The sequence below is a fragment of the Apodemus sylvaticus genome, chromosome 6, assembly GCF_947179515.1.
Source record: "Apodemus sylvaticus chromosome 6, mApoSyl1.1, whole genome shotgun sequence".
NCBI classification, from domain to species: domain Eukaryota; kingdom Metazoa; phylum Chordata; class Mammalia; order Rodentia; family Muridae; genus Apodemus; species Apodemus sylvaticus.
In genome coordinates this window covers 42217460-43339672 of record NC_067477.1, presented here as the reverse complement: position 1 = coordinate 43339672, position 1122213 = coordinate 42217460, and the positions used below count along the sequence as shown (strand labels likewise).

Sequence of the window (1122213 nt, the reverse complement as noted above, 5' to 3'; positions counted from 1 at the left end):
CCTCATCCTCCTCCTTCTTTTTTGAGACAGATTTCTCTGTATAGCCCCAGCTGTCCTGGAACTCACTCTGTAGACCAGGCTGTCCTGGAACTCACGCTTGTAGACCAGGCTGTCCTCCAACTCAGAAATTCGCCTGCCTCTGCCTCCCAGAGTGCTGGGATTACAGGTGTGCGCCACCACAGCCCGGCTGAAGGTCTCTCTTTATGCTTGTTAGAGAGGACCAATTCCCTTGAGGGGTTGCCCTCTGATCCCAAGTCGGGAGAAATGTGGCTCCAATTTCTGTGGAGACTGGCCCACAGGCAGATGAGAAAGGGTCTGGGCCAAGAACCTGAAGGCCAGGAAAGGAACACACAGTCTATGGAAGACGTGTGGTAGAAGAGAAGTGAGGCAGCAACAGAAAGAAGATGTGTCTGGATGGGCTTTCTGGGAAAACAAGTTAGGTGGTGGGGGAGCGGATATACGGCTCTTGGTGAGAGCGGGTCTGAGTAACAAACAGGCTGGCATTTGAAAACAGAATTCTGTGCAGCACCCTCTCCCCACAGAAAAACCCAGCTTCTTTCTGAGACAGAGTATCTATCACTCCATTGCCTGATCTGGCTTCAAACTCAGCAATCCTCTGGCCTCAACCTCCTTCATTCTGAGATTATAGACATGAATCTATATCACTTGGGATTCTTTGACTAGGGTCTCACATAGCCCAGGCTGTCCTGGAACTTGCTAAGTACCCGAAGATGACCTTGAAATTCGGATCCTCCCATTTCTACCTCTTCAATGTTATGATTACAGAAGTAAGGCACCACGGGGAGTTCATCAATATCTTAAATTTTAGTGTGGGGTTCAAGATGGGGTTTCTCTGTGTAATATCGCTGGCTGTCATGGAATTCACAGATATCCAAATGCCTCTGCCTCCTGAGTGCTGGGATTAAAGGTATGTAAAAGCCAGCTGGGTATCTCAAGGTAAAAAGAATGTAATGGACAGTATGGAAGACTGACACTAAAAAGAAAAAAAAGGTTGAAGAGATGGCTCAGTGTGTGAAGGCATTTGCCACCAAACCTAATGACCAGAGTTTGATCTTTGAGACTCACATAAAAGGAGAAACCACTCCCACCAGCTGCCTTCCAACCTCTGTACATCCGTGGGAGTATACACTCCACCCAACCTCCCCCTCTGCTGGCATGAATGCACACAGCATGTGCACATACAATTAGGAAATGTATCCCTTGCGTGCAGTCTTTCAGGTAGGCGTCTTCCATTTAGTAATCTGTACATCTTCTCCATATCATCCCATCGATTGGTATATCATCTTTGCATAATAAATTTAAATATTCCGTAACCCAGCTTTCATCAATAATCAACTTGCAGCAAATCTTACTTTGTTTATACATCCACAAACTCTCCCTATGTAGTTTTAAAAGCAAATATCAGGCATTACATATACTTTTTGATACTGCATTTATAAATACTAAATAATATTTCCGGTGTCAATGTACATACAGTTTGTACCTTCACCTACTAAAAGAACACCTTTGTTAATTCCAACATTCAATAATTAAGAAGAAGGTTGTTATGCTGGGCAGTGGTGGCGCACGCCTTTAATCCCAGCACTTGGGAGGCAGAGGCAGGTGGATTTCTGAGTTCAAGGCCAGCCTGGTCTACAGAGTGAGTTCCAGGACAGCCAGGGCTACACAGAAAAACCCTGTCTCGGAAAAAAAAAAAAAAAAAGAAGAAGGTTGTTAGGGTTGGAGCTGTAGGCCTGATGTATAGCATGTGCTTTGAATGAGCAAGACGAATCCTTAACACTGTGACAATTTGAATGAACTAACGCAGGTCCCAGCAAAAAGAAAGAGCAGGGGGCCCAGTGAGATGGCTCAGCAGGTAAACATACCTGTTACCTGTGGGATCCGTGTGGTGCAGGGAGAGAATGCAGTCACACAAGTTGTCCTCTGACCGATACAAATATGCCACCCCCAAATAAATAACTAAAATAAACAAACAAATAAATATAATACAAAAAATACAAACATAGGAGGGACCAGGCATGGTAGCACAACCCTTGATTCTAGTACTTGGGAGACAGAAGCAGAAAGATCTCTATGAGCTTGAGTCTAGCCTTGTCTACATGGAAAGTTCTAGACTAGCCAGAATGATATAGTGACACCCTGCCTCAAAATAAATAAATATGCACGAACAAAGGCGCTATAAAATCTGTGCAGTTTTGGGTGTGGGCATAAATTTTCAGCTGCTTTGGGTGGATATCAAGGATCTTAAGCGCTGGATCGAGCAGTGAGAGGAGGTGTGGTCTCAGCAGCCTCCAAACTGCCCTCTAAGGTGGCCACACCCTCTGCATTCCTAGGAGTTCTGGGTACTCTTGATTTGGGCCTTTCTATCAGGCATGTAGTGGCAGCTCATCCCTGTTTTTCATGTGGTTCTCGGTCATGAGAAGCGAGGGGAGCAACAGTAAAGTCTCAAGAAGACAGCAGGAGACTCTGAGGTATGTTGTTTATCTTGTGGAAGGAAGTTGGTATCCAGCTGGGTGATACACAGTTGTCAGTCAAAGCTTGTCGGTTTTATTAGGGAAAGTTCATAAACTACATCTCGCAAAAGCAGACCCGTGAACCTCATCCTCATTATGTTCTGGTATGAGTAGATTTCTACAGGAGAAGCCAACGCGCAAAAAAAAAAAAAAAAAAAAAAAAAAAAAAGTCAATAAGGAAGTCCTTGAATGTTTGTAAAGTCTCAGAGTAATGACAAGAGAAATCCACAACCAGATACAAAGCATTAGGCTCAGCGGGGGGTAAGGGGGGTAAGGGGGTGGGGGGGGGGTGGGGGGGGTGGCATAGACCCGAGAGACAGAGACACAAGGATCTATGTGAGTTTGAAGCTAGCATGGTCTACAGTGTGAGTTCCAGGACAGCCAAGGCTACACAGAGAAACTCTGTCTTAAAAGACAAAACAACACAAACACACCAACAAGCAAAAAGCATTGAGATCTGGGGATGTGATCAAGGTGACAATGGGGACAGGGATGTGTACTCTCACAGAACTCAAATTAACTCATCTTTCTACTTTGGGGGTATGTTCCTCCCCGAGCCCTTGAAGGATAACTAAATAAAAATGTAAGAACAAAGGTGCTATAAATGCTGTGCAAGTTTGGGTGAGGGCATAAACTTTCACCTGCTTTGGGTAAATACCAAGATTGTTCTCACTACATAGGCCAGACTGGCATCCCCCTGCCTCAGGTGTTGACTACAGGTATGCCTTCACCCTTGGCTACTTTGGGATATTCAGAAGTCATGTCCCCTTTCTTCCTTCCTTCCTTCTTCCCTCCTTCCCTCTCTCTCTCCCCCTCCCTTTCTTCCCCTCCCTCCCTCCCTTCCTCCCTTCTTCCCTCTCTCTCTCCCTCTCCCTCTCTCCCTCTCCCTCTCTCTCTGTCTCTTTCTTTCTTCCTTGCTTCCTTCTTTTCTTTCTTCCTTGCTTCCTTCTTTTCTTTCTTTCTTTCTTTCTTTCTTTCTTTCTTTCTTTCTTTCTTTCTTTCTTTCTTTCTTTCTTTCTTCTTTTCTATTATCAGAAAGGAAATATGGGGCTGGAGAGGTAGCTCAGCGGTTAAGAGTACTGACTGCTCTTCTGAAGGTCCTGAGTTCAAATCCCAGCAACCACATGGTGGCTCACAACCATCCTTAATGAGACCTGACGCCCTCTTCTGGAGTGTCTGAAGACAGCTACAGTTACTCACATATGATAAATAAATAAATAAATATTTTCTAAAAAAAAGAAAGGAAATATAATGGGTAATATCTGTACACACTGGGCCTGGAAATAAGTATCTCACGATTCTATGCTAATGTGAATTATCCATAAAGCATTAAGATATTAATCACAACCTTGAAAATTAGTCCAGACTCAAGAGGCTAACAGTAAACCAAGAAAGTACAAGTCAAAGCTAAAGAAACAGCAGTGAGGGGCTGGGACTATAGCTTAGCTTATGAAGCACTCGCCCAGCATGCACAAAACCCTGGTTTGCTCCCCAGCACCATGCAAACTGGAAGTGGTGGCACATGCCTTGCAACCTCAGCCTGGGAACTCCAGGATTCTGAGAGGTGGAAGCAAGAGGAAACGTTCAAGGTCCTTAGCTATACAGCAAATTCAGGGCCAGCCTTTAATAAAACCTGGTCTCAAATAATTAAAGAAAATATGATATAACAGGGAAAATGCAAAACAAGAATAGGAACACGTTGAAACCATATCACTTCAGAATTCTAAGTGTGGGTTTAACTGAGAAGGCTGTAAATCTTGGGAGGAGAGGGTTGACTTGAATACCTAGGAATCATGGGGGAGCTCCATTACATACACAGACACAGACACACATACACACACATACACACAAACACACACACACATACAAACACACACTGTCTCTTCTCTCTCTGTCTATGTCTCTCCCTGTCTCTCTCTGTCTCTCTCTCTGTCTCTCTTCCCCCCCCCCCCCCCCCCCCCGATCTTTCACTCCAACTCTGCTGCTGTTCTTTCTGACCCAGCAGTCAATCCAGATTCTAGGCATATTTAACAGAATTTCTGTCCTAGAGATTAAAACCTCTGTGCCTCCCTTTGCCAGGATACAGGGAGCACAATCGTCTGAGGAGGGACAAAGGAGTATTGTTAAGGGGAGCTCGATTATGAGAGGGCTTTGCAACTAAAAGCTTTCATGCTGCTGTCTAAACCTTCTTCCCCCCAGGGGACACTGTGTGCTTGTCCCAACTTTACCATATCAGTTCAAAGGGAAATTGCAGCCAGTCGTAGCGATTACAGAAGGGTATCTTGGGACTTGGCAACATTAATAGGCTAAGAATTTCTTTCGTGACATGTCATCCAAGCCCAGAGCCCAGATCACCAGCTCTACTAGGTCCTGGGATGAGGTAGAATGGGATTTTTCCTCCTAGGAGCTGGTTGAGAGCAGACTGGCCTGGGACTCCAAGATATGTAGATTTCATCATAGAAAGTAGGGTAAAACCCAGCTCTCTTCTTGTCTGGCTCTTCTAGATAGAACTCAGTCACCATAAGGAAAGACGCATGATTCAATACAGTCTATCTTGCCAGCTAAGACATCCCATTAGCTTCAGATGCTAGCTGATTAATAAATATACATTTGCTGTCTGTTCTCTCTTGCTTAAGAACTGTGCTGTTTTGAGGACTAGGTTCTAGGAACATCTATGCAACATCCATTAATGTACTATACATTTTACTAAAGATTTAGAGCCCACAGATAACAAAGATTTACACATGTGCGTTATGGCAGAGGAGAACAGCATCACAAGATGCTTTGTAACTTACCCCAGCTCCAAGAGAACACTTCAAATTCTCTGCCTCTGAGCAGTGAAGGAAGAGCCTGTGGTTACTGTGTTCTATCTCAGGGCTGACTCCATAGGCAGGCTGCATTCTTACCACACTTTATTTGCAAAGTAAACTCTCTGGTTTGAGCTCACAACTAACCAGCATCCACACATCGATGTGCTCCCTTTCCCTCAAAACACCACGGCTCCTTTTCTTGGCTCACATCTTAGGCCTAAGTCAGATACAGTCTTCACAAAGTATGGGTGTGGGAAAGGAAGGTAACATCTGTGGTAGGATTTCCCCCCTTCTCTATAGGTCTGAGCAGTACTGTCAAATATATAGATGTAAGACTTCATCCATAGAAGAGCAGGGGGAGGCCTGGCATTAGGGAGGGAAAAACTTGGGGTTTCCAGTGACTCAGAGGAAGAGCACAGTGGGAAGGGCCTTTTGTAAAGGATACTTGTTTAGAAGATAGCCTAAAAAGGGAACTGCTACCCAGTGTGGTGCTCTCCTGTAACCCCAGCATTTGGGAGTGGAGGAAAAGAATCCCCTTTGGTCTGAGGCCTTGTCTGCAGGGAGAGAGCCTGTCTCAAAAAGCAGAAAATATCACTGTGTGGGGATGAATGCTTGTAATCCTAGGTGGAGGTGGGATGGTGAGGATTCAAGTCCAGGACTGGGGAGCTAGCTCATGAAGGGGAAAAAACACCCAAAACAAAAACCAAAAATCAAACAACAATAACTAAGCCCTACTAACCTGCTATACATCAACCTAATGACCTGAGTTTGGGTCTGCAGAACAGTAACCCCAGAGGCCCACGGGAACAGGAAACAGACACAGGAGCCTCTAGAAGCTTGACAGCTAGTTACTCCAGCTCAAGAGCTCCTATCTCAAGCCCAAAGTCTGCCTCCAACCTACACACATGCTCCATGATATGTGTACACCTTACCTACACATACAAAAATGCACACACATGCATATTACACATACAAAAAGAATCATTAAAAAAAATTTTTTTTAAAGGAATCCAAAACCAGCTCTGGAGATACACCAGGCTAGAGTCAGCCTAGGCTAAAGAGGGTAGAGACTTAAAACTCTTGTCTCGAAACAAAACAGCAAAACAAATGTCTTGCTCAATGGCTTGTAATGACCTCTCGTTTGCCATAGGGTGTATGAGAGACTGTTCATATTTCATCATGTTCTTTATTTTTCACTGTTTAAATATAAATTCCCGTTCTCATCAGACACTAGACCTTGCCGGCCCCAGTCCCTAGTGTAACTGCTGATGGCGCTTGACTGTACCTGGCGCAAAGATCAAAAGAAGAACCACGAGAGAATCGGGGATAGAGTTAGGAGTAAGGATGAGTACGGGTGGTTATGGATGGGTGAGAATGGGTGGAAGGGAGATGGGCTCAGGGCCTCCTCCTCCAAGCCACCAGTCGTGCTTCTCCCCTGAAGGCTTCAGGTCAGGCCTCTGGGCCACACCCACCCAGCCAGCACTGCTTCCTTCTTTTCTCGAGTGCAGAAAGTGTCTGAAAACAGGCTTTCACTGGAAGGATATGAGATGGGCTTGGATTAGAAATAAAAGCCCAATGCAACTCTGCCTCTAGACTTGCGTCTGCTTCTTTAATACTTGGGCAACGGCCAGACCACAAGAACACAGTGTATAATAGGAACCCGGTAATGCTCTTGTGGTCATAGTTTAATTGCTTTGAAGAGATAATAGGGGAGCCACACAATAATAGGAGCATGTGAGTCCCCCCTGACCTGAAATTGATTCTGAACTCCCCCAGATCCCTGCTGTCATATTCCTGTCCAGTATCTTACCCAGCTGCAGATGAGATCTAAAGGGCTGGCACTCACCCCGAGAGATGGGGACACATTTGCTTTTGGACAGGGAACTGTGGTTTTATTGAGTTGGTTGTCAACTTCCCCTAATCTCAGTTTTCTCCCTGTCTCATGAGATCAATACTTTTTAAACATTTTAGTAGCTTTTATTAGAAAATGATTCATGCTTCTTGTAAAAGATGTTTGAATAATATAGAACAGAACAAAACAGAAACTAAAAAAAAAAAACATACTGAATTTCTTTACCCAAAGAAAAATCATTTTATGTGTGTGTTTGTTGGGGGGGAATCTTCCATATATGCTCAAAATCATATTCTACATACTTTTATTCATGTCTCTTGGTTGCTTAATAGAAAGTATGTCTACATACTTTTTATTCAAATGTTTTTTGTTTTTTGGTTTTGGTTTTTTCTTTTCTTTTCTTTTTTTTTTTTTTTTTTTTTGGTTTGCTTTTTTCGAGACAGGGTTTCTCTGTATAGCCCTGGCTGTCCTGGAACTCACTGTGTAGACTAGGCTGGCCTCGAACTCAGAAATCCACCTGCCTCTGCCTCTCAAGTGCTGGGATTAAAGGCATGCGCCGCCGGCTTATATTCAAATGTTTTAATTTAGTTCTTTGGGATTCTCACACAATATATTTTGATAGTATCTTTCCCCTTCCCAGCTCTCTCTCCTACCTACTCACCCAACTTCATGTTCTTTCTTGCTAAAAATAATTTTTACATCTATTTACTTTATTTATTGTGTATGAATATTTTTCCTGCATGTATGTCTGTGCACCACATGCATGCCCAGTACCCTGAGAGGTCAGAAAGGGTTCTGGATTCCCAGGAACTAGAGTTATAATGTTTGTAGCCACCATCTGGGTGCTGGGAATTAAACCCTGGTCCTTTACTAGAGCAATAAACACTCCGAACTGAGAGCCATTCTTCCAGGCCTTCTCTTTTTCTAGCCTATATACTTTTAAAAATGTTTTACATGACATCAAGTAATGACTATATTCCATATCAATAAATATCATCCATCACCTCAGAGTTTAATACTTACTACATGGCATTTATTTTGTAGTTGTAGACCATAATAGTGCTTATTTACTAGGCCACAATGGAAGGTTTGCATCCTTCTCCTCCCTTTATTTTGTTCTTATCACTGTTATATCTCTCATTCTTCTCTTAACATGATGTGGTGGTTTGAATGAGAACAGCCCCTATAGGCTCCCATGTTTGAATACCTGGTCCTCAGATAGAACTGTTTGGGAAGGATAAGGAGGTATGGTCTCATTGGAGAAGATACGTCACTCTGGTGGTGGCCTTTGAGTTTTCAAATCCTCGTGCCATTCTTTGTGTTCTCTGCCTCCTGCTTGCAGTTTTGAGACATGAGTTGTCCCTACTACTACAATGCTTTTCCCTGCCTCTACAGACTCTAACTCTGAAACTGTAAGCCCAATTAAACACTTTCTTTTACTAGTTGTCTTTTCATGATGTTTTATCACAGCAATAAAAAAGTAGCCAAATGCATGATGGATGAAAAATACTCAATGGATCTAGCTCAAGAAAGGACATAAAGATCACATACTGAAGCATCAGTGAAAGCAAAGGTTTGGGGTAAAGACCCAGGGAAAATTGTCATCTTCCTTTTACAGAGTTTCTGGTCTTATGTTCATGACTACACAGGTACATTACTATTTGACCAGTATGAGAGGCAAATGTATTTCAGGAACCTTATTTTCAGCATCACAGTGGCTTTATTTAAACACTGAAAATGTTGCTTCTCAAACGAATCACAATTTTTGCAAGAGTGTCTTTTGTTCTGGAGAGCCCGGGTCCATAAAAGTATGAACTCTATGTCCAGGAAACCTGTGCTTTCAGGATCAGAACATTCCAGAAGCCATTTGAGTGTTTTCCCAGTGGAACACAGAGCAACAAGGAGTGCTTGAAAGAAGGAACAGTCATGGGGTCACCCCAAGAGCAGTGCCATCCTAGGAAACTGTTCTGCTCCACCTATACCTTCCCTCTGTAAGTCTGAAGTCTGTATGCCATCTACTTGACTTCTGTGGTTGGGCTGCTTCGAAAGGGAAGCAGTGGCTTCTCTCTGGACCTGAGCTAAGGAGTTCAGAGCCTGGACATCTGTAAATTCCATGTTTACGTTTTTAAAAAGGTTTTAAAGATTTATTTTCAAGTGTGTGTGTATGTGTGTGTGTGTGTGTGTGTGTGTGTGTGTGTGTGTAGGTATGTATATATGTGTGCAGATACCTGTGCAGGCAACAGGTATCATATTCCTCTGGAGCTGAAGTCACAGTGTTTGAGAGCCACCCAATGTGGGTGCTGGGAACTGAACTTGGGTCCTCTTTGAGAACGGTCTGCACTCTTAACAATGGAGCCACCTCCCCAGCCCCCAACACTCCTTTAAAAGTTGCATTGTCCATGTCTGTGATGATTTGTATATGCTTGGCCCAGGGAGTGGCATTATTAGAAGGTATGGTGCTGTTGGAGTGGGTGTGTCACTGTCAGTGTGGGCTTTAAGAGCCTCATCCTAGCTGCCTGGAAGTATTCTGCTAGCAACCTTCAGATGAAGATGTAGAACTCTCAGGTCCTCCTGCACCATGCCTGCCTGGATGCTGCCATGCTTCCTGCCTTGATAATAATGGACTGAACCTCTGAACTTGTAAGCCAGCCCCAATTAAATGTTGTCCTTACAAGAGTTTCCTTGGTCATGGAGTCTCTTCACAGCAGTAAAACCCTAACTAAGACAACACCCTTCCCTGAAATTCCAAAAAAGCCCATTTCTGCCCATGTTTCCAGAGGCATGGAGCTAAGAACTCTCATCGCAGCTCTGTGTCCTGTTACTTTATTGCTGGCTGAGTAAAGACGGCCCTTAAGTGTGCAGCTGAAGGGAAGAAGGTTCTTTCCATCTTTCCCAGTGGCACCCCAGTCTCTCCCTGGCAGTCAGTGCTGGAGTTTGAGTCCAGGCCCTGCCACGTGCTAAGCAAGTGCTCTACCATGGAACCACACCCCAACCTTACCCTTAGTGTTTTAAAATCACTAACTTTTCTTGCTCCTCTGAGATTACATAACGTTGAATAGAAGGAGCTGGTTCTCACCTAGAATAAGTGTTATAGGCTGCTTGTTCAATCCTCCGATCTGTAGAAACACAAAGGCAAAGAATATGAACATAGTATAGAGAGTTAAAAGTCTTCACTTTGGGTTAAGGATGTGACTGGGTTGGTAGAGTGCCTCTCTATCATGCACGAAGCCCTGGATTCAGTCTCTAGTACCACACAATTGAGGCAGAACTCAGGAAGTACATTCTAGATAATCAAAAGTCCAAGTCATTCTCTGTTACCCAGCAATTTTGAGCCCAACCTAGGCTACAGAAGACCCTTTCTTAAAAAATAAAACATCTCCATTTTAAGTGGAGATTATACAGATCCACTAACATCTATGTTTGGAGGTTGATCAAAGCACACAGTGACCAAATCAAAAGAGAACTAATCTGGCCCTTGGCATATCTGGGAGTCAGAACGCTGGAGCTTTGGGTCCTATGGGAAAGCAAACAGGCCACCATGGCCACTAGATGGCACTGGGAGATAGCCCCTCATATCCCTCTGGGTCATGCCCAGAAGAGGAGGACAGGTTAGATGTGAGTTGATCATTAGGAGCAGCAGAATGTGTCCAGGAAGGGATGAGGGTGCTGAGCAGAGAAATGTGACAGTTAAGTCTTGAGCTGATAAAGGAGACAGCCTCTCCGTTCTTTTCTAGCTAAACCAGTGTAACCGGACCTATCAGTCCCTGAAGTAGACCCCAGAGGTGACCAAAGGCGTGCTCTTTGGACTAGTCAGGCACAGCAGAGCTTGAGTCCCAGTTTGACTGCGTATCCGCTGCCTTACTCTGCTTGACTCGCAAAATGGGGATTAAAAACAGCTCCAGGCACAGAGAATTGTGAGAACTGAGACCACTGCTTTGAAAGTTTTTTCTTTATTTTCCTTCCTAATGTGCTTATTCAAATGCTTTATGAAATGCTCAGCAGATGCCTAGAAGAACATGCTCACCCCTCAATGGGTATTGGCACTAAATATGTGTTTCCCGATGAGAACATCGGAGCAAGTCTCTTGTTCTCAGTGCCCTGGAGTGGCTGGCTGTGTCCCAGGTAGGATTAGTGATGTTGCTTTTATTCCCAGCTGGCCGTTCTGACACTAACCAGAAGTGAGCTCTGTGTTCCTCCCAGATCCTGGCCCTCCTGAAATGTCCATCATCTGTCACTGCCATAAAAGCCTTGCTTTGGTTTCACAGATTAACAGGGGCATGAGAACCTGGGGAGACTGTCCTCAGATCACAACAAAGAGACTGAGTAAGAACAAGTGTGCACAGCCCTATGTGTGGTGTAGGTCCCCACACTAGATCACAGGGCTCTTCCTATTGGAGAAAACAGGGCCTCAGAAGAGGGCCATCCAGAGAGCATGGTGAAGTCCTTCAAGATCCAGCAGCCCGGTACTGGCCTCTGCTCCACATTTCCCCTTTTCCTGGCCTACAGTGGATGTGCAGCAGCCCTGACTGAACATAGAAATCAGAACCCTGTTTTCCCAGACCTCCTGCATTGTCACCTCTACCCCAGAGCTTATGGAAGCCGAGATGGAGCCAAATTGGTGAAGTAGGAGGTGAGACTTCTTCAGCTTGTGTCTGTCTGGGCTGAACAGATCGCAATGTCAGAACGAAGCTAAGAGCAGCAATTTGAACTCTGGAATTGGGATGCCAGAAGTTACATGCTGTCACCTGAAAACTCATGGATTTGATGTGGCCGTATATTTGCCACAGAAGAGGAGACAAAGGCCATCTACCTAGCTCTGTTCTTGGCTTCTCTCCCAGGGTTTCTTTCTCCCAACATGGGGCTTGTCTGCTGGAGAACCTGCCACTGACCTAGAACAGGCCAGCCCCTCCCTTCCTGAGTTGATGTGAGTGGGCATTTGTTTTTTATCGTGGATAAAAGACAACAGAAACAGGCCATACAAAACCGGGGTGCAGGCTCTGTGATGAGCTGTAACTGGCTAGCTTTACCAGGTCCTCATTTTCTACCGTCCACAGCTCAGCTTCTTTTTTTCCTTTCTTCTGTTCTCATCACATTGAGCCGCCCCTGCCTGGCTCCTTCTTGCCCACAGCTGCACTGGGCAGATCATTTTGCATTGACATAATGTTGTAATTATATCCGTTCTACCCAGTGTTTCCATCTGGGGCTGCTATTCTCTGAGGCAATCACAGAAATGTCAGAATATGATGTCTGGTCTACTAGTAGTCAATACAGACACCTAATGAGTCCTAAGAAAGGGAAAACACAGCATCCTATGCACCCCCAGATTTGCTGATTCAAAAGGTCATGAGTAGAACCTGGAATCTATGGTTTTAATCAATGCTCCCAGGATGTTATAATGTGAAGTCAGATTGGAAATCTGTCTCTCTGCTCATCAGGGGCTTCCTTGCCAGAGTCCCTTTCCATCCCTTTCTGTCCTGTTTCCTTTAGTACCATGGCGGTCCTTTCTGCCTTTATTCCTTCAGGATTGCTTTTCATGTAACAACAATTCCTACATGCGTATAATGTGCTAGACACTAGGGCAGGCCTTTGATCTCCACCTTGTAAATACCATTTTAGGAAGTAACTGATTCCTGTTCTACAGAGGAAAAGACCCGACTTCCCCATCCTCTGTCTGGACCGCTCTGACTCCACAGATCTTATATATATGTGGTTACTGAATCAGGTCCATCCTGTGTACCCCTCTGGGAATAGCCAAGAGTGTAGGGTAGATATATGAAGTTCTAAAGTCTATCTTCTTAACACAGTGATTAGAAAACAACAGGTATTTAAGACATATGTATTGGTGAGCAGCTGGGCGAGCAGGTGGGTGATTGGGGAATATTGGAAATTGGGACACCTTTTGCTCATCTGCCTTCAACATTCATTCATTCATCCATTCATTCATTCTCCTCCTCACTCTCCACCCTGAACCTCCAGGCCTTCCATCGGACATTTCTCTGCATGCCCAATCACTGCCTATCTAGGTCGCCTTAGGATGCTGACCCCAATCTTGGCTCAACTCCATAATTGCCCTAGCTGCAACAAATGGCCTCTTGACTTCCCTAAGGACTGGCATGCTACCCCTGGCTATGAGGCAAACGTTAGACTAGGACTATCCCTACATCCCCATTTCTAGAAATCTGGATTCCTCCCCTCTTTCTTCTCTCCTCTTCCCTCTCTATTCCTCTAAAAGAAGCAGGCAGAAGGAAGACTGCTTTGATTCGGGAAGGTTTTAGTGAATCAAGGGGGCATGGTTCTTTGCAGCCCAGATCCTGTTCAGAAAAAACAGGCAGTCTCCTGAGAACACGACTTGTTAATCACTCTGTAATTCTAGAGTTCTAGACTTCTCCTGTTTCTCCATCCAGGAGAGACAGGAATTGCAGTCCTGTAACAAAGGGGCTCTTTAAGAGCAAATAACAGGTCTTGACCATCTTTATATCCTCCTGCTCCAGACTTTACTAGAGTGTCTGGGAAACATTTGCCCTCCAGAAAATATGTGTTCAAAGATCAAATAACAAAAACTGCCGTATATAGGCCTCCTGAAAAACGGCAGCTACCATATTATCTCATTTAATTCTTTCAGATTTATTTTTAATTTCTATTTATGTGTATGTATGTTTATGTCTGCATGTGTATGTCATGTGTATGGGTGCCCAAGGAGGTCAGAAAAGGGTGTTAGATTCCCCGGAAGCTGCAGTTTCAGCTAGTTGTGAGCCACCAGAGGCTGTGGGTGATGGGAACTGAATTCAGGTACTCTCGACCTGGGAGACATCTCTCCAGCCCCTCCCTCAACTAATTCTTCCTAAAGATTTTATTACTAACAGCACTTTACAAAGAAAGAAATAACTGAGAAAATCCAGCAACTTCTAGAAAGTCACATGACCACTAAAATCCATGACCACTAAAGTGACAAAGTGGGGATTTGAACTGAAGTCTCTCTAGTTTTCAGGTTCCCCTTCTTTCCCACAGTGCTGTACAGGAACCTGGGAGCAGACTAAGATACCATTATACCGACTCTGTATAGATTTAGTCAACCTTCTAGCCTCAGCTTTCCAGTGTGTGTATACAAACAGACTCCTCTACCCCAGAAGTGAGGTTAGCATCTGAAACGGTCTAGCCATGAATCCGCACTCCAGAGCTTGGTTATATAAGCACTTCAAAGGCCATCAAAATATATACCCAACACTAACTAGATTTTATTTTTTTCTTTCTTTTTTTTTTAATATTTTTATTTTCTATATTCTTCATTTACATTCCAAATGATTTCCCCTTTCCCGGATCCCCCCTCCCCATATGTCCCATAAACCTTCTTCTCTCCATCCCTTCTCCAATCACCTCCCTTCTTTTTCTCTGTCCTTATATTGGTTTTAATATGCTTGAGAGAAATAATCTTTCCTCAGTGAAATAAGTGGTTTTCACGACGACACAGAATCAGCCAGGAAGATTATCTGGGCGCTGCCGCCTTTGAATAAATCAGATAAAGGCCAACTGTTGGCCCGCCTGTAAGTAGGGTAGGTGACTATTTTGTGCCTGCTTACTGGTACATGAGCATTTAGCTGATCTGGCCTCAGCTATTTAAACTATCTCACCCTTAGGAATGTATAAGAGGCCATTTGTCAATGGCCTCTGCTCACCTTCCATCACTGCGAACAGGAGAACTCTACCACCACCAAGAATCCCAAATTGGTTCAGACTGGATTTCATCCTCACCTCCCAAAGGTACCCTAAGGGATCCTTGAAGTCAAGGCACATGGTGACATTCTTCCCACCTCTAGTGCTCTACCCTTCAGGGTCTTGTCACTAGTAACAACAAACTAACAATTTGAATATTTGTTATTACAAATGTAAGTGTTTTAATACATCATACTTAGCGTCAACAATCATGATGTCAGGAGTCAAAAGTAAGTTTGGTGTGGTGGCACACATCTTAGTCCTAAGATTCTGGAGGCTGAGGCCGGCCAGCAGACCTTCGAGTTCAAGACCAGGCTGATCTACAAGGTGGGCTACAGGGAGATAAATGCTGTGATCCTGTTTCGGGGTGGGGGGGGTGGGGGTGGGAGATGGGGTTGGGGGGGTGGGGGTTGGGGGGGTGGGGGTTAAAGGTAAATACACATATATGGATATAGACAAATGCATATGAATACATATATGTAAATGAATATGCACATACATAGTACACACAATGACAACAGTTGTAGTTGGGTAGGGGTGAGCTGCCAAAAAGGGAGAAAGTCCTAGCGTCCATTGTTAGCCCTCTGTATTTGAAATTCATATTATGCTCATGATTGCCTATTCAAGATATATGTGAGTCGCCCCTTCACAAAACCCAGAGGTCTTGCCTAAAAAGTCACTTAGAGTCCCGCCCTCCCAATTTAACTGCCTTCTGTAGTGCCGGAGCTTTCAAAATCATGCATGAGAATGAGGATGCCTGAGGAGGTTTGCTCCTTGGGCCATTCCTCTCTCCACTCCCACCCCAGATTCAGATTTAAACCTGGGGTGGGGCTGGGGATTTTCTTGGTGAGTGCTTGCAGTCAATATTCTAGGCCCCCGCGGTGTTTTGTTTCTGTTCAGTCTATGGAATTAGAATTGGGGAAGGCAGCTTTTGATTTCTCCTCTCTCTCTCTCTCTCTCTCTCTCTCTCTCTCTCTCTCTCTCTCTCTCTCTCTCTCTCTCTCTCTCTCTCTCTCTCTCCCTCATTCCGTCCTTTCTTCCTTCTTTTTTTTTTCTTTTTCTTTTGCTGGGAATCAAACCCAGGACGAGTTCCGCCCAGCAGTATTCCAAAGTGGCTCATTCCTAGCTACAGGTCATCTGCATCTTCCTCAGTCCCATCCCCTAACCAGACATCTAGTGTCCCACTCACTCCCTCTGGATGTGTAATTATTGTGTGACTTAGGTATTGCAAACCAGGGCTCCTTGCCCTTCTGTCGCCTTTAAAATAAGTAAGACATACACAAACAGGTTCTCTTAGAGCTGTAGTGACAAGCTCCCCCTTCTCTCTTTCTCGGCTCCAAATCAGTTGCACAGACTGCTTCCAGGAACCATGTGGGACTTTCCTACAGGTGGCTAGACACCCGCCAGGACCTCCTTCGGGGAAGGGAGGGTCCAGTCTGGTGAGCATCCCGCGGGGGGTCCCACGCTGCCTGGGGGTCGCAGCTCGCAGCCAGCCCTCCGAGCGTCCCCGGCCGCGCCCCGCGGTGGGAGGCTGCGGCTGCTGAGGTCATTTCCTGTGCCTGGCCGCGAGCTGCCCGCCGAGCGCGGTGCGGACACAGCGGGCGCGGCGCTGCAGTCAGCGCCGGGGCGGGCTTTGTGCGGAGCTCCCGGACCTTCCAGGCTCCGACCTCGGCCCGCCACGCCCACCGCGACCCCTGCGGCGGGGAAGCGGAGACCCGGCGGCCTCTCGGGCACTCGCGGAGAGCCACTGCGGGGCACAGGCGCGCGTGGCGGCCGGGGTCGCGGCGGGACTCCCGGCAGCTCACTCAGGTGAGCCGGGCGGGTCGGGAGGGCCGGGGGTGTGCAGCCGGGAGAGGGCGTTCGGCGGGGCGGACGGGGCTGACTCCTCGCGGCCGGGAGGACAACTCTGGAGCAGGTGCCTCCCTACCTGGAAGCCGCGGGACGGGCGCACTGGGAGGCGGTGGCTGCCCCTCCCGCAGTAGGTCTTGCTGTTTGGGACCGGCTTGATCCAGTTGCTCCTGGGAAGGCCCCTGGGATGTACGTGCAGGCTTCCTTCCACCCCGCTGCTCTCCGCTCAACCCTTCCGCTCGCTTGTCCTAGGTTGTTTGTTAATGTGATTTCTGGCTATCTCTCCTAGGAGTCTTAGGAGTCAGGCTGAACTCTTACTGACGCGTCCTGCCGAGCAGAAGAGAGCACAGGTTGGGTTCTGAGTGACATCAGGGCTTTGTGTCCTAGCAGTCCTAGGACTGCGTCTCCCACGGAGGGTGGCAGAGGCAGCGAGACCCTGTGGAAATAGAGTGTTCTCCCTGTTGCTCCTTCAGCATACTTCCTCCCTGTCAGGATCTTCATCAGCTTCTACTGTAAATCCGCCTCATAAATTTACTGACACTGACAAACTCCCGGGTTCCAGGAGAATGCTCGAAAGATCATTATTTGAAATACACGCCCCCCACCCCACCCCCGCCGTCGCCCCCAATGTAGTAGCTATCAATTTCTCAGCACCAGACTTTCTGGACTGACTTGTTGCAGACACTGCGATGCAGAGTCGTCACCCAGGTCAACAATCAATTCACCTTTCTCTGTGAAGGAGGAAACTAGGACTCAGAAAACTTGTCTCTTGCCCAAGGTTATAGTGAAAGACTGTAAAGGTCACGTAGAGACAGGACTCAAACGTAAGCCTTCTAGATTCCACATGTGATACTGTCCATTGCCCCCTCCTAGGTGCTTCAGAGCTGTTTGTGATATAGTTCACCCTTTGGTCCCAAACTTAGGGAAATGAAGTTAGCCTAAAACAATGTGCTGCCCTTCTGACTAAAACGCTCATCAGCAATAGAAGTGTGTTCCTCTCATTCAACTCTTCATGGTATATTTTTTCTCTATACTCTTCTTTCTTTGCTCTGTTTGTCTCTTTCTCCTCCCCCTCTTTTCTTTTCTGAGTCTCTCAACAGCCCTCCTGCCCCAGTCTGTCTAGTGCTGGTGACACGTCACCACATCCAACTCATCTCTCCTAGTTATTTTCCTTATCTCTACAAGGCTGTGTGTATGTATTGAAATCTGTGCTCCTAGCTGGGCAGGGGTGGTGCACGCCTTTAATCCCAGCACTCTGGGAGGCAGAGGCAGGCAGATTTCTGAGTTCGAGGCCAGCCTGGTCTAAAATCTGTGCTCCTTAGACGGTGGAGAATGTTTTATGGGTGTAGATGTTTAGGTGCGGGAATTCCTTCCCTCACTGCACATGGGTGTGTATTCTGTGGATGGACCAATAAGCTGTCTAACCCCTTGTCTGACCCTCTACCAATAGCTGGTTCCAGACTGATAATATAGCCTGGTGTGGTGGTCCATCCCTATAATCAAAATACTTGGAAGGGTAAAGAAGTTGGGATCACAGATTCAAAGTCTACTATGTAGCAAGTTCCAGGCCTGTGTAGGCTACATAATAAGACCCTGAGAGAAAACCAAAGCTGGAGTCTGATTTGAAGACTAGGCACTTACTGTTGGCTGCAGTATGAATTAGGAGAGCCTCGGGGGAGCGCATTTGACAACAGACATTACTTAATTCTGTGATCCCATTTCTAGGACTATCCTTCAGATATATGCTGATACATATAAGATGAGGCACATCTGTTGAATATTCATTGTAGTGTTTATTTTAGCGAGAGGTTGGAAGGAACTCAAATGCCCATCAACAAGGGATTCTTAAATAAGATCATGTGATAGCCTCATGATAGGATGCATTAAGGTTCTTGGACAGCGTGGAGAGGTACACAGTGAGGATGTGTGCTGAGAGGAAGAGCTCCAAGTTCTACTGTTCAGTACAGTGAATACAGTATACCAGGATATAGAGTACAGTGAATATAGTATACCAGGCTATAGAGTACAGTGAATACAGTATACCAGGCTATAGAGTTAAGTGAATACAGTACACCAGGCTATAGAGTTAAGTCAATACAGTATACCAGGCTATAGAGTACAGTGAAGACAGTATACCAGGCTATAGAGTACAGTGAATACAGTATACCAGGCATTAGAGTACAGTGAATACAGTATACCAGGCTATAGAGTACAGTGAACACAGTATACCAGGCTATAGAGTTAAGTGAATACAGTATACCAGGCTATAGAGTACAGTGAATACAGTATACCAGGCTATAGAGTACAGTGAAGACAGTATACCAGGCTATAGAGTACAGTGAATACAGTATACCAGGCTATAGAGTACAGTGAGTACAGTATACCAGGCATTAGAGTACAGTGAATACAGTATACCAGGCTATAGAGTTAAGGGCTTGCTGCTCTCACAGAGGATCTGCGTTTGGTTCCCAGCATCTTCATCCATGGTAACTCCAACTCCATTCCATCTGATAACCTGTCATGAACCACATATCCTCATATGCCTGGGGAACATTAGCAGTCAGTTATTGAGAGCTTATAAACTCAACAGGGGTCAGACTTAGACAATACTCTTAAAATGCCAAGGGAATTCTGTGCTATGTCTCTTCCAGTCCTCCCTCCCTTCCTTTCCATGGTACAGCTACAGAACACTGGCCCTTACACATACTAAGCACACACAACCCTGGGATGGCTTCTCCCCCACCCCCAGGCTGTCCTAGCTCTAGCTCTCTGGTACTGGGAATATGGGACATCACACCCAGATGAAATTAAACCTTACTCCATAGCACAGGCTGTCCTGGAATTTGAGGCTGTTTCCCTGTCTTAGCCTCCTAAGTGCTGGGGTCACAGTTCTGAACGATCCTGGCCAGCTTGGAATTGCTGTTTTGAAGGTCAAAAAGATAGTTGAATGTTGATAGCTTGAGGTCTTCAGAGCTATGCCGTTTCTCTTTTGATATTTAGGTTCTCAAGGGATAGGACCTGCTCTCCTGCTTTCCTGTCTCTCCTCTAACTCTGTCTGAAGGATGGGGCGATGCTCACACTCAACTGAGGTGGAGAGTTTGTTGTTGTTAGAGTGGTGCTGGGATCAGAGGGATCCCCCTGTCTGTCTGTGCACATCCTCCCAGGTGCATCCGAAGGGGGTGTAGTGGTCTTCCTTTCCCACAGTTGGCCTTTAAGAGAGTAGCACTCAGTTTGCATGATAGCCCATGCCTAGAAATGGAAGTCGCATGGGCCCTAACATGCTCACATTCCAGAAAATGCATTACCCTTTTCTCCTCCTCCTTCCTATTTTCCTTTCTCTTCCTCTTTCTTTCCTCCTCCTCCTCCTGTCTTCCTCCTTCTTTCCTCCTCTTCTCTCCTCCCCTCCTCCTTCTTGGAAATTTCTTACTAGTGGACCCTCTGCCTCAGCCTCCAGAGTGCTGGGATTACACATGCGCATCACCAAGCCTGGCCCTTCTTACCTTCTGGCAATGTTATTGGAAGTATTACGTGGTTCTGGGTCTGCAGTAACCAGACTTGAAGGCTTGAAAGACAGAAGATCTTCAGCAGCCTTACCACTCGAAGATTGCACATAGGAATCACCATAAGTTGGCTGAATTAAGTTAAACCCCAGCATTTTGTCTATTTCTGGCCAAGTTTGCCCTACCACTCTCATAGCAAGTTTGTGATTTTCCCGATACAGACCACGACCAAAGTCACCAAACTGGTCTTGTGTCTTTTTTTCCCACAACCTTTTCTCGACCCAGCCTTTGCTTCTAGCATGCCCCTGTGGGCCTCTGTGACACCGTGTCCAAGGCGCTGGGAATGCAGTGCTTCCGGACAGCAGATAGGGTCCTGGACATCATCCGGTCTGTCTGTCATGCACTCAGCCTTCTGGGCCCTAGTCAAAGCAAGAGAACAGGTTTTGGACGAGGGGTCATGGGGTGACGACATTGTTGCTTAGTGGAGGACACAGGAATTTATTGTACGCGAATCTCCTCACTTTGTGTGTGTTGTAGCTTCCCAACAAAACTGGAGAAGGAAGGAAAAAACAAAATTCAATAGTGCTGGGTCTGTTTCCAGCACATTAAGCTACATCCCTAACCTGTCTGATTGATTTCTTTGGCCATAATGTGTTTATTCTAAGCAAGCTAGGTACCACTCTACGGTCTCTGCTGGAGCATTCTCACAGAAAGAGGACTGCTGTAGATGTTGGGAGAGCATGATTCTTGGCTCAGTTCTGCTTTTCCCTGTTTGTCTCTAATTGGACTACATGTGCAACAGTAACCTCTTGTATTCACTGTGAATAATTATATTTGCACTCTCTCTCTCTCTCACACACACACACACACAAATTCACATGTTATGATGCTTTGAAAAGTTAAGAACTGGGGTCTGGGTTGGTTAAGCACCAGCCATGTAAGCTTGAGGACCTGGGTTTGAACTCCAGCATTCTTATTTTAAAAAACAAAACAGGGTGTGGCCACATACCTGAAATCCCAGCTCTGGGGAGGCTGAGACAAGAGAATCCCAGGAACCTGTCAGCCAGTGAGCTCCCGTGTTTAGTGAAAGACCTGGTCTCAAAAGCCGGAAGCAAACAAATAAATAAAATGGAGAGTGATGAGGATGACACTTGATATTGATCTCTGGCCTTCACATCTGCGCGCGCCACACACACACACACACACACACACACACTTTTAAAATGCCAGCTATTCCTTTCTGTTTATCGTTGAGCATCTTTTTTTGTGTGGGCCCGTTTGCTTGCATCTTCCCCTACTATCTCCTCCTGCTTTAGCTCTAGGTCTACCACAGCTTTAGCCTGAAGAGCCTCTGGGCCTTCAACTTGGCAGTAAATACCCCTTACTCTAGATCTGATTCCTAAACCTTTAAATCCCGTCATGTGCCAAGGCAGGCCTAGCTCGAGCCCCAGCCCTCTCAGAACTTCTCAGCATCCCCAAGAAGGGGAGAGGGATTAGAGTCTCCAATGAAGAGAGCACTCCCTGAAGTCTAAGGGTAATCTCAGATATCACAGCCAGGCAGGGACTAGAGACAGTCCATTTCCCTAATTCTAGGAGACTGATAATCTGGCATTTCCCAGTCCCCACAGAATCTCTGCAGTAGTTTGAACAATCAAAAGAGGGACTTAAGTATTTAAATCAAACTCAAGTCACCAAATTTCCAGTGTTCTGTTGTCTCTCAGCTTCTGGGCTTTTCTTAGGTGCTTTAGTTCTTAGCCCTGGACTAGAGAACAAGACTCTTCAAGTCCCAGCCTCAGATCTTCCACTTTCCTGTTTATAGGATGAAAAACACAGTTTCCTGAAGGACAAGGAGACTCAGAACGTGCAGCTTCCCTGCCTCCTCGCAGCCCTCCGAGGCTCTGTTTGTCTTTACAGCAGCAGCGATCTTAGCTCAGATAAGGTCATGTTTTGTTTTTGTCTTTTGTCTTCCTGCTTGTTCCAGTCGGTCCCAGTCTTTTGAAGTGGGACTGGCTGGGAGGTCACAATGTCCCTATTGTCTAGGATGACACTTCTGGGCTTAGGTCATGTGTCCAGTGTTCAGAGGATCCCTGAGCCAAAAGAATTAGACCCTAGACCCACCAGTGGCTTAATTGTTCTGCCCTTTTCTCCAGGGCCACTGACGAGGTAAGTGTCTGTGCTTATAGGGGCTTGTGGTGGCAGAATAGCTGAGCCCCAGATGCCTTGGGAAATCTGGGCTATGGGTTTACCTTAGTTCTAAGGCTTCTGAAAGACAGTTGAAAATACTGACAATTTATTTTCTCTTCTTGGAATCAGGAATAGAATGGCTCACGTATGCTTGGCAAGCAGGTGTACTACTACTGACCTATACCACTGTCCCGCCAACCTCTTGTCTTTCTTTTTTTACCTCCTTTCCTTTTTTTTTTTCTTTTATTTTGATTTTGAGTGGGATTTGGAATCAGAACCCCAGTTCACTCCTGGCCAGCTATAGAACTGTCTGTAGAAGTTATTCAAACTCTCTTCCTTGGTGACTTTCTGTGTATGGACAGTAGTGTCTTAACAGCTTCTAGGTTGACATGAAGAAAAGAGACTGTGTGTGTCTACTGAACAGTAAAGATTCAAGAAGTCCTTATTTGTGAAGCCTAACTGGAGAGGCCTAGCACCTGTCTACCACAGTGACACACACCTTTAGTACCAGCGTTCTAGAGGCAGAGGCAGGCAGAGCTCTGTGAGTTCAAGGCCAGCCTGGTCTACATAGCAAGTTATAGGATAGCCAGGGCTACACAGCGAGACCCTGTTTCAAAAACAACAAACAAAACCACGGTGGGAGAAATCTATTGATCAAAGTCAAGTGTGAAGGGAGAAACAGTGTTGGTGATTAGCTGTGAAAGAAGCTCACTGTTGCTCTCACCAGTGTAAATATCTGGCAGCAGCACAGAAAGTAACTGGGTTTTCAGAGGCCGCATGGCTCCTGAAGAATGAGAGAAGAGGATGTCAAAGCACAACACATGTTATTATAGAAATTTCCAAGCATATTTTCAAGTAGAAAGACCAGTATAACCAACTTCCATAGATCTACCACCCAGCTTCCCAAATCACCAGCGGTCAGGGCTAAGGCATCGCTAGCTGAGAGGCAGGGAGGGCACCTAGTATTCCTGAGTCTCTAGAACACATGAAATCATGAGTTATTTTTTTATTTTTGTCTTTTGAGATGGGGTTTCTCTGTGTAGCCCTGGCTGTCCTGGAACTCAAACACTGTAGACCATGCTGGCCTCGAACTCGTAGAGATCATACTGCCTCTGCCTCCCATGTGCTGGGATTAAGGACGAGCACCACTACCCCCTCATCAATGTATGTATTTCTCTCTATTATACACATAACCTCCCCAGTCCATGTGTTACTTATATGTGTATATTTTCAGGGCTGACCATTTGATACTGGGCATCCAGTTAGTGTGCTCTTCCCTGGGGAAGACTTTTCTCCGGCTCTCAAAATGTCTGCGGTCCAGGCCTCGGGAGCTTTCCCCTTCCGTGTTAGCAGATCTATAGCTGTTATCCTTGTTCAGGTCACAACTGTATTTTTTTAATTTTATTTTATGTGTATGGGTGTTTTGCCTGCGTGTGAGCCTACACCACATTCCTGCCACCCTGTACCTCTGTCTCCAAGCTCAGGCATCAGCAGAGGGCAGAAGAAAGACTTGGATCCCCTGGAGCTGGAGTTACAGATAGGAGTTGCCCAGTCAGTGTTTTAACTGCTGAGCCATCTCTTTCAGCCCAAACTGTCACTATTCTGACAGATCTTACTTGACATATGTTTTTACCCCATTCTGTCACCGTAAGATATTTTATCATTTTCCCTACAAATTATATGTGATACTTGAATAGGTGATATTAAAGAATACTATCAGTTTAGAACTATTAACAGTTGGGTTGTTTTGTTTTGTTTTTTGAGACAGGGAGGGTTTCTATGTGTTGCTCTGTCTGACCTGGAACTCAATGTACAGAGCAGGCTGGCCTCTGACCTGCCTGCCTCTGCCTCCTGAGTGCTAGTTTTAAAGGTGTGCACCATGATGGCCTGGCTCTAACAGTCATTTCTTATAGTGATTTGGTATTCAGGTGGCCTTTGACCGTGGTTTGGTCCAGGCTTTCTTATGCTTGCTGCTGAGAGTGCCGACAGTGGCTTGGTAGACCTGCAAGTCCTGATTCCGATGGCACCTTCCCGCTTTCTGCCTCTGCTCACTCTGCCTCCATGCTCAGACACACTCATGCCTGCTTCCTTTCTCATCCTTGACCCAGTTTTTTCTTGCCTAAACTACAGGTAAGGGGCTTCTGGGTAAATTCCCCTCACTAGGGTTATGAAAGGTAGCTTTCACCAGAGGCTGGAGCAAAACATCTACAAGTCTTATGGCTTGCATCTTATGGCTTGAAGGGGATGAGAGTTTGTTCCCAGTTCAGGGTTCTGATCTGATGACAATTGGCAAGATCCCAGCTAAAGAGAAAAGTGTCAAGGAAGTGCCCAAAGCACATGTCCTGTCCACTCTTAGCCCATCTAGCATCAACAGATAGTCAGGACCAAAGCAGGCACCAGAGCCTGCTTCCAGTTAGCTGTGTGGCTCACTGTAGAGCAATCTAAGGTTTTCTTAGACACCAAGGCCCCTCTCTATTCTGCTCAGCCCATTCCCCTGCTCCTGTTTGTCCACATACCGATTGCACATGTGTTATAACAGAAAACTTCAAGGCAGGGGCCTCTCCTCCTTTAATGGCAGAGCCTAGAATGAATCTGACAGTATGGCAGTTGAGCAGACAATTAAGTGAAAAACAAGGGAGCCCTATGTTTCATTTCTTACCCAGTTGGAATAGCTACCATCCAGAAAGCCGGTGATGGCAAGTGATGGCAAATGCTGGTGAGGATGTGGAGCAAGAGGGAGTCACTGCTAATAGGAATGCAAATGTAAACTCGTGCAATGTAGAAATTGCCATGATGCTGAAGAAATTAAAATCAGGGAAGGCTCATGAACCTCCACCCCTAACTGAGGAGCTATGGACAGTAGGTGGCTTCTGGAAGGAGAGTCAGGTGTTTTGAGGGTGTGGCCTCGTAGGTGCATCGTGCTGTGGTGGATGGCACCACACCCACAAGTATATGGACACCATGGATTGCAGTCACGTTATTTTTTTAAATGTCATAAAAAATTAAGAGTATAACTTCCAAATGACTCAGCTGTACTACTTCTGGGCACATCTCCAAAGGACTCCATATCCTACCACAGACATACCTGGTCATCCATGTTACCATTATACTGTTGATAATACAGAGGAAACCAACCAGCCTGAGTGTTCACTCAATCCAGTGTGTGTGGAAATGGAAACGTGGTGTGTGCCAAATGGAGGTTTGTTCAGCTGGAAATAAGAATGTAGCTGAGATCTTTAGAAAAACTGATCGATCTGGAAATTATTATATTAAGCAAGGCGACCTCGTCTCAGAAAAACTCAACCTCTTTTTATCTTACCTGTGCCTCTTAGCTTTTGGGGTGTGTGTGTGTGTGTGTGTGTATGTGTGTGTATACACGTAGGTTTTGATCAAGAGTGGGTATAGTCCCATCATCCAAGTTGAAGCCTTCATTCTTCACATCAGCGGTGACTGTTTGCAAGTGACCCCCCCCCCCCATGGGGCTTGTTAACTGTTGAAGTTCCCACTTAGAAGGAGGGATTGGGAAGAGTCATTGGGCCCTCCCCTGAGATTCCTGAAGCTCCCCTCTCACCTCCTGCCCTCACTTCACATGGCCTCGTGGGACTCGAGTCTAGGAACTGGAATGTCAGAGTGGGGAGATGCCTATAGGGAAGCTGTCACCCGTTCTGGGGTGAATTGGCTTTGGTAGTCGCCGCATTCCTGGAAGTTCCCTTTACCCATGTTCTGTAAGTAAACCTGAGAACATGGTGGTTTCCCAAGTTGGCCTTTGGTGGAATTATCTTTGGTGTGTGGTTGGTGCCCTGTAAGGAGGGAGTGGTTTTGTTTGCATCACCTCAAGGAGAGAGTTTGAGCAACAGTTGGGAAACTAGAAAGGGAGCCAGAGAGGGAAGAGCGGTGCTGAGGAAGGTGGTGTGGGCAGGAGAGCATGCAACAGGGTTGGAAGAAGGTGCCCGCCGGTCCGCGTGGGCAGTGGGATGGGGGAGGAGCGTGGACAAAGGCAACTCCACAAGAAGAGCTAATGCTTCGTATGCTAATGAAGAGACTCTAAAGCCTGAAACTCTTCATAAGGATCGCTTACTAAAGTATAGTATTAGAGCAGTCTACAGACAACAGTCAGAAGAACCAGGTTCTTCTTAAGGTGTCCTGGGTTTTGTCCTGAAGCTGCTCAGCCACCTGGTCCTGGTGCTGGATGCCCTGAGAGCCGGAACCACCCTCGGCCCCACCCTGCTGTCTCTGCCCTTTGCTCTCCTCCGTCCCTCACATTCCTCTTCCTCTGACTCTCTTATCTTTCCATTTTCAGTGTGCTGGATTGCTAGATCTTGGAGCTCCCACGAGTATTTTGAAGCTGGTTACATCATGGCAGAAGTCAAGGTGGAGGTGGCCAGCATAGACTGGCAGAAGCGGTGCCTTTCCCTGGAAACACAGCTTTTCCGCTTCCGCCTTCAGGCCAGCAAGATACGGGAGCTGCTGGCTGACAAGGTGAGTCTCTCTCTCTCTCTCTCTCTCTCTCTCTCTCTCTCTCTCTCTCTCTCTCTCTCTCTCTCTCTGTCTCTCTCTCTCTGTCTCTTTCTCCCTAAGACTTTGCTACATTTTCCATGAAAAATGAAAACCCAGAAGCTGTCATCTGACTTTTCTCCTGCCTTTGCCACCTCAGGTGTCACATACGACAGAATGGTACAGTTGAGCTGGGTATAGCGTAGCGCAGCTTTAATCTCAGCAGTCTGGAAGCAGAGGCCTGCAGAGCTCTGTGAGTTCAAGGCCACTCCCATCTTCTGAGGATTCAAGGCCACACTGAGATTATCAAAAACAATTAAAATTTAAAACAGCTCTTTAGGAGAACAATGGGAATCCCCACCCTCCTTCCCATCCCTTATTGTCGGAGGAGCCTCAGAAAGCGGCTGATTTTCTGGGGACAGCAAACAAGCTTAGGAAAAAGACATGCCTGGCTCTGTGAACTTCCACCTCTCTGGCCAGGGCATTATTACACCTCTGAGTTATTCTGAGACTTATCTGATAACTTATGTAAGAGTTCAGACACAGATTAAGTAATGTGAGCTGATGTGTTATCTTTATAAGCTTAGGAAGGCTGGTCTGCAGAGCGGAGCCCTGCTGTCACATGTCTCTGGGAAGGTGCATTCAGATGGCTGACTCTCACTAGTATAACCTGTTTAGAGAGTGGAGAGCTGTAGTTAATGTATCTGTGTGGGCACACTGCAGGTGGTGACTCAACTAACTGTCCTCTTGATGGTTCTGATTACAGTTTCAGTGTACTTGGCTAATCCTTTCTTAGTACAAAGGTAAAGCTCAGCTCACCCTTATAAGTAAGGTCCAAGCCTTGATTAGTAAAACTGGAAAGAATGGAACAAATGAACTGCTCCTTCTGCTGCTCCTGCAACCTGGAGTTTGGGAAAGCAAATGGGTAGTGTCATTTCAGCATTCCCATGGCTAGGGCGTGGCCTTGAACTAGATTGGACTTGAACTCTTGAACTTGGATCTGTTGGCATTGCTTTCTTAGTTCAGATAGCATAGTGTTCCTGTGGATGCCAGCGGGTACTGCCACCTCAGGGAAAGGATAGTGGGTCTAAGGAGGGCGTGGCAGAACCCCCTTGCCAGAACCACCTGGTGGGTTGCTTGCTCAGGGTGTCTGTTCTTGGACTGATCAGTCCTCCTGTCCTAAGTCTTTGGAGTGCTGTTAATGTCTGGTTAACAGGCTCCTAGAAAATGGTTTTGTTGGTACACATCTCAGGGGAAGACTTCTGAAATAAAAATACAACAACAAAATAGCCTCAGATAGATCAGGAGGACCTCGAATGGAGCCCATGGAAACTCGAAGGAATGAGAGAGAAGCAGGGCTGGAACACAGCGAGACACCTCCCTCCCCAGAGAGGGAACAGGGGACAAAGCAGGAGTAAGACAGGATAAGTGGCCAGCCTCCCCAGTGGTCACACACGGCTTCAGGGTGGAGTTTTTACATCTTTGGAGTCAGATGAGGTTTGGCTGCTTGGAGCTAAAAGATGGAATCTCCTGTGTAATCTGGACTGTTTACAAACGACAATGTAGCTGAGGGCAAGAAGATCACCCACCAGCACCAGGAGATGGCGGAAGCTTCTCAGACTTAAGGCTTTGGGAAGAACAATGCTTTACAGTTGGATTTATACAGCTGTGTGATTCAAGAACCTGAGTTCTGGGCCAGGGGTGACACGTGAGAAACTTGTAGGAACAGACTCAATCGATTTGGAGAAACAAGACTTCAGTGCAGGTTCCCGGGAATCAGAATTAGTAAAGATGAATGTAAAACTCAAAATGACTAGTGCCAGGGGTGGGGGTGGGTAATCTGTAGTTAGTAGGAATTCACATATGCAAGAGACAGTTGGACTTCTAATGATACAGCTGTGGACTAGGGACTGTAAATTAATTCATTAAAAACTACTGATGATAGAATAAAGAAATTGAAAACTTGAGACAAGAACAGCATTGTATCAAAAAGACCAGGCTGACTTTAAAAGCCAGATAGACCCTTGAGAAAGTCTCCTCATTGAAATTATTTTTTCAGTGGACAGATTAAATATTCGGTTGGGCATGGGAAGATGGGCTGTATGCCTGTTACTTAGGGATCAAATCTAGTGCTGTGGGCATGGAAAGTAGGTGCTCTCCCAGAAGGTATGAACAGCCAGAGACACCAGAGGAAGTCACCAAGGAAACAACACACACACACACACACACACACACACACACACACACGATACTGCAAGATATGAATGCAGGATGCTGAGACTCTGTCTATTCCTAATCACACTCCCTGACAGCCACTGAGGAGAGCACGGAGGAGAAGGGTTATTTGAAAAGTGGATGCTTCCAAACTTGAAAAGAGAGATAAAGCTGCAGATTCTGAGAACACCAGGAATGAGAACAAGATGCAAAACTTAAGCATCTTTGTCTTCTATTTTTAGGTACATAACCTCGTGGCTGCTGTAAGAACCAAACAGCGGCTTCAACAGACACATGCTTGTGTGTGTCATGTGTAACTTCCCAGACAGAAGCAGTGCAGCCCTGAGCTGGACAATGGTTCACCCTAGTGGCCCTGTTCACACTCTCTCCATCCAAGTGTATGACCCAGAGGTTGCTTGTGTTCCTTCTGCCCAGGTCCCACTGGCCAAATCTTAGTTACATGGTCATACTCAGCATCAAAGAAGGCTGGGAGATGTCCTTATTCTCAACAGCCATGTGCTCAGCTAAAAGTTGGGTATATTATTTTGTAGAGAGAACCCATCACACAAAACCCAAGCAGCTTCTCTCGCTCCTTCCCCTGCCTTCTCATTTTGTGGCACTACGGGTAGAGCCCAGAACTCTTGCCTGCTATACAAACACTGCACACCAAGTCACTGTCCCAGTAATCAGCTGCCTTTGAGTCTAGAGTAACAAAAGTGGTAATGAGTAAAAATAAGTTACACACTAATTCAGATCACTACAGCGAGGAAACGGAACAAATAAAGTCTCCTGCACACAGATGGTTAGGAGGGAAGGAAGTATAGATTGGGGGACAGAACCAGGTATGGTAAGGATGTAATCCCAGCACTTAGGAGGAATTCTCCTCCTGATTTCCTTGCAGAAGGATCATAGCAAAGTCAGGTTGGGCTACATGAGATCTTGGCTCAAAAAACAAACAAAAGGAAAGAGGACCTACAGAAGGGACAAAAATGCAATGTTAGAAAATAAATCAAAGTGTATCAGTCATAGGTGATATACAAGAAATATATATAGTAGTGCTGTTATATGAAAAGTAGGAAACGGTCTAGTCAGGGGCTACATCTGCCTGTGACACAGCACCCAGGAGATGGACGCAGTATTTTAAAGCCACATCGAGGACATCAGCTAGGCTCTGAGACTAGGCTCCTTTTCTTTTGCTTGTCCTGTTTTGTCCAGTGTGTAAAGGGTAGTAATGAGAATGTTGGGCACAAACTTCGGGGTGCTGGGAATCAGGCCCAGGGCTTTGTACATGGTGAGCATTGTTTTATTTTTCTGAGTTACACCCCAAGCTTTGAGGGGATTTTGTTGTTGTTGTTGTTTTGTTTTGTTTTTGTTTTTCGAGACAGGGTTTCTCTGTGTAGTCCTGTCTGTCCTGGAACTCACTCTGTAGACCAGGCTGGCCTTGAACTCAGAAATCTGTGCCTCTGCCTCCCAAGTGCTGGGATTACAGGCAAGCACCATCACTTCCTGGCAAAGATTTAGTTTATTTTTTTACTTTTTTTTCTAAGATTTATTTATTATCATTGTTGTTGTTGTTTTGAGAGAGTCTCACAGAGCCCAGACTGGCTTTAAGTTTCTAAGTAGCCAAGTATAACCTTGAACTTCTGCTTCTGTGATACTTCCTAAGTGCTGGGATTATAGGCATGCACTCCCACACCTGGCTTGAGCCCCCTTTTCGGAGGACAGTTGAGACCCAGGTCTCAGCTCGGGTCCTAGCCCAGGTAGCTCTTGGCACGGCAGTGTTGGATGTAGGGGAGCGCCTGCTGCCCCACTGCTGTGGGGTTGGCATTTCACAGTGCTGCCATGTGTCACAAGTTGCTGTGGACATGAGGAGCTGAATACCAGATTGGTGCCAAGTGCTTTTCATCAGATTGCCACAGCCAAGTCCTAGGGAGCTTATGAGTCTTAACTGCAGCTGGTGAAAGTGGATCCGCGACAGCTGCGTAAACCTGACACCTCCTTGGCTGGCACATCATGAGAGACCCGCATTATAAGAGGAGAGCTGAGGACATGGACTTAGCCCTCTGAGAGAAAGAACGGAACCCAGATGCAGAGTGGCCTGCTGTGGAGTCCAGTTTCACAGCTCCAGGTGTGCCTTATAAAGGAGGTGTGGTGGAGCAGCAGCATCAGTGAAGGGAGTTCAACCTTAAAGTGTCAGCATGGTCACACCTGCCAGCACCCCAGCAGCAGTGCAGAAGATCTGTCTTCATGAAGACAGAAACGTTTAAAATTTCACTCATGGCCAGTGTTGGTCATTGTTGAGTACAACAGAAGATACACAGATGGGCATGATGCTTTTCTCCTGTCAAAGCTAAGTGTGGTGCTGCATGCCACCTTTAATCTCAGCACTCAGGAGGCTGAGGCAGGAGGATTGTGAGTTTGAGGACAGCCTGGACTACATAGGTAGAGTCTCTGTCTCACGAACCAAAATAAAAGTTCTCTTATAATTTATTTTACTTTATGTATGTGTGAATGTTTTGCCTACATGTATGTATGTGTCCGCAGAGGAGAGAAGAGGACCTTGGGTCCCCTGGAACTGGAGTTATAGACAGTTGTGAGCCACCGTGTGGGTGCTGAGAATCAAACTCAGGTCCTCTGCACGAGCAGCAAATTTTGCTTTTAACTGCTGAGCCATATCTCCAGCCCCTCAAAAGTTCCTTTATAAAAAAGGGAGGACTGGAGAGATGGTTCCAGGGTTAAGAGCACTCTTGCAGAGAGCCTGCATTCGGTTCCCAGTATATATATCTGGCAGCTTATAACTGCGAATAGCTCCAGATCCAGGAGATCTGGCGCCCTCTTCTGGCTTCCACAGCACTAAGCACTCATGTTGTGCACACACATTTATTTGGCTACTCATACATTCACATAAACAATAACTCTTTCGATAAAGGGAAAACCCAGAAGTTCTGTATATTTATAATCATTCAATGTTCAGAGCTAATTTTAGGATGTCCTCCTCCCCGCAAAAGAGGCATAGAAGTGAGTGCAAAGCTCTCTGGAGCACCAAGTGTCCTGAGAAGTTAATTATAAGGAGGGTTGGCAACAGAGGACCATCACCTGTTGTGGGGAGGACTGCTCACCAGTGCTGACAGGAGGTGACTAGCTCCTGCTTGGATGGCCTTGCAGGGGTTCTCTGGTGTAGATCAGGCTGGCCTCAAACTCAGAGATCTGCCTGCCTCTGCCTCCTTAGTGCTGGCATTAAAGGTATGCACCACTACCACAGCCTGGCTAAGACATATTTTTTCCATGTGACAAAATTAGAAATTGTCAGGCAGTTATTGTGGAAGGTCATAAATGTGAATTATTCCCCAAGGAAAGCCTATGACTTTTGAGCCACAGAACAGATGTTAGAACTACAATCTGACCACGGAACAGATATTAGAACTACAATCTGACCATCTGGGAAACTTGTCAAGGAGCCAAGACCTTCCTCTTCAACAGTTCATCGTATTCTTAGAATACTCCCAGTCTTTACATTAATTAGATTTTCAGGAGGACAAACTCTTCAGCACTGGTTAGCCAAAGCATACAGGAACTCTGTTAGAAGGACCAGGGCAGCAGGAAGCTCTTTGTTTCTGTCCAACAGCCACGGCATGGCGATGCTTATGTTTCTGTCAGTTCCCTGGCCTCCGTCTTGCTTCCAGGTTTCAGAATCTCAAGAGATTTAACCTGCTCGGAGCTGAAGGGAGAATTATTTAATATTGAGTTGGTCAGCACACTATCATTCAGCCCTCCCTCCAGCCACCTAGAAGATTTTTTTTTTTTTTTTTTTTGGCTCTTTAGATTTGTTTTGGGTTTTTTTTGTTTTTTTTTTGTTTTGAGACAGGGTTTCTCTGATAGCCCTGGCTGTCCTGGAACTCACTCTGTAGACCAGGCTGGCCTCGAACTCAGAAAACTGCCTGCCTCTGCCTCCCAGAGTGCTGGGATTACAGGCGTGCGTCACCACTGCCCAGCTCACCTAGAAGATTTTTATCCCTGTAGTATTCTTCTGTGTCGTGTGAAACTGGCCGGAGCCCGGCCTGGCCCAGGACCATGTGGTCTGACTTAAGTGATACCAGAGTCTGGCACAAGCACTCTCCTAGCTTGGGCTGAGTAATTTGTTCGTGATGACTCAATTCAGTAGAGGGTGAAGGAAGGAAGTATGCGTGCCCTTGGTCCTTCTCACCTCTTGGGAGCCCTGTGGGTACGACTGAGTTTTACCTGGACCTTTGGAGGAGCATCCGCTAACTGCTCCTCAGATGCAGTGGCTACTTAAAGTAGCTGTTCTTTTTGATCCAAGGGAAGGCAGCCTCAGAAGAGAGGCCCTGTGGGTCTCAACCATGACTCAGACCTGACTGCAGCTCTCTGTGACTTTCCCTGCCTCACGCCAGCACAGCTCTTCTTTGCTTCCTACCTTTGCTCAAGGAAAGCAGAACTGTAGCTGAGGTGTGCCTGTGAACACGCAGGGAATTGCTTACTGTCTCATAAACATCAAGCCACGCTCTAGGCCAAGGGAGACAGGTTAAATTTCTGGAGAAGTCAGGTCCTCCTCAGTAAACAGGCGGGGTGAGGGCTGGAGTTTGGAAAGGCTCTGCATCTACCCAGCTGCAAAGAGATGGGTGAGGTGTGTCTCTCATGAAGGAATGAGATAGGTGTGTTGCCCTGGGGCAGGAGGGAGGGGAAGCAGCTGGCACCCTCTCACGGAAGGCCCAGGACCTTTGACATGAGAGCCATATGAATTAATGGGAAGCGCGGCATGCAGCACACAGAGGTGTGCCAGCTGCGGGAGAACCTACACGCCACGCTAAGCTGTGAGCTTCACCCCTGCATAAGATTCCGGCATTCGCCTTTCCCCCTAGCACTCAGGGGGCAGAGTAGCCAGGCCTCTGGTAAGTTCCATGTAAGCAATGTTAGGCAAGTGCTTTTCCTCCAACCAGCAAAGTAGGTGCACGTTGTGTTTGTAGAGGTGCACATGTCATGGCTCATGTCTAGAGCTTGGTGGAGCCAACTCTCTCCTACCTTTATGTGGGTTCAGAGATGAGCTCAGCTCACCAGGCTTGCGCAGCAAGTAGCCTCCATCTGCCTGGCCCAGTATATATTTTGTTGTTTATTTGTTTGTTTTGACTTATTTATTTACTTTCTTCTTAAGACTTGATATTCTATGGGCCAAGCTGCCAAGAATTTTGTATGTGCTGGTCCTCAGTTGTTTTTGTTTTTTTTTTATCTTTCTGTCCCCATTTCTCAGGGCTGTTATTACAAGTGTACACTATGCAAGATAGAATTTTAAACATACATTTTAGTGTGAGTGTGTCTGTGTCTCTCTGTGTGTGTGTCTGTGGTCACAGTACAACTTCCAGTATTTGTCTCTTGCCCTTCTCCTTTCTACGTCTGCATTAGCTGGCTGATTCCTGGCCAGTTCTGTCTCTGCCTCCCATTGGACCCCAACTTATGGTAGAAGTCCTGAGACTGTTTGCAGAGATAGAATTCAGTTTGACAGCAAATGCTTACCCAGCAAATGCTCAAATTCTTCCAACTACTTAGCCAGAATCCTTTTTAATGTAGGGGTTGGTGGATCATCATGGCTCTAAGTTTCCTTTGATCCCCAGCACATACACAAACATACAAATACTTGAGTATCTTGTTTCTTTGTTTCCTACTCCCATTCCCCCATGATCTTACTGTGTAACTCTAACTGCCCTGGAACTTGATATGTAGACCAAACTAGCCGTGAACTCACAGAAATGCACCTGCTTCTGCCTCCGAAGTGCTGGGACTAAAGATGTGCACCACCATGTTTGGCCTTTTTCTATTTCTTTAAAATTAGTGAAATCAAGTAAGAGGATTGTACTGGTTGGTTTTGAGTGTCAACTTGACTCAGGCTGGAGCTATCACAGAGAAAACAACTTCAGGTGAGGAAATGCCTCCATGAGATCCAACTCTAAGGCATTTCTCAATTAGTGATCAAGGGGGAAGGGCTCCTTGTGAGTAGTACCATCTCTGGACTGGTATTCTTGGATCTGTAAGAAAGCAAGCTGAGCAAGCCAGGGGAAGCAAGCCAGTAAGGAACATCCCTCCATGGCCTCTGCATCATCTCCTGCTTCCTGACCTGCTTGAGTTCCAGTCCTGACTTCCTTTGGTAATGAACAGCAATGTGGAAGTATAAGCTCAATAAACCCTTTCCTCCCCAACTTGCTTCTTGGTCATGATGTTTGTGCAGGAATAGAAACTCTAAGACAAGGAAACTCATGAATGCCATTACCCCAACTGGTCAGATGCTTGGGGTGGAGGGAGCATTGCCTTACACTGGCAGAATGTGGACGTGTATGGAAGCGTGGTCTGTGCTGGCACATGGGCAGACAGCAGCATGACCTATCCATCACCCAGTGCAGAAAAAAAAAGAGCACCAGAGAGAGGAGAGCAAGGCAGGGTGGGGGCAGGCAGTGGTGTTCAGGAAAAATGACAGTGATCTGCTGTCCTACGGAGTGACTTTTTGTCCTGCAATGATGACAGCAGCTACAATGGAAAAATCTCTAGCCTGATATCCTGGAGCCATTTACACAGGCAGTTGAAGTCTGGCCCGAGTATGGTGTCTGCGCACTTGAGTGCCACTTTCATCACCAGGACCAGGTACCTATACCTTTCCTTCCTCTGTGCCTGAACAGATGCAGGAGCTGGAGCAGAGGTTGCTGGAGGCTGAGCAGAGAGCTGAAAACGCAGAAACTCAGGTAACCCTGCATGGAGGTTTGGGGAGAGTGCTTGGGTAAAATGATCTTCCCTTCCCACAGTCACATGGGCACACTCTTAGGAGGAACCTGCAGTCATAGGCGGGGCTCAAACACATCAAGGTACTAGGAGCTTTCTGTGCTAATGAAGGAGACTCAGTGTACTGAATGGGTATCTTCATCCAAACCAGTTTCACTGTGCTGAGGCACACTGCAGTCTGTGTTTATCAAGTCCTCATGACTGGTCCACACCCATGGGTTAACAGGGAGCCAGCCTCCCCTGTCATTCAGGAATCCAGACCAAAAAAGGTTCCATTGTCTTTTAGTTGGATCTTACACAGGCATGTACAACCTATGGGGTCTGCATGTATCCCAGGACAGCACAACACATGTGTAGGTGACACTGTCATGTTACAATGTCAGCATACGAACACTCCTGCCTGGAACACATAGCCTGCTTGGTTGCCATTGGAGAGAATTTACTGGGTACCCATGTACCAGATTTTTAAATACTTCAAACCAATACAGCTAGTTCAAGGTCATTCAGGGTTACAGAGCTGGACCCTGTCTCAAAACAACAAAACTGTAAATGCTTCAGCCCAGAAGTACGTGTTGCTTCTACTTACAGCCCTTTGGTTAGATGAATGGCATGGCCTTGTCTAACTCTAAAAGGATCAGGAAATATGAGGAAGCACATAGATGTCCTGTGAGTAGCAAGTATCTCTGCCCCAGTGGGGTGGGAGCAGATGCCACCCTGAAGCCAGCTGCTCAGCTTCTGATGTCTTTTTAGAGTAGCCAGAATGAGTCGGCAGGTGTCAGTTCCTTCACTGGCTCAGATTAAGTATCACTGGTCATTTCATTAATTGGCCCAGATTGCCCTGGGTAAGGGCGCTGCCTAGGAGACATATTCTGAAGCATCAAGGGTTAGCCCATTCCATATTGTATTAGCCATTGTACAGAGTTCATGAGATCTGAGACCTTACGAGCACTTGTCGGTACTTTTCAGGTGGGTGTGATGGAAGAGAAGATAAAACTGTCTAATTTGAAGAGTGTGGATTCCACAGGTAGCTTGCACCAAAAGTACCAAGAATTGCTGAAAGCCATGCAAGGCAAAGATGAGCTCATCAGCCAGCTGCAGGCACAGCTGGAGAAGCAGGTAGGGGCCAATGTGGGGCGGAGCCTGCATCCCCTCTCAGCATCTGCATCAGTTTGCCTCAGTATCTCAGGCCCTGTGCTTCAGCCCTGGAGTGATGGGCACTCATTCTCTCATGGGACTCTTCTCTTACATGGCAGTCATTAGCAGCTTCTCCATCTGTTCATTAGACGCTAGGGGAATATAGAGGAAGCAGACCCTGAGGGGCCTGTCACCTCTGCTGCTTGCTGCTCTCTAGGGAAACTGCCTGACTCACACCTTTATACAGTGGAGGTTATGAATATAACCTCTGGGGTTTGGGGAATAATTACCCCTAGGTATCTGTGTACAATACCAGACCTGGTAAGGAGATCTTTTTCTTCTCTCTGGTGGCCTTGTGCCAGGTCATCATGTGGTGCTTGATACCCAGCTGTAGTGTGACTGGAATGGCATAGGACTGGATTGTCCGCAGCTGGTTAGCCAGTTTCTCAATGAACCTGGACAGGCAGAGAACAGAGTTGACACTGAAAATGGAGGCTTCTCATGAGTACACGCAGCCTAAGAGACCACTGTCCAATCTCGAAGCAAGTTAGAATTCTTGCTCCTAGGGACTTCCAGAACCCCTCCGGCCCTTCCTTCTGCTACTTTCTGTGCCCAGACTTCTCCCCCTCATGGTCCTATAAACACCATCGAGTAGCCCAGTCTGCGTTGGAACTCTGTCTTCCTGCCTCTACCTTCCAAGTTCTGGGATTATGGACATGGGCCACCATGTCTTCTCCATCCCAGTTCCGTCTCCTTTGTCACTGCCCTTATCTCCCCAGCTTTCCCCTGGTGCCATCCTGCCCTCTGTTCCCCATAACAAGCCCAAGGGTAGGGTCAAGACTTTGACTTATCTGCATGTGTATTTGCTGTGAAGGCTCCAGTGGATTCAAGCAGTTCCTTCCAGTCATTGTGTGTGGATGGAAATTGTCAGCACTCACTGAACATTCCCTAACTGGATGTGCCTTGTATGCACTAATTTTAGAGAGATTTTTTTTTCCTTTGAGTGGCTCAGAGTTGGAAGAAGTGGCAGCATTCTGATGGTTGGTGGGGCAGAATGACTTGCTCCAGGTTAGGATAAAAATGTTAACACTTATAATCAGTAGGGAAAGATCAGACTGTACCGAGCGGATGTTAGTGAACGGAAGTCTGCCAGCTTTTTGTACAGAGCCAACGAACTTACTTGTCTTTTGGCTTTGCAAGCCATATAGTCAGTGTTGCAACTGCCCGGTTCTGCTGTTAGCATGCGAAATAAAAAGTGATGACCTGTAAATGAGTGGACATGGCCGTGTTCCAATAAATCTCTGTCTATAAAAACATGTAGGAGACAAACAGGTGGAAGACGTGTGTTTGGCCTCAGGGCTACTGTTTACCAGTCTCGAACTAGGTGGCCTTTGAGGTCTTTCCAGGTCTGAACTGCGGATCTGAGGTCTTCATTCCCGGCTCCTTTCCACAGCCTTCTGGTTTGGAGTTTGTCTGTCATCTGAGAATTGTCAGGCAGTTTCCACTAGGAGTTTAACGAGAGTCATTTCTGCCTTGTTCTGAACAAGTCAGGGGCCATCGCTTGCTTCGTGCTGTCCAGGAGTGGAGGTAGTTCTCATAAGCTGGCTGATGCTACAAGCACTGAACTTTTACTCTTACTTCAACTCAGACTGGCCCAACAAGAGTGGACTACCTTCTCTTCCATCTTAGAGGTGTAGACTGAAGCACGGAGATAGGTGTAGTGCCTAGTGGTTTCCAGCAGGAAAGTTTTCATTTTATTCTAGGCTGCTCTTTAAGCCGTCCCCAGCACTGACACTCAGACTCGCATTGTCATGCACAGTGGTGCGTGACCCTTCTCTCTCTGAGCTCACTTCTCACTGTTATGTGGCGGCTGTCTCAGAGCTAGACTCAGGCTGGCCCCAAACCCGGAACTCCGTCGGCCTGCGTCCCTAGTAGTGGAACAAAAGGCCTGGCTAGATGAACACCTTTTCAATCATTGATTATTTTGAGAAATACTGCTTCTATGCTCATTTAGCTCATAAAAACAAAACAAAACTGTAAGCATAGTGTATGCTATAGTAAAAACAAAAACAAAAACAAAAACAAAAAAAAACCCCACAAGCCCCACCCCCACCCCACACACAACATCCAGAAGGGTCTAAATGCTAAGTGGCCTTTGCCCCCTCTCCCCAGTGCTCATTCCCACCCACTCTGGTCTCTGTGTATCAGACTTATTTTGTGGCTGTGCCATGTTTACTTAAGTAACTCTTGTCGGTAGCCCTCGGGCTAGTATGGGGTTTGGAGTCCTGTGTTGTGTTGCTTTCTCAAGTAGCACTTCAATGACTGCTTCCTGTGTAGCCGCTCTGCTAGGCCAAGGGTATATATGTATGAAAGTTTGGCAGATGTCTGTCTCCACAGAGACCTTTCACGTCTGTGCTAGAGTTGCTCCCGGTATTCTTGACATTGGGGGTAACATCAACTTAGTCCGATAGAGGGAATGATGTCCTCTGAATCTGCGTGCTTAAAATCATGACGGCTCTTCACAACCCTTCATGGGGTCTTTTTTTGTTGACTTTCTGTTCATATCTTTTCCATGTTTATTTGATTGTACATGGTAAATAGCCCCTTTGTGTGTTGTTTTTGTTATAAATCCTTCTCAGCCAGGTCTTTTGTTTTGTTTTGAAAACGGGTCTCTGTATTATTTCCCCAGGCTGGTCTTGAACCTGTGTTTAACTGCTCTCCCCGCTCGGCCCTGTGTCCAGCTGAGTGCCCATGGCCCACCCCAGGGCCCGCCCCAGGGCTGCCTTCCACTGGGGTTTCAGTTTCTTCAACAGCTTTCCCTTTGCCACACAGTAATGTGATGATATATGGGTTTATTATTAGGTTTTCTTCTGTGGGTTTTTGGAATTTGTATTATGCTTAGGAAAAAGCCCTTCCCACTTTAACTTTTACTTGTTTTAATCAGGATTTTGTCATTAGTCCAGTCTAATCTTGGGATCCACCTGCCTCAGTCCCTAAGTACTGAGATTTTAAGTGTGTGGGTATCATGCCCAAGAAGAATATGTTTTAAAAAGCGTAATGGAATTTTCTTTGCTGCGGTGCCACGTCGAGTCACTGGGTTTCTCCTCTTGGGTCCCTCCTCCCTTGCTATAGTTAACCCAAGGCTGTCTCTCTGCAGAAGCAGACAAGAGCTGAAGAAGCAAGAATTGTTCAAGAAAAAGCTGCAAAGATCAAGGAATGGGTGACAGTAAAGTTAGCAGAGGTGAGTTAAAACCTCAGCCCAAGGGTCCTGCTGGGGCCCTGCCTCTGCCTGGCCTCCATTCTGTTAACCAGGGTCCTGCAGGGCTGAGATTCAGACACACCCAGCTCCACTTTCCCCTTCTCCACCTTGTCTTTCTAAGCACCTCCCTTCCTTTTGTCCGGGTCAACCTTCCTGCAGCCTCCTTCTAGCCTGCTCTGGGGTTTGAGGTTGGGAAAAGGGATTAGTAGCTGGAAGTTTCCAGAATCCTCTCAGCTTCTTTTCAGTGAGCACACTCGCGATTCCATTTATTCTTTCTCCTTTCTCTTTTTAAAAAATATTGTAAAGCATGGGCTGGAGAGATGGCTCAGTGGTTCAGAGCAGGCACTGCTCTCGCAGAGGGCCTGAGTTCGGTTCCCAATACCAAAGCTGAGCAGTTCACAACTGCTTGTACCTCCAACTCCCTGGCCTCCACAAACACACACACATGCACACACATACACATGCACATGCATACAAGCACACACACATGCACACGCACACAGGCACACAAACTGAAAATAAGTCTTTTTTTTTTTTTTTTTTTTTAAGAATTGTGGTCAGTTTTGATATGGTGACACACTTGAAGCCCAGCCCTTGGCAGCCCCTTTTCCTTTCTCCATGGATTTTGGAGCTTATTATTGGGGACAGAATAAATGCTCCCCAACCCCACTATCTGGCACTTGCTGCAAACTATTTAAGAAAAGTGTGTTGGGCTTAGTTTAATAGAAAATACAGTCAGTCATTGCAGGGATAGAACTCACAAATACCACACTGAGAGAAACAAAGTGGACTTGAGGAGTACACATCCCATTAACTACTTAGCTAAAAAGTGGCCATGGGTCCAGCTAAACTGGTGTGTAGGAGCATATAAATCCAGGAAGCAGGAGAATCTGGTAAGTAAGAATGGCTCCTTCTGTGGGAAGGGAACAGTGCGCATGTGAAAGGGCGAACCGAAGTGTCAGGTGCTGAGTGCTGTCAGGAGTGGTGGCTTCAGAAGCGTGTCACCAGCTCGCTCAAGCGAGAGCGAGCTTTCTGTGTGTGTGTTGTATTTCACAATTTTAAAAAGAGGGAAGAAAGAAAATTAACAGTTTCAGGACGACAGCACAGGCTACACAGATTCGCCTCAAAAAACAAAAAACAAAACAAAACAAAAAAAACCAAAAAAACAAATCAGGGTTGGAGAGATGTCTCAGTGGTTAAGAGCACTGACTGCTCTTCCAGAGATCCTGAGTTCAATTCCCAGGAACCACATTGTGGCTCACAACCATCTCTAATGCTCTCTTCTGATGTGTCTGAAGATAGCCACTGTGTACTCTATACATGAAATAAATAAATCTTAAAAAAAAATCTAAGTCATGGTGTGTATGCACACATGAGCGCGTGCATGTACTTTTGGGCCTTATTTCTGGGCGTTCTAACAGTTTCCTTACGGCTAGGTATTTAACCCCCAGGCCTCCAGCTCTGGGCAAGTGCTCTGCTCAGTGACACAGCCCCTCTAACCCTTCATTTTCTTTTTGCTCAGCTTGAAATGGAGAATCAACAGCTGAAGACCTGTAACCAGCAGCTAGTGGAGCAGGTGGCAGCCCTTCAGGATGCTCTCGAGGGTAAGTAGGCAGGTGCTTGTATGCACACCAACATGGGGGACAGAATGAAAGACATTCTCAGCGGATGTGCCTCATCCACAGATCTTCGAATGACCCCTTCCGAGGAGCTGCTTGTCGTTCCTGAGGGAACCCCAGAGGGGGATCCTGTCCCTTCGGGGCCTGGTGACCAGCCTGTGGAGCAGAACAGTAATCCCCATACCCAGACTGTGAAGGTGGCTGTGCCTCTGCCTTCTCTAGGTACCCTACAGAGCAAGGACTCTCCGTCAGAAGCAAGAAGTCTGGAGGATTTGAGTGTCAGCATGGTCCGTCCTGGGGAACTAACAGAGGCCAAGACCCTTAAATCTCACATTCAGGGAGAGGGGTCTCCCGGTCAGCTGTTCACAAAGCCTGGCATCTCCAAACTCGTGCCAGCCTCTTACAGGGAGGATCTGATCACTGCTCAGGGAGGGACATTCCCTGGGACCAAGATCTCTGTCAGGGAAGGTGGCCCTGGTAGTAGCCTGACCCTGCCAAAGGTGCGGGCTCCCAGCATCGCCCGGGACAGCTTCCAAGTGGCCAAGAGGCACCATAGTCAGCCCCAGGTGGGCCCTGGGCATTTTGACCCTGTGGTAAGCATTGAGATTGGGGCCCTGTCAGCCTTCCACTCGTCCGGCTTCTCCAAGTCTGAAGCCAGAGCTAAAGTCCGGGAAGAAGCAGAGAAGATGGAGATGGAGGAGCTGCCTCCAGCAGGGAAGCAGGAAGAAAGAGGGAGCCTGAAGTCCTGCAGAGGGGAACTGGAGGAAGTGGGACTGGAGAACAAGCCCCCTACACCCCCACTGCACCGGTTCCCATCCTGGGTAAGTGACTTACCAGGGTTGGGCAGGGGGCGGAGCCAGCCTTAGGCGTGGCTTTCACTGAGAATATCCAGGGCTGAGCATGAGGTAAGGCTCATTCTCACAGCAGTGTGGTGAGGCTGGCAGGCAGGCCTGACCCACTATCTACGCAGGGCAGGGCCAGAATCTGAAGTGATATGTGCCCATGCCGGTGTCTCGTGCATCTTCTCACTTTGATTCTGAGGCAGCGTGTGTGGAAGTGAAGAGCTGTGCCCAAGATGAAGCCACTGTGTTCAGTTTCTACCTGTGAACCTGGCAAGTTAGGACCGCTGTAGACCAAGTTTCCCATCTCCAAAATGGGGGTAGTGATTACTAATAGGGCATGTTTGTTTATTTACACTTAATTTGGGGGAGGGGTCTAATGAGCCAATGGCTCCCACGTAAAGGTCAGAGGACAACTAACAGGAGTCAGTTTTCTCCTTTCACTGTGTGGATCTGGGAATCACATTCAAGCTGTCAGGCTTGGTGGCAAGTGCCTTTACCCACTGAGCTATCGGGCTGCTCCTACTAATAGAGTTCCTAGGAGGATTAAATGCGCATTAAGGGGATAGAGAGATGGTGCAGCTCTTCCAAAAGACCCAGGTTTGAGTCCCTGCACCCCCATGGTTCTAGTTCACAGTTGTCTGCAACTACAGTTTCAGCTCAAATGACCTCTTGTGGTGTCCTCAGGCACCAAGTGCACACGCGTGCTCACACAGACACACAGACAAACCTCCCTACATATTAATAGTTAATTAAAGTGTGTATTGAACAAGTGTCTGTAAGTGCTGAGTGGTCTACCATTGCTGTTTTTGTCTCTGAGCCTTAGCTTCCTTATAGGTAACATTCTATACAGTGACATGGTGCCTAGGGTAGAGATGGGATCCAGATAAACTGAGGCTGAGCGCGCACCGACACGGGGTGAAGACAGGTGATGGGGACAGGGTTCTTTTTACTTTTCTTGCCCCCCCCCCACATCTGTGATAAAGGTTAAAATAAAAAAATAAAAACAGGGAGGGTTCACAGATTGCTGATGAGGACACAAAGGCCTGGCGCGGAGCCTGACGTTTGAGATACCCTCATCTTCATGAGGGACTGGTGTTTTTCTCCCTTTGATAGATAGGAAACTGATGTCTACAGCCAGCCACTTCCCAGGGCAAGCTCTTAAGGAAGGGGTGAGGCTTTCAGTAGAGGTGCGGCTGCCCTGAAGCACTGCCCCAGCACTCTAGCTGCACTGCCCCCGGGACACGGCCTCAGGTCAGACTTAAGCCCAATGCTACAGGTGTGATGGGACTTCTGCTCAGGCCGCAGAGAAGGTGGATTCTCGCTAAGGGAGGCCCTCATGTCAGCAGCACACTCCCAGGTCTGCTCTTGAGGTGCTAGTCGGGGAAGCTCCCCACCCAGGCTTTTGACTGCACAGTGACTACAGGCCAGCTTCCTGGGCGCTACAAGAACACCTGCAAGATGCAAGTCATGAGTGTTGAGCAAGGTTGGATGTCAGGACAGTAGGTGACAAAGTGTGGCGTCCGTCCCTGGTGGCCAGCCCAACTTTAAGGTGGCTGCCGTCATTGCTCTCTTGTTCTGCCGCCCTGACTAGATGGGGACAAGGGAACAATTAGGACGTGCTTAGTAGGTGTTCCCTGAAAGGACTGTTGCTCTTGTCTGCCATTTTACCAGAAAGTAGCTACTCACTGTGGGGGTTAAGAGTGGGTCTTACATTTTGCACAGACATGTTAAGTGTGCACACGTGTATGTGAGAGAGTGCAGACATGTTCAGTGTGCACACGTGTGTGAGAGAGTGAAAGAGCAGGGGAAAAAGAGGACAAGTAAATGAGAAGCCTTGGCCAGGTGAGCTGGGGCACTGAAGTCCCAGCACTCGAAGGCAAGAGAAGCAGCCCCGGAGTCTAGGCCAGCCTGGCAATATAATGAGACCTCCTCAAAAAGCCAACAGCAGACAGAGTGAGTTCCAGGACAGCCAGGGCTATACAGAGAAACCCTGTCTAGAAAAAACCAAATCCAAAAAAAAAAAAAAATTAAAAATAAAAAAGCCAACAGCAGAACCCAAGTGCAGCCCCGTCTCAGCTGCACTCGGGGTGAAGGTGTTAAGGCTCGGTGTCAGGTCTTTGCACTGACTGCCCCCACTTCCATCTGGCACCCAGGAACCCCAGTTTCCAGCAGTGCAGTGTAAGGAGAGGTCTCCTATTTTCAGTCCCCGTCGTAACTTGCTTCTGAGGGAAAGAAGACATGCTGCCAGCTCACCCACAGTCCCGAGTTAAGCTTAGGTGTCCCCCCTCAGGTCTGGCTAGCTGGGCAGTGACCAGCAGCAAAGTCTGGAATTCAGAGAAGGACATCCTCAGTCCAAGTAATTGGTGGTTCAGTATACCTTCCTTTCTAATTTGTATGGCAGTTTTTCTCCAAATCCTCTAACAACTGTGTGAGGGCAACCTTCAGTGGCCTTTGTCCAACAGAGCTATCTTTTGTTTGACCCTCCCCCAGTCTTGAGTTCTGCTTCCTTTATGAAGCTGTGCAGGTCCCTGCATGATCACAATGGGCAGAGATCTACACCCAGCTAGGCCTCACCCTTGATGTAGCTGCCCTGCCCGAGCGTCTTCTGCTGCCCTCCACCTGTCTTGCCACGACTCTGGCTATCTCAGCCTATCATTCTACATCACCCCCAGCTGCCCCCCATCTTGGGTCACACCCAAGTATTCACTCCAGTCTCTTTCTTAGTTGCTTCTCTGTTCTTAGTCTCAGCATGTCAGACTTCCGTGGTCAGCCCCTGTGACTCATCAGTCACCTGAGAAGGGTTTTGCATTCCCAGTCTGAGTAGCGAAGCACAGAACTCTGGAGCGGCCTGGGAAGGGCCTTTTAGGCTGTTGGAGCAAAACTCTCTAGCCCTAGAGTCAGCTGCAGACTCAGGAGCATGTACGGTTAGTACCAGAATTTTCTGCAGAAATGCAGGAATCTGGAGCCCTGCAGGGATCTGGAGCCGGTTGGGCTACAGTAGCTTTGCCATTGGCCTTGGAAGCCTAACATATGCACACAGCTACTGTAGGAAGCTAATGTCCCAACCCCCAAACAGCTGATGACAAAATTGTATCTGTCTCCCTGTGGCTCTCCCTCCCTTCCACACTGTCAACACTCAACCTCTGGGGTTGACACCCAGGGACCCAGAGGTCTCTAAAGCAGGCCAGAATCCAAGAGACAGAGAGACAGGTCACTGATCCGCTCTCTTTGAACCTTCCTGACTCAAGGGAAAGAGCAGAGGCCAGAGGAGTCAATATCTGTTGGGCATGGATTATGTCCTGGGCATGAGATGTTTATATTATACATTTATTTGCATTTCCACATTAATTACTTAATTTGATTCCATTAGCAGACTCTTTAAAAGTCAATAGTATTTTAGAGCTGAGAAATTAAGGCTTAGAAATGAGGACATTTGTTTAAAATCGCTCAGCAGTAACCAGCTCTAAGTGGTGAACCTGTTCTGCCTCCTACACATCATGTGTTCTCTCCACTTTCTTGGAAGGGCTGAGGGGAGCGTGGTCCTGACCGCCTGGGTCTTTTTCTTTCAGGAGAGCAGGATCTATGCAATGGCCACATCAGGCATGCAGCTGTCAGACGTGTCATCCCGACGAAGTACTGCTGCCTGCTGTGGTGAGTAGCAGGTGGGGCTGAAGGGCCCACAGATCCCCTGATGGCCTGGCTCTCATTCCCTGGGTGCAGCAGGCAGCGGGCACTGCCTGGAAACAGAAAGGGGTTATGTAAGTTCAGTTTCTCATCTAGCAAAGAGGGGTCAAGTCTCACCTTCTGCATCTTAGTGCTCGCCCCCTGCAGGACCGGCTGAGTGGGCAGAGCCCTGAGCCCCACGGTTCAGACGGGCACTGCCCGCTGGCTCTGGAGTCACCGAGCACCCACTGCATCAGCATGTTTATAACTCACTTCAGCAAGAGTGGGTGTGGTGCAAGCTTCCTGGAGAGGGATGGTCAAGGGTGATGCCTGGGTTCTGAGGGGATGGGATCTGAATCTGATGGGTTCTTTATTTGTGGGGACAACAGTGGGAAGAGGAGCTAACCCAGGCTTTTGCCCGGTTGCCTCCCTGAGCTTCTGGCTAAGTTGTGCCGCCCAGGTTCATGGCCTCCCTCTTTCCTCCCTCAGCTTCGGGGCCGCCTGCCCTTGGATTTCCTGGAGCCTTCTCTGGCCTGGTCTACAAGAATGTCACTGTGCCTGTCTACACAGCACTGAAGGGGGTAAGCAACTGCCAGGAATGGAGGGCCCTCCCCACCAGGAGCCCTGGTCCCAGGGCAGTGCTTGCATTGGCTGGAGGGTCAGGTCAGGCACATGGTGACCACAGTCGGGGAGCTCAGCCTACCTTGCCTGGGTGTTTTATTTTTGGGTGAAAACGAGTTTATTCTTTCACTGCAGGGGGCGGGCAGGCCAAGGAAGGAACAAGAGCACTGCCCACCCATCCTTTTGTCATACTTGATCATTTATTATAGAGATTCACCATATAACTACAACATGATATTTACATCTTTTTGCCATTTGTTTTTGCAGTGCCTGAGTTAGAACACAGGGCCTCTTCTTGCTAGGCAGACACTGTACCACTGAGCTACACTCCCGGCTCTTGTTATTCAATTTTAAATCATAATAGTAATATTAGTAATGCTTGACAAAGCTCTTAGGAGAATAAAAACACAAAAATTGCTTTCCCCAATTCCTAACCTCAAAGCCAACACTCGTCCGTGCGCAGTGTTTACTCTGCAAGGCCTTCTGATGCAACTGCAGATGCCCTGCAGGTACGCATGTGCACCAGTGCGCCAGTGCGTCCTCTTCATCCACCTGTCCCTTCCTCCTTCCCTCCCTCCCTTCCTCCCTCCCTTCCTCCTTCCTTCCTTCCTTCCTTCCCTCCCTCCCTCCCTTCCTCCCTTCCTTCCTTCCTTCCCCCTCCCGCTTCTACTTTCCTCCTGTCATACACGCAAGCAGACACACACACACACAGGGACCCTGTACACATTTATGCCTTGGTTACTCACCTAACTGAGTCAGCCCTCCTGTCCATGTTTTCTGTGAATTCTCTCTGGAGTAGACAACACTTAGGCCTCCCTCCACCAGTTCACGGTAGTGTATCCCTGTATTTTAAAACATAAATGTTGCAGTGAGCATCACTGTGCACATATACATGTGTCTATCTGAAGATGATTCTAGCTAGACTTAGAACTGCTGTGCAGGTCCGTGAATGCTTTAGATCCCAATAGGTTCTGCCAAGTTACTTTCTAACATGCTCTGTGAGCTGGAGATGCAGCTCTATGATAGCGCACTTGCCTAGAAAGAGCGAGGTTCTGTGTTCTATCTTCAGGAGCACCCACTCCCACACCCCCCAAAAAAGTAGAAAGGGGGAAAAGATGAAGCAAGGAAGCAGACACTTTCAAATGCTTTGTCACAATAGGGCGTTTGTTTGTTTGGGCTTTTGTTAGTTGTTGTGAGACAGGCAGGGTCTCTGTATCCCTAGCTGGTCTCACCATGTAGAGCAGGTTAGCCTCAAACTCTTCAGAGATCTGCCTGCTTTTTTCTTCTGGGTGCCAGAATTAAAGCTTTGTGCCGCCATGAGCGCGCCACCACTATTGTTTGGCTGTGTTCCTGCTGTACTTTTACTGCACTGAAAGCCTCTCCCTGTCTCAGTGTCCTGTCCTACCTACACTTGACTTGTGGTCATAGCTTTCTAGCCCTCTAGTGGAAGAAACAGCAGTCACAGGGGAACCACAGAGCTGGGGTAGGAGAGTGGGGGACCCAAAGGGCAGCATGGAGGTTACTAAGACCACAGGAGTGAGGTCAGAAAGGGACTTTACACTGCTTGGGACTACCATCTAGTCAGCAGTGCCTCAGCTGCATGATGGCCTCATGATCCCCTAGACAGACTGTGGAGGCACACCAAACTAGATGCAGCTGTTGTGTGGACGAGACCTTGCTTGGAAGCTGTAGCTGAGGCTCCTGTCTTGCAGAAAGCCACACAGATCAGCAATGTGCCTTTTGTGGATGAGTCCTCTGGGTCTGATGATGACTGCGGCTCTCAAGCAAGTTTCCGGATGTCCATCCCCTGCTCCGAGTATAGGAAGACCAGTGGACTAGGCAGCCCCCGGGCCATCAAGAGAGGTACAGAGAGGGACAGGGGACTCTCAGTCTTTCCTGCTTGATCTCTGCTTGGGATCCCTACCAGTTTTACCCTTAGACTGGGGATCACAGTGGGTAATAAAAGCCACGCATCTCTGGCTGTGGGTATTGGAAGGGATGTGGGACCCCAGCCTTGATTCCTGATTCTGTCTCCTGTGGCCAGGGGTCTCCATGTCCTCACTGAGCTCCGAGGGTGACTATGCCATCCCTCCTGATGCCTGCTCACTGGACAGTGACTACTCAGAGCCTGAGCACAAACTCCAGCGCACTTCATCCTACTCCACTGACGGGGTGAGCAGAGGATGTGTGTGAATGCAAACCTGAACAGACGCCGCCCATGCAGGCAGCAGAGAGAGGGGAAGAACCCGGAGGAGGTGGAGAGGAGGTGGCTCTAGCAGGGTTACAGAGACAGCTGTGCAAAGACCCCAAGATGAAAGACAGACAGAGCTCAAGCCTAGAAGCTCCTCAGACCCCGTGACAGTTTGTACCTGTTACCTTGTTTAATCTCCATCCCGGCCCTCAGTCAAGCTCCAGCAGGCCAGGAGGCCGCCTCAGTGCTTTACGCCTTTTGTGCCTCATGGTTTCATGGTTCTTGATGTGTTTTATGGATGTGCCTGTGGCTCAGAGACCTGCCTGCTTTCTCCCATCTGATGTGTTGAGTGGCCAGCCTCCTCTCAGCTAGTCTAGCTTAGGGTAGAGGCGTTCTCTCTCTCTCTCCCCCTAAGATTTATCTATTTTATGTATATGAATATACTATTTTTCTCTTCAGACACACCAGAAGAGGGCATCAGATCCCATTACAGATGGTTGTGAGCCACCATGTGGTTGCTGGGAATTGAACTCAGGACCTCTGGCAGAGCAGTTGGTTCTCTTAACCGCTGAGCCATCTCTCCAGCCCCAGAGTAGTGGTTCTCAACTTGTGGGTCTCAACCCTTGGAATTCAAACGACCCTTTCACAGGGGTCACATATCAGATATCCTGAATATAATATTTACATAACAGTTCATAACAATAGCAAGACTACAGTTATGAAGTAGCAACAAAAATAATTTTATGGTGGGGGTCAGTACAGCATGAGCTGTATTAAAGGGTCCCAGCTCTAGGAAGGTTGGGAACCACTGACTGGGTGAGTCTAGATGCCCCTCCTCTCTGAGGCCTTCCATGGCCAGCTACTTACAGCCCCTGGTCTGCTGCCTTCTGGTGGCTTGGTGTGCCTTCCAGTCCTTACTGAGACCCCTCCATGGCAGGACTGCCAGACTTTATTTACTGAGTTCTCTCTAGATCTCATAAGAGTACAGAGCCTGGAAATAAACAAAGAATGACAGTGCTGGCCTAAACCATTTTGTCTTGAGTGTCAGCCTTTCCCTCCGAGCCTTCTGCTCCTCGGGGTCCTCATGTGACTTCTTCCCATTTGCCCCTTCTTTCCTTCTTGCCTTTACCCCCTCAGGAGCCTCATGTGACTCTCCCTTTTGTCCCCTCTTCTCTCTTTGATTTCCACCTCAGGAGGCACTGGAAAAATCAGGCTACCTGCTGAAAATGGGGAGCCGGGTGAAGACATGGAAGAGGCGCTGGTTTGTCCTGAGACAGGGACAAATTCTATACTACAAGTCTCCGGTGAGACCCTCCGCAGAGCCATAGTCACATAGCCACATAATCATAGCCCCACCCAGAACCATCTAAGGGACTGAAGGAAAGGCAGTGTGGCTCAAGGTCTGGCAGGTAGGAGACTGACAGCCTGACTGGCCTTTGAAGGTGCTGAGCCACATGGGACTCTCTGAGGTAGTTCTCAAAATAAGCTGGAGGGATTATCAAAGCAGCCCTAGGCCATTTGGCTAGGAATTTCCTCTTCTTAACTGGTTTCCTCACATGCCTGGCCTTGTAAAAGGTTGTTCCCAGGCTGCCCTTACTTCTTCTGGATTGTTCTAACAGAAAAATGCATTGCTTCTCCTCCTTCCTCCACTGTCTGGAACTGAGGAGCCTTGAATGTTGAGAACTAAGTTGGTGGAACCAATCATGTTTTTAAAAAGGACAATAAGGATTTGTCTTCTTATGAAACTGATTGCTTAAGTAGGCATTGTTTCCAGTTCCATGGTAAGGATTCTGGACCTATACATCTCGATGAGAAACATGCCACTATCAACTAGTAATGTTTGTAAGAACACTGACAGGTTAACAGTGATGTATGTGTCCTTGGATCAAGCCTCCTGCCATGGCCTGCTAAGTGGCTGGGATGATAGGCACATGTCACCACACATAGCTTGGTCAAAGGTCTAGGAGGGCTTTATAGATGGGGTTATGATCCTATTTTAAAGTCTCACTCTCCTTTTTGAGAAAGCATGGGAATCACCTTTCCTTTGAGCCTGTGACCTGGAGTGAGAAATGGTGATCTGAGACACCTGCAGCATCAATGCTCCCTCTTCACTCTTCCTTTACAGAGTGACGTCATCCGGAAGCCTCAAGGCCAAGTGGATCTGAACTCTCATTGCCAGATCGTTCGAGGGGAAGAAGCACAGACATTTCAGGTGAGCTGCCTGGATTTCAGATAGACTGTGTAGTGTTGAGTTTAGAAATGGCTATGACTGATGCAAAAAGATGAGGCAAAAATAAACATGAATGGATAGCATACCAGGATAAGGATATAATCTTAGGTTGTGAGCATGAGAAAGAAGAGACAGAGTGAGCGATGAAGGGAGGGAAGAGAGCATGTAGCCAGTGGGAAGGCCTGCAAGTTGAAGGGTCCGTGCCATCAGACTGTCACTAGCTCTACCCCCATCCCCACCCCCACCCACAGCTCATCTCTGGAAACAAAACCTACTACCTAACAGCAGAGTCCCCCAGCCTCCTGGAAGAATGGATTCGTGTCCTGCAGAGCCTGCTGAAGGTGCAGGTCACTGGCCCTCCAGCCCTGCATCAAGGTGGCACCAAGCCTACTGTGAAGGGCTGGCTGACCAAGGTACAAGGGGGAGTTGGTAGGGAGGAAACAGGAGCCCAACAGGGGAGTGCGCAGAGATGGTGGGCTCCGTTCTCCAAGAACTACATCCCAGTGCTTAGTGGGTTGGCCCTCAAATATGGTCTGAGCATACAAAATGATGGTGGTGATTCTACAGACAGAGAATAGAGTCTGTCAGAACAATTACTCTCAAGACAGAAGGAAAAGAAATGTTTTTGCTTAATGCTTAGGACATTAGTCATTGCCCTCCACAGCATAACTAGCTATGTCGGGATGTGTTAGGGAAGTTAACTAGGAAGCACATCAACAGGACTCAACTTTTACTGAGCTCAGCAAGCCAGGTGCTCAGACTTTCCTCCTGAGCCTCTGCTTCCTGTCGGTCAGTCTGTTGTCGTCCTCTGTGAGTGTGCAGTTGCTGTTCCCTGGTGATTAATGGCATGTTCCTTGGGGTTTCAGACTGCCAGGCCTTTTATTTACCTTGCAGTATCCTCAGAACTCTTGCCTTTGCCAACTAGCAGGTTCTTCCCATATCCATATTCTGACTTCCTGGATAATCTTTCATTGGCAGGTCATAGGTCCCTGGGTGGCCCCACAGTGGCTGGGTTACATACTGTAGCAGTCTCACTGTGATAGGAGACCTGATTTTGGCAACCTTCCCTGCAGCCTCTCTTGGCTAGCCCTGGATTTATTTTGGAGTCCTGGTTCTAATGAAGTCACTTTACTTACAGGTAAAACATGGCCACTCCAAGCTGGTCTGGTGTGCCCTTGTTGGGAAAACCTTCTACTACTACCGGAGCCACGAGGACAAGGTATTTCATGATCTTCCTAACAATGCCACCTCCAGACTGCACAGCTGCATGCCACTGACTGCAGTCCCCAGCTTGCAAATGCAAAAGTCAGCTGCTCAGTTCCCCTGAGCACGTGACCAGCATCATGGCCAGTGGAGTCAGTTGGGACTTCTGAAGCAGTCTTGTGTTTCTGGCCTGCCTGCTGTTCTGCCTCTTCTGTCTCCTTACCCTGCCCTCTGTCCACACCTATGCTCCCCAGCCCCACCGGTGTAAGCATTCAGGAAAGGAGACTCTCCTCTCTACTTGTTGTCCTATTCATGCAAGGCTCATATCCACAGAGACCCCTGGGCTGCCTACCTGTGCAGGACGCTCATATAGAGGAAGTAGATCGATCCTGTGACTCAGACGAAGACTATGAAGCTGGAGGAACTGGGCGCTTGCTGTCCTCCCACTGTACACTGGTGATCCACCCACCAGAGCACAGCCCCACCTACCTCCTCATAGGCACCAAGCATGAGAAGGTAAGGGAGGAGCTTGACCTGTGCTCTGATTCCCCTTCTCTCCCCTGAGCTTGCCAAATCCAAGTTTATTTTCTCTTGGACACTGAATGGGACACCAAATGACCAGCATGTCTTCATCATGGTCCATGACAGAGCTACAACTTGGAAACTGGGGTTATATCCACCTGATTCTGTCTTTCTCTTTGGAGTGGTGATCCTGACTGATGCCAGCCTACCTCCCTCAACACATGCCCACACCCCAAGGCAGGGTCTCACATAGCCCAGGCTGATCTTGAGCTCTCTGCCTCAGCCTCCTAAATCCTGGTATGACATTACAGGTATGCCCCTCCATCCCCATCTTAAATTCTAAGCTGCCTTTTGCAGTGCAGTGGTGAGAATCAAACCCAGAGCCTCACACAGGTTAGACAAGTGTTCTGTCACTGAGCTACATCCCCTGCCCAAACTCAAATCTTGCCTGCCCTCTTCTTGCCACATTCGCATCTGGTTATCGTCTGTCTTTCCCAGGATACGTGGCTTTACCACCTCACAGTGGCTGCAGGTGGCAGCAGTGCCAAGGTGGGCACTGTCTATGAGCAGCTCATTGGGAAACTGATGGCTGGTGAGGGCAACCCAGGTAAGGAAAGAGTGGCCATCACTGCCTGGGCAGCAGGGGAGTGCAGGGCACTAAGTGGACAAGCAGCAGAGAGTAGTAACGTTCAAGCTGTGTTACGCTTGCCTGAGGGAAGCCCCATCCCACGCTCCAGTGTTTTGTCCTCTCTCTCTGGCCAAAACACTGAGGTAACCACTGTGTGTGAGGGAATCTGTCTGGGAATGACTTTCTAGAAACCTGGGTAAATGTTTTACTCTGTTTAATCTGTAGCTTTGCTAGCTATGCAGAAAACATGGGGTTAGGGGGTCAGGGTGGAGGAGGCAGCTGGTTAATCTATAGTTAAGTTTGTTAATAAGTGAAGCCTCAGTTTGGATCAGACTAACCTAAGCCTGGGATATTGGGAGTCCTTATTTTGCTAATTCTCAGGGTCCTTGTGGACCAACCTGAGGTGCCTTTACTACTGCTCTGAGGGTTGGTATGTTCCTCCAACCTGAAACTGGAAGGAAGGCGGTTCCTGCATGCAGACACTGCTTAGAAGCACTCACGACAAAGGGTTCACTTAACCCTTTGCAGCTCCTAGCAAAGCTTTGGCTGCCGTGTGGGAATGTGCAACTATACTGACATGGCCTCCAGCCTGTAGATGATCAACCCAGCAAAACCCACGTTTCCCTTAGAGTTAAGCCACAATCTTCCTTGCAAGTCAGGCTGGTAGGCAGGAGGTGAGTTTTCTCTGTAGTGATTGCACTGCTCTCTGCTCTGCTTTGTGCAGACTCTCCGCTCTGGAGGCACCCCATGCTGTGCTACAGCCGAGAAGGACTATACGCCTCCCTTACCACCCTGCCCTCCGAGGCTCTGCAGACAGAGGCCCTGAAGCTCTTCAAGGTAATTTGGGAGTTGAGCCCAGGCCTGTTGGATACTGGTGCCCAAGCTCAGCCCCCACAGTTTGACTCCATCACCGCCCTGGAGAACTATATGGTTACAGGGTGCCCCAAGGGTTGTGACAGGAAGAGAAAGTCCCACCGGGTTCCCTTTATGGCAGGAACATAACCTTCTGCAACCCAGGAGGAAGCTTGGGCTCTAGGAAGTGCCAGCAAAGGCTCTCCCTTGAGGAGCTGCCATTGACCTCAAGTGACAATAGAGAAGCCTGGTTTGCACTGCTTCTGGACAGCAGAGACTCTGACCTACTTTACAGTCTTTGTGCCTATTTGCATTTTCTGACCTAAAAAAAAAAAAGAATTTGCTAAGGGGCTAGTGTGGTGCTTAAATACTCACAATCCAGCACAGGAGACAGAGGCAGGACTTGGAGTTAAATGCCAGCTACATTGTGCTACCCTGTCTTGAAAAACCGTTTTCTGCTCATATAGGCAAGCTTATGTAACAGAAACATTTGAAGAAGGTGTAATTCTGCCCCTAAAGTAGCCCCTGTCAGTCTCACATGCAGAAACAGTTGCTCCCGGTAGAGAAGGCTGACCATTAGTGAACTTGAGTCTTTCTTGAGGCTCTGCAGTACCAGTGCACGTCACAAGGATAACCAAGGGACTGACTGTCCCTGCCTGTACCCACTGCCATCCTCCTCCTTCCAGACCTGCCAGCTCTTCATCAACGTGCCCGTGGAAGCCGCCTCAGTGGACTACCACGTGTCCCTGGCTCAGACAGCACTACAGGTCTGCCTCGTTCACCCTGAGCTACAGAGTGAGATCTACTGCCAGCTCATGAAGCAGATCAGTTGCCGCCCACCTCAGAAGTACTCTCTTATGCAGGTGAGCATGCGCTGGGACATAACAACTGGCTGGAACCATTTGTAAGGGCTGTTTAGGGGTAGAAAAGGCGGCAGCAGGTGCCTGGGCAGGTGTTCTCCAGTCCTAGGCAGTGGGCAGCTTCTGTGCTCCACGGTGTCTGAGCATGGTTACCTGATGTGCATGCTCACAGTGTGACTGCCATTCTGGGCACTGCCTGGTCAAGGCAGCTATCCCCGTACCTGTCTAGGGTCTGCAGCTCAAAGCTGCGACAGTGGGATCCCAGCACTGACCCCACACTGCCTGTGTTCCATGCAGTGCTGGCAGCTCCTGGCTCTGTGTGCCCCACTCTTTTTGCCTCAGCATCACTTCCTCTGGTATGTCAAACAGCAGCTTCAACGCCATGCAGACCCCAGGTGAGCGAAAGCATTTTCTCTGTCACTCCTACTGTCTACTCACTACTGACAGGCAAGACTCAAAGGGATGAGGGGGGAGGAGAGGTTGAATTAACTGCATCTCTACTCAGATCAGCTTGGGTTGAGAAACTCACCCATTACCCTGTGTACCTGAGGAGGTGGAGATCTGGGCAGACTTTAGCTTTGAATACCAGTCCGTGTGTGTTTGAGTATTTTGGGGGGGGGGGTGCATTCTCATGGGATAGCCATGCTATCCCAAATTATCCCCAAATGTTTATTCCCTTTTCTGGCTTCTGCAAGAAAATATCCATGTAGGGGTGGGGATTAGCTCATTTAAGGCAGGTACAAGGCCCTGGGTTAGATCCCTAGTACAGATTTTAATAAGGAAGGGAGGGAGGGAGGGAAGAGGGAGGTTAGTTCTTTCTGAGCTCTGGCTGGTTGGGTCAGCTCAGCTGTTCTGGCTCACACTCCCAAGCTGACTGATTCAGTCTGGCTTCTCTCTCCCTGCCTCTCCAAAATCGCTCTGCTTGGCCTCATACTAACTTTGGGAATACGTTCTAATCTTCTGGCTCCTTCGCAGTCTCTGGCTCATTCTGTCTTCACCTGTATCTAACTTGTTCCCTCTCTGCAACCTGCCTCTTCCTCTTTTCTCTGCACTGCTCTCTCAAGTTACTCCTTCTTTCCTCTCTCTTCTCCTGAGAGTTGGGCATATCCTATTCTGACTGGTCACTTTGTCTGCTACTCAGTTAGACATCACTTTCAAACATGGGTGCTTCCTTATACAAATTAACTTTACCTTGTTTGCAATTAAAGGTATGTGCTAGGGGCTGAGCCTCACCACCACTAGAAACAGGGCTTTACAGTAAATAACACAATCTCAGGGTTCACAGTGTGATCAAATATAATGCAGGCAGGCGGGAGGAAGGAAGGAATCTAGCAGCTGTATGCTGCGGATAGGTCCACAGTGATAGATGCAGCAGGTGAGAGGGCTCAGTAGGGGAAGATGCTTGCTGCCGAGGCTGACAACCTGAGATCAAGTCCCAGGACCCACATGGTAGGAGAGAACCAACTGCACAAGCTGTCCTCTGACCGCCACAGTGTGCTCCCTCCCCAGATAAAAATGTAATAATATCCCATGCTAGTTTTCAGGTCCCCACAACCAGTCCAGTTAGCTTTTATCCTGGCTCAGGGTGCCAAGAAGAAGGAATTCCTAATATTCCTTTCTGTTTTCAGAAGTGAAACTGGCCAGTATGCCATATACTGCCAGCGAGCCGTGGAACGAACCCTGCAGACAGGAGAACGGGAGGCCAGGCCATCACGGATGGAAGTAGTGTCCATCCTGCTACGAAACCCCTTCCATCACTCTTTACCCTTCAGCATCCCTGTGCACTTTGCCAATGGGACTTACCAGGTAAGGAAGTTGACCATGCGCTACCTCAAGTCTTCCCATATCACTATCTAGAGAATACTTTGGGTGCTGCTAAGCCTCGTAGGTGTTCAGATTAAGCCTAAGTTGAGGTGGGGATAGCATGCATAGTGCATATAAGGAGAAATGAGCTTGAACCCAAAGTGCTATACTGCTTGGTGCCTTACAGGTAGGTCTTCTATTGCGTGAACAGGGAAGCTGAGACACTGGATCAGAAAAGCATGAGATAAAACTCCCAGAATATTGACTATAAAGAGTGACTAGGCCTCTGTCCGGTTCAGTTTATGAGCAGACTCAGGTTGCTCTGAATGTGAATGTGGAATCCAGCTGGCTTTGACATCTAGCCTTCATCCTTGAGCCTCTCCACTGCTGTGTTCAGACCCTTCCATGTCCCCTGTGACAGTTCCTCAGGAAGTTTGCTGGTTCAGGGTACCTCTCCCCGTTTCCAGGTGGTTGGTTTTGATGGCTCCTCCACAGTTGATGAGTTCCTCCAGCGGCTGAACCAGGAAACAGGCATGAGGAAGCCCTCTCAGTCTGGCTTTGCCCTCTATACGGATGATCCTTCTGGCAGGGACCTGGAACACTGTCTTCAAGGGTGTGTCAAGGTAAACACACCACTCCTACTGTTAGCTCAGACATAGAGGTGTATTGGGTCAGAGCCTGTCCCATGGGTGCGCCTAACTTTTTTTTTTTTTTTTGAGACAGGGTTTCTCTGTGTAGCCCTGGTTTGTTGGGGGTTTTTTTTGTTTGTTTTTTGTTTTTTTGTTTTTTTGTTTGTTTTTGTTTTTGTGCCTAACTCTTCAGAGCCCTATCTGGTGCTGAAACCAAGATGTTATGTCCAGGCCAGCATTTTCTGTGCCATCCTAAAATGTACTGTCTGTGCAGGCAGAGAAAGCTACATGTGACCTTGACCCTGGAGACAAAATCCCCACAGTCCTTCTCCCTCCCAGGACTATGCAGCATCCAGGGGCAGAGCCGCTTCGCCCCTGGATGCTGAGTTAAGCTGAGCAAGCCTGGCCAAGCCTGCCACCACTAACACCTGCCCTCTTAGGTCAACAGCTGTGCTGAGACCCAGTGGGTGTGGAGTATCACCTAGCTTTTACTCTGTCTGCCCATGCTTATAGACTGATGCTTATAGATTCAGAGTTTAGGGTGCTAAGTCCTCACGGCACCTCTGGCTTTTGAAAGAGATAACTGATCTGTACAGTGGTCTGGGGACTAGTTCCACAAGGCTGTTAAGCATTTATGGGAATGTACTACCACACTGGATGGGTACATTTAGTTCCAGCATCTGCTTTCTTTGTTCTCCTAGAACAAAGGACTAGTTTAGCAGTGTATGAAAAAATAGCTACCTATCCTCCTAGTAAATGTATGGGCACCTGTGAGGTTTTGGTCAGAGCAGGCATTTGGGTGCATGTATTGAAAGGAGAATGTCATGAGTGAAATAAAAATGGAGCCACGATGCCAAGATTTTGACTGGAGCCTGCCTAGTCAGGTCCCTCAGAGGCCAGCCTTCACACGGCCAGTGTGACGATGGCCATTTCTTGGATTGCTAATTACATCCATGGTACCATCAAGCTCCTCATTTAAGAGGGAACTGGTAGGCACTTCCCCTCCTTGCAGCCTGAGACCTCACAGGGCAACCTTCTAAAGGCAGAGCCCTCACTCAGCTTGGCCAGAGTCCAACTCCAGCTGCACCTTATTTCCCCCACAGGGGGCTTTGCTAATGTTCATCTTTTGCCTCTTTAAGATCTGTGACGCCATCTCCAAGTGGGAGCAAACGCTGAAGGAGCTGCATCCTGGAAAGTCTGAGGGTGGGACACGAGTCCTGAGGCTGATGTACAAGAACAGGTCCTGAGAGCTACCTGAGGGTGGGGGGACATGAGGGCTGCCCTGGGCCCCAGCTCATGACCTCCCAAACACGATGGCTTGTCCCAGCAAGTTACTACCCTGAGTGGTGGTCATGATGTGGATTTCAGGTTGGCCCTGCTCCTGATCCCTCAAGAAACCCTGCTAGCGCAGAGTTCTGTTCTGTTGGCATTCTCTGTACTGCATGTGCACATAGGTGTGCACACGTGCCCCAAAAGCATACTGAGGCCATGGGATGGCTGTACATTACCTTATGAGAGTACAGATTTGTATAAGCACCAAATATTTAAAGCTAAAGAATAAAAATGTCCTGTATATCAATTTCGGGACATACACAAGTTCTTTCTACCAATTTAAGTAAGAGAAATTTATCCCTGTATGTCTCCAGGCAAATAATTTCCATTAGTCTCTTGGGAGTCTTAATTCATCCAGACCTCTAATAAGCTGTGATTCTAGGTACCAGAATCTTCATGCAAAATGTAGTAAGTGTAGTGGTGTGTTCAAAACTAACCACCTGTTCCTCTGGTGAGACCTGCATGCCCACAGCTAGGTTAGGCTTGGTACAAATTTCTTTGGTAGTAGAAAAGAGGCTTACAGATGGTGAAACAGTGATTCAGGGAAAGCCTTATTTTTGTTTATGGTACCAGCTGAGATCTGGCTTTTCACTGTCTTCACTGTAGGCTGTACTTTCGAAGTCAAGTCAAAGGGGAGACAGAGAGAGAACGGCTGCTACTTGCCTTCCAAGCCAGTGGAGAAATAGTGGCAGGAAGATTTCCAGTCACCAAGGAACTGGCCCTTGAAATGGCTGCCTTGATGGCCCAGGTGGGTTTCTTTCTGTTGGAAACACCATGAAACCTGACAGAAGACTGCAGATCCTGTGGCAGCAGGGAGGGGCTCTGCTGTACAGAGTGATCTCCTTACTCACTGCACATGGATGCTGTGTGCACAAGATGACAGGGAACCGAAAGCCTGGGCTTATGTCTTAGCCTCCCTCCAATATGAGAGCTTGGTCAAGTTGCTTCTTGGGGCTTCAGTTTATTTCTGAGTATTTGAAAAACACAATTCCCTCTCTACCACTATCCAGCGTATGTATTTGAGCAGAATATGTCCCACAATGCACATGATAAACTTTATGAACTACCCCACATTCTAAGTAGAAGGCTAAGAACACAGGTTTAAAATGACTCTCCTTTGCATTTCGTGCAAACAGCTATCTACTAGGGATATCCAGGATTCCTCCATGGTTCCTATAAGTGTGGATGTATCCAGATGTGCTGCCACACCCCTATAGTCCCAGCATCTGGAGAGCTAAGGCAGAGTTGGCCCAAATTCAAGGCCAGTCTGGGTTCCAAGGCAGCCTGGGCTACCCAGTGGCTCTCCATAGTTAGAATCATCAATGTGAGTGCTCTGTAGCAAGCCACAAGCAACATTTCAGATCACTTGCTGTCTACTTTTCATTCCCACTTAGGAGAAGGAAGTTGACTTTCAGAGTTTAAATAACTTGAACAAAGTTCAAGGGGCTGATGCCTGAGCTGGGTATCTGACCCCAAGCTGTCCTCTGTCCTCCATAGTCTGTAACCCCTTCCATCTTCTAGCACCTAGCCACAAATGAGAGCTGATTAAACGATCTACTAGTTTAGAACCTAAAAGATGGCTCCCTAATGTCTATGAAACATGGGGTTAATTCTTATCGTTGTTATCTGATAAGGCAGTGGTGTGGTCAGGGGCTTGGTCTCCTATGGAACAGCAGCACCCACCACTCATCCGTCTACCTCGACTCATGACTGCTGTCTCTTTCTACCTCAGGTGGAGTATGGGGACCTGGAGAAGCCTACGCTGCCTGGCCCTGGGGGCACACCTCCTGCCAAAGCTCAGCATCTCCTTCAGCAGGTCCTTGACAGGTTTTACCCAAAGCGCTATCGAAATGGAGCACCCCCTGAGCAGCTGAGGTAGGCCGGAGGCAAGGTCTTCCAGAGATCTGTGGGGAAACCTGGGAGCTGTGATGAACACAGGCAGGCACTTCACTAGCACCGTGTCTTTCCACCTGCCCTAACCAGGCACCTGGCAGACATGATGGCCACCAAGTGGGCAGCACTACAAGGCTGTTCCCCTCCTGAGTGCATCCGCATCTACCTGACTGTGGCTCGGAAATGGCCTCTCTTTGGTGCTAAGCTGTTTGCTGCTCAGGTGAGTGACAGGAAAAGGAATTGCCCTCAGACGCCATTTCTCCTGGAGCTTCTCTCCCCTCTCTCTGCATAAGCCCACCAGTCCAGTCTGCAGCCCCCACCTCCTCAAACACTAGGCGATGCTATCTCTCATGCACTTCTGACCAGACCACGGTCTACAGCTGAGTTCTAAGTCATTGTTTAACTTCACGGTTCCTTTACTGACTTGCCAGTATGTCACCTAATTCATACGTGGAGATTCAGACTGAAAAGACAATGTCTGACCTAAACAAACTCATCTTGACTGGCTACCCAAAAGCCCAGACAGAGGTAGACAGAAATGGACCACCCAAGGGAATCAGACTGTGCAGACAGCAGTTACTCTCACCTCTGCATTGAAGGCCAGAGGCAAACAGTAATTTCAGTTAGCAGTTTCCGTCAGTAGGTGTCTGGTATGCATGAACTTTATAGTTAATCACAGACATTACCTGTGACCAGACATTATAATCAGACACTGAAACTGGAACTAGGTCCTGCTCATTGAAGCTACAAGTAAGAAAATGGAAATTCACTCATTTATCTAGCATATATAGGTTAGATAGCATAGATAGGATGTTGAAAGCATAATATTTCTAGTTCCAGCTGTTTAAAGTCATAAAAAGGGCTGGGAAGAAGGCTTGGCAGCTAAGAGCACTGGCTGCTTTTCCATAGGACCTAGGTTTGATTCCTAGCACCCATATGGTGGCTCACAACCAATCTGTAATTCCAGTCTGAGGAGATCCAGTAGCTTCTTCTGGCCTCCTTGGATATAAGCATACATGTGGTACTCAGAAACACATGCAGGCAAAACAGCCCTACATATTAAAAATAAATTTATATCAAATTAAAAAAATAAATTTAAAAAAGCTTTTAAAGAAATGAACAAATCAGTCCCTTGCTCTTAAGGGGCTTCCCAACTTGAGGGAACAGGACAATGAAGATGTTGTACACTAACCATAGAAATATTCTTCACACCCACTTTTCCGTCTTCACAACATTAACCTCTATATGCTTAATTTTGGGAATATGCTGGAGACCAAACCAGGACTTTGCACATGAATACTTTCTGCCCCTAAGCTATACCATCAATCTCTATGCATGCACAAGAGTGTGTGCATGTATTTGTGAGAGGGAGGAAGGGAGGGAGGGAGGGAGGAAGGGACGTGGTGGTGGCAGTGAAGTAAAAATACATCACTACTGTAACAGAAAGCCATTGGCCAGGAAGGTTGGGACGCGTCACAGAAGGGCCTCAGTCTGTCTCCTTTCCCCAGGCTCTTGGGCAGCAGAGAGACCTTCTGGAGTACCTCACTGTAGCCCTGACAGAGACACCCAGGAATTACCAAATAGTCACAAACTCACTGAGAAGGCCTAAGGCCCATCTCACTGAATTCTTGTCATCCTATTTCTTTTATAGTCCCTAGGAAATTGGTTAAAGCAAATGTATTTTGCTTGTGAGAGTTTGGGGTACAGGAGAAAATACCTGCCAACTGAGCTTCACGCCCAGCCCCTAGTTCAGCCTGTGTTCACACCACAGAGCTCTTCATCCTGTTCTGGCAGGTGTGATTCCCTCCACCTTTTAGAGGTTGGGCAGAGCCCCAAGGCCATTGCCTTCTGCCACAAGCATCCAGGATTCTGTACAAGTGCTGTTTTCCACGATGACATGATTGCCCGTCAGACTCTGGGTGGATCCCTCTTCCTCAGAGTACTTATATTCAGAATCTGTAACTGTGGGTGTGTCTGCTGTGCTTTTTCTGTTTCTGCAGCCTGCCCAGCTGTCTTCTAAGGAGAGCACTCTGGTGTGGATTGCTGTGAATGAGGATGGTGTCAGCATCTTGGACCACCGCACTCTGGTATGAGAGGAAAGGGCTGGTTCTAAGCCTTCTTATTCTGAAACACTGAATTGTCTTCTCTGCTCTGGTCAAAGTGGCCATGGTGCTGCCCTATAGTCTGAGCACAACTTACATATAGCAAGATTTTAGCTCTCCAAACTATCATCGCCTTGGGGGGGGGGGGGGTCTCCCTTCCTGGTTAAGGCTCCCTGTCTCTAAAAGAAAGTTTCCCCTGAACTCGACTGGCTCCTCCTACAGCAGGTGAACATCACTTATCCCTACTCTTCAGTGACAACATTCGGTGGCTGCAGGGATGACTTCATGCTTGTGATTAGATCCATTCCAGACCAGAACTCCGGAAAAGCCCATATTGACAAGTTGACCTTCCGAATGCCTGCTCCCAAGGTGGGTCTGACAGACACTGTAACAGTTTACCCTGGCCTGGAGGATCTGATAATAAGCCTGATCCTTGAAAACTCTGGGCAGTGTCCCCAAGGGCTTGGGTCGAATAGCATGTCCATCTCTCCACCGAGAGCTGTAACTCGGTGGGAACTACCTGATATAGCCACTGCTGTCCCTCCTATCCTCAGGGGGGTACTGTGCATCTCAGATTCTCTAGGCCAACAGAAGTACATTTTACTGGGCAATAAAGCCCAGGTACTCTATGTGTACCCAATGTTATAGCTAGTGAAAAAGCCAGCATTCAAGATAGGGCTAGTTTAATCCTTTGCTTCCCTACCCTCCTTAGATTACAGAAACTACCTTAATGATGGCCAGCTACATGAACCACTGTTCTGCAAATGTGAACCTATCAGCCAAGCTCCCTGCAGCCCGCCAGCCCCGAGACCTGGATGGACAGTTCTTTGCTTCTGTTTCCTGCACTAAGGGGTCAGCTTTGCTGTGAACATGTCTCCTCCCCATACCCTTGCCACCACTGGTGCCTCTGGGATTAGATTTATATCCTGGAGCAAACTGCTACTGTGATGGGTCTAATGGCCCCTTCTCAAACTGTCCTGTGAAATGTGTATGTTCAGGGTCTCTTGAAACCTTTGTGTCCTTTAGGTGCCTTATCTTTCAAGGCCCAATGTTTTAAGATTCAGACCCAACAGCAAAACCACTGTTTCTTTTACAAGAATACTGACTCTGGATGCTACCTGATTCTAGATTAAGACAGGGATAGCCCACAGTTACCAGGGCAATGGTACTGTATTTGGGGCTTCTGCACTGATACTCAGGGAAGCTCATCTTTTTATACTGTACATGGTCTGTACTTAGGGACTTATACTTGAAGTTTTCTGAACATAAATACAGTGAAATAAATAGGACTAAAATTCCTAATTCACCTAAACTCTGGCAAATGCCTACAAATCTCTAAAGCTGGACTTCTTTCCCAAATGGGAAAAACACTGGCCAAGCTGGAGAGAAAACCTGACGTGCCTGCCCCTGTTGGTGAGAGGCACTTGCTGTGCCCTTCTGGGCACCAGCTCCACTCTTTTCAGGACAGATTAAAGATTAAAGCTTAAAGCTCCCCCCCCCCCACACACACACACTGGACTAGCAAAGGCAGGGACAGAGCCAGTCTGCACCCTTCCTGTGTCATTTTAAGGCCCAACAAGGCTGTGCTCACTACTGAAGGACGAGGTGGTCATCATCTGCCTACTCTCTCAAAGACCAAGCACATGAATTTTGCTTGTTGCTGCTCTAAGAGGCCACCAGAAACAAGATATCAGGAACACTAAAGACCCTTCCTTTCTTGGAAGGCCTGCATTTCTCACTCTTAGTATGGCTTCTCAAAATTAGTTGGAAGCACACAGCATGTATATACCTGTGGAAGTAGAAAGTTTCTTTCAATTTTGCCTTCCTGAGAATATTATAATCCCTCTCATTTCAAACCTTCTAATTGATTTTGATGAAGATGATCTTTATTTACACCTTTCCCCATAAAATAATAAAATAAAAGTTCATACTTTGGTTTTCCAACATATAAAAAGTAAGCTTTATTGTGTAGCTTTAAGGCAGTTTTATTTTTCAGTAACACGGACTAGGGGATAGGAAGAATATCAAGAGATAAGCCTTTAACCCAGCAATGTGTGTGTTGTACACCACAAGAAGCTGCAAGGCCAAAAACGAGTTTGTCCGAATGAATGAATGCCTCAGCTGCTGTAATCTTTCATCCTTTCAGTGACAAGCCTGACTTTAAAAAGGCACAAGAGTCTGCCCCTTAAAAGAGCTTAGCTTGCAAGCCAGGCAGCTTTATAGCCGTTTCTGTGTGTACCCCACCTCCCCACCCCAGACTTGGGGTTCTAGTGGAGACAGGTCTACCTCAAGTCACACCACTTTAGACTCCTGGACAACTCCTTCAAGGCTAGGTGAAAGGTAGAGGATGCAGTTCTCGGTTTACATCCCAAGGACCTTAAAGCCAGTAAGGATGTAGCCGGCTCTCAGGTTGTTTTTGTTTTGTAAATAGAATCCCAACTAATGCAACTTTGTACTAGGCTTGAAGGTCAGATTAGCTGCTGCTGCTGTTGCTCCTCCCCCCCCCTCCTTTTTCTCTCTTGCTCTCTGAGACAGGGTTTCACTACGCAGCCCTAGCTGTCCTGTAACTCCCTATGTAGACCAGGCTGGTCTCAAACTCAGAGATCTGCCTGCCTCTGCCTCCCAAGTCCTGGGATTAAAGGCAAATTCCCCCTCGTCCAGCTCCTTTTCTTCTTCCTGATCTTTAGAATCTAAGGACCCACCTTTGAAACAAAGGCTTCTTTCTATAAATTGGCTTCTTCATCCTTTAATGTGACAGTCTCATGTCTGAGAACCAACATGTAATTTCTCACTTCTCATCTAAGCCCTCTTAGCCAAACAGCTTTTGAGCAATAGAAACTATTAAGTAACAGAAAGGTACTACTGTGCTTGACACTCATGGCTGAAATGCTGTGTATCATGTTGTTCAATAAAAAACTGTCCGTGAACCAGACAATAACTTGTGTTGTGGATATCATTTATCTTGGGTTTGAGACAGTCTTTCATCATGTAGCCCAGGCTGGCCTCAGACTTTCAATCCTCCTGTTGACACCTTCTGCGAGCTGGGATCACAGGCATCCACACTATTCCTAGCTAAATTGTGGATTAAGGAGTCATCATCCTGCACAGATCCTAGGAGCTAGGTGGACAGAGGCTAGCCCTTTGTAAGGCATGTTATTCCTGCTAACTCATACATAAAAACGTGACTTATTTTTCCCTAACTTTTAGAAAAGAGTCTATACAGTGGAAATTATATTTTTCTTGTGAAATCTGGTACCAGTCTTAATACTACACAGATTTTAACACAAACATGAAGGTACTTAAATTTTTCAGTGTTCTTTTTGGACAATACTTTTGTTTGGGGTGGGGGATACTCACTATGTAGCCCAGTACGGCCTTAAACTCAAGAGATCACCTGCTTCTGCCTCTTGAGTGCTGGGACAAAGGCATGTACCACTACGACTGGCCTTCTTTTCACATGTCAAAATCCTTAAGGCCTCCCCTTGATTAGTAATACAGATAAAACCTATACAGAGAACATAATGACACATCATGAACATGAATCAAGTTCCAGCCCCTTCTCTGTGGTTCTGAGATCTACTCATCCATTCTGATTCCCAGGACCATGTCCTGATGGTTTTTACAGTACAGAAAATAAACCAGCCACTATAGTTTAGGAGTCCTTTCCATAAAAACAATACTGGCCTTTGAATGCTGAGATTCATAAGCTTGTAGATGTGGCTTTCTGGTGCGCCAGAATCTCCTGGCAGCTTCTATATACTTCAATCAAGCAGTCCAGCCGGGGCTTGGCACTCTGAATTCCAAAGGGGAAAAATGCAGAGTCAAGGAGAGTCTAAGAAGAATCCACCTGTACCCTCAACCTCTCACATACACCACAGGCTCTAATGGCAGCTGTGAGCTAAGAGACACAAGGTGGAGCAGAGGAGTACCCTGCCAGAAGGCCTCCAAATCCGGCCTGTGTGGGGTGTGTGGGGGATAAAAAGACAGGTTTTTATTTGGTTTGGTTTGGTTTCTAGACAGGATTTCTCTGTTTAGCCCTGGCTGTCCTGGAACTTACTTTGTAGACCAGGCTGCCTCAAACTCAGAAATCTGCCTGTCTCTGCCTCCTGAATGCTGGGATTACAAGCATACAAAAGATGCAAGCATACATGCATCTTTTTGCCTGACAAAATTATATGACAGTGAGACAGACCATCTCAAAAAATGTTACAAGTTATGAAATAAGCCTCAGAGACAAGACGGGCAGTTTACTATGTTCATTCTGAAAAGATTTTGTATTGTAAAATGTAATACAACTAAAGTTAAAAGACAAGCCACAAAACAGGAAAACTGTATGAAGAACACCCAGTTTTAATAAATGTTTTCTATTCAAAATAACAAAATTATTATAAATACATAACTGGTCTCTAGGTTCTATTCATCCAGCAGAGAAGACTGATAGTTTACAATGAGGGGGTTTGGGGCTTGTATCACCATAGTGGTTTTTATTGTAAATCAAAACAAGATAATCTAGACATTATTAAAAACCTATAAATAACAAAGCCAAATAAGCTGATTATTTCAATATAATGGAATTAAATATAATTTAAGTATAATGGCTGCAATAGAAGAGACATTTATTATATCTTATGTTATATATATATATATATATATATATATATATATATATCCTCAACCTTAAGATATCAGTATAAAATTATAGATGGACAGACCTGAAGTACAAGAATGTGATTGTAGGCAGAAGTGGTTATATGATTGGTAACTGTCTTCTCTAAATCTAAAAAAACTTTTATTCAAATTGGTTGTCAGATATTGCCAGTACTCTGTCAACAGAAGTTCGTATCCTATTGAACAAAAGACTTAAGGGTAAGCAGAAAGAGAAAATGCAGGGTTTTATGGGGGAAAGGGAGCTCACCTGGAAGACAGGAACTACTTGGGATATCTCATGTGGTTTCCCTGGATCCTTCAGTAAAATGCAGAGGTAGTAAATGACTTTCTGCTGTAAGAAAAGAACCAGAGACCTCAGTGAAACTCATCTTGTTTCCTTTTTCTTCAGGGGAAGACTAAAAAGTCCTTTTCATAAACTGAAATACTTTAGGAAAGATATTAAACTACATCTATTATGTAGTGAAATATCTGATAACTTCTGAAATAGAAGAAAAGTGTATTTTTGCCAGGGGGTGGTGGTGGTGGCAGGGGCACATGCCTTTAATCCTAGCACTCAGGAGGCAGAGGCAGGGGGATCCCTGTGAGTTTGAGGACAACCTAGTCTACAGAGTGAGTTCCAGGCTAGCCAAGGCTACACAGTGAAACCCTGGCTCAAAAAAAACAAAAAGAAATTTTCATCTCTTATTTTTATTTTTTATATATAATAAATATTTTTGTTTTGTTTTTCTTGAGACAGGGTCTGTCTGACTAAGTAGTTCTGGCTAGCCTGAAACTCCCTCTGTAGACCAGGCTGGACTCATTCTGAGAGACCCACCTGCTTCTGCCTCCCAAGTGCTAGGATGAAGCCCATGAGCCACCGTGGCAGTAAGAGATCAGTCACTGTATTGTACACTCACAAATAGAAACATCATAGCTAGATTAAGGTAGTCACTCAAACTGTGGACAATCAGAATGGCCACACTGAAGCCACAGAGCCTCACTTAGGGTTTTATATTTTATCAACTACACTTTTATGCCATGTATCCACTACAAAATAAGAAAAAGCATGACCGAGTTGAAACTAGAATAGCAATTAGCTTTCTATCTTCCTTCACAATTTCATGTGTCCAGTTGCCTACATTTTTGTCCTTTAAAAGACCAGCCCCCACAAACAACAACAACAACAACAACAACAAGAGCCAAGTATGCTCTCATAAACCTAAGGTCCCATCAACCAGGACCAAGGCGGGTGGCTGCCTGAGACTAAGTTAGATATTAGACCTGGGCAACATAGTTAGACCTCATTTTCTAGAGGAAGAAAGCAACAAGAAAACAAACACACAAAAAGATGTGTCTGCATCTGAGCTATGAGATAAAAGGTAAAATGGTGACTCTCCACCCATGACAATCTGCTACTTCTCCAAAACAGTCATAGTTTACATATATGCTATGCTTTTTGGTTTGGTTTGGTTTGGTTTTTTCGAGACAGGGTTTCTCTGTGTAGCCCTGGCTGTCCTGGAACTCACTTTGTAGACCAGGCTGGCCTCAAACTCAGAAATCTGCCTGCCTCTGCCTCCCAGAGTGCTGGGATTACAGGCGTGCGCCACCACCGCCTGGCTTATGCTATGCTTTTTAATGGAGTGTACTCCTACTTATAAAAAAGAAAGGTCTGTTATCCAGGCATGATGACATACGTCTCTAACTCCAGCACTCAGGAGGCAGAAGCAGGTAGATCTCTGAGTTTGAGACCAGCCTAGTTTACATAGTAAGTTCCAGATCAGCTAGGTTCTCACCGTGAGACCCTGTCTCAAAAACAAACAAAACAAAACAAAACAAAGAGTAGAGACAGGCAGCTAAAGAGATGGCTCAGCAGGTAAGAGTGCTTGCTGTTCTTCCACAGGACTGGAGTTCAGTACCTAGCCAGCACCCACGTAGGGTAGCTCACAACCGCCTGTGATGCCATTTTCATGGGATCTGACATCCCCTCTGGCCTCAGCAAGATACACACACACACACACACACAGATAAGCAAAAACAAAAAAAAATTTTAATTATTATCAAGCAAAGAGAGATAGAGGCAGGAGGATGGGAAGTTCAATGCCAGCATAAACTATTCAATGAGACCCTGACTCAAAAGAAGATTCCTGGAAAGCAGCATCCCGTACACTTGGCAGCAACCTCAAGTGTCTTGTGTCAGTGGGATGTCTGAGTGACTATACCATCTAAGTGTAAGCATGTGTGGTGATGTCTGTTCAACCAGCAAACTTGTGAACAATGCATTCCTTGCAACACATCACATCACTGAGGAAAGCATGACTATAAAGAAACTTTTACTTCAATATAAGTTTCTCTTCTACAGTTCATAGGCACACCAGTCAAAGAACTACTTGTATTGAAACAGGGGCACCTTATGTTTAGTTCTATGACAATGAATGCTTTATTAGGATTCAGTTTAGGTCCCAGCACACCACATGGGCTGAGTGCCTCCTCTGGAGAGCCCAGACACCACCTAGACACTCACCATGTAAATAGCCTCATTAATGATAATATCCTTGACCTTGTCCATCTCTATGAATGTGGTACTTTCTTTGCCTGATGCATAAGATGAAGTCATCTGGATGCCAAGTGAGTCGATGATTAAGAGAGTCTCCTGGTCAATCTTCACAAAATGGAGGTAACCAAGCAGGCCTAAGATGGTGATGAAGATGGCAGCAGAGAGGATCATGCTGTTCTGAAGAGAGAGCCAGACACAGGCAGTAAGATCACCAAATGCTCCTCTGCACACACCTATGCTATTCAGCAAGTTAACTGGACACTGAGGAAAAGGCCTCTGCTCTGGTGGCCATGTGGTGAGGTGAAGAGATGAGGAACACACATGAGGGGACTCATCTTCACTTGAGCTCCTAGAGTGTTTCAGAGGCAAATGGATCCAGGAAGCTCCCAGCAAAACATCTGCCGTCACATCCATCAGAAAAGTTTCTTCCCAAAATTACAAAACTTAAGGGCCCAGTGCTCCCTCTCACATCCCCGCCCCCACCCCGCAAACCGTATAGCACAAAATTACAGACAGAGCAACTGTGAAGTGCTTAGCACAGTAGCAGATACTGTTCCTTGACTGATAAATAGCCACACGTGTTTTTCTAATAGAACTTGGAATAAATTGTGATTGGATCAGAAGTGGTCACATGCTGCAATGATATGTGACGGCCAGAGGGCCACAGAAGAGGCCAACTTATCAATTATGTTCTTAAAAAGATGAATAGAAAGGAAAGGAGGGAGAAAGATTAAGATTAAAGCATTCAGGAATAGTGTATGCAGCATGACTTAACTGGTGCAGAGGTCATTTATTAGAGGTTACGGCTGTCTGATGGGTGCACTCTCCCACAAAGACAGCTAAGCTGAGGACTAGTACACCCTGTGTGAGGAGCCAGGGCCAAAGGAGACTTCCACTAGAACTTTGGAATCTTTGAACCTCACTTCTTTTCCTCTCCTTTGGTTCTGGGTTACAGCTGTGACTAAAATGATTGTTAAGGGGTAAAAGTGGTAGGTAGGCTGAGGATGTCCTTAATGTAGAACATTTGTCTGGCAAGAACAAGGTCCTGTTTCATCTCACACACTCATGTACACATACGCACACACTTCTACGCATGCCCTTGTGTCTAAGGCACATTTATAACCTTTTAACACTTCTGAACTGAACTGTGAGATTGTTTCTTTTGTCTCTCACACCCTTTTACTCCCCTGACTCTACACAAGAAAAGGGAATCATAGTCCTAGTGTCTTAGGTTTCCATTCCTGTGATAGAACACGATGACCAAAATCAACACGAGGAAGAGAGGGTTTATTTCAGTTCACAGTTCCACATTGAAGCCCATTGCCCTCACTGAGGGAAGTCAGGACAGGAACCTGAGGCAGGAGCTGATGCAGAGGCCATGGAGAGGTGGAGCTTACTGGCTTGCCCTCGAGGGAGGCTTGCTCAGCCAGCCAGTTTATACCATTCAGGACTACCAGCTGTGAGATGGGTCTATCCACATCAATCAATCAAGGAAATGTACCACGGACTTCCCATGGAGCAATCTGGTGGAGGCATTTTCTCAAGTGAGATTTCCTTTTCCTAAAAGACCTAGCTTATGTTGTTGAAGAAAAACTAACTAGTACAGAATTCAGTAATTTTGGAGCACATTCATTGAAACAAAGAAGTGTTTTGTTCTTTGTACAGATCAGTCCCTGACTCCTCTAAGCATTTAATACCTTAGCATCTGTCTTTAACAGATTTGGGTTGCCCGGGCATTCAGGAGTTGTGCTGAGTTAGCTAAGAAAAGACACCACACCTGCCATATAAGATCGTGATGCCCTTTGAGGACGAACCCCAATGACTAAATTCCTCCCAAGGTTTCCACATTTTGTTTTGTTCTGTTTTTTAAATCCTTAGGAGGACATATCAAATCTAAACTGTAACATCTACCTATCGCAGTAATCTTAACTGAACAGGTATGATGGTTTACACTTTTAATACCTGTACTTAGGAGTTAGAGGCAGATGGAACTCTGTGAGTTCCAGGCCAGCCAAAGGTATATAGTAGACCCTGTCTCAAAACAAACAAACCAGCCAGGCATGGTGGTACATGCCTTAAATCCCAGCACTCAGGTGGCAGAGGCAGGTGGATCTCTTGAGTTCAAGGCCTGGTCTACAGAGCAAGTTCCAGAACAGCCAGGGCTACAAAGAAAAACTGTTTATCAAAAAAGAAACAAGCAGGGGCTGAGGTCCTGAGCTAAATGCCCAGCAACCACATGGTGGCTCACAGCCATCTGTAATGGGATCTGATGCCCTCTTCTGGTGTGTCTTAAAACAGCAACAGTGTACTCACATACATCAAATAAATAAATCTTTAAAAACAACAAAAACCATGAATCTTAAGTGAGTTCAGCCACACACCTTTGTTCACCCACTTTGAGCAAAGAATGGTTTTTAACATTGTTTACAAGGTTGAAGGAAGAACAAGAGAAGCAGGTGCAGTGGCTCATGTTAATCCAAGCTCCCAGGAGGCAGAGGCAGGTGGATATGGACTGTACACCCAGCTCCAAGCCAGACAAGGCTACACTGGCTACACAGTGAGGCCCTATATCTAAACAAACAACAAATAACAAAAAACAGGCTGGAGAGATAGCTCTGCGGTTAAGAGCACTGGCTGATCTTAGACCTGAGACCTGAGTTCAAATTCTAGCACCTACATGGAAGTTCACAACTGTCTATAACTCCAGTTCCAGGGGACCTGATACCCTCTTCTCACCTCCTTGAGCACTAGGCACATGTGTGGTGTACAGACAAACACATAGGCATCACACCCATACACATAACATAAAACTTAAATAATAAAAGGGCAAAAGAATATGGGACAGAGATCCACAAAGCCTAAAGACTTAAGTTGGCCTTTTAAAGAAAAAGCTTGCTGACTTCTGTGCAGACAATTATTTCTGGCTGGTAAACAGGAGTCAGAACTGGGCCTCTGATGACCCAGAAATATCTACTTTCCACTAATTAACTTCAGGTGCAGGGCAGTGTCATGTAAGCCGCCCAAACTGAATAAGCACTGTGGAAGAAAGCCAAGATAAATCTACAGGTTTATTAGATGCAAGATTGGTTTAAAAAAAAAAAAGTCTAGAATACTGTGTTGCCTCTGTTAAGATAATTCACCCCAAAGTCCATTCTCCTGGGCAGAATTCTAAGGATACACTCACCTGAGTCGGGTTAAACCACGCATCTGAAGGGCTCCTTTGAGAATTCTTTCCACTGGAGATATTCATCACTTTCATGAATGATTTTGAATAGGAGCAAAGACCTGAACTTTTGCACACGGAGCCCCAGGGAAGTCTTGGAGTAATGTAAGGGAGCACAATTACTTCTGCGTTTGGGGGACATTTGGGTGTCCATGCCAAGAGATGAGTACAGGAGGGAGCTACAGAACAGCTCTGAGCTGGGTGTGGGGCACCACCTGTAATACCAGCCCTCCTCAGGGCTGAGAGAGGAGGAAGCCGAGTCTGAGGACAGCCTAAACCACCGAGCAAGACCCCTGCCTCTAAACAAACCAAGCAACTGCCTGAGATCTGTGAGACCAAAGCAGAACGGAAAGGATTTCAAAGTCAGGCAGCTCCAGGTTGGAAGCCCAGTTCTGTCACTTTATCAATGTCAAGGCTATTAGATTACTACTCTTTATAAACCACCCCCCACCGGGCTGAAATAAGAAATTCAGAAAAATAGCTGGCACTCTGGGTAATTAATAAATATTTGTTCCTGCTTTCAGATAACTGCACAGGTATCTGGAACATAGGCTGACGTTAACATTCAACTGGGCATGGTGATGTATCCCTTTAGTGATAGCACTGGGAGGCAGTGACAGGTAAATCCCTCTGAGTTACAGGTCAGTGAGTTCAAGAACAGCCAGGGCGACATGGTAAGACCCTACCACTCACCCCCACAGAAAAGAATAAAAATACAATTATATTATACATTTTGGGAAAGGACTAGGTCAGTTTAATAACTTCAACTGACCTGTTAAGACACTTTTAAATATAAACTGGTAAAGATTAGGAGTCTTTTAAAAATACTATTTGTGCTTGTTTTGTTTTGTTTTGTTTCTGAGACAGGATTTCACTGTGTAGCCTTGGTTTGTTCTAGAGTTAGTAATGTAGACCAGGTTAGCCTTGAATTCACAGAGCTGCTCCTTCCTCTGTTTCCCTAGTGCTGGGATTAAAGATGTGCACCACCACACCAGCCCATACTATTTATTTATTGTATAGAGGTCAGAGGACAACTTTTTTAATCCATTCTTTCTTTCCATCATGTGGGTTCTGGGGATTCAACTTAGGTGGTCAGGTTTGACAGTAGGTGCAATTACCTACTGTGCCATTTCCCAGACCCTAAATTAGGGGACTTAATTTCATCTACATCTGTGCAAATTATTATGCTCTGCCACACACTTTGATGGCATAAGTGATTGAGCCAGGTATGATGACACACCTTTGATCCTAACACTAGGGAGACAGAGGTAGGCTCTACATAGAGCCTTCCAGGGAGCCAGTGCTACATATACTGAGACCCTGCCAAAATAATAATAATAATAATAATAGAAAAAGGAAAGAAAAAAGCTAAGGGATGTTTTAATACAAACAATATGAAAATTACAGAAATAAACAGTTCTGGTGTACTAGCTCTATTAAGACCATACCTGGAATAATATTTTCATTTCAGGGCTATACAGGGAGTTAAAACTAGAACTCATCCTGAACAAGGGCCAATTGGATGATTCTTTTTACTTGGGAACTGTCACAAAATAACAGCATTTGACGTTCAAATATTTTAACCATTAATTTCATCTTAGCTATGTAAAAAATTGGGCTCAGGAAAAATAAAGATTAGAAAGTCTGGAAACTGAGCACAGAAGACACTCGTGTCTGAAATCTGGCAACTCTTTAGAAAATGCACTTAAATTGGGGAAGGGTTGGGAGAGGGGAGGTGGTAGACTTGGCCTTGAGAAACAGATATTAGGAGGAGATACTATAGTGCACAGTTGTGGAGGCAAAAACTTTTCTGTAATTTTGTCGTACGCCTGCTATCCGTTGGCAGTGGTACCCTGTCAGGAGTGATGGAGGAGGATGCAGCGAGCTCTCTGAGGAGCTATGCTCTATGAATGAGCAGGGCCAGTGGCCCACTGTGGTAGATCGTCCAGAAGCACAGACTTCTTGCGGAGGGAGGACAGGAGTCCCCACCCTCCCGGACCCACGGGTCAGCCCCCAGATCTTTCCAGGCTGCGAGCACCGGCCTTTACCTCGCACAGGGTGAAGAGCCCGTAGGCCGCCAGCCACACCGCGCAGGTGACAGCGGTGAGCGACCACAGCGACAGCCGAGCCGAGGTGAGGCCGAACTCGCGGCAGTACGGTGAGTAGTAGCGGCGCCGCAGGGCCAGGCGGCCGCCGCAAATATCCGAGAAGCTCTTCTCGTCCTCCATGGCCGCACACGCCGGCCGGTCGCGCCGCTCTAGCCCACCCGGAGGCTCAAAGTCTCGCTGGCTCCCGAGCGTTCCGGAAGCGGCTGAGCCCTGCCCTCCACGCGCTCCGCGCAGCCGTAGTCGCTCACTGAGGGCAAGGGCTTGGAGCTGGTTCTCCCAGTTCGTCGGTAACCCCAACTCCCCAGAATCACAGCACCAGTTTTGGACAGATTAAGATCTCTGTTCACTCAGCTGACTCATTTATATTATTATGCTAGAATGACTACCCCAAAATGGTCTGCAGGTGTATTCATTCATTCATTCATTCATTCATTCACACATTTATTCCCCTGGGAAGGGATTTTAGGTACTGAAGGTTTCTGTCCCCACATAGCTTCTTTTCTAGTAGGAAAAAAACGATATAGATGTAACTTAAGTAGTAGTATTGACAAAAAAAGTTCAGACCAGTAAAGAAGGACTAGGTCTTCCTCACTAAACCTACAAGGTTTACACTGTTCTGTGGGGAGTTGGGGGAGAAAATCTCCAGAAAGAAGGACCAGGAAAAAGCAAAGTTTGGAGGCTGGCACGGGTTTCAGTCACAGGAATCAAAAAACTAGTGAGGCTAGTATGCATGGAAAAAGAAGGTGGGCGAAGGCTCAGTTTTGGGTGGGGCAGATGGCTCAGCTGTTAAAGATTATGTTAATCCTAAAGATGGGAGGAGAAAGACCACCACCCAAACCATCATGGCCAAATTAATTAAAGCAAGCTTTTAAAATTCATATACACAGGCTAACTCCTCCAGAGATCCAGCTTTGGATGTGGAGATGAGCTTTTATAGCTCAGGGGCAGGAAGGTTTCTAAATGGATTTGTCTGGCAAAATGGGGTTACAGGAGCAGGGATAGGCATAGCAAGTAAGTCCCTTCTGGAACAAAGACACACAGTTGCAAAGCTGGACCTAACAAGGTAAAGTTGTGAGATGGTTATAAAGAACTTTTTGAGACAAAGGCATGATTGCATTCCTGGAACAGGAAGTACAGAACCGTTTGTAGTTAGGGTCACAGGTGGGGCATAGCTCAATCCTTGAAAAACAGGTTTGCTCATAAACAAGAACGAACCTAGCTGGCCTTCCCCGTAAGATGGCTTTCAAGCCTAAGAGAGGCAGGCTGGTTCTTCAAGTACTTGTTCAGTGGGGAAAGACAACTGGGGAGCCCACTACTAGGCCTCTTTGCCACACTTTCTAAAGTTTTTAAAAGAACCAGGCCAAGAAGTAATCTTACTTCTGATGATGGGTAATTATTTCTACTGGTGAATTTATTCTTAGAACTTGAGTCACTGTAAAATATGAATAATGGAGAGACAAATGTAATCGAATAATTTCATTGACGACTCCACAGGCTCAGACTGAGCTCTTAAAATCTTTTTTATAGACCAGGCTGGCCTCGAACTCAGAACTCTGCCTCCCAAGTGTTGGGGTTAAAGGCATGCACCACTACTGCCTGGCTCTTAAAATCTTTTTTATGGAGCTCTTGTTTCAGTATCTAAACACCTGGATTTCGTAGTTCTAAGCCTACTGTGTTTTGAGCCTTCCAGAGGGCTCTGCAGGTAAAGCAACCAGCCTCTGAGGCTGAGGACTTGAGTTCGGTACAAGGTAGAAAGAGAGAACCAACTCCCACAAGTTGTCCTCTGATTGTCATGTGCTCACTAGCCATGGCATGCCTGCACCCACACAGATAAATACATAGGTAAATAAATAATTTTATAAAACAATGCTGTCTTATAGCTTTCATTCTGTTTAATTTTGGTGGAAGTGTATTTTGAAACAAGATTTCATGCTATAGCCCAACCTGGCCTCCAGGAAGATCATGGGGGCTGGAGAGATGGCTCAGCGGTTAAGAGCACTGACTGCTCTTCTGAAGGTCCTGAGTTCAAATCCCAGCAACCACATGGTGGCTCACAACCATCCGTAACAAGCTCTGACGCTCTCTTCTGGAGTGTCTGAAGACAGCTACAGTGTACTTACATATAATAAATAAATAAATCTTTTTTAAAAAAAAAAGAAGATCATATACTTCCAACATCACAGGTTATACATTACCATTCTAAAACATCATAGTGAGGAAATACTGGACCAAAGCAAGACTAAAGCCCAGCTAAACAAACTCCAAACTCTGTGTCTCTATGTCTGATCTTCAGCTTCTTTCAGCTTTGTTGACTGCAACACAATTCTTTCTCTTGGGTTGGTCTCATTCCCTATTAGCAGCTTTCTTCAGCAGTTATCCCATGACTTTGCCATCTCTAACATGTTGGAGTCTCTAAGGTAACCTCAACTCCTCAGTTTCTTGTTCCAGTGTTTAGGATCCACACATGATCTTCTGGGCTCCTCTAAAATGCTTGAGTCACTTCTCCAGTTCTGCCCTCTGTAGCACTATAGGCTCTAGCTGACTCCATTCCACAGCTGCTGCTGTTCTTGGTGGTCATCCCATCGTACTGGCCTCTCCAATACTTTGGGGTCTTATGCTTCAACTAGGCTGCACTTTCATCAATAGCCGCTCATAGGTTCTGTCTTAGTCAGGGTTTTTATTCCTGCACAAACATCATGACCAAGAAGCAAGTTGGGGAGGAAAGGGTTTATTGAGCTTACACTTCCACGTTGCAGTTCATCACTAAAGGAAGTCAGGACTGGAACTCAAGCAGGTCAGGAAGCAGGAGCTGATGCAGAGGCCATGGAGGGATGCTTCTTACTGGCTTACTTCCCCTGGCTTGCTCAGCCTGCTCTCTTATAGAACCCAAGAATACCAGCCCAAAGGTGGAACCACCCACAAGGGGCCTTCCCCCCTTGATCACTAATTGAGAAAATGCCCCACAGCTGGATCTCATGGAGGCACTTCCCCAACTGAAGCTCCTTTCTCTGTGATAACTCCAGCCTGTGTCAAGTTGACACACAAAACCAGCCAGTATAGGTTCTCTTGATGGTGCCAAGCCTCTACTTCTGTGCATGACCCCTTTGGTCCTGGGCCTTCAACTGACACTGAGGCTGCACCTTCACCAATGGCCTTTTTGGCCTTTACAAGTGCCAAGCCTCAGCCTCTCTCCATGTCCCCTTTATGCCTTTAAAAGGAGTGCCACCTAGGTCATCTTTTTTTTTTTTTTTAAGATTTATTTATTTATTTTATTTATATAAGTATACTGTCTCTGTCTTCAGACACACCAGAAGAGGGCATTAGATCCCATTACAGAGGGTTGTGAGCCACCATGTGGCTGCTGGGAATTGAACTCAGGACCTCTGGAAGAGCAGGCAGTGCCCTTAAGTGCTGAGTCATCTCTCCAGCCCACTACCTAGGTGATTCTTATACATTATCAAGTCCAGCTGCCAGCACAAGGTACAACTTTGGCTATCTCTGGAACACAGCTTCTTTGTGCTCTCAGAAAACACTTTCCAGACGATTTCATCTCAGTGATTCTAGTCCCTATTTAATCACTGCTAATTTTTTAGTTTCAGCTAACCAGCATCAAGTCTCAGTAACCCCTTCTATTCTTAACTCTAAAGCCAAAACCACATGGCAGAGGCTGCCAAGTTCTGCTGTTTGCTGGGACTGGAACTTGGCCCCTGGGTTCAATCACATCTTCACCAGCTTTCTGTTTTCCATAGTTTCTTTCATTGACTAAGCTTGGCTGACCTTGAAATTGCTCTGTGAACTGACCTTGAACTCAGAGATCTGCCCTCCTCTGTCTCCTGAGTGCTAGGATTAAAGGCATACACCACCACACCTGGGTGTAAGCTTTTCTTTAATTCCTTTTTACAAGATCTTTATAAGCATGGCCACTATGCTTCAAGATCCAGATCCAAAGTGTGTGTCTTCCAGCCTCAAGATCTGGATCCCAGGTGTGCCTTGCACTTCTGGACTGTAGTTCATTCCAGATGCAGTCAAGTTGACAACTGAGAATGACCATCACAATCTATCCCTTGTGAATTTGAAACACAATTATATCTCCTTATGTCCAAATGAAAACAATAACCAACCAGGTTATATTAACACATAGCATGATATAACTATCTTTTGTTCAACTGCAAGTTTAAACAATAAGTTTAGCTAGGTGGGATCTTTCCCTGAAGTCACCACTCCCTTAATTACATTTAATATCTTTGAACACAGGATCTAGCTCCATTCCACTTCCTGGTCTCCCTTTAATCTTTGAACCATACGTTTTGTTTTTTTTTTCCTTTCTAAGTTTGCTACATCTGATCAAAAGTCTCTTCACAAGAGTAAACCACAGGACAGAGTCTGTGCTAGGGTGTTTTGAGATTTCCTTTGTCAATACAATTAATCTAAATCTCTTTAGCCTCAGGCAGACTCTCCAGACAAGGGCAAAAAGTGGCTACATTCTTCACCAAAATATCACAAGAACCATCTCTAGGCCACATACTAGAAATTTTCACCTCTGAAACCTCTTGAGCCAGGCTCCCACAGTTAAAATCACCCTCGGCACCACTGTCTTCTTTGCTTCTAATAGCATGACCCATTCAGCTCCACTTAAAGTACTACACAGCTCTCAAAGTTCCAAAATCCACATTCCTCCATACAAAAGCATGGTCAGGCCTATGCAGGGTGCAAAGGCAGGCAGATCTCTGTGGGCTCGAGGTCATCCTTGTCTACACATTGAGTTTCAGGACAGCTGGGAGCACACAGAGAGATGCTGTCTACACAAAACAAATAAATGAAAACAGTGGATGTCAGAGAGATGGCTCAGCCTGAGCAAAAGCATGAGGACCAGAATTCAGATCCACAGCTTGCTGGGTGGACATGATGGTCCACCCATATCCAGAATGCCAGAGACCAGGAATCAGCAGAGCAAACTGACTACCTACACTAGTCAAGTCAGTGAGCTCCAGGTCCAAGTGGGAGATCCTTTGTCAATATATTAGGTGGAAAGCAATTGAGAAAAACAACTGATATTAACACGGGGATTCTACACACACATGCACACATGCCACCTCACCTTCACACACACTTATGTATACATATACACGTATACCATGCACTCAGAGTATGGGAGAAGGCCAGGGGTGAGAAGAGGAAAAAACACAAAGTACAGACTTTCCATGGAGTCACAACCCCACCTAGTGGCCTTTTATAATAGTGACACTTCATAGTTTCAATTTAATTCAAGGAACAACATCTGGCTTTTATGTGGAAGGGTTCTGTTTCCTTGTACTATCAGGATGTCTTTAATATTTATATACTAAAGTGCTAGGTTTGCTTTTGGTTTCCTTATAGTTTTGGTTGGTTGCTTGCTTTTGTGGTACTGGGAGTTAAACTCAGGGATCTGCGCATGCTAAGTGAGTTAGCTACAGCTCAAGCCCTTACTACAAGGTTTTAAACCACATAATCCAGAGTTATGGGAAAGTTTACTTAAAAAGATGAACCTAGTGAGGTTCACACCTGAAATCCCAGCACTAGGGAGGTGGAGGCAGTCAGGATCATGAGTTCAAGGCCAGTCTGAACCATGTAGTGAGACTGTCTCAAAAAATAAAAGCCCAAACAGACAAAAGAGAAAGTGGGCCTAAACCTAAGAGACAAGTAGATTCAGATAGATCAGAACTGAAAAGCAAAAAGAGGAGATTTATTACACATGGCCACATTGGAAAGAGGGACAAAGAGATCCAGTGACACTGACCCCAATTGCCCCACCACCCCAAGTCCATCTTCATGGTCCCAATGTGAAAGTGAAACTTAAGGAGAAGGCAGGCCTTATATAACTATGTAGTCTGGCCAAGGTGTGGTCCCCCAACCACCACAGCCTCAGCTCCAGGTCTCTCCTGCAAGGTCATCAGACAAGTTGGAATCTTTCTCTTGGTGACAAATTCCCTCCTCTGGTTGCCATCAGGGATTCTACATTTTCTTCCAGCAAAAGATACCTGAGGAAATTCTTATTTCTTAGAGGTCCATGTTTTAATAGCTTGACAATCAAAGAAAGGAGTCTCTTTAGAACATTCATTACTGCCAGTTGGGCTGCTTACACTTTCAGCTCAATTTTATGAGCTCATTCTGCAGCCTGGCTGGTCTGGAACTTGCCCTGTAGATCAGGAAGGCCTCAAACAGAGATTTCCCTGCCTCTACCACCCCCCCCCCAAGTGCTGAACCAAGCCCACAGAAAGAATTTTTTTCAGTTTTGTTTTGGAGCCCTAGCTGTCCTAGAACTCACTATACAGAACCGGCTGGTCTCAAACTCACAGAGATCTGCCTGCCTCTGCCTCCTGAGTGCTGGGATTAAATCATGAGCCACTATGCCTGGCATAGAATTCTGAATACCAGCTCCTCTCCATCTCAAAGCATGTTTGAGTCACCTGAAGAACTTTAAAAACCTGGCTCCACCTCACCATTAGAATGAAAAGATTTGGACATAAATACTGTCTAAAACTTTCACGTTCTAATTAAGGAGCTGCCAGCGTTAAGCTCAGCCAGGAGGAAGTCTTTTCCTTGGCCATCCTCAGTATTTAGACTCTAGAGGGAAGAAGCCTGAGAGTTCACTGAGCACAGACAGTGCAACACTGGGAAGAGTTATTTACACTGTGGGAAATTGTTCTGTTGTGGAGTGTTTACCAGGGAAGACTGCCGGGACACAGGTTTAAGCCAATAGAAAGTTTTTATTAGCGGGCTGGCAGCTACATCAAATGTTCAGGATTCCAGCCTGAGCCTTTCTTAGGATGAGCTTTTAAACACAAAAACCATACCCTGAGGTGACATTCTGCAGTTATTAAAAACAGCCACAAAGCAGGATGTCAGAAGCCAAATGCAAGGTTGGTACACTTTGATGGGTGAGGTCTTTGTTTTCATTTTGGCAGATACTGCAGTCTCCCTGCTGAGTTTTATGGACTGAATAGTAGTTTCATCGTGGAGTCAGTTGTGCTAAGGTCTGGAGGCCTGTTACAGCTCAGTCATGAATGGCTTTCTGAATAGCCAGATGAAAGCATAGCTGTAATGACCGAGGAGTGGGGGCATTCTGCACTTGCGTGGAAAACCACTGGAAGGTTCTCTTGAGATTTTGGTGCAAATAAATAAATAAAAACAAACAAAATTAGTTCTTTCTGGTGCTGAGTCAATCTTTTTTCATAGTCAGGAAATTTCTACTTTTTGTGTTGTGTGCATGAGTGATTACCTACGTGTGTGTGTGTGTGTGTGTGTGTGTGTGTGTGTGTGTGTGTGTGCCATGTACATGGCTGATGTCTCTGAGGGCCAGAAGAAGGTATTGGGACCCCTGGAACTCAAGGTGTAAATGCTTGTGAAACAATCACCACGTAGTGCTGGAGACCTAATGAAGAACAGGAAATGTTCTTAACCACAGCTGCTGCTACGTTCCAGAATGGAGATGCCAGAGTCGAGGAGTCAGTGACTGATGATGAACCATTTCTTTGGGTTCTCCTATCTTTAAGATTTATTTATTTTTATTTTATGTATATATCAGTGGTCTTATATTTGCCTTGTTCCCAATGAGATCAGAAGATCCCCCAGAACTGGAATTACAAACTGTCATGGGTACTGGGAACTGAATCCAGGGCCTCTGCAAGAGCAACCAGTGTTCTTAACAAAGGATTCAGCCATTTCTAAAACCACTAAGCCTGGGGCCTGTTTCTTCTGCCATATTCTTCAAACACAAAACACACCTGCGCCTAAATGCAGCAGTGTGGGACAAGGACCCTCTCACATACCCACAAACAATTTAGCTCTGATATTATCCAGAAGTATGAAATCTCAGAAGTTGGCAATGGTGGTGCACACCTTGAACTCCAGCCCTTGAAAGGCAGAGACAGGCAGATCTTTGTGAGTTAGAGGCCAGAGTAGTCTACAGAGCAAATTCCAGGACATCCAGGATTACACAGAGAAACCCATCTCAACCCGCTGCTCCCCCAACCAGAAAAAAAGCCCCAAAAAACAAACAAAGTTCCCAGAAGTGGAGAACTTAGTTCCACAGGACTACCTCATGCTTCAGGTTCCGGGGGCAAGCCTTGGAACAGCAGAGAGACGTGCCCTTCTGTTGGGAATTGGTTCTAATGTGTTGTCTCCCAAAAGCCGTGCTTCCAACCTGTCCCCAGCTGTCTTCAATTGATAATAAAGAGTTGCTGTATAGCCAGTGGCTGGGCAGGGAGATGGGCCAGGACTTTTAGATTGCAAGGGGGAAGGGCAAGGGATGGAGAGGGGGGGGCGGGGAAGAGGAGAATGGCCATGACTCCGAGGCAGAGAGATCATAGGTGGAAGGGAATGCAGTGGGGAGGGAGGGGTGGGGGGGCTGCCTAGAAGGTAACAGGGCAACACAGATAAAATATAGGTGTAGAAGGTGTTAAGCCAGGATTAATGGAGGGAAGTGTGTGCTAGCTGCGGGGAGGTTTAGAAGTGCCCAGGCATTGAGCTAGTCAAGGCTTATCAAAATTAGCTGGCTGGCTGGTGTATGTGTGGCTTTCATTTGAGAATCCAGAGAGCTCTTGGGCAGGTGCAGCATGGGCGTTATCCGCCAGGAGCCTAAGCAGTTGAATGAATTCACCGCCATACCCTCCCGCCTCCAGCCCTGCTGCCCTCCCGCCTCCCGCTGGAGCCCTGGCAATGGACCGTGTCCAATGCCGTGTTAGTTGTGACTGTCAGAGTGCATGGGACACTGAGAACATCTTTAAGCCCCAGTAAGTCATAGAGATATTTCACCACTTCGAAACTGTACAGTGACAAGATGTCCCTGGGAGAGATCTGCCCCGTGAAGTCAGAATGAGATGTCCTCAGATGTGGTGAGAAATTGTATTGGATGTCAACACAACCAATATTATCAACACAAAGACTGAGTAGACGGAAAATCATCCTTCTGTGTTTCAATCTTTTAAAAAACAAACAAACAAACAAACAAACATTTCCACCTGGCAATTGTTTGTATTTGATGTCAGTATTTTCTTAGTCTTCATTATTGTTTTGGTATTATTCCTGTGATAGCTTTTCCTTTCTTCATTCTTTTGTTTTGCTTTATTTTTCAAGACAAGATTTCTCTGTGTAGCCCTAGTTGTCCTGGAACTTGCTCTATAGACCAGGCTGGCCTCGGACTCACAGAGGTCCACCTGCCTCTGCTTCCTGAGTGCTGGGATCAGAGGCGTGCAGCACCACTCTGAAAGCTTTTCTTACTGGAGCTTAGAGCACACAGTTGCCTTCTACTTTTGAAATGCTTGGTCATCGGTTGAACGACACTGCTCTTGCTATTGCATGGTGTATCCAACCACCTGGATGTACTTCTATTCTGCAACATTTTCTGACTAAACCCCTGGGGATCGCACTTCCTAGTGTAGACCCCAGGTCCCCCTGTCGCCCTTTCAGTCTGTTCTTCTGACCCATCTCCATTCCTTTGTGACCCCAGCTGATGTACAGAAGCCCTCTCTACCAGGGACCCACAGCCACCAGTCACTCTCGGCTAGAGTCCGGAATGGGTAACAGCAAGCAAAGAATGATCTCTAAGGGACCAGACCTAAGCCAAAAGCTTTAAGTCCAGATGCCCACATCCCAGCGCAGAAACACAAACAGGAACACGCAAGATAAGATGCCTCCTCCAGAGGCCCCGAGGAAGCATGGGCTGAAGCTCAAGACAAGGACTTCAAAAAGCAAGCATGAATGTGTCCACGGTCTTAAAGAAGACATGGATAAATGCCTAACGGAAGGCTTTGAAAACACTCATAGTTGAATGAAATAATAGAGTATTCAAGTCATTAATGTGGAATTTAAGAAAGAAATAGAGTTAATAAAGAAAACTCAACCAAGTGAAACTGGATCTGAAAAACTGGGGGTGTCAAGCAAAAACCTCAGAGATCAATGGTCAGCAGACAAGCATCTCGCAGGAGACGGGAATTAATACTGAGAGCACAGCCAGACCACGCACAGGCCATAGAGACAGGCATCCGAGTAGGATGTCCTCTGCAGACCTCTTCCCCCAAGGCTCAGGCATCTATTCAAAGGAGGAGGAGAAAGGATTCTAAGAGCCCGGGGAGATAGATGGATCCAGACCTGGCTTGATACACTCAAACTCACTGAAAGCAGGACAGCACATGTTCAAGGCAGACGGGGTCCAGGACTCAGAGGGGGAAGTTGACACAGGTTCCATCTCTAACCAAAGTCCTGTTTGAAACTGATTCCTGCTGGTAGAGGGAAGTTTTCTCCGGCGGAGTACCACGGAACACACTGGATTTATCAATCACACTCGAGGGCAGGCCAATGCAAAAGAACTTCCATGGTTTTTTGTGTGTGTTTGTTTCTTAAAATTTAGTTTCATGATTATAATGGGTGCTAAAAGTGCATTTGTATGTTTTTTTTAAAAACCCAGGATTTTTTTTTAAAGATTTATTTATTTATCACATGTACGTACACTATAGCTGTCTTCAAACACTCCAGAAGAGGGAGTCCGATATCTTTACAGATGATTGTGAGCCAGCATGTGGTTGCTGGGATTTGAACTCAGGGCCTTTGGAAGAGCAGTTGGTGCTCTTAACCACTGAGCCATCTCTCCAGCCTCACATTTGTATGTTTTAAGATGTGATGAGATAAATTGTTAAGAACCAAAATGGACACTTGAAGTAATTTTGTCCTTTAGCTGGAAGCAATGTTTCAGCAGATAAGTGTGCTTGCTGCTCTTCCAGAAGGCCTGAGTTCAGTTCCCAGCACGCATGCGAGGTAGCTGCCTGTGACTCCAGTTCTAGAGGCATTGATACCTTCTTCTGACTTCCATGGGTCCCCATACATGTGTGATAAACACACATATACACATAAATCAAAAATAAAATTCTTTTATTTAAAAAGGTAAGGGATTATTTTTTTTTAATTCCTAAGGTGTAGTATGACTACCCAATTTTTTAATGTAAAAGCATTAAATTCGGAGGAGTGGTTGAGGTGCTGCACTGAACCTCCCACCCCCCCCACCCTCCCCACCCCCACCCCCCCGCGCGCGCTATGCCTTGATTGCCTGGCATTGACTACAGGACGGGGTGGGAGGCAGAGGGTGAAGGGGGGCTGGCTCCGTGGTTGAACACTTGCCCAGTGCGCTGGGGACCGTGAGTTCCATCTCCTGCCTCACAGGGGAAAGAAAGAAAGCTGAGCCCAGGTGGCAGAAGGGACTTCCCGGAGGCTGTTTACCTTGGCCGTGGGAACAGGAACATTGCCCGGGCAAGGGCTGCAAGGTTCAGTGTGTGATTATTCCAGGAACATCAAGTACCGGGGTGACCCCATCTGGAAGATGTCAACCAGAGGGCCAATTAGCCGCTTGGGACCTTATTTGAAGATTCAAGTAAGATGTTTCCGGAGAGGAAAAGGTGGGACACACAGGATCCAAAGTTTATCCTCAGACACTGAACCAGAGACCTTGGTTGCTGTGCGGGCCGCTGAACCAGAGACCTTGGTTGCTGTGCGGGCCAGCGGTTAATATGTTTTTGCAATAGCTTCTCTGGTCTCTCCTAAAAGAACTGAGGTACTTCTGGGTATAAAGCCTTAAACTTGTGACAACCGGCAGGCGTTACCTGGATGGGAGTTGTCCCAGGACTAAGGGGCCGATAACATGAGAAGAACAAAGGGTCCAATGGACTAGACAAGCCTCTTGCTAAAGCCCCCAAGAGACTGGCCCAGGCGCACACAGAATTGCCGCTGAGTATATTTTGTATTTGGAGCTTTTAGCCTTCCGCTGGCTGCGGCGGAGACACAGGCTGGACAGGAGCTTCGCATACTTTTTGATTTTGTTTTGCTTTTTACTATTGTTCATTTGTTTTAGGGACCCTCTGGAAAATCCGTGTAAGCTGACATCATGCTTCTGGAGAGGTAACTCAGTGGTTAAGAGAGAGCACTTGCTGCTCTTCAGAAGGGCCCAAGTTCCCAAGTGGCTCACAGTCACTTGGAACTCCAGCTCCAGGAGATCTGGTGCCCTCTTCTGGCTTCCTTTGGTACATGCACACACGTGGCAAGCACACACGTGGCACACACACACACACACACATAAATACACATAAAAATAGATGTTGAGGTGGGGTGGCTGGAGACATGTCTCAGCAGTTGTGCTTCCTACTCTTCCCAAGGATCTGAGTTCGAGTCCTACAGCCCATGGCAGGCAGCTCACAACCTAGTAATTCTAGTTCCAGAGGATCCAACAGCTACCCGTGACCTCCCAGGCACCTGCTCTCATGTACACATAGCCACAGAAAGGCACGCCTGTATAACATTTTAAAAAATAGAATGAATCTTAAGAAAAAAGAGGTATTAGGTTGTTGGGAATTGTAAACCAGTCGTCGTGCAAAGCCAATTCCAACCACAGGCTCACCAGCACCAGTCCCTGTGCTCTTCCCCTCTGCCTCTTCTCTACCTAACAACAGGAGTCTGGAGTTATCAGCAGGTCCCCTTTAACCAAAGAACTCATTTATCCTCATCCTAGTCTGCTTTCAATTGCTGTGATAAAATTTTCTGACCAGAAGCAAATCGGGGAAGAAAGAGTTACTAGGCCTACAGGTCCACGCCACAGTTTATCATTGAAGGAATCAGGGCAGGAATTCAAGACAAGAACCTGGAGTCCAGAGGTGTCACAGAGGCCACAGAGAAATGGTGCTCATGGATGTCCTCTGACCTGGCTCACGCAGCAGCTCAATTTTATATTCAGCCCAGGAACACCTGCCAGGAGGAGGCCACAGTCCCCAGATCTCACGGCAATCATTAATTCAAAACAAAATGAACAAAACCCCAAGCCCCACGGTGACGGTTTGTGTATGCTTGGCCCAGGATGTGGCACTATTTGGAGGTGTGGCCTTGTTAGAGTAGGTGTGTCACTGTGGACGTGGGCTTTAAGACCCTTATTCTAGCTTCCTAGAAGCAAGTCTTCCATTAGCAGCCTTCAGATGAAAATGTAGAACTCTCAGCTCCTCCTGCACCATGCCTGCCTGGATGCTGCTATGCTCCCACCTTGATGATAATGGACTGAACCTCTGAACCTGTAAGCCAGCTCCAATTAAATGTTGCCCTTGTAAGAGTTGCCTTGGCCATGGGGTCTGTTCTCAGCAGTGAAACTCTAACTAAGACATCCACAGATTTGTCTATAGAGTTGTCATTTCCTCAGCTGGGGGTTCCTCTTCCCAGTTAAGTCTAGTTTGTGTCAAGTTGTTAAGCTAACCAGCACTGGTCCTCACAGCAGGATTCTCAGATGCTGACTGGCAAGATGTGTCACCCTTTGCCAGTCTTTGTCAGAGGTCCCAGATCTCAGCTACAAGAGCCCCAGGGCAAGCATTGCTCCAGTCTGTGAAATTTCATTTGAACCAGAAAGTTGGTGCCATTCTGAGTAATGTTTGTTCAGAGATTTAGCAAATTGTGGACAATATATGGACAACTTTATGGACAATAATTTTTAGTCATGAAATATGACAACTTTCAGGAGTATTGTCAATCTTTCCACCATGGAATCAAACTCAAACCATCTGGCTTTCGAGCCGATATGTTTGGAATGTAGGATGTTGATGATCAAGAGATAGGCAGGAGAGATGGCTCAGTGGTTAAGAGCACTAGCTGCTCTTCCAGAAGACCCAGGTTCAGTTCCCAGCACCCACATGGCAGCTCACAACTGTCTGTAACTCCAGTTTCAGGGAATCTGACACCTTCGTGTAGACATACATGCAGGTAAAACACCAATGCACCGTGTGTGTGTGTGTGTGTGTGTGTGTGTGTGTGTGTATTATTTTCTCTCTTGAAATATGGTCTCTATGTCTTTTATCTGGAGTATAGGAGGTTTGGATTCAAGAGGACTTGTCTGATGTAATTCAACACTTCTAGACATACAACCAGTCTCAAGGGCTCTTTCAGACACTACTGTTATCATTCAAGATGGTGCTGCAAAGTCTGGGAAAGTTGGGCTGGTGAGCTGGGTCAGTAAATAAAGGTGTTTAGTATGAAAGCCGGATGATTTAAGTTTGATTCCATGGTGGAAAGACTGAAAATACTCCTGAAATTGTCATCTGACCTCCACAAGTACACTTGTGCCTACAACTGAAACACACACACACACACACACACACACACACACACTAATAGTGATGACGATGGTGATAATAACAATAATAATAATGTTAATTGTTTTATTTTTGTTTGTTTATTTATTTGGGGTTTTTTTGTTTTTATTTTTTTTCCGAGACAGGGTTTCTCTGTATAGCCCTGACTGTCCTGGAACTCACTCTGTAGACCAGGCTGGCCTCGAACTCAGAAATCCACCTGCCTCTGCCTCCCAAGTGCTGGGATTAAAGGTGCATGCCCGCCCGGCTGTTTATGTATTTTGAAATAAAATCTCTCCATGTATCCATACCTTGCTGTCCTAGCACTCTATATGTAGACAAGTTTGAACTTAGAGATCCACCTGCCTCTGCCTAGGTGGTACTAGGATTAGAGATATATTGTACCATGAATGGCTATTAATGTTTATTTTCTGTAGATGTGTGAGTGCCTGCATACACGTTTGTGTGCCATCCATATGCCTGGTGCCCCAAGAGACATGAAAAAAGATTCAGATCCCACAGAGCTGGAGTTAAAGATGCTTGTGAGACATCATGTGGACGCTGGGAATTGAACCCAGGTCTTTTGCAAAAGCAACAAACACTCCAAACCACTGAGCCATTCTTAACTGCTGAACCACCTTTATGGCCCCAGGTTTAAAAGGATTTTTTAAATATAAAATAGTTCATAAATTGCATGTCATCCTTACACAGGGCCATGTTAATCTTCTCTGTATTGAGCTAGTGAGTTGGCTAAGTGGGTAAGAGCACTGACTGTTTTCCTGGAGGTCCTGAGTTTAAATCCCAGCAACCACTTGGTAGCTCACAACCATCCGTAATGAGATCAATACCCTCTTCTGGTGTGTCTGAAGACAGCTACAGTGTACTTATTTATTTATTTATTTATTTATTTGAGACAGGGTTTCTTTGTGTAGCTCCGGCTGTCCAGGAACTCACTCTGTAGACCAGGCTGGCCTCTAACTCAGAAATCTGCCTGCCTCTGCCTCCCAAGCGCTGGGATTAAAGGCATGTGCCACCACTGCCCAGCAGTGTACTTATTTATAATAATAAATAAATCTTTGCAAACAAGGTTAGCCGGAGTGCACAGGGCCAGCTGAAGTGAGCAGCGTTGACTGGAGAGAGTAGAGGTCCTAAATTCAATTCCCAGCAACCACATGAAGGCTCACAACCATCTGTACAGTGCAGTGTACTCATATACATAAAAATAAAATGAATAAATCTTTTAAAAATCTTCCCTGTATCAGTCCTATTTTGGTATATGTGCTAACATTGTGAGGTCTAAGGATTTGTTTTTCAGAGAACTTGGTAAGTAAGCAAAGGGCCATTTGTTTTATTTTATCTCATCAATTGCTATTTTTTGATGCAGGGTCTTGTACATAATTCAGACTATAACAGGGCCCCAGATCTTAAGTCCATAGTTCTGGGAAAATCTTAAAATGTACTAACCTTGCATTTTGGCTTCTGTAGTTCTGCTTTCTGGCTAACTGTTCTTGTTAACTGAAGTGTGTCAACCCAGAACATGGTTTGTATGCTTAAAAGCTCACCCTGAGAAAGCCTTGGGGCTGTACTGGGATCCTGAACACCCAGCATAATCACCAGTCAGCTAAAGAAGACTTTCTATTGGCTTAAACCCATGTCCAAGCAGGCTTCTCTGGTGAACACCCCACAGTGAGACTATCCTTGAACTTAGGATCCTCTGCCTCCTGAGTGTTGGGATTACAGTCTACACCTGGCAGGACTCTACTTCAGATACCTAAAGGTATCAACAAAAAATGTACTAGAGAAGAATTTGAGAAAAAGGAGATGGTTTATTTAAGTTTGAATATTTACTTACACACCTACTCTGCAGCACTGGAGATTAAAAGTAGGGTTTCATGCATGCTAGGCAAATGCTCTGCTACTCACGCAAGATTTTAAATAGCAGCTTGCAGTTGGGGAGATGCAGCAAAGCACACACACACACACAAACACATACACAGAGAGGGAAACAGACTCTCTCTCTCTCTCTCTCTCTCTCTCTCTCTCTCTCTCACACACACACACACACACACACACACACACACACCAGGGTCTGGCTTATGTAGAGAAAGTTTCCACACTGTCAGCAAACAGAGATACAATACCTGGGGAACAGTCCCGATTGGCATTTAAATTTGACTTCCAGTGGCAAAAAGAGCTTCAGGAAGCTGTTTATCTCAGGGTTAGGAGAGGAACACATCTGAGCACAGCCTGCAAGTTTGGGCCTGAGGCTCCTCTAGGACACTGTATGTGACCTCTTGTTGGCAGATGGCTGTCACACTTACCATTGAACTGAGACCCACTTAGCCACCTTGACCCTGAATCTTGAAGATTCAGCTCTCGTGAGCTTTCACGCTGCAAATGGACAGATAGATTAACAGACGTATGAGGCAAGGTCTGGCAATGTCTGAGTGCAGGAACTTTCACTCTATGGTACTGAACTGTCGACCTCCTGGCACTGGATGTGTACTTATCTCCTGGAAGCACTCTGAACTCAGTTTGCCTATCTATCTATCTATCTATCTATCTATCTATCTATCTATCTATCTATCATTAGGGTCTAAGAATCACCAAAGAATGATACCACAGACTCAAATAGTATCCAAAAGCAAAGAGCTTATATATCAGAAAGCATTTCTGGGGATGCTGGAGATAAAATCAAAGACCTCATGGCCTGTCATGGGAGTGTTTGGGGTTTAATGCTGCAGCACTGCAGTATACAGCAATAGTCCCAGGAAGAGGAGTAAAAACTCTACCACTTTCTTTGAGAAACCATTGGCCAGAGACTTGAGTTAGTTAAAACTGAATGAGGCATGGCTATTACAATGTAGAGCTGTCCTTCCATAAACAATGCTTAACAAGTGCCATTGGGACTTTAAAGTTACAGGTTAAGAATGAACAAGAGTTCCCGCCTCTCTGTACCTCTGTCTTTCCCCCTCCCTCCACCCCCACTTCTCTCTCTGTGTGTCTCTCTTCTATCCTTCTTTCTCTTCTATCTAGTGTTAGGGGGTGAAATAGGTGGGAATAAAGGGTGAGAAAAGAACCTACAAAATAGCGAATTCAGCTGCATGCTGGCTTGTGGGTTATACCATATAGGCTCTCTGCCTTGACTGACCAAGAGATAAAGACAAAGACCCTTTGCTGAGACATCAGCAAAGAAAGCAAAATTCACAGTGTCAACGAAGACTACAACTGTCAGCTACGAATAAGGTAAAGAATCTACACAGAATTTATGTATGCCTTTCTGGTTGTTTATAAACATACAAAAACATCCCCCCCCCGAAAAAAAGATGGACATATGAACATATTCAAGTAGATCTGGCCAGTAATCTCCCTGAATGCCTACCATCACTGGAACCTGGACACCTTTTCACATCCGCTCACATGGAAATGCCATCAGAAGCAGTCAAAGCTGTGTTACAAGAGATGATCCCCTGGTTTGGGTTGCTGCGTGGGATAGGGAGTGGCAGCGATTGGCTACAATTCTGTGGTGTTTTGGATGAGAATGTCTCACCACGTCCAAGGTGCATATGTTTCAGCATTTACTCCCCTACAGAGGGTAGACCTGTTCGGGAAGGAATTGGAGGTGTAGCCTTGTTGGAGGAGGGGAGCTAGCTTTCTCTGCCTTGCGTGTGTGGATCAGGAATAAGCTCTCGGCTACTGCTGCAGCACCATGCCTGCCTGCCTGCCTGCCCGCTGCCATGACGGTCAGAGACTCCAATCCTCTGAAAACTGTGAGCCCCAAATAAACTCTTATTTCTATCAGTTGCCTTAGTTATGAAGTCTTATCACAGAAATAAAAAAGTAACTAAGACACATTTCAAAAACAATAAAAACAAAACAACTTTTGCAGAGATTTGCCTGCTTGTGTTAGGGTGTCTTCCTGGAGGGGGTTAAAATTAAGCCCATGTAAAGTTTTGTTCAGCAGAGCCTTTCAGGCATCTGGAACACTTTATTCCTCACTTTAAATGTGGAGGAATTTTTGTTGTTGTTAAATATTCTTATTCTAGGCCAATTTCCATCACACAAAACCTAGGTACCTGGGAAACCAGTGATGTAACTTCAAGCACTCTCTCTCTCTCTCTCTCTCTCTCTCTCTCTCTCTCTCTCTCTTATGAGACACTGTTTCTCTGTATAGCCCTGGCTATCCTGGAACTCACTCTGTAGACCAGGCTGGCCTTGAACTCAAAGATCTGCCTGTCTCTACCCCCTGAGTGCTGAGATTAAAGGTGCGTGCCACCTCTACCCAATTTCAAGTTATTTTCATGAAAGTGTTTTTCCTATCTGCTTTAGCTAGCGATCCTCTTGCATGGAAGGATAATCTTTTGGTTTGAATTGAAACCATGCCTGGGGGAAGGAGCAAGATGGTCAGTGCTTTAAAGGCACTTGGTCCTGAGCCGGGTGACTTGAGTTCATCCTCAGGGCCCACACAGTGGAAAGAAAACAACAGCTTCCCAGAGTTGCTCTCTGACCTCACAGGCATGTGCTCTAAAAAGACAAACACCGCCCCCCCTCAAAAACCCAAAACTAACTAAGTAAATAACAACAATAAACATCCCTGTGATTGGGGCTGGGGAGGGAGATGGCTTAGTGGACAAAGCGTTTTCCCCATAAGGGTAAAGAGACGAGATCGCGTCTCCAGAACGCACAGCCAGATCTGTGACTCTGTTGCTTTTACAGTGAGCTGTGGGGTTGGAGGCAGATTGCCTGCCAGCAAACCTGGCACGTGCAGTGAGCAACAAAGGGGCTCCTTCCCCCCAAAAAAGTAGAAATTAAGGACCAACGTGCAAGCTTGCCTTTTGACATCCATATTTAATAAATGCTTTATATTATTTACATTTTCTAAACAATTTAAATGTTGGTAAGCTACAATATTTAAATTTTGGGCCCCTTTTGCTCTAGTCAGGTGTCCTTGCTACAGTGACATCATAGAGTAACAGTAATTCAATATTATATCAAGGAGACTGGGATGCGGCAGGAATGACAGAGGAGGCTTTATTTATTTATTTTTCAGGTTTTTTTTTTTTTTTGGATTTGGTTTTTTCGAGACAAGGTTTCTCTGTATAGCTCAGAGGCTAAGAGCACGTCTGCCTTTGCTTCCCAGAGTGCTGGGATTACAGGCATGCGCCACCACCGCCTGGCTGGAGGCTTTATTTATAATATGAATGTCTATTTGAGAACTAGGAATATGACTTTAAATGATAAATGCCTGGATGTTTTGCCTGCATGCATGTCTGTGCACCACACGTGTGTCTGGTCCCCAGGCAGGCCAGAGGAGGGCGCCACATCCCCTAGAACTGGAGTCGTGGATGGCTGCGGGCCACCAGGTAGGTGCTGGTGGCCTCATCCAGGTCCTCTGCAGGAACAGCCCCAGTGCTCTTAGCCTCTGAGCCATCTCTCCAGCCCAAGTGTATGGGCTTTAAATGAAAGGCTGATACCAACAAGGACTATTTGTGTTGGTTTATTTCACCACTCAAGGTGGATTTTCATTACCAGCAAAATGTCCAGAGTAAATCAAAACCCTGGTACTAATGGATGGAGAGTGGCCCGGGTGCTCAGGTAGCCAGACCACCTGGGGTGTGATTCTCCGGCCGAGCACGTGTGAATCAAACATAGCCCAAATCATCCGAATGATCAGATATGGTCTGTGATAAGGTATTTCATGGATGACAGAGAAGTGTCACCAAATAGTCACTCATACTCAAGCCCCACCAGGCCCTGTTCTAACTCAGAATACTAGCCCTGCCTCTGTGCCAAGTGCCAGGCATGAACAATCTGACAGTGGAGAACTGGAATGGGGCACCGTGCGTGTTCTCACTCCTTACCATGCCTTCGGCCTTGGGGCAGCTCTCCCCTCTGGCCAACCTTTGTGATATAAGCGGCACAGATGCAAACGAACCAGGGATAAGAACAGCTTGAGAAATCACCACCTTTGCTGTTGAAATTCAAAACACCTGAAAAATATTGTATAACTAGGTAGGTAAGGGTGGTAAGAGTTGGCACTGGCCGTGGCCTGGACGCACCCGGGGTCATCTGCTAACCCACACCGAGCCAGCATCCATCTGCAGCTTTCCATCTCAGAGCTTAAAATCCTAGAAACATTTACCCCATCTTTGAACAGTCAAGACTCAGTATCCTCTGAGTCTGGCTTTTTAAAGACTCATCTACCTTGGATCTTTGGGGGGAAGTTAGAATTTACCAAGAAATTACTTTCTAGGTATTTTTAATTTTTTTGAACAAAATTTTATTTCCCTTTTTTCCATATGCCCACCTGCCTTGGGGCGATATCCATCCCCCAAACCCAATTCTGTGACTGCTCATCATCTGCTGGGAGAAACTTGGGAATAGCACCCACTGTAAGTATAAACTACCGTTTCCTGTCAGGATGGGCTTTGTGGGAAAAGAGCTTGCTCCCCCCTCCCCCTCTCCAGTGAGGTCTAATGTCTCCCCAGGCTGGCTTCACACTCACTGTGTAGATAGGATAATTTTGAATGTCTTTGTCCTAAATTTGCTTTTATTTTATGTTTTCCCATATGACCATCGTGTGTTCCGTGTGTATGGCCCTCAAAGACCAGAAGATGGTTTCAGAGTCCCTGATAACAGAGTTCCAGATGTTATCTGGACTTGTTAGACAGCATGTGGGTGCTAGGACTCAAACCTAGACTGCAGAAGAACAGCCAGTGCTGTTAACTGCCATGTCTCTAGCCGGGATCTTAGAATTTGCATCTTCCTGGCTCCGCCTCTCGATGCTGGGAGCTCAGGCCTGTGCTACCAGGTCTTGGTTTACGTGACGCTAGGGACTAAGCTCAGAGCTTCATTCACACTTGCAAGGCAGGGAGTCTACAACCAAGGCACATTACCACTCTCAGATATGTGCATTATGTGAAGATTTTGTTTTTACTTTATATGTATGAATGTTTGTCTGCATGTGTCTCTGGCATCGCAAACATGCCTGGGACCCATGGAGGCGGAAGGATCTGCTGGATGGCCATAAGCCGCCACGTGGATGCTAAGACTTCTCCCTGGACATTTGCAAGAACAGCAAATGCTCTTAACCACAAAGATGTCTCCCCAGCATCTAAACTTTTATTTTTTATTTATTTATTTTATTTTGGTTTTTCAAGACAGGGTTTCTCTGTGTAGCCCTGGCTGTCCTAGAACTCACTCTGTAGACCAGGTTGGCCTCAAACCCAGATATCCACCTACTTCTGCCTCCTGAGTGCTGGGATTAAAGGTGTGTGCCACCACCCAGTTATTTATTTTTATTTTTAAACATTTTATGAATTCTTCATGAATTTAAACATTTTATGAATTCTTCATGAACCCTAATCCCATTCATCTTCCCAAAACCTTGTATCCACCATCTTTCCTTGCAACCACCTCCCCCAAAATAAAATAAAATAAAATAAAATAAAATAAAATAAAAACAACAGTAACAACAAACAATAGCTTGTTGTGGAAGCTGTTGTGTATCACAGTATGTTGCACAGTACACCCTTCTGTCCACACTTCTTTACTTGCAAGTGTTCATTGCAGTGAGTCATTGGTCTATTTTGAGGCCTCTGGCTTCTGCTACTCTATCAGTACTGGATCCTCACTGACCACCCAGCAGTTTTTATTTTATGTGTATGAATGTTTTGCTTGTATGTACATGAGTGCACTGTAGTATCTGGAACAAGAGTTGTATTTAGTTGTAAGTCATTGTCTGGGCGTGGGAACGAACCTGAGTTCCCTGCAAGAGTAGCAAGTACTCTTAACCATTGAATTATCTCTCTGCCTCAGCCCCACATAACGTTAAAATAAAGCTGCCTTCCTCACCTCCACCCTTTGCTTTTGACTTAGTTGGCCTACTGTAAATGAGTAACTGGATTTGAACTTGGGCCTGACGTGGTGACAGTCCCAAGGGTCTTTTAAGAGTCAAGCTCAAGAATCTTGCGTCGTGATTCACCTATAACCCAGAACTCAGGAGACAGAGACAGGACTTCAGACAAGGCTTGCCTGGGCTACATAGTAAGGCTATGTCTCAACAGAATAAAATATAAAAGAATCAAGAACAAAAGGCCAAACTTCAGGGCTAAAAGAGCCATGAGCTAGGAAAAAAGAATACATGTCTGGGCTGGAGAGATGGCTCAGCGGTTAAGAGCACCGGCTGCTCCCAGAGGTCCTGAGTTCAAATCCCAGCAACCACATAGTGGCTCATAACCATCTGTAATGGGATCCAATGCCCTCTTCTGGTGTGTCTGAAGATAGCAACAGTGTACTCATACACATAAAAATAAATAAAACCTTAAGAATATATGCCTGTTGAAGGGAACATTATGAACCACCATCACACTGGGAACTGAATCTGGATCCTTTGGAAAACTAACTAACTTCCTTAAGTGCCAAAACATCTCTCCAGCCTGAGTTACCCCCATTTCATAAAGCGGCTATTGTAACCATAAAGCTACTTAAAATAAGAAAAATAAATCTTTAAAAAAAGAATCCAGGCATGGTGGTGTATGACTTTAATTCCAGAACATGGGAGGCAGAAGCAGGTGGATCTCTGTGAGTTCGAGGCAAGCTTGGTCTACAAAGTGGCCAACCAGGCCTACAGAGAAAGACTCTGTCTTAGAAAGAAGAAGAGGAGAAGGGGGAAGAAAAGGAGGAGGACGAGAGGAGAAAAGAAAAAAGGATGTTGCTTAGCATGTGTAAGGTTTGATCCTTAGGACTACAACAATACACAAACAGTAAGAGTAATCTCAACCAGGAAGGTTGAGACAGGAAGGTTGCAGGTTCAAGACCAGCCTAGCTTACATATGGGAGTTATGGACTAGCTTGAGCATATAGTCTTCATGCCTATAAGGACTATAGTAATTTTTATATCTTTAGAATGTGTTGTGTCAGAATGTTTGACTTTAAAAATTATTAAGTTGCTGGCTTAAGTCTCACAAAAAAAAGTATTCAATGAATTTGGGGGATTAGGACAGAATTCCCAACAGTTACTGAAGAGGTCCTAACCATACGTTTGGTGTTTTGTACATGTTTACATGAAGTGGTGTTCTCAGCATTGGCAATCATAAAATCAAAGCATCAACTCTGAAAAACGTTGAGGATTTCTGTCCTACTTTTCTTTACTGGTGCTGTGATAAAACCCTAAACAGAATAGTCTTCATCAGGGTTTCTGTTGCTGTGATGAAAAATTCATGACCTGTTTAGGGGGGAAAGTGTTTATTTGGCTCACACTTCCCCATCACTGCTCATCATCAAAGAAACTCATCAGGACAGGAACCTGGAGGCAGGAGCTGGTGCAGAGGCCGTGGAGGGATGCTGCTTACTGGCTTGCTCCTCATGGCTTGCTCAGCCAGCCCAGGATGGCACCACCCACAATGGGGCGGGCCCTGCCCTATCTATCACTAATCAAGAAAATTTCCAACAAGCTTACCTATACGCCGCCAATCTTATGGAGGCATTTTCTCAATTGACACCCCTTTCCTTTCAGATAACTCTAGCTTGTGTCAAGTTGACATAAAACTAGCCAGTCCAGGAACCAATTTGGGGGAGAAGGATCCAGGGGGAAGTCAGGCAGGGACCATGGAAGAAACTGCTTGTTTTCTTGCTTTCAACGGCTTACTTAGCCATCTTTCTTTCTTTATTTTTAGACTTATTATGTGTATGGTTGTTTTGCTTGGATATAAGTATTTGTACCATGTGTGTCCCTGGTACCAGAGAAGGTCAGAAGAAATGTTGGATACTCTGGAACTGGAGTTAACAGATAATTGTGAGCCACTATACGGGTGCGAGGAATTAAACTCGGGTCCTTGCAAGAGTTACAAGTGCTCTTAATTGCTTAGTTATTTCCTTAGTCCCTCAGCGGATTTCTCATACAACCCACAGTGGGCTGGGCCCTCCTACATCAATCCATAATCAAGAGAAAGTCCTACAGACATGCCCACAGGCTGATCTGATAGAACCAGTTCCTCAACTGAGGTTGTGTATTCATGGATCTCTCTACTTTGGGTCAAGATGGCAAAAATTAACACTATGTTCTTCACAGGCAGTATCAAATATGCAGCTAAGATTTAATTCTTTATGTAAAATTAAATAATCAATCCATCTAATTAATATGCAAGTTTGCTTTATTTATTTATTTTTGACCAAGCCAGCTCAGTCAGTCAATGGTTCTCCAGGGAGGGAGTGAGGATTGAAAAGAAAAAGACAATTAGACAACACTACAACATGACCCCAGCCAGTGCTGAGGCTGAAGCAGGCTTGTTTTTTTCCAGTTTGTTTTTATATCGTTCTAGGTACATACAAGAATATCGTCAGTCCTACAGCACAAACAAAGGAGTCAGGGAACAAACAAGACAATAATCAAAGTAATCAAAACAAGGCAATAAAGAAAGTCCCTCTCAGAAAAAAAAACAAAGAAAGAAAGAAAGAAAGAAAGAAAGAAAGAAAGAAAGAAAGAAAGAAAAAAAGAAAAAAAGAAAGTCCTGTGGTTACTCTGTCTAGGGGTTTATCAGGATGGCCGAAATACAAGGAATACAATACATTCCTCGGCTGTGTTTGGCCTGAGCCTACTTCTTTGTCCCAGCCCAATGTTAAATTCTTGCCAAATTCCTAGAAGCAGCCTCAAAAGCTCTCCACAATTTTTAATAAATGGTAAAAGTATATGTCTTCCAACTAATTATTTTTAATATAAATTTTTGATTTGTCATCAGTAAATCATTATATTTATACTCGAATAAGCATATTGTACAATACACTTATTTTAAAATGATTTTTATTTGTGGTGTGTGTGTGTGTGTGTGTGTGTGTGTGCAGGTGGTGGTTAGAAGAAAGGCATCAGATGTCCTGAAATTTTATTTTATATAGCAGGGGTTACATAAAGGAATTCTCAGGCCAGGCTCGGTGGCACACCATCTCTAGCACTGGAGAGGCAGAGGTACACAGGTTGCTGTGAGTTTTAGGCTAGCCTGAGCGGTGTAAGAAAGCAGGCTGAGCACGGTTACCAGTGGCAATCCTTTGTAGCCTCGCCTCCAGTTTCTGCCCTGATTTCTCTCAGTTATGGATTGTGCTGTGGAACTATAAGCTGAAATAAACCTTTGCTTTCCTAAGTTGTTTGGTCATGTGGTTTTATCCCAGCTATAAAAACCGCAAAGCCACTTAAAGAACTACAGACCTGCCAGGCACGAGGTCTAATAATATCTGGCTGATTTTGCTAAGAGCAGGGGATGTCTTTATTAAACCACTAGGGGGAGACAAGTTTGCTGGGAATCCCCTAAGAATAAAGGTCTTTAAACCTAGCGACTTGGAGTTAGTGTTGCTATGGAGACTGCTGAACTACTTTAAAAGAAGCACATAAATTGGCATCAGGTGAAATAACTTTCAGATGTTTATATAAAACTGGATCTGGGAATGAACAAGGTCTAGATATTTGCATGCTACACTGTCACAGTTAAGAATGCAATGATAGACAATCTTGCCACTGTAACATTCAATATGTCCCTTTTATCATTTACTACAAAGAATTCAAATCCTTCTATCTCCCTAGCTTGTAGCATCTGTGGAGGCAAGAAGCATCTGATTGCCCAGAACTGTGGTTACTGGCTGTGAATAAAACTCTGCAAAAATTCGTGTCCTCTGCAAGAGCAATGTGTGTCCATAATTGCAGAGCCATCAACCATGATTTACTATTAAAGCCGAGAGTGGCTCCTTGATATTTTTGGACTTGTTTTAGCCTCCTTTTAATTTAGAATGGTCGAAATGGCTGATATGTTTGGCCTTTCGTAACCAGTGCTCTCCCCATTCATGTAAAGAATTGCAAACAGGCTGGAGAGGCAGCTCAGCAGTTAAGAGCACTTGTTACTTTTGCAAAGGGCTTGGGTTCGATTCCCAGCACTCACATGGTGGCTCACAAAGGTCTGTAGTAACTCTGGTTCCAGCAAATCCTATACCCACTTCTGACTTCCCTGGGTACCATGAATGCATGTGGTACACAAACATATATACAGGCAAAACATTCGTGCACATGAAAAAATCTGAAAAGGAGAAAAATGAAAAATACCTAGAAAGTAATTTCTTGGTAAATTCTAACTCCTCCCCCCCCCCCAAGATCCAAGGTAGATGAGTCTTTAAAAAGCCTGTCTTGACTGTTCAAAGATGGGGTAAATGTTTCTAGGATTTTAAGCTTTGAGATAGAAAGCTACAGATGGATGCTGGCTTGGCGTGGGTTAGCAGATGACCCCGGGTGCGTCCAGATCACGGCCAGTGCCAAGTCTTCAGTCGAGATGGCGCCTGGGGCGGGTACATGTGTCGGAGTTCCCAAGTTCCACTGAGGTCTCCAACCTGGCAAGGACCGCTGCTTCCCGGGAAACCACACAGGTGCCACTCTGAACAGCGGCTTCATGCTACTTAGCATCAGGGGCGTGCCCAGGGAAAAAGAGGACACGTCCACTGGTGACTCAACAGCAGGCGTGTCCCAGGCCCTGGAGCGCTGTGGTCCTCCGAGAAGGTGCAGGGGGAGGGGGGAAAGGGCGAGGGCTGGTTGTGGGCGTGTCCGAGAGGCGCTGACATCACAGGGCGGAGCGCTCGCTTAGTGAAGCTGCGAAGCTGTGGGAGGCTGCACTCACTCGAGGACCTGAGTTGCACGGAGCCGCTTCTCCTAGGGTGATTCCCTCCCTGCCAATCATGTTCCTGAGGAACAGCGTCTCCCGTCTCCTCCGCGGGCAAATTCCTTGCGTCCTGACGAGATCCGTCCACTCTGTGGCTGTAGTCGGAGCCCCTTTCTCTCGGGGACAGGTGAGAACTATGACCCGAGCTGACGGGACACTAAACCTGGAGAGTTTCGTGGGGCCGGGAGCGAGGAGAGGGGAAAAAAAAACCGTGGGGAAGAGCTCGCGGGATCCCATGGTGGGCACCTGGAGCGCTCGTGAGATTTTCCCCGACCCAGATGGAGATGAGGGACTGATGGAAGGCAAGGGGTGAGAGGGGGCACTGGACATCGAGAGGGAAGTACGCATCGAGAAGGCGAGCATCTGTGCTCCAGGACGACGGAGAGGTGGATATTTCCAGTTTGGAGTGATGAAGGGAAGGAAAAGGGAGAGGATTCTGTGGAGCAGCTGCAGAAGGCAAAACCGGGATCGTTGGGAAATTGTCGGAGACTGTGACCGGGAATTAAGACAGGCTTCAGGTTCTGTTCTTGTAAAAAGAGCATTAACCTGGCAAGAAATCGATGCTGGTCTCTGCAGCTGCGGGAGAACCGGAGGGGCTTTGTTCTGCTTTCAATGAAAGAAACCTGCTGTCGCGAGGGCGCATTCACTGATGGGGAAGCTAGGTGCCGGTTCCGCCAGATGCACACACTCAGTCACAGGATCTGAGACTCTTCTGGTCCGGCTCTCAGTGAGGGACTTGGAAGGTTGATTTGCTTTCAAGAACAAAATCTTACCCCCTCCACCCATTAAGCATTTAATGAAATGATCAGCCTTCTACAGTAGAAGTTCTGATGCTGTGAACGGTTTGCAGAGGAATCTGCTAAGAACTCAGTGTAGCATCAGATTTCTGTGTCAAAGTGTTTCTGCTCCTTTCCTCACCTTCTCTTATGTCTGTGGGATTTGTATGATTCACAGAAAAAAAGAGGAGTGGAATATGGTCCAGCCGCCATTCGCGAAGCTGGCTTGCTGAAGAGACTCTCCCTGTTGGGTAAGTGGTTGGATTTCCATGTTTATTCAGGAAGGGGGAAAAGACCTGCTCAGAATCTGATCTCTTATATCCTGATCCTGTGGTATCAGCGCGGCACCTGTAAGTAGTTTGTTCCCATCTGGTATCCTTGGGATTCCTTCTGCAGATAAACATCTATCAGGGAGTCTTCAGCGGAAGTTTTTTTGTAAATAGTGTTAGGGAAGTGAAGCACAGCAAAGTGGGTCCCGGAAGAAGCCATCGGGCCTGTCCGGGGCCATTGGTGTATGAAGCTAAGGAGCTAGCTCGCTCCAGCTTGAACTGCTCAGTTAACCTCTCCTGGTTACAAGGTAGCTTTCCTAACTGAGCCGAATCAGAGTCATCCATCTCACGGGTTGCCTCCCTCCAAACCATTTCCTCTCTGAGGCTAACGGGTTTGTATTATTGTAACCACGATGTAAATGGGTTGTTTGATTTTTTTTTCAAAACTACCTAATTATGAAATCACTTGGGTGACTTGTTAAAAGCAAGTTCCTAACCTCCTCCATGGAAGAGTTCTGACTCTGCAGATGAGGTAAGAGCATTTTTACAGGCATTCCTTGAAGTCAAATTTGCAATTTTCTGTGTTGTAATTAAGGTAGTGTTTAGACTTTTAGGACCAGAAGTAAATCAGACTCCAAGATAAACACCATGTCTACAGTAGTGGAGAACTGTAAGTACCAAGGCACCAAATTTCAGTACCTGTTTGGTATCTGTCCCAAATACTAATAGCAGGTCACTAGGACCATTCATGTATCTTTTCTGGTGCTGTGAATAAGGGACACTCATCTTTCAGAATCAGGAATAATGAAATCATCTAATGTGTCCCTTTTATGTGGGACCATGACACAGAACAAAGAGATGAGAGTAAGGATAACCGCAAAAGACAAGTTGGTGAACCAGTGAGTTTGTTGAGATGGCATACAGGGGAGTGAGTGAGGGGCTGCGTCCTGAGAGCCTACCCCGGCTTGAGTATCAAAACGACTCTAGACTCTAGTGGCCTGAACACTTTCATATTAGCCTGGGCCAAATGTCAAAGGAGGAATGGCCTTTCATAAGTAGAGATTGTGATGTCTTTGGAATGGCTTGAGTAACTAGATTACAGGTGATTGTGTAATGGAAAATAAGAAAAGATAGCAAGAAAATCAGATTGTTGCTGTTGTTGTTGTTGTTTGAAACATGGTCTCTCTATGTATCCCTGGCTGTTGTAGAACTTGCTATGGAGGCCAGGCTGGCATTGAACTGGAAGAGATACAACTGCCTCTCCCTCCAAAGTGCTGGGGTTAAAGGTGTGTGCCACCAAGCCTAGCAGAAAAGCAGATGTGAATATGAAATAAACTTGGTTTTGACCAGGATGGGTTTGAGATACCTGTAAAAGGAAGGTGAGGCACCGGAACAAAGGCAGAGAGCAAGCATGGCTTCCCAGAGGGAGGCCAGAGTCGGGCAGAGCTGTAAGCAGGGGAGGAGGTTTAAGAGAGAGCACAGCAGTTAAGAGCACTTGCTGCTTTTGTAGAGGACCCAGGTTTGGTTAGCAGCCACATGGATGCTCACAACTGTAACTGCAGGGCATCCGATGCCCTCTTCTGATCTCCATGGGCACCAGGCATGCACGTGGTACACATATGTATGAGAGACTCCTGGTAGGGATAGGGGCCATGGTTATCTACTAAAGGCAGAGAATTTCCAAGGTGGCCAACTTCTACCTCACTGTCCTGACTTGAGACAAAAGCCTACAAGCAGGCACCCTGCCCACAGACTGGTTCAATAAGTTCAAAGCCAGATCTGGATTCGTCAAACAACAACAGTTGCATGCCAATCAGCCATCCTCTCTTTCTATAAACTGAACAACTCTTCAGAGACTTGAAAACTCTAGCCTTCAAGAAGAGAATGGATTTTCTGGTCTTTTCAGAGGGTGGCCTTCTGCATTTCTTCACTCCCAATAAATACCTTCCTTCTACTGCTGATGGTGTCTGTTCTGTTGGTGGTGTTTGAGATTGCTCTGCTATAACCTGTTGCACTTAAGATTTTTCCTGCTTCTTAAATTCTTTAGCTGGCAGCAAGTAAACCCAGTCAAGATCCCTACACTGTATCCCTATGCACACACATACATGCAGATGTGCATGCATACATACATACCATGTGATTGTCCCCTAGGTCTGCCATGATGAGTAAATGCCAGAGTCACATCAGGTGAAGGTTTGAAGGTTAGAGGGTCTCTCAGGAAGAGGACCAACCAAGGGGGAGAGGAGGCCAGGACAGAGTGAAGTGTTACCCTGAGGAGACCATTTGTCGGGGAGGGGAAGCCAGCAGCTTTATGATAAGAAACCCAGCAAAATAAAGGCAGGCAGATCCTGGGCATGAGCGTGGAAGTTTCAGGAGAATGGTGGGAGGAGCCAGGCTGAGCCATCACTGCTGCCCAGTGCAGCTCACATGCCTCCTGACGCTCTTAACCTTCACAGATCTCCATTCTCAGCCTCAAAGTCTCTAAAGTCCAAACTACTACCTCAGGCTCTCTATCAGCAGTTTCTTGCATTAGCAAAACAGATTCCTCTTCTGCTATCTGAAGTGCCAAGTGAATTCAAGAAGAAATGCCTTAGGAAAAAATAATGTGAGCTTTGTAATGAGGGACCAGAAAATCCCCTAGCGGCTTCTTGAATTCCAGCACCTGCGGCCTACCAACACTACCCAGTTCTTTCTGTACAGCAGCCTCGGGAGGGAACGGGTGGCTTCTTCACTAGCACAGATGAATCACATGACCACAATTCCAAAGTGAGACTTCAAAGTGGTAATTTAGGCTTGCTGCTGTCTCTAAGCACAGAATACTCTTTCTACTTGTAATGGCAAAGGGGGTGGATGTCCGTGGCGCTCAGAGCTTCAGAGGAATCTGGAGCAGGTTAAGTCTCAGCACAGCAGCGGCGGCTCTTCTCTCCCAGGTTTTTCGGTTTCCACATTCCGCCTCGTTTTTTTATTGCAACTAAAGCTGTGGCCACTTGACCTAGGTTCCACCAAGGAAAACATGCATAGCAAATTTTGATTTGAAATTTCAGGAGGGACTGAGACGATACCTTCCCTGGATCATTCCGGACTGCGTGTGCCGTTACTCCCGGCAAGCATTTAAACTAGACTTTGGGGTTTTTGTTTGTTTTTTGTTTTGTTTCTAATTGGTGTCTTGCTATATAACGCTGTTGTTGGGAACTCCAGGGTGGCCTCAGACTTACAGCAATCCTCTGCCTCTGCCTCCCTAGCTCTAGGCTTACATGTAGGTCAGTGCCACCATGCCTGGCTTTAGATTTAGATTCTTAAAAGATTCTCTTTAATGATTCTAGGAGAGTCTCGGATTCGGTAAGTTGTTTTTCTGCTTAGGCAGGTTTCTGCTGTTTGTCATTAATAGGCTACTTTATAAGCAGCGGTGAGAAACAGTCTGCTGCGAAGACCTCAATTGCAAATTTTGATCCCTACTTCCCTCCCCTTTTACACAATCTGTTTTTTGGGGTTTTTTTTGTTTGTTTGTTTTTGTTTTGTCCTTTTAAAAAATGCAGCTTCCTAGTATAGTTTCTTTGGCCTTTAATCTTCTAGTGAGTCTTAAATTTTTTGCATTTCAGCAACTTCCTGTTGGTGGTGCTCTGATTTTTGAACTGTCACATTCCTTAATGTGACCTCTGGGAACAACAGTCTAAAGTCTTGATTGGCTTACAGATATCAAGTTCTCAATAAATGGACCTACTGTGACTTGAATTTATTTTTTTTCTGTTTTTAGTATGGTGGTGGTGGTGTTGTTATAGGACTATATATCCATCAAAATACATTGAATGGTTTGTGAATTGATAGAATATGCCTCAGGTTTGTTTTTTCCCCTCTCCCTCCCTCCTCCCATCCCTCCTCTCTCCCTTTCTTTCTTTCAGTAGCTATCACTATGTATCTATCCCAAGCTGGCCTCATTTCCCGACTCTGCAGCCTTAGCCTCCTGCTGATGGAGTTACAGGTGTTTGGCATTGTGCCCAGCTTAGTTCTATTTCTATTTTTTCCCTTCTCTTTTTTTGTTTTTGTTTTCTAAGACAGGGCTTTTCTGTGTAGCCCTGGCTGTCCTGGAACTCAGATCTGCCTGCTTCTGCCTCCCAAATTCTGGAATTAAAGGCATGTGCCACCACTGCTTGGCAGGTTTATTTTTCTTAGAACAGCTTTTAGGCACTAAAACTATGATGAGCTGGGCATGGGAATACACTTGGAGAAAGGGGCAAGTGGATCTTTGTGAGTTTGAGACCATTCTGGTCTATGTGGTAAGGCTTCGTACAGGACCAGCTAGCGAGATCCTGTCTCAAAACAAAAAGTATGAGTGTATCACTGATTGATAATTTATGTACACAGTTGTGTAATTTGCATATTTTTGTTAGAGTGCTGATAAATTCTAGATGCTAGATTTAACCTTGGTGGACAAAATTAATTCCTGTTAACAATGCCCTAATGAGGTGTGATTGGAGATGGAAATGGAAAACATGAAATATGTCAGGTGGCCATGTACAGAATAAACGGAAGCTAGAGATGGGGACAGCAAAGGTCGGAGATGGGTAAGAATCGAACCTTAGATAGATGTCGCTGAAAAACAGCTGAGTCAGTAAACCCTGGGAAGGAAGAAAAGACATCTGAGCAAAGAAAACAGCACATAAAAGACGGACCTGAGTCGGGTCTAGATTATGAACAGAACCCATGCCCTAGCCCTAGCCAAGGTTGCTGAGTTCAAAGGGGTGAGCCTTCTACTCCAGGTTTTTAACATCTTCAAAAGATAGTTACAGGAACTTGCCGTTACTTGACAATTGCAGTAGTTTCTTAGAACGCATGTATAAAAGGATCTCCCTTGTAGCATTTATCAAAATTCCTAATTCAGGCTGGAGAGATGGCTCAGTGGTGAAAAGCTCTGGCTATTCTTGCAGAAGACTGGGGTTTGGTTCCCAGCACCCACGTGCATCTCCATACTATGGTTCCATTTCCAGGAGATCAGCACATCCTTCTGACATCCAAAGGTAGCAGGCATGCACGTGGTGCATACACATGCGCATACACAGGCACGCACACATGTACGTACAATAGAAATGAGTCTTACATTTTTTAACCAACTGGGCATTTGCCAAAGTTCTAAATTTAAAACTATGAAACTATAGAGCAACCATGTGAACTTTGTGGATTTGGGTTGGAGCAGAGTGTAGTTTCTTAGCTATCATACCTGGTCACCAAAACCACATATGACAGAAATGAAAACAGATCATGTGGGTTTTATCAAAATTGAAACTATGAGCCTTGAAGACATTATGCTATGAAAGAAGGCAGATATTAAAGGCCACTGACTGGCTCCGTAAGTGTGAACTGTCTGGAGTGGGTGAATCTGTGCAGGAAGTAACTTAGTCATTCCTAAGGGCTGAAAAAATAGGACATGATTGGAAATGGGTTTAGGCTTTGAGGGGAAGGTAACTGAACCTGTTCTAGAATTAGATAGTACTGACATTTTCACAACTTGGTGAATAATATGTTAAAAAAATTACTGAATGAATTGTAAATTCTAGGAGTGAATTTCATGGCATATAAATTGTATCTCTAACAAACCACATACACTGCTGTGACTGGAAAGAAAGTATGGAGCGGGTGAGCTGCATGCTTTCTTATATGCCATTTGCTTTACAAACACCATAGAATATTGTATTTTTGCATAGACTTTATAAATCATGTCCATTGACATCTAGATCTTAGGCTACCAATTTATAATCTCTAGTTTTGGGGGGGAAAAGAGACAGTTCTACTTTGAATAAAAAGATGAAACTGATGTCTTTGGGATGCTGTTTGAATAACTCTTGGATATCTTGGGACAAAAAATTGGTTGCTAGGTTATATCAGTAGCAAATAGTGAATGTCAGAATTTGCTATCAGTGAAGGAGTAGAGTGAGTCAGCCTTTAATATAAGAAAGACGCTCTGCCCGTGAGTCAGGAAACAGAAGCAACTGTCAGAGAGCAAGCATGACTTGGTGTAGGCATGCACGTGGGACTGGGAGTCAGCGGTTGACATGGCCTTCTTTAAGGTTAGAGTTTTGGAATCTGCTCTGTCGCTAACAGCAGTTGGACATGGCTTTATACTTCCTTTGGTGATTGTGTCAGTTCATTTTGAATTGCTTTAATAGAACGATGTATAGTAAACAGAAGTTTATTAGCTCTAGGTGTAGAAGCTGTGGAGTCCATGATTAGGAGACTACATTTAGTGATGCCCACGTTTACCACATCCTAACATGGTAGAAAGCATCACATGGTAAAAGAGAACAAGAATCACCTTATAGCCTCATGCTCTCTTGTAATCAGCATTAATCTGTGTGTGAGGAAGCCCACACGCTCCATCTGCAGACACTTCCCACCGTGCCCATTTCCCAGCACTGGTGCATGAATTAAATTTTGAGCACATGATTTTTGAGGGGGCCATATTCAAAGCCATAGCAAGATGCTAGCACAAACCAAACTACCGCATTGCTTTGGTCCTGTCTGAGCTATACTGCCCTTGTGGGATGAGCCATCTGTCCTGGGGAGGTAGGAGCTGAGGCCTGAGGCCTTTTTAGGCTTCTCGAATCTCAGTTAGACCCTGGATGTCATTATTGGTGATCTATTTCTTTTTTTTCATTCTTAAACAAACAAACAACAACACTTTTGTTTGTTTGTTTGTTTGTTTGTTTGTTTTGATTTTATGTGTTTTGCCTGTTTATGCATATGTATGTAATACCACCTGGGCGCCTGGTGTGCTCAGAGGCTAGAAGAGGCCATTGGATCCCCTGGAGCTGGACTTACAGACAGTGCTGGGATCCAAGGAGCATCACATGCTCTTAACTACTGAGCCATTTTCTAGCCCTTTAAAAAACACTGCGGGGGGGGGGGGGGCGTTAGAGAGATGGCTTAGCGGTTAAGAGCATTGACTGCTCTTCTGAAGGTCCTGAGTTCAAATCCCAGCAGCCACATGGTGGCTCCCAACCATCCCTCTTCTGGTGTGTCTGAAGACAGCTACAGTGTCCTTACATATAACAATAAGTAAATCTTTGGGCCAGAGCGAGCAAGGCCCTGAGTTCAGTTCCCAGAAACCACATGATGGCTCATAACCATCTATACAGCTACAGTGTGCACTCATATACATAAAATAGAGAAATTAAATCTTTAAAAAAAACCACTGTGCATGTACAAGTCAGGACAATTTGTACAGCAGGCCTAGTGGGTACATATTCATAAACCCAGTCAGTACTTAGGAGGCAGATGCAGAATCCAGTTTGGCCTATATACAGTGAGTGAGATCTTTTCTCAGAAAACAAACAAATACACATGGTCTTCAACACCAGCTTCCTCTGAATTCTTGCTCCCATTTCCTGTGATGGTTCCTTATCTGTAATCTCAAGCCCTTCCTCTACCACCTCAGATACAAACATGCTTAAGTTCTCCTCGTCATCTCCCAAATTAGTTTTCCCTTTACTATCATCCGCGTCTGCATCCAACCCCTGTGTCGGGTAACTAACATTACACATAAGAGCCTGAAATGTCAGCAGCTGGGAAAAAATTAATTTCACTTTCAAGCAAATGATCTGGAGGTCCAGAACTGGTTTGGTGACTCTGTGCCTCTGATCTAGATTCTTAACTTGTGCTGTTGGCAAGGCTCCTACTTAATTGTTGTATACTCATTTCTAGAAATAGAAGCAGGGTAGGTGAATGGACAAAGGCACTAAGGGAGAAGGTTCCCTTTCTAAGAAGCTATGGCAGCACATTGCTGTCCGTGTACTTGTTGGCTGGTGCTGGTTACGTGGGCACGTCCCATTTCTAGGAAAGCTGATGAGTTTAGTTTATTCTAAGAGGTTTACTCCAGAGAAAAACCTTTGTGGATGGAAGGCTAGCCTCCACCATGTTATCTCCTTATCTAGATTAGGACTTAAAGTTTTTCCACTTGTGACTCTCTTTAACCTGAGAATGTTTTCCCTGCTTTGAGACAAGGTTTCTTTGTGTAACCTTGGCTGTTCTGGAACTCACTATGTAGACCAGGTTGGCCTTGAATCTGGAGATCCACCTGCCTCTGCCTCCTGAGTGCTGGGACTAAAGGCATGCCACCACTGCCCAGCTCACCTGAGAAATTTTTATCTAATTCTATGTTTATAGTTATACAAATCAAAGATTTTCTGATAATCATAAATTAGTAGTCATATTTTAACGTTTACTAAAGACAATAGCAAATCCATATACTAATGAGATGGATGTGTTTAGTTTTACATACAGAATTAAATCTTGAACCAGGTATGTTAGCGTGTACCTACAAATAGGGTTTAAGAGGCTAAAACAAGAGAATCATTACAAGTTTGAGGCCATCAAGGGACATAATGAGTTCCAGGCAAATCTGGGTACAAATGTAAGACTATTAAAAAATAAGTAAATAAATCTTGGCTGAATCATTTGATTTTACTTTGTTATTGATTGTATTTGATTTTATTTGTTATTGTCATTGTTTTTCAGAGTTGATTGATATTTATTGATTTTATTCTATAGTCAACTTTGAGAAGGCTGCTTCACATAAATATGTAAAGCAGAGTGGAAGAATTAATGTTTGGGGCTATTTCAGAGCCATAAATCCAAGCCAAAACTCATGTGATAAATTAGAAAAAAATTTAAATTTACTTTTCTCTGTGGATGTTTTGCTTGCATGTATGGATGTATAGCATGTATGTGCTTGATGCCTGAGGAAGTTACAAGAGCGCACTGGATCCCCTGGAACTGAAGTTACAGACAGTTTTGAGATGCCATTGGATGCTGGAAATTATAACTAGGTCTTTTGCAAAAGCAACAAGTGCTTTTAACCCCTTAGTGATCTCACCAGTCCCCATGTGATTTTTAAAAAAAAAAAATCTCAAGTCAGCAACTCAAACAGCAAGTGTATGTATTTTTTTAATACTTTAATAATTTCATCTATTTATTGTGTGTCTTGTCTGTTTAGGTCTTCATATCCAAAATTGTTTCATGAAATGATGCAAACGTGTGATAGACAAGTTTTTGGGAAGTTTTAGGTTACACCATCAGTTTCAAAAAAAGCATAAGAGGAAGTGTGGAGAGAAAACCCAGAAAGATGTCTCATATGACCTGTAATCCCCTTGGCCCACCCCCTTCCTTGTTACTATGTTATCCTTGTTACCTTTTAAACACAATTTGCAGGAAGGGCTTAGAACCTCACTGACCTTGGATAGATAGCAAGGAAGTCTGGTAACAGCTGGAGCTCTTGCCCCAATGTATTTTGCTTATAGTTTCAGACCATGAATTTTAAGTCATTATTAGACCCAAACATTTCTTTTTAAATGTAGCGTCTACTTATGTAGCCCTGGCTGTCCTGGAATTGCTACATAGAGCATGTTGGCTTCAAGCTAGAACTGGAACTCCAGATACACCATCATGCCTGCTCAAATATATGTTTGCTAATTAAAATAGGAGCCATTACAATCAACACATTTTTCACACAGTGAAATAAGTTTGTTTCCTCTGCAGTATAATGAACTCCTGCTCTGGGATTTGACAAAATCCTGGGAAGCACTTTTTGCATTCTGCTGGCTATGTTAAAGGTTATCAGAATGTTTGAAGAGATCTGATGGCGAGAGGTCAGGTGAGCTTGGGGCTGAGGCAGGACTTCATTGCCCAGTTGGTTCAACCTTTGAAGCACTGCCTTTGTGATGTGTGGTGATGTGTCGTTCTGGAGAACTGGGCCCTTTCTGCTGAGCAGTGTCTGCTGTAGACATTGCAATTTGTGGTGTGCCTCATAGGTGTGAAAGGGCCTTCTCCATACCTTCTTCTGTTCCTGCTGTCTTGAACCTGGGAAGATCTATCCTTAGATATACAAGAGCAAAACCCTAGCTATGACAAAGCCAAAAGCCAGGTCCCTGAGTCACTGGACAGACAAAAGTCTGCTGTTAATCTGGATGGTAAACAAACAGCTGTATTTACTATGTTTTGAGTAGTTAGCTGCAGCAATTTGGCCTATTCCACATACAAGAATAATAATCTTGTATTATTCATAAAGGTCTTCAAGAATACATTGTCATGTTTAGGGACTAACATGGGTGCCTATACCATTTAAATACTTTTATTCATTCTTTTTTAAAGAATTTCTATGTCTATAAGGAAGGAGGGGAAATTCACAGCAAGACAGTATTGGTACAAATTGTCCTTACAGGGGGCCATTCCTTGACTCCAGCAGTAGTTGTCCCTACTCTTTACCTGGTACTTACATTGTGAAAATTAAAGAGCCGAGTTAGGAAGGCTTTCGTACCTTTTTTTTAAAAAATAAATTATATAATTGCCAGATGCTGGAAAGAACCCAGGTATCCCTCAACAGAAGAGTGGATGCAAAAAATGTGGTATATCTACACAATGGAGTACTATTCAGCCATTAGAAACAATGAATTCATGAAATTCTTAGGCAAATGGATGGAGCTAGAGAATATCATACTAAGTGAGGTAACCCAGACTCAAAAGGTGAATCATGGTATGCACTCACTAATAAGTGGATATTAACCTAGAAAACTGGAATACCCAAAACATAATCCACACATCAAATGAGGTACAAGAAGAAAGGAGGAGTGGCCCCTGGTTTTGGAAAGACTCAGTGAAACAGTATTCAGCAAAACCAGAACGGGGAAGTGGGAAGGGGTGGGTGGGAGGACAGGGGAAAAGAAGGGGGCTTACGGGACTTTCGGGGAGTGGGGGGGGCTAGAAAAGGGAAATCATTTGAAATGTAAATAAATTATATCGAATAAAAAATATACTGTAAAAAAATTATATATATATAAAATTTATATATATAATGAGTACACTGTAACTGTCTTTCAGACACACATCTTTTTTTTTTTTTTTTAACAGAGCTGAGGACCGAACCCAGGGCCTTGCCACTGAGCTAAATCCCCAACCCCTCAGACACACATTTGGTCCCATTACAGATGGTTGTGAACCACCATGTAGTTGCTAGGAATTGAATTCATGACCCCTGGAAGAGCAGTCAGTGCTCTTAACCTCTGAGCCATCTCTCTAGCCCTGTCATACCTTTTCAAGATCAAAACCCCTTCAGGGTCTGCCTCTTAGTGTTATGGAAACACAAGGCAGAACTTATCAGGTTTTCACAGCCAGACTCATGTTGACATGTAAATTATCAAAATTGCATGCAGCTGGCATAATTAGATTGAGAAATAGCCCTTCCAACTTGCACTGTCAGGAAGCCCTTGTGGGTATGTGAGGCACCTGGGAAGCAAGTGGGAAAACAAGAGAGCTGTTTGGTGAGGCGCAGACAGTAAGTAGTGGGTAATCTCTCTGAAAACAAAACAAAGATTTCTTTGATGTGTATCAGTGTTTTGCCTGCATGTCTGGTGCTCATGGAGGCCAAAAGAGGCATTAGATCCTCTAGAACTGGAGTTATAGACAGTTGTGAACTACCATGTGGGTCCTGGGATTGAACCCAGGTCTTCTGAAAGGGAGCCATTGCTACTCGTCACTCAGACATCTATCCAGTCCTCCAGAGCCGGTAATCTTAAGAGTCCACATTCATACATAAGTGAATCTGTTGAGCTACCTCTGGCAGCTGACTGGTATCAGGAATCAAATCCAGGGTCTTGTGCATGCTAAGCAGTTGCTCTACCCCAGTGTTACAGCTTAGCCCCTGAGCTGCACATTTAGTGACCAAGATCCTCCCACGAAATGCAGTCTCTCTTCCTTGGAGTACTTGCTGTAAGACTGGCAGATTCTTTTAGACCTTGTGCAGCTCCTTTCTCGTAAGTACATTGAGTAGAATACTGTTTTCTGTTAGGCTTATCTCAGTTTATGCCCTGGCATCCTTGATTGGGCTTGAGTGTTCCCTAAGTTCTATTACTTAATCTTATCCACCGAAACGTTAATGTCCTTGTTTTCTTATTGGTCATATGAAGATTTCTATGAGTTAAAGGTTTGGCAAGTAGTTCTGAAAGTTAATATTAACATTATTATAACCTTTTGATTAGTCAGGGTTTTCTAAAGAAACAGTACTTATAGAATAAATATATATACTCACTCTATAATATATATAAAGGAGATTTACAGGTTATGGTCTAGTTAGTGCAACAATGGCTGTCGACCATTAGAAGGTTCAAGAATTCAGGAGTTGTTCAGTCCATGAAGCTGGATGTCTCAGCTGAGGTCTTCAGTATACACTGGAATCCTGAAGAACCAGGTCCCGATACCAGTGAAAGAATGGATGTGCTGGCAAAGGGAAGGCAAGCAGGCAAAGGATGAACAGACTCTTTCTCCCATGTCCCTCCATAGGCTTCCAGCAGCAGGTATGACCCAGATTAAAGGTGGATCTTCCCACCTCAAAGATCTGAATTAGAATTGGATCTTCTCACATCAAATGATTTAAGAAAAACTCCTTCACAGGTTTATGAAGCCATTAGGGTTTCGTTAATTCCAGGCCTTTAATAGTAAATATAGTATTCAAAATACCAGATATGCTCCAGTTTCTTAGACCACATTAAGAATCTATGCTTGATGTTGTTTAAGGAAGTTGCTACGGTTAACAGGGAGGCAGAAACATTCTAAAATAGTATTCAAGATCTGTCCAGCTGATCTGCAGAGATGGCTTAGCAGTTAAGAGCACTTTACTATTCCAGAGGACTGGAGTTCAGTGTCTGCATTGGCTCCACAACTTCTTGTCTTCTTTTAACTTCAGCTCTAGGGAAATTTCACACCCACCTCTAGTGTAGCACATGTGTTCAGGTGACTGGGGAGCTGGAGGGAGGATTCAGATCTCCTCTAACTCCAGCTCTGGGAGATCTGAATACTAAACACAGGTCCTCTGTATGAGCAGATCAGTGCTCGTAACTGCTGAGCCATCTCGTCAGGAGCCGCCTAGCCACGAACCTTTAAAAACAGATGTTTAGTAATTTTTCTGTTGGTTCTTGATCTGGTTGGTTATTCTGTCAGTTTGACACAATCTAGAGCCAGCTAGGAAGGGGGAATACCAATTAATTAAGAACTGTCTCCATTAGACTAGCTTGTACGAAAGACTGTGGTTTTGTTTGTTTGTTTGTTTTTGAGACAGAGTCTATGTAGCCCTGGCTGGCCCAGAACTCACTAAGACGCCTAGGATGGCTTGGAATTCACCAGCCTCTACTTCCTTGAGTACTAGGAATGAAGGCATGCATCCAGTTGTGGGGCATTTTCTTGAATGATGATTGAGGTGGAAGGGCCCAGTACACTGTGGGTATTGCCACCTCTGGACAGGTGGTCCTGGGTTATACACGAGTAAGTCCCAGAAATCAAGCTAGTAAGCAGCATTCCTCCGTGGTCTCTGCTTTAGTTCCTGTCTCCAGATTCCAGAATTGAGTTCCTACTCTGATTTTCCTCAGTGATAGACTGTGATCTGAGATGTGTAGGCCAAATACTTTCTTCTTCAAGTTTATTTTAGTCACAGTGTTTACTACAGCAGACAAACTAGAACAATTCTCAGCGTTTTGAGAAAGGATAGTTTTGCTTCCTTTTTTTTTTTTTTGTTTTTGTTTTTGTTTTTTTTGGATTTGGGTTTTTTTTTTTTCCGAGACAGGGTTTCTCTGTATAGCCCTGGCTGTCCTGGAACTCATTCTGTAGACCAGGCTGGCCTAGAACTCAGAAATCTGCCTGCTTCTGCCTCCCAGAGTGCTGGGATTACAGGCGTGCGCCACCACTGCCTGGCAGTTTTGCTTCCAATACCCATATTTGTTGATGATTAAGGTTGGCCTTAACATCTCAGGTTCTTGGCCATATAATTTTGTTTCAAGTTAAGACTTCTCATCTTTATATTCTTTCCAAGTTCTGCTTTAGAATGAGTTGGGTTCAAGAGGAAAGTTCCTAACTGTACAGTTTAAATTCATGATGATTTGGTTATAACCCAAAATTTTAACTGACCTTTGTAAATGTTAAAATAAAAGATATGGTTTCCCAGCACTCCAGAGGTAGAGACAAGCGTTTCTCTGTGAGTTCAAGGCCAGCCTGGTTTATATATTGAGTTCCAGGATAGCCAGGGCTATGGGGTGTGATCCTATCTCAACAAACAAAAACAAAAACAGTAACAAAAATCAGATGCCTTCCAAATGTCTTAGCTGTAGGTTTGACTTTGGCACTCAGCAGGAGTGTGACCGTGGGCAGGTTCCTTCCCTGCTGTTTTTTTTTTTTTTTTTTCATCTATACAGTAAACATTATTTCAGCTGCCTCATTGAGTCTGAAATAAAAATTTATAATAAGTTAGATCAGTGCCTGAGTCCCTAACAAATAAATGCTAGGTAACTTCCCTATGTCCTCTGATTGATTTATTATTATTTTGGGACAAGTCTTTCAGTTTTGGCTGGCCTTGAGCTTGTTTATGTAACCAAGGTGGCAGACAACTTCTGATCCTCCTGCCATTACATCTCAAGTGCGGAGATTAGGGCTTTGTATACAATAGGTAATATTCCACCACTGTTATGTTCCCAGCTCCTGACTTTTTAAAAGAGACATATTGTGTGTGTGTGTGTGTGTGTGTTTTATTGGCTGTGGTGCCTGAAGAAGACAGGAGAGGGCACTGGATTTCCTGGAGCTGTAGTTATAGACAGCTGATGTGAGTGCTTGGTACACGACTCAGGTCCTTTGGAAAAGCAGAAAGTGTTCTCAATCTCTGAGCCATCTCTCCAGCCTTAGCTCCTGACCTTTTATTTTAGAAAAATTATATTTGAGAATTTGTTCTGTTGCATTGCTGAGAATCAAACCAGGGCCATGAGAGTTTCTACACATGTATTTTTGTCCTGAAAATAAACAATTAGTCCTGATTGTTAAACTACTTAATTTTTTTATATCCTAATGAGTTTTTTTTTAATCTTAATTTCACTTTATAATTTTGAGGTGTGAGATCTATTTGCTTGCTACCTATTTGATGGTTCTCAGGTTAATAATGTCTCTGGATTTCCTTGTCCAAAGTGAAGCTCTAGGAAAATGGTGTTCATAAAAGGGTTTACCTTGCTAGCAGGTGACACGTGGAACTGTTGTCAGACAAAATGAATATGATGTGTCACCAATTTGTCCCGAGTAATTACTTGCAGCCCAGGCCAGTAGACGTTGGAAGGTTCATCTGTTGCTCTTCATCTGTTGCAGGATGCCAACTAAAAGACTTTGGAGACTTGAGTTTTACTAATGTCCTCAAAGATGATCCCTACAATAATCTGGTCGTGTATCCTCGCTCGGTGGGCCTTGCCAACCAGGAACTGGCTGAGGTGGTTAGCCAAGCTGTGTCTGGTGGCTACAGCTGTGTCACCATGGGAGGAGACCACAGGTAAGCTTTGGGCTTAGTGATTAGCTTCTTTATTTCAGTGTCCTTACTTGGAGAAAAACACCACAGAAGAGACTTTGCATCCAACAAGGTTCAACACAGCAAGCTCAGAGGTAAACTAAGCAAGGTTCTGAGAAACTGCCTCAAGACAGCCATAAGGCTGTGTTGGAGAACTGGTAGGATCCATCCATTGACTGAATTCACATGCTTTTATTAATATTTCCACTAATTCATTTGTTAGCAATCCTTCCTTGGCATATGAACATATTTTCTCTCTAATATAGACATGGTCAGCCCTTTAAGTCTTTCTTAGTGAATTATTTTTTCAAAGTATGAGAGAATGCTCAACTGTGGTCTATTAGGACTAAAATAAATACATGTAAAATGAATACTGAATACTATAGAATTTCAGAGGGAGAGGTCTGGGGTAGTGTAGCCAAATTCCACCAGGGAGTTTGGTGTGAGCTAAGCAGTGAAGTAGAAAGAGATATTGCAGTAGTAGTAGTGAACACTTATTGATAGTTCCAGTTAATTAATCCTAACGATGTCCTGAGGGAGATACAGCTTTATCTCATTTATTGCTAGAAGCTCTGAGGGACAGAGGTTAAACAGCTTGTTCAAGGCCTAACCCCAGGAAGTAGGAGAGCTGGCATTCAAATCCACCTTGTTTTTCTTTTTGATTCAGCCTATCAATTTTCCCTGAGGTGCTCAGAGAACTTTCTAGATAACTATCAGAAGTTAAACCTTTGCTCTAGCTTCAGGAGCAAGTAGATTTCTCATTAGGCATAGAAATTCAGGAAGGAAAAGAACTCAGGCTCTCTGGAGATGACTGGCCACTCAATGGAGTCAACCAGAGGAGATGGCAGGTCTCTTGCCTCCTAAATTGTCTCATCTCTGAATGCTTATTCTTGGTTTTTGTTGTTATTTTGGTTTTTGTTTTTCCTCCTGGTCATGTCTCACTGGAGATCCCATCAGTGTGACAGCCACAGTCTTTACTTTTTCTTTCTGTCTACAGCTTTTGTAGTATAGCTATACTACAACCAGGTTACTTAACTACTTCCAGTTCAAAACCAAGACTGAGGCTGTTGTAGCAAGGAGGGAAGAAATGTCTGCTTGATTTGAACTTGTGGTGTACACGAGCTCAGTAGGGGTTGCCTTGTAACTTTAATGTCTAACAGCCCCCCTTTTGGGGTTTTCAGCAGTGTTACATACAAGCTTTGACAATTTTCTGATCCTGTGTGTTGTGCTGGGAATTAAAATCGGGGCCTCACACATACTAAGGCAAATGCAGGGCCACGTAGCTACACCCGCAAGTTGGCTTCCTAATTTATCTTTAGAAAGTTGATGTAAGTTGGCTGGAGCGGTGCACACCTGTAGCCGCACTGCCCCGGGACGCTGGAGCAGGAGTGCTGCCTGAGCTCCTTACACACCAGCCTAGGCAGCACGACAGGCCCCATGGCCGCCAAACAGCAAAAACCCTCTAACATACCAGATTCCTTGAAAGTTAGAATTAAAGAGATTAGGCAGCATTCCTGCCGTTGTTACAGACAAGATCCCACTGCTCAACTAAATTTCATGTTAATCTTTGAGCTTTTCTGGGCTAGTGCTAATGGCAAATTAATATGGAGCAGTGGTGACACATGTCCCATGGCAGGGACAGCCAGTCACCAGCACTGCTTTTGCCCCCTAACTTTGAATTTTATGTGTGTGTTCTGCCTGTATGTATGTCTGTCCATCATGAGTGCAGTGTCCTCAGAGGCCAGGTGTTGGGTCCCCTGGAACTAGAGCACTGACTCTTTAAAGCTTGACCTTTCTCCTGTCCAATTCACTTAAAAGTTAATCTTTGGGAAGTACAACTAAGGGACTTTTGTCTCTCTGTCACCCAGCCTCAGGCTAGACCCTGACTTTGCCCTGGGGACAGAGTGTTAAGCAGTGTTGGCTGAGATTATCTGTTACTGGGCTTGTTTGCCAAGTAGAGGGCCTTGAAGATTATTATATTTGTTCTCTGCAGCCTGGCAATAGGTACCATAATGGGCCACGCCCGGCACCACCCTGATCTCTGTGTCATCTGGGTTGATGCTCATGCTGACATTAATACACCCCTCACCACTGTATCTGGAAATATACATGGACAGCCACTTTCCTTTCTTGTCAGAGAACTACAAGACAAGGTAAGCGGGCCCAAATTAAAAGGCAAATGGCTTGCACGGTTATCCTGGGGGCTTTGGGAATCTAAGTGAGATTTGAATGTCGGATGAGCTGAATGTGACTTACCTACTCTTTCACTTTATTTACATTACTAAGGACCAGGCAGCCAACTAGATGCGAGGGGCTACAAAAATAACTAGGTCAGTAACTAGGCCTCTGTTCTCCATGGGGTGCATAATTGTTTAGGAAATTAAGTTTGTAGTGGTAGGTGATAACTGTAGTAGTGGATATTTCCATAGTCCAAGGACTTAGGTCAGAGGCCACACTCTAAAACACACTGACTTAGGGGCTAAGTGTCACTGTGCTTACCTTTGGGTAAAATTTTGAGCTCTTCAAAAGCCAAGGAAGTCTTTGTTAGACAGGATTCTCTGCTCAGCAAGAAGCCAAAGCTAAGCCAGAACAAAGACTCAATCTGTAATGAGCAAAGGGGTGGTGGGAAAGGCTAGCCGGCACATTCCTGCTCCTTAGGTCGCTAATGAGAAACCAGCAGCACCTCAGAAGAGGTGCTTTTACCTTCTCAGGAAACCTGTAGTATTTTGCAGCTGCCCTTCTGAATCTTTCAATGGACAGTTTTCCCTCCTAGCTCAGGTGTTTTGTGTCATCTCAAACACAATGGACAGGGGAGTGACAGTATACTCTTGGGAGCACATGTGATTATCTTAATAAGAAAGGATTTCTGACTAATCTGTGTCATCCCTCTCCTCACAGGTACCACAACTGCCAGGATTTTCCTGGATCAAACCTTGCCTCTCTTCCCCAAGTATTGTGTACATTGGCCTAAGAGATGTGGACCCTCCTGAACAGTAAGTTGGTGCAGAAGGGGTAAGCTTTGGCCCTGTCCTGCCTATCTGTTTTAGGTCAATATAAAGGCAAGAGTCCCTAAATATACATTAAAAGCCTTTAAAACTAGAGGCTTCCCTTTTATCTTTCCAGTTTTATTTTAAAGAATTATGACATCCAGTATTTTTCCATGAGAGATATTGATCGACTTGGTATCCAGAAGGTCATGGAACAGACATTTGATCGGCTGATTGGCAAGTAAGAAATGACATAAACGTATTTCTAGGTCTCAGGAGGAGGCAGGGCAACTCTGGGAGAGCAGTCCATACCTTGAGCATAGTAATTTCACTTCTCAAGTCAGAGTAAAACATGTGCGTGTATTTTCAAATAGTTCAGAAAGGCATAGAATCAATCATAAATCATATTCTTCTAGATTCAGGAGGGGTTAAGTCATTGACCCATCCTGCTTCTCATAAATTTGTTTTTGATTTTGTGTCATTTGATGAGAAGCCTTCATCACTGTTCCAGTGCTCCCGTTCTTCCTAACTTCATTACTGCTTCATCTGAGTTCTGTATTAAGCGTAAAACCACATGCTAGCTAGGCTCGTTTTCCCAACACTGGGGCTTCTCTTCTGGGTGGTCAATATCAGAACTACCGTCTCGTCATTCTCGAAGATGCCAAGATGTTATTTGCTATGAGGATGTTGATGTTTGTCACGAGAAACCTGCACTCAAGTTAGAATTGAAAGATAAATTTGCAGACTTTAAACTGGATTATGTTCATTCAACAACTATAATGAAGCTAACTTAATTAGTGTATGAGAGAAGTGAAGTGTTCCAAGGAGACATTAATACCCCAGGAAACCCAGAATAATGCACTGGATGTTTTCTGAAGCAGGCAGAGCAAATGGCAATATCTTAAAGTACTATGCAATAAGTTCATATGCTGATCTCGGTCACTTCCAGGGATAGAAATCTAGAAATACACTGAATCAGCAGAGCACCAGGATGAGAACAAAATCAAATTGTAGCCACAGAATGAAGACTGCAAGCATAACACAGTCTCTCATTCTTTTCCTTTCCAGAAGACAGAGGCCAATCCACCTAAGTTATGATATTGATGCATTTGACCCTAAACTGGCTCCAGCAACAGGAACCCCTGTTGTAGGGGGATTGACCTATAGAGAAGGAGTGTATATTACTGAAGAAATACATAATACAGGTATGTAGCCAGCTCTTCAGCCTGTTCACTATATATATATAAACATGCTGAAATCTCTTTCTGCAGGGGATCTTTTCTGTGTTACTGTTTTTGGTTAAACTTTTTGGTTTTTTGTTTGTTTTGTTTTGTTTTTTTCTCAATACAGGGTTTCTCTGTGTAGCCCTGGCTGTCTTGAAACTCACTCTGTAGACTAGGCTGGCCTCAAACTCAGAAATCTGCCTGCCTCTGCCTCCCAAGTGCTGATATTAAAAGTGTGCCCCACCATTGCCCGGCTTGGTTAAACTTCTATAGCCTAGAATCATATGGCTAATAGAGAATATAGACAGATATTTAGAGGCATCTTTGGATCAGGACTATACCAAAGTATGCTAATACTGCCCAGGAAGTTATGTCACTCACATACTTAGTAGATTCAGGATATAGAACAGAATGTCAAACATGCATTTTCTGTGTCTAAGCTGCCTAAAGGCAGATTAAGAAAACAAGCCATGCAGCTCCTTTCTCTAGTTGTAAGGGGTTTGTAGTTGTAAGGGGTTTGTAGTTAGTTGTAAGGGGTTTGTAGTTAGTTGTAAGGGGGTTGTAGTTAGTTGTAAGGGGGTTGTAGTTAGTTGTAAGGGGGTTGTAGTTAGTTGTAAGGGATTTGTAGTTAGTTGTAAGGGGTTTGTAGGTAGTTGTAAGGGGTTTGCAGGTAGTTGTAAGGGGTTTGTAGTTAGTTGTAAGGGGTTTGTAGTTAGTTGTAAGGGGTTTGTAGTTAGTTGTAAGGGGTTTGTAGTTAGTTGTAAGGGGTTTGTAGTTAGTTGTAAGGGGGTTGTAGTTAGTTGTAAGGGGGTTGTAGTTAGTTGTAAGGGGTTTGCAGGTAGTTGTAAGGGGTTTGCAGGTAGTTGTAAGGGGTTTGCAGGTAGTTGTAAGGGGTTTGCAGGTAGTTGTAAGGGGTTTGCAGTTAGTTGTAAGGGGTTTGCAGTTAGTTGTAAGGGGGTTGTAGTTAGTTGTAAGGGGGTTGTAGTTAGTTGTAAGGGGGTTGTAGTTAGTTGTAAGGGGGTTGTAGTTAGTTGTAAGGGGGTTGCAGGTAGTTGTAAGGGGTTTGCAGGTAGTTGTAAGGGGTTTGTAGGTAGTTGTAAGGGGTTTGTAGTTAGTTGTAAGGGGTTTGCAGTTAGTTGTAAGGGGTTTGCAGTTAGTTGTAAGGGGGTTGTAGTTAGTTGTAAAGGGGTTTGTAGTTAGTTGTAAAGGGGTTTGTAGTTAGTTGTAAGGGGTTTGTAGTTAGTTGTAAGGGGTTTACAGGTAGTTGTAAGGGGTTTGTAGGTAGTTGTAAGGGGTTTGTTTGTAGTTAGTTGTAAGGGGTTTGTTTGTAGGTAGTTGTAAGGGGTTTGTAGTTGTAAGGAGTTTGCTGGTTCACCTGCAGTTGGAAATTATTTGGAGCTCAAATCCACTTTTTTTTTTTTTTTGAGACAGGGTCTCCTGTAGCTAAAGTTGACTTGAAACTCACATAGTTGAGGAGGGGATGACTTTGAATTCCGTATCTTGCTTTTCATCTCCCAGGTGCTGAGAGTATAGACATGCACCACCATGTCCAGCTTTTAAGAACATTTCTTGAAAAAAAAATTTTTTTAATACAGTCAACCTCAACTGTCAATTCGGTTTTTTTGAGAGTGTTTCTCAAGTTGCTGGGATTAAAGGCGTGCGCCACCACTGCCCGGCTCAACTGTCATTTCTCAGGTGCCATTCATCCTGTTTATTGGATCTCTTACTTGTATGAAACTCAATGACGGGGCAAGTCAGCTAGCCAATGGGCTCTAAGCTCAGCCTCTCTCACAGTGGCATTGCAATCACATGGTATTATGGTTGGCTTTTTTATATGGGTTCTGTGGTTTGAGCTCAGGGCCTCATGCTTGAGCTATCTCCCCAGACGCCATCTTGAAGACAGTATAAGGTAGTATCTTTTTTTCTTTTCAATCAGAGACAAGCCTTCTACTGGTGCTTGTTGGTAACTTAATAAGGATACTGTTAGAGAAATGGCTGGTGAAGGTCACTAAGGTCATGATTAAGGTGAATTCTAGATTATCAAGAGTAGCTACCACATGATACAACCTTAACAATTACTTCATGAAACTAGGAGACAACCCTAAGATCCAAAGGCCAAGACCTACAAGGAATTCTTTTGTTTTTAGGCAGGATCTCACTTAGATAGGCCAGGCTAGCCTTTAACTGGGAGGTCTGCCTGTCTCTGCCTCCAAAGTGATGGGAATAAAGGTGCACACCTCACAACAGACAAGAAATCCATTACAAAGTATTTATTGCTGGGCGGTGGTGGCGCCTTTAATCCCAGCACTTGGGAGGCAGAGGCAGGCAGATTTCTTGAGTTCGAGGCCAGTCTGGTCTACAAAGTGAGTTCCAGGACAGCCAGGGCTATACAGAGAAACCCTGTCTCAACAAGCAAACAAACAAACCCAAAAAAGTATTTATTATGTGTGTATGTGTGTAGTAGTCACCTGTCAGTCCTGAAAATAGAACTCAAGTTGTCGGATTAGTGGCAGAAGCCTTTACCCTCTGGGCCATTCAGAGGGTAAATGCCATTCAGGAGGCTGAGGCAGGCAGATTGATGGTTTAAGGTTAGCCTGGGATACATTGCAGGACCTTGTCTCAAAATAAAAAATACTTTACAACAATATCTATACTTCTGAGCATGTGGTGGTGCCTCAAGAGATACTGATAGTGAAGTCAGGAAGATGGCTAAGTGTTGGTGAAGCAACTGCTGCACAAACATGAAGACCTGAGTTTGGATCCCCAGAGATAGCACACACCGGTGATCCTGTGGTAAGATGGAGACAGGAGAATCCCCAGAAACTTGAGGGCCAGCTATCCTGGAATGTTTGAGACCCTGCCCCAAAGCAGAAATGAAGACCAACATCCAAGGTTGCCTTCTGTCCTCCACATGCACACAGTGGCAGGTACACACACACACACACACACACACACCTTACACAAAAGGATAAAAAAGTACTGATGGGCTGGAATGCAGCTCAGAGTGGTAAATCACATGCTTAGTAGGCATAAAATCATGGTTCAATCTACAGTACTGGGTGCAAAGTAAAAGGACCAACAGACCCCCAAACAGACAAGGTGCCTCCACTCCTGACTATGCTTACCTATTACAGTAGTTGGAACAGGGGTAGATTTTATAATTGTTCTGTACTAACACAGCTATTTTAACTCAAACGTGTAGTCAAGCGTGGAGATGAGATACAATGGGCTTTCTTTAAATGTTTGTATGGATGTATACATATTTTTTTTTACACATATGGATGTGTACACATGGTCGATGCCCATGGAAATCTGAAGTGGGTGTTGGATTTTTTGGTATTAAGAGTAATAGACACTTGTGAGCCACCATTGTAGGTGCTAGGAACTAGCCTGGGTCCTCAATCAGAGGGGCATGTGCTCTTAACTGCCAAGTCTTGTTAGCCCAAGAGACATTTTCTTGTTTGTTTTGTTGGTTGAGACATAATTTCTCCCTGTAGTCTTAGCTGTCCTAGAACTCACCAGGCCAGCCTTGAACTCAGAGATCCACCTGCCTCAGCCTCTCGAATGCTGGGATGAAAAGCATGCACTATAGCTGCCCGGGTGTTTTTGCTGTTAGGTCGCTTTGTGTCACTATGTTTGTGGATTGGTGAGTACAGGTGGAGATCAGTGGCTCTCTTAACATCATGTGGGGCCCAAGGACCAACCTCAGGTTATCAGGCTTGTCGGAGGCCCCTTCACCTACAGAGCCATCTTCCCATCGCAGAGGGCTCTCTGACAGGAGGAACAGCCCTCCCTGAAAGCAGCAGTCGGCATTCTCTGAAGTCTTCTACCTTATGTGCTTCCAGGGTTGCTGTCAGCTCTGGATCTTGTTGAAGTCAATCCTCATTTGGCCACCTCTGAGGAAGAGGCCAAGGCGACAGCCAACCTAGCAGTGGACGTGATTGCTTCAAGTTTTGGTCAGACAAGAGGAGGAGGACACATTGTCTATGACCACCTTCCTACTCCTAGTTCACCACATGAATCAGAAAATGAACAATGTGTGAGAATTTAGGAAATACTACTCTGGCACCTTTCACAACTGCATTCCATAGTTTCAAGACTTTTAAAGGGACAGATATTAAATGGCTGTCTGGATCAATATTGCCTTAATGAGAACATCTGTGCACTCTCACAACTGTAAAATTCCCTTCTCTATTTTGGTCACCAATACTATTACTGTAAATGTATTTTTTGTTGTTTTTTTGTTTTTGAAGTTTACAAGCTATTAATGTTATACGTGTTAAGTTTGAAGGAGTCATAAACAACATTTATTACCTTAGTATATCACACTGGTCTTGTTGCTGTTCCTTCACATTTTCGTGGTTTTTCATCGCCCTCCCTCCCATAGTCTGACAAGATAATACATTCTTGAACTGTTAGCCCACAGCAGCAACACATATCCCTAACACCATTCGTTCAGAGTCCCGATTCTGGTCCACAATGCCTTCCCTGAGGAAGCTCACTCAATGGTGCCGGAAGAATTTATAATACACCAGGCCGACCAGGATGGCCAGCTCCAGCAGGATGATGACTCCGAGCAGCAACTTGTTGGTTATCACTCTACAAAGACAAGCGGAGTGAGTAGGCGTGAGTCTGTGTCACCTTATGTCTAGCTGCTTCTAATGCTAGATACAGTGGGGCAGATGGAGTCGAGTTTGTCTACACAGCCATGTAGCACTGTGCACTAAGTCCTTCAGGCAGTGATAATTCACAGTGCTCTTGGCTTAAGTGAAGGGCAATACTGACCACAAATCACAAATGTTGGAAACAGGAATATAATACTAAAATATAAGACTAACCTCTTAACTCTAAAAAATCCTCCACTTGTGTCCTGCTGTTTTACATACATATGAGTGCACGTTGGAAACACAGTTTGGGGTACACTCTTCAGTGTCGAAGTTAAACCTAAGCTCATGGACGGGTCCTGCTTTTAGGATGAGTAACTAACGGCCTTGAGAGCTCCTTTTCAGTGTCTTGTAAACTTCTTACTCTTCCCTATTTCTCCCTCTGCTCCACTACCTGAACAGTTACTCTCCAAAAATTTACTTCAGGTTATCATCTTGTTTCTCCTTACTTGAAGAAGAATTTACTAGTGTTTGGGGAAATGTACTCCTGCTGTCATTCTACAAATGGACTACTGAAGCTCCTGTTCACCCACATGCACCAAGGACACGCCACACTAGGTACCCAGCTTAGCCCCACTGCCACTACCTCCCTTCAGCCATTTTTTTTTACTAGGGTTAGGAGTTATCTCAAGGTTGGCTTTTTGTTTAGTTTTTTAAATTAATGAACACAGGTGTGTGTGTACTCCACAGTTCACTTGTGGCAGTCAGAGGACAACTTTGGGGATGGCTCTCTCCCATCAATGGTCAGACTCCTGCCACAACCACTTTGCCTGCTGCTAGCTTGTTTTTGTTTTCACAGTATTTCTGTTAAATACTTCTTGCTAACAAGACAGGACTTCCAAAAAGGGCCTGCCATGAAAGGCAAGAACTAAGTACGGCCATCTCACACACCTGGTGCTTACAAACATGTTCCAGGGACAGAAAAGCTCTATTAGTTCCTCAGGTCTCCTCCAAGAGAGAGACTAGGATTGGCATTGTTCAACAGACAGGTTTTCCACTACGTGTTTATGCTGGAACAATCTAAGAATTATTTAACTATACAAACTATATTCTCCTTTGGCGACTGAATGCAGAGCAGAATGCTTAGGAAATTTACCAGGGCATTTGTCACGTTATTGGTTTAAGCTTTCTTAGTTGAAATACATTAAATGTCAAGAATTTGTGGGTTTTTTGAAACTTACTTTCTGGACATTGAGCGAAGAATCTTTCGGCTTTTGCTCAAGTTTTCATTTGTGTTTACCAGCTGAAAGAGAAAATAATAGGTCATTTCCTTCTCTTTTCAAAAAATTCTATAGAATTTGAACATGGGCATTAAAAAGGTCCTTGTTAAAATACAAAGAAATCAAATGAATTAATTGGCTTATATCTAAGTATAAGTAAAGGAACCTAGAAAGGTCAAGATGTTTGGGTGCTCATTAAAGAGGGAAGCACTGTATCTCATTCCTATAGGCGTGGGTAGCTGTGAGGTTACTAATTCTTCACCTCTGCTATTCAGATAGGAAGGCTACAGGCATGGTGGCGCACACTTTTAATCCCAGAAGCAGGCTTGGCAAGTTGAAGCTAGCCTGGTCTACAAAGAGTTCCAGGACAGCCAGAGCTACATGAGACCCCACCTCAGGGAAAGGAAAAAAGGGGGTAGGGAGAGATGCAGAGAAGGTGGGGAGAGGGGAAGGAGGGAGGGAGAGAGACAGTGCCAATTTTACATCAAGCCTTTCTGACTGCCACCGAGGCTGTAAAGCTTCACCTGTAGCTGGGCCAGTGACTGATGGACAACTTGAGATTTGACTCTCATCACTTCATTACTCGGTTAATGCTTTTGGGATTTTGGTGATTTCTTTTTCTTTACCTGCTTGAGTAGTCACACTGGAGAAAGAACTGAGCTCCACTGTACCTTTCTAATTTGATTACCTGTTGGAGTTAGTAGAAGCACATTTCATTGATGCACCTTACTGTCTGTTAGCACTGTACTTTGGCCTTGGTAAGTGTCTTAATTAGGGTTTTACTTCTGTGGACAGACACCACGACCAAGGCAACCTTTATAAGGACAACCTTTAATTGGGGCTGGCTTATAGGTTTAGGGGGTCAGTTCATTATCATCAAGGCAGCATCCAGGCAGGCATGGTGCAGGAGGCACTGAGAGTTCTAGTTCTACCTCTGAAGGCTGCTAGCAGAATGCTGGCTTCCAGGCAGCAAGGATGAGAGTCTTTTTTTTTTTTTTTTTTCTTTTTGAGACAGGGTTTCTCTGTGTAGACCTGGCTGTCCTGGAACTCACTCTGTAGACCAGGCTGGCCTCGAACTCAGAAATATACCTGTCTCTGCCTCCCAAGTGCTGGGATTAAAGGCGTGCGCCACCACCGCCCAGCAAGGATGAGAGTCTTAAAGCCCACGACCACAGTGACACAGGGCTATGACTTCTAATAGTGTCATTCCCTGGGCCGAGCATATACAAACCATAACAGTAAGTCAATCGACTTCTCAGGCTAATCTTTGGTGTTTAAGTTCATGTATATTCAAGACCCAAAATTTACACAATCCATTATGAATTTGACTTCTCCATAGCTTACTTGAAATTAGCACTTTATTGTGAATTTGCACAAGGAGGAAAATGAGGGAATCTCTTTAATAAAATGTATAAGAAAGAATACCTCTTCAAATCCTCATAATGAGCTAGTACTTTCCTGTCTAAATCCTGACTACAATGTTTTCTTTCAGTTAAGATTTGCCCCAGGACAAATATTAAGAACATTCCATAGGTAAACCATTTGTTATTCTTTAAATTTGATGTAAACTAACCCATTTATATAAAGGAAAAAGAATTCTTTTCCAAAGCCTCTTATAATCAAAGGAGAACACCAATAACTTACCTCAATTTACTTGAGGCTAATGGGATTGAAGTATAATTTACCAGCAATAAACTATCAGTAGTACTCTTTTTGACAGCTGAGAAAAAAACCTTTGCCTTAAACTTTGTCTTAAATAATAGGGTCTTTTTTGGGGGGGGGGGTTGGATTTGGTTTTTTTGAGACAGGGTTTCTCTGTATAGCCCTGGCTGTCCTGGAACTCACTCTGTAGACCAAGCTGGACTCGAACTCAGAAATCTGCCTGCCTCTGCTTCTGCTGGGATTACAGGTGTACGCCACCACCGCCCAGCTAATAGGGTCTGATTTGTAGATAGTGTTTTCACAAGAATAGGAAAACAGAGCTGGAGAGGTAACACAACACTAAGAGCACTTGCTGCTTGTCCAGAAGACCTGGGTTTCCTGCCAGGACTGGTATGGCAGCTCACGACCATTTAAGTCCAGTCCCAGGGAATCTCATGTCCTTTTCTGGCCTCCTCAGGCACTAGGACCATATGATAAAGAGACATATATGCAGGCAAAACACCTATACACATATATTTTTTTAAGAATAGAAAAATATGCTGCTAGAACAAAAATTAAAATCATCTTTCAGTGACACTGAATCCTTACTGGTGTTTTCACATCCTTTTGTAATGAATAAAGCAAGATATAGAATGGTATAAATCATCATTGCTTTGTGGCCTAGCACGGTGGCACACAACCTTAATCCCAGTAGGCAGAGGCAGGAGGATCGATGAGTTCCAGACCAGCAGCCAAACCTAAACAGCAAGACTCAGTCACAAACATTATAGATACATACATGTATCTATGTATTTTTGTGTGTTTTTTGTCTGTTGTATGTGCACATCTGTATGGGTATGGAGGGCATCTTCCTCGACTGTTCTCCACATTGTAGGCAACTTTGGCATTTTGGTCTCTTTAAAAAACACAGAAATAGCCGGGCAGTGGTGGCGCACACCTGTAATCCCAGCACTTGGGAAGCAGAGGCAGGCGGATTTCTGAGTTCGAGGCCAGCCTGGTCTACAGAGTGAGTTTCAGGACAGCCAGGACTACACAGTGAAACCCTGACTCAAAAAAACCAAAAAAAAAAAAAAAAAAAAAACAACAACAAAAAAAACCCCCCACACACACACACACAGAAATAGGGGGTAGGGAGATGGATCAATGGCTAAGTGCTCTTCCAGAGGACCCAGGTTCAATTCCCAGCACCCACATGGCAGCTCACAGCTGTCTATAACTCCAGTTCCAGGGGATTTGATACCCTCACAGAGACATATATGTAAAACACAAATGCACATAAAATAAAATCTTAAAAAAACCCACAGAAGTGTACAAGTATGTTTTTGTTTTAATCCAGGTGTAGGACATGGGGCTACTTCAGACTGTCCACAGAAGCTGACTTTGATTTGCCTTCTGCAGGGGTGTGATTCAGCCAGCAGCAGAGAGTTTCTGTAATTGTGTGATGTTTGGAATTCTGGGAACTTTTCAGAGGGTATATATATGTTAGAGTCCCAAGAAGTGGCATGGGTTGTTTTCTTTTGTTTTTTCCAGACAGGATTTCTCTGTATAGCCCTAGCTGTCCTGGAACTCACTCTGTAGACCAGGCTAAACTCGAACTCAGAAATCCACCTGCCTCTGCCTCCCAAATTTCTGGGATTAAAGGCGTGTGCCACCCCCCACCCCCCACGCGCACGCGGTCATCGTTTCTCTAGTAGTTATGTGCAGAGAGATAAGAAATTAGATATCTTGATGAAGATCAAATTTGCCACAAGAAACCTGACACCCCTAATTAGCAGGAAGTGGCCTAATAATGACATCACCCCCTTTCCTTTCTTTCCTTTTTTCTCTATCTAGTGTTAGGGGGTTGAAAGGGTGGAGAAGGGTAGAAGAAGAACCCACAAAATAGCAAAAGACCAGTTTCACCACCTTATTAAGAAAGGATCTCTCACTACACTGGCTGGCCAACAAGCTCCAAACTGTTTCTAATCCTCACCCCCAAACCCTGGGGTTACAAATGCATGGGTATCTGTACTGACTTTTATTAACAAACCCATCTCCCTTAGCTCTGTAAAATCAATTCTAATGGGCAATCTTTTAGCCAAGCAATTCAAAAATTGTGAAAAAAGGGAGGAGGGCTGTTCCCAGAATTCAGAACTGCTGCAGTGTCTGGCCTTAGTACGATGTCTGGGTATGGAGGACCCTCCTATTTTATACATTGCCCAGACTTACTCTGCTCTTGGTACGTTCCAGCTGGTCTCGTTGTTCCCCCAACTCTTCTATAATTTCTGTACCAATCTGGTCAGTTTCTGTGGCAATCCGATGAGAACGCTCAATGCTCTGAGTGGCCCGGTTCAAGCTTTCAGTGCCTTGCAGAAGTAACGCTCTTTGAGACTGTAGCCGGTTCTGATAGGAGTAAGGAGGAAAAGTGTAAGTTACGCTACTTCTATTATAATTTACTGTCAATACATTCCTTGTGACTTTATTCTTTCACTACAGTTTTCCCTTTTTTTCTGCAGAGAACTGATTCTAAGGCACGTCTGCTGAAGTGGTATGTGTAAAATAGTGTATCTGCATATAACATATACATATCCTCCCAATCCATGAAATCATCTTTAAATTACTTATACCTCAGAAAAGGTAAATAGTATGTGAATATTTATTTTTCAAGAGAATCATGACAAGAAAAGCATCAATATATGTTCGGCAAATAAAAATATTCTTAAAGACTTATTTATGTGTGTATACATGCGCACCAGGGTGCCCATGGATGCCAGAAGATGGTATCGGATTCTGCAGGATTTTTTTTTTTTTTTTTTTTTTTTGGAGACAAGAGTCCAACAGTGTAGTCCTGGTTAACCTGGAACTTACTATGTAGACCAGCCTGGCTTCAACTCACAGAAATCCATCTGTCTCTGCCTTCCAAGTGCTAGGAGGAAAAGCTAGGTGCCACCATGCCTGGATAGATGTAATACTTTTAGAAAATATTTTCCATCCAAAGCTGACTGAGTATTCAGCTGTGATGGGTATGAAGAGCTGGTCAGCTGTGCTTCTAAAACTGAATCAAAGATCCTAATGAATAAGATCCTGTTCAAGGTCACAAACGGAAGCAGGTACAGCCCGCTTCCTGTTGTTCTTCTGAACAAGAAGGAAAAAAATTGGAGCATTTTCCTTGTGGAGCAGTTAAAATCCATTATAAACATGAAACTGGTTACTAGCAACCTCAGTCAGCATCCAGACTTGAGTGAGAAGGTGGTAGTGTGTGCAAAAATGACCTGATAAAACATTGGCTTGTAATTTTACAACTTTTTGTTTAAATATTTATTCATTTTGGTTTTTTGAGATAGTCTCACTGCAATTGAAGCTGGCTTCAAACTCATCATGATCCTCCTGGCTCAACTTCCAAGTGTTGGAACTGTAAATTCCATACCTGGCTAGCCTTTAATAATGCCACAAGTAAACAGCTAACTTCTAGCTCTAGAAAATAATTAATCCACTCAAGGTTCCCACTGGACTGGCACTGAGGACTTAGAGACCATAAATAAAATATTCTTTCTCAGCAAAGAAGTCATTAAAAGCTAGAGACATTGCTACATTCTTGAAAAAACTTCCAAGGCTATAATCTGTTGGTGAACTCCAATACCACCAAAAAAAAGAACTTCACCTGTGCCAAACAGCACTCTTAAGTTACAACGCTGGTGATTTGTTCACAGGAAAGGGAGGATCTGGACCTCAAGCAAGCTTCCCTCACTTCCCAAGAATCCTTAATTTTCACTGAAGTTTTCTCTCTAATCCTAAACACAGCATGACAAGAAAAGCAGCCTAGGTCAGGCCAGAATCAGTAATGATGAGCAGAGAAGGGAGTAGCACGCATCATCAAGAGGGGCTCAGCTCACAGAACTTACTACAGAGCAGGTGGCAAATGGAATAAGATGTCATCAATAATTAGATCCTTAAGCCGAGCACTCAGGAGGCAGAGGTAGGAAGATCTGAGTTCCAGGATAGTTACATAGAGAAACCCTGGAGGGAGGGAGAAAGAGAGAAGCGAGAAAAGAATATAAAAGAAAAGAAAATAGAAAAAAGAGAAAGAAAAAGAAAAAAAATAGCCTCTCAGGCTGTGGTGGTGGTGCACACCTTTAATCCCAGCACCCACAGAGGGGGTTGGTGGGGGGATGGATCTTTGTGAGTTCAAGGCTAAACTGATCTACAATTGGGAGTTCAAGGACTATATACTCTCTCAAAATTTTTTTTCTTAAATTAGATTCTTAAAATAATGTTTACTTTACAAATAGCATATAGACTAGTAAATGAAGAAACCACTGAGGGTCAGATAAACCGAGTCATGTGTGGTGCAGGCCTGTAATCTTAACACCTAGGAGGCAGGTGTAGGAGGATGGCTTTGGCTGGGCTGGTCAATATAGTGAGGTTCAGGCCAGCAAAAAATGGTGCTGGTGAGATGGCTCAGTGCCAAGCCTGACGACCTGAGTTCTGTTATGGGGACTCCTGCACGTAGTCCTCTGACTTCTACACATGTGCTTATGCATACATACAAAACAATAATGCAGGGCTGGAGCAATGGCTCAGTGATGAGCACTGGTTGTCTTCCAGAGAACCTGGGTTTAATTCCCAGCACCCACACACTGGCTCACAGCCATCTGGAACTCCATTTTCAGAGGATCAATAGCCTCACCTAGCCTCTGTGAGGACTGCATGCCCATGGTGAACATTTAGGGAAACATCTATACACATAAAAATAGGTATCAGAAAAACCCACGGTTACTGAAAGGAAGAAAAAAGATTTCAATATAAAATACACAGTTTTAGATGACTAGGCTAAAGAAAGAGCAAGACAAGATAACATCACATAAACCAGCCTCAGCAGACATGGGATAGTCCCCTGAATCCTACTGAAGGCGTACGTGTTCCCTACACTCACCATGGACTCAGGCTGCTGAGTCAGGAGCTCTACTGCATATTTAAGGCCAGCCTTGGCATCACGGTGACAATCCTCTTTCAAGTTGACTTACATGTTTTGAAATTAATAAATTTAAAGCATATGTTTAGTTTTGTCAACCCTCTATTTTGAGGGGGGGAGTTAGCCAAAAAAAAAAAAAAAAAGAAAAGAAAAAGAAAAAAAAAAGAAAAAAGAAAAAAATCACCAGAGTGATAGAGTGATTTTTATAATCTCTGTTTTTAACAAATTCTATATATCTTTTTCAGCCTTCCTTCACAGGTGTACTCACATGTATCCATTTCAAAATTGTTTTTTCTGCTTCAAAAACTGTGTAAGAAGTCAGGAACTAAATGTAGGGGCCATTGCTAGGGAAGATACCTCAGCTTTGCTGCAGGTCAGCTACCAAGTAGGCTGTGCATACCTGGGGACTTGAGCAAGTATTTGTAGGTAAGGTTCTAGGCTGGGCAAAGCTAAAAAGCTCCCTTATCTTGCTTGCATTGGTGGTCTCTGCACAAAGTGCCCAGCATTGTTCTTCAGTCAGCATCTTGCCATACAAGGCACCCAGCATCCGGTCAATGTGTGACCCTGGCAATGAGTGCTTACCTATGCTGGCACACAAAACGTGCTGGTCTGGCTGCCATCTGAGGAACATTGGTTGCAGCTGACACAGATTCTGACTCCGATAATGATCATTTGCAGCTGTTTGACCATCTCTAGTCTCTAAGTCCTATCACTGTGAGTACCAAGCCATAAGTTTTGAGACAGAAGCTGAGGAACTTGTCAGAGAGGTCTATAGGGCCTCCAAGGGATGCTTCCAAAGCCCTTATGTGGCAGCACTGACAGAAGCCTCATCTTGAACTTCTTGATCTCCTCACTGTATGGCATCCCAGGCCTGCCCCATGATTCTGGGGTTCCCAGCCTCATACCTTGGCTGACACCTGTCTCCATATCAACATTTTACATTCCTCTCCAAATGATGTGCTTAAATATCAGCAATGTTAAGTCAATAGAACTTTGTTTCTCACACTCTAATAACACATCATGAAGTAGCATTTAAAGTTCTCCTGCTAGCCCGGCTGCAGATGTTAGTTTCGCAGTGCTGGGTCCCTTTCTATTTCTTTTACACATTCTACATCAACTTTGCTCTTTGTGGACTATAATCCAAATGCAGCACATTAAATTTAACCTTTGGAAGTTTTTATTTTATCCCTTTAACTAGTCAGCTTCTATAGATGGTTTCAAGATATGGGTTTTGAAAGTCCTTATTCTGTCAGAGTAATTTGTCTTAGAAGCACTCTAGCTGACTTTACAAGACTAGGTGTCAGAATGGCCCTACTGAGAAGTACTGTGTTTCTCTGACAGTTTCAGGACTATCTTGATATTAAGCTAACAGAAAGCTTGAATTAATCTTGTAAAACATACTGTGATGAATTAAAAACCTGACTGACCAGCAGCTGCTTGGGATGTTGTGATGAGATAATTACTTGAGAATACCAGATTCTATCTCTAAAACAAAACAAAAACATAAAATCTAACTGAATGTCGGAAGTATACCCAAGAAAATTATTCTAAAATTTACATGAAAAAAAAAGAAAAATTCAAGAAGAAAAGGAATAAGATCAACAGGTCAAAATACAAAGTCTAGCTCATAACAGTTTCTAGATTTGGTAGAGACAAAGTACTGTTGTCTGTCTGTCTCTCTGTCTGTTCTATCTACCTATCCATCTATCTAAGCTCACAAAGAAATCGGCATATCCTTTAGACAGACTGGAGTTAAAGAGAGCAGCAATCAGAGTGGAGAATGGCAACTAGATGCAGGAAAGAAGCCAAGGGTACGAAAAGAAAAACCCGAGACTGCACTACACATTGATAACATAAACCCTCTAGTTCTTGTACCACAAGCCCGTAAGGTGGGAATAGCTCACACTTACCAAATGCTCATTCTCTAGGGCATATGTGCCATACTTCAGGTCTCCTCGGCCTCCAGGTGTGGCTGTCAAAGGTGTACTTCTCACCTCACGGTGGAGTTTAGCAAGGTCCTTCCGGTAGTTTCGCAGCTTAGACATCATGGGGTTACGGAAAGTCAGAGGTGCATATCGTAGTTCTTCCTCCATCTCTGCCAACTAGGAAGGCAGAAAGGGATAAGTAGACAGTCTGGGTTTCCCCCTAACCTGGGCATAGGTATCCAGAATAACAAGTATATTTTTGTGGCAGGGGCCACAAATGCCACATCCACTCTAAGTGCCTGAAATAGTTTGTAGCAGACATTCATACAAGAAAGCATGTGATAGGCTGGAGAGACAGTAAGGTGCTTGCCCTGCAAATATGAGGATCTAATAATTCAATGTCCAGAACCATGTAAATAACACTGGGGATGGTGGCATGTACTTATAGTCCCAGTGCTGGCTGACAAGTTCCAGGGCAGTGAGAAAACCTGTTTTAAAAAAAGACTAAAGAAAAAGAAAAGACAAGGTGGATGGAACTTGAAGGAGATCACATGCATGTGCAGCCACATGTATACACAAGTACTTTCACTACAAACATAAGTATTTGATGAATGCACTAGTGGCATTCATGCCTGCCTACCAATACCAAGCATGCATAAACACCTAGGCTCTGTACCTAACAAAGCAAATAAATGTGCACGTACATATATGCATGCCCTGTGAACTATATATCTTCTGTGTTAGTAAGTTTAACAAAGGTCAGTACCTGACCTCAGCAGGCAGCTTCAGGAAAGGTATGGGAATGCCCCTACTAATACTAGGAATGTGTCAGCAAAGGCTTATACTTCAGAAATCTTTGATCTTTACCTATTTGGGTTTGTTAAGCCTCAATACCCATTCCCACTAGTTAGCCTCATTTAATAAGAGCAATGGTTAGTGGTGTTAACTTGATAGGATTTAGAATCCCCTAGAAGACAAACTTCTGGACACACCTGTTAGCCAAGGTTAGTCTCTAAGGGATTATCTTGATTGTATTACTCAAAAATGCAAATTGCTCCCCCACTATGGGGGCACCATTCTCTACTAGGATCCTGGACAGAGTGGAGAAAGGGAGCTAAGCAGTAGCATGCACTCATCATCTCTCTGTGATGTGATCAACTGCTTCAAGTTCCTCTCTACCACATAACTGTGAGCCAGACTCTTTCTTCTCTTCGTTGCTTTTTTTTTTTTTTTTTTTCTTTTTTCCGAGACAGGGTTTCTCTGTGTAGTTCTGGCTGTCCTGGAACTCACTCTGTAGACCAGGCTGGCCTCGAACTCAGAAATCCACCTGCCTCTGCCTCCCAGAGTGCTGGGATTAAAGGCGTGCGCCACCACCGCCCGGCTCTTCGTTGCTTTTGTCAGAATATTTTATCACAATAACCAGACAACTTAAGAGTTTGAAACAGTCAAAATCAAGATCAGAAGACAGGAAAAGGTTACCTGTTATGAAGTCATAGTATTTCTAGAAAAGATCAAAACCAAGTGCAAGAAACAAGTACTTGCTCCCTGTCCTCACCGTTTCATTTGCTTCCTGTTGCTTTTCATCAAAATCTCTGACCAGCTTCTTCTTCTCTTCTAGAAAAGACAGGTGCATTTCAAACACTTTATCAGTGCTTCTGTACGTTTGTAGAGGCATTCCCTCTGCTTAGAATAACTTTCCCATTCTGAGTGGGGGTAGTAACACTTAACTACCCCTAGAGACCTAGCTATATTTGGAGACTTGCTTGCACTGTGCCTGAAGGGTACCTACTGTGTTGTCATTTAGTACCCAGGGAAATAATACCGCTGAGGACAAAGTCCAGCATAACAATTATTTGGTTCTAAAGCCCACAACATCCCTACTACAGATTTAAACTAACAATCACTCTTAACTTTTTCTCCTCTCCAACCTCGTGGAGGGCAGGCACTCTCTCATCAATATGAATGTCTATCAACACTGGTTTCCACAATGAATCTGTAATCACCACTGTTGTGCAAAACAAACTCAACAGCCACCTCATCTACTCTCTAGTATGAAACATCTCTCTCCCCTATGGTGGCAGGGATAATGACTTGCCCATGAGATTGTCATTTTCTTTCAGTCCTTCCTCTGGCATCTAAACTGCTGCACTTGTGTGTGTGCGTGTGTTTAAGAAGGCTGCCTTCAAATTTGCAATCCTCCTGCCTTAGTCTCCAAGTGCTAGAATTATAATGAGTACAACCATTACTGGCTGGTTTTGTCTTAATTGGCAACTACCGATCTTTCCTTTTAGCAGTATAGTAAGAGAAAAAGCTTCAGTTTCAAGGCAATAATATCTAAATAAACACTACTTATCTTTACTATATTTCTTTTTATCATTTATAATATTAAGATTTTCCACTTAAAATATAATTTCCTTTAAAGCTAACTGTATTAGACACATATATTTTACAAGAATACACTGATAAAGTCAGAATGTTTAAGAGTAAAAATGACATCTGACATAGTAAAAAATTACTAAGGAATGTGGAATGCTATCACCTGGTAAACCTCCGTAGAGGGAAGAGCCCTATTTGGTCAGGGGATTAGGTTCAGGCACCAGTGCTGAACCTTCCTTGACATGAAAGCATGGGTAATTTTCATTTCTTTGGCTGTAACACAAGGAAGCACAGATTATTCCTTCATATCTGACAAGCAGCAATCAGCTTGTCTTAGGGTTTACTACTGTGAACAAACACCATGACCATAACAAGTCTTTTTGTTTATTTATTTTTTATTTATTTTATGTATGTGAGTACATTGTTGCTGTCTTCAGACACACCAAAAGAGGGCATTGGATCCCAATACAGATGGTTGTGAGCCACCATATGGTTGCCAGGAATTGAACTCAGGACCTTTGGAAGGGCAGTCAGGTGCTCTTAACCACTGAGCCATCTCTCCAGCCCTGCCCCCCCATGACAAGTCTTATAAAGGACTACATTTAATTAGGGTTGGCTTATTGGTTCAGAGGTTCAGTCCACTGTTGTCAAGGCAAGAGCATGGCAGCATCCAGGCAGGCATAGTGAACAGAGCTGAGAGTTCTACATCTTCATCTGAAGGCTGCTAGTGGAAGACTGACTTCCAGGCATCCTAGCTGCCTGGAAGTCAGTCTTCCACTACTCCTACAACAGAGCATATCTCCAAACTCAAGAACACCCTCTTCCTGATCTAAGCTAGGAGGCATCCCTTTTCCTAGCTCAGATTTTTCTACAACAGTGTAACTTTTTATCTTCCTTTGTTAATTGATCTGAAGATCTACACTAAAGAGGCAACTTCTAGAACAAGTCAAGAAAAGTGTGCTGCCAGTGAAAGTAGTGGTGGTGGGGTAGCAGTTTGAAGACAGGACTGCTTTCATCCACTTTCTTGTGTCACAGTTATTTATTACCTTTCAAAACAGAACTTCACCTTTATGCACATTATTGTAGCATTTCTGTAGACTCACAGCTTCTATCTATAGACTCACAACATACTTATGTCATCTGGTGAAAGACAACAAAAACATCAGCTCTTTTCACCTGTTTCCTTTCTAAGTGCAATGCAGGGATGCTGACTCCAGAGGGCACTTAGCAAGTGCCAGGCACGGTGAACTTTCAAATATTAGGAACTGCCATTGATTCTCAAAGTAAATGCACAGACCTGGAGCAAAACACCATTCACCAGAGTACACAGGGTGGGAGTAACTGAAACTCTGTAACCTGTGGTGATTAGTGTTTACCAGCCTACCCTGCATGGCATTTCATGTTTCCTTCCTAGCTCCAAAAATATAGCATCTCAGGGCTGGACAGATGACTTGCCAGGTAAAGGTGTTTGCTGCAGCCTGATAACCTGTTTAATCTTTAGGATCCATGCAGTAGAAGAAGAAATCATAAACTGTCCTCTGAGCTCCACATATATATATACACACAACAAACAAAATTGAGGTCTCAGGTATCTATACTGGACTTCAAGCAAATTAAACTGGAAAACTGTCAATAATTTTATCACAAGGACAAATGTCTACAGGTACCGGAAAGCCAAAACTTGAAACAATAACCATAGGCACTTAACATATTAATCAGATGACAAAATTCCATCACTTCTGAGGCTTTAGAGAAACCTCTTCAGACGATGCAAAACCAAGATAAGAAATTACAGCTGTAGGTGATGAATGCTATAAATAGGCTAATGCTTACCATACATGGTAAGACTGTTACTGCCACAAAACCCTCCTAAATTAGACACACGGTGGCAGCTACCCTTCAAGGCCCACAAGAATACAGACTATACTTTGGAAAAATAAGTGTATGTCTTCTGCTTTGGCTGTTTTAACCAGTGTACACATCAATTTGAAGAGTAATGAAAATGTGAAATGAAACAAAGAGAAATAAATTATTCTGCTTCAATACCCAGCTATTTTCTTCTAAGAATTCATAGTACCTTTAACAACCAAAAACGATTTTTACAATAATTTAACAAATACAATATGTAGTTTATTATTTGAGACAGGGTCTCACTGTGTCCTCTACGATGGCCTTGAAGTCATAGAGATTCTCTGCCTCTGCCTCCTAAGTGCTAGGACTAAAGGTATGCACCACCACTCCGGGCAGACCTAGCAAATATTTATCAGATAACTAGGATGTGCTGTGTACTATTCCAGGGAGTTTAGGATACATGCTAAACAAACAAAAATATTATTTCTTTTTTTTTTAAAGCTTTGTTTCTTTAAACACCGTACACTGTTTACTGTCTTCAGACACTCCAGAAGAGGGATCAGATCTCATTACGAATGGTTGTGAGCCACTGTGTATAGCTGGGATTTGAACTCAGTACCTCTAGAAGAGCAGTAAGTGCTCTTAACCGCTCAGCCATCTCTCCAGCCTCCCCCCCCACCCCCAAAATACTATCTCATTTTCAGTTCATTGGCTCTCAAACTTAAGCTGGTACCAGAAATCCCTCTTGAGTGCAGTTATGACAGACTGCTTGTCGTAAGTTTTTGATTCTGCTAGTCAAGATGGGGCCTGAGCATGTGCAGCTAACAAGTTCCCAGATGGTGTTGATGGGCTGATTCATAGACTACAATTCCATCTACTTTTCTAGTAACACAAAGACAATATACTGTATCATAAATATGCAAAGTGGTGAGTATATTTGAAAATAAGTGTTCTGAGGCTGGGTGATGGGAGTGCACGCCTTTAATGCCAGCACCTGGGAGGCAGAGGCAGGTGGATCTCTGAGTTTGAGACCAGCCTGATCTACAGAGTGAGTTCCAGGACAGAGAAACACAGTCTTGAAAAACAAACACAAACCAAAAACAAAAACAAAAAACAAAAAACAAAAAAACAAACACAAAGTACATCCTAAGAATAACTGTATAGAGAGTCAATATTTCTAAATAAAATAGCAAATACATATTAATAATAGCTGGTAGTTTTTATTATTGCCAGATGGTGTTTTTAAGAGCTTTACATATTTTATTTACTCCCCATAAAAACCCCATGAAGTTAGATGCTATGCTTTACTTTAGAGTTTGGTTAAAATAACTTACAAAGTCACATAGCTAACAAAAGGTGTATGTAACTTGGGTAGTCTAGGTCTAGAACTCTATTCTCTTTCTTTCTTTCTTTCTTTCTTTCTTTCTTTCTTTCTTTCTTTCTTTCTTTCTTTCTTTCTTCTTGATATAGAGTCTCAAGATATAAAATCTAACTGGTCTGGAACTCTGTTGCTGTTTAAACCAGGCTGGCCTTGAACTCACTGAAATTCTATTTCTACCTCCCAAGTGCTGGTATTAAAAGTGTTCACCACTGGCAATCTCTTGAGTTTTACTGTATTTACTAAATTATTAAGTTCTTCATAATGCTTTTAATGACAGAAAAATATTTTGTCATGCTAGTTACAGAATACACTGTTATCTCCAATCTACAGCTCAAATGAGTATGCGCCTCTTATTTAAGTTCGGTCATTCAACTGATCACGTAAGAAGACACGGGCCCTCTTCAATCTTCCTCCCCATATCCATTAGTCTCATAAATCTCTGCCTCACCTGTTGGATTTAATGCTCACTCTCCAGATTCCCATGCTTACCTAGTCAACTGTCACAGAAGTTCCTAACACAGTCTCTATAGCCATTCTCACATCCTCTATCCAGCTATGCACCGCCTTGCTTCTAAAATGAAATCCACATTATTCCACTGCTTATGTTCCTTAATGATTTATCCTATTGCGTCAAAAAAAGTCTTAATGTGAGACTTCCGGTTCCTCTCCAATTTGGCTGTTTTACTCCCCTCACCTCCCGCCACTGTCTCACCTATAAGCTAATCTCTATGGTTATAACTATTTTTAAAATTTTACTGTCTACCAAACTACCCAACTCCTATATGCCCAGCCCCAAACTAAGATTTGTTTTTTAAATCGTCTTAACGAAACACAGGAGCACAGATTTAAGAACGCCCTATGTTACTGGGAGAGGAAGATAACAAAGAATTTGGGGGTTAGGACATGGGAGGCTCGCTAGAAAACGGCATTCTAATGTCTATCCCTTTGCACTGCCCGGGTTACCACAAGAGGCTGCAAACCCTGGGCGTCCGCGGCCGGACAGCAGCGGGGGGCGTGCCCCAAGGGGAAGCGGGGAGCCCAGGATCCGCGTTTGGGCGCCCGCACCCTGCGGGGTTCTCCCCGCCTGGTCCCGCCCCTGCCTCACCTGTCCCCGCGGTCCCCAGCAGCCGCTCCGGCACCCCTTGTAGGTCTTCAAGGAGGCCGCGGAAGATCTCGTGCAGCTTCTCGAAATGCTCGGAGGATGCGGCGGAGGTGGCCATGACGCAGGCTGCGCGTGAGCGGCGACCACCGAGACTCCGGGCGCTGGGCCCACTCCCACCTCAGCAATCAGCTGCCCAGCCCCGAAGCCATCACTGCAGCCGCACCTCGGCCTCCCGGAATCAGGCGCTTCCGGGGTCCTCCGAGCCGGACACCCTCCCCCTGCTGTCACTGCACGGGCGCCGGGCGCCGAAGCCTGACAGAAAGCCGAGGCGAGGACGACACTCGGCTACTACACGGGCGCGGCCTCGCGCCGAGGCGAGCGGCTGCCTCCGACCTGGAGACAGTCAATGGGCACAGGGGAGGTAGCAAAGCGAAGGACCCAAGGGAGCCCGCGGGACTGGCGCCTCGGCCGCCTCATCCGGGCCTGCCCGGCCTGCAGTGCATGCTGGGGGTTGTAGTTAAGTGAGGGAGGGAGGTTGTGCAGGGAAGGCCAGGAGTGTCAGCGTTGTTGCACAGCGACTGGATAACACACGCACACCCCTCGCTGTCATCGCAGTTCATTCTGCTACCTGATTTCAGTTCATATCCCGTCTAAATGTTCAGTCTCAGCCCTAGATAGATGAACAGAGGTCTACCTACCCTCGGATGGTAAAACTCTAAAAGTGGTGAGATAAATGGTCAGGGTCACAAGTTTTCAGAACAGGAAAATGGGCAGTGTGATCCCGGATTACACACAGCTTTTGGCGGCTGAGCCAGTCCAGTCCCTTAGGCTGCCTCGGGTTCTCATTCACAACATGTTAAGAAGAGACAATTTGATAAGCCAAAGATATATTGATCAAAATAATTTTGTGTCTGCCCTTGGGTAAAATATGATTTGGTGTGGAAGGCAGACCCGTCTTATCACGTCTTATCTGCCCTTTCATGAAATATATCTACAATTACGAAGTCCTTTCTGTCTTTCCATAGGTATAAATTCCTATGTATACTGTTGGCAGGGTTTCCACAAAGAGCCCACTCTCAAAAGTTTGCATGGGAGCTCAGTATTTATACATGGAAAGATACACATGGGTCTGAGGGTATAACTGAGGGGTACAATACCTAGCATAAGCAAGTCCTGTAACCCATCTACCAAGGTGTGTGTGGGAGTGGGTTCATAGTGATTTTTGTCTTTGAAGCCCTGGGTTTTACAAGCTTCAATCCACTGATCGTTAAATTCAATGAAAAAACAATATAAAACACGTTGTGCAGAGATGACAAAGACTGATGTTGTTAGCAGTGGTGCAGGGTCTTATATTTCTTATATATATGTATATATACATATATACATATACATATATACATATATATATACACACACACACACATATACACTAAAAGGCCAAGAGTAGTGTTGTTCAATTTTAATCCTACACTTGGAAGGCAGAGGCAGATGGATTACTGAGTTCAAGGCTAGCCTGGTCTACAGAGCACATTCCAGGACAGCATGGCCATATAGAGAAACCCTACCCCAAAAATAAAAAAATTAAAAGATTTATACATGAATATGTGTATACATGTGTGAGGGCAAGTGCCCTGACTGTGGAGCCCAGGAGAGGGCACTGGATCTTTTGGAGCTGGAGTTACAGGTGAGCTGCCTGCATGCTGTTAGAGTTGTACGAGATCCAAAGAACTGTGCCATATCTTCTACCCCAAGTCTGATATTTCTCTGTCACAGAAATAAATAGATACAAAAAGGAGCTCCTGCCAAGACCAAGAGATGTGGAAACAGTGACCTTTGGTTGGCATGTAAGTAGGAAGTTATTTGATGATTGGTTTGATGATCACAACCCAAACTAAGGGCAGGTACATTTCAGGTGTACTGTAATGATTCTGGGACACAAGCATCCAATAGAATGGGAAATAACTGCAGAACTGTAAATGTTTCCCTTAAACAACAATTACTTTCATTTAATTCTTAGTTATAATCTGGAACTAAAAACAAGGTAATTGAAAAGAACCTTTATTTCCATTGACAAGTGAATATAAATTAAGTGAAATATTATTTCAATTAATCACTGCAATTGTCAAAAGTTTTCCAATATCCCCATAAACTAATTTTAAAATAAGTTTATTGGTCAGAACAAGCCCATAAAAATTATTTGCAAATACTAGAAGTTAAAGATTGTGGTCCTGTCAGTCTTACACATTCAAGCTTAAAATATAATTGTCAGCCCAAGAAAATGGCAAACTCCCTTAGAATAGCAACCTCCAAACAAGTGATAGGAACAGGAGGGATTCCTGACACCCTTTTTTCTGTGTTGCTTTTGATAAAAGCTCTCCAAATAAAACAGAATTTTAGTAATCTGTCTCTACTTTCTTTTGCAGTTAAGGAATCAAATCCCGGGGGCCTCACACATTCCAGGAGAACACCCCCCCATGTCAAATTTGATTTATTTTTTTTTAATTATTTATATGAGTGCCTGCATGTGTATCTGTGCACCACCCCTGCAGGGCCTGTGGAGGTAGATGAGGCTATCAGATCCTTTAGACCCCCTATAACTAAGGTCATAGATGGTTGTGAGTTACCATGTGGATTCTAGTAATTAATTGAACCAGGGTCCTCTGGAACAGCAGTCATTACTAAGCCATCTCATCTCTCTACACACACTCCTGAAAAGGACATCTTATTAAGCTAATGTAAGAAAATGCTCTGAAAGAGTATGAGCTGACTATAATTACCAATTCTTAAGAGAACATTTCTAAATAGAGACTTGGTTTCACTCTTGTGCTTTGGACATTTTCTTGCCACACTGATTGGCCAAGACAGTGTGCCTTTCTATAGCTGTCTGTTATTGCCTTTCCGTTATGCTTTTAGATCCTCAGCTCACCCTTCATTATCATGTGTCACCTCCTAGGATTTTTCTTTTAAATTTCTTCCCTGCAGCATCTGTGCTTCTCAGTGACCGATTACAGCACAGAGAGTGTCTCCCTCACTTTGCAGTCACCCAAAGACTCCGCAGTGATTTGTCCCATCTCTGGTAATTTGTCTACACTAAAAGCTGATTAAGGACTTTTCCTTTGTGGCTACTGTGAATTTGGCGTGGAAACATATCCAACTGCACGAATGCACAGGAAGACACACAAAATGGACAATGAGACACAATGACAATGAGAAGGCCTTTCCTTTTCTAGTTTCCTAAGAGAAACTAAGGCACAAAAAAGAGGCCTCTGTGGATCTGGGGTCAGTAACTGATCACAGAAATCTATCGTCTCATAATGTTCGTTACCTCCTTACAAGGCTGAGAAACAGCGGAAAGATGACAGTTTAGCTTTATTTTTTATCTCTGCCCTTCAAATACCACAATCTTCTTAGAGAAGGAAGCTCTTCTGTGGTCTGGACATAGAAAAGTGTCTCAATAGCAAAAAGTTCACAGTGCCAGATTTAGTGAGAACTTTTCTTAAGTATCCAGATGTTGGGACCACAAAGACCTGCTCTGGAGCCAGGTCACTGGACTCCTGAGGTTGGGCTGCCGTTACAATGGAGTTCTTCAAGGAAAGGATGGTTGCCTGGGCGGAGCTCCATCTAATCCACATTGCCACATTCACAGGGCTTCTGTGCTCCTGGTGAGGAGCAGCTTCCAAAGGAAAATAGGAGCTGTGTAGGTCACACGAAGGTCTTCTGTCTTAGTCAGTGATACCACTAGAAACGCTGGCAGGAGCAGGAACAAAATAAGTCATACAAACTCAAGGGGTTTAGAGGAACCTGGCAGTGTGCTGGAATTTAACTGGATGCCAAGCAGGCAAGGCTTGAGGTTCTGCACTCTTCTTGTTAAAGGTTTTGGCCATTTTGAAGGACAATCATCATCTCCTCCGATCTTCTTTTGAGTCCAAACCACCACTTACCAATCCATTGGGAGGCCCAGCAGGTCACAGCTGACATCCCACAGCCGCCTGGCTATTGTCTCATTTCGACCTTGGCTAGAGACCCATGCCAATTGGCAATCACTGGAAGGGAAACAGAGACTTGAAACACAGGGTCAAGAATGGCATTTTTTCTTTGCCTAATATAAAGAATATGCTAGGAAAACAATCTAGAGCTCACAGGTCTCCCAGGTACTTTACAGGGGCAATGCTATCCCATTTCTTCATTTGTTGATCCTTTTTTCGTTTGCATCTCTCTGTGTAGCCCAGGCAGGCTTGAAGCACTGCTCACGATCACGATCCTTTTGCCTTGACCCCCTCCCCTCAAATGCTGGGGTTATAGGCATGTGCCACCACAGCCAGACTATTCTCCAGTCTTTATCTCAAAAAAAATATTTCTATCTTCTCACTCTGCTTTATCTGATCAGAATGCTTTCTCTGCTATACAATGTGGTCTATGTATAAGCTTAGCTACATCAGTGTCACCCAGACACACCCGTACGGGTCCATTTACTTCAAATGAGGTCAAAGGTCTGCCCTTCAAGGCCGTGGACAGTGTCCTGTGGCTACATCCTACTGTTCACATTGGCTGCAGAAGGCATTGTTACAGGAGTGAAGAAGGTTGGGGAGCTAGCTCAGTGAGTGAGTACTGACTGCCTGGGCCACTTGAAGCCCTGGCACATTGGGGACACCGTGAGAGGGGTCGAGGAAGAACAAAAAGCATAAAAGTGAGAATGAGGGGAAATCACTTTTATAATACCAAACCCTCTCAGTAATACCAGCAACAGTATTCCATGAACTTGATGATTTTCATTCTCAGCACCGTTGTGTTGGGGACACATTCAAGCCACAGAAGGTATTCTCAGAATCCTTCTCTATATTGCCATAACTCTGCAGGACAGGCATCCAAACTCTGTACCACCTAGAAAATTCTTTCAAGGACATTTCTTTTATTCATTGTATACTCTCTGCATCTAGAACATTTTGTGTGTGCATGTGTGTGTATATACATCAATCATGTATACATTCATGTTCATGTGTGCACATGTGCATATGTGTATTCATGTATAAGGAAGGCAGATATTGACATCACATGTCTTCCTAAATTACTCTCCACTTTATTTTTAGGACAGGGTCTCTCACTGAACCAGAGGTCACCAATTCAGCTAGACTGGCCAGCCAGCAAGCCTCCAAGATCTTCCTGTCTTTGCTTCCCTAGTCCTGCGATTACAGGTGTGTGTGTGTGTGTGTGTGTGTGTGTGTGTACCACTGCACTTGACTTTTCTGTGGATGCTAGAGAGTGAACGTTGGTCCGAATATCAGATGTGCTAGCTACATGAGGATCATTTCATCCCATGATCTTGCAAGAACTGCTGGTGGGAACATAAGCAAATAACTCTGGACAAACTCAGAGTGTTTACCAACTTTATTAACTCCCTTGCACCTCTAGTACATACTAATACTAGGATTTTCCTTGTCCTTTGTCCTTGCTTTGTGCTCCAGGGCAGTGGTTTTCAAACACCGTGCTATCCCTCCCAAGAAAACCTGGTAACGTCTGACTACCATTGTAGTCACGGTGGATGGAGGTATACCAGTATCTAGTAGGTGGAACTTGGGGCTGTGCACAGGGCAGCCTCCCACAAGAAAGGCCTCCTCTGAGGACTGCTGACCTCCCCACAATAACATGTGTGAGCAACTGTGTCTTCATTCCTATAGTTACAGGAGATTCAAAAGCTTTACTGAGTAATACTTCCTCCCCAGCATAAATATAAAAAGAAATTCTCTTAACTCACATGGCCAGCTACAGGCGAATGAGGCATCTGGGTTGTTCTGCAGGATCTAGCCACTCCTCTGAACTGACTGTTCCACCCTCTTGTCAGCTAAAATGGTCTCAGCAAGGAGGAAAGTAACTAACATGGCCTTTCTAGAGTATCACATTAAAACACTAACTTGAATGGATCTTATCCCTCACTGTAATGACAAAGCTTTAAAATGGTTAGAAGGAAAGATAGTACCGTAGTATGTCCTTGTGACCTCAAGTAAGGCAATGGATCCCTGGATACGACACCAAAAGTCCAACTGACAAACAAAAATGATAAATTGGACTTCATCAACAATAAAATTAGACACCTGGGTTAGGGGCAGAGCTCAGTGGTAGAAGCTCTGGGTTCATTTCCAGCAACACATGCACGAGCGCACACATGCGCGCGCACACACATGCATGCATGCATGCCATAAATGTGTTTGAGCTTTAAAGGACACCATCAAAAAAGGCGAAAAGATAATTCACAGAATATGAAGATATATTTGCAAATCATATAAAGGACTTGTATCTAGACTGTAAAGAACACTGAACAATATAAAGACAAATTTTGAAATTGGCAGAAGAGTTGAAAAGGCAATTCTCTAATAAAGATGCACAAATGAATAAAGCACACAAGAATGCTCAACAACGTTAGCAGGAAGATGAAGAAGATAAGCTGCGATTTCATATATACCAGGGTGGTGAGAGCAGAAGGAAGGACAGGTGCTGCCCAGGACTGGGGACAAAGCCTTCACGCACTGCTGGTAGGAGTGCAAAATGGAAAGGCCTGGTAGTTCTCTACAGCTAAACACGAAGCTGCCCAATGGTTCAGAAATCCCTCCAGAGGTCCTTAAGGAATGTCCATACAAAAACTCCTGTGTGTGTCAACTATGATGGTGTATGCATTTAATCTACAGTATTCAAGAGGCAGAAGCAGGAGGATCATAAATTCAAGGCCCACCCGAGTTACTTTGTAAATTCAAAGCCACAGTTGAGATACAAGTGAAAACTGATCTCAAAAACAAACACAAAACAAAACAAAGCAAAACCAAACCAAACCAAACCCACAGTGGACACTGCAGCTCATACCTATGATCCCAGCACTTGGGAAGCTGAGGCAGGATAACTGTCACAAGTTCCAGGCCAGCCTTTGTCTCAAAGACCAAAATGAAAGTAAGCCAAACAATAACAAAATAAATATTGTATGAATGTTCATAACAGTATTATTTAAATATCCAGAAAGCAGAATAGTATGTTCATTTTACCCATGGTATATATGATATGAACATACAATGAAATATTGTTTGTAACTAAATAGTGAAATATGCTTTCACATGGATGAAACTTGAAAACATTAAGGAAGTGAAAGAAACCACAAAAGGTTCTAGTTATGATTCCACTTATGTGAACATTGAGACTAGGCAAATCTTAGAGACAGAAAATAGGTTAGTAGGAGCAGACAGAGGAAATAGCCACTAAAATAGTCAAGGCCTCTCTCTATCAGAACAGGCCTCAACATCATCTCTAGATACCGAGCTACATGACTGCTGCTAGACCTTCAAAATGAAGTAAATTAATATTCACAGCATAAGAGAAGTTCCTTAAGAGTCACACATCTGGGGCCAGGTGGGGTGGGATCAGCGGTTTCCAGACGCCCAGTCTGCAGCCTCTAAGGCCCCCCCCACCTGTACAATTCTACTTGTATGCATGCAGATATCACATACTAGACACATATATAGTCTCAGGTAGACAATTGTCATTTCAAGTGAATATCTGTTTCCTTTTTTTTTTTTTTTTTGGCAATAGCAAACTTACCCTCGCAATCAACTTACCCTCTCTGAAGAGTGGATGGGAAACAATGGGACTAAGATTAAAGACAGTTGGTGTCCCCACATTCCCGGAACAGTTCCCATGGAGGTATGTCAGACAGCTGACTGGCCACTGACCGCCCCCAGCCTGCACTAACAGTGCAGCACACTTCCTGCTTGCCTGTTTCCCAGACTTCACGCCCACTGCTTTGGAATTCAAGGTCCTTAAGCTGCATGTATTCTCCCCATTCTACTTCTCCTTTCCGGCTCTCATCAACCTCCTGGTCCCACAGATGGGAAACTGGGTTCCCAAATCCTCTCAGCCCCACACTCGACTAGGAATCCACTAAGAAGTCAGGCAGACCTCACTCACAGAAGCTGCCTTTTCATTCCAGCTGTTACTGCCTGAAACCAGGAACTCTGTATCTTACAGGCTTACTTATTCACCATTAAAAAAAAAAAAAGGTTTGCTTTTTGTTTTTTGTTTTTCTTTATTTCCCCTTTTTTGTTTCTCCCAAAGCAGAGATCAGATTCTATTTCTCTGCTGCACTAACTTCTATGACTCCTCCACCAGTCTGGCATTATTAACCCTTTATCATCTGTTTCTTCATCTTTCCAATCCAATCCAATACTACCCATAGTCTTGTCTATAAAATATCAGTAATATCTTCAAGGTGGGGTAAAATATAAGTTTGAACTTATGTGACACATGATTTTCTTTATAAAAATATGGTGACAGGCTTGAGGATGGGAATGGGACATGTTTGGCCATGAATTATTGGCAGCTTAAGCTAGATAGTGGATGAATATGGGATTAATATGCATTTATTCTTCAATAAAAATTGAAGCGGGGGCAGGTAGATTGTGAGTTTGGGATCAGTTTGGGCTATGCAGCAAGAACATGTCTCAAAAAATATGTAAGTAGATAATAGGCCTGGGAGATTAGCTTAGTGGGTAAAGTGCATGCTTTGCAAACATGAGGATGCATGTTATAAAAAAAAAAAAGCCAGATGTGGTGGCACAAATTTTTAATCCCAGGGCAGGGACTTGAGACAGATGGGCTCCTGGACCCACAGGCCAGGTACTCTAGCTTTCTTGGCACATCTCAAGCCAAAGAGAAGTCTTGTCATTCTGCGTCCTACCCCCTTCAAAAGGTGGAAGGTGCCTGAAGGTATCTTCTGGCTTCCCCATGTACAGACACGCATGCAAACCTTCACACATACAAGCATGCATACAACAGACCCAAAAAACAAAAATTAGTGAGGGGAGGTGGCAGTGATAGAACACTTGCCTCAAGAGGCCCCAGGGTCCATCCTCAGCACTGAGAAAATAATAAAACAAAATACAAGGGACTTGATTGGTTCTATTTCAATCGTGAAGATAATAGAGAAATACAGATTAAAAACAAAATAGAGGGGCTGGAGAGATAACTCAGAGGTTAAGAGCACTGGCTGCTCTTCCAGAGGTCCTGAGTTCAATTCCCAGCATCCATAGGTGGCTCACAGCCATCTGCAATGGGATCTGATGCCCTCTTCTGATGTGTCTGAAGATAGTTACAGTTCACTCATATACATAAAATAAATAAACAATTTAAAAAATATTTGGGGTGCAAAGAAGGAAGAAGAAAACAGGATTGACATTAGAGGGAGAGACCAAAAGTAGACAAAACATAATTATTACTATGAACGATGGTATAAAAATAAAATCAAAGCTAGCTGGTACTTAAAGTGTGAACAGACAAATTCTTTTATTAAAAGACAAAAGCTATTTTAGAAAATATACCTTAAAATGTTTAATCTATTGTTATTACTTTATATGTATGAGTACTTATCTGCATGTGTGTCTATGAACCATGAACATGCCTGGTACCCATGGTGGCCAGAAGGGAATGTCAGATTCCCTGGAACCAAAGTTACCGACAACTGTAACTGAGTGCTGAGAATGGGACCCAGGTCCTCTAGAAGAGCGACCGGTGCTAGCCCAGCCATCTCGCCAACTCTGGGACGGACACATTTTATAAAAACACATTTACTACACCAGACAAACCCCGAGTTACTTCCCGTAAGCAGTAATGACTCATTGCAAAGACAGATACATTCATACCTGAAATGACTGCCACTTAAGCCCTCGAGACCTTCTGTTAGGGCACAGTACAGGCTCGTCTGCGCTCCCTGTTGAGGGGTCTTGATGAAAAAGAAGAACAGCTGCCAAATCCATCTCATAAAGGACGAGTGCCGAATCAATTCAGAGTGGACTGTGCCAGGGTGGACAGAATATGTTGTCACTCTAGAGCCTGGGGCAGGCAGGGGACACGTCAAGAAGGAAGACAAGATTTGATTTTGCCAACTAGACAAAGACGGCAAAGCATGTGACACCCCCCCTCAACTTACGACCCCCACAGACAATCTCTGTGCAACTGGTGACATCTTACACGCATGCACCTACCCACTGCGATTTATTTTCACACACTGCACAGACTCAGGAGCTAGGCTCCTCTCAGGAACAGGCTTGTCGCTGCACGAGGGCAGGAGAGCCAAGTCCCAGTCTCTCAGCAGCCCTTTACAATGCTGGCCGTCCTCATCCCTCCCTCTCAGCCTTCTTTTCCACCGCCTTCCGGGACCCATGCCCCTTTCAATGTTCTTACCTCTCTAGGTGCTGTGACTCGTTTCTGGATGCTGCTTAGTCATCACTCTCTACCCAAATACCAAACTTCAGAATTCTCATGGCTCATTAAACTCCCACCCTACAATTTTCGAGGTAGGGGTTCTCTGTGTAGCCTTGGCTGTCCCAGAACTGGCTCTGTAGACCAGGCTGGCCTTGAACTCAAAGAGATCCGATTGCCTCTACTTCCTGAGTTCTGGGATTAATGTGTATATCAATACTACCCGGCGGATACTCACTTTCTAGATTTTCTATTTCATTTATGTATATATGTGAGTCTCTCTGTGTGAATGCCATGTGTGGGGTACATGCAGAGGCCAGGAGATCCCCTGGAGCTGGAGTTACAGGCTCCTTTGAATAGGAGTAATTTGTACACATTACATGGAAAGACGACAGAGATCTTATTAGAATTATAGATCCGTCTATGACAAATACACAGAAGCAAATGCATAGGTAAGTAACTGGCAGCTGCTGACAGTGGTAATTCGAAGGATAGAGGATTAATAGAGGCTTTCTGTCTTTACTTCTATGTACTTCTAAACTATTTGAATGTCATAAAGTGAATGTGTATCACATACAACTAGAGTGACTTCATGTGCCGGTTGTTCAAATACTTGTTAACCTCTCCCCCAGCCCCCAGAGCTGTAAAGCAAATCAGGGAAGTACCTGGACCTGCCTTGTTCTGTCTTCATCCCCAGACCCTAAGTAGGACAAGGGAGGCTTGTCTGTGGGACAGATGATCAATCTTCCGGCACATCAGGATTCCTGTATTATATACACCACTGTTTTCCACTTAATGAACCCAACTGCCAGGGCTCCCTTACTGTTTTTCCCTAACTCTCCCAGTGGATGCATCTCTCTACCTCTGCATCATTTTAGCTTCCTCATCCGCCCTTTGGCTGTTCTTATAACATTTCCTCCTTAACTGTCCTGAACTGATAAGGAATCCCTTGCGCTAGCACAGGTTGGATACTGGGTCTGAGATGACCACTGGCTTCCTTCTTCCCAGCTCACAACTTCTGCAGCTGTCCATGTGGTTTGATCACCCTGTTTCAACAGTGGGGCTCTAGCTCCTGACTCTTGAGCTTCGATTCTGTCTGGCTTACCTCCTAAGCACTGCTGGCCCTAGATTCCCTTTCTCTTTATTAGAAATCCACATGCTAATGTTTACTCATGACTAGAGAGTCCCTTTCTCAAGCATATTTTTTTCCATTTGACCTTTTCTTTAAAAAAATTATTTTATAGTTATGACTATGTTGCCTGCATGTGTGCATGTGTGTGTGCCATAGTATAGCCAAGGAGTATACCAGAAGAAGGTATAGGATCTCCTGGAACTAGAACTGCAGGTGAATGAGCCACCATGTGGATGCTGAGAATTATAAAAGCAACAAGCGCTCTGACCTGCTGAGCCATCTCTCCAGCCCCTTGCTTGACCTTTTGCTATTAGAGAGATAACTCCTCCCCGGCCCCCAATTCCAGTACATGTTTCATACTAATGTCTGTTATTATGTACCACTTCACTTGTCACAGAAGTAAAAAAACCCTCACTTTGCTTGTGAGGACTGAATGGATTATGACCACAAGCTGTGAAGTAATTCTCACCTCACCTAGGGAGGACTAAATCTTGGAAACTCAGTAACTTGCAGGTAGCACAGCACTAAGCAGTGAGGCCAAGTCTTTAGATTCAAAGTCAGAATTCCTCTGTCCCTAGACAGCCACCTCCAACACTCAGTGGGGGGTACTTAGTGAAAGCATACCCAGTTTACTCAGAGATGCAGCTCCTGTGCAGGAGACGGGCTCTGGAAAACACTCTCCACCCTGTGGCTTTTCCCTATTCCTACTGTCTCCTGTCTCTCACACTGCTCACTCCCACTCACCTTTCAGCCTCCTGGCCAGCTCCTTAGTGAAGAGAATGTTGGCCAGTTTGCTGTGGCAGTAAGCGAGGCCTGCACTGTAGTACTTCTCGCCCTGCAGGTTATGGAAGTGAATCCTTCCCAGATGGTGTGCCAAAGAAGACACGTTGACCACCCTTGACGGGGCTGATTCCTTCAGCTTTTCTAGCAGCAAATGGGTCAAGAGGAAGTGACCTGTTGAGAGAAAGCAGGATTATCAGAGTTGTTCAGCATCCATGTGGGGATAAGAAACATCGTGATAAGCAAAGATCAGCTCTGGGAGGGAGGGAGAAGGGGAGGGGAGGAAGGAGGGAAGGGAGGCAGGGTAGCAACTTCTCATTATGAGTTAGAGAATGTGTTCGGGGAATTTTAGGAACTAGAAACAGCCAAAGATATGAGACGTTATGATATGTTTATGCAAGGATATGAGTCCCGCTTTAATTCAACAGAGGTTACCATCACTGTTTAAGAGCAAACAGTGACACACACGTGCAACCTTAGCACTCAGGAGGTTGAGGCAAGAAGACCACGAGTTGGAGGTCGTTGAAGAAAGAGCCTGACTCACAAAGGAACATGGAGAACACATGGCCTCTACCTGTTGCTAACTATAAAGATTGATTGTTAAGAATAGCAACACAGCCCTCTGGCTAATCAAGCTGTTCAAATATACTCCCAACACAAGCCAAATCACAATTACAGATTAAAAAGTAGGGAGAAAAGTTGGAGAGATGGCTCAGCAGTTAAGAGAGCTTGCTGTTCTTCCAGAGGACCCAAGCTTGCTTTCTAGTTAACCACATGTGGAAACCCACAACTACATATAACTAGTTCCAGAAGATCTGATGCTTTCTTTCAGCTTCTGCAGACACAACATATACATAGCATACAGACATACACGTAAATAAATCTTTATACATGCATAAACACATACATAATACATATATACATACATGTATAAGTATACATACATATGTGTGTGTGTGTGCAGGCAGAACCTGAAGAAAGCTCTCAGGATTAGCCCTCATCTTCTGGGCAGTTCTCAACTATTTACTATGCATGCATGGTTAATTATAGCCTCAAGCCCCAATGATGCCACAGAGAAGGCTCCACCTGACTCCTGACTTAGAAAAGTTTTTGGTTCCCCATGGCTTTGGATTGGAGACAGAATTCTCACCCAGGTGGTTGACTCCAAAGTGCATCTCAAAGCCGTCTGCGGTCTTCGAGTAGGGACACATCATCACGCCTGCATTGTTGATTAGAATGTGCAGATACTTTTCCTCTGTTGGAAGAGAAAACAACCACAGCGTTCACATCTCACATCTCAGATGTCCTCCTCACAACCTCACAACCCAGGCCTCCAGGTGGGGGGGTGAAAGCAGGGGTGTAAGACTGCACTCTTGGCCCTTATTCCCTCCAGTGACTTTGTATTGCTTTCTTATTGTAAGACTAGGGCAAAATTCCATTTTACATCACAGACTATCAAGTCCAGGCTCTCCAAAAGCTCCTTACTCATTGTCTTGGGGAAGTGTTCCATCTACCTCTCTCAACAGAAAGACTTTCCAAGCTGAAGGGAAAGACTTAGCAGCTAGCAGGGGTGGGTGGGGCTGGGGTGTTCTCTGAGCATCCATCCTTGTGGGGCTCTGGCCCTCAAAGAAGCCCGCCACCTCTCTCTCTTAGTTCAGTTCCTTGTGTGATTTATAGTTTATGACTATAAACTCTTACGGATAGAAGTTTATTTTCCTCAGGAAGTCTAGTTCCCTAAGTGATAGAGGTGAGGTATACCTACTTACGGTGAGATACCACAGCTTTCTAAAAAATGTTATTGCATCTATTTATTTGAGAGAGAAAGACAGAGAAAATACACGGCATGGAGTATGTGTAGGTCAGAGGACAACTTGTAAGCGTTAGTTCTCTCCTTCCGCCATGTGGGTTCTAAACAGTGAGCTCCAGATGCTTGGCAGCAAGCACCTGCTGGACCATCTTGCAGGTGCCACAGGTTTTTAAATCAAGATCTTATATCATTTAGAATGATTTCATGATATCAGCCTGGGTTCTAATCCTTGCACATCACTGCCCTTTCTCTCTCTACCCAGATCCTAAGTGTGTGGCTTGAATCAGATGACCCCTGTGAATCTCAGACATGTAAATACTTGGTTCCCAGTTGGTAGTTGTTTGGAGAGAATTAGGTAGTGTGACCCTGCTGGAGGAAGCATGTCTCTGGGAACAGGCTTCAAAGGACTTTTGCCATTCCCAGTATGTTCTCTGTATCATGCTTGCTGTTGCAGATGTGAGCTCTCAGTTGCTCCTGCTGCCAAGCCTTAGTCTGCCATCATGGTCTCTACCCTTCTGGAACTGTATTATCGCAGCAAAGGAAAGGTAAGCAATAGACCCAGACCTAGTACACTGCTGTGCCATGTCCAAGGTGGCCAGGGCTTTGCTCTTCTTCTTAGTGCATATGCCGTGGACCATGTGGCTCTCTTATGAATCCCAACCTTCTTCTATTCAGCTCCAGCTCTCAAGAGCCTAGGGCCGCCTCATCTCCCTATCCTAGCATGGATGATTATAATATACCCTACCAAGCTCCTGTTGAGTTCTGCTGTTCCTGCTACAGTTCTGACGTTAGCTCTTGCTCACTGCTATTATTTTGGGGCTGGAGGAACTCTTTGGGAAGGATTTGGAAGTGTGGCCTTGTTGGAGAAGATGTTACTCGGGGTGGGCTATGAGATTTCAAAAGCCCACACCATTCCCAATTAGCTACTTCTGCCTTGTGGTTGCAGATCCAGATAGGCTGTCTCAGGTACTGTTCGATGGCCAATGCCGGCCTACCTGCTGCCACGCTCCTTGCTTGCTGTAAGAGTCATGGACTCTAGCCTTCTGGAACTGGGAACCGCAAATTAAACACTTTCTTTTATAAGTTGCCTTGGTCACGGTTTATCACCATGGCAATAATAAAGGAACTAAAATGCTCTCTTTTCATTTCTGCATCCTGAAAATGTCCCTTTGACACAAATCATATCCCAATGATTATAATATAGTTTCTCACCACTTACCAGCTAAGAAGTCTTTGGCAAAGGCTCGAATAGACTTGGTATCAGCGAGGTCCAGTTTCCGTACAAGGACCTGACTGTTCCCTGTGATGGCTTGGATCTCACTAGCCACCAGTTCCCCCTTTTTCACATCCCGGCAAGCTAAATACACACGGGCTCCTGTCAACCAAATGAAGGAAAAAAAAAAAAAAAGCAAACCAGTCAGCTCTGGTTTCAAGTGGTTTGAAAGACTGAATGCAGATGCTGAGTGCTCCTGACATTTTACAAAATAGAATTTTTATCCCTTACTTCACAACCATGGCATCTGAAGCAAATTAGCAAAGAAAAAAATTTAAAAAAATGGTATTTGCTATTTTTTAAAGTTTTCTTCTTAAGTACCCATTATTTGTAGAGCATCATACTAGATTCAGACTCTTAACAGGAAATTAATAAGGTACTTGGAGTGAGTATTCTTACATTCCAAGTCTGGGAAGAAACATGACCATCACTATGAGGGGTAAAAAATCAACATAGGTGCGTTGGGAACACATGCACTTGCCTCTCTGGGCCAGGTCTTTAGCTGTCTCCTTCCCAATGCCTGTGTTAGCACCGGTGACTATGGCTACCTTCCCGGGAAGCTGGACATTAGATGTGCACACACCACTGGACAGCAATTTCCTAGAGACACAGGAAAACATGTCAGTCCTTCATTCTCCATTCCTGTTGAAGAGTCCTGAAGCTCCATCTGCCTTCCAATCCCAGGGCCAAGTTTGCTTTTATTGCTTCCAGTGGTATTTTTTTATAAGGTTAAGTTAAAAAATGGCAAGGCCAGCAGGATGCTTAGCAGCTAAGCATGCCTGCCTTTAAGCTGCTGCCATCAGTACAGTCTCCAGAACCTATGTGACGGAAGTGAGGACTGACTCAATGTTGACTTCTGACCTCCACATGCACACCATAGTACACACATGTGCACCCACCCCAACATATAATAACATACACATAGTAAATAAATCTTAAAAAGTAAGAAATAAAGAAAATAGCTTTCTGCTCTTAGGTCAGGTGCATATATATATACCACTGAGGAGATAGAGGAGTTCAAGGCCAGCCTGGGTTACATAGCAACTGTCTCTAAAAGGAAAACAAAAAATTTATGTTCTTGTTTAAGGATAAAATGTGATAGCATTTTAAAGACAAAAGTTAGCCGGGCAGTGGTGGCGCACGCCTATAATCCCAGCACTCTGGGAGGCAGAGGCAGGCGGATTTCTGAGCTCAAGGCCAGTCTGGTCTACAGAGTGAATTCCAGGACAGCCAGGGCTATACAGAGAAACCCTGTCTCAAAAAAACCAAATCCAAAAACCAAAAAAAAAAAAAAAAAAAAAAAAAAAAAAGACAAAAGTTAGACCTGGCTGAGTATGGTGGCTCATACCTTTAATCCTAGCACTCGGGAAGCAGTGGCAGGCAGATTCTGAGTTCAAGGCCAGCTTGGTCTACAGAGTGAGTTTCAGGACAGCCAGGGTGATATTGAGAGATGCAGTCTCAAAAAACTGAAACAAAGTGTATCTGCTCCCCAAAGTAAAGTCCTAGATGAGTGTTTGATTGGTCAGGCACCCGACTTCAGTTTAGAGTTTCCAATCAGGCATTTTTGGCTTAGGAAATCATAAGACTCAACCAAACAGAAGAAAAGTAGTCTTTATATGCCAATCTGTGGCAAACAGCATTTTATAATCTTAAGAATGGCTAATCCAATTCAAAGAATAGAAATCATAAACTTATGAATCTAGGTCAGAAAATAAGAAAAAAGATACTGCATTCACACAATTTTTAAAAATACATTTAAGAATGAGACAAGGGTTAGGACTGGGTAAACATGGGGTAACCATATGTAGTTTACTCCAGTGCCAAGGCCTGGGTTTGACTTCTACCATCACACATTAATATCAGAATAATAACAACAACAACAGAGCAGAGTTACAGCAGAAAACGTGAGGCTCTGTGTCTTGTCTAACTGGAGTCCTTCCTCCTGTGCTGTGTGCTCTGCACGCTTTCCAAAATGGATGAAGCACAAACACAACCCTCAGATTTTCCTATTCTCTTTCCCTCAATTTTAGGACTAAATGAATCGGTTGTGTTTTTAAGGAGCATTTCAACCATTCTACTAAACTTGTTATCTGCAAACAGTCACTACTTAAGGCAAACTAACTTGTGGTGCCCAAAGGAACCTCTCTCTCTCTTCAGGGATCAAGGCCCCTGGCTCTGTCTCACAACCCTTCAGACTCAACTTCAACACTGACAAACCCTGTGGATCAGCAATTGACCCTTCCTCTGTAATCATCAAAAACAAGACAATCAACTTCGAAGGCCCAGCTCTGGCCACGCTCTCCCAAGCTAGCTCCAACGGGAATAGTAGAGTCTCTAGCTCTGGTTCAAGTTTTTGTTCAGATTCTATATGAAGATCTTGTGGTAGAAAGAAACCCATGTTTTCACCTGAGTACAAGGCCCATGGGTGCCTACATGTGGCAGTACTAAGTATGCAGAGGGGAGGGAAAATAGAAATGGAAGTAGGCCACCAGGGAGAGAAGGAAAGGAGAAGAAGAAAAAAAACCGTTGGTCATGGTAAGAAATGACAGAAGCCCACAGCCTCAGCTCCAATAGGAACTATGGCTACACGCCCAGGAAGAAGGGCGCGTTTATTACTGGTCCACCGTCACTCCTGGTGATTTACTCAGAACCAATCAGTGGATGGCCCCTGTTGTAGCCGGCAGCTGATTCTCAGGTGATTACACCTCCAGGTTTGGGCTGACCAGACACCTAATCAAGAGACCTTTCTGCCTTCTTTGACCACGTGCTTCCCCTCCTGGTCCCTAGTGGTCTAATTCGGGCAAACAAGCACACATTCCTACTCCGAAGGAAAATGAATCTTCAGTTGTCTCAAACGCCTGCACGGAGGAGTGAATAATGGCAACAAGAGAGCATGGTCCAGACAACACTGACATCGGGTTCAGAGAGCAAAAAATGCAACCCCCCTGTAGTACCTCAAAGGCTGGAGGCAAATAGCTAGACAAAGGCTGGTTCAAAGCGTGGGAGTGGAGAAAACAGAATCTGAAGCCCGCCATGCTCACCGGCTTTCCGGAGCCTGAAAGTAGATAGTGCAGGAGGAAATAAGGTAGGCCAGAAAGAGCAAAACAGGATGATGGAGACCCGGAGCGCTTTTAAGACTACCTAGGGTCTGGGGTCTGGCCGCACCCACGTCCAGGGCACCAGGATTTCACCTGCGGGCCAGTAAACTCCAGATCTTAGCCGTCTTAAAGGACTCCCTAGTCATTTCCCAGTCTTTCTTTACGGGGACCGGGGGTTGGAAGGGTGGCGAGCTTCAGTGGGGATTTTTGTCCCTCTCTAAAAGACCTGGCAAGAAAAGGCAACATTCGCACAGACCTGATTTTTGGCGTGACCAAGTACAGGACTAAGGGAAGAGAGAGCAGTAGCAGGAACCCAACCATCTCAGCACCACCGAAGAGCAGTGGAAGTTGATGCTCCAAAGAGGACGGCGGGACTGTGGCTTCTGATTCCTAGACACACCCCGGTTCAACGGCAACCGCCAGGAAGCAAAGCCCTCTGGGAAATGTAGTTCTGGATTTGGCGGCCGCCTAGCGGCGATACTTTCAGAGTGAAGCTTCCAAGCACTATGAAAAGTTGAATAACACAACACTGGAACAGAAGTATTTAATGGTCCGGGACCTAGGCCCTATGGGATTTTGAGCCAGCCCTTCTACCGCCCTCTAGCCACTAATTGATTCTTTGGAAGTCTCGCGAGTTTGCTATCTCCTGGGGCCCAAGTCCAGTGTTTGGTTCAATCATTATTAGGAAATTAACACATTTTGTCTGGGAAACAGTGTCTGGAAAGTATTCTGAGGCCGATTACACAGGACAGGATCTGTTAGTCTGACAGTTGGTGTGATGGAAGATATCCTTCCTCAAAGACTACCTTTTCCAATGGGGCAAAGCAAGTTAGGACCTCCCCTAGAGAATCACTGTTGAGTTTACTTCGAACTATGGTAGTAACCTTCATAATTTCCCAAGTACGTGGTTGTTATTTGATAATAGATAGTTTCTTGGATGACTGTATCATGTATTACTCCTCAAGGAAACAATGAATTTCTCAGACTGACATAGTTGGTTTTATCACTTTGTCAGAGTTTAATCCTTTCTTGAACATTTAATCCTTTTAATCCTTTCAGGAACATTTCTCTGGGAACAGGCAAGCTCCTTGTTCAAGCTTTTCTTTCCTTTGAGGTGTATTTCATGGGGATTAAACATGGATAATCATATTCAACAAGTTTTGAAAGTCATTGTCTGTGGTTTCCCACCTACACTATTAGTTTCTGGTTCATTTGCATAATTAATTTCCATTCATTGGAAGGCACCTGTTCCATGGTCAGTTTGCAGCTACATGTTGTATAGCACCTGGGAAGAAGACATATTCTTACAGATTTAGCATTGGATTATCTGGTAATCATCAGCATTTGTCTCTTTCTTGTTACCTTGATGTCTAGTATTTAGAGAGAGACTCACAGTTCAATAAAAGCCTTTTATGAATTCTGTTTCTTATTCATTAACAGTATCTCTACCATGAACTGGTGTAATTGCTGAGAGGTGACACAGAGACAGCCGTGAGGTGCTACTGCAGGGGCTTTCAAAGCTGCAGCTTCTCCTTCCTGCTTCAACCTTGGTTCTAACCATGAACTTACATTTGTGGTGTGGGGGAACCTGGAATAGACCCTTTCTAGTGATTGTGAGCCCCCCTCATGGTCTGAGCCACACTGGGACCCTATCAACAGACTCACTTTCTGCCTCACTGATCCCTTAGCAGCCCATCCACCAGTGACAATTAGGAAACTTTCCTCTTTTTGGTCAGTGTAAATGTTTCTCTGAGTCTGAGGAGGTGACTGGAAGTGCGTTGAATGTTTGGTGCCCTTCTTGTACTCTTGGAGATAGAGGTCTTCCTTACCTAGCCCTAGCCCACCTCCCTTGGAGCTGCGACCCTGCAGTTTCCTTAGCTCTACCTGGCTATTGCTTGGAGCTAAGTATAAATCCCACAGCTCCTCTAGGCCCTCATGGCTCTGTATCTCTGTTCCTCAACCCCTTCCTGTGAATGAGAACCTACCACTAGCGCTGGGTCTTCGTCCTTGCCTTCTGGCTTCTGCAAAAGTCCTGGTACCAGAGTCTCTCCTTTAGCTTAGCCAGGCTAAGTCTCTGACCCACATTGAGTGGCCTGGTCCTCCATGAGTCCTGGGGACACCCACGACCCCCTCTCTTATCCATGAGAACAGTGTCTTCTGTACCTTCTCATTCCCCCCTTGGGGATGCCTCTTAGAAAACCTCCAGCCTCTGCACCTGAAACCCAAGCCAAAGGGGCTTAAATTTATTCACCTTTCCAATCAAAATTGGCCTCAATATCCCATAGATAATCATTCCAAATGGCTGCCTAATGGCCTGATTGATTCTAATATTATCTGGGACCTTTACAAATATATAATATATAAGTGATCCAGGGAGTGGAAAGAAATTCCCTATTCCCTAACGCTCTTTGTTCCAAGTGCAGTCTGTTTTTGTCTGATCTTTCCCTTACCCCTGCTTGATGTAAGTATCCTGTCTTCTAAGTTATCATTGATGGCGCTGTAGGTTTGTTGCAAAATGGGAGCCAGAAGCCCAGACTAGCAGGAGGAGGAGAGAGCAAAGGAGTGACCCGCTGCAGTGCCATCTGTGCTGACTGGTGCACCTCTTAGCGCCTCTTGCTGTAGCCTCTGTCTATAGCCACACCTCAACAATTTCCTATCTCCAAGCCTTCCTTGTTCTCAGCCTACTGGATTCAGTTTTGTGGGGATCCAGGTGTCTTTTAGGTATGAGTGGCACTGGGTTGTTTTATGCTGTCCTGCTTCAAGTAAAAGCTGGCCCAGGAGGTGGGGTATGGCTCCCCCTCCCCTAGACCCAAGCATGCTTAAGGATTTCCTCCAAAAATCTCAGTCCTATATCAGGTGAGCCACCTGACAATGTGACAGAAAAAAAAAGAGAGCAAAACAAAGTAAAGGAACAGACTATTCTCAATGAGGACTACTGCTGCTAATGCCTACTCTTTAGGTTTTGGTTTAACTCTCTAAAACTTTCGCTAAGGTCCAAATCTTACTTCAAGATTTGTAAGCATATTGGATAGAAGTAAAACCATACAAAATCCCTAACAAAGGGGTTATCTTAAAACACATAGCACCAGGATTGGTAATTAAAAATCTATACATAGGTACCTTAAAGGAAACATGTGGCTCACCGCAATCTTAGCAGCTGTCCCCCTCATAAGAATGGAGGCAGTCATCTTCAGTAGGGTTGGAAAGGATGGACTTTGCCATGTGACCCCATTCTCATCTTGAGTAAAAGTGACCACATGGTATAAGCCAACTATGGAAATAACAGCTCCTTCTAACTGTGAGGCCTAAGCCAGATTATTCTTGCACGGTGTTTGATCACACTATCAAACCACAACCCACAGTCCCTTCTTTTCTTCACCCTTCCTGGTTTCTCTCCCTTCTCAGTGATGGACTGCCCACCAGGTCAGGGCTGAGACAGTCCCCTACTAGGACCCTGAATGGAGTTACAATATTCCAGGGGGCATCCTACCTAGGAATCAATTTATAACTTGCCTTCTGGCTAGTCTTTACAAGGATTCCCATTAAGGTAGTAAATCACGAAAAGCTCTAATAGATCATTCAGGATAAAAATGAAAATCCTTCTCAATACCTAGAATGCCTTACTAAGGCCCTACTACAATAGTCTACTGGATGTAGATCCTGAGACCCTAGGTGGAAAACACCTCCTTTTGAGTTACTTCTTTTCCTAGAGTTTCCCTGACATTAAAGCCAAACTTAAATATAACATATATTCTCTATCTAGACTCCAGACTCCTCAGGTGGAAATTTTAGCTGTAGCCTTCAAAGTGTACCTTGGGAAAAATGGAAAAGTCTGAAAACAAAAATACCTAGTAATGGCTAAGGGCTCTCAGTCAGCCAAAGTGAAAGCCCAGGCTCCCTGGCCTCCCAGAAGCCCAAGAATGTCCTTGCTTCAAATGTGGTCATGAGGGTCACTCAGACTTTCTCAGAAGGAATAAAGCTTAATTCACTGGGGCCGACACTCTCTGTGACCAGCAAGAAACTCTCTGAATTCTTTAAACTCTTTGGTGGTCAGTGAGAAAGAAAAGAGAAAAGGGGGAAGAATCATAGACACACACATATACACACATATACACACATTCACACATACACACATTCACACATTTAACAGATGGAGCAAAGCTCCAATGAGCAAGCTCCAACAATTTTCCATACATACGTACATATACATACATACATACACACATACACACATATACATACATGCATGCATATACATACATATCATACATACATGCACATGCATACATACATACACACATATACATACATACATGCATATACATACATATCATACATACATGCACATGCATACATACATACATACATACACACATATACATACATACATGCATATACATACATATCATACATACATTTGGTGGGTGGAATAAGTTTAACAAGCAGACTCCAACTACTTTATTTTTCTCTTTAGCCTTTTGATACCATCTAAGACAAAGATCTCTATGTAAGAAAAAGATTGACCCCATAGCCACATGTTGCATATTTTCTAAAAACAATCACTACAAAAACATATTTTTCAAAAATAGATGAAAATTATTACACAAAAGGAAATTACAGCCAGGCGGTGGTGGCGCACACCTTTAATCCCAGCACTTGGGAGGCAGAGGCAGGCGGATTCCTGAGTTTGAGGCCAGCCTGGTCTACAGAATGAGTTCCAGGACAGCCAGGACTACAGAGAGAAACCCTGTCTTGAAAAAACTAAAAAAAAAAAAAAACAAAAAAACAAAAAAAACAGAATTATTGAGTGTTTCTTTTGAAGCTAATTAGCTAACTAAATACTCCCCATCTATCTTTCTCTCCTTAAGTTCATCATAACCCCAAAGCAATAATTCTTTTGTCATTGATTAACAAAGTTTAGGCAAGCCTGTCTATAGTAGCAAGTTTTTCCTATACTTAGCTGATGACAATTTGTATTTACCAAACCTTTTTATCCTCTGTCCTGCATCTTATTTTTGAAGTCTTGTCTATCTAAACTGGCTAATCGTCTATTCTCTATTCTTATACTAGAATTATTTACTCCTTATTCATAACCCTGTCTTTTCTTGTTGCGCACCAAAACCTGTGACCACATCCCTAGATCACAAGATCAAGGAACTCAGATCCAACCAAAGGTGAAATGCTTTTTATCATTAACTTGGCCATAGTCTATTTTTCTCTTCCAAGTACTATTGCTTGCTTGGAACGCAGAAAAGTGCACCATGTTTCTTTTCCAACCTATACAACCCTCATTACTCTGTAAGGGAGGGGGCACATTCTGCTCTTTCTGGCAACACAAACCCTCTCCTTAAACTTTCTATCAACAGCTCTAACTTCCTTAATCTTATTCTTAAATCAAGTCAGGGATTCTGTGAAATCATTACTTCATCTAAACAGTATTATTTTATGAAAGTTCATCTTCATATTGATCTGCAGGAAAATTGCCCAATAGAGTGGGCTGTCTCCCAAGAAGCAATCACATGAGGGTCTCCCCATGTCAAGCGCACCGTGCTAGACATATGAGGAATATAGCAATGAGAAGCCTGAGATGGCACCGCCGCAGCAAGAAGCAATCCATGGACAGGCCCTCCAGCACTGTGGCCTTCCAAGGTACATCCATCACAACTGTGCAGAACGGTGGGCTGTCTCCAGGAAGCTCGCTTGTCCACTGCAGTTCTTCCTGCATGGTGTCTTCCAAGGCTTACCAAACCCACCACTTAACTGTATATTTAGGGGTATCCCCTTTACCCAGTCCTTCCTTGTGATCCCAACTTGTCCCATCTCCTGGCTGGTAAGAGACCTTCTAGCCAAAATGGGAGCCTTTCTTTCCTTTCTTTCCCACATTCGCTTGACTCTAGGCTCACCAGTCATTTCTCTCCTCCTCCTTCAAACTACACACTCTCTGATACACCATTTTTTCTTACTTGATTCTCAGGAAGATCCATGAGTAGAGAACACCCAAAACTCTTCTATAGCCAAACATCACCCCCAACTCATCATTCAATTACAAAAACCTCACCAAAAATATCACCCAAGCTTAACATCATTTCCTCTCCTATACTCCATGCCTAGGAGAGGCAAGATCAGGAATAACGCCACATGTAACTCAACTCTGGGAACAGGGGATACTGGTCCCTTGCCAATCAGCCTGGAACACACCACTACGGCCAATAAGAAAGCCCACTCCAGTGACTACCAGCCTGTACAAGACTTAAGGGAAGTCAATAAAAGGGTAAAGATATTCACTACACGGTACCTAACCTTTACACCCTACTGAGCAGTCTGCCTCACAAAACAGACATCTATACTCTACTGGACCTTAAGGATGCCTTCTTAAGTTTGCCACTAGCTCCAACTAGTCAGCCTTGGTTCACTTTCAAATGGAGCAACCCAGAGAGTGGATTCAATGGGCAGCAAACATGAACCAGGCTGCCACAAGGATTCAAGAACTTGCCGACCATCTCTGATGAGCCATTTCATGAAGACCTGGGTGGGTACAGGCAGGCCCACCCCCAGATAACGCTCTTGCAGTACATTGATGACTTGCTCATAGCTGCCCCACATGAAGAGACTTGCTGTTTGCCAACTTAATGCCTTGCTCAGAGTTAGACCAGATGGGATATCAAATGTCTTCCAGGAAGGTGCAGCTCTGCCCAAGGGTGTAACATACCTAGGGAGAAATGAAGGAGGAGGGGCGGGCAACATGTGCTATCTCAACATTCCAGTTCCCAAGACCCTGTGTCAAATTTGTGAGTTTCTGGGTTCTGCAGGATTCCAGACTCTGGGTACCAGGATTCAGAGATTGCAAGCATCTCTAAGAGGCCACTAGGAGGCAGGAGAGTACCTTAAACTGGACGAAGCTTTTCAAGTCTCTAGGAGGCACACTACTTGTCCTTCCAGACATTTATGAGCCTTTCCACTTGTATGTAGATGAAAACAAAGGTATAACCAAAGGGGTGATGACTCAGATCCTGGGTCCTTGGAAGAGACCAGTGGCCTATTTGTCTAAGAAATTGGACCCTGTCACACGAGGGTGGCCAGCTTGCCTATGTATTGTGGCAACTGCTGCTTTGCTGGTCAAGGACGCAGATAAAATCACCATGAAGCAAAAACTGATTATAACTACCCCTCATGCCATCAAAGGAGTGCTCAGTGCCCCACCTTACCCCTAGACATTGGATATCCAATGTCCTGCTGGTGCATTGTCAGTCCCTGCTCTGGGACCCACCCTACGTTAAATACCACTCTGCCTTTGCCATAAACCTGGCTACTCTGCTCCCAGACCTGGACCTGGACATTAAGCCTGACTGCTCGATAATGCTGAGCCATAACCAGAACCTGAGGCCAGACCCGACAGATATCCCTTGGCTGGATGTGGGTATGACCTACTTCTCGGACAGGAACAGCTTCATGCAAGGCGGAATCAGGTATGCAGGTGTGGAGGTGGTGGCTCCTGACTCTACAGTGTGGGCTTTGGCCTTACCACCTTGCCTCAAAAAGCTGAGTTAATTGCCTTGACTCAGGCCCTAAAACAGGCAAAGGGCAAAATTGCTAATGTCTATACAGATAGCTGATATGCCTTCACTACGGCTCATGTTCATGGACTCATATAAAGACAAGGGGCTGCTCACAGTGTGGGGGATAGACTATCAAAAGCAGGGATGAGGTTAGAGGCTCTATGGCTGACCCTCAAGGTAGCCATCATCCACTGCCCAAGACATCAGAAGGGAATGGAAGAGAGGGCAAGAAGAAGCAGGCTAGCTGACAAGGCTGCAAAAGAGGTTACGTTAGATTCCATAGCTTTAGTCCCACCAAAGCTTCCCCCAACCCCACATTACAGCCCAGGGGACAAAAACGATCAAATTTAGTGTCAAAGATTCTATTACAAAGAGGGATGTCTCCACATTCCAGACAGTCATGTAATCCTCGCCTCAGAATTTGCTAGACAGCTTATACATCAGATTCATCAGAACACCCACCTGGGCCACAGGACTCTCAAAGAACTGTGACGGAAAGCCAAATATAAAATTTTCCATGTAGGATCCTTAGTAGATGAAGTCATTCCCACTGACTGCTTGGCCTGCAAGGCAGTAAATCCCCTAAATACAAGACAAGGGAACCTAGGAGCCAGGCTTCGAGGACAGAGGCCAGGTACAAATTGGGAAAATAGACTACACTGAGATCTGTAAACAGGTCTGTATGGTTATATATATATATCTTCACCCTTGTAGATACCTCTCAGGCTGGGTAGAAGCATTCCCCACCAAAAGAGAGACTGTTACCGTGGTAACCAAGAAGCTTCTGGAGAACATCATGCCCAGGTAAGGGCTGCCCTCACTCGGGACCAGCCTTCATCTCTCAGGTAACACAGTCACTTATGAAGATATTGGGGACAGATTGGGAGCTACATTTTGCTCATTGTCCCCAGAGTTCAGAACAAGTAGAAAGGATGAATTGGACCTTAAAGGAGACCTTAACCAAACACACAGGGTAGAGGGCTGAAGACCTTGGGGCCAAGGAGGAGAGCCCGAAATGACATTAGCCTGTAGAGGGTGGCTCTAATGCTACAGTCTTTTCCCCCAATTGGTTTGTGATCAGTAAAGATGCCAGGGCCTAATTGCTGGACCAAAGGAAAGAGGCAGGATTTCTGGGTCCTCGGAGGCAGGCTAAGAGACACAGAGGAGGAAGAGAGAATTCCACCATGCTTTGGAGGGGGGAAAGGTGACCAGCCATGTGAGATCTTGGGCAGAGCAGCCATAGGCCAATCGCTTCCTAGGACAGGATTAGAAACGCAACTTTAGAAACCCAACTTTAGAAATGCAACTAAAGCTGAGGGCACTTTTGAGTCGCTGAACAAGGAGAAAGTAACTGAGCCACTACAGTTGAGGGCAGGTTTAGGGCGCTAAGCTAAGAGTATTGGGAAGGGTATGCTAGCTGCGGGAGACTAGAAGCACCCAGCAATTGATAAAGAGGTCTGATAAAATAAGCTAATGTGTGTGTGTGTGTGTGTGTGTGTGTGTGTGTGTGTGTGTCTTTCATCCGTGGATCTGAGGGAACCTAGGCCGGACTGGTATCATGGTCCTTCCAGAGCTTAAAGCGGGGTAGTAAAATCTACACTCTGTATTAGCCCATGCTTATATAGGGTTTATTATGTGCCAGATTATGGCCAAGCACTTTATATTCTCTCCCTCTCGTCTCCTTCCCAACATCTGCAGGGGAAAAGGGCAGGGCCCAGTCCGTGTACCTGTGTAGGGATGGCGGGCTCCCGTGTATCTGCAGAGTGAGGCTGCCCGGCTGGGGTGGGGAAGTCCTTGCCCAGAATGTGAGGCCATTCTGGGCCCTGTGTATCTGTAGAGGAAGCCCGGCCAGGCAGGGAAGTCTTGGGTTCTTTCTGGCGGCTGGAGACCCTGAGCTCTATTCCATGCTCCTACACGGCAGGTTTTGATAAGAAGAGGCAGCCCATGGTTTCAAAGCTTTGTTATAGAGAAGTAGGAAAAGAAAAAGAAATAGAGGAGTGAAGAGAGAAAGAAAAGATAAAGGGGTGAGAGCTGGCCGTGACCACATGGAAAGAGGGGAGAAGAATGGAGAGAGGGGGGAATAGGGGGACAAGAGACAAGAGAGAGCACAAGGGCAAGAGAGCTAGGAGGGGCCAAGAAGCTCACTTTTATAGTGGGTTGGGTTACCTGACTGTTGCCAGGTAACTGTGGGGTGGGAAAAACCTGGCTGTAGCCAGGTGACTGTAGGGGTGGAGTCCAGCCAAAAAACTAGGGGCCTGGCCCTACATGACTGATGGCCACAGGATTATCGAGTTGAGGAGTCCTGAGTATGGAGTTGGTGTCAGGAGCCTGAGTATCTGGGGGCATTGCTCATGGTTCCGTCCTTTTAGAATATTCTACTTGGTCTCCGGAGTAAGCCTCACTCAACCAGGCCACAGGCTGCCTTTCACGGTCCCACAAACATCCCATTGCTAGAGTGCCTAGGCTGTTTGGTTGGAGCCTCTGGTGGCTTGCTGCCGTACCCCCATGGTCTGGTAAACTCCCCTACTCTTCCTCTCTCTAACCTGCCAGCCAGCCCAAAAAGCCTCTGAACAAAAAGAAGCTATCAAAAGCCCAGCTCTGCATTCCTGACAGCTGTCCCAACCACCTCCCCAACATCACTAGTCACCCAGGGGACCATACTTGGGCACAAACCCAGTTTGTGGCTGACATGTCATTTTCCTTCACCCACAGTCCATGCCCTGGGCACTACTTCTCTGGCTTCGTTCTCTGAGACTGTTGAACTCTCCCAGGAACTGTTCCCATATGAAACTCCTGGGGCTCAAGTGGTCAGAAGAGGCCACTGGATCCCCTGGAACTGGAATTACTGAGGGTTGTGAGCCACCATGTGGGTGCTGAGAACTAAACCCAGGTCCTGTGCAACAAATGCTCTTAGCCATTGAACCATTTCTTCGGCTCTAATTCTTTTAATTCCTATTAAGTGTGAAGCTGATACTATAATATTTTTTTCCTATTTTGCCAACAATGAAATTAAAGCTCCGTTAAGACATTAGGTTATTTAGTCAAAGAATGATTATCAGAGCTTGAGTTCAGACTTCTGCAGAGGATATCTTGGCCTTCCATCCTTAGCATTAAACCATACTGCCAAAAGATGGATCTGGAAACCTTTTCCCCATACATATACAGAATTTTCATATCTATGTAACATTAAGATGTAATTTTATGTGACTTGATATCCTTATCCATAAGACCTAAAAGGGCTGGAGAAATGGCTCAGCAGTTACGAGTGATCCTTACTCTTCCAGAAGAGCCGGGTTTGGACCCCAGCATCCTCATGATCGTCACAACTATCTGTGACTCCAGGTCCAAGGGATGCAGTGCCCTATTTTGGTCTCCTCAAGTATCAGGCACACACACATGATACACAGACATGCATGCAGGCAAAACACCCACACGCATAAAATAAGAATTAGAAAACAAGAATATTGGTTAAACTGAGGGCGGCGGCATACTCCTTTAATCCCAGCACTCAGGAGGCAGAGGCAGACCGATATCCATGAGCTTCAGGGCAGCCTGGTCTAAATGAGGCCCAGGACAGCCAGGGCTACAGAGAGAGAACTTGTCTTAACCCCTGCCCTCCACAATAGCAATAATAGTAATAATAAGGTGGATGAGTTCCTTAGAGAGGCTGTTTCAGAGGGAACCTGGATATAACTAATAGAAGAGAATGAGGGAGATGCTGAGAAAGGCCAGAGAAATTGTATATGTATCAGATTTAATAGGGAGGAGGTGTATTTTTTAAATTCTTAATTAAAACTTAGAAATGTGTAGGAATATTTTGTCTGAATGTACATCTGTTTATCATAGCATTCCTGGTCCCCATGAAAGTCAGAAGAGGCCATCAGATCCCCGAGAGCTAGAGTTTCAGATGGTCGTGAGCTACCATGTAAGCGTTGGAAATAAAAACCATCTCTCCAGGACACAAAGACAAATCTTTTAAATGGCCAACTGACTTGAACAAATGTAACCAAAACACTAAACACTGCTTACTACTGTCAGACATTAGGGAAACTCAATTAAAACCACAATAAATATCACTACACTCCTACAAAGAATGGTTAATGTCAAAAGGCTGACCACATTGGTATTGCAGGGCTTTCTGGGTCCCGCTTGTGGTTTAAAAATAAAGATGCGGAGACATCTGTATAGTTTAAGGCTGTTGGCCTTTTGGCTGGGTCAGTCTCTCAGCTCACCTCTATCTTAACCTGACTTCTAGGCCACCGCTTCCCTCCCTGTCGCTCTCCCTGCTCTCCCTCTCTGCTCCAACCATCCTCTGGCCTGTCATTCTGTCCCAGCCTCAGCTGCCACCTCTTTATCCTACAAAAGGCCCCAATCCTTTTGCATACAAAAAAAAACTGTTAGGGGAGCGGGAGGTGTTCCAAAGATCACCCATTCTGAGCCAATCAGCAGCAGAACTATGCCCAGGCCATATCTTAGTGTTGACATTAGGGTAGATTGAGGACACCATGACCTTCTGGGACCTCCCAGAAACCAGCTTGCTTTTTAAGGGGATAAATACTTATAGAATAAATACTCTTTTGGGGCAGGTGAGGAATTGACAAACATTTAGATATAGAAAACAGTTAATGGGCCTAGTGATGACACTACCAAATATCCTTCCAGCACTCGGGCTCAGCAATTAACAATCAAAAATACAGTGGCACACCTACAGAGCCATTTGATACAATTTGTGTGTGGGGGGTGTAAGTCATCCCAACACACCAGTACTGATAAGAATACAGAACAACACAGAAACGGTTGCTTCTGGAGGGGGAGTCGTATTATACCTTAGTGTTACAGCCACTGATAAAATTTTGTTGCACAAATAAATAATGCCCTACCTATGTATGTATACATTCATGTATGTAACCTTATGCATGCAGTAGAGCTTCCCCAACCAATGACATAAAACTGGGGAGGTTGGAAGGGAGAGCAACACAAGAGGACAGCATGGTCAGAAATTTGGCCAAATTGCACATATGTGTGCATGAAATCATGGAATAATAAACAACAATTCTGGAAAAGGAAAAGGTTAGATTTTTTTTAAAAAATTATAGTATTAGCATTTTCCCACAATTAAAAAAAAAACTAGAAGAAAAACGAATGAGTGCAACCCAGTGAGATAAGTTTACAAATGGATGCCAAGAGCAAACCTTTTCAACTTCTATTCGGACCTTCTGTTTTGCTTTGGTTTGGTTTTTTTGAGATGGGCTTACCATAGAGTCTCTGGTTGGCCTAGAACTAACAGATCTTTGCCTGCCTGTGCCTCCCAAGTACGGGGATTAAAAGTGTGCACTACCACTGCCCAGCTCCATTTGGACATTCTCTTTAGATTTTTATTTGTTTATTAATTTTGTTTTGTTTCACTTTGTTTTCTTTTCTTTTCTTTTTTTTTTTTTTTTTTTTTTTGAGTCAGAATCTTACCCTGTAGCTTAGGCTCACCTCAAACTAAGCACTAAGCAGCCCAGGATGGCTCTTGAATTCACAGTCCTTCTGCCTCAGTGTTCTGAGCATTGGGATTTTAAGCATTAAAAACGGAAGTGATCAGGGCACTTCATTATGAAGATAATGAAGTGGCCTGGGCCATGGCAGAGCTGAGCCGAGAAGACTGAGAAGCAGGCCTTAGAATCCTCAGGGACCAGGAAGTGCCACAAAGCCACCTGAGCAAAGCTGGTACCAGCAACGTGGGGTACTGCTGTGGCAGACCTGCCCTTGTTGTTTGGGGGAGGATTGTAGAAGGACTTTGGAACTCTGGGTTAGAAAAGCATTGAGTGTTGAGAGCCCAGTGGGATATTGTGTAGACGTCTGGAGGATAAGAATGTGAGAGCAGCGCAGAAGATGGAGGCTTGTGATGTTTCAAAGGAAATTTAAAGACTCCACAAAGCTTATTTGCTATTTTGAATTAATATTTTTTCATCCTGATCAGCTGGAGCTGAAAACTCAGCTCTAGTTAACAAGAGACCAGAACCACTAAAGTGAAACCTGTACATTCTACTCTAAGTGCTGCCACGTGGTTGGTTACCTCACCGTGTTTCGTGCATCTGTCTCCATCAGTGTTCCCAGGTGAATCTCCCCACATCTATTCTTTCTGTGCCAGCATCTTCTCTTTGTCTTTCTCTCTCTGCCAGATGTCCCACCTTCTATTTCCTGCCTGAGCTGATTTGCCACCAGCATTTTTATTGACAGGCGAAGCTTCCACACAGTGCACATGAGAGTCTCTGTAAGGGCAGAATGAGCAGAGGTACTTGCAAATCTATATGTGTTACATTCTTCACAGTAGGCAAGATACGGAACTGCCTAGGTGCCCATGAACAGAGGAATAGCTAAAGGAAAATGTGGTTGTATTACTTTTTTTTACTGCTGTGGTAAAGTCATAACCAAAGCAACTTAGAAACAAAAGCATTTTGTTGGGCTTACAGTTCCAGAGGTCCTGAATGCCAAGCAGAGTCATGGCAGAAGCAATAGCTGAGAGCTCACATGTCAAACCGCAAGCAAAAGGCAGAGAGTGCACAAGGAACAGAATGAGTCTTTTGAAACCTCAAAGCCCAACCCTAGTGACATACTTCCTCCATCAAGGCCACAACACTTAATCCTTCCAAGACAGTTCCACACACTAGGGACCAATCAAGCATTCAAACTTGTGAGCCTGTGGGAGCCCATTTCCATTCAAACCATCATAGTGATAGACGTACACAATGGAATTTTATTTAGCTGTACAGAAGAATGAAATTGTGTCATTTCCAGGAAAGTGGTTGGGACTGAAGATCATCATGTTAAGTGAAATGAGCCAGACTCAGAAAGACAATGATCTCATGTTTTCTCTTATATACATAATCTAGACTTAAATATAAGTATAATCATATATTTATGGAATCTGGATTTAGCTCTCTTCCTCTCTATCTATCTATATATCCTATCTATCTACCTACCTATCTGTGTATCTGTCTACTCACACATACACACACAGCCATGACAAGAATGCGTTGGGGAGAAGCAACAACTGAGATGGGAGGGGGGATGGGGAGAGCAGTAAAGGAGCACATATTAAAATGTATATATTAAAATTTTATAATAAACTCCACTATCTTATTTGCTAATTTTAATAATTTAGAAGGGTGGGTCCAGACAAGGGCTGGCAGCTAAGGCCAGAGGCACAGCCAGCAGCCAGGGAGAGCGTGATGGGCCTGGAATGCTAAGCTGGAGCCGTATTTTTACTTTACATCAAGCAGTGAAAGGTTTAGATGGAAGAATGAGGCGCTGAATTCATGTTCTACTTCATCCCCCAAAGAGATTACAATGCTCAACACAACCCATTTTTCCCACCCATACCTGCTTCCCACCACCCATCAGGTCCTTTATCTGGAAGTTCCGCTCCTCGCCATGAGCTCCCTGAGTGCTCCTTTGGTGAATGGCGCCGTCCTTCTGTTTGCCTCCAGAGAGCCTGATGGAGCGGTTAGAGAGCATCTCTCCTCCGGGTAGGCTGGAACCCGGCTAATCACCCCTCGGCAGCTGTGATCCAACATCACTTTCATTAATCCATGCTGGTAAAGTGCTCAGAATTTGGAGAAACAAACAAGCTCGAGGCCTAGGTACCAAGCTGGCTCCCAGAGAGCTCCGACTTCTAGATTAATATCTTTCTCTTTCATGTTTACATATAGGCATGGATTCAAGGAGAGTAAAATGTCGTCAGGAAGGAGTCTTTGCTTTATTGCTTAAGGTATATTTATTTTGCAAATGCAGTTTAGCAAGAGTTCTCCAGGGCAGTTCTGTCAGACTGTTCCAATTATCCATAGTTGAGTAACAATCCACTCACACTTAGGAATTAAGTAAAATTTACTTCACAATGGCCATGATCTGGTGATGATTAGTTCTGGAGATCTGCACAGGGTGACTCCTCTGACCCCTGTGGAGTGGACTGTGAGAGCTTTGTGGGGTACAACTGATGTTTGGTAGGTCTGGGGAAGTTCAAGAAGGGATCTCTCAAATGTCTCAAGTTTTGACAGTAAAACTGAGCTTAGGCTGGGCTACTCTCTTTGTAGTCTCAGGACCTCTCTATGGTCCTCCCCAGAATGCTGGCTGGTCATCTCCTCCTCCTTTTCCTTCTACTCTTCCTCCTTTTTCTTCTTCTCTTCCTTCTCATCCTCTTCTTCCTCCTCTTCCTCTTCTTCCCCTCTTTCTCCTCTTCTTTTCTTCTCATATTTTAGGAATTTTATTTGGTATTTATAAATTCCATTGCATAGGATAGTTATAAAGCAATAATTCAGGTAATAGGAAACTGGTTACATCTATCCACAGTGAAATATAATTTTAGCTATGTATGCATGCAAACCTTGCATGTTGGATTTCTAATAAGATGATTTCGTTTTCCAGAAGTGACCATCAAGATACAGGAAGACTCATAAATCTGAACCTAAGAAGATGCCACTTCCATGTGGTCTGTAGTTCAAGAAAGTAGCATGGAGGTTTGTAATGAGAATTTTGGTTCCTTTAAAAACAGAAATATTGGGGCTGGAGAGATGGCTCAGTGGTTAAGAGCACTGACTGCTCTTCCGAAGGTCCCGAGTTCAAATCCCAACAACCACATGGTGGCTCACAACCATCCGTAATGAGATCTGACGTCCTCTTCTGGAGTGTCTGAAGACAGCTACATTGTACGCACATATAATAAAAAAATAAATCATTAGAAAAAAACTTCAGCATGTATATCATTAATTATAGTTCAATACGTCTAGCTTTTTATTTTTATGTGAAATTTACATATAATAAAATGTAAAAGTTTTAAATGTATAGTTGCCATTTTGACCAATGCATAGATCCATCATGGGTCCCAGGAATTGAACCCCAGGTCATCAAACTTTGTGGCAGATGCCTTTACCCAGTGAGCCATCTCACCGGCCACTCTAAAGTCCTACCCTGTAGGGAAAACGAGCAGGGCCCACATATTCTTATCATCCTGGAAAGACATTCATAAGTGGTATGGCTTTAACTTTTTAACAAATTACATTTATTTAATCATTTATGAATGTTTTATTTTGTGTATGTGTGAGTGCTCACATGGCACAGAAAGCAAGTAGAAGTCAGGGGACAGTTTCAGGGAGTTGATTCGATCTATCGCTTGGGTCCTGAATATTGAATTCAAGTCACCAGGCTTGGTGACAAGTGTTTTTACCCAATGAGCCTTTTCATTAGCAGGAGAGGGTTTTTTGTTTGTTTGTTTTTTGTTTTTGTCTTGCTCATGTGCACAGATCCCAGATATTGTAGGTAACAGAGTGGGCAGAGGTAGACAGAATAGAACCATGAGAAATAAAGTTTAGAAGATCAAAATGATTTATTGGTGACCAGCATCCTGGACCCTGTGAGATACTAATCATTTGCTTCATTCGGTAAGTGGATTAGGTTGGCTGAACCTGCATTAAATGCGTGGGATCTAAATGAAACTTTGCTGTGCTCAAATCTTTTCAATATCACACCTACCAGAGCTGGGCTGCCACTTGGTGTTAGAGAATGCAGTTAGCATGGACGAGGCTCTATGTTCACCTGTAGCATAAGAACCAAAATCTCAAACCAGGATTCTACCACATGCCCCACAACCTGAAGGACAGTGTTTCCCATTTGGAGGTGATTGTACCCCACAGTGGACAGTTGACAATGTCCAGAGACGGTTTTGATTGTCATAAGAGTAGTGCTTAGGCAGTTTATTGAATAGAGCCCAGAGATCCTGCTAAACACTCTCTAGTGTGCAGAACAGTCTTTTACCATCTTATAACCCAAAATGGCACCTGCTACAGGTTAAAGGTATGTTATTTATGGGAGGAAGTCAGTCACAGTTTGCCCTCAAAGCAAACGTTTTTTTAAAAATAAAGTTGATGTGTTATTTTACCTTTTCACATCAAGAAGAGAGGCTGGGAAGACGGTTCAGTGGTGGTTAAGAGCATGTACTGTTACTGCAGAAGACCCTAGTTTAACTCGCAGCACCCATACTGCCTGGCTTGCAACTGTAAATAACTCCTGTACCAGAGAGATTTGAAGGTATCCGTGGATACCTGCATTCATGGGCATATATCTTCCACTCTATACATAATTTAAAATAAAATTTAAAAAGACGAAGAAAGAGGAACAATGACTTATTATTGAGTAAACAAGATACAAGCAGTTCTGGTGGGAGTGTATACCTTTAATCCTACACTTGTAAGGCAGAGGCAGGCTGAGCTCTGTGAATATGAGGCTGTATGGTAAGACCTTGACTCAAAACAACAACTGCCCCCCCAACACAAACAAAAACCCACTACCACCACCGCCAACAACCCCCCCCAATGATCTCATTTTGATATAGTTTTGAGTAGGGATGTAGGCAAGGCAGCAAACTGCTCACGACTAGAAATGGGCACACTATTGTACAAAAGATCTGTTAGGGAAATCATTGGGGCCATGCCAGGCTCTCACTTTCCTCATCTGGATGCCAGGATATGTCATGGATGAAAAGAGGGGAAGAGGAGGAATGGAAGAAGAGGAAGAGGCGTTTACAGTTGCCACACTTGCTCTGATCCTATGGGCTCTGTTCTTACAGAATATTCTGGACAGTGATGACATTGGCCACAGCCGTGTGACTCCACTTGATAAATCACCACCAAAGGTCAGATCAGAGAGTAGCTTCTCGGCTGTTTTAATAGAGCATGACCTCCGCAAGCCCCACTGCTGTGTCATCCCCTGGGTCCGGCTGACCTGTGAATCATCTCATGTAAGCGGCCCGAGTGTCCATGTGGAGACTTGCAAGTGATAATCACTCCTATTGGATGATAATCAAGTAAACCGAGGCAGCAGAAAGACTGGATAACTGGATAACTTGTTGCAGGATGATGAGCTGGGATTTGAACCGGGAATTTGAGTCTAGCTCAAGAATATTTAAACCCAATACTCTTGCTTGACACGTCATCGGGTGTGTCAACTTCACTGAAGTGTAAAGCACACACAAAATGCCCAAATCAAAAGCATCTGACTCAATGATTGTTCACAGGGAGCACTCTTGTGTACTAGCAGGAAGATCATCGGCACGTTGCCAGCCCCATAAGACCTTTGGCCAGGCCCCCTTCATCCTATTTCTTCAACTTATTATTTTTAATTTTGTTTATTTGATTGGGTGTATACACAGTGCAGGAATGCACAGGCTTCAGCACGTGTCTGGAGGTCATAATATCACTTGGGGAGTTGGCTGTGGAACCCAGGAACCAAACTCAGATCATTGTCCCTGTTTTCTATTGCTGATACCTGCTGAGCCATTTTCCCTGCCCCATTTATTTTGGGGTTTGTAGGGACTTGCATATGGAAATTAGAGAACAATCTTTCAGAAGTCAGGTCACTCCTTTTACTTTCTCTTCGAAGCAAGGTATGTACGTAGGTATGTATGTACCTATGTACCTATGTACATACGTACCTCTTGATTCTGCAGTTCTCCTCGAGGCTACCTGGCCGTTGAGTCCCAGTTTCCATTTTGAATTAGGATTACTGTGGTGACTGATGGTAGCCACTCTCTGGCCTGAGCTGCCACATCTGACTTCTCCATGGGTTCTGGGAACTGGACACATGGACAAGCGTGCATGGAAAGTGCTTTGACCCACTTAGCCCTCCTCCCGACCATCTCTCTCTCTCTCTCTCTCTCTCTCTCTCTCTCTCTCTCTTTCTTTCTTTCTTTCTTTCTTTCTTTTTTCTTTCTTTCTTTCTTTCTTCCCTCCCTCCCTCCCTCCCTTCCTCCCTCCCTCCTTCCTTCCTTCCTTCCTTCCTTCCTTCCTTCCTTCCTTTCTTCATTCATTCCATATATTCTTTATTTACATTTCAAGTGATTTTCCTTTCCTGGATTCCCCTCCCCCAAAGTCCCATAAGCCCTCTTCCCTCCCCCTGTTCTCCCATCCACCCCTTCCCACTGCCCTGTCCTGGTATTCCCCTGCACTGCTGCACTGAGCCTTTCCAGGACCAGGGGTCACTCCTTCCTTCTTCTTGGGCATCATTTGATATGTGCATTGTGTCTTGGGTATATTTAAGCATCATTGGAGTTTTTTGTTTGTTTGCATGCTTGCTTTTTCGTTTGTTTTGGGTTTTTTTTTTTTGTTTGTTTTGTTTTGACACCGTTTATTATGTTGTTTAGGCCAGTCTTGGACTTGTAGGCTCAAGTGATCATTCTGCTTCAGCCTGCCAAATAAGTTGATTATAAGACTTTGTCATTATGCGTGGCTTTTATGAAGCCTGCTGATGTTTAACATACTCTATCTTGAAAATAGAGTGGGAACTTCAGGTTTTGCCAAATTCTCTCTGCCAGTATAAGGTGAAGCCCTAATCTTTCCTTAAGCCCCACCCCTTTAGGACTACATCTCCCAGGAGGCTGTGCTCTGGCGGCTCTAGGATTTAAGTAAGATTCTGGGCACTGCTTAAGCCAGCCAGTTGCTGAGTGCCCCGGAGTGAGTGGAGCCAAGAGTCAACAGAAGCTGCCAGGAATTGGAGCCGGAGCCAGAGAAGGATCCTCGGGCCAGGTTGAGAGTGGAAGCTGCAGAAGCAGCAACTAAAGGGCGGTTGACAAGATGCTGGTTATCTTGGTCCTGCTCGCGTCCTCCCTCTCGATCTTGTATCTGACAGCTCCATCAATCAGGTTTGTCTTAATCCAGCAACTCAAAGATACTTTACGAAGCTGGTTTAGACTGCTAAAAGAAGAACGAGGGAAGGCAGCGAAACAGGAAAGGAGGGGATATGGATGCCTCCTGGGGGCGGGAGGGGGGGGGACCGAGAAGGAAGCACCTGGGTGGGAGGAGGTGGGGCTGATTTGAATTCGGATGACAAGGGAAGGCAGAGTAGATGACTCTCCTGGCTCTTTCCTTTAATTCCTTTAGGTTTCTCTGACACTTTCCTTTTCTTTTCTGTCCCTAGATAAGGTGAGTGTCATGGGGACTTCAACGTTAAGGGACTCATTGTCAAGTAGTAGGCACTCTGGGAAGGAAACAAACTCGCTTCCCTTGATACTTCTCTCAATAAGTGGTAGAAGAAATTAACTTCTAATTGGAAATGATACATTGGGACTTATGGAGGTGTCAAGAAATGGACATTCTATGTGGAGAATTTAAAATTGGTTGATATTAGGAAGGTTAGGAGCCAGATGTGGTTGCGCATGCCTTTAATCCCAGCACTCAGGAAGCAGAGGCAGAAAGATCTGAGTTAGAGGACAGCCTGGTCTACAGAGCAAGTTCTAGGACAGCCAGGGCTATACAGAGAGAGACCCTGTCTTTAACCCTTGCCCCCTGACAGCCCCCCACAAAGGAAGGTTAGATAGGCATACTGAAGACAGAGTGTCAGAGTGTCGTACTTGGTCCTGGCCACCCTTAGAAATGACTTAAACATCATTGGGCTTCAGAGGGTTTTTTTTTTTTTGTTTGCATGTTTGTTTTTGTTTTTGTAATGTAGAAATAATACTGAAATGGCTGGAGAAATAAATATAAATGGCATATGGGAAGATAGTATGTATGAAAACTGTGGAAAGATAGTGAGTGTAGAGACTAGACTATCTAGCATGGGGGTAGAAAGTCTAGCATAGGCTAGACAGTGCATGTAGAAAGTATAGAGAAAAGGTAGTGTGTAGAAAGTGTCTAGCTCAGTGTCTGTCTGCCAGTGATGTTCAGGAAGAATCTCTAGTCTTGTTTTTAACAAGGAAGTTTTCTCTATGTGCCAATGGCCTAAATAAAATCCTTAACAAAGTGCCAGAAAGTCTCTCAGGATGTTCTCTCTTTAAACAGAGACATCTGAGGGGAGGTAGTTAAAGTGTCAGCCCAGATGCTGTTTGCTAGTTCCTATGGTAACTATTGGAGTCATAGGGCTCAGGACCATTGAGTCCTGTAATGTTTATCACCCATGTGATTCCAGTGTGGGTCAGAGGAGGAAGCTGACTCGTGGGAGTCTGGAGATTAGACTGATAATGTTTTTATCTGACAAGGAATGTCTCCATTGGCCCTGGCTCGGGAGCACTTTCTCTGCTTGCTCGGGTGACTATTTTTAGCCTCTGGACACATGACCTTTCAATTCTTGTCTATGAGCTGGCCACTACCTTGCCCAACCAAAAAGTGGTCCGTGCAAATTAACTTCTAAAGATGATAAAGTCATATGACTCCAAATTAAAGACCTCCCTCTTTGGATTTATGTGGTCTTATTTCTTTTATGCATCTCAGCATAAGATTGGGAACATGGTGGATAATTTTCCTCTCTTTGGTGGCAGGAAGTTCTTTGCTGGTGGAGTTTGTACAACAAGTGTGCAGATCCCAGGGAAGGTAGTGGTCATCACAGGTGCCAACACAGGCATTGGCAAGGAGACAGCCAGAGAGCTTGCTCGAAGAGGTGAGTCCTTTCCCTCTGTTTCCACGGGGCCACACCCCTGCCCTCTTCACTGGGGTTCTGCCTGAATTTCCTTGTCTTTCTTCCTGGGCTTGGAGGCTCTGATGGGAATTCAAGAAAACCGGGATCCAAGTCAAATGTGCCCCTAACTTATTCTGGCTTTCGGCATAGTTCCCTTATTTCTTGCATCTTTCCTATTCCAGAAAGTGAGAATAATGTCTCGTGTAATATTGGTTAAGTCGGTTATTCTAAGGTAGATACTAAGCAGAATTAAATATTAGAGGGTTCTTGGCCCCACTGTGAGAATTTGAAAGTGGCAATGTGGCCACTCCACTGCCGTTAGCACAGCGTTGAATATGCTCTACCTACCAGCCCCAGCTCACTTTCTGTCCCTCTGTATACACTGCTCTGTTTACTTTGGTCCCAGGAGCACGAGTATACATTGCATGTCGAGATGTGCTGAAGGGAGAGTCGGCTGCTAGTGAAATCCGAGCAGATACCAAGAACTCCCAGGTGCTAGTGCGGAAACTGGACCTATCTGACACCAAATCCATCCGAGCCTTTGCTGAGGGCTTCCTAGCAGGTAAGGTTCCAGCGAGTAGCCAGGAAGGCAGGAAACTAAGTGTGGGATGGTTGCTCCACCCAGGACATCGATGGCCCTTGCATCATACCCATGATACCGCTGGGCAGGTTTAGCTACATAAACCAGCTGGGCAGGGAATTGGCAAAGGGATGGCCTGTGGACAAGCTGGGCAGGCTCCTTATCGGCATTTCGCTCCACAGTGGGAATCTTGGAGGTGCTGTCTCCATGTCTGAGCTTGTACCTTGGCATAAGGTGTGGCCCAGACTCTGCTCTTTGCTTTCATCCAGAAAATCAACCTTCTGTGGCTACAGGCACTAGATGAGTTTGTGCCATTGTCAAAAGGCTCCTGTGTCTTGGGAAATTACCAGCATATACCAAGAACAAGGTTTAGGCGTGCCTTGTTTTACCATGTCTTCCCAGGACCCATCAATGTGGGCCTGCTCTAGAGTTGGTAGTTAGTATGTTTTGGCTATATAAATGAACAAATGGTGTTCAGGAAGATATCAGCAGGCAAATTAGAAACTCAGTGACAATGGAGAGTCCATATCACACAGAAAGGTCTGGATGGGGATAGTTACTGACTTCTGAGCCAATGCCTTATTTTGGAAGACGGGAGAAAGATGAGTGATACCCTTGCCCGGCAAAGAGTATGCACAGATGAAAACCCAGGGGACCACTTGGGCCAGTCATAGGTGGGTAGAAGATGCCTTGCTAGCCACAGATCTCTTTGATTGTTCTCCACAGAGGAAAAGAAGCTCCATATTTTGATCAACAATGCAGGAGTGATGATGTGTCCATATTCCAAGACAACAGATGGCTTTGAGACCCACTTTGGAGTCAACCACCTGGGTAAGTGTCTTTGGGTGACTAAAAAGTGAGTTATAAGGAAGATGGCCTTGCATCAGGGCTCAGGATCTCTACTGATCCTTATAGAATCTTATAGAACCCTCATAGGATCCCCCTACACTAGACACATGGCTAAGAAGTCAAAAATGTGACTCTGTGCATTCTATCCAGAAGCCCCATCTTAGAAGATGTAGGGAGGGAAAATGCCATTCTTGGATGGGGCAGTGGCAATACAGGGCTTGTTGGGCAGGGTCAACCTGTGGGTACTCAGGAATCCGGATTTGGCAGGGGAAGTAACATCCATCTGAGAACTGAAACCAGCCTTGGGCTGCTCTAAGTGAACCTTGCGATGTTGACACTCAAGATAAATTGGTGCTCAGAGGTTCCAGTGAAGGTTCTTGTCAGGGGAGCATGTGGCCTATTCTTGGATCTTAAGCAAATGTTATTTTCCCTGACTACTATAGCTTCCTCTCTGTATGCATGTGAGGGCCCACAGTTATACAGAGATATTGGAGGCTAGCAGATAAGTATATAAACAATAGGTGCATGAATATAGATTACATACTGTCTTACTACAGTCTAGCTTTGTCCCTAGCTTTGGAGAATGGACTAAGAGTAGGTTAGCACTGAGTGACTCAATGTGTCAAACCTCATTCACACTCAGAAGGCAGAGAGGGTTTGGAAGTCCTGCCATTCGATCCACAAATCCTGAGCCTAGGGATATTCTACCCTTGAGGTTTTCCTTTCGGATTGCCTTGCAGGCCACTTTCTTCTTACATACCTGCTTTTGGGAAGGCTGAAGGAGTCTACTCCTGCACGGGTGATAAACCTATCCTCAGTGGCCCACCTTGCTGGCAAGATCCGTTTCTATGACCTCCAAAGCAAGAAGCGATACTTCAGTGCTTTTGCCTATAGCCAAAGCAAGCTGGCCAATGTGCTCTTCACTCGAGAGCTGGCCAAGCGGCTCCAAGGTAAGTGTGGAGAAATAATAAAATATTAAGTATTTTATTATTTTAAAAACTATAAAATATTATTTATATATGATATAGGTTTATTATATATTTAATTTTTAATTATAAAAATAATAAAATAAATATTATATAAAAACAAAACCAAGAATTTTGTGGGAAATATTAAAAATGAACCCTGTCAACGCTCCTGGGTGGTGCCAGACCACGCTCCCACACTCCTGCCACTGCTGCGGACTCTCTGGAACAGTCTCTGCCATTCCCTAGAGCTTGCCCTCACAGCATCTAGCTCGCTTGTCCTGCGAGTTCATCTTGCTTCTACGCACTGTCCTACACATTCATCCCATGGTCTGTTAGCTCATCACCCAATAACCCGGTAAAGCATGACTCTTAATCCTAATTAGTTAGCCAATTATATTTATGTATATTATAGACACAATTACAAGATGCCAATACAGTAATTCCAGAGCCAATTAAAAGTGATAAACCTTTACCCCAATATTTCTAACCTTATGAAATCACACAGAAAAACGTCTGAAGTCATCCTGTTTCTTCTCTCTTCTTCCCTGAGCATCCGAGTGCCCTCACGCCCTCGCCCCACAACTCCTAGTTCTGCCCCCTATTCCCATGTCCAATCACAGAACCTCTCTGTACAGGAAAATTCCTGCAACACAAGAACAGAATCTTTGGCCCAGATTATAGGTTCATAGAAACTTCTAGAACCAGGCCGTTGAACATATATTTTTTAGTAGTCTTCTGTATAGTCCAGAAAATGATAACTGTGCTTAACAAAAAGTTAATAAGTGAGTTTATTAGGAATATAGCAAACACAAATAGAAGAATAAACAGTGAGTAGCAGGTAGAAGCAGCTGACGGATACTAAAAAATGTATCAAATTGTATGCCAACAACATCTACAAGAGGCAACCAGAGTCCCTGAATTGAGAAAACAAAGAAAAGATGACACCCACGTCAGGGTCTAGAGTATCCAGCAACAGTTAGCTGAGCCTCCTCATGGCAGCCAGCTGGACTTCTGACTGAGAAAACTGCATAGAGCGCAGAATGGCCTCCAAGTAAAAGTAGCCTCAGCTGAACATAACAACTCATCGAAGCAGGCACCCACAACATCCAGCAGAGACCATTACTGAGACTGAGGCAGTCAGTTGGAACTCCCCTGTTTAGCTTTTTCTCCATGGGTGTGTTTCCAATAGTTGTACTTCTGGATCCCTGTTCCTTCTCTAGGCATTTTTTTTTTTTAAATTATGGGTTGGGCAGTGGTAATTTTGGTTGGCTTTGGTTTTTTGTTTGTTTGTTTGTTTGTTTGTTTTTATTTTTTGTGTTTTTGTTTTGTTTTTTTTTTTGTTTTTTTTGTTGTTGTTTTGTTTTTTCTAGACAGGGTTTCTCTGTGTAGCCTTGGCTGTCCTGGAACTCACTCTGTAGACCAGGCTGGCCTCCAACTCAGAAATCCTCCTGCCTCTGCCTCCCAAGTGCTGGGATTAAAGGGGTGCACCACCACTGCCTGGCTCGGTTTGGTTTTTCAAGACAAGGTGGGTGATACTTGCAATATTCTATGTGGACAATTTAACTTTTTTTTTGTTTTGCATTGGAAGAAGTTTATGTCCATGGGATAATACTCTGAAGTCTATAGATTTAAAATACAAGTTTGAATTGAGTCTACTCCGAGTGAAGCCTCTCATTTTGTCAACTGAGAAACATTCCTGATAGGTAAAAGAAAAGGAAATAAAAGTCTAAGAATTAAGATGAGTTTTTAAAAAACTTCCACAGTATATGCTTGGAAGTGAATTTCTTGCTGCTTTACATAGTATGTTTGGCATATTTGTGTTTCTAAATTAGACCTTGTAATTTGTGAATTTCACATTTTAGAGCTGATTTGCCTTTTAGAAATTTTGATCTTTAGAAAGAATCACATTTTCAAAAAGCTATAAATTGTTAATTGTATTACTAAATGTGGACACTTCTTTGTGAACCTGAGCACAGGTGAATAGAGACTTTTGAAACAAAGATTGTTTTTATTGGTTTTATTGGGAAAGTTTGAGTACAGGGAGTTTTGGTGAAATCAGACTTCAGTCCTTAAGTAAAAACAACAAAAAAATGTAGAACTCACATGTATTTTGTTAAGCAGTTGTTGGTGTTTAAAAAACACAAAGTACTTAGTCGGACGGTGGTGGTGCACGCCTGTAATCCCGGCACTCTGGGAGGCAGAGGCAGGCGAATTTCTGAGTTCGAGGCCAGCCTGGGCTACACAGAGAAACCCTGTCTTGAAAAAACCAAATCCAAAAAGCCAAAAAAAAAAAAAAAAAAAAAAAAAAAAGCACAAAGTACAACATTAATCCTTTTCTATGGAACACTGATATTTCTTTTTGTCTGATGAATTTCAATAAAACTGATTAAGTGATTCATGTTTGATTACTTGAAAAAAAAAAAAAGACAAGGTTTCTCTATGTAGCCCTGACTGTCCTGGAACTTAGTCATTCTGTAGATCAGGCTGACCTCAAATTCAGACATCTGCCTGACATCTTGAGTGCTGGGATTGTAGCCATAACATGGCTAAGAACACAATGTTTTCTTAACACTCTTAGCATTTTTCCCTTTCCCCATTACAGAGCCAGGGCCATCCTAACCCAGGAAAGGGTAGGGGCTTTTGGAAGACATTTGACATAAATATGCTTGAGTCTGTAGGAGGGCAATCCAGCTTCCAGAACTAGCTTCTCAGTGAGTTCAAATGGCCCGTAAAGTTTACCAGTGCTGTGTATATTCCAAGAAGGAACTTTGTGTGCCAAGAGTAATGAGACTGCACACAGAATGACAGTGCTGTCCCATGGGAAGCATCACATCTAAGGGGTGCTGGAACACTGAAGTCACCTGGCATTTGTGCCACTTTGGCCTCCTATTATTTTGTTTTGTTTTACAACAACCCTTTGTAACAGTCAGAGTGCGTATTATTTTTTCATTTTTATGGGTCAGAACTGAGATCGTGGAAATGGCTAGATCAGGATTATACAGCAAATGGAGTCGTCCGTCTGCACCTCAGGAGTTACTTCTGTAGTTTGTAGTGTTTAAGCCTAGAGCTCTTCCTCCTGTGTACGTTTCTCTGAGTTCTGCTAAGCTCCAAAAGGGTCCTTGCCTACCAAGTTAGAGTTAGGACTGGATTCCAGGATCCTAGGCCTGAGTTCCTGCTCTTCCATATATGAAGGCTGTGTTTATGTGTTTATGTAGACCTGTTCATTTAACTTCCCCAGTTGCCTCCTCAACAGTAACATGTTTAATAATTTTAATTATTACTAATTGTGTATTTCCCTGAGGTCTAGGTAAGCTATAGGCTCTGATGTCTCTGAATCTGGGGGGACTGCTTGAATTGTGAATAATTCAGAATTTGGGAAGAGTCTGTATCAGAATGCCAACGCAGAAGAACAGGACAATCATGTCAGTGAATAGTAATGCAGGGAGCTTTGTGTGCCCGGCACTTAACAAGCTTCAAACCATTCTTGTGAGGTTAGCACTATTATTTTACTCCCTCTACAAATGAGGAGAAAGGTGCAGCTGTATTAAGGAATATTTTTGTTCAAGAAGGTAGCTGAGAGTTCTTACTCCAGTGGGAATCTAGCACTCTTCATGTGAGGCATTCAACCAACTAGATATGACCTTGGGCAATTTAATTTCTCTGCATTTCAGCTTCCTTAGGCTGTGAGCATCTTAATGTTACCTACTGTAGAAGCCTCCTTTTAGAATAGAGATGTGACCAGCCTCTGCTCCCTGCTCCACAAGTCCTCTTACCTCTGACCAACTGAGCAAGAAGATGCTATTCCAAAAAGGAGACAGAAAGAGTGGCACAGAATTTTGTGACCTTGGTGACAGGTGACACCTGTGTTGGGTAGAGCTGGTATCAGGAAGAAACAATCAGAAGATCAAGAGTTTTGGTCAGACCTTTGGACACTTATTGAGGCAGTGAGGAGCTAGGTGCTCAGACTGCATGCTGAAACGGATTAATAAGGAATTTAGTGACTTGGCCCATAACCCTCCCTGACAACGTCCTACAGGTCAATTGAGGATAATGCTTCTTTAACAAGCCATAATTAAGCAGTCCGATGGCAGCCCATACCAAACCAGTGTATTCTTTTTTCACAGTTTATTTCCCCATGGCGCCATCTTTCTCAACCAGCCAAGGATGCATTTACAACTGGATTTATCGTCCAAATGTTAGGAGAAATGGCACTGTTTGTCTCAACGTAGTGAGACTGCAGCAGTCTCCTGCTTGACACCCCCTCCAGCCACTCCTCATACATGCGCTTGCCCAACTAGTCTCTACCCCCAACCTTTCAAACAGACGTTGTCCCAAAGCTTCTCCCATACGAATAGCAAAGATACTGCTACTAGTGATTAACACTACCAGTTCCCACATGCTTTTATTAGTAGTATGTAAGCCCCCATATAAGCTGACATTGTAATAGGACTCTGCATTTGGAGCATAGAAAGCTGAGCAGGCCTCTTTCTCAGAGAGGTTGAGTGATTACTAGGCAGGGTGAGCAGAACATTTGAGGCCTAGGCTTTTATTTCCAAGTCCCTCTTTTTTTACATTAATTAATTAATTAATTAATTTTATGTCCCAACCACAATTTCCCCTCCCTCCTCTCCTCCCAGATTCCCTCTCTCCCCACCCCTCATTCATTTCTCCTTCATTTCTCTTCAGAAAAGGGCAGGCCGCCCATGGCTATCAACCAGCCTTGGCAGTTGCCCTAGACCCCTCCTCTCCTATTAAGCATTGACTAGGCAGCCCAGTATGAGGAACGGGTCCCAAAGGCAGGTGACAGAGTCAGAGATAGCCTCTGTTCCCACTGTTAGGAGTCTCACAAGAAGACTGAGCTACACAGCTGTAATATGTGTGAGGAGGGCCTAGGTCAGTCCCATTCAGGCTCCCTGGTTGGCGGTTCAGTCTCTGTGAGCCCCTGCGAGCCCGAGTTAGTTGATCTGTGGGTTTTCTTGTGCCTTTGACCTACAATTTGTTCTGCCTACAAGACATGCTAGGGTAAAGATTACGGTGCAGAAATTGTGGAAGTGGCCAACCAATGACTTGTCCAACTTGAGACCCATGCTTTGAGAGGGAGCCCATCACTGACACTATCTGGAGGGCCAGGACCAGGCTGGATAGCCCAGAGACTTAGGATAGAACCAAACAGGACTGGCAGTAGCAAAAAAAAAAGTCACTGAAATGATTCCTAGTAATATCCTGCTATACTCATAGATTGGTGCTTCTCCTAGTTGTCATCAGAGAGGCTCCACCCAGAAACTGATGTAAACAGATGCAGCAGAGACTCACAGCCAAACATTAGGCAGAGCTGGAGGAAATTCTGTGGAAGAAGGAGGCAAAGGATTGTAGGAGGCAGAGGGACTCCTGCAAAGTGTGTCTCTGGTCTTACTGTGTCCTGTCCTCTTTGTCCTAGGGACTGGAGTCACCACCTATTCGGTTCACCCAGGGATTGTCTTGTCTGAGATCACCAGGCACTCCTACCTGCTGTGTTTGTTGTGGCGGCTCTTCTCCCCCTTCTTCAAGACCACTTGGCAAGGGGCTCAGACCAGCCTGCACTGCGCCCTGGAGGAGGGCCTGGAGCCCCTGAGCGGAAAGTACTTCAGGTAGGAGCTGTCACTGCCCCGCGTATTCCAGCACTTCAGGAGCTTTGCACCGGTCAGACTTCTTGTGCCTGATGATGGAATCCAGGCTTGAGTCGGGTCTGCAAACCAACTGCAGTGAGTTTTCCAAGGAAACTTCAGTTAGAAAGAATTGTTTTTCTAGTTCTGTTTTATTCCAGAATTTCTTTCTGAAAGCTGTGAAGGCTTTTCCTGTTGGTTGTACCTTAACAAGAATGTTAGCAGGCCCTCTGGATTTTTTCCTTTAAGGCTTGGCTGATTTGATGTTTGGATTCTTGGCACTGTAACATTCTAGGGGGAGGCCATATCTATTCAGTGGAACCCTTCCCCCTCAGTGCTGTCAAGACTGGCCTTGTCTGTTGGTGTGTAGGGTTAGAAAGTTGAGTACCAAATGTAAATACAACTCCACATGTAGCCAGAGCTTCCAAATAAGGTGTCCAAGATAGAGGTTCCTTCCCTCTCCGTGATTTAATCCAGCCCAGTTTGTTCTGCGGTCCTTTGCTAAGCGAGACACCATTTCTTAGGTAACGCAGTGAGAGTAGTTTAGTGTCTGCGGAAGGGGAATGGAGGAGTGACAGCAACCAGTCCTGCTGGAAGCCTTGGACTGTGTTTGCCACTCAGCTAAGCGTGTCGAGTGGACTGACTGGTATCATCATCTCCAGCTGCCTCTTCCTCCCGATGCTGGCAGGGATTAAAGCATCATGCCACCACCTTCCTCCTCCTGATTTACTTTAGAGGCCTCTTTTCGCTGTGCAGTCCAGTCTGCCCTTAAGCAGAATTTTTCTGTCTCAGTCTTCTGAGTGTTGGGATTGCAGTTGTGGCCCAGTATGCCCAGTTCCTTTTTCTTTTTTAAATGTGGCCACTGGAAATTTTGAATAATGTATGTGGCTCCTATTTCTGGTTTGCATCCTTTGTTGTTGTGTTTTGTTTCTTTGAGACAGGGTCTATCTGCGCAGTCCTGGAACTCATTATGTAGACCAGGCAGACCTCAAACTCAGAGATCTGCCTGCCTCTGCCTCCTGGTTGGCGAGTGCTTGGATTAAAGACATGCACCACCATGCCTGGCATACATTCCATGTTTATTGAGCAAATCTACCCTGCAATCTGAATGTTTACATTATTGCCTTATGAGTGTGACAGATACTATATAGTCATTTAATGTGATTTCAGAAAATATTTAATGAGGGATTTTCATGATACAATGTTATAAACAAACAAACAAACCATACAATACAAAACTGTAAGCACTGGAGAGAGCCCAGCAGTTAAGAGCTCTTACTGCTCTGGCAGAGGACCTCAGTTCAGCACCAGCTATCTCACAGCTGCTTGTAATTTCAGCTCCAGGGGCTCTGACACCCTCTTCTTGTCTCTACAGGGACCCACTCATATGCACAAACCCTCACACAGACACACATGGATACATATAATTAAAAATAAAATCTTTCTTAAAAAACATGTAAACATTTGTTACAAATACATAATGAATATTCTAGAATAGTCAGTGTGTAGTAACAGTAACTTCAAGAGTTTGAAGAAAATCCAGGCAAGGTATGAAAGATGATTGCAGCTTCTTTTTTTTAAAGATTTATTTATTATATGCAAGTACACTGTAGCTGTCTTCAGACACACCAGAAGAGGGTATTGGATCTCATTACGGATGACTGCGAGGCACCATGTGGTTGCTGGGATTTGAACTCAGGACCTTTGGAAGAGCAGCCAGTGCTCTTAACCCGCTGAGCCATCTCACGAGCCTGGATTGCAGCTTCATATCCCAGGCATTTCTTTATCATTTAAAACGTTTTTTAGAAGAACATACATTTATTTGTTGTCTATCTAGTTATAAAATATATTTTAACAAAAGAAAGACTTCCCCAAAGTAAATACATGATCCTGCTTTTTAATAAAAGGAAAAATGTACATAAACTTATGTATATCTCTAAACAAACAAGGCCGAAAAGAGGGCAAAGGATAGGCTTTTCTATCAGAATCATATTTTACAAACATCCTATAGAAGTTTTATGAGTATAAAAGATAGAAGCTTGCTCTGTCTCTCTTCTGTTATTCCTCCTGGCAAACCCCCTCTGCTCACATTAATACAGGACAGTGAGCTGGGCAGTGGTGACGCACGCCTTTAATCCCAGCACTTGTGAGGCAGAGGCAGGTGGATTTCTGAGTTCAAGGCCAGCCTGGTCTACAGAGTGAGTTCCAAGACAGCCAGGGCTACACACAGAAACCCTGTCTTTAAAAAAATAAATAAATAAAAAATAAAAAAGGATAGTGCTCAAGTAGGTCTCACTGAGTACAAATCACTCTGGTTGGAATTTAGAGTTTCTCTAAATTAAGTAAGAAAGTAACCGTAGTATTATCTGTGACTTTGCCACCATAGGGTTACAGGTATTTTCATATCACATCAAATTATTGAAGATAATTTCATAATGTCTCTTTTGCTTACCATTACTTTGAAGTAGCATTCATCCATCTGGGATTATATCTTGTTGCAGATTATAGTAAAAGCATCCTATGTATTGCTACTCAAAGTGTGTTTAAGTCTATGTATATGTGCATACATGTTTAGTTTTTAAAGATTTTTTTCAAGTTATGTGCATATATGTGAGTATGTGCGTGTATGTGAGGCCATGGGGGTCAGAGAAGATATTGTGTCCTCTGGAACTAGAGTTCCAGGTGGTTATAGGCTGCTTAACATTGTGCTGGGAATCAAACTCAGGTCCTCTGGCAGAGCAGCAAACATTGTTAGCAACTGACTCATCTCTCCAGCCCCTATATTTTGGTTTGTCAAGATGGTCTAATTGTAGTCCAGGATAGGTTCAAAGTCACTCTGGAGCCAAGGATGGTTTTGACCTCCTGATCTTCCTGTGTCTGCTTCCCCAAGGGCTAGGATTATTCAGGCTGTGCCACCACGGCCTGAATACCCTGGCCCTGAAATACTTAAGAATTCATTTCAGTATAGTTTATTTAAGTCCAGTGTACATATTTTATATCATTAGAAATCTGTTCTGCGGATCATGTTCCACGAGGGTCAGTTTTCATTCTAACATTTACTCTCTCTGCCTACCAGTGACTGCAAGAGGACGTGGGTATCCCCAAGGGCCCGGAACAAGAAAACAGCGGAGCGCTTGTGGAGTGTCAGCTGTGAGCTTCTAGGAATCCAGTGGGAATAGTTGGCCAGAACACCAGGGCCTTTTCAGGCCCAATCCATGCCAGAAAGAAGGGGACCAAAGAGAAGGCTGAGCCAAGGGGGATTATCCTCCTGGCTTGCTGCTGCTGAGTGACTCCTGCCTACTAAGAACTGTCGGGAACCCAATATACACACAACATTTCTGTGAGGCAGAGTCATAGTACAGGAAGGAGTCACACTTCCAGATCATTCTCAAAGGCTTAGAGAGTCCTCAGCTCTTTGGGCAAGAGAGCTGAACATGGGGGTGGCAGAGGATCCTGGGAAGTTGGATCCGTTTCTTCCCCACTACCACTGACGTGAGCTTACATGCTCATAGGAGGACCGGCTCCACAGGCTCCTATGTATTCGCGCTCTAGATTGGCCTCTTTTTCTTTGAAATGAAATGTTAGTCCCAACCCTGGAGTCTGGACCAACTCAGGAAGAAGCAGCTCTCATTGTCCAAGCTTCATTCCTTCCGTTGATCATCTCGGAGCCATTGTATAAAGCTGGGCCTTCCCATTTTTCACCTTGTAGATTTTTTCCCCCTATAACTTTCTCTTTACCTCAGTTTTTAGAGAAATAAAGATTTATGTTCATCTCATTGCCTTGTGTCTTTTCTCGGGGAGAAATGGAAGAGAGAAAAACAGTCTGTTAGTCCAGTGAGAGTCACCTGTCACCCTACTCAGCCCCTCACCTGTACATCCAGAACTTTCTCACAATACTGGGTCTGGGCACGAAGTAAGCTGGCCAAGCTAGGTGTTCAGTCAGGTCTCTTTCAATGCCAGTATTTTATTATGAGAACTGAGAGAACTATGACTTAAAATACAGAGCCATTCAGCACCACCGTGGATTATAATAGGATAGATCTGACATATAAATACAAAAAAGGGAGCCTCTACCAACCATCTCCTAAGCATGGCTCTCATTAACCCTGGCTCTCCCCTTTTCTGTGTTGTAGCCCTCATGAAGGCCATCCAGAAGAGGTAGACAGATGTGCCCAATGTGAGGATCCTTTGGCTGAAGAAACCATTTTTATTGGTCTCAGATCCAAGGCATTCAAAGGGCATCTGTTGATAAATGTTCTCTTTTCTTTAATAAAACATAGCTTTTAAATTTTGATTAGTATATGTTAATTGTTCAGAATATGTGTTTAATTATGACATTTTCACACATGTGGATGTAGTACATTGATCATATTTATCTCCATTATCCACATTTACCTTCTTTCTCCTGGAAAAAAACCTTTAAAATCTCTTTATTATTTTTTCTCTATCTGTCTCTGTGTAATGTGTGTGTGTGTGTGTGTGTGTGTGTGAGAGAGAGAGAGAGAGAGAGAGAGAGAGAGAGAGAGAAGAGAGAGAGAGAGAGAGAGAGAGAGAGAGAGAGATATGGATATTGAACACAAGGCTTTGAGCATCCTAAGCAAGTACATAAATGAAGTCAAGACAGAAGAAATGGAGTATCTATTGTACTGTATTGAAGATGAACCTGAATGCCTTCTATGTGTTGGAAACAGGAACAGAGACTCAGAAGCATGGACGGTGGGAAGCCAGTACACCCAGATGCTCTCTGTGCAGCAAACACATTGTAGGTATGGGGGTAAAGATTCACAGTGTGATCCAGACCAGGTCTAAGAGATAAGCAGTGTGAACCGTGACACAGGGGAACGGGCTTGAGGTGGGGTTCACATATATGCTAGAGGGATTAGATATAGGCAGAAGAAGCAAACTCATCTGGGGGCTGCACGAAGCTAGCTGCTCTGGCTCCTCTGACCAGGGCATCATGCTTATACTGAAATTAGCATTAGATGCTGTAATAGAAGTTAGTTTGTAAATTGCCACATGCTGTTTAAGTGTGAAGCTGGATCTAGAATCAAGGTAGTTCCCCCTCCATTTCAGACCCAATCATATTCATCCCAAAGTGTTCCCCAAGACTCACAGTTCAGGACAGGCTGACTCCCTGGCCCTGTGACAAGGAGAAAGCAGGGCTGGGTTCTGAGAATATAGTTACATTGAAGTGATTCTCTGCTACATCCTAGCACCATGACAGTCTGTCTCATGAAGGCCCAGAAACAGGGGAGCCTGTCAGCCATGGACTGAAACCTCTGAAGTCATTCCTCCTCTGAATTTGAAATACCAATGAAAAGCTGAGCAGCCCAGCCTTCTTTCTGCATTTTCCGAGCTCCTTTTTCCGAGTCCTCTATCTAGTCCTCTCTTGTTCTTTACTACTAAGCATCTATAGTGATGTTAGACTATGGATGTAAGTAAATACTGGACAAGCAAAAAACATGCTCAAAGTTCTTGAATGGGGGAAAAACCTAATCCTCAGTATAAATATACATGGAGTGCTATTATTACTGCAGTTGCCATTCAAAAATTATATTATTTAAAAAATTGCCACATACAAATACATGGATAGAAAGATAAATTGCACAATGATACATGTGTGTTGTATAAGATTTAAATTTTTAAAAAATTATATTTATATAAAATTATATATATATATATATATATATGAAAATGTGCAATTAATTCTAATCTTCTTCTCTACCCATTCTAGCACTGGGGATTAGACATAGGGCCTTACTCACCCTAGGCAAGCACAATGAGTAATATCCCATCCTTGATAATTTGGTTGTGAGGCAAATCTTTAATGGCTGAGCCATCTCTCCAGCCCTATCCCCATCCTTCTGATGAACTCTTTAAGAATGGTTGTCTCTAGAGAAAGGTTGTTGGGAGATAACTTTTCAATTTTTAAAAAACAGGATATATTCGCATCTTACTTGGAAATTAAAAGTGCGTAACTTCAGCAGACACTGCTAACTGCCACCCACTTTGGGTTGAACGTGATTTGCCTCCTTCAGACTCAGACTTGCTGCCTGGTCAGAGGCACTATTTGAGGGGAGGTTGTGGAAACTTTCAGAAGTGGAATCTTATTGGAGGAAGTCCATGTCTGGGGGCATGCTTTGGAAGGCTGTGTCTGGTTTCTAGTTCCTTCCTCACTGTCTGCTTCTTCTATGTAACTATGTGAAAAAATTCCTGTTATACTTTCCACCACCTTGTCCTGCTCAAGAGCATATGGACAAACAACCATGCACTGAGTCCTCTGAAACCATGAGCCCCCAAATAAGGCTGTCCTCTATTAGGTTGTTTCCAGGAGGTATTTAGTTACAACTAAGAGAAAGCTAAAATATGTCAATTCATAAAATAGTCATTTCATACACTATCCCTTTTATGACTCTAATTTACCTGTTTCAGTGTCATTAGCTCTGCCTATATTGTAAAATATTTAAACACCAGGACTCATGTGTAATTTTTCTGGTCTTGGCAAAATTGTTGAAATCATTCTTCCCAAGATGATTCTGATATGCTACTGGGACTCTGGATAACTGGTTGGAGACAATCATGGTGATCACATTTGCTTACCAAGCAACTGACTATGGGAAAGGCATACAATTATTGCCAATGGGACACAGAAAATGTTTTGGTAGTTTCTTGAAAAGATTTTTGAATTTATTAAAAGCTAAGGTGGGTGACTGATGGAATTCAAGGCCAGCCTAGACTACATGGGGAGTTTTCAGTACTGTCTGGGCTATGTAGGAAGACTGTCTCAAAACTGAACAAATAAGTACATAGACTGTAAATGTAAAAAGAGAGGCATAGGCAGAATTCTGTTGCTGTTGTTGCTGCTGCTGCTGCATGCTGTGTGTGGCTGAATGAGATCCCTGGATCGGCTCTAAGCATCCTCTGTCCATGAGCAGAGCTGGCCTAACAGTTAGGCTGACATGCTGAGGTCAGTAGTGGACAAGGTGGGAAGAACTGGGCTGCTGACCCAGAAGGGAGTCAGTAGGGAGTCTCGGAATTAATCAAGGCTTGAGCTGCGCTCCTTGAAACTTCCTGTTACATCCTAGTAAGTTGTCACCATTTAAATTTGGGTCAGGGTACAGTGGGATTATGTTGCACGACCTTGTTGCATTATGATGAATTAAATGTTACACTATCATTGCTAATATTTAGCTATTTTTAATCTGCTGCTAGTCTCTCTCTCTCTCTCTCTTTTTTTTTTTTTGCTTTTGTTATTTTTGTTTTTGTTTTTGAGGAGAGGATCTCAGCATGCACCGCAGACTGGATTGGAGCTTGCTACCATGGTCCAGGCTTGAATTTGCTTAGTCGTTTTGAATTTGCAAGGTAACCCCAGGTCTTTCTGGGATTACCAGCATTTGTCACCACACCTGGCTTCCTTGTTTACTTTCATCACTTTTAATTTCTTCATCTTCCAAATTAATTTTGACATCTACTTCACTGTATTTTTCTCTGCCCCCCTGTCCCGTCATTATCAGATGTATAAAAAGAATTTTTTTTTATTCTAGCTAGCTCATTATAAAAGACACAAAAACCTGGTATTCTATTTATAAGCTGTAAGCCTAGATTGGCTGGGTTCTGAGTTATTCTAATTTACATCCCAACCATATGCCCCTTGTTGCTTGCTGTTTGAGTCTCTTCCGGGATGTTTCTGGTCCATCAGCCTGTCCTCAGGGTGTACTTCTATTGGTTATATGCTCATGATCCATCTCCTCTGATGGGAGCCTCTTGCTCTCTCTGTCTCCCCCTAGCCCACCCTCACTGTGGTCTTTCTTGAGGCTTCTCACTGGATTCTCAGGTCCCATCTTTCTCTATGTACTGCCTAACCACAGTCTCTAGCCTTTTATTAACCAATAGCTTTAACGTGGGGAGCAAGGTTTACACAGCAAAGGCCGTGGGAATTCACAGTTGAGGACCGATTATTCTAAATAGAGACTCTTATTTGCCTTTGTAAACCTCTATAGGAGTCTGCCCAAATTTTAACCAATGTGTTCAGCCTGTTTTCTTTCTGATCTCCATTAGCTAAAACAATCATCCAAAGAGACATAGAACACAAGGAACAGCCTATTCTCACAGAAGAGTAATTGGTACAAGAAACAGTGCTACGTTGCCATGGCTTACTCCAGTGACAATCTAGTTCTTGCTCATGTCACAATTTAGTGAAGAGATAGTGTGGTCTGTGTCACACAACTATTAAGAGATCAATGGTGGGACTGGAGAGATGGCTCAGCAGTTAAGAGTTTGCTCCTTCTACAGAGGACCTGGGTTCAGTTCCCACAGGGCAGCTTCCAACAGTCTGTACCTTCAGATCCAGGGCATCTGATGCCCTCTTCTGGCCTCCGTGGGCACCAGGCATGTATGTGATGAAGGCAAAACATCCATACACATAAATATAATAATAAAATCTTAAAATAAAATAATGCCATTGGCTCTGCTGCTCCTCAAGTCCTTGAGTTCTCCACTTGGTGTTCTGTGTGGAGCAGGACAATGAGCAAGACCATGGGACCAGTCACTACAGACATGTCTGACTTACAAAATGTCACGTACTTGTTTTATAAAATATATTCTTCTTGCTTCCTTCTCAGCACCTTTTCCGTTTTGATTTTGACATGTTTCATTCTGTCCATTTTCTTACAAAGAATTTTTCTCATATCTCAGGAGATTATTTCTATATTTGGTGCTTTGGTAACTGTAATATTCCTACTTACATAGAGTTAATTTCACAAAGAGTTCAGTAGAGGTGTTACCAAGGATGGGGTAGTTTTTGTGAGTCATAGACCATGCTAGGGAGGGTTTTCAGTGATGCGGTTGCTGGAGACTTACCTATGTTCCTTTAAGTAGCTCCAGCAAACTCACTAGTTTACCAAGCTACACTGGAGAGGATTTATTTATTTTTTGCTCTGTCATCAGTGCCCTATGCCAGGTGAATATATGTCTGTCCACATCTCCCAAGAGAAAAATTTAAGAGAGAAGGTAAGGCCAAGAAGAGCCTGTTTCACCCAGGGTAATGTGACTATTGATACATGCTTGCCTGGGTATTAAGAGTCTAATTGCCTGGGATCTACTTTGCCTAAGCCTCAGCCAAAGGCCTCTGGCAACCCAGACTGTGTCGTGTTTCTAAACACATTGTTCATCTGTCTCACCTTCAGACAGAATGTTCCAGTGTTCTTTGTTGTGACATGTCTTTGTGTCATGTCCACACCAGATGTTTTCAGGTCTCCTTTCATTATCATTTGTTTTCTGTATTTATTTTTTGCTGTTTTTTTTGTTTAGTTTCGAATGAGAGACAGGATGAGCTCACATTTCTGGGGAGAAGAGCTGTCATGTGAATGCTCCCAGCTCAGGTATCCTTCTGCAAGCATATGGCCCGATGAGAAAGACAGGCAAACAGGTTTTTTTCTAAGCTTGAGTTATACAGGTGGTTCTTAAAAAATTTTACAAATCAGCTGAGAGTAGAAATATGGTTGGTTAATTTTTTTTTTTTGCCATGCTAGGAGTCACAAAGTTTTAAAAAAATGTCAACTCACTTTTAAAAAGGTTTCAGTGTGCCATCTATCTCCCATCACCTGAGCAAAAAAAAAAAAAAAAAAAAAAAAAAAAAAAAAAAAAAAAAAAAAAAAACCTAGAAAATTGAGACCCTATTTCAAGAACAAAATAATCTGTAAAGCTTGTGAATCTCTGTGGATGCTGGGATTGGACCAGGGTTCTCTGAGAATGCAGCCAATGATCTTAACCCATGAGCCATCTCTATGGTCCCAAAGGGAGCTGGGCAGGAACGTTCCTTGCTCTCTTGTCTTTTTGAGACAGGGTCCTATCATGTAGCCCTGGCTGACCTGAAACTCACGACCATGTAGACCAGGCTGGCTTTGAACTCATAGCCATCGTTCTGCCTCTGTCTCCTGAGGGCTGGGATTAAAGGGACATGGATTTTGCCATATCCAGCCCCCCTTTTAAGGTTTTAAAACTTACTAATATCATGTGCATAGCATGTGTCTGTGAATGCACACACAGACACTTTCATGCCATGGTGTGTGTACCGGAGGTCAGAGGACTGGAAGCGTCAGTTCTTTCTTTCCTTCTTCATATGGGTGCCAGGGATCAAACTCAGGTTGTCAGGCCTGTGTGGTGAGTGTTTTACCCACAGAGACATCTCCTTGGTCCACTAATAGTTTTTTAATACATAGGGAATTTCAGGAAGTCCTAACTGAGTGAATGGGTCACTCCAGAAATTGTTTAAGAGGAAATCAGCCAGTTGAGCTTTCTTTCCCACTCATCTTTTCTTTCCACAGAACACACAAGCAAAAGACAGGACTCTGGAACCAGGGAGTGTGGAGGCGAGAGGATCAGGAGTTCAGGATCACAGCAAGATCATCATCAGCCTGTGCTTATGCGATCTTGTCTCAAAACAAACAGAAGTCATGGGATGGAGACATGGTTCAGCAGTTAAGAGCACTTGTTCTTAGACAGGACTTGAACTCAGTTCCCACAAACCATATTAGGGAAGCTCACAACCACTTGTAACTACAGTTCTAGGGGATTCGATACCCAGTTCTGACCTCCACAGGTGCCAGGCATGCGTGTGGTACACACACACACACACACACACACACACACACACACACGTACTTACATGAATTTTTTTTTAAAAAGTGTATTTATATAAATAAAGCCATGGGGCTGGGGAGATGGTTTGGAGACTAAAAGCACTGGCTGCTCTTCCAGAGGACTCAGGTTCAATTCCCAGCACCCACATAGGACCTTACAACTGTCAGTAATTCCAGTTCCAGGAGACCTGACACCCTCACAGAGACCTACAAACGGGTAAAGCACCAACGCACATAGTAGTAAATAATAAAAAAATTAAAAGAGCCGATGAAACCAAGAAGTAGGTGGGATAGGCAGTTTATTGTGGCTTGGTTGTAGTAGGATATACAACCCCTCCACATGTACAACTGTTTTGATGTTATTGTTGCTTTTCAGGAGACCACAGTATGATGTCTTAGGTCTGCAGTCTTTTCTCTGTTAACCTGGTCAACAGTCCACCTATTTTACAATTCAAGTTAGAAGAAAGTCAGGAAAATCTGGCTGGGACATCCTAAATCAAGGGCTGCAGGACTCACAACCCAGTTGTGTAAAGTGCTTATGTTCAGTGCAAACATACACAGCCTTGAGTGTAAGCAGACCCCAGGCAGTGGGGGTCCCTGGGAGCTGTGGCGTGTTCTATGCATCAGGAGGGAAAGGCCACTGTCAGACCTCAGCCTTACGGGAGCGAGGCCTCTGCCTCAGCCTTTCTTCTCTACTAGGACCAAAGACTGGAATCTGACAGGTGTCCATTAACAACTGTTAGTGAAGAAACACTTGGTTCAGAAGAAACACAGGGTTTCTAAGCACCAGAAACAGTGACCTTAGTTTCCAGTTCCTGTTGCCTTGGTAGCAAAGGGCTTAGCTCTGGCTGGTGAGGGACTTGGGGCCACAGGCCTTTCTTTAGGGCTCTCATTTGTAATTCAGTCACCAAACTGCAGGCCCTTTCTCTAGAGCACCAATTCACCTCAGGTGAAAAGCAGGTGCATATTAACCCTCCACCTAGTTCCCCAGCTTTGGATGAGAATTACTTGTTATCCCCTTGTTCTGACTTGTCTGTAGACCCAACTCTGAAGCAAACCCCATCCCCCTCAGTGTTCTGCTGCCTCGATGACCTAGGTCTTTGCATATCCAACCCATGGCCCTGTGGAGACCGAAGGGGAGCATGAGGGATGGAGAAATGGTTTCTTAACTAATTCAAGAGGAACAAGCAAGAATGGAATGCAAACAGGTAGAGTCTAGCACTTATTCAGCCCCAGGATCCTGGCTACCATTTCTTTCCCCAGCCTCTGAAGGAAAAAGCCATGTGTCCTTACCCATCACCCCTGCAGGATACTGACAAGAGCTGGCTTTGTGCTCAGAGCGGGCTGCCTTTTCCTTCCTCTGAATGAACATGAAGGGGCCTGGCCTCAGCCTCCCAGAGCTGACCATTTATAGCCAGAGCTTTCAGATGCCTGCACTGGAAAACCTTGTGCTTGTGAGAGGTGGCGGGGAAGGCTGTCATCTTCCACACATTCTCTCTGAATTTTGAAGCAACCTTTTGGGCATTGCTCTGTGATTCTGCTGATCCCCCGTTGGGAGGAGTTGTTAAAGCATGTATGTCTGCATAGAGGGGAAACTGTGAACGAACAGGCCGACCTGGGACAAGAACCAAACACACCGAAGGTCTTCAGACCAGCACAAAGTAGGAAGTAAAGTGCCTCTCTTCAATGGAGGAGTCTCATTTGTTCAGAAAATGCTTGGGTGTAAACACGAGTGCACAAGAGCATGCACACGGGTGTGCACACATGCACACACACAGTCACTCTGAGGTAGAAAGAAGTGGCTATCTCCAGACAAACACAGAGTCTACACTTTTACATGGCACTTGTGTGAAAGGACCTGCTCTTGCCCATTCAGGCAAGAATGGTCCAACTTGCTCACTCCAACCTAGGCCAGGAGCAGAAGTCCCACTCCACAGGAAGACGGAGATGGAGGGCGTTGTGTGGCATTGTGCCTGTTGCCATAGTTTCCAGCCTATGGTTTCCAGGTTCTGCGGCCCAGGGTCACTTCCTGGATCCTGAGCCATGGGACCCACGGGAGTGGCTTGTCAGAAGCCACTGAGCACAGATGTCTTGCACTACAGAATCCCCACTGCTTTTGGCAGCCTGCTGCACCTGCTGGACAAGGGCAGCGGCCTGCGAGTGTTCCTGCTTCACGGCAATCAGGTAGGCAGAACGTAGCTTGCAACAGGTCAGATAGGCCCGAACCTGGGGATTGGGGATGAGACATTTGAAAAGAAATGACCTCCAAGGAAAATCAGTGAGCACAGAGAGAGAGAGAGAGCATCAGAGAGCACAGGTAAATGAATGGTACTTCTCGCTTACCAAATCGAGAGTAAGGTTCTTGCCTTTTACTGTTTCACAACAACCACAGGTCTTCTAGGCACCAGGCTATTGCATAGCTCTAAGTCCCAATGTAAAGAGCTGTCCCAGATTTAGAGAGTAAGGTAGGCAGAATCTGGCCTCTGTCTATTCGTCTAACTTCCTTCTAGAATCAGAACTAGTAGATATTGCCAGTATCCACAGGCTGTGACTTTACAGTTATTTGGTGGTTAGGTGATATTCTAGACTGCAAGGTCTTAGAGAGCAGGAACGGTGCTTGCCTTTCTACCCCTTGCCTTCTTGGTGCCAAGATGGCAGTCAGTGTTCATTGATGAGCCTTACATGGGTAACTGAATGTATGTGTAAATGATCATCCTCCTTTTTGCAAAGGGTTTACAGATTACCTCTCTCTAGTTGTCTATTTTGAACATGTTGAATTAAAACGAAAACAAAAACCAAAAGAGCCTTTGGGTGGGTGGTCCTGGGGATTAAACCTGGGCTCCATGCATGCTGGACAAGTACTCTACGGTTGAGTTACATCACATTACCAAATTTGAATTAAAGCCTGTTGTCAGATAACATGGGGAGAAAAATGGATACCCACAGTTAGAGGTTTGGTTAAGATCTCACCCAAGTGAGACTTGTATGGGCTACTCTTGTTTGGATCTAAGGCAGCTCATCGAGGGGGACAATGTATTTCTTATGCTCTCTAGCTCAAGACTCAAGAACCCGTTTCTTCTTGGCTCGGGTTTCATGGGCACCTTCTGGTGAGCCATCCCTCTGGGTCGAACAGTAGCAAGGCCTCCACAAGCTGTGGCTGAGCTCCCACTAGCAGCTTACTTTTTGCTGTGACAATTATTTCTGAAGTAAAGACTCTTTTATTTATTTACTTATTTTTGCTCCATGTAAAAAGCATTATCTTTTTTTTTGGAGGGGTGGGGGGTTAGGTGAGTGTGACACACCAAGGTCTCTTTAGCTTGATTCCAGTTTCCCACTACAGAAGACATCTGATGTGCTGCGAACTCCCTGAAACAATTGGATATATATATGCTACCCTAGGGAGTGAGCCCTTGTTTAAGCTTCTAGCTCCAGTTAATCCTACCTGTACGAAATACCACAAGTTGACTGGCAAAATTCAAGAGGGGAATGTTATTGCTAGACTATAATGATGATGATGATGATGATGATGATGACAATAATAATAAATGGATCAATCAGTTTTTGGTAAGACCTGTGACCCGAGGTCCTGAAAACACCTTAGAATAGCAGCTGAGAAAAACAATTGAAAAGTAGTAACAGCTGACTAGCTTGACTCTTGGGTTCTCATTCAGATTCTACAAAAGTAACTGTCATTTTAGAAAGTGAGAATCCCATCCTTCCTGAGGACCTAATTAGGATGTTGCACAAGTAGTTTAGAACATGTTCTCCTTAGACCAAGACTGAAAAAGATGGCTGGCAGGTTCCCCCGGGGCTGAGGACACCGCAGTGGGAGCAGTCCTGCAGTTGTGTAAGACGCCGTTGCCTGACACGGCGCATTTCATCACGAGGGCCTTAGCTGCTGATGGCCAGCTGGTCAGGCTTTGCTTCTGTGGGCCTCTCTTGGCCTGGAGGCCTTCCTGAAGATGGTAGGACGATTGATCCCACTGCAAGTCATAACCGGTGACACTTTTATCCTGGCTGACACTCATCACAGAGGCAATGTAAGACAAAAGGTTCAGTTATGTCCGAAACAGGGAAGAGTTCGTGGGCCCCAAAGGAGCACTGTCCTCCAAAGGGCTGAGTGGATGCTTTGCTTTGAATGTGAAATACCCCGTATGTTGGAACAACTGGTCTGCAGCCGGTGGCAGTGTTTTGGAAGGTGGTCACTTGGGGTGGGCACTGAGGTTTTAGGACCTGTTCTCTTGGTGCTTTCCAACTCTGGATGTAGTGTGACCAGGCAGCCACCTCCTCCTGTCACTGTGCCTGTCTTCCCTTTTCCACTACGATGGAATGTATCCCTCAACTGTAAGTCAGAATACATCTTTCCTTCCTTAAATTGCTTCTTGTCAACTACTTTGTCATAGCAATGAGAACAGTAGCTGATATAGTGGGACTTTCCTTCCTGAACTTTCTCCCTCTAGAATAAGGAAATCCCTGCCTACCCTAGGAACCTCATACCTGAAGATGGAAATCTATCTAGTGAGGGACCTCAGAATAACATGGAGAGTTAAACAGTCTTTAGGGAAGAAGAACTGGGAAGGCAAAGGTTTGGGCAGTCAATGTTCATCTGCCCCATCTATTCCCTCTGGGGCTTTAAAGCTGTAGTCTAGGCCCTGGATAACAAAGAAAACTGAGCTACAAAACTGCTACCATGAGGGGTGAGGGAAACAGTGCTGCTCACTCAGCAGTGGCAGCAGCAGGACTAGGACACATCTGCTCACCTTGTTGTCATCGCTGTGGATGGCCTGGATCAGTCCCTCCAGCTCCTGCATACAACAGAGACATGGCAACCGTGAGAGGGAGAAAAACCTCAATCCACTCTGAGCCCAGCTATTGTGACTCTGAGGGAGGGACGCCTGCTTGATTCCTCTCTCTAACTCAGTTCCCATTACAAGAATAACGGATTAGAGCTAATGATACCACTATGCTTGAAAACTGGGTTAGAAGGGATATTACCTAAGTGGCCCGTGCTGAGCGTTCACAAATGGATGAGGCTTTGTTTACCCCACAAGCATGTTTTACAGGCAGTATGCTATAAGGGATGACTCTGATCCCTGTCTCATCAGAACACAGACATTTCCAGATACACACAGTATCAGATGAGAGGATGCCGAGGGACATCTTCTGGATACAGAAGTCACAATCATGACCTACACAGGGAGAGGGCTCTAAGAGGAAGGCCATGGTTCCAGAGTTAGAAAGGGAAACGGATCTTGTGGTGAGGAGAAGGAGGGTACAGATAGAATGATATGGAAGCAGACCGAGGACCAGGGGGGGGGGGGGCGCACCTGAGGTGGAATTCTCTTGAAGGCTTCCAGGCAGTTGAGGAGGATGGTGTCACCATCGCTTTTGGCTGCCATGCCTGACTCACTGACACACTTGAGCAGCTGTCGGATCTCACCATATTTTTCCCTCTCAACCAGCTGCCTGGCAGCTCTGCAGTAGGTCGCAGCCGCGTCCAGCTGGAAGTCCTAGGACAGAATGTAGGATGATGGACTTAGGACAGCAGGGGACGCCCACCGTGGGAAGCAACGGACTTAGGACAGCAGGGGACGCCCACCTTGGGAAACAATTGCAGTCACAACAGGACCACAAAGATACAGGAAAGCAAGAAAGGTTCTCTTTGGAGTCAGGCAAACATTTAAGAAGTGATTATAAGGGCTGGAGAGATGGCTCAGTGGTTAAGAGCAGTGACTCCAGAGATCCTGAGTTCAATTCCCAGCAACCACATGGTGGCTCACAACCATCTGTAATGGGATCTGATGCCCTCTTCTGGTGTGTCTGAAGACAGCTACAGTGTACTCATAGTAAACAAACAAACAAACAAACATATAAATAAATTTTTTTTTTTTAAAGAAGTGATTACAAAAATTGCCTCCTCAGTATACGGATGTTGTGTCTTATGAGCCTCCAGATCCTTTCTTTTTCTTTTCTTCAGGACAGGGTCAGGGCTGGTCTTGAACACCTGATTTGACTGCTTCTACTTCCCAAACACTGAGATTTCAGGGTGTGCCACTATGCCTGACTCCATGGACTTGCAAAAGACATTCTACTTAATTCCTATGACAAATTCTCTCTCCCCTGACTTGCCTTTCTCTGGGAAATAGTGTTTGTCTGTTATGAGCTGCCTAAGTGTTGAAACAGATTATCGAAAGACTTACTTGCTGAAACTTGCCAGAAAAATAAATACACTGAACTTAGTCTAGGTTAGCCCTTATGCCACTGGCCTTTGGGAGAGATGCTCTGGCTTCTCCTTCCTGACATGTTCTCCTGAGAAGGTGAGAGCTCTGCAGTAAGCTAGTCAGGGGAGCTGTCGTACACGGCCTCTGCAGTAAACCGTTCTGGGGAGCTGTCCTACATGGGGCCCCTTGGTACCTTTTGAGAGGCTAAGGTTGGCTTGTGGCTAAGTGACACAGAGCTTAGCATTTGACCCAGTTCTGTGTCACATCTGATGTCACCCCTAATGTACATGTGAATATGCTCTTCTTGGGATAAGATTTTTTTTTTTTTTTTTTTTAAAGAATAGCATTTCACAGAAATGTCAGGTTCCCTTGGCATACTCTTGAATAATATATCGTACCTGCAGAACACGGAATGCAATTCCAAAACCATCTTCCACATTTTTCCCTCCCAGCATAACCTGAATGGAGAGGGTCATATGCATAAAGAAATCATAATTATTCAAATAGTTTCTCAATAAAAACTAAAATCAAACAGGTTCCCTGGCATCACCACCACCATCATCATCATCTTCATCACCATCACCATCATCACCACCACCACCACCACCATCATGTTTTTGTGGAGACAGGGTTTTCCTCCACAGTCCTAGCTGGGTTAGAACTCACTATGTAGATCAGGCTGGCCTTGAACTTGCAGTGATTCTCCTACCTCTGCCTCCCTAGTGCTAGTGTTACAGATGAGCCCACACACCCAATGCATTTATTTAATTATTAAATATATGTTGAGACTTTACTAAGCATCCAAGGACCAGAGATAAAAGTGATCATATTGGATTCTTGCTCCAGCCCGAGGCTCACATTCCAGTGTGGAGGATGCCATCAAGGAAACGACTGAGATAATCAGATAATTTCAATTGGACTAAGCATCTGAAAGATGTGCGCAGTCTTCCAGAGCTGGGACACTCTGCGTACCTGGCAGGCAACCTCCATTTTCATGTGGTTGTTTCCAAAGAGTGTAGGCAGGGGCAGCGTGGTGATCCGAGAGGTCCCAGCACTTTCACAGCGATGTAAGAATCTGGTCACTTCCATCTGTAGCTGCAGCGTATTCATGTGCCTAGGGGGACAGGGCAGGCAGGGTCCAGCCTCGTGAGGCTCTCGGGAGAGGGGTGTCTGTGGCTGGGTGACTGGTTCATCACGGCAACGGAAAGACCAACGAGGTGACATACAGTCAAGGGGCCTGAAATAACCTTCCAAACAGCTACGGTTGAACAAAGAAGGGCCTAGGTCCACCCACAGACACACGGCAGTTAGGGTGCACTGCGGAGGTCAACAAGTATGTACTGAGTACCTGTGTGGCAGGTACCAGAGTGAGGATGTAGGCTTGAGCCCTGACCTCACAGCTCATACTGTGAAGGGAGAAACCAGACAGAAGAACCTTAGTGACCGAGTCTAAAAGGACAAGTTAGAGGAGTGGAAAATTGCTTATGCTATTTTTTTTTTTTTTGGAGACTACATCTAGCTACACCGCTTAGGCTCACCTCAAATTCACAATCCATCTGCTTCAGCATGGTCTACCATGCCTGGCTAAGCATTTATTTCAGATAGTATACTCTAAATAGAGGGCTTGACAAGCATAAAAGGGGAAAGCACATGGGCGGAGGGTCCTGGAGGCTGGGTTGGCCAGTGGCTGACATGTGCCAAGGGCGAGGAGCAGAGGCATTGGCATGGGCCTGTTCTGCTCACTGTACAGAATGTGGGGCTGAGTCTGCCTGCAGCATGTGACCCTAATTCCCTTCCCTCGAGCACCTCAGGAGCTCTCCGCGGTGCAGCAGACACTGTCTTCCAGGGCCGATGGCTTTTCAGCCCCAGCTTCCTGCCTGCCCTGACCATCTGCCGCGCATTCCGATACCTGGACACATCAGCCGCAGTCATCTTCTTCCGGAAGAAGGTGGCTTTCTTCCTTCCAGAGCTGCGGGACATTTCCTGGAGGTAGATCTTCAGGTGGTCCTTGGCCTTAAGCAACCATGACAGCTTTTCTCCCAGCTCTGTGTACGACTTTGCTTTGTGACTGAAGAACCGAATACAGGTCATGGCAGCCCGGACTTGGTCCTAGGAGTGAAAAGGTGTTTGGGTTAGGAGAGATCAGAGACGCTGGAGGATGGGTGTCATGAGAATTCACAGCAGACCTTCACGTTCTGGCCCAATGCGCTCCATTCCAGATCCTCTCTTCTTCCCTGGTCCTCTCTGGTGACTTCCCTCTCTCCAGCAGGGCCAGCATTTTACGCTGGTAATTACAAGGTCCCAGAGACCCTACAGTGGACTGTCGGCCAAGCTCTTGGGCTGGATGTTATGTTACCCTGTAGAGATCTAAAGGAAGATCCTTCCGATTCTCCATTGAGAATGGATTCGGTCTTAATTTGGCATCAGATGATGTCATTTCTCTGATACCACAGTACTGAAAAATCTTAGACAGTTAGGGGAAACTTGGCCTCTCTACTTGCGTATGTTTTCTTCTAAAGACTCCAGCTTTCTGGAATATCATTCCTTATGGATTATATATCTTTTTTAACCTTTATAGTCCTTGAGTTAATTTTTTAAATTAGTTTTATTTTATTTTTGCTTGCACGTATGTCTGTGTACCACATGTGTGCCTGGTGACCATGGAGGTCAGAAGAGAGCACTGGATCTCCTAGGACTGGAGTTATAGATGGTTATGAGTCACCATGTAGGTGGCTGGGAATTGAACCTGGATCCTTTGGAAGAGCCGGCAGTTCTCTTTATTGCTGGGCCATCTGTCCGGTCCTACAGTTTTTGAATTCTGAAGAATGTTATTATGGACAAGATTAAAGTTTGGCTCTAAATGTAGGATAAAAGTCTAAATATTTAACAATGTTAGAGTGCCTGGTGGATTTGCTTTAAGGTCAAATACCCAAGGTCAGGGATCAAATGACTGCCTTGTTCCCTCATCTTGCACAGCCTCTCCTGCATGACAGAGCAGCAGGGACAGGAGAGGAAGGGAGGTTGGAGTGTTACCACCTTCATAAACTGCTGCAGCTCATACAGGATGTGGTAGTAGTTCTTCTTCTGCAGATGTTGGCAGGCGGCGATCAGGTATGTTCCCCAGCTCTCCAAGGTTGGATCGATGGATTCCAGTAAGTTTTCCAAAGTGTGTAGCTTCCCACTTTTATAGCTTGGCTGGAAAATGCCTTCTATGAAGACTTCTGGAGGACTTTCCTGGAGCAGGATAAGGTCAGAAGTCAGCACTGAGAGCTGGTTCTGGCAGGCTCTAGGATTTGCTATGAGCTTCAGGGCCTTCCTTGAGCACTACCGCCCATCCTTTGTGTCCCAGGATCCTCTGAGAACACACTCGACAGATGCTCCACTCTGCCCTTCCTTGACGGCTCTCTACACTCACGGGCTCTTCTTTCTCTCCCACGGTTTTCTCTCAGATCCCTCTAACATCAATTTTGCCCCAAAATACTATTGACACTATTGACACTGAAGCTAGCTAACAAGGAGCTCTACACTGCTAATTCTATCAGAATTGGTTCTTGGTGGTGCTTGGACCAACCAAGCACCTCTCACATGTTAGAAGACTGGTCTGTCATCCCCAACCAAGCACCTCTCGCATGCTAGAGACTGGTCTGTCACCCCCAATCAAGCACCTCTCACACGCTAGAAGACTGGTCTGTCATCCCCAACCAAGTACTTCTCACACGCTAGAAAACTGGTCTGTCATCCCCAACCAAGCACCTCTCACACGCTAGAAGATTGGTCTGTCATCCCCAACCAAGCACCTCTCGCATGCTAGAGACTGGTCTGTCATCCCCAACGGGACCAGCAGCTTTTGACAGATGATGACTTCCTTCTTCTTGAAAATCTTTAAGCTTAAATTTTTCACTTTTAATTGTGGAAAAAATTCTTTCTTTTGCTTCCAGGATACTAGGAACCATCCTCTGAAGGTTTTCTTTCAACATCTCTGGCCACTGAGTTCCTTAGGTGGTTCCTCTCATCCCTGTAGGACTCCTCTTCTATCTCTACTTCCCTAGTGATTTTATCCAGTCCCATGGCTTTCCATGCTGTGGGCTGGTGATATTTGCACCTCTATCTCTACTAGCCTGCTCACCTCCTGGACCTCCAAACCGGCATCTCCCATGGAACCCAGCTGCCTTAACATGTCTTCCTGCAAGCTCCTCCCACACTCTCCTCTTTCCCAGATACAATTCCATTCTTTCAGTAGCTCAGGCTCAAAGCCTCAGGACCATTTTCCTCCTCACACTCTGATAAAGCTTTTCTTAGCAAGTTTTTACCATAGGGCCACACTCAGAAGCTGCCCAGGCACACTCCCTCGCTGACCCTCACCGCCATCAGCTCACCTGGATTACTGAAGTAGTCTTCTCCGTGACCTCCCACCGCCCACTCCTCAGATGAAGTCATTCTCCTGCCCACCATCTTCAAGCAATTTTGTTACTCATTCGCTATAAAGCCCAGGTTCTCCCAATGTCTACTACACTGCATGATTTCGCTATTGCCTTCCCGACTGTATCTGCTACTAGCCTGTGCCATCTTTCCTGCTTCAGTCACCCTAACCTTTATATTTGTTACTTCCTCTGCTTGGACCATAGTCCCTCCAGCTGTCCTGTCAGCCCTTCACTCAGAGGCCACCTTCTCTGGACACCCCATCTAATATTGTGTAACCCTGATCTTCTGCTCCCTCTGTCTCTTCCCTTCCTTGCCTGCTTCTGCCTCTCTTTCTCCTTCCACACTCTTCTCCTCTTCCTCTCTACAGAGCCCCCAGCTGTCCCGGAACTTGAAATATAGTCCAGGCTGGCCTTGAACTCACAGAAATATGCTGGACTCTGCCTCTCTAGTTAGTGTGTGCTCCTGGTCTAGGGATGCTCAACCCCCGTTTAGCCCAAAAGGATAAACAGAATTTGTCCAAGAGAACAAGGAGGTCCAGGGCATTCTAGATAGAACAGTGCATAAAGGCTAATAAAGGTAATGATGATAACATTTTCGTGAGTCTGGAATACGGAGAATCAGTCAGAACTATGGAGACAGATCTTGAGGTCCAGCTGCACGCTAAGGAGCTGCCCTTCAGCTAATGACCCATGAAGGCCCTCTGGGGAGAGGAATCACCCCAGGGTGTCATGTTCAGGACGCATGTTCAGGATGCTCACGCTGAGGGCAGTGTGACAGGGAAGGATTACACAGAAACCCTGCACAAGCCAGGAGCTCAGGTGTCATCTTTCAGTACGTTCTTCCTGTATCCCTGCTTGCTTGAGGATAAAGGCAAGGCTCTTAAAAAAGACAAGGGTAGAGGATGACAGGAGACAACAGAAGGCTTCCTGCCTGGCTCTGCCAACCTCAGAGGAAGGCAGAGCTGTCGTCAGCTTCTACCTGGATAAGAAGATAAGCTGCTTACCCCTGGCTGCACTTAACCAAGACAATAGGACCTAATGATTTACACTGTCAGTCTGTGCCAGGCGGAAACATTGCTACTTCTCAATCCATGTGGAGATGGAAGAAAAGGAGAGATTAAATTCGAAATAACAAGACTCATTCTATATGACTCTTAAGACATGCTAAGCAGCTAAGACTAAAAGCTAAGCAATGGTCTCCCTTTCACTGTCCTAGAAGGGTCCAATTACCATGATGCTGGAATTCTCTTGAAGTCATCTACAAGATATACCTATTTGCAAACCGTTGTTGGCTGCTGATCTGATTTAGTGTGGCTAACTAATAATGTTTAGTTTTCTGTGAAATTTGGTAAACATCCGTTGCTGTATCAGGAAGTTACCATGAAGTGTTGAGAGATAAAAAGAAACAGCAGGCCTAGGAGAGAGCTCGGAGGGTAAAAGCTCTTGCTCTGTAACCTGATGACTTGAGTCTGGTCCTGGAGCCCATGTAATATGCAGGACTGTGTATCTGCAAGCTCAGGACGCCTACGGTGAGATGGGAGGCAGAAACAGGAGAAAGCTTGGCTTAGAGGACACAGAAGGGCCACAGAGACAGGAGACCCTGCTCAAAGGCGGAAGGTGAGAAGTGATTCCTGAAATTTATCCTCTGACCACCACATGCACCACGGCCCCTGTGTACACTTTCTCTCTCTGTCCACCCCTCCCACCTCTTTCTCTCTTGCTCTCTCTCAATAAGTAAACAGAAGCGTGATGTCCAAGGAAGTGATGATGCTCTCAGTGCTCTTGCCTCCAGTGGGAGGAGCCAGGGGAGAGAGGAGAAGGAGGAGAGTGAGTGCTGCTTCCTCGTACACACACACACACACACACACACACACACACACACACGCACGCACGCACGCATGCACACACGAGCATATGCACACGCACACTCGGGGTGCTCATCTCTGTAACAATGTGCCTGATGCCACACAATAGTCCCACTGAGCACCTCGCCGCAGAGGCTGGGCTGATTCTCTGACTGTGCTCTGTGCTTTGGGAGAAGAGATGAACTTGCTATTGCTGGTCAGGAGCGATATTTGGTCCTAAGTTAAGACTCGCTGCCCTTATTGGATGAGTGTATAAACAAAGTCTTTCATTTTGAACTGACTCTACTGGAAATGATGTCATAGTGGGACACTGAGTTGCATCTATGGAGGTGATGGAGCAGCCACTGCCCTTGTATTGTGTCCAGATGTCTTACCTTGTTGAGCAGGTGCAGCAGGGCTTCCCGAAGGCAGTTATGCCTCATGTAGAAGCTGATGATGGCCAGGTTGGTGCTGTAGTTGTGCAGGTAGAAGAGACATTCTTGGTAGTAGGTGTTGTTCATGATCTTCCCCTCAGGAACAGCCTCCAGAAAGAGGCTCTGGGTTCGAAGGGTGGCTTCCAGTTCCCTCAAGGTGGCAAAGTAATCATCATCTTGCTGGCAGGAAAGAGAGTAACAGCGTATTGTATTATAATTATGATGCAATACACTGAAGCCGGGACTTGGGAGGCAAAGGCAGGCAGATCTGTGAGTTCAAGGTCAGCCTGGTCTACAGAGCAAGTTCCAAGACAGCAAGGGCTACACAGAGAAACCCTATCTCAAAAATCAAGTATACTAACAATCAAAGGTGGAGAGCGCTGAATTTTCGCAGCCACTAGAAGCATCGGTCCATAGTCTCACTTAACAATGTGGGAAAAGACTACAGTTTTAGAGTAGAACAAGGAAGGATGCAATGCAAGCCTCTCCAGAAGGGTACAACTCAAGCTCCATTCAACACCATACACTCGTTGCTTGTTTAGTGAGCCAGTCTTCCTGTGCTACTCAGATTGACTTTGAATGCCAGTGTTTAAGAAGTTGTTCTCTCTCTTCCGAGCCCCCTCAGCTTCTGGGTAGCTGGGACAGCAGGCCCTTATCACTACGCCCGTCTCTCAGCAGATCTTAACAGGAGCTGGGTTTGATGGTGTACACAAACTTGAGGCATGATGTTTTCGAGTTCAAGGCTGTTGTGCATTAAACAAAATGAAGCAGGGCCTGAAGATGGTTCACTTGTCAAAGGGCTTGCAGTGCAAGTCTGCGTACCCCAGCACCCGGATAAAAGTTGGTGTTCTGGAGTGTATCTGTAACCCAGTGTTTGGGTAGGCAGATTCTAGCTGGGTAGGGGCTAACTGGAGAATCTACTGGAAACAGACAGCTCCAGGTTCTGTGACACACCCAAAGTAGCCTGTGGCAGTGAGGTTCAGCCAGTGAGGGTGCCGGAAACCAGCCTGACCTCTGAATTTCATCCTGGAGGGAGGACAGAACTCACTACTGCAAATTGTCCTCTGACCTCCAAGACAGAGGGAGAGGGAGAGAGGAAAGGGGGAGGAGAGAGGGGAAAAGGAGAGGGAAAGGTGACAGGGGAGAGGGAGAAGGGAAGGTGAGAGGGACAGGGGAGAGGCAGAGGGTCATACATAGACACACACTCAAAAACAAAATGGAAAGAGTGGGAGAAGACAGCCAACAGTGCCCTCTGACCTCCACACATGCATGCATAGGTAAGCACACACAGCCAAATATGAATCCACTGCAATACATTCAGTACAAAATAGAAAAACAAAGAAACTCCAAATGGAATATTAAAACTCAGTAATCTGGCTATGTGATTTTAACTTTTTAAAAAATATATCTTTTATCGTTTCTTTTAAAAAACTGACTTTGTAACTGGGTGGTGGTGGCACATGCCTTTAATCCCAGCACTTGAAAGGCAGAGGCAGGTGGATTTCTATGAGTTCAAGGTCAGTCTGGTCTACAGTATGACTTCCAGGACCGCCAAGGCTTCCTGTCTTGAAACCCTGTCACAGAGAAACCCTGTCTTGAAAAACAAAAAACAAAACAAAACAAAAAAACCCAAACTGATCAAACAAAAAACAAAAACAAAAAAACTCCAAAACAAACCAACAACCCCCTCCCCAACTTTGTGTTTAATCTAACCATATAATTACTTATCTAACTACATGTAATAGAAACAAACAGACAGACAGACATCAGCCCTCTGAGCCCACATGCACTATTAATTGGATAAGCCTGACCTCTCCCTGACCCTTACTGTCCCTTGCCTCTTACTGAATGGGGCCCACTGTCCGCTCAGCTCTTACCAAGGAAACGAGGGGCCTCACTGTGGACTCCAGGTACTCGACCACGTCCTGGACTAGCCTCGAGCCATGGCTCAATTGGTTGAGGTCCAAAGGAGGCTTCAGGCAGCGACTGAACTTCTCCCTTGCAGCAGTGAGGTCCCCAGCTTTGAGGCAGGCCATGCCCCAGGCATGCCATGCTCCTGTGGAATCAAGCCCAGTCTTTGTAGAGACCTGGAGGTAAAAATGAGAGGTGTCTACGTTCAGGTCTGAGAGTCTTCCCAAACCTTGTTCTGTTCCTTTGCCCCAAGCACCTGCCCACCATCCAAGTGCTGTAGCTCTAAATCTGGTTGTACCCTGTATGTGTCCATGGTGAGGACAACAGAGGCGGTAAGGCCTGTTTCAAAGGCACTCATGACAGCCGGGTATAAGGAAGACTCATCTTTGTCTCACCTCAACGCCCAGTTGGTAGTACTCAGCTTCTAGGAGCTGGTTCCTCAGCCTGGTTACTGCAGCTGGCTGCAAGATCTGATCTAGAGATGGCATATGGCGGTAGGCAGCAGCGACTAAAATATGCAGGACGTCTACCTTGCTGATGTAGCTACGGGGAGAAAGAGCAAGTGAGGTTGTGTAGCTCTGGAGTGATTGCTGCTAGAAGGCTTTTTATCTCATTTTCAATGCTACGTGTGGTCATGGGAATGAAGAGATATATAGCATAGGTACTCTGAGCAAAGGTCCTAGAGTCAGACTCTTCACTCCTCTACCTTAATAGCTCTGAGACATGCCTCAGCTTACTCATCTGTTAAATGGATATAAAGCAGAAAGTTTTAAGGATAGAATGAAATGTCAGGTTTGAGAGCTTTGGATGGTGTCTGGAACTTCTGTAGCAGCACACCATGCTGGTTTATGTTTGAGTAGGAGCACAGATGTCTGGGATTTCCGAGACAAGGCATCTACATTAAATGCTGGAGCTCACAAGCTACCCACCGAGTGCTTTTGGTTCTTCGGAACACTGTTTTGTTGAAAGAGAGTACAGAACAGGTATCATTGACTTAGGGGCTGGAAAGAGGGCTCATCAGTTAAGAGCACTGACTGCTTCTCTGGAGGACCTTGGTTTGGTTCTCCTATTACCCGTGTGATGGTTCACAATCACCTGTAACTTCAATTCAGGGGACCCGATACCATCTTCTTCTGGCATCTGGGGGCAACAGGCACACATGTGGCATACTCAGATAAAATACTCATTCATCTATATATGTATAGGTGTATATATGTATATATATATATGTATATGTATATATCATATATACTGACTCCACTGACCCATATTCCTGGTTGGTATAGTGGTTTTACCATTACTACAGTGGTACCTACAGGGGCACCTTGGCCTTTCTGGTCTAGTCCTAGACTTCATATTTTTCCTGTGTGCTAAGAATGACTTTTCTTATACCCCACCAATAATCTTGTTCCTGAGGATTGGAAGAACCTCATCAAGGCAGAGTCCAGAGAGTCTGACCATTCTGCCTGATGCAGCAGGCTCACACCCATGGTTCTGGATGTCTGTCTCCTACCTACAGCAAAAAAACCTTGTGGCTCCTGACTCTACTTAGCAATTTTTCTGGTTCCATACCTTTAATGATTTTTAACCTGGTGAGGACAGGGTAGGGGGGTGGTATGTAAAATCAGATTTGAAGCCATAATATAACTCTCCATTTAGCAAATGAAAACAGTTGAACTAGATATGTTAGTTGTTTTGAAATATGTTCATTTTATCTGTTTATCCATCAGAAGGAGACATAGTTAAAAACAGAATATTCTGGTTTGTATAGCAATATGAAGCAGAGATGAGTCCTCATACGATTGTATGTGAAGCAGGTATCTGTGTGTGTGTGTGTGTGTGTGTGAGAGAGAGAGAGAGAGAGAGACAGAGAGAGAGAGAGAGAGAGAGAGAGAGAGAGATGATAGTGCTGTAGAGTGTCTGGGAAGCCCATGGCTGCACGTGGGGGTGAGAACCCTGCTAAAGTCAGAGCTTACTGGATCTGTGCCCCCTCAGGAGGCTCCTGCAGTTAGGCAGATTTGTCTGAGGTTAGAATGTTAAGAGATGATGTAGGTATGTGCTCTAACGAGTGTTTGCAGGAGGCATTTATGCTTCAAAGCACATCCTATCCCTGGTTCCCGAAGCTGGCTGGGCCTGGTACTGGAGCACATTTCATGAGTCACGCATCTGGGTGGGTCAGTAAGGAATTAGGAGTTTTCATTGTAAAGTTAATGGATGGAGTCAAAGCAGGTTGTGCAGGAATCTGCCGGGGAAGAGAGGCTAACCCTCAGTCACATCTCCCTATTTCCGTAAGCTGACTCACAGTCCACCAGGATACAGGAGCCCACTGGTTCCACAATTGTAAGAGACATCTATTCGTTTCTTGTGTGCACATCGGTGCATGCGTGCTATGGCATGTGTGCAGAGGTCAGAGGACTTTTGGCAGTTGGTTCTCTTCTTTTACCACATGGATCCCAGAGACCAACTTCATGTAGTGAGGCTAGGTGATCCCAAATTGTTTTTATAGCCCCATTATCCAGAAGTCCCAGAGGTCACAGTCAAGACAGGGGAGTTCTGTGCGAGGTCAATCGCATTTCTTTTAAAAACTAGAGAGTTCCACAGACACTAAAGGTACTTTCCTAAATTATTTTAATGACAAAGAATCTAGTTAAGGTCTTTCCTTGCTTTGTGACAGGGTACAACTAGGGAATCACCATGTGGTAGCTTTGTATCAACTTGACAAAAGCTGAACTGATCTGAGAAGAGGGACTCTCAACTGAGAAAATGCCTCCATAAGATGGGCCCAGGCAAGTCTGTAGGCTATTTATTTCGTATTAATGACTGATGAGCGTGGGCCTAGCTCACTGGGAGGTGCTACCTTTGGACAGGTGTTTCTGGGTAGCATAAGAAAGGAGGAGCAAGCCATGAGGGGCAGGCCAGTAAGCAGCAGTCCTCTATGGCTTGTGCTTCAGTTCCTGTCCTGACTTCCTTCTGTGGCGGAACCTTGTGCTGGATAAGCCCCTGCCTCTCGGAATTGCTTTTGGTCATGCTGGTTTATCATGGTACTAGAAAGCAAATGAATAGACTCTGTTTTTAAGGCCTATGGAAAAGAAAAGGACACAGGCTGACATAGGGCAAGGACTACCAACTGGACCACGGTGATTAGTACTTATATCTCATAAACATCAAAATGGGATACAGGTCAGCATGTTTCATAAGAGAGGATGGGAAGATGGAAGGAAGGTCACAGCAGAGTCAGAAAAGGAAGCCAGATTAAAACCCGCCACTGTATAAAAGAATGGAGGCTCATTCTGATGTACCTGTCACAAAGAGCCAAGTCCTGGCTCTGGCCAGCCTTGACGAACATCATTTTGGCACTGAAGAGCAGCTGCTTCATGATGTCTATGAGCAGCCCGGCATCCACCTCTGGGTTGGTGAGGCCCCTGGACAGCCTGCAGCAGTGCTCAATCAGCTGGTGACCACAGGCAATGCTGTCTCGGTGCAGGTTCAGGATGGCAATGCACAGGGAGGCGCTGGGGGCCTGGCCAGGGCAGGGGAGGGAGACAAAGACAGCGAATTCAGGGACCAGAGCATTGTTCAAATACAGCTATCTGGTGGAATCACCATGCCCTCTTCAACAGGAAGGAAACCACTTCAAGAGGAAGCCGGACATCCCCCTGCAAACCAACAGAGCATCCAGCAGTATTTTAGACGCTCCAAGTTCCACTGCCGAGCGCTGGCTGCTAGGCTTTGTCACACTGTGGGAAGAGACAGTATGTCCTCGGTTCCTACTTCGTGTTTTGTCTTTTTGTTTTTCAGACAGTCTCTTTACATAGCCCTGGCTGTCCAGGGACTTCCTACTGCTCGACAATTCCCACAGGTGGCCTCTGTTTTTTGCTCTTCTGTCCCACAGTTGTAATCATTCTTATCACTTGCCTATTGAAGTCAGCACTTTACGTCCTAAACATGCTGCGGCCAACCAACGCTCCCATAGCACACCTGTAAAAACCCCTAGCTGCCCGCACCTACCAGATACTCATTTCTTACTGTAGGCGTCATAGTTCTCTATATAAATAGTCCTTCTCAAGCTTACCACGTTACCCCTTACTTTCAATACTGTCTTCTGATACCTTCATCATGTCCTGTGATTTTTTTTCTTATTTATTTTATGTATGTGAGTACACTGTAGCTGTCTTCAGACACACCAGAAAAAGGCATCTGATGAAGAGGGCATTGGATCTCATTACAGATGATTGTGAGTCACCGTGTGGCTGGTGGGATTTGAACTCAGGACCTCTTAACCGCTGAGCCATCCATCTTTCCAGCCTTATGTCCTATGATTTTTGACTCTGTGCTTTTGCCCAGACATTTTAGGATTTTGTTGTTGTTGTTGGTGGTGGTAGTGATGTGTGTGTGTGTGTGTTGTGTCGATGCATGTATGTGAAGGTGTGCAAGCAGTTGTACGTGTATGTGTGTGTGGAGGCCAGAGGTTGAGATTGGGTGTCTTCCTGAATTGCTCCCCACCTTATTTTTATTTCTACTTTTGAGTCAGCGTCTTTCACTGAGCCTGGAGCTTGTTGCTTTAGCTGGACCTGGCTGGCCAGCAAGCTCCAGGGATCTGCCCGTCTTTGCCTCCTCAGTGCTGGGACTACATAGGCACATGTTGCTGACCTGTTTCCTCAGATGGGTGCAGGGATCTGAACTCAGGTACTCATGCTTGCACAGAGAGCACTTTACCACCCACTGCATCACTTGCCCAGTCTCCAAACAGTTCAGTTCTGTGCTCTGTCTTCCCCCTCCCCTTGCAATCTTCTAGCTTCTCTGTACCTTTCCGGAGATGCTTCTGACCTTCTGCCTAACTGGTTCACTCATCTCAGCCTCATGTAATTGTATGCATGCAAACAAGGGCCAGGCTTAGCGAGCGACCTCTACATTTCCTGCTTTACTGTTGGACATAACGAAACTTATGTGACCATTACATTTTATTGTTATTACCTGCTCATAGTAAAATTCACTGCGCACCAGCTCATTTTCTTCCTCATTTAGACTCAAGATCCATTCCACCTCGGTTGCTTTGGGGACTCTCACCACAGCTGAATATGGAGGGCTTTCATTTTTAGCGCTGTCTGGAACTGAGAAGAGGCTTGTTACTCAGTGCCAGTCACTGGCTGGTGCCGCAACCCTGCGAGCTGGTGTGTCCCAGGCAGGTATCTGCCTGCCTATCTGAGGGCCGTCTTTCTCCTTGGTCTCTTTTCTTTTCTTAAAGACTTATTTACTTGTTTGTGTGTGTGCCTGTATGAGTTTATGTGTGTGTATGTGCATGCGTATGCATATGCCTGAGGCCAGGAGAAGGCGTCTGACTGCCTGGAATTAGTAGTTGAGGCAGTTGTGATTCACTTAGTTTGGGTGCTGGGAACCCAACCTGGGTCTCCGTGAGAGCAGAGAGTGTTTTTGACTGCATTCTCCCCTCTTTCCTTTTGTTTTCTTTAGGAAAGCCCATAAAGTACCTCAAATCCTCTTCCCCATGCATAGGTCTGGGATAAATGTCACCTCGTTTGTGACATGACTGTGACGCTTCACACAAGAAACCCTGAAAGACATGGCTCAACCACTGGGAACTAACCTGCTGTGGAAAGGTACTAGCTAAACTGCTGACAGTGATCTCCTGAGGGCAGAACAAAGCACTGAACGGAGGACAAATGACAACAGAGGAGGGAGCTGGGGTGGCGGTGGATAGGGTCCCTATTAAAAGCTAAAACCCAAAGTCCTTGGCTGTTGGCCTTCCCAGTGCTAGAAGCTAATGGGTCTAAAGGTTCTTGTGAAGGTTGTCTACATGTCAAGGGATGTCAAGGCAAACAGGCTGATAGAAAAGCTATGATTTTCCATTCCTGAACCAAGTGGATTGTACTGGCTAGTTTTGTGTGTCAACTTGACACAGGCTGGAGTTATCACAGAGAAAGGAGCTTCAGTTGGGGAAGTGCCTCCATGAGATCTAGTTGTGGGGCATTTTCTCAATTAGTGATCAAGTGCGAAGGGCCCCTTGTGGGTGGTACCATCCCTGGGCTGGTGCTCTTGGGTTCTATAAGAGAGCAGGCTGAGCAAGCCAGGGGAAGGAAGCAAGCCAGTAAGAAACATCCCTCCATGGCCTCTGCATCAGCTCCTGCTTCCTGACCTGCTTGAGTTCCAGTCCTGACTTCCTTTAGTGATGAACTGCAACATGGAAGTGTAAGCTCAATAAACCCTTTCCTCCTCAAATTGCTTCTTGGTCATGATGTTTGTGCAGGAATAGAAACCCTGACTAAGACATGGATCTAGTTGCCCCATGGTCATCAGCTGTAGCTGGCGTACTGACAACAGAGACACGGAGCAAGCTCAGGCCTTACCTTCTGACTGGCATGGGCTCTCCTCTGGTGCACTAGAAAGAGAGAGAAACAAAATGCCTCAGCCACCGCTTCTCTGTTTTGTGTTTAGTGAACGAAACTGACATTGGTTCTAGTGGTCATTGATCAGTATCAAAGTTTGAGTGACAATGGCCCCCTAGGCTCATGGGACTGACACTCTTGGGAGGTTGGCCTTGATGGAGTAGGTAGGTGTGGTGGTCTTGAGGAAATGTGTCACTGGGAGTAGGTTTTGGGGGTCTCAGAAGTGCAAGCCAGGCCTAGTGTGTCTCAGTTTCTTCTTGCTGCCTGTGGATCAAGATGTGAAACCCTTGGCTCCTTTACCAGCATCATGTCTGCCTGCTGCCATGCTCCCCACCATGATGATAACAGACTACACCTCCTAACTGTAATACAGACCCAACTAAATGCTGTCCTTTATAAGAGTTGCCATGATCATGATGTCTATTCACAGCAATAAGGCTGTGACTAAGACAATCAGAGAATTAATCACACATAACTTTTTCTCTTCCTTGCTGGTCATAACCATCTCTTACCATGCTTTGTCCTTTTATGTCTTACATAGCCATTTAAATGTCCCCACCTTTCTGTGTCTGAGGAGACCTCATGATTTTGGGCTGGCATCTGTAATAACTTTGCCATGATTCTGCAATAAGTGTCCTTGACTCTGACCACCTAGCCTCTACTTGTGGCTGTAGCAAGATTTCAGAAATTCAAATGTGGTCACATTCTGCTCCTGCTTAAGAATTCCTCAGAAGCTGCTCAGGTTGAAAGGATTCCTCATTTGTGGTTCTGAGATCTGGTATGACCATTTCTTTAGCCATCTCCTGTCACCATGACCTGTCCTCAGGCTGCAAGGGTCCCATTGCTCCACCATCAGCTCTGGTAAAGGGCCACGTTTACAATGTGTATAAGGAACATGCTGACCTACTCCAGTCCATGGCGCAGGGAGCAGGCCAAAGTCTTGTGCCAGTAAGTCTTCTGGATTCGGCTGCCTGCTTTAAGTCCACAGTCCACTGATCGGAACCCTAGCCTGTCATCTACCTACTCACGGCTCCTCAAATGCTTAACGTTTTCTCCGCCTCGGCTTTTGCTGTGCTACCCACCCCCTGGGAATAATTTTTCTTTTCTTTTCTGTTCTTCTTTAGGTCTCTTTTCTCCCAAACTCCTCATTCTCTAAGACTCATCTCCTGGGGTCATCTCCAGGAGATTCTCTCAACTCCCTGGGCCAATCTGTGTGTTCCATCACCACTGCACTCAGCCAGTCACCTTGTGGTGGGTTTATTGGCTGTTTCCCTAGTAAAATGGGGTTCCCTTAGGATAATGTAACTATTGCAGAGTAACTGCTGGAAAAAGACTCCCCATTAACATTGACTGCTCACTTAAAACCCCACAGGATGATGTTAGGGTAATTACTGTCCTCCACCTGACAAGGGAAGCAGGGACTGGAGTGTTAGGGTTTCAGGAACTGTTCGATGCGTATGACATGCCTTCATTCCTATGCAGTCAATACTTAGGCAAATAATGACCCAAAATTCTATTATGTAGAGTACAAAATCTAGTTAAGTTTGCTAAATAAAATAAAACCTGAGACTCTAAAGTAATTTTGCTCTTGCATAGCTGATTTCCCTAGGTACCCTAAGACTTCACACTCTCAATAAGAAGCAGTAGAAAAAAAATCCAAGTCATGATGACTCACAAAACATCCTCTTCATGCATCTGCCTTGCTAGAGGGAGGGGCAGTTGCTGAAATTTATCTGGAGGTTAGCCATGTGCAGGAGAGTGAGTGTGAGGGCTGGTCTGTGACTCACAAGCCAAGATGACTACCCAGTGTAGAGCTAGAGCAAGTGAGCCCACACACTCAGCGGGTATGGGCATGTCGTTCCAAGTCCAGCTGGAGTCACATGAACCGCAAGTGGCCAGGTAACAGGAGAGGTGACAAGGTGAGATGGTGACCTCAGTGTGTGGAAGGTCTGAGGACCAACGTGTCTTGATTTCAGATAAAAACAGCCGGTAAGAACTCTGCATGCTCCCTTCTCATCCGTACCTCCCACCTTCAAAGTCTCTGACAAAGCCACTTGTGCTGTATGCATTTCACAATACGGTTAATGACACTACAGTGTACATATTAAATCAAACATGGCATATTAAATCAAACATGGTGTAATACAGTGTAACGCTGCACAGTGGGAGTGATGGAACAGTGAGGGCCCTGGGGAGGTGGCAGGGCTAAGTCAGGCTTACTGCAGGACACTCACTCTTTGTTGTAGTAACTGTAGCACTGGTCACACACACGTGTCGGGTTTTCTCTGCAGCCTTCCACCACCATTTTCTTAGAGGAGCAGGAGCCACACACTAGCCGCCCACAGCGGCGACAGTGATGACGCCTGTTGAACTGAGGAAAGCCATTGGAATAGAAGGGACGTCAAGAGAAGAACGTCAGACTGTCACTCCTATGTTTATACTTTTTTTTTTGGCAACCATGGCTTATTAAGAATACCAGGCACTTGGGATTTTGTTTTTTTGTTTTTGTTGTTGTTGTTGTTGTTTTTTTGGCACTTGGGTTTTTACTGAACATGATCACACTAGCCTCAGAAAGGTCACATTTAGGGGAATGGGTTTTTAGCTTAGTGCATAAGGTCCTCAACCTTCTCAACACCCCTCCCCCATACACATGAAAGAAAAGAAAAAGAAAAAACAAAAGCCTACTCAATAGACATTCTAAAGTATTACTCAGATGAAGACCAAATGTTCTAAGTCCTGCACCATTTGCAACTAACAGTTTCTGACAAAGTTTGCTTCTGAATGGAAGCAACATGTGGAGACACTCTAAGAAGCAACAGGGAAGGTGGGCACGGTGACTCACACCTATAATCCCAGCACTCGAAAGGCTGAGGCAGGGGAATTGCTGAGAGTTTGAGGCCAGCCCAGGCTATGCAGTGAGTTCTAAGTCAGCCTGAACTATAGTAAAATCTAGCAGGGGACCCAGAGTATTGCTCTCCCAACCATTTGGTAAAGTAACTGCTGAGCTCCTTCTGAATGTGGCTGTAATGCAGGAGTCTGGCAACAGGGCAGATGGCCCCAGGGAAGAGACTAAGACAAAAGCCTTGCTGGCTCTGAGGGCAACAGCATTTTCACAAGGGTTACATATAGTTAATCTGCATTCTTACCAGATTCCATAAATAAATAAAAACATTAAAAAAATTTTAGTAAAGAAGAAGATCCTTGCTTAGCCAGTGATGACCACACTTGTACAGAGTCAACAATGACAAAGCAGGAACACAGCCTCTCCCAAGTGCTTTATGGCATTAACATCTTAAAGCTTTTTAAAATTTTTATTTATATGCCTTTGTCTGTCTGTGTGTGGGTCTGTGCACATGAGTTCAGGTCCCCACAGAGGCCAGAGGAGGGCACCAGCTCCCCTAGAACTAGAGTTAGAAGTGGTTGTGAGCTGCCTCGTGTGGGTGCTGGGAACTGAACTCTGTTCTTCTTTAAGAGCAGCAAGCATTCTTAACCACTAACCACCTTTCCAGCTTTTTTTTTTTGACTCACAGTCTGTCTCTTGTAGCTCAGGCTGGCCTCAAACTCACTGTATAGCAGAGGATGACCTTGAACTGCTGATTCTCCTGTCTCTGCCTCTTGAGGTATGGCTATTACAGATGTGTATCATCACATCCATTGTAAGAGGCATTGGGACTGAACCAGGGGCTTGGTCCATGACAGGCTGCCACTCTTCCAAGTGAGCTGCATACCCAAGCCTCTCCAACTGTTTGTTGTTAAAGGATTGCTCCATTTCACGTTTAGAGGTTGATAGTCATTTTATACTCTTTCACAGATGAGGAGAGAGATGTAGAAAAATTACATCACTGTTGTTGACGTTAGTGCTGAAGTGCTAGACGGGTACTGGTATTAACTGTGGTACCATATGTAATTACATGTAGTTTCAACAGCTCCACGAGGCAACTCACACATCAACTCTAGCTTCTAAGAGGCCCATGAGATTGAAAATGTTTACAGTCACATTGCTATTAGGAAGCAGAGCTGAGTCTTCTCTCTCCTGAACTAGCATAATCAACTATTATCAGGTCACTTTCGTCTTGTGAAAGACATAGGGACTAGATATCAGATTGCAAAAAATTTGGTGATTCCTGCCTGCTTTTATCATCCAGTGAGAACGACAATGGCTTCATAACTTAAGGCTATCTGAGGATGTCTACTAATCAATGGGTCCTGAGAATGCACTCAGGTCAGGTCAAAGGGAGATGCAGGCAGATGCAGTCTTGGGGACAGCTGACTGAGAACTCAAGCTCACAACCTGGCCCTCTCTGCTTCTCTCCCCGGAGGGATGCTGAGGGTGGAGGCTGCTTACCATAGTGAAGTGCTCTCTGCAGCAGACCATGCAGATGCTCGCAGACTCATCTGGGACCCACTGATCCCTGGCAGGCGGTGTTTCTGGGGGCACGAACTCCAGCGGCGGCTGAGTCTGAGGGAAAGCTCTCTCCCTGGGACTGGGAGAATGGACTAAGGCACTTCCTGGAGTAAGAAGTCAGAGAAAAGGCTTGTCAACATTCCAGCTCATCAGTGAAGAGGGAAAGACAGAATTTTACCTTTTCACAAGGTCCTACTGGGATGACAGATCTAGGTGCTTGGTGCCTGTTTGAGTCACAAAACAAACAGGGGACATTGTGTGCCCACCCACCCCACCCAAGATGGAAATGCACAATAAAATCGGGCAAATATAGTTAATAAAAAACCCACTAAGCCTGGGGGTGGGAGTGGGCAGTGAGGTCTCAGTGGGCAGAAGGTGCTTGCTGCACCTGAAGGCCTGAGTTTGATCCCTGAGACCCACATTGGTAGAAGGAGAGAATCAACTTCTGCAGGTTGACCTCCACACATATTCTATTGCACACATGTGTGCACACAATAAACCGAAAGCACAGGTCTTCTTAGCAGCACCCAGATCCCCGCTCTCCTGACCGGTTGGCTAAACAACTGCTAAGCCTTTCCTGAATATGGGTCGTTGTGCATCAGCTTGGAGACTGGGAGAGAAGGGTGCTGAAAAAAGGTGACCGAAGCACAATTGAGACCCCCAGGGACCTTGTTCTTTGTGTGTGGGCATTAGAGCTTTCATGAGGGCTAAATATAGTTAATCTTCATCACCAATGGATTCCATATTTACAGTGTTGTCTAGTCACTAAATATGTCACTGCAGAATCAATATTCTTATGCTGGCTAGTTTTTGTCAATTTGGCACAGACTAGAATTACATGGGAACCCTCAACTGAAGGACTGCCTCCATTAGACTGCCTTGATTAATAATTGGTGTGTGTGTATGTGTGTGTGTGTGTGTGTATGTGTGTGTGTGTGTGTGTCCAGCCCACTGTGCCATCCCTGGTCAGATGATCCTGGGTTGTATAAGAAAGCAAGTTGATGAGCTGGGTGATGGTGGTGCACACCTTTAATCTCAGTACTCGGGAGGCAAAAGTAGGCAGATCTCTGAATTAGAGGACAGTCTGGTCTACAGAGCTAGTTCCAGGACAGTCTGGGCTACACAAAGAAAACCTGTCTCAAAAAATCCACAAAAAACAATAACAACAAAAACACAAGAAAGAAAGAAAGAAAGAAAGAAAGAAAGAAAGAAAGAAAGAAAGAAAGAAGGCAGGAAGGAAGGCAGCAGGCAGCTGAGCAAGCCCTGGGAGTGTAAGCAGCGTTTTCCACTTCAATTCCTGCCCTAATGTCCCTCAGTAATAACCTGCTACCTGCAAATGTTAACAAAATAAACCCTTTCCTTCCAAAGCTGCATTTGGTCAGTATTTTATCATAGCATCAGAGAAGCAAACTAAGAGACTCAAAATCCACATTCCTACTGCTTTTACAGTGACACAGGGGCATGTCTGGACTGGAGAAACTTTGAGTCACCCAATATTCAGGTTCTCAGTAGAGGTTGATTAAGGTGACATTCTTTCCTCTCGTCTCGGCTCTCACATGGTGGTGACAAGGGTATGGAAACAGTAGGGGGCAGGTCAGGGCTGGGCAAGAACTCTGGTTCCACACTGATGGATAGACTTAGAATAATTCCACCATGGGTAATTGTTAGTGGGGTGAGTCACTTCTAGGCCTCTTTTTCCTTTGTAAGATAAAGAACACAGAATCTGCTAGGATGAGTTACTTTGTCAGATTTTAATAAGCTAACATATGTAAGGCGTGTATGTAAGTGTGTGTGTGTGTGTGTGTATGTGTGTGTACGTGCCCATATGCATGTAGCTTCCTCCTCCTCTGGGAGCAACAGCTCAGGGTTCACTCACTGATGTGGTGTTTGCAGAGACGTTATAGGCACACTGTCATAGATAATGAGAGTTAGCTATATGATGAATCTACTGGGAAGTAAAAAGCTAGAGTAAATTATGAACAAAAAATAAGGATTTCTTAAGTGGAAATGAGAAGTGAGTGAGAGAATGAGAAAGTCTGAACAAGTAGTTCTCACCAGGGGCGGTAGCCACGGAGAACTCCGCTGACGACGACCTGGATAGGGTCTCGGAGTCTGACGCTTGGTGGACAGGCTCCTGGAGGTGAATCATGGAATCTGATGAAAGAGACAAAGAGCTGACAAAACCCTGGTCTACCACAAGCATCTTTAATAAGCTCCATGCTGAGCACGAATATCTGCTGGTTTTGTTGATTGTTGCAATGTGATTGTATTAAATATAAAACAATGCTTAAAAAAAAAAAAACCTTATAAGCCCAAGATGTATGACTCTTCCTCAAAATAAACCAACAAACAAAAGCAAGTCATGTTTAAGGCACAGGAGACAGTGGAGTAGATTTCTCAAAATAAATCTAAAAATGCCCAGAGAGAAGCAGAAGACACTTAAATGGTGCTCCTGGAGGAGAGGGAACTGGCCAGGAACATCTCGACTAGTTTCTTTTCTTCATTCTAGGAGTTGAAACAGCTCACATACAACTGACATCTGACATTACCCTGGAAATGAAGCATGTTCCCCATAAACAAAAACAAAAACAAAAACAAAACGATAGCTCTTATGAATCCACCATCGAGGCCAGGCCGTCTGGCTTCCCACACCTTTGTGGTATCAGACACGTAGCATTTGGCCCTTCTCCTAAGATTCAGATCTTGCCTAAGTAACAAACAGCTGTATCTCCTGAGGATCACTTAAGTTAGTAGGGAGAGGAGATGGACCAAAGAGCAGCACGGCCATTCTTCTTCCCTGTACAACTGCTATCTAGCATGCAGTCAGTCACCTGATCGTTTCTCTCTCAGAGGGTATGGGAGGTCCAGAGCTTTCCCTGCGTATCTGGAGAGCAACGAGTCAACCTCGTTCAGGGTGAAGCTGATGTCTTGTCCAGCCCGCAGCTGGTGCAGGGTCTGCACGGCCGTGGTGGCCCAGTCCACCTTCATGTTCAGCAGCAGCTGCTCTAACATGAGCAGCGGACTGGAGGACAAGTGGGCATAGCTGGCCCGGTGCTGTTCCGGCAGGGTCAGAAGAACCTGTGGCATGAAGAAAATAGCAGGTAAGCTTCAGGAAACTCTCGCTATTCTTGCAGGGAAGTGACAGGGTTAAAGTGAAAGGGTTAAAGCACTATTGCATTTGGGAAGCAAGGTTGAACTTCTAAGTCCTCCTGGTGGCAAATGAGAAGTGTCCTAAGGGCCTTTACATAGATAAGAGGTTGCTAATTTTTTTCTGTAAGAGGCAAGAGAGTAAATATTTTAGAGTTTAGGACTTAAAACCCATTCAGCTCTGCCAATGTAGCATGAAGGCAAGCACAGGCAAATATATAAATGAATTTATGAATGGATGTGGCCTGTTGCAATACAACTTGGTTTTCAGAAATAGGCTGAGGGCTAGCTCTGAGCTACAGGCAGCAAGCAGTGGGCACCCTGGCCTAGACCCTCTAGGCATAGTTGAGCTTTGCCTAACCCCAGACACTATCATTCTATAAAGTTTTGGTTAAAATGGACAATACAAAGTGATGCTGGCAGGCTGTCTGATCCTGGCAGTGCCACTGTCCTAGTCATAAAAAGATGGATCTAAATGCCCTTTCATGGTCAGGATCACGGGGCACTGGTCCTGTTCTGCTCACTAGCCCCCACCCCCAACTAATTGAGTGATGTGAATCAAAAAGAAGAGCTGAGCATGGTGGGCTACACCTGACAGCTCAGCACATGGAAGGTGGGGGAAGGATTGGGAATAGCCTCAGTTATGTAGTGAGTTTGAAGCCAGCCGTGGCCTCCAAAAAACAGATGGCTAAAACCTAACAAACCAAAACTTCCCACAAAACCAACTAACCAACCAACCAACCAACCAACCAACCAAAAACAAAATGAAAGAAGGAAAAAGAATCTCTTCTGGATAGGGTGGTGTCACTGGCTCTCTTGATATTTTGATTTATTTGTGGGGGCAGTGTATATGAGAAATCATAACAATTAGAAAATAGTGAGAGGGCCTTGTCTCCAAACCCTGCACTAGTACATTACTTAGTCTTATTCGTCTTTTTTTTTTATTGGTTCCTCTCACCTACTTTCTTATGTAACTACTGAGGCAAATAATCCTCTTCTACAAGTATAGACTATTTACCACACAGGCATTTTAATTTTAAAATTCATGTGTGCATGTATTTTTGTGTGTATTTGTGTGTGTGTGTGTATACCTGCTTCTCTATACATGCAGCATATACATGCAATGCCTGTGGAGGCCAGAAGAGGACATCTGATGGAGCTGGAGTTACAGGGTGTTGTAAGAATCCTCATGTGGGTGCTGGGAACTGAACCCAGGTCCTCTGTAAGAGCAGCCAATGCTCTTAATCTTAACTATTGGGTCAATTCTCCAGTCCCTCAAGTAGCAGTTTGAAATCCTTACATTCAAATCCTTTTGGAAGAGAACTAGTCCTTATCCCATGGCCATTTCCAACTGGTCTTGTTTGAATGTCGACTACCAATATTTTTAAGATGGCCAGTGATCCTAATACATGGTCAGTCTTGAGAAACAATGATATAGCAAGTGCCACAGAAAGCCCAAGGACAGCATGAGAGGACTGGGCAACCGCTCTTCAGAAGGAGAACAGAAAGACTATGACGGGCCCTAGGATACTCAGTTATGACGAGGTGAACTGCCAGGTTATGATTTCATAGAGCACAGGCCAAGAGGAGAAGGTGCCTGGCGCGAGGGCTTACAAAAGGGCAGATTCTGAGGTGGAAGTGAGGCCAGACGTCTCTGTCAAGCGGCATTCCCTCAGATCTCTTTCCTCCTCACGGCATTCCCTCAGATCTCTTTCCTCCTCACCTTAGATCCCATGTACAGTGCCTGGATCTCACGGTGTCGGTCAGTGGTTAGTTCTCCATAGAAGTGGGAGGTGAGGTAGTTGGCCAAGAAGTGTGACGTGGCTAAGCTAGGGTGCTGGTCAAGGGACCTCTCTGTGACTTCAAGGCACATGGTGGGATCAGGGATTCGTTGCAGGAGCTGCAGCAGAGGACAGAGAAGGAGGTGAGACCTACGGAACTCTCAAGCTGGCCTTGCTTGGTGTGAGAAGATAATATTTAGGCTCATGTATTTGGGACTAATTGTCTTTCTCCACTCATCTGCTGCCACCCCCATACTTCACTAACGAGCCGTGGCATTGAGAGGACCCGAATGCTCCACGTGGTACCTAAGGCAGGTCTCGGTTCCCAGCTCAAAATAAATGTAAGTGTCCCTGAAGCACGGATTCCAGGTCTGCGATGGCAAACACTTTGCATGGGACTCAGTAGTCTCCGAGTCACCTGAGCTGAGTAAGTTCGCCCTCCCTGGATGAGAAGTGTGAAGAAGCGGCGCTTACCTGAAGAGCCTTGTCGTGCTCTCTTCTTTCTAGCAGGTGGAGAAGGTGCTTGTGATGCAGACTGACCAGGTGTTCTCTTGGAATGGGGTACAGACGGCCCCACTCCTCACACAGCTCATACTCCTGGAAGGAAACGCCCACCTTTAATCGATTACATTACTAGCTGTTGGGGCTGGGGAGATGGCTCAGTGCTTAAGAGCATTGGCTACTCTTCCAAGAAGACTTAGGTTCCCTTCCCAGCACCCACATGGCAGCTCACACCTGTAACTCCAGTCCCAGAGGATCTGGCACCCTCCTCACACAGAGGTACATGCAGGCAAAACACCAATGCACATGAAATAAAAATAAATACATTTAAAAAAAATTTACAGTAATATAACCTTTGCATGTAGCATTTTTTTTGGTGTTTTTTGGTTTTGTTTTTATTTTTTGAGATGGGGTTTTCTCTATGTAAGCCCTGGCTGTTCTGGAACTTGCTATGTAGACCAGGCTGGCCTTGAATTGCATAGATCACCCGCATCTGCCTCCTGGGTGATGGAATTAAAGGTGTGCACCATCATCTTCTGCTTCTTAACACTGCCACACTCTCCCAGCGTGCTCCTGCCTGGGATGCCTCTCCATGCCTCTGTCTGGGCCTGCTTTTTTCTCCGTGATTCTTTTCTTTTCAGGTGGTGGTCAGGCTTCCTGTCTGGCTCTGGGCTAAATTCCGTCGCTCGGTGTTTCATGTTGCATCACTTTGGGATGCATCTTACATTGCCTTTCCTCCTAAAATGTCAGCCACCCAAGAGCAGGGACTAAGCTTAATTATCTCTGTCTTACCACCATTTTGCACAGTGCTCAACAACATTTAGTAAATGTTTCTTAACTAAACATCTACATTGTGACCTTTGATTTTTCAGCTTCTTAAAAAGCAGATACATTGCTATTAGTGACAAAATGGACAGCGAACTCAGAAAACTGATTCATATTCACGACCGATCATGGCAATGCTACTTGTATCAATAAGATACCATCCTAGTGGCAAAAAAATAAAAGAAGAAAAAAAAAAGGACAATATGTAGAGTTGGCACTTATACGGAGCAATGAGAACAAAGCTGCGACGTCTGATTGGCTGAGAGACTTGATCTCATCCTAGTAAAAAGGACACTCATGGTTATTCCGTGTGCGGGAGCATTCTGCACACAGTGTGGGAGTTCTCACAGAGGAACACTGCCGTGACAGCATTATCCCCTCTCTCTCTATGTGTTGGCAAATCTCACAATTAAAAGAAACAAAGACTATACTGTAGTTATATAAGATATGTGACACTGATACCTACAGAGGGCTCTATCCACATGACCAGCTAAGGAGCTGTAGCCTGGGAAGGAAGAGGAGTCCACCCTGGAAAATGGTACCTGTGATTCCAACATCATGTCCATGACAGCTGATGGGTCTTCAGCACAGCAGCTCCTCAGGGTCTGCCAGTCACACCAGGGTGGGGGATCCTGTAAACCTAGGATCTGAGGAGAGACAGGCAGACACATAACCAGCTGGCAGTGGTTCCCTCCATGGACACATCATCGGTATGTCCATGGAAGGGCCGTCCCTCAAGCTCTGTCCCTCAAGCTCCGTCCCAGCATCAAGCTGTCTGAACTTTCCCGGAAAGAGGGGAAGAAAGCAAACGATCAAAGGTTTTCCAGAGACAATAAGCCTCGCCAGGAGTAAGGTCTGGGAAAGTCTGATCAGCAGTCAGGACAGGAAGTTCTCACTGCTGAGGACAGTCTGGCCTCCTGAGGTTACCTGTCCCCAGTTTCTCCATCTCAAAACTCAAGACGTTCTTCCAGCCTGAGTGTTCTGAGGATCATCCTTCCCACAGCATTTTAGGGTGAAAACTGCTCAAGAGGCCCAGGAAGACCTTTGCCCCTTACCATGTGCGTCTTGCCTGGTGAGCTCCAGGCTCTGTTCTAGCAGGGGAAGGTTCACAGGTATTGCATACTGGCTATGCGGCTGACCTCCTAGGTCTGCCTCCCTGGGCATCGTCAGCTTGGATGCAACACATGTCCCACAAGCATCTTCCACTTTCTTCTACTCCAACACCACAGTCTTTACCTTCTGATAGACCCGCAGCTCCATCAGCTTCTGCTGCAGCTGAGATTTCAGTTCTTCTTGGACAGCCATGTCTGAAACACAGTAGGCCAGGATCTCCAGGCAGGACTCCAAGGGCCACCTGTCCACAAACCGCAGGGCCAGCTGACTTCTCAGGGACGCATCCTTCACAGGAAACAGGTACTGCCAACCTTCCTTGTCTGTAAGACAAAACAGTGTTCAAGGGCAGCAAGCCTGACCCGAAGGAGCTTAAAGGTCCAACTTAAGAGGGCTTTGCTCTATCTCATGACACAGGAGCTGGGAGGGTCCTTCCAATCCATGTGACTGGAACTGGGTTTATACTTGGAACCATTACACGACAGACAGAAACCCTCCTAGTGTCCCTTTATGCGAGGCTGTCATAGTCATGGTACTTTCTGAAGGGAGAGAAGGAGGGGACGGATAAAGGGAGGAGAGGAAAGGAAGGAAGGAAGACTTCTAATATTTTGTTCTGCTGCCATCTTGCGCTCTTGAAAACTCATCTTGTCAGTAGGGCTTTTGTGCTCCTTGTAGTTTCCACTCTGCACCCCATATATAAGATACTGTACATAAAGGAGCGTCATTCCCTAAATATCCTGTCACTAAGAGGAACTTTCTCTTTCCCACACCCATTCATAAATCTGATCTTAGAGACACAAAAACACAGACTCCAAGCAATTGATACCATACAGTTCTTTTAGTGGATTTCTTAACTTTCTTGGAGGGTATTTTCCTTTCAAAGGGCAGCTCTGCCTCTCCTACAAAGCCACCCTGCACGGCACATCTGGCGTTTGCTCTCCCCAGTGGAGCTCCACAGCTCATTGGCTTTCTGAACCATGTCACTGGCCTCAGACCTTGGATTTGAGACAGCGTCTTTCATCGACCTGGGGCATGTTGCTTTGGCTTGACTGGCTGCCCAGCTAGCCCCTAGCATCTACTTGTCTCTGTCTGGGGTTACAGATGTGTGTGGCCCACGTGTGGCTTTTACGTGCTGCTGTGGATCCAAGCTGACATTCATGCTTGAACCGCAAGCCCCTCACTCGCCTTGCTACCTCTCCAGTTCCTTGTTTTGAGAAAGGCTAGCCTCGAACTTTCTTCGGCTTCCCAAGTGCTGGGCTATGAGCACTGAACACCAGGCCAGCTCACAGTTCATTCTGCTGTTGTTGTATTAGCATGTGGATGTTCCAGTCCCTGTACTTGTGGCTTCTGGCTGCCTTCACCCTGCGCTAGCAGAACAGCATAGCAAAGACCACGTGTTCTAAAAGGACTGCAGAAAAAGGTTGCTAAGGTCTCTTTAAAAGCTAACACTTAATTGAACTCTATCTTGGGCTCCTGAAGGCAGGCCCAGATTGTTGTTTATACACTTTACAATAATTCTGATATGCAAGATTGAAAACATTGGTTACTGGTTCTAGACACCCATTATAAAGCAAGATTATGGTGGCATGTCTCCCTAGAGTTGCTGTGAAGATGCCATGTGATTGTACCACAGTGTATGCTAAATGGGAGGGGGAAGAGGAGAGCGTCCTGCTTACCACACACAGCAGCACAGGTCAGGACCAGATCCCGCACACTGCTCAGGCCGTCCATGTCCTGCCCATACACGTCGATGAGTTGAAGGGCCCGTGGCCAATCTCTGGCCACCAACGCTTCCTCAAAGGCCTCAGTTAGTACGTCCAGGGCCAGAGGAGAATGTAGGCCCAGAAGCACAGTAGGGAGATTGGCCTGGCCGCAGAGACTGGCTGCCAGACTCTGCCTTGGCTCAGAGGCTTGCTGCAGAGGCTCCCAGTTAGCCAGGAGGGCAGCCTCGAACACAGGAAACTGTTCCAGAAGGTGCTCACACTCCTGGGCGACCTTCTCTGCAGTCAGAGGCGCCTCCCTGCGACCACGCAGTTCCTTCCAGGACAGGCTGGGCCTGCTGACCTTGGTCGCTCGGGAAGCCCGGAGACAGGCCACCATGGCCAGTATCTTTGAGCGAGACTTAAGGAAGGCCAAGGCAGAGGCGGTGAAGGCAGGGAGTGAATCCTTCGGGGAGGAATGAGACTTTCTCTCTGCTGAGGAATTCTCGCTTGGTCTAGGGGAGCCCGGCATAGAGAGGGGCAGGCCATCCAGAAGGTGAGAGGCGTACCCCTTAGCCAGCATGCCTAGGTGAGTCAGGAGGGATGAGGCCTGCTGGCTTTGTCGAGATAGGCAAAGAGTAAGGGGCTCACAGCAGCAGCTGACAATGACCTGTGGCACACTTAGGTTGAGATGCTCTTGGGCAAGCAGGGCGGCCAGCCTGGTGGGAGAAGCAGAATGCATGTGAGGCCTGAACACGCAGGCATCACCACCCAGCCTTTTACACATTCACTCATTCATTCACACATTTCTCTTAGACCAGGTTTTACTGCATAGTCCTGGATGGCCTCACGCCTGTTGACTGTATGGCCCAAGTGCTGGGCTTGCACACAGGTGTCACTGTACAGCAAAAAGAAATGAAGGCTCTTAGTCATTCTTTCAAGAGCAGTCTAAAAGGCAGGTCACCAGACACACTGTGCAGGTCCTTTTTACTTCGTAATCTGAGGGATCCATCCACAGCAGCCCTCTTTAGGGAAGGGATTTTTCTATAGCTATAAAGTATTATAGAACTTAATTCATCCCATCTTAGTGGACCATGGGGTCTACTGGTCTGTTGCATAAGTGCCACTTTTCATATATGTACAACAAAGTGTCAGGATAAAGTCCCCAACATGGATTGCTATGTTAAAAGACCCATCAATTTGCTGAATTATAAATAGCACACAAAATAATAGACTTCGTTATGGCATTTTTTTATAGTTTGCTTTTGTAGACCATTCTCCGTGTCTCTTCTCTATCTGTTAGGCCCCTTTCTTTTCTCCTCCTCGCCCTCTTCTTCCTTCTCCTCCAGCTCGTCCTTCTTTGAAGACAGGGTTTCTCTGTGTTGCCCTGGCTATCCTGGAACTTACTTTGTAGACCAGGCCAGCTTCAAACTAAAGAGAGATCTATAGCATGTAATTATTAAAAAAAAAAAAAAAATCAGTCAACACACTCCCAATGGGGGAGGGGAGACCATGTTCCTGTCGTGTAGCTGGTATTAGTATGAATTTTTTTTTTGATAATTACATGCTACAAGATCTGTCTACCTCTGCCTCCCAAACGCTGGGATTAAAGGTGTCCGCCACCACCACCTGGCTGTCCTCTTTGTTTTTATATCCTATATATCAGATACAATGTCTACCAAGAAAACCTCTTATTCCTATCTTATCCCCTTTCTAGTTATATGACCTAAAATCATAAAACTATATATTAATTAAAAGCTAGGATCTGTATATGGAGAAAATATATAGTATTTGTCTTTCTGAGTCTGTGTTATTTCCTTTAATAATTTGACATTCATCCATTTTCCTACAATTTCATTTTTCTTTGTAGAGAATTGACTTTCACCGTGCACATGTAGCAAATTTCCATTGTCCTCTCATCTGCTGATAAATACCCTAACCGATCCTGCTGTGAACAGGTCAGCAACAGACGTGGCTGTGTAATTATCTCTGCAGCACTGCAGAGTCTGGATGCACAGGAGTGGCGTAGCTAAGTCATACAATGGTCCTGCTTTTTGGTCATAGTGAAAGCACCACACAGGTTTCCACAGCGGCTGTACCAGCTTCCGCTCCCACCAGGCCTGAATAACGGTCCCTGCCCCCTGCATCTTTACTAGAATTTTGTTGTCATATACTTTTCTGATAGTAGACTGGGGTGTGGTGGAATCTTAAAGGAGCTCTAATTTGCAGTTCCCTGATGGTTAAGAATGTTCACTACTAGGTCGGGTGGTGGTGGCGCACACCTTTAATCCCAGCACTTGGGAGGCAGAGGCAGCGGATTTTTGAGTTCAAGGCCAGCCTGGTCTACAGAGTAAGTTCCAGGACAGCCAGGGCTAAACAGAAAAACCCTGTCTTGAAGAACAAAAAACAAAACCAAAACAAAAGAAGGTTTACTACTTTTGCAAAGATTTAGTGGACATACGTGAACAATTTTTAATCTTAGTTGATAATGATAAAATGCTTTTCCACAGGAGTTATAACAATTTTTATACCTTACAAGCAATAGTCTCAAGTCTGGGAATGCTTATTTTTCTATAGGCTACATGACCATTGTTGCTGAACCTCTGGCTTTCGCTTATCTGTCAGTGAAGAGTTACCATCAGTCTCCTACTTAGAACACACACTAGCAGTAGCAAGAGAGAAAGAAAGGAAGAATGTTGAATTTGAGCCTGCTATGAAGGAATAAAAATCTTCATAGGTGAAGCTTACCTGTCTGGGGGAACTTGTCTTTCAAGCAGGAGATGTGACACCAGTTGGGAAGAGCTCTGCTGCAGGAGAACAAAGGGATTTCCAACCCTGACCTCCACATTATCTGAGAGAGTAAAGAAATAATCTTTGTTTGCCTCGCTGGGTGCTATGAAAGAATAAAAATCTTCACAGGTGAAGCTTACCTGTCTGGGGGAACTTGTCTTTCAAGCAGGAGATGTGACACCAGTTTTTGTTTTGTTCTATTACAGGTAATTATATAGCCCAGACTGGACTGGAATTCCTGATCCTTCTGCCTCTGTCCTCCAAGTTTTAGGATTAGAGGTATGTGCTACCATATCTGGCTTCAGAGGTAATTTTAGAGCCACAAATCCCATGAGATGTTATTGAGGACTTCTATGAGCTGGATAATTTTACTTAGCAGAAAGATGCATAAAACAGACTAATAAGAGATTTACAAATCTGATATCCTTGGTTATTGTGTAACTGGAAAGAACCTCATTTTTTGGTTTCTCTGTGTAGCCCTGGCTGTCCTGGAACTCACTCTGTAGATCAGGGTGGCTTAGAACTCACAAAGATCTGCCTGCCTCTGCCTCCAAGTGTTAGAGTTAAAGGCATGTGCCACCAACGCCTGGGTTAGAAAGAGCCTCTTGCTTATTTTTTGTTGTTGTTTTGTTTTGTTTTTTTGTTTAGTTTTTTTTTTTTTCCGAGACAGGGTTTCTCTGTGTAGCCTTGGCTGTCCTGGAACTCACTTTGTAGACCAGGCTGGCCTTGAACTCAGAAAATCCGCCTGCCTCTGCCTCCCAAGTGCTGGGATTAAAGGCGAGCGTCACCACCGCCAGGCAGAAAGAGCCTCTTAAAGAAGCACTTCCCTTCCTTTCCTTAGGTAACTGCCAGTCTTGACCCTAATTCTTTCTCACTACTCACCAGGGTCAGAGCTCAGACTCCGGAGTAGGACTGCAGCCAGGCTGCTGCAGTAGCTGAAGAAGGCTCCCACATAGTCAGTCTGTCTGGGGCCTGCGGGTGCCTGTTTTCCCAGGGTCTTCTGGAGGAGCTGACATTGGATGTGCACAGGGTGGGCCTCTGCCTCAGGGGCTTTCTGGGCTGCCTGCTCCACTAGGCAAGAGAGTGGAGTACTCTTGGGCTCTGCGAGGAATCCGGGTGGGAGAAGAGATGTGTCTTTATTCTATGCTTCTAGCGTTGAACCAATTTCTAAAATTAACATTCTATTTATTTATTTACTTGTTTTGTTTGTTTTTGAGACAGGGTTTACCCTGGCTACCCTGGAACTTTCTTGGTGTGTAGGCCAGGCTAACTACAAACTCACAGAGATCCACCTGACTCTGTGCCTCCCGAGTGCTGGGATTAAAGGCATGGGCTACCCACACACAGCTCTGTTTTTTATTTTTATATATGTGCCTGTATATGTGAATTTGGAGGTCTGCAGAGGCCAGAAGAAGATGTGGGCACAACTGGAGCTAGAGTTCAGGTGTCTGTGAGCCGCTCAGTGTGGGTGTCAGGAACTAAAGGTGGGTGCTCCTCTGAACCACTGAGCCATCTCTCTGGCCTCTCCGCTTTGGGTCACCTTGTGACCCAGTGTGTAAGCTGAGCTTTCTACATAGTACACTGGGTGTCTCGAGGACACACGTGACTGTGTAAGCACCATGCTTAGAAGGTAAACAAACAAAACAGACAAACAAAAATCCCAGTTTAGCTACGTGACCGTGTGATCTCAGCTAGAAAGAGCCTGGCGTCTAGGAAAGCAGGCCATGTGGTGTTGTTTTGACCCTGCTGTCTCTGGGGTGCAGCAGCATTATGAAGAGCTTTTGAGGAGGGTTGGCTAAGACCAACCCTGTACCAGCTGGGTATATTTCTTACCAGGAGTTAAAAAAAAAAATACCTGCTAGTAAGAGTGTCAAGCGTCCTTTCAACTGAGTTGGGGAAGGGAGTGAGGGTCTGAGATGTGCCATGCTTAGCTAGAAAGGGCTGACTGAGCAGTCACGAGAGGGCGGAGCCTCTGCTCCAAAATGCTCATACATCCTTTCATCTCCATTTTCTGCTTATCTGTTCCCGTGCAGACAGATCTGTACCTGGCACCGCTAATGCCTCTCGCAGTGACTGGAGAGCCTGGTCCAGCTGCTGGGAAAGGCTGGTGTGGCTGGCAACACAGTCTTCGGTGAGGCTGGGCCAGCACATCTGGAGTAACTCGGAGATGCTGCATCGGGGAGCGCTTCCAGTTCTTTCTTCTAGAGTCTCTATGGAAGGGATGCGAAAAGGAAGTGAGGGAAAAAATGTCTGCTGACCCATTGTTCCAATCCAGGAAAGGTAAAAGGGTGGAGTAAAACAAACTTACCTGATTTTGTTAGTCCCGGTAGCGTAAGTGGGTAACTGAGAATCTTACTAATTTGCTGAAGGACAAATGGAAAACCTCGTATACCATCAGGATTCAGGACAACCTGGTCTAGCCTTCGACCTGAAATAAACAAAGGAAAGAATGGATTCTCAGAGGCTGATGTTCGGTTTTGCAGTTCCTGTGTAAATCTTATCTTTCCCAATAGTAATTGCAAGGTTCGCATTGTGTCATTTTGGGTGACGACAAGCAGGCCTGGTGTATGCCATGCCTGAGGCTCCAGGACTACCTTGGCGAGATGCCTGAGCCGCCAACAGCAGATTCAGAATCTCCAGCATTTCTGTGGGATTTGTTGACCAAAGACAAAGGGACACTTTCTAGGGATTTGTCTTCCTATTCCCTTCAGCCATTGGGCCTGAGCTGAAATCAGATCTGTCTTTTCTAATTGCCCAAGGCTATCTTCATATACCTTTCCATACTCTTTCTCTAAGATAGTGGGTCTCAATGCTGTGACCCTTTAACACAGTTCCTCACGATGTGGTCACCCCTCAATCTTAACATTATTTTCATTGTTACTTCATGATTGCAATTTTGTGACTGTCATGAGCTGTAATATAAATACCCAATGATCGTATGTAACCCCTACATGAAAAGGGTTGTTCTCTCAAATGGGTGGTGACCCACAGGTTGAGAACCACTGCTCTGAGAACTCCATGTACACGCCCTAGGACGCTTTCCTGCACCCTGGATCATGGCGGTGCCATCTTCACCCAGGAGGAGCCTACATCTCATGCCACTTATTTCTCTGCAACTTTGGTTTTTGTGGGCCAACAGATTGAACCCAGGGCTCCAGCATGCTTCCCCTCACCCCACAGGTCTGTATCATTCTTAAAGTATGTTTCTTTCCTTTTACAAAGTAGCAATTGGTGGGTTTCTTTGTGGCATCTTTAGGTCATATGTACTAAAGATCCTGTACTTCCATCCTGTTCCTCCTCCCTCTGCTGTGTATCTTCCCCTAGAAATATAGTTGCCCTCTGACTTCCTTCAATTTAATGAGAAATCAGAAAAGAATTTCCCTAAATGACTGCAGACTGCTCCCCTCTGAATATGACGAGACACTTGATAGCCTATTAGGATGAGGGCATTAACTAATGTTTAGTATCTTCTCCCTTTCCTCCCCTCACAGCTTCTTAAAGGTTTGATGAGCAATTTGGCACAACTGAGAATGAATGAATGAATGAATGAATGAGTGGGAATGGAGGAGGCAAACCCCGCCCACTTACCCCGGCTCTCAAGGCTGCTGCTCAGTCGCCGCTCTGCTGTTTCTAAGAGCTGTTTGCAGGTCTTCCAGAGCTGGCACTGGCAGCAGGCTAGGTCAAAGGCAGCCATGGCAGGGGGACTGAGGTCCTCCAGAACGTCCCTAAGAGGAGTGGTGGTCTCCATGGGAGTAGCATTGATCCAAAAATCCTCCTGGAGCGTGGGGATGGGGTCTTCCGAGGGGCTAAGGAGCTTGTCAGTCACATCAGAGATGGAGTAAAATACCATTCCTGGACATGCAGCATTGGAGCAAAAGAGAAGGGTTAGGGTGATTCCAGCTACCACCTGGAGTGTGAAAAGCAGTTTGCCTGAGGCTCTCCTCACAGGATCTGTACATAACAGGTTTCATTAGGGCCCATTCATGTGAAACATGCTAAGACACACTGCTAAAAACAAACAAACACTACTGCTGCTAGAGGCCTTTTCTGTCTGAAACATTGAAACGATGTGCCTATATCGTTTTCAGCAGGGGCTGGGGAGATGGCTCACTGGGTAAGAGCACTTGCTGAACAGGCATTAGGGCTTGGATATATATTTTAAATAGGCACTGAAAAGTTTCTGGAAGCATATGTAAAGGCCAACCACAGGATGATAACCTGAGATTTGGAGTCTGGGGACAGGCAGGAGAGCTGGAAATGTGGGACAAGCTTCTGTTTCGAGAAAGGAGAGGTAAGCTGTTGGGGTACGCTGCCACTGCTGGGAACCAGGCTGTGGCCTGCAGGCTGCAAATGCTAACAAGGGATTTTTCCCCCCCACTTTAGGAACAGTCACGTGACACCGCTTACTGCTGAAAAACTACCCAGAGGAGAACTGCTCCTAACAATCCTCTAAAGCACCCCCCCACCCCCGCCCTCCCACCAGCCCCTGAGTGATTACAAGATGCACTGGGGCAACCTGCCTGCTCTTTCGTTTGAACTGTGAGGATAAGCAGGGGTGGCTGGAGTGGCAGGTGTGTGAAACACCTCCTCAGGGAGGCTGCGTGCAGCTGGGAAACTGCTCAGAGCGGGTCAGGATGGCTGGCTTTTAGGACAGGTGTCCTGCTTTCTGTTTCTGTCGACTTGTCATAAAGACGTGGGTGGTTTCTTCCTTTAAGCCACCACCCCAGCTGTCCCTCCAACTCTGATGTCAGCAGGAAGACAAACCTGCTGCTGCGGCACTGCCAATGGCCTGGAGAGTCGAGCGCCCACTGCCGGTGCGTCGGATGGTGTTGTTACCAGCATCTGAATTCTGGTTTTCAATCTTATGTTCTACGCGGGCCAGCTCCTGGATCACCTCTTGGTAACGCTCTACAAACATCAGCTCCCCGGCGCTGGGTGAGGACTTCAGGTTGAACATGAGTACCACCTGTCATAAGAAGGGAGGGAGTGTGGCAGTGGTGGGTCCACAGATACTCGGAGTATCCAGAGATAGGATGCTGGGCCAATTCATTAGACTATGGACCTATAAGATGGCTATTTTACAGGACTTAGAGAGTATTGGATTTTTTTTTTTCTTTTTGAGACAGGGCTTTTCTGTGTAGCCCTGGTTGTCATGGAACTCACTTTGTAGACCAGAGTAGCCTCAATCCACCTCTCTCTGCCTCCCAAGTGCTGGGATTAAAGGCATGTGCCACTACACTAGGCTGACACTGAATGTTAAGAAGAGGCCAAATACAAAATGGCTTTAACAAGTCCATAAACCAATCACCAAAGGTCCAGTAGGAAATAAGCAAATGATGTCAGTCATTTCTGAAGAAGTACCTATGCAAAATACACAAGAAAATATTTTTCCTGACCAGGAATTTAATTAATGATAATGTTTCAGTTGCTCTGATGAAACACCATGACCAGAGCAACTTGGGGAGGAGAGGGTTTATCTTACACTTCCACAGCACTGTTCATCACTGAAGGAAGTCAGGACAGGAACTCAAGCAGGCCTGGAACCTGGGGGCAGGAGCTGATGCAGAGGCCATGGGGAGGTGCTGCTTACAGGCTTGGTGGGCCTGCTTTCTTATAGAACCCAGGGCCACTAGCTCAGGGGTGGCTTAGCTCATCAACTACTATTTAAGAAAATGCCTTACAGGCTTAACTATAGCCTGAACCTATGGGGACATTTTCTCAGTTGAGGCTCCCTCCTCTCTGATGTTAATACACTTGCACGTGCACATGAACACACACACACACACATACACACACACACACACACACACACACAAGACTTAAGGAAAGGAAGACAAATGTAGGATATTTAGTGGAGAAAGCAACTCCTCTAACATGCAACTCCTAGTCCAGCTGTTTGGGAAGCAAGAACAGTAGAACAAGATCCAGGATCTATTTCTAATCCAGGAGTGTAACTCATTGTGAAGCCCAGCATGTGTGAGACCCCTGGTTCAATCCGTGGCTCTACAAAAACAAAAAGAATTGGTGGGGTGGAGGGATCTCCTATCTTGTCCAGCAGTTCCTATTTATTAAAAGTAGGAACTCTAAAAGGTACAGGTGGAATTAAGGAAAGATCATCTTAGCATAGAATTTCTCCTGGATCTGCTTGACAACTGAAGTTACACCATAGAAAATTCTAACCTAAACGTTTGGTCAGGGACGAGCATTAAGTTTCAAAAAACGCACTGAGCGTTTGAAGCATAAGTGATACTTAATGCTATTGAGCTTAAACAACACACACGGTTCCTGCATTTCTCAGGACTTCTGTATAATCTTCTTAGCCTTACTATGAGGTGGGAAGGCAGGAATTATCCTGAGCTACAACTGTCCATGGAGGACCAAGGCTTGCAGAGCTTGAGTCTTTTGACTGCTACTTTCCCTACATCCAGGTCACTCCAGTTTGCTACCTCTGTGCTGTATGGTGAATGAGCTGTCATTCTGTTTACTGCCAAAATTTATCTGCATTATGACTTTTTTCAAGACAGCGTTTCTCTGTGTAGCCCTGGTTGTCCTAGAATTTGCTCTGTAGACCAGGCTGGACTCAAACTCAGAGATTTACCTGCATCTACCTCCCTCGTGTGGAGATTAAAGGTGTGCATTACTGATTTTTAACTATATGAAAACACAGACATGTTCACAGGTACAAAGAAAGAAACAAAAGTTCCACTGTTATGAGGTAGTGAGATTGTGGCTATTTTATTTTGCTAACACATTACCTCTATTAGGAACATAAATAACTCAATGTCTCTAAGCCTGCAGTGCTGGGCACAGGGCCTGCACACATAGAAATTCCTTTCTATTTCTCCTGCTCAATGGGACCTTCTGCAGGCACCCCCAAGTACTTTTGATGTCACATACATTTAGCTTTCCCTGAGGCTGGATATGAGAGCCAGTTGGGGGCTCACTTTACATGCTTTACCATGACGAGGTGTGGCTATGGCTCAGCTTACCTGATGGGCTTCTGCAAAGTTCCCCCTGAGGATACAGGATGCCAGCAGAGACTCTGGTGGGGAGAACATCATGGGGATGATTGAACTCTGAGGTTGGGGCTGAAACCGGTTGTCCGACTCCACCTGCCCAGACACAGCACTCAGACTCCCTTCTGTTGGGTGTAAGAACGTTGGAGTCATTAAGGAAAAAAACCAGAGTTGTTGTCTCTCCATATTCCTATAGTTTCTATAAAATATTTGTAAATGACGTTTTGTTGTTGTTTATTCAAGACAGTGTTTCTTTGTGTAGCCCTGGCTATTCTGGAACTCACTCTGTAGTCCATGCTGTTCTTGAACTTACAGAGATCTGATTGCCTCTGCCTCCTGAGTGCTGGGATTAAAGGCACACACCACCACTGCTTGGGTTAGAAAGAGCCTTTTAATGAAGTACTTCTCTTCTTCCTTTACCTAAATAACTGCCAGTTATAAACTCCATAAACGAAGGGCAAACATTTACTACCATCTTAGAATGTAAGTACCAGCTACCTTCCTTGAATCACCTTTGTCTCACTGCTGGGTGACTTAACTAAGAAGGAGAGCCCTTTCCCTCTCCCCAGCAGACACCTGCTGCTATCTGCAAGAATAACCCTTGACCAGTGCTTCAGTTCTAGTGTTTATACCACGGGCATGGGAAGAGCATGAGAGCAAGCTGTCTACAGGCAGCGGCTGGTGGGGACGCACACACCTGAAGTACTCGTGCTCAACTCGCTACTTGTCCCTTCCAGGGATGGGTTGGAGCCTTGGTCCCGGCCATCTGGAGGTAACAGATTAAAAAATTTCATCAGCAACTCCTAATAGTATACAGAGTGCAAAGTCAGACTACAAGTGAAGATCTAGGTAGACTGAGGCTAAGGAGTGAGAACAGGATGGAGGGCAGGTATGATGTGGTTCCAGAACTCTCTGGGTAGCAGTTTATACCAATGGCTTTTACCGTGTGGGGTCTTAGAGTCCTAGGAGCTTGTGACCAATCTCTGAAGACAAAGTACTAGTGATAGTTTGGTAAAATAAAGGTACAACTATCATGACCAGGAAACAATGGGGGCGCAAAGAGGAAGTCATGACATTTTCTGACATAGAGGGTGTGTCTTCAGATATGACAAGGGAGGAAATAAAGTGTAAGCTGTGGCCTGCAGAAGGCTGCTTGGTTCAAAGCCCAGGGGGGAAAGCTAGTTATCTTCAGTGCCAATGAAGGCTGTCTGTCTCTCAGTGTGCCCTTATGAAGGCTGTGTCACCCACCAACAGTGTCCTCTTGGCGACTCTGGGTGACTCAGGTAGATGCAGACTCCGCCTGTGTCCCAAACCCATCAACTGAGAATCATCCGAGCTGAGGGACACCATCATACAGTTTCTTAGGTTTCTCTCATGTCAACCTTCCCTTCCCAGTGTTTACAACCTGTGTGTTTGTGTGTGTGTGTGTGTGTGTGTGTTTGGGAATATGTGAAAGGTTGTGTTACATGGGAAATTTGTGCATGGCCGTGTAAGAAACTGTTAAGAGCTGACTGTGGGAGTGGGAGGATGCGTTTGTGGTTTTCACCACATGCTCAGCCTAAAGGATCACACAAGCACTGGCATGTCTCTTTGTCAGGTGAATGGGAACAAGGCTTGAACAGAGTTCTTTAGATCACCTGCCCGGGTCCTTCTGGTCCGACGACCTCGGCGGAGACTAGAATGCCTTGTGGCAATGGGCCGGTATCTACGGGAAGGTTGCTCTTCTGAAACAGCAAACACAGGCATGGTGACCAGCTCTGATGTGACCACTTGTGGAAACAGGCTGGGTGATCTTCATTAAGCTCTGGGATTTGCAGCACTGCCCTGGGCTGCTATGGTCATGTGCCCTGGATTAGGGTGTGGCTCCCACACGCCTGCCCCTTGCCCACATTGCTGGGGCTTTTCTCCTTTCCTACTTTCTAGACTTTCTAGTTCCGACCGCCCTCCTCTCACCTGAGCTCTGGTTGCTTGTTACCACTTTGTACCGCCACTGTGCCTCAGAGAGGACCTTGGAGAACCTGTGCAGGCGGCTCTGCAGGCCATCTCTGGCTGCTGGACAGCTCTGGTCTTCTGGCAGCTTGGTCTCCTCCGGAGTGCGGTGGCTGCTGATCTCGCCGAGCTGCTCCTGAATGAGACCGAGGAATGCTCCTATTGCAAACTCATCAGCCAGGAATCCATTCACGCTGCTGGTAAAGTGCTTCAGATCTAAAAAGCTGTGCTTGTGAGGCCCTGGCGAGCTGTCTTTCGGTTCTGCCTTTGGACAGCCTGGCGTTGTATGAGCAAGGTTCCTGGGCCCTGTGGAAGTCCGCTCTGATCTCCTTTCAGCTGCGGCTACGTGCTGAGGGCTCTGTGGCGGAGACCTCAAACCCGAGTGGCCTTTCCCCTCAATGTCCTCATCTTCGGCATAGTCCTCGGGCAGGTGAGGCTCTGGGTGAAGGTCGGCAGAGGTAATGAGGAGCAAGGAGAAGATGTTTTCCAGAATTTCCAGGCACAGAGAGGCGGGGATGCTGTGTAAATACTGTCGGCACCTGGCCAGGTATGTTGGGAAGAGATGTGAAGCACCTAAGAAGATCGGACGAGGAGGAGACAGGGAAGCAACATTAGAAAGCAGAGCCCACTGAACAATACCAGGCTCCTGCTCCTAAACTATGACACTCTCCCTTGTCTATGACAAACGCTCCCTTCGTATTTCAGTTCTGGGGATTAAGGTGACATAGACTCCATATCATGACCTCAATCCTCCTTTAACCTACTATGCTTAAAGGAGAACTTAGGCTGTCTAGGTCAATTAGGCCACAAGAATGTGATGGTGCAATTCTGATCCCAGCATTCTAGAGGCTGAGGCAGGGGGGCTGCCCCAAGTTCAAGGCCAGCCTGAGCTATAGAAAGAAACTGCCCTTACAAAGGAGGGGCTAGAGAGATGGTTCAGTGGTTAAGAGCACTGGCTGCTTTTCTCGAGGGCATGGGTTTGATTCCCTACATCTACAGGATGGCTCACAACCTCTGCATCTCCAGTTCTAAGGAGGTCTGATGTTGTTGTCTGGGCTCCGTGGGAACCAGGCATATGCATGGTGCATAGAGATACATGCAGGCAAGACAGCCATATGTATTCAAAAAATAATCTAAAAAATTAAAAGAAGAGAAGGAAGAGGGGAAGGAGGAGAAAGAGCTAAGCTTGGGAGTCCATGCCTGCAATCCTAGTGTCTGGGGGCTTCAGAGCTTGAGGCCAGACTAGGCTACATCAATATCCATTTGAACTGACTACATAGTCATTAGGAAGGAAGGAAGGAAAGGAAGGAAAGGAAGGAGGAAGAATGGAAGGGAAAAGAAAAAAAATCTTATGTTCCACTTGGACTAATACTAAGCTTCAATTTATATTTCACACACATAAACACATATATAAAGATATAAGCTGCACACCTAAGTTTAAACCAGAGTTGGTAAGAAATATTATTCTTACATTTTTTTTTTTTTTTGGGTTTACATACATAGACAGGTTTACTGGGAAGCTGCTCTCAGATGAGTTTACTAGCCCACAGAAGCCAGAGAAGTCACCATGGAGAAAGAGGAGGGAGAGAGGGGAAAGAAAACGAGAAAAAGAGCACATGAGCAGAGAGAGAAGCAGAGGAGAGAGAAGGAGAGAGAGGCAGTAAGAGCGAGAGCAAGAGAGAAAGAGAGAGAGAGAGAGAGAGAGAGAGAGAGAGAGAGAGAGAGCAAGAGCTCTTTCAATATTTTAAAGACCTATTTATTGATATATTCGTGTATGTGTGGGTGCTTTGTCGACATGCACATCTGTACATCAGAAGAGGGCATCTGACCCCATGAGACTACAGTTACAATTATACACTGCCTTGTGTGCCTCTGGAAGAGCAGCCAGTGTTTTTGTTTTTGCTGTTTTTGAGACAGGGTTTCTCTGTGCATGCCTGGCTGTCCTTGAACTCACTTTGTAAACCAGGCTGGTCTCAAACTCAGAAATTCTGCCTCCTGAGTGCTGGGATTAAACGTGTGCACCACCACTGCCCAACCACAGAGTCATCTCTCCAGCCCCTGAAACGCTATTCTCACTATGGTGTCTAGCTGCAAAACGAAAAACATTTGGCAAATACTATGCTAGATGATCATCAGAGTAAGATCCATCAAGATGTAAGCAGGTCCTGCCGATGCAGAGGTTGATAAATGTATACAAGTATTCCTGAGCACTTTCAAATCAAGGGTACTCCATCCTGGAAGGAAGTGGTGACCACACAAAGCAGTCACTGGGGAAGGTGTCTGCATCTGCCAGGGACAGGGAAGCTCTGTACCTGGGGAGGGGGGAGAATCGCTGCCTGGCTCCGAGGCCAGACCCTCGGAGGCGGAGGCGCTGTCTCTGCAGTCCTGGCACTGAGAGTGCTGATGGGAGTTCACACAGAGGGCGTAGACCGCATACTTCATGGCACAGAAGCCCCGGTAGAGCGTCAGGCTCTGACGCTGGCTCAGGTGCTCCGGGACTGAGGCATCATGGGTATCTGAAGCATAGTAAGTTCAGAGGTAACCTTTTCAGGCACAAGCAGCAAGCACGGCTGAAGCAAAGAGGGTTGACCTGTGGTTCTTACCCTCCTGCCTGTCTGACCTGCCACCCTCCAGGCCTTTCCCCTGGTCAACATCAGCTTTGTCCTCTTTGCTTTCGTTTCCCTATCAGTCTTGCATGGCCTCCACTGCCTGGGTGCCCACTGCCTGGGCTCTGTCTTCTCCTCATATGGTTTTTACCCCAGTCGTGGCCCTTTGGCTGTCCCTACTCAAGGCTAAGTCCCAAGCTCCAAATACTTCGCAGGGTTCAGAGGCCAAATCTAAATACCTCCTTGGAAGTCTTTCGCACTTGTAGGTGTGAGTCAGAATTCTATTTGTGGTAGGAGGTTTTGCTAAACAAGACACCCATCTTTCTTGAGGGGGGTAAGGGAAAAAGGAATGTAGTGACACTAGTTTGTGGCAGATTCTTTTGGAAAGTAAATCAAAGCAACATCTCCCTAATGGAGACATCTGTTCTCATCTGAGACAGTTCTCTGACGCAGGGAGCAGAGTGACTCTACTGTGGCAGAGAAAGAGCCCACTCATACATATTGATTTTTAAGAAAAAAAAAACCCAAAGGTTAAAATGCAGCTTTGTTATTGTTTCTGGCAAGTCTTTCCTCCAAACTTCTCGCTCCGTTCCACAGAGTCTGAAGAAGCACAGCATGTGCTGTGTGCAAGTTTAAGAAGCATCAAGTACACTCACCAAGAATTTCCACAGAGCTGAGACTGCAGACGACATTTCACATGTCCCTGACATGACTCCACAGGACGACAATGGGAGCATGTCCATGGGATTCCCTGCACCTCAGTGGCAGAGGGGAGGGGTGCTACTACATCCTCTAATCAGACTGGGGGAACAGAAATACTTCAAAGGATACATGCTGGACCAACCACCTAACGGGCATCCTGGCAGCCATGTCTAGACTAATCTCACACTGCAAGAGACACGTGAGAAACTCTTCGAGGGAATCCTGGCCAACTCACCATGCCCTCCCTCGAGGTCCTTGGTTGGCACCTTCTGTAACAGCTTAAGGACTTCTTCCTCCTTGAGGGCTGGAAGGTTTGTAAGGTGATGGAGAGAATAGAGCACTGAGTGGCTGTCCCCACCATGTAAGTGACACAAGAGCTCTCTCTTTGGTATGAAGCCGCTGGAAAGGAAGGATGGAGGGGTGGTGATGGAGGCAGTTTATTGCGTTCCCTGGCAGAGGGACAGGTTCTTCTCTGACCACTAATGCCTCAGGCTTCACTTTCTCAAACTATCTTCTTTTACTAGGTCTAGGATCAAAGATAACATTTATTCACTGTGAAGGAATTATATCCACCAGGCTGGATACTTGTCTAGAAAGGATCTAGGAAGAGACTTTCTGGTTAGTGGTGTCTTAGAAAGCCCGATGATTGAAGTTCCTAAGTTCTACATGCTCTGTAGCTTTGAAATAAGTTTCTTTGCTTTACTTTGAGTAAGAACCCCTCCCTGCTCACCCTTCTGACTACTTTACTTTCTGAGCACTGGTGAAATGAACAAAAATTAAATGGAAGCTCAGATCTGGGCTAAGTGACTAGGAAAAATACAGGGTTTCATATACATCCAATGGCCATAGGTTGAATAACATATGATCCAGAATAATGTATGGCTAAGAATATGGATGATAATTTACTTGCTGTATAACTCTGTGCTGATTATTTAACAGATCTGGGCTTCAGTGTCTCACCGTTTTGTGTGTGTGTGTGTGTGGGGGGGGGGTTGTGGTTTTTGAGGCATGGTCTCACTATGTAACAACCTTGGCTTTCCTGAAACCTGCTATAAAGAACGGACTGCCTGTGAATCCCCAGAGAGCAACCTGCCTCTGCCTCCTGGGTACTGAGATTAAAAGAGTGAGCCACCACGTGTGGCTCTTAGTGTGCCATGTTTAAAGCGGGCATCTTTTTGGGATCTTCTTCACTGTAACGTTGTGAGGACTGATCACCTTCTAAGGGGCTTAGGACAATGCACAGCCTATAGCAGGCACCTAGGGACCGTGAGCTGTTCTTTCAGATGCTGGATTGTCCTCTGGCTGGGACACAATAGTTGCAAATGGAAGCTGATCATTATTTATGTTTTCCCCACATTAACAGATATTCCTGCCTGGTTAACAGTACTTTTTTTTTTTTCAGAGAAGAAGCACAGGATTGAATGAGCCCCAGGTAGGGTAGGGAAGGGAAGGGCTTGGCAGGAACATACCTGCTCTGCTGTACGCACCACTCCAGGACTTCCAAGTGAGCCCACAATCCTTCACAGGCGTCCCTGAGGAGCTCGTCATGGCCTTGGTCCTGTGTCAGTGCAGAAGAAACATGCTGACTCAGGCACTTGGCATCAGACACTACGACTGATCAGGAGACTGAATTCGGTGTAGGCCCAAAACCCCTGGTATTTGTTTCTGGAGGACTGTGAGGTGCTGAGTGAGATACCTGGGTCCTGTAGAGAGTCTGGAGTAGTCTCTTAGCTGATTCAAGGCTCTGGCAGTGTGTCCATCCCAGGAGCACGAGCAGGTGACTGAGAGGCCTGAATTCTCTATCAAGAAGGTATCCAAGGCTTGGGAAATCTTCCTCTTTCAACAGGGTCAGTGCGGTTACCTGCAAGCCAAAGGTTACCAAAGGCTCCCTGAATTGGAAAGAATGACTTCCAGCTACATTAGGAAAGGATTCTGATAATGACACAAATAGCTGGTTACATAAAAATAAGTGCCCAGAAACACAACATTCTAAGAATTTTGAAGTGAGGGAGAGACTTCTGATATAACCACATCTATTCACATAGCACATGGCCTACAAGATGGGGTTCATAAATACCTGTTGATGTAAATAAATTTCAGTTGCAACTGGGAAGGCGAGAGTTAGTTAACTCTCCCTGCCAGCGAGACCTAGTATTGCTGCCATGGCCTTTGCTTTCTATATCCTCCAGAGAGCTGACACACAGTCAACATCTTCCTACCAAAGGTCCAACAAAATGACAGCCACTAAAGCACTGACCGTGAACGGAACTGATTCTCCCTCAGAGGCTCCTCTCCCTAGGGGCTGCAGGATGACAACCAGAGGGTTTGTCACTAATTAGACTGTAGGAGTTGGATACATGAGTGGGAGAGAGTTCTGGCTCTTCTGTGACGGACAGCAACTAAGCCTGACTCACAAGGATCTGCTCCAGGAAGTGTTTGTTGGTGCTCAGGCAGTAGAAGAAGGCCGTTTTCCAAGCGTGGGCTGGCTCGGGAGTGGAGAACAGGGCCAGCATTGCCCGCTCAGGGTCAGGAGGGTCAGGAGGATCTGGGAAGACGGAACATCACACCAGAAAGGTTACAAGTGCCCTTTTCTGCTACAGTCCACATTGAAAACCAAGCGTTATCAGACTAGGCACTTGGATTTATTTACTAAAATGTATTGGCTAGGCGATGGTGGTGCATGCCATTAATCCCAGTACTAGGGAGGTGGTCTCTGGGAGTATGAGGTCAGCCTGGTCTACAGAGTGAGTTCTACGATAGCCAAGGCTACACAGAGGAACCTGTCTTGAAAAACCAAAAAACTAAAAACAAAACAGAACAAAACACAAAACCCCCAAACCTAGAAAACAATTGATGGTGATGGTGATGATGATGTGTGTGCACGTGCATACTACGGAGGCCAGAGGATAATGTTGTGGAGTCTGTTCTCTTCTTCCACTTTTATATGGGCTGTAGGGATCAAATTCAGATTACTGAGCTAGTGTGGCGAGCGCCTCTACCCACTGATCTTTCTGGATCAAGAGTAGACTCTTGTAAAAAGCTAAACCCAACAGTTTACACTTTATCCTAAAGGTGCTTCATTCCTATTAGTAGCTTCTGCAAAACTCTTTTCTGCTCCTGCTATTTTTATTCTTCTTCTTATTATTATTTCTGAGACCAGAAAGCTATCCTGGAACTCAATCTATAGACCAGGCTGGCCTCAACCTTACAGAGATCTGCCTGCTTTGCTTTCTGAGTGCTGAGATTAAAGGCCGCACTACCACCACCTGGCTTCCTGTTTTTTTTTTTTTTAGCTCTGATTTAATGAAACAGGCATACAGACAGACAGACAATTATGAAACATGCTACATATTCTTGCTTAGCCTCTCTTGCTATGGACAACAATCAAGTATGACAGTTAGTCCTGAATGGCTGGGGATATTGAAATTACCAAAGTAGAAAGAGAAACAGTGAAAGAACACACCTTTTCCTGAAACTGTGGCCTTTGGTGGCCTCTCTGCCACTTTCTCTGCATAGGTGTGGCCATAGAGGGACAGTAGGTTCCGTCCAGCTTTGTGCAACAGGCAACCAAGCAGCTGCTCCTCCTGCAGGGGACTGCCCTCAGTCCCGCAGGTCTCCAACAGTTCCTCACACAGCACACGCAATTCACTCTCTGGTAGCTCAGTGGTACAGCACAGGGCCTGAAGGGCTCCACACACAGCACCGGCCACTCCAGGGGACTGAGAGGCAGGATCCCGCAGGGTCTGCAGTGCCTTTCGGATGAGGGCCAGCAGTGATCTCTGCAGAGGACTGGGACAGAGGCTGGCACTGTGGTGCTCCTCAAGCAGCAGTTCCAACAGGGCCTGGGCTGGCCGGGGGGCTTGCTTCAGAAGATTCCAGAGCGTGGAGACAGCTTCAGGGCTGAGATGAGGGCTCCCGCTCTCCCACCTCTGACTTCTGTCAGGTAAACTGCCCACTGGGCCTTGTGCTAAGGTTTCAAACAGCTCCTAGGTGGAGAATGAAGACAGGGATTGTAGTCGTCACCCAGATGGTTATGTATGCAGGAGCAAACATTTCTATGACATTTCTTTAGCTAGGCACTCTTTACGGCTCTTCATAGAAGAGCCAAATCAAACATTATGAACATCTCAGGGGAAGATTCTTTAGTTATTCCCATTTTACTGATGAGACTGGGGCTAAAAGTGATTAGCCCAGTTACCCAAGTCTTACCCCACTCTCCCCAAAATGTATATTGGTGACCTAAATTAAGAACTATAGATTAAGGACCAGGTGGGCAAAGCATTATGTACACCTAAGAGCACTTCAACTTATTTTTGAAAGAACATTATATATCTGCTTTTAACTACTGATTTGAATTCTGTCCACATTTTAAGGTACAGTCTATTAGATCCTTCTGCTATAGTTTGAATGTGCCTCTTAAAAATTCCTGTCAGGGGTTGGAGAGATGGCTCTCCACTAACTGCTCTTCCAGAGGTCCTGAGTTCAATTCCCAGCAACCACATGGTACGTCACAACCATCTGTAATGGGATCTGATGCCCAGCTACAGTGTTCTCATATAAATAAAATAAATAAGCCTTTAAAAAAAAAGTTAAGTCATGAAAAAAAGTTCCTGTGTCAGTACCCAGGCATATGGCACACACCTGCAGTCCCAGCACTTGGGAGGCCAATTTAGAGTTTGTGGCCAGCCTGGCCTATGACAAGATGTTGTCTTAAGAAATCAAAATAACAACAAAAATAGTTCACGTGTTGGAAACTTAATCTCTGATTTCATGTGTTAGTATTTGGAGAATGAGCCTTTGGGAGATAGTTAAGATTAGATGGACTCTAACCACAAGGCCTGTTCCCATGCTATTACCAGCCTCACAAGAGATCCCTGAGTTAGCACACCTGTCCCCTCTCACTTTGTGATCCTCTCTGCTATGGTATGGTGCAGCGAGAAGGCTCTTCCAGGTGCTGAGCAGACACCAGGGCCATATTACTCTTCCTAGTGTCCAAACCATGAACTAAACAAATCTCTGTTTTACAAATGACCTAGCCTGTGGTATTTAGTTATAGCAACAGACATCGAGGCTCTTGCTTAATATTCTAATCCACACACATTTGACACAATTAAATGAGTACAATATGGTTTATTAAAAACAATGTCTCATAAGCCAGGTATGATGGTACATGCCTTTACTCAGGAGGCAGTGTCAGGTGGATCTCTGTGAGTTCAAAGCTAGCCTGGTCTACAAAGCAAGTTTCAGGACAGCCAAGGATAATACACCGAGAAATCCTGTTTTGAAAAAAAAGTCTCATATGTATATTAGCTCTGCCTCCTGATCTAGATTGTTAAAGCCTGATGCTGTACAGCCTGTTTGTATAGCCAGACTGGTGGAGAAAGGGACATGCATTGCTTTCCACATCTATAGATGCTGTGCAGGGATGACTTTTTATTAATTGCAAGTCCATGTGCCCTTGAACTCATTCAAGTCAGTTGTTACACAAGTTCTACCATGAATATGCCTTAACTGGTAGCAGGATCTTAAGAAAGCAATGGCTGGGGTGTGGATCAAGGACAAAGTGACTGCCTAGAATGTGCAAGCTCTTACACAATGCTAATACATATTAAAATAAATAAAGAGCACTTATATAGCAACTGATACATACATACACACACATATATATGTATATATTTACATAGTTATTTATATCTATCTACAGAAAAGTTAGGAATCAATAGTTGATATATAATTATTTATAAATATAGATTTTTATAGCTATAGTTATATCATCTATTTAGTGATTGCTAACTTTTTTCTGTCTATATCTATAAATATAGATAACTACATCTATACCATTTATTTATTAATTGCTAACTTTTTTCTGGGGGGTGGCAATAGAAACAGATTTTTGCTGAATAGCTCAGGCTGGTCTCAAATTCTTGATTACTGACATATACAAACATACTGATCTAGACACAGAGAACACTTAGAATCTGCCCCTAGATGGTTGTTGCAATGATTAGCTATAAAACACCAATGTATCTGTTATAAAAGACAACTCTATCAAATATTAGATCCTTTCCTTCCGTGAGTTCTCTATCATCTACTGGTCAAGGATTCAAATATCTTAAATTAAACCCAAGCAATGAGTTCCTTCTAGGGGAAACACAAAGGACAACTGATTGATTGTTACAATTTGTACTGCTGGGCAGTCTGCTTGATACCCAGTCTAAATTACCTTGGAGGGGCCTGGTTTGCTTTTCCTGAAAACAAAGGGCAGCTAACATTTTGGGGACCTGCTTAGCCACTGCCCTGAAGTTGAATTGTTGAGTGACTGCAAGTGGCCCTCTGTCTCTCTTACCTTGAGGATGGTCTCTGGAATGTCACTTTGGAGGTCTTCTGACAGAAAAAGAAATTCAAGTTTTCGCCGGAAAATTGTACAAAGTAATTTCTAGAGGAAGAATAAACAGAGGTGAGGCATATGCTTTGCTTAATAAATACAATTTCTCTTTAGCTATTCTTATTTGTGATATTTCTCTAAGATAAAGTACTTTTAGCCATTAATTCCCTGGATAAATATTTTTTAGAAAAAGATTTATTTTTATGAATATGGGTGATTTATATATGCCTGTGCACCTTGTGCAGGCCGGTGTCTGCAGAGGCCAGAGGATGTCAGATCCCTGAGACCGGAACTGCAGATGGTTGTGAACTGCAATGTGGGCGCTGGGAACTGAACCTGGGTCCATTAGAAGAACAGTTCTGAACTGTTAAGAACTCTTAAGTTCTGAACCATCATTCCAGTCTTCCTGGATATGGTTTTAGGTTCTTCCCTTTGGAAATGGAGTTGGATAAACTTGAACTCTCTTTAAATTAATATGCAGGTGTTTGGAAAGGTGGCTCAATTGAAAAAGCATCTGCTCCACAAGCAGGAGGACCTGAGTGTAGTTCCCTAGCACCCCTCCCCTGCAAAAAAGGCTGGGTGTGATAGTGCACACCACTAATTCTAGCCTTTAGTCCCAGCAACTGGGAGGCAGAGGCAGGCAGACACCAGTGGGTCCAAGGCCAGCGGGGTCTCCATGTTCTTGGCCAGGTAGAGCTACATTGTGAGATAAAACCCAACCAAACCAATCAAACAGAAACAAACAAACAAACAAAATCCCAAAACCTGCACTGGAGAAATAGCTCAGTTGCCGAGATGCACAGACATAGATATATATATGTTAAAGCCTATACCCAGGCGGCTTGCCTTCTAGCCCGGGTCCTCTTGCCTCTGTTTCCTTCCTGCTAGGATGAGTATGACACCATGCTTGACTCCTTCCTTTTGAAAAATCACTCAAGTTTTCTATCAGGAATTTTTGTTGCTATGTGCAAAACAGTTACTGGAAAGCCTTGGCGGGCACACCCTTATAACTCTCTCAATCCCACCATGCTTTCAGGATTCTCTATCCTTTCTATACCAGTTGTCGGGGGTGGGGGGAATAAAACCAAAACAAAGGGGAGGAATCTCATTTATTTAGCAAGTATGCTTAGCACAGGGTACCATATTTCATTTCCAAATCAAAGAAACCTGTGGCATGCGGCTATGTGTTTTAAAAATCATCTCAACTGGAAGTGAAATGGTTAAGGTATATTTTCTAATCATTCTAACATGAAAATTTTAAAAAATACATTTTTTTTTACATAGAAAAGTTACAAAAATATAACAAATATACAAAAATATAGAGATCCTCCTGTCTCTTATACATAGCAAATAAAAGAATCCCCAACAAAGGAGAAATATTACTAATGACACTGAAAATCCATTTACCATACAATTTTGAACAGTGGCATAGTGTGTCACATATAGATATGCTTCTGTTTAATAATCAATCCTGTGAACTACGGATGTGATGATTAACTTCTAGTTTTCCACTTTTAGAATCAGCTTATCAGCAAACATCGCTGTAGCTAACCCTTTACACACATGCTTACACTTGTAGGCCTAAACCACCGAAAGATAAAAGAGACAGAAGATAAAAGTAAGTAAAGGGATAAAAACAGCATCATTGTTTCAACTAATAATTAAAAGGCAGCTCTTGGCAGGCAGTGGGAGCCTGGAGAACTAAGCTGCTTCGAGTTCCTAGAGCATGAAGCCACAACAGGTTCTGTGGCATTCCAATATGCACCGGAGACCTGGTCCTTATACAAGTTTATAATTCTCCAAACGACAAAACCACTCCTGTAACTGTTTAAATAAGCGGATCCCTGGAGCTTTAAGAACTAGATAATCTGTCTGACACTGGCCAAAGCAAGAACCATTCCCAGGCTAGGCTAAGAAGCCTGGCACGTGAAGTCCAGCACCTGATGGTGTTGAGCAACCCTCCCTAGAATAAGCAGGCAGTGAGGCCACAAGCAAACAAGCAGACCTCTTCCCCAAAGGGGAAAGGTCAGTCAGCTCCACGGCCTCCTGGAGGCTGTAATGGGAAGGTCCTTATTCAGTAACAAAGCCTCGCTCTCCCCCTCCCTCTGAAGATGCCATGGGATCTTCTTTTCTACTTTACTCATTTTGTTCTGTCTTCCCCTCTTCAGATCTGACTATTTTTTATCCTAGGTTTTATTAATTTACACTTTTGCTTCTCTTACTTGTTCTTTCTTTCTTTTTTTGTTTTTAACTTGAAGTCATTTGGATTTACTTATTTATTTATTTATTTTTTTACTTGTTATTTCTGCTAGTCTTTCTGTAATTTCTCTTTGCTAGACAACCACCTAAAACTGTCTAAAAGATACATTTAGGCTGGGCAGTGGTGGTGTACACTTTTGATCCCAGCACTCAATAGTCAGAGGAAGGTGGATCTCTGTGAGTTCAAGTCCAGCCTGGTCTACAGAGTAAGTTTCAGGACAGCCAGGGCTACACAGAGAACCCCCATCTCAAAAACAACAATAACAACATCACAACAAAAAAGTTACATTTAGAACAGGAATTTCTGTTATTTTTGGACAGTTGTGGGAGGGACAAATGTACAAAATATTAACATAAAATTGTTACGAAAGCAATAAATACAAGAAAAATTACGCAAAATGATTAATACTTAAAAATTGATTTATTTTATTTATTTTTTTTTTTTTTTGAGACAAGGTTTCTCTGTGTAGCCTTGGCTAGCTTTGGCTGTCATGGAACCTTCTCTGTATACCAAAAAATATAGAGATCCTCCTCTCTCTGCTTCCTAAGTCCTGGGATTAAAGGTGTGCACTACTACCACCCAGCAAAAATTAAATTTCTTACTTTGAAGTCCATATAGGCTAAAATAATTATGAAGTAGAAAGTGGACAGGGGTAGAGGAGGATCAGATCTTGGTTTCATCTCTAGCTTTCCCAAAGTCATTTCTCTTGAGTCAAATGTTCTTTGTTTATACACAGGTGTATACAAACACACACACACACACACACTTTTTTTTTGAGACACAGTCTCGTCATGCTGCCCAGGCTAAGTGATTTTCTTTGTCAGCTTCCTGAGTAGCTGGGATTGCAGGCCTGTGCTACCATGTCCCAGCATCCTGGCAGAGCCACTGAGCTCCACAAAGTTCTCTTCAAGAAAAGGACTCCTAGAGGTATTTAACAGAGTAGCACCACTTCTAATGATGTCATATAACAAGGCACCAGGGCGACAACCAACCATCAAATAAAGGAAGTAACACAGAAGGAAGATTTCCGAGCTCCTAAGAAGACCAGTTCTTCTCAGTCCTGGTCTTAGGGAAAAATTTAAATGTAAACCCACGTACCTTTTCTGGGGCCAACCATTTTTCTAATACAAGAAGCCAGAGCCAAGCTAATCTTTGAGGGTTGATGTCTGGCCCACATCTAAAAAAAGAAAGAAAGATTTAGTAAAGTAGGAGTTTCAGTCCACCCTTTCTGCTTTGTGATTCATGATTTGTAGTTCAGTTTTCAGTCAGTCCACTTCAGATCTAAACACATAAGTCCTAGTGATAAATTCTCAATTGTAAGTACCAGGTCAGCCAAACAGAACCATAGAACATCCAGCTTGCATTAATGCCTGCACCTTATCTAACTATATTCTAGCTTCCCAGCTGTAGTGTTGTTATGCTGGCTGGTCTGGAATTCCCCGGCTCAGACGATCTTCCTCTGCTTCAGCCTCCAGAGTGTCTGTCTGCAGCTGCAGACATAGCCTCCCCACACCTGACTTAGTTTTATTTTTAAGTATACTTTTATAGGGAAAAATCACAGTAATGAATGCTATCTAAAACACAGAGACAGACACACAGACACACCAAACACACAAAGATAGACAGACAGACACACACAGAGACATACACACAGACATATACAAAGACATACAGACACACACACACACACACACACACACACACACACACACACACGTGCACGCACTGTTCTTCACTGTTTTGTTCACTGTTTTGAGTCAGGGTTTCATACTGCAGTCCAGGCTGGCCCTGAACTCATGGTATTGCTCCTGCCTCAGTTGGGATGCATGGGTTAAATTACCACTATACTCAGCTCCTCAGTATATGTTTGAACATAGAAAATGAATCAAATAAAAAAGAATAAAGGGAGTTCATAGAAATTCACTTGTAACTATATAGTTATAGGAATTCATAAGCCTTACTTTAAGTTAGTAGTTTGGGTAGAACTAGCACAGAACTCAGATTTAAGTGGGGGAAAATAACAAGAGTCATTTGTTTCTCTGGTCTTTATGTGCTAATCCATTCCTTCTACAGGATTATAACAGAACAGTTAAAGTGAGAGAAAGAACATGGGATTATTCTGGCTCCTATGCACTAGTTAATAACACTGCTAAGAACTTAATTTAAGCTGGGCGGTGGTGGTGCACACCTTTAGTCCCAGCACTTGGGAGGCAGAGGCAGGTAGATTTCTGAGTTCGAGGCCAGCCTGGTCTACAGAGTGAGTTCCAGGATAGCCAGGGCTTAAGTTAATGAACTTTCAATTCTTTGTTTGAGCAACACCATCATCAATCTTATAAGCAAGAGGAGTGAACAGCGTTTGTCTTTTGGAGACGAAATGCAGTTAAACCATCTTCCTCGGATAACAAATATATGATAATCAGGATCCATTTGGTAGCCTGACTTAAACTCAGCTGCAAAGTGTAATTCAAGGCTATTGGAGTACAACAAATGTAAAATACATTACACAGATACAACATACGCCTGCTAGCTTTTTAAGATAGTAGCTGATTGGGGGCAAAAAGACCAGAATACAAATACTGAATAATTTGAATAATAATACTGAATAATACAAATAAATTATCTTCCTTTCTGAGATCTTGGTAGGAGCAGGGGTCGCTTACCTTAGCAGAATGGGACACTGCACCAGGGCCTGTAGTATGTCCTCCACCTTTTGGGGGATTTCTCCTTGTCCCCTGTGTAGTTGAGGTACACATGCTTGTGCCAACTCCCAGTCTCCCCTCCGCAGGCACTCACAGAAGAATTCAAAAAGCTGCTCCTCTGTAGCGGTTTCCTCTTTTCCAAATGGGTAACTCATTTTCCCAGCACAGAGTGCAGGTAGATAGAAAATAGAGGCGTTACGAGGAATACATTCTCAATTTTCTCATCCGTGGAGTACCCCCTAGAAACACCAGACGAACTGGGAAGAAACGAAACTTTAGATAAACCACCAGCTACTGGCCCGAAAGGAAACAGCAGAACTTACTTTTCTAATGATTGTTTTGGGTTTAATTTGACCTGTTACTATCCTTTTTTTGAGAACCCTCTTTCTCTAAGGGGTGGATCCTATCTGCTAACGCAGACCCCACAGATAATAATCTTAATATTTGTGTTAGCCTGGGGCGCAGACACGTTAATTTACTTCCGCATTTCCACCGGAACATTTTTGTTAGTCAGACTACAAATCTCGAGGTGGGTGGATGCCTTAGTAATGATGAAAACTCCCTTGGTTAGAGCCTTCTGTTAAGACAGAGGGCTAAAGATCAGGGGACCAATCTGGGACTGAACTGTAGAGCCGGGAGGCTGGGGGACAGGGATGCTCCCCCTAGCGGGGTCGTGGGCAGCACCCGCGCAATCTTCCCTGCGTCTTACACTCACCTGCTCCTGGAGTCGAATGCATTTTCGCGTCCACAGCAGCCATGTTTGATCCCAGTCAGGTGACAGGTCCCATAGCGAAGAGTGGTGGAAGAGGCGGCGATGACGAAAGAGAGCGCCACTCTTATTGGCTCAGGAGAAGCAAGATGCAAATCAAAGGCCATGTTTGTTTGAGTCACGTGATACCACCTGATTGCTAGGGTGAGGCTAAGGAAGTTAGATCCGCTCGCTAGCTGCAGGGCTGAGGACCCTCCCTAATTATGATTGCTTCTTTTTGCAACACCTTCAGTTATTCATGTCGGGGTAGCTGGGGACAGAAATATCGATGTTCCACATCCCCCAACCCGCCACTCTGGTTTTTTTTTTTTTTTTGATGACAACATTTTCTCAGTGCCAGACAGATGCTGGGTTAGTCAGAGGAGTCCTGGATCTTCCTATCTTCCTATCTTCCTGCATCATTATTCTATCATTCATATATATATATGTATATATATATATATACACGCACACACACACAATCGTGTATATATCATATAATTATATATCCATCAGAAGACTGACGTCGGTACAGAGGAGTTGCAAACGAAAACAAAGAGTGAGCAAAGGCTTTTCACAAATCATGTACTCAAATCAGTTCTTAAGTTTATTAGTTTTTCTTAACCCAGCTGCTTTAATACTAAACCTACTTGACGTCCTTTATTTTTTCAACTAAACTCAGTGTTTTTTTTTTCCCAATGTATATTTTAGTTTGAGACTCTTTAGTTAGTATTACCTGGACATTTTCACCATCTAAGTGTGTTGAAAAGTGCAAAGAAGCTCTCATCCCCAAACAGGAATAGGCAGATTGCCCACCCTTTCTCCAACCCCTCAGCCCCTCAAAAGAACCTTCTCTGGCCCAGGAAATAACTTTAAAATGCGATTCACTGAGGAAAAGAATTTCCAGTCAAGGTTTTCCTTGCTTCACATTCGTCTTGAAAGGTTCCGCCTCTCGATTTAGACAATCACTACAAAGAAGAAATTTAATTCGAGTAGCTTCGAGACTGAACTACAATTCCCAAAATTCAGCGGGGCTAACCCGAGATTTTTTTCCTGCTTCTGATTGGATAAGTCTTCAGAGTACCAACCAACCAGCGCCTCAGATATTGCTGCTTGCACTTTTCGCGGGTAATTGTGTGAGGGTGGGGGAAACTTTGAAAGTTCCGTGCTGCTGACCGGGTACTGGAGTTTTATGAGGGGGGTAGTTGTGGGGAAGAGGGTGTGCGCAATATCTTGTGCTCGCTCTCGGAGATTGTGGGTGTTGATACCGGGCTCGCGGAGAGTCCTGCGTATTGGGCACGTACTCTGCTTGTAACAGGGCTCGTCCCTCTGTAACCCGGACGGGGTCCTGGGGCTTCCGACTTCCTCTAGGGAGGCGAGTGATGCTTGGAAGGTGCCCTGTTTTATCCGGACGTTCTGCGTCAGGTTTTCTAAGTCTTGATACTTCTCCCTCCGCTTCTGGGCAAATTAGGGATCTGGGCAAGTTTAGGGACTGTCAAACTTGTGTTAAGAGCGCGGAATCCGGAGTCAGATCTCTGGATTCGAATGCTGGCTCTATCCCTTGGCTAGTTCGTGTGCTTACTAAAAACATCCGAAACATTTAAAACTAGTGTCTGTCGCATAATAAGGGCCGATAAATAAGTTAACTCCCCAGCTCCCACAAAATATCTGGTTTTTGTTGCTTCACTATTTTTATTGAGCGCCTAACTGAAGTTCAGTCTGAGATGCAGTCTCCTCTGTCTCCAAGACCCACAACTCTCTCACATCAGGAAGAAAGAAAAGCATACGCTATAATAACGCACAGATCAGATTAAGGAAGAAATAAGTGCAAAATGTGGAAATAGCACTGGAGAGGAAGTGACTGATTGGCGAAGAGTTTGTGTGGGGAGGTATATGTGTTTGAGTAACCTAACCTAACGTTGTGGACGGTCGCGTTAGAAGAATCACATGTCTATAATGAGTGCCTTCCTTGAGCATTATGCACCAGCTCTGGAGTAGAAGTTAGAATCACCCTTGTTTTCCACATGAGAACAACTTTGCCAGGAAGACAAATATGATCGTGCCTTGTAATATTATGTTTGAGTAAGAGCTAAGGAAGGGATGCCCTTTTTCAGGTTGAAAAAAATATGATTGATCATAAAAGTTTGGAAGTTGTCATATGATGGTCCCATGAAGCATTTTAAGCCATGAAACTGACTTTTAAGAGAACTACTTCCAGTAGGATTGTGACATGCAACCTAATTTTTTTTAGGGCAGTTCTAGACTTCTCCCTATTTCAGCAGTATATATACATAGCAATTACAGTACTTGTTATATAGATGTAGTTACTTGAATATGTGTCTCTTTATTCTTCAACTGTAAGTAAACAAAGGGGAGGACATAAGCTCAGCATAGCATGTGTGTAAAAATATTGGTGGAAGAAACAAATGAATGGAGAATATTATATTTGGAGAGTTATATTTTATTTGGGAGAGTAGGGACATAACTTGAAACCATAAGCAGAAGTGAGGGCAAGTGGTGAGAGTGGTACTGTTAAATCAGAGTGGTTATTGCTAAGGTCTTTGTAATTTCGGGTCGTAGGTGTTTTTTGTTTTTGTTGTTTGGGGGCCTGAACTTATTCATTAAATGTTACTGCATTTGGGGTTGTAGGTGCTTTTTATTTTTGTTGTTTGAGGGCCTGAACTTATTAATTAAATGTTATTGCCTAGACCTACCTTATCTGAGAAGCAGTAGGCAACAGAATAGCATATAAATGCTGGTAAACTTTCTCTTAAGGAAACAAATCATTCTTACAAAATTCCAATTGAAAGAAATAAAGGGAATGCATTTTGGTTTTGTGGAGAGAGAGAAGAGTAGAAGATGGGGGAGGAATAGAGAGGAGGGGTATTTAATATAATTCAGATAATTTAAGTGTTAAGTAGATGTGGGCTGTAGTATTGGTAGTAGGAATCTTAATTCTTGTGTAGAGTTTTGTTCTTTTGTGTATTGCTATAGATTATTATTGCTTTATTCCATGGAGTAATGAGTTTCTACTGTTTCTGGAGGATATGTTGCCATTCCAATGAGATGCACAGCCTCTTGTGTGCATGCATTCTTACAGAGATTACCACAGTTCTAACTCCCTGAAGACAAGTACTCATTAGCTATCTAAGCTATAAGAAGAGCAGAATTTAATTCTATATGGGACAGTCAGCACCTAGTATAATAGAGGATTTTATTGCTAACATTTGATTGAGATTTGTTCTGACTCTTTAGAAAAAGCAAGGGTGAAATAAGATTTGTGGTCCTACAGTAGTAATGGGTAAGAGGATAGGTCTCAGAGGCAAACTGCCTGGTGAAACTCTAAACTGCTATTTATTTATTTATGCATTTATGTATTTATTTTTTGATGACAGAGATAGGTGACATTTACACGTTAGCTTTCTCATACATAAAAAAAGACAATTCTACTTTTATTATAATCTGTCAAGAATATTAAATATAAAGTTTTGGAGCATAGTTGACATTTAACAGATTTCGGTTCATTCTTGTTACAGTTCATTGTGGAGTTGCCACTTGGAAATGCATCTTAAAGATTTCATAACCAAACGACATTTGTTAATAACACTATGTCTTAAGATGTTATACGTGATGGCTAGTTGTGGTAATCGACTCAACACTTGACACTCAGGTGAAAAGGGAGTTTCAGTTGACGGATTGTCTCCATCAGATGGGCCTGTGTGCATATCGTGGGGACATTTTCTTGACTGCTAGTTAATGGAAGAGGGCTTGGCTCGCGTTTTGTGGGCGGTCCTTCTCCTGAGCCCGGGTGCCTGGTGCGCTAGCAGGGGAAGCCTACAGTAAGCAGCACTCCTTTGTGGTCTCAGCTTCCATGTCTGCTTTAAACTCTTGCCTTTCATTCCCGCCTTGGCTTTCCTTGACAAAGGAATATAATCTGTAAGCCAAATAAACCTTTTCTTCTCAACTTGCTTTTGGTCAGTATTTTATCATGGCAACAAAAGGCAAACTAGCCTACTATGTAAATGTGGAGTCCTATAAAGTCAAATAATATCAAAAAGAATTGCATGGCATGCAATTTTTTGAGGTTGCTTTCTTTCTCAGTGCACATGGCTGATAACAAGTGTCTTTCCTACATTTTTATTAGCATTTTTCCATGTTTTGTTTCATACATAGAGAAGTTTGAAGCTCTTTATTTTATAGGGTGTTTTGTATAATCTGTCCACTATAATTTTTATCATTTTCTTTTGTTTTTCAAGATTCTTTAGGAGACCTGGAAATATGAGCAACAAGAAACTAAGACGAGTGGGTTTATCTCCAGAGCTGTGTGACCGTTTAAGCAGATATCAGATTGTTAACTGTCAGGTAACATTCATGTACTTTTACTTAAATTTTATGTACAAATTAATTTAACTATAATTAATAACAGCTAAACTTGGGTTATAAAGATTTAGTGTTGTAGGGGATGGGGACATGATGGCATCAGTAAAGTCCTTGCCTTGTAAACATGAGGACTTGAGCTTGGATGCCAGCACTGTCATAGAAAGCCAGGCCTGGCGGTGCACACCTGAACTCCCAGCTCCAGGGAAGAAGAGAAGTGTACATGCTAGGTAGCCAGTCTAGTGAAATTGTGATCTCCAAGTTTGCTTCAGACCACGGAGATCATTTGAAGGGGCTACCCAATATTGACTTCTCACCTCCACAGACAGAAAATAAAAGCTTAGGTGTATGGGAGTAGATTAAACGGTGGTGCTTTCCATACATGGTTTAGGTTGCATTTTAGCTGGAATTTTATTTACCAAATGAAGCCCAATATTTATATTTTAGGATGTGAATGTTATCCAAAGCATAAGGAAGAATACCTCTTCCATCTTTGGGGTTCCTGAGAAGTTTAATTCACATAAAAATTACTTCCATCATTACTTGAGAAATATGACTTAACTGAGATTACAGCATGGATGTGTGAGATTAGTAGTCAGTGTTTGCTGTTCTGATTTACTCATTCTGAGGACTGAACCCTAGGCCCGGGTACTTTGCAACCCAGTTAAAATCTCAGCCTGGTAGTACTTTTAGGTTTGGTTTCATAAATGTATACAACAGAAGTTGCTTCTTTTCCTTTCCTTTTTCTTTCTTTCTTCCCCCCCCACATGTTACATCTTTAAGTATAGTAGTGAAGAAAATCCCCCTTGATAGGGAAAATAGGACTATAGCTGTATTTTAGAATGTCTGTCTTTTTTTAAAAAAAATTATTTATTATATGTAAGCACACTGTAGTTATCTTCAGACACTTCAGAAGAGGGAATCTGATCCCATTACAGATGGCTGTAAGCCTCCATGTGGTTGCTGGGAATTGAACTCAAGACCTCTGGAAGAGCAGTCAGTGATCTTAACCACCGAGCCATCTCACCAGCCCCAATTTCTGTCTTTAATAAACATATTTTTCACAACCTATACTTTTTGGGGATTGATTTTTTAAGGATACTTTTGTTTCTTTTGTTAATACATTTAAAAATCATGTTTATATTTTAAATAGTTTTAAGGGTATGAAGCATTCTCTCAGTTGTCACATACTTTGAGTTAACTTTTAGCTTAGAAAACAAATACTTTTTATGTTTTTGGTTTTTTGAGACAGGGTTTCTCTGTGTAGCTCTGTCTGTCCTGGAGCTTGCTCTGTAGACCATGCTGGCCTCGGACTCAGAGAGCCACCTGCCTCTGCCTCTGAGTGCTGGCAGTAATGCTGTGTACTATCACCACCCAGTCTCAGATACCTTTTGACCTGATTCTTTCTGGGCATACATTTGGACCTAAACTCAAGTGCTGTATTCATAAAAACTTGGACTGGGGTGCTATTCGTGATGGTGCTGGGGGCATCTCCCAGACACTGATACATGCCGTCTGGAGACTGTGTAATAGATAAGACTGTGCCTCACGTCTCTGAGTTCAGGAGCACGTCAGTGTGAAGAAGCTCCATTGTAGGATGTAAGAGAGGCGTACATATATCTGCAGTGAATACATCTAACTTCTGCTTGGAGATAAACAGTAACAACTGAAAGTTTTTTGTTTTATATTTGCTTTTCTTTTATATTAAAAAAGCCCATGATGAACATTTCTTTTTAATTCTTATATCTTTGTTTCACACGCATGTTAAACTATTTCTCTTTACCTTTTTTGGTCTTTTTAGGACTTTTTACGTCTTTCCCCCCTAGAACTTATGAAAGTGACTGGCCTGAGTTATAGAGGTGTCCATGAGCTTCTGCACACAGTAAGCAGGGCCTGTGCCCCACAGATGCAAACGGTGCGTGTAACTTAACAGTAAGGGGTGTTATTTACATTGGGGGCCAGGATAGCTCCCTCATGAGAGGGATGCTTTATCTAAAATGTGTAGGATGCATTGGGGAGACAGGAAAACACGTTGGGCATAGATAGAGGGGGAGCAGGGGAGTGTCCACCATTGGGATGGCAAGTGCAAAGACTCCGTGAGAAGGGTGCTTGTTCATCGAATGGCATAGGCGGAGCACAGCAAAGAAGCAGCCAGCTGGAGAGGAGAGAAGCTGGAGGCAGCATGGGGTCCTGCAAACAAGCTAAGCATTCCAGAAATTATTCCAAAAGTAGTAAATCATAAAAGGATACAAGCGGTGTATTTGAAGAGGATAGGTCTTGAATGCACATTGAAAATCCTCAAAAAGTATTTTTGTTACTGATTTTTGGGCAGATGGTGGTTGTACCAGATTGTTTATGTGGTGATGGAGCAGAGGCTGGAGTACTAATTGCTATGAAAGCAGTTTTGGGAGGGAGAATCTCTAGGAAATAGGCTTAGTCTCATGGATAAGATACTCCATATGAAAGGGTAAAACCTAAAAGAAAGAAAAGAGAGAAGCAGAGCGACAGTCCCTGGCCCCTTCCGGCTTATTCCTCCAGTCTAACACCATCTCGCCTCTTCCTGGCTGCCGCCAGTCATGACAGCTGGCGTTTAGTACAATCAAAGATGAACTGTGTGCATGCCATGCAGACTCTTTGTATATCTGACTGTCTAATGGCAGAAATGGAGATGTTGGGGTAGATGTGTCAGGTGGCTCTATAGGTCACAAAGGATCCACAATTTGAACTGTTGCCTTGTGCATGAAGGAGCCGTTGTAGATGACGGCTTAGTACAGAGAGGTAACAGGTCCAGGTGCTTCACTGCGGCCATGTGAAGAGCCTGGAGGCTTCTTGGACTTCTTGTCACATACATTTCAGCTTCTAGCAACTCTAGATGATTATAGAGCCACTGGACTTGATTCTCACTGGCAAAGCTCCCATTTTCCTCAGATCACATTCTCAGTTGCTAGTTTGGGTAGCATGCGTTCACTGTTCACTCCTTTGTTCTGTTGTGTGCTGAGAGTGTGCTTAGGTTCACTCACTTTCGAATTTGTCATGTTAAGAACCCTTCAGATTTGCTCTGCTGCATTTGTGAGTACTGTTTTCATCTCCACCTCAGTACGCTCCCCACACTACCATTATTATTCTTCGGAATGGTTGGACTAGCTCCTGGCCGGTGTCTTACTTTGCAGTATTAGCCATCTTCAAGCTATTCTTCTAAGCCAGTGGTCCTCAACCTTCCTAATGTCGCAACCCTTGAATACGGTTCCTCATGTTGTAGTGACCCCCGACCACAAAATTAGCTTCATTGCTACATTATAATTGTACTTTTGCTACTGTTATGAATCATAATGTAAATATCTGTTTTTTTGATAGCCTTTTGGGGGTTGTTCTCAACACAGGTTGAGTACTGCTATGCTAAGGCAATCTTAGTATCTTCTCAAAATAATAATTTGTGCTGTTGGGAAGATAGCTCAGCAGGTAAGGGCACTGGCTTCTCTTCCAGAGGACCCTGGTTCAATTCTTACCACCCACACCATAACCATAGTCCCAGGGGATCCAGTGCCGCCTTCTGGCCTCTTCAGTCAACAGTCATGCATGTGGTACACAGATATACATGCAGGCACAACACCCATACACATAAAACAGTATTGTGATAATTTGTCGTATTTCCCACAAATGAGTGTATCTGAAGAAGAGAAAGTTGTTGCCTCATAGTCTGGCTCAGACCCAGCTGCACCCTCTGCAGAGTACCTAGGGGAACATCCCTTCCTGGCCTCTTCCAGTTGCTGAAGAAGGTTGGCATTCCCTGACCTGTGGCCATTCTCACTTTCTGCTCCATCCTCCCATCCCATTTTCCTCCAGCCTCCTTTGCCTGTGTCTTAGATGTATACTTTCGCTAGCATTCGTGGTCCACACACATAATCCAGGATCATCTCCTCATCCCAAGGTCTTTAAGTTAGTCACACCTGCTACCCCTTCTTCACACAGGCTCCGGCGATTTGCTGTGGATATCTTCTAGGGATCATATGTCACCTCTCTCCAGCCTCTTTCAAGCCGTGCTTCACAAATCACCCTAAGTTTGAAATGATCACATGATCATGTTACCTCCGTCCTAGAACTCCTGGTGTGAGGCCCCTGCTTGCTTTTCCAGCCCTGTCACTGCCACACTGCTGTCATGGTCTGACTTTCAGCCATCCTGAGCAAACTGTGTTTAATTATTCATTGTTTGCAGTTTCCCTTAGCTTCTGCTGCTTTCCCGCTTCTCTGTCTTTCTGTGCACATCCTCACCTCTTTGGCAGGACTGTCCACATTCCTTTTCCTTATCTAACAGTGGATTCAGAGTTTTCCACAGATATCTGACGCTTCAGTGAAGCCCTCTAGAAAAACCAGATCTGGGTCAGGTGTAGTCTGTAAGTCTCATCTCTTGTTTACATTGTAGGTATTCTAACCCCATTGTCACTGGCACTGGGTTAATACTTACTGTTTGGATGAATAACAGAGGAAGGAAGGGTAGCTTGTGGTTACACATTTGGTTTGTGGTTTAGATTGATTAGTAGCTGAAAGAGATGTGATGCTTTTCTCTCTCGTACAGGCTTATGAGTTAAAGACACGAAGGCTTGCACATCTCTCACCAGCATTCCTATCTACTACCCTTTGTGCTTTGGATGAAGCTCTGCACGGTGGTGTGCCTTGTGGATCTCTCACAGAGGTAAAGGAAACCCATATCCTTTTCTATAAGTCAGAGCCAGGAGGAATGTTTAATTAAAAAAAAAAATCATAAAGTACCTCACAAAAACTACTGTGAATTAAGTCCAGGTACTTTGCTGGCCTAGTCCTGCCAGGATCACTGTAGTTGCTTTATAAATGGAGGTATTAAATAAATCCTTGCTGGCTGACTAGATGTGTCTGAGCTAGCTTTTGTTTCTTTGAGATGCTTTAGAGAATGATGAGTATTGGGTCTGAGGAGGTGGCTGGGGGGCAGAGCCCTTATGCTCACCCCACAGTCATGAGGAGCTGGGTCTGGCTCTCCAGCACCCGTGTAGAAGCCAGGTGCAGTGCTATATATCTGTAATGCCAGTGTGGTAGAAAGGAGCCGAGTCTGGCTTAAAGCGTGAGGTCACCGCTGTAGAGAATAGCATTAAGTGTTGATCTCAGGCCCCACCCTGCGCACGCGTGCACACACACTCATGCACACACATGCATGAATACACACACATGCTTATACCACATGCAATGGTGAATATTATGAAACAGTATTAGAAAACAATTAAGTGGATTATAAAAAGAATCTCTACTTTGTAGATTTCTAGTGTGATTCCATTCTGACAATATTTGAACAAGTAATATATTAAACTATAGCGAGTTAGTTTTGTTTCCTGCTATTGATAGCATTTGATCCTAGGAAGAGATAACTTACTGTACTATTTTATGCTGCTGTACAGTGAGCTATCCTCAAGCTAAGCGGCTTAAAGTAATAATAAACATTGACTTCTCAGGGTCTTTGGGAGTGTCTGAGTTTAGTCAGGTTGGCAATGTCTGCAGTCAGCTACAGTTCAAGACACCCAGAGAAGTTGACTCCTCGGAGGCTCACTCACTCAGTTGGTGGGCTGGGACTGTTTTCTGGTGTTTCTTCCCCAAGTGGGGTCTTCACAGTGTGCCTGTGTCTTCTCTTGATGTTCTCGTTCATTTCTCTCAATGGAAGTAGTGATGTCCTTGGAGATCACAACACTGCTTATGACATGCTCTCTTCATTGTAAGTGAGCCATGCCCTGTTCAGTGTCAGGGAAGGGAAAATTGGGTGGTGCCCTTTGAATGACGTTTCAAGATGAGGGCCCCTCAAGAGCACTATGGCTCTGTTCTTTGAAAGTTGCATTGGTGTGTATGGGTGTGGAGCCTTTAAGAACTTCTTGCCAGAAAAGTTTGGAAGCAAAGTTCTAAGAGCAGACGTGTTGTATGCTGGTGAGTGACTGTGAGTGTGTGCATGCCTGTGCATGCGTTCAAAGGCATTGTGAGGTACTGGGTATCGAACCCAGGGTTTCAAGCATTTTATGCAATGTCTGGGCCACTGAGTTATATTCCCAGTTCTTATAGTTCTCATAATCATAATTTAAATGATTTTTTCTTAAAGATAGGAATCCTGTTTTAGGCAATATTGTATTTCCTATATTCCTAGAGAAATTTGAAGACTGCTATGTCTAGTAGATGCCTATTAGATAAATAGTTAAGAATGGATAAGCTAATTGAAGGGCTGTTGTTGTCATGTATTGCCACCAGATGGTGCCAGAATTATACTTTACACAATCATTTTTTTTTAATTTATTTTATTTTATTTTTTTATTTACATTGCAAATGATTTCCCCTTTTCTGGGTCCCCACTCCCTGCAAGTCCCACAAGCCCTCTTCCGTCCCCCTATTCTTCCATCTACCCCTTCCCACTTCCCTGTTCTGGAATTCCCGTATACTCTTGCACTAAGTCTTTCCAGAACCAGGGGCCACTCCTCCATTCTTTTTGGACATCATTTAATTTGTGGATTATGACCTGGGTATTCAAAGTTTCTAGGCTAATATTTACTTATCAGTGAGTACATACCATGATTGATCTTTTGAGACTGGGTTACCTCACTTAGTATGATGTTCTCCAGCTCCATCCATTTGTCTAAGAATTTCATGAATTCATTGTTTCTAATGGCTGAATAGTAAGTACTCCATTGTGTAAATATTCCACATTTTTTGTATCCATTCCTCTGTTGAAGGACATCTAGGTTCTTTCCAGCTTCTGGCTACGACAAATAGGGCTGCTATGAACATAGTGGAGCATGTGTCCTTATTGCATGCTGAAGAATCCTCTGGATATATGCCCAGTAGTGGTATAACAGGGTCCTCAGGAAGTGACATGCCCAGTTTTCTGAGGAACTGCCAGACTGATTTCCAGAGTGGTTGCACCATCTTGCAATCCCACCAGCAGTGGAGGAGTGTTCCTCTTTCTCCACATCCTCGCCAACACCTGCTGTCTCCTGAGTTTTTGACCTTAGCCATTCTGACTGGTGTGAGGTGAAATCTCAGGGTTGTTTTGATTTGCATTTCCCTAATGATTAATGATGTTGAACATTTCTTAAGGTGTTTCTCAGCTCTCCGAAGTTGTTCATGTGAAAATTCTTTGTTTAGCTCTGTACCCCACTTTTTAATGGGGTTATTTGGATCTCTGGGTTCTACTTTCTTGAGTTCTTTGTATATATTAGATATTAGCCCTCTGTCGGATTTAGGGTTGGTGAAGATTCTTTCCCAGTCTGTTGGTTGACGTTTTGTCCTTTTGACGGTATCCTTTGTCTTACAGAAACTTTGTAGTTTTATGAGGTCCCATTTGTCAATTCCTGATCTCAGAGCATAAGCTATTGGTGTTCTATTCAGGAACTTTTCTCCTGTGCCCATGTCCTCCAGGGTCTTCCCCAGTTTTTTTTTCAATTAGTTTCAGTGTGTCAGGTTTTATGTGGAGGTCCTTGATCCATTTGGAGTTGAGCTTGGTACAAGGAGGTAAGAATGGATCGATGCGCATTCTTCTGCATGCTGACCTCCAATTGAACCAGCACCATTTGTTGAAAAGACTATCTTTTTTCCACTGGATGCTTTCAGCTCCTTTGTCGAAGATCAAGTGACCATAGGTGTGTGGGTTCATTTCTGGGTCTTCAATCCTATTCCATTGATCCGCTTGCCTGACATTGTACCAATACCATGCAGTTTTTATCACTATTGTTCTGTAGTAAAGTTTGGTCTGGAATACTGAATGCCCCTGAAGTTCTTTTACTGTTGAGAATAGTTTTAGCTATCCTGGGTTTTTTTGTTATTCCAGATGAATTTGAGAATTGCTCTTTCTAGCTCTATGAAGAACTGGGTTGGGATTTTGATGGGGATTGCATTGAATCTATAGATTGCCTTTGGCAAGATGGCCATTTTAACTATATTAATCCTGCCAATCCACAAGCATAAAAAATTTCTCCATTTTCTGAGATCTTCTTCGATTTCCTTCTTCAGAGATCTGAAGTTCTTGTCATATAGGTCTTTCACTTGTTTAGTTAGAGTCACCCCAAGATACTTTATGTTGTTTGTGGCTATTGTGAAGGGTGTCATTTCCCTAATTTCTTTCTCAGCCTGCTTATCCTTTGAGTATATAAAGGCTACTGATTTGCTTGAGTTGATTTTGTAGCCAGCCACTTTGCTGAAGTTGTTTATCAGCTGTAGGAGTTCTCTAATAGAGTTTTTTGGGACACTTAAGTAGACTATCATATCATCTGCAAATAGTGATACTTTGACTTCTTCCTTTCCAATTTGTATCCCTTTGACCTCCTTATGTTGTCTAATTGCTCTAGTTAGGACTTCAAGAACTATATTGAAAACCCTTTTGAGGGTTTAGTTATGATCCACCTGACTGGCTTATAATGCTGACTAGTAATAATTCTTTACGTTCTGCCCTTGCCAAGGTCATTTCTAGAATCTTTCGAGGGCTTTCAGTTACATGCAGGGAATACTTTAGCATAGCTGCAGCCTGATGTTTACCATTCTCTGTGTTTTTTTTCTACTTTATGGTTACATAAGAGACACGCAGTTCTTGTTTTGCTTATTTTTGAACTTTAAAAATCATATATTTGTGATTCAGTCATATCTCATGTCTCCTTTATTAATTGCTTTTCTGACAGTGTTATTTCTAAGATTTTTTTCATGTTATTTGAGGTTGCAAGAACGTAATTTTTATTGCTGTATTATATTTCACTTTGAAAATATGTCACAGTTTATTCCTTTTGTTATTAGTGGATATTTGGGTTGTTTCCCACTTGTTGCTAATATGAGTGAGTGCTGTGGATATTTTTGTAGATAGCTGCTGGATAGCACATGGATGCTTTTTCTCTGTGGCGGGAATTAGAGAACCATCTCCCAGCAGTTAAATTCAGTTCACTGCCTGTGCATGTAAATAAAGTTTTATGGCCAAGCTCATTTGTTTACATTTTGTGTGTGGTTGTCTTGTGACATGAGGGCAGAGTTTAATTAGCTGTGACAGAGACCATATGATATGCAAAGCCTGAAGAATTTTCTGGGTGGCCACTGCTTCCAGCATCTGCCCTGGTGTGGTTTGGTGGTTGCAGGGTATGCACGGGGTAGCCTCACACAACCAGGACTGATTGTTCTCCAGAGTGCTGTGCTGACTCATACTCCCACTAACCGTGCACAGAAATACTTCCTGGCTCACAGCTTCTTACCTTGGTATAATCAGACTTTGTCCATCCTTAGGGTGTTAATTTTATTTTTTTCTGAGTACTGAGGATCTTTTAGAGGTCATATGGATACCTTAAAAACAGCTTTATTTAGGCATGATTTAAATAACCTAGAATCCAAGCATTGTAAGTGAATGTGGTTTGAGTAAGCCTGTAGCTGTGCAGTCACCACTGCAGTTTCCCTGTAGTCACAAAGTCTTCTTCGCTGTCCCACTTGTAGTGAATCCTCACTCCCGTCCTGAGCCCAGGCAACTGATCCATTTTCATCCCCTCTAAATTTGCTTCTTGTAAGCACTTCACATAAATGAACTTAAGCAATTCATAGTCATTTCTGTTTAGTTCCAGTCACATGGCATTTTTGAGGTGACTAAAGGTTTAAGGACACAGTAATTTGTTCTTTTTTAATGATTAATATTCCACAGAACAGATATATCAGGCATATTTTGTTTACCATTCATTAGTTGATAGGTACTTTCCAGTTTTCATCGATTGTAAATAGCATAACACTGATAGGTATATGGCTTTTTGTTACTCTTTGGTAACTACTCACCTAGGAGTGACTGGAGAGACTGGATCATGTAATATACATGGCTCTTTAGGAATCTGCTAGACTGGTTTTCAAAGTGACATTAGCATTCTGCATCCTCTTTCCAATGCATGGTGGCTTTGTTGTTGTTGTTGACTTTTTTCCATATACTCTCACCAACACTTATCATTGTTTTTTGTTGTTGTTGTTTTTTGTGGTAGGTTTTGAACCTAGGCCTTCACTCTTGCTAAATACATATCAATGGCTGTGTATACCAATGGCTGTTTGTGTTTTATTTTAGCTCCTCTCGTGAATATGTGGGTTATTTTTCTGTGGTTTTTGTTTTGTATTTCTCTAGTGTATCTATCTGTCTTTCTGTCTGACTGACTCTTTCATTGCAGGGTCTGGTTGTATAGCTCAGGCTGACTTTGAATTTGTGATCCTCTTGCTCCAGCTCCTAAGTACTGTGATTCCAGCTCCTTTATTTTCTAAGAATTATTTTTTGATTTTAAATTTATTTTTATTTTATGTGTATTTGTTTGCATACATGTATATGTGTAGGTATATAGCATGCATGCCTGGTGCCTGCAGAGGCCAGAGGATGGATATAACAAGAGTTACAGAGAGTTGTGAGCTACCATGTGGGTCTGGGAACTGAACTCAGATCCTCTGCAATGCCTTTAACTGTTCAGTCATCTCTCCAGTTTTTACTTCTAATTCAACTGTTGACATAGTTGACTAGAATTATATTGGTGCCAGCGAGATGGCTCAGTGGGCAAAGGAGCTTGCCATCCGTGCCTAGTGTTCCGAGTGCGATCTCAGGAACTCGGACAGAGATGGATGAAGAGTTCCATCTCCAGAAAGTTTTCTCTGTACCTCCGCACATGTGTGGGGGCACACACCTCTCTCACATTGGGCATAGACACAATAGCAATACATAAATTAATTAAAATAATTACTATAGTGTGTGTGTGTGTGTGTGTGTGTGTGTGTGTGTGTGTGTGTGAGAGAGAGAGAGAGAGAGAGAGAGAGAGAGAATGAGAATGTATGTGTGTTTGTGTGTGTGTGTGTGTGTGTGTGTAGACCACACTGGCCTGGAACCCACAGAGATCAACCTGCCTCACTATCCTGAGTGCTGGCATTAAAGGCATATGCTACCATTCTTGGCTAACATATTCTTTAAGTTTTCAAATTTATTATCATAAAGTTATTAAATTTCCTTTGTATTAAATGTGATTTTATAAGTGGCTTTGTCTTTCTTCCCATTCTCAATTCTATTTATTTTGTCTTCTCTCTCACACTTTAAAAAAGATACTCAGAGATCTGAATATTTTGTTGTTGTTCTTGTTGGACTTCTAATTTCTTTGTCTTCTATTAATTTATTTGTATTATTTCTTATCTTCTACCAACTGCCTTTTCTGTAATTATTCTTAAACATTTACTATACTACTGTTCAGTTTTTCTTTGTTTGTCTTTTGGAGAATGCAGGGCCAGGAAGCTGCCCCACCCTGCCAGGCCAGATATCCTTCCGTGCACAGTGTTTTCGTCCTCATCCAGCCTTAAATGTCTCTTAGAACTTCTGCTGTGATTACATATTTGCCTTACGGGCTTAGTTGGAATTAAAAAAATTTAAATAATTTAAGTAAAATTATTTAAAAATTTTAGTTAGAGTGTTGTCTTGATTGCATTTTAGTCAGAGAATTTGGCATTGATGTTGAGGGTTTACAAAGTCCCTTGAGAAGATGTTTCTCTCAATTACTAGGGTTCCCCAGGTGATTAGATTATAGACATATGTCATCATGCCTGGCCACTGAACACTTTTTTTTTGTTTTTTGTTTTTTGTTTTTTTGGTTTTTTGGATTTGGTTTTTTCGAGATAGGGTTTCTCTGTATAGTAGCCCTGGCTGTCCTGGAACTCACTCTGTATACCAGGCTGGCCTTGAACTCAGAAATCCGCCTGCCTCTGCCTCCCAGAGTGCTGGGATTACAGGCATGCGCCACCACCGCCCGGCACTCTCAGCTTTTATAATTGTTCACATGTACTCTTGACAGAATAATTGTTCTCTAATCACTGGTTGCTCTGTATATGACCATTAAATTAAGCATGCTATTTATAAGTTATTTAAGAGGGCTGAAGAGATGGCCCAACAGGTAAGAGCATTGGCTGCTCTTCCTGAAGCTTTGGGTTCAATTCCCAGCACCTGCATGCTTCTGACAACCATCTTGAACACCATTTCCTTGGGATCCAGCGCCCTCTTCTGCCCTCCATGGGTACTGCACACACTTGGAGCTTAAACATGCAACATGCATTCAGGCAAAACACCCAAATACATAACAAATAAATAGTAATCAGCATTTTTAAATTCCTTAAACTCCTTATAGATCCCTCCCAACTTGATACATAATACCTATTCAAAGAGAGTTGTTCAGCCCATTTCATTTTGAGGTTGACAAATTTTAGGTAGGAAGCATGCTCAGCTGTGCCACAGTGCCTGGCTTCTTTATTGATGTTTAACACTGCTTAGCACTTATTTCCTCTCATGCTTTGGTTCCTGCTGCCTGTCCCACACACTCTCCCTTGATCTTGTAATTAACAAAGGTTTAGAAGGTTTTTTTTTTTTGTCTTTTAAAAGATTTTATTTTTTATTACTTTAAAAGTGTGTGCGTGTACATGTGCATTTTTGTGCAGGTAGAAAGATATGAACACATTAGTGCAGGTGCCCTAGAGGCTGGAGGTGCTGGATTCAGAAGAGCTGGAGTTATAGGAGATTATATGTGCCAGGAAATTGAGCTTGGGTCTTTTGCAAGAGCCTTATGTGCTCTTAACTGCTGAGCTTTCTAGCCCAGATTTAGAAGTTTTTAATGTTATTACAATTCCAGAGTATAGTAGTTCATTTTTAACATTTAATCATATATGTTTAATATTAATTTATGTAAATTTGTTTAAAAAGTATCAAAATAATGCACCTAAGAAATTTTATTGATGAACATTTAATGAGTCTTTTAGGAGCTTTTTTCCTTAAATGTTTTAAAAGTTATATATTTCTTAATTTTGTGTATCTTTAGACATCACTTAACGAATCACTCCAAAGCTTAATGGCTAAAACAGTATTTATTTTTTCATACAGATCCTTGGGTCTAGAATTTGAGAACAGTTTAATTGGATGTTTCTGGTTCAGATCTACTATGAAATTATAGTCAGAATATTGGCCTAGGCTGACATTGTCTGAAAAGTTAGTGGGACCTGAGGGAACTGCCACCTCCAACGTGGCTCACGTAGGTGGCTGGGAATTCTTTGGCACGTGAACCTCTCCAAATGAGTGTTAGAGTGATAGAGTGCCTTCATGCTGTGACAGCTGACTCCTCATATATATGTATGAGCCAAGGGAACAAGGTAGAATGGCGGTCTTAGAAGTTATGTGCCATCGCTTCTTATATATTCTGTTAGACACACAGACCAACCTGATGGATGGAGGGGGCCACAAAAGGCATGAATACAAAGGGTGACGATCACTGGGTCCATCTGAGAGACTGGCTATCCACTAGTGTGCATACAAATGTATATATGCACTTATATGTGCATATAATAAAAAACTCCTCAGTTTATCAAGGTGCTAGGTTTGTGTTCTCAGAGACATTGTATCTGGTGCTGAATTTCTAAAGTGGCTTCCTTTGGTGGTTTGGATAAGAGTGGCCTCAATAGGCTCATATACTTGAATGCTCAGTCATCAGGGAGTGACGCCGTTTGAGGATTAGATGGATTAGAAGGTGTGGCCATGGTGGAGTAGGTGTGGCCTTGTTGGAAGAAGTGTGTCACTAGTGGGCTTTGAGGTTTCTAAAGCTTATGCCAGGTCCAGTGTGTCTCTCTCCTTTTAGATTAAGATGTAGCTCTCAGATTCTAGTCCAGCATTCTGCTTGGTTGCCACCATGCTCCCTGCCATTGATGATAGTGAACTAAGCCTTTGAAACTGTAAGCCAGCCCCCAGTTCCTTTTCTAAGAGTTTCTAAGAGTTGCTGTGGTAATGGTGTCTCTTCTGAGCAATAAAGCAGTGACTAAGACACCGCCCAATGACATTGTATTCTCAGCCCTGGTATTTGTGAGTACGGTGAGATGCCATTGCTGTGATTAAGGCATGTTTTATGACTCAGTGGCTTTCATAGGAAAGCACCTAGATCTCATCCTGCGAACTCGCTGAAGCAGTGATCGTTCTCCTACTCACATGAGGAAGACACATTCAAAGCATGGCGGGTACTGACGGTGTTGTGGTTTGGAGATGGAGTGGGCATATGACCAAGAATGCATGCGGCCCCCGGGAACAATAAGCTCATTTCAGGCTATCAGATGAACACAAGAAAGAAACCTCAGACCTAGAACAGAAGCACAGATTTTGCCAGCAACCTGGCTGGGCCTGGGAGTTGACACTGAGTTTTTCAGACTGGTGCCCAGTACAGCGGAGAACCTTGATTTTAGCCTTATGAGATCCTATGCAGAGAGTTCTGTTCAACCCATCAGGAATCAGACCTCTAAAATAATAAACGAGTCTTCTCTCAGGCTTCTTCCAGTCTGTAGTAATTGTTTACAGCAGTAGACAAGTAATAGAGGTATGGATAGTATCACTGCATCACACAATCTTGTTTCTCATTCAAAGGTCTGGAAGTGATTGAGGGAATAAATATAAATCTGGGAACCTTCTCTTGTCATTTTTATAGCTGCTCTTCCTTAACTTTAACTTTTAATCCCAGAATGTATTTATCATCAATTATAACTTACATGAACTCACTGAATCTGAGTACAGTTAGTTACATCATCAGTTACAGCACTGAGGTAGGAAGTACAATCAAAGTAGTGCTCACACAGGGCCTGAAACAGCAGTCCTGTGAGCCAGGGCCTTTGTTGTATTGCCTCAAAGAACCAGGATTTTTCACTTATGGAATATATAAATAAGTAATTCTGAATCTATCATAATTGAAAAGGAACAGTGAGGATAAGGTTGAAACCTAAACTTTAGAAGTTTGTATAATGTCAAAGATTATCAACCATTTTTTCATTATCATAAATTAAGGAACCTTTAGTTTTTTTTTTCCCTCTCTCTCTTCTATCTTTACTGTCCATGGAAAATTTAATGTTATAGATATGCAATGCATTTGTTTTTATATGGTGTGTCTATCTGTGTAAATGTGAAACAATAGACTACTGTTTTCTCAAAAATGGAGTCTTAGTCCTGAGGTCAATACCGTCCTTGCTAAAAGTCCACAAGATAGATGTTATTGTGAGTAGGTAAGATTAGAGTTGTATTTAGAGGTGTTGTCTTGCTGGCAGGATGTCTCTGTGGGTAAAGAAAGGTACTTGCCTCAAGTCCATTCCTAGGATCCATGTGGTAGGAGGAGAGAGCTGGTTGTCCTCTTATCTCCATGCACACACTGTGATGTACCCCCCAATAAATAAATAAATAAATAAATAAATAAATAAATAAGAAACTTTAAAAAGGTATCATCGAAAGGCAGTTTTATTTTATGATCTAGAGATTATAGTCTAGGGAAATGGTCCAAGCTTTTGTCAATCAAAAGATGCCAAGTCTGTGTATCTTGTTTCACAAGTATCTCTGGAAGACCAACCTGTGAGCACTCCCAAATATTTACATTATGGATCATTCCTAAGCTTTTTTTTTTTTTTTTTGTGATTTGAGATAAGTGTCCTTCTAAGGAGCAGCTTTAGGTTGGGATAAATTCTTCAAATGTTCTCAAAAGGGAACCAGAGTCCTGACTTAATGTCCCCATTTTCTCGTGGGTAAAAGTCACAACTCTGGATTTTATTTTCTTCTCATTGGCAAGATTAGTGTGTCTTACATGGTCACAGGAGGTGGTAAGAGGAAGGTTTCTAAGCTCAGATACCTGCAGGGCCTGCAATAGGAAGGTGTGAGACTTATGTGGGTCATTAGATTACTGCACGAACTGTAGTGAATCATAATTTTTCTCTCTATGGACGTACAGGTCTATGAAGATAGGTTTTGACTTGTCCAATTACAGCTGGGTTTGGTGGTTGACTTTTAGCCATAGTGGTGGGAAAAGTAGGGCTGATTTCTGGTGGGCGTCTCTTACATGTGATACTCTCACATGAGTTCTTTACCTGACTTGTTGCTGTGAAAGGCTCCAGTCAACACAAGATTTTACCATATAGTGTTGGTTTCTTTACTCATTCCTTACTTTAGAAATATACTGATTCCTAATGGTGCCTTTGAATCGGTCACATGGCATGTTCAGGAAGTGTGAAGTTCACTTTTCACACACACACACACACACACACACACACACACACACACACACACACAGAGTAGTCATAAGTGTATAGTAATGGGGGAGAGAGTGTTGGATGTAAGCTTTCACATGCTGATGGTCCATAAGTTAAGATCCAGACCTCTTTCATAGGGCTGATTGTAGCCTTTTTGAGATTCAGGCTTTAGGATTCAGAGAGGTAGTTATAAAATGAATTATGTAGGTCTGAACCTAATCATACTTCTGCATAATTCTTGAGCAAGTACAGACAAGTACTTAGATGCCTGGCCAGGGGAAGGGGGTTACTAGGGAAAAAAAAAAAAGCAGCTCCTATGAGCTGTCTTGTTTCAGGTCAGAGCTAGAAGAGCTTTGATTTTCTTTCGCCAAGTAGTGGCTTGGCAGAGTGCACTGTCTTGCTGCCCCAATCCCAGATGTGCTGCGTTTACTTGGTGAGAGCTGAGGTCCAAGCAGGTCTAGGCTTCACCTTCTATTTCTCCCACACAATTAAACTTCAGGTTGTAGTGAACTGGCCTTTTTTTTTTTTTTTTGATTGTAGATTTTATGTTATGGGGAATAACAGTTTTCCTCCTCTAAGTGAGACACTGGCTTTTGTTATGTTGCTACAGATATTTGAAAGGCCTGCACTAAGAATTTTTCTTTAGTATTTTTTTGTTGTTGCATTTTTTTCCTGGAGAGGTATGTCAGCCTAACCATGTGCAACTGATTTTCATCCTCTAGGTATTTCTGTGTGCAAATATTTCATTCACTCTGAGTTTCCAAGAAGCAAATGACTTTGACTGTTCTGGCTTGGCAGGTTTTCTCTCTGTAACCATTGTTGGGTTGAAGCTGGGAACTGAACACAACTTGAAATCTTGTGGTTTGGATGGTAGAATTCAGGGCTAAACTGTCTGAAGCTAATTTTATTAATGTTGAGATATTTTCCCCCAATAAATAAACCTAAAAAATAATGAAATTTTACTCCTGGCAGTCCATAAATACACACACACACACACACACACACACACACACACACACACACACACACACACAGGGCTAGCAAGTAGAAAAATATATGAAGAATATAGTAGAAATAGTTACTATAGTTTAATTCAAACTCAAAGGACCTGGCAATAGACAAAGCTTGTAGGCAGACAGCCTGTTCCCCATTTCTCCATCAGTTTACACTCTAACATACACCTATTTATTCGGTTTCAGAATTCACCTGCAACTTCTACTGACTGAAGTCTGTCTTGCCATGATATGAAATGAACAACCTGATTTGTGTTGACTTTAGTAATGGTAAAAGACTTGTGGTATTTTAGTGATCAAAACAAATTTTTCGGTCTTGATCAATCAAAGGGAGAATGCTATATATTTAAAGCAATTAAAAATAATTTTGACTAGGTTTGTTACACACCTTTATTTTGTTTGTTTTTTTTTTTTTTTGAGACAGGGTTTCTCTGTGTCGCCCTGGCTGTCCTGGAACTCACTCTGTAGACAGAAATCGGCCTGCCTCTGCCTCCCAAGGGATTAAAGGCGTGCACCACCACTGCCCCAGCTGTTACACACCTTTAATCTCAGCACTCGGGAGGCAGAAGGAGGTGAATTTTTGTGAGTTCAAGGTCAGTCTAGTCTTAGTGAGTTCTAGGCTAGCCAGGACTACAAAATGAGACCTGCATTAAAAAAGTTTTTTTTAAAGGGGGCCACTGAGATGGATGAGAGAGAGAGTAAGGCCCTTCCCATGCCGGCCAAAGCCTGAGTTCAGTCCCCAGAGCCCCAGATCTTCAGGTGGAAGAAAGAATGTACTGACTGAAGTTGTCCTTCGGCCTTCACACATGGTCTATTCACAATATGGAAGAGGAGCAGTAGTAATAATGATAACAACATTGATGGAAATAATAAGAAAGGATTGTAAAGTGCAAATATTGAAAAGTATAAATTGTACGGTCTAGGCGAATAGCTAGATTCTGTTGCAAAAATGAAATTCATTAAGAATTTCTTTCTGTAGCAAATCTCATTGAGGCAAAGATGTTTCAGGGAAGGTATAGCCTCAAAAATGAAGGACTTTCTGCACATAGATGGTCTTTGCTTGTGTTTGTAGCACTGATGTGGAACTCAGGAGATAACCCGTGCTAGATAAGCTGAGCCTCTGCTGAGCGGCACTGCCGTCATCCTTTTCCGTGCTCGTCCTGAGATAAAGTGTTAAACTCACTCTGTGGCTCAGATGTGCTGATTCTGCCTGTTCAGCTTTTCAAGTAGCTAGGATTAAAAACTGGTGCCACCAGCCTGCTGAAACTTCTTGACTAGAAAGTAATGCATATGTCACTTTGTGGGAGTAGTAAAATTTGATTTGGTAGGAGTTTAGATTATATATATAGGGATGAAGTTATAGCTCAGCATTGGAATGCTTCCTTAGACACACAGATCCCTGAGTTCAATCCCTAGTACCATAAGCAAATAGCTAATAGATGGCATATATATATATGTATATATGTATATATACATATATATGTATTCATATTCATCAAATGGTGGATAATATTTACAAGTGAGCAATTCAAAAGGAAAATACTGTACATATTAAACTCTATAGAATGGCATGTGTGCAGGATTCTTGGGAGAAAGCGTATTTGATGCTTTTGACTTACTTTGAAGGACAAAAGACAGCAGACCAAGGTTATTGGTGAATAGATAGATGGACAGACAGATTAGTGTAGCAGAAGATAACATATAGTAAATATAGCAAAATGGTAATTGTTGAGTATGGGGGTGGTTGTATGGACATTTCTTGTAAAAATCTTTTAGTTTTTCTATTTATTTATTATTAGGCATCTGACAGCAAAGAAGTTGATGTTAGATGGGCAAAAGAACATTTCAGAGGGTATCAGAGTTGGTAGATTTTATAGAAACTTGTTTGAGTCTGTTACTATACCATTTGCTGTAACAGAACATTGAAGGTTGGGCACTTTTATCTAATAGAGTGGTTTATTTGGCTCAGAATCTAGTGGCTAGAGGATCCAAACAACATGGCTCTAGCCTGTTGGTAAAACCTGCCTGACTGTTACATTATGGCCAAGAAACAGGAAGGAAAGTACTGTATGAAGAATGGATCTTTGGACTAAGAGGGACAATAATCCCTTCTGTCCTCCTCTCTGACCTAATTATCTTCCATCAGGCTGACCCTGCTGGTTTCCACTACCTCACACACCAGTGAACCGAGGACAAAGCTCAAAGGGAGAAACTTGGGCTGTACAAGACAGGATCTCTGTAGTAGTCTGTGATGGAATGAGGAGTGCTTATGAGAACCCACAGCAAAGACTGTGAGCTTGAACTTACAGAGGGGCACAACTTTGTTTTGATGAAAACATGAGCAGCTGAATGTGGTGGTACATTCCTGTAACTCAGCCTCAGGTGAGGCAGACAGAGTCTGAGTTCCAGGACTACGTAGGAAGTTCTGGGCTAGTCAGGGGCTACACAGTGAGACCCTTTCTCAAAAAGTAAAAATTGGAAAAATGAAAAGAAATACAGGACAGACAAGCTCTGTGCTGCTATGCCGTGTCCACTGACCCTGCCTGAGTGACAGGTGGCTGTGCCCTGTGCTGCCCATCAGCCAATTATTCTTCAGTAGTATTTTCACAGTGTCATTTTTCAACAGGAGAGCATACAGTGAGTGAGTGACACTTCTATCCTTTCTCAATCATAATTTCACATCTGCTAACAAAGTGCAGAAAGTGATTGACTGAGTGACCGTTTTCTCATTGCTCCCAAGGATATACATGCATCCCAAGTATCCACCAATGAGGGAACAGTTAGCTTGTCATGTGCAGTGACAAGGTGTCTCAGGGCTGTAGGGCTTAATTCTTTCTTGGAACCAAGGTTATGGGATTGGTTTTTGTTTTTAGTTTTTTTTTTTTCAGCAAATTTTAAAATAATTTTCTTTTGCTAGCTTCCAATGTTTATACAAATTTTATATACACATATATAACATGCACTTTGTTTTTTAGATTACAGGTCCACCAGGTTGCGGAAAAACTCAGTTTTGCATAATGATGAGTGTCTTAGCTACATTACCCACCAGCCTGGGAGGATTAGAAGGGGCTGTGGTGTTCATTGACACAGAGTCTGCGTTTACTGCTGAGAGGTAGGGCGCTTTATTTTTCTATTATAATGCTTTGCTTTTATAGCTCCTGTGCACCATGGGACATTTACAAATAGGTTAAAATTTATTTTAACTTTTAAGGACAGAGGATGTTAGATACTGGTTTTAAAGGAAAGTTTCCTTTTGAAATTGATCCAGCAAGCAGGTCACTTTTTTTCCTCTTCTGTGTCTCTCTTATTGGCTTAATCGAGGTTCCTGTATAAGCTGTGTTTTGTAGAAACTCGAGAAGAAACAAGGTGAAGAAACAGGAATGGATGGCAAGTAAAAACAACGGGGAATAGGGAAGACTCGGGAGCAAAGGGGGAACTGCTGTATACTTTATTTCTAGAAGGAAGTAAAATAATGGTGAATGGATATTCACCAAATGGGAATTATGCGTTTGGAGATCAATTCTTATTTCTTAGTCAAGATACACCATAGCTATTTTTTTTTTGACTCTTTGAATTATATCATTATGAACAACTCTCTTCTTTATTTCTCTCTGAATAGTAGTAGATCTGATGAGGTATGATGTTTAATACAGATCAACTTGCCGGGATCTAGAATTGCCTAGGAGACAGGCTTCCATGGAGACCTGGGAGGACTCTCTAGGTTAGGTCAGCCTCTGGGCAGTCTTGGGAAGGATTGTCTTGCTTAGGTTACTTGAGGTGTGAAGACTCACCTCAAAGGAGTGTGGCCCCACTGGCTCCTGGGCTGAATAAAAAGGAAAGTGCTGCCTATGAGCAGGTGTTTATCATTCCCTGCTTCCTGACTGTGGGCCGGGTGGGATCAGCTGCCTGGACTGCACTGCTGTGGTGGACTGTACCCTGAACTTTTCTCCATGAGTTGCTTTTGTCAGGGTATTTGGTCAGGTGTCAGCAACAGGAAAGGTTACTGACACACAGGGCAAACTGCAAAGAGTAGGTTTCTTTCCCTTTTTGGGCCCTGTAAGTTTTCTGAGCCTCCTCTTCCTTTCAGTTTGGAGGAAATAATCAAGTAGCACTACAGTCACAGGAAACAGCCTCTGCCTGTTTGTGAAGATGCATGCTTGTGGTTCTTTTCTTTGCATATGGTCTTAATTATATTTTAGATTTTTCATATTTACTTATTTCTCCAACTCTTTTCTGCCTTCATGTAGTGTTAGTACTTATGTCAGAGGCAGGGTACAAAACAGGTCCATTTTCAGTCTCCTTACATTTACGTTAATATATGTACATGGTTAACAAGAAGGTTGTTTTAGAATAGGGGTAAAAACTTGCATTGTTTTTAGTTTTTATTGCATTCTTCATAGAGCCTGAGAAGGGGCGAGGTTGCTCTCACACAGCGTGTGTGCTGAGGTCTGGTGAGGGTGAGGAAGAACGGGAGGTGTAGTGCCTTTGGTATCGCTGCCTTCAGGAGTCTGCTCTGGTGGATCATGCATGGAGCCTGCTCTTTAGGCTCTGGTCATATCTTATTTGTGCTGTTGTCGGTCTGCTTGACCCTGTCAGGGTTATCAGAGATGGGTGGTCTGTGAACTGTGGAAGCTTTCTGCTTCAAGTAAACTGAACATTCAAAGAACAGCAGTGTAAACAAAAATGGGTAGACTTTTCTCACGTGTTAAGATCTGTTTCAGCTGTTCTGTGATGAAAGGACCTAAAGCTGGTTTGTTTTTAGGCCTCCATATCCAGTCTGTGGTTATGGTAATGGGAATAGGAAGGGTTAGGTACACCTTTCGTCAGGAAAATATCCTTTTACATTTTTTTGTTATCTGTCTATCTATCTATCTATCTATCTATCTATCTATCTATCTATCTATCTATCTACTATCTATCTACTGTCTTTCTATCCATGAGATAGCTATCTATCTATCCGTAATCTACCTAATTATCTATTTATTCATGAGACAAGGTCTCTCTACGTATCCCTGGATATCATGCAACTTACTATGTAGACCAGGCTGGCCTAGAATTTACAGAGCTTTGCCTGCCTCTGCCTCCTGAGTGGAGTGCTGGGATTAAAGACAAGCATCACTAAGTGGGGAGGTTTACAGGATAGCTACTTCTTTTCATCTTCTTACTTGTAGATGTTTTCTTTAACCATAGTAATTCCCCTCCAGATTTATCACTAGACCACCTCTTTATGGGAGAATAGGAAAGCGAGGGGGAAAGGCTCTCTAGCAATCATGATGAGTTGTGAGGGCTTATTTATACTGCTGCTTGAATAAAAGTGAGACTAAAAGCAACGAGGAACTGGAAGTGGGTTGGGTTGGTAATGTTTAATTAGAACCCAGGCTTAAGGGATAGAGGGGGCAGGGGAGGTGGGGAGGATAGGAGACTCAAAAGGAATTTGAGAGGCTGAGATGCTTCGTGTGCAGGGTTATGTACGCCCTCTTCTGGATGATTCAGAAAAATGTCTGTTTTTATTTGTTTTACCTATTAGACAGCTGCTTAAAGCACAGTATACTCTTAGATGCCCTAAGTTTACAAACAGCTTGAGAAGATGGGTAAACAAAGTAATCTACTGACCAGATCTGTATTTCATCCTATGGACATTTGACAGCTATGAAAATTCCCATCCATATGAATTGAATGAGCATTATATTATGTTTATTGGAGACAAGCAGGAAAGATGGAATGGGCAGTCAGCATGTAGCAGGCTTGCAAGGAGAGAATGCATTCTCGAGATTTGGCAGGGTGGAGAGAAACCTCAAAATGTCTTAACAATAGTTGTATATATGATTTGTGGCTTGTGGAGTTACATTGCTCGGAGGATGTAATTTATAACCAGGGCCAAAGATTAACTCAGTTTAAACACTAAGTAAAAGGAAGTTTGCTTATTTATTTATTTATTTATTTATCCTGAAGAATTCATTTTAGAAGTGACATTGTGGGGTGGTTGGTAGTGCATTATTCAGGTCTGTGGTTGAGGGGTGTTGATGAGGTTCAACCTAAAGGTCACATGCTTTGCCTTAAGCATGGCTTTAACGTTCTCATTTCAGATACATCTCAGAAAGAGCATTATCTCTGTAGGTAATCTTTACAGCTGTTTTGGTTTTGTATTTATTTATTTCTCACCTATCTATCTATCTATCTATCTATCCATCTGTCTGTCTGTCTGTCAATCTGTCTATCTATCTATCTATTTTAGTTTTTGATTCTGTCAAGAGTATGCACATGCAGTTGCATGTATATATATGTGAGTACCTGTGTTAGTGTGTGTGTGCATGTGCGTGTGTGTGTGTGTGTGTATGTGTCTTTGTGTGCGATTCATGTACATGTGGGCAATGCCTGTGTTTGTGTGTTTATGTGTGTGTGTACATGTGTGTAATCCTGTGGACCCAACAGACGGACAGTCTTGGGTGCCATTTTTCTGGCGCTGCCTACTTCCTTAAAAAAAAAATATGTTATGGGTGTTCTATGCACTACTATACATGTCTGTGCATCACTTGTGTACCTGATGCCTGAGGAGGTCAGAAGAGGCATTGGATTGCCTGGAATTGGAGTTACAGATGGTTGTGAACTGCCATGTGGGTGCTGGGAATTGAACTTGGGTTCTCTGGAAGCTGTTAGCAAGCGCTGCTAACCACTGAGCAGTCTTTCTAGGCATCAGCTCCTTTTTTTTTTTTATTGAGTTAAGAGTTCCGTGGTCTAGCCTGGTTCTCCAGGGAGCCCCAGGGTCCAGCTTGCCCACCTCCTCCCCAGCTCTGAGATTACAAGCCTGGGCTGTTTCTCCTTGCTTTTTTTCATGAGTTCTGAGGTTCTCGTGCTTGTAAGGCAAACACTGAGCCAGCTGAGTTCCTGCCCTGTCTCTGTGTTTCTGACAGTCTTGCTGTGTGGCTCAGGTGAACCCATGCTTCCTTCCTCTCCTGGGTAGTGCTGGGATTAAGGCTGCGAGCCACCTCCAGCTCTTAGTCTTTTATAGTTCTTCATTTCTACCATCAGTACAAAAGTGGATGTAATAGTAAGTGAACAAATACATGGTCAAAAAAGAGTTTATTCACAGAAACAGATTATTCTCCAGTTTGTATCTGCAGTATATAGTGTACTGGTCTATCCTCTAATTTACCTACTTCCATAGATTTATAAGATTGCAAATAGTTGTTTCTGAGGGCATTAATAATGCCATCATCTATACAATTTCTGACCTTTTGTTAGTAACTTAATTTTGTCCTGTCTATAGGCCCTTTCTTCTCCTTTACATGCCTATTAATGAAAAAAATTATTATTTTATGTGTATGAGTGCTGCCTGCATGTGTATATCTGTGCCTCAGTCCATGGTTCCCACAGAGGATGTTGAATCCCCTGGAATTGAAGTTACAGATGGCTGTGAGCTGCCATGTGGGTGCTGGGTTGAAACCGAGTTCTTGGAAGATCAGTCAGTGGTCTTAACTGCTAAGCCGTTTCTCCAGCCCCTTCCCTAATGGTTGTTAGACATTCCTGTGTTAGATGCTGGACTTTAATGTACATCTCTGAGGTGTTAGCTTTTTTGTTTTAGTGTATAGTTAAGATTATTTTGATGGTCTTTGAGACCGATTAAGCCTCAGCACTGTGAAGTCCCACTGAGGACTCCCCCTGTTACCCAGGGTCTAATGAGATCTCTGTATTCCTTGTTGGCATGGGAACATGTACTATTCTCATCCTGTATAAGTGCTGGAAGTGTTTAGTCTCATGTTGTCTCCTGGTCCATCCTGAGGAGTTTCCTTCCGTACATTATGCATATTAGTTCTGGAGTGTACCTTCCACCCTCCCCAAGTCACCTCTTCTTTTCTGCACGTGACTTTATGAGTTCTACCAGCTTAGCCGTCCCAAACTCTGATCTCATTTTCTCCACTCTGGGTCACCAGACTCATGTTGGCTTCCCTTTTTTGTGTTGTAGACTAGAAAGTGCCTCTGGTGTTAGCTTGGGACATACTTCAGGTTCCTTTATTAGTTTCCTTTCTCATGAGGGTCACTGTTTTGAACTATTGTTTAGTGTGTGAAACTGTTATTTCTGATATTTTGTCTGCTTTTCTAGTTGATGCTATCGGGGCAATTCCCAAGCCAGTTAATCGTTTGTGCACAGAAGTCAAAATCTCCCTATTATTTATTTTGAATTCACTCTTTACTGGCTTTATTTTCTAGCTCTATATTGAAATTGATTTTCAAAACTTTATTCAACTCAATAGTATTTAAAACACAGCCATGTGTTGCTTAGTGTTGGTGGTATGGCTTGGGGACTGTATTACTAAGTCAGCCAGTCCTGTGACTCTGTTCTTGTGTACTTAAAAAGACTGTGTAGTGTGTGCTCATTATGGATGTGCCCTCTGCACACAATCAAAAGATGTGGTGAGCAGAAACAGTGTGAAGCTGTTGCATTGTGTTTTCCAGAACTTAAAAATGCTGTAGAGATAACTTACACTCTGAAGTAATGATTGCTAGCAGAGTAAGCCAGCCAGAAATATCAGCAAGTGTTGTATGCTGTGCATAATTTATATACTGTGTTTTTATATGATTGATAACATGGTAAGTTTGTGTATACCAATATTACTATAAACTGACTAATGTGCTGCCCTTGGGTGGTGTGTTGGCTGTGACATCACCAGGAAGTATTGTGGATCCTCAGCCCCATCACACAGCCACCATGCTCCCCAACATTTCCGTCAGTTGGCTTCTTAGGTTTTATCCCCGTTTCTGACCATTTTAGTCTGTGTTGCTGGTCCCGCCTCATTTTGTCAGCTTCTAAGCCTTGGAGAATCCCAGAACTCAGTTTTAGGATCTTGTTCCTCCTCTATCTGTCCTCAGTCCCTCATACCCACCCTCATGATTTTAGCAAATTTCTTTATGGCAGAAGGGTCATGGGTTCATGTTCTGAGCTTTCACGCAAGCTCCAGATTCATATACATTTGCCATTTGCCATAATAATATATTATAGTCACATTTATATATGTGGATAACTTGATATAGCTGAAGATGAATTCCAGATTTCCCTGTTTAAACACACACACACACACACACACACACACACACACACACACACTCACACGAAGAACACCTTTAACTACAATCCTGATTGAATCACCATTCTAGATGTTCATCCAACCAATCAAATTCCTCCAGCTCCCTGCCTGAATTGTACTTTAAATCCAGTTGCTCCTAATTATCTGAGGTATTATCTCCCTAGGTCAAGCCATGTTTCGTGCATGGACAGCAGTATGAGCTCATCTTGTTTTACCCTTGCCCTTTGAAGCCTTTTTTCTCTGTGACATCTAGAACAATTTTCCTCCCTCGTGCCCTCCTTCCTATGTTCCCCCATCTGTGTGTGTGTGTGTGTGTGTGTGTGTGTATGTGTGTGTGTGTGTGTGTGTGTGTATGTGTGTGTGTGTGCGTGGGCGTGTAGGCATGTGTACCTACGTATGAAGGTTAGAGGAGGATGTTGGGTGTCCTGACGTATCAGTCTGCTCCTTCCTCCTTTGAGACTGTCTCTCACTGGCCTTGGAGCTCGACTGGCAGCCACCCAGTCTGAGACACTCCTGCCTGCTGAGCCATCTCCCCAGACTCTTGAGCAGACCATAACCAAGATTTGTTTATTATTTTGTATCTTATGTATATGTATGTTTTGCTTGCATGTATGTTTGAGCAATGAGTGTGCCTGGTGCCAGAGGCCAGAAGAGGATGGTAGGTCCCTTTGGTCTGAAGTTAAGGATGGTTTTTAAGCCACCATGTGGGTGCAGGGAAACGAATTCCATCTTCTGAAAGAGCAGCCGGTGGTTTCTAGCACCGAGCCATCCCCCAGAGCAGTCTTTTACATTTTAAAAAAATTTTATTTTTATTTTTAAAGAACCATATGTGGGATGCGGTGGCTAAGTGGTTAAGACAATGGTCTCTTAAAAAAGGAAACCTGACGGTATCAGGCCTGCTCCCATACTTCTCATTTTTCTTAATAAGACCCAAACAGACTACTGCAGATCTGAAGGTCTGAGGGGAGCTTGGTTTCTGGCTAGCTCTCTGGCTTTCCCCCGCTTCAGTCTTTAAATCTCCTTCCTGCTCCTTGTTCTAGCTACATTATCCATTAGAGCACTGTAGCTGGCCTCTGATACAGTTTGCTTTTCTCTCCTTCTGGAATGTTTTAGGGTTTCTATTGCAACACATGATCCCCTCTCCCCCAAAACAAAATAAAGAAAAAAGAGAAGAAAGAAAGAAGGAAAGAAAAACATTAAAACCTCCAAACATTTCGCATCACTGTTCATCATCAAAGGAAGCAGGACCGGAACACAAACGGGGCAGGGGCGGGAGCTGATGCAGAGGCCACGGAGGGCGCTGCTCACTGGCTTGCCATGGCTTGCTCAGCCTGCTTTCTTACAGAACCCAGGGTCAGCAGCCCAGGGATGACACCAACTATCATGGGCTGGGGCCCTCCCCCATAAATCACTAATAAAAAAAAATGCTTTCCATGCTGGCCCACACCAGATCCTATGGAGGCATTTTCTCAGTTGAGGTTTCTTCCTCTCAGATACTATAGTTTGTGTCCAGGTGACACAAATCTAGCCAGCACACAGAGAATTTAACTTTTCTTCTCTCCTCTGCTCTTCATTTCCTTTTTGGGGGGTATTGTGATATCATGTACTCAATATTTACAGTAGTTAATAGTGCCTGGCACATGGTATAGGTCCCCAGTAAATATTTTTAAAATTTTTTTTTATTGAATATATTCTTCATTTACATTTCAAATGTTATCCCCTTTCTTGGTTTCCCCCCTCCCAGAAAACCCCCAACCCATTTTCTCCCTGCCTCCAAGAAGATGCCCCTCCACCCAACCCACTCCCACCTACCCCCCCCCCCCCCCAACTTCCCCACGCTGGGGCAGCTATCGAGCCTTCATAGGACCAAGGACCTCTCCTCCCACTGATGCCCAACAAGGCATTCCTCTGCCACTCTTTTGGCTGGAACCATGTGTGCCCCTTGGTTGATGGTTTAGTCCCTGGGAGCCCTGGGGCATCTGGTTGGCCAATATCGTCGTTCTTCCCATGGGGCCGCAAACCCTTTCAGCTCCTTCAGTCCTCCTTCCAACTCCTCCATTGGGGACCCTGTGCTCAGTCCAATGGTTGGCTGCTGGCATCTGCCTCTGTATCTGTAAGGCTCTGTCAGGGCCCCTCTGGAGACAAACGTAATATGCTCCTTTCAATACACACTTCTTGTCATCCATAGTACTGTTGGGGTTTGGAGACTGTTTATAGGATGAATCCCCAGGTAGGACAGTCTCTGGGTGGCCTTTCCTTCAGTCTCTGCTCCACACTTTATCTCCATAATGGCTCCCATGAATATTTTGTTCCCTTTCTCAGAAAAACCAAAGCACCCACACTTTGGTCTTCCTTCTTGAGCTTCTGTGGTCTGTGAATGGTAACTTGTTTATTTTGAGCTTTTGGGCTAATATCCACTTATCATTGAGTGCATACCATCTGTGTTCTTTTGTGACTGAGTTACCTCACTCAGGATGACACTTTCTAGTTCCATCCATTTGCCTAAGAATTTCATGAATTCATTGTTTTTAATAGCTGAATACTCCATTGTATAGATATATCTCATTTTCTGTATCTATTCCTCTGTTGAGGGACATCTGGGTTCTTTCTAGATTCTGGCTATTATAAACAAGGCTGCTATGAATAGTAGAGCATGTGTCCTTATTACATGTTGGAGCATCTTCTGGGTATATGCCCAGGAGCGGTATAGCCGGGTCCTCAGGTAGTACTATGTCTAATTTTCTGAGGAACTGCCAAACTGATTTCCAGAGTGGTTTTACCAGCTTGCAATCCCACCAGCAATGGAGAAGTGTTCCTCTTTCTCCACATACTTACCAGCATCTGCTGTCCCTTGAGTTTTTGATTTTAGTCATTCTGTGTGAGGTGGGATCTCAGGGTTGTTTTGATTTTCATTTCCCTGATAACTAAGGATGCTGAACATTTCTTTAGCTGCTTCACAGCCATTGAGTTTCCTCAGTTGAGAATTCTCTGTTTAGCTCTGTACCCCATTTTTAATAAGGTTATTTGATTCTTTGGATTCTAACTTCTACATTGGATATTAGCCCTCTATCAGATGTAGGATTGGTAAAGATCTTTCCCCAATCTGTTGGTTGCCATTTTGTCCTATTTACAGTGTCCTTTGCCTTACAAAAGCTTTGCAGTTTGATGAGGTCCTATTTGTTGATTCTTGTTCTTAGAGCATCAGCCATTGGTGTTGTAATCAGGAAATTTTGCCCTGAAAATCTCCAGGTGTTCAAGACTCTTCCCCACTTTCTCCTCCATAAGCTTCAGTGTATCTGGTTTTGTGTAAAGGTCCTTGATCCACTTGAACTTGAGCTTTGTACAAAGAGATAAGAATGGGTCAATTTGCATTTTTCTACCTGTTGACCTCAAGTTGATCCAGCACCACTTGTTAAAAATGCTGTCTTTTTTCCACTGGATGTTTTTAGCTCCTTTGTCAAATATCAAGTGACCGTAGGTGTGTGGGTTCATTTCTGGGTCTTCAATTCTATACCATACAGTTTTTTTCTACATTCTTTTTTACATTCAAAATGATTTCCCCTTTCCCAGTTCCCCCCTCCCCATAAGTCCCATAAATCCTCTTCCCTCCGCCCATTCCCCAACCAACCTCCTCCCACTTCTCTGTCCTGGTAATCCCCTACAATGCTGCATCAAGCCTTTCCAGGACCCTCTCCTTCCTTCTTCTTGGGAATCATTTGATATGTTAATTGTGCCTTGGGTATTCAGAGCTTCTGGGCTAATATCCACTTATCAGTGACTTCATTCCATGTGTGTTCTTTTGTGATTGAGTCACCTCACTTAGGATGATACTTTCCAGTTCCAACCATTTGCCTAAGAATTTCATGAATTCATTGTTTTTAATTGATGAGTAGTATTTCATTGTGTAAATATACCACATTTTCTGTATCCATTCCTCCATTGAGGGACATCTTGGTTCATTCCGGCTTCTGGCTATTATAAATAAGGCTGCTATGAACATAGTGGAGCATGTGTCCATATTGCATGCTGGGGAATCCTCTGGGTATATGCCCAGGAGTGGTATACCAGGGTCCTCCAGAAGTGGCATGCCCAGTTTTCTGAGGAACCGCCAGACCGATTTCCAGAGGGGTTGTACCAGCTTGCAATTCCACCAGATTCAGTGCAATCCCCATCAAAATACCATACAGTTTTTATCACTATTGCTCTGTAGTAGAGCTTCAGGTCAGGGATGGTGATTCCCCCAGGAGATCTTTTGTTGTGGAGAATAGTTTTCAATATCCTGGGTTTTTTTGTTATTCCAAATGAATTTGCAGATTACTCTTTCTAGCTCTATGAAGAATTGATTTGGAATTTTGATGGGGATTGCATTGAATCTGTAGATTGCTTTCCGCAAGATGGCCATTTTTACTCTATTAATCCTGCCAATCCATGAGCATGGGAGATATTTCCATCTTCTGAGATCTTCGATTTCTTTCTTCAGAGACTTGAAGTTCTTGTCATACAGATCTTTCACATGCTTGGTTAGAGTCACACCAAGGTATGTAATATTATTTTTGACTATTGTGAAGGGTGTCATTTCCCTAATTTCTTTCTCAGCTTGTTTGTCCTTTGAGTATAGGAAGGTTACTGATTTGTTTGAGTTAATTTTATATCCAGCAACTTTGCTGAAGTTGTTTATCAGCTTTAAGAGTTCTCTGGTGGAATTTTTGGGGTCACTGAAGTATATGATCATATTATCTGCAAATAGTGATATTTTGACTTCTTCCTTTCCAATTTGTATACCTTTGACCTCCTTTTGTTGTCTAATTGCTCTGGCTAGGACTTCAAGTACTATATTGAATAGATAGGGAGAGAGTGGGCAGCCTTGTCTGATCCCTGATTTTAGTGGGATTGCTTCAAGTTTCTCTCCATTTAGTTTGATGTTGGCTACTGGTTTGCTGTATATTGCTTTCACTATGTTTAGGTATGGGTCTTGAATTCCTGATCTCTCCAAGACTTTTATCATGAAGGGATGCTGAATTTTGTCAAAAGCTCTTTCAGCATCTAATGAAATGACCATTTTTTTCTTTGAGTTTGTTTATGTAGTGGATTACATTTATGGATTTCCGTATATTGAACCATCCCTGAATCCCTGGGATGAAGCCTACTTGACCGTGGTGAATTATCATTTTGATGCATTCTTGGATTTGGCTGGCCAGAATTTTATTGAGTATTTTTGCATCAATGTTCATAAGGGATATTGGTCTGAAGTTCTCCTTCCTTGTTTGGTCTTTGTTTGGTTTAGGTATAAGCATTATTGTGGCTTCATAGAATGAGTTGGCTAGTGTTCCTTGTGTTTCTATTTTGTGGAATAGTTAGAAGAGTATCGGTATTAGGTCTTCTTTGAAGATCTGATAGAATTCCCTACTAAACTCATCTTGTCCTGGGCTTTTTTTTTTTTTTTTTTTTTTTGTTGGGAGACTACTAACAACTGCTTCTATTTCTTCAGGATTTATAGGATTATTTAGATAGTTTATCTGATCCTGATTTAACGTTGGCACCTGGTATGTGTCTAGAAAATTGTCCATTTTGTCCAGATTTTCCAATTTTGTTGAGTATAAACTTTTATAGTAGGATCTGATGATTTTTTGAATTTCCACAGTTTCTGTTGCTATGTCTCCCTTTTCATTTCTGATTTTATTAATTTGGGTAGCACCTCTGTGCCCTCTGGTTAGTCTGTCTAAGGGTTTATCTATCTTGTTGATTTTCTCAAAGAACCAGCTCCTGGTTTTGTTGGTTCTTTGTATAGCTCTTTTTGTTTCTATTTGGCTGATTTCAACCCTGAGTTTGATTATTTCATGCCATCTATTCCTTTTAGGTGTATTTGCTTCTTTTTGTTCTAGAGCTTTCAGGTGTGTTGTCAAACTGCTAGTGTAAGCTCTCTCCCTTTTCTTTTTGGAGGCATTTAGAGCTTTGAGTTTTCCTTTTAGCACTGCTTTCATTGTGTCCCATAAGTTTTGGTATGATGTGTCATCATTTTCATTAAATTCTAAAAAGTCTTTAATTTCTTTCTTTCTTTCTTCATTGACCAAGCTATCATTGAGTAGAGCATTGTTCAACGTCCATGTGTATGTGTGTTTTCCATTGTTTTTGTTTGAACTAAAGACCAGCCTGAGACCGTGGTGATCTGATAAGGTACATGGAATAATTTCAATATTTCTGTATCTGTTGAGGCCTGTTTTGTGACCAATTATATGGTCAATTGAACAAGGTACCATGAGGTACTGAGAAGGTATATTCTTTTGCTTTAGGATGGAATGCTCTATAAATATCTGTTAGATCTATTTGGTCCATTACTTTTGTTAGTTTCACTGTGTCTCTGTTTAGTTTGTGTTTCCATGATTTGTCCATTGTTGAGAGTGGGTTGTTGAAGTGAAGTATCCCGCTATTATTGTGTGAGGTGCAATGTGTGCTTTGAGCTTTAGTAAAGTTTCTTTTATGAATGTGGGTGCCCTTGCATTTGGATCATAAAAGTTCAGAATTGAGAGTTCATCTTGGTAGATTTTTCCTCTGACCAGTATGAAATGTCCTTCCTTATCTTTTTTGACAACTTTTGGTTGAAAATTGATTTTATCTGATATAAGAATGGCCACTCCAGCTTGTTCCTTGGGACCATTTGCTTGGAAAATTGTTTTCCAACCTCTGACTCTGAGGTAGTGACTGTCTTTTTTACTGAGGTGGGTTTCTTGTATGCAGCAAAATGTTGGGTCCTGTTTACATATCCAATCTGTTAGGCTATGTCTTTTTATTGGGGAATTGAGTCCATTGATGTTAAAAATATGGAACACTTCATGAATTTGTGTGTCATCCTTGCACAGGGGTCATGCTAATCTTTTCTGTATCGTTCCAATTTTAGTAATATGCTGCCGAAGAGAGCATACCCCCAGTAAATCTTGAATGTTTTAGATGCATCTTTTGAAATGAGTGCCTTTAATAAAAAGATATCCACTAGGTGGCACTGTTTTCAAACTTTATGTGATTATGTTGGAGGCAAAGAGTTTTCTGGAGCTTTGTCTGAAGAACAAGATCTTGTGAAGAAGATTGTCACCGAATACTAATGAAATTAATACTAGGCATTTAGAAAAAATTCATTGATATTTATATTGACTTATATATTTTTAAAACGTTTCCTAGAATAAAAGTCATTTGGAGAAGTGGCCTTTAGGAAATTGTAACATATTGGTGGGTATGCTGCTGCCTACTCAATATAGTTATTTAGCATGGTAATGCTGAACCACAGTAGCTCCTATCCATATGCTAACTATCATTGAGCAGGCTTAAAGGAACAGGTAAGGAATCTTAGCACCTTTCACCACTTAAGACACTGGTGGAAAACCAGCCTAGTGTTGCACTGTGACCAATAAGTTAGGGACTCCTCTGCTTCTAACAACAGACTATCCCAACTGTGAGACATCCTTAAGTTTGCAGTACTCGTAGCTGTATCCATCCTATTGAAAACTGCTGTCTTCCAGGTGCTAGAGCTCTAGCTGCCTTCTCTACTGAGCACTGAGCTCACATCACTGAGCTCCGCAGCCTCCGCCACCTCCGCTGCCACCACCCCCATCATTGTAATCATAAAAATGACATGCTTCTACAAACCCTCCTTGTCTGCCCATTTTCCATGGCCAACGCCACATCATTTCTTTTTCGCTTTTCTTACTTCCTGTCTTTCTTCCCTCAGTCCCCATGTCTTGTCAAACATTCCTCACTTGGATACCTCTTTAAATACTATTTTTTTCTCTTGAAGCATTTTTATCTCTTCGTATTGAACCAAATTATATATTTTTCTTTTCAGTTTACTGAAAATGCACTTAAAAAGTTCTTGACTATCTTTATTTTTCTCTTCTTTTTCCTGTTTTAGGTCCCTCCCTTGCTTCTGATTATAGCATATTTTGGGATTTGTTTTGTTTATCTATTTAAAGTTCTCAGCCTCTTCTCAGAATCCTTTAACTGGAGATGAAGACACGGCTCTTTTTTTCTTCTGTGTCTCTAAGGTGACCCTAGTCACAGAAGCCACTAAGGTGGCTTAGTGTTTGCAGTTTCTTTTCCAGATCCCCCCTGAATGGCTAAGTCAGCCTGATGAGAGTCATTTCACTTGGGATACAGTTATACTCCAAGAGTTTTGTTTTTGAGTTTCACATCTTATAATTTTGTAATTTTAGTGATGTCCTTCATGCATCCTCTGCTAAATGATGCTGTCATTTATGTTTTGATTCATCACGCTTCTTCACCTGACCTGCCCCGTACGATTAGATTTAGCTTTGGGGTCTGAATTCAGTATTTAGAAAATAACTTTTTGTTAACAAGAAGTAACTGAATAGCATTAATTTGATTAAACAATAATTTTCTGTTTACTAAGGAACTACTAAATAGCATTAAACTTTAATTGAGAAAGCATATTGTCTAGGAAGAGACATGACAACTTAGATTTGTTATTAGGATACAGTACTGTATTTATTGAAACAGACTTTGTTCATTTAAGCAACTGAATATTTTTTCTAATTTCTAATATGTTAAAATAGCTGCTATGAAAATGTTATCTGTAAATATATTATTTCCAGAAATGGAATCTTGGGGATATTGTTGCTTATTAGAAAGTCAATGAGACCTAGAACCTTGCTAGGTCCTGACAGCCAATCTCTGATATTCCAGACTTGTGTTTTGAACCTTTTGCTTATACCTGACATATGGAAACATCTTAGGATGTCCCACGTGGAATGTGTTGGGGACTCAGCAGTGTCTCTTTAAGTATTCACTGTTTCTCTTGTATCTTCCTCCCTTCTCTTTATAGACTGGTTGAGATTGCAGAATCCCGTTTTCCACAGTATTTTAACACTGAGGAAAAGTTGCTTCTGACCAGCAGTAGAGTTCATCTTTGCCGAGAACTCACCTGTGAGGGACTTCTACAAAGGTAAGGGGTTTCATATTTTGATATCTTAGTAATGTTTTTAAGGTTTTACCCTCTCCATTTTCAGCTTCTTAGTAAAATAATTCTTTTTTTTTTTTTTTTTTTTTTTTTTCCGAGACAGGGTTTCTCTACATAGCCCTGGCTGTCCTGGAACTCACTCTGTAGACCAGGCTGGCCTCGAACTCAGAAATCCACCTGCCTCTGCCTCCCAAGTGCTGGGATTAAAGGCGTGTACCACCACTGCCTGGATAGTAAAATAATTTTTATATAATAGAGTTAAGGAACTACTTATGTGTGCCTTCTTTATTTGTTGTAGTTTTTCTTTGAAATGTTTCTTTAAAATGGAAAAAAATTAAGTGAGTATTTTAGAATCTAAGTGGTTTATTAATTATACGTTGTTTTGTTAGTGAGTTACCTGTAAATGCGGCAGCTTAGAACAGCAAATACATATTTTCTGGGGCTGAGCATCTGGAAGTGGCTTAGCTGACCCTCCTGCTGTACTTGTGCAGGACGGCAGTCGTTCCAAGGACCAGTTTGCTGGAGCGCCTGTTCCCAAGCTCACTCGTGCGCCATTGGGAGGCCTCCTTTCTTTACACATGGAAGGTGTAGTCTTTTATCTCCACTGTCTAGTACAAGAGCATCACCATTTTGTCATAAGAGTTTGTCACATAGGCCAACTCTTGTGCAGTGTGGGAGGGCATTTATGTAGAAATTCAGACAAAGATAGGACACACCAGGATAGGGAAATCAGAGGGGCCATTTTAGAGACTAGCTACACAAGTAGCTTTACTTTAAAATTACAGCTTTTGTTGTACTACAGGACAACATGAAAACACTGTCACTATTTCCAGAGGGATACAGAATGATAGGAGTGCTGAACTAAGTTATGTGTGCCGAATCTTACAGCCATCACTGTAACTTGGGGGCGGGGTTGGGGGGAGAGAGAGAGAGAGAGAGAGAGAGAGAGAGAGAGAGAGAGAGAGAGAGAGAGAGAGAGAGAGCGCATGCACAAGGGCATGAACATGCACGTGTGTTACTGGGATTGAACCTAGGGCCTCATGGTGTCAGGCAAGTGCTCTAGTAAATAGCTGTATCTCAGCCCTTTTTAAAGTTTTCATTTTGATAACATACAGACTATGTTATCCAGTATAATTTTGAAAAACTCCCACTCTAGCCTAGTTTAGCCCTGACCTTGCAAACTTCTTTCTTTGGTTTCCTGAGCAGTGAAGACTACAGACCTGTGTTTCCAGAGCTGGCTCGCTGTTATTGTAAAGCTGATTAATCTTTTCAGCGTGGTGGTGTTGTTTGTTTTAGATTTATTTTTTTTATGTTTTATGAGTATGAATGGCTGCCATTTGCCATTTGCCTGCATGTTTGTGTATGTACCACTTACATGTCTGGTACCTTGGAGGCTGGAAGAGTGGGTGGGATCCCCTCGAACTAGAGTTACTGATGGGCTTGAACTCCCATATACACGCTGGAAACCAAGCCTTGGTCCTCTACAGGAGTAACAAGTATTCCTAACCATTGAGCCATATCTCTCTCCAGCCCTTCACTCTGTTTTTTAAAGTCATGTCTTGGCAGTTCCTTACAGATCTTCAGTGTTAGGCCTGCCTGCTTTTCTGAGTTCTGACTCCAAAATCCTGACTGTCCTCTCTCACTTTCTGTCTCTGTCCTGGAGAACAACCAGAATCCCAGGCCTGTTTGCTCTCAAAGTCTGGGCTGTCTCACTGTTTGCTCGAGTGCCCTCTTCCCCTCACAGATGTTTGCAGACCTCCATTGCTGACTCTAACTGCCCTGGCTCCCTCCTCCCCGCAGCTGCCAGGATTTACAGCTCACCCATCCTGTGTTTGGCTTTTCTCTCAAATCCTAATACAGTGTGCTCCCATTTTCCTTCTGAAAAGAAAACCAGGTAAAAAAGAATTGTGTCCTAAACTTGTTCATTATTTGACAAATTCTCCTTTCGTAGGCTTGAATCTTTGGAGGAAGAGATCATTTCGAAAGGAGTGAAGCTTGTGATTGTTGACTCCATCGCTTCTGTGGTCAGAAAGGAGTTTGACCTGCAGCTGCAAGGCAACATCAAAGAAAGGAACAAATTTTTGGGCAAAGGAGCATCTTTACTGAAGTACCTGGCTGGGGAGTTTTCAATCCCAGTAAGTGTCCCTTTTCCTTCTTGTCTTTTAAGGTCATGACCTTACAGTATTGAATAATATACTGAGGGAAGGTTAAACAGCGGACCTTCTAAAGTCTGATTGCTAAGGCAAGTCACTGCTTTCGTAAGCCACCCTCTCTGCTGGTTATTTCCCCTTTTATAACTTGACCCCAGGGCAGACTTAAGTGCTTCTGAGGGTTCCCACCATCACTTCCTTTATTCCTTCTCACTGGTTGCTCATTCTCTATGTCCTGTGTCACGTCTGTCATGCTGAGATTACTATTAAGTGGTACAACTCACAGAGTGGCCCGGATCTGTTTCTGCGAACTTTCTTTGCGTCGACAGTGTATCCTGCAGATTTTCTGAATTTGACCATTTAAGCTCTGTTCATAGGTTGCTGTTTTCAGTGCTGTTTGGGTTTGCTTCCAATGGGCAGAGGTCAGCCATTCACGGAAATGCCATTGAGAAAACCTTAAGTGACTGTTGGAATGGTTTCTGCTGTGGGCATTGTGATCTGGAAATCTGAGGGAGATTATCAGAGTTGGTGACACACAGCAGACAACACAGAGATGCGTATTAAGTTACACCCTGCTCTGCTACGTGTGGGAGAGCTGTACTTGTTCCACAGCATCAGGAACATTGGGTATTATTACGTTTGCTTTTATTTCTTCCAGACAGCTCCCTGCTGTCCAGCCCTGACCGTCTTTCCCCCAGGCCCTCTCGCCTTTTGCCTTTGCTGGGTTACAGGTGTGGGTTGCCCTACCCTTCCTGGCTTTCCCGTTTTAGCTTTTCCCACCCAGACAAGGGAATTCCTTAACCTGATGGAAAATTTGCTTGAGACTTCATGACTTTTATTTGTTTTGGAGAAATTAAGATCCCAGGTCTTTGTATCATAAAGAATATATACAAACTATGTGAGTCACCATTTAGCCTTTCATTTGTAAAGCCAAGCGAGAAGTCAGAGAAAGTTCACACACACATTCTACATATTTTAATGCCTCTAAAATTTATAGTTTGAATTAAAATCAGATATTACAAGGTTTATCTTGAGAATTGTTGTCTTTAAGTTTCTAATAGTTACTTAAAATGATATATTTGAACTTCTATTTTTCCTGGTTAAGTGGAATAGAAAAATTTAAAGAATTTTTCGAAGAGATACTTAATAGAAATTTAAGATGAGTTGCTTAGTTATTTTTACTAACTTACAGTATTGCTTGACCTAAGCCCCTGCAAAATGTGAAAATTAACTTTTTAAAAGTTGTTTTCTTTTTAAAAAATAGCAATTATAGGCTAATGTTTTGCAATTCACTAAGATAGTTTGTTTTTCTGAATAAGAAAAAGAACTCTACTCTGTTTTTAGTAGAGCTTTCTGAAACAGCAGGTGTCCAGTGTCTGAAAAGAGCTGGGCATGCTTATGATCTGGTGTGTACGCCGTTATTTGTCTGTCCCTAATCCAGATGCTTTCCCCTAGGCTCTGTACTCCAAGCACCACCAATATCTTATGGAGGTAGGAGTTTAATCCTAGGAAGCAGAGACAGCAGGGTCTCTTGTGAATACAAGGCAAGCCTGGTCTAAATAGTGAGTTCCAAGCCAGCCAAGGCTATATGGTGAGACTCTTGTCATAAATAAATAAATAAATAAATAGTAAATAGGAGGAAGCATAGGAATCTAATGGTGTTTTTGTATTACTTCAAGGCACTGGCTCCCCAGGCCCCCCCACCCACTATTTAAGAAATTTTTGCTAGAACAAGAATTTTATAATTCACATTATGTTGCCTTGTTATTGGATTAGCTCTGAATAGTCCAAGCTATCTCAATTAAAGAATTACAAACTCAGAGAAAGGAATGCTTTACATTTTTGTATTTTGCTGAAAATTCTTTTTTATGGTCTATAAAACGTTCATTCGTTTTTATATTTTACAGTTTTCGTTGGTTTTGTTTTAAATCAAGTAATCCATGACTAGCGTCGTTTGCTGGACCTGGTGTTTGCTTGGGTCAAAGTTCCCTTTCCTTTTAGAAGTTATTTTATCTTTTGCATTTTTCATAATATTTAAAAATTTCCATGTTTAGATATTTTTCTTCTAAGAAGCATGAGGGTTTTTTGTTTTTCTCTTTTTTTGTCCTTGATCAAATTTAGTCTTTTGGAACCAAATGGCACTGTTTACACCTTTCTGGGCAGCCTTTTTCCGATTGGTGTGCTGTTACTGTGGTTACGGTGTCATCAGTCTTTGAGTTGAGAAACTCTGGAGGTTCAAGTGTGTGGAGGAGTTCTACAACCTGCTGTTCTTTGTCGAGGTCAAGAGCCTTGCCTGCTTCCATGTCAGCATCCATGTTTTCCATGTCTTTGGGAACAAGAACAAATGCTGGGTGAATAACTGCTTTCTCCCATTCAGACCATGTACCCTACTCTTGCAGATATTCTTGTGAGCCCCCATTGCTGACTCTAGAGTTGTTACCACAGGAGTATGATAGGTAGGAATAACCCTTCCTAACAAAGGACACTTATGAAGCATCACATGTACTGTGTTTGTGATCATCATAATGCTGTACAAATTATTATGCTCATTTAATGTTATAGATGATAACTGTGAGGTTTATATGTTTATAATATGCATATATCTCATATGCATGTGTTTATAATATGTCCATGTTTTATGCATATATCTTTATAATTTGTATACATTATGCATATATATTTATGCATGCAACATCATATATATTATAACTTCTTTTGGTTTTAACATCCTTGCTATAGTTAATGTGAGTACTCAGGCTTTCTCTTGTCTTTCGAGCTACCAGCAAATCTTTTGTTTGGGAAGGGTGACATCATTTGAGCTTCATGTGGACATGAATATGCTTATATTTAATTCTGTCATGGTTCTTGTCTACACTAGTCACTGACCATCAAAGAGGTTCTAAGTGACATCCCTTTACTGGAAACATACATATTATTATGTTATGGAGGATTTGAGTTATAAAAAGTAAACATTCTTAGGAGAGAATTTTATAAACTTGAATACATTAAGACTGTGGTTTGAGAAACACAGTTGCAGAAGTCTGGTGTACAGAATCTTTGTCTTCAAAGCTTTCGGAGTTTAGGAGTGTGCCGCTTTGGGGCAGAACTCCTGTTTTTAAAGCATATTTACACTAGCAGTAGAAGGAATAGCAGTAGATCCTTGTCTTAGGGATTCATTGCTGTGAAGGGACAGTTTGGCCAAGACAACTCTTACAAAGGAGAACATTTAATTGGGGCTGGCTCACAGTGTCAGAGGTTCAGGCCATTATCCTCATGGCAGGAGAGCGTGGCATCATGCAGACACACATGGTGCTGGAGTACCTGAGAGATCTGTATCTTGATCCAAAGGCAGCAAGGAAGGAGGGTCTCTTCCATACTGGGTGGAGCCTGAGCATAGGAATCCCAACCTATACCAAGACACACTCCCTCTAACAAGGCCACACCCACTCCAACAAGGCCACACCTTCTAATAGCACCACTCCCTAGAGCCAAGCATTCAAACATGAATCTATGAGGGCCATACCTATTCTAATTGCCCCAATTCTGAAACCATTTCTAGATGGATAGTGGAAATAATTATGAGGAGAGTTTAGATGTTGCCTTCTAAAATGAGCGGTGACTGTGTTTGTACTGCCTATTCAGTGCCCGCTCTATTTACCATACATATAAAGCAGTAATGTCACACTGAATTCATGATCAGATTAAGATAATAGGACGTTCATATGAAGAGTAATTGTTAGATAGCTCACAGTAACTCCATGGTTTTTTTTTTTTTTTAACAGATGATACTGAAAGTAGGAATAGATTTTTTTTTTCACCTATAGCTGTTAAAACCCAGATTGTTCTTAGACATGACTGTAGCCATTTTTCCTGTGGTTGTCCTCTGTGTTCTTGGTTATGTGATTGTTGGGAATATGCATGGCTCTCATACATTGTTTACCAATGTTTCTTTTGAAGTATCCATTTTTATGCTTAAAACTTTAGAAAAGTGAATGAAAATATGTGTACTTCTCATTTTGCTATTTAAAGGCATTCAGATCATTAACAAGAAGAAACTTCTTGTTTTAACTGAAGAAAATACAGTAAGATTAGCCTTTTTATTATTTGAAAAGGGCATAATTTTTTCCCTCAATTTAATCTGACCCAATTTTATATGGGCCAGATTTTATCTTTTCTTTCACCTTTAGCTGTCTCATCATGCAAGGTGGGCTTCATCTTTAAGATCATACCTTATCATTGACACTAATAAATACTAAAAAATTTAAAGTAATAGGGGAGTTTATTAAAATATTCAAATTTTGTTAATTGCAAAATTTTCATCTTGTGCTTCTGGCTTGTGATATAGGTTTATATGCCCACTTTTGTCATTCTGCCTTCTTATAAATGTTCAGAACTTATGTTTTTGGAGAGTCTTATGCTGTTGCTCATTGAGATAGAAATCACAGATCCTTAACGCTGGAGTCAGAGTTTTCGCTGTGTATTGTTATTGTGCGGCTTCTCTGAAAATCAGGTCTTTTGGGTTTAGTCTGACTATTTGTATGAGTCACTGAGAGCAAATACCCTGAACTCCATCCGAGGTGAGGAGGGTTCTGTGGAGCCTTCTGTTTGCCTACACCATGATCTTTCAACCTATCTACTTTCTATCCGTGGACCTTAAACTTACTATGTAATAAGCCTTTATTTCATTAGCTAGTGTCTCTCCTTTTCTGACGTGGCAAACTTTGTTTTTATTGTTAACTAAAGTCAGAAGTACAGAAACACATAGAGGTTAATGAACAGGTGATTGGCAAGGCAGCATTGGCATGCCTGAAGGGTGATAAAGCCTGTGGTGCTGGGATGAATCAGGTAGCCCAGGAACATACTCACTGTGAGGAAAGGGTTAACTTAGCTGGTTTGGGTTGCTCAGATTTCCAGAAGGGTCCTGGGAGATGAGCTCTGAGCCCTGGGAGTATTCTACCAAGTATTTTTGTGTGTATGAGGGTCGAGGTCACAGGTACAAGTTTGATCACAGTTTATGCAAACTGTGGTTGTGGTGAATGTTGATTTTGCTCTGGGGACTGGAGTCTAATTAGCTGAGGTCATTTAAGTAGGTGCTGTGTACCTCCTGATTGACCCCTAATAACAATCTGGACACTAACAATCGAGCCAACTTTCCTGATTAAAACCACTTTGCACATGTTGTCCTGAGTCACTGCGGAGACTATTAAGCACACCCTAGCTTCTCCACTGGGAGAGGACAGTGGGAACTTCTACTGGTTTCTCTGCACTTTGTCACACTTTTCTTTACTGATTCCACCTGTCTCTGACTCTGTCCCTTAAAAGTAACTTGGGGAAGGGAAGGGAAAGAAGGGGAGAGAAGGAAGCTTAGCTATAACATCTTCTGAGCTTATGTTTTAAAAACTATTCTTATTATTGTATATTGATAGTTTATAATTTCTTGTATTGATGGGATCCAAAGTGATGTTGTGGTAGTTTTATGGTAACTGCTTCGGACTGATAAGATTTAGTGAACAGAACAGTGTTCCCACGAGCACGATTCATTAGTTTTGATGGTTGTGCTGTCAGGTGCTGAGTGAGATGGTAGGAGGAGCTGGGAGAAGAGAACTCTGTATCCTCTTTGCAACTTTATGGTAAATCTAAAATTATTGCAAAATAAACAGTTTTACAAAAGGAGGTAAAGTGGGTGATTGCCTTTGCCTGAGTCGGTCAACAAACTCGTAAAGACACTGTACTGGTTGCATCTGGAGAAGGGGCCATGCATTTCAGGTACTGGCTCCACTCCCTTGGCCATCTGCTTCTATAGATGTTATCTACTACCTCATTATTGTAAACACCCTTCTTTATCTTTCAACGAATCCTCCTGTTCCATCTTTGTAATAAACTCAGTGTCTGGTTACTTCCACATCTCAGTTCTACCTCCCTGGGCTATGGCGTGCAGCACTGGCTCTGGATTTAGATGTTTGCTTGACAGACAGTCCGTTCTTGCTAAAATTAATAGGTGTGTATCCCACCTAGCTCTGACCTTAGTTATTCTGCTTGAAAAATGAATATAATCTCTGACCTGTCTGGCTGAGGGGAATAAGTGAGGCTGTCTGTAGTGTTCTTCACTTGATGTGTGGTGCACTCTGTGAAAGGCAGCCGTTAGTTGTTAATTTTAGTAGTTACCGCATCCCCGATGCTTTGTATATTTTCTATCTTAATATTTTTGCAGTACTAAAGCCACAAGAACAGATCATGTTGTCCTCTTCATTGTCCCTTCCTCAGTGCTGTTGATAGATACTAATGCTGCCTGAAGCTTCTTCTACCTCATAACTCCTATTGTTTTGTATCTTAGACTTTCTTCTATGTAAGCTTTTAATTCCATGAAAGCTTAAATTTTCCTTAACTCTACTTTTAATAATAGTTCTTAAATGTTTTAGCCTTCCTTCTAACCCACCACCCACCAGAGGTAGTGGAAAAGAAAGGTTTTTAGGATATGGGGGAGGTGGACCTGCTTAGAAATTGTTCTTTGGAATCCCATCTGCATTGCCAGCAGTTCAGTTCACAGGATTCCTCTCACAAATACTTCACGAATATACCAGCAGTCCAGTTCAGTAGTGTTGGCATAGCAAACAGGACTCAGCAGCAGCCTCAGGCGAATCGGCATTAAGTCAGCAGGAGTGACCAAGACCACCAGGGATAACAGCAGAAGTTCTCTGCTGCACCTCTCTTAATGAAATAAAAAGTCAGGAAGACTCAAGACCAAGAAGCATTGCAAAGCTACTTTCTCAGTCTGTTGAGTCCTATTTATACTCCCTCCGAACATCACATGTCCTCCCTGGGTCTTACCTCAGCACATGAGTCTGTCTTAGCCCGAGTCTGCGGAAGCAGCAAGAAGCTGCCAGCACACCACCAGAAGTTTTTTGGTGCATTTCTCTCTATGGAGTCCTGACAAATGGAGCTCAGTAACACAATGTAAGGCGAACCAACACATTCGCATAGTTAGTGAAGAATCCTTCATCACACATCCATCCTTTCACATGCTTACTTTAGCAAAACACCCTTTCATCTGTGTCCACTTCAGGAAGACGTTCCTCCACATGTTTGCCCCAGGAAAACACCATCTGACACAACTGACTTTCCAAAGAACCCTTAAGTTTCCACTTCAGTTCTGCTCTCAATAATGTCCAAAGCTCTATGCTAGGCACAGCGAGGTCATAAAGATGAATAAAACATAGTCTCTGCCCTTAGGCTTCTATAAATAAGTCAACTACAGAGACAAATCACTTTCTGTGCTACAGTAAAGGATCGAATGAGTATCTTGTCTACAGTTCTTTTCTGTCTAACTGATGAGTAAATATCGTGGCACCTCCATTGCTGTCATTGGGGCTACAGACTACCCAGAGGAGAATAACTGGGAGTGCCTAGACTTTCAGTTTCCAGTTAAGCCCTGACCTTTACTGTTTCTCAGAAAGAGAGTGCTCTTTTGGAACTCAGTAATTGGTAAGCTGATGAACACAAGTATAATTTAAAGTTGTTTGGCTGAGAAGAGGTTAGAAATGAAAGCAAACTGCCGCCCCGGTGGTCAGGGTTCCGCTACACTGACTACCAAGTCCCCTGTGTGGTTTGTGCTTTCCAGTTGAAGAGCTCAAGCTCGTGGCTGAGTGGCAACCTTTAGTTTTCCAGTGAGGAGAGGGATACAGTGAAATGGGGCCATCTACCCAAGATGGTGTGTAATGTTACTTGCCACTTGTAGCATGATTTTTATCTAGTATCTAGCTGGTTTGCTTCTGACTTTCCTGTGTAGATGATGATATGATACACATCGGTGCAGTCTAACTTTCTCCCAATGTATCTATGACCACATCTTTTGCTCAGAAGCACAGAGTGGTATCATGCATAATTTAAGTACCAGACTGTAAGCATTATAAGGACAGACAACTTACATGTTCTTTCGCCAGGTACATCCTTTGTAGCAAGGTCAGAATATTTGTTGATTGGTTACATTCCTACTAAGGAACTCAGGGACATTCTTCCTTCTGACTTCTGCATAGTCCTCCTATCTTGTCTTTTCCTATGCATGTGGACTGCTGGTCTACCTCAGCTTTCTAACTGGTCCCACTTTCCATTGTGTTACAAACATCATGTACTTCTATTTGGAACTTAAGTGCTTCATTTGCCTTTCAGTATCATTTAACTTTTGTATGTCTGTGTCTAAGCCCCCCAGTTATATCATAAAGCCCCCCAAAACAAGAGTATGTGCTCTTCATAGCTGCTTTTCTTGAGAAGTGTCTCACAAAAGTAGGTATCCAATACATACTTGTAGGCTATTTTATACTTTTTAATTATACAATTTCTGAAATGTATATTTAATTAAATGCTTATTAAGTCCCTATGCTATTTGAAGGGACAGCATTCTGGCACTGCTTCTAAAATGTACAAAACCACCTGGAGACCAGGACTTGCTGTCTCCATACTTCTTGTTTGCAATTGAACCTTGAGGTTTGCTGAAGATTGGAAAGCTTGGTGCCTCTAATTCCTAGAGCTGCTCAAAGTCCTGTGAGAGATCATCAGCTACTATTTTATAGAAAAAGCGATACGGTAAGAATTCATCATCAGCGCTCTGTACAGAGGGCTACCATGTGCCTCACTTGGAAATCTGACTCCTAAAATGTGGGCAACAAAATAAAGTCAGATGGGACTATATCAAACTAAAAGGCTTCTATGCAGAAAATAGTCATCAATGAAAGTGAAAACTGCAGAATGGGGAAGCACTTGAAAATCATGTATCTGACAAAAGGTTAATATTCACAATATATAAAGAAATTCTACATCTTAGCAGCACAACCTGGACAACAACAAAAAGCAAACTGAGTAAGAACTGGGCTAAACTGACCTGAATAGATGTTCCACAACAGATGTGCTTAGCCCAGTGAGCTGGCACTTGCCTGTAATCCCAGCGCTTGGGAAGCTAAGGCAGGAAGACTGTGAGTTTAAGGCCTGTCTCAGCAACTCAGCAATGTCAGGATCATGTGTGTGTGTGTGTCCTGTGTTCGCTGCAGCAGCATCCCCAAAAGCCAAGCAATGGGTGCAGTCTAAATGTTCAGTTACACGTGAACAGATAAAGAAATTTTGGTATATACATACACTGGAATATTATTCAACCTTCAAAAGAAATCTTACATTTTGTGTAACATGGATGGATGTGGATGATGCTATACTAAATTAAGTAAGCCAAGTGTAGTACACATACTATGTGATGCTTTTTACATATGGAATCTAAAATAGTCAAACTCTTAGGAACAGAAAAGTGTTTGCCAGGGTCCTGAGGGATGGGAAAACAGGGAGATATTTATCAAAGTGAAAACTTCCAGATACTAGAAATGACTCAGTCTTGGGGCCGTGTACATAACACAGTGTCTGAATTAGCAAAAGTATCTTAGATAATTTAAAAGTTGCTATGGGGTTGATCTTATGTTCTTATCACATACACAGAAAATGTGGAGGACTGGATTTAGGAGCTAACAAATGTATTGAGTGAAATAATTGTAGAAATAGTTTCATGAGAATACATAATAGCTGTGCTTTAAAAAGATTTCTTCCAATCTTAGACACTTTAAAGTGGAGTATATTAAAAGTTATATTTGAACAATTTATTTATTCCCTTTTGCCTTCTGTTATTAAAATTTGTGTGTGTGTGTGTGTGTTTACAGTGTATATACTCATGTGATAATGTTGCACACAGCTATACACAAGCACAGAGGACAGAGGAGGATATGGTATAATCTTGTTTTTTTACTCTCTGCCTTATTTCCTTGAGACAGCCTCTAACAATTCTTTTGTTCCCTTTCCTGCTATGAAGTGGGGTTACTGGCAAGTGTGTGACCACACCCTGTTTTTATATGGGTTCTAGGGATTTAAACTCTGGGCATTGTGTGACTCAGCAAGAGCTCTTTCTTACCTGCTGAGCCATTACATATATCTATCTGTCTGTCTGTCCATCCATCTATCCATCTATCATATATCTATCTACCTATCTATCCATCTATTTTTTGTGCTGGGGTTGAATCCATATAGTACATGCTAAGCTAGTATCTCACCACTTTGCTACATCTCTAGTTCATGCTCTTTGCTTTTCTTTGATAGTGAAAGAGATAATCTTAACAATTTCACATTTCTGTATTCTCATTTTGATTCTCTGAATGTTTGATTCACTGTCTATTGGGAAATGTTATATTGGGTTTCGGCATTCTTAAAGCCAAAAAGGCAAATGTGTATACCAACTTAAATCCTGTGGTAAATATATTGTCTGAAAATAATTTCTAAACAATTTGACTTTAAGCCTTTCTTAGAGACTTTCTAAAGTCCAGATGGCCTCCTAACATCCTCTTCTGAGGTGTCATGAAAACTCAGTCTATGCTGTGAGTGTGCAGAAGATGCTTCTCTTCCATGGTGTTGTCCCAGGAGCCAACAAAGTGGCTTATTTTATAACTTTAATGTAAAGTTCCCAGGGGCTTAACACAGAAGGTGATTTTTGTAGGAATCATGCCTCACAGACTTTTTCATGTACATACATGCCTTGTTTATGAGGAAGGGATAGTTTAACCTGAACTGGATAAGTGATGTCCATGGAATAAAGATAAAAGAATGGTGTCATTGATTAGGGTGGGCTGATTATGGACTGAGTTATCTTTCCAGCCCCAAACATACTGTTTTAAAGAACTTATTGTATTGCATGTCTAATTTAACACCTTCTTTTTTCCTTTTCTTTCTTTGCTCCTTTCTGTGAGGTCAGAAGAGGGTGCTAGACCATCTTTAGGCCACAGGGAATATGAGCTGCCCCAGTCCTGGGACCTGAACTCAGGTCTCCTGGAAGAACGAGTGCTCTTAACCTCTGAACCTTCTCTTCTACTCTTCTTTCTTTCTGTTTTTTGAGGCAGGGTTTCACTGTGTAGCTGTGGCTGGCCTAGAACTCACTATGCAAGTCAAGCTGTCTTCAGGTTTGTGGCAGTCTTCCTGTCCCTGGTTCCTGAGGTCTGGGATTAAGAGTCATGAACCATCATTTTTGCAACTATTTATTTTCTTTAAAAAGATATTCTGCCTCAGATTGGATGTTTTCAACTTTAGTTATTTGAATGATGGATTAGAGTTTCCTAAACTTAGAGAATGTACTTAATGAATTTTATTCAGTTTTGAAATATTTTATGACTAGTATTATTTCTTAAAAACATCTTATAAGTAATAGTTATGAATGATTTCTAGTGTCATTTTTGAAGTCTGTAATAGGTTCTCTTTCTACTAAGACTGAGTAAGGTTGCCATCTAGTAATAACTCGGTGTGGTTATTTAAAAATAAATATTTAACATTTATGTTTATAGAGTACTCTGCAATTTTTAATTAGCCCGAACCAGTGTTTATCTCTGCAAATATCTGGCAAATGCCTGAGCCGCATCTGCTCTGTAGTCCTGGTTAACGGACTCATGACTTGTTCCTCTTTGTCCTTTCTCTTTTGTGCCTGTTCCAGCTTGTATGAGGAAAGCTGACCCCATGCTCGTGTTGAGCTGATTTGTCCAAAGACCACCTTACTGCTCTTACTGACCCACAGTTCACACAGGAGCTGATGATCTAATTCTGGGGTGCCAGAAATGTTTTTAAGCTTCTGGTAATTTCCTCGTTCTTGATTGAAATCTGTTGGACACTACTTTCTTTCCTAGGATATGTCTAAGGCTATGTGACCACTAATCCTTGCTGACATTAGTGAAAAGTCTTATTTCTGGTTTTGCATTTACATTTTAAAAACAAAATTTAAAAGAATTATCTATATCTATCTATCCATCTATCATCTATCTATCTATCTATCTATCTATCTATCTATCTATCTATCTATGTATAGATCTATCTATGTATGTATCGATCTATCTATGTATCTATCTATGTATCTATCTATGTATCTATCTATGTATCTATCTATGTATCTATGTATCTATTTATCTATCTATCTATCTATCTATCATCTATCTGTTTTATCTGTGTATTTCTCTCTCTCTCTTTCTGTGTATGTGTGTGTGTGTGTATGTGTGTGTGTCTATGCTGGTGCCCATAGGGGCCTGAAGGGGACATTGTATCCCTTAAAAATGGGATTTCAGGCATTTGTGAACTGCCTGATGGGGGTGTTGGAATCTGAACTCTGGCCCTCTGATAGCGGAGTAAGTGCTCTTAACCTCTGAGCCATTTCTCCAGTCTCTACATTTACGTTGACCTGTGTATTTTCTTTCTTTTTTTTTCTTTTTTTTTTCTTTTTAACATTACTTTATTGATGTCTTGTGAATTTTGCATCATGCACTACAATCCCACTCATGTCCCATTCCTTCCATGACCTGTGTATTTTCTTGTGGTTAAGTTCTTGGGATTGAAATTGTGGTCTATAGACTGGCAGAAGCATCCCCTGTGAGCCAGTTGGAATTTCAGGCCCTCCCTCTGTACTACTAAATCAGAGCGTCTCTAGATGACTCCGTGTGCATAAAAGCTTCAGAGGCGTTGTTTAAGTCCCCTCAGCTTGGGCCTTATTTACTTGCAGCTGGAAACATCCTGTTCTAGTTTCATTTCTGTTGCTGTGATAAAATACTATGACCAAAAGCTACACAAGGGAGTGCTTCCTCGGCTCATATTCTAGGATATAACCGCCATTGGAGGGAAGCCAAGACAAGGAACTCAAGCTGCTCAGCACAGTACATCCACAGCAGGGCAAGGAGGATGCACCCAACCTCACTGCCTGCTGGCCTGCCTGTGCTCAGCCAGCGGTTCAAGCCCAGCCTGTGAAATGGTGCTGCCCACATCAGGCTGGGTCAGTGAATAATCCAGACAGTCCACCACAGACGGGCTGCTGGCCAACCTGATTTACAGTTTATCAGCTGAAGCTCTTAGATGACTCTAGGTTGTGGAAAGTTGGTGGTTAAAAATGATCTGGGCCCAGAGGCAAAAGCCTTTAATTCCAGCATTAGAGGCAGAGGTAAGCAGATCTCTGTGAGTTCAAGGCTGGCCTGATGGTCTACATAGCAAGTTCCAGGATAGGTAGGGCTACATAGAGAGACTCTATCTCTAAAAAGAAAGGAAAGAAAAAACCAAGTAGCCATCACAATCCTCTAACCTTCTAGACCTCCTTCCTCTGAGGAGGTGCTGCCCTCCCTTGCATGCCCTATTGAAGCAGGGAGGTGCTATTTCTACTGTCATAGAAACATCGTTTATTGGATCACTGTATAAACATACTTTTATTGTACTCTGAATGGTATATGGCTTTAAATTTTTTAGTAGTTATTTTCGGTTGAAACATAAAACTAGAGTCTTTACAACTGTTGTCAAAAGGACTTTAATGTTGCTTTTGGCAGGTTGGGCTATGAGCACAGCCCTACTGATTGCAAGTCAGCTTTAGAGAATCACATTTTACCTCCCTAAGGATTGGTCCTTTCCCTGTCTCCAGGCTCTGCTCCTCCTTCAGCCAGACAGGGTTCTGAACTGCACTTCTCTTGTAGAATCATGATTCTCTAGGGACCAACTCTGGTGACTGGAGAAGCTGCTGACTTGGGCATCTCTGTTACAGAGTTTCAGTCCCCTGCTGTGTCTTTGTCCACTAAAACTAACAGCAGGGACAAATTAAGTCTACCTGCAATCTGGAATTGTATGTAGCTCGTCTTCTGTTCTTTACATAGATGCCATATTTCGAAAAGCAAACTGTATTTAAAAGTTTTTTTACTTGCATATCCATCTAGAGAGCTTGACAGTACTAGGTAGGATACAAGTATTGAACTCACAGACTGGACTGTTAGGCTATAATTAATAGATGGCAAACTGTGTCTGTGTTGTTTTGCAGTAAGAATTCACTAAAGTGTAAGTTTTAAAGGCAATAGAGGTAAAGACTATGTGACTATATCGATTGATTTTTATTCTTGTAATATGCTAATTTTCCTGTGTGCTCGGCTTTTTTGGTGGAGGCTGGGAAGATGAAGTAACCAGAATATCCTTGTCAGTTATATCCTAGTCAGGAACCTAGAGCTGCATGTCTCCAGCTCGTTCAGATCCTCAGGGGTCTGCAGGGCAGCTGGGCGTTCTGAAGTTTCTGCGGGCACTTTTACTGTTGTTTGAATTGTGTTTTACAATACTGCTTTCATATGGAAAAAAACAGCTAGAAAGCAATCTGGTTGTTTAGATTTTGATATCTAGAGACATTTCTTCTCCTGCCTCTTAAAAACCAAGTGAAAAACTGTCATTGCTAATAATAAAATTTAAATATTGAATCAAAAGTGATAATTTGGAAAACTCGCACTGAAAAACATTTCTGGTGAGACTGATAACAATTCACCTTTAAACATTAGGAAACTGCATAACTAATCTTTCACATGATTGGTGTGTAAACTATAAAACATATTGGTAAAGATCTTTCTGGAATACAAGGTAGAATAGAAGATTTTATAGAAGAAATAGTAGAACAAAAGAAATTCATTTCTCTGGAGAGTTTGTATGGTAACTACTTTTTAAAAATTAGTGCTTGTTATGGGTTGGGATATTTTCAAGTGAACATTTCTCTAGTTGTATGAAAAAGCCATTAAAACACATTTTTCAATTGTCGATAGTCATATGATCGTCAGAGACACTAGCCAAAGCAAGACCATGTGACAGACTGCAGACATAAACATGGAAGCATAGTTAGTTGTTTTGTTATGATTTGCAGACATTTCTATTAAAAATGTATTTTGTGACCTGAACAACTGGCTCAGTAGTTAAGAGTGCTGGCTTCTCTTCCAGAGAACCTAAGCTCAGTTCTTAGCACCTACATCACGTGACATATAATCACCTGTAGCTCCAGCTCCAGGGATCTAATACCTTCTGGCCTCCAAGGCATCTGCATGTACATGTTTGTACACAGACACAGATAAATACATATATACATTAATAAAATTCAAGAAACAACTTTGCATTTGATGTGTTATTGTCCAGTGAGGTTTTAAGTAGAATCATAAAGTAAATAATGAATTATAATAAAGATCCCAGGCTGGGCCTAGCACGCATGCGTATAATTCTCTGGGGAGGTGGAGATAGGAGGATCTGAAATTCAAGGACATTTGAATCTGTAAAGGAAGTCTGGGAGCAGGCTGGGATATATAAGATTTTGTCTTTAAAAAATACATAGATACTTAATTGAAATTTGTTTTATTTCAAATGTGGGTAAATACCAGTGTGTAGTTCATATGTCTGAACGTTCCTTGTGAACATTAGTAATTTTGACAAGTAGAAAGCAGCCTTTGTGGATGAAGACAGTTTTCATTGTTTATCACCTAAAGCTTCAACTTTTCAGTTGCTTTTAAAACCATCAATAAAGTAGTCGTAACATACTTTCTCCAAATTGTCTTTTTTAGAGATTCGTTTATTTTTATTTTATGTGTGTGGGTATATTGTAGGCATGTACATGTAGGCATGCACACCATGACTGTGTATAGTACCCAAGGAGTGGTCAGAGCCTCAGGAAATGGACAGTTGTGGGCCCCCATTTAAATTCAGGGAGGAGCCTACAGTGCTCTTAATTGCTGAGCCATCTCTCCAGTCAGCAAACTGTATCTTATATTGGTCCAACGACGCCCTTTACAATGTTCATTTAAGTACTCATTCAGTATTGCAGTTATTTGTTCATTTATTCATCTAACAGATGAAAATCCGTACCCTCTCTGTATTTGTAGTCTAATGCTGTGTTGTCTAAAACAACCCTTATAGCCACAGGCAGTTCTCCACCTCGAATTAAGTACATTAATTAAAACTGAAAATTCTTTACTCAGTAGCTACATTTCAGGTGTTTTTCACATGTGGCTACTAGCTATTATGTTAGACAACATATAAAATGTGTTGTCTATTTTAACAGCAATATTCAGTGATGTGTGTGTTTCATATTTAGAATTGTGGTCCATCCCTAAGACATCTCATTATATATATGTAGAGATTCCCAAATTACAAAAAATGCTGAAATTTAAAAGCAATTTGATTTCAAATAAGTGAAATAACTAAGTTGTTTAAAATCCAATTTTTAGAGTCAGCCCTTGTTCCATTTAGGAGACAGTGTTATTCAGGACCCGATCTGTGCTTGTGCTCATTGATTCTGGGCCGTCCTGGTCGACAGGGACCGCGGGAAGGTGTTGTGTGTGTGGCTACTTTTGCACATTTATGTCTGTATCTTTTCCTGTTTCTACTTCTTCTGTAGTTATGTCCTCCTGCGGACATGTCCAGCTCTGATCTGGTACCCCAGGCTCATCTTGTTCATCCCCTCCCCATTTCTGTAGTTCCCGCCCTGGGACTGAGAGACACACTCGCCGTGCTCAAAGTATATTTACTTATTTTGTCAGTCTTAGACTATACAGAAAATAGTTTCAGGATTGCCAGTTCATTCCTCTAGGGGAAGAATCTACTGCTTAGACTTTGCAATTTGTTTGGAGCTCAAACAAACAGTTTTGACCCAAGGGACTATATTTCAAAGACCGTGGTTCAAAAGTTGCTTGGGTTGTTTCTCCCAGAGCGACACATTTGAAAGTCGTTTGGGTTGCCTGTCCCAGAGCGACGCGTCACATGTTTGAAATGCAGTGCTGCTAGCATCCCATGTTGGCATAGCCTTCCCACTTTTATGTATGTATTTATTTTAACATAATCTAAAAGTCAGAATTGTGCAACGGGATGTGTATGCCCTTGTCTTCTTGTCCTCTGGCCCACCCTCCTGCCTACAATGCCCTGCCTGCCCAACCTCCTACTTACGCTCCTGAATGGTCTTTTCTGTGGTTTTTGCTCAAGCCAGATCCATTCAGACTTCATTTTCTCCTATTTCTTATAAAGTCGATATACTGTAGATGCTTTTTCTAAAATGTTGTTGAGATATACTGTTGTTCATGTATTGTAGTATCCACCTTTGGTAAACACCACCACAATTTCATTCTGCTGCCCCATTCTAGACAGGATCCCTCCCCTTCCCCCTCAGTAGTCAGTCATTTTCCATCCCCTTCTCCCTACCAATCCATCTCTATAGGATTGTCTTTTCTGAGAATTTTCTATACGAGGAATCTTATGGTATATAGCTATTCTGTACTTTGATTTATTTGCTTAACTGCAAATAACTGCACCAGCTCAAAGTTCTCTCCCCCCAAATATACTCTTTTCTAAGCAATTAAATGATGAGCCAGTTTGGACTCTGTATTATATATTATATAGAAATTTTCTATCCTCAGTTTTTAATCTATGTGTTAAATTGTTTACATTTTATAATTATATTATAAAATCGGATAAAATCTTATTAGAACACACAAAAGGTCAATATAAATCATATTATTGAAAGAAAAATTATATTTAATAGATGACTGGGGTGCCAACCAAATTTTTTATTAAATATGTACAACATGGACTGGTGAGACGATGCAGGTAAAGGGGCTTTTAAACCCTGCAGCCTGGATTTGATCCCTGGAACCCATGCTGGAACCAGCTATACCACACACACACCACACATACACAGTACACCACAGAACCAGCTTCTGAAAATTGTCCTGTGACCACCTCTCCCCCTCTTAGGTCTCTCTCCCCCCCACCCCTGCATGAGTCACGTAATAAAAGTCCTGGACAGATTGGGGCCAGAGGTGGTGCACAAGCCTATATATATACACATACACATGAATAAACATAAATATAAAACATTTAAAAATATACAACATTTACAATGACATAAATGCATGCTAAAAGCTGAGTGACATAGTTTGCAAACTATGATTTTCTTAGCAACATTTTTCTTTTTTCTTTTCAGTTGTGTGTGTGAGGTGTGTGTGGTCTATGTGTGGTGTGTATGGTGTCTTTGTGGTCCAAGTATGTCGTGTGTGATGTGTGTGTAGTCTATATGTGCTGTGTGTTGTATATATATATGTAGTATTTATGCTGTCCTATGAGTGGTGTTTGGGAAGTATATGGTGCATGTGTGTAGTGTGCTGTGGTGTATTGTGTATGTGTGGTGTGTGTGTGGCATATGTGGAATGTATGCTTGGTGTATGGTATATGTGTGTAGTGTGTATGCTGTGGTGTATTGTGTATGTGTGGTATATGCAGTGTGTGTGGTGTTGTGTGTGATGTGGTGTATGGTGTATGTATGTAGTGTGTGTGATGTGGTATGCTGTGTATGTTGTGTATGAATGTGGGCAAGCAGTCTTGCCTACCAAGCCATGGCCACAGCCCCAATCCCCCTTTTAAATTTGAGAATCTTTTGTTAGGACCCCACCCCCTTTTTATATTTTTTGAGACAGGTTCTAATGGAACCCAAGCTGTCCTCAAATTTGCTTTGTATTCAAGACTGGGCTTTTATCTCCTGATTCTCCTGCCTCTGTCTTCCAAGTTTTAATTGTTTTCTCTCATTCAGCTTCAATACCATAGCTTTATAGCATACACTGCAATGATAACATTTAAAAATACAAGCACAGACATTAGACTTCTCAATTTTCTTGATTACCAGCAAATAAAAACTGGCATTCATTTAGATCTTTGAGGGAAAAAAAATTACAGTGCCTTGTTTAAATAAGAATTTGTACAGGAATACTAGATTTCCCAAATTTTTACAGAATAAAAATTTCTTTCTTTCATAAAGATATTTCTAAAGTTGGGGTGCTTCCCTGGCCCTACCCAGATCTTCTCTCTGCCTCTGCAGGATAGCTCTAGCCATGACCAGTCACCTCCCCTCTGCCTCCACACCCAGGCCTTTGGCTATTCTCTGATATCTACAATAAAACCCTTGCCCCACCCACATAGGGGTCAGATCAGTGGTCTCACTGTGCCCCGCTTATACTTCCTTGCATTTTTTTTTTTTTTGCTTTTTGTGTAAAACTACTAACATTTTTAACACATCTCTCCTCTCGATCTTAAATTTTCTTTGCCTGTGATGGTGTGTGTGCCTTTGTAAAGATTTATTTTAGTTTTAGTTTTGTGTATGTGCACTTGTACAAGTGAGTGCATGTGCTTGTGAAGGCCAGAGGCCCTACTTCCTCTGGGGTTGTGAGCTTTTTGCATTTTGCATTTTCTTTGACTGTTGTGTCAATGTTTTCTATGGTATCTTCTGCACCTGAGATTCTTTCTTCTACCTCTTGTATTCTGTTGGTGAGGCTTGCATCTATGACTCCTGATCTCTTTCCTAGGTTTTCTATCTCTAGGGCTGTCTCCCTTTGTGATTTATTTATTGTTTCTATTTCTATTTTTAGCTTCTGGATGGTTTTGTTCCATTCTGTCACCTGTTTGGTTGTGTTTTCCTGTAATTCTTTAAGGGATTTTTGTGTTTCCTCTTTAAGGACTTCTGTTTACCTATGTTCTCCTGTATTTCTTTAAGGGAGTTATTTATGTCCTTCTTAAAGTTCTTTATTATCATCATGAGATTTAATTTTAAATCAGAGTCTTGCTTTTCTGGTGTGTTGGAGTATCCAGGGCTTGCTGTGGTGGGAGAACTGGGTTCTGATGGTGTCAAGAAGCCTTGGTTTCTGTTGCTTATGTTCTTGCCCTTTCCTCTTGCCATCTGGTTATTTCTGGTGTTAGCTGGTCTTGCTGTCTCTGACTGTGACTTGTCCCTACTGCAAACCTGTGTGTCAGTATTCCTGGGAGACCAGCTCTCTCTGGTGGTATTTGGGTAATGGAGCACTGTAGCACAGGATCAGTTCCAGGAGCAGATGGAAACTGGAAGGATCCTGTCCCAGGCTGTTCCTTGGTTCCTGTGTGCTGAGGGCTCTGGGCAGGTCCTTCTGAACAGAAGTGGTGGTCTGTGCTCACAAGTGCGTCCACACTCCTGGGAGACCAGCTCTCTCCATGCGGTATTTGGGTATGAAGCACTGTGCCACAAAAACAGCTCTGGGCACAGACCTGTGAGAAATTTGTAAACAGTTTCTCTGGTAGTCCTTTGAGTACTGGCTTTCCCCTATGCATAAATTTTTCTACTTTTTCTTTAAAAAATTATGGTGGGTGTGTGCATGTGTATATGCCTGAATATGTGTGTGTGTCCATGTGTGTATGTGTATCTATGTGTGTGTGTGTGGGGGGGGATGTTGCAGGGTGGGGAAGAGGCATGCCATGGCACACATATGGATGTCAGAGGAGAACTTGTTGGGTCAGCTTTTGTCTTCTGCCTTTGTCTGGATGCTGGGGATTTAATTGGTTTGTTAGGCGGATATCATCAGGTGGCAAATGCCTTACCTGTAGAGATGTCTCTCTGCTCCAGGTTTCCTACTTATATGTAATCAAATACATGTGTATTTTATTGGGCTGGGTTTGAGCCGGAAGAGCACTCATATTTTGCATCCTCATAATCACTAAATTAACATACTTGGAACTTTCTTGTCATTTCTAGACCCGAGCTTCACCCACCCTCTAGGTACCTCCGGTGTTGAGCTGGCCAGAAGCTTGCAGGACCAGTCTTTTTAGATGAAGATTTTATTATGTAGCCTCTTGATTACATCACTGGCCATGGGTAAACTTTCAGGCCCTTTCTCCTTTCAGGAGGTGTAGGTGTGTGTTGCTTTCCTATTAATTAGTGTACAGAAGTCCCCATCTTGAGGCATTTTGGGGCTCTCAGCCATCAGTCCTTTTACCATACTAAGGAGACTTTCATCACCTGGAAAAGTCCACGGCTTTATCTTAGAGAAAAGGGGACAAACCCCACATCTCACGCTTTTGTAATTCTGTTTGATATGTTGGAGACTAGCCTGTATCATATATCTACTGTGTCAGTGGGGACTTGTTACCCCTTTTGGACTTGATATGCCTCACCCTTATGGGGGGGGTGCCACCCTTCTAATATGCCTGTGAGTGCTTTGTGGGGAAGTTAGATTTCTAGATGGGGTCTGTTTCCCAGAAGAAAGGGGTCGGGCATCAGTCACGACTGTTTCCTGCAGTGTCTGGGTAAGGCTTACTGGGCAGACTTGAGTTAGTACACGGGTAAACTGTGGCATTTCTGAGAAAGGAAAGGTCCCAGAGGATTGTTTGGGAAGGGATTCCTTGCTGCTTGTTTTCCATCCACTTTGGCAATGGCTGACTGTTGCAGGATGGATTCCTCTGGCTTTATGGGCTTCAGTCATCTTAGCTGGAGGGAAGCGATGTCAAGAAAGAGTGATGTCAAGGAAAACAAGGGCCCTGCTTGCCTGCAGCCATAGTCTCGCCTACCAAACCTCCTGCCAGAGACATAAAAGGCCTTCCTCTTGAGTTATGGGGCATATGTGTCATTCTTACATAATACATAAAACATGTATCAGATTGCATACTTGTACCACAGGAGTTTGGTTCTTCTTGTTAGTATTGTCTAAAGTTACAACATGTAAAAACTCTTTATCCTACTTTCTGAGCCTGCCAATACAGGAAAAAAAAATCTTAAGGAACATTTCCTTTTGGAGCCTGGAGTGTTTTTCCTCTCTAGCTCATATTTAAAGAGAATATGTAATTTAGACATTTAAATAAGAATAGGGGACATGGCCAAAACCTTTTCAATAGACTGGTTAAAATATATGAATGTTTCTGTCAGTGAGAACCCATACAGAGCAGAGTACCCCTGGCTTCCCTCACTGACCTCTGGTAGGGTTGTTCCTCTCACGATGAGTTATAATATCTCTTGGGTATTCTTTTTCTCCCCTCCCCCTTCTGGCTCTCTCTCCCACTTCAGAAAGGATATAGAATTATTTGTCCAAGACACAGGAGTATCAGGCTCCTCCAGTCCTTCTTTTAATTTAATTTTCCTCCACTTGGGAACACTGAAGCTGACCTCACTCTCGTCCTCCAGAGGCTTCAGTCCTCCTGTCAGGCAAACACCTATGTACTTGGCAGCCCTGTTCTGGGCTTTGGATGCTGGGCTGTTCAGCAGTGGCTGCCTTGAACAGTCTCTCCAGACAGTGAACTAACTGTGTGTGTTCAGGTTTCCTTTTCTGCAGCTCAGCAGCAGCCATCTTGGGCCCAAGCTGCTACTTCTTGTTGATATCTTTATTACAGTCTGTCACAGTATCCTACAGTGCCCATCACAACCCCGTAAGGCGACAGTCCCAAGCTTCCTCAGATTTCACTGAGTGCTCCACCGAGTTTAGTGCCTCATAGAAAACTCTGAGAGAATCGCTGGGGTTCTTTCTCAGCTTTAGGTGCTTATTGCAGTCTTACTCATGGACCCCGGTTACTGATGCTGAGGCAGGAGGACAGCTGCAACCTCACCTCTTCTTGGACTGTGATTAAGTGTAGGGCACCTTCTTGCATGTAGAGGAGAGGAAAGCATACTTAGATTTTTGTTTCATAGGATTTAAAGTTTCTATTAAGTAAAAGGTCTCTATATCCTTGTAGTTTTTATCAGAAGAAAGTACTGGTAAGAAGCAAAATCATTATATGGTCAAGTGCACATATTTATCATTGGTAACACACAGCTTGGTTATTGAGATTAAAGGGCATGCATGATGAGGGTATCTCATGCTGCCAAGACAGCAAGCAAACAATTCATTCTTGCTGCTGCTTTCAGGTTCCTGCACCTTAGGGATAAAAGGGGTTAAACCACTAGGGGGCGCTTCTTAATTAGCAAATGCGATGCCTTCCATCCCTTTCACTACAGTCCTTGTGGCCTGCTTAGTAGCAAAGCAGTTGCCAGTAACAATAGCTGTGGCAGTTCCTGAAACCTAAGAAAGGTCTCAAAAAAGAGGGAAAGGAAAAAATGAAGGCAAAAGAAGAGAAAACAGCAAACAGTAGTAAAGGAGGTAATTAAAGTCACAATGCTCTCAGGAGTATGGAATCAGTACCATTTGTTGCTTGTGATTGGGTTTGGCCCTTGCTTATTGACTGATACTTATGGAGTGAGCCAGGATTCCTGACTGAGATGCCATGGAGGACAGGATGTTGTTCCCAGCCTTTCAGGCTTAACAGGTTAAGTGGTTTTAAAAAGCTGAACTTAAAATGTTGATGTTTTCCCATATAGATTATGTCAAATATTATAGAAAATCTTCTGTTTTGGCTTGCTTCATATTCTCCATTCCATTCCTTCACCAGAAAAAAAAGATTTATGCTATTAAAAAGCAATCTTGTTGACATGTGTGAAATATTGGCTGTTGGAAGGTAAGTAAGTGTTCAGGATTTTGGAGCATGCAGTCAGGTAACCAGGTCTCACTTAGTAGTGTATGCGTGTGCATCTGAAAAGTACTCCATCATGGTGAATTGCTTTATTAATGTCCACTAGTAACTTGAATTGTTTATATAACCATGTTTGTAAGGCGTGTGAGTGTGCTCAATACATTTTGGCTAAGTGAATAATCAAATCTGATTAGTTACAATGTACCTGTCATAAGGTGGCTTTGCATAGGATCCTTTCTGAAAAGCTTAATTGTGAGATATGTCTGAAAAGCCTGCCTTTAACACGTCTCCACACATCTGATCACATATAAGCAAGTGCCTTGACATATAAGGCACAGTTCATTTTTAGGAATACCCGGAAGACAGGGTTCGGTGCCTATCCTATAAATACATTTTGTTTTCATTTTAATATGGATTCTGTTGCTTCAGTCATACAGACACAGTCTAGGTGGTGTTGTCTGTTTCTGAAATAATAGGGGCTAGTGACACTGACTAGGCTTTTTAAAGCCCTCAGTACAAGACAGGCCGTGGATTCAGTCAAGACCAAGTCAGAAGCAAAGATGATAGTAGAGTCATTTTGCTGTGGCTGAACTCAGCTGCACCAGAGATGTGTGTGTGTGTGTGTGTGTGTGTGTGTGTGTGTGTGTGTGAGAATCAGGATTTGTTCATCCCACCCTCACCTCAGGCAAGAAGACTGCTGTAAGTGCAAGGCCAGGCTGGGCCTTTCAGAAAGGCCAAAGGAGAGCGACTGGGAAGAGAAACACCCTCTGAACCAAAGCAAAGCAAAATGAATCAAACCACAACCCCCAAAACACCTATCCATTGAGTGCCAGGGTTATTATATTCAACAATATAAATTAAGAAATAAACACCATTTCAGACCCTTAAATGCATACTATTTTCCAAAGAACAAATTTTGGAATCTTTAAAGAACAGAAAGTTTAAAAATAGGTAGAGGTGTTTTTTTTGTTGTTGGTTTTGTTTATTTGTTTGTTTTTTCTCTTATATCCCACCCGGGCTAGCCTTGAACTTGCTTCTTTGATCCTCCTGCCTCTCCCTCCCAAGTGCTGGGATTGCAGTTCTGCACCACCATGTAGAGTTTGTGCCGTGCTGGGGATTGAAATCAGGGCCTCATTCATGCTTGGCAAATACTAAGCCCCTGGCCCCTAAGAGCGGTTATTAGGATGTACTTTACATGGCACGTGAGCTCACCTTGCCACAGTGAGTCATAGGATAGTCACAGATTGTGCGGCTCTCTGTCACGACTCCCTAAGTCAAATTTTCCTCCCTGCCCAAAGCATCCCAGGTCCCAACAGCAGCTAGGTCTCCATTTCTACCTCCCCACAACCATTGCAAATAAGTTGTATTTCTATAGATTTGCCTGTTCTGGAAATTTCACAAAATTGGAACCAGACAACATGTCTTCTGTGATTGGTTTCTTTCATTAAATATAATGTTAATTTAAAATTTGTCTCTATTGTAGCATGCTCTTAGTACTTGATCCTTTTTTTATTACAAAATGATATGCTGTTGTACGAACAGACTTCATTTTATTACTCCACTTATCAATTGATCGACATTTTTTGGGGGGGTATTATAATTAATACATCCATGTTCAAGTTTTTGCACACACACATACTTTTATTTCTCCTGATTATATACCCAGGAGTAGACTTGCTGGATTCAACATTTGAGGGTGTGTAAAGCCGTTTTCCAAAGTGGCTTTACCATCTGCAATCCTGCCAGGACTAAGTGTCCCGTCTCTGTACATCTTCATAGCACTTACTGCTGCCTAAAAGATTACCACCATCACTCCTTAGTGGGTCTGAGGTAGTCATCTCACCGAAGTTTTTATTTGCATTTCCTAGTGCCTGTCCTATTTACATTGGCAGTCATTTCATGTGCTTACTGGCCATTTGTATATCTATTATTTTTGAGAATATGTTTAAATTTTTGTTCATTTATAATTGGGTTGTATATATTGAGTAAGAACACATATTAAATATAAACCTCTTATGAAATAATCATCTCCCCTACCTTTCTTTTTGCTTTTGACAGAAGTATTTTTATGTTTGTTTATTTTGAATGTGTGCGCGGGTGTTTGTCTGTGAGCATGCACATGCGTGCATGTACCTACATATGACATTGTGCACTGTGGAGGTCAGAGGACCACTTTTGTAGTGGATTTTCTCCTTCTAATGTATGGGTAGGTAGGATTGAACTCACATCACTAATCTCAGGAGCAAGCCCCCTTACCTGTTGTGCCATCTCATTAGAACTACTTTGTTTTAAATTTTTTTTCTTTGAGGATTTCATACATTTACAATGTAATTTGATTATAGTTCCTCCATTGCTCTCCTATCTCATACACCCTCACTGAACCTGTCTTCTTATTTCCTTGATAGTATTATTGAAGCAGAAATATCTTATATCCATATAGATACAGTAATTGTTTGCTGGCACAAGGTGTATTAGAAATATAATGATTGACCTTATATTAGTAGGTTGTTACAGAGAGGATAACAGTTGTCTCTATTGAGTTCAGGATGTAATACAATTATAAGCCGAAATGAATGGAAACTCCTAAATGAAACATAGTAACCTCTAGCATATAACACCTTTCTCCTGAATGCTAGGGATTGGAGCAGTGAGCAAAAATTGCCTGTTTTCTCCTTTTGTGGCACAGGCAAGAGATACTGTTAGAAATGTTGCTAAGAAATGAAACCATTCTGAAGGACAAACTGGTTCTAGCAGGAATGATGAGTCAACATCCTCAGAGACATTCCCTTAGAGGTAGTCTGGATCTTAGCTGCTGCTGTTGTTCCTTTCCTCAGAAGAGTATCTGGACTGTCACTTAGGTTCATGTTTTAACAGGCTGGGGTGGTGGGAAGGAGTGAAGTGTCTCCGGCGTGGTGTGAGTGGAGATGCTTCCCCATTAGTAATTGAGAACTGGTTTGCTGTGATGCGTGTGGAACTGCACACTGAGATGATGTGATTGCTTGTCCACTCATTGGCTATTCTCTTGTAGTATGTCAGACTCCTGTTCTTAGTCCCCTGTCACACCTTTATTCTGATGTCCAAACACAGTGGCAATCAGGATAGGTTTAATGTTGATCAAGGTAAATAAAGATTGGACATGGCCGGCTAGTTAGAGGCACAAGGAGTGCTTTCTCGCTTTTTTTTTTTTGCCTTAGCAGTTGAATGTTGACAGACCTTTGAAGAATTTGTTCTTTTCCCTTGAGAGCTTCCCCTCAACTTGCCCAGCAGGATGGTCAGTGTGGACTTGTGACTCTGGCTTTTTAGTTGTGTGACGTGAGAAGATACTGGTTTTGGGACTAGCCAACTGTGTGCTATGGTTCTTTAAAATATACACATTTCCAATCCTTCAGCTAGGTGTGGTGGTGTGGCTACCCTCGCAGCTGCTCCAGGGGCTGAGGCAGGAGGATGGTGAATTTAAGACTGGCCTGGGTTATATAACAAGAGCCTGCCTCAAAATCAAATCAGATAAAAGATGGGTGGAGGAAGGGAGGGAAAAAGAAGAAAAGAGACTGCTATCCCTCTGATTGGAGTCTTGTGACCTGCTTCTACTCTGCTGGCACTTTCTCTCTGACTCCTGTCCACACCCAGGAAGATGCCTCAGATTGCCATGTAGTCATCTTAGTCATATGCTTTCAGCAGTGAAGGCATGAGTCAGAGAAGTTTTACGCTAATGATTTTTTTGGGGGGAGGGGGTTAATGCAATCTTATTTAGAGTCTGAGATGGCACTTACTGTCAGTTTTGCTCCTTTGAGAAATTTGTAACCGAGTGTTGCATAAGGCTGACATAATTGAGGGTGTGGGCTTCCTTTAGAACACAGCCCCCAGGAGACTGTTCAGTACAGAATGTAAAGATGCTAAGATGATAGTGGAACTCTTCGCTGCCAAGTCACGGGGCTGCCTCTTCCAGTTTACCACCAGTTTATGTATCGTCTGCTGTGTAGATGATTCTGTCCTTCAGTACCCTCCCCGCTACTCCCTTCCCACTCTGGTGTTTTTTTTGGTCGTAATGTCCCGTTGGCACTTGTGGTTAAAAATATCTCAGATCCTTTTAAACTACACTTTCATGTGTAACTTTGTGCTTGTCCAGACGAAAGGTCAGCTGTGTGTGACTAAGGAAATAGTCTGTGTTTTATCTAGTGTTATGAGGTGTTGAGGAGGCTATTGTATTGATTGCAGGCTAGGGAGATAATTGGTAAACATGGCCCTGGGGATAGGAAGAGGCATCTTAGATAAGAAAAGCAGCGATCAAAGGATCTGTATTTGCTGTTGATCAGCTCTGTGAAGCATCTAAGGCATTTGGGCTGTAAATTGAGAGATTAGCTGAGAAACATCAATTTAACACTCAGCCAGTCACTGTGAACCTAGAGCAAGTCGGCCATGTTCCTTGTCTCTAGGGCCTTAGCCTTGCTACAACTGCAGAGACAATTACTTAGAAACCATGTTGAGGTGAAGGCTTTCTCTTTTAGAATCCTCTTTCCAGTGTGAAGCCCAGACAACAAGGAGCATGGGAGAAATGACAGTAATCCTATTTTAGGTACATGTCTGTACCCAGCATGTGATACGGGCCACATTGCCCTGAGAAATAACCTTTAGAAATGGAGAAAATAATTGTGTGTCTGTAGTATACATCCCGTATAAAGCCCTTACTAGATACAAGACTGACAATGTAAGAGGTATACTAAATTCCTTAAAAGAAGTCCCAATAGCTGTGGCCAAAACCAATTTTTTTTTTAAAAAAAAGGGCAAAAATGAAATTTATGTATAAATTCAGAATACTAATCACAACTGGGTGGCCGCCCAGTGGGAAAATGGCTTCTGCCACCATTGTGTCTTGTCTGCTAGGGCTACTGTAGCACTGCAGCTGTGCAGAGTAAGCAGTGACATTGACGTCTGTGTGTTCTAGTCACTGAGAGTGTGAGACCCGCGTCTGATGGGGCTGGTCGCTTGCTGAGGGTCACTACTCAGTAATTGTGCTCTGGCGTCTGTTCCAGCATGGTGTTTCCACCTTCAAGACCTAGTGTAGCCAGGCACTGTCAAAGCTTCCTAGACCATCACTCTGGGGATGAGGGTTTCAACAGAGAATTTTGGGAGAGATGTAAAATTTTAGTCCATAGCAAACGTTCAGAATATTCCACCCACCCCCAACTTCCTTTCTTATTGCTGAGAGTTATACCTGGAGTCCTGGGCATGTTAGGCAAGTATTCTTCTGCCACTGAACTTTTGAGACAGAAAACTGCTAATTAAAAAAAAATAGTTGGCAGGTTCATAGGCATGCATTCCATAGCTATGCCTAATAATCCGCACTGTGTGTGTGTGTGTGTGTGTGTGTGTGTGTGCCCGCGCACGTGTGCATGTGTATATTCTTTTACATTTATCAAATGTTTTATTTTTTTAAAAAAGTCATGATACTTTGCCGGTTCAATATACCCCGACTTGGATTGTTTTAGAGCTTTTGCTTATGTTAAGTTGCAGGAGAAAGCACTGGAGATGCTGGCTGAGCCAACCTATCATCGCCCATCTTTCCACTTTAATCAGCCATTCACTTTTTTACTGCCACTTTTTTGAAGCAAAGTTACAGTCCATGAAGGAAACATTTTAGTAAAAACATAAGTGTGAGAAGTGCAAGGAGATAGATAGACTAACGGACGGAGAGTTGTTAGTCTTGGAAACACAGCTGTGAGGTAGAGCTCTCCCCTGGTCTGTATCCTGCGTCTTTGCCCCCGAGTTCCCATGCACACCACTCAGACACAGCTTCCAGGTCAAAAGCCTTCTAGCTGGTCTGGCCTCCAGACATCTAAGTATCCCTTACCTCAGAGAGTGCGTGTCTATCTGTATTTAGTGATGCTGTTCTCGCTGACTTAGGGCTTTGAAATCTTTGCTGGTTAAGGGTCATCAGTAGGGGGGGTAAACTCCCATCCAAACAGAAAAGCATCATTTCCCCTTTCATCTGTGTCCCATGTTATACAAACGTTCCCTGAAAATAGCAACAGTTTTCTGGGAAAGGTCCTGACAGAGGCTGTTCTCACCCTTTACCCCGGCTCTCCGATTCATGTCTCTTTCCAGTGTGGTCATGTGCTTGCCCCAAGCCTGGCTCATGAACCGTGTAGGATATTCGTGGGCTTTTGTTTTTTAAGCCATACACTGTGCACATGATGCAGTATTTAATTTGGAATGGGCTCCAAGTTTAGTCACACATGCTTCCTGTGGTGTTTATCTTGGAGTCCACTAGTAGGAGGAAAGTATTTTTGCATTTTATACATCTGGACACTGTTCATGGTCTTTCTGTGACTTGGGAATTGTGTGTGTGGCAAAATCCAAGGAACGGTATTAAAATAACATGGAGTTATAATGAGGTCTGAGTGCAGCCCCTCGAGAATACCCTTCTGATCCCCACAGAGTTTGACTTTGGACGTGGTGAACTTTTCAGCTGTGTGGGCTGAGTAGATTGGCGGATTATAAATTACCTGACACCCTTCCATGCAGACCGTGTACTGCTAGACCTGAAGTCTAAATGTCTTTGGCAAATTTGGTTCTTTAAGTAACGTCTTTGGCAAATTTGGTTCTTTAAGGAGAGTATTTTGACTTGATTTTGTATGGGGCAAGATAAGCAAAGAGAGTTCTGCTCACTACTGCCCTGCCTGCTAATCCACTCATTGCACCTTTTAGGGTCTCTCCATTGTTCTTCTGCCCCTCCCTTAGTTCATGCATCCAGAATTACAATGATCCCTAGACCATGTCAGGCTGTGTGTGAGGGTTGAGGGCGATGGTGGTGATGGTGGTGTCCTTCGCATCTGCTTCTTATCCTTTTTGTGATCTCACGCAGAAAGTTGTCATTTAAAACAGGGTAAATGTGATGTGGTACAGTTTTGGGTGGGGGTCTGCTAGAACAGGGCAGGTGAGAAGGGCATTTAGAGTATTGCTGCTCTGAGTGAGACTGCATATGGATAGTATTGCTTCTTTGTCCCTCAGCCTGGCTTTCTTTAATTTCCAAGTCTCTTCTGTAATGCAACTGCAGAGGCAGGCTGGGAAGATGGAGGGAAGCTTCAAATGGACTTGCCCTTGGACGAAAGAGGGCGATTGTTGTTTTCCATGTTGTCCATCATTTGGGTGGGAAGCTGTTTGGATCGTACTTTCTATATAAGAGCTGTTTGCTTTTCCTTCTTTCAATGCATTAAAGAGAAGAAAATCTAATAAAGTAATTGGTCCTACTGGTTATAATTCATATAGAATTTTCAAGTATGTCTAACAGTGGTCTCTCATACAACTATAAAGAAATAAATAATTGGAGAGGAAAGGTCAAAATTGTGTTGTAGTTTGAGAACTAGAAGTCTGCAGAGAGGAGGTTTGAGTGATTGGATAAATTGCCCCTCTGGGAGCTGTTTCTTTTTGTTGCCTTTAGGGCCTTTCCTTTGGGACCCCCCCCCCTTACTTTTGTAATGTATTTTGCAACTTTCAGTTAGAAAATAGCCACCAAAATTTGACTGTTAGTAAGTAAACACATTCTAGTTGTATGATGGGAATCACTAAGTAGCAGAGAATGGGCTGGCTTCATTTGAAGAGAAAGGTTCATGGTAGTAACTCCGAGAGTTGACACCAGGATCATGCTTGTTTGGCGTGTTAATGAGTCCAAGAGGAAATGGTGAAATCTGCCGATGACACCAAATTGTTTTGCTTGATCCTAACTTGGGGTTTCTGGGAAGCTGCTTTGTAGTATTAGAAATAGTGGAAGGATTGGGCAATTTGGGGCAGACATGCTGAACTTGAAGTGATGGTGTATGTGAAGTGGCCAGAGTACACCAGTAAGTTACAGAGCCTTGTCCTCTTGAGGACACTGCTCTCTTCAGAATGTGAAGACTGGGACAAAGAACATTCTGGTTAGAAGCAGCAGTGATGTAAAAATATGGCATCTGAGTACCTTTTTGGAGGTCAGTTGTAATACATATGGGTGTTATTTCCCTTCAAAACAACCATGGGCTCTTATATATTCACTTTATATATATTTGCTTTTCTATATGTGTCTAGCCCTTCATATATCCTTTTAAGTATTTTTCTGTGGTTTGTTGATTATTTCTGATTTTCAGATATATTTTGATTTTCAAAAAATTTAGAATCTGTAATAGACTTAAAATGTAAATGAGATATGAATATGAATACAGGGGATTGTTTGCTTCCAGGGCTGATACTCAAGGAAACTACCATGAGATATAGTAAGGATGTTTGTGTGATAGCAGTAGAATAAGTTCTTAACTGATACTGCTCACAAATATGACTCATTTGACTGTGTACATTACAGAGACATGTTAACATACCCACCCCGTTACAGGCTTATTCATGGGACTGAAACCAGCACCTGATACACATCAAGAACACATTTCCACCGAGCCCCTGCCCCAGTTCACATCACACCTCTTCCACAATCCCCTTCTCCATCTTCACACATTATTAGAAGCAGCAGGAGCTTGTACACTACTTAGAGAGCCCCTCAGCACACTGGCGCCTAGAAACTACAAAGGTTCTGGTAGTTGAAAACATAAGACAGACACAGTCACAGGCACTGCGGGCTGGCAGGCTGTAGGTATCCTTGCATTAGGAAAGGATTTGTGTGGTCATAGACAACTTACATGAAACACCCAAATAGGCAAGGGAGCTGGAGAGGGGAGGAGAGTTGAATTTTTAGGCACTGTCTGTGGAGCCTTTATTTTAACTAAGCAGGGAGAAGATGGGGCTGGCTCCTTGGGCCGCCTCACCTCCTAGAGTTGAAGTCCTTGGAGTAATTTTGGAAAACCACTGTGGAGAGTCAGGTATGTAAAGGGCATAAAAGGACTTGTATACAGAACAGGAAGACTTCATTCCTTCCGTACTTTTCTGAGATTATTACACAAAAAATTTAAAGTTTTGCATTTACCAATTGTATACTTTCCTGTTTCAAAAGTCATTATAAAGACACTAGTCCTTCAAATCTTTTAGCTTTGTGACACCCTTGTATTTTCACAGTTCTCTAAGTTTAAACACTGCAAATTGAAAATTCAGGAGAACCTTTACCCAAAAGTAGAGGAATTCTTTTGTGAGTAATATCCTGACTGAATAGCCCAAGCCACCATCCACCCCACATACCTCAATCTCCATGGGTCTAAATGCAAGGCCACACACTGGTTCATCAGATTCATTGGAGGCCACGTGTTAAAAACAAAGATTTCATATTCTAGGACTGGTGATATAGCTCAGTGGAAGAGCTCTTGCCTAGCGTGCACTAGGTCAATGTTTGACCTCACTATTGCAAAACCCGAAAAAGACAAAGAGACAAAAATGACTTAAATTTTGATTTTGACACACTGAATTAGAACCTCAAGGGTAGGGCCTAGATATTTTAGTACATTCTAAGCATAAGAGAATACTTTCTAAAAGCAGATGTAAATTACCCCCTGACTCCTAACCGAGGACACTGGGAAGGTGGAAAGGTGCTAGAATAGGGGAAATAAATAGCATCTTGTAGAGCTTGTTCTCTGAACTTCTGGAGACCAGAGTGTGATTAGTGGGAATCCACTGACAGTAACAAAAATATTGTTATTGTGGTTAAAAAAATTTACTTGGAATGTCTGGTCATTCACTAGATATGTGACTTGAGCAAAATATTTAATAATTCCTCAGTAGCTCATTTTCTTTTTCTCTAAAATAGAGATTTTTGGACTTGATTCCTCAGCATTTCAAAGGCAAATCAACAACAATATCAGCTACAACCACAAAGGTTGTTTCTGCTGTTCCTTTAACATACAAAGGAGCTGTCTGGTCTCTACTGTGAATTTTTTAATGGTCAGTCCTATTTAATAAGGAGGGGAAAAGAAAAGCCTAATAATATTATATAAATGTATATGCTGGGTGAAGCTGGGCTTCTTTCATTTCTTTGGAAGAAGAAGATTTTCAAGTGACATTCTCAGTTTTCATTTCTGCAGTGCTCTCTGGTCAAAAGAGCTGTGACAGAGCAGACCCAGTAGATGGCGCCTTAGACTTATTTTTAAAAGAAGCTAGTGTAGGTGGGGGGGGGGGGAGGAATTAGAGCGGGTTTAATAAGCCCCGCCCCTAGGACTTTATCTCCAAGTAAGTGCCTCTAAGAAGTAACTTTTTTTGGATAGAGCTAGAGTATAACTTAAAATCAGTAAAAACAACAACAACAACAAAAAACAAAAAAATCAATGTCTTAGCTGCTATATTTGCGTGAGTTTTGTCACTTGGAGATTATCACATGTACTTCAAGCCATAAAAATCTAAAGGAGTTATTTTCTTTTAAGGCATTTCTTATGTATGAGGGTTCCCCCCAATTGTCTTTGTATTTTAATATTTCCATTTCTTCCTAGGTTTTTCTGTCCTTTTTTTGTTATCTAATAAAAATATGGTTATAAAGTTAATTTGAATGGCATCAATTATAATGTAGTCACAAGATTTCACATTAAATACACATTCAAATAGTATGGGTCAACTCAAGGATAATTTAATTTTAAATTTTATTTTATTTTATTATGTGAATGGGTGTTTTGCCTGCTTGTATGTGTATGCATTGTATGCATGCTTGGTACCTGTGGAGACCAGAGGAGGGTGCCAGATCTCCTGGAACTGGAGTTACAATGTGGGTCTGGGAATCAAATCCTAGGTCCCCTAGAAGGGCAGCCAGTGCTCTCAATGGCTGAGCAATATATATATATATATATATATATATATATATATATATATCCTAACCCCTAACCCTAACACTATGTGTGTGTGTGTGTGTGTGTGTGTGTGTGTATGTACTCTGTGTTTTATGTAGTTTGTCTTGTTTAATTGTTGTAATAACTATGAGAACTATTATTCCCATTTCTAGATAAATTGTCTCAGAGATGCTCAGTGAATTGCTAAATTCTCATACTGAGAGCCTGAACTGCAGCTGCTGTAGGAGCTTCACCTGTGCATTGAAGTTACAGGTTCTGAGCACAAACTATGTGCCAGGCACGCTGTATGCGAGGCAAACAATAGGGGTCAAAACTAACATGGGTGTTACCATTAGGGACCTTAAAATTATTAAATGTTCAACAGAGTTTTTTTTTTTTTTTTTGAAACTCGATGCCTTGAGACTTGGTGAAAAGAAAACCACAGGTCAGGTAAATGCTTGCTGTGTAGTCATGAGAGTCATATTTAATGAAATCTGTAGCACTCACATGAAAAGTGGGGATAGTAACCTACGATAATAGTCTCAGCTGTGGGGAGACTGAGGCAGGGAAGTCCATGGGCATTGCTGGCCAGCTAGCCTTGCCAGATTTATTATGTCTGGGCCAAATGAGAGACCTTTGTCTTAAAAAGCAAAGTGGATCGCTTTGGAATGTCTGAGATTGACCTATAGCCTCTACATACATGCATGTATATTCATGAGGGAGGGAGACAGACAGACAGAGAGAGAAGATATGTTTCAGTCACTAGTTATTGAGTAGTCCAAGGAACTGCATATTCTTCAAAGAGAAAGATAGAATCATATCTACCTCTATCATTACTATATTAATTTCTTTTGGATGTATGTCTTTTATCCAAAGGAAAAACACGACTTTCTTGCTTCTTCAACAGCTGAACTCTGACTTTCTCCCTGACAGTTGAAGTATGAAATCAGAGACTGGGGAGATGGTTCAAGGGAAACTGCTCAGCATTCCAGCATGAAGCCCTGGGTTCTTATCCTCTTATCCACATAGAAACTGGACAGGTGGTGTGCTCCTTTAAGCCCAGTGCTAGGAGGCAAAGACAGCAGGATCCTGGGAGTTTGCTGGCCAGCCATTTTAGCCAAAATGGTGAGCTTTAGGTTTGGTGAGAGATCCTACCTCAAAAGTGAGGCCATACAACTGAGGAAAGGGATCCAAGAATCAACCTCTAGCTTCCCACAGGCATCTGCATGGCTCTCATCCATATACATACATGTACACACATGTACATCCATATACATACATGTACACATGCATATTCTACCTATACACACAAAATAAGAATGTGAAAATTAGTAAGTAACAATGAGGAAAAATAAGGTAAAACTGGCTTCTAGATAAGAGTTAGGAAGAATAAGTAGAATCAAGTTACACTACAGCGTCTAGACTTTGTACTGATTAAATGACAATATTCAAAGCAAGGTAGTGGTAGTTGAAATAGGCAAGATTGAATTTTGTATTCTACAATCATAAAAATGTTTGATAGAATATTTTTGATCAGTGATCTGTTTTGGGAGGATAGCCTAAGTTTGGGAGTTGGAAACTAGCGTGGACAATGTGGCAAGACATGGTTCTGGGCAAACAAACAAACAAACAAACCCAGTGACCTATTAATGATACCCTTGTCACACAGAGTAATAGTATCAATCAAATAGGGTGGTGATGAGCAGATGGGATAGGAACTTCAAATGCCTTAAATAACAATTGCAGGATCCTGGGAGTTTGCTGGCCAGCCATTTTAGCCAAAATGGTGAGCTTTAGGTTTGGTGAGCTCTAAATTGTGCAAAAGCAGGAGCTTTACTGCGTTTTAGGCGATTAGTATTGCTGTCATTGCCATCATCGTCATCATCGATAACATCCACACTGTATATTCCCATGACTGGATATATGATGTCAAGCATACATAATAAAAACTGCCCACAGATGTAAAGGGAGGGAAAACTCTTAGATGAGCCTTTTGTTTATGACAGGGATTTGGATACAGTTTCTTTTTTTTTATTTTAATTTTTAAATATTTATTTGACGTGTGTGAATGTTTTGCCTGTATGTATATTTGTGCACCATGTGACTGCATTGCCCAGAGTGGCCAGAAGGGGCATCAGACCCCTGCCACTGGAGTTAAAAAAGCTTGGGAGCTGCTATTTGGGTTCTGGGAATCAAACTTGAATCCTTTGTCTTCTTAACTACTGAGCTGCCTCTCCAGCCCCATGCAAAGGGTTTCTTACAAGATATGCCACTTTTATTCATGGATGAATGGCAATGTGAATGTCTCTTTTGCTGTAATAAGGCTCTTAACTTGAAGCTTCACAAGGACAGGGACAATCTCTGCTTTGTGACCACATTAGTGTGTTCCCATCTTAGTGTGTGAAAGCATTGCATTAAATCCTTATTTTCCTAAGTGTTCTTCTTTGGCTTCCTTTTAACTTAAAAAAAATTAGTTGTTTTTACATCTAACAGTTTTGCTGAAAGTCAAATCAGTAATTTAGCCACTAGAATTGATGGTTAAAATGGGATCTTTCTTGGAATGACGTTGTTTTGTTTGAAGTGAATAACCAGGAGACAAGATTTAATTCAACTTAAGACTATTTAGACTCGTGGTGTTTATGTTAGTATGTTCTCTGTTGCTATAACAGAATACCTGAGATGGAGTAATTTATAAAGGAAATTTATCTTTCTTTTGGTTTTGGAGGCTGGGACGTGCAAACGCATGGTGCTTGCTTCATCTTGACTTGTGGTGAAGGCCTTAAGCAGCCAGCCTTGGCTACCATGGTGGGAAGCAGAAGGACAACTGGGTTTGTGTAAAGAGAAAATAAAGGGGCTTGACTTCTGTAGTAGCTGGCCCACCATTCCCACGAAAGACACCGATCCACTCACAAGAGCACGGCCAACATGGTCGAGAGCCGCTCATCACGCTCTGCTTTCCAGCAGTTACACATTTATAGGGAAAAGCTGCGGCATAAATTCATACATTTCAAATCATTGTAGGTGTGTGTATTGAAAAATATGTGGTCTTACAGACAAAGGGTCTCCCCGCCTCTCCTCTCTCTTCCTCCCTCTTTTTTCCTCTCCCTTCCCCTCTCCTTTCCTTTCCTTTCTCTCCTCCCCCCACCCTCCCTTCCTCTCTCTGGGTATTGAACCTTGAGCCTATATACACTAGGTAACTGATCTGTCAATGAGCAATACCCCAACCCAGCTATGTTTTCAGTAAGGTATTCTTTCAGCTCACCCCACCCAGCTGCCACCCCCTCCAAACCTCATGAAAATTCAGTGTTTTCTAAGCTGGCCTGGAACTCACATGCTCAAGTGGTCTTTCTCACACTGGCGTCCCTTGAAGCCAGGGTTACAGGTTTGTACCACTTCCCCTGCAGAAGAGTGTTTCTCAAGTGTTTTATTGAGTCTGGTACAGCAATGTGGGTCTGTAGTTCCTGGCACTTGGGAGTCTACTATAGGAAGATTGTATGAGGCAGGGTCTCAGGACCAGTCTGGGTGATATAGTGCAATCTACTTGAAGATAAATAAGTAAATAAACACCTAAGTATTTAAAAAGGTTTGATTTCATATGTGTATTTTGCATGTATGTGCATATGTGCACTATGTGCATGCCTGGTGCCCTCTAAGGCCAGAAGAAGCTGTTGGTTCCTCTGGAACTGGAATTGTAGCTGCTTCTGAGCTGTCACATGGATGCTGGGAACTGAACCTGGGTCCTCTGCAAAAGTGCAAGTGAGGTCTTTCCAGCTCAAATCAACACCTCTCACAGCTTAGAGGAAAATTTTGTGTAGCCCACTTGGATATTTACAATAACAGAAATCAGCCTGGTTCTGTTTTAAAATGAACATTCAGGTGGTGTGGTTTGAGGAATACCCAAGACTAACTTGGGACTTGGAGGCATTTTGAACTCCTCTGGTCATAGAATCACTCTCTCCACATTTTCTACAAATATACAGTGAACTCTGGACATGTGTTGGATGGAGCAAATGGTATCTATCTCTAGCAAATGGAATCAGAGTCTGGAGATACAGTATACAATACTTTTAGTGTTTTTGTTTTGATAGTGAATTTTCTTACTGTTTATGCAGTTGGAATCATGTGACTTATAATCTACTGACATGTACTACCATTCATTCTGGACTCGCTAGGGTTGTAATAACGGTGCCATCATCTGCCTATCAGACACTTGGGGCTTTTCTTTTTCCTATGGTAGATAGGTTCGTACTATTGAATATTAAGTGGTTTACTTATCAAAATAAGATAATTACTTTTAGCTTTTGATATAGTATCCATTTTCCACTAAGGATTATACCCTGTGGTTTCAAGGCTTAGATAATAACAACACAGATAGAAATGGAAAATGAGAGTCAGTTTGCTTGTGACCCTGCGACCCATAAGTCAGATGTGTAAAGAGTACTTTACTATGGGGATATTTTGGGCTTATCTGGATTTAGAACATATTTTAGCAGTGCTCATGGTAACTTCTGTAATAACAGTTGACGCTATGCTATCTATACTCCTGTTTTGTGAGGTGATCTCATGTGGTTTCTGAGTTGTTTATAGTTTACTCTGAAGGTTCCTCATGTCTTTCATAGTTTAATGCTCATTTGCAAAATAGCGACACTTTCCTCTTGTCTTATTAAACTGATGGAGCTATTTTCTACCATATGGAAACATTTTTTGCACCTCATGTTCTTTTAACCAATGACCCCATGTGACTTGCAAATGTTGTAAAGGCGGTAGCTATTTCCAAATGCTTTGTGAGTGATTAAACTAATATATCTTTAGGTACCAAAAAAGACTTCATGGAGACAAAAAAGGCCAGAATGAAATATAGCCGTGCTTTCAAAGAAGCCCAGTTCTTTCCATGTTAATTCCAGATTTTAAAAAAAATATTGTCTGTATCACACCAGTATTTTCACAAAAGACTTCAGTGTCATCATCTTAGATGACCAGGTTTTTTGCAACAAAATTTTTGTCAAGTTTCATTTATTGAGAAAATGATAACTGGAATGAAACACTCCAAAACTCCTGAAATGTAGTAATATATTTTGAAGTGTCATTGTCCTTATTAAATACACTGGAGTATATTATTTCAAACAGTAATAAACCTGTGCCTGAGGGGACACATAACGAGAGAAGTAATGCTAAGTCTTGTTATTTGTTGTAATGGTGCACTGGACAAAGCAAGACCATTTAGAAAGACTAGCAACATTTTATTGAGATGAGATGTATGTCCTGTGGTTTAAACTTGTTCCTCAATGTTGTCTTGACATTTGACAAAATAGCTTTTAAAGGACAGAATGTATAGTTGCTGTCCTTAAGGTGGAAAGGTGACATTCAACCTTATATTAAAGTTAACGTAGACTACAGAGTTCCTCTGAAATATTGGCAAGAAGGAGGAGTAGCCAAAGAGGAGGACAGGGAAGAAGTGCTTTACTACGCCAAAACCGAAGTGGGGTTGGACATGGCGGGGTTTCTAATACTCAGGTGCACTGCATGTAAGATATTGATGGTAGATCGACACTCTGAGGATTCTAGTAGCAAAAGGAAAATTATGGTGGTTTTCCAATATAATTTCTTAATCAGATGTTCTTTTACATCTTGAGCACTATCTATAAGTACATCAGCTGTTTTGTGACTTCAGTATTTCTATAGATATTCTAATCCCACCTAGTAAAGATCATTGTCCTGAATATTACAGAAAGAGCAAGATAAATAAGACATTGCATCTGCCTTTGGAGAAGTTATTTTCTAGCAAGGGGAAATTAAGTATTCAGACATCTATACAACAGAGAGGACTTGCTGGTGGTGAATGAGACAGAGTCAGTTCTTTCAGTAATGCGAATGCTTTATGGAGCAGGGTTGTGTGAACTGGACAGCATGTGAATAGGGGATGGTTAAGATGGAGTCAGATCATGGCAAAGAAAACAGCAGGGACTAAGATGGAGCTAAGGTAGACACGGGGCCCTTGGCATGGGGGAGGATGCTCAGTTCAGAGAGCAGAGAGCCCTCTTAGTCTGTTTTTCCTTTATTGTTGGTTTCTGGAATTTTGTTTTGTTTTGTTTCGTTTTTATCCCTTGCTCTTAAACCAAGAAGAAAATTAACAGATGCATATTACTTAAATTTGAGTCACCAATATCTTCATTCAGCTTAATTGAATATTAACTATTTTTAAAATGTTAAGTATTTGGTATATGTAAGATGATTATGAGCAAGATCTAACTCCTGCCCTCAGAATGTACACACACACTCAGTTATGAGAAATTTCACTTATGAAGTATGAATTATATCAGTAATCTCTGCTTCACATTTCAGTATGTATAAAATATAAGCAAGTCAGGTTGTGTATGTTTTATATTCCCACTGAGACTCTACAGTTAAACTGTTCAATGTGTTCATTACTAACCATATGTGATTAGTGAACGAAAATTACATACTGTGAAGAATTCAGTTGCACTAGTTACATCGCAAGTGTTGAGTAACCACTTGTGATTAGTGACTAGAGTACTACTAGCCAGCATAAATATTAGATATTACTAGTTTTGCAGAAATCCTCACAGGGAAACAGAGTTCTACAGATGTATAACATATTTTAATTGTGCCACTCATAAGTGGCTTGTCAGTCATCTATTCCACCAAGCTTTATTAAATAAATGCCTGCTGTGGTAGATAGTGTTGCCAACAAGAATCACCCGTGAGATGGGCCTCTGTGTATGCTTGTGGGGAATTATCTGGCTTATGGTCATTGAGATAGGAAGACCTTCGTACCGTGGGTGTCACCATTCTCTGACTGGCATCCTGCACTTTAATGGATAAGCGGACTGAGTCTCATGCAAGTGCCCATCGTTCTTCTGAATGTGGATGTCATCTGACCAATGACATCTAGGTTCTGCCGCCTTGACTTCCCCTCCATGATGAACTTTACCCTGAATTAAAGCAAAAATAAACCTCTCCTTCTTAAGTTGTTTTTGTCATGGTCTTTTATCAAAGCGACAGGAAAAAGACAGAAATTGGGATCAGAAGTGGGGTCATTGCAGAACCTGACTGTGCTGTTCTTAGGCCCTTGGAACTGGTTTTCAGGAGGACTGTGAAAGACTTTGGGACTTGGGGCTAAAAAATCCAATTAAGTACTACAACCAGAGCATAATGGGCCATGCTAATGGAAGCTTGTAAGACAAGAATGCTGAGAGAAGTGTGTATAGCAGAGGCCTGCCTCATGAGGTTTCAGAACAAGAACACCATGAGAAACTGTGCTAGGGGCCATTAGTGTGATATTTTCAGCAAGAATCTAATTCATTCTGCCTATGTCTTGAGAACTTGAGTGAAGTTGATTTTTAAGATAATGGGCTAATTTGTTTGTCAGAGAATTTTAAGACAGTAGACTGTAGGGCAGTGCTAAGAAAGCAGCTGCCATTGTTTAAATGACCAGTACTATTAAAGAGAAATTTTAGCAAAGGTATCTTGAGGGTAAAATCCCACTCCTTGATGACTTCATCTTGTAAAGATCCATTTTTATCTTAAAGAAGAAAGTCTAAACTGAAGGAATTACTTGCTCCTCAAAAGCAACTGCCTACGAAAGTGTTTCGCCGGGGTTAACTCAGAAACGGATGCATCTATGATCCAAAAGGACCAGGCTCTATCCATAGCTAGCAGCAAGCTTGAGAAGATCATATAGATAGTACTGGTTCTGAAGGCTGAAGGAATCATGGTAAAAAGCTGAGATTAGGCAATGTGTGTCAGAGTCCCTATAGGTCCTGAGAGGAGATTGCATGAAGACGTGACGGTGAAGGCTAAGATGTGATAGAGACCCCAGGATGTTGGAGATGCCAGAACCACTGGACGTCTGCTAGGCAAGCCTCATTTTGTATGAAGGCAGAGGGTTTTTTGCTCATGATTCTCCATGGTAGGGAATCAAGGCAGGAGCAGCTTGAAGCAACTCTGCTCATATTATGTCTGCATGTGTCTTTATGAAGAACTCAAAAGAATGGTATGTGCTGTAGGCAGCAGAGCTATAGGGGCTCCTGAGCTCTTTGGACTATGGCTTAGAGTGATGTGTGTAGTGTCAAGCTGATGAGGGGTAGAGTTGTGGTGGATATTGCTATCAGTTTGGCAAATTCTAGAATCTCCTGGGAGATGGGCCGCTGGGTATGCCTGTGGAGGATTGTTATGTTAAGTGAGCTGCCCACTGTAGGTACTGCCATTCCTTGGTTGGCGTCCTAGACTGTATAATCTGAGAAAGGAAATGGAGTAACATTCATGCATTCCTTGTTTTCTCTGACTGCAGACGTAATATGACCAGAGGTGCTTCAAGCTGCTGCTGCTTGGTTTCCCCACCATGGAGAATCATGGGCAAAGAGCCTTTTCCTTCTCTGCATTGCTTTCCTTAGGGTATTTTACTACCGCCGCAGAAAAAGAAGCTAAGACACTTACCATGTGTGTTGTGTTTCCCTAGAGTCAGGAGGAGGATTCCTTTCAGTCCTGTGAGAGATTGAGATAAGGGAACAGATGATAAAATAGGATCTGGCAAGCACCAGTATAGAAGGGAAAAGAAAATCTAGAAAGATTTGAGAAGTATAAAAGCAAAACTCAAAGTCTCGCCCCTGGGGAAAGTTGAGTAAGTGTTGGCTTGGTTACATTTGGCTTGGTTGATTAAGCTGAGGGAGTAGAAAGAATGATTAAAGCAACGTAGAACACCTGCATGTGAAGCTGTGGCATATTGGAGGGACTGAAAGATGTCCATTGTGCCTGGGGCCCAGGCAGTCTCTAATGTCTCTATGCTAAGTCTTTTTTTATTATGAGGTATTTCAAAACCAGAGTCTTTTCTTTTTCAAAGGAAGGGAAGCCTGCCATGGGAGAAGCACCTGCATTCCCAGCCGCCTGGGAGGCTGTATCAGGAGGATTGCTTGAGCCTGGGCATCCATCGATCAACTGGCCAGAGTGAAATACTGTTTCTTTTTAAAAGACAAAACATACATCCTCGATGAAAAAGGCCTTGCCTCCTTCCTACTATTTGGGAAGCTGCTTTAATATTTTGTATGCTTGATTTATTTGTGTGTTTATGTGTGTAGCTGTGTGCATGCTATGAGGAGGTGTAGAAGTCAGAGGTCAACTTGAAGGAGTCTGTTCTCTCCTTCTACCATCTAAGTCCCAGGCTTGTCCACAGGGACCCTTATCTGCTGAGACGATCTGATTGCCCCTGGGGGGCTTTTTATATTTATCTTATATTTGTAGACCCCACAGTCACAGAAGGTCAAGAAAAAATGAAAAAGATAAAAGCTAGCAGGGCTAGAGAGATGACTCCTTGTTTAAGACAACTAGAGTTTGGTTTTCAGCTTCCAAATAAGATGGCTGTCAACCATTTGTAACTCCAGCTCCAGAAGATTCAATGCCCCTTTCTAGAGTCTGTAGGCACCTGTATGCTGTGCGTGCACATGTGTGTGTGTTACATTACATTTAGAATAATTTTAGGAAGAACCTCACATAGCATATAGTTAAAAGTTATGCAAATTAGAGAATTTTAACCAGGTTTTGGCCAGTTTCACCATTTTCTCTCCCTTTTTTTTTTCTTGTGGGCTCGTCATTGAACCCGGATGCTCTTGTATGTTAGGTTGGTGCACTACTGATGAGCTAAACTCCAGTGATTAGCACCAATATTTTAAAGGTAAAGGGGTCTTTGAAAACCACAGTCTTTTCCTAACATTAAGTTCTTAACTAACATCCTACAGTCAACTGCAGTGAATGAAATGGAGCCTAGATCTCCTGGCTTCCTATGTTGTTGTTTCCCTGAAGGTAAACATAAATGCATTTATTTATTCTTTCTTTAACTTCAGAGAGAGGGTTAGAGAGATGGATCCATTGATAAAACAGCACTTGCTGAGTAAACCTGACAACCCGAGTTTGTATTCCCAGAACCCGCATAAAATCTAGATGTGGTAGCACACGTCTATAATCCCATGGCTCCTATGGCAAGATGGAAAGATGGAGGTCAGATGGAAGAATCCCTGGAAGCTGTGGGCCCCTGTCTGCTGTATAGGACACAGAGACAGAAAGAAGAGCGACCCTGACTCACAATAACATGGATGGCCAAGAACCGACTCCTCAGAGTTGTTCGACTTGGGCATGCCTGTCATTGTGCACGTGTGTGCACGCAGAGACACACACATAAATGAGTAAATAGAAAAATAATGCCAGGCAGTGGTGGCGCACACCTGTAATCCCAGCACTCTGGGAGGCAGAGGCAGGTGGATTTCTGAGTTCGAGGCCAGCCTGGTCTACAGAGTGAGTTCCAGGACAGCCAGAGAAACCCTGCCTCGAAAAAACCATTATTGACCCTTCTTCAAGCTCAAGAAACTAGACAGGAAAGTTAATGGGATTCTGGTGAGAAGGAAAGCAGTTACTTCTAAAGTAAATATGGAATTTACTGTGGTTACTGAGATTAAATAAAACAAAAGTTTCAGTTGGTGGAGGGTTAAAAACCAAGTTGCTCTCAAGTATGGTGGTACTGGAGAAAGATGTGTCACTCACTGCTCGTCTGAAGCTGTCACCCCTTCGGAGTGGAGGTGGGCAGGGAACATTATTTCTTTGTTTCTGGAGCTGATTTATTTAGTTATGATTTCAACATGCCTACAAGGCAAACCCCGGAAAACATTGCATAACGGCATTAACCAGAGCAAACAGCGCTCTTTTTCTATACCTCCTGCAAGGTCTTTAAAATAAAACAGCAGTGAGGTTGCTACCCCCTCTGCTCCTTTTCCCCTCAAGTTGTTTAAATGGCTCCACTGATGTCTGACCAGAGGGTGTGGAAAGCTTCAGCATCTTCAGTGCTAGTTTCTGAGCAAGAGAGAGAATTTGAGGTGATGCGATTCTGTTGTTGGACTGTGCAGGAGTAGGACACACTGTGGCCTGCACACGCTGCTCTGAGCAACAGATCTTCTTGTTAAAAAGCTCTGCTGGTATTGCACATTTATTTTGGAAAGCAAAAGAATTTTGACATAAAAGTGAAACAAATGATCTTGTTTCATATTTTCTTTCTACACGGCCACGTTGAAGAGATATCTTAATACTGTCAAGTCTTGATTCTCCTGGCTTAGGTTAGTTAGCATTATTGTCATTATCATAGACTTGAATTAAGCACAGATGACATTGCACAACAAGAACCTTATCCTTGGGAATGTAGTAAGAATTGGTATCCCAGCAAATAGTTGAATAAATCTCAAACTCAATTTTCCACTCACATTTCAAACACCAGCACTCTCCCGCATTCTCTATCTTCATTAATGACTTCCGCATCCTCTTAGCTGGAAACCTTACATTCATCTTGAGTCCTTATGTTCCCTACGTTTCCACTACCCATCTGTCAACAAAGTTCTGTCTCCTCTATGTCAGAAGTTGCCTTTGAAAGAATTCATTCCCTTCTCGCCATTCCCTTGGCCTTTGCCCTGGATAGATCCTTTTCTTATCATTCAGGACTGTTCTTCTGCAAGTCTCTTATCTATTTTCAGTCTTTCAGTTTTCTAATCTATCTTCCACACAGCTGTCATATTTCTTCCTTTAGAGACAGATCTAATCATATTCCTTGGCTTAAAAACCTTTGATGAGTTTGCTAGTGTCTAAGGGAGAACTTGTCAGGCTGTGGTTTTTATTGTGTGGGCTTAACCTGCTTATTCGTGCCTCTTTTTCTACCATTACCCTCTCCCCTGCCTTGTGCCCAACACATACATGTTTACTCTAGCCCTCCCGGCTTCTTCCTAGTTCCCTAATCTCACCGATTTCTTGTGCCTTTGGTTACAATGGTGCTTGTCCCATGCATACAGAGTCCTCTGCCCTGACTAATAATACATTTCTGCTAGCAATGGAAGAACAAGGAAGCCAAGATTTCTAAAGAATACTATTAGCTGGGAATGAATGGTATATCTGTAATCTAACACTTGGCATTGGCAGGAAGATTGCCTTGAAATTAGGGTCAGCCTGTACTATCTACCTAGTGAGTACCTGGCCAGCCTGGGATATGCAGCATGATTGTCTCAAAAACCAAAACCAAAAAACAGCAGCAATAAAATAATAACAGATACAACAAAAGAAACAAACTGTGGAGCCTCAAAAGCAGGAGTTAGATTAGTCAAACGGGGTTCAGGCTAGCCTCAGGCTTCTGGGAAAATCGAGAGGCAGCTCTTATTCTTGTAGATCGAGATGAAAGGAAGAGCCACAGAAGATTCTTGGGGTGGAAATTCGGATCAGGAATTAAGAGAACACCCATATCTACACCTGTCTACTGCTTCTACCATATCTTATTTTCCAAGGGAGTACAGAATAGATAAGAATCAAGAGTTTTCACATTAATGCATCTTAAAAACCAAAAGTTTTGGGGAGCGTGTAGCTCAGTGGTCAGACATAAGCTTAGCTATGTGTGAGGTCCTGGGTTCAATCTCCAGCAAATAAACAAACCAAACAAACAAAAAGCAAAAGCCGAACCAAACCACACAAGCTGCGTGCAGTGACTCACACCTCTGATCCCAGTTGGAAGGCAGAGGTGGGAGGATTGTTATGATTTCTGGGCCTGAGTGAGTTCCAGTCTAGCCTGGGCTATCAAGTGAGTGCCTTGTCTCAAAAGAACCAAAATCAACCAAGCAAAAACAACACTAAGAAAGACCTGAAGATGGTGACTTTAGAATAGACCCAGTGAAGGAGAGTAGAAGTTTGCCCAGAGAGGAGGGGGACCGTTCTCATACCTGTGCCTAGTCAGGCAGACTCACAGGCAACTTTTCCTTTTATCCACATCTCATTCTTATGAACAATTAGTTTTATTATAATAAAAGTAGTATATTAATATGTACAGAATAGATAAGAATCAAGAGTTTTCACTTTAATGCATCTTAAAAACCAAAAGTTTTGGGGAGAGTGTACTTATATAAGTAGTATATTAATATTCAGAATATCTCTAAAGTTTCTTTTTACCTCCACCATGACAACAGCTCCTGTCTTGTACCCACATGCAATTGAAATCAGTCCCACTGCCTTTTGGTTTCCATCCCTGAGGACCTTTTCTTGTACATCCTTTTGGGGACATTGTGCAAATGGATAAACAGGCTAACACGGGGGCATGTCACTCTGCCTTTATAGGAGTGTTCTTTACAGAAACATACTCCAGCTCGCATGCAGAAAACTTGCTTTCATTGAATCTAGATTTTAACTATATCATTTCCCATTACTGCTAGCACATGCATCAATCACATTTTTTATTTTTTTATTTTTATTTTTAAATTTTTTTTTAGCTTCTGACAGTAGAAACTTTGGGGTTTCCTTAACTCTAGTAATTGCACATGCACAATTAGAAGGTAAAAATAGGGAAAATTTAGTAAGCAGGCATTAAGTTTAAGACTAATTAAAATATGAAGAAAGTTATAATCGTTGGCTTGGGGAGAATGTTTTCCTTAAAAATTAGACCATCTTAGACACTGCTGGATTAAGTTCAGAGAACATCCCTGTAGCAACTCGACTAGACTCCCACTCCTCCATTTACTGCTGCTGCTGAGAATTAAACGTACCTGGGACTTGGGTGGTGTGTCTGCATCTGCATCTCCCTGTCTGCATGCCCCAAGTTCTCCCTCCTCAACTGCTTCTGTTAGCACGAAAATTCCCAAATTAACTCAAGAAGTCACCTTGGAATCTTTAAAATAAGAGGACGTTTGTAATTTTCATTAGCTCTGGGATTCACTGAAGCTATTGGAATACTTTCAGAGAATAATACAGTTTGATAAATTGAAACTTCTTGTTATTGATTTAGGTTGTGACTAACATAAATAAAGAAATTGATGAAACCTCTGCCGATCATTTGCCACCCTTTCTTGAAGAGTATTAGTAATGATCACTGAATGCTCCAAGCAAACCTGTCAAGTTATTTGATAATAGTCGATATTATTTCCAGTAAATTCTTGACTTACTTAAATAAGACTGCAATTTTTTTTTATTATATAAAGCTAAGGAATATAGATGAGAAAGCACTTGTAAAAAAGGTTTGCACTTATTATGCTTTTAAGTGCCAGACTCTTTAGAGGCACCCTAAGGTACTAGAACAGAGAGTTGGGAGCCAGACCATCACTTTCTTAGTGACTGTAGTTATAAGTACCCTTTGTTTACTTGTAGCAGGTAGTAGATTATTTTTCTTAACTGACCCAAGTGGGTTTTGTGAAGTGATGAAGACCATCATTTTGTGTTGTGCTCCTCGATAAAGATGCAATTGAATGAGAGTGGCAGATGGCTGTTAGATTGTTTAAGATCATTCTTGAAGGCCAGAGTACTCAGAGTAGCTCACTTACATTTTTACTTGTTGGGGGGCCAAGTGTATTCTTTCAAGTAGAACACTCATGGGAACCTGTTTATAGGCTGAGGTCTCAGGCCACTGCAGCAGACTATGCTGTGTTTAGTTCTTTCCAACTCTAATATCTCTACTTGCTTACTGCTTTTATAGACATTGGATGATGCCTTTTGGTCTTTGATAAAATTGTATCTGTATGGTTACCTTTTTTGTAGAATATCCTTCATGGGTTCTGTCATTTAGATAGCCTCTGAATAGGGAGGCATGTACAGTTTTCTCTTTTGCTCAGTATAATGTGTTTTGTGTTAGAAATCTTGCCAGATTCTCTTTCTAAATTCCATTTACAATTACATGTTTGTGATTGGTTGCTTGTTGTTATAAAAACGTGAAAAAGACTGATTTTGTTAATGAAAAGTAACCAGTATAACTTCTCAGAAAGGAAAAACAGTTGCGTATAGGTATTTCTTGGAGGCAGAAGTTTAAAGAAATTTCACTTTCTCTTCTTCCATTTTCTTCTTTCCAGATTGCTCTCACCCATTTAGTGTAGGGAGTTTTTCAATGTTTGGCGTCATCATGGGGAACAAAAGTGACACTTGATTGCCTGAAGTCTCATAGCCTTCGCTGTGTATTTTTTGCATCTGGGGTCTATTCTCTTAACATATAAAACTATTAAACTTTGCAATTTAAAACTGTATGTCCCACAATCAAGTATTTATAAACACATCTGAAACTTGTAAGTATAACCCGTTCTGAGATGGGGAGGCCATGTTTATGATGCAGGAGTGATCCAGTCTCTCTGCAGTGTTTCAGATCAGGCTCAGTGGCTGCAAGATATTTTGAACTGATGTCTGAAGGATTTTTGTTTGCTTATCTTACTCATGTGAACTTAAACTGTAACTTGTATCTAACTAGTTTACAGCTTAAGTTTGTTATATTTCTTATGCCAATAGAAATTTTCTTTTTGACTGTAGATTTAGTAGTATTCTTCATAGAATATGATTGTGTGGGTTAAAAAAACTAAAGTTACTGGCTTTTTTTCCCCTCTTCAACTTTAACTGCCATCAGTTAAGTAAGCAGGAAGGCAGTTGGAGAGGACAGCCAGGAACTTGCTTTGCATCTTTGTATCTGTTTGCAGATGTAAACTGACTAGAAGCTTTATGCTTACACTATGTTACTGTTAAAGATAATAGTGTGGCAGAGTGTCGAGGAGCCAGTGGGATGCGTGGGCTGTGCTTGAGTTTGAACTGAGTCATGAAACACCTGGTTCTTGTTATTTTCCAGATTGCTTCTGGGAGAGTCTTTCTTGTGATTGCTGAATGTCATGACTTGGCTGTTTATCTTAACACGTTGCCACGGGTGAATCTCATCACTCTTCTTTGCCTCAGTTTCTCCATCTGTTAAGTGACTGTGTAATTTGAGATTCATTTAATTTATCGGAACCAAGCTTTTTAAAGCTGTGTAGAACTGGCCTAAATTTGAATGAATTTAAGACATAGGATAAAATTGCCCCAATAGTAGTACATCTGTCCACCCTTAAGAAGTCTACTGTCCTTTAGGGGTTATGGGTCTGTTTAGATGATCTATTTGATCCTGATTTAATTTTGGTATTTGGTATCTGTCTAAGAAATTGACCATTTCCTCCAGATTCTTCAGTTGTGTTGAGTACAGGCTTTTGTAGTAGGATCTGATGATTTTTTGAATTTCCTCAGTTTCTGTTGTTATATCTCCCTTTTCATTTCTCATTTTGTTAATTTGGATGCTGTCTCTGTGCCATTTGGTTAGTCTGGCTAAGGGTTCATCTATCTTGTTGATTTTTTCAAAGAACCAGCTCCTGGTTTTGTTGATTCTTTGTATGGTTCTCTGTGTTTCTACTTGATTGATTTCAGCCCTGAGTTTGATGATTTCCTGTCTTCTTCTCCTCCTGGGTGAATTAGCTTCTTTTTGTTCCAGGGCTTTCAGTTGTGCCATTATGCTTCTAGTGTATGCTCTCTCCAATTTCTTTTTGGAGGCACTCAAAGCTATGAGTTTTCCAAAGTTTCTGTAAGGCAAAGGACACTGTCAAAAGGACAAAACGACAACCAACAGATTGGGAAAGGATCTTCACCAACCCTAAATCCGACAGAGGGCTAATATCTAATATATACAAAGAACACAAGAAGGTAGACCCCAGAGAACCAAATAACCCTATTAAAAAGTGGGGTACAGAGCTAAACAAAGAATTTTCACATGAAGAACTTTGGAGGGCTGAGAAGCACCTTAAGAAATGTTCAACATCATTAATCATTAGGGAAATGCAAATCAAAACAACCCTGAGATTTCACTTTACAGCAGTCAAAATGGCTAAGGTCAAAAAATCAGGAGACAGCAGGTATTGGCGAGGATGTGGATTATGTCTTGGGTAATCCAAGTTTCTAGGCTAATATCCACTTATCAGTGAGTGTATACCACGATTGATCTTTTGAGGAGAAAGAGGAACACTTCTCCACTGCTGGTGGTATTGCAAGATGGTACAACCATTTTGGAAATCAGTCTGGCGGTTCCTCAGAAATCTGGGCATGACACTTCTGGAGGACCCTGCTATACCACTCCTGGGCATATACCCAGAGGATTCACCAGCATGCGATAAGGACACATGCTCCACTATGTTCATAGCAGCCCTGTTTGTAATAGCCAGAAGCTGGAAAGAACCCAGGTGTCCCTCAACAGAGGAATGGATACAAAAAAAATGTGGTATATTTACACAATGGAGTACTATTCAGCCATTAGAAACAATGAATTCATGAAATTCTTAGACAAATGGATGGAGCTGGAGAACATCATACTAAGTGAGGCAACCCAGTCTCAAAAGATCAATCATGGTATACACTCACTGATAAGTGGATATTAGCCTAGAAACTTGGATTACCCAAGACATAATCCACATATTAAATGATGTCCAAAAAGAACAGAGGAGTGGTCTCTGGTTCTGGAAAGACTCAGTGCAACAGTATAGGGGAATACCAGAACAGGGGAAGATGGGGGAACAGTGGGGAGGGAAGAGGGCTTATGGGATTTTTGGGGCGTGGGGAGCCAGAAAAGGGGAAATCATTTGAAGTGTAAATAAAAATGTATCGAATAAATAAAAAAAAAAAAGAAAGAAGTCTACTGTCTGTTTGTCTATCTGGAATAAAAGGAAAAGTTAGGCATCTAAGATTATTTGCATGCCCTATGCGTGTCTTAGCTAGTAATAATAATCTTAACCACTTTTTTATTCAGTATCTGATTTTTTTTGTAAGACACCTATAATTAACCAGTAGCACTTCTGAATATTGTTTTTTCCCCATTTTTTATTAGATATTTTCTTTATTTACATTTCAAATGTTACCTCCTTTTCTGGTTTCCCCTCCAAAAACACCTTATCTCATTTTTCCTTCCCCGCTCACCAACCCACCCACACCCACTTCCCTGTCCTGGCATTCCCCTACACTGGGGCATTGAGCTTTCAAGGGACCAAGGGCCTCTCCTCTCACTGATGTCTGACAAGGCAATCCTCTGCTACATATGTGGCTGGAGCCATGGGTCCCTCCATGTATACTCTTTGGTTAGTGGTTTAGTCCCTGGGAGCTTTGGGGGTGCTGGTTGGTTCATATTGTTGTTCCTCCTATGAGGCTGGAAACCCCTTCAGCTCCTTGGGTCTTTTCTCTAGCTCCTCCACTGGGGACCATGTGCTTAGTCTAATGGTTGGCTGAGAGCACCCACCTCTATATTTGTCAGGCACTAGCAGAGCCTCTCAGGAGACAGCTATATCAGGCTCCTGTTAGCAAGCACTTGTTGGCATCAACAGTAGTGTCTGAGTTTGGTAACTGTATATGGGATGGACCCGCAGGTAGGGCAGTCTCTGGATGACCTTTCCTTCAGGAACCAGCTATACCACTCCTGGGCATATAACTAGAAGATGTTCCAACATGTAATAAGGACACATGCTCCGCTATGTTCATAGCAGTCTTATTTATAGTAGCCAGAAGCTGGGAAGAACCCAGATGTCCCTTAATAGAGGAATGGATACAGAAAATGTGGTACATTTACACAATGGAGTACTACTACTCAGCTATAAAAAACAACTTCATGAAATTCTTAAGCTAATGGATGGAACTAGGAAATATCATCCTGAGTGAGATAACCCAATCACAAAAGAACACACATGGTATGCACTTACTGATAAGTGGATATTAGCTCAGAAGCTTGGAATACTCAAGATACAATTCACAGACCAAATGAAGCTCAAGAAGAAGGAAGAGCAAAGTGTGGGTGCTTTGGTCCTTCTTAGAAGAGGGCCAACATACTCATGGGAAGAGATACAGAGGCACAGTGTGGAGTAGAGACTGAATCTTTTTTTTTTTATTTTTATTTTTTATGAAGGTTCATGATATACTTTTGCTGGTGTTAGACAGCAGACAGAGGACTGAATAGTCTCTCAACTATAAAGTCTCTGTGATATTGTTATCTCCATTGATATTGTTAAAGTATGTTTAAAAATATTTCCTGGAAAATGTGGTTTATTTACACAATGGAATACTACTCAGCAATTAGAAACAATGAATTCACAAAATGTTAAGGCAAATGGTTTGATCTGGAAAATATCTTCCTAAGTGAGGTAACCCAATCACGAAAGAATACACATGGAATGCAATCTCTGATAAGTGGATATTAATTAGCCCAGAAGCCCTGAATATCCAAGGCACAAATTGCATAATAAATGACTCCCATGAAGAAATATGGAGAGGGTCCTGATCCTGGAAAGGATTGATCTAGCATTGGAAAGGAATATAAGGACAGAGAAAAAGGAGGGAGGTGATTGGAGAAGGGATGGAGAGAAGAAGGTTTATGGGACATATGGGGAGGGGGAGATCCGGGAAAGGGGAAATCATTTGGAATGTAAACAAAGAATATAGAAAATAAAAATATTACAAAAAATATTTCCTGAACAATTAAAGAAGCTGAAGTTTCTTTGATATCGTTTTAGAAGTTTAAGGCAGCTGGGAAGGTTGCTGACTTTAGAATGGTCAGCTTTAAGGTATTCAGGAATATTATGCAAAAGAAAATTATTAAGCTATCAGCTTTTCATGTATGCATTTGCCAAAGTTAAAAAATAAGAGACTAGAGTTTGTCTTAGTAAAAATACTCATATTTTCTTCCCAAAGACACAATGACTTTAATAATATATGTAAAAATTCTAATACTTTATTTGTAATATCAAATGAGGTGTGTCTGTTTTCTGATTAGCTTTCAAATTACTACATACCCTTTGTGTGTGTGTTGTGTGTGTGTGTGTGCCAGGAAAGCATTCTACTACTGTGCTACATCTTAGCCCTGATGATACATGTTCTAATTTCTGTGTTTTGTTTAATTTTCATTTTTCAGAGAAATATTATTAAATACAATTGTCTGAAATGAAACTTGAGAGTCACGCTAGGGAATTTGGTTGGAGTTATTATCCACTACGAATTAAGAACTAAGAGCTACTTGGTGAACCTGCTCATCTGGAAGACTCCATCTCAAAATTTGCCTAACATGCATGACTTCTACTGGAAAGGGCACGATGCAGGGCAACACGAAGTTTCTAAGTCTAACTCTTTTCCTTAAAATCCCACTGGCCAAATTGCTTTGTTTGGGGGCAGCCTAAGGCCAGGGATTGGTTAATTTCAAGGCAGTTTAGTTCAATAGTCTTCTAGGGATAGGTCAGTGATAGCTAGACCCACAAGGGAAAAACCAACATAATGACAACAGTGTAATTAGCTACATCTATCAACAAGAGACAATCAGTCCTATCTGAGGCCACTGAAGTGTTAGTGGTAAAAATTTTGCCTCTACCCATAGAATTAATGACCTTGATGATTTTGGATTAGAGCCTAGAAGTGGGTTTGAATCTGGTCTGGAATCTACTCCATACTCGTAAGTAAATAGTGTGCTAAATTATGTAACTAGATCACAGTGACACTTATAGATAAGGATACATTGTGCAAGTGAGAAGCTGACTGTAAGGAGTTTTAACAGACAAATGCTTGCCCCTACCAGACCTAAACCAACAAACAACAAAAACTCTCCTCACTGCTGAAGTGGATTTTATGTAAATTACTCATGCTAAACATTTGCCTTCTATATCTATTCTTTTGTACTTTTCATTTGATGAAAATTTCAAGCTGTGGTTTGATGGAGGGGGGCAACCCCAAACCCAAACCACATAGGACAAATTGAATTACAAACCTGGTGTGGTCCTTTAACTCAATTACGTCTAATTTGTGTTATTTTAGTCATCCTGGGTGGCAGCTGTTTTGTGTAAAAGGCCACAAACATTTTCAACGTAAGAATTTGTCCTGATTACAACTGCTTAAGATTGGTATTTATATTTTAAGTGGCAAAATTGTAGATTAATTGTAGATTGGGACCATTTTGAAAGTTGAGCATTTTGATGTTCTTTGAATAAAATAAAAATTGAGCATTCAGTGTTCACTTCAAGTGTCAACTTTTAAACACTCCATTTTCTTATGCTTCTTAAGTTTAGCCTTCTAAAAAACAACTGCCTAATTACTTTAGGCAGTTATCACTCATAAAAGCCCTTTGATATCTTAACCCCCAATTTAGGATGATTTGGAAAGGAAAACGTGAAAGATTATGAATTTTGCATTGTATAGGTCAGTATAATTAGGATGGCGGACTGAGTTAGGGTTGGGTGTGCACAGAGCCGAGGATTTACAAACTCAAGCCTTTGAGTCACAGTTGTGCAGAAGCGTGAACAACTTACATAAAACCCCCGGGATGCCGTCTCCTGGCAGCTCATCCTTCTTCCTCTCCTGCTTTCCTGATCATTTTTTTGGGTTCCCTCTCTAGCTTTAGTCTATATTAGTTATCCGTCTGTCGCTGTAACAAATTGCTTAAAAGTTCATCTTAAAACAAGCACCGTTTGTTACCCCTGGTTTCTGGGGACCAGGAATACCCATTTGTCTCATGTGCATGATAAAGTTGAGATAGTGGATGCTGACTGCCTAGTAACTGCAGCCTCTTGTTCAGTCTGAGGCCTTTAGTGCTACACACGAGTGCATAGCCTCAACAACTCCTTTGCTGGCTTCTAAATTTTGTTACACGTTGGCTTTTTTTCTTTTTTTAAACCATCCTCTCTTAAGAGACTCCTGTTGCTGCCTCCCTTGTGATAACCATTGTGCCTCACTGATCTAATCTTCAGATTTAGATTTGCCTCCTTGGCATTTAAATCTGACCACCAACCAAACTTCCTCCACTTGTTCAACTGTTTCTTTTTAGAAGATTATTTATTAAAAATATAGCTATGAGTATTTGTATTCGTGTGTGTGTGTGTGTGTGTGTGCCACGCCTATGCCTGCTGCCCACGAAGAGCAGAAGAAGGCTTCCATTTCTTGGACCTGGAGTTAATGGGCAGTCGTGACCACCTTGAAGGTTTTAGGAACCAAATCTGGGTTTTTTACATCATCAGCAAGTGCTTATAACCATGAAGCCATCACCCTAGCTCTCAACCAGTTTTATTTTAAACACCTACTTTACTTAATTGCCTCTACCCTAGACTAAAGTCCATCTAAATCCCTCAGACCACATGCAGAAAGTTCCCTGTCTTGCTGTATTCCTTTGCTTATACTCTCCTGTCTCCCCTCCTGTCATTTCAATTCTTAACTTCTTCTGTCAGCTCAAATCTCATTATGTTCTTTCCGTTCCCGTAAAGCCACTTTAGACTGTTTCTGGCCCAGCTAATTCTTAAACTTCAAATTCCTGATGTATTAACACGTAATGCCAGCACAGTTTATTTCTCTATTTTTAATTTGTTTAAGTGGGTTAGTTAATTTTTCTTTCCAAAGAGAATTCCAATTTTCCAAAAGCAGTATCCTTTACTGCCCGAGTGCTTTTTGCAGAACGCTCTGAGCACATACCAGCTGATGGAGAAGCTAGGAACCTTGACTTGACTGTAAAACCTTCTCCCCAGGATGCTGCTGAATGGGGGATAACTCCTAGATCCATTCATGGGGATCAGCTGGCTTCAGTACGGTATGCGGCTACATTTCATCAGTTTCCTGATGAATTGCTGTATGAAGAGATTCATTAAAGAAAACCCTTTCCCTCTGGCTAGCCATCAGAATTGGCATTTAGCCTTGAGATGTCAAAGCAAAAGCATCCAGGTTGTCTAGAGCAGGACGGATAGGAGCTCTGACCCCTATCCTACTTCATTATGAGCTAGCCAAGTTCTTTGACTGAGCTAAGCAGAATTTATTAGATAAACAAGAAATTTCTATTTTTTTAAGTTTCATGAATGTGACACACACACACACACACACACACACACACACACACACAGAGGACAAATAACTGAAATCTAGTTTCAGCATCTTCTCATTCACTGAGAAAAGTTAAAACAATAACAATATGCATTTACAATTGAAATAACCTGTAAATACTTGCGTTCCATAGCATTCCTAGTATTTTTAGTCCAGCTGAGAAGAATGAGTCCAGAGGGCAAGCCAGTGGGAAAGACAGCTGGGCTCTTTTGGTCAAGTTCTGTGCTGAGCTAAGACACAGCTCTGTTTGCATTGTTAGTTCTAATGTTCTCTCAGTTTTCATCCTCCTTCTCATTGTCTACTTTGCACCCTAAAGACTCAGTGAAAATGTTTGCTTAAAGTCAGAGGACAGAGGCACATTCAACTTCTTGTTCTAAAATTGAAAATAAGGTATTTTTTTCAAACAATATGTTCTGATCATGGTTTCTTCTTTTCCATCTCGTTCCCATTTCCATGGCTCCGTGGCTTCTCTCTGTGTGTGTTTAGAAAACAAACAGGAAATAATAAATACTCTCCTCAAAACCCTAGAATTAAAGAAGAAAAAAGAAGAAAAGTATGAGAAAACACACACACACACCATAAAAACACAGTCAGAAACCATAATATACCAACAAAAGACCGGATGATAAACAGTTGCCCAAACAAAGCAATATGAGACACAAAAATGTAGAAATATCCAGCTAAGTATGGTTTGAGTTGGCGTCTACTGCTGAGCATTAAGCCTGCCCTAAAGTGTGGTTTATATATGTAGTGGGACTCCACTGGAGAAAACCGATTTTTGAAAAATCTTCTCTTTCTCAGGGCCAGGACTCATCTGACTAGAACCCATGCAAGCCCTGTGCATGCTGCCACAGTCTCTCTCTGTTAGTGCAAGCCCTGTGCATGCTGCCACAGTCTCTGTGATTGCAAGCCCTCTGCATGCTGCCACAGTCTGTCTCTGTAGTACACTCCTGAGTCAATCTCTGTGTCTGGAAATGTTTCCTTGGTGTCCCCATCCCCTCTGGCTCTTAGCATCTCTCTGCCTCCTCTTCTGCACAATTCCCTGAGCCCTGAGGGAAGGGCTTCTATGAGGACACCCTTTTAGGACCAAGTACTCCACAGGCTCTCACTCTGCCAATTCTTGTCAGGTTGAGGGTCTCTCAGTTTCATTCCCATCTGCAGGAGGAAGCCTCTCTGCTGATGCCTAAGACACTGATTCAGACATTCCCCTTTTTCCATTAGAGCCATCTCATAGCCTGTTTAGGCTTGGTTTTAGGATTACTTATAATTTGAGTCTGTGATTCAGGTTATTATTTGAACATTTTTGGTTTCCTTGTGGCTAAATTACTGAGGTTTATACAAAACTAAAAACCAACAAAACAAAACAAATCCAGTCTCTCCCTGTTATTTGTGCCTATATGTGTTTAAGAAAAAAAAATCCTGATTTTTATGCAGAAATACTTGATTAGAGAAATTCAAGGGCTAGAAGAAGTTCCACCTTTTGAATATTACCTTTGGTTCTTACAGCCATTGATTTTCAGGGAGCGGGAGGGATGCTTGCCCTGGGGAAAGCAAGACAAACCAGTTATGTAAATGCACGTTCAGTGTCTAGATCTCCTCAGTCCCTCCTGTCTGCATCCCAGCCTTCCACAGCGCACCCTGGTGATACCCACCCTATGATTCCTCCAGGTTTTCTGCTTACTGGTCCTGCTTGCTCTGCACACGCCCCACTCCATGCTTTATAGAAAGAAGGTAAAGAAATGAGGAGCAGCAGCAGGCTTGGGGAGAGTCAGGAGGAGCGTGGGTGTGGCTCTTGGAAGAATCTGTTTAGCCTTCTCTAGCTGCCCCCCCCCATTCCTTTTCCCAACAGGTCACTGTTTGGATAAGGAATTTAAAATAAAAATCATCTCATTTGCTTACATATTTCAGACCATTTCTTTAATAACCTTCCCATGTCCTGAAGAATCTCACAGTTTTTACTCTATTTCCATCTTTCCTGATCACAGTGCTGTATTTTATACAAAGTTAATATTCCCTTCTCGACAAAAGGGAAGGATCTGTTGAATGCAGTGCTTGCTCCATGCACCTTTGTCTAATCAGGCTTACTTGAAAGTGTGTATTTCACTGAATGGCATTTGCAAATTGTTTTCCTCCCTACCTCTCCAGAGCTGACAATATAAAAAATGCTTCCATATGCTGAAAGCTGGCCAATTTATCTTGCTAGCAGGGTGTGTGTGCAGGGCAGGGTGCAGAGGGGACAGTGTACGTTACTTCCTGGTTATCATATAAACATGAAACTGAAAAGTGCAGAGATTTTGCAAGGAAAGCCCTAGAACATCTCTAGAGCCCGGAGGCCTCACTACTGTTGGAGATGAGTAAAGAGAGTTGTTTTGACCCCACGAGAGTAAAATTTAAAAGTGCAATTATGATTTGCATATGGCTTGAAAATATTTAATTGAGTACAGTTAGAACAGAGCATTCAGTTTTAATTTTGAACAGGCCTGAACATTTTAGGTAAATAAATACTTTGCTTGATTACCTCAAGGCATTTCAGAACTGTCTATGGAGGCTCCATGATCTTCCCAGCGTTAACTGTTCCCCTCTGCACCTGCCCTGCCTGGTGTCACCAACAGAGTCTAAATGCCATGCCCTTCTTTCCAGTGATTCCATTTACCCCGGCCCCCTCACCATTCCTCCCCAAGCCTGATTTATAGTTTCCTCCAGAGCGGTTGTTCTCAACCCGTGGGCATACTTGTAGTTGGTAAATGTGAGATGGTCACATAATTTCTGCAAGTAAGCAAATAGGCTGAGCTAGGTGTCTCTATGGTGTGTGTGTGTGTCTCTGTATATGTGTGCCTGTGTGTCTGTGTGTGTGTATAGATTAATGTGCATGTGGAAGCCAGAGGTTAACCTTGGGAATTGTTCTCCATCGTTGTCTACCTTGTTTTCTGAGACGGAGTCTCTCACTGAGACCTAGAACTTACCAATTAGGCTAACTCAGGTGGCCAGGAAGCCCCAGGTCTACCTGTCCTGCATTCCTAATACTGAGATTCCAAGCTTGAGCTACATCATGCTTCTTCCCCAAATAGGGTTTGTGGATTGAACTAAAGTCTCATGATTGTGTGGCATGCACTTTAGCAACTGAGCTATTGCTTCAACCAGAGCTGGGCTTTTATTAAAGACTTCATTTGTTCTTAGAAGTCGTGGCCATCCCTTGTGAGTAAGTTAGTAGTAATTTACCCATCTCTCTAAATTTATTTTGTAAATCCAAAACTCATTATGGATTATTCATAAACATTGTTGGTTTATTTCTTACTGTCACTCTTTACCTGAAGCATTAGTAAATTATCCTCCTCCTCATTGTTTGTTTGTTTGGTTCTTTTACATTTTATTTTTAATTAATGTTTAAGTGAGCATGCAAAGCAGTAGGTATCATTACAGCCTTTTCAGACCCATATACTATCATACATTTTTCTTGTTCGCCCTCTCTCAGCACTCCTTGCTTTTACATTCAAACCCTTTTCAAATCTGGTACTGAGCTTTCATTTTTATTTTCCTTCTTTTTGAATGTGGTTCTCACATTTTGTCCATGTTGGCCTAGATCTCACTGCCTCAGGAGATCGTCTTGCCTTAGCTTCCTGTGTAGCTGGAACTGCAGATGTGCACCCTGGCTCTTCTGTCAGGTCTTATTTTAGCTTACAGGTTGATTAAGGTAGAAACAATTGAAAAATAAAGGTTGTAAGTAGAGTACAACCACATCTTATAAGTCATTCATACACTTTTTTCTATTGTTATCAGTTTGTTGCTGTTTCTCTTAGTTTTTGAAATGCACACATATACATACATGTAGTAATGTACCCTTTTTTCTGAGCCACTTGGTAAATTGCAGAGGTTATGACTCTTTGCTATAAATACTTTATTTAATGTGTATCTCTTAATAAGTATAGTTTTTTAAACTACTGATGTATAGTGATCAAATTCAACATATTATTATTCGATATATAGTTTATGTTCAACTGTTACCTCTTAACCCAATATGACTCTGTGTATCTACATTTCACCATTGAGAGGAAAATATCACTGTCATATCTCTTTAGTTTCCCTTATTTTTATTTTTTACTTATTTATCTTTTGTTTTGTTTTGTTTTGTTTTGTTTTGTTTTGTTTTTTTCTCTGTGTAGCCCCGGCTATCCTGGAACTCACTCTGTAGACCAGGCTGGCCTCGAACTCAGAAATCTACCTGCCTCTGCCTCCCAAGTGCTGGGATTAAAAGCATGCGCCACCACTGCCCAGCTTTTTTTTTTTTTTTAAGCTTCCTTTAATAGGGTAGATTCTTAGCCCTTCCTTGCCTTTTCCCCATTGATACTTATTAAAGTGTGAGCTCCCATCTTTGTATAATGTATCATTGAGATTTGCATATCTGTTTTTACTGGATCTTTCTGGATTTGAACTTGGTCCTGTGCACCTGCATGTTAAGTCACATTTTTGATTATATTGTGCCTATCTTTCAGATCATACGTTCTTTGTGGTCAGATGATTCATCCAGCTAACCTTCATTCTCCCTCTTTCCAAGCACACATACTAACTACATAACATCATAAAAATAAAATATATCCCTTTCCAACACCCTTGTTGTTCTGTAGATTGTGGTGCTGCTTTAAAACACACAGAGAAGGACATACCAGGCTGATGAGCTCTCAGAAAATAAGGCTGCCCAAGGCTGTCCAGGAACAATGGAAGCATTATGGTCTTATTTTTTGAGTATTGAAGGGAATTGGATAGTAGAAAGCATAATGCCCAGCACATTCAGGGAACACTGAGAATTCTGAGCTCACTTACTGCGCTGTTCCTTTTTATTCTTTCTTAGAAAAAACCATTTGTGATAGTGTTTGACTATCTTCCCGTAGACAGGTTCCAAGAGAATTTCCAGGTGACCCAGAATCTTAGTGAGCAGTGAAATTAGCATGAAAGACCTTTGACTTTTAAAATACATTTCTCAAGAGTGAAAATATCTTACATTGTGGGGAAAGGTTTTTGTTTGTTTGTTTTGTTTTTTTAAAAAACTAGCCATTTGTTATCAAATAAACATAAAAAAGTGATTCATTCAAAGTTTTGAATATGATTTCAAGACATTTTCCATATTGACATCAGAATCGGAGAGGACAATTGTGGAGGCTCTGACTTCCCTGAAGCTGTTCCCTTGCTTGGAAGGCTGGTTTGAGCTTACATTTATTACTTAAGACTATTTAGGATTTCAAATCTAAGTATTTAGAAACCCTTAAAGCACTGTTTTTCCTGTTTTTGGGTTCTTTGCTCTATTGCCTTTTGCAGCCATCATCTGGGAAGTCTTCTTATCTCGTGTGAATATTTCTATCTGACATCTGTTCTGAGGCTCTATCCCTCCCTACTTACCCTGCTCTCCTTACTGGAGAACTCTTCAGTACTCAGCACATGCTTCAGTGGAGAGTCCAAGGAGCAGCGGCTGACATTCTCCATACTGTGGTTTGTCTGTGTGCATATGCCTGTGGATAACTTGGCAGTAGCTTCCCAGTGAAGTAACAGCCAGTGCAGTTCAGCCAAAGTTTAGAGGAATAAAGTAACTGAAGTGGGCATCTGTTTGTTTGTTTGTTTGTTTGAATAATCCCAAATGACACTACTGTTGGCTGTTTATCATTGAACTATGGAGTCTAGCTATTTATTTGAATAATACCGACTGATATTGCCATTAGCTGTTTTTCGTTGAAGTGCTTAGGTGGTAGGTAGTGTTTCATGGATATAGCAGATATTAAAAACAAGGCAAGCAAAGAAAGAAAAACTAACAAATGGGGGAATTCATATGCCTGCTCTCCTGGCATATCTGAGGACCTTCCAATAACTCAAACACTCAGAGCACAGAATCTGATGTGGAAAAACACATCTTGTTTTTTCCCAGAGTCAAATTTAAGAGAAAACTACTTTTTCACAGATGTGACTTGAGCACATTTTATATGCTTGTGATTTTTTTCTAAAGTAGGCTTCTTTGGGGTGTATTTCAACTGCAGTGGAAGAGGGGGTGTGATTCACCAAATTGTGTGAATTAAAGGCATGATCAAGGAACAGGCCATTGGAAAGGATGGCCCCACGGTATTAAACACACTTTGATCTTTTGTTTTGACACGTTGAATTTATCTTTAATTATATGTGATGACATTTGATTACTGTACACTTAGACTATTATAATGTGGCTTGTAAAATGTAGTTTATAGTATGTAATAACTTCAGCACTCATTTTTCTATACTTATGAGTTTGCAGAGTGATGTTTTAGTTTTGTGTAAGTGAAAACCCTTACTCTTCTGAATTAGCAGAATTTAAAAATGTGAAATCCTTAACACCCAGGCAAAACACGATCCCTATATACTAAGGATTGTGTCTGTGCCCTGCAGCACCCACGCTTTACTACAGTGGCAACAGAATCATGTGTGGTGGTTTCCTGACGTGTTCAATAATTGCCTGCTTTCCTTCAGGAAAATCACTTAAGTTCCACAAACCTTTGAAAACTGAAAGGCTTAGTCTAGATGATAGTCAAAGTTTTAGTTAGGAAATTTTATGATTCTCCTCCGATTTGTTTGTAGACATACTGTCTGCACATATGATGAGCATTTCAGACACATTTTCTAGAAGGATATTTTTAAAATACTGCAGAAGTTAATGTTTTGTTTTGTTTTTTGTTTGTTTGTTTTTTACTCTGAGTTTGGTAGAGAAATAAGATACTGGAGAAGGGCAAAGAGCCTTTTTGGTAATCCTTGGAGGGAGGGGTCTACAGAAGGCAGCCCCATAGGCTCCACTGGAGAGAAGGTTCACTTGGAATTTCCTGTGTTGTGCTAGTACCATCGCCTGGAGGACTTGGAGTTTCTCTTTGAAATCTGCTTTGCTTGCACTTACCTGCTCAGCTTTGGATTTATCCCGGTTTTGGCAGTTGCCTGCTCTACCTGTGATGAGTCTTTTTAAGAGTTTAGGTTTGATCCTAATTAACTAGGGGGAATTACAAAGTTATTCTTTATTTGCAAATAGAAGTTCTATGAGTCATTTGACTTTTAACATTATTTAATCAATTTTGCTTATTTTTATTTTCTTCTTTTTGCTTTTTTTTTTTTTTTGACCTTTCTACAGTGCTATGATAGAACTCATTTCCTATATAAATGAGCCTGGCCTCACAGAGATCTGCCTGCCTTGGGGAGTGCTGGTATTAAAGGCATGCATGCCACCAACATGTGGCTTTCTCATGTTTCTCATAGGGAACGTCAATCAAAAGAAAGAAAATTAAAACAACTAAGAAAATTCTACAAGTCCAGGAGTTTAGTTCCTGAATCCTGTCAGCAGGCATAATAGTCCATGTACCTTTACACCAAATTTGCTTTTTTCTCCATACAAGCAATTCTTTGGCTCGCTCAGAGGGTTGTCTTTTATTGTCAAAAGTCTGTTCCACAAAATTATTGAGTGTCACTATTTGTTCGGCGGCAGTGCTCTAACAGCTAGGCAGTGGGGCTTTGAATTTCTTCACTGTGGCATCTCAGCACGCGTTGTTTATAATAAGTTCTTGTTTGTGATAAGGAGTTGACAGCTTTGAAAGCCCACCCTCTTGAACAAGCTGTTGCCCTGCGGCCACAGATGAGGCAGCTCTTTTGATTTAGAGTATGGCTGTGTTAAGGGTTGGACATTTGGGTTTTTGTTAGGGAGGGCAAGAAAGTGAATCAGACTTTTTTTAAAAAAAATCTAGGCTGATTTCCAGTTAAGAATAGGGTGGCAGGAAACATGGGTGTGCACATGTCTGTTGAATGTTGCCTTTGGTCTTTTAGCTGTGTTCCCAGAAGTACTATAGCATATGGTGGTTCTATTTTTAGTATTTTTGAGGAACCTCCATTCTAATTTCTGTAGTTGCTACACTGATTTACAATGCCCACATAGTGTAGAGGACTACCTTCCCTGCATCTCTTGTTGTTGTTCTTGTTCTTGTTTTTTGTTTTCTTGATGCTAGCCGTTCTGACTGGGGTGAGATGAAATCTCAGTGTAGGTTGGGTATAGAGGCTCACGCCTTTAATTCCAGCATTTGGGAGGCAAAAGCAGGTGGATCTCTGTGAGGTCAAGTCAATCTGATCTACATAAAGAGTTTCAGGTCAGCTAGGGCTATATAACGAGTTGATGAGATCTCAATCAAAAACAAAAACAACAATAAAACAAACAAAAAATTTAAAAGAAGTCTCAGTGTAGTTTTAAAACATTTGATTGTGTGTGAGTATATACGTATGTGTGTGTGATTATGTATGTGCACATATGTGTACATGAATGTGGATGCCAGCGATCCACATCAAATGTCTTCTGTAATTGTTCCTCACCTTTTTGTTAAGACAAGTCTCTTGTTGAATCTGAAAATGTTCATTCTTTTTTTTCTGTCACTACATGTAACAAATATCTCCCTAAATCCCAAATCACAGCTTATTTACTACATTATAAAGCTGCCCTTAGTAAATTTTATATTGGTCAAGCCAGGTCTTGTTAAGCCCTTATCTGTTCATCTAGATTTGGCTGGGACAGAGTTCCTTGAGCTAAAGGTAGAAAGGCGGGGTTTGGGGGAGGGGAGCAGAACAGACACCAAGGTGTCTATGAAGGTTGCCTGTCTTGCTCTCCATAGCTAGTGAATTTCTGAAGAATCTTCAGTAGAACTATGGTTAGGTGATCTTGGAGATATTTATTAAGTACTTAGAAGCAGCACATGATGATCTCTACAAATGATGAGTTTAAGAAAAAGAAAAAAAATGGGCTGACTGTATAATTTTTTAAAGTTTTTTTTGAAATTTGTGGGGTTTTTTTGGTGTGTGTGTGTGTGTGTGTGTGTGTGTGTGTGTGTGTGTGTGTATATGGGCACTTTGCCAGTGTATATGTCTGTGCTCGGATCTGTAAGTCAGATCCCCAGAATTACACTTCCAGATGGTTAGAAGCTTCTATGTGTGTGTGCTGAGAATTGAACCTCAGGCCTCTGGCAGAACACCCAGAGCTTTTAACTGCAGAACCATCATCACCTTAGCCTCTGATTTTATTCTTTAAAAACATTGTGTGTGTGTGTGTGTGTGTGTACGCATAAGCACCTGCAGAGTCAGAGATGGTAGAACCCTCTGGAACAGGAGTTACAGGCTGTTATGAGCTATCAGATATGGATGTTGGGAACCAAACTTGTGTCCTCTGCAAGAGCAGTATGACCCTTAACTGCAGAGCCATCTCTCTATCCTCTGGGCAATTTTCTTCTTTTCTAGATTTATTTGCTCACAATCTTTAAGAATCTGAAATTTATGAATCTTTTTGACTTGGTGTATTATTTGATATCACTGAGGTTGGTAAGAGAGATAGGATAATACTGTTATATTTGATATGTAACTGGCTGAATAACCATATCTAAGCAATAACTGATTTATGTTAGCCTAGAATGAGAACTTAGAGATAGTATAGGAATCTCTCTTCATTTTCCTGTTATATAATATATGAATAAGGAATTAAGAAAATATAGCTGCATGTTGATCAGATTTGTAGTTGATACATACCTGGGGGGGTGGGATTCCCACATCTATCACCTAACAATTTTGGTTCAAAGGGTAAAACATACTGAGCTGATGGGCTTGACAATTATGATAAAATTTGAGGATGAGTTTATTTTGTTTTTGTTTTGTTTTTTTGTTTTTCGAGACAGGGTTTCTCTGTGTAGCCCCGGCTGTCCTGGAACTCACTCTGTAGACCAGGCTGGCCTCAAACTCAGAAATCCGCCTGCCTCTGCCTCCCAAGTGCTGGGATTACAGGCGTGCGCCACCACCGCCCGACAAGGATGAGTTTATAATGTAATATATAGTCCCGTGTGTTTTGCAACAGGGGAATGATTTAGATGTAGGGGTAGAAAGAAAGATCTGACATCTTTCACTTAACTGCAAACTCAGTCTGAACAACTTTGTCATGTTCCCTTACTTTACTGTATTGTGACCTTGGACTACCTTAACAGAGGGTCTAAAGCCAGGGCAATGGCAGCCTTTCAAATTCTGCATCAGATTATTCTGATTGTCACATTTTAACAGTGATGAGCCTCAAGCCTGTCTATAAGAGATGGCTAAGGTAGTAAGGGGGATTCCCCCACATGCCCAGGCTAAGGACTGAAGGACTTGCCTATAGGGATCAGAATGACTATCTCCAAATATTTACTGAGTAATTCCAGAAAGGGAGGCTAGAATGAGAGTGTGATATTCCACCAGAGGCAAAATGATGACCAGGAGATAGGGTTTTTTTTTTTTCATATAAATATGAATGTTCAGCTTCAAAGAATTCTTTTGAAAGGAAGGAAGGGAGGGAGGGAGGGAGGGAGGGAGGGAGGGAGGGAGGGAGGGAGAGAGAGAGAGAGAGAGAGAGAGAGAGAGAGAGAGAGAGAAGCCAAGTAGTGGTGGTGCATGCCTTTAGCACTTGGGAGGCAGAGACAGGTGGATCTCTGAGTTTGGTGCCTTCCTGGTCTACAGAGCGAGTTCTAGGGCAGAGGACAGTCAGGGCTAGACAGAGAAACCTTGTCTCTAAAGAAAAAAAAATCTTTAAAAAAAAGGATGAAAGAAAGAAAGAAAGAAAGAAAGAAAGAAAGAAAGAAAGAAAGAAAGAAAGAAAGAAAGAAAGGGAGAAAGAAAAAGGGGCAATGATCTAGTCTGTGCTGGGAATTAACTAGTGCAGTCTTCAGGGTGTGGTTAACCAACCACTGGGCAGGAAGCAATAAAAGAAATTTACTCATCAAAGAGCAAGTGAAACTAGTTGAGTTCTAAGTTTAAGCCCTGTTTTTTCTGGTAGTGTGTTCTCTACTTGTTCACAATCAATCTTATTCTCTGTCATTCTGCTAAGAAACAGAGAATGTCTGTGGCCAAAAATTGATCGACAGCGATCAATTGTATATGTTGCTATTCAAATTTGCCTTTCTGCTTTGCAAGAAACCATTCTGTTGTACTCTTATCTAAATACATTTCTGAAGTCAAATGGAGTTTAAAAGGGGGGAAAAAACCTTTCAGGAAATGTTACTCATTTTCTTTTTACACACTTCATCAAAACTGTGGTTATCATATTACAGCTGTTGAGAAGATAATGCTGTGAAATCTAGCAGGCATGTCAGGAGAACCAATCTCACTGTCTTATTCATTAGCCGTGCTTACCCATTCATTAAAGTATAGATGCTGTTTGGTTAACTTCAGTCATTGTACGGGGCCCTAGGGAAGTTGATATTTACTGTATTTTCTTTGAATGTTTACTAAAAATCTTATATTAGACTTGTTTCTCACAATCTGTCAAGAAATTTTTTAATCAAACTAATAATCATTGCTTTTTTATTTGTACTTTTTATGATGTAAAGTAAAAACTATAAATATCAGAAATCTTTATCTTAATTTTATATGGTAGCAATTAAATGTGCTCACACAAAAATTCACAATGTCTCTTCAGTATTTATGTTACTTTTCAAACTGAATTCTAAAATATATCTTGGTCATTTATATTTGCAAAGAAACACAAAAATGTTGGTTGAGGGGTTTAAAAGCACACATTATCTAGAATTATTTTTAGGGTGAAGTAAAGTATTCTTGCTCTCTTGGCTAAATCTGATTAAATTTTGGTGTGCATCATTGATTGCTAGGTGGACAAGAAGGATTTTGAAATGAGAAAACTTGAAATATTAAGCCAACAGTGGTGTTGCCTGTGGAATGTTAATCCTGCACACATTCAGTGGTTACATGGTTAAGTTTTTTTCCCCTAAGATTTGTTTTTATTTTATATGTAGAGGTGTTTTGTCTAACATGTATGCTTGTGTGCCACCTGTGTGCCTTGTGCCTGTGGAGGCTGAAGGAGGGCATCGGTGCCCTAGAACTGGAGTTACAGGAGTGACCCACCGCCTGAGTGCTTAGACAGCCCATTATCTCCAGGAGCACCAATTGCCTTTAACACTGAGCCTTCCTCCCAGCCACAGCAGTTTGCATTTTAATAAACCCTAAGCTGTTCTGAGGCACACTAACATTTGAGTCACTCCTCTAGGCCCCATTTAGGTTTTTCTGTTAGGGTCTGACTTCTGGAGTATTGGTGTGATGCTCTCGATATTGAATGAGGTCTCTTGTCTTCTTGGCCAAAATATCCCACAATTTGTATGAGTTCTGAGAAATATTTTATTTCTAATAAAAATGTGCTGTTTGTGGTATTTTCCTTGGCTCTGCCCAGCTTGCTTTGTGAATGTGTATTTTTCACCTCCAATCTCCTGTGTACAGGTCGTGTGAACCATCACTGTATAGCTGTCTTCTCTGTACTGGCCCATCTCTTCCTACTCTTTGACTCTGACCTTTGCCACCCTAGCATAACATGTCTCTGTACTCTGGCTGTGTTACCATTCTCTGGTATGCTCTAGGTTGATTTGGGCTTAATTTTCATTCTTTTATAAATTATAATTCTATGACTTTTGTCCCATGTGTGACAATAACCCCTTTCAATGTTTTTTATTAATGTCATTATTTGCAGTAAGATTACAAATATGGCTTCACTTAGACTGTTAATGCTCGAATCGTAAGTGCTTTATATAATTATATGGGGGGGGTACATGCATGAGTGCATAATGTATGGCTTGAGGCCAATATCAGGTGTCTTCCTCAGTCATTTCTTCATTTTAGTATTTGAGGAAGGAACTCTTATTAACCTTAGGGATCTCCTGTCTCTACTTACAAAGTGTGATCATAGGTGTACAGTGCTGTGCCAGGCAATTTTTATATGAGTGCTGGGGGTTTGAACTCAGGTCCTTATGCTTGTGTAGCAGGAATGCCAAGTGTGCCATCTTCCCAACCCCTTGGGTACTTACTAGTCCTATGATCATGAAGTAATAAAGAAACTAATTATATAAGGGAATTAACATTGTACTAATCTCTTCACTTTGCTTCTGGCATACATAATGTATGGTGCATATGTTCTCACAGTGTTCAGACCTGGAGAGAGGGCTTTGCCTCTAAATATCTCATAACCTACAAGATTAGAGTAGTGTATAAACTCATTCTAATTGAGGTTATAATATAAAGACTCCAAATAGGGCTTTGAAAAGAGATAGGCTTCATTAACATCTGTGTCACTGTAATCCTGTAACCTCTCCTTCTTAGTTTCCATCGTGTATAGAAATAATATTAATTTATGGGCCATAAATCAAGAAGATTAAGATGATTGTTATTGTAAACCTTGGCATGTAGTAGAGATTCACTAATTACTGGTTTCTTTATCCTCACAGTACATTTAAGATATAGAAGCAGTTAATTTTATTACTGCAACAGTTTTCAGGATAGAATTGACATTTAAATTGTGCCTTGGATGTTGGATAGGATATTGATATACAATTGTGATCCTTGACACATGGGTGCTGGGAATTGAACTCAGGTTCTCTGCAAGAACCGTACTGCTGAGTCATCTCTCCAACCCCATTCACTCTGCTTCAGTGAACTTCTGTGAACTTCAGTGAACAAGGGTTAGAACATGTAACGAGTGGGAAGCCTGCATATATGGAGTCAGAATAGTCTAGAACTTAAAAGCAGTTTAGCTGAGCGTGGTCGTTTATGCCTCTATCCCCAGTGCTCGAGAGTGTGAGGCAAGAACATTGTCATGAATCCCAAAGTATTTGGGCTACAAAGTGAGACTCTATCTAAATAGGCAACCAAATGGATGAAGAAATAGCACAAAGAAAACAAAATCAAAGTAGTGGTAAATAAAAATGAAAGAGTCAACCTAGGCCATTCCTATTTACTGGCATAACTAATACATTGGGAAGGCTCATGGGAGATGTGTGAGCTGGTGTTCTATCAGCCACAGCTCCAGGCTGCTTTGAACTGATGAGCCAAGCTGATCAGTCCATTGATTTGCAGCTGCAGAGCGCCCTCCTTTATCGTTGGACAAAATTACTTAGTGCTTTCCCTCTTATCCGTTTGCTTCCTGTCTTCCCTCTGCCTGTTCTGTTGGTTCTCTAGGTTTTTTGAAGGCGGTGTGGGATCCTTCTGGGGACCTTCCCTAACTCTGGCATGCTCTCTTTTAATGCAAGTGCTGACTTGGCTTTGTAAAATTGTACCTAATACTTTTTCTACGCTCCTTAGACTATGGAACCCTAAATGCGACATTTGATTTCGCTGAGGTTAAGATTTGCCTTGAGGTTTGTTTGTTTGGCCTTTTGAGGCTGGAGCTCAGTGGTAGAGCATTTGACTATCCAGCACTAAAGAAGAAAAAGACAGATTTTCTCCCCGGTTTTTAAGTTAATATTTCTTGTATTATTAAGAATCAATGAATGGCCTGTTTGGTCCATTTTTCCAGTGAATAAAACTCATCTGACCTTTGGTCTAATATTATTTTGTTTGTGTTTTGAAACTCTAGTAATTTAGAAGACATAACAGGGAAGTGTTTTCTCTGGCACAGATAAGACCAGAAATGGGATGAATAAAAAAAGTCAAATTCCACCTTTGAAACATGGGATTTAGTGTTTTAAAAAGAAGCCCTTGTCTGTGTCTAGTACTGATCATTTGGGAATATGTCTCTCTCTTAAATGCTGACACTTGAAGTCCTCTTGAGGATTTATTGGAATTACTTTGAATTCATAAGCAAAAGAGATTATGATATTCAGTCATGAGAATGGTTTACTTTTTTATTTAGGAATTTTTAATGCCAAGCTCTGTCACCAAAGACCTTGCACATTATTTATTCATGGCTTTTCCATATTCGTTTTTAGCACGGGTTATTTTTATTACACAATCAAATTGATGTATCAGAAAGTTTGTTTTTTATAGGTAGATTTGGGGTCAGAAACCCTAGCTTTCCTAACTTGTTAAAGTGGTTTGTAAACTTCCTTGTGTTTTCCATGGGGAGAATCACTTATTCAGTGTAAATTCTTTGATTCGGACCTCATACTTTATCATTATAACTATGCACAGTGATTATGGGGTCTTGTTTTGTCCTGATGTGAAAAACACCCCTGTCATAGAGCTCTTCGAGTTCTGTTAGTAGTAAAAGTTCTTACCTTAAGTAATAAGTCAATGTGGGGTTGTATAAATGTCATTCAAGGCAAAATGGTAAATCACCTGAACTTTTGCTCTTCTTCTATTAATGTATAAAATTTATTAATAGGTTTTTCTATCATTAAACCACTCATATTCTCAGATAAAATGATTCATCAATGAATTTCTGTTGTCATTAGTCTTTAGGATTGACCTGTAGATTTTCTTTCCAGCAGTGAACCTTTAGAGATCATAGGATAAGTTGGTAGCTGTGATGGTTGGTGTCAGTTCTCAGCCTGGTAGGATCTGGAGTCACCTGGGAGTAGAGTCTTGGTGAAGGTCTAATGAGGCTGGGTTGGTCTGTGGGCACTTGCATCCAGGGCTGTAGTTGATTTGTGAAAGTTCATCCTGCATGCGAGCAGGACTCCAGGCTGTGTGATGGAGGGCAGTCTGACTGAGCACTGGCATGTACTTCTGCTCTTCCGACTGGGGACAGAATGTGACCAGTTCTTTTAAGCTCCTGCCACGATGGACAACAACCCAAGCTAAATAAGCTCTTTCTCCGTTGAGTTTCTTTTGTTCAGGGCATTTTATCACATCAAGGGGGGAAAGAAACTAATGTAGGAGCTTTCCCTTATTTTCTGTTCTCTGAAAAGTTTCAGACAACAGAATTTATCTCTTCATGAAAATCCCGTCTTTACACATATACCTACCTGGTGGAGTACTTAGGTGAGCAACACTTTTCTTCTTAAAAGTTTTAGTTGAATATAATTCACATATAAAAAGCATATACAGGCCATTACTGTGCGGGTTCACACATTTTCTGGATAAACCACACAGTTCTAGGTAATCTGAACCAACATCAACAAAGTGAAAATTACCCAGAAGCCCCTACCATATGCTCCTTTAGCCCCTCCCTTCCCTCAGAGTGACCACTATCCCCCAGTGTCTGAACCATAGGTGAGGCAGGATGACCTTCTGTGGGTTGATCCCCATGGTACTCTGTGAACGTCTTTGTGTTTTCTTGGTGGTTGTGGTCCCTTCAGTCTGATGCTGTATTCTGTTTTGTGTGTGTATTAAACTGTTCATAGGCACTTTGATGCTTTCAATGCCTTGTGTAATTAAAAATAGGGCCATTAAAGGCTTTTTTTGCAAACATATGGATATTCTGTTCAACCTAGAAATTGAATTAGTGGATTGTTAAGTATGTGTATGTCCAGCTTTGGCGATATTGCCAGGTCAGTTTTGAAACAATTTATATGCCCTGACCAACAGTATTTGTATACTGATCCTTCTACATTCTAGTTAGGACTTGCAACTATTTTAGCCACTGGAAAGGGTTTGTTGGGTGTCCATCTTCGTTACTGTTCTATTGGTGTGGAGAGACACCATGGCCAGAGCAACACTCATAAGAGAAAACACTAATTGAGGGCTTGCTTATAGGTTCAGAGGTGACTTCATTATCAGCTTAGGGGCAGGCAAGGAGGCATATTGTTGGAGAAGTAGCTGAGAGCTTTGCATCCAGAGGGTGGTGGTGGTGGGGTAGACCAGAACTGGCTTAGGCTTTTAAACCTCAAAGCCTACAGCCAGAGACACACTTCCTCTAACAAGGCCACACCTTCTAATCCATTCAATCAATTGAGGACTAAACATGCAAACAGATGAGCTTATGCATGCTCATTCAAACCACTACAGTATCACGGCATGCTGTTGATTGCGTTTCTTTGGTGATTAAGTCCATCAAACACTTTTCCATGCACTTACTACTGGTCACTTATAATGTCTTTGCACTTTCTCTTCTTTCTTTTTTTCTTTTTCGTAGTTCAGTAGATAGAGTGTTTGCCCAGTGTGCACAAAAACCATGGATATAAAGACAGGTGTAATCCCAGTACTTAGGAGGTGGCAACAGGAAAATCAGATGTTCATGGTCACCCTTGGCCACATAATGAGTTTAAAGTCTCAAGTACATACATTTGTATGTGTGTTTGAATCTGTGTATGAGTGTTTGCGTGTGTAGTTGATTTCTATTTTGTACACAGATGTACAGCCATTGCCACTACCCTATCTCAGAATATCTTAATCATTTCAAAAAGAAACTTTGTGCACATTAGCCATAGCTCTATACTTCCTCCCTGAGCCACTGACAATTTCTGATCTACTCCCTGCATTATATATTGGCCTCTTATACAAATGGAATTCTAAAACAATGTAGACATTTGTGTCTGGCATATTTTACTTGGTAAAATATTTCAAGGTTTGTCCATGTTATGATCAAATAATATTCCACTGGATAGCTATATACCATACTTTAGCTTGGAGATTTGGTTTCTTTCTATGTTTTGGTTATTATACACAATCCTACTATTTGTAAATGTATGAATATTTGTTTGGTTTTAAAATTGCATTTGCTTGCTTGCTTGTTCTTATGTCTGTGTGTGGGCACTTGGCCATGAGAGCTGTTCTACCTGTGAGAGCTGGTTCTCACCTCCCACTGTCAGGCGTGGCAGCACAAGCCCTCAGGTTGTCCTGAGGCACCTTGCCTGCCATATGTGAGATTTTTGTACATGCATATGGTTTTTATTCTTTTGCATCTATAGCTGGAATATAGAGTATGGGTTATATAGTAAACCCATGGTTAGCTCTTTGTGAAGTTATATAGTAGTAAACCATGGCTAGCAAGATACAAGACACTAAAAGTATGGTAAGAAGTGAGCTAGAGTAATGTGCTCCCAGAACCCCAAAGGCTGAGGCAGGAGGATCATGATTTCAAAACCAGCTTGGAGAAAAGTACGTTTGCTAAAAATTTCTAAAAATATGCAAGGTCCAGCAAACACAAATACAAAAATGAAGGGAAACAAACGCCCCTCATATTGACAGACCTTTGAAGATGCAATAAGGTTGATATAATCTTCTTTATATATTTCTGACTTTTTCTTTTTTTTTTTCTTTAAGATAATCAAGAATGAATGCATATTGCTTGGTAATTAGGAAAGAAGTATAACACGTATAAATAATATATTTCCCCATACGGTTCTGCCATTTTCTTTTATTTGCTAACGTGTTGGTAGCTGTGGACTAGATTGCTAAGTGATAGGAATCAGCTTTGTAATGAACTATTTTAAATCCTAAGAATTACAGCAAAGAAAATATTGAAGCCGGGAGTGCCAGTAAATCCTGATGTGTTTTGTTAACTGGTCATTGCTTCAGTTAGCATCTGTAATGGTGGCTTTGCTTTTCTTCTTTACTCATTATAACCCCCCCCCCCATTTTACCTACCTTTTCAACCCCGTCTGGATATTTCTCTATTGATGGGGTGAGTGGTGGATTATTTAAACAGTTCTCTTTCATTCTGTCCCACTTAAAAAAAACATCATTTTTCCAGGAACTTGTGCATTTCATTTATTCTTTTTAAACTGGAATTTCCCCAAATATCTACTTGCCATTTAATCAGGGCCTCTTTAATTATAATGGAATTTTTGTATTTGGTCCAGAAAGGATATTTTACTTTCCTTAGTCTTTCTCTCTGCTGTCTGCTGTCACATTGCTTTTAAGGACACTTCAGAGAATTGCCTCAGTCCTTGCCTCTGTTGGTCTCTGTGGAAACTTTTTAGTAAAGGAGGAGAGAATGACATATTAATAAAACCGTGTGATTAGGTGTCACTTTACGGGTCCAAATACATCTTTTATAATTTAGTAGTTTGCCATTTATTTTCTTAATATCTGCATCTGTACAGGAGAAGCAACGGCTCTTTATTCTGTATTTCTTTGTATTTTTCTCTTTTCTTCAATGAATTGATTTATTTCCCTTTCTTTTTGGCATTTAAGACACCCAGACTGGGCTTGAATTCCTGATACTCTTCCTTCTATCTCTCCCAGTGCCAGGATTCCAGCTGTGAGCTGCCATGCTGGCTGATGGTTTTCATTTTAAGACACTGCCCAAAGTATTATAAGTACTTTGAAACCGATTATTTTAATATTTTTAGTGCTTTGCACGAATTAATATATATATGTGCAATATATATATTATAACACACACACACACACACACACACACACACACACACACACACATATTGGTTATTCGAGACAGGGTTTCTCTGTGTAACCCTGGCAGTCCTGGAACTCATTCTGTAGACCAGGCTGGCCTCGAACTCAGAAATCCACCTGCCTCTGCCTCCCAAGTGCTGGGATTAAAGGCATGTGCCACCACTGCCCAGCAATTAATATGTTAAGTCTTTGTTGCACCATGATATCTAAAGCCATTCTTTCTTATTCTGGTATTTAATTATTTATCAATATTTTTGTTGTTTGTATGTGTGTGGTACATGAGTGTGCATATTATCTCTGTGTGTGATCATGTGTGAAGATGTGTATGCACATGTGTTCTTGTGTGTATGGAGGCCTGAGGTTAGCATTAGCGTCCTTCAGAATTGCTGCCCACACAAATGATCATTCCTTAACTGTTGACTGCTTGCAGACCCTCTCAACCTCTTCCATTGTTTCTGGCCCATTTCTGCTTTTCTTTCCTATTAGCTCAGGTGTCTGCCATCTTTTTCATTTTTTTTTGCAACAACTGAGTGGTGACTATTATAATTTGGTTTTGTTTTTCTTGTAGTTCTTCCAATCCATCCTGCCTAAAATCCTGGCCTTGCTGTGAGTTTAAAAAGATCTAGGAAATGTGAAAGAATAGAAAAAAAGAGAAAAATAATAGTCACCTCGTTCACCATGTGATTCAGCCTGTACATGCTCTAAAAGCAGAGAGACAAAAGACTATCGAGCCTTTGAGTCACCTGAAGCTTGTTATTGTTTAAATCCTGAATTGTTTATTCAGACCAAGTGATTCTCTGTTTCAATAACACAATTTAAGTTTAGATTTATAGGCTGGAATCATCAGTGTGGGAGTATTTCTTATGCTAGAAGACTTCAGACTTATGTATTTTTATTAAATATTGTTAGGTTCTTTCCAAGTACTGTGAAAGTCTATCCTGCAGAATGTTTTCTTCTGGACAGCTTTTGCTATGAGCAGTTAGCCTAAAATCAGATTGGATTAATTAAAGGAGAAGTAGAGTTTGGTAGACAATAGCATTTAAGTGTATATGGTGAAATTTAGGTTTTATACAAGGGATGTCCCAGCAAGCACAACTTATTTGCATAGTCTCTCAGCCACATGGTAACAAACATTCCGAAAGAGTTCAAGAGTGATTAGATTTTTCTGTAGGTTAGTTGCTCTGATATTGCCTATATTTCTCATTTTGGATGATCTTGTGGGTGAAAAGTACAGATATACAAAATGGTTAAAAAAAAAAAATCCCAGAAGCCCTGAGGTAATCATACTTTTAGTTTTCTATATCTTTCTAAAAATGGAAGAAGTATGTTGGACAGTTGTGGATTTTAATTAATGGATTTTTTGTTCTCCCTTGAACGGTTTAACTAATCATCTGACTGTTCTTCAGACACTTTATTCTTATAACCATGGTGTGTCTGCCTCACTTATCAATAACCAGTTCTTATCTGCTCATATCTGTAAAGAGGGCTGTGCTTAAACCTCAGCTTAGGAGTTTTTACTTAAACTTTAATTTTACATTTTTGAGCAAACTGAATAAAATTTCTTCATACACATGAGCTCACTTCCTCACTCCCATACCCGGCCCAGCTTCCAAGGGCCTTCTGATTTATAGGCTTTCAAAAAATTTTTCCCTTCCAATTTAAATTTAAGTAATTAGTTTCTTCCTAATTTGGAACTTTAATATGAAAACAGTTGTGTTGGGTTTGGCATTAGACTGGGCATTTCTGAGTGAGGCCTTGGGGCTCAGGCTTTCAGTGAGCAGAGGAGCAGGCCTCCAGCAGTGCCCTTGGCACACTGAGGACCCAAACGACTTTGCTGCTAGGGTTGAGTCTCCTTGGCATCCCTTTGACTGGAGTTGTGTCCTAGCTGCACCAATTCCAGTTTGAATAACTGGTCCCTGATCCTGTGCTTGATGTGATTAAGGAGTTTATTTATGTCTAAGAGACAGAGGCACAAACTGTTAACAGCTGCAAATGCTGTAAATTTAGTTGATTAAGTTGTATATAGACAAATTTCTAGTGGGTAATGGTTCCCTAAAACTTCCAGCTCACTTTCACACGAAGGTAATATGACTCTTTCTTCCCTTTTTCCATAATTTCCTGCCAAGAATAATAAACATTTTCTTGCAGAGCATGGACACTAAAAGTTAGAAGTAGTCAAGGCTCTGTCAGTAACAGTAGGTTGTTACGAAGCTCAGTAAACAAACAGATGTCTGTGTACATGCTTGGAGAAGCAGTTGGAGCCAACAGAGATAATTCCCTTCAGACATTCTTCTAGTGGGTGTCACTTCCACCAAGACATGTATTGGAATGGAATGATGAATGCCTTGGCCTATACTTTTATTTATCAACAAAATTCAGGGAAGTGTGTGCTTTTAGTGTATATATAATAATAAGCTGAACAGAAAGGGACAGAGAGAGAAAGAGAGGTATATTGAAAGAGAGGTTAATTTGGTATATAGATTCTGCTCTATGAATTATACTAAAAATGAGTTTACTAATTTAAACTTATATTATTCAGTGTCACCTTGTCCTGGTTGTTAGATAAGCTATGAACTGGGGGTGGAGGGATGGAACAGCATGTTTTTGTGGCATCTGTAAGGTAAAAGTAGTAGTTAAAAATGGTAGGAACAAATAAACAAACCCCACAGGAATAAGCCAAAAAGACTCCATAGAGCATGGGCTGGGCATGCTGGCACAAACCTTTAGTCCCAGCAGTTGGGAGGCAGAGGCAGGTGAGTCCCTGAGTTTGAGGACAGACTGGTCTATAGAGATAGTTCCAGGACAACCAGGGCTAGCAGGGAAACCCAGTCTTTGGGGGTATACTGGCTGGTTTTGTGTGTCAGCTTGACACAAGCTGGAGTTATCACAGAGAAAGGAGCCTCCCTTGAGGAAATGTCTCCATGAGATCCAGCTGTATGGCATTTTCTCAATTAGTGATAATCGGGGAGGGCCCCTTGTGGGTGGTACCATCTCTGGGCTGGTAGTCTTGGGTTCTATAAGAAAGCAAGCTGAGCAAACCAGCAATAAACACCCCTCCTGGCTTCTGCATCAGCTCCTGTATCCTGACCAGTTGCAGTCCTGACTTCCTTCTGTGATGAACAGCAATTTGGAAGGTGCAAGCTGAATAAACCCTTTCCTCCCCAACTTGCTTCTTGGCCACAGTGTTTGTGCAGGAATAGAAACCCTGACTAAGACACAGGGAAAAAAAGAAAAGAAAAAGAGGAAAATTTAAAAAAAATGAATAAATAAATAAAAATAAAAGACTATTAGAAGCAATTTTTAAAGACAAAGTTTTTTTGTTTGTTTGTTTGTTTGATTGTTAAGAAAATGCCTCCTTCTTGATGCTAACCCTGTCATACATTTTTTTGGTTTGGTTGTGGTTAAGTACATAAAAATGTATTTGATAGTGAAAGTCTAAAGTCCAGTGTAAAGCTCCATAGCTTTAGAATGGCTGTTCTAGCTGTAATGAAGTTCACGGAGACGTATAGACACAGACTCTGGCTTCTTTCTTTCTTCCTTTCTTCCTTTCTTCCTTTCTTCCTTTCTTCCTTTCTTCCTTTCTTCCTTTCTTCCTTTCTTTCTTTCTTTCTTTCTTTCTTTCTTTCTTTCTTTCTTTCTTTCTTTCTTTCTTTCTTTCTTTCTTTCTTTCTTTCTTCTTCCTTCCTTCCTTCCTTCCTTCCTTCCTTCCTTCCTTCCTTAGATTTATTTATTGTATTTATATGAGTACACTATAGTTATTTTAAGACACAATAGAAGAGGGCATCGGATCCCATTACAGATGGTTGTGAGCTACCATGTGGTTGCTGGGAATTGAACTTAGGACCTCTGGAAGAGCAGTAATTGCTCTTAACCACTGAGCCAGCTCTCCAGCCCTGGCTCTGGTTAATTATAGTGTTTGATATTTTTTATTTGTAAGTTTTTTTATTGCAAAGTTTATCAAAATAAAACATTAAAGGCAACACTTGTTAATCTATTTTTTATTGGTTATAGTCACAAAGATGATTAAATGTAAAAGTGTATGAAACATGCCATCAATAAAGTAGGTATCTATGGTGTCAGTGTTGGGGGTGGCATTTTTTGCTTGTTACAGTTTTAATTTTCCAATCTGTGTGTGACATGTGGGATAGCCTCTTTACAGGATTGGCAGCATCAAACCTTGAATTGGTGTGCCCGATACAGGAAAATCAGTGTCTATTAACTGTAGCTGTTGTAATGACTGCTCCCCTCTCTCATGCACACATGGCCACAGACACATAAGTAAATAAAAGTAAAAATAAGTTTAAGGATTCTTTCATGAAGTGGTCCAGATGAGTAGGTTGTGGATATTATTTTATTTGACAGAAAATCTTAGACTGATTATCAAGGTCTACTAACTCTGGGTCCTTTTATGAACATCTTTACCCTAATAGTTTTGTTTAATGGCTGTTCTTTTCTTTCTTGGTATTAAAATTAAAATGTTGATTGTAAAGGTTAGTAAATTGGGTTATAGTTCACTCTCCATTGTCCTTAAAGTATTTTGTCAAGAACAAAGCTTGCTTCTCCCCACATATCAGTATTGGTAGATGGAGAATTGTAAATTTGTGTGAATGACTGTTGGGAATAGCTAAAGGCTTATATCTATTCATTTATCTTTTTTGCATTTGTCAAGTCCAGTTTGGAGATGTATTACATTTGTCTGAGCCAGTTGTTTGGAATCTTGTCACTCTTCCCTTTTAGTCAGTATTCTATGTTAAGCATGGGCTGACTTGACTTTCTTTTTTTCTTTTTCTTTTTTTTATTTATTTTTATTTACATTGCAAATGATTTCCCCTTTTCTGGGTCCCCACTCCCCGAAAGTCCCATAAACCCTCTTCCGTCCCCCTATTCTTCCATCTACCCCTTCCCACTTCCCTGTTCTGGAATTCACCTATACTCTTGCACTGAGTCTTTCCAGAACCAGGGCCCACTCCTCCATTCTTTTTGGACATCATTTAATTTGTGGATTATGTCCTGGGTATTCAAAGTTTCTAGGCTAATATCCACTTATCAGTGAGTGCATACCATGATTGATCTTTTGAGACTGGGTTACCTCACTTAGTATGATGTTCTCCAGCTCCATCCATTTGTCTAAGAATTTCATGAATTCATTGTTTCTAATGGCTGAATAGTACTACATTGTATAAATATACCACATTTTTTGTATCCATTCCTCCTTTGAAGGACATCTAGGTTCTTTCCAGCTTCTGGCTATTACAAATAGGGCTGCTATGAACATAGTGGAGCATGTGTCCTTATTGCATGCTGAAGAATCCTCTGGATATATGCCCAGTAGTGGTATAACAGGGTCCTCAGGAAGTGACATGCCCAGTTTTCTGAGGAACCGCCAGACTGATTTCCAAAGTGGTTGCACCATCTTGCAATCCCACCAGCAGTGGAGGAGTGTTCCTCTTTCTCCACATCCTCGCCAATACCTGCTGTCTTCTGAATTTTTGACCTTAGCCATTCTGACTGGTGTGAGGTGAAATCTCAGGGTTGTTTTGATTTGCATTTCCCTAATAATTAATGATGTTGAACATTTCTTAAGGTGTTTCTCAGCTCTCTGAAGTTCTTCATGTGAAAATTCTTTGTTTAGCTCCGTACCCCACTTTTTAATGGGGTTATTTGGATCTCTGGGTTCTACTTTCTTGAGTTCTTTGTATATATTAGATATTAGCCCTCTGTCGGATTTAGGGTTGGAGAAGATTCTTTCCCAGTCTGTTGGTTGAAGTTTTGTCCTTTTGACAGTGTCCTTTGCCTTACAGAAACTTTGTAGTTTTATGAGGTCCCATTTGTCAATTCTTGATCTTAGAGCATAAGCTATTGGTGTTCTATTCAGGAACTTTTCCCCTGTGCCCATCTCCTCCAGGGTCTTCCCCAGTTTTTTTTCAATTAGTTTCAGGGTGTCAGGTTTTATGTGGAGGTCCTTGATCCATTTGGAGTTAAGCTTGGTACAAGGAGATAAGAATGGATCGATGTGCATTCTTCTGCATGCTGACCTCCAATTGAACCAGCACCATTTGTTGAAAAGACTATCTTTTTTCCACTGGATGCTTTCAGCCCCTTTGTAGAAGACCAAGTGACCATAGGTGTGTTGGTTCATTTTTGGGTCTTCAATCCTATTCCATTGATCCGCTTGCCTGATATTGTACCAATACCATACAGTTTTTTATCACTATTGCTCTGTAGTAGAGTTTAAAGTTTGGGATATTGAATCCACCTGAAGTTCTTTTACTGTTGAGAATAGTTTTAGCTATCCTGGGTTTTTTGTTATTCCAGATGAATTTGAGAATTGCTCTTTCTAGCTCTATGAAGAACTGGGTTGGGATTTTTATGGGAATAGCATTGAATCTGTAGATTGCCTTTGGCAAGATGGCCATTTTAACTATATTAATCCTGCCAATCCACGAGCATGGAAGGTTTTTCCATTTCCTGAGATCTTCTTCGATTTCCTTCTTCAGAGATCTGAAGTTCTTGTCATATAGGTCTTTCACTTGTTTGGTTAGAGTCACCCCAAGATACTTTATGTTGTTTGTAGCTATTGTGAAGGGGATCATTTCCCTAATTTCTTTCTCAGTCTGCTTATCCTTTGAATATATAAAGGCTACTGATTTGCTTGCGTTAATTTTGTAGCCAGCCACTTTGCTGAAGTTGTTTATCAGCTGTAGGAGTTCTCTAGTAGAGTTTTTAGGGTCACTTAAGTATACGATCATATCATCTGCAAATAGTGATACTTTGACTTCTTCCTTTCCAATTTGTATCCCTTTGATTTCCTTCTGTTGTCTCATTGCTCTAGCTAGGACTTCAAGAACTATATTGAAAAGATATGGAGAGAGGGGGCAGCCTTGTCTAGTCCCTGATTTTAGTGGGATTGCTTCAAGTTTCTCTCCATTTAGTTTCATGTTGGCTACTGGTTTGCTGTATATTGCTTTTACTATGTTTAGATATGGGCCTTGAATTCCTGTCCTTTCCAAGACTTTTAGCATGAAAGGATGCTGAATTTTGTCAAATGCTTTTTCAGCATCTAATGAAATGATCATGTGGTTTTTTTCTTTGAGTTTGTTTATATAGTGGATAGCATTTATGGATTTCCGTATATTGAACCATCCCTGCATCCCTGGAATGAAGCCTACTTGATCATGGTGGATGATCGTTTTGATGTGTTCTTGGATTTGGTGTGCAAGAATTTTATTTTTGCATTGATATTCATAAGGGAAATTGGCCTGAAATTCTCTTTCTTAGTTGGGTCTTTGTGTGGTTTTGGTATCAGCGTAATAGTGGCTTCGAAGAAGGAGTTGGGTAGTGTTCCTTCTGTTTCTATTTGGTGGAAGAGTTTGAAGAGTATTGGTGTTAAGTCTTCTTTGAAGGTCTGATAGAATTCTACACTGAAACCATCTGGTCCTGTGCTTTTTTTGGTTGGAAGCCTATCTATGACCCCTTCTATTTCTTCAGGGGTTATGGGTCTGTTTAGATGGTCTATTTGATCCTGGTTTAATTTTGGTAATTGGTATCTGTCTAAGAAAATGTCCATTTCCTCCAGATTCTCCAGTTGTGTTGAGTACAGGTTTTTGTAGTAGGATCTGATGATTTTTTGAATTTCCTCAGTTTCTGTTGTGATATCTCCGTTTCCATTCCTAATTTTGTTAATTTGGATACTTTCTCTGTGCCCTTTGGTTAGTCTGGCTAAGGGTTTATCTATCTTGTTGATTTTTTCAAAGAACCAGCTTTTGGTCTTGTTGATTCTTTGTATGGTTCTCTTGGTTTCTACTTGATTGATTTCAGCCCTGAGTTTGATGATTTCCTGTCTTCTCCTCCTCCTGGGTGAATTAGCTTCTTCTTGTTCCAGGGTTTTCAGTTGTTCCTTTAATCTTCTAGTGTGAGCTCTCTCGAATTTCTTTTTGAAGGCACTCAAAGCTATGAGTTTTCCTCTTAGCACTGCTTTCAATGTGTCCCATAGATTTGTGTATGTTGTGCCTTCATTTTCATTAAATTCTAAGAAATCTTTGATTTCTTTCTTATTTCTTCCTTGACCAAGGTATCATTGAGTAGAGTATTATTCAGTTTCCATGTGTATGTGGGCTTTCTGTTGTTTATACTGTTACTAAAGACCAGTTTTACTCCATAGTGATCTGATAGGAGGCATGGGATTATTTCAATCTTCTTATATTTGTTGAGGTCTGTCTTGTGACCAACTATATGATCTATTTTGGAGAAGGTACCATGAGGTGCTGAGAAAAAGGTATATTCCTTTGCTTTGGGATGAAAAGTTCTATATATATCTGTTAACTCCAATTGGTTCAAAGCTTCATCAAACCCAAAAGAAGTTAAGCATTCAAATTTAAAAAATAACGTCAAAAATGATAGGAAATAATCACTATTCCTTAATATCTCTTAACATCAATGGACTTAACGCCCCAATAAAAAGACACAGACTAACTGAATGGATACGTAAACAGGACCCTACATTTTGCTGCTTACAGGAAACACACCTCAGGGTCAAAGACAAACACTACCTTAGAGTAAAAGACTGGAAGACAATTTTACAAGCAAATGGTCTCAGGAAACAAGCTGGAGTAGCCATTTTAATATCAGATAAAATTGACTTTCAACCCAAAGTCATCAAAAGAGACCCTGAGGGACACTTCTTGCTGGTCAAAGGAAAAATACAAAAAGAAGAACTGTCAATCCTGAACATCTATGCCCCAAATGCAAGGGCACCCTCTTTCGTAAAAGAAACTTTATTAAAACTAAAAGCACACATTGCACCTAACACAATAATTGTGGGTGACTTCAACACTGCACTTTCCTCAATGGACCGATCAGGAAAACAGAAACTAAACAGGGAGACAATGAAACTAATTGAAGCTTTGAACCAATTGGAGTTATACATTTAGTGCTTATGTTATACTTCACTTGTGAGAACAAGAAATATCACAGACTTAAAAAGTTAAAACAAAGAGTGAATATTTGTAAAAGCATTTTCTGTGATTTGCTACTGAATTGTCACTGCTCATCTATTTATTTGAAAGAATCAAAAATCTTAATCACTAGTCCTCCACGGACACTGCATTTCCTTGAGAGATGATCTGAGGGTTAGTTTTTGTCAGTTTGATACAAGTGAGTCACCTGAGAGGAAGGGACCCAACTGAGGAAATGCTTTCATCAGACTGGCATGTGTGCATGTCCTTGTGGCATTTTCTTGATTGTTCATCAATGTGGGGCCAGGGTAGGCAGCTGTGGGTGGTGCCATCCTTGGCCAGGTGGTCCTGGATTATGTAAGAAATCAAGCTGTGCAAGCCAGTAAGCAGCATTTCTCCAAGATCTCTGCTCCAGTCCTGACTCCATTTTTTCCTCCTTAGGTTTCTGCCTTGGCCTCCCTCAGTGATAGATTGAGGCATGGTAGCAATACGATTAGATACACACCTTTCCCCAAGAGCTTTAAGTCAGTCTTTTATCACAGCACTAGAAACCACACTAGGACAAATGGTGTGGCCAAATGGTAAAGAGCAGTGGCCCCAGAGAGCCCTACAGAGCCACAGTCTAGCTGTCTTCTTAATCTTAGATTCCTTGCTTCTTCACTCTTTGATTGAGTTTCCTTCTTGATAAAAGTAGCACTCATGACTGTTAAAAATGGTTCATTATATGAAAAAACAGCACATTGTCAGCCCTGAATGTGAGCTCTTGTTTATCAGTCTGCTTTTCGGTCTCTCATTAAGGACGCTCATGGATTGAGCATCCCCTGTAGCACAACGATGAGTGAGGATGTAGAGGGTGCAGGGAATAATGGGAGAAGGAAGGGGTCTCTTCTAGTCACTACAGCCTTGGTGGGGGGGATGCTCTATGACATGTGACAGTGTATGCAGAGGATGGAGAACTGTCCCGCTTGCCCGCTCACGTGCTGGGGGTAGAACCCAGAGCCTACACGTGCTGGGCTAGCTCCCTACTACTGAGACGCATCCCAGCCTCAATCAGGGAGGGTTTTTTTTTCAGCCTTAAACAATTATTTCACTTTTGTGTGATACCATTTATAATTTTAAAAATTCTTTATTTTATATAGACCTTTTAAATTATTCAGCATGATATACCCTCTGTTCATTGCATCTGTGCATTATTTTATGGTCCGGCAATTCTTTTTTTTTTAATTCGATATATTTTTTATTTACATTTCAAATGATTTCCCCCCTTCTGGCCCCCTACTCCCGGAAAGTCCCATAAGCCCCCTTCCCTCCCCCTGTTCTCCCACCCACCCCTTCCCACTTTGCTGTTCTGGTTTTGCCTTATACTGCTACACTGAGTCTTTCCAGAACCAGGGGCCACTCCTCTGTTCTTCTTGTATCTCATTTGATGTGTGGATTATGTTTTGGGTATTCCAGTTTTCCAGGCTAATATCCACTTATTAGTGAGTGCATACCATGATTGATCTTTTGAGACTGGGTTACCTCACTTAGCATGATGTTCTCCAGCTCCATCCATTTGCCTAAGAATTTCATGAATTCATTGTTTCTAATGGCTGAATAGTACTCCATTGTGTAGATATACCACATTTTTTGCATCCATTCTTCTGTTGAGGAATACCTGGGTTCTTTTCAGCTTCTGGCTATTATAAATAGGACTGCTATGAACATAATAGAGCATATATCCTTATTACATGCTGGGGAATCCTCTGGGTATATGCCTAGGAGTGGTATAGCAGGATCTTTCGGAAGTGACGTGCCCAGTTTTCTGAGGAACTGCCAGACTGATTTCCAGAGTGGTTGTACCAATTTGCAACCTCACCAGCAGTGGAGAAGTGTTCCTCTTTCTCCACATCCTCACCAATACCTGCTGTCTCCTGAGTTTTTAATCTTAGCCATTCTGACTGGTGTAAGGTGAAATCTCAAGGTTGTTTTGATTTGCATTTTCCTGATGACTAATGAAGTTAAGCATTTTTTAAGATGTTTCTCTGCCATCCGAAGTTCTTTAGGTGAGAATTCTTTGTTTAACTCTGTACCCCATTTTTTAATAGGGTTATTTGGTTTTCTGGGTTCTAACTTCTTGAGTTCTTTGTATATATTGGATATTAGCCCTCTATCTGATGTAGGATTGGTGAAGATCTTTTCCCAATTTGTTGGTTGCCGATTTGTCCTTTTGATGGTGTCCTTTGCTTTACAGAAACTTTGTAATTTTATGAGGTCCCATTTGTCAATTCTTGATCTTAGAGCATACACTATTGGTATTCTGTTCAGGAACTTTCCCCCTGTACCGATGTCTTCAAGGGTCTTCTCCAGTTTCTTTTCTATTAGCTTCAGAGTGTCTGGCTTTATGTGGAGGTCTTTGATCCACTTGGATTTGAGCTTAGTACAAGGAGACAAGGATGGATCAATTCGCATTCTTCTGCATGCTGACCTCCAGTTGAACTAGCACCATTTGTTGAAAAGGCTATCTTTTTTCCATTGGATGTTTTCAGCCCCTTTGTCGAGGATCAAGTGGCCATAGGTGTGTGGGTTCATTTCTAGATCTTCAATCCTGTTCCATTGATCTGCCTGCCTGTCACTGTACCAATACCATGCAGTTTTTAACACTATTGCTCCGTAGTATTGCTTGAGGTCAGGGATACTGATTCCCCCAGAATTTCTTTTGTTGTTGAGAATAGTTTTAGCTATTATTTTCTAAATTAAGTCATCATTCCCCCCCCTCCCCTCCCGCTACCCCCCCCCCCCGCATTTCTGAATTTCTAACAGCTACTCAGAGTTATAGTCCCAGAATCCTTTGTGCCAGACTGATGCAAACACTTAGATGCCTACTGCCTGCTTTTGAAAGTGATTTTATTTATTTTTCTTTTACCTTATTTTAACTATTAATCAACTTATCACTATTCAATAATTAACCAATAACAATCAATTAATATTTTAATTAATTAATTAATTAATGGGAACACACACATGGCACTGCACATGTGTGGAGGCCAGAGAACAAACTGCAGGAGTTGGTTCTTTCTTTGTACCATGTGGGCTCTGCTGATTGAACACAGCTTGTCAGATTTGATGGCGAGCCCATCCCTGCTGAGCCATCTTACTACCCTACTCTGAAAATGTTTGTAAAAGTGTGAACTGGTAGAAAAATGGCAGTGTGAGGTGAAATAAACTATGTGAGTAGTCAGGGCATTTCCTGGGGTTCTAAGGTGATAATCCCCCCCCCCCCCCAGGAGCACTTTACACTTTCCAGAGTGTGAATGAGCCGCGTGGACACCTCAGGCCAGGGGCATGCTATCCCTGAGCAGTCGGGAAGAGGTGTGCAGAAGAGCACTATTCTGTAGTGTTCCCATCAAACAGATGCAACCGGTACAAATGCCCAACTGCAAAAATAAGAGCAGAGTGTAGTCGCCTAAGAAACAAGTAATGAGTTTATCTTTGATTTAATAGCATTTATAAAATTGTGCATTCAGAGTATTTCATTTTTACTGGTGTCTGTATGTAACAATTAACTTAGAAAAGGTTTGAAAATGTAACAATTAGTAATCATGAACCCAGCACACCTTACTACCTTCATCTCTGTGTGACTCTGGCTAGCAATTTTAGTACTAGCAATTTTACTAAGGAAATTACCTACATATTGTGCAAAGCACAAAGATATTCCAGATGGTGTTATTAATAACAGCCAAGAAATTGGAAACAGCCTAATTATTTTAAATGAATTGTGGTTAAATCAATTCATTGTAATGTTCCCTATAATTGACTTCTTTGAAGACTTTGTAACAACAGGAAAATTTCCCATGTTTAAGTGAAAATGAAAAAAAAATAAAACAAGAATGTTGACTATCTGCTCCAGATAGAATGGCAGCACTTAAAATTTGTAAATCTGCTAACAGCAGAAGTGAATGTTAGTGTTTGAAGATCATAAGAGCAGGGCACTGTCCTCTTTATTTTTAAAATTTCCAATAATTAGTGTTTCTTGTATGTATTTGAGAAATATAGTGTCACCTTTTCTCATAACAAAATTGTAACATCCCTAGATTTTTCCTGCATTTAAGGATAGTATCAAAGTATATCTCTTATTTTACAAATTAAATATTTTAATTTAACACTAAGGAGAATATATACAAACTGAACTGACTTTCTAATAGATTAATATCCAATTTCTTTCATCCCGAGATTTTATGAATAAGCCATTGTGGATTTCCACAGAGGATTTGAATTTTTTATAGAAATGATACTTAAATTTTAAAAAATTCATAAGCTGTATTGTAAAATTCATACAAGTATATTGTACTAAGTGGTTAGCCGTCACTTAAGAAAATTGAAGGTGTGTGGTTCTAAACAGCCTGGGTCCTGCAGATCCTACGTTCTTCTCTGATCTATGTGTGGTTGAATTTCTATCTCATTTATAACCTGAAGGAATTTCTCAGATCTTTTCAAATTATCTTCAAATACAGATAATCTAATTTCACGCACTTTTAGAAAATAGTGTAAACTATGTTCTTTTTAGTCAGTAAGGGACGGGTTAATTTTGGCAGACAGGCTCAGCTTCTGCACGGCTTCCCCTTTCCAGATGAGGGTGTGATGAAACACACACCTGCAGCAGCGTATCGTGCAGGAGGAAATGCCATCTCGATGACTTCTTAAAGCCACTAATTTAAACATCAGAGCAAGCCCCTGTCAGCTTTTCTTCATCCCAAAGTTGTAATATCTCTTCCACTTTATTGACTTGCCATGGACAGGTTTCAACAGGGATTTGGTTTTAAAAGTAACCCTTGGTGTTTTTATAGAGTGTTCCATGATCTCCCGAGTTCTGAGTCCCTTCTCTCCTGGGAACTCCTGCTACCTGTTTGTTGGTTTTTGTTTTAAATCATATACTGTTATTAACTTTTACATTCAATTTTTGTTTGTCTTGATCTCTCCCTGAAATACTGTCATCTTTTTGAGAGATGTGTGTGAGGGGGATAGTGAAGAAAAGACTTTGAACTTTAGTTACTAATGTGCAATGTTCCAAAGTTTGGCTTAGCCAGTTACTAGTTGTGAGATCCTGGGTAATTATTTGGGCTTTAGACATATCTTGAAATCAAGATAATTTTCACTAGCTTGGTGGATTACTGAGAGGCCTAGAGATAAAGCACATACAGTCCTGACATAGAGTCAGTGTCTGGTGAAAGGCAGCTACCTCATTATCAGCCTTTTGGTTTTAGTTGAGTGAATAACTGCTTGTGGGGAAAGGTTTTATTCCTGAATCACCTTTAAATCCCCCAACACACACACACACACACACACACACACACACACACACACACACACACACACACAAGGTTTTGATGAATGTAGTTGAGAGAGTTGGCTGCCAGACTATAAAGGATCCTTGTAAGGAAACTGAAAAGAATGAGGAGAGATGAGGGAGAACTTGAGAGCGGAGTGACGCATGCATTTTGGAATATTGTAATGGTCGGCATGGCTGATCCTATGATAAGGTCAAATTGGAAAAAGATTGAAAACTGGTCACCTTTGAATTTGGTAATTTTACTGATTTCTGTGGTTACTGGTGCTTGCATGTGTGTGTGTGTGTGTGTGGTATGCATGTGTACATATCTCTTGGTGCACTTGTCTATGGGAGTCAGAAGTTGATATCAGATGTCATTTTCCATTACTGTCCACATTATGTTTTCTGAGATAGTGCCTCTCAGCAAACCCAGAGCTTGGAGAATTGGATAGGCCTAGACCAGCTAGGTAGGAAGCCCTCCTATCCCTGCCTCCCAGTGCTAGGATTACAGATGTGCACCACTGTGCCCATCTTTTACAGCATTAACACGTATGCTTGGGATCTGAACCTGGGTCCTCTTGCTTGCGTGGCAAGCACTTCAGTGACTCATTCGTCTCTCTAGCCTCAGTATTTATAATCTTGTTGATAAAGTAAAAGATGTAACACATTCTTCGAAAGCAATAACATCAATTAAGATTAGGAGATTATGTAGAACAAAGACAACAGTATTATTGTATTGCTTCCTTGGTCTTAGAGTGGCCTCCTGCCTTTCAGAATTTTCTTTGAAGTTGTATATAACTTATTTATTTATTTATTTATTTATTTTTCACTAAAATTTGTCATATGGCCACAAAACAAGCTGTTGCCATTTAGGGGTCTAGATTGGTTAATTTTTCTCTGCTAGTTAAAGAATTAAAAGGTGGGAAGCTATAAATTAAAACAGGTAGCAATGGGGGAAATCTTAGACAGTAAACAGCAGAAGACAGAATCAGTTTGTCAAGAAAAGCATTTATTAGAGGTGAGGAAACATACACAGCACGGCACAGAGAAAGACCTTCGCAAAATAGGAGGGGACTTGGGAAAGCTTCTCCCCGAGGGAGGGCAGTTTTAAGGGTCTTTGAAGGTGTCTTCTCCTCCCAACTGAGGGTTGAGCTATTTGAACAAAAACAGAGCCTGATAGGTCCTCATATTTGGGCAAAACATGTCCCTATCAGGACTCTGTCCATAACAACTAATGATGATCAGGAAATACTGTCTTTCGGGGATTCTTATAACTAGGAAGGAAGGGAAAACTAGACACTGGGCAGCGATAATGTGTGTAGCCATAATCTCTTTTATGGTCTAATAGGGTTTTTTGTTTGTTTTGTTTTTTGTTTTTGAAATTGATGTGGCTTATTTTCCTATTCTTAAAACAAATACAAAAGTTGACATGCTTGAGATCACATGTAAATGACATGCTTGAGATCACATGTAAACTTTCAGGTTCAAATCTAAGCAAGATGATTAGTAAGGCTCCTCAGTTTCCTCTCTTTCTCAGTTTTCAAACTGTCAGTGTCTAAAAATCATTTGAAATTAGAACACATTTCCTTTTAAGAAAAACTAATCAAGAAATACAAAGGATTAAAAAAGTAGGGGAAGAAAACCCTAAATTTAACTGTCCATTGTTACCATTTCTTGACATGTATCTGATAACATTTAATATTTATAGTATGCGGTTGGTAGTGACGATGGATAATTGTAATGATTGTACCATCATGTGCTTGTATTCTCCATCACTGAACTGTACACTTGAGTATTTAAAATAATCTATTTTATGTATATTGAGCTACAGTAAGAAACAAGACTGGGCATAGAGCTCAGTGATAGAATGCTTGCCCTAGCATATGCAGGACCATTGGTCCAGTCGCCGGTACCGCAGAGAACCAACCAAACCAAACCAAACCATGGATTGTTTACAAAAATGATATCATATTCAGCATATTACCTTGTACCGTGTCATTTGTGTTCAAAATGAAAAGAGAGCACCTTTGCATGTAAATAAATTCAGTTTTGAAGCATGATTTTGTGACCAAGTATTTACTTTAACCTTTGGCTGGGCTGGCTTTATTCAGAGGATGTGGACAAACGAGGAGTGTTAGTCTGGTCCTTTTAACATGGGTTTACAGAAGGCTCTGTGATGCGTGGAGAAGGCTGAGTGCATAGCCAGATGTGGCAACAGAGACTCACTTAGCTCCTGAAATGGTGTCTGCTTGTTCAAATGATTCTAAATAAACCACTTTGCTCAGCTGGGGTCAATATGGCAGTTTCAATCCACAGTTTGTTTGTTTGTTTGTTGTTTGTTTGTTTGTACAAAAGGATTTCTTTTATCTTTTTCTCAAATTCATACTTCTCTTGGATTTCTCCCCAACTATGTTACTGCCATGTTAGAAGAGCCAGGGTGAAGGAGAACACGCATGGTGCGTCACAGTTTGAAAATTCCTTGGCAGGGCATTATGTAACTGAAGCAGACATGGCTCCTGGCTTGGCCTTGGGCAAGCCACTTCAACAACCATTCTCCCTCCTATCAGCAAGCCCTTGTTGGCATCCACAGTAAGTGTCTGGGTTTGGTAACTGTTTATGTGGGATGGATCCCTAAGGGGGGCAGTCTTGATATGGTCTTCCCCGCAGTCTCTGCTCCACATTTTGTCACTGTATCTCCTCCAGTGGGTATTTTGTACTCCATTCTAAGAAGGACCAAAGTATCCATACTTTGTTCTTCCTTCTTCTTGAGTTTCATTTGGTTTGTGAATTGTATCTTGGGTCTTCCAGACTTCTGGGCTAATATCCACTTATCAGTGAGTGCATACCATGCGTGTTCTTTTGTGATTGGGTAACCTCACTTTGGATGGTATTTTCTAGTTCCATCCATTTGATATAGTTGTCACCTGGGAGGCTCAGCCAATGCATGACAAATACTGAGGGGACACTCTCAGCCAACCATTCAACTGAGCACAGGGTCCCCAATGGAGGAGCTAGAGAAAGGACCCAAGAAGCTGAAGAAGTTTGCAGCGCCCATAGGAGGAACAACAATATGAACCACCCAGTACACCCAGAGCTCCCAGGGACTAAACCACGAACCAAAGAGTACACATGGAGGGACCCATGGCTCCAGATGCATATGCAGCAGAGGATGGCCTTGTTGGATATCAAAGGGAGGAGAGACCATTGGACATGAGAAGGCTAAATGCCTCAGTATAGGGGAATTACAGGACAGGGAAGCGGGAGTAGGTGGATTGGTGAGCAGAGGGGAGCAGGGATGGATTTAGGGATTTTTGGGTGGGGTGGAACCAGGAAAGGGCACAACATTTGAACTGTAAAGAAAGAATTTATCTAATATATATATTAATCTAATATATATATATATTAATCTAATTAATTAATCTAGATCTATAATTAGAATTAATTTAGAATTTATATATATTTAGAATTATATATATTTAGAATTATAGAATTTATATATATATATATATATAAACTGTTCTCCCTGATATGAGGTCTGGCTGCATCCTGAGAGAGTTTCCCTCCAGAGTTTCCCTCCAGCTGCTCTGGGAGGATGCTTGATGTTTTCTGTCATCTTACTTCCTGCTGTGGGTACTGTGTCTTCCCAAGTCCTCGATGCCTCTTAGATGATCAAGTTTTTCCTGTGCTGGAAACACTCTGTTTGGGTAACCTAGCTGGTACTTCTCTCCTGGCCATCTGTGCCAGCTGACCTCAGTTCTGCAGCTCCTCTCTCCCCTCTACGTCCCCATACCTTCAGTCTCTCCATGACTCTTGTAATACCCTCTTTAATCTTCTTTCCAAACCTCATCTTTGAGACATTTTTTTCTGACACTTTCTTCTGTCTGTCACTCCTCAACTCCTCTTTGTCCTGCATGATTTGTCTGTGAAAGTGTGGGCACTTTCCCCTTTCTGACCATAACTTCTGTTTTGTTCGGTGTATATATATACATACATATACATACATATGCATGTATATATATATATAAGCTATTCAACCTGAAGGGACATTGTGATTCTAAGGAACATATTTGTTGCTATCTCTACTGCACTACTTTGTATCTCACAGACCACACCTCTAACTTCTATCTTGTCAATTGTAACTCTTATACCCTACTATCAGGTACATGTGCCTACTGAGTTCTCAGCAGTGGATGACATGGGATCCACTGGATGACAGTGGATGACATGGATTTTTGCAGGTGCCCCTGAGCTGCTTAGTTCATTGAAGAAAACTGTAGAGTGAGTTTTATGGTACTAGCTTACAGTTTCAGAGGTTTAGTCCATTATCATCATAGCAGGAAGCATGGCATCATCCAGGCAGACTTGGTGCAAGAGAACGAGCTGAGAATTCTACATCTTGATCCAAAGACATCCAAGCAGGGACTGCCTTCAGCAGGTAACCAGGAGGTCAAACATAGGACCTGAAAGCCCACCCACACAGTGACACACTTCTTCCAAAAGGTCACACCTACTTCAACAAGTCCACACCTCCTAATAGTGCCACTTCCCATGGGCCAAGCATATTCAAACCACCACATTGGACAAGGTATATGAGATTTCTCAGCCTCAGTTTCCTTGTGTGTTAAATGAAGATAATAAACCTTGTGTCATGGAGTTGTTGTAAATATTAAAAGCAATAAAATAGACTCTGAGAGATGCCTCAGTGATTAAGAGCACTGACTGCTCTTCCAGAGGACTCAGATTTGGTTCCCGTGCTAGGAACGCATGGTGGTCCAAAGTCATCTGTAACTGTAGTAACAGGAGATCTCACAACAGACATGGAAATGGTGTATAGACATTCAGGCAAAACAAAGAGTTTTTTTTTTTTTTATTTAAAAGGTCATAATACACTTGAAATACTAAACTCTGTGGCTGGTTTGTGATTATGATCACACTATTTCTCTTGTGCCCTACCTTATTCTTTCACAGACAGAAAGGTTTTCCTGTTCCATCTGAGGACCCGCTGCTCTCTTAACCCGTCCCAGCTTCTCTGCGCTCTTTTCATCCTAATTGAACTTGGAGTCCATGTCTGTCTGGCTTTGGAGGCATCACAAAACATCTCCTTAATCTCTTTGCTTCTCAGCTCCCTCTTTTAGCCTATTCAGCGTTCTGTGACCTTATTTCTCAGTGGATCCAAGTCAGAAGCCCAGGAGGTACGCTGTATTCTTTTTCTTTTAGCCCCTTACATTTAATTATCAAGCAACCTTGTGATAATGTGAACTTCAAATAGTTCCTAACCTTTTCTCAGTCTCTTTTTTTTAGATACTTCTGTTCCAGCCCAAGGGCCTGTTGCCTCCACAACATTGTAGTAGTCCACCATCCACCCCTTTGCTAGGCTGCTCCCATGTGTCATGTGGTATTCTCAGCTAGAAATAACCAAGGAGCTTCTTTCTCTTCTAAGCAGAGCATCTTGACCAACTAGTCACCTTTAGCTTTGTGTTGTCTCCCTGTTGCCCTGTCCATGCCTTTGTTCCATTGGACTGGAGTTCCCTTCACTTCATTCAGTGTCAGCTGCCTATAAGCTGTATATGTGTCTGCTATCCTATAGCTAGCCAGTAGTACCTTCTCATCACAGCACTTGTTTCTTATACATTGTTTCTTGTTTCTCCTCCCCCCCCCCCCCCCGCCCCCCAAGATCCTGGACAGCAGGAGCCACATCTTTTGGGTTGTCAGTTTATCATTCTCCACCCTGGTGCTTGGATGATAGTAAGACTAATTGTTAAATGTTGAATGCTTCAGCCAGGAGAAACCCATCTTATAAATAATTGCATATGTTAAGAGTCAGAGCCACAAGTAGTATTCCTTCATTTAGTTTTCCTTGCATCCAGCACTCTTAATCACTGAGGCATCTCTCAGAGTCAATTTTATTGCTTTTAACATTTACAACTCCATGACACAAGGTTTATTATCTTCATTTAACACACAAGGAAACTGAGGCTGAGAAAGCTCATATGCCTTGTCCAATGTGGTGGTTTGACCTTATTTCTTTGACCTTAAGTGTGGGAAAAATAATGAGGCTTCTTTTCTACATACAACCTTATTTTCACACATTCCTTTGCTTTAAAATCTTTTCTGTTTATTTCCATTCTGAACTGCAGACACTGAAACTTTTTTTCCCTATTTGGATCAACTGCAGTATTAAAATATCAATGGGAAGTTTCAAAAATAATTAATATATATTTTAAAAGACCAAATTTTAAAATTTATGTGTATATGTCTGTGGGAGTATATGCCAGGTATGCAGGTGCCAGGGGATGATGCTGGTTCCCTGGAGCTGGAACACTTGAGAGCCACCCAGTGTAAGTGCTAAGAACCAAACTCAGGTCTTCTGGGAAATCAGCAAACCCCTTTAACTGCTGGGCGGTCTCTCCAGCCCCTGTAATAAGCTTTTAATAACACTTTATAGTATTGCTGCCATTGTCCCGTTTACCTGTCATTAATCTCTCACTGTGCCTAGTCTGTAATTTAAAGATTATGATGAGGAGAGTGTGTAGGAAAGAACACAGTAAATGTAAAGTTTTCTACTGTCCTTAAGTAGTATCTTGGAATATATCTTCCATGGGTAGGGATGAGGATTAATGTAATTTGACTGAGAAGTACTTTCTTAGGCCTGGTGTGGTAGCACATCGAGGATCTTTGTGAGTTCAAGGCCAGCCTGATCTAGTTAGTGAATTCCAGACTAGCCAGAGTTACACAGCAAGCCTTTGTCTCAACAACAGCAATAAACAGCACAACACAAACAAAACGCAAGAAGTATTTTCTTTATTTTTGAAAGATAGATGATGAAAGATTGTTATTGATTGTGCTTGATTCTGTTGTTTCTTTAAAAAAAAACTTTTATTTATTTTTCAGTCTAAGTTACAAAGGACTTACTCTATCTTAGTTTTTAAGGAGTTGGTACTTCACTTTAGATTTTGTACACTTCTTGCTGTACTTTGAATTTAACCCATTAGAAATGCCTGTATTCTCTAAGGTGTTGGACGGTAGGACTTGTAAACACTCTAATTGAACCAAAGATTAAACAATTTTGCTTTTTAATTTTTTTCAGCTTCTTTTTATTTATTTACTTATTTTTCCTGAGAGGGAGGGTCATTGAGTGTAGCTTCGCTTGGGATCCATGACTCTTTCCTTGTTCTCCTGAGTCTCCCAGGATTGCCAGCCTGTGTTGTATCACCATGTCTGATTGTTAGTTACCCCCATAAGCATTGCTTAACTACAAAGAGGCTAAGAAAAGAGATCATATAATCCTATCAAGATCAACGTGAAAGAGATAAGTAATGGAGATACTGAATGAGTCATGTGTGGTTTTAGGATAAAGACACAATTTTTAGCTTCCATCTTAAAGTCCCTAGAGGGAGTTCCCCAATCACAGTCATCCAGGGGGAAAGGATATAACATTCCATTTCCTGATATTCTTCTCTGGTAAGGGTCTGTACTCTGAGAACCTGGACACCTCACACTTCAACAGTGTGGGAATCTTTAAGACCAAGGACACACACACACACACACACACACAAAGAAAGAAAGAAAGAAAGAAAGAAAGAAAGAAGGAAGGAAGGAAAGAAAGCAAAAGCAAAAGTAAAGTGAAACAAAGTCCACAAAAATGCCACTACGTTGTTGGCCAGCTACACAGGACCTGTATAGTTCAAGCCAGACAGGATTCCAGCACCAAGAGGGGAAGTGGACAGGACATTCCACCCCTAACTGGGAAGCTAACAACAGTTGATATTTTCTGGGAAAGGAATGTCAGTTTTCTCCAATGGAAACTCTAGGGCAGGCCCCATGCCTAGGAGTAGCTGGGTGCCAGTTTTATAATGCCACTCAAATGAAGTACTTCTGTTTTATCTACATATTCAAATACTCACAAAATATTAATAAAGATAGTTTTTCAAACGGAATCTACCAAAATTCCACTCTTGAATGAGATAAGAAAAAAAAAACTATCTGAGTCTCCTTTCATTGAGAACTAATATGCAAGAAGAGGATTTCCTTATAATTACTTTACAATGTTAATATTCCAGGGAAGGATCCTAGCTGCCATTTTTAATCCCATTTCTATGAGAAAAATATATCCACAGCTCCCGAGGGAGCAGCGAGTAATCAGCACAGCTTCCCCATCTCCTCGCTTCCTGTCAGCACTGCTCCCTGGTCGTGAAGTAGCTTATTAAGTAAGTGTCTGGCGTTTAAGACGTGTGGAGCATTGTAACTTAAACTTTAGGGAACACAAGAGCTAATCTGTTGCCATCATTATACCTTCATAGTTAAAAATGGAAATTATATGAATTACAGTCCTGAGAGTCTTTAGAGAGAAGATCCAACGGAAAACACTATGCACCAGCCCTTAATAACTTAAATGCAAATACTGGCATCTGTCCAGAAGCTAAGTTTCAATTAAGTGTAATTGTTCCATCTTACAGTCTTGTTCCCACCAAGAATTCTTGGCAGATGTAGTGATGACTTCTCAGGAGAGAAGCAGGAGGGGGCTGCAGAGAGCCTGAAGATCCTTAAGAGTAACTTTCTAACTCTTTGTAAAGTAAGAAGTGGGGTCTGAGAATCACGAACCCTGATTTTCCTCTGATTTTCTAATCATGAGTCTAGTTTCTTTGCTTGTCTCCTACTTGTTCAGAAGTTGTAATTTGTAGGGAGGGCTTAAGTGGATGTTGTAGAAAGTGGAAATGAGATAAGATCTAGATGGCTGTTTGTGGGTTTAGTTTCAAAGACCATATTTATCTAGAAAATAAGCAAGTAGGGTTAGCAGGCATTTTCCGTGAGCAGTATCTGTTCCTGGCATTTCACTTTGGCCACCATCGGTGTCCCCACAATCTCTCAAAGCTCCCCTGCTTTGTGTCAGAATGCCCCACCAAGAGATCAAAGCTTTCCTGTGTGTTACTTATTGTAGCCTCGCATTGTTCTGGTACCACGTGACTCTATTTTTAAAGCCTAGTGTAGACAGGTAAATCTTCTCATGTGGAGCATACAATGTGGCAAATGAGGGGCAGAAATAGACAGCACGGTGAGCCCATCCTGGGCCATAGGCTTCAGGAGCAGCAGACAGGCCTTCCTGTAAACAGGCCTTTGGCACAGGGTGTGTGGGAGCCTGAGCCTCCGCCTAGTTGCTGTTTACTATTCTTTGCCTGTTGCTGTAGAGGACTGAGGGAAACAGGAGAAGGCCTCATTTCAGCTGCACTGAGCTGAGCTTCTGGTGGGAGGGTGTTGGAGGAGGAGGGATCCTCTTCAGAGTTAATCTCTGACTTTATGCTCTGTTTGGGATTTTTCCTCACATCGATGCTGAGGAAAGTTTGGGGAAGTTTGATTTTTTTTTTTTTAATTCAGATTCCATGTGTAGAAGCCAAACTTTTGAAATAATATATATTCCAAAACTAGGCTACAATGAAATGAGAATTTTAAGACTGCATTAAACAATATTACTTTTGAGACGTACTTACATGAACATTATATCTACATGACCCCTTCCCCATCCCCCATTCTAAAATTCTACATTTTAAAGAGAATTTATATTTATCTTCCCATCTAGTAGCACACTCCTAAAATATAAATTTTATTGCAAAATTAGATTAAATTTTAAGTTAATTCATTAACTTAACATTGCTATAGATTAAATTTTATAAAAATGCTAGCTAGTTTGCCTTGTAGCATATTTTGTTATAAAGTAGTTTTCAAAGTAGTCGATTTAAAAATTTTAGTTGTTTTTACCTTTTTTAAAATAATGTTTTTAGTGTTCATAATACTTACTTGGTTCTGCTTTCCCTTTTTTAATGAATTTTTCTCAAATTAACCCTGTGCTAAACTTGTGCTATAATCGAAAAGGAACAATGGAACCTCTGGCTGCCTCCTTTTCCTGCAGCCCAGGGACGCTCCACATCCTGTGGTGTCTTCAATGTTGTAACTGAACGTTGTAAGAGTTTCTGTCAGTTCTTCCATGCCGCTCCAGCACCTTGAGTTTGTGACTGCCTCTCACTGTGTGTCTCTCTCTTGTGTTCCTGCACATGTTTGTTTTGCAGTGTAATAGACTTGACAGCTGTAAACCTTTCCATATGTTCCATCTTGTAGAGATAAACTTTTTCCTCAGCTTTGAAGACTTCTGAAGTAAACAACCCCAACAGACTTTATAGGAGGCTTTGGAAAGTCATCACATAAGCATGCCCCCCACCCCCCCCCCCCCCATGAAATGAAGGTGGTTGACTTTCCGCCCCTGTAATATAAACTAGGTAATTGAACTTTTCCAGGGGACTAGGAGTGCATTAATAGGTTTTTGTTTTTCAAAGGTTTGCCAGAGCAGTGCAGACTCATGTTTGAAAGTCTTTAAAAGTACTAGTTAACATCATAAATGACTATTTTATGCAATATAAATTCTTTAATTCACTGAGTGATTTACTTTGGCTAAAAGGATTAGTGAAATAGCTTTGGGTTTGCTTGTAATTTCCTCTTTTATCTTTTACAAATTAAAAAGTTGGTATTGGTATATAATGATGACATCAAAAGCACATTTTGGAAATTGTCTTGGAGAAAACCTCTTAATGATGTGTTTTAAGTAACTGCTTCTTTAATTTTTGTTCTTTAATTTTTGATTTGATTAGCAAATCAAACTTTCTGGTCCGTTCTGTTTGTTAACATCATTGTAAATATATTTACCCTCAGCTTGACGTCCTCACTGCCTGGACCAGAATGCTCTGCGCACTTTACTCTTCTCCTTTTATTATTTGATTTCCTGAAAGCCTAACGTTAGATATGTTTTATTAATTTTCTAGTTAACTATAAATTCAGATACCTAAGACATGAATTATAATACCTGTAGACTTATCTTTGTTATTATCATCATCTTCTTAGCACACAGAATTTACCAGATTTATCTAAGAGATTTTTTGATTTTAAGAAGTCAAAATTGTCATCTAAAGCTGGTATGTGGGATGTGGTTCATGGCCAATGTGTACCCAAGCCAGGCTGTTCTGGCCTTTGAAAGCTAATGATTAAACTTTCAGAATTTGTGTGAGCTGGTTATCATTAGATGTTAAAATATGAAACTTATCACTAATACATTATTCTAAATATCTGTATGATATTCTAAATAGTGCTCTACAATCAATATTTTCTAAGTATCTTACTGTATCTTATTTATACTTGTTCATTTGAAGTCATTTGTGTTTATTGTGGGTACAGATCATTGGAAATACTCTACAGTGGTTTTTATGACTCTGCTTTTTTACACAGCTTCTTGTTCACTGATATGTTTGTATTTTAACAAGCCTTGATAGACGTAATTACACTGTGGCAATCAGCAAGCTAAAATCAGAATCTATTATTTTGTTTTCCAGTCTTCAATGGAGTAATGGAGGAAATGTTAATAATGTATATTAAGCTTAAACAAATGTCATGTTTATGTGCTAATTATCTTATGAATATCACAAAAATGAGAAAATAGTTTCTCAATGACTAACAGCTACTTTCTAGCCATGAACAGTGGGGGCCATCTTAAGAGCGATTGAATGAATCAAGTTCTGGCACACGTTTGTTCTTATTTCCTTTCAGCAAGAACAAGTCTTCAGCCACACATAAAAGAGATATATTAGGGGTGTGTTTCGGGCAGCTTAGATTATTACTATTATTATTTTGTACGCTGGGGATTGAATACAAGGCCTTGTGCAGACAGGCGGGTATTCTACCTCTGAGCAAACCCCAGCCCTCTTAGAAGGTTTGATTGTACATATGTCGTCCTGAGCTGGCTTGCTCTGGTTCCCTCCAGTTCTCTGACACTCAGCGCCTGCTTTCATTTTGCTATGCATCCTCCTGCTTTTCGCTTTCTCTGCTTCTCTCATAATTGCATGTTTTTCATCAGCAGCAGGCTTGGAAGTCCTGTAAATGTAGTCTTCTGGAAATGGTCAGAGGTTGAGGAATTCGATGGTTAGGACCACTAATGGGGATCTTCTGGAAGCAGTCATCGTGTTGGACATTAGAAGGCTGAACGTCTGTGATGGATGCTTCGTTGCTATTGCTAAGGGATTCTGGTCTTCATCAGGATTCTATCAGTGCATTGTCTTTGTGGTCTCCTCATTGTTTTCCTTTGAATCCTGTATACACAGGGTTTGTAGACAGTGTACTAAGTTTGTATAATTAGAGTCCCTCTTTCTTGCTATTTATTTAGTTGTTTGTTCTAGCTCAGGAATGATTAGGTATTTGAGAATAGAAATCAGGCCTATTCCTGAGACCAGGGCTTAGTTTCTTGGTCATTGTTGGCCAGATATATATTATTTATAGTAGATAGTAGTCATATATATTGTATTTCATGTTCTAAAGTTTGAATAGAATTAAAGGGGAGTTAACTCTTTTGAATTAAAGAAAGTACTGAAAGAAAACTGTATTCATCATCAGAACAGTGGAGGAAAAACCCCTCTATTATTCATTACATTTTGCAAAGCAAGAAACAAAGAAGTCTAGTTGTTTCTTACCGCAGTCATTTTCAACTCGAGAGGTTTGTTTATTAGCCAACTCCGACACACCCCTCTCCGAAGCCCAGACTTCTTTTTAATGGTCTTCAATTTCACAATCATTTAGAAGTGAGTTTTTTTCCTTTCCACCACATTTTTTTAGTACACACCCTCTTCCCTCCTCTCTGCCATACTTTTGTTTCCTTGAGAAAGGAGACTCCCCTTGAGAGCGTAGAATAAACATTTCTTTGTGAAGTGTGACTTATTTATGCTTCAGGGGTTGTCAATGTGTACACAATAGAGAAGGTGATGGAGGCTTCTGGGCATGCCAAGCCAGCAGTGTGTGCATGTTGGGGCCAAGGCGTTCTTTAAGAAGGCTGAAAACATTTTTAACAAGTCAGAACATTTTTACAATTTCCATATTTATCAAACATGTCAGGGAATGGAATTGTAAAGCCTTCCAGGGATTAACTGACTATAGGACTTGAATGGTTTTGTTAAGATGGAGGAAGCTACCTTCTCAGCACCAGTGATTTGCTGTAATAACCACAAGAGTGAGAATGTGGGTGAGCCCTGCAGGAGGAGAGGTAATCCTGAGGCGAAAATGCTCTTTGAATGGGGACAAAAAAACCTTCCAACAGACTCTTCCAACAGTGTGACTCTTCTGAGGGAGTTCAGCAGATCGAAGTTCACTGACCCAAAGCTTCTGTTTTATTAATTCTCTGGTTGGTGGTTCTTGATCTTTGACACAGACACATGAGTAAAAAGGAACCAAGAGACATATAGATGTTTTCAAACACAGGTGGCCATTGATTTTTAGGACTTGGCAAACATGCCAGAGTTCGTATTTGTTTTCAGGTGTCTGGGGTTCATCTCCAGACTCTTGCTTGCATTTACAAGCACTTTGCTTTGAATTTTAGCTCAGGAATAGAGTGGGTGGAATTTAATTGGTAATTCATTTTCATGATACCAGAATGCTGCCTCCAGAAGGTGATGACTGAGAAATATAATGCATATGTGGTCCTGAGCTGGCTTGCTCTGGTTCCCTCCGGTTCTCTGACATGCAGCGCCTGCTTTCATTTTGCTGCGCATCCTCCTGCTTTTCGCTTTCTCTACTTCTCTCATAATTGCATGTTTTACATCATCAGCAGGCTTGGAAGGCCCTTACATACAGTTTTTGATGTCCCCTCATTCTAATACGGGGAGATTCAGGCCTCACATATTTTCTGTTAGTTTTGGAAGTTATTTAGTTATTATGGAGTGGTCCCCAAATCCATCATGGGAACTCCACAAAGGCAAACCAGACCCTACCCCTCTGTCATGGTCTCTAAACCTTTAGAAAAGTTGTAGGATTAATATGCAACCCTGGGCCTATAGTTTTAAAGTTCATGTTTAAATGGGTTTTCAACAGCTAAATCTAGAGCAAGCCCCTTCTAGAGAAATAAATAAGATTTGTTTTTTAAAAAAGACAAAATGCAAAGAGAGTAAACATAAGGATTTGTGACATGAGAAGCTCGGAGATGACAGAGCCTGGACAACACTGGAGTTAACGTGTCACAGGTGACTCCCATTACAGTTGGTAGGAAAGGGAGAAGCATATGCAACTTTATGAATGAGGATTAAGCCATAAGTTTTAAAGGACAGAAAAAATTAGCCTTGGTGAAATATGGCGCCCAACTTGTTCCTGCCTTTCAGGTTGCAAGGGAGCACGGTGAAGGGCTGGTTTCTTCACCACCTGCAGCTTCCTTCATATGTAATCCCAGAAAAAGCAATGCCACCAGCCCCGGTGAACAGTTCAGATGTGCCTCCAGCAGAAGGAAGCATTTTGAGCAAATTGATGGGATTCTTTTGAAACTAACCAGCCAGAAGTATTGGGAAATTGTAGCTCTGAATTGTTCAGTTCCAGAGAGGGTGGTACAGTCTGTTCACGTCACTCCATGAGCTGAAGGTTTTTAGCCTATCTGGGTCATCTAGAGGATTTTCTTCTTTAAGTCAGTCAATGTGTTCTTCAAACTGCATAAAATGCCCCCAAAAGCAGAGTCTGTTTTAAGTCCTTGATCTTATCTCTGATTTAACTGGTCAGAACAGGGGCGATCTACAGAGTCATGCTGGCTTAGGTCTGTTTTACATTCACGTGTATTTGATTTTGGCGTATGAAAAAATATCACTGTTTTCTTTTTAAACTTTTGTCCTGGTTATATTAAAACAGACAAGTCAGTAAATAATGATAACCCATCCCTTCTCTTTCTTTCTCTAACCTATGTCTGTTTGTCTCCCTCCCTTCCTTCCTTCCTTCCTTCCTTCCTTCCTTCCTTCCTTCCTTCCTTCCTTCCTTCCTTCCTTCCTTCCTATCAGTTATAACTTAATTAGGACATATTGCTCACTAGTGGGGACACTGCTGAGATTTATGTGTTCAGCTGTATCTGTTGCAGTGGGTGTGGCTTGGTGAAGTTGAGCGGCAAGGGTGGATCAATGAGTCACGTTTTAAAATGCTGAGTGGGTTGCTCTGCTGTGAAGCAGCCCTTAGGCTTGGCCCCCGACACACAGTTGAGAAGCTCTGTGACATTTTAAGCACAGCTTTTGTCCTGAGCTTCCCATCTGCCTCAGGACCTTTTCCATAGGAGGGCTTGATTAATTCATTTCTGCTTTTAATTCAGTTAATTCTCTAGTGTTCTGTATCTTTAATATACAATCCAGTATTGAATACTACTTTATGTCAAAGTCTATTATCTTTTTAGGAAGCTAAAACTAATAAAGACTGTTTAAGTCAGGAGCATTACGATTAGTTTTTCATATTGACATGTGTATTTTGAAGTGGTCTGCTCATCTGCCTTTTAAATTACAGCCAAGAAGTAGAGCCTTCTCATGAGTAAATATTTGAAAATACACCAGTACTGTATTTATTGCTATTCTACAGTGCATACTAATGACATGGGGACAGGCCTTGTGTTACATGGACTTGGAGAAACAAGAGCAAGACAGATAGACCCTCAGGGTGACAATATAGTTTCTTTATAACACTTTGAAAAATGATGAGTTACAGAAATATATAAACAGGTTGTTTTTTTCTTGAAGTCCGGAAGCAGACTTTCCTGTTTTCTTTCCTTGGTGATGCTGCCAGAGGAGCCTCACTAGCCCCAAAGGTGCCCTGTGGAAATTCCAACTCACACATCTCCTCATGAGGAAAGATTCTGGGGGAATGCTGGTTTATCGTGTTGCTTTTTAGAGCATTGCTCCAAAAAACATTTAAAACCATCTGTACACTTTCTGTGGTTTTCAGTATAAAAATGGTACTATTGATACTTCTCAGTGAATCAGACCTGTACACATTCTGTGGTTTTCAGCTTTAAAATGAGCCTAAGTATTGATACTTCCCAGTGAGTTGGCTAACAGGATGCCAAGGCTCAGCTTAGATGCAACATTTATACTAAGTGCAGTGCAACTTTCTGAGGAAAAGGATTTAAGGATAACAGTGTGATCCTCTCTATCTCATTCTTTTTCTTTTTCCTATTTCTTTTTCTGTCTCTCTCTGTTTCTGTGTCTCTGTCCATCTGTCTCTTTGTCTCTCTGTCTCTCTCTGTGTATGTGTATGTGTGTGTGTGTGTGTGTGTATGTGTAATATTTAAATTTTCCTATTTACTGACAGTATTAAAAGACATTTAACATCATATACTGAGCACAGGAGATTTTATTGTAACATCTAGCTACATACATGAAGGCTCTACTTAGAAGTAAGCCTAAAGTCTCTTTGTGTCTGTATGTACAGTTTAAATGATCATTTTCTAAGACCCTAAAGAATAGTAATTGGGCAACCTTTGGAGAAGTAGAAGGACCAGGTATTAGAGAAGGAAAATAAGATTTCCCAGAAGAGCTATAGTCTTGTTCTTGAGGGAGTCAAGGCTTCAAAGAGAGAAAGTTCTGTCAGTCTATACTTGCCAGGGAAATGCCCCCACTGGCTCTTCTTATGTGTAAAATCTTGAAAAAAATCAGTTATGCAAATAGTGATTATTAAAGAAAGGCATTTGCATTGTGGGAAACTTGAAAAGAGTAAGGAAAAACAGAGAGCAACTACCTCTTCCCCAAGATGCCAACTCCCAGTGTACTTCATTTCCCTTCCGTTCTTATATTGCTACATGTATATGCACATATAAATATGTAACCACAATTTACAGAGTCTGTTTAGTGCTCTTTTCTTTCTAATTTGATTTATCGGTCAAAGTTTCAGACTTAGGGCTCTGTGGCATATGTAGAAAAATAGTAACTTTTGCCCCTTTTAAAAGGTGATTATGATAATCACATCCTCAGGAAAGCGGCTCCTGGGATTAGCAAAACATGGAGAAGTGTTTGGTTCAGCAGGGCAGAGTGCAGGGCGTGACATGGACAGAGGGGAGCCTGTGTCGCCCACATCCTGGTTTTTGTCCTGGACATTGTGCTGTGAGGGTGTCAGGCTGCAGCTCTGGTTAGAGCACCTCAGGGACTGTGGTCTGGCTTGGTGTGGCTTCCTTAGTTAGGCACAGGCTGATGGTTGATCTGGAGCCCACCGGAAGTCAGCATCTGAAACACCTCACTCATCCCTGATGTGGCATTAGGATGGCCATGCCCAGGTGCAGATGGCACAGCTGCCACTGCTCATCCATGGTGATGTAGGACACATACTCATACTCCCATTGGCTTGATCAACATAGGTCTTAAAGTCCACAGATGCCACCTCTGGCTCCACTGGTGAAAGCTCTACCAGAGTGTGTTCCCTTACAGTAGAGAACCAGGGCCTGTGCCAGGCTGGCTGTTTCACTGATGGGCTTTAGTCAAGGTATATAGATGGGCGTGGCCTTTCTGCCTCCTTGGCGACTCTCTCCAGCGGGGACCTGGAAGAGCCATTCTTCCCTTACTGTATTTATTTCTAATTTTTAAAATGAAATTTTGTTCATTCATTCATTCATTCATTCAATTCTTTCTCTGTCTCTGTTTCTGTCTCTCTCTTTCTCTCTGTCTCTTTGTCTCTGTCTCTCACTCTCTCTCTCTGTGTGTGTGTGTGGTTAGAGGACTCCTTGCAGAGTTGGTTCTTTATTCTGTTATATAGGTTCAGGGGATCAAATTGAGGTCATCTGGCTACCGAGCTATCTTGAAGGCCTTCTTTCTATTATTTGTTCATGTAAATATAACCCAGTTGAAATGATGCTAGATAAACTTTCTTTGTCCTGCTAACTTTTTCTAGTATTTTTGGGTCTCAGTTTGAGTAATTGGAGTGTGCCATTAAGCACTTTACAAATATCTCCTCCCAGGGTGAGATGGGCATTGTAAAGTTTTGAGCTTGTGTTTCCGGGGGCATCTGTAAATGAGTCTTAAGTGCCAGAGAGAAAGCTAGATATTTTTACAAGTTTTTGAGGTTTAATATTAAAGGGAAAAAAGAACAATCCTCCTGAAGAATGGAATATTTTCAACTGAACCATTATCTAAAACCATTATCTAAAAGAGGTGTTTAGTATGTCAGCACAGTTTTTTTTTTTAATCAGCATAAAGGCTGCTTTGAAAGTGATAGGGAAGTATTTGTTTAGCATTTGGCCCTCTAGTGCCTACACGCATACAAGGGAGGAAGTGAGTGTTATAATATTTAGATAGTGACACTAATCACAGCATTCTTTAGGTATTTAATAGAGGCTTCAGTCCAGCCTACCTGGAACTTTTAAGACAGAAGTAGGTCTGGATTCAGTCACCTGGTCACTGGTTATCTGTTAGACCCCAGGCTGGCCTAGTGCTTCCTTATGGGAGTTCGAGAGACTTCAGGGTGGATAGAGGTTTCTCTGGTCCAGCTGAGGACTCCAGATCCTCTGCCCTCACATAGTGCTATGGCACACATGTGTATACATTTGCATCGTGGTCACAAAGTAATAATGCATGTAATTTTTAAAGTGATGCTTGGGTTAGTGTTTAGTCCCTGCTCGCCTTCTGCTGCCCCCAGCGTGGTTTCAGTATTTGAAGTGAAAACTTGGTTCATTCATTTCCATTTAGATTTCATTTTACACTTTATTCTCATCCTCTAACAATCATGTGTGGGGCGCATGTGTGTAAAACATCAACGTGTTTGTACAAAGAAATGTCCCCAGAGAAGGCCCAGCTCCCGTCCTTGCCGCTTCATCCTGTCCCTGTGACTTCAGTTTCGCTTTTACCCTTCCTGTGCTTGTTTCTTCCTGTGGTGTCTTTATTTATGTGAGCATATCCTTGATTTTTGTCTTCGTGATAGCCTGTGATTTTACTTAATAATGTATCTTTAAATTATTTCATGTCAATCTATAGAGGTTCCTTTTTCCAATTCTTCTTTATAAAATAATAGTGCTTCACTGTGCAGGACACCATGGGACGATGACATCTCCCACACCAAGCACCAATCTTCCCCTTGAGCTTATTCTCCCCACCCCACACACCCCAAATTAAGTTACTAGAAATTTGGAGAATTAGATGGGTCTCTGTGAGAACAGTAAATTGTTATAATTCCTCTAAATTCAACAAGTTAGGAGGGAACAGATGTTCCTGTCAAGTAAGAAAAGCTGGTCTGTATATGGAGGCACTGGCTTAAGTGATCTGTGATATCTTCTTCATATTTAATGTGGAAAACTCAATTGGTGATTCAGATGTGTAGCCCCAACTTTGGGAGAGGCTGAGATAGGGGCACCATAAGTACAGGGCTTGCCTGGGCTACTCTGAGTTCAAGACTCCTTAGTAAAATCTTGTCTCAATATAAAAATAAGTTGGGGTAGTGAGGATGGGGGTGGTGCAGCTGAGATGTAGCTTTGTGGTAGAGCCCTATGTTCAATCCCCAGTTTAAAAATAAAACAAAACCAAACTCTTGTCACATATCCAATACAGTAAATATGAATACATAAACATATTTTATCCTCTTTTAGGGACAATTTTGCCTTTAATGATGAAGAATTTTTCCCCAAAATGTATATAGTAAATGATTTAAACTAATGCTATTCATCTGCAGATCAGCAAGAATAATCAGGTTTATCCAACACTCATTCTTTTGTAAATAAACAAGTAAATACTCTCTCATCCCCAGAAGCATTTTAATCAAGAGAAATCATGTAATACAGCCAAAGTCAGTAAGCCACACTAGATGTAGGAATCTTTAAAAATGTAAGGATTTGATTTTTTTGGCCCTTGTTTGAGTGCTCTACTGCTTGCAAGAAATGATCTCACATGTTGTGTAAACAGGATGTCAGTACTCAGGAGCCTTGACGTTTCTGGACAGGTGTTTCTGGGGTTGTATCTTTGCTGAGCTGTGAGGTGAGGCGTTGTGGTCATCCACAGCTTAAAAACTCTGCAGGTGGAGGGTCATCGCGGCACGCTGTTGCTCAATGCTGGTACCGGCTCTGAAGACTTGAAATGCCAAGAGACCTTGGAAGCTACACACCATCACTCTGACCAGACCCTGGTGCTCTTGCAGATCAGCCTTGACTCCTGTGGAAGAGGGCTGCAGAAGGAGCTGGGGACCACCTTCCATTACCTACAGAAGAGCCTTTAATATTACCAAAGTGGCTTCCAGCCTTGTAGTTTCTCTCAATTAACAAAGCCTTTTCTTATTTTCCTTTCAGCTCAGTACTAAGTCCTGGTGTTTGCTGAGGAAATATTGATTAATTTGGGTGGAGCAGGCTCAAAAACACAGATGCTCCGAATGGCCCAAAATCTGGGTGGGGACTGTTTAAACTTATTTTGCAACAAAAGAGATGGAATGGCTCTTTAATGCGAGCAGGAGAAGAAAGAGGAGGGCTTTCACGAGGAGATGTAAGCCATCCCCGTGACCTTTGACTCTTTCACCATCATCAGCAGACCCGCCTTTCTGAGTTCTAGAGTGTGTTTATGGAAACTTCAGTAAACATGCTTTCAATGCCATTTGCTGACTTTTAAACATACGCTTGCAGCTTTAATGAAGTTTAAAGTTGTGTATAATTTCCTGAAAAGTTTTACAAATTAGTTTGGATATAGGAGATGGGATTTGAAATCAAAATCATGCTATAAAGTTGGACAGTCTTAAAATTTTCATCCAACACATAAAACATGTCAAACACATTTAAAACCACTTGAAAAGGAAGTCTGAATCTACTGTCCATTTAATATCGAGGTTCTTTCTGAGTCTCCCGGATGCGTTTTGCGTTCTTTTCTCATTCAGTAGCGTCTCCGATGCTTGCTATATTCATAATTCTAAAACCAGTAAATGGTGCAAAGAAAACCCTACCGTCTTTTCAACTTAAAAATAGTATTTCCTTTTAGATTTTTGTCAACCAAATCACTTTTAGTTTTCTTTTTCTTTCTTCCCCCATCCCCCTGTGAGACAGTCTTGTATCTGGTGTAGCTCAGCAGACCTCAGACTTGTAACCCTCGTGCCCAGCACCTCAAGGGCTGGGATTCTACTCACCATCCCTGGCTCTCACAGGGAAAGCATGTCTGAAAATGTGTGCAACTAAGCAAGATGCATATGTGTCTTTTGAGACATTGCTGTGTAGAGCACACTGACCTTAAACTTGTAATCCTCCTGCCTCGACCTCCAGAATACTGAGATTTAGAGGCATGTTTGGCTTGAAGAAAAATTTTTACTCCTATGTTGTTAGGTGGCTTTCAGTTTTGCTTACAGTATGCTAAAGGAAGGGTGTTTGCCTCTTAGTGAGATAATTGGAGCAGGTCAGGATTTTTTTTTTAACTTATGTGTGATAAAAAGTACATGTCTTGTATTGATCTATTTTCTTTTATAATAACAGAATAACAGAGGCTTGGTTCTAAGTTTAAAAACAAACAAACAAACAAACAAACAAACCCAGAGGTTTACTTAGCTAGCAGTTTTGAGGTTGACAACTGAGATCAGATGGCCTGCTGATTTGACTCCAGTGAGCATCTCTGACTTTCAAATGTTGCTAGTTGCCTTAATGGCAGGAATTGTGTAAAAGAGAGAGCTCATGTGATGGACAGGAATCTGGAAAGCATGGTAGGGCCAAGAATGCTGCTTTGTAACAGTTTCCCAAGAGAACTAATCAAGGTTTAGTGATTTTGTTTTGTTTTGTTTTGTTTTTAATTTGTTTTTGTAGTGCTGGGATGGGACATTACAATTCAGACTTCAGGCTGCTGTCCGCTGACCTCTGAAGAATGTGTGTCTCCTAACCATCACTGCGGTCAATTATAAAACATCTCCATTTTGTCAACGAATGTCCTTGTGCTTCTGTGATGCAGTCCCCACCCTGTCCCCAGACAACAATAGAATCCTTCTTGATCACAGCAGGATAGTTTTGTAAGTTTGGGAATCCCAAGTGAATGGAATCAACAGTATATATCCTTTTGTGTCTGGCTGTTTCTCTGTTCTGGATAATTTGTGGCACGTCTGAGTCCTTTGTACGACTTTTAAAAAAGATCCTTGCATAGTACACTGTGTACAATCAGGCTGTTATTTATTGCCTTGTGTACTAACAGACATTTTGTTCGTTTTTATTTTGGGAATTACAGATAAAAGGTTCTTAATTTGTGGGTGTCTTTTTATAAATGCGTGTTTTAATTGCTCCAGTGAATACTTGGGAGTAAGTTGCAGGATCTATGGTGAATTATGGTCAACTTTACCAGCAAGTGATGAGCTGTTGGCAGCGGCCACTCTGCTGCTGACCAGTGCTGTGCACCCTGTTGCCATTCTTTTATCTTTTAAATCCTTGTGTGTGCAAAGCAGCATCTCATTGAGTTTTAACTTGTGCCTTCCTGTTGACTGATAACATTGACTGATAACATGCTGCTCTTTTCTGCATGTATTGACCTTTTAGGCTTTTTGGTGTGAAGTTAGAAATCTTTAGCTGGCATGGGTTATCATATTTGAAATCATGCCTAGATATCACTCCTGATGCCTTCTTTCATCCAGTGCGCCTTCAGTTTCTTGGTGGCATTTGGTGAAAAGCATCAGGCTTCAAATTGATGAAGTCTGATTTATCAGTGCCTATGGTTACCGGGCCTTAATGTCATGAAATTAATCAGTAACAGTAAACTGAAAGGTGTGTGTGTGTGTGTGTGTGTGTGTGTGTGTGTTGGGGGATAAGTAGATTATATAGTCAGAAAATAGTTCCTATCAATGCCCTTTGTCTGACTTTATTGAGAATTAAGCCTTTTTAATTATTTTGAAATGTTAGTATTATTAAAAAGCTCCCCTCTTCCTTTCATCTGTTCAGTTCTTTCTGTTTTTCTGTCTTCCAGTTTACCTGCTACTCTTCCAGGAACACTCTCATCTGTTCACACTGTTATTCCACATGGTGAGGCATTTGCCTCTGTTTTGGTTTGATGGTGACTACAGGAGAAGCATTTGATATTCCCTCTGTTGTGATCATAAAAAGAGAAATAGGCGTGAGAATATGTTCCATGGGCAGTGTGGGGAACGGGCGTGCCTCAGCGGGCCAGTGCTGAGGTATTCCCTCCCCCTAGGGACTAGACACAGGATGGAACAGGATCAGAGTAGAATAGAGTTTAGTTAGGGCAGCATGGGGAGGGGAGTTAAGGTGAAAAGTAGAGGCAGAGAAAGGCAGAGAGAGGGAGAGGGAAGAGAAGTAGAGGCCGGCCATGACCACGTGGAGAGAGGGGGGAAGGAAATGGGGCAGAGAAGAGCCCAAGAGGGCAAGAGAGAGGCTAAGAGAGTAAGAGAGGCAAGAGAGAGAGAAGGGGCAAGAAGCCCCTTTTATAGCGGGCCAGACCTACCTGGCTGTTGCCAGGTAACTGTGGGGTGGAGTTTGGATAGAATCCTAACATCCTCAAACTTATGTCAGTGTCAGCTGTGGACTCCCTTGATACTTGTCAGCTTTGAGCACATGTGCTTTATTTTAAAGTCGCCCCCCACCCCCCCCCCACTCCCCCACCCCCGCTATTTTTATGCCTGTGGATTTTTGCTTGTATGCATGTTGGTGGACCATAGGTGTCCCCCTAGAGGTCAAAAGAGAGTGTTGGATCCTCTGGGGCTGAACTTACAGTTGATTGTGAGCCACCATGTAGGTAACAGGTATCAAACCTACAACTTCTGGAAGAGCCGCCAATGTTCTTAACCACTAAGCCTCTCCCCAAGCCCTGAATTCATATATTTTTTAAAAATAAGTATTAAATTTCTGTTGAAACTTCTGTGTATAACACCTATATCAGTAGGAAACAAACTAGGGAAAAAAAGAAAACTACAATCAAATACAGTTGATAATAGAGAAGAATTTTCCAAGTCAAAGAGCAATATCGAAAACACAGTGAAATTTAATAGAAATAATCTAATATGAAATACATTTATATTCAAAGTCATTATTTTCAGATTTAAAAGGCACATTCAGAATTTACTCTTTAAACATTGTTTTGTTTAAAGACAATGCCTGGTGCTGTGTGTCTGGGTGGAAATAGAAAATGGCAGGGCCGGGTTAAGTGTAACTCAGTGTTATAACACCAGAAGCTTAGTGTGGACAGTGGACTTGTTCTTAATTCTACTCTCAGAAAATATATCTTAGAATGACATGTGTATATTTATATGCAAATATAATTTATTGCAGAATACTTATCCCATACTTAGATGTGAGATATATAAACAACCAAGCAATTAGAACTGGCTTTTTCAATTCAAAAAGTAGTGATCCCGAGCCTTGTAAGGAGGCTGCCAAGGGGATTCCTGAGGGGGAAAGAGTGGAACTGACAAACTCAAGGACTGCTCTTATGTCCAGTATTATATTTTGTATGTATTGAAATGTCTCAGAAGAGAACAACCTGCTTTCTAATTAATTTTATAAATAAGTGCTATTGTTTTTATTATTGTTGTTGTTGCTTTTGAGTTAGGGTATCAGCTGCATAGACAAGTTCCTGGTCTGGAACTTGTTCTACAAACCAGGCTTACCTCAAACTTGGAATGATCCTCTGGCCTCAGCCTCTCAAGTGCTGGGATTATAGGGGTTGACCACCATGCCTGCCTGGCATTTCCTTTCAGTCCTATCATTTTCTACCTCAAAATAAAATTTGCTTGGGGCTTCTCAGAAGTCAAGGAATAGTTAAAAGAAAGGTCTCCTTTTTGCCCCATGGGATCAAAACATTGGCTCTCAACCTTCCTCATGCAGCGACCATTTAATATAGTCCTCGTTTTATGGAGACCCCAACCATAAAAGTCTTTCATTGCTACTTCATAACTGTAATTTTGCTACTGTTATGAATTGTAATGTAAATACCTGATGTGGAGAGTACTGATCTGTGACCCCTGTGAAAGAATTGTGTCACTCCTAAAGGTGCCATCACCCACAGGTTGAGAACCACTTGCTTAAAAAAAACTCGAGAAACTGCAAAACATTGTGCTTTAGTATCTGCCAGTGAGAGTTCAGCTTACACCCGCCTGAGTGCCTTGGGGTTGAAATTCTCAAGGGCAATGCTCAGGTTTTCTAAGTTTGAGCCATGAGTCTGTCTTTCAATTAGCTATGGTCAAAGTGTAGGGCCATGTCATAGCAAGAGGGTGGAAATGAGGGTAGGGATGGGTTTTTGTCTGAGTGTCAGTTAGCATTTCTAAGAGGATAAACACCGAATAAGTTATGGGCTAGACCTCAAAAGATAGTTATTACATTTCCCAAATGCCAGTGGTGGGGCAGGGCTAGTCGTTGGCTTGTCTGTCTCTGCTTTAGATCACCAATGTGTCTTTCTGTGACCATAGCACACAAGGTGCCATTCTGGATGGTGAGCAGAAAGTAGGGTATGCCACGTGCTGCCTGTTCTGATTTTCCTGCAATCCTGTTGGTGAGAAGAGTGTTTTTTTCTAGTCTCATCTCTGTTAGGTTCAGATATAGAAAGGGCAGCCTACTGATTTATTGTAAGGCTCCATTAAACTTTTGGAAAAGTTCCAAGTTCAGTATTAAACACATTTACCTCTTTAAAAATATCATGTTTCAATTTAAAAAATACATGTAATATTTGTATAAATAATTCTGAAAATATAGTTATAAGATTAAGACTAAACAAAATTACAATACCCACCTTTATTATTATTATTGTTATTACTTTTTTGAGACAAACTCTTACCATGCACCTCATTCTTGCCTTGTTGCTTCGGCTGGCCTTGAACTCATGGCAGTCCTCATGTCTCAGCCTCCGCCATATGTTACATGCATTGATCACTGAGACATACCACTGCAACCAGCTCAGACTTTCTCTTTTGAAACAAAGAGAAGTTTCAATTACATGCTTTCTTAATAACTTTTGTGTTGCTGTTACAGAATACCTGTGGGAAACAACTTATGGGAAGAAAGATTTATTTTGGTTTATGGTTTCAGAAGGTTTAAGACCACCATGGCAGGGGAGCTGTGGGGTGGCAATGCAGAGCAGTGAGTGGTGGTAGAGTGTGTGGCAGAGGCTGCTCATATGGCTGTGGACCAGAAAACAGAGAAAGCGGGTTGGAACCAAGGGCCAGGCCATAAACTTCAAAGGCTTGCTCCTCCCACATTCTGTTAGCCAGTTCCCCTCAGTGAAAGACTCCATTCACAGCCTTCCAAAGCAGCACCACCAGATGGGAATTAAGCATTGGAAATATGAATGGAGAGATGGTTGGTTAAGAACATGCACTGCTCCTGCAGAGGACCTTGAGTTAGCGTCCCAGCAACTGTGTTGGGCAACTCAGAGCCACCTACAACTGCTGCTCTAGAAAATCTGATACCTCTGGCCTCCACAGATACCTGCACACGTGTGCACAGCACCCCACTCCCCACTCAAACAAACGTGACCCTATAGGAGACTGCAGATTTAAACCATATATCTTCTGTGGCTTGAAATACATTCCATTAAAAGTTGCTTGCTCTTATTCATGAATAATAGAAAAGTTAATAATCATTGTAAGTGTCTGTGAGCTACCCATAGCCCAAGTATGTCATGAATGAAGATATAATATGTAGCATTATGATTATGTAATCTAATTTATTTTAGGGTATATTTACCTAATCAAATAAGTGAGAATTTCTTATTTCTGCATTCAAGATGTATTCAGGCTTGAAAACTATCATTTCTGAAGCTCACTTTCAGCTTTAATGCTCCGTGTCAATGAATCATTTATCAACAGAAGGTGATCAAGTAAAAATAGTGTGGCACGTATCTTAGACTTTAAATTCTTCACCTTTCTTTTGCCTTCTCAGATAGGGGTGAAGGAAGTTGTCTTGTTCAATGTCATGTTAGAACCCTTTGAAGATAATTAGTAGTTGACTTAGGGAATTTCTGGGATGTTTCCCAAGAGACTGACTTTAGCTGTGATGTAAGACATACTTGATCTTGAATTGAACAGGTCATTGGCTCTATCAAGGCTATGCACTCAACTGTAGCTTGGTGTATTTAGTACCCTATATTTGTTTGAAATGATATTAAATTTTAACATCACAAAGGAGTTATATACTATTATGTGTTTTTGGTTTGGCAGTTTCTCTGGTTTTAGAAAATAATCAGTTTTGGTAGTGAGAGTTCTCCAAGCCTGTTCTTTGAAAATAATCATTTTATTGTTTAGAGTCTAATGTTTAGTTACATAGTTTGCCACTGTTTATATAGTACTAACTTTCTACTGTGCTGATAGAATTTTAGAAAGATCAATTCAGGCATGTTTACTTGAAACATCTCTTGGTAAATTATGGTCCAGGCACCTTTTTTTTCTTTTTTTTTTTTAATCCCACGTAATCTTGGCAACTCATTATTAAATTGTATTAAAACTGCTTAAAAATGAATGCTTTGATTGATTTACGTAATACTCAGTTATTTAAACAAATGTCTCCCAGTCCTACTGAGATTTTGAGTTCTTCATGATGGCATTTAATATTCCCTCTTTCCTTTCCATCCAGTGATGGGGTTCAGTGCCACTTTGACACACTGGCATGATTGAGAAAGCAGAGTCGCATGGTAGTGTTTTTACCTCCATTATCAGTTAAAAATGTAATATTGTTAGTTGTATAAGTAAAAATTTACAATTAACTAATCTATATTTTAAATGAAATGTGAATATTTTGTTTTCCTTTATTATCACTATGCCTAGTATTATTTATTCAAAGTACAATGAAAGCATAAAAGGCAAAAGATTTTCCTTAAAGCTAGCTAGATAGTTCAGTGGTTTAAAGTACTTGTTCCTGGGGAGGACTCAGGTTCAGTTTCCAGCACCCACATGGTGACTGACAACTGCCGAGCTCCAGTTCCAGGAGATCCAACACTTTTTTTCTGGCCTCCCCAGACCAGGCATTCACACAGATCAGGCTTTCACACAGACCAGACATAGACATACATGTATGCATAATTTTTTTAAAAATTCATAATGTTTTTAAAATTTATTTGTTTTTATTGTATTAATGTTTTGCCTAGATGTATGCCATCAGAGGTATGTCACTACATGTGCACAGTGCCATCAGATGGTGTCAGATCCCCTGGGATTCAAGTTACAGATGGTTGTGAACCACCTCGTGGGTTCTGGGAACTGAACCTGGGAACCTCTGTAACAGCAGCTGATGCTCTTAAACATTGAGCCATCTCTCTAGCCTAATAAATCCTTATTTTATTGTTTTTAGATTTATTTATTTATTTTTATATGAGTACACTGTAGCTGTCTTCAGACACACCAGAAGAGGGCGTTGGATCCCATTACAGATGGTTATGAGCCACCATGTAGTTGCTGGCTTTTGAACTCAGGAAGAGCAGTCAGTGTTCTTAATTGCTGAGCCATCTCGACAGTCATGCCATCTATTTTTATACTGATTTTATTCCTTCTCCTCTATTTCCATAAAGATTTAAGATTACACATATCATCATTTGCATTCACTTTACATGCATTTTCTCTTAATCCACAAACCTCCTGGAAGTCAAAGATTATGTTTTTTTCCTTTTTTGCCTATATCTTTTATCCTTGGCCAAAATTATGTTCTGTATACATAAAAGTCATAATTATTTATGATCTAGTAGTCCTTAGGAAGGCCACACATTTTTGGAACAACAGGTAGTAACAGATAATGGGATGCTTCTGGGGAGCAGATGGGGACAGCAGAGTGTCATCAAGTGATGTGTCCTTATGGTTCTCAGTCAGTGCTTCCAGTGAAAAACTAGGTACCCAGACCCACCATGATACCCTTTTGTCCACTTTGTGACTGACTTTCTCATTTACAAATGAATATGGAGAGTTGCTTTCTCGCATACTTGATGGGACCTTAAGGATAAATGGGCTAGTGTTTCTGTCCCACACTCGTCAACTTGATCTTGTTTATTTTCTGTCTATATATCTGATTCCATAATGTCCAAAGTGTATATATATTTCCTCTCTTGTATTTACATTCTTTTCCTTCTCAGGATTTCTTTCAAAATCAAAGTATGTTAATCATATTTCATAATGCACTTGAGTACCTAAGGTAATCTTCAGATATGGGCAAATGTTTGAATAGCTGCATTTGCTTTGGAATATCTATACTCCCAGGCCCAGACTATCAAAGAACATAGCAAGAGGGGTGTTCCCAGTCTGAGAGGGAGACCAGTTTTAAGTGAGGGCTTTCCAAAGGTTCACTTTCAGAAAATGCCACCTTTCTGAAAGCGCCTCTGCTGTCTGCTCAGAAGCTGGCCTTTAGCCTCAGGGCTCAGGTCTGAAAAACTGCCTAGCTGATGGTTGAGTGGGTCAGTGTGGGTTCTCTTGGGAGCATCAACTGAAAGTCCATTTTGTTTTTCATCTGAAAAACAGATGTTTCACCACAGTCCTCAACATGTTTGTGCCTTGTCTGCTTGATATTGCCTGACGGGGAGAGACTAGCTTAGTCAGTCAGTGACTGGTATCATAGCAATTTCAGATAAACTTCAAAATAAGAAAGGAGGAAATTGGAATTGAGAGTATTAATTTATAGAATTACCAAAAATCAGAGCCAAAATAATGAATAAGCATATTTAAGGCTGTCCACAACCCTTGGGCCTGACCTGGCTTAGTATGACCCAATTGGGACTTGGCTGAAGACCCAAAGTTTTATAGCAGTTACTGTCTTGCTGGCTTTGAAGACAGGAGTTAAATGATTATAATAAGTTAATGATAAAAATTTTGATATGGCTCATAGAATTTGGAAAGTTTTATCCTAGATTAAGATACCCAAAGGACATAGTTATTTAGTACTGTTTATCTGAATGTTAAAAAGTGTTTTTCATGTATGGTAAAATTGGGTTAGTGGTCTGATGAGGTGTATATGTATGTGTGTGTGCCTATGTCTGTATGTGTATGTGCATGTGTCTGTGTCTGTATGTGTGTGTCTGTGTCTGTATGTGTATGCCTTTGTCTGTATGTGTATGAGTGTGCCTGTGTATGTGTGTGTGTGGGTTGTATGTGTGTGCATGTGTGTATGTGTATATATCTATATGTGTTTGTGTATGTATGCCTGTGTCTGTATGTGTATGTGTGTGTGCCTGTGTTTGTATGTGTATGTGTATGTATGTATGTCTATATGTGTTTGTGTGTGTATGCCTGTGTCTGTATGTGTATGTGTGTGTGCCTGTGTTTTTATGTGTATGTGTATATGTGTGCCTATGTCTGTATGTGTATGTGTGTGTGTGCCTGTGTCTGTATGTGTATATGTGTATGTGCCTGTGTTTGTATGTGTATGTGTGTGTGTCTGTGTCTGTAAATGTGTGTGTTCGCTTGGTACGTGGACAGAAAGTTGAATGCTTCCAAAGGTGGTACTTAGAATGTACTGTAGGGCTGTAGTCCCCATCCAGAAAGGCATCCTCAACTTCTCTTTTCTATGGCTATAGGAAATGTGACTAGGTCACACTATTCTGTCCTTACATAATAAAGGCATCATATAAAAGAAGAGCTATGGTAGAGGCTTATTTTATAGAAGGTAACTATGTATCCATGTTTGTTCAGAAGGGATGTATTTCCTAACATAATAGACATTGAATTGTAAAGGAAGTATTATTTCCAAAGTCTATGTTGAACTTTGTGTTGCACAGGCACAGCAGCTCTAAGGTTTGTGGTGACATCTGAGTGACAGCTGTGGAAATCACGGGTCTTTGGGGGAGTCTCAGAAGCTAACAATGGACAGATAAGTTCAGGATAAAGCATCCTAATGTTTTTTTTTCCTCTTTCCCAAATAGGGAATATAACTTTATTAGCAGTGTTTAATAGTATCACACACTTTCCTCTTTGCTGTGATCACATACTGCACAGAAGCAGCTCAAGGAAAGAGAGGTTTATTTTGTTTCACTGTTTAGGGAATGCAGTCCACTGTGGCTGGGGGCCCTGGGGCTCACAACAAAGGCGGGTCACATTGTGGCAGCTGATAGTAGGCGGGAGCTGAGGCAGAGTGGGGCTGTGCTGTAACTCTCAGACCCACCCACATCTATAACTCACCTCTGCCAGCCATGCCTAGCATGCCTAAAGCTCAGCAGCCCCCTGATATATTGCCACCAGCTGGAAACCACGTGTTCAATACCCGACCTATGCTCTACCTGACGTTCAAGCAGCAACCCTGCTCTGCCTTAGCACCACATTCTTTTTATTATAATACTCCTGTGAACTGCAAAGAGAGTTTTCAAGAGGAAAAGTCTGCCTTGCATGTGCTTTTAAGATCGGTTATGTGTTAGGTACTCTTAACAGAATTTAAAAAATTTTAAAATTAAATGTCAGGTTTTTTTTTTTTTTTTTTTTAAGATTTATTTATTTTATATATGTGAGTAGCTGTCTTCAGACACACCAGAAGAGGGCATCGGATCCCATTGCAGATGTTGTGAGCCACCATGTGGTTGCTGGGAATTGAACTCAGGACCTCTGGAAGAGCAGTCGGTGCTCTTAACCACTGAGCCATCTCTCCAATTCCTAAATGTAAGTTTTTAAATTAAGAAATATATTACCTGGTACAAGATTTCAGAAGCTGGAGAAGAGCCATTTTGCTCACTCTGGTTCTTAAGTCAGTCTGTTAGTTTCCTTATAGGTGGCTCAAATTACTGGCCTCCTGCATTTCATTCTACACATACTTCATATGTGTAGAAGATGCATGCCTTTTAAATAAATATAAAGTTTTCTCCTTTTCTACCACTGCTTGTTCGCAGTAACCTAATTGTTTTCCCTACACTATTCTCTTTATTAAACAGTAGAATCCGAAAATACAATGCTTGCTCACTCTCGTATGAATGAAGCTTATTTTGTTTTAATGGGCACCTACTGACATTCATTCATCTATTAATACTGCTTTCTGTTTAGTTTTCCCTTCTGAATTTATTTTCTATATTAGTCAGGGCTCATAGTATTAGTACCAAGACAGGATATTGGGTAAGGGAGATGGCTCAGTGGTTAAGCACCCACGTTCAACTCCCACAACCCACAAGTCAGTTTACAACCATCTGCTATTTCAGTTCCAAAGGATCTGATGGCCTCTTCTGGCCTCCAGAGGAATCAGGCACACATGTAGTACAGAGACATACATGTAGACAGAACACCTATACACATAAAATAATTTTAAAAAATAGATATTTATTCTGTCCTAACAGCTCTGAAGTGTTTGTGTGTAGACATCTGGCAATAGAGGGGACACTGTTGACCTAGACAGTTCTAGTCCCTTTCCTTGGGGAACTCTTCTGAAGTGTTCCTTATTGTTGGAATCATGGGTTTCAGCACCTATTGGCAAAATCAGAAGTCTCAACCTAGTCCAACCTTGACCTTGATTCCTCTTGCACAGGCTTTATTTCCGTTAGAGGAAGCGACTCTCTCAGGGTGAGGTGGAAGCCGTGAGAAGGAAATGATCATTGATTGGGTAGAGCTAATCCGTGACAAACATGAACCGCCTTTTACAGGGTACGTTGACTACAGACTGTCAAAACAGCATGACTTTGATTTCAGTCCTGAGATTATCCCACTTACGTCAGCAGCCCTGCTCAGGACACAGCTGGTGTATTTCATAATCAACATTCTTACGGCAGTGATTGGACATAGTAATCAGACAACACAGTCATGGGACAGAGCTGCTGGCCTGTGGCAGAGTGCTACAATTGTGGACCATGTCCTGTGTAGGAAGCGCCAAAGAAATACAGTCCCAGTCAGCAGGTGAGGTTGTGATGCTGGGCCACCCAAGTTTGTGCTTATTGTACGGTTAACTCCTGCTCTCTTACACACTCTTATATTTTGTACAAAGAGCTTTATTTCTTAAAATGTAGTATTTAGAAAATAAAACTAATAGAAAAAATTTTGTAGGGTTGACACAACTTGACAAAATACTAGCATGGTGGCAGTAGTTTTAGACAGAATTTTTTTTTCTTTTGTCACAGAGAAAAGCAGCATGAAAGAAGAGAATTTTGATTAAGGATTTTTATTTTGTTTTTGTTTCTTCAGGAAAGCGTAAAGTTCTACATACTTACTTTTAATCTTGGGGAAGGGGAACCCATGAAGTGCAACGGATAATAACGTTTACTCCTTAGGCCTATTGTGGTTTATTAAATAAAAACACTAAATCAGACGGAAGCAAGCAGAAAGAAGTCTTTGTGTTATCACAAGGTGTGAGGAGCTATGAGAGAATATCGAATGTATCTGTGCCTTCTGAGGTCTTTGCTACTGTATTTTGTTGGTGAGGAAGAAAGGAGTGGTCCACAAGGAATCTGTTGTCAGACACTGCTGTGCCCTTCTTTATTCTGACTGTGCGAGCTCTAAGTTATTATTTCATTTTTCTTGTCGTCCTCTGACGTTGGAGAAACTCATCAGCCTTCACTCTGAAAAGAGAAGCGGTCAGTTCTTCTACACAGGAAATAAACAGGTTCACTGTCTCATGATTGCACCCTGTAATACTTTTGTTTTGAGACAGTCTTATAATGTAGCCCACTCTGGTCTCAAACTTGTGATCTTCTTGCATGAGTCACCCACGCACTTTGAATATAAGCATGTGTTATCATACACAGGTTGTTGAGTGACATTTCAAAATATTGTTACCATGACAGTGCCTTGCTTTCGTAACTATAAGTCTGGTGCCATTGGCATGTTAGACTGGATTGTTTCTTAGAGGGTCTGTTCTGGTGCTCAGCAGCCTTCCCGGCTTCTGCCCACTGGATGGCAGTAACAGCACCCCACTGGGAGAAAAATCATCTCTCCCTGAGAACAATTACTCTAGATATAGTTGGTGACCCCACCTACTCCTCTTAGAGGTTAAGTAAGATGAAAACTAAGAAGGTGGTTTTACAATTTAGAAAACATTAGCCACTTTTTGAGAGCCTTTTTGATAATATGGTGGTTGTGATGATTTGGTAAATTTGGTTGGTGAGTAAATGGGAGGGCAGTGGGTGGACACAGTGGATGCAGGGTCTGTTCTTGTGTGGTTTACCTATGGAAGAAAGATGGAGGGCAGCATGTCAAGTGATGGCTTAAGGGAGGGCTTGTGGCCTTGAATATATTCGAGCGATCATAGATGAAGTCATGGAGATAGGAATTCATAGAGGAGAGGAGAAAGTAGGGATTGGTAACTTGAGGCAGGATGAATCCGGAGCACAAGAAGAGTGAATTTTAGAACTGATGCTCTACAAACCAGAGACTTTTTTGGGGTGAGGAAGGTCCACATTTTACCGTTCTGATTGGCTATTGGGGACCTTCGGAGGGAATGGTAGGTCTGGGTCTGGGGTTTTCTTAAGACAGGACTTATATCACATTCTCTATAATTTCTGGATGTACTGGTCCATTGATCTACAGATCTCGTGGTTCTGTTTGGGGTATCTGACATACGCTAGGATGTTGCACTAGAACTGTAGCTTAGGTTAGGGTTTGGGGCCCACTTGAAGTCTAGAATTCTAGGAGACCAAACCTACCTGTGGCTCACCTGCAACCAGCCTGCCTTATATTAACAAAGATGTTATTTTTTTTGTCATGTTTTACAATTCTTTAATAAATCCATTTATCTTATTGAGAGGGGACGGGGACAGATAGCTGGAGAGGGTGGGAGAGATGGGGTGAGAGAACACTGTCTGGGGTGATTGTGCCGCTGGCTTTTCCCCCCTGTTTGAGAGAAGTTCAGATGTCTGGCTCTGGTTCAATTGCTCTGTGGGTGTAACTGAAGAAGGGGCCTGAGGAGGGGCAAAAGCAATTAAAATCTTGAACATCATAAATGCCCTTCCTAATTAAGTGGTGAGGATGGAAAATCAAGGAGCTACTTCAGCTGTGTTTCTGTTCTTTTAAAACTTTGCTGAAAGGCCAGTTGTTCATGTCTTTTAGAAAGGACAGAACTTTCAGAATAGCCCTGAGAAAAAGTTTCCCAAGTTGTCTCCTTGTCATATGCTCTTTGACGAACCTTGCTTCCCCTCTGATTCCCTGGGCCCTCTTACCTGCATCCTCTGTATCCCCAGCACTCCACTGTGGAAGCACCAGACGGGATTCTCTAGTGTATGAATGGAGACAGTTCAAGTATCTAACTGTTGTTTCCTTTGTTCAAGTTGCTTTTGGTGCTTGCTGGGAAATGCTCTGAAAACTGAACTGGGGACTGAGTACAAAAGCCAGCTGATGAGGTCCCTCCTGGTAAACGCACTGTGTGATTTGTTCCCACTCCTGTTCACAACTCATTAGTCCCTCAATACAGAAAAGGTTGCTTCTCTGGAATAAAGGGAATAGATGCAACTCGGAGTCCCTTTTCGCCCCTTCCTGTGTTTTATTTGGGTGCGCTCAAAGTTCTCTATCTTCATTAGTGACCTGGCAGGGGGCTGGCACAGTGCTGAGACTAGCCTTTGCTGGTTCCCTGGAGTGTATCAGAGACCTCAGAACTCAATACCCAACTATAAAAATAAAATACTGTGCTTCAAACGACCTTTTGATGGAACAAAGCCATGCATCCCAATCTGCCTGGGCCTCTCAAATTGCATCCTTGCCAAGCACCTCCTTTATATCTTGCACATGCCCTCCCTGCCCCCACTTCCCCCTCCTTGGGATATGGTTCTTTTGGTGGCCTGTATGTCAGGGAAATGATTGTGTGTGAAAAATGCAGGCTTAGGAAAAGAGCTGGTGTCTTTCAAGCACTGTATAGTAGCTTCTCCGGAAAGAGAGGCCGCAGATATTTGTGGTCTTTTATACCTCATGTGTATGACAGTCACCTCAGGGTTACACCTAAAGTACAGGGAAGTAAGTTGAAGCCAGCGATACCATGAAAGTGAGTTATAGAGCCGGAGTGGGGGGTCGGTGCCTACGAATCCTTACTGCTCTTTCTAAGGACCCTGCACACATGCCCAAAGCTGCTCAGCCTCCAGCTCCAGAGGATGCAATGCCTCTGGCTTCCAAGGGTACCCGCCCTCGTGTCCAAACACAGACATGTGTACACATACTAAAAACTAAAACCGTGAGATGACTTACATATTTATCATTCAAGTTAAGTTTCTAGATTTCCCAGGGTGGCTCAATGATTGTCTCATATTTAAGCTCATAGGGACCTTTCCCTAACTCCAGAGCTGTATGTCTGTGAATTTTATAATCCAGTGTGGTGCTAACATGGAAGTGAAACTCATTAGACCCTTCCAGAGAGCGTTTGGAATCCCCTGAACATTATATCTTGTTAAATGTTTACATTCAACTGTATGCTGCAGCATTTGGAAACTGTTTGCAGTACTTGCTTTAAGGTAGCTTGGGAACGGAAACACAGAGACCTTTTTGGGTTGAACAATCTACCTAACCTTGGAAAATGTAAGGCTTCCACCCTTTGTTCGTTTTCCCCCTTGGTAGTTGCAGTAATAGACTCTGATGAATGGCTTTAACAAGATCTTTCAATGCCTTAAGCAAAGTTTCAAAGTATATTGCTATTTTTGCTTCAATAATACTTTATTTACCATTGTGTGTGTATGTGTGTTTGTATGTATGTATGTATGTATGTATGTATGTATGTATGTATGTATGTATGTATATAAACAGGCATGTGTGGTCCATGGTGCGCATATGGAGGTCAGAAGACAACTTTCAGGAGTCAGTTCTTTTCTTTGACCATGTAGTTCCAAGGATTGAACTCAGACTTTTTCTCAGGCTTGAGAGCAAATGCCCTTACCTGCTGAGCTATCTTGCTAACTCCTAAATAGTGTTATTAAGAGCATTTGAGGTATTTAGGGTCTTAGCTTATATAAATTATTCAGTAATTTAATGAAATACATTCTGATTCTGTAAAATATAATGTATGCAAATCTGAGATGCTGGGTTTTTTGTTTTCTGTTTTTGTTTTGTTTCTTTTCTTTCTCCTCCTCTCCTCGTCTCCTTCTCCTCCCTCACCCTCTCCTTTCCCCTCTCCCTCCCCCTTTTTCCTTCCCCTCTCCCTCCCCTTCTCCCTCTTCCTCTCCCTCTCCTTCTCCTTCTCTTCCTTCTCCTCCTCCTTCTCTTCCTTCTCCTCCTCCTCCTCTTCCTCCTCCTCCTTCTTCTTGGTTTGGGTCCTAGGGATCCAACCCCAAGGCCTTGCTTGAGCTAAGCAACTGAATCCCTATCTCTAGACTCTTTTTAAAGAAGTTTCTGGAGATTAGAGGTAGACATTTTCATAGCTATCTATCATTTAATTTTATACTTTAAAATAATTGTCTGGTTTCCCTGCCTGCTGTTCTCTGAGTATGAACTGGGGAGTATAATTGCAAAGTTACTGATCTGAAGATCACTGGGTACCAGCAGGATTGCCAGATTGGTTCCTGAAGTCAGGGTGTGAATGAAATAGGAAGATATCATTGCCATTTTTGTTGGTCAACATTGTACTTTTAGACTTACTAATTTTTCTAATTAATTGGTATAAATGCTATTTAATTCTAAGTTGTATTTCTGTGTTCACTAATAAAGTTGAGCACTTTTCTCAATATATTAGTTTGCTATTTTATTTTTGATCAATGTGACTTATTGGAGACATATTTATAGTCCATGATTTTAAGTTAAATATCTTGCCTTCTTAAAAATTAAATTGAAATTCTTAAATATCTGTCTGTTTGTCTCTCTATCTGTCTATCTATCTATCTATCTATCTCTATCTATCTATCTATCTATCTAATTTATAACTAGTGTGTACATATGATATATATATTTATACACACACACACATATATGCGTAGGTATTTGTATTTGTGTGTGTGTGTGTGTGTATGTATGTGTGTGCTTATGTATGCCCAGGTGAAGGCCAGAGTTGATGTCAGGTGTCTTTATATGTATGTACTTTAATTTTGGAGACAGGGTCTCTTGTTGAGTCTGAGCTCAGACTTTGGGAGTCTGTCTGTCTCTGTCTTTCTACCCAGGGCTGCAGGCATACACCTTTGTGACCAGCTTTATCTGCATGCTGGGGATCCAAACTCATGTCTGCCTGCTAACACAGTAGGCATTCTACCCAGTGAACCATCTCCCAGCTCCACAGATTACTTTATTTTAATTTTATAGTTTAGGATCCAGGGCCACAATGTTAATCACATTTATTTTTAGACTTTACCTCACCTGTAAGTTATCTTTGTCTATAGAGACATAGGAGAATCATATTTTGGAATAAGATGCAACAATTCACTATCTACCAGAGAACCATACTATATTATGGATAAAGTTTGAAGACTTGTGTAAGTCTTAATAATATAGAAAAGATTATCCATAGCATATGACTATATATAAAGTTTATATGAAGCACGCGCGCGCGCGCGTGCGCGCACGTACACACACACACACACACACACGCACATGCACACGCACACACGCACCCATGCATACACACACACACACACACACACACACAGAGAGAGAGAGAGAGAGAGAGAGAGAGAGAGAGAGCGCTATAATTTCAGAGAAACAAAGATAGATGCTAGGAAATGAAATATTTACTTATTTGGTATATATAATAGGGGAAAATGAGGAATGGACACAAAGATGAGAAAACTGAATTAAATAACCTAACAGAGGGTCCTTGTAGAGAGTGCATGTACTGGATTCTGGAGTGTCAACCATGAATTTGGAATAAGCTCAGTATAATTTATGAGAGGTGGTACAGAAAATATGCCACCAATGATAAGCCAAAATCTTAATTGAAGACAAGGTGAAATAAAATATTTTAAGTGTTATAATTCATAAATGAAACATCTACAAAGAAGAAAAATGCTCCTAAATGGCTACATCTGGATTTTTTTTCTTTTTAATGTTTAAAGCGTTTTCTGGAAGAAATGGTAATTTTTCCTTTCTTGCTTAGGTATCTCTAAGAAGAAAAGCAGATGTCTCTCCAAGCATGTGTGCACCTGCCATGAGACAAATGAATGGTTACTTTTGAAAGCTGGTTCTAGTTGTTTTTTATGTTGCTTGTTAAATTAAAGTTCTCTTCCTGGCAAGTATAGGTTTATAATTAAGTCATTTATCATACATGTCCTTTTAGCTCCATTTGAAATTTGATGATATACAGAAGCAATATGTGGGTGGTTTCTTAGAAATGAGAGGAATGAGTTATTTTATTAGCATTTATCATTTGATGTATAGGTTCTTCCTGTTTATACCAAACATGGAATGCTGGCTAATTATCTGCAACTGAAGGAAGGTGAAAGGTCTTGATCCTGAAAATACGTTGGGAATCGTCTTTTCAACCTCCTAACCCTCGAGGAGTGTGCTGCCTAATAGAGCATATCCTGCTGTGGTTATGCTGAGGGGTCATGTTTGGAGCTATGGATTCCATATTTCTTTCCTTCAATTTCATAAATGCTTTCTGAATTAGTTCTTCCACTACACCTTGCTTCATCTCCATTGATTCTTATGTCCACATATTCAGAACTATTCTCACTTAACAAACAATTCATCTTGGTTGGTGCTCTTTATATCCTGATATAATGATGAAATAAACAGGTCTACAAAGACTGGATAAACTCACACAGTACTGACTAGCAGAACTAGGGTTTGAAACAGGAACTCACTCCAAACCTTACCATTTTCCTACCTGCTCCTACCATAGTTTTTCATGAACCATCTCCCAAAATTTATACTTGTGATATGTTATCCTTAATTAGGTCCCTTAATTTTTGAAAAGGACAGACATCTGAAAGATGTGAGCATGCTTAAGTTGCATTATAGAAAATGTGTATTTATCTGGGTATGGTGGTACATGCCTTTAATCCTAGCATTCAGGAGGCAGAAGGCAGGCAGAGTTCTATGAGTTCGAGGCTAGGCTGCTCTACATAGTGAATTCCATACCATCCAGGGATACCTTGTAAGACTATGTTTATAAAAAAAGAACAGAAGAAAGTTAGAAGGAAGGAAGGAGTGGGAAGGGAGGAAAGAAGAAAGGAAGAAATAAAGGAAGATAATCTGTTTTAAGTGTATGTTGAACCTCTGCTGTTTAGTTGCTAAAAAACCAGCTCATGACATATGGTACTGTTCTTCTATGTCTTCAAATTGTCTGCAGTTTAGTTTTAGGGGAGGTTATAATGTCAGAAAGCCATATACCTGGACTCCCATCTCTCTCTTCCACCCTCTGTTCTTCCCTTCTATCTTTCCCTCCCTCCCTCCCTGCCTCCCTCTCTCCCTCCCTCCCTGCCTCCCTCTCTCCCTCCCTCCTTCCCTCTCTCCCTTCCTCCCTCCCTCCCTCCCTCCCTCCCTCCCTCCCTCCCTCCCTCCCTCCCTCCCTCCCTCCCTCCCTTCCTTCCTTCCTTCCTTCCTTCCTTCCTTCCTTCCTTCCTTCCTTCCTTTAGGGGAGGGTGAGGAGCATAAACCATTGGTCTTCAATCATGGATTCCACAGGGTAGTTGAATAAAACTCACTGTTCTCTGTGATTTATTTTTATTGAGGGAGACATTGTAGTACATTGTACTATGCCATACCACACTGTCATTGAAATGACCTGCAGATGAAATCCTCTTAGATCTGAGGGTCTGGAAACAATGACCGATTTGTAAAACTCCGTGTAGTTACTGTGCATCTTATAAGTGATCATGTTTTCTTTTTCATTTTGGCTGCTTGGGAAGATGATAGCTGTGTTTGCAGCTTCCCCTCACTGTTGCACAGGAGTTAGATTTTCTGCATTTTCATATGTACTAGCTTCATCCCTGGTGTTACTGTCTTTGTATTTCTCTTTAATTTCCTGTTTTATAATTGTTTATCTTATTTGTTTGCGTTGAATGAATTTTTATAAGCTACCATAATTGTTTTGCTAGTGATAGGTACATGTATATGTTAAGGACATTTAGATTTTCCTGAGCCAATAACTAAATCACATTTTACTAGGGAGGTCATATATTTACCTTCTCGTCCTTATTTTACGTTGTTAATTTTGGATTTCTCTCTCATCTAGTGCGTTACTTCAGAATTGTGTTTAAAGAGGTTTTTTTTTTTTTTTTTTTCTAAAACACTGGTCTCCTTTTAATTTATATTTTCTTAGTTCACAGTTCTTATTAAAAATACATGCTTACTTTTTATGAAAAAGTTTTATTTCCCCAAAGAAATTTAACCAAATTAAATGTTTTTGAATAGCATAGAAATAGAGAAATTTGGATTTTTCAAAGAAATTTGGATTCTATGCCAACTATAGAGGTTTGGGTGAACTTATGTATAATTAAACAATTTTTATCATGTTCTCATGAAGCAGTTTCTTGTCTGTTGTCTAACTCGATGCTCATGTGGTGACTTAGATCATCCGAGGGTTCCCATACTGATTTTCTCCAAGTTAGCCTTTGGCTGTTCCACGCCCTCTCCTGTTTTGATGACTGGCAGTCCTCCGGGCCTGTTCTTTCAAGTCATGTATATAGTTGCCCTGTCATCCTGTGCTAATTGGTCACCTGGTTTTTAAATTTTACTTGCATCTAGACTTGACACTGGTCCTTTTACATTTTCTATTAACTTGTCCAGGTGCCTTGTAGATAGCCTTTCTTAATTAAGTAATCTCTAAGAAGTTTTGGTTGGGAAATGAAGAAAAGAAAGAATGAGTTCAGGGATGGATGTTTTTAGTTTCATTGTTTCTGTCTGCACTACTACAAAAACCTCCTTTTCTTCCCAATGTGTGTGTGTGTGTGTGTGTGTGTGTGTGTGTGTGTGTGTGTGTGTGTAAGCAGCTCTAAAGAGGAGACCCTGGAGCAAAGACCTGAGTGAAGTAAGGAGCTGTGTTCATGGCATGGGGTTGGGGCGGGGTGGTTCTGGTCAGAGAGCAAAGCATTCCTATACAATTGTTATGTAGCAGACATGATGTTCTAAGGGCTCTGGAGACAGCAGTGGACTAGACTGTTAAACATCACCATTGTTTATTGTTTAACTATACCATCTGTTCTTTTTCCACAGTATATACCATGATTCAAACCCTTTGTTTCTTTAATTGGTTGATGTTTTTGAAGTTGGAAAACCCAACATGGGAAAGCCCCTTTGTTCTCCCCAACTGCTTATCGTTCATATTGTTTTCTACTAGTTCGATCTGATGCCCCAGCATGAAGAATGCCAGTCTGGGCTACAAACTCTCACTCTACCTGTATTGAATCATCATTCATAAGGATGTGTGAAAGTGTCTTAGGTTTTCAGTGTCTGGGGTTTGACCCTGGCTGTAGATACATATAAAACACCCTCTGCGTAATTAAATGAGATAGTATTTATTGCTGTTACTCAGCTCCAAGCCCAGCCTATGACCTCTTGTCTTCAGCAGTAGAATTGTACACACAAGTCAGAGTTTGGGATTTAGTTCCATCACCTTCTTACTGCAGTTAAGTAGCCCCTGTGGCAGTTTCTCAGTTGCCAGAAGGGCATCCTTCTAGTTGTGTTGTAAAGTTCGTGTTTAGTTAAGTACCCAGGCCCTGGAAAGTTAAGAATTATAGGAATGAGGAAAGAGAAGAGAAGGGGGGAGGGGAGAGGAGAGGAAGGAGAGAAGGAAAAAGAGAGAGAGAGAAAGAGCAAGAGACCTGTGCAGATTTATAAATTTGCTGTCCTCTGGTGGCAGCTGACAGGTGGAGTGACAACCCAGCAGAGAACAGTGGAGCCACTGTGATGTGAGGGAACTGGATACCATTACTGTTCTGCTCAGATAAAATTCACGCGAGCTTGCCCAGCTCTCGCATTGAGATCACCCATTTGGGCAGAAAGGGTTTGGTTTCTAAGTTTAGAGCTGCCAAACAACAGAGGAAAATGATTAAATCTGGAAGGAGGCAGCTCACTCAGCAGGCTGCTCTAGGCACCCCAAGGAGAATCAAAGATAAATAAACACTGTTTTATGAGCAGAGTGTTGGGTGAGAGGGAGGGCCAGGACAGGAGTTAAAATTTCAAAGGAGAGGGAAGTTCTTCTACTTTCTTCCTGATCAGACACTTGCCTTATGATTCTACTTATGCTTGGAATAGTTTGCCCATGTAAACATGTGTGAGTTTGTTTAGCAAGGTAGAAGACAGAGTCCAGTGTTCTTACTGTAAAGGGAAACTTGATCAAATATTGAGGTCTTTATTATGAAATGAAGCATTACAAACCAGCTCACACCTGTAATATCAACACTTGGAAAGCTGAGGCAGGAGTTCAAGGGCATTGCTACATAAAGAGTTGGCCTGCCAGGGCCATATAGGAAGCCTTTGCCTTAAAACCAACAAAAAAATGTCTTATTTTATAAATCTTAACTGATGGTTACTTGCTTATAGGTTCCATAGTATATCTATCATGTAGGGAAATTCTGGCCCATTGCATAGATGTTAGTTTTGGAAGTTAGTTATTCTTTAAGGTAGCATTTGAACTTTTAGTATGGACCTTCTGTAGAGCTGAGTAAGTTACCCTTTTCCTTCCTGGGTGTGGATCCTGGTCTCTCATCCTAATGTTGTGCCTTGAGAAAAAAATATTTTATGCATAATTTTATGTAATGAATAAAGTTAACCAGAGGGGCTTAACAGTATTTAGCTAGCTAAAAAGAATTCATTATTATTGTAGACTTATAGAGCCTTGGAGATCTCTCCCCACTACTACCCTGGTTATTTCCCTCTTGATGAGGGTAAACTGAAGTCCTAGGAAGAGTTACTGGCTTGGGGATGGGCTTTCTCCTAGTAAATAAGCATCCAGGGACTCTGCCCACAGTCTGACCTCATACACAGTCTTTTCTGTACCAGTGTATGTCATTTGGACTGCTGAGAGCTCAATATTATGTGCAGTGTAGGAAGCTACAATAATTTGCTCAATGGACTTACAGAGACTAAATTAACAAAAGAATGAAATGAATTCCCTTACAGTTCAAAACTTCATGAGCCATCAAAATAGTTTCAACCTTTTTCCTTTAAATCTATTATAAGAAACTAGGAACTAGATCTCCACACCGAGTTCTAGTGTGTTGTGGGTTTTGTTCCTGCTGTGAGGAGCAGGATGATAAAAAAGCAGAACTGAGCAGCCCAAAGTCAAGAGACCAAAGGTGAAGAAAGGGACCTGTAAGGAGTGGCTCGCCTCCTACTCCTCTGCGTCCAGGGTGGCTTGCTGCGATGAAGCCAGTCTTACTGCATGTCTGCTGACCCTATACTCATTTCCCTCTCTTTTTTTTCCAGTGTAACAAGTCAATTTGAAATGTTAGTACAGAGAAAGGGAAAGGAGGAGGCTGTGTTGTTATTCACTGATTCACACAGACCACTTCAGATACTGGTCAGTTTGTAAAAGTTAAATTTCAGGACCTAGGGAGAGGACTCAGTTAGAAGGGTGCTTGTTCCTTAAGCATCAGGTCCTGAGTTCAACCCTATCCTCCATCCCACAATCATAAAAACAAACTCACCATGAGCAGAGTGCCAGTATGTCATCCAGGTGCTAGGGAGGCAAGGCAGGAGATCCTTGAGGCTGGGTAGCATAGCCTGATTGCTAAGTTGCAAGTCAATGAAGAGACTCTGTCTCAAAATGATAAGGTGGATGACCTGGTGCGATGGCTCAGTGGGTTAAGGCTTTTGTTGCCTGATGCTCTGAGTTGCCTGAAATCCCTGCAGCCCATATAGCAGGAGAGAACTTGTTCCTGCAAGTTGTCCTCTAACTTCCACATGAGCACAAAAGCAGGGGCACCTCCACCCACTCAGAGTAAATAAATGGACCTTAAAAAAGTAGTTAAAAATATAAGGTGGCATGTCACCAAGGAAGACACTTGATGTTGTATGATAGCCCCTGGATGCACAGAGACACACATGTAACTACACACAAACATGTGAGCACAGATAAACACCACAGATGAAAGTTTAAACATTAAATTAAAAATGTATCAGAATCATTGTTATGTATAAACAATATAATTAATCAGTGCTGTAAAGGTATGGGGCTTCACAGGTTTGGTATGTTTTGTTTTTTTATTAGAAGTGCTAGTTGACATTTGTCAGGATTAGCACTGTGACTTGGGGTCCCTTCTGCATTCCTGTTAAGAAACAGGGCTCACCTGATAAGTTTTAAGAAGGGCTGAAATAACCTCCTTTGGTGTGACATTAATACTGTTTATCTTGGAGACAGTTCCCAGAAACCCAAGGGAATAACATACACAGAGAGCGGGTTATATCTGGGAGATTTTTATTTGGCGTTTTTACTGCTAACAATCTACAGAAGTTTAGAGTATCATGCCAGGCGGGCTTAAGGGGTGGTTTTCTATTTCTGTAGGCCTTTGAAAGGTTGGAAGACTTAGCAGATGATTATATAACAGGGTAGGGGAATGCGGACTCCGGCTTCTATAGAACCTCTCCGGGTTCTGCTTTGAGGTGCATTTATGTTGGTCTTGAGAGAACTCAAAAGGTATAGTAGTTTTTTGAACCAAGTCTTTGTTGTACAGATGCAGGAGCACTGCCCCTCCAATAAATATGACCATGTCTGATTCAGAACACAGGTAAACTGAGAAAGAAAGCAGTTGGAAGGTCGTCCTCTCAGCTGCACTGTAAAGTGTTGTTATTCAACTAACAATATACCACACATTCTTCCCTGGGCTCTGAGGCCCCATGTCAGTACAGTAGAGCCTCAGCAAACCCAGGACCAAGGGGCAGGGTCATCTCCAGACACCACAGACATCGGGTCTCTTCTCACGTGCAGACTGTGTGAAATCGTGAAATCTGGCACCGAGGGAGGGTTCTTATAAGCTGACTACAAAAAAAAAATAATAATAAAAAAATCCATCATAAACTTCATTCACTCTGGATGAATCTGAGAACTCTGCTTGCTTTTCTTAATGAGCTATTTTTTAATCATGCAGGATGGCAGGTTGGGGCTTGTGAGCTCTCTGAATTCTTAAGGTACTGAACTGAGAAAATCACATTTGTGGTTTTACTGTGCATGCACAGGAATTTGCTAAATTTGTAAGGTTTCTATCTGATCTTTGCATGTTATATTAAGAATACTTGGTGAATACATCTGTTAAGTTTGCCCACGAGGCGTAACTTGTTTTGGAAGAAACTAAATGGCTCCCTCCCACCTAATGCTGCATGCAGTGATACCTTCAAACAATGGAAGAAAGTTTAGCAGTTTGTCACTTCTTTAGTTTAATGCCCTCTCTCCCATTAAGAAAAGTTTCCTGGGCTCTATTAATGAATAGCAATATCTTTGAGTGCATACAGGACAAGGTGCTAGGGCTTCCATGGTATTAGGATATCTCTGGGAGTGCCCGGCTCTGCACAATTCCCTAAGTTACCTGAACTGTGAAACGAGAGCCTGTCAGTGATCTAATGTTGCTTCTAGCGCTCAGGTTCTCTGGTCCTTTAGATAATAAGAGGAGTGATGTTCATCATTTTATTTTGCTTTATGTTTGTCCATATGAAATTTAATCTTTTCTGTGTGACCTACCTGTGTGCAGAAAACTTAAAGTTGCTAGTCATAAATAGTGATGTCAGTCCTGGAGAGATGGCTCAGTGGTCCAGAGTGAGGACTTGGGTTTAATTTCCAGCACCCACATGATGGTCGTCAATAGGTGGTTAGTTCCGGGACCTTTGACATCCTTTTCTGGCCTTCACAGGAACAACATGCATAGTACAGACATATGCATAGGCAAGATATTCATAGACAGAAAATTAATAAATATTTTTAAAGTTTTTTTTTCTCATATAGTATGCCCTGACCAGTTTCCCCTTCCTCCCGTCCTGCTAGCCTCCCTCCCCCATCTACTCTGCCTTTGTTTCCCTTCAGAAAAGAGCAGGCCTCCCAGGGATAGTCAAGCATATCAAGTTGGAATAAGACTGAGCATCTCCACTCATCTTAAAGGAGCAACTCAGTGGGAGGAAAAGGGTCCTCAAGGCAGGCAAAAGAGTCCGAGTCAGCCTCCCTCTGCCAATGTCAGATGTCCCACAAGAAAACCAAACTGCACAATCAGAGGGCTTGGGTCAGATCTATGAGCCCTGGTTAGTTAATTTTGTGGACTATTTTCTAGACAAAATACTCATAGACAGAAAATCAATAAATCTTAAAAATAAATAAATAAACAGTGGTTTCTTTGGGGAATGACTATAGGTCTGCAGACCCAGAAGGAAATTTTTACATTTACTTTATTCTTTTTTTTTCCTTTTGTAAAGTTTACTCGGTTATTTTTCATGTACAAAATTATATTTGTATATATTAGAACATGTTTAAATTCTAGCAATACTATTTCTTTTGTTTTTTTTCATTGATTATTTTATTTATTTGCATTCCAGCCGTTGTGTTGCCTCCTCTCCAGGTCCCCCCTCCCTCAGTCTCAGTTCCTTATCCCATCCCCCTCTCTCTGCCTCTGAGAGAATGTTCTCCATTCCCCCATTCCCCTTCCCTGGGGCCTCTCAAGGCGTAGGCATCTTCTCCCACTGAAGCCAAACCAGGCAGTCCTCTGCTGTGTATGTGCTGGGGAGTGAGGGGCTGAGAGGTGGAGGAGAAGGGCTCAGACCAGCCTTGGTGTGCTGCGTGATAAGTGGTTCAGCTCCCAGGGTCCGGGTTGGTTGAGACTGCTGGTCTATCTATGGGGCTGCCCTCCCCTTCAGCTCCTTTAATCCTTCCCATAATTCCTTCATGGGGGTCCCAGACTTAAGCCCAGTGGTTGGGTGAAAGTATCTGCTATGTCTTAGTCAGCTGCTGGTCAGGGCCTCTCAAAGGACAGCCATTACTTATGCATGAAAGTTTAGAGTCATCTTACCTTTGATTTGCATCATGAGAATAAAAGAGATGAGAAAAATGGTTTTCAAACCAATCAGTTAAGAATTAGTAGAGTCACTTTTAAGGCATTTCAGAGTTTCCTTGGTAGTAGCTCCCTGCAATCTTTTTCAGAAGGCAAAAACTTCAGGACCTGGCAAAGTGGTCAGTTGAGACATGAGAAGGCATTTTGTGTGTCTGCAGATGGCCATCTGGACTTGAATTTTGGTTTGGGTGCCAGTTGTGTTACTTTCTAACAGTGAACATTTCTATGAGGTTTTAAGAATTACAAGATCCTAGCAACTGGATATGTCTGGCCAATTTCATTTGTGAATTTTTTTCTTCAAAATTTTCTATTTTTATTTTGTGAACTTAAGAAAATTTACTAAAGTTGACAATCTATGGATTATTTGATTCTAATTTTGGAAAAATTAGCACTTTTCCAGCACTTCTAATGTAATTATGCCATTATAACTGGTGTGCAGTAGACATAGCAGTTTTTTGTTTGTTTGTTTGTTTGGTTGGTTGGTTGGTTTTTGGGTTCTGATTTGTTTTTTGAAGTTTCTGTATGATTGCTTGAGCATCTCCCTTATCTGGCACAGTATTCTCTAGCTCTTCCTGTATTTAACAATATCCAGAGGGCTAAACTTAATCTACAGATGACCAACAGTGTGGTATCACAGTGGAGTCGTTAACATTCTTAGTTCTTCCCAGATTTACATTGCCTCTAGCTAAATTTACTTATGCATACAGACTTTCCAAATGGATATGTATGCACAGTGGCACACTTGTAGAGGTCAAAGAACAACTTTTTGTCTTATCTATTTTGTCCTTCTACTATTCAGGTTCCAGGAATTGAACTTAGGTCATCAACCCTGGCAGTAAGTGCTCTTGCCCACTGAGGTATCTGACTGATCCAGTTTCTTGCCAGAATATGGTATTACTGTACTTCACTTTTGTTATTTCTTCACCAGAGCATCATGTTATTTATGCTGGAGAACTTGATAGTCCCAAGGTGTTCATCTAGAAGTTAGAGACTAGGGATATAATTGTGACTTTGAGAAAGCTGTGGCTCGTGAGAAGCTTTGCCTTCTTGTTTCTAATCTATGTAACATCTTCAATGGTAGATGTTATAATTTTATGGATAACTCTCGTACAGAGAGTAAATGAGAACAGTTTCCAGGATTCTGTGACTGACCAACTTTTAGTTTAATCTTTTATCTGATTCCAGTCTGTACTCAGCTCTGTTATATTGCTTCAAGGTAGACCAGTAGTCTATCTCTCCTCATTAAGGTATTTGTTAAAGAGTCATTTGGACATACACAACTATGTATATAGTTTAACTGACAGGGATAGAACATAGGCTACAAAGTTCATAAAGAACATTTCCTCTTTAAACTTGGTGCAGGAGAGTCAAAAAGACAATAGAACTTCTTATTCAGAACAGAAAAAAATACATTTTTAGCAATGAATTAACCCCATATTTAGAATACTTAAACACTAGAAATTATAAAACATCTTTGAAAAAATTAAAGGTGCTGAAAAGAATGGAAATATGTCTCTTTTTCATAGAAATATACTCTAAATTGATCTGCAGATCTAATACAATCTTTATCAAAATTTTGGCTGCTACTAAAATTAGTTGATATCCAGAATAACCCAGGCAATCTTTAAAAAATGAAGAAAAATGTTAGAAGAGTTATACATTTCATTTCAAAGATGCTATAAAGTAGTAGTCATTCAGATAATGTGGTGCTGACATACAGAAAAGATGGATTAGAATGAAAAATTGAATGTAGACTCCTTTATGGACACTTAATTGTTAAAAAATTAACAATTTAAAAAATGTTATATCTATGGTTATGTTATTTTCCCTACATTTATGTCTGTGTATCATGTACATGCAGTGCCCACAGAGGCCATAAGAAAGTGTTAGATCTCTTAGAACTGGAGTTACAGATGATTGCTAGGATCAAACCCAGGTCCTCTGGAAGAGGACCCTCTTCCATCTCTGCTGCCTGATGGTTTCTTTTTGATAAGAGTGAGGAAACAATCAACTCCTTAGCAAATAACACTGATAGAGGGGAGTTACACAACCATGTGCCAAACAATGAAGTTGAACAACTTCATACCATACACAAATGGATTATACACTTTAATCTGAGAGCCACAGCAATTGAAGGAATTATAGATATAAAAGTTGTGACTTTGAACTAGGTAATAGCCTCTCAGATATGACATCACAAGCAACTAACATGAAAATATGACTTCCTCAAAATTATTATTTTGATTTTTTTCAATATCTCATCAAGACACTAGAAGTCAATCCATAGGAGAAAAATATTGCAAATTTATATTTAATAAAGATTTAATATCTATCTAATATAAGGAATTCTTATAACATATCAATCCAAAGAAAATAATTCAATTAAAAACAGACAAAATATTTGAATAGATATTTCCCAAAGATAACACAAAAACACCAATTAAACATACAAAAACTATACTCAATTGCCTTATACATCAGCAGAATATGCATTAAAACCATAATAAAACAGTAGCTAATATTAGTATATTGCTGTAATTTAAAAAGATAGGCAATGGCAAGTGTATATAAAAACCTTGGACCTTTAAACATTGCTGGTGGGAGTGTAAAATGGTGCGACCATAGAGAAAAATGTTTACATTCCTTGAAACATCAGAGTTACTGTATGAGCCTCCAAGTCTACACCTAATATATGCCCTGGAGAGCAGAAAGTTTCTCCACATAAAATGTGTACATATTCATCATAACAGTATTTGTTATAGTTATAAAGTTGAAAGAGCTGAGGTATATATTAACTAATGAATGAATGAGTAAGATGTGGTATAACCATAATTTAATATTGTTTGGTGATGTAAGATACAAAGAACTGATACATGCTGGATAAATACTGTACTCTATGAAAAGGACCAGACACACACAACTATATTGTATACTTGCATGCATGTAAAATGTTTAAAGTAGGTAAAGCCCTGCAGAAAAGGCACAGGTGGTTGGCACAAGTGGTTGGTTCTGGAGAAAGAGGGAGATGTGGATCGCCTAACTAATGGACATTTTTGTTTTCATCAGGGCAATGAAAATGTTCTGTACTTACATATTAGCAGTGATTTCAAATCTCTGCATACAACCAGAAATACCAAACTGTATACTTTGCAAAGTTATGTGGTTAGGTATATTAATAAAACTGATGCATGTATTTAAAATTACATGTTACTTTGGCTTTGGGAATTGAATTAATCTGCTCTTTCAAGTATCTGTTTAGAGGTGGATTACTTCAATAAACACTGTAATCTTGACTTCTATTTTCTATTAGGAGCTCTATTTTTTTTATTTGTTTATTTTTGTTTTTGATTGGCCTTGCTTTTCAGTCCAGGCTGACCTTGGAATTGTGATCTCTCTGCCTCTTCCTCCCAGATTCTGGAATTACATGCATATATGTGATTGGGCTTTAATTTTCCTGATGTTTATCTGAATTTTTTGTTGCCTTACTTTATATCTTGCAGCCTTATTGCATACAAGCAAAACCTACTAGAAGACCATATGATGTCATGTTTCCTTCTTGATCTTTTTTAAACCTTAATTGTTTAATAAAAGCCAAACCAGAGTGTCCTGTAACAATTATATTGTTTGCCAATGTTATTTTCAAGAGTACACATTTGATTTAGACACTACTTTCCCTATATTTTCTGTTATTCATGGCACTTGATGACCACACACTTGAAATATTCCCTGGCTAAAGCACAGGCATCCTGGAGGTCAGTGTAGACACGATTCGTGGTTTGATAGAATGCAGCCAGGTTGGATATGACTCTTATAATGTGGCTGCAAGCCCAGTTTATGATATGAATTCATACATTGCCTTTCATTTGTAAACATGGTATTCAAGTAGGTTTTCTTTTTTGAGAGTTTTGGCACAGTGCTAGTGAGAAGTATGAGTGTCCTAGCTAAAACATTCTAGAACAGAAAGCAACATTTTCTGAGGGAAATGAAGAGCTTAGTAGACAGAAGGCAAAATCTCAACTGAAGATGATTCTTTTTCCATTGGCATTCTCACTGCATATTCTAGGGGTGTGGCTGGGAACCCCCTGCTGTATGCCCCTCTGTTGAGAGTGACTGGATAAAGAAACCAGTTATTTGGGGCCTGGTGTGTAGACAGCAAGGAGCCATAGTTCTGGATGTGGTATTTGGCTCCAGCATTCTTGCTAGTGATGGAAGTGTGGGGCTGGAGGGAAAGAGCTCAGCAGTACTTGATAACACAAGACGTGGGCCACACTGCCTTCATTTCTGGTACTCCTGCATGAAGTAGACTGCATGTTAGACTCTTATCAGTTGAATTCTGAACTTCCCTGTAGACAGTGCCTGCTAAGTTGTTGGCATACTTGGGGAAAGTTCTATATCACAGCCTTGGTCTCTAGCACCATTTAAATCGCTAATTTTAATCAGTTACTTTGCTTTTCCCAATTTCTCCCCCTTAACAGCTTAGTCTTTCTTTCCAACTCTATCACCTGACTACTCCAATTTAGCTCCCTCAGTTCTTGACTCATCTTCTGGTTGTCGATTTCAGTGGTGTGATGTGGAGATGGCATGTTTAAAATTGTTTTTACTTTTCATTATTTATATCAGTTTTGAATCTAGATGAATAAGTAATCCTTTTTACCTAAACCAGATTGGATTACTTAGCTTTTAAAATTGGTAGCAGTGAGCAGTGCCTGTGCTATGGCTTTTCTTTCACTTGAGATTGCAGATGATATGGTCTCAAGGTAGGACACATTTAATCATTACACCGTCCTGCTCTTCTGTAGAATCATGAGTTATCAATGCCTTGTTCTTCCTAGTCGAATAATCCTGGAAACATCCTAAGATAATAATAGTCTAGTGACTAAAAAACAATCTCTTCAAGAGCTAGGCCACCCCACTTACCATTTTTCATACTAGAGAACTTATACTTACAAAATTCTTGTATTGATTCCCTCTGAGAAAGTTTATTCAGTAGTCTCATTTATGTTTCCCTGTTTTAGTAGGTAAGAATTTAATATGGTTTGTACTAGTTACTTCACTACTAAATAGGGAGATTTTTGCTGTACAAGGCTCTACGGTCAAGACAGCATGACAGTCCAAGTCGGAAATCTCAGCACTTAGGAGACAGAGGCAGGATGACCAGAAGTTTGAAGCTAACCTGGTCTATATAATCAGTTCCAGGTCATCCAGGGTTATATAACAAAACTCTGTCTCAATAACAAAATCTATTCTATATTTATCCCTGAGATGTCTGTTATTTGAATTTAAGTTATGTTTGAATCGAGCATAAGAAGGTTCTAGAGACAGACATAGTGTTGGAATCTCCAAGGCTGAGTCAGGGAGATGACAGCTTCGAGGATAGCCTAGGCTAGCTAGAAAGACTCTGGGAAAAAGCAAAACAGAAGAGTAGAAATAAAGAAAGAATGATCATGAAAATGCTTGATTTTATTCCCTGGAAAGCCTGACATAATATTAGAGCTTGGGGACTCTAACCCTAATTCTGTCCAGTTCCTAATTAGAAATCTGCCATCCAGTTTGGCTGTCATACTTAGGAACTACTTAGAAAGTATTAAAGACAATTCAGTAAAAGTAAATTTAGGTCTTCTGTGAAGGGTAGGAATATAAAATAGGGACAAAGTTGTGTGTAAGAAGCACCACCAGCTCTGCTCTGTAAGCTACCCTGTGGCATGAAAAACTTCAAATTGTACAATGATCATAAGAGGGCTGCGCTGCAGTAGAGGGTGAGGTGATGAATGTAGAACCCTGAGGTGTCCACCTAATTACCAGGTTTCTACTTATTGTTCCAGTGTTGGTAAAGGGATGAATGAAAACTTTGAACCCCTCTCAAAGTTTCCTCTGCATCTTAGGGAAGCAACATGCTTTTTAGTTCTTTGGATCCAGAGTCTGAATAATGGGGAATTTTGTTTTTCATGTCCATAAATGAAAATATCTTCCTATTTTCCTATACATCTAAGATCAGACTTGTTTAGTTCTCTTATCTGACTAGTTCCATTTTGTAAGTCTTAATTGTGTGGTTGCCCCACCCCCATGCTGGGGAAGGTCATTTTTCAAATTATCAAGGTCTGGACCAAATTTACGGAGTGAGAATGTGGATTTTTTTTTTCTTTTTATAAGATTTACAAAAGGCAAGTAAGATAGTGAAATGAAAGGATCTGCTCAGGCTCCTTTGGTATGGTGGTGGTGGCCTTGGTAGTGGCAGTGGTGGCTGCAGCGGCGATGGTGGTGGTGGACCAGACAGCCTCAGGAACACCATTTGTCTAAGTCACTATTTTGGAAGGATAGCTGTATTTCAAGGCCAAAAATCAACTTTTTTCTTTTTAATTATTAAATTCTTTCATCATCACCAGGAAACTGGAGAAAATTAATTCATCACAGACTGCTCAGGCATGCAACTTGAAACGGCTTGCACACTGAGTGAAATTCAGGGGAAGCCAGCTGTTTGGGAAAGAGCTGTCAGGAGCTTACGGGGCTCTCTTCAAGGAGAATTGTCTAGGAATACATTTTCAGAAACAGGACATCAGTGCAAGCACATGTACATACTCCAGCTCTATGTACATGCTCTATGTTTTTTCAACCCCGTCACCTTAAATTATTATTTTTTTTCTTGGAGGGTGGGTGTCTGCTTTTAAGCCTTCTTTTCACATCTGAAATGCGTGGCAGCGCTTTCTTTTTTTGAGAAGTAAAGACAGTCCAGCCCTGCTACAGTGTCCTGAGTACTTTGGTTTTGGTTAAACTGACATTCAGTAATGCTTACTAAACCACCTCCTTCACCCTGTTCTTGACAACTACACCCAGGGAAGGACCACCTTGGGCAGGTTGCCAGAGGTGCCACCCAGGTCTTCCGAAGTGGTTGTAAGCAAGGGAACAATTTTACCCTAACCCAGACTCAAAGCAGGTGGTTGTCAGTGGTGGTGAGCATCCCATCACGACCTTTGATTTGTGGTTGTTCTTTACGTTTCCAAGTACTTAATTCATGTTACCCGAGGGATGCGCACCTCTGCTCCCCCAGCCTTGCTGCTCATTGTATGGGTATGTGTTAAACCATCCAGCGCTAAGAGCCTCACCCAGATCATCTAACCCTGCTTGTACTGTAGCTAGCTCATGATAGGAACTCTGTCAGGCCCACCAGTTGTACCTACGTGGTTTATACACGGCCCCACCTTTAAAGGAATATTTTAGAAAAGCCTTTTAGGGTTTAATTTTTAAAGGATAACACGCCCCCTCAGGAAACTGAGTATCATCCGGAGTTAGGAATCCTAGGGTAAGGTTTCTCTCAGGCAGCTTTTATCTCAGGAGTGTCTCCTTGTGTTAAAGTTTTCTGCTTTCAACCCCATTGAGCAATAGTGTTCTGTAACTCTCAGCTGCCTTCCTTTGAGGTCCTGTGGGCTTTTCCCTCAGCGTCTTACTCATTTCTTCTGTATAGAATGCAAACCCACAGTCCCTCTTTGGACTGACATAGGAAGTCACATGATTCTAGCAAACTGTCAAATGCACCAAGCACAGGGGTGTGTGAGCCACAGACACCCTCCCACCCCACCCCCATCCTGCAGACACAACACGATACCGAAGTGTCAGTAGTTTTTTAGGCTCAGGCTTTTCTTCACCCAGAAGATCAGGGCTACTCAAGTAAATGTACTTTACCATTTCCCTGGCTTCTCTGCTGTGGCTGCTCATATCTGAGAGAACAAGCAAGCCAGTGGCCCCATGGTGGCTGTTCCTCCACATCTGCCCTCACTGGGTGAGGGAGTGGGCCGACTGGGTCAGAGGTGCCTGCATTCCTCTCCATTTTTTTAGGAAGATGTCTTCCAAAGCAGAGGCCCAGACTGAAAATGAGCTGTGGATTTTCCAGTGACCATGTAGTTGTGAATGTTTGCTTCTGAGTTCTAGAACTGCTCCTGGTAACATCTCTGAGCATCGTCCCTTTTTCTCACAGTTAAACTCCACAGTAGACTCCCAAACTATTCTTCATAGTAATCAGAATACCTTGAAGTACTCTTTCTGAGTGTGGTGCTTTGAGTAAGTTGGCCCTGACAGGCTCATGTGTTTGAATGAGTCGTCAGAGAGTGGCACCACTTGAGAAGGATTGGGAGGTGTGGCTTTGTTGGAATGGGTGTGGCCTTGTTGGAAGAAGTATATACCTGGGGTTGGGCTTTTAGCCAGGCCCAGTGCATTTCTCTCTCTCCTGGTCTATGGATCTGGATGTAGGACTCTCAACCATTTCTCTAGCACCATGTCTACTTGTCATGTGGCCCACCATGTTTAAAATGACTAAACCTTTGAAAGTGTAAGGAAGCCCCAATGAAATGCCTTCTTTTATAAGAGTTTCTGTGGTCATGGTGTTTCATCACAGCAGTAGAACACTGACTAAGACTCTGTGGCAAGGTGAACGTCCTACTGATTTCTCTGCATCAGAGTTCAGTCCACCTTGCTCTATTGTCACCCAGAGAGCTATTTGTACCATGTGCCGTACCTCCATTTCTTATCTCTCATAACACTTATATTGAGCACTTGTTTTCTGCAAGAAGCTGTGCTAGGACTACTGTCAGAAAACTGGTAAACCGTGGGCCCTGTTCTTGAGGGCTTTATGATCTGTGTGACATGTGAGGAAGTGTCTTCCTGAAAGTCACTGTCAGTATTTCCTTTGCTCCCACCCATCCCAGTGTAATAAGCCCTTGAGTATGAGATGACAAAATGTATGTGGAGGGAGAGAGTGGTAACAATCTTAGATGTACTTCCATAGTCATAGTCTTTCTGAGTTCTTGGCACATTTTAACACCAAGGTGATCTTTGGTTATAGGAATTTGGATTTAATTTTCATGTGCTTAAGTGAGGGTGATTGTTAGTTTAACCACGGGAAATCAAAGCCAGCAGCTAGGCTGCAGCTGTCTCTCAGCTGGTTGCATCTGAACAGAATTCAGAAGGAAGGGTGGCAGCAGCACCCCCAGCTGTGGGCCATAGTCTTTGGTGAGACCAGCAGTGCATCCTAGATGCTTTTGAAGCCAGTGCAGTTAACACTTAGGAAGTCAGACTTCAGTAAAAACCATTAAGAATGTAGTATATAGTGTGTGTTCAGAAGGTGTGATATCATTGTTTTCTTGTTTACAGTTGTTTAAAGATGTGTGTGTGTCTGTCTGTCTGTCTGTCTGTGGGTATGTGTACCCTAATATAATTGCCCACTGAGTCCAGAAGAGGCTGTTAGGTCTCTGGGAGCTAAAGTTACAGGTTATTGTGAGCGACCTGAAGTAGATGCTGGGATTCTAGCATAGATCCTTTGGAAGAGCAGAGAGTGCTTTTAACCATTGAGTCTTCTTTCCAACTCCCCTCTCCAGTCTTAATCAAATGATGTTGTTAAGCCTCCAAATGAAGGAACAACAAAGATTTAATCTGGCAATGAGTTTTTTCTTTTCCCATCTTGGATACATATATACACTTTCTCTCCTGATACATACTGGGAGTTATGGCACCTGCCTGTTTTATTATTTTATCTGAAATATCTGTGATAAACATTAATAAAAACCATCCACTCCTGAGTGGTGGTGGACCCACACGCACACTTCCCGTTTTCTTTGTACCTGTGTATATGTGTAACACTTGCTGTTCTTCCAGTTGAGCTGGGTTCAGTTCCCAGCATCCGTGCCTCACAACTGCCACTAACTACACTTCCAGAGGCTCCCAAGTCTTTCTAAGGCATGCATGCATTCCACTTACATTAATGCAGACAAAACACTCGTGTGCATAAAAAAGAAAAGTAAACCTTTAAGAAAAAAAGAAACAATTTGTGCTATACTGACTTGTATACTGATATGTAGTCTATAGACTCCATACTGTCTAGGCCATAGAATAAAACCTTTATCATGCAATTTGTGTAGTATAATTGAATGGCAACTTTTTTCTTTTTTTTAATATTTTTATTTTCTATATTCTTTGTTTACATTCCAAATGATTTCCCCTTTTCCAGATCTCCCCTCCCCATATGTCCCATAAACCTTCTTCTCTCCATCCATTCTCCAATCACCTCCCTCCTTTTTCTCTGTCCTTATATTCCCCTCCAATGCTAGATCAATCCTTTCTAGGATCAGGACCCTCTCCATACTTCTTCATGGGAGTCATTTGTTATGCGATTTGTGCCTTGGGTATTCAAGGCTTCTGGGCTAATTAATATTCACTTATCAGAGATTGCATTCCATGTGTATTCTTTTGTGATTGGGTTACCTCACTTAGGATGATATTTTCCAGATCAAACCATTTGCCTAAAAATTTTGTGAATTCATTGTTTCTAATTGCTGAGTAGTAATCTATTGTGTAAATATACCACATTTTCTGTATCCATTCCTCCTTTGAGGGACATCTGGGTTCTTTCCAGCTTCTGGCTATTATAAATAAGGCTGCTATGAACATAATGGAGCATGTGTCTTTATTGCATGCCGGGGAATCCTTTGGGTATATGCCCAGGAGAGGTATAGCAGGGTCCTCCGGAAGTGTCATGTCCAGTTTTCTGAGGAACCACCAGACTGATTTCCAAAGTGGTTATACCATCTTACAGCCCCACCAGTAGTGGAGGAGTGTCCTCTTTCTCCACATCCTCACCAACACCTGCTGTCTCCTGAGTTTTTGACCTTAGCCATTCTGACTGGTATAAGGTGAAATCTCAGGGTTGTTTTGATTTGCATTTCCCTAATGACTAATGATGTTGAGCACTTCTTAAGGTGAATGGCAACTTTTTACTTGCTGTTTTTATATCATAGTCTTTTTGTTTTCTTGTATTAGTGTGTGTGTGTGTGTGTGTGTGTGTGTGTGTGTGTCACAGTGCACATATGGAGGACCATGTGTAGGAGTCTCTTCTCTTCTTCCACCCTATGGGCCTTGGGTAAGGCACCTTACTCCTGGACCATCCTGAAGGTCTATGTCTTCAAAATGGAGCTTTTTAGGGATACATGCAACTTTGTAAAATTTATGTAACTATACTTGATGTCTTCTGTGATTTGTTTTCTACTACATCGATATAATAACATCACAGCAGAAACATCTGTTTTGTCAGCTTTACCCCATTCTGCCATTCTGTGGGTTTGCCCTTATCAAATATGGGCCAAATAGTTCTCAGTCTGGGTTTCACAGTCACATGTTTAATATAGAAGCAGAGGTACTGATATTGTCAAATCTTCAATAATTAGACATCAAATGATCCAACAGAATAATTAATTACATATTTTATGTGAGTTACTGCCTTTTAAATTGATTTTTTTATTTGTTTTTTTAAGACACCATAGAAAGTGATGGTTTCTATGGTTCCTGGGCATTTGCATAATTAGGTTTTGCTGACATCATCCTGGTCTTCTTCCGTCCCTTATCTCTATGCAGTCCTCCCACCCGTGTCTGTCTGCTCAGTAGACTCCTCTACCTTCATGTCACTTGTATCCCAAAGCTGTGGTTTCTTGATTGTTTATACATATCCAGTGCTATGTGGAATATTCCATATCGGATCTCATTTGATCATCTGAGTAATTTTAAGCTTTCTACTTCCCAACAGTTTCAGTCTGGCCATGCAAAGCATGGGTGGTAATTTATCAAGAAAAATGAATAAAATTAGAACAGCAGAAGCCAAGTCAGTTAAATCTTGTTCAGATATAAAATTATCTTTTATTCTCAGAAGATTTTATAGGTTGATTCGTGAGAAAGTGCAGCCTTGTTTTGAAGCAGAGCTTTAAGAACCCGTGGCACTCATGGAGAATGTTTACCTCTCATCAGCTCTCTCTTAATCACTTCATTTCTGCTGCAGTTCCCTGTGGAAATGCTGAGTGGCTTTGTCACCTTCCTGCATGCAGCATGTCTGTAGGCTCAGAGCAGCGGGTTCCGCTGCTCAGCTTCGGGTCAGCCCTTATGTGTTTTCCTGGTTCTGCATCCTACTGAATTAGACTATGCTTATACAAAGAAAGTCTGTAAAGCCAGAAGCAGGAAAAGCTGCAATTTCTTTCTTTGGGGAAATCTCCAGTGAGGAGTTATAAGCAAATACTAAGGTTCAGCGTAGGCAACATGATGAGTACATTCAAGGACCAGCAAGCACTTATGTAACATTTTGTGCTTGCAAAATGTCTTACAACTCTATTATTAATTTCCTTAAATCTCCTGGACAATAACAATGTTGTTACATCTGTTTTGTATGCAAGACAGGCAAAAAGGAAGAGAACTTCAGACCTTGGTTTAAGGTTTGGATCTATATCCTAAACCACACTGCTTCACCAGGGAGATAAAGTTCAGTTCTGGACTTGTGAGTGAGCGGTGCCCATTTGGGCAGTTGTTCTGTGTCTTTAAATAGTCGCTCAGTGACTTGTGTTCCAGTGAATGACTAGCTGAGCATTTTATCTAATGGTCCTAAGTTCTCAATAAAATGTGGCCTGAGGTATGGCTGAGTGATTAGTGACTAGCCAGGTGATCTTTGCTTTGCTCTAGCTGGAGTCACCATGAGACTAACAAAGGCGTGGTGGCTTGGAAGAACTCACACCAGTGGCTGTCCACTGCCTGTAAGCCACGTTTTCTCTGTTACTGTGTTTCTTTCTTTCTTTTTTTTTCTTTTTCTCCTTTCTCCATCCATAGGAAAGCAATTTGTTTGTTTTTTGGATTTGGTTTTTTCAAGACAGGGTTTCTCTGTATAGCCCTGGCTGTCCTGGAACTCACTCTGTAGACCAGACTGGCCTTGAACTCAGAAATCCGCCTGCCTCTGCCTCCCAGAGGGCTGGGATTACAGGCGTGCACCATCACCACCGGCTGAAAAGCAAATTTATATTAAAAAGTAATAACATTTCTCAAAATCCCCAAAGGGTAAAATGTATAGACTTTCCATAACAGAAGAAATTGAAAATAGCTCAGACTCCTAATTTATAAGGCAGAGGAAGACATAATAAATTATTGCCTTCAGTTAACTTTTCTCTCATTCACAGAGTATCCAAAAACTGCTTTCACACCCTGAGGTGTGATCAGAAGGTAATAAAGAGTGATTTTTAAAAATAAATATTTCATAAGGTCCCCTGGTTTAAATGAGAACTGCTCTTTAACATAGTCGCACTTTAACTTATCCAATGATGTTGTCATTACAAAAAATATTTTTAGAACTTGTCTTTTGAATCCTTAAATAAGCCATTTATGAACTGTAAAAGAAAACAGTCTCATGTATTTTTAATCAACCCCTCCCTCGCAAAGAAATGTATTACTCAGATACATTACTGATGCTCTTTTTAGCCTCTGTTCTCATCAGTTTTTCTCTTGTTTTTTTTTCCAACATCAAGTCTATAATTTTTTGAAAAGAAATAACATTTTGAAATTAGTGAGGATATTTTACTTTAACTTTCTATCTTGAAATACTTTGTACTTGCATAAAAAGTTATGTAAATACTACATTTTTCATATATCCTTCATTCAACTTCCCCTAGTTCTCTGCAGTTTTTAATTTCTTTAAAATGTAAATTTTCTATGTTTTAGAAGCCTTTAAGTGTTTATCTTATAGTTATTTTGAAGTGTAAAATTATCCTGAGGTGATAGAAAGGCTAACTTGCTCATTGAATATCTCTCTCTCTCTCTCTCTCACACACACACACACACACACACACTGTACTTTGTAAATAAGTACAAATATTACATCAGTTTTACAAGATGGGGTAGGAGAGATAAGATGACCCAGCAGTTAAAAATGTGCTGTCTTTGCGGAGGACCCAAGTTTGATTCCCAGCACCCACACTGGGTAGCCTATAACTTCCATTCCCACAGTCTCGTACCTCTGGCCTCATAGGACACCTGCCCTCTCTTATACATCACCTTCCAACCACACTTTAAAATAATAAAAATTAATGATAAAAATGAATAAAGTATTCATGTTTTAAATATATAAATTAAAAAGTTGTACCTTCTCACTCTCAATTAAATGAGAGATTTGTCAGTTGTAGGAATAAATATCTGCCCTTTATTTTTACAGTGCTGAGGATCAAGTGTAGAGTTTGCACATGTGGATGCTCTACTTTCGGAGTTTTAGAAAACCTCTCGCTATTGTACTTTTTTGGGCCCCATTTCATTTTTTCTTACTTGTTTTCCTTATTTAGGCCTTCCTCATATTACAGGTTTGTGTGTGTTATCTTTTCTTCTTCTAACTTCTTGCCTCCTTTTTTTGAAATCATTTTTGATTTTTAATCTAATCTTACAACTGTACTTTTTTTCTAAGTACCATTGTAACTATACCTCCCAAATAAGAATATATAGCAGTGTCACTAACTTTTGATTGAAAGCATTTTCTTTGTAACTATTCATTTAGAAGGGGAAATGTGGAAGTAGAGTGCATATCCCTTGTATGAAAGCAGTGACTCTGAGTCTTCAACGTGATCGCTTTCATAGGGCATTTTCCTATTCATGTATTCTAAGTTAAACACTCTTCATAAACTGATAAAACCAGCCGAGACGTACTCTCAAACGTCTTAAATTATATTCTTTCTCTTCTGGTCATTTAAAAAGCAAGTGTTGGGGTTGGGAAAGGACATATAAATAGTCTTTGAGGGGCTGGAAAGATGGCTCAGTGGTTAAGAGTGTGGTCTGTTCTTCTCAGGTTCAATTCCTAGCATCTGCACAGCACCTCACAACTGAAGGTAACTCTAAGATCTGATATCCTCACACAGACATACTTGCAGGTAAAACACCAATGCACATAAAATAAGAATAACTAATTATTTAAAAGAATAGTCCTTGTAAGGAAGAGATAACTGTATTTTTTGGTTGCCCCCTTTATAAGACTTATAGCTTAAGGCAGCACAGTAACGACTGTAAAGTTGCTCTACTGCTTGCTAAATCTTCAAGTATTTATAAAACCAGAGGAAATTTGTTAACTCTTTTACATTTATTCATTTTAACATATATGTAAGGAATTTACATTATTCATTTGCATTCATACTTACATTTACATTTTTAATATACTCTAAAGAATTTACATTATTCTTGTACATTTACATTGAGGGAGCGTTCCTAATGTGAGAATGAAGGTCAGAGGATGACTGCGGTTTCCTCCTACCATGAGAGTTTCTTGGGATTCCAGTTATGTCATCGAGCTTGGCTGAATGCCCCCTTCTCAGTGAGCCACCCACTGAAAAGTCTTTTATGAACTCCACTGTCTAAGTCATGTATGTGTGATGTGCATGTATGTTGTAGGCACATATATGTAGAGGTACAAAGTTGACTTCAGGTCTCTCCACTGTGCTGAGGCAGAGTCTCTGTGGACCCTGAGCTTTTGGAGTCAAACTAGTGTAGCTACCTAGCTTGATCTTGGTATCTCCCACTCAGGAATTCTGGGATTAAAAGCAGCCACCAACTTGACTGCCTTAAGATTTATTTTAATTATGTGTCTGTGTTTTGGAATGTGTACATGTGCAGTTGCCTGTTGTATGTCTGAAGAAGACCTTGGAGCCCTGGAGCTGGAGTTACAGGCAGTTGTGAACCTGATGTGGGTGCTGGGAACTGAAGTTGGATCCTCTGGAAGAGCAGCAATAGCTCTTAACTGCTGAACCATCTCTCAGCCCCATGCCTAGCTATGTAGGTTCTGGGGACTGAAATCTGCTCCTCATGCTTGCTGGATGAGGGCGTTATTCTCAGAGCATCTTCCCAAGCCTTCCATATAATTCTTGATTACTATTCAGGCATCATAGTCCATACCTCAATCTCAGCACCTACATGGCAGAGGCAGGAGGTTCAGCAGTTCTAGGTCATCCTCTACGACATAATTAGTTCAAGGCAACATGGAGATTTTTTTCTCAAACTCCTTTTCTATCCATCCAACCCCCCTCCCCCCAAATTCGTGATTGATATCATGGGTTTTACTGAGTGCTTGTTGTATTTTCAGTACTTCTCTAAGTACTACATGGGCTCTACCTCCTCTGCACCTCCAGAAACTCAAGAGTTTCTGCTTCGCTGCAGCAGTGTTACCTTCAGAAAGACTACACACCTTATGTGTAGACTGAGTCCGCTCTGGACCTGCAGTTAATTACTGCTTTGTTGTTGTTCATGTTGGATGCTGACAGACAGTCTTATCCTCAGATAGCAAAGCACAATAGTTATTTAATTGTAGAAAAGATAATCAGGTATTTTAGGGGGAAAAAAGTCAGACCATTTAAGGTAAATCTCTGCTTGAGAAAGGCTTTCCAACATTCAAAACCTACATACCATAAAATACAGTATAATCAAATGCTTAAGAAGATTAATGTATAGCTAGAAAATCCATTATAAGCTGAGTAAAATGGCAAATGAAGATCTGGAAAAAATATCACAGATCATGAACTTCTTTTTTTTAAAAATACATAAAGAACATCTACAAATAAGCAAGAAAATGATGACCAATAACTTAGACAAAAACTTGGTTAAAAAGCAGAGCTAAATCATGGAAAAATAAAAACAAATGCATTTTAAGCTTTTGAAAAAATGCTGCTTTCCCTCATAGAGCTAAAAATTCAAATATCATTTGATTACAAATAAATATTCATCTATTAGTTTATTGAAGATACTTAAATTTTCTTCAAGACTGAGTTGGCTTTAGTTTAGTACCACACTATTGATAGAATACTAAATTGTTTTATCTTTTGTGGACATTTTGTTAACTTTAAAAGTATGTACCCTTTCACTAAATAATCTACTTTAAGGAGTTTTTTTTTTCATTTTTCTTTCATTTGAATAATATTCCTGGCATTAGCATAAGTATTATACCATTTCATAGAATAGCAGAGGATTGGGGGAAGGGGCATAGACCATCAACATGGGAATGATCAAATAAATTGGGGGCTATTATAGAATAGTGCAGAAAATTTTACTAAAATAATGTAGGATTTTTACATTAGTAATGAAACAAAATCCAAAAAGCATTGTAAATAAAGCACACCAAAAGCAAAACACCAGCGTGCTGGCATTTGCCTAAATTTCACATTATTTTTTTGTTTTTCAAACAAATAGCTTCTGTTTTTTAAAAGATTATTCCAGCATAGAGAAATGATAATGGAAAACAAGTGACAATAGAGACGTCCTTTCATTGAGGTCTCCTCATATTTTATAGAATGTTCAGGCATTGCCTGTTCCACTAAAAGAAAATTAACCACATACATTTAAGCAATTTAACCTTTTGAGAATCGGGATTATTACCAACTCCTGGTGGCATTTGAAAGGTTTTACTGAGAAAACCTTTGCGCACATGAAACAGCATGGGGTTTCATTTACACTTCTTGGACAAGCCTTGCTCGCCCTGTTGTGATCTGACTCAGTGTTTCTACAGGTTCTGAGTATTTCAAAATGATGCGTTAGCTCCCCAGGTTCCATGATTAGTGGGCCATGGACTGGGGACCTGTACCGTGCTATTTAAATTATCTGGCACAAGTAGATGTTTGAAAGGTGGAAGTCTTTGTCTCAGTTTAGAAGAAGTATAATTTTTAGTGGAGGCACATCTTATAATAAGCATACACGAAAAGTGGTGCCTTCATTTTGGAAATGTCTTTAGGGAAACGGAAATCCCTCCTGATGCAGGTTCAACCTTGTTTTTCCATTCTTGCCACTGAGCCATGAGGCAACTGAGTAAGCAGTTTCATCACATTTAGTCAAGACTCTGAATTCCTGGTGACGGAGCAGAAGTGTTGGTATCCTTTTCTTCAGCAGCAGGTTGTGGAGATGCAATAGCTTTTGATTTCTAATGCGACGATGAAGGCCTCTGTGTACAATACAATTTTGCACTTAGATGTTGATGGTTTTGTTCCCTGAGGCCATAGAGGTATTTTTTCTAAGGTGGAAGAGTAGGCTAGCTTCTTGGTATACACTGAGTATGCAAGGTTTTTTGTTTTGGTTTTCTTTTGTTGTTCTTGTTGTTCATTTTAAATGATGAATAGCCTTGCAATTCAGTAATATTAAAGGGGGAAAGTCAGGTTTTCTTATTCTCATTTTGAGATGAGGAGGATATACAGTTGAAAGAGATTACACAACTTTCTCAAGCTTTCATGGAAAACAGGTGACAAAGCTAAATTTTCCCACATAATGTCATATTGGGATGAGAAGCATATCCTCACTTAGAGTATTACATAGTGAGTCATGTGCTTTGAGAAGCATGCAGGACAGTGGGAACATCGCTGAACCTTATCCCAGGCACACAAGAAAATGGTCTGAATCTAGGACGGAGTTGTTCATTCATTTACACAGCCTTCTGAACAAAATGAGTCCTACATCAGGCCCTTGGAATCGCAGGCCATCAGGGACTGAGAAATTGATTGTCCTCCATCTCTTCTCTTTTTTATCCCCTCATTTTCTCCAGTCGATGCTCTTAGATGCCAGAGTCAGTCACTGTTGCCAGATAACTGGGCTCTGCTGGCTCACAAGGGGCCAAGGCAGCGCTTGTTTCCATGAGAGCTGGAAGACCAGATGCAATGGAAAAAGCACAGGCCGTTGTTTGTAAGGAGCTGGCAGTGTGATTCACAGTGGCCTGTATAATGTGAATGGAATCTGATAGCTCTTGGAACCGGGCTTCGTGAGTAAAGTTACCATGCTGGCAAGCTGAGCAGAGGCCGAGCGCTTGGTTAACATGTTCATATCCGGGCTTTTAGGGATAATCTATGCAGTTTAACTTCAGCTCATTCGCTCTTCCAAGAAGACTAGATATTCCTGGAAGGGGTATTGCCTAATTTCCCGGTGTACTTAGGGGATGTGATTTTGAAGACAAATTCCTTTTTGTGTGATGAGTAAATTAACCTTAAACATCTTGTATTCTGCCATGAAATTTGATGGTAGGTTATTCTTAGAACTCCACTTCTAGACAGGCATGGTGGCTCATGCCTGTGGTCCTGCTGGGATGGCCGAGGCAGGAGGGCCTACGAGTTCACGATAAGCCCAGGTAACATAACCAACCCTGTCTCAGCAAGGCAAAGCAAAACAGCAGTGAATCCCTCTACTTCTACCAAAGCCCATTCTCAGAGCCATTTAAAAGGTGTAAGAAATATAATAGACCTCAGAGTCTCATGAGAGCATATGAAAATAGAGTTTGCAAAGTAGTTGTAAACTAACAATGGAATCACAGCAGCATAATAACTCATAATAATTCAGATGTTTTCCCAGGGATTTTGTGATGCTAGCTCTGACTTTGACATAAAAATTGTGAATAAATGGTGGCTGCATTATATATATCTGTGTTTTGTAGTCAGGTAATTTCTTTATGCTAATGTTCTTGTTCACTATAGTAACAACAAAAATAAGTTCATCAGACTATAAGTATCCATTCATATTAGTCCTTTTCTTGTCAATCAAGCCTTAATTCCTAACACATTTTCTGCCTTTTTCTGTTGTCATTTATTGTCCTTTTCTGGATAATCACTTTGCTCTTTTGTGTGGGGGAAAAAATAACTCTCGATAATTGCAGATTTCTTGCCATCCTCTGGACTAATCTGTATTCTGGCAGCCTGCATCATCACAGGCATTATTGTGAGTCACAGTCAGAAGAGCTCTAGGCAAATGGAAATGGGTTTTATGCTGTGACACCTTCGTCAGTCTAAGATTGCTGAGCTGAAGAAGAGGCTGTGCAGTGACTCTTGTGACAGCCGAGGTGCCCTTAACTCCCTGGGTGCCTAACCTCCAGCCTTTGCTCCATCCCCAGGAGCGAGCAGCTTGTTTTCCAATCAAGACGTATTCTGCAATTCGACCTTTTTTGGAAATTAGGTACACTTTCCAACATATATGCTTAGAAGCCCTTGGGTATTTGAACCACTTTCCCAGATATAAAAGATACCATGTGTGAAGTATATGGAATGAAAATGTCAAGGTGTTTGGGTGGGTTCTTTCTACAGAAAATATATTTGCTTATTGCATTTTCTCTGCAAAGCCTTTTAAGTGATTCAAGGACAGTTTAAAATCACCTCTTTAGAGCTGAAATAATTTATGTCTGCTGTATAAATAGAGCCTTCCAGAATATGAACCAATGAGCCACCTCAACTCCCACCTCTTTTATGAAGCCTTCCTCAGTGCCCTTGTTAAAAGAAAAGTAGTCATCCTCTGCTCGCCTTTTCCAAAGCACGCTGACCTTTCAGGAAAGTGGTAATCTCATATCCCGCTCGGCCTTGAATTCCAGTTCTTTCATCTCTTTCTCTTCCACTTTTGAAATTAGAGTAGGGCTTTTGTTAGACTCATGGGTTTCCCCCCTCCCCACCTCCAGCTACACATCCAAACTGTTGTGCTAGCTCACGCCCACCCTACCTGGGTTCCCCTCTGCTTACTGCCTCCTCATTGCTGTGATTATATGATCTTCAAAGCAATTGCCATCCATGTACTGTGGAATGATCCAATTATGTAGCTGTCTCTTCTATTGCACTCTAAACTCCAGGGGACAGAGCCATGCTAAATTCAGCTGTTTCCTCAGGGCCGGGTGTAGTGCTGGGACACAGAATATTCATTACATTTCATTGAATGAATGCTGGACTTTATTCAGTGGGCTTGATCTTGAGCATATAAATTTGGAAAGGTAGAAGCCCATTTTCCACAGTTAACTGTTCTGCAAAACAGTGTCAGGAAACTGTTGCATCTTACAGTACATATTTATGTACATCTCTAGAGAACTGTAAATACCAATGGATCCCACTTCATTACATTTATAGTTCATGGCAGGAAAGTTATGTTTGTTTCCTTTTACTTTAAAACCTAAAGTTGGTGGTCTGTCATTTCTTGTAGAAGGTTAAAAGTTAATTCAATTAAAAATTTTTGAATTCTCATTATATCTAATGATAGAACTGCCTCTTAAGTGGTCTGTTCTGCCATTTTCCACCTAAGAAATGTAAGCAGCCCGTGTCTTGGCATCACCCCTAATGCCCAAGTTCCCACCACGGTGCCTAGAGGGTATGAGAGGTGATCAGTAAGTATCTACTGAATAAAATGTATCTATGAACAATTAGAAAAACCTATAGAATTTCTTAAGAGTAGAAGTTTGTTTTACTGTTTGGGAAGGGTTGGTGGGGTCTAATGAATTTTCTGCTTCAAAGAGCTGGAACTGCTTAAATATGATATTGCAGACCTAGAATGTGAGTCTGGCATTAGTTGTACCTAGGTTACTCTCCAAATTAACACTGCTTCCTTCCTTTAGGAGCTTAATATTATTTCCTTTTTTATTGCTTAAACATCTCCCTAGAGAAACAGGCCTTCAGAAAAGGTAGCATAAGGAGACACCAACTGGATCCCCAAAGCTCCCCAGGTATTGTATTTTCTGTCCGTCACATCAAATGGGATAGCTGTTCAGGATTCACTGTGAAGGACTTAGAGATGTAGTCCTTTATCTCTGTTCTTTAAGGAAATGACTTTGTAAAAATATATTACTGTCAAGCAAGTAATTCTCTTATTCTCGGCAACATGAAGAATTTTTAACTCTCTGTTTTGAAATATAGTAAGTAGTTTGTCATTGAAATATTTTTTCCCCAAATATAACCACATAGTTATAAGGTCTTCTTTTGGATGGGATGAAGCAAGCCACTCACAACTGTCTGCTAAGTTCCTTTTCTCTTGTGATCTCAAGGCACTGGTCTGCTTTGGGGGAAAACAACAGAAAGATCTCTTTGCAGTGGATCTTAGAGACCACCATTTTGGGATTTTCATTTCACCAGTGAGCAAACTGATCTCGTGAAGTCTTAACTGATTTGCGTCAGATCACACAACCCACCTTTGGTCTCTTGAGAGCTAGCGCAATCCTGGCCTTTCTCGTATGACTCATAGGATTTTCTTTGTGTAGTGAAGATGGATGTTCACTTCCAGGCAAACACTAATTTTTGAAAGTGTCAAAATTCTGTGGGTTAAGACTTCAGAGGGATAATACATAGCTAAAAAACATTTAAATATATCACATTATTCTTTAAGGAGAAAGCCACATGCTAGGGGAAACCTACACAGGAGCTTCTCACTAGCGAGGGAAATGATGGTTATGCTTAGATTATTTAGAAATCAGTAGTGCTAAGCCACAGGGTATTTTCAACAGTTGTCTTGAAGAGTATGCTCCCAAAGGACAGATTTGACAGGAAAGTTAACAGCAAGGTAAACATTCCCAGGGAGAGGGTGGGTGTGTCCATCAGAAAAGATTGTACTCAGATCCAGCAGTATAATGCAGGTGCCTCCCCTCCATGTGAGCTTCAGCAACTTTTATCTAGTGTACTTTAGAGTCAGTAAGAGGTATTGCAACCTACAGACTTGTAGGCCCTGCTGCCAGAGTGTGATGCCCAAGAACCTGCGACTTTTAAAACTTCCTATGTGTGTGGCGGGAAGGGGGAGGTTGGAGAGGTGGCTCAATAGCTGAGCCTATACTGTACTTGTAGAGGGCTTGAGTTTGGTTTCCAGGTCCCATATTGGGTGGCTCACGACCCCCTGTAACTCCAGCTCCAGGGCATCCTCAGGACATACCCCCATACAGATATATATGCATACCCATAATACCAAAATTAAATATAAGTCTTAAAATTTCCTATATGACATGGAGTCTAGTTGGTGACATATGACTTGAGGGACTAGAAAAATGGCTTTTAAAAAATAAACACTGGATATTTTGTTTGAATTAATATGAACTTATCTATGTTAATTTTATGGATTTAATTCAAGAAAATCTATACAATAGAAAATTGAAGGACTGGTAGGGGAGTAAAGCAACTGGCTTAGGTAGTAGGTGTGTCTGTTTCTGTTGCAGTGTAGTCCCAAACTGAGCAGCCTAAAACAACATTCATTCACAACTCATAGTTCAGGAGTCAGGGACAGTGTTGGCTAAGTTTTCTGCATAGACTGAAACCAAGGTGTTGGCCAGCAGTTGTCATCCAAGTATGCTCCTGGTATTGGCAGTGCTCACTCCTAGGTAGCCTTATGAGGGAGGAGTCTTGCCTTTCCTTCTTTCCTCTGCTCCTGGAGCTTGTTTGCTTGAAGATCCACAGAGGATGCCTCTCAGGGGAGTATATGTGCTAGTCTGAGTGACTCAAGAGTTCCTGGCTATATAACAGTTGAACTTCTTTTGGGAAGTTAATGAACTGGCATTGTTATTATATTCATTTGCTATAATGAATGTATTTCATAACATGCAAGAGAAGTGGGCCTCTTCTTGCTGTGTTGACAAGATTGAGGTTTAAGATTAAGTTTCCATTCACGATAAAAATAAACTCAGTAAGATGAAACATGGTATTGGGACCATTTCAGACAGCCTATCTGTCTACTCAGGCATCATCTCTTTATGGCTTTACCATCATTCTTGTTCTCTAAATATATCAGATTAAAACAAAGATCTAAAGTAAAATGGGAAATTTCTCAGAAATTCAAACCAAGTGTCCAGTATTTGTGTGTGTGTTGTGTGTGTGTATGTGTGTGCTAGTCTCTTGAAACCTTCTCTGAGTGAGATGTGATTCTTTTGTGTTGAACTCTCTAACCAATATAAAAATGTGAACAGAAATAAAATCTTGGGTTGCTCAGTGGTAAATGGTGATAAATAGTAAATAGTGATAGTGGTAGATAGTAAAAGATCTGCCATTTTTAAATGCCTAGTCTGAATTATAGTAAATAATTAATAAATCTCAACATGGGATTTCTATCCACCTTAGACCATTTATGTTTTCGTATGAAAGACATACATAGCCTTTATATTTTAATATATGCTGAAGGCAGCACAATAGCTAGGCAGCTGCCTACCCTCCATGTTGTTAGAATCTAATTTTTTTTTTTACTGATAACATCGAATTATTATTACTATTAACTATTTCTTATTTGGGCTTTTCTTAGCTCCAATTGGCTAGCCCACAGGGCCATATTTTTTTTATTTCTACCTCATGCCAGCTTTTTCCCTCTCTCCCTCTTCTATATTCTTTTTCTCCCGTGGTCTCTTGTTTCCTTCTTTTTTTCTTCCCCTTCCTGTGGCCTCATCTCTCTAAGCCTCAACCCCACCTTGTCTCTTCTCCCCAGTCATTGGCTGTTGGCATCTTTATTCATCAATCATAATCTGGGGCAGGTCCCAGGGGCTACTCAGGAGACAGCAGGTGCTGGCCAGGATGTGGAGAAAAAGGAACACTCCTCCACTGCTGGTGGGATTGCAAGCTGGTACAACCACTCTGGAAATCAGTCTGGCGGTTCCTCAGAAAACTGGGCACGGCACTTCTGGAGGACCCTGCTATACCACTCCTGGGCATATACCCAGAGGATTCCCAGGCATGCAATAAGGACACATGCTCTACTGTGTTCATAGCAGCCTTATAATAGCTAGAAGCTGGAAAGAACCCAGATGTCCCTCAATGGAGGAATGGATACAGGAAATGTGGTATATTTACACAATGGAATACTACTAAGCAATTAAAAACAATGAATTCATGAAATTCTTAGGCAAATGGTTAGAAATGGAAAATATCATTCTAAGTGAGGTAACCCAATCACAAAAGAACGCATATGGAATTAAGTCACTGATAAGTGGATATTAGCCCAGAAGCTCTGAATACCCAAGACACAATTCACATATGAAATGATTCCCAAGAAGAAGGAAGGAGAGGGTCCTTGTCCTGGAAAGGCTTGATGCAGCAATGTAGGGGATTACCAGGACAGAGAAGTGGGAGGGGGTTGATTGGGGAATGGGAGGAGAGAAGAGGGCTTATGGGACTTATGGGGAAGGGGGAACTGGGAAAGGGGAAATCATTTGGAATGTAAACAAAGAATATAGAAAATAAAAAAAAAAAGAAGTGCATGACTAGATCAAAGATGAACTTTTAGTCTTTTTATTTCTGAGAAGGTTGAACCTTTATTTTAGAAACTCCTATATGCCTAGGATGATATTGATAAATCAGTATATTTAGGAAAAAAAATCATTGAGATTAACATATTAGAGATCAAATCATATGAAATTGTTTTCAGCAAAGAGTTCTTAGCCTGAAAAAGAGAGGGAAAAGGCGGGGGGGCAGGGATGGATATAAGAAAGTTAGGACTCTTGGCTGTGTAAACTAATTAGCCTAAACAGTAGCACATTTGATTAGGTGCTTGAGTTAGCTTCAATACTGGAGTGGCTATGCACACACTTAGTTTCGTATTTTTAGCTTTTTTTTTTTTTAATTTTAAAATTGGGTGTCCTACTTTGCTAATTCTTCCACTGAAGAAAGATACATTCATTTTTCAGTTGAAGACAGACAGACACCTTGGCCAGCAGTTTTATCAGGCTGCATTCAGCAGGGTAGGGATAGTTCCCAGTTTAATGGACCTTAGTATACAGAAGTGGCTGGGTAAGGAGGCTGTGAGGCCGTAGTCCAGGCAGGCTCACTGTGTGTTTCCTCACAAGCAAGGAACATTCTAACATAGGTCTTTTTATTGCACGTAGCAGAAACATGACCCTAAGTTGGTTTAAAGAGAAAAGACTCTCCCAGACACCTCCAAAAATATATAAGCTATTGCCAATCCTTTCCTTTGTCCACAAGAGTTGATGGTAAGACCCTGTAAAGTGAGTTACTGTCACTCTGGTCACAGGACATGGAGAACTCAAGCTGGTACTTACTGGAAGCTTCCTCCCTACTGGCTAGCTTTCATAGGAGCTGAAGGTTCTGTGCAGGCTGCCCGAAGAGAAAAGTTGACAACAGCCTTACCCAGCTCTGAACATTGTGGGCTATATTAAGGACTGGCAAGGTGAGAAATACCCATAGGTACAATAGTGTCATGACCATTATGGATATGACTAACAATTTCTGAATGGATTTAAGGCTTGGGACACAGGAGGAAATGTATGTCTGGTAATGTAATGCTGGTCAAGTACCCAGGGCTGCAGAGTCATGGGCCTCAGGGATGAATCCACTAGGCCTACTTTGCTAAATAGATACTGTGTCCAACTGCTTTCTGAATATACGTCTCTACCCATAAAGGTGCAGCTTCTTTGTTCAATGGACACAGGAACTGACAACTCACCAAAGCATAGAGATTAAGTGTTGGTGGAATGCTTGCCCATAAAAGGCCTCTATATCATGCCTTCTTCCTCCAGAGTTCAGGTAGCGTTGACGAAGAAAGGCCAGAAAGACTATAAGAGCCAAAGGTTGGGGAGGACCAGGGCAAAACAGTCTTCTCTGGAGGCAACAGGACTATTGCACTCATGAACTTAGAGCAGCTATAATTACCTGCACAAGACCTGCACAAGATCAAGTCCATCTGCACTACAGAGTGCATGTGGGCTCCTGATCCCTGTCCCTAGCTAAGGAGCTGTGAGCCACAGTGGCTGCTAGAAGAGGAAGGGTCAGTTCTCTTGCAAAGCATGATCCCTGATAGGTTAACTGTGTCCCAGTGGATGGCCTCACACTCATGCATATACGAGCAGCATGAATTGGACTTCGGGTTATAAAATAGGGACAGGGACATGAAGTTGGGAGGGGGTGAGGTAGATTTTGGAGGAGTTAGGGGAGGAATGGGGCTGAATATGTTCAAAATACATTATATGGATATATGAAATTCTCAAAGAATTAATAACAAAGACATTTAAACTTTTTATCTTGGGGCTGGAGTGGTTGGTGGCTTACTAGTTGAAAACAGTGCTCTATCAGAGAACCCAAGTTCAGTTCTCAGCACCGGCATGGTAGCTCACAACTATCTGTAATCCAGCCCCAACTGATTTGACACCCTTACACAGACATACATGCAGACAAAACACCAATGCATATAACATAAAATTAATTAAATTATTTTAAAAAACTTTTTATCTTTTAAAAAAGTACATTGATAGATAGATAGATAGATAGATAGATAGATAGATAGATAGATAGAGGCCACACATACTTCTTCCCTGACTTTACAGTGTTACTTCCTTGCATGAATCTCATAAAGCAACAAATCCAGGAGTTGACAGTGGTACAATACAAACATTTGTTTTATTACTGGTTACTTTTGTATTTAATTGCTTTTCATTTTAATAGCAAATGTAGCTGTATATAATTGTCACCACTGCCAAAGTAACAGTAATATCACTTACAGCCCCTCATATACCAGCCCCTGAGGCCATACTTACCTCAACTGCTTTCCCTGACAGTTTGTATCTGTTAATCTGCTTCTCATCTCTTGAACTGTTGTTGCTTCACAGAAAATTTATATAATGGAATGATGCAATATGGATCCTTCTGAGATTTCTTTTTTCACTTTTCTTAAGGTTTGTCTATTGTTTTTTATTGCTAATATTTCTGATTGCAATATACTATAGTTTGTTTAACCATTCACATTTTTATATAAATAAAATATATTATTTTTTATATATTTTGAATGGTTTCCAGTTTGGAACTATTTATGAATAAAGCCTTTAAGAATATCAATATATACATTTTATGTTAAAATACCTGTTCATTTGTTTGCAGAGAGACTAATTTGGGCTTGTGGAGTAAATCTGTTCTTAATTATGAAGGAACGGTTGAACTATTCCAGAGGGCTATCCCAGTTTACATTCCCACCAGCGATGTCGCAGTAAAAGTGGTCCAGCTTGTCTTCTCTAGCATTTGGTGTTACCAATAATTTTTATTTTACCCATTTTAATAGGATGTAGGATATCTCAATTTGATGTTTGGTTATATTTCCTTAATGACTAATGATGTTAGACGTTTTATGTGCTTAATCTCATCTGTATGTCCTTTTGGGGAAATGTCTGCTTCCTCTCTAAGTGGGTTGGTTTAATGTTGAGTGTAAGAGTTCTCTTTATAGTCACGATGTAAGTCTTTGGTTAGATAAATGATTTGTAAATATTTTCTCCAGGTATATGATATATCTTTTTACCCTTTAATATGGTTGTTGTTCATAGCGCCAAAGGCTTCATTTCCTTAAGGCAGAGTTTCTAAGCTTGAATTTGCAATTTTCTTGCCTTAATCTCCTGAGTGCTGGGATTATAGCTATGTACTACCAACTTGGCAAATTTTAACTTTTGATGAAGATGACTATTTTAAATAACAAAAATATATTTCAGGGGCTATAGAAATAGCTCAGCAATTAAGAGCACTTGAAGGCTCTTCCAAAGGTCCTGAGTTCAATTCCCAGCAACCACGTGGTGGCTCACATCTGTAATGGGATCTGATGCCCTCTTCTGGTGTGTCTGAAGAGAGTGACAGTATACTCAAATATTTAAAATAAAATTTAAAGCTTTTCCCACAGTTAACAAGGCTGCGAGACGACCCTGAGCAAAGGGAGACAGGCACTGTGAGCCTTTGCCCACATCCTGACAGCATTGGCACTTTAGTCGTGGTTCCGGAAATGTCTGTCAGTTTTCAGGAACCTGGAGTGTAGGTTCGCAGCCCTCTCTACCAGATCCATGCTGGCAGCGGTGCAGCCTGATGCGGAAACTAAGGAAAACGAAGCGGTGGCCCCCGAGTTCACCAACCAGGACCCTCGGAATCTGGAGCTCTTAGGTGTCGCCGGGAAAGAACGGGGCTGGGCTACAGTGTGGCCGAACTGTGAGTTCTGGCACAGGTTGTGAGTTATAAAGACTCAGCACCACGTAGACGCCTTTGTTGAGCACCTCAACGGCCAGGTTGTGGTTTCCGCATCCACGCGTGAGCGGGTTATTAAAAAACACCTTTATAGTACCAGAAACGCGGTGGCTTGTGAGAGCATCGGGTGAGTGCTAGCATAGCAGTGCTTAGAAGCAGGAATCAACTTCATGGTCTACCAGCCCACCCCGTGGGAAGCGTCCTCAGACTCCATACAACATTTACAAAATACATTGGCGGAAGGAAAGTGGGGTGGTGCTTCAGGAGCCTCGAAGAATCTATGAATGAAATAGAAGCGTGAACTGTTGTTGGAAGTGTAAAAAGAAAACTACCATCTACAGCCACGGAAAGAAAGCATCTGCATTGGAAGGAAGGAAGGGAGGGAGGGAAGGAGGAAGGAAGGAAGGAAGGAAGGAAGGAAGGAAGGAAGGAAGGAAGGAGGGAGGGAGGGAGGGAGGGAGGGAGGGAGGGAGGGAGGGAGGGAGGGAGGGAGGGAGGGAGGGAGGGAGCATTTGGAAGGAGAACCAGACTGAAAGCTTCATAGCAATAGCCTAACAGTGAAAACTTAAAGTTAGCTTCCTTCCATGACTGTGTGTGCTTGTGTAACTGGTTTCATTGTTTTAATCAAGGGTTTAAGGTGTCCTCATTCTTGGACATGAGAGATGTATTTAAGGAAAGTAGTCACTATTTGAAGAACAAATTAAAATGTTTATAACAAAAAAATTAAAAAATCTTTTTCACAATTTATGATCAAGCTAAAGTTTCTCTCCTTCATTTGCATCCTAGATGCAGGTATAGTTACTGGAGATGAGTAAAATCATTCTACTCAGAATGTCCAAATGCAGTGGAGTGTCTGTGTGTCTGACTCTATGTGTTTTTCCCTTTTTTGGTGTTTCATATGAAGGAGAAAAGGAAAATTCAGTTCCATTAAAGAGGCAAGATGTCTTTATAGACTGAATGGACCTGTGATTCTGTTTATACCACTGATTTTATAAATAGATACCTCGGGGCTGGAGAGATGGCTCAGAGGTTAAGAACACTGACTGCTCTTCCAGAGGTCCTGAGTTCAATTTCCAGCAACCACATGGTGGCTCACAACCATCTGTAATGGGATCTGATGCCCTCTTCTGGTGTGTCTGAAAACAACCACAGTGTACTCATATGAATAAATGAATGAATGAATGAATAAATAAATAAATAAATAACACCTCACTTTAAAGAAAAGCAGCTTCGTTTATGTGTGTTTTACTTTTAGGCTCTCCTGAAGAGAGCCTGCTGGTTTGTTCTAACAATATAGGACATCATCTAGTGTGTTACCATGGTGAACAGAATAGATGTGGGTTCTGTGCCCGCAAGCTTGCCACTTTGTTCTCTATCTTTTTATGCATTGGCAGGTGGTGTCTGTCGGTGATTCACTGATTCAGCTGAGTGTCCATGTTTCCTATCTCTCACAGGATCTTTATTGCTCCTTCAGAATGCAGCATGTCTTGAATCATAAGCTAATGATTTGAATGCTTTAGGAGTGGCTACATTCTGGGAAGGTGAAAACCAACCCAAGCAAGAAACACTTACACGCATGAACATGAGCATATATTATGAGGAGGAAACTGTCATATTAATTACCTTCTTTCCAGCTGGGGAAATATTTTTGCAAAGCCTTAAATTACCTCAGGGTGACTGAAAACTCTGAATATGAGACTCCAAAGCTCCCATTCCCTTCATTGCAGAAAGAAACGCCTAGCCTATTGAATGAGTCAGATAGTCAAATCCCTCTTTCATAGTTTTAAGTTTTTTTAAAATGCTAATCCCATAACATTTATAAAAATTTGATTCCATTTTAGTTCAATAGATTAGATCCTTTTTCCATAACTGGCTGACTTATTTATAGTCTGGTTTTGTTATGTCTTGTCCAAACACAGGAGAGGATTCTACAATAGGTTCTAAACTACTAACTAAAAGTCAAAATTATGAATCAACAAGGAGCTGAATGTGGTGCCACATGCCTATACTCTCAGCGGTCAGGAGACTGACTCAGGGGAATGACCCTGAGTTTGAGCTTAGCTTGGGCGATATAATAAGTTGAAGGCCAACCTTAGTTATGTAGTGAGACTATAAAAAAAGTCAACATTCCACATCGAAATTAAATTTAAGGTTCAGTTGTTATCTCACTAGATAACAATTTTGGTTTTGATTTATTATTTTGTTTTGTTGTGAGCAGGATCATTTATGGCAATCTACAGGTTTTCATTATGATTTTTACTTTATTTTAGCAAAGATACTGCAGTTTTTGCAAATATTAATCAATTAAGTTTTCATGATAAAGCTATAATGTAGCTAGGTATCCTTAGTTGCAGTTTGAAGATGTGGAATTGAGGTACTAAGGAGCCAGGAGCGTGCTCCAAGCAACACAGTTAATAAGAGTCTGAGCAGGGTCCAAATCTTGTCTGGTTCCAGAGACTTTGTTTTTGACATAGATAATAGACCCGAACTGTGGCTAGTCAGGCATTTTCTCAGCTAATACAATAAAGGCATTGAGCTGAAATTTGAGTGGTAGTATAGAAAAACAAAGTAGATAAATTTTTGATAGAAGTAAAAACTAGACCTGGTGTCAAAAAATCTGTACTCTAACACCCCCAATACAGTGTGAGTAACTTGAGGAAGGATACTACCTTGGGTCTTATTGGTATTACACACATATAGTATAGATTTAATAGTACAAAACAACACGAACTTGTTCTAAATTCTGGAGGTGAGAAGCTTCAAGACAAAGTGTTAGCAGGGCTGCATTTCTGTTGCAAACTGGGGAGAGGAATTCATTTACTCGTCTTCCAGCTTTCAGAGACTGCCTCTTGTCTCGCGATCCCATTTTCCTTCTCTAGAGCTTGTCTTTCACTGCAATCTCTAGTTCCATTGTTACATCTCTTTTCTGTTCTCAATCCACAACACTCCACCTCCTGCTTAAAGATAGAGTCTTTCTTCACATTCCAGCCTGGCCTTGAATCCACTCTGATTCTCAAGCTGGGTCTCATTGATGGGACTCCTCCTGCTGTACATCTCAGTGCTAGTATTGCGGGCATGTGTTCCATCTTGGCTGCTGCCTCCTCCTCCTCTTCTTCCTCCTCCTCCTCCTCTTCCTCCTCCTCCTCTTTCCCCTCCTCCTCCTCTTCCTCCTCCTCTTCCTCTTCCCCCTTTCCCTCCTCCTCTTCCCCCTCCTCCTCCTCCTCCCCCTTGCCCTCCTCTTCCCCCTCCCCCTCCTCTTCTTCCTCCTCCTCTTCTCCCTCCCCTCCTCCTCTTCCTCCTCCTCCTCCTCCTTCTTCTCCTTTTCCTCCATATGAGATGCACAGCAGCACTGGGTCTATCTGGTTGAGCCAGGATGATCTCCTACCTTAAAATCCTTAACACAGACCCTTTCTCATGGTAAAGGAGCATGTTTGGACATTAGGACGAGAACATCTCTGCAGGCTGTTGTTTTACTTATCAATCGCTTCAGTTTTGTGACCCTCACTTCCCTTAACAGTAAGGTGAAGGAACATCTCTAATTCTGGTCAGTGAAGTTTCTTGTTTCCTCCATTTCCAGTTCTAAGAGGAAAGTAATAGGTTAAAAATTAAGAAAAGGGAGAGAGGGGGCTGGAGAGATAGCTCAGTGGTTAAGAGCACTGTCTGCTCTTCCAGAGGTTCCAAGTTCAATTCCCAACAACCACATGGTGACTTACAACCATCTGTAATGGAATCTGATGATGCTCCCTTCTGGTGTGTCTGAAAACAGCTACAGTGCACTCATAAATAAAATAAATTAATAAAAACAAAGGTTTTTTTTTTTAAGAAGGAAAGAAGGAAAGAAAGAAAGAAAGAAAGAAAGAAAGAAAGAAAGAAAGAAAGAGCTGAGAGAGAAAAGCTAAGATGTTTGTGTCTTGAAAGCTGTGTACTCCAGCTGAGGTTTGAAAAGAAGATGCTATGTGGTGGAGGGCTCTTACGGATTTTTAAAAAGTGTATTGCTGAATTTAAACTTCCGTTAAAAAAAACCTTTTTGACTTATTTTTGTATGTTTGAGGGTTTTACCTGCATATTTGTATTTGTACCATGTGAGTGCAGTGGCTGTGGAGACCACCATAGGCATTGTGTGCCCTGAGACTTGAGTTATAGATAGTTCTGAGCTGCCATGTGGGTGCTGGGATCCAAACCCAGTCCTCTGCAAGAAAGCAAGTGCTCTTAACTACTGAGCTGATTCTCCAGCCGCTGAAATTCTTTCACCATAGATTAATGAGAACTCAAGCTTGGTTACTAGTTTGTATCACATAAAAATCCACCTGTAAGTGGTATAAGCAGTGAGGACATTTGCCATCTTATTACATAATGAAGGTCCTGGGTTGGTGGGTTCCGCTCAGTTATTTCATTACACACTCACATTTTATTAACTAGGCTTTGCTAGCTATGCTGGATCCTATAATGCCACAACATTCCCATCTTGTCCTAAACTGACACTGCCCATTACTGAAGATAGAACAATTATCATGTGATGTGTTTGCTTTATTTGGTCCAAAACAACTTTTTTGCAAATAACAGGAATGTTCTATATTTATACTGTTCAATATAGTAAACCATTAACCTCACATGGCAATTTTTGAGCACTTCAAAGTAATGGGTGCTATAATTGAGAAACTAAAGTTTTTAAATTTATAGAACCATATATGGCAAGTGGCTATGTATTGGACTGTGTGTGACTAGATCAACAATCTGGCAAAGCTGTCAATTAAAGTATTCATTTGTCTTTAGATTTTATTCTAATTATTGACCCAAACAAAACTAAGTAAATACAACCAAAATACATATACAAAGGCTAGCAGTACCGCGTCTTCTTGGTAATGGATAAGATGCCAAATGCTGATAGATCAGGACAAGTCAGCTTATGGCAAAGCTGAATAGTGGACATTTTATTGAGGAACCCCACTGCTGAGTGTGCTTTTCTCACTTAGGAAGCCGGTTTGTTTGCAGGCTAAACATTGTCCTTCCCCAAGGCTGGCCACTCTAAAGCTGGGAAGGACACGGATCCGTCCATCCAATGAATACTTAGCAGGCTTTTTGTTGTGAGCCAGGTATTGAAAATATAGTGACAGGAAAAGATCCCTGTTCTTGTGGCCCTTGGAACTGTTACAAGCAAATGAGTAATGCAGTTTCAAATTATAATGAGTATTTAGAAGCAACTGAAGACAGCGAGGCAGAGTGAAGGAAGTAACCTTTAACAGTTGTCTAGATCCAGGACTTTGCTGGAAGAACTCGAGTGATTTGGGCTTTTTCTCCAGGAAGAAGACTTTTGGTCTTATTTACTTTTACATCAGAAAATGAAAGGGGTCAAACATTTGATATAATCCAAGAGGAAGAAAAGTCAGATGAGTTCACAAGAAGACACTGATTTTGTCTTCTATGCAAAGACGAGTCTTGCCTGCCACGTTCTGGTGAACTCTGTGTGGCCCCTCACAGAGCAAAGTTTATTTCTTGTTTGTGTTCCCATATATCTTTTGCTTTGTCTAGAGCACTTTGGCTTTCTATAGTGGGTTTCTGGCCTCCAGCTTTCTCATCATAAAGTAGGATTATCATCATAATATTTATGAATCATATGGTCCTGGAAAGATCTGTCCTTAATCAAAATAATTATTAAATGACTCATAAACTTGTAGGCCAAAGAAAACATTTAACTTTTTTATTAAATTTGTGCAAATCATTCAGTGAGATCAGGTTTGCATTTTTCCCCACAATTTTAAAATAAAGTAGTTGTGGGCTTGTCAAGAATGGTAAGAACTGGATCCTGACAGGAATGGTAGAAACAGAAACAAACAGCCTTTCTGGAGAGCCAGTTGGCAGAACAACACACAGTTCTCTGAAATATGCACATTTATTTACATCTTCGACCCCAAATATAAAACTGAACCAGCATTCAAAGGCATGTTGTCGGGGACATTCATCATCATGTTCATGATGATAACAGGGTCGCACAGTCGTTTAAGTCGGGGACAGTTCAATTGTATGTTCAATGTTGAACTATGCGTAGCTATTAATGTAATGATGGCATTAACAGGAATTAATGGATTTGGAAAGAAGCTCACGGTGTTCTAGCATTTATAGTGCCCCATGCAGCTTTTCTCTGAGCATTGGCAGTCAAGGGCAGTAATTGTGATCACTTGTAACACATTCATAGCATGTCACTGTTGAGTGCTGAAGAGTCCTGGGCAGTATGCTGAGCTTTAGTCAGACATTATCTCAGTGGACTTTCCTCCTAGCCCCACTGAGCAGGCACAGTTTGGAGTATTGTTCTGTAGATGAGAAAGCCTACTCTTAGAGGAATGATTATGTAAGCGACAGCAGGGTCAGCATCCATACCCAAACATTTATCTCTAGAATCTGTATTCTCAAGTTTACAGAGAAGTACTCCAGCTTCTTTATATCCTAGAAGAATGTCATGAAAGGCATGTTGTGGAAAACTCTTTCACATGCTTTCCTGTAACTGTACCTTAATTTGTGAGTACTTGGGCCCCCATAAGTGGCAGGGAAGCGGTGAGTTAATATTTAATAAAAACACAGGTCAGCCAGTAATAACTCATGGGCCAAAGCCAGTCTCATGGTGGACTTTGTAAGTCATGTTTGATCTCAGCAGCACTGTGCTTCGTTATTATATATTGTCGCTTGCTGCCTCTGTGCCTTATCTACAGAAATGACTAGTTTCAATAAAGATCATGTGACAGAGAAGCTAAAATTGTTATTATCAGGTCCTTTACAGAAAAAAATTGCCCGTGCCTGCGGTAATACAATAGAGGTCTGGAAGGAGGCCAATCCCGTCTCCGTGATTTCTTTTCTGTTTAAGAGTTCATGTTCTGCAGTAGGGACAGGCCACCTGTGTCCAGAGGGTTGGTGAGGGTTTGCTGAGAACGAGAACCAATAGCTCATTTCAGAACTTCTGAGCCCCTCTGTGCATGGCTGGCTGGCATTCCCTCACTGGGCCTTCTGTGTTGCCCTGACACTCAGACTGTTGCTGCTCCTCTGAGGTGGAATGTGTATTCACAAATGAGGGCTCCATTAGTCATGGTGAATTTCCTGGGCCCTGAAGACATGGCCATGACATCACCAAGAGCCAATGAGAAAGGAGCCTCTATAGTCCAGCCTTCCATCCTCTTTGGAAGACTGTAGACTAAGTGTTGTGTTCCTAGCCCCCAGGGTGTGATTGAAACTGCCTTCCTCGTCCAGCCATACTCTGGGCACAAAAGTCTAGCTTCCAGACCCAAGAGGCAAGGGTAAGCTTGAAAATCTGCAGAGCTGGAGGCAGATTCCTGTTGAACATTTTTTTCCATGGCTCGGGTTATTTTCTTCCCAGAGTTTTCCACTCCAAATGACGTTGTTGCTTTCTGTGGGCAAAGGATGGGTGGTGAAGGATGAAGTCTGCGTTAGATAAAAGATGGCTGGCAGTTAAAACTTTCTGGATAAGTATAGGTTGGTAGCATAACAAAATCAGAAGCATAGTTTGCTGTTTTGTTACATTGCTTTTCTGTATACTTTAACAGCTTTTAACAGCAACTGCTCTTAGCAAAATTAGTGTGGCTTAAAAACAGGGCTGTTACCCAAGGATCTTTCTAATGGGTTAGTACCTCATTAAATCTTTTATCTTCAAGAAGAAAAGATCCACCACCCCCCACTTCTCTTTTTGGGGGATTTAAATATTTTAGATTTACCAGCCTCTTTCTTCTCTTCCTTTTCTCTTGTTCTTTTCCTTCTCTCTTCCTGCCCCTCCTCCCTTTCATAAATCCTCTGATTTATGAAAATTATTTGTAAAATTCAGTTTGAGAGGTAACTTTCCTAATCCTTTGTTCAAGAGCACCTGTTCAAATATGTATTTCTAATTGGCTCAGTCTCTTGTTACAAAACTATAATAGTAAAAACACCTTTAAATTTGATTCAAGGCTCATACTTGTAATGGTGAGGCAGGAGAATCTCAAATTCAAGGTTAGCCTGAGCAAGACCTTGTTTTTTTTTTTAAAAAAGGCTTAAGTATTACAGAGAAGTAATAAAGTAACAAAGGTTCAGTGTCAGCCTGAGCTGTAGAATGAGACCTTGCCTTCAAACCAAACCAAATCAAACACAGCCAATTCCCAAAAAACAACCTAGAAAACAAAGCCAGAAAAAAATTCTTAAAGTGGACTCATGCAAATAGAGTTTAATAGTTAATCCAGTAAATTAACCCAAAAATTATGCCTACCACCCTTCATAAGAAATACATCTAATACCTTTTCATATTTTTCATAAGAATCAAAGAGAAATTGGCAGAGTCGCCTTCATTATTAGTTTACCTGCAATTACTGAACGTGGCCTCTGTTGTGTTAATCTTTTTCCTTGTTCCTGCAATATGAATATAGTGATAATATTATATAATTTAGAGGAGTTTTATTTTTGAATTGTCTTAAAAGCACAGGAATTTATCCTTATTTTTTGAAAACATATATACTAGTAACTAAAAGATGCATCCTCTAGAATCATGTAATTTACTGCAAAAGAGGCATTTAAAAAAGGCACCATAGAGTTCTCTTAAAAATCTCTATGTCCAGGCCTAGAGAGATGGCTCAAGGGTTTAGTGCACTGTCTGCTCTTCTAGAATACCTTTGTTTGATTTCCAGAACCACATGATGGCTCACAACCATCTCTAATTCCAGTTCCAGGGCACCTGACACTTCCTTCTTGCCTGTATGGGCACCAGGTATTCATGTGGTACACATACATCCACACAGGCAACATTAGAAATTAAAAACCAATGCCTTTCAAAGCATGACTCATTAAATTTTAAAATGCCTGAAATATATTCTGAATGATTTTAGTTTTTAGGTAGGAAACGGAAGTACAGAAGCTTGAACCTTCTGTCAGATGTCATTCACCGAAGTATACTCTGAAATGAAAGATCTATTTGTTTCATCAAAGCCCTTAAGAGAACAGCCCTTTGTGTGATTCCCTGCATCTGTTCCTGTTTCCTGTTGATACCTTAAAGCTTTGCCTATGAACAAAATGCTCATTTTCATATTCTTCTGATTGGGGAAAAACATCAGATTAATATAGCATAGGTAGAGAGCTGGGGCAAGACTGGTGTACAGTGGTTCTTCAGTGTGGTGGCCGTGCTCTGTGAGCGCTCCCATGGCCTTGCCCTTAACAGGGTTTACAGTCTCCTCACCCACACACTCACAGTTTCTCCCACCTGAACTAATATTTGCCACCTCTTTACTCAGATGGTTGTCATGACTACTGATGACTTGATGTTGGTACGTGTGCCCCAAGGCTTTTGGAAGAAGGGTCTTGCAGAAGTGCAGAGTCAGCACTGGCCCCTGAGTGATCATCAGGTGCTTGCCAATCAGGCTAACCACACCCCTGACTTTGGTGAGGCAAAGCCATAGGAGAAATTCTACTGCTGCCTTGAGAGACCACATCTGATTTGGATGCTGAAAGCCAGACGAATCTTAGAACAACCACGAGTCAAGATGTCCTTGATACTCCTTCGATTTTGTACAAATTTAGAATGCAGCAAATGCCTCCCCCAGAAAACTCTCCAAGCAGGTGAGACTGCTATGTTGATCATTTCAGTAAGCCCTAAACCTTTCCTGCAGAAGACAAATTCTCAAAAGTTGACTCTAGAATATGTCAGTGAGAGGTCGTGGCAGACAATCAGATGAGTTTATGAAAAGCCTAAAAGGAGCTATGTCACTCCTAAAGGGGCTGGCATCGATTTATTACAAAAACCAAGCACAGGAGGAAGAAAAGCCTTTAGTCTCATTAAGGAATCCAGACAGAAATCCCACTTAATCTGTCTTACTTTTCCTTTTCCTGCAGTTCAGCTGCTGTGCAGGTGCAGGGCAGCCTGGCAGAAGCTTTGAACATTTGGAAAAAGGAGTCATTACTGAAAGTCACTGACACACACTTCCCTCGGAATGCTGCTGATGTCATGGAAAACCAGGACCTTAGCAGTAACCCTTAACAACCAGAGCTATGGTAAACACTGAGTGTTACCTCCACCACGGCATTGGTTTTTAAAAGGGCTTTAACAGGCTAGGGCTTGCCAGCCACAACTCATAAAAACGTTCTTATAATTTTGCCTTACTAAAAGCCTGGGCAACTGCTGAGGTTTCTTTGCCACTCCGAGCTGCAGAGCCAGATTCACGTCAGTTCCAAGGTTTGCTAATCAGATTTTTACAGCGTTTCTTTTCCAGTTCTCTTCATACCCCCTGCCATGCTCATGGGGCTCGGCCTTGGCAGACTTACTATTTCTTCAAAGAAGTCCCTTGTCTTACTGTGTTGCTTCAGTTTCTGGTGGTGTGGTGAACTGGTGTGCAGGGTTTTGCCTAATGTTTTGATAGACTAGTGGTTAGTTAACTCAGTCTGTTAATTGGTAGCCTTTATTTACAGGTTACATTTCAACCGATTTGAGACTTTGAACAAAGTTACATCTCATCGTTCAAAGTCTTACTAGGCACAGAACAAGAAAACAGCATGGGCTGCTGCTAAGAACTGTTCAGCATGGCGGGAGACACTGAGATGGGAAGTTTTCTCCCTGAGTCCATGAAAGAGCTTTATTTGAACCAGTTTGGCTACTTTCTGCTTATCCACACAGTGGGAAGAGGCAGGAACCTTGCATTGCTTTTAAAGGGTATCTTCAAGTTGACCATAAAATTGACCACCAAATTGGGATACTTTTGAAGGCTAAGGGGCTCTTTTAATAGACACCCTGTTTTTAAAACACCCCAAGACTTCCCAAAGCAAATAAGGCACCCTCATCATTGAGCTAAACCCCATTTATCCCAAGCCTTTTGAGAAGGTTGTGTTCACAGTGCTAGAGGGCAGAGCATTCAGCTCCTCTGCCTACAAGAAGTCCACTAGAACTGTAAGTCCAAGTCACGAACTCTGATCCCTAAGTTGAAGTACAAGTAAGTCTGGATCTGCACTGATTTGCCTGGTTTTGAGCACTCACTTCTGTTGCTAGGGGAACCGTGGGTCCTAACGTGTGATCTTGGGTCCCTGGAGGCCACTGAGATCTTCTCAGGAGACCTCTGAGGCCAGGCCATGCTCAGCATCGTCAGAGGACATGACCTGCCCTTTCCGTTCCTTCTCTCTTACTACTATATATGCTTTGCTGCCAAAGCTGATCTTAGAAGGCAGCTGTCAACGACCAGGCCAGAACTTCAGCAGATGTGTAAGAATGTAAACGATGTTACTCTTTCACTAAATCTTGTTTTAGAAAATAGCTTTCCTTGATTTAAAAAAAAAAAAAAAACAATTTATCTGTTTCAGGGTGTTATAGGGTTATTTTATCTTTTGGTTTTAGCAAAATAAATGCTTTAAAAGTCATCAGTTATGATTTCTTATATGCTAAACACAGTCCTTAGGAATAAAATCTCTGCAGGGCTCCAGCAATTTCCAAAAAGTTTAAGAACTGTGACTTTAGACCTTTGTTTCTCCCCAGGAAAGGATTTGCAGATAAAATAAATTCCTTAATAAGAAAGACCAGCCACTAGTCCTTGTGTCCACCATGATGACTTGTGTGTGGCTCATACTCTCTTATAAACATGGGTAGGCCAAGCTTCTGTGACAGTTCTGAAGTCTCTATGTTCTCCGACATTCACATTGTTATGCTCTTGAATTGTGTGTGTGTGTGTGTGTATGTGCGTGTGAGTGAATTTGCACATATGTGCATGTCATGTGAATACTGAGACCAGAGGCTAACACTGAATATTTTCTTTGACCACTCTCTACCTTATATTTTGAGAGAGAGTCTTCCACTAACCCTGGAACTTACCAGTTGTTAGTCTGACTGACTGGCGAGCTCGGCGGATCCATTCGTCTCTGACCCCACAGTGTTGTGGTTACAAACATGCCCAGAGCCCATGGTATTCCTTTGTGGGTGCTGGAGATCTAAACTCAGGCCTTCATGCTGCAGGCACTTTACTAACTGAGCCATCTCCCCAGTCCCTGTCCAATCTTCTGGTATTTAATATTATGGTACTCCTGTTAGTCTTATTTTCATGCAAACAATAATGTCATTTTTCCTTCAAAACATCTATGGAGTATATCAAATTATCATGCACAGTAAGTGCATTGTATTAAAAGACTATGAGGCCTAATAGAAATGGGGTTCTTTTGTGTGTGTGGCACTGGGGATGGAAGTTGGAGTCCTCTTGCTTCTGCTCCGCATGTGCTGTCCTGCAGTCCAGGAAGGCTTGCTGCTGTTGTTGGTTTTAACCTGGCTTATTCTGTTCCCCTTCATTTCAGGTGTCACCTTCAGTTCTCCTTTCTGGACCAAGGAAGCCATGCAGATCCAGGGACCACCCACTGTGTTTCATGGCACCTTTTACTGCTCTCTGTGCATACTGATTTGACTTGACCTACTCACATTTTAGTGTTCCTCAGTTAATTTCAAGTGCCTTTATCCCAGAAGAGAAACATTATTTTTCTTTTCCCACATGTGAATACAGCTGTTCTTCCTTCTCTGCAGAAGATATTTTTCAAGCTGTGGCTTGGGTGCCAGAAACCAATGACAGTAATAACCTAATGTTGTTTATATTTCCCAAAATATATGCATATTTGTACACGTGTGTGTGTGTGTGTGTGTGTGTGTGTATATACAGATATATATTCATGATTGGAAGAGTCTGCTATAGTACATAATAAATGTATTGAAGAACATTTAAATTTAAATATACAGGAAGAAGGAAAACGAGTAATTTAACTACTCTACTAAAGTATTATATTTCAATGTCATATAACATGGATGCTATGGTTCTGAAAAATAGTTTTCTTTTGGAGTAAAAGAAATCAGACTGAGAAAGAAGGCAACTTTCATTTTGTATTTTATCTTTACATGTGTATGTATATTTGTTCCCATGTGTGGGGTACACATGTGTACCCATAGAGTTCAGAGGTTGACATCGAATATCTTTCTCTGTTGCTCTCCAGTTTGTTTACTGAGATAAGGTCTCTCTCTGAATCAGAGCTCACTGACTTGATTAGTCTGGGCAGCCAGCTTGCTCCAGGCAGGGATCCCCTATCTTTGCGTGCTGGGATCACGGATGGACTGATAGACATTCCCAGCTTTTATGACGATGCTAGAGACCCAGATTCCATCCTCATGATCACTTGATCTACTGACCCATCTTCCTAAGGCCTCCTTTGATTTTTAAAATTGTTCCTTAAGTTAGAAAATCTATGTTTTTTAATACCTACTATGCTGGAATCATTGTATGTCAATATGGCACAAGTTAAAGTTAGTGGAGAGGAGAAAACCTCAATTGAAAAAATGCCTCAAGATCGGACTGCACATGAGTCTGTAAGGCATTTTCTTGTAGAAGAGGGCCATCCTTGGGCTGGTGTTCTATAAGAAGGCAGATTAAGTAAAACATGATGAGCAAGCCAGTAAGCAGCATTCCTCCGTGGGCCTCTGCAACAGCTTTTGCTTCCAGGTTCTTGCCCTGTTTGAGTTCCTGTCCTGACTTCCTTTGATAATGAACAATGCTGTGGAAGTATAAGTCCAAAAATCCCTTTCCTCCCCAAGTTGCTGTGGTCATAGTGTTTTGTCACTAAGACAAATACTTATTTTGAAACTTATCTCCAAGACTTGAAATTGACCTGCTACTTTTAAATCAGCGTGACAGGGAAAATTGAGGCCATTGTTTATTTGAATGGCAACTTTATCTTCATGTGATTGACAATTAATTACACATGACAAATGAAACTCAAAATGTAAGTTTTACCATGTCACCTTTAAGTGACAAACATTTTACTTGGTTTTAAGTTCTTTGCTTTCTAGTATTGTTAAATTATATACAGCTCTAGGTTTGTTTGTTCCTTCTGGGGGAGGTAGCAAACATTTTGAATAATTACTTGATAAACTTAAGATGCTGAGATGCATTCTTGCTCAGAACCTAGAGAATGAGAATGAGAAAAGACATCCTTCTTGTCAAATCGGTGTTACCAAGGAGGATGGGAGTAGACGCTCTTGTCTGAAATGAAGCCTTGAAGAGAACAGATGTTTGGGGGAAGGACTCTGGCTCCCAAGGGGGGAAAGAACTGGGTACTTGTCTACACTTTGCTGCTTTTAAGAGTTGGTATGGTGTTAGCGAGTCCCCCTTTCCCTCTTAAATACTGTTAGCTTGCCCATCTGTAAATCAAGGCCCGGTTGAGTGTTCTCTAATCCTCTTACGAAGAAAACATCTCCTATTGTTTGCTCTGTGCTATGCCGCGGGTTCACACTCTCCAAGTCTCTGCTTGACAGATAATGGTGTGTGAGGAAATGATGCCCAGAGCAGCCCTGAGAAACCCAAGTGGATTCTGACCACACTGATGTGCTAATCCCCAAAGAAGAAGAAAATACAAAATGGGCCAGGGATTGAACATGAAAACGGTGACAGTGAGAAAAACATTGAAGCAGACAGCTGAAAGCTTCGTTTCCTGGCCCGTCTGCCATGAGAAACGCCGAGCCTGCCAAACCCTTCAGGCCGTCAAGGCCCCAGAACTTTGGCTAGCTCTCATCCTCAGCTTCCCACACCACATGCCCAAACCACACAGGAAAATTGTCCCTCTCCCTTCGTACTTGTGCCTTTTGGCTACATGTCTGTTTATGCCAAGCCCTCGCCTAACCCCCTTCCTTCCAGCTGTCACTGTGTCCCAGCTGCTGCTTTCTGGGGTCCTCAGGGTGCAGCTGCAGTCTTCAGGGGAGGCCCAGGCTGGTGAGGATAGTGGCGGGTCTGGTAGTGTGTACTGACTCTTGAACTGCAGCTATTTCTACCGGGTTTCTAGCTGGTCTGAACAGTGCTCTCGCTCCTTGGCAAATGTTAGCGCTGATGGCTTTAATTTTTTCCCCTCTCCCTCTTAGGGAGTTTTCCCCCACCCCCTGCACATTCTTTGGCATTATGGTCTGTGAACATCCTGTGGAAGATGTGGTTTGTCTTATTTTCTTTTGCCAGACTGTTCATCATCTTTTCTTCTTCCACGTAAAACTTATTTATCTATTGGGACAGTTTAAGACTGATAACCAGAGCTGCTGGCCTCTCACAAGTTTAGGAATTTGACTCTGTCTCAGCCTTGGCAGTCCATCCCAAGTCACGTGGCCTCCCCAGGCCTGAACTCTCTAGGCCATTTGTTGTCTGTCTAGCCCCAGCTGCTGTGGGAGTCTTTTACCTCTGACCTGTGAAGTTCTTCTGTGGAGTTTGTCTGTATTCACCTCCTATTGGCTCTTAGTGATGGCCTCTAAGCACAGAGGCACTTTCTCCCCCTTTTAGAGAATCCGGGAAGAATCAGGAAATGTGTTGGAAGAGTCTTGGCTGAATACACGGAGAACTGTGTGTTATGAAAGTTTTAAATTGTTCTGCTGTGGTTGGCCTTCGTCTGCAGGCTTAATGTGGAAGGCGAAGCCAAACAAAAGCCCCACACAGTCATTGTCTCCATAGCAGGGCATTGTCTTTTGTTGAAGAATAGAGCGTTTGCAGAGACAATGGATTGTTCTTCTCTGCCTCCCTTTCTGGAACCTCTATGAGCTGCCGTGCCCTGAACCTGCCAGCTCCAACCCACGCTTGTTTCTAAGGGGAATTCCACAAAGTTTTCAGAATCTCATTCAGTGAAAAACAAACTCAGACTATGTTCGTACTTGGGTTTCTCTAATGTTTCCTCATGTCTGGGTATATTTTGTATTTTACTTAAATCATTAAAATATTGCTTGATGCTCAGTTGAAACAGACTAGTGTAGTTGGTAAAATCTTCAGTTAGAGGTTTCATTTACTTGTAATGTATTCTGTAATGTCTTCTTAATCATTGGTAATATTGGTCTTTTTAGCCTCTTTTCTTTCATGTCTGCCTATCCAGTTGGTTTGGCTATAGTGTGTCTTGTATCCAATTAAACTCTCTCTTGTTTATCTTTTCCCCATTCCATAGTTTCACATGGTGTATAATGCATAGACTCATAGATGGCAGACCTTTAGGAGCTGGAAGGACTTTTAAATCTTAGCTCTCTGAACCTCCTCATTTCATGGGTGAGAAAAACGAAGCAATGACATAGAAGAGACAGATTTAGATCACATGCTAGCCAGAGCCTAAGCTTGTAAGCTACATGGCCGTGCTCAAAGGCTTCCCTGCTATAGCATCAGGTCTAATGTGTCAGGAATTTTCCAAAGCTCCTGATAATAGCTCCTCCAACCGATAGGAGACCATCCTATGGGAAAGGACACAGGCCTTGAAACCAGGCAGATTTGGGCTTGAATATCGTGTCCTGTCACCTGCTGGCAGGGTGACTTGGGCAAGTAAGGCATGCTTAGGGGAACTTTGTTTCTACCTCTGTATTCTAAGAGTATTAAAAACATTAATACTTTTGGAGCAACTGTAACTATGAAATGTTATAACCTGTATAATATATCTGTTACATATATCCTGTTTAGCAAATAATTGTAAACATTTGCTGATGGTTTAAATGATAACTTGAAATAGGTATCTTATTATTGGGCAATATGAGCCTGTTTTGTTCAGAGATAGTTTTCTTTCTTTTTTATTGGATTTTTTTAGTTTACATTTCAAATATTGTCCCCTTTCCTAGTTTGCCCCCCTCCCAGAAACCCCCTATCCCATTCTCCCTCCCCATGCTTCTATGAGGGTGTTCCTCCACCCACCCCATTCCCACCTCCCCACCCTCAGTTTCCCTTCACTGGGATATCTACCAAGTCTTCTTCATAGGACCAAGGACCTCTCTTCTCCTTGATGCCTGACAAGGCCCTCCTCTGCTACATTTGCAGCTGGAGCCAAGTGTACTTACTCCTTGGTTGATGGCTTAGTGCCTGGGAGCAGAGATAGTTTTCTAACTCAGGGTTAATATATGAATGGAGTGAGTTGTCTGGAAATAAATTCCTGAAATTATTTATAGCATAACTATGCATGCATTTCCTGTTCTTTATGGCTTTCACATGGATTCAGTTGTAGTGCATCTTGTCCAAAAATTTTTGTACAAGTTAAACTCACCCAAAGACATCTGAAGTATCTTTGGCTTTGTCCTTTCCTTTTTCTTTGGATAAATATTCATTTGTAAAGGTAGTATATACTTTGTGTAAAATATTTCATCCATACTTTTCATAATTTAGAGATTTAGTATTATTCTGATAAGTGTAGGACTATGAAGACTGGGCCCAGTGTAAAAATCATCTAGACCTGTTTGGAGTATAAGAAGTCATAATTTATCAAAAGGCATCCAGAACTGCTCTGTTAAAAGGAAACAGGACAGAATTATTAAGCTTTACAGCATTGGTAGGGGAGGCTGAGTTGCAAAAAACAAAGCTGTGAAATCAGCAAAGACACAAATCAGCAAAAGCACAAAAAGAACGTTTTGAAGCTTCAGGGGATTTCATGTGAGGACTTCTCAGCTCGCCTGAACTATGTGTAGGCTGTTGGGAATGGACTTGAGGATCAATAGAGGGAAGAACCTTGAGAAACCAGACAGAATAATCAAGAGCTCAGTTAGATTCATTTTCAGATCGAAATGAGGAGTGGCATGCTGGACAACATGGAGCGGGCTTTTGGTTCCGAGAACTCAAGGAGGCTGAGGCAGAAGGATCATTAAAATACCTGTCACAGAGTGGATCTTCCTAGCTGCCAATGGACTCCGTGCTTGGTTAGGTAAAGAAACTATTCAAATGGGGTTCAAATAGGAGCTTCACTTAGGTGAAAGCTGCCAGTGTGGCCACAGAGTGCAGCAGATGTACCCTATGCTTGTTCCTACCTCACGCCAAAGTACAAGTACGCTAAGAGCCTCTGGATGGCAGTTTCTTCAGGAGAAAAGCAGGCATGGTTGTGAAGGGATATTGGATAGTCAAATATGGCTAGAAGTAGAAGGTTCTACTTGGCTATATTTTTGGTTCATTCAGATTCTGGATCAGACCAGAGGAATTTGGCAAGCACCGAGACTTACCACTTAGAACCGTACTCACATAGTTGTGGTAGCAAAAGAATTTCTCTAGGAGTCTTATTCTGCTTGACTAAGCCAGAGGTTTCTGGCCCTATGTCCAGAGTTGGTGAAGTTTAGAAGAATCAACTGAGATCTATCACCTCACGAGAAATAGTTCCATCAAATGAATGTATGTGTGTCTGTAATTTTCATAGATAAGACATACTCTGTCTGATAAGAGTACCTGTGGCATGGATACCGTTCCCTAGGACTTACTCTTCCTTAATCTCATGGCCTCCCACTGAGGTGTGATATACTCTGATTTAAGATGAAAACATCATTTAAGACCTTCTACTTGACATCTGTATTTCTGAAATTCTTACTAACTTTGGCATGTCTTTCCTTCTTTCTTCTCACTCCTGTTCTCCCTCTTCTCCCTCTTCTGATCCTCTTCTTCAGGACAGGGTCTCACAGTGGAGCTCTGGCTAACCTAGAGTTCACTATACACACCAAACTGGTCTCAGACTTGCTATAATCCTCCTGCATCTGCCTTCCAGGTGCTGGGATTACAATGTGTGCCACCCTACCCAACTAATCTTCCCATGTCTTAGGGATTTTTGTCAAGAAGTGTTCATGATCCTAAACTTGGTCTCCTTGTTTAGTCATTCCCTGAGCATTTTTGCTCCCCAGAGAAGAATATGATGCCTACCATTATACCATCAGTATTATCTATTCCTTATAATTTTACGGCAGACCTATAGCATCCAGTGGTACCCAGTCTACTAGTTTACATATAATAGGTTTTTTAACAAGTGCTTTTAATGATGAAGAAATAGTTCCTTGTTTTAAACAACTGATTATTATAGAGAGAGACTTATAGCTCTATTTAAAACTTGAAACAACATTAATAATAAAAGAAAAGAGGCTATCAATTTGAGAGTGAGGGGGTGCATGGGAAAGATTGGCGAGAGGTGATATGGGAATAGGTGAAGGAAGGAAAAAGAAAGGGTGAAGTGGTATAATTATATTTTAATTAAAATATATTTAAGTACAAAAAATTGAACATGGAACTAGAACAGGAAATTCAAGGGAATTTTTATTTGTTTTAAACAATGATACTGGGTCATTATTCACATCTAATAAGCAGTACAAATAGTACAATTAATAAAATGCAGTAAGTTTTGACATATGTGTGTATATGCATTAGATCACCACAGCAATGAGGACAATGAATATGTTCATCGTCCTCAAAAGTTTCTCCATGTCTTCTCGTCTACCACTCCTCCCATTCCTCTTCAAGTAAATGACCGACATATTTTTGTTCTATAAATATTTCATCTTCATGAGTTTTGCATGAATGGGATCATACTGTTTAAAGTTTGTGTGGATTTTAAATTCAGCTTAATTATTTTGAGATTTATTCATACTGCTTGGATCAGTGTTTCATTTCTTTTACAGCTAAATAATATTTCACTGTGTATCCATACCACCTATGCATATTGCGTCTCCTGTTGATGTTCACTTTTACCTTCTAACTGTAGATTCTTCTTCTTCTTCTTCTTCTTCTTCTTCTTCTTCTTCTTCTTCTTCTTCTTCTTCTTCTTCTTCTTCTTCTTCTTCTTCTTCTTCTTCCTCCTCCTCCTCCTCCTCCTCCTCCTCCTCCTCCTCCTCCTCTTGCTTCTCCTCCTCCTCCTCCTCTTGCTTCTCCTCCTCCTTCTTTAATTCGTGGTTTTTCTTTTTTTGTGGTTTTTTTTATTTTGTTTTTTTTTTTTTGTTGTTGTTGCTGTTGTTTTTTTCAAGACAGGGTTTCTCTGTATAGCCCTGGCTGTCCTGGAACTCACTCTGCAGACCAGGTTGGCCTAGAACTGCCTCCCACGTGCTGGGATTAAAGGTGTGCACCACTACTGCCCAGCACATTTTGCATTCTTACCAGCAATGAAATGAATACAAATTCCTCCTGCTCCATATGTACAGCAACACTTGACAATTTCATGGCTTATATTTTAGCCCTTCTTATAGGTGTTTAGGTTTCACTCTGTTTTTTTTTTTTTTTTTTTGTATTACTTTTTTTTTTTACAGTCCCATTGTTTCCCCTCCTGGTCCACCTTCCCACAGTTTCACCTCCCATCTCCCATTCTTCCTCGCCCAACCCCCCCACTCCCCATCCCCCAACCCCCGTCCCAAGAGGATGTTCCCCCTACCTCCCCCCCCATTCCAGGCCCCCCTACTCCCTGGGGCCTCAAGTCTCTCTCTGTCTCAGCCTCTCTCTCTCTCTCTCTCTCTCTCTCTCTCTCTCTCTCTCTCTCTCTCTCTCTCTCTCTCTCTCTCTCTCTCTCTCTCTGGTTAAGTGTGTCTTCTCTCACTGAGGACAGACCAGGCAGTCCTCTGTTGTATATGTATTGGGGGCCTAGGACCAGTTAGTATATCCTGCCTGGTTGGTGGCTCGGCATTTGAGAGATCTCAGGAGTACCAGTTAGTTGAAATTGCTGGTTTTCCTATGGGGTCACCCTTCTCCTCAGCTTCTTCCAGCCTTTCCCTAATTTAACTCCAGAGATACCAGACTTCAGTCCATTGTTTGGCTGTGAGTATCTGCTTCCATCTTAGTCAGCTGCTTGTTGGACCTCTTAGAGGGCCGCCATGCTAGCACACCATAGTGTCTGGCCTTGAAGTCGTCTCCCCTTGAGCTAGATCCCAAGTTAGGCCTGGGATCTAGCTCAAGGTCACTGGACCTCCTTTTCCTCAGTTTCTTCTCAATTTTTGTCCATGCAGTTCTTTTAGACAGGAACAATTCTGGGTCAGTGTTTTTGACTGTGGGATGGCAACCCATCCCTCCCTCCACTTGATGCGCTCACTGTTTTTCTACTGGAGGTGGACTCTACAAGTACCCTCTCCCCACTGTTGGGCATTTCATCTAAGGTCTTTCCTGTTGAGTTCTAAGAGTCTCTTACCTCCCAGGTCTCTGGTACATTCTAGAGGGTTCCCCCTCCCATGAGGTTGCATATTTCCATTCTTTATGCTGTCCCTCACAGCTTTGCTCTTGTTCCCGGCCCCCTTCAATACCTGATCATGTTCCCCTTTTCTCCTCCTTCTCTACACTCTCACCCAGACCCCTCCCTCCCTCTGCCTCCTGTGATTGCTTTCTTCTCTCTCCCAAGTGTACCGACATCCTCATTTGGGCCCTTTGGCTTGTTAACCTTCTTGAGTTCTGTGGATTGTGTCCTGAGTACTCTGTACTTTTTAGCTAATATCTACTTATTAGTGAATACATACCATGAATATCCTTTGGGGTCTGAATTACCTCACTCAGGATGATACTTTCTGGCTCCATCCATTTGCCTGCAAAACTCATGATGTCCTCTTTCTTTTTTTATTAGATATTTTCTTTTACATTTCAAATGTTATCCCCTTTCCTTGTTTCCTTTCCAAAAAACTCCTATCCCATCCCCCCTTCCCCTGCTCACTAACCCACCCACTCCTGCTTCCCTGTCCTGGCATTCCCCTACACTGGGGCAACAAGCCTTCACAGGTCCAAGGGCCTCTCCTCTCTTTGATGTCCAACAAGGCCATCCTCTGCTGCATATGTTGGCTGGAACCATGGGTCCCTCCATGTATGCTCTTTGATGGTGTTTAGGTCCCTGGGAGCTCTGGGGGTACTAGTTGGTTCCATTCATGGGGCCGCAAACCCATTCAGCTCCTTGGTCCTTTCTCTAGTTCTTCAGAGAGCTGAGGATTCTTGTGGCGTCTATGCTCAGTTCACTGGTTGTCTGAGAGCACCCACTTCTGTATTTGTCAGGCACTGGCAGAGCCTCTCAGGAGAAAGCTATATCGGGCTCCTGTCAGCAAGCACTTGTTAGCATCCATAATAGTGTCTGAGTTTAGTAATTGTATATGGGATGGACCCCCAGGTGGGGTAGTCTCTGGATGGCCTTTCCTTTTGTCTCCGTATCTCCTCCCATGGGTATTTTGTTCTTCCTTCTAAGAAGGACTGAAGTATCCACACTTTGGTCTTCTTTCTTCTTGAGCTTCATGTGGTCTGTGAATTATATCTTGGGTATCCCAAGCTTCTGGGCTAATATCCACTTATCACCTACCATTTGTGTTCTTTTGTGATTTGGTTACCTCACTAAGGATGATATTTTCTAGTTCCATCCATTTGCCTAAGAATTTCATGAATTCATTGTTTTTTATAGCTGAGTAATACTCCATTGTGTAAATATACCACATTTTCTGTATCCATTCCTCTGTTGAGGAACATCTGGGTTTTTTCCAGCTACTGGATATTATAAATAAGACTACTATGAACATAGTGGAGCATGTATCCTTATTACATGCTGGAGCATCTTCTGGGTATATGCCTATGAGTGGTATAGCTGGGTCCTCAGGTAGTACTATGTCCAATTTTCTGAGGAACTGCCAAACTGATTTCCAGAGTGGTTTTACCACCTTATAATCCCACCAGCAATGGAGGAATGTTGTTCTTTCTCTACATCCTTGACAGCATCTGCTGTCACCTGAGTTTTTGATCTTAGCCATTCTGACTGGTGTGAGGTGGAATACCAAGGTTGTTTTGACTTGCATTTCCCAGATTACTAAGGATGTTGGACATTTGTTTAGATGCTTCTCAGCCATTTGGTATTCCTCAATTGAGAATTCTTTGTTTATCTCTGTACCCCATTTTTTAATAGGGTTATTTGGTTCTCTGAAGTCTAACTTCTTGAGTTCTTTGTATATATTGGATATTAGTCCTCTAACAGATGTACGATTGGTAAAGATCTTTTTCCTTTCCCAAAAACCCCTATCCCATCCCCTCTTCCCCTGCTCACTAACCCACCTACTCCTGCTTCCCTGTCCTGGCATTCCCCTACACTGTTGCTTGCTGTTTTGTCCTATTGACAGTGTCCTTTACCTTACAGAAGCTTTGCAATTTTATGAGGTCCCATTTGTCAATTCTTGAACTTAGAGCATATGCTATTGGTGTTCTGTTCAGGAAATTTTCCCCGGTGCCCGTGAGCTTGAGGCTCTTCCCCTCTTTCTTTTCTATTTACTTCAATGTATCTGGTTTTATGTGGAGGTCCTTGATCAGCTTGGACTTGGAGACTTTGTACAAGGAGATAAGAATGGGTCAATTTGCATTCTTCTACATGCTAACTGCCAGTTGAACCAGCACCATTTGTTGAAAATGCTGTCTTTTTCCACTGGATGGTTTTAGCACTTTTTTCAAAGATCAAGTGACCATAGGTGTATGGGTTCATTTCTGGGTCTTCATTTCTATTCCATTGATCTATCTGCCTGTCACTGTATCAATACCATGCAGTTTGTTTGTTTGTTTGTTTGTTTTTAAATCAGGATTGCTCTGTAGTACAGGTTGAGGTCAGGGATGGTGATTCCGCCAGAAGTTCTTTTATTGTTGAGAATAGTTTTTGCTATCGTGGGTTTTTTGTTATTCTGGATGAATTTACAAATTACAAAATCATTTTATGAAATTCTCAAAGAATTAATGAAATATTTTTTAAAAGGTGAAATAAACTCTTTAAAACATCATCAGTGAGTGAAGCTAAACTAACAGATAATCCAGGCCTGATGTTGTAGGTCTAGTGACACACGCCTATCATGCCAGCTACTAGGGAGACTGAGGCAGCAGGACCACAGGTTCAAGGCCAAGCTAGGATACAGACTGAATCTAAGGCTAGCAAATACAACTTAGTTAGATCAACTCAAAAATATAGATAAAGGGCAATGAATACACCTCAGAGGTACACAATTTTGGTCATATTCACCTTCCTACCCCAGCTCCTGCGAGATCTACCCTCTCTGCCTTCACCCATCTGCCCACCCAACTTTGAATTTTCCTCTTTTATTTATTGTCTAAATCCATAGAGTCTACTTTATGTTCCTGAACTACTCTTTGGAGTGTGGCTTGCCCCACCATTAAAGAAAACTGACTTTTCCTCTCACAGAAACTATCAACTGTCACCTTTGCTTTTAAAAGATTCTTCCGTCAAATGTACAACTTTAGGTGAATCTTCTTGTTCTTCCACATTTTCAGAATCATATTTCTTTTTTTTCTGTTTCTGTGGGTGAAAGATGTGTGTGTGTGTACAAATATGTGTGTACAATACAAAAATACATATATATATGTATATATACACACATATATATGTGTATATATATATGTGTGTGTGTGTATATATATATATATATGTTTTGGTGCCAGATATGATGAAAACACATGTGCAATCCCAACACTTGGGAGGTAGTTGTCAGAGGATCCAGTTCAAGGTGAGCCTCAGCTACACAGTGCTTGCAAGGCCTGCCTGGATAATATGTATCAAAGCAGCAACAATATGAGTTGGGCTTTTTTATTTTAAGATTTACTTATTTATTTTATTCATATGAGTACACTGTAACTGTCTTCAGAAGAGGGCATCAGATCCTGTGACAGATGAATTCCGTACCTCTGGAAGAACAGTCAGTGCTCTAAACCACTTAGTCAGAAGTGAAATTTCCATAGGGCTCCTCGGTTTTCAGAGGTAGTATAGAAATGAGCATAGCACAACAGAAGGGTCAGTGACAGAAGCTTCATATTTCATCCTAAATTGATAATTAGAAAATGAATTTCAGAATTACACTAATATATACTTCCTTTCATACATACCCTCCAAACATTTAGATAACAGATTTGCTTGTGCATCACCTACCACACCAATGAAACATGGTTAAGCTATGAGAATGGGAAGTTTCATGGACTGTGCTACATAAGAAATGATGAAAGGGATCTGAGTTCTCCGGGTCATAGTTCAGAGTTCATGACCTTGAAACAGTAAATGGCTCTGAGATTTTTGCTTTTGTTCATTTTGTTTTGTTAGTTTGGGTTTTCTTTGGGGAACCAAATGGGTTTGGGGGAGGGGTGTGGTAAGAGAGGGGCAGAAAAAAATAACCTAAAGGAATGCTAATTATCTTTTTCTTGTTCTTACTTCCTCTTGTAATGTCAATGTAAATCAGTGTCTGTAAAATCCAACTTTTTATCTCTTTATAAATAGTTTCAAAAGCAAACACATTCATAAGTAGCAGTGACTAATTGCAAAGTATAAACCCAGATTTTTGCAATTTGCAAGTGTGAGTTTGGGTTTGACTAAGTTCTGAGCGCAGAGCCATCTAAACTTGATTAGTACTGCAGGAAGGTTTGGATTTTACTGTGCCCACTTATGTGACTAATTAGCACACAGTGTTTTAGAAGCCAGCAAAGTAAGAACATGGGAGAGTCCTTTTCCTGTCCTGGACTGCTCAGAAGAGGGACTCGGAGTGTTGAAATGCAGTGAACAGTTAAGCAGACTTTCAAATTAAGCCCTTAACCAGCTCTTTACTCCCAGCCCTGCTCTGATGAGGCTCAAGAGAGAGAGAATGCTGTTCTGTTTGTTTGTTTGCTTCTACACAATTTCCTGCGTCATCACATTTTTTGTGAACCATGTGTTTGAGGTCGATGCTGCTGGTGGAGCCTTACAGAGTTTAAGGAAGAGGTTCATCTCAACCAGGAAAACCTTGCGCATTTCAATTGTTTTTTTGAATTCCCGATCATTTTGCTGGTAGTTCCTTCTGCTTTTGTGGGGAAGGTTGTGCCATCTTCCACTGGCCTTTAGGAAGAGCCTTCTTTTAAGTCAGGGGAGCCTTGAAGCCACCTTCTCCAGCCTGTATGATGCTCACCGTCGCTTATGTGGCCCTGCTTGGGTTTTATCATTGGGCAGTTAATATGCACATGAAGCGCTCCTCAGAGGCTTGAATATTTTCCTTAGTGTAAGGTCTATGATAAGTCATATTTAATTTTCATTCTAATAGGGTCGTTATCTACTATGTGATGTTTATTCATGAAGTATTTGGGAAAGCATGTGTTTGAGATACAATGAATTAAAATTTTCCTTAAATAATAGTGCATACCTCCAAGTTTCTTAACAGTTTCAAAATAGAATCTTTGATAACATTTTTTTCCTTCAGAAGTGTTTTGTGACTCTTTTATGTGAAAGTTTAAGCCTTCCACATTAAGAGTTCCCAATCTGACTTCATAGCATCTCTTTGATACAAAGTGGTATTAAAATCTAAGGAAGACTTACTTTGGGTACTGCTGTTGGGATGGTGGGGAACAACAGGGCTAGAAATTAAATATTCAAGTATTTAGAACCAGTTTTGGTTATTACTCCATACATGACTGTTCTAAACTTTGAACATGGCCTGAAGGATTGATTACGTGGAACCAGAGAGCTAGAAAACCTTACTTTTCTTCTGAATTCCATTTTTTAAAGTCATATTTATAAATAAGTACTACATGTCAGCCCTTCATCTTCTTTGATGTCTTGCTTATTTTAACAATTTTTACACAATAAGTGGCATTGTAAAAACTGAAGGTCCTACATAGAAGCCAAATAGTAACAGTTGCTGAGCTAGGTAATCTGAGGATTTCAGAACTGAAGAAAGGCTCAGATACCTTTCAGTCCACATATGTAATTTGATAGATGAAAAGGCTGCTGTTCTAATGTGTTTCAGTCTCGTCCAGCAGAACTAGCAAGTACAGAATTAAGAAAAACCTGGGCTGCCTGGTGACCCGCTTACTGCTCCTTCTACCACGGAAATGCTGGGGCCCAGAAACATTTTGAATTTTAGGTTTCTTTGGATTGTAGAATATTTGCATCTATGGAATTATATATCATGGGAATGGGAAGCAAATCTAAATGTGCAATTCACCCGTGTTTCATGTGTACCTCCTTCATGTGGCCTGGACATAATTTCATATAATGCCTTTGGTACACATGTCAGCCTGTCACAGGAAGTCAGGTGTGACATTTTCCATTTGTGGTCTCATCCTGACCTTCAAAAGGTCTCAGGTTTTGGATTTTAGAATTATGGAAGCTGACCCTATAGATTTTAGCTCCAAATTCTGTTGTATTTTAGAAATAGCAGTTTACAGGTCCTCTATATCCTAAAGAAAATAAATGATGTTGGTAACCATTAATTTTAAAATATGACTTGAACCTATCAGTTTTGTTGATTTTTTTAAGAAATGTTAATTTATATTTGGCTTGTCAGAAAACCACAGTATTACTTTCCAAACGGTATATATTGCCTTATATACCGCTGACTACTCGTTTAAGGCTTCGGTGGACTGTGAGTTCTCTGGGATGGTCCTGGAAGACAGTGCTCAACCACGGCTGGCTCTTCTTGAGACCATAGAAGAAAAATTGCTCTGCTTTGGCATGTCCCATGGGATGACTAATAGATAGCTCTCAGGAAGACTTGCTCATGAAGGACTTCTCACCACACCCTTTGCCCAGCGTCCCCCACGCCCCCTACTACCCAATCTCAACGTGCCTTGACTAACCTCAGTGAACAAGACCGTTGTATGAATCGGAAGGAAAATGTCTAAAGTATACAGAGTTCTAATGACTTGGTAAAATGCCGTAAGGACTTTCTGAGCTGGAAGCTGAATCACTTGTGCCTGTGGCATTATGGAGTGTGCCCAAGTGGTGTAATTCTTCAGTGCAACATTGAGGTAATTTTTGCATCAGTCAAGGAAATGGCTTAAGTTTCAAGCGTATGAAATGGCAAGCTGTAATTGTTCAGTTCCAGTGAAGCACGGGTGTGTTTAATTTTTCTCCCTTTATTTCTTGCTGTCTTCTTTAAGTAAGCCAAGCCAAGGAAGGAGTGTGCTTATATGAATCTGCAAGTGAGCTTTAAAGTCAGTGAATGCATTTGAACACCCGCATATTATATAACACGCTTCTCTTTCAAATATTTGACACTCCTTAGAGCATGTCTCTTTCATTTAGAGAAAAGAATTGCTTTCACATAGTAACAATACAGATGGTGCATAATGATGCTAGAGTGTAGAGAATCAGAAAGCAAGGATTTAATTTTGCCCTCATTATTGATTTTCATTTGATATGAGTTGAATAATTTACTTCATCTCCTATATCTGCTAAGGTGAGTGGTAATATTTTCAGTGGCCACACAGAGGTGCTGGGAGAATGAAAAAGAAATTTTCCCAAAACTCATTATGTTGCCTACAAGATAGACATATTTAATAAACAGTTGATTTCATTTCCCATCTTGTTTTATAACAATCACCTATCACATAATCAGAAAAGCCTTTAAATGCATGATCATTTTTCACAGTGTCATGTATAGAGATTACAGTACTTGCTTGTATTTTCAAATATGGAAACTAAAGCTCCCAGAATATTTGCTTAATTTGAGTGTAGAATGAGCATCCCTTTGAGAGAGTAGGTAAACTTGCTGCAGTGAGATGGAATCATATCAACCATGAGTTGGGAGCTGTTGAAACTGGCTTTACTGTGTGGACCACCACTTACACAGTCATATGCACTTTGTCGATGCTTGACATTCTGCATGTAAATATTTACTTTGTTTTTAAGAAGAAGTTCCTGTTTTCATTATGAATTTTTGTTTAAAAATTGCTGATCTCACTAATCTCTTTACTTTTTAAAGTTCAGCAAGAAGTCTGATAAAAGTTTATAAGCATGGACCCAGAACACAAATTTTAATTTTTCTTATTCAGTGTTTATAGTTTGTAGTGCCATAACACTGATACTTTTCAGCACTTTTGACCTCAGACATCGTGTTAGAAATTGCTTTTCTTTTTCTTACTCTTGCTCCTGCTTATCACCCTGTCATGTGGTTGTTGACTTTAGATTTTCATTTTCCTATCTGGAAATTATAAGCAGTTATTTATTAACCCGATTACTTTATGCTTCAATGGACTTGTCAGTGGGTGGCCTTGTGAATTATTTCAGCTTTCAGAGACACAGATCAACCGTGCCACCCTATACGCACAACACAAAGCGGCCGACTTCTCTATTGTAGGACTTGTCATTGAGTGGCATTTGAAACATGTAAGAGCACTCCCTCTGCTTTTTTTTTTTTTTTTGAATAATGCTTAACATGGGTTTTATTTTCTTAGTAGACTCGAATAGTTGAAACTTGCCATTTCATAAGCTCCCAGTTAGCACAAATGTGGAACAGGAATTACAGCATACTTGGTGCGATTTATTTCTAGTCATCAAAAGCAATCAATTTTACAGTAGAATTGTAAAACTTCAGAGCTAGGTGTAACTAATAAGCAGGTATAGGCCTTTCAGTTTATTTAAGAAAATTCTGAAGATCAAAAAGGCTAGGTAATTTGTTACTACTGCATTCTTTAGGCCTGGTGAAGTTGAGACTTGAACCTGGGATTTTTCACTTGTAGCTCAGAATTCTTAATTAGGCTACATCTCCCATGCCTCTGAATCTTTGACTCCACTTTTGAACAGTAGATGATGTCTCTCTACTTTGTACAACTTAGAAATGTGATTGTTTTTGTTATTCCATGCCAAGCTATATAGGAGCCTGAGTCAAATGAAAGACTAGCTATCTTCCCCCACCACCCCTCAAGACAGGGTTTCTCTGTGTAGCCCTGGCTGTCCTGGAACTCACTCTCTAGACCAGCTGGCCTCGAACTCAGAAATCTGCCTGCCTCTGCCTCCCAGAGTGCTGGGATTACAGGCGTGCACCACCACCACCCAGCAAGACTAGCTATCTTGACTCTGTCTTTATCATGGACTTTTAGCATTAATTTTGTTTTCTTTTAAATATATTAAGTAATCATCTTAATCAGTAAGTCCTTCATTCATGTCCTAGTTCTATTACTTTGATTTACTAACTATAAATCCCTCCTTTCAGCCTTCTGAAATAAATATGGCCACTTGGGGAATATTTTCTAGTTTATTAGGAAGTTGAAGGCAGTGGGGTGTGTGTGTGTGTGTGTGTGTGTGTGTGTGTGTGAGAGAGAGAGAGAGAGAGAGAGAGAGAGAGATGGATTAGCAATTGAAGAATGTTCTGTATAGGCCTACTTCTTTCATTACTATGCTTGGTTCTCTCAACAAATGTTTGAACTAGATATTGGATTAAAAAAAAATTCTCCCTAAATTATCAAGTCTAAATCACAGAGACTTAAAGTGAAGGAATTAAGTCACTGATCACTGCTGATGTGTCTGGGGATAGATCTGACTTGCGACATTAAACATCATTTCTCCAGGTTCTACTTGGAGAACTCTTGTCCAAAGCATTTTTTTTATTTAGATGACAATAAAGGATTTTAGTATGCTAGACAATTGTCAGAGTGTTTCTTGTTACCAGCCAGTGCTTTGTGATGGCTCCATGACTGTGAGCTAAAGGTGGCCACATGAAAGCAGGTACTATGTGGAAGAATGGTAGGGACCCAGTGAACGCCATGCATTCTAGCCATTTAGCTCTTCAGAAAAACCAACCTCTCTAGAGGAATTTTAATTTACAACATGGCTGCTCTGGCAAGAGCTCACAACCAAAGACCTTCTAGGTCTTCTTTCCCCACCTTGAAGCTCCGAGCTTAACACTGTTCTATACTTGCTGAGCAGGAGGAGAGCCTCCCCTGAGTACTCCAGCATGAGGTTGCAGAATTGAGGCTAACTGGCCCATGGAACTCCAGCCCCATCCCTGAGCCAGACTTTGAGGCTTCAAGATGCACTTACATCACTGCTCAAATATACTTCTTGTGTTCTACCTTGGGGCAGAGTCTTAGGACCAGGACAGAAGAGATGTATCTCTTCTAAAGGAAGAAAGGATACCATAAGCCCCTCCCAAAAGAAGTCCTAGAGTTAGTCTTGGTGGCCCTGGTCTGTAATCCTAGATATTTGGGAGCCTGAGCTAGAAGTATCTCTTTAAGTCCAAACTGAGCTACAGAGTCCAAGGCCAGTCTGGACAACTTATAGAGACTGTGCCTCAGTGAAAAATAAAAAGATGGCAGAGGGATATAGTATAGACAGCTTTGCCTGGTGTGATGGCTGGTTTTAATTATCACCTAGGCACAGGTAGTATTCCCTGCGAAAGACTCTCAATCAGGTTGACCTGTGGGCATCTCTATAGGGGTTGGTTTTGATTACGTTTAATTCCTGAGAAAACCTCCGATTAAAAGTAGGTGGTACCATAACCTGGGGTTGGGCTTTAATTCTATAGAGAAAGTAAAGTTGAGAAATAGACGTGCAAGCATTCATTTCTCTCTGCTGTTAACTGTGGATGTGATGTGATCAGTGTTTTAAGGTCTTCCTACTATGATGGGTGGTGACTTACATTGTGAGTTAAAATAAACCCTTTCTCCCCTGAGATGCTCTTCATCAGGGTATTTCATCACAGCAACAGAAATGAAACTAGACTATGTAGCATGTGTGAGACCCTCATGCCAATTCCCATTACTACACATAGATTGGGGGGGGGGTATTCTGGGCCGGCAAAGAGAAATGTATACCAGAACATGATTAATCCCTTCCTCTTTTGGGGAAGTTGGGGGCTACATAAATTAATTTCCATAAGGCCACAATGACAGTGAGTGATATACCGTGAATTTCACATCATATATGACTACATGTCGACCCCTTCTCTTTTCCCAATGCTTTGCTGTATCTAAAGACATTTGAAATAGTGATGACTGCCATTCCTTTCTAGCACCACTTTTCAAGGGAATGGTTTTGCCCTAGAGGACATTTGGTAATATTTGCAGATGATTTGGGTTGTGGTAAGTATGCATGGAGGGGGCAGGCATGCTGGTGGGTCCAAGCCAGAGATGCTTCTAACATCCTGCAGTGCACAGGTCAGCTCCTCCCAAGAAAACCTTTACCCAGCCTGCAATGTTCACAGTGACAAGAGTAAGAAACCCTGCTTTTCTAGTTTCTATTTCTAGACTAACTGCCATTAACCTAAATTTACAAAAAGAATTGATACTGAACAAGATTGAAATAATTTTAACATTGAAGTAAAATTAGTCTCGTAAATCAATTTTCTTTAATTTCCATAGCATCCAGTTTTATGTCGATTCTCATTTAATGAGTAAATTTAAATAGAGCATAAATTACTTTTAAAATTAATGTATATGTGCTAGCTAACTACTCAGAAATAATATTAAAAAATAAGCCATATAATTTTTCCTCAAAATACCAATCTAAGCTCAGATGTAGTGGATCAAGCCTATAATTCCAGCATTTAGGAGACAGGAGAATTATTGTTAATTATAGTAAATTCAAGACCAGCCTGGGCTATAGCATGAAAAGAATGAGATTTTGTCTTAATGTGGTAAGACATGTAATATCCTACATCTGAAGGGGGAAATTAGCAATTATTTTAAAAACTCTTGTCCAAAGCATTTTTTAAATATTTTTTTAAGATTTATTTATTATATGTAAGTACACTGTAGCTGTCTTCAGACACACCAGAAGAGGGCATCAGATCTCTTTAAGGATGGTTGTGAGCCACCACGTGGGTGCTGGGATTTGAACTCATAACCTTTGGAAGAGCAGTCGGTGCTCTTAACCCACTGAGCCATCTCTCCAGCCCCCAAAGCATTTTTTTTAATTTAGATGACAATAAAGGATTTTAGTATGCTAGACAATTGTCAGAGTGTTTCTTGTTACCAGCCAGTGCTTTGTGATGGCTCCATGACTGTGAGCTAAAGGTGGCCACATGAAAGCAGGTACTATGTGGAAGAATGGTGGGGACCCAGTGAACGCCATGCATTCTAGCCATTTAGCTCTTCAGAAAAACCAACCTCTCTAGAGGAATTTTAATTTACAACACAGCTGCTCTGGCAAGAGCTCACAACCAAAGACCTTCTAGGTCTGTGTGATCTGGCTGGAATACAGATAAGCCTTTAATCCCAGGAGACACAGGCAAGCAGATCTCTGAGTTCAAGGCCAGCCTGGTATACCGCAAGTTTCAGGTAAAGAAAAGCTTAGGTTTAGGGATGGTGGTTCATTCCTTTCATCTCAGCACCCAGGAGACCTGAGTTCTAGTTAGTTCTGGCCAGTCAGCTCATGTAATTCAGAGGTAATTTAACTGGGAGAGCTTTTCAGAGGCAGGTTGAAGAGAGACCAAACAAGACATGTATGACAGAACAAGCCAGAGAATGAGAAGGAGCCAGAATATTAGAACAGATTGCTAGAGTTAGTTTGAGGCCAAGAAGGGCAATTCAGAGAGAAGTTTGAATCAGTCAGCTTGGAGAGGAATTTTGAGACAGAATAGCTGAGTTGAACCAGCCAGGCAGACTCAGAAAGAACTAGAAAGCAGGAGCTTATTTAGTAGTAGCTCTCAGAAGCTTAAAAAATTCTAAGCCCAGATAAGATTGTACAGAGACTAGAAACTTCCAGGACTAGGCCCAGGGTAGCCAATGGAGGCTGTAAGCTTCCAGAGGACAAATACATCAGCAGGATAAAAGATACTTTTACCCCACCTCCTTGTTTAGTGACATGAAAATAGTTGAAGCCGTTGGCCTCCTTGATTCTTGAGCGGATACGTCTGAATGACACCTAGGAGGGCTCTCTGTAGTCAAGCCACAGCTAGCTTTCCAGTAAATAGTTGAAGTGATACCACAGATGGATTCGCATAAGAAAATTTCCACAATCCAGTAACTCAAAAGTTATTGTTGGAGTTTGATTTGAAGGTTAGCATTTTCTATTTCTGCCAGTTTTATACAAATACTTTCTTAGTGCTACATTCTAAATCCTCACGGCTGCTCCTGCTTAGAATTATTAATGTATTCCGTTTGGCTTTTTTTTTTTTTTTGTCCCTGTTGGGCCCTATCCAGTAACATTCTCTCTGATTTTGACCAGTAATTCCTACTGGCCTTGCTATTTTAAGTGGCTGAGTCTCCTCCCACTTCTCCTCGCCCCTTGGTACTCCCTTGACACCCCCTGTAGTGTGGCCTCCCTGCTTCACCTGACTGGACTACTTAATCCCAGAATGCTCATTGTTTTTTTTTTTCTGTTTCTTCTGTTTTCCTTTGGCCTCCAGTCCCTCCTCAGTATTAAATTCCCTTCTTGCCTATTATTCCTACCTTCTTCTGTTTCTCAACCCGTAATTACTGGCTCCATAGCCTTAGACTTCCCAGCTTCTTAGTTCGTGTCCTCATCTACTAAGGTATCTGATGTCCACCCACCTAGTGTGTGTTAGAAGGCTTGTGTGTTTGGAGAGACCATCTATTCATTGTTAATAGAATCCAATTTGCAGTTTCCTTAGAAACAGAGCAGCTGCTGATCTTCAGATTACCCACCATTTTCATACACACTCCTTTGCCGCATTAGGAACAACATTTGTCTGTAAAACATGTCAGAAATAGACCTTAATAAAAGGTGTGATTTAAAATGCCACCATTTGTTATTGATGGGAGCTTACTATTTTCTTTGAGAAAGGGGGTCTTGAAGAGCTGGCATTTATAAAAAGTTTTTTTTTTAATTTAATTTAATTTCTTTTACTTATTCACTTTACATCCCGCTCATTGCCCCACTCCCAGTCACCCTCACCCCACCCCACCCCACCCCCACACACAATCCCCATCTTCTCTAAGCAGGTGCCTCCCCTGGGTGTCCCCACAACCCCGGCACTTCAAGTCTCTGTGAGGCTAGGTACTCCTCTTCCACTGAGGCCAGGCAAGGCAGCCAGAAGAGCATGTCCCACATCCAGGTAACAGCTTTTGGGACAGCCCGCATTCCAGCTGTTCAAGACCCACATGAAGGTCAAGCTGCACCTCTGCTACCTATGTGCGGGTGGCTTGGGTCCAGCCCGTGTGTGTTCTTTTGGTTTTTATTTCTGATTTACAAACACTTTCCTGGCACTGTCAGAAATCACTCCTTAGTCCAGCGTTATAGTGTAGCTTTTACAGACCATAGATACGAGAGACACTGGACAACAAGTGACTTGTTTAGGATTTCACAGCAAGCTAATTGCAGAGGCCTTGAGTTTCCTGCCTCTTGATCCCTGTTGCATGAATATAAAAGCACATATTATGTATTGCTTATTTATATGAATGCCCTGGAGCATTTCCTTTGCTTTAATGAAATTGTGAAAATTATTGCCCAGTAAGGGAATTGTTAGAATAGAAAACAAATAAAGTGGGCATGAGGTAGCCAGTTTATTACTCTTTTCCATCTGACCAATGACGGCAGCTGCGGGTTCCTGGGCGTCTTGAACCTTGAACACTACACTCATGTTATTCTACACAATGAAGTTCCCTCAAGTCCTTGAAAAACCACAAAAACAAAATTTAAAGTACAAAATGTTATTATTGATTAACTCAAACTGACCCTTGTTTGTTTACAAAGCTCCCAGGACTCCATGGGGCAGGGAATTCCCAGTGGTGAGCTGGTAAGCATCCTGTGGGAACCAGCATGTCTTGTCGATATGTTTTGGATTTCTGAAAATGTCTTTCTGTTGGGTTGAGGAGGGGAAACAGCTTGTGGAAATGCTCTTGTTACTGCCAGCAGACTGCTTGGAAATGAGGAGTGCATTCCAGTAGTATGTTAGGGGGAGGTTAGCTAGTCAGGAAATAAAACCCTTACCAAAGGTAATGGCTCCCACTAGCATTTTCAGTAACGAGTACCAGATGTGAGTAGTTAATTATTCTCAGAGCTGATAAGTACCTGCCAGCCAAGGCTAATTTTATTTTCAGTAAACAGTGGCCAAAGGTCCTAGCTGTTCATTTGATAGGATAGGGCCTGTTTGCACTTATCTATTAATAAATGCACAACACTCCTTTCGTTTTCCTTTCCCAGGGCCAGATAACACATTTCAGACACTCAAAGTATTTGTCTCAGTAAATCAGACAAAGTAGACAAATCTGGTGATTAATTTGGTAAACAGAGAGTGGTTAAGTGTTACCTTTGGTGTTTAACCAAATGCCAAATAAATAATATTAATCGCATGGCATTTTCAATAACCTTTATGAAGTAAGACAGAGGATTTTCCAGCCTTTTTTTTTTTTTAACCACCAGGGGTATAAGTGTATCTCTTAAGTGCTTTCAGATGTCATTTTGTAGGAAGATTGTGAAAATCACTTTAAAATGAGATTTATTCTTGTATACCATGAGTAACTCACTGGAAATGTTGTATCTTTTAGCACTGTGTGTAAAGCTGGAAACTCTCTATGGTTCATCCCAGAAGGAGGACTGCGCGGTGGCACGTGGTCTTTCCATATAGAGATAATAGTCTTCTAAAGGTTTGATTTGGATGGAGAAAATGGTTTCCTTTTATACTAGTAAGAGGGGTAGGTAACAGAAATTCATTCCTGTCTATATTTTCATCTTTGAGGTAAAGGATTCCATTAACTATTGCACTGTTTATTTCATGATGTCCATGCTTGTCTGGTGAGAACTAATGAGAAGCACACTGCTTACGTCATACTAGGTACCACAGCACTGTTACATCAAAGAATTTTCATTCACTCTAAGCCTGGACTAGATTTTCCTGGTGACCAGTACCACTATTTCCGGTCACCTTTTCTATCATTAAACTTTCCTCTTTACTTTGGTCAAAATCTGCATGCTCTACCAGAAGTAGTGTTTTTTGGCATTGGCTTGTATTTGCAAGTAGCTTATGAAATTCTTTTTAGTTTCCCACAATATGAAATAATCCTAGTTTATTAAACATTGAATATTAAAAAAAAAAAAAAAACCTGGCATGCCTTAGAGGAAAATGCCTTATCTGCACGTCTCCATTTAGAATAATTTCTGTGTTAGTCTCTTATTCCATAAGAGTGTTCTGGCACAGTGCCATGGCTATAGTGCCAGGTACTCAGTGGTAACATCACAGGAATGATGGTTGATACTAATAGTGTGGAGGAGGCAGTGCAAACCCAGAGTTGGAGATGTGTGTTACGTTGTCCAGTTTCTTTAATGGCCTGATGGGAAGCCGGGTGCATTTCTTATACTCCTTTTATGTTTTAGTTTCTGCAGATGTACAGGGAAATCACAAGTTCTATCCATTTACCTACCTGACAGGTATGTCCCTAACACTGAGGAGAGAACATAGCACGGTCTTGTAGCTTGAAGGGTGGAAATTCTTACTGCTACTACTGTTTAGTTACATTGGAGTGAATTTTTCTTCTTTACTTCTTATGATTTTCTATTACATTTACTAATATTTCTTATAATTTTATGTTATATTTACTTATTGTTATTTTTTAAAGGTAGGACCTTGCTGTGTAACCCAGGCCCCTACCAAACTCTTGTGCTGAATCTACTCTCCTGCTTCTGCCTTCTAAGTAGCTGAGACTGAGACACTATTTAAATTAGAACCAAACTGTAGTAAAATCCATAGCGTAACTTTCTGGAGTTGTCTTACTATCTATACCATCTCCTCACATAAGATCCTTTATATCTGGTTGCATCTTCAATGTACCTTTGCTTATAGATAATTGAATAGGCTAACTAAAGTGATTAGGGGGAGACCGTTAAAAATATTGTAAAACTCATAATGCCAATGTGGCTGATTGCCACATCCATGTTCCTGTACCAGATCTTTTTCCTGATCTCCAGACTTATATATCCAACTAACTGGGCAACTTCTCTATCTGAATGCTACAATAATTTCTAGAGTCTCATATAAATGTAATATCCTGTTTCTGAATTTATTTATTCAGAGAGTGGGAATTGCCACCCACCCTCTCAATCAAGATGGCCAAGCCTCACCATAGTCTCTCTTTTTTCTTTTTTTTTCTTTTCTTTTCTTTCTTTCTTTCTTTCTTTCTTTCTTTCTTTCTTTCTTTCATTCTTTCTTTCTTTTTTTTTTTTTTTTTTTTTTTGGTTTTTTGAGTCAGGGTTTCTCTGTGTAGTCCTGGCTGTCCTGGAACTCACTCTGTAGACCAGGCTGGCCTGGAACTCAGAAATCCACCTGCCTTTGCCTCCCAAGTTCTGGGATTACAGGCGTGCGCCACCATGCCCGGCTGCACTCACCATAGTCTCTTAATGGCAATACTTTGACCACCTTAGTGTTGATGGCCCTCCTGTCCATCGTGTTGTGACTTTCATCAGGCTGTGGTCGTATCTTCCCGACACCTGTCTTATTCCACTGCTATCCCCACGCTGCATTGGGGTTTTCTTTTCCAGAACGCACACGTGCTGTCTTGACTGAAAGTTCTGTAGTGGCCCCTCGTGAGCTGTGAGATGGAGTTACACTTGCTTATTGGGATCCTAATGATTTTCATCTTGTGTTGTCCTTGACTCTTCTTGGAGTTTTTGTTGTCACTCCTAAACCCTGACTTCTTTCTACATGCTTCTTTGATTGAAAAACACTTATTTAATTTAAAAAAAAAAAATCAACGTGAAAGCTTTTGTGACTCAAATGAAACTGGTTACGACATCTTTGAGTCCTATACAGTGTGTGTCCTTCTCTCAAAGTTACTGAAAAGCTACTGCACCTTGAGTTTGTCTTTCTCTCCCTAATCCTTTGCCCAAGGGAGTGAGTATATGTGGTACATTCTTGCATTTCCATGTCCGGATCAGTGGTTGAGGTGGTTGATTGATTAAATAAATGTGTGCACAGGGTAACACCTGCAATGTGACTTCCTGCTCAGATATACTTCCTTTCCAGTGTCAGATTGAAATGGTTTAAGAAGAATTCAGATTAGGAATTGATGGCTTGGGTAGACTAGGTCTTTACCTAATTGATGTGATTGGAGGGCCAGTTGGAAGGTTTCTAATCCCTATACCCACCCAATAGATTTCATAGTTTGTTTTGTGGGGGAACATCCAAGTATCTGTGTCAGTAGGTCATGTTGTCTCTTTGTTAGAGAACTTCCTAATTTTGCCAAGGTTTGGGGAGCCACGGAGAGAAAAGGACTGGAGTGTGAGCATCTCTCCCACGATACAAAAGTTCACTTTAGCTGTTGTTTGCTTCCGTTCTGATTCAGTACCTTGCTTCCCCCCCCCCCCCCAAGACAGGGTTTCTCTGTGTAGCCCTGGCTGTCCTGGAACTCACTCTGTAGACCAAGCTGGCCTAGAACTCAGAAATCTGCCTGCTTCTGCTTCCCAGGTGCTGGGACTAAAGGCATGCACCACCACTGATCAAACTTCTGCTCTATTTGGTGTCTTTGAGTTTACAACTTCTTTAGATTCATTTTTCCAGAAGCCAACTAGCTAAGATTATGTGGGACAAAACATCTAAACTTGTGACGTATACATAGGACTTGAACCCAAGGAGATAAGAAAATTTTTTTGCAAAAGGAATTATACAAAGATAGAAAGCTGGTGAGAAAAAGAGGAATAACAAGGTAAAGAGGAAATTACAAGTAACCAGATTCCCTTAGAGTGAAGTAAACCAGAGACAGTGCTGAAGGAAAGGGAAAGCTAGAAACAGAACCTGGAACTTCAAAGACAACCTGAGAAGCCTCGATCCGCCCCTGTAGGTGTTAAAGTGCCAACGCACACACAACTCCTCCACTAAAAGTTGCTTGACAGACTCTAAGTGTCTGGGTCACCAATGGGCCTTAAAGGGTGAGGAAATCTGAGGTGCTAGGACTTTGACATTGTGCAGTATCTTGCAGTTGAAGTCTTGAAAGAACGGAGATGTCATGTGTATATAATGCAAGCTTACAGATTCTAAGGCTAGGTCTGAAGCTTGGTTTGCCTGTTAATTTGTACACACTCTCAGTGAGCTGGTTTCCTAATAATGTGGCAGCTCTCAAGTGCCAGCTGTGATTTTAGTCACTAAATGTTATTTAGATCACAAATGTCATCTCTAACATGGGCCAGCCGTTGTGGTCCAGAAGCAGACACCCTGTGATGAGAGGAATCCAAAGGAATGATCACTTTGTACCTGGGACTTTATGACACTTAATAGAAACTCCTCTCTGTTGGAGTTTTATTCTGTCTAATTGGGAACAAAATACAAGGCAGGACTTTTATTACCCAGCATGCCGCTCAGCAGTGCAGAAGTTGGTCATACTTTCAGTGATGATATGAATAATGAGTTAGAAGTTATTTTTGCTGCTCTGACCCCTCCCAAATCCTCCCAGTGCTAAGCACTTTTCTTCTTTCTCAGACTGGGAGGAATGGTATTTGAATTGATCTCAGATACAAATTTCTCTCCTTCAGACTGTTTGCCCAGGCCTTAGAAATGTGGCGTGATTACATAAGCAGTCTGGAATGTAGATTAAACAGCATTCGATTTGAAAATCTAATCACATCATCTAAATATCATTAAGTTATAATGGGCTGATTGATAGAGACCAAAGCCGTTTTAGCCTGGTGCTGCATGCCTTTCACTCAGCCAGCCTTTTCAAACCAAGATGTTGATAAAGGGGTCTATAAATCTTAATAGTTGGAGACAGTTTAAAAGCATAGTTCACTGGGTAAGGTCACACCCACTTAAGTGACCTATTTTGTATACTTTTCAAAAATAGGTTAATTAACTTAATAGAAATAATAGGTCTCTGGTATTGATGTGCAATTACTACAAAAACAGGGTTCTTTTTTTCTTTCTTTCTTTTTCCTTTCCAAGCAAACACGATGTTCATGAAATTGAGGTCATAATCGCTGTGACAAAAACCAGGTTTAGCAAAGCAAGCTGTGTTAAGCAAATGCATTTCAGATTTGCCTTTTAAAATCTACCTTTATTCCAGGTCCTAGGATATGGGCTCAGGTCTACCGGAGCATTCTGCTCCTGACACTTTCCTATCACAGCTTTTTGGAGGGATTACTTTAGCTGTTGTTATTTTCCTAATCGCTGTAACGGTTTATTTAGTTCTTGGCCCTGGAGCCTCAGCAGGCATAGAGGCAGCAAATGCTGGCCTCTTTTGTTCATGTGCTAGTGCAGTTTCAGGAAAGAATACAATGGAAAGGGCAAAGGATGCCCAGTCCAGAGGCCTGTGAGGACAGGCTGCAGCATCCTGATGTATCCGGCTTTATTTTGATGCTGTTGTTGTTTGGTTGGTCGTTTTTATTGTTATTATTTGGTACTCAAGTCATTTCCCCAAAATATTTTATATTTGCCTTAGTTAGGACTGTTCTAACCTTTCTTTCTTTTTAAAATTTATTTTATGTATGAGAGTATGCTGTGGCTGTCTTCAGACACACCAGAAGAGGGCATCAGATCCCATTACAGATGGTTGTGAGCTACCATGTGATAGCTGGGAATTGAACTCAGGACCTCTGGTAGAGCAGCCAGTGCTCTTAACAACTGAGCCATCTCTCTAGCCCCATAAACTTTGTTTTTTATTACTGGCTACTAAAATTGTATCATTTGATTTTTCTGTTCATCTGTTTCTTAAAATATAGAACCTTAATGTTTTGTGTTTTATGTCTTATGCAAAGGAGTGTTTATTATATTATTCTTTAAAACTTTTAAGTAATTTTAAATTAGAATTTCATGTTTAGAAAAGCTAACGCCCAGCCAGAGACAGTGGCAAAATTCATGGTCTTTAACAGGAAGACTCTGTCCTCAGAAAAGAAAAAAATGGAAGAATGGTGGGCTAGAGAAAAAGAAAGAAAAAGATCTCTCCTTCCTCGGGTCTGATACTGTGTATCACAACTCTCTAACTATATAATGCTAAGTCCTGGTGAATTATGTTTCCTTGTGGCCTAGGTAGCCTGAGGAGCAACAGTGATATTCATTCATGTGAGATTCTTACAGTGTAGTTGAAATAGGTACATTTTGAATTAATGGATTTATTTTTAACAGATTGGAGTATTTTGCATTAGAAAGTCTTGGTGGATTCCTTAGTCATCTTCCAGCAATACCAGCTCTTGCTTGCTTGTGCCTTTCTACCAGCCCAACTTTTCTTAGGGAAGCAGGAGTAGGTGGGTTAGTGAGCAGGGGGAGGGATGATGGGATAGGGGGTTTTCGGAGGGGAAACAAGGAAAGAGGATAGCATTTGAAATGCAAATAAAGAAAATATCTAATACAAATAAAATAAAGAGAAGAAATACAACACTTCTATTTTTTCTTTGGCAAATGTATTCAAGTACACAATGTATTTGTTCTCCTTCCAATAATTCCTCTTAGATACATTCCCAATCTCTTGAGTATCCTCTTTTTAAAAAATTAGCCACCAAGTCCAGTTTGGGCTGCCCATTTACTCTTGTGTGTGGCGTCATGCCTGGGGGTATGATTGACCTATCAGGAGTCACAGGAGAAACTGAATCTCTACTTCCTGAAACTATAAACTTCCATAGCTCCTCGCTTCGAGGTCAGGAACTCAACACTCTCCCCCCACTCATGCTAGAATGATGATTGGCTTGCTCTGCGGCTGTCTTCTTTCGGCAACCGTAGCTGTTGTGAGGTCAAGAGTAAAGGCCTGACTATGTCCAGAAGAGACTATTTACCTCTAGTCCTCTAGGGCGTCTGGCTCTTGCAGTCTTTCTACGCCTCCTGTGTGGTGGTCTCGAGCCTTGGAAAGCAGATATGTTACACATGCACCATGTGTGGCTGAGCACCCCAGTGTCCATCATTCCCTTCACTTTAACTGTGAGTTTCTGCACTAGCCTCTATCCATTGCATGAAGACGCTTCTCTGATGAGGGCTGACAACTGAGAACAAATGCAGAGAGCAATTTGACTCTATGATCGTTTGGCAAAATAATTGTTGTTTCACCCTGAGGTTTATGAGTTTCCCAACCATGAGTTCTGTGGCCAGATTTATAGTACCAGGGACGCATCCCTTCCTGTAGAGTAGTCCTTAAATCCAATCAGAAAGGGGTTGGTTACTTCCACAACATTAATGCCGCTCTAGTATCCATCCATGGGCATAACCTGTCATACCTGCTGCTATTGCAGCTCACAGAGTTAACAGCAGGAAAAACTGTTGGTGGATTTTCTCCCTCATTAGCCTGTATAACTCCTTTTGCTAGAGCCCAACATTTTCTAAATGAAACAAATCTTATTTGTGTATGTGTGTGTATATAAATGTATGTTGGCAAAAAAATCACAAATTATACTGTCCTATAGAATCTTAGCTGTGGTGGAAGAGTCTTTAAAATCTCCCTGCCTTGGTTGTTCTTCATTGAGGAGACAGGAAGAAACCTTTTCAACAGGACGGTAGTGATGCCTTGATGCAGCACGGGCAGGTAAGATTTGGTTTCGTGCTGGATGATAGAATGGCTCACTCTTCAGTACAAGGGATTGGATTTAAAAAGGACCAACTCAACTAGAAGTTACTCTGGTCTTTTATTCCTGTGTCTTGTGAGGTGGTTTTCCCTTGGAAGCATCCTCCCACCCCTTGAGTTTAGCAGCATCTCTTGTTTGAAAGCAAAGACCTCATTTCCTGTTTGGTTTTTTTTTTTTTGTTTTGTTTTGTTTTTTTGTATCCTCTAATTTGCCCAGTATAAGGTCCAGTTCAGAGCAAACATTCATTAAGAACATTTTAGTTAATTAACTACAAAGTTTCTGGCTTGAGCTGGGTAGAGAATGACAGATTAGAGGAAGTATTGGCACACAGGAATATTTTCCCTATTAGTAATTTTTTCCTAATACTGATAGTACTATCTGTTCCTCATAAAAAGTGTGGAAGAACAAAAGTTTAAAATAAAATCACATATCCACTTCTTGGATAGCCTTAGGATACCTGAATAAGTCGTACAAAAATGTTAGTAGCATTATTCAGAATGTCAAAAAAATGTTGAAACAACCTAAATGTTTATCAGTGGTGAATGAATCAACAACTATGGCACACACATACAATGCCATGTTGTTCAACAAAGAAAAAAATGAATTATGGGTACATGGTATAATATGGATGCACCTTGAAAACAAAGTGCAGAAGTTTATATGATGTCAAGGAAATCTGTCTAGCGAAACTGAGGCTGGTGGTTGCTTCGCACTGGGGGAAAGGGATCTGTGGGCAATGCTAGACCACATAGGCCCTCTCTCCCTTGTGCTTTCCCTCCTTTCCCCACTTCCTCCTCTCTTTATCCCTTCCTAGTTCTAGGGCTCAAACCTAGGGCTTCCTGCAAGGCAAGTAAGGGTTCCACTCCTGACTATTCTTGCAACCCTATAATTCTTATGGACATGATGAAGCTGTTTGAAGTAGATTGTAGTAATGATTGCACAGTTCTGTGAATAACTAAAACTGTTGAAATGCTTTTAATGGATGAATTGTTTGGAAGGTGAATAGTATCTCAATGAAGCTGTCGTAAAAATTCATCACCTAAAGCCCCACCCTGACATCACTACTGTTGAAAGCATCTGTTGTATTTCTTTCTAGAAATATTTTATACAATTTAAACATTTTACCCAATTCAGCTCATATTTCACATGTAGTTTTTAGATTTTATTTATTTTTATGGGTATGGACATTTTACTTAATGTATATGTGTGTATACCACATGTATACAGTACTTGTGGAAGCTACAGAAGGGCATCCAATCCCACTGGACTGGTGCTAATTCTGGTTGTGAGCAACTGTGTGGGAGCTAGGACATGAACCTGGGTCCCCTGGAAGGGCAGCCAGTGCTCTTAACCCCTGAGCCGCCTCTCCAGCCCCTCACATATAGTTTTTAAATAGTGGTTTTCACTTACCATTTTATCTTGAACATTTTCTCATTCTAGTGGAACCTCCCTTGTGAACAGTCTTATAAAGGAACAGCATAATTCATCTCACAGTTTTAACATAATTTCTATCACTGTTCTAAGGGTTGGGCCCTTAGATTGATTCTATCTATCACAATTGTAAACAGCAAGTTGCAGTTTGAAAAAGCTTATGAAACTTTTGTCTTCTCATTTTTGAACACACAAGCCTGACGTAAAAGAAGCAAACAAAATATATGGGGAGTGGTGGTTTTGTTGAAGGGTTTCGGGAAATAGAAACTTGAGCTTTGGGCAGAAAAAAAGAGACTTTTCTTCTGGTGAGACCCTCTGGAACAAAAGCCCCTGGGCGGGGCATCCAGGCTCCACCTCCACCCGCAAGTGCAGAAGTATTGGCTTCCTGTGTGAACAAGGCTCTGACAGGTTCTCAGCCTGACTGGGCCCCAGATGCATACATGAGGTTTTCTTTCTCTGGAAGAGGTTTTGAGTTATTGATCTGCTGTTTTCTCTTATTTTTGTAAGAGTAGGGACAGAATGGGAAGGAAATTAGGTATTTCTGCAGTTAAATCTTCCTTGATGAGAAAAAATGGTTCAGGACCATACAGGTTTTCACTAGAAATTTTTTTTTAAAGAAAATATTAAATACTTTGCTATAGGCATGAGCTATCATTCATCTTATGTACTGTGTTTTACATTAGTAATTTAGGCTGATGGAAATCTTAAAAACTCAACCCTTTGTCATAGCCACTCTCACGTGGATAGTCACTAGTCAGCATGTTTACTCTTCTCCCCCCTCTTGCTTTTCTCTTTTGCTTCCTTTTTCTTTCTTTCTTTTTTCTCCCTGCTTACATGCTAGGCAGTCACTCAACTAACTGATCCATACCGGACCCGTTATACAATGTCAGCTTGCTTTTACTAAGTTCTGTTAGGTCTTCGATTGAATAGCACCTTCTTAAATTTCATTCTGTCCCTTCCGTCCTCTCTGCAAGCAGAATTCTCACTTAGCCAAGGTTGGGAAATCCATTGTCAGTTGCTGAATGTGGCGCCCATGGTTCATAGTTTTTCTGTCCTTAACACTCTGAATCAACTACAAATGTGTTTGTCCAGTTCTTCGTGGTTCAGATGCTGATCACTTTGAGAAATATAAATATATTAAGGAAAGGAGAGCTGGGGTTTATGTCTTTGTTAGTCAGGGCCCAGTTCACAATTGCTCTTTTTTAACTTGGGGGAATAAGAAGCTTAACTAGATGAAAAGGCAGGGTAGCTGTTTGCAAACAGCTAAGACCAGGACTTAGAGGCTTGCGAAAGCAACCCTGCAAAATCCAGAAGCTCGTGGGAGCTCATTCATCCACTATGTAAGAAGTTACATAGGCAGAAATCATAATAATCAAATCTCTATACAACCCACTGCACTGGCCTACCACCCCAATTTTGTTTAAAGAAAGACTCTTAAAGAGACAACTTAAGGGATGGAAATGAGGAACAGGCTTCTGGCCTGTCCCGACTGTCCGTTGCATCATTTCCTTTTAACCACGGATGGTGCTTTGTGCTTGTCTGGGTTCACTTCCAGCTTGTCAAGCCTATGTTATGAAAGAGAAATAAGACACTTAATCCTGAGAATGATTAACCGGCATTGGCTGCCCTCCCTAGTAGCTTGCCCTTCCTTTATTGTAGCCTGTTTACTCACTCCTGAGCCAGATCTCTAACCACTCTTATTATTGAGCCCAGGGACACCTGGGTCACAAGAATTTAGACCTTTGTGTTAGCCTGAAGGGGACTTCTGTTAGTCTTATTTTACTATTTATTTATTCTTTATTTTTGTGGCAGGATCTCCTTACGTAGCTCAGGCAGGCCTTAGTTCATTAATCTGTAACCCATGCTGGTCTTGAATGGTCTTCCCTTGGCTTCCTAAGTGCTAGGATGAGAGGCATGTGCCATCACACCCAGCTTTGAACTTTTCAAAAGCATTTTTAAGTTCACTGGTTGCAAAATCCCAGTCAACAAAAGATCATTATTTTAAATTTAGCATATAAGGAAGTCAAACTTAGGAAGTTTTCCATGCCAAAAACTCCACTGCAGAATTCAAATGGATGTACACACTTACATATTTATCTAAGAGTCTAGTTCAGGGAAGGATAGCATTGGTTCTTCTTTGTAGGATAAACTAGGGATAACTGGAGCCATTTGTAATACTTTGTTTTAAAAATCTTTTGCCACTGAAGGCTCTATGATGACAAACTAAGATTACATTCTTGTACTCCACAAAAAGATTGTCATCTTGTTCTTTGGCCTTGGGGAGCCCCTGGCTCTAGAACCCAAAATTTATTTTCCCCAATATCAGTCGTTGAGTGTGGTAGCACCTAACTGGGGCTTGACCTTAATGCTGAAGATTTTGCCTAGAAAATCCTAATCAGTATTTCAGAGATGGCAAGATTAGGGTGATTCGTAGATCTAAGTACCTTCCATGGGATGAGAGTCACATGAATGTAGGAGGGATTTTGTTTAGTACTAAGCCACAGGCATGAGCAGTGTTTGCTCTTCTTGGACAGGAGTCAGCTTCCTCCTCAGGTGGAAGAGCAGTACTAGAAAACAAGAGGCTGCTCGCATTCGCTGGCTTCTCCTCAAGCATTAGACTGCACAGATTAAATATTTACTCAAGGAAGAGCACAGCGTTGGAAGAACAAAGCCTTCAAATGGCTAAAATACACAAATCACTCCTGCATAAATCTTTATAGTGACATCTGTGGCCACAGATTGGTTGGTGAGGGAGAACTCATTCGCTGAAACCTCAGCCACTAGGAACATGTTCTGCAGGGCATCTTTGTAACCGTAGCATTGACTAGTCCCAGTCCCAGAGTATCCCACCATGGCCTGTCTACGGTCATATTGACTGTGTATATTACTAGTGGCTGCCTACCAATTCCTGCTTTTCCTTTCTTCCCAGTGGCCTTCATGTTGCCACTTACTTTTCTTTTCTTTTTACTTTTACTTTACTTTTACTCTGCATGTCTAGATTATGAAGGAAGTGCTGGAGAATTTTACTTTCTGGTGGATTTCAGAGTCCATTATGAATGATGGATGAAAGTGATTGTAAGAATAGTAGGAGAGCAAACAATTTCATTTTGACTAAGATAAGGACATGGTCTTAATAGACCTCAGTGCCTCCAGACTAATACAAGAGCAGCTTAGGTGTAGTACCTAAAGCCCTTTAATGAACATTATTTTAAAATGAGATGGCCATAGTATAAGTTATACTGAACAATGCTGGAGTGAAGCCAACAGCATGTGGATAGGACTATCCATTAGGGCCAAGACCACGGAGCATTTGGGTGGATCAAGATTAGTAACTAAAAATGCTCTTCTCCTGATATGCACATGACTAGCTCCCTCACCCATTTCAAGCTTCTGCTCAAATGTTACCTTCTCCAATGAAGCCTGAAAACCTATTCTGATCCACCTATTTAAACTCAGAATAAGTTGAAAGAACTAATTGAAACCTCATGCTGATTAATCCTCTTTTCAAGGCCCTGAGCTGCATTACACAAGAATATTTAACATTATAGCCAGTGAACTCAGTGATACAATCCTCATAGAAGTTTTTAGCTGAATTCTCCTTTGAAATAATAGTATTAAGTTTATATAAATATTAATGTTTGCCCATGAGAAAGGAACAGAATGTTCTCTCTCTCTCTTTCTGGCTATACTTTGAATCCTAGAGATCAGTATTTCCCAGAAAGATTAAATTTTAAATGAATTAAAGCAATAAATTGGTTCAGTTGAAATACTGACCTTTAAATAGATATACTATGTTGTTCCATATAATGTTTTTGTTTTTGTTTTGTTTTTCAATCTCAAGTGTATAATGTCAAACTCTCCTTTTCATCTTTGTTGTTAAAGAAGAGAGAATAATTCAAGGTTCATTTTCCGACCCTGCCGAGAGTGGGTGTGTTCATAGTAAAAATAGAGCACACCACAGAGACCTAGTGTTTGAGTTTCACCAGCCAGGCAGAGTAATTTAGGTATTGAATGTGAGGCATATCAGAAGGATCATTTCTATCGTATTCATTGTTGGCATGGCTTATTCAGAGTTAGTGCGTGCACCTGTCCATGCTCATCCTACCTGCTTTGGGGATGAGTTCACTATGCGACCGAGTGTAGCTGGCTGAGGGGAGGACGACTAAGAAACACCTATTTTATACTCTGCCAATGAGCTTTGCTTACATACTCCAGGACTTTCCTTCCTCTTAGTGCTAGACATGCTGCTAAGGGCACCAGTGCCTCAGTAGTTTAGGTTCTCTTGTGGTTCCCTAGCCAAATTCAAATTCTAAAATGAGGTTGTCTGTTTGCATTTTAGGTGGCAAACTTAACACATACTCAGTCACCAATGGCTACTAAGTTCAGAATACTGGAAGGAAATATGTGCCTAATTTGACCCGGGTTCAGCCCCGTCTACTGACTGTTTATGTGAATTCTCCACAATGAACCTTTCAGGGCCTATACTTTCTCATTTGTAAAAACCAGGTGTCCAAGTGAGTGGTTGTAGGACTTGTCAAATATTCACTTTATAGATAAATTATAATAGAATTTGTAATCTCTGTTGTTGAGAGGTTGCCATTTCTCCTCTAGCTCTTCCACCATGGCCAGCAACAGTAAAGCTTCTTTACTCCTTTGTCAGTGAATTATCAGGGTTCTGAGGCCCTGGGCTGATCCTCCCACAGTGCCTGGCCTCCATGCAGACCCACTTTCCTGGTGTTTGGACTCTGAATGTGTACAGACGTTACAATCTATCTAATCCTGAAAACTCCTAGGAGGTAGGATGGAGGCTTACTTTATCAGGCATGAGTCTTAGACAACACACCAAATATGCTCTTCCGGGGCTTCGGAAAGTAAACTGACATGTACATCACAGGTAGAACTGGAATTCATGTCCTGATCTAGCCAATTCTAAAACATCAGTCTTAATCAATACTATTCTCAAAGAATTGGCTTTCAAATACTTCCTCATTTCTGGAAGACAGATAATAAAACCTTGTGCTGTGTTGGTGAACCAAGAAGCTTAGATCTCCGTCTGAGCTGTGCTGGTGACCTCACCTCTAGCAGCAGTAGACACATCATATGATCACCCCATGAGGAAGTGAGGAGAAACACAGTGGTGTTACTTAAGGCTGAGTAAGCATTAGACACTAAAAATCACCAGCGCCTATAGAAGTCCTGACCACCAGAGAGGATCGCATGAATGTATGATGGTAGTATTTCATGGTGGAAACTTCTTGGGTAAAGATGCTTTAAGCACAGAAAGGTAAATTCTGGACCTCACATTTCCAGATTCCAAGAATTAAGTGCAACTAGTCATGAAACAACCAGCCATAGCACTTTGAAAGGAGTTGGATAATAGACACTCCTTTACACAGTCACTCAGGTAACTTCCAGAGAAGTTAGAAAGTTGAAATACATAGAACAGAAAGACTGTGTATTTCAAAGGTCCAGGACATATTAATTAACCCACTAGGGCAAGACTGAGTTCTGTTCTGTTTTGTTTTTTTTCTCCCAAGATATCTGTTCTAAATCACTGTTTCTAATACTGTCATCAGTTTGTCATCCTCAATTGAGGCGTGTCACAAAGTGAGCAAAGGAGGTCCCCTAGCCAAAGTATAAGTTCCAGAACGGCAAGCCGAGAGACATAACACCAAGGATTAAGGTTTGTTTCAAACTAGAATGCCACCAAGTGTTCAATGCCACATTGAATTCCCCCGGGGAAATAGCATGAAATTCTATTCACAAATATACTTAGTGATGTTTTCCCTTTAAATTTAGAAAGGATGTTTCCTAGGTGCCAGAAAGGAGTTCGGCCTATTCACAGCTGCCTCTGTCTATACGTGTGTCACAAGTATCTTTTATGGGTGTGCACACTCATAGCCATGTGACTGTGCATGTGCAGGCACAGAGATATTTTGTTCTTGTTCTTGTTTTATTAGCATGGTCCTTGATGCTGGTCCGTAGCCAGAGTGCTCTAATTATATACATACACTTCACTGGTTCCTTATTAGAAAAGCTCATCTTTCAAATTTAAGTAGATTTCCTCAACAGCTTATATTATTTTAAAAAACCAAGCAAATAGTCATATGTGGTAATCTCTTCTCTCATAAGAAAAAAACCTCAATCCAGTCCATTTACAAGCAGAGCACACAGAAGATTGCTTTAATTTTGGCTTCATCACGAAGCTTCCCCAAGCCACGTAAGTTGAATGGGGCAGGAGGTAGGTGGAGAGAGGAAAGGAAAAATGGAAACAAAGACCCAGCAAACTTTAAAGAGTTAGGTTCCTGGCAACATAGATAAATAAGCAAACAAACAAAGACAAACAAATAAGTAAAGTCTTATAGTCAGGTGTGTTGGGAATCCCCTGTGACCCAGCACTGTGGAGGCAGACATTATGAAGCCAGCCTGAGTTACACAGAAGTTCGAGGCCAGCCTGGGTAGCACAGTGAAACCCTTTTCAAAATGAAAGATCTTTTTTTTTAATTTTTTTATTTGATTTTTTTTAAAGATTGTATTTATTTATTACATATAAGTTCACTGTAGCTGTCTTCAGACACTCCAGAAGAGGGCATCAGATCTTGTTACGGATGGTTGTGAGCCACCATGTGGTTGCTGGGATTTGAACTCAGGACCTTCGGAAGAGCAGGCGGTGCTCTTAACCACTGAGCCATCTCTCCCGCCCCTCGATGTATTCTTTATTTACATTTCAAATGATTTCCCCTTTTCTGGGTCCCTACTCCCCACAAGTCCCATAAGCCCTCTTCCCTCCCCCTGTTCCTCCATCTACTCCTTCCCACTTCCATGTTCTGGTATTCCCCTATACTGTTGCACTGAGTCTTTCCAGAACCAGGGACCACTCCTCTGTTCTTTTTGGACATCATTTAATATGTGGACTATGTCTTGGGTATTCCAAGTTTCTAGGCTAATATCCACTTATCAGTGAGTATATACCATGATTGATCTTTTGAGACTGGGTTGCCTCACTTAGTATGATGTTCTCCAGCTCCATCCGTTTGTCTAAGAATTTCATGAATTCATTGTTTCTAATGGCTGAATAGTACTCCATTGTGTATATATACCACATTTTTTGTATCCATTCCTCTGTTGAGGGACACCTGGGTTCTTTCCAGCTTCTGACTACTACAAATAGGACTGCTATGAACATAGTGGAGCATGTGTCCTTATTGCATGCCGGGGAATCCTCTGGGTATATGCCAGGAGTGGTATAGCAGGGTCCTCCGAAAGTGTCATGCCCAGTTTTCTGAGGAACCGCCAGACTGATTTCCGAAGTGGTTGTACCATCTTACAATCCCACCAGCAGTGGAGGAGTGTTCCTCTTTTTCCACATCCTCACCAGCACCTGCTGTCTCCTGAGTTTTCGACTTTAGCCATTCTGACTGGTATGAGGTGAAATCTCAGGGTTGTTTTGATTTGCATTTCCCTAATGATTAATGATGTTGAACATTTCTTATGATGTTTCTCAGCCCTCCAAAGTTTTTCATGTGAAAATTCTTTGTTTAGCTCTGTACCCCACTTTTTAATGGGGTTATTTGGTTCTCTGGGTTCTACCTTCTTGAGTTCTTTGTATATATTAGATATTACCCCTCTGTCAGATTTAGGGTTGGTGAAGATCCTTTCCCAATCTGTTGGTTGACGTTTTGTCCTTTTGACAGTGTCCTTTGCCTTACAGAAACTTTGTAGTTTTATGAGGTCCCATTTGTCAATTCTTGATCTTAGAGTATAAGCTATTGGAAATAGAAGGGGTCATAGATAGCCTTCCGACCAAAAAAAGCACAGGACCAGATGGTTTCAGTGTAGAATTCTATCAGAACTTCAAAGAAGACTTAACACCAATACTCTTCAAACTTTTCCACCAAATAGAAACAGACAGAACACTACCCAACTCCTTCTACGAAGCCACAATTACGCTGATACCAAAACCACACAAAGATCCAGTTAAGAAAGAGAATTTCAGGCCCATTTCCCTTATGACTATCAATGCAAAAATACTCAATAAAATTCTTGCCCACTGAATCCAAGAACACATCAAAACGATCATCTACCAGGATCAAGTAGGCTTCATCCCAGGAATGCAGGAATGGTTCAATATAAGGAAATCCATAAATGCTATCCACTACATAAACAAACTCAAAGAAAAAAAAACACATGATCATTTCATTAGATGCTGATAAAGTATTTGACAAAATTCAGCATCCTTTCATGCTAAAAGTCTTGGAAAGGACAGGAATTCAAGGCCCATATCTAAATATAGTAAAAGCAATATACAGCAAACCGGTAGCCAACATCAAACTAAATGGAGAGAAACTTGAAGCAATCCCACTAAAATCAGGGACTGAAGATCTCAGAAAATGGAGAAATTTTTATGCTTGTGGATTGGCCCTCTCTCCATATCTTTTCAATATAGTTCTTGAAGTCCTAGCTAGAGCAATTAGACAACATAAGGAGGTCAAAGGGATACAAATTGGAAAGGAAGAAGTCAAAGTATCACTATTTGCAGATGATATGATAGTATACTTAAGTGTCCCAAAAAACTCTATTAGAGAACTCCTACAGCTGATAAACAACTTCAGCAAAGTGGCTGGCTACAAAATCAACTCAAGCAAATCAGTAGCCTTTATATACTCAAAGGATAAGCAGGCTGAGAAAGAAATGACACCCTTCACAATAGCCACAAACAACATAAAGTATCTTGGGGTGACTCTAACTAAACAAGTGAAAGACCTATATGACAAGAACTTCAGATCTCTGAAGAAGGAAATCGAAGATCTCAGAAAATGGAGAAATTTTTATGCTTGTGGATTGGCAGGATTAATATAGTTAAAATGGCCATCTTGCCAAAGGCAATCTACAGATTCAATGCAATCCCCATCAAAATCCCAACCCAGTTCTTCATAGAGCTAGAAAGAGCAATTCTCAAATTCATCTGGAATAACAAAAAACCCAGGATAGCTAAAACTATTCTCAACAGTAAAAGAACTTCAGGGGGATTCAGTATCCCAGACCTCAAACTTTACTACAGAGCAATAGTGATAAAAACTGCATGGTATTGGTACAATGTCAGGCAAGCAGATCAATGGAATAGGATTGAAGACCCAGAAATGAACCCACACACCTATGGTCACTTGATCTTCGACAAAGGAGCTGAAAGCATCCAGTGGAAAACAGATAGTCTTTTCAACAAATGGTGCTGGTTCAATTGGAGGTCAGCATGCAGAAGAATGTGAATCGATCCATTCTTATCGCCTTGTACTAAGCTCAACTCCAAATGGATCAAGGACCTCCACATAAAACCTGACACACTGAAACTAATAGAAAAGAAACTGGGGAAGACTCTTGAGGACATGGGCACAGGAGGAAAGTTCCTGAATAGAAGAAAGATCTTTTAATGCTAACATTTATTTATATGGTTCAGAGCCTCTAGCCTTTGACTAATCATTACACTGTTCTGTTTATTGATCTTTGAGCTACTGTTAAGAAGACCAGACATACAGATGCTGAGAACACTACATACACGGTTACCTTGCCTGAAATTATTTGCATACTCAGGTGATTTAAATTGTTCAGTGCACCTGTCGGTGGCACAGCTTGAAAAGAAGCCCTTCATTGAAGGAGGCAGAACTGGTCATCTTAACTCCATCTTCCTTGTGCCTCTTTCCTAATGTCCCTAAGTTGCTATGATTTCCTTGCTACATTTTGCATGTTTGCAGTAACTATAGTTGGCATCTTTTTTCCAAATATCCTCCTACCTTCCCTGAGGCTATTTAATAAGAGCAGACAAATGTAAAACTCATTTCCCTTTTCAGAATTTACACATAGCATGATAATTAGATGTAGCATTTTATAAAATATCTCGCCCCAGGCTCATTTATCATAATGCTAGTTTTAAATGACCGATTTCTAGTAACTCAGTTAATGGTAATTGTTTCTTGAAACCTAACTCAGCCTAAGTCCTGTCTACCCACTATGCACACAGTGCACTATGCACTAATTACATGTACCTTGGTACACATAAGTGAAGTCTAATATGCTTTAGAAGGTTTATCATTAGTTTGGCCCTTCCAGCTTTGCAGTGTGCTAGGCATACTTTCTTTTGTTGTGTTTGTTCTGGTAACCATGAACAAAAAAAGGCAGTTAGCTCCAATGCCCACTGGAGACTGGATGAAGTCTTTGGTTGTTCAAGTAACTGGACTACGATTAGACTATTGAACCGTATTCCCTCTCGAGTTTTTCTGTTTTGAAAATTTGATGGTAGGATCTTTTCAAGTTTTTCTTGTTGCATAAATTAACAAAGGAATTTTTAGGCTGATTTGGAGGGTGTGACTTCCTGGTGCTGGTGATAGCTGGCTTGCTGCAGGTTGGCAAAAAGTAAGGTAAACAAAGAGAGGAGGGCATTCTTCCAAGACCCTCAGCTGATTACGTCAGTTCCGTCGCCTGTTTTCATATGGCTCCTGGATGATATTATTTGAGGTTATTAAGAACTACACCTCATCTTCTCTCACTTTTTCAGACAAAGCAGAATTCTTTGAGGCCAGAACTAGGGCAGAGCTTTCAATGATACTGAAGAGGCTGAGTAAGAAACACTTTGACAGAGAGATGTAGATAAAACTGCTGCTGTGGTCTGGATCATGTCGACTGCCCAGGGTTTGACGGCACAGGGCTGTGGGAGGGTGTGGGCCTGTTGGCATTTTGACATAGAACAGACAAAATCAGTACCACCTTCGTGCAAAGTACTCTAAGATGCTTCCTGAATTTATTAGTCCTCTTAAGATGCAGGAGCTACTTCGGTGTATATTGCACATTCCTTTTCCAATTAAATGACTGTTTATTGGTATGTGATTTCCTTCCTATAAATGATATGTGGTAGATTATGGGTTTTTGTTGTTTGTTTGTTTGTTTTTTACCTAGCCCTAGACTTCAGGCTTGTATTAATTGTGAGACTCTGTTAGTGTTCCCCATTTTTGCAAGACTTTACCATATAAGATACATGCTATGCACCAAATTAAAGAGAAATATTTTAAATTTGCTTTCTCTTTTTTATCAAAATCATTCAAAGTGCTTGTAGCAGAGGTTATTAGTTTGAGGCAGATGTGTTTATTTTACTTCTTTCTTTGAAGTAATATGTCAATACATATTAATCACCTTATATACACCTCTGTCTGAAGACCCTGAGCGGTAGCTGTCACAGAGGATGTTACGTTTGATGGAATGTATAGACATAGGTAGCATCAGCTTATTGATTTTCTCTTCAATATGGTGTATTGTTTCACCCAAATCTGTTTCCCCTATAGCTTTCTCTCTAGTGACCCAGTTTGCCCTAGGTGATTGTGGTCTTGGAAAATGAAGTCCTCTTGCCCACTGTTAGATGAGGGGTTTTGTAAAATAGCTAAAGGCTATTTCCCTAATTAAGGGAAGGACTTGACTTTGATCAGGAAGGAAGGGTCACTATAACCCTCACCATGTTCCTGGAGCTTTTGTTTTGTTTTGTTTTGTTTTGTTTTGTTTTGTTTTGTTTTGTTTTGACAAGATCTTTGTATTATGTACCACTGGCTGTCCAGGAACTCACTGTATCGACCAGGCTGACCTCAGCCTCACAGACATCCACCTGCCTCTGCCTCCAGAGTGCTGGGATTAAAGGTGTGTGATACCACACCTGGTGCTCCTGAGACCTTTACATTTCAGTGAACTCAGAAGACAATAAGATCATTTTCTTAGAGTTTCTATTGCTCTGATTTAAAAAAAAAAAAAAAAACCTAAAACAAAAAACAAAACCAACAACCAAAAGCAACTCAGCTCAGGGAGGACCGGGTCTATTTCAATTTATAATTGAGAGACGTTAGGGCAGAATTTCCAGGCAGAGAAGCCTGCAAGCAGTACTAAAGCAAAGACCATAAAGAAGTTCTGCTTACGGCTTGCTCCCAGCCTTGCTCAGCCTGTTTTCTTATATCATCCAGGACCGCTTGCCCTGGGCTCACCTCAACCTTTAACCCCCCAAAAAGAGAAGCTCCACAGGTTTGCCTACAGACCAGTTTTATGGAGGCACTTTCTCAGTTAGGTTCCTCTTTTCAGATGTTTGTGCCACATAAACCAAGGCTAACCAACACAACCATGTACACTATTTACTGCTTGCAGGGTATCACAGGCGGTGAACTGCAGAGCAGGAGCCCAAAGCCAGAAAGGGTGGCTCTGAAGGCCCTGGCCCCTATGCTCCATTTCCTAAGAGGCCCTGCAGAGCCCCAGGTTTGTGACCAAGTGCCTAGTAATAGCCATCATGGAGGTTGGTGAGGCTTCCATGGAGTTAAACTTCAACACAGGGCACAGATGAAGAATGCAGGAGCCGAATTGTCCTAGGCTAGGCAGCCATGCTGGCCACCATGGGAAGTAGGAGCTTGCTGGTGACCACTATAAGACCTCTCCGTACAGGTTTTAGTACATAGGGAGGAGATGGCAGGCTAGGAAGCACTAACGTCCCTCAACAGGACAAGTGGAGAAAGGGAACAGACAGCAGAGACACCATTGTTTTGCACTTGGTTGAGCACCCTGCTGCTGAAAGAGAAAAGCTAGGGCCTCTCCAGAGAGTTATGAGAATGACTAGATTTGAGGGTGGGTCTCAGTCTTGACCCTTTGCCACAGCAAGCAAAATGAACATCTCCTTGAGCCAAGATAATCAACATGAAAGTGTGTTTATACAGACAAACAGGGGGATTTATCCAGGATTTGGGGAGGTAATCCCTGGGTTCAACACTCTATGAATAGCATACCATGTTCCTAAGCTGAGAAATTACTGTGAGCTTTTTATGGGAATGGATTGTGGGAATCATCTAGGTGAAATGTACCCGATTTCACCTTGAGTCCAAGGCCCACTAATGCACTCCAGGTGTGCAGGCTGCCCAGACTCTGTTTTGGAAGCTCAAAGAAGAACTCACAACTCTACAGGGAGGCTTTGAAGAATACCAAGGACCTTTCTATCTCTCCTATGCTTTGTATTCTTTCAGCCCACATTTGGTAATTGGAGATATTCGTGGTGTTAAAGCCGGACTTGTTCCTTCTTAGCCTGCTCCTTCAACAGTGAAATCTTAAGCCTGTGGCTTCAATTGTGCTCTGCGCAGTAGTGATCTCGCTCCAATGTCCCTCGGATGTAAGAGGAGAGCGGTTGAAATACTAGAAAGGGGGTTATAGGAAATCATCCAGCAACAATTTTCCATGTCTATAGACGCTTTCATTTGAGGGCAGGAGAAGCTGGAGGGGTTACCTACAAAAGGAGTGGGTGCACAATTTAAAATGCTCTGGTTATAGGCTAAGAACTAAAGATCAAAGGGCTGGGTCCTCAGAATTACATAGTGAGTCACTGGAAAAACTGAGTAGAAGTTGGGCATCCTGTTCTTCTGTCTTACATGGCTCCTAAATGCAATTGACTTTTAAGCAGTACCTGTGGGTTTTTTTTTCTCCTCTTAGACCCAATCCTATCCAAAGGAATATAATTATGTGTGCACTATAGATTGCCAAGCCCTAGAGCAGCATGAAGCACTTGGCCATGATAATATGGTGGCTGAGGTGGAAAGGTAATGAGAAGCCACACATGTGATGTGTGGTCCCTGTGTTTCCAGGGCACCGGGGTCTTCTGTACAGCCACTGTACTGGCCATCTCATGGACTTAATTTACTGGTTCTTCAAAGAGACAATATTTCCAAAGCTAAATCGCCAGTGATGGGGTGCATAGGCAACTGACTTTTTACAACTTTGTCTGCTGTATGCCTTTTGGTTTGTTGCCTACTAGTTTATACCAACTTTATCTCAAACTGTAGTGAATGATTTAACATGTGATAGACAAATATGCTTGCAGAGTTAAGGGTTGCAGGATTAACTTGAACAGAGAATATATAAGTACTGTAAATGATTCAATATTCTATTCAATCTGATTTAAGTATGTCCTTTGAACATAAGTCAGTTTCATTTTCTTTTCTTTTTAAATAATAGGTAGACTGCTTTGAAGCCAAGTGACCCAAAATGAAGGTGGCTAGATCACACATGCCGGTGTGTGTGTGTGTGTGTGTGTGTGTGTGTGTGTGTAGTAAAAGATAGCTAGAGACATCTTTAATCTTCCCACTGTGTGCCAAAAGGTGAAAGGGACTAGCTCTACAAAAACAGTTCTCAGGTATCTTCCCCACATGCACTGGAAGGGCTCATTTCCTGGGGCAAGCATGCTTTGTTTCTTAGCCATGGATTTAGTGACTACATTTACAGAGGTAAAACACAGGGCAGTCAGCAATGGGAACATTCAGGAAGTATGGTGAGGCCAGGAAAATTTTCACAGCTTTCTTGGGATGTGTGCAAATATCCAGATAGCAGGGCTATCGCAGGTGTGAACTCTGAGCTGGCTAGATTAGAGTTTAATGCTGTCCTGCTAGTTTTCAGATAAATAACTTTGATCATTTAATTTATTAACCTTAGCTACCTCTTTTAAAAATACATAGGAAGGTAATAACTACATCGGTTTATTTTGAAGATTAAGTAGATGCAGTATGTGAAAGCTTCTGGGCTATGTAGGAATTGATACGTGTTAGTTTTGCTTTCTCTCCTCCTCTCCCTCTTTTTGTTCCCCCTCCTTCCTTTTTACTCCTCTTTACCCTCCTTCCATCACTCCCTTTCTTCATACAGAATTATATGTCATAATTTGTTTTATTAATGACCCACCAATAAAATATTATCAAAATCTTCTCCAAACTCCAATGGGCATTTGTGTTGCGGTGAATCTTTTCATGGGTTGCTTCCTAACATGTATGTGATTCTCTATGTCAGTCAGTTGATGCCTTCACCTGGTGAAATCAGGTAGAGTGAGGTCACTGACAGGCCTAGCAAAGCTTGGCCAACAGGTACACCCCCGGCCTCATGGGGATGTCTTTATCTAAGACTGTATCAAGTATGGCCTTTCCCGCATGGCTGAACCAAGTGTCATCAAAGAGCCTGCAACCCTTGTGAAACATACCCCTAAACCTGAGGGCCTTGGTACATACAAATTATTTCTTGCTCAGGTGAAGTTGAATCACACGGTCATGGTTGGTGGGAGACTCCTCATCTCTAGGCAGTAGTTCTCAGAATGTGCCTCTCATCTTGTGACTCCGCCTTAAAAAGGACCTCTATCACCACACTGGAAGAAGAAAGCATGTGAAGATCCTAAAGGAAGAGTGTGCGTGTTTGTGGGTGAACAATCTCACACCCTTTCTGCTCACATCACATTGCCCAGGAGTTACATAGCCACATTGATCTACTGGGGCTAGAAACTATAGCCTGTCTCTGTGTCCAAGAAGAAAATGTAACAGGTTCTGTGAGCAACTAGCAACCTCTCACAAATGGCTGTTGGCTAAGCTGGCTCTTCTGGGCCCATATTCCTTTTCTCTCTAACCCTCACCCTAACCCTAACCCTTTCACTGATTCTTATTGCAGTTTGTACTGCTCATTTATGATTTCAAGTTTAGTTTCAAGTTTCTGTGGCTGGAGAGATGGATCAGTGGATGAGATCACTGTTTATGATCTCTGCAGGCATCAAGCATGCATGTGGTCTGCAGGCACCCATGTGTTCAAAACACTCATATAGATAAAATAAATCAAATACATTTTTTTTAAAAAAAATTAGTTTGGTTAACTCCTTATTGGGTAGGGAGAGACTTACTTGGCTCTCATCTGATAGCCTATTGAAACAAAAAATTCTTGACCTCTTAGCCATACTTCTAGTCAGAGAAAATTAGAATTATTTCTGAATTATAAAATAATCTTAGACACATTTGAGTTTTGACATTCATTTCAAATGACTTCTTTTTAATAATTATAAGGCTATTTCTACCTGAAAATTATTGTTAGCTTTACTTATGAATGGAAATAAAATAGAACATTTGAGAAGCTATATCTAAAAATTTCTTCTTTATAATACTTAGGCATTTTTAAATGTCCAAGGATTTTGAAAGACAGGTGAGTCAGAAAGAAGGGATTTCCAGGTACAGTGAAAAATATTTTTGGCATTTATCTCTGCTTAGCCATGTAAATGACTTATCTTAAAACAGCTCTAATAGGCTGCAGAGAATCATTGGAAATATTAGAAGCCAACACATCCATATAGTGTGGTGTTACATATGGTGGTAGGAATGTGAGTAGTTCTTTGTTTGGTCCCCTTTTTATTTATAACTATTTATTTTCCCTCTGAGTTTTCTGACTTGGGATACATTCCTTCTGTATTTTCTTTCCCTTTTCCAATCTTTCTTCAAAGGTGAAAACCAGGAAGAGCAGACAGTGTCTAGCCTGGGCTACATCATGAGACCAATGCTCTGCTTAGAATCATCAGAATCAATGTGGAGAGCATATAGTGAAGGGTGTAGTTACATAATGAGACATTGCCAGCAGGTTTGGCTTTACCTTAAATTCAGAGTTTCTGAGAGGCGAATTGAACAGCCTGCCTGCAGAGTACTTGAAGCTCTCGTGTTTGCAGTTTGGCTGTGGTGGCCCTCCAAGAGTCTGCAGTCCTGCAGGCCCTATATGCAGATTCATGGTTAGCAAAGACAGTAACTTAACATTTGCTGCCAGTGCAGATTCATCAGCATGAAATGATCATGCTTAAAGCTGCAAGGAGAATGCCATCTGAACAGGATATGCATCGTGTCCTGGGGTAAGCTATCAAGATGGGAGAAGGCTAGGTGAGCCCCGACTGCTAAACTAAAGCTCCTGTTTGGGTGTGTCTTCTGGGACCACATGGAAATACGTGAAACCTGCTTGTTAGTGGTGATTGTCACATGGAACCGCTTAGTTCATTTAGCTGGCTTCCCACAGCCTTTGTGATTACAGGCCACCATCAAGAGGTTTCACTTAAATTAAGGTGACCTTTTGTATGTTTTCCTGTTTGTGAAAGCAATACATAATCATAAAATTCCGTCCTCATTAAGAAATACATTATGGAGAAAGAGAAAAGGTCTCCATAATTTTCAACACAATTGCTGTAACATGCATGTGTGTATAGTCCTTTAAGTACTTTCAGTGGCTATGTCAATGTTGTACCCGTCATTTTCTTAATAAGGGATGGGCTTGTGTGGTCTATATTGTTTCTCATATTTTCCCTTTTCATTACATTATTTTATAGCAGGATTTTCTAAGACTTTTTCCTTTCTCCTATTTCTTCAGAGTCTCATGGTCCCATTGGATGGTATATACTCCAGAAAATTAAAAAAGAAAAGCTCTAGGTGGTAATTATTGTTCCCTGATTCCCCTTCTTTCTCCTCTGTAAGAGTTTTTTTAAAGAAAGATCACTCAAAAACCCTTATAAAGGCAGTGATATTAGGACTGTGTATAGATCTGCTTTCCCGTTTGCCAGCCATTACTTTGATTGTCATGTTGTCAGTGTGATGTGTTGAGTCAGTGACTTCAGGGAAACAGAGTTCCTACTCTTGACACTCTTTCCAGCAATAGGCTTATGCAAGCTACTAGAATGAGAGATGATGTTGCTGTCATCAAGAAAGATGGTGTGAGTAGTCTATCTAGAGAAAAACGAAGCTCTTCTATTCAGGACAGAATCCAAAGTCACCAGTTTGCTTTGTAAGGTTTTCTTGGCACATTTCTCTTGTACCATCTTCCATTACTCCGATCCTTGGGCCTATGCATCAGACATGTGGTTTCTTATCACCCCCATCCCTTCCCCTTGGTGTTCCTTACAGACACACACAGACACACAGACACACACAGGCACAGAAACATACAGACACACACACACACACACAGACACACACACACAGACACACACACACACACACACACACACACACACACACACTGGTGTTTCACAGTGACTTTCCCATCCCAGAGAGAACTCTTTGTCCTCGTTCTCTACCCCTCTTGGGTTGCTCTGCTGTTGTGTCACATTTGACCTTGTCTTAATTAATTAACTAATTTAATTTTTGTTTATCTGGTGCTGGGCGTATACCACTGAGGTACATCCCCAGCTCTCGGTTTGTTTTGTCATAGTGTAATACATACACAGTAAATTTCACACAGCTTAAGTATTCAGTTGACTAATTATCAGGTCAGAACTTATGCCTAGACTACAGCCTTCAGGGGATAAGAAATATATTTTGCCACTCTTCTGTTCCCAGAGGTAGCTCAATAAGTTCTCAAATAATTATGACTGACAATTGATAATTTTGCTCATTTCACCCAGTGATTTCTTATAAAGGACTTTCTTTCTTTCTTTTTTTTTTTTTTTTTTTGTAAGAGTATCAAACCAAATACTTATTGCCATTCGTTTCAGTTAAGAGAAACAAACTAAAATATTGATTTTTCCAATGGCAGTTATGGATCAATGAATAAGTCATATTCCATCTATTGTTCTATTAATTGATAGTTTAATATCAATTTTATAAAGTCTTATTAGAAGATGTTAGTCTCAAGATAAAACGTTAAGCAGAAAGATACAGTTTGTTGTTTATTCCTTCCAGAAAAAAACTCTTTTCCCTCTCTAATATCCCTAAATCTAGATTTAGATTTTTTAAAATGCAGTGATATTATATTTCAGAATTACTTCTCCCATTGATACAGTTTTATGAAAGATACTTATATATTTTTTAAGGCTAGAAAGCAGAACATTTGTTCAGAGTAATTTAATTCAACAGAAAGGCTCCGTGGTCTTCCTGGGAAAATGATCCCGAGGCTCACAGGAAAGTCACCACAGTTCACATGTCAGCAGGCTGGCCTAGTTCACCTTTTCTGCATACGGAGTCCAGGCTGAGGACAAATTCCTTGGCCCTGCCTGAGGTTGTGTGTTCTTCTTTAAGAGGTATATACGGAAGCACCACCTATGGACCTAGACAGCCGATCCCTTCTCAGCTTGTCCTAGTATTTTTATAAAAATATCTTTCTTGCATTAATTAGTCAATTAATGAGCTTATTCATTCATACAATCTGTCATTATCAGTGTCTTTTATTTCCAACGTGTCCTTTGCTCTCAGATATCAGATTAAAATCTTGTTGACTATTTTGACAGAGGCAGTTTTATTCCTTGCGTATAATTGACTTAATTGAACAAATGTTCATTTAGAACCTTCCCTGTGCTCAGTACTGTTTAAGATCATAAAACTATAATATCTCTGGAAGGCAATATGTTATCCCATTGATTTAAATAATAGCTGATGAGTTTTAAGTTCTTCGTGTGTGGTTTCATTTATAGAGTTCATTAATAATTATGAAATGGAAGATTCAAACAAGTTCCCCCCGAGAACAATGTATCTCATTAGTTTTCAATATTAATTATCTAAATTCTCATCACTAGTTAATGCCATATTGCTTCAGGCATGTTTTGAGTAAAATACTCAAATGTGTATGTGTGTGTGGTACATATGCATGTTTGTATACATGCTCACACCTACATGCTCAAAGATGGCAGGTGTCTTCCTTGACTGTCATCTACTTTATCTGTTGAGGCAGGGTCTGTTGCTGAACCCAGAGATCTCTAATTCTAGCTAGTCTAGCAAGGGGACACTGGCACGATAGGATCACAGGCAGTTCACTGCCTAGCCTCACGTGACTTCTCGAGATTGGAACCCTGGTCCTCACACTTGAGCGGTAAGTACATTTTCCACAAAGCCATCTCTCCAGCCAGTATCCTTGTTTTAAGAGGATATTATAAATGCAGAAAGACTTGTTTGTGTTAAGCACATGTTATAGTTCTTTCATAAAAAACTTCAGTGGATTGCTGTCAGGTTTGTGAGTAAAATACCAATTGCTCAAGACCTGAGACTGAGAACCGGTGCTCAGAAACCCACCTGTGGGGTCAAAGCATATGAAGTAGGCCTAAACTGACAAAAATTAAGTATCTGTGCTTGGATCCTGGTTTTTGAGAGGCCATAGATCTGCTTTATGTAAACTTGAGCTTCTATGTTAGATACATTTGATTCTGTGTAGAAACACTACACAATCAAATCGTTTAATGGACAGTTCAATAAAAGGTGATAAGAAAGTAAGTACTAAGTAGTATTTTTTTTTCACCCAGAAAAAGAAAAGTAAGGCTCTACCTTCAGTGTTCATCCCATAAGGACATGGGAAAGATACTACCTAGAGAACACTTTTTAAGGAAGGAATGATGGAAGTCCCTTTCATCTTGACATCTATGGTCTCTTTTGAAAGCCTAAATCATATTCAGAAGTAATTTCTCAAACTCAGAGAAAACTTAAATAGCTTTGGTCTTTGCCTGTAAATCAGTGGTTGACACTTTAGTCTGTGTGTGTGTTCTCCTTTAGAGTTTTGCCCTCTAGAGAAAGAGTCTTGGTGATTTCATTAATCACCAAGAGCTGTTTACCACTATAATCTAGAGGGCACTTGCCCACGGCAGGGAGTAAAATTACCTTGGTTGTATAATCGTGGTTCACTTAGACTGGCTCCAAATGTTTGGGAATTATTCAAGAGCTGTCTGAGACTAACCACTTAGCTAGTTTTTTCAGTTTTCTCTTTAAATTCACCTGTACACCTTCCAATCACATTGACAGGAATGGAGGTTCCAGAAATTGCAACATTACTGACTTCCAGCCATGTGACATAGGATTTCAGACACCCAGTTAAATTTTAAGCCAGACATTTGTCTTCAATTCAGGTCACCTACAGGCCAGACAAAGCCAAGGTCATATGTTGAACAAATATATGAGTTCTCTTGGTTCCAGTAACTCTCCCGTTGTTTATAGCTTGAAATACTAGGCCATGGTTGATCATAAGTGTCAGCCATGTGTCCTTTTATTTATGGAACCTTGACCAGGAGGACACAGCAAGAATCAATGCTCATGTGGGGCCTTTCGTGGGGTCTTCTTGGACACTCCTTCCTCTGTCATTGTCTCTGAAAGCAAATTTTTCTTTGCTGTAATTGAGTGACCAATCTGTAAAGCCCAGTCTCTCTCCCCAATCTCTGTTTTATAGATACATAGTTTTGTAAGAATTAAAAACAAAAGATTTGTCTTTGATCAAAGAGGCTATAATCAGGAGTTTAGGTAGGAACATTTTATGAATGAACATCAGAGGAGAGTTTCTCAGATAACTTAGGGGCAGCTTAAATTTTCACATTTATATATTTTCAGTTTCATAACAAAACTCATGTTCAGTTCCTTTTTTAGACACTCAGAATGTTTTTAGACTTTAAATTCATGCTTACATTATTATTATTATTATTATTATTATTATTATTGTGGTTTTGGGTTTTTGAAACAGAGTTTATTTGTGTAGTCTTGGCTTTCCTGGAACTAGCTTTGTAGACCAGGCTGGCCTTGAACTCACTGTGACCCTCCTGCTTCTGCCTTTCTAATGCTGGGATTAAAGGCTTGTGCTTCCGCTGCCTGGCTTGGCGCTAACTTTGTTATGGTTTTCATCCTTGTGGACTTTCACTTAGTAATCCCAGATGAATCTTCTGTTCCATCCACACAGGCTCCATGTGGTCACCTGAACACAACGTGGTTGTACCTGTCTCACCTGGTTATATCATGCTGTCCCCTCAGCCTTCCCTTCTTCCCTCATCTCCTTCATGACCACATCCCAGCGCTACTTCCGTCCTTACATTTCCCTTGGCCTCCTACCTGGGTATCAGTGCTGTTCTGTGAACTGTTTTATTTGGCCTATTCAGGAAGTACTCCATACTACCTTATATTTTATCTGGCTTTTTGTTCCAGTTTCCTCAGCATATTTTCTAAGCAGTATCCAAATGGTTGGCTTGGTACAAAACTGCATATTTCTCTTGTTTCCTCATCAATAGATGGGAAACATTCCTATTTGGTTTCTCAGAAGGGCTCTGAGGAAGGGCTAAGAGACTGACAGTGAACTTGAAATTCTCTTAAAAGTAGTTAATATTTCTTCCAGAAGAATTACCACAAGTGTTCGGTGACTGCTGTATGACATGGCAACCTGACTTTTCTATGGTATCTAAAAGTTAAAATGGACAATCAACCACAGTAAAGGGTGATATGCCTACCCTTTGCCTGCAGTCTGTTTAACCAAGCCAAGATGAAGCAAGAGTGCTGGGAAATGAGCTGTTCTGAGTAACGTATTTGTTTAGGCTGCTTCTTAACCTCTGCTTCCTCTCCACGGTATCCACCTTTTTCAATGCTCTTTTTGTGTGGGATGGCATGTTAGCTGTTAGAATAATAGAGATCACACCCACTGTGCCAGCACTCGTCTGTCCCAGTCTGATCACACTCACTGGACTGCTTACCAGCAGGAGCTCAAGGGGAAATAGCAATGGGACATTAAATAAACAAGCCAGCTAAGAGGGCTATCTAGGCCCAAGGACCAGAGTTTCTGGAATTGTTTAAAGAATTAAGCTCTGCACTACACTTTCCCCCTTTGCAGCACAGATAGAAATCTTTGCTGGAGGAACATTTCAGTATCCCAGCTGCGAGTATAACTTACAATGGAAAATGTTTTTCAGTTTGAAAAGAAGCAATTGCGCTTCCATAATGAAAGGCAAGAATGACTAGGGAGAAAATGTGTTTAGGATTGTCATGGCTTGATAAAGAGAGCAAAGTCTAGTGTTATTGTTAGCCCTTGAAATTAGGACATCTCTGTTTGCATCTTACTGTTAGATTAGTCAGGAAGTATACAGTGTCCACCATGTTGAGGGCTGTTCAGCATTATGGACATTACAGTAATAGGAGAAGACATGGTTACTGCCCTTGAGGGAGTGAACATTGAATAGGCGACTGATACAGATCAGGATCAGCAACAGAATGATGTAAGTCAGGTGTAATCAAAGAGCCGCAGACAAACTACAGACCAGAAGGTAAGGGCTGGGTTACCATGGACTCTGCTGCTCTACGTTCCTTGGATATCCTCCTCATATCATATCTTTTCTCTTAAGACTCTATGTGCCCTTTACCAAGGACAGTGTTTACAATTGCAAACTTATGACTTTGAGTCTCTTGCAAAACTGTAAGAAGAGAGCAAATGGGAGCCAACAGTGTGACAAAGATGATTTTGGAACACCAGTACTTCATAGCAAAGGAGGCACAATACTTGGTTGTGAGACTGTAATAGAGACGATGCCCTTTTTCAGCTTTGTAAAATGTGAATTTTGGTTACAACTTCAAAGGAAAAAAAATTATTCTAACTTGATTACTTTCCTTAATTTAAAAAATATAGAACACTTCATTTCCCTCTCAGTCTCAGTATGTTTGCATTTTAATTTGCCCCACTTATTAGTTTATTCAGCACATAATTATTTTTGGCAGGCTTATATCCCATGTGTCCTGTGGGTAAAAGGTTGGGGTCCTGGACAAAGCTGGAAAAACTAAGGGGTAATCGAGAGAACCTACAATTTTAACTTGTTAAGGTGTGTGTGTGTGTGTGTGTGTGTGTGTGTGTTCTGTAGTTAATTTTGAAGAAACCTCTAATTTTGGTTAGAGTTACCATGTCCTCATCATTACTGGTTTGTTCCTTTGCCCACTCATTCATTTTTCAAGTTAATGATTGATGGCAATCTGACCATGAGTCATCAGAGGGATCCCGTCTCATTCAGCTCTGATGAAACCATCAGGTTCTTTCACATGCCTCCCTCCAGGATGTGCTCACTCTTACCTTCAACACCTTCTAACTGGCCTCCCAATTCCTGCTGTTTGCTTCCCTCTTAGAGAAAGTTTCAAACTTGGTCACTGTGAGCCACTATAAAAACTGCATTCAGATGTACACTGGCATTGATCATGTGTTACTGTACACCTGTAAGACTAAAACAAAACATTCTCAAAATCATATATGCCTTTGTGCTATATAATTCACTGTGATATTGTTTTAGCTTTCTTTTTTTCCCCCTTCTTTTTCATCCAAGTTCATTTTATGAACCACTATGGCTTGGAGTGTATTGTTCAATCCTTTTCGTATTAGCAGCCTACCTGATGGTTTTCTTTTTTCTTCTTCTTTTTTTTCTCTTTCTTTCTTTCTTTCTTTTTTTTTTTTTTTCTTTTTTTTTTTTTTTTTTTTTTTTTTGAGACAAGGTTTCTCTCTGTAGCCCTGGCTGTTCTGGAGCTCACTCTGTAGACCAGGCTGACCTTGAACTCAGAAATCTGCCTGTCTCTGTCTCCTGAGTGTTGGGATTAAAGGCATGCGCCACCACCGCCCAGGTTAGCTGGTAGTTTTCTACCATTTTCTCATGTTCTCTTTCATTGACTTCCCATTGCACTCATGTGCTTCAGTATATGCATTGCCACATCGTGTACATAGTCTGGTGGTCCTTTGTGCCTTAACACTGCCTCGCCTCTGCTCTTTGCTAAGTCACAGCATCTCAGCCCAGGTTCCTTCCTTTTCATGCCCTCCCTGTTCCTCTGGCTTTCAATTCCTGTGCCCCTGTTCAAATCATAGAGATCATGCTCTTAAAAAAACTTAGATTGCCACTCATAATTTTTATTTTTCTTCTCTATTTTTTATTCACTGAGGGTTTATGATTAAATATTTCTTTTAGTTTGAAGTTTGGCTTTTTTGTTTGTTTGTTTGTTTGTTTGTTTTTAATTTTGAGACAAGGTAGTTTTTTAAGTTGCCCACATTGGCTTTGAATTTCCTTTATCATCCCAGCAGGCCTTGAGCTTGTTGTTCTCTGGATTATCTGACATCACAGGCCTGTGTTTTGTTTTTTGGGATGCCTTCTTGAGTTTTGTTGAATATCAAACAAGTTTGGAGGATGCAAATTTGGAGGAAACAGACAGCTCGATTATGTGACGTGTCTGATGGTAAGGTATCTAAAAGGTAAAATGGGTTCATAGACATGTTAGAAAGAATATTAGATTGTTGGATAGCATAAAACAATGCTTTCTTGAGTTGAAGATTCTAACTTATTTACTCAAATGTGTACCCAAGGGTCAGCAGTTTTGCTAAATGTCTATGAATAAAAAATCTACTGATTGGAAAAAGGTTTAAGACACTGATTTGTATGTTTTAATGTTGTTTCTTTATCATGTTGCTCACATACTCTGTCTCAAGACATTCCATAATAAACCAAATTTAAGTAGTATCTGTTTACAAATCTAGCCCTACAGAAGGCACTAGAGTGAAAATTCCAATATAAAGAAGTTAACCACACCCAAGAAAACACAGGGAATAAATAAGTCCAGATAAGCAAATCAAAAGAGGGGAAACACACACACACACACACACACCACCACCACCACCACCACCACCACCACCACCACCACCACCACTACCACCACCAGAAGCAGCAGCAGCACAACAACAATAACAAAATAACAGGACTCAACAAACAACTCATTACTATCTCTCCCCATCAGTGTTTTCAATTCTCCAATGAAAAGACACACACTAATAGAATGGATATGAAAATAGGATACATACTTCTGGTGCATCCAAGAAATATACCTTAACATCAAGGATAGACATCACTTCTGGTGATGAAAAGGATGAAAAAAGATATTCCAAGCAAATGGACCTAAGAAGCAAGCAAGTGTAGTTATTTTAATATCTGACAAAATAAACTTCAAAACAAAACTAATCAGATGAGCTAGGGAAGGAAACTACATATTCATCAAAGGGAAAATCCATCAAGAGGACATTGGAATTCTTAATATCTATGCAACAAACACAAGGGCACCAAGTTTGTAAAAGAAACACTACCACAGCCTAAATCACATATTGACCCTCACACACTGATAGTGGAAGATCTCAGTACCCTACTCTTACCAATGGACAGGTCATCTAGACAAAAACAAAATGGAGAAATGCTGGTACTAACTTATCAATCAAAATGACCTAGCAGTCATTTACAGACATGTCTCCCAAAATTATAAGAATATATATACTCAGCACCTCGTGGAACTTTCTTCAAAATTGACTGCATTCTTGGACACAAAGTACGTCTCAACAGATACAAGAAAATTTAATCATTACCCTGCAACCTATCTGATCACTATGGATTAAAGCTAATATCAACAAGAGCTTACAAATTCATGAAAACTGAACAACTCACTACTGGATGAAAAACGGGTCAAGAAAGAAATTAAAGACTTCTTAGGAAGCTAGAGAGATGGCTCAGTGGTTAAGAACACTCACTGCCTGCTCTTCCAGACGTCCTGAGTTCAATTCCCAGCAACCACATGGTGGCTCCTAACCATCTGTAATGGGGTCCAATGCCCTCTTCTGGTATGTCCAAAGCAGTGTGTGTGTGTGTGTGTGTGTGTGTGTGTGTGTGTGTGTGTGTGTGTATGTGTATTTAGTGTTGAATGAAAATAAATACACAAACCAGAGTCTGGATGGCCCAGAGGCATAGAATAGAACAAAATATGCCTGACCAAATAACAAAAAAGATGATTTCAATGCAGAATTCTAGTAGTCTTTCAAAAATGTCTTAATGCCAATACCCTGCAAATTATTCCACAAAATAGAAACAAGGAACATTGCCCAATTCATTTGACAAGCAAATAGTTACCATGATATACAAGCCACATAAATATCTAACAAAGAATGAAAATTACAGACCAATTTCTCAATAAAGTAACTAAATCCAAAATATATGAAAAGATTGTTCACCATAATCAAATGCACTTCATCCCAAAGATGTGAGGATGGTTTGATATATAAATATCAATAAATGTAATCCACAATATAAACAAGATGAAATAAAAAGACCACATAATCATCTCATTAGGTGCAGAAAAGACTTCTGACAAAATCCAACATTCCTTCATGATAAAATCCTGGAGTGATTAGGGATGCAAGAGTTGTACCTCAACATAATAAAGGCAGTTTATATAAGCCCTCAGCACTTCTTGCTCTCTTGTTCTTCATGACTTATTCAACCTGCTTTCTTATAGAACCCAGGACCACCAGCCCAGGAATGGCACCACTCGCAATTGACTGGGCCCGCCCCCATTAACCACTAATTAAAAAAAATGCCCCAGAGGCTTATGGATCTTATGGAGGAATTTTTCTCAAAGGAGTCTCTCCCTTCCTCTGATGACTCTAGCTTGTGTCAAGTTGACATAAAACTAGCCAGTTCACCCTCGCTACTTGATCCTCTCATTACAGCACCCCCACCCAATCATAATTACCTATTCTATTTCCCTTTCCAATGAGATCTATCTGTACCCTCTATTCCCTTACTGTGTCCCTCCTACCCTCTATGGTTCTATGGACTGTAGCTTGATTATCAGTCACTTAATGGCTAACAGCCACATGTAAGTGGTTATATACCATATTTGTCTTTCTGGGTCTAGGTACCTCACTTGGGATGATCTTTTTTCTAGTTCCATTTATTTGCTTGTAAATCTCATTGATGTCTTTTTTTAAAAAAATAACTATGTAATACTCTATTGTGAACATCACCACATTTTCTTTATCTATGCTTCTGTTGAGGGACCTTTAGGATTTTTCCACTTTGTGGCTATTGTGAACATGGCTGAGGAAGTGATTTTGTAGTACGATGTATAGTTCTTTGGGTATATACCCAAAGATGGTATAGCTGGATCTTAATGCAGATCAATTCCCATCTTCCACTGCTTGGGTGACCACAAACTTGAGACTAGTTAGCCCAGGGACCTAGGGCAACCCCCCTCCAAAAAAAAAAAACCCCATAGCAATAAAATGATTCCTAATTATAGTCTGTATGTCATAGATTAATGCTTTGCTCAGCCATCATCAGAGAAGTCTCTTCCTGAAGTACATGGCAGTATATGGGAATAAATATAAAGACCTATAGCCAGACATTATGCAGAGCATGACAGACCTTGGAACACTTGGCCCTTAAGGAGATGTCTTCTCAAATCCCTCTCTGTGGTGCTCAGGGAACCCTGAGGAAGAAAAGGCAGAAAGAGTATGATAAGATCCAGAAGCCATGAGAATATCTTGAAGAGAAGGCCCTCTAAATCAACCTGATCAAAGCGTATATGCACTCACAGAGACCAAGGCAGTATGCACAGAGCCTTCCTGGGTCTGCACCAGGTCCTTTTTGTATATATTATGGCTTTTTTTATTAGATATTTTCGTTATTTACATTTCAAATGTTATCCCTTTTCCTGGTTTCCCCTCAAAAAACATACTATCTCCCCTCCCCCTACTCACCAACACACCCACTCCCTCTTCCCTGTCCTGGCATTCCCCTATACTGGGGCATCCAGCCTTCTCAGGACCAAGGGCCTCTCCTCCCTCTGCTTGAGCTTCATTTAGTCTGTGAAATGTATCGTGGGTATTCCAAGCTTCGGGGCTAATATCCACTTATCTATGAGTGCATACTATGTGTGTTCTTTTGTGATTGGGTTACCTCACTCAGGATGATATTTTCTAGTTCAATTCATTTGCCTAAGAATTTCGTGAATTCATTGTTTTTAATAGCTGAGTAGTATTCCATTGTGTAAATATTCCACATTTTCTGAATCCATTCCTATGTTGAGGGACATCTGGGTTCTTTCCAGTTTCTGGCTATTATAAATAAGGCTGCTATGAACATAGTGGAGCATGTGTCCTTATTACATGTTGGAGCATCTTCTGGGTATATGCCCAGGAGTGGTATAGCTGGTTTCCCCGGTAGTACAATATCCAATCTTCTGGGGAACTGCCAAACTGATTTCCAGAGTAGATGTACCAGCTTACAATCCCACCAGCAGTGGAGGAGTGTTCCTATTTCTCCACATCCTTGCCAGCACCTGCTATCTCCTGAGTTTTTTATCTTAGCCATTCTGACTGGTGTGAGGTGGAATCTCAGGGTTGTTTTGTTTTATTTTTCGCTGATGACTAAGGATATTTCTTTAGATGCTTCTCAGTCATTTGGTATTCTTCAGTTGAGATTTCTTTGTTTAGCTATGTACCCCATTTTTAATAGGATTATTTGGCTCTCTGGAGTCTAACTTCTTGAGTTCTTTGTATATATTGGATATTAGCCCTCTATCAAATGTATGATTGGTAAAGATCTTTCCCCAATTTGTTGGTTGCTGTTTTGTCCTATTGACTGCGTCTTTTGCCTTACAGAAACTTATGGGGGAATCAGCGTCCCAGACCTCAAGCTATACAATAGAGCAATAGTTATAAAAAAACTGCATGGTATTGGTATAGTGACAGGCAGGTAGATCAGTAGAATAGAATTGAAGACCCAGAAATGAACCCAGAATAGTCACTTGATCTTGATAAAGAAGCTAAAACCATCCAGTGGAAAAAAAGATAGCCTTTTCAACAAATGGTGCTGGTTCAACTGGCAGTTAGTATGCAGAAGAAGATAAGAATTGGTCCATTCTTATCTCCTTCTACAAAGCTCAAGTCCAAGTGGATCAAGGACCTCCACATAAAACCAGGAAAACTGAAACTAATAGAAAAGAAAGTGGGGAAGATCCTCGAGCACATGGGCACAGGAGAAAATTTCCTGAATAGAATACCAATAGCTTATGTTCTACGATCAAGAATTGACAAATGGGACCTCATAAAAAATTATCGCTTTCAATTTAGTGTTTTTGTGGGATTCCTGAGTATGTGAACAAGTGAGTCTCTGATTCCTCTGCCTTCTTTAGGACTTTTAATCTTCTGTTTGTTTTTACCAATTCCAATATGTTAGTTTTGTTTTATCTATTATAGTTTAGTTTAGTTTACTATTATCCCTTAGAAGCCTGTTTGTTTCCTAATGAGAGACTGAAAGGCAGTAGATGCAGAAGATAAGGGAAGTGGTAAGGATCTGGGAGGGCTAGAGGGAAGGGAAATCATAATTAGGATGTAGTATATAAGAAAAAACTATTTTAAATAAAAGGGGGAGGTAAAAATAAATAAAAGAATACAGTGACTGTTGAGACCAGCTTCTGTTTACTGCTGAAATATTCAGCTGTAACATCACTGATCTGTATTTATAACTTCAGCTCTCTCCAAGATCGAGAAGTAACTATTATACAAAAACAGTCTTTTCCATTTGGGGACAATTTTAGTTATTGGAAAAATTTTTTCTTCTGTAAAGCTTATGGAGATTAAGTGTGTTGGTTCCTCTACAGAATAACCCATCCTTATTTATAAATAGCTAACGTATCCAGCAATTTCTTTCTTCCTAGCTGAAGAACCCTAGTTGCTGCATTTATTCGTCATATGGCATGGTTTCCCACTCAATTTCTTCTCCTGTGACTCTTTTGACATGCCCCAGTTTCTCTGCCAAGTACTGTAAAACATGGCACAGAACGGAGGCAGTACTCTGGTTGTGTCAGCACAGTGAGGCCGTATATTTTCCTTACTCTGAACACTATACTTTTGCTAATCTGGCCTTAAATTGCAGTGGGGCTTTCAGCAGCCAAGTGACGGTATTGGCACATAGACTGTTCATAGTCAAGTGTAACCCCTGGATCTTTTCCCATGACCTCTTGTTCAGCCTCTTCATTCTCCCATCTCAAATGTAGGCCTTTCCATTTACTCTCAGTCAGTCTCATCTTATTAACTTCAGAGCAATCTTATAGTCAATCTTTTGTGGGGTCTACAAGCTTGGCAGAAGAAGAAGAAGGAAAAGGCACACCCTCACACTCCAGTGAATACCGCAAACAGCTATTTGCTTTAGGTTCAGGAAATGAAAAGCTCTGCTGGTTTTAAGTGTCTCAAATGGCCTCCCTCCTCCAAACCACCCCTCCTTCTGAGGCCCCATGGAGGATGTCTGCAGCTAGACTCCATTAGGGAGGGTCCCATCTTCCACATTGCCGCTCAATAAAAGCTGTGATGTGTCTTGATTAAGACACGGGGCAGCTTTAGCCTCTCTGGGCAAACCCTTGCTGCTTAACTGTATACCACCAAATGCAGTGTAGCATTGTCTGGTGGACTTGCCCTATTGTCTCCAGAGGAAAACATCCTTCCCACAAAGCCCCTAAATCTTCCGTTCCCACAATCCATCTCTGGAGAATATCTGAAGGCTACATGAGTAGGAGTGCCCTTTGATGTTTATATTAGCAGGCTTCTTTTCCTTTTCTTTTTCTTTTTCTTTTTTAATAATCAGGATAGTAGGAAATGTGGAGAATTAACCGCATGACAGCAGCAGAGGAATTCATTAGAGAAACTGAGATGCAGACTGCTCAGATTTCAGCTTCTGGGGCAAGAGTCACAAAGGAGTAATCTCTTCTCCTTTTTTTTAATCATTTCTTTTGTAGGACCTTCCTTGTTCGGCAAACCAATCTCAGCGTCCAGCATGGACGAGCTTGAGAGCACAACTGTCAAATGGTAGTTTTGATTGAGGGATTACTACAGTGGTCTTAAGCAAGTCCCTCTAACCTAGCAACGTGGAGGATGGGTGCAGCACCCTCCCTAAATGGAGTCTAGTTACAGACAAGACTCCAACCAAGTCCTTCTAACCTGTCACATAGCAACAGTGATATGTCACTGCTTTTATTTAAAGTGTTACCCATCGAAAATTTGTTTTGATAATGTAACATTGTTCACAACATTTTGCTATGGAAAATTCTCAAATATGCCAAGAAAAGTGATGAGGAACCAAATTTTTCTAATGTATTCTCTAACTTAGTGTCACCAGAGATGTTCCCTTTCATGGGCCTCAGAGGGATATTGGGTTAACTTGCCATCATTTAAGATATGCATAACATTTTACTTGAACGAACTCAGTTGTTTCCTCTGTGACTGTGTAAAGGCATCCACAGAATCTCCAGATACTGTTGCTAAGATTTCACTCCCAGAGTCCATAGCCATCCTTGTCTTGTCTCCTAATTTTTCATGAGTTTTTAAAACTCAGCCACATGGGTGGCTCTGTATTGAAATTATTGAGAAAAAAAATCTTTTCTCAATACCTTCACATACATTAAAAGTTCATATTTATATATAATTTCCTGATCTTATAAATACATCATTTGTATCTCAAGTGATTTTTTTATTTCATTTTAAAAATCAAGTTCTAAAAGACCACTGCTTAATTATGCTTTCTAGCTAGTTCTATGAGTAAATAGACCCATTAAGATGAATGAAAGCACCAGTTCTTCAATATTAGTGATGTTTCTTGAGAAAGAACTCAAAACCTGAAGGACTTGTGCATAGAATTTATTTTAAAGCCATTTGGTTTTAACTTTAGACAGGTCCAGTTACCTACAGACAGCCCCCATACACACACACACACACACACACACACACACACACACACACACACCATACATACAATATTGTTCTAAGATGTTTGAGGATAAGTTATCTGCATTTTAACTTCTTTTATCACTAAATGTTTTCATCTCTATTTCCATGAATGAATATATTCTCTTATATAACCATAGTAGGGTTACTAAATTTGATAATATTACTTTTATTTACCATTTATATTCTAGTTTAGCAACTAACCTAATAACACAATAGTGTCTTCCATGACACTTCTTTCTTTGAGCATAGGTCCAGTTTAGGATTACATCTTATACTTAGTTGCTATAATTTGTTTTCATCTCCATCTAGTTTTCTTTATCTAGAACTTTCCAATAACCCTTCTTTGACTATCATAAACTGGGCTTTTTTTTATTTTTTATTTTTTTTAGAATTTAGCACAAGCCTTCTCCCATTCCTAGATCCTTTAATATCTGGTTCAAGTCACCCCTTGCCAGCATGGTGGTGTTTTGCCCTCAAGTTATTGTTTCTGGAGGTGTACAGTGTTCATCTGCCACTCATTGGTTATATAAAATTTTGGTCATTCAGTTAAGACATGTCAAATAATTTTCCCTCTATATAGTTATTGGTTTTCCCTTACAAACACAACACAGCCATCCTGCTTCTTGTCACTCTACATGGCTCCTGTATTACATGCTGCAGGCTCATTAGGATGGTTGTTACATCATGGATTCCAACTTCAATTTCTCTGTATATTTGCCAGTCAATACTGTAACTTTTCTTTATAACCATGAGAGATCTTTCTCCTCTCATCTATCCATCCACCTATCTATCCACCCATCTATCTATATCTACTCATTCATCCATATACCCACCCATACATACAACCACCCATTAACCCATTATTCATATATCCACCTATCCATCTTTTCATCCACCCTCCCATCTACCTATCTACCCCATCCATCTACCCACCCATCATTCATCTATCCATTCATCCACCCATCTCTCCACCCACCCATCCATCCACCCACCCATCTCTCCACCCATCCATATATCCATCTACCCATCCATCTACTCATCCATCTATCTACTCATCCACCCATTCACTCATCCCATCCATCTATCTACCCACACTTCCATCCATCTGTCACCAGTTTAGACTCATAGATTTCTATTCCTTTCAGTGGTCAGTACTATCCATATTATCCCTTTTGTAGCTAGTATGTTCTTGTGTCATAATGCTCCTGTCATGTTGTTTTACTTTTTGACATGATAAGTTATGGTAGATGTCCATGTACTTGTACTGGTTCAGCTCAAGTCATCCATTTTTCTTTCATTGGAAATAGTACTAACTACTAGGTTCTTAGACATACTTGTGCTCACTATTATTGTTGCGTCTGTGCTTCATAGCCCTTTCAATATACAGATGGGACTGGAAAACATGCATACATACACACATACACATATATGCATATCATATATATATATGTATTTTAGAAATTATTATAATCACATCCTAAAACTTCCAATTTCAACCTATTTACAGATTTTTTTTACAGTGTGATTCAGTTTTGTACAGTTTTTAAGCTTGAGATAATGAGGCATATAGTAGAGGGAAGTAGAAAATTGAAACTTCCATGAGATGATTGAGGTTAGTGGTCAAGATTAGGAAATCAGCCACAGAGAACGAGGAGTCTGCCAAACCCCAAGAAAAGAATGTAAGAGAAAAATACTGAAAAAGAAAATAGCTGAGTTTATCTACTGGATTATAAGATACATTTAACAACTGCTGCAGGAGAAGAAGGAAATCAAAAGAATAGCCTGGGAAAGAAATGTAGAAACTGAAGTTCAGAAAGTAGCTGCAACTAGGGCGGTGGCTCCGTGTAGGGTGGGTGCTTGCTGTGCAAGCATGAAGACCTGAGAGCAGATCCCAGAGTCCATGTGAAGACAGTCATGGTATCATGCATCTATACTCCCACAGTTCTTGTAGTGAAATGGGAAATGGAAGCAGGAGAATGCCCAGGACCATGCATACCAGCTAGCCTGATATGTGTAGCTATGAACAAGACTGTCTCAAACAAGGTGGAATTGTGGGATAGGGTTCACACCTTTAATCATAGCATTTGAGACTCAGGCTGATCTCTGTGAGTTCAAGGTCAGCCTGGTTTACAATGAGTTTCAGGCTGGCCAGGGCTATATAGTGAGACTCTGTCTCAAAACATAAAGTCAAATGAGTAAAGAAAAGGTGGAAGGAAAAACCAGACATGAACTTGTTTTCTGACCTCTTCTTGTATGGTGTAGCATACACACATCAATACTTACACACATACACACACAAAGATATTAAGTAAAGTTAAAAGCAACTCATTATTTTGTCTCATGCTTGAGGCTGAGGCTGGAGGACTGCCTTAAGTTTAAAGCCAGCCTGGATTACTAGAGAGTTCTGTGTTAGCCTGGGTCTACTTTTCTCAGAAAAAAGTAGATTTAGTGTAGATTTGAACTACAAAGCAAGTTCCAGAGAAACCCTATCTTAAAAAAAATAAAGGAACAAAAATGAAACAGGAAGCAGGAAGAGGAGGAGGAGAAGAAGGAAGAGGAGGAGAAGTAGAAGAAGAAAAGGAAGAGGAGGAGGAGGAAGAGGAGAAGGAGGAAGAGGAGGAGGAGGGAGAAGAAGAAGAAGAAGAAGAAGAAGAAGAAGAAGAAGAAGAAGAAGAAGAAGAAGAAGAAGAAGAAGAAGAAGAAGAAGAAGAAGAAGACGACAACGACGACGACTCAAGAGTGCTCAGAGAAAGCTGAAGACCAAGGTTGTGTCTTTAGATATTTAATTATCCAAAGTGTTCTTTTTTTAAATTTGACATTAGGAACTCATTTGAGCCATTTTTAAGAGTAGAACTCTAACATAACAACCCAGCTCACACTGATTACCGGCTCTTTAGTCTTGGGAGAATATTTACAGACAGTTTTTCTTAACCTTGTAGATATGATCCACAAATATTATTTTGTTTCTAATTGCATGCTAAGCAAGTTGTGCTCTATGCAGAAAGCACCCGAATCTGTGAGGCATTGTAGACAGGCTATTTTTAGGGAACTCATGTTTTCCTTTAAAAGCTTGGGTAGCATTTGGAATTGATACGCAGTATAATATTTAAAAGGAAAACAACACATTTCCTCATCCCCCAAGAGGTTTCCTAAAATAGCATGTAATCTTACCTACATTGGGAAAAGCCTCAAATTTTATAAATTGTGTTGGATCTAACCCAGATTACCTGACCAGGAGAGCCCCCAAGAAAAACAAGGTGTGGTAAAGGTTATAGTAATGGCAATTAAGAAATCTGTGTTGTGCCTGCTAGACCTCACTGAAGGCAGTGACCCAGCCTGTGGCTACTGGCCTCATTTCAACAGCTGAGACATGCTGTCTTTTTGGAGAGAAATCCAAACCAAATCTTTGCCCACTTTGGAAGCCAAAATATTCTTATAATTCCTTTCAGCCACAGCCAAAGCCGAGCTTTTACTCGTAGGCTCCATGTCTGTGGGACCCAGTGTATTAACCTGTTTTCTGTGCACTGTTTCAACACAAACAGGTTTGGTTTTAGTTGCTTCTCCATGGGATATGAGAAGGCAGAAAGTATTTTTGATGTTATCTGCTTGAAACCTCTCATGTTACAGAGGAAAACATGGAAGGTTCAGTGAGGCGGAATCGTGTCTGTAGCCCCACACCTGGAAATGGTAGAACCCTATCTTAGGACACTTGACCCTCCATCCAGGCCTGCCGCTGGCTCATGTACTCCAGCATCTCACTTCAACTGCAAAGGCTCTGTAGCTGCATACGTTACATTCCAGATGTTGACCATGAGGCCTGTGTGATAAGAAGCTGCACTCTGGTAGAAGTGCGCTGTGCTCCACAACAGCTTAGCAGCCTATACACAGCAGCTAACTGCACAGAAGGAGAGCCACCGACTCTTCATTGACCTGAGTGGAATCCGTTGAGAACTTTGCTAAGCTCCTGTTGAGGTGGAGAGGAAGTACTTGAGAGAGTGCTTTGAAATCTCCTTAGCAACCTGAAAGAACAAAGAAATATTTTTGTGATTACTTGGCAGAAGTCATTTGCCAAAAGCTCAGGGGGTGGTCCAGAATGAGTAGACAGGACTCGGCCAACAAAATTCCCCAAGATTGAGTTACCAAAAGCTGAAGGTATAGAAGAGGATCTCTGTGGAAAACATTCATTTCGTTTCCGTAGTTTGTGCTTTACCAACAAAGCAGTTTCCCTTCGTCCCTCTTCCCTTTCACTTTCCAGTTCTCAGGCTCACTTTACTTTGAGAAGCATTCCCACACGGAGACATTTGCATTGTCCTGCTTGACTTCTCTAACTTCCACAGTATAGCTAGGCTAGAGCATTGCTCGTGGTCAGTTGTCTAGTTAGACATACCTGAGAAGGAGTAGCCTCGTTCAGGACCGTCTCGGTGGCCTCCTCCCTGGCTGCTTTCTTCCCCCGCTGCCCTGCCACTGAGTTGTGTGAGGATAGACTCTTTCCATAGTTCAAGTACCCAGTCTCTCTACATGGAGATCTCTCTGGTCACAAGGCCCTTTCCCACCCATTGAAACCAATGTTTTGAGAAGGTATAATAATGAGAAAAAAAAACTTATATTTGTTCTATTTTTTTTTTTTGTTGCTATATTACCTATTCTATACTACCAATTGGATGTGGTAATAAAAAAGTAAAGAAGAAAGATATTTTTAAATGTTAATAGGTTGCGTTAGATACATCAAAGACATTTTTAGGCCAGATCTAAAGATATTGTAGAACGGAGAGTAGACGTCAGGGTTATTTGAGAATTGGGTTGGAAAATAAAGTAATACAGAAAGTACCAGAGAATGTGTTAAGTAGATTTATGAAAAGCAAACCGCAAGTCATCTTTAGGCCTAAACCTGACAAAGACGTTAAGTGAAGCCCGGATGCATTGGAAAGATATCTGGTCGATGTCAGAAGCACCTGAAGGTCCATGCTGATTTTACTCTCTGTCCCAGAGCTGTCCCCAGAGATGGGGATGCTAGCTGACTTCAGTGCCACCAGCAATATCCCTCCTCTGCTACAAAATTCTTAGAAGCAAACTACTTGTATTCTAATAGCTTTTAGTTATAGTTTGCCTTTTGTAGGCAAAGGTGTCTAAAAGGAGAAATACTGTAGTCATATTGTCAGGATTATCTATCTGGTCTACGTGAGAGATGCATAGAAATTAAGACCAATAGACTGATTTCTGGCTTACAAGACCAGTTTCTTAAGAACTTGTTAGGAAGAAACACTGTAAAGTGAGTTACAAAACTGTGGGATAGTTACAAAACGTCTATGCCTGCTGCATGTAGTATGGATCCTAGCTTTATTGCTTATACAGTAAATATGGTGTCCTTTATTAAAAAGGAGATACTGTAACCAGTGATTGGTTGGAAACTTGGGCTCTAGAATTTAGTTGCAGTTTAGAACAGTCAGTTTTTTGCAGGCTATTTGACCTGTATTCCCACTCTGTAAAAAAAAAAAAGAGATGTCAGAACAGTCACTTCAAAGTATTGCTGTGAGAATTAGTTAATGCATTTTAAATGCTTAAACAGAGTCTGACAGAACTGCTTTGTCATTGTCATTATCATCATCCGCAGCAGGACAAAGGAAATGCCACCCTGCGTATCTTTTGAATGGTCAGCAAATTAGACTGGATTTCACTCAGTGCTGGGCCTTTCCTTCAGAACCACAACACAGCGTAGAGCCTGAGCTGCTATGCTGTAAACACACACTTATGAGACACTATAGTGTTTTAGTCAGGGCTTCTAGTCCTGTACAAACACCACAACCAAGAAAACAATTTGGGGAGGAAAGGGTTTATTCAGCTTACATTTCCATATTGCTGTTGATCACCAAAGGAAGTCAAGACTGGAACTCAAGCAGGTTAGGAAGCAGGAGCTGATGCAGAGGCCATGGAGGGATGTTTCTTACTGGCTTGCTTCCCTTGGCTTGCTCAGCTTGCTTTCTTATAGAACCCAAGACTACCAGCCCAGGGATGGCACACCCACAATGGGCCCTTAATCACTAACTGAGAAAATGCCTTATAGCTGGATCTCATGGAGGCATTTCCTTAAGGGAGGCTCCTTTCTCTATGATAACTCCAACTTGTGTCAAGTTGACACACAAAACAAGCAGATACATATAGAAATAAGGTATGGTCCAGAATGTTGAAGAAAGGTAGGCATCATTCCAAGTTTGAAAAGATCAGGGAAGTCGAAGGGGTGTTCTAGAACCTGAAGAACTTTGATCATTGGAAAAGTTTAGCATCATTAAATGATTACTTGTTAGAAAAATATTTGGGGACAATCCAAGGTTCCCCATCGCAAGCCAGTCGTATTTCTAGCCTCATTTATTCCTTCACAGCCTGACTATGGGGTAGAAATGTGGATTCTTATTTCTAGAAACAGTGTGGCTGATGCTCTTGTTGTGTTGTTGAGGTTGATTAAATAGGCTCAGAGCTGGATGAACAAATGCATGTTGACGATTTTGAGCTAAGTGGTAGTTACTTTCCATCTGAAAAGACACCATGGTAAACCGCAGGAATCCATTTTCTGACCAGTTTTCTCATTTAAAATTTTTTGATGGATGCTCTAAATATGTGTTTCCGTAACATATGGTTGACTCAAGGTTAGAAGAGGGGACTTGTAAGTCCAGTGAGGCTGCAGTTTTTAACATCTGTGTAGGATGGAGAACAGATCCTCTGCTAACATGTATCATTGACATTTATCAAGCACTTGCTTGTGCTTGCTGTGTGCTGAGTAGAATGTTGAATGTGCTGTTAAGAAGTTTCCCTCACTGAGTCCTCACAGTGATCCTCCAAGATACAGATGATTAAATATTCTATTGTAGAAGAAAATAAAAAGACAAAGAGTTGTTGGTTTTTTTACTCAGTCCCATATCTGATTGGAGTCAGAACCAGGGTGATTAGGAGAAAGCTTTGCTTGATAACAAGAAATGAAGGAAAGTCTCGAAATGCAAGTAAATAGGCAACTGAGCATGAAACAGTACTGTCCATGTACGTTGTGAAGAGTAAGAATGGCATGAGTCTCGGGGCATTATTAGGATGCAGTGCTGTGGTCTACGTGGGATGGGGAAGAGGCAGAGAGAGGGAAAGAGAGAACACTGAGTGGAGGTTATTGGTGTTTAAGAAAGCCAGCGTCTTATTTTCTCCTCACTCTCTCCTTAAAGAAAGAGACTCAGACACTAAAGTGACTGCAAACAAGATGCTAGCATTAGCCCAGGGAAGCCGTGCTGTAGGCGTGGCCCCTGTTGCTTTTCTCCATCTCTTCCCTGATTAAATATTCCTGGCATTGGACAGCCAGTTGGGTCACAACAAGCCTTGTCTTGCAAGGACAGAACTGAGGAAGAGAATTGTGCATTCTGAAGCCAGGAGTCATCTACTGATGACTCTGCTCTGTGTAAGGCGGAAGCCAAGTCCTCAGCTCTACAAAAGCCTAACAGTGGTAACTAAAAAGAGTCCACGAATCTGAGAGAGACTGGGAGGAAGGACATGGGAAGAGCTGGAGAGGGAGAGGTTGGGATGGAGATAATATAAGTACAACATTCATGTACAAAATCCTTATACAAATTACATGAAATAAATGTAAAAAAATCCTTCTTAGACTCCTTAGAGAAAACCTCTGAAAAGATTGAAGTACTATTCCAGCAGGTGGCCCCTCATGGAAATCTTCGAGTAGGGGAGCATGCTACCTCTGGCATTTGTTATTAAGCCCCAAGTAATTTTGTATAATAAATGGGGTGAAAAAGACTCTTCTGGCATGCGGGAGGGAGGCATCTCGATGATCTCTGTAGCCACCCCTGCCCTGGCTCTCTTGAGATCCATTACGATGAGCATTGCTAAACAACGAAAACAGTCAATAGTTATAGAACTTTGAACAATGGAAGATGGTCAGTGTTCTGAGTGTTGTGGCTTGTCGTGCTCTCCAGAGGCTTTGCTCCAACTGTTCCTTCACTGGTGTTTTGAGTTAAAGAGAATGACAGTCCACAAATTTATGCATATGGCACTCAAAGAAGAGAAGAGGCCAACTTCTGGGCTCTGGTGCCCACATGCAACAAATATAGCTGTGTCCTTCCCCAAGGACTCAATTTGTAAACCTCTTCGTGACATTGTGCTGGAGGGCCCGTTCCCCGGCCTGTGGACAGCCTGTGGACAGCCTTCTCTTTGGTTCAGCTCTGTTCTTGTTTTCCCTTCAGACCGTAAATTAAGCGAATCCTCAGGGATTCCAGTTATAGTCTGGAAAAAAGAACTCAGGGTTCTGAGAACATATAGAACAGTTTGTTTTCTTCAGCTTTTTTCAAGATTAATGTACCCCTCTTCTAACGACAGGTAGGAGGACTATAGTTCACTCCCGAGTTGTCATTGCGGTAACCCATTCTTTACATTTTATAAAGTGATGTTTTATACATATTACTTGTTTAAAATGGTGCTGTTAGGGAAGTAAAGCAGAAGAGATGAGACAAGTGTAATTGTCCCCATTTCAGAAACAGGAAGCACAGGTCCCAGAGGATGCTGGGGCAGCAATTGTAATACTGCCAGTTAATGTGTCCACCCTCGATAGGATGTTAAGTTCTTGTAATTGTTCCATCACTTAGGTACTATTATTCCCATTTTGCCACAAGGAAGTTGTCATTCAAAATGCAACTTTGCTCAATATCATACAGTAGTAACTAGAAAAACCAGAATCAGACCCAGAGCTTTCTGATTCTGAGTTCCTCACTCTCAATTGGGAGATTATTGTCATTACAAAGGTCATGGACTTTTCTAAGGCTACTTGGCTGTCTACTGGGCCTTGACAGTTCCAGTGCCTGTGTCTTTAGACTGCTCAGCATAGCTCTATATCATGTGACTGCTTCTCCAGTCTTCATTAGCTGTTTTCTTTTCCTTCAAATCGGATAATTCTCAAGTGAAAGAAAAGCCAAATTTATCCTCATAATATAGAAAAATAGTTCCTCATAATCTTTCAGAACCACAGAGACTCTCAGCTCTCATGGGGTCAAGTGCCTGTGACCTCTTTATATTTTAGTTCTTCACTGTCTCCCATCCTCAGAGTGTATCTGGTTCTTGTACAACAACGATTCACATGTGAATTCATGCCAGGTACCCCTCTTTTAGTTCTTTTGGCATTGACAGAGGCAGTATGTTTCTCAATGTGCTTGGGAAAATTAGTTCTCAACTGTAGTAGAGAAAGAAGTAAGATTATCTTTGGGGTTCAGGCTAACCTTTGGCATCAGCAGAGTAGTTGTAGGTACCAGCTCAGGTGCTCCCTAGAAGAGGGATCTTAAGTACATTACCAAAACCCATCGACAACTTATTTCTGCATAAGGTGAAGCTAACACATGACCCACAGGATTGCTGGAAAGAGCACATTGCAAAGGTAGTTGGGTATTTGTTGGGAATGAACTATATTGTTGACGCTGTGCATGTATTTTGCCTCAGCCCTCAGTATAGTGCTAGAACATAGGTGTTATTAGTGAAACTTGATGAAGGGAACAGTCTCAAAGAAAGTTGATGACTTCCCTCAAATGAAGTATACCTTGGAGTCCAAAATGTGTTTTCCAAGTGCTATGATGTAGCCTTAGGTTTTCCCAAGTAAGACTGCCATTATCTTCCTATCATCCCAAAGTTTCTTTTGTTTTTGTGTGTGTCTATGCACATGTGCATGCATGTGTCTCTGTGTGTGCCTGTGTGTTCAGATGTGTTCATATACATGTCCTTACTCCTCACTGCTGCTTTTTAACCATTCTTTTTTTTTTTTTTTTTTTTTTTGGTTTTTGGTTTTTGGTTTTTTTCGAGACGGGGTCTCTCTGTGTAGTCATGGCTGTCCTGGAACTCACTCTGTAGACCAGGCTGTCCTCAAACTCAGAAATCCGCCAGCCTCTGCCTCCCAAGTGCTGGGATTAAAGGTGTGTGCCACCACATAAGTTTGTTAGTTCCATGGGATGAGAATCTCTGCTGACAAGAGGTGGGTTCTACTTCATCTGTCCAATAGAGAGATGGGCTCTTAACCCACTCAGAATCAGAGACTTCTGTGGAAACACACTTCCTGTGGTATTCAAAATGTGGCTGGGAGACATTAATTCTGATATGTCTCACTTTCAGAGTCTTTGTGGAGAAAGCCCATAGGGCAGAGCTGTGAATTCATGGAAAACAAGTCCTTGTTTAAAGGTAGTCTTACAACCAGGAGCCTCATTGGGTTTCCCAGTAACTCACAGTAGTTAACAGCTATCCTTTATCTGTAGCAGGTCTTTAGATTATAGACCTAATGGGGATATAAATTTAATGCTATGTAATTAAACCATTCACACTATTTATAAGACATGTCATATAACACCAAAAAGAAACTGGAGCACGTGGAGAGTCTGCTGATAAAAAGGAGTAGCAGAAAGAAAGTTGATGTATCTCGCTGACCCAGGTGATAGAGCAAAGAACATTTTTAAAAGTTGTTCTGTTGTGGACTGTAAAGATTATTTGATGTTGTCCCTTCCCCCACCCACTTCCAAGTGAGTGCCAGAGGTTAAAAAAAAAAGGCTGTAATATTGCTTGGTTAGTTTCTGGTCTGACTTGGTGCCAGTCTCAGCAAGGAGAATTGTCGACTTTTGGTGAAGGATCACAGGCAGTTGGCAGTCTGTTTCATGGCAGCTTATGTAACTGCCAGTGATGTTTGTGCTCCTCTGAGGACAGGCATTAGAGAAGTATGTGCTTTTTGGAAAGTTATGATGTTCTTTGTGAGATGTCTTGATTTTGTTGCTCTCTGAACATGAGTGCAATTGATGCTGTATTACTATCTACTGTAGAGATAGCATCTTGTGTATCGTATGGATGCATCACCTGTCAATTAAAAAGCTGATGCCTTATGGCTTAGACAGGAAGTAGGAGGTGAACCATCTGGGAGAGAAAGTATTCTGGGATAGAGAGAGGCAGAAGACACAGATAACCAGCCACATGGCAGAATGTAGGCTATAATAAATGGGATATTTTAAGTTATAGCTAGTTAGAGAAGAACCTAAGTATATGGCCAAGGTATTTGTAAATATATTTTGCGTCTAAGTCTTATTTCTGGGAACATGGGGCTGGGAGGAAAAACCAGGACTAACATCTTCAATAAACTAATATTTATTTAGCCAAGCAACAGAAATCAGTTTCAAATGTGCAACTGTGATATCAGCATATTTGTGTGTAGTCCAGGCTAGCCTTAAATTTACAGCAATCATCCTGCTTAATGTTCCCAAGTTGTAGGTACAGACTGAACTAAACACCTAACTTGTCTTTCCTCAGGGATGAAAAACAAAGTTGAAATGAAAAATATTCATAATTACATAAAAAAACAATTCATTTTGAAAGAGTAGACAATAACCTAATTTCCGTGTAACCTCAGAGTTTGAGTTTATGGGATTTTTCTGTAGGAAGTGTTAGATTTGGGATGTGTGGATACATTAATAGAACCTGCCATGATTAGACATGATGGATTATGCAATCAGAAATAAAGACTGTAATAGGCAGTGGCGGGGAGCAGTTAAGTACTGAGAGCGGTGACGGCAGTGCGAACCTCTCTCCAGCAGGATGGGCTGGATAGGTGCAGGGAAGTTGGCCAGCAGAGATACTTTTAGACTTAGGGAAAACTACAGAGTAAGAAAAGTAGTAATAAAGAAAGTGGAACTTCTCCCTAGCTGAAACTCCCAGAGTGGGCCCATACTTGACTCAGCTCCTATGTCCTGGATATGGGGACCACTCAGGTCTTTTGAGGCAAAAGAATTAACAATGTTTTCTCTTATGGGGTAGTTTTCTAAAGAAAAACAATAGAGCATTGGAATTGTTCTTTTTTTTTTAAGTTTTAAATTTATTATTTATTAGATATTTTCTTTATTTACATTTCAAATGTTATCCCCTTTCCTGGCTTCTCCAAAAACACCCTATGCCATCCCACCCATCCCCCTGCTCACCAACCCACCCATTCCTGCTTCCCTGTCTTGGCATTCCCCTATACTGGAGCATTGAGTCTTCTCAGGACCAAGGACCTCCCTCCCTTTGATGTCCAACAGGCCATCCTCTGCTACATATACAGCCAGGAGCCATGGGTCCCTCCATGGGTGATAGCTTAGTCCCTGGGAACTCTGGGGTACTGGTTGGCTCATATTGTTCCTCCTATGGGTCTACTCTCTCACTCCTCCATTGGGGACCTTGTGCTCAGTCCAATGGTTGGCTGAGAGCACCCACCTCTGTATCCGTCAGGTACTGGCAGAGTCCCTCAGGAGTCAGATATATGTTCTAATTGACCTTTAACCTGATGGCACTTCACCTAACCCATAGCAAATCTTCCTATTTATCCCATAGAGACACATGAGTTTTGAAAGAACAAAGTCCTTGAAAGTGGTACAACGACTTATTCACAAATATGACTTTGAAAATATTCTTTTAAGACTTTATCTTACATTATAAGTATGAATGTTTTGCCTATGTGTGCACATATATCCATAGATGTGCACCATATGCATATATGTTGAATCCCCTGGAAGTGGGGTTATGGTTGTTTGTGAGCTGCCATATGGGTACTGGAAATCAACTCAGGTTCTTTGCAAGAGCAGCAAGTGCTCTTAACCACCAGGCCATCTAGCTAGTCCTTGACTTTATTCTTGAAAAGTCTTCCAGTCTCCGCATCCAGGTTTTGAAGCCCTTTGTTCCACTCTCGGGGTGGGGACACCCTTCCTGTGTCTGCTGAAATCTAGTGTGTTGCCTTTTGAGCCCTCTTCTCTCTGCTCTGTCTTTGAGAAGATGGACAGCAGCTGCTGGATGTCTTCTGCTTAACTGTCCTTGTATACTCAAGGACATTTTCAAAGTCATCCCCTTGACTTGGGATTTTCAGATAGAATCGTTTCCAGTACTTTATTCTTCATCCTATTTTCCAAGTCTACTCAGCGCATGGCTCTCCTTTAAACCATCTGGATTTCAGAACATGATGCTACAATCCACAATGTCTGAATTATTTTTTAATAACAATAAAAAGGTTGTTTCTAAGTGATCCCCTTTATGAATCCTATCATCCTGTTTGAATTATTAGACTGTAACTTTTAACTGAGATCCAATTCACATACTACAACATGAATTTGCTTTTTAGTATATTGACTAGCATGTACAACTATCATCAGCATCTGATTCCAGAACATCTTTGTCACTATGAAACAGAAATCCAGTAACCATTAGCAGTCACCCAATTGCTTCTCCCATTTCTGGAAGCTACTCATCAATTTTCTAGTTTTTGAATTTGTAAGTTTGGACACTTCCTGTAAACAGCCATATACAGTTTCCCCCTTAGCATTTGGCCTTTTTCCTTTAAAATAATGTCTCTAAGGTTTACCCTTGTTGTATCATGAGTTAGGACTTCATTCATTTTGTCGCTGGATGCCATTTCTCCACATGGCTGTCGGCCATTTTGCTTATTCATTCTCACTTGCTACTTTTACGTCAAATGATCTTCATTATTCCCCCAGGAATACTCTGTTCATTTTGAGGTTTTAAATCTTCTTTAGCCCTTCAATTTCTTATTCTGCAACACAATCAGATCCTTTTGAACCCCCAGTTTCACTGCTCAAGATACTGCTTACACACTGAGGAAACAACCCCAGAACCTGCCTAGGATGTTACTTATTTCATTTTTCATTGGTACATCTATTACATTATATATTTGACAACTTGGTTTGTAATGACTATCTCTCGTATATCCCTATCTTGTTTAATAGGAAAGTCTGTATGCAATTCTCTAGGCCACAATTTGGGGGCACAATCTTCTTCTTTATATCTCTCATTGTCATGTGTCTATGGCCTCTCTCTCTCTCTCTCTCTCTCTCTCTCTCTCTCTCTCTCTCTCTCTTTCTGTTTTGGGATCCCCTCCTCTACAGAGACTCTAACTCAGTTTTTATTATCTCTGCCTATCCCAAGGCCTTCTTCAGAATACATATGTTTTCAATAGTAGGAATAGTAGGAATTTTTTCTATACCTCTTCATTTTATATTGAAAGGACACTCACACTTGTGTGCTCATTAGCACGTGCATTCCGTGCTTGCCCAGCCTTTTCAAGCTTGCCAACTCTTGTCCAGCTCTTCAGCCCTAGTTTTATTAGTGACATTGTTATATGATCTAAGCAAGCAGACTTGCACCATTGTTTAGTGGGTATAGACCGAAGACTGTACCATAATGCATAATTCTTTTCAACTAGTTAAGCCACACAGCCAGCGCTAAACCCTTCACAGGCATTTCTCAACCACTTTCTTTCTTCTCCTTTTTCTTTTTTTAAATGGAAAAAGAAATTAGGGAAAAAAAGAAAATTCTAACCTAAGACATTGTCTTGGCCTGGCTGAGGATACACTCTGGATTCCCAGTTGTCCATTTTCCATAGTGTCATTGCATGTAGAGAACAACAAACCCCTGAGCCTAGCCATTGTCCCCGTGGTTTATGGATCATGCTCTGCTGCTTCCTGGCTGAGAGGAGGCTTAACTGACAAAGCTGATTTCTAGAGCTGTGCTGATATCACCCATGACTCAAACCCACACTGAAAAAAAAAATGACAACCTCAGCCACGTTTCTTGAAAATACCCAAGCATGGACAAAGAAATTCATGTTTGCCAAGCAAGACTAAGGCATCCTGCTGTAGAATGAAGAAAAAGATTGTAACCCTACGGAGAGCACACTTATTTAAAGTAGAAAAGCGAATGACTGTTTCCTTCTGTTCCTGGACCGCTCTTGGGTTTGAACCACTCACTCATGCAGTGTTGTCCTTTTCATACCTTTGTTTTAGCTGTGTTCCCATTTAGGGGTTGTACTGAACTGGCCTGACTTGGTGCAGGACTTGGGTGATTCTCAAGAACACAGAGAAAAATATCAAAAAGACAGCCTCTCTTCTGGGTCCAGTTTCCCACATACCCAGTCACTTCCTTTGTCAACATTGTGTTGGCTGGCTCACGAGATGCCACCTGCCTGCCTCTGCTCAGGTAGCTCTCTTGCTGTGTTTTCCCTTAGCTTGAGCACCAATCAGAATTCCTTAGTGTCCAGCTTCCATATTAGCTCTGATTCACATATTACCTCAGGTTCACATTAGCTGCTCTGCTCGTTGTCTGTCCAGCTCTCTGTGCACCTAGTGTGCACAGCATGTACTCAGTATTTTTAAGTTGATGTTCAAAATCAGGTTCAGAACATTGTCTCTACTCTTATTTTTTTAAACAACTAGGGGCTCTGTAAAAGTTATTTTAAGCATCATCAACACATATAGAAAACACAGGAGAAAACTGTGGTCATTTGAAAAGATAATCATGCTATTGTACAATCCACAGAAGCATTTCTGTGGACATTGTAAATTTAGGGGGAAAATGTGCCAAATCCAAAAGGCAAAGGGACAGTAAAGAAAGTGTCTCAGATACCACTGAATCATTTGCACCAATGGAGGAACAGAGAATGACATACAACCCAAACCTAGTTCTGTGTGTATGTGTGTATTTGAGTATGTGCATATGCATGTACATGGATGCATGTATATGTTATGTATATTTTATATGTATACACATACTTATACCACAGCTCATGTGTAGATATCAAAGGCAATTTTCAGGAGTTGGTTCTTTCCTTCCATTACATGGGTACTGGGTATTGAACTCAGATCCTTAGGCTGGGCAGCAAGCGCTCTCACCCATTGAGCCATCCTTCTGACCCCTGTGTTTATGTTTGCTACATATTTTAAGGTTCATGTTCTGCTTATTTCTTATTTATCCGGATTCTTATTAAAGTTACTAATTGTTTGTTGAAGTAGAAGCATTCTGAGAGTTAAGAGGCAGGCAGTTTACAATTCTATTCCTGTGCTATAAATAATCTCCTTTCTGGCTAGATTAAGGAGGCTTCTGCAGTACTGAAAACCCAAGCATGATCATGGGGTTCTAATTTAGATACCGTTCTGAAGGAATCGTGACTAAATCATATTGCCAATTGATATTCAGAACCATAGTTGGAGATTGTGCCCAGTTCTGCCATTTCTAATTAACGTGGAGTTCAGTCTAGAGGTGGCTGAGAGTTCAGCCACAAAGGTGATTAAAGGATTGGGAAAGAACTATGAAGGAATTTAAAGAAACTGGGATTAGCCCACATGGAAAGGAAGGAGGATAAAGGGCAATTTAATATCAGTCTTTATGTATACAAAGCCACTTAGTAGAGTATAGTGACCGATGTTTTCCATCTCGCCTGAGGAAAACACACCAATCCTATACTGTAGTATGACTGGGCACAGACATTGAGAAGGATCAGCTGACAGGCAAACTTGGAATGAACTTTGAGAAATGATTGAATTTCTATCACATGATATCTACCCATCTATCCATCCATCCATCCATCCATCCATCCATCAATCCATCCATCCACCCATCTATCCATTCCTACTTCTGTCCATTTATCATCCATCCATTCATCTATCATTCATCCCTCCTTCCCTCAATCGTTTTTAGATGAATCTTACTAGGCATGCTGGTATATGTAATCTCAGTAATTTTTTGACGTAGGACAAAGAAGGGGGAAGAGTGTGAGTTCAAGGCCACCCTGGCTTACAGCAAATAGAAAGACCTTGTCTCAAAAAAAAAAAAGATGACTCTTGCTTAAATATGATGGTAGATAATTAATAGCTTCATAGAATCCTGTCTGTTATGTGATGATGGCAATGGTGTTGATCATGATGATGATGGTGGCAATGATGATGATGATGATGTAGCAATGGAACTTGAACCTGGGACCCTGTCCATGCTCTGTGGTATGCAGACTCTCCGCCATAGTGATATCCCTAGATCTGCATTATTATTTTGATATACTTCTTCATGGATAGCCATGTACACTAATCAAATGAGGAGACAGAGCATTATAGTTTCACTCCTATAGAATTGCTACACAGATATTATTCTGTTTTCATGGTGACAATAACTACTGGCCTTTATTAGGGACCTACTCTGTGCCAGCATTAGCTAATGCTTTACACACATTATATCTATTTTTTTACAGTAACCCTCTATAATGATTCCATCTTCATTTTATAGATAAGAAGGGTAAGATTTAGTCAGAGCTAAGGTCACAAACTAGTAAACAGCAGAGCCAGAATGTAAACTTACACCCAGGTGTCTTAGCTCAAGTGTCCAAAGCTCATAATCTTTTGCAGTGTAATTTTCTTTTCCCCATTCCAGGTGAGGCTGAGCGTCTCTAACCTAGAGACCTGTGTCCAGAATCGCTTACTGGACATATTAGAAAGTATTAACATAGTGGGAATGTTCACTGTTTCCGATAACTGTTTCATGTATCACTTCATCAATTCATTATTATTACTAAGGCTGAGCTTGTTCTCCTGCCTCTACCACAGTGTGAAATTTCCTGTCTGTACCTGTAGCATCTTCTGCCATAACATAAGCAGACTCGCTTGATAAACGCATGTTAAATGAGATGAATGGAGAAGAACCTAACAACTTACAAGCAGTTTAATATTAAAGCGTGCAATATGATGAGACGGCCTCTGGACACAGTGGTCTAGGCTGTCTGGTCACAGACCACATGCAGTACTTATGTTATCACTGCTTCATGACTGGCTCTCACAGGAAATGTGTCCTTTGAAAAATGAAAGGATTTAATGCAAGCAGTTGGTAAGTTCCTTTCCAGAAAGTTTTTTTATGTCTACCATTTTATCTGTATAATTTTCCATGAAATAGTCAATTTTGACATGTTTTTCTATATATTTCTTGAATTTTATCAGAAATATTTTCCATATAAATCTTCAGTTTTGCCTGAAAATATTTATAATTCCACTTTCAATCAACTTAGAATTATTTTTATGCCTACCATTTTATCTGTATAATTTTCCATGAAATCTTCAATTTTAACATGTTTTTCTATATATTTTTCAATTTTATCAGAAATATTTTCCACGTAAATCTTCAGCTTTATCAGAAAATGTTTATAATTCCACTTTCGATCAACTTAGAAATATTTTTATGCCTACCATTATTATATCTATATGAATTTTCCTCAATAATCTTCAATTTTAACATGTTTCTCTATATTTTTAACAATTTTATCAGAAATATTTTCCATGTAAATCTTCAATTCTATCATAAAATGTTTCTATTTCCTTTTCAATTAATTTAGCAATGTTTTTATGTCTACCACTTTACTCTTTAATTTTCCATGAAAATTGTCAATTTTAATGTGTTTTCCATATATCTCTTCTATTTTATCAGAAATATTTTCCATGTAAATTTTCAATTTTATTATAAAATATGTTTACTTTTTCAATAAAAGAACATGCTTTTCTTTAAAAAAAAAAAAAGATTTATTTATTTATTTTATGTATATGGCCATACTGTCTTTGACACACCAGAAGAGGCCATAGGATCCCATTACAGGATGGTTGTAAGCCACCATGTGGTTGCTGGGAATTGAACTCATGACCTTCGGAAGAAGTGCTCTTAGCCACTGAGCCATCTCTCCAGCCCCTCAACATGCTTTTAAATAAATGAATGAATGAATGAATGAATAAATAAATAAATAAATAAATAAATAAATAAGTTCCCTTCCAACCTCTGCCTTCTTAGCCTTCTGCACACAGTGAATGTGGGAGCACTGTATGGTTTCTCTGGTTATTGATCTGGAAACCTAGGAACTAGCAGATTTAGTAAGGAGATCTAATAATCTCTAATAGTACTATAGAAATTTCAAGTTTACAGAGAGCTTCTAGAAGTCTACTTGTTTGTAAGCCCCTAAAGACCTTAATTATAGACTAGCTGATACCACCCTTTGTTGGTGGACAGAGTTGGCAGGCGTATTTAGACATGGTGTTATATTTGCACTATTATATAATTGAAAACTCACTTGTTAATAAGCTCCTATAGATAACTGAGAGGTAGTAGTTGTTCTCTTGTGTATTGCATGTGACTTGTATTCATCTGAATCTTCTGTGTCACTGTGTTTATCTCACTAGTCAACCTAACATGATTTATTGGCCATGAATAGAGAGCTAAATCCCCACTATCCTAATTGTTGTGTTGGCCTGCCTATAGAATTCTTGGCAGTTAGAGTTTCTTATAAAACTTTCCTGCTGGTGCCTTGTTCCCTAGAGGGAACATTGCAGTATGTGATAAGAACCAAAATGATGAAATATGTTTTGAGACTTTGGGACAGTTCTCAGTGCTGTTAAAACTGCATTAATTGGTGTCTATAGCCTACTCATCTTCATTATAAATGCCATTTTCAAGGTCACATGTGTGCAGGATCAGGAAGAAATACCATCAGCTGTGCACAGCTGCTTTCAGAGTAGTGCTATCTCCAGAGTGTTGGTCTCCAGTTCTAGGTTCAGCTGAATTGCTTTGTCTTATACTGAACAGTGCTCCTATTTCAGCTGGTCCATCCCCTTGTCTCCCGACAGGTCTTACTGTGCATATTCCAGTGTGGGGCTCCCTGTAACTTATTAGTTAGGCAATTCTTAAATCTGGGTACAGAGTCAGAGTTGTATCATAGATATTATCTTAATACACCATCCAACTCTCAAGACTGCCATATCTAATGACTAATGACTTAGAATTTCAAAAGGCATTCATGACCAGATTCTGGGTGCCATCGTGGGCCTGGCCACCTTCCTTGTCTCATGCTAAGACTTTAGCTTTGACTGAGTGGAAGCAACTCATATATCCTTTGTAGCACGCCAGTGCATTTTTTCCTCTCCTAAACATTTTTGGTTGGATTAACAGGGCTGAGCACAAAGGGACACCTTACCTGGAGCCAGCTGAGGGGTAACAAAAGTCATTCAATTCTATGACAATCTTATACAGGTTTTCTCATTCACTATAACATACATTGTGTTAGTTTAGGTTTGTTGGTTGAAAGTAAAAAACAAACAAACCAAAAAAAAAAACCCTCACCTTGGGTGACTTAGCGGGGAAAGAATAATACTGGATGGGTCTGGAGCAGTTACTAGGATGACTCTAATCCAATTGTTTTCTACCCAAGTTATTTAGATTCTCAAGAAAGTGTTTGAGTGACTGGCTTGGATTATAAACCTACCTCTTAGACAGGAAAAGGCCTCATAATCTTCCAAGATATTCTTACCAGCACTGGCCACAATGAATATAGATACCATAGCCCAGATTAGAATCTTCTCACCTGAAGGAAGATGAAGACATCTGATTCCCACCCTGGAGTTTTGCAGTGAGGAGCAAATTCGGCCTTTTGGTGAATTAAGTGGCCAGTGGTTATACAGAGGCTCTGTCTCCTTAGCAGCTGTCTAAAGCCTCATCAGCGTAGGATGCTTGGTTGTGATTTAGTGTCCCTTTGCCTGCACTGCAACTTGACACTGTAGATCAGCCATAAACAACGATATATAGTTGGTCATTAGTTATCTGGAATAGAACGAATGCTGTAAATTCTCTGAGCATGATTTAACAACCACCATGATCATATACAGAAGGCCAGCCATCAGCGGCGAATGGTCAGAAGCCCAACCCAGGTTAGTCTCACTTTGGAGTTGTGTAGAATGATAGAGTTTGAAGGCTTTGACTAAATGACTAACTTCAAAAGAATCGAGCGAGGATCTTTCTGCTTCTATGGGCTGGAAGATTTGCAACCAGAAGCCGGCTTGTGGATGGCAGATTCTAATAATAGAGCAGGTTTAAAGAGGTGACGCACTGATTTGGAATGCCTTCTCATCTGTGTTTGCTTAGGACTGAATGGCCTCTCATGCTTCCTTTCCAAGCAGAGGACCAGCTGTGTCTCACTTTTTTTTTCTCTTTACCTCTGCTCCTGATTTGTCTCTTCCCTAACCATTCTGCTTTCCTTCCCCCTGACTTCCGTTTTCTCTCTACTAAATTATTTCTCTATAAGTAACTCATGTGACTTTTCCCCTTTCATTTGTTGCTTATTTGGTAACTCCAGATCTTTTCCCCAAAATTCCCTTTCTTTTTCCTTCTCTAAGCCATCAGCATACCACCCCCCACCAAGCTCCTTATTTCCTTACTGCAAATCCCCAGTGTGTTTACTGACCTGTGTGCCAAAAGGAAAATTCCCAGGCCACCTCCATGCCCATGCAGTGAAAATCAGCAGCTGCCATTACTCAACAAGGTCCCTGTGGCCTATAAATCAATGGCTAAGAGCCCTTTCAGTGAACGTTGGAATGTGTATGTTTATATGAATATGTGACATTCATGACAGTGTTTACTGCTTTGGGGAAGAACCTGGATCTTTTCTGATAAGAAAGAGAATTAAGCAGAAATTTTGGCCTAAATCTTTTGGGGTTGTTGTTGTTGTTGCTGCTGTTGCTGCTCTTGTTATGTTAGTGGATGATCCTAAGAAGTTGTATAAGAGAAATGAATGACATTAAAGAGAGAAACAGACACCCGAGACCAAGAAATAACCAAGTCTAGGATATCTACACATTATTGATAGTACATTCACAGTAAACATTATAGATGCATTGATAGGGCAGAAAGCAGAAGCAGTAAAGATCTGGAAATAAAACTCCAGTGATTCCTTTGTTTAAATGAAAGAGAAGAGACAATGTGGAAAGGCAAGGAAATTGAGGCAGAGATGTAAGTAATGAAAACCAGCACATCACAAAGCCATTAGGCCCCTGCATCAGTGTAGCATTACAGGTAAGAGAAGAAACAGGAAAACATACTTGCCCTGCTCAGATTCACTGTCTGCAGCACGTTAAGGACCTAAAATTTAATGGTACCAGAATAGTATCTTCAAAAAACAAAATCGTAAAACAGAAATCAAGGCTCAAATAAAACATTTGGGAGAATTTGAATAGATGTATCAGGGAACCAGAAAATAATTAAAAACTTCAACTGGAAAAGTGATTTTAAGTTGTGCCTGCTGTGTAACAGCTGGCAAAAAGAGAGAAGGGAGAAGGAGGAAGGGAGGAAGGAAGGAAGGAAGGAAGGAAGGAAGGAAGGAAGGAAGGAAGGAAGGAAGGAAGGAAGGAAGAGAGGAAGGAAGGAAGTAAAGAAGGGAGGAAGGAAGAAAGGAAGGAAGGAAGAGAGGAAGGAAGAGAGGAAGGAAGGAAGGAAGGAAGGAAGGAAGGAAGGAAGGAAGGAAGAGAGGAAGGAAGGAAGGAAAGGAAGGGAGGGAGGGAAGGAAGGAAGGAGGGAAGAAGGGAAGGAGGGAAGGAGGAAGGGAAAGGAAAAAGAGAAGAAAAGCAAGATGGTGCTGTATTTCCTGAGTTGTGAAACCAACTTGCCCTGACAGATGAAGAGGACCCCGACACACGCCAACTGACTGCCAAGCACTGCGCTAGTTAAAAGTGAATCCAGGGACTGAGAATACTATCCACTGAGGAAAAAAAGCAGAGGGGATTTTCTGAGCCAGTTCCAAAATCATAAGGCTCAGGGGGAATTACTTTGATTTTGTCAAGTCAGAGCACACAGCCAAAGGCAGCAGACATGGGATATTGTCAGAGGTAAATCACCCGGCTGGGTCTGTTCTGTCTTATTGCAAGGTCAGGGGAGCATGGCGAGCCGGCCAAATGTGTTCAACCATGGAAATCCCCTAACTTTCCGACTGCTGCAGTCCCACAGCTCCGAGGCTTTACTCTCAGCGTGGCTCTGTTCCAGCTTGCAAATCTCTCCAAGTTGATTAATCATGTTCTTGTTCTGACTCATTCAGGCTTCTAGAAAAATAGCTAAAGGTACTAGATGGGCTGGGTGGATCAAGGAGGTCAGATAAATTGGCTTGATGTTAGTCTACACAAAAACCTAGAAGAAATTGCCAAAAGCCTTTCGGCATACCATCTCGGATGCTATGTGGGGTTTGGGGCCAAAGGCCATTGGCTCGTTTCATGTGTTTAGAGCAGGATATTCAGTGTGCATTAGGAAACTTGGGTATGTGAACATTCATTTCTTAAAGTTAAGGTAAGTTATTATAGGCTAGTTGCTTAGAATTAGGATTCCATTATCACAGCTTCTCTTTGTATCTATGCAGATGGACTGTGGGCCCAGTACAAGCCTCTAACACTGACAATGTCAAACACATACGCAGTGTTTATTATTTATCAGGCACTGTGTGCTTTTACCAAGAGACAAGTTTACAGCACTAAAAGGTCAATTTTGATCATCTTAGCCAAGGCCATACATAATAATTATATTATTTGGTCTGGCTAATATTCCCCACCATGAAGCTTATGTTTTAAAAAATAAATTGTTTTATTTTATGATTATATTGAGTCATACTGGAAAGTCTGCTTCTTTGCCTTTGTAACACATTAATCTCTGGGCTTATTCACCGAGTTCATAGACGTTTATTACGCACCTGAGTGTACTAGTCATCAGAGAAAGAATTGTAAATCCTAAGATGCCACCTCAGACCTGAAGACACACACTGTGCTAGTGCCTTTTAAATAAGTGAACCAAACACATGGAGAAACACAGAACAGGAAACTACTATTTCTACGAAGGAAAGGAGACACTAGAATTGGGAATTTAAGAATAAATGGAAATTTTCAGAGTGTTAAGGTTGGAAGGAACAGCATTGCCGTACAGAACAGTTTATGTGAATGCTGAGATGTTTGAAATGGCATAGTGTGCTTAAAATAAAATAAAATAAAAATGTAGAGTCATGGCGGGGAGCTGAGTGGGTTGAATTGAAGGGAGATCATGGTGGGCCTCGGGTAGAATACTTTGAGTTCTAGAAGAGCTCACGGTACTTTAAAAGAAAGACAGCAACTTTATTGGATTATGTTTCAGAAAGAATTCTGAAGATAATGTGAAATAGGACAAAAGGGAAGCAGAGGCCAGACAGAAAGTGTCTGTGTGTCCCTTGGGGGGGGCGGGGTTGGCAGCAGTGGGGGAGGAGAGCAAAATGCAGATGGATTTGGGAAGTAAGATGGGCAGACTGGAGTGAGGAACTGAGAACAGAAGATGATGTTTGGGTAATCCCTGGGTTAAGGATGCGGGCGCCCAGGCAAAGCTTAATGCCTTCAACAAGAAATCCTGAAGGAAACAGTCACAGGGAGTCTTGAGATCACTTGGTAACGCATTAAGTTTAAGTGATGACACAGTTTCAAGAGAAGACATTGAGGTCCTCTTGCTAATCATAATATGATCAAGAGAGTGATACCTAAAACAAGTGACAGGACAGCTTGATCAGGCCACAGAGCATAAGGCCACCGGGGACAGTAGATTAAAATCATTAAGACTGCTATTGAGGACTCTCCATGCTGTGGGAGAGTTTGTGGAAATGCAAATGGGGATACTTTTTACCTTACATCTTTACACACTTTGGATCCTGTTCTTTCTCTACATGTGACTAACGGACTTTGTGAAGAGGTTTAAAAGTCTCTGTCAAAGGCTAGTAGGATACTGACCCCCTTCTAGGCTGTTATCTTTAAGTCTGTTTCAGGGACCCACTGGGGGGCTGTTCTCTCAAGCACATAAACAATGCTTCTGCTTAGCTTTCCCCATTGACCTGCGCTCCCAACTGCTGGTGCCATATAGATTTGCAGACATCTGCGCCCCTGAACTAATTGCAGCAATCTGTTCTGTACATCTCTGTGAAAGCACACAAATTGATTCCCCAGCAATGTCCATATCCGAGGACACCTGTATGACCCTCCATCAAATCAGCTGCCCCTTCACCCTGTGTTCGCCTGCTATTTCCATTATGGGACCAGTAATAGATCAGTCTCAAAAGTCCCTGTCCTGGGAAATTTCTTCATAAGAGAATTATTGGAAACAATATTTTGGCTGTGGAGCCAACTTGTAGATTTAAATATCTTCCAGCCAGCAGAACACCTGGATTTAAGTGTCTAGCCCCTTCTGACTCTGAAGAATGAGCTATACCTTAAATTGAGGCCCATAAGCACATTGAGAAACTACGAGTCTGTTTCCTCCTGCTGTTTGCTGAAGCAATGAAAGTAAATGAATTCAGAAGGCGCAGAGCCAGTTTGAAGCGTCACAAGCAGGGGCCTTACAGTGTGCAGGGATGTGTGCACTTTGGTTTAAGTGCTGTGTGCACAATTTCCTTGTGCAGCCTGCTGGAGCTGGTTCCTTCTCTGGTGCAATCCTTGCCTTTTGAGGAAAAAAAAAAATCAGCTTCTTATATTTCATGCTGACCCTGACATCTAGTACCTTCCATGTAAGAATTTGATGGTGAATATCTGTTGACTGGTTAGATTCTCTAAGTTGTGAAGGGTGATTAAAAAAAGACTTCTGACCCTCTTGAATTCAAGCAGTCCACTTTATACCTGCACAGGAAAAATGTATGACAGATTGAGGTCCTCATAGCTGTGAGGTCCAATGATCCGCAAATATATTTTATTTGTATCTATGTTTCCTTTTTTAAACAAAAGAAATATAAATTCAGCATTAGCCTTTAAATATTAAGAAGTATAAAATTGTTAAACCCAGTCTTCCATCTTTGTTTCAAAACTGTAAGACCTGACAACCTTATATCACATTCTCGCAGGCTAACAGTTCATGGACCTGAGTAGCCGTTGCGTCTTTTAGGGTGATCATGCCATCCACAATTTGCCGAAGTCCCTGTCACTCCTGTCTTTCTTACATTTGACCCACTTCACTCACATGGTTATATGCCTTGTTGAAATTTAGAATATTTTTACCTCCCAAGAAAGCAGTTAGCAGTGACTTCATCCCCCCATTCCTCTTTTCAACCTCTAGCTTCAAACTTTCAATCTATTGCTTCTAAGGATTTGAATTATTTCTACCTACTTCTAGGTTTAAAAAAAACATCGCTACTGTGAACATCTGTATGCAAGTTTTTACACAGATACCTGTTTTCATTCTCTTGCAAATATAGTTAGGAATGAAATTATTGCATCATGTGTTAACTCTGTGTGTTGATATGTCGAACAATTGCCAAATTGTTTTTCAAAATGACCACACCATTTCTCATCCACACCAGCAATATAAGAAGGTTCCAGTCTCTCCACCTGCTTCTCAGCAACTCTTATTGTTAACTTCATACTTAACCTAGTTATTATTATAAAGTGATACTTCATCAAAAGTTCAGTCAAAACATTTATTTATCTTTTTACACAATAAAATTTCTTAAGTGTCAGGTAGAAGTGTTACTGATAGATTGTGGTTATAGTTACTCATCCCTTGGACCCTCAGCCTGATCTCAACCCTTAACACCAAATAGCATAATGCCACCTAATGTAATATGTCCCTGGGCTGTGGTCTGTGGAGCACCTGCAGTGAATTTCATCAGCCTGATGGATGCTTGTTACAAACTCAGATTCCTGGCCACACAAGGATTCAGACTATGTGGGGGTGGAATGTGATCTATAGGAAGTCACACAACTATGTAAAAATAGGCAACATGTGTGAACCCAAATACCGTGACTAACACACCCTCATTATAGGCCTTAGGCTTTTCATCTTCTTATTTACATGCTGAATTACACCAAAATGGCTAAAAAATTTTAGTGAGGAGTCGAGTCCTTTGTAAGTAAAGTATATGAAAGGTGGTGGAGGTAGGGATGCGGGGACAGAAATCTTTAAAACGGCCATACTGCTTTGCCATAGTGTCTCAGTTGACCAGTTTCTGCATAGCTGGTATGGGAGACATGGCTCTGATGATGCCTGCGGTTCTTTTCAGCTGTAATGAAGTTGTAGCGTTTTGTAACCACTGTTAGAAAATGAGGCTTCTAGGAAAGCTTTGACAAGTAAACAACAAAACAATAAACACTGAGTAGTCCTGACATGCAAGGCATTGTGCTGGCGGGTCCACCACGTAGATGACAAAGCTGCATCCTTGGCCATGTGGAATCCAGTCTCCCGAGGAGCCGTATCTTCATTCATATAAGATACAATTCTCATTTGAAGAAAGTGCCTGTAAGTTCTCTGTCGCTTCCCTTGAGAGCACCTGGAAGATATGGTGGATTTGCACTCTTCCTCTGACCATTCAGTCTCCTCTTCCTTAATTTTCTTTCTCAGGTTGCCACAGACAACACTGGTGGTGCTGAGTCTGTGAAGTTGCTCTTCTGTACCTGGAAGGCCACCAGTCTGGCTGGAAGAGCATCCACAAGGCATCTGGCAGCAGCAAGGCCTTTTTCCTAAGTGTGACACTGGCGTTTTCCAGTAATCCTGCCTGCCTTTGTCAGCAGAAGTGTTTTTTTAGGGCCTCCTTATTATTGAGGAGCCCCATCTTACAAAGATAAAGATGACCTTGAGTCTTCAGTTTCCTTTAGCAGAGAACAAGCCTCATTTTATGTATTTGGGGCCACAGCCTAAGGGTGTGGCATCTTCCATAAGTGGGTGACTTAGAATGTACCTTTCACCTCAGGATCTGGAGACCTTTGACAGCTTCAATTCCATGCATGACCACAGAGGAAGGTGCTAATGAAACAGGAACTTGTGGTCATTGTCTGTTCAGGTGGCTGGCTTTCATGAGCAGCCTGGGCCTTTCTCCTTAGGCCGGTATGACCCAAAGCCCACGTGAGTGACAAGCGCCCTGCAGGATACACGTCACGGGTGCCTTTTGCTTACCTATCATGTTATTGTGAGTGCTGTGCTTGTCAGCTACTAGGACGAGAAGTGGCAATAAGGGACAGTTATTTCCCTCATTCAAGAAGGACAGACCAAGGCTTCAACTGACACAGGACCCTGTTCTTTTGGATGAGTTACCCAGTTCAAGTTAAAGTTGAGCTAGATGTGGTAGCACGCTTGCCTAATATGGATGAACCCCCAGTTTGGATCCCAGTGCCACATAAGCCATGGGAGGTAGCTCATGCCTCTGCTCTCAACACTGAGGAGGGACACAGAGGATCAGGAGTTCAAGGTGACCTTTGGCGCTGCATGAGTTCAAGGCCAGCCTGGGCCACATGTGACCCTGAGTGTCCTCTCAGGGAAACAGGCTCTCTTATCACCTCTCTCAGCTAGCACGTGATTTCAGATCACAAGCTTTAGCCCGTGGAGCTTCACCTTGTCACTTTTCTTGCTCAAGAATTATAGGATTGTTTGATTTTTTTTTTCCAGGTTAAACTGTCAGAGAGAGAAAAAGCCATTCAATCCTTTGTTTGGGTGTGTTGGGAAGAAGCCAAGAAGGGAATGAAAAAGAAGCATGCTTGTTTTCTCTCAGGCACTGTGACATTAAGAGGAGCTCCATTCATAGGATGTATCAGCTGTGAGCTCTGCCCAGGCCGTCTGGGCTTTAAACCAGGCATCTATCTACCAAGGCCTTTTCCCCCTTCAATTTTCAATGTTGTCCTGGTACCCTAAGAAACCCCAAATGTATGTGCTCTTCACACTGCTACACAGCCTGCTTTCTCTCTTTCCTTTTGTTTTTTCCTCCTTTGTTGTGAGGGGAAAAAAACAAAATACAAAAAAACCCCACACAATCTGTTCACAGTGTCACTTTTGACATTTTGATAAAAAGTTCAATTTTATCTTTTTGGTTCCATCTAGTGAATGTAGGCACCATTTATATTTAAATTCTTCGAGTTCTCAGATATTATTTTACTTTTAAAGTATTTATTTGTGTATCCATGCCTGATGTGTATACAGAGATCACAGGACATCTTTGCGAAGTAAGGTTTCTCCTTCCATTTTCCTTTGAGTTACAGTGATCAAACTTGGGTTTCCAGGCTTAAGATAGCAAGTGTCTTACTGGCTGAGCCATCCTTCTTGGCCTCAGTTGTCGTTTCATTTTATTGTATTATGTTTGAAGTTATATGTCTTTGTGTGTGCTCATGTGGAGGTCAGAGGACACTTTGCAGGCAGGAGTCAGGTCTCTAGTGTGTGGGTCGTGGGGTTGAACTCAGACCGTCGGGCTTGGTGGCAGGCATCTCTACCTGCCAAGCCATCTCACCAGCCAGATTTGACCTTTAATGCAGAGTTTCTGTTTCAGTTCCTTCCTGTGTTGTACCTCAGACCAGCCAGTGTATTTCCCCCTCCATTTCTAAGACTCCTGCCCAATGATCTTTCTCCTCAGGAATTCCAGAGTCCAGACCCTGCTCTATCTTTTGGGAGTTTATGTAACCTTGGGCACGCACTGCCTGGGTTTATCCATCTGAGGGCACTTGTGGGTTGTTGGGAGGTTTGATGTCTGGCAGTAGCCTCCAGGTCTCAAGCTCCCGCCATGGGTCCACAGGAACACAGCTGTCGGCTCTGTTTGTCTCCTCATCATCCCTACAGCTTCTCTGGTTCCCACCACTTGTGCCTTGGCATCTGAGGCCCTTTCAGCAAGCTCACACTGCTCTCTCTAGACCTGTCTCTAGCCACTCCACAGCATCAACCCCTGTCCTCCAGCCAGCCCCAACTAGTCAACATTCCAACCAAGGCCTTTGCTTTCTTCACTTGACTGAGCCCATCCTGCCATCACACAGTTCCCTCTCTTCTTCGCTCACCAAAACCCCAGCACCCAAGGTACCCACCTTAGGCATCCTAACCAAGGATCCTTTGGATGTGACCAGTCCCCTCTGAACACCTAGTCTTTACTGAGGTGGTACTTATCATAGATTACCTAGAAAGAGGTATTATTAGACACTTTGTTTCCCCTCTGGGTTGTAAACCCCTTGAAGGCAGGGAGTCTACTTTCTGTTATATGTATGATCAATAAGTATTTATGAATAAAGCACCTTTGCTCCCTAGGTTTGAATCCAACAGATCCCTTTAATGTTCAGAGGGAGGCAGATGATGTAATCACCAGGATCCGGTGCTGCATCCACTTGCTCTCTTTGAGCTGGGGCTCTCACTGCATTGCTCAAGCTGGTCTCAAACTCCCGAGTTAAGTAAACCTCTCGCCTTAACCTCCTGGTGCCGTAAGCATGTACTACTCCCTCCAGCTACATCAACATGAATTTTTGAGTACCTGCTAAGTGTTAGAAACTGTGATAATTGCTGGGGTTAAGAATAATTATGGTCTAATTTACTGATTCCTAGGTGCTAAGCACTATGCTAAGTAGTATTTTTTTTGTATCTTCACATGTAATTCTCATGGCAACCACATGAGGTTATTATTCTATTATCAAGGAATTATTGTGTCAGCTGTAGGTCAAAGAATTTAGTAAATTGCTTAAAGCCACCCAGATACACGATAAAAGAACCTCTTAGTTATAGGATATGATAAACCCTTAAAGGGCCTGACTTTGGGTAAAGCTAAGGTTAACCCTGATGCTAACTATTCCTCATACTTGACGGAAAGACCTTTCTCAAAAGACTCAGGCCATGCATTTTGAAAATGTTTTAAATGCTCAGACAGAATCTCACTATATAGCATTTGCTAGACTGGAGCTTACTATATAGCCCTAGTTAACTTCAAACAGACAAGCCTCCCTCATCCACCTATCAAATACGCCCCATGCCTCTAAGAAGTGTTCTTCAGAATCACCTACAGTCTTAAAGCTTGGATGATTTCTGCCAGACATTTTAAGGCAAATCAGTACTGTTTGGCCTCCAGACACTCAGTGCTTTGAGTCACATGATAATAGTGTTTCTTTCTTTTTGATGTTGCCCATTGTCTTGGTGTTATAAATTTTAATGTTCTTATTTCGGTATGATAAGCTATTGTTTCAAAAAATAAAAAACCGCCCAGAGTTTTCATACCTGTTTTCTGCCTAGAATTGTATCTTCAAGGTGATTAAAACTTCAGCTTTTGAAAGTTCTGAGAAACTAGTTTCTTTTTCTTCTTTCTTTCCATAAAGCACTATCCATACTTTTCCCGTTATGAGCTTCCTTGCATTATGTAGACTTCTCTGCATAAACCAGCTTTCTGCATTGTTTGTTTTGTTGTCTATGCTTATCTTTCTCCTTAGGTCATCTAGCTTGTAAAACTCACAGCCCTACATCACTATCAAATTGTCATGGCTGGTGTTTTTTGTCATGGCTTTGTACTTTGTGGGATCTGAAGCAGACCAATTTTTTTTTAAAATCTGGTCCCTTTCTTCCTGGGGGTGTTGGGTCTCTCTTTATTCACTTATTTATTGCTCCGCCATGGGTATGGTTTAGAGGCTGGGCTTTTATTGCTCTATGGTAATCGACGCACTATACACATTCCAGGTTCCTGTTTCCTTTACATATGGACACACACTCTCCCATGACTTAGACAGACTATAATGAATTGCCTTTACCTCTGGGCATCTGAAATTCTGGGTTGCTGCATTGGTTTGTTCTTCCCAAACACAGAGCCAACCACAATGTCTGTTGTAAACCAGCACTGTTTTATTTCTTCTGGCATTCCATCGCCATGGGTGCCTCTCAACCTAATTATATGTTGATTTGTAATCAACAGAAGCTTCCTCTCATTTGATTTCATGCTGACTCTGTATCCCACAGGTCCCTCCACACACACCATTTGAAAACCTCCAGGATTATTGTCTCAACTTCAGTTTCATTAAACAGGTCTCCTTTCACGATGGTCTGCTTTTAATCTGTTACTTTCCTGTCCAGTTACTCTGTCAACCCAAAGGTATCTGTTGTCTATTTAAAAACAAACAAAGCACAGCAATATGTTGGTGGGCTCCATTTGTCTTTCTGAAGTATTAGGGAAAGCACCGTCATCACCACAAGTTAGTCCAGTGCCCCTGTCACTCTGCTTTACAATAAGATACCTGACCTCAGGAAATAGAAATAGTGTTAACCAGAATCCTCACTGAAGTCTGACTTAGATACAATGAGAATTCATCAAATATGTAGAAACTGTGTTTCCTAAGGAATCTAGCCTTAGGAATCTAGGGAGTGGTGAAGAATACACCCAAGAACTTGGAACAGATACAGAATTGGTGGACAAACAGAAAATCTGTCAGGCAAGACGTCCTTTCTCCCTGCTGAACTTTTTCTCCTATTATCTCTGAGATGAACAAATATGCAAACAGAGGCTGCCTTGGGATTGTCTTTTACTGACAGGCTGCTGTGTTCAGTGATTCCTACAGCCCAGAGTGTATGCTGGACAGTTGGAAGCTTTTTGAAGCCGTTGTATTGTTAGGGAATAATTAGGGTGAATGAAGCAGGGAGTAGGGGTTAACAGCAATTCTTTGTTGTAAGCAATTGCTAGTCTTGGCATCAATATTAGTAACAAGGCCAATCTACTGGAAGGATTCTAAACAAAAGATGGAAAGGTTGCGGTTGGTTTGTCTAATCCATCCAGTAAATCCACCCATGCATGGCCATTGTACCCTGTGAGGTCTCTGGAAATGCCTTTGGTCACACTGCATTCCAAGCCACTGGGTGGGTGATCTCTGCACAGTCTGGTACATGGGTTTCCTAGAATGCTTCCCATATGGGAAGGGGATGCACAGGTGTTGCCTTGGCAATTAATCAGCATACCTCACAAAGAAATTAATCTCCAGACATTGGGATAGATGAATGGGCATCTTATGAAAGGCTCATGATCTTTTCTGTGTCTGGAGGAGTTAGAGAATGCCCTAATGCAAAGGGCTGGATATGTCTATTGAGACTAAGGCAAAAAAGCACCTAGGTAAACCGCTAACCTGTGTTCTCATCCCTTCTGCTCACTCCAGGCCCACTGGGCCCAATCTTCGATTCATCATCTAGTCCATCAAACTAAGGTAGCTAGAAACTTAGTACTTCACAGTCATTGGAGTGGAGGCTAGAAATAGAGCAGTTGCTTAGCATGTGTTTAATCCCCAGCACTGAACACAGAACCAAACAAGACAGATAGTAGCTCTTAGCACTGAATGTCTGTTTCTCTTCACCCATGTGGGAACCTAGAGCTGATGTAAATCCTGAATCCAATTAACCTGCAGCTCTGGTTGATCAGAACCATAATCAATACACAGCAATAGTGCCTTGCATAGGAACCCTGGAGTCCTGCATGGAACCTGTCAATTTTATTTTTAACAAGTACATGGTATTATAACCCTATTCTCAATCAACTTTCCACCAAAGGTCCCCACAAATCTTGCCTTCTGTTGTCATCCAAAAGGACGGAGATGCTAAAGAGTATAGAAGTGGAGGGAGAGATGTCTCCAGGAACACTTGTGGTCCTAGATACATATACCTAAAAGGCAAATTTTTGCCTCAGGTATTGAATAGTAGTCTAATTTCACAGTCTGACCTGGGCCAAGGTTGTTCAAGACTGGTATTCAACTCTGAGCCCTGAGGTCAAGGTAATTTTTCACCTGTATACTCTTCCCAGAATACACCTGACTGTCCTGTCTATGTGAAGAGTCCTGGGTGACAGGGATGGGAGGGGGCTGTGTGAGAAGAGAAGTGACTGGACAGCAGTGTACTTATTTTCAGTTTCTCAGCTGCTCTGGAAAACAGCCAAAATGAATGAGAGACAACAAGCCTTCAGTGTTATTGCAAGCCACAGAGAGGCAAGGCCCCTCATTTTAAAAAGCTCTGTAGAGGGTAAAGTTTCATGTGTATTTGGTCTGGGGCAAGTATACCCCTGAACTTCCTCCAAGAAAATGTTTGCTTGCAGGAGCACCCAGTGGGCCCTGCCTCCCTGGGCAGATTGTGTCTTGAAGGAGATAAAGCAGTGTAGCAGTGTAGCACCCCAATAAGCCTTTCTGCTGTTTAGCTAGTGGAGGAATATTGATACAAACCTTGGTTAACCCTGTCTTCATGGCCTCTGGCGGTTTGTTGGAAAGACTGGAGAAAAATCCATTTGACTTAGAGAGTGGATGGTCTAGCCAAGGGGAGAAAGTAGAGGGCTAGATCCTCTGGGCCCAGTGTGCTTGTGTGATGTACACAACTCAGCACTCAGGGATACCAGGCAAAGCTGAACAGTGCTTTATAAACCTAAATCATGGCATCCTCCCAAAGGATGGAAAAGCTGGGCATTTAAAGTTGGTCACCCTCCATAGAGAAAAAGCTCTTGAGCCTGAGGTGGCTGGGAGTAGTGTCCTGCCCTGGCAGTCATGTTGCAGGCTTGATCACTCTTCAGTGTGACTCTTGTCTGCAGTTCGTCAGTGGACTCTTGTTACTGTCTTCCTAAGTCGTGTTGACATTTGTAGGCATTGAAGAAATCTGGATAAGTAAAATTATTTTCTTGACATTGTTTAAAAGCATTACTAAAAAGAGCAGAGGGTATTTTCAGAGCTATGTGGGAGTAATGACATTTTGTCATCGGTGTGGAAGCCCAGGTGGGTAGCTTGGTGAGCTGTTTCAGGCCACAGGCATTTGTGAGCAGCTCTGGGGTGTCCTGATACAGACGCTAACACATCCATACTCCAGTGGCCACCTCTCTCTTCCCAAGGCTGTCTTTTCTATCATACAGCTCTTAGGATTTTTTTCTAAAAAATTACATTGTATTGGTTTGTGACAAGCTGAAGCTTCCAAAGAAATCCCACTGCATCCTCAAGACTGTTTCGTGGAAGGGGAAGAGTGGGTATCGGAAGCAAGGCATCTTTTTATCTTAGAACTGGCAGGAGGCTGTTCAGTCTACGTCTGTCTTTTCTGTGCATTTACAAACTGCAACTGAGGACAGTGAACTGGCTTTTCCTGAAGTTCCACGGAAAATTAGTTCAGGAACAACAAAGAAAAGTCCTGCCTCCCCATGCCTGGTTTGTCATGACAATGTGAACTCTGTCCAGAAGAAGGGAATTCAGTCCTGTTGCTTTAAGAAATTTTGTGGTCCAGGCAGTGGTGGTGCACACCTTTAATCCCAGCAGATTAAAGGTAGAGGCAGGCAGATTTTTATCTGCAGTTCGAAGCCAGGCTGATCTACAGAGAGTTTCAGGACAGCCAGAGCTACACAGAGAAACCCTGTCTTGAAAGAAAATTGTGAATATATAAGATGTTGAAGCAGCTTGTCAATGTGGGCTTGGCATCCTCAGGGAAGCATAATTTTAAAGAAATGTATTTGGAACACTATAATTTTAGCCCTCAGTGATAATTCTAGCCCACGGCAGTTTTGCTCAAAGTGCCCCCACATACATTTCGAACAGACCCTCAAGGCAGTTTTGTGGAAGTAGGAGAGACACGTCTAAGTACAGCTGTTTTCCAGAAAACAGAACCGAAGCTGGAAGCTGGTGTGACCTAACTAACCACAGTGCTAGGAAGCTGCTGAGCGGGGCTCACGCCCAGGCGTGCAGGCCAAGCCCGCGGCTCATCTCATCACCCCGCCGAGCTCTCGTTGCTAAAATGATGTTGTAAAAAGCAGTTCCTTTTCCTCATCTTCTCCTGCAATGGATACACTTTTTCTACCCAGTCCCAGACAGTGCTACCATCTGCATTTACCACACGTGGAGGGAACAGACCTTTTCAGATCACCGAGGTAGTTTTTACTTCTCTCTCCTCCAGGCCCTAACCTCAGACCCAGTGCTGTTGCTTCCCCTTCAGCTGAGAGGGTCTGTGGGGTTACTGGCAGTGTCTTACTAGGCTGCCAGTGTTGAACGACCTTCATTTTTAGAAAGAAAAACAAGGGATGGGGAATTTAGCAAAGTTCTTGGCTCCGTTTTTCCAGCATGCATTGTCAAGATGCGCTGCTTGTTTCCACAAGGAACGCTAGGTGGCAGGATGGCCACGCCACTGGCTCAGGTCCCAGGGACAGGGAATGGTGAGGCCTAGACCATCTGTGGCTCGGGGAGATTAGGCTAACCAACCTGGCTGATATTTTCTTGACAGGGAACTGGCCGGAGTGATTCTGAAACATATGCTTCCAAGATACTGTCTTTAAGTTTCCTTCTCCCTTTATTCCCTCAGCCCACTTGCAATTTAATTTTTTCTGCCCCATTGCATTCTGGTAGCAGAGGGCACAGACACTGTGTGCCAGCAGCTGCTTCGAAAGGCAGATTGGGATGGGTGCACGCAGTGGTGCTGGCACTCTTGCCTTGACATGTCATTTGGGTCATGGGTGTCTGAAGGTAAGACCTTCCCTTCACTTAATTAGATATTTCTCAGAGGGACAGCAGACTAACCCACTACCCTAACCCATTACCCTAAGATCACTGTCCCCACTAACTCAGATATACTGAAGATCACAAACACAAACAAACAAAACAACAACAGAAACCAGATTTTTGTTTTGTTGGCATAGCGCCATCTTGATTCTGCTGTGTAGCTGGACTGGGATAGCTGCTATAGGTGGGTGAGACATGGCTTCCCATTTTTGTTTTTGTTTTCTTACTTAATAGTTTACTGGGGTCTTCTGCCCTGGGTGCCATGCACACCACAGGCCACAGACCACAGTAAGCCAAATAAAGATTCAGTACAAGTTGTGTCCTTTCATGTTCTAAAGAGCATGAACTTCGGTTATAGAAATACTTCTCTGGATCTTTGCATTTTTTTTTTCTAAGAAAGAAGGGACACCATTAAAACAAAACATTGTGTACCAAGTGAGGATAGCACTGTGACAGTACCTGCCTTGAGACTCCAAGTCTGAATGTAGAAAATTGATCAAACAGAAAGATTTCATTTTAATTACAAAGCGTTCTTTACTCACAGCTGAAACCACAATCAGATTTCATTAAACAGTGAGTAGTGAGTTCCTGATGTGAATTGTAAATGATTCCATCTTTGAGAATTAAAAAAAAAAAAAAAAAAGACTATGTAAGTCTCAACTTTTCAGGAACTCATTTGTTGCGTAATACCAAGAACCAAGTGACTTTGTACAAGAACCAAAGTGACTTTGTACATATGCTTACATCATGACCTACCATTTCCCAACTGGGAAACCCAAAGCATTTTTTGGTTTTCAGCTAAGGGTCCTGATAAAATCCTAATTTTGCACATAGAGCATTGGCGACACAGAAGGTCCTTGTGAATGTGACCAAGGTGACTTCATCTATAGGATAATGCTATAGATGAAGGCCCTGAGTGTTCTGTTTATTCAGTTGCCTAATGGAGTTATGATTTTTTCATTAAATTCAGTTATATGACTTTTGAGAACACCTCAAACACCGTACATAAAGCAGGCCAAGGATATTACTTGCAGGCTTTGAAGCTGGGAGAGGGTGGTGAGACCTTCTCCTTCCCTAAGAAAGAAATGTCATAAAAATTCCAAAGCAGAGAACAAATTTCCAGGGGGGAGGGGCTTATTTATTGTTTCCTCTAATAGCTACTCTTGAGCCTTCTAGAGTGCTGTGCAGAACAGCCCTGGGCACAGACTAAACTACAGCCTGGCTTTACCCCACTCTAGTATTTTGTACCCATTTTGAATGATATTTTTGCTCTTGTTGGTCCTTTCTTCTCTCCCACCTTCCTTCCCTCCCCCTGGAAGGTCCCGTCTTTATTTTCACACTTTTCCGATTAATTGGTTTCTTCTGCCCTTAGAACCACAGCAAACATGTAGTGACTCTTTACTGGGGGTGGGGCGGGGCGTGTCTTTGCTATGTGGATCATGCTTTAAAGTCTCTGGACTAGAGGGATGGTGAAAATGAGTCACAGCTTGTTTCCATATTTGTGTCAAGGGGTGTAGTTCTTTTATACAGTGTCTGAGAGGTAGACTTCCATAGCTTATATTTTCAGGGAAATAAAACTAGAATTCAGTCAGTTCCTTTAATGAACTGTTTTTAAATACTGCAGAGTTCTTTGCCTTTGTAATTCCACACTGAACAACACAGTGATGGCGGCCTTAGTGTTTTTCTCCACAGGAAGAAAAAACACACTCAAAATAGGCTCCCCACCCCCAACCCCAGAGTCCTCCAGGAACTTTTGAGTGTTGCCCAGGCCTGTTCACAGCCTTAGGACACCAGCACTAATTCACTGAAGTCCTCATACTTACTTCTGAATGACAGCTCAGGACAGGGACTTGAGTAGCTGGGATCTAACAGTAAAAAAAAAAAAAAAAAAAAAATCCAAAAAACCAGAGAGTGGAGGGGGGGGGGGGAGTGGGGAGGAGGGTCAGGAGGCATTTGCATGGGTAGGTAATGTGGGGAAAACACAATGGCTGCCCCAGCACAGCACTGTATCCTGGGATGGTAGCATTTCCACAAGCAGTTAGGGATCAGCTTGCCTTGATTTTTAGTATAAGCAAGCCAGTGACTACTCTTGAGTGTCAGTTTAGTGAGCTCTCTAGCACAGACTCATAACTTACATTAATTAGGAGGGAAAACGCTTCCAGAGGAAAGAGAAATGCTGGGCAAACAAAGTTGACTTTGACCAGTTGTCAAGGCCCAGCTGTTTGGAGTCATGGACAAGACCTTGATTCTTATATGACAGAACCAGGGTGGAGGCGGGAGGGGCAGTTCATATTCTGTACACTTTTCAAGAAGGAACTTTTCCCCTCCAAACCACATTTTGTTATGGACTTGCCGTCCCTGTAAGGTCTAATTCACCATGGTGCTCCCTCCCTGAAGTCTGAGCACCTTCAGCAGCCTTGTTAAAATTCCTTCTTAAAAGCTTAAGGTGAAAGCATCAAACTTGTTTTCCCAGAGGGGAGCATAGCAGTAGAAGGGACCGGGGCCCAGTCCTTTCTCTATTTTAGATGCTGGTAAATAACTTGAACCCTGTTAAAGCTTTTAAAGGAATGTGGAGGAGTTGTCCCTTTGACTCTTGTGTTCCAGAAAGCAAATAAAGGGAACAATTTTCAGAAAAGAGTCAGTTCTTGATGGGCTCTATTCTTTTCAGTATCTTGCAAATGTCACATTTGTCCCTAGAGGCTCACAAATTGATTCACTTGTCTCCATGTCTTAACAGGTTCAACATCCTTATCCACTGCCCTGATGTTTTTCAGTTTATTGTGTTATCCTTGTCCAGAACAGCTATTTAAAAAGTATGAAATACAGCTTTTGAGAGAGAATAGTGTTGCGTAGGGCTGGCATGCTAATAGATGCATGTAAAAAGTCTCCAGTTTGGTATTAGGTACAGCTCCTACCCAGCCATTTTATTAGTCATGCAAATGAAGATAAACCTTCATAGTCAGCAAAGTACAAAAGGAACTACCTGGGTTTATTGAGATTTTAAAGGAATGCCTGTTATAGTGACCCATTCATTTTTGAAGCTCTTGTTTCTAAAGAATTGCTGTAGTTTCTACAAAAGGGAAGAAGCTCAAATTCCTTTCTAATCCCACAGCTCCAGGAGTGCACCTGTGGCAAGCAGCAGAAACCCAAAACAGTAAGATGGTGATGTTCTAAAATTGCATTTTGGCCCTGGAGATCTCCAGAGTAGCTTGGTTCTGATTTTCTTGGAAGTAATCTATACTGAAACTGAGTGTAGATCCTCTCTCTTATCCATCCCAGTCGCTTGAGAAAGGATGTGAATGGAGGAGAAATAGAATAAATAATAGAGGTGTGCCATGGCTGTGTGCTTGGGGATTTATATTTAAGTGTGGAAAATTAGTACACACATTTAATCTTAACCTATTTCCAAGTTCTCCTTCACTCACTCACACACACATACACACATACACATGCATGCAAACACATACATATGCATGCACACACACACACACACACACACACACACACACACACACACGGTAGGTGAACACTTTTGACAAATAATGGAGAACTGTGCTGTATTTTAATCTTTTCTTTGTTTGTTTAAGGCAAGGTTTCACTGTGTAGCCCTGGCTGACCTGGAACTTCCTGAAATCAGGCTGACCTCAAACTCACAGAGATCACCTGCCTTTGTTTCCCAAGTATCAGGATTAAAGGAGTATGTCACCACATCTGGCTCAATATTTTTAATAGAGTCTGTTTTAATAGAACTGTTTTATAATTTCCCTTTTTGTAGCACTATTGCAATAGCAATAAACTGCATTTTTTAACAGTTCCTATTGTCATATTAAGTATATACTCCTTAACTCACTTGTTATTGATAGGCAATTAAGCAGTGTGTTAGTTTTTATTAAATGACTTATTTTAGCCAGGAGTAGTGGCACATGCCTTTAATCCCAGCACTTGGGAGGCAGAAGCAAGAGGATCTTTGAGTTTGAGGCCAGCCTGGTCTATAGAAGGAGTTCCAGGACACCCAGGTCTACACAAAGAAAAATATTTTTTTTGAGGTTTTAACATAATTACATCATTTCCCTTTTCTTCCTTCAAATCCTTCCACACACCCTTCCTTGTTCTCTTTCAAATTAATGGCCTCTTTTGTTGTTGTTGTTAATTATTGGTGTATTTGTATGTGTATATGTGTGTATATTCCTAAATATGTAAGTATAACTTGCTCAGTCTATAACTGTTCATCGTATGGACGTTTCAGGACATCACTGGCACCTGAGAGGAGTGACATAAAAGGATGACTCACGCTCTGAGGCTCAATCCATGGCTTTAGTGCATGGAGGCCCATGGTAAAGCAGAACTGTCACAGAGAAAGGGCGAGGCAAAAACCAGCTCTTTACCTTCTGCATCCGGGAAGCAAAGAAGAACAGAAACAGGCCGAGGCTGAGTGAGACATTGGTAGGCAGACACTCAGCAACCCACTTCCTCCAGCTAGAGTCCAGCTTCTGCATTCACCAACACATTACAGTATTGATTACATCAGGGTTCTCATAATTATCTCTGGAAACACCCTCCTAGAAACACAAAGACCAATCAAGTTGACAAGATTAACTTTAACAAGTGGTTTTAAATTTTCTACTCTTTAGGTAATACTATACCATCATATTCATTTTTTATTAAAATGAAATATTGTATATGAATGTGGTCAGATTCTTCACTAAAAAAGGAAGGGCATTATGTAAGAAAAAATGTTTTATAGTCATTATTGTCTCTCCGTGCATGTTTAACATGGTTGTATATTTCCCCCTACATGATAAAATATTTTTATGTGTCAATATTCTGCTATGGATAACATTTCCCACTTGACATTATTATTAGATCCTTTGTATAGTAAAGATTTCTTATAATTGTTTTTCTTAATTTTTGTTTCAATTATTTTTATAGTTTTTCTTTGATTTTTTTTTAAACTTTTTAATGAAACCATGGATAGGGAAAGTTTTATGTAATCAAATATGTCAGAACTCTTTTTTTGAGCTAAAAATTACCTGAAGAGAAACTGTAACACTAGTAAATACATCTTTCCAGTACTTATTAGCTACTATTTAAATGGTGTGTATGTGTGTGTGTCTGTATGTTTATATATAGTTACTCTTTGAGTCCTGTGACGTGTGAAGATACTCTGTTTTACTAATGAGGGAATTAAGGTACAGGGAATCGGTCTTATAGAAGCAGCATAACTGAGATTCAGGTGAGTGTGAGAGAGAGCAGGAGAGAGGCAAACTGAGAAGACAAGCATGCGCACATGCTCACTAGGTTCCCCTGCTGTGTGCCCTGCTGGCTCAAGGTCAGTCCTTCTCTCTTGATGACCACTAGAAAAATGCTCTCCATCTCTTCCAAGTTAGTCATTTTATATTTTATTGATGTCAGTCTGGACTTTGTTTTGCTCTATGCTGGGAAGTGGGCTCATGTGTAATTTAATTATTCACCATCCCACATACAATGGTACCTCTTTTGGAACTTGGAAACAACTTACCATCTTCAAAAGAAGCATAATCAATGCCACCAGTTGTTTCTTCAGTCATTTATTTCCTCAGAGTTCTCGGTACAGTTTTCTTGCCTACTTTGGTCTGCATGATTTCATAGAATCTCATGTTATTCTTAGTTTTAAAAGTTCATAAACCTAGGTTTTTTTCAAGTTAATACATATTTTTATGCATATGCATGTACACACGAATGCACACATACACACATGCACATATGCATGAAATTTATTACTCAGGAGGCTACTAGGTCAGGCTATCTTAGGCTATACAAAGAATTTCCAGGCTAGCTTCAGTTACATATTAGACCCTGTCTAAAGAATAAAAAGTAGGTGATCCATGAACTTGAATGATAAAATAGATATATCTTCATTTTCAACAAATATCAACTAAAATTTAACATTTCCTTTGCTTTAAATATACAATAAACATAAACCACAGTAGTATTAGCAGAACCTAAACTTTAAGCTACAGATGTTTAATATTATAGATAAATAATACTTCTTCTGCTTAAGAATCACATCTATTAGTATTTTATATGTTTTAGATAATTTTGAAACTATTTCTATGATACTGATCCCATTATATCCCTATGCGTTGTAGTCTATGAGCTGAGTCAAGCTGGTTCTTCTCTCCTTCCCTGTCTCCTCCTGGGCATCCCCTCTGCATCGCTTCTCACTTAGGGTTCCCTCTGTTTTCTGGTCTTTCTCACTCACTCCATTCTTCTTTTCTATCTCTTCCTCCTTTCACTTAAAAACAGGAATATTTTAAGGAGTTCCATGCATTCTTTTTGAAAACCCTTTTCTCTTTCTGGCTTATAAATTAATTCAAAGCCAGGGATAAACAAAAAGGTTAAATACAGTAAATCATAGCAAGAATTTGAAAGCACAGTTTGGTAAAGATAAGTGTAAAACAATCACCTGTAGATTATTTGGAATTGTCTGGTCTGGCCCCAAGAAAGCAATGGGCCCTCTTTCTGGTCCTCTGACATCTGCTTTTGCCCAAGCCTATTCAGTCACTTTTCCAAGTTTTCCCTCGCAAGACATTCATTCATTCTGATTCTCAAAATACTCACGAGGGAGTCCTGTGCTGAGAGAATGCCGTGGTTAGACCATAGTGTTGAGATGTAGTCACCTCTTTGGGATTGTTTCAAAACTGCATATCTTTTATGAACAAAAGTTATCATATAATTTTCTCACCCAAAGTGGAGCTTTTGATGCCTGTAATAAGTTGGTGTTCAGTTACTCAGGTGTTTGCACTGTGGCCTGCCCTGTCTGCTGCAACATAATAGTCACTGGCCGCAGATGCCATTTATGTAATCTGGGTGGCTATAGAATCTTTCTTTCTGAAAGTAATTTCTACGTCTGGGATAATGCCATTTTTCTACACCAAAAACATTAGCTCGTCTTACAGTTAATATAAGCTGAAAATTAGAGGTGCCCGGGGGAGGGAAGTGAGGCCCACAGATTGTTTACATGAGTGCTATAGTTTCACTTTTTATGCATCAGTCACCTTGGAAGAATTAATGCCCTGTATGTGTGCCAATCAGATTGCCCCCATCATTGCTAAACATTCCATTTGCTTTATTAGAATAATAAATACTATAAAAAAAAAAAAGTTCATCTGGATCCAGGCTGTGGTCAGCTAAGGAAATGTATGCCGCACCTTACCTCTGGCTTGCCTTGATGGAGAACGGGAATGGCGAATGGGTCAGGTGGATACAGATTTCCTAATGTTGAATTTGATGATGGATTTCCAGCCCTAACCTTTGGAAATTCTTGTCAGCAGCGCAGGGCCACTTTGTTGGCTATTTCTACCGTGCCCCTCTCCATCTGGTGTTTGGGGAGCGTTCTGTTTGGAAAGGAGTAGGATGCTTTTCTTTATTTTGCTACATGGATGTGTAGTCACCAACTCCAAAAATCTTGCTCAAAATCCATACAGTGTTATCTGATTTCATGGCTATGGTTCTGAACTCTCAGAATCATCTAAAAATAAAGTGGCTTTTCAGGTCCTTCTATGACAGATGCCTCTTCTCGGTTTACTGAAACTCAAGACAAGTCATAGATAGACTTGATTCCCTAACTCATGACTGTAATCATCCTTTAGAACCTCATTGCCTATTGTAGATGATCTATCCTCACTTTTTAGGAAGTCCCGTTCCTTTTTGGATCTTTCCCTCCATCCTACTTCAGAAAGTCTCACAGTCATACCTTGCATCTGATGTTGCTTCTTACACCTTCTCCACTCTAACATCATGATTTAAGTGTCCTTTTTATTGTCAGCTACATTAAGATCCTCCCAAAGTAATGATTGTAAAGCCTCAGTTCATCTCCTTAGCCAAAACTACCCAGTTGCCCATGGTTATCATCAAGACAAGATATAGCCAGGCAGTGGTGGCGCACGCCTTTAATCCCAGCACTTGGGAGGCAGAGGCAGGTGGATTTCTGAGTTCAAGGCCAGCCTGGTCTACAGAGTGAGTTCCAGGACAGCCAGGGCTACACAGAGAAACCCTATCTCAGAAGAAAAAAAAACTGACAGGATTTAAGACCCTTAACTTCTTTTCCTTAAGGAAAAACTATTAAACCTAATATATTCATTGTCTACTTTGTGTCTTCACTGGAGAAACATATCCGATCTAAATCTACCCTTACTTGATTGCTGTCAGTCCTTCCTAGGATCATTCTAACATTTCTTTCCAAAGCAAATACATCTTTTCCTTTTACCAACATCCAGTACTTCTCTTTTACTCCTTGGGTGGCCATTCCTCTGATTTCTTGGAGGACATAGGAGTGATTCTCATATTGTTACTAAGGAGTCTTTCAATTCCATGAGCACTCAGGTTCCTCTCCTCTCAGCTACTTCCTCAACAGTGGTTGCCACCTACTTTCACCCCCTCAAACACTTCCCATATTTACTCCCATCCTCTCCTTACTAATTCTCATAAAACATGCTGGAATAGCTTCCATTTTCAAAATGAACCCTGTATCTCGGATTTCCCCTCTAGATACCCAAGCTAACTCCAAAGCTAACTCTGACCTTCTAACTAACTCCAAAGCTAACTCTGACCTTCTAACTTACCTCTTCCAATCCTCCCCACTCAGGCTTTTGTCTCCAGGGTTTCACCTAAAAGGTTACGTACAGGTCACGCATGACTGTTGGCTCTGTCAGCCCCTTTCATCTTGTGTGCCAGGCTAGGTATACTCCCACCTCAAATGCTTTGTCCTGTTGCTTAGTCTCTCTGCTTTATTTCTCAAATCACGTGTAATCTCCCTGACATAAATTCATGTGTCCTCAAATGTTGTGTCACCTCAAATTCTCTTAACTGCGGAGCCATCCTTCCACCCCAGTTCTACTGTGTCTTAATCAGGGGAGCCATTGTGGGAAAATAAAAAGAAGATCAAATGCCCAGTCTCAAAATTCAGGGTCTAAGATTGATGCCCTTTATCACATCTGAGATCCAGTTTTGTCTTGTGCAGAAGCAAGAATAAGAATGAGATTACATTATTTGTAAGAATTAAATATCACGTATTGAAGTAACTAGAATAACCAAGATTATGACTGATACATTAGAAAGTATTCTAGAGGGCTGGAGAGATGGCTCAGCAGGTAAGAGCACTGACTGCTCTTCTGAAGGTCCAGAGTTCAAATTCCAGCAACCTCATGGTGGCTCGCAACCATCCGTAAAGATATTTGACACCCTCTTTTGGTGTGTCTGAAGACAGCTACAGTGTACTTACATATAACAATAAATAAATCTTTAAAAAAAAAAAGACAAGAATTATAGAAGATAGTATTTATCCATTCATCATAGTTTGTTACAATCATGTTACTGGTGGATATCAGAACATGTTACTTCAAAGTATAGCACTTTGGCTTGCTAAGTATTCTGAGCTAATGAAGACGGAAAGGTCTCAAAGCTGCTGAGTTTGGTGTTGTACTCATTTAATCTCAATAGTAAGGGGGTAGAGGCAAGGGGGTCTCTGTGAGTTCAAGGCCAGCCTGGTCTACGTAGTGAGTCAGGACCTCCAGGGCTGTCTAGGGAGACCCTGTGTCAAAGAAAGAAGGGAGGGAGGGAGGAAGAGAGGGAGGGAGGGACGAAAGGGAGGGAAGAGGGAGGGAGGAAGGAAAAGAAAAAGGTCTCAAAGTTAGTTAGGCATCTCTCTCTAGGTTCATCCTACCCTCCTGTCTCCCTTTGGATCTTTATTATCAGAAGGCCCCATGTCACATAAAACTTTGTGTATATGGGTTGTGCATTTCTCCCGTTGATCTTTCTTTTGTTGCAGGGGATTGTTGTGACCCTTAGGATGGCTGAGGAAAGATATCACCTCCTACTGCTGTTGCTAGCTATCAATGTCTTTCATAGCTCAGTGTACAGGGAAACAGAAACTCGTTATGATCGGTTCCCATGACCATGTATTATCTTTTGAATGGATTGGTGGTCATGGTAATAAATGAATCTTGAAGTCAGTACTCTTTGAGCCTCACCTGCCACTTCCTGTCAGTCATGCTTGGTTCTCTATTTGCATTAAGCCTCCATCATTTGGGTGTCGGTGTGGAGCCCACTGGCTCTCATCCTAGTGTCTCCCACAACTCCCTGCAGCATGTGGTCTGTGATGCATACTCAACAAAGGGCTTTTGAACTGGATTTCAGCAGTGTCTAGGGGAGGTAACGGATATGTTCTTGCAGGGAATTAGGCATCAATCTGATGATGAAGCTGTGCCCATGCTTGCTGCTTCTTCTGGAAAGCCCTGTGGTCTTGGTGAAACCAACTAGGCCAGATAGGCCCAAGGACCTTAGATTGTAATTAGACGCATGGGTCTGGAGTAGGGGAATTGTTTCTTTTGGAGGACTCTGGGAGAATACACTCTGATATTCCAGCCAGGTCATGGCTCAGCAGCTCGAATCTTTTCACTTTTCAGTAAGAAGAAAGGGGAGATATTATATAGAGAAGCCTCAAAGGAGTCAGTTTCCTGGGGGTACTTGGCTCTCTGTAACTTTGTACATTAGGCTGCTAGAGCCTTTTCTTCCCTCATAGCCCCCCCCCCCTTTTTTTTGGAGTAGTTAGGCATGGTGTCTTAGCCAGAATACTGAAGTCCAAGCCAGAGGGATACTTCTAAATGGTTGTGTCTATAAACATGTTTCATCCCGGAGTCATTTCTTTTCTCATGAGATATGTATTGGCTGCAGTCTTTGGGCTGCCTATGCCAGGCATTGAGGAGAAAGTGGTGATCAAGGCAGAGGCCCTACTTTTGAGAAGCTTGTGTTACAGTACAAGGGTCCAGGTGATGACCAAAACAAGGTATTTCCAGGTAGTAAGTTAGTGATGATGGGCAGGTAGACTGTCTGCTGCACAGTAGATGGCCAGGGGAAGCCTGAAAGGATTTGAACTGTGACTGACAGTGTGTGAGAGTCTTCTGGTCATGGGGAGAATTAAGGAAACTATTGAAACAGAAAGAAAAGCAGGAAAGAAAAGTCGCTTGGCTGTGCTGTCCTATGAATGTGTGTAAGTGGACATGGAGAGCCAATGTAGGGAGAAAAGGAATTGGATTTCCTTGCCCATTGCTAGGTTTCTAGTTAACACCCAAACATCTAAAGACAGATTGGCAACTTTAACCAAAGTCTTAGGTGTCTTAGAATGAAGGCTCAGCCACAAGACAAACTCTACTTTTGTGGCTAGCGTTGATCAAGTATTGGCATTTGTATAGACTTATGGTTGAATAAAAAGAGACTCTAGCCTGCTGGGAGGGACTTGAGGTGATCTTAGCAAGGCCACTTGGTTTATTCAGATTCTTCTTGCCCTATTTGCTTATCTTTCCTTCCTTTCAGGGAGAGAGGAACATGCCTGTCACATCTGTATCTTCAGAAATGCCAGGGAATCTTTCTTACTTTTCCAGTTTACTCAATTCTTTCTATTTTAAATGCTCAATACACCAATGTGCCGTAACTTTAACCAGCGTTTCTTGCATCCCATCATTCTGTAAGGCCACATTCTTTCATTTAATGTTCAATGGCCAATGTAAACAATTACCTGATGCAATGGTATTGGGACATATAGGAGAGGAGAAGGGGAACAGTTTAGGGAGGAGAGGAGATGAGGGGAGGGGAGAGAAAGGGAGGGAAGAGGAGAGAGGAGAGAAGGCCGGAGAGGAGAGGAGAGGAGAGGAGAGGAGAGGAGAGGAGAGGAGAGGGGAGCGGAGGGGAGGGGAGGGGAGGGGAGGGGAGGGGAGGGGAGAGGAGGGGAGAGGAGGGGAGAGGAGGGGAGAGGAGAGGAGAGGAGAGGAGAGGAGAGGAGAGGAGAGGAGAGGAGAGGAGAGGAGAGGAGAGGAGAGGAGAGGAGAGAAGAGATAAGGGAGCAGGACCTAGCCTGTAGGCAACACTTGTTCTTAAGTTCAGATACTCCTGCCTCTGCCTCCTAGGTGGTGTAACTTCAGGTGTGTGCCAACATACCTGACTTTATACCATCTTTTAAAGACATCCTTAGGTCTATTTTTTTTGGTAGACTGTGAAAAGAACATGAAGTTGGTTGGGTCTGGAAAGGAAGTGGGGAAGGTCTGGAAAGAATATGACCAGGCTGCATGAAAATAATTTAAATATTTAAAGGATGTCCATATGTAAATTCTTAGAAACAATAAGCACATTCACAAACCCATTTCTCTTACATTAATTGTTAAGGGCCTTATCTAACCATTGTTTTACTCCTGGTCAGCTAGAATGCTTCTTTATTTTGAGAAAACTTCCTGTCCTTCACAGAGTTTAGGCCACTGTGTCATGAAGACCCTCCATCTCTGGGCTTTGTGCTGTGAATGTCACAGTTTAAGGAAACCTTCTAAAGCTTGGCCTGTCCCACAGCCTGGTGCAGAAGTTACTGCTGCAGTCTTGCTGGCTTTCTCTTTCAGATTTTTTTTTTTTTTTGTTCCTGCCACAAGGCAAAAACAGGAAAGAGATGTGTGTGAAAGAATGCTCTCTCTTTTCCTTTTGTGGCGATTGTGTATCTTATGAGAAGGCCTCAAAGGTTCCCGGAGCTGTCTGCCTTTTCATGTAAATGGAGCCCTTAAGCCTATTTAGAAGTGTGTAAAAAGCCTGTGGGAGTCGAGGTGAAAGATACTGGGCAGTAGCTTCAGCATCTCATTTAGTTTATTCAAGTTCAACTGGGCGCCCTTTCTGCTACATAATTAAAGCTACTGCAGGTCTGTATGTGACACTTGTCCATAATAAATGATGTGCTATGCATATTTCCGTATACACATGTTATTGTGCAGCACTGTAACTACAAAACCAAGTATCTTGTACTTGGAGGTTTAAGGGATTTCCCAGGGTAATTTTGACAATGATAATTTTTGCCAACTTGAAAATGTAACTCCCATGTAAACCGTGACCCCCTTCCTTAAATCCCTGCTTATTCTCCAGTGCAGGATCCAGCAGATCTGGGGTTCATATTCATACCTTCCACCAAAAACAGTAGCAGGTGTAGACTGGCAAAGGTCTTAATAAGAGGAGAAGGGACAAGGCAGAAGGATTTCTGGTGAAGACAAGGATAGAGACCAGAGACCTGAGACTTCTGAGTCAGGCTGCCAAGAGAGTCTGGCTGGTCATGGGTGTACTTTTTCCTCCTATGAACGAATGACTCAAAACAGTGCTAGCCATGGGCTTGCTATTGTTTATAAGTGGTTGTAAACCTTTCTAGGTGGATATTAGGCTCCTTTCCTGGACACTGTCCCACCTTCCATGCAGACTTATTTGTTCATTTGTCCCGAGACCGTTACTGCATGTAGCTACATCACCTGAGTTTGCAGTGCTGAAAGTAGACACAGAACGGCGGGGTCAGAACAGATGAGGTTCTACCTTCTGCTGTCCTGAGGCTGGGATGGAGTGGGAAGAAGGTAGATAACGAGGGAGTGACTAGGGAAGCGAAGGAGACACCTGCCAGCCCCTGGCACAGTTGTCCTGGAGAAATGTTCCCTTACCATCTTCCCACCTCCCCACCATTCAAAGGAAGAGGGTTTAATCAGATGCAGAAACACTCAGAGATTGGGAGAACTGGTAAACAGCTCATATCTCCATTTCTGTGCGAATGATCCTTGTATCTGTGGAGCCTTGCTGTGGGATTTTCACCTGCTCTGCACCTCCTCCCAGAACCCCTCACGAATCCTTTAGGAGGCTAATGGACTTCTGAGTTACTCCCTCTGCATTTGGAATCCTAACTCTTGGTGGTGTTAGAGTTAAAAACATGCTGCTCAAAGAAATATGGTGTCCTGATGTTTGCAGAACCCTGCAGAAGCAGAAAGAGCTCCCTCTCCTTTCACCCTTTTCCTCTGAAGTAGTCGTCTCCCGAGACCAGGGGAAAGGAACATCTTTTATTCTGAAGATCTACAGACACAGAGACTCTGTTAAGCCCTCCCCAACCCATTTACTTCTATTTTCCTTCATCCAATCATAGTTCTCCAAATGGCCTCTTTGTTAAACCTAACATAAAAATAAGCTATTTCCTGAATCCTCATTGCTGAAGGCTTTCATGTACATAAAACTTATACTCAAGGCACTGGAGAAATGGTTCAGTAGTTAAAAGCACTTGGTGCTCTTGCAAAGGGTCTGGGTTCAGTCCTCAGCAACCACATGGCAGCTCACAACTGGCTTACCAGACACTAAGCATGCACATAGCACATGTATATGTATATGTATATGTATATGTATATGTATATGTATATGTATATGTATATGTATATGTATATGTATGTTCAGGCAAAACACCCATATACATTAAAAAATGTTATAATCAATAAATGTTTATGCTTTTCTCTTGTTAATTTGTTGTCCAAGATACTTAGCCATTAATTTAAAAATTAAATTAATTTTAATTAAAAAGTTTGTCTTCCCCTCCTTTGTAGTAGCTACTAGTTTTCAAGCAAGACCCTGTTTCCTCATCTGCGGCACAGAGATGGTACCTCTATCCCTGTGCTGTGGGGTTGAAAGAGGATGCCTATAAGTACTTTCTTGGGATCTATAGGTTGCCTATAAAGAAACTGCCCTAGAGAGAGAGAGTTCAAACACAGGAAATCCTGATGCAGCATGCATCCTAATGTATCATACGAGTCATGGAAACTCAAATCTAGCTAATGCAGTGGGAGCCAGGGAAGACCTAAGGAAGGAAAGGGAAACAAAGGTCGAGGCCAGCAAGCAGAAACCACATGGAAGCGAGGACACAGGACAGCCAGTCCTGGTGGCAGGAACTTACTCTCAACAATTTCAGTGTGCCTTTTTTTTTTTAACTTAAATGTTAATTTAATGAGGATGCGTGTTCTTTATGAATATTTATCCCTAAATTTATGTTTAGATTTATATTGTTATATTAGCTAAATGTAAAGATGAGCGTATTTCAAGGTACCTTCCTACTTCCTGACACCAATTCTTGTTTGAACACACAGAGTTACACTTTACTGTAAGCAAAAAAACAAACATGCCAGTTTTGTTTTTCAGTTCAGAAACCTGAGTCAAATCAGCAGTCTCCAGGAGGAGGGACAGTCTAAGGCCTACATGCTTTAGTAATGGCTCTAGTCTTCCCCCCTCCCTTCTTTGACATTTTCTTGTGGAAAACATCTGGTTTAAATAAGCACCAGTGTCAGCCTTGATCATCAGAAACCAGAATGCAAGAGTCACAAACAATGTCTGCTCCTCAGTACTGGGGAAACAGCAAAGAACAGCACGCAGAGAACGTCAGCGGTGGAGTGAGTTCCCGGATAAATCCCACCTACCCCATGCTCACTTTTTGATGGCTCACATCTCTCTTTTGGTAACAGCCAAGGACCTCAAAACACAAGCATGCGATTGATCATACTACCCTGTCAGACCTTTGAGATAGCTCAGCAAATAAAAACACCCTTCATCCCTGGGCACCCGCAAGGACAATGAAAGCAATGGATAAAACCCTAAGCATTCTTATGTTTCAAAGAGGTTCCCATTCAGGACTTTGTCTCCTAAATGAGTAGCCAGTTTTGACTGGCTACCCTCTGATAATATTCAGGGGTAGGGGTGCCATATTGACTAACAGGTGTGGCTATTTGGGACTACCCTAAAGGAAGTCTAAATTGCTCAGTGTTCCCAGCCATTCAAGGAGTTTTGTGCTGGGGTGACTGATGGACAGGGATAGTTCTATTCCTGACACTCTCAGAGACTCACAGGATTGATGGCAATTTAGCACATTGGGACTGAATAGGAAGTTTGTTGGATACGTAGTGTTTGGATGGGCAGGGGCTTGTAGATCTCAGACAAGCCAGGACAAGATACTTTGGAGTCTCCATCGATGTCTGGGAATGCCAGAGGTGTAGGAGGCATCCTAGGGTATTCCTGTGTGTTAAAGGTAAAGAAAGTGTATACAAGCTAGTCACTAGGACTTTATGAGTCTAGAGATATTCATGAGGTTAAGGATGTTGAAGTAGGGATTATTTCAGAGATGTTAGAAGAGTTGGAAAGTACCAAATGATATATCAGAAGTGTTCTAAGGAAAATCAGTGGAAGCACAGGAGGAAATGAGTGTTACTGGTGCGTGCGGTCAGCCTCCTTTGCCACCAGTCATCTGTCTGCCTGGATATGGCATTCCAAACTTAAAGGATAGGTCTGAAGGAGAAGAAAATAGAAAAACATGATGGTCTATGGGCCCTGAAAACCTTCAGCTCTTGGGATTGTGTCTCTGAGTATCATATATAACTCATCATAAGATTTGATATGAAATAAAATAATAATCTCTGGCAAGCATATGAGGTGGAGTATTGGCAAGTGATTATCCTGATATGCCTAGGATAATCTTGGATTTTGGCTTCCTTTCCTGTGTCCAGTTCACCTTACCATGAAGAGTTACGGTCACAGATATCTGGAATAAATATGCTTTTATAAATCTATGATAACAGTTATCTGTGGCCAAAACCGAATTCTTAAATTGGGTGCCAGTGTAGAGTTATAAATGGCAGTTTTTGTGTATTTGGGGAAATGAGTTTACCACTCATTTACAGATTAATACATCACAGGTATTTGGGTACCACAGCGAGTCCCCAGCCGTCATTTTCCTGATTCTACTCTCCTGTTCTATACCAGTGACAATGAGTGACACATAGTTCCTGTTTTAAAAATACTCCCAGGTCAGCAGAGCAGATGCATGTGAAAACAACTGAACTGAGTAAGATGCTAATTGCTACTCTGTACAAGCCAAGCTGCACTGAGGAAGAAAGCAATTCACTCCAGAAAACTAGGGAAGAACTCATAGAAGGGGAAGCACATGGCTCTCCTTCAGAGACGTGACTATCGCCATGCTCAGCAAAACATGGGGGCAGGGGGTAGAAATGCAGCAGTGTAGAAAACACGTGGCTAGGGGCCGAAGGGCACCCAGGTGGATTAAGTACATGTTTATAGATAGATGCTCCCATCTTGTATTTCCCTACTAATGGGGAAGTTCTTATCTGGCAAAGCAATCTGTGTTTGTACTGTTGGTGATAGCCCTGTTCAGACACCAGAAAGCAACAGGGAGAAAAGATAATATTCTTCCCTCACTGGTTACAAGGTTCATGGCTGACACCCCTGTCAGAGAGGGGGATTAACAAGAGAAAAGCAAGACAAATACATTTAACCAAAGGTTTATGTGACAGGGAAGCCTTCAGAAACACAAGCCCAAAGACCCATGGAAACTATTTTTAGGGACTGTTAGGCTGAATCTGATGAGAGGACAGAGGGTGGTACTAACTTGAGGGGCCTAGCAAAGCCCATTTGTTCCAATTCTGTTTAGCCTCCAAGATTTGGACAGAAGTTCGCTAGAACAGAAACCTTATGACCTGCTTCTTGAAGAGGTAGCTCAGAGAACTTTTAAAATAGCTTATGTCAGAGAAGACAGGCAGAATAAGGCCAAAAAGTGTTCTTCCTTTTGGGGGGTGGGGCAGGGGGAAATATATTTATGTCTTAGTTTCTATAGCTTAAAATACTCACTATGACAAGGTGTCATGTTTCATGGACTCGTGTTCTGAAACCCAACATTTCTTTAGAAAGGAAATTGATTTTTGGTCTAAGTGAAGAAAATATAAATGAATAAAGACAGAGTATATGACCAAATAGACTCTACCATATAAAAGCTGAATAACTTCTGAAAAGTTAGATATTCTTCTGACTCTGATAACTCTGTACCATGGTGTTGATACAATACCATCCCCATAATATTGTTCCTCCAGGGCAGAAATAAATGTGAGAATATTTTATAAAGTGCTTTGAAGAGCTATAAAAGTTATTTTATCAAAAGGGTCAGTACATCATTTATTTTGTACTGTGAATTATGGAAGTCTCTACAGAAGCACAGACCCCCTTCTCAGTGCATTATATTGAAATACAATGGGTGGAAATAAATTTGGAAGGAGGAGAATATTGTGATTTTACGAAATATGCTGATTTTTTTGGGAGGAAAGTTATACTCTTTTGATTATGAGTTCTAAAGATGTACAATCCAGCTGATAAGGCTCCCCATAGCACCCCTAACAATAGGAACGCTATGACAACCACAAGTATTAGAGCATACCTCAATTTAGGCCACTTGTATAAGACAAAAACACTTAGTATTATATGTAAAATAAAATCTCTGCAAGTCTAGGAATGTAATTTAATGTGGTTACATCTAACATGAAGGGGTTATGACAGAGAGAGCATGGTGACCAGTGGGAAATTCAAAAGAAAGAATGGGTCTCCTACACCAAGGCAGTAGACACAGAACGAGATGAGTGATTTTTCTTAAGAGAAGAAAACTTGAAGATCAAATTAATGACAAGTTTCCTAAAATTCAATTTACATCTAATAAAGTGCATAGCTGAATGAGTTTTGGCAAGTATGTATACCTACCAGAGTTTCTATCACCTAGCAAGTTTCCTTGTGCGACTTTGTAGTCTGTTGTCTCTCCCTCCTTGGCCCCAGGCAAACATGGATTTACATTTTGTTGTTGTTGTTATATAGTTTTGTAAGGTTTAATTTTAATTTATAGTTTAGTCAACAAGATCAAAATTATGATAGTTGAACATCATCAGAATTGGAGATCCAGATCTTACATCTGATGGAACAATTCCAGAAACTTCTGAGCCTTACTATTTTCATGCATCTGTGGAGATGATATCTATTTTTCTATCTTATAAATCTATCATGAATAACTCAAAGAAGTCATAGAGGAGAAATACTTATGTAAAAGTCAAATTGACTGTTCAGAAAATATTCATTTCACTTAGAAGCGTGGCACTTCCAGACGTTAGTCATGTAGAGAGATGACGCCAGACCTCTCATGGCACCCATACAGATCCTTGAAGGTTAATCCTCAAATATGGAGAGGAAGTTATATTTTGAAATATTTAGCTTAAGGGTCCAGAATTCAGTCTTCTGCCTCTAGCTGATGAGAGAAGTGAACAATTCACTTGGCTGGTATATCTCAGTTGACATCAGATCACTTACTTTATTTTGGATATAATGCTAATGTAAAATGTCCTCAGTGGTGCTGGTTTTGTAATACTGTCATAATCAAATGATTTATGCCATGCTCAAGCACCCACTGCCCAACTCTGAAAACTTATCAGCTTTGTAGTTTCCATTTTTCTTTGGATAAATATGAATTTTTCAGTTAATATGCTTCTCTATAGTATATCAGCTGCTATGTAAATCACTGTTGTTTGAACAGATGACTTATCTGTCATTTTTTATTGGAATGGAGCGGAAGGACTAACCAAGCTTCTGATAAAGTTCTATTCATTTTCCTTGATCAAAAAAAAAAAAAATTCCTGCTTACTAGAGAGTCCAGTCCAGGTCACTTATATCTTCCTTGTTTGTAAGGTATTTTTCTGACATTTCACAGGCAAACCTACAAGATTCAGATGTCACTTAAGACTGAGGTAATAGAGTGCACACACACGCACACACGCACACTGCGGCTGCCATTTGCCTCTGTGTACCCATGGAGATCGTTGTGTGGATTGAGCATTTTCAAAAAAGAACTGGCTGTCAGCACGGCACTCTCACTTCCCCCGTGTACATTTTGTAGCTTCCCCATAGGGAAGCGAAACTGGTGGTGGTTGGAAGAGATTGACTCTGTTGAAGTGGATTCTGCCAAGTGGCTGTTTTTAGATAACCTTTGTCTTGGGGGTAATAAAGAGCAGGAGCTGCAGAATTCCAGCAGGCATCTGAAAACAGCTCCTCACTTAAGATGGTGATGAGCCAGGAATCAGGAGATCATGGTTGGGCTATTTCAAAGTGTGTGTGTGTGTGTGTGTGTGTGTGTGTGTGTGTGTGTGTATGTGTCTGTCTGTCTGTGTGAGCGCCCACATACATGCGCGTGTGTGTATGCAGGTAGCTTTGTGTCACTGTTAATATTTTCCTTCCTGTGGCATATCTTCTGTGTAGAACTTTCAAATCTTCAAAGGCCCATTGCATCTTTAACTTTGGCAATATTCACTTTTTCATCTTTATTTGTCAAGATGTCGTATGTACTTGCTCATTGAAAGAGTTAGACCATTACCCGGCCTGGAATGAGCTGGATTCTATTTGGGCATTTCCAGAGGGCAGTATTCTGTCTGTGCCATCCGCATGATTAGGCTCCATCTGGAGCAGGTGCAGTATGGTCAGACCTTTGTGGGCTGTCCTCTACGATGCTACTTAAATTTCAGTGCCCCACTCTGTATTTCTCTCAACTCTTAGGAGCCTGAAGAAGAAATCTATTAACTATTTCCTCTTAATTTTCTCATACCCAGAATTAGACACTCATAAATATTTTAAGCCGGTTATACAGGGTGCAAAAGCTGTATCTTTGTGGGAAAGACTAAATGTTGGAGCTATAACGTTTCAGATCAAACATATTTTAAAACATAACTCCGATAATGCCACTCTTCTCTTTCAAACACATCGACAGTTTCTTACCATCCTAAAACCAAGCTCTAAGTTAGTGTTGTGGGAGCCAAGGTGCCAACTCGGCCCCACCCGGTTCTTTGACCCTGATCCTTGATCATTAGCCTGCGGCCACAGTGGTCTTTGGGTACCCAGAGGATCCCGAGCTTGTTTCTCCCAGGATCCGTATGTTCATCTTTCTGTCTAGGATTCTACTGTGAACTCTGGGAAAACTCCAGACTGCCCCTCAGAGCTCAGCCTAAGTGGCTTCTCTTGGCAGCTGCCACCCATTGTTCTTCACACTCAGTGCTTTGTTTATTAATAACCCCTATTCTATCTGGAACTCTCCTGCCCACCTCCTGGTTTCCTTATTTATTGCTAGACACTGAGGACCCACTCCTCAAGGGTGGATGGTTCCTTGTTTGACCTGTTCTCTACGGTAGTCTCCCAACCTGGAAGGTTGTCTAATGCTGAGCACCCACGTGTGGAGCCAATGAGGGATTAGAACTGAAGGTGTTTACCTTGCCCTCCATCCCTGTTCCTTCCCCTCCCCACTCCGTGAGCATTGCATCATTGAACCATGTAGTCTAGGACTGAAGCACATGTCTTGGATCAAGGTTTTTGGTTCACTTGTTCCCTTAATCTGAAGTGTCTGGTCCTGCACAGCTGCAGATTGGAAACAGCATCATTCATCTTTTCCCCAGGGCTTGACAGGTGAACCAAAAGTAGAAATGTATCAATGACCAAGTACTATACTGTGTTATGCCCTTGCCAATAACTTTTCATCCTGTACTTCAGTCACCAACTAGATGTTTCTCCTTCTTCAAGGCTCCTACTTTGTGGTGTGCCCATAAAAAAAGAGGCTCTGAAGATGCATTGTTGGACTTCAAATGCACTTATGATCCAGAAGGGAAAGATGGCTGAACCCAGGGCCATTGGTAGGGGAAGCTAGGCAACGAAACTCAGTGTCGGGTCCTAATTCTTCCTCATTAGAAAGTCTGGAATAGAAGGCTGAGTGCTTTTCCTGTGTGGATGAAGAGTTTACTTCTGTAGCCTCCCATAGTCCTCAGTGGACCTTCCTGAAGGCCCTCACAGAGCACTGAGCTCTTACTGCAAGAGTCAGGTCTTTGTGTACCTAGGGAAGGTGGGACAGACCTTGCTCTGTTGGAATGGCTGCAGGTGTCAGTTTGGTCACAGGCATCCAGCCAGTCGTCAGCTGTACTGGAGTGCAGTTTTATGTGGGCATTTCTAATGTTCACATCTGCTCCTGGAGCTTGACAAGGATATCGCACACAGTGCTTGGGGAAAGCTGCTGATGCACCCTATTCCCACATAAACCATATAAACCCACTTGCCTTCAGCTGTTCCTCAGGGCTGTTAGACTTTTCCAGCACATTCTGTGCCTTGTTGTCCTTATTGGTACCCCCACACCAGCCCCCATTGCTTGACAACAGATGCCTCCTGTCTTCAGTGCCTGGGTTACTGCTCAGTGCTCTTGAGGGGACTTGGATGGGTGGACCTCAATCAATCAGGTCATATAGTATATTAGTGGTAGAAAGCTTGTGCTTTGGGGTACAACTACTCTGGCTTGGATCCCAGTGTTGCTGCTTACTGGCTTCAGAGAATGATTTAACCGTTCTGAGATTCACCTCTCTTACCTATAAAGTGAAGATGTATTGTAGACATCAAAATTGATGGAGGCAGTATAACTATGGTTAAGAAAGTTGTCTTCAGGGCTGGAGAGCTGGCTCAGTGGTTAAGAGCACTGAGTGCTCTTCCGAAGGTACTGAGTTCAAATCTCAGCAACCACATGGAGAATCCAGATCCCAAGCAGCTTGTCCTCACATCAAAGACAATGAGATTCCATTCTTGTAGCAGTTTTCTCCGTCCCTGGGAGGTAAGTTCCCACTGGGATCAAGGAGTATCAAGACGATGGATACAGAGTCAGTTGAATCTGAGTTTGGTTCCATTTAAATGAAACTTTAGACAAGTTGTTATTTCTGATAGCAATATCTACTTTATTGCTGGCAGTGAGGTTCAGATAAGAGTTTATATTCATTTACACATACTAGACATTTAAAGTTATTTTAAAATAACCTACAAAATTCTTCCCTATAGCTATGTTATTTACACAGCTGCATCTCACAGGTAAGAGGAGAGCCATGCCTTATCTGAAAGGTTCTTCTGTCTACCAGTACAAGCTGTTCCCTATGCCCCTCAGTTCCTTGCTTTTCTATCCTCTATAATGGGTTGTCTTGGAGAAGAAACTGATCAGGAATATGTCAGCATGGAAAGTTTATGCTGGTGAGTTACCAGGATGCCATTCCCATTCCCATCACTGACTGTTTTTTATTCCTACCAGTGGGATTTAGGATGCAACCGTAGATTTCCTGAATTATGGTATCATCTAAGATACAGTGGATTGTTCTATAATTACACAATGTTGCTTGCTACAAGCTCAGCAATTTGGGGTTTGTGTGTGTGTACTTATGTAGGCCAGAGGTCAATCTTGAGTGTCTTTCCTTAGGAGATGCCCATCTTGTGTTTTGAGACAGAGCCTCTTGCTGGGACCTGTGGCTTGTCAATTAGGCTAAATTGGCTGGCCAGCAAGTTCTAGGGGCCTGCTGATCTCCATTTCCCCAGGGCTGGGATTACAAGTGGGTGCCATCACACTTGGCTTTTTATGTGGATGTGAGGGTTGGATTAAGTCTTAATTTAATGATTGAGCTATTTCTCCAACCCAGTTACTCAGTATTTCTTTTAATCTATAAAATAGGGAGATAATGTCTTTTACGTCATAGGGCTGTGATGGCTGTTGCAGAAGATTATTTATTTATTGCAGTTTACACCGGGGCCTGTGTGGGCCAGGAGAGCATTTTTCTCTGAGTTACACCCTGAGTCCCTTAAGAGGGTTGTTTAAACAAGACACTGTGCATGGTGACTGCCACTCTGTAAATATTGGTTTTCCTCCCTGGCCTTTTCAGGGTTTGTGCTCATCAAATAGCATTTGCAGGGTATTCTAAAGAAGGCATAGTCTTAAAACCTTTAGATCTGAATTACGAGGTAGGAGAAGGTCAGCTTTGAGCAGAGCCTGTAGAAGCCAGTGAAGTTTGTTGTTTATTTGTTTGTGTGTTAATAAACAATAGTGGCTTCTTTTTCCCTTCCTCTGGTCATGAGCCTGCTTAGTCACTGTCCCAGCCTCTTGGCCCATATTTACTATATCTGTGGAATACAGCAAAACCCACCAAAAAAAAAAAAAAAAAAAAAGAAAGAAAGAAAGAAAAAGAAAAATATCACCAATAAAGGGCAGCTCATTTGAGGGATTTTGTTTGCATTCCTGTGCTTGTTCCCCTGATGAGATAGGAAACCTTTAATAAGACTTTTCCTAAATAATGCTGCATTGTTGGAGGAAATTTTCCCTCTGTTCTCCTAAGACATGACCGTTTCATGAGGTTTCTTTCCATTTTTTCTCTTCAGCTTTCCTGCTTTTAATGCATTCCACAAAGATCTTGTTCCCCTGCTGGTTACTGATTGATGGTTCTGCTCCCTGTGTGCCCTTTAATTTTGCAATAAACTAACAAGAAGTTGAGACCACAAAGTTAAAGAGAATTGACTCACTCACTCACCCAGATTCACTAGCCCAACAGGCTGATTTAGTGACTTAACTGTGGTCCTGCCTGCCAAGGGCAGGAGTCCACAGGAAGGAATGCTGTCTTGTCAATAACCAGGGAGAAAGGAGCTCCAGTGCCCACCTTGTCCCGACAAGTAGCATGACATCTCTTCTCAGTAGTGAGCCCTTTCAGGAAGTCAACTACAGGACTTGTTTTCCCCACACCAGGAATTGGAATCCCATGAGACATCAGCTAAGTGGAAATGGACAGTCAGTACTTACAGGTTCTCTGTGACTTTTCTTTAAAAAGAGTTGTGTATGCCATAAAAGAAAACAGCTATGACCTGCCACTGGCATTTTGATATGAATTAATTAAAAAGCCAAGGACAAACTTCTGTGTCTGCTGTCCCCACCCAGCATCTGAGTTTTTCCCATAAGGCCAAGTGTCCAATAGGAAGTAATTTGGCACTAATATAATATTTCATGACTTGATTTCCAAACATACCAAGAATCAATCTTTTTTATTATTTTGCATTGGTACTTTATATAGTAACCAGTCTGAAAAATACAAATGCCACTTAAAGTAGGAAAACAAGAACAAATTCAAATTCAACTCAGTAGACCCTAAGTGCGCCACTCTCTACAGATCCAAGTGAAACTGGAAAGACAAATGCCCACATGGAATTGGCCCCTGATATGAACTCGCATTCCAGATTCCAATACTGTGTGTGACTGCAGAACACTGAACCAGCTCGCCGTCAGTCTATCTGCTCTTATGTAGCCACTTTTCTTCTGAAACTCTTGTCATCATAGCTTAGCAGAAGTGAAAGCATTAGCAGCGTGGTTAGTAGCCAGGACAGAAGAAGAGTCCAGGAATCTGTGTCCTTTCCCTTGCCCACATCTACCAGTGCATGGTTCCTCCCCAGCCTGCAAACTCAACCTTTCCAGTCTACTGAGTAGACTACTAACCATTGGCTCATTCCTTTCCTTCCCATTGAAAGTTTGTTTTATACTTAAACATCTTGTTTAAGAATCGTCTTCTCCCTAATGTGTGTGGATATTATATGTATATGTGGATGTGTGGAAGCCAGATGTTGATGCCCAGTATCTTCCTCTACCACTTTCCACATTGTTTTTAAAATTATAATTAAAGTATAATTAACTCATTTCTCCCCATCCCTTTTCTTTCTCCAACCCCTCTTCTATATTCCTCCCTCCCCATTTTACTCCTTCTCAAATCTATGGCCTCTTTTTCTTTGATTTTTATATATATATATATATATATATATATACATATACATATATATATACATATATATGTATATATATATATACACATATATATATACACACACACACACATGTTGTATTTCATACATACGTGTGTGTGTGTGTGTGTGTGTGTGTGTGTGTGTGTGTTGCTGCATGTATTCAGTATTGCTTGTATGTGTATTATTTCAAGTCTGACTACTTGGTCTTACATGATTAATTAGTTCATCCCTGGGGGAGACTAGTTCTCTCTCAGCAATCATTAGTTGCTTGTAGTTCTTTGTCTAGGAGTTGATGCCCCAGGATATTTCCCCTTTCTCTCTTATTCTTACCATTGTTTGGGTCTTGATTAGGTAGCCTTGTTACTTCAGTATCCTGGGTTCAGCCTCCCTGTCATTTCCAAGAGACATGATCTCCCTGCAGACTTCCTGGTCCTCTGGATCTAACATTCTTTCTGCCCTCTCTTCTGCAATGTTCCTTTGCCTTGGGTGAAAGAGTTGTGTTGTTGACATATCCACTGGTACTGGGCACCTTGTGGTCTGTTATTCTCTACATTTTGACCTGTTGTGATTTTCTGTGATGGTCTCTGCTTGTTGCAAAGAGGTAGGGTTTTTTTGACAAGGAGTAAGAGATTAACTTATCTGTGTTTTTAAAGAACATATATTTAGAACACAGTTTGGAATTATGCTGGTCTAGTAAAGGGGTAGCAGTAGGTTCCCTTATAAGATCCATGACCTCAATAGACCTAGGACATTAACTAGGTTTCCTGTGTTAGATATGATTTCCCTCCTGTTGAGCAGGACTTAAGTCCCATTAGGCATCTGTTAGTTACCTCTAAGATGTGAGTGCCACTGCTACACCTGTAGGTATGTCATCCCACACTGATCACTGTTGTGGTTCATAGGTGTCACAGCTTCCCCCTTATTTTTTGAGACAGAGTCTCTCCCTGAACCTGGAGCTCAATGATTAGCAAGATTGACTGAAGAGCAACCCCTCTGTGAGTCTCCTATCTCAGCTTCCCTGTCTACATAACTGGCTTTTTACATAGATGCCGATGGTCTGAATTTAGGTTGTCAGGCCTGTCTAGCCAGCACTTTCCCCACTGAGCCGTCTTCCCTAAAGATTTCTTTAATTGACTTTACACTGAACAACATGGAACTTGGTTACTCTGATACTAGCATGCCTTGCTCTGATGAACTGAATCAGTAAATCATGAGGCCATGAGTTTTCATGCCAAGAACTTTTACTTGGGAGAAGCAATATAGACCAGGGAGGCATATAGGATGCATTTGAGTCTGATCCATGGTGCTCTTTGATCTCAGGAAAGCAGGATAATAATGCTGACTTGGCTAGGTTGAGAAGATGAAATAAGTTAAATAAATGTCAGGCAGACATTCAGTGTGGAGTCTATAGATAGGAAGAACTGAACCAAACCTGGATTCCATTCTCCCTTCTCACACTTAGAATAGAGACCTAGAAGGGGAGACAGGGACCCAGAAGGACATCAAACCCCTTGAAGTTTATACTGTAAGCAAGGATTTACAAGGATCAGCAAGACAAATCTTTATGAAGAGTACCATCATAGATGGCTGGGCTTAACTGACTTCCCCTCCTTGGACTCCTTTGAGACCAAGAAATACTTCTGTAAAGTCTTGTTAAAAGAAAAATAACACATGTTGCATTGAGAATACTTCTTGTAGTAAGTTCCTTAATACTGATGCTGAGGTAGGTATGCTAAAAACTGAGAAATTAGTTGAGGCGAAAATATTTAGGAAGTTATTCATGAAAGAGTTGAGAGTTCACCTGGATCCTGAAATACAAAAACATAAGTGTGAAGGGAGTGAGTGAAGGGAAGGAGTTTTCAGACTGGGCCATTTGGGATGGGAAGAGTGAAAACCAGAGGATGTGAACCATGAGACAAAAACAGGTCCAAAAATTCCAAAGTGGATGTCATAGGAAAGGTATTGTTCATTAAGTACCTGTCAAGTATCAGGCTTTTCAAAGAAACTTTGCATGCTGTTCCTTGTCTTCACGATAGAGATAATTGTTAACCTAATTATGCAGCTCAGGAAAATGAGGCATAGTGGGAGCAAATAATCTATCTAAGAATAGACCTGGTATTCCACTACTGTTAAGAGAAGGGAGCCAGAATGTTTGAGTCCAGAGCCTGCCTGTCCCTTGAACCCATGATGCCTACTTGAGTTAGTTCTCAGCTTCCCTCATACACTAATGATTAGTTAAGATCAGTCTGTGAATGAACTCTGAAAAGTATAAAAGTGCCGTTACTCATGTTAATGGTATCCGATAAGTGGTGCCAAAAAGCCATCCGAAAACGAGGGAGGGAAAGGTATAAGATATTGGCTCCAATGTGTAGTTACATTAGTAAGATAAGCCGTAGGACATTGCACATGCCTAACTGTCCCTGCACTGACCCAACACTGTCCCCTCCACAGTCTCTGCCCTGTCCTGCACCGTCCTGCATTGTCCCCGCACTGTCCCCACACTGTCCCCGCACTGTTCCCGCACTGTCCCCACAGTGTCCTCACTGTCCTGCACTGTCCCTGCACTGTTGGCACACTGTCGTGGGCACTGTCCCCTCCATCGCCTCCAGCAATTCTGAGGCCTGACAGAACCTCACATTTCCTCTCAGACTCTGCTCCAGATGGCTATTTCCAGGTCACCAAAGTGAATAGCAGAAAGAAGAAACTGGTTTCTTATCTGGCATTGGGCCTTGTACCTCAGGTGAGATGGGCCTTGCCAGGATACTCACTTCCGTGAGCCTGCATCATCTGACTGGGGATTTGTTCACTAGTGATCACGTTGGAGAGTGTCACACCAAGGGCTACTAGGTAAATATTTGGCCACTTACTATATTTGTTCTCAACCTATTCTTCTTGTGTCTCTCCTTTGTTGACTCTGTTTAATTGTGAATTGTCATTGTTTGTGTCTATATCAATGTCTTCTAAATATGGTCATAGAAGCATGGTATCATTCTGCCTCAAAAGTAATAACTTACACAATTGTCAATCTTGGAGGACATGAAATAATTTCTGTATGTGAACATCTGATAAGGCTGCTGACTGGGGAATTTCTAGGTCGACCTGTTAACCAACCTTTGAACAATGGTGGACAAAGTTTCATGCTACAGATTCACTCTGGAGACAGAGATAATTGGATCTGTGCAGTCAGTGAGTTTGGTGAGCCCATGCTGGCTAGGATGCCATGTCACTTATGTTAGAAACAGATACAAACAGGGAGACTAGCACTGCTCTGTGTCCCACGGGACATATCTGAGGTTCCTTGAGCTTAGCTCTTGTCTACAGTAAGCATACATTAGGCTGGAGGATCAAAGCTGGTGTTGTTGAAGTTGGACTCTCCAAAGAGTTATATCTTCAGTCTCTTTGGGGGAGCAAATGACTCAATAGAAGAAGGAGGGGAAAGACTTAGAACCAGCCATCTATGATGGTACTTATCACAAAGCTGTGTCTTTCTAACCCTCTTTGCAAACTAAAGGGAGGGGAATCCCCAGCACCAAGGCATACACGTGAATAGAAAGCACCACAAGTAACAAAAACACCGAAAAAGGTCATCAGAAACTCGGGGAGGGAGGGGGCTGGAAATTCACCTCCCTGCCTGTCTGAAGAGCTCAGTAGGCAGGGATGAGGAAGTGGGCAAAGACAGCCAAACAAACTTCATGCACAGTGAGTCTGCCACAGAAATGGCAGACTGCACAGCTGGTAGGAAAGTTCCTCTCACATCCGTGGGAACCTCAGAGCCATCTAAAAATTGGCCACCTTCTTTTCCATACCTAGGTAGCCAGGCTTTCTTGGACCCATACTAACTGCAGTATTTGATATAGTTGGTAAATAATATCAATGGAAGCCACAGTGGTTACCCTGCCACAACTAACTAAGAAACTGTCATTTCCTGCAGTGGGCCCAGCACCGCCAGGTTGAGCTGGAGGTGAAAACAGCACACTGGCCTGCTAATTGTGGTGTCCTCAGCTGTTGCCACCACCCTCCCAACCCAGCCCAGTTCTAGAACCAACAGATGCTAATGTCAGCCCACTGGGGCCAGGCAGGGAACATGCTGATATACAACTAGAACTCACCATACCTGGGAGCCACAGCACCACAGTTGCTGGCCACAGACTTCCCCTGGAGTGTACACTCTGGGGGTAAGTAGGCCAAAGAGAAAGTCTCACCATCGTGCAAGGCAGTTACTCTATACCTGGTTTAAACAAATGGCAGACACGGTCCTTCCTCATACATTTCCCTGAGCTCAGTGGTGGAGGTGGTGGGTGTGAGGTGGCAGAAGTAGAACTCCCAGGGGTGCCCTCTGTGACTACACAGGTGAGCATGGAAAGCTGGGGAGATTTAGTGTCCTTCCATATGTGCCGCCCCTCATACAGAGCCTGTCTTTCCTCCAGGGACTCTCTCAAAAAGCACCTCACTTCTCTCCAGCTTGGCTGTGGATTGCTTTGGTCTGCTTGTCCCAGGCTACACCCTAGGGGAAACCCCTGCAGCCAGCAACCGTGGTGCTGTGGCCGCAGGCACAGTGAGCTCCAGTTGAGTATCAGTTTGTTGCTCCTTGGTCTCAATGACCTTAGCATCTGTTAGTTCTGGGACGTAGGGAGGGTGACGACTGAGGAAGCCAGTCCACTAGAGAGGTCTGTATTCACAGACCACTGTGCAGAGTGTGAACTGAAGTCTTCTGCACCATGAATTCAAATGTGCCCAAGCCATCTCCCTCGCTGTGTTTCCCTCTCCCTGTCCTCAGCTGGTGAGAGTCAATGGCAGTCCTGGAGTTTTGTGTGCAACAACAGCACTAATGCAATCTGAAACATATTAGCATTTTCCTTTGTAGCTCCTTCTACTAACAGCCATCAGAGTATATTCATTCTCTCCATCGCTTTTGTGGACTCAACACTTTAAAGAACAGAGGAGTTAGGCACACTTCCTAGAATTGCACAGCAGATTCTCGTCAGAGTCAAAACTAAATATAGGCAGGCCACTGGAATGCCACAGGAGTGTTTTCTTCGGGCCAAATCGAAGCTTGGTGTTTTATGACAAATGAAAAGCCCTGACAGCGTTCGCATTTTCCCAGATAGTCATTGTCCTACATTCAGTCCTTCACTATGGAAATAGCAGACTGGCATCCTAAAGCCTTATCGCTTGGTTCTTCATTCTAGAGCTGTGAGTTGATAGTCTCTGAGCTGAAGGGGGAAAGGGGGAAAATGATCTTTCTTTTTTCTTTTATTTTCCATCATGGAGTGATTTATAATTTTCCAGAGCTTGGCAAAACTAAGCCAGTGAATAGTAAAACCAGATTTGTTTTTGCAATACTCAAATTCCAGAATATTTAGTCTGACTTTTCCTCACAACAAATGCTGGATATCTCTTTCCAAAGATGGCAGTGGGTAGGAAGAGAGTGGGAGGAATGGGGGCCCATGCCTGGCCCTTTGGACCTGATGGTGAGCCTGCTCTGTTCTTAATCCATTTCTCTCTCTCTCTCTCTCTCTCTCTCTCTCTCTCCACACACACACACAGACATGTGCAGAGAGAGAGAGAGAGAGAGAGAGAGAGAGAGAACTTTCCTTTCCTTTGCTCACTCTCTTCTGTTTGCCTCTCCCAAGGGCTCTCTGGGAGCAGAGTGTTGATCAGACACTGTCATGGTCGGGAAGCAAGAGTAGAGCATGCTTAAAAACCACTCCGGGGCCTTCCTCAAGCCTTGGCGATGAAAGGGTTCAATGAACCTGAACAATTTCTCACAGGAAAATTCCAGCCTCTGTCTTCTTAAGGGCAAGGCATTCTACAAGCTTTAACGGATCTGGGATCAAAATTCAGAATGGCTGACTCACCCAAGGCTTTGTTTGTATAAAAAGACCAGGTCACTGTCATATCTGCGATTAGGATGCTTTAAGGTACAAAAAGTAATATTTAAAAAATAAATGTTCCTGGAGTAGATAGTCCATTTTCAGTACAAAAAGAATAATTGTGCCTTCAGGGCCCAGGAAAGACAGTGGCTCATCATTCTGAAAGCACTGTGCTTGTCCCTGGCTAGTGGTGAGTAGAGTTGGTGCCTGAATTCTGGTCAAGCTCTCTGTCCCACTGTCCCTGTTCTTCAGTGGACTGCCTGTTTACAGTCGAGACACCTAGCCCTCCTGGCCCAGTCAAAGCGATTTTGAAACGTCACTGATTTTGTGGAGCAGGCTACAGTCATTTCTGCCGGGGTGGGGGTGGGGCACAGGAGGAAATGGTGTTCTGGGAAAAGGACTCTTTGAGATGCCTGAGGTCACGTGATGGTTTCTCTGTCCGATCTACCCTTTGAACTCTGCTGCAAACAGACAGGTGTTCCATGAAGAGTTTAGATTCAGAAATGACCAGTCCAACGTATCATAAAACTGGACACAATTTATGTAGACTCTCTTGCATGCTTGTGTTTCCAGAAGTTGTAGCTGTTTTCCCATGTGGCTCAGAGTTATTTATTTATGACTAGTGGCTTGCTATCCACTGACTCGGGACAGTGTTTTAGTGCATGTCTTGACATGAGAGCCCATAGTTTATGACTAATAGATTGAATTCTCTAAGCCAGCTCTTCAAGGCATGGACAAGTCACCTGCTAAATATACCTGGGCTCAGAGGCCCTCTCTCCTCTTTCTACTGTTACTTTAGGAAGGAGGAGTATCCAGAAAACCTGCATGTTCCTCCTGTCATCTGGGCTGTTGAACTTAGGCAGGTGACTGCTTCACTCAGTGGAAAATGGAGATGATAAAATCTGTCTCTAACATGCCCACACAGAGAGTGAATGATAGCATGTGTCATATTTGTGATGTCTTTTTAAAAAAGTCTAACTTGTTTGAAAATGCCATGTGGAAACCTGTTATTTTATAAGCTTTGTGTGTGTGTGTGTGTGTGTGTGTGTGTGTGTGAAGGAGAGAGAGAGAGAGAGAGAGAGAGAGAGAGAGAGAGAGAGAGAGAGAGAGAGAGAGAGATTGGAGTTCATGTCACAGGGAATTGTGCTCATCCCAGAAAACAAACAAAAATTCCTCAGTTTGTTGATCAGTGTTATCCTAGAGACCCCAAACAATACAAGTTATAGTCATTATTCCTAGTTGCCTACTAGAACTTGATGATAAGACCCTGTTGATGGAGATACTGCACACGTTGTTCATAAGATGTAAAGAAATCAAGTTAATACTGACAAGGAAGCTTACTTATCTGGTTAACTTTCATAGTTCTCTCAGGGGCTATGCAGGCCACTGAGATAAAAAAAAAAAAAAAGTCAACAGATTTAACCTAGATATTACCCTGGGAATGACCCTTGTGGTAAGATATGCCCATGGGTATGATAGTAAGATGAATGTTATAGGATAACCCAAATTTCTGATTGGATTTAAAGCCCAGTCCACAGAAGGAAACGCATACCAAGTACTGTAAATCTGGCTAAGGACCCATGATGGGGTGCTCCCAGGCCCCATGGTTGAACTTGTTCCTGTTCATTCACTAAATGGACATAGTGTCAAGCTGTCCTCTAAACTCACATCTTCCACCCTGAGACTCCATACAAAAGTTTTCCTGTACATTGGATGGTGGTTAATACAGAATCTCACAGCTGGTCAAAGTGCAGAGAGTACGTGTCAGGGGGTGCTCACCCACAAATGAGGTATTTGTCTATATCACACTCCCGCCTCAGGGTTTATGGACCATTGAAGGAGAGGAGACAGAAAGTTTGTAAGAATCAGAGGTCGGGGAAGACCAAAATGAAGTGGTGTCTTCTGAACATGGATGGCTGCACATACAAGCTCTCAGCAGCTGTAGTTGCCTGTGCAAGACTTGTACAATATTGTGCTAGTCAGCATTATAGCAGGGAGGGAGGATTCACAAGCCCCTACCCCTACCCAAGAAGCTATGAGTAACTGATGTCTTATGGGAGAAAGGAGTCATTTTTCTTTAAGAGGGTTGTCACTAGAAGTCCCCTTGCTCCAGTGGATGGCCCCATACCCATGAATATACAGCCAACACAAATTAGAGCCAGTTATTTTTAAAAATCTTTAAAAACAGGGCACAAAGTTGGGTGGGTAGAGATGTGGGGTGAGGTGTGTTGGGGTGAATGTGATCAATGTACATCATATGAAATTAAGGAATATTTAATTGACTGACCATTAACATTTCTTCTGCTGCTAAACAAGACCAACTATTACATTCTTCCTATTTTACCCCTGCTGACTAGAAATTGTCTTTTTTGTTGTCTTCTAAGAGTTGAGTAGAAGATGGCAGTCCTCCATTCTGTTCTCTCCAGTTGATATTGATACTCATGGTAGGCTGTGGTATACTTGGCAGTTGATGTTTTTACTCTTGGTAGGCTTTGGTATACTTGATAAATGCTCTTGGAAGCCCCAACACTGATACTCCTAGTCCTTCAATGTGGTGCAGGACAAACTATACACTCAAGAGGCCCAATAAAGCAGAATTTTACTGGATCAGGATCAATAATGTAGAGGATGATGTGAGTATAATCTTGTACATAGCACAGCTAAAGACAGTTCTACTGAAGGCAGGTAGTCTGCACTGGGCTCATACACTAGTGGAGGGCTGGGCTTAGATGCTCAAGTCCCCTGCTTGACCTTTAGGCCTGATGACAAGCTTATTCTGCTCCCACCCTCTGATATGAAGACATTTGACAGTGACTTAATACTTAATGGAAGTGAGTCATATATTTTGTTTGTGTATGTATGGTTTTCTTAATGACCAAAATCCTCAGTCTTCTGACCTAAACTACATCGATTTTCCAGCCATATCCCTGACTAGTTCTCATCTCCTTTCTCTAATTTCCAAGTCTTCTCTGTGACATCAGGGCCTATTAGGTCGTTTATGAGTCTGTACCTTGAATTTACTTCTTTCTAGAGAAGTTTATTATTTCCTTAAACTGGTGCACAGTAAGATGGACAGGGTGTGTTTATAGAAGATGGTGTGGGAGGATGAGCCACGTAGGGAGCAGAGGAAGCCCTGAGCGAGAGAAGTCTTGAGTGAATGTGTGCTTTTGACAGGAGCACAACCATGTCAAGGACCCCATAGCCTCAGGTTCAGAGGAACAGCCAAACCTTCCTCAGGAGACCAGGCACAATGTTGGTAAGGTATGCTGAAACTATCAACCATAGCTTTCTCTCTGTAGATAGTTACAGTCCCCTTGTTCCAGCTGTACTCCATTAACTCTGCCTCCTTGTTTATCTGTCTGTAATAACCTCACATCTTTGTTCATCTGTATTCAATAACCCCACCACGGTGTTCAGCTCTACATAATAAACACAATGAGATTCTGGGGTCCTGGGATTCTCCAGGTGAGAACCCAGACACTGTATCCCAGGTTTCTGTCCACATGTCCATTTGTCTATCTTTTACTCATTTTCTTACCACTGTAGTCAGGTTCATCCCTGGAGCTGTGGTGCGCATGGCATGAAGACTTGTCTTTGAAGGAAGGAATGACCCCCTCCTTCTGTTGGAAGGGTTTATTAGCAATGAGACTCAGTCTGTGCTCCATTATATGAGGGTACATTTTGTATACAAATGTAATTTTTATGCATCCTATAGCCAAGGCAGTGGCAGAAAACAAGTCAGTGATCTCTCCATGAAAAAAAAAAAATGAGTCAAGACAGTAGTTGCTGTATAACTTGCAAGGTTTCATGCCCCCCACCCCCACAGTAGGAGGATGCCATTCTCCTTAGTAAACGTTGAGCCAGATTCAGTCTCTTCCTGATTTCAGATGAAACCATGATCATTAAATCTCTTATCTTCCCTTTTGTCTAAGAGTCTCCCCTCTGGCTTTGTAGTTATAGCTCATGGTGATGTGCATGTGTCGTGTTTTCAATTAGCCACGCTTTTAAGGAAATGGGGAAAATAACAGATGCACTTCCAATTCAAGTTTTATTGCTTTTAAAGATATAAATAGCAAATGTATGTTCTTTGTCAACAGTGAATGATATGCTCTACAAAGAGGATATAGACTTTTATTTGTGTCTTTTTTTTTAGCTGAGAAACTATTAAAAAATTCTTAACAGATACAAAAAAAATACACATTGTACACACTAACAGGCTACTATGTAAAGTTGGGCATGAGACTTCTAAACAAGCAAAGCGAAGTCAATGGATAACTGCAGACAGTGAGGGTGATATCATTTGCCCTAGGTTGAGTATTGTATTAAAGACTTTAAGTAAGTTATCTAGTCTAATCTTAAGCCCCTAGGAGTAAAGTTTATCACATCCAGAAAATCTGCGATACTGGCCAGGGTCACATAGGTCAGAAACAACAGAGCCAGCATCTGAACTTCAGTCTGTCTAATCCCAAAGCCACTGTCTTAAACCTCTGTGAAGACTGCTCTCACACAAATGTATGTCCAATATCAGAAGCCCCAGTTGCTCTGGTGGAATGAGTTTATGAAAAGCCCTTGGAAGTGTCAGTCGGAACTCATTTCAGAAACCAGACAGTGTTAAGACTCTGTTTATAACACTGCAGTAGTATTTTATAAGTTATTTTAAGAGCATAGTTTTCACATCTCCAAATCGCCTCAGTGAAAAACACATCTGTAGGCTTCTGTCCAGGTTGTGATCATTTGTAATTGCTGCTTTTGGATGTGTTTCTGTTCCATCATTTTGCTAAACACAGATTTGGAAAACCCCACAATTTCATCAGATGTTACAATGTTTCCAGGTAGTGGGAGCCTTTGGTGACTTGACTTTAAGACTCTTGATAACAAGGGGGAGATAATCAGCAGAGCCACCTAGGAGGGAGAAAAGTCTTCATCCACTATTTCAGTGGAAATGTGTGCTTTCCTTTCTCCCCTTCCCCAGCCCTCTCTTCCCCTCCCCATTCTGTCATTCTTATGTTGGGGATCAACCCTGATCCTCTCACCTAGGAGGCAAGTTCTCTGCTGCTGGCCTGCAATCTGTAGCCTGCTGGAGACTTGCTGACTGTTACCCACTCCACACAGTAAAAGCATCTCATTTTTGTAACATTTCCATTACAAGAATAAACTAGAAAGCAAGTGATGGAAATATTTTAACTGATGCCTTCTCCTTCACTTACACATTTTTGGAGAAGCCATGCAGCTCCCTCTCCTCTCAGTGTCCCCAATATATATGGTGACAGGCTCTGCTTTCATGATAGGTACTATATTCACTGAAGTCATTATATATATGTGTGTGTGTATATATACACACACACATATATATACATATATATACACACATATATACATATACATATATACACACACATATATATACACACATATATACATATACATATATACACATACATATATATGTAAAACATGTGTGTATACATGTGTGTGTGTGCGCGTGCATATGTTTGTGTGTGCATGTATTCTGTTGCCACATTGCTAGAGTTCTAGTCATTCTCACTAAGCCATCATCTGGAAGAATCCCCAAAAAATTAAAGCCCACTTTTTATTACCATGTCCCTAACCAACTAAAAATAACCTATAAATAATTCAGAGGAAACAACCTTCCTGTCCACAGGTAACTGAACCAATACTGTAACAGAGGGCGGCTGATTGTGGTCACTGACAAACTGGAATGAAAACACCATTTTGGGGCAGAGCATGGTGTCATACACTTTAATCCTAGCTCTCAAAGGGCTAGCGTGATTTCCATAATGAATTCCAGGACATCCTGGACTGCAATACTCTCTCTCAAAAGAAATAAATTACAGAAAAGAAAATATCATTATTAAGCTCATCACTTTGTACAAAGAATATATGCTAATAAACAATTTTAATAAAAAATTAAGACTACATATCTAGACTTCTCAGATGTCACAATTTAAAACACAAACAAACAAACAAAACTCTAGAGCATACATTATTTTGCTCCTAGGTAGATAAGGTACATATTACTATCAGAGCAATGTTGGTGTCTGATTGGCTTTGTCCCAACTAATTATCTTTCCTACTGTGATAGTTTCACATATGCTTTTTAAATATTCAGTTTATTATTTTATGTGGATGAGTGTTTGGCCTGCATACATTATATGCATATGATCCTGGGGCAGCCAAAAGAGGGCAATGGGTCTCCTGAGCTGGAGTCACCGGGGTTGAGAGCTGGGTGGGTACTGGGAACTGAACATGGGTTCTCTGGGAGACCACCAAGTGCTCTTAACCATGGAGCCACTTCTCCAGAACTTTTATAACAAAAATTTGTGGTTACCTTTTAAAAAACGAAAAAAACACTGAATTTGGTGGGAATGACATGCCCAAAACCTAATTTCTGATATGGTTTATTGTTCAGTTATTAGAACCAATATCTGAAGCACAGTATGTCATTAGCATACACATCACATCGTCCTTCTAGGATGATTGTCGTGGCTTCTGCACATTTATTGAACATTTACTTACTACTGGGCATTCCATTAAGTATCTTATATTGATTGTCTCAGTTCACATAAAAATTCTATAAGACAGATATTATTTTGTATGTAGAACATGGGGCCCAACAGTTTAGTGACTTTTCCAAGGTCCAGAATATCAAAGTGACAATTTGAATCCAGCTATATTAAACAGCTATATTATACTATATATTATGAAGTGAGAAGTGAACATAATTTGTTATTAATACTCTTTCACATAAATACTTGTTATTTTTGGGACATGTTTACTGACTCGTGTGAGTCTTACCAGTCTGGATGAAAAGTAGCAAAATGAAAGACTGAGGTATGAGATGGGTGAATACTGCCTGGGCTCCTAGAGCCTCCTTAGCACTCCTAGAGAGTGTGCAGACAGCTGACGACAGGAGTCTCCCCAACACTGACGACCCTAAGAGCTTGTCTCTGCTAATAGAGCCCCTCAGCTCTTCACCTGACCCGGCCACCCTCCCTCACCCCTCCATTAAGCCACATGGGTTCTGATTGGTTCAGGATTTGGATGTGGTACGTCCATGTTGAGAGAGGTAGAGCAGAAAAGCCAGATTCTGTGGAAGCCTTACAAGGTAGCTAGAGATAGAGCACCCGGCTCACATTCGCAAAGCCCTGGGTTCACTCCCCAGCAGGGCAAGACATTTTAAAAGGGAGACAATTCTGTGCGTATCAGGATGGCAAACCCATAAGCTAACCCTCACCACAGACCAAGACGGTTTCTGTTAGATACACATGCGAAGCACCGAATTGTGTGCACGGGATGCTTCCTTCAGGTGACTAAGTTTCCTTCAAGTGTCCAATGGTTCTTTCTCGTTCTTTCACGCAGAACTTTTGAAAAAGATTGTGTTCTTGGAATTTTCTAATAGAGAGTCTTCCCTTTATTGTCTCTTTACGTTGTTAAACAACACAATAGATTTTATTAGTGGAACTTTTTAAAGAAAAGAAAGTTTTTGATTAACCAAATATAAAAGCATTGTGTACCACTGGATGATGTGAGCTACATAGTTTAGAGACTTTTCCAGGAATTTTAAGCACTGAAAACTTTATTTTTTAATAAGATCATGTTAATATGTCTTAAATGTATGGCGAAACTATACTTCCTTTGCTACATCAACTAATTTAAAAGGAACCTGTGTTCTTTTAGAGACGAGTCTTATTCCTGCTTCACAAATCTGTAAATAAGACTGTCATTGGGGATAACAGGAAGAAACTGATGACTTCCAAATGCTAGGTGATGACTTTAAAATCAGTACCAGCAATATCTTAGGTTTGGAAGGCAATTTTCCAAATTGATAAACTTTATAAAACGTGCCCAGGTGCTTCTTTGTTCTGATTCGCTCTCTGCATTTACCTAATATTGTAACTCTTCTCAGCAGCTGGGATGAATCCGTCAGCCATTTAAGCTCTGGGGCAAGCCCACCTGCTTCTGCTCTCTGGGGCTTGAATAACGATAGGCCCTGCCTGAAGATAAGCTGGTGATAGCTCCTTCAGGGGTTTTCCTACCTGGCTTATCACTCTTCTCCTAAACCACAGCCTGCCTTTTGATAGCTCTAATAATTAATTTGGTCTTCTCTCTTTCTTCTCCCCCCCCCCTCCGTTCTCTCTGTCTGTTCACAGGTTATCTTGACGAATCAAATTACGACCCATTTGAGTGGAGCCCTCCCTTCTCAAGCAGACCTGGTGTCTCCGGCTGATGATTTGTCCCTGTCTGAAGGTAAAGGATCTGTCCTGGGGAGACTGAAACTTGACACTGACTTACAGCCTCCTGCCTCCTTGTGAGAGCTGGGAGACATGGCTACTGGACTCCCGGTCAATGCTGCTGGCTGGAGCCTGGTGATTTAGGCTTGGATGTCTTGCGGGGCAGCTGATCTATTCTTGTCGCTTGCTGTCTCTGAAGTGAGTGAGTCCCCTTTGAAGCATCTTCGTGCCCATCCATCATGCCCCCATGGATGGAGTCTTGTTATCCCCTACGTTGGCCCCCTAACCAGTTGCTGACTGTTTCTGAGACTGATGCTCCAGCATTGCCTTTACTAGTGCTCCCCCGTGGTGATATCACCTTTTCTTTGTACCGAAAACCTCTAGACTGTCTGAAAGTGCGTAGCAGTTCCATATGCAGCGGACATGACATTCCTGATCTGCTTTACCAAAGCATGACAAAGTCTCCACAGGGGTGAATCTGTCCATTTTCTCTACCACCTCCTAGCAAAGATCAGATTGGCTGAGATTTTGAAGGCAGCCAACCTTGAGTAGTTGGGGGAACTACATCAACAGTCAAAAGGTGGTTTCTAATATTGTTGAAAGTCCTCCCCCAACATTTCTGGGCTCTTGGGGCACAATGAATTTGGGGCACAGCACTATGAGCCTGAGTAGATGCACACAGTTCTTCTAGCCCATCTTCCCTTTCTACTTTCTGAGAATTAGTCATGATGGAAGACAGGGGACTTTCAGGCCTGGCAAGGCTCCCGACTGCCTGGCCAGGTAGGCTTCCTGGATCAGGACCACTTTAGTCTCAGCCTGAAAGCCCCACATGGCTGCTTCTTGTCTTTGGAGTGAAAGCTAATGAGGTATTTGTGAAAGCTGTGAAGTGCTGTGTCCCTTCCTCCCACACTCAGTGCTCTGTCACCCTCCTGCCACCTGAGCTGAGACCTGAACAAGCTGGAATTCACCTCTCCTTCAACTCCTCTCATCAAATCAGCTTTAGCTTTCTTTCCAAATATATCCTTCATGAGTCTCTTCATTTTCTTTGTGATTTACAAGTGATTTATTAATACTCACAATTGGCTCATTTTAATAAACCCTGTAAGACCTTCTGCTTCCATTCTGCTGTCTGGTCTCCTTCCAGGATGTCTCCCTCCTACTCAACGTGCTGAGGGTTGTCTTTTCTGAGGATGTGTGTGCTAAAAGAAGCATGCCAATTGAAAAATAGTCAGAGATTTGGAGGTTATTGTAACAGCCATGTAATACAACATGGGGTTCAGCAAATGCAGAAACACCCATATTTTTCATTTGAGTGGACCGGGTTATTTTTTCTTAACCCTTCAGGGTCAGCCCTCTCCTTGCCAGTCAACCTACTATCCAAGGCCTTGAATGAAGCGCCTGTTTCAAGCATGCAGTCTTCTGATGCTCTTCCCTCTATGTCTGGGGCAGCATTTCTCTTTGTCATCTTCCCCTCTTCCCAAGGCCCTCAGGCTCAATGACTGCCTCTTGCAGGTGCCTCTGGGCCCACACAGTTGGTCTTGCTCTCTCCTCCCGCTATGCCTTCTCCACCTTCTCAGATATGTAAAGAGATGCTCTAAGAAGGTTAACTTGGTAGATATTTCTTTCTGCTGCTAGCAATTAAAATTAGGGCCGCATGCATGTTATAATGGCAATCCCTTTACCACTGAAATAATTAACTGGCCTTATTCTTTGAGACCCAGATTCTTCAAGACACACACTAGGTTGTATTCTTTTTGTGTTCATGTTTTATCTCAGTGACCAACAAAGGTTGTAGGCACTGTGAGCAATAAGTAGAGATTAAGTGAGTAGCACAGAAGATAGTGACCAGTATTCTGCCTATCTATGTCATTAAAAATCATTGTAACTACACATATACACATATACACACACATACATACACATGCATGCATACACACACACCATATGCACCATATACACACTATACACAAACACATTCAAATACCATATATGCACTCATCACACACATAATATATACACTACATACAAACACACTCTCAAACCATACATTCACACCTCACACACACAACACATATATCATGTACATACTACACACTAACACACTCACAAACCATACCTGCATACATCATACACACACACATACACAATATATATATACACACACACACTACACACAAACATACTCACAAACCACACATGCACATAACACACACTTTTGTTTAGCTCTGAGGAAACCGGAAGACTATCTTCCTTCCTTTCCTCCTTCCTTCCTTCCCTCCTTCCTTCCTTCCTTCCTTTCTTCCTTATTTAGAAATAAGTGGATTTCTTTTTCTTGGCTTCCTGCTTTATATTAAGCAAAGAAGAAAGAAGTAGAACAAAATGGAGGGGAAGAAATGCCTTTAGACTCCAGTGTAATGGCAACAAGAAAATGTTATCAGCAAAGGGAGTTCCTAGCTCCTCCTTAGGTAACTAAATGTTCCTGACTATAAAACCCTAGTGGGGATTGAAGCAGTTGTGGTTTTGTTTATTTGTTTTGTTTTTTAAGGTATTTTTCTTGTATCACTGAATAGGACGTGGGAATGTTTTTTCCCAAAGTCTAAAATGGAGTTACTTACCAGCAACTTAAAATGAACAGATTTTGGCTGGGGAAAGCACTCGTAATACTCATGAGACAGTGACAGTCCATCCTGAAAATTTCAGACCAAGAGTTGGGGGTCATTTCTTAGAACATTCATTCCTGTTCAAATATATTGCAATGGTCCCTAAGTTCCTATGAGAGAGATGAGAATTATATGGCACAAAATAGAATAAACTGCTTGTGGTTTCAGTCCTTTATTTGGTCACCTTTTCCTATGTACTAATTAATGACCATGGGCAAATCTTTTCGTCACTTTGGACCTCAGTTTCTTCTGCCTGATGTTAGTTTGAAGAAGTGAAAGATTGCTTGAGTCTTTTTCAGTCCTGACAGGGTAAGGTGGGTCTGCAGATGGAAAGCACCCAGCCATGGGTGGCTCTTCTGTTTCACAGAGTAAACCTGTAATGGATTTCAGCTGCAGAACAGAGGCCCTTGCTCAAACAGTGTTCACTTGAAAACAGTTGTGGGATGAGAGCATGCAGCCAAGAGCAGCCAGCAATAAAATGATCTGGGTTGACCTGAGAGGAGCACCCAGCAGGGGTTGATCCGGGAAATGAAGTCCCTTCTGCTCTGCTGCAGAGAAGGGAATACAAGTGACCTGGTCCAGCTGAGCCATCTCCTCTGCCCAAGCTGATCCTGTGCTATTAATATCTACCAGCTGCAAGCCCATAGCATCCCCTGCTGAGATCAAAGGAGCCCCTATCTTAGCTGGAACAAGGTCATCTGCACAGGGCTATAAAAGTAAGTCCTGGCTGGCTACAAGGATGGCTATGGGGGAGGAGAAGTCAGGAGATGGGAGGCACTCTGTGCTCCTTTAATCTCAGCTGACCAGCTGTTGCCCTCCCAGTGTTTGTAGAGTTGAGAGTTCTCTGTTTTTGCATTGCTGCCTCTGCCTTATTCAATTTGTGCCTGGGTTGTTATCTGGATTAAGCACACCCAGTGTTCACAGCTTGGGTCCTCAATATGAGTCCCTGCATTGCGGTTTCATTCCAGTGTTGACTTACACAGCTCTGAGGTGGGAAGGCGGAAAGAAGGGAGGAGTAGACTCCATAGGCCAAGGCCTTTCCCAACCTACTCCTGCCCTACTTGGCGTTTTGTAGCCTGCCTTTCATGAACTATCTCATTAATTCAAGAAAATAGAACTTTCAGGGCCCATGCAAAGTCCCAGGTGTTTCTCACTCTCTCTGGGTTGTATACACTTCTGTTTGGCTATATGTTCATACGGAAGAGATACAAAGAGAATAATGGACAGACAACCCCAGAACCGTATACAGAATAAAAAAGAAGCAATATAGAGGAGTATCAGGCCTGCCAAAGTGTCCACGCTAACTAGAGCAGCCTCAAGGATGCGGCCATTTGCCTCACTCTGTATATTAGAATTAAAATCCCACTGGTGGGTCGCTCTTTAGACTCCCTTACTGTCTTACAATAATATCAATTCTGATGTTATTGTAAGACTTCAGGATTATTCTATTTGTCCAGCCCATCATTTCACAAATAAAATCAGGTAGAAAAATTAACAATTTTTTATGTTTTCCATAATTCTAGACCTGAGTAGGTAGTATCATTCAAAGCAACTTTTCCAGATACTATTTTTTAAAAGATTTATTTATTATTATATGTAAGTACACTGTAGCTGTCTTTAGACATACCAGGAGAGGGTGTCAGATCTCGTTATGGATGGTTGTAAACCACCATGTAGTTGCTGAGATTTGAACTCAGGACCTTTAGAAGAGCTCTTAACCACTAAGCCATCTCACCAGCCCCTCCAGATACTGTTTTAATGGTGTAAGTCCTGATACACAAGCTATCAGAGATTATTCAATGGTTATTGCAACTTTTCTGATTCTTAGCTCTTGTAGTTCTTCCTTGCAGTGACTGAAGAGACAATGGGTTGCTGGGCCTCAGCCACAGGGACTCTCTTTCCCCATATTGATCATTAGGGAAAAGAGCTAATGATCCAGCTGCCCATAAATACATATCCTATTCCAACCTGAAATTTGAGCACAACTGACCAAGTATCCATATACTGGGGCATAGTTGATAGGTGACATTGTTGTGTAGTAGCAAGATTGGAGCTCTGTTCAATCTGAACCTTTAACTTGCTCTCTTCTGATGGTTTTGGGGGAGGGGCGGGGTAACAGTTAATTTTCAATATGGTGACATGTCAGGCCCACTTGAGAAGTCCCAAGTGGCTTCATGGGATGGAATTCATTACTGAGCTGCTATCCCAGCATTCTGGCATCTGGCATGTTGGTATCTTCTTATCTCTGTTAGTAGTCTTTGGTTGACTACAGCACATGGAAAGTAAAACTTGAAAGTGCATGGAAGGGTCAAAGATAGAACAAAAGAAAAAATAAAATGTGCTTCTTACCAGAACCAAGAGTGGTTTTTAGTTTTAGTGCTGGAAGCCTTTCTATTCCTGTTGCAGTCAAGGGAATTGATGGCTGATTTCATTTGCAAGAGAAAGTATTTTGGGATTCAAATTCCCTAACAAGCCACCCTTGCAAAAAGCTGGAGTCCATTTGAAAGATTATATGCAAGTGTGTGTGGCTTGTGTGTCTTTTAAAATAAATTTAGCAAGCAAAAGCAGCTCAGAATGGTTGGGGCAAATCGGGGACTCGTGGTTGTGAAAGAAGCAGACTTCAAAGCGTGGTATGAATTCTCTAGTTTTATTTCCACTCTTGCTTTCCAGCTGGCTCTGCTCTGGATTTACTGCAGGATGTTTGAAAATGTGGCTCCCTGCTAATCTCAGACAGTTGCTGTGATCAATGCTTTCTTTCATTTCCGATAAAAAACACTGGTGTTTCTGCTTAAATTGTGTGTACTTTCAGCTTTATTATTTTAGTTGTGATTTATTGTTCTGCATTACCCAAATTTGTAATCCATTAACCACAAACTTTTGGGTGGGTTGGTCAAGTTAGCCAACTCTCTCCACATGTTAGCTCCAAGGCCCTTCAGAGTTCAAGCTCACAGTGGGGTTCATAGGTTTGTGTAGATCATGTAGACAGGGGTACGGGTGGAGCAGGTTCATACCCACTACTTAGGGGTATAGTGCATGGCTATAATTGGTGCTTTGAAAGCATCAGGTATCCCTGTGTGATTTTGAGGTTAATATTAACAAGAGTTGTCAACAGTATTTAATTAGCATTTCCATAGTACTATAAATTATCTTAAAATGATAAATGTCTTAGTCCACCTCAAGCAACTGGAGCATGAAGAAGAGAAGAAAACTACTCAAAGGCTACACCATGAGTGAAGGGTGGCGCCAGGGACAGGAATCACCATGTTTCCCGTGAAACCTTAGATTTGGACATCACAGCTTTTTAGTGAGTTTTGGATAAAGATATTTAAAGGACCCAGTGATTTTTTTCAGTTTTTATTCCAAAGCCACAGACATATGTCAACACACAGGGCATTTCATGTGTCTCTCTTCACAAGGGCACACACAGTTGCCCACACCACACATTCCCTACATTCTAGAATCTACAGTGCTTGACTATGCCTATATTACTTCCAGCAACTGTTTAGATGCCATGGAAAGTCTAGTTTATAGAGGGAAAAAAAAGATTAAAAGCACACAAAAAATATGTGGTGTTTGGCTACAGAGAGTCTAAATATTGTGTAAGGCAGGGGAAACTGGAGTTGAGAGGAGGCTGGCACAGCCTACAAATGTCAGAAAAGCCATAAATCTCCAGAGGGAGGGAGCAGAGTGAGGGTTCTCAGCAAGGAGGCCAAGGGGGCAATATAACCATGACTGAAGGATCAAAGGAGAAGGGAACATTAAAGCCAAGCACTGGGAAGTCTGCTTAGCCATGAGCTCTGTACTCCTTTGGTGAAGGAAGACACGGTTGAAGCACAGGTGTAAGATGGCCACACTGAATGACAGTCAGAGAGAATAGTCTTTGGATAGTTTGGAGAGATCCAGATATATAGGGGTTTTGTTTTGTTTTGTCTTGTTCAAATTTTTAAAATTATATTTCTTTATGTATGTCTGCATGCATGTGTATTTGTGTGGCACAGTGCGGTACACACTTGGGGGCAGGCCAGAGAAGAACTTGAGAGAGTTGGTTCTTTCCTTCTATCATGTGGGTCCCCAGGATAAAATTTATCATGAGACTTGGTGAGCCCCTTTTACCCACTAAGCCAAAGTATAGACTTTGTTTTGTTTTGAGATAGGATTTTACTACCCAGACCAGGTTGGCCTTAAATTTGTGATTCTCCTGCCTCTGCCTCCCAGGTACTAAGATTATATGTATCCATCACCACATCTAGCTCTGAGATAGGTGTTGTGAAAGTACTTCTTATTTTCAGAGCCTTTTACTCTCTAAAATTTACTGTCTGGTTTCCCAGGTCTGCACATGTTTTTGTTAGGATCTCAGGGCCAAGAAGACTGAGGGGAGTCAGTCACCAGAAGCAAGCTTTGTCAGTTCTTCCATGCAGAGGTAACAAGCCAAAGAGAATGGCATGCTCCTGGAGGCCTTCCAGTTGGAAAGGATCTCTGAGAAGATATCCTTATTGGTTATTGACATAGAGAGTTCTATTCCAAGGGTGAGAGGGACACCAGTAAGTCAGATTTATGGCAGAAGGGGAAAGTAACGGATTTGCTTAGTGTTGTGTTGTAATGTGACATGAACTGACTGGTGGAGTGTCACAATGTCCTGTGAAGTAGTATATCCTAAGAACAGCCCAGACAAGCTCTGACATGCGTTCTTATCTCCATTCCTTTCAGAGCCTTGTGCTCTAGAAGATGGAGAACTCACTCCCCTAATTAGATCTGCTCTTCAGTAATAAATATGGAATACTTGCATTTCTCCACTACAACTTTTCTTCTAGTAATCCTTGAACTTTGTCTAGAGGGTTTATTAATACACACGTTACTGCGCTTCTACTCCTACACTTCCAGTTGATCTAGGTAAAACAACAAAGAATTTATATGTCTACCAAATTCTGAGCCTTATAGGATAGTATTGGTCCAGAGGTCACAATTTGAGGATCACTGCTTGTTCAGTAAGTCTCTATGGGAAGCATCTCCAGAATCAAGATAGATGTGTTTTCGTCTGAATTCTCACCAGTGGTGTTTCCTGTAGGCTGGAATAGAGGAGACAGTAGACTATCTTGGGACTCTTCAAAGTAAGAACAGGAGGCTGCTGAAGTTCACCTTTAAAAGGCAAGCCCATGAATAAGTGCTACTAGTATTGATGGACCATGTACTATGTGCCTGGCTTTGTTCCACCATTATCATATAGAACCTTATAGGAACTCTACAGAAAGACAGCATTCATTATCCCATCTCACAGACAAAGGGCCTAGGACTTAGATGACGAAGTTGGTTGTGGAGCTGGACTCCAACCCATAAAGGCTGGTTTCAAAGTTTACATTTTGATCTACCATGTTATTCTGTAAAGATTTAATTAAGATTCTCTTAATCTATATGCAATTAGGAACCAAAATGTAGTCGAATCATATGGGGAATCAGACATCCAGAGACTTTAATCATTCTATTTATTTCTCCCGTATCTGTTTGCACTGTGGCTTTGCATTGTCTTCAAGCCTTGATCTTATGAATGGGTTGGTCCAGCTGACCCGCTATGTATATGCATCAGTTATCCTTTCACCCAGTGAGTCTTAAGACAAATGGAATGTCCAATGCCCTCCTCATTGTATGAGCACCCATGAAATGGTGTAGGTTCCCTTTATATAGACACAGCATAACATCTAATGGAGAGGGACCTTGCCCAGTTGAGCATGTATTAGGGTAAGTTTGACAATAGGGCTGTACTCATTCTTTCAGACCTGTCCCCTCTCAGGGTCTTCTCCTTTGAGAGTTTAGTCTTAATTACCTATCATGCCCATGCCTTTAAGCCAATATACTATAATTAAAATAACTAAATAAATAAAAATAAAATAAAATCATTGTCTTTCTGGCCCCAAAGAGTTATCTGGCTCCTCCTTGACCCATTGTTTGTTTGTTTTATGCTTACAAAAAGCCCTAAAGTTTATCTTCATGGGGAAGAGAAATCGCCTTTGTTTATCCATAAATCACTACTTAGTCTTAATTATTAATTATTTGTTTAGATATGAGCCCTAACCTAACTCTGCTAATTTTTCCTCATATGCAGAGACATACAAAGAAACACATTAGCATAGAGTATATAGTCCACGATCAGTCATCACCTGTCAACTGTTTAGGATGGTGGAAAGGTGGAAGAGTCAGTTGTCAGCTGAGTAACTGAAATACATGCACTGTAAATTTTCCACCCACAAGCTATATCCTTGCTGTGATTTTAAATAATTTGGAGCAACATTACTATCTTCAGGAGAGGTTCTCAAGTTATAAGCTAAGTGTAATTTGTGTGAGTGTGTATGTGTGTGTGTGTGTTTATGTGTTGAGCAGTTGTTGATTGTCTTAATTATATCTCATTTAGACTCATTAAAAAAAAACAACTAAAAGAATCCTTGTTTCCTAGCAGTATCACTTCTAGCTATAAAAGATGGATAATAACAATTTGGTCAGGAAATTAATGGAACGGACTGTTTTGTTTTAAAATATGATATATAAATGAATGGAGCTTAAAACATGCCAAAATAAGCTGAGTGTGAGGCTGCATGCTAAAATTCCAACATGAGGAGGCTGAGGCAGGAGGATCAAAAGTTCAAGACCTTCCTGGGCTACCCACCAAGACTGTCAAAATAAACAAACATGAAATGACGGGGTTAAATCATTTTTATACAAATAATATATTCTAACAACAAATGACAAGGAGAAGGTGTTCCCCTGAGATATTTATAGCAGACATACAATTAGTGATTGAAGTCTTCAGAGGTCAAGCTTGGGGAAACGAATGTCAGTACCCCAGTGGCCCAGAGCACCATGGGTAGATACAAAGCCCAGATCCGAAGGAAAGGACTGCTTGGTCCTTCCAGGATCAAACTGAACCCTGCCAGAGTAGCTTTCTCTCTGAGCTGTTAGCACTAAATTACTCCAAGCCAGCAAGAAAATCCTGCCATCGCACCCCTAAAAATATAAGCTCCATGAGGGTAAGACTTTGTCCACTCTTAGGTCCACAGGAAAGAATGCTAAGGGGCAAGGGCAGGTACTCAGCAACTGTCTAAGACAGATGCTCTGGTCCCTGCTGATTAGGAAGCTCACAGGTAGTGGTGTGAGTAATGAACAGATTAGTAGCAAAATTGGGTAAAATTTTGTAAAAAAAAAAAAAAAAAAAAATTAAAAAAATTAAATTTAAAAAGTTTTAAAATTTAAAGATCTGGTGTTACAATGGTACAGGTTTTTGGAGATTGTGAAGTGAACACATGAAACTCTGGGCTGGGGGATGGGCTCTGTAGGAAGACTATAGCAAGAGGGAACTTCAGTTAGACCTTGAAGGATCCTTAACAGTTCCTAAGGAGAAAAAGAGTGCTCTCTTTTGGTGCTCCAAGCAGAGGGAAGGGAACTGAGGTGGAGGAAGGGGCAGAAATGGAGACCCAACTGTGAAAGATCTCTATCATGCTAATCAGTTTTGTTGGTTGGTTGGTTGGTTTTTGCAAGGTTGGTAACCCAGCCATTGTAATATATCCATTTTGTAGTTGGATATTTCTCAAGTAGTAATTTAAAGACTGGAAATAATAAAACCAAACAGAGGCACTCCCATCTTAATCCCTTTGGGGTAGGGATAGCCCTGACCTAATGACAATAAGAACCTCTCCTCTATACTTTAGCCTTTCTAAGGTCCTGAGTGGCCAACTATAGTTTTGATTTCCTATCTCGTTGGCTCAGGAGAGATTTATCTCATACATATTAGGCTTCTGAAAATATAATGTGAGCCTGGCTTGGTAGCTCATGCTTGTTTTTCTAGGACTTGGGAGAGGGAGGAAGATCAGGAAGAGTTCAAGGTAATTTTGAACTATGTTAGTGAGTTTGAGGCCAGTCTTGGCTATAGAAATCCCATTTAACTCTCCACCCATTTATCAAAGCACCTTGTGCTTAGAAACAACATCTGAGAACCTATAATTCATTGTTAGGATGTAAGAGAAAAAGAACAAATGATTTACAGTGTCTAAATGACACAGTAGAAATGAATGCACGTGTTCCTTTTGCTAATAGTTAACAACAGTAATGTCAAGTGACTAGTATGTACTAGACACTGCACCAAGTATTAAGAATGCTCTATAAGTTTGTGAGGGTCAGTTTTTTTTTCTTTTTCAGTGTTATGTTCAAGCTTAGAATCTTTATGTTGTAGTTTCCACTCATAGAAGTTTTTTTCTCCTTTTCTATTGTTTGAGAATTTCACTCACTCACACATACACACACACACACACACACACACATACACACACATATAATTTAAGTGTTTTGGTCAAATCCATGCCTGCTTCCTTCCCTCCAATTAATTTCCTATCCTATCTACTGCCTTTCCTTCCCAACTTCATGTGCTTTTTCTTCTTAAACACACTGGGTCTACTTGGTGCTATCTGCATGCCCATGGGTATAGGATGAATGTTCTCGCAAAGTTTGCATCCCTGAAGAAAACTGACTGTTCCTCTCCCAGAAGCCATGAGTTGCCAATAACACCTCAGCTATGAGTGGGACTTCATGAGCCCTTTCCACATCTATACTGGAAACTTAACTGGCTTGAACTCAAGTCTTGGGCATGAAATCATAACCTCTGGGAGTTCATGTATGTAATGGTACTGTTGTGTCCAGAAAATACTGTTTCACTGCAGATGTCCACTACCTCTAGATCTTATGGTCCCGCCTCCTTTTCCTCAGTGATCCCTGAGCTTTGGAGGAAGAAGGTGTGATATGGCTGTCTCATTTAGGATTGAATATTCTAGTCTTTTATCCTCTCCATGTTTACCAGCTGTGAGTCTCTGTGTTAAATGCTGTTGACTACACAAAGAAGTTTCTTTGATGAGAGTTGAGAGATCCACTAATCTAGTGGTATAAAGATAAGAACTCGGGAAGTGTATTTAGTATGTCCACTTAACAGAATAATGAATGGAATCAGGTTCTACCCTAGGGCCTATGATCTAGCTGGCCACAGGATTTTGACTAGAGTTATCTGAGAGGAGAAAACCTCAACTGAGAAAATGCCTCCATAAGATCCTGCTGTAAGGCATTTTCTTAATTAGTGATTGATAAGGGTGGGGGTGGAGACCAGCCCATTGTAGGCAGGGCCATCCCAAGCTGGTGGTCCCGAATTCTATAAGAAAGCAGCATGAGCAAGCTGGATGATCCACGAGGATAAAGGTTGTAAGTAGCACTCTTCCGTGGCCTCTGCATCAGTTCCTGCCTCCAGGATCCTACCCAGTTTAAGTTCCTGTTCTGACTTCCTTCAATAATGAATAGTGATGTGGAAGTATAAGCTAAATAAACCCTTTCCTCCCCAAGTTGCTTTTGGTCATAGTGTTTCATCACAGCAATAGTGACCCTAAGACACCCGGTTAATGGTACCAGGCACAAGCTTCATCTTGTAGTGCAGGCTTTAAGTCGAATCAGAAAGTGATTGATTGCTCCTATAACATGCACTATCTTGCCAAGGTATTCTATTGTAGCTCACGGGGTTTACAGCTGTGTAGAACAGTTGATTACTTTTCTTCCTTGGTAGCTGAATAGGACCTTTCAGCAATAGGAAATCTAGTTGATGGGTCAAGTACTGGTGAGGACAATTTCTAGGTTGGTACCAGTTTGATTTTTCTATGTCCTATGACTCAAGTATGTAGTATCTTTAGCAGTAGAGTCATACCATCAGGTTACATTGGGTAACCAAGGACCATGACAATAAGCTTTATTGATGGGGAAGGGGCAGATATGAGTCACCTCTTTTCTAGTGGGTGCCACTGCCACTGTCTATGGTGTCTGGAAGACACATTATCTTCTTCCTGCCCCAGTCATGGGTCATTTTAGAGTATCTCCCTGGCCCTCCTTTCCCTTGGCCACACTAAGTGACACCTATTGGCCTTTTCAGAGTGTTTGTAGGGTTTACAAAACAAGGTGCTATATTCTTGTCTGAGCCTCAGGCAGGCTTCTCTCTTCATCCCGAGATGATGAGTAGGGCGAACCCAGGCTGGACCAACTTCTCTGCATGCACTTGGCACCTTCCTTGTCAGTTATGCTGTTTATCTAAAGCAGAAGTCTTTCCATTCCTATAAGCCATCCATACTTAGTATATTTTCTGTAAAGCCTAGTGCAAACCACATTAGAAATAGGACATTTGAAAATGAGGCAGGTTCTGCCATCCGTTTCCCACATCTAAGTGGGATGGGTATGTCTGGCATTGGATTTAGTTCCAAAGTCTCCCACGTTTTCTTTAGAGAATTCTTTACTATCTCAAGAAAAGTGGAACTATACCCCCAAATCCATCTGTCTGTCTGTCTATTTTTGAGGTGTATATGCCATAGCAGGAGTGTGATCAGAGGACAATTTTCAGGAGTTGGTTCGCTTCTCCTACCATGGCAGATTGAAGGGCTCATAGACCATTGTACCTGGTAGCAGACACCTTTACCCACTGTGTCATCTCACTGACCTTTAACCCCTTTGAGCATTGGCTCCATCCATTCTATTGTTTTCTCATTAATCTATCATTTCATTCAGTGTAGAACACCTATAATATAAAGGTGCTCTATAATATAAAAATCTTACTGGTTTCTCAGAGGATAGGAAGACCAGGTTCAGCCTTGGCCCTACTAGAATATGAAGACCAATTCTAATGCTCAGCTTCCCTGTTTGGAACCTTAGAATTTCTGCATACTGTAATGAAGTTCAACTTTATGTCTGAGTTGGCCAGGTGTTGTGCTATAGTTGATTAATAAACAAATAGAGAATGGCCTGATAATGGAGTTCATACACATGCAACAATTGCTGTTGTGTAATGTTGTGTTATACAGCAACTAATGAGTTGTCAAGAGTGAGGGGAAAGGTCAAGTCCGGTAGGAAGCTCAGCATCTAATGTACTTCCTGCCAAACCAAGACAACCTGAGTTCAATTCCCGGCACCCACCTGAGGACAAGGAGAGAACCGAGTCATTCTATGACCTTGACATGCATGTCTGGCATGTGCTCACCAATAAGTAGATAAGTAAATGTTATTAAGGGAGAAATGGAGGTCAGTCAGTCTCTATGGTGATGGCCAGGGCCACCATTACAGGATAGCTGAACAAAATTAAGGCATTCATTCTCCTTGACTAATATTTTGAGTCAACGTGTATTTAGTACCCTGGATATCATCTAATAGACTGACTACCTTTGTCTCTGGTTGCATCTACTGGTAAAATGGCAGCTGAGATTCAGTACCGTGCCTCACCAAGAATTCACCAGCCCGGCCAAGGTAGCTCAGTGCAGCTCACACCTGAAGTGGTCAACTCTTTTTCCTTAGGTAGCTTTTTAATGAGAACCAAATCAGATAAACTATTGCTTGGTTTGTAGGCTCACTATAGACACAACCAACCAACCAACCAATCAATCAATCAATCACATCCTGGTGCAGTGTTATGTCAGGAAACCTGGCTTTTCTATGCTGATCATCTGGTTTTCCTGCTTCTGATGCAGTCTTAAGAAAGCTTCAACCTTGAAACTATAGCTGTATATCAGCAGGCATAATAAAAAACATTTTTTAGCCAGGGCCTCACTACCAATGGCAGCTTAAGATAACTGTCAAAATCATAATTTATCTCCCACTTCACTTAAAGTAGGAAACTGTAATTCACAGGTCATTTCTGGTATTGTAACCAACTTGTGCTCTCAAATTAGGTTTGTCACCTCCCTTTTCTAGTCACTCATCTGATGCCTGAGTAGATTGCTCAAAAGAAACCTCATATTGTTGGCTGTTTCAGATTTTTCAAGAAACTGTTTTCTTTATGATGCTATATGCTTCTCAGTTGAGTTTGGTGCGATTCATCCTCAATATGAATTAGTATGAGTTGGAGCTGCACAACTGAGAAGACATCTAAAATTAGCCCTGGCCTTTGACCAACTCGTATTAAAAGCCATAATAGGAATAGAGAGAGTGTAGTCTTGGCCCTTTGCCTACTGGCAAGCATTCTTACAATGGTGAGTGTACCTGCAGTTTGTGACAAGTGTGTACTGGGGACGTCTTTGTTAACATAGCAACACATTGCTTTGGGAAGGTATGCTTCTATGGCTGAAGTCAGATTATATTGGGAGCTGTCTGAGAGAAAGAGGTAAAAAAATGTGTACGGACTCCAAGGGAGAGGTGATAGTATACCAGGCTGTGAGTTCTGCCTTCAGGGCAGGAATCTAGAGGAGCATGGAGACTCATGAGAAGAGAGAAGATTCTGTTGCCCAGTCACTCTTGTTCAAACTATGTGTGGCTAGGAAAGGAAACCCAGCTCCCTTGGATTGGATGAAAAATATTGATTTTTTTTTTCTAACTGGAATTTGACAGGGTCAGTTCACGTCTGGGTTTTCAGCACTTAAAACAGGGCTCTTTTGTCTTGGGAGGCGGCTGGACTGGTTTCTCCTCCAGGCAGGTGCACAGAGGGCGGTTATTGTAGCCTGAAACACAAACACCAAGCCACTGCTCCCTGATCCATACACTCTCCGGCATGGCTCAGGGAAGTAAAATGAACAATGACTCTTGCAACAGGCAAGCACTGTAAATGCCACTCCTGAATGAAATATTTCTTAAAACTTGGTATCCGTAACTTGATCGGCTCTTAAAACTTAATTATATGTCAGGGGAAAGGAAGCCGTTGGCTCTTCCAGCTGTCCAGGTTGAACAAGAGCGCACAATGGACCATATCCGATTCGCAGCCATACTTAGGTAATCAGATTAATATCTCTTGAATTGAATTTACCCTTTTGATACGGACTCTTTCAGCTGGCTTGTTTCACAGCTCAAATTTTGACAGAGTTGCGCGGCCTTTGAGTAAGTTCCCTGAAATCTATATGCGGGAAGCCTGTGCTCTTTGGAACAGTTTTTGGGACATGCACCAATTAACTCTGTTTCTGGCACACTTTTAATGGCATACTTTCCCCCCGAGTCAACAACTGCTCCAAAGTCTGAGGTCATTTGTTTAATTTAAAAGCAAAGGTTATGGAACAACCATTGCAGGCTTCGCAAGCCAAGTCCCTGTGGCTTTGAGAGAAGGACCAAGGAAGGGGACGGCTGTATAAACTACGATACTTACATGAAATCAGTTAAGTGCTGTGTCTCTGTTAAGTGAGTATCAAACAGGCTTAGTCCACGCCCACCCTACCAACCTTTCTCTTTCTTTTCCAACCAATCCCTTCTAGAGCTCTCTTACTCCAGAGGGAGTTCCACACCATTACTGTTGATCTCGGACAAACATCTGGACTGGATTTTTGTCAGCTGGAGACGAGAGAGAACTGTAAATGATGCAGTGACTTTTTTCATCCTTATTAAATTTATTTATAGTCAATCTGAAGCCAGGAAACATGCCTGGGCCCTTGATTGGATGTTCTCGAGGAACACAGGGCAGATGGCATTTTCCCCTTTTCTAAATAGTATCAAAGATATAGCCTTACATAATTCCCAGCTCAGTCTTGTTTGTTTGTTACCACAAAGGACACATCATTAGGACATTTTGTACGTCAGAACGCTTCCACTGTGTTAGCTTATCCAGTGTGCCTTCCTTTGTGTCAGGGGGAGGAGGAAATGTGCCTGGCATAGTGTTTGACAAACTGCAGTGATAGAAAGTCCGTGTCTGGCTTGAGACATGAACCAGTGTCATGGGGAGTTTCCTTGCCAGAGGAACTCAAGTTGGGTCCCATTCTACCTTTTCTACTTAACAGACCTTCAAATCTTAAGGCTGCCAAATCAAATGAAAACAAAAAACAAACAAACAAACCAAAAAGGTTCATTCATTTTCTCATTACTGAAAATAATACAAAGGCTCCACAAGAGATATTTCCAAATACGTTGCTCTGCCCTCAGACCATATTACATAATAGTGCCTTAGGGGTTGTGTAATTATTTAAAAAACAAAAAAACAAAAAAACAAGGCTTCCAACTTAGTCAAATGAAGATTTCTTGTGGGCCCTTCCCAATACTATGACTTGAGATGATCCTTTGATTTTTCTTTCATTGGCATTTATAGCTGAATTGTTTGTTTTGTTTTGTTAAGGCTTGGGGACCGAGGCCTGCTATTCACAGACATTTTCTTCTCCAGAGTAGAGACTGTTCAGCTTTCCTGCCACCCAAGTCAGCCATCCTCAGCTTGAACAATGTAGTCTAAAATTCCCCATCTTGCTAAGGGTTAGTCTCTGTTGTAAAATGGAATGGAAACCAAATGCACTCTTTTTTTAAAAAAGATTTATTTGTTTATTTTATGTATATGAGTACACTGTACTTTCTTTAGATACACCAGAAGAAGGCATTGGATTCCATTACAGATGGTTGTGAGCCACCATGTGGTTGCTGTGAATTGAACTCAGGACCTCTGGAAGAGCAGTCTGTGCGCTTAACTGCTGAGCCATCTCTCCAGCCCCCAAATGCACTTTCATTGGAAAAGTGGCCACTGATGCCCATTCACAGGCAATCCTCAGATGGAAGACTCTTAGGAAACAAGGGCTTTTGCCGCAGTGTCTCAGCTTCACCATTCTCAGTTTCGAGTCTAACAACAGATCCTTGCATCAGCCACACTCTGTGATGTTCCTGTGTCACCAGTAGATGAGTGTTCTTAGAAATGTCAGCAGATTCTTCAACAGTTGTCTTGCTTGTGGGATAGGGAAGCCATTCCTAGAGCAAAACTCAGGGTGACCCTGTGTCCATTGGTCTGATGGCAAGCTTCATCAAGTGGGGATGTCTGCTCCCTACTGTTGAGCCAGCTCAACGGGGTGACACCGGCCCTGGCGCTGGAAGTAGCCACAGGGTGGTTGGTGGTCATTATTCATTCTTAGCTCAGTTCAGAACACTGAGTCACAAAATGGGAGGGCCAAAGGTAGAAAACACGTTTGTTATCAAGAAGGGAGGAAAGAAGGAAGGACAGACACGGAGATGAAATGCAGAGGAAGGCGAAGGGCGTGGGGTGGAGACCAGATGGACTGTAAGCAATACTGCGTCTTTCAAGATCGTAAGCTGTGTAGTTCCTGCTAGATTTAAGTTCAGTGTTTTCAGAGATGAAAATTACAGGTTGGGTGAAGGGCAAAGAGTTCTCTGTCTATACTTAGGACCATCTTCATAGCAGTAATAATAATAATAATAATAATAATAATAATCTTTAATGAACTCTCCCTAAAGAAAGTTTTTCTTCTTTTTCCCTTTCTTCCTTTCTTCCTTTCTTCCTTTCTTCCTTTCTTCCTTTCTTCCTTCCTTCCTTCCTTCCTTCCTTCCTTCCTTCCTTCTTTCACTATTGGAATTAACACATGGCCTTGGTACACTGATTTCCCAGGCTGAGCTGGGAGTTCTTACACAGCCCAGGCAGGCTCTGAGCTTGCAGTCTGCCTATTTCAGCCTTCTGAATAGTCAGGGTTCTAGTCTTGTGTCACCATGCCCAAGAAAGCAGCATTTTTAATGCTTTTTAAAAGAGTGTGTGTGTGTGTGTGTGAGAGAGAGAGAGAGAGAGAGAGAGAGAGAGAGAGAGAGAGAGAGAGAGAGGGAGAGTTTATAGAGGTCAAAGGACAGCTTTGTGGTGGAGTTGGTTCTGTCCACCTATCTTTTCGTGGGTCATGGAAATTGAACTCAGGTCAGTAGACTTACACAGCCAGCTCTTTACCCACTGATCCATCTCACCAGCCTCAAAGCAGTACTTCCAAATGCATTGCTATTGCTGTAAAAGATCCCGAGTAATAGAGTTAAAATGTCTATCAAAGATGTGAGCCTGAACTAATGTGGTAGTGTTAGACACTGATGAAGTTATTCCCTCTACCAAAGAAAAAAAAGTGAATGATGGTATATCACCTCAGAAGCAGCATCTCCCATCGCTGCTGTACCTGACAGGGCTCCAGTGTGATCACAGCACTCTCCCCATGGACGCTGTCATCTAAGACAGGGCAGAAGTTAAAGGGAAATAAGTAGATATTGGCACAAAGCTTTAACATGTGGGCCCAGTGAAACTTGAGACTGTTACTTCTGTTCGTGTTGAGCATATCACACATTCATTTACAGAGGTAACTATTCTCCATCTAAAAAGGTCCAAATCCATATAGGACAGCAGAGCAGTGGAGGGTAAATATGGTTTTGTTCTACATTTTGGCTGATGAATGGTATTCTATTCAAGTGTAAATTATAAACACTGTGGTAAGATTGCTCAGAATGTCAGCACTAACCATACCCAAGTTACTGAGAAATGCATGGTGCAGTTCCTGGGAGCCTCCCAGCTGCCCATGTCCCTGTGTGTCCAAAGCAGGGTAGAGAACTTATCTGCTGTTCTTCCTGCTGTCTTTCCACTGCAAACACATTACAGTCCAAAGCCCAGAGGGAAAAGACTCTGTTGCTGTTTCTTTGTCCCACCCAGCCGTCAAGGCAAGATAGGAAGGAAAGATCAGTCTTTATGGACCGTGAGGATACACCCCCTCCCTACCCCCATTTGCTCACTACTATGTCCCTGTCATTGTGTGAATGCCTGGTGTCAGGTACACTAAGAAGAAAGGGGAGAGGGGGAGGAGAAGGACAAGGAGCAGAAAGAAAAGACAACACAACTCTGGCTGTTTGTCAAGTGGCCCTAACCTGTTACGTGAGAATTCCTCATTAGCAGATCCTTCCTTTCTGCACCCTATCCATTTCCAGCCCAGTCCTGCAGCTCTCAGTGTTTTCCTTTCTACATCTTGTTCTGTTTGATTTACTTGGTGATGTCATAGCTTTTCTATTTTTAGAATGAGTGGAAGATAAAATGTTCCTAAGAGCGACTTGGATGGTATTGAAAGCATTAGGAAAGAAGTGTGGCAGGCATTGTTAGTGAACAGCTGAGATATAAGCATGAAGCATGGGAAGTGATGGTTAAGGCTGATGGGCTATCTACATGAAGGGCCTGTGCTTGAAGAGCTGCAGAAAGCTTTCATGGCTGGGATGCCTGGTAGTGTCAGAACCTGGGGTGGCAGAGACCAGAGGCTGCTGTCTTCTGGCCCTTATGCATCAGTCATCAAATGCCTAGCCTACGGACCCCTTTCAGAGTTTACCGGGAAAGGGTAGGATGTGAGTTTGAGGTCTTTGCTCATTTCATGTGTGTGAATGCACGTGTGCATGCGTCCATGTGTGTGCATGCCTTTATGGGTGCATGTGCAATGATCCATGTTGGACCCTTCGGGGATAACTGTAGAGGTGATTCTTCTCTTACACCTTAAGGACCAAAGTCAGGTTACCAGGCTTGTATAGAGCTCTCTCTCTCCAGTCCCCTTGCTGGTTTCTTATTTAAAATGTAGTTTCTGTTCCAAGCAGCTGATTCCAACTGTGCTTGGTTCTACCTGTTGATTCGGGTGTTCTGCATGGGAACCACACTGCATGGCCATGGGGCCTTCCCATCTGCCTCCTTTGTGAATCTCTCTTTCAGTGCCTCCAACTTAGGCCCCAAAGAGGGATACAGCAGCTGAATGTCATTCTCTTGGGCCCTGGCCCAGGCATGCATCTCTGGAAGGATGACTGAATCCCATTCTTAAGGCTGAAGTTCCTCTTGATTAGCAGCCCCTTTTGTGTGCTGTTCTTAACAGCGTCTCTGTCTCTCATGGGTAGCTTACAGGGATGTGTTTGAGAGTTCCTTCCAGCTGGGAAGCTGCCCAGCTCCCACCAGCTGAGTTGGGGGATGGCTTTCCTTTAGTTCCGCTGCCTGTGGACTACAAGGACCCCACTTCCAGCCTGGCCACAGTGGCCCTTTTCTGCTGTGCAAATTTGGCTCTGTATTCCCGTTTTCATTCTCCAGCCATCTGGGCATTTTGAGCATCTCTCTTATCTTAGTACCTTGGCACTCAGGACCACATGTCATCCTACCATAGAGATGGAAACAAAGGAACCCTTCACCTCTGGCTTACAGTTCCCCTGGAGCCATCATAGGTTGAGTGACAGTTGCGGAGATTGTGAGAGCTGCATAGATCTGCAGTGATGTAAATGGTTTTGCTGATAGAAAGCACACACAGTGGATGACAATAGCCATGATTGTTCAGTACCAGGGTTCTTAGCTTCCTTCTTTTTTTCCCTTTGGCTAATTTGAAATCTAGGAGAAAGAAAAATAAAGATCCTGGTGGCCTCTGATCTACAGCCTCGTCAGACCTAGAAGAGTAAGGTCAGGACTGGTTATGTCATACAAGTGAACATAGCTCTCTCTTAAAAATTCTGGAGACTAGTTAGCTGGCAGGGGAGATGCCTTAATCAAGAATGTGATTGTCCAAGTGTGAGACTTCTCCATTGCTCTCAAAGTCTGATTTCCCCAATTGTGGGAAACTCGATTTTATGACTTGTAGTAGCTGTGGACTCCATTCTCTCTCTCTCTTGCCTCATTTATTGAGAGAGAGAGAGAGAGAGAGAGAGAGAGAGAGAGAGAGAGAGAGAGAGAGAGAGAGAGAGAAGTGGTCAGTGGTACTGTGCTTACCTACCATGAACAAAGCCCTGGTTTGAGCCCTAATACCATTCCATGTGCATTACTAGCTTTTTAAAACTCCTCTTTTTTTTCTTCTTTAACTTCTGGTTTGGGAAAGGTTACATTAGAGTCACTCTTCAGAGAAGCATCTGGAAAAATTAGTTCAAGCATACGAATGACAAGCTCACTATAATTGTCTTAACTAGAGAAAAATAAGTGTGTGCCACAAAGACAGTTCTGTCCCACCCCCAGCCTCTGTCTCTCACGCATTCATCCTGATCCTCAGCCCTGCCCAAATACCTCTTGGAGGAGAGGTTAACAAAACAGTCTTAGACTTTCTCAGGATGCCTCAGCCGTCGGGGAGGTTGGAAATGCCCTTGAAAGGCAGTCTCTTATGTGCTTGTATCTTTCAGAGAGTCCGATTTCACATTAGTGGCTGATCATTTAGTTCCTAGCATTTATGTACTGTAGAAATTCAACTTCTGCATCCTTGATGCTACAGAGCAGTGTGGTGGTAAGTTATTACTTTGCTTTGGGGCAGAAGGCAGTGCTACCTCATTCCATACCAAATTGGCTGAAACCACAGAGACAAAGGGAAGGCAAAAAGTTCATTCTTGATTATCCCTTTGAGTCCAAGGTTCCATCCTCTAGTCTCTGTGACAGGCAATGGTGGTCACTTTCCTAGAAAGCCAATTTCCAAATTCTAATTTAGTCAGAATCACAGGTTCTAAATTTGGCTTTGGTTCTCAACCCAATACTGTCACCAGTAGTTGTCAAAACCCAGTGAGCGCTCATTCTGTAGAAAGCTAGCTAATGACACTAGGTGTGGTGGACAGCTCTGGCTGTTCCTCCCAATATCTCAGTCCTCAAGTGAGGATAAGGTCTCCACATGCAAAACTGACTTCCTCTAGTTGGCTCAATTTCTGCCTAAGAATCAGCCACTCTTCACCCCTGGTATTGTGTCTGAACAAGCAAACCTGTTCAGAATATCGAATTCTTGCTCCCAAAGCACAAAGATGATTCAGTGACCTCTGTGTATCTGTAAGTGAAGAAGGAATGCATAATCTCTGGCACAAGCTGGTTCTACCACGTGGTTTGAGGTAAATGGCCATTCTATTTCCCATTAGGAAAGGTTTGGAGCAGCTTGGCAGCAGATCTGTGGCTGAATAATTAATCTAAGAACTATAGCTTTTTTCCACATAGGAGATTAAATGCCTGCTTTGGCTTATATCAAAGCTGGCCTCTTGTACATCTGATCTTTGCAAAAGGCCCTGTGTTGGGTCAGCATGACAATTTTTGCATGTGTTGCTCCCTCTGTTATAAAGAGGCCTTTTTGTGTGAGTGTAAATAATTTGGAGTCTTACTCACACTCATATTAAAACAAGTCACTCTCTTTCAGAGTTGATGTAAAGTCAATACTATGGGGAATTAGAGTGAGAACAGACCCACTGCTCTTTGGGTAGTATATCTTAAACACGAATGGCATTTTAGCAAAGAGAGTGTATCAACCTATCCTTCATTTCCTTGATTCTCATTAAGACTGTTTAGGTATAGGCTCTGTATTCTCCATCTGTAAAATGGAAAGATCAGAGCACCGTGCTCAACTTAGACGACAACTATAGACTGCAGGCCTTGACTGAGCCACGCTGCCACAGACCTTCTACATTTGAAAGTCTACATTTTGCCTACCCAAGACAATCTGAACGGTACACAATCTGGGGCAGGGTGCAGGAGGTCCACAGCCAGGTTGAACTGGGCAAACAAATGGAGCTGGTTCCAGTTTACCAAGCTGGCATAGGTTATGCGCTGGTCAAGGGAATGTTTTTCAAATCATGGGGAGCTGCTGGTAAAAATCCACTGGTACTTTGATGGTGGCCTTTGGAGATACTTTTAATAATTTGAAATAGAGCCTTTCTGGCTGATTGGCTGTGGGTGGGCCTTTTCCACATGTTTCTAATTAGGGATACAAAAAAGAGTAGATATCCTGTGGCGACTCTCCTTCCCCTCTTCTCTATGAGACAGAACAACAGTGCCTTTGTGGTGACCTTTGTAGAACTGTTTACATTTGGTGACCTGCCTGCACACTCCCTCTAGAGTGGACTCACCTCCAGGCTAACAAGGAGCAACTGTGCTATCTCTTGCTCTGATAGGCCAAGGAATCAAAATGAAAATTAAAAGGATTCTCTTTTGTTCATACACTTAAGTTTTTTATAGATTTGTTGAGGTCTAATGTATATACCATAACATTCATCCATTGTAAGTATACAATTGAGTGGGTTTTTTAAAAAGTAAATTTATGGGGCCTCAATCCAATTTTAGAACTTTAGTTGGACTGATTTCAGAAATTCCAGCAGTCGTAATTGGAATGGAAGCTGAGCTGAGGTGCAGAATAAAGGCTATCTAGGGAGAGGCCACCCGGGAAGTCACTTGAGACATCTAGTCTCAAGCCCAGAGTACACAGAGTCCTGAGATTAGCATTTACATATAGGAAGATTTTTCAGTAATTTTGCTTTCCAAATGACAGGACCTCATTAAAAATACTGAGCAATTGTTTGCCCCAGAACCTCTCTCACGTGTCAATATCTGTTTGTTGCTTGATTATAAAGAGGATGTACAGAAAATGAGAATTTAAGCTCTCCTTGGTGAGCTCATAGGTCACTGTAAACATCTGATCAAGCGTTTATCCATGTGTCTACTTACTCAGGTACTTCTCATTTCTGGCACTGCTAACACTCAGTGAAACAAGAGACAATGGGCCAGTGGTTTATGTGGTCATTTCAATATGACATCATGAGTTTTGTCATAGACTGCATGGAATTGAAAAATCTTCTGTAAAGACTTCTTAGAGATGTTACTAAAATAAAAAGATGGCTTGGCTGCTAAAAGCACTGGCTTCTCTCAAGGAAGACCTGGGTTCAACTCCCAGCAACCATGTAAGCAGCCTTCATCTGTAACAACAGTTCCGAAGGGTCCAACACCCTCTTCTGGCCTCTCCTGGAACTGTATGCATATACTTACAAGCAGGAAAAACACTTACACACATTTTAAAAATACAATTATTTAATTAATTAAAAAATAAAATAAAAGGCATTTCTTTGAGTAGGCGCATGATTTGTGCCAGGCTTGTAAGCTGAACCAGTTCTTCTGTTTGTCCAGTTCTGCCCAGCTGTGGACCCTTGTGTCCTGGCCCTGAAGTTTAACAAGAAAAGGACAGCAATGTCAACTGCTTACCTTCTAGAGCATAATCTCATACTTGAGTAGCTTAAAAAAAAAAAAAAGATCTGAAAAGATAAACAAAACAACTACAGAACATGTTTGCTTAAAAGTGCTGGGGCCCTACAGTGTGAGAATTTCTAAATTTAAGATGGTGAAGAACCTAGAGTTATTCAGAGATATTTAGAAAGCAGGGATATCTTTGGCTCCCAGTCAGAAATGGGATGAACCAGCTGGTTTCAATGTTACCAAGGAAGAGGGAGTTTTGTATTTGTTTGCTGGCCCACCTCCTGTGTGGTCTTGTTTATGACATGGCTGACTGGGATTATTGTGAATGGCCGTATCTCAGCAAGAGCTAGACACAATGACCAATACCATTGAACATTGCCCTTTGAGTCTCAAAGGTTGGTTTCACAGTATTTAGTGGTACTGAACCTGCTAAAAAAAAAAGTACTGCTTCATTTGGGGGAATGCAATTTGTATTTTTTATTTTTTCATAAAGAATAAGGAAGAGAGATTTTTAGAAGAACATATCTTAGCCTATTGGCCTTTCTAAACAAGCTAAAAATGTAAGAGCCAGTAATCTTAAAAATGTCATGTCTTAAATGTCAGCCTACCAATAATTATTTAGATGCCATCAGAGGGGAAGTCCGCTCCCATTGTTATTTTTATCTGTACTAAGATAAAAAAATTTTAATTTTTTAATTAAAAAAAAATCCAATGTGGGTAAGTAATTTTTTAAACCAAACACAAGAAAAGTCTGTGAATCTAGAACTGCTTTACTAAGAAATAACAGACCTGGAAATTGTGTGGGGTTTTATTTTGTTTTTGTATCTTACTTTCCAATGCAGTACTAATTATGGTTGGGGAGGGTAGGTGAGCTTTGTCACTCTGAGAGTTGAAAAGGGCAAGTTTTTGTACACTGTTAAGGTTTGTCAAATAAAATCCAGGGTTCTCAGTGAAATTATAATTTTAGAGAAACCAACCAAACATAATTTAAATACATCCCAGCTATTATATTGGGATGTACCTATACTAAAAAAAAAATCTTTCATTGCCTAAATTATGTTCATTTATTTATTTTATTCTAGCCAAGGTCTCATGTAACCCAAGCCAGCTTCAGACTTGCAATGTACCCAGGTCTTAAGTTTATGATCCTCCTGTCTCTACCTCCCAAGTGCTGGGATTACAGGCATGGGCCACCAAGTCTAGCATTATCTGAAATATAAATTTAATTGAACCGTATATATTTATTTTTGATAAATCTGGCACCTTTTTTGTTATGGTACTTGTACAGTTAAAAATGCATATATACCACCCAAGAAGCTTAGAAAATTTTTACAATTATTGAAAGTCACTATCAAACTGAAGCTAAAGCAAAACATAGTAATTAAGATTGTGAACCCAGCCAGTTGTCTCAGTGACATGAGCCCTCTCACCCCTTCTACTTCCTGTGGCTGGCTCCAGGAGTCCATTTCTGTGGGAAAAGGCCTTCTTACTGGCTAGCTGTAGAACTGTGGCTCCCTTTGAATGTCAGTGTTCTTGACCTCCTTAGAATAGATCTGGATCCCCATAAATTCTTGCTTCTGTAAACTCAGCTCAGTGAGGCGGGGTCCCACTAGACATATCTTAGAGAATAATAATAAGCAATTAATAATAATAATAATAATGTCACTTACCGAGTACTTAATATGCCACTGCTTTACCTCCGTTGCCTACGTCTACCTACAGGAGTTTATATGTTAAATGGATGTAATTTCAGTTTTAGAAACAAGGCAATGAAGGACAATGGAGGTTTAAGAACTTGAGCCACTGCAAAGCAGAGCTGGGTAAGGGTTTCAGGCAGCAGCGGGACGCCTCTGCTCGCCTCTGCTCAGGCCCCACCCTCAGAGCCCTGCTTTCCCACTCGCTCCCCGAGCCCTGGCTTGGTGTGCCACTCCTTTCTATCCTTGACCCTTATTGGTTAGAACTGATATAGACCTTCTCGTCCAGAACTGATGCTACACGGCTTTGTCTGTGTGTGCAGGACAGTAACACAACAACCCAGAAACTGAGCACTACAGGTTAGCTTGAATGTTAAACTGAACACTTCCTGTGTTGTGTGAAAATGCTTAAACCAAAAGAAACAAAAAGCCCAGGATCTTGATTTGGACACTGTTTAATGTGTTTTCATTTTGTTATTTATGGTGGTTTGGATAGGAATGGCCTCTATATGATCACGTATTTGAATACTTGATCATCAGGGAGTGGCACTATTTGACAGGAATTAGGAGATGTGGCCTTGTTGGAGGAAGTGTGTCACTAGGGGTGGGCTTTGAGGTTTCAGATGCCTCAGTGAGGTCCAGTGTCTCTCCCTGCTGCCTGTGTATCCAGATGTAGAGCTCTTAGTTTTTCTCTAGCACCATGTCTGCCTGTGTGCCGCTATGCTTCCTGCCAATGAACTAAACCTCTGAACTGAAAGCCAACCCCAATTAGATGCTTTCCTTTATAAGAGACGCCGTGGTCATGGTGTCTCTTCACAGCAATAAGACATAGATTTAAAGAGCCTGAAGACGGTCTGTGGAGCAACATACTGTAAAATAGTTACCAGCTCCAAGATGCCCTGACCAGGAAATCACATGATTGGGCAAAAATGGTGGCTGCTCTAATTGCAGGGTGGCTGTAGCCAGGGCAAAGGGCCCCTCTTTGCTGCCCCAGCCACTCTGCCCTCTCAGCATTCCGAATGGTTAAAAGTACCAAAAGATATGTACTATCAAATATCGTGTTCTTTTTAAATTAGCACATCCTCCCTTGTTGACTCCCTGTGTAAACTAAGTAGTAGGCATGTTGGTCTTATTGTATAAAAAGTTCTACTTTCTCCTGTTGGAAAAGTTCATGAAGTTAGCCATCTTGTCCTATCATCTGCTGTGGCCACAAGTCATTAAGTATCAAACATCTCCGTGGGTGTGGGCTACCATGTATCACAATGTCATTTCTTAAACTTGTGGGTTGTGGACCCAAGGGTCACAGCAGTGCACAGTGCAGGCTTTCCCAGCCCTTCTCAGACTCACAGCCGGCTTTCCATCTGGCGTCCAGTGTGGTGCTCCCCCAAGCCCTGCCTTGCTTGTCCACCCTCACCCCCACCACAAGCCCCACTTTCTTGTCAACTCTCCTGCCCCACAGTCCATCCAATTCAAAAAGAAAGTTTAAAGCAAACAATGGGAAATGGAGGTAAGGATGGTGAAGCAAACATTGTACTCTGCATTAGCCTTATAAGCTGAAAAGAAACATTCTCTTTCTTGCCCAAAGCTAGCCTTGGTTGCCCCTCCCCCCTGGCCCTGATCCCCCACCCCCTCACCCCCCACCCCTACGCTGCTATCCTTTACTAACCATCTGACGATGTAGATCTGATTTGGTCACTTGATGTATGCTCCATTTGAGCACTGGAATGGGAGTGCCACCAGGGCTTTGGGGACCAGTTTAATAAGTGGTAGTCTTAGAAGAAATGGCACAGAGAAGACACTGTTGATTGTCCCTCGCTCTCCACACTCTGTTTCCTCTTGAGGGGCTCAGCAAATGTCAGGGTTTGATCCACAGTCAGCAGGAGAAGCAGCAGCAGTGTAGAGATTTAGAGGAATCTTTCTGGCTCCAACACGACATTGTGAGGGAGCCAATGAGTTAACATTTAACAATTCTCCAAGAACATACTTTGTCTACAGTAAACACTATATTAAATACATACTTACAGTATGAAAAATAATAATAATAATAATGTTCTTCCTTTAATCTATGCCTAAAAGAACAGCATTGGACTTCTGCCTGATGCTTTATAGGTCCAAGCAAGACACAAGTGGCCATTTGCAAGGATTCGAATGGCATGGTGCATAATTTCGCTCAAGGACTGCGATAGTTTGGCCTTGATGCATTCCTTAGTGTATTTTGACATCATCTCTACTCCAGCTTCCCACTCAACTTTCCTTCTTTTTCCTCCATATATCTCTATTGCTGTTGCTGCCTCCTCTTCGGTTACAGCCACCAGTCTAGAGGCTCTGTCAGCATGAGGGCCATCAGGCTTCTGACTGAGCACAAAGTTCTCTTCCCTTTAGGTTGTTCATCCTATTGAGATATGAGGCCTGCATTTCTGATCACTGTGCCATTCTGCAAGTTTTGTACATGAATTGATACGACTCGCAATGGGTGGAGTCTAGCCATATGTTTTGGGTATCTAATCTGAGCTTGAGCAGAGTGGGAAAAGTTTGGTCTAGATCTGAGAGGCAGCTCAGAGCTAGCGTCTTGCTTCTGGGTTTCACAGCTGCACTCAGTAGAAAGGCAAACCCTCCTGAAGGTTTGTGTTGTGACAGTTCAGCCACCAGTATAGGCCTCAATAGAAACAGCCACTTCAAAGTTGGTCGTGTGAGGGGTCACTGGGATTTGTTGTGTGGAGTGACGGGAGGAACGTCTGCAAGCAGGAAGCATAGGGTTTAACCAGCATGCTTACCCAGAGTGCAGTGCCTTGACAAGCTGGTTAAAATGTACCTCGTATAACAATGTGAAAGGCTGCCCCTGAAAAGGCTGCAGCTCCACAGGCCAAGGGACCAAAGTAAGTAAGCAGAGCTGGTGGGACCTGAGCACCTCTGTGCATAGGTGCACTGAGGATCCAAGCGGGGGAAGCTGTGTGCATTGGTGGTTCTTGGTGGCAATCTGAGAAATGTGCTCTCTCATATGTAGGCTTTTCCAAATAAATAAATAAAACATGTAAGAGAAAATGCAAATTCTGCTGCCACTACACACTGGCACATAGGCCTTCACTGCCATAAACGTTCCTCTGCAAACTCACACAGCCCTGTACCTCCCATGATGGAGATCAAGTTGGAAAACACGATTGAGTGAGCTGAAAAGTATTGTGCTCTAATCCCAGTAGTTTCAATCCAAACCAAAGCCTTACCCTCCCATGCATGAGCTATGGTAGCTAGGTAAAGAAGGTATGAAACTCACTTCTGTGAAAATAGCTTGAAATTGGGCAGAGGTGCTGCACACCTTTAATCTCAGCACTTGGGAGGTAGAGACGGGGATTTCTGAGCTCCAAGCCAGCCTGGTCTACAGAGTGAGTCCCAGGACAGCCAGGACTACACAGAGATACCCTGTCTCAAAAAACAAAAGGAAAGTATGTGCTCATGCTCTGGGCTTTGGGAGTGCTTTTGCTGTCTGTTATCTGGATGATTGACACATGAGGATTTCAGAAGGAAGGGACTGGTGTAGACACTCTTGCTTTTATAGGTCAGCCTTTAGTGGCATACAGGCAGATGCTGCTTTTCTCCAGGCAGAGCACAGTGATGTGATACATGGATCTTCCTGACTCAGAGGCCTGAGGAGCCCATGGGGTTTGGGAAAGGGAGCAGACTGGAGGGATGTAGTATACAGATGAGCCCGGTGCTAGCACCAGCTGGGCAGTCTGAGGCAGACGAGCTGGGCTGTTAGTGCCACTGACGACCATCCAGAGATGTGAAGTATGCACGAAGCATAACTGATTAGATATCCAGAGAAGTGAGCAGTCTTCTTTTGTCCCTTCATCCTTCAGTAAATCCTACAGTATTTACTATGTACCAAGCACTGGCCATCAAGTCCAAGATCTTGGTCTGCCAGACATGAAGCACAGAATAAACAACAAAAAAAAAGTTTTCAGGGAAACCTAGCTACATTGGAGAAAGTGATATGTAGATGTTCAACATACTCCCAGAGAGAAGCAGAAACAGAGACATCTGAATATTTGAGCATTACCTTTATCCATGAGCTCTACATACTAAGAGAACATACAGAAAGAGCCCAGGGGCCCTGTTGACCAGAGGAGACCATTGTGAGTCCTTAGAACCTACACAGGCAGCCCAAAACACCAGGGAAGAAGCTGAGAAGTGGCACAGGTATGTCCAGTCACTAGGGTCAGCTGGAGTTCACTGAGTTCTAGAGAATGAAAATGATAGTTATACCTACTGATTTGTACCCAACATCTCAGTACATGTATACGATATACTTATAGTATGGTTTCGGTAGTTCTCAAATAACATCTGAGATGTTTTCTATTATAAAGTCCACAGAAGTGATGTTATGATGAATCATCCAAGCCCAGGACGACTTAGCAAATCCTGTGATTCCCAACATATACACATCTGGGCCGTCACTTGATGAGGCTTTCAGGTGTCATCTTATAGATTCTTTTTATCCCTGATGTCATGGATACCATAGAGTCTTACAGTGAATTTCAGAGTAGCTTATCTCTCTCAAGCTCTTATGCTTGTTACCCCCTTCATCTCTTTGTCTCTAATACCTGCCACAGAGTCTAGTACACAGTTAGGTCCAGAATGGGGACTGGTCCTTTTGAGATGGACCAGCCTCTTAGAGACCTGAGCTGACACTGGGCTAGACCAGGCCTGCTCTGATTGTCAAGTTGCATTTTCTGTTTGCATGAAAGACTATAACATACACCTTCATATCACGTAATAAAATATTTAAGAGGGAGACTTTAATCTCATATTGTAGATTCATGACGACTATATCTCTTTTTCACTAATTGCTTTACTTTCTCATTTCTCCCCATTAATTTTTTTATCACTGCATTTCTGTTCAAGTTTGGTCTTGTTGTAGATTGTAAATTTCTTAGCTGTCTATTTATACTTGATCTCGGGGGACCTAATGATCTACCACAGTTGTCTCTCACCCTTGCAGATGGTCTTATTGATGTGAGTGAAGCTCCCTCTGCTCCTGTGACTTTTCTAGGAAAAACTGTTTATGAGGCCATGGGTCTCACTCAGGGCAGCTAGCATAGTACCTGATCTGCCTGCTACTCAGTGTTTAACAAGTACATCCAATAAAGGACTGTGCAAGTAGTGGGTAGTTAGTGGCAGCAGAAAACCAGTTACAAGATCAAGCATTTGGGTGGTGCTGCAGAGCTCAAAATGAAGGCTACTGTAGTGGTTATTGCTGGTTGTCAACTTGAAAACTATATCTGGAATGAACTACAATCCAGAATTGGAAGGCTCAACTGTGATCCTAATCTGGAGGTGGGAAGATACAAGTTTCTGACCTGGATCTTGGTTTGGAGATCTTGAGGCATAATGGCTATGAATCCTAGAAGATTAAGACCGGGAGATCTGTGAGTTCATGGCCATCTGGGATAAAACAAGTCCTGGATCCAGGTGTGGTGGCATACACCTTTAATCTGGGCCACACCTTCTGCTGGAGGCCTACATAAGGACATTGGAAGAAGGAAGATTCACTCTCTCTTCTTCGCCTACTTGCCTTGTGGGACTGACCAACTACTAGATCCTTGGACTTCCATCCACAGCTGCTGCTGACTATTGTTGGAGTGTTGGACTACAGACTGTAAGTCATCAGCAAATTCCCTTACTATATAAAGACTACCCATAAGTTCTGTGACTCTAGAGAACCCTGGCTTATAATACAGTTATTAAAGCTTCTGGCATCTTCTTTATATTAAAGGTGATCTAAGCTGAGCATTCCTTATTCAAAATCTGAAATGCTCCAAAATCTATGACTTTTGAATGTCAGCATGATACCAGATAATTCTACCCCGGACCTCAAAGTCAAAATATAGACAAGTAAAACCAGTTATATAAAATATCTCAGGCTCTGTGTATAAAGTATACATGAAGCACAGATGAGTTGCATTCTTAGTCAGTTCCTGTTTCCCATTCTTAGGGAGTCTGGGCTGGAATGCATCTTTTCAGATTCTCTTTATAGTACTTTGTGTTCTGCCCTTTTCCACATCAGAACTGTCTGCTCCGGATGACACAGAACATCTCAGCTATTTTTTTAACCTGTAGTCCTTGAGCTATTTATCTTTTGATGTGGAGAAGGTACATAGCTTTCATCAGAATGTCAGAGGGGAAGTCCACGTTCCAAAAATAGGTCAAAACCCACCGCAGAGACATCACTGGTGTTCCGCCTAGAGGAGAGAAGCTGGGCATGGTAGTGTAGCCCTATTATCCTGGCATTCAAATCACAAAGGCAGGAAGGTTGGGGTTAACCAGAGATGTATAACAAGTTTGAAGCCAGTCTGGGGGATATAAGGAGACTTCGCCTCAAATTAAAATGAATAAATAAGATAAGAAGAAAAGGGTGGGAGAGACCTGCACAGCTGGAGTTCACAACCACAGCTTCACATAGCACTTTTACTATCTCCTGGACCTCAGACTTAATACCATAACTCATGTCAGCAAGTGTTTCCACAGCGCTCACTAGGTGTTGTGCTTGTTCTGGGGACTAGGCGAGCAAGGCATCATTCTTGTGCAAGTACTCATTGGGGTGTTGCTCTTGCCCGCCTTCGTTAAACAGTAACTGGGCACGCAGTGTTGATTAACTGATCTTACCCAGGGCCCAGTGCTGTCCTGGACAGCGTTAGCAAGTGCTCCTTGCTCCACCACTGGTGAAAAGAATGGGTGGCGTGATTTGAGGACAGGCAGGAATTTGAGGGAAGGAGAGGGGAAGCCGGCATGGACTGCTGTGAGGAAAGGCAGGCATCCCAGGTCCTGGGCTTCTGTAGCCGTGTGGGTAGAAGGCTCTTTTGAGCAGAGCCTTTCTTGTGCCTGGGGTTGGCCTGCATTCATTTCCCATAAAAAGGATAATAAATGTCAGGAGGAGACATAGGAAGAGGTACAGGTTGCCATTGTTACATTTTCTATAGCATGGTGACACTTCAAGTCAACGTTATTGCTATCATCCTATCAGCTAGAATGTTATCAGGAAGGAGATGGGATGAGCTAATTGGTTCAGCAGACTTGTGTAATCAAGGGAGTGCATTCAAGGAATGGTAGTTAGGAGGAAACTTCTAGACCGGTGCAGCGTTTTAGGGGTACTTACAAGTGAGTGCCTTCTTTACCCCTGACTGAGGATAACCTCCTTCCTGTCTCCTGCTATTGTTTTCCAGGGACCGTGCCCAGGGGAGTCCTATTAAGATGATCCACAGAACCCAGGTTGCCAAAGCAGAGGTGGGGTGGAGGAGGAACTAGAATAGAACTAGAGGGACACAGGCGATGTCTGACAAATTTGCTTTTATTCTTGACTCTAGAGGTAATTATATGTGCTTCCATTTTACCTGTTTGGGAAAGCTACAATTTTAATAGCTTCTGCCATAGCTGTTAACACTATCAATTTGATGATCTCAGGTATCTTGCTGTCTGATTAGTTTGGTTTTATTTTGTTCCTAGAGAAAATTATGTATAAACTAACCTTTTTTCCTTCTAAACAAGCAAAGAATAAAAATCTTTTTCTTTGGAAACATTGCTTCTTGCAAAGGGACTCACTCTGTTCCCCTCTGTGTGTCTCTCCTCTGCTTTCTTCTTCTGTGTTTAGACTCAGAGCATATTATTACCTTTGGAGGTATTTAGCATAGGGCGTCCCCACTGGCCCTTCCCAGCCAGTGTCCGTGGGGATCTGACTAAAGTCCCTGGTTCTCTTTTGTTTTCAATACTAAAGGTTATACTCCCCAGTAAGGTTATTTTTATTATTTGCAGATAGTTCCATAATTAATCTAAGATCCTACATCCTTCCTAATGCTACAACCTTTCAATATAGTTAGTTCCTCATGACATGGTGACCCTCAATCATAAAATTATTGTGTTGCTACTTAATAATTATAATTTTACTACTGTTATGAATCATAATGTAAATATCTGTGCTTTCTAATGATTTGGGGAGGACACGACTCACCGGTTGAAAACCACTGTTTACATGGAACCAAAGGTAAACAGACTGCAGTTATTTCACTTTCTTTTTTTTTTTTAAGTTTTCTTTTTATTAGATATTTTCTTTATTTACATTTCAAATGCTATCCCCTTTCCTGGTTTCCCCTCCGAAAACACCCTATTCCATTCTCCCTTCCCCTGCTCACCAACTCACCCACTCCTGCTTCCCTCTCCTGACATTCCCCTACACTGGGGCATCGAGCTTTCTCAGGACCAAGGGCCTCTCCTCTCTTTGATGTCCAACAAGGCCATCCTCTGCTACATATGCAGCTGGAGCCATGAGTCCCTCCATGTCTACTCTTTGGTTGGTAGTTTAGTCCCTGGGAGCTCTGGGGGTACTGGCTGGTTCATATTGCTGTTCCTGCTATGGGGCTGCAAGCTCCTTCAGCTCCATGGGTCCTTTCTCTAGCTCCTCCATTACAGACCTTGTGCTCAGTTCAATGGTTGACTGAGAGCACCCACCTCTTTATTTGTCAGGTACTGGCAGAGCCTCTCAGGAGACAGCTCTACCAGGCTCCTGTGAGCAAGTGTTGTTGGCATCCACAATAGTGTCTGGGTTTGGTGACTGATTATGGGATGAAACCCTGAGTGGGGCAGTCTCTGGATGGTCTTTTCTTCAGTCTCTGCTTCACACTTTGCCTCTGTATCTCCTCCCATGGCTATTTTGTTCTGCCTTCTAAGAAGGAACAAAGTATCCGTTCTTTAGTCTTCCTTCTTCTTGAGCTTCCTTTGGTCTGTGAACTATATCTTGGGTATGCTAAGGCACTATTTCACTTTCTAAATATTACTAAGTACTACAAGTAAGAATCTTGAAAGTATTATTAAAACAGAGTAGAATAATCATTAATTAAACAACAACTTATAGTTGCAAAAGTATATATGCACCGTAAAAGACACAGTGAAGTGAAATCTAAAAGCCAATTGATGTGCCTTACTAAACATACTTATGGCACATTTGACACATTTTTATTAGCTTTATCATAGGATTTTTATTCTAATTATTTCCTTTCCCACATTTCTTTAATAATTGGTATTTGACAAGAAATCACTTAAGTCACTTTCAAAAGGTAGTGTTTTCTCGTCTTCCATTGAAACATACAATGTGTCTGCTAACCTTGCCTCAAGCCTCACAGGCACTTCCTTTCCCTGTAAAGCCTGTCCCGTCCTCCCCTCCAATGGACACCATGTGCATTAGTCCAGTCTTGTCTGTGATCATCCTGCAAAAGTTTGCTTAGAACATTACTGATTCGGGCAACAGAGAAATGCCCATCACAAGCTTTAAGTTTGTAACGCTACAAGAGTTTGTCTCTCCTGATTCTTAAGTTTCCCTCCCTGATTGAAAGAACTTTATCTTCTTAGACTATTCTCTGCTCTCCAATGGACCCCCTGTGCACTTCTGAATGGTGCTACCATTAGCCAGAAGAGTTGGAGGTCCACTGCTATTACTGAGTCAGTGGTTCTTCTCATTCTTTTGCTGGTCATCCTAGACCATAGGCTCTTAGACAGTCATAAGACACTAAGGGTATGGATAGATGGTGCTCTGTTATCTTCTGCTCCCTAGCTTTTAGAAACAGTAACCCAGTAGTATTCCTTTCAGGAGTTTCCCACCATCCTTGTTGTTCACGTGCAGCTGACACCAGCGTCCAGTGCTATAGGCTGGCTCTGAACCTATACCAACAAGTCAGGGTTTCCAGGATTGGCTTTGGAATGGATATATGACCCAAGCTGAGAATATGAGACATTACTACAAGAATTTAGTCAGAAACACCAGGAAGAAGGACCCTGCAGCCTACCAGTATACCAGCCTGGTGGAACACAGTGTATAGCTGTACTTTAGAGGAGGCTGCCTGAGAACATTAACATACTGCAAATCAGAGGTTTAAGGTCGAGAAGGGTTCCCTCATTTATACGGCTCACTCAGATGCTTGGTGGTAAGGCCCATGAGGTCTGTCCCTAACCCTACTGTGGCTTTGCCTACCAAATCTACCTGAGTATGTGCACTGCCGCTTATAACCCAGATTCATGTCTGAGAATTCAGCACTTTCTGAATTCACAGCCCCACCAACACCATAAAGCCTCTGTACTAAGACCACTGTGTTACTTGTTGATGGCTCTGGCAATTCTGAACAAAACAATGGAAAGGGGCTTCTTTATCTTGACTCATAGTTACAGAGATTTTAGTCTCTTATCTTTGGTTCTGTTGATTCTGGGCCCATAGCAAGACAGATCATCATGAGAATGGGAGCAAGAGACAGAGGCTGCCTAGCTTGAGGCCAGAGAGCTGCCTCAAACAAGATACAGCCTCCAAGGACACCCCCTGGCAGCCTGCTTCCTGTGCCTGGGCTTTATCCCCTAAAGTTCTCGAAACCTCCCAGAATAGCACCACCAGCTAGGAACTAAGCTCTGATGAGCTGTTTTGCTTTGGTTTGGGTTTTTGGTTTCGCTGTTGTTGGTTTGGTTTGGTTTTTGTTTTGTTTTTTGGGTTTTTGTTTTGGGGGGGGGGTGCACTTTATACTCAAACTGTAACAGTCAGTTTGAGCTGGGAATTCCAGAAAGCTACAGAGAGTACTCTTCTTTTTCTTCAGTTTCAGAAAGCACAACGGCATACACATGGAATGCAGGAATTCCAAGAACAAGCTTAGGCCTAGTAACACAATATGTCACTGGCTGTGAAGAACATCTGCAATTAAATCTCCCATGGCATTGGGGGGAGGGGTCCAGGAGGACACACCCAAAACCTCACAAATATCAAACTCATGGATGCTCAGCCTTCTTACATAAAATGATGCAGTATTTGCATACAACCTAGGCACTTCCTCTTGCACATTTTAAATTATCTGTAGATTACTTATAAAGACCTAATAGGATGCAAACTATATGCAAATAGTTGTTCTACTGTATCGATTAAGGAATGATGACAAGAAAAAGGTCTGTTTGCATTCAGTACAGATGTTTTCCCCCTAAGTATTTTCAGTCCAGAGTTGGTTGAATCCATAGATGCAGAACCAGCCCACATGGAGAACCAACTGGCATTAAAACCCTGGGAGTCCAGATTTTACTTTCTATAAAACATTCTAAAGGAGTTAAATATTTTTTAATTTTAAATAAGCTAATGTTAAAAATGTCCTTATAAAAGAACTCAAAGGATCAATTATGCCTTTTTTTTAAAGCAACACTTTAAATCAAAATCTTATAAAGAAAAAGATGTGCAGATGTTTTCTGCTTCCACTGAGTATGAAGGGCTGATACTGGGTTGTAAAGTGAATAAATAAATTAATTTTAAAAAAAGAAATGGGAAGAGAGAGAGAATGAGAGAGAGGTAGACGGATAAAGACATTCCCTTTAGATGAAAGAGTATTTTCTAGGAGATCGGAGTTTTAAACAGGATTTTTAAACAGGCTGAGAGCTGAGAGCTTATGCTTTAAGGTTCTTCTTCCCAGAGATTCAGCAGAAGAGTGTTTTAGTTTCAGAAGAGGATCCAGCTGAGATGAGGGAGCGCTGACTGGTCTGCTAGGGATGCACTTCTGCCTAGAGGGACTCCCAACACTCTCTTGGGAAGAGGCAGATGCTGTGTGGACAAACAGCAAATTAGAAAAAAAAAATGCTATTGAAAAAAAAGGTCTGTATGCATTCAGTACAGATGTTTGATTTTAAAGGGGTGAGGGGCATTTGTTTTGTACTCTTTCAGTTTAGCTTCTGGGCAGCATTCAAGTGGGGAAAGCCAGGGGCTAGCGGAGCCACAGTGTTCTGGCACTGCTTAAATAAATGGGTTCCATATTGAGCTGAGGGCATCTAATGTCATCTCTAAGAGGGAGCAGCCATATTTCTTTCTGTGACTTAGTCTGTCCGGGGCTTCAGACACTCAGGGGAAAAAAAGTTCAGTTACGAGGTTCATTCTCATTTTCTATATGGGAAAGTCTACAGAAGAAAAGCTTTGCCGTTATTATTGCTTGGCTGGATCTAAACTTATTTAAAATCTAAAGTTAAAAAACTATTTGAGGCTGTATATTGTTCCACACTGTTCTATACTAGTCAACCATTTCATGAAGTTGTACTGTGTGGTGCTCAGTATGCTTTGTACAGGTACCAGCTCCCCACTGTAGCAGATTCACGCATCTGCATATCTATCAGTTAGCTACACAACAGCCTTCTTCTATTTCCTGGGCCAGGAAAGGTCCATACCAGCCATCATCCCCGCCCCCCTCGTGGAGCCCACATGGTCACTTGAAAGTATCTAGGAGGGTTGTCAACTTCTAGAGGACTATACTGAGCTCATCAGCCCTTATTCTGAATAGGTTCAGCTGATGGTATGATGCTGTCCAGGTTTATAGTTTTCAAGTCATGGGGAATAATTGCGAAGAGAAAAGAATATCAACTTTGCAAACTTGTTTTGAGGGAGGATTTGCTGCAGATGGTGGTTTTGATGGAAAAGGACTTTACAGTGTTCTTTTCATTCCTACTTTCCAGTTGAGCTAAGGAAAAAAATGAACTTCAAAACAAAAGCAAACACACAAAACCTTCCAACACAAAAAGCCTGAGCAAAACGCTTCATGTGATATGCTTACCTTTAAAACCATGTTGGGAACCAAGAAGCCAGTTTCTAAATTTATTTCTATACTTGCCCTCTGAATCCTGTCTTGCTGAAAACTTCAAGATATCAAATTCTCTCCTATAATTTCCTTTCAACAGAACCTACCATATTACCCACCTATCCCCAAGCATAAATGGCTAAAACAGCTGCCTCTTTCATTCTGGAATATACATACAAACACAAATGAGATACACCCCGTCCATATATAATATAAATTTCTGCATATATAAACACACTTTAGTCATTTACTTTTTAGTCATTAGTCAAAATACAATTCATCTTAAGAGTGCAGTCTTGACATGAGATCATTAGTTCAGGAAAACCCAAGGAGACTGAATTACTTTTGATAATACAGTTTTCTTTCAAACTCCCTATGTGGTATATAAGTCTTCTCCATTGAGAACCCTGGGGACAGCATCAAGGAACAGCCTCTGTGTCCACATGTTAAAAGATCTAAATTCCTCTGGTGCAGGAGTTTACACCATAGATTGAAGATAAGATGTGGTGTCATTGTGTTTGTAAGTTGAGGCTCTCCCTAGTTAGCTCTGACAGAGAAACCAATGACATGCTAAGTATCTTTGCTTGCTCCACTTTAGCTTTCTTTCATCTTTACATTTTCTAAGCTGAGGAGAAAGATTTCCAAGTCATCTCGTCTATTTCTAAACTCTTCCTTGAAGAATCAAGAGCACCCAGACTATATTACCTTCTTCCTGGGATCCATGGGTGATTGTGAGTGACTGGTCCTGGGCTCTCCTTCCTATGCACAAGGAGCAAGCATCAAGTAGCAGATTGACCAGGATGGTGGTTAGGCAAATGATGGATGGCCAGGAGCCTGCCCATCCCAGGATAGGCAGGCAGTTAGCAGGCTCCTTGACAGGAGAGGTGCCCTTGCCCTTCTGCTTCTACTGGAAGACTGCCAAGAAGCCAGTCACTCAACTAATGTGTCCAGCAAATGTTAGCTGTTATCATGACATCATCTGTAGAACCACTGGGGAAGCCAAAGACTTAGTAATATCCCTTCCATCTATTGCCTTGAACCATGTACTTACCTCTCAAGACTGTCAGCAATGTGGTGGAGTTGGACTTGCATGAGTCTCAGTTTTACAGTCAAGAAACATCAGAGCATGTGTCTTCCCAAGAACAATGTTATAAATGCATCCCAGTGACTACAGTTCCTTATTATAGTTCATTCCACGCTTACTCAGCCTTTGGAACATATGGGGCTATATATGACAGGTAAGTTGGCCAAAGACCAAGCCAGGTCTGACCGTCTAAAATCCAGACTTCTGTCACAATGTACTCTGAATGCAAGTTATGTGGGTTCTGAAGGAAGGTGGTACCCCAATTTCTGCAGCCATTTTCATGGAAATGCCTTGAGCCTTAATAGAAGGTGATGCAGAGCTCAGCTTCTAGCCAGATTTGCTCTGTTCTGTGGGTGAAGCCGCTCAGTCCTCAGTCACATTCGCTTTCCCTTTGACAACTCTGAAACCAAACTGCATCTTGTGTTACTTTTCACAAGTCTTTCAGACTCCAACCATGCACCGCGAAGAATTCATTCCCATGGCTTGTAAAGATGCTACCCACATTAATATTTGTTTCCAGATCATAAACAATGTAATTCTTAAATAATGAAGTTGTGAGTTAGTGAAATCACTCAGTGGGTAAAGGTATTTGTCATCAAGCCACCTGAATTCTATCCCTGAGACCCATGTGGTAGAAAAAGAAAATTGACTCTCATGAGTTTTCCTCTGACCTCCAACACCCATGTGCTAGTGCATGGGTGCATGACACACACACACACACACACACACACACACACACACAAATTAAATAAATGTAATAATTTTTTTAAAAAATAAAATTTCCTTCATTCAGTTGTTCAAAATGTTTTGGTTTTGTTTTGAACAAACATTCTAGTAATTTTTCTCATCTGCTTCAAAATGATCTGTGTTCTAGCCCTACAGTAAATTCCTTTGTTAAAGTAATAAGAGGATGATTTCATTGCAGTTTACTTACTAATTTATTCCACAGTTTGGGTGTTAATCTTGCTGTCAGATGAATGCAATCAGATTTTGGACTGGATTTCTTCCTGTGTGCAGAGGGGGGTGGATTTTTATAGCACATTCTCCCGTAATTGCCTTTTGCACACACACCCAATGTCTCATTTTCATGTGGGCCCAGCCAAACCCATCACAACCTATAATTAACAACTAAATAATATTTTTTAACATTTGATGCCATGCACAAAAGTTATTTAAGTTAAAATTTCAGTTTATTTCCTTTTGCTTTTATTCTATGAAGAGGTCTCACTATGTAGTGTAGATTGGCCTTGGAACTCAATGATCCCCCTGCCTCAGCTTTCTGAGTACTGTGATTGCAGATATGCACCAGCACCCCCAGAATGATAGCTTATTAATATGTAAGCCAGACAGTTATTTCCCTTCTCTGGATGCTTAAGTCTTTTCTAAGGTAGATGGCTGAGGTTGCCTGCTGTGGTCAGTATGAAAGTAGATGCTGAGATCAAAAATTCAGCTGATGGCAGAGGCCAGCGAACCCTGGCGTTCTTCTTCCTGTTTGCCATTGTTGCCTGTGATGATTAGTGTTAGTCATTAACTCGACAAGATCTAGAGTTCTTAGGCCTTGGGGCTCATCTATGAGGGATTAGCTTAATAAGGACAGTTGATGTGGGAAGGCTGGTCTCAACTGTGGAGGATACTATTCTCTAGGTAGGGAATCCTGAACTGAGTAAATCTGAGAAAGCAAGCTGAGTTTAACATTCATCACTCTCTGCTTCTTAGCCAGCTCCTGCTGCTGTGGTAGATTGTACCCTTGAACTACAAGCCAGAAGAACCCCTTTCTCCCTTAGGTTTCATTTATTGAGGTATTCATCACAGCAATGGAAAAGGAGCGAAGATGTTATTTTGGTCAGACATACCCTTTCAGACACTTAGCAGAAAGTTGCCTGATACTTACCACTTGCCGTTTCTGTAGCCCTAGGGTTGAGCTTTTAAAGATTTCACCTTGTCATGGCTATACCATAGACCATCTGTATCTGATTCCTGAAGGCAGGGAAGGGAGAGCTTTGGTGTTTTTACAAACCTCTTTAGGACATTCTAATGTTCAACTTGAATGAAGAGCCACTTTTATTGCCTAGATTAAAAGTTTTTTGTTAACCAAAATCTACTCAAACTATTTTAATTGAAGGGATCTACTAGAGGGAATCAGAGGAGTCACAATCCAATGAATTAGATTCAGCAGGTTGCCAGAGCTAGAATGGCCTTTCTAGAAGGGTCCAGGGTTGCTAAGTAGTTCCTGCTCCTCATTTGAGTCTCTTTACCTCAAGACCTCATGGTGTCCAATAGCCACTTGATTCTGTATCTACTTTCTTGTTTTCTTTTTATTGGCTGGCCAAAGCACATAGTTACATCTCAAGGTACCTAAGTTTGCCTATTCTTCCTTTCATTTCCCAGCCTGGGCCAATTAGCATGGATCCATCTAAATTCCTCTTGTGAGCTGGCTTCCAAACCCCTAAGCCCATCCCCTGAATGTGTAGATTCATACTAGAAGCTGTCTAGGTATCTCACAGTGTGTCATATTGCTGTTTTGTCTTATTTATTTTGTTTTGTTTTTGAGACAGGATTGCACATAATCCAGGCTAACTTCAAGCTCACTGTGCGGGAAGCTGGCCTTGAACTCATGATCTTCCTTCCACCGCCTGAGTGTTTTACACTACAAGCACGAACTATCATACTCAGCTCAAAATGTGTCTTCATACTTTCCATAGCCTCCATCCTGACCCAGAACTCTATTAAATAACTGTTTCCATTTCTGCCTTATTGATGGGGACATGACTGTGTGCCACAATCTCATCATATTAGAAGGATTTCCTTGCAAATATTGCTCTGAGAATCTTTCCTCTTCCTATGTCTTTTTCTTCCTTTTATGAATATGATTGTGATGCCTTCTATATGTGAAAGTCACAGCTTTGGGAAGTCTGCCCCTCCTAGATAGTAAAGTTGAAGAGTAGAGAGTCCAATGGAGATACTGTCTACACTGTGTGTACCTTGAATCACCTCAGTAAAGCATGTTAACGGGGAAGGAGCTCATTTACCGTGGAGATGCTGACACAGAACTTTATAAAGCGCTTCTACACACACACACACACACACACACACACACACACACAGAGAGAGAAAGAGAGAGAGAGAGAGAGAGAGAGAGAGAGAGAGAGAGAGAGAGATACCAGGCAGCAAATAAGCAAGCAAAAAGCCTTGCGACCAAGCCTGATAACATGTTTGATTCCATCTACAAGGTGAATGGAAATAGCCAACTGTGAGTGTCATACACACACACACACACACAAAAGCAAATACATGTGTTTTGTTTTAACGTTAACAGGAGCCTGGCATATAGCTATTGTGCTGACTAGTTTTATGTCAACTTCACATAACTAAAGTCACCTGTAATCTGTTAAGAAAAATGCCTCCATAACATTGGGCTATAGGCAAACCTGTAGGGCATTTTCTTAATTAGAGATTAATTAAAAAAGGGCCAGCCCATTGTGGGTGGTGCTATCCTGAGCTGGTGGTCCTGGGTTCTATAAAAAAGCAGACTGAACAAGCCATGGGGAGCAAGCTACTAAGCAGCACCCCTCCATGGCCTCTGCATCAGCTCCTGCCTCCAGGTTCCTTCTCCCTTTCCTTCCCAAGTTACTTTGGTTATGGTGGTCTCTCACATCCATATCAACCCTAACTAAGAAAGCTGGTATTCAGTACAGTCTAACTGATAGTGTTTACTAAGCATTTCTTTTATCAGAAATGACTGGGTTCAGACTGATGGAATGAACTTCTAGGGATAGTACACAACTGTTTCCCATTCTCTCCTATTCTATCTAGCCTCTCTCTTCTATATATGGGATGGCCAAAGGAGTTCATGAAACTTGGCTCTCTAAGAGCTCAGATTTGGTAGAGGAAGCAGTCATTATTAGGCCAACAAAGACATTTTGGCATAGATTTGGAGGGTAGAGTCCTTACCTGCTCCATCTCATCTGTATAGGATAGAGAGGGGACACAGGACTCATTATGGGTCAGTCAAACAAAGTCTGATTTTGCTGACACCCACCCCTTCATGGAAGGTGGGAAGCAAGGGCTTTATGTAGGGGAGGTGATCCGCCATTGAGATGATCTGAGAAGACAAAGCAGTGGTCATAAATGTATTAGAATCATAAGATGAATCTATTGCTTCAAGGAGAAGAAAAGAAAGAAAATTAAGGGGGCTGGATTTCAGTAAATCGCAATGCACAACAGATAAAATAAATCATGGAGCAATAAAAAACGTGATAGGAGAAGTTAATGCTACAGGTGACAGTGGGTAAATGGTACCACATCCAAGAGGATTCACCAGGAAACAGCACAGATATCATCCTTAGAGAAACTGGCAATCCTTAGAACTTGTCTTTGAGTATTAATTTAGGAAGTCTTCCTACATTTTTGTAAACCTGAAAACCTAGAAACTTAGGTTGAAAGAACAGTAGACCCAATCCTTAAGTGATATTTGAAAGTAATTTATAAATAATGATAAAATCGGTGCCAGATGCAATGGAGTTTCCTGCCTAGTATAGGCAGGGAAGGGGCTATAGCCGGGTTTTCAGTGTGCTGCCCCTTTCTGCTGCGTTTCCTTCCCTTCTGCCTGCTGGCTTAGCCTGTTGGTTTGGTTCTCAGCTGCCACTTTTGCCATGTGGCAGCCAAGCAGCTTCTCAGGACCTCAGAAAGCACAAGTGCCTTCTCTTGGCTCTCAGGATAACCCCCTGGCCCTGCGGCATGAAGACGGGGCACCCATGGGGGGTGATATCGGTTCTTGTAAGGAGGGCTTCTACTGTCAGAAGTGTGGATGGGACACCAGTCAAGTGGAAAGAAAACGTCTACTCGTGCATTACACAATAGCACACATGGCGACTGAGATACATTCACTGATGAAGAATCACTGACACGCTGTACAGGCAGAGACAGAAGAGCTGCTTGGTCGGGCCTTGTCCTGCACCTGGAGCTTACTGATTCAGCTAGACTTCCCCGCTGGCGAGCTCCAGAGACCCTTCTGTCTGCCTCAGCACTAGAATTACAGATGTGTGATACCATGCCTGGCTTTTCTTCGAGCTCTGGGCATTGAACTCTGCTCCTTGCAAGCACTTGACTGACAGCCATCTCTCCAATCCCCCATTTTTGATGCCTATAATGCATTATTTTGTTCACCTTGTGCAATCTGTCATTACTCACACAATACAACATACCCCAAATTTCAAAGGGAAGTTATTCCTCCTGATTAATCGAAGATCTGGACCCCTGACTCTCATCCCCACCTGCCCTCCCTCCCTCCCCGCCTCAGTATAGATAACCACCATTCTTCTCTCAGCGTCTGAGCTCCACGCATGAATGTGAGCATGCCAAACTGCTTCCCTGCGCTTGGCCTATTTAATACGCCATTTGCCAGCTCTGTACATTTTGTTACAAAGACAAATTCTCTTGTTTCTTTCTTTTTTTTTTTAAATTCAAACATCTTAGACTACAACTTGCACATTTCAATATTAAATATCTCACTCCAAAGAGGTAAAGGACAATAAGAGAAAATTATGAGACAATATCCAGTTGATAAGCAGCAGTCTAGTATTTTTGCGATATATTTGAAGTTATATATCTAATTCAATACCTCCTCAAGCATCAAGAAAGGGGCTTTGCAAAGATTCTATGTTTGTCTTTGGTTATGTTTGAAGAATAGAGAAGACTCTAAAAACATTAGCATTCTGTTTATTTTTCATTTATACCTCATCTCTTTCCAAAACATACCTACAGTGGCTTCAGCCTTGACATGGTAATCTCATGCATGACATTTAAAAGCCATAGAGACAGAAAAACTCTCCCTTGGTACCCTGAAGCACAGCTTCATTGAATATAGTTTCCTAACCCAAATATAATCAGGAAGGCACTGTCTCTTTAAAGGTTTTGTGTTGTTTTAAATTTTTTAAAAAGCCTATTCTTCTATTCCTGTACATGGCAAACCAACCCAATAGCTACCCAGTCACTAAACCAGAAGCCTAGAAATCAGCTTAAGTCCTCTCCTCTGTGGCCTGCCCTGTCTTCTTCCTAAGCTCCCTCCTTGATACCCTCCTAAGCTGCTCTTTGTCCAGATCCATGCCTTGAGCTTCTCTCTCCTGACTGGTTTGACAGTTCCCCTCTGAAGTAGTTCCTACCCGCTTGCTCTAGGACCAAGTATCCATTCTGACGTATGGCGTCCATACTTCCCTCAGTGTCTTTTAGTTGTCTCTGGGATTTAGCTGAAACTCTTGAGCATGTTCACAGGACCGTGAGATCTGTCCGCAGCTGAGCCCTGAAGCAGCATCTCCCTGAATGGCCTCTCCTTTGCCTCAGTTCTCTATCACCTTCCTCCAAACACTGAGGCAGTTTGTATTCCTCAGAGTGGCTCCTATCGTCTACCTGCTTGTAATTTATCTTTGCCTACCTGGCCTAGTCCTCTTGCCCTAAAGCAGACCCTGTGTTCAAGACTCGGTGACACCTCTGGACAAAGCTGTTTTCACGATCCACCCCCTGAAGATCAGACTTTCTATGTGTTTCCCTGTTTGGGGTCCATAAACTGTTACTCAAAGGTTTTCTCTTCTCTAGAGTGAATGAGCATAGGGACAAAGACCATGCTGTTGTCCTTAGCATATAGCATTTCACCTGACACAGTTATAATTTTCTATACATGTTCACAAAGCCCTTGCTTATATGCATGGATGAATAATTTAGTTCTTCTTGTTAGCAGCATTCTTTCTACTCCTGTAATTGTGGGGAACTGGATCGGCTCTTCCCACACAGTAGCTGGAGGTCCTGAGTATAAAAAGCAAAGATCTGGCTGTAAAAAAGCAGGTTTATGAACAGTGGCAGGCCCTCAGCTAGTGACGTGACCGTCAACTCCTTGTAGGGTACAGAATTGTTTCTTCTTCCTTCCTTGGTCTTTACTGTAATACATAGAAAGACTACCTGGGAATCCAGGCCTGAGGATATCTGTGGATTGAGAAGGGACTTCAAAACTTTAGGAAACCTCATCCTTGTTGGTTTGCTGAACTGTGTTTCTTTCCAGTGCGTGGGTGAGGTAAATGAATCGCTCATGGTTCAGTTCAGGCTCTGAAAATTGACAGGGCAAGGCAGAAGTGATTCCACACTTCCTTGTTAAAACCAACAAGTACCAAGTATGGACCATGGCAGACCCACACTCTGGGAGGCATGGTTAAAAGACAGTGAAGACATTCCTGACACACAAGCCATAGCTGTTACTGTCGCTGCATCTCATACACCTCTTGTGACAGGTTCTGATGATACAGTTATTTAAAAGTATAAAATAAAGTGTAAATCTTGGGAAATTATCTTAAAGCCTGCCACAATAGCAAGTAATGGTTGAAAAATGAAGACGTATTTCAGAGTTAAGTACAGCAATGGCCTAAATCAGAGATTGCAACTGGTTTCTGTTGGGACAAGGATCGCAAGATTTTTCAAGCTCAGGAAACTGTTAATAAAAATCAAAAGTTTCTCACTTGCAGTCCTTTGTGATCTTGGGTGTAAATAGGTCATGCATGACTTGATGGCCTGTGGGAAAGCCTACAAAGGTTCCGTATGTGTGGATTCTGGATAAACACAAGGACTGTTTAACTGGCTGTGCTCCCCTAGGCATAACGCATAAGCACACGGAAAAGTGAAACTAGGAACTGAAAAATGCCTTTATCTCACAGTAGAGATCTGAGAGGTCAAGAAACCTTTCTGTATGGGCCCCGGTAAATATTAGAGACTGCACATCAGATGGTCTTTGAAGCAGTTCCTCTGTTCTGCCATCATAGCCTGCCACAGACTATGAACAGTTAAGCACGGCTGTGTTTCTGTGAAATATGAAAGCTGGGAACTTGAATCTCACATAGTCCCCACATGTCACAAATATGTTTCTATTGTCCTTGTTAAAATTAAAGAAAAAAATCATTAAGGCAATTCTTAGCCTGTGGGCCATATAAAAACTGGAGACAAGCCTCAGCAGGTAGATCAGATGGACACTGGATAGTTGCCATTGTAAAGCCTTGATCTTAGTCTGTTTAAAGCTAAACAGTCCCCCACTCCACCCCAGGCCCCTGTCCCCGCCCAAATGAGCCAGATGGTTTTGTCCTGTGTGGAAGCTATGGGAATTCTCTTTTCTCTACGTTTCCCATTCTGAAGAAGCTGCTCAATACACTGCACGAATGTGGAAAAGCCAAATGGTTCACCTTGTGTTTTCCAAACCCTCAGAGACTAGTCTACATTTCAGGCAGCCCGGGTGATGAGTGAGCCCTGTGCTTCCCACAAGGAACCCTATCCCCTTAAGCATCTGTGTCCCAGTCAAATTTCTGCATGGAAAGGCTATGTGAAATCTATTAATATCCTAGCTAGAAAGAAACTATAAAATTACACATATATGCAAGTGTGTGTGTATTCTGCAGTTCAAAGTGTAGTCAGCAGAAAAAGCTTGCACACTGTTGCATGGGGAGGAAACCGGTGTCTTTGAAATAAAATACCCTGCCATTGGCATATCCAGGCATGAAGCCTGGCTGTAGCTTTTAGCTTCCACCACATGTTTACATTGGAAATCTCTCTGTGCACATATAGAGTTTGTTCTCTTATGAAATCATGTCTCTAGGGAAGGATAATTTAAAGCCATTTCCGTTTGTTATGTCTGAGCTGAACTAGACTATTAGGGCTTGTTAACGCTGGATAAACCTGAGCCCTATAACTGCCTTCATCTGCAGATTATAGAATCTGTCCAACAAATTGCATTCTGATGTTCTCAGAATGATGGCTCAGCAAGCAGGGTTCTCTTAATTTATATTCCATCACCACAACTGTCTTAGGAATCATGATTCTGACCTTCATGCTCACTTGGTATAGCAGAGATGATCTGTCAGATGGCCGAATGCTGCAGTAATGGAGACCCTAAACTCCGTCTGCGTGCTTCTAAAGCAGAGCAGCCAATGACTGGCAGTAGAAAATTGCTGGCGAAGCATCTTTCTTCAGCATGTCTCCCTTCCCCCAAAGCCAAGGCATAAATCAATGTTAGGTCCACTGAAATAGCGTGTGTGGTCTGCCCTTAGAAATTTCATTTGAAAATTATATTGTGGCAACCATGAGACAGAGGGATAAACTACAATGAGTTTCTCTCAGCTAGTGTTTAAGTAAACAGAGCAAAGTGAAGATAGACAGTTGCCCTGATTTAGTGAAGGGGAGGTGGTGGTTGCCCCGGTAGAGTCAACTCCCTCCACCCCCATTCATCAAACCCACTGAGCACACTCGCTGTGCTACTTATGCTGAAGGCTATGGCTTATTACTGATCTCTGCTTCACATGCCAAGACGATCCAGAATAAAAACTTTATCAGTCTGACTTCGTTTACAAAAGAACCTACCAGACTTCAAGGAAGTCATGGGTGGGGTGACATAGCAGTAGTGTTCCCAAGCAGTGTATTGGCCTCCAGCTTTAGAAAAGGATCCCCACCCCACCCCCCACACCAGCTCCTCAGTTTTACAATAACTGAGGGAAGGTACTCACTGTCTTAGGCCTTCATGTTGGTGGTCTAGATGGCAGTGGGATATAGAGATGGATTGGACCTTGCTGAGGGCAACTGTGTGACTAAGCCACCCTGATCTAGACCAGACCCCAAAGGATATCAGAAATGGAAGAAAGACGTGAAGTAGTGGTAATTGGAGTGGGAATAGCATTTTAAATTATGAGGGAAAGAATCTGCTACACTCAGGGAACAAAAGCACAAACATTAGAAACTGTAGCTCTTGTTCCTCCTTCATCCTTAGGGTATCAGTTCAGGAATGCCTGAGGTGGACCAGACAGACATGGTCTCTACCTGCGCCAAGTGTATAGTCTGAAGGAGGAATAAACATGAGTTAAAGAACCCTTGTGTCTACCTCAAAGGAGATGGCTACACTGAGGGAACTAAGAGCTCTGCAAGAAAGTCAAACATACTTCCCAGGCCTTCACTAAGGGAGGGGAGTAGCCATTGCTGAGAGCATTCTGTGGAGGAAAGTTATCATGTATACTGTGTGTAAGAGGCTGTAAGAAAGTGACGACATGTGGCCTGCACACATGGGCTGGAGTCAGGGGCCAGCCTACAATGAAAAAGCAAATGAAAACTGTTGACCTACTTCAAGCAACAAAAGAGTTTAGGAGATTTTCTTGTTGAAAAGACACTGTTGTAGTGTAGAGAAAGGATTAGACAGGTAAGTGAGGGAGTTCCCCCTGGAAAGCAGATGCGACTGTCCAGGTGGGTGATGCTATTTGTACCAAGTTGATGAGGGTGACATTAAAGAGACAGTAGTCACAGGCTTGGAGTGGGTCTCAGCGGTAGAGTGCTTGCCTAGTATATTCAGGGCCCTTTGTTCCAAACTGGGGCATGGGAGGATTGAGGAAAGTTCAAGAAGTCAATTCATAAGCTGATTATTACCTTGGCCTTGGAGACATCTGTAGTACCTTGGAGATGGTTTAGTGAAGATGGTGAAGAGATCTGGGCATTTGAGAGTCATTTCCCTGTAGGGGACTACTGATCCATGAGAACAGATGAGTAAATAGGAACTGAACACCTGACAGAATTAGTTCATGGAGGAGCCCCAGGTCTCCTATTTAAGTACCTCTGCACTTAAATAGTATATAAATACTATATAAACTTCCTGTGAGGATAATATACTGTGCATGTGTGTCTGTGTCTGTGTGTGCACGCATGTGTGCACGTGTATACATGTTCCTTTCCTATCACCATTTCCACAAAACAAAATAAATAACGCAGTGCAAAGCTTTCCTGACCATGAGATTACAAAAAACAATATTAGGAAAATGAACTATATCATAATTTTAGAAAGAAAAAAGGAGCTATGGTTCTTACCACTATGGAGTTATACATGGACGATGTCCTAGTATAAGAATTTTACACATCACTTACATCTAAGTCCAGCCTGGCCTGCACAGCAAGCTCCTACTTTACATAAAATGGAAAAAGAAGAGACTTGCTAAACATGTGTGCTTCTGGCACTTAAACAAGGATTCTGGGAAAATGAACTCTTGTGAGTAAGATGGGACCACGATGGGCTCAGTGAAGAGCTTATTGTCTGTGTTTCCCTCCCTCCTCCCTTTCAGGTACCCTTGCTTCCCCCCTCAACACCCCGCAGCCTGCCACATCTCTGTTTTTCCTCATGATATCCTCCCATGGATATCAGCCAAACGTGGCATAGCAAGTTGCAGTTAGACTAGGCATTAAGGCAACCCAGTATAAGGAAAACAGTCCCAAAAGCAGGCAACAGAATCAGAGATAGCCCCACTTCCACTGTTAGAAGTCCCACAACAAGACGAAGCTACACAACTGTAACATGTGCAAAGTGAAGGGACTGTAGCTAGCTGGGGCCTGGCATAGCTCTGGCAGGGCTTGACCCTCTCTCTCCTCCCCTCCTCCCCTCCCTTGCTAAAAACCATTAGATAACACTGCTGTTACTAAAACTAGCCACCAAGTTCTTTTCCCTAATTTGGCCACTTCCTCCTCTTGATGTTGACTACCAAGGTCCAGCTATCAAAGTATTGAAGTCTAGCAATCAAAAGCCCACTTTGGTTCACCTAATTAACATGTCCAATTAAAATTAAACACCCCATCCTGTCACAGGGTTTCCTTTTTTTACCTTTATAAACCACCATTAGCCTGTCTCTTCTCTATCCAGAGGCAGTCCTTTGTCCCCTGGGACATATACCCTCTATCTCTTCCCTCTCCCTCCTCCCTTGTCCTCTATCTCAAGTCTTTGTCTCTTGTTCTCCGCCCTTTGTCCCTCTTGGGGAAATAAATGTCTTTGTGCTGAGAACTTAGTCTTAGGGATCCTTAGCCGATACCAGTGTCTTTCACAGAGGACCTAGGTCAGACCCATGTAGACTGCCTTGTTAGTGGTTCCATCTTTGTGAACACTTATGAACCCTTTTTAGTTGATTCTGTAGGATTTTTTGTGATATCCTTGACCCCTCTGGCTCCAACCCCACCCCACCCTCGTCTACTATAGAATTCGCCAAGTTGTGCCTAAATTTGGGTGTGGGTCTCTACATCTGTTTCCATCAGTTGCTGGCTGAAGCCTCTCTGATGACAACTGAGCAAATGTGTTTTTTATATTCCTGAATTAGTTACATTTCTCATGGCTATGGCAAAGCATCAGACCAAAAGCAACTTAAGAGAGAAAGAAATTATTTGGGACTTTTCCTTATGGGTCCAGTCTATAATAAAACAAAGTTCACGGCAGTAGGAATGACTGTGTCAGCAGGAGCATCAGACTGCTTGCTCAGATCTCAGTGAGCCAGAAAACAGACAGAAAACAGACAGAAAGGGACCAGGGCTGGAAGTAGAGCTCACTATAGCATAGCCCAGCTTCCCAATTCCCAGTGACCCGCTTCCTTCAGCAAAGACTGTCATCCTAAAGGTCCTATAACTTACAAAAGCAGCATTCCCATCAGAGACCAAGTGCTCAAAGACAAAATAAGTCTTTAAGGGGTTTCATATCCAAACCATAATTTTTCACCTCTGGCCCATAGACTCATGGCCATCTATCTCATAGTGTAAAACAGATTTAGTCTACACATAAAGATCTCTAAGATCTTACAGTAACAACACTATTTAAATGTGCGAAGTCTCTTCTCTCTCTCTCTCTCTCTCTCTCTCTCTCTCTCTCTCTCTCTCTCTCTCTCTCTCTCTCCCTCTCTCTCTCCCCCCTCTCTTAACTGAACTCCTATTTATTTCCAACATACAATGATATAGAGCAAGTAAACTTACCAATTTCAAAGGGTGGAATTTGGGCATAGCAAGGAAAGATCAAGGCTTAGCAGGGAAAACACTAAATCTTTCAGTTCCATGTCTAGTGCTCATAATGGATTCCTCTGGCCTCCAACAGGCCTGGGGAGCCCCGCCCCTACAGCATTGCTGCCTGAAGCACACTCCACCTCTCTTAGGCTGCTTCCACTGGGTATCTATAGCTTTCCTAAGAAGTCATTGGCATCTTCAATGTTCTGGGGTATCTTCACTGCCACTTAGACTTCACCTACACAGCCCGCTCAGGGGACTCCATGCAGTGAACCCAACCCTACAACACATGCCTGGCCTTGGTGGCAATCTGGAACCTCCTTGGCGTAAACCTGCACAACCCTATGACCCCTTCATGTTGTATTTCTTCAAATCCAGAACTTGGTAGATGGTGCCAAGTTCTGCTTCCCGCTTCAGATATAGTCTGACCCCGTTCTCCACAGTATGACAACCTCCATGTGCCTGGGAGGCTGGACCTGGGAAAGCATTAGTTTGAGCAGCCCTTGTGGGAGCAGGCTGTTGCTATGTGTCACCCTGTTTGAACCCTTTTCTCTCACTTGTTGGTGCTCTCATTTTAAATAAAGGTTTTCCAGTTACATTTGCATTGTTACACCCTGGACCTTCTGGTGAGTGATGTCTACTGAGGTCTTCCCCTCACAGTACCATTCCAGTAGTTCCAGAGCACAGGGTGCAGTTTATGTCCTCTGTTTCCCTCCTCCTCCTCCTCCTCCTCCTCCTCCTCCTCCTCCTCCTCCTCCTCCTCCTCCTCCTCCTCCTTCTTGTCCCCTCTTTTTTTCTTTTAAATTTTTGAAGCGTTTGTGGCTGGCGTCTGCTGTGTGGTTGTACATACACATGCACATGGATGCCCAGAGCAGTGGACAGCGCCCGCTGTTGTTCCTCTAGTACAGCCTGCCTTTGACTCTTGTTTTGTTTTGTTTAATTTTGACCGGGGCGGGGGGGGGGTTCTCTGGGGTGCTGATTTACAAGAGTGTACTATCCAGCTTTGCTTTTTTTTAAAATGAGGATTCTGAGGGAAAAAAAAAATCAGGTCTTTTACCTGCAAGCCAAACCCTTCAGTGGTGGCCCCAGGCCCCTTTTAGGTTCCTTCTTTATTGCAGTTATCTCTTACTTGACTTCAGCAGCTCTTTGCACACCACCCTGCCTGCAGTTTTAATTGAGTACAGTCTTTTCCTCCCTAAAGCACACATTGTTATCAACTTTGTCTCTGGTTCTTGCTCTGTATTCTCACTGTAAACCTGACTTAAAGGTGGGAACTGTAGCCATGCCATAGCCACACTGCGGCCCCATAGTACAATGTCTCCACCAAACAAGTTAGCCCATTACATGTGAGTCCAGATTCTCTCACGTTTTCAGAACTTATGCAGGATGGAGTCAGGCTGTCTGTGAAGTCTGTGTCCCCTGAAGTCCGAGGAGCTTGTCCTTCGCTGTCCCCAGGGCTGTGTGCACGTGGCCCGTCATCACTCCCTGCAGAATCACCCTTTAAGCCCCGGTTATAACATGCTAGCGATTGACTGGACCCCAGTTCCAAACCAAAGCCCAAGGCCGGCTTGGTGAGCTTCCTCACAGCATAGCAGTGCCCCCACTTCTTCTCTGTTCCAATAGACTGCATCAGCACACCAAAGGGATGAAGACTGTTTTCTGACTCGTGGTTTGAGGGGACACCATATCACAGTAGAGAAAGCATAGTTATGAGAGCAACTTGTGATTGGTGGCAGAAGCTTGAGGCTGCTTGTGCTCATCTCGGTGGGCTATAAATCAGAGAGGAGAGGGGGCGAGGAAAGGAGGGAGCATGGGAGGGAGGAAGAGAAGGGCAAGGGGGAGTGACTATAGCTGGAACTAGGACGAGGCTAGCCCATAAGGCCCTCTCCTAGTGGCCCACTGCTATCAAGACCCAGCTCCCTAAAGCTCCTGAAACAGTGCCCGGGACGAAGAGTTTGTGAAGATGCTCAGAGCATAGCGATTTCACTTTCTCTATTGCCCATTTTTCAAGACATATCTTATTTTCTTAACTCTTTTTATTATATTTAACAAATATGAATGCAAACTTATCAAGTGCCTGGTTAGCTTCAATATCTTCAAAGTAACTTGAACATTTTAAAATTCTTCTAAATATTGTCTAAAATTCAGCTTTTTTTTTTTTTTTTTTTTTTTTTTTTTTGCCAAAAAAGCTTAAATCCTCATTGTGTTGCCAGTTTTGATGGGAATCTGTAAACAGGAGAAAGCAGAGTGGTACCTGGGTGCGTAGGTCTATTAGATTCTCTAGTTTAATCTACTCTTCCGTCTCCTAGGTACTTTACCCACCTTCTCCCTCTTGTTCTCAACATTAATGAAGTCTCTGCAGTCAATTGCCTGCGGTTGTCATCCTCAGAATCAGACAGGTTTGCTGTTGAGATTATTCTAGGAGTTTGAGGGGGTTGTTTGATGGTTTTTAAAAATCCCAATGAAAATAGACCAGTTGTTATTGTTTTCTAGTTAAAAATTGAGGGAGGGGAAGAATGTGCTCAAAATATATTTAAAGTTAAAATTATTTTAACTAATAAGATGATGGTAATAATAAAGAAAATTTAATGGTTTTTAAATAATGAAAAAAAAAACCCTAAATGTATAAATGGAAAAGTCAATTAAGGTCATTCTCCTGAGAGAAATACGTTTGGTGAGCCCCTCTTCAGGGATCTGTGCATATTCCGTTTACACATGCCACCGTCAGAAAACAATGGCGTACTGAACTGGCAGTTTGTGGCCTTTTTACTGTGCAAGTCTGTTGTAGGCAAGTTTATGTCTATGAGTAACACCATCAGTTCTGTTGGCTAAGGATATCCACTAAAAAGCTGTACCATATTCCATTTACATTTCCCAATTGTTGGTCATTTCATTTTACCAATTTTTACTGTCACTAAATTTTTACAATGGCCATTCTTTATATCCAGATTTCTGTACTTGTCTGTGTCTTTAGAATGTATCCCTAAATAGTCTCGACAGCTTCTATACATGTTCCCATGTTCACGTGTCAAACTGCCTGTCGGCAGCATATTATTTACATGATGATCAAGAGTGCCTGCGAGTTCTCGATCATGCGCACTGTTGCTGCACTGTGGCTTCTCGGTCATGCGCACTGTTGCTGGACTGTGGATTCTCGGTCATGCGCACTGTTGCTGGACTGGTAATTGTTTCTCAACCTCTGTAACTCTTACAAGTGAAAGCAATGTCACTGGTTCACATCGTCACATTTGCTTTCTTTGATTGATTACTGGAGGGAATGTATGTCTTTTTTAAAATATATACTTATTGTCCGTTCTCATTTCTCTTGTGGCGACTTGCTTGTTTGGACCTGTCTGAACACTCTGAGGGGGTTATGGTCTGCTTGGTCTATGGAATGCAGGATCTGGGCTATAAATTATTCTTCAGTTAGATTATGTGATATGCCAACCTATTGAAAATCATGAGAAAGTAATTTTGAGAATTTTATTTTATGATGAAATATTCCATGGAGCCGGAGTGTCCTTCCAAATGAAGAAATTCATAATACCTGCTAAAGATGTGCCAATCCTAGACAGGATGGCACTCATCTGGACCCCTATGTTATAGTCTAAGCAAATATTAGTAGAAATGCAAAAAAACCTCCCAAGTCTGCCTTGCCAGGGAAGGCTATGCTGTGGTGCCTGCCCCCACCTGCCTGCAGCTGCCTCTCCAGGCTTTATGATGCGTCTAAGATGAAATTTTTACTGCCTTCTCCTTCCCTCCCCCAAAACCACAGGGGGAAGAAAGAAAAACAGACCCCAGAGGAACGGCAGAATTGTCCGAGGTGGGGAATTGGCTACTCCAGAAGGCAGCAGAGAGGGAAATACAAAAGACATAAAGCACACCTCGCTTTAATCCCTTCCGTCTGCCCAGAGCGCCCAGAGAGCTCATAAAGTCTCCCTTTCTGGGTGATTGGATTCCTTTAGCTTGGGGCAGGCAGGGTTTTGTTGTTGAAGAAGAGGGCTCAGGGGGCTGGGGCGAGGAGAAAGGCCATCACTGGGGTATGAAATCTCCTCTCCTAGTTCAAGGTACTGAACTGTAAATACTAACAGCTGTGGAGGGAGGGGCCCAAGCAGGCCCGCAGGCCCAGGCAGGCCCCTCCGGTCAGCCTGGAGATGTGAGGGTTCACCTCTGTGTCCCCTTGGCAGAATCAAGGGACCATTTTGAATGCTGCTGGCAAAAATGAGTGTTGTGGGTGGTGTGTTTTCTCTCTGAAAAAGTGGTTGTTCTGTGCCAGTGTTTAGAAGCAGGGGCTGTCCGTTCTGTTTGTCTGAAATAAAGACTCAAGAGACCAGGCCTTTCAGACATTGGAAAAAGGGAAAAGGAAGAGAAAAAAAAAATCTAGTCTGCTTTTGGTATGGGTCTTTTTGGCATGTTTGCTTTTGACCTTTCTACAGTGTTTGCAGGGTGGGGAAACTGGACCTGCTCCATCTGGGCTGAGCTCCTGGGTCCCCAACAGCAAACACTTAAAACAATCAAAACAATTTACTTGGCGGCTTCAAGAAGAATCTCCTGAAGTGTGTCTGGTTTCTACTGGCTTTGAACTGCTGGCGAAGGCAGACAGCTTGTTCTTCCCCCCAACCCTGTCCAGCAGCTCTGTCAGGCATCTTCTTGCCAATCACCACCCTCCTGGTTCGTTCCCACTTGACTCCTGCAAGGCCTTTCCCACCTCCCCTGGGAACCCATGCTCAGCATATTATTAGGCTGTTTTGAATGCATGGTATCCTCAGAGAAGACAGGGTATCATGACTTCTGTTTCTCTCTTTCATTGGCTGAAGTCCTGGGAAGTAGAGCCAATCATGAGGTGTCCAGCCTGAGGGGGCAGCAGAAGTCATGATGACACCATTGACACCATGATTTTTCTACCTGTCAGTCACTAGGCTCTGTTCTGGTGAGCAATATCTACAGCTGTCCCACCAACCCCATTGTCATAGGTGGCATCTCCATTTACAGATGAAGGTGAGGCTTAAATGTTTGAAATTGAGCTCACATAACTTAAGTGTCTAGACCAAAGTTGACACCCAGAGCTTCCTCTGTCCATTTCAGAATCTCTTATTAGATGCTTGAGGAAGACATGTTAAATGATGAACTGAAACAGGCTTTGTGCCTGGGGGAGCATTGCCAAGAATCTGAAGAGGCACCATCTTACACGTGCACACACACACACACACACACACACACACAGCATACTTATCAGAGCAGGGGAGGGTGGGGAAGAGAGATAGGTTTTATCTTCTCTCCTTGATCTGACTCTTGTTCTTTCAGTCTTTATAGTTACTGCCAAAGACAGTCTGCTAACCAGAATAAAGCTTCTGCTTTTGTAAGTGCACCATAATCAAATGTCAGTCATATTATAGGCTTCAAACTAATAGAGGGCTCCTGAGAAGACAACTACAAATGGTGCCTAATGGAATATGTTGAAAACAAAAACAAAAAAACACCCCAGAAATGTTAGCTTTTACCTTGTTTACTAATCCTTGATCAGAAGACAAAAATCCCTAGATGGGAATAAATCAATAGAATTCTACTGATATCAGCAATTAATCACAATGACTAATATCTGCTTCTATTTGCCAAACATCATTGCAAGGATTTTTCATATATCAGCTCATTTAAATTAGCATTCTTTTTTGTCTTTGTAAAATATGCTTTTATTTATTTATTTATTTATTTTGGTGAACTTTATATATGAACTATCTATATCGCATCGCTTCTCCACAACCCCAGTCATTTCCATAGCAGCCTGTTCCAGGTGAGGGAGTGGAGGTACACAGAGTAAGAGCAGGAAGTTGGACTCTTGTTTCGGGCATACATGTTCCTCAGCTACACTTGAAGAGCGTGGTGATGGAAATAGAACATATCCCTGGTATGTGTTTTCAGGGAGTGAGTGTATGTAAGTGGACACCTGTGGTGTTTTGTACTGTCCCAGACACTGCTCAGGGGATGACAGGCAGCCAGGAATGTGCGTTCTTATGAGCAACTCAATGGGAAAGCCCCTTTGCTCCAAGCTCAGCTTCTCTCACGCTAGCATTTCCCAGTGAGCATAAAACCTACATTTCCATGGTTGAGGCTGTTCCTGAAGGAACAATTAGCTTAGCACTTGTTACTCTCATCCCTGCAGTCACCACATTTCCATGTTTGGTAGAGGCCAAAACAAATTTTACAAACCCTTAATACTTAGGAAACTGATACTGTGCATAGAGAAAATGTTTGATGAGTTAATATAAACAATTCAATAGTTGGGAAAATGATACAATTGTACAATACTCGTATCCACAGAAATTGCATGAATGTAAGACTCTACATATAAAACACACATGTATTATTATATATAAAATCATATTTTATTTGTTTGCATGTTCTGGATTAGGCCCAGAATAGAAACAGAAGTATCTTCAGGTGTCAGACTGCTTACCCTCCTCAACTGTGCACGTTCTGCTTTTTCCTAGTTTGGTCCTTCATGTTGTGACTGATATCACCATGTGGTTCAAGCAGGTGGGCTGGGACTGGTGTCACCCCTGAAAGTAAAGTGTGATACTCTCCTGTGAGAGAGCCCTGAAGTCAAGACTTGTGTGCCCTGGTGCAAACTGAGAATCTCAGGCATTGCCCTGCTTCACAGACACACAGGGAAACACAAATTGAATGGAAGTTAGAACCCATGACAAAGACTCGTCCATGGAAAGGCACACGTCTGACTAGGTCACATGCTTATCTCTCCATAGGCATTCCAAGGGAAGGCAAGGCCACAATGGACTGCCTTCTCTAACTGCGCATGTACTCTGTGTGGCACAGCCAAGGTCTGATGAATATTTATCTTAGCTTTGCTTTGCTGTCACCCCTTCTTGTCTGTCTTCATCCTCTCTCTCCTCCCCACCCCCATCTTCTTGTTCCCTGGATTGCCCTTGTTTATAGATCTCCTACCTGATCCCCCATCAACCCTCCCATCCTCTCCTGATGCTCACAACTGCTCTCCCTGGCCTCCGAAGAGCCTTCGCCTGACTCAGGGCACGCATGAAACAGAGTGCATGACACAGGCAACCACCAGGCATTTTTGTGGGGAGGACCAATTAGAGGCCAGAGTGACCAGGGTGAGCAGCAGGACGTCCTGAAGGAAGCCTAGCTGCTGAGGAGGGTAGCCTAATCTCGTTACAGGCGGGAGGGAGACTCCTGGGGCCCACAAGCTTCCTCCCCGCTGTGCCTAGAGGGATATCATTGGAGGATGCCGGGCTGTAGAGGGCTCCGCTGGCCAGCAGCCCCCTTCCCCCCACCCTCCAGCCCCCTAGATTCTCTTTTCTTTTGCAGTGACACACACTGAGTGCCTCTGAGGTCATTTGTTTCCCACAGCCTCACAGGGCGCTGTGGCAACAAGGGGGACAATGATCTCTCACAGGAATGATGGGAGGCCTTGTTTTGCCTTAAATAAGCCCCTTCAAGGGAGCAGCAAGGTCTGTTGTGTGTGTGGTTTGTTTTTTCAGAAAATCCTCTTGCCCATAGTTCCAGTGTGAAGTACTCAGGCAACTTCAATTGAAGACATAAAGAATCCTGTGTGTGTGAGAGAGGGTTTAATTTTATTTTTATTGCCGCTTTGAGACCAGAACTGTGTTTTCCCTTCTCTCGGTTACCCTCTCTGCACTCATGCTCCCTAGCCCCCAGCATTCTTCAGATAGTTATAGGCAGGATTGGCAGGTGCTGGGGACAGAGCATCCATGATGCCCACGTCTCCTGTCGGCCTCCAGTTGCCCTCTTCTTTGGTGAGGGAGCTCAGCAGAGATTTAGAAATGTGTTCCATTGCATTTTTTCACCTCGTCCCAAGTCTGAAGAAAGTGCTTAAAAGGCCATGAGGGAGGGGGTGGGATTCCTAGCAAAGGGAATGTGAAAACTGAAGAGAGAGGAAGGCAGGCCCTGTATGCCACCTCAGAACACACCAGCGCTTCTGGGCAGTGCCTGGGAAGGAGGCCTGTGTAGGAGACAGAGATCAGGCTCAGGGCCTGCTCCAACTGTGTGTTAAGGAAAGATGTGAGAGTGTTCTGCCCACGCTCTGCTAGCCCCACTCAGAAACAAAGAGGTGTCCATCTGTCTTAGGGTGTTCTGTCTAGTGTTTCAGGCCTTCTGGTGGGACATGGCGTGGTTGTGGAGCCTGCACAGGTAAGCAGTACCACCTGAAAAGGTCAGGGTGTGCTCTGTCATCTTGATATTTTGTCTGGAGAGATGGAGCTTGAACAGATTCAAGTGATTCCCAAGTCTGCCCAAGGTGAGCAGCTGATGTGACGACTTTAGATTACCCCCAGGATCCTTTGCTTTCTGGACCCTTAGCCTAACTAGTGTGATCTAGAAATTCTTTGTTCTTGATTTTAAAGAAAGGCAATTGAGACAGGGTCTGATCTGAGCCATCATGAGCATGAATCAAGTTGCTTCTTGTTTAACTGCATGGGTAAGTTATGTCTTAATGCCAACCTTTCTTCTTTGATTTCTAGCAATTGTATTCCCGTGGATAAAATGCTATCACTTCTACCATACCAAGCTCAAAAACTTTTGGCTTTCTGATCAGGATACTAGGAAATAATATTTTTTTATTTGCCTCTTAATTTCCTGACTTTTTTTCAGTAATATTTTGAATATTTTTGTGAAATACACAGGAAGGAGATTTTTCCTAATCTGTCTATTGATTACACTCTTATAAATATGTAACAATTCAAAGGCTGATATCATTTTGTGGTAAATTAAAAAAAATAGTGAGTTATTCTTGAGTTTAATGCACATTTCCAAGATTAAATCTTAACTTCTGTATCACTTTAATTCTTCACAGTTTCTCAAGTGGAAGTCTTGGAAGTTTTGATAGTTGGATTGACATGTGTTTTCTTTCTCTGCAACATCAGTTTACTTTTTATTTTATTATCTATTTTTTGTATTTTATGTACATTGATGTTTTGTCTGCATGTATGTTTGTGTAAGGGTGTCAGGTTCTCTGAAACTGAAGTTACAGATAATTGTTGACCTGCCAGGTGGGGAATTGAACCCAGGTCCTCTGGAAGAACAGCCAGTGCTCTAATCCACTGAGCCATCTCTCCAGTCCCTGTCCATTAGTTTAATGCTTATTCTAAACTGAAATAACATTCAACTTCAAGTAATAGACATCCTATCATCAATATAGCCTATGTCTCTGACAGTGAGGGGACGTTGGCCAGACTGTCCTATTTCTGGCCGTGATGGAAGCAAAAGAATAGACTGATTTGAGCTAAAAAATATAGCACTTAAACAAATAAATAAAAAAATCAACAAAATAATAAGGTCTGTGACAAATGATAGATGGAGAAAGAAAGCCCCTAACCTCTAGTCAGCTTTGGGAATGTCTGACTTTAAGGGAAGTGCAGACTGTGCGTAATTTGCCTTGTGACCCTGGACTCAAGCAGCCTTTCTCTGTGGATCAGCACACCCCACACCCCCAGGGTCTTTTGCCTATTGACACCTCCTACCCACAGCTTCCACATATACAAAAGTTTCATCAAACCCAAAATGGTCACCAAAAATGCTGAACTGCAAGGAAATGGTATCAAGAGCTGATAAATAAATAACAGGCCTGTTGTCCCACACCCCAGTTCAATGCTCTCAAGAGGTTCTTATGTTGCTCGAATTAGTGGGCATGTAAATGAAACCCCTGTTGGCCTTGGCAGATATTGGCCTCTTCCTTGACCTTGTTTGACTGAAACAAAAAGTCATTGGTAGAACAAAAATTCAGAGCTCTGAACTTGGTTGAAAGAAAAGGGCAATTCTCTGAATTGGGTAATTGGATCGCTCTCCCAAGTGCCCTCCAGCTTATATCAAACATATAAGAAGGGGGTTAATAACTTCAGTGTGTAAGTGAGCTTCTGCCAGCTTCTAACTCTAGCGTTTCAGTCTCAGGAGCTTTGGGACACTAACAGATTTTCTTCAGAGCATTTGAAGTGCTCTTTATAAAATGCAGGAAGGGTCTAGTCTACAGGCTACTATGGAGTCCTTGTCATTGTGGATTGTCCTACTTGACAGGCAGGCAACCTGAAAGCCTTTGTAAAATGGCCACTTAATGAAGCTCACCACTGAATTATCAGGCTTTGAAAACCAATGGCAATAACAGTGTTACTCCAAACTGTGCCTGATAGCCACCTCCTTACTCATGACTCTATAATCCAGACTAAATTAACTGTGTCTATACAATGAAAAGCTCGCCATAGTCCTATTTCTTACAGAAAAGTTTGGGGATTTCAAGACTTACCACAGACCCATAACCTTATGGGTAAGTTGTAAGGAGTCACCTAAAAAGCAGGGAACTTTTTGTTAATGTATTTTAATTAGCTCATGTTCTCAGGTAGTACTGAATCCCTGCTTCAGGGATATACAGAGGAAAGCAACGATCACTAAAAAGTATCTGCAAAGCAGGTTCATGAAGGTTAGAGGGACACACGGAAAGGGACCCTTTGCTTCTTGGGAACATGAGAGTGCAAAGACACCCAAAGGAGAGATGGCACATGAGTTTATGAAGCAGGAAAGCAGAGAACATTCCAAGTAGAAGGCTCAACACTCAAATATTTTTTTAACTCCATGTCCTGATTGTCAGACATGGAGTTACCAGTGGTTGAGACGCTTTTATGAATAAAGGGGTTGGGGAGCATTATGAAACCTTCTACAGGTATGGGCATCTTCTGGGAGATCACACAGAAGAGTTCTTAAGGAACATTCTAGAATTGATTCTTATCTTAATGGCTGTAGACCAGTTCAAAGTCCAAAGAGTTAGAAGAATCTTATTATTTCTTCATTTATTGCTGACTTAGTTTAGAGGTAGAGTCTTTTTTTATTCCTGATAAAATGTTACTAAGCCTAGATGGATGTATTAGTCAGGGTTCTTATGAGTAAGAGAACTGATGCCGTGGATCTATATAGATATATAAAGGGGATTTATTAGCGTGACTTACAGGCTGCTAGTCCAATGATGGCTGTCTATTGATGGGAGATCCAAGAATCCAGTAGTTGCTTAGTCCAGGAAGCTGGATGTCTCTACTGGTCTTTAATTTATGCTGGAATTCTAAAGAAGTAGGCTCTAGTGCCAGTGAAGGAATGGACTTGCCAATGAGAACAAACAGGCAGAGAGAGAGAAGCTTCTTTCTTCTATGTTGTTTGTCTTCTATGTCCTATGTCCTTTTGCCAGCAGAAGGTATGGCCCAGAGTAAGGTGGATTTTCCCACCTGCAAAAATCTGGATTAAATGTGAGTCCTCCTACTTCAAATGATTTAATTAAGCAAAGTCCCCCACAGGTGTGCTCTGCCACTTGGGGTTTAGTTAACTCCAGATACAGTCAAGCTGGCAAACAAGAACAGCCATCACAGGAGTTGCTTTTGTGAATTAGAATACCAGAAAACTGATCTGGGAAGAAATCGACTTTAATCACATGCTAAGTACATTTATTTTTCTTCTTCTCTTCTCTCTTTTTTCTTCTCTTCTCTTCTCTTCTCTTTTCTCTCTTCTCTCTTCTCCTCTCCTCCCCTCCCTCCTCTTTCTTTCTTTCTTTCTTGCTTGCTTGCTTGCTTGCTTTCTTGCTTTCTTGCTTGCTTGCTTTCTTGCTTTCTTTCTTGCTTTCTTGTTTGCTTGCTTGCTTGCTTGCTTGCTTTCAAAACAGGGTTTCTGGGTTTCTCTTTGTATATTTAGCTGCCCTGGAACTCACTCTGTAGACCAGGCTTGCCTCGAACTCACAGATTTCCTCTGCCTCCCGAGTGCTGGGATTAAAGGTGTGCGCCACCACTGCCCATCTTAGTTTCTTATTTTCTTTAACTTTCATAGAAAACTCATGAAGTAAATGTTTTACCCATATTGTAACAAACAAAGTCTCAAAGAAGTTAAGTAACTTGCCAGAGTAAAGACAGACCATTTTATTTTTATTTTTATTTTTTATTTAGCAGTGGTTTCTAGCCAGAGATGACGAAAAGATATTGCCATGCTAGATAATGTATTTGGATCACTATGTTGAAATTTTGATGCAGCTGCCTCCATATGCTTCAGTTTGGAATGGTAGTGGTGTGTGACCTGCATGTCTCTCATCAAAGATCTAGCCTTCGAATCTTTACTTCCTCCTGAAAGCAGAAGATGAGAGAAGTCATCTGAAGACCACTGCAGGAAAGCTATGCCTACTGCCAAGGTGGAAAACACTCTGTTGTTGCATGAACAACATGGGCCAGTAAATTTATGAGAGCTATTGTTGAAGACTTGAAATGGAAAATAAGTGTAAATAAAGTAGGTTTGTAGCTCAAATGTGTATCTTAAATGTGATGATAGATTCCAGTTTGCTTTAGTGCCTTGTTTTGAGAAGCACTACTAGAGCTACAATCTCTTTGCTTTGGCTAGTGCCCTTCTTTCTCCTCCTCCTCCTCCTCCTCCTCCTCCTCCTCCTCCTCCTCCTCCTCCTCCTCTAGGACTATTGTATTTTTCTTCTGTGTATGGAGTGAGATGGAAACTACACACACACACACACACACACACACACACACACAGTCTTGGCTGTGATGTCCCTTAGCTAGGCAGTTTAGTCAGTACCCAACTCTTCCCTACAGCTAGTGCTTTGCTTGTCCTGAAGAGCCCGATGATTCATCTCTCTGTGGAGATGAGACATGGTTCCATATTGATATCACCCATTGGGCTTATTGCTTTGCTTAAATTCCCAGATTTTTCAAGTGTTTGCTGACTTTTTATCCAAAAATAAAGTCATTTAAGTCACCAGGGTAGTGCAAGTGGATCTGACAACTTATGAAGTTTAGAAACCCTCCATCCCATCAGGATGTTCTTAGCACTGCCTTAGCAAGGGTGCAATGCCCTTTTGCATGCAAATTTTTGCACAGGTTGGATCCACTGAATTATGGGAATTCAAGCTCTCCCTTTAGAAGCCAAGAGGACTTCAGATATAGTTTTGATGATCCTCACTCAGAGCACTTTTGTGCCACCTCAGGTTCTTTATTTATTGCACAATTGGCTTTTTCTTAGGTGAGATGGGAAGCGGTGGTTTTGCCTTTCTCAGGCGTTACTTGTTAGCTACTTGGCTTTGAATTTGGGTATAAGTTAGTCAGTGAAATTCTTCTCAGAAAATCCTGCTATTCTTTAAAATAGATGCTGTGTCCTTCATGTCCCCTCCTAAGACACGGTATGCTGCTCCTGGCAACTAGGTTCCATCCAGAACCTCTTGAGTTTAGATGATAGATGTAGTATGCATAATGACTAGCTTGGTGCAAGCTGCAGAATTAGAGACTGTGGCCTGGTCATCTCTCTGGATCACACAAAAGTCAGTTCTGAACAACAACAACAAAAAAAATGCTATATACAATAAAATAATCTCGATTCTTTTTTGCTGCAAAAACAAACTTTGAGAGGATGATCCTCTCACAGGATATGGAAATGGCCTTGGAGATGGTCCAGGGCTAGTGGCACAGCTGCTATTTCCTGCAAAGAGCATCTACATCCAGAAGGGGAAAAGACAAAGTTAAATATATAGCAGGAAAATAATGCCTGAACATGTTAACAAGAATGAAAGGATTTGCCTGTATTGCAGTTTGTCCATAAAGATACATAGCCATTGGCAGGAATTACAGTTTATGTTTAGAAGAAATATTTTAAACTCTCCATCAAAGAGTAACTGATCAACCACCAACAATAGCAATAATAATAGCATTCACTGCTGGACCCTAATAATTTTAAACTTTTTTTGATATCTAGTTTTACATTTATAATAGTTTAGTATGGCTAATAAGTTATTTTTTTAAAGGCTAAGGCCTGTAGAACTGGAGCTAGGGTATGTAAATCCAGGGGAAGACTTAGAATTTTATACTAAACATGATACAGATTTTTTAAATGGAGATAGACATGACTTAATTTACACTTTTGGAAACTTGCATAGACTTGATCAAGTCTTGAAGCAGATGGAAGCTAAGAAATAAAGCAGGAAATATAGCACCAGTGGGTGGCTTTGGAGGAGGGTTGAGGGGATGAGACTGGTCCAAACTGACTCCCTTCAACTGTGAAAGAGTTCTTGACTCTCCCATCTGCATGTACTACAGACTCAACAGAAAGGATGAGGGAAGAACAGTGTTACTGGAGAACTTCCCAGAGCATATTTGGATTCCACCCAAATGTTATTTGTTTGCTAGTTTTAATTAGGATTCTGATATTTTAATATCCCTGCTTCATATTTGGGCTTATGGATAATTAAGAAGAAATAGTAACATTAAGGTTGCTAATGTTTTTCTTCTGGGGTCACCAAAAGAATAGAAATCCAAATGCCAGAATTTCCTCTCCCTGGAAAGCAGTGAAATGGCTTTTTGATGACCATCTTTTTTACTGCTTCTCAACAGAAATCCCAGGACAATGCTGTTTGTAGAGTTATGAGATTTCTTTGTATCTCTATGAATCTGACACGTAAATAAGAAAAATAGAAGTACTATGAAGCCAAAGCATCAACTTTAAGACAGTGTTCTGCTGCCCCCATTGTTTGTTAATGAGCCAGGCAGCTGCAGGTCCTTCCTGATTATCCTAGATAGGTTGTATTCCTCTTTCTTAGATGAAGAAGAATTTTAATCCAGCAACAATGCTTCTCTGGCAAGGGATCATATCCAGAGACCTTCTAGGTCTGTGTGATCTGGCTGGAATATACACCTTTCATCCCTCTGGCTAGAATTTAGACATTCTTACTACACACCTTTAGTCCCTAACAATGACATCTAATTGAGGGACAGAAAAAGTGATAAATCATAGAAATATTTGTCGAAATGAGTCAGAGATAGGATATGCCCAACCCTCAAAAGAACAGACAGGAAAGAGTCTACTCATGAGCGGTGCAGGGTAGTGGAGTTGAGTTCAGCTGAGTTCGTGCCATTCTGTTCAGTTTGTGCAATCAGTGCAGTTCAGTTCATGGAATTCAGAGGCAGATTTACCAAGCAGAGCAATTCAGCCAGAAACTAAGAGAAGCCAGTTTGAGTCAGTCAGCTTGGAGAGTTGTTTGAGCCAGAACAGCTGAGTTCGGCCAGCCAGCAGTAGTCAGAAAGAGCTAGAAAGAGTGAGTTTATTTAGCTGTAAGTCTCAGAGGCTGAAACATTCTAGGTCTAGGTTAGGAGACAGAGGCTGGAAACTGAAGCCTTCAAGGTCCAGGCTTGTAGGAGATTAGGTTATACAAGGCTAGATGCTTCTAGGTGTAGTAGGTCTAGAGATAGTTAGATAGAACCTCTCTGAGCTCAGCCCAAGCCATGTATTCACACAGCTCTCCTCTCATCCCTTCTTTTGAGGAAATAAAAGCCACATTTGTACTTAATTCTCACGTTTGTGATTTTGTTGACCTTTCACAGATGAGGGCACAAAGGTCCAGAGAGGTTTAAATAGTCTATTGAAAGCCTCACATAAGTGTCAAGTTTCTGACTGTGTTCCCAGCTCTTCTTACCACACTGCCTACTGTAGGGAGACCGTTGATCATGGCTTGGTTATTTGCATTAGTGAAGCATCTTTCGTTTGAAGAGATGAAACTGAGAGCACCGTTTTGTTTGTGTGTGTTTTCCTTTTGTGACTTGCAAAGAGGAAGGAAAGAATTAACACTTACTGGCTAACTTACATGTGTCAGACAAAATTTTACTCATGTTTATATTCCATATGACATTGGACAACACTATGCAGATGAGGAAACAAAGTTGTCCAATGTCATATGTCACACAAAGGAATACATCTCAACCTAGGTGCTTCTCCTCAGCAAACTCCAGGCTCCATCAGAGCAGGGAAGAAGTCTGTTTTTCCCTCAGGTTGTTTTGTTTTATACCAATGAGCTAAATCTCAGATTCCAAGCAGTGTGTTTTCAGAATATCATATCTCTCATGCCTAGGGCAGGGTCTGACTCTGGTGCATATGAGATGCTGGGGAGGAAACGTTGAATGATTAGTGAATTCATGTGCTCTGAAGTGCAATTAGAATGCATGGAGCCTTGTACCTCACTTCCTAGTGTCTCCCAGTGCATATTGTGATGGTAGCATGGGAAGGGTCTGAGAGAGTTCATCCTTGAAAAAAATGTGTGTTCTGATTTGCAAAAGTCTACTATACTCATAGCTGAGCAGTGTAAGTAATGGAACTCTCCTGTTGTCAGGGAAACTGAGACACAGAAAAGCTTTGCAAGTCAGTGAACAGTTTGTAACACAACCAGAATTGTGAGAGTCTCACCTTTATAGCCTCAAACCACTTAGCAACACTGTGGTCCTGGTAAGGCTGCAGCTTTCCATAAATCTGGCACTTAATTATTTAAAGAGATGGCAATTTATCTTAAATATGTGCCTCATTATGGATGCGACACACTTAGCACAGATGGTCTCAGCAGTTTTTCCTGGCTTCCCTTATCCCAACATATCTAGTACGCTAATGTCAATATTAGCTTTACTGTTTTAGGTAACTTTGGTGTGCTTCTCATTAGCTGCAACCATAAAGAGTTGAGTTTTACCTGCGCTGAGGGATCGCTAAATTCCTGCTGGCATCTGTGCACACAGCGCCATGTCAAAAGTGAGGTCATGTTTCTCCTGGATTGTGCCTGTATCTGATGAGCCTAGGCTGGCATGAATCCGAGACAATGAAATAATCACACCCATTAGCTCACCAGGGCCTTATTAAGATGTGGCCTGGCTTTCCATCCATTTCTCCTGCTTGGAAAAACTGACATAGTCATAGTGTGTAAAGGTTAGTGGAGATGAAGCTGCTCCAGCAACCAAGAGTTAAAAGCCCATGAGCTGTGGCTGATGGCAGGAAGTAGCACTTCAAGAGACAGGATGCAAGGGTCTTTTCCTTCCCCACCCCCCTCCTTTTTTAAAACAATGTTTTACTATGGAGCACTAACCAGCCTCAAACTTGCATGATGCTTCTGTCTCAGTCTGGAGAGGGCTGAGAGGCAAATCAGAGCCCTGTCTGGTTCAAGGGTGTTCTGTGATCTGTGCCTGTGATGTTAACACTGAATGCCCTGCTTCCCACACCCTTCAGTGCCACACTGGAATAGTGTTTTCCAAACTTTCACTGTAGATTACATTTCTCTGCAGACCCCCACATTTGGAAGGTTTGGGTCTGACAAACAAACTGTAATCATTAAACAATGATTTTGTTTTTTCATTGACAGCTCAAATCATTGTGCCTTTTTCTCTCTCTGTAGTGCTTTCATGGGGACACCTTCCCAGACCTCATGTATAGCCGTGGATGTAACCCACAGTTACATGTTCCTCCATTTTACCACAGAGGCCCTTTCACAGTCTCTTGTGTGCCAGCCATTATAGAGGCTGGTCTGCCTCATTCCTGTCTGTTTTTCTACTCCTTGTGTCTTTGCTTGGCATATATAACTGGTACTTGGTAAACATTTGTTGAATGACTTAGGGAATTAGGTAACTGAGACATAAGAGAATTTAGGGCCTTAAATTGGCTTGGAGAATCTTAATCTATAAAACTGATAGGGTTTCTGAAGTGTTGACACTGGCTTAGATGAAAGTCACCAAGCTGAAAATAAAACTAACATTGGGGAAGGGGGTTGCGAGATGACACTTCCAGCACATTGGCAAAGTTCTGATCCTTAATATGGCGGCATGTTGGCTACTCCTGAACTAAAGAGACAGAAACCTGCTCATTTCATATATATCCGCCACAGAGCTATTGGAAAAGCCTAAGGAGTTTTACAAACTGTAAGGGTGTTATTAGGTTTTGGCTCATGTGATTGTTCACCTAAGTGTCTTTGTAACACCTGTTTTCCCTGGTCATATTTTTGGAAATAGTCAGAGCCATCCTGCCTCTGTTTTTGTGTCATAAACCTACCTTACCCCTAAACTACAAAGAGCACAATAGTATTTGGTTGGACACCTACTTTTTGTGCTTTGTGTTCTAAGTTATAAGTTGAATACCTGGAGTCTTTCACTAAGCTTCATAGGATCTTTACCAGTGGATAGCATCATGTAAGAGATGACTAGCATCATGTCCTGGTGTCAGGACAGTTCTTCAGACTTTCCTGATGATCTAATGATCTCTGTTGGGGACACGTTGCAGAAGTACAGATTTCTTTGAAAAACCACAGCACCTGCCAGCACCTCAGACAGGGACGTAAGTTGTATGATGCCCTGCACGGCGATCAGCTTCCAGAGACCACCTCTTACCCGAAGTTTGCCAAACCCAGCTCTTTGGGAGATTCAGCCCAACATCCTCAGTCAGCCCTCTCATCAGCCGGTAACCAAAAGTTGCTTGGTAAATCAGTGGGGCTGAAAACATTCTTGGCAGTTTAAACAGCCAGCGGTAAGAACAAGCTTTCTTTACTAGCAATGAGTTCATTATCTGAGGGCCAGAAGTGCTCAAAATCATTGATTGGCCAATTATGAGTAACTCAAGGGTCATAATGCTTCAGTTCCTCTGTGGGAATATTGATAAGTGCTCAAGTTCAGCTCAGATAAAAGAAAGGGACCCCACCCGAGGAAACGGCAGGGGAAAGTCTGGAATGTGGATGGCATGGGATATGGCCAGTCTGACAGAGGAAGCTTCAATATATCACTGAGTTTTACAAACACTCCTTGGAAAACAGATTCCCTGTGTCCTTCCCAGCTTTCAGATGGGATGTAAAACTAGAGGCTTTCCCCTCTACTCTCAGAAGTAAGTCTACCCTATTTTCTTAGGAAGGGAAGCAGTTGCTTTAACACTCTGGCTGGATTCCCAACATGAACAGGGTGGCCCGATTAAAACAAGCCTGTGGATGCTTCTGCGTGAGGGAAGGGGTTAGCTGTAAAGCACCGTGTGCATGTGGGTGTTTAATGAATATGAGCTGATTAAATCGGCCACCCCGAATTATAACCTCATACCTCTGGAGCTCCTCTCTGGCTCTAGCTCAGGACCGTGTTCTTCAAACTTTCTGCCCAAACTTGCCAGGCAGAAATGCTTCCTCCTAAAGCTGCCTTTGTTTTTCCGCCCAGCATTTCTTTTGTTTCAAGGATGCGCAGAAGAATGTGACCATAGGAGTCCCTTCCCTTGGAACACTGGCCCAGCTGCAGGGATGGCAGCCACACCCACAGCACTTCCCCTCAAACCTGCTGCCTCCATCTGTTTCCCCATCTCTGGACTAGTACAAAGCCAGTGTCTGTCTGGGACAGATAGTGAGCTGAGTAGCAGACAGAGGAGGCCTTGTCTAAAGAAGGAAAAACTACTATTCTAGAAACCGGGCGACCTAGCTTTCTGGCTGGATTGTGCTGAGAGCCATCTGTGTGGTTAGGAGAGTCATTTGTTCCTTCACCCATAAAAGGCGAAGGCGAGACAAAAATCAATATTTCTCAAATTGTGGGCTCTGGGACTTGGGGTCTGCAAGTTCTATGAGATTTTTAAAATTTTTATGCTCTTACCATCAAAGATTTTTTTTTAATTATAAAGACAGTATAATTACAGTTGAAAGACACTGCAAAAAATAAATATTAAGTTTCTTAAACTGATGATTCTGAAACTTATGTAACATTTTCTGGAGGTTTCTCCATGTATTATGGGAATCTCAAATAGCTGTTTTTTAAAAGGACTCCATGAATCAATAGAATTTGCGATAAAGCAAAACACCTTAGTTTTAAGATTTTTTTTTCTTCTCACCACAGTGTGCTTAACTCATTCAGCACATGGGCTTCTTTTGCTTTTACAATCAAGACATTTGCTCTTCCACCAAAAACATCCATGAAACTGTAAAGAGCGTGTTTCTTACAAAGGCTGCTTTTCCCTTTACGACTCAGAGCACTGGGCTGAGGACATAACTCAGTGGGTAAAGTACTTGCCACACAGGCAAGAGGACCCAAGGTCAGACCTCCAGAACCCATGTAAATCTGGTCCTGCGAGCCTGGTATTCCTACATGGACCTGGGAAACACGAGAATCTCTGGGAACTCATGGGCCACTGAGCCATGGGTATTTGAGGCAGAGAAGAACAGAGGCCCAGCCTCAAACAAGGAGGAAGACAAAGGGCCGGAGAGATGGTTCAGTGTTTAAGAACACAGGTTGCTTTGCTTTGTTAAAGGACATAGGTTCAGTTCTTAGCACGCACGTGATAGCTAACAACCAATTAATATTCCATTTCTGAGGGATCCAATGCCTTCTTCCAGCCTCCTCAGATACTATATGCACATAATGTATAGACATACATGCAGAAAAAAAATCACCCATGTAGATTTAAAAAGAATCAGAGCATCTAGGTTATTGTTAACTAACCTTATCAACTGGCACTTCTTTTCTTTTATTTCTCAACCCTTATAAACCTAAGATTAAATTTATTTGTCCATTTAATCATATTTTACAAAATGCATTTGTGCAAATTATCCACCTATTTATTTTGTGTGCCTATGTGTGTGGGCATGGTGCGCATATGCAGGTCAGAGGGCAACTTATGGGAGTTAATCACCATGTTCTATGATGTGGGTCTTGGGCATCAAACCCAGGTCCTTGGGCTTAGTGGGAAGAGCCTCTACTACTGAGGCATCTCACTGACGATATCCATTTTGACTTTGAGTAGACGTTGTCTAGTAAATAAATCAGTAGCATGATGCCCACTATAGAGGGGAGGATAATCTGACCATAAAAAGCACCTGGTGTTTTCTGATTCATTCTCCCCAGCAAAGCTTTCCTATTCTTGGAATAACAAGAGAGAAGAGTGGATATCTGTCAGTCATTCTACTGTGCTAATCCAGGGTTATTTGTTTCAAGAAATAGTAAATTGGTCTTCTCATTCAAAGAAAGACTGGCATTGCCAGGTGTCAATCACATGGCATCAGTACTGACATAGACAGTCTCAGCCCAGGCCCTGGTATATACAGGTACTCTGTATTTATTGACTGTTGAGTGAGTAATGAATGAGTGGATTTTAAAAATTGATCCTTCTGCCTAGGGATGCATGCCTCTGTAATCCTATCACTCAGGAGACAAGGGCAGTAAGACCGCCTCAAACCCCAAACTAACAAAATCTTTCTGATTAAGGTCTGTAAACTGGAGGTCATTTTTACCTCATGGACTTTTCCAAGTACTAAGTCAACAGGGTGTGCTGAGAGTCTTCCAAGTGCTTTGAGGGGAAACAAGGGAACTGATGAGAAATGGTGGACTGACAGCCAACATAAGAAATCCCCTTTCTGGCTTTCTCCACCTTTCTGTCCAAGACTGACTTCCTAGACTTCCAAGGTGATGTGGTAAATGGTATCCTTTTGCCAGGGATGAGTGAAATTGACACTCCCAGGGATAAAGGAGAGGTATGACAGGGTGTGAAGAGTAAATAGGAGGCAGCCAGGTACACCCTGTGGGAAGCTGGGTAGGAAAGCAGAGGAGCTGGCGGGAAGGCTGTGGCTCCAGCCAGAACACGTCTGCATGCAAAGGAGAGAGACTTCGTCTGCTCCTCACATAGTGTGGTTTGGCTCCTCTCCCATTGCTTCCCGGGAGAACTCTTAGTGACCAGAGACATCGTATTTTAATCAAGATGGTTCTTGCTGAACTGGTAAGCTAGGCTCCCATGGGTTTGGTGGAGTTATAGCAGGGTGAAGAGAGAGGCTGCTGTTCTCAAATGGATCCACTCCCTCTCTTCCGCTGTTGGCGGCTGCTGCGGTGTCTATAAACATGCAGGGTGTCCTCACATACTCGTAAATGCTGCTTATTGCCGTGTGACTGCATTGTCTGTGGAAGTGGCCTGCCTGGAAAAAGTGACTCCGATTCTGTACTCATTGTTCCTGGAACCACGTCCTGAGATCCCAGGCTTTTATATTGCTGCCCTTCTCTGAAGTTGCCTTTTTGTAGAAGCCTTTGGATTCTAGAGACTTTTTTAGGCTTAAATCATGCCTCCAACTAGCTGCTAGGAACTCCATAAGATGGCCTGGTTTTGCTCGTCCAACAAAGGGGTGACTTCCCCTTCCAGTCATTCCTGTCAGTTGTTGGACATCTTGAAAAACTAAGACTGTTGGAGGAGGCCAAAGTGAACTTTCAGAGCATATTTACTCAGCCAGACTGAAGCACTGGTGATTAACCGGCCACACACAAGCTTAAGATGACATCTCACTCGTGGACTGTGGTTAATGCCCCAGCAAAGCCCAGAGACAAAGCTAAAGAGAATGTACATCTCTGCTTTCTGCCAGGCAGTTTTCATGAGCTTCCTGGGATGTCAATATGCGTGTATAATTAAGATGATTTCATTTTATTAAAATTCCCATAGAGATGAGCAGAGGATACAGTAAGGTGAAGATCACTAGGTCTAGCCAGAGTCAGCAGTGGGGGACTAACTATTGCTGTGATAGAATACCATGACTGAAGCAACCTGGGGAAGAGAGGATTCATTTGGCTTACACTTCCACATAGTATTGACTATCATTGAAAGAAGTCAGGACAGGAACTCAAACAGGGATGGAATCTGGATGCAAGACCTGATGCAAAATCTCAGTCTGATTTCCTATAGAACCTAGGACCACCAGCCCAAGGTGGTACTACCCATAAAAGGCTGGGCTCTCCCCATCAATCACTAATTTTAAAAAATGCCCTACTAACTTGCCTGGAATCTGGTCCTATAGAAACATTTTTAAAATTCAGACTCCCTCCTCCCAGATGACTTTAGCTTGGTCAAGTTGATGTAAAGCTATAAGCACTGGGACCAAAACAACACATCGAAAATACCTGTCACTGGGCTTTATCTGTGGAGTAACTCACATAGAAGTCTACCTGGCATTACCACCCCAGTGTCATTTCCAGGAAAATATAATCCAAACTCTTGCCTTGAAAGTTTCAATGTTCTTACTATTTCATTCTATTTGGTTTCATTAACTTCTTCGGTAGTCTCAGAGTTCCACTCAAGGAGGCAAGAGTTTGGATTATATTTTCCTGGCCTTTACCATTTAGTGTTAGCCTCAATATTTGGATTGCAGAGGAAAGTTCTGTTTGAATTCCACCTCCATTGAACCTGTGGTTTGTGCGCATTCACATATAGCACCCTTTGGTTTCAAAGAGTGATGGCTCCAGTCTTATAAAAACAAATGAGATTGGCATTCCAGTCATTTGGAGTTAGATCTGATCAATGACGTGGCTACAGGTTAATCGACACCTGTTAATAGACTTCTAAATTAAAATATAGACCCATCACTTCCAGCCAAGAAATCATTTTCATATTTAGTCCAAATCCTTCACTCTTGCCAATTTTTCTGTATATTCTGTTTTCCTTGTCCCATCAACCATCAAAATTAGTATGGTCATGATCTCTTTATTTTGGATGAGGGAAGCAAGTCCTAATGACTAGCTACTTAGCTACTTAGCTAGTTAGGAACAAATTCACCAGAATTCTAATCTTTCTGCTTGGCCAAATAGTCATTATACACACACACACACACACACACACACACACACACACACATATAATGTGTTTTAACCTATTTTTTAGAAGAACTGAATAATCTGACCCTGGCCCAGAACAGTATTGATCATGATGAGCTTCTGTTTAAAGACTGTAGATTTCCTCCACAATTAGGCTCTCATGCTACCTCTAACTCCAACTGGTAAGAATGTCAAGATAAATGGACTAGAATAGTATGGAAGGCGTCAGTTGAGCATCTACTCATAATCCTTTCAGGCTGTTCTTTATTGAGGGGAAAAAAACAACTCATGCTTGATTTCTGTCCTTTATGGGACCTTGACCATTGTCTCTCTCACTTCATCCTATAGTTAACTCAGAGTATTTTTGAGACAAGCAAATAGCAATAGGCAGTAGATAAAAATACAAATATTATTTGGTATCAGGAAGCTTGAGATGGGTAGATATATACAGAAAAGACTGAGCTGGAGAGACTCTCAGGGGTTAAGAGCACTTGATATTCTTGCAGAAGAGCGAGAATCAATTCCCAGCACCCACACGATGGCTCACAACCATCTGAAACTCCAGTTCCGGGTGCTTTGACACCCATTTCTGGCAGGCACAGATGTGGTATGCAGTCAAAATATCTGTACATATAAAGTAAAATAACCATTTTAGAAGAAAGGATGAAAGGAGAAAAGAAAGAGAGAAAGAAAGAGAGAAGAGAAGAAAAGAAAAGAATAAAGTCCTAGGAAGAACAAAAACAGGAGCTGGCATGAAGATCATTGGGAAATATGTCTAGTTATTTGGCTCTGGCCAATGGATTGTCTGGCCTTGGATTTCTCAACCAGACCACTCCACATCTGGAGCCAGCTGCTCCTTGACTGTGAAAGGCTGTCATGTATGTTGTTCTGTATTAGCTGTACTTCTGGCCCTCCCTACTGAGGTGGTGCCAGTGGCACCCTCCCTATCATTTGTGACAACGAAAATATATCTCTAGACATTAGCAAATAACCACAAGTCAGGGTCAGAAGAGAACTGTTCTCCATAGAGAATCACCAATCTTAGATATATTGTCTTTGAAAGCCACATCAGAAGGTATTTTGTGAGAGGATAGAATGGCCCTCCAAATTATAACCTCAAAAGTTAGAACTTTAGACAGTTCCTATCTGGTACAAATACACATTAGTTTTGTTGTTCTTTATTCATTCATCCAAATGGCAGCTATTGTAAATGACACGTCAGGCACTTTGCTAAGTCTAGACAAAAAGCAGAACTTACCCACGAGTTCTTAGAATTTAGACCTATGCAAACGCTACTCTGTAGAGTTGATTTGCTCACCAGGGCTAACGAGTTCAAGTTTTGAAGTTGTGTTTCATTATGTGCCTTTAGCTTGTATCAGCCACATCATTTACTAGACCAGTGCAAATGTCCTCAAGACTACTTTGAAGCCTATTGGTAGGATGTTGGAAGATTGCAGGTATAGAAAGGTAACATCATTAAAGCTGAAAGACTCAGAGTCCGATGCAATGGACTTTCATTAAATGACTTTCAGGAAACATGTTGGTTGGTTGGTTGGTTGGTTGGTTGGTTGGTTGGTTGGGTTTTTCTCTGGCCCATCTGGATCCAAACTCACTCAGACACTGCCCTTCATGATTCCATCCAGTCTTAATATTGTATTGTATTCCTTTATTTCACTCAGACTCTTCTTCCTAAATGAGACATACCTAGAAAAAACCAAATACTTCTTGCTTCACTCTTGGCTCTGACCTATTAGAAGAAGTTCATGAACCTTGTAATTTGTGGCTAATTCCCTTTCAGTGCTCGGTAGTATGTGAGGCCATTTTAATTACCTGGCAAGAGGGATAAGGAGATGCTACTGACTGGGCTCAAGGTTGATGCTTAGGTCCAAGAGCCAGTACAACTACATGATCACTTAGAAGAATTTCCAGATCACTAGCTGACTGGTACACTCAACTTTGAACCCACACAGAGTTGAGGAAGTATACTCTCCCTGATCTGATCTGCTCATGAGCTCAGAATTCTTTGAACTGCTCACTTTTTGTCATTGTCAATCCCAAGGCCTTACCTTAAGAAGCCAGGTGTGAACAGGGAAGTCCTGAGAGGGTGAATGGAGAAGGAAATGTGAATGAACGGGTGGAGGTATGAGGAGTCTTTTGGTAATGTCTGCATCTGTGCTCCTATTTACTTAAGTATTTTGTTAAATCATTCACTGACTCCTGAAAGTTTCTTCTTCTAAGTTAGCTTTTTACTTTCCAAAGGCAAAATCCACTTGTATGAATAAACTAAATTTATTTTATTTTTTAAAATATTTATTTAATGTATGTGAGTACACTGTAGTTGTCTTCAGATACACCAAAAGAGTGCATCAGATTCTGTTACAGATGGCTGTGAGTCACCATGTGGTTGCTGGGAATTGAACTCAAGATGTTTGAAAGAACAGTCAGTGCTTACCCCTTCTCTTTACTTCCTCCAAAGCCTCCCATAGATTTATTCTTATTCTCTTCTAAATGCATGGCCTCCTTCTTCATTAATTATTGTTGTTGTTGTTGTTGGTGGTGGTGGTGGTGGTGGTGGTGTGTGTGTTTTTCTAAATACATAAATACAACCTCTTCCATCCATATAATGTTACTTTAGTGTGCATGTTTTCAGGGCTGACCATTTGGTATGGATTACAAACTGATGTGCTCCTCCCTGGAGAAGACTATTTCTCCCGCATTCAGCGTTCCCTAGTTGCCTGCAATTCTTTGTACAGGGTTGGAATCTCTTGAGCCTTCCTTCATCTACAATAGCATGTTCATTAATATCGCCCTTGTTCAGCTCATGTCGAGGCAGCCATGTTGGTGAGACAATGGGGGTAGCTTCCGATGCTTCTAGGAGACACAGTTTCACATCAACTCCCTGTATCTGACTCTTTCCGCCCCTAGTCCACAATGACACCTGAGCCTTAGGTACAGGAGTTGGGTTGTGGGTGTATCAGTTGGAAGTGATCTCCACAACTATAGATTTTGATTGTCTGTGCTTTCTTTAATGGTCACCTTCTGTTGCAGAGAGAATTTTCCTTGATAAAGGGTGAGGAGTACCCTTACAGGGCTAGACCCTGGAAAACGTCTTGATTTGCGTAAGGTTTCTGATCACCTCATTGAATGAAATAACCAGGTGGACTAGGAAAGGAAATAAATTTTAAACCTTCCCTTCTTCTGAAGATATTCTTCTGTTGTTTATATAACAGGGATTGTACTATTACAGGAAATATTATATATAGTCTTCCAAACTGGCTATCTGAGCTGATGTGAGCAATAGCCAAGTCTCACAATTGGCAGCTGCCTTTAATCCCACCTGGGAATAATGACCATTGGAAAACATGTTTGTTTGGTTTCGTTTCTAGCAAAAACAAAAACAAGACAACAACAACAACAAAAAAAAAGATACACAGAGTGGACAAGTAAAACGGCTCAGCAGGTAAAGGTAAAGGCATTTGCCACCAAGCCTGACAACCTGGGCTTGATTTCCAGGCTCCACGTGAAAGAAAGAGAGATCCTACCTCAGTAGCTTGTCCTCTAACCTCCACAGGTGTATGTCAGTGTGTATCATGCATGTGTGTGCACGCGCACGCCCACCCCCCCCAAACACTTATTTGAGGGGAGCACACATTGTTAGTGTGTACGTGGGGGGGGATGATGTAACAGACAGAGTTACAGACAATTTGTAAAGCAGTCATTTGCCTCCCACGTGAATAGCCACATGTCTGGTCTCAGCATTGTCTCAGCATTGTCCACTGGCCGTGTTCTCTAGCCAAGACTCCTCTCTTCCCCACCCCCCAGCCCACAAAGGAAACTGTTGCAATCTATAGATCTGACTAAAGGAAATTTGTTTCAGGGTCAGAACAAAAGTTACCCCTAAGTAATATCATGTTCTGTACATACTGCCTGCTGGTAAAAAGGAATTCTATCTTAAATATAAAATAACAAGAATTCCATAAAAATCGCTGTGTCCCCTTTAGAACTGGGGGTGTCTTTCCAAGGCCACCAGTAAAAATTCCACTTCACTATGCACCAATCATAGGCAACAGTTGTGTTTAAAAAGTGGGCTTGTAGCTGTTTTTCATGCAGGATGATTACTCAGTGACCGTGACCTTCTGAGTTGGACGGAAAGGGCTCTGCAGAGTTAGACAGCACAAGGACAGGAGCCACCGTGGGAGTGAGTTGCAAACAGAGATGGGCTAAGTCACTCAGTTGCCATCTGTCTCTGTTTTGCTAACTCATTAGCTCGGACACCACATTGTGTTAATCCGCACTTCCCCTGGCTATGAGCTTGATCCAAGTCTCCAGGGAACAGAGGGACTGCTCAGCCTGACTCTCCCCTCAGCTGGGTGGCAACTCCTCCACATGGGCAGCATGCCAAGCCTGCCACCCTTCCCTGCTACATCACATGGAGGTAAAGCCTCCCCCTCCCCAGCCTCAGCAATTGAAATGGAAGCCTGTGGATATCTAAGGTTCCAGGCAATGTTGCCCTTTCTCTTCTTGGTACTCCTTCCCAGCCCCCCTCCAAGGCCCAGCTTTAAGCTCTGTCTGGTATAAAGCTTGACAACACTACATACCCCATCCCACAGACTCTTGCATGCTTTCTGTATTTCTCAAAAGAGCCCATACCAATGCTTAGAGCCAATAAGCAAGGCTGAATTCATTTCTCAGAACTACCTCCCAGAAGGCAAAGCCTTAATCTAGCATTAGGCACATCCAATAATTCTGAGAATAATTCTTCAGAAATGTTGGAGGCTAGAGAGATGGCTCAGCAGTTAAGAACATTTGTTGCTTTTACAGAAGACCTGGGCATTAGTCCCAGTGTCCACATGGTATCTCCTAGTCATCTTCAACTCCAAGGCACTCAGTGGTGCATATTCATAAACATATGATAAATAAAGCTTAAAAAAAACTAAGAAACGATCTTTCCCCCCATGATTTCTGGAGTACACAAATTGTTTTCATGGACTATTTTGATCTTTTTTGGTTTTAACATGAAGGGGTGTTTTCTAAGCAAGACTAGGTAGACATTTATATAGTCTTTTCCAGATTTAACAGTAAAAGTGTGACAATGTTTGGGAGCCCACACTTGCTTCACCTGTACTGATGCTGAAGCAAGAGGAGTGCCAATTGACAAAAAAGAAATAAGGATGGGGCTGAGGATGCAACTGGGTTAGTAGAGTGCTTGATGAACATGCACAGCATGACATAAATAGGACATGGCAATACATGGTAATACATGACTATAACCCCAACACTAGGAAGGTAGTGGCAGGAGGATAGAGATTTGAAGGTCATCCTCACCTGCATTGGGGATTTGAAGCCAGCCTGGACTGGAGACTATATCTCTAAGTAAATCCTGAGAACACACTGTGCTACCGTTAATGGGGATGGCTAATATTGATGGGTGCAAGATGCCCTAGATAGTGAACATCCATGGCCTCATCTAGTGCATGGTTCCCAACAGGTAAGATAGCACTGCTGTCTCTGAGTGACAGGTCAAAAAAAAAAAAAAACGGGATGCACAGAGCAGTTATATCATTTGTCCAAAAGTAAACAGCTAATAAGCATCGAGGGAGGATTTCAAACCCAAAGCTTGTCTCCAAAGTCTGGCCTTAGCCTTTCTCTGTGTCACCTAAGGAGGTCCCTCAGCCACTCTGTTGCCCTCTTTCCTGTGACCTTTCCAAAGTTTTGGGAGTCTCAGATATGATCTCATCAGCTATCCTTTGGAGTTTATCCATACCTCCATACCTCCGTCTTATAAATGGCACCCTGAGATAAAAGCAGGGACTTAGAAAAGCCACACACACACAAAACTACCAGAAGAACTCAAAGGTCCTGCTTTTGTGCCTGTGTGTGTGTGTGTGTGTGTGTGTGTGTGTGTGTGTGTGTGTGTGTGTGTGTGAGAGAGAGAGAGAGAGAGAGAGAGAGAGAGAGAAGCTTCTCACCTACTCATAATTAGGATGAGCAGAACAGAAACTTTGGATGTTAAAGGCCAACTTTTCTTGGACTCACTTGAGCTTTTCAACAAGGAACTTCCTAGTCTAACTTCATGGGCAAGTGTGTCGTTTCCCTCTTACATGGTGACTGATCTGTGCAGGGAAAAGGCATCTACAGGGCCCTGACTCACACACATGGAGTAGCGGCGTGCCACTCTTGGCTCCCTCTTTGGCTGACAGACACCCACTGAATATCTAACTCCTCTCTAGATAGCTGGAGTTGCAGTAAATTCTGCAGATTCCACCCCCACACTTGGCACACAGGACCCGTGCTGATACTTTAAAGGATATAGTGGCATGTTTGCTTTCTCATTCTTTCTGTCTCAGCCCTCACTATGTTGAGTTAAACACTGTTAAATACCCACTCCTATGCCCTTCCCATCTCCTCCAAAACCACTGAATTGTACATGCCTATTAGCAACAGTGCTCCTGGTCCCAGGAGAGGGCTCCTATCTCCCAGTGGGAAGAAGATTGTTTCTGCCTCATTTTTTGGTCTGGACTTTACAAGTTGCCAGCCCGATATCACCTGCAACGACACCCTAGAAATCAGAGTAGCCTTTACTACCTAAAATACTCAAAGTTTGCTTTCTGACAGAGAAAAGTATAGGTTAGAGGAGACTGTATTGCCTTCACCGCTTCTGCATGGATCTGGCTTTATCAGAGGGAAAGGAATGCTGGTTCCAAAATAGCCACACTTAATATCATTAAATCACTAAGGATTTGGGTCCAGGTGTTAAGGATGGCCACCGCTTTCCTTACAGGAGATTTCAACTGTCTCCACTGGCCCATTTCCTCTCAAACTCCAGTTCCATGTTTAACTGGAAACACAGAAATACATGCATGCTTTTGGGAAGACAGGAGCTGAGATGGAGCAGGAGTTTGCTGGCTTAAGGCTTTCTGTTCATTCTTTTACATCGTAGCAGTCTCCCATGGATAGGATTCAGGTATCTTGTAGGCCTGCACCTTATTAAACTCCTGTTTGTTTCAGAATTTACAGCAAACCCACCTGGAATTCTTCAAACAGGAACTCAAAGAGATTGACAAATTGATTGTGTAACCTACAGCAAATGGCCTTGAAAGCCAAGAATAAGATGGTGGCATAGTTCTTTTAATAATGTTTCTTAGTTTATAAATTCAACCGTGCTGATTTACCCGTCTGTTACTCAACAGGCATGCCACCACTTAAACAGGATGTACCCATAGGCACGCCTTCTCTGTCTCTGCCTGCTTTTATTGCATGTGACAGAAACCATGCTTAAAGTACTGGAAGCAGAAAGTGAAATTGCCACAGGAATACTAGGTATCTAGAAAAGCAGAGGATTTGGAATCAGTTGACTACAGGAGCAGATGGAAGAAGCACTGTTAAATGCTCATTTTTCTGTGTAGCCTGGGCCACATAGAGGGCACCTCCACCACCACCAAACAGAAGCCACCTAGACCCGCAGTGTCACATGCGACTGCTGAGTATTCAAAACACGTTCTAAGTGTAACATACAATGGATGTCAGAGAGTTCATATAGAGCGAAATATATATTGATTGCACATTGATCTGCTGGTAGGCTGGACATAGTGTGCTAACTGAAATAAAATGTTAGCATTTATTTCGCTTGTTTTCACATAGCCAATAAGAATTTTAAATGTCATGTGTTCCCTAAACTATATTTCCGCTGGACAGTTGCATCTTTCCAGAGTGTTTCCCCAGATGTGTACAACAACTTCAATCCCCTCATGCTAAAGCTTCCTTGAGATGCTGCAGAGACAGCATCAATCCGACATGCCATTCTAGCCCGTCCTTTCCCGTTCACAGTCACCTCTGCTTGAACTGGCACATCTCCAGTTTTCTTTTGGAACAGAGATTTAAACATTCACACATGTCAAAAGTATTTCTTGAGCCCCTGTTCTGTTAATAAGACGATCTCACACTAGGAACTGGGGATACAAGGTCGCTGTCTCCTCAGAGTTTCTTCTAGAAGATTCAGCCCCTTGTTTTCATCAATCTGGGTTTAGTTCTACTCGTGCGCCTCTCCATGTGATGTCTCTGGTCCAGTATCAGCCTTTCTGGAGAGCCTGAGATGAATGAAAACACAGCCTTTCAGAGTCACCATCAATCCTGTGTTGTCAGAAAGATTCAAAGGCTGCTAATCTTGGCAGAAGTCATGACCTTTTGCTGATGTCAGTTCGTGTTTTTCTTCCCGGTTAATGGAACCAGATTGTGGAGCCCCCTTCTCAGACACAGAGCTGTGAAGGAGAATTGTCTCCTCCTTGTCAGTGAGCACCTTCTCCCCCCCCCCCAAAATACAGCTACACAACTGAAAGTATAGTTTGAACTCTCCCTCCCTTGTCCACAAAGAGCCATTCCCTAGACTCCTTAAAAGAATAGTATGGAAAGTCTCTGAGTATTTTCTTTGTTCTAAGTACTTTTTAAAAAGTGTGATATAGAATCAGCAACAGGTATGCATTGTGCAGGGACAGCACCACTAACTTTCTCCATGAACACACACGTGCAGCCAGCATGTAGAGTACAAAGCAGAACACTACTGGTCTCCAGGATGATCCCTGCCCTGGCACCATCTGCCCCACCTTCCCTTCCCATCCCCAGAATACTCACCCACTGGAGGGTTCCGCAACCCTAAGTTAGTTTGTCCGCGTTTGAAGTCTCTGTCAACAGTGTAACTAGTTTCTCACTCTTGGGGGCAGGTTCTTTGGCTTCATGTTGTTCGTGACGTTTATCCTTACTGTTTTGTATACCAATATAAAATACGATTACACAAAATGGGTGTAACTCTGTATAATTTTAAAAAGTACAAAAAGAAAAATATAGATAGCAGAAAAGGAAAATGAAGATTATAAACCCACTGCAGTGACAGGAGTGTAATCTAAACACAAGGGAGACTGAGATGTTCACGGTGGGCCTAGAAGCATAGGAGTTCTCTTTGCTTACTGCATAGTAAGATGACTCAAGAAATGGATGGATGGATAGAAACACTTGTAGTGAGGTTTTTTTTTTTTTCTCAGAATTTAGACCATACCATACTTGTGGTTTGTTGTTGTCCTTATTACCCCAACATGTTCTAAATACTAGTCATCTGAAAGAGCATGCACTTGGGCTTGAACCAAAAGATAATATGCAAGAGTGGGAAATGATTTCCTAAGTTAAGAACACAGATCAGTATTTATATTAATCATCTGGGCTAGTCTAAATTCTGTCTGCCCTGGTTCTGTCTAAGAGAAATCAGGGACTTGGGATCCCCTTCTTTCTTGATGACTTTTCTAAGTTCCTGTGTAACTCACTCAGGTATCTGCTAATGTGTAAGAGATTAGGAAACTCAAATCTGAAAGTGCTTTGTTGGAATCTCTGTTCAAGTCCTGGCTGACTGTAGACAAATCTGTAAAATGTCCCTCATTTCTCAGATGAATAGCTTCTCTACATCTGTTTGGGATCATGAGAATCCTTACGTAACATTCTGGAGTCCTTGAATGAAAAGTTCCTTGGGGTTGCTGACTATTCTTAAAATTCCTTCAGCTAGCGTTATAGAAACGTTGTTATGGATAGAGCTGGGTTATGGACTAGACTGGAAATGTTGACTATTGAAAAAATATCTGGCTATTTATGTTAAAAAGCTGTCTTAACTTCCTAGATGCTTGCACTGTAAAATTAACCCACAGAGGGGTGTGTGTGTGGGGGTGTGTGTGTGTGTGTGTGTGTGTGTGTTCTTGCTAAGCTTTCATATTTGGAGTCTTCATCCTTTTGTTTTGGATTAGAGAGCTCTTGGAGTATCTTTAGTTCATGAGGTCAGCTGGATCGGTAGAGTCCTGGTTAATTCTGCCTTGTAGGGGTGGAAGAAACATTTGATTGAATTGTTCATTAAAGCTTTGCTTTGTGATGTGAGACAATGTTAGGACTGCCCGGGAACTAGGATTCAGTGAAGCCTGAAAGGGAGAGAATATACTGTAGCCAGAAAGTGCCGGAGCCAGCTCTGCAGAGACACAGTCGTGCAGGGCTCCTCAGAGGACGGGTGTTAGAGGCTCTCAGGTCCTCTTTGCTTTTCAGATGGGACTGAAACCTAAGAAGGCCACAGAGGGAGCTCAGATGTCTGCAGCATTCAGGTATCAGAGGGAAAGATGAGGGCCCTAGTGTACCAGTGCTGTTCCTGGCTGGATCTGAGGCCTAGCTCTTACCTTGGCTAACCCAAAGTACCAACTTGTTCAGGACTTAGAAACTTAGACTTATGCTAGAATGTCCAGAAATTCAGTTCAGGAGAGATTCACCAGGTATTTCCCCCCAAAATATACCGTCTTGGGTAGTTAGATATATGAGATTAACCATCATTGTCATTAACATACCACACCCCCCTTTTCTTGTGGTGTTCTTTTTCAAACTTGCGTCTAATGACCTCTTTACCCTGCTTTTCAGGTTTTATTACATTTCAGTCATATCTGGTATCAGCTGTTGAATCTGCAGTATGCAGAAATGCCAAGGCTTGCCTTTCCATAGTTCTTCCGGGGTCAACTCCCATTATAGCCTACATCCAGGAAATGAGAGTGTTTCCAGTTCACTGGGAACCATCTTGGCTTTGAGCAGAAATGGGGTCTGAATCATTGCCTAAGAGAGCTTTGTAGATTGTCACAGTTGGCAGCCTCGAGATCTGAGCTAATCCTGGAAATTCCTTAACTTCCCAGAAAGAAGGTTCCACAAGGTCAGGCTGAAGCCCTTCAAGAGCAGATGGAACAGAGATGGCAGTCTGTGGCCCGTCTACAGCTGGACGTGGAGATGAACACAATTCGTCCCCCACCCCAGAAGACACTGGCTTTCAGGGGATACTTATTATTTATTCCTTTTACTCTGTATAAAGAAAAGTGTTCTGCAGTCTCTGTAGGAGCGGCAAGCAAGTGACACAGTTCCCATGGTGAACGCCAAAGATCAGGCCAACAAAAACAACCTAATTATTACAAAAATGTGCTTTCTCTGGTGGTTGCATAGTCAGTCCTTTACCTCTGGTCCCTGTAACCAACCTCTCCCTCACCCCAAAGCATCATTCCTTTTTATTATCTAAGGTCATTATTCTTGTGGCAGGAGCTGCTCCTACAAACAAATACTGACTTTACGTCTTACCTCTCCAGCTCTGTCAGTGTGTCATTTAGAGGTAAGTGTTGAAGACTCAGATGAGCTATGGCAGGTTTCCTAAAGGCCTAGGCTTATGGAGCTCCAGCGCCCAATTGTAAACTCCTGAAACCTGTATAATCCAGTTTTGATTAACTTGAAGATCAGTGCTTATTATTATTATTATTGTTATTATTAAGATGAACTTCTGTGTAAATGGAAAACTGCCATGGCCAGCTACACTAGACCATTGTTCACACAAGGGCGGGAGGGGGCTGGCAAATCCTCTATCTGGAAAAGCCAAATCAAGTCCTGTTGTTCTCAGGCCTTCCCATACTTTGGTGACTTAGTATAAATTCCATGGAATGTAGGGTGTGTCTCTGGTCCAAACCGAGACTCAGGTCATGACACAGTTTACCAGTGTTTCACTTTTAAGTTCTTCCTTTACGGTCCCTTCAGCATCTTCCTGCTCCCCAAGTCTCCATTTCTTTTGGCCTTAATGCACCAGGGCCACTCTCTGTTTTGCCTTGTCACACTGGCCGCCCTGATGCTTCCTGTCGTAGGTGGATGGTGGATGGTGGGTGGTGAATGAAAAGAAGCACTCTATAAGAAGACAAGGGTTCCAGCTGTTTCCGGCTTACAAAATGGTCCCCGGTGGTCCCAGGGACTGAGGAACACTAGAAGCAGTCTTCAGAAACGCTTTCCTCATCCGTCACATAAAGAGCAGAAAGAGTCCTCCAATCTAAGCATCTCCTTTTCTAGGCAAGGCACTGGGACTCTGGTGAAGAATTCTGTCTTAACCTAAGTGTTGCCATCTGAAGGCAGCCTTCATCTCGACCCCTGCCCTTTCCCCTCCAGCCCAGCCCGGAGCCTCCCTCCAGACATGCCGATTACAAAACAGTGCTTAAGAGAAAACCCCACCCTGTCAGCAGATCAGTTTTACAAGCTGACATGAGACATGTGCACATTTGGAGTTGGGAGAATGGCTGAGCTGTACTTCCAGTCCAGCCTCGGCTTTGCTGGCTTCAGCGAGTCACTTCTCCTTCCTTTGTCTATTTCCCCTATTGCTGAGGAGAAGATAATGAACCTTTCCACCTATCAGGCTCGCTGGAGTGCTATAAAGAATAATGAGGTGATATTTGTAAAGTGCTTTGAGCCGCTGGGAAAGAAGAAAGCATTACGAGCTGGAAGCACTTATCAATTGAGCTGCCTAACAATGACAGGGAGTAAGAATACTCAGAAATGAGTTCCAGGGACCAGCCCTGCTTTGAATTTAGGAGGAGGATTAGCGGGGACCTAATAGGTATCCCACTTCTCCAGTTTCTTTAGTGTACCATCAGACTAGAAAAGGTAATTGCATTCCTCTATGTCCGATTCAGCCTGTAGTTTCAATTGGGATGTCAGAAAGTGCTTGTCTTCTGTTCTCATACTAAGGCTGTGTTATGTCTCGGTTGTTAAAGCCGTGGGCATCTTCTGTCCCCCGGGGGATTTCACTTAGGGGCTATACAAAGTCGTTTCTATGCAGAGGCTGGGCTCGCAGTGTATAAGGCTTATTAGTGGAACTTCTAAGTCTAAAGTGCCTGGGGACCAATTTTGCTGAAGGAGAGAAATAAAAGACAAGGTCTTTATCATTGTCTTTTTCACTGTGTGGCTTCATGGGAAATTTCTCAGCAACTCAGAGCAATGGACATACGGTATAAACGTGGGACTTTGACAGCCACTGTGGCATCTTCATCCAGGTCAAAGCAGGGGCCCTGGCTCTAGGTTAAGGTGAGCCTACCAAGTCACTAAAGATATCCAGAGCCTTCTTTTAATCCCTCCTTCCCCTAAGAGGGTCAAATGAGAAATGTGTGTGGAGCCTGGCATGTATGGGAATGTTTCCGATGTTCCAGTGAGGGATCAGTTTCCACAAACCCATACTCCATTGCTTCAAAACTCAGGGCCCCTGGCAGGTTGTGGCCATTTTCAGGGCCAGAAAATGCAGAACTGGGAAAATGTCTTGAGCTCACATAACTCTCTGGGCTCACTAAACATTTAAGTGAGAAGCATGCAACCCCCTCCTAGCCGGCAGGAGCAGGACTGAATTTATCATCCCCCCCACACACATACACACTGTAAACGGTACAAAGATAGGTCACGGGGGCATTTGGAACAATGATTTTTCTGATCAAAGTTATATTAAGGAAATTACACCGATTATATCTTAATCCCCTGAAGTTTACAAGCCTCTTTGTAATTACTACTTCTGCAAACCGTTCCCTCTCTTCACCGCTTCTCTGGTCCTCTGGCTGCAGAGGCTGCTGGACTTTCTCCTCCAAAAGGATGCTTTCAGCAGTCAGCCAGGGCTTCCTGCACTAGCTGTTCACTGAAATGACTTCTGAGTCTCCAGGGGCATTCCCCAGTGTGGCGCAGCTGCATCCACCAAGCCCACTGGCATCCCGTCCCCATGCCAGACAGGCACGCAGGGACATGCCTTCCCCTCCTCTGTCCTGTCCTGTCATGCCATGCCAGGCAAGTACACCTTGGTGCCTGAACTTCTGCAGAGGCTGAGTGGCCTCTGACCCAGGTTCCTTCCTAACCCATGTTGGTGTTCATCTCAGCAAGTCACTCTTTTGTCCTCTCTCAAAACTCCAGGTTTCTTGTTTGTTCTTTGAACGGCTCACTCTTCAATGCTCGGACTCTTTTCTTCACTTCTCCCTCCTAAGGTGTAGCCATTTGATCCAGACATGCCTCCCCCAGCAGGTTCTCAAAGAAGGAAGCAAGAGACTTTGGCCTGGACCCCTGTCCCCTCTTTCACCTCTGCCAGTGCTCAGTCAAGAGCGAGGCTGACCTTCCCTGGCCATGAAGAGAGGCTGTGGGACGCAGCCCTCCCTGCTGCTGCTGGTAGCTGCTGCCTTCCCCCTTCTTTTCCTCCTGGACCCTCAGTGCCATTGCCCCAGCGAGCTGCTGGGGACAGAGGTCTGGTGGCTACTCTGGCCTCGGCTCTCCAACACAGAACATCCAAGCATCAGTGGGAAACAGCAAGATCTGTCAGCACTGCCCTTTCGTCGGGGTCTTTGAGGGCCACATTCTCCACGGCCATCTGTTCCCTTTCACCTCTCTGGACAATGTCACTTTTTTTCAAGCCAGTGACTCTCCCTCTTTATCCAGTCTCCTTCTGCCTCCCTTTCTTCACTCCGGATTTCTCCCCTCTTCCATCCCTCTCCTTCTCTATACTACGAAAGTAGTGTCCCCTAAGGTGACACCCCCACCCCTGGAGCAGTTTGTGACCACTGTGGGGTTTTGAGTTTTTTACTTAGAAAAATCTTTTGAAGTGAGAGAGAGCTTCTACTTTTAAAGTTTAAAGTTTAAGATTGTGGGAGGGGTAGTCTTTTGAAAAGGATTGGGGGGGCAATAGAAAACTTCTCAATCGTGAAGAAAAATACACAATAATGAATTTAGATTCCTTTTGGCAGTCACTTGCTTCTTGAAAGAATATCCCCTTAGTGATCCATCTAAGGAAAGTTGTATGTCCCTAGGGTCTTTCTACCATTTGTCTTATTATTATTGTTTTGTCCTGCCATGTTATTACATTGTTGTTTGTTTTTATGTGTATTTGTGTGTACATGTGTGTTTGATTGATTTTTTGTTTGTTTGTAGCAATCAAAGGACGCCTTGCAGGAGTTGGTTGTCTGCCTCTACCATGGGGAGCCCAGGGATCACATTCAGGTCATTATACCCACTGAGTCATCACACTGGCCCTGTTGTGCTGTTTTTAATTTAGAGCTAGAGGTGCTGTGGAGCCTTTCATCTTGAACAGAACCATGGGCAGCTACAGGAGTTCCTAGATACAGGCACCCCTGGGGGCCTCCTAGGTGAAGCAGCAGCCCTGGTTATAGGGGAGATTCAAAGAGGTATTGACCTGGTCCTGACCAGGGCTTGTGTAGCAATGTGACTCTCCTAAGGAATACTAATAATCTTTTATGTGAAACAGTCATTAACACATGCAATTTTTGTTTGTGCCATTGCTGTTTCATAAACATAATAAGCCTATGGTAATATCATGGAAAGTTTATGGAAATCTTTGCTTAAGAGTCTGTAATGGGCTGGACAGTGGTGGCACACACCTTTAATCCTAGCACTCTACTGGGGAGGCAGAGTTAGGTAAACTCCAGCTGTAGCCCAGCCTGGACTGCAAAGTGAGTACCAGGACAGCCAGTGCTACCCAGAGAAACCCTGTCTCAAAACAAAGAGGCTGTAACGATTCATTGTTAGGATCAAACTCAGAGATACGAAGTAGCCTGGCAGAGCTGAGCGTAAGGCTGACATGTGGGCCCTACAGCCAGACAGCAGGAGTTTGAATCCTGGCCCTACCACTTGATAGTTATACAAATAAAGTTGCCTCCTCTCTAAAGGAGGAGCGATGGTAATAACTATTTCATATTGCTGGCAGCATGATGAAGGAAGGGCTCTTTCCTTGTACAACAGTTTCTGCTTCACAAAGGTGCTTGTAAGTACTAGTCATGAGTATCACCCATCTTCTTCTCCCCCAAGAACAGGATGGGTTAAAAATAAACTAACTAGCTTTCAAGATGTTTTGGGGGGTTTGGGGGGGCAGGTCGATGGTAGGTGGTCATGCCGTGGGAGTTGGTTTTCTTCTCTCACGTGGTTTCTGAGGATTGAACTCCGGTTGTCAGTCTTGGTGGCAAGTGCCCTTACCCAAAGTAGCCCCCTAACTGGCTTTTTCCAGGGCTCTGAACTCTATCACATGTGCCTTCTGCAGCTTTTCATTGTAGAGTTAATGCTAATGAAAATAAACCATGAAATTTGCAATGGGAAGCGAAATGACTTAACACAGCACCTCTGCTCAGAGATGCCATAAAATACAGGCATGACCAAAAACATGAAGAGATGCATCATCATGCATTTCTGGCAAAGAAATCCACATGGTAGATTATGATCATAGAAAGAAAGCAGCCATGATTTTAGCAGCTGGGGTTATTTTACATATTTCCAGTAAAGAAAACTTGGAGATTTATTTTTCTTTGGTATCAGTTTCTTGACTGGATTTTTCAACAATAGAGAATTTCGTTAAAATATCTTTTCTAGAAAGGCACCAAGAATGCTAAATGAAATTTGTATATTACAGTTTATTGAGGTAGAAGAGGATATCTGGAAAATGGCGTGGGCTGAGGGTTTGTAACTTTGCCCTCCCAAAAGGAAATAATGAAAGGAGAAATAATGAGTTAGAATGTGGGGCTCACATCCTGGTTGTGCCACTTGCCAAGTGGCCTTGGGCAAATAACTTTCTTGGCAGCTCAGCTTTCTCCCTTAGAAAGCTAGTACCTCCCTCACAGAGACAATATACGTCGAGGTGTTTAGCCCAGCACCCGGAACACACTCATTATCCTAAAATGTTACCTCATAAGTCTTTACTGTTATGTCAACCAATGTCTGAGATGTGGGACACATTACACAGGTTGGTGGTCTTGATTGCTCTCCTGACTCTGGTCATTTTTGGAAAACCCATCGTTCTATCCCATTTCTGGATAAACAGTGGCTGTGAGGAAGACGGAAATTGCTTTGCTTAAGAATTCATATTTTGCAGATGTATCCTGACTGCCTACTACCCACTGAAACCAGTTCCCCCCAGTTAAAAAGACTCTGCTGGTGCCAGCATATCTCCCTTGTCAGTTTCCTCTCTGCCATAAGGCCCCTTTCTAAAACTATTTGACTAACCCTCGGAGATCTGGATGCCTCTAGGGAAGTAGAAAATGTTGAAGTGAGATTACCTCATTGACTAAAAGTACCTTCACCCCTTTGACCTATGCACTCAGATGGACACACACACACACACAAACATACAGGTTATCTACACATTGTCAGGATCCTACAATTTACCATCTAGAGTTCACTGTGAATGTGGTACAAGGAAGAGCTTTCCCTCTCTTCTGTGCCCCTAATTTGTTGTGAGCCTTGTGTTGCGGTGATGGGAGACAGTGTGCGATTCCCTCCATGTGTGCACAACTCTCCAAAAGGGAAGTCTGACAGCTTCTCCTAGCCTTGGCTCAAGGAGACCCTGCTACAGATGCCAAATAAAGATAGGCCACCCTGAGGGAACTGAGCAGCCTGTGTAGCTAGGGCAGCACGGGGAGTGCTCTGGGAAGGACACCGGGAGGCCTTCATGGACCTGAGCTCTTCCTGAATCTACTTCTATTCCTCTCCCCTGCTCAGTGCCTTCAGGGGCACAGACATGAGTGCCACCCACATTCCATTCTCTCCATGCAAGAGTGTATACTGATTCCTATCAGTCATTCTGCTTCCCAGAGGAGCAATTGAGATGGGTGGGAGCAAAGCATAACAATAAATCCTCACATTCATGCTAGGTGATAATTAAAAGCATTCTCCACCGCAGTTTGCTCTCAGATGCCAGAAGGAAGGCCGCTGGGCCAGCAGAAAGGCCTGCACTCAGGCCTCAACCGTGTCTGCAGCAAGGTGGTGGGCTACAGTGACTAGGTCTCTCTCTTTCCTTCCCCCTCCCTCCCAACCTCCTCCCTCTCCCCCTCCCTCTGTCTTACACTGGAGTAATGATTGTACCTGTGTCTTTTTTTGTTTGTTTGGTTGGTTGGGTTTTTTTGTTGTTGTTGTTGTTTGAGACAGGGTTTCTCTGTACAGCCTTGGCTGTCCTGGAACTTTCTCTGTAGACCAGGCTGGCCTCGAACTCAGAAATCCACCTGCCTCTGCCTCCTAAGTGTACCTGTGTCTTAAGATCAAAGGAAAGAAACTTCAGTTGACTTTATCAGCTATATATCCAACCCCAGAGTTGGAGACACTTGAGGATGTCTGTCTCCTGTCCCTTTTACTTATCCTGACTCCCTGAGTGTTCCTTAGTCAGTGACAGCAGAAGCTGGAGCTCTTGAAGGCTTTAGTGCCTTGAAGAACTTCAAGCCAAGGAGCATAACCGAGGAAGCACCTTAATGAGAGTCCCTAAATGAGGGTCCTGGCCCATTCTAGCCCTGACCTGTTTTATGCCACAAACTGTCAGCTGTCCCTCCTCCGCCCTTTCTGGATCTTTTGGGTGGCGCCTCTGACAGCAGCTCCAGACAGATGAGTTATGGCCTCTCTGAAAAGCAATCACATCTCTCCTCTCTCTTCCCCTTGGGAGCTAAGACGAGGATAAAGTCAGCAGACAACATTTTTAAACACTGGGCCAAAGGGCATTCTGCAAAGCTATGTCTCTAAGATGAAAAGGATGCAGAGCCTGTGTCACAAGATGCTGAAGATTTCCCAGTGCACCTGGGCCATTGCAAACAGAAACGCAAACTCCTGTTCCGGGTGCATGTGTATGTACACGTGTGCATGCGAGTGTGAGTGAGTGTGAGTGTGTGTGTGAGTATGTGAGTGTGTGTGTGTGTGTGTGTGTAAAGTGCTGGTGTCTTAGATTTGGGGTTTGAATCCTGGAGCTCCATATTCAACACCTTAAGCAGCTAATCAGATGATTCTGCTGTGAGATGCATTTGACCCCACCCCACGTCCTGCTATTGTGAGTGGCCCAGTCCATCCCTCATAGTTAGCTTACATTTTTAACACAGGACATTCTAAAGAAACTACAGTGAGCTCGGGTGCCATCTCCTGCCTCATCTGTTTTATCTTCTGGCTTACTGTCATTATCCATCTATTTTGCAACGTCATTAAGTTGTTATTGTCTTGGTGGCACCATTTAACAGTACATTGTAGATGTCATGGTCTTCCACCCCCCTGAGACTTTAATTTGTCTCCCAAGAACAACAGTGTCTCTTTTATAGCCATAATACATTTATTCTTTCTCCCAGGAAATTAACATTGATACAACACTGTAATCTAATATAAAGGCAATATTTAAGCTTTGCCAGGTGTCCCAGTAATGTTTCTAGGGCAGGTTTTCCAGAGTTCAGTCCAGGATTAGACACTGTGTTTAGCCGAAATGTCATTGTGTATTAAGATCTTTTAGTCACTGGTTTCACAGGAATATTTTTCTTCAAGAATATACTTCCTGACAAATCCCATTTCATTTTTTGCCTGCTGACCTCGCTGCTTGCAGAGCCAAGGCATGAAGCTGACGCAGGCATGAAGTAGGAACTGCTCACACAGGCCTGGGTCCACGTCAACTAACCATGAAGGGACGGGCTCCCAGACCTGGGGTTGCCGTTTCTTGGTGAACTGAGCTCCAAAGTCAAAGCTTTCAGAGAGTCCCTGGCTTTTCAGTTGTGTGGGTTATCACGTGGCGCTCTCACCGTCAGGACTAAGGCCGGAAACGTGTTCAGCTTGTATATGTTTTCTGTGGTTTAAGTCTCCCCAGGAGGAGTACCTAATAAAGGATATGCCATTCCTTAACCTTTGCCAGTTCTCTTCGGAGGCAGTCGTCTGAATGAGTGTGTGTGTCTGAGGACTGTCTCTCACCCCAGCAGTCAGGGCTCCAACCAACCTGATGTCAGACTGAACAGCTGTGATCCTTCCATTAGGCGGTTCTTCCCGAAACAAACATCAGATGGCCAAAGACGGGGATGATGACCATGCATAACACAGATTTACTGAGACTGCAACTCTGGCATCCTCCTGCCGCCTCAGATACCGTGATGGGAGCAGGGAAACAGAGCTCAGCCCAGGGCAGCTGTTAGGTGAGATTTGAAAAATTCACAGTGAGAGGATAGAAATACATTTAGGGACAAGGCACTTTTCATGTAAACATTCTGGCCTATTTTAAATGAGCGTGACATTTTTTTTTTAATGTGCTTCAGGTTTCTTTAAATAGTTCAGTTTTTGCTTTTTTTTTTTTTTTTTTTTTTTTTGCTAGTGTTAACTTAAGGATGGTGTGTGCACGCACCCGTGCCCATGCATGTGTGCGAATTCACTCTAATAGGGGAATTCATTATTAATTAGAAGTTCTCCTCAGGGCTGGAAAGATGGTTCAGCAGATAAGAACACTTGCTGAGCAAGCATGAGGGCCTGAATTCAGATCTTCAACATCCACATAAAAACCTAGCCATGGCCACGCCCGCCTGTAACCCAGCACTACAGTGGAACACTGGGGCTCACAGCTTAACTCCAGATTCAATGTAAAAATCCCGTCTCTATGGAAAAGCAGGATACCTAATGTCGCCCTCTGGCTTCTATGCGTTGTATGGATATGTACACCTGCCCACACAAGTTCTTTTCACAGATTGAGAGACTGTTTCAGGTCATCCTTCAGGACCGGCCCCTCCAGGAGAAAGTAACAGGGAGGAAGCAGTGCTCCCGCGGGGCTCAGGGGCTCCAGTGATCTCCTGGGCAGTGTTGCCAGCTGAACCCGAGAGAGGAGATCGCTTCTTTCTACTCAGACCCTGGGACTATTATTCCAGCTATTTTTCCCTAGCTATATTTAACTATATTGATGCCTGTCACTGCAAGCACAGCACAGAAGAAGCCCTACATAGTTGGGATAGTTTGGTTGCTAAATAGGATAGTCTTTAGATTGACCTTTTCTAAGAGCGAGCCTCCTCACCCTGATTCCAGACAGTTTCTACATGGTGACCCTATAAATGACACCTGCATTCACCCAGAATAGTCCCAAATCATCTCTACTGCCCTGTTATGACTCAAATGAGCCCATCTCTATTTCAAAAGTATCCCAATTGGATAATAACTTACATGACCATTCCAAGACTCTTGGAAAGTGTATTTTCTCCCCATACAAAAATCAGTGGGGCTATTTGAATGATTTGTGCTGGTGCATACCAGGCTTTATCCTAGCGACTAGCTCACCCCCGCTTCTGCTCCACCTGCTGCTAAGGGAGATTAATCCACCTCTAAATCTTGCATTCCAAAGGTGCTGATTACTCTACCTTTTATGGCTTCTCTTTCACTTTGCTTAGTCTCCCCCGTAATGAGTGTTGCTGAGACTTGAGTCAGGCTGAGTATGTGATACATACAGCAGACAGCAATCCATCCCTCCTTTAGCTAAGAGAGCCCCGAGATGACAATTTCCGCATGACCCAAGCAAAGTGGCCAGGTCCTCTAGCAGATCACTGGGCTGTGAGCAGATGGTATTGGGTGAGACAGTTGTTACATGGCTTTATGCCTCAGATCCTTTCCTTGTAAATCTGAAAGACTAATAGCTTCCAAGTATTTTGAGAATCTCAAAACTCAGAAGATTATAAATAACACAAGCTATTTCTTTCTCGTCTAAAATGGCAGCACAGATTCTATGGTTGCTTAATAGATAGCGTGTGGTTCCTGGGCCAGTCTGTGCAGCTGATGGTTTTTTTTTTTCTTTCCAGTACTCTATTTATAGAGCTAGGTCAGAAGTGTCACTTCCGTTGGAACTTGACCTACAGACGATTGTCAGTTTTAGAGACCCAAGGAAGTAGAGAGCACGCTAAATACATACAGCTGGTTCACAGGTTCAGCTATGAACTGCAAGCCCCCGAGGGAGTTGTGTTGGAGAACAAATGTTTGAGCCTTCCCAGTCTCTCTATTTGACCCTGTGGCTTCATGGAACTCATAGGTCACCTTGAATCTTTGTTTTAAACTACTGTCCCAGGCAGTGTCCAGTTCATCTCCAACTGTGGCTGTTGAAATTGTCTTTCTGCATCAGACACAGTGAAAACTGTTCAGCCTCCAACTAGGCAGCATAAACTTCTTGGAAAGCCAAGGGAAAAGAATCTGAATATTTCCCCTACTTCATCTTTCTACTGGGGTAACCCAAATTCTCCAGTGGCTTCCCTAGACCCAATGGGCAAGCCAATGGAAAAATGTCTGCCTCAGCTCAGCAGCTCCCTGGCCTGGTCTGGAAGAGGAGACATGGAATCAAATGGATGGTGACCTCCATACAGTCCCATTCAACCACTCAGACTCTGGAGTTGAAGCTTTGTTGATTGGAAATTGTGTTTGCTAGAAGTTGGTCCTCATAGGTTATAGTAGGTGAAACAGACCAAGAAAAATCCCTGGTATAGGGAGAAACCTGTTATCAGAAAAGGGACAGCATGCTTACACTGTCTTTAGGTGTAAGTGATTGCTGAGTAGGATCTGGCAGTTCAAAGACAGTGTGGAAGTACCCTGTGCTCAGGCTTCCTAGAAGAGACAAGGCCCTGAATAAAAAGCCAATTTTTTGCTGTCAAAATATCATAGACTCCGGGTTTTTTGTTTGCTTGTTTATTAGTTTTGGGGTTTTTGTTTTTGTTTGTAGTCATTTGAAGTCACTTTGGGTGAAGGTACTGAGGCCTGGGGGCAGTCAGCCCTGAGGCTCGCTCCTGGGTGCTTTGTTATGGCTGCTCCTTCTCCCAAGTGCTCTTGTTGAAAACCTGCAGCTAGACCAGCAGTAGAACCACAGGGCCAGACTCATCAAGCGTGCTATAGAAATTTCCCATGGTATCCCTCCATCCTGCCCCATATTTACTTCAGTTGTAAAAACCCTGCACGTTGTTGTTGTTGTTGTTGTTGTTGTTGTTAATTTCCCACTTCTTATCTCAGGAACTTACTTTTTATCTAACAGGACAAGATGGACCAAGTATTCAAAACATTCACTCCTTTAAGCCCTTGAGCCTCCTCTCCCTTCCCCTCCCCTCCCCTCCCCTCCCCCTTCCCTTCTTATTCTGGAAGTCACCACTTGTGAGTTTGGTTTTAGGGGATTGTTGTTTGCGTGTATGGTTTGGGGATGGGGGTTTTAACTTATTTTTAAACATGCAGAAGTCTATTCGCTTAAAGTTGAGTCCTCCGCCACAGGGAAACATTCGCCTATCATTCACTGTCAACAGTCTGACCTCTCAGAAATGTTTAGCAGAGAAGTCGTAAATTCAAATGTTTTCAGAAAAGAAACTTTTTCATTACACGCCCCCCCCCCACACACACACCCAGGCCCTTTCTAAATACTGACTGACACGGAGTGGTACCAGCTGCCCATCACCTTCTAGAAACCAGGCTCCCTAACAACTTGGCTATCTTCCTCCAGCCCTGAAATCATAAGGGCTACACCCTGTGTGTACAGAGCAGGGAGACCATGTGAGAAATGTGTCTTCCTTTCCAGCTCCCACCAGAGGCTGGGAACTGCCTCCAACAGATAGCAATTCAGGGAGAAGTTTCAGAATCTCCATCCTAACCTCACCACTTCATTCCTTCATTCCTAAGCTTTGCTATCTCCGGTTAGAATGAAGGGGAAAAAAAAAAAAAACAGAGAGAGCTACGATTAAACATCTTTCTTCCTCAACTTTCATCTTCTGCGTTTGTATCTTTGTTCCTGCTATTTATCCATATCAAGTATCTCCATCTAGGGTCACCAAGAACCTTTGGTTGCCTGGTGGCAAGAATTATTATTCGAATTTTACACATGGGTAAGCAATCACAGAAGGAGACTGGCAAGCTTTGACTCACCTAACCCAGTCTCTGAGAGAGTGGGGAGTAAGGATTCCCACAGTCTTCTGAGAGAGCCTTGATTCAGTGTGAATGGATTAGGCTGTTCTAGAGACCTTACTCAAATGCTTCTGCCGGCTCAAGCCTTGAGGATGAAAACAAAAACAAAACAACAACAACAAAAAACCCCAATAATGAAAATATTTTCAAGTCCCAGTTCATCTCTCTGACTTATTTTTTATTTGTATCGGAATCCACCAAATGCCAGACAGTGAAGTCATGCAGCCTTGGCAGGTCTAAATATCACAGTTGTTCAAAAAATGGGAGGAAGGGAGAGTGGCCCAGTTTTCAGAACTTCCGCTGAAAATGAACACAGAGAAGAGGCACTTATCAGTTTCCTAACCAATGAGGTCACTGGGCAGGAAATCACCTTTTACAAAGAGCCAGTAAGCAGACTCTCCCTGCTTTGAATTTCTCATAAGCAGCATTAATGATCATGAGGGCTGGATTACTCCAGCCCTCTCATGGGAATGCTAGAAACTCCAAAGACAAAAAAGACCACTGAGTTTTCCTGTAGGAAACAAGGCCATGAATGTATCGAAACCGACATCCTCCCCATTAACCCGTCTCAAGTGATCCTACCACCAGGGCCGCCTCCAGTTCTCTTGTGTTTGAAGCCCTGTGAAGTGACCTATCTTGCCTCTCCTAACCCAAGTTTAAGCCTCTGACCAGGGAAGGTCAGCTGTAGGCCACCTGACTTGTGTGAATGCAGCTGCTAGGCTAGTTGAGCAAAGTTAAATAACTTGCCAAGCCAGGGCATGCGTGTGCTGTCTTTGTGGAGACCTCTTGCCCTGTGTTATCACTGAACATCAGAACAAAGGAAGCTGACTGTGGAGTCTGAATGACATGCAGTTTCATAGGAGTGATAAGATAACTTGTCAGGACCGTTCCTGAGATGGGCCTTTGGGCAATCCAGGACCCTTCTCGACCCCTGTGCACAGAATAACAAGATATTTGATCTTCAAGACATGATGAGCCCAGAGAAGGCTAATCAAAATAGGGGATAGCAGCCTAGTTTTGAACCCTAGCTCCACCATTAATCAAGACATGACTTTGAGGAACTGACTTCCTCTCGTCTTCAAGCTCTTTAGGTAGCTTAAGTCTATCAATAGAATTAATAGTGTTGCTATCCCATAGGCTGTTGTAGGGCTTACAAAAATGTCTACTGAGATATGAAATTCAAACAGTATAAGACATCTCTATTTGAGGGGTTTACATAGTGCCTAGCATATAGTAAAATCGAAAGTATTGTCTTCGTCATTATTAACTTGGAAGGCCTTGCTGGGGTTATTCCTACACTGGCCTGATGCTTGTAAGTGCTTCTGAAACATGTCTTCTCAAGGTCACTCGTTCAGTTTGCCCTGGAAGCTTTTCTCTGCTATTTGCCCTTGCAGCCCTTGATTAGGACCCAAATACATCTGACCAAAGACCAGCCAAGTATCTGTTACCAATCCATCCCATTCTCGTTGGCCTAGTGGTAGAGAGTTTTTTGGTTTGCTTTATTTTTGTTTGCTTTATAACCATTTGCTTATTTATTTACGTCTCTGATCTCTAGAACCATCTTTAGATCTCTAGAACCTTCCTTTAGAACTAGGACCCTCCTCCAGTTTTATCACCACCAAAAAAAAAAAAAAAAAAAAAAAAAAAGGTTGTAAGTTCTTAACCAATTAGTAACTCCTAATTATTCACATGTAGCCTTTCCTTGGCAAACTATAAAGCACAGCTTCACTTAATCCCTTCACTTAGGAGATGTATAAACAGTTTGCTTGAAAAAATGCAAACCTATTAATTTTAGCTTAAGGTAGAATTAAGAATGTAAATATGCTGTTAAAACAAGTCTAGAACATAGTTCAGCATCGAATGGAAATAACTTATTTGTCATTTAATCAGTGTAAGCATCCTTGTGTTAAGTGATACAGGGCCTGCTGGCACAAACCAGACAGGCCTCTGGCTCATTTGTAATGTATATTATACAAAAATCACACAAATAATATGCCACAATGGAAAACAGAGGTAAATGAGAGAATTTTTAGTATTTTGTAACTTTAGAGGAGGAAGGCAATAATTATTTATGTGATGATAAGAGAAGTTGGCATTTGAGAGAGGCAGCTCTGGACACAAGGTAGATTTTAGACATGAGGTTATACCATACATTTTCTATGAGCACACAGAAAATCTTGATGGGCATGAAGCCCATCTGTTTAGCTGCAGCGGGGAGGGGGCATGCCAGCAATCCCAGCACTCGGAGGCAGAGGCAGGCAAATCACTCTGAGTTCAAGACCAGCCTGGTGTACAGAACTGGTTCCTGGACAATGAGCTCTACACAAAGAAACCTTGTCTTGAAAACAAAACAGAACAACAACAACAATAACAAAAACCCTTAAAATGTAAATATTAAGGGAAATTTTATGTGTGGTGCTGTGGAATTGAACCCAGGGCCTTGTATGTGATAAGCAAGTACTCTACCACCAAACAATGTCTTGGATCAAGTTAACACTTTTAAATCAGGAAAATTGACTCAAAACATTTATTTTTGGTTTTTCTTTTTAAAAATCAAAAGAGGGCCTGGAGAAATGGTGGTTCAACAGTTAAGAACATTCACTGCTCTTACAGAGGACCTAAGTTCCACTCTTAGCACCCACATGGTGACTTACAACTATCCATAACTCCAGTTACAGGGGACCTGACACCCTCTTCTGGACTCAGTGGGCACCATGCACACACTAGTGCACATACATACATGCAGATGAAACACTCATACACATAAAAATAATAGCTAAATTATGGAATCAACCTACATCTATAACAGAGGACTGGTTAAAGAAAACACGGTATATAGAGACACATGGAATTGTTTCCAGACATGAAGAAAAATAAAGTTATATCATTGCAGTAAAATAGATGCAATTGGAGATATTTGTATTAAGTAAATTGAGTCTCCAAAAGGCAAATATTACATGTTTTCTCTTATTCATACTGCCTGGACTTTATATAGATCTATAAAATCATATATATATTCATTCATATATATAAAATGAATCTGGAAAGGAAACAGTAAAACAAAGGTAGCTAATAAGGAGAGAGAAGAAAGATGAAGACAGAGAGAAATGGGGGAATGTGTTCAAAGTGATGTATCTACTTGTAGGAAAATACTCTCTGTAACCCAGTACCATGAACAAAGCATGCACACTACCGGAGGGGGAGGGAACAGTGGAAGGGAGATGGAAAGGTTGTGACTCTCAAGGAAATTAGAAATGAGTTCAGTCTCTGAGGTAAGAAAGACCTGGCCTCTTACTAATAACAAACATTCAATTTATAACCACTCAGTGGTTCTTTAGCATTTGGTATTAGATGGGAGAAAACACTGGCTATGCCCTGTTCCCTGGGGTCCACCCAGATGAGGAAGACAGAGATGAAAGGCAGAAAGGATAAAGAAGTGCTCTCCAAGCTAAGAGTCAGCAGAGAAGGCCAGAAGAGTCTGTAGCAAGGTGTGGGGAGCTTCATCACCTGCTGATTAGAGGTGAAGGCTAGTGAGAACTGGGAAGTGGAAAGGTTACAGGAAGCCATTCCGTGAGGGAGCTCAGAGGGTAAGTCAGAGGGAGGAGCAGGGGCAGAAGACAAAGCCCGCAGAATATACTGTTCAGGCATTAGCATCTTATCCTCGGGCATAGAGGACCAAAAGGATTAGATCAGGGGATGAGGTCATCAGATTCCCACAGCCAGATTATTTATTTTCACCTTCCTCTGTTCATGTTTTGGATTGTGTACACATGAGCCAGGGGAACTTTAAATTTTATTCTTTTCTATTCGATGGTAAATTCTTTAAATCTCCTTATTCAAGTCCCAGTGCATTGATTTTTTTTCATCCAGTGCACTCATTACCTGACTTTGGGGTTCCATTATTGAGGGGTGGGTAGACCTTTGTTGTAGTCCCGGTCTGTGCGTTAGGGGATGTTCAACACTGGCCTCTGTTTTCTGGACACTTGTAGCCTTCCCTTTAGTCATTAGCCAATAAAACCACCTCTGGCTAAGTCCCATTGACCCAAGAACTTGTGTTTTAGTGGAGCTGGTGCTACCTTAAACTTTGTCCTGGGAAAGAGGACCACTGACCACTGACCTTGGTAGGATGCAGATGAGATAATGCCATGAGGAGGCTACAAACAATGCCTCATTTGGTTTCAGTAATTCAGTGAACATCCATGTTCTCAATCTACTCACTGAAAAGAGATGGCATCTCAGTGGAGGGAGGCAAAGTGTTCAGTGGGCCTCCCTCAGGCCAGCTTCCATGCCCTGGCCTGGAGTCAGAGGGCACAAGATTGAGGAGGAAACCTCAGGATGTGTCAGACTTGAGTTAGAGAGAGCTGGATTCCTTGACGCAGGGAGTGGCAGCTTGCCTTTAAAGAAAAAGGGGATTGGAAGCAGGCATGGTTTCTCCCTGCCATGTCTAAAGAGATCAGTGAAGCTTTGCAGATATGAGACAGCTGTCCGCGTGCAACTTGAAGTAAGCTAGGAATTCACACGAAGTCCAGTTCAGATCCTCCTTACAGGAAGTCTTAGAGGGTAAAGGAATGTTTCTCTTGAAATAAAGCAAGCTAAAGGAGACTGGATAGGAAAGGCTAAGCTCGTCCAGGTTCCCTTTTTGAGTGTGGATGTACACAGGGAGGGAGGGTAAAGGAATGTTATATATGCCATGAGATTAGTAAGGAAAACCGGGGTTAAGATGCTTATCAACCTAAACGAAGACCAGCTAGTGCAACTAAATGAAGACCGCTCATAAACAATAAAGTAGCGCTCGTGCCCTTCTGCCAGGCACGGGAGAGGTGTGGTTCTTTATGAGTAGTAACTCAGTTGCCACACCACCCATCTTCAGGGGTCACTTTCCACCAAGGCTGAAGGACTCCATGTTGGCTCTTATTTTGTCCCCAGTTCCTTAGTGCCAGCCTTCTCTAAATCCATCTCCTTTTGTTGTGATAGAGCCTTGAGTAGTCTTCTGAGAAAGAATAATGACTGAGCTTAAGGCAAATGCCATGTAAGGCAGGGCCTCTGCAAACTGGTTTTTGCTCTGACTCCTTTCAGGCACTTCTGGACCCAGCTGTTTGGTAGCCGCACTAGGAAACACATGGGGTCACTGTGTGAACACCCGGCTGATTCTCCAGTACCTGGATTCAGAGAGGAGGCAGGTGAGTGAGTGCTCCCTCAGAGTTCCTCAAGTGTGAAGGTCAGAGAAAAAGATGAACTGGAAATCAGAGCATCTGGTCACCACCATATCTGTCCCGGGCAAGTACTGACTGATCACAAGGAAAACTCTGTTATTCTAAATAAAATAGGTGGGCGTGGGGGTGGGTGGGGTGTGTCCTGGAGGGGAGGGAGTTGGCCATATCACAGGAAAACAGTCTGAGAGTGGGTCCTGCAGTTAGCATCTCCTCAACATCTGTGAATGACTGGGGACCATGCTTAGAGGGATTTAGATTCCTACATTTCTAAGTGATTATTCCGTTAGATATTTGTCGAGGACTAGCTAATTTGTGAGCAAATTAAGTAGTTGCCGAGCTTTTTCTAAGCATGTGTGTGTGTGTTTGGAGACTCTAAGGTGGACAACTTCTGCTTTGTGCTAAAGCCAGATCACGAATGCTTTTACATTACCACATATGCTAGTGGTTTAAAGAACTAAGTGACATCACAGGACGCTCCAAAAGCATGATGACTTTCTCAGGTCCCCCTGTCTAGGTTTCTAGCCTCAAGAGAGAATCCCTCTATTCAGAAAGTAATACTATCCACCCCCCCCCCCTTTTTTTTGAGACAGGTTTCTCTGTGTAGCGCTGGCTGTCCTGGAACTCACTTTGTAGAACAGGCTGGCCTTGAACTCAGAAATCCACCTGCCTCTGTCTCCCAAGTGCTAGGATTAAAGGCGTGCGCCACCACCGCTTGGCTTCCACTCCCTTCCTAATCTTTTCTCCCAACTCCAGAGATAGGAACCCTAGAGCCTGATATTTTTAAAATTCACAAAGTTTATGTCTTCTGATGCCCCACCTTAACTTTATCCCACTTTTTGACTAGACTGAGTTAGCATCTCTTAGGAAATTGGGCAAAGGGAAAAGATTGGATGGATACCCTGATGTTTTGAATGGAGCATAATTCACATGCCAGATTTGCCAGCTAAATACACAGTGAATCTAGGTTAATAAAGAAGGGGGAAGCACTGGTGAGCCTTTCCAGGGGACATGGGGCAGGATGGGGTTGCTTTTACAGCAGGAGATAAATTGACTGTTTTTCTAGCAAGGAGGCAGGAATCATCAAATACAGACATGAGCATTTATTTGCCTTTTCCAGACAACTTTAGGGTTACAGACCAGAGGATTCTTCTTGATTTTCTTGGGCCTGTGTAAACAACATTTCAGCCTGGACACTAGGTTAGCCCTGTTCTAAGAAGATAAAGCTGGTTATTCCATCCAAGGAAGCATTCTTGTGTTTTCAGGCCCTAGCATGTCTGTTACTCAGAGACACCTTTCCACTGTGGTTCCAGTATCCTGGCTCTGAGGCCAACACTTCTCTTGGTGGAATGCATCCAGATTCCTGGAGAACCTAATGACCATTGGTATGCCCCTTAGGTGGCGAATGTCGGTAAAAAAAAGCAGTTTGTAGCTATCAGAAAAAGCATTGAAAATAACAACATTCTTTGTGAATCAGTGTGGGCAGAGGCCATTGTGCCCACCAGGGCTGGCAGAGTAATAGGCTGTGTGAGGCAAGAAGGAAATCCAGTTAACATGACTTAGCTTGTGTTGATTCAAACTGCAAAAGTGACACCAAGCAGTTTATTTTAGACACATTTAAGTACAATACAACTTTGGAAATAAGTTTCCTGGTAAAGGCTATCTCAATCCTGTGTGCACAGTAAAGCTTAAGGCATGACTACATCAAAACTCTTTTACAAAGCACATAGGACCTCTTCTATAAAGATGGGACTCTATTGCTCGAGGGCCTAGGATCTGGTGTGGTCTTGGTCATACAGATATCGTAGAGGTCATCAGGCTATGAAATACATGTGACATCTATAAGGATGCATTCTATTGACTGAGAAGCAAAGTTAAAGAGAAAGGCCTAAGTAGGAAGAGTCTGGAATAAACAATCTGAGGTGAACAATTAGGGTGAGGCTGGCCCTATAGATAGCAAAGGTCACCGGGTTACTAACTGTATATCCACTCCTGGTATATCGAACAGGTATACATCCCGTCCATCGAAGAGGCAAACCAACATTGCTGGTTTCCTTAGTGCTTACCTGTGAGTATAGGGACCTTTGTGTCCTCAATGTCAGTATTGATTCTTTCACTTCATGGACCGTACTTCTTAAAAACCCATAGTATCTCTGCCTTTGATTTGAGATGGCTTTCTTCCTGAAACATACTGATTCTGTGATCTTTCACATATAGCAACATGGGATCTAGGCTTCCAATTTTTAATTTTTCTAATTCTATATAAAATTTATAAATAAATAAAGTTAAAACCATATTTTTGATCTCCTTATATTATGTTCACCCATGTCTATTTTGTCAGAGCCAACAGAAAGTACTTGACAGAACCAATATTATATTTTTGTATCTTTGGTGACTTAAGGATTTGGGTGGCTTTTAGCCGTTAGGGTCAAACACAGGCCATTGATCACAAGAAAGCACAGGAACAAAGTGTGGATGGAGCAGTGACCATTTATGAACTCATATCCCATTAGATGGTTCATTGGTATGATCTACAAAGGAAAACGTGTTGCCCTGGTTACTAATCAGTCAGCAGACTTGAATGCCTTCAAGTCTTGTTTTCAAACAACAATGAACAATTAATAAAAATATGACTGGACTACAAATCCACACAAGATAACATACATTTACTTTCTCAGAAGAAATATATTGTTAAATGTGTGACCTAATACGTAGGCTTATAATACCTAGGATATAGGAAACACATCTCAGTCTGATGACCTTATTCTGCCTGAGTGGACAGTGAGCTTAGTGATTCACTTGCTCTTTCCTGTGTCTCAGTTCGTGAACGCAATAAAGCTATATGGAGATAAGGCTTTTCGGTGATATGGGTAGCAAAACAATCCTTTCAAGTTAGTCTAGAAATACCTTCTTATGGTTTCTCAGCAGGAGCGCGTATAGGGCCATTTAGGATAGCCATACTTCTGAGACACCAACTCCAAGACAGGAGGTATAGTATGTGTGCCTTGGTTTGTATTTTGCTTTCAGCCTGCAAACAGAGACCACCCTACCAAGGGATCAAACTTATGGAATGAGGATTATGTTTTATCCTGTACCCGTGCTCCTGAATATAAGGCTTGGTCTGGGATCATGCGGCCGGCAGGGGTCAGGTCAAGCTGAGAAGCCTAGGAGTTAAATTGTATTGTCCAGAGGAAGCCCTCCCCCTTCTGCAGCTGATTATTTTCTTTACACCCTGGAAACTTTGTAAAATTATATAACTAAGAAAGAAATCTCCTTATCAGGGTACAAGCCAAGTTCAGCCTCTTGTTTATTCCACTTCCGTGTTTGCAAAAACCTTCTTAAGAAGTCGCAATATGCTTTCTTTTGGACTAATTCAGGGCTCTTTTCCACTTGGCTTTTATTTGCACCTTCCCTGTGCTGCTTCAACCCTGCTCTAGTCATTTTGCAATATTTTTCCTCTAACTGAAGACGTGACTTTCGAGTAGAATGAAAGTGACCTCTACTAGGTTTTTCTCTTATCCTTGACCTTTAAAATCATCCAACATTTTGTGTGAGCTCACCAAGCGCATGGCACCTTCCAATCAAGGATGGAAGATTTTGTGTATGCACATGTATGCACTCATGGATAATCAATAGGGAGTCCAGAGTAAGGGATACTGGAGTTTCACCACAGGATGGTGTCTGGGTAACTCCTACATGGATGGCTAAAACAGTAACCACTGTGGATCTAAAGAAAGGTGAAATCATCAAGGGCATCCTAGAATACACTGGGAGAAGCTGGTGGGACCTGAGTAGTTCCAACCAGTAGTTCTCAGGCCTGGCTGCATTGCAGCTTCAGTATGAGATCTTTTATACAATACCAATGCTGGACCTCCATGTTGACTATTGACTAAAGTAAAGTCTCTGCCTGAGGAGAGGGAACAGGAAAGCACACATAAACATCAGCATCACTTCAAGTGTAAAGCTCACCCAGGTGATTGATTCTAATGAACTAGCAAGGCTGAGAGCCCATGTTTTAAATAAGGAGAGGCAGAAAGGGAAGACGTTAGGATGGAGCCCAGCATGGAAGAACATCTGGAAGGTGATACAGGCTGGTTTCTGCCTTGTAACTGAGCAGAGGGTTCTTCCCAGAGTTTGTTTGACAAATCTTTTTTGAATCACCCCTGTCTGCTTATTATGGTGGAAGATACTAGAATCAAACAATGAAGAAACATAGCTGATCCCCTCTCATTGCTCAGTTTGCTTGGAAAGACAACCATGAAAATGGTATGTTTTTTAAGAACATCAATAATTAGCAAATGCAGAGTCGATAGAGGCTCTACCACTGGTAAAGGTTCTGGGAGGATTAAAGAGGCAGCAATATGGGCTGAAGAGATGGCTCAACAGTTAAGGGCACTGACTGCTCTTCCAGAGGTCTTGAGTTCAATTCCCAAAAACCACATGGTGGTTCACAACCATCTGTAACGGGATCTAATGACCTTTTCTAGTGTGTCTAAAGACAGTTACAGTGTACTTATATACATTAAATAAATAAATAAATCTTTAAAAGTAAAATAAAAAAAAAAACAGAGGCAGCAATATACACAGTGAATTGGCCAAGACTAACATTTGGGAGGTTTTTGAAGCATCAGGTTCCCTGTGATGACTCAGGAAGTTGGAGCGGAGGTGGTTGTGCTTGAAAATGATGCAAAACCTGATGAAACACTCAGAGTATTTCCATCAAATCCTCATGAAGTCTGTTCCTACAAGCCACATATGGCATTATATAAATTTTGAAGTGCCCAAGAAGGAGTAATGAAATAAATTAATCCTGGCTAAGCCTCACACCCTCTTGATGAAATAAATATTATGACCCTCTTTTTTTCAACAGATTAGAAGGAAGTAGCCGTTTCATATAGGCAGTTTATTTGAATAGACTTTATAACGGTATTTTCATCTTCTACTCAGGAGGCACCCTAAAGTTATTGAACACTTGAGGGATGAGCCCATGTGTTGATCAGACCAATATTATAGAGTCAAGTCCTAATCCTGATTTGGATCTGTGGCTCAATGCCACAGGTTGTTGGGGGTCTTGGACTTGAATAGCCAGTGTTTCCTTTCTGATGATGAATTTTCTCAGAATCCATTTTGTACTTTTCAAAGACCCAGTCTTTGTCACTATGAAGACACAAGCCTTCATTGACTGCCCCCCTCCCTCTGGATTACAATTATACTGGACACTTATGTCTCTGCCTGTACTCACGAGCCCTGAACTAGGGGCTCATTGAAGGTGTAGCTTCAGAGCTGCGGACATTGTGTGACACACATGTAAGGCCTTTGTTCTGAAGGAAGGTGAAAAGGAAAGAGGTGGACAAATCCTTCTTAGTGTGCTAAGGCAGCAGCAGGAGGCAGGTCCTAGGCAGTCGTCATAAAACAAATGACAAGAAAGAAGCGTTCTTTTATTAATACATGAGCCCAGCCTTAAATTACTCTTCCCTATACTGAATGTTGAAGCTTAGTAGTTCCTTAAAGCATTAGTAGTCAGCTAAAAAGTTTCACTTCAGACCACAGCTGCAAGCAGACATCTGTATAGAAGTGTAATAGGAATACTGACCACAAAGACAGTTCAGAAGTAATCTGCTGGGAGCTGTGGAAAAGCAGGAGCCATTCTGCTAGAACCCCCATAGGCACTCCTTTAAATAACCAAGCCAGAGCCCTCAACATGGCCCATGTCACATGAGGGAGGGATCCTACAGCCACCTTCAGGGGCAGGTGGCTTGAGTACTTGAGGGTACACAGAAGTCCATAAGGTAGACGTATGCCTGGGCTTACTCAAACATTAAATGATGTTAGGTGGTGTAAACCACAGTAAGACACAGTTTTGTGTTTCCTTGCTTTCAGATTTCTCTGAAGATTTCTGCTCCAGAGAGATCATACTTAGTTAAGCCTTAACACAAACATAAACCCTTCTCACAGACAGTTTCTAGGTAATCATACTATTTCCCTTGCTTTTCACCCCAGCACATGTGCTTGCCTGCTCTTTATAGGTAGGGAGGGAGAGCAGGGAGATGGGGGAGGGGCGGGGAGTGATCACAAGATCATATATGCAAAAGAAAGTTTGGCTAGGCTACTGAGTGGGAAGAACTTCTTTTAAGCATAAATATCTGTAGAACTGGCCAAGGAAACATGGAATTCCAGCCAAGTGCATTGCCTTGAGTATGAATGTAGCCTCCCTTTTCAGACTGCTCAAGTGTGAAATCTGAACTTTTGCCCATACTCTTCAATCAGAAATGCTCTTAAACAGGTATTGTACAGATTAGGAAAATGAAGAATTTTAAAGACTTGGGGTTTGTTTCTTTCTTTTTTTTTCTTTTTTCAGACCACCAGGGTAAGTAGGAAGGTAGGAGGGCAGGTAGATAAAGAAAAATCTGAGGAAATTCTACTTGAAAGGATGCTGTGGCCACAGTTATGTTGAGTTGCTGTCACAGAGCATATACACGGGTCTAATGAAGAAAAGGACAACACAGTTACCAAGTCAAAAACCCCTATGACTATCTCCATACTTGAGAAACACATACCCATCCATATCCTTCTTACCACCTAAAAGACACAGGCACATGTACATGTGTGTGCGCGCGCGCGCACACACACACACACAACTTGATATGGCTCCTTGGAAAAAAGCCAATGGGTAGGGGCTGGAGAGGTGGATCAGTTGTTAAGAGCACTAACTGCTCTTCCTGAGGACCCAAGTTTGATTCCCAGCACCTGCATGGCAGCTTACAACAAACTCTAAATCCAGTTACAGGGATGCAGAACCCTCTTCTGGCTTCCACAGGCACTGCATGCATGTGGTGCATAAACATTCAATCAAAACACCCATATGATAATAATAATAATAGCAATAATAACAACAAAAATAATAACATTTTTATAAAGAAAAAAATTAGTATGCCCACTATCACCATTTCTTAATGGATCCCAGGAAAGGGGGCTGTCTCTTGAGGCCTTGGGCATATTCAGTTAAAAACAGGCTCAGTTGGTCCCTGGCCCTTCTGTTGAAGGCTCTTTATTCTAACTTTCAGCTATGACAGATCATGGACCTTCACTCAAGAGGGATCTTTCCTAAGAGATTCTGAGCACCTTAGAGACATTGAAAGTCTAAATAAAAATGAAAGCATTTTGTTTTTGTCAAAGTAGAGTTGTAAAATTAGTTGTGACCACCATTTCAAAAAACAAACAAACAAACAAACAAAACCTTAAACACCAAAAGAGTACAGAAAACATATATGTGGATAAAGAATATATTTATTAGTGTATTAAACCATATGCCCCTATTTTTGTAGCAGGCTTATTCCTGCTTACATGTTCTTCTTTCTTTCTTTGAGGATCCTGTTCCCCAGCCACCAGGAGCCCAGCGCTAGGTCTACTAGAAGCTCTGAAGGCTGAATATCCAGGAATGAGCTTGTCTCTCCAGCCTTCTCCAGATCTGAGAAGTGTTATTTTTACTTGCTATTGTCTAGTTCCAAATCCCCTGGTGCCGTGACCCTCCCAGCTTGAACTTGCAGAGGAAAGAAGGCCAAGTAGCTGGTGAGATTTATTTTTTCCAGAGAAATCTAAGCAGTTACAGGAAGTAAAAGAGACATGGGGCTTTGGAACCAAACTGAAGACCCTGCTTGTCTAGCTTTTTAAAAAATGCTTTCAGTTGGGAAGCAACACAGGAAAACAGCTATGTGATCTTTCTCGGACAAGGCCTGTGACCTGCGAGTCAAGGACGATGAAATGTGTTTGGCTCACTTGAAAATGAAGGTTGGGGAGGATGCTGCGTTTTACCCTTGGTTCTTCAGGTAGGGGTGAAGAAACCGTGGAACAGACCCTTGACTGGGGAAGGCAAATGGAGAGAAGGCTTTCATAATTCATCAACTCTGAATTGGTCGGCCTTCGAATCTGCACTTCCACTAGGGCACGACAGTGTCTCATTTGAAATACCTCCTGGTTTATCCAGTGTCTCTAGCTACAGTGAGTCACCGGAAAAGCTAAGGTGCCTATGACCCAGGAGGCCCTGGGCCCTCTCCCTACTGATGGAGGCAGTTAAGGTAGACCGGAGGCAGGGTCTGAAGTCTTTAGGAAGCTGTGGGTAACTCTCACAATAGTGACTTTTAGGCTCATTCACTCTTCTGATCTCCTAACTAACCTACAGTTGGGCGAGTTACTGAGGTTAAGTGATGCACAGGCCTGGAGCTGGCAAGAAATGGGTGTGGAATTAGAATTCGTGTCGTTTTTGCTGTTTCTGATGAATCTTTAAGATAGACTCTGAGTTTCAAAAAAGTCCCCAAATGCAGCCAAGTTCTTAATCTAATAGGTGGTATGCTATTTATATCCCCCATGACTTTCAGCTGTGCATAAAAAAAAATTCTACAGAACTCTGCAAAAAAGTATTCTTACAAACACCTTCCCACTCTACATTGCAATGAATTACGAAAGTCCCTCTTTGAACCCTGGGCTCAGAGAGGAGGCTCAGAGTCTCTTTCCTAGTCAAACATCATGGTGAGCAAGGGATTCCAGGTGGAGGCGCTGTGCTTGCAATCTCCTGTAGACGTCAGTTGTCCTCTTGGAAGGCCACTTTTCAGGCCCAAGCTTCCTGTTGCCTGCCTTCATAGGTTAAAGGCATTCAGTCCTTTTCCTGGCCTCTTGCTTTTTCCAATGTGGAAGATGCTTTGTGCTTATCTCATTTTTGAGTCTTACATGTTCTCTGCAAAAAGGCATTACAGGGCAGGAGGCAGCAGAAAGCAGGAGGCATTCTGCGTGGGGGCCCATTTTCTGCCATGTCAGGGCCTCATGCTTGGTCCCAGAGTTCCAGGCAGAACTCAAAGCTTCTTCTAGGAGGGGAAAAGTTAGCCTGCGGCAGAACCTGTAATACTGCAGCCTTCACGTCTGACTCTTTCAAATGCATGGTTTCCATTTGTCACCACAATAGTCCTTCAACACCGGTATTAATGTCCCCAGTCTTATCAAGCAAAGCTGGGCTGGTAAGATAAATAAGAATATTCAATGGGAACTTCAAAATGTAGACGGGTTTGTACCACTCCAGAGCCCGGATAACATGCGGTCTGAGGTTTAAGAGGTTTTGTTGGTGTTACTATTGTTTACATTTTTAAGTGCAGGAATTAGATGAGGAACTGGAATGTGACGTTTGTCTCACAGCTAATGGCTCTTATTCTCATTCTCTCTTTCTCTGTCTCTCCCCCTAAACTCCCCCCTCATTCCCTCACTCCCTCGTGCTTAGTTTTCCTGAAAGACAGCTGGATCTAGATATGTCATTTAACTTACTTTCAAAGAGTTACCTGTGAGAAAGGTACTGCCCACTCAGGGCATGAAGGGATGATGATCTGTTTGACGCTTTCTTCCCTTGTTCTGAGTGTTGTTTTGCTTTAAAATATTCCTGACAGCGGCTGGTGATGAAGTGCTCTGTTCTGTCTAGGTGTTTGTGACTCCAAACACCTTGTTGCACATGACACTGAAGCAGACCCAGGTCATAGTACTACAGTCTGGGAACTGTTGCCAGGGAGAATACGTACAGTGCACTTGCAGGCTACCTGTGTCTATGGCCTCTGCTGAGGGGCTGTGGCTGAGAGTACAGAGTCAGGTACAATGCTAATTTGCATTTCTCATTCTCCCTGAGGTCTCTGACTGGAGCACTGGGTAGAGTGAGGCTCTTCCAGCATCCAAACAGATTACAAAGTTAGGGGCAAGGACTGGATGCAGACAAGGGAGTTGCACGATGGGTGTGTGAGGGTAAATGGATATGTCTCTGGCATTCGGTTCAAATTTATGAAGTCTTATGTTACTGTAATGTTTTATGATATGCTATACATTATCAAATGCATGATTGGTTGTCAGAAGCAATATAAGTCACTGGGCTTTCGTGATTTCTGCTGCTTTATCTAATTTGGAGTTTTCAGTTGACATACTCCTTTCTTCACTCAGCCTTCTTCCCCTGTTATCCCTCTCCTGTCCCTAGCCTTCTCTAGAGCAGGCAATAGCTCTTAGTTGAAATGCTCGAAACAGAGGCTTTTCAGCTTTGGGTCTCCTTCTGGAAGTTTCCCTTCTGGGCTTGGCAGAGCTTTAGAGTCTTGGCATTTTGGACAAAGACTGTGTGTGCTTGACTCTTGGACTCCTGCTTTATTGTTACCAAAGGGACTGTGATTTTGAGAACACCTTTGGTAGCCAAGCTGGTGCCTGTGTCCCTCTACCTACTGTCTGAAAGCTTCTTTTCAGAACTGGCAGTAAGACTGGACTAGAATGTTGATGCAACCCTCCTCAAAAGAGCTCTTCACTGCCCCTTAGAACCACAGAGGAGATACATCTTCACCAAGCTCATAAAACAGAGCTGAGGTCCTGGGTATATTTGGGAGGGACCAGGATCTGTCCCCCCAGGTCCCCACACTCCTGGCTTTGGGGTTACTTTGCTTTGTTATCCCAGCTATTTATTGGGTTTCTTTTGGGCCAATTACTCTTCTAAGTCCTTTGTGGGCATTCTCTTGCTCCAACCTCATAATAACTCTATGGGGTAGGCATTTCTAGGTATGATTTATAGGTGAATACACTGAGGTTTATAGAGCTTTACATTTTGGCTCTAAATCACATGGCTTCTGGCCCAGAATTTTTCTTCTCCTTTGTGCCAGCTCCACTTATACATCTGTACTCCTTCATCTACACCTCTGGGTTTTTAACCTTCATCCTATACTATATCCCATGTTAATGTAAGGTTGTTCATGAATGCACTTGGAATTAATTCCTCTGTTTAGCCCCTTGGGGGGGGTGACCACCTGAAGTGCTTATATTAGATAGAATGTGTCCTTCAAAGGATGGAATGATCTTTACCTTGAAAAGGCGATTTTGATCTACATCTAGCAACCCTTAGTTATTTCCTATGACATTTTGGCTCTGTGTGCTACCAGAACAGTTCTGACAGAGAGTGAGCTCTTGGACATCTCCCTGAATCTTACCGTCCAGTCAGAGAAATCTCTGCCTTTCCTTTCAGCTTCCAAACGATGGTCTTCCAGCAGCATCTTTCCATGGACTGGCTTCTGCATTTGTTTTGTGTCCATCATTGTCAATGAGGAAAGAGAGGGCGCCTCTGTGGAGATTTTCCCACCTTTAGAGCAGACTTTTGTTCATCCATCCAGGATGTTCTCCAGGGAGAATGGGCAGGACCCATAGGAGATCCCAGAAGTGCATCGCTTCCTCATGGGTGACACAGAATGACGCTAATTACATCTGACCCCTTACTTTTCTCTTACAAAGTCATTTTTCCACTTAGGTAAACTTCATGGTTTACCTTAAGTCTTGAGTTGTCTGTTCTCTAGAAGTATCATTCCTGCACTCTACTAACGATCCAATCAGTGTTGTGTCGCTGGCCATCCTATGGTCTTTCACTGGCATTTGCTTGGAAGCAAAAGGTTTAATAGATTCAACATGGCCTCCAGACCTTCAACAGCTGTTCTCGTACCACGTGCTTCTCTTTTATGAATAGCCAGTTACACAGTGTTCTCCCTGCATATACTGCCCTACATTGGGCAGTTACGTGGGCTGTTAGGCTCTTCCTTGTAACTGTTCTCGAGTTCCTACTGTGACTCCATCCAGCACTGCCTTTGCCTTTGTCTGACATTCCCACCCCTGCTCTGAGATCCTGGGGACTGACTCAGCTGACTGCCATCAGCATTTTATCCCATTGATTTGAGAAAGCCAGTCCTTTGAGGCACCATTCATAACCTTAGTCTCAGGGGAACAGCAGTCCCTGGGACTCCTCCACAGCAAGTCTCTTGCTACATGGTGTGATTGCCCAGAGGCTAAGCAATTTCTAAGTAAATTCTTAGGGATGAGTTGATAGCACTGGTAAGGCCTTGTTCCCTTTTTCTCATCTATTAAAATGTGATTTTTTTAACCCCTCAGCTAAAAATAAAAGTATATGCTACAGTTTGAATGACTTTCCACACGTATCTTGGAAAGTTGATGGTTGTTATAAATAACTGTATTAAGAGACGGGGCATGATAGGGAGATAGCTCAGGAGGTAAGAGCACTAGACATGAAAGCCCGACAACCCAGGTTGTCCCTGGAACTCACATAAAAATCCAGATGCAGATGTTTGCATCTACAATTCCAGCATTCCAATAGCAAGATGAAAACAGGATTTCCCCCAAAGCTTGAAGACTAGCCTGCCTGGAGCATTCAGTACAATAACAGGACCAGAGATTCTGCCTCTGTGGAGTGGAAGATGAGAACCAGCCCGGGACAGCTTTCCTCATGGTGTGTGCACGCCAGCACACATGCACACTGGTGCACATACATCATTAATTAACTCATTAGTTTTATTTTAAAGATACGCTATTTAAGAGGTGGCTGTGCCGTAAGGTTCTGTGACTAGGTTAAAGTCATGGTGAGAATGTGAATTGGGCCCCCTTGTATTTCTTTCTCACCTTCTCTTTGTATTTCCATTATGTGATTATGCAAGAAAGGCTAACACGAGATTCAGGCACTCCATCTCAGATGTCTGAGGCCCTAGAACAGAAATACCTTTCTGTATATTACTAATTACCCAGTCTGTGGTATTCAGATATAGCAACATAGAACAGTCTAAGATGGTATATAACACATGTAAAGCCTTTAGTTACAAATTTTATTAAAATGTTAGTATGTTATAATAGTCCTTTGTGTGCATCTAGCCATAAACACAAGTCCTCTCCTAATTCTTCTGCCTTGAGTTAGACAAAGCCTGTAACTGTTAGAACCCTGCTATTTTCTCTATTACAGCCCTGGCTTCTGAATAGGTGGACATCAGAATAAAATGCTTGGCGATGCCTACTTAGGGGAGGGAAAAGAACAGACTTTGCAGTAAACCCCTGCTCTCTTGAGGAAGGGGATCTCCTATGGATGGCCCTGCCTCCTTCCCCAGATAAATCTGGCAAATTTAAGGTCAATGGGTATGATAAGCAGTGGATTTGGAGAACTTTCAGCATCCAGGTTTTTGTAAAACACCCCCTACTTGACAATCAGGAAGCTCCCTTGTGCATCTCTCTAGTAAGTAACCTGTCCCCTCTCAGACCTGTCCTCTGCCCTTCCAGTTCAGCTTGATGTCACAAGAGAACTGACCCCTAGTTCATATCCCCGAGGCTCCCTTCCTATTCATTCTGGATATGTAAAAAGAAGCTGTGTATTCTTCCCTGCACCCTCACACACACACACACACACACACACACAAACACACACACACACATATTCCCTGCCTCCAGCCCCATCTCAGGCATCTCTGGTTCCTTTGTTGTCCAAGGTCCAATGGGATGAATTTCTTCAGCCTCGGCTCCAGCAGCAGTGGGAGTTCTTTCTCGATTCCTCCAGCCCCACAATGGAGACAGCCTCTTTTCCTTTCAGCCCTTCCTCAGCATGTGTTAACTAGTTCCAAAAATTAAATCTCTCTCTTGAATCTCCTGGGACAAGCCCAGTTTCTGTGACATAGACTGATATGGGTCCAAAATGTTCTCTCTTGATAAATGGTTTGTATGAGACTCGAGATATGTTCTTTATTACCCAGGTCCCCAAAGTACTCCTCTCATCTATCTCCAGTGGCTCTCTAGCCAGAGGAGTTAGGCTCCTGAGCTGGCTGTCTCGGAGGGCAAAGATTTTGTGCAGCGCTTCCTGAACAGCATGGGAAAAGGAGCTCTTTTTGGCCTCGTCTCCTTCCTGTAGGATTTTCCAAAACTTTCCAGATGTATCTAAGTTTAGGAAACATTTTAATGACTGGAAATAGTGTCTGTAGGGGTGATGGGTTTAAAACTAACAGGGCCTCCTCTGGAAAGGGTCTGTTGAAGCATTTCAGGGATCCACACACACAGGTCCTAACTCGGCCCCCCACCCCACCCCACTCCACTCCCCCCACACACACACACACACCTTGGTAAAGCACAGCAGGCTCCCAACCTTTAGTGGATTCACTGTTGGGGAGGGATTGGCATTCTCTAAATGCCCTGTCCACAGCATTCTCTGGTGGAAGAAGGGATTGTTAATAGTTAGTCATGGATTTTGATTCTAACTTGGGGGCAATCTCCTAGTCTATGAGGAGACCTGTACGTTAAACCAGGCGGTGGGGGGGAGCTATTTGCCCCATGTTAATGACTATAAGATTGGCCTAAATCATAATGAGTACTTTCTAAAGCCACAGTTACTAACCCAGTGAATTTTTTACCTGTATAGTCACCCACAACCATATGTAGCTCCAGTTCCAGAACATCAACGCCTTCTTCTGGCCTCCACAGACACTGCATACATGTGGTGCACAGCCATGCATGAAAACAAAACACCCATATACATAAAAATAAATAATTTATTTAACATTTTTCCAAATTATTAACAAGAAAATCACCATTCTTCTCTGGTGGTAAAAATAAGCTCAAAATTTTCCATATTTCTATCACTACAAGTAATAGATAAAATCCCATGTCTTTGGAAATGACTTGACTCTACTTCCTTATTGATTTATGTAGAAACTTCACACAGTCTTTAATACCATAACCACTGAGCAGGTTTCCCAACATGGTTATTAAAGAGCAGGCTGCCAATGAAAGGGAAGCAGGTGATATGCACAGATGACCTGTGATTCCTGGTCTCTGAAATATCCAGCAGCATGTGTGTGATATTGTAACCATTCCAGTGCCATAGCATCCGTCACCCTCTTCTGGCCTCCCCCGGCACTGCATACATGTGGGGCACAGACGAGCATGAGGACAAAACACCCACACACATAAAAATAAATAATTTATTAAATATTTTTGCAAATTACAAACAAGGAACTCACCGTGCATTTGAGGACACTGCCATGATCTACCACGTGAAGGGCAGGATTAGGACCTGTGCATGCGGATCCCTGAAATCCCTCAATGCACCTTTTTCAAAGGAAACCCTGTTAGTTTCAAGCCTACCACCCCAAGTATATTTATGGTTATATGTGATGCTTCCTTCATTAGCCTACAAAGAATTCCACAACATGAGTCAGCTACATACATAGTGATGGAGCATGGCTACATTTGAGTACACTAAAGGTTAGTGTAGCTTTTCCCATTTTTTCAAAAATCAAGATTAATTAATGAATTCTAAAATAAAATATACATACAAAAGACACTATCTTCTTCTTAATAGGTACCATGGAGGAGAAAAGATTTTTTTTTATTGCCAAAAAGATAATGATACTTTAAAATTAATTTCAGGCTTTCTCTCTAATAAGATATCTGATCATGGACAGATGGTTCTTCTTTAGCAGAGAATCACTGATTCTTCTACATTTTTAAAAGAGGCTTTATATATTATGTATACGTGTATATCTGCATGTGGTTTAATGCATATGTGTGTAGTGCCTAGAGATTCCAGAAGGGGGCACTGGATCCCCTGGAGCAGGAGTGACAGACAGTTGGGAGCTGTCGGTGTGGTGCTGGGAGCTGAACGTAGGTCCCCCATATAAGCAGTGTGCACTCCTCTCCACCGAGCAGCCCTTCTAGCCCTGGATTTCTCTTCTGTACTCTCTGCTTCTATGAAGAAGATGAGACATTGCATTCTGCCTCTGCTTTAGGCAATAGGAACATTGTTCGTTATCTTCAGCAATTGCCACATGGCTTATTTGTACAAAGCCATATCATATAATCCTATGGTTCCGCTGTTTATTTGGCCGGTGACTTCCTTGTGTAATGTTTCTGGACAGGTGGTCAAAGAAGGGCTGCTTAGACTCTGCCTGCAGAGCATATGACAGTTCAGATTCCTGAGCCTTTCTAGGATGAATCCAGAAATGATGTCTTCCTTCCCCTCCCCCCAAAACTTGAATTTCTACATTCCTGGGTGGTTCTTAGGGACACAAAGCCTGAGATCCACTGCCAGCAGAAGGCATATGTATATTCCGTGATGGAAGTGGCTTTGGCTCTCTTTCCTGTTTGCTTCTTGTCTATAAGCCTTCTCCCACCTGCATGTCTTCATGGGCCCTTTTTGTCTCTCCATGGCCTCCTCATTACATAATACAGAGCTAGAGTATTCATCTCCAAGGGACCTTTGGGTTCTAGTGGTCTGTGAGATTCATTCCCTAGTGACCTATAAGACTTACTGAACCTATCTTAGTTAAAAAAAAAAAAAGTGTCTACTGTGTACTGGGTATTGTGTGATTGTGGTGTGTATATTTGTGCATGTGCCCATGTGTATGTATACACATATGGTGCATATGTTCCTGTGGAGGTCAGAGGTCAGTTCCAGATGTCATTCTCAATCTCTTTATACCTTAGTTCTCATACAAGGTCTCTCACTCAACCGGAAGTCACTGACTGGCTAGTAGCCCCACAGACTTCATCTCTGTTTCCCAGACACTGTAATATTAGCTACACAGTACTCCATGTGCCCGCTTGTTACCTCTGGCCTGCAGATACGAACTTGGGTCCTCATACTTCCACAATGAGCTCTTTACCCACTGAACCATGTGCCCAGACCCCATAACTTTTATCCTTACCCTTGTTGTCACCTCCACCACTGCCACCGCCATCATCATCATCATCATCATCTCTTCTTCCTCCTCTTGCTCCTCCTCCTCCTCTTGCACTCAAGATCAAACTCAGGGCTTTTTGCACATTCACCATCATAGATCTGTACCCTCTGTTCCACATCTTTAGTAACACATGTTGTTATTAGTAGAGGTCATACTTGAGATCAGACTGAGGCTCAGAAAAATAAAGCAACTTGTCTAACTTTACTTTGTAAGTAGAGCTGCAGTGAGATAGAATCAAGGCAGGGCTATAAACAGGTAAAGAACTGCCTGAGTTGGTGTTGACCCAGAGCTGCCCAAGGCCTGGGATTCACCCAGTGAGCTGCTCACTAGATGCAGTTCCGCTCTCCAGCAGAGGAACCTGGCTTTGGTATTCCCAGATGTTTACTTGGCCTCTGGCTTGACCATTTGCCTTTCCTACTCAATAGCAATGAAAGGACCAACCAAAAAAAAAAAAAAAAAAAAATTAAAAAAAAAAAAAAAGCCCAGGGCTGGAAACATTTTGTTTCCTACAAAAAGAATATGTTTTGCAGCCAGCTCTGTGGTTGAAAGCATTTTTCCCCCTGTGGTCTACGGATGGGTTGGATCCCATCTCTCTTGGCTAGTGACTGAGAACTCAGCCTGTGGCTTCCCAGAAAGTCTGTGCAAAGCACGCTGTTTTTCAAAGAAGTGTTTAATGGTGTTGAATACATGCACAAGTGGACAGATTCGTCTGTTTGGGTGTCTGAGAGCGTGTTCATGAGCCTTTGGATGTCTCAGGGCGGAGAGAACCAGGGACTGGTTTTCCACATGCTAGACACATCAGCATAGCCTTTAAGTTTTCACCACTCATGTGACAGGCAGACACTCAGAGGCTGACCGAAGGAGAGGAGAGAGATACGTGAGCCTTGTATGTATTTGCAAGTAATCAGAAAGCTAGGGACTGAAATTTTGACCTGTCACATTTCTTTCTGTTTTCAAACCCTCAGATCCAAGACATGACATAGGTTTTATTAGATGGCAGGGTGGTCCGATAGTAGCACACAAAGTGGAGATTCTAAGGAATCAACCTCCACTGTGGCCAATTTTAGGATTCAGTACAGTAATCTTTGCCAAGATTTTAGATAAATCACTTTATAAAGATTACATTTCCATGTCAAAAATTTTTTTACTTAAAATTAATTTTTAAGTTCTGTGCTTCTAAAAATAAATGTGTTTTTAATAGGATGGATTTTGAACATTCTAGAAATCCACAGATATTTATAATTTGCTCCTTATTTATAATTTTGTGATCTGATTGAGACTTTGCAGTATGTGGTCTTTCATAGAACTTTTCAGCACTGACCCTATGGCCTAGCCTTAGAAATTCTGTACCCAACATTCTTGTCAACTGCCACCAAAAAAGTAGAATTCTCTGGCTCCCATTTCCTCTAGCTCTTAAGGAGAATCCCATCTCAGTGTTTGACAAAGAATAAATGCCCAATAAGCATTGGTTGACTTAGATGAAAAAACTTTTCCAGAGTTGACAAGCTGTTGCTTGTAACTTCCAAGTAGAGACACATTTAGAAAAACATCATGCTTTTTAGAAAGGACAGTTGTAGCCTCTGGATCTGGGGCAACCATTTGAAGATATGAGTATCACTGATAGAGCTGTGAAGCCCTTTGCTATACTCTGAGGTAGAAAACCCACTTGAACCATAGGACGGTTTCCCTTTAGAGAAAAACTGAGATAGACCCATTCTTCGTGTGGGATCCAAGTATGTGCACTTGGATATAGAAACTGGCCAATACAAGTCAGGCTCATAGGAAAGGATGACCACAAAGAAATCAGACCACAACTAACCAGTGGGGAAAGCTGGCCTCTTTTCCATTTTATCACACAAGGCAATAGGCCTGTTCTCACAGTAGGGGGTAGGGTAGACTTGAGGGGGATAGTGGTCGTGATTTCAATACACTGGTTTACAGATGGGGGTGGTATTTCTATCTTTATTCTTGACAATGAGACAACAGCCCAAATAATAGATCCCTTGGTATATCAGAATGCCAAGGCTAGCTGGACTGGTAGAGCTTTGTGGCTTTGGCTCTTGGCTGACAGGCGTATCCATGCATTAGGGCCATGGCTTGGCACTCGACAAAGCAGCTGTGTGGGTCCTGGGAGAGCTCTCTGGCTCTGTGGGTTTCTTTGATACACAATTGAACTTTGGCTAATTTTTCTTCTCATGGCTGTTTATGAAGTCCAGAGCTGGGCAAAGAACTCCTTCTGGAACTCAGAGGCAATAGCAAAGGCAGGCATGGTCTGTTCCCACAGACATACTCTACTTGTAGCCTCAAAGGATGGTCCACAGGCCTACCACAAAGGGACACATTGGGGTGAGAGACTACAGAGTTCTCTTTTCAGTTACACATTGCTCTACCTAAAAGACTGGGTAGATCCCTTCAAAGTCCCCTTCCTTGAGAAGGAATGGATCTCTCCCTTCAGAAGGAATGGATCTCTCCTTCAGAAAAGATCAGCAAGCTTACTAAGTTGGTGTTCTCTAGTGCCGTAATGCTTAACAACAGCTAATGGCTACTGAGTATTTAGATGTTTTAAGGTACTGTAACACCATGCATAAACCCATCTCCCACCACACCTTGTAAGGTAACTACTGCCACCCCCACCTCCCTGCTTCATACATGAAGAATTTTAGTAGCAGAATCATTAGTGATTATGGTTCTTATTCCTCCCCAACTTAAGGCTCAAATTCTACAAATGTGTCTAAATGTTAACTGGCTTTCCTGAATCCCTCCTCGCTTCAGTCTGTAACACTAAGGACACAAATAATAAAATAGTTGAAGTTAGCCTTCTTAATTTCCCACTTTAAGTTATAATGGGCTGTCTTCATTAGGGTTTAATTGCTATGAACAGACACCATGACCAAAGCAACTCTTATAAGGGACAACATTCAACTTGGACTGGCTTACAGGTTCAGAGGTTCAGTTCATTATCATCAAGGCAGGAACTAAGCATGCAGGCAGAGATGGCACTAGAGGAGCTGAGAGTTCTACCTCTTGTTTCAAAGGCAAACAGAAGACTGACTCCCCTGTAGTTAGGAGGAAGGTCTCAAAGCCCACCCCTATTAGTGCTACTCCCTGGGCCAAGCATATTCAAACCACCACAAGGACTTTGGCCATTTTCAGGCAATATCATTCAAATAAAAAAAAAACCCTGAAATTATGACTTCCCTTGAATCACAGACAAGTGTAGAGAAGGTATTTGGCTTTTCTGAAGCTGGGATCATCCATTCTATCAAACACATAGAACAGACGGAGATAGACGCTGTGTTAGACTGAAGAGCAAATGCTTTAGAGCAGTGGATCTCAACCTGTGGGTCACGACCCCTTCAGCAAACCTCTATCTCCAAAAAATATTTACATTACAATTCATAGCAGTAGCAAAATGACAGTTATGAAGTAGCAACAAAAATAGCTTTATGGTGGGAGGGTCACCACAGCATGTATGAAAGGTTTGCGGCCTTAGGAAGGCCAAGAACCACCAGGTTAGAGAATTGGAGAGAAGGATGCTGTCCGAGCACATAGACTCTAGAGCATCTGGCATCAGAATCAGGGCAACACAACTTTCTTCCTGGTCATTTCTATACCAGCCTTTGTGCTTTCCGTTGCTATCCCCAAGAAACAGTGGCATCAGCAATAACAGCCACCAGTTCCCTGTCAGACACGGAAGATCTGTGGAAGCATCATCCCTGTAATATACTGAGACTGTTTTCTCAATAACACTGGCAAGTGTATACCATGACCCTTGGCTTACAAATGGAGAAATAAGCTTGGAAATGAAGGCATGTCCTAAAGCACAAGCAACTAGTTAATGGTAGAAAAGGGAGGCAGAGAGATGGGCACCTGGAGTATGTCTTACCCTTGACCTCTCACCCTTTCTTTTAATGCTTATTCCATGGTTCTCCTGTAAGGAAACACCCTCTTTAATCTTCAACCTGTGTGTCTAGGCAGGGCTGCTTGCACTGGCTCCACGGCTGACCAGCAGAAGGATCACATTCCCTTTCTACCGAGATTGGTTTGCAGTAATTGGTAAGCACAGACTAAGCCAATTAAAGTAAACCCAAGACTTAGCTGGAACCGGGATGGCTAAGCTGGTAGAATGTGGGCGTGGAGCTCCTGGGGGCCCATCTTTGCCACAGTGTGGAAGGAAGCTACCTTAAGAGTGACAAAGGATCCCATCCACAAAGAAAAGGAGAGATACAGAAGACTGTTCCCTGAGAGAGATGCTTGCAAGGTCGTTCATACACACACACACACACACACACACACACACACACACGCCACCCCCAAACCCTGACCCCTGCTCCGGATCTGAAAACATAATCATTGAGCTGCTGACCCTGCCCTCCCACTAGGCAGAGACAAGTTCTGATTCTCCGGGTCTGTCTCTTTCTAAACTGGGTCGTTTCTCCTCCTCCTCGAGGCCCTTGTGCATTTGCTCTCCTTCCTGTCTTCCTGTTGACCTTCTCTTTCCTCCCTGACCACAGTATCGAGGCTAAAAGCCAGAAACCTAAATCAGGCAGCCTTGTTGGCACTCAGGAAAGGTTCAGAATGAAGAGTGAATTAAAAACACTGACTTAAGAGGCTGAAGAGAAGGCTCGTCACGTAAGAACACATGCTGCTCTTGCTGAGGACCCAGTTCCCACTTAGGCAAAACTCGGACACATACATTTTTTAAGTAAGTAAATAGACCGTTTAAAAAAAATATGTACTGACTTAAAAGCAATTTAAAAGCCATCCTAGAATTTTAGTTAGCCATTCTGACCATGGCTTCTTTGTCACATATGAAACTTGATGTCATTGCTTCCACTGCTGAAATACAGCCTTTTCTGCGTTGGTCTCACTTAATCATCAATGAATGATGGGGTGTAAAATAGTCTTTCCAGTTCAAAAGTAGCATCAAGTAAATAAGATGAAGCTACTAATGGTTTGGGAAATGAGGTCAGGCAGCAAGTTGATACTTAGTAGCCATCTACCAGGCTAGGTTATGGAAAAGCCAAAAATGAATGCAATATCATGTTCAAAAGTCTGGCCAGAGTAAGTCTCAGAACCACTGACCAAAATACAGTGTGACGAGTAGGAGGATAGCAAGGACATGAGGGACCACATAGGAGGGGACAAACAGCAGATGCCAGGACTTGGAGAAAGAAGGACGGATACGGGTGTCACTCCAAACACACACACTATTGCTGGATTGTCTAGGACGGCTCTCGGGCCAGGGTTTGCAGTGGGGCAGTTATAGACTTAGAAGTAGCAGCTATTTGCCAGATGACATGGCAGAATTTCAGTATTATAACTAGAGCGGCTGACCTTGTACAGTCAAGCAAGAGCCCAAAAATTGTGCTGAAGTCAAGATCTCCTAAAACAGATGGCAGAACTCTTGTCCTGCCTGAGGCTGAGTGCAGCTTCGGAGAAGGGCTCTCACAGATCACATTCAGAATTCAGAGAACAAACCGTCCAAGCAAAGGCAGCTTCCCCATGTTTAACCCATAGGAACAAATTTAGGAATGATCAGGATGGGAGAAAGGGGAGCTGGAGCAACAAGTCAGCCCACAGCGGGAAGGCCTGTGTGAAAAAATGTGAAAGATGTGAAGAATCACTGCAGGGGAGCCAGCGATGCCCATCAAAATGTTAAAACCATGATCAGCAGGTTGGCACGGTGGTGCACACACCTTCGATCCCAGCACTTGGAAGGCAGAGAAGCAGGCAGGCCGGTCTGGTCTACACAGAGAGTTCCAGGACAGCCAGGGCTACATAGAGCCTGCCTCAAATCAAACAACAGCAAAAAACAAAAAACCATGATACCCACCAACTTTTGCTTTCTCTTCAAGGGCCTTGCTTGTGTGACCTTAATGTTATTTAGATATACAGTCCATACACACTTCCAGGACATTTTTGATCTGTTGTTCACATTAATCTGAAAAGGCCAGAAGTTCAGGCATATAAGCCACTAAATCCTAGACTGCTGCTCGCCCTATGCAAGGCAGCAAGAAGCCAGGGTATTTTAAAGCACGAGTCATCTCTGGATTCCCAAGGCCTTCTGGGTTACTTCAAAGCTGGGCCATTTGGCTGCTTATGGTCTGAGGCGGCATCATATTCGTCTTTGTTTTCCCTACTGTCTAGCTCAGTACCTGGGACATAGGAGGTACTCAATAAATATTTGTTGAATGACTATAACATGAAATAAGTCATTCAGTTCTAAGTAACCATTGCTTATACTTCTTGTAAATATGGGTTTATATAATTGCAAAGTGTGTCTGCCCTTTTTAGGTCTTGTATTTTCATTGTGGCCTGAAAGCTGTCAGTGGTGCTCTGCTGGAGTCTGCCTGCTCCACAGGAAAGCTCTGGCAAGGACAAATTGAATATCCCCGCTAGACGGCTGACCGAACATGGCAGAGTTCTCTCCCTTCAATGTGCTTTGCCTACCTGAGGAAGGGAGAAGAGGCTTTCATCTGTGTATTCTAAATGAGAAACAAAATTTAATGTATATGAGGTGTGTGGAGAGAATCAGGCAAGATAGAATAATATGCAGCAAAAGGAAAAATCTGCCCCCAGATATATAATGCAGGCTTTCTCTATTTGTACTAACTATATAGAGTGTTATGTGTCCTGCTTTGAAAGGAATCTTGTTATTGCAGGTTCTCTCCCAGTATGTATGTATGTGTGTGTGTGTGTGTGTGTGTGTGTGTGTGTGTGTGTGTGTGTGTGTTTACTAATCACTTTTCACAGAAACATGATTTTCGATAATATTAGTGTATAGGTATTCAGTCAAAAGCATGATAGCATTAAAATAAAAATCTGTGTTCTTTAAACTCATGCCAGGAAAACACGAAGTAGTTTATTTTTAATTACCAAACATCATCGTCATCACCAGGCTGGGCTTATGGCTGAGGTGGTAGAGTGCTATACAAGCCCCAGCGCTGCATAGACTAGACTTGGTGGTGCGCACCTATAATCTCAGAAGTTCAAATCCATCCTCATCTACATGGTTAATTTGAAGCCAGTCTGTGCTATAAGAGAGCCTGTCTCAAACAAGGAGTACATACCAGCACTGACAGCAAAGTTTGTATTATAAGAAAAGCAGTAATACAGTTTCACTTCAGACAGCTATGCTCCATCTAAGCCCTTCACCTCAGGACATTGATAAAAGTTTACTGTGCTTTTATCAGTGACTCTACAACAGGTGTTATGAACCAATCTTTAAATATACTTACTATTTCCAGTGTCTCTTAGTTGGGCCTACTTTAATTGATCCTCATACAATAGACTTTTTAAAGAGAGATGAGGCTATGGTGTGGAGCTCATTGGTAGAGTTCTTGCCCAGAGTAGTCATGGCACTAAATTACATTTATAGTTTTATATATATATATATATATATATATATATATATATATATACACACACACACACATATATACACATACATACACATATATATACACACACACATATATATACACACACACATACACACACACATTTATACATACACACACACACATATATATACACACATACACATATATATACACACATACACACACACACACACACACACACATATATATATATATATACACACACACACAAATTGAATATAGAAATAATAATAAGGAGGGGATAGCTCAGGAAATTACAAATGACCAAAGACATACAAACTCAGAACAATGAAGCGCTTAAAGCCTGTTTGTACCCCTGACTCTTACCCCCATCTGCTCCCAGACTCAGGATCAAGGCCCCTCATCCTGTGCTGGTGAAAGACATTGCACAGTTGATCCTCAAGGAGACTGAGAGAGTTTCCAACACATTTTTGCTTTTGCTGACATTCCATTGTCATCTTTGGGATCTTATCCCTCTTAGGAATACTGGCTGTTCCCCAGGGACCCATCTACCTACCTGTGCATAGGAGTCTGAGGCATCCATAGGGCTGTTTTCACCGACTCATCCTTTCTCCTTTTAGTGATTCTTCCTGAGCATGGGGAGTGGGGGCGGGGAGCGGGGATCCCTGCGACTCTTGCCTTGGATAGAGTTTTGTCCCATAGCAATTAGGCAGATCTCTGATCTGCTTCTAAAACATGATTCAATGTTTGGGAAATAGGAAAGGTTGGGTTATTTAAGATAAAGGCTCTAGGGAACAAAGGAGGGCTTTGTACCCTGTTGGCCAAGTGCTAGGTCGTTATGATGTATGTCATTCCAAGAGGCAGGCTCCGTGCCTGGACAGATAGGACCAGAGGGATTATGGACTGAAACCGACCTCAGAAGGACAGTTTGTGCCCTCAAAGCACTTTAAATTTTACATCCTCTGGACTATCCCTTACTCTGAGGACCTCAAGAGGCAGTGCATACGCATACTAGGATACTTGGTTCCTCAGTTTCAGACCCAAAGTTTTCCTCACAGATCTGCTGAGAGGGGTTTGCTTTGTTCTCCCAGCTCTTTCTATTGCTTGGCTCTGTTATTATAGGCATGTGCTATTTATATGAGTGCAAAGACCTAAAGCCATTTCCATAAAAAGTGTGTGTGTGTGTGTGTGTGTGTGTGTGTGTTTTCCTATAGAAGACCCCCAGTGTGATGGCACAATAGGAGGACTTGAACCCTTACCACACCTCCTCTGAGAGCAGAATCACAAACTGCAGAACCTTACACAAGACCTTTCTACATATCCCAGCCCATATTCATCTTATTGTATATATGAATGTATGTATGTATATTTTTTGGATATCATCAAGATAGGGATTTTCTGTATAGTCCTGCCTGTCCTGGAACTGTTTCTAGACAAGAAACAAGAAACTCAGAAATCTGCCTGCCACTGTCTTCTGAATGCTGGGATCAAAGGTGTGTACCACCACCACCCAACTCATCGTAATTCTCAATTTCAAGGCTATATGTTCCAGGCAAGGGAATCTACAAACAGACTCAAGAAAACATGCTCTGCTAGTGGTACCTGTGAATCAACAAGGTGGGACAGCTGTATGCAGAGCTTAAATCCAAACATAATGTTCTAATGAAAAGTGCTGACATCAGAGTCCATAGGGCAGGGGAGATTTTGACTGGACACCCCCTAGAACCCCTCAAGTCAGATCTTCTGAGTGGCCAGTGGGATCTATAAATAAGTGTCCTAGGCGTGGAGAGTCAGTCTTTCCCTCTTGAGGATTAGTAGGCCTATGCAAATTTCCTCATTAGTAAAATGAGGATGATACTGCTTCCCTGATAAGAGTGATAGGATTACACACCTCAGCCCTGGGCACACAGGAAGAGAGCTTAAAGAATTAACATTGCCTGTCAGCACAGTGATTATCCAGTCTGCCCAAGAGTTACAGTGTTGGGAGTAAACTGCCAGATGGCAGTCTGGTGGGCTCCCAGTGTGGGAACTCCTTATTTAGTCTTGTCCTGTTGCGCTCTTCTGAGTTCTTTTCAAAAGCTTTCTCATGCAGATTCCGCTTCCTCGAATTATTTCAGCATGGGTGCCTAGTTCTGGGCGCAAAAGGTACTGTGAGTTTGCCATAATACTTCATGAACAAGTCACCCGTACTTGTATATAGCATGAGATTTGGATACGATCTTATTAAAAATATTGAAAGTGCAAAAATCTAAGCAGATGCATTTCTGGTTATACACTGACTACATTGAAATAAAGTTCTAGTTCTCCTTATAGAGAAAGAATGGGTTCTCTCTCTCTCTCTCTCTGTGTGTGTGTGTGTCCCTCTGAACTCTGCCTATTGTCCTTTGACCTTCTTATCATTGGAGGAGGGCTTTAGGGAAATAATAAGAATGCTGTGTTAATAAGACTTAATCTGAAGGACGAGCATGTTGACTCCTTTACTTGGTCCTCCACCCATCACAGCACAGCTAGGGCTGTGGTGCATTACACAAGCCAGTCCCACTTGACCAGCTGTTCTTGGCCATGTCAAGCCCAGATCTCAGCCTCTTTACACAGAAACATGTTGCCTTCCTTGAATCAATCCCTGTGAGACTAAAGAATGTCCCATGTGGCCCAAGCATGATGTAATAGGGATGTGTGCTTCGGAACTCAAGACACACCCTCTGAGTTCCTGGCATCTTTTTACTATAATAATCACACAACCACAGCTTTCCTCCATGACCCTTAACGGCCAGAGCTGCCTCGCCTTGGCTGTGTTTTCTAGCAAGCCTGGACCGGAGGATCAAGCTCTGCTTCCTGTGGGCCTGTGGAGAACCTGGGAGGGCAGAGCTGCCTAACTGGATGTCCAGAGTGTTCTGTGTGGGTAGCTAACTGGTGTTCTTGTTTTTCCGGTGTCTTGCTTTTTTGGTCAGTTTTGTGCACTTGCTGTAAGGGAGAGAAATAGAGTGATTCTTGCTCATTTGAAACTGTCTGCTACAGGAAATATTGTAACAAAGTGCAGTCCCCAGATTGAGATGAGGATGAAATAGTTCGTACTTACTTGTAAGTTGAAATTAGTCCTTCCAACCTATCTGTATCTTCAACTCTAAAGTGTGACCCCTATAGACAGTCACAAATAGGTTGAAAAAACAAAGATTAAAAATTAAATATACTTTATATAAATATATACCATATACCTTATAAATATACTATATAAATATATACTATATAATGTACTATATATACTATATAAATATATACTATATACCTTAAAAATAAAAATTTTTAAAGAGAGAAAGAAAATCATATGAAAATCATAGAAAATAAACTTTAAGACAAAAAAATTGCTACCAGAACAAAATTGGACATGTTATTGTTAATGTTTGAGACAGGATCTCGCTGTATAATTCAGGCTTGCCTTAAATTCATGAACCTTCTGTTTGTTAAAGGCATAAACCACCAAACCTGGCCTAAAGGGGAAAAAGATAACAGGGTACCTCCCTATCCAAGAAGTGGATATTTACAAGTGATACCCAGGGGCAAATGAAAAATCAGTTTTCACCAGTGCAGTCTCGCTGGGTATAACAACCAACTCCAGGACAGGCCCATGATCAAGGGTATTTGGCCAACACAAACTCCATGGTTTTTGGTTTTTGTATTTTTTTTGAAAGAGAATATAAAGTTGAGTGGTTGGGAGATGGGGAAGGGCTTGGGAGGAGCTGATGGAGATGAAAATATAATCAAAATGTATTGTATTAATATAAATTTTAATTAAGAGCAAATTCCTCCATCAGGAACACTTAACTGTTATAAATATACATGCATCTAAAAACTGAACCCCCAGATAGTATTTGAAACAAGAACAAATTCAAAGGGAGAAGACGTCTATAGATTATCTATAGCTAATTCAACAGTAACATTAGGAGACTTGCCTATCCCATTTTCAATTGTGGATTGATCAGTTGAGCAGTGTTTCATCAAGGAAGCAGAAGGCATGAAGAGATCTGTGACCTTCTCAGTGCGCTCAGCCGGCGTCTGTAGACCACTTCCTGTGGGAGCAGCATACACACTTTGGGTCGAGCACCCTCCAGCATGATCTGCATATGGGGATATAATATGGGTCGCAGCACATCTAAAAGAGCTGGAATCTGAACAAACTTCTCCAGTTACGGCGGACTGAAGTTAGTAACCGATAGCAGGCAGAGATTTCAAGAATTCTGAATTGAGTACATACTGTGAAATAAACAGCAAAGCAAAGAATCAATCAGAACAGAAAATAGAAGATTGTGACCATTGCAGTAGAATATCATACCAAAGCCTACATGATGTAGTGAAGTGGCACTCAAAGGAAAATCTATAGATTAAATGCATATAGCAAGAATAACATTATTGCATGTAAAGTATATCTCAAACAAAACAATTTCGTATTGAAAGTTTAATGTTCACCTTTACTGATTAAGTTTGTATGCAAATACATGTGTGTAGTCATCTTATTTTCTCTGATTCTATTATATTGAAGAAGAGTCAGTACTACTTTCAAGTCACATATGATGTAAACTAAAAAAAATATAATAACCCAGTGTGGCTAATAAGATATATGAACAAACCATAATCATATAATAGTTATATGCATGTGAAAGTATTTAGGAAAAATGAGCTAATGTTCACAATTTACTTTGAAATGTAACAAATGCGAGTGAGTTGATAGGTGACTAGGTTGTAACTATAAAAAATGTTAATTATAAAGCAAGATGATTGGATTATAGGAGTTCATTATAAGCGTTCTCCATTTTGCTGCATACTTAAATTTTCTAATAATGAAACACTGAGGAGAGCAGTGAGGAGACCCTCACTGACCCTGTCCTCTAACTTACTGAAGGAGCATCCCATTGACCTGAGAACACTCTGCTTTCCTTCAGGAATACCTTCTCTTCTAGATAACACTTTCATAATCCAAGGTTATAAGAAAACATTTTGGAAACAACCACTAAAGAGGTGCTATCAAATAACATAATAGTATTCTGTGGCAGAATATGATCTCACAACCTCAGGTGCAGGCCTTCTAGGGCGTTTGTCCTAAAACCTAGGAAATACCTATTTCATAGAGATAGGGTCAGCTTACTTTCTATGACTAATTGTCTATGGGAGAAGTGACATTGGCCAGATGGAAATAAATTAATAAATGTACGCTTGCTGAGATACAGTCTACTTTCCACCCTGCCTTTTCCAGCACTGGACTGCTGCTTGAGCCTGAGCCTCTCTGATTGGAAAAGACAACTTAGATGTCATTAAACTCATTGCTGACTCTTCTCTCGCGGCTGTGGCATTGTTGCTGAGGCTTCTGTGTTCTATGGAGAGTGATTTTCCTAGCAATGAGGCAGATCCTAATCGGGGGTCAGATCTAGATACACACAGCAGCTGCCCCCGCCGCCTTTCCTGTAGTTCCTTCAACACAATGACAGGGAATTCCTATGAGATTCTCTGGTTATACTTCGGACCCCCCCTCAACTTACAGCCTCCTTGCAGACACAGACCTTCCTGTCTGAAGCATTTCCGGCCCTCCTGTCCCTTAGCTTGGAGGACTCTGCTCAACCTGGGGAAGGGACAAACCTTGAGGTTATTAACCTCTCGGATTACTTGATGCCAGGCCAAGCAGCTTTCTTCCTGGACTTCCAAGCATTTGAGGAAACCTTTTTCTAAGTCTTCAATAAGGAGGCAAAACCCTGGCATGCGAGATTATTGTCACAGTCCCTTGGTGGAGCCAGAGGAAAGATGTATTCAGTTCAGCAATGGGTTCTACTAGCCCAGGCTGCAAATGAAATGAGATAACAGGACCCGCATTGAAAGACACTTCAGAGTCCACAGGTTTCTCCTGAGCTCCTTAGTAGGGCCACACATACAGATGAAAGGATCAGATGTGTCCTTCAAACACATCCCGGCCCAGTCGTCAACAACCGCAGAATCTTGCTGATCAACGGAAAGACTGAGAACAAATTGAAAGGCTAGCAGGACAGGAAAACGTGGGTGGGTGTGCAAGGTGTCACTTCTGAGCTGGCTGTCAGTTGTTTCTCACCACTGTTTCCTCAGCTGAACACACTCCATTGTCATCATATGACAGCAGAAAGCCAGCCCAGCCAGCCACCTGCTCCTGCTGAAAGAAAAGGTTTTCTGTGCACTTTGACTCTGCCAAGCCCTTTACTCTGGCCCTCACCCTCAACCATTGTGAGCTCTAGGATGCGGGCCGGAAGAGGAAGAAGAGAAAAGAGGAAGGTGCTCATCACCAGGGTTAAAAGCAGCCTGTGGGTATGGGAGTTGGGGAAGAGAAAGTGGGAGAGCTGGTGCCAGCCTGCCTCCACACATGGCTGCCTATTCAAACTGCTTTCCTAGGCCACAAAACAAAACTCACTATTTCCTGAGACTGGGCTGTATTGCAGGAACTGATGGAGCCTGCTAGGACCAAATCTTTCCAAAAGCGCCCTCCAGAATAGCCTTTCCTCAACACCCCAAGATCCTGCTTCTATTGTCTGCCCTGGCCAACCCTGGAGGAAGACCAGGCTAGGCTGCTCCAGATGATAGAATGCGTGTATCATAACAGAAGAGCACAGACACTATTCCTGGAAGACGTCCTCATCCTGGAGAAGGACTCCTGTGCCCAACACTTTCCGTTCTATGGCTCCTTTTCTACTTTTAAGCCTCATAGAAGTAGGGTCAGGCCAGGAAAAACATATGACGCTATAGCAAGCTGGAACCAATGGCTTGACTTTGGGTCCTGCCCAAGCTAAGTCTCTTGACAGAGATTGGAGAGGTGGCCTGCTCTTTTCTGTGGCATTTTCCAAGACCCCTAACTGGGGAAGAAACTACAGATAAGTTTTTTTTTATAACTTTATACATTTATTCATTCCAACTTTTGCTCCAGAGAAGAACTTGTTTTTATATCAAGAACATTCTAGAAGATGTGGGGTCCAAAAACAGCTGATTGAGATGGCGGCTGCTACCAAATATTGTAGATTTGTTGCCTGTAATTACGAAATGGAACAGCAATGAGGGCTGGAGAGATGGTCCAGCAGTTAAAAGCACTAGTCGTTCTTTCAGGGGAACCATGTTTAGTTCCCATCACCCACATAGAAGCTTACAATTCAGGTAAGAATCCAACACCCTCTCCTGGGCTGTGCAGGTACCAAGCACACCACAGTATATAGGCATACATGCAGGCAAAACACCCATACACATAAAATCAGATTTAGTATGTACACACACACACACACACACACACACACACACACACACATTTAAAGAACAGTAATGAAAACGATTTCATTCTCAAAATGCTGCAGAGACAGCATGCTGGGTTAGGGAGAAATGGCCCTAGGCTGGGGAGTTGAGTACTAGTTTCTGGAAGAGGCAGTGTTGGAGCTCCGGATGAAAGGCTTAGGCATTCAGGGATGAAAGGCAATGCCAGTGTAGAAGCCACAAACCATGAGACCACTGCACAGATAACCTAGCCTGTTCTCTTTCTCCTCACCTCTTCCCCCTGTCTTGAATCATGCAATCACCTCACTGTAGGGAGGAAATGACTTTATTTGCTAGTGTGTCTTTTGCCTTGGCTGGTATTTTCACCCCCAGAGAAGTGGATTGAACTACATCTGTCAAATTGGGGGTTGCCATTTGGTGTTGCAAATATAGACTTTGAAACCCTCACAGGCAGAGCCCACTTTTTTTCCCCTCCACAAAGGACTCAGGGTTTTCCTAGTCCCCAGGCCTCCTTGCAGGACTATGTTCTGGAGAAGATAGAGGAACCCTTGATGACAGCCCACATGTATACACTAGAACACTCCAAACACGGGAGAGCACTGAACATCTGAAGCAGAAGAGCCCAAGTTACCAGCTGTAAAGCAGTTTGCTTCAGAGGATAGTTTACCCTGGGAGTGCACAGTGGCTCAGTGGGTAAAGTACCATGGCTGCCTGAGTTCAGATCCCTAGTACCCATGAAGAAAACCAGGCATGGCAGTATGTGCCTCTAACCCCAGTTCTCAGAGGCAGGGTGCAGAGACAGGAGGATGGATGCTGGGAGCCTGATAAGCAGCCAGTAGAGCTAACATAGTGAGTTTAATTGGAGACCCTGTTTCAAAAAATATGGTTGAGAGTAATACTGAAGACATTCAAAGTCTACCTCGGGCCTCCACACTCCCCCCATATGCACACATACACACACATATACGTAGAAGCTAGCTTTTAGTTTGAACGGCAAAAGGGAGCAAAGGTATAGGATATTGGGTCATGTTTCAAGAGAGAAGAATCTTTGTGTATTTACAAAGACATGCAGCATTCGACAGTATCGTCCTTGACATCTATGGAGCTAAGATGTGATTTTATATTCCCCCCACTAGTGTGTGCAAACACACCTAAGAAAACTCAGAAGCCATATGGACTTCCGCTCAACCTCTGGCCTTTGACTGCACCGAAGGGTTTGAGATCATGAAGTGCTTTGGACTTTTAACCACCTTTGTTTGCTCTCCTTTAGGTGTCCTCCTGTTTGTCAGCTTGATGTTTGAATTCTGTTCCCTATCCAAACATGCTGCATTCATTAAGTGTGGTTTGCTGATACAACCCCTGCCCCCTGCAGATGCTGAGCTTACAACCTGAGCCCACACCAGATGCTGAGCTTACAACCCGAGCCCACACTAGGTTTTTGAGCCATATCTCACAGCTGATTCATTTGACTAACATGCCTAGTCTATTTTCTGAATGCCGGATCTCATCTTTCCTAACCTGTCACCAATAATAGGTACTCTGGTCCCAAAGAGAAGGCCTTACATTTATTACAATGAAATTGTACCCTGCAAGATATATAGGATTTTCTGGTTACCTCTTAATATATAAACCTTTGCCCTTATGCTAAAATAAACATAGGATTTATCTCAACATTTTAGCCAAATTGAGATTCATTTGATTATCATAGCTGCCTGATCTATATAAACTCCTCTCTACATTTGTCGTTGTCGTCATCATTGTCTTCTTCTTCTTCTTCTCCTCCTCCTCCTTCTCCCCTCTCCCTTACCCTCCCCCTTCTCCTTCTTAAGATATATATATATATATATGAGTACTTTATAGCTGTTTTCAAACACACTATAAGAGGGCATCAGATCCCATTACAGATGGTTGTGAGCCACCATGTGGGTGCTGGGATTTGAACTCAGGACCTCTGGAAGAGCAGTCAGTACTCTTAATGCCATCTCTCCAGCCCCTATGTTTGCATCTGTTACCCTTCAAGTCAGCATCCCTTGGGTATGTTCAGTTACACAATACTCAGCCTTTTCAGTGACCTTGTTCCCCTTCTATTTAAAGCACTTCCCTAATCACAAGTCCTATCCTATGCTCTTTTCTGCTTCCCCCTTCATAGATTGGCTAGCATACCATGGCCACTCCTCATTACTTTCTGCAACCTTTAGAATGTAAGGTGTGTTGAGACAGAGCAGTTTATTGTCACTTTCTTCTCTATCGGACTCCATGTTTGTTATAGGGTATGACCAGATACAGTGACATCCTCACATGCCTCAGTAAAAATGCTGAACATGGCAAGGCCAAGGCTAGATTCAGAGGCACCTGCTGGAGGTTGCTGCCCCTCAGATTGCTAGGACCATTTGATCACTCACAGACCCACTTAATGCTACCAGCATCCAGCCTTACTCGTCTTTACTTTATCCAATAGGATATCAAGAAAGCTGATCACATTTTATTTCTGCTATAATTAGATATTTCATGTTGGGAGATGTCTCCCTCATCTCAGTCTGAAAGGTCTCCTCCTCCCCAAAGGAAATGGGCTCCAACTCACATGGTTCTCTCACTGACTGCACACAGATTCTGCTTCAAGACAGAGCATTTTAATCAGTGACCTGTCCAAACACCAAGACTACCTTCAAGGAAGGCCTTCTAGAGGCCAAGGGTCCAAACAGTGTCCCTTGGCTCAGGCTCAGGACCTTGTTTGTGGGGTGGCAGACGTGGCACCAGGAGTCAGACCGCTTAGATTCAAGTAGTAGAATATTATACTTTTTTTCTAGTTCTCAACTTCTGTAGTCTATAAAAATAATATAACATTCCAAATGTGATACCTTATGCATTCATATTTGATCATATTCTTTTGTCTTTGCTTCTTGTTGGTACACACAGACAATAGAGATCCTATTTTCCAGGTGCGATAGCAAACGTCTTTAATCCCATCACTTGAGAGGCAGAGATAGGTAGAGTTTGAGGCCAGCCTGGTCTACAGAATGAGTTCTAGGACAACCAGGGCTACACTGAGAAACCCTCCTCAAAAAAGAAAACCACACAAACAAAAAAGATCCTAGATTTGGGGTTTTATTTATTTGCTTTAATTTTGGTATGGTTCCATTTCAGTCTCATCCCGGATTTACCCCAGTAGCTCCTGACTGACTCCAGGCCTCTCAGCTCATGCTTTCCCATTCTAGACTCCAGAGTCTGCTCAGCCTCACAGGCATGATTAATGGAAGCCTGTGAGAAGCACATCTAGATGTCTTAGGCTCCTTTCAAAATTTACTAAATAGGAATCTACATGTCCCTGGGCCTGCAAGTGATTACATTAAAGTTTGGAACATATTCCGCACTGAAAGAACATCCTTAAAACTCACATGAGCCATCCCCAAACTATCCCAGTCAGGAGATGAACCGCCTTAACTTTCTGATGAGATGCTTTTGACGTTGGCTCTGAGAGCCATGAGTTAGTGCATCAAGTAACTTTAGAACAGCTATAAAAATGATCAAGATTCAATTAGAAACTCCCTTCTGGCAAAAGCAAAGTGTATTGTTTCTCGGTGGTAAGAGAGCATTTGGGAGGCATGAGGCATGTGTGATGGGCTGAGTCCCTCTTATTTATGTTGTATTTAGTATGTGTTGGACACCAGGACAAGCATTTTTCTTCTTAATCTAATTTTCATAATAATTAATTTAGGCAGGTATTTTTTTTTATCCTTATTTACTATATAAAAAAATGAAGACCCAAAACATTCAGGCTGTCGAAAGTCACAGGAGTTACTGTTAATAACAAATACATTTGAAACACAGAGGCTAAGACAGGTAGTTCTGTCCCGAGAGGCCAGGTGACCTGGGTACAAGGTGCTGATGCTCTCTCAGACCACCCTTATTACCCGTGTTTCAGCAGCAGCAGCAGCAGCAGCAGCAGCAGCAGCAGCAGCAACAGCATCTGTGTGGTTGGAACATGTTCCTGCCCTTGGGAAGGAGGACAGGAAGAAGTCAGGGTATTCTGCTTCTCAGGAAACATAAGCCAAAGTTTTCCCTGTCGTTTCTACTTACATTCTGTTAATCAAAGCTTGCATACATGGCCACATTTAGTTGAAAAAAAAAAAACAGCAAAGAAATGTAGGAGCTTGCAAGTTATTTACTAGAAAGAAAAAGGGGAATAACCTAATGAGAGAAGCCAGTAGGCTCTGCCCAGGTGCCTAGCTGAAGGTTGAGCTTCAAACCCTGTCACCAAAACTTGTGATCTTTTTGTGTAAGTGAAATTGACTCTCAATAGATGAGGAATTGAGATATGTGTGCAAGCTTTTTTATGGTTTGGAATCTTTTTTTATCCTTGGCTTCCTTAACTACCAAAGTGATTCTGCGACAAACTGTCACTTACTGCAGACATTTTTACTTATAAAACAGGACATGTATCCTATCAGTAGAGATATTGTAATTATTTTCTAGGCTTTTTAGTGAAACTTTTTTTTTTTTACATTTAGGAGTGTGTGTGTGTGTGTGTGTGTGTCTGTATGTCTGTGTCTTCTGTGTCTGTGTCTGTGTGTATGCATGCACATGCTGGGACACACATGCCAGGACGTTCATGTAGAGGTCAGAGGCAACTTATAAAAGTTGTTTCTTTCCTTTCCACTTACCATCTGAATCTTGAGGACCAAACTCAGGCCATCAAAGTCTGGATTTTTTTATTTTATTCCAAATAAATACATGCTGATTATTTTGTGTTTCAGATAACCTATTCATATACCCATTGATAAGCACTTGATTATATATCCTTCCAGATACATACATATATATGTATATGTATATATGCATGTATATGTATTCTGCAAAATGATTCTGCACAAATCATTTTTACCAAATAATCACCATCTTTACAGGAGACATTTGTCTTAGGGGAATGTATGTCATTGTTCCAAATTCTCCAGCATTTCATTTTTGCTGGAGTGCAGGTCACCTGTGTGCAAGAATGCTTCACAACACCACCATCAAACATTCAGCGGCACACAGTAATACTGGCCTCTCACGCTTGAGGGTCTCCTGTAGCTGGGCCTGAGTGGCTAGTTCTGCCCCAGGCTCCCCTGCCTCTCCTGACTAGTGTGAATCTGTTTTCCTCTGGCTATGACAGAAGTGTCAGAGAACAGATGGAGCCCTGGGCTGGGAACAGGCATAAGCCAAAAGAAACCATGTAGCCAAACCCACAGTCAAAAGTCAACAAAAGTGCAGCATGCCTTCAGCTAGAGAAAATATCGTCACTCACATGATAAAAGGTGGAAGTACACTCGGTAAGGAGTTGGGGCCAGTAAAACAGCTTACCATTGTTTCCCCCAGCAATAGATTTTAAGTATTTTTCATAAGAGTAACTATTTTAAGAGTAGCTTTGATTTTTTTTGTCTTTTTTTTTATTCGATATATTTTTTATTTACATTTCAAATGATTTCCCCTTTTCTAGCCCCCCACTCCCCGAAAGTCCCATAAGCCCCCTTTTCTCCCCCTGTCCTCCCACCCACCCCTTCCCACTTCCCTGTTCTGGTTTTGCCCTATACTTCTTCACTGAGTCTTTCTAGAACCAGGGGCCACTCCTCCTTTCTTCTTGTACCTCATTTGGTGTGTGGATTATGTTTTGGGTATTCCAGTTTTCTAGGTTAATATCCACTTATTAGTGAGTGTATACCATGAGTCACCTTTTGAGTCTGGGTTACCTCACTTAGTATGATGTTTTCTAGCTCCATCCATTTGCCTAAGAATTTCATGAATTCATTGTTTCTAATGGCTGAATAGTACTCCATTGTGTAGATATACCACATTTTTTGCATCCACTCTTCTGTTGAGGGATACCTTTTTTTTTAATAGCTAAGTTATGGGTAAAATTAGAGAATCAGAGTAATTTTATCAATGAGCAGAGAGTAACTAACCATATCACATAAAATAATCTTGTTTCTAGAAGAATTTAAGAATATAGTATTTAATGGCATGTTCGAAATAAATGGCTTTCCTAGGTGACCACTTTGAGATGATTAAGACTCATCTGAACATTTGGTTCAAAAAATTCTTTTTCCAGATTCTTTTTTTTATTGAAAAAGGAAGTAAAAACATTTTATGATAAAATTGAAGATTTTCATGGAAAATATTTCTGACAATATTGAAGAAATATATAGAAAAACACATTAAAATTGACAATTCTCATGGAAAATTAAAGAGTAAAATGGTAGACATAAAAAACATTGCTAAATTAATTGAAAAAGGAAGTAGAAACATTTTATGATAGAACTGAAGATACACTTGGAAAATATTTCTAATAAAATTGTAGAAAAATATAGAATAACATCTTAACATTTAAGATTATCATGGAAAATTACCCAGATAAAATGATAGGCATAAAAATATTTCTAAGTTGATTGAAAGTAGAATTATGAACATTTTCTGATAAAACTGAAGATCTGCAAGAAAAATATTTCTGATAAAATTCAAGAAATATGGGCTGGAGAGATGGCTCAACGGTTAAGAGCACTGACTGCTCTTCCGAAGGTCCTGAGTTCAAATCCCAGCAACCACATGGTGGCTCAAAACCATCCTTAACAAGATCTGACAATCACTTCTGGAGTGTCTGAAGACAGCTACAGTGTACTTACATATAATAAATAAATAAATCTTAAAAAAAAAATTAAAAAAAAATTCAAGAAATATATAGAAAAACACATTAAGATTGACTATTTCATGGAAAATTATACAGATAAAATGGTAGGCCTAAAAATATTTCTAAGTTGATTGAAAGTATAATTATAAACTTTTTTGACAAAATTGAAGATTTACATGGAAAATATCTCTGATAAAATTCAAGAAATATATTAAAAACATGTTAAGATTGGCTATTTCATGGAAAAATTATACAGATAAAATAATAGGCATAAAAAATTTCTATGATTGAAAGTGGAATTATAAACATTTTATGATAAAATTGAAGATTTACATGGAAAATATTTCTGATAAAATTGAAGAAATATATAGTAAAACATGCTAAAATTGAAGATTATCATGGAAAATAATACAGATAAAATGGTAGACATAAAAAACATTACTAAATTAATTTAAAGAGGAATTACAAACATTTTCTGATAAAATTGAAGATTTACATGAAAAATATTTCTGTTAGTCTGTCTTTTTATTGGGGAATTAAGTCCATTGATGTTAACAGATATTAAGGAATAGTGATTGTTGCTTCCTGCTATTTTTTTGTGTTATTTTTATGTTTGTGTGGTTACTTTCTTTTGGGTTTGTTGGAAGAAGATTATTTTCTTGCTTTTTCTAGGGTGTAGTTTCCCTCCTTGTGTTGGCGTTATCCATCTATCCTATCCTTTGTAGGGCTGGATTTGTGGAAAATTATTGTGCAAATTTGGTTTTATCATGGAATCATCTATGGTGATTGAGAGTTTTGCTGGGTATAGTAGTCTGGGCTGACACGGGTATTCTCTTAGGGTCTGTATGAGATCTGCTCAGGATCTTCTAGCTATCATTGTCTCAGGTGAGAAGTCTGGTGTAATTCTGATAGGTCTGCCTCTGTAAGTTACTTGACATTTTTCCCTTACTGTTTTTAATATTCTTTATTTGGTGCATTTGGTGTTTTGATTATTATGTGCTGGGAGGACTTTCTGTTCTGGTCCAGTCTGTTTGGAGTTCTGTAGGCTTCTTATATGTTCATGGACATCTCTTTCTTTAGGTTAGGAAAGTTTTTTTTTTCTATAATTTTGTTGAAGATCTTTACTGGCTCTTTAAGTTGTAAATCTTTGCTCTCTTCTATACCTATAATCCTTAGGTTTGGTCTTCTCATTGTGTCTAGATTTTCTGAGTTAGGAGCTTTTTGCATTTTGCATTTTCTTTGACAATTGAGTCAATGTTTTCTATGGTATCTTCAGCACCTGAGATTCTCTCTTCTATCTCTTGTATTCTATTGTTGATGCTTGCATCTATGACTCCTGATTTCTTTCCAAGGTTTTCTATCTCCACAGTTGTGATTTCTTCATTGTTTCTGCTTCCATCTTTAGATCCTGAATGGTTTTGTTCAGTTCCTTCACTTGTTTGTGTTTTCCTGTAATTCTTTAAGAGATTTTTGTGTTTCCTCTTTAAGGGCTTCTACCTGTTGATCCATGTTCTCCTGTATTTCTTTAAGGGAATTATTTAAGTCCTTCTTGAAGTCCACTATCAGCATCATGAGATGTGATTTTAAATCCAACTCCTGCTTTTCCAGTGTGTTGGTGTATCCGGGACTTGCTGTGATAGGAGAAATGGGTTCTGATGTTGCCAAGTAGCCTTGGTTTCTGTTGTTAATGTTCTTGCGCTTGCCTTTTGCCATCTGGTTGTCTGTGGTGTTACTTGGTCTTGCTGTCTCTGGCTGGAGCTTGTCCCTCCCGTGGGCCTGTAAGCCTGTTTCTGTACTCCTGGGAAACCAACTCTCTTCTGGCAGGGTTCTAGAAGGCTATAGAGCTACCTGGCTCCGTGGTGTAAATGGAGCTTGGAAGGTGCCAGTTGCTCCACTAATCATATGCCCCATGTGCTCCTCACTATTCCCATCCAGAGAAATATTGGAGAGAAGGTAGAGCTCTCACCTGCATGCTCAGAAGTGGAGGAATTGCTGGGAGATCACTCTCTCCTGGTGGGCTGTGCGCAGAAGGCTGTGGCACCGCCTGGCTCCCTGATGCAAATGGTGATGGGAAGACCAAAAAAAAATTTTTGCTTTTGTTTTTTTGTTTTTTGTTTGTTTGTTTTGATTTGATTTGATTTTGGTTTGGTTTGGTTTGGTTTGGTTTGGTTTGGTTTGGTTTGGTTTGGTTTGGTTTTTTGAGACAGAATCTCTCTACACAGCCCTGACTGTTCCAGAACTCACTATGTAAACCAGACTGGCCTTGAACTTGTAGAGCTATGTCTCTGCCTTCTGAGAGCTGAGATTAAAGGTGTGTACCACCTCTGGCTGGCTTTCTAAAACATTTTTAATAACAAATTCAATGTATTATAGTCTCATGCTGTCAAAGCAGAAAGGGAGTGAGTAGAGGCTCATACTAAACTTTTGTCTAACTCTGGAAAATATTCTCTCTCTGCAGATTCTCATTGCCAAGTCCCCTCTGGCTCCCTTCACCTCCTTTGTCTACACCATCAAGGGGGAAGGCCTGGTTCTTCAAGGTAAGCTCCTTCAGTTAAGCCTTTTCTGTAAGCATGTTCCTGTCAGGGCTGCTCACTGCCCATGGCAAGTGCTGCCTGGGTTCGTTTAGATGCTAGTTCAGGGCAACTCAAAGCCCAAGGCCAGTTAGCCCGTGATATTTATGTTACCCCGATAAGATCAAGAAATTTGGCAGTTGTAACAAGAATTTATTGGGAGGGAGGAAGAGCTATGGGACTTAGTAACAGTGGAAGGGCTGGGCTGCTACTCAGCGGAAGGGTATTCACTTACATCATTGCATTATAACAAGCAAAGCAAAAAGAAAAACAAGCAAAAAATCTTCCAAATGGGACAACAATGGCAGAAAGAAAGAAAGAAAGAAAGAAAGAAAGAAAGAAAGAAAGAAAGAAAGAAAGAAAGAAAGAAGGAAGGAAGGAAGGAAGGAAGGAAGGAAGGAAGGAAGGAAGGAAGGAAGGAAGGAAGGAAGGAAGGAAGGAAGATAGATGAGGCCTTAATTCATTAAGAGATTCTGCAGACCAATATGAAGTATAACCATAAAATTGATTAAAAAAAAAAGTTGTGTGTTTGTGTGTGTGTGTGTGTTTTCTACACATTGTCATGTGCCTGTGCGTATTGAAACCTTAGGTTAACAGGTGTCTCCTCCCTTCCTCTCTGCCTTCTATTTGAGGCTGGATCCCTTGCTGAACTTGGACTTGTCCCTTTGGCTAGTGTGGCTAGCCAGCTTGCCTCAGGGAATCTCCTGTCTCTTGTATTGGGATTGCTGGAGGGCAGTCTCACCACCAGCTTTCCACATGGGGTCTGGGGTCCTCTTTCCACAGAGGGTCTAGGGTTCTGAACTCTGAACTCTTGTTTCCATACTCTCCCAGCAACCTGTTGAGTTGGCTCTGCAGCCCCATAATGAGGTTTTAAATATCTTAAATTTGGTTTCAAATGACCCCATCTCCTTTAAAGTCAGTATTTGTCTTAGGAGAAAGTCTTGACCGCTTCTGATTGTTTGTGAAGACTTGTCCCCACCATGGTGCGGAACTCTGCAAAGCTGTCAGTGCCAGTGTGGCAAAGATCTCCCTCTAAGCCCACAACCCGAAGAGCCGTGCGGGGGATCCCTGGACCACCATCCCCAGTGCTGAAGTCCCAAAGACAGTTCTTCTAGCTTGTGCTCTGGAATCATGGTCCTTGGATTTGAAAGGAGCCAGGTTCTTGCTTAAAGCAGAGCTTCACTAGACCACAACCTGGACTCACTGCTGAACAGTTCTTCTACCCTAGATGCCTGGGCCCCTGGTCAGGAGAGGCTCTTGACATTGCCAGAGGCTACGTTGATAGCCAATGCTAATAGTTGACTATTTTCAGAAAATAGTTAACATGCAAAGGTAAATTCAAGACTTAGATAATTTGCCTCTTGAGTGAACTGTCTGAAACTGCTCTATGGATTGAGAAGTGTTTAGGAGTCACATTTGTCCCCCACTGTCATGCCAGAACCCCCCCACACACACACCAAAAAAAATACATAGGTGAGCATCTTCCCTGAAGCATAAAGAGCCTTTTGCTATTGCTTTGCCTGGGAGGAATGTCTGCCCTGCAGGGTTTTATGAACTCAGGATTTCCCCCAGGTTTGTAAAGCAGGGCAGTTGCCTCTATGTCCCCAAGGAGATGACTGCATTGCAGAGGCGCAGCAGGGGCAGGATAGAGAGCTCCTACTTCTGGATGAGGGGTAGGCTGTGGCCCTTCCTTTCCTTTCCCTGCTTTAAAATGTCTGCTTCTTAATGGACTCTCAAGCAGTGTATTTGTTTGGTGCAGCTGAGCTCCACAGCGGGAGACTCTCAGGTCTACAAAAATTTGGGGTAAGAACCGCTGACCTTTGGCTCTTAGCCTCTGACTTATGCTATCCAAGTTCCTTGGTAAATATTTTTTTTTTACAATTGCAAATATTGTTTTCTGACAAAGAAGCAGAGATTTTAAGACCAGATTAAGCCAAGCAAACAGCAGGCCCCTTTGTTACATACACTGTGAGGGTGGATAACTAATAAGCAGACAGAAAGCTGGGTTCATATTTACCCAGTGCACTGTGTAGGTTTTGAGTGCCTCATTTTTAGAAGCTGTCTTAAAAGATTAGTAGCCTAGTAAATAGAAAATTTAGATGAAGATTTCAGAAAGTCTAAAGGAAGATCACAAGCTAAATTCAGGAAGAAAAGAATCTGTTCTGCCCAGAGAGCTTGTACTGAAAGCCTCCCTGCAAAGCATTCCTAAGCTTGTCTGATGTGGATAACATCAGTCAGGAGTGTTGGCAGGGACCAGATTCACTGGTTACCTCCCTCCTGTTCATCCCTAAGGTCATGGTTTAGATGAGAAGAGGGAATTATTTACAGAAGAATAGAAACTGAATATATAGTTGATGAGTAGAGGTCAAAAGCCAAAAGGGCCTCACAAGGCTGACAAACGGGAACTTGGATCCCTAGACCCTACATTAAAAAGAAAAAGAAAACCAAAGCAAAACCCAACCAGATGCAGTGGCACACATCTGTAATCACAGTAATCCTATGAAGAACTGAGACGCCAACACAGGAGGGTAACCCTGAAGCTGGGCTATCCTGGAGTATATATGCGTGGCAGAAATAACAGGAGAGACACTGCCTCTCAGAAAGAAGGTAGAGAGGCTAGCCAGTTAGAAGTGACTGCTGCTCATGTAGAGGACCCAGTGTGATGGCCAATACTCACTGGCAGCTCATAACCATCCGTGACTCCCAGTCCAGGGGATTTGATGCCTCCTCTGGCCTCTGTGGATACCAGGCACACATGTGGTATACATACATGTGTGCAGGCGATGTATTCTTACACATAAAATAGAATCTAAAAAGGAAAAGAAAAAACAGAAGGTAGAGAACAAGTCTCAGAAGTTATCCTCTGACTTCTACATGCCTGCTATGTCATGTATGTACATGGGCATATATATGCATGTACATTCACAGTAATAATAATAATTAATAGTAATAATAAATATGGCTACAGAAGAAACTAGAAACCAGCAAAGAAAGTATGTTACTGAAGGGGACAGACCTGGATCAGTATGTCCAGGAAAGAAAAGAATTCAAGAAAATGTCAGGATGCAGAGTTCCCAACCAAGGAAAAACATCCCCAGGGAAGGGGCTCCAAACCTCACTGGCTGCTTTCCAAGGCTGTTCCCAGTCCTTCCCCTCCCCCTCCAGGCACTTCCCTGGGAGGGAACCCTGCCCCCTGTCAGCAAGACCTCTGAACCTCACAAGCCCCCCCCTTCTCTTGCCTTATCCTCCTGACTCTCCTGGTGGGTGGGAGGGACTGGAGCTGTTCTCCCCAGAAAACCGGAGCCTCATTTTTATCAGAAAGAGTGCTTAGTTTTCAGTACCAGCTCTGCTGTGATTTTGAGAAAAGTCCCTGGGGCCCCAGCTTTTAAGAACCATACAGTAACCTGTTATCAGGCAGTAAGGAAGCTGGTGCATAAGAACCAGCACTGAGCCCGAAAGGAAGCTGGGGGGAGAGAAGAGGAAGGAGAACAGGGAATTATCAGGTTATATCACATGCTCTGGGCCCTTGCGTGCAATATCCAGGCTATATGTGTGTATGTGTGTATATGGTGAGTTGTGTGTGCAGACCACAGCAACCCGTAGCTTGCACTGCAGTAGGCACCCTACTTTAGAGCCATTTCTAAAGACCTCCAGACTTCCTTGTACCCACTTCTCCTGGGAGACCACATATTTCTGTCTCTCCTCTCAGTACAGTTGTTACCTTGAGATCACCACAGGCTGAAACACACAAGCTTACTCTCACCCCAATGTTAACAGCCGAGCACAGCCGAAAAGACCTGCATAGTCCCCCAGGTTTAAAGCAGAGAATCCTTGCTCCCTGTATAATAAACCTGGAGAGGGGGCTGCAGTTAAAGCTGCAAAGCTTCCCTGGGGGGAGGGGCTGCTCTGGCTTAGACAGCCTAAGGGAGTGTGGAGCTCCTGAATCTGCAGTTCACGCCTGCAGGACACAGAGGAGGGCAGTGGGGAGGTCAGCTAGGAGGCTGGGGCAAGTCCTAGGCTACCCCTAAGATGGCAGGTGCCATTGTAGCTTTCTGTCAGTCTGTAGGAGAGAGCCGGGCTGGAGCGGTGAGAAAGCACAGTTAGCTCATGCTGGCTGCTCTGGGGGTGGGGCCGTGAGTGACCGTGGGAATGGTCCCTCGGTGCCTTTTATCCCTCTGCAAACCCCAACGATTCCTAATACCTGAAGCTCTCTGTGCACAGCAGAGGGAGAGAATGAAAGGTGAAGGCAAGATGTGATTGACCAGCTCCACAGGCCATTCCCCTCACGAGTTCTCGAGGATTAGGATGCCGCGATGCAGGCGGTGACTGGGGGCCTGACACCGTCGCTCCTCTTTGTTCACTAGCATGGGAGAGACAATGAAAGGGCAGGCTGGAAAGACCAACGGGCTGGTTGGAGATTTCTCAAGCTGCTTTTTGAAACACTTGAAGGAGCCAGTCCGTGCTATTGTTGTAGTAAAATAGAAAGCGGAACTATTCTCCTCTGGCAAAGAAAAAAAAAAAGAAAGAAAGAAAGAAAAGAAAAAGTAAAAAAGAAAACCACCCTCCCAGGCATCTTCAGGAGGCTGCTGGACTAAAGCCATTAACATGGTAATATATCCTGTTTGCATCTTCTTTGTCTGCCCTGCATTTGTCTGGGATTCTGCCTCCTCAAGCTAGACTCTAGGCCCTGGAAATACTTAGGCCCCAAAGGAGAAGGGAGCAAAGCTCCCAGTGGCCACCAGCTTCCAAGGGCCCTGGCCTCTAGCAGGAGGCCAGGTGGAGACAGAGGGAGTGTTCAGTCCTTTGTGCTACTGGAAGGAGGATGCTGGGAACGGAAAGGAACTGTGGATCTAATTTTCCTTTTTCCCAGCCATGGAAGCCTCAGTACAACCAAGTGGAAAAGCTTGCACAGGGCTGAATGAGGCAGAGAGGTTCCAGGACTGATGGTCTGGGGTTAGCGGGGAGGAATGCAGGAAAGTCGTTGGTTTGGGGGATGGGTTCTAATGGGGTGGGTGTCAGAGCACCAGGCTACGAATGGGAAGAGAGAATTCACAGGGAACTCCAGTTTGACCTATCTCTCTCCGCTCATACCCGTGGTCTTAGTGAGCCTCAAACGCACCACCAAAATCAGCTGGGATGGAGCAGAGATGGGAAGTGTTGCTGATGCTAGGGTTAGAGGGCTTGGTGCAGAGTCAAGTCCTGCTAGAGCCAGTCCTGCTTCCTTGAGGCCTATGACTGGGTGAAGGACCTTCCAAGGAGGAAGCTGGCCCAGTGAGTGGAGGGGTGGACGACCAGGCCCGCTGTTTACTGCGTTCCTTGCCGCTCTCCTTTCCTCAGGAATCCAGGGAGTGGTTGGGAAAGCAGAAAGCCAAGTTGTCTTAAGGAGGACGGAAGACGGCCTCATTGCCCAGTGAGACGGAATGTTGTATGTCTTCCATTGTTTTTACAACACCAGACTCTAGCGTGACATGTTGGCTTTGGCTCTGTGCTGCCCTGTATTCCTTTAGGTTTGAAGGAGCTGAGGTAGGGTGGGGCACGTGAGAGGTGACCCGACCACCCGGACATGGCTCCTGAGACGCTAAACAGCAGCACCAGCTTCTTCTGAGAGCTGCACAGCTCCATGTCCCTGCTTTCTTGCTCAGGCTTTACCTTTGGAAGCTTACGGGGAAAGACATTAACTGTTCTGAATGTTTGTCACAAACTTGGCTTAAAGTCTCTAACCCCATTTCCTTAGTCCTAAGCCACCTGGGAGACAATATGGAAGAATTCCTTCCCCTAGATACTGCTGGGTGGGTTTATCAGCCTTTATTTGCAATCAGTAGTCTATCTAAAGGTTTCTCTTTTTTGGCCTCTTAGACTCAAAGTGACACCAAAACTTCTCAAGGTATTTCCATCGGGTACTGATATCTGAATAGTAAATAGATCCCACACACCTGGCACAGCCCAGCGCTCTTGTGGGAGACTGGGCCAAGAGCCCTGGGGCCTGGTGGAGCAGGCAGTGCTAATTCTCCTCCCAGAGGTCATGGAAAAGAAGTCAGAGCTGGCCTGTCACTGTGTCCCTGGCCCACCAGGTACCGATACAGCTCTACTACTAACCTTTAGCCCCAGCCTAAAACATTTTTGTAAATACGGGACAATACAGAAGTCATAAAACGTGAGTTTTATGTATATCAAGTACCTAGAATGAAGTTTTAAAATTCCCATTGGTTTGATTTTCTTTTTTAAATTATGAGACTAAAACTTAGCAAAGCTCAAGTCTCTAAAGCTACCCCCCAAGCTAAGCTCTGCACACATCTCAGTTCACTTAGTCAAGCTCTCCAGGGTTACATCTCTTCCCTTGCTGTTCTTGGACGTTTTCCTGTCTAGGTGTGAAGCCACATGGGATGATTTCTTCTGCAGTGCATTCTAGAAGTAGCTTAAATGGTTCGTCATGCACAGTTTATAACTTCTTTTGTCCTCTAAAGCATTTCCATGATCTATCTACACTGACTGTGTAAGTCAGTGTACTTTCACGTTGGCTAGCCGTATCCACTGCATGCAATCCCACCCATTGGACATTTTTATAAAGATTTACTTATTTTTATTTTACATGCATGTGTGTCTGTGTACAACATGCATGCCCTGTGCCTGAGGAAGCCAGAAGAGTATCAGATCCCCTGGACTGGAGTTTCATCTGCTTGTGAGTGACCTTGTGGGTACTGAGAGTTGAACCTGGGTCCTCTGCAAAAGCAGTAGCTCTGAACGATTGAGCCATTTCTTCAGCCCCCCCCCTTTTTTTTTTAAATTTTGATTATTTAGAGCAATGGGTCTCCTTATAGATCTCCTGGCAGGCAGGCATGAGGCTTCTCTAGGTACTGCTGGGAAATGCAGAGGCTTCCAGAGGCTCTGCAGGTTTCCTCTCCACTGTCCCATTTGAACATCCCCTGTGAAGAGATTTCCCACTCTACACTCCCACTGAAGGTAGTGAACTGATTTCTGTGCGATCCGTATAATTGTAAGGCTTTTGCTGATTTTCCTAGTCTATTTGTACCTCTGTCAATGCTGCCTTTGGAATGGAAGCCTTCGTGTCCTCTAGCAAGACCCACACAGCACGTGTGTGCTTCTGTTATCTTCTCGGGTGATTTCTGGTGAGAATTAGTTCCCCGCTTAGAGTTAGCTATACACACATTTCCTCCAAGAACCTTGTAGGCTCGTCCAGCACTTTCTTCTTCAGGGAAGGCGATGGTTCCAACAGGTAAAGTCTGCCCACCACCTCCAGCATCCAGCCTGGGCCCGAGGTTTAAGAAACTCATGCCTTGGGCCCTCCCCTGCTGTGGCAAGCCTTGTAGTCACTTAGCTCCCAGGGTTGCTGGACCTCTGTTGACAAACCGCAAGCCAGTCTCAAGTCTTAAATCTTGCTAGTCTAAGCTAAAAGATACATCAGTCATAGTGATCTGATGATCCCTTGAGAAATCCTCAAGGGGAGCTGGGTTGTAACGTTGCTGGGTATAACCCCTAGGTTAAACAGTGCTGCACAGCTCAGAGGATTCCTGCTTGCTCCCACAGCACTGTGGGGGAAAGCAGCTTGAAGCAGGCGTGTTTGTTCAGGAGTCCATCGTCTTACCGCTCCATCACACCTCAGATGCAGCCATCGTTGTCTTAGCCCAAAATGGCTCAGCATCTCATCCTCCTCCAGGCAGCAGGATTTGCTTGATAGATAAATGGTGAGATGAGAGGAGACACGCTCCTCTTCCTTTAAGGACAATTACCCAGAAGCCACACACTTTACTTCTGCTTATATGATGTTGGCCAAGTCGTAGATGAGATGCTTGACAAGAAAAGTTGAAAATGGGGCTGAAGAGATGGCTCAACGGTTAAGAGCACTGACTGTTCTTCCAGAGGTCCTGAGTTCAATCCCCAGCACCCACATGGTGGCTCACAACCATCTGTAATGGGATCCAATGCCCTCTGCTGGTGTGTCTGAAGACAGCAACAGTGTATGCATATACATAAAATAAATAAATAAATCTTTAAAAATAAAAAAGAAAGAAAAGTTGAAAATGTTAGTCATCTGAGTAGTCATGTGCCCAAGTAAATGAGGGGGCTCTACTACCATGACAGAAAGGTATTTCAAGGACACTTCAGGCCTGCACAGAGACTGCAGGTACTGGATTATTAAAAAGTCTCTGTCTCTTTGGTTTCAGAGATTGTAGCGGCTAAGATACAACAGCCAGATACTCTACCAAAAATCCTGTCCCAACCCTGCCCCAGTCTTTTAAGCAGGAACTTCAGTGTGTGTTTTAACTAGTATGAAAGGAAGAAACTAGAGAATGAACTTGGGTCCAAAGTCACAGACTGAACACATATTTTTCCAACTGATTTTGTTCCTGCCTATACCTTTGTTTTCTTTAGACATTGTGTAAAACATTAGTTGAAAGATGGCTAGAGAAGAAAAACCTTTATTCTAAGACCTGGACTTAGGCTGGCTGTGTGCTTCTCCTGTAGAATCTGGAAGTCATTCACAGAGTTAATAATTCACATTTGTTAGGATGCCCAGGTAATAATACTAAAAGATGTTAAATCAATTCAGGTTGTGGATTTTCTTTGAAAAATCACTTCCAAAAGGACTTGGCGTTCTTTCTCGAATATGATTTAAGCTCCGTGATGGTTGGTTCAGTTCCGAACATGCTAGTTGAACACCTATTGTTTACAGAGCTCCAGATGCAGCGGACATGGGGAGGGGGCACAATCCCTTCTTTTTAGCTCAAAAGAAGATGTAGTTAGATACATTTAATCAAAAACAAACTGATACCTGTTGCAGAGGCTTCAACCCATCGGGCTTGAGAAGGATAAAGCGAGAGATTCTTTCCAGCTCAGGATGACCAGGCAAGGCTCCTGAAAGCATGGGAGACTTGAACTGGATTCAGCTGGTGAATACTGACAAAGCCTGCATCCCATTGTGTCTTGACAGGGGCCGGTTTCTTTTGCTGTTTGAGGATAGATTTGGAGACACTAGGGAATGCTAGTTAGTTCTTGCACTGACACTGATTAGTGACAAATGTTGAATCGTGCTGACTAATGTGTTCTAAATGGATTGACTCAACAATAAAGGGACATTGAGAGTCAAGAGTTCAGGTCCTGACTCTCACCCACGGGATGAAATGCAAATCGCTTCACCTTCCCTTCTCCTCTCTTTCTCTCTTTTTGTTTGTTTTATTCATCAATTAAAACATGTTCATCCTGAGAATCAGTAAGTTACCTTGACTAGTAAGTGCTTTACAAACCGAGTGAAAGGCTGAGCAACTACCAAGACAGGCTTATGCAACCTTCCTCTATTTCACAGTCCATACCGAATCAGCTCGTCGTCACGTGCTGCTCACTGGCCATGCGAAACTTCCATTTCCTCAAAACTTGTGCCCCGGGAGCTGACTGAACTGCACTCACTAACAAATAGGGGCGCTTTTGAAAAATCTTCCATCGACCTACTGGGGCGACCGGGCCTCTGGACAACAACTGTCAGCACAGAACTAAGCTCTCCGTTGTGCACAAAGCTCTTTCTTCTGACACCTTCCCAGCTAGAGTGCTTGAGAACCTGGCCTTCCAAGTCCAGATGTTTACTGAATTCTGAAGCCCCCCCCCCCAAGGGCCCAAATTCTTTTGTTGCTCTTCAAATCATTTCCCACAGAGACTGACCAGTGTCCCGAAGGAGCCCTTCAATAGGGAGGATAAATGGAGGCAGATGAAGACACGACCCCCTGAGGCTTGCTGGCAACCACTCTAACAAAGGGCCTGAGGCACAACCTTGTAAGGGGTGTTTTGGTCAGCAGCCTCCCTATGAGAGGCCAAGTCTCCCCTACGGGGCTGCTTTCAATGGCTATCATCATAGTGGAAGTCCTGGGCATTTGTTAAGGGCTGTGGTGTGCTAGGTGTAGCAGAAAACATCTAAATCACGCTCAGGCCTTTGTGAGGGCTTTCTGAGGCCACAGAAGGCAGCTGGCTTTCTCAGGAGAAACTTGAGGGCAACAAAGCCAAAGAGGGGCTCCTGTGTCTTTGGATGATCCTGTCCCACCTAGTATAGATAGGATTCCCCTTTTGTATGTGGTTCTTGGCAGTCAAAGCCAGAGTTGCTGGACCTTAACCCTGCCTGGGCCATTTCTGGGTATCTGTGGGGCATGCAGTGGTCGGCTCTGTGGGAGCAGACGGCCACAGCAGGGAAGGCTTTGTGTAGGTTACTAGTGGGAAGTTCATACATTTTGTGACAGCATTTTCTTTTTAACTTTCCCTTCTTTTTATTCTTTTTTTTTCCCCTTTCTTTTCCCTTTTAGGCCAAGAAAGGCCATAGGGATACTATGACCTTTGTCTAGTGCTGATGGGATGTGATTTGTGAAATGAAACAGGACTGTGCCGCTTGGAAAAAGGAAACGGAAGCCAACATAATGAGGATTAATTGGTTGGTTGCTGTTGAGATGGTAACAGTGATTTCAGACCCGGAAGGGAAGGTGAAGACGAAGAAGCCCTTTGTGCAGTCTCGAGATGTGGAGGGTGGGCTCCACCGCCGTGGGACTCCACTGTCCTCGTTGTCGGGCGTCAGCAACCATAACAATAATTTGCACTTGCACAGCACCTTTCAACCATGCACCTCAAAGTGGTTTAGCCACATTAATTAATTAAAGCCCACAATCCCCCTAGGGAGAGGAGGAGGGGGACTAACAAGATTTGTAATTACAGAAGGGAACATTTCCGAATAAAGTATTGTCCAGCAAATAAAAAGAATAGGTGTACAACGAACCGGGGGTCTCCAAAGAGACTGAATCACAAATGAAATATTGAAACCATGGGGGAAACTGAAGGCGGCCGTGGACATGGGGGTCTGCTGTCGTGTCAGAGGGAGGTCGGTGGCCTCAGAACTCACTGACAGGCTCAGACCTCACTTCGAAGCAGAGCGTGCATGGTATTAGTGTTGTTTGGAAGGTCATTAGTGGTGTAACTATTGTAAGTATATTGTGCATAGCCTTGCAGAACAAAGAGTAAGATTCTTGCAGTATTTAATAAAGGATGAAGTGATTTCTTTAGAGCTGAAACCCAAAGCTGGGCCACTCAATTAGCAAATAAATCAATTGGTGACCCATGGGGCAATTCAGTCCTTTCCCTCCGATGCCCAGCCTACCAGTTCCCACTGCCCCGAGGCTCCTAGCTGAAGTATCAGATTGAACTGATTCAGTGTGCAACGTTTGGGAGGGCAGGCGCTTACGCCTCTTCAGAGTCAAAGTTTGAATCTTCCCAGGGCTGGCAAGGTGGCTCAGCCTGCAAGGTTACTTGCCACTATGCCTGACGACCTGAATCCAATACCCAGAGCCCACACCTCAGACAGAAAGAGCCGGCTCCCCAAGGATGTCCACTGGCCTCTACACATGCACAGTGCATGTACCAAAAAGAACAGAAGACAGGGGAAGAGAAAGAAAAGAAAGAATAAGTATAAAATGATTTTATTTTTATTAAGACATGGCCTCACTAGATAGCCCTGGCCTGAAACTTACTGTATAGACAAGGCTCTCTAAACCCCATCTACTTCCTGAGTACTGGGATCGAAGGCATATGCCACTGTGCCCAACTATAAAAAGAAAAAAAAATTTAACAACAATCTTTCCAGCCTCTGGCAATCTATCATCTAGGTTGATAGTGACCCCAGACTGTAGAATCACTTTGAGCCTGCTCCCCCTTCAGAGATTTTAAATTTCATAGGAGCCAGAGTAAGGATCATATCTTGCTCCCCGCCTCCCACTGCTGCGTGAAAGAGTGCTGTGCAAAAATCGAGGTGAGGGCAGCACAGGCTGCCCCTGCCAATAAGTTAGGAATTGCTCAGTGGATAACACTATAAAGTGGGGCTGGAGAGGTGTCTCAGCAGTTAAGAACACTGACTGCTCTTCCAGAGGTCCTGAGTTCAAATCCCAGCAACCACATGGTGGCTCACAATAGTCTGTAATGGGATCTGATGCCCTCTTCTGGTGTGTCTGAAGAGAGCAACAGTGTACTCACATAAAGTAAATAAATCTTAACAACAACAACAAAACAATATAAAGTAACAGAAGATAGGCTCCCTTCAATAAATGAATCACAAGAAAACTCATTCTAATAACCATACAACAAAAGAGGATGACGTCTCATGGTGGATAATGTTGAATCAATCTTGGTGCTGGGCAGGGGTGGGGCAGGGGTGGAGGGGGTGTTGTCTTGCTGTGCTGGAATTGAGTCCCTAGGGAGCCGGCAGGCATGCTGGACATGAGGGAGCCAGGAGCATTTGTATCTGTCTGGAAGAAGCTGCTGAGGCAGAGAGGCTCCAGTTGAAGCCATGTGCTTCCTCCGAGTGAGGGACATTTTTGAGAACTTGTGGGTTTTTTCCATAGTTCCATGTGCAAACAACCTTAGTTTTGCAGCTGATTAAATGTAAATTTCTGGTGCATTCATATGACAGGAACTGGCTAACTCAAGACAACAGAGGAGCATTGGAGAAGATGGTGAGGAGGTTTAGCAGCCGCTAGCCCTGTATATAAAGAAACAACAGGAGGAAGATTGATGTCTGCCCCTTTCTCTCCTTTTCCCCTGAGCGGCTCATAAAACCTGGCCAGCTTTCCCCTGAAGTAGGTCATAAAGACTTCAGCCTAGAGCTGCCCTCCCTGAGCCCTGGGGAAAGGAATGCTCTTATCTCTGAAAGGCCAGGAGATGAAGAGGAGAATACGAGCAAACAGAGGGCTGTACCTGCCCCCGAGTTTACTGCCATTAGATCATACCTGCTTATCCTTCCATCATTCTTCTGCCGCTCTCCTTAAAAGGAAAAAAAAAAGCTCTACATGTTTTTCTGGGTCTCCATTTCTGAGAACTTTGTCATATAAAACATCAGAAAGATGTATACACTTTTCTCTCAGTAATCTGTCTTTGGCCATAGAGGTTCTTTCCCGGGAGAAGGAAAAAGTACCAATGTTCCTTGCCTACAGTTTCTGGCACCAGCATAGAGAGGCGGAGGCACTCCCCTTGAGCTTATAGATGAGATCCTCAGACAACTGTACAGTGTGAGACACACTGTGCACACTTGGTTCCAGTCCTTTCTACAGTCTGGTGAGGTTGGTTGTCATGGTGTTCCTTCCATACTAACAGGAGGAAGAGGCAAGAGAGGTCAATCTCATAACAGAAGAGACGGAGTGGGAATTTGAACCTGAGTCCTTTGCCCTCGTAATATTTCTGTTCACAGCTACTGCAACGTCTCTTATTTCTGCCCAGTTCACTAATGTTCTCAGCACAATGCTAAACATCCAATTCTATAGAAACTAGCGATCATTTTCCACATAATTACAGAAGAAATACTGCTGGTTTTGGATCCTGTGCCCTGAGTAGTGGCTGTCCAAGGCTTGGGCCCCGGGCTGAGGAAGAGAACAGAAGTATTACTATCGCCACCTTCATCTCTCTCACTATTAAAATACTAGGAGACACAGGCAGGAGAGCTGCACAGGAGAGAGGACGCCGCGCAGGACCTGCCAGGCTGGGGTACCCAGGATGTGCTAGTGGGGTATTTTGTATCATTGTTCCGTTTATTGGTGATGCCCATTTTTTATTATGTATATAAACCTCTCTGAGGGTGAGGGGAATGGTTCTGGGGAAGATTCAGAAGAAGATCTGGATTGATCCAGAAGTGCCAAACACTATGCATGCTATCTTTTAAACTGAGTACTGTGTGCTACGAGTGAAATGAAGTTGTTTAGTCAGGATTGCAGAAGTATGACTGTCAAAACCTCAGAATTGCCCAAAGAGAATTCTAGAAGCAGAGGATAAAGGATGTAGGTAATGGGGAAGAAGTCCAAAGTGTCTGATTCTGAAGACTGATCTCGGGTCTCAGCACTACCCAGGACTGTCGATCATTGTGTGCCTGCTTGCAGGACATCACCTGGGTCCTGCAGCTATGGGAGGACCACCCTTACTCCACTAAAGAGCTCACACTTCAACACCAGAGGTTTCTTTTCAGATAGAAGGAAGGACCCATCAGAATTCTCAGCCAGCTATGCCAGAGAGAAAACAAAACACCTGCTTCTTTGAATTCTGCTGAAGACAGAAATGAGATGAAACACTTTTCTAGCACCCCATGTTACCTGGGAGGAAAGAAAACCAACATATTGCCAAATATAAATCAAGATCTGATTTTTCTGCCCAAATACCAGGGACTTAGAGTCTGTGTAAGCGTGAGAGACTCTGGGCATGCTCATGATGACTCCATGTTGCACTTGACATCGTGTGTGTGTGTGTGTGTGTGTGTGTGTGTGTGCTTAAAAAGAAAACCCACTGGCAATTGAGGTCTCCTCCCAAGAAATGATGCAGGCCACTTCTAGGCTTTGCACTCATGCAGCCTCCCCTGAAGGGAGCAGGAGAGGTCAAACTCCCCTGAAGAGAAGAATTGGATATGCTAGTGACCACACAAACCTCTGCCTCAGCCTACTGGCATGGGTTTCCTCTCGAAGCCACTCCGTTGCATACACCTCCCCTTGCATCCCTTGGCCTATATCAACGATCTCTGGAGCAGCGCTGAGGGAGGGAGACATCTTTGAAAGCGAGGCATAACCGGAGAGGACCAATTAACTCCACACTTTTCTCTTCATGCTGTTAGCTGTTAATAGCTCTGGGAGAGAAGAGTGAGTTAAAAGGAGTTGTGGCCTGCCCTGCCTGATACTCTGAAGATAAAGCAGCTAACTGAGCTGCCCCGGACAATCTCACTTTTTGTGGAGAGACTTCTGGAGATGCGCCTCCGTTCCTCCCCTTACCAGACATGACTCAGATTCCCTCTAAGCCCTGTGACTTCCAGAAAGCAGCTCTCCCTGCAGGGGGAGGGCCACAGAAACTTTCCCTTATGATTCCCAATAATGAGTGCCTGCTCTGAGTGGACTCCGTCCATGTGTTTTCAGTCAAGTGCTGATGGCTGTCTTGCCTGGGGACACTTCCAAGAGGCTGTGGACATAATAGATGAGGTCTGTATTGACGAGAACTGCCCTCCGTCTCCCATCCAGGTTGGCCTTCCCAAGCCCTGAAATCAGACAAGAAATGATGAACCAATATGGCTGCCACACCCCTTTGTTTCCTTTGGGTAAAAAGGTGTTTTTAGGGCTCCCTGCCCCAGCTCGCCTGAAGCTCGCCATAGATCTGGAGCTTAGTAATGTAAGAGGAACTTCTTGGGACCAAACCACTTTTTTTTTGGAGATGCCAAGACTTTCTTCCTTTCTTCTTCCTTTCTTCAGAGTACGCATGGACTTAGCTTACTCTGACATCCCGATAGCAAAGGAGACAAGAGGCTGTAACATTTCCTACCAAGAGCTTTACATGAAGCCTTGGTTCAAGTACACAAACCACAAACTGTTTCCAAATAAGCTGTGTTGTTGGCCGCGTCTGATAAGACAGCCAGCCTATGCTCTTCCCAGAACAACCTGCCTACCCAGAATACACACCCTTGTTGAGATATGTTGGGCTCTTTTCATTGAGAAAACAAGTATTAATTCCCTCCAGTAGAAGTTGTCATGTTGTTAAGGACAATAGTTGTCAGGATTGGAGGCATCCTGGGGCCTCACTGTCCTTCCTGAGTGTCCTGCACTCTGTAGTTCTAATCCCTGGGGCTTCGGGTACATGTGGTTCCTATACTTCAGCCTTTCAGCTGCACCCCTCTCCTCCATTCCCCTCCCCACCCATCCTGCCCTCCAAGTTAACATTGCTAAGAAAGCACTTTTTTGGCTTAGGCCCCTCTTATTGGATCTCAGCACCGATGGTCACTAGCTAGCCCCAGTTGTGGACCAGAGAAGTAATTAGAAACATGGCTGCCTGTGTCTCAAAAGGTTCAAGCTAGACTGCTTACCCCAGAGAGAGGCCAAGGCCTGATGAGCTCTAGTCCACTCCTCTAATGGCAATCTGCAGGGCTACCCATTCTCTCATGCAGTTCTCTCTCCCCTTTCTGTCCCTGTCTATCCCTTACACTCTGTCACAACCAGGAAATTTTTATTCTTTCTCCATTTCCCGGCTGTTGGGTCTGTGTTGGCATGGACCCTGTTAACATGCCAAATCACAGAGATCTCAAACTGGTAGTGAGGCTCTTGAGAGTTATATAAGAATATAAGGAAATAAAAATGAATATAAAATCCTTTCTGCTAAAGCAAATCCCATTTCCCTCCTGAGGTCCGTTCCTTTCCCCTCCCAGTCCTTAGAGTAATTTCCCAGAATCCCAAGCAAAAAAGAGGTTTACACTGAGGAGCCCTGAGGAGTAGGTAGGGAGACCCTCCAACTCCCGTCATCTCCCTGGTGCCAGGTTCTTGACTAAAAAGACAAAGCAATTTGCTTTCAAACTGAAGCTTGGAACACAACTGAAGGACTCCTTTAGGATGAAGGGTGTTGCCAATTGTGTTCCCCCCAAATGACCAAAACTCTTTGAAGTTATTCACAAATCTCCATGCTTTTGCAAGATTGGTATTGCCTGTGCACTAAAGCTTTCAAAACTATACATAGGTAACTGTGAATTCAGACACCCAAAGACTAGAGGCAAAGTTGAACTGTAACTGTAGTGTTCCCATCTAGTCACTACACAGTACTGGCTTTCAAGTCTCACCAGATAGCTAAAAGTCCACTACAGTTTGCCTTCAAATTCTAATATTTCCATGTTCTTTGGAGTGGCCATGCAGTTATGAGTGAAATCTACAAGTTTCATGAGTGCTCTGCCCTGCCCTGAGCTCTGGGTTTGTCAGTGCTGATCAGATCACCAGTCAAACTGTTTATGTGACTGACACTTTTATCTATTGACTAAAACCATAGCATTCTCCTTGCCGAGTAAGATGGCTGCGGTAACTGGCTGCAGTTCTAAACCTGCTGCTCCGGGATTGTAGAGTCAGTTTTTCTGGATCCCTTCCAGATTCCTGCTCATTCCACTTAAAGTCTGAGGTTGATGTCTATTGCCATTGGCTGTCCTCTGGGACCAAAGAGCCCATCTGGGCTTTGTCCAGCCTCTCATGCCAGCACCACAGTCCAAACTCCACAGTCATTTCCAATCCAACAGCTGGGAGGCTGATGCAGAGACAAAGCAGAAGCCAGCTTGGCTTTCTCCCAGTTCTCCAGGCCCCTCAGGGGTTAATCAACAACCACCTATCTTTGTATTGATAGCTTAAGCCTAAGTAGAACACCTGCTAAGACCCACAGGAAGCCTGGTGAAGAAATGAATGTCACAGCAGTTATTCTGACCATCGCTGTTTAAGCTAGACTCTGAATCTCTGGATAAAAACAACCTGTTCAATCAACCAGCCCAGGAGACCTGTAGCTCTGGTACCTTGGGGTTTGTCTGTTCCTTGTTCTATATTGCTCCTTGTGTTGAACTTTAAGCCACATCATCCTATGTTGGCACACAGGGTTTAGTGAGGAGGTCCGAGTTCACGTTCCTTTAGTGGCATCTCAGCCCCTTTCCCATCCCCACAGCCCAAACTGGCACAACTGCCAACTTCTCTTGATAGCTAAGCCAAATGACCTTGGGCACTGGGGAATTGCGAGGAAAGTAAAAGAGGAAATAAGGGTGGACGAAGGCACAAACACAGCATCTGGCTGCTGCTGTGTGTTCAGGCTAGCGTGGGAGACCACCACACACTCTGTAGTTTAAACACCGAGATGAACTTTCTCAGAGCTCTGGGCCCTGGAATTCCAAGATGATGGGAGTATCCTGGAGCCTCTGACCAGGGTTTGCAAACAGATGGAGAGTCTTCTGAGGCCTCTGACCTTGGTTTGTGTCTTCAAATGACATCCTACTGTCCCTGAGTTCCTACTGGAAGAGGAGCATCACTCCTGATTGAATTAGAACCATACCCTTCTGACCCCACTTAACCTTATCTATCTCCTTTTTTAAAAAAAAAAATCCTTCCTTTATTTTAGGTTGGTTTATCATTTGAGACATGGCCTCACTATTTATCCCTGGCTAGCCTCACACTCATGTGACCCACCCAGATCTTAAACTTGTGGCAGCCTTCCTGCCTCTGCCTCCCAAAGCACTAAGACAACACTCCTAGCTTATTTATCTCCTTTTAAAGGATGTGACTCCAAATAAAGTCACGTATGACACTAGTGCATCCACATAGGACCTCTGAGGTGGCGAACTTTGATCTGTAACACACTTAGCTGCTCTCATCAACAGATTCTCCCATCCTTTGACATTGTCCTTACCTTACCTGAGATGCAAAGGCATGGACGTGCATTTTGGAAATTGCTAAGGGAGGGAGGGGCGAGTAGACAAGAATAATGAAAAGATGGGTGATGGGTGGTTGGATGATGTAGGTTGACTGACAGGTGACTTTGTATACATTCATGGCGGCAGGGTGGACGCTACATGTTGCTGCTTTGGCCTTGTAGCGTTCTGCCTTCCAAGCATTGTGGATAAGATGTCAGTGCTGGGCAGGTCACAGAGCTGTTGCAAACAGAATGGTGGGGAGCTGACAGACTGGAGAGCGCATGCCTTGTCAAAGTCAGCACAGGTTACTGACAAAGAGTGCCTGACCAAAACCAAGTCAGGTTCATTTGAGCCTCTTGCTAACTAGGCCCCCATGTTAGACTCTGTCTGTCCTTGGTTTGATTAGCTCCGTTTTACTAAGAAAACTGCAGAATCTCTCTATTAGACTGGGAATAATAGCTCCTAGTTTATCGGAGACTAGTGTGAGTATGAGGATTAGTGTGAGTTTGAGGTCAGACTGGGCTGTATTGTGCAGTTCTAGAGAGCCTGGAGGACAGAATAAGACCTAATCTTTTCTTTTCTTTTCCAGGTGGTACTCTTATCGTTACCCCTTATAGTTCTCACTCTATAAACCTATTTTCATAATAAAATAAAATAAAACCTCTACCATTGCTATCCTGTTTATCTAATCAGATTCCTCCTTTCCCAGCCTCGATAGGAATAATATGTCTATTGCTTTCCGTTTCTTCTTGTTAACTGGCCCCACTCCTTGGTTATAAATTCCCACTCTTCTTTCTTATGTTTAGTCTCTCTTCTGTAAAACATTGCCCTTTCTTGACTAAGGCCTTCCTTAAAGTTTTTAACAAGTGTGACTAGAGATGCTTGTAACAGAGCTCACATACCTCATGGGATGATGGCCTCGGGCTGCCCAAGCATCTGATTTTATGAGAAAACCCAGAGATCTGAATGTTAGATAAAATATTTCTTAAGTCTTAAGTAAATCTTGAAATGCAAACATTATAAGATACCGTGCAAGACAAATAGAACTTGTTGGCGGTCTGAATGCACCTGGGGGAACCAGATTCCCTTTCTTAGAAGTTGATGTGTCATGTTGTCACATGAGGCTGTGGTAATATGTGGCTAAGAATTCAGTCCTGGGTGGACTTCCTGGGTTCATAATCTAGGTTACCCCTTACTACTTTTGTAACCTGGGCCATTATCTGTGTCTCTTAGAGTTGTTGAGAGGGTACAATTAATTTATACATGCTGGTACTAGAACAAGTGTCTCTATGCCTAGCAAGATAGCCAGAACTGTGAGTAGCTAGTCTCATAGACCTTTCGATGTCCTATAACATGTCCAATCTATAAAATGAGAACATTTGTCTTTCCCACAAGATTGTTGTAAAGGCAATAGAAGAATGTGTTTGCTTTTCTTTGGCAATAAAGGGGATGAGACCCAGGGTCCCACATAGTCTAAGAAAATGCTCTACCACTGAACTACACACCCACTCTCCCACCCGCCCCCACTCCTCACCCCACCGGACCCCATTCCACTATACCCTACCCTGTTGCTAGCTTCCTTCCTGTTTCTGTAAGCAGAGAACAGCCTTCCCAGTGCTAGGACAAGACCAGGGTTGAGGGATAACAGAGACAGTCCTTTTGTCTTGCTAGGACTGTATTCTTAGGATGTCTTCTTAAAAGTTCATGAGGGCCTTGAGTATGTTCCAGTACAGCCAGAGCTACATAGAAGATCTTGTCTGGGGTTGTTGGGGAGGGTGGTGGCTTGTTTTTTTTCCCTTGACAAATTTCAACAGAAAAAGAGAAAAGAGTGTAATAAACACCCCAATAGCCTTACCTAGATTTAATTATTGTTAATATTTGTCATGTATGGTTCTCTCGGTAAATTTTTCTAGCAGATATATGGGATAGAATATGGCAGGGACATGGTAAGGAAGTGGGATGCAGGGGGTACAGAGTTATTGAACCTCTGTGAGTGAGAGAGACCTGGCAGCACTCCCTCCCTCTGCTTCTGTGGGCTGTTTAAATAGAAGCCAAGGACAGCAAGTCAGGAGGGAACTAAGAAAGGATGCTTTTTTTGTTTTTTGGGGGGTTTTTTGGTTGTTTTTTTATTTTTTAAAGAATAATTTGTTAGAATAATACACTGTTACTGCTTTCAGTAAAAATCATATAAACAGGATAACAGAACTGGTTCTATTATTTTTAAGATTTTAGGTTGGATATAGCCATGTATACCTATAATTCTAGCACTTGGGAAGCAGAGATAGGACTGTCAGGGATTCTACGCCAGCCTTAGCTACATGAGGTAAGGCTAGAGTGGACTGTATGAACCTGGTCTCAAAAAGCACCCCCTCCCCACTGTTTTAATTGACTGTTGTTTTTTTTTAAGGTTTTAGTTTTATTCATAGAATTTCTGGAGACTTTGGATGGAAAAAATTGTTTCTATTGAGATCTCAGACTAATACTAATGGATCGATAGTGAGGAGTCTGGTAAACTCCGAGTGATAGAAATTTAAATAAAAGAACGGCTTTAGAAATACAAATAAGTGCGATTCAAAGAAAGCATGTGCTCGCCATCAACAATTGCTTCCTGGTGAAGCGCTTAAAGGGCTCTCTCTCCATTCTAAGCCTAGAGCCCATTTCTCATCGTCAGCTATCGTGGAATGTCAATGCTCACACTTCTCCCAGGAACCGTCGCTGGTGAGAGCGGCTCAGCTTTCCAGTGCTATTATTCAGAGTCCTCATTAATTTCAGCTGGCGTTCCTTCTCAGCCAGGCCGATCATCAAAGCTCTATTGTACCGCGAACCTCAAATTCAGCACAAAGGGCGTGGGGTATGGAGGGAAACTGTGGCCCAGAGGGAGGGCAGAGTGCTCCCGGGAGTAGAAAGAGGCTATGGAGGGCAGGAATGCCCTCCGGACAGCAGAGAGAAGCACTAAGGTGCATGGAGTGAGGAGAAGACAGAGCCAGCAATCCAGCAAGCCTTCCACGGAAGGGAAGGAGAGAGGGAGCCTCAGAGCCTCGGCTATAAAGCCGTTGCTCACACTTCGTCGGATGCACATGATAGAAACAAAGCCAGGTCGCAATGTTTGCTCCAGAGTTTAAAAAAAAAAAAATGCTAGTGATCAGGGAAAGGCAAAGTGTCCCCCCTCTTCCTTCCTGGAGCTGCCTCAGGAATCTCCTTTCCAGTGGCTCTGGACCTGCCAGGAAGCCCATCCCCAAAGGCCCTCTGGCCTGAGCCCCAGACCTGGCTGAGGGTCTGTCTGTGTCTGGCCAGTGTCTGGCCAAGTTGAAACTCTACCCCAGACCCTCTTCTCCTCGTGTCCCTTCTTTCCCTGGGCATCTAGATGTGGAATCTATGGAGTGGGATGTGCATTGGTCGTGGGTGACCACATACTTTCACTGCCCAGCCTTGATTTATAACTGGCACACAGTAAGATTTAGAAAGGTGATTTGAACCTAAGGAAAACCTGTTTTATTTTTCAATGTATAACTTCAATAAATAAAATATTAATTTCCTAAACCAAAGTCTCCAGATGGCCTTTTTTTATTCCCCCTGCAGAAGAATAATCCTCAAGTACACAGGACTGATGCACAGACTCTAAGAGTCACATATTGGTGACCAGGTGCAGGTGCTGTAAGGACATCATAATGCTCAGCCTCTTGACCTCTAGCTCTGGGCCTTTAGAGAACTTTGTAAGAGAATGTTAGAGGCCCTTAGAGAACATTCTCAGTGATGTGGCAGAAATCACCTTCCTCATCTGCAAAGAGACCTGAGAAGACCACAGTACAAAAAAGTAAGGCTTCTCCGGCTTCTCCAGCTTCTCCAGCTTGCCCTGGAGGTGGGAGTCTGGGCTCTGGCAGTGACCCATTCTGTTTTGTGACAGGAATTCAAAGGCCTCTTTCCTCAGCACCACAGACTGAAGTGGCTGCCTTTTTACTGATTAACCCCCCCCCCCAGGGCACCCACCAGCATGCTTCCCTATCTTTTTCTTCTCCTGCCCATACACACCAGGCTGCTGCAGCCAAATGGTGGCTCGCCTGTTCCCTCCCACAGGTTCCCTATTAACTCCCTTCCCCTTCCCCAGATACTCTCACATCTGTTTACTAAAATGTTATCTTCTCCATGCAACCCACCCTGCTTACAATCATAGTCCTCCCTGCTCTGAGTTTATGTTCCTGAAACACCTATTGCACACAAGGTAATAAATAGCTTACTATGTTTATCAACCATTGGGTATCTCCCATGCTATTATATAGGCTCTGGACGGAAGCCATCTTTGATCTGTTTGCTGATGTGTCCTAGGGCCCTGCAGCCTTATCTGGCATGTTAGGGACACTCAGCAAATAAGCTGGACCTGGCTTAGAATGTAGGATATAAAACCAATACAAGAAAGGTCATTGTATTTGAAGGGCAGTGTGAGCTCCAGATCCCTCACACCATGTGCATGGTCTCTACAGAGTGCCTGCAGTTCTAATGAACAAATGTGAAAAGCTCTAGACATTTTCCTTATATGTGAAGGTATTTTTGAGGCCATGAAATGCTGTGTAATATCAGTTCTGAGGGCCTGGAACTGCACACAGTGGGTTCCCAATCGGCACACAGTGAAGGGGAAGGCAGCAGCTTCTAGGCAGAACTCTCTCCAGTGTGTCGTATAAGTGACCTCTTCAAAATGTCATTGTCTTCCCAGTATCTTATACCAGTTCTGACAAATATCAGGTGCCTGCCAGTACGCATTTATCAAACGAGCAAACTTCTTTGAGGCAGGAATTAGCTCCATCTCAGCAGCCCCAAGGTCCAAGCTCAGGCGGCCTGTTTGGTTTTGTGCAAGTCTGCCTGGTCACTCTGGATCTGGAGAAACAAACGTCAGACCATCAGAGGTTCCTCCAAACAGACCTGTCTCCTGGCCTCACAGGACACACACAGAGCATTCTTCCTCACCTGGGCCCACTGCCTCTCTGTGTAGTTACTAAAATGGAGTGCATCTCCAGTCACCTTTTGATTAATGGCTTTTCCTTTCCCACCCCAACCTGGGCAGGGTAATCCCGGAGTTTGCAGCATCTTGAGTCATAAATCAAGTTCTAAAACGCCTTACAGCTTTGTGTTCAAATCTCCCAGAGGGGCTGGAATGATGACTCAGTTGGGGACAAAGTTCAGTCTCCAGAACCTACACTTCTCACACACACACACACACACACGGGGGGGGGGGGGGGGGGGGAGGAGAGAGAGAAACAAATATCTTTTTAAAGACTCTTTTTAAATGCTCGAGTCTGAAATGATCTCCTCTATCCAGATTGCTTTCTTAGTAAAAGGCTGGGGTTGTTTTCCAGTTGAATGGGATTGTCCTGTGTAGGGGAAGACAGTTGTCCTTACAGAAATGTTAGGTGCATGCCTGTCACTGCAATAGCCAGAAATGGTGGTAGACATTATTCCAAGTCCCCTTCATTGATAGATGGTGAACTGGGGGCATACCCCTAAGTCCTACAGTTAACAAGGGAATCAGCCATATCAGAAGCACTTCTCCTCCTCCTGTGAGCTGCTAGCTGTCCCTGCAACCCTCGGTGACCTCTGACCTCTGATCTCAGCTTGCTGTCAGCTCTTGGCCTAGGGAACATTTATTTCCATCACTGATTTCCCTCTCATATACAATGGGCAGTGGGAAGGAGAAAAAGAAATGTAGAAATAGTTCCTAAGCACATGTACTCCTAGGAAGGGTCTGGGTCTCTGAATGACCCTGGGCTGGTTTTACAGGTCAGCATTTTGGAGGGTTAACTACCTGGATTCCCAAGCCCAGTGATCCAGATTTGGGATAAGAGATAGAAAACAGTAAAAATAGCAAGGCATGGTGGCACATGATTTTATTCCCACTACTCAGGAAGCTTGGACAGGAAGATCTCCATAAGTCCAAGGCCAGCCTCATGTTTATATCAAGTTCCATCCATGCCAGCCAGGCCCATGTGGTGAGACCCATCTCAGAAAGACGAAAAAGACAGAGCAGCGAAACAAATGTATTCCCATCCATAGGCTGCAACCAGCAAGTCCTTCCTAGCTCCACACCACACTTGGGGCGGTCCTCTAGATCCCCAAGTGCTGCTCTTCTGTCCCACGAGGCATACTGGGTTCTCTGTGCTATTACAGAGATGTCACTGTCTCTGGATAGTGAATGGCCAGATCTTCATACCCAAAAAAAGAGTAGGAACCCTCTGGATAGGCTGTTGGCTGAATTTGTGTCTGTCTTCTTATCCTGCGTCTTGTTTCTCTTGGGCACGATCAGTACACATGCCAACACCCAGATTCCCAGGCCCTCTATCCAGCCCTGCATCCTGCCTGCTGGGAGTGCTCTCCGTGGCTCCTACATCCTGTTTGTTCAAACCCTTTGTCTCTACTGGGGGAATGGGAAAGAGGATTCCACTGAGTCCTTTACTTTTGGCTTTGAAATCAGATCCTGGCCCACCTGATTACACTCAATAGCTGGAAATGGTAAGGATGTCCGATGGCAGAGGGCTCTTGTTTTAAGCTCTGGGGGCCAGGAAGGCAAGGGGTTGGGCCTCCTCCTCCTCCAGGCTGCACTGGAGAGGACAGGATGCTCTAGCCAAAAAAGCAAACTATGAAACTGAAGTTCACTTGAAAAGGAACCCGAACTGGCTGTCAAAGGTCAAAGGGCATATAAACCATCCCTGGGGACAGAGTCAGGCCACGCTCCCTCTCCCCCTCGCACACCCCGAGGGAGACCCTTGTCTAGGGTTTTATAGGGCCAGCACTGTGCCCTTCATTCTGATAGTTGACTCAACATTTTGGAACCCTATCGTCTTCGTGTGTACAAAGGCGGCTACTGAAAGGATAACAAGAAGTGATGCTTGATAAATATGCAGCTGTTGTTCCTCAGAAAAGGAAAAAGCACGAAGAATTAGGCTGAAGGCAAAGCCCTTCCCAGCAGCGCCTTAACCTGCCCTGTGGTCTTCTCCCCTCAGATTCACCAGGTCTTCGTGCCTCTGGGCTGGTTGAGGTGCTGAGCTCATCCCCTGTATTGCTGGGCCCCTAAATCCATCTATCAACACCAGGCTCAAACATCCCCAACTCGGAAGGGCCTCTCCCATACTTCAAAGCTCCCCAGCCAGGACACCTTTGTTTAAGAACTGCGGTGTGGCTACAACGGCCCTGCCCTGTCTGTTGGCTTCTTCCTGAGCTGCCTCAACAAGATGCGGGTCAGGGCTCTTCTCTAGCTATGTTCAGGAAGTGGACAAATGAGTGTATTGATGAATTCAGTTACCAGACTCCAACCCAGATACCGGGATCGCCTCCATACCTTGGTTGTCATGCTGGGCTTTTGCATGTTGAAGTTCCAAATCTTCTAACTAAAAGGTCTCCAAACTCCTCAAATGAAGCAGAAATGGGTGCAGAGAGGGCCCAAATGTAAATATCCCCCCCCCCAAACTTCCTGCAACAACCATTTTTGAAGAAAATCCCCAACCCCAGGTGTCCTGTTTGGTAGAATTCAGTTTCTTCTTGACGCCTGTGCTTCTTGCCCAGAAATCCCACTTCACTGCCATAGAAGCAAACTGCTGAGAAATAGCAGCTGGCTCAAGTGTTTCCGTGCACACCCACTGTTCTCTGCTGGCTTGAGGCTCAGAGATGCAGCTTTGTAACTGGACTTCAGAGACTGTGGCTTAAGAAGGGAGACATGATGGGGCTGGGGAGGTCAGTAGTTAAGAGCACCCAGCACCCACATGGCAGCTCAAAACTGTCAGTAACTCATACCCTCACACGAACATACGTACAGGCAAAACACCAATGCACATATAATCATAACAATAACAACAGCAATAATAATAATAATAATAATAGATTGTCCTTAGGATCGTGAACAGTTGTGATGGTAATCTTCACTTTGAACTGTTTTGGTGGATATTATTGAAAATGGGCACACAGGCACCCCAGTTAGAAAATCTGAATGAGACTGGTGTGTTTAAAGAGAGCACACAGGTCAGATTATCATTACTTCTTTTTTTTTTTTTTTTAAGATTTATTTATTTAATTTTGTGAGTACGCTGTCACTCTCTTCAGACACACCAGAAGAGGGCACCAGACCCCATTACAGATGTTTGTGAGTCACCATGTGGTTGCTGGGAATTGAACTCAGGACCTCTGGAAGAGCAGTCGGTGCTCTTAACCACTGAGCCATCTCTCCAGCCCTATCATTACTTCTTTTTGACATTTTAAAATTATATCCCCTTAAAAGTCACATATTGAGAAATTAAGCACTTGAAAGAGTACAGTTTGACGGTGTTTACTGCACTGACCTCCTCAGTCCATTTCCAGTATGTTCTTACCACCCCTAACCATTCCACAGCTCCTCCCAGCTCTTTGTGGTTTTTGGGTTACCTGTTCGGATGTTTCATATAAATAGAGCAGTCCGGCACCTGACAGGGTGTGTATGGCTTCTTCTACTAACAGGATTCATCATAGGGAGGGACACACAAGTGTCCCAGTGTGTCACTGGTGGACAAGCTGCTGATCCTGGGTGGCTGCTGGGGAGGGAGAGTCAATACTCTCTAGGGCTGGCCGTGCTCCAGTGGGTGCTCACACACACACACACACACACACACACACACACACGAGAATATGGACAACACATTGAGCTCCATAGATTACTTTTAGAGAAGGAAGGAACGAAGGAACTGGAGATGGCTGAACAGTTAAGAGCACTCGCTGCTCCTAAAGAGGACCAAAGTTTGGTGCTCCAGCAGGGAACTCACAAAAGCCTGAACTCTAGTTCCAGGGGAGCTGATGCCCTTCGAGGCACCTGCTTTTGGGGCTGTGCATGAGTGAGCACATGCACACACACAGATAATTAGAAATAAAATGAGACTTTGTTAAAAAAGAAGACACAAAAATGGGATAGAGGTGGGGGGATCTAGAAAGAGATGGAGAGGAAATGTAGGGTACATATCATCAAAGTATACTATATGCATGTATGAAATTCTCAAATAATAAATTAAGATATTTTTAAAAGACTCAGCCACACTGTAGCATAGATTCATTTGTTGTTCCTTTTACAACTGAATACCATTCCTCTAGGACGTATATGGCAACACTTACCTATTCATCTGTGGCAGACATTGTGGGGCTGTGTCTAGCTTTAGGCTCTTGGGGATAAAGCTCTTATGAGCTTATAGAGGCATATTTATTTGAGCCCATTTTTCTGTTCTCTGGGGTAAATATCTAGGAGTTGACTTACAAGGCCATGTGGTGATTCAGTATTTTCCATTTCTGAGAACCCAGTCAGTATATTATCTTGCACAGTGATGGGACCATTTCACATTCCCACCAACAAGGCATGAGCACAGGTCAGGTCTTCTCCTTCCAGGAGCCATGTTTGAAAGTGGCACTCGAAAGGACTGCCTTCTGTGCATGTAGAGCACAGGATATGCTTGGAAAGACACAGATACGTGAACGGAAAGAACAAAGAAAGCAGATGAGTGCAGCCTTCAGCACGAAGTATCACAGTGGTTCAGAGAGGTAAGGCCCTGTCCCATCTCCATACTGTGCTAATCAGCGGACAGCCCTGAAATGCCATCATCAAAGTATGTGTTATACGCAGCTATCATGAACTTCCAGTTAGGCACCGGTACCACCTGTTCTCAGGGCCACAGGAACCTCTTACCCTTAACCAAGCCCCAGTGAACACGGGGAGGTGGGGGTTGGGGGTGGGAAACAACTGTGTTGGTAAATGATCCAGAGAGGTCAAATGTGTGAAGATTGAATTCTACACAGCACTTGTTGACATCTGCAAGCCAGAAATAGGAATGTAGGGGGAAAAAAAAGGTGGGGAGGGAAGAGGTATTGTCTTAGGGCTACTGTTGCTGTGATGAAACACCATGACCAAAGAAACCTGGGAAGAAGAGGGTTGCTCAGTATACACTTCCACATCACAGTTCATCTTCAGAGTCAGGGCAGGAGCTCAAGCAGGGCAGGAACTTAGAGGCAAGAGCTGGTGTTGAAGCCACAGAGGGTTGCTGCTCACTGGCTTCCCCCTTGTAGCTTGCTCAGCCTGCTTATAGAACCCAGGACCCCCAGCCCAGGGACTGCATCACCCACAATGGCCTGGGCCCTCCCCTATTGGTCACTAATTAAGAAAATGTTCTACAAGTTTGCCTATAGCCTGTCCTTATAAAGAGGAATTTTCTCCACTGAGGCTCCCTCCTCTTTGATGACTATAGCTGATGTCAAGTTAACATAAAACAGCCAGCCCGGTTATTAATAGAAGCTGATGAGGAAACAGAGAGGTCTCCATGAGAGCACCTTGGATTGGACCCATCAGAGGGAATGCATGGCAATGGTTTGTTCTTTGAGTCTCTTCCAAAGGCATGGCTTCCATGCACACAGAACACTTCCTTGAAACCACCTTCAAGGACCTGATCCCCTTGTTAAATTTCTACAGGATAGTATTTGACTGGAAGAATATGATTGTATGACAGTCTTCTTTACATCTTGCTTCGTAGCTTCAGAATCAACATGGGGAGTAATGGCTAGTTTTATATCAACTTGACACAAGCGAAAATCATTTGGGAAGAGGAAATCTCAATTTAAAAACTAATAAAATGCCTTCATAAGATTGGCCTAAAGATCTGCCTGTAGAACATTTTAATTAGCAATTGATGGGGGAGGGCCCAGCCCATTGTGGGTGGTGCCATCCCTGGGCTGGGAGTCCAGGGTGCTATAAAAAATCAGGCTGAGTAAGCCAGGGTGAGCAAGACAGTAAGCAGCACTCCCGACAGCCTCAGCACCAGCTCCTGCCTCCAGGTTCCTGCCCTGAGTTCCTGCCCCTGAGTTCCTGTAACAATGAAGTGTGACTTGAAAATGGAAAGTTGTAATAAATCCTCTCCTCCCCGAGTTGTTTTTGGCTGTGGTGTTTAACATCACAATAGACACTCCAATAAGACTGGAGGCCTTGTAGACGTGGTTCCCCGAGTGAGAGGCTGAAGGATAAGGCATAAATTAAAGATCAGGCCAGAGCAAGGCCAGAAGAGGCAACAGCAAAAAGAGAAGTGCCCTGGGTGTGTAGACCTTTTCTAAGTGCCGGGCCAGGGGAGGATGGCGGGGGGAGGGGGAGCGTGGAGAAGATAAAGGGTCTGAGCATCAGGCAACCAATCAGTACTTCCTGGGACCCAGCAAGAAGATACAAACCTGGCAAGTCCTCAGTTTGATCCTCAGCCTCCAGGGCAGAGCAAGGTTCCAAACCTCAGTGTATCTGACTGAGAATCAGAGGCTCCAGGATGCAGGACCAGCTGGAGACACCCCACCCCCCCTCCCGTGCAAGGATTCCTGCCCCTCTTCTTTGCTCCTTGATAATTGACAGTGGACAAAAAGCCAGCCTTTGCCATGAGGCAAGAGCCTCCTTTCCTTTTCTTGAACCAAGTGGAGGTCCAGGGATGTTGTCATGGGGGTGAAGAACAGTTTCTGTGATGTTTTAGTCTTAATCAACCTGGACATTTTACAAGGTTGGCGATGTGCTCTTTTGAAGAGTGACCTTCCCAAAAGATGTGTTTTATCTTGACCCTATAACTTGTAAATGTGACCTTATTTGAATGAAGTGTCCTTGTAATTGTAATCAAGTTAAGAGTCTTGCAATTAGATTGCAAATCTTGAGGCCACATGTCTCTGATAAAAAGCAAGTGTACTTGTAAGAGACACTCAAGGAGGAGGAAGAGGCCCAGCCACAGAGGCAGACAAAGTTATGCTGTGCTCACTCTGGGGACAAGTCTGGGGACACTTGGAACCTCTGGGACTAGGTGAGACAAGAAAAGAGTCTCTCATGTCTCCAAAGGAAGCACAACCCTGCAGACACCTCAGTTTTAGACTTCTGGCTTCCATAACTGTGGAAGAATATTTGTCTACTGAGTTAGAAGCGATGCTGTTTTTGTCAATCTGTCACTGAAGTCCCTGGAAAACAGCCTACTGTGTCTGTCCTGAGGACACCTGAGAGGTGACATGCTGGAGAGGAAAAAAAAAATCTGTTTATGTTCAGATCTGTCCTTGGATTTTCTACTAGTGTCCCAGGTAGACATTCCTAACCTTTGTGCTGAGGAGTCTGCCTACACCTGTATCCCCGCCCATCCCCACCCAGTGTTTGTTCCTTAAGTCAGAGTAGGGCTTACTGTTCCCTGAGGTTGCTACTCAGCAGGAAGGAGGTAGGCCAGTCAGACTTGCATAGCTGTTTGAAAGGATGGTAATGATAATAAACACATTATAGAATCTTTAGTGTGTGCTAGGTACATCACAGACTTTATCCCATGTAGTTCTGAGTGAGAACAGTCGTCCGAGGTTTATAGTCTTGCCGATGTGTAAACTGAGGCTGTGAGATGTCAGATAAGCTAGTCAAGATCACTTGGTGAATGCTGGCAGAGCCGGACCTTCAACTCAGGTCTTCCCGTGTTCAATTTGTAGCATTATAAAAGGCTCAAGTCCCCAAAGAATGGTGGTCCAACATCCCACAGTGCCTAGCTGCCGGACAATAACTGCGTTCCTTAGTTTCTGAATCCTGGCAGCAATGGCTCTGGAGTTTCCCCTGGACAGGGAGGATTTTCCATGTGGACTGAATGACACGAAGAACGCTGAGACGGGAGGCTGGGGTGGTGGCTCAATGGGTAACAGCACTTGCTCTGCAAGCATAAGAACCTGAGTTTAGCTCACCCACAGCCATGTTAAAAGCCACATATACCTCTGTAGTGGCTGTTCCTGGTTGTCAACTTAACTATATCTGGAATGAACTACAGTCTAGATTTGGAAGGCTCACCTATGATCCTAATTTGAAGGCTCAGATATAAGTTTCTGACCTGGATCTTGGTATGGAGATCTTGAAGCATAGTGGCTAAGACAAGGAGATCTCCGAGTTCAAGCTCATCTGGGATTAAAGGCATGGAGACACACGCCTTTTAATCTGTGCTACACCCTCTGCTGGAGATATATAAGGACATTAGAAGAAGGAAGATTGACTCACTCTTCCTTGCCTGCTTGCCTCATGGGACTGAGCAACTGCTAGATCCTTGGACTTCCATCCACAGCTGCTGCTACCCATTTTTGGAGAGTTGGATTATAGACTGTAAGTCATCGACAAATTCCCTAACTATATAGAGACTGCCCATATATTCTGTGACTCTAGAGAACCCAAACTAATACAACCTCTAACTTCAGGACTAGAGATGGTCAGATAGGAAGATCATTGGCTTGCTGGCCATTAGCCTAGCCAAAACACTACAAACTCCAGGGTCAATGAGAGAGACTCTGACTCACAGTTATAAGGCAGAGAGCACCACGGTAGAAACGACTTCCTCCTGTGCCCTCTACATATTCACGAAGTTGGCACACATACCTGTACAAACACATGTACATACTTGCATAGTTCCCCCAATACAAGTCAATAAATTAATGCTGATGAGATAGCCTGATCAGATGCTGCTAACAAAACATGGTAGCAAAACATCTGCTTTCACAGGGAAATAGTCACAACTGGAACCGGCCAAGTTCTTCATCACCACAAGGCTCTGAAGTCCTTTCTCTTTTCCCAGGCATCTGGGGAAAACAATGAACTCTCTAAGCAAGCGACCTCCTTGGTGTGAGAAACGTGAGTGTTCACTGCTATGTGGACAAGTCTCTACAGAGCTGTCATGCAGTGACAGGAGCAGAAAGGAGGACCGGAGCTAGGGAGAAAAGCTCGGGTAGGTCCTGGGCTGGACACACTGGCACTCTCTGGAACCTTTTTTGCAGGTTAGCACTCCGGTGGGCACATCTTCAGGGTCTTGGGAGACAGCTCAGGTCTCCTCAGCTGCCTGAGGCTGGGTCGAGGCCAATAGGGCAACTTCTCTTCGCTCCTGGGAGACCAATGCAGCCCGCCAGATTTCCTCCCACACAGACCTCGGTAGGAGATAAAGGCAGAGAGGGAGGGAGCTGCCGCAGGACAGCCACGTGATGCATTCCCTTGGGCCTCCTCCTGCGCTCATTGTTCTGGCCGGGGTTGTTTTGAGTACAGTCAAAAGGAAGAGCCCTGCGCTATCAGACTGAGGAAGGAGGATGCTCTCCCGTTGCCCTTGGCCACCCTCATTTTAAATGTGAGGAAACTGAAGGGTAATGTGCAGCCTAACCCCATCTGCCCCAGGAGCAGTCAGCCGGCCTTCCAGGGAAGCTGCAACCTCTCTCGAGAGCAAGGACAGTACACTGGTGGCCCAGCCCTTGTCCTTTGACTCACCCCTGGGACTGACAGATGAAACTGTTTGCGGTAGGAGCTAGAAATAGGTTTTGGAGGGGCCACATTGTTGTTCATGCCCCGGGCTGAGAACTGAACCTGTAAGGCCACAACTGTTAGAAATAATAGGCTAGAAAGGGACATCCTGCATAACACTGGCCGGTTGCCTGCTTCTCAGCTCAGAGAGCAGAGCTACTCAAGTTCCTGGGAACTGTAGTCAACTTTAGGAGTCTGGGCTGTGCCCCAGGCTCAGGTACGTGCATGGGATGAACAGGATGCTGCTTCAGCCACCATGGCTGAATTTCTTCAAGGAAGTAGATCAGAAGGCCTTGGCTTTCCTTAAGCTGTGTGCACTCGGGGATACAAGCGCCAAACTGAGTGTGCTTCTTGAATTGCAGACTCAAGCAGATGTCGACCCTGTTCAAGGCATCGGGCTCTGACTGGACAGGTGTCTGGATGCCATGGCCCAGGTCACCTTTGTCTGAGCTAGAAAACCATGTCTGAGCCTTCAAAGGGGTCTCAATGGGAGAAGAGCGACATCAATGTGCTTCCTCAACCAGAAAGGTGATTCCAATTTGGCCGGAGCAGCCCGACCAAACAAGCGGAATCCGGTCTACTGAAAGATAGGGCCGCTCAGAGATCACACAGCAGCAAAATGGGAGCCATTATCAAACTTGTCCCAGCCCGAAGGGGCAGGGCCTTTGAAGCCACAGACAGGCTGAACAGAACTTTCTACCTGGGAGATGTTGGAGATGGGAGGTCAGGCTGCACACACCCTCTATCCCCACCCCGCCCCACCCCACCCCCGAAAAAACCTTGATCAAAGCCTGCTTCAGAAGGGAGGGGGCATACAGCTGCAACCAGCTCCCCCCACGGGGCCGCCCAGGGCCTTCTGAAGGCAACTGGACTGCTTGTGCAGGGGCCTGTGCAGGGGCCTGTGGGAAAACCCAACACAGATACAGCGTACAGCCAAGCCCCGGAGCACTGCTGCGAGAGGGAAAATAAACCCCTCAGTGGTCCTGAAAAGAAAAGCAGGGAATCAAAGCACAAAAACTGCAGAGACCACCCACCTGATGTGCGCCTACCTTTCGGAAACAAATAACTCCTGGCTTCCAGGGCCTGTTTCTAAAAGAACAAACAGACTGAACACTTGGCCTCCAAGCTTTGTGCACTGGGGGATTTGTGGGACGCTGAGGCCCCTCCTAAGCATCCAAAGCTTGAATTAAAGCGGTGCCTATTCAAGGGTTTCCTTGCATGGGCTCTGCACTCCTCCCTGGGAACCTGAAAGACAAGAACTCTCAGGAAGGGAAGGGGTCCTATGTGGATACCGCTAACTCAGTTCCTCGGACTAGACGGTTGCCTATCTATCTGCCAGGGAATGGTCTTGGTGCATTGTCTAGGCTGGTTCAGGGTAACCATCTGTGAGTGGGCCATATACTGGCTAGTTGTAAGGGTCTTGTCCCTCAGCTCTGGGCTCGCCTCCCCACCCCCACCTCCTCCTGCCCGAAGCCTCCCTTCCAATGGCCCTTCCTCGCAGAGGCAGAGCCTGCAGTTTGATCTTTTTCTGAAGTGGGCACAACAAAGCAAAGCACTTTCAACGGACTTTCTCCTGCTCAAAGGAATACAAGAGCTCTTTGCTTTCTCCCTCTTGGGACTGGGCTTGAAGGAAGAGTAGGATGGGGATATGACCCGGGGGGGCCCCGGGGATTGCTTGCTATGTGAAGGAGGGAGAAGACACAGGGGGTGATGGGTTGAATATTTGGGAGACACTGAGATGAGAGCAGCCCAGACTCAACCAAGTGGTGGCATTGTTATCAAAATGGGTTTGAGGCTAGAACAGAGGGCTTCCAGGAGGAGGAGGAGGAGCAGAAGAGGCGTCTCCTCTCCGCTATTCCTCTGGAGCCAGATGGTACAGAGAGAGAGCAGCCAGAAACCACCAGCTACTCGCTAAATTTGGCTCTTTATGTCACTTGACCTTGTGAGATGAGTGAGGGCATCTTCCTCTTACAGGTGACAGGACATTTGGGGTGACAAGATTCTCCAGCAACACACATGGCGCTATAGGCTGAGCTCATAAGCAGCGAGACAAAATCAACTGCTACCAACGGGAGTGGCTTAACACACCCAGGCCTCTTCTTCCATGGGGTGGGGGAGGTGGGTGGGGAGGTTGGGGGGAGTGTCCTTTGCATGTGATGGGGGTAGACCTTTCAGGTCTATCTAGGTTCTAGAAAGAAATTCTCTGAGGCAGCAAATGAAATTCTGCCCTGAGGTAGAAGCAGGTCTATTTTGAAGTGAATAACCAGTAAAATTTATGCAGACCACCCCCCCCCCCCAAGGAAAGACAGAGGAGGTGGGGCAACATAAAGGGCAGGGTAGGTGGATGGTAAAACACCACACAGCCTTGCCTTTCATCCAGGAAGTGGAAAGCCTTCACAGGCTTTAATTACATCTTCATCCCGGCCTTTCTGAAGGCTCTGGGCCACGTTAACAATACCCCTTATTTTAGGCATGGACACATTCCAGTACCAGAAGCTTTGGCAATTCTCAAGGCAAGCAGAATCCAGAGCTGGGCCTGGAAGCTCAGCCTTGTTCTGCAAATCCGTTTGGATACGATCTCCAGCATAGGAATCTAAAGTCTTCGTTGAGACATTTTGGGACAAGGGGTGTCAGAAGACGGAGAAATGAATGCGGGCAGAAGTGAGCGATTGTCTTTGCACTTCGACTGCACACAGTATAAGTGCCCACGTGTGTATTCTTTAACTTGGGCGGGTTCCTCTGTGTGGTTCCTCACACACACACACACACACACACACACACACACACACACACGTGCTGAGGCCCAGTTTGGCCATCATTTTACAATACTGCTACACTGGACAACAAGATCCTCTGCTGACAGAAGCCAGAGCAACCTGGCCAGTGTCCATCATAAAGGTTAAGAGGACTGCAACCCTGGGAAATGGAGGCTAAGGCTGCTGGAGATGGAAAAAGGAACCAAAACACTGTTATGCTAGTTTCTGGTTTGATTTCAATTATGTAATTTCCTGCTGGGAGCTGGGGAGGGAGGGAGGGAGGGAGGGAGGGAGGGAGGGAGGGGAAGGGAAGAGGAAGGGAGAGTAAGAGAGGAGAAGGGGAGGGAGGGAGACAGACAGACAGACACACACACACACACACAATATCTTTTAATGGTTCTAATAGTGGTGTTCCCTAATCAGCATTCAGTTTTGTTTCCCAGCCCTCTCTGGATTTCTGTAGTTATTCCCCATTGCTGAGCTGCAAATTCCTTGTGGAAGGCCAAGGGGGTGGGGCCACACACCTATGATATAACTGTGCTACATCCAACATGAGCAGAGCCTGAACCAAGAGATTGCAAAATGCAACCTGATATGAAAGTCTCTAGCAGCTTTTTTTGCTGAAGTTCAGTACTCAAGCAAGTATCTTCTCTGTAGTCTTGGTTTTCAAATCAGGTCCAAAGGACCTCAGAGATTCCTTAATATATAAGGGAAGGATCAGCATGGAACTCCCCTACACACACACACACACACACACACAAAGAGAGAGACAGACACACAGATATATGGAGAGTCACAGACACACAGCGATAGACAGACAACAGACACATAGATATACAGACAACACACACACACACACACACACACACACACACACATACACACACACACGCTTCCCAACTCTGCTCTTACGAATCTTGCACACTACAATTTTTTTTGCAAGAGTTTCTTTGACCTCCACCGGGGTAGAAAGTAGGGAGAAATTGATAAGCAAAGGCTATGGGCAGAGTCTATGAACTTCCAGTCAGCCCTTGTTGCAGCTCAGCAGTGTGTGCGGAAGAATCTGTCAGCAGCCCTCCCCTGCACTGTAAGTAAGCTGCACTGCATATGCTACAACACAGCTGTTACCTCTTGTCCAAATCCATACAGCAAGAACTTGGACACATTAGGTTCATCAGGACCTGGGACTTAAATCTTATGTGACTGGAAACAGCCTGCACAGTATCTGCGGTATTGGGGGTGGGGCTGGGAGTTCTCTGTGTATCCATTTTTTCTCGTGGGTCCAATTTCCCAGGGTGGCAGTTGTCATTCAGAGCCCACTGTTAACTCTAACAGCTTCTACCCAAACCCTTCCTTGTTTGTTTGGCTAGCGCCTACCCACACCCACACTTTCAGAAGATAGTTTTCTCCGAGAAGTCTGGACCTATAAAAACTAGACCAAAAAGAAGCCATAAAGCATCTGAGTCCAGAACTCCTTTAGCTCAACCTCTGTCCTTCCAGCCTAGTCTCAGACAGGCACAATAAGGAAATCCTCCAAACAGCCAGAGTGCTCATTAGCCTAGGCAGATGGGGCAGGGTGTCCCATAGCTGCCTGTAACCCTGAAGCACATTCACAGCTCAAAAAGCCACCTTCTTCAAAATCCTTCTAAACAACCTTAGACTCAAGCGATGTGCTACAAACCACGTTGACAAACCTTTCCTATCTTCCTATGCAAGTGGGCACCTGGTAGGGGCCAGCACAAAAGACCCGCAAACAACCCAAAGCTGGTGCCAGCTGTGTGGGAGCCAGTTGAAATATAGGCCTTGTGTGTGTGCATGTGCGTGCACACATGGGGATACAGACTCCTGTGGGAGTTCCTTTGCACTTGGTGGGGACTGAAGGGTATGCTCAATGCCTGGAGGAAGGGGATTTCCGCGTGTCTGAGAAGGGGAGAGTGTGTGTACACTTGCTCGTGCTTGTGCATACATGTAACAGACATATTGGAAACTAAGGGAAGGAAGTTCTGGGGAAGGGATGTGTTTCCTGCTTAAGGCCAGTTGTCTCTGTGATGGGAGGTGGGAACCAGGGAACTTTTGTGTTTGTGTGTGTATACAACATGCATGGCAGTGCCCCTACTCAAGCGGGCAGGGAAGATGCTGGTAAAAAAATGGTTCGAGAGCCTGTGAATATTTTCAAGGAGAGAAGCCTGGCAGCTCCCCATACCACAGGCTGGCACACACTGAGAGCCCATGAAGCTCATTTCCTGTGCTAATCACCAGCTCTTTGTTTATACAGGACACAAACTGCAGCTGATAGCAGAGACTCCAGGCCTCAGCTAGAGAGCAGGGCTCCTCAGCAGGGCAGGAGAGTGTGAAGGGAGGTCCCTGCCTTGTTTCTTTTGAAGGACACATGAAATCAATTTTCAACATGAATCCACAATTCCCACCCATCTGTGCCTTGGTGGGGAAGCTTGTTTTCTGGGGTGCCTGTGCTGGAGCTCAGGCTCTGAGACCCTTCCCCAGCCAACCTCTCCCTACCCTGTTGAACAATCATGTCTTCTTCATTGCTCTAGCGCCCACCTAGGGCTCAGTCTGTCCTCTGTGACAGCTTGTGTCATTCCTGGATGCATTTATGTGCTTTTGAGTGGATGTATTTTATAGGTCTGGCTTGCTCCGTTTAGAGTTGGAGTTTGTCTGCTTAACCCTAGGAAACATTTATGGGCCTTTTCTCAGTTTCGTCGTGGTTTTGCTTTGTTTGGTAGCACAGAAGGGAAGATCTTGGCTTACATGCCTAGTTCTGTGTGTGTCTCTGTCTCTCTCTGTCTCTCTGTCTCTCTGTCTCTCTCTCTCTCTCTCTCTCTCTCTCTCTCTCTCTCTCTGTGTGTGTGTGTGTGTGTGTGGCCAATGGAGGTTCAAGATCCTCAGCCTGGTGGCCCACAGTAAGAAGGAGAATTTGGCCAAATGCAACAGGGACATAGGACAGGGGCTGACCACCTCAAAAGGGTGAGAAACTGCATTCTATGAACAAACTCATTGGCATGTGACCTCTTCGGGTCTGTCTTGCTGTTGTGCTCATTCATGCAGTGCCCAGTTCATAGTGCACACATGGTGACCCCTATTTAACCATGGTGCACTGCCTTCTGTGCAGGGGCTACGACAGCATTACCAGTTGTGCACAATGCCCTCACTGTTTTAGCAGAGCTCTGGGCCTTGTTAAATCAGGTGTCCCAAATGCCTACTTAGGCCTCCAGTTCCGCCTCTGTTCCTCTCTGTCTGGACTAAAGAAAGCAATGACAACAATCTCCTGGACACTGGGTTCAGTGCAACAGCCTGGAACCATGTCTAGACAAAATAACCTTGAAGATTTCATGACCCTGTACTCTGTGAGAAGTGTGGGTACTAGGGAAGGCCCCAAGGCTCACAAGGAGGCAGAAGATGGAGCTGGTGTTGTATAGTCTCATCATGCTAAAGGATAAATCCTGTGTAAGACTGTGTCTAAGCACAGAGTCCCAAAATGGAAGGACTCAGATGCACTAATGAGGTCATTTCCCTGGTTCTGCCCTGACCTGCTAGGAAGCATCAGCTGTTTATGGTGATGTGGGCTTCCTCAGTCCTTGCTTGCAGGAGTCATTCTGTCACTCTAGGGGTGTGTGTGTGGGGGGGGTATTCACAGTTACTAGTCACATTGAGACTATCAAACAACAAGAAGACTCTAAAGACTGGAATTCTTTATTGACTGCTAGAACTCTTCTGAGCTCCTGCTAGCCTAGATCCCAGTAGAGTCAACATTCCATGCAATGTGCGAGACACTGTACTGATCTATGATTCCAGGCCCAGGCATGCGCAGAGTACTGTAATGACAGCATGCTCTCTGGGCTGGGCTCTACCCTGCAGAGAACAGGCTCCCTGTGCTTGGCAGTCACACCTTTCTTGTCACATGTTAACCTACCTGACGAGACCTGGGAGGGTGCCAACTGATCCTTGCTCCCTTGCTTATCCTCAAAACAATTCCATGAGTCTTTGGCTCCCAAAGGTTTGGAAGGTCCTCACTGCCATCTGAACTGGAGTCTCCTCCCTAGAGGCTTTGCTGTCAGGGAAGGGTAAGACTCACCCGTTTTGCCTACCCCAGCACCCCAAGTGTGCCTTTGTCTCCATGCCTATCACAGAAGCCCCCTGTTTCCTTTGCTCCTGAGGGTAGCTTACAGGTATGTAAGAGACTTCCTAGCTCTCTGGGATCCTGATTTTAGGATGACCAGCATAGGACCCACAATTCTAAGAGGGGAGGGAATGCCCAAAACTCACTCAGCAATGGGCCTTGGGAAAGTCAGTTTTCACAAGTAAAATCTGGCTAGCCTCATTTTCATCCCTATCCCCTGATACCCAGAGCTGCTTTTCTTTGCCTTTGAAACGGGCAGGCCAGCCCAAACCCTGCACCAGCACCAGGTCTTAGTGCAGTCAGTGCTAAAAGAGCTTTGTGAGTTGGCTGGTATGCTACATCAGGGCTGGGGTTATCTAGCAAAGAGGACTGGTGTGTGGCCTGGAGACTAAGTCCTTCCAAGTGCTCTTTCCTACATGTGCACTATTCAGAAGTGGAATGGGCGACTACTACATCTCAGAGACTGCTCTTCCCTCTGTGAACAGGAGAGGAGAGTTGTGAGGCCCAGGGTCCTTACCTCGGTGGCACTGTCTTTTGTTGCCATTGGTTAAATGAGCGCAGAGATTCTTCCCTGCAGGGTAGTGTCTGGAAGGAATCTAGACTCTTGTATGATGTGGGAACTGAAGGAATTCTAAATCCGTCCTTTGTTGTCCTGTAGGCAGAGTGCCTGGTCTGTAAGACTTAGTCTTTCTGTAACTCAGCAAACTTTTAACTGCAGCAGGGTGGATAGTAAATATTTTCAGCTTTCTGCCACAACTCTTAAAGCAGCCAGAGACAATGCCTTAGGAAATTGGCACTGCTGTGTCCTAACAAAACTTTATTTATAAAGTCAGGTTGGGGGCCTGATTAGACCAGCTGGCCATGGTTTGCTGATCTCAGCATTAACTTATGGTAGATGCCCAGCAAGAGCTTGGGGAGTTAATTTGTTGGAAGACTGGTGAATAGAAGTCCCAGCTCTTCCAGATATCGGTCTTAACTTTGTTTACATAGGCCCAAGTCCTCTGTGCCTGCCACAGGGTCAGAGCAACAAGACCCTCCCTGCCTCTCTGCTCCCTTCCCCCAGCTCTGAGAACTCACAGGCTCATTCAGACTGGCTGCTTAATGGAGAGCAGAGAGATTTGGTGCATTTCCCCTTCCCCTCCTCTGCCTCTCCTCCCCCTCCCCACCCAGGGCCTTTCCCCTCCACCCCAACTTTGTGGGACACACAATTTGTAACCTCCTTAAAACCAAAGAAGCGAGTTTTCTGATTCATGTAGATTAAAATCAGCTGCAACCTATTAATGGCCCCGAGCCCAAGACAGATTTTAGGAAACAAAAACACTGGACCAAATTAGACTGAACCAGCCCCTGTCTCCAGGGGAGGGGGGTGGAGAGCAGCGAGGCTGGGGGTGGAGGGAGTGGCCATGTGGTTTTAATTAATTTGGATTCTCTTCCTAAAGCTAATTCTCCCAACACAAAGCATGTGTAAGCGCCATGGCATCCTCCTGCCTCAGAACCCTGCCTTCCCTGGTAGAAGAGCCTGGTTCTGTTGGGGAGCTGGGACCAGTTGTGTGTCTGTAATTAACAGGTTTCAAAGTGGTTATTTTGGAAAAGAGAATTTCAGTGGCACATTAAAATCCTTTCATCAGCCATCAGCTGGTATCCCAAGGCCTTCAGGAAGGCCCTTGCCACTTAAGGCTTCAGAGAGCTTGGAGTTCCCAGAGTCCCCTCTGAGAACATGGAGGTTTTCACCATGGTTTTGTTATCTTATTTGGTTACTAGTGTCATAAAAATGTTTCTCTCTTCCTAGAGGGTATCTAGGATCATTGAAAAGAGGAAAGCCCCTGCCTCATATACCCCTGTATTGGGAAAGGGGTTGTGAGGCTATGATGGATAGTGCTGACTTCCCATCTGGGGAAACTGAGGCACAGAAATCCCCATCGAAAGCCGGTCTGAAGTCCTGTACCCATGGAGACTTGTCAGCAGGTGTTATTTCTCTTCTTGGTGACTCCAGGCTGGGAACCAGCCATAACGGTGAAGGGAGCTCTGAATTCTGCTGACCCGGGGGCTTTGGAATCCTTCTCTTGGTGGGAGGGGAAGGCCACGTTCAGAGGCAGCTTTGAGTCAAACAAATGCTGATGTGCCCAGGGAAAAGATCCAAGCTAGCACAGGTACCTAAAGGCTTAAGAGGGAGTGACCCCACCCCCACCCCAGCCCTGCTGCCCACTGCTGGGGCTCAGAGCCTCAAGTTGAGCTGTGGAGAGGAAGAAAGTAGGCGGCCATTTCTACATGCCACAGAGGTGGTTTCTTCTGGCTTCAAACAGGGCTTCTGAAACCCAGTCATTCCACAGTCTCACCAGAGAAACAGCCATAGGAGCTTCTATTAAGGTGGCATTATAAGGTAAATTGGCACTGGTCTGTACCTAACTCCTACTTTGATGATGACTGTCCTCCAGAACCTTCTTTAATGAGGAATATGGAAGATACACAGGGGGTGGGGGTGGGGATTGCTGTTAAATAGTGATGCCAAGTCCCAGGGCAGCCAGCCTTGCTCTCAGCAGGACACACGGAAGGACTAATCCACAACCACACTGTAAAGGTATGCTCAGAGAATCAGAGCTCAGAGCTGGCAGAGAAGGGACCGTCCAGTGGGGCTTTTCTAGTATGAGTTGTTAAACTGAGGCATGCACTAAACCGCACAGCTGGCGTAGGGAGTCCTGCCTGCAGTTCCTGACCCTCCACACAGCGTTGCTTACATACATTCTTCCTCTCCAGGTGGCTGTTCTCCTTTGGCTGGGCATTCTCATTTATTCATTTGATATTTATGCAGCCTTCTGGTGTTCGCTGCTTCTAGGCACTGCTAACCTTGCTACCTTGAAGTTATTAAAGGTGGAGACGGAGATAATGATCACATTAAAGAGGAAAAGAGATCCCCTCCACTCCAAGTTTTTAGGGAAACTTGGCATTTTGGGAAAAACATCGGTTTCTGGTTGTGCCTTTCAGAGGAGTATAGGGTACCATTCTTGTAGAGATGGGACATCTGTAACCTATGCCTCTCCAGTTTGCACTGGCCCTCTTCTCCAAGCATCCGTCATGGCAGCACAGCTCAAGGGATTGTAGAAAGTGGTGGAAATGCTCTGGATGCAAGTGTGGGTGATGTTGGATGGGGAGCGGGGCCGATAAAGGCGCGTAGGACACCCTCCGTCTGCTTCGCATCATCTCCTCCTACGCTCATTTGTCAAGCCTTTGCTCTTGTTTACCTCTCCGTGAATAGTTCCCTGATTATAAATCAGAGGACTTGGCACTGAGTTTTGGATTATCTGTGATCTTTAGCTTTCCCAGGGCAGAAGAAATTTAACCAGTGAAGCTCTTTGTTTCTCAAGGTTCAGGATCCAAATCGTGGAAGTGTTGATCTGTATAGAGAAAGCCAAGTCTAACCCTACCTCTGCCTCCATCCCTGCACGCCAGGCCTAGCCATGTGTGCCTCCATTAGTTTATTTAATATAACAAGTATCCAGTGAGTAGCTAGTTATGTGACAGTAGACTACACTTTAGATGCTGAACATACAGGATAAAGAAAAAAAAAAGATGCCTTTCTTCTTTACCCAGTATATTACAGGTGACAGATGTAACCAAACAAGCAAACCCGTTAACCACGGGCAACTGATTCCAGGACACCTACAGATATCAAAACCTACACACGGCATAATAGTGCTCACACTTAAGCTATGCCGGGGCTGTCAGGCACATTGTGTCACCTCGACACTATTTGTAATGCTAAACACCATGCAAGTACACTGCAAATAGCTTTTCAGAATAAAGACAAGGAAAAGAATCTGTACCTGTCCTTTAGGGATGCAACCTTTTGACTGAATGTTTCCACCCATGATTGGTCAAACCCACAGATTTCTGACAATGCATTGGTGATAAGTACCTTGGAGAATGTAACACAGGCACTGTTTTGCACACAGTGGGACCTCAAAGACATCTCTGAAGAGGTAACCTGTTTGTCCGGACAGAGTGAAGAGAGTAAGCCAGGAAGTGCAGGAATGGAAGACCATTCCAGTCGGAAGGCAAGAGCTAGTTCAGTGCATTTGGGGAACAGCAAGGAATTGTAACAGAATGAAGGGTGAGACGCCAGTGGACATAGCTCAGAGCAGAGGGCAGGACCTGGCCATAGAAACGGTGACTTTTGATTTGTCCTCAGCATCACCGATCTCCCCAGAGGCCTTACAGCAGGACTGAGATGAAACAGAGATGAACTCTGGAAGATCACGCTGGAAGGCAATGATCTCTCTGACTTGACTTCTGGACATGGCACTTGGTAGTTGGACTTCATGGGCAGTGTCTCAGCTGGAAGCCCTAGAAGGAGACTGCATGTTTTGACAGAGCGAGGCTGGACCTGGGACTCCCTACCTCACTACGAATGAGTGAATTAGCGGTAGACCCCGGAAAAAGGAACCGCTGCTGTTTAAACAGTAGGGTGGGGACGGGTGAGTCACCGAGCCCTCGGCCAACAGGACCGTGACAGGCTCCCCTGCAGCATCTCATCCTTCATCTGAGTTGCTTGGCCGCCATCAGGGCCTCCGGTACAAACACCGACCAACCTGTGAGGATCTGGCTTTATTTTTGGCTGATTGCATGGTGTCTCGTCAGCTTCCTTCCTAGGCTTTTTCCCTTTTCACAATGCCAGGCACTTTCCCTGAGAGGAGATAGGGGAAAGGTGAGGCGTGCCTTTGGAGCTCAGCCAGGCTCACCATGTCAATTCACTAGCTTTTAGATCAACTGAGCCACCTAGAACTCCACTGGACAATGCAGTGGCCATTAACCATGTGTAACTACACTTAAATCAAGATGAAATAAAGTGTGAAAATGGACTGCTCGGGCTCATTTACCATGTGTCAGACACCTAATGGCTACACAGGACTGGCGGCTCCTACCCTGGACAGTGAAGACACAGAACATATCCTTTAAGATAAGAATTTCTGTTGGACAGTTTTACTTCTTTGCAAAATATGTAATTCTATAGATACCAGTTAATACAAAGTACAAAGTGCATGCCTAGCTCGTGGAAGGTGCCAGAAAATGGTCTAGCCTCTGAGGATGTTGTGACGTTCCATATGTGACCCTGCTGCTGGCTAGCCAGGTGGCATGTCCCTCATCTCCCTGTCCCTCCGTGTTCTGATGTGAAAACTGGGAATAAGAGGTACTCTGGAACATTCCCCATAGGATAACACAATCCTTCTTTTTCTTAGTAATCCCAGACCCTGGAGAACTGCTCTGTCAACCCTCTGCTGACTGACCTAAGCCAGATTTTGGCAGCGCAGGCCCTGCTTTGTTTCATGGAAAGGTTAACACATTGTGGTTCAGTGAAGGAGTCTGGAGATTCTAGTCATTGCAAAGGGCTCGACCATGGTTAGTGGCGTGATGTTCTAATGACACAAATAGACATTTCTAGTCAAGAACATATATATCTTTTGATGGAGGGTGGTGGCCCAGACCTATAATCCAAGCTACCCAGGAAGCTGAGGCAGGAGGATTGAAAGTGTAAAACCTGTTAGAGCAACTTAGTCAGACCTTGTCTCAAAATCAAACAAACAAACAAACAAACAAACAAACAAAAAACAAAAAAAACCACAAGACCCTGTGTCAGCTCAGTAGTAGAACAGTTGCCTAGTATGTACAAGGTCCTGGGGTTGCCTCTCAGCACTGGAAAGACAATAAAATCATTTGGCTCAAAGGTGTTCAACCCTCCCCCACCCCACTTCACTCTGAAAAGAGTTAGGGCTGCGGCTGAGGCTCAGTTAGTAAGATGTTTGCTGCACATGCAGGTGGACCTGAGTTCAACTCCCAGAAACCAAGTAAAAATGCCAGGCGCGGTGGTGTGTGCCAGTGCAGGGGAGATGAGAAGAAGCAGATCCTGGGTTTTGCTGACTGAGCAGCCTTTCCTACTTTGTGAATTCCAGACCAATGAGAGAGACCCTATCCTAAACACTGAGGTGGATAGTATCTGAGAAATGAGACCCCTGAGGATAACTTGGTAATAAAATGTGTGCTCATGTGCACGTGTGTGTATGTGTGTGTGTGTGTGTGTGAGAGAGAGAGAGAGAGAGAGAGAGAGAGAGAGAGAGAGCGAGCACACAGACACACAGACACACACACACCAAAAACAAAAGCCCAAAATCCTCAAAGTCCCACCTCGTGTGATTTTGGGCTTTTGTTTTTGGTGTGTGTGTATGTGTGTGTGTGTGTGTGTGTGTGTGTGTACCTTGTGTGTCCCCCTGGGGAGGACCATTTTACAAGGAGGTTCTCAAGCAGCCCTGCAGTATCTGTGCAGACCAGGCTCCCCTTTCTCAGGGTGGGCTTGTGTTAGAGCTCCATTGAAGACAGGCATTTGGAGGGTAGAAGTTGGGGCTTGCCTGAGGCTTGAAGGAAGTCATTTGCGGGGCAGGATAATGTGTGGCTTAAGAGCTGGGGGTGAAATTCTCTCCACCTGCTTCAAGCATTTCAGGAGAGATTTGTTTTCAACTCCCAATTACCTTCCAGAATTGTTCAATGGAGATCCTATCTCCACTGCCTGTTTTCTTCCATTTCCGATAAGGACAAGGGAAAGGAGCAAGAAGCCCAAGACTAACATTCCCACACTCCCTGAAACAAAAATTCCACACAGTGAATGACTTGCTTTGGTTTTCCAAGAAGCAGGCAGTCTCTGCCCTGGGGAGACATGGTTGGAACTGTAGAAGCAAAGGCAGCTGGGGTCTCTCGGAAAGCTTGGGCGAACAACCAAACTCACCCAGCCCAAAGAAACTTTCAAAATCTCTCCTTTCAAACTAGGGCTTTCTCAAGTAATATAACTCCAGGCTTCTAGCTGTTCAGATCAAAACTCCGAAGCCATCCTTGAAATCTGTTCTTTCCAGTCACGCACACTTCTAAGCTGCCATTAAGTCCAGTTGGCTCCATTGTCAAAACAAAGCCGGAATCTAACCAGCCCTCACAGTCTCACTGCCACATCCTGGTCTCAGCCACCTGCATCTCTTCCCATGCTGACTGCTACAGAAACTTCCTAACATCTCCTAACCCACCCAGTTGCTCTAAAATGCACTTCCAGCTTAACAGGCAGACCACTTCTGGAGTCTCCCAAACCCATCCTCACAGGCTCAAAAAGATCCCATTGCATTCAAAGTAAAAGTCACTACTTCAGTTGTGGAGATGCCAAATCATTTGCCTCTGTCAATACTCAGCCCCTCCTCTTCCTGCGTCAGTCATTCCATTCTTCGCCCATTAGTGAACAAACCCTTAGAGACCATGACTCTCCGGGGAGCCTGACCTGAGAAGGGCTAATGATGCCATCCCAGCTATAGCCATCCAAAAACCCAACCAACCAACCAACCAACCAACAACCAAACAAAAAGAAACCAGCAGTAAGACGTATAGGGTAAAGAGAAGAGTTAAAACTCCCAAGGAGAGATCCAGGTAGCTCACTCTGATTACATTGTGCATAGTACTCTTCATGGTGGCTTCAGGAACCTCAGTTTGAATCAGTCCCATTATTGTGGGGACAATGGCAGAGTAAGGGAGTTTGCCTTCTTTGGGGCTGGAAAGATGCCTCAGCAGTTAGGAGCACATGCTGCCAATACAAAGGATCTGACTTTAGTTTATAGCCTCCACATCTGTCGGTTCACAACTACCTGCAACTCCAGTCCCAGGGGGTCTGATGCCCTCTCCTGGCCTCAGCAGGTACCTGCACACATATGTACACATAAAATTCACACAGGCACACAATTACACATAAACTTTAAAAAATAAAAATTTGGGAATCTTTGATAGCATGTTATCAAGCCAGACATTAAGGAAGTTTGCAATATATATGCAAATTGTCTATATATATGTGTGTGTGTGTATGTATGTATATATACATATACAACTTGTCACTCTTCTCTCCAAGTTTTGTTTTATTTCAGTAAGTATAAGCATTTGTTTTTATAATGAAAAGTTATTTTTAATTCAGAAGAAGCAGGGCCTAAGCTAAGTGGCCTAGTCCATGGAGGGTGAGTGAAGGAGAAGTTTTGCCTAAATGATGGTATCATTATCAACAAAGGGAGATTAATAAGGAAGTAGGGAGATAGCAAAGATTTTAAGGATACAGGCCGGCTTCTTCAGACTAGCACGTTCAAACAATTGCATTGTACTCTTGAGTTTTATTGAAGATTCCAGAGTCTTTGTTTATGTAGATTGTATCTATTGGTAAATCCCGGTGTGACAGTCTCCTGATTCTCGTCAACTAGAACTCCTGCTTGTGTGTGCTTGCCCAGGGCCAGCCCTGGTCACAAATAAGGAGTGACTTCAGAGGGAGGGTCATAAACGGGCCCGCAGGTCCCTAACTGGTCTCTGCTGTCACTCTGAAGAAGACCAGTCACTTGTGATTTGAATCCACTGGAAATACTCATGGAGAAAAACCAAGACCTGCCTCCAACAGCCAGCAACTGTCCCAGGCTGCAGAGCATCTGCCATCTCAGGGCAGGTCCTCTAACCCCTGTGCCTGCTGCCTTTGGTTAGCTCCAACTTCGAGAGACCCTGACCCACCCAGGGCATACCCGAGTCTCAGAAGCTATGGGAAACAACTAAGGAGCAATGCTGCTTTACACTAATGGGCTGAGGGCTACTGCTGGTTTCTTTTTGTTTGGTTGTTTGGTTGTTTATTCTGCAACAATAAATAATTAAATGATTTTAATTATATTATGAATTAAAACAGAAAACAATGTCAATGCGTTATTGCATTGCAATAAGCTATATTTATTCATTTAAATGGGTATGTTTTAATATTTAGTCATTTGTTAATATTAATTCATTTAAAAATTTAAATAAACCTTTCATTGTAAAAACAACTGCTCACCAAAACAAAACAAAGCGTGGTGGGAAGGGTGACGGCAGTGTAGGGTTCTTTTTTTTTCAAATCTCTTTAATGTCTGGCTTAATAGAAGACAGCTGGGCCCGAGTATCTACTTCTGCAGTCAGTCAGTGGTCCTGATGCTGTTTTGTTTGCAGCATGTGAAGGAAGGACAGCCTCCCTCCACAGACACATTGTTGGAAAAGGGAGGAAAACTTTAATGGCCATTTCAGATAATTACAGATCTTCGTTGACGTGATTCTGTAGTCAACTAATAGCAGTTTACTGAAGGATATTTGCAATGTGGAATGTGAAACCAAATCAGTGAACTCTGTGTTCTTGAGTACATTAAAATCACTAGGTCCAGATTGTACTTGGACTAGGTCTTTGGGGTGTGCATGGTAATGCTGTGCATGGGTCATTTGGAAAACATTGCTTCATTAAACTGTGCAGATCTTCCCAGTTTGATAGATTCCGTGATGAAAATGAAAACTCTGTGTTTCTTAACAGCACCGTTGATTTAATCAGAAACGGCTGTCAGTGTGGGGGAGGTGTCAAGATCATGGTGGCCAATGTTTTTCAGAACTTCTAAGTTTTGCTCAAAGCTTCTATTTTGGCCACTGATATCATCAGTTATCTTTGAACGGCAATCTTGAGTGGTTGTTGTTTTTTTTGTTTTTTTTTTTTGCATGTTGGTTTGTTTGTTTGTTTGTGTTCGTTTTGTTTTTCAGAAAATGCCTGCCACATAACCTCTGAATAACCATGCTTATCAGGACTTTTGCATTCTGTGAATGTAGCTCACTCTTTTCGTAATGGCCCCAGGTATTTCTCAAGAGTAGCAGCTCACAGGCAGATGGGCTAGCAGGGCCCCATGCAGCTCACAGGGAGAAGTGCTAGCAGGGCCCCATCCCTCCTCAACTCATTATACAGTACAGTAAACAAGGGAGCTGCAGGCAAACTTTTATAGTTGTTCCATCTAGAACATTCTGAAACTCACAGGCCTCTTCCACTGCCTATCCCCAAAGTTTGTAGCACTGAAGACTACCATGGTGGTCAGAAGAGGCTGGCAACAGCAATTTTACCCCAAAAGTCAACACGGTAAGAAAGTAAATAGCATCTTGCTGTTTTTATGAAAACACCTGTAGCCTCGCATACACTCTGCTAGTATCTCATGGGCTGCAAAGGTCCCCCTGACTCACCACGAGAGCCACTCCTTTCAGAAACATGTGACGTTGCACTACATGTTCCATTTTAAGGTGACTGCTCTGTGCTAAGACATGCATGTACCAAAACTGTGTGCACAGCTGCAAAGGCCACCTCTCCTATATAAGCTAGGAAACTACCACTAAAGAGCAGTGTATTACAGTAGTTAGATCAGATGTGAAACTGGTTCTTTATTTAAGGTCAATTAGGGTAATTTTCATGCTTTTGTTTATCCCATTGGTAAGTCTCTGAGAAGTTCCTCGGATGATCAATGCTGAATGCATATCGGCTGAGGAAGCAAACACCTGTACCTCTCCTATGTCCCCTGCATCTGATGGGCAGCAAGGCTGATGCAGAAGAGTCATTTCAGATCATTAGGGTTCCCTCCTGTTCCAGGCCAGAGCTGGCAAGGTACTCATGCCAACAGTATGTCAGAGATGTGTCTAGAGAGCAGCAGGCCCACAGGCTGTGTGGAAGGGCTGGGGCCTTCCCTCTTCTACAATGCCTGGAGATTCCTAGCCCAGAGCGGGAGATGCCATTTCTTCATTCTTGCTTAGTTTACTGGCAGAAGTGCAGAACAGGCTTGAACCCTATACCTGACTGGTCTCTGCCCTATGGTTAGTGACTGCTTGGCTCTTCTGTCTGAGGGCAGACCCAGGTTTACAAGCGGGGCTGGGGGGCAGCAGGCAGCTGTGTCCTGAGCCCTGGGAACTGGAGACCTTTCCACATCTGTTCGCCTGGTTGGGGGCGGGAGGAAATCACCAAAACCTTTAAACACGGGGCCAGAGCTGGGAAACAAAGAGAAGGCTTTAAGCGGCCAGTGACCTTGGGTCATATGAGCACCCCACGGACCTCCTCCGTCCTCTTCCATCCTCTCAGGTCCCCGGCATCCAGTCTTTTCATCTTCCTCCAGGTCAACAGGATCAAGTTGATGCAAGAGGACCAGAGAGTTTTATCAAATGGGGCCAGAAGCAGGTGTTTGAGGGTGCCCTTCCCACTAAAAGCCGGGTGACCCAATGAGCAGTGTGCTGAAGCCGGCATCCCGTGCTCACTGCATGCGCTCCCCCTCTTCCTTGTCCTTCTCCCTCTTTTTCTGATTTGGAAGCCCATGAGAGCACTGGAAACCAGTCACCAAAGCAAACCATTAGCAGACTTAAGGATGTAAGGGAAGATTCAGAGGGTATGTATCCTATACTAGGAGCCCAGGAAGAAGCCTTCAGAGCCATCCAGGAGCTTCCATGGAATGTCACTACCCTATGGTACACTGGAACTACGGGTGTGCACACGCCTTGTCCCACCTTTACCATCACAGTGGCGTGGTAGCTTGGACTGACAGTGGTGAGAATATTTACACCACAGATACTGGCAGGCTGCAAATCAGACTCCCACACTCATGACTGCCATGCTTTTACCGACCTACCAGTGCATCTACCATAGCAAGCATCTATCTCTCCAGATATAATTCTCCGAGGGATTACACTGGAATTCTAGGGAGATGAGATGGGATGGGAGTGTTGTTACTTAACGTGTAGACTTCCTGGCCATCCTGAACTAAGGAGGTCTGTTTCTCTGGAGGCAGAGCCTGTAGGAAAGCTATTTTACCAAACCCTTAAGGCTATTAATAAATTCAATAAAATTTGAGACTTCAGGCTTAGGGAGTGGGAGAGGAGAGTGGGTGTGCATCTGGCTCTTGGCATCTGGAATAAACAGCTGGCGTCCGTCCCAGTTGGCTTGAGAACCGGCAGCTGTTTTACCTCGAGATATAACTTCGTGACAGGAAAAAGAGGTGGGAATTCTGGGTTTCCAGCTACTCACTGACAACACAATTGGCTCTGCATTGGATCTCAGGATGTCTCCACTTTGCAGCCTTGAGATTTTGACTCAAGTCAGCATAAACACATGCTCAGATAGACATATGCTCCATCAAGGAGAAAGTCCTCACGGTTTGGCCCAGCGGATCTAGCACAGGGACGCCTCGGCCAGCTCAACAGCAGACTGTTCAGGACAGTGGTCCTTTCTGAAGTGTACTGGCAGAATCAATAACATTCATAACCAGGACTGTTTTTTAAAGCAAAGACCCATTGACTACCTTCCACTGAGCCAGGAAGAGAAGGTACGTTAAGGCAGGAAAAAAACAAAACAAAACAAAAAAACAATAAGGATGAAGAATGGGAGACGAAGGGACAACAAGATGGCTCAGTCTGTAAGAATACTTTTTTTCCCAAGCCTGAAGACCCAAATTCCCAGACCCACATGGTTGGAAGAGAGAACAGTCTGTGGCAAATACACTGTACGTACACATATACTCACGCAGACACACACACACACACAAGTAATAAAAAAAACATTTAAAAAGAAAAAGAGAAGAAGCAAACCTTTCCCCAGTTGTGAGACAGAAAGTATACAGGGAGCCCAACTCTGCTTTAGACTAGTTTGTGCGCCCACCTGACAGGGCAGTTCAGACTCTTTTTTTTTTCCTTTCTGAAAGTTCAACTATGTTTTGAAACAGTCTTTGGGGTAGATATCAATAAGAGAACAAAGACAGAGCTGGCACATGGAGGAGCTGGGGGTTTGGACCAACAGCTTATGTGACTGAAGGGTAATATGCTCTCCCTGACCCCCAAGCTTAATGTAGTATTTTTTTCCGCATGCGCTGGGAGCCCAGGAGGGTTCTTTCTAGGCTACTGAGGCAATGGTGATAGACATAGGAGCTCAAATGAATTCCTAGACTCTCAGAGCTGCTGATATCCAATGCAAATTCAGAAACATAGTCCAAAACCACATGTAAAACTTTCAGGGCTGTAGGATATTAAATTGTGAACTATTAGATTACTGGCTATTAGATTATGTGCTGGAGCAGATAACTGAGAGTCAACCATGCTTGTGCATACACTGTAGGCACACCCTGTTTCAGGCATTTAAGCTTGCAACTAGTTCATGATTGTGCCTGGTGTGTTTATCCTAACAATTCAGGGCTGTTATTAAACATGAAACTTCATCAAATACAAGGCAGACAAAACCAAATGGCCCCACTTGAGAAAAACAAGATGTGATCTCAAGTGTTTTTCGGTCTCTCTTTGTGCCCAGAAACTCTTCCTGACTACAGGAACTGTCCCTACTCTGAAATCACAGATTCAAGCCTAAGAATATAGTTTGTGGTAGAACATTTGCCTGATGTGATCAAGGTCCTGAGTTCAATTCCCAGCACCATAACCACACAGACAGGGAGTGAAGGGAAGGGAGGAGACATATAGACAGAGGAAGAAGTCATTCATTCAGCAAATATACAGAAAAGACCTACTAGACCTGTATTCAATCACTCAGATCTGCATGAACAGAATAAGGAAAGTTCACAGGCAAACAGTCGTCTGTGCTAAAGAAGAAAGGACAGAGAAACTTGGCCTCATTCACATGAACTTTAGTTTATCTAGAAATAGATATGAGACAAATGCACAGATAAGTGTTTGCCTGTGCATTGTCCTCAGGACTATGAAAGGAAAGTGTGCGACCTAGAAAGGTCATCTGCTCAGAGGGAATTTCCACAGAGTCCTTGCTATGATGTGGGCTTTGATTGGTTTTAATGACCTGGAATCAAGGTTAGAGGACATTGAGAGTTCTGAGGAGGACATTGGGAAAGGGAGAGCCAGCAGCACAGTAGGGACAGCAGCCCTCTGCCTGGATAAGATCACTCAGGATGGTGAGCAAGAGCTAGGCTGAGACTGAGGTATCTCCCTGGATCACCAGGGGCTCTAGGATACACGAGTCCTTTCTCCTGTCTTCCCATAAGCCAGAGCAGCAATTTCGGAATCTCAGAATTTGAGCAGATGGCCTTTTTCTTCCTTCTTCAGTCTCTAACTTAACCCAAACCTGCTCCTTCTCAGCGCTTCTAAGCCAGGAGGTGGTAAGGAAACATGGCTAGCTCACATTCTTAAGATGCCCAGGGGAGCAGAGGCAGTAGGAAGTCTCAGGCAACCTCAGATGCTTAAGACAATTCCCTTAGGATGGAAGCCACTTGGCATTGGGGCTGGCACCCTGCTTCCTTATACAGTCTCACAGTGGCTCTCTTCAGATGGCTCCTTTGGCATCAGAAGCCTCTCCCTGACAGTGAATGTTAGCTAACATTTATTGAACATTCGGTATACACAGATCCCAAACAGGCACTTCACATTGACTAACCTCATGTGGACCTCACACACTCTCTGAGGTTGGGTCAGCTACTGCCCTCCCTGTGTGGGCGAGGTCCTGTGAGTCAGCTGATCGATTAAACAAGGTCCTCCAGGTCCACATGTGGAGCGAGAGGAGGGTAATCCAGAGACTCTCCACATTTGGGTTCGCTGTTTTGAATGTACAAAACGAATCCTTATTCTGGTTCTTTGAGGTGGGTCTTAGCCTCACTGCACTGAGTTCTGTTCTGAAGTTGGGCAGCCTAGGTTGAGCATGTGGTTACTAATTTCAAACAAGAAGGGAGTTATGTGTGGGGTCAGTTCCTGTCTCTTGAGAGAAAACAAAATAAAACAGCAAATCCCAAACTTCCAGGGTGGAGTTGAAGTCATAACCTCTTCAGACCAAACCTCTCGGGCGGTCTCATGGGGACAGCAGAAGAGTATAGACAACTCCTCTAGCACTTCTGAGAGGTGTGGATTCTTCTCTCTCTCTGAAGCAGAACCTTTGTGAAGTTCTCTAATCCTCCCTGTAGCTCAGAGGCCTGGCCACCCTCTGGAAAGCAACCCAGAGCCATGTGATTTGCAGCATGTACCAGCTCGCATATGGAAGACAGTAATTACCTCCAATTCCAGTTAAGAGAGCTGAAGCCTGCCTTTTTCGTGCCTCAAACAATTATTGAAGTGCCTTTTGAAGCACTGGACAGAAGAGAAAAGCAAAACAAACCAGAGCCAATTAGAGCCTGGGATTTGAGGGTGGCTTAGAATGGTGCAGCGGGACTTGGGAGGAACTGTGGGAGAGGGTCAGAGGTTACCTCAAAGCTCCAGCTGCCAGCCAGCTTTGCCTGTGCCAAGAGAACCATTACTTTGCCTTTAGAATCAAGGCCCTCTCCCTGCCTGGGGAACATTTTGCAGGAACAGCCTCTGCATGGCTGTTGAAGAAGGCTCCCTGATTAGATAAGGCCTGGAATGTGTTTGATGTTGTGCAAAACAGTCTCTGACAGCTTTCCTAACTCTATGTCCAAGGCTTTCCACAGAGACTGTGCTGTGAGAACCAAGCTCACAGAGAGTTCTCCTGCAGGGAAGCACCTTGGAGGAGTCTGTGAATGTGTGTGCCACTGAGAAACAAGGTCTTCGGGCCCTGGGACTCTTCTGACTGTTCAGAGGCAGCACGAGTAACCATTGCCGCCAGTGGAAACCAGGACACCCTCCATGAAGGTTACAAGTGGCCTTGGGGTGGTGAGGGATCTGGGGGAAGTACTTCTTTATGGAACTCAAGGACAGTCCCACTCAAAGCTGTGACCGTGCAGACCAGCATGGAGGGTTGCAAGCCAGGTTAGAAAGGGCCTGGCCAGGATCTGGCCATGGATCGCCTGGGAGGCATTTTGAATTAATAAATTCAGATTGTCAAGGCAAGGTGGCACCATCCAGGAAGTTCCAGTTTGAGTTTGGGTTAGGATCTGGGTAAACAGTAGGCACCAAGTAGCCCACAGAAAAACCACTCTGCCGAATGTCCCTAATTCAGCCTGTGTAGACAGGCTTTATTTTGCCCTTGATGTGAGTGCCAGGCTCTCCATTTGCCTGTCATCTACCCATTCACTATGCCTTCATGTCTTCCCTCTAAGAAATGGTCCTTGAAGGAATAATATTCCTATAGAAAGAACAAGATGACACATTGCTTAGAAATGTGTTAACATGGGTGGCATATGAGATGTAACGATCTGGTGGTGTGTAAAGCTGGCTCTGCCCAGGATGGTGGCAAATGCTTTGTATCTCAGTGCTTGGGAGGCAGAGGCAGGTGGATCTCTGTGAGTTCAAGGCCAGTCTGGTCTTGAAAGTAGGTTCTGGGCCCGCCAAGGCTATATAGTGAGCCCCTGTCTCAGAACTAAGTTAAAGAAAACAAAACAACAAGACAGGCTTGTTTTGTTGGAGAGAGGACGTTTATGCTGGGCCTCCTTTTGGGTCAGAACCGCAGCTAAGATATTCACAGCTCTGCTATTCTTGGGTTGTCACCCGGTGCATCTTCTGCTCCCTCCAGTCCTGTATGGGAAGTGTTGTCATCAGCCTTGCTGCAGATGGGAGGGAAACAGAGAAGTCTACAACCTGGCCAGGGACACATGGGGCAAGGGGCCCACGGAGAGCCGCTGTCATGATCTGGAAGGCCTTAGCTATACCACAGTTCTAAATAATGCTTTGGTTTTAAAATTAAACCCTTTACAGCTCCCACAGAGCAACACGGAGAGATGACCAAAGCAGGGTAGAAAAAAAAAATATGGGCCCCCATCAACCCTGACGGAGATGAAGCAGGGGGCTCCTTACTCCTCACAGGGATGTGTCAGGATGAAGGGAGAGGACTGAGGGGATACACTGCCCTGGGTTGTAGGTGAATGGGCACACAGGCCACAGCCAGCTTTAAATAGAATGCCTAACTAATCTAAGACACACAGCTTAGGGAATGTTCTAGATCTTAGAACTGCACTAACTGTGGAGAGTGTTCATCTTTTCATTTGTCTCTCGGGGTCGTTGTTCAGGAGGAGTTCAGATTCTGTCAGCCAGGCCCCACATAAGGCCATCCTTTACTAAGTTCTGATGAGGACCAGACACACTGCAGCTCTAGTCTTGGGGTTTTCCAGTTTTTCAAGATATAAGTGCAAAGACCAGGGCTGTCTCTAGTAGTTCAGCGCGCACCTACGGAAGCGTGAGGGTTTGGTCCTCACCACACAAAGTAAAATGATGAAGATGACATGACAAACAACAGTAAAGGTGACCCAGAAGGAGGAGGGCATGTCTATAGCTCTTTGGAATAAATCATGTGCCAGGCGTGGTAACACACACCCTTAATACCAGTACTTGGATACTGAGGCAGGAGGATTATGAGTTGCCCACGGTGAGACACTGTCTGAAACAAGCTTCCCCAGTGTTTTCTCAGAAGCAGGTTCCCAATATGTCTAGCAGAGACCACCCGTTATTTAGCCTGTTCTCTACTAGACCAAGAGTATTATAAAAGGGGTGTGGTGGTTTGAATATGCTTGGCCCATGGGAAGTAGCAGTATTAGGAGGTATGGCCTTGTGGGAGGTGGTGTGTCCTTGTTGGAGGAAGTGTGTCACTGTGGAGGAGGGACTGTGTGGTCTCATAGTCTGGCCAGCATGATCCAGAATTCCTTCCTTGCTGCCTTCAGATCAAGATGTAGAACTCTCCAGTACCATGTCTGCCTGCACAATGCCGTGCTTCCCACCATGATGATAGTGGACTAAACCTCTGTAACTGTAAGCCAGCCCCAATTCAATGTTGTCCTTTATAAGAGTTGCCTTAGTCATGGCGTCTCTTCACAACAATGAATCCCTAAAACAAGAGAATCTTGACTTTTCCACTTAAGGCCTGTGCCAATGGCTACCTGATGTCACCACCCTAATCCATGTGTTGTGTGATGAGAAAGACTCAAGGTAGGAGATGACATTAAGATTCAAGCTAGTTGACTTGAGAATGCAAAGGTGATCCTGGGCTGCATAAGTGCTTCATTAACCGCAGGAGAGAATCACACGATATAATAAAGACTCGTTGAGCCATTGCTGCCCTGAAAGCAGAAAGAGACACGAGCCATGGGCTGTGGATGACTCTTATATTCAGACCAAGGCAAGACCATGGATATTTCTCCCTGAATCCCCAGACAGTGGCTTTATTATAGCCCCACATCTGACTTTTGAACTCCAGAAGTATAAGATAACAAATCTGCATTACCCCAAGGCACTGTGTGGAAACTCACTAGAGCAGCAGTGGGAAGCTATTTTACAATATCATTAGCTCTCAAGTCTAAGGTCCTGGGACAGCCTCTGGCAGGTCCCCTGACTTGGGGACTTGTAGCCATGATAATTACCACAGTGTTTTCCTGGAGGTCCTTGTGGTCCTTTTTGCCTAACCTCACCAGACTGTGAGCAGTCCAGCCCCCAAGAGCCTCCCCACCTGGGGTCTCTTCTTGGTGAATCATGTTTTCTGTTTGGACAGCATGATAAGGGCTCTCTTCAGTGTAATCCCCATCCCCAAAGACATCTCAAACTCAGCCCAAATACCAAACAATGCTGGACAGCACAGGAGCAGGGACAATTTTCTCTGCTTCCTGGAAGCCGGCCATGATTTCCATGGAGCCAGCAAGGCTGAAGTGTGCCCTGACAGGCATTGGTCTCTAAGAGGAGCCCTCCTGGGGTCTGACAGGCCATGTAATGGAGAATACTTTGAATTTGTGATTTCTCCCAATCCCATCACACCTGTCACATGAACTTTCAAACCATTAAGAAACTAGAATGTGGGGCTAGAGAGATGGCTCAGTGGTCGAGAACACCTTATTGCTCTTACAGAGGACTCCAGTTCAATTCCCATGGTGCTTTACAATGATTCCAGTTCTAGGGAATCCAAGGGCACCAGCCAGCATGTGGTACACATGTATAAATGCAGGCAAAACACTAATATACATAAAATAAAATATACATGTACAATAAAGTACTCATATATATAATAAAAGAAAAAGAATCGAAGTCCTGGAGCTTTTGCTCACACTCTTACAAGCTCTGTAACATTGGGAACATCATTTAGGACTGGGGATACAGTTCAGTACCTAGCAAGTATGAGGTCCAAGGTTCAATTCTTAGTACTGAAAAAAAAGAATATCATCTAACCTCAGCCTCAGTTTTCTCACCTGTATAATGGGCAGAATAACCAGGTATAGAGAAGTCAGGTATATGTACCACGTGTTCAGCACTTTGTGCTTCCTTTTATTGTTCTCCTTCTTCAGCCTTGATATTTGTTTGCCAGTTTATCAGTGTGTTTGGAGGCAGGGTCCTGATATGTAGCCCTAGACTCAAAACTCACTGGTCTCCTGCCTCATCCTCGGGAGTGCCGGGGTCACAAGCGTGAGTCACAACAGCCAGTTGTCATTTGGTGCATCAGGAAAGCCATCTTCACGCTTTGCTGTGAATCATATCACCAGCGCCGGAGAGGAAGGAAGTGCTGTTACTTACAGCATGGAAGCCTGGTGTCTAAGTCGGCCTGGAAAACTCTTTTTCCCACGCACGTCTTCAGGAAATAGGCCCTGCTGTGCCACTGCCAGGAGAGTGATTATTGGGAAGGCAAAGCCTGTGTTTAGAGTTACACAATGAAGAGCGGGCATTTCGGTCTGTCGCTGACTCACCCACTGGCACACCAGCTTGACTTAGCCCAACTGCGGCAGAGTGCTTCGCTCACTCGGCAAAGCTCGGATCGATCTCTCTGCAGGGCCAACCAGGAGCCCATGGCAGTTAGACTGAGTGACTCCTCAGGACTTAGCTCCTAGGGCCCCCAAGGGGGTAAAGGACAGGGAAAAAGACCCTCTTACTTTCAGCCCAGGGTGGCCCTGACTCCTGGGTCATTTGCTGGTATTGGACTGTTCACAACAGGCTTGTCCTTTAGGGGGTGGCAACCAGTGTTGCCCAACAACTTTGTGGCCTGGATCTGCCCAAGGAAGTGGCTCTTTCAGTGGCTGCTTGTGAGGTGCTCAGGATGCTTCAGTCATGACTTGCACCGAGAGAAGTCTCAGCACAAATCAGAGTGCCCAGGAGAGAAGAAAGTCGTGTCGGCACAAAGTTCCATCTATAAACCACAGTATGAGCAAGAACAACAAAATTCGACACCCTCTCTGGCACTGTCAGGACTGAGAACAACAGAACAGAGTTTTGTGACCTTCTCGTAATTTGATCCCCATGGAAAAGGAAGGCTTGGATTAAATTATTTTATCAAGGCAAAACCCCACCAGCATCTACGAGCTAACCTGAAATCTAGGCAGTTTAGTTTCTTGGTCTCTTTCATGTGGAGAAGGGAGGAAGGAGAGAAGAACTGGGGCAGAGAGAGCTCCTTTCTTCTCTGTTCTGGCTGGCTGGGGCCCTGACCTGGCTCAGCCACTATCGGACACTCCTGTTCCCAGAGGTCACTGCTGGCCAGGGGGAGTTGTGTGTGTCTCTGAGCAACAAAATGAGTGAATGTGCCACACAGACACACCCAGATTTGTGGGTTTGCTCTTCCTTTAGTGCTATGTGATTTAGACAAATTACATAACTCTGCACACAGGGAAGGCATCTCTCCTCTCGCCTGTTGGAAAAGACACAGACTTTTTATGAAGCCAGGCAATTACCTCACAGGACCATCTATGGGTAGTGGCTGGCTGGTTTTATCATAAATAAAAATGACTCGAGTCAAAAATCACAAGCTTATAGAATCACTTAGAAAGAAAATAGCAAGAAATGAGCCAATATAAAAATGGAAGTTAACTTATTAATAATTCACCACAATTGTTTTTAAAATGGGATTGTCAGATAATTTATCTTTTCTCCTTTATACTCTTCTATATTTTCCTAATCCTCAATAAATAGGTGTTTCAAATGTACTATTCTATGTTTATGTTTGGTCACGTACATGTGTGTGTATGTGTGTGTTAAGATTTTATTTGATTTGATTTCAACCATGTGTGGAGCTGTGTGCATGTGAGTGCAGGTGCCTGCAGAGGCTAGCAAATGGTGTAAGAACCCCTAGAGCTGGAGTTACAGGCAAACATGAACTGCCTGATTCGGGTACTGGGAACCAAATTTGGGTCCTCCGAGGTGACAGTATGTGTCTTAACTGCTATACTGTCTGAATTTCTACCCCCTAAATTTTTTTTTAAGTCTTTAATCTGAGAGTCCTGGATCTAGTCAGGTTTCAAACCAAAGCAGTCCAGCCTGTTGCTACAGTTGGGAAGAAGGAAAGATGGGACTTGGATGGGACACACTGTAGCAACCTGTACAGACATGCTCCCACTTTATGCTCCCCAGGATGGAGTGTAACTCAGTGCTTTCTAGCCCACTGTAGCCTGGTAAAGAAGTTAAGGGCAAATTGCAGCCGTCAAGTTACCCTTTATATTTCTTCTTTTTCCTGTTAGCTGCCAGAAAACCTTGAACAAATTTAATGCTCAATTACAGTGACAATTAACTCAGGTTTCTGGCATAATTATTTTCCTTTCGTTCTCTATGATTTAAATTTCTCTTTCTTATTCAACCAACTTATTGTACATATGTCTTTTATTGTAAACTGTCTCAAGTACACTTTGGAAATTGGACATGAATCAAAAAGAATAAACAAAATAAACTGAGTTTTACCTGGTTTCTTCGGAGAGTTCATGGCCAGCCTGTTAAAATCCTTATGACTAAGAATACCTGGACCAGTCAGTGGCAGATGGGAGGCATGATGGGCATCTGGGAGAAAACCTCAGAGACAAAATTCTGTACTTAGCATGACAAAATATATGTTAACTATAAATGCTTTCAGAGTCTAAGGGTTTTTGGTGAACAAGCACACTTATTTACACTACCCAATGAGCATTACCTCTCCCTTCAGATTTTCCCAATCTTCATTTTAAACTCAGCTTTGTGTTTGTAGTCTGTTGATATCAGAAGTGCATGTAATAAATTTCTGAGCCTAATTTCTGAACTTCTGTACCTTGCCTTGAGACTTGTTTTTCTTATTACCCAGATTCTAGTGATTCATTTTGTAAAGATTCAAGAGGTTTTTTAATTTCTTTTTTTTTTTAATTTCTAAAATTGCTTCTGTTTTTAACTTGCTCTTTAATGCTAGTTTAGCTGGGTATAAAACACTAGCTTAAGTGGCTGGGGAGATGCTCAGTGATTAAGAACACTGACTGCTCTTCCAGAGGTCCTGAGTTCAAATCCCACATGGTGGCTCACAACCATCCATAATGAGATCTGACACCCTCTTCTGGTGTGTCTGAAGACAGCTACAGTATACTTACATATAATAAAATAAATCTTTTAAAAAGCCCACTAGCTTAGCAATTGTGTTGCCTTAGATCCTTGAAGATACTTTCCCACTGTTCTCTGGAATTTATCACCAATGTTTCTAACTGTAGTTGTCATTTTAAGTAACTTTTTATGGACAGTTTCTGGGTTCTTTCTCTCTCTCTCTCTCTCTCTCTCTCTCTCTCTCTCTCTCTCTCTCTCTCTGTGTGTGTGTGTGTGTGTGTGTGTGTGTGTGAGAGAGAGAGAGAGAGAGAGAGAGAGAGAAATAGACAGACACAGAGACAGACAGACACACACACACACACACACACACAGAGAGAGAGAGAGAGAGAGAGAGAGAGAGAGAGAGAGAGAGAGAGAGCAGTCTATAGACACATATACGTGGCGGCCAAAGGAGGATGCCTGTGTCTTTTATCACTCTCTGCCTTGTTTCTTTGAGGCAAGAGATAGGATCTTTCACTGAACCTAGTGTTAAAATGGTGGCCAGCAATCCCAGTCATCCTCCTGTCTCTAACCTTGCTTAGCACAGGGTTACAGGTACACCTAGCTTCTGGTATGGGTGCTGGCATTCAAGCCCAAGGCCACATGCTTATGCAGGAAGTTCTCTTATTCACTTAACGATATCTCCAGCTCTCCCTTTTTAAAATTTTAACTTTTATTGTAGAAAAAAACATCATCCTAAAATATCTACTAAGTAATGTTTTCTTATAGAACATACATTTTCCAGGGGTTGTAATTTCTTCATATGTTTCTTTTTTTTTTAAGATTTATTTAATGTAGATGAGTACACTGTAGTGTACTGATGGCTGTGAGTCATCCTGTGGTTGCTGGGAATTTGAATTCAGGACCTCTGTTCACTCTGGTCGGCCCCACTTGCTCCTCTGGCTTAAACATTTATTTATTGTTTTATCTAAGTACACTGTAGCTGTCTTCAGACACACCAGAAGAGGGCATCAGATTTCATTATGGATGGTTGTGAGTCACCATGTGGTTGCTGGGATTTGAACTCAGGACCTTTGAAAGAGCAGTCAAAGCTCTTAACCACGGAGCCATCTCTCCAGTCCCTCTTCATCTGTTTCTTACCCTCATTGTAAACTATATTTGTAGTGCCACCCAAGCTTCAAGAAAACTGAAAGTTTTTTAAGTTGTTTTAGATTTCTGCATAGATGCCTTAATCAGTCAATAATGAACAAGCTGGTGGGTAAATTAGAGGAAGGAGAAGGAGTTAACAGCTGATTCTAGAACAACAGAAAGTTTTTCTCTGTTCAAACCTAATTCTTTTAGTTGCTTAGTGTGATGTAATTTCCCCCATCGTATTTGTCTTAGTATATATTTAATCAGGGAGGCTAAGGAGATGGCTGGCATATAAAGAGCTTGCTGTGTGAGAGAACTGGAATGGCCTTTTAAAGACAGAGGCACAGGACCAACTAGGTGCCAATAGCCTGGATATCTGGAGCAGGGTTCTCCAGAAGCTCTCTCTCTCTCTCTCTCTCTCTATATATATATATATATATATATATATATATATATATATATATATATATATATATATATAGGCCCAGGAATCAAGGGGTGGGGTTAGAAACATTATCAGCACTCTCAGTGGTCTACTAGCAATGTTTTTTGCTTCGTGTTTCCATGGCCTGTGGTTTGCTTGCAGGATGGTAAATGGACAAGACCTTTTGGGAATAAAGGTGTGAATCGTCTCTCCAGTAAAGAATTAAGATCTGCTGAGGCACTTTCTGAGGGTGGAGGAAGTAAGAGGAAGAGGCCATGTGACCAGTTACAGATGAGAATTGGAATTGCCATGTGTTTTTCTGTCATATTTTGTGAAGAATATGTTTGTATATGTGTACACATACATACCCTAGGCAGAGATCTGCTTCCTTTCTTCTACCTAACTATGCAACGAACCATCGATTAAGATGTATCAGTGGCTAAGTTTTATAAAGCTATACGATCATATTTAAGTTATGGGACACTAAAATACTAAGTGCTTCTCAAAACGCTTTGTAACCTACTATGGATGGGATAGTTATGTTTGGGGGAACTAAAACCTTGTTATTGTCATTATTAAGAAATTAAGCTTCTGAATTCGAGGCCAGCATGGTCTACAGAGTGAGTGCCAGGACAGCTAGGGCTACACAGAGAAACCCTGTCTCAGAAAAAAAAATGAAAGAAAGAAAGAAAGAAATTAAGCATGATATAAGGAGATACGGTTGGGTGTCAGCTTGACAAGGGAGAGCTTGTGACAGTTAATTCTGATGGTTAACTTGACAGGATCCAGAATCAACTTATTTAAATGTCTAGTAGAATTTAGCATTGAATCTATCTTTTCAGTTGAGAGATTTTTTTAAAAATTTCTGCTTCAAGTTTGTTGCTTGCTAAAAATGTTTAAATTGTTTATCTTAATTTAACTTTCATGAATTATATGTCTATAGAAATTTAGCCATATCTTGTATATTTAAGGAATATTATTACTTTCTGAATTTCATTGGTATCTGTTGTAATCTCTCTCTCTCTCTCTCTCTCTCTCTCTCTCTCTCTAACCTCACCTATAATTTTACTAATTTATGTCTTTTCCTTGGTTAGTTTTGCTAAGGGTTTGTGCATATTATTTATAATTTCAAAGAATAAACTCTGTTTTACTGATTCTTTACATTGTCTTTGTATGTGTGGTGTTTTATGAATATATTTGTATGTGTGTGCCCATATTCATGTGGATATGGATGCACAAATATGCACATATTTATAGAGGCTAGTTGTTGATATAAGGTATCTTAGTCAATTGTTCTTCACATTTATTTACTTAATTCATTACTCATGTATTTGAGACATGATCTCTCACTAAACATGGAAGCCATCAGCTTATCTATACTGGTTTGCCAATGGGCTCTAGGAGTCTCCTGCCTCTATCCCTTTCATAGCTACAAGCTGGTGGTTCAAAGTCAGGTTCACCAGCTTGCAAAATAGGTACTTTTGTCAATTAAACCATCTTTCCAGTCCCCTCTGGGTTTTTTAATTTTTTTAAATTTTGTTTATATTTCATTAATTATTGTCCTGAAATTATTTCTTTTGGTTTTTAGTTTGTTTTGTTTTTCCAAGGCCCCAGAGCACATCATTAAGATATTTATTTTAGGGCCCTCTCAAAGGCCCCAGGGCACATCATTAACATATTTATTTTAGGGCCCTCTAATGTTTTTAGTGCAGACACTTGTAAGTATAAACCTCTTCTGAAGACTGCTTCCATTGTATCCCATAGGTTTCGATGTGTTGTGTTTTTAATTTTTGTTTGAGTCTATTAAAGTTTTGCTTCCCTTTGTGACTTCTTTAGCGGCACATTTGTCGTTCAGTAGCTTAATCTCCATGAGTTTATTTGTTTTTTTATAGCTCTCCTTGCATCAGTGTTATGCTATTAAAGGCAGAATATAAGAAGTTATTTCATTTTTCATATTTGTTGAGGATTGTTTTGGGTCCTAAGATAAGATTTGTTTAGTGGGCAACTCCATTGTCTGTTTGATTATGGTGTCATTAAACTCAACTGTTTCTCTGTTTATTTTGTTGTTGGAATGACTTGTCTATTGGTAAGGATGTGGTCCTAAAGTCACCAACTACTACTGAGTCAGACTTAATCTGTGACTTTATATCTAGTAGTAGCCTTTGGTTTATGACATTGGATGCTCTTGCTTGGTGCATATACATTTATAATGGTTTCTTGATGATTCATTCCCTCAGTTAGCATGAGATAGCCTCTATCACATCTGACTTGTTTTACTTTGAGGTTTGTCATTGATTAGTGATACCCGTGTGTTTCCTCATTCTATTTGCTTGGAATGCATCTTCCGATCCTCCCATCCTAAGGTCTTTGATAATCAAGTAGATTATTTGGAAACAACAAACATACAGATCCTGCTTTTTGAACACATCTGCTAGTCTCATGTCATTTGATTGCATAATAGAGGCTATTTACAGTCAGAATTATTGTTAAAATGTTTTTATTAGTTTCTGCCATGTTATTGGTTTCGTGGAGTTTGTTATTTTCCTCTCAGTTGTTCGCCTAGCATGATTTATTCTTTTCTGGAGCCTCCTGGGTGCATTTATTTTTCTCTTTACTCCAAAGAATTCCTTCCACTGTCTTCTGCAGAGCCGGCTTAGTGGTCATAAATATTTTTAGCCTACTTTTATCATGGACAGTTTTTCTTTCTCCTTCAATTATGACAGTTATCTCTGTTGTGTATAATATTATAGGTCAGCAGATGTGGTCTTTCAGAACTTGAAATATATCATCCTAGGCCTTTCTGTTTTTCCCAGTTTCTGATGCATAATCTGCTGTTATTCTGATGATATGGGGTGGGTCGATGGTTTTCTCTTGCAATATCAATAATCTTACTTTGTTCTGTATATTTGGTACTCTATAATGTAGTGTGGGAGAGTTCTTTCCTGGTTTAATGTACTCGGTGTTCTAAAGGTCTCTGGAACCGGGATGAGAGCCCCTCACTGGTTTTGGGGAGTTGTCTGCTATCATTTCATAGAAAATATTTTTTTATGCATTTGGCAAGGTTGTTCTCTTTTCTATGTCCATAATTCAGGAAGTTAGTTCTTTTTCATAGTGTGTCCCAAAGAACATTCATGTCCCAATTCATGTATTTGTATTAATACATTAGTTTGACTGACCCAGTTCATCTACCTTGTCTCAAGCCTTGGTCTTCTGTCTGCCCCAGGCCCCACTTTGTACAGGAGGCCTTCACTATGTTTTTCATTTGATTTATTTAAGTTTTCATTTCTAAGATCTCGATTTGGTTCCTCTTTCTTCCTTCCCTCCTTCCTCCTTCCTCCCTCCTTCCTCCTCCTTCCTTCCTCCTCTTCCTCCTCCTCCTCCTCCTCCTTCTTCTTCTAGGGTTTTTTCAAGACAGAGTTTCTCTATGTAGCCCTGGCTGTCCTGGAACTCTGTAGACCAGGCTGGCCTCGAACTCAGAAATCTGCCTGCCTCTGCCTCCCGAGTGTTGGGATTAAAGGCATGCGCCACCACCACCCAGCTCCTTCCTTTCTTTCTTCCTTCCTTCTCTGTCTCTCTGTCTCTCCCTCCCCCCCCTCTCTCCTCCCTCTCTCCCTCCCCCTCCCCCTCTCTCTTTCTTTTTCTCTTTCTTTTAACAAGATAGTGTTGTGTGGCCCTAGCTGACTTGGACTCACTATGGAGACCAAATTGTTTTGTAAGTCATGAAGTTTCCCCTGCTTCTGCCTGCAACATCCTTAGAGTAAAGGCATGTGCTACTACGTCCAGCTTCAGCTAGAGTATTATTTTCAGTATTCTCTGTGTTGAATTCCAATATCCTCTATCAACTGCCTTATTTTATTCAGCTGTCTTGTGTTCTCTTTGAATTCATTCAGGAGAATTTGTTTGGGTTTTTCATTTTTGGTTTTCCACTTTGATTCTTTGAACATATTTACAGTCATTATTTCCAAGTTTAGTCTACGTTTTGTCTGTCGCTCTCATTGAGGTCCACCAGAATTAGATGATGACTTTGGGAGGAGATGTGTTGTCTTGGTTTTTTCATGGCTTTGCCCTAGGATTTGTGCATCTGGAGTTAGGTCATTACTTGAATTTTTAACATTTAAGTCACTTTTTTCTCTTTCAGTGGGAGTGTTTACAATATTCAAGAAGGACTAGGTTGTGATAGGGTTGAGGTGTTGTTATCATCTCTTAGGTTGGTTTTCAGGAACCTAGGCTTGATCTACAATCTTCCCCTGAGAGAAGAATGCTGTCTGTAACAACAGTCTGTATCCGGGGCTGCACCCGCTATGAAATTACAGTAGTTGGGTCTTTTTGAAATGTCTTGCTTCTGTTTCACTAGCTGTTGAGTGCCCAGCACCAAAGAAAGATTGTGTGTGTGTGTGTGTGTGTGTGTGTGTTCGCAGGAAAAAGAAGAAAATCTGGGAATTGATGCCAGTTTTTTTTTCATTTTGCTCCCTCTCTTTCTTATTTCATTATGCCCCACCCCACCCCACCCCACCCCTGCAGTCCCCGCCCCCTCTGCTAATGCTGTTGCCACTCTGGATGGGGACTTATTGCCCTCCCACTGTATTTTTGGTTTTTTTTTCCTTTGCTTTTTTTTGAGACAGAGTTTCCCTGTGTGGCCCTGAGTGGCCAGGAACTCACAGAGATCCACCTGTCTTTGCCTCCCAAGTGCTGGGTTTAAAGGTGTGCACCACTATGCCTCACTTCTGATTTGCTTTGTAAAGTTCGTGGTTCTATATTTTTCTTTCTTTCTTTTTTCTTTTTCTTTTTCTTTTGTATATTCTTTGTTTACATTCCAAATGATTTCCCCTTTCCCAGTTCCCCCCTCCCCATAAGTCCCATAAGCCCTCTTCCCCCCCTCCCACCATTCCCCAATCAACCCCCTCCCACTTCTCTGTCCTGGTACTCCCCTACATTGCTGCATCAAGCCTTTCCAGGAGCAGGGCCCTCTCCTTCCTTCTTCTTGGGAATCATTTGATATGTGAATTGTGTCTTGGGTATTCAGATCTTCTAGGCTAATATCCACTTATCAGTGACTTCTATATTCTTCTATCAAGGAGAAATATTCAGACATCACCTACCCTTCCTTTTAAATTTCTTTTCTTTCTGTTTGTTTGTTTATCTGTCTGTCTGTCTGTTTGTTTGTTTGTTTTTGTAGCCCATGCTGGCCTGGACAATTCTTCTGCCCAGAGTTCCATATGCTGGTATTTCAGGTCACAAGTCATACCTGGCATCTGTTAACTTTCAGCTTCCCCCCCCCCCCCAGTCCTGCCCTCTCTCTCTCTCTTGTGCTCTCTCACATGCAATCTCTGTCTCTCTTTGCCCACCCTGAGGTCCTGTAAGAGTATGTTTATCTGTCTGTCTGTCTGTCTGTCTGTCTGTCTGTGATAGGGTTTCTGTATCTCAGGCTGGCCTCAGATTCCCTTAGAGTTTTTGCTGGTTTCCATGCCTGTATTCCGGTTAATCTTTTCTCGTGTCCCAGGTACTTTCTGACATCAGATTTTCTTTCTCCTGTTCATGTATACACACACACACACCTTTCATTATTTTCAGTTCCTAATCTCCCGCCTTTGGCATGTGGAAAACCCTCTACCTTTTCTATTGATTTCTCTGAAGGAAAGTTGTGAACATTGAAGCCCATTCATTTTCTTTGTTAGATTATTTATTTTATGTGTATGAATGTTTTGTCTGCACACATGCATGTGCCCGGTGCCAGAGGAGATTAGAAGGGCTCACTGGATCCCCTGTAACTAGAGTTACAGATGGTTGTTAACCACCATGAGAGTGCTGGGAATTGAACCTGGGTCCTCTGCAGAAACAACAGGTACTCTCAACCATCTCTCCAGCCCTGGAGTATGTTTTCCAAGCATGTGATATTGATACAGGTACTTGATAACAGGCCTTAGAAGCTCCAGGCTGACTCACCATATATAGATTCCAACTACAAACTCATCCTGGGAGTGCCCTTTCAAGTGTAGTGATTCTTCTGGCCAGTTTTTATGAATATCTCATAGGATGAAGCAAAGAATGAAATGAGTGTCTCAATATTCCAGGAAAATGAAGAAAGGAAACAAATATGTGTGGCTGGGTGGGGGAAGCCTGGGCTTGTGTCATGGTCCTTAGTGAGATATGCTCACACTGGGGCCGGGTGCACGGACAGTCGATAGCATTTGACTGAAGGTCTGCACTTGCTGTTCTGGTGCAGTTAAGAGCCAGTTCTTAGGGTGAATACAACAGAAATTCCCCCCAAAAGAAGGCTGGGGCGGGGTGCTTAGAGAACTAGTCTCGGAGATGGGGTGTAGATCAGTGAGAGAGCACTTACCTAGTATCCTTGGAGTCAATCCCCAGCACTATAAAGAGAGGAATGAAAGGAAGAGGTGGGGAAGAGAGGAGGAAAGGGAAGGGGAGAAGGAGATAAGCAAACTTTTAGAAGCCAGGAAGCAAGAACTCCAATAAGGATCACACAAGTCTATTAAGATAATCCACTTGAGCATGATGGAATTCTCGATAGAGCCATTCCCTTATTCCTCCACCATAAATTCACTTTCCAGTGAGGGGGAATCTGATTGACCTAAGGTGGATCACAAACCTTCTGACAACCAGCAACCAGGTGAAATATTAGCAACCACTCCCCCAATACCCAGATCCTCAGTGGTGATTTGAGGAGTTGAAAAACAAACAAACAAACAAACTCATTTTCAGGCTAGAAGGATGGAACAGTGGCTAAGAGCACTGGCTGTTCTTCCAGAGAACCCAAGCTTAACTTCCAGTGCCCATGACAGGCAGCTATAACACCTGTAACTCCCAGCGCCAGGGGTTCAACACCACCTTCTAGCCTCTGCAAGCACCCACATATAGCCAACACACCCACATATAAACATACATACACATTAAACTCAGGGGGTAGGGTGAAGAGATAACACAGTAATTAAACACACCACTGCTTTTTCAGGGGACCCGGGTTTAGTTGCCATCATGGTTCCCATCCTTCTGTAACTCCAATTCTAGGGAATCTGAAATCCTCTTCTGACCTCTGTGGGCATTGCATGCTTGTGGTACACAGACATATATGCAGGCAAAACATGTAGGCTACAGGATATTTGATCACACTGTGAACTAGCTTTAATCCTAAACAATGAAGATAAAGTTAGTTTGTAGAAAAAAAAAACACTCATGTTTGAAAGCAATGTTTGAGTGCCAGACAAAATGACAAATCAGAGAAAGATTTGACAGAATCTCAAAGATATGCCCATCTCTCATAAGCAGAGAGGCTGCTTCAGAAAGCAGAGCAGAGAGGGGGGGATGGGGATCAGTTTTGCCAGGAGACAGAGAGAGAGGTTGAAGAGAGAACAAACTAGACACAGGTAAAGGCAGAATAAGCCAGAGAATGAGGAGCCAGAAGATTAGAACAAATTGCCAAAGTTAGTATGAGGCCAAGCAGAGCAATTCAGTAAGAAACTGAAAGAAGCAAGTTTGAATCAGTCAGCTTAAAGAAGAATTTGAGCCAAAACAGCTGAATTAAACCAGCCAGCCAGAGATCAGAAAGAAGACAAGGTAAGCTTATTCAGCAGGAAGTCTCAGAGGAAGAAAATATTCTAGGCCCAGGTAAAATTGTACAGAATCTGGACACTTCCAGGACTAGGCCTAGGCTAACAGATGGAGGTAGAAAGTCTCAGAGACAATTACATCAGGAGAATAAATATAACTTTTACACAGGGATACATGTAAAAATCAAAGTTTAAAAAACCTCCACAATATTTAATACACACACACACACACACACACATTTTTCATTCTCTCTGAAACTTCACTTTTAGAGTCAGGCCTAGTTGCTATAGCTCAAAGGATACCTCTGTGTATTGGGCCAGATATGCTTAGATAGAATAGTCTTATATAATACCCTTGGAAACAACTCTAACATTTAGTGTCACATCAGTGTTCCTGGTAATCCATATCTCCTTTTATAAAAAGTGTACTTTCTCTATGGCAAGGAGTTAAGCTTCTGTCTTGTCATTGGTTTAGACCCTTATAGAAAGTTTTAGTATTTCCTTTATCTTTTAAATAGATTTCCTTCATGTAGCTAGCTACCTTGTCCATTGGCCTTCATTCATATAAGAACCTAGACCTAACCTTTCTACAATGTCACAATCAACCCAGATCCTTTCTTGATGTTGACTATGGGATAGTACCTGTGGAAAAGAGGCACAAATCTCTAACTCTGTAGGGAACCGGTGCCGGTCCCCTGTGTACGTGTATGTGTGTTGTGGTGTGTGTGTGTGTGTGTGTGTGTGTGTGTGTGTGTGTGTGGTGTGGTGTATATGTATGCATGTGCAGATGGAAACCAGTGTACTGTTACATCCAGCTTCCATCTTTATTTTTTTGAGACAGACTCTCTCACTGAACCTGACCTCACCATTTTGGTTGCCTTGGTAGGCCAAGGAGCCCCAGAATCTGCATGACTCTGTCTCTTCCCTTCCCAGTGCTGGGATTACAGACCCGAACTACCACAGCTGAGTTTTTTGTGGGTGCTGGGGATCTAAACTCACGTTTGAGCAGCAAGCACTTATCTAACTGAGCCATCTCCCCAGCCCTGGATCTGAGGTTTGGTTTCGCCAATGTAAGAGGGGATCTAGCCTAAGGAATGAGTGGAAGATAGGCAAAACCTTCCATGAAAGATATTGTTGTGAATGGAAATATAGCTTAGTAATAGGGTGCCTACCCACTGAGGGCAAGACCCTGGACTCAATAAAGGGATTGTCTTGGTTTGGGTTTTATTGCTATGAAGAGACATCATGACCACGGCAGCTCTTATAAAACAAAACACTGAGTTGGGGGCTAGCTTATATTTTCGGAGGTTTAGTCCATTATCAGTCTGGTTGGGGAACATGGTGGCATGCTGGTAGACGTGGTGCTGAAGAAGTTGAGAGTTCTATGTCTTGAGCCAAAGGCAGCAAAAAAAGACTGCCCTATTAGGCATAGCTAATGAGTATATGAGCCCTCAAAGCCTACCCAACAGTGACACACTTCCTCCAACAAGGCCACACTTCCTTATAGAGCCACACCCTATAGCCCAAGCATTCAAACACATGAATCTATGGGGCCATTCCTATTCAAACCACCAGTTCTTCTAGACTTGGCCCATACCTGGGATTAAAAGGAAGGCTATGTGGAGATAGTTATAGAGAGCTCTTCGAACATAGAGCCTTTGATAAATCTTTACACGAAGCAGTTGTTTTCTTGGCGATCCTCTATTTCTCTGCCAATATTTTTCAATGTATTTTCAGAGACATAATTACCTTCTACTTCTCAATTGAATGGGTTGACGAAAGCACCATTTTATCCCATATTATCAAGTAGAAATTTGTTCATCAAAACTCCTGCACTTAACCCAAGATCACATGGCTTAGTCAGAACACGAGGCCAAGGGTCAAGACCATTGCTTCTAGGCATTTAATGAGGGAAATTGGAGATCTCCTCAAGTTGGGACCAATACTTACTTAGAGCTTAGCTACTTGACCCAACCTTAAAAGACCTGACTGTGGTGCTTTCCAGAGCCATGAACCAGAGAGACACAATGGACCAAGAACATGGTCCTTCTGAGCACAACAGAGTCCTCTCAGATGTAACCGAGTCCATCTGTAAGGGCCTTTCAGGGCAGCAGGCATGTGCTGTGCATACAGCCCTAAGCCAAGAGTGGCTTTTTGCAGGTGTAAAGGGGCAGACAGAGGCTAGCTCTGTGGACAGGGGTTTCCACGGGCATGCAAGACCCCTGATAACATAGGATGGAGCCAAGAATGGGGAAAGAAGTGTTGAAGGCCCAGAACTCAGCTCTCAGAATACTACCCCACCTCTGGCAGACCTAAATTGCCCTCACTCTGTCCGAAACCCCCAGTTGTCCCAAATTCTAATTTCCCACCTGGCTTTTCAGGTTGTAGGAAGGCATTTCCCGCCATGGTAGACAGACAGAACCTTCTTTGCTTAACAGTTCATGAACTTGTTTTATATCTGTTAAATATTTAAACACACAACGTGCAGGCTTGCCTTCATCGTTTTCACCCAGACCCTGAAAATGTCAAGGGTAGGTTTGGCTGGCACATTGTCTTTCTTGTCCTACATCTTGAATTAGTCTTTAATAGGATGGTTTTATGTAAGGAGGGGAAGGATGAATCTGTGAATCCCAGTGAATTGCGCAGTTTTGCAGTTTTGGGCCAGGCCTATCTGTGCAAATGCAGAAAGGCTGGAGTCGAGCAGCAAATGCCAGGAGTGGCGATCTCCTAATTGGTCACAGTTCCCACCTGTCTCCCTTCACTCATTTTGGTGACCTCTGACCTCTCTGGCCGCTAGGACGTTTGAGTTTGTCACCCCTGATTTAAGGCCTCCGTTTAGATATGTCCCTTCTATATAAAGCCACTGGGCTGCCACATTAAACACCTGGTTTCCACCTCTTCTCTCCGACATGCCTCAAAGAAAGTGGACTGCTGGTTTTCCCATCAGCCAAGTGTAAGTTCTTAAAACTTCAGGATGGGATAAATGCCTATAATTTTGGCAACTCAGTCTCTAACTTCTGAGTCTTGGGGACTCATTAAAACAACAACTAAGAGTTTCTCTCTGCAGGGCTCCTCTCCTTTCACAGAACCATGTGAACTGGAAACCAGGCAGCGTGGATTCCTGCGCTGACCCCAGTGAGGGAGGCAGATTTTTGATAACCAACAAAGAGCTTTTGTTCAGGTTTGCACCAGGATAGATCAGCTCTCCCCACTTGCACGGCCAGTTACTTCTAGGCTCATCTTCCCTTTCTGTCCCCCAAAAGAACCCTCAGCCCTTCCTCCACAGGTCCAGTCCCCCCACCCCACCCCCTCCTCTTGGTCTGGAAAACAGCTTTGCATGCTAACCTCCAGGGGCACTCACTGCCTTTCCAGAGGGGTCCTCAGCTCCACAGGCTGCCAAAATAGGCTCTTTACACTCCGTAGATGGGAGAGAAAAATATGTTTGTTCCGTTGCAACTGTCAAGCAAAGGACGTGCTGAGCTCAGATAGAAATAGCAGCAGGGTCAGGGCAGGGCAAGGCCCCAGCATTTCATTAGCTCGGCTTGGCCCAGGGTGATTAAATGCACACAGTGGCCTATGAATGGGGCCATGGAGGGCAGCGCACTGTGCAACACAGGAAAATCATTCTTTGGGTGCTGTCAGCTGGCTGAATGGGACTTAATCATTGGGATGATGAGAACCCATTTCCATTGTTTTAATTTGACGGAAGGAGTGAGAAAGAAGGACCTTTCCCCCCTCTGGGTGAAAAGATGTTAAACTGTGGCCCATATGTTAAACGGAATCCCATATCCTTCACGCTGCTGTTGACTAAGCCCCAGAGGTTTGGTGCTGTTTACCACTGCAGTAAGGAGTATGAGCACGAATTCTTGTTGGTCCTTCCTTTAGACCCTGTGATAGATAGATGGGATGTGTCTTCGGTGCTGGCATCTGTCCCCAGCAGCTACACCAAAGCATCACTGACAGAGAATCCACTGGGTAAAGTTGACTAGGCTCTGCCCCTATTTACAAAAGTTTCCCGCCATGAATGAATCCTACTGTGTGCCTTTATCTTTCCTCTTTTAAAAAATTTAAAGGTGTGTGGGATGTGTGTGTGTGTGTGTGTGTGTGTGTGTGTGTGAAACAGAGAGAGGAGAGAATGTGTGTGTGTATATCTTTCTATCTGTGTGTACCAGCACACATCTGTGTATGTATATAATTTCACAATGCACGTGCAAATGTCAGTGAACAACTTACAGAAGTCTTTCCTTCCATCCTGTGGGTTCTAAGGATCAAACTCAGGTCATCAGGCTTTTTGGCAAGCGCCTTTACCCACTAAACAATCTCATCAGTTCTCTTTTAGCTTAATCTCTTTCTCTCTTTCTCTCTCTCAATAAAAGGTTGAGTGGATTCAAGTTACCTACTCAGATTAAACAGAATTCTGAGTTTCTTGTACCTCATTTGAGGCCCAAGAGCTCAAGACCACTGTAGACAGAACCTCAGCGCTGTGGACTTGTCAGAACGTGAGCTCTGCACAGAGCATTTCCCTACCATGCACAAAGCCCCGAACTCAATCCCCAGTGTCACAAAGAATGAAACAGAACAAAACTTCCCAGAACTGGAATGGAGACAGCTAGTTGGGATAACCCCGGCTCCCAGGAGGTAGACCAGCTAGTAATGGATTCCTGCTCCCTCAGCTTGACCATCTTGCTGTCCTTCCAAGATCACTCAAATCACATGGAAACATGAGTTATTTATTCTCCAACCTGATCACTCATTTGTTTACTTCTATGGAAATCCTTGACAGCATGTCCTCCCAAAAAAGTCACTGAGGGAGACCTGAAATACAGAAGTATTCGAGGGAGCTCTAACTTCCTGTGAGACTCTCTAGAGGAGGGAGTTGGAGTAGGAGAAGGAGTTGACGGCAGTGAAGGACACTTTGTAAACTGATGAAGGCTTGTGAGAGCCAAGGCTGGGGAGAATTTCAACCAACAGCAAAAAAAAAAATGGATTTGGGTGGCGTGTGTGAGAGCAGGAAGCAGACGTGGTCGGAATGAAGACTCCATGTGGGGAATAAGATTCCATCAGAGAGTGAGGCCAGATGATGTGAGATTGTGAAAGCCAGGCAGAGCGTGCTTTTCTCTCCCTATTCCATCTGTGGTCATAAAAAGTGATTGTGGTCGCTGTCATTTGTTTTTGTTTTCATTTTCCCCTCCCATGTTCTTCAAAGAGATAGGCAGAAAAGAATAGCCTGTGCACAAAAGGGGAAACATTCTTTGATGGGTCCAGGATTTTAGGCCTGGGCTCCGGACCAGAGCTAACGTATCCTTTGGGGCTCTCAGCTTTATCCCATGGAAACTATGCAGACCCTTCTCTTGCTTAATACAGACTAGTTTCTTCTGCTGTTTAGGGACAAGGTCTTGCTATGTAGCCCAGGCTGGCCAGGAACACTCCTGAGTGCTAGGATTATAGGCACATCCACAACACCCAGTCCCTTCCCTTGAAGACTTGAAAGAACATAGATGGTGGGTTCTCTATGGCACGGAATGAATGTCTAAATACACAGATGAAACAGATAAATGGCCCACCCAGCTCCTTTCCAAAGAGGAATACCCACGTTCTCTGCAGAAGCTGTGTTCTGTACATCTGGGTGTTCTGAAATGGGGCCAACCCAACAGCCTCAACTACGGAAGCCCAGCAGGGGCTCTCTGTGGCTGCAACAATTCCACATCCCTCCTTGCTGAAGGCCCACCCCATTGTTTTGGGGATTCATATAGATCAGAGGGAAAGTTGAGTCTAGGTGGTATGTGTCATTCCTGGGACAGGTTTTCTCATCCCTGAAATTGAGTGTTACCCACCACTCCACTCCCTTCCTGCAAAGCTCCGTTAGCAGTGCAAATGTTAAGGCCTTGTCCCAAAGGAGAGAGCGTCCAGAGTGGGATTTGGAATGACAGCTCTCAGTATTTGTGATTCTGTTCCAAGAACTCTGAGCACTTAAAATGGCTGGGAGTGGTTGTGGTGGCATGTCTCTCTAGTCTCCGCATTAGGGGGGGGGGGGTCCCCACATTGGTTCTGTGCCGTCTGTAGACTCGGTTTCCATACTTTTTCTTTGAGGCCATCTAAACTGCTCTAGCAGGGGACCAGAGCTCTGTTCTCAACACTCAGGTCAGGCCGCTCACAATCTCCTGTAACTCCAGCTCCAGGGGAATCCATCATCGGATGCCTCTGTGGGTACTGGCTCTCTCAAGCACATACCCACACACAGACACACATGATACATGTAATTGAAGAGAGAGTAAATCCTTACAGAGACATCATAAATCCAAAGCGCCTTTGGCAGCGCTCACCTTGCCCCTGTTCACTGCAGCCTTCGTCTGAACACCTGCATGCTCACTTTGCCCATGCCTGCCACCGTGCTGCCCAGTGCCACCGCACCACCCAGTGCCAGCGAGTGAAGCACTCCCGCTCACACGCAGGACCGTGCAGGAACTATGGTGTCTTCACTACACATACAATGTTCTACCCATGCAAACATGGTTTCATTACAGAACACAAAGTCTTGTTTATATTCTCCACCGCCGTCCTTCAGTCTGTAAGTATATTTAGATTGTACTGTTAGGATATTTAATTTTTTTAATTGCTGTTTTGAGTTGCTGTCTTGAATTTCACTTTTTAAAATGTTAAATGAATTTTGGTTTTGGATTAGAATTTCCAATAATTTCTAAGACGACCCCGAATGAGCATCTAGAATTTTGCATTATATATATAAATACACAGATGTATACATATGTGTGTATGTAAAGTAGCATTCTTAATATTGACAATCATAAAACCAAATCAATCAACCCTGAAATATGTTCAAAATGCTCTATGTCCTGCAGTATCAAATATTCAGCCAAAATTTAATGTCCATGTAAATAAGAATGTCCATCTCATTAATATACGATGTGATATAATCTTTAATAAATGGTAAAATTACCTGTCTATCTGAGAATTTTCAAATGTGTGTATTTGTGTTTATGTGTGCATGTCTATATGCTTGCAAAGGGAAGCCAGAGGATCACTTCAGACATCCTCAAGAACACTACATATCTCCCTTGAGACCAAGTTTTCTATTGGTCTGGAGCTCACAAATTGGGTTAAGCCAGCTGGCGAGCAAGCCCCAGGGGTTCCTCTGCTTCTGCCTCTCTACTGAGAGTCTGAGTACACCACCATTCCCAGCCGTTTTACCCAGGTCCTTCTGCTTGCAAGACAAGTACCTTATCAATGGAACCATCCCTTTGGTTACTAAAGAATTGTTTTAAAATAAATCTCTTTACATTTTTTATTATCAGTCAATGTTTGAAATATATAACACTTTTATATATCTATATACTGGAGGTCACATAAATATTTCTTGGGTGAGAAAGAAATAATCAATGGGGAAGAAGATGTCCTGCTCTACAGATGATTTCTAACATGTTAGTGTTGATTTAAGGGGAGCTTCCCCGCGCAGACACAGCCTCATCTCAAGTTGTTCCTGTTGACCGAGTTAAACTTCTTGTTGCTTTGTCTGTTTAACGTTAGCAGCTTCAAATTAAAATTGTGAATATGGTTACTTTATTCTTGTATCTTCTTGGGTCTTTTTTCCCCTATGTTTGTCCTTTTCCATTTCTAAGTCAAGATTTGTCTTTCCACTCATGCATCTTTTTGTGGTCTTTTTCCAGTTTTAAACTAGTGATGACTACCTTGCTGGGATGACTGTTACCATTCACGGTGCGATAAGCCTTTTCCTGATGTCCTTGTTCAATGTAGATGTTGTATTGCTTTCTGTGAATCCGAGTTATTTTGCCAACCTGTTGACTCTTAGAATGTGCAACCTGAATTTCCCCATCCTTTTGGATGGGCATGGATTGAGTACCCTGCTTCTGTCTTGATGTTATATAATCTTGTGACTGTAAGAAGATGTCTTGAGGTACCTTTTATGGTTCTTGGCTTAGTCAGAAGTCACAAAGAGATTGAACATCACTATGGCCACTGTCATGTTAGCCACATCCACAGATAAGAAGACAGCTCATTGCTTCTCTTATATAAAATACCCTTTACTGCTTCTGTATCTCTGTGCTCACTATTCCAGTCAACTGGGACATGCTTCTACTGTTCTCTACTTTAATTCAAGTAAAACTTTTGTGAGACTTGTTTCCCTTAAGCCAGAGCTCAACACGTGTGTTCTTCAAAAGGCCAGAAAGCAAATATTTTAAGCTTTGAGAATCAGGCTGTCTGTGTTAGTCAGACTTCATGTTGCTGTGACAAAACTCTTTACCCAGACAATTTCAGGGAGGAGACGTTCATCTTGTTCATAGTTTTCAGAGTTCCAATCCATCCTGGCATAGAAGGCGGGGATTGAGGAGCAGGTTGCCTCAAGTCAGACAGGAACTGAGACAGAGTCCTTGCCCCTACCTGGCATTTCTCTTCCATTTTATTTTATTTGGCTTTGTTTTTGAGACAGGGTCTTACCACATAAATCTGGTTGGCATAGAACTCACTATGTAAACCAGGCTGGCCTAGTACTTGCAGAGATCCTCCTGCCTCTGCCTCACAATCACTGGAATTAGAGTGTAAGTCACAGTGACAGAACCCGGCTTTGTTTTCTTGCAACAGGGTCTTGTTATGATTCCCTGGCTGGAATTTGCAGTGCAGAGTGGACTGGCATCAAACTCAAGATGATGTTCTTAATTCTGCCTCCTGAGTCTTTTCCTTCTTTTATTCCCCGTGAGCACCCACCCAGGCTGAGATGGTGCCACCACGATCATGGCAAATCTGCCTGCTTATCTACTGTTCTCTGGACCATCCTTGCAGAGGGAAGCACCCTGAAGTTGCCTTTACTAATTTCCTAAACTCTGTCAATCCAGGCAACCTGGCAATCAAGTTGAGTCATGACACTCACTGTCTCTGTCATGGCTACTCAGTTCTGCCACTGTAGTGCAAAAGCACCCATCGCCAGCATGCAAACAAATGGGCTTAGTTGTGTTCTAATCAAACTTACATTACCAAAGTAGAACAGGGGCTGGATTTGGCCCTAGAACCACATTCTGCCAACCACTTCTCTGTGGTGACTCTTCTGCTCCCTTCTGTCTCCCTCTCCATGGTTAGTTATTTATAAGTTCCTATCTCCTGACGGGCTGAATCTCTTGAAGTTAAGGACTTTTGCTCTTAGATCTCCACCGATCTCTAGGACCAAGAAGCTGTTTGGCAAAGGCAAATGGTTGAATACCAGGACACTCTCAGAGAAGCAGCTTCTTCCAGGCTTGGCAAGACCATCACACATCTCAAAGCAGATATAGTAGTAGCTAGGTCTATGGAAACAGGAATGAGAGGCTGTTAAAGATTCACTAGAAGGAGAAGAGAGATTACCAGACCAACCCCAGAGATTCTGTCTACCCCTTTCCTCTGCCCGCAATTCCCCACTTCACATGCCCCCCCCCTTTACATCCCTACTTAAAATCTTCCCCTCTGCATGGAGGGCACTTCATATGCTCCTGTAACCCCAATACATGACCTGGTTCGCTAGTAAAGACTTGAATGGAATCATTTCTTCAATCTGTCAGTAAGTGCCTTATCATTCCAGAAAAAGTTAAGCAACGAGAATTGTCACTGGGTCCCTGGCAAGAAAAAAGGGGGGGGGTGGCAAATTATTTCACCAGGCATGAGATTTAGTAACTTAATTCTATTTAGTAACTTAATTCTATTGTCTAAAATGGAAGATTATCTGAAAATCCTGACAGATGAGCTTAGAGAGTTTGCAGTGTGTTTCTAATGGGGCCATCATCGTCCTGCCTCCCTGCCTATCATGTTTGTCTGCCTGTCATGTTTTAACTCACAGCTTTCATAAAATCCCCAGAATCACTTTGTTTTCAATCCCATAGCTGCAGCTGAGAAAAACCCTCTCCTGTCTTTATGGAGTGTGTTGTGATGGTCAAAGCATATAGCACAAAGTGAATTTCGTAGATAAGGCAATGGACACACATTAAAGGACTCACTTTAACATTGCTGAGACTTGGGACTCCCACCCAAGAGCTCTGTTCATTAGACCAGGCAGACTCCCAGGCATCAGAATGAAACAACACAGTGGGAAATGAAGCCAGGGACTAGAAATGGCTCTTCAGTTAAAAGAACTTGTTGTTCTTCCAGAGGACTGGGTTTAATTCCCAGCACCCACATCATGGCTCACAACACCTAATATTCTAGTTCCTGGGGAATCCAGTGCTGTCTTCTGGCCTTCTTATTCTGTGTACGTGGTGCACATACATGCAGGCAAAGCATCTAGACATATAAAATACAATTTAAAATATAAAAGAGAAGAGGAGCCACACAATATATTAATCCCATTTGGAATTCCAAGGAACCCTTGGAATGAGCATCAGAATTTTGGTGGTATTTGTTAGTGTGGCCCAGTAGAAGAATAAGATACCTTAGCAAACTTTGCACAAGACACATACATCTTGAAATTAAATCGACAAACTTTCTTGGAAATAACCAAACTTTACACTAGAACTTGGCTTGAATGAAGAGATTCACACCAAGCCCGAGTCCTCAGCACTCTTGTAAAATGTCTCAGGCACACCAGCGGAGACCCCAGTGTCTTGTGCTTGACCGTGGGGGCTGCCTTCACAGGGGAAGGTTAATACCGACTCTGGAGTGAGTGAGCCACCATCTCCATCGCTGCCACTCACTACAGCCTGTGCTCTGTGTTTCTTGGAAACCTCTTGCCTCAGCTTGGGCTTCACCCAACCCACTTAGAAGGAGGGGAGCAGTTTTACAGCCCCGCGTGGAGTGACTCCAAGCCAGTCGGATCTATTTCCAAGTGATCTGACGCAGCAAGCAGATCATGTTTCCTTTGGAGGCTTGGCTGGGAATAGCTGGGCTGGCAGGTCTGAGCCAGAGTGAATAAAACGACTGTCAAGAAAGGTCCCACATGGCCTCCAAGGAGGGAGGACTAATGAAATGCTCAGGTCAGAGGTGGGGTGCTTTCTGGGGAGATTGTAAAAAGAAAGGAAGATGAGGTGAGCATGTGTGAAATTTTCAAGAGTCAACAATGACAGGGAACGCCAAGTACTGGCGCATGCCCAGAACGTTCCCCAGAGCAGGCATCCAGCCCGAAACAACTCTCTCTCACACACACAAAAATCTAACCCTTAATTTGAAGCTTACCTTTAATCAGAACTTTTATTGGAGTTTCTTACGGTTGGTTACCTGTCCACCTTACCCCCATCCTGCCAAAGCCGGCAGTGATTCTAAGTGCATTTGCCAAAGACCAACAAAGCCCTGTATTCAATTATTCTTGTCTCAGGGAATAGAAATTAGGGAATTCCAGGAACGGGATGTGGGAACAACTGAGAAGCTAGGCTTCACTTAAGATCCTTGAAAAGAAAAAAATACCTTGTTGTGATGGAAATAGAGCTGGTTCTGCACAGATCATTTGAAAGGGTAAGCCAAGGCTTAGGACCAGCTCCTGGCCTGAAGACTTTCTGCTGAGAATGATAAGGGCAGACAACCACTGACCATCAGGTCCCACAGGCATGTGTCTGCCTCTTGGTTCTCTTCTTTAGCTGTACTGGAGTATTTTAAAGGGCAAGACACGGGGACAAAGCTGTTTTTCTTGAGCAAGGGGTGTGCACCTCTGGCTTCCCACTTGTCAGTGGAGCCTTTATGATTCCTCTTTCCATCCAAACAGCCTGGTCACTGGATATGGCAGCAGCAAACAGTAGTCAGTTCCCTTTTCAGTCAGCTGGCCTGTCTCAGGGCCCTACTGTGTGCCAGTCATTGCCTCTCAGAATGCAACCAAAATGCTGTGGCCCTTGGTGTCTTGGCTATGTATCTGGACAGGAGGCACCCGGGGCAGAAACAGTGTGAGAAACACTGGAGATTCGAGAAAAGGAGCCACTGGAGTAAGCACGAGGGCAGAAGGGGTCATGCCTGAGGTCTTTATCCTCCCGTTTAAGGATCCCACATTGATTTCTGAAATACCTATTATCCATTTGTTATTCACACAGGCTTGGGTTTCAACATGAAGTGGGATAGGGAATATAGAAAAGGGCTCACATGGCTCAGTAGGTAGAGTGCGTGCCTAGCGTGCATGAGGTCCCAGCATGGCAGAAACTACGTGTGGTCCAAGCACACATATAGCCCCTGGGTTTGGGAGGGGGTAGAAGCAAGAAAATCAGAAATTCAAAGGTCATCCTTGGTTCTAGAGTGGATCTGAGGTTGGCACCTGGAGTACATGAAACTGTCCGTTGAGCTGGAAAGATGGCTCAGAGGTTAAGAACACTATCTGTTTTACAAGAAGACTCGAATTTGAGTCTTAGTACCCACATGGGCCTGTAACTCTAGATCCATGGAATCCAACACCCTCTTCTGGCTTCTGCAAGCACTTGCCAGGCACACACCTTGTTTACATACATAGTACATACATAAATACATACATACATACATACATACATACATACATACATACATGCAGATTAAACACCAAACACCCCCATTCAGAGAGAGACAGAGACATAGAGAGAGACAGACAGAGACACACAGAGAGACAGACAGACAGAAACAGAGGAAAAAGAGCAAAGGAAATATAGCAGGAGAGTAGCCATATGAAAGAAGATAAAAACAGACTGGGGTATGGATGCTGTGCTTGCTTGCCAGCCAAGTGAACTTTGCTCTTTAAATAACGAATAGTTTCTTTGGGTCTTTCTACAGGAGTATAGATCTATGTCCACCATACTCCAGTATTCCCTACCTATTTTACTTACACCTCTGTTTGTTTCTGCTGCTTCTGAAACTGGGATGTAAACCACATGAGGACAGGAACTCTTTTGGTCATAGGCACCTTAAGATCACCAGTTCTGAACACAAAGACTAGCACAAACAGCTGCTGTGTTTGAACAGTTGTCTCCTGTTTGTAGAGTGGAAGGAGACCAAGATGGCCATATCCCAGAGGAGGGATCTGCTATAGCAGAGGTGTAAAAGCCAAATCCAGGTCGATATCGGCACAGATGAAAAGGGCAGATGTCAGTGAGAGATGGAAGGTGGAGAATAGTTTTAAGGTTTCCATTTGAGTATTTGTGGGATAGCAATTTTGTCAACTGACATAGAAGAAACAGGGGAGGAGCACGACGAGGTGATTGTTATGGGAGGCAGTGTCATGATAATAAATATGTTTTGGACATGTGTGATTTGAGGGAACCTCACAATGTCCAGATGGAGGCGTCCTGTATTCATTTGGAAATACATGTGGGAAATTCAGGAAGGTGGCTGGGTCTGAGATGGTAGAGTATGGGTGATAAATGAAGCCAACAGAGTAATAAGGTCACTCAAGAAGAGCAAACATATCTGAAAGAGAAAACAGAAGCCCAAACCTAGAGAAGATACCCTTTGATGGGGCAGCATCAAGAGAAGCAGGGGAGAAAGTGGAGGGGGAGATCTAAGAGGTAGGACGGGGAGAAAGGAGGACTCCCATCTACTGTTGACAACAGGTCAGGGCAAAGGCCAGTGGGTATAGGAGCTGTCACTCTGGTGAGCAGTCTGCACAGTTCTTAGCATGTTACTGTAACTGGGGAGCGCTTAGGAGTTCTGGGCCATGAGACAAGTGAGTTGTGCCCATCAGGACTTGCTTCACCTACCATTCCCAGATGTGGAGGAATGCTGAGTGTTCTACCTATGTAAGGAAGGCCTCAGTTTGACCACACTATCAGCTCCTGTCTCTTGCTACCTCCTACCAAGAGCGGCACTCATGGACTAGATAGGTGCTTGGTGAACCCAAAGCAAAACCCAATGGAGACCCTATCTCTACATACACACAGAAACTCAACTTTTAGGGGTCCTGCTTTGGAGGTTCAGTGAAGCCTTCTGGAGACAGCTTTTTTGAGAAGCTGGGAGCAACTCTCTAAAGTCAGACACGGTTTTTTTCTCTCCTCCTTGCTTCTCTTGGTCTAGGAGGCTGCTTCCCATCTTGTCCCCACTTCTCTAGTGCCCAGAACCCCTGCTGAGATTGTCATCTTCCTCTGGGCCTCCCTCTCCTCCTCCCCCAGCCCAGCCCAGCCCAGCCCAGCCCAGCCCAGCAGCTCCACTGGGCTCCTGCGTCACTGCTATTCATCTCCTTTAGAGCTGGGCTTGGCTGCAGATGCTGTCAATATGGTAACTTTAGACTCCCTGATTGGAAAGGGTTGCAAGGCCAGTCAGACAGCCCAAGGAAGAGAGCAGTTTGATTTACTCCCTGCAGCTTTGAGCTGGTTCTGCCCCTCCCTCTTCTCCTGAGCTGCGACCTCCTCAGGTCCCATCCTGAGTTCACAATAGAGGGGAAGAGAGAGGGACTGGGCAGTGATCTAGGTATGAGGTTGGCCAATGCTGTGAAGCAGCTGAGGGGTCAGAGGTGCAGGCCATGAGCATGGAGGGGTTGCTGGTGGTGCAAAACAGTGCACAAGGCCTGAGACACCAGGATTGTCCTCCCACCCAGGGCCATGGTGGGGGGCATCCTGTGGGTAACAGGGAGATAGATCCCGAGGCCCCTGTCCCCTCTGAGTTTGTTCCCTTTTCTGTCTTTCCTCTCCTGAGCTTCCCAATTGGGGGCTGTCACTTCTGGGGGACTTCTGGGAATCCCCAAAGTTGTTAGCTACCCTCTGACACCATTTCTACTTCTTAAGACCTCACTTGCATTTGATTTTAGGACATCCAAGTTGTCTAAAAATTCAAATCTCCTAGAAGTCTCTGAGGCCAATGGCTTAGGTTCTAGAAATTGTGGAAGCTGGGGATTTTGAGCTCCAGAATTTATCCTTCAAAGCCACCAAATGTGTTCCTGGCCATCTATGACATTTCCTCAGAATCTGTATTAAATCCAAGGTTCTTGAACCATGGTTTGGTTAGACAAGAACCCATGAACACTGAAGGAAGGGAAGACTGATATATCTGAACCTAAACTCTCATGCCAATGAATCACGTGTCCTTATTAAAAAGTGGTTAGTCATATCCAGGGCATAATCTATGTATGGGCCAGACACATTTTAATAGAAGGATCCAGAAGAAAGAAAATGTCTAATAGGTATGTCTTTGCTCCTAAGTCCTGAAGAAACTAGGGTGGAATCCTGCTGTTCTCCCTGCTGAGAGGTGTTGGGCTCATGTTTGGTTGCCTCTGGTGACAGGCAACTTGCCACCAAAAGGCAGCCTAGTCAAACTTTGGCTGGCTCTGACCATTGTCCAATAACTCTTTAGTGCTGTGCATTCCCAAGCTGTCACCAGCATCTGTTTTGGACCGGGACAGGGGAAGGACTAGGAGGACTCAGATACAGGGGTCATCCTGGTCAGGAAGAGAATAGAACTCTTCTGAGGGTGAAGGAGGAGGCCTTGATTCCCTTCTCATGTCACAGTGCTCCAGTTTGTGCCATTATAGTGTGCTCCCTCTTGTGCAATCACAGGGTGCCCCCTTCCCTTCCTCACACAGTCACAGGTGCTCCTCTATGACAGCTACAGGACTACTCCCTTCTAGTCCTGGGGGTGCCAGGTACCACACAGTTGCTTTTAGTTAGGGTTTTTCTTGGGGGGGGGTGTTTTTGTTTTTGTTTTTTTTTTTTGTTTTTTTTTTATTTGTTTGTTTTTTGCCTAACAATATGGTCATGAGAACATTTTACTTGCTTTTTGTTTTTGCTTTTGTTTTTTGAGACAAGGTTTCCTCTGTGTAGCCCTGGCTGTCCTGGAACTCGCTCTGTAAACCAGGCTGGCCTCAAACTCAAGAGATCCACCTGCCTCTGCCTTCTGAGTGCTGGGATTAAAGGTGTGTGCCACCACCACCTGACTACTCACTTTTTAAGATAAGTGACCCTTTCCTATCCTATGGCAGTAACAGAGCTTCAGTGTTTGCTCCCTCCCAATGCTGTCTACGGTGATGATCTGTACGGAGAGTGTGAATGATTATTCATGGATTCTTTTACACTAAGGCTACATGATAGTGAAACTTCACTGGTGGGACTAATTTGGGTGACATTCTGTGGAACCCAGGGCACTCCAGAAAGACGGTTCTAGTACCCCACTTTAGAGAGGTCATCAGAATCCCAGCCAATGAAATCTTTCCTAGAGGAGGTGTGCCAGGTCTACTTTTAAAAACGAATGCTCCTTCCAGCATAAACAGCACTTGGCTTGTTGGAGTGTAAGTGGATGTTGTTGTAATGCTTGGAGACAGTTTGTTCTTTTGGTGGATTTGCAATTTCCCCTGGAAACATTGTTCCTCAGTATTTGCTAAGTGTCTCTCTCCTTTATTGTGATATGGGATTCCCTCTGAGCCAGCATAGATGAGTCAAAACTCTACAAACTTTGTTCATGCCCAGTCTATCTATCAATAACCCCAGCACAGATGAGTTCTCTAAAGAGCCAAAGGTAAGGTGAGGGCCGGCTTTCTGAAGAGATGGGAGAAGAACTACAAATTATCTGAGAAATATTTCAAAACTCCTGACAAAGGGCTGTGGTAATCAGGATGAAGAGCTCACACAGACAATGGATATGGCACTGAGACTATGGGGAGACTGTAACACAGGAATTCTGAACCATCTAAGCATCTCAAGGCACACACTGTTTCCATAGCAACCCATACCACTGCCACCTTTGACGTGATCATGAAAGTCTTTCATGTCATTAAAGAAATGTGATGCCTCTGTGGATCCCTGGAGGAGGCTGCTACATGCTGTCTTTCACCTTACTGATACTCTGGTCACATAACGGGGGTGGGGGAGTAGTTGATATAATTAAGATAATTGCTTCGTCTAAACAAAGTTTGTTTCTGCTTGTGGCCGGATTTGACTGTACACGCCACAGACTTGGCCCTGTAAAGTGCCTTTCCCTACATCCCCACCCACCCATCCCAGAATCCTCCTTCTGCTAGGCTGGCTCTGTCTACAGATCTGCTTCCATCCATCCTTGTTCTTGACCTCAGATCATTGTTTTCACTTCCTTTCCCACCCCCATTATTCCACCAAGAGATTAAACACTCATGCTTTGGCATGGCCATGCCCTATGAAGCTCTGGAAGGAAATTCTCCACTCCACTGAATGCTCACAGAGCCCTTGTCACATTTATTAGTGTTTTCTCATCTACCTCCTGGCCTTCCCTCAGATCATTCCTTCTTCACCTCTATGGTGAGATCACATACCCCCAACTCCTGACTGCCTCAGTTTCCCATGTATTTGATGTCAACCACAGTTGTCTAGCCAACGAACTCATAATATTTATGCCCAAGGTTAATCTCTCTTTCTGGAATGAAGCTATCTCCAAGCTAAGGGCTTTCTCTCTCACACATGTATTTAATAACCTCTGAGCACCTGTCTGTATATAGCAAGTGTTTATGCCAGACTGTGAGGTCCTTACTAAACATAATGCTAGTGCTTGCTCCACTTTATAAGCATTTCCCGTGTGCCAGGCACATCTTGTTGAACCAACACAGACATGGATACGGGTAATGAGTAATAGATCCATGATGTGAACCCAGGATTGTCTACGCTAGAATTTGAACTCATAAAATCTTCATAAAGACAAGAGCTTAGTCTTTTCCTAAGTTGGAATTGTGAATTAGCAACCCAAGGCTAATTCTGGCCCTTGCATATGTTTTGTTTGGCTTGTGTGGTGTACTTTTTTTTTTTTTCTAAATCAGGAAATTGTGCATCCCCATCTAGATTTATAGCTCTCTGGAAAGCCCGAGAGGTCCAGTAACCCTGAATCCCAGCTTGGTGGTGCTGGGACAATGCTGAGGGAGCTGTCTGGCTTCACCACGGCCCATTCTTATGCAGCCAGGGAAGAGCTGGAGTCTTGTGGTTCCACCTCCCCTAGTCTACAATGCAGATGAGTGTCTCTCCCCTGGTGTTGGCATCTGAGGTAGATCAGTTCTTCTTTTTCTAAGACTTCCCCCCCCCCCCCATGTTGCAGAAGAGTTAGCAACTCTGCCCAGCACCACTTCTTGGACCCCAATCAATAGTACCTTTTCCTCTATCACTTTGATAATCAAGCATAATCAAACATTTCCTCAAGCTCCTGGTTGGCGGACATCACTGCCGCAGTGGATAGCAGATAACCAGTTGTCTCCTCAGTTACGGCACACAGTAAAGCTTCCATGAAATAGATTCAAAGGACCAGAATGCAGGCTCCATGGCCAAACAGTTTCTGCTAGCTGAATGTTCCCAGGAAACAAAGACAGGAAAATCCAACAATCACAGTACTCTCAAAAATAAATTGTCTGAAGCAAATTTAGTGCATTCCCTTAAACACCTGTTCCGAGTGGGGGGAAGTTGGTAATAGTATGTTCCCTCTGGGGCGTTTCCATTCTGCACGCCTTGACTCCCACTGTGATGTTAATTGGTTATGGTTTTCTTTACACATCACCCTTACACATAATGAGTTACTGTGCAGATGTCTGCCCAGTGCCACCCCAAGGAAGGTTGCTCTTAAAGGAACACCAAGAGGAAAGGAATCACCCATGCCACTCTCCCATGGAGAAATGTCGTCCTGTTTTCTTTTTTTTTAAATCTTTGTTTTAATTATATAATACCACAGTCTAACAGTAGAAAATCCATATGATAGCAAAGTACTAAGAACAGATAAAAATTACTCAGAATCTCCTTGGCTAAAGATAAACAATGTTTAATTTCGGCACATTTTTTTTCATGCGTATTCATGTTGGTTGTTATAGATTCAGACTTGCTTCTAGCAAAACTGCAGTCATAATGCATACAAAACCCCCCTGGCCCCTAGTCTATCTGACCAATCCTTTTTTTGTTCGATGTAACAGTTACTTCTCAGTTTATACTTTTATAGACTGTATAGCAACCAACTTCCTTAATCATAAATCTTTTTAGGTCATCCGGATTATTTCTTTAGAAAGTATAATTTAGCGGCCAGCCCAGAAAGAAGTCATCTCCTGCACTGGGGAGACGGCCTTGGCTCTGACCCTGGAGAAGGGTGGAGCACATTGGAGTGAAGTATGCTTAAGGGATGTCCCAGCAGAGAGGCCTCAGATTGTTGAACTGGCTCCTCCTACTGCAGCTGAGAACACCATTGTGTGGAGAGCAAGGAGAGGACTGTGAGCCTTGGAGAGGTAGAGAGGTTACACACTCAGATTTCAGGAAGCAGTAGAGAAAGGGCTTAACCAAAGGACGGCGCATGGCAGCACTGGGAACCCAGTCCGGTTCACACATTGGCACAGAGACTCTGTTGGGAGGCTGGCAGACAAAAGCAGAGGTGGGTGGGCACAGGAGAGTGAGATTATTTCACATGTGGGAAATGGCCTTGACAGAGCCAGCCAAAGGTCAGGGGGGTTGGTATGGATGCATGAGCCTTGTGAAACCCTTCCCCAGCCCAAATCAGATAGCTGTAGTGCACCAGCACAAAGCCCGGGTGACTTACCAAAGGAATTAACTTTGTTCCTGACCTTGGCCTTACAGCCTCTGTGTAAGCTGGACACAGCCCCGAGTTAAGTTTATGCTGCTATGGGAAGAAGGGTGCTCTCTATAACAAGGCAGAGTTCACAGGCGCTTTAGGTAGAGTCCAGTTTCCTGGCATAGATGTTATCCGAGCTACTCTCTACTTTGCTGGAGAGAAAACTTACAAACTAGGAAAGGATGGTTTCTACCTCCTGGAGGCAGGGCCTGGGCAGCAGGATCCGGTCTCAGACAGCTCCCTCTGCCAACTTGGTCTGCTGTCGTCTGTCCATCCTGTCATCCTTTCCCGTCTCAGCATCCTCAGCGGCCATTTTCAGGGTTTGTCTGTTTTCTCCAATAGAATGTAAGTAGACAAGACATGTTTTCCAGGACAGCTCTTAGCTGCCACGGAGCCCTTCCACCCCCACCTCCTCACCCCTCAGTTATTGGTATATCTGTGTGGAGAGTCCCCTGGGTGTCTAGTGCTGTGTCCAATGCTCAGGTCCACACAGATTTCAAATACAAAATGTGAACCATATTAGATACACCTTGGGGTAGCCCTGACGCCTGGAAGACTTTTATCTCCTATTTAAGGGGTCTCTTTTTTCCTGGGGCTTGCTCTGGCCCCTCCTTGGAGTATAAGATCTCCTCACTTACTGTGGCCTCTGCTGCATCCCATCTCTTTCTGATGGTTCCTAAAAGCTACAGTCAGTTGATAGGCTCCCACGTCAGAGTACGGGGATCATCCCAGGGAACACACAGACCAGGAGGAAAAGGAGGAGCTACTCTGTGCTAAATGGCAAAAGTAGCGGAAGGCCCTTAGAAGAGAAAGAAGTAAGGGAGAGCTCTTAGCAAAGAGGGGGTCCACAAGGGGTAGAGAAGAGGAGGTGTCCAGGAAGCCAAAGAGGGAAGAGGGAGTGGCTCATTTGAGTGTGTGACAGCTGAGGAGCAAATGTCCCAGGAGGTTTAGGAGAAAGGTTTTTCTGTGAAGCACTCTGTAGGAAATCCCCAGAATGCACAGGAGGCCCGGCAGCCTTTGCAGGCTCATGCATGCTATTTTTGAATGCTAGTCTGAACAGAGGTCATCTCCAAGTTAGGGCCAGCTTCATTTGTGCAGATTAGAGACACATTGTCAATGTCACTGTCCTATAATGTTACCAACCACAGTGCTGGGCCAGGTTCTAGAGATGTCCTGGACAAGGGCTCTCTATCACCTGTCAGTCTTGTTTTCTATACCCACTGGGCTTCTCACTGTCTCCAAATAAGCCATGTACAAGATAGACAGATGATTTATTGGGCGTTTTCTGGCCTTCTAATCTGTGACATCTCAGATGTCCCCTGCATCTGTCCCTCCTCTTCCTCCTGTCTCCCCATGCTATATTTCAAGCCTCCACCCAGAGCCTTCATCACAAGAAGCCTTTGCTGGCTTTCCCATCCCTCCCGTGGGACTTTTCCGTCAGTTCCCTGCCTAGGGGCATCACCTTGATTGTAAGAGAGTGGGCCGCAGAATCAGTTAGACGGAAATTCCTTTTTAAAATAAGAAATCATGATTAAAATTGTTTGACTCTTGCACAGATTACTACGGTGATGTGCACATGGTGTCTCTAAATGGTTGCTGACTGAGTAGACTTCCGAAAGCAAGCCCCGGGGAGGTTGCCCATGCGAAGAACCCAGAGAGGAGAGGACCAATCTCCAGCCCACTGCTTTGAATCTAGAGTCCAGACACTAACTCAAGCAGCTTTGCTGGGGTGAGTTCTGCACTCAGTGCAACAGGCCTGAGAGCTCTTGCTATATGCAAAACAACGGGAAAGGTGCTGGCTGCTCTTTGCATTTCCTGCTTTGCAATTGAGTGAGGACAGACAGATGATTTATTGGGCATTTCCTAGCCTCCCCCTCGCTGTAGGAAACCAGCCTTTTTAAAAAGTGCAAATTTTAAAAAGATGTGTGAATGTTTTGAGTGGACTGGAAAGGAATTCTTCTGTACCATTAAAGGAAAAGAAAGAAGAAAAGTCTCTGACAGCAGGGCCTCTGATCCAGGGGTACTGACCATAAATTAGCAGCTGCCTTTGAGAGCTCAAAGCTGCTCAGGGCGCACTGAGAGGTTGTGGGGCGGGGCTGGTGAAGTCGTGACGTTTGGGGCCTCCCTCTCGGCTCCAGGAGGGCAACTTGGGCTGAGACGGTGGTAGTGGTGGTGGTGGTGGTGGTGGTGGTGGTGGTGGTGGTGGTGGACTTTAGCAAAGGAGCAGAAAAAATGTAGCAACCTTCATAACCTTTCTGTTTGGGTTGGAAACCGATACCTGCACCCCATTTGCTGCCCCTGAGAGAAAGCTGGGGCCAAAGCTAAAGAGGGCACCGAGCAGCTGGCAAGCCCAATTCTGCAATGGCGCTTTGCTCCGTTCCACTCTGCCATGAGTCCTATTCAATTCCTAGGACTGCCCTGATGAAGATCCAGGGAACGGTGGCTTGATACTTACTGCATCATGGATCTAAAAGTTAGAAACTGGAAATCAAGGTTTCAGAAGAGTTATACTTCTCCTGGCAGCTCTAGAAAAGAATCTTCCCAGGTTCTGGTGGTTCGCACCATCCTCAGCCATCCTTGCCTTACGTCAGTTTCTGCCTACGTCAGACTCTGCCGCCAACGTCCGTCATCACGTGATCTCCCCTTCCTGGGATTCTGTCTCCGAGTCTTTTCTCTTTTAGGGGCAGCAACTGTACTGGAATCAGAGTTGATCAGCTACTCCTCTATGTTCTCGTCCTTACATCTTATTTCTCTGCAAAGACTCTATTTCAAACCTAACGCCATCCAGGAACCAGAGACTGGACAGCGTAGAGTCCTAAGATGAAGCCAAACATGACTAGCTTAAAAATCAGCCAATCAATCGATAAATGAAATTATTCCTAATGATATTTTGCTTTACTTGTGGATCAGTGCCTTGTCCGGCCATCATCAGAGATGGGAGGGGATGAGAGCGGATACAGAGACCCACTACCTCATATTATCTGGAATGAGAGGTCTCCATCAGGTTCCCCCTCAGAGCTTGGGGAATCCCACAGAAGGGGAGGGATCACAGGGGTCAGAGGGATGGCGGACATGAGGACAGGGCCCCCTGAATCAATTAAGAAGGGTGCATAGGGCTTGCAGACTGAAGCAGCGAGCCAGAGGTTTGCCAGGGTCCGCGTCAGCTCCTCTCCAGATGTGCTGTGGCTGTCAGCTTGGTGCTTTTGTGAGGCTGCAAACCCTGGGTGTGGGTGTGTTTTTTAACTCTTTTGCCTGCTCTGGAGAGTCTTTTCTTCCTTTTTAATTGCCTTGTCCAGGCCCGGTGTGAGGGCTTTTGCCTCATCTTACTGTATTTCGTTTTGTAGTGTTTGGGTGTTTGGTTGTTGTCTCTTGGAGGCCTATTCTTTTCTGAGAGGGGAGGGGAGGAGAGCTAAGAGGAGTGGAACAAGGGGTACTGGGGTTGAGATGTATTGTATGAGAGAAGGATCATAAAACAAAAACAAACTAAGGTCAGAGCTACAGGTAAAAGGAGTTAATGATTCAGAATTGTTTAGGGAGATACAATTTAGCTCACCACAAGAACCAAATGGTTATTAGTTAATTCTCTTCATGTGCTTGTTTGTATGTGTAATACATTTACCTGTGATTTATATGGTTTTATATATGCAAACACAAATATCTATATTTACACAAAATCTACATATGACTATAATCTTTATTTAAATACCTAATAAATGTGATTTGTATGGTATATGTATATGTGTATATTATACTAATGACATATGTTATATATACAACATACACATGAAGTATGTTATATAAACATTTGACATACATAGAGTCTGATGTATATGATTCTATATAAATAGGCATATGATAACATGAGTACACATCACAAAAGCAATTCTGAGTAATAACAAATTTTTTTACTCAAAGAAAGACAACAGAACTTTCTCTGTGGTTTTCACATCGAAGAGCTGCTGAGAAGGATCTGTCTTTGCCACAGACTTAAGAGCTGGACCTCTGAAGAGGTCTCCAGCATTAGATGGCAGAGTCGCTGTCAAGACAGCTCCTTTACCAAGGGGCAACAACTCTGTTGGTGGCATAGCCATCTTCTCTGCCTTACTCTGTGTGTGTGTGTGGGGGGGGTGAGTCATGTATAGGATAGAGGACAACTTTGGATGTTGTTCCTTGGGGTCCTTTTTTTTAAGGGTCTCTTTCACTGGAATTTGAGGCGTAGGCTAGGCTGGCTAGCCAGCAATCCCCAGGGATCCATCTGTTTGTGTCTCCCCAGTGCTGGGATTGCAAGCATATGCGCCACACCCAGCTACCCCCACCCCCTAATTATTTTCATTTTATTTTATGTGTATGAGTGTTTTGCCTCATACTGCACACCACGGGTGTGTCTGATGCCCATGGAAGCCAGAAAAGGACGTTGGATCCCCAGGCCTGGAGTTGTAAAACAGGAGCTACCATGCGGATGTCAGGAATCAAACCCAAATCCTCTGGACGAGCAACCTGTGCTAGTAATTACTGAGCCAACTCTCCAGGTCCTGGCTCTCTTGTTTTAAGACATGGTTTCTGCGGACCAAACTCAGGACCTCATGTCTGCAGGACAAGCATTGCCAATTGAGCATTTGCTCCTGACCCTGGTTCTATTCTGTATTGGGTGGGGAAGGGTGATTTTGTATTGGTTTGGTTTGAATTGGGTTGTTTGGTTGGTTGGTTTGTTTGGTTTGAAACAGAAGACTCATCCTATGGTTCAGAAAGACCTGGAACTCATTGTATAGACCAGGCTTATCTTTAACTGACAGCAATTTTCCTTCCTCAGCTTCCTAAGTGGTTATAGGTATTAAACCACCAAGCTCAGCTTCCTGCTTTCTTTAGGGTGAGAAATCAAGGCCCCAGAATCCTGAGCATCTTGCCCAAGCCCAGAGGCCACAAGCAGTTCTTGCTGCAGAGGTCATGCTTCTTCTCACACAGCGAGGCTGTCCACTGCAGCGCCCGTCCTCTCAGCTCTCCCTAAGCTGTTTTTCCAGTTAGTAAGCAGATTTTCCTCTGACTTACTCCACTGAGCATGTCTAGATGTTCTAGGTTTTCACAAAAAGAACAGTAGTTTCCCTTCAGATGAGCAGGTCTTGCTGCAAGCTAAGGTTGAGGTACTTTGTACCCAGTTGCTTTGGAGTTACTGAGGAGGTAAGGGGGAAAATCTTGCATTTTTCAATTTGAAGATTTTTGTTTGTTTCATTTTCCTAGCTCCAACTGACCAACTTAAAGCTTAATTTCGTTTTCTGCACATAGTAGACTGCTTGGGGTGTCTTCCATGATGAGTCTGGGGACTCTGAAGTGAACTTTGGAAATGGAAATACATCCCAACACATGTACATACGCATGCATGCATGCATACATACACTCACACACATCAACATGCACACACATACACATGCCCAAGTACAAACAAGCATACATGCATGCATACATACATTCACACACATCAACATGCACACACACATGCCCCAGTACACACAAGCATACATGCATGCATACATACACTCACACACATCAATATGCACACACATACACATGCCCAAGTACACACAAGCATGCATGCACACACAATACATACACACATGCTCAAGTACATACACACAGATACACACACATAAACATACTTATATACACATGCTCAGGTACACACAGGCTGGGTCTTCATTACTCTCTCCATGTTGTGAGGCCACTTGACTTCCTCTCCAGTTGATGCTGCCTGATTCTTTCTCCATCCTGCTTGCTAGGATCACCTAGAGAAAACAAAAGGGATACTACTTCCCAGCAGGAAACAGCAGCTTCCTGGATGCTTGAAATAGACTCTGGAGGACTCTGCTTGGAACCGTTTCTGTAGATTATTCTTACCAGGGCCTTTGACCACCCTGGAGTTCCATATGGCTGGCAGAAGTACTGCCCAGCTTCCCATACCTGTCTCTGCTACTCTCCACATTCCTTTGTCCCAGCATCCCTGCTGTAGAACACCATTGCTGGTGCCCTAAATCTCAGTGAATTCTTTACAATGCTCACTCCTACAGCCTCTAAGGCACCAGAGTGTAGCTGGTGTTATGGAGGCCTCTGGCAAAGCCTGAGAGTCTGTATTCATAAGGCAGCCAAAAGGATTCCGGTGTGGGTTGTCTGTAAGAAACACAACAGGAATTAGACAGGCCTTGCATACATGGGTCTCAACCCTGCAGCCTGCCAAAGGCACTTAGAGGAAATACGTAAGAGGAAGGAAAAGCCAGAAGTGTTCAGGTACAGGTTGAGATACAAATACAAACCAGACAGACCAGGGATGGGGTGTGAGCAGGAGGGAGGTCTCGTGAAGGAGACTCTCGTGTGGCTGTTTGGCAAACCACAGCACAGGGATCCAGGTGGGCACTCTGCCTGATGCCTAAATACTCTGTCAGTGCTAGGAGCGTCTTCTTGTGAGTATGAGACAGCCATAGAGAGCAACCCAACCAGCATGGATGTCTTCATTCTGAGGCACGAACTCTGGCTTTTTCAAACACCACTTTTAGTATATCGCAGTATTAGACCCAACTTTATGGGTCTCTCTGAGTGAATGTGAGCAAACTATATATTAACTCTGTGCCTCAGATGCCTCACCCGGTAAAGGGGGACAACATACCTACATCAGAGGGTTCTTATGAGGATTACAAATCAGCAGTACATACAAAGCACTTCCCCTGGCCTGGTAGAGCAAGGCCCCTTGCTCATTAGCTGTGGTCTTTGTTATCATGGAAGCTCCTCCCTTCCTCCCCCAGACACTCTCCTAAGCTGCCATTGTACAATTTAAGCAACGTGAAGTATCTACTTAAACTATAAATGTCCTTATCCCCAGCTCCCAGAAAGCTTTTGGTTCTCTGTCTCTATTTCTCTGTCTGCCCATCTTTCTATTTCTGTCTGATTGTCTCTGATTCTCTGTCTCTGTCTCTCTCTGTGTATGTGTCTCTGCTTCTCTCTGTCTCTCTGTCTCTCTGTCTCTGTCTCCTCTTTTCCAACCGCCCTTGCAGCTTGCAATTTAGGATAGGCAAGGCTTCCAAGGTCATCATCCTGACCATCCTGACTCTCCAAGTGACCCCTCCTGTGGACATTTGTGTCATGCCAGGGATATATAAAGAGTTGCTCAGCAGATGGGCACCAGACTTTTGCAACTGAAAATTCTACTTTAAAGTTCCAAAGTTCTGTCCCATGAAGGCTGAAAGGCTGTGTGATCTACAAGGTGAGACAGGGAGTTTCAAGGTTGGAATCAAAGGCTGCTGAGCAGATGGAAAAAAGAAATGTAGGTATGTAGACACCCAGACGACAGCCAGTTAACCCTGCCGTTACCAAGCCCTGCTGTGGGACTATATGAGAGCCTGAACCTCTGAATAATTATGCCTCAGTTTCTCCTGCAAGCATGTTGTTGCACATGGCAAACTTAACTCCTTTTACATGCTATATAATGTCAAGAGTAATAAGGTAGTATTATTTTTATTGGTTCTGTATTCTGTTTACTTTTTAACTTTTTTTTATACCCCAGATTGAATCGAAAGTCATAATCCTCCTGCTTCAGTCACCCAAGTGTTGCAATTATAGGCATGAGTCATCCATCATTCCAAATTCTGATTTTCTTCTCTGACTATCAGCTGTGAGGAGCTGAGCAAATAGGAGTTGCTGATAACTCAGCTGGTTAAATATCTGGGTGGATTAAGGGGTTTGCACAAAGCCTGACCACCCAAACTTGACTCACTGGGACCCATGTGGTGGAAGGAGTGAACTGACTTCAGAAAGCTGTCTCCTGACCATTGCATATATGTGTGCCCACATATACAGATGAATAAATAAAAATGTAATTAAAATAAAAAAGACTCCTTGCTGCTCTACGATGAAAAGATCTTTGCTCATCAAAGGAACCCACATGGTCACCTCATGCCTTCCTCAATAGTGTATCTCTGAAAGACATCCTGTTAGTGCCCCAGTGCTCTTTTGTCTTCTCCTGGAGAAGGTGACAGACACCACGGGGGAAGGTTCCAAGGAGAAAGCCCAGCACTCCTGGAAGACAGCAACAGAGGCCTTTGGATAACTGCATGGAGCCCATCACTGGCACATGCAAACACTGCCCCAATCCAGAGGAAGAGCCTGCCCCATGTTCCACGGAAGGCCCTTGTTCCTGCCAATTCCTCCCAGCTTCACTGCTGGGAATCACAAGAGTGGCCTCTCTCATCCCTGCTGCCTCACTGGCCAGTGGAAGGGCAGAGTTGGCAGAAGAGCCTTTGTGAGCCTTGTTGACTCTGCTGGGTTCAGAGAGGCCTTCACAGTTGACTCAGCAAAGGAGAGTTGTTTACTTCCCCAGCCTTGAGATCTGCCAAGCACGGGGTCCAGCTGGGCTGTTTAGTGCCCGGGTCTCTCACTCCCACACCAGTACCTGCAGAAATCCGTGAGCAGCCCCTGCCAGGAGGGCCAGACTGAGCCAGCACTAAGCTGCCCTCACCCTCAGCACAGGCTCCTTCCCTCCTTCCTCCCTGCCAGTTCAGCTAGCCAGGCCTGCCTTAGTGACACTCCTGGGCTGGCTTTCTTTCTTTCTTCCTGAAGTCCAGAGCCCAGTTATTTACCCAAAGAAAACAGGGAAGTGACAAGGTAACAGAGTACACATGTTGTGAAAATATGCAGGCCGAGGCTGAAGAAAAGAAAACATTCTTCCATAAGTAGCTGCCTTGTTAATTCATTTTTTTCCCCTTCAGATTAGAACCAGCCATTGCTTGTGCTCCTTCAAGTACCTTCTGTGGCTCCGTGACAGCTGCCTACATGGGTCAAGATTTGGCTTTTGAAAAATGGGCCATCGGTCATGCTTTGGGTGGGGTGGAGTTGGAGGGCGGGAATGTCAGACACTAAAATTCCCAGAATGCTCAAATTCACTGCTCCCTCTCTCCATGGGATGGGGGGCGGCAGGGGAGGGGGAGGTGGTTCGGAGATAGGATTGTATAAATGTTGAGGCATAACCTGATTTTCCACAAGAAGCCACAGCTCTGTAATGAACGGTCTTTGGAATAAGCTTTTCAACCCCTCTTGAAGTTGGTTTCCGATCCCTGGCAAACCCAGGCTCTACAGCCTTGAGTAACGGCCACAGGCTGATTCTCGGCAATTAAAAATAATATTGGTCCTGATAGAGAACTCTTGGGCACCCCCCCTCCCTTACACACGCTTTTCATTACGTGCCAAAGATTACTTTCCCAAACCTGTTTCAGAACAGCTGGCCGAGTTTGGAGGAGCAGGCGCAGCCCTCGTGGTCTGGAGAGAGACTGCAGTTATTAATAGCATTTGCTTTGCCTGGTGTTTGAGGCAGGAAGAGGGTGACCTGTGTCTGTTTGGAAAGTTGGGTCCTAATCTGTTTGGGGCCTGTTCTCTCTTCCCTGCATTCTTTAAACCTCAAGGTCTACGGAGAATGGCTGAGAAAGTCCACAGAGAGGCTGGGTAGGGCCAAATATCCTTGCCTATAAATCTTCAGACTTCTCATTTATTCTGTCATGGCTGTTCTCTGCCTTTCGGTCTGTGGGTATCGGCCAGAGGACTGGCCGGGCTCCTTTCAAGGTAGGTTACCCACAGAGGCCTGGGCAACCCCTGTTAGTACTCTCTGGTAACAGAGCCTGCCAAGCCTGCTGTTACAGCTCAGGCCTGCAAGGCCGAGTGGGATCAGTCTCCTCTCCTAAAGGCTTGAGGGTGGTGTGGGCCAGGGAAGCATTTCCACCCCTTACTGCCACAGAGTTTGTCAGCTTCCCACGGTCAGCACCCAGCAGCCTTAACCTCAGAATGGGTGGAAATCCCACTGTCTCCCCACATGGTCAACCACAACCACCACAAAGCACCTTCTCAGGATACCAGGCTAGGGCTGGATTTCAGGCCTGGAATGGCCTTGATTGTCAAGTTGGGCTGCAGCTGAAGTGGAGAGCCTTGAGAACCAGGCAGATTATGGGGCTGAGAATAAGGTCTGTCTTCTAGGTGGACATTTCCCAAGGAGAAGCCGATGGTGGGTAAGAAGCCACATCTACGCAGAAGCCATGCACTCCTGGTAGAGGGCACCTCAGAATGAAAGTATGAAACCCAGGCCACCCACCTTTGCTACTATGCTTATGTGGCCCCTGGTTCCAATAGAGGGAGCACAGCCTCTCCCACACTGGGCCAGACTCCAGTCTCTGGCCATAGGTGAAAGACTATTTCCGGTGATTGTTTTCAGATATTTTATATCCAGTGTGTGAAAATATAATAGTGACCGGAAAAATACACACACGCACGCACACACCCTACAAAGGTGGGCCCATCCTTCACCAGAAAGGTCAGAGGACCCTTTTCTCATTTAAGTCCTTGATGTGGATCCAAGGGAAGCAGTTTCTTTGAAGTCAGCAGAGACCACAGCTGGCCCAGCTGTGAGGGTGTGGCCGGGGAGTCAGACAGGATGCGCTGCCTTATCAGGGGCTATTCTAATTCCCTCCTATAAGGACCAAGTTTCCTCTAGCAAAAGGTGACTTCAGAGCCATTTGTTCGGGAGTCCAAGGAAGAGTCATTATAACGCAGGGAGGGTAGCGATCTTGTTCTGTCAAAGGCAAGCATTTCGGCTGGGGAGTTTCTAGACAGCCCCTGAGTGTAAAACACTAGTCACGTCGTACCCTCAAACTAGGTTCATTACTTTCTTATACGTTGAATTTGGCCATCTTTAAAATACAAATGACAGTATGCATAAAGTCCTGGGTTTGGTGGTGAAGATTCAGGACGATGCCAAACAACTTGAAAACTCAGATACAGGACTCCTGTGACTGTCAGGGGTGGAACTCAGATCTCTCCTTTTCAGTCTTTGGCCTCCTGATAGCAGGATCTGAGAGCCCCCTTGGGAGCCTGGGGTCATAAAATCTGCTTCCAGGGGCTGGATTCTCCCAGGACAGAATGCTCACTGCTCTCTAGACACATCTCAACTGCTGTTGGAAAATCTATACCTTCGGCAATTTCTTTCTCACACTCAAGTATGATCTGCCACTCAGGCTGCTCTGACTCAGCCCTGCAGCCGTTCTCAAGAGCAGCAGTGTGGCAGGGTTCCAATGCCAGGGAGCTAGGCACAGCAAGAGAGCAGCCCTCCCTCCTGCTGTTTCCACCTCTAGCTCATTGGTGTCCCGAGTTCCTGTTGGCTGGACCGATTCATACTTTTACCCTATGTGTTTTCATAATGGCTTGACATGCCTAGGTCAATATTATCTTTTAGAATATTACCAAAACCCGGGTATGGTGTGCATGCTTTTAATCTCAGCATTCATGAGGCAGAGACAGGAGGATTTCTGTGAGTTAGAGGCCAGTCTGGTCTACTTAACAAATGCCAGGGCAGCAAGGGCTCCACAGTGATACACTGTCTTAAAACAATTTTTTTAATATATTATAAAAATTGCTGGGTTAGAGAGATGGCTCAGTGGTTAAAAGCACTGACTGTTCTCCCACAGGTCCTGAGTGGAATCCCCAGCAACCACATGGTGGCTCACAGCCATCTGTAATGACATCCAATGCCATCTTCTGGAGTGTCTGAAGACAGCAACAATGTATTCAAACATATAAAAATAAATAAATCTTTTTAAAGTTGCTTAAAAGACACCAACTTTAGGAACTGGGGGATGACTCCGTCTATAAGAAGTCTTTGAAGACCTGAATTTGAATCTCCAATATGCCTCTGACCCTTGTACCTCTTCAAACAGAGACAGAAGCATCATCCTGGCTGCAAGCATAGGCACAGATGAGTGAACACACACACACACACACACACGTGTATACACAGCGATACATATAAACACACACTAAAAAATAAAAACAAGAAAATAAATTAAGAAAACCAGCTTGGATAACGATAATGATAGTGATATTGATAATGATGCTTTATTCTACTGTGCTCTCAGTGCAGTGGAGAATAGACCTGTGTCCCTTCCCCCTGGGGATGTTGGTCATTCTTACCCACCTCTAGTACCACCCGGGGCACAAGCTGAAGTTACTGATAGACAGTTTCTTTTTCAACTCTACATTTCTAATTAATCTCCCCAATAGGCTCATCCTTTCTCCGTATTTGAATAGACTATTTTTAGAAAGTTTTTGGACTCACAGTAAAATTGAGCATCAAATAAAGAGTTACCATGGTCTGTGCTCCAGTACACTACATTAACCTTGCCCTCTAATGTGATACATTTTCTTTTCAATCATTAAGCCTACATTGGCCCAGCCTTGTTGCTTCATACCCACCGTTTACATGGACTTGAAGTTGTACATTCTATGGATTTACACAGTGCACAAGGATCTAAATTCACCTTTATGGTATCAAACAGAGTAGCTTCACTGCCCTAAATGTCTCCATGCTCTGCATGCTTTTTAAATTATCATTTGCATTGTTGAGCGTGGTTATCACGGATAGCATAAGCTTGACTTTCCTCAGGATGCCTCTCCTAATGGCTGTAGTCCATACATCTCTCCCTGTCTGTGATCCCTGCCACATCAACGAGCAGGACATCCCTGAGATGTGCCATTGTTGTTTCTTTCATGTTGGCTTTGATGCTTAGATTGCACCCTTGTGCTCGGCCGATGGTAGGCATTCCATAAGCAAGGCTGTTGCGCTTCCTCCATGAGCCCCATTTGCACGATATGAATGGAGTTATGCAATATGGGAGGCCTGGTCCTAGGTCTTTGGTGCATTAAACTGGAAAACGACAACAACAAAGAAAAGCAATCCGCTGATAGTGATCAGCACGGTTCTTCAGGCAATCGTTCAACAGCTGACCACCAATGACGTCAAGATGAACAAAGTGCTTGACCCTGAAATCTCTTGAGATACACACAAAAAGTAAGTAATCAGAGTGCTGAGGGGTGACTTAGTGGGCAAAGTGTTTGCCACACAAGCATGAGGACTTCAATTCATAGCCCCAGCCACCCACAGACATGCCAGAATGGTAGACCAGGACAGAGCCAGAGACAGGTGGATCCCTAAAACACTAACCAGCCTCCAGTCCAGCCAGTCAGTGAGGTCTGAGGTTTGAAAGACCCTGGTTCAAAAAAACCAAACCAAAACAACAAACAAACAAACAAAAGCAACACACACACACACACAGCAGAGAATTGTAGAGAAAAATTTATATTTGGGTCTGTTTTCCCCATGCACCCATACACATACTGCACACAGGACATTTAAAATTGTTTAAGTGAATGGATCACTGTAAAACAGTGAAAGCATACAGGTATGTGTTTCAGATTCTGCACCTGACAGCGCAGCTGAAGCGGTCGGTGGGCATGGGTGAGTGGGTGGAGACTATTCCAGCAAGAAGGTTTGGTGTGGGAAAAATGAAAGTATGAAGCAGATTTGGAGAATTGTGAGTGCTGCAGTTTGTTTTCCAAAACTTGCCTGCTAGCCTCCAGTAAACCTATTCCACATCATTGACACAACGAGATCGCATGTGCACCTTCAGAATACTGTTTCTAGAAGTAAAAGGAAAAGAATCCAGCACTATCTTAACAGTCTCTTCCTCTTCAGAGAGCTGGCCCGAGTGTAGTTCTCATATAGAAATACTCCCTGCTGCTCTGTCCACAGCAGAGCGGCCGGCCATTCCAGGAGTACAGCTGGGTTTCTCTGGAGCCCTCTTTGGAACTGGCACAGGCTCTCTTTGAAGCATCGACCAGGATCTGACCTCATAAAAGTAATAATTCTCATCCTTATTCTTCCCAATTTCTTCTTTCTCTGTCTCCCTTTCCTCTTATTTTTTCATTCTCTTCTGATAGTCTAGATATTAAAAGTATGGTTTAATGTGTGTGTGTGTGTGTGTATGTGTGTGTGTGTGTGTGTCTGGTGGGGGTAGTGTGACCAAAATAGTTATTTCATCTTCCACTATGGCTTCCTTTCTGTAACCCAGCAGCCGGGTGTTAGTTGCTGTGTTGGAGCTGGGATGCGGCTGGGTCTTTGCAACATACGGCCTCATCCCAGAGTGTACAAACAGTGTTTGTGTCTGATTGGATAAGAGGGTGGAGGTCCAGTGTTGTGGTTCTGGGCACCTTTCATTTCCCGTCTCTGTTTCCCCTCTGCGTCATCAGCTGGAGTGTGCTGGAGACTTCAGGAGCTTGTCTTTGTTCACCTGGGAAAGTCCCTGCAGGGAGAGCTAAGGTCCCACAGAGGAAGGGGCCGGAGTCCTGACCTCTTTCACCCGAATTGTTTGGGCCACGAAGCCCCCATAGGGGTTAGGAGGGTGATCAATTGGCAACCTGAGGAGTAAAGGCCCCCCTCTCCCTTCTCCTCTGCTCATTGTGCTCTGAAGGGCAGCGGGGGCAGCGGCAGCAAACTGAAGGGCCAACTAGCTGTGCCTTGAAAGGGGCTCGTTTTGTGTTTCGGTAATGAGCACTCTTTCTCCCCTTGGATGCACTCAGATTTCACAAGTTACAGGGAACCTGTCAACTGCTGTTTTCATTGTATGGGGCTCACAGGGAACTTGGATATAGGGCAAGCTTGTTTCATAAAAAGCAGGGAAAGAAAAGTCCTGAATAGCAGCAATGTGCTGTCATATGCAGATCACAGCTCCAGTTGCCATGGGACACCTCTGCCAGCCGAGAGGGCAAGATGCCGAGCGTCCCTTATTGACGTGATTGCCTCCTTGGAGATGGGACTGCCACCACTGAAAGGGCTTGCCACAGCCTCAGTGGAGCCTGGCCTGCCAGCGTCCTGAATCCTAGCAGCCTCTGCCTCCCACTGGCTGTTTCCTAGGAAGCCCCTCACCCAGGCAGAGGACACAGGCCAAGCTCACCCTGGAACAGGGAGGGGGCACATAGAAAGGATCCTTGCATGTGGGGCTCAAGGCCTGTTGCTCCATGGGTCTGCTGGGGACAGGTGGCTGGGAACCAGGGTCCTGGTGTGAAAGTCAAGTCTTTGTTTGTCCTGCCCTCTGAGAACACTTGGCAATAACATTCTTTTCCTGACAGGTTCATTTTGTAGCCCGTAGACATTGTTTTCTTACCCTTGTTTACCTAAAGTGGCCCAGAGCAATGGGACAGGCTGTGGCAATGAGAGGGGAGCCTGCCCTAGTAACTCTTAGGTCATCACACCCAGGTCCCTCTGCCCTATAGTTCCTTGTCCTGACTCTGTTTTCCACAGGTGGGAACATCAAGTTTCCAGAGTGTCCTGCTTGGAGCAGAGCATAGACACCGGGGATGTAGGGAGGAGCTAGGTTGAGCAGCAGGCCCATGATGAAGAATCCAAAGGATCCTTCACCATATGGCAGGTGGGTCTCTCACAGCTGTGGGAAAATATTCTTGTCACCTTTTATAAGGTAGGCCAATGGCACCAAGGACTGGAAGGATCTAGAAGTCATGAGTAACCTAAAAACTACCAAGATAGGACTCTGGAAAATATGTCTCCAATAAGTGTTCACTGCATACTGCATTTAAAGGAACAGAATCTAATCAGGCTGCCGTCAGAGAGTCTAAGTCTGGAGGCTGTGGGTGAGCCAGGAGTCAGAGCTCTCAGCAGCCTGTGGTAACCCCATACCCTCATCAGAACCCTTCCCTGATTTTACCCACTCCTTCACTGGAGGTTAGCAAGATAAATACTTAAGTCCACAATCTTTGCCTGAAGGAAGCTTCAAATCTAGTAGGAGAATGGCATTTGCATACATGAAGTTGTAATTGAAGACTGTGGTCAACACCCTAAAAGGAGAGTCCCTGCAGGCATGCAGAGTCCTTGGCTCAAAGTCTAGAGAGCAGCGCATGCATACACAACACGCTAGTTCATGTTTGTACTGGTTTCCCAGTTCGAAAATCACCGATGTCTTTGGCATTGCCTTTAGACAGCCAGCCCATCAACCCCATAAGCAGGCTTTGAAAGCCTGAGTCTCTCCCTAGAGATAGGATCCAATGACCTTTCCAAGAAGCATCTGGAAAATTGTCAGAGGTCAGGGACAGGGACTGTCAAGGAACGATGAATCTTCTGGTTGGCAGGAACACAGGAGGTGACCATGGAGCTAAAGTTGGACCATTGGGATGAGAACAATGCGTACCCTGGCACTGGGCCCTCCATGCAAAACACAGATCTAGCTTGGATCTGTCACTTCTGTAACCAACTACCAAAAACTTGGTAGTTGCCAATGATGATGCCAATTAATTCTCTTACAATTTGGAGGTCAGGAGTCCAAATTGGATCTCACTTATCTAAAAATCAGGATGCCAGGGTCTTATTTCCTTTTGGAAGTTCCTAAGGAGATTGCTTTTAGCTTCTTAGGGTTTTCCACATTCTTTGCTCTGTCTTCAGGCTACCAGCATTGTAGCCCTCTGATCATTTGTTCTTCAAGCACATCTCCCTCTGGCTGCAATTTCTTTTCTCTCTCCCTTTTCCATTTAAAGAACCCTTTGGGGGCTGGAGAGGTGGCTCAGCGGTTAAGAGCACTGGTTGCTGCTCTTCCAGAGGTCCTGAGTTCAATTCCCAGCAACCACATGGTAGCTCACAACCATCTGAAATGGGATCCAATGCCCTCTTCTGGTATCTGAAGACAATGACAGTGTACTCATATAAATGAAATAAATAAATCTTAAAAACAAAACAAAACCCTTTTGATTATATTGGGACCAATGTGGGGCATTATGCCTATTACAGGATCAATCAATTAGAAGCTTTAAATCTACCTGTAAGGCAACATACTCACAGGTTCCATACACTAGAATAGATATCTTCAAGGGACTATTACTCTCCTATGTAAGTTTGGTTAGAAGACTAGTCAACTCTTGGTCCTTTGGTTAGCTGTTGATTGGTTGTATCTTGAGACTCCACTTCCCAGCTTCTCAACCAAGAACCATAGTCAGGTATATGGAGAGATGCAAGCTAAGAGTGAACATCCCCAGACATGAAGAATGGGCCTCTGAAACAGACCCGGGAAGTAAACCTGGCTCTGGTTTCATTGTCTATCAGAATTAGCATCAGAGCACAATCCTGGTGATTGACAACTATGCCATTCTGGGAAGACTTGGTCCGCATGCTTCAGAGGCTCCCAGGGCTCTGCCATTTCATATTCCGTACAAGAATTTCTCAAGTCCTTAGTATCTCTGGCTTAGTAGTAGGGATGTCTGGCCAACTTTTAGAGATGCTATCTCTAATCCAAATATACTAATGGGGTGTTGCTAAGTATCACTCAGACCCTGGAAGCTCCCCAGCCTGCAGTGGGTTTTAAGTTTCTCGTCTATGCAGTAGTCCATCCCTGTGTCATGAGCCCTGTCCAACAAGTCCCAGACCTCAGATCTCAAAGCTAGAAAAGCCAGCAGCTGTCCTGCTTTCTGGGTTGTTGGAAGCCTGAGCTGCTCATTAAGAAGCCTGCCACGTCACATACCTGAAGTAAGATGTTGGCGTTGGGTACTTGCCTCCAGTTGTCACTGTTCTCTGCTTCCCGAGTTTCATCTCTTGATCTTTGGCCTGTCTGGGTCCCAACTCCTTATTTCCTAGTTGGTTTTTGTTTGTTTGTTTGTTTGTTTGTTTGTTTGTTTTGTTTTGTTTTGTTTTGTTTTTTGCCTAGGGTACCCACCGCTGCTCTCCCACAGACTGGCCTTTGAATCATCTTCCACGGCCCCTCTCACCTCACCCTGGACTGTGCATTCCTCTACCCTTCAGCTTTTTCTGACACCCCAAACCCCTATCCCTGTGTTGCGTCTCCTGGTATCTGTGAATGAATTTATGGTTTGAGGCTTCAGTGGTTTTTATTTTTGCATTTGTTTCAAAACAGGGTCTTATATAGTCCAGGGTATCCTTGAACCAATATATAGTTGAAGTTAACCTTATAATTCTGATCTTGCTGACTCCCCCCCCCCCCATTCCACCCCCAAGCATTGGATTACAGGTATGGGCCATCATTCTTACCACGATGACTTCAATCTTGGTGCTATTTCCCCCTTATGGCTTTGACTGCTCAGTTTTCAATCACCTCTGATGTAGCAACAACAGCAGGAACAACATAGCACTTGAGATGAGCCAGGCCCTGTGCACACAGTCACTCAGCTAATGCGGAGCTCTATGGACTCATTTTAAAGGTGAGGACACAGAAGCAAAGAGACTTGCTTACTCCAGGTGATTTGGGTCATATATGGAGTATGGACTCAAGCCCAGACTGTGCCATTGTGCCAACCTGGATTATGTCCGCATTTGTCCTTCTGTTCTGTACTATTTACAGTCAGTTTTTACCATCCAGGGTGACTGGGCATACCCCAGCACACCTCTCCTTGTTCCAAATCTGCCTCCCACCCCACAAGAGTCATCTTACACACACAGAAAGCCAGAGGCCACAGTGATCTTAAACCCCATGAGCCAGGCCTGCTCCTTCTCTGCCTTCACCTCCCGACACCTCTCTCCCTCCCTCTACTCAGGCGCATGGAACTCTTTACTGTTGTAAAGCAGGCTCCCAACTCAGTGTCCTTGATCGCCATCTTTCATCTGCCTGGATTGCCCTATGCTCCTCAGGCACCATATCCTGAGGGATGTGTTTGCTGTCACTCAAAACACCCGCCTTCGCTAATATCCCTACCTAAATACTCTCTACACTACTGTTATGGTTAAGAATGATTGCCAGGTTAATGGAATTCAGAATCACCTACAAAACAAACCTCTGGGCATGTCTGTAAGAGCATTTCCACAGAGATTTAACTGAGGTGGGAAAGACCACAACCAGTGTAGCCATAACCATTCCATAGGTTGGGGTGTCTCATTGCACAAGAAGGAGAAAGCTAGTGGAAGGCCAGCATTCACCTCTCTGCTTTTCCACCTGGAAACAATGTAGCCAGCTGTCTCATGCTGCTGCTAACAGGCCTTCCCTGACGTGATGGTTGAATACGAATGACCCCCACAGGGTTCATATATTTGAATGCTTAGTCATCAGAGAGTGACACTACTTGGGAAGGATTAGGAGGTGTGGCCATATTGGAGTAGGTATGGCCTAGTTGGAGGAAGTGTGTCATTGGGAACGGGTTTTGAGGTTTCAAAAGTCCAAGCCAGGCCCAGTGGCTTTCTCTTCCTGCTGCCTGTGGATCTGGCTGTAGAACGCTCAGCTGCTTCTCCAGCACTGTCTGCCAGCATGCTGCCATGCTCCCTGCCATGCTTCCCATCATGACGTTAGTGGACTAAAGCTCTGAGACTGTAAATAAGTTGGTAGCACTGATGCTGGCTACACAGCCCTCTTAGCCTTCAAACCTTCTCCAGCCTCTCCATGTCACTGCTCCTGCTCTCCGACCATGCAGGGCACCTGGGGCTTCACTCCAGCCCCTGAAAGACACTTGGATCTCCATGGTGATCCTACTGGTCCTGCTCAAGAGCCAGGGGCAGAACTAATGAAAACAGTAGCAGCCCTGGGCATGAGTCCCTCAGTCACCACTGTAACAAAGGGTAGATTGTTTCTGTGTTTGTGCTTGCAGCATAGCAGCACCTGCAATAAGTCCAACAGCAGTGGACCTTCCTAATGCCATGACCCTTTAATACGGTCCTTATGTTGTGGTGACCCCAACCATCAAATTATTTTTCTCTCTACTCTATAACTGTAATTTTGCTAGTGCTATGAATCCTAATGTAAATATCTGATATGCAACCCCCAAAAGGATTGTGACCCACAGGTTAAAAGCTCTAGTGGACCAAGAGCTCCTGGGCCAGGGGAGCCCAATGATTCAGCCAGGGTCTGTCTCAGGTGTGTGTGGGGGGAGTGGAGGCTGCTGGAAAAATGGGCCAAAGGTGAAGCGATACAGGGAGAAAGTGAAGATTGCTTAACCAAATCTAATCTGACATTTAAAAAACAAATAAAGGAGTGGGCACAATGTCTTTGGTCTTCTGGCCACTTTAAAAGGTTCACTGATAACCTCAGCTTCCAAGAAAATTCTCAAGAATGACTATTTCTCTAAAAAGGAGGCCAAGGCTAGCAGTGGGTTAGCTGATACACTCACTGTACCTTTCTCTGTAATGTGCCCACCATTGTGCCAAGCTTCTTAGAGGCATTTCCCTATTTGGTGCTGCCCAGCGTCAGGCTCTATCAAAGTACTGAGTCAGCAATCCTGGAGGACTTTTTTTTTTTTTTTAATTCCCAATTTAATAGAAAGATAAAACAAGTGAGGTGATTTAACCCTGGGTGGCAGGAGACAGTGGTGGGACAGTGGCTGGGAGGTGCCAGGAATGCTGGGCCCTCCCCACCCTCCACTGGAGACTGGTAACAACAGGAAGTTGCTATCATCCTGGAGCCCAGAGGAGCCAAGGAAAGAAATAATGTCACTGGCCTGGTGAGAGCTGGGACCCTAGAGGATGTCACCTGGGAGAGCCACGGAATGGAGGGGCATAGCCCCTGTCAGGGACAAAACATGGCAGCAGCAAAGGTAGCAAAGGGAAAGAGATGTTCTCCCACCCAACCTCTGATTTCCTGCCCCTGCCTCACACTGGCCAAGCCCAAAGGGAACCCAGGGAACAACAGAAGCTGGTGGCTGGTTCCTAGCTGTCATCTCCAGGGAACACAGAAGCAGTCCAGCCAAGGAGGGGGAATGGTCTGAGAGAGGAGGGCATCTGTCCCTGCCCACCACGCACGCACGCGCCCACATCTCAGTAAACCACAAGACTGAGGATGGAAAGTCACGCCATCACAAGAAGGCTGAGGACGTGTATGTGAGCTAGAAGCCCTCATGCATAGGCAAGTCTCCTCTCATCCTCCTCTCCATGGCGCTCGATGACGGGCAACAAGGTCTGTTCTCCCGGTTGCTGCACTGGGGCAGTGGGCGTGACTGGGCCTGAGAGAGGTCGATGTTTCTAGGGAAGGATTCAGGCTTTGGTGCTTCAGAGCTTTGAGGGCAAGAGACTTCTTAGCAATTAGAGCAGCCACAGTCTTCCTCTGTCTGACACTGTTGTGCTGACGATGAGTACTGGCTTAGCCCTTGATCTGGGCAGGGGCAAGACTGAGTTCAGCAAAGGGTCAGAAATGAGCCTGGCTGCGTGTGCCTCCTCTTGTCCCAGAGCCTGTGTTCTCAGCTAAGCTTTCTGCTGCTGGGGGATCTGCAAGAGAAAACATTTCAACATCAAGAGAAACAGTTAATTGTCTTTTATATATATATATATAAAGCTGGCTAAAGAAGGAAGAAACAGAGAGATTCTTTTTGTGGTTAGCTGAGATTCCCTGGAAAGCAAGCTCAGGAGGCCAGGGTCTTGTCAGAGCCTGAGAGACCAATGCTTATTCCAGAACTTGTATAAACAGAAATGCTTAACAAGTTGACAGGAGTTATGGGAGGGAAGCAGAATTTTCAGTTTGGTTCCAAGTCTTTTCTAGCCTTGACCTTTAGCTTAGAAGCAGAGCCTAGCTGATCTCTGCATTTACTGTAACTCACGAGGAGACATAATGGTGGAGGAGGGAGAGGAGGGTACAGATGGGTTACCCTGTACCTGTGACCTCCTCCACAGGTAACAGCATCAAAGCCCCTGGGCCCTCCTTGTCCTGTGACTTTCTCTTTGATGCCCATCATTTCGAAGATGAAGGCCCAGCCTTGAAAAGGTGTAGTGACAATTTTGACCATTTTGGTTCTTTAAAAGACACAGAAATATTATAAAAATGTGCCTTTGCTTTAATCCCAGGGGTATGGATGTGGGGCTGCTTCAGACTGTTCGAAGCAACTCACTATGATCTGCCTCGTGCTCTCACAGAGGCATGGTTTTACCCCCCACCACCACCCACCCCTGCTGCAGATAATTCCTATGATTGTGTGACACTTGGAATTCTGGGAACTTCTCAGAGGGTCTATAAATGCTAAGACCCTGAGAGGCATGGGGGAGGGAGTTGGTGGTCTTTTAGGGAGGTTGGTTGTGGCTTTTTAGTAGCTGTGGTTAAAAAAGAAACAAAAGGAAAGGTAATTCAATTCAGGGACATTCCTAGCTCCTCTCTCCCCTCCAGCCTTCTGGGGATCAGAGTAAAACCAGAGGAATAAAGAGGGAGACAGAGGATGGGCAAAGTAGCAAAGACCAGCTACAAAAGTGGTAAACAAAGGCAAACCTTCTCTTTCCCCTGCAGTCTAATGATGAAATGTGAAGCGATCATGGGTGTGATTTTCATTCCTTGTTCTCCTTATTTTTACTTTAAAAAACAAAAACCAAAAAGGTCTAAAGAGACTGCAAAGCATTCATGTCTGCATGTTGCTTCTCTCAAAGTACCTGACTTCTGTTCCCAGCACCTGTACAGGGTGGTTCTGTGCCCTCTTCTGGTCTCCATGGGTACCTGAATGCATGTGTGTACACTCCCTGAAAGACACACATACATGAGCAAATTAAAATTAAATCTTTTAAATTTCTAAAGAAAGTAGCATCGTGGCTAGTCATGGCTGCACTACCCTTGATCTTGGGCGCAAATATTAGGACCTGCCTTTTGCACTTCACCCCACGCTCAGCCAGGCACAGTGCCAAGATCTTGAGCTGACTGTGTGACTGGTGATGTGGGGAGCCGAGGCCATGTCTTTCTGCATAGCTTCCTCAGCCCTCTATGGCACTGGTCTGCCTTCTCACATCTCGTATGCCTGTGCCCTTCTCTACAGTGGTCTCCCCCCCAAGCATGTCCGGCGTTTCAGGATCCACTTCTCCAGACATGGCTTGATTACCTCTTCCCCCTGGTCCTAACTGATCACCAATAAAGGATCATTTTCCTTGTCATTTATGTCTTTCACATAGATCCTTCCTCAACCTTGCCAATAAGATAGCCTCCTATATTGACTGCTTTCCTATGTGGAACCCTAGATGCCTAAGGTAGGTTTTTATTCAGAATACTGACCCCTAAATGCAGATGTTCCCCTCACCCCAAACAACTTTCAAACTTTCTGCATACTAACTAGAAGTCTTCTTCTTTTTGTTTAAAATGTATTTGTTCATTCATTCATTCATTCATTCATTCAAAACAAGGTCTCACTATGTAGCTTTGGCTGTCCAGGAACTCACTATGTAGACCACATTGGCTGTGAATTCACAGAAACCTGCCTTCCTCTATCTCCCAAGTTCCAGGATTGAAAGCAAGCTCCACTATGCCTGACTCCACCTGGAAACTGTCAAATCCTGACACCCACTGCTCAGAATTCCCAATAGATGCCAAAGGTTTAAGAGCTCCAGACCACAGATTCCTCTCACTTCAGATGGGAATCACAAGATGCCAGTAGCCTCCTAGTACCTCATTATGTTACTCTATAGTCTCCCCAGCCTTTATCACTTGGGATTTATGGAGATGTCATAGAATAAGTGCAATTCTTTAAATCACTTGCCATCAGTACTTGACTCAATTTTCAATCCTTCCCTTGTCCCTGTAGGGGAAGAGTTGGGCATACATTCTCACCTTTTAACCACATTGTGTTATTTTTCTTCTCATGGTAGTCAAACTGCCTCACCAGAACAAAAGAAGAGAGATTTATTTCTTCTCCTAGCTTCAGAGGGATTTCAGTCAGTTGTGGCAAGGAAGGAATAGCAGCTCTGTCAGGGGGATTGCAGGAGCAGCTATCAGCAGCTTCTTCATATGGTACAGACCAGGAAGTAGACAGAGCAGACTGAGAACCAAAAGCTTAAACCAACCTTCAAAGGCCTGACCCAGTGTCCTACTTCTGCCAGCCAGATCCCATCCCCAAATAACCTCACAGCTTTCAAAATGGCGCCTTGCTTTCAAAACATGAGCCTGCTGAGGGCACTTCAAGTCAAACCACAGGTCATCCCCTTGGCCTTTCTGGCTATCAGCCTCCCTCACGAAGTTCCCTACCACCCTACAGCCTGTCTATTATCACGGGTTTTTGGAGCTCTGTACCAGTAATCCTGGGTAAAACTCAAATACAAGTTTCTTAATATCAGAGAGCACCAAGATCTGTCCATCTCTATGATTCTCTCATCCAGGGAAGAAGAGCAGTTGTCAGTGCATCTTGGAGACTGTTCTTAGTTTAGAAAGTCTGTGCCTGAAAGGAACCAGCCTGTGCTGGGGCCACCAAACTCACCCTGAGCCCTGAGTGTGGTCTTTAGGGCTGTTCATCAGTGGTAGGAGGGGAGCGCAGGGCCCCTGCTTCTGATCATCTGTCTTTAGCCCTGCTGCCCATTCACTTTCTATGACAACTGCCTTCTCACTCTTAGTTGAACCCGTGATCCAGACTGCTCACCCTCTCAGACTCAGTACCCTCCCCTGTGGCCCTTTCCATGGTTCTGGAAGAGTAAATATGCAGAAGCCAAGCAGGTCTCAGGGTGGCTGGCTCCTGAGGTCAGCTCTCCACTCTCCTTGTTGGTGAGGCTACCACCACTTTCCCTGTGACATATGGCTTTGTTCACCTCAGAGATTCAAGAGTCTGGAAACAAGTTACTTCTGAGCCTCCCACAAGTTTCCTGTCTAGCTGATCCTAAATGGCCAGACCCATTCCACCCCTCCTGTCCTCCTGACCCTCAAAGAAAGAGGCCCTGCCAGCACAGGCTAAGGAAGGCCGTCTTCACTCCCCAGGCAGTGAGCTGAGGCAGCTTGGAGAGGCCTCTATTCCTGCTGCTTAGGAGGACTCAGTGTATGTCTGGATTAAAGGAGTACCACCTGCCCTGGCTTCTCCTTGACCATACTTGGGGACACCAACCTGAGGTGTTTAACTTTGAGGGTAGGATCTTTAGATGCCACAAAAAGTTTAAAAAATTTCAAATGGCAATGTAGTTTTCTAGTATAAATATCTTCCATTGTGTGTTTTAGTATAAATAGACTCCATGGTGTGTATGCGCGCATGTGTGTGCGTGTGTGTGTGTGTGTGTGTGTGTGTGTGTGTGTGAGAGAGAGAGAGAGAGAGAGAGAGTCCTATGATACCTATCATGTCTGAAATCCAAATGGCACTAGGTATTCTGGTTTTTTATTCAACAACCTTATTTGTACTGTTTCTAAACATACCAGGAACTTTCAAGTCAGTCTGCACAGAGCAAATCAATCTGCAGTCCCCTCCCCTCCCTCTCTCCCTCTCTCCCTCTCTCTCTCTCTCTTTCTCTTTCTCTGTCTCTGTGTGTGTGAGTGTGTGTGTCTGTGTCTGTGTCTTTCTGTCTGTCTGTCTCTCTCTCTGTGTGTGTGTGTGTATGTCTGTGTCTGTGTGGTTTTGTTTTGTTTTGTTTTGTTTTTTAACATGCAGCACCTCCCTATCAGTCTCCAGGGTATTCTGGAAACTATTCCATTTAAGTAGACGTCTGAGAAGCCCCGCTGCAATGTTCACCCCCTGCCTCTACCTACTGTAGAGCTGGCTGCAGTTTGGCTTGAGTATAGTAGCATCAGAGTAGGAACAATAAAACTAAACAGAGCAAGAGCCTTTAGGGCCTGAAAGAAATCTCAGGCCTGAGCTCAGAAGACAGAGGGCATGGTCGGCATCAGTTATTTTGACAGACCTCAGGATTTTCCAGGTTCCCTTGATCACTCAGAAAGCTTACCTTCCTTCTCTGTAAGACAGGACCTCAAAGAGCAGTGGTCCACAATCTGTGGGTCTAATGACCCCTTCACAGGGGTCACGACCTAAGACCATCGGAAAACACAGATCTATAACAGTAGGAAAATTACAGTTATGAAGTGGCAACAAAAATAATGTTATGGTTGGGGGTCACCACAACATGAGGGACTGTATTGAAGGGTCACAGCATTAGAAAGGTTTGAGATCCACTGACATAGGGGATACCAACCCCAAAGGACATAAATGGTAGAATGTAGGCCTTTCGAGTGACCCATTGGGACTGGCTAGGGGGTCAGAGGATGAGTTTAAGGCACAGGCAGATCTTGGGTTCACCAAGGCCTTAAGTCCATTGGATTTGCTGCCCATTAAGTCTGTCTATCACACTTACAGACCTGCTAGGAGAGAGTGAAGCTCTTTGGAGACAAGTCACAACTCAATAGTGGTGTACCCAGAAGCATGGTGTAAATGGTTTGGGAACTACAAACCCACCCTGTGACATTTTGAAACAGAGTCCAATGGAGGTCAGATTCCACATGCCCAAATATTTGAAAATTACTCATCAAGCAAATAAAGTCTTCAGTCTCTTCTCCTGCCTTGACAGACATCTTCACGATGTCCTGAAGGCCAAATTTGAATTGAGACTTTAGAGTCACAAGAAGTCCAGCTAGATTGTGGTGGCCTAGAGATAGCTAATCATAGACTGGTTTCAGCCCCTAACCCTACCTAGTACTAGAAGAGGTCTTTAAATTTTTAAAATTATATTTGCATTCGTTTAGAGAGAGAGAGAGAGAGAGAAAGAGAGAGAGAGAGAGAGAGAGAGAGAGAGTTGTATGCAGCATAATATACACCTAGAGGTCAGAAGACAACTTAAGGGAGTTGGTTCTTTCCTTCCATCACATGGGTCCCGGTCATAGAATTCAGATCTTCAGTCTTGGCATCAGGCTGCCTTACCTCTGGAGTCATCTCAGCAGCCCCGACAAGGTCTTACGCACAAGCATATTTAGACTTTGAGTTCTAGCCCTACTACACTGCCCCTTGGTCACCACCAAAGCCCAAGGATGTACATACCAATTCTATAACCCACCTGCTTTAGCAGACCAGACTTCAGTTAATTAGACAGGACCCTACACTCAACTGATTTAAGCTCAGACACTTGGCCAGGAAATTTCAGAATCTGAAAGCAAGGTCGGACATTGTGTTCTAGGTGAATCTGTCCCTTTATCCCAAGAATACTCTGACTATGGTTGGGACATATGGGCCACAGCATGGGCCACTCTTATAACCAGACCAAGGCCAAATCCTGGTAGGCATGAGGTCGGCCAGTGGGAATTCAGAAAAGGAGCTCGAGAATTTCCTAGAAGGGTCTTCATGGTGCTCTATGCCTCCTGCTGCCAAGACCGGGTGTCGGCCACTCACTGCCTTGTGCTTCCACACAGGTCCCTTAGGTGTCCTGTAAGTGTCACCATCCCGGGCTCCCAACACAGCGGGGCTTGTTTTCTTTCTTTCATACCTTAACTCTAACTTCTGCCCTCCTGTGCCACTTGGCTGACCTCCTTGGCAGAGAGGTAAGGAAAGGACAAGTCTCTGGAGGTTCAGATGCCCCAGCCACAGAAATTCCAAGTCTCCCTGAGGCCAATAGCCCTGCTCTCTCCGATCACTGACCTGGTTTCCTTTCACCTCTTCTGGCTGGGTTGTTTTTTGGTGAATGTCACTCCACACAGATTCATTCATTTAAAAAGCCACCGGGGGCAAGTGTCTCTCCTCTACAGAGGCTCCTCGTGGCATAAGACAGCCTTCACTACAGTTCCCCGTGTCCTCCCCATCCCTCACAAGCTGGCCTTCTCCATGCCTTCCTCCTCTCCCTCAGTACTTGGGTCTTACTCCCCACTCAACTGGTCTTATTTCTGTCCAAATCCTGTCATTCTTGAAGTTGTGTTTGAAGCCTCCCGCCACAAGACACATCCCTCTCCCTCCCAGCACATCCATGAATCCCTCTCACACTTTAGGTTAATGTCTCGTGCCTTCCATTTGACCGACATGCATGTGCTTTTGGTATAGCATTTGTCATCTCTCCTTCCTGAATAAACAGAACAGACCCTAGGCCTGCCCTGCTGTAGCCCTCATTTTCCAAAGATGGAGAGCATAGAGTAGTAACTTACCCAGGCTAGAGGTCTGAGTTTGGCAGAACTGAGTATGACACTCAAATCATACTCAACTTCTTCGCCCAATCTAGGTTCTACCCACAACCCCCTGCTGCCTCTCTACTTGAACCTATACCTCCCCCGGGGGACTCTGCTGTCACCAAGGGCAACCACAGGACATTCTCATCAACTGGGCGAATGGTGCCTTTCCATTTACTAGCAGGACAAAGCCTGCTGCAGCACCGCCTCTGCCCCTCTGCTGAGGGCTCTATGTTTCTCAACTTCTTTGCATTTTAATATCCACCAGGCAAAACAAGTAATGAATGGGGGGAGGGGAACGGCAGGGCGGGAGCAGGGCGGGGCGGTGTCACTCGGGTTTTCTCAGACCAGCTTTAATTCCCTGCTGGCCACATGTGAGCACCTCCTTTTCTTCACAGTGAATAAGGTCCAGGCCTGCCCCCCATGGCAGGGAGGCCAGCTCCTTCTGCAGGCAGCCCTTTCCATTTCCAGAGAGGCATTACTCTCCCTCAGAAGCTGCCGCAGAGCCCCAGGCAGACAGAGGCTGGTAGGGCGAGGAAGCAAGCAACCAAGGCACTTCGGGAATCCATGAGACCAAAGAAGACCTGGGAACTGAAACACAAAGAGGATGGGAGCAGGGAGCCCCCCCTGACTTGAAGCAAACACTCTGACTCGATGTCAGTCTAACAGAGCAGAACAAGCCTTCCTTCCCTGTCCCCTCCCTCACTGTCCTGCTCAGGCAAGGAAGAAAAACAGAATAATGAGCCAGGCTGGATGGTGCCACCGGTGTCACCGGAGCATCCAGGGAGACGTGGGCAGATGCCTGGCCAGGCCACTGACTTTCTCTGTTTCTGGTAGAGATTTTATAACTTTTCAGGGGGAGTTTGATCTGAGGTTGTTGGTGGGGAGGCGAGAAGAGTCACTTGGGAGGGGGAGATAACTCAGTCCCTGGGGGTTCTTGGCCCTCTCTGAGGCCTGCTTTTCATTAGTGTTACCAAGACAACGGCTCATCTGCTGCAGAGCTCATCACAGCCTGCAAAGCCCCCTCAGCATGGTCTGCTTCCTGCTTTGCTAGATGAATCTCCATAGCAAATCCACCTTCCTCCAGGACTCTGCCCTTCACCCCATCGCCCCCCTAGCCTGGGCAAGAGAAGATCACTAAGAAAGTGCTATGTCTTTCTGAGGCTGGGATGGACAGGCAGAGCTGTGATGGTCCTGTTACCAGGGTGGTAATTTGCCTAGCATTGTTCAAAACTAGAGTCAGGAGCTTTGAGTAGGTTGGGTCAGGATGTATGGCAACATCCTGGGTCCAGTGTCTTTTCCTGTGCACCCCAATCTTTACTCACCCCCCCACACACACAGCCACCTTTCCCCTCCATATACACTTTGATTTTATTTTCTTACTAAGGCAAACACAATGTTCCCAAGGAACAGCCTTCCTGGTCATTGTATGGATAAGTTCCATGTTCATGCATACATGGATTGAACCTAGATGTCCGGTGGGTTGCAGAAGGGCTGTCAGGGGAGAGAGAGGAAGGACACTGGGTGGAAGAGACTCGTGTGGGCAAAGCAGTATTTGAATAAGCAAGTAAACTGCAAGAGAACAGCCTGAAGTCAGGCAGGGAATGTGTGCCCCTCACTAGAACCCCTGCGGACCGCTAGTTACTGGATGACAAGTCAGCTCCCTCTAGCTGCGAGCCCCACAGGGCCAGCAGCCAGGGAGTCCCACTCTTGGGCTGCATGCCAGCATCCAGCAGGGTGCCTGTACCCAGGAGGCCTCTTAACATGGGTTGTCAGAGAAACCCTTCTGCAGAAGCAAAGGGGGGCGGGAGAGCAACAAAGATCCTTCTAGAACCGGGGCAGGTTTTGGGGGTCATCTTCCTAGACTAGTTTTGTGCTTTGGAGAAACTCTGGACCCCAGGCCTCTCCTAGGCCCTCCTTATTGTGGAATGCAGATCACCCCAGCCCTGTGGTAAAAGAAGACTCTGGAGTAGAACTAAAAAACCAGAAGATTCTCATTCATTCCCTCTCCCTCCCTCTCGTCTACCTCTCCCTCTCCCTCTCTCTCTCGAACTCTCTGGAATTCTAGTCATCAGGGTTCACACAAACCATCTCCTTGCCTTAAAATAAATAAGTATATAATTTATATATTTTAATATATAATTGATTTTAAACATACACATATATGATTCGGAGCGCACATGCGTGCACACACACACACACACACACACACACACACCAATAAAACAGGGTCTCATAGTCCAGGGGACCTCAGACTCTCAGAAAGGCTCCTGCTTCAGCCTTCCAAATGCTGAGCTCATAGGTATGAGTGTTCATACCTATACAGGCCTAACACTACCTTGTTTCTTGTTTCCACTGAGACTGAAGCAACAGATTCTTAATTCCTTTGCTGGTCAGGGGTGGGGGGGTTCTCCCCATCTTGTGAGAGAGACCATCTGAAAGAGATTTCATCATATCCATCCCCTGAGATACCAAAATCATATCAAAGTCTTACCCAAGCCCCCAGGGAGCAGCTGTCTCCTGTCATGGGCTTCTGATCCTCACTGAAGAGGCCCCTGCTGGCATCTGTGACTCAGTACTAGGACTGGGGTTTAACAGGCAGCCAAGTGAGACAGTGTGGGACCAACTGCACACTGTGGCTTCTTGTTCGATCCTAACATCCTGATGGGAAAGCTTTTCTCCAGAGAAAGAGTGACACCAGCCCAAATGGCTGTCTGAGTAGAATGTTAAAGAGGACGGTAGTGTCCCTGAGCCTGCGGCTGTTTGCTTTGTGAAGAACCACAGGCCCCTACTGGATCAGGGAGTGGGTTTTCATAGAAGCACTAGGTCACATGTCACACATCTCAGTCTGATACAGTGGCACCCAGGGAAGAGCCTTACGGATTCTGGTTCCAGTTTTGCACTCAACAATATGTGGCAGAAGGGAAGTGAGCCCTCTCTTTAGGGTAGATGTGATACTACCTACCCCATGGGGTTGATGAAGGCAGGGACCCACACTAGCAACCCCCAAACTCATGAACGATAGCATCCCAGACATTGTTCAGGAGCCATTAGTAGTAGTAGTAGCCTTTCAGACCCTGATGTTGGGGGTTCAACTCTTCCTTTAGCTATCTCATTTTTGTGTTGTCTGTGAGCATTATTAGCCCCCTAATCATGGACCCTGTTTCCAACTGTAGCCATCGTACTTTCATCTCAAGTATATGCATCCATGTGAAATACTGGTCGCAGGGAGCTGTCTAATGTAGATAACATAGCTGTGTCGATGAAAGTTCCAGGCCTGGCCAGCCTGAAGGAGAAGCTCTTAGAAGAGAAAACAAATCTAGCCTTTCCAATGGAGTCTTCCAGAACCTTCCTCACTTCCCACAAGCAAGTAAAGTGGGGTCTGGTTTTCATCTCTTTCACTACCTGTGTTTCCTTGAGAGACAGCAGGATGTTGTTGCCATGACAGTGGTGTGGGGGTTGGGGGAAAGTTGGCGGTTTCCCTGAGGGGGTGGCATGCTGATGGCTGTGGTTCCATCTGTACACCTAAGCAGATAATATGGAGCATAAAGATGAATGAACCACAGGAGGTGGGAGGGGGTGGGGTGGGAGGTGGGGTGGGGGGGACTCTCGAGGTTTGCATGAATGCTGGGCTGATTGAGCACAGCTGTTCCCCCAGCAGTGCTTGGCTGGTGCTGCTTTTCACATTCATTTCATGGGAGGAAGGAGAGGCGGTTCCTTGGATGGCCCTTGGAGTGTGTGACTGGGAGATCTGGGAGTCTCTTAGCAGTGTCTGGCCTCAGTTTTCTTCTGGTATGTAGTACTCATACAACAACCTTCCTGAAGACAGTCATATATATTTTTACCCAACAGTAATGATACATTTGTCAGAGGGTCAAATGAGGTGCTATGTAGCAGGAATGTGGCACAGAGAATATTACCTGGTTGAGAAATGGTACCTGACATTTTGGTAGCTATCAAAAGGGGCAAAAAACCTTAGATAGTTGGCTCCAGCTGAAGCCACAAGTAAGAGAAGGTGCTACAGTTTGCAAAAAATCAGAGCCTCCAGCTCCAGAGCAGATCAGCAACTCCTCCCTTCCCCCCTCCTTCAGCTGCAGAAGTTGAGACATGTGGTTCCCCAGGCTACCCTAGTAAGTTAAAGCTTTAAATAAATACACACTGAAAACTGCTGTCCCATCTCTGCCCCCTGGCTGCCCCAGGCTCCTCCCTCTCCTTTTCTCTCTTGCCAGGAGCCAGGCCAGGCGGAGCTCTGGAGAAGGTACCCCTTCTGCATGCACGTATGCTGTCCCAGGGGTCTGCGCTGGACACAAGGGTATCCTGATCCAGTGCAGACTCTCCTCTTCCTGGGTTTGTTAGGAGCCTGACCGGCCCTGAGTCTTATGACTACAACAGATGTTTCTGCTTAAGGAGTCCTGGCATCTTTACGGCCTGTTTTTTCCATTCTTGCCTCTCTTCCTCTGTCCCAGCAGCCCTGAACACAATTTAGACTTCATTTTCTTTCTAATGGTTACAGGGATAGAAAAGGCTGGGTTTTGGGTTGGGTTTTGGGTTTTTCTGTTGTTGTTGTTGTTGTTGTTGTTTCTTCTTCTTCTCCTTAATTTTTCTTTTTTTTTTTTTCTTAGCTCTTCAACACACACATACACACACACACTTTCACAGGCACTAAGGTTTATTAAGGTCTATGCTCACAGTGTATGTTAATATCAAAGCAATACTGTGCATTGTGTTTCAAAGTCTCCCTTCCTGTCTCTACCCATGCCTCCCATTCCTTCCTGTCCATCCCACATAGGTTACTCCAGGACCAATTGGGGTGTCCACCATGATGCTGGTTCTGAAGGTTTGTATCAATCTCAGCCTACCATCTGTCTTCCAACAAGGCATTAAGGACCCTCACTACTGTCTATAGGTGTTTGGGGAGGCTTCAGCTGATCAACAAGACTGACAGTTCACCCCAAATTCTAGCCAGCTTACCTCTCTGGCCTCAAGGGGGGCCCGAGTTGACAGTTGTTAAAATTGGAACCAGTTTTCCATGGGCAGGTGACAGGCTTGAAACCAGCCCAACCACTCTTCACAGCACACCTGTAATTCCCCCACTTGCTGGCATGACTGAATGTTCCCAGTCACTTCCCCTGCAGGGCTTAGAGTGACCTATCCCAGGACCTCAGCTCAAGATTTGTGTACGCCCCAGGCTGAGGCCTGTTCATTACCTGCCGAGACTGACAAGCAGACCAGAATTTCTCGTCTAGGCTCCCACAAGAGTCTGAGCAGATCTTCCTGGAGTCCTAAGTGTTGACTCACCTGGGTACTTAGCTGGGGTTAGACCTGAGTTTTACTGCATCCTTTGTTTAAGACTCACATCCTAGAATACTGTCCTGGGGAGCTAACTGCCTCAAGTTGTCCAGATTCACTTTAGTGCTGGCTTTGGGGGACAAAAGTGGGACAAAATCTTTTGGATACCTATCTTCAATGCCTTTTCCTGATGGCTAGGTCAAGCCCTGTGAAGTATTCCTTAGGTGATAACCCCCACCTGAAGAGGCTACCCTCCGGTGTCTCACTCTTTCCCATGGTACTGCCACACTCACTTTTCCCTCTCCTCTCTCTCTCCTCTCTTTCCTATTTAAACACAGCACAACTCTGATTCTTGCTTGCCCATGCTTTGGAGACAGAACTGTATCATCCCCTCCCTTTGAGGAGTCTGTTTGGTGAAGACAGACACAGTAAAATGGGTCAGATTCCCAACAGCATGATGTCTCACGTAGGGGTAGTAGGGTACCAATTGGAATAAGACTCCAAGGGGACTCTGGACGTGCTATACAGCAGCCATGCCTAGAGCCTCCGCCAGCCCTGGCTTTTGTCTTCACTTCATACTTGTCTACCAGTGAAGAGGAACACAAGCAGTCTCTTAGCTTTCTCATCAGCAAATAAATCCCTTCAGAATTCCCCCACCCACAACATGGAGACTTCCCTAGAAACCACTATTGACATCCCAATCCTAGACCCTGTGGATGGTTAAAAATCATGTCTGCCCTAGAAGCCCTCAGGGTCTAACCTCTTCCCTGGGCATATGGCATCACCAAGCTTTGGCAACTGGGACAATGTCATGGTAGTTCCACACACCAGTTATATCAGGCATTGTTCATCCTGTTGCTGAGGTATGGTGGGCTCCTGCTGCCAGATGGGGCTCTGGTTCTACTGAGCAAGTCTTTAGGGACCCAAAGTCACTATTCGACTTGCAAACCTATGCTTTCAGAATATGGGGTGATGATTCATCCACCTGCATGTCCCATACCATCCTGTGTCATTTGCCTTCTTTCTTTTCCCCACTGGAGCCTGCTGAAGGGGTCAAGCCATGGGTAGTGCCTTGCTGCCTAGACCATGTGAAAGCAGGCACAGGCAATGGTGACAGGTAATGTTCTGATGGTCAAGGGCAGCTCTCCTTTTTATCTGAAGGCCTTAATTTTCAAGTGACCAGAACATATCCCTCAGCATCAGGAATGAAAGACTTCAAAGTACTCTCCATCACCAGTAGACTCTGTAGAAGGATTGTACTGTCAATGTTAGGGGAAGCAGAGAGAGGTGTGTGTGCATGTGTGTATATGAGAGAGAGAGAGACAGACTGACAGAGAGAGAGATAGAGAGAGAGAGGGGTGAATCTGTCACAGGAGAAGTATTTAATGGCCTTAGGCTCTTTAAACATTATGTATCCCAGTTTTAAAATAGCAACATTATGCCTGGAAATATAGCTCAAAGGTAGAAAACTGGCCTATTATGCACAAGGCCCTAAGTTCAATTCCCAGTGCTACAAAAAGGAAAAGAAAGGAGGGAAGAAGAAAAGTGAGCCAAGTTTGCTCATAATTCCAGTACTTGGGAGACAGAGGCAGGAGGATTGCTACACTTTGAAAGCATCTTGGTCTACCTAGTGAATTCTAGGCCAGTTGGGTCTGTATAAGACCCTGTCTGAGGGAGGCAGGGAGGGAAGGATGGGGGAGGGAGAGAGAGAGAGAGATAGAGAGAGACAGAGAGAGAGAGAGAGAGAGAGAGAGAGAGAGAGAGAGAGAAATAGTCTTTTTACAATCATTGATTGAGCTCTTTCTCCATGCTAGGTGTATATCTCATTTAATTCTCAAAACAAAAGAAACTTTGAACTACAAGTACCAAAGCCTAGATCAATTGTCTCAACAGTAGAAGAGCCAGAATCCAAAGTCTTCCCCTCAAGGTTCTTCTGTCTCCAAGTACAGTGGTAGCAAGAACACCTATATCAATATCAAGAACTGCTGGCCCATACGAACATCTGCAATGTTCCAGGCACAACCCTAAGTGCCTTACGTTGATTCACTCAGCCATTACAAAGCTCTGTATTTGTTATTGCTACCTCATTACAGAAATGAGGAAGCTGAGTGTGTTAGCGTTGATTTCCTGCAGCAAGGCACACTGGGACATTTCCTGTCCAGGGACTTCACTAGGTAGGGCTCTGTGTGGATACAGAGCTGAGGAAGGCTATGGGAGCATCATGTGGCACCCTGGGCATGGTCCACATAATGAGTCTATGGTGGACTAAAGATGGCGGCATATATAACAGCAGTACATCCTGATGAGAGCCAGGAAGGTAAGCACCCCAGGCAGTCTCCAGAGGAGGAGCAGGCACAAGCACAAAACAGAATCCTGTCACCAAACTGACATCAGAGGGAGCCAACAGCGAGGCTTGACAAGACTGAAGCCATTTTATTCCAACTTTAAAGCCAGGCTGCGAGACTCAAGTTCTCATTCCACCATGCTTTATCTGTGACCTTGGGCGAGATTATGAACCTCCCTGGATATTAACAGCCCTATCTATAAAGCAAAGATGGCAAATGCCCACCCTGTGGCACTAAATAAGGTAGTACATCTAACACCCCCAAGCAGAGCATCGCTGGTCAGCTTTCCAGATGGGCTCTCAAGGTTCTGTCGGCCTCCATGTTTTGAAGGTATCACACTGAAGGAACAGAGGCTTCAGACAGAAGTTAGTTCATCCTTACAGTAGAGAAAGCTATAACAGGAACCGGTTAGAGCCTGTCCCTGAGGCTTGGTAGACAGGGAAAAATGACATCTAATGGGACAGAGAGGGAATTCACATCCTGGGTGTAAATGTTTGGCCACCAAGCCCAGGCGCTCCCTTCTTCATCACCAGAGGCCAAGTGGGAGGTCCTATGCACCTGGGCGGGTTGAAGGTGGGAATCTCTGGTCTGGCTTGATCGTAGCATCACTGTCATCCAATTATGGGCAAAAAGAGAGGTGTCCTCAATCTCTGAACAGTTCCTTCTTGTCACTCAAGACAGGAATATTGATCCGTTCCCAGCCTTTCTATAAACTTCCCCAATCCCAGCCTCAGGCTTGGAAGAGGAGATGGGGGTAGTGGGTGGGGCTGTGGAAGACAGCCATGTTCTGGCGCAGTAAATCTTTCCCCCGGAGACGAGACAGTGAGCTCATCTCCAGCCAGCTCTGGATCTGCTCAGAGCGAACCCTTCCCCACCCCCAGAAGACCCTGAGCAGCTTGGGAACGCAACGGTTCACTTGGGCGCTGGGTTTGTGTATATGGGATTGTCAGGCAGTGCAGGGGTGTCTGATGACATATGAGAGCAGCTGAGAAGTGCAGACCTTTTGGAGTGGAGACAAAAATGTTGGCCTAGAGGGAAACTTGTGACCCCCTCGCCGCTTCCACCCCCACTTGCTTTGGAAACTCCGCCCCAGGACTTTTCATGAGCAGCTGAGCCCACGGCTTTCTCTCTCAGAACTCCATTAAGCTGTGAGTGATGGAGGGAGAGAGGGTAAGGATGTGTGTGTGTGTGTGTGTGTGTGTGTGTGTGTGTGTAGGAACATGCCACCATGTCTTTCTCACCCGCCTGTCTTTGCACTTTGCCATTCTTCACATCCCCACGCCGACCCCTCCCCACGATGACCCCTCCCCACCATGTCCCCTCCTCACGACGTCCCCTTCCCACACCGTCCCCTCCCCACGGCATTCCCCCGTGTTGTTCTCTCTGTTAAGCCTTCCTCTTGTCATCTCTTCTACAACCTTCTGTACCTCACCAAAGGACAAAAGGTGTCTGGACTTTGCCTTGCAAAGCAGAATTTCTTCCTTAGTGGTTTCAGCCAACAACATCTTGGGTGAGAATGGAATTGGGAAGGAGCGGGCAACAGCAGAAGCTGATTTCTAGGCCTCCCCACACAGACGCCATGCCTCTGGCATGCTGCTCTTGCCCCGCCACTAGAGAGCACACTTTTCTGGCTTACACAGAGCCAAATCACCAAAATACAGACACAGGACATGTCCTGGGCCTCATCCCACATGCAGCTAGATTTTGTTCGAGTGAGCTTCATTGAAGACCAACAGCCTGGATTTTGCCCCTAATTCTCTGAGGTGAATTCACCCAGGTCTGGAAGCCTGTGCTCCCCCATCTCTGCCTGGGTGAGTCACGATTTTTAAGCATGCTCGGAGCCCTGGACATTTTAGTCCAGCATCCTTCTGATTCTCTGATGGAGTGGAAGAGAAAGTGAAAATCTTAGGCATGAAAAACGCCTCACTCTGCAAAGCATACTTCCAGTTGCTTCTCTGAGTGGACTCCACACTGGCATTCGGCTTCTAACGCTACATGATATTGTTTGAGTTTCCTGCAGGAGAGATAGCCAGGGTTGAGGAGATCAGTCAAGGGGACAGACCGGTCATGTCTGTACTAACACATCTATGAATAGAGTTGTGCTGAATTGAGTCCACTGTCTTTTTGACATTGGTGGGTGTGTCTGTGGGTTTATAAGCACATTCTGGCTGCTTCTTGCTTGAATAGATTAAATTTGTCCTTCTGTTCTGAGAAAGAGCTGTGAAGTGTCTCTGACCTCCAAGGAGACCGAAGGCTTTTGAGGAATGACTTATGGCCAGAACAAAAAGCAGTCCGAGCCAGTCTCCTCGATGTCTACGTCAAGTAATTTATAGTGGCAAAGAAAAAGGTACACAAACTAAAACCAGGCACAAGTATAACCAGGCACTAACAGCACTAATGGTGTTAGTTAAGTTAAACATCTGTGCGATAGAATACTAGGCAGTCATTAAAATTATATCAGAAGAAAACCTGAGTTTGTGGGAAAATATTCACACAACTTATCATTAAAGGTAAAGGTGCATTGTGAAGTGCCATGCATAGAACAGAAGGTTTTTCAAGAAAAGCTTCATGTCCTTTAAAACGACAACAACAACAACAAACACAACCTGTCTACAATAGTCATAGTACTGTCTCTGGGTGATAAATTTATGTCTCACATTTATTTCTTTAGAAGTCGTAGCTTCATTTTTTCAGTTTTCTCCCACGGACATGTATTTTCCAAAATCAGTGGGGGGAAATCATTAAAGATATGAGCAGATGTGTCTCCTGCTTACTAATCCCACATCTTTCCTTGAATTCCCCAGCCCTTCCCACTATGCACACATCACCAGCATCTTCAGTATCACTAAGGAGGACGTTCTGCTACAGTAAGAGCTTTGGAAGGCTTTGCGAATTTGACCTGACACTGAGAATTCATCATCCGCGAGCCACGTCTTCTCCCAGCCAGTGATGAGCATCTCCAAGGAATTGTAAGTGTATTTCCAGCGGTTTGAGGAGGACAACTGCAAACCCCGACAGCTCCTCGGTGGGTTTTCAAACGTGAGTGTGATTCATCCCTTCTCTGAGATCTTTTCACGGATCCCTGAGACCTTTGAAAAATCAGCCAAGGCTGTGAGAAAGAAAGGAGCTCAGGAAAACAATGGTCCTTCTCTTTAACAGATGAAGATGAAGGGAGCTCCAGAGAACAAACCAGGGTGGGGGACAATTAGGCTTTGTTTGTCCAGTTCATAGGACAGGGGTAGCCACAGAGTGGAGGCCAGTAAGCATATGGAATAATGAATGAGTTCATGGAGCGGTACAGTTGGGTCACTGTGGAAACTAGTCCCCCATAGATAGGCCCTGTGCATACCATTCTGTCATAGAGTTTAGAGAGCAGTCTAGCTTTCAGCTGCCCGTCACTGCCACCTCCTTCCCAAACAGAACCAACATCTTGTCTCTTCTCACCATGGGGAAATGGCACTGAGATGACCCAGCTGTATTGACATCGTTAATCCCATTGGTGGCAGATCACCCCACACACTAGAGAGTGAAGAGAACACAGCTTTCCTCCTGGAGTAGCCAGTCACCTCTTCTGCTCCAGAGGGTGCCACATTATCTAAGTCTGGATCATGGTCAAATGATGCCTTCTCTTGGTCAGCCTGTCCTTGGAAAATCCACTCCTTGGTTATTTTGGAAAATTCCTCTTGTGTCTGTCACAGCACATATCAGAAGACCAAGGTTTCCATTTTCTCAGAAGAAATCAACCAGCTACTGTCCCTGAGAACAAGTCTGATCCTAGAATTTTTTACTTATCCTCTTAGAACCAATCCAGAAAAAGCAGACCAAGAGGGAGGCTGGTATTCCCCAGCACAGAAACCAACTGACTAGGCCATGTCTCTGCATGGAGCCTACGGTCTGGACCCAGAGAGGTGGTCTGATGCTGATTTTAGTGTCACTGGGGTTCACTAAAGCAAAGAAATCAGCTTGATAAAAAGTATGTTTCTTGCCCTGGATTCCCATTACCCCATCAGTCAGATTTCAAATCTAAACCATCAAGTGGGAGTTGCTTCTTGGAAAAGGAAATCTCTTTCTACACAGGCTTGAGACCAGTAGGAAGTCTTAGACCTAAGTCTCTTAAGTCAGTCATGATGAAGGTGACATTTCTGCTATTATTTGTCAGACTGGACAGAATACATTATCCACCATTCCTTGATCACATTACAGGTCTATGAAACAAACATTGGGAAAGACTGACTGTTTGACAGTACTAGCTCGGTACAGGGATGCATGCCTTTAATCTCAGCACTCAGGAGGCAGAGGCAGGTGATAATCTGTACATTTGAGGCCAGCCTGGTCTACATAGTGAGTTCCAGAACAGCCAGGCTACATAGTGAGGCCCCATCTCAAACAAACAAACAAACAAACAAACAAAAAACCAAAAGTCCTTTAGCGTAGTCCCCTCTAAGGAGCTCACAGCCCAGAAGGAGGGGTGTTGGAGAATGGAGCTTAAATCACAATGTAAAGAATGAGCCACAGAGGAGGACCATCAATCCACCCAAGGATTCTGGGGATGATGCATAGAAGGGAGACCAAGAAGTCGGGGCTAAAGTGAACCAGCATTTCCAAAAACTTGAACTGGCTTTTCATGGCAGGAGGGATGGGTGTGTCACCCAAGGCCCTTGAGCTCTGGGGAGTTAAGGAGGACAAGCTCTTACGGAATGTGAATTCCTTTCACTGGGAACCATGGCTATACCCTTGGGCAGTATGTCCGGTGGTCTAGTGGCCTAAAGCATGTCTTAATGACTACATCAAACATCTTGGAACCGAGTTCCAAAGCTGGTAGCATATTCTTCTAGAGACTTCTCCTTTTACAAACGAGAAGGGCCAGGTCTACTTAAACAAGATCAGATGGACGTCTAAAACAAATCATGGTGCCAAGCTCCAGCATGTTCTGGAAGGTTCTCCAAGACTGTGTCTCTAAAAGGTTGGGGTGGAGAAGAGCCCCATAGGCCCAAGATAGTGTCAGGTTCCCCCATTTCAGTCGACAGGAATGGAAGAACCTTTAAGAAAAACCGTATTTTGTTTAAACATGTAAGCAAAAATCCTTAGAGAAATATTAAAGACAGCCTTATGATGGTGAGTCCAAACTTGCCACGGACCCTTCCTCACTCCTTCTGCCTGTCCTAAACACCCTGCTTTTCCCTGAGCAGCTCTGTTCAATTGCCACATCCTCTGGGGAAAAGTTCAGTGCCCTCCCCATGGAAGCAGCCATCCCCCTCCCTTCACACAAACCCATCTTACCCTCATGAAAAGATTCTGCATTTACCAGCTTACCTGTGTGCCTTTCTGAGGCCAGGAAGTGGGGTTTTTCTCCTCTGACACCCGCCCTACTTCTAAGGGCTCATAAAGCTTTTGGTGAATGGACTGGGACTGCTATAAACAGCATTTTAATTTACCCTAACATCTTCTAGCAAAGCAGGGTCAATTGCAAAGTTTCTCCTGATAAAATCAGAATGTCTTCATACCCTAGTGTCACATATAAAGAATCTAAAGTGTGAACAAAGGAGGCTAGTCCAGAAGTAAGCATATGTCCAGACCAGGAGTGTAACAAGAGCTCCTCAGACAAGGATGAACCCTATCAGGACTACACTGAGACACCCCCCACCCCCAAATTCCTCAAAGTCCATACACCACCCAAAATCAGATGAAAATCTAATACAAGTCATAGTGCCAAGCTCCAGCATGTTCTAGAAGGTTCTCCAAGGCTGTGTTTCTAAAAGGTTGGGGTGGAGAAGAGTCCCGTAGGCCCAAGATAGTGTCAGGTTCCCCCTTTTCAGTCAACAGGAATGGAAGAGCCTTTAAGAAAAAACCAAGTATTATTATTTGTTTGTTTTTACAGTGACTCAGTCTGTAGTAACTGGGTTAAAGTCCACTTTGAGAAGAGGAGAACAAAAGACCTCCTGTTAGTGCTGGAAGTTTGCCTCTTAAGATATCCCTGAGGGGAACTGGGAAGAGAAAAAAAAAAGCCAGCAGCAGGACAGAGGAAGCTGCAGGCCTTCAGAAACACGGCCCAACTCTGGAAAGGAAAACAGTTGCCTTTCATCTCTAGGCATATCTGCACTGGCCGCTCCCTTCGCCGGCTGTTTTATGACCCACTGCAGGACACAGGCCAGTACCCGATTCCCACACTCCTCCAACACACTGAGACTGCCAGGGGTTATAGCAAAATAGACAGATGTCCACAGCTAACCAGCCCTAGGTGCAAGAGGAGGGGCAAGGAGGGGAGGGAGAAAAAGGAGAGGGGGAGGCAAAGGCGGGGAGGACCCCATCCTATAGAACTTGTTATATGCTGAGTGCTTTTCTGATAGTATTTATGGCAACCCATCGTCTTAATGCCCAAGAGGAGTCTAATGAGCTAATTCCCAGGGTCCAGAAGGGAGAGGCAAGCTGGTTCACTGTATTGGAGAAATCTATTCACTTTAGTACTGTAGAGCAGCCACAAAGCCAGTAGACTGAGTGGACTCTTTCAGGCTACACACTAAAGCCGTCTGACTCCAGCACTGGAGGGCTTTACCCTTCTCTCTTCAAGTGAAAAGAGATTATTGAGGAAAGTCGAGGTGAGAGGGGTTCTCGTCCCAGCCCTGCCTGTAGACCAGTAAACTTGTGCCTGTGACCTTTCTCCATCACCCTCTGGAGCTGTCCCACCTCCCAGATGGTAAGACAGGTCCTGGAATTGATCCACGATGCCTTGACTGTATTGTACGAAACTGAATGGAGACACTAAAGAAATGACAGAAACTCCATGATGGTCCCAGATCTTCTTCCATTAAAGCTCCTTCTCATCCTCTTTCCCTTCCAAGGTCTCCCAGAGATTAGATCTTGGCCTGCGGGCCCCAGGACCTGCTCTATACAGTGTCTGGACCTTCTGGGTCTCCCAACTCACTTAATTAACACTTATCATTTTGTTCTCTGAACAAGTTATATTTTTGCTGAGTCATGATCAAACAGCAGGAACGCATTGTGTGCTAGCTGTCTCTCACACCTTTGTGGACACTCCAGTTCTACAGAAGTCTGCAGAAGACTCACGTGGAGAGCCAAGGTTAGGAGCCTGTGAGAAGCCTGTCCTCTGGCATCCTATTGGCTGCAGGTGACCTTGAGAGAATTATTTGCTGCAACAAGCAAAGGCTCAGATAGAGCTGATGTGGCTCCTTGGGATGCTTCTTGATTTGTTTGGCTTCATAGGGATTGGGCCCCTTGTACAATCAGTAAACCCTGGCTTTGTGCCAATGTGCCAGTGGCCTGCTTGAGTTTCATAAGTACCAAGCTGAGAAAATGAACTGCTTGGACCACCCCAAAAGAGATAGATTTCCCTAGCTAAGTGCAACAAGACCTGGGAAGTATGGCTTTACATGAGGCATCTGTTGCAGACACAGCACAGGCTTTGTACAGCACCACAACCATGGAAGCCTTTAGCATTCCCTCTCCTTCTTGGCATGGTTAAGCCAACACTCAACACCAATTACATTACAGAGGTGACCAATTACATCATTCTTTGTCTTCATCTTCTCTTCCTCCCCATTTTTTTTTGTGTGTGTGGTATGCCCACATTAATGTGCAGGTACACATGGGTATTCAGATGCACGTGTACATACATGTATGTGGTGCATGTAGAGGCCAGAAGATAGCTTTAGAAATACCGTCTACCTTATTTTGAGACAGGGTTTCTCACTAGCTTGAAACTCACCTTAGCCTAACCTGGCTGCCCAGTGAACCACAGGTATCCACCTGTCTCTACTTCCCTAATGTTAGAACTACAAGCATACTTTTGTTTTGTTTTGTTTTGTTTTGTTTTGTTTTGTTTTGTTTTGTTTTTTGGTACCGAGGATCAAACTCAGGTCCTGGATATTGCAAGGCTCAACATCTACATACTAAGCTATCTCTTAATGTGTCCATGCCTATAAACATAGTATCTTCCACCAGCTTTCCCCTAAAGGATCTTGGAAGAGGGCACTTTGAGTTCTTTGGAGAAAGGCCTTTATAAATATAAAGCATGATTAAAGGCTGTCAGTTGGCTAACTCTCAGAGGACATATTTAATGGGATTGAGCCTGAATATCTTGCTGATTGAATTTAATTCTTGGATATGCACAGAACTCCCATTATTCAACTCTGCTGCCCACTCAAGTGGTCATTATGCTCTATGTCCATCCCATATAATCACAATGGTGGTCTAACGAACGTTGCCTTTCCACCATGCCTGCCCATTGTCTTCTCTCCTGTGTTGTTGAACCCAATGACTGATGCTCATTCTTTATTCTTCTGTCCTCTATGCAATGCAACTTTGGTCATTAGCTTCTCTCTACCTGTTTAGTTCTGTCTGTCTAGTTCTATGGTTTCCTCAAACTTAATGGCTTTATTTCCATTGTACCAGTACTGAGGATTGAATCCAGGGACTTACACATTAGGCAAATGTCTTACTACTGAGTATCTGCCCAGTTCTTTTTATGTGTGTGCCCATGGATGTGAGTGTATATGTATTTGTGTGTATGCATTCTTACATGTGTGTGGAGGCCAGAGGTCAACCTCTGTTGTCATTTCTCAGTAGCTATCCACCTTGTCTTTCTGAGTCAGAGTCTCTCACTGGGACTTGGAGCTTGTTGACCTGACTAGTCTGGCTGACCAGCAAGCTCCGGGGATCCATCCACCGTCCTTTCTGCACGAGTATACTTGTACTTACACAGGACTATTCCTGGTGTTTTACATGAGTGCTAGGAACCAAACTCAGGTCCTAATGCATAGCAAGCACTCCAGTGACTGGGATGTATTCCTAAGCCTTATTTACATATTATTTGCATATTTATCTTGAGATAGTGTCCCTACTTTCTCTCTCTTTAGCACTAAGTTGCCCAGGATGGCCTTTCATAAGGTAGGCATTCAATTATTTGTGTATTGATTCTCTCTCTCTCTCTCTCTCTCTCTCTCTCTCTCTCTCTCCTCTCTGTGTGTGTGTGTGTGAGAGAGAGAGAGAGAGAGAGAGAGCGAGAGAGAGAGAGAGAGAGAGAGAGAGAGAGAGAGAGAGAGAGATGGGGGTTATATGTGTGTGCATATGTATCATGTGTGCATGTACATGAATATATATGTATGTCAAGGACAGAGACTAACATCAAGTGTCTTCTTCAATCCCTTCTCTCTATGTTTTGAAACAGCCTCTTGTTGAGCCTGGAGCTCCCTGATTGGCTAGACTGTTAGCCAGCAAGCCTTTTCTTTTATCCTTCTATCTCCACCTCTCAAGCAACGGAACTATAATCATGCCCAGCCTTTTACTTGGGTACTGGGAATCCAAACCCAAATTCTCAGGTTTACATGGCAAGCATTCTATAGACCAAGGTACCTCCCCATCCCTGATTTAATTTTTTTCACTAATACCTATATCAAACTTATCTGAGATATTAAGGTCTGGGAACTATGCAGCCCTATGAACTGTAAAATCATGAGCTATGGCATCAAAACCTCCTTGCATTTTTAAGTTACATTTCTTTGTTCTCTCTCTCTCTCTCTCTCTCTCTCTCTCTCTCTCTCTCTCTCTCTCTCTCTGTGTGTGTGTGTGTGTGTGTGTGTGTGTGTGTCTCTGTGTGTGTCTGTGTCTCTGTGTGTGTCTGTGTATGTGTATGTGTCTGTGTCTCTCTGTGTGTCTGTGTCTATGTGTCTGTGTGTCTGTGTGTGTCTGTGTGTACATGCTGGTCAGGACAACTCACAAATATCACATTCTCTCCTATCACCTCAAAAGTCCTGGGAACCAGCTGAACTCTGGCTACTAGGTTTGGCAACAAGCACCTTTACCTGCTGAGCCATCTGGCTAGCTGTCCACTTTTATTTTGAAGGTGCAAATGTGGGGAGAGCTTCAGAATCAGGAAGAGTATTTAGACTGATGGCAGCCCTTAGGAATGGATTGGGGTAGCTTCTGCTCCATCTGTAGACTTCTCTATGTTTTTTTAACTTGTCCTCTAGAGTCACAAGTTACTTTGAAGATCATAAAATGCAGCCTATGTGTTTTATTTTCCTTCATTTTTTTTTTTTTAATTTCTGAATCTGAAGAGTTTAGGCCTCCCTCCCTAACTCTCTCTCTCAGGACCTCAGCATGGCTCTGGGCTTCTCTCTGAAATAAGGTGACCCAGGATGGAGGCCTTGCAGACAGCTATGAGGCCATAAAAAGGAAAGTTAACTACAAACTGTTAGGTTTTAATTACAAGCGGTGTCAGGTAACTGTAGGACTTGCAATGACAGCATTTGGAGGGTTAATGGTGCCACTATAAAACATCATTAGGAAGGAGCAGGAATCCAGGGACACTGCCTCTCCCCTCAGGCCACTCTTTCAGTCTGCCTTGCCCTGCAAGTCCTGGACTGTCTTGTGTGTGTTGTCAGGCTGTGTGTGCCAAGCACCCAGCCACGGAGGAAGCGACTGTTCCTTGACCTTTGCTGCGTCCCCCCGCCTGCTGGGGTCTCCGGAGGGAAGCATTCACCTCTAACCCAGAAGAAATGGAGCTTCAGCAAAACCACAGCGGCCTCGGGCTCTGAACTATGTATTTCTTAGACTGCCAGCATCACTCGCCACGCAGTGTCATATAACTCCCAAATATGTGAAGAGGAAACCAAAGAACTGAGGAACACAGATGTCCTGTGGCCAGAGAGACCATCTAGAAAGTGGCCTTTCACTGAGACACCAGGTGTGTGAGAGGGATAGGAGGCCTATGAGAAGGTGGGGGATCCCAGAACAAGGAGGCCAGAATTCCAGGAAACCTGTGCTTCATGCAGCCAAGTTTGTAAAATCACCCCTGTTCTGGAAAGGCTCCTACACAAAATGCTGGGGTTTCCAGCCTGATATTTGATAAGCACAAATCAGCAAAAACTATTTTGGGGACTTTGGGTTTTGTATGGTTAGTGATGGTCTAGGAGGACCTTCTTACCTCCTCCAACGTCTAGTCAGTGGCTGCCCTGCTGGGCTTCTGCCCATGTCAGCCCTCCACTGCATCATGCCCTATCCTCACAGGGCCATTTCCTCACTGGCTCATGTCGCCAGAAGCCTTGCTTCTGCCCTGACTTTCAACATCTGTGACCACAGAAAGTGCCCCCAGCCCCTTCTTTCTTCTTCCAAATCGAATCCCAGAGTTGGAGACAATCCTAGACACATCAACCAGCCTCTTTAGTGATATACAATGGACCTTGTTACCCAAGCTCCCTGTGGTCAGGACAAGACTGGCTCTAGCTTGTTCTCTTGGGTAGAGTTTTGTTCTGAGAGCCTGGCCTGTAGTATGTTTCATAAGCTGGTGGTAAGTGATGAGTGAATGAATGAATTAATGAATGAGTAATCAATTCCCTTGTTCTTGCCTTTTTCCAGAGTGATACCAAATGGGTCACATCAACTCTTTGTGCTTTTCTAGAGCATGAGCCAGGCAGAGTCAAATAATGATGCTGCCTCCTCAGACAGCCTTGTGGTGTGACAAGGCCAGCCCACAGTCTCTCTTATAGCTTTAAAGAAAGAACGTCCAGATTCAAGTATACCAATGATGACAGCCTTGTGCTGGTTTCCACAAACTTGGTGTGAACCTTGGCTTAAATAACAGAAATCTATTCTCCCACAGTGCTGTAGACAAGATGCCGTTAAGAGGGACTCCTTCCAGGTACTCTGAGGCACAATGTGGTCCAGGCCTTCCTTCCAGCTCCTTCTGTTGCCTGCAATCCCTGAGCACATGATCAGTGAGCATGGTGGTTTGAATGAGAATGCCCACAATGGGCTCATAAGCTGAGACTACAGATGTGCACCACCACATCTAGATCTTTACATTACAGATGTGGACCACCATATCTAGATCTTCACATTACAGATGTGGACCATCACATCTAGATCTTAACATTACAGATGTGCAGTGCCACATCTAGATCTTTACATTACAGATGTGCACCACCACATCTAGATCTTTACAAAGCATCCGGGATGGAACTTGGGTTGTTAGCCATGCATGGACAAGTATTTTTAACTACTAAGCTATCTCCCCCAGCTCTCCCTTCTGCTTTTCTTCCTGTGTCTTCTGTGCCCTCCCAGCTTCCCCGGTACCTCTGTTCCTTCTCATGGCCCTCAATTCAGCCCTGCACCCATGCTCACACCCACAGATCTGCATATGTAAACACCACAGCCTAAGATCTGATAGGAGAGGGAACATATGGTGCTCTCTTCCTGACTCTGGGCCACCTCATTTAGTATAATTTCCAGGTTTACCCATTTTCCCAAGAGTTTTATAATTTCTCTTTCTTTATAGCTGAATGAAATTCCATCACGTATAAGTACCACATGCTTGCAACGCGTTTGTGTGTTGATGGTCATCTAGGCATGTTCTAATTCCCTGTTACAGTGAGTAGTGTAGCAATACACACGGATATGCAGGTATCTCATCCAGCCCAGGAGCAGTATAGATGGGTAAAACTCCTAGTCCAGCCCCAGCCCCAGACCACAGACACATTTCTTCTGAGAGACTTTCTAGTCCGGATCTTGGGGGCACTTTTCCCTACAGGAAAGTCATGGGAAAAGAAAGGCAGACAGCAGCAGTGGCCTGTCTTCCTCCACCCTTAGCAAGGCCACAGAAACCTCGCCCCAGCCCTGTCCTCCAGAGGAAGTCAGCCAGCCTGGCCCTGCCCCACTGTCCCAGGCCCTCAGAGGCTCCCCACCCCCCACTGCTCTTTTCTGTTTACACTGGGAGTTGAGCTTCTGCAGAGCTTAAGTGCAGTTCTGGCTCTTTTGTTTGTTTTGAAGTCAAGTTACAACTTTGCTCCCGGATTTATTGCAAATTCCATTTATCTCCCTCTGCCCTGGGTCTCAGTGCAAATCCTTTAGGTCTTCTCTCCCTACTGAGGACAAATGTCAATTGACACAGGAAAGGATAGGCGTGTACAGATGTGGGGGAGGGACGCATAAGGGCCAGAGCTGTCCCCAGGCTTGTAGCACAGGAGACTCACAGATAACCCAAGGGGGACAGGCACAGCAGCCTGCCCATCACCCACCTCACAACCATTTTTCATAGACCTTAATAGGAAAGGAGAGCCAGGCCCAAAGAAATCCCAGTCCTGAGGGGCTAAAGTAAACAAAGAACTTTCTGGTTTAGAGGAGAGAAGCCTGTGGCAGTGTTTAGCAGGAAGTGGTGTGAGGCCAAGGGTCCTGGGAGACCTGGACTGGAAGCTCCCTTGAGCTGGTCTGACAAGGGCTGAGGGTCTGAGAGTTGGGTATGGGTTTGCACCCAGGGCCTTGCAGGGAGAACACAGCCTCTGAGAGACCCCTTCCTTCAGGATATCTCAGGTCTCTCCAGACCCCGCTGTGTCCTTACTCTGCTGTTGAAGAGCAAACATCTCCACATGAAGCTCACTAGGGAAAGAAAGAATCAAACTGAGCTGAACAAATTGGGAACGGGAAATCCTACTGTGCTGTTGGCTCGTCCTTCCAAGACAGGAAGTGCTGATGGCCTGTCCCTTCCTTGAATAAGTTCCCTGGCATGAAGAAGACACTTGAGGACTCCAAGTCAGGCTGCTAAGGGAGCAAAAGAGGCTGGCCCCTCCCCACCCACCCCTGGCCAGGGGAACAGACAAGGGGTTAGAGTGCCCTGGAGCAGCTGTGGTAGTGGGCGGCAGGTAAGAAGAGACACTTTTCAAAAAGGTCCTTCCTGGACATCAGCTGAGTCATAAAACCAGAGCCTCTCGGCTAAGGAAGCAGGGTTAGGAAGAGTGGACAGAGCACCCCACCCCTTGCCTCTGAGCACACCCTGACTGCATCTGTGGGTGCTGCCACATGTGAGAAGCACTTTCCACAGCCTTTTCTCCACACAGGGCACTGGGCTCCATTCACAGTCTGTCAGGACTTGATTCTTCCTTGGTCTCTAATCAGCTAGGCCACTGGTCCAGCCTCTCCCTGCCCTTGCTATCCATCCTCCTGCCACAAACACATCTCTCCAGACCCAACTCTGCCTCTTACTAGCCAGGTACTTTCGCACGGCTCAACAGCTTACTGCTCCTGGGACATCCACTCTGCCACGTTCTGCCCTCCGCCACTTTGTGCCCCTCGACAGTTTCTGTGGGTCTCTGTGCTTTCCTCATTCCCTGCTCCCCTCATGTCTCCTTGAAAGCTTTTCTGTGTCCCCTCACTCCCTCTGTCTCTAACTTTCTCTAGGCTGTCCAGAAGGACCCACCTAAATCAATCTTTGTATCCTCTCTGCACCGAAGCTGTCTTGTCTGGCCCTGCAGGGAGGCTAGGTACCATGCTGGTGGTAGATTCAACACCTGGGCAGCTGCCCCTAAGAATTTCACCTTTCTCAGATCGCCCTCCCTTACTCCACCCCAACCTCCATTTTCCCTCCGTAGAACATCTCATGTCCCCCTTTGGTAGGGCTCTGTCCTGTCTGATCTTTCCTCAGACCCTTTCTGGCCTCTGCTGCTCACCTCAAAGTTCCTTCATATGTCTGCTTCCTTCCCTCCTGCCAGGGCAGCAGATGTCCCCACCTCCTCTGCAAACTAACTTACTTACCTGGCCATCAGAGCCTCCTTTCCTGGATCAGAAGCTACATGTTCAAGCCCTGCTGCAGTTCAAAGGTACAGTCATGGTCAAACTTGAGAGGCAGTACCCCAGAGCATGGCCGCCTCCTCCCTTAGGCTGGAATGGCTTCCCTCAGACCTGCTTTCTGTCCACTCGGCACCTTCTGGTTCCCTGTTACACACTTCCCATAGGGTCCTGCATACTTTCTTCATCTATTCCTTTCCTCAGGTCCAGCCCACGCACCTTCTTCGCAGCTGCCTCCTGGGGGCGCTGTGCCTCCAGACCACCATCTGGATTCTACCTTGGGATCTCCTGGCTTCTCTCTGCCAGCCTTCTGCTGCCCTCCTCCTCTGCTACATGCTCTTCAACTACCTCTCTGCCAGTCACGGCCCCTTCCTCGTCCTCAGTACCCAGAGTCATGTCTCCTGCCATTACTTAATGAGCACCCCATCTCTAGCTACTGAAATTCCCGTATTTCTGACTGCTGCTGGCCACTTCTACACAGACACTGTGGAGAACTGCATGAAACCGAACCAAACGTCTCCCAGACTTGTGTCTCTTCTTGAGACTGCTTGACCACATTATCTCTCCAGCCTCCCCACTGGCAAGGCTGAACTCTTCCCCTTGAAATCAGCGTCCACATACCCAAGCAATCTAATTCTAAATATATACATATATATTATATGTGTACATATACATGTGTATATATGTATATATTGCATGTGTACATTTATGTGTATATATATTTATATTTATATTCTAGTGTAATCTAAATTAAAGCCCTCACTTTTCTCTCCCACACTTTTTTCTCTTATGGTCTACTTGTCTGTAGACCTGTGGATACAGGGTCCTTCACAGCAACCCATCTTCCTTTTAGAAACTTTTAGAAAGGGGACTCCGTGCTGCATGTGGTTCCCTGGCCAGGGACAGGGCCTTCCTTGCCTTGCTGCCAGCCCTATTCTTACCCCCTGTCGCCTGCAGCAGTTGGCTCGGGACCTGAATCTAGACTCTGCCCCACTTGCAGTGCTATCCAACCCCTCACATACCCAGTTTTCTGCTCACCCATTTTGTCTGCCCAGGACACCTCCTCTTCCTTGTTTGCTACAGTGTATTTCCCAACCTTGCTCAAAGCCTTGCTCTTCCAAGAAACCTGCAGACCTCCGAAGGAACAACTCCCTGCCTTTGTCCCCTAGGTCAGCCTCAGCTGAGCACGCCTCATCTCCCGGGCTGCACAGCCCTGGCTGACCAGAAAACAGTTCTTAATGTCATATGTCTCCCATACATATTTAACTAAAGCCAGTTGCTTTTGAATTGGATCTTGTCCTCAGATTTAGCCTAACTTCTCAGTTGCTAAAACTGCGGGCAGAGTCAGGGGGTGAGATAGCAGCAGGCTTCTAATTCCTAATTCAGTACCCAGAAAATTAAGGAATCCCTGACTCAGTGGCCCAAAGTCTTGCACATGCCCTCTGTAGGTACACTGACATTTCTTATGACCTTCCTCCTACCAGCTGGGTAGACTGGAATCAGAACACAGAGACCTTGGACCTGCAGCTGGGGCTCAGTCTTTTTTCCAGTTACCTCTGAGAACATGTACTTCTGTTCTCGGAACCTCTAGAGCAGTTGCTTACGTCTGACTTTCAGCACCAGATGTTACTGTCTTACAGACTCTGTGGTAGACAACCTCTTTCCCATTCCCTAGGCCTCCCTCTGCCCCTCCAAGCCTCCGTGCTCAGTCTACGTTGTGTCTCCTCTAGCTGGGTCTCCTGCAGACTGAGTTTCTCCTATTAGCACAATCTTCAATAGAGAGAATCTCTGGAGCTTATATAACCTTGTAACTCCTAGAGAGAGGGGGAGAGGGGAGACAGAGATGGAGACCACATCAGTCCTCAGCTTTAGCAAAAGGGGGGGGGGGGATATAGCCTGTCTGTGACAGTCCACACAGTATTCTTGCATAGGGGTTTGAAGGAAGCTAAACTTCGTCACCTCGGAGGGAGGGGTCCATGTGTCCTCATGCCTTGGTGATGCACAGTAATGCTCACTCCCAGCCTTCCACTATCCAATTTGACGTGGGACATCCCAGGGTCCCGGACCTCACCTCTGCTTTCTAGTCTCTCTCTGATTCCAGTCTAGCTGTGCTCTTACCCCAAATCCAATGCAATATTTTCTTTTTGAAGAAGAAGCAGTTGGTTTGTTCACACATCCACAAAAGCCAGAAAGATCTGTATGAGGCTCAGACCCTGTCACAAATGCCAAAGAATGGGCTAAATAAAGAAAAAGATCATGGCAGCCGAGGCCACAGGAACTGCTGTGAGTGGCTGACTGCATGCTTTGAAAAAGTCTTCATGATGCTCTCCGCAGCTTGGAACAGAAAGCAGCTCGAGCTGTCAGGGAGCCGGTGTTCTCCGTCAAGGGTGAACTGGAGCAGGCTGACCCGGGAACGGGCAGTCACAGCTGAGTGCATCGGCTTGCGTGGGAAGGCCAGCTGTCTCAGTGGGGCCCAGGAGACAGTCTGACGAGGGAAGAATTCCTGTGTTTGGAATTGGGCTTGAAAAGTCCCCTGTTTGTAACACTCAACTCACAAAAGAGCAGAAAGAATTTCCAGCTGTCTTCAGGGCGCTTAGAAAGTCTTCCTGATTGTGTGTGTGTGTGTGTGTGTGTGTGTGTGTGTTAGACTCTCCTATCCCTCCTCCTGGCCTGGTTAACATATCAAATTCCTAGAAAGGTCAGCTCCAGGGCCACATGACTCCTTGCTGTCAAGAAAAGCAAGCAGGCCAGGCCTGGTGGCATAGGTCTCTAGACCTGCTCAAGAGACTGAGGCAGGACAATCTCAAGTTCAAAGCTAGCCTAGACAATTTAGCAGAAGTGAAAAGGGAGTGGGGAAAAGTACACATACATTTGCATGCATATATTTCAGTGGTATTATAATACTATATAATATATAGTATATTAATATAATATACATTATAGAGTCCAGTGGTAGAACACTCACTTGCCTAGGAGGTATGTGACCCTTTGATCCCAGTTGTGGAGAAAGAGAGAGAGAGAGAGAGAGGCATCAATGTTACGTGGCTCCCCTTATATGAGGTGTGTATCTTAATTAAATTCATAGACAGGAAGCATAATTGTGACTGCTACGTTTTGGGAGAAAATTATCGATTGGTGGGAACAGAGTGTCATGTATTTTAAGATGAGAAAGTTTTGGAGACAGATGGTGGTGTTGGTTACAAACAGGTGTGAATGTATTTAATGCCACAGAATTGCATGTTTTAGAATGGCTGGAGTACAGGCCAGGGAGATGGCCCATTTGGTAAAGCACTTCTAAGGTAAGCATGTTGAACATTTCTTTAGGTGCTTCTCAGCCATTTGATATTCCTCAGGTGAAAATTCTTTGTTTCGCTCTGTATCCCATTTTTAACAGGGTTATTTGGTCCTCTGGAGTCTAACTTCTTGAGTTCTTGGTATATATTGGATATTAGCCTCTGTCGGATGTAGGATTGGTAAAGATCTTTTCCCAATTTGTTGGTTGCCATTTTGTCCTTTTGACAGTGTCCTTTGCCTTATAGAAACTTTGTAATTTTATGAGGTCCCATTTGTCAGTTCTTGAACTTAGGGTGTAGGCTATTGGTGTTCTGTTCAGGAAATGTTTCCCTGTGCTCATTGTTCCAGGCTCCTCCCCAGTTTCTTTTTTGTTAGTTTCAGTGTGTCTGGTTTTATGTGGAGGTCCTTGATCCACTTGGACTTGAGCTTAGTACAAGGAGTTAAGAAAGACTCGATTTGCATTCTTCTGCATGCTAGCCACCAGTTGAGCCAGCACCATTTGTTGAAAAGGCTATCTTTTTCCCCACTGGTTGGATTTAGCTCCTTTGTCAAAGATCAAGTGGCCATAGGTGTGTGGGTTCATTTCTGGGTCTTCAATTCTATTCCATTGGTCTACCTGCCTGTAACTGTACCAATACCATGCAGTTTTTAAACACTATTGCTCTGTAGTACTCCTTGAACCCCCCAGAACTCAAGTAAAAAATTCAGGCTCAGTGGCTTGTGCTTGTAACCTCACCTCCTGGAAGAGAGAAGCAGGCAAATCCCTGGGGCTTCCTAGCCTAGGCTAATTGATGAGTTTCATACCAGTAAGACTTCTCAAAGAAACAGGGTAGACGGCCCCTGAGAAACAGCACCCAAGGTTGTTTCCTGTTCACACACATACATCCATCATACATACATATACATTCATACATCACACACATACACACAATACATGCATCATACACGTACATACATAATAATATATACATGCATCATTCATACATATATATACATATATACATATATATGTGTATGTATATATATATATATATATATATATATATATATATATATATACACATGCATGCACACAGCCCAGAATCATCTATTTTAAGTTATATATATTTTGCCAAAATTGGGGGGGTTGCACCGAGATAGAAAGAGGAAGAAGAAAAGAAAGATGAAAAAAAGGAAGGAGGAAAGAAGGAAAGGCAAACTCAGTTCTGATCACAGCACAGCTGTCAGAAGGCAGTCATATGACTCAGTTCCCAACTCCAAAAAGAGGAATGTATCTGGGCATATGTATCCTGCTGGAGAAAATGGATTCACAGCCAGCATGGTAAAAGCAGGGAGACATAAGGCCAAGTCACGTAACCCCTGGGTCCTCCCCATGACTAATAACTAAGGTAATTGTGTACAACAGACCAATCGAAGCCTTTCATTGGAAGTTATTCATTAAAAGCCTATGAACCTTCATAATATCCTTGTAGGCTGTGGGTAAGAGGCCATTTCTCCATAACCTGTTCAAACACACAATTTAATTGTTCTAAGCAAGGCTCTATTTTGGGGGCCAGAGCTCAGAGACTGCCATTGTGTAGCCAGTTTAAGATCAAAAGAGTCTGGAAATGCTTTCTGGAAGTTGCAGAGTGCTTTTCCATCATCTTCTATCCTTTTAACTGAGCCTGGTTATAGAGCAAGTTAGCAATAGACATTAAAGAAATAATAGCATAGGAAAATAACCATGGCTGCTAAAACACAAAGCTCAGTTTTCACCAAGGGTCATGGAGGAAGCCTGCAGGAACCATGCTGAGAACCAAACAGATGTCCTTGAGGGTGGACTTCGAAAAAATAGATTCTAGTAGGCCGGAAGGTCAACCCGAATCAGGCCAGATGTGAGTGGGACACAAAGTCACTGCTATCAGATCCTTATATTTTTAAATTGAGATGTGACTCACATGATTAAAATTTACTATTTTAAAGCATATGGTCCAGTAGGCTTTAGTAATGTAGGGGAGAAAGAAAACATGTTCCCTTTGCCCTTTGCCCTCTGGAGGGTCACTGGAATGAACCAACAGCACAGATCAGCGAGAGAAAACAGCACACACATCTTTAGCTTGGATGGTGGGAAATCCCATGAGTGTGGTTACCAGCAACCCAGACAGGCCAAGCTGCCTGCACATCCTTGTTCATAGGACACAGGGAGGTGGGGACTGCAGATAGTGTAGTAAATTATTGCAGCAAATGAACATTTGAGGAAGGGTCTGACTGAGAGGCAGAGGCAGGCCAATCCTCGAGTTCAAGGCCAGTGGGTTCTCCATAGTGAATTCTGTGCCAGTTAGGACTACATAGTGAACCCTGTCTCAAAACAAAACAGAAAATGAACATCTGGAGGAATGAGTGGGTCTGGAGCACAGACAGACAGAGCTTAGGACAAAGCTGACCTGCCTGTGGGTCATGATTTCTAGGGGATTGTGGGAAGAAGAAGCAGACACTACCGGCTGCTAATCGGCATGGGTACTGGGAATGTTCTAGATTTAGACAGTGGTGATTGTTGTACAACATGCTGAATAAGTAAAAACAGAGAGCTTCATATTTTAAAATCATGTCTTAAGTTGGGCATGGAGGCACACGCCTTTAATCCCAGCACTCAGAAGGCAGAGATGGATGCGTTAGAGGCCAACTTGGTCTATAGAGTGAGATTCAGAACAACCAGAGCTACTAGTGAGACTGTTTCTCTTGCGTGTGTGTGTGTGTGTGTGTGTGTGTGTGTGTGTGTGTGTGTCTGTCCAGGCTGGCCTGGAACTCTGAGAGCCTGCTCTGCCTCTCAAATGCAGGGATTATAGGTATGAATCATCACATCCAGTCTTATGAAATACTGGGACATGAACGCAGGGCTTTCTGCATAGTCAGCAAGCACTCTGTCAACCGAGCTGTATCCCCAGCCCAGTAATTTGATTAAAATACACCTTAATGTGGTTTTGTTCCTTACAAAGATAACACTGTAATTCTTGGCTCAGTAGTATTTATAGTTCTTATCATCAGGTTTGGAAAAAAACAATGGTGATCATTTTGTCCCTCCTCTCCACTTATACTTAGACCCTGTCCATGTCTTCCTTTTCTTTCTGTCTGTCTTTCCTCTCTGCCTCCCTCTGGATAGTCTCTATTGCTGTATGTTTTTAATTTCACTTCTTTTTTTTTTCTCCTGAAGTTTCCGGTTTACTTTAAACCCCATAACTAGACGTTACATTTGGTTCTTATTTTGTATCTCCGATTCTTTCTTCATTCTATACATGTTTTCCTTCCAACTTTTGAACACGATTTACGTATACAGCTATGTTTATTTTAATGTGCCTGTCTCTTCATCTAATCAGCTTTGCCAGCTTCGACTTTGCCAGCTTCGAGTATATTTCTATTAGCCAATATTTCTCTTGGTGTGGGTCGCATTCTCCTTTTCCTTGCTGAGTCTAGTTGTTTTGATTAAATGGTGGATATTTTAAAGGTTCTACTGGTGACTGTGTGTGTTTAGGTATTTCTTTAGAGAGTATAAAGGTTTTTGTCTGATAGAGCACTACTTACTTCTGAATGTGATTTTTTTTTTCTTTTTGGAGATTGTTTTAAGCTTTATTAGATTGAGGATTCTAAAATTCCCCCAGCCATGTGTAGTTCAGAATTACTATTTGCAAGTAAGATGTTATCTGTATGAGTCGTCCTGTATGAACTCTAACTTACTCAGCTGATAGCTTTTGGTTATACTTTGCCCACCCACTCTGTACAGAGCTACAGTCTAGGTGTGCACATCTCACTGGGAAACAAGTTTCCTAGGAGACACTTATGCAGATTCTCCCACACAGTCCCTTCTTTCCTATTCTGCATTTGTATCCTAAGCTGACAACTTCTATCTAAAGCTCCTTTGACCTTTTGTGTTTGAGACAGGGCCTTGCTATGCTCCCAGACTGGCTGTGATTTTATAATCCTCCTGCTTTCCTTTTCAAAGAGCTGGGAGGTATGTGATGCCTGGTTTTTAATTTATGGAGACCAACGTGCTCTGCCTGGGATCCTTTCAAACTTTGAAGTTTGAAGTGCCCTATTCCAAAATGGGTGATCCCAGAGTCCACCTCACTCATTTCCTTCATCTTGAGATTGCAGTTCTACAATGTTTGCTGTGCATTTTCTGACACTTCAGTTGCCCTAGTCAGGATTGCTATTGCTGAGATGAATACTATAATCACAAACAACCTGGTGAGGAAAGGGTTTATTTCACTCACAGTTCCAGAGACCAGTTCATCAAAAGCAGTGAGGGCTGGAACCTGGAGGCAGGAGCTGATGCAGATGTCATGGAGGGGTGCTGCTTACTGGCTTGCTCCCCATGCCTTGCTCAGCCTGCTTTCCTATAGAAGTCACCATGCCACACACAAAATGTGCTGGACCCTCCCCCATCAATCACAGACACCCTATAGGCTACAGCCTGATCATAGAGACATTTTTTTCAATTGAGGTTTCTTTCTCTACAGTGACTTTAACTTGTGTCAAGTTGATGAAAAACTAGACAGCATGTCAATTTCTTTCTTTCTTTCCTTTCTCTCTCTTTCTTTCTCTCTCCTTCTTTCCTTCATCCTTCCTTTCTTTTTTCTTTCTTTCTTTTTTCTTTTGTTTTGTTTTGTTTTGTTTTGTTTTGTTTTGTTTTGTTTTGTTTTTTGAGACAGGGTCTCTGTATAGCCTTGGTTGCCCTGAAACTCACTCTGTAGACCAGGCTGGCCTCAAATTCAGACATCTGCCTGCCTCTGCCTCCAGTGTGCAGAGATTAAAGGCATGTGCTACCACCACCCAACATTGTTTATAGTGGGAGGTGAATCTGGAACCTACAGCTGTTGTCACAGCTAAAACAGAAATCTCATACATTAATTGGTTCTGGGTGGAGCCTGGCTAGAAATTGTTTTTGATAAAGATGTGGAAGCAGAAGGAGGGCCTAGAAACTAGATAAGATGGCTAGGGTTCCTAGGAATAAAACAGCAGCCAGAAAGGTAAGATCTGTAAGGTAGAAGCAGGTAAGACAGCAGAGAAGCCAGCAGCAGCAGCAGCAGCAGCAGCAGCAGACATCTCGTGCTTCTGGTCATCACCCTACCCTACTCTGTGTTCCAGAGGCTTGACCTGTCAGTACTGCAGAGGGCAGCATCTTTGACTTCTACTTTTCAACTGTGCCCAGGCAAAGGGAGGTATGAGCAGGAAACTACAAGGTAGAGAAATCTTCACCAGCTCCTTCCCTGCCAAATCACCCTACAGTAGTTTACCCAGCACCAAAGGTCACAGTGACCTGCCATGCAACCCTTTCATCGCAGGACCTATCTCTCGGTTCTGATAAACACCTTCCCCTGTGATATTTTTGTCCTTGATCACAGGAGCAATGGCACCCCCTTCGGAGGCTTCAGACATGAAGCTGACAGTTTTCCTGAGTTTCACTTGACCCTGGCTCCTAGTACAGTGTACCTTTCTCCTGCCCATGTTGGATTTCACAGAACCAACGCCTCCATGATAACTTCCCCTCGGTCAGCAGAACCACCCTCTCCCAATTTCCCACCCACACCTCTCTTTCTCTCCCTGTGGGACCCTTCTAAGACTTTAGGCATGGTTGATGCGTCTTTGGGAGTTCTACCTCCTTAACCATCCAACCACCCACTCATCCATCCAGGTCTTCTGGGTCCTCTCACTTTGTTCACATTCCAGCCATGTCCAAGGTTGTTGAAGTCACTGTCCTTCCCTGTGGCCGGGTTTCTTTTCTTACCATGCTCTCCCATGCCTTTCTCTGCAACCATTCAGTTGTCATCCACCACTCTTGGCGTTGGTCTGGTGCTGTTATGTATTCAAATGCTAAATAGTGTCCCCCACAAGATCTGGTTCCCCCCTCAGGAGATCTTCACATATACCAAGTGATTTTCCCCAAATTAACTGGTCAATAAAAGACTAAAGCCTGTAATTGGGCAGTAGAGGGAGAAAGGTGGGACTTGAGGATTAAATGAGGGGGTCTCATGAGAGACCAGAGAAGAGAGGAGAGGAGGGTCATGCTACAGGAGAAAAATAAGACCCAAAAGCCAAAGAGCCAAACTTTTCTCCCGTTGTTCTTTGAGATATAACAACCAGGAATTAGTGACCCAGCAAGAATAAGATAGTGCTAACAGCAGCCAGGGCCCAAGTTAATCTCCTTCCCAGCCATGATATCCACTCTATGCACAGTGATGAGTGCAACCTGACCCAGAACTCTGGGGTTCAAGAAGCAAGTCAATACCCATGACATCACTTTCCTTCCGTGTCATCTGCTTTTGGCAGACACATAAATGGTCATGTGGGTTGTTGTAGAAGACAGGTGAGCATCGAGCTTACAGACAGCTCTTTCTTAAAGAAGACTGGGGGGGGGGGGGAAACTGGTGGATGACCCAGTTGGCGAATGTTTGTCTAATCAAGCATAAAGAACTGGATCCAATGCCCAGAACCCACCTAGGGGAAGTAGTGCACACTTGTAATCCCACCCCTGGGCTTCCTGTCCAGCCAGTCTAGCCTATGTGGTGAGCTGCAGACCAACAAGAGTGTCTGTCTCAAAAAGGACATCCAAGATTGACCTCTGGCCAATCTCTGCTCAGATTCATGCTCTGGTGCATATTTACTTACACACACACACACACACACACACACACACACACACACAAGCGCGCGCGCGCGGCGCGCGCGCGCGCACGTGCGCGCGTCCACAGATCTCAAGTACTTGGATAAGGATGTCCTCCTCACCACCTGCTGTACTCTGGTTATTGCTTTGCCATTCCAACTCCAGGGACCCCTTGTCCTAACATACCTGGCCTCCTGACCCTCACTTGGGAACAGACCTACCACAGAGGCTGAGTTTCCATCACTAGAAGGAAATATTCTTGACTTCTAGTACACTTAGACAACAAGCTAGTTTACCCAGACTACATCAGTGATGGCCACAGGGCCAGTATGAGTGCTAGTTCCGTAGACCAGGTCCCTGTCCTAAACTGGGTTCAGTGAGGAAAACAGAATGTGTTGAACAGCTAACATGGATGCTGTTTCTCCAAAGAGAGTGTGTCCAGGCTTCAGATCTGATGAGGAGGCTGTCAGGAAATGACATTTAAACCATAGGCAAAGGGTCTTTTCTCACTTGCAGCTTACCCAGAGCCTAACCCAGAGCTGCTACATGGGAAAATCTGTGGAATGGGGTGGCAAATGAACATGGGACTCTGCACTTCCTGATAGACCCTGATGCTGGGTCTGCTAAGTTTCCATTTATAAAACACCTAACTAAACCGGAAGTCATCGATCCTTCTGAGGATCCCACATGTGGGCGTGCTGTGTGTGGTTCCTTTGGTTTTAGAAGTGCTTATGCTGGGTCGCAGCTGGGGGAGATGATATCCCTGAGATATCCTGCAGGGAGCCTTCCAGGCTTGCCCCTTTGGCCCCCAGACCACACAAAAGTAAATGCATTCATCAAAGCAGGGAGAGCAAGCCTCGTGCCAGGTGAGGACTTAGAACTGAAAGCAGAGATGTGTTCAAACTCTCCGGGCCCAGATGTCCTAACCACAGGCCGAACTCTTGAGGAGGAAGGAAGAGTAGCACCATGACCCTCACCTCTCTTTGCTCAAAAGAGGTTGATGGTTCTTGGGAATTCCCTTGAAGCACCCAAATGCAATGTGCAAATCCAAAGGTATTTGCTGTCAAGTTTCTAGGCAGGATTATGTCAAACTGACCAGCTGTTTCGTCTGCCACGATTACCTTAACTTCAAAAGGCTGGTCTTCTGTCCCAGGAAAATTGAGCCTTTACCATAAAACATCTCCAAATTCCCTCAGACCTCAAAACATGCCCGCATTAAAGCGTCTCTCTTAGGCCTCTGGAAACCTGTGTCGAATGTACACAAAGGCTCCTCAGCCTTCTGCTCCTCCAGCGAGTATGTTCCCAAGAAGAGAAGCTTCAGCTAGTGACAGTGTGAGGTACACCATGTGCAGCCAGCCCTTCAGGCAATGTTTGCTCAGGGAGCAGATGGGAGCAGAAGTTCCTCTAGGTAAACTGTGCCCTCAGATGTCTGCGTCCACACAGAAGGGGTGCCTTCGATAAGATTAACCACCAATGCCATATGAGCATGTAGTGACCCTGGGTGGAGAGTCCAAAGAATTACATCTGGAGAGGAAAATATACCATCATTCCCTATACGTTCTAGCCAGGTGTTCCTCAGTTCATCAGCTATGTTAATGGGGCAGACCAGTGAAGCATTGCGTTTTACATTGTGGTCCTGAGGTTAGCTGACTGGTGAATGCAAATGACTGGGGTATACAATGGAAGATTCCAATGTCTTCCTTCTGTTGAACTACTTTAAGGAGAAGCAAGATTTACAACAGGCATGGCCCCCTCTGGGTTGGAAACACCAAGGATTTGGAATGCAGCCCAGTCCTGGGACTGGACTTCACTTACCTGAAGCCTGCTGAGCAGGAAATGGGCCCCTGCAAGATGAAGTGAAGTGAACACTTTCTCAAGAAAATGACTCTCCCCACAGAGATCCAAGCACCTCGACAGAGAATAAATTCCAACCCTGAGTGAGTGGCTCCCAGCGCCATCTGGATGCTGGTGTGACGAGGATGTGTGTGTTACTTGGAAAGGAGCTGGCATGCTAGCTCACGCTTTCCTGTGCAGAGGGGAAAGGGTTGCACCTTGCACATGGCTTCACAGTGGAGGCTATTCGGCAAAGACAATGAAAATCCATGGGTGGGCTTGTACCTCCTCTCAGAAGCATGTCTTCCTCACGATGCCATCTTCCCATCCGCCCAGTCTTCCTCAAGTAAAGAACTGTGGTTATAGGAAGCTAGGAGGAACCATGGAAGCTGGGCTCCTGATCACAGATCTCCTGAGGCTACTAGGACCGACGCAGAGGACCGTCGCAGGCAGAGGCTGAGGTGGGATTGGTGCAGAACTAGAGTGTTTTCCTGAGGACCGAGAGCCCCTTAACCTAAACACTCTGCTCTCCTCTTCCTCTATTATCTTTTCTGTTTCCTAAGCACAAGCTGCTGTGATGTCAGAATATGGCAGACACAAAGCCTTCTCTCCACCTTGTGAGAAGCCTGGGGGAGGGGGTGGGGCATCCCTTAACTCTTTCAGTTGCCTGGTTGTGGGTTAAGTGTTTGAGCCTCTGGAATCCCCCTCCAACCCTAAAGTGCTGTTTTCGTGAGTCTGGGCCCAAGGCACAGTTCCAAAAAGAAGGGTGATTCTGGGGGACCCACGGGGCAGAAGGCTAAGCAAGTGGTGTTCTTCAGAGTGCCAGAGACATTGGACGATCTTCACTCTCCACTCTTCATTTCATTCCTGTCCGGTTATCCAACACTCCATAACACACCGCCTGTGCTCGCCTCAGCTACTGCCTTCAGGCTGACTCAGCCTGGCTAGCCGGTTCCCAGGAGCATTTGCTTTGCAGCTCAGTGGCTGCTAAGGCTATGGTAAAGATCTATGAGCCAGATGCCCAGAAGGGCTGCCGCTCATGTTGTGAGATTGGATCCAAGCTGTAGGAGGTCTAGAATTTCCCTAATAATCATAGACTTTTGGTCAAACATATTGCTGTGGCTTACCGGTTTAAGGAGGAAAGCGTAGCAAGGCTGCCATCTTGGAGACCATAATACCCTCCTTTCTATAAAGACAAAATGACATCAGGGGAAAAAAAAAAAAAGGAAGAGAGGTGAACTAAGAATAAGTGGGAACTAGAAACCAGGCTACGGGTTGGGAGACTTTGTCCTTGTGTCTAAAAGAAGGCGATTCGCTCAGGTCCCGCCCCACTGTTCCCTTACCTCACACCCCAAGGTACATTCCTAGACTATGCCTAGACCCAGGGTTCTGGAGCCAGAAAGTGGAAGAGAATGGAAAAAAACCATTTACATCATCCTAACCAGCCCACATTTAAGAATGAGCCTGCTACGTGACCATCGCAGTAAAATTGTTTATCTGTCCTTGCTGAAGTGTGGCCTCTAAGGGTCATGATCTTCTGCCTATGACGTCCCCGCAGCAGTTGCCCTGGAGATGCGGAGGTCAAGGATGGTAAAAGAGCTTCTTGCCAAGATGATCTCACATAAAAATCCCTTTGCCGGGACTGCAGCCCAGCAGCAGAGTGGACGCTTAGCTTACACAAGGCTTTCTGCTCTGTGCTCAGACACGGAGAGGGGGGATATTTCTTCACTCTCTTGTGACAGACCACCTGGCAATTGAGCTATGAAGGGAAAGGAAAGAGCCCTAAATTCCTCATGTGTGTACACAGGCGGGGAAGGATAGGCAGAGCACAGGGCGTGTAACCCTTTGATTCCTTCTGCTCCCCTAGACTTGCCCTGCAAGGGCTGTCCATTTAAGCACAGTGGACTGTGGTCCTGGAGCCTTGTTTGGACGGCTGCAGAATCATCTGGTTGCTTGAGACTACCTTTCCATTCGTCTGGGTAAGTCAAGCATGGAACCTCAGTCCTGAGACGGGTGTTGGCTTCCTCCAGCCTCTACTCCGGCTCTCCATTGCATATTGAGACAATCTTTGTTATTGCAAAGCCGAACTTTGCACATCATATTTCCCCTACAAAGTCACTTTTAGTCCTACTCAAGAGAGCTCTTCAACCTTCTTCAATAACAACAAAATGTATTTGCTACCCTGCCTCCCTCTAGAACTCCTTAGTTCACCTCACAATCTCATCTTTGTACCATGCAAGCTCTACTTCTATTTGCCTTTAAAACAAACAAACAAACAAACAAACAAACAAACACTGGCTAGCCCACAGCCCCAAACAAAAGCCTGAGCCTTGACAATAACCACCATAGCTCCCAAATCCCAAGTGACAATAAACAGGAAACGGAAAGAGTGGTCATCCAGCATAAACAAGACAAAAGGGCCTGCCTGTTCCCTCAAAAAGATTTCACTTCTTGCATCCAAATGCTTTTACCCAAATGTCCTGTTAGTCTAGGTCATTTAAAACCTGAGTGCTCAATTTGGTTATCATTTTATTTTAATGACTTATGCTTCCTACAGAGACATGGAAAATGGTTCTCTCACTCTCCCTCTGTGTGTGTGTGTGTGTGTCTGTCTGTCTGTCTGTCTGCCTGTCTGTGTGTCTCTGTGTGTCTGTTTCTGTGTGTCGCTGTCTCTCTGTTTCTCAATCTGTCTCTCTGTGTGTGTCTGTCTCTGTGTCTTTGTCTCTCTGTGTGTCTGTCTCTGTATGTGTGCCTCTGTGTCTCTGTCTCTCTCTGCCTTTCTCTGTGTGTCTGTGTCTCTTTTTCTCCTTTCTTTCCTTTCTTTCTTCAATTAAACATGTTGTGGTGAGCATATGAAAGCTAGGCTCACTTGCAGCCCGTCTCAGGGAGCGCGCGGAGAACGCGGGAGAACCAAGACTGGAGCCGAGCGGGACCGCGCGCCGCGCGTGCACCCAGGCCCCAGCCAAGCTCCGTGCGCGGCCCCGCTGCTTTCGGCTCCCGCCGCCGCGCTGCACAAGGCAGGCTTTGTTCTCTCGGCTCTGTTTTAAATATCTGACGAATATTGCCCCCCATCCCTGAGCCAAATCCCCCGGCCTGGCTGCAGGCCCGGTACAAGGGTGCATTGTGGGGCTGAGCAAGGCGAGAGGGGGCTGGGGCCGGTGGGGGTGGGGGTGGGGGCGCTCCACGTGTGCCAAGTCCTCTCGGCCATCAGGGTCACCTGGGTTTAGGTGTGGTGGAAGCTGAGGGTGGAGATGCGGGGAGATGGGTGGTGGGTGGGAACTTATTTTCTTTTTTCTAATTCCAGAAATAGAAACTGAAAAACAGGGGCTTCGGCAGGAAGCAGATTCTATAAGGAAATTTGTGAAGGGGAACGTCACCCCATCCCCAGACCGGGCAGAGGCTAGCAGTACCCGGAGAGCTGGAGGCGTTGACCCGCAAAGCCCCACGCCTGGTTTCTTATCGGACCATCATTGTACATACTTAGAAAGTGCCTATCACTCGGACATGTTGAAAAGCGTTGCATTCCAGCGCAAACTAACCCGACTCGGTGGAGGAGGAGGTTCTTCCTCCCCCAAGCTCAGGTCCCAAGAGGCCAAGGCTGACTTCCTGCAGCCATAGGACTATTCTGGTCCCTTGGGGGAAACCACACCTTCCATGGTGCAGTCTCTCTCTCTCCCTCCCTCCCGAGGAGAGATGGAGGGTGATTGGGATGTAGGTCAAACAAAAGTAGGCTTTCAGCTGGCAGAGAGCTGCCCCGCCTCTCCCTGGTCATGCTGGCCTGCACCGTGTGGACCGCAGGTAGTTCCTTCCCAGCACAGGTGTTTGGTTTCCTGTGTCTGAGGGTGAAGGAGTTCTTGAGTTGTCTCTAGGGAGACTTGCCAAACAGGAATCACAAACCCCACCTGTCTAGCCTCGCTTTGTACTTTAAGGTCAAGGAAAAACTGCCTTGCAAACTAGGTCTTGTGAATTCAAAATGTGAGTCTTCATTAGTCTGAAAAAAAAGTATGTTTGGTTTTAAATTTAATTAAAAGGCATCTTTTATATCCCACCTTGTGGATAATGCCTGTATTTCTTCACGTGTGAGTGAAGGAAGGAGGAAGGTGTGGCTGGGCACTGGTCAAACAGCTTGCTAGTTTTGCTATCCTCATTCTAGCCCTGAACAGGAGCCCCAAATCCTCTAGCCATTTCCCATAAGCCCCAGGGCCAAACTGATGTTTTTCTGGTGGCTAAGAGAGGACTCCGTTGATAAAGTGCTCACTGTCCCAGCAGGAGGATCCGAGTGTGTAAAAAGTGAGGTGTGGTTGTAATCCAGGTGCTGTGAAAGCCAGGATGGAAGAGGGCTTTTACACCTCACCAATCTAACGGAGTAGCTGCAGGGTTAGTGAGAGTCACTCTCTCACCAAAGGCGGTGGAGATGCCGAACTTCAAACTGGAGCCTCCACATGTGTAGCTATACCACCACCACTCCGAAAGAAATAATAAAAACTTTAAGAACAAGTTTCCCAGCTGGCAAGAGCATAAATATCTTATTAGATTTTTTTTTAAATCATAGCTTGTTGTCTTTTTTTCCTATGTCACATTCTGCCAACATTCCAATCAATACCTAAATAAGAGATGACCTGTCAAAGATCAGCCCTCTTCTGACAATGAAATAACATGTCCTGCACCACTCGGAAAGGCAAGGCAGAGGCAGCCGGGGGTCCAGCCTCCTGCCTGGTGGTGGGTTCTGACCCTCTGACACACTAGCCTGCCACTTCCTCACATGTCGTCCACATGGGTGGAATTCTGTCTCAAGAGTAGAGCTTTGATGAAAGAGTCTTGGTAATCAGGGAGCTCTGAGGAGACAGGGTCTCAGCAGAGTTTACAAGAACCACACTGCACTAGAACTGCAGAGTTTACAAGGACCACACTGCACAATTCCTGCTCTGATTGCTAAGTAGCAGGGACTTCCCGGGGATTTGTTTCCAGGCTCTTGTTGGTCTCCTGAAGAATGTCTTCAAGGAATACTAAGTGTCCTTTCACCACTCTGTTGGCCGTAAGCCCCCTATCTCCCCTGCAGATAATAGCAACTTGCCCCCCTCCCTGTCACACAGTGACTAGAGCAGCCTTGAGCCGCTGTCCTTTAGGGAAAGTGCCGGCTAGAACTTGACCACTTGACTGCCCTCCCTGATAGACATGCCCAGTCTCTAGCTGTGTATGTAGCAGGGTGCTGGGTCCTCAGACCCACTCTCTTCATGCATCCCCGAACTCAGGAATGCTGGAAGGTGTGTGGGCATGTCCACAGGGCACACTGCTGTGGAGAGCAGTCTTCCCCACAGCTTCATTGCATGACAATGTTTGCCCAAGTAAACAAGAGGTGCCGGGATTTACACCTGTGCTTCAGAAGATGAGATCATTCTAGTCGCCTTTGGCTTCGACCTGTGACTCTGGCGGTAACATATGTTTCCCCTTGACTTATATAACACCACTTGGGCCAAGTCCTGGTTTCAGACTATCCTAGGTTGGCTGGTGAACAAGCGCTTGAGGCATCCAGGGCACTGCATCCTGCCAAGCAACAATTCCATCTCTGCAGCATCACCTGCTGCCTGTTGAGTGGTGCTTGAGTGAGTCTTTGGATATTCTCTTCATTTTGACCTAAATTCTTTCATAAGAATGAATGGAAATGGAAAATTGAAGTACTGATGTTGGTGATAAAAAGGGCAGGTCTCACAAACCTAATGTAATTTAAACAAAGATGGAAGTCATTAGGCACGCCAAAAGTGGGGACTATTTTAGCCTGACTCAGATGCTCACTTGATGAGAGCCAGACAACTGTGTGTTCAATTGTGAGGGGGAAAGAATACACTGGAAAAGCCCACATGAAACTGTGGACATACACGGTCAAAGACTGTGTCTCAAAGGCAAGTAAAATTAGGCTTTTACTGTATTTACTCAATTCTAAGGCTTCACTGATTTAATAGAAATTTTGGGAGGCTTGGTGGAAAAGATACCAGAGATTGTGAATCAAAAATGCAATAGTAATGCTGTTCCACTTCCAAGGAACAGAGTGTCCCCTTCAAACATGCATGCTGGCTGCCTGCTTGCCTCCTCGGTGCTAGATGAGAGGACAGACTTTCAGGAGAGCGTTGGGTACAGAAGATCAGGGTGCCTAGAGGCACAGTCCCTGAGGGGGCAGCTCAGCTCCCTAGCAAGGAACAAAGCCTCACGTTACTGTGCTGGGAGGGATGGAACTCAGTTCAGGAGAAGTGCAGAGACCGTGAAGGTTCCACAGTCCCACATGACCAACAAATAGACCAAGAGCCAGGTATGGTAATGTATTCCATTAAGCTCAGGACTCTGGAGACAGACATAGGAGAATGAGAATTCGAGGTCAGCCTGGGCTACATAAAAACACCGTCCCACTGTTGGAGCAAAGGCTCAAGTTAAGAACCCTGCAGCTCTTTGCAAAGGACCTGAAATGAGTTCCCAGCAGCCCTGTGGCAGCTTATAGCCATCCATAACTCCAACTCCAAAGGGTCTTCCTGTCCTCCATAGACACTCCTCTAGTACACACACACACACACACACACAGAGAGAGAGAGAGAGAGAGAGAGAGAGAGAGAGAGAGAGAGAGAGAGAGAGAGAGAGAGAGAAGATTATTCTGTCTCCAAAACTATTTGGGGCAGAATAGGGGAGGAATCACATGTCTAGTGGGACCTAACAGCCGTTTTGAAGTTCTTAGACATTACAGCCTTGTAGTGTCTTTCCAGAAGTCAGCCCATTTGTTCTGAATCCCCCCACTTTGTTACTCATGTCCTTCTTGGGAGTCCTCTTACCCACTCTAATCTCTTCAGTCCCGGCTCTGACAACGGTGCTCCTCACATCCCCTGGATGGTCCTTCACTTATCGTTTCAGAAAGTAAATGCACTGTCCTCCAACCACAGACTTCTTGCTAAATTCCTCCTCTCCTTGAGCACAAACAACCCAGAAGTGCTCTCAGATCCAAAACATTGCTCAGGGAGGTGGGGGGGGTGTCAAGTGAGTAGAAGGGCTATTCACCCCCCTGAGCCTATGATGGGATGTCTGGGCAGCTACTTCAAAAACACCAAGACCTGTTTCAGGGATACCATCCAGACCGGACACCGGTGAGAACAATGGTGAGGAGCTCTCGACAGGGAGACTTAGCCCTACTGGGTATGGATGGTCCCACTGGTCAGCCCTGACTGGGGAGGGGTCTGGGCTCTGTTTTACTCTTCTCTGTTCTAATCTTGATACTTTGACTGCATATAGCATACTCTGTCCCCGAGTTCTAGGCTATAACGGTGAGAAACAACAGTCTAAAAGCCTCAGAGGGGCCAGCTCAGAAGAGCCAGCCACCTTTGGCCCACCTTCCTCAGTGTTATCATTGATGGCTACTTGTGCTACCACCTCCTGGTGAAACTGCTCTGGGACACATTAGGATACACACTGCTCTCCAGGTCCTGTGGACTCTGAGCTCCTTGGGGCTGTGCCCAGAGTCCACTTGATAGAGAGCTGATTTTTTTTTTCCTGTGGGGCAAACTTCTCTGGTTAGGACACATCTGTCAGGGGATAACTTGGCAGAGTACCATGCCAAGTAGCAGGGTGTGTGTGTGTGTTTGTGTGTTTCTGTATGTGTCCCGTTTGTCTGATTTCCCAAATTCCAGGCAGGAAAACACGCTTTCCTCTCTGCACAGCTCCAGATCCCCCCCACCCAACATTTGCATTCCCTGAGTATGAAAGGAGTCGGTAGCAGGCCCCATGGAGGACAAGGCTGTAATTCAGCCAGGCCCCAGTGACATCCCAACCGTGAGAGTGCAGCTGGGGCAGCTTATGAACAGCACTCGGGTCCCAGGGGGAAGTCAGCCCTGTTCTCCAGCCCACAAGCGCCTATTGTTCACTTTCTTGTTTTTCTCCAAATGTTTAGATGTGCTCAGAGCACAGAGAAGCCTGAAACCAAGAGCATTGACCAGGGTAAGCCTGAAGCAGGGAAACCCTGGGCTGGAACTCTGGAGCCCCATGCTCCTCCGTCAGCTCTTCCCACTTCCCCTGCCACGTCCTGGACCCAAGGGTGGTCTCTTCCTGGCCAGGGCTGTTCTGAGAGCAGTAGACTTGGGTTGTTCAGCAAGTAAAGTATGAAATCCAGCTCAGACTGGCTTGCTTGATCACAGCCAGGCGTATCTTGAGGCTGCCCAATGTGAGAGCCGGGAGAGTCTGGGCCAGTCCTTTCTGATTCCCCACCACTGACCAAGGCTGTTGAAGACAGGAAATAATAACTGAGGGTCGGGCTCCTTTCTGCATCAAGATTATGACTCTGAGGTTTGACCTTTTGGGTTTGACAACTGGCCACAGTGCTTACTGCGTGTGCAGACTCAGTCGACTTCTCAGCCTCTGTGAGCCTCAGTTTCCCTTCTTGGTAAATTTTATTTACTCTGTAGCGCTCTGGGGACACTGAGAGAAAGAAGGCCCTCAGCTCTATAGCCTAGTCTTCCTGTTACTATTGGTTACCATGACCCAGTTTGGAAGCTGCCCCAGTCCTGGGAGCGTTCACTTGTGAACCTAGATGTCCATCGTGGGCCAGAACAGCTGTGCAGGAGCAGCAGCGCCAGGGGAATGAAGGATGGAGTGCCTTTGATACAGGGTATGAAGAACATGCTCGAAAGCCAGCCTTCTCCCCTCCCTCTCTCTGCTGCCCCAGATCCCTTTCCCTTGGGAGTTCATATTACTTGCCCTCCCCCATGCCTGGGATTTCAAGTTCCCCTGTGTCTCCAGGTCCTAACAGACCCAGAGAAAACCTTCAACCTGGAAAATGTGCCTCCTATACCATCCTGGCAGCCATTACTGGTCAGAGCCAGGAACAGGGATACAAGTGGGCAGAGGGAATTACTACATGGAGGCGGGGATCTCGGTTTGGGATCCTCAGTATAGTATAAATACTGATAATACTGAACCTTTTGAAATGAAGAGAGATGGACAGAGCAGGCAGGAGGTCACTGGTGAGCCCAGAGGCTGCAATAGCCAGGTCTGAATTCTAGCCCTCTGTGTCTGTGGACGGTTCACATGCCCACACAGGGGTTTGCCAGGCTCTGCCTTCTCAAGAGACAGGACTATGAAATCCCCCTTCAGACTCATTAATCCTTATAGGAATAAGCCCCAGGGAGCCTGCAGTGACAGCGCCATATGGCTTTCTTATCTCCCTTATCTCCAGCACTCACCTTCCATTTGGAATGTTTATCCCGAGATAAAGATCAGATTCCACTTGGGGTGATTGAATGAGGGCCTCCCCGCAATTTCAGATGAATGGGCGATCTGATCCAATCATAGATGAGCAGGACAAGACTAGCTAATGGATGGGGCTCCCCCCATATCCCCGCCCTCTGTATCCCACCCTCACCCCACCCCTACCTCCACCTTCCTTTCCCCAGAATGGCCCTAATTTCTCCCAGGAAATTCTGCCTTTGCCTGCTTTACACAGGAAAGGGAGTTCTGGACAACGCAGCCACTAAACACAGGGTAACGGCTTCACACAATTGTTTCTAAACCACAGTCTGATACTCAGCTGGGCAGCTATTGGTTAAAAGGAAAAAAAATGTATAAAGCAAGCAAACCAAAAGGGTAAGCTATGCACGCAAATCTAAAGATTTTCTACTTGCCAAGGTGAGAAGAGAAAAAAAACAAAAACAAAAACAAACTAGGTGGAACTAATTTTAAGAATTCACCTTCAGGGGGCTAGAGAGATGGAAAGAGCACTGACTGCTCTTCCACAGGTCCTGAGTTCAAATCCCAGCAACCACATGGTGGCTCACAACCATCCATCATGAGATCTGATGCCCTCTCTTGGTGTGTCTGAAGACAGCTACAGTGTACTTACATATAATAAATAAATGCTTTAAAAAAAAAAGAATTCAACTTCAGGATTGGGAAGATGGCTCAGGAGTCGTTGTCATGCAAGTGTTAAGGACCTGAGTCTGGATGCAAGTGTTAAGGACCTGAGTCTGGATTTCCCAAGACCCACATGAGGAAGCCACGCACACAGGGTACGGATGGTCTAGTATCCCAGTGCTGCGCAGGTAGAGACCTCAGGAGTACTGGAACTCACTCATCAGTCCATCCCGTCCAAGCAGTGACCTCTGGGTTCAATGAGAGACCCTGTCTCAAGCGTTAAAGTGACGGTGCTAGAGAGATGGCTTGGTACTAGAGAGTGAGTACTGTTTTTGGAGGACCTGAGTTCTCCACACATGGCCTGTAGCTCCCATTCCAGAAGATGCGAGGGTCCCTTCTGGCTTCTGTGGGCACATCATGCATACACACACACACACATGCGCGCCTGGTTTTGCTTGCTTGTTTGCATGTGTATGGATGGTTTGCCTGCATGCATAGACCATGTGCATGCTTGGTGCCTTCAGAGGCCAGTAGAGGATATTGCATCCCTTGACAATGTAGTTACAACTGTTGACATGTAGTTGTGAGTCGCCATGTGGGTTCTGGGAATTGAACTCAGGTCCTCTGCAAGAGCAGTCAGTGCTCTTAACCACTGAGCCAGGTCTCTAGGCCTTAATTTTTTTTTTTTTTTTTTAGCTTAAAAAATATAACATGGAGAGCAACCGAGGAAGACATCAGAGATCAACTTCTGGCTTCTATTTGTGTGCACACATCCCCAGGCACACACACACACACACACACAATGAAAATCTCTTTCAAATAATGTCTTATAATTCATTTTTATTTCTATCATATGTGCTTACTAGAATTAATAATTAATACATTCTTATTTGACTTCAGAATGCTATTTCAACATCCAGCTGAAATTTTAAAAAGTTGCAAAATAGCTTATATTCACTCTTTGTACATTTTTTTTTGCATGATATGCTTACGTATGTCACTCATTAGCTCCTGGTAGGTAACAATGATGGCACTGACCCAGGGCAGATCTGAACTAGACCACACTAAGAAACCAGAAGGAGAGACCCTGTGTGGGCAGCTGGCCGCCAGAGAGAGCCTGCCCGTGAAGGGATGAGCCGTCCATAATCCACTCTCGGCCTAAACTTACCCCTGGCTGCATCTTGCTTCACTCCTGCCCCTTCCTCGTGGAAGGAAAGTACACGTATGCAATGTTGTTTGTTTTTTTGTTTTTTTGTTTTTTTAAAGCAGTAACAACCTTTATTATTACCAATTCCAGGATAGATATTTCACCTGCCAATGTAATTGTTCACAGAAGCCTCCATCACTGGGTGATTTTTCTTTTTCTGTCTTGTTAGAAAGTAAAGCTGGTGTGTGTCCCTTGTCATCAAACATCCATGTCACGGGTTCTGCTGTGCTTCGCAGGAAGAGAAGGGCCTATGTGCGTGTGCAGATGGAGTCAGCTTTGGGTCACCACTGCCTGTAGATGCTCTCTAATTCAGAGGAGAAGAGACATCAGATGTTGATAGGACATTCAGGCAGGGGACCCATTAGCCAGCCATACTTAATGACATTTAAATGACTACCCAGAGCTCTGGATCGGAAGTGGAAATGGAGTGGAAATGAGGGAAGGTGGGTGTGTGCTTGATTCCTTCCAGCCCTAGGGAATCTTGGGTGAGTCCAGACTGTAATGGGTCTCTGGAGGAAGCGGAGCTGGACCACTGCCTCCTTCCAATCCAGATAAGCACAAAAGAAACGAAGAGAAAAGGAGGCCAGGGTTCTCTGGCCCAGGGGCCAGCACTGAGGAAAGAAGAGAGAAGATCCCAGGCCTCAGAGAGACCTTCCCAGACTACTCACTAGGCCCTCTGCTTCCCTTTTCTCCCAAGCATTTCTGATTCTTTTTTTAATTGAATATCTTATTTATTTACCTTTCAAATGTTATCGCCTTTCCCAATTTCTTCTGTGCAAACCCCTATCCCATCTCCCCCACCCCCGCCCCGCTTGCAGCCAACCATTGGACTGAGCACAGGGAATCCCAACGGAGGAGTTAGGGCAAGGACTGGAGGAGCTGAGGAGGCTTGCAACCCCATAGGAAGAACAATATCAACCAAAGACCTCCCAGAGCTTCCGGGGACTAAACCACCAACCAAAGAGGACCCATGACTCCAGCTGCATATGTAGCACTTCTGATTCTTGGTGCACTGTTTGGTTTGTGTAGACTGCTTCTCTCAGCTCTGATCCTTGCTGCTCTGAGCTCTGAGTGCCCAGAGGCGTCCCTGCCACTCTCTGGTGTGCATGCATGCGGTTGCTGGCTGCAGAAACAACACTGGGGGAGGGGGGTGCCGGAATACTGAAAGGCCCTGTGATGTCAGAGCACCAACAGGGTGAGAGAAAAGACAGCCAGAGAGCCAACAGCTAGGGGGTGGGGAGGCCCTGAGAGATGGTGATTCCCCTAGCACGAAGAAGAGAGAAGGATTTGCAAAAGCGGAGGAATGCGATCGCAGCTCGAAGGCAGTGAGATTATTGTGTCAGCAGCATTTGGATGCCATTGGTGACGAGAGACATGTGGGCCCCCGGCAAGGAGACAATTGTAGTAGTCAAGACAGGATGTGAATAAGACATAAAGAAGTGTTTCATCAGTGGGGATGAAAAAGGAGGGTCGGCCTGGCGTCCACACCGCCTCTTCTCGAGCATCCTCAGTATGTCTCCTATGCGCGCACCTGCACACACAGGCCACCCACAGGGAACATGTGTTTGAAGCCTCACGTCACATTCTAGCCCAGTTGCAAGTCCCATGATCTGCTTCAAGTTTTTGGCCTTTGTCTTGTTTGCTTCTGACCCTAGGGTGTGTAGACCTGGGGAGAACAGAGAGCAGAAACCGGAGGAGGAGGCAGTGCCTTCTCTGGTAACAGGTCAGATTCTGGCTCCCGGAGAGAGAAAAGCCTCGGAGAAGTCACAAGCTCTTCTGGGACGGAAAGGAGAGAGCAGATCGTCGGTGAAGGAAGACCTGGGGAGGGGATAAAAACCCTTCTTTGAACCAGGCAGGGATGGCAACTGTCAGCTGGCATCCCAACGCGCATGCTCACACATGTGTGGGCCACATGAAGGGTCTATAGTTGAGACGGGGGCCTGCAGGAGGCAGATGAGCCTCTTGCAAGGAGTCAGTGGGAACACGCTTGAGAATCCAGCTGAACCAGGACTTTATTTTTAAAGAGCCTTAAAATTGATGTCTCTGCTAGCCTAAATATAACCGAGTGGCCTTCTCCCCAGCCAGGCCAGGCTTCTGAACAAGCTCCAAGACTCTACATATGAAGAGAAAAATGAGAGAGAGAGAGAGAGAGAGAGAGAGAGAGAGAGAGAGAGAGAGAGAGAGAGAGAGAGAGAGAGAGAGAGAGAGAGAAGAAAGGAGAGGGAGAGAAGAAAGGAGAAGGAGAGGGAGGGGGAGGGGGAAGGAGAGGAAGGGAGAGGGAGGGGGAGAAGGAGAGAACACCACAGATGGTAAAGGTCACAATTAGCCCTCTGGGTGTGCTGGGGGAGGGAGATGGATGAACTGGTTGTAGACACACTGCATCCCCCCCCCCCCCCCGGCCTCACACTCAAGAAAGATTGACGACTGCTGGGCAGTGGAAGAGGGAGCCAGCACCCACTTTATATCTAGAGTCTGCCTGGCAAAGTAGAGAACACTTAAGGGCCAGGCTTGAACTCAGCCAACAGTCCAGTGAGAGGGGAGGAGGACTGCGCAAGCGCAAGCAGCGAGGATGTTATCTGCAGGACCACAACTGACCGACCGACCCGTGTGACGCTTAAAAGGAAGGCTTTGAGCAGAGAGGAACCACTCGGTGGGGCTGGAGAACCTGAAAGGTCAAAGGAAGGATTCACACGGGCCTTAAAGGGCAAGGGCAGAAAAGGAGACAGGAACAGCAGGAGGGGGAAGAGGGGGGAGGGGCAGGGGGTTTCTAAGTAGTCAGATTACACAAGAGTGCAGGAATGTGTGAGTGAGTAGGAGGTAGAAGCTCACAGCCCCAGGGCACCATGCCTCTCTCTAAAATGCGTCTTTGAGTCTGTAGGTAAACAGAAGCCATGGAAGGGTTAGGGCAGAAGAAGTCCACATAAACAAATCTATTGAAGGAAGGTTGATTTGGCAATGAGGTACAGCACAGAGCTTCCCAGAGACACGGAAAAGCCCAAGAGTGCCCAGGTGAGGGAGACGTCTGCACTATGTCCAGGGAGGCTGCTATATCAGAGCCTCACGCCTCAGGGATATGGCACAGTGGACATTTTTATTTCCTTGCACACCTAAAATGGTGGCAGAGGCTGAGGCAGTTTAGGATCCAGAGGGAAGAAGCCTCTTTCATCTTCAGCTTGAACCGACATGCATCTGTCACAGAATTTCCTGGATCTCACAGGAAGGTTTCATGAAATAGATGTCCCACTGGGAGGACTCACATGGCCTCAGCCACATGCACTGAGGGCTGAGTTGAAGGGTGCTGCAGTTTAGATACGTAATGCTTCCCTAAGAATTGTATGTTGAAGATTTTGGTCCCTGGCTGTTTTGTACTGCCCGGAGAATGACCTACAATAGCACACTTCAAGTTGTGAATGAGTGTGTCTATTAAGAATACAACAAGCCAAAGTAAAAAAGGAGGAGGAAGAGGGAGACACACACACACACACAGACAGACAGAAAGATAACATCTTCAAGTCTTATCAGGCACTCAAGCATCCAACAGAATGGGGATGCTGAGGCAGTCAGCTACAGTTCTCAGCTAAGCTCTCTCCATAGATGAGCTCCTTCCCATTTTTCACTGCAGACACTTTTAATATCGTGAAAACAACAATAGATCCCTCTGTTGGAACTGACCTACCTTCTGGCTGCTTTCAAGGACACGGCGTTTATAGTCTTGGCCTGTTTGGCCAGTCTCCTTCCTCGCTGTCAGAGTTTAGCAGCCCACCCTGAGACAAGGGCTTTGGAGGGCGCTTTGAGGCAAACATGCTCGGGTTTGAAATGAGATGAAATGAGGGACAACCATGCATCTCGAACCCAATGAAAATTTACCAGTATAATGTGCCCGTCCATAGCATTATTGGGAGAGGGTAGACTGTTTAAGAGGTAGGGCTTAGGGCTCTGTTGAGAGAATGCTTCTCTAGTGTGCAGAAAGCCCTGGGTTGGATCTCCAGCACAGCATAAGAAGTGTGGTGGCCTTTCCTAGTGGTTCCAGCACTCAGAATGTTGAGACAGGAGGACCAGAAGTTCAAGGCCAGCTGTGGCTGCATGAGATCCTGCTTCAGGTATTAGACTAGAATAGAAAAAAAGAAAACCATAAGAGGTAGAGCCTAGCGAAAGGAAGTTAGGAAGCTGAAGATAGACCCTTGAAAAGAATATGGGACCTTCTGGGTCACTGTTGTGTTTTCTCTCTGTCCCCTCCTGTTGCTTCCTTTCTTGGACTCTTCCTCCTCCTAATTTCACACACACATAGAGACACCACTCCTAACCTTTACCTCCATTTCTGGACCCAGAATACTTCTTCAGAGCTCAGACCCTCTACTTGTCTTATGTCAGAGATGACGAGAATGTGTGTGTTAAGTCTGATGACACTGATTATATATGGCCCAGCAGTGACTCTCTGTAACCATGCCAACTGTGTACATGTGCACCCCACATGCTAACCCTGTGCCAATGGGGTTGACTTCAAATCCCCTTGTTCATTGCTGGTATAGAGAGAGGCAGGTTATAGTTTTGTATTGGCCTTGTATCCTGTAATGTTGCAATCATGTGTGGGTTCTAGTTCTTTGTTAATTCGATTGTATTTTCACTATGAATCATGTCACTTGTGACAAAAGTAAGTTTATTTCTTCCTTCCTAATCTGCATGCATTTCTATTTCCTCTTCATGTCTTAATACATTCCCTATGACTTCTAATACAGTGGGCTGGGGCTTCTTTTGTTCATTATCTTGGTTAGAAAGCTTTGAGTTTCTATCAGTAAGTAAGTTGTTAGCTATTTGGCTTTATGTGGATAGTTTTTCAAGTTGATGAAATACCCCTGTGTTCCTAATTTAAAGAATTTTGGAGAGAAGGGTCAGGAATAGAGTGCTAGACTATTTGCTTGTTAATTGGCTAATGTGTTGTTGGTTGTCTGTCTGTCTGTCTGTCTGTCTGTCTGTCTGTCTGTCTGTCTGACTGGTTGGTTGGTTGGTTGGTTGGTTGGTTGGTTGGTTGGTTGGTTGGTCGAGGGTGTCATGTATATCCCAGACTGACTTCAAACTTGCTACAGTCAAGGATGACCTTGAACTTCTGATCCTCTTGCTTCTATCTCCCAAGTACTCAGATTACAGACGTGTTCCACCATGGCTTGTTTTTATGGGTGCTACAGAGGGTACCCCAGACTTTGTGAATACCAGACAAGCGCTCTATAACTAAGATACATTCCCCCGCCCAAGTGCTGAGTTTTGTCAATTGTTCTTTGTTAACTATTGATGTGATCATATGATTTTTATTTTTTCTTAACTTGTTGAAGAGATGGATGCCATTTTGATTAATTTTCACAAGTTGAACAGCTTCACATTGCTGAGAGAAATCCCATTGAACTTTAATATATAATTAGTTCTATATATTGTTGGGTTTGGTTTGATAAAATTGTACTGGTCATGAGAAATAATCAGTCTCCTTTTACTCTATCACAGTCTGGTTTTAGGTGACATTGGCAACATAGAATTATTTAGGATGTGTTACTCCCCCTTTCTCCCCATCTCCTAAAACTTACTATAGAGAATTAGTGTAATTTCTGCCTTAAATATTTGATAAATGTATCAGTGGACCATTATGAACCTGGTTTGCCTTCTGTTTGAACAGACTCATCGTTGGCTTAATCTGACCAATAGCTATGTGTCTGCCAGTCTCTATATTTCTTCCTGTATGAGTTTTGCCTAATTATATCTTCAGAAAAATTGAATAATTTTAACCTACAAATTGTGATAAGAGATTTCCACTTTTGTTTGTTTGTTTGCAGGGAGCAGAGGCAGCTGCCTTTATTGAGGGCTATGGGCTGGCTGGCTTCACTCAAAGGCCACACACTGAATCTTGAAGTCACCATCTGCTGCCATGTAGTTGGCATCAGGCAGTTGGGACTTGAACTCATGCCCATCTGGCAGCTGGATGGTCAGGTCAGCCTGGTCAAAGGCGATGCACACCTCCACGATGCTCCCAGGCTGGAAGGGCTCCTAGTGTTTGGTTCCCCAGGCCCCACCATCCTTGCTATTACTCACAGTGGTGTTGGTGTCCCCGTGGGTGCTGTAGCAGGGGTTGAAGCTTAGGCACAGTTGTGGCTGTTGTTCCCAAGATTCAGCACAAGTACTTGCCATCGGGGAGCCATCTCTCTGAACTCTGAGATACTTCCCAGGTTTGAGATTCAGATTACTGGCACAGGCATGACTGAAGGGAAGAAGAGATTCCTGCGACCTGCTCCTCCAGCTCTCAGAAGACTCCACCAGAGAGATCTCCATTTTCATTCAGGTTTGAGTACCTTTACAATTCCTCTTGGGGTTTTTCTTTTGACTCTGGTCTTCTTTACAGCCTGCTATTTAATCCTCAAGCGTTTGAGGGTTTCCCAACTATTTTTCTGCTATTGGTTTCTGTATCCATTTTGTGGTCTGAGACCATTTTTATCATAGAAAGAAATGAAATTCCTTATCATAACTATTTCCCCAAAACATCACAATGATTTGCATTCTTTTTATCTTTTAATATCAAACCTGTAATTTCATCACTTTAGAGGCTGAGGTAAAAGGAAGATGGATTCAGAGCTGGCCTGAGTCACTTGGCAAGGCTATGTCAAAACAGAAAATGTCACAAAAGATTTTGCATAAATCTTTGCTGTGTTCTAGGTTATTTCTATAGTCTATATTATAACTAAACTATTCAGCAAATATTTATTAAATATCTTCTGTGGGTCAAGTATATGCATAAAATATCTTCAAGCATTAAAATCCCTTTATATTTTATAAGTTTGAGGTGGTTGTTTGTGTTTCAAGACAGGGTTTCTCTGTGTAACTCTGGTTGTCCTAGAAATCACTTTGTAGACAAGGCTGGTTTTGAACTCAGAGAGATCTGCCTGCCTCTGCCTCCCAAGTGCTGGAATTAAAGGGGTAAGCCACCATTTCCGACATTTTTTTTTTAGTGTGTGTGTGTGTGTGTGTGTGTGTGTGTGTGTGTGTATGAATTCATGCACATGTGTGCACGAGCTGGTGTCCAAAGAAGCCAGAAAAAGACACTGGGTCGCCTGGAGTTACAGACAGTTGTAGCCTACCAAGCACAGGTACTGGGAACTGAACTCTGGCCCTCTGCAAGAGCAGCAAGCACTCTTAACCACTGAGCCATCTCTAGAAACACCCAGCACTAAAAAGTTAAGGTGAGTGTTGCCAGATTAAACACAGGATGCCTAGCTAAATTTGAATTTCAGATGAACAATGAAAAATTTCTTATCATAACTATTCCCCCAAAACTTTGCCTGGAGTTAGTTTAGCCTTTAAAAAAAATGACACCAGTATTCATTGTGTGTATGTAATTCGAATTTAACTGGGAGCCTTATCTTTTATTTGCTAAATCTAACAACACATCACAGGTACCCAGAAGTAAGTCAAACCTGATGGCCATCTTCAGTGTTCTCAGCACACATGGCCAAGAGCAATGTGTTCAGAAAAGTGGGGCCAGTCTTCTCTAACAGCAAGTGGAAACACACAAATCCCCATGAGTGCCAACTTTCAATTTTCTTTTAAAAATAAAAAAGGGACAGAAAGATGGCTCTGTGGGTGCTGCCAAGTCTAAAGATCTGAGTTCAATTCCTAGAACCCACTTGGTGGAAGGAGAGAACCAATACCCACAACTCTGACCTCCACACATGCACTGTGGCACATGTGTACACAACACACACACACACACACACACACACACACACCACAACTTAAGTAAATGTAAAAACAAAACTTTTATTTTTTCATGCTAGGTGGGAAATGGCCACTCATAAAACTTGGATTATCATTATTAGCTGTTTGCATTCCCATTTATGATGATCATGTTTCTATCCCTTGTTCATTGGCCTTTTTAGTTTTGGATTGTTGGTGTTGGTGTTGTCAAATCATCTGAACTCTTCTTGCATGTTTGCATGTCTATATGTGCCTGTGTGGGTGTGTGTACATGTGAGTGTAGGCATGCACGTGCGTGTGTGTACTTGTGTGTGCAAAGGTCAGAGATCAACATCAGGTTTCCTCCCCTAACACGCTTCATTCTTTTTGCCCTAGTGTCTCTCACTGAAGGTGAATTCACCACTGGGTGAGCTGGCTATCCATGGAGCTCCGGCAAGCTACTTCCCAGCACTGGCTTTCTATGGGGGTACTGGGGATTTGAACCCATACCCTCATGGCTGTGCAGCAAGCACTTCCCCAGCTAGGCCATCTTCCTAGCTCTCTGTAAGAACTCTTAAAGAATATCATTCCCGTGTCTCTATTTCTCCAAGACTTTTTTATATTGCCTTTTAACTTTGTTCACATTACTCTTCCAAGTAAATCCACTTAAACGTTTTATGTACTCAATCCTTGTGTCTTTCATATTGCTTCCCTTGTTTTTATCCTGCAAGCCTTTTTTAGAGATTAGCATGCCATTCATTTATATTTTCTTTCAGAATCTGTGTAGGGATTTTTGTTTTTAATTATTTTTATTTTACGTGCGTTGGTGTTTTGCCTGCACGTTTGTCTGTGTGAGGGTGTCCGATCCCCTGGAACTGGGGTTATAGGCAGTTGTGAGCTGCCATGTGGGTGCTGGGAAGTGAACCCTCGTCCTTTGGGAGAGCAGCCAGAGCCCCTAACTGCTGAGCCGTCTCCCCCACCCCACCCCTTTTTAAAAGGTGTTTTTCATTTAGCTCATTAAACCATAAGAGGTTTCTCTGGAAATGGTACGCAGTAAGATTCTAAATTCACCTTTTCCTTCAAATCCCTAGTGTGTCTCAGCTTTGTCCAAATAAAATAAAGCCTTCCCTTTCCAATGACACATAGTGCCTCTTTAATCTTACACATTATAAAAAGAAAACAAAACAAAGCAAAACAAAACAAAAAGCAAAGCAAAAATCCAAGTTGGGCCCATGGTGGTGCATGCCTTTAATCCCAGCACTGGGGAGGCGGAGCCAAATGAATCCCTGTGAATTTAAGGCCAGTCTTGTCTACACAGGGAGATGCAGGGCAGCCAGAGCTACAGAATGCGACTCTGTCTTGAAGAAGAAAACACAAAGAAACAAAACAAAAATTCATTTTCTTTTATAATATCATGTAGTCTTTCTGCACATGGCTATAGCAGCTATGCAATGAGGCTACATTGCGATTCACTCATATATTTAACAAAATATTTCACCCGTGGCTTCGTTCTACCTTAGGCATATTCTAGATTCTGAGAAATAACTGCACATTACTTCTTTTGTTTGGTTTTAAGAGATCAGGTCTGTCTATGCTTCCTAGACTGATCTCAAACATTCTAGACTCAGGCAATCCTCCTGCCTCAGCTTTCTGAGCTTGCATGATCATTTCATTCAGCCCTAGAAAATCAACCTAACTATCTGAATTTGAAAACACACAATTCAAAATGCCCTCTGAGGTCAGAAGAGCACTTTAAACCAGTGAGGTTAATCTGGAAAAAGCAGGGAGGGGTGGGAGGGTGGGGAGGGGATGCGGGGCTCAAAGATCACTCAGAGGGAGAAAGCGCAGGGTGCCAGACAAGTTACTCAGCTTTGCTTGACCTTGAATAAGTTGTGTCTGCCTCTCTGGGACTCAGGTTCCTCGTTGCTAAAATGACAGGGTTGCCCTAGCTGACAGCCAAGCCCCTTCCTGCCTCGACATTGGCTGACAGTGATGCCCCTGTGGGGGATATCAGATTATGGGAGAAGCAGATCTGTGTGTCAGTCAGCAGGCAGCCCTGTCATTAGAAGGCTAAGCAGAACTCGGCTCTGGGACTGATGATGACCAGGAAACTGGGCAACAAAGTCAGCCCTGCTGGTCTCCAGGGCAACCCTGGCACCAGGCATCACGTTGAAACATGAAGGCGCTGGACTTTTAGAGCAGAGAATAACAGCATAAAAATTAAAACCTTGGTAAGAGGGATCCTTGGAGGAAAATGTTAAAAAAAAAAAAAAAAAAAAAAAAAAAAAAAAAAAACCCTCCTCAGGCTAGGGAAGGATGTGTTTTGATGGATCTAGCCTTGAGTTCTGAGGGTTACAGCAACGGCTTCACAGAGAACATAGTAGTCTTGTTGAGTAGAACAGAGGTCCACTCAAGCCCGCTCTTGAGTCTTTCAGGGCCAGGAACATGAGTATAAGTGGAACTCACAGGGAAAGACAAGCTGCAAGGGGCTCAGCTCTGGCTCCCACAAGTGTCCCTCACTGAGCCTCTCCTCTCCATGCCTCACTGCCAGCTGCCACTTCACTGTGAGGTCAACCTTGAGATGGGCCCCACTCCATCCTCTGAGTATCTTCCCAGTTGCTGTGTCTTTGTGGCCCACTGGCTCCTGCTTTCTGGTTAACTCTAGATTCCCCGGAGCGGACTCATTTACCCTCACTTAGTTTTCAGTGTCAAACCACATCAATCACTGATAATCACTGGTTAGCCAGTGAATGGGTCTCCCTCAGGTGTCCTGACCCAATCACATGTGAAGAAGGGAGGAGAGGCATGCGTCTGAGGTCATGAACAGGTTGTTTGTAAGAACAGGTTGGGTCAGTATATGAGCAGACCAGACGATGATGGACACCTTCAAGCAAAGAGGCCAGTGTCTTAACAGGACACCACGTGAGAACAAAAAGTCTGACACTGAACGTTTTATACAGGAACCAGTTGGAAGAAACCCTCTCAGGTCAACCTCTGAAATTCAGTGAGATTCTTGCCTCATTGAGGCTGGGGCTGTGCAGCAGGGCTTCTGAGAGTCACCTCTTTGTTTCTTAGCCTTGGAGCATAGGGAGCAGTGGTTCTCAACTTGTGGGTGGAGACCCCTTTGGGGGTTGCATACCAGATATCCTGTATATCAGATATTTACATCACGATTCATAATAGTAGCAAAATTACAGTTATAAAGTAGCAACAAAAATAATTTTATGGCTGGGGGAGGTCAGCACAACATGAGTATTTGTATTAAAGCATTAGAAAGGTTTAGAAATTCTGGTATTGAATATAGTCACTCCCTCTGCCTAGTCGGATTTCTCTATCCAAAATGTCTGGCCTTGGCTGATGGGAGGTTGGCTGGTTGAGGACTATATAAAGCACTGATTCTGATTTTTACTTACCAGAGGACACACACACACACACACACACACACACACACAATCTAAACACCTCCCAGACTCTCTGCGTTGAATGTCCAGTTTCTATCTTTTCTTCTGAGCCAATTTACAACTCAGTACCTTTACCACTGACATGATTAAGTTTAAGAGGAAGAAAAAAAAACCTCAATGACTTCAAATTCAAAGTTGTGATGAATATAGATGTAAAGTCGGAAGAAAGTTTCCTCTATCCAGAACACAGCTACCCACATACCTCACTATCTAAAATAAGACCAGAGCTTGGAGATGAGCCAAGAGGTGTCTAAGCAGCCAGATGTATCCACCTAAGCCCATACTAGAGTGTTTAGAGGATCATACAGCCAAGGCAACTCTGCCCCTGGAGGGCTGGAAGGTCTGTGGCCCTTTAAGACTGACTGGCTGAGTCCTGTGGAATAGGGAAGCTTGGGTTCCTTACTCATATTGTATTGGTACCCTTTTGTCACGTAGAGGTTTAATAAGTTTGCGTATATGGTTTCTCAATCCAGATTAAACTAAAGGAAGTAAATTAGACTAAGAAAAAAGATGGGTTGTGAGGTTGCTGCAGGCAATATAACATTTTCCTGCTGGCTTACAAAAGAAGTAATAAAACAGTTGTTTTTAAAAAGAATAAAGACAAACCACACACTGCACTTCTGGAAGACCTGGGTTCAATTCCCCACATCCATGTAGGGTAGGTCACAACTGCCACCCACATTGGGTAGGTAACTCCAGCTTCAAGGGAATCTGAATTCTTGCTTCCACCATTACCAACATTCCCATGAACATAACCTCATATAGATGCACACACATACACATAATTTTAAAGTAAGTAAATATTTTTAATATAAAAAGATCTATGAATCCCCAAAAGAACATAAATACAAATATCTCTAGGCTTGGTGTGACTGGAATAACAGTATGCCAACTAATACTTATAAAAATGACCATAAGCAGAGTTTTAGGATATTAAAATAAAAACACCTTAGCCGGATGTGACGGCACATGTCTGTGGTCCTATCTACTCAGGAAGCTGAGGCAGGAGGATCGATTGCTAGAGCTTATGGGTCCCCCATCAGCCTGGGCAACATAAGAGAGCCTGTTCAAAAAGGAAAATCCCAGCATATCCTATCCCACACTAAAATGTATTACCTATATGACAGTTTTAAAGAAAAGCTTTGATCCAAAATGACTGCATTTCATAAGCATGTGATTTACAAGAACAATCCTCAAGCTAACTGGGATGTCCTGCCATCTAAAGTGATATGTGCTGGTCTAGATGACTGAGGTGTCACCATCGCTTTAGGCAGACCCCCAAGGACACTAAAGGACAGCTAGGCACCTCATCAGCCAGGAAAATGCTGCGACTTTGACTTATATGCTATTTGGAATCAACCATCAGGGGCTTAAGAAGGTTTTACTACTGTATTTGGTTTGCAGGCCTTGCGTGGTACCGTCTCTTTAAAAGGCTGCCTGCCTTTGAACTAATCCTCCATTTATAATCCAGCTGGAGGAAGGCCTCTGCGATGTATACACATTCTTAGAATTTACAGAGTGCTGTTCAAGTGAGACCCCCATCCAGAGCCCTGCCTGATCCTCTCCCCGAGGAGAACACCCCGCACCGTCCCGGAAGCATCTGGGTGCTGTGGAGACAAGCTGCCTGGCATGCCTAGGAATGCACCCCACATTCTTTGTGGGGAGCACAGGGCATGTCTGGGGCTGGGGCATGAGCTGGATTAGGCTCAGTAAACACCATCCCTCACTCCTGACAGGCCGCACTGTTCAACAGCCCTCTCCTAGAGGCCAGGGGCCAAGGCCTCATGTACAGCTTGCCCCCTCCAGCCGCTCCTTTTTTATAACTCATTCCCTCCCCAAAACGACAACGCCAACTTCACATTTTCCTTTTCCTCGCTCACACAAATTATTGCAAGTCATGGCCGTCTAAATATAGCCCCCGGTCTGTTTTCCAGATGCTGGCTCGCCAGCCAGCCTCGACATTTTCCTGATGTGATTCCAGCTGCCTCTTTGCTCTGGCTTTCCTTTCTCTTCTGTCTCACCTTTCCCCCTCTCCCTGATATTCTTCCCCTCTGCCTCCCAGAGTCATTAGTCTTTCCTGCCTCTCCAGTTCAAAGGAAGGTTCTAAAATCAAGATCCAAAGCCTGATAGCCCTGTCCCCAGCTCTTTAAGGGTACAAGCGTCAGGATAGGGATATAATCTAGGGAAGAGTCGAGAGAGGCATGGAGGGGGGGGGTCCCTCTAAGACCCCTGCCAATCACCTTCCCTGGTGTGTGCTCAACCCCACAAGTGTTTTCTTGGTCCTTAAGCCCTTGGACTTCCTTGCCTGTTTCTGCCTCTTGGGTCCTTGGTGCCAAAGAGTGACTGATAGCTGTCTCCATTTGACAGTCTCCTTCCAGGATGACAGTGGTCGGAGCACACTGGAATCCCACTTCCTTTGGGTTAAGTAATACCAATTCCTTTTGCCTTTCTTCATCAGAAGAGGTGTCCAGAGTTTAATCATTTTCATGATTCTCTCTGTACAGCCTCCAAAGTTGGCCACATCCCATGGAGGATGAAGACTCGGGCCATGTTATCTGAGATAACGAGGGTTTGGTTCCTGATGCATGTGTGTCTGAAGCTTTATCTACTTTTAAATAGATATGATGTGTGTTCACACCCAACCTGAGCTACACTCTAACGATATATTGGTCTTTTTGTACCCTAAAAATGGAGTGTTTGATACAATTGTACATTTTATTCCATGATGCACATGTATATTTTATTCCATCCTTTTCAATGTACTTGTGCATGGCAGTAAACTTATGAACTGATTGGAACACACTTTCAGGAGAGATTGTGCCAAGCATTGTGTAAGTTCAACAGCATCGTTGGCCTCTAGTCGCTAGTATTAATAATACACACACAAGTTCTGATGACCAAAAGTATCTACAGATATGGTCAAGTATCTCCTAGAGGCAAAGTCACCACAGGTTGAGAGCTTCTACCCTGGTGGGGTAAGCAGCAGAGGCATAGGGGTGGCCCTGGAGTCAGAGGCACTCGAGTCATGTTCTGAAAGATGGAGATGTTTCCCACATAGTAACAGTGTTAGAGGAAGAATATTCCAAGTAGAAGAAAGAGCATGAACATGCTATGGTGTCACAGAATGGATCGGTCACTTGACATAGGCTATCTGATAAAAGACAATGAACTAGAGTGAGCCTCATATGACCAGGATGCTTCTGTGACTCTGAGGGTAAGAAACACTCTTAAAATGAAGAATGTGAAGAATATGTGTGATTTTGATCCACAGACATGGAGGTGGGAAGTATGTGGAGATAATTCAGAAAGGGGCCATTTGTACTTGAACTGAGGTAGTAGAAGACAATATTTGAGGGATTGCTTAGAGACAGACATTACAGAATTCAGGCCCAGTGGGTGTGAGGAAGGAGAGAGAATAAAGCTGGAGAAGACTTCAGTGCCTCAGGATTGATAGAATTTTGGTGGTTAGCCCTCTCACAAAGATCTTGTTCTCGAGCCTGGCTGTACCCGCCTTATCTAGGGAGAACAGACTTGGAGACAGTTTTTACTGAGGAGTATCTATGTTCATCTTTCCCCCTGCTTGCTTTACAATCAGGATCATGGAGGGCACCAGGCTGGCAGAACCCACCTATGAGGGACTTAGTGAAAAAGACAGGCTACTAAGCCTTGTCACTGCCAGCCTCTGGCAGGTGGGGAGCTCTGAGCCTCAGTTTACATATTTGTGATAGAAGAGAGCTCCAGCTCCCAGCCTAGGCGGGTGAGCTAGCTGAGTGGGTCTGGTTGTTTCGGTGGGTGGTTCAGACCCCCATGGGGACTTGGCATGCAGTGCCTCTAGTTGGCAAGGCTAGTGAGTGGTTGTAATCAGGCCTGATGGAAAGGCCCCCTGACTCCACCACGGCCTTGAGTGGCTGCCAACTCCACAACCAGGCCTGCTTCAAAACTTGCCTGCAAGGTTTTTTTTTTTTTTTTTTTTCCAGGATGTCTGCTTCCTGAAAATAGGCTTTCCAAAACCTTCTCAGGCTCCAGCAAAGCCCCCTTGGCTGTGCATCCAACTGTCTTTCATGGTCCACAAGCTCAGTGGGAAGTCAGGAGACAAAGCTACTCCATTTGGCTGCAGGAAAACCCTTAGCCTGCCCCCACCCTTCAGCTCCCTCCCAGCCTTCCCAGTTACGTTAACGTGAAAGGGGGGAGGCTAGGGAAGACACTACACCAATAGAGGCTGGCCAGGTGGGCCAGTCATCAGTATCTTGGGCTTACTAGGCAACACTTGGATGGATAGATGTGGGTGGATGGCATCAGGAGGCCAATGTGTGGGCATGTGTGTGTTTGTGCGTGCATGTGTGTCTGTGTGTATCTGTGCATGTCTGTGCGTGTCTGTGTGTGTGTCTATCTGTCTGTGTCCCTGTGTCTGTCTGAGTGTGTCTCTGTGTGTCTGTATCTCTCTCTCTCTCTCTCTCTCCCTCTCTCTCTCTCTCTCTCTCTCTCTCTCTCTGTGTGTGTGTGTGTGTGTGTGTGTGTGTGTGTGATGTTGATTGTGATCTTGCTCTCCATACAAGAACAGAGGCTTCATTGTTAGCAGCCTATCTCTTGGTTTCTCATTCACCCCGGGCCACTGCAGCCCGAGCAGGTTCACAGCTGCTCAGGGATACACTTTCCAACACATTTAGGACTTGGACCGATCCCAGGTTTGAGGAACACATGGTGATGGGGGAGGCAAGGGGGCTCAAATAGACGAGAAAGGGGGAAGAAAGCACCTTCTTTCTTTCTTCTAGACCAATCTCCACTTTCACCATCTGATAGCAGGGACAGCACCGGAGGGCGGCGGATGAATTGCAAACCTGTGCAGGTCGGAGAAGAGGGCAGGCAAGGGGGAGGGGGAGATGGGCAGATCTCGTCCATGCTGGCAAGGCCCCCTCTCGCTGTTCTTTCTCTGTTCACAGTCTCCTCCCAGCCTCAGCCCACCCGAAGGCACTCATGGAGTGTGCTTTCAAGAGCCAGGTCCAAGGATGCAGAAAGGAACCTGGGTCCCATCCCAACGGTCCCTGGTTTGGTCCTTTCTGCTCCAGATGGAAGATAGACATAGACTCCCCAAGCTTCTCTTCTGCTTTCCTTCCTTCCTTCCTTCCTTCCTTCCTTCCTTCCTTCCTTCTTCCTTCCTTCCTTCCTTCCTTCCTTCCTTCCTTCCTTCCTTCCTTCCTTCTTTCCTGAGGGAAGTCATTTCCCACCACAGGCAGGGGACAAGTGGCACTACCATCTCTTACCCACATCTAACCCCAATCATTTATTAACCAACTAATGAATTTGTCCAAAGGCCACACATAATCCAGGCACTAGAGATTAGCAAGAATAGAGTCACTACCTTCCAGATGAGTAGAGAATCCAAAGGAATGAGCAAACATCTTTGGCGTCAAGGAGGACTCAGGCCCAGCAAAAGCAGATCTGAGCACTCGACCCCTGTGACCTGCTCATCTTGCTGCGGGCAGCCTCTTCCACACTGACCATCAGGCTGAGCAACCTGGGCCTGTTTCTTTGTGTTCCTCTTTCAGCTCAGCTTGGCAGTGTGGACGGTAAAGTAACACATCTATCCTCCAAGATGGCTTCAGGATTTGAGTCAGATCCTGTGTATACATACCATCCCTTGGGGACAAGAAAGCCTCTATCTGATCCTCATGGCTTTCGTTTCTCCCCTTTCTCCCTGGGTGCCTGAGGTTCGAGGATCATCCCATGGGAGCCAAGATCAGAACAGGAAGGTTGATGTGCTGCTGAAGTTGGCCACCCCTCCTGGCCCAGCCTGCCTGAGCAGTACTGCACAGAGCTGGCCTCTATGTGGGGTTCAGAGCTCCTCCTGGCTCCCACACAGAGCCCTTTTCTCCTGTGCTCTTTCATAAAGCTCGCGCACAGTCTCTCATTCAGAAAGCTGGGTGATTGAAAGGAGGTGGCAGGCCAGCAGAGTAACCTTTGGGTCTGCCTGTGTAGGAGAGAGTTAGACCCCTGAAGATGCCCCCACCCCCTAGGCCCTAAAAGGACCAGTGAGGCTTTGATTCTGCAGACACAGCTAGGAAGATACCTTGAAGCAAAGACAACTGGCCCGTGGTGCCGACTTCCAGCCCCAACGAATTTCTTGCCCCTCTTTTCATCCCTCTCATTCAGGAAACATGGTAAATAACGACACACACACACACACACACACACATCTCTGGGTGGACTACAGAAAGTCAAGGTGAGACTATAGATGTTTGGCAGCCTCGATGAATTTGCAGCTGAATAAAAGGGCTTAGCCAGCGTGTTAAAACAAGCTCGGGCCTCAGTCACCACGTTAATGGTGGTTTCTGTGAAGAGGGAATGTTCCATGCTCACTGCCCCGTGGGACAGCCACAGGCTGCAGGTGCTATCAAGCAGTGAAATATATTTAGTGTGACTTAAAAAAACCACACACCTTTCATGTTGCTTAGTTAGGTTTAAAGAGCCACATGCGGCTAGCAACAACGGCCAGGGCAGTACAAGCTTAGTGGAAAAGGGTCCTTGAGGCTCTGGGGCCACAACCAACACAAGTTCAAATCCCGACTTTGCAGCATGTACTTGTCACAGTATGTGTGACTAGGACGCATGGCTTGATCTCTTGGCTCTCAGTGAATAATAATTCTAAGGAAGCATGTGGGGGCCAGGCTTATGGGCGCCTGACACGTAAGCCCCTAGACTTTAAGTCCTTCCTGCCAGCACTGCCTCCGTCAGGTATGGTCCCTGCAAAGTCAGCCTTGGGGTTCGAAATGCTATTCTTTTCCCAGCCTGTACTGAAAGCAGACCATACTCAAGGTAAATCCTCTCTCTCCAGTGCATGGACAATTTGGTTGATGATTCCAGCTCAGATGCTGTGAGACATGCTGTCCAGAGTGGGTCTTCTGTTCTATGTCCACCAGATTCATCTTCTGTGAACAAATCTTCCTGAATCCAGCCAGTGGCCCTGACAACAGTCGGTGACCCTGCCAGACAGTGACATAGCTGAAGAAGGCCTCCTGCCCTGCTTCTCAGTGAACTGATCTTCGCGTGTCGTCTTTTCTTCCTCTTCTACCTGAGTCAAAGCTTGTCTATCCTATGTCCCACCCTGGAGAGAATCAACTTGCTATCTTCCCAAAGGACAGCTGCTTTCCCCCATGGTCCCAAGCTCTAATGAACTCCTAAGACCTGGCCCTGGTCTTTCTGAGAAGTACCAGACACCATGACAGAAGAAAGAGGGTCTGGCCAAGTCAGATGGTAGCCCCCTGGGCTGCTGAGAACAGACACATCCCCTGCTCTCCAGGAACCTCTGCAGCCCTCTCAGAGGTAAATGGAAGCTGCCTAAACTAAAACTCTAGGTCCAGGAAATCAGGCCCCACCACTACCACAGGATTGTATATGGCATGGGGCTTCATCTGGATGACAAGGGCCTCCTTTTGTGAATATGGCCAGACAGAAGAGTTGGTGAGTTCTAGAAAAGCCAACGATGAGAAAGTTGGGTTTCCCTCTTCAATCTCATCTCCAAGGCACAGGTATCTCCCCTTAGTCCCACAGCACTGTCTCTCTACAAGGAGGAGGGGAAGAGCTCAGCTGTCCACAGATGGGAAGCTCCAGGTTAACAGATCTACCTAGAGATTCTGTTCCAGTTTAGTCCCTCCTTCAGTGCACCCCATCAAACCATCGCCACTACTACTGTCACCTCTGCCTCGCACTCAGCACTGACTTGACAAAGGAGCGTGCCTTGTTCTTTATTGTTTCTTCCTTACCATGTCACTATGAAATAAACACCATTATCCCCATCTTCCGAGTGGAGAAACTAAGATCCTGAGATGTCACTAAAAAACTGTGTAACTGATAAAACTGTGTAACTCTTTAGAAGAAAGTGTACAATGCCTAGGCAGCCACCTCCTGCACTGCACAACTGCCCAGGAGAAAGGCAAGAGAGGGGAAAGGTATGAGAGTCTCCACTGCAAAACAGGTCACCAACCCCAGAACAGTGCAGAGCAGTAGGGGTCAAGAGTAGGCAGGAAACCCCTATAGAACCTCCTGGGGACACACAGAGGACCTGCTTCCCTCCAGGCCAGCCAGTTCCACTGGAAACACAACCTTCCTGCCTGGGGAGCCTGGCTGGGCCACCTTCTGGTTTGTCTTCATTCAGATCTACTTCTCCCCTCTCTGGGGCCAGGGGTTGGGGGGAGGCTCTGTGAGGCTCAAGTCTTCATCTGGCTCCCTTGAAGCCAAGCAAAGAAAAATACCCCTTTGCCAAGATCTTTCATCTCGGCCATTTACTCTCACAGATGTTTTCTGCAATATAAACACGAAACAAGGAATGGTGGGGAGGAAAGGAGTGTGGGAGGGGCAAGAAGAAGAAGGAGTGAACTAAGAGCTTTGAAATCTGCCCTTGCAGAGGGCAGGAAACAGGATCCCAGCAGGGTCCCTCCTGCCCTGAGTGTGGGCAATCTTAGGATCACTGCAACAGGCCAAGCAGACCATCACTGCTCTGAAAGGAGGTTCTGGAGAAGACCGGCCATTACAGGCCACCCTCCTCCCCCATGCCTGGGAATGACTGAGGTCTCTGAGATAAAGTGAAGTAAAGGAAATAAAGCCACACTGAAGCCTGCCCCCTCCCCCACCAGTACTCCTAAAGCTGCGCATGGTTCAGGGGGACCTTGAAGAACTGTCACAGGGACCTTGAAGAACTGTCACGAACATGGGTGAGGGCATGGACCAAACAGTGGGCTTTACTAATAGGCTTTGGCTGTACCACAGGAAAGGGAATGTTGGGCTGGGGGAAGTTGGAAGAACATAAGCTATAGTGAGTCAAGAAATAAACCCAGGAAGTCAAATGTCTCCAAATTCAATGTTTCCCAAGATTCCTGTTGAAGTCACAAGCTTTGAAACTAACAAACCTTGGGCTGCAAGCTCAGATGCCAATGGGAACTGGCAGAAGCCTAAAACACAGCATAGAGGGGACCTATAGATAAACCACAACTCAGCTGGATTCTTTAAAGACAGTCCAGAAATCCATAGTTTCCCATAAAAATCTCCTGTTTTATTTTCAACAATATTTGTAATCACTAAATCAAAATCAAGCTGTCGGCCACATGAGCGGAGCCTGTGGGCAGCTCTGTGATTTGTAAATCACAAATAGTTGCACAATGTTTGTCTGTCAGTTGAATAAATGCTAACAAGGTGTTTACTCTTCCCGCTCCTGACTTCACAAAGGGATTTGTGACAAGGTTGAAAAGCCTAAACAACAAGCTTTTATTGGGCATCTGTCTACTCTTTCTTCAAAATGGAGATAAATATTCAGGTGGGTTCAGAACAGAACCTTGTCCCAGACCTCTAGTGCGTGTTTCTGTCTCTGGTTGGAAGACAGGAGCCTATCGTGATGGGACTGGCAGTGTGGCACAAAATGTCCAGGGGAAAGAGACACCAGGTTTCTCCAAAGAGGCCTCGTGGGTCTGAAACCGAGGGAAAGGGAAAGGGACGGCCACTCCTTGCAACCTAAGAATGGATTCTGAAGCTGGAAGGGTCCTCATTGAACTTAGGATATTGGCGATGCCACAAATCCAGGACCTAGGACCTCAGGAAGAAGGGACCGTCCTTCCATCCAGCCACCCCCACTGCCACTGTACTGTGTGTAACAAGCCCAATAGTCAGTCCTCTGGAGCATCCAAGGGGAAGTTAGTGTGGGGGGTACACAAGCATTGTTGGAGGGTATTGAGGCAGGGCATCCATTCAGGAACTGCCCAGAAGGCCTGGTGTTCAGCAACTTTAAAGGAACGAAGTGCACATATTTCACACGAAGGCTTGCATGGGTATCTGGTACCCAAGATTTCACTTTGAGCTCTGTGAATGAATAGAAAGACTGCCAATTATGACTTGGCCCCAGGATTCCCACATATCCATTCGCACATTCCTTACAACATGCTGCTTGTTATTATTCCCACAGCACAGCACAGGAAACAGACTAGGACAAAGGCTCTCTGAGACAGAAGCCCTTCAAACTCCCCTAGGACTTGATGACACTTGATGCAAATTACCTGTCTGGGGTTGCAGTCAAAAGTGGCTAAAAGAAGTGTCCCACCCAGGTCTGCCTGAGCCCCAAGACTAGGCTCTTCCTCTATGCTGGGGAAATTTGCATTTTCAAAGATTCCCCAAAGTTTCTTGAAGAGAAATGCCCTTTCAGAGTGTCAGAGACCCGAGCATTGAAGACTGGTTACTGGATGTGGCACACCACCACCCCCTCTCCACAGCTGATGAACAGTAGTGTGAAGGAGATAGAGAAGGCAAATCGGCTGTGTATTGGATATGTGGAGTCCACAGAGTAGCAGGCATGTTGAATCCACAGGGATCCTTTGGGCTCATTGGCTCTCCTGTTTGCATGGTGATACCGTTTCCTCTCTAACAGCTCTTGCCTCCAATACCGCTAACACAACCAGAGTCATGTCATTACATGCTCTTCTACTATCCACAGAATATGATCCAGTCACCCTGCCTTTAACTGACACCCATTGGCCTTTATGCTTTCTTTACACCCCTCATAGGCAAAGCCCTCTTGTATAAGCACTTTTCAGATACCCAAAGACCTTGCTCTTACCCTTCATATTCACTGTGTCTGCTTTCTTCGTATATTCTCCATGTGACCTTCTCTTATCTCATCCATACCTCATCCCAAGTGCCATCCCATTTCTGTCTGCTTCTCCATTCCATTAAAATTGCGGCAGAAGCTAGAGAGATGGCTGAGGACCTAAGATCTGCAACAGCCACATAAAAAGCTGACTATGGTATGGTGTGTAACTCTAGCAAGGTAAGGAAGAAACTTATGGATCTCTGGATCTTGGTGAACAACCAGCTTAGTTCAATCATAGAGCTCTGGGTTTGGAGAGAAACCCTGTCTCAGGAAATAAGACAGAAAGTGAGGAAAAGATATCAGTATCAATATCTTACCTCCACATGAGTGCACATGAACACACACACACACACACTAGATAGGAAGACCAATAAAGAATCCAGTAAACACACACACAAAAATTACAAACAAAAAACACATGAACATACAAACACACATACACAAACACTCTAGATAAGATAGACCAATAAAGAATCCAGTAAACACACACACACACACCACACACCACATGAACACTAATACACAAGCACTCTAGGTAGGACAGACCAATAAAGAATCCAGTAAACACACACACACACACCCACACACACACGAAACAGATAAAAAAACACACACACACACCTTCCTTATCCAGCAGTTCCTCAGTTAATGTCACCTGAGATTGTTCTGTGAATGTCACACTAATTTTTGTGGTAGTCATACACATTGGCTCACATCAAGATTACTGTCCAAGAGACAGCACCCAACCCTGAACATGGGGTGTCATCTGTTTCAGCCTCAGTGTCCCAGATGTACATTTTATCCTTTTGATGCATTTTGATGCATTGTGATTCCTCTGGCCATCCTTAGCCCACATTATGAAATTTCTGAGGATTCCAGTTCTGGAAATCCAACGTTTCAGTGACTCCGATGAGCAGCAGGTAAGTCAGTCTAGCCCCTGACAGTTCTTCCCAAGCTTGGGTGAAAGGTCACAGAGAAAGGCTGGGAGAAGTCTCAGGGGATACTATTAGATTCCACCACCACCACCACCACCACCACCACCACCACCACCACCACCACCACCCCACTCCCCACCCTGTCTAGGTGGAGCGTATCAACAGCCTTGAAGCCAGTCTCGTAACAGCTACTCTGTTAACATGATCTTCCAGATGGCTCTGTCCCCCTCTAATGACTTCAGTGGTGACTTGGGGCCCCAGCTTAAGGGTTCCAACCAGAATCTAATAGAGGACACCTAGTAGGTTATTCCTTTTCTTGGTGTATATATACTGACTCCTAACAATTACCATTCTCTCTTATAGTCTTTTTTTTTTAAAGATTTATTTATTTATTATATGTAAGTACACTGTAGCTGTTTTCAGACACGGGAAGAGGGCCTCAGATCTCTTTTCGGGTGGTTGTGAGCCACCATGTGGTTTCTGGGATTTGAACTCATGACCTTTGGAAGAGCAGTCGGTGCTCTTACCCACTGAGCCATCTCTCCAGCCCCTCTCTTATAGTCTTTAAAAACCATCCCTTTGCCTCTTAAGGAATTCCCATGAACCCCAAAGCAGAAACTTTCACACAGTAGGTTTGTTCATCTGTTATTTGAACACATTCATTTGGCCTTGGTTCCCTTCTCCAGCTTCTCACCATTATGTTGCGCCCCCAGGAGATTGGTGTTGTGGACGGGGCTTCAGTTGTGTTCGTCCAGTGGGAGATGCCAACAAGAGACACAGCGTGAATCCAAGTCAGAAACTTCATTCCCTTGTTTCCACTCTACTGGGCTATTTGCTGCTTGACCGTGTGTGTCTTGGCTATCCTTCCGCCTAATGCCACTGTCTCTAGAGTGGCACTCTGCTGCAGATCCTTTCTCTCAGTACCGTCTGCCTTGCCCCAGGGCTCCCCACCCTTGCCAGCCCTGGAAGACCTCATCTTGCCTTGTTGGTGACTATTACCTTGCACATAACTTGTGAGTAGCCCTATTTCTAATCAATCCTCAAGCACCCTGTTGGGGTGTGCCACCTCTCTCCTACTGGGATGAAGACTAATTTGCTTATATTGGAAGCCATACTTCCTAAACACAAGTTCAACAAGGCTCAGGGGTGGAGGGGCGTGCGGAGGGGTTGATGAGAACACAGTAGGGCTTAAATGCAGAGGATCTGTGGTCTCCATGACCAGAGTTGGAGGCGGTCTCTACCACTGTCTAGATAGGGCTATTTAACTTCTCTAAACTTCTGATTTTTTTTTTTATTTCTAGAAAATGAGAGCGATAACCCTTCCTTAAAAATCCATGTCAGGAATTGATGAGATTATATTTGTGAAGAATGGATTGGCCCATGTTTTGTTTTGATTCGGTAAAGGCTTAATACATGTGAGGTATCATAGGTTGACATTAGGAGAAAATCTAACCATGTAGGGTGTTGGGTTGGTGCTAGAATACACTTCACAATAAGCAACAAGGTTTGGTTATTTATGGCTACTATGGGGAATTTGGATAGCATGTAATCCCACACATGCACTGTAGGAGAAAGGCAAAGATAAGCATTTTTGAAGTTATTTATAATTAGTTTTATGATTTAGCCTCGATAGAAATTCCTTTTTTATAATATAATAGTTGTGCTGGCTGATTTTTAAAAGCTCCCCCCCTGACACTGCCACCATTTTCAGGAAACATGATTCTTACTTGCTTAGCTAAAGAACTGCAACTCCCTTCTGCTTGTCCTTTATGCAGTATCTCCCCCCAGCCTCCCTCCGAGCAATGTTCTTCACAAAATAAGGGTTATAATGGATTCTCTTAACTTGGTCCAAAAGCTAAATCTGAAAGAGGTCAAAGACTCTCCGGCCAGTCACATTTCACCCATCTATTTTTAACCAGTCAGTGTAGGGCAAAGAAAACAAGAATCCCCCAAAGAGTCAGGCCCCGTGAAAGCTGGAAATCTTGCCAATATGGAAGAATACAGTCATTTCTGGGGGGAAGAGAGACGTATTTTCCCCGTTCATAGCCCCAGGATGCCTGTTTGTTGCCAATGTATTAGCCACTGGCTCTGCCTTTCTTGTTCTTGATGCCACTCATGGGTCTGCTAGTTTCTCCAGCACCCACCTTTACTTTGGAGACTATACTAGTGAGCTCTGGTGAACCCACTCACCCCTGGGCTGCCTGTCTCCTGTGGCAGCAGCAGGACAGGTTCCTGGATGAATGGAAGTGTGTAACGAGGCAGCCTGTATTCTCAGCTGGGACAAACTCTTTCCCAGCTTCTGTACCAATGCCCCAACTGCTGTGTCTCCCGAGAGCCCACGCCCAGCCACACTCCTGCACTGCCTGCCTCTTCCTGCCCCCACACACATAACTGCACCAAGGATAAGCATCTTTCTCTCCAGCCCTATCTGCCCTTCCACATGCTCCTATGTGACCCTCCACTCCCTGACCTCTGTTGCCAGAATCCCTTGAGTTAGAGAAGCAGAGATGTTTCCATGACTTTTAAGGCTCTTTTGGCAATACAGCAAAGAGAAAAGAGTGGGGCCAAGCATGGAGTTTTGAGGCCTGACCCCAGATTGCTGCTGAAGGCAATGCCATGGGAGGGTGACCTCCCATCAGGCCTAGGGTCATCTTCCGCATGGGGCTTCTTTAGTGCTCTGCTCCATAGGCAGGACACAGGGAGGGTAGAAATTGGGCTTGGGATGTGTGTGACTAGAATTCAGCTTCATGATTTATAGTCTAGCTCAGGCTTTCCAAAACTGTGCTAAGAATTATTCCTGGATCAGATCCTTGCTAGTCACATCTGTGAAGCGGAAACATCAGCTTTGTTAGAAATACCCTGCCTCCCCAACTCCAGGGTCAAAATTCAAATTCTAGGAGAAAGATCTAGATTATGGATCTAGGTTCAGGCAGAGGAATGTAGGGGAGACACAATGGCAGAACCCTGTCACACGGCATGCACGGGGAGGATCCTGGGCTGTCAGACTGGGTATCTGCCATATGTTATGCCAACATAAAGATTATAAATACCAAAGATTTCCTATTTATCATTTTAGTTATTCAGCACCCATCCACCTTCTTCTGGTACCCAGGTGCCACTTCTTTTTGGGAAATCCCACACTCTCTGTTGCTCTCAGCCCAAAGGTACAATAGCTTCACATACAACACCAAAACAAGTATTCATGCGACCCAGGCTTAAGTCAATCTGGGTGTTACATTCTCTTGGGTGTAGTAATTGGTTGGGCAGTGGATATCAGATCCTTTGGAGCCAATAAAGTATCTTGAGATTACATACACACACACACACACACACACACACACACACACACACACGACTCTTGGAGAGGAGAATGTTTCCCTTTAACTTAAATTCTGAGAGGCAGAAAGCTTGAGGCTGTTGTCCTTTTACTGTCTCCTAAAACCTGGGGTTGAAGGTAGAGAAAGGCAGAGAGAAGAGGAGAGTAACCAAGTTCTGGTAACATTATTTCAGCTCCAAATCCAGCTGTGTCTGATGCTAACTCTAATTCTGGATCTTTCCATTCCATGGACCATTGGGTTTCCCTTTTACTAAAGGAATTTGAGACAGATTTTCAGTCCCTAGCAACCAAAGAATCCTTCTGTGTAGTAGTTATTCAAAAGAACATTGATAGTTGAGCAGAATTAAGGATACTAGCCAGCACTAGGCCTATACTGGGCAAACTCAGGTGCACAGACATAGGCATGATCATGTGACAGCGTTGGAGAGCAGCACCAAGAGGTCCCCAGCTGGGACACAGGGGAACTCCAGGCAGGAAGTTTCACTAGCCAGTATCTCCTTTTCAGAACTGAATTGACTGAAAGATTAGACTATTTTCTTGAGTTTCATCTCTGTCACACTCCACTTTGTGTACCCAAGAAAGTTGCTGTTCCCGCATCACAGGTATGTGTAGTTCACTACAGTTTACTCCCTTTCCCTGTGAGTAAAAAGCCTACAGTCGCAAACGCCTCCCACTGGTTCCGTCTACTTTTCCTCAGTGTGTTCATCTAAGTTCTCCAGAGATTAGAACCAAGTGGGCCTCTGGTTTGTTTTGATTTTGTGTTTTAAATATTTTTGTTACCGTACAAAATAATAGATTTTGCTGTGACATTTTCATATGTGCATATTGGCATTTACTCACATAATAGTATTTAGATGTGTATGTGTGAGAGAGGGGGGCAGGGGATGGACTCCAATTCTATTCTATTCTATTCATTTTCTGGAAAATTATATAATTTCAGTTTTCTTTTCAGTCAAAACTCCATTGTGTGTGTATATACCACATTTCTCTATCCATTCATCTGTTTGGTTGGTTTGAGACAGGGTCCCACTCATCATGCAATCAGGCTAGCTTCAGTTCACTATGTATCTCAGGCTAGCCTCCAACTACCTATCTTCTGGCCTTCAGCCCCTGAGTACTGTGATTATTGACTTATGCCAGGATGTCCAACCTAGATCTCTGTTTCTTTCTCTATGTTTTTTTCACGAGCAAGCACCATCAGAGGCTTTGTTGACCTGCTATCATCAGCCAACAGCTACAAAACCTGAAAAGCATCCTCAGAAGAGAGGGGATGCCCACCCATTCCCCCGCTCCATGCACACTATGAACTGAGTGGTTGTGTGGACAGACAGGACCTGCAACTTGAGCTCATCAAGAAACCTGAAGCACAGTAAGGGTTTGGGGCCCTCGACAGTGTTGATCTCTTGTATTTCAGTTGAAATTAGAAAGAAGGTAGTATCCTTGTTGTGGTCTAGAAACAGAATCATAACTGTTGAGAATGAGCACAACTTAAAACTCCTTCACACTGAGCCCACCCGGGCCTGCTGCATATGACCTATGATCATGGGTGAGACTGCCCAGTATCTTCATACTCATGGAAACAGTGCCCTGTTGATCTCAGAGGCTCCCAGATTAAGCCTGGGTCTCTATTTTTAATCTCTCCGGAAATAAGCAAAAAGAGAGAGAGAGAGAGAGAGAGAGAGAGAGAGAGAGAGAGAGAGAGAGAGAGGTCTAATTTCAAACAGACTGGACTTTACATAGGAAATATGTAGGTCCCCTGAGGCACCTAGAAATTGTCTGAAACCCAAGTGTCCCCTTTGTTTCCCCCACACCCTTCTCCAGAGCACGAGGCCACACCCAGGAGGCCTGGGGCTGCAAGAGAGAGGGTTTGCAATCAAGAGTCCAACCTTGCCTTGGACTGGACAAACCTGCCCAGCCAGCTAGCCTACTGTGCCTGAGGGCAGGGGTTCTGGGTGAAGAAAGAAAGGCATTTGCCCACAGCCTGCTCAATGGCTTTGGGAGGATTCTTCTCTCATCCCATTGCTTTTGAGTTTTCTGTTTTTTTTCTCAGCTCTGGGGCTTGTCAAGTTCCAGGCAAGAAAGTATAAAAGGATTCCAAATATCATCATCAAGCCCAACACACACACACACACACACACACACACTTCCTACTCCACCGCATTCCCATCAAAATCCAATTGCACACAGTTCTGGGATCTGGAGCCAAGTGAGGCCCAGTAAAAGCTTTGAAACCCACTCACATGGCCCCTAGCCTTCCATAAGAGCTCCACAGTTCAAGTTCCAGCCAGAATCCTGGGCCTTGCTGGCAACAGTGCTGCTGGATCACTGTGGGAGGTGGGACAAGGCCCTGTGGCCTGCTGTGCCTCAGTTTCCCTACCTGTCAGTTTAGACAACCATGACGACAGCTAATTCTGAATTGTCTGCCTGCTGGTGGGATCAGGCACTGAGGGGGGCTCAGATTTATGGCATGGAAGTCTAAGAAGGAGCCAAAGTGGAGAGTCTAAATTAGGTTGGGTGCCCAGCTCCCAGAAAGGCAGCCAGGGAAAATTAGACACGCTGCTGAGAGAACTATCCCGATGACTTCACCAAAGGATCCTGCTCAGAAACAGCCACTGTTTTATTGTAACTTTCATAGCCTGGGCCAGCTCTTCCTGGTAACGGGAAGTTTGGGGTTGAAGTCGTCCATGTGCCCGGCTGTTATGAAGGTCACCCTGGGAGCTGGGGCTCTTCCAAAGGAAATCAGCATGGGGTTGCTGGCCTTGGCGGAATGGCTGGACAGATGGACAGTCTTTGAGTAAGAAAAAGAAAGTCATGGTTGTAAGGCAGGCAGGGAGGCGTGGCAAGCCCCCTGCTGCAGCTACCTTGGAGGGAGTAAGTCTTTATGGGGTACTTCTGTTGCAAAGCCTCTTGGTCCTATGAAGCCATGTTCACAGCAGTAATCCAAGAGCACAGACAGAGAAAGGGCCTAAGAACTACTACCGTAGTCGACATATGACATATGACATACGACATACGACAACCTCCAGTCCCACATAATTCCCAGCAATGGATTTTCTTCTGATCCACTAAACCCTGCCCATCTTTGCCCTTCTGGCCATCGGTTCCTTTTAATCTTCCATTTATGCAGAAAGCAGCTCCATGAAGTTTCATTCCACCTTTGTCTGCCATTGGAGTGCTTCAGATGATTATGAGAAAGCTTGGTTCCCATTGTGCAGCAAACCAGTCTAACTAGGGTTTGTGGTTTCTAACGGACCCCTGAACTGATGTTTTTCCTTTCCCACCACTGCCAGCTCTCAGCCACTCACCCATCTCCTGCTCATCTCTGTTGGAAACGCTACCGGCCAAGACCAGCCAAACCAAACAGGTGTCAGTGCGCACTCAGACTCTCCAAGGATGAGAGTCTCTTCTGTGGCTACCAGATTGTACCCTGATGCCGGCCAGCTCCTGGCGTCTGCCACTGGCCCTCCCAAGATGGCAGTCTGTGGGGACATAGTTCAGGCACATGATGCAGCTTCTTCCAAGTCTAGTTCCATTGGCAAAATGAAACTCCCTGCCAAAAGAAAGCCAGCTTGTCTGGTCCACGAGGCACCCATAATACCTGGTGAGTCACCCGCCCTGAGATGGCAGGGACCTTTGGAGACTAGTCCTCGCTTGGTGGACTAGTGTGAGGAGAGAGACAAAAGGAAGATGCCCAAGGCAAACGTCAGGGCTTGCAACACAATCTTACTCTAGAAAGCAGCAACAGGGGCAAAGATGCAATGGCAAACTTAAAACAATTGTTCTTGCAAAAAGAAGGTAAGGCAGGAGATTGTACACAGGAACTTAAAAAGAAAATGTAAAGCTTCCCATGACGTGGCTGTCTCACCTCTCCAGCCTGTGTGCTACACCTCTCTTCTGCCCACCTGAATTCATATCCACGGGCCTACACACCTGGGGACCCGCTATCCCTGCCACTGTCTGTCAGTCATCTTCCTCCGAGAGGGCAGTTTCCGACTCCGTCCTCTCTGGCATCTCATCCAGAGGCCTGGAGAGACATCACCTCTTCCCTCCACTCCACATCCTGGCTACTCCTCCCTCCACTTCGTTTCCTCATTGATGGCTACCCTGTCCGACCTTTGATGCAGCCGCACAGGGCCTTGCCTCTCTAATGAGTCTTTGTGTCTCCAACCCCGTCTTAAACAATTTTGTATGCCCCAGGGATACAGGCTCCACAGGGCCCTGAACACTGTCAGGCCTTGGGCAATGCTTACGTATTTGACTGGTTATCCAAGATGGATTTTGAGGAAATGAAAGGATGCACAGCCATGAAGAACTATGGAAAAATTAAATGAAGCCACGAGCCTGGGAGCAGGCGGTTCCTTCTTGGGGGCAGTAGTTTAATGGATTTTCCATTCTAGGCAATCCCCTGATAGCCCTAGAACCCACCCCCCGAGACCCAAGGAAGGAGGTGGTTGGGTGAACTGTGCTCTGCAATCAAACAAGACCATACATGCCGATCCAGGCAAGCTAAACGATGTTAGCTTCACAACCGCAGGTGATGAGAACGGTATTTATGGCTCGATGACATGTCTTAAGTGGTGAGTCCCAGAGGCAAGCATCTGAAGCTGGACATCCTGAGACCCTGATGCTCTGTTTTTGTTCTCCTCCCTGTCCTTCCCTCCCAGAGGCCTGGAACTTTCCATGTAATTTGGATGAAAGCAGAAATCATCTGTTGTTTCTCAGTCCTTACTCATACTAGGGAAGGATTTAAAATCTGCTTTGTAGAAGGGTGGTTGGTAATGAGTGGAAAGATTCTATTGCCTCGAAATGGCATTTGCCGTTACGTCAAAACCTCCTTCAGAAATTTTCACAGTTCTAGGCAGCGACAGAAGCCATTTTGTCCTCTGAGACCCCCCCCCCACCCCAGGGACATGGAGCTAGAATTGGCAGTGGAGAGTCCTTATTGGGAGATGAACACATCTTAGACAAGAAGTTCTGGAGAGTCCAGGTTCACCTGAAAAAGAATTTTATTTGGGGGGTGCTAGAGAGATGGCTAGGTATTTAGAGCATTGGCTGCTTTTCCAGAGGACTCAAGTGCAATTTCCAGTTCCCACATGGCAGCTCACAACCATATGTAACTCCAGTCCCAGGGGATCTGACTCCCTCTTTGGCGTCAGTCAGCACTGCATGTACATGGTACCTATGCATGCATTCAGGTAAAGCACCTATACACATAAAATAAAAATAAATAAATCTTTGTAAAAGAAAAAAACTTTCCTTTTTTCATAAACCTCTTTTTTTTTTTTAATGTTGGATAATAGAACCCAAGGCAAATCTATGAGGAGAGGAACCTAATCCTCTGTCATTTATGACCCAGGGAAAAAAAATGCAGAAATCACTGTTTTCCTTCAGAGCAATGTGAAAAGGACTGGCCAAAGAACAAATTACAAACAGCTACCCAAACATCAGGGAAGTCCCATAGATCATAAGGAATGGAAAATAACCATGAGGTCATCATGCGCATCTCCTCTGGGGCCTGACAGCCAGGACACAGCCGTGCAAACCCCATCTAAGAGTGTCCTGGCCACTGAGTCTCTTGCTTTGCCCTGTGAACAGCATGTCTTCCATACGATCTCAGACAGGCCACAACTACAACCCATGTCCAGAACATTCTCTCCAGGGCAGGTTGGTTGGTTGTTTGTTGGTTGGTTGGTTTTTGCTTTTTCTCACTGTTTGTAAGCAACTCTAAATATTTACCCATAGTTCACCCAACCATGCAGACCAGCACTCTATACTAGCCAGGCCTGATCAAGCTTAAACCTGCACCAATTCCTGTGACAACTAAGGGTAAACTTCTAGCTATCAATACAGGGGAATGTTGGGCCTATTTTCACAGTAAGAAAAGCAAATATAGTTCATCTGTACCAAGAAATCAAACAAAAATAAGGAGCTGAACTAGAACTTTTATCATCAAAGGGAGTATATACAGTGAAATTCACACATAACACACTACACAGACACACACACACACAATAAATACTCAGTGCAAAAACTTTGGAGGATACACAAAATCACAAACAGAAATTTGTTGATAATGTTTCGCAGTTTCCTTCTGGTATTTCTCTTTCTATAGCCACTTCTGTTTTAATGTGTGATGATATCATAAGATGTTATATATCATATGTACAATTATTTATCATAAGATATGCTACATATATATATATATCATGTATACAGTTATCTCCGTGTATACTTGCATTTAAGTATATTCTTACTTTACTACAAATTTCCCAGGAAATGCAAGAAGTCATCAGTTTTGTCTTCTAGTTTCTTCAAAGGATGCTCGCAATGACTCACACACTTCTCCCAAGCAGGCACCACCTCCTAGTCTGTAATGTCTCCCAGTACTACCATGAAATGGTAACTCCATCTATAGGTCAGCCCATACAGAACCCTCATTATGCAGTTCCTTCACCAAAGCCCATTTCTGAGCATTGCATTGGGGGACTAACCTTCAGTCAAGCCTTTGGGAGATACTTCACAGCCAACTACAGTAGTGCCATGAGATGGGTCAGAAGCAACAGAAGGAAGTGGTTAGCTGTCTAGGTACATAGGCGTGAGACAGCTACCTTGGGTCCCTAGTTGGTCCTGATTTCTTATAAGCTCAGTTTGGCAATAGAACTAGTAAAAGACCTGGCCTGGAGTTAGGACTCAGGGACCACAGTCACTAACCAGTTTTCTAAGGCTGATTCGGTCCAACTCAGTTGGGTTCATTCTAAGATGTGGAAGCTCCATCCTCAGTGATCTCCAAACCAAAAGAGTTTAACTTCTTCTACACCACTGTGGTGCATAGGTTATAAAACCTCGACTAAGTAGATTCTGACAAAGCCCAACAATCGGATAATTCTAGACACAGGCCCACTCTATTGGACTATCAGGTTTCTGAGAACTAATTAACCCAAGCGCTGCTCATTCATCTTTTGTCTCCTTGTCTTTGCAATTCTGCATTCTCTAATTCACCTGCCTCACACGCCCTCTTTCCATACCTTGCTCCATGAAGGCTGTTACTAGTAGCAAACCCCCAGGTTTGTGGTAAGAAAGTAGTAGTAGTAGTAGTAGTAGGATCATTAGTATAATTTGGTGGTCTGATAATAATACTAACTATCATCACTATTGTGTATCACTTATGTTTTTTCTTAATGTTCTAGACACTGGATAAGCACTTTTCATATACAGTGTGAACTTCTAACTCAAATGCACAAGCTTGTGGTATGTATGGAATAGCCTATGCGGTGGGTGCCACCATGAACATCATTTTACAGTGAGAGTGGAATTTGTTGAACTCTCACACTGCCGGGGCAGTGCCAGAGTTTAGGATGGTGTGCATGCCTGTACTCGCACAAGCCTTCTAAGGAGACAGGCATGTTGAGACCCCACCCCCACCCCCAGCTGAAGAATGCAGCAAGAGAAGGTATCTCTGCCTCGCTCCGATGGCTTTCAAGTGAAGGTCTCTACAGTCATCCATTCATGCGCTTGGCACCTGAGATAGGCTGACAGTGACAAGCCTGTTGGCCCAATATCCAGGGACTGTGTCTCTACATGCAAGCAGGGCCAGCAGGAGGGCAGCACTAACCACAGAAGTGGTGTGTTCATCTCATGGGGCCATACTAGACCCCGGGGTGGGGGTACTGTTGAAGTGAGAGACCTTTGAAAACACAGGGACTCAGAGAATAACAGAGACCTGTGAGATCCCCCCTCCCCATGCCACCATTTGGCCTTGACAATGGCCCGGTAGAGGAGTCAGGGATGTTCTTTCTTGTGTCACAGTTGAAGAAACTGAAGCTAAAACTAGAAAGAGATTTTTGGAACCTCACACCCCACCTTTCAGCCCCTATTTCAGGTGGTCACATAGAGCACTGTCTTGAGTACCTCGGCATTTAATATGTCAAGCAAAATGGCACTTTTGGTCCTAAACTGGGATTTTCCTGCGGAAACCATCCCCAGACGATCAACCTAGATCACAGACTGTTCCGTTAATTCAAGTGGTGAGGTGCACTCTAGAATCTGAACTGACTGCGTCTGTCTGCGCTACTTCCCCTACTGAATTGTCTACTCTTCTCATGCTGTGGCAGAATAACTGACAGAAACAACCTAAGGGAGGAAGGACTTACCTCAGCTCCCGGCGTGAGGCTGTATAGTCCTCCATGACTTGGAAAACATGGCTGGAGCATTGGTAGCGTGGCAGCTGATTAGATCAATCAGGAAGCAGCTGAAGGCAGTCTGAGAACCAGCAGAGGACCTTTAAGCCCTGCCCCTAGGGCCCTCTGTCTGCCAGCAAGATCCCGTGCCCAAAAGGTTCTACAACGTCCCCAAACAGTGTGACCATCTGGAAACCAAGCGCTCAGCCCAAGAGCATATCCAGCTGTGTGTGTGTGTTGGGGGGGGGGTGCATCGAACATTTAAACCATGGCACCTTCCCTGTCCTCTTTAATGTGGGACCACCATACTGCCATTGCATCCCAAGTCTTCATGGGAAGAAGGGTCTTCATGGAAGGAAAGTTAGGCAGCACTCCTCATGCTCCTTGTTCATTGCTCCTTGTTAGTTCTATGTACTATGTCCTGTAAATCCTGGGTGTAGTAAAGGTCACAGGATTTACAGGACATAGGGCATAGAACCAGAGGCACCCAGATGGGGAGCTAGCTTCTGTAAGTGGGGTGCCTTGTGCATGGATTCACCGCAGGTACCAATGAGCCAAGGAGTGATGTACATGGTGTCCTGACCTTTCCTTGGCCCCCTCCTCCCTGCCCTGGCTTCTAGCCGCTCAAAACTATGTGAGTAATTTTATCTCGACCCCTAAAAATACAGCAAAAAAAAAGTAAATATATTAGATGAAAGTCTCATAGCCAATGTCAGTAATTTCAAAACTCTGTGGGAGGGAAAAGAAAAGCAAGGTTTATGGATGGCTTCCTAAACACTAGTTCTTTACGTCCATTGATTGAATTTCACCCAAATTTCATTGCAAACTTTTAACCAAGACACTGTCATCTTCATTTTGTGCGTTAAGAAGATCAAAGGCTGGGTTAGTGAGGAGGAGACTCAGCAGGTAAAGTCACTTGCTGCCAAGCCTGACAGGCCTGAGTTCTATTCCTGAGACCCATGCGGAGAAAGCAAAACCTGACTCCTGAAAGTTATCTTCTGACCTCCACATGTGCACCATATATGCACGCATATGCGTGTGTACACATACATACACACACATACACACACACTCAGGCACTCATACATGCATGCACACACATTCATACTAATAAACAAATACAATTTTCAAAACATTTTTTTAAAGAGCCAACACTTCAAATGGCAATTTTACTAAAGTTACATAAATGTCAGGGTTAGGTTTTCCCCTCCCCAGGTATGTCTGAGCCCAAAGTTATGATAAGTCTACGTCTGTCTTCATCAAGTGTCAGCTTAGCCATGTATGTGGAGAGACTGACCATGAGCAAACTCTGTAACTTCCTGGTACCTCCATTTCCTGTCTGTAAAATGGGTTTGATGTCATCCGTCTTCATCATCTGTCCCCCAATTCTGGTGATCACATGAGCTCACGAGGAAGGAAGGCCTTTACAAACTCCAAGGGACTATAAATACAACATTAATCCTCACTCTCAATTTCAACAGCAATTTTGGCTTTTCTGCCATCTAATCCTAATTCCATCCAATAATGTGCTCAGTTATACATGTCTGTCTTATTTTCCACATTCTACCCTAAATGGCAGTTTCTGGTGCTGGCTATAAGTTACATCATCTGTGTGGCTTTCTCCCAATAGTTAGTACCTGATCCCCTATAACATGTTTCTTATTGTTGAGTTGTAGGTATGCTGGGAGTTGGTCTGGTATTACACACACACACACACACACACACACACACACACACGAATGCTAAATTCTGAACCCCAAGATCTGGTTGTCATCCAAAGGCTATTCTTATGCACACTGGCCTTTGCTGTGTAAGCCTTGCTTCCCAATTTAAAGCTGAGATGTTAATGAAAGGCCAGAGCCTGTGATTGGGCAGTAGAGAGAGGAAGGTGGGACTTAAGGATCGAGTGATAGATCTCAGGAGAAAAAATGGGATGAGAAGGAAGCAAAAGTCAGAGAGGAGGAGGTCTCCATGAGAATGGATGTATCATGATCACTTGGCCAGAGTGCACCCCGAGGACAGGCTGATGGAGCAGAAGCAGCCTGGGTGACACACCAAAGCAAGTAACAAAGGGTGTATGGTTTGGATATAGGTGAGAACAGCATAGAACCTGCCCAATCTGGCTTATAGTATATAAATAAAATACCAGGTTTCTGTGTCTTTAATAAGGGCTAGCTAGAATAAATAACTCCTTTACATAGGTATTCTATAATGTTCTCCCATCTAGAACCCTTAGGCAGAGATCCATACACAATAATTCCCAGAAGTATGCTAACAAAGGTTTAGCAACTAATTTGCATGAATTGGGCACGATTATTGTTTGACAATTTGTCAAAATAATGAGTAAGAGGAACATGAAACAGCAAAAATGCATGGATACAGGCCACATAGCAATGCTGGAGCAGAAAACACTCTGGCAGCTACAACAGAATCCTGTAAGGGTGACATTGTAGCCATCTCAGTTTAACTCCATAAGTCATCCAACAATGAAATTGCCCAACACATTTCTCGGAATGTATCTGTCATTATACTACATACTGGAGCATTTCAAAACTTCATTTCTTCATAGTTCACTTGACTCCACCTAGTAGGATAATATTCTTTGAAAACTGGAAGAATATTGCCTCCATATTTTATGTTGTTTCCAGTGTCAGTGCTAGAGCTTACAAGTGCTTCTGCATTAGTTGCAGTTACAATGTGCTTCTACGTTAAATCTACCTTATTAGTTTTCATTCACTTCCTTGAGTCTCTCTCTTAAGTTTCTTAATTCCAGATGATGATGATGATCAACAAAGGGAAAACATCAAGCCCGTAGCATAGTTTGCCCATTTCTCTGGTGTAAATATTCTCATCACAGCTGAGTTAGATTGCTAGTGCAACGATACTGAATGTGGAAGTGCAGAGATTGGTTCACAGTAGCAAACCCATACAATACAATTGGATACAATAATAGCTGCAGAACTCTAGAGGCACAGAACAAACTGTGGAGAGACATATTAGGATGTGATTAGGTTGTAGCATCTACGATTTGGGTTTTGAATATTGCCTAATAATGGCTGTCTTTAGCAATGAAACTTGTAAAATTCCTGGAAATTCAGCAATCACCTTTCACAAACCAACTCCTAGACACCCTCCCCTGCCCCTTTCCCTTAGCTCCTTGAGACCCAGGTCTTTGATGACCACACCCATTATTACATAGCTGCAGGCTAGTGTAGGTCCACATGACTGAAAAAACATTAGTCAATGCTTGGCATCTCCAAATAAGCAATGTCAACAGCTTCAGTCCAGTGGAGTGACTTAGTGATCTGTTTCCTTCAATAAACTGTGATTTCTGAACTCAATTCAGGTACCAAAGTGCCGTCCTAAGTAGAGAATGTGGCCCGAAAGCACTCATGATGTAATGGACCCTATTTAAACTTGGCAAGTGGATAGCTTTGTGAGAAATGGATTTTCTTAGGCTGAGTTTAGGAGTTTGGGGTGGTTTTTTCTTAACAGTTAAGCCAAGGCAAAAAATAACCCTTGCAACACATCACTTCACAGCTGGTGAGCCTGGGAGAGGCTATTCTGGGATAGCCAAGCTAAGATGTCACTGTAAACCCCAGGCAAAGGGGAGTTGGGTCGCAGGGTTCTATTTCTGTCTGTGTCACGGACATGCTCAGTAAACCTCCACCCGTTAGTTTCCCAGCTCCAGCCTCACTTTAGCTTCTCCCCAAATCAAGTCAAGTTGGCTTTATCAAGAATATTAGACTCAAATGGTTCTTAGGATCACTACTGTTTAGTTACCGAGGGGGTCAAGGGAAAGGTGGGATGGGATTTCAAAACCTCAGGCTTCACAGTATTCATCTTCCTCTGGGGCAAGTCTGGCAAGAGCTGAGTGTACATGAAATCTTGGTTCTAAAACAAAAACAACAACAACAGACAGACAATGGCCGGTGCGGGAGATTTAGCAGAGGTAGAGGAGAGAATAGGCAAGGCAGAGAGGACAGTGTCTGAACTGCGCTGGGATTCGCCTCCTGTAACTAAGAGCATCTGAAAAGAGGACAAGCAGAGAGGGCAGGCAGGATGGCTAGAGAGCCCTTTGTCCGGGTTGGGCAGGGAGGGGAGCTCCCTAAGTGGGAAAGGATTGTGACTGGTAACGATTCCGAGAGCTGTGTGGACAATGACTGGGATGGCAAGCTTGGAGACAGTCCAGACAACCAGCTAACAGCATGCACTGGGCCCTCCCTCCCTCCTCTTCCTCCTTAGACACCATGGTCCTCAAGTAGCCTCTCGTCCACTGAAAAAGCATGAGCCAGGCTGCGGCTGGAGGAGGTTAGTAGGTCCACATTTCCTGCCATGTCCTGTGTTTGCTCCCCCTTCCTCCCCACACCTGCACATTGAAGGACACTGCTCCAGTGTCAACATCCAAGCAACTGAAACATACAGCTGTCAGTGACTTAGTTCCATCCAGGTAGCAACTAAGACTCAAACCCATCACAGAGCCACAGATCCTGTGCTGAGTCTACAAGGCTCTGTCTCCGTGAAACCTAACTAACTAGTTGACTTTTCTTACCCAGAGGTCAGATACCTTTGGGAAGCAGAAGGTCATGGATCTCTAGAAAGCTATTTGGCGGTCTCTCCAAACATAAACCTCCAGTTCCAGTCATCACATACAAGCTAAAGAGAATCTCGTCCAAAGCGTCTCTGGGAAAGCCCAGACTTCAGAGTCCCAGAGCCAGAAAGTCGGACTTTCCTGTTCAGAGGCAGTCTCTTCCCTTTCAACAGATACCCTTCCTCATTAAGCTAGTTTTGTGCTTTCTAATAACTTTTGCTTATACCACAAAACTGTCATAGGCTATGGAAGCACAAAGGCCTTGTTGGGGGAGGCCCTGGGCCCCTGGAAGTCATTATTCCTTCCTTTAACAATTGTTGAATTAAATATCATAAATATGGTTCCCATCCTGCCCCCCCACACTGCTCCTCGACTGTGTGTGTGCTTGCATACACACACACACACACACACACACACGCACACACACGCACACACACGCACATACACACACGATCTGCAGGACATATGTTCAGAAGAAAGTAGGGATGTGTGGGTGAGAAAAAAAAAAAATCACATGTCCTGAGTCAAGAGCTTGAGCGCCTTAGAGAAGCTGGGGTGGAGGGGTGGGTCTTGTAGTTCTGGAAATGGAATATCCGTAGGATTTATAGCTTATGTGTCTCACAAAGCTTTTCTTAACATATAAAAATCTGTAGCGTATGGCTTTTTTTTTTCCTTTTTGGTATAGAGCAGTAAACAAGAGCTTTGAAAGGGGAAGGAAACCAGGAGAAAGCCAGCTCCATTAGTCACGCAGCTGCATATCCTGTCACAAAGGACCCCAGTTGAGTAATCGCCCAAAATATGCCTGTTATTTTTTTCTGTCAGAAAAAAAAAATGGGGCCTGCCAAAATGTACTGTAGAAAGAAAGAAAGAAAGAAAGCAAGAAAGAAAGAAAGAAAGAAAGAAAGAAAGAAAGAAAGAAAGAAAGAAAGAAAGAAAGAAAGAAAGAAAGAGAGAAAGAAAGAGGAAGAAGGGGGGAAAACTGGTCTTTCAGCCCCACCCCCAGTTGGGGAGGAAAATAAGGAAGAAGCAGGCATAGCTTGGAAGTGTTTTCCCTACTTGTCTTTGCAAGAAGAAGCTCTCAAACTGCTTGTGACAATGGAGCCTCCAGGGCTGGAGGATAGCTGACTCCTTGGACATTCAGAGGACATGCCTTGCATGTCATGGGGTACCCAGAGGTTAGAAAGGCAAAGGCAGTAGAAGAAGGCAGGAAGAGGCAAGATGTAGTCCAAAAAAAAAGAGCCTAGAGAGTGAATATGTTCTTTGAACGTCCTTATGTGGGAGACTTCGGGGCTCCATAGTGAATCTGTGGCCTGCCGGTCACACCAGGTCCATGAGCCCTGTGTGAGCCCTGCAGGGGCCGCTGACTTCCAGCAAGCACAGCTGCCTCACCCGCAGCTTTTCTGATGAGCTCAGCAAAACCGGCTTTGGCTCAGGCGTGAGCCGTGCTTGGGGTGTTCGGGTTACAAATGGAACAAGAGCAGGAGCGGGGGGACCCTTGCGGAGGAAGCAGACAGCCTTGAGTTCAAGCCCCAGGATCCACGTGGTAGAAGCGAAGAGCCAGCTCCCACACGGCATCACACGCGCTGATAAATTTTAAAATGTATATGAGTTTTAAATCTTTAAGAGAGAGAAGACTTAAAGGGCGTAGGGAGGGGACTCCAGAGGCAGGCTGCTTTGATCGGAGCTGTGGACAACTTTCCGTGCCTTCCTGGATCGGCTTTCCCAAATCGTGGCAGGTACCTGGTGAGGAACCCAGGCCACTGCAGAGGCCCTCTAAAATGTCGTCCAGTAAGCACCTTTATTCCGTGCTCTTAGTCCTCGGGACTTGGAGGTGAGGGGATCAGTCCAAGTACAAACTGTACTCTCAAAAGGTCACGCTTTCCCTCCTGCCAAGACTGTCAAACAGTCAGAGCTGTCCCCGAAAAGCGAGGCTTCTACATCTATAGCAGGACGCTTTCTCCTTAAGAAAGGGAAAGACCAAGAAAAATAAAAATATGTGTGAAAAATGAAAAAAACTAAATCCCACTATCTTGTATACTAACTAAAAAATAAAGGAAAGAAAGAAAGTAGGAGGCGGGGCCTGCACCACCGCATGCATAAACATGTATAGAAGATGTGCTGTTCCTGTTCTAGGCTTTCCGAATTAGTCCTAGAGAGAGAGAGAGAGAGAGAGAGAGAGAGAGAGAGAGAGAGGAAAGCGCTTAGGAGACCTTTACAGGGATGGCTCCAGGGACCTGAGTCCTAGCGTTTGGCTACTATTGCTCAAGAGTACCCCTTCCTCCTCCCAAAGACCATGTCAGTGTCCCCTGCAGATTGCTATAGGAAATTCAGGTTTTTACCAGAACCAGCACCTCAGCTCCTTGCTGCTTTAGAGCCCCACTAAGGCATAGTCCCATCCTGCTCTGACCTTAAGACCAAAGCTCCGAGGTCATGCATGGGCACCTAAGATCCATGGGGGACACACTTCAAACTGTCCCCGCAGGGGACAGGCTCCAGGTTATGAGGCAAGAGTCTCATTCCCCTTGTTTAATGATCTGCTAAGAAATTCAGACAATACACTGGTCTTTCTATAACTAATGCCCCCTTCAAATTTTGTCAGCTATAGTCAACTGTCACGTAGCATTAGGGACCAGTTCTGAAGAGTAGAGCATCACTCAGCCTTGTTGCTGTGTGAGCACAATAGAACGCACTTACAACCTAGATGGTTGAGGTCAGTCACTCTACATGGTCTTCTGATGTAATCCAGACTCAGCAAGCACAGGTTGGGAGGCTGCTGCTAGAGCGAAATGGCGAAAGGCATACTCTTTCACCATTAACATTTTTTTGTTGTAACTAGAAAGAGAACACACTAAATCTGGACGGTGAAATATAGTAAGTACCTAAGCCAGAACAGCTGTTGACCATCATTATCAAACATTATGGGCTGTACACAACCTGACTGCAGTACTTTCACACAACAGGCTGCATAGCGTGTTTGTTGATACCTACACATGTGAGTAATACATGCACCTTGGTCTTAGTATGGCTGCTGTATCAACGGGCAAGAGGAACCGCTCTGCTTCAGAATAATTTGATGGGCCCACTGTTATCTATGCTAACCATGACTGACCAAGACGTTGTCATGCAGGATGTGACTATTTTATCTTCAGCCTTTGTGTGCCTGCCACATACAAGGTCCCAGAATCCAGTGGCAAATAACACAGGCACTGTGCCTTTCTCCACAGAAAGCCAGGGCAGCCTTTCCCACTCCTCCCACATTCCTTTTCTCTTTTGAGGTTCCTGATAGCAGCGCCTCAGATGTGTGAGCCAATGATGGGAGAGGGATATTCATGTACCAAACTATCAATAAATACAGCAAAAGAAAACAAAACAAGCAAAAGGCCCCGACCCCTGTGCTATAGTTGTATTTCCAAAATGTTATAGCTAGAGGATAATCCCTTAGCTGCCTGATCGAGATGAAAATTCCACCAGGGCATCTGGAATTTCCTCTGTCAGACATTCCAGATGATCAGGAAAGGAAAAGATCCAAGGCAGTCTTTTACTGTACAGACACTGTTCGTGCTGACACCTGTCACCTAGTTCATGCCAAACCCCAGTCATGAGACAGACCCATGAGCAACTCTTCAGCTCAGCTTTCAGTGACTGCAGAACCCGAGGGCTCTTATCTTCCCTCCCTGCTCAGTCCTTTCCAAGTTCCATAGAACCCTCCGGGGGAGACCAGCACTGTCACTTTGACAAGCACTCAAGGGACCAGGCCTGGCTCTGAACACCACCGATTGGGGTAAGGAGGTCACCCGACCCACTGTGATAGCAGGGACACCTCTCAGGAGGCACAGAGCCGCCAGTCAGGTCAGTCCACTTTCCATTCCCTCCCTGGGCCCTGGAGTAGTACGGGGACATATCCTTACCACAGAGAAGCCCCACTTCCTCCAAGACCAAACAGATCTGTCATTCCAGGCCTCACAGGTACCCAGGTGGCAAGGTCTTTCTCAACCACTGTTCCCTCGTGGTCCTTTGATGTTTCAAAGCTGACTAGGTCAGCACTTTCCAGTGCAGGGAACATGCCTGTCAGGTAGGCCTTTCAAGTAGTTGATTAATATGTTATGAATCTCCAGTCAAACAAGAATGTAAAGAGTTGCTGAAATCACTTGCTAGCTTTGCCCCTGGGTGCTAGGGGAACTAGCCTGTCAGCAAAAGACCTTCAGTTGAAGGCAAACGTGGACGCAGGCAGTGAAGTTCTGGTGGTCAACAAACCACAATGAAGACAGTAGTGGTAGGCCTTACTGCCTTCTGGGACCCCACAGGGCCTGAGCTCCAGGCTCTGCTTAGGACTCACAGTCCTGCAAGGATTATCCTTGCGCTGACAGGAATTCCTCACTGGACCTCCAGAGCACGCTCACTAGCCTATTTCTGGATGTTGCTAGATCTACTTTGCAGGTGGTGTTATGAGGTGGTGTTATGAGGGCCTGTGGCCTGACAAAGCACTTACTGACCAAGGAAAATCCACTTCAGGTGCAGTGGGAAAGGCCTGCTACCAGGAATGTCTGGGGTTTTGAGACACTGGAAAAGATTGCCTAATGATGTCATGGGCTCATGCCCTGGAAATATCTGGAAATAGGATAAGGACTCCCTGGCACTGGCAGGGCCCACAGCGCCTGAGGTGAGGAGGTTGCTACAGCAAGCCCTGGAGATGGTTCGCCAGCAACAGGAGTGGTACATTCTCATAAGAAGAAAAAGGACATTTTATTGGGGCAAAATGTGGACAACGTAGAATATGCCATTTTGACCATTTTAAAGCAGTTTGGTGGCATAAAATGTCATCCATGCTCTGTCCCACACTGTCACTCCCATCCAGCTCCAGAATGTCTTTGTCTTCCCAAACTGCACATAAAATGTTCTGCAGTCGTGCCCATCCCAGACCTCCCCCTCCCCAGCATTCCGCCCTTCGTCTGGATGGTTTGAGCATCCCATGTAAGTACAGTCCAGCACTATTTGTCCCTTTGTGGCTGATTTTTTTTCCACTTATTATGTCCTCGAGGTGATGTTCTCTCCTCTTTAAGGCTGAATAACATTCTCTCTCTCTCTCTCTCTCTCTCTCTGTGTGTGTGTGTGTGTGTGTGTGTGTGTGTGTGTGTGTGTGTGTGTGATGCTTCAGTAATCCAACCTTCTGCTGACGGACACTTAGGTCATTTCTGCCTCTCAGTTACTCTGAACAGTGCTGCCAAGAGCATGACTGTGCAGACTTCTCCTCTGCTTTCGGAACTCTGGAGTGTACACCAGACGTTGAACTGCATGAGAAAACAAGATTTAAGAGGAAAGTATTCCCTCTGAATAAAAATTGGCAGTATCCTCACAGTGAGATCAAATGTAGAGACTGAGCCTGATTCCGTTCATCCACCTTTCATCCTAGCACTGCGAAACCAAGGCAGGTAGATCTGTGAGTTCAAGGTCAGCTCTAGTCTATATAGCAATCGAGATCCTGTTTTACGAAAAACAGTTTTATATATATATATATATATATATATATATATATATATATATATATACTGTCTGGAAAAGTTGGAGTTGGGGATGTGGCTCAGTGGACAGACTGTGTGCCTTGTGTACAATTGTTTGCCAGCGTTCAGTCCCCAGCACGCCATAAACTGGGTGTGATGGCAAATGACTATAGTCCTGAGATAGAGACAAGAGGATCAACAGCTCAATGTTTTCTTCAGCTATGTAGTGAGTTTGAGGTCCACCCTGAAATACATGGGGCCATCTCAAAGTGATTAACACATAGAACAAACGCCTACAAAGTCCGAGTTCAGTGGCGTTGATAAAAAGGACTAATGAAAATGTGAAGCAGAGAATGGGCTGCCTCCATGGAGATGAAATCTGAGCTGGAGTTAAGAGCACACACTGCTCTTGTCAAGGGCCAGAGTGCTTAAAAGGTAATAGTTTTGGTTGGTTGGTTGGTTGGTTGGTTGTTTGGTTGTTTGGTTGGTTGGTTGGTTGGTTGTTTGGTTGGAACTTGTTACATAAGCAAGGCTGTCCTTGAACTCACAGAAATCTGCCTGCTTCAGCTTTCTGAGCTCTGGAATAAAAGGTGTGCATCACCATGTCTGCCTAAAACTAAATCTTCAAAATCAAAAAGAAGAAGAAATAGCAAACCACAAGCTACCCATCCGCCCACTGGTCAAATAAATGATGACACAGTTACCCTATAGACTCATCCAAAGCTATCCTCTCATGCTGGAATGGCAGGGTCCTGGGCTTGGTTTTTAATCATAAGCAAGTCATTTCCCTGGGATTACATACAAGAAACTGTAAACAGTTACTGTCTTTATGAGAAGCAACTGTGTTGGGCATAGTGGGACATACCCTTAATCCTGGCACTCAGGAGGCAGAGGCAGATCTCTGTGAGTTCAAGGCCAGCTGGGTCTACATAGTGAGTTTCAGGACAGTCAGAGTTACATAACAGAGAGATCTTGTCAAAAAAAAAAAAAAAAAAAAAAAAAAGGGGAGGGGATCTATGATAGGGAGTATGACACCCTGAAGAAAATTCATGAATTATCTTTAGTGTGTGTGCATGTGCGTGTGTGTGTGTGTGTGTGTGTGTGTGTGTGTGTGTGTGTGTGTGTGTGTTTGGGGGGATGATATACATGTGAATGCACACACACTTGCCCATCGGGGCACATGTGGAAGCCACAGGTTGATGTTTAAATGTCTCCCTCAGTCTCTCTCTACCTTATTTCTTGAGATGGGTTTTTCTCACGTGAGATGGGTTTTTCTCACGGATCATGGAGCTTGTTCTTTTTGCTAAACTGGTTGCCTAGGGACCCCACTCTGGTCTGTCTGCCTCCCCTCCTTAATACTAGGGTTACCAGCAAATAACATCACACCCAGATGCTGAGGCTCTGAACTGAAGTCCTCATGATTGCTGCCCACTGTCCTGGCCATCTGTCCTGTCCCCTATGCTTCTTTAAAAAAAAAAAAAAAGAAATGATTGTATAGACTTGAAAGAAATGTTCGTCCCTACCAGCATAGCTCTGGGTGATAGGATTAGGGAACATTTTTATATTCTTTATGCTTTCCTTACTTAAAAAATATTCTAAAGAGGAAAGCAGCTTTTTCCCCCCTTTTTTTCCTTTTTTTCCTTTTTTCTTTCTGGGATTGTTTAGTCCCGTTTGGCCTCTAAAGACAGAACAATGCAGTACACAGTTAAAGGGCCAGGCTGGAGAACTGTCTCTAAAGAGGATGTCTTTCAAGACAGAATGATGTCATGGTCTTCTGTCAGGAGACACTGGGCACAATGATCAGAGAAATAGGCCAAAAGCTAAGACAGGGGATATGGGGTGCCTGGGCTATCAGAAAGCCTAAATAGCGATCAGGAACCCTTATTTAGGCTTCCCTAGCTTTGACGTTTTTCTGAGCTCATAGGGACCCACTTCTCAGGGACAGAAACCCAGCCACACAGGGTTAACCCCTGTGTTTTGCTTCACTGAGCACGGCAGCAGCGTGGGGGCGAGAGCGGAGGAGGCCCAGCCCAGCCCCAGCCCCAGCTCCAGGCAGCATTAATAAAATGCAGGTGTTTGTACAGTTGCTTTAAAAGAGAGCGGGGAAGAAAGAGTCTCAGCTGTGGGGAGCATACAGAAACGAGCAGGGTTCAGTAGAGGAGAATATTCAGGCAAGTCATGAGAAAGCATTTTGCAAAGTGGGCTGGATTTGGGTGACTGGAATGCAGTGATTGCTGGCACAGGCCTACCCTGTAGCTAGCTCCGTGTGTGTGTGTGTGTGTGTGTGTGTGTGTGTGTGTGTGTGTGTGTGTGTGTGTGTGTGTGTCACTGCACATGTCCGTACAGACAGGAGTCTATAGATATATACTATCACCATACCTCTTTTCCAAGAAGCACCTCAGACATCTTGAATTTGGCCTTCACTCGCTATGACCCAGGATTGGACACTACAGACCCCACCAAGGGGTCTCTTCTCCTCCTTTCTCCACACTTTGCACCCTGCCCATTGCCCCCACCATCATTCCTTTCCCTCTGAGGCTTTCCAATGGCTGTTTCTAGTTGGCACCCAGTGTCTTAATCTCCCCTCTGCTCTGTCTCCAAGTCAACACTCAGGAGCCCGGTTTCCTCTATTTTCAGAGCCCACTTCTGAGGCCATAGCAGGAAAGAGGCCTTGGGCTCCTATAGCTCAGCTCCAGTGATTACACAGCTTCTGTGGCTTTAGTGCTGGCCTCCAGGAACCTCCTGAGAGTCTTGTGCTGGCTTATGAGAGGGCAGGCAAGGAAGCTGCCTTCTCTTGGCTACTCAAGGCAGGGCCTGGGTGAAGAGATACAGAAGTGATTACTCTGAGACCTGGGCAGTAGCTCTGAGGCAGCTGGGTTCTATTATGGTCCCTCTGCCCTCCTCTTCCACATGTCCTATGGGTTTGGGAAGTACCTTCTGGGAGCTTTCTCTCAGTTTTCCTGTGATAAAGGAGGTTGCAGGTGGTTATTCCTGTGGTTTCTGTTGTTTGGGTCCCGATCTGAAATCCAATGAGGAATAAGGTTATAGCCATTGTATGACACAGGAAAGAAACTGGGTGATCCAGGCTGAGCCCCAGACGGAGTTAAAGTTCTTCAAATGGAGGTGGGTTCCTGAGTCCATGAGGAAGAAGGACCAGGGACATATGTTGAGAGGGTTAGGCCTCAGTTGATGACGATCCTAAGCTGACCCTGAGTGTAGTGTGTATTGTGTGCAAAACCCCACTGCCAAGGACAGGACTAGTGTGTTCTCCAGAATCCAGAGCACAAGGTCAGGGGGAGATCAGGGGCTGGCAGGAACGCATCCGCTCCCCTCTCCCCCAGCCTAGGCAGAAATGGTACTCTGGACGATCAAGCTTTCACTTTCTGTGTTCCCATCCACCAAACCCCCTCAGCAGAGCCGGAGACGGGCAATCAGATCGGCTCTTCACAGCACAGCCCCTGCCTGGGTCAGCCGTTGGGGGCTTCGGGACTGGCTGCCAGCCCAGTCAGAAAGCTTTAAGCACTTCCCAATAAAGTTCCTGCAGCTGCAGTGTCCCAGGCGAGTCTGAGATACCTAAGATTTGAGCTAGCAGCCCGTGGCTTGTAGGGACAACAGTGGCAAACTGTTGGAAAATCCAGGATGTGCACTCTCAAAACCACCATCATACGTCTTTGAGAGCCCCAGCTTCTCCTCCCTTCTGGGAATCGGGTAGGGGACAGCCTTGCAACTTGCGGACTCAGGACCGCACCCCTGTCTGAAAATCTTACGGAGCCCTCCAGACTTTACTCCCCCACCCGCCCTGTGACAGGGGTCAGCAAGGCACAGATGTTTCTAATGAAGGTCCCAGACCCTGCCAGGAGGTAACAGGCAAACCACACAGCCCTGGATCCCACAAGGGGCCACAGCCCCCAGACCTACGAAAGCACACGCTGCCCAGTGAATGAGACCCACGCTCTGGCATTCTCTGTCCTTTTCAGGAAATTGCCAACTTAGCCCTTGGCTTTCTCCTATCCCTCACCCTTCCCGTTTCCGTAGTAACCACCCCTCCCCATCCTCCGCAGCCCCTCCCCTTGCTGCCTGCCGCCTTCTCTCTTCTCCACCCTCACGTCTCATCTGTCTGGGTGGGAACCAGGATTAGAGCGCTAGGGGACTGGACGGCTTTTCCCAGGGCCACTACGCTTTCCTGAAGTCTTTGCAGCCGCAGGCTCCTGCCCCAAGCTTTTCAAGTCCCCAGACTTAATGAGCGGTCCTGGGTTTCCTCCTCTTCCCTTTCTCTGCCTCCAATAAAGTGAGAGAATTAACCCAGGTTTTAAGTGCTCGGGTTCCGAGTTGCATATCAAAGGGGTCTTCCCCAAGCTGCTTCTGCATTTCAAAGGGACTGATTTACGCTTTCACTTAAACCCACACTTTTTGGGGTAAGAGTTTTACTGAGAGGTCAAACTCTGGAAAAACAAATGGATCCCCATTCACCCCCTCCTGGGGTGCGGTGGGCCATTAGTATATAAACTGCCCACAAGAAAGGTGGGAAAGGCTGCTCAGAAGCCAGGGCCCAGATCACCGGTGTTCCCGTGGGTTTTGCCTTCAGGAAGTGGGAGGGAGCACCGTCGGATCCTCCCCACTGCTACCGGCCTATATGACTGGCACTAGTCAAATCCTAAACTATCGCTGCTTCCTGCAGCATCTTCTGAGGTCAATTCCTGTGCCCCAAGCCAATCCCAAGTCTGTTAGCTACCACGTACTGGGCCTTTTGGCTCCTGCTTTATTTCCTTCTAACTGCAAAGCCTCTGATGCTTAATATTCAGCCACCATAGACCTGAATCAGTTTCTAAACACCAGCTTTCTCACACCCTCACAAAGAATCTCCACCCCAAATCCATTCACTCCACAACCTCTGCCATTATCCTACCCCATCTCAATTCACCCCTTGCTGTGATTTCCTGATCCTTGAGATCCTTCTCCCAACACCCCACCCCAGAGCCCAGAACAGTTCCCTCCTCTGTGAAGTGTCTTGAGAAATTCTGATTCCCTCTGTAAATGTGAAGTTCTTCCCGTGATTTGACACAAACCTGATCCTTAAGCTGTCTCCATCATCAAGTCCCTGCCGATCGTGCAAGCACCCAATGAAGCAGTCCTTGAGAGAGGCCAAGCAGATGGGACAGCATCCTTGAGGTACACCTCAGGCATCATTGAGGGGGTCAGAGCTGGAGAAACATGGTGCAGTTTCCCCTTAAGGGTCACATCTGTGCTTCCTCGTCTTACCTTGCCTCCCGAATATTCATCATGTTCACACAGAGCTAGCTATGTGCTGGCAGAAGACCTTAGTAAGCACCTTCTATATGTTGGGGGATCGAGACCAGAGAGCCGGCAGTGAACTACAGTAAAACAAGCTGAACCCCATCTCCCATGAAAAAGCTGCCAGTGTGTGCAACCACAACGCACCTTTCCGTGAGGGCCCAGGGAAAGCTCCGAGCAATTTATTTTGAACTTGGAAACTGGTCAGGAACTTCGAAGATAGAAGAGGTTATCCTGAGTGCAGGGAATAGTGAGGACAACGACTATTGTGATGGTGGTGTCCCACCGATCAGCGTGTCCAGTACTCAGTATGGAGGAAGGGATCAAGAGAAGGGAGGGCTGTAGGTGGGAATCATCTACCTCTGTCATGTTACCACCCATGCTTGACCCTGCTAAAATCCAAGTTGCGTTCCTGAGCTATATTAAGAACAGTGCTCTGAGTCTGCCTCCAAGAAACATCACCAAGACAACCTGAGGTTGACAATGACACCGACTGTTCAGAATAGATGACCACCAAGCCATCAAGAGCGCACGGAGACAAGCACTAAGAACACTGGGGACAGAACCAGCAATGAGGCCATCAGCACCGCTGGTCAGATATCTATCCTTAGCCAGAGAATACTCTGGAACCATTAGGGAGGAGGTCCTGGGATCTGTTCCCTCTATAACTGCAATAGTTATAGCACAGGCACAATACCTTCACCAATGGCATGAACCATAGTTCAAACAGAGTACCCAGCTACTTTAGAGCTATAAAGAGAATATTTCAGTTAGAAATTGTCTAACAACCAAAAGAAAACAAACATACAAAAAGGGAGGGGGGAGCTGAACTGAAGAAGACAGGTGTTGATCACATAGGAAGACAGCAAGAGCCCAGGAGAGAGGTTTCCATTGAGGTGGCCACACGTACTCAGCCACTGCCTCTGCCACCGGCTCCCTCCTCCCAGGGGAGCACTAAGTAGAGCAGGCTCTTCGTCCAGAGTCCTTGGCACAGGAATCACTCATTTCTCTACCCCTTAGATGAGCTAAGGAAAGCCAGGCAGTGGTGGCGCATGCCTGTAATCCCAGCACTCTGGGAGGCAGAGGCAGGCAGATTTCTGAGTTCGAGGCCAGCCTGGTCTACAGAGTGAATCCCAGGACAGCCAGGGCTACACAGAGAAACCCTGTCTCGAAAAAAACCAAATCCAAAAAAAACAAAAAAAACAAAAACAAACAAACAAAAAAAAAATAAGATGAGCTGAGGAGAGTCACTGAGACCAGGAATCAAACCCGAGAGAGAGAGATGAGGGACCCAAGGAAAGTTTGGGGCGGTCACACAGCATCTAGCAGTATACCCAGGAATACCCATGCCTCGGCCTTCAGTTTCTCAAAGGTCCCTCCTGGGTCTCTGCTGCTCCGCTTCTCATCACTGGCATGAGCATGTTCCAGAGTCATCCCCACAGTGTCCTCCTCCACACCCTCCCTCTTTGAACAGGTAAAGTTCAAGACACCAGCAGGCACCCAGGAAGAAAGAAGTGGGAGAGAGAGAACACCTCATGCTGTGTTCACGGAGATCCCTGGAGTCCTCCTCAAGCAGCTTCCCTGGAGACTCCGCAGAGCTCTTGGGCCCAGCGAAGTCCCGGGTTCCTCATAGCCACTAGCCAGATAGCCCTACTCAGGCAGCCTGTCATCTGCCAGCTCTAGGTCCTCAACCTACTGGAGTCTTACTCCAGGTCACTGTGATGCGACCCTGCTGTTTTGTATCTCTTCTCTCTACACTCTCTGGGTCTCCACCAGAACATATTCACAGTTAGTAACGAAGCACGTTCCCACCTCTTCTTGGGCTCCATTGTGGAGCCCTCTCACCTGGGCAGGCCTTTTCTGTCCCTCTGTCCCACCAGCCCTTCTGTAAAGCTTGAGCTCCCACAGCCTTGCCTCTTGGGAAATGCTTTTCTTTAACGAGGCCTCAGGCCCTCAAGCAACTCACCTTCCTCCACCAAAACCCAAATCCAGCAACAGGTGTCCTGAGGAATCTGGCTTGACTGGCCAGAAACCAAAGGAAATAGCATTGATCTGACTCAAAACCTGCTAATGTGAGTCAGCACCCAGGCTGTCCCCTAGTGCCACACCCACAGTACTCATGGCTTACTAGACAGCAGAACTCACTCAGAATAAAGGGAGCCTGAGGATGACTTGTGGGCCAGCTCTGGGCCCTTGCCTTGGTAAGCGGGGTGTGTATACAGCACACGAAGACTGGATCAGAGAAACTTGTGGCTCACAGTGCCTTCCCAAATCCTCTGGTCACCAGAAAGGATGTTCTGCATTTCACCCCTTAGGAAAATGTCGCTTAGAAATGCAATGAATAGCTGGGAATGGGGGGAGAGGAGGGGCACACACACCTTTAATCCCAGCACTTGAGAGGCAGAGGCAGGAGGATCTCTGAGTTTGAGGTCAGCCTGTCTACAAAGTGAGTTTCAGGACAACCAGGTCTACATAGAGAAACCTTGTCTCAAAAACAAGAAGGAGGAGGAAGAGGAGGAGGAAGATAAAGAAGATAAGGGAAGGAAGAGAAGGAGGGACAGAGGGAGGGAGGGAGGGAAGGAAGGAAGGAAGGAAGGAAGGAAGGAAGGAAGGAAGGAAGGAAGGAAGGAAGGAAGGAAGGAAGGAAGGAAATGGGGAAATTCTTAGCAATGGGCCCCAGCAGATAACCTCAGCCAATCCTCTTTCTCTTCATCATCTGCATGACAAGACCACCAAAGTCTGCTCCATGACATTTGTTCCAGAAGAACTAGTGTTCTTACTAGCCATGAAGTCTCTAGCAAGATGAAAACACCTGAGATAATCTGAACCCCAAAAGGCCTAGAGAAGTGGAAATTGACCAAGATGGGGATCCAGAGGCCATTTATGTTTAATTGCTTTAGAGGAAGAGTCCCAAAGCTTATTGGGGTATTGAATAATCAAGAGGCAGAGGAGGAGGCACAGAGGAAGGAAGCCCAGGAGGGATCACAGGTTAGGAGGGAAAACTTACAGAATCAAGCCAAAAGCAAAGATGGGGGAGCTAAGGGCATGTGCCTTCCACGGAGTACCTAACCTCTGACCTCGAGTGTCAGGATGTGTAGGAACAACCCAGAGACAGGAACCAAACTGAAGGCTCAGTTCCCACCCCACCCTTCTCCAGTGGACTGGAAAACTATCACCCTTCCCATGCCCTCTTCCTCTCCCATTCTGTCAGAGGCCCCCATTACCTTACTAGTTCCCTTCCTAGCCCCTGAGAGCCACAAACAGCAAGGTTGTGTAGGAGCTCACTGAGGACTCTGGAACACAGAGAAATGATTATTGGGAATGATGCCTCAGGTGGGCCTACCCCAAGAAGTTTTCCAGCGGTCCTAAAATGGATTTTTATTGTGGTGTGTGTGTGTGTGTGTAAGTCATTTATTGAGAAAGACTTTACACATACTGAAATTTATACACTTTATACCTCTGAGTATACAGTTTATACCTCTGGTTCTGGGGCTGGAGAGATGGGATTGCCTAGTGGTTAAGGCCACATACTGTTCTTGCATGGACCAGCATCCATGTTAGGGGGCTCACCATCACCTCCATCTTCAGCTCAGTGCCTCCTTCTGGCCTCTGCAGGCACCCAAATGCACATGCACACATAATAAAAATAAAATAAATCTTAAATAAATAAATAAATAAATATATATATATAAACAAACTCTAGCTCTAAGGGCCTTAACTAATGGATGCATGCAGTCATGTGAGCACTACAATGAGGTTGCAAAGTTATCCCTCCCTCCCTCTGCCCCAAGTTCTTCAGTGCTTCTCGTCAGTCAACTTCTTCCCCAGCACAGATCCTCCAACAATTCCTCAGGAATTCTCATCCCACTAGAGTTTTGCCTTCTCCTGAATGCCACTTCAGTGGTGTTGTGTGGTGTGTGCTCACCTGGCCGGGGTGGCTTTGCCTAATGCACCAGTTGTTTGTTTTATTCTCTACGACCGGCATGCATTTCACTCATGGGTACTGTGCCACCGAGAGGAGGGCTTGGCAGCTTGTCCCTTCAGTCTCCCAAGTTCCTTCGAGTTAGTTTTAGACCTGTTTTAGACCATTATGATGAAAGCCATTGTAAGCACTTGTCTACAAGTTTTTACGGGGACCTGAGTTTTTCCTTTCCCCTTGGTAAACACCAAAATGGTATTTCTGGATGGTGTGATAACTATGCCCTTGTTTTTATATTAAATTGTCAGCGCTTTTTCTCAAAGTGAGGATACTATTTTGAACTCCCACAAGCAATGTACAGGAATTCTAGTTGGTTTCCCCAGCAGATTAGATAGCATGGTTTCTCTCCTTTTTTTTCTTTTTTGACATTATTTAAGGGGTGGGGGATGGGAGTCATGTGTGCCACAGCACATGTGCAAAGATCAGAGGATGCCCTGCAGTGGATTCTCTTCCGCTACCATTGAGTTCCAGGGATCAAAATCAGCTTGTGAGCCTTGGAGACAAGAGCTTATGTGTGTGTGTGTGTGTGTGTGTGTGTGTGTTTTGTTTTTAACATTTTTTTTTCTTTTAGCCACTCTTAAGATATGCAGAGGTTTCTCACTATGATTTCAATTTGTGATTAATGATGTGGAACATATTTGTTCTGTGTTTATTTCTTCTTTGGTGAAGGGTTATATTCAATTATCTAATAATTAGAATTTTTCTTTTTATAGAGTATAGAGGACTTTATTTTATAGGCACATCCTCTGTCAAGATAGAGTTCTCATAACTCTCATATTTTTTCTCAGCTGGTAGCTTGTCTTTTTATCCTTTCAATGGAGATTTTAAATTTTGATGAAATCAAATTTATCAGATTTATGGGTTTTATTTTCAGTGTCATATATAAGAATTCTTGTCTAACCCAAATCACAAAGATTATCACCTGTGTTTTTTATTTGTACTTTCATAGGTCTTTTCCTTTTATACTTTCTCTTACGTCTTTGCCTTTTTATATTAGAGTGGTCATTTCAATCTACTATGCACTGTGAACTGTAGGCCAGTGTTGGTATGATTCCTGTCTTCCTCCTGCTCTTCCTCCCGCTTCTCCCACTATAAATGTAACCTTTATCTGCTGATGTAATTCCTGTCTCATAGCCTTCTAGCCTCCATCCAATCTATTCTAGGACTAGAATGTTATGGCCTCTGAGGCTTGCTGCTGAATGAACAACTCATCCTTTCTAGCTCTTACTGATCTTTGGCTGGCTGATTCATCTAGCTGTTCTGGCTCACACTCCTCTCCAAGCTGACTGTGTCAATCTGGCTTCTCTCTCAGCCTCTGACTGAATAGCTCTGCTTGGCCTCATACTAACTATGGTAATATATTCTAATTTCTGGCTCTTTCTCATTCTCTGACTAGTTCTGTCTTCACCTAACTTTCTCTGTGTCTCTGTCTCTGTCTCTCTCTCTCTCTCTCTCTCTCTCTCTCTCTCTCTCTCTCTCTCTCTCTCTCTCTCTCCCTACATCCTGCCTCTGTACAATTGTCCTGGTTAAACTTCCTCCTCCTGCTCTTCCTCCTCCTTCCTCCTTCCTCCTTCCTCCTTCTCTCTGTCTGATCTCTTCTAAATGACCTCTTTTTCCTCTCCTCATGAGATCTGGGGATATCCTATCCTGTCAAATCTTTCTCTGATCCATCAATTTGTCTGGCATTCAATTAGACATCACTTTCAAACATGGCTGCTTCCTTCTATAAACTAGCTTTACCTTCATTGTTTGGAATTAAAGGCATGTCCTCAGGCCATGTCTATATCCCAACTAGAGGGATTAAAGGTGTATGCTAAAGCTGAGCCACACCACAACTAGAAACAGGGTTTTTTCTTTTTTCAGTAAATAACACAATGTCAGGGTTCACAGTGTGATCAAATGTCCTGCAACAACCTGCTCTTTGCTTCTTCGAATCCTCCTGATCTTCCTCCTTCCTCCTCTTGCTCCTTCCCCTCCTCTTTCCTTTTTTCTTTGCCTCCTCCTTTTCTTCCTCATTTCTTTTTCCACATATAGATATCCATTTTTTCCAATGATTTTAAAATAATTCTATCTTCACTGAACTTTCTTTTCACTTTGTCAAAACACAAGTGAGGAGGGTGGAGAGATGACTCCACTGGTGAAGAGCTTGGCATGAAAGCTTCAGCGCCTAAGTTGGAAGGAAGGAAGGAAGGAGGGAAGGAAGAAAGAAAGGAAGGAAGGAAAGAAGGAAGGAAGGAAGGAAGGAAGGAAGGAAGAGAGAGAGAGAGAGAGAGAGAGAGAGAGAGAGAGAGAGAGAGGAAGGAAGGAAGGAAGGAAGGAAGGAAGGAAGGAAGGAAGGAAGGAAGGAAGGAAGGAAAGAAGGGGGCATTGGGCACAGTTAGTGACTCCCAGTGCTGAGATTTGGAGATAGGAAGATCACTGGGGCCTGCTAGCTAGACAGTACAGCCAAATCAGTAGGCTCCAGGTTCAGTGAGAGACCCTGTTTCAAAGAGTATAGAGGAGAAACACTGAAGACAGTGCCCAACACCTGCCTCGAGACACACACACAAACACACACATGCTCATGTGCACATACTTGCATGTGCACTTATACACACGTGCATACAGTGTACATACACACAGAGAGGCAATGCCCCCACCTTGCATGTGAAATTGTATCTCATACTCCTCCTTCTGTTCCATTGTCATATTTATCTTCTCATCCCTTTTTTGGTCATGATCACCCAAGCTTTGCAGCAATTTCTCAAAGTAGGTGGCTCAAGTTTTCCTACCAGCATTATTTTAAAGGCCTTCCCTCCTCTCCAAGTCCATATTCTCTCCAGTGGGCTTTCAGACCAGGGCCAAGAGTGATCAAAGTTCAAGGGCCTTCTATAAACTTGAAGGCCCCTATGATGTACAGCTCACCCTCATCCAGCCATGGAGGCCTCCAGATCTCTCCCACAGTATTGCCTCCACTGAATTTCTCTGCCTCCCAGGGCCTCTTCAGAAGTCTCCTCACACAAGCAGTACAGTATAGTGGTCATTTGGTAAGCCAAACTACCCAAGCTTCAACTAGGAGAACAGGAAACCCACTACTATGATTATAAGTAGGATGCTGATTTCCATTCATTGGGCCTCAATTTCTAACTTCTGAAGCAGAAACAATCAAGTATTTCTTCTTGTATTTTAACAGGTATTTAAAAGTCCCATACATGGGTAAAAACACACTTGCACTTCAATGCAAGCTATACATAGAATAAATAATATAATTCTGTCACTATCAGCACTTGGTGATTGATATGCTTGTAGTGTACATGAAGAAACCTGTGAGGCAAGCTGCTTTCTCTCAAATTGTTGCCATGCTTGTGTAGGAGTCAAGGACACCTGAGCCCAAAGCCATGGTCCTCATTGTATAATCGCTGTGTCCAAAAGCCTGGTGCTAGGGAACAGGTGGCTGTTACATCACTAGAATTAGGCAACTTCTGCCTCCGTGTTCCTGGGTGCCATCCAGGTACCCAGTGTGGGGATCCTGCTGATGAGACCTAAACTGAAGGTGCATACTTCGATACTCCAGGGTCCTTAGTGGCTACCAAGGGTACTTCAAGACCAGAGCAATCAGATACCTACTCTACAGAGACAACATCCACTCACAAGGGAGCTGTGAAAGCCCCAAGTCCCCAAGAGGAAAGGATCCAGTCTAGTGCCCCCTCACTTCACTTCCCCCACCTTTAGGCTCCTCAGCTCTTCTGGAGGGGATTATGCCACCCCCTCAGAACATAGCTGAGCTTTGGGGTGTAAATGAGAGAGCTAGGACAGGAGCCTACAATACCAAGCCCTGCCCAAGTCAGGACACAGGAGCACTGTATGTGCTTTCCAGCTGGGAAGAATGCCTCTGGGAGTGCCCACTAGTACAAAATGCTCACCAAGGAACAAGGAACCATAGAGGAAAACCAAGTCCGTTCACTTCCTGCAGCCCCTCCCACCCTGGGCCCACTTGAGGCCTGACCCATAGGCAACCGAGGAGGAACTCCCTTCTCTGTGCCCTAGGGCTCCCAACTTCCTGGTCCCTTGAAGTCCTTCAGGTGCAGCTGAGGAGGCCATGATGGGCTGAGCACATGTCACAGGGGGCTGGGAAAAGGTGGTCCAGGCTTTGCCAGTGCTTTCAGGAGGAGGTTGGCGTGAGTCCATCAGCTCAGCTATTTCCTGCCCTGCTTCTGCACGGACTGCTCCACCTGCTCCTTCTTAACCATTTCCTGTTCACCACAGGCCTCCTGCACCTCTGAGCTCCATGACAGGAGACCTCAGCCCAACAAGACCTCCAGTGTGAACAAGCCAGACCTACCAGGCTTCAAGGGCAGGCACAGCACTCTCTTGTAGGTTCTCATTTTTCCTTTTAGGGTGCTTAATTGATGTCAGGGGTAGGATGCTTTAGCAGGCCAGCCAATGGAAGACACAGGGGGAGGGAAGCCTTACAGGCTGATTCGCTACAGTGATTGTTACATCATCTTCTCTTCATGAGAGCCATGCTCCTGTAATCCCCATTCTCCTAGAAGCCCTGCCCCGACTCTACCTGTTCAGAACCAGTGCCATTCAGGGAGATGCAGAAGCTCCTCTGATCTTTGTCACTTAAAGGTTCCTCTATGACACTAACTTTCTGTGAAAGCAATGCTTGGGAGTTTTCCAACAAGATCTATGGGGGTAAAAGTCTTGGTTCTGGCCTCAGCATTATTTCTTTCTACCCCTATGACTTAGGCAAATTATACCAATATCTAAGTCTTCTCTCCCCCATTACCCAAGGAATAGAATATCTGGCAAAGTCAAATGACAGAGAGAGCATATAACCTAGGTAACAGCTCCTGATTCAAAATAAGTGGCCTATGCCATTATATATATATATATGGGTTTTTTAGATTTGTTTTTTTCGAGACAGGGTTTCTCTGTATAGCCTTGGCTGTCCTGGAACTTACTCTGTAGACCAGGCCGGCCTCAAACTCAGAAATCCACCTGCCTCTGCCTCCCAGAGTGCTGGGATTACAGGTGTGCGCCACCACCACCCAGCATTCTCTAACTATATAAAGAAAAACAGTGTTCCATTATACAAAACATATTTTAAAATAAACAACAAATTCCTTGCCTCCCTGTCTCTCTGAACCAATGAGTTGATCTAGAAAAAAGAACAGAAGGTAGAAGCTTGTTTGCTTGTTTGTTTGTTTGTTTGTTTTCACTATCTGCTATCCGATCACCATCTGATCTCACTGAGGAGTGGGTGGGAATGGGAAGGGACAATGAGGACCAATGTCAATGCAGAGACCTTCGGCTCCATGTGAGGAACCAGAAGGCATATGGAAGGCAGCAGACGTGCCCAGAAGACAATGCCTGCTGCCCTCTGCTCCTAGTAAGCCTTGAGTCTACCTGTCAAGCTCAGAGTTACATCCTACCTGACCCCAGCCCTTCATCTCTGGAGCAGACATTCTCAACCTGAGGATGTGACCCTTTGGGCTGGAAAGTTCCTACTGTGGGACTCTCCAGTGGCCTACAGGAGACTTACTGACCTCAGAGCCAACACTAGATGCCATAGCACTCCTTCCACTGATAGGTTGATCAAAAAACCTTTTTTTTCTATAGACATTAGTAAAGAGTGCCTGCCTCTCATAGAAAACCTCTGCTATAAGCAATTGCATGGGCTCCTGGGTTCCCCTGCCCATTTCCTTCTTCTCCACCCTCTACCGCACCCTCCTCCCTAGCACTCTCTATATCACTGGGAAATCTCCCCAACATTCACAGGAAGATGCATCACCAAGCAGCCTATTGCATTTCAGGAGTGCAGCCTGGCCAAGCTGTGGACAAGCAGAAACAGTAGGTTGACAGAGCAAGGAAAGTCCAGCTCTGGGCCAGGGAGAATTTCAGAGATGTGGGAAGAACTCAAGGCTTCATAAGGATCCAGAGTTGTCCACAAATGGCGCTGTGTGTGCCTTGGCTTGGCCACATCTGCTTGGTCGACAGCCCATTCTTGGGGCAGCTGAAAAGAAATCAGGGAACTGAGTCTTGGCTGCCCTAGAAAGTCCAGGCTCTGGGTAAACCCCGAGTGTTCAAGACGCCCAGGCTGAATCAGGGACCAAATATGAAGCCATACACAGAGTTTGGGGTATAAAGCTTTCTTGAGAATAAATTATATAGTGTCCTTCAGCAATGGAAAAGAAAAGAGGAGAAGCAAGGTGTCAAAGGAACCCAGCTTCACAGGGACGGTGACTTTGGAGCACATTTTGTTGCTGAGGAGGAGTTTACCAAGAAAAGAGACAGATGGGAGTTAGAACATTCCTGAGAATGGGCACATACTGGGCATGTGTAGGCACAGGATCTGGAGGTTAGGGAAAGGTTGACAGGACTGTGTGGCCTTAGTGGGTGACACAGATTTGCCCTCAGGAGGTAGGGAATGAGGATACAATGGGAAAGGCTGGCTGGCAGCAGGAGAATGCATGGTAGGCGTGTGGTACCTCCCCACTCTCAGCACTGAAGTCAGCCAATGGCTCGTATAAAAAACCCATCTGCCATTCCTGTAAAACACCAAGTGCACATTGATCTTGGTAACTCCCGAGTGTTTTTCTCTTGTCCTCCAGAAAGGTGTCATTAAGAGGTAGCATTTACCTAACCCATAACTTTCAGCAACACAGGTTCTGAACATTCTCACTAAGGACTCATACATGATGAGAGTCAGAGTGCCCCCCAACCCCCAAAGCCTGGACCACCCAGGCACATCTTCCCTCCAGGCCACTGGGGAAGGTTCCCTGGCTGTGAACCTCACCCTGTCTTTCAGAGCAGGAAGGTCAGATGGAACCAGAGAACTGGGCTCAGCCTGAGGTGGAAGAGACTCCTCCCCCTGCTGCCCCACGCCATGGACCTGCCATATCCCTCCCAGTCCAGAAAAAGGCTGGACGGTCACCATTTCAACATGCCTAGGCTGCACCTTTCTTGTCTGGTAGCTCTGCTGGGAACCCTAGAACAGCCGAGCCAGCTTTTTAGGACAGGCCAGAGCTGGAGCTGTTGAGATTTTCCCTAGAGGATCTCAAAACGTTTACCAGAAATGGGGGTGACTGAGCTGTGGGAGGACCCAAAGAAACAGAATCATAGCCAGGGGGGTTGACAACGTTGGCAGAGGAGAAAATGCTGATGTAAAAGACAACTTCCCAGGGAGACGAAGCCCAAAGGCTAAAACTGCACCTTCAGTGCACTGGATCTGAATTTGAAACCAGAGTTCAATTCTAATAAAAACTCATACAGACTTAATAGGGGTGGAAGTTGCTGGGAATGAAGGAAACGTTTTGTCTCCACTTGCCTGCCTTTGGAAGACTTCTGAGAATGCACCCCCCAAATGAAGGTCACATGATGCCCTTTGGTTTAAGTCCTGAGTTCTGCATCTGGTCTGCCCTTTCAGACCTTGAAATGACTTATCACACAGCCTGAGTTCTGGGCTGTTTCATTAAAAATATTGATAGGCTAGATTTTGCAGATGAAGACAACAGACTCCTGATAAAATTTGATTCAAATAAACAGCAACAGAACTTTATATCCCCGTGTGATATTTGGATCACAGTCATAGTAAAATTTTGCTCTTCGCCGGAAATTCAGATTTAACTCTCCCTGGCAACCTTGGAGAGAAAACATGCTTTGACATTCTCCACCCATCTCGGCGACATGTACCCAGAGGAGTTCCTTGGGACCCTTTGCTTTGGCTTGTCTGTCTGTCTCTCTGTTTTGTTGTACAAGTGTCGAATTCAGAACAGTGTTAGACAAGCACTCTACCACTGAGTCTAACCCAATTAGCTCTTATCTGCTGAGAGCTCCAAACCCCAGAACACATACAAATGCCTTTGTTCCACTCTGAACTCGTTAACATTAAAGCTTCTGGCCTGGAACCATCTCTTTATGCTCCTTGTCCTCCCTGAACAAATATTCATCCACTGACAGTAGGCAGGCTTCGGACAGCAAACCCGTGCATTTCTTGATGAATAAAGAAGCAGGGGTCACTGGGAACCAAGCTACCTGCTTTCAAAGTCCGTGAAACTGCAGAGTGGCTGCAAGGCCTCAATTATTGAGTGTAACGTCCCCGTTTACAAATGGGCAACGACATACTCTCTCTATAGGGTTGCTGTGTGAATCAAACAAGAAAGTGACACTGGCACTCCCCTATACTGAAGCATCAAGCCTTCTCCCTTTGATGTCCAACAAGGCCATCCTCTGCTACATATGCAGCTGGAGCCATGGCTCCCTCCATGTGTACTCTTTGGTTGGTGGTGTAGTCCCTGGGAGCACTGGGAGTACTGGTTGGGATGCGATAGGGTGTTTTCAGAGAGGAAACCAGGAAAGGGGATAACATTAGAAATGTAAATAAAGAAAATATCTGATTTTAAAAAAAGAGAATTTAAAAAAAAAAAGAAAAGAAAGAAAAGAAAGAAAGGGATGCTGCTGAAGAAACCGTCTGTTTGTTAGTGGCCGGGCTCAGTGACGGCGCCAGGACGGGGTCAGTGATGAGTTGAAGCTGTCACTGACTGACAGCATCCACACGGTCTGCTTTGGAAGGCTCTTTCATTAGCTGCTCGCCGGCATGGTGCTCATGTGTACTTCACAGCATCAGCAAAGCTGTAGCAGCCACAGGAGGGTTGCCCAGGGGATAGAGGAAACACTCTGAGAAGCTGTTACCTGTGACACACTGAGATGCCCAATGGCTTCCTCTAAGGGCACAGTCTGTCCCTACTTCTCTGAGTGAATGCAATCCAATATCTTCCTGTTTCAAGTGTGAATCGTGCATCTTTAAAGCCTGGTAAGCACTGCCCTTTCCTATGATGAAGCTAACTGGTTGGTAACAGAGAAATATAACACGTACCTTCTTAGGACCCCACGGAAGAATCTCTCAAGGGAGAGAGATCCGCTGCCACCCTTCCAACCCTTTTTCTTCCTCCTGAATCCTAGCGGGGCTTCTGAAGAGACCCGAGATCAATTCAACAAAAGTTCAGTCCTCAAATGAACAAATTACTGAATGGTAATTCTTTGAATCACTAAAACATAGTAGTTTCCTAGGATCTCCATGAACATTGTCAATGAGTGTATTTTTCTGAACAGTCACTGACAGGACATTAAGTTTGACGAAAGTCCAGAGCCATAGAAAAATTCCATTTTCTTATAAATATAGTCTTCTTATGGATATATTTTCCCCTCTCAAATGTGCTGTTTTAATTAAAATATTTCATTTTTCTTAAGAATGTGTTTACAAAGAATCATAAAGAATACATTAGATCAAGTACTAAAACATTCTTAATGCATAGTTACTAACATCTCCGGGCAGATTGCAGCCAGATGTTAATGAAAAACTTCTTGGAGGATATTTCAGAAGATTATTGCTTAAGACTTTTTTTTTTTTGGTAAAAGTTAAATGTTATTAAATTTGAATATTCAGTGACTTGACTCTCCCTCTTTTGTTTCCAGGATGTTTTTGAGAACTTCTAAAACACCAGCCCTCAAATACAAATATGTGTCCTGACATGAGGAGGCTTGGCTTCTGACTCTTGGTTTGCAGCCCCAGGGATTCCGTTACAAGGGGGTAATGTCTAAAAGTCTGTCCTGTAAATACAGTGGGAAGGCCACTCAGGTGCCTCCAGAGCCCAAACCTCGTTTAAAGAACAAGATTTTAGCGTAGTGGGGAACAATCACTAACAGGGAAGAGCTCTGCTGAAGTCTGAAAGGTTTTGCTTTCCTCTTTTAACATGCTCTCCAATTACATGCAGTGTTATGCTAATTTGGAAGAAGGAGGGGGGTTGTTTATTTGCTTCCCATGTTTGGTTTTATTATTTATTTATTTGCTTTTAGACAGGCTTTAATTTATCCCACGCTGGCCTGCAAATCACTGCTGTAGCCAAGAATGATCAGCTTCTGACCCTCTCACCTCCATCTCCTAAGTGAAAACTCACCTTTCTGGGATCAAACCCGAGGCTTAGCACAAACGAGGCGAGCACCTTATCAACTGAGCCACACCCTGGATGGCTTCTTGGTAAATAACGCAATTAGCTCTATCCTAGCACTATGCCATAATGATCGTTTTCAGAACCGGCCTTCAGCATTCAACCTTGCTGGTGGACAGGACGTTCTCTTTCTGCAAAAGCACTGTCATTAGCATCTCTAATGGCTGTACAAGGTGCCACTGCTCTCATTTATATGAGGTTGGTCCTTGGGGGAAGGGTCATGTGTTAGAGGTTTAGTGTCCATGTGGAGACAGGCTGGAACTGTGAAAGGTAGGGCCTTCTAGGATGACCTTGGAAAGGATGACGGAACCTGAGTCTCCCACTGGCTCCTGTCTAGTGGTACGATCTTTTCTTCTCCAGTGTGTTCCCATCATTCTGATGTCATCTACCATGAGGTCCTCACCAAAGTTAATTAATGCTGGCTGCATGCCCTTGAGTCTCCAGAACTGTAAATTAAATACAGCTTTTTTTTAATAAAGTAATATGGCTTCTGGTGTTTTGTTATAGTAACAAAAGGTACTAACTAGTACATCTGCATACAGGTGCATGACTATTTGATTATCTCATCTTCTCCTGTACATAATTTCCTGTGCTGAGCTCTAATTTGTTTATTTCATTTGTTATTTTTATGTGTATGTGGGAGGGTATAGACATGCTCCCATTTTTTGTGGATGTGTGTGTGTGTGTGTGTGTGTGTGCAGTTACACAGGCACGTGGTGAGGCACGAAATCCACATTGGTAATCTTCCTCATTACTCTTATACCGTATTCACTGAGGGAGGGTCTCTCAGTCAAACTCAGAAGTGAGTTGATGGCCATCATGCCAGCCAGCTTGGTCTAGGAATCTCCTGCCTTTCCCTTTCAAGGCTGGAATTATAGGCAAGCTGTCCCACCCACACATACTTGCATGGGTCCACATGTCCCAAACTCCATTTTCCTCACCTGCTGGCAAGTGCTTTAAGTGCTGAGCTGTCTCTCAAAACCCTTAATTCTTAAAAGTGATAAATATCTCCAAACATACAGCTTTTGCTGGGTGTAGAGGCACAAGCCTGTTATCCTGGCACTTCAAGGGGTAAGGCAGGAAGATTGTTGTGAGTTCCAGACCAGTCTAGACTGCATAGTGAGCCCCAGCCCTGCCTAAGGTACAATATGAGACCCTGTCTCTAAATATCAACCAAGCAAGCTACAGTGATAACTAGCCTGGCAAGACAGGCTCACTGGAGCAATGGTGGCAGCAACATTATGCAAGTAAAGAACCATTTTTTGTTTCGATTTAAAGCCTGCTCCACAAGATGAACCTCAAGCCTGGTATTGTTGATTGGGCCAGACACTTGAGGTTGGTTTGGTACTAGACCCTAGGGGAGAACCTAGTGTTATTATTCTGCCAAATGGACCTACTAATAAACTGTCTCCCGAGTTCTTATCTTTACAACCACAGATTAGTGCATCTGGCAGCCCTCATCAGAGAAGCCTCTCTTTGTAGTAGATGGTGATGGGCCAAGATGATCTACATGCAGAGAATGAGAGACGGAAGAGAGTCCTTAGCTATAAATAAGACATCTGCATCAAGCTCTCTCTCTCTCTCTCTCTCTCTCTCTCTCTCTCTCTCTCTCTCTCTCTCTCTCTCTCCCCAAGGCTCAGGGAGCATCACAGAAGAGAAGATGACAAGAGTCTAAGAGCCAAAAGGAATGGATGTCTGCAGCACAGCAGTATGGGCCAGAAATAGGGCAGTTGCATACATGAACTCATAAGAGCTGTGACTGACTGCACAAGATCAAAGCCAAAGTCCAGGGGGAGGGGGGAGGGTCTCGTGAGCTCCCACTCCTGAGGAGTGTATTGGCAATTGTTAGCTACTGGGAGAAGGAGAGTCACTTTTCTTTAGGGATGCAACCCTTGGAAGGCTACCTATGCTCTAATAGAGGACCCCTTCCCATGCACATGCAAGCAGCAATAAATGGACTCCGTGGGCATTGGAGAGAAAGAAAGCATGAGGCTTGGAGAGAAAAGAGGGGTAAAGATAGGGTAGAAATTGGAAGATAATGAAAGAATGCCAGACTGGACAAACCATTAGCATATATGAATATTAAATAAAAACACATAATAAAAGGATCTTAAATAGAATTTAACAAAAACACCAATCACACAAAAATGTAGTTTTCACATCTGCTTAATAATTTTCTTCAAATTCCTTTCAAATATTACACTTGGTGGTGCACAGAACATCTATGGAGGTTTCTTACAGTGAAAATAAATAGAAAAAGACAAAAGACCATTCCTAGGTGCTATGAAACATGAGTATTATAATCCTCCATTAAGTCATTCTGACAGAGCTCTGGCATAAGAGTCATGTTTGGTTTTACAGATCAATTAAGGTCAAGTCATTGAAGAAGCTGGTAAACAGGGGTTATGAGCTTCTTATAGAATCATGGTTTTAATGCATCGTTCATGGGGAAGGCCTGAGATACGGTAGGTGCTTAATGTGTTCCAGCGTTTGATGCATAATAAAGATATAGCACTTAGCCCATTAACATCCTGACATAATTGGATTGCATCATGAATGGTCCTTGCCACACCATGAAATATGCCTGGGTCCTAACCAGTGGTGGCCCACTGAGTCTCAAAACTTTGGAAAGAGTGAAGTCTGACTCCCTCATGTCCCATCCTGTTCCTGTTCCAGCTGCTCCTCTAGAAGACGGGAAGTGGAGGGGAGGGTGTGATGGAGTTCAGCAGCAGAGTCTTACTTCCTTCCTAGAGCCATGTTATGACAGTGTTTTGAAAACCCAGGCAACATCACGAGGAGCAAACTGGTTGCTGTCTAGTTGTGTGTTGTTGGGAGGTTGCTCTGACTTCATTTCATTGAAGATGGACTCTTTGTCTTACTAACACCATCACAGGCGCTTAATGAACAGTCGTAAATTGACTAAATGAGTAAGTGACAGCCTGAGCTGCTGGACACTGTCCCAAAGGCTGCCTGTCCCTGATGTGATCTGTAGGGAGTGCTCTTAGCCACCTCAACTACAGTTGGGACACAGCCCATCCCACCTCCCACTCCCAATCCCCCCTCCCTTCCCCACCGCTGTCTACGAAGTGTCCTTCCCTCCTCAGGCAGTGCTGACTTTGGTTGTATTTATCGCCAAGATCTGACCTCTTTGGAAGCTCAGCAGTGTTCATTCTCTCCCTCTCTGCTGAACCTGACAAAAAGCACACAGGGTATGCAGTGTTTCTTAGCTGGTTGATCTGTAGTAACTGACAAGCCCCACTTTAGTGGGGACAGCAGAGCATCCTCTGGAGACTTGGACTTTGGCTTCAGCTGCCCAGTCTTCTCCATTTCATCTTAGCTTGCTCTACTCTGCTCCAAGGCTATATCAAGCAACAGGTTCCTTCAAGACCATGCCCCCTTCTGAGATTGGCTCCCCTACCTAGGCTTCTATTGACAGATCCAGAGTCAACCGTCTTTCTTTTCTTTCTTTCTTTTTTCTGTGTTCTGTCTCCTCCCAGGCAAAGCACCAGCGCACAAGGAACTGCTGAGGAGCCCTCTTCTACAGTTCCAGATTTCATTTCATAACTCTCAGGGGTCAGCTCCATATAATGTTAAGGGCAGAGCTTTGGTCCCCCTAATGGCAGACCGTGCATCCTAGGGGACAGCAATGGAGGAAGCCAGTCTTCCCCTTTCCACCTGCCCTGCCAGGGATTCTGAATCACAGGTAAGCAGTGGAGAGGAAAGCTTCCTGTCCCCACCCCGCAGTCAGGTGATGACCTGGGAGGAGGGCTTCAAGCCAGTTAGCCCAGGTTGAGGCCCAGACAACCAGACACCTCCTAGTTCCCACGGTCAGGCAGCAGGCCTGAAGCAGAAGGGTTTCATAATCCGTAATCTCACCTCTGAGGGCGCTGGTGCATAATGACCTGCCTTTTGGTTCCCACATTACAATCATAGTATTTATCTATGCAAAACAGCTCCTCATTAAAAAAAAAAAAAGAAGAGGAGGAGGAGGAAGAAGAAAAAGCTCATCACTATTGGCCCAACCCCTCATTAGAGTACAACACACAGGCCCAGGGCACGCCCAGGGCGGACTAGCCTATCACACAAGCTCCGCCCATCCTGATCCCACTCCTCCTGCCCAAGCTAAGCTGCTCCTCAGATCTGTGTAGTAGGAAATGACCTATAGGAGTTCTTTGAGGTTGAGAGATGGCTCACTGGGAAACCCTTTCTTCAAGAGTCCTCCCCAAGAACTGTTCTATTTTTTAACCCCTTGTGGCCAAGCTTGCACGAACTGAGTTCATTCTCTGTCATTCACATGATAGAAGGGGGGAAGAACTGACCTCTGAGGTCAACCTGTAGCTTCTATATGCACTATGATGTGTGCACACGCACAGAAAAGATTTTTAAATGTGAGCACAGGTGTGCATGTATGCATATACAGAAAATTTTAAATGTGAAAATATTTAAATGTAAATTAAAAGTCAAAAAGAATGAGGAATTTCTTGATTGTTTCTTTGCCAATGGCTTCCCACTCTCACTAGCATGGCCCAAGTGGGCCTTGCTATCCTTTATAGCCGTGCTCTCTGCAGTAGAGGTTAGAATGCTTAAATTACAAGCAATCATGTTATGCTTTTTCTAGTAACTGAATAACTTCAGAGACCAATAATTAAGATGTATGGGAAAAGTAAAAATAACAACAACAACAACCTATTCACTACCCAACATAGAAAAGGGAAATCAAAAAATCTAAAGCATTAGCATAACTACTGAAGTCCCCAGACTATCCTGACATCAGAGCAGCAAGGCCCCCTGCCCCCACTCCAAACCTGACTGTCAATCTTTCTGAGGTCTACCATCAGTATGCCCTGTGAGTTGGGGTCAGATCTGTGTTCTCAGCCTGCGCTCCACTCCCAAACTGCACCTGTTTTGTGCCCCAGTTTCTCATCTGTCAGTGGCAATATTAATACCTGTTGCTTCCCCACTGAGTGTGCAGATAAATAAGATAAGCTTGAAGCTCTCAATGCATCTGGGAAGCAAGGCAACAGGCAACCCCAAGCAGGTAGGCACTGCATGAAGCAGCAGCGGGGCAGACATGGGCTTAGTGTGGGAAGGGTATTGCGGGAGTGTTCCCTTTCCTATGCCTCAAGCCTTGTGCGAGCATGTGCTCCTCTTCAGCCCATTTCCATCTCCGTCAGAGGCTCACGTCATTGCCTATAGGATTCCCACATCCCGCCCTGGCCATGGGAGAATTGCTTCATACACAAAATGGGCAGTTTCTCGACAGGCCTTTCCTGTCTCCTTTCCTGACTTTCTGTGAGTCAAAGCCATGCTGCCCACAGAGCAAGCCCCTCAACATGGTAGAACCACAAAGAAATGGGAAGAAAGGAGGTCCACTTGCTAGCATCCTTAGGGAAAGTCAGCTCACAGCAGCAGCAGCAGCAGCAGCCCTATGATAGCCAAGTGATATCTGTTGCTTACACTCCCTGTTCCTGGGAATAAGGTCAAAAGCAAAGCTGAGAACTTACAAATTGGGCAGAGAAATAAAAGTAAATAATTCCTACATGAGGCCATCCCCACAGTGACACCAAGGGACTTCGGGCTTGGAAATCAGGTAGGAGAAAGTGGCCACATCTGTCGGTCTTCTGAAGCTGAAGAAGACAGGTGGAGATGGACAGTGGGCAGGGGTAGCAAGCCTGGGCTGAGCCTGAGACACTGTTGCTTTCTTGGACCAATGGAGACCTTCAAGGCACTATGACAGTGTAGCTGAAGAAAGCATCAAGGTCAGTAGGTCAAAGAGTTTACCAAAACAGATACTATCTGAGTGCCATCTGAAGCTGCCCCATACACAGAACACTTTCCACACTCCAGCCAGAGAGGTGACTCCACCTGATGAGGCTGAGACATCTAGCAGGGAGCACTTGGGAGCACCTCTAGCTTCTATCCTCCCTCTCATGGATTCCCTGCTGGCTCCAGGTACCACCATTCTGGGCCTAGTGTTCAAGACAGCCATGGTGGTAGACAGTGCTCCAAGAAATATTCCCCAGAGGTGATCCAGAAGCTTAACCTCCAAGGAGCGCTGAACTGAAGCCTGGGTCTGTGAAGTATGGTATCAGGAGTCACACAGCCGCTGGAGAGATGGCTCAGCAGTTAAGAGCACTGGCTGCTCTTCCAGAGGTCCTGAGTTCAAATCCCAGCAACCACATGGTGGCTCACAACCATCTGAGATCTGGTGTCCTCTCTGGCCTACGGGCATACATGCAGGCAGAACACTGTATACATAATAAATAAGTAAATAAATAAACAAAGAAGTCACACAGCCAAGGACTGAGAGGGTCAGAGCTGGAAAGCAGAGGGACAACTGGGAACCTCTCTGCTGGAGGAGAAAGAATGCTAGCTAGTGATCAAAGGACAGAGCTTACTGCTTACTATCTATCTGACCTGGGATGAATCACATTCCCTCCTTCTGCTCCCTGCCTCCTTGTCTGTAACATGAGTGGGTTGGAGAAAATTAGCAATAGTTCCCCTTGATCCTCAGGAGAAACTTTCCAAGGCCCTCAGTGAGCTCCTGAAGTCATATGAAGCACTGAACTCTACATATGTTCCTTGTACATACATACCTATGATAAGGTTTAATGTGTGAGTTAGACATAGTAAGAGATTAATAGCAATAACTAATAATAAAGCAGCCATTAGAACAAGATGCTATAATAAAGGGTATGTGGGGATGCTCGTTTTTCTCAACTGTCATGTTATAGTATTCTAGTGTTTCTTGCAGTGATGGGAGACAATGGACTGAGTTGATGTCCAGGATGTGACATAGAGTTAGGCTACAACTGACCTTCTGAAGACACGTCGGAAGGAAGATCATCTGCTTCATTTGGAGCAATATTTCACCATGCCACTCATTACAGCCTGCAATCTTAAACTTAACTCTTTCTGGAATTTTCTATTAATGTTTGTGGGCCACAGTTGGCTGGTCCAGTTAGCCAAAGTCACAGAAAGAAAATTCTTAACACCACTTTCCCTCTAAGTTCCCATCAGTGGACCATCCCAAGGACAGCCAGCCTCAACTAATAGGGAAGGGACCAAGAAGTAGTGTCTCTACACATGATGTTTAAGACCACCCATGCAAAAACAGAGTGATGAAGGAGAAGGAGTGTTTACGGAGCATAGTTGTGAGGCTTCCCTGTCAATCACCTGTAAATGTACTTCCCAATTACACAGCTCCTCAACCTCACTGTCCTATGGACACCAAGTAAGCCAATGGACTACAAGCTGGGCAGCCCAATTCAGGGACCAGAGCATGTGCTGGCTGCATGACTTCAGACACGGCGGTTATCTTGTTGCCAAGCCTGTTTCCTCATTTCTAATAATCTCTGCCTCCTCCCTGCCCCAGAAGGAAGCTGTGAGAATTCACTGAGTAATGTCTACAAAGCCCTTAGCTTGCAAGAGAAGAGCCCCACATAAGCAGAAGGTGACGGTGGCTGTTGTGACAGCTGCTTGATTCTCTGGGCTGTTCCCCAGCCCTTTATTTGCTGCTGTTAGTGCTTAGCCTGCTGTGAGTCATCATGGTCCTGTTCCCAAGGGTTGATTAAAAGAATTCCCCTTGAGCGTCTATTCCTATCTGGCTACACAGCCAATTGAGGCGACGTCAGAAAACAAGGCTAAGAAAATACGCTGTCACAACCTTCCCTAGCACCTGACTGCACTTTGCTTCTTATCTACTAGACTGTAATTTCATAAGGGTGGGAACATCTAGGCCACAATGTTGCACAACTGAAGGGGGCACCTTTTACCACCACCTAATTGACAACAAATTTGCTGAATGAATTCACGAGTGAGTCAATGCCTAGCTGAGATTTAGGTAGAAATTAACATTTCTGAATTCCCACCATGTAAAAAAGGGTACCGCATACTCTTTATTTTATTTCTTCAACTCAACAGCCCTATGAAATCAAAATCAGCCCTATATCTTATGAGTGAGTAAACTGAGGCTAACATGTATAAGAAATCACCAAGGCCTTTAAGAGTTTGCACCCAGGCTTGTTTGATCGGATACTAGCCATTGTGCCTTCAAGATAAGGAGGAGACAAACTCCTTGAGCCGTGGATAAGCTGGCCATCTCCTGTAGATGTTTCAGCCAAACCAATTGGAAGATAGAGCCAGAAAGATTTTTCTGAAACAATTCATTAAACCAAACTCTTATGGGCTGGAGAAAGTGCTCATTGTATAAACATGGGGACCTGAGTTCAGGTCTCCAACACTCATGTAAAAGGGGACTACAGCACACATCTGCAACCCCAGCACTGGGTGAGGGGAAGAGATGGATCCCCAGAATTTGCTATTGAGCCACTCTAGCTAAAACAGTAGGCTACAGTTTCAATGAGAGAGTCTGTCTCAGAAAGTAAGGTGTTGAGAGACAGAAGATACCCAGTATCAATTTCTGACTTCTATATACACATCACTGGGACACATATCACAGAGTGGGGGGGGGGAGAGAAAAGGAGGAGGGGGAAGAAGAGGAAAGAAAAGGGAGGGAGGGAAAAAGAGATGGATGGAGAGGGAGAAATGGGGGAGAGGTAGGTAGTGATAGCACACGCCTCTAATCCCAGCACTTGAGAGGCAGAGACAAGCAGATCTTTTTGAACCAAGGTCAGCCTGGTCTACAGAGCAAACTCCAAGACAGACAGGGCTACACAGAGAGACCTTATCTGGAAAAACAAAAAATGAAAAGAAGAAGAAGAAGAAGAAGAAGAAGAAGAAGAAGAAGAAGAAGAAGAAGAAGAAGAAGAAGAAGAAGAAGAAGAAGAAGAAGAAGAAGAGAAGGAGGAAGAGGAGGAGGAGGAGGAGGAGGAGGAGGAGGAGGAGGAGGAGGAAAGGGAAAAGGGAGGGAAGGGAAAGAGGAGGGGGAAGGGGAAGGGAAGGGGAGGGGGAAGGAAGGGGAGGGGAGGAGAAAGATGAAGGGAGAAGGGAAGAGGAGGGGAGGAGGGGAAGGGGAGGGGCAGGAGGAGGAGGGGAGGAGGGGGAGGGGAGGGGCAGGAGGAGGAGAGGAGGAGACGAGAAAGGGGAGGGGAGGAGGAGGGGAGAAGGGGAAGGGGGGAAACGGGGGGGGGGAGGCCTGGGTGGTAACTGCTGGATGAGAAAAAGCTCAGGTTGCAGTAGGTTCTTACAACTTTCCAAAGAGTCCTTGGAGCCGAGATGCCCCGCCCGCAGCTCCTCCAGCACTGGCTCTTCTTGCCCACCTTTTCCTCCTCCAGCATCCACCCTGCATCACATACATACACACAAAGTCTCTGCCACAAGGTCTCCCCACAAATATAAATATACAGCCACACAAGGTCCATTCCTTACTAGGAAAACTCAGTTTCTTGGGCAGTGAGGACCACAGAGAAGCAAGACCATGGATAATGTAAATTATGCCAAGAAGGTGAACTGCTCTCGGCCTCAGCACTGCTGAGACTCAACAGTATAGGAAATAGGTTTTTGGTTTTTGTTCTATATTCCCTACTGAGGACATTTTCTTAGTGTGAACCTTATTGGTGCTGTGCCCCACCCCACCCCACCCCACCCCCTGTCCCAAGGACTGACCCACATTCACCTCTCCATTCAGTTTTTGAGCTCTGTTGACCTTTATTAGTCCTTTGATATAGGGACAATAATCTCTGGTCTGCTATCTGAAGGAACCTGGGCTTTCAGAGCCCCACAATAAGCCTTGTTTGAGTAGCAATCTTTGGGAAGAGCCCATGGGGGAAGTACATATTGACTCAGGCCCTTGGCACAGGCAAAGGAATTTTTGACAGTTGAGAGGCACTTCCAGGTGAATGCAAACTCCAGGGTTTGGTGACTCCCTTCACCTGGGCCCTGATAACTGCAGGCAGCCTGTCTGTAGGCTAACTACTCCTGGCTTCCCTACTTGACTCCTGGAGGAGAGTGGTGGGATTGAGTTTATGAGGGCCACTTATTCTTACTGTCAACCAGCCACACAGTCCCCAAGAGATGGAGGTCTGTGGGGGAAAAAACAAAACAAAACATTCCCACTTCATTCACATAAGGCCTATGAGGAGACTGCACTGAGGGAACCCAAGACCAAAGACTTGTTCTTACCCTTGGCAGCCACATCACTACTCTGCCAAAACCTGCCATCTTACTTTTTAGGGCTGTAGTAACCAAGTCTCAAAGACCAGGTGGCTTGAACATCAGACTCATCTGCCTCATGGTCCTGGAGGCCCAGGATCAAGCTGTCTGCAGTGCTGGTTTGTTCTAAGGACTCTTGGCATGACTTGTGCCCTCACCTGATCTTGGTTTATGTGCACACTCTAGTGTGAAAGGACACACTAGTCAACGGGGTCAGACCCTACCCTAAGGGGCTCATTTTTAAGTAATCAGCACCTTAAAGGTCCTGTCTCCAAATACAGTCATGGTAGAGGAGGAACACTGCAATTCAACAGATTAATCTGGGGTTGACACAGTGTATCAACTTTGAGCCAAGAGTCCATAACCCCTTGCCTTGGCTAATTCATTTCCCATTCCCTGACTTTAGTTTCCTCACTGTAGACTACTTTCTGAGGAAAACATGTCATGTGGCTTAAAAAAAAAAAAAAAAAAAAAAAAAAAAAGGTCTGTGTAAGTGAACTAAATGGTATTTTTGGAGTTTTGCTGTTGTTTTTGTTTTTGCTCATAATGCTTTGTTTGGCTTTTTTTTTTTTTTTTTTTTTTGCCTTACTGGTCTTTTGCTTATATACTATGATTTCCCATTTTGTCTTTTATAGGTGTATTTGTATATGTGGTGCGTGTGTGTGTGTGTGTGTGTGTGTGTGTGTGTGTGTGTGTGTGTGTGTTCCTTCTGCTTTTTCTCTGTTTAGTTTTGTTTTATTTTATTCTGATTTAATTTTTGTTTGCCTGTTGTTTTCTAAAGAGAGAGAAAGGAGGTGTAAAGTCAGATGGGTGGAGAGGATCTGGGAAGAAATAAGGGAGGGGAAACCATAGTCAGAACAGATTGTATGAAAAAATGCATTTTCAATTAAGAGGAAAAGGTGCCAGGGGCAGAGGAGCCGCAGCCAAGAGTCCACCCTGAGCTGTCCTTGAAAAGCCAGCTGTCCTAGACACCACCCAATTAGAGACCGGCCCTTCAGACTTCTCCTTCCTTCCCACGGCAGACACGTAGATTTGAAAATAGACATTTTCAGGTAAATTCAGGTCTCTGTTTGTTAAATGTAGGAAACAAATTTCTGACTCCACACAATACCTGATCGTAGCTGGGCAGCGGTGGAGCACACATTTGATCCCAGCACCCAGGAGGCAGAGGCAGGCAGATATCTTGAGTTTGAAGCCAGCCTGATCTACAGTATAGTTCCAAGACAGCCAGGGCTACACAGAGAAACCCTGTTTCAATGAAACCAAATATATACATACATACATACATACGTACATACATACATACATACACCACAGTAGTTTTGAGATGATCACATATCATAAAATTCATACTCCTAAAGTGTAGGATTCAATGGCTTTTTGCTGCATTCACAGAGCTGCACAGTTACTATGACTATTTAAGAATAAGAACATTTGCCTCTCCCCACTATCTTACTGTGCCAGTCAGCAGTTACTCTCCGTTTCCCCCTCCCAGACAACCATCTACTTCTGTCCACTATGATTCATATATATATATATATACACACATATATATACATATATGTGCGTATATATCTTACACACACATATAGATAGATAGATAGATAGATAGATAGATAGATAGATAGATAGATCACATAAATGGACTCATTCAACATGTAGTCTTTTAAGGATAACTCTTTCACTCTGCACGTTTCTAAGGTTCACACACACCATAGTATGTATCTGTTCTTCACTCCTTTTATTAATGAATGGCATTCAACTGTATGGGCACACTGCATTCTATTTACCCTTCATGGTTGATTCATGTTTAGACTGTTACCACTTACGGGTGATTATGATTAAAGCTTCTATGAGCATTCATGGTTGTTTTTTTTTTTTTTGAATAGACATATGTTTTCTATTCTCCTAGTTATATGCTCAGGAACAGCATATGCTGGCCATATTCTTAACTCTGTAAGGAACTACCAAATTTTTTAATTTTTTTAAAACACACATACAAACACCAATACTTTACAAACAGATATGAAGGCTCTAGTTTCTCTTCATCTTCCCAAAACCTTGGTATTAGCTCCATTTTTCTACTCTAATGGCTATAACGTGTCATCTCCTTGTGGTTTTGAAGTACACAGGCCTTGTGGTGAACTTCATGCATTTTTGCTGATGCACATATTATCAAATAACCACAATCAGATGGAGAACTTTCCTTCAGCCCACCTCTCTTCCTACCCACGGGAACAAATGCTCAGCATTTTTATAAATTCGTTGTCTATTCTTTATCCCTTATATTTGTATGTGTGAACATACATGTGTGTGCAGGAATATATCATAGCACACATGTGTAGGTCAGATGACAGCTTGAGCCAGTCAGTGCTTCTCTTCCTCCCACTCTATGGGTTCCAGGCTTGGCAGTAAGTCACCCAACCCTTATCTTCCTGTTCTCAATGGAATCACAGTGTATGTATACGCTTTTACCGCTTGTTTCTATCACTGAAAAGAATAATACTTTTTCTACTTTTAAAAGTATTATATTAAACATATCAGTTGGCTGTTTTTCTTTGTTATTCCATCACATAATAATGCAATAATCTATATATTCATTATCTTATCAATAGACATTTGAGACATTTGTGTTGCTACAGTTTGGTGTAATCATGAGTAATGCTCTTGTATATTTCTTACTCCATTCTCTTAGTACCTAAGACTTGGGTATATACCAGAAGATCATTTGTTGGTTAACTGCAGCTTCAGATACTGTCAGTTTACCAGAGTGGTTATGCCAGTTGACACCCACACTAGAGTGTGTGTTTCAAGTTGCTACCCAGCATCCTTAGCGTGTGAATAAACTGGTCTTCTTAAATACTCTTTTTAAGTTTAATCTTATTTTGCTCTGGTAATACTGGTTTCTTGTCCTTGCTTTCTATTTGTTCTGTTCTATCTCATTTGATTTTGTTTTGCAGTTCCCAGGTCAGATCCAGGACCCATGCTCCCTAGGCATGGAGTTTATAGTTACTACGCCCCTAGACTTCAGGGTCCTTTCTCTTCTACTGTCCCGAGTAACTAATCACGCTGGGCACCTTTATTCTTTGATTTGAATCTGAAACTCAGATAAAATGATCTTTTAGCCTTCTTTACTGGGTGGTTACTGGGGAGTCAGAGGACTGAGGTCCCTGCCCAGGCTGCTAGATCATTTAGGACCTGGACTCATACTATGATCATTGAAAGAAGGCCTAATATGAAGTCATTAAGTCAGAATAGTTTCGAATTGTCAATGTTTTACTTCCAACTTCTAGAACATTCTTTTTTTTTTTTTTAGAACATTCTTTCTAACACATCCTTAACCCAAAAAGGGAGTATGTGCTCCTCATGTAACTGCAAAGCCAATGAGAGCACGGCACTTGACCTTCAAAGCCCAGAGAAACTTTTCAGTTTAAAGTTTAAATTAGAGGGCCTGGGAAATGGCTCCGTGAGTGGAGTGCCTAATCTGCAAGTATGAGGCCCCGAGTTCAAATCCCTAGCATGTACATAAAAAGTCAGACCATGCACACCTATGTAGCCTCCGCACTGGGGAACCAAGACAGGAGGAGCCTGCAAGCTGGATAGCTAGCCGGCCTAGCAGAAATGAGTCTCTCCTAACTCACTGAGAGACCCTATCTCAAGTAGTAAAGGTAGAAAATGACAGAAGCCAATACCTAATGTCCTGTTCTGGCTTATGCACACGCATGCACAGGAGTGTACATGTCCACACTCAGATGCATGCACCACACACATAACACACACACACACACACACAGAGAGAGAGAGAGAGAGAGAGAGAGAGAGAGAGAGAGAGAGAGAGAGAGTTGAATGTCAATGATGTTTTCTAGACCAAAGGTTCTCAACCTTCCTAATGCTTCGACCCTTCAACACAGTTACTCATGTTGTGGTAACCTCCAACCATAAAGTTAGTTTAGTTCATTGCTGCTTCATAACTGTAATTCTGTTACTGTTATGAATTATAATGTAAATAATTTTGGAGATAGAGGGTTGCCAAAAGGGTCATGACCCCGTGGGTTGAGACATTCTGATCTAGTGTTTAATGGATGTTTAAGTTAGTGCTTCTCTATGTTTTAATGGAAAAAAATATTTTCTGATAGCTTAATAGAAGGAAGAATTAAGCAATCATTTATACTTCAAAGGAAACATGCTCTGCCTTCAAGTCAGGGGAAGGCGAGGGGAACAAGGAAATCACAGAAGACCCCTTGAGCTAATCCCACATGGGAGGGGCCCTGGGAGGATTGGGAACTGTAGGAACTGAGAGGAAGAGGCCACTGGTGAGGGGACAGTGAGGCTCCAGATCCTGGTGCTGTGTCCGCTGACCAGAGCTACAGTAAAATGAACGCCTGGTTTGTTCCGTGGGACGGTTGTTATCCCAGAACTTAGGAGGTGACCAAGAGAGAACCCAAGGCTATTCCAGCTACATAGCAGTTCAATACCAACTTGGGCTACATGAGATCTTGTTGGAAAGCAAAACTAAATTAAAGTTCAAATGAACAAGCAAAAGAAATGCCTGGGTCCTTGGGTAGAGGGATTTTAGGCATTGTGAGTAAGGCAAAATGAGAGTTTCTAGGTCAGGTCAGTGTAACAGGACCTTCCCACCTAGCAATGAATCCCCACAGCCTCTGCCCAATAAACGCCACTGATGTGGTTAAGTCTTAATAAAATACTGGGGCAGAAGAGTAATCCCCACACTAGAGCAAACAGAAGAAATTATCCCACAGCCTCAGATACTAAAATAATTTTCAATGTGGAAATTTTTTAATAGGAAATGGAAAATTACAGATATAGAATCATATCTTAGCTGCAAGGGATCTTGGAGGTCATCAGTGGAATCTCATGCCTGCTTCTGGAGTTTGCATTGCAACCCCCTTGCTGTCTTCTGCTTAGACAGTCCTGAGACCGGGCCCTTTCTCAGAACCTCCAAGGAAGTTTCCCACCCATGTTTGGGCCATTGATAGTTCTTAGGTTAAACCAAATACTCATTCTAGAATCGTCTACCCTCCAGTCACAGTTTAAATAAGTTTATTCTCCCTGCAGCGTGAGCAGTTCTGTGAGTGTGTTAAGCATGTACATCAGATGGGTGGGTCTTCCTTCTAAGTATCCCTACTCTCTCCAAATATAAACAGAAGACTTGGCCAGGGAGAGCATCAAACAGTGACATAGAGCCTTCCGAGTGGTCTTCACTTTTCGGCAAAACTAGGAACCCCACATCAGGGATCAGGGAGCACACTTCTCTTGAGGATGGCCCAAAGGTACACAGGGTGCTTCCATAACCCTGTGATTCTCTCAGGGGAGGAGGGCTAGCAGTCACATGCTATCAACAAATAGGATGATTTGTTTTTGTTTTTGTTTTTTAGGGTTTCTAAAAGTTTGAGTATTTTTAGAAAATAAAAGCTACATAAGCCCAACCAGTTCAACCAGACAGGACTGTGTTCCTACTAACTCAGTCATCCATTCTAATTTACTTGATGTATTTTCCAGTCACTTGAAGAATGGCAGAGTATTTCCATCGGATAGCCATTGGCCCATCCATAAGTCCTGTTTCTGTCTGCCTTGGTCAAGAGATCCAGACCATCATGGGAAGAAGACATGGCACTTCAGGCAAAAGCTGGGCATGAGATCAGGATCCAACCTTCACAGCTGTGAAGCTGGGCTACCCACTATTCCATGTCCTCCAGCTTACCACCCAGGGACACGTGCACTCTCATGTGCAGACACACACACACTCATAAGCACATGTTTATGTGCATTGCACACACACACACACACATGATCTTGCCTATTAGTTGCCCCTCTCATATTCAGCTATTCATCAGGAGTAAGAACAAAAAAACAGGTCTTCTCAAGAAGACCCTAGAATCTCTTTGCAGGCTGGGCAATTTTATGATAGAGGTAATTGTGAGCAGCCGGCAAAACAAGGCAAAGGTCTTATTTGTTTAGTCAAGCCCAGTTTACACCCTTTGTTCAGTCGGTTGAGCAGTGTTAATTAACCAGGACCAGAATAGACTTTTTGATAAACAAATCTGTGAGGATAGTCTCAAATCACAATGGTTACAAGTACTATTTCTAATGGAGAAGAAAAAAAGACTGCTAAGATGTTATGCAAGAATCTTTCCTTATCTATAAACCGGGATGACGTCTGTCACAGAGTCACAGAGATATATGTTCACAGGGATATATGTAATTTTTCCTTCTAAGGCAAGGATCACACTATAGGCTAGGCTAGCCTAGAACTCAATACTCTTGGCTTGATTTTTAATTCCTTGAAGGGAATTCTATATTATGCCAAAACCAATTGTCAAAATAATACTATTGGGTCTCTCTGAGAAAAGGTATGGTAGACTGAAGTGCTGTAGACAGCCTTCTTCCTGGTTTCTTTTTATATCCCCGTGCAAATGCACAAAAGACAAAATTGTATTTAGAGCCTAACTATCCTATTTCTTTTTAAGTGTATTAAAATAATTTGAGGATACAACAGATGTCCAACCACATCAGGGAATGGTTATGAAATGCCAGGAAACCACCATAGGTACTCAACCTAGTCAGTGAACCATAAACACTAACCTTTGACCAGAAGCCCTGCTGACACTAGATGGTCCCTGTGAGTGTGGTATAAATCTGGGAACACACCCCGAAAAGAAGGAAGGTGTTAGAGAACCAGCTATCTACCTCTCTGATGTGTGTGTCTTCAGAGAAGGCCAGCTCCAGGGCGAACTGGAAACGATCAACCTTCATTTGGGTAAAAAAAAAAAAAAAAAAAGGTTTCCTCTCTGGATCCTCTTAGGTTATGATAGAGCCTATTATTCAGGGCTCTCCTCCCTCTTAGCTGTCATTACTAGCTACACTGTTTAATGGGGGGAATGGGGGAAGGCCCTCCTAAGAGCAGTGAAAACATGATGATTCCCTCTACAGCCTTCACAATACAAACTACAACATTCCACAAGGACTGACAGAGAAAGGGCTGGATTCCAAGTGTGTTGGGAAGATCTGTAATGTGTTACTCTATCTGGAAGCTGCTTCTCAGTTTAACTGTGGGCTTCTAAAGGTTGAAATCAACTGTAAGGACGAATCAACCTAAGCATTTCTTAATAGCCTCAACTTAAAGTTCTTACAATGATGGGCGAGAGATGCTGGAGCTGCCGCCCTCCAGGGGGACTGGCAACAGCTTACAGCAGAACCTTCACAGTTCACTAGGTTCCTTCTCTCCACTTTCTCTGTACTTGTGAGCTGTGGGGTCTGACTGTTCCTCAAGTCTTTTTTTTTTTTCTCATCTATAAAATGGGGCTGCAACCCTCCTCGGGATGATTCAAGGATTAGTTGGATGAAGCTTGCATTTCGTCTTGGTACCTGTCACCGGGCTCCAGGAAATACTGTCCATTGTTGTGTGATCTATGTCTCCTTGCTGATTCATTCATAAGCTCAGGGGATTCGTGTAGAAGAAAAGAAGTCATGAAAGTTAGTGATTCTGCGGGTAGGCAGGGTCAGATTTCAGAACATAGGAACTGCTCAGAGATAGAGTGCTAGGGCTCAGGGGCTCCTGCTTTCACGATTCCCAATGATTACATTCCCATAAGATGTAACTGTTAAATGTTAGCCGTGTTATGGAAAGGACCAGGTTCATTAAAGTACAGCTGAATTCCAGCATCACTTCCATCCACCATGTTGCCATGGAAATGGTACTCAGAAAACAAAACAAGAAATTTGAAAAGCCATTACACATTTGGGCAATTTTATAGTGACATATTCCTTTCTATAACCAGTTGTGTTTTATTATTATTAATAATAATAATAATAATAATAATAATAATAATAATTTTAAGATGGTGCCTAGTCGATCCTCAAACTCATTAGTTCCGGTGATCCTCCTACTTATGACTTGAATACCCGGTACCACCTTTGTGCATCACGATGCAAGGCTGAGACCCCACATTTAACAATAAAGAAAATTAAAGCACTCTTTAAAACTTTTTTCTTTTCTTTTTAAATTAGACAACTGTATCATAAAAAGTTTGGCAGCCAAAAGATTAATAAAAGTTGTCATTCTGACATATATGGTGGTGCAGGCTTGTGATCCCAGCTCTTCGGGACTAAGATAAGAGGCTCCAGAGACAAGGGGTGAAACCTTGTCTCCAAAACAGTCCTAACCAAGGAGCTTGGAGGTGACTCAGCAGTGAAGAAGACTTACTGGTCTGCAGGATCAGTTCCGCACCCATCAGGTGGCTCACAATTCCAGTTCCCAGGGATCCAGTGCTCTCTTTTGGCCACAAGTGATGCTCATAAGCCCCCACAGAGGCATACACATACACACATACACATAATTTTTAATTCATTTTTTTAAAAACTGAAAATAAATAAATAAAAATTAAAAGCCAAAATTTCACCTTCCTAAGACAGCCACTGCCCTCACTGCAGTTTCTCTTGAAATGAATGCATTGTTAAGACCAAATTGTAGCTTCTCTCACTGGCATGCCCTTCCAAGTCTCTAGAATCTTTTACTGACTTGTTATTAAACTAATAAAGCAAACCATACACATATACAAATCAAGATGAGAAAAGCAAAATATACCTACTTGAGAGATTCTGTCAAATGAGCATAGGCTGTCTCATGGCCTTTATTACCTTTGTGTGTGCTGTACAGACACCATGTCCAAACCAACATCAGCATGAGTAGGGAGGGAAATGGGCCTGTCTCGCTTTCCTTACAAAACATATATAATTTCCTTGGATTTTCGCTCCTGGATTAGTGCCATTTGTGGTTGTTATACACCCTGAAATCATTATCAACAGACCTAAGGAAAGGCAACTAAAAAGATGAGAGGTATGTGCAAGTTGGCTGGGGCGGGGGGAAACTGTCTGGTGTGCTTAGTGTATATCTATTAAGGAGTCCAAATGTCATCATTGGCCTCTGTAGAATTAAAGAGAAAACAAAGTATCAAAAACCAAACAAACTCCATTTTCTGAAATGTGTGAGAAGGAGAGAAGTAGAAAGTGATCATGATGCTGTTTCACACAGAAGATAGTGAACCTTAAAATTCTTTTCCAAGCTAATTCATGTTGTCAGAGAATAAAAATAAGTTCACAAAGTTGGGGGCAGGCGCAGCTAGGAGGTAGGGTTACCAGACAAGATGCAAGATACATTCTGTTGAATTTTAATTGCAGACCAATAAAAAGTCTTACCTGTTCGTAATAAATGCAAACATAATCATTTAATTTTCGACACAGAAACTCTCTCTCCCAGAGCCTGTTCCCAGGTTGGAAAGAGCCTCATCCTGGTTCTATCTCCAACGCATAGGCTCCAAATAAGTTCAGTACCACGTCACGGAAGAGTGCTCCGCCTGACTTAATGGAATAGATGCCTAAATCAAGCCATACACACCCCAAACAGACTGGCCCCAGCATTCCTTAGCACCTCCGTTTTTCTTGTAAGGACTTCTTAGCATCCTTTCACCCTACAGCCGGACCCAAGGGCTTAATGAATGTTGGGTCACATGGACAGCCAGGAACACTGCTCCTCCGCCTGACAGCGGGGTTTCTAGGACAACAACCATGCCCTCTTGTTTTCTAGTGCTTCCTACTTCCCTGCACAAATTGTGGTTTCATCTGTTATAGGTCAGTTCCATGGTCAGTTCCATGTGGCAAAAAAAATCATTTTTAATACATGGTCCTGAGCAGATAGTGGAGCAGGAACTTGACTGACACACACACTGACTTTGGCCCGCAGGAGTTTAAGCATCAGATAAATGTTTCAGTCCTGTTCAGGAAGTAGCTGGGTCATGAAATCAGATATGGGAGGAAGTTGGTCCGTAGGAGGGCCCTCACAATAGGGACTGTGAGGAGTAGGGGAGACAGGCTCGCAAGCTGGCCTGGGGGTTGGTGCACAAATATGGACAGCCAGAGGAAGCCTTGGCCTCGAGGTGTGAAGTGTCCGTCTTGGGGGTCACCATGAGTTCAGCCAAAGTTTGTTGAGTTATTCTGGGAATTGTAAAGGGTAAGATGTGACCTGGGGGTGTTTGTGATAAACTTTTCTTAATGTGTTTATCCCCTGGTTAAAGTTATAACAGTTTCTGGGAGTGAACCGAATCAGTCAACAACTGAATTTAGAAAATGTCTCCTGATTGCCAGAGAGCAGACTCTGCTTTACCCAAACCTGTGCTTTGCTAGCGGTAAGTTCACAGCAAATGCTAGCTGAATGTCTAAACGAACACACAAATGAGTGGTTGGGGGACAATCCACTCTTCTTGGGCCTATGAACCTAGAATCAGAAAGCGGGAAGCAAGCCCCAGAGCAGGCAGAGCTTTACCACACACTGGTCTTGTGATCTGTACTCCGTGACCTTCAGCCGCTGTGGCTGTGGATGGGAATAATACGTTGCCTTAATAAGCAGTTTGGAGGAGCTAAGGGCGATTTCATATCTGAAAGCCCTTTGTGATTGACAATAGGCTGTTGTACAGATCTAAGATAATCAGAAGGGATTCCAAGCCCAGTCCTCCCCACCTTTAGCTATGTGATCTTGCTCAAGTTAGTTAACCCACCCAGACTTCTCATCTGCACACAAGTGATGTGAGGCCTGTGCGCTTCTTGAAAGAGCCAAGATGACCTTTCTCCTCCTGTTAATTTACTTCCCCTGGGATGTCATTCTCTGTGTTTTCCAAACAGACAAATACAATAACTAGGTGATATGTGAGTCCTTGATCTGCCTGTGAGTATTATTATTTGATGACACTCATTAAGGCAGGCTGACTTCTGATTGGCCGTAGGTCACACACACATAGCAGCTGTGGTGGCCTATCAGGACTGTTTCCTTATCAGGACCCTGCCACCCAGGTGTTTCCTCATCTTAGAATCCACCCTCTAGGTTTCCTCAAATTGTGTCTTTCAGATAGTACCCACCCTGACCTGGTGAGTGACAGGAAGTACTTCAGAGTGATGGCCCCAGTCAACTCTCAGGAAAAACACAGTGACCTCCCACACCCAACCTCCACTTCCAGGGCCTCTGATAGAAGCAGAAGTTTCCAGAAGCAGCCAGGAGCCCCATATATTGTCTCTAAGACCTGTGTGTCTAAAATAGGAAGGTTGACTTTGGTTTTGATTTTTTTTTCTTTTTAAGACAGGTTCTCATATAGCCCAGGCTGGCCCTGAGTCAAGGATGGCCTGATTGTGATGTTTCTACCACCAGAATACTAGTGCCAATACAGACTTGTACCATCAAGCCCAGTGTGTGTGGTGCTAGAGAACAAACCTAGGTAAGCACTCCACCTACTGAGCTACATCCCCAGCCATGTGTGTGTGTGTGTGTGTGTGTGTGTGTGTGTGTGTGTGTGTGTGTGAGAGTGTGTGTGTGTGTGTGTGTGTATATACATATTTTTAAGACTCCTAAATAGTGTGCTAATTTACACTGCTCATGCATTCTTTTCTTCACTGTGCACCTTCAGTTTCCTTTGGAAGATGTCACACTTTTAGAGACATCATAGGTTTGTCTGCCAATGCCAGGTCAGAGCCACACAGGTTAAAGTCCCTGAGAGGATCACACCAAGAATCTCAGATACTCCCTCTGCACTCCTATGGGCATGCTGGGGCATCTCGTCCTAAAGTCCTGAGCCAAGTCTCCTCCGGTCCCTTCACTGAGAGCCTCCATGCTTCCGTCCACCATGTGGACAGCTTTTAAGCCCCTCTCACAAAGCCCAGTGCTTGAGACAAAGTTAGCCAGGTTCTGTTCTTTGTCCACATTTCAACAACTCTTCTGCCTAATATTAAAAATAGCCTTGTCTGGTCCAGTGAGCTCAGGCCGGGAGACCGGCGCCTGCTGTTCTAATCTCAGCCTCACAAATAGCTCCATGAGCTTGGGCCTCTCTCAGCACCTTCAGGGGCTCCGACTGTAACAGAGGGCCTACCTAGTCACCTCTGAAGGTGGGACTTGTCCACGCTGCTCCTGAGGTCCACAAGAGGCCTACACACACACACACACATACACACACACACATTCATTCCTATTACAGACCATTTTGGTGCCTCAGAACTAAGCCGCCATTGAGAATTGAGAGCATTCACTACACTCCGGGCATCCTATATTTCCCAGGCCAGAACCTACAAAAGCGTCCCTTGAGAGTCAAACTCAAACATCTATAGTAAACAGGCTGCCCCTCCCTGTCTGCCCCCTCCTCCATTCCCCACCCCTAATTCCACCTCCCGTCTTTCCCCCAAGCCATCTTGTACTCTGTGAAAACCCATAGACCCTTTGGTTGCCAAGGGAACCAAGCCTTTCATTCTGTTCCAGTGACTGGCTGGTTGGGACTGAGGGGTAGGGCAACAACTGGTGCCCAGACCTTTGGAGCAGCCCCCCCACAATGCCCCCCTTTTTCTCAAGGAGGAGGGGTGGGTTGCACCCCAGTTGCTTTTTCACCCAAGCCCAGCTGGGTGAGACAGAGCCCTTGGGCTCTCAGGAGTTCCTTGGCTGCCACTTTGGGGGGAATCCATGCTCCCCCAGGCCCTTCTCTGGCCCTGGCCCTTTCCAGAGGACAATAGCCTCCACGCAAGGGAAAATTCCATCGCCCAGGGTTCAAGTCTCCAAGGAGTTGCTGGGGCCTCTGTTTAGCCTAGAGTGGGCTCTGAGGAGCCACTGCAGCTGTCTGGCTTGTTTCCCCCTCTTGCTGTGTTTTCTCTTTAACCCCTGAGCTGCCAAGGGGCTGTTTTTCCCTCCCACCCCCCCAGACAGTGCCTGGGAACTAAGAGAGGAAAGAAATAAGGCTTTGTTCCCTGGAGGAACTAATTGGGAAAGAGCAGCATTGTGGCCTACAGGGAGAATGCTCCCACCTCTGCACATCTTCACTGAAACCAGCGAACAGGAGCTGGCAGCAAGGGGCTACAGGAAACCAGTACTGCTCCAGGTCCACTCAGGCTGCTGAGAGCCATTTTTCTCAAACTCAGATGATGAGGGGGGGGGGGACGTGAAAATCTGCAAAGGTCTACATCTTCCCAGCTCAAGGCCCTAAACCAACACCTGCTTTTCTCCCCCTGCTGTTTCTTCAAAGATCTGCACAAGAAACTCTGGAATAAAAATAGAAACTGGGAAGACCAAGGCATCAAAATACTAGATTGGTAAGTGGGAGATACCTAGCAACCCCATGTCAAAGCTTACCCCTCTAAACACCAGTTTTTGTTCAGGAATTTTACTTAATTGCACATGAGTAGAAATCAATAAAAGTTTTTCTTACAAACAAAAAGTTCTGCTACTTGTCTTAAGATAAAGCAAATTTTATGCACGGATCCATAAGGTACTGAAACATTATTTTGACCCTTGTAGGAATAGAATACATTTCCAAGCAGTCATCAATACTTCCACTTATACACCAAGTCACCCAATCACAGCCATTGATCAAGAGCATTTGAGAAAAGAAAGTACTCCCACATGGTGACAATAGTGCAAAGACCGTCTCTGTGCTGGGAGAGTTCTGATCCAGATATGAAGGCAGTTAGGGGTCTAACACAGAGCCCAGTGGTTCACACTGGTCCTAGGAGTATACAGCAGTGAAATCTGGCCCTGTCGGGTTCGTCCTGCTCTCAGAAGCCACATATCTGGTTCACCCTCTAGTACCCAAGCCTGCTGACCCACAGCCCCACTCCCCACCCCACTCTGCAGCAGTCCAGCCTTCTTCTGTTATGGCAAGGCTGCATCCCCCCGCCCCAGGAAACTATTGTGAGAAATGAAGCAACCCAAAGCACGGACGTGTCCATGAGCCTCTTGGGGTTCACATATAAATAAATCAGAGAAATTTCTCAACAAAGGCACTGAGAGAAAGGTGAAGTCAATCCAGCACTCAGAACACTTGAATTGGGCCATGGCCCCTGGTCCCAACATCTCATAATCTCTCCACACATGCGATCAGGCAGATGGAGCCCTGGCTCCTGACCCTCCATCCACACTCCCATTAGGAGCTTCAGTGGTCAGAACAGACACTGAAAAAGTCTTTGGGGGAGTAGATCGTACTCACAGCCCTGAGATAGACCATCTCAGAGGTGGGCTTGCTGCTGCATGTCATAACTAAAAGAAAAAACCCATCACCACACAAACACACACAAGTGTTGACTCTGCATTGGATCATCTACATAATTTCTTTTAGCTCTGAAGAAAGAGCTGACTGTTGAGAGACTGGCCAGGGCTAGGGTGGAGCCTCAATGTGCCATGTTCAGAGCAAAGGCTTTGGCTGGTGCCAGATTCTTTTCAAGTTGAATAGAATGGAAGAAAGCTAACCAACCCACCAGAATAATAATAGCCAGCTCTGACGGAGCCACTGCACAGGAAGGCTGCTTTCTGGGTTTCGTGTGTGTTCACTTATTTTCACTTCATAATAATCCTATGAGGAAAGTATTAGTATTCTATTTTATGGAAGAAAGGAAAGAAAGGAAAAAAGGTAGGCTACAAACCAGGAAGTCCAAGGACAACAACTACTATCTCCCAGAGAGACACCCCCCTCCCAACCAGGAATCTTAGACTAAATTGCCCAGGATCCTGGCCCCACTGTCCCAAGAGAAAAAAAAATGCAGAGGCCCTTGTGGATGCTCAAGGACGACATGTGGTAGATTCTGGCATCTGTAGCTGAGAGTCAGCAGATGATACTATTTCCCACTCTGGTTCTGCCCTTCCAGGGATGAGCCCTGCCCGATGCCCCAGCTCCTGGGCCCTGTAGTCCCCACTGCTCAACCCAGATCTCTTGAGTGTTTGCTTGTCTTTGGATTCTATAAAGAATGTGCCGGCTGCTCCAGGGGCTGGCGTGAGAATGGGGCCACAGACGGAGCAATCATGATAAATAACGACTCACCGCACACATGAGACTTAGTCTGCACGTTCCAGTGTTTTGGGAAATATGTGCTGTATTGAAATGTGTCTGTTCGGGCCGTGAGCAAGTGCAGGGGGGAGGGGAGGAACGACAGACGCCTTTTCCAGCTAATGAAATGAGGTTTCATGGAGGAAGACTCTTAGTCACACTTCCTGTTTCACACTGACCTTTTAAAAAGGAAACCCACAAGTCAACCTGTGCTAAGGCCTGCTTACAAAATCTACCCACAGGTATAATAAAGATGATCTAAATAAAGCCCACAGCCTGCCCAGCTTCACCTGCATCAGTGGAAATAACGAGATCACTGAGGGGGACTGATGGCCAGAGATAAGGGGCATGGTGGTGTTCTATAAACTACAAATAACAGGGACACATGAGAGATGCAGATGGTTGATAAACAGGAATCCGAGCAGAGAGGCCGAGTAAGGGCATCAGACAAGCGTGGCATCGGTCTCTATGTACTTAGGGTTCCCCCCCCCTAGTTATAAAAGAGGGGCCCTAAGAATTAGGAAAGACGCTTGGAGCAGTCTCAAGAGAGGTCATGATGGCTGGGTTGTAAATGTAATTGTCCCAATAAGGATTTCTGAGCCTACAGAGGAGACCAAGTGATAACAAGAAACTTGAAAAGTTGGTAAGGGGTTGATTTTCATGCAGAACAACAGAGGTGCGTTTCCATGTCAACTGGCCACAGAATGACAGGCCTCCATGGGTGTGAGGTGCTCAGAGTGTCCTGGAGAACAGCAGAAGCAGAAGCATGGAAACTCCTAAGGAACTGGGTGAGAGGCCAGGCCTTGGCCGGGAAAGCTGGGCCAGCAGGTGGGAGAGCCTAGGTTCTGACCATCCAGCCAACTCCCCTCCACCTGTGCCCTGCTTCCCTAGCTCTGATTGTAACACCCGCAATTTCCCAATAATTCTTCTGCTGTCCTGGATGGTGTGGTTGTCCAACCCTCTACATTGTCATTAGAGGGCTGGATAGACATGAGCACTATAGACTTCTCTCCTGGAAGTTGACATTTGACCCCATTCATGCTTGTATTAATGGCTGAAGAACAAGATCGTTTTTTCAGTTATCAATGGCCGTGCAATAAACTACCTCAAGTTGGGTGCTGTAGCAGACCTATTCATTTTCTCCTATTCATAGAATCCAGAGGCAGAAATTTACAAAGGGCCCTGCAGGGATAACCCTCTCCCTCAACATGTCACCAGGAGGGTAAAATGCTGGAATCTAGACTTAGATATAGATTTCTTCATGCACTGTCTCAGAACCCCTTGATTCTGACTCTTGGTTCCCCCAGGACTGAAGAACTGCGTGTGGCCTGTCCTAGTACCTCAGGCTTCTTGTAGCATGGCATCTGGGTTCCCCACCTGCATTCCAGAAGAATCAAACAGAAGCTGTGAGGCCTTGTATGACTGAATGCAAAAGTCACAGAACATCACCTTCTGCATGCTTTACTGACCAAAGTTGTACCACCCTGCTCAAGGGGAGAACCTTAGACAGCGCCTCTTAATAAAAGAGAATGTCCATGAATTCCTAGCAGCTGAGGAACCCTGGGAGCCTACCAGATCACTTGGGGTCCATAGCCTCTGACACATGGGACCACATGGGTGGTGTTCAGCTGACAGGCTATGCAGGGTGTTTCTTTAAAATGGCAATGCCCAGAGGCCTCCAACATTCCTGCAGAGGCCATGAGTGTGGCTGTGGTGAACCCAGAAGGATCTCTTCTGACAGAACAGAGATTCCAGGAGTTGGGGGAGGGGGCTCATTACAGACTCCCGACGAAGACAGAAGTTTAGTTATCACAACTGGAATCTGCCTGAGGTCAGAGTCACAACATGTGACATAATGCTATCAAAGGCATGGCTAGGCCTCAATCCTTCCTCCTGAGATTGTGAGTTTGTCAAATGTCCTTCCGAAGCATGAATACTGAGACTCTGGCACATTCCTGATCTGTCAAATAGGGCAGAGTTTCTCCAGTGTGCATAAGTTACACATCCCTGTAATGGAGACTGACCCTGGAGTGCCTTGGCAAGCAAGCTATGGCTGAGGTACTTTATCCCTTCAGACTGAGAGAAGTTCAAAGTCATGCAGGCTGGCCTTAAGCTCATGATCTTTCTGCTTCATCCTGCCACCTTCCTGGGATCACAGGCACGTACACTGTGCCAGCTGCACACACATCTTTGTCTCGCCTTACACAGACACACACACACACACACACACAAACACACACACACTAGGGATCAATGTTGATCCTGCCACACTTGGGAATGGGATAGAAACAAAGAAAGAAAAAGGAGAAATCAGATGAGGGAATCTTTTAGAATTGTTTCTAGCTTCCTTGTAGAGATGCCAAAGGGGAAGTGGAGCCCTGGGCCAGGTGGTTCCTGGTGGTTCCAGGTGGTCCCAGGTGGTCCCAGGTGGTCCCAGGTGATTCCATGTGGTTCCAGGTGGTCCCAGGTGGTCCCAGATGGTCCCAGGTGGTTCCAGGTGGTCCCAGGTGGTTCCAGGTGGTCCCAGGTGGTCCCAGATGGTCCCAGGTGATTCCAGGTGGTTCCAGGTGGTCCCAGGTGGTCCCAGATGGTCCCAAGTGGTTCCAGGTGGTCCCAGGTGGTCCCAGGTGGTTCCAGGTGGTCCCAGGTGGTTCCAGGTGGTCCCAGGTGGTCCCAGGTGATTCCAGGTGGTCCCAGGTGGTCCCAGGTGGTTCCAGGTGGTCCCAGGTGGTTCCAGGTGGTCCCAGGTGGTCCCAGGTGGTCCCAGGTGATTCCAGGTGGTCCCAGCCTGCAGCAGCCTGGCTGTCAGCATTTTATTTCTGTCCTGCTCCAAGAAAAGTCCCCTTTCTTTCAGAAAGTAAAATGTTTGCATTAATCTGGTGACACTTGAGGCTGTTTGATCTCACAGCCTGGAAATATTTGGGACTTGGAAGTTCAAGGGGGTGTTTCAAAAGAAAAAGAATTCAGAGAGGGTCTGAGAAGGAATGAGGAAATAAAATTGCTATTTAGGACAGGAATGGTCGCCCGGAACACTGTCACCTGACTAGGTGTCAAGCCTTTGCTCACACAATCCTGGAACGCAAGAGTAGTACCTTCTTGGAGGTAGGTTACCCAGTTCAACCATCCATTTCAGAGATGAGGAAAATGCGAGGGAGTCCATCCACACCCACTAAACATCCGGGGAAGCCCCTGAATTTCTCAGAATGCTTTGCAATCGGAGGAGAAGCAGCTGAATGACTCTGACCAATGAACTGCAAGTGGTCCTGAGCCAATCAGGTAAGATATACTTACCTCCTCCTTCCTCTCAAGCCTTAACTGATGATGCATTCAGGGTAGCAACACCAGCAGAGGGAAGATATTTTCATTCATCATCAAAACAAAAAAGCAAGTGTCCTTGTTCGTGCTACTGAAACTTGGTGCTGTACTTGAATGGCCTAGAGCAGAGAAGTATGGGAATAAAGTGTCTCGATACACAGCAGGTCCTCTACTCCAGTAAAACAGAATCGAAGCAGGTAGAAAGGCAGATTTTCTGTTCTAGGTGATCAGCATCATGCCGCCGTCATGCTTGATACCCCTCTCAGCATGCACGGAAGCCCCATCTTCAGCCCCACTCTGCTCCGGCTTCGAGAGCAGCCCAAAGCAACAGAAGAGAAAGTAACAGAAGAGAGATTGACCCCAAACACGAACGGCAGCAACTATCTCAAGAAGAGGGCGTGAAAGGAGTGTAGGGTTTGGAAGACAGGAGGTGTGCCACAAAAAGGCATCCTTTGGACCGGACATGGATAGTGGACTCATGAACTCAACTGCAGCAATGGCTACCGTACAAGACCTGCACAACACTGGGTCCATCGAATTTTCATTGTGAAAGGAGCTCATGGGGTCCCACCCCTGCCTGACAGACTCCTGACAGTTAATAACCTCTGGGGAGAGGATGTCACTTTCTTCAGTCCTGGAGCCACTAATGAGTTACCCATGCTTCAGTAAATCACCCCCCACCCACACTGATGCAAACAAACCTAATGAAACTCAGTAGGTCACAAGCCTGCTCAAAAGTAAGAAAGACCAAGGGGAAGAAGTGCTTCAGGGGGACAGAAGGAGAGATGGTTGGTAAGTAGGGGAGTCACTAATTAATGGCGGAAGTGGGGAGAGGTCAGAAATGAGGAGACAGCCAAGAAAGATCCAAGACTAGAACAGAATTCAACCCACGTTTTTAGAAGGTTGATATTTTGTTTTGTTTTGTTTTGTTTTGTTTTGTTTTGTTTCTAAACAGGGCTTCTCTGTGTAGTCCTACCTGTCCTGGAACTTACTCTGTAGATCAGGCTGGCCTCGAACTCAGAGATCTGCCTTCCTCTGCCTCCCAAGTGCCTTGATTAAAGGCACACACTGCCACCACCTAACTAAAATACAAATACACTCTTAAAAGATGATTTCTGTCTCTGCCCTCCAGTCTCTGAAAAAAAAAATCCCTTGTTGATTGTAACCTTCTTCTCCCCATGGGCTTGCTTTTGGCGAATGTTTGTATCAGGTACTTCAATGTTGCCTGAAGAAGTCTCCAGTGACTCTGGAGATAACTGGGGGCACCTGAGGAGTCACAAGGCTGGAGAGGGGGAATCCCCAACCTCAGAGGTCCCTACCAAGAGTCCCTTCAGAGGTGCAGCCACTTGTGGTCGCCCTCAGATCTACAGTGAAGAGCTACATCGGACCACACCAAAGCAAGATTTCTTTTTTAAAAAATCCAAATCCCATCCAGGTTCCTCTTCCCACCACACCGAGTGGGCGAAGGGGATCTTTCTTCTCCTCTGGCTGTTCCTCTTTGGGCAGAAAGGGGAATGAATGGCTGAAAACCAAGACAGGTTAAAGGTCAGGTTAGAGAACCAGGCTGTGCTGCCCAAACCGAAGCCTCCTCTCCAGGACTCTACACTTGAGAAGTCTGGACCTCCTCTAGTCCCCAACCCTGGCCATCTACCTGATCTGAGATGTCACTCTGCCACCTTCTACCCCCACTTCTGGTTCACTCCCGCCCTTCCTCCAGTTTTCCCCTTGTTGAGCCTCTCCTCTGACTTCCATCTTCAACGAGGGTTTGTTTATTGTTGTCTTGTCTTTTTTGTTTTGTTGCTTATTTGGGGATTCTGGCTTTGTCTGTCTGTTTGTTTTGAGACAAGGTCTTACTGTGTAGCCCTATCCGGCTTGGAACTGGTTGTGTACATCAGGCTGGTGTCTAACTCACCGAGGTCCTCCCAACTCTGTCCCTTGAGTATTGGGATTAAAGGTCCGTGCCACCATGTTGACTCTGCAGCTTGATTTTAAAGTCATTCTCACCAAGAACACTACTCAGATGCTGTTACTCAGACAGTGCGATCTCAGGTTCAGCCTTAATGACAACTTCATTTATTTTGGGGGAGTCTCCATTTCCTCATCTATATAATGGGACCCCAGTCCTGTAGGGTCACTATAAAGATTATATGAAGAAGTTTGAGAAGAAAATGCCTACCAGACAGTGCTATGAATACAAGTTAACAGTCTCTCATTCTAACTCCTAGGGGGCCACAAATCAGAGTGCACACACACACACACACACACACACCTTAAGTCAGGTCCTTACCATCACATTTCATGTCCTGCAACCATTCTGTCAGAAGCACTCAGTGCAGACTGCAGTCTGCCTCTCCAGGTAGGTCACATCTTATTGCCAAGATAGGTTTGGTTCCAAAGTGATGGGGAGGGAAGAGACCATGGAATCACAGACTTCAGACTTACAGAAGTTAAGTTTACACAGGTAACACGATTCACATAATTAACTTGTTCTTCCACCTAAAACACCCACTACGTGTTCTATAACTCCCTTCTCGAATGCCCCGAACCTCAAAGTCCTCCTTATTTATCTCACCCTATTCTAAATTTCTCCTTGGGAAGCAAACACACTTTTTTTGTACAGATGTTACATGCTGTGCACTTCAGTGGCCCTGGGGGCAAGACAAGCATTTTCTACTCCAGTCTTTCCAGTAACAAGTGCAAGTCTGAGGATCCCCTCTGGGGATCTCAACAGTCTCTAACTAAGCTAGGGACCTCCCCTCTCCTCCCTATGCCCACTGGCCTCCCTCTCAGAGCCTCCTTTAGGCCCCTCAGAGCACAGTGGCTGGGAAATTGGTGTTCAGCCAACCTAAAGCATTAGCATATCTAAAAGCCACATTTACATTTTATTACTTTGTAAGGAGACCATTCTAGTATAACCCATAATAAACTGAGGAGGGAAGGGAAACTGCCTACCATTTTCCTGGTAGTTAAACTTGCATATTATTTTAAAAACATTTTTAATAAGGAAATGGTTGCTGACGTAAGAAGGTTTGCGGTGTGCTCGTTGTCTTGTCTCTCTGATGTTTCTGCCTCATTTACCCAATTCTTTATGGGTAACCAAAGGAATTGTGCCCTAATGGGGGAAATCCCCTGATTTAGTATTCAAAGCCCTCCAAACTTAGTTCCTCAGTCTTCTTATTTGCGTGTTCATCTGTGAGCATAGCTAGGCCTCCGAGAGTAGTCCTACTGGATGACTGAACAATGGTAGCAGGAATGGATGAGCTGAAAGGTGGACACTCTGGCCCTAGGGTGTGCGACTAGGGCGTGGCCTCACCAAGAGTTGCCGGCACATCAGAGGATATCCTGGTGAGCCTGGACCCCGGGAAGGGGAGGGTCATAAAATTCACATCTCTCACGACAAGCACAGAAGGTTCTTTGTCCCTCTGTGCCCACGCCTGGGCTCTAAGTGACAGGCCTTACTTAGCACTGTAATAAATTTAAAAATGACAGTCACTTATTAGAGTAGTTTACAAAATGTATCAATATTTTAAATATATAGAAATCTCCTTTGTCCTGGTTATTTTGCACATATCTTACTTTGCATGTATGTATCTGTTCACACAAGCTCTCAAAGGCAACTAAGCAGATATATTCATTGTGCTCATGTCTATCGTAGTTTGAGAAACAGAAGTAACATAAATAACAATTAGCAAGAGAATAATTAAGTGATATAACCATATGTCTGTTCTACAGAAAAGTATGCGACTGCTTAAAGCAATTAAAGAGCTGGCTAAATAGCAAGTTTGGGTCCCGCCTGGTATACATAAGACACGGTCTCAAGAAAAACAATAGTGCTGGGAAGCAGCTCAGAGGCTAAAGCACTTCCCCCACAAGTAAAGGGACACAAGTTTGGGTCCCCAAAACCCACGTAAACACTGGAGGCTATGACAGTCTCCCTGTTATTCTAATCTCAGAAGGCAGAGACAGGGCATCCCTGGAGTAAGCGAAGTAGTGAAACCAAATGTACCAGGGAGTTTTGGGATTGATCAACGGTCCCTACCTCAAAAGAATAAGGAGGAAGATGATTGACATCAACCTTCACACACATACACAATGCACACAGAAACCACATACATGTACATATACACACCACACACATACACACCACACATACACATCACACACACTCACACCACACACTTATACACCACACACACTCACACCACACACATATACACCACGCACATACACACCACACACATACCACACACTTACACACCACACACACACCACACACACTCACACCACACACTTATACACCACACACATACACACCACACACATACCACACACTTACACACCACACACATATACACCACACACATACACACCACACACATACATACCACACACATTCACACCACACACATACACTCCACACACATTCACACCACACATATACACACCACACACACATACACACCATACACATACACACCACACAATATACCCACACACATACACACCACACACATATACACCACACACATACACCACCACATACATACACACCACACACATATACAATACACACACAGCATAAACGTATACATATATATGCATATACAACATACACACACAATACCCTATATTGTTTCACTGAGTCTTTCCAGAACAAGGGGCCACTCCTCCATTTTTCTTGTACCTCATTTGATGTGTGGATTATGTTTTGGGTATTCCAGTTTTCTAGGTTAATATCCACTTATTAGTGAGTGCATACCATGATTCATCTTTTGAGTCTGGGTTACCTCACTTAGTATGATGTTCTCCAGCTCCATCCATTTGCCTAAGAATTTCATGAATTCATTGTTTCTAATGGCTGAATAGTACTCCATTGTGTATATATACCACATTTTTTGCATCCACTCTTCTGTTGAGGGATACATGGGTTCTTTCCAACTTCTGGCAATTATAAATAGGGCTGCTATGAACATAGTGGAACATGTATCCTTATTACATGCTGGGGAATCTTTTGGGTATATGCCCAGGAGTAGTATAGCAGGATCTTCTGGAAGTGAGGTGCCCAGTTTTCAGAGGAACCGCCAGAGTGGTTGTACCAATTTGCAACCCCACCAGCAGTAGAGGAGTGTTCCTCTTTCTCCACATCCTCGCCAACACCTGCTATCTCCTGAATTTTTAATCCTAGCCATTCTGACTGGTGTAAGGTGAAATCTCAGGGTTGTTTTGATTTGCATTTCCCTAATGACTAATGAAGTTGAGCGTTTTTTAAGATGCTTCTCCACCATCCGAAGTTCTTCAGGTGAAAATTCTTTGTTTAACTCTGTGCCCCATTTTTTAATAGGGTTGTTTGGTTTTCTGGAGTCTAACTTCTTGAGTTCTTTATATATATTGGATATTAGCCCTCTATCTGATGTAGGATTGGTGAAGATCTTTTCCCACTTTGTTGGTTGCCGATTTGTCCTTGTGATGGTGTCCTTTGCCTTACAGAAACTTTGTAATTTTATGAGGTCCCATTTGTCAATTCTTGATCTTAGAGCATACACTATTGGTGTTCTGTTCAGAAACTTTCTCCCTGTACCGATGTCCTCAAGGGTCTTCCCCAGTTTCTTTTCTATTAGCTTCAGAGTGTCTGGCTTTATGTGGAGGTCCTTGATCCATTTGGATTTGAGCTTAGTACAAGGAGACAAGGATGGATCAATTCGCATTCTTCTGCATGCTGACCTCCAGTTGAACCAGCACCATTTGTTGAAAAGGCTATCTTTTTTCCATTGGATGTTTTCAGCCCCTTTGTCGAGGATCAAGTGGCCATAGGTGTGTGGGTTCATTTCTGGATCTTCAATCCTGTTCTATTGATCTGCCTGCCTGTCACTATACCAATACCATGCAGTTTTTAACACTATTGCTCTGTAGTATTGCTTGAGGTCAGGGATACTAATTCCCCCAGAATTTCTTTTCTTGCTGAGAATAGTTTTAGCTATCCTGGGTTTTTTGTTATTCCAGATGAATTTGAGAATTGCTCTTTCTAACTCTGTGAAGAATTGAGTTGGGATTTTGATGGGTATTGCATTAAATCTGTATATTGCTTTTGGCAAAATGGACATTTTAACTATATTGATCCTGCCGATCCATGAGCATGGGAGGTTTTCCCATTTTTTGAGGTCTTCTTCCATTTCCTTCTTCAGAGTCTTGAAGTTCTTGTCATACAGATCTTTCACATGTGTGCTAAGAGTCACCCCAAGGTACTTTATACTGTTTGTGGCTATTTCCACCTTATTTTTTGAGGTAAGGTCTCTCACTAAATCTGGAACTCCCTAACTGGCTAGCCTGATTGGCCAATCTGATTGGCCAGCCTGATTGGCCTGCAAGCAGCCATATCCTGTTCCTGTGCTCCATTGCCCCACCTCCTGGCACCAAGCCCCTCCCCACCCTGCAGCTGGGATTACAGGCGCCACCATGACCCACCTCTTATGTGAATGCTGGAGACACAAACTCAGGTCCGTATGCTGGCATATGGAACGCTTTACTGACTGACAGAGTCATTAATGGGATAATCAAGATGAAGTCTTGATCATGAAGTAGTATCCTCCTAAGAAGAGACTTAAATATTGCCCTTTACAGAGTGAAGACATGCAGAAAACAGCTAAGGAGAAATGCCCTCCCAGCTAGCAGAGACAGGGTGCTGATGTCCCGCAGAGCTCTGCCCCAGAGCAACACATCTCTACTCTTTAGGCCACAGTGAACTTTGTATGGTGGTTCCTGCAATCCATGCTTCTTTCAGAAACAGATTTTGGTTTTCTTATGTTCAGCTTCTTAAGGCAAGGTCTCCTTATCCTATACAAGTTGTAATATCTAAAGAATCTTTAAAAAAAAAAAAACAATCAGGTGGTGTTGGCACACACCTTTAAGCCCAGCACTCAGAAGGCAGAGGCAGGCAGATTTCTGAGTTCAAGACCAGCCTGAGTTCCAGGGACACTGAGGGCTACAGAGAGAAACCCTGTCTCAAAAAGAGAAAGAGGGACACATGCAGAGAGAGACAAAGAGAGACAGAGAAACAGAGAGAGAGAGAGAGAGAGAGAGAGAGAGAGAGAACATTCTTCAATACTTATTTACTACGTGTGTGTGCACATACATGTATTAGTTTACTCACTCTTTGTTTATTGTTGGTGGAGACCAAACCCAGGCTTTGTACATTCTAAGCTCACATTTTACTGCTAAGCTGTCAGTCCCTAAGAGTTTGTTTTATCTGACTGAGAACAAAAGGGATGGTTGTGCCCTTCTAGAACTCCAGAAAGCTTACAAAATGTCTGGGGTGCAGCTGTGTGCAGGAGCATTTCCATGGGGACTTGGGGCCAAACTGAAGATGTTCCAGTGTTGGCTAGTTTCAGATTATTTGCAAAGAAAATGAAACCTCCCCCCCCCATATAAATCCAGGAAATAAGGTAATAAAACATCATTTAATTTGCTTCAAGAAAAAAATGTTTTCAAGTAAGAGGTTTATGGTTTTTGTTTCGTTTTGTTTTGAGACAGAGACTCGTGTAGCCCAGGCTGGCTCAGTGTTGAACTGTGATTGTCCTTGAAATTCTGATTCTCCTGCCTCCAGCTTCCAAGCAGTAACAGGTGTTTGCCACCACGCCCAGTTTATTATGAAGTGTGTGTGTGTGTGTGTGTGTGTGTGTGTGTGTGTCATGTGGGGTGCTCGTGTGTTATGGTGTGTGGTGTATGATATAAGTGTGTCTGGTAGGGGGTGGGATGTAGTGTGTGTGTGTATGTGTGTGTGTGTGTGTGTGTGTGTGTGTGTGGTGTATGTGTGGTGATGTGTGTGTGGTGATATGTGTATGGTAATATGTATGTGTGTGGTATGTGTGGTATGTGGGGTGTGTATTATGTGGGGGGGTGTGGTGTATGTAGTATGTGGTATGTGTAGTGTGTGTGATATGTGTGTACATGTGTGTACAGTGTGTGTATGGGATGTGTGTGTGTACATGCATATGCAGAGCAGAGGTCAACCTCAGGTGTCCTTCCCCAGGCCGCATCCTGCATCCATCCTGTTTGTTTGGATTGGTTTTGTTTTGTTTTGTTTTGTTTTGTTTTGTTTTGTTTTGTTTTGCAGGGTCACTTTGGCTAGGCTACCTAGCTTCGTGCTCCAGGGACACATATTTCCGCCTTCCCAACTCCAGGCTTACCAGCCTGGGCCACCACATCTTGCTTTTTCATGCGGGTTCTGCGGGTTCCATTCTTGTCCTCATGCAAGCACGTTACTGACTAAGCGACTTTTCCAGTCCTATGGATTTGGGCTTTTTTTATTTTTTGATTTACTTTTGGAAATTTTAGAGAATGTAGGAAAAAAATCTCCATTTATCAACCACCCTGAGGCCACCTCTGTTTACCCTTTTGTATATTTTTACTTTACTTTATATAACTATTTCATAATTGGATACAGAGTAACATATACAATTGTACATACTTTTTTATTTATAAAACATTCCTCCACACTATTGTAATCTTTCTATAAACATCATTTTAAATGATGGCAAAATCCCATCAAGTTTATCAGTTTTCCAAATGTTGATCTACAGAACATCTGTAGTAGAGTCATATAGGGCATGTTGAAAATATGGATTTCTGGACCCCAGCCCGGACCCATTAAATCAGAATTGCTTGTGGCAGAGGCTGGGAATCTTCATTCTCCTGGCTTTTCAAGCCACTCACAAACCTATGAAAGGATGGAAGCTGCCAGAGCTGACATGCCTGCAATCTCAGGTCAACTTTATCTGAGATGCTGGGCACTGTTGTTGCTCCTGGAGTTGTTGCATAGACAGCTTCCAGGCAGATGTCTTGGTGCAGAACACATTTTTTACAAATTCTGCAGCACATCCTTAGGATGGTGTAGTGGTTTGAATAGGTTTGGCCTCCACAGACTCATGTTTGAATGAGCTGAATGAGTGTCATGTTTGAATGAGTGTCACAGCTGGTGACACTATTAAGGAGGTATGAGCCCTGTTGGAGAAAGTGTACCACTATGAGGATGGGCTTTGAGGTCCTATGCTTACTTACACTCTGCCCATGGAGGAAAAGAAAGATTCTCTTCCTGGATGTCTTCCGATCAAGATGTAGAGACTCTCAGCTCCTTCCCATCACCATGTCTGCCTGGACACTGCCATGTTTCCCACTATGATAACAGTGGACTTAACCTCTGAAACTATAAGCCAGCCCCAATTAAATGTTGTTCCTTATAATAAAAATTACCTTAGTCATGATATCTCTTAACAGCAATGAAACCCTAAGACAGATGGTTTTCTAGAACTGATCTGATGATATCTAAGATGTGAACCTTTTGAAGATTCTTGGTAAACATATAACATACCTACATGCACATTTAGTTGCACAATCTATTCATGTTTCAGGAAGATAGCTGTTGCCAAAAACTGATTCGCATTTCTATTTATCCTATCTCTATTTTCCATCTTTATTAATAGCAGATTATAACAAAGTAAGCAAGGACTTAGAAGTTGGTCAGTTACACATCCTTTGTAGACACATATGGATGGACTCGGGCCTGCCTACCATGCAGAATGAGAGCCTCAGATAGTCACGGACACCCCAAAGCTACCAGACAATAACCACAACCCAAAAGTATCCCAGCAGTTCTCCAGAGAGCCTCTGCCTCGTGTCATGGGAAGAGTTCTATTCATGGTGACACATTTGAAGGCAGATACACAAGAATGTGCATACAGGTAGGTAGGGCTGGGTCTAAGAGGCTCCATCTTTCCAAGAACAACCAGGTAGACAGGTTTAGGTTCCTCCATACGGGAAACTGATTCAGGGACTTATCATGTTCTTACGTCAGGACAGCTTCTATACATATGGAATTTATGAGCTGTCAAGGGGTCAGGGCAAACCATAAAATAGAATGTCAAGCTACACCAACACATTGTGCACAGGCTGCGTGCGAAAATGACTCAGGAGAAAGGAGATGACACAGACACACCAGTCACCTAAAGCCACCTGCTGCGCTCAGCATCCACCATGTGCTAGGTATTCATCTAAAAGCTTTAAAGACAGAAACCTAAACCTCAGACCGAGTTTATGGGGTGGCATCACCTCCATTCTACAGAGAAAACTGAATTGCAGGTTTGGAGATGGCCCCAGAACTCATGCAAATGGGCATGACAACAGGCCATCCCAGTGCTCAAAAGACAGAGATGAAGATTTCCAGGAGCAAGCTGACCAGGTATAGTCAGTGAACTCACTGTTCATCAAGAGATATTGCATGTACACACATACACACACACACACAGAGGGAGGGAGAGAGAGAGAGAGAGAGAGAGAGAGAGAGAGAGAGAGAGAGACTACTACACAAACGTACGCATGCCAAAAATGGAGAAAGAGATATTAGTTTGTCCAAATCACACAGCTGGTGAGCTGCAGAGCCAATACTTGAATCTAAGTATTGCCGCCGCCCTGACATTCTTGCTTCTTAGTTTTGGAAGAACTAAGATGCATAAGAGCTCTGCGTATGGAAAGTAAGATCAACCAATGAAGCGGAAGCCAAGACAGCAAAAGTGGACTTCAGGGAATAAACCTCAGACCTCACAATCAGCACGTTGGACACTTTAGGCTATTCATTACAAGCCCACATTCTAGCCTCTGTGTAGAGGGACTCTTCAAGAACAGTATGCAACTGAGGAGGGGGCGATCTGTCTTCCAGAGTAACAGATCCATTCCATAGATACCCCAGAAGTGCATAGGAGTGAGTATGTGTGGCCCACACCCTTGTCCACCTATGAGACCTTGAGTGTCAACGCACTTGGGTGTCCTGGCCTCCCTTCCTGTCACCCTCACAACGGCTCCAGATAAGCAAGCCATGGCTCTGGGGGGGGGGGGGTCAAATGATGCTCTGTTCATGTTCACAGAGCTAGAAGTGCCATAAGCCTCTTGTCTGCAGCTCTCATCCTTACTGAAGAGACTCAAGAAATGTATTCTGAAGCCAAGCAGTGGTGCCACATACTTTCATGCTGCCTCATTAGCTGGACCCTCAGAACCACAGAGGGAGCCTGTTTAGTGACCATGTCTACAGACTCACATTGTCTTGCTTGAGTCCTTTGGAAGTGGGGGGAGGCGGGGTGTGAGGCACTTTCTTGTACCATAACTCTTCCGCTGAGGGAGCATCTCTGCATTTCATCGGAAGAATTCAAACGCCTCCAGAATCCATCCTCCCCTGGCCGCCAGGCCTTCCGCCACTGCAACTAATCCTTCGTGTTGTCAACTTGCACGTGGAAACAGTCCCTAAGCTTTCCCATTAAACTTGGCCAGCCAGCAGACGGCTTGCACCGTACACTCGAGCAAGCCAGATTCCCTCTTAAAAAAGAAAACATGTTAAGTTAATAATAATAATAATAATGTCAACAACATTTGACAGTCTCGGTTTACTAATTAGTTCTCATTTATCCTTCCTGTTAGAAACAGGGATAAGGTCTGCTGGACTTCCAAATAAACTGAGCTTTCAGATCCATCTCTCTTACAATAGCACCACAAAGTTATTAGAGAGCCAGCTTGCCAGCTCAGCGGCCACCAGGCCTGATGACCTGAGTGGAATCCTCTGGGCCCACATGGCGAAAGACCCAATTCTCACAAGCTGTCTTCTGACCTCTACCTGTGCTCCCCTACACACACTCAAATAAATAAATGTAAATTTTTTAATGCTATTGAAGAATATAACTGAGCCGGGTGGTGGTGGCGCACGCCTGTAATCCCAGCACTCTGGGAGGCAGAGGCAGGCAGATTTCTGAGTTCGAGGCCAGCCTGGTCTACAGAGTGAATTCCAGGACAGCCAGGGCTACACAGAGAAACCCTGTCTCGAAAAAAACCAAATCCAAAAAACAAAACAAAAAACCAAAACAAAACAAAAAAAGACTATAACTGAGAACTGGACTCAGGTTTCACCCTGCCCGACCTGATGGCCCAAGTTGATGCTTCTGTTCACCCTTACCCAAGCGCCCAAAGGCCATGTTTAGAATGGACAGGATCCTGAAACCTCTCTTTCTGCCCAGTCCAGCTGGTGAGCCTGTCCCTTGGCAGAAGTATGGGTGGCTTTTCTCTGTCCACCTGCCAGCGCAAATGCACTTGGGTGTCCCGGCCTCCCTTCCTGTCACCCTCACAAAGGCTCCTGTCTCCAGCTGAGCAAGCCATGGCTCTGGGAGGTCAAATGATGCTCTGTTCATGTTCACAGAGCTAGAAGTGCCATACGCCTCTTGCCTGCAGCTCTCATCCTTACTGAAGAGACTCAAGAAATGTATTCTGAAGCCAAGCAGTGGTGCCACATACTTTCAATCCCAGCACTTGGAAGGCAGAGGCAGGCAAATCTCTGTGAGTCTGAAGCCAGTCTGGTCTATAGAATGAGTCCCAGGACAACCAGAAATCCTGTCCAGAATTTTTTTTTTGTTTTGGACTGTGTACCTCATAACTTCCAGTAAATTAGAAGTCTCAAGTTTAGCACTGACCACAGGAGCAACCCTTGCTCCTCACACCTGTCTCTAAGGCCTTTGAGCCCTGGGCAGCCACTGTTGAATAGTTTGTGGGCTCTAAGGGAAGGAAGGCTTATTCCTCTGGGAATCTATTCTAACTTAGAAACGTCTATTCTCAAAATGCAAAGAATGCCGCTGCCTGGGCCAAACATCCTAGACTGACGTCATCAGCCAAGTGGTTGAGTCCATGCTTGAGGGGACCTTCAACTGGAACTGTGTTCAGGAAAGTTCATGCTCCCTGTCCTCTTGGCCGACCCTCACGTCCCATCTTCTCGCATTTGCTCAGGTACTGAATGTTTCCCTGAGGCCATTAACACTCTAGATAATGTTTGGTTCTCAAAAGGATGACATAAAGAAGGCACCGTTTATGCCTTTTTGTGGCACAGGGTTTAGAAAAAGAGAAACTGAGACAGAGTCCTTTTATGCCTTTCTTGGGTAACACAGCTGGATGGACCTTTAGACTCTACGGTCAAGGCTTTGGCCTCCAGCTGTGAGAAGCTCCTTTCTTAAGCTTCCCCACCAGTGGTCCCTCCACCTCAGAGGCCACTAAGCTTGTGAAGGAGGTCAGAGACCAAATGGCTCAACAGTAGTATTTTTTTAACAAGAGTGACCTATATGGATCTAATGACATTTCCCAAGAAAACTCAATGGTCAGAAGTCAATGTCCTCGCTAGCACCCTGCTACTGGATAAGCGATGTGAACCACCTCTTAAGAGCTGGTAATTCTGTTTCTGAATGTGTATTGTTGTTAAGGTTTAAATAAAAAGGAAGTTCACTTGTTCTTCTGGCTTCCTGACTAGTCGGGTCTGGCCTAACCATGTCCCATCTGGGATTGGCATAAAAGCCAGGATGTCATGAGCAATAATATCCTTATACCTCAAACATCCACAACCAACTAAAGAAGCTGATGTATTCCTGGGGCCTCTTTCACACAGAGCTGTGACAGACATGACCTCATGTATCTCATCAACATCATCACAAGCTCAAAGGGAAAGGGTGGCCAAGGATACCCTTCTTTTCAAGCCGGAGACCCTGGGTGCAGAGGGAAGCGGAGTCACCAACACTGAATAAGAAGAACTGAAACAGACCTGTTATCTCCCAGGAGACATGTGCCCTCCACTTCTCCTTGCCCTGGGCCATGGAAAGGAAGTCCGGGGTCTTCCTTAAGCAAATGGCTAGAGTTGGATTTCTATATCTATTTAAAGGAAGGCAATGACCCAAGCTGTGGAGATAGTTCATTCAGTAAAGACAATGCCACAATGGGAAAGACCAAATGGACCACAGAGAAAATACTTTGGCCACTATGTCATGCCTGCTGTCTCCCTTACCCTCTGCTACCTTATAGTACCGCACGTCACTCTGAACACAACTGGCTACCTGTGGTCTGTGCCTGTTTCTTCTATGTCGGGACCTAAGCATCAGATAGCAAAGATACTGTGTCCTAGGGAGAGCTCAGGTTGACCTAGGACAGGGTCTGCTGGCTATTGGCCTCCACAACAGGGAACCCACTACCTCAGCAGACCATATAACCCACTAGCCTGTAAGGCAAGAGTTGTAGCTGCCTCCTGCCTCCTCAGAGGTTGACCTTAGAATCCTGGGAACCTTTTCTAAGGTAGGCCAGAAACAAAGCCTGACAGATTAACTTGGTACCCTGACTAGCCCACCAACCTAGCCCCTGCCCTCCCTTCCTAGGTTTCTCCAGACCCTTCCCCTCTGCTGGCCTCTATAACTTCAGCCTACTCACTGGCCCCTCTTTCAGCCCCACCCAGATGAGCACCCAGGCCTCACTTTTCAGAGAATGAACTGAAGGGTCCCTGAAGAGCAACTCGATGCACGTAACAGAGGATGAGCCTGTGGCCCAGCAACACGAACCGGCAGATTCAGGGCCACTGTTTGGTACTAGCAGAGCTGGCCAGGTTTCCAGGAATTTGGGAAATGTTTGCTCCACCAACCTGTACACAGAAAGTCAGCAAAGGTGATTGGAATGTCAGGTGGGGGAGGATGGAAAAATGGACGTCACCTGTTTCTGAATGAACCAACCAAGGCACCAGGGTTGGAAGGCTGTCTTCCCAAGGCCACGCTCACTGTTCGTTAGCGTGATCTCTTAGATATAGACTCCAGGGCTGAGAGGCCCCAGGCCTGTCAGTGCCAGCTGATGCCCAGACAGTGTGATCTCATAAGGCTCCCTTAGTCACCCATTAACAAGCAGCTCTGACTCCTATGACGCTGTCCTAGGCTCCCCATCCAGGCTGTATTTGCGTCTGTGCTCTTCCTCTGAGAGGTGCTAGCACCAGGGGGTTCCCCGTCACATGGAAATTCACTTCCCAAGACTGAAAAAAGCAAAACCAATGGATCTACAGAGGAACAAAGCCAAACTTCTAGTTTTAAAAAGTGTAATGGAAGTTAGGCATGGTGGCCGGTGCCTGTAATCCTAGCATTCAGGGGTCTGAGGCAGGATGACTGGTGCAAATTTAAGGTTAGACTGGGCTATGTGGTGGGGTTCTAGGCTAACCTAGGCTACAGAGCAAGAGTCTGACTCTAAATAAACAGATAAATAAATAAATAAATAATAAATGTGAACAAAAAGTCAAGAGAAGAGGCACATAACACATATAAACAGTCCCAGCACCCAAGAAGTGGAGGAAAGATGGTTGGAAGTTCAAGGCCAGTCCTAGTTGCATAGAGAAATCAAGGACAGCTATGACTCATAAAAATAATGGCAATAATTATAATAAATAAAATCAAATAAATATAAATAATATAAAATATATAAAATAAAATAAAATTATAAGCAATAATAATGGAGACAATTCTGGGATCCCCACTCACCCATCAGCTGTAGTTTCTTTGATGGCAGAAATAACACCTGCCACTCCTCAGCCTTTCAAGTCTCAGTCTGGTTACCTGTGAAACAGCATTGTTGCCTCTCTTTTGCTGCCTCCTTGTGAAGTTAGAAGTAGACAATGAATATTTTAAAATGCCCTGACTGCCGCTAGAGAGATGGCTTAGCTGTTAAAAGCCATGCTCTTCCAGAAGACGGAGGTTTAATTCCCTGCGCCCACACAAAGGTTTACAACTGTCTATAAATCCAGTTCCAGGGGCTCCGATACCCATTCTGAGCTCCACAGATACAGCATGCATGCGGTACACAGATATATGTTCAGGCAAACACTCATACACATAAAAATTAAAATACGATTTTAGATTGCTGTAGCTTCTCAAACGCTCTCCAAGCCTAGGCAATTATTCGTCATTAACATAATGTTCCCCTGGCGTTTGATAGAAGCGGTCTGTAGGGGGCAGGGAAGAGAGGGGAGTTACTTAGGTAACTCAGCCAGGTTAGCCAGGAAGCTCCCACCAGCCTCTTTAATGAGTTCCCCTTAATCATAGTGGCCTCTCTCCCAGGGCCTGGCTCTTTCTGAACTCTCCATGAACCCTGCAGTCCCTGGCTCACCGTACCCACATAAGCCCATGGTCCCTCTCCACAACAAGTTGCCAGCCCACCCCAACAACAGAGGCCCCAACAACAGAGGCCCCAGCAGCTCCCCGGTCAGACTTTCCTCAGCTCCCATCCTTCATGAAACTATGGGGGTCACCACACCCCCCACCTTTCTCACTGAAGTATCAGAAAAATAAACCACAGGCTGGCTGGTCCTGATCCCTAGAGCAGATGGTGTCTATAGTTCACTCAGGTGTCCTGTGGGCATCACTGTGTGGAAGTGAGAGGTAGGAAGGAGGCCTTGGGCCAGCTTGGTGTCCCCCATCCCTGGGTTCCTCCCATTCTCTGCACCCCATACTAAATCCAAGGGAGGGGCTGGGAACTAGCATTTCCTAATCCTTTATGATGTGCTGGGCTCTTTGCCCATATTCACACTACTGCTCCTATTTAACAGATGAGGAGAAACAGGTTCCCAGATCTACGGCAGGCAAGGTGTAGAGGTGTGAGGAGAAATACAAATCCAGGGCTCTTATCCTCAGCTTGGGTGCGAGGGTGGATCCCACAGTCACAGTCACCTGCTGATTTGGTGGAGTAGATCAAAGAAAACAGAGTTCTCTAGACTCTGGATTCTGAGATTAGGATCTCCGTAAGCACTGGAAAGGAATATGAAACATAAAGACTTGCTATTGAGGTGGCAATCTTTTCATTGTTGCATTATTTTCTCAAAAAAACAAAACAAAACAAAACAAAAAATGTCCTCAGCGATCTCTTTTCCCAGAGTGAACAACGGTCACACATCAACAGCAGCAGCTAACATCCGTGGAACACTTACTCAGAGTGTTGCCATGGAATCCAACGACAGACTGTACAGTTGCACTGTTAACCTGCGTTCACGGTGCAGAGACTGGGATGAAGACATTTACTGAAGGTCGCTGAGCTAGGGGGTTTAACCCCACTAGTCTGATATTATGCTTTGGCCCATTATTCTCAATGTCTAACCCAATGAAGGGACCTACTATGTGCGGGTGTCAGAAAGTCAATGAAGAACCAGGATCAAAGCTGTTGAAATTAGCGGGAGGGAGGAAAACAGGGAAGGAAGCCGGCCTGGCTTGAGGATGATCTTACGGACATGGAAGGGCTGAGCTGGTTGTCTGTGAAGTTGTAGCGCCTCCCCCACTGCACCCTAAAGGGTGGAGCAGTGGGCAGATGCAGAGTGTCTGCGGAAGCACCCTGCGTGACAACTGCAACTCGGTGCACAGCTCGCCTCCCACCCGTCCTGCTCTCGAGATGTAGATCTCCCAGGACATCATCTCCAGGCCATTGCCGCCACAGACCCACCCAGACCCCAGCCACAGAACACACCATCTGCTAAGCTTTGTCAAGGAAGGACCACCAGGTGAAGAAGACAAGCTCCTGCTCTAGGAGTCCCCACATGTGTTCAGAGAGCAGTCAGTCTCCTGGGGTCCCCCATCTCCTTCCTGTTCCAAGAAGTCCGTTACTGCTGCCTCTCTCTTCCTCCGGGTCCCCTTTCTGCCTCCCTTCCTCCCAACCCCGTGCTCTCCTTTCTGCTTCTTCCTCAGCACCTCACACTTCCTCACCTCACGGGTCTCCCTTTCCTCTTTCACTGGACCCCAGGTGACCGTGTGGTGGTTCTGCCCACCTTCAAAAATCCACTTCCATCTCGGCTCTGCTAAATAATCTTTCGCAAGGTTAGGAGCCCAGCAAGGCTTTCATGGCATACCCTGACTAGGCCGTGAGTCACATCATAATGTCACTATCTTTAATCTCCACAAGGGACAGACTTGGGTTTGCTCTGCCCTGACTCCATGCTGAGCCTTAGCACAGCATAAGGTCCTTGCTTTTCACAGACCTCCAGGTCCACAGCCGTGGTACACTGCAGACTCGGCTTGTTTCAGAGAGGCAAAGGAGCACAGCGCGAGGAATTCTTGGATTAGTGTAAGCCTGTTATCATCTGTTGTGACTGACGATCCTTTCTTGGTTGTCCTGAGACCCACAGATCCTCAGACCAGGAGAAATGCAGGTACTACACCAGCCATTTCCTTGGTTAAGGATCCCCTCCCACCACACCAAGGGTTCAAGCCTCTGGCTAGCCAGCTTCTGGATAAAAGTCTGGGGGTGGAAGAGAGGTGAATTCTATAAGCCCTGAAGGCCTTGGCTAGCTGCATGGAAACCTCATCCAGGAACCCCACGGTGCCTTCTGCCCTACCCCCACCTCCTCAGGAACCAGCCAACAAGAACCTAAGCTTGTATAAACAAGGCCACAGGAAAACCAGTCCCTTATCTGTTACCGGCTTTGCTTCTCCAGCTCTGCCACTTGGCTGGGAAGCCAGGAGGAGGGAGCCACCCAGGCTCCTCCCATCTCTACTTCATCCTCCTAGCTGGCTCCTCCTCCCCCAGTAGTGGCTTTGCTCCCAGGTCACTGACCCCTACTAGATGGAGAAGGAAGGCCAAAGCTCTCTTAACAACCCATGTCAAGGCTGAATCTCTGTCAATGCTGGAGAGACTCCTGACCCCCTAGTCCCACCTCCCTCTTCCTTCTGTCAGAATGGGGGTTGTAGTTGGGTTCTTCTTGCTAGGGGAGGTAGGCAGAAGCGGTGGGTAGTGGTCTGTCAGCTGGTTGGAGGTCGAGGAGGTATGCATGTGGGTCCTCAGGACTAATATGCACTTGCAATAAGATGGATTCATTACATTCGCTGGAGACAAAGTCTCCTGCTGTTCCACAAGTCTGTACAGTGAGATAAAAAGCTATGAAGGATGTGGCCTGGGTGAGTCTAACTGCCTGACTGTCTCCATTTCTAATTTCATAAGCCTGTTGCTGACCCAGAGAGACAGAGAGGGGGTGGCTGATTAATGCGGCCCAGGCTGTCGCATTGCACTGGAGAGATTCCAGTCTGAAAATAAATCTGGAGATCTGAGGTGTTGGGTTCCATGGAGTAAAAATATCTGAGTCACATCCCTAAGAAAATAGATTCCCATACTTCCCAGAAAAAAGAGAGAAAAACATACTTAACAGTGAACAGGGGGCAGGGGGGGGGAGGGGGGAGGCATGCTCTCTTCCCCTCACACAACCACTGGCCTTGTCTCCTTCCACTGTAACAAAGGTGCTTCCTGAAGAAGGTCAGGGGTGAGGTAACGTTTATTTCTCCTCAGATATATAACAAGGCAAGATTGAAAACCTGTCTAGGTCAGAGGCGCGTGGAGACAGAAAGTTCTCCAGGACTCAAAGAAACCCAGACTCTAAATAGGTAGAGCCCAAGCTTGGAGACTGATGCTGTGGGTACTACGGGACTTAATTTTATGGAAATGAAGTGAAGGAAAAAATATATATGTATACGTTCCAAAAATGGTCTTGAAGGGGCACTAGGAAAAGAAAGTGCTTGAGCAGTCAGCCCTGAGGCTGAAGGAGAAGGAAGCGAACACAGCCTACGCCCAAGCTGAAGGCAAAGTCTCTGCTTTCCACTACCTCTGCTGGAAGGTGGGCTAGAAGGGAGGTTAAAGCGGTTAAGAACCCTTATTAAAGTAGGTTTTGAAGCAAATCTAAGCCTATACCCAGTTCTCAGCACTGCTTGGTTTGGGAACATCAGAACCCTCATCTGCTTGCACGTGTGATTGCCTGTTCTCTGGGTACTTCAGAATCAAGTTGTTCTCACAGAAACTGTAGAGCCTTGAACACCCAAAACATCTCATACTGAAAGATAGACCAAAACAAGGGGCCAGAAACGGCCAGTCAAGGCAGAAGGTTAGGTGCCCAGCCTGGCTCTACCACAGAATGAATAGATTGCCACCATCATAGGAAGAAGGCACACAAACTGCTCACCTGAGGCGGGAAGGGTGAGTCAGACCGCTTCTCAAACCCATTCATAACTTTCTGAAACAAACGTGCCTTGAAGGGTCTGTTTGGGGCCCTAGGGATACACTCCTCGATAAGGGAGACCAAGATACTTCCTTCACGAAACTCAGAGTCTAGCCTTATGGTTTTTTGTAACTCTATTCCAAGTTCACCAACTGGTTTCCGACTTCTGAGGTCTGTTGCCTAAGAATTGGTAAGGCTGGAATAGCAACCAAAACAACATGGTGCTGGGAGAAAAGAAAAAAAGACAGCGATGGAACAAATTAGAAGCCCCAGTAATAAACCTATATGTCTCCTGGCAGCAGCTTCTCCACAAAGGTGCCAGAAATGCACATTAGTGAGAAGATGGCCTCGCCAACTGATGGTGCTGGGGAAACAGGATAGCACTGTGCAGAAGATGGAAGATTGACTTAATTTCTCATCACGTACAAAACTCAATTCAAAATGGATCGGAGACCTACATGTAAAACCTGGAGACGCTTGGAAGAAAACATAAGGGAAGTGCTTCAAGATGTTGGAACAGACAACGCTTTTTCAGATATGACCCCTGGCCAAAGCACAGGAACCAAATGAACAAAAAATTGACAAATGAAATGACATCAAACCCAGAAACCTCTGCACAGCAAAGGAAAGAATCAACAATGGAGGACACATTGGCCAGCCATTCACCTGTTGAAGGAAGTCCAGAGTATATAAGGAACTCAAAACACTTAAAAGCAATAACAACAATTCAATTTAAAAACTGGACAAATAGAGGCTTTCGCAGAGGACCCAGGTTCAGTTCCCAGCATCCATGCTGGGTAGACTACAATCCCCTATAACTCTAGTTCCAGAGGGAATCTGTACTTCTCACCTCTCTGGGCACCTGTACTCACATGCACATAGCCACATACATATAGCACACATAGCCCACAGTCACATACATACACATAATTCAAAAATAATAAATAAATAAATAAATAAATAAATCAAAATTGTGGCACATGCCTTCAATACTAGCACTCAGGAAGCAGAGATAGGCAGCACTTGGTGAGTTCAAGGCCAGTCTCATCTACGTGATGAGTTCCAGAACAGCCAGGATTACACAGAAAGACCCTGTCTTTAAAAGCCAAAAACTAAAAATAAGTCTTTCAAAAATGGGCTAGTGATCCGAGCCTACACTTCTCAGTGGGAAATATATGTGCTCGACAAATACAAAGAAAAAAAATTAGCCGGTGTCACCAGTCATCAGCATAGGACAAAGCATGACTTCAGTGGGAAGCCATTTCACCCCAACTAAAACGGGTATGATACATAAACAAACACCAAAAATAACAAATGCTGGCAAGAATACGGAGAAAGGGGAACTCTTATGGAACAGACGTGAATTGGTCAGCTGTCATGGAGAACAGCACAGCAGTTCCTCAAAAACAAAAAACAAAATCCTAGCACATGATCCAGCTATCCTTCTGCTGTGTGTGAATCCATAGGAAATTAAGTCAAACAGAAGGAGACACCTTCCTTCACATTCATGTTTACTTTGACACTGTTATAGCAGTCAAGATATGGAATCAGCTTCTGTGCCCATCAATAGATGAATGAATAAAGAAATTGTGGTGTATATCACAATGGAGTATTATTTAGCCATAAAGAAAATTGAAATCATGTCATTTACAGCGAAACTAGATGAAACTGAAGGACATCGCATTAAGTCAAATTAAGCAAACACAGAAAGATAAGCACCAAATGCTGTGTGAAGTCTATGGGAAAGTTGTTGTGAATGCAGAATAGCAATGAAGAAGTGTGAGGGAGTGGCTAGACAGGGTGAACAAAGGGAGCTTGCATTTGACAAGTTTTTGCTCTGTGTGTGTATAGAAATAGAACATTAGCACTGTGGTGGTTTGAATATGCTTGGCCCAGGGAGTGGCACTATTAGGAGATGTGGTCTTGTTGGAGGAAGTATGTCACTGTAGGGGTGGACAGTGAGACCCTCCTCCTAATCATCTGAGAGCCAGTCTTTTCCTAGCAGCCTTCAGATGAAGATGTAGAACAACTTCTTCCTCACAATACCTGCCTGAATGCTGCCGTGCTCCTGCCCTGATGATGATGGAATGAACCTCTAAACCTGTAAGTCAGCCCCAAGTAAATGTTATCCTTTATAAGAGTTGCCTTGGTCATGGTGTATGTTCACATCAGTAAAACCCTAGCTAAGACAAACACCCATTAGTACATACTATTAATATATGCTAATTCAAAATCAAATCAAATAAATACCTTTTTAAAATTCATGATCTTGCCACCCCATATACTGTCACCAAACCAAGACACTAATGTGGATACCAGCAAGTGCTTGCTGACAGGAACTTGATATAGCTGTCTCCTGAGAAGCTCTGCCAGTACCTGACAAATACAGAGGTGGGTGCTCTCAGCCAACCATTGGACTGGGCACAAGGTCCCCAATGGAGCATCTAGAGAAAGGACCCAAGGAGCTGAAAGAGGCCCATAGGAGGAACAACAATATGAACCACCCAGTACCCCCAGAGCTCCCAGGGGCTAAACCATCAACCAAAGAATACACGTGGAAGGACCCATGGCTTCAGCTGCATATGTAGCAGAGGATGGCCTTGATGGACATCAAAGGGAGGAAAGGCCCTTGGCTCTGAGAAGGCTCGATGTCCCAGTATAGGGGAATGAGAGAGAGCAGGGAAGTGGGAGTGGGTGGCTTGGTGAGCACGGGGAGAGGGGGGATGGGATAGGGTGTTTTCTGAGAGGAAACCAGGAAAGGGTTATACCAGCTCATAATGGACTTAAAATAGTCTTTTTGTCACCAGAGCCATCTTGAGTTCATGTTTGTTGGCTAGATGTAGCCCAAGAAAATTGGGTCTTCTTTCTGTTTATTTCTCTTTGACTTCTACTGAGGAATGATTGGACCATGTGGACAACAGTGAGAGAAGTGCCGTGAAGGGGGCCTGCTAAGGTTAAAGTCAAGACACCTTGCAATACTGTTGAATACACCTGGGTAACGTCATTGTGTGTGAGACATTCATTGGTTGACTGATGGGTTGGGAGGCAAGGTGACTTTTGGTAAAGTGCAATGACAACCTGCCAAGAGCCCAGGTCCCCTAAACAACAGTACAATACCATTCCTGACACAGCCTCAGGGACTAGACTTCCTCAGTCCACATGGTAGACATGTCTGTCAGAGAGGATCCCAACTCCGGAACCACAGGAGGGAAGCCTGCCACCAGGAGGGCCCGAAGGGCCTGATTGCCTACTGGATCCCGGCCTCCCAGGGCAGAGGCTTGCGGAGAGAGATCCTTGTTCTGTGGCTTGTCAGCCTCACACTAGCTTCAGACCCTTGTTCCTTAGACCAGGAAGTCAATGCTACTCACCTAAGAGGATGTTAGCCCTAGGCCCAAGCAGTGGCAGATAAATATAGTCAGTCCTCTGCAACAAAGATGAGGAAACACAGAGCACCTTTGTGGAGTCTGAGGCCAACTGCATACAGCCTTCTCTCTCTACTGAAACAGAGTGAAGATTGGGACACACACACACACACACCCGAAGCCCTTCCTTGAGAAGGTCTCCAGCCAACCTCCCAAAAGGGCTCCTCCTGGGGCCTCATTCCTTATAGTAGTCAAGGTTCCCTTTGTTTCTTCTGGATGTTCTTGCTTATAAAATTTTTATCTTGTCACAGATGTGGTCCTGAGAGGGAAGAGGCTGGATCCTCCTATCTAGTCTTAATTGTATCTCCCATGGATGCAAGTAGGTCTCAGGAAACATTTGTTCATCCAATTCCTGAACAAGACAAGTTAGAGCCAGCTCAGCATGTCCACAGCCAGGTGCCCCTCTGCATCCGTACCTGGATAGTGGACTATTGTCCATCCATAAAAGAATCCTCCAATCTCGCACAGTGACTCAGACACAATTGTTGTTGGTCTTTACTCATTCAGCATGATGCTTTACATGCAGTCTGCTTGGCTGGTTTTTATGCCACAGCTTCCTTCAGACGGTCTCCAATTCTACAGATGGAAAATTTAAGGCTCAGAGAAGGTAGATGCCTTGATCAAGGTCACCTACCTTACAGAAAGCAGAGAGGGCCAAGAGATTAACTCAGGTCTATTTGGTACCCAAAGCCATGAATTCTTCTAGATCAGCTCCCTCCAGAATCTCAGAGTACAAGTAACACAAGAAACCCTCTGGGTCAGAGGCTACAAAGACCATTCTCCTCTCCCTCTCCCTCTCCCTCTCCCTCTCCCTCTCCCTCTCCCTCTCCCTCTCCCTCTCCCTCTCCCTCTCCCTCTCCCTCTCCCTCTCCCTCTCCCTCTCCCTCTCTCTTCCTTTCCCTCTATTTTTCTCCCTCTCCCTCTCCCTCTCCCTCTCTCTCTCTCTTTCTCCCTCTCCCTCTCCCTCTCTCTCTCCCTCTCTCTCCCCCCTCTCTCCCCCTCTCCTTTTCCTTCGCCCTTCCTCCCCCCTCTCCCTCCCTCTTTCCCTCCCCCTTCCTCTCTCCCTTCCTCTTTCCCTCCCCCCTTTCTCCATCTCCCCCCACATACACATACTTTTCCCACCCCACCATCCCACCAGAGAAGCCCAGTTCTTCTGGGACCTAGATAGGAGTCTCAGAGCTCAAGCACAGAACTTTCTATTGCTGTGCTAAGAGCATGGGAAGCGGTGTTTTTCTTCCTTGAGGCCTGGGTGGCTGTTTCCTCCCGTGATCAACCCTGGAGAATGGCCGGAAGAAGTGGCTTCCGGCTGAGGAAGGCTCTTCCCACCCTACAGAAAAAAAGGATTTTTTTTTTTAATCCAAAGTAGCAACTACTTTGCTTTGCCCTTGGATAGTGAGAAAGGGTGAGGAATGGAGGAGCTGGGGGTGGGGGTGGGGGTAGTTACTACATTTGCCTTTAGTATAATTGATCTGATTAATTGTATGAGTTCACATTTGTGTGAGTTCATACTTAATAATGGCTGACTCACCAAATGCCTGGACATTTAGCAATCTGCTCTCATGAGCCAATACAATAAAGAACCAATTACCTCTTAAGGCTGTTGTAAAACTAAATGGGATAATGCCCGTGTCTTCTAGCTGGGTGCTGGGACCAGCTGAGCCACACTGGGCAAATTTCCTAACCACCCTGTGCTTCTGGTCTTGGCCATCTCTAAAGTGAGGCTGTTGCCCAGATCAGAAGAGAATACCTACGTGAAGAGCCACGGTGAGACCCAGTGACAACTGTGCTCACAGAGGGACAGGCACCAGCCTGGACAGCCCCTCCCTGCCTGTACAAGGCTGGTATGCAAAGCATTTCCCTTGCCTCCACCTCCTCTGAGCCCCACTCATGTCGCCCAGTAGGTGGTTACTGATATTATTCCAGGCTCTTCAAGCAGAGGGTAACCTAGCAGAGGGAAACGAGAGAAAAATTATCTAGGAGTTCTGTGAGTGAAGCAACAGCAAAACCCGTTGTTGTGGGGCCTATGGGAGACACCCTGTGAACCATTCAGATAATAAGAGTTAAGTTTCAGCAAAGGGCTCCACTGCCCACTGAGGGGATTGACCCATCTCTGGACCATCCAGACTGTGTCTGGAAGCATCTGTTGTAAATGAGTTTTCTGCACTGGTTTAAAAGGTGAGCAGAAGGGCACAACCCTTCCAGTGCACTTTCTACTACCCAGCAGACAGATGCAAGCTGCCATTCTTCCTGCCCTGTCTCTTTCCTGGAAATGGACAACAGGGAGAGATGGCCCTCTCAACCGTGTGGCTGCCCAAACTTCCTGCAGTGCTTGTGATGGAGAGGGTGAGATGCTCATATACTGGTCAGGGTAGGCCAGAGGGGTGGGAAGGCTTCACAAGATGAGTGTGTGAGGAAGGGAAATGGAGAGTAATTCCTTGCAAAGTATGGCTGGAAAAGTTGTGTGACATTTAGGGATGACAACTGTCCATCCTCAAAATCATCTCCTCTGAATGCACTACTTGGGCATATAGAAAACTAATAATGAGGTCTGAGGAGATGAGAGAGTTGGGTTTACAGCCCTAGGGCCTCCATCACTCTGGGCAAATTCTCCTGGCTCACAATAGCTATGAATGACCATTTCAGAAAATGTTCCTCAGAACCATGAAGAAGATCCCTTTGGGTTCCAAGGCCAATCACAGCACCAGAGGCGGGAACCCTTCAGCAGACCATCTTTGACCCCTAAACCTTTACACTCTGCCTGCTTAATGTGCACTTGGCTTCCCAGGTAGAGATAATCCAAAAATCCCTCCTGGTTTGGAAGGGAGGAGCTCTCTTTAACATTGAAGATAAGGGGGCTGGGGATGGAGCGCCATACTTGAATGCCTAGCGTGCAGAAGGGTCTACATCCAGTCAAAACAACGGCAACAAATTAAATTGTAATACAAATTACACATCCTGGCCTAGCCTCGGACAACGCAGCTCTTTTCTGCTCTCTGTCCACAAGGCCAGTCCAGTACCGCAGGAAGTATGCATTGCATGTGACCCCTCAGACATGGCCGCTCTCTTAAAACAGCCCAAGGAAATGAGATCTAAAAGAAGCAGGGAAGGAGATAACGCAGGACAGATACTTTCCCATACTTGAGCCAGAAAGCTCCTGACTCCTGCTGTGTTTAAAATAGCAGAGCACACACTGGTTTTGATTGTCTACCCATGATCATAAGATGCCGAAGGGCATGGACCGTGGTAGATTATTTGCAAAAATAGCTGTGTGTGTTCCTCTTCCTGAATTTACCCTCCTGAATTAACTTCACAGTCGCTCCCATCAAGGAGACTCTTTCCCTACCCCATGACTCTGGGCTTGCCTTGTGACTTTAGCCAACAGAAATTAATGGAGGTGGTGCGCCAGTTCCAAGCCCAGCGCTCCAGAGCCCCTGCCTGCCCGCCCTCGTTCTCTTGGAGTGCATTGCCACCCTGAGAACTAGTCCCAGCTAGTCCCTGAGAGATCATGTGAACGGAGATGAGCTGCCCCACTGAGGCCTTCTTAAATTCCACAGCTCCCAGCAATTGGCCTTCTGACCACAGAAACACAATTAAGCCCAGCTGAGCCCAGCTGAGCCCAGCTCAAGTTGTTCACTGAATGGAAAGCCAAATAAATGATCATTTCAGGTCCTAATTTGATGAGATCTTCTATTACATAGCAAAAGCTAACTGACACAGGGCAGGGTTCGCTCCTCTACAAAAGCCCTGGAGTCCAACAGTGATGCCAGCCTGTGCTGACATAGTACACACCGAAGTACCATTTTGATGTACATCTGTCTTATTTATTTGTTTGCTTGTTTGTATTGGTGTTCTGCCTGTGTGTGTGTGTGTGTGTGTGTGTGTGTGTGTGTGTATGTGTGAATGTGTCAGATCCCCTGGAACTGGAATTACAGATAGTTGTGAACTGCCATGTGGGTGCTGGGATTTGAACCTGGATTCTTTGGAAGAAAAGGCTTCCAAATGCTCTCAAATGCGAAGCCATCATTCCAAGCCCACATCTGTCCAATTCTACTTGCAGTCCCTATGTCTGTCCGTGGGTTCTCACCACCCTCACAGATGCCTAAAAGTGCCAAGCAGCCTTCCACCAATGTCTGAGGGAGACAGGCCATCAGTACCACAGCTCCCCCACCCCTGACGTGCTCTATATCTAAGGCACATGTCCTTCGCCAGTTTCTAGATCTTCCCAGCATCATGAAGGCCCAGGGCCACCCTGGCGATGGCTGTCGTGATAAGAGGTTCTTTATTGGTTACCTTCTCTCCTCTGACTCAGCCTCTCCTGAAATCAACTCTGAAATAAACTCAAACCCCAGTCCTTTCCTCAAGCTTTTCTTCTAAACACTTCAAGCAAGTGGACACCAGAAAGAAGCTCTCTCTCACAGCCATTTCGTCATCCAGCCCCTCCCTACAGGTTTCTACTACTTCTGCCCCATTCAGGAATCAAGTGGACAAACGCTGCCCACCAACCCATGGCCACTGCCACAGGCATAAACACCCTACACGGCCCATCACATGGTAGAAAGGATGACTTCCTTGGCCAGATGGCTTTGTAAACAGTGTTTTTCTTCCCTACACTTTCCAACCCACCAAATAGCTCATCTCAAGCTCCAGAGAGTGGAGGAGGTGTGACTTAGAAAAGAGAAAGGGCTGGGGTAGTGGTAGCGGCTCATATTTTTAGTCCTAGCACTCGAGGCAGAGGCAGAGGCAGAGACAGGTGAATAAATATCTGTGTTCAAGACCAGCCTCGTCTACACATAGAATCTGAGGACAACCAGGGTGACACAGAAAAAGAAAAAGAAGACAAAAAAAGAAAGAAAAAGAAAAGAGGAAGGACCAGGCTTGGGACAGAAAGGTGTGTAGCAAACTGAAGTGACATTTCTGTCCTTTTCACCCTGGTCACAAATTACAAAATGTCCACCCGGAACCCCCAGCAGGCTGAGCTACTCAGAGGCCCAGATTCAGCGACTAAAGGCTTCTCTGGCCAACACACCCATTCAAAGCTATTTGTTGAGTTCTAGTCGCAGGTCAAGCTCTTCTTTGAGTACCACTCTGCATAGGCAGAGATTAAATGGACCAGAACCTGGCTCTTGTGTGGCTTATATTCCAGTGGTGACCTAGAGCACACACATGCAATGCACACATGCATCTCACTAGGTCAGAGATGGCTGTCTTCAAGCCTCAGGGTGCAGAGGTTGCAACACTTTTGGAGTCTGGCTGGCTCTCATTCAAACCCTCTCTGCTTCCCTAAATAGCTGTGCGATCTTGGGGATGTTGGCTAACCACTCTGTGTCTTTTTCCTCATCTGCAAGGCGGGGAAGGCTGCAAAGATTGAGTGTTACCTGGTGTGTTTTAGCCCCTAGTAAATCTCAGCCAGCAGGATCACTCTTAAGGTGGTATTTCTCTGTTAGGCAGTCTATGGTGTTATCCACAAACACAGAAAACATAAGAACTTAACATGTTGCACATATGAGAGAGGCTGTAGACTACTAAACTCCTTCGCTGGCCCAGCTATGGCAAATGCATGCTGCAAAGGGCTTTTTCTTGGTGACTTGTTTGTTTGTTTTATTCTTTTTCTTTCTTTTTGAATCAATTTATTTTACATGTATAGGTCTTTTGCCCATGTGTATATCTGTGTATCACATGCATTTATGGTGCCCACAGAGGCCAGCAGAGACTTATAGATACCCTGTGAGTAGAGTTATAGTTGTGAGCCAGCCGCCATGTTGGTACTGAAAATTGAACCCTGGTCCTCTGAAAAAGAAACCAGTGCTTTTTAACCACTGATCCATTTTTCCAGCCCTCTCTTTATATTTATTTAGTTTTTAATTTGCTCCTTATTGATTGGTTGGTTGATGTTTTCTGAGACCAGATTCTCAAGTGGCCTGGGCTGGCCTTAAACTTCTGATGTGGCTGAAGATAACTGTATTCTCCTTTTGCTTCTCCTCCCACCTACTGGGCTCTGGGTTAAGAGTCACGCACTACCACACCCAGCTCTATTGCCTCTTTCAAAAAGCACACAGCTCTCTTAGATACTTGTTTTTACTTTGCTAAAGATTAGAGTCCAGAAAAACATTTCTTTATCATTTGAGGAGTTTTTCAGGAGTTTGGGGGATCACTGTGAGTAGTGGAGACTCCAGTGCCCAGGAAAGAGCAAGTCTCATCTTAAAAGAGATAGAAATGTCATCGGTTCACATGGACGACTCCAAATGGTGAGCCTTCTGAGACTACATACCTGGTTTTTCCCTCACATGGAACACCAGAAAATGCAAGCTTTTGGAGAAGTGCTGGAATCAAAGGCAGAAGCTAGTTTGTCCCAGGAAAGACCTCTCCAATGAGCTGCATCCCTAACCCTTGAATTAGTATAAAGAAAAAGAAATATTTATTTATAAAAGTTGGAGCTAAATTTTAGAACTGTTGTGTACAAAGTAGTACATTGTAACGGCCTGTGGACTGGCTCGACCCCATGGCGACCTGCTCTCCTCTCTTGATACCAGCTGTCTTGAGCGCTATATGATATACACCCATAGAGCTCAGCAGGGAGCTGCTAGTAGGAGGGTCGGGGGTCACTCACTTTTAGTTTTGGAGTCTGGGGCTCAGAGCAATAAGAGCCAGGTCAGGATGGGTCTCTGGTTGATGCCTACTTAGGCTCCTTGGCACTGAGGATGCCAACCAGTTAACAGAGTATCACAGCTGAACTATCTTATTTTACTGCCCCTGAGTCTGTATTTGTTGAATCATTGTATATAATGTTATTTAAGGATCACAGTATAGTCTGGATAATTCATGGTTTCTTTGGGGAGCAAGCACAACCTTGCCACGTCAAGGACTCCAATGTCTCAGATCCGTGGGAATGCCAAGCCCCTCCCCCTCCGCCCCCCATTCAGAGCAGGGATATTAACTGTGTACAGAAGCATCAACCACAGCTTTCTCCTCCAATGACTGCAACCTGAAGCCACTCCCCTAGAGAGCCCCTACTAAGATTAGCTACCCCACCTCCTCTTTTAATTGTGAATTTTAAAAAAGCAGAGTTTCCAGGCTGCTGGGGCATCCGCATAGGAGCACCCAGGACCCACCTGATCCCAGCCTCCTGTGTGTGCATCTGTCTGTCTGTCTGTCTGTGGTTTCTTCCACTCCTATCACTCCAATGATGTTGATCCCTAAACTGTATTCTGTCTGTGACTTACCTTCCTAACTAAAGTGTAAACTTGTGCAGAGTGAGGATCGCATTCCATGCCTTTTAAAATTACTAATTTTTTCATCACCGTGACAAAGTACTTGGCAAAAACAACTTAAGGAAGTTGTTTTTTACCTCACGGTTTGGGGGTACAGTATATCACAGAAGGGAAGGCATTCATGGACACAAGACCTCTGTAACTGTAAGACAGGAGTGTGGGACAGCTGGTCACGTTGCATCCTCAGCCAGGAGGCAGAGAGGGCTATGCCTTGGTGCTCAGTCTGTTTCCTCCTTTTCACTCAGCCCAGAACCTCAGTCCCAGGAATGGTACCTCCCACGTTCAAGATGGGTTTCCTCCTTGCTTAAAAGCCTTTCTGGAAGCCCCCTTATAAACACACGCCATCCAGTTGACGAAGAAGATTTGCCACCACACTATGTCTTGTCTTTTTATTTTTATATTATTTTTTATTTATTTTTATTTTTTTATTTTGAGACACAGTCTTTATTCTGCAACCTTGTCTCGCATAGTACTCATGATGTAGTCCAAGTTGGCCTCCAACTCACATAAATCCTCCTGCCTCAAATTCTCAAATGCTAGGATTATAGACACCACCATACCCAGACTTGGATGACTTTTCTTCCTTTTTTTTTCCTTAAAAAAAAGATTTATTCATTTTATTATATATTAATACACTGTGGCTGTTTTCAGACAGACACACCAGAAAAGGGCGTCAGATCTTGTCACAAATGGTTATGAGCCACCAAGTGGTTGCTGGGATTTGAACTCAGGACCTTTGGAAGAGCAGTCAGTGCTTTCCCCCCCCCCCCACCCCACCCCCGAGACAGGGTTTCTCTGTATAGCCCTGGCTGTCCTGGAACTCAGAAATCCACCTGCCTCTGCATCCCAAATGCTGGGATTACAGGCATGCGCCACCACTGCCCGGCGGCAGTCAATGCTCTTAACCTCTGAGTCATCTCTCCAGCCCTCGGACTACTTTTCAAACTATATGCCTGCTTCATTAAATTGAAACCAACAGCATTACCTGTTTATATGCTGGCCAATTCATCACAGAAGTGATTTGGCCTTCTTTGTTATTGAAAATGGCAATGAAGTGACTTTTAGGACACAGATAAGGAGACTTCTTCTGGAAGTAATCAAAATATGTACTTAATGAAAGAGAAAGGGGAATATGTACTTAATGAAAAAGCCCTCTTGGCATATTGGATTTAGCATGTGTCAGCTCCAGGGTAACCCGACAGTGAAAGTGGTCAGAATATTGTGACTACTTGAAATTTCTCATAGAAGATAAAATGGATTCATTCAGGTTCACATCTCCAAGAGCACCCAGAAAGAAGAAAGAGTGAAGAGACTCCATTTATATAAAGGATTTTTCAAGTGAAACAAATATATAGTAGGCTACCTATATTCTTGAGTTCTGAATTCTCAGGTTCAACCAAACATGTATGTAAAATATTTTAATTGACTCTGAACTAAACATGAACAGACTCTGTTTGCCATGACTCCCAGAGCAACAAAGTGTAACAACTATTTACTTAGCATGTGTGTTGTATTTGGAATTATAAGTCATCTAGAGACGATTTAAAGTATGAAAGAGAGGGTTGGAAATGGAGGTCAGCCAGTGGCCAGATGCTTGCCTAGCACGCACAGGCAAGTATTTCCAAGTTCAATCCCCTGTACCACAGAAGGAAAGAAAGAAAGAAAGAAAGAAAGAAAGAAAGAAAGAAAGAAAGAAAGAAAGAAAGAAAGAAAGAAAGAAAGAAAGAAGAAAGACCAATAAAAGAATGCTGTGGGTTGCGTGTTATGTGTGCTGCCAGTTCATATACATGAGCATCTTCAGGTTTTGTGCCCACACACAGGTCCTAGGAGGAATCTCTGAGAGTTGTGAGGGAACATATTACCTTTGTTGCAGTTCAATGTCCTTCTAGGTGACTATCACATATCAGTTTCAACAATTTCTCAGGCCAGGGATACAAGCTCAAGTAGAATGCTTGCTTCATGTTCACCAAGCCTGGTTCATTCCCCCAACACGGCATAAACCAGATGTGTTGTGTTGGTATACATCCCAATACTCAGGAGACAGAGGCCTTGGTTACACAGCAAATTCAAGGCTTCCCGGGGCTACATAAGAACCTGTCTCAGAAAAACAAAAATCCTTAACTAGGGTATATAAATCTATATATTCAATTTTTCATGGAGGTACATGCATTCATTCAAAGCATTCAGAATTTCAGGAGGCAGAGACAGGTAGATCTCTGTGAGTTTGAAGCCAGCCTGATCTACATGGTGAATTCCAGAACAGCCAGGGCTCTGTAAAGAGACTCTGTCTCAAAACAAACAAAAATAATCAATTTTTTAAAGTCTAGTTATAATCCTTACAGTTTGTTATGAAAAATACAGTGATATGTTTCCACTTGTTTTTACTGTTTGCTTCCCAAGGCTACTTGGTTTTTTGTTTTGTTTTGTTTTGTGTTGTGTTGTGTTGTTTTAATAGGCCTAGAACCCCTAATAAAACAGAGTTGAACAAACAGCTTGAGAACAGAAGACTGAGCTCAAACACAGAGTGCTTGAATCATAAAGCAGTCCAACTGGAAAGGGCAGGAAGAAAATCCACAACTCCTCACCAATGGAGCAACAGAGATTCAAAAAGCTAGAGTGACTCAGTCAAGGACACAGAGCCAGCCACGGGCCTCATGCCCCATTCCTGGTGCACACTCTACAACTCAGGAACTTCTGGACACTGCAGCTCCCCGAAATATCGATGGCTAGACAGAGGAAGGATTGAATCCCTGCCAAGGATGGGTTCCTAGGGAAGCCTCAGCTAATGGCAAAGCGCCATTCACCCGGTGTGTGTGGAGGATGTGCGTGGAAGGCAGAGCTGTAAGGGATCCCAGACACCTGCCTCCCTCAAAGGTTCTGCACTTTCATACAGTATTAAAATAACAAGTCCATGTGGCAGCAAGGGGGGAGGTTGCTTTGAGTATACATTGTCATTCTGCAGAGCCCCTACCTGGACTGGTATGCCACATACTACCTAGCTTTTGTCTGATCATCACCACCAAGAGAAAACTCACTGCCTCTGATGACCAGCTCCTTAAAAAAATATCCATGGACTGAAGTGGAAATCCACCTCCCTGAGACTTTAGCCTTCAGTAACTTATACTTCAAATGTCAGAGAAAACAGTCCACGCGGCTCCTAGACGGGATTGCACATCCCAGACAGGATGTGCTAATGCACCTAAAATAGGGTCCTGCATTTCAGTGTTTTAGTTTGAAAATGGCATGTCTGGGAAAATACAACATGCCAAGGGGATGACTTACATGTTCTTTGTCAACATACAGTTCATAAAAGTGGTTCAAACCACCGCTTCAAAGGATGTGCACACAGCCAACCTCTAGATCCCTGACTGTGTGAGTCAGCTGATGTCAGAAGGTTCCAGCAACTCTCCTCCGTCTATAACTCTAGCCAGAGTTTTATAACTCCCACCCAGCTGGCTTCCCACCCCTCAGCACGGGCGAAGGAAATTTGGCTTTTCCTAAAAGGAAAATCTGTGTGTTTTACTTTCTAAGATATTCATGGCATCATTAAAAGGCCCTTTTTGGTTCAACTCCAGTATTTCAAAGACAAAGAGATCTAGAAATAGAAAACAGTCCTCCAGAATCCAACCAGTGATGGCTGGGACAGGTCCGGCTCCCTCCATGTCCCAAACCAGTGTGTGAACGGTTCAGTAGGTTCACTGCCATAACCCCCATATTTGCCTCTATCCAGGGTACGGCTCCAACTCTCCAGGGGCATTTAGTGCATGCATATTAAGAGAGAGCCTAGGTCCCCGACTACTTCTTCTGGGCACCAAACATGTATAAACCTTCCTGGAGCATGCATCACTCCCCCAAGGAATCCCTGTGTGTACTTGATATGCATTATTTCTATCCTGGGTACCATCTTCAGTGAGACGAGAGGCAATTTCTGCTCCCAACCCCACTGGAAGATACTGTAGGGTATGACAGAGAAGCCAGGGTCAAAGGCCATCCAGATACCGCAAATATTTCAAATCCATAAGTCTGACCAAACAACTGCTCTGTTGTCCCCCTGCCTCTGATCTAGATAGAAGTCAAGAAAAAAGGAAGAAAGGGGCCTTAATAAACAGGACTTCTTTCATCAATTACCAAGTCAGGGAGTCCTATCATCCCCACCCCAGCAAGCAGTCATGGGGGTGGGGTATGAGGGAGTCCTGAGCCATGGCTGTGGTGGCTATGCTGATCCTGGAGGGCCTCCTTCATTGTCAGTCCCTGAGCAGCGCTGTTGGAAGGAGCCCTAAGAACCTGACCTTTCTCCCCCTCTCACCCCTCCCTACTCTAGCAAGAATAACTTTCAGTTGAGGAGGACTGTGGGAATACAGCTTGACAATTAGGAACCATAGGGGTTGGAGAGCTATGGCTCAGTGGTTGAGAGCCCTGGCTGCTCTTCCAGAGGACCCGGGTTCAATTCCAGCACCCACATGGCAGCTCACAACTCTCTGGAACTCCAGTTCCAGAGGATCTATGACGTCACCCAGACATGCATGCAGCAAAATACCGATGCACATAAAGTAAAAATAAATAATTTTAAAAATTAGGTATGTACTGTATCTTTCAGAAGGGCACCAGCAGAATAGACATTAGCTCCACCAGGGGAGGCCCTGAGATTCAGAGAGCCCACAACACTGGTGGCTGATGGGAAGAATCGGCTGAGTTCTGCTCTGCCTCATGAGCCAACATCCCCCTGAGAAAAAGAATATGATACACACCCCGACCAGCCACACTACAGCATCTGAGACATGAGCTTAGCTTTCCGAGGCCCACTGCGCCTGAGACTGAACCTAACACAGCAGCCGTCACCCTGTCACACCTTGGTTTCCTCCTTTGCCATAGAGACCGAGATCAAGGCCAGTTTCTCACTCCACAGCTTCCCGGAGAGTAATCAGATGGGATGGAGAGATGAGGAATGGATGAGTTGAGAGAAAGAGGCTGCATGAGCGTGGGTCAGTCCCTTGGGAAGAGCGCTGCCATCTGGCACCTGTCTCCTTAGCATGTGGGGACTGAGAGCTGGGGTGTTGACAGACTGGTGGCATATAAGTATGTGACTGGATATAGTGATCTCCCTGAGCCTGACTTTCCCCGTCTGTAAATGGGACAAATGATAATAGTATCTAAAGATACCATCACAAATAATCACATAAGGCAAGGCTGAGCCAGAGCTGGGCCTGCATAGCAAGTCTCCACAGCTGGCTCCTGTTACTTGAAGTATGTGAATTTTAAAGAATCTCCTACAGTACACGTACCACCTGTGAGCCTATTGCAGGGAGTCTAGTGAATGTGCCAGGCTCTGGCTCTCAGGCATCCCAAACAGAGGCACTGTCCTACGGGCTACAAGTCCCTACACCATGTTCACCTGTACACAGGGCCCTTGCCAGAGTGCTTCCCTCCCTCCTTTCTGGCCCATATTACCATCCTGTCATGTCGGCAAGGTGAATATGCTTCCCTTCTCAGAGAGATAACGTCACTTGCCCAACCAAGACCATCATCAGCAAAGGTCACAAATAGGTCCAGGGCTGCCTGGCAGCATGGAGTGAGAGGAAGACAAGGTAGATTTGAGGAGCCACTAACCAGCAAAACCCCAGGTAAGGGTGCCTTATATCTTCTCTGCTATGTGTCCCCAGGCTTATGACCCCTCCCCAAGCACTAAGGTTGATTTTTGTGACATATCCCACGGAAGGGGTTAGCCCTGTAAGAGCCATTCCTGAACCCTGCAGTGGCTAGGTCTAGTAGCTAAGCTAGACATCAGTCTCAGCATCTAGCTGCAGAGAAATGGCTATTTAATCATTTCAGAGGGAGATCAGAAGGGATGAAGAGGTTTCCGTGCACCTATAAGCCTGAGGGCCAGGGAAGACGGGACCAAGTCCCACCTAAGCCAGGTAGACTCCTAAGGCCCCACAGCCTCACGGGTCCCAGGAAAGGACTGGACAGGCCCTGCAGGCAAGCAGTCTGTATGGATGGCCTCTAGGACAGTGGCTCCTTACTGCTGCCTCACCCAGGAACCAAAACTCTCCACTCTTCAGCCCTAGCTTGGCCTCCTGTGGCCTTTCCTATGAATCATGGGAGGTACCAAATAGCTACAGGAGATTTATTTTGAATCTTCCAATTGGAAAATTAATTTCTGCTATGCATGATTGCATTCACTAATTTTTCTGCTCCCTTGCTCCTACGTTGTTGTCAGTGTTCCTGTAGAAGCATCACATGATGGGCAGGGGGATTCACATCCCCCTACCCGACCAGGTCACTTCCCTACTCTGAACCCAGGTCTTCCTCCTATAAAAGAGGACCACAGAGCTATCAATATCTTGTCTCTGTTGCTGTTACCAAAATAGTTACAATGTATTGGTCCGTTACTGAATTCATCCATCTATCCATTCATTCATTTACTTATACATGCAATTTAACACTCACATCAAATGTACAGGATTTTTGTTTTGAATTATAGCTTTTTTTAGATTTATTTTACTTCCCATGCGTGAAAGTTTTGCCTACATGCATGTATGTGTACAGTGTGCATAGCTGTTGGATCCCCCAGAACTGGGGTTACAGATGGTTGTGAGCCACTACAAGGGTGATGGGAATTGAATGCAGGTCCTCTGCAAGAGCAGCCAGTGCTCTTAACCTCAAGGATGTCGCTCCAGCACACACACCCCTTTTTTTGTTTTGAAGTATAATTTAAATATAATAAAGTACTCATATCTTCAGGCCACAGCTCAATGAATTTTGCTGTCTCATCACAGACCAGTTTTACGTAGTCTCCAACTCCTTACAAATGAACTCATACTATATGGACATTTTCTTTCTTTTTTAACTTGGGGGTCTCTTGCAGCCCATGATGACCTCAAATTTGTTATGTATCCAAAGATGGGATTGCAGGTGTGCCCCATCCTGCCTGGTTATATAATGCATGGGGATCAATCCCAGGGCTTCATGTGTTCTAGGCAAGCACTGTCCCCACTGAGCTATAGCCTCAGCGCCTACACGTGCTCGCTCACATCTGGTTTTCTCCCTTAACTTTGTGCAGTTCATCTGTGCTGTGTATTAGCATTTGCTCTTGTATACACCTCAGTGTATATAACTTCTGTGTGATCGATGGTGGTCCATTGCAGCAGGTCTGATTAATAACGTCACCATCAGTGGGATCATCTTATTTTGCAGCAAACTGAGCCCTAAATTGCTTTCTAACCTTGTGATTTAAGGCCACAGCATGACCCTGAAGCTGAAGAGTGAACCCAGGTTCTTTTTATCCCAGAAGCAGCTCCTTCCCTGCTTGCAGTTTGGGGATTAGAAGAAATGAGATCTGCCCCCTGTGGTCATGCTCTTTCCCCCATACATATACCTGGAAGAAAAAGATAGATTCAGGGTCAGTGGTGGCATATACCTTTAATCCCAGCACTTGGGAGGCAGAGACAGACAGATCTCTGAGTTCAAGGCCAGCCTGGCCTACAGAGTGAGTTCCAAGACAGTTGGGATTACAGAGAGACAAAAGAGAGAGACAGAGATAGAGACAGAGAGATAGAGACAGAGAGACAGAGAGAGGCAGAGACAGAAAGAGACAGAGACAGACAGAAAGAGATAGACAGGGAGAGAGAGAGAGATCCAGGTCCAGGCAGGGAGAAAACGGCACTAGATCTGGCGATTGCCAATATTTATTTTTGTTACCCGACAAGCTGATAGCTCAGGTGTGGCCGTCACTCATAACCCTGTACCTTGAGACCAAGGCTTTGCCAACATTTCACAACAAGAACAAACAGGCTACACAAGGAAGAGAAAAACCCTCATCTACTGACCAGCAGCAACTCCCTAGCGGCCCCTTGTTCTTTCTCTCCAGAGACTAGTTTCTCAGATAGGAGCTCAGATGCGCCCACTCCTCTAAAAAGTAATGTAGGCCTTCAGGTCAGGTGTCCCTTACCCATCAAAGAGTGGAGGCCCCAGAGCTGACCTGACCTCAAGAACAGGCCAAGGTGTTTGCCCCATTCCCTGCTCTCTGTACCCGCAGGCCTCAGCAGGGAGCATCTGCAAGGCAGCCAGCAGGCATTAGGAGCCTTACTGACCTCCCTGCCACCTCATCCCCTGAACTCAGGTAGCATTCCAGTCAGGCCAGCCAGACATGATTAAGTGCTTGGCTACGTGCAGGGGTGGGAGACCCCGGGGGAAGAAGGGCTCAGAGCCAACTCCCTGGGGCACCCAGGGCACCCTTTGGTCTGTTGATCATTAACAGAAGCCACCTCACAGCAGGCAGAGAGGGGAAAGTCCAAGGGGATGGCCTGCTCTCTCCTCGCAGCACCCTCCTCCAAACATGCCAATCCAGAGCTTCACGGGTCATGAGCTTGTGACCCGGGGGAAGGTGTGTGCCGAGTCATCCAATCCAGCTGGGGCCTCTCAGCTTCTGCAGCTCACCACTGAGGGTGAGGGAGACAGGAACTGACCCTGGTGATCTGTTATTACTGCGTGCCAGGGACAGTTCCCAGTGACTTCAGTGCACCAGCCTTTGATACTCCATGGGACAAGGCTAATATACCCTGACATTGCTAATGAGCCTGAGTTCAGGTCCTGAGACTTTTACACTTCTCCCATGCAAATTTATATGTGATGGTCAGTTTAATTGTCAACTTGATACAACCTAGAGATCCGGGGGAGAAGAGTCTGGGAGAGAGATTGTCTAGATGGCTTGGCCGGCAGGCATGTCTATGAGGGATTGTCTAGATGGCCTTAGCTGATACCAGAAGACCCAGGCTCAAAGTGAGGAGCACCATTCCCTGGCTGGGAATCCTGGGCAGTGTAACAATAGAGAAAGCTAGCTGAACACTAAGCATGTGTGGATTCATCTCTCTCTGCTCTTGACTGTGGTCATGCTATGACTAGGTTTTAAGTTCCTGCTGTCTTGGTGTCCCTGCTGTGATGGATTATAACCCTGAACTGTGAGCTAAGATAAACCCTTTCTCCCTAAATTGCCTTTCTGTCAGAGTATTTTATCACAGCAAGAACATGTAACTGGGACTCCATGGCACTTCCTCTGTGCCATCAGTATGAGCATCTGAGCTAATAGGAGAAGGTCTTGCCTGGTCTCCACAAGCGCTGCTGCCACTGCGAGTTCCCTTAATCGGCACCCTTAAGACCAGTGACTCTGCTGAGCTGGCTCAGTGGGCAAAGGGGCTTCAAACCTGAGGAACTGAAGGACCCGCAAGGCAGAAACGAAGAACCAGCTCCCACAAGTTGCCCTCTGGTGTCACACACACCTTTTCTTTCTTTGTTTCTTTCTTTGTTTCTTTCTTTGTTTCTTTCTTTCTTTCTTTATTTTTTTTTTTATGGGTTTCTCTGTGTAGCCCTGGCTGTCCTGGAACTCCCTCTGTAGACCAGGCTGGCCTTGAACTCAGAATCTGCCTGCCCCTGCCTCCCAAGTGCTGGGATTAAAGGCACGCGGCACCAACTGCCCAGGACACCTTTTCTTAAAAAAGAAACAAAAATAGCTTTTATTCTTGGTGCCCTGGCTCATTCTTGGGCGCTCTCGCTCCCTCACTCTCCCCCTCCTCCCTCCCTTTCTCTCTCTCTCTCTCTCTCACTCACACACACACACACACACACACACACACACACACACACACAGCTATCTACTAAAGTGCCAGAGATTTGTGATTCCATGACATTCCTAAAGCCCAGCAGGCCCTTACTTACTGCCTGATGATGAGTTATTAAGACCAGGAAAGGCCAACCTGATCTACACAGTGAGTTACAGGTTAGCTAAATCTATATAGTGAGACCCTGTCAAAGAATAGGAGGAGGAAGAGAAGGAGAATCGAGGAAGAGAAACTTGCTAACTGTAAGAAGCCAGGAGATCAAATATTATCTCTGCCCTCCCCAAGACTCAATTTTCCCAGAAGCTTTCTTCTAAGAATCACTTTCCAGCAGGGTGCTGGTGGCACACCTTTGATCCCAGCACTCAGGAGGCAGAGGCAGGCGGATCTCTTAAGTTTAAGGCCAGCCTGGTCTACAGACAAAGTTCCAGGACAGCTAGGGCTGCACAGAGAAACTCTGTCTCAAAAACCCAGAGGGGGTAAAACCATTTTCCAGTGGCTCTCTGATCCTGGCCAGATCTCATGATCCTCCTTCCTCAGCTTCCTTGAGCAACTCTTGCACCACAACTGGCCTGTTTGAGTCTCTAACCAAGGAGACCCCACCACCTCCCTTGATGGGAACGATTGACTTCCTATTAATGTTCATCCTCCATCTCCCCTTTACAACAGCCCTGCAGTCAAATCCGGGTGTAGGTTTCCCTTGCCCGTCCTGGTGGTTCCTCAGACCCATTCAGGGGACTAGAGGACCTGGACTTAACACCTGTGAGACCAATACCTGTGAGGGCTTGAAGCATTCGATCCCGGCCAGCCAGTGGAGCATGGGCTATGTACTGTTATCAGTAGCACCCTGACCACCCCCCAAAGGAAGTCCACAGTGAGAAGACTGGATGTACCTGTTACAGCTCCCTACAGTGGCCAAGGTCCCAGAGGTCAACAAGGTTCCACTGGACCTGCTCTCTGCAGGCTTCTTCACTGAAAAGCCTCTGTCCCGCTCACACCGAGTGAACTAAAAAGCATCAACATCCACTTATGGGTTTAACTTTAAAGATGGAAGACCATCCACCTCACTGCCCCAAGGAGCATCAGACCCACAAGGGAAAAAAAAAAAACCTTTAGGCAAATCACTTCTTGAAAAAACGGGGTTTATTGATTTTTAAACTGCAAATAGTCGTTACAAAAGTTTTTTTTTCCTTTTAAATAAATTCACACAAAGAAAAGAGAAATAGAAAGCGACGGTAGTGACCAGCAAGAGGAATAATAATTACATTCATCTTTATGTGTGTGCGCCAGTTGTTTATGTTAACATTGGAAAACTCCAATCCAGAACCACGAGTCTGCAAGCGGAATGTCTGGAGATGGGCACATGGAATTCAAAGGGCTTTTCTCTTTTTCGTTTTCCCTTTTAGAAGTTATACATAAATGGTGGTTTTCCTTCTGTACTGTCACAGAACTTATACATACATTCTCAGTCCTACCTGTGAAAGGCCTAAGGAGAAAGAAACTCAATTTGCAGTCCAACACAAAGGGGAGAATTTCTAAAATAAATAATCCAACAGTTTTTTGCATTTTTTTAAATTAATTTTTCATTTTTTTAAAATAAAATAACCAAAAAAAGTGTAAAGTTACAAAAATGTTGTTGAAGAATAATATATTAAAACTGTGGAAAAAAGGAAAGACACGTCACAAAATTTTAAGATTAATATGAAGATCATAATTTAACATAAAAGAATATATTCTATGGATTTGTCATCCCGATAAATATGAACAAAATTAACAAAAAAAAGCATAGTTTGGCAATAAATACGTTTTGATAAGTTAAATAAGCTTTTTTATATTGATGTGCAGTGATAAGCAACATTTTTGCTCTCCAATTTCTGAAAGTTAGATGAAGTTTAAACCCAGGGAAAAAAGCATGGTGTGAGGGCTCTAAGGTAGACCTAAGGTATTCTAGAGCAAAATCCATTAAAGCTACGTCTACAGGAAATCGTTTTACACAGATATTGTATGTGGAATGAATACCATTAACTGCTCACCCCTTCTTACATGGATTTTTTTTTTAGCTTTTCTCTCATTTGTTGTCATTTTGAAGATGTCACATATGAATTGGGGAACTTTAGCACCAAAGTCAAGTCTCTCATAGTCCATCTAGTTTCCCCTTCCTCCCCACTTTAAAAAAAAAATAGAAAAAGAAAGAAAGGAATTAAATCACAAAGTCCCACTTATGTCAAAACCTTTGTCCAACTTGTTCAACCTTTGTCCCTGGAGACCTACATAAACCCGGGCAAGATTAGTCAACAGGGGTTCAGGCTGGGAAGGAAAAGGTTTTGAATGTCAAAACAGGTTCCCCACCTCCCCTCCCAAAAAAAAACAAAAAAAAAACCCAAGTCCAGCAACAATTAATTCTCTGAGGGAGGTGACTAACTAAGGAAGAGGAAGAGTGTGCGGCAGACTGAAAGGAAGGTGCACTTGTGTGGCCAGCTGGGGGAGCTGCTGGTTGTGGGTCACCCCCCCCCCCAACCCCACGGGCAGAGGCTCTGGGAGGCCCACGGGTGCCCCCTGGCGTTGAAGAGGTAATGTAGTCACAGTGACAAAGTTAGATTACAAGGCACTAAGTTGCTTCTGTAAACGGTTACTGCTTTTTTTTCTTTTGTGATTTGGCACTTAAGGCTTAAGCCGGGGGGAAAAAGGCATCTACTGACAAAGATGGGCCTCTGTTATGCATGGTTAAGTGGGCTATGAAATGGAGGAAGGGGGTTTCAAGCCAGAAGCTACCGACAAATTGACTTGTCCTTATGTTGGGGGAGGGGTAACATACCAAGGTTCTGGGAAAGGGGGTTGAGCTTAAATGTGTCAATGTAGGGTTTGAGGAAAGTTAGGGGTGGGGAGGTGAAGGTATGGGATGGGGTGTAGGGTGGAGAGGTGTAGGAGGCAGGGGTCCCTCCCTACCCTGCCTTAGTCATCTGAGATGGAGAGTCTGCTGAAAATGGGCAGGCGTCTTGAGTTGTCCAAGGTAGGGGAGTCTGAGCCACTGTGGCTGCTGCTGGAGCTGCTCAGGTAGCCCTCCTGGTCCGAGAGAGAATCCTGAGGGCTGGGGGGAGAGTCAAACATGCGAGGGGATTCGGACATGGGCCGGAAGAGGAAGGTGGTGGGGGAGCCTCCCCCGGGCAGCCCCATGCTAGGGGCAAAGAGGCTCGCCAGCTCCTGGCTGGAAAAGGCGAAGGGGTTATTGGTGCCATCGGGCAGGGTAGGTGAGCCCAAGAGATCATCGGCGCTCAGGATGGGGGGTGGGGTGATGGACGTGGGGCTGTCCAGCAGCCCCGTGGCAGCGGCGGTGGCAGCGGCACTGGGAAACCCAGCAAAGCTAAAGCTGTGCTGGAGGCGGGGACGGTCTGCGGAGAGGTCCCGGCCCCCCGCCAGGGCGCGTCGCTCCTCGGCGTTGTGAATGAAGTGGCAGCGGGGCCCGTACGGGCAAAAACCGATGGTGTGGAAGGTGCGGCACAGCTCCGTCTTGTACTTGGGGTGGCGGGTCAGGCTGCGGAGCTCATGGATGCCGTGCGCGAACTGGCACTTGTCCCCGTACTTACAGGCACCGTTTTCTTCGAAGGGGCGGCACAGCTCCGTCTTGTAGCGGCTGGAGTTGACCTGGCCGCCCCCAGGCTGCTTCTGGGTGGGCAGCAGCCGCTCGCCCCCTTCGGAGAAAGAGCGGTCTCGAAAGCGGCTGTCGCGTGAGCTCAGGGTCGGAGCCGGCTCACCCTTAAGGGTGCTGAGAAGCTGGTTCTGATGGAACTTGGAGCTGGGCAGAGTGACTGAGTGCCTCCGAGGGAAGCCCCCGCCAGCAGGGGTGCCCACTGCCTTCCTGTCCAGCAGGCAGCCCCCAGCACCGGGAGTGCTGTAGTCCAGCATCTTCTTACCCTGGGGGGGAGGGGAAGAAAAGGACCGGTGAGTGACGGAGGACATCCACGAGGCTGGGGCATGGTGTCCACAAAGCACAACACAGCTCCGTCTGATAGGCCTGTCTCTCTAAAAGGAGCCACCTGGCTTTATTTTGGCACTGCTGGAAAGAAACCACAAAATCCTGCTCCATGTGGAAGAAAAAAAGTTATGTGTTCATCCTGCCCCACGCTGACCCGAGAGGTAGCTTCATATCCTCTTGTCCCTAAAGCTAATTTTCCCCCTCTAAAATCCAGGCCCTGACTATATACATTCCTCAACACAGAATCTTTCACACAAGACAGTCCCCTCTAATTTCCCTCCCCCTAACAGAATCAGGTAAACCTGGTTTAGAAGTTTGGAAGACTAACGCATGATCCAAATCCTCTCTCAATCAGTCTCTGCTTACCCGTCTCCCACCCCCGCCCTCACACACACACACACACACACACACACACACACAATCTGGCCCCACACTCTAAATTTCCTCTTCCAGAAGTGTACCCTTCCATTGGCAACAGGTTTTCTAACTGCGCTTTTTCATTGCTTGCCTTGCCTAAGGGTCTGGCCTAGGATGTGGGGAAAGGGATATGGTGTCTGAAAACACAAATGCATGGTCCCCAAGCTTCGGGAAGGGTACCCTGGGAGGGATATCTCCCAGCATTCCCCACCCCCTTCACTGGGAAGATAGATGCCTTTGCACTTGGTCTCCTGGCTGCAAGAGAGGTCTGGATAAGAGCACCAGTGTTTAATCTTGAACCAAAGCTGCAGACGAGGAAAGAAAAGCACTAGCACACACACACACACTCCACGCCTCAGTCAATTGTGGGGGGTGGGAGTGAACAGGGAGGGGCAGAGCTGCCACAAGCCCTAGTCACCTGCTCAAACTACCTAAGATTTAGAAAGAGTGGGGGTGGGCGACTTGAAAGTTATCTCCAGGCCCCTGACACATGTGGGTGTGTGTCATTGTGCAAATTCTAAAGTTAGTCCCTTAGGATCAGCAGCAGGGGATCGGGAATCGGTAACCCTGAAACCGCAACCACCCCACCGAGCGGATTACAGGAACCCAGAGGAGAGCCGGTTCCCAACAATGAGGTTCATTTAAAAAGTCCTGCGGGGGGAGGGGGCCAAAGAAAGAGAAATAGATCAAAGAGCGGGCAGCAGGGACGAGAAGGATGGAGTTGGCCAGCTCAGGCAGCCGCCAGGGCAAACAGGCTTGGAGAAACGCAGGGAGGGAAAGAAGCCGAAAATGCAAAGGTTTTGATGTTGCTCTTCAGCTCCAACCCGGCCCTGCACCCCAACCCTGCAGCCCCGGGGCCTTGGCAGCTGCACCAACAGGAGCAGCAAGCTAGGAAGAGAGCAACATGACCCGACGTGTTTAAGGGAAGGCAAAAAACAGTTCAGCAATTAAAAGTAGCCTAGCAGCTTCATCCTTTCAAACTGGGGGGTTGGGGGAAGTAGAGCGGGCAAAAAACTAACAACATTCACCGAGTTGAACATTTCAACCGCACGGAGTGGCACACTACGGTTTTAAAAGTTTCTTGTTTTGTTTTCCGAAAATCTGACTGGCAAACTACCCCATTTTGGCCCTTTTAAATCCAAACTGGCGGGAACTTGAGGTCTGGAAGCATTTTGTTCCCCTATTCCTACGTCAACGAACCGTAGTGCCTCACAACACAGGTAAGCAAACACTTTCAGCCCAAAGTTTGCAGCTCGACCGACCAGCTCTCGCGGAGGGACCTAGCCCTGCTGGGGCGGACACACACCACTACAAAGTCGCTTTGCCTACACCTTTTTGAACCTTAAGTCGGCCTTTTTCTTGGTCGCATTACCTTAGCTCCCCAAGGCAGACAGGAAAATTCTCCCAGTCAGATACGGTCCTGAGACTTTGCTTTTCCTAGAGACCCCTAGCAAAGGGTGTTGGGTAACCTCGAACTCCTCCAGCGGGCCCAGAAAACCCAAAGCGCACACCGTGAAGCCGAGCCCACCCGCTAACCCCAGCTCCAGCGGTTGCACCATGCAGAAAAGAAACCTTTCAAGTTTTGTCCCAATCCTAACCACTCTTCCACACTTCCTTGCCCCGCAGTCGCCCACAACTTTGCTCCCCGAATTCACACAGAACCCCACCTGGGACTTGAAACTTGGAGAGAGGTGGACATGACCAAATTCCTTCACCATGGAGGGGAACGCAAGCAGTGAAAGTCCTTCACTCCCTCTATGCCATCTCCGAGACACAAACTTTTACAGTTTCTTTAAGCACAAGAGAAACTTTCAAAAAGCCAACGCTCCGCCCTACTTTACCTTGCATAAAACTTCGCTCAAGTCGAAAATGGTGGCGGACACGAGGGTGGTGGTCATCGTGGGCGTTCGCACGGGGCAAGGACTAGGATCTGGTGTGTCGTGAAGGTCCCGGTGCGGGGAAGGCGCAGCCTCCGGCTCTCCGGTCAGGAGTCCCACACGCCTGCTCCCGGCGCCCCTCGCCTTTCTGACTCTCCCGGGCTGCGGCGCGCAAAGCCCAATTTATAAGATTTGGTGGGTTGGGGGGGTGGAAGGAGGAGCTTTAAACTTATTTAAATGAAGAAGAGGAGGCGGAAAAAAAGTTGATTGACACTGAGGTTGAATCAGCCATGCGGTCAAGAGGGAGGGAGGGAGGAGTGGGGGGGGGAGGAAAGAAACTTTCAAAAGGAAGAAGGGGGAGGGAGACGAGGAAAGAAGGCGGAAAAAAAAAGCACTCGGAGCGGCGCAAAACTTTTTTTTCTTAAAGAGGAAAAGTTTCGAGTCCGCGGGCTCCACTCCCGGGCTCTGGGGGCGCCCCTCCCCTGGGCCGAGCCGGGCAGAGGGGGAGGGGCGCCCACCCTTTGTCAACCTCGCTGCTCCTCTCTGTGACATCACTCATTCCACCCCCTTCGGAGTTCGGGTTGTTGTGTTTGTTGTATTTTTTTTTAAGGGTTGGAAGGCGGGCTCGTCTCTCTCTCTCTCTCTCTCTCTCTCTCTCTCTCTCTCTCTCTCTCCCTCTCCCCCCCCTCTCTCTCTCTTTTTTTTTTTTTTTTTTTTTTTTTTTTTTGCCTAGCAGGCGCTGAAGCTGATCCTGAGCGGGCCAGGGCTGCGGTTTCCATCTTGAGCTGGTGTCCCTTGAAACTTCTCCAAGAACCCGCACGACTTACCTTTCCCTGACTTCCCTGTCCACACCCGGCTGCCCATCGCAAAACGAGCTGGGCGAGGAGTTTAGGAATGCGGAGCACCCCAAATGTTCGAGTCAAGAGTTTTATGTTTGCTGTTTCCCATCAGTGGACAAGAGAAGTAGGGGCGACCTGAGAAACTTTTCCTCCCAGAGAGCCTAGCCTGGTGGGGGCGAGAGCGGCAAGGTTTTGCGCTCGGCGCGAGTGTCCACGCGTGCTGGGCCGGCAGGCTGCGCTTTCCCGGTCCTGGGGGCACGGTGTAAAGGACCGGGGCAGAATTCTTTTAGACAGACCTAGGTTAGGCGCTTCCTTCACACAGCCATAATCGATCTTTAAACTTGCTACTTACAGAAAAAATCCAACTTTCGCGCCCCTTGAAAATAAGAGCAACAAGTCACTTTCCACGCGCGCTTTGAATTCGGGCTACCTCCTCCACACATCCCCGAATGTTAAAAACAAGGGGTGGTGGTGGAAGCTACTTTGGTAAGAAGAAAGGTAGAGGTGGGGGAAGCGACACTTTTAACTTCTTGATGCTCTCCCGCCCCCACGCGAACGGAACATATGGCGTGTCCCTGTGCCCTGTTTGGGGGTACCAAGCAGTAAGACCCACGGAACCCAGCGGCCCTCAATGAATTATTCCGCCCTCTAAAACCGCGAACTATGTGTTTATTTACTATTAGGTCTGGCTGCCTCCCACCCGCACCGGCTCGCGTGCTGCAGTGGAGACCCGGGCGGAAATCGCGAGCCGCGCCGCCCAGGCCTCGCACGTTTCTTCCCAGCATTCGAGGCCGCCGGGTCTGTTATGAAACCCGGTGCGCCGAGTGGCTACGAGCGAGTTCCATTGCGATGTAATTAGGTCACCCCATTACGAGTACGTTTCTCTGGAAAGGACGGAGCGGGCGGAGCACAGCGTTCGAGGCGCACCACCCCTTACACACACGCACACTTAAAAAAAAAAAAGAAACTTTATCGCCAGCCGCTGGGCAAACCTAGGGAAACCTTCCAAATCACAACTGTTTTAGAAACAAGTTTTTTTTTCCTCTCTCTTTCAACTTTGCGAAACACGACTTTTGCTGCAGCCCACGAACCGAACGTTAATCCCCCGCGGAGTCTCGGCTTGACTCGTCTCCAGTGGCTTTGAGTTGAAGGCCCCCCATTTTTTAACACGGCTGCTGCCCCGGGTTTTGCTGCTGCTGCTGCTGTCCAGTCGCCGGTTGCTTCCCTCCCCCGCTCCCATTTTTCATCTTTTCTTGAAATCTGGCAAGCGCCAGGAAGGGAAATAACTTCCATCCACCTTAATTTAAATCATTCGGGTGTGTAGGTTTCTTTTTTAAAAGGGATGTTTGCTCGTTCCCCTGCCCAGCTCCGAGGGGGTTGGTGTGTGTGCGCGGATTTCGTGCAGTTTCTCGGTGATGAGGTAATGAGTTCCAGATTTCAGGACAGAGCAGGGTGCGTTAAAACCACAAGGTTAGACTGAGTCCTGATGTGAAGCTATTTCGGCTTTGCAGTCCGCACCACCCGCCCGGCTAGTCTGAACTCCCGAGGGTTTGCAAAGCTCAGCTGCAGGGGACCCTGGCCGGGGAGGGGCGACCTCGCCGGGTGGTGCCGTCCCTGTGGCAGCGGAGCCGGCTTGGACACCCTAAGCTGCCTAAATAATTTTGGTTTTTTTTTTTCTCTCAGAAAAAAAAAAAGGCGATTCCTCGAATTTCCTACGCCTTCCCAGCTCCCCTGGGCCTCCCCTCCCCCGCCCCCGAGGCGCGGGCTCCGCGGGCTCCGCGCTCCCGGGTTGTTTACCCGCCCCGCGGACCGCCCGGGTTTGTTCCTGCTCCCAGAACCCGTCTCTATAATTAAACTCTTTTTTTTCTAATTGTCGGGTTGCAACGTCATTTAGGGGACTTTCCAGGGAGGTGGGGGGAGGGAGCGCTCCTTAACCCTTCGCTAACCCGGCGTCTGGGACACGCGGCCCGCGCGGAGGCCGCAGACCCGCAGGTGGGCGGCAGGTACCCGGCCAGTCCCAGCCAAGCCGCGAGGCTCCAGGGACTCGAGCCGAGGCCTCCCGAGCGCCGGGCCGCACAGGCCGCCGCCTCCACCTGCGCCGCCGCTTCCGCCCGGGGGGCGCCGCTCTGTCGCCGACTTCCGGTTCGCGCGTCCCGGGCCGCGCAGGTATTTGGGGTGGGGGCGGGGCCGCGAGGTTTTGAGAGCCGGCAAAGTGAAAGTCCTCGGGAAGCCCGGAGACGCACATGCTGTGTGCGTCCGCCAAACCAGAGCCGAACCAGTCGACCTTGCTGAGGGGGGAGCTTTCGGCGCAGGGTCGCCCGCTCCCAGACGGCGGAACCGGTCACCGGCGCCAGGCGACGGATCTGAGCGCCTAGAGGGCTTGAGTTTCCTCCTAGGCTCCTGGTCATTTGCGAAATCTCCCAAAGGCTTCGGATTGAAATCTGACCCTTCCCGGGTCCTTCGCCACCTGAGCCCTCGGGGTGGCCTCGATTTTCCTAGGTTAAAGGTAAAGAGAATTGGCCGAGTGAAGCTCTGAAGCTACCTGGGTTCCCTGTCAGGATTGTGGACCCCAGGCACAGTGACTCAGACCCTCTAAGGATGAACCCAGGGCACTGATCTTGAGCAGTTCGGGATTCAAGTATTGGTTCTTGTAGCTGTGATTTGTTTTTATTTATTATTGACCCAATATGTTGCCTAGGCTGACCTCAAATTTGTGTATTCAAGTGAGCTCTGGGATAAGCGAAGTGGGTTAGGATGTGGCACAAGAACCTGTTGTGTAACTTTTCTGAATGTTCTGATTATTGCCACCAGTGTTTCTGCAAACTGTAGACGCGGGGGGGGGGGGGGGTCTCCGAATAGAGGTAGGAACTAGTCTCCCGTGTGTCCAAGTCCTAAGCCCCCCAGAGCACTTAGTATATCATTCAGCTGTCAAGGTCCCCCAGAACCAGGCCGTGCCCCCTAGGACCGGGCAATCTAGATCCTACTGTAAATGAAGCATTGCCTGGGGTCTGAGTCCTTAAGAGGTGTAGATACAAGGCTAGCTCCTAGACTACTGAGAGTCCTACCCTGGTTCTAGAAGAGAGAAAATATCCTGCTGGGTCCTTAAGTGGGGTATTTAAACATTCATTCTTAGGTTAATTGTTTCAGTTCTCTGAAGAGAAGTTGGAAACTCTTCCCTTGGTAGTACCCTCTTGCCTGGGCCTGGGGAGAACAACCCTTCCTCTGCTTAATGCCCAGCCCTTGACTTTCTATATTACTTCCACACCCCCAGGGCATTCTTTTGTGCTCTTATTTAAAGGAAATTAAGTCATCTTCCTCCTACCCCTGGGCCTTTGCACATGCAAATCCTGTCTGAACTCATAGACCCTAGGGTTTTTGTTTTGTTTTGTTTTAAGACAGGTCTCTCCTCCTTGTAGCTCTGGTTGTTTTGGAATTTACTGTATAAGCCAGACTGCCTCAAACTCAGAGAGACACTCCTGCCTCTGCCTCCCAAGTGCTGAGATTAAAAGCCTATACCACACCTGGCTAATTTTTTTCTTTTCATTTTTGAGGCAGTTTTATGTAGCCCAGACTGGCCTTAAACTCAATTGATAGCTATGGATGACCTTTTAACTCCAAACCAGGTACCAGGATTATGCCCAAGAAAGTTTGTAATCTTTATTTTGAGCCCAGCTCAAACATAACGTCACTCCCAATGGAAAACATTCTTGGCAGCACATCTACCTCACCAACAGTGTCTCCTCTCCTGCATGTGTTCATGGAATGTTTGTTCCTTGTTTAGTTTCAATTTGCTAGTTCATGGCCCTTATAGCTGGTTTTTTTTTCTGTTTTACTTTTTAATACAATAAAACTGACCTTTGATATACGTATTTGTGAATATTAAGAACAGACTCACTGAAGAATCACCACAGTCAGATAGTTCTATCATCCACAGCAATTCCATGAACCCTCAAAAGACTAGTAGTATCCTTTGTGGTCACACCCTGCTCCATCCTTAATCCCTGGCAACCACTGATATGTTCTCAATTGCAATAATGTCTTTTCTAGAATGCTATATAAATAAAGCAAAACAATATATATTTCACAGAATGATGCTTTTAAAATTTATCCATGCTGCATATATTGATAGGTCATTCCCTGCTATTGACAAATAGCTTCCTGATGCATAAGTATATAATAGTTTGCCTACCATGAACCTATTGGGACATTTGCACTGGAAAAAGAGCTGCAATATATGTTCATACACACATTTGTGTGAGAGAGTAGCTTTTACATCCCTAGGGTAAATAGAGATTTATAGGACCATTGGTAGTTGTACATTAAATTAAAATTTAAACTAAGCCTTTTGTTTTGTTTTTGAGACAGAGCCTCCACAAAACCCTGGCTATCCTAGAACTGACAGACATTCACCTGCCTCAGCATCCCAGGTGTAGGGATTAAAGGCATGCTCTACCACAAACCAGCTCTATCAAGCCATTGTACAAAGTAGATTTTACAGTTTTGCATCTCTAGCAGGTGGACGTATGAGTCTCCAGTTGCTTTACAGCCTCAGTACCTAAGTTGCCATTTTTACTTTAATCATTACTCTAGGGTATACAGTGATATCCCATCATACACCTGGTTTGGATTAGATGGAAAAAAGGTTTCACTATAACCCAGACTGGTCCAGAATTCACTAAAGCAACTCCTATTGGCCTTAGACTCAAGACACGTTTCCTGCCTCAGCTTCCCAAGTGTTAGGATTCCAGGTTTGAGCCTCTTTGCTCGCCTTTCTTATTACAGCGTAATTCACATTTCTTCTATAGCAATGTTTCATCTGTTTAGACCTGTGCAGTCTCTATTCAAGTCTAGCATATTTTTAACTGGGTCATTATTGTCTATCAAGACTTGAGGTCTTTTTTTTAATATATTCTAGATACAGTTCCTTAGCCATGTGATTTGCAAATATTTCTCAAGCCTGCCCCTTTCTTTTTCATCCTTTTAACAATGTGTCTTTCACTGGGGGGTGATGGTTTTTAACTTGAGTGAAGTCTGGTTTTTCAGTTTTATCTCTGTGGATTATGCTTTTGGTGTCACGGTGGAGTACTCTCTAACCCAAGGCATTAAGGTCTTGTTTTTGCCAGACCTGGGTGACACACGTCTGTAGTCCAGCTAATGTAGAGGCTAAGAAAGGAGGATCAAAAGCTCAAGGCCTGCCTGGGGAACTTAGTGAGACCCTGTCTCAACCATAAAAACTAAAGGGCTGGGAACAGACCCGCGTGGGGCATGGTAGAGGGTACTCCTGGCACAGCTGTGAGCGGTTCAAGCCTCGGTCAAGCTTTCTTCCAAAAGTTGTACATTTTTAAATTATGTAATTAACAAATATTTATACATGTTCTATTATTGCTGTTTTGAATATCTGATAAATATATAATATCCTAGTCTCCTGTAATCTTAGATGTATATGAAGGTCAATGGAACAACTTGCAAGACTGTCAAACTGTGAGCCCACCTATAATCTTTTAAAGTCTGTGTGTTTATTAGGGTTTCTATTGCTGTGAAGGGACACCTTGACCATAGCAGCTCTTTTAAAGGAAAACATTTAGTTGTGGCTGGCTTACAGTTTCAGAGCTTTAGCTCATTATAGTCAGGCAGGAAAGATGGCAACATGCAGGCAGACAAACGTGTTGGAGAAGGGGCTGAGAGTTCTACATCAGGATCACAGGGAACCATGAGAGAACTGACCTGAGCCTCTGAGACCTCAAGGCCCACCACTGCAGTGACACACTTCCTCCAGCAGGGCCACACTTCCTCCCGCAACGCCTTACCATCTAATAGTGACACTCCCTGTGATGGACTATGGGCTGTCCCTATCCAAACCACCACAGTCAGCTTTCTTTTTGATTTATTCTTTCCTTATTGTTTGTTTTTGGTGCTAGATATTGGACCCAGAGCCTCATGTGTCTTTAGCTACTGAGAAATCTTTTTCTGTCATTCACCTTCAATCTATTTGTGTCTTTGGATCCCTTAAAGTGACATGTAGCTGAGTTACAGTTTCTCTTAACCATTTTGCTGACCTGTCTTCTGACTGGAGAGTTTACTCCCTTGCATTTAAATATCAGTAGTAAAGAATGGGGCTTTATTCTACCTCTTTAGTGTTTTCTCTTTCCTTCCATCTTTGCTTCTCATGCTGCGATGGATCTCAGGGATGCATACATGCTAGGCCACTGTACACGAAGCTACATCCCCAGCCCTCACTGCATTCTCTAGATGCCTAGGAACTACCATCCTTCACGTCCTGCATTACTAGTTAACCCCCTTGTCTGTAAGAGATGCCTTCGAAGATCCCAGTGTTGGGCAGGCAAATACTGCCATACGCTTTCCAGTGCCCTCTTATGGCCTCTGTAGGCACCTCACACACTTGGTGCACAGGCAAAACAACCACACACATAAAATCAATCCCCCTCCAAAAGAAAGAGATGTCTGTTGAAGTCCTTTTTATGTTTTGTTTTGTTTTGCCTGATATTGTCCAATCCTAGCACTGTTGAAAAGACTTCAGTTCCTCTGAGTAATTGTCTTCACCTCTCTCCCCAGGTCAGACAATTCACTTGTATCATCAATTCCAACCACTGGCAATTATAGTAGCTTTATAGTAAATCTTAAAATCAAAGGCTATTTTTCCTTCCCAACATTCTCTTACTTTTTTGAATGATCTTATCTATTCATATTCCTTTGCCTTCTTATATAGATTTCAGAAGCATTTTGTCTATTGCTGCAAGAAAGTCCTACTGGGAAGTCAGGGATGGATGTCTGCATTCTGACTTAGTTACTTTTCTGTTGCTGTAAAAAAAAAAAAAAACAAAAAAAAAAAAAAACAAAAAAGATTTTTAAAAAATGACCAAAAAGTAACTTACCAAAAAAAAAAAATGTTTATTTTGGCTTATGGTTATAGAAAGAGAGTCCATGGTGGTGGGGAGGCAACTGGGGCAGGAAACTGGCTGGTCACATTTCCTCCCACATGAAGCTGGGACAGTGAACTGAAAGGGGCCGAGGCTACAGACTCTCAAAGCTCACCCCCAGCAGCATACTTTCTCTAGCAAAGCACTGTAGTCTAAGAGCCCCATAGGCCCTCAAACAGCACCACTAGCCTGAGACCAAGTGCTTATATGTGATCTATGAAGGACATTCCTCATTCAAACCACAGCATTTTCAACACACAGGGTCCTGGGGTTACCCCCAGAATAGCACACAATTAAAATAGAGTAATTTCTTAAGTTTTTTCTATCCATAAACATGGCATAATATGGAAAGTGTATTTATTTAGGTCTTTTTATTGGTGGGAGGGAGACAGAGTAGGAGGCTGCCTGGGATTGAACCCAGCAAGCCAAACATACATGCTACTGCTGAGCTACACCTCACACACACTTGATTTATTTAATTAGTGCTTTTGTGATTGACTGCTTGGGGTTTTCTTGAGACAGTGTTTTTCTTTCTCTGTAGGCAGGCCTGGCCTGGAACTCAAAGCAGTGCTCCTCCAACACTTTCTGAGCTCTGGGATTGCGACCCTGTATCCCATGACAATCATTTTTGGTATATAGATGCTATTGGGTTTTTTGGGACTTTGTACCTAATATTTCCCATTTTTTCTCTTGTAAGTAAATCTTTGTTTCTAGCCATGTGTTACTAATTTATAGAAATATAGTTGTTTTTTGTTTTTTGTTTGTTTGTTTTTGGGTTTTTTGTCTTTTCTCCTATGAACTTATAAAAAATCACATCATTTATATGAGGAGCTCTTTGGTAGATTTCTTATAAGATTTTGATTTTACTATAGACAACCAAATTGTCTGCAAACAGCGACAGCTTCCTTTGCGTGCATTTGGGCTGGTGAACAGGTATGAGGAGGCCCCCATCTTGTTCCTTCCTAGGAAGGGAACTTCCATCTTCCAACATTAGGTATGATGTTACTTGCTAGTTGTCTTTGGTCACTTCACATTTTAACCAGCTTTGAACTCAGTCCCTGGTGCCCGTCATAGTGCCCAGCACATAGAGCCAAGCACATAGTAGGCCCTTAGTAAGTACTCACTAGGAAAAAGTGCAGATCCAGTTACGGACTGCTTTGTTGACTTATCCAGCTTACTTTCCTACCTGACAGACAGAAGAGGACTTGGCTGAATATGCTCAGACAATCACAAAAGGCGATCTGGCAATAAACACCCAGCAGATCCACCGAGACACTGGTCCCATAACATCTGCTATTTTAAGCTGCAGATCATTTATAGACCAGCTTTCTAGCAAGCTTTTACAGTGTCAAGGCATTTATCTGTGAGAAATAGGTGACTGCAGTAAAATAATTATTTTAAATCGAAAGCATTCCATTCCCAACAGAATTCAAACAAAAAGCTCTCGGCTTTGAAGATGAAGAGCTTTCTGGGTGAACAATCCCAATGCTCTGACAGCCTGGGCCCCCAGCTGGGTGCGGTGGTTTCACTAAATTTATTTCAGCCACTTATAGAAACAGAAAGGGGAAAGCGGGTGGCTGTGTGTGTGCACAGCAGCCCTGGCTCTGTTGTATTAATATCTGCCAGGTCCAACTTTTATTTGAGTTTTGTTTTACTTTGGGGGTGCTGAAGAGGCAGACAGAAAAATCTTGCAGCTTCTGAGCTGTAGTTTCCCACCCCTCTCTCTAAACATTCCTCTTGGTTAGGCCAATGCCAGCCCGCAGCCCCTGGCTCTACCTCATGGGGTGGTTAAACTGTACCCCGAGTCCCCAGCAATGTGGTCACACCTGGCATCTTTGGCATCAGCTTTTCTCCCATTCCCAAAGGGGTAGGGGGGAAAGATTAAGTTATGTGTTCCTTTTCTGGCACCAGGTCTCCATGCCAGCTTTTGTCCCTGGTCCCCACCCAGTCACTGGACTTAAGTCTAAAGGTCAATCCTTACAAAAGGCCCTTTCCACCCTAGCTATGTCCTCAGCCTCCCCAAAGTATCTGGGGCCACATTCTCCATAGTCCCTGGATAACTTACCAGTTTCTGCTCCTACAACCAGAAAAAAGAATTTTAAATGAAACCACCATGTTGATTTTCTAAAATCTGGTTTGCAGTGTTTGAGAGGGGCTTTGGAACCTCTCATTACCTCTGATGGAGGGGGAAACTGAGGTGAGAAGGGGAGGAGAGGAGGCAGCAGGTGACCCATGCCCAAGATGGATGGGGAAGATCAACATTCAGTCTATGCCTGACTCTCAGAAGCCCCAACTGAACCAGAAAAGGCTGGAGCTTGCCTTCTGTGGCTGCCAACACCCAAGGCTGAAAGAGGAAACGCTCGCACGGGGAAGTTCTGAACCTGCCACCCTCAAGGCTTGAACAAGCTCATGAGAATGTGGGGAAGCACCCTGCAGTGGGTCTGCCTGTCGGAACCCAAATGCCAGCCTGGTGCTCTAGCAAACTCATGCTCCCTGGGTTACCAAGGAAAATGAGGAAGGAGCCCTCTACTCCTATCCCTGCTAGGAACCAATAGGAGGTAGGATGATCTATGCAAAAAGTGTAGGAGGTGCCCAATATAGAGATTTGCCAGCATGTTCTTGTCCCGATCTCAGGGTGGTCTTCAGGGCAGATGGAGACCATCCCATAGCCTAGTAAGTTGTGAAGTGCTCAAAAGTAAACGAAGCTACTATTCTGTTCTGGTGTCAGACAATTGGCTCTGTGACTGTCTAGAAGGCTGGGATGCCACAGATCCCGATCCTGAGAGCCACAAGTAGGAATGTCTCAAGCCAGACCAGGGATCCACAGCTCTTGGCACACTGCCCATGGACAGCTGGGGTGGAGGGGGTGGGGTAGGCTGGCTAGAGAAGCTAGCCAACAGGGAGAGTGGCTAAGCCTCATTCACAGCCCTGTGACCTCTTCAATGTTGCTTCTGCCAACTGCACTCTCTACCCTGGAGGAACCATGGGCCCCCACACCAGGGCCTGCCCTTGTCTGACCAAAAGCAACCAGAGCTGCTGCAGCTGCTAGGTGAGAGAGCGAGCACTCACAGGGACCAGAGAAGCAGCTGGAGAAAAATTCCTGGGGTGTAAATATTTATATAACATGGTGCGTGGGAAGAGGCGAGTCGGGGAGGTGGTAGGAAGCGAAGGCACAGACAGATGCACAGAGCCTGAACTTGGGCTCGGGCAAGGAGGGCCAGGAACTGCTGGGAGCCTGCATTAGAGGCTGAGTCCTGGCCTCCCGTCCTCCTGCCCTAGTGAGCGGCACAGCTTAGAAGCTCATCATATATGATGCCCCAGTCATTCCCACTGTTGAATCTATACTGTGTACATTTGATATGGACACTGACAGGTGCAGATACAGAAGAGGAGAGTCTGCCTTGACTCAGACAGAAAACAAGTATACAGAGCCTGAGAATAAAGGCCTGGGAACTCTTGAGGCTTATGCAAGCCAAGATACCTTTCAAGTCTTTCTATAAGCAATATATTCTAGAGTGACAGAGAACACTGTGACTAGATGGCCCGACAATAATGGCGGGACGGGTTCTGGAAGGGGATGAAGTATGCCTTAAATGACGCTCATCAGGGAAGTGTGTGGTCACCATTACACAGAACCAAGGAAGGCAAGGCCATCCATCGGAGGTGCTCTGCTCATCCCCATGCAGCTCAGCTCCGGGTGTGCCTCTGTAGAACCCTGATCCAGGCATCCTGCTGTGCTTTCTGCAGCCTTAGCCACAGCCCCACAGCTTTGGTGTTCCAGGATGGGAAGCAAGCCTGATCTGGTGGGACAGCCAGATGGACTCCAGTCAATTTGCCTTGGACAGCTGGGGAGCAGGGCTCAGGCCACTCCCCTGTCACTCCAGACGAGGAGGGGTGCGGTTGCAACTTCTAGGATTTCTGTTACCACACCCACCAAGAAGTGCCACCTGCCCCTATCAGTGCCCAGGCTGACCCTCAGAACCTCCCCCAGGTGGATTTTGAGCTGATAATCGGTGTCCAGTCCTTGACCCTCACAATGCTCACTGACCAACAGTGGATCACTGGGGAGAATAAAGGACAGATCTCCAGTGGAAACACGCCTGTCTTCTTGACAGATCAGCACAAAAGCAAGAACAGTATCCGCATCAGTGCGGAGACGGGTGTCAGGGGTACCAGACTTTCCCCAGGAGACAGGCCCGTTTGCTTCAAGTTCCCCCTCACTTCTCCAAATGATATCTTCCCAACAGGATACCACCCCTAAGTTCCTACTCTTCCTGTGAACCCTGTTAACAACCAACCACCCATGGAACTCCCCCAAGCAATGGGGCCCAGGCCCACACACCGAGCAGGAAATGCCATCTGTCCCCACCTCTGGCCAGGGCCTGGCAACCAGCATCAGCTTGTCTTGATTGACTCCTCTTCCAATGCATCAGGGATAGGGGGAGCATCTTCAGGCACCCAGGACCTCTGGCACCATGACCTCTACCTGCCCGTGGCAGTCCTCCATGCCAGCTCTACTCAAACAGATGAGTACCAATACATGCTGTACAGCCTCAGAAAAGCTACGGGGGAAGACCTAAGATGGGGGAAAGAAGATGAAAGCTAAGAAAGGAGGGAATGAATTCAAGAAACAGGCAAAATCAATCATCCATGGACATATATATATATATGGCAAGCAGCCCATCACAGGGAAACAGGCTAAAAAGGAAGAATGAGGTGAGAAATAGATCCAAGAATGCTAAAGGGGGAGACAGCTATAGATACTCTGAAAAAGAAGAACACAAAAGCAAAGGAGGGGAGGGCAGGGATAAGAGACCCAGGAGAGAAGCAGGGGGATGGGTGGATTCTGATCCAATACTCAGGAAATACTCTGAGGAAAGTTCTGGAGTCTTGTTGCTTTTAGGTGGGATAGATTTCAGACTCTTCAGAACACTGAGAAAGGTCAGTCCTAGGAAAGCTAACTTCCTGTCTTGTCTGTTTCTCCCACCATTGGTCATTTGTAGAATGAGGACTTGTCTTCCTAAAGTAAGGCCCAAAATAACTCCATTCAACACTGGCGTTGTCAACTTCCATCATGGTGCTCTGTGGGCGGAGCTTCTGTCCTGGTGCCTTGTAGAAGGTTCTAGAGCAGAGCCCGGTGCTAGGTTTGGGAGTGTTAAGGCTCACTGGGAACATGGGCTAACCTACAGAGCTGCCACACTGGAAAGTGAGAAGTTCTAGAGTACTACATACCATCTCTTTGCAAACTCAGGAAAATCCCAGCAACTGGAAACAACATAGAGGATTTAAATTGATTTCTAGACATTCCTTAGTATAAAGACAGCCCTGCCTTTCTCCTTGCAAGGGTTGTCAACAGTTGTAGAAATTCACCCTCCATGCCTGTCGAGAACTCAGGAAGGATCAGACCTGCTCCCTCTGGTGGCTGGGGCCCCATCACTCTGCCGCCTCTCTCCGTTAGTCCATTAGTCTGTCGCTGCCTCTTCTCCAATATCCTTTTTAAGATTTATTTATTTTATGTATGTGAGTATACTGTCACTCTCCAGACACAACAGAAGAGGGCATTGGATCCTATTTCAGGTGATTATGAACCACCATGTAGTTGCTGGGAATTGAACTCAGGTCCTCTGGAAGAGCAATCAGTGCTCTTAACCACTGAGCCATCTCTTCAGCCTCTCCAATGTCCTTAACAAACACAGCCCCACCCTCTCTTCTACTTCCTTAGGATATCAAGAGCTGTGAGGAAGCAGAGACAGACCAGACACCTGGGAACACATAAGGGTTCCCAGCATTACTGAGCCAGGCTGCCTTTGGTTGGCAAGGCAGGCTTCCAGTAAAAAGGTGGCTCACAAAGCCATCTAAAATGGAGCCTCAAAGTTCAGCCAAGGGAAAAGCATATGGGCTGGACTCTGATCCACTGGGGGGAAAAAATAGGGCTCTGGCCAACCCTCCTCCAAGAATTCTAATCTACTTGATCCTGATTCTGTACATGCCAAATGTCACATTTTCGTCTACCTCAAGCTGGGAGATGTGACAGAACGTTTGGAAGGGACACTGTTGAGACTGCGGCCTGTCTTCCTAGTCCTGCCAACCTTCAAACTTGTCACAGTCATAGAATCCCTGACTCAAACAATTATTTAATCACACACCAAAAAAGACAACCCGGATATTAGAAGCTAGATGACCTAATTGTGTTAATCTCCTAAGCAGCACCTATAAACCTTACTCTATCTGTTCTTGGGATACGGACACAATGAAAATGCACAGCAACTGCAGATTTTTGAGCTTGGGCCTCAAAAAGTAAAAAGCATGGTCAGAGGTCAAGTTTCCCCTGGTTTCTTAAGTGACTCTAAATAAACATTGGGAACCACCATGTGACAAGCCGTGTTCCAACCCTAGAATTGCTACTTCCCGGGAAGGCAAGGGACCTACCTGCCCTTCCCTAGTTTCCTCTGTGAATGACAGTAACCATGACACCGATCTGGGGCTGCTGTAAGGACAGATGAGCAAAGCACTTGGCATGTCTCGGACAGGCATGACACCCGCAGCCCCCAAGCAAGCCAGTCAACTTTTGTTGTGTGCTGAGCAGCCTGCAACTGACAAGGCCAAGAAGGAGGCTGGAAGCCCCACCAAGGAGGACTCCATGGAGCCACTGGAGCAAAGTCAAGTATCCCAAGGAAGAGAGACAAGCAGGTCCCTGAGGAGGCCCGGGCAGCTGGTCGGTAGAACACTAGATGGGAAAGCCAAGGACAACCGCCCAAAGCTGGGTGTCTGAATAGGTGAGGGTTACAGCGAGTTGTACTCTTGTCTCCTTTCATTAACTTAACGTGAATGCACCCACCTTCGTGTGAATTTATGCTCACATGAAACTCAGCACATTACTGAGCTAGCACCAGCACGCTCCCAAGGCCTGTCAGAGTAGTATGGCTGGAGTGGGCTTAGAGTGACCACTCCCTCTAGAGACTTACTAGCCAGATTTCTGTACAAATGCAAAAGCTTTTGTGGATAATATTATAAGTAAAAAGTCCAAATATTAACATTCTCTTATTAATTATTGCATATATCTGGAGGGGTGTATCCGCTGCAGCACCCATATAGAAGTCAGAGGCCAATGAGTGTTGGGCGGGTTTTCTCCTTCCACTCTGTGTCTGAAAGATCAAACTCAGGTCAGCAGGCTGGACAGCAAGTGCCTTTGCCCGCTGAGCCACCTCTACCCCCCATACTGATACTCTGTGACACTCTACTTAGGGCAGATGTATTTTTTTTAAATGTGAACTAGGATATAATATATGATTCTTCTTCTTCTTTTTTTTTTTTTTTTTTTGGATTTGGTTTTGTTGAGACAGGGTTTCTCTGTGTAGCCCTGGCTGTCCTGGAACTCACTCTGTAGACCAGGCTGGCCTCGAACTCAGAAATCCGCCTGCCTCTGCCTCCCAGAGTGCTGGGATTACAGGCGTGCACCACCACCGCCTGGCTACGATTCTTTTTTTCAAAGTTAAGAGTGGGGCTAGGGATGTGGGTCAGTGGTACAGCATACCCTTGGCATGTGTGAGGGCTTCCTAACTTTGCCCCCTTGGTTTTCCAAGACAGGGTTTCTCTGTGTAGCCAGGCCCTTTCAAAGCAAACCAAATACCAAAAAGTAGTACAGGGAGGTGGCTGGGGCCGTAAGTGACCAAGCTTGGCTATGAGCGGGTGATGCTCAAGCCGGATAGTGGACCCATGGGTGGGTGGATGGGTGGGTTGGTTGGACATTTCCTGGACTCCTGTGTATGTTTAAAGTTGTCCCAAATCTTAAGCTCATAAAGCTGAAATTATTAGTTTTTAAAGATGTATTTATTATTATATGTAAGCACACTGTAGCTGTCTTCAGACACTCCAGAAGAGAACAGCAGATCTCATTACGGATGGTTGTGAGCCACCATGTGGTTGCTGGGATTTGAACTCAGGACCTTCGGAAGAATAGTTGGTCCTCTTAACCGCTGAGCCATCTCTCCAGCCCCGCTGGAATTATTTTTAATTTGATGACTGTCTTATTGGATCTTGCAACACACACTTCCTATACAGACACTATCTCTGACTACAGATGAGGTCACAGAAAGATCTGTGAGGGTGAAGAGTTAGGACATTCCTACCCAGGGTCAGGAAGGTTCCTAAACCCTTCCCTATTCTTATGTGAGGACCAAGGATGGGATTCCTTCTCTCGTGGTCACTGGGCCATTGCAGGATGGGAACCACATTTAATTTCCTTTTAAGTTCCATGAAATTATTTTTCAGTGGGTTGAATGAATTTTAAGACACTATGAACTTTTTAACCCTCATAGAAAAAAGGCAAACTATTAAGCCTTTTCTTTCAGGAAAATGGAGAGAATCACACATACCCCGCCTCATTGAGTGTGAGGGTAAATAGGTGAGTAGATTGTGTACTTGTGACTGGTAAGTATCCCCGAATGGTGTGGCTGGCAGATTGTTGTCTGCATTTGGCAGCCTTAGCCTCTGAAGCTCTTAGCAGAAGACACACCCCCCATCTTGAGCACTCTGAGTGATGCTACAGCTTTTTCCTCCTTCTTGGTTTTGTTTTCAGTATATTTGTTACCAAAGCAAACACTTGTTTTTAATTTTCCAGACATGGCCTGTATCTCACTTTGTAGCCCCAATTGGCCACAGACTCACAGTGACCTTCCCTCCTGGTGTGGGGATTATAGGTACGAGCCATGATGCTCCACTGTCCAAGGTTTTTCTTAAACATCGAAAATAGAAAGGCACCCTATTCTGAACATCTTTGGGCCTTGCATCCTTCCAGGCATTGGAGAAGCCATGGCTACTATCCTCCCCAGACGTCTAGAACATACCTTCTGGTCCGGAACACGTCTCACCTTGGAGGATGAGATCTTTCTCTCTGGCTAAATCAGCTAGAAGCTGATGAAAACATGCTCTGAGCCATGGCTTTGAATCATGCTGTAGAACCGTAGGAGATGAACTCATACTCATTCCTAAAGACTGGATTGGTTTGGTGCTGAAAGGGTTGTTGTTCTCTGGTTGGCAAGGAAGCCATGAAGGCCTCCACACAGCAAGGGGCAGTACAACACACCTTCCAGGACTGTAGGGATCAGCCAAAGGACCTAACCAGAGATGTGCTTCCACTGTCAGTAGCCATGACCTGCATAAAGGTCAGGACTGGCCTTCATGACCAGTTTAAAAGATTTTACCACTTGGTTCTCAGGTCACACCGAGAGTGGCCTCCTGTAAATCAAGCTTTAGCTTGGGACCTCAGAGGAGGGACCTGCAAGTAAAGAGGTGAGGGGACCAAAGAAAAGGCATTTCAGAGACAGTGGCCAAGTCTGAGTCCCTACAGAGACAGCGGCCATGTCTGAGTCCCTACAGAGACAGCGGCCATGTCTGAGTCCCTAAGGCCTGAGTCCCTGAGCCGATCAAATGCCGGGATGAAGAACTCTAAGCCTGCTTTATATCTCATCCTTTCCTTGGAACTGCTGTCCAGAGAATCATGAGAAGGCAAGATGGAGGGACTGCAACAGTTCCCCTCCCCCCCCCCATCTCCTTCCTTAGGTGGGCAGGAATTGGGGGGGCCGCTCACAGCAAAGCTTGATTGATCTCAGAAAGCCCTTGGGTGTCGAGACCTGTACTATGCATTAGTGAAATTATCCTAAACTTTCAAACCTTGTGACTCCAAGGAAGGCAGCCATCTTTGTGAAACCTTGGGAGCAAGGGCTGAGGTACCAGGCTTGGAAGCCGAAAAGCTTGGCTTCAAACCCCATCCCTCAGCTTTGAAACACCAGGCATTTTCTGTAAAATGAGCCTAACCTTTGCTCTATAGGTAAAGCTGTTACTTGGAATGGCAAGAGTCCCCAACCCAATGGGAACAGACTACCACTGAGGTTTGAAGGGAGTCCTGGAAAAAATAAGCATACAGAAGACCTCGGAAGTAGGAAGACATGCACAGAATATTACTTCCAACTCAGGCCCAGAACCCCAAAGACTTGGGCCTAAATCCCTCAGATTGCAGCTCCCAGAAGCCACCAGGCTACCAAGACTGCATGAATCTGCACAGACAACGGACTTATCTGCTTTTTCCATGGAGAGGCCAAAAGGAAAGGGGACACTGTGGGTTTTCTGCTAGGCACATGGCCAGACGTTGAAACGGAGGACATCCCCACATGGACATACTTGGGGACAGTCACCCCCTTACCGAGGCCATGTCAATTCTGAAGGTTGTGAGGCTGGCCTCTTTAGTCAGAGCAGACTTAGGCTTCCCCTAGGCAGGGAGGAAAGAGTTAAGCCTGCTCTAGGCTGGGGAGGAGGGTTCAGCAGCTATAAACAGGGAGCCCTGGGAGGGAGGGAGGGAGGGAGGGGACACAGGATGTGGCCAGGGCTTGAGCTGTCTGATTATTAACTTCACTTTTATTTGGAGGGGGATTCATTCTCTGTTTCACTTCCCATCAAGGAAGTGAAAGCCCAGGTCTCAGAGGGCCTGGTTTCAAATTGTTTTGTCACAGCTCATTTATTTTTCCCCTTAAATAAATAAACAAAACCACCTCTTTGTTTTCCCCTTAATGAGCGCTCAGCAGATCATCTGTGGCTGAGGCATGAAAGGGTTTTTCAGGAGTCCTTCATGGGAGAACGTTGGGTTTCATCTCTTAAAAGGAAAAAGAAAGGATCTCTCCGTTGGTATCAACCTTCTCCAAGCTGCAACAAACACTTCTTTCCTGCCTCCTCCTGTGACCTCAGCCTACAACCCAAGTCCTGCCAAGCACTTAGACCAGTGGTTCTCTCAACCTTTCTAATGCCCAGACTCTTTAATACAGCTCCTCATGCTGTGGTGACCCCCCTCCCACCATAATAAAATTATCTTCATTGCTACTTCATAACTGTAATCTTGCAACTGTTGTGAATCACAGTGTAAATATCTGTTTTCTAAGGAGCCTTTGACAACCTCAAAGGGGTCGAGACCCACAGATTGAGAACAATCAGATCAGGCAGTCTTCCGTTGGTCCCCAATTTCTTCCCTTCGCCCACAGCCCAGGCCACACAGAATTGCACAGAGGGGCTCCGAGGTCTTGTCTTCTCAGTCTGGTTCACACCTATGGTTTTGGTTCCTACCGCACCCTTACAGTTCTACTCAGAATAACTTTCAGTAAACACACAAAAGGATTCCATTACAGGGCTTAAGAAAACACCATTATAAATACTCCTGTGCTGAAGGTTCAAAACACCTGTGAACCTTGCCTAACTCCTAGGCCCAAATCCAGATTAAAACCTATTCAGTCGCTTGATAATCCTCTTGGAAGGATCCTTTCCTGCACGACCTACGACCTACGTACCCAGTAAGAAGGCCAATTTCATGACGGCCCTGACACTCATGGGTCCTCAGGATTCAGAAGGGGAGGGTGCAGTCCCAAAGACTGAGAGTCGTGGAAGGCCACTGATGACATCTTGTAGTTGGGCTAGCCACGAAGAGACAACTTCACTGGGAAAAAAAGGGGGAAATTAAGGCTTCCTAGTGGGGGCTGACAAAGGATAGAATGTTCTAGAACCTGAAAACTACAAATGCTAGAACAACCCTGACATGTAAGCTATGCAGATAGAAGGAGTGGTGGGGTCTTCTGTCCCTTGGATGGCATCAGAATGATTGAGAAACTGGAAATGAGCTGGTCACGTATAGCACTGGAGCAGCTAGTCCTTGACCCTGGGTTGGTACGACCCGAGGGCAGCCACTGGAATACCGCCTTGACTCGGACCCTGACACAGGGCTGCCAGGCAACAGCCTGGTGATCACTCTGACCTACTTCAACCACCCATGACTTTAAGCTCTTTGAATATAGGGCAAAAAATAGTAGGAGGCGACTGGGACAAATCCAATTACTGACCAGAGCGCTGGCCCGGCCTGCTAATGGCTAACTGATGGCATTTCCAAACACCCCAGGGAACGTGCCAGGGCCTCAGGTTTTCTTCCCGTTCTTAGAAATTCCTCCCCACGCCCATGACATTTCGGTTCCCAAACCCCAGGCCTGCCGCGCGGCTCGGTGGCCGGACCCCTGGCCGCGCCCGGAGCGGCCAGGAGCGGGTTAAGGGCGCCAAGATGGCCGGCTTGTTTTGCTCGCCGAGGCATCACGCGGAGGCTGCCCTTTGCCTCCGGGGCCGCGGTCAAGGTTCCGCCGCCCTCTCTGGCTCGCTGCCCCGGCCGGCCGAGCGCGCCTCCTCCCCTACGCCCCGGAGCCTCGCGAACCTTCCAGACCCGGGCGCGGCAGAGCGACCGCGCAGTCAGCCCGGAGCTTCGGGGCCGCTGCTGGCCCTTCGGCCTCTCGGAGCGTCTGCGGCGCGGGCCGCGGCTGGAGAGCAGACTGCGGCCGCCCCGCCGGTGTTCCCCAGCCGGACTCCCGGGCCTTTCCCGCCGCACCGCCAGCCCAAGCGGGGCGATGGGCGTGGCAACACTGCCCTCCACTGGCCAGCGTGTCGAACAGCACACGCGGGACCCCAAAACTGCCCTGAAGGAGCTGGAGAGATGGCGGTTAAGAGCACTGACTGCTCTTCCAGAGGTCCTGAGTTCAATTCCCAGCAACCACATGATGGTTCACAACCATCTGTAATGGGATCTTATGCCCGCTTCTGGCGTGTCTGAAAACAGCTACAGTGTGCTCATATAAATAAAGTTAATAATAATAATAATAATAATAATAATAAAAAACAACTGCCCTGGATCATTGGGCACTGAGAATCAGCTTTCTAGAGGGTTCTCAAACCCGAGCGTGCACTGCACTTCCCTAGGCATCTAACCCATCTGTTGGCCTGGCCCCAACTCAGAGTTTGTATTTTGCGGAGTTCCAGGGTGAATGCTGCTGCTCCCCGCTGAATCAGCCAGCCCAGCTCACTTACTGAGGCCAGGGTCCTATCATCCACTCCAAGATGCAACATACTGTGCAGACAGAGCACAGAGGACCCTGACAAAGCTCCCACCCATATGGCACTTATCAGAATAATCTCACAAATCTAAGATGACACTTGAGAAAGTTTAAGTGTATGGATGTTTGCCTGTATGTATTTCTATGTACGGTGTGCATTTTGAGGCCAGAAGAGGATTTCAAATCCCCTGAACTGGAGTTACAGATGGTTGTAAGCTATCGTGTGAGGGCTGGGAATTGAACCTGGGTCTTCTTAGCCAATGACCTTAACTGCTGGTCCATCTCTCCAGCCCCTTGAAAAAGTTGTAATACACTTATAAAATATATATGCATATATATGTGTATATGTAGTGTGTGTGTATATATATATGTATATATATATAGTGTGTGTGTATAGTGTGTGTGTTTGTGTGTGTGTATAGTGTGTCTGTTTGTGTGTGTGAGTGTGTGTGTGTGTGTGTGTGTGTGTTTGCATTAAATCAGGACGGTTTTCAGGACTGAGTGCCCTCCTTCCAACATGTGGATTCTGGGAACCAAACTCAGGTCATCGGGCTTGTGGGTCACGTTTGCCAAACTGAACCATCTCACCAGCCCAATTTGAAAAAGTTTCCAAATTCTTATGAAGGAAAATATTAAGGCACTGAAAGAAGACATAAATAGGGAACTACAAACAGTCCCCAACTTATCATAATTTCACCTGTAATGTGAAACATAAATAATATGCATCCGGTAGAAACCACAGGTGAATTTTTAATTCTGGGTTTTCCCCCTGGTCTGGCAATAAACACAATATTCTTCTGCAGGAAGTTCCGACAGTCATGAGTAGAAAACAGACTGTGGTCTACGGTGTACTGCGCTGCACAGTGGTGATGTTTGGTGCGTTAAGGAAGCAGGTGCCCTTTCCACACTACCTGGCATTCTCAGGTTAGATGGGGTTGTTGGGACAGGGCTTCACTGCAAATCAAGGAGCATCTATGATTTAAACTGGGTTGGGGGTGGTGGACGCTGTCACAAAAGGCCTTTCTGAGGAAGTTCTAAAGGGGGGCTCTAGAAAAAGGGAGGAAGAAGGTCCTGGGGAGAACCCCAGAAAGCGCTGGGTGTGGCCAGCAGAGGGGAGCAGAGCATTGCCCCCACACACACAAAGGCTGAAGGGCAAAGCTGTGGGAACAGGGAGGCCAGTGGACAAGGTCCGGACATCTGGTACCCAGGACCCCCCTCTTCAGAAGAGACCCTGGGAACCAAGCTCTTAGCCACACCCAGAGTGATACCTCACTCTCAGGAACCCGGCCAGGTGCTCATGGATTCATTTAAGCCTGAGGGAGAAGCCTGAGGGAGAATCACATTTGATATAACCGGAAGTGTTGGGAAGTGGTAAGAAGACAACGTGCCATCTTCCCATCCATGCAGTCCGTGTTTGTCCGGCACCCAATGTCCTTCGAACATGGTTAAGCACCTGTTGTATGCTTGGGACTGGTGTCCCAACCCTGGCGTGTGAGGAGGGCCTCAAAGCCAGCTCAAGCCAGCTCTGCCCTGCTGGAGAGCAGATGGGGGGGGGGCATGCTATCTCTTCCTGAGTCTCGGTTCCCACCCCTCCTATTTACTCCCCCTCCCTAACGACCCCAGGGTTGGCGGGGTTGGCACAGTGCAACCACAGATGCTGTTGCAAAGGTGCTTATTAGGTAAAGGGCCCATGCCAAGCAGAAGATGTGGATGGGACAAGGAGCACCCACTGCCTGTCTGCTGCTCAGGCTTTGGTGGAGAGCATTCCTTACTGGTCCCAGCACCTTGTGAAGCCCCTTTCTCAGAAGGACGACAGGAGAGTTCCTATCCAAGGCCCCCATACCACTCCAGTGTCAGACAAAGTAATAGTCTCTGGGGTCCATGGACTCCAGGCCCATTGAGCTGGGGAGAGGAACACATAAAAAACAACCAACACCGAAACAAAACAAGTCACTTTCCAGTTCAAAACCAGTTCTGGGTTATCTCCAGCAGCAAGTGGCTTAAACTCCCTGAGCCTCAGTTGCCTCATCTGGGAAATGGGAAAAGCACAGCATTCTGCCTCGTCGGAAGATTCTCAAGATTAGTAATAATCACTTCTCGGGTGCTGGCTCCCTGCCAGGCACTACGGGCTTCTCATGAGGTCATGTGTGGAAGAACTGGCCTCTGGCCAGCCAGGAGCGGAGCCCCATCCTGGGAGCCACGGGTGCAGTTTCACAATAGCCCCGGTGCTCGGCACATGTGGTTAACATTTAATAGGTGGAAGGTTAGCAAGCCCTAGGCACATAGTAAGTGCTCACTAAATGGCCTTCATTATAAGCTAGAGAATGGGGATCTGTGTGCGGAAGTCCCATGACAAAGAGTGTGGAGAGGTAGGCGGATGGAGATGACGACGATGACGCTCACCCCATTTCTTTCTCCCTGGGTAGGCCAGCCTCATGTGTGCTGGGCAGCTCCCGGGCTGGGTCGGCAGCCCTTACTCACCCTTCCCAGAGAGAAGCTTAATTAGCCTCCCAGCAAGCAGGAGCACCCCAGATGAAAGGTGCAGTGACCCCCGTATTTATAACCGAGGCTCCCTTAGGTGAGGAAGGGTGGAGGCGGGGAGGCAGGCCAGATCAGGGCCTTGCCTTGTTTATGACAGAGGTTCTCAGGAAAGGGAGCTGGCTGCGGTGGCTGAGTCTGAGAAAAGTTTCCAGGGGTGGGGGCGGGGCTGCTGAGGGGCGGGGCGCGGAAGGAGTTGGGGGGCTGAAAGGGTCCGGAGGCTGCAGAGCCGAACATTGTTCCAGGTATTGCTTTGCCCTCTGCAAACTGCAAGGCCAGGATGCAGGCTTAGATGGGGTGGGTCAAAGCAGGTAGAAGGCTCTGAAATGGGCTGCCAGGTCTAGACCCGAACTCCATTATGGCATTCTATAGCCTAGAGTCCAGCCTCCCTCACTGACTGGCAGCACTTAGTGGGCAGGGCCTGGCACTCACCACGCACATACAGAGAATCTGTGCCTTCTGTAGGCGTTAACTGAGCGCCCAACCTAGGCCAGGCATGGAGGGCTGGAAATACAGCACAATAGGAGTGCTGGCTTTGACTGCATGACAGACTCCAGGCATGAGAAGAAGAGATAAGGGGCCCAGTGCCCGCAGTCTCTGCTCACAGAAGAGCACACTGTGATAGGGACGACGGTCACATGTCACACGCAGTGGTCACACGCACTACAGGCCTCCACACAGTGCCCTGGACAAAGAGAAGCTCAGCCGCGGAGACAGGTAACCCTGATGTGGGCAGAGTCAGAGATGGTTGAAGGGCCAGCTCGGCCGCGTAGGAAGCTTGATCCCCATCTGCAAAGCACATGCCGCTCTGTCTCTGACTATGGGATGCGCCCATCAGAAGAACTCTCCGTGTCCCCTTGGCTCCTGTTGGAACTCCTGCGCTCTGGTCCAATGAGACCAAGAGCTGCATAGCCACCAGGCCAGACAGTTGCCATGCCTGCTGTCTGAGCTCAGCTGGCTTTTCCTGGAGACCTTCCAAGCACCTGATGAATGGCAACTCTGTGACACTCATATTGGTGACACTGTGTGACTCTCAACCTACAGATAGCTCTACTTTTTTTTTTTTTTTTTTTTTTTTTTTTTTTTTTGAGAAAGGATCTCACTATTTAGCCTAGGCTGGACCTGGAATTTATTATGTAGACCAGCTGGCCCTGGACTCACGTAGATCCGCACGCCTCTGCCTACTGCCAGGATTAAAGGCTTGGGCCTCCTTGCCTGGCAAGCTTTATGTTTCAATCAATTCTAAAGAAAACCCATGCCCGCTGAGCAGCCCATCCCGCCCACAGCCTCCAGGAGTCACCAATGTACTTCCTGTCAGTGGAGTTCCCTGTTCTGGACCCTCAGATAGACCCAAGGCTTTCTGTGTCTTCTTTCTCTCACTTATCCACACTGGGTTTGCCCCCGTGGTAACATGTATCCATATTAACTTTCTTTTGTGGTTCAGTAATGTCCTATGGTCACATGTGTGTCCCTGTTGTACAGTTGAGGAGACTTGGGACAAACAAACGATACCAAAAGGTCACAACAAACTCATAGCAGAAAGGAGGCTTGCTTCCAGCCCGAGTCCACAGCATGAAGAAGTGAGCTATGTAGACCTGTTGTCCAGAGGGCCTCACCCTGGCATTCGCGTCCAGGAATAAGGCTGCTTCCTCGGGGAGATGCCAGCTCTCTCGTCTCTGAGGTCATTCTCAGCACACGTTCCCAAACATGGGTCAGGTGGTCTAGTCACCGTGTTCCAGACAAGGCTAGAGTGTGGTTACAAAGACTATGTTCTCAGGAGTGCCAGCCCCTGCCATCCAAGGGCCTTGAGACTTCTGGGCCCAAGCCCTTCCTCACATCTTGTCCAAAGGGCTTGGAGCCTGAGAGGCAGGCTAGGGAGGAAGTTCTGTTCCCAGCTAATACCCCTGGGCAGCGCAGTCAGAGCCTCCACCAGCAGAGGGACTTTCAATCATCAGGCACACGTGGAGACACTCTTTATGCCTGGAGCCTTGTAATCTCTACCTCAGAGTCTCTACCTCAGATTCCCAGGACAGAGGCGGTTGCTGATCCAGGGAGCAGGACAGTGGGAGTTTCCATCAGGCAACAAGATGCTGACCTCAGCATCCTTTACACTGGCAGTTCTGGGTACCACCCCACACGGGGTGACCCTCACCTCAGAGAAAAGGATCTGTCATATCAAGGAGGCAAGGACATGAATGGCTCTGCCGGACACCCAACTCCAGTGCAGGTGAAGGCCACAAGACCTAGAATGCCTACCTGGGGTCCACTTGGCAGACAAGACAGTGTACACTATGCGTATCTGTTCAGGACATGTCTCTGCCTAGGATCTGGGATTTCATTCATTCATTCATTCATTCATTCAATGCAAGCCACTCTACTGGACAACACGGATTTAAAGATTGAACATAATAACAAATACAAGTTCCTGTGCTCTAAAGGGCTTAAAATAGAGCAAGGTTGGGCTGCAATTCTAGTAGAACACTTACACAATATGTGAGAAACCTGGGTTTGACCCTTAGGACTGCAAAAAGGAATAGCTAAGTACTACTGTGGCTTGAGGAGCAGACCAGCAACGGCCACACACCATCGGCAGGGCTGGGGTGGTACCCAACCTGTGGGCAGCCAGAGAGTGGAGACGCTCAGATGCACCCCACATCCTCCTTCTGTCTCCATCCATCTCCACCAAAGCAGACTCCCTGGCAAAGCAGGCTAATAACAGAGCCTGGCACCCCTACCTGCACAGGTGGGTATCTGGAAGGTAGACAGCATTATACAGTCAAAAAAACAGAGAAGGGAAGGAGATAGCCCTCTGTACTCACCAGGGCCGCACCCAATCACCCCAGGAGACAGTGTGGGGTTCTGGGCTGAGCTGAATGACAGGGGCTTTCTCAGGATGAAACACTGTCACTGTTCCCTTGTCCCCTAACAGAGCACTAGCTGGGTCCCAGGTGTGTATTTCTTAAACTAATAAGATTTTTACCAATGACTTTCCCAAGGCCACAAGGCTAGTATGCAGAGGATTTGCATTGTAGTCACCCCAGAATTTAGCATAGATTTCAGCACATCCCCCAAGCAAGTTGGCATTTGTTTTTTTGTTTGGTTTTTTTTTTTGTTTTTCTAAAGAAGCCTACAATAGTCCAGGTTGCCTGCCAGGAAGAGAGGGACAAAATCCTCAGAGTCCCCAACCCAGCCATGCCCCAGCCTCTCTCCCTCCCCTGTCTGCCTCCCTCTCAGCCCACCTGTCCACAAACAGGAAGTCCTTCCTGCCCCCAGGAAACTCACAGAGGAGCTGGAGGGAGCTGTCCCCACTAGGTCCAAGTGGGTTCACTGGGGTCTGGAGAAGGAAGAGAACAGGTTGGAGAGTCTAGGTCCTGGTGGTCTGTGGGCCTCAGCTAGACCAGAAATGAACACACACACACACACACACACACACACACACACACACACCAGCTGTCCTGGGGAACTGCCATAGCAGAGGAGCAAGCCAGATCTTGCTCCAGATACCTTGACTGACCCAAGGAAACCCCAGGTGCCCTTCAGGGAACCAGGCAGAGGGAACTGGGTGCGTGGGAAGTGATTACCATCTTCCATCTCAGGAGTGGGGTGGGGCCACCAGCCTGAGGAATACAGCCTTGTTGTTTAGCAGTGATGATCCCCTGCCTATCCCAGGGACACCAAGGGTCAGGCAGGGTAACAGATCGGCCCAGCAATGCCAGGACGTCATCTCTGAGAGCCCACTAACCTCAGCTTCATTCTCTGGCTTCCGGCTGAGACACTTCCCATGCATCCATTCTGAAGCTAGTCTTTAAATTCACTCTGAGTGAGATGAGGCCCAGGGAAATTTGAGAAATGTGCCCATGGCCATGTGGTCAGTCAGGATGTACATTTGGCGCCTCTGATTCTTTACAGTTTTGTCTTTGATCTCCACTTAGAGTTTCTCTGTTGACTGTGCCCATCTTCAGGATCAGCAATGGAGACACTGTGTGAGGCAGGGAGGGGATATGTGAACTTTCCCGTAGTACCCAAGTAGATGAGTGATTGGCGGAGTGAGCCAGTGATTGGCGGAGTGAGCCAGTGATTGGCGGAGTGAACCAGTGAGTGGCGGAGTGGACCAGTCACTGGATGAGTGTGTCCGTATGCAGAAGAGTGGGTCAGTGAATAGATGGGTACATCGGGAACTGCACGGGGAATGGGCAAGTGAGCTATGTCACATGGATAATGATTGAATACCTACGTGACCAAGTAGACACAAAGCAGAATGGTAGGCCTGTGGCGGGTGGCTAAATGGCTCAACTTGAGACAGAAACAGGCTACTCAGTCAATTGGCCTTTTGGAGAGATGTAAGAAGGAGCATGGCTTCTGAGAAATTGGGTGGCTCTTTGGGATCCAGGCTTATGCGGAAGAGTAGCCACCTTCAGAAAACCAGACCCTGGAGGACCCAGGACCCTGTACAGTACTGTGAACACTCAGTGACTGACAGACGGGGTCAATCAAACATTGACAGGCAGGCGTGTGAGAGATGCATTGCTTAAGAGGACTCTGGGATTGACCTGCTGACCCCTGGCAGGGCAGAAAAGAGGAAGGACAGATCCATTGATTAGAGGTGGGGACTGGGCCCTGGTGGGGGGTGGTCAGTGCCCCAGCCCTGTTTACCTAAGAGAGAAGATACAAGATGGTGTAGAAATGACTCACCCAGAGGTCACCGTTAAGATCAGGAAGAGCCACCAGGTCCCTTCCTTCTGAGTTAAGGTCCCACTTGGGATCTAGACTTGGGGATAAGGTAGACTGGACTGGTCTAGGTAGGGAGTTGGCCTAGCAGATATGGGCGAGAAGGAAGCTATTGGTTAAATGTAGTTTTGTATCAGAAGCCTGGAGAGAGAGGAGATTGGGGCCCTGAGTCCACCTCTACCACCTTCTAAGAGGAACAAGGGGATCCTGCTAACTCAGAGTGGGCTGTGAAAGGCACACAGAGAAACCCCTGCACCCTCCACCCAGACCCAGGCAACTCTCAGGGGAAACTGAGGCGAGCAAGGGACCCGTACTGAACGGCCAGTGGGTCTCTGAAGCACAAATTCCAAATTCTGTTCCGCTCTGAGACAAAGGTTGACAAGAGAATCCTAGAGGCAGTGAAAATGTCTGCCATCGACACTTCTAGAATCTTTAGCTAGATTAAACATTAAAGTAACGGGAGACAGAGCATCAGGAGAGAAATCATTCCATCTGATGCTTACACATAGTCACACAAAATATGAGTCTTGAACAAAAGTCATGTGACTTGAGTTTACATGGTAACCTGAGCTCCAGAAAAGAATCAGCATTCGGGGTGTCTGGGGGACAGCCACCACCCTGCAAGAGCCAGAGGCAGAGCTGCAGCGTGCGTAGCCCTTGTCTTGTTATAAAGAAAGTCTCTGGGAGCTCTGGGGATACTGACTGGTTCATATTGTTGTTCCTCCTATGGAAGGACCCAGGGCTCCAGCCGCATATGTAGCAGAGAATGACCTTGTTGGACATCAATGAGAGGAGAGGCCCTTGGTTCTGTGAAGGCTCGATGCCTCAGTGTAGGGGAATGCTAGGACAGGGAAGCGGGAGTGGGTGGGTTGGTGAGCAGGGGGAGTGGGGAAGGGATAGGGGAAATGAGGGAAAGAAGGGAAATGTTTTGGAGGGGAAACGAGGAAAGGGGATAACATTTGAAATAGTCATAAAGAAATTATCAGTCAGGTGGTGGTGGTGGCGGCGGCGGCGGCGGTGGCGGCGCACGCCTTTAATCCCAGCACTTGGGAGGCAGAAGCAGGCGGATTTCTGAGTTCGAAGCCAGCCTGGTCTACAGAGTGAGTTCCAGGACAGCCAGGGCAACACAGAGAAACCCTGTCTCAAAAAAACATATATATGTATAAGAAAGAAAGGAAGAAAATCTCTCTGGCCATATAAATCTGGAGCAGCCCCTTATAGGGACCTATGGATTTCCTTTATGTCATCAATTTCTTTTACAAAAGAGAAGGTTCTCAGAGACATTCCTGTGCCTGCAGTCTCTCAAAATATTCCAGAAAAATATATTTGGGGTGGCATATTCTGGTCCTCTGTCCCTCGTGCTTTGAGTGAAGTGTCCTTGGCCCAGGTATGGTCTAGCACATTCTTTCCAGTAGTGAGTTGTTGGGACATATTGTATCATCCTGTAGGGTAACAACAGGTCTGCAGGGAAACAGAAATGTGGGGTGCACAGAAGTCTGATTGACAGGTGAGACCCTCTCCTATGCACTGATGTTCTACTTGAGCTGCTTATGGAGAAAATCTCAAAAGGGACTGAGGGACAACTCACAATCCTCAGCTGGGTCCAGAGAAGTCACCGATGGCAAATACTCCACTCACCCTGTCCTGGGACAAACTGAGCAGGCTCGTTAAGCTTCTGTTCTCAAATGAAGACTTTCTCGTGCCTAGCATCCTTTCTGGAAAATACCACAGAAGCCAGTTTATGCTTGAGGCAAGGCAATTCTGTTCTGCAGAGGAATCTTTAAGGCAAGATGCCGGCTAGCGGGGACCCTGGGAGGTGGCGCGCGCCCTCTAGTGTTCACTTTCCGCACAGGCTGACCAGAGCTTCCCTATCCATATTTCAGTTAAGGTCAGGTGTGTCAGAGGCTCTGCCTGCATGTGATGGATGGGTGAGTGAAGAAATCAAAGAGTAGACTCCACTCAGAGATATAATGAGCATGATAGGACAGCCGAGAAACGCAGAAGCATCTCTAGCCGCGCTCCACACCTTTTAGTATATACGCAGCGCAGACTGGACTTGGTGGGTTTATATTTTGTTAAGTTCGTAGAGTATGGAGACTGTGATGTGGACCTTGGAGGAGTTAGGGGGAGGAATAGAAGGTGAGTATTGTCAAAACACAAAAGAGTACATGTATGCATGTACTCAATCCTCAAAGAATTAATAATAAAAAAAATAACATTAAGACCTCTCAACAGAAATCCTCAGCCAGGAAAGTGCAAAATGGTATAGATTTCAAGACCTCGAAGGAAACAACCATCAACCAAGATTGCTGTTTCTAGAAAAGTTATGTTTAAAACTGACAGAGAAATCAGACCATTTTGAGACAAACACAAGCTGAAGTGAGTCGTGAGCATGAAGTTTCGCCAAGGAGCCTTGAAGACAGAGCAGTGATAAAGCCTCAACTATGAAAGTGCGAGAATCAGTTCCAGGCGAGGAAGAGGTGAGCACAGATTGTGAAACAACCCGTCATGCCTAACGCTGCAAACCGCCAGGCTCCTGCTGCGAATAGGAGAGAAAGAAATGAACCAGCAGTCCAACCAACCAGAACACAGTCGACAGAATTCAAGCAGTTAGCAATAATTAATAATAAGATAATTAAATATCTTAATTCTCCAGTTAAAAGATGCAAACTAGAGGGAGAGATGGCTCAGTAGTTAAGAGCACTGACTGCTTGCTCTTCTGGAGTCCTGAGTTCAATTCCCAGCAACTATATGATGGCTCACAACCATCTGTAATGGGATCCGATGCCCCTCTTCTGGTGTGTTTGAAGACAGCAACTCACATACATTAAATACATAAATGCAGACTACCTCAGAGGTTTCAATACTCAGTTCTCCGTTCTCACCAAGAAACACTCCTCACTTGCAGGTGAAACAGAGGAAAAGGATAGAAGTCGATTACTGTAGTGCACGGAAGCTGGCAGAGCCATTCTGTGGCCTGACAGAATGCACAGCAAACTACATCCGTCCATGGATAAAGAAGTCCACTGCCCGCCAATCAAAAGAATGGGGCACTGGGGCCCCAGGTTCACAAAAGCAATCACCAGTAGGAATAAAGGAGATCTTAGAATAGTAAGAGTGTGTGACCTTAGTTCTTTATTCCTACCAAGAAATAGTCATTCCAGATGAAAAATCAATACAGAAAATTCACAGTGAATCTGCACCATACATCAGTCCAATGGGCTTAACGGGCATTTACAGAATATCACATCCAACAGTGGCAGAAAACACATTCCTTCAGCAGACCTTGGATCTCCCTCTAAAATGGAGCATGTCTTGGTTATGAAATCTGGCTTCGTAAGTACAAAAGAATTGAAATGAAGAGAAACCAGAGAAACTAGACAAACAACCACTTGGAGGCTGAGCAGCATGTACTTTATATCCCCCCAGCCCCCATCTCTATTGAGACAGGATCTCAGTATGTTGCCCTGGGTAGCCTAGTGCTAAAGAGCTCTGCCCGCCTCTGCCTGCTGAATGCTGGGATAAAGGCTTGCACCGCCATGCACACAATATACTCTTTATAAAAAAAAAGATTGATTTATTTATTATACATAAGTACACTGTAGCTGTCTTCAGACACACCAGAAGAGGGCATCAGATCTGATTACGGATGGTTTCGAGCCACCATGTGGTTCCTGGGATTTGAACTCAGGACCTCTGGAAGAGCAGTCAGTGCTCTTAACTGCTGAGCCATCTCTCCAGCCCCACAATATACTCCTGAATGACCACTGAGTCACTGAAGAAATCAGGAAGATGAATTTTTCTATAATCAAATGAAAATGGAGGCACAGCTTACCAGAAGCTCTGAGATATAAGAGGGCTCTACGGAGAAAGTTTTTAGTTAATAAAGGTTTGGTTTTTTGTTTGTTTGCTTTTAAGTCAGGAACTGGAGGGATGACTCCGTGGTTAAGTGTGCCTCCTGCTTTCCCAGAGAACCGAGGCTTAATTCCCAGCACCCTCATCAGGCAGCTTGTAACTCCAGATTTGGGGGCTGTTATATCCTCTTCTGTATTCCATGGACACTTTCAATACATCACACACACACACACACACACACACACACACACACACGCACGCACGCACACGCACACCATCTTACACTGTTGTTGGTTACACCCCAGGACTAGCTGGTAAGACCTTATTCCTGAAGATGCCCATACTACTTTGGCCACAGCATATGAAGGGATCAAGTTGGAACTGATTTAGAGGCTTCCTTTCTTCTGGCTAGCTCTCGTCACAGTGCCGGGGTACTGTGATGCTGCTGCTAGAGCATGCCCATCAACGCTGTACTTAGCTGGAAGCACCCTGTGTGCAAGGATACCAGGTAAGATGTCTACAGATGCAATAGTGTTGCATCTGTGATAGTGTGACTGACTGCTCTCTGATCGGATTTGATGCCAAGGTCACAGCGGGGCTTTCAGTTGGTGCTGTAAACCCAGTCAAAAGCCCTTGACTGTGAAGTTGCCCTGGAAGGGTGGGTTAGTAAGTGAAAACCTCAGTGCCAGGTGTGGGAACCTGGGAAGTTATTGGTCGGTATATTATTTACTGTGTGGTTGTCCTGGTAAAATTCCATGACAAAAGGCAACTTAAGGAAGAGTTTATTTTGGCCTTTGGTTCGTGGGGCTCGGTATCCATAATAGCCAGGAAGGCGTGGCAGTAGCATCAGAAAGCTGAGAGCTTTTATCTCCCCACACACAGGAAGCAGCCAGAGTAAATCAAAAACAGGAGGAGGCTATTAAACTCTCAAAGTCCCAGCCCAGGTGATACGTTTCCTCCAGCCAGGCACCTCTCCTAAACATTCCACAGTCTCTACAAATAGCACTACCAATAGGGGACCAAGCATTTAAGTATGTGAGCTATGGAGACATTTCTCCTTGAAACTACTAGTCAGGTAGGCCCCAGAGGACCTGAAAACCACACAGGCTATCGGATCACTCTTGAATGCTCATCTAAACGAGGTTGTAAAACCATATTGCTAAAGATGCAACAAGGTACCAATCTGCAATTGACTTGAAAATTTCAATGTTATTACTGAGAGTGAATTCCAAAGGCTGCGATACCAACCTTCCAGGCAAGATGTGCCCGCTGGTGAGATGTTGACATGAAAGCTTGCAGGGTAGCCAACTGCTTTTGAGTTGGATTTGAGGCCTGCTCTACTGGTGGGAATTCTGTGCTTAGTGTTGCAAATCTGGTCAAAAGCTCATCTCTTAGAGTATCATAGGCCCAAAAAAGGAACCTATTATTAATTGTCTTGCTAAACATATATCAAATTGCCCTCCAAATATTTGTTTTTATATAGAGAGAGTAGTGCTGCCCTCAACCTTGGCCAGAAAAATCTTTCAGTGGTGGTCAGCAGTCAGGGCGGACTCATTAATAGCCAAAGTGCTAAGGCTAAGTGAGTGTTGAGTACTCAGCCCTAAATGGGACGTCCGTATCACACATACATACACACACACACACACACACACACACACACGCACATACACACACATACACCATGTGCATGCATGCATGCATGCATACACAGGTATACAACTTGGGACACTTCACACCAGCCCTGTATGGAAGGAAGCATCCATCTTTACAGCAACTAGTTCCATAGTCAGCTGTCACTCACTTCCTGCCCCGTGCCTTCCTAGGCTCCAACTAGGTCAAACCTAAATTAAGGCTGAGCAAAGTTAAAATTATAACCATCATATAAATGTCCCTCATACAAAAGATAAGAGATGTCTTCAAACAGATGTATCTTTCCCTCCCCGCCCTCACCTCTTTTCCTACCAGGGAATATCTGTGTGGCTCCAATTGTCCTGGAACTCTATCTGTACACCAGAGCTGGCCTTGAACTCACAGAGATCTGCTTACCTCTGCCTCCCAAGTACTGGGCTTAAAGGCTTGTGCCACCACCACCCAGCTAACAAGTGGATCTTTTTGTGGGGTTTGTTGTTGTTTACTTGCTTGAGACAGGGACTCACTGTGTAGTTTTTGCTTACCTGAAATTCACTGTGTAGATCAGGCTGGCCTTGAACCCAGAGATTTGCCTATCTCTGCCTAAAGAGTGCTGGATTTAAAGGTCTGCACCACCACCATGCCCAGAAAATGTATCATACATATAGATACAGATACACATACACATACACATATACATATATACAGCAATAACTATCGTCTTTAAGTGCAACAGGATTGTGTTAGACATCAATAAGAACTAAAACTGGAAAATCCATAAATTAGTGGAAATTTTATTTAAAAACTTCTTAAATGACCAATGCATTCAAGAAGAGTCACAAGAAGAATTAGGAAACTCTCAGAGATGAGAGAAGAGAGAACATAAGAGGGGCTGGAGAGATGGCTCAGCGGTTAAGAGCACTGGCTGTTCTTCCAGAGGTCTCAAGTTCAACTCCCATCACCCACGTGGCAGCTCACACTGTCGGTGACTCCAGTTCCAAGTCCAGTTCCAGTTCCGGCACCCTCACACAGACACACATGCAGGCAACACACCAACACACATAAAAATAAATTAATTTTAAAAAGAAACAGAGGAAATTACTGCTATAAATTGAACTATAAACACTTTAAACATGCTCCTTTAATGATGCACTGGAATAAACCGATAGTTAACAAATGTACTACCTGTAGAAAGTCAGTCACGTGACGCACTCACTTCGACCCCAACATAGTTCTTAAGCTTATTACACACCCCATTTCTACCGAGGAGGACAAAAATGAGGACATAGACAATTTTATAAATGAGTGTAGAGGAATTCAAAGGCCTGGGACAAAGACTGTTTGGCTAACAAAACAGAGAGCCATTTATAAATGATTGTCTTTGGAACGGGACCAAGTGAAAGACGAATGTGTGTGACAGCGGTCTGTGGGGTGCTGAGCCCGCCGTTTGCAATCAGTATAGTTAATGGGAAGTCAGAGAAAGGGCTTTGGGTGACTGTTCTCTCCCGCGGCAGTCCAGAATCCAATCAGACAAAGGAACAACGGGGAAAAGCCTCTCCCAGCGTCCCCTGCACTCTGAGTTTCTTCCTTGTAAAAGAATAAGCACACTGGGGTGCCACATTTTGAGGTGACCATTCCTGGATCCCCTCACTATGTTAAAAACAAGAACAATGTCAAGATCCTAGCTTTGCAAATCTAAGGAACTAGAAAGAGAATTCTAAATTAAGCCCAATACAGAAGGAAGGAAATAATGAAGATTGGTGCAGGCGTGAATGAAATGGAGAACAGAAAGAAAGAGTTGGGAGGGAAGGCGAGAAGGGGGGCGAGGAGGGCGAGGAAGAGAGGAAGGAAGGGCCGGAGGGAGGGCCGGAGGGAAGGAGGGGCTAGAGAGACCGACCCACTGTTGAGAGCACTTGCAGAGGACCCAGGCTCAGTGGGCAGCAGGTGGCTCGCAAACATCCTTAACTCCAATCTAGGGGATCCAACGCCCTCTCTGGCCTCCATGGACACTAGGAACATGGGCGGTACATTTAAATACAGGCAGACAAATGTCCATAAACAAAGAAACTAATAAATTCTTAAAACAATCAGAGGGATGCTGAGCTACAGATGGCCTCTCACCACCTGTGTCCAGTCACATGTGGCCATGTGACAGACACATCTGTTACACCTCAGAGAGGCATGGCTGACTGGTTAACTCAGCAGGAAAGAACACTTGCTGAACAGGAGTGAGGACTTGAGTTTGAATCCCCAATCCCCATATGAACGCTGGCTGTTGGCAAAGCAGCAGAGACAGGAGGGTTGCTGGAGTTTGCTAGTCAGCTAACCTGGTTGAAAAATCAAAAAGCAATAAATTCCAGGTTCAGTGTTATTGTGTCTCAAGGAACTAAGGCCAAAGGCAATGGAAGCTATCCACTGTCACACACACACACACACACACACACACACACACGCACACGCACACGCACACGCACACGCACAATTGGTATGCACATTCCTTGTATATAAGCTTTACTTCCAAGGGCAATACTGAATTCTGCTGAGCTGTCTTCATGGGGAAGACAGCTTCTTGCTGCCTTCGGAGCAGCCTACTGATGGGTCTGACCCAGCTCCAGCGTTCTCCCGCTGCGTCTCGCTGTGCCAGTGTGGTTCCTGACCCGACAAGATACAGATTCTGTGTCTGAGCCTGAGATGGTGCATTTGTAATAAGGTTCTGGGTATGGCTGCTGCTGGGGACCATGGCTGCATAACCAGGACTGGAATCTTGTCTTCCTACCTCTTCACCCTCATCCCTCATCACCCTCATCCCTCTTCACCCTCATCCCTCTCCACCCTCATCCCTCTTCACCCTCATCCCTTTCCACCTTCATCCCTCTTCACCCTCATCCCTCTTTATCCTCATCCCTCTTCACCCTCATCCCTCTCCATCCTCATCCCTCTTCACCTTCATCCCTCTCCACCCTCACCCCTCTTCACCCTCATCCCTCTCCACCCTCACCCCTCTTCACCCTCATCCCTCTCCACCCTCATCCCTCATCACCCTCATCCTTCTCCATCCTCATCCCTCTTCACCCTCATCCCTCTTCACCCTCATCCCTCTTCACCCTCACCCCTCTTCACCCTCATCCCTCATCACCCTCATCCTTCTCCATCCTCATCCCTCTTCACCCTCATCCTTCTCCATCCTCATCCCTCTTCACCCTCATCCCTCTCCACCCTCATCCCTCATCACCCTCATCCTTCTCCATCCTCATCCCTCTTCACCCTCATCCCTCTTCACCCTCATCCCTCATCACCCTCATCCTTCTCCATCCTCATCCCTCTCCACCCTCATCCCTCATCACCCTCATCCTTCTCCATCCTCATCCCTCTTCACCCTCATCCCTCTCCATCCTCATCCCTCTTCACCCTCATCCCTCTTCACCCTCACCCCTCTTCACCCTCATCCCTCTTCACCCTCATCCCTACTGCTCCCCTCATCTCCAGCTGGAATTGCCTCTGAGTACCACACACTCTTATCTGTATGGTCTATCCAGAGCTACCATAGCTCGCGCTCCTGATGATGCCTCTTCTTTCCCCTTCTCAACCAAAACCTTAGGCAGTCAGGACTGCTGCTTCAGAATGGCACGCACCACAGGGCCCAAGTGACTGACTCCCAGCCTCATCTGTAACTGGAACATAAGGAGCGACTTTCTTTCGTACTGGCCTCTGGCGTGGGTGTGCCCTCCCCAGTAACCCCTAAAAGTTGACACTCTCCCCAACTCTGGGCGCCACAGGCCAGGTCCTCCTGTCTGGCTCATCCCTCTCTCAAATCCTTCCTTCCAGTCTATCTCCCGTTCCAGGGTCCTGGGATCCCATCCTGAATAAGACCCCGTCAAAGTCTCCATTTCCCACCTCAGAACCCCTCAGGTCTGCTCACTGCTGATCCCAGCCATCAGGCTCTGAGATGGACTCAGAGATGGACAGTCCAATTGTCAAGGCTATGTCTCCAGTCATATGTGCATGGAGTGGGGGTCTCCTTTCTCAGCCTGGACCCTAGAAGGGATGGCCAAAATACCTTCTGCCCACCCTGAATAACCCTATAGCATTTGGATTCTATCAATCTCTATCTTAAACTCAGAGTTCTGCAAGTAGAGACTCGGCCTCCTCAGTCAGTCCAAGCTCTGAGCCCTTCTCTGGGGCTCCCAGACCTTCCCTGGCAGCCTCAAACCCTTTCCTCCCACAAGCTCCCTGGTGGTTTCTCTCCACCCTCCTTGGGATGGCTCTTGGGAGGATATTTTATTTTCCCAGACAAGCTCAGCAAGGCAACTTCTCCTCCTAAGAGGTTAACCTAATTGCTTTTCCCAGAAGAAAACCCTCAGAGGTTTCCCTTGTGGTAGAATAGGAGGTTTGAAAATTATATGTTCAGAGCCCCGTCCTGGTTACTATATTCGGTTCATTTTCCCAAATGGTGGAGAGACAGAGAGAGAGAGAGAGACAGAGAGAGAGAGAGAGAGAGAGAGAGAGAGAGAGAGAGAGAGAGAGAGAGAGAGAGAGAGAGAGCATGGCGCCACCTGCTGGTCGACAATGGAATTCCAGGAGCGGACGTGGTTCATCGGTGCCATTGAGAGTCAGGCGCACAGCACGCTCAACACGCGCAGTCCTCTGTTGGCTAAGAAGCAAGGCCTTCTTAGGGTCAAGGGTTCAGCCTGCTGCTCATTTTTAATGTTTCCCACTTTCAAAGCCTGGTGACAAGTGTGGTATTCAATACACTGGCTTTCACAAACATAAAATATGTGATTTCCGGGGATGGAGAGTCAGAGAAGCTTACAAGCTTAGGGAAGAATAATGTAATTTGCATACACGTGTCTGGGATCACAACTATAGGAGTCTGGCGGGGCTCAGAAGCATGGCTTCTCTCTGCTCTCCCTGTGCACGCACTGTCCTTATCACTCCCCTAACAATCCCAGGATTCCTCTTCTCCAAAGTAAGCCATAAAGTCTAGAAACTTCACTGTCTCTCCTCCCCCTGGAAAACACCAGCCCCAAGGGAGCAGAGAGGTTGCACAGACATGCTGAGAAGCATCTGGACAGGAAGGCCTTGCTGGCCTGCTGTCTGTCATGGTCAGTTCATGACGTTATTCCCAGGCACAATTCTGCACCACTGCCCATCCTTCACGGAACCAAGGCATAAAAGATACATTGTTTCCCTAGGTCTTTATGTAACTTTGATCAAGTCAACATGCTATGCCTTTCTCTTGTTAACTCTTCTTTTGTAATGGAGTATTGGTCATGATTCTTATGATGGGTGAGAAGAGATATCCCCCAAAGTCTCTGTGTCTCTGTCTCTGTGTGTGTGTGTGTGTGTGTGTGTGTTGTAGATGGGCCTGGTGCTGTTTGTATTTTGATGCTTGCTAATTCCGCTCTCCTGGGAGGGCCTGTGGACAAGGAGTGATTCACTAGTCAGGTGACTTCTTGTGAATAAAGGAGCCAATCACTGGGTGAGTAGGTGGGGCTTCCAGGTTGGGCGGAGGAAGAGAGGAAGCAGAGAGAGTTAGATCCTTAGGAGAGGACAAGATGTCCTCATGAGTGTCTCTGGTTTCAATGGCGGATTCGCCACTGGAGGATTTAGATTTAATAAGGTTTACAGATTAGGATATTAGTTGTTTCGCCCAGTGACTGAGTTGCCATTGTTTCTGAACTGAGTCTGTGTGGCATTTTCCTTCACACAGCTGCTCATCTGGGTTCAAGAGAGAAAGGTACCAGGGCAAAGCGTAGGTTTGCCAGATGTACACCACAAAGGTCGTGGGGGATTTGAAGCATGGGGCTGGCGTGGTGGTGACCTGCCAGTGGGAACTTTAGCGAGCTGAGTGGAGAGAATTTGGAGTACTGAGTCAGAGTCTCCACGAGATAAAAAGAGGTCAGAGGTCGGCCATTGCTTGTCAGTGTGTGGCAGGCCAGGCTGCTGGAGCAGAGGCACAAGAACAAGAATGTGCCAGTTTGGGTTTTTAATATTTCCCACAACATATTCTCTCTCTCTCTCTCTCTCTCTCTCTCTCTCTCTCTCTCTCTCTCTCGTGTGTGTATGTTTCTCTTAGTCTTTCTCTCTCTAGGGAGACAGCCTGGCCTGAAGACTCACCAGCCCTCACTGGGAAGGTGGTGCTATCAGATTGCTTGGTTTAGTCATCCTGACTCCTCACTCATAACACAGTGGCCTGCTCCCCTCCCAGGCCCCGACGGACAGAGCTCACTCCACAGCTCCACAGCTCCACATGCTACCACAGGGCTCATGGGAGGATGAGGGACAGCAAAGCCGGTGTGCATACCTCATCCTCTACCGGACAGAGAGCCTGCAGAGGGTGTTCTCGCTCTGTGCTGTAGCTCAGTTCTGCCCTGAGTCTCCCAGAGGACTCAGGGAGAGACCAAGTGGCCGCCCTGGCCTGGGAAGGCTTGACTGGTCACACCTGCCCTAGCACACCGGAGGAGAGCTGGCCCAGCAGCCACTCGAGGACAGTCTTTGTCAAATGCAAACCACCTGGGACAGCCCCGCTCTAAAGGAGCAGAGTAAGGCTGCGGCAAGTACTGAGACACAGTGCAAGGCTGTTGGGGCCCGGCACCGCTTCCTGCCAGAGAAGCTAAAGCAGGAAAGTTAGCGGAGCCCAGGGGTTTCAGACCAGCCTGGGCAACGCGGTAAGACCTTTCTTGTGTCAAAAATAAAATGAATTATATCGAATAAATAAAAAAAAAAAAAAAGAAAATAAATAAATAAAATGAAGGGGCTGGAGAGATGGCTTAGAGGTTAAGAGCACTGGCTGCTCTTCCAGAGGTCCCGAGTTTAATTCCCAGCAATCACATGGTGGCTCACAACCATCTGTAATGGGATCTGGTGCAGGCATATATGCAGGGAGAACACTGTATCATAGTAAATAAATAAATATATCTCTTAAAGAGTAAATAAAATGAAGGTTGGAATGTTGCTCGGTTGATAGAGTGGTTGCCTATCATGGATGAAGCTCTGGATTCAGTCCCCAGTATCACATAAACTAGGCATGTTGGCTTCCACTTATAATTCCAGCACTCAGAAGGTAGAGGCAGGAGAATCAGAAGTTCAAAGTCACCCCTGGTTACTCAGCAAGTTCAAGACCAGCCTGGCCTATGTGTCAAAAAGTAAAATAAGAGGCTGCAGCTAACCCCACCATTTTCCCATCTTATGGGAGCACAGAAAGGAGACAGCTGTGAATCTACAAGCGCCTCAGAGACTCTACGAAATCTCCCCTCTAAGAAATCTCAGCTGCTGTGATAAAAAAGAAGCATTGTGACCAAAAGCAACTTGGGGAGGAAAGGGTTCCTGTTAGTTAGCTGACAACTCTCGGGTCACACTCGATCGCCAAGGGGAGTCAGGGCAGGAACTCAAGGCAGGAACCTGGAGGCCGGAACTGAAGCAGAGGCCATGGAGGGGCGCTGCTTACTGGCTTGCTTCCCGTGGCTTGCTCAGCTCAGCCTGCTTTCTATACCGTCCAGGGCAAATGTCCAGAGGTGGCACCACTCCCGGTGGACCTCCCACATCAATCCTTAATCAAGACAATACCCCACAGACTTGCCTACAGACCAATATTACAAGGAGTCCTTTTTCTACGATTCCCTCTTCCCAGATATTTCCAGATTTGTGTCAAGCTGACACAACCTACAAGCACAGGGTGTTCACCAGGCATAGAACCAGGCTTCATCTTAGATGTCAGCATTTAGAATTGTGAGTTTCTGGGCTGGAGAGATGGCTCAGCGGTTAAGAGCACTGACTGCTCTTTCAGGGTCCTGAGTTCAATTCCCAACAACCACATGGTGGCTCACAACCATCTGTAATAGGATCTGATGCCCTCTTCTAGTGTGTCTGAAGACAACTACAGTGTACTCATACACATAAAATAAATAAATCTTTAAAAAAAAATTGTGAGTTTCTATTGTTTGTAAGCCAACCAGGTGAGGGTGCTTTGTTACAGCGCCGGGAATGGACTTCTTACCATCCAACTGCATGTGCAGATGTTTCCCGAAGCCCCGGCCCTTGCCTGTGGACCACCTGGCCTTGGAACAGCTGGGTAACTTGACCTCTGGGACCTGCTTCCATCTCCCACCCTCTCAAGATCTGAATCCCTGCTGTCTTCCCAGATCCATGGGGGTCTTGACTGGCCAGCCTGTTCCTCTACCCGCGCCAGGCCCTGGGTAAAGAGGTCTGACCAAGTTCTTCCCAAGGTGGCAGTTTGGGGAGAGACACTAATTACTAGTTCTCTGACAAACTGGCCTGCACCATACCCAAGCCAGGGCTCACACTTTCAAAACAGCAATGACATAGCAGGGGACCTGGGAAGATTTGTCTGGGTCCCAGCCCAGACCATAACAGACCAAACCAGGGTCACTGTTCTCAAAGAAGCAGAGGGAGACCTTTTTTTTTCCTTCCACTGTGCCCAGCTCCCTGTCCCCTAAAACTTGATATTCTTCACACAGCGCTCCCTGGGCCCCAGACACTGGCTCATATACTGCGTCGGGGTGTCCCACATAATTAGTTCCCCCCGCCAGTCCTGGTGGACTCAGGGTTGGAGGCTGAAGTCGTGACTGGGAGGCTCCCTCCAAGCAGCGTTAATGGCGTAGCACAGCTGATTCAGGGTCTTCCCTGGGTCCTCGTGACTTTAGAGGCGTGGATAACAATGAGGGTGGCTTTCCTGCTCCTGTGGGTGTTTCAGTTTCCACCAGCTTCACGTGCTCACATGTCACGGCTGCATTCTGGTGACCTTGAGGCCAACAGCAGCACAGGTGACTGCAGAGGGCAGCCCAGAGCCATAGGACACCCTGGAACTCTCAGGTGGCTTCCGCATTAGCTCTCCAGCAGGCGCTGTGTTGTGTCTCAGCTTGCTGTGCCTTCAGCTAAAAACATTCACCCATGAGTCTTACCTCAGTCTTCCTCAAATAGAGTGGACTATCAAGGAGACCTGAGGCGCACGGCCCACCAAGACTGGAGGCGGTGTCTCTAGAACAGTGCTTCTCAACGGTCCTAATGCTCTGACCCTTTATTACAGTTCCTCACGTTGTGGTCACCTGCCCACTCCACCCCCAACCTTAAAATTATTTTTGTTGCTACTTCATAGCAATAATTTTGCTATGTCATGCTTGCTATGACTGCTGTTATGAATTGTGATGTAAATATCTTACATGCAAGATGTCTGATATGTGATCCCCCCCCACACACACACACACACACAAAGGGGTTGTATCCCACAGGTTGAGAGCCACTACTTTAAGGAAATGCATTCCAGAAAAAAATCTACCCCAGAATGTGGCTCCATGGCACTTGAAACAAAACAAGCAACCAAACAGTAAAACCCAGAATGGCCATCTCTGACTCTTTCCTGCCCTCCCGGCAGGGAAACCGAGAAGCCCAGGCCGCAGGCCTCACTAAACCCCACTTCCAGGCCTCCAACCACGATCCTGTGATTGTCCATGGAATGGCAAAGCGTTCCTTGTCTCTCTGGGTCTTCCTTTTGTGGGGACTCCTGGGTCACAAGAGGTCTAAGGTGAATTGTTACACTTTTCTCTTTCACACCTGTCTGCTACAGGAGTGTAAAGCCAATAGCCTGGTGACAGCTGACAAGAAACTGCCATCTTAACCCTACAAGATCAAAGCTGTTTTAAAAACAATGCTAAGACTGGAGCTGGAGAGATGGCTCAGTGGTTGGGAGCACTGACTGCTCTTCCAGAGGTCCGGAGTTCAATTCCCAGCAACCACATGGTGGCTCACAACATCTGTGATGGGATCTGACGCCCTCTGCTGGTGTGTCTGAAGGCAGCTGCAGTGTACACATGGACATAAAAAAAATAAATAAATCTTTTTAAGAAATGCTAAGACACTACTAAGTTATTTATTCATTCTCTGGGAGTATAATGGAATATCTCAGAGGCTACATACAACATTACAGTACACTGAATGTAAGAAGACATACAAAATTCCAGCTGTTTATGTTCTAGTTAGCCTAACAGTAAAAAGATTTGCTAAAAATCAAAGTGTGGGTTGGTGGGAGAACAGCTGACTAGCTGCGCAGGGCTCTGAGCTGAACTCTGTCTCAGCATTGCTAAGGGCAGCTCTGATTTTCTCTCTAGTTTTTGTTTGTTTGCTTGCTGACTAGGTGGCTACGTAGACTAGGCTGGCCTTGAGGTTGCTGTAATCCTCCTGCCTCAGCAGGAATTACAAATGTAAGATATCACACCAGACACATTGGTTTGTTTCAAGGGGGAGGGGATGTTTTGCTGAGTAAATATTGCCTTAAATTTGTCTTAATTTTTATTTCTAGTATGATAAATATTGCTAGCTATATATAACCCATTTTTTAAAGCCCTCAATACAATTTTTAAAATTATTTTTTTATTTTATGAGTATGGATGTTTGGACTGCATGTATGTCTGTGTGCCACATTTGTACCTGAGACCCAGGGAAGCCAGAAGGTGTCAGGTCCCCTTGGAACTAGAGTTAGAGACAGTTGTGAGCTGTCAAGTGGGTGCTTGGAGTTGAACCCAGGCCCTTTGGAAAGGTAGCCATTACTCTTACCATTGAGCCATCTCTCCAGATCCACCCCAAAACGTTTTATGAATATAACACAGTCTTTTTTTAAAAAAATTATGTTAATGTTCTGCATATGTGTGTCTATGGACCATGTTCATGCAGTACTCAGGAAGTCCAAAAGGTGACAGATCCCGAGAAACTGGAATTACAGGTAGTTGTGAGCCACCACGTGGATGCTGAGAATCAAACCTGGGTTCTCTGCAAGAGTTGAACTGTCTCTCTGGTCTCTTTTAACGGAGTCTTAAGACCAACATGCTAAGAGCCGGGGAGTTTATGTTGTGGAGATGAAAATCTTCAGGACTGCTGCTGCTGAAGGAATGTAACTTTTCTGCACAGACTGAAACGACTAGAATTGTAAATGCTTACACTATGTATATTTAACCATAAAGAAAAAGGAAATTTATAGAAATGCAAAGATTTAAAACTGATGCGCCTGGGAATATAGTCAGTGATAGTGTGCTTGCTCCGTATGTGTGAGCTCCTAAGTTTAGTTCCAAGGGCTGGGGGTGGGGGTGTAGAGGTCTCCTGCAGACACTTTCTAGAGATACTTAGAAAATGTACATTAGGGGCAGTGAGGCCTGGGACAAGGAACATTAGCTGAGGGAGGGGAATTCAGAGACAGTGTCTCTCTCACTTGGGGTTTGAAGCAGGTTTCTGCTATTTTGCATTTGTTTCTGTGGGGGTGGGGAATGATTTTTACATTTAAATTTATTTTTGCAGAGTTGAGAATTGGACCCAGGGACTGATTGCATGATAGACAAGTGCCCAACAACTGAGCCATACATACATAAGGATCTATTGTAATATAAGGACAAGGTCATGAAAGGAAAAATAACCAGGGCTGGAGGCATAGCTCAGCGATCAAGACTTGTCTGGCCCCAGGTCAGTCCCTCGCATAGAAGAAACAAGTAAGAACGGAAAAGGTCCTTATAATCTTTTATTAGCACAGCTAAAAAGAGATAACTTAAAAGTTAGGGTGGATGTGGACTGGGAGAGATGACTCAGCAGTTAAGAGCACACACTGCTCTTGGAGAGGGCCTGGTCAGTTCCCGGCACCCACACAGTGGTTGATAACTGTCTGAAACTCCAGTTCCAGGGCATTCAGCGCCCTCTTCTGGTTGCTAGAGATGTTGCAAGTACCTGTTGCACATACATACATGCAAGTACAATACAAATACAGATAGGAGAGAAAGAAATCTTTTGAAACACTTATGGTGGAAAAGATGGTTCCACGTACATCGGTGTTTTCCTTATAATCTTGGTGGCTTGACTGTGATCCCAAGGACACAAGTAGAGGAGGGAAAGAGAACCAGGTTCACAAAGTTGTCCTCCTATATGCATTCTCTCTCTCTCTCTCTCTCTCTCACACACACACACAAATAATTTCTTTGAAAAATTAAAATCACATGACTTCACTCCTCAGAAGAAAACACTGAACATGTGTGTTTCTTCTTGTATTAATTTTTCTTTCTTTTTTCTTTTCTTTTCTTTCCTTTCTTTTTGTTTTTGTTTTGTTTTTCAAGACAGGGATTCCCGGTATAGCCCTGGCTGTCCTGGAACTCTGTAGACCAGGCTAGCCTTGAACTCACAAAAATCCACCTCCCTCCACCTCCCTCTACCTCCTGAGTGCTGGGATTAAATGTACGTACCACCACCTACGCGTGTTTTTTATAATTTATTCTTATAACTTATCGTTATCAAATGTCTTTACTCCACAATTCACCAGCAGGTGGCGCCGCCTTAGCACGCTGAGCACAGTGAACTACAGGAAGGACCTCAGAAGCAAGCAGAGCCTCAGTCTTATCCTACCCTCCCCCCCCCCCCCCCCCCCCCCCCCCGCTTTCTCCCATTTCTTCTCCAAACCATAGAAAACTGGAAACCCTCTCCCTAAAACAAGTCACGAGACCCAGAGAGACCAACCCTCTGCCCTACCTCTCCTGATACCAGGCTCTCAGATCCTCATTACACAGAATCTTGCTTCGTACTTGTGGTGGGGGTGGAGTGGGCAAAAAGAATCAGAACAGATTCCTGGCCCTCCTCCACCTATTACTGATATACTTATTACTGATATATTATGATGTATTATGATATATTATGATACATTATGGATCTTGAATCTCTCCCAAAGGGCTTGGTGTCTAGCCTGCCGTGCTCTTGGGACATGATAGGACCTGTTGGAGGTAGGAACCTGGGGAGGAAGTTGGGGCATTAAGGCTGTGCCTTTGAAAGGGACCCTGGGACCCAGTCTACTCCTTCCCTTTTTACCCAACACTGTGAGCTGAGCCCTCCCTATTGCCACCATGCTGCGGCAGGCCGGAAGCCACCGGCCAAATGATCACAGGCCGAGACCCGGGAGCCTACAGAGCCCTTTCCTTGGATTAAGTTGTCTATCTCGGGTGTTTTGTCAATGGGATGGAACACTGGGTAACACAGTTACCGTTACTCAGACACCCTTCTTGTCCAACCACACCCCCTACAATTTACCTGGACCTTCCAGTGTTTGTGTCTGCAGGTCCCCATGTCACTGAGCCAGGCAGTGGTGGCACACGCCTATAATCCTAGCACTTGGGAGGCAGAGGCAGGCAGATTTCTGAGTTCGAGGCCAGCCTGGTCTACAAAGTGAGTTCCAGGACAGCCAGGACTACACAGAGAAACCCTGTCTCAAAAAAAAAAAAAAAAAAAAAAAAGGCAGTGTACTGTGTATTTTCTCTTGATAACTTGACTGTTGCTGTGATGAGTTCACGGCGACACTGTTGATTGCAAGGAAAAGCTTTGCTCCTTCCTGTCCTGATAGAAAACATCTGGGGCTTGGTTTGGTTTGATTTAGTTTTGGTTTTTCAAGACAGGATTTCTCTGTGTGGCCCTGGCTGTCCTGGAACTCTAGGCTGACCTCAGACTCACAGAGGAACCTGTCTGCCTCTGCCTCCCAAGAGCTAGTATCAAAGGCGTGCACCACCAGCTGGCTTAAAACAAATCTTTAAAGAGGGAAGAAGAGAAATTGTGAGAGGGAAGAACAGGAAAAAAGAACATGCTTGGGCAAAGAAGTCTGGGGCGGCCTCATGGGCATACAGTGGGCATGGAGAGGCCTTGCTGATCCTAGAGAGAATGAGGCTCCTCTGGTGTTTGGGAACAAGGTGTTTGGTCACCTCCTTCCTGGGACACTTTACTGCCAAACAGAGGCAGCTGGAAGGGCCTGTGATTCCAGACCTCTCATGGGCATGTGGCTCCAGAATTCATCCTCTGCTCCCAGAGTTGAGTTTGCATATGAAACTTCCAGTCTAACAATTGCCACACACACACACACACACACACACACACACACACACAGAGAGAGAGAGAGAGAGAGAGAGAGAGAGAGAGAGAGAGGCAATACATGCAACATGTAAAAAGGAATTACAAACACACCATTGGTATTTCCTCTCATCCTCTCATACACAGCCTTCTTCTCTGGGCAGCGCAGGAGCTGGCTTTCTCTCCCTTACACACACACACACACACACACACACACACCTCGCAGAAGCCATGCCAGGAAGACACGGGCGGGCCAGAGACTCCAGGTTCCTGAGTTGAGGGCCGGTGTTGGCAGGACATTCTCTCACCCCTTGAGGACCCAGTTACAGAGCCAGGCCCCTCCCCACACACACAGCTGACAGGGCTTAGTCCTTGATCCTCAAAGCTTGAGTCTGTCTTCCTCCAGTCCCTGGAGGTCCAGACAGAGGCCTCAAAGACCCTAAAAGACCTTAAGCCTGGGAAACCATCAAGCCTGTGGCCACTGCCCAGGGGACTTCCTATCGCTGTCTTCCTGCCTGGCTCAGCTGAAAGTTCCCCAAATGTGGAATGCCAGGACCACAAAGTGGCTGGCCTCCCTGCGCCAACCTCCCCGAAGTCAGCATCCTGCTGCTCTGACTTCTGAGGCCCCGAGAGAACCCAGGCTTACATTCATGGGCTCTTTTCTCTGTGGAAAGGTGTCCTGTGGGCTCCCCAAAGAGAAGACCCAGGTCACCAGGACTTAGCTCTTTACCCAACCAGAGCTCTTCACCCGCCCCCTGGTTGGTTCCTAGGAACCCGCTGCCCCAGGAACTGGCACTGGCCCAGTCGCTCCACATCCACCACCCCCTCCCATGGCCTAGTCATGGCGGATGGGGCATTTGAGCCCAACGGACATGCTGTACCTGACTGTGACCTTTGCCCTCAGCACAAAGGTCCTCCACATCACCGAGGTGCTAAATTCACACGAGGAGAGCCACATAAACACAAAATCGAATGGCAGGAGGAAGCAGGCCCAGGATCCCCAATAGGAAGAAAAGAGAGGGGGAACTCTCTTTTGGAGGCCCTTGATCTTGGTGTTCACACCTGCAAACTGGAGATGTTCAAATCACAGAGATCAGGGAAACAAGATGATGTGAAAATGTCTGCAAGTGGACTTCAGCTCAATCAGAATACATGCCCATCTGAAACTGCACATGTGGTAGATAGATGCTTACAAGGATTATGAGTCGAAGGTCAGTCTGGGCTACAGAGCAAGACCCTGTCTTTAAAAGAAGAAAGAGGAGGGGGAAAAGGGGAGAAATGGCTCAGTGGGTAAGAGCGCTGGCTCCTCCCAGAGGACCCAGGTTAGATTCCCAGCACCCACATGGTGGCTCGTAGCAATCTGTAACTCCAGCTGCAGGAGCTCCAACACTCTATTCTGGTCTCCTCAGAGACACCATATGCACACTGCACTTACATACATACAGGCAAAACACACGAAAGGTTTTATTGTTGTTGTTTGTTTTGAGACAGGGTTGCTGCTCTATGTAGCCCTGGCTGTCCTGGAACTCACTCTGTAGACCAGGCTAGCCTCAAACTCAGAGATCTGCCTGCCTCTGCCTCCCAAGGGCTGGGATTAAACCCATGTGCCACCTCCATCTGGCAAATATTTTTTAAAAGAATATATAAGCTGGGGCTGGAGAGATGGCTCAGTGGTTAAGAGCACGGATTGCTCTTCCAGAGGTCCTGAGTTCAATTCCCAGTAACCACATGGTGGCTCACAACCATCTGTAATGAGATCTAATGTCCTCTTCTGGTGCATCTGAAGACAGTTACAGTGTACTCTTATATTATGTATGTGCATATGTGCATGTGTGCACGTGTATGAGTGTGTGCACGTGTAAGCTTATGTGCATGTGTGTATGTGCATATGTGTATGTGCGTGTGCATGTACATGTATATAGAGACATGTATATATGACTATTTGAAAGTTTGTTTATATCCAAAAATAGTCCCTTTTAATAATGCTGAGTTTTTAATCTATGGTATCTCAAAGTGTAAATATAAACTGTTCAGACCGGTTACTGCATCCACCTAGAACATTCAAGGGGCAAATCCACAGTCTGCCCTCTTAGACCCACTCACTTAGAATCTCTGGGACAGAGCCCAGGACCCTGCTTGTTTTAATCCTCGATCCTGTGAAGTTTCAGAACCATTACTAAGATGGACAGAGAATTCTTTTTGGGTTAGTGAGACCCCAGAGGTGAGAAATCAAGGCCTTAGCCCCTGGTCTCTTAAAACAGGGATAAGAAGCTGGGCATAGTAGCTGACACCTTTAATCTCAGCATTCCGGAGGCAGAGCTCTGCAGGTGGAGCTCTGAGTTTAAGGCCAACCTGGTCTACATTGTAAGTTCCAGGACAGCCAGGGCTAAATACAGAGACCCTGTCTCAAAAGAACCAAAAATAAAATAGGGTAATAATGATAAGTGTAAAGTTAAACACTTACTTGTCTTAGACCAACATAAAGTAAGTGCTTAGAGCACCGTAGGCATTCTCTTCTTACTAATGGAAGAAGAGAATGGTGCTTCTGCCGCCACTCTGCAGAGGCTGCTCATTGTCCTCACAGGGGCAGAATGGCTGCGCGTTTCCATTCTTTCTATGGAAGACTGTAATTTTACATTTGGCCGCTAGAGAGCAGCATCTACCTATTTCTCATTTTTAAATTGGTTATTTGCTTGCTTGGTTGTTTACTGGGTAAAGTGGTTTTTTATGTAGCCCTGGCTAACCTAGAATTCCCCAGGTAGCTCAGGCTGGCCTTGAACTTAAGAAAGATAGACCTGCCTTTGTCTTCCTAGTGCTGGAATTCTCTTTTAAGTTATCTTTCTTATTTCTGAAAACACTTCTAAAACAGCATTTTCTTCCCCAGTTGTGTGGAAGGCAACGGCGAGCAGGCTGAGACTTCTTACGCGGCCTCAGCATTTCACTCAAGTGCGCCCCAAGGGGTCTTTTTTTTTTTTTTTTTTTTTTTTTTGATTTGGTTTTTTTGAGACAGAGTTTCTCTGTGTAGCCCTGGCTGTCCTGGAACTCACTTTGTAGACCAGACTGTCCTTGAACTCGGAAATCCACCTGCCTCTGCCTCCCAGAGTGCTGGGATTACAGGCGTGCGCCACCACCGCCCGGCTCCCAAGGAGTCCTTTAACTTAAGATAAAGCCTGTACAATTTCACACACGGCTTATCAAAATACAGTTTATATAATACCCTAAAAATACTTTTCATAAAAACCCAGTTTTCCCAGTGCCTCGAATGATAAAGTAACGATGTTGTTCCTAAGCCTAGGGTCTCCCACAAGTGTCTGGTGACAGTTTACTGGTCCCTGCAGTGCCACACAACCTCACACCCAAATACCCCCGATTACCCCCTCCAGCTGGGGTATGTGTGGGAACACATACAGGCAGTAGCGGGGGAGGTGGGATGGTTGCTCCTTCTAGACGCTCAGGGTTCCCACCTCAGTGAGTCTGCAGGGATGGCTTCCCACCCTGCAGGACCAACCGTGCTAGCCCTTGCAAGGACTGGGTTCCCATCTCAGGAGCTAGACATAGGTTCCCAATGATAGCTACTCTCCGCGCAGGAGAGAGGTCAGTGTGACGGTTGGGCATCCACCACCACATGAGGTCTATGTGGGAGGGCAGGAGGCAGACGTGAAAGAGGACAAGGGACAGACAGGCACTGCAGTGAATCCATGTGCACAGCACCTAAGTGAGGCCGAGAGGACAAGCAAAGCCTCTGCTCTGACAGTTTGGGGGAGCCATATTGCATGCCCACAATGGGTGCCACTCTCCCCCAAATGTGTCTCTTTGCTAGCCATGGAAAGCTGGGGAAGCTGGGGCTAGCAGCTTCCGTCTTGCCACCTTAGAGGGAGAGGTATTGGAGAACGGGGTCAAACCAGCAGGAATCTAAATCCCCGCTCTGTTAGTTGACTCCTGACTGAGCATTATGGGAAACCAGCATTACGCCGCCACATCAGTTATTTAAGCCAGTAAACGATCCTGGCTCTGCAGGCTTTGGTTGCATTGTATGTCTCCTGCAAGAAGGGTTCTAACCAGTGATTTCAGAGTGTCACAACGGTCGCCAGGTTGGGCCATTGAGCTATCTTATCATCTTCTATGAAACCCAAAGAATCCTGTTGACTCTCGTCTATCCTCTTACCTGCTTTGCCTTCAAACCTTGCTATTGTGAGGCACGCACTGGGCTTTCCGGGAGACTGGGGGTTAGCTCTGCCACAGCCTACCCGTGGGCTAGAAACACACTCCAGGTCCCACTTGTCCACAGAAAGGTCCGGGCTGGGCTCTCAGGCCTTCCCATGCAGCGATTTTCTTTCTCTTTATGTTCACATTTGGTCAGACCGATGACTCCTTGAACCAAGCCAGTGTTTCTCAACCTGTGAGTGAAAGGTCCCCTT

General features: G+C 43.8%; 9 protein-coding genes, 3 long non-coding RNA genes, 2 other non-coding genes and 2 pseudogenes across 20 annotated transcripts; 7 read left to right on the top strand and 9 right to left on the bottom strand.

The window, feature by feature from the left end:
* The first annotated feature begins 16493 nt into the window (after nucleotides 1-16493).
* Plekhh1 (pleckstrin homology, MyTH4 and FERM domain containing H1) lies at nucleotides 16494-66241 on the top strand. The gene is made up of 29 exons (XM_052185579.1): nucleotides 16494-16715; nucleotides 26739-26917; nucleotides 35827-35889; nucleotides 36893-37042; nucleotides 40218-40301; nucleotides 41842-41923; nucleotides 42005-42759; nucleotides 46350-46431; nucleotides 46933-47024; nucleotides 48777-48927; nucleotides 49109-49236; nucleotides 50449-50559; nucleotides 51381-51467; nucleotides 51737-51898; nucleotides 52624-52704; nucleotides 53022-53204; nucleotides 53709-53817; nucleotides 54563-54675; nucleotides 55377-55553; nucleotides 55848-55945; nucleotides 57179-57356; nucleotides 57821-57976; nucleotides 59122-59222; nucleotides 59921-60062; nucleotides 61047-61189; nucleotides 61298-61427; nucleotides 63208-63294; nucleotides 63532-63678; nucleotides 64022-66241. Exons 2-29 carry the CDS (start codon nucleotides 26795-26797, stop codon nucleotides 64175-64177), a joined length of 4071 nt encoding a protein of 1356 aa, XP_052041539.1. The 5' UTR covers nucleotides 16494-16715; nucleotides 26739-26794; the 3' UTR covers nucleotides 64178-66241.
* Nucleotides 46087-76025, bottom strand: Pigh (phosphatidylinositol glycan anchor biosynthesis class H). 2 transcript variants are annotated; one of them, XM_052185581.1, is made up of 6 exons: nucleotides 75782-76025; nucleotides 70478-70687; nucleotides 68225-68305; nucleotides 66994-67102; nucleotides 47811-47906; nucleotides 46087-46517 (listed from the first exon to the last, which is right to left on the bottom strand). In XM_052185581.1, exons 1-4 carry the CDS (start codon nucleotides 75959-75961, stop codon nucleotides 67010-67012), a joined length of 564 nt encoding a protein of 187 aa, XP_052041541.1. In that variant the 5' UTR covers nucleotides 75962-76025; the 3' UTR covers nucleotides 46087-46517; nucleotides 47811-47906; nucleotides 66994-67009. The 2 variants fall into 2 exon arrangements, with proteins under 2 accessions (XP_052041541.1, XP_052041540.1); XM_052185580.1 differs by having other exon boundaries at nucleotides 68225-68308; nucleotides 75782-76022.
* Nucleotides 76026-90637: 14612 nt separating this feature from the next.
* LOC127688104 (U6 spliceosomal RNA) lies at nucleotides 90638-90739 on the bottom strand. Its single transcript, XR_007978558.1, has one exon. It is a non-coding gene; the product is annotated as a U6 spliceosomal RNA (small nuclear RNA).
* Nucleotides 90740-102604: 11865 nt separating this feature from the next.
* Nucleotides 102605-127810, top strand: Arg2 (arginase 2). The gene is made up of 8 exons (XM_052185577.1): nucleotides 102605-102789; nucleotides 103617-103689; nucleotides 118867-119044; nucleotides 121053-121212; nucleotides 121958-122052; nucleotides 122183-122287; nucleotides 123115-123251; nucleotides 127115-127810. Exons 1-8 carry the CDS (start codon nucleotides 102679-102681, stop codon nucleotides 127318-127320), a joined length of 1065 nt encoding a protein of 354 aa, XP_052041537.1. The 5' UTR covers nucleotides 102605-102678; the 3' UTR covers nucleotides 127321-127810.
* On the bottom strand, nucleotides 127549-144830 carry Vti1b (vesicle transport through interaction with t-SNAREs 1B). Its single transcript, XM_052185578.1, has 6 exons — nucleotides 144405-144830; nucleotides 139247-139305; nucleotides 137677-137868; nucleotides 133024-133197; nucleotides 129115-129176; nucleotides 127549-127868 (listed from the first exon to the last, which is right to left on the bottom strand). The coding sequence occupies exons 1-6, from the start codon at nucleotides 144517-144519 to the stop codon at nucleotides 127772-127774; spliced, it is 699 nt and encodes a 232-aa protein (XP_052041538.1). The 5' UTR covers nucleotides 144520-144830; the 3' UTR covers nucleotides 127549-127771.
* Nucleotides 144831-147753: 2923 nt separating this feature from the next.
* On the bottom strand, nucleotides 147754-163133 carry Rdh11 (retinol dehydrogenase 11). Its single transcript, XM_052185575.1, has 7 exons — nucleotides 162981-163133; nucleotides 160108-160226; nucleotides 159573-159728; nucleotides 157697-157801; nucleotides 156511-156720; nucleotides 154076-154265; nucleotides 147754-148444 (listed from the first exon to the last, which is right to left on the bottom strand). The coding sequence occupies exons 1-7, from the start codon at nucleotides 163043-163045 to the stop codon at nucleotides 148339-148341; spliced, it is 951 nt and encodes a 316-aa protein (XP_052041535.1). The 5' UTR covers nucleotides 163046-163133; the 3' UTR covers nucleotides 147754-148338.
* A 19625-nt stretch (nucleotides 163134-182758) lies between these two features.
* On the top strand, nucleotides 182759-196503 carry Rdh12 (retinol dehydrogenase 12). The gene is made up of 7 exons (XM_052186780.1): nucleotides 182759-182956; nucleotides 184568-184686; nucleotides 185111-185266; nucleotides 186011-186115; nucleotides 186874-187083; nucleotides 192539-192728; nucleotides 195820-196503. Exons 1-7 carry the CDS (start codon nucleotides 182889-182891, stop codon nucleotides 195920-195922), a joined length of 951 nt encoding a protein of 316 aa, XP_052042740.1. The 5' UTR covers nucleotides 182759-182888; the 3' UTR covers nucleotides 195923-196503.
* Nucleotides 196504-203665: 7162 nt separating this feature from the next.
* Nucleotides 203666-265317, bottom strand: Zfyve26 (zinc finger FYVE-type containing 26). The gene is made up of 42 exons (XM_052185574.1): nucleotides 265247-265317; nucleotides 264493-264788; nucleotides 262931-263009; nucleotides 259534-259623; nucleotides 256651-257173; nucleotides 255602-255732; nucleotides 254884-255048; nucleotides 254657-254745; nucleotides 253423-253586; nucleotides 252192-252395; nucleotides 249844-250452; nucleotides 249528-249614; nucleotides 248588-248656; nucleotides 247864-248015; nucleotides 245639-245840; nucleotides 244463-244726; nucleotides 243183-243302; nucleotides 242920-243084; nucleotides 241757-241975; nucleotides 240833-240935; nucleotides 238061-238803; nucleotides 236511-236707; nucleotides 235817-235921; nucleotides 234423-234545; nucleotides 233891-234067; nucleotides 231852-232098; nucleotides 231076-231174; nucleotides 228961-229124; nucleotides 226850-226986; nucleotides 224577-224608; nucleotides 223189-223325; nucleotides 221514-221734; nucleotides 218610-218757; nucleotides 218181-218390; nucleotides 216265-216483; nucleotides 212641-212838; nucleotides 211514-211713; nucleotides 210577-210718; nucleotides 210003-210062; nucleotides 208711-208893; nucleotides 208144-208188; nucleotides 203666-205609 (listed from the first exon to the last, which is right to left on the bottom strand). Exons 2-42 carry the CDS (start codon nucleotides 264684-264686, stop codon nucleotides 205406-205408), a joined length of 7620 nt encoding a protein of 2539 aa, XP_052041534.1. The 5' UTR covers nucleotides 264687-264788; nucleotides 265247-265317; the 3' UTR covers nucleotides 203666-205405.
* Nucleotides 265318-266369: 1052 nt separating this feature from the next.
* Rad51b (RAD51 paralog B) lies at nucleotides 266370-781649 on the top strand. Of its 6 annotated transcripts, none has more exons than XM_052185570.1 (12): nucleotides 266370-266407; nucleotides 269536-269641; nucleotides 271458-271571; nucleotides 274230-274346; nucleotides 289704-289840; nucleotides 304642-304761; nucleotides 306728-306911; nucleotides 624384-624480; nucleotides 715177-715245; nucleotides 729016-729119; nucleotides 769458-769536; nucleotides 779874-781649. In XM_052185570.1, the coding sequence occupies exons 2-12, from the start codon at nucleotides 269558-269560 to the stop codon at nucleotides 779888-779890; spliced, it is 1122 nt and encodes a 373-aa protein (XP_052041530.1). In that variant the 5' UTR covers nucleotides 266370-266407; nucleotides 269536-269557; the 3' UTR covers nucleotides 779891-781649. The 6 variants fall into 6 exon arrangements, with proteins under 6 accessions (XP_052041530.1, XP_052041529.1, XP_052041533.1 ...); XM_052185569.1 differs by having other exon boundaries at nucleotides 266405-266458; XM_052185568.1 differs by lacking the exon at nucleotides 266370-266407 and adding an exon at nucleotides 266507-266704.
* Nucleotides 302624-302728, bottom strand: LOC127688069 (U6 spliceosomal RNA). Its single transcript, XR_007978534.1, has one exon. It is a non-coding gene; the product is annotated as a U6 spliceosomal RNA (small nuclear RNA).
* LOC127687729 (39S ribosomal protein L18, mitochondrial-like) lies at nucleotides 470271-473114 on the top strand (annotated as a pseudogene).
* Nucleotides 781650-859132: 77483 nt separating the features above from the next.
* LOC127688041 (uncharacterized) lies at nucleotides 859133-862375 on the top strand. The gene is made up of 3 exons (XR_007978523.1): nucleotides 859133-859289; nucleotides 861044-861216; nucleotides 861899-862375. It is a non-coding gene; the product is annotated as an uncharacterized LOC127688041 (long non-coding RNA).
* Nucleotides 862376-879593: 17218 nt separating this feature from the next.
* Nucleotides 879594-887171, bottom strand: LOC127688040 (uncharacterized). The gene is made up of 4 exons (XR_007978522.1): nucleotides 887108-887171; nucleotides 884932-885037; nucleotides 881686-881772; nucleotides 879594-880539 (listed from the first exon to the last, which is right to left on the bottom strand). It is a non-coding gene; the product is annotated as an uncharacterized LOC127688040 (long non-coding RNA).
* A 50880-nt stretch (nucleotides 887172-938051) lies between these two features.
* Nucleotides 938052-938498, bottom strand: LOC127687901 (galectin-1-like; annotated as a pseudogene).
* A 20285-nt stretch (nucleotides 938499-958783) lies between these two features.
* On the top strand, nucleotides 958784-963459 carry LOC127688039 (uncharacterized). The gene is made up of 3 exons (XR_007978521.1): nucleotides 958784-958861; nucleotides 959452-959628; nucleotides 961550-963459. It is a non-coding gene; the product is annotated as an uncharacterized LOC127688039 (long non-coding RNA).
* A 101881-nt stretch (nucleotides 963460-1065340) lies between these two features.
* Zfp36l1 (ZFP36 ring finger protein like 1) lies at nucleotides 1065341-1070659 on the bottom strand. Its single transcript, XM_052185567.1, has 2 exons — nucleotides 1070447-1070659; nucleotides 1065341-1068127 (listed from the first exon to the last, which is right to left on the bottom strand). The coding sequence occupies exons 1-2, from the start codon at nucleotides 1070501-1070503 to the stop codon at nucleotides 1067168-1067170; spliced, it is 1017 nt and encodes a 338-aa protein (XP_052041527.1). The 5' UTR covers nucleotides 1070504-1070659; the 3' UTR covers nucleotides 1065341-1067167.
* Between the last annotated feature and the right edge of the window lie 51554 nt (nucleotides 1070660-1122213).

Bases quoted from the DNA above. Each gene is read 5' to 3' on its own strand.
- Pigh (XM_052185580.1), bottom strand. From the start codon at position 75,961: ATGGAGGACGAGAAGAGCTTCTCGGATATTTGCGGCGGCCGCCTGGCC. The intron at 70,688-75,781 runs GTAAAGGCCGGT...CTCTCTCTTCAG, and splicing joins GGCTCTTCACCCTGTGCGAG to AACAGCATGATCCTCTCTGC. The intron at 68,309-70,477 runs GTGAGTGTCTAG...CTTTTCTTACAG, and splicing joins TTAATGAGGCTATTTACATG to CAGAAAGTCATTTACTACCT.
- Arg2 (XM_052185577.1), top strand. From the start codon at position 102,679: ATGTTCCTGAGGAACAGCGTCTCCCGTCTCCTCCGCGGGCAAATTCCT. The intron at 119,045-121,052 runs GTAAGCTTTGGG...TGTTCTCTGCAG, and splicing joins ACCATGGGAGGAGACCACAG to CCTGGCAATAGGTACCATAA. The intron at 122,288-123,114 runs GTAAGAAATGAC...TTTCCTTTCCAG, and splicing joins TTTGATCGGCTGATTGGCAA to AAGACAGAGGCCAATCCACC.
- Rad51b (XM_052185570.1), top strand. From the start codon at position 269,558: ATGAGCAACAAGAAACTAAGACGAGTGGGTTTATCTCCAGAGCTGTGT. The intron at 304,762-306,727 runs GTAAGGGGTTTC...CTCCTTTCGTAG, and splicing joins TGTGAGGGACTTCTACAAAG to GCTTGAATCTTTGGAGGAAG. The intron at 306,912-624,383 runs GTAAGTGTCCCT...GTCTGTTCACAG, and splicing joins CTGGGGAGTTTTCAATCCCA to GTTATCTTGACGAATCAAAT.
- Zfyve26 (XM_052185574.1), bottom strand. From the start codon at position 264,686: ATGAGTTACCCATTTGGAAAAGAGGAAACCGCTACAGAGGAGCAGCTT. The intron at 245,841-247,863 runs GTAAGCTGAGCC...TTCTTATGACAG, and splicing joins ACTTTGCAGAAGCCCATCAG to GTGGTACTCATGTTCAACCT. The intron at 223,326-224,576 runs GTAAGGCCTGAG...GCCTCTTCTCAG, and splicing joins GAGCCCATGCCAGTCAGAAG to TTCCAGACAGCGCTAAAAAT.
- Vti1b (XM_052185578.1), bottom strand. From the start codon at position 144,519: ATGGCCACCTCCGCCGCATCCTCCGAGCATTTCGAGAAGCTGCACGAG. The intron at 139,306-144,404 runs GTGAGGCAGGGG...TGTCTTTTCTAG, and splicing joins GCTGGGGACCGCGGGGACAG to AAGAGAAGAAGAAGCTGGTC. The intron at 137,869-139,246 runs GTGAGGACAGGG...CTGCCTTCCTAG, and splicing joins AACAGGAAGCAAATGAAACG to TTGGCAGAGATGGAGGAAGA.
- Rdh11 (XM_052185575.1), bottom strand. From the start codon at position 163,045: ATGGTTGGGTTCCTGCTACTGCTCTCTCTTCCCTTAGTCCTGTACTTG. The intron at 159,729-160,107 runs GCAAGTGCATGT...TTTGGTTGACAG, and splicing joins TAAAGACCTGGCCCAGAGAG to GAGCCCGTGTGTATTTAGCT. The intron at 148,445-154,075 runs GTATGAATGTAT...TTTCCCTTCCAG, and splicing joins TTAAGTGGCAGTCATTTCAG to TGATTGCCAATTGGCATGGG.
- Zfp36l1 (XM_052185567.1), bottom strand. From the start codon at position 1,070,503: ATGACCACCACCCTCGTGTCCGCCACCATTTTCGACTTGAGCGAAGTT. The intron at 1,068,128-1,070,446 runs GTAAAGTAGGGC...CCTCCCCCCCAG, and splicing joins TGAGCGAAGTTTTATGCAAG to GGTAAGAAGATGCTGGACTA.
- Plekhh1 (XM_052185579.1), top strand. From the start codon at position 26,795: ATGGCAGAAGTCAAGGTGGAGGTGGCCAGCATAGACTGGCAGAAGCGG. The intron at 37,043-40,217 runs GTAGGGGCCAAT...GTCTCTCTGCAG, and splicing joins AGGCACAGCTGGAGAAGCAG to AAGCAGACAAGAGCTGAAGA. The intron at 47,025-48,776 runs GTAAGCAACTGC...CCTGTCTTGCAG, and splicing joins TCTACACAGCACTGAAGGGG to AAAGCCACACAGATCAGCAA.
- Rdh12 (XM_052186780.1), top strand. From the start codon at position 182,889: ATGCTGGTTATCTTGGTCCTGCTCGCGTCCTCCCTCTCGATCTTGTAT. The intron at 184,687-185,110 runs GTGAGTCCTTTC...CTTTGGTCCCAG, and splicing joins CAGAGAGCTTGCTCGAAGAG to GAGCACGAGTATACATTGCA. The intron at 192,729-195,819 runs GTAGGAGCTGTC...TCTGCCTACCAG, and splicing joins CTGAGCGGAAAGTACTTCAG to TGACTGCAAGAGGACGTGGG.